This window comes from Monodelphis domestica, chromosome 1, assembly GCF_027887165.1.
Source record: "Monodelphis domestica isolate mMonDom1 chromosome 1, mMonDom1.pri, whole genome shotgun sequence".
Lineage (NCBI taxonomy): Eukaryota > Metazoa > Chordata > Mammalia > Didelphimorphia > Didelphidae > Monodelphis > Monodelphis domestica.
In genome coordinates this window covers 110410010-111429585 of record NC_077227.1, presented here as the reverse complement: position 1 = coordinate 111429585, position 1019576 = coordinate 110410010, and the positions used below count along the sequence as shown (strand labels likewise).

The 1019576-nt window shown below is 38.0% G+C and overlaps 1 protein-coding gene and 5 long non-coding RNA genes across 12 annotated transcripts; 3 read left to right on the top strand and 3 right to left on the bottom strand.

The window, feature by feature from the left end:
- Window positions 1–21462: 21462 nt before the first annotated feature.
- Window positions 21463–49446, top strand: LOC130455394 (uncharacterized). Of its 3 annotated transcripts, none has more exons than XR_008913333.1 (5): window positions 21463–23196; window positions 28391–32487; window positions 33859–33947; window positions 40085–40290; window positions 42476–49446. It is a non-coding gene; the product is annotated as an uncharacterized LOC130455394 (long non-coding RNA). The 3 variants fall into 3 exon arrangements; XR_008913332.1 differs by lacking the exon at window positions 42476–49446 and having other exon boundaries at window positions 28391–28460; window positions 29149–32487; window positions 40085–40401; XR_008913331.1 differs by lacking the exon at window positions 42476–49446 and having other exon boundaries at window positions 40085–40401.
- A 153440-nt stretch (window positions 49447–202886) lies between these two features.
- Window positions 202887–927095, top strand: SORCS3 (sortilin related VPS10 domain containing receptor 3). 2 transcript variants are annotated; one of them, XM_056804235.1, is made up of 28 exons: window positions 320572–320682; window positions 338281–338374; window positions 386814–386881; window positions 503735–503834; window positions 581760–581918; window positions 656238–656311; window positions 707118–707182; window positions 751766–751884; window positions 780877–780966; window positions 793863–794042; window positions 803235–803381; window positions 804578–804680; window positions 813334–813410; window positions 814628–814719; window positions 829250–829357; window positions 870595–870712; window positions 871982–872115; window positions 886502–886615; window positions 890405–890576; window positions 893749–893935; window positions 901430–901563; window positions 908753–908876; window positions 910964–911076; window positions 912085–912216; window positions 916952–917051; window positions 918277–918382; window positions 923332–923492; window positions 925155–927095. In XM_056804235.1, exons 2-28 carry the CDS (start codon window positions 338336–338338, stop codon window positions 925217–925219), a joined length of 3081 nt encoding a protein of 1026 aa, XP_056660213.1. In that variant the 5' UTR covers window positions 320572–320682; window positions 338281–338335; the 3' UTR covers window positions 925220–927095. The 2 variants fall into 2 exon arrangements, with proteins under 2 accessions (XP_007479259.2, XP_056660213.1); XM_007479197.2 differs by lacking the exons at window positions 320572–320682; window positions 338281–338374 and adding an exon at window positions 202887–203787.
- Window positions 222109–223119, bottom strand: LOC130455392 (uncharacterized). Its single transcript, XR_008913329.1, has 2 exons — window positions 223084–223119; window positions 222109–222401 (listed from the first exon to the last, which is right to left on the bottom strand). It is a non-coding gene; the product is annotated as an uncharacterized LOC130455392 (long non-coding RNA).
- Window positions 236461–274688, bottom strand: LOC103096734 (uncharacterized). Of its 2 annotated transcripts, none has more exons than XR_460389.3 (4): window positions 274384–274684; window positions 272750–272839; window positions 251427–251578; window positions 236461–236651 (listed from the first exon to the last, which is right to left on the bottom strand). It is a non-coding gene; the product is annotated as an uncharacterized LOC103096734 (long non-coding RNA). The 2 variants fall into 2 exon arrangements; XR_001626075.2 differs by having other exon boundaries at window positions 236462–236651; window positions 274540–274688.
- On the top strand, window positions 404845–408684 carry LOC130455391 (uncharacterized). Its single transcript, XR_008913328.1, has 3 exons — window positions 404845–406236; window positions 408132–408203; window positions 408292–408684. It is a non-coding gene; the product is annotated as an uncharacterized LOC130455391 (long non-coding RNA).
- LOC103096979 (uncharacterized) lies at window positions 420538–493801 on the bottom strand. Of its 3 annotated transcripts, none has more exons than XR_008913317.1 (5): window positions 493709–493801; window positions 468644–468764; window positions 435692–435808; window positions 427244–427347; window positions 420538–425841 (listed from the first exon to the last, which is right to left on the bottom strand). It is a non-coding gene; the product is annotated as an uncharacterized LOC103096979 (long non-coding RNA). The 3 variants fall into 3 exon arrangements; XR_008913325.1 differs by having other exon boundaries at window positions 427244–427380; window positions 435751–435808; XR_008913326.1 differs by having other exon boundaries at window positions 435751–435808.
- Window positions 927096–1019576: the final 92481 nt, after the last annotated feature.

Below are 1019576 nucleotides of genomic sequence, written 5' to 3'. Positions count from 1 at the left end.
GGATTTGATTTTGATTTTTCCAAATTCTTCAATCTAAATATATTATTCCTAATGGGGATGACAAATGTCAAATCTATGACTAGATCTATGACAAAATCTATGACTGAATCAGTTGGTTTGATAATTTTGTAATTGAATATCTCATAGAAATATAATATTGTGGGTCTGACTAACTTGTTTGTATAATTTTGGAATAATGGCAACCTTGGGTAATGATAACAGGTTAAGGTATCTATACCTCTCGTAGTCAGAGTTTGGAGTCTTTATTAGGTCACCAAGAGAAATGAACTTGGCAGTCTCTAATGGGAAAGGTATTTCTATTCATCTCTATAGAATGGAGCACAGCTCTCAGTCTCTGCTAATAATGGAGGTTCCATAAGTGAAGAGTGAAGGAGTCTTGGGAAGCTGACACAGTAGCTACTGCTGATTGAACACAACCCATTTTCCCCCATTCAGTGGCATTACATATGCTTTCAAATGGAAAGTCTAAATCTCATGGGAAAGGTTGGTTTAGCCTTGTAATTACCATCAGTAACATTGATTATCCAAGCATATCCCAGTGGCTTGATAGACTCTCTCTTTAGAATAATCCCACAATCCCAAACACCACTATAAACTATTCAAAACATTAGGCTTTGCAAATAAACAAAGATAACTGTCAATTCATAGTAGTATCTTTATGATGTTTGTAAATGTGATCTGCTTCAAGAAGATACCTTAGGAAATTATATAGGAACTTGATCTTCCAAGAGAAGTTGGGATGTACAGTTATTGGTTGAATCCCAATTGAACTAATGGTAAACTAGGGGACACTTTCACTCTTGTTGAAAGGAGCATGATAAGATAAAACCTTTAGATATTATTTGTCCATTCTAGCTTCTCAGAGACAGTTGTTCTAGTGAAGTTTTTATTTCTTTTAATTCTAGAGCATTATTCAGAGCAAATTTCTGTTGGAGTATGAACAATGATATCCAGCAGTAGACATGCCAAGGGGACATGTCAATAACTTTACTTGTCATAGGGTTATAATATAGCTGTAAAATGGTATTGAGGGTTCGTTGATTAATATCTTTCCATTTCTTGACTTTATGAAGTTTGACCTAAGGCAAAACTTTCATTCAAAAATATATTTAACATTGATATATATATTTACCACTGACGGCATCAAAGGTTTTGGGAACATTTGGTAGATGTCACCTCTCCCAGTGGCTTGATACAGATTGAGTTTATGTGGATAATCTTGGAATTAGGGAGGGAGGAACTTGGTTTCCTGCAAACATTTATGGATATTGTATAAATGAGGTTAAAAAAATCTTTATTTTGCTCCATTTATTTTCTAGTTGAAGGTGAATGAGCGTTTTCCATTCTAATGCCCTTCATTTCTCTGATTCAGATACACAATTCAGTTCTGTTTGAGAAAAGACACAATGGCACAGTGGGAAGAAGATTGGATTTAGAGTCAAATCCTGGGTTTAGATTCTGGGTCTTGTACTCATACTTACTACCTGTGCACTTTGAATATAACCTTTCTCTCCATGGATTTCAGTCTCCTTCTCTGCAAAATGAAGGAGTTGGAACTGATGATTTGTATGTTCGTTCTAGCTCTTAAATCCTATAAGTCTAACAGCACTTTCTCATTTCAACTATTTGGAAGTTCCATTATGCTTTTGAAGGTTTTCATGTTTTTATAGCAATATGAAATGTTATAAAATTATGTTTCTAATATCTTCTTCTTTATTTATATATGCTTTTAAAATAAGTGACTAAGATTTCAGAAAATTTCCAGTTGACAAGTGTGGAACTTGAAACCTAAAGTGAGGGCTTGATTGAGACAGATGGATTAAATAATTCCCCAAATTATTAGATTGTTTTGAGGTGATTGGGATGTGGGACAAAGACTTGCTACTTGGTGAGATCTTGGATATTCCCAACATTGATTATTCTATCTAAGTGAAATAGTGTGTAATGCTCCAGTCCAGTTACCCTTAATATTTATTAAGGGTATTATTAAGGGTAACTGGACTGGAGCGTCACCTATTGAGGAGAACTCACATATTTAATGGAAGAGGTGTTATGAGTGGGGGAGAGGATTTATGGGTTCAGGAATAACCTGTGGCATCTTGTTACAAGAAGGTAAGATATTCTTATCCCTCTTACAATTTTATGACCTATACTGCCTTTTCATGGTAAGAGAAATCATGGTATAGAAGATAGAAGGTCAACTTGGAGTCAGGTTTAGTTTCTACTTTAGACATTTACTAGATGTGTGATCATGAGCAATTTATTTGATCTCTCAAACTCTATTTATCTGGAAAATAGGAATAATAATATTGTACTACCTACTTCAGGGTGTTGTTTTGGAGAAAGCACTTTGTAACCTTTAGAGTTATGCAATTGTGTGTTGATAATATTGATAAGAAATATATTTTAGAGGGGGGAATGATATCTTCTTTGTTCATTCATCAATTCAACAAATATTTACTGAATGCCTGCTATATTCAAGCTACTATGTTAAGGATTAGGAAAATTTTGTCAAAGAAGTTTTTAAGTTAGAAAATGAAGCATGGTTTGGTTTCTTCATTAGCAAGTTCTTTGACTTCTCATCTTAATTTAGACCAATACCGTATTCTTTCTCCTTAATATGTACCTATAATATATTGTTCTTGGATTTTCAACATTAAACAGTACACCCTCCTGACTTCTATAATTGTCTAATCAAGTCTTTTGTAGCATATTATATACAAGGATCTTGAGAACTGAGTTCCCTTCTTTTTTTTGAAAATTTTATTTACTTAGATGATTTAGAATATTTTTCCATGGTTACAAGGCTCATGTTCCTTCCCTCCCCTCACTCCACCCCTTTCCATATCTGACGTGCAATTCCACTGGGTTTAACATGTGTCATTGATCAAGATCTATTTCCATATTATTTATATTTGCACTAGGATGATCTTTTAGAATCTACTTCCTCAGTCATATCCCTATTGACCCATGTGATCAAGAAATTGTTTTTCTTCTGTGTTTCTTTCCCACAGTTCTTCCTCTGGATGTGAATAGTGTTCTTTCTCACATGCCCCTCTGAATAGTTCTGGATCATTGCATTGCTGCTAGTAGAGAAGTCCATCACATTTGATTTTACCACAGTATATCAGTCTCTGTGTACATTGCTCTCTTGGTTCTGCTCCTTTCACTCTATCAGTTCCTGGAGGTCATTCCAGTTCACATCTAAAGATGATTTTATCTTCTTTTAGCATATAGGAAACACTTCCATTCTTGGGTTGTTTTGCATTTAAAATGCCAAAATTAAAATTACTTCCTAATATTTCATTCTTTTTAGAATATATTGTTCCAAATGGTCAGATTAATGGATAATATACATTCTGAACATTCAAAACTACTGTGTGAATTGACCTGATCAAGTATTCTTATTGTACTGTGAAGACCTATTTAGGCATCTTTAATAATGGATATCCTTTACTTGGTAGTTTTAACTGCTATTAAAGTATAATGTGTCAATTCTGGGTCTCTTGCTCCAGTGATTGTTTTTCTTTGTACTTAACTTAGGACAGAATGCCAAGAACTTTCATGTCCTAAAACCAATGAAAAGCTATTTTCTTTTAGTGGTTTAAAGGGAATCTTCTTTCTGCTTTTTCCTATGATAATGCAAGGGAATGAAATGGGAGTAATCATGTTTGCCAATTACATTAACATCTTGAAGCCTTCTAAGTTATAATCATGCAGATAGCCTTCCAGGAGTGGGGCTAGGATGGCTAAGAGCTTTTAACACTTCTGAATGAATGCAAAAGAAATCCTGCATATTCACACTCAACTTCTTGATGGGTGTATAAGAAGGGAAAGACAATTTAATTTTCAATTCATTTCAATAAGCATTTATTAGTATCTATTACTCTATTCTTGGCACAGTAGACAGAGGGCAAACCTAAGTAATTCTGGGTATTTCCACTTAGATAATAGACATCCCTGTCTTGGAGAAAATAACATAGGAATACATAGATTTTGGTCTTCCAGTATTTTAAGGGCTATCATGAGGGAAAGGGAAGTGATTTGTACTCTGTGATTCCAGAGAGTAGAAGTGGAACTAATGGGTAAAAGTAAGAAGGCGATAGATCTTAATAACACAGAAAAAACTTTAATAATTAGAATTCCCCAACAATGAAATAGGTTGCTTCACATCATAGTGAACTCACCATCACTAGAAGTATTCAACCTTAGAATAAATGGTCATCTGCCAGGATTGTGTAGAAGAGATTTTTGTGCTGGGAGGGAGAATGTGGTTAGACAGGTAAATGGTAATGCTGTCTACAAAGGGCAATAATACTTTTAATGGATGGCACTTTTCAGGAATTGGAAGAGTAATGAAATTTGAAAGTTCACTTGCATGCTGTAGAAGCACAGGCAACTACTGTATTATGATTAAAATACACAGTCTCAAAGCAAAAGTAAGGACTTCCCCAAAATACAATACACAGTCTTCCAGAAGGGGAACTATGAGCAGCAGATGAATAGGGTAGGAAACAGAAGCAGTTTATAGTCTGTTTGTAAGAAAGAGAATAATGGGAGATAACAGAATGCATATCTTGAAGGTATTATATACATTCCATATTAATGAATTGTATTTTCTGGGTCTGCACTTGACTCTTTTTTAAAAACCCTTACCTTCCGTCTTGGAATCAATGCCGTGTATTGGTTCCAAGGCAGAAAAGCAGTAAGGGCTAGGCAGTGGGTATTAAGTGACTTGCCCAGGGTCACACAGCTAGGGAGTTTCTGAGGCCAGATTTGAACCCAGAACCTCCCATCTCTAGGCCTGGCTCTCAATCCATTGAGCCACCCAGTTGCCCCTGCACTTGAGTCTTAAAAAGAAAAAAACAAAACAAAACAATTTACCTTCTATCTTAAAATCAGTACTGGGTATTGGTTCCAGGGCAGAAAAATGGTAAGAGGTAGGCAATGGGGGTTAAGTGATTTGTCTGGGATCACACAGTTGAGGAAGTGTCTGAGGTCATATTTGAACTCAGGATCTACCCCATCACTAGACCTGGCTTCTAATCCACTGAGCCACCTAACTATGCCCTCTGCAATTGACTCCTCTCTGTACACTCTTGGCAATCTCATCTGTTCCCATGGGTTCAACTATGATCTCCATGTAGATTACTGAATATATATCATCTGAAACATGTCCCAAACTGAAATAATTATCTTTTCCCCTAAATATATTCTACCTTCTTTCCTGTTTCTGTTAAGGATATCAGCATCATTCCCTTCATCCAGGTTTGCAACTTAAAGGTTGTTCTTGCCTCTTTATTCTTCCCTCCCCATATCCATTGTGTTACCAAATCTTTTCACTATTTCCTTGTCAACATCTCTCATATCTCCCCAACTTTCTTGACTCATAACACAACCATCTTAAGTGACACGAACTATTACAATAGCCTACTGGTTGGTCACTTTGCCCAAAAAGTCTTTTCTTTTCCAGTAATTCCTTTCCTAGATATCAAAATGATCATCCTAAAGCTCAGCCCCGACTATTCTCAATTTCCTGTACAAGATGCTTTGGGGCTCTCTCTTCAAGGAAAAAGTAAAGACTGCTTTGTTTGGTGTTTAAAACTCCTTAAAATCTAGCTCAAGCTTTTCTTTGTAGCCTGATTACATATTACTGTCCTTCACACATTCTATTTTACAACAGAATTGATCTTCTTGATCCCTGTTTGTGACATTCCACCTTTTACATCTTGTACTCCTATGCTTAGAATGTCCTCTCTCCTTACCTCTGCCTTTCTCTTCAAGGCATCTCAATCACATTTCCTACAAGATGCCTTTCCTGATGCCCCAGTTTGTTATTTTTCAAGCCCCCCCCCAATTAATTTGTACTGATTTTGTATTTCTCTCTCTATATGCTGTTTTCTTTCAATAGAATGTGAATTCCTTAAAGGTGGGGACAAGTTTAACTTTATCTGTATATCCAAAGTGTCTGGCATATTTGGGTGTGTGTGTCCATATTCAATATTTCATTAGCACAGGGAGAAACTTCCTATACAGAAACACACCGGTAGAAAATTTGGAATTGGTAGCCTTAAAGGGTTGCCTGGGTACACTGATAGGCTAAGAGCCATGTTCAGAGGCAAGACTTGATCTTAGATGATCTTGACTAGGATGTCCATCCTTTATCTCCACTTCTATACTCCTCAAAGGTGAATTGTCTTTATTGTAGTATAGAAAAAAGAAGACTATAGTAGAACCTGTCTGCATTATCTAAACTCAATAAGGTGTTAAAGACCTTAGATTTTTTTGATGGGGGGATTGCACTGAGACTGATGATTATGTGGCTTTTTAATTTGGAGATTCACATATTACAAAATGAGTGGTGTCGGCTATTGTTTTCTCTGCCCCATAGCCTGGGCTGGGAAAGTCAGTTTTTATTAGCTGTACTATGGCTAAAAATACTTATTTAGTGATATACTTTAATTCTTTGAAAGATCTGTGATTTTTAACTCATTTCCATGATCACCCCATCTCCTCTCATCAGTCAGCACAGATTTCCTTTCTCAGATTTCCCACTGCATTTTGTCTTGTTCCTCAAATGCACCTGAACTTTTGTATTGTGATTTTTATTTGTATATTTTTGTGTGTGTCTTATTCTATTATTAGACTGTAAGCTCCTTGAGGGCAGGGACCTATATCTTACCTAAACTTTGTATCTCCTCCAGAATTTAGCACAAGCTCTGCACAGAGATGCTTAATGTCAGCTCTTATTATTATTAATAAATGTTTGTTGAACAGAATGTTTGTTGAGTGAATCTGTGTGGGTATTCCCTCCACCCATGCAGATTGCAACACCCCCACCACTAAGTTTTCTTAGACGATCCTTATGAGCCCCTGAGGACAAAAACCATCCGTTATTGGCCAGCCTTCTCCAATTTAGCTGGCATAGTCCTCAGAATAAAGTGTGGACTTTCTAGTTTTATAGACTCTTCCAACACTCATATCCCAGTGTCATAACTTTCAAGAGCTCAGGGGAACACCTCCATATTGTGATCAGAAAAGGACTTTAGTCGACACTATAAAGTGACAAGAAGTCAAATAATTCTTTACATCTGTGTTTACAGGTGCACAGTTTTGTCTCATTCTAAAGGGTGGTTAGTGGAAAGAATACTGAGCTGGCAGTCATAGGACCTGAATGAAGACTTGCTTCTACCTCTTGTTACTAGTATGGCCTTGGGCAAGTCACTTAATGTCTTTGGGCTTCTGTTTCTTCAACTCAAAATGAGGAAGTAAACTAGATGACTTTCTAAGGATTCTTCCAGCTCTAGAGCTATCTGTAAGGGAGACTTGTTCTTAGCACTAAATATTACAAGAAATAGTTGAGAAACCAATTTGGAGTGTGATCACTGCATTAAGACATCCAGGGATATTAGAAGGCATCCTAGATTTGGAGATAGAAGACTTGGATTCAAATGGTTGTGCCATTTACTAGCTGTGTGACTGTGGGCAAGTCAGACCTCTGGGTCTCAGTCTTCTTATCTGTACCATGAAAGAACTGGAATAGAAGACCTCAGAGGTCCCTTCTGGCTCCAAATCTATGATCCCAACTGGAACACTCATCCAACAGGTGAACTTGAAGTAAATTCTTCAGTCTTTAGACATTAAGACCTTGAGCTAGCTAGGCATGCTGTGTGAGACTAGACTAAAGAGGTGTCACTTTAAAAACCACTAATTAGCAGTCACTGAGCATCAATCTGCATATTAAGTGGTGGCAGCAACATCTCACTTTTTGTTGCTGCTGCTGTTGAGGAAAAAAAGAGCAATGGGTTGTGTTGCTTTACTGTGACTAATCTGGGTGATGGGGTTTCCAGCAGATTTCAAGTCAAAATAAGGAAATGAAAGAATTTTTTTTCACTTGTGCTTGGTAGCTTAATAGAAAAAAATGAACAACTTTCATCATATTTCAGCTCAGATGCCTACTATCTGTGCTATGACTGGAAATGGCTTTCTTAATTCTCTGCATTGGAGCAAAGATTTATCAGTATCACAAAACACCCAAGACCATTTTGCTTAGCAAAATTCCTCAGAGGTGACACTGCTCAGAAGAACCATCAGATGCCTTCTTCATGCCTATAGATTTAAACAGGATTTATGTATTATAAGCCCAAGTGTGTATCCAAATCCTTTTGTTATTGTTGTAAAAAACATGTTCTTCGTAATCCAGTCTTTTATTTTTTATAAACCTCTAAAGGAAGAGTTGAACTTTCTCCAGACAGAGCATTAGAGGAAATAAATCCTGTTCAGCTATGTGACAAATTGTCCCCTTTCCCTCCAAAAAATCTCAAACCAAAATCAAAATAACAAACCCCACTTTATCGAAGAGCAGGGCCTATAACTTCCTGAGCACTAATATGAGGTCCTGAGCAAAATGTCCAAAGGAAATGTATCTTTGCCTCCTCGTCTATAAAACAGGCAACAACTTTTTTTGGTGAGTCTTTCCCAAGAGAGCATCAGTGGGCCTGTCTAGTTACCTAGTCTGAGACATTTTTACCATTTCCTTGTAGGATTTATTATCAGGAGATGTTCCCCCTTGGATATTTGCCATTATTTTTTTTAGAATTACTCTCACCTGACAGTTTAGGAAATTTCCCTGAGAGAGTATTTAAACCAGAAATGCCAAGCTCTTTGAGCACTCATGACTCCCTGCCCCTGCTGCTCTTGTACTGGAAGGACAAAAAACATCTTGAACGTCAGTGGGTTTGGCTTCCTTTCACTTCTCTGACCCTGGGTTTCCTCATGTGTAAAATGGGAAGAATAAGTTGTACACTGCTCAGCACATGAGGTTGTTGAGTGTGAAGTATTACAATAATGTGAGTTGTCTTTCCTTTTCTATCTTCTTCACCTTGGAGTTCTTTGACTTAATACCTTTATTCCCACTTGTATATTAATGTCATGTATTACTATGTACCACATTTTCTGTAGTATATCAGATTGAATACAGATTGTCTTCCTAAAATGAGATGTCTTTGAAAAGAGGAAATATATACATATATATTTATCTGTCTGTCCATCCATCCATCCATCCATCCATCCATCCATCCATCCATCCATCTATCCATCCATCCATCTATCTAGATGTATGTGTATATATACACACAATAGAGATGTGTACATAGAAATATGTACATTTATACATATATAGACACACATGTGTATATGCACCTACATTATTATTGTGATCTTTATAGATACACACACATAAAAATAAGATCATAATAAAACTCACAAATATATACATATGTATTTATGTGTGCATGCATACCTATTTTATTATGATCTTGTTTATATATTTATATATGTTGGATATATGTTTATATATAGATATTGATATAAATAAGATCACTAAATATATGTGCATGTATACATATACAGATGTTTATATATCTATATCTATATCTAAACATATGCAAACACTCCTGCCCCATATATAATTGGAAAACAAGATCAGAACAAAATTTTAAATAAGTCAACTTTGGAGGTAAAAGAATAGCTTACATTTGGACTAGTACTAGCTGTTAGTTGATGGATATGCATGATATTCGTTGCATTTTCATAGCCCTTTGCAATTATAAAATACTTTCCTACATATGACTTTATGTATACTTATGATATTCATATAAAATAGACAATGCAGGTGGTGTTATACCCATTTTACAGATGAAACTGAGACTTGGAGAGCTTTCGATTTGCTCAAGATCACTCAGTAAGATGGAGGTGACTAGTGTTGCTACTGATCTTTATCTTTCCAGAAAGAACCAAACACTAGATCATGTTGGAATTTTCTTAAGTGTACATTTAAAGAAAAATCAGCAAGGAGTGATGGAGTGATCAGTAGGTAGAGGTGTGTGTGTGTGTGTGTGTGTGTGTGTGTGTGTGTGTGTGTGTGTGGACTCATTCTAATCACTTAAGAATGGTTCAATAATCAAATTAGAAAATCAATTTATTAATTTACACTAAAAATGTGAATTCATCAGGGGATTTGTGTCTACTAAACAATACTTATGTTGATTGGCCAATGATTTTTCAATCCTGATGGAAAATTTACTTTGAGAACTAAATGAAAATCAGAAAGTTTCTTGAAGAGTATAGATTCAAAGTCAAAGAAATCAAGTAGCCTTAGCAATCCATTATCTATAGCTATTTCTGCTCTGAAGGGTATTGCCAAATGCAAGGTCTCTGGGGTCTCCTTACTAGCTTGTATGCTTCAAGAAGGGAGGGATCTCGCCTTCTTATCTCTGTCTCCTCCAACATCAAACAGTATGGTGTACAATGGAGGCACTTATTTTGTAAGCTCTTTGTTGAATTGTTGACTTCTGTACTGTAGTTAGATCTTAGACCTGTGATTCATCATGCTTTTAAAAATAAACTTTATGCCTTATTGCCCAGCAAAGTGTTTTCTCTTCCCAGATGAATTTGGGTATACAGGGTAAAATGCTCATTTGTCTAGCGTTATTTTCTTGTTACAATGAGTCAGGCAACAGGCATTAGCACTTTCTATGTACCATCTATTGCACTAAGCAAAGGGATACAAGAAAGACAGAAGACAGTCCTTCATCTCAAGGAGGTTACAATTTAAAAGAGGAAACAATATGCAAACAACTGTACAAATAGGCTCTATACCAAGTATGTTGGATATCATCTCAGAAGCGAGGCACTAAGATGAAAGAGGCTCAGGAAAGGACTCTAGCAGAAGGCAGGACTAGTTGAGATGTGGAGGAAATCAGAGAAGTTTGGAGGGAGAGATTGGGAGAGGGAGTTTCAAGCATCTGGGACTGGCACAGTTAGGAAATGGAGTGTCAGTTTTCTAAGAACAGCAAAGTTAGTGTCATTGGATTTCTGTGTGTGTGTGTGTGTGTGTGTGTGTGTGTGTGTGTGTGTGTGTGTGTGTGTGTGTATGTGTGTTGGGGGGGAGGTGCAAGAGTCTAAAAACCCTTAAAAGGAAAAGGAAAGGACCAGGTTATGAAGAGTTTTAAAAGCCAAACAAATAGGATTCTGCATTCTCTCCTGGAGGCAACTGGTAGTCACAGAGTTAATTAAATAGACAAAGTCGACAAAGTCAGATTTGTACTTTAAAGGGATCAGTTTGATAGCTGAGTGGAGAATGGACTGGATTAGAGAGAAGTTTGAGTGGGGGGGGAGTCAAGGAACAGGATATTTCTATAGTCTAGGTCTAAAATGTTGAGCGCTGGCATCAGAGGGGTAGCAGAGTCAGATGAGGAAAAGGTACATCATTTGAGAGATGCTACAAAAAGTAGAGATCTGTGAAAAACATATCAAAATTAAGGCATTGTAATTCTGTTTGAAATCATAGGAATGAAGTTTAATCCATTTAGAGGTTGGACAATTTCCACTTTGACTCCCAGTGAAGAACAATTCAAGCCCACACTAGCCCTAAAGAGACTTAATAAAGTCCTAAAGACCTCGGGTGCCTTTGGGACATTACTGACAATTTTTCGTTGGATCAGAAAATTCTTTTGTTGGTTAGGGAATGTAGCATCTTCTACCTTACTGCTTGCTGCTATTGTTTATGGACAGTCCCTCAGATTTCCTCTCTCACTAGTCAGCAGGAAAGGTAGGTTACCTAGGTAAGTGTTGCTGTGAGCATGGGTATTCTTTTTACTTCTTCTTGAACTTAAAGGTTATCATAATTAAGATTAGAAGGTAAGAGATTAGCTATTTTATTTCTTTCAGGCATTGCTTCATCATGGAGTCTGGATCTGGCCCTTAGCTTTGCACCTTTCAGGAAGCCCTTTTTATCAGTTCATCCAGGGGAGTGATCAGACTCTTAAGGGAGAGTCCTAACCAGATCCTTAAGAGACTGATGATTAAATTAGAAAACCAATTTATTAATTTACACTAAGAAGTATAAATTTGTGAGTGGCTGAGGATGTGTGTCAACTGGTCAGTGCTTTTTTCCAGCAGTAATACCTACTTACTGGATTGCTTGAGGAGTATGGTGTCAGAGCAAAGGAAATTAAATAGCTTTAACACATTATGTCATTAAGCCATGAGAGCACCCAACTCACCCTTTTTCTCAACCCCCCAGGGATATATACCTGCTAAGTGACTTGGATACTTATGCTGAATAGTCAAGACATCTTCTTCCTTAGATGAGACTTAAGCATGGCCATTCATTACTGGCCAACTCTCCTTTTTCCAGTAGCCCGTCTTAGTCATCAAAAGCCGCTTTCATTACACTACTTCTTGTTATCATGTCCAAGATTCATTTATCTTACATTAATTACATTTTTAGATTATGGGGGTTTTGGAAGGTCTCTATAATTTCAGTCATACATCTACCCTATATCTCTTAGGGTGAGTTACTTCTGGGCAAGGTTCCCAGAAGTAGCTAATCCTATCAATTTACGTGTATTCTTGCCCCAGTAAGAGCAATCTTCCTAACCTTGCTATTTCTCCACATTCTGGAGGTGTGCCCTCTTGGGGGCTTTCTCCATCTTGGTCTTGGTCCCTGCAGTTTTCCAGGAAGCAAAAGAAAAAGTATTTTCTTCCTTCCTTTCTTTCTCTTTTCTCTCTCTCTCTCTCTCTTCCTTCCTTCCTTCTTTCTCTCCCTCCCTCCTTCCTTCCTTCCTTCCTTCCTTCTTTCTCTTCCTCCTTCCTTCTTTTCTTCCCTTCCTCCTTCCTTCCTTCCTTGCTTCCTTCCTTGCTTGCTTGCTTGCTTGCTTGCTTGCTTGCTTGCTTCCTTCCTTCCTTCCTTCCTTCCTTCCTTCCTTCCTTCCTTCCTTCCTTCCTTCCTTCCTTCCTTCCTTCCTTTCCATCTTAGAAGCAATACTGTGATTTGGCTCCAAGGCAGAAGAGTGGTAAGGGTTAGGCAATCTGGGTTAAGTGACTTGCCCAGGGTCATATAGCCAGGAAGTGTCTGAGGCCAGGTTTGAATCCATGACTTACCATCTTTAGCCCTGGTTCTCAGTCCATTGAACCACCTAGGTGCTCATCTTCTATTCTTGAGTCTTAGGCTTCTTGACCTTTCTAACTTGTGCAATGTTATTCTCTAGTTGTTTGCACTTCCCTATTGCATCTTAACAGAGTCACAGCAACAGTTCTGCCAAGACTTGTGCACCTCTTTGGAAACACCAGTATTTTTTAGTATCTTACAAGGAAGGACCTCAAGCAAAGTCACCTTTCTTCTAGTTGTTGACTGGCCATTGTTTTAGAGTCAGCAGTCTAAAGTGGATCACCACCTGACTCCAATGAGAGTTTATCTTTTACTCATAGATTTGAGTCAAGACCATGGAATCTTTAGGATAACATGGTGGGTTGCTCTGGAAGGATTCTTTGGCTTGCTGAGAAAATGGGAGGGGAATCCTCACAACTGTTTTCATAAATTACTTCTCACTCTTTCATCTTTCCTCTAAACTTAGTGACTCAGTCTTTAGTTGGGAGAAGGGGAATCCAAACCAGACTCTTTTGGACCAACCCAAGGGTGGAAACACATTGCTCTCTCTGACAGCTGATGGGGTCAGATGGATAGGGCAGCCCTGGTTTTGATTCACGCACCTATAAAATGGAATGCTGGGACTGACCTCCACTCAACTCAAGCAACACAAAGATAATTGACCTTTGGAAACTGCCTTTGGCAGTCTTTTTATTATTTTTATAGGAAAGTCCTGCAAACCAATTACATCTCACAATGGACCTTTTATAGTGCTATTAGTTTAATGCAGCTTTCAGAGAAATTAGCCCTTAGGGAGTCTGAAATCCCAAGGAAAAAAAAGTCCTCCATGGGCTTTTTGACTTTTTGGGTTAGCAGCAAGAATGGATTAGTTGCATGACATCTTTCTGTAGTGGCTCTTAGTGTTGAGTCATTCATCCAATCCATGTTTTGTTCTTCCTATATTTGGCCCAGTTTTAAAAAATGAGCATGCTGTCTCTTTAAAGAATTCAGACTACAAATCAAATCAAAGTAGGCGTATCCTGCTTTGGTCTGGAGTTAAAGGAGAATGGAAGTGAGAAAATTGGAATAACACTTCTGTTTAAATGCCTGGGCACCTTGTGGATATGAAATTGCAGGTGTCAGTTTCCCATCTTCTCACTGGCTTCAGTGCCTCTCACCCCAGTCACAATTATCTGCAAAGTGATGGCTCTGAGGTTCATGGTGACAAAGTCTGTCTGCTGTGCAGATGTGGTTTGCTTTTTCTTCAGGTTGCAAAAAACAAGTTACAGAAGCATGTTTCTGCAAAACCCTTCAACCTCCTCCTGGTAATCAAGGTAGCAGGTACAGTGCTGCCAGAAAGTTGTGTAGGAGAGGTACAGGTATGGGGAAAATGGATAACATGACAAGGAACTAGACCAAAGATGTATGAAACTCACAGAATTTGACTGGGGCCTTTTTGATTGTCTATGCTAGGGCATGATACCTTGGGGATATTCAGAGTGGGAAAGGCAGAGTAGAGGATCTTTGTCCTCATTATTATTTTTTAAGGATCTCTCTTCTTGACCAGAAAAGAGTTTCATAGAGAAAAATCTGAGGGGATTAAGAGTGGGTACCTGGCTCACAGACAGGGCTCACTACTCAAACACTTGGATAAAGAAGATACCCTAGGGTCAATGTTGTTTGTCTCTTTAAAGGTTATGTGATATGGTAGAAAGAGAATCAGACTTAGCGTTAGGAGATCTGGGGTCATATCTTGACACCAACATTTGGTATGTGACTTTGGTTGAGCCTCTATGAGCCTTAGTTTTCTCATCTGTAAAAATGGGTATGATAATAAAATTATCTACCTCATAAGTCACTCACTTAGCTGCTTTTTCCCTCCCCAGAAAACTGGACAGGATCTAGGTCATAATTATAAAATCTGATATTTATAAAGAACTTTAAAGTTTACATTTAAACATTAAAAGATGACAGTTTTCCCTTTCTCCTTAGAGGCCTGTGTCCTCTGAAAATTTGGTCTCTCTTTAATTTATAGATCTGACAAATGCAGAGTTGGAATGTTATCTGTGAATTAGAATTCTTTTTTCTATTAGATAAAAATGTACAAGGGAACCTCTGGCCTATGTATTTGTGTGCATTTGTAATGGTTACTCCTGGAGGGAAAGAAGGAAAGGTTGATAATAGGGAGATTCTGGAGGGTTAGAAAGAAATGTGGTCCCAGAGATGTGTCAGTGGGCCAAAGAAGGGTTATATTATATTATCTGACTGCTTGCCTTGTTTCCTCTGTATTTGTCACTGGAGATAGCCAGCAAAATTTCTTGCTCAGAGAGTAGGAATCAATTTCCATCTCTTCCCATGATGAATAACTCATGCTAGAAGCAGGAATATCTTCTTTGTAAAACAGATGAAGGTAGCTGCTCTCAGTAGCCTTTGCTTTATTTTTCTCAGCACTATTAGCATCTACTTCATTAGAAATGCACTCTCTATTGTCCATAGGATAAATTCAAACTCTCTATCCTGGTATTCATGGTCCTCTATAATCTGATCTTAACCTACCTCAACTTTATTTCCCACCAATTTCTACAAATGAATTATCTGCTTTATCTAAACTGATCTACTCATTATCTTCCAAAGCTATCAGGCTCACCCTTCAACATATTTCCTCACCTGGAAGGTGTATTCTACTCTTCAAGGCTAAACTTAAGTCCTGCCTGCTTGTGAAACCATCCATGACCACCCCATCTCATAGTGGGTGTCTCATCTTCTTTTCCTCTAAACTCCTATGGTAGTTACTGCCTATACTACTCATTTGATCTTCAGGACAGAGTACTTAACTATTTTTTTAAAAATGTATATGTGTTTAATGTATATGGATTTTAAGTTGTTCAGGAAAATTTGCCTAAGAGATGTTATTTGAGCGATCTTTGATAAAGGAAGAAGATGGACCAATTGTGTAGCAAGAGTGAGGGATAACTAATGGATATCTTGTGTACTCTACTAATACCCTGACACAATCAGGAGGTCTAGTACAATTCTGGCATGTTGGACAGATGCCTTGTGGAGGATTTATAGGAGGTCATAACCAAGTACAGAACAGGAAGAGAAGTCACAGATGAGATGTGATCCATACCATTGTTGTTTAGAAAACACTTGTTGATTGATTGGAGTACCCACATCGATGAAATCATATTACAGATTCATATTGCAGTATTGAATGAAGTATCTTGTTTTAGATTGTAAACTCCCCGTAGGCAAGTCTTTGACTCATTGACTTTGTCCCTTCCATGGTCCCTTGTACATAGTAGATATTCAGTAAAAATGTATTTATTGATTAATTACCAGGTTGGAGGTATGTGCAAGGGAGTTTGATAGCTAAAACTATTAGAGATCCTTTCTTTTTTTATTTGGAAAATTTTATTTAATTAATTTAGAATATTTTTCCATGGTTACAAGATTTATGTTCTTTCCCTCCCCTCCCCCAAACCCCTCCCATAATGGACATGCAATTCCACTGGGTTTTACATGTGTCATTGATCAAGAACTATTTCCATATTATTGATATTTGCACTAGGGTGATCATTTAGAGTCTACATCCCCAATCATATTCCCATCAATCCATGTGATCAAGCAGATGGTTTTTATCTGTGTTTCTACTCCCACAGTTCTTTCTCTGGATGTGGATAGTGTTCTTTTTCATAAGTCCCTCAGAATTATCCTGGATCATTGCATTGCTGCTAGTAGAGAAGTTCAGTGTATCCATTTCTGTGTATAAGGTTCTCCTGGTTCTGCTCCTTTCACTCTGAATCAATTCTTGGAGGTCATTCAAGTTCCCATGGAATTCTTCCAGTTTATTATTCCTTTGAGTATACCATCACCAACATATACCACAATTTGTTCAGTCATTCCCCAATTGAAGGGCATCCCCTCATTTTCCAATTTTTTTTTTTGCCACCACCAAGAGTGTGGCTATAAATATTTTTTCATGTATTTTTCCTTATTATCTCTTTGAGGTACAAACCCAGCAGTGGTATGACTGGATCAAAGGGCAGACAGTCTTTTAGTGCCCTTTGGGCATAGCTCCAAATTGCCATCCAGAATGGTTGAGATCCTTGCTTTCTTAATGTCTTCCCTTTTATCTTTTCAAACCAAACACTTACTTTTGCTTTAGAGGTCAAGCTAAGAAGGTTTCCCTGTTTCTGGAAGTTGTTGATAGATCTCCCATTCCATGAGGTTCAACTGGTATCTCGTTAGTTGTCATGAATATCTGGTTTCAAATTTGCATAGTGTTCTGGGAGATAGGATTTTTTTTATTGGAATCTGGCTTTGAATAACCTTGAGCCCTATTATAATTAAAACCTCTTCCTGGCGGCTCCTCTTCATCATGCTTGAAATTTAAAGATGGCACAGAGGTAGCCCCCTGACTCTGGGAGGATCCAGTACCTGGGTGGGGTATTCCATGCTCTGGAGGTGCAAATGTGTTTAAGCTGAACAAGTCACTTAAATATCAGTCTTATCTGCTGCTTCCCCTTCAGTGTTCCAGACAGATAAAGATAAAATAGCCAAGGTAATTGTGGAGATGGAGTGTCGCTGGCAAAGGATTTGAGTACAAAGACCATTTCCAGAGACAGATGGAGTGGAGGCCCCTGTAATTTTTCTTGAATCATGTTTAAAGTGGCACCGTCAGAAAACCAATTCAGAGGCAGAATGGCTTGGAGGGACCAGAGCCATGGGAATTTTGGAAATGTTAAAGTCCAATATAGTTCATAGGTGATAAAGAAATGAATCCATTTCCCCAAATAGACTAGGCTGATGTCAGAGGCCCAACACACATCTACAGGTGAAAGCCCACTCCACCATGGCACTGTGTTGTGTTTGTTGCTGGTGAGTTTGATAAAGTTTCCATCTGTACTTGGCTGGTTTCCATAGCACTAGGAGGAGCTTTGAACGGTGTCAGGAGGGTTTGGCAGATTCCCAGAAGGACCCCCTCTTTTTCACTTTGAATTGTTCCTGATGATACAGCAGTGCCTAGGCACTTTATGGGCTGGAAATCTTTCTTGGCCCGGTGCAAGGTTTCTGGAGGCTCAGGGCAGAAGTTAGAAGATTCTGTCCTGCTCCATCTCTTGGCTAGGGAGTGGGGAAATGTACTGCAGAAAATGGGTGGCAGACAATATCTTAGAAAGGGAAAGGCTGGGCCACCTCTGATAGTGCTTTGGAGGAAAGACAGCTATGGCAAAGTCCCAGAGACTGAATCACCCAGTAATCGGGGGAAAGATTAGGGAGAAGACTGTTTCTTACAGCTGCCTTCCATTTGGCCTCCGATTAGTGTTTCCCTTCAATCAGTCAACAAAGTCTTGTTGGGAACCCGTTTCATGATTAATATTGTGCAATACAAAGCTTACAATCTAGTTAGGGAGGCAAACAACTTGAAAATAATAATAAGCCAGATATAATTGTATCCTGATCCCCAAAGCCCATGCATGCCTATATGAAGGCTAGAGACTTGGCAAGGGAAGAAAGAAGAGAGATTCAGTCTCTTCCATTTCTTTGATCTCTCTAGCCTCTTTGGGTTTTCCAGTCAAGAGAGAAGATGAACAATGTCAACCCCACTTTAGGTTGCTGAAAGGAGAATAAGTCAGCATGAAATGACCTGGCAGTCCCCATTATGTCCCTATTCACAGCTTTCTACAATAGACCAGAGATTTTGGAGATTTCTCCTTAGAATGAAATCTGGTAATCTCAATCTCACTCTCCAATTAGAGAATGCTTTCACTTTGCATTGTCTGATATATATTCTCCTATTTATACTTACTCAGATTTATTTTGCTGTCTACATGGAGAAGTGAGTTTCTTCGCTATTTGCTAAGTATTTTCATTATGGAACTGGTATTTGGTGAAAAGTAAGCCTGAATATAGAACTTGGGGTTTTCCTTTTCCATTAAGAAATTGAAATCAGGAATCAATATTTAATTTTAAAATTATATTACTTAAACTAATAATATTTAAGAGAGCAGACAGATATCATTCCAGCCTGGTTCAGTTCTCTCTGAGGAGAAAAGAGGGGCCAAACTCTGACCCCCAACTTTCTCCTTCCCCTTCTGACATGATTTAAAATCTTCCTTGGAGAAGGACGGGAGAGAAGACACTAGAAATATATCTATTCTCACCTCCCTGTGAGTTAAATTAAGACATTTTCCCTATAAAATCAAAATGCCTTATTCAATGGATCATTCCATGGACTACCATCCCGAGTTCAAAATCTTGGAATCATCCTTGTCCTTTTCCTCATTCTCCATATCCAGTCAGTGGCCAAGTCACATCAATTACATCTTTACCATATTTTTTGTGACTTTTTCTCCATTCCCATGGCTATCACCTTAATTTAGGCCCTCATCGCCTCTCTCCTGGACTATTTTGCAATATCTTCCTAATTGACTTCCCTTGTTTTCCTGTCTCCAACCTATCCTCCCCACAGCTGCCAGTTCGATATTCCTAAAGTTCAAATTTGATCGTGTCATTTTCCTGGTCAGAAACTTCCAGGATAAAATACATTTTGACATTTAAAACCCTTCACAGTCTACTGCCTACTTTTCTAGGCTTCTTATGTATTATTACCTTCCACATCCTTCGTTTCACTCAAACTGGAATACGGATATTCCTTATCAGCATCATTCTGCAATGTAATCTTTCCCTATTTGCAAATTTTAAAAATCTATCTTCAAGGTGCTGCTCAAGTGTTTCCTTCTATAACAGGGCCCTCTTGATCCCCTCAATTGTTAGAACCTTCCCTATCTCTAATACCCTGTCTATATGCTTAGTATTTACTTATACAAGTATACTTAATCCACCATCAATTGACCCAGAATTTGGAGAAAGAGGAAAAGAATTCATAGATGCAAAACTACTTACAGCTTTTTTCATTCTAATAGAAAAAGCCCAACAGCTGGAAAATAAGGGGGTAACCCACCTGTTGAGGGATGACTAAAGAAATCTCTCTCTCTCTCTCTTTCTCTCTCTCTCTCTCTCTCTCTCTATATATATATATATATATATATATATATGTAATTGAATATTATTACATTATGAGAAATTACAAACTCAATAACCTTAAAAGGAATTTGGGGGATCTTCATGAACTGTCACCAAGTGAAATGAACAGAACTAGAATGGTTTATACAATGAACTACGATTGCTTCAGGAAGTCTTCCTAGATACCTCTAGTTGTTAATGGTCCCCGCCTCCACCCTCAGCATATAATACTGTTATAACTACAAATCACTTGTCCAAAAATGTGTTTAGCTATATGTTGGGATCTTATCTTTGTCACTGGATTGCAAGTTCCTGAGGACAGAGTCTGTGCTTTATCTAAAGTTGATCTCTCCCTCAGTACCTCACATAAAAGTCTGCACATAGCACAACCATAAATACATGTTGTTTTTATATTTCCAAGGGAGGGTGAAGTATGAGCTGGAGTGATCATGAAAGGAAGGATTCATAGAAGAAATATTATTTGAGTTATTCCTGGCACATAGTAGGTGCCTTAAAAACGCTAATTGACCAACTGGTTCATTTTGGAATAGGAAATAGGGTTTATCCAACCAAGACCTTTACAGTCTCTCCTCCTTCATTCTCTGATCCAACTCCTCCATCCTTCTTTCTTTTACTCACAGATTACTCTTTCTGTAAAAATTTCACATATACTTAGTTATCTACATGTCATTCCCATTAGATTGTGAGTTCTGTGAGGGCAAAAACTGCTTTTGCCTTTCTTTTTTACCCTCTGTGCTTAACATGCTGCCTGGTATTTGGTAGGTCTTTAATAATAAATAAGACCATGGGGGCCTTAATGTTTTCCTCCAATCAATCGAGAAACCATTTCTTGCCTTTTCATACAAATGTGCCCTCATATTTCCCCTTTCCCCCCACTGCCCCTAACACCACATCTTGAACTTAGTAGGCATTTAAATATTTGTGAATGTTGTTAGATGTTGAATGAGTAGCATTTACTTATATGGAGGAAAAGAAGAAGGACATACCTGTCCAAAGGGTTCTTAGAGAAAATTCTACTTTGAAAGGTAAAATATAATCAAGGTGCTAGGGATGGAACAAGTCTCTCAGAGTCTTCCAAAGGAAGATATACGTGCAGTGAGAAGTGTAGTCTTCTTGGCATCTGTTGGGATGATAATTATAATTGATAATTATAAATTGCACTTTCATAGTACTTGAAGGTTTGCAAAACATTTTATAAGTTAACTCTTTGGATCTTCACGACAACCCTCTCAGGTAGATATATTATTATTTCCATTTTTGTCATTAAGTCATTTTTCAGTTGTGTCCCCATTTGCAGTTTTTTTTGGCAAAGACATTACTTTCTTCCCTCCCTCCCTCCCTCCCTTCCTCTTCTTTCTTTCTTTCTTTCTTTCTTTCTTTCTTTCTTTCTTTCTTTCTTTCTTTCTTTCTTTCTTTCTTTCTTTCTTTCATTCATTCATTCTTTCTCTCTTTCTCTCATTCTTTCTTCCTCTTTTTCATTCTTTCTTTCTCTCATTCTTTCTTCCTCTCATTCTTTCTTCCTCTCATTCTTCCTTCCTTCCTTCCTTCCTTCCTTCCTTCCTTCCTTCCTTCCTTCCTTCCTTCCTTCCTTCCTTCCTTCCTTCCTTCCTTCCTTCCTTCCTTCCTTCCTTCCTTCCTTCCTTCCTTCCTTCCTTCCTTCCTTCCTTCCTTTCTCTTCCTTTCAGTCTTAGCATAGATGCTAAGTATCAGTTCCAAGATAGAAGGATGGTAAGGGCTAGGCAATTGGGGCTCAGTGATTTGCCCAGGGTCACACAACTAGGAAATGTCTGAGGCCAGATTTGATCCCAGGACCTCCTGTCTCTAGGTTGACTATTCAATAAGACATTTAGCTGACCCTTTGCCATTTCCTTCCTCAGCTGATTTTATATATGAGGAAACTGAGGCAAATAGGATTTAGTGAATTTCCCAGGGTCCCATAGCCAGTAAGTATCTGAGGCAAGATAAGAACTCAAGTAGATGACTCTTTCTGACTCCAAGTCTGGCATCTTATCCACGGCATCACCTTATTTTGTAGATGAAGAATCATAATCTGATTGAGGTTAAGCAATTTGTCCAATACAGAGGCAGAATTTTTAACTCCATTTTTCCTGATTGCATGTCCTGTGCTCCATCCATTGTACCACCTAGCTTCTTGAATCACATTCCTGGACTGCTCTGGGGATGAAATGAAAAGTGTCTTGTCCTTGTCTCCCAGTTAACGAGGCCATATCTGAGACTACCTCCTGAAATCTCTCTGGGAGAACCTGATACAGATATCAGGAGCAACACTAAGTTGAGTACTACCACCCCCCGCCTCTCCCGCATCTTGGAGTCTGCCATGTTTGGAGCTTCCCCAAGCCACCATTCTGTCCTTTCTACCTCCTCACGGTATCTGGATTGCTGGCAGCCCTGGTGGGAATACACTGAAAGGGTAAGATCTTCATATTCTCTCTGGAAAAATGACTTTCCAGACCCAGGTGATCTCCCTAAATGCCACTGGTAGGTCAGATGCTCTGAATTATCTTTGTTCTTGCTCTCCTTTCATTCGGGCATTAGGGAGGAGGATCTAGCATCATCCCTCTGCTTTTTGCCACTGATTTTTCTGTTTGGGTTTTTGATTTTTCTGTTTGGTTTCTGACTGAATGTGTTGTATGAGAAATCACATTGAAAAGAGATGTGGCATGTTTGACTGTTCTTATGGCCAGGGTAAGAGGTCAAGGGCATTCTCAGAAAGGGGACCTCAGAAAGTGTTACCATTTCTTTTGTTTCTCTTTCATGATTTTACTTAACTTTCATTTCATTTTACTTTGATTTAATCTACCCCAAACCATGTTTATTAACTCTTCCTGCAAGCCTTTGTGAACTTTGTTTCAGAATATTTTCTGCATGGATTTTCTAAAGGAACTCAGCACAGTGGGAGGAAAATATTTCTTTTTGGAAGCAGGGGACCTGGGTTCAAATTCCCCTTTGGAATTGTTGTGACTTAAATTTTTTTTATTAATTAATTTTTAGATGTGTCACTTTGAGCAAGTAATCTAATCTCTCCAGATATAATCTTCATCCATACATGGGGAAACATTCATATTATAAAACTGCTTTCATTTTTCTATTCAATGTTGTCTAAAGAGAACATAGAGAATGGGAAGACAATTGAGGAAGATTTGAAAAGGACCAGAGCTTTGTGGAGAAAGTGGAAAGTAAGTACACACAATGTGGGGTAGGTGAGCTGGTTCTAAGGTTGTAAATTCCTTCAGTGCTTTGGATGGCATAGTAATAAATCACAGGAGAGACTGATGACATTTTCCCTGTTCTTCCTGCTCCCCACGTTTTAATTTTTTTTAATCTCTAGAATTATGCTGCTCTTTTACAAGTCTTGTTGCCATTGTTGGTTTTTCCTTCATCCCTCCTGTTTTAAGATTTTTCTTCTTTCCTTTGGTTTTTGAATTTACTGCTTCTCTGGCCCCAGTCAGAGACTCCACTCCCTTTGACAAGAGCTATCCATTTTCCAGTTTGAAATGAACATTCAGCACCATGAACAACACCACCAGTTCCATAGTAGTAGTTCCTTCTTTGGCCTTTCAAGAGTTTTTAAAATTTAAGTTGCCCCTTCTCATCTCCAAGATCCAATATGCACCTTCTCTTTGACATTCAAGGCTCTTCATAAGCTGGATTTCTCTCATCTTTTCATTCTTTGTATACCTTACCCCAACTCCACCCTTTACCCCCAAGCACTCTGTGATCCATTGGCTTTGATTTCCAGTCCATCTCCAGGTTCCAGGTTTTTTCTCTGCCTGAATTTATGTCTGTAAATGCTCTTTCCTTATCTCGACCTTGTTTCTCAGACTTCCTTCTAGTCTCAGCCAAAATCCTGTCTGCTATGACAAGCCTTTCCTGGCTCCCCTTAATGCAAATGCCTTTCCTCTGTTGAATTTGTTGTTGCTGTTCAATTGTTTGGTTGTGTCTAACTCTTCCTGACCCCATGGACCATACAGTTCATAAGATTTTCATATTGGACTGGTTTGCCATTTCCTTTCCCAGTGGATTAGGCAAAAAGAGGCTAAGTGACTTGAACAGGGTCACATAGCTAGTAAATGTCTGAGACTGAATTTGAATCCAATTCTTCCTGACTCCACTTCTAGTGCTTTATCCAGAGTCACCTAGCTGCTTCCTTGAATTGAATTATCTCTAATGTATGCCTCAGTCCTTTGTGCTGTGAACAAAGTAGAGATTTCTTCATGACACAATACTTGACTCTACTCCCTCATTAGCAGCAATTCTATAACATATTTTTGCGGAATGGTTTCCTTTAAAGAAAAGAAGCTTTTAGAGAGAGGAGGCATAGAAGGCTCTTCTCCAAAGATCAACTTGGCAATGATGTGGCACTTGGTTCAACAGTTTGTTGTTGTGGTTGAGTCATTTTTCAATTGTTACCTGACACTTCATGACTCCATTTGGAATTTTCTTGGCAAAGATACTGAATAGTTTGCTATTTTCTTTTCTTGCTCATTTAACAGATGAGGAATTTTTGAAGCACATAGGGTTAAGTGATTTACCCAGGGCCACATGGCTAAAAAGTGCCTGAAGATGGATTTGAATTCAGGTCCTCCTGACTTCAGGGCTGGTACTCTATCTACTGTACCACCTAGCTGCCAACAATTTGATTTTCTTTTAACTTTCCAATCTTTTTCATTTGTTCAATCAACCTTAAGTGCCTGCTATGTGCCAAACATTGTTTCTCTACATGTGATCACCCTCTCAAGGTCAGAATGCTTATATTTAAGCACAGAATAGTAATAGATCTGCCCATATTCTTGAATCTTTAGCCAAATCACCCCTATCTGATAACTTCCATTGAATGTAGGATAGTTGGTTGGTTGGTTGCCTGAATCTTATTTTCCATTCAAGACAATTGAGCAAATATCTATTAAGTACCTAGTATGTTCCAGATACTGGATCAGGGGTTAGAGATAACAAAACAAAGAATAATCCCTTGTAATAGAAATTTATATTTATTGAGTGAATTTATTTATTGGGGGAAAATGTACTTTCATAATCCGTAATGCCATTTCTCAGTCTCTGGGCTTATTTATACAGACTGCATCCAAAGTCAGGGGTGTACCCCCAAATCATCTCTCTTTGACTTCTTTTGCTCCTGCCCAGGATTTCCTTTTAAAAAATCAGACTATAACTCAGATATAGCTTATATCTAGATCAGGGTTGTTAAGTTTTTCCATGGTTGATTATCTTTATAATATTGCCATTATGGAATAAATTGTTCTGGTTTTGCTTACTTCACTTTGCAATAGTTGAAATAAGTTTTCTTGTGTTTTTTTTTGAAACAGTCCCCTTCATTATTTCTTATAGCACAATAATATTTCCTCACATTCATATAACATAACTTTTTCAGCCATTCCTCAATTGATGGACATCCCTTCAGTGTCCAATTCTTTGCCAACACAAAAAGAATTGGCTATAAATGTTTTTGTCCATATAGATCATTTCCCTCTTTGACCTCTTTGGGGTATAGCCTTAGTATTGGTATTATTGGGTCAAAGAGTATGCCTAAAAAGTTTAAAAGTTTTTTGGGAATGGTTCCAAATTGCTTTCCAAAATGGTTGTGCTAGTTCAGAGTTCCCACTAATAGTATATTAATGTATCTATTTTCCCATAGCCCCTTCAACATTTGTCATTTTCCTTTAGTTGATCTGATGAGTATAGGGTGGTTCCTGCGAGTATTCAAATGTGCATTTCTCTAATAGTATTTTCAGAGCATTTTTTCAAATGACTATTGATAGCTTGACTTTCTTCCCCTGGGGGAAAAAAACCTGCCTGTTCATATGACTTGACCATTTATCAGTTGGGGAATGGCTTAGGAAAATCACTTTGGCAGCTGGAAAATGAACTGCTATGGAAAGAGACTGGAGACAGAGATACCTACCAGTAGGTTATTTCAATAGTTCAGATGTAAGTCAATTATGGTCTGCACCATACTGTTGATGCTGTGATTGACAAGAAAGCATGTATAAGAGTTGTAAAGGAAGAAAGAGCAAGAGTCGACAGCAGAATGGATATGGAGAATGAGTGAAAATAAGGAGTTGAGGATAATATTGAGGTTATAAACCTGAGCAATAGGGAAGTTCATAAGACGGAAGGGTTTTTGGGGAAAGATAATGAGTTCTATTTGAGCATATTGAGTTTGAGATGCCTAAGAGATATTCAGTTCAAGATGTCCAGCAGGCAGGCAATTGATGAGGTGACCTTGGAGGTCAGGAGAAAATTAGAGTTGGATAAATAAATCTGAGAATCATTTGTATAGAGATGGTAACTGAACTGATGAAAGCTGATAAAATTACCAAGCAAGATAGTATAGAAAGAGAAGAGAAGAGGGATCCAGACAAATCACTATGGGACACCCACAGTTAGCAGTCCTGACCTGGATAAAGATCTAGCAAAAGAGGAAAGAGTAGTTAGATAGGTAGGAGGAAAATTAGGAGAGAATAGTGTGACAGGTGGATTATAGAATGGATTAGAGAGGATATTTGAAGAAGGGGGCCAAATAATAGATTATTATAGTATTACAAGTGATAAGAGCTTGAATGAGGTGGGTTTGATCACATAATTTGAAAGAAGGGGATGGATATGAGAGATGTTGGAGAGATAGAAGCAACTAGTTTGGTGATTGATTTGGTGTGTAGGATGAGGGAGAGTGAGGATTAGAAGATAACTTTGAAACTTCATAGCTGAGTGTCTGGAAAGATGGCTATGTCTTTGATAAAAAGAGCATCATTGGGAATAAGGTTAACTAGGTCTTAAATATGTTGAGTTTGAGATGTTTTGGGGACATCCCACTTAAAATGTCTAAGAGGCAGCTTATTATGTGAGACTGGAGGTCTAGCAGGAAACTAGGGCTGGGTATCATCTTCACAGAGATGATAATTGAGCCCAATTAGTAGATAAACTCACCAAGAGAGTATAGAGAGAAGAGGGGAAGATGAATAAGGGATCAGTATAAGGAAATGGGATTAAGAATAGGAATGGAAGGCTGTCCTTTTCAAGCATAGGTATCATCTCCTCATTAGAAACTGGAGTAAAGGAGAGAATGAGGAATGATATCAGGAGGTACATAGAGAATGTGTATAGGAAGAGCAAAGAGGGAACTCTTGGGGAATGGCTTCTATTTTTTCAGCAAAGTCTTCTGGTGAGAGGGTGGGGCGGGGAGGGCAAGTATATTTTAATGGAGTTGAGTGTAGTAACTAGAAACTTAGCCTCAAAGGTAGGAAAATCTCAGTTTCAGTTTAGTCTCTAATGCATTTTGGCTGTATCATCCTGTACAAGTCACCTCTCCAGGCCTCAAGCACCTTTCTTTCTGAGAAAAAAAGATGCAGAGAAAGCATTAGTACAAGGAGTTTCCTCACGATTAAGTATCTCCTTCCTCCCCACCTTGCATTAAACTCTAAATTGCATGAGGGAAAGGACCAGCATTTGTCTATACCTTCCTCCAGAGTCTAGCATTATACATACAAGGTGCTTAATAACTGGTTGCTGAATGGATGAATGGTCCTGATTAAACTACGTACTTCTCCGGCTTCTAATATAGAGTCCTGTGATTTCTCTGACTCATCATTCCTCTCTGGCTCCTTTCCCACTTACCTAATTGGACTGTCCTAATAGTATCCTTACCAAGAAAACCCCAAATAGGTCACAAAAAGTTGAACATGAGTGAAAAGTCTGAACAACAAATAAGCAACAAAACAGTTAGTGATCAGAAATAGCCTTTTGACTTGTGCTTTCTTATTGAAGAGAAGGAGCTAGACTAATGAGAGAGGGATAAATAATGTGGATGCTAAATAAAAGACACTGGTGAGAGATATTCAGTGCATTTGAATAATCATAATAAGTTCCAGGCTCTGGGCTTCAGAGGAGCCCACTCAGAGCCGGATATGGCCTTTTTGTGCAATTGCTGAAATAATAAGGAAGGTAACCACTTCATAGTCCTGGCCACTCTGAAGGCAGATTGACAGCCTAGAATTATCCTTTGCTGGGTTTTGCTCTGTAGATGTAGGAGGATAAGTGGGACAAATCCCCCAAAACAGAGCCAGAAAAATGCTATGGGTTTGGATTTAGAATATTTAAGTTTGAATTCTAGCATTGATACTTAATACCTGTCTGATCTTGGGCAAATCACTTAGCTCTTCTGGGGCTCATTTTCTTCATCTGTTAAATGAGGGATTTGGATTTGATGACTGCCCAGGTCCCTTGCAGCTCTAAATCCTAGAATCTTGTGATTTCTTGGGGCTCAGGTTGCTGCTGTTCCCCATTCTCCTGTAAAAATCCTGTAGGTTCTTCTTAGAATTCCCTAGCTAGGATGAATGGTTTTTTTTTTCTTTTCAGGGTAGGACTGAAGAAAGGGAAGAATTCTGTCCTAGATGGTCCTTTGCCTTGAAGCTATTGATCCCCTGAGGTGAGAGCTGAAATCATCATTGCTTGCTTCTCTTTTCTGTCTGATCACTGTTTCTGGGGGGGTCCCAGGAAGGGATGCAGTCAACTCTATGCTTGGTGGAGCTAAAGCCCTGTCTTCCTGCATTGATTCTTTGAGAAGAACTCAGGCCCACCAGTCCTGGACCCTTTCAGTGTTAAAGAGAAAACCCAGTGGGCCTCCTTCTGTGCAGTTTCATTGTCCTGTCCATAGTGTGATCAGAGGGGAGAGGGTAAGAAAAATGACTTGTTCATTTCCAGTTCACTGTCTTCCCCTGCCTTGGGGGCTGCTTGGCGCAGGGAAAACAACCCTAGACTTCATGTCACTTTGGAGACCTGGGCTGTAGCTCTTCTGCTTACAAGCTTCAACTTTAGTTATTTCATAGTAAGTTATTCCACCTCTGCCTAAGCCTCATTTCCTCCTCTCTAAAGTGAGGATAATAGTATTTGCCCTGCCTACCTCACCAGTTCTTGTGAGAATTCCATTTAGATAATAGATATTAAAAGACTTTGTAAATAGCAAAGTACAATCTAGACTATATGATTTCTTTCCCTTTCTCTCTCTTTTTCTCCCTTTCCTCTTCTCTTTCTCTCTCTCCCTCCTCTTTCCATCTCTGTCCCCTTCCTTCTAACCCCCTTTTATTTCATTTCCTTGACTCTATTTGTTTTGATAGGTATCTGCAAGTTTATCTTGGCAAAGATGGGGGAAAGTCCAAAGCCTACAAGGCAAGTGAACATTACCTGATTCAAGAGGTACATTGCTCATGAAGCCCTGTGCTTATTTTAGGGAAAGGGGATAAAAGGTGGGAACCTGGGAAGCATAGATCCCTTGACTTGAATTAAAGTGCCTGAAAGCAGCCTTGAGAAAAGGACTTCACCCATGGCCTACCACCAGTATCTCTGGTCACGTCTCTCAATAGTTCCTAATCAGAGTCAAAACTAGGGTGGTATAACGGGTACTTTTCCTCAAAGCACTGACATTGAGAGAGTACTAACTAGGAAGAATTTCCTCTCAGTGTAGAATTCAGTGACATTGATCTTGTTCTAGGGTAATATTCTTCCTCTCTCTGGAAACTACACTCAAGCCCTGGCCCTCAGTAGTGGCCAAATCTCCAGCAGCTATTTCTCCATGTGTACTTCCTTACCTCAGTGGTTCCACCTTTACTGAGCTTCCACTGACCCTTCACCCTTTGCTGTATCCTCCTCTTTACATTATCCCAGGTTTAAAAATTCCTAGTTACTGCTCTCCTTCTTAGAAATTTTCTGATTGGTCCTTATGTATAAGGGGAATCTCCCCAACTAGACTGGACAGTAGGGACCATGTCTCCTCTTTTTCTTAAACTTCTCACAATGTTTAGTGCTTGCTAAAAGTAGATACTTGCTAAAGGCACGTTTGGCTGATGGATGACCCCCTTCTTGCCTCCTGTCCCATACATTACTTATGCCTACCACGTATATGATATTGATACTTTATATGTGTTAGTATGCTGCTCAGGGATGGGCATTAGTCCTCTTCAGAGTATCATCCCTTCTCTGAGCTGCCGTAGCATTGGGCATTGATAAAACCCACTTGATCATCTCAGCCATGGCCTGGGATTTTTCTTTATTTTGCAAATGCTTATCTTATCTATCTAGGGTTTCCTATCTAGAGTCTAAGCTCCTTGAGTTCAGTGACTATCTCTCACACAATGATCCTTTGCACTTATCCAGGAATCAGACTTCTGGTAACCTCAACTATCTATGACATAGCCATGAACCTGAAATTTAGCCCAATTAAATTAAAATTAAATACCTACTGTGGATAAGACAAAAACACCTTGGAGTGTCAAATAGCTGTTAATATGTATATGCTGAGCAGGGGAGGCAGAACTGCCTCACTAGACAATTGTACATAAAATAAGGCAGCAATTTTGAGACGATTAACACAATGACAGCTGCTTTTGGCCTTGTAAGAAAATGTGTTGTGGCATAAAAAAAGAAATTTGAAAAAATGACAAGTAATAGCTGTGGGAGAAGATAGACAAATTAGAGAAACTCATTAGTCTGGGGATATTTAGTGTCAGGGCAAACAGGTTTTCGTCTCTCTGGAGTACCTGTGAGTATGACTCAACTGTCATTAATGTTCATAATAAAGAGCCTTAAATCATCAAGAAAAAATTAAATTGTATTCTGTGTCCTCTCTTTCAGAAAGAAGTGAAACATGTAATCCACTTGGAAATAGTTTTATTCTAAATGGTTAAAATGGGGGAAAATGTTTTGGGTAACCAAGACAGGGCCAATGGATCTTTGCCCCAGGGCACTGGCATTGGCTGGGTGAGAGGAGAGACACTTCCTGTTAACAAGGCATATTTCTATCCTTCTTTTTCTAAGTAGATGTACTTGGTATGGGACTGTCCTCTGGGCTGATGTACCCAAGTCCTAACCCTCTCCCTGACTTCTACCTCCCTGCCGGGTAGCTGTGGAACTCCATTCATGACCCCAGAATTTCTAGCACATCTGGATTTGCCCCAGGCACTGTTTCATCTCCTTCAAAGAGATTCATGTGTGTAAAGCACTTTGCAAACCTTGAAACACTGTATGTATGTTAGCTATTATTATTATTACTAAAGATACTATTTATAAGGGATGAGCTACAGTTATCTGAAAAATTTACTTTTGTGGAATAATTCATTTCCAGAGGATGCTGTAGAAATGAAATGATACTATATTGTTTTACATCCTTGTCAATATCTATATGACAGAGTTCCTTATTCAATGTAGGGACATGACTTTAGCGGGAAGGGATGCTGGAGATTATCTATTTCAACCCTCATTTTGCAGGTGAGGAAAATGACTTGCTGAAGGGCAAATAGCCAATAAGTGGCAGATCTAGGTTTAAAACCCTTGACTCTAAAAATGAGAGCTCTTGACTTTTGATGATTATATGTTTCCAAGGCTCAGGTGCTTTGTTTACAGAGAAAGTGGCAGGTCAAATGTGGGCTTTACCTCCGGAAGAAGGTTTATCTTTAGATTCTGCCCCTGCAATATTTTGGTGATCCTGAATCCTGGGAGAGTGGGTGGTCAAATGTATCTTTGGTGCTATGCCACTTTCGTTACTCCCAGAATTCATCCATTGGGGGCAAATGATGGGGGGAGAGTCTTCCAATTTAGATGCTGGTTGAGCAGAGGAATGCTCAATGGCCAGGAATCCCACCCAGGTGTGAGAAGCACAGTTGGCCCATTAAGTCAAAAGTAGCATTAAAGAGCCTAGGAAGAAAAAAAAAGGAAAAAAAAAGACATCTGTTGCCCCCACATGGCTCCTTAACATTGCTTTTTCGACAGAACACAAGCTGCAGATGTAAGCCAGGAGCCCTAGGCAGCTTGCATAGGACAGGCCTTTTTTCCCCTCCTTCCACTGTGGTAGTGCCCTCTGGGGCTGGGCAATTTTGTCTAATATCTAATTCATTTTGTAGAGTCAAACTCATTACTGTTTGGGAATAGCGTGCAGATTTTATTTTCTTTTAATCCAGCCGACACAAGCAATTTTCAAGTCCTTCTTTACCGTGGAGAGCGATCCTCCCCGATGGCAGGCAATGCTGAGGCTGCAGTTTGATTTATTTGGGAGGGTGGCAGCAAATAGCTTAGGAGATAATCAGGCTGGTGATGGACAGACAGGAAAGTGGATGCACTGCACATACTTAAGAGTCAGCAGTGGGGCATAGCTTGGCCCTCTGGAAAGAAGAGAGAGTCATCTTCCAGTGTGGCATCACAAGATCCTGGGATGTCAGAGATGGTAAGGACTCTATGGCTACCAGCTTCCCATCCTTCCGCCACCCCTTCTTCCTTGTCTTGTTTTATAGATGGGAAAACTGAGCTCCCAGAGAGAAATCCATGGAAAGGTCACCACATGGACAAAGGGGACAGCAGAAGAACTGAATACAGAAACAGGATTCCACAGCCTTCCCATAAGGAGAGCTGAGTCCAGTGACTGAGTGAGATGTTATTTAGGGAAAATCTGCTTTGGTTTGAAATAGGTAAGTCAGATCCATGTAATTGAAGGGAAGCCTCTGCTGCCACCTCTCACTTCTCTTCCTAATGAAAGGAAGAAGGTTGGCTAATGCAAAAGCAATGGGGAGGAAATGCACTGAAAACCATTTTGGTTTGCTTTGGAATTCCCTACCATTATCTTCTCACAAGACTCCATTCAGAAGTCTCTGTTCAAAACAGATATTCACACAGTGAACAATTAACTCATGGATAACAGAGAGCTGGCTATATCCGGATGATTTGGGGTTTAAAAAACAAAAAATTACCACCAACAACCCTATTCTGACTGAACTCTTGGTAATTTGGGGCCAATTTATTGAGAGGCAATCAAGCAGAACTTAGACAGAAAGAACTGGATTCAAATCCAAACTCTGATATTTACTAGCAGTGGGCAACTCGGTAAAATTCTCCAAGCCTTGGTTTCTTCATCAGTAAAAAGAGGGTGCTAATGCATGAAATACCTGCTTTGGTTTTCTGAAGCTCGGATCATTTATCCAAAGCAGGGGTGTTTCAGGGGAAGCTGTGATTTGATGAATTGAAGCTGGATGGGCTTTTTGTCCCCTTCTTGAGGGTCATGCTCCCTAGTGGAGTGACGTAGGGAAGTACTAGCTTGTTCCTAATAACCGCTGGCTTTCAGCCTGTTCCCTATGTTACCCCAGCAGGGTACATGGCTTTCTGAAAGGGACCAGAGCACATGCCCAACTGAGTGTATGATGTCTCATTCCAGCAAATCAGGGCTGCCCCTGAACAGCCCTGTAACATATACAAAGAACTTCATAAACATTAGAGGGTGCTATAAATTTCAGGTATTATCATAGTAGTCTGAATTCCATTTAGGTTCTAATAATGCCCACGTACTTCTCATTGGGATCTCCCAGGCCCAGCATCTCTCCAGTCTTGGTGCTGTACCCTCTCTATTGGCCCCACTGGGCTGCTTTGAGAATGACAAGCTGGAGGCTGTGCCCAACTATGAGTTGTAACTCAAGGGATGGCCCAAGTGGAGATGATTGTAACTGAAGAAGGACTTTGGAGGGGGGTGGGGATTCTTTCCCTTTGAAAGCTTAGCTATCATCCAGGAATCCCTAAGCAGATGTCAGAAGACCTTTAGATTTGTCTGAGCTGTCCTGCCCTGTGCCAAAGAGAGCCACCCTCACCCCTAAAGCAGCTGGAGGAGAAAGTCTGATTTGGAGAATGCCAGCCCCCCTTCCCCCTCTGGCCTTCTGACCTGCTACATCTCTGCCTTTATGAGTGCCTGCCTGCTTCCCAGGGGGCCCAGACACTGGCTGCCTATTAAATTTGTCAGCATTTCCCCCCATGGAGCTCAGACTGACTAATTAGCCTTTACTGCCTGATTGCAGGAAGCTGCAGGACCCTGCGATGCCAGCAGTTTTCTTCGGGGGCATCTGCTGGAAGAAAGCAAAACCAGATTTTTAATTCTATTCATCAGGTATGTGGAGTAGGTTTATGTATGTATATGCATGTGAATGAACATCTGTGTGTGTACATCCTGGTGTGTGTATTTGTATTGTATCTCCCCATAATTGTGGATTGTTTGTGAATATTTATGTTTGATGTGTCTGCATGTATGTTTGGTGTGTGTGTGTGGGGGAGGCATTGTATCATTACCTGCTAGGTAGTGGGCACTGACAGTGTTTCTTAGCATTTTAGAGACTCTATTTTTCTATCAGGCATGTAAGGCCAAGGCCAGAATGGGACCTTTGAAAGTATTCAGAGGTTTCAAGATGCATTGTGGGAAAATTGAAATCATCATCTTGATTTTTTACAGTCAATAGGAGTAGTAGGAGTAGAAGGAGTAGGAGTAGGTAAAAATCCAAAATAAATGAGTACCTTGATTCTCAATCGAAAATAAATCTATATTGGTTAACATAGGCTCTGAGCCTGAAAGAAGTTAGGCAGAAGCATAAAGAAGTTGGATTGAGGAGAACACCAAAAACTATCATAATAAAAGCTAACATTTATATAATTTACATAGGTATTGTGCTAGGCACTGTGCCAAGGACTACATAGATATGATCTCATTGGATCCTTATAGCAGTCCTGGGAGGTAGATACTATTATTATCTCCATTTTACAAATGAGGGAAACTGAGGCAAACAGAGGTTAAGTGACTTACTCAGGGCCACATGATATCTGAGGCCAGATTTGAGCTCAAATCTTCCCGACTCTTATCTATGGCCTCAGATTTGGAAAATATCACTTCCTGCTTCATTAACGCCACATACCAGTTTCTTCTGTGTATGGAGTAATGTCCTAGTTGCAATAGGAAAATGGACAGTAAAGTCAGAGTTCTCTAGGGACTTCCCACTCTGAAGAAGGAGATAGGGTCCCTGCCCTCTGCCTCATTCTACTGGGAGAAAGTTATTCCTTTCCCTCCCTTGAGTGCCCTCCCCCTGCCCCATATCCCTTGTCTGAATTCAAGAGACCTGCATCCTGCACCCTGAGTTTTTGGCCTGATGGTAGGAATAAAGTCCCTGAACAATCTGTTGGGCACAGAGTTTCCCAGGCAGCTTCCCACCCTAGTTATAGGTTGATTGCCCTTCTCTGCAGCCAGGAGAATCTGATAGCTCTGTTTTGGCTCCACCTTATCTAGTAGTAAGGACTTATTTAGATTCTCTGAATTCTGTTATGCGAAAGTTAATCTAATGATGCAGTCTGGACTCCTTGATGTGTTGATAACTCCAGAGCCACATGAAACTTCCTCCTGAACCTAGAGGAGAGAGAGCTTCCTTCAGCAGCCGGGGGTAGGGTTCATCCTACTAGTGCTATTATGTATGTAAAAGGCAAAGATCACTGAGGTCCTGGCCCCCTTTACAGGTGGTAAAAATGTCCCTGCATTCCTGCTGCTTTGGCAATGGCCCCTGTTCTTTTTATGCAGGAACAAAACTTCCTCCCTGACTCAAATCTGGTGTTCCCTCTGACCTGCCACTCAAGCTCAACATCAGTGCATGTGTCTGAAGAGCTCTGTGTGTTTGTGCATGTGATGGAGGAGAGAGGAAGGTTGGGTCCCCTCCTGATAAATACTCTGGAGCATCGTTATTTTATGCACCTACTATGTGTAATCTATTCTGCCCTAATTGACCTTAGTTTTTAGTACCAGGAGGTACATCTATACTGCTAAATATGATACAAATTAGAATATGTTAAATTTAGCATAAAGTTCCATGAAATTAGATGAGGGGAAAATTCTTATAATTGGGAATAAGGAGGATTCAGAGAAGGCTTCATGGAGTAGATGGCATCTGAGCTACGTCTTTAAGGGGGGAGTATAAAATCAACAAGTAGAGATTGGAGAGTAAGGATTAGTATTCCTGGAAAACATTGTAGGGAATAGTGAGAAAAGAGGTATGGAGATAGGAAAGTTATAGGTGTTAGGAGGTGGTGAGAAATTCAATTTAGCTAGAATATAGAATAAATAAAGTGAAACTGTGGGAAATAAGGCCAGGCTTAAGCAGGTTGAACTTTGGTTTGGTGGAGGAAAAGGGACCATTGAAGGTTTTTGAGTAGTGGGATGATATGATCTTACCAGTACACCAGGAAGACCAGTTTATCAGATAGCATTTTGCAGGATGGATTGGAAAGAGGGAAGAGAACTGGAAGTTAGAAGTCTGGACAATAGGTCAGGTGAATGGCAAAGAGATTCAGAATTAGGCTGGTGGCAGTAGGAATGGTGGAGCTCAGTGTTATTGGTGACTCTCCCTGTTTCCTGACATCCAGTTAGTTGCCGAGCATTTTTGATTCTGCCTCCCTAGTATCTCGTGAGTTTCTCTTCTTTTTATTCACTGATAGCATTTATTCATTATAAATACATCTGCTCTCAGTTCAAGCCTTCAGCACCTGTGGTCTGGATTATTGTGATTTTAATTTTGTTGTTAATCATTGTGTTCAACACTTTATGACCTTCTGGACCATACTGTCCATTGGGATTTCTTGGCAAAGATATTGGAGTGATTTGCTGTTTTTTTTCTTCTCTAGATGATTAAGACAAATAGAAGCTAAGTGACTTGCTTAAGGTCATATAGCTAGTAAATATTTGAAGTCAAATTTGAATTCAAGTTTTCCTAACTCCAGGTCCACCACTGTAGCCACTGAGCCACCCAGCTGCCTCCTATTATTGTCATAACTATTATGAGAAGGAAATGTAATTAAACCTTCCCTCATTTGTATTAGTTTCAGAATCCCTTTATTTCGATATCTTGAAATTGTGTGATTTTTGGCAAGATTATAATCTGAGGCAAAAGTCTGTGTATGTAACTAGATTGTGAATGTAGTCCCAGGCTAGTATCTGAGTAATAGCTTTAAGTGTGTGTTATAGAAGTGTGTTACCACATTAATCACAAGTTTGTAGATTATGCCATTTTTTATATCAAACTGTTTCAGGTAGGAAGGCAGCAAGCACTGAGGGGGGTTGAAGATTTCTCAGTAATGGGGGTTGGGTTTACTATGCCCCTGTCAAGGTGACCAAAGTAAGTCTCCCCTACCCCCTCTGTAACTTCCTCTTTTCGGACTTTAAAAATCTGTCAGAATTGATGATCAGGGTCTCAGGCTTCAAACTTTGGGCCTTTGATTTCTTTGCTCACCATAAAGCCCAGATCTTTGCCCAGAAGGGCCTTCCCAGGCTTTTTTCTTTCACTATTGTGGTCAGAATTCTTGCTGCTTCCAACCTCCTTCATCCTGTTCCTTACACTTTTGACTTCCTAAAATAAAATATGTTTCTCATCCTGGCATTCAAGCCTTTCCGGTCTCTGTCTCCAAGGAACTTTTCCAGCCAATTATCTCACTCTACTACCCTTTATAAAATCCAGAGTTTATCCAAATTAGATTCTGCCTTTCCCTTCATTCTTATTTTGCCCACATATTTTTGTGTCTTCATTCATGAATCCTTTATGTCTGGAGTGAACATACTCCCCTCCCATCCCACTAATTCAAATCTCTCTTCTTCTCTCTCTTCTCCTCACTTCTTTTCATTCTCTTTTTTTCCTCCGTCCTCCACTTTCTTTCCACTGTAAAGATTAAAATTTAGGATTTTGGGGAAACTGAGGCAGGTAGAAATTAGTTTCTCTCTGCAAGGAGTATTATATTTTATGAGGTTTACAACTACATTATGAAAAAAGCCACCTCTGTTCCAAAACAGAAGTCCAAAAGACCCAAAAGGGCCTTTCCAATCAGGTTAAATACCTTCTAGATCTTGGCCCAAGTGAGAATTCAGTAAGATTACAAAACATTTGGGGAAGTGGAGCAAAGGATTCTGGGGATTGGAGTCCAGAGTTCAAATCCATTTTTTACACCACATCTTCCCTTTCTCTTCCCCTGTCCCACTGTCTCTATCTGTCTCTGTCTCTGTCTCTGTCTCTCTTTCCTTCTCACTGTCTCTTTCTCTCCAAGAAAGGCCCTAAAATCTGAAGCTGGATCAGACCAGAACTAGGTTTGCATCTGAGGATGCAGTTTTTTAGATGCTCCCAGACCACATGCTGTTACAAAATATCATCCTTTAAAAACAAACATCCTTACCATGATGCTACATGACTGCAAATGATAGAGCAGTGCAATCTCAGGAGAATCAAAATTGCAGTTGACCTAAAGGAGAATGAAAAGTTACATGGTGAACAAGCAGGCTGTAGCACATTAACAATGATGATTTTCAAACTGGTGAGAAAGCTAGTGTAGTGCTGTAGACAGAGTGCTGGACTTATAGATAGGAAGACTTAAGTTCAAATCCTGCCTCTGACATTTATAAGCTGTGTCATCCTCAGCAAATTACTTGACCTCTCTGAGACTCAGTTAGATGTTCCTCATGTGTTAGCCCATAAAGTCCCTTCCAGCTCTAGAGGCAGCTAGGTGGCACAGTAGATAGATATCTGAGTTAAAATATGACCTCAAAACTCTTTCTAACTGGGCAACCCTGGGCAAGTCACTTAACCTCTGTTTTCTTCAATTTCCTCATATGTAAAATGGGGATAATAACAGTCAGGGTTGTTGAAAGGGTTAAATGAAACAATACCTGTAAAGTACTTAGTGCAGTACCTGGCACATAGTAGGTACTTAATACATTCTTTTTTCCTTCCCTCCTAAATCTATGATCCTTTGGGTATTAGAAACAGGATTAAGGACATCATATAGAAGTGGAAAAGAAAGGAAAGTGATAGTCCTTTACCAAGAGTGAGAGATGGTAGTTGGGATGCTGCACTGGCCAACATAAATTATAATAGAGTCAGAGGAAGGCCACAGATGGTCCTCTGGGCAGGACTTCTCTGGACACTTTCCAGAAAGGCATGGACAAAGATCATACAGAAGGAAAAGGTGAGGAGGGATTGTCACCAGTCTTGGGGGAGTGCCATGTATTGATACCTGGATTCAATACACAAAACTGAGGCACAGATCCTGGTGGTACAAGATACAACCAGATTGTCCATCTCTACCCCTACCTCCTACCCTTATTCCCTCATAGTATCCGGGATTTTCTTGACTACTTCAGCTCACTGAATTCTATCTATGCCATTCATTGGGAACTTGCATCTTGTGTTATTTAATTTTTCATATATGTGTATGCTATGAAATTACCCAGTCCAATTATTATTGGAGTGAGAATGTTGATATTATGATATCAAACCATCAAATGATGATATTATGATATCACATTCATTTAAAAAATTTAATTAGGGTAAAATACATATTATTTTTAAAAAAAGGTTTTTTAAGCCTTTTTGTTTTTGTATTGTTCATGCACTCTTCCTTCCCCATTGAACCTTCTCTTTAAAAAAAAGAAAAAGTTCAGAAAACCAAATAAAGCAACTCTATTTGATAGAATCTGGGAGGAGAAAGGTATTAAACAATATATTACTAAAGAAGCATCTAGTCTAAAGCAGGGATGTGGATCTCTTGGTGGGAACAAGAAAAGGTCTCCAGTATTTATTGACTTCATGTGGTGTTGGTTCATTCAGCTTGGTCAATTAGTGAGGGGCAAAGACAGGGTCACAAAGATATATGGGATTGGAAAGAGAATAGGTTAATTTGTAAGTAAATTAATCAGTGTCTTGTAGTGGGAAGTATGGAGTCCTAGTCTCAAAAAAGGCCATCGTAGTCTTAGAGAGAGAGAAGGCAGACAAACAACCTGAAAGATACAGGCAATGGAAAGAAACAGAGAGACAGACAGAGACAGGTAGACAGAGAGAGACAGAGACAGAGAAGCAGACAGAGAGAAACTTCCAAGAGCCAGAGAATGGTGGAAAGATCCAAGAAAGAAGTCTAAAAGAGGGAGAGATAGCATTGAGGACTGGGAAAGGGAAGACTTTCTCAATGAGAAGTGGGGTTGTTAGAAAAAGATTTTGTTAAGATATATCCAATGGATTTGGGTAAAGTCTGCTCAAAATTACAGTGCTTGAAGGAGAGTGAGATATTTGAAGGATGCCCACCTCCTACACCTTTAATTAATGACTAGAAAAGTAACTTTTGGAGGAGTGAGACCATATTCTGATGAGAGGGGACTTTAGGTCCTTCTGAGGCCATGTGGCCCCAAGAAAACAGGCATTGGTCTTTGGCCTTTACGTTTGTTCTTTTCCATTCTAGGTGAAGATCATCATGAGGGTGCTCTGGGATCCCAGAGCTTGGGTTTATGCCAAGTATCATAGCAAAGAGTGACCTTTTGGAACCAGGCCAGCAGAATCTGAGTCTAGAATTCATCTGGCAGTCATGCCACATTTGATGGGAACTTGATGGGATCAATGCTCCATAGGAACTGAACCAAGTTTCGAGCCACTCCCCCAGAGACCAAGGTGGTACAAGGGAGAGCACACCCCTCTCTAGGAGGTGTTGAGGAGGAGGAGGGGGAACATTTGTACATTTTTCCTTGCTAGGGCTTTAGAGTAAATATCTCTTTGTACACCTAATTGATGTTGTGTGGTTATGTGGAACTGGGATGCTAGTTTATTGGCCCTGTAACAATGGAGAGTATATAGCCAGTCAGGGCTTGAGCCAATCAGAGGAGAGATGCTCTAACCCATAGAACCACGCACAAAGGGGTAGATGGAGTGACCTAACTGTAGGAGAAAGGCCAGGACCCACTTGTTATAAAAACATTACCTAGGCCCTTATGCAGTGGGAGAACTAAGCCTTCATTTTGGTTGGACTGGTCAGGAAAGGCAAATCTGAGCATGTTATAAGGACTGGACCCTCACTGATCAGTCTCCCTATTATGCTTCAATTAAATTCAAGCAATTAATTAATTACATGCTTGCTCTGTGTAAAGCATTTGTCCTATGTGCAAGAAATACAAGACCAAAACTGTAACAATTCCTGCCTTCAAGGGGTTTTACATCCTATAGAGTAGTTGATATGGCATATATACAGACAGATATTGTACAAACCAGAGTGAAAGAGGGCTCATACAATGTTCTAAGGATTTTTGAGGAAGGAGGGGGATGCTAACAACAAGGATTGGGGAAGGATACACAGTTAAAGTGCAATGAGGCTGAACCCTGAAGGAAGGAAGATGATAAGGAATCAGAAAAAATGGAGATGAGGAAGGAGTGAATGCCAGACTTGGGGGATGAACATAAAACTGTAGAAGGGTGGGAGATACCATGCCAACTTCATTGTCACTGTTTTCCTACCCTTTCTTCTCCCATACTAGGTTTCCTCTATAGTGTTTGGTTGTAAGCTATCTAGAAGCAGGAGAAAAAAGGGGAAAAGGAAGAAAATCCTGTGTTTTTTCCCTATTCCAAATCCCTAGGAGGTAAAGAAAAACAATCCTAGTTGAGAGACTAAATCAGCTTTGTTACCAGTGTTACAGACAAAAGAGTGGTTACCATAAACTGTGACCACGAAAATATGGGTTTCAAGACTGTGAATTGCCCAAACTGTAAAGATAATTTTTAGCTTCTTGATTTTATATCAAAAATAAGTGGTCACCATGGGAAAAATTCCCAAATATGAAATACCCAAGTCAGCTGGGTTTTATGGAGATTTTAATTAATATAAATGAAGGAATTAAAGAAAGGGAGAGAGACAGAGTAAGAGGAAATAATAGGAAGGCTTTTAAGAGAGAAAACCAAGTCAGTCTTTAATCACTCACCACAAGATTGTCCCAAGCAAAACTCTAGTGTTCAGAGAGACCCTCCAGTTCAGCTCCTGAGCTCAACTAAGTTCGAACCCCCCTGAACTAGTTTAGACAGCTCCTTTTAAAGAGAATTTTCTCCTATGTCACCTCCCCTAAATTTTCACATCTACCAATCACAGTAGACTTTTCCAAAGGACTGACCATTCTTAATTCACATCTTGTTATCACCTTCTTAATTCACATTTTGTTATCACCTTCTGGGGTAGACTAAAACTTCTGAGTATTTCACATCTCTTTGCTAAGCTTGCCCTTTTAGTGATTAATTTAACCATTATAGGTACTTAGTACCCTTTTGTATTAGATCTAAAAATAGACCTAGCTTAAGGGCTTTTGCCTTACTATAAGTATGGGTTAAGTACCTTCATTGTTCACTAAGGAGTTTTACAACTTTATCTTCCCCTAAAGTATGCCTAAGTATGGGTGGAGTAATTTTAAAGTTCCCAATACATTCCTGATCAAGTACCTCCATTGTTTAAATGGGAATAGCCTTAACCAAATGTTTTAAGGTAGAGTTTGAGCAGTTTTAAGATTCACACCTGCTATCTGGCACAAAAAACAAGGGTTCATCATGTACCAGAGGTGCTAGTGGCACCATTCCTGGGCTCAAATTATGTGATACTAGGATAAGCCTTATCTCTCTAATGATATCATGAATTCCTTTAGGGCATAGAACTTGTCTTATTTGTATTTGCATATTTCCCAGTGTTAACCATTACAAAGTAGATAGGAAAGAAGGAAGGAAGGAAGAAGGGAAAAAAATAACCACTTATTAAACAAACACTATTAAATGCCAGATCCTGTGTCAAAGGCTTTACAAATATTCTCTTATTTGATCCTTACAGCAACCCTTGGAGCAGGCGCTTTTATCCCCATTCTACAGCTAAGGAACCTGAGGCAGAAATGAAGTGAAATGCTCTCAGGCTGGATTTGAGCTCATATTTTCTTGACTCCAGGCTCAGTGTTCTATCTACTGTCTCAAATAAATGAATAAAAATTAAAATCGAACTCCCATTTGTGGCAGAGTAGTGTACCATGTGTGACCTGAACCCCAAAGTCCATTTGCATGGATGACGTATTAAATAATCAATCTCTTTCACTAAGGAGAATCCCAGGCAAATAAATAGGCTTTGAGTGGTTAGAAAGGTATCTGAGTAGCAGTCACATTAGTGTTATGAGGCAGAACTCCAGCAAGACTAAGTAGCCTGAGGTCATTATCCCCTGCCTCCTCATCACTTTTGAGCTTTCCTTGACCATCTCTGGCTCTCTGTCTCTGTGTCTCTCTATTCATATTATACACATATACACATTTGCTTATACACACACCTACATGCTTACATACACACACACACACATATTTATATATAAGTTTGGGGGTTCCAGGAAAATTATCCATGGGACCAGAACAAATACCCACAGGATTTGGAGGCTAGATTAGGAATGTTTGCCTGGTTCAGGCATAGATTTAGGGGAAAAGGGAATCTGGAGTAGGAACCGGGTAGACCCTGATATTCAAGAACAATGGTAAGGGTCAGGTCCCAGGGTACCTTTTGATCAAAGCTTCTTTACCTTTTTTGAGTCACTGACTCCTTTGGCAGTCCAGTATGCATTCCCTCTTAGAATGTTTTTTAAATCTTTGGAGGAAATGCAAATTTCTGGTAGAAATTATTGAGGAGGCAGCTAGGTGACTCAATGGATGGAAAGCCAGGCTTAGAGATGATAGGTCCTAGGGTCAGATCTGGTCTCAGACACTTCCTAGCTGTGTGACCCTGGGCAAGTAACTTAACCCCCAATACTTAGCCCTTATGGCTCTTCTGCCTTGGAACCAAATATACAGTATTGATTCTAAAACAGATGGTAAGTAGTGAAATTGTCAGCTCTGGGAGGGGGGAAGGAAGAGGAGAGGGAGACAACAAGAATCATGTAACCATGGGAAAAATAAAAAAAAAACAGAAGGTAAGGATTTTTAAAAAGAAATTATTTAAAATAAATATGTAATTTTTTCCATACATGTTTATGCCCCCCCCCGAAATCTATTCATGGACTCCTTCTGGGTCAGTGGACCCCAGGTGAAGAAACCCTGCATTAGTGTCATAGACTGTTAGGATTGGACAAGATCTTTTAGTCTTTTTACAAATAAGAAAACAAGATGAGAAGAATTAGACATTCTTGTGTTTATATAGCTAGTTTTGGGAGGTGACAAGGACTAGGATTTGGTCTTTTGACTTGGGGTTTACTAGGGGAGATGCTGAGAATGTACTGGGAGAGGCTCCATTCCAAGGGAAGTGTCATTGAAACTTTTTCTGGGAGGCTGAGAATGTAGGAGTCCTTGGGGATGACAAAGCCGGGCACACTCAGGCAATCATAAAAATCACTCTTCACTGAGAAGCCGCCTTCCTTCCCATGCAATCTTCCTCGGCAGCTAAGCAGCTCCACCTTCTGCCCTCCTTTTATTTTCTTCTACTGTTAATGATTTTTGTAGTTAATGAGATTTCTCCCCCCAACCCCTTCTCTAATTACATGACTCCAGGGTCACATTTGATAACCAGCAAGCTGTCTACTTATACACCCCCCCCCTTTTGCAACTTTTCTGTTTTGACCCCTTTATTTTCTGCTGTTAAAAAGAAAAACAAAGTATGTCTCTCGGAAGACAGTTACTCTTCGTTCTGGAGTCCAAATACAGTAGTTCCCAGTGTTGGCAAGGCAAGGTGATTGATTTGTGGTGCAGGAAGACAGACTTGCTTCCCCAAACCCTAATAAAGGCACCTGCCTCATGCACCTGTTGAACCCTGTCTCCTAAGCTAAAGTGTAAGCAATTGGAGGGCAGTTCCCATCATTTCTCCTTGCCTAGTAAACCCTCAACCTCTATTTCCAAGGGTCAAGTGCACACAGATGGGCACACTAGATTCTCAATAAAGACATTCTTGATTATTTGATGTACATTATCATTAAGGAAATGTCATGTACCTTGTGAAGATGGCTGGAGTCAGTGGTCTCAAACCATCCCATTAAAAAAAAAAACACCTTACTTTTGACTTTAGTTAACAACTCTAAGTCAGAAGGGTAAGGGCTAGGCAAACAGTGTTAAATGACTTGCCCAGGGTCACACAGCTAGGAAGTATCTGAGGGCAGATTTGGCCCCAGGTCCTCCTAACTTCAGATCTGATGCTCTATCCACTGTACCCTTAGCTTTCCCAAACCATCCCTTATACTATAGAACTAATTGTATTTTTAGGAGAAGGGCAGGGGAACCTGGACCAGAGCCTGTTCCGGATTTGGGGATGCCAGGGCTGTGACTCTTCATTTCCTTGTTCTCTTTGTGGTACAGCTCTATTAAGCCTGGGTACCTGGTGACTTTTCTATTATATCTGTTTGGGTGCTATTGTGTTGTATGTGTTCTAGGCAAGGGGAAGGAGGGAATCTCGTGAATGAGTTACACCATAACTTCTGTAGGGCTTAAGGTACAACGTATAGCAAAGAACTGGGCAGGGACACGCCGTTGGACTTACTCAGGGCTGCCTGACAACTGAGGAGGAACACTAATGGTCAGTGTGGGAAAAATGAGTGTAGGGAATGTTGACCCCCAAGACTAGGTACTTCTCAGTTCAATGTTTCTTCATCCATCTCTCCCTCCCCTCCTCACATCACCTTAATCAACTAATCATTTTTGGAACTGAAACCAACCGCCTGGTCAAGTTATGGTAAAGATGCCAGTTTGGGGTATTTGGAGACCTATTACCAAGGGGCTGCTAGTAAATGTTTAACAGGCTCTGCTAAAAGTATGGCACACTTTAAAGTTTGAACTGTATTATTTACATTTTTTCCCACCACTTTAAGTAGAGAAAATCAACAAGACAATAAATCAAGCCCTGTTTTTTTTTTTTTCAGTATTTGCTGATTTCCTAGGTGTAAATGCTTACAATGAAAAGCCTAACAAATTGGTCCCCAAAACCCATTAAAGTTGGCTCCAGTTCACCTTGGCTTTTTACCCTGAATGCTGAGATACCCTTTATTTTATTTTATGCTGAAATATTTTATTTTTTCCAACTATAAGTACAAATAATTTTTACATGTGATTTGAAGAACCTAGTTCTAAATTCTCTCCCTCCATTCCTGCCTCCATGAGACAAGCAATTTTATATATTATTCATGTTCCATCTGATGCCTTTAAAATATCTCCTTTCAATTGCCTTTTTTTAAACCCTTACTTTCCATCTTGTAACAACTCTAAGGGCAAGGGCTAGGCAAATGGGGTTAAGTGACTTGCCCAGGGTCACACAGCTAGGAAATGACCCAGGTCCTCCCACCTCTGGCTCTGACTTTCAATCCACTGAGCCACCCAGCTGCCCCCAAGAATATCATTTTCTACCTTGATCCCTAAATGGAATATTTAGAGTATCCTAATTCTGTTCTTATGTGTTCTTTTAGCCTTTGGAGAAAAGAGGGCAGAGCGGCACTGAGGAGTGAGATGCAGTTCAATGTTAATGCTTTTTTTTGGAGTTATCTAATATCCAATGCTCTCCTAGCTGCCAAAATTGAACCTATTAATGCTATTGCCTATAATGAAGAGCTACATCAGATGATCTTTTGATATCTTTTCTAGCTCTAAGATGAGATTTTATGATTCTAATATTCCTGCTTTGACATTTCATTAATAATAATGTTTATGAAATAATTGATCATGCCTTTATTGAGAATCCAGTGTGCTATACCCTGTGCACTCTACCCCTGGGAGTCGGGGTTGGGGGTTTAGTGACCAAGGAGAAACTATGGCCTCTGACCTTAAATAGCTTAGAAGTCAGGGTTCATTCACTTCAGTGATCCTTGGCTTCCTTGGTACAGTTTGGGAAGCCTCCCTCAATGATACCTATCACAACTCCACTAAGCCTTGGGAAGTCTGCCAGTCTAGTGATTATCCTTTCCACGTCTAGTCAGATTGGTCCTTAGATATAAAGTCCTTGGACAGACAGGACTCTGGGCTGGTATTCGAAGCCTTTCCAGCTGGGTAAGACCTTGAAGAATTCATTCATTGTCAGTTTTGCCTTAGAGTATTCAGGGTCATCTACACACAGCAAGGAGGCATGGAAACTAGGGCTTTGGTGGAAAGTGGGATCTTTCCCAGGATCCCACAGAAGGCAAGATTCTAGCAGCCTCTGGAGTCATTTTTTTTAATGCTTTCAGATTTGCAAAGAAGCTTACATAGATTAACTCAATTAATTCTCACACCTTTGTGAGGTAGGTGATTTTGTCATCCCCACTTTACAAACGAGGAAATTGAAGCTAAGAAATTGAAGCAGCTAGGTGGTGCTCTGGGTCTGGAATCAGGAATACCTGAATTCAAATCCAGACATTTACTAGTTCTGTGATCCTGGGCAAATCAGTTCGTTTCTGACTGCCCCAGTTTTGTCAACTGTAAAAAAAAAATTGAGATAATGATAGCACCTTCCTCCTAGAGTTCATGTAAAGATCAAATGAGATAATATTTGTAAACCCTTAGCATGGTGCCTAGAGCATAGTAGGTGCTTAATAAATGCTTATTCTCCCTTCTCCCTACCTAAGGGTCATAGCACCTCAAGCAGGATTTAAATTTAGTACCTTCCAGGAGCAATGCTCTACCCACTGTCCTACCTAGCCACCACGAACCCCTTTTGTAGCCTCAGGTTCTGCATGGATTCAGCTGTGGTTCTTTCACTCTTCTGTTGTCCCAAATTCTGAATCAGTCTCAGACCTTATGTGATCTTCTTGTTCTTGTCTCTGCTCCCCAGATGACTGGGACTCCTCTATGTTTACCCAGCCGTTTCTGTCCTTACAGCTGCTTTGGACTTTTGTTTCTCTATTGTCTAGTCTTCCCATTTGAACTGTCCATCTTGGTCATGATAGCTTTTCCCAGAACCTCTTGCACAGGACCTTTTTCTGATCAGTGCAGCAGGGAAGGGGAAAGAACTGCATGATGACACTCAGAACTCCTTGGGCATCTCTTCTAGTATGACTCTTCAATGCAAGCCTGCTACAGAAGTTTGATACTTCATGTATTTAATTCACTGAATTTGCCCAGTGTATGAGGTGAAGACCTTTGGGGGTCTCAGAGTCCCCATCAGGAAATGGTAAGGTTGGGCCGGATGATTGCTTAGTTCTCTTTTATCCCTATGATACTATTCTGTGCACCATTTCTGTACGTCTTGATGTCTTTCTGGTCTTTGTTCATTCTCGTAGATAGCTGGAGTTTTATGAGCAGCGTCAGGGCTGTTTGATGTGACCTAATCAGGGAGTCTTCCTTGTAGGGACTAGGGAAGCAGGGACCCAAGAGAGACAGGAGCCAGAGACAGAAACCGTGTTTTTGGCAGTTAAATTATGAACCAACAACTTCCAAAGAGGAGCCTTTTCATCCATCTCCAGAGAAGATGGAAACAAGGAAAAGTTGGGGGCAGAAAGTACTTTGGAGAGTGGTTACTCAAACTGTGGCTCAGAAAAGGTATTTCTCTGCTATTTCCTTCCTTCCTAAATGGAACGAGGTCACCCTTGGAAGGGGGCTGCTGGGGTAGTTTGGAGAGAACAGCTCTATGTGCTCAACAAGGACTGGCAGTGGAAGCTGCATTGGGGAGCTTCATTAGGAGGGGTTGGGCTGAGTGCTTGGAGAGTCCTAGGTAAAGGGAAGCTGCAGGAGTGCCAGATGTTGCTTATTAAATGGTGTCCTAATAGGCACCAAGACCATTTGGTCTGGCCCGCTGCATCCCACGACCTCAGGGAACCACGACTGTTGATGCTTGTAGCCCAGCTGTTTAGAAGCAGTAGAACAAGCATAAATACCATAAGTTACTTTTTTTTTTAAGTTAGATTTCCTTTAGAAGCATAAAGTTTCCTAATGGGGCATTTTCAGGTCTGTGTTATCCTGATGGTGGCAGGAAATCTGAGTAGGACCAGGTTCTTTTCTTTCATTTTTTCTCCTCCAGACCCAATGAATTAGGGACAAAGCCCCATGGGATAAAATGTTGGATTTGGAGTTAGAATACCTATGTTTGAATCCTGTATAATTAGCTGTGTGATCATAGGTAAGTCCCTTAATCAACATCAACCTCAGTTTTCTAATCTGTAAAATGGACATAATTCTAATACCTCATATGGTGGTTGTAAGGGTCAAATGCGATAGTGAATGTAATGTGCAATTGAAACTGTAAGGTGCTCTGTAAATATTATCATCAAACTCTTGTCCACCTGAGCTGGAGAGGGATTAACTTTCCAGTTCTTCAATGGGCAACCAGAGAAGAATAGTCACATGAAAATCAGCTTTGGATGGCCAGTGACAAACTTTCCCATTACAAGACTTAGAGAATAACTGCACACATTCCTAATTTGTAGGCAGTTTGGTCCAAAAAAAAGGCAATAGTATTAGGGGACATTTTTCTATGTTGTGGAGTGGAGAGGATTGGACTTGGAGTAAATCAGTAGCCTGGGTGCTAGTCCTGTCTGTTACTTTGAGTGAGGATGACACAATTATCTGCTAATGGGGCACCAGAGCCAAAGTCAGGAAAATCTGGGTTCAAATTCTACTTCCTTTACTTACTATGTGACTGTAGACAGGCAATCTATATAGCTTAACCTCTCTGACTCAGTTTCCTTATTTATAAAATGTGAATAATAATAGTACCTATTTTACATTGGCTAAGATCATGTACATAAAATGCTTTATAAATTTTGGAGTTATGGAAATGTCAGGTATTATCATCAGAACCGGACACATACTAGGTTCTTAATAAACATTTGTTGAGTTAAATTAAATTATGTGACTGTGGACAAGCCACCTCTTTCTTGCCATCTCTGTTCTTTCCTTCAAAATGAGGGGTGTAGACTAAACAAAATGAGTTACCTGCTGCTGTTTTCAGCATCTATGGTTCCATAATTTGCAGTTATGCCACTCAGAACTAGTAGACTGCAATATGCTGGCCCCTCTCAGGTAATAAGGTAGAATATGTTTTTTAGGCTCTAATTGAAGTGTTTTTTTTTCCTTCTTGGTGACCTGAATTCTGTGGTAACAGCTGTCTTGAATTGCTTCTTAGTCTATGGATTAGGAAACAGGTGCTGATTTTTTTAAAAATTAAGGTTATTGTAAACAGTCTCCATACATTGAAGCAATACAGAAACTCAGAACTTTTAAATGCTTTTTTGGGAATCTGAGATATTGTCTAAAGGTAAAGACAAAAAAAATCCTCTTGCCTAGGGGAGCTGAGGGTCTTCCCCACACTCTGCTTATGGATGAAGGGAAGTTATGTCTGCTTGGTATTTTTGAGAAAGAGAAGCTGTGTAATCAAGAAAATAGACTGCTGGATTTGGTGTCAAGAGGAACCACTTTTGAATCCTGCCTCTGATGGTAGCCGTGTCAGTCAATCCCATAAACATTTATTATATACCTTCTAGAGAGAGTTAGATAGTACATTAGGTAGAGTGTCAGGCCTAAAGTCAAGAAGACTCCTCTTCCTAGGTTCAAATCTGGCCTCAGACACTTAATAACTGTGTGAGCCTGAGCAAGTCCCTTAACCCTTCCTGCCTCAGTTTCCTCATCTATAAAATGGGTTATTGAAGAAAATGGCAAGCCAATCTAGTATCTTTGCCACTAAAACCCTAAAAAGGGGGTTAGGAAGATTTATACATGAATAAAGGTCCCTGCTATGTGCCAGGCATTCTGCTAACTGTTGGGGGTACCCCTGTCCTTGAGGAGTTCACAATCTAATGGGAAGCTACATGCAAACAACCATATACAAATGAGTCATATGTAGGATAAATAAGAAATAACCAAGGAAAGACACTGAAATGTAGAAGAACTAGGAAAGGCTTTCTATAGAAGGTAGAATCGTATGTGACCATTCTTTAATATCTCTAAGTTTCAATTACCATATCTGTAAAAAAGAAGAAAATACCATTTGTATCTCCCTCACAAGGCTGCTGTGAGTTTCAAATAAAACGAGGTAGGGAAACTTTAAATTTTGGTATCAGTTATTATGATTATCAACAATAATGATAGTAATCTTTGGCCATCCCCATAGTGTAAGGCGAGTTCCCAGCATCTCCTTTTCCACCTCTGCCTGAACAGTGCACAGATCTCCTGGATGGGAGGGAAGTCTTGTTGGGTCCATTAAAATAACAGCTTCCTCCTTTCTCTTTTCCAGCTCATCTTGATCATTGTCCACCATAGTCTCTTCTGAGTGAGCATGAATTACAGCTTCCTGGGGTTTCACATCTCATAGTCTCTAGCAAAGGACTAGGGAGGGATTTGCATATTGCTAATTACAGATGATTTTAACTTTGGAGAAAATCATTGATCCGTTTATAACTTTCAGTAATTTGCAAAGCAATTACCTTCTGGCATCATCTTTCCCTGCTAAAAAACTTGTCATTATTTATGTTTCTATTTTTATTTGGGGGCAAAAATAACTGCAAGATATCCATCAAGGATTACCCTTCTCCTATTGGGAGATGGGAGGTGAAATGATGAGCCCCCTATGAGCTAGGATCGTGTCTTATTGATCCCGCTTCTCCTTCTGTTTCCCTGATCTCAGCCTGCAGTAGCCATCCCACATAGTACCCAGCACAGAGACCTACATATACTCAGACCTCCTTAAATGTTCATTGAATGAATAAACTGGAAAATTCCCTGTCTAAGACAGGAGGGTTGGAGTAGAGTTAGAGGCTGACACCATCTTTATAATATTTTTGCTGAACTGCTGCTGTCTTTTATGTTTCGTTTCCTGCAACAGATGATGGATTGAGACTCTGAGCCATTTGTTGTGATTTAAGAAGTCATTGTTTATCTCTGACCTCAAGGTATTTCAGCTGGAGACTTCCTGTGTCCAAAAGACTGAAGAGGATTATGGGAAACTCTGTTTTAAGAGAAGAGGCCAGGAATGAAATGGACAGCAGAGACTTACTGTATTCAAGTGGAATAACTAGAAAAAGCTGTTGAGTTCCTTCTGAGGCCCCATCACAGACCTGACCTTCTAGAACTTTGTGTATTAGTTTGAAGAGTTCTTTCTAGCTTGTCACTGGTACCAGATTCAGAGGAGAACAAGAGGAAAAGGCTGATCTTCCACACAGGACCAAGTGAACTGAATTTGTAATTCCCAGGACCTGACTTTGAATCATCTTACTACGTGTGATCTAGGGCAAGTCAAGACAAGTCCCTTAACATTCTGTTTCTTCATCCATTATAGGAAAGGATTGAATTAACTGACTTCTAAGACTACTTCAAGCTCCCAGTCCAAGAGCCTATGACATTCTACCTTTGGTCTCCATGCCTATCAGCACAGCTGTCTTCCATGCTTGAAATATACTCCCTTCTTAGAGTCTCTTCCATTCCTTTGAAGCTAAGCTCAAGTGCTTCCCTTCTACATGAGGTCTTTCCTGATCCTCCCAGAAGAAAGCACCTTCCCCCTCTCCCAACTACTTTGAATTTACTTCACATATATTTTGAACTTGTATAGATTTGATTTATTTTCCTGGATAGAATGTAAGCTTAAGAAGGATGGTTTCATCTTTGCTATTTTAAAATAGTCCATCTAGTATATTGTAGGTACTTAATAAGTATTATTGATTGATTGCTTCGTGAAAGGCTGTATTATGATTTGACCCTGTGCAACTTGATTTGAATCCTTCCCCCACTTAGGGGGAATTGAACTAGAAGTCAAATCAGCCTTATAAAGGCAAGGAGTATGTAAGGATAGCCCTATAGTGAGAGAGAGAGAGAGAGGTGGGGGGGGGAGATTGTGTGTGCCCATTTGTGTCTCTATTTAGTAAAATAATTATTTACCCGATCTCTTAGGTTTCTAGTTGTCTCCTGTAGCAGAGAAGGAATCTCTTCCTTACAGAAGTGATGGGAAAGACTTCTTTGCATTGAGGTATATATTCCATTAATGCCTGAAATTCCACAATTACTGATTCAATTTATGGTTTAAGCATTTCTGTCTCTAGATTGCTCTTTTAAAATGCTTTGAGATGGACAATAACACTAGCATAGTATCATAGAATATTAAAGCTAGAAGAAACTTTAGGGATAATAAAATACAAGTTATTTGTATTTATATGTGACATGCCTTCCACACCTGCTTTGCCAACTTCCATTCATACTGAGGGTCTGAGTACCCAGAAAACAATTACTACTACTCTAGATTTTTGTAGGAGTAACCTTGAACATTGCTGAGGTTTCTAATCAGCCTGTCCCCTACTACTATCAGCCAATAGCTTCAATAAGTTTGTAGGAAAGGGTTTGTGATGATATATAAAAAGAGCTGTTAGAAAGAAAAATTCTCCAGAAATCTAGTCACCCACAAATACACACAACATACTTGGGGAGGGCAGGCATAAATTTAAAGTGCAGTGATGGTAAAGCACTGATATAGCAAAGGGATAACTGACCTCAAGGTATTTCAGCTATGAACTTTGTGTCCAAAAGATTGTAGAGGATTATGGGAAACCTGTTTTAAGAGGAAGAGTCTAGGAATGAAATGCATAGCAGAGTCTTACTGTATATACAAGTAGAATAACTAGAGGAAGCTGTTGCATTCCTTCAGAGGCCCCTCAAAGGCCTGAGCTCTCAGGACTTTGTCCATTAGATTGAAGGGTTCCATATTTTTTTCACTTTATGGAGTCTTTATGAAGTTCCCTTTAAGTATAACTTTCTACTGGGTTCTAAAGGTTAGAATAGAATAAAATCCAGATGCTTTGATCAGTCATTGAGCCTTTAGGTACATTGTCATTAACTGTAGTTGCCAGTAGTTTTCTCTAATGGATCTCTAGTGTGGAGGCTGCCAGATCCTGTGTAGTCCTGACTGGGGCTCCATGATATCTGAATTGTTTCTTTCTGGCCACTTGCAATTTTCTCCTTGGCCTAGAAGCTCTTGAACTTGGCTATAATATTTCTGGTAGTTGTCAATTGGAGATTTAATGTAGGGGGTGATCTGTGGATTCTTGCACTGTCTATTTTGCTCTCTTATTCAAGAATATTAGAGCAGTTTTCATAGAACATTTTTTGTAATATGATGTCTAGACTTTTTTTTGGCCATGATTTTCAAGTAGTCCAATCATTCTCAAATTGTTTCTCCTGGGTCTGTTTTCCAGGTCAGTTTTTTTTTTTCAGTGAGATATTTCATGTTTCCTTCTAGTTTTTTTTCTTTTTGATTTTGTTTTATTTCTTGCTGTCTGATGAAATCATTAGCTTCTACTTGCCCAATTCTGTCTTTAAAGACTGATTTTCAACTACAATATTTTGATTTTATTTTTCAGTTTGGTCTCCCCTGCTTTTCATGGCTTCCAGCAGGTCAATTCTAGCCTCCAATTTGCTTATTACTTCATTTGATTCTGTGACTATTTTTCCATTTAGACAATTTTGTCTTTGAAACTGTTATTTTCTTTTCATATTACTTTCATTTCTTTTCCCTCTCCCCCCCCCATTTTCCTTCTATCTTTCTTATTTGATTCTTCAACTCCTTTTTTAGTTCCTCTAGAGCTTATGAACAGTTCCTATTGGGGGGGGGGGTTGCATATGTTTGCTTATTTCTCACTCTTTTCTGTTGCTTCTGTATTTTGCTCTTTTTTTCCATAGAAATTTTCCAGGGTCAAGAGCTTTTTTTGCTATTGTTTACTTCTTTTCCTGCTGGAAGATTGGGATTTCTGCATGTCTGTGGTCTTTGCTATCTTAGCTTCTGTTGGCCTTGGAACTATCTTCCTTTCCCTGTCAGAGGCCTGAGTGAGGGCAGGTAGATCTGTGGTGTTTTTTGCATAGAGTAGTTCAAAGCGTTTTGCCCTGAGGCTATCTTCCCAGCTGCTGTTGCCACCACAGTGGCCACACTGCTTCCCCTGCTGCTGAGACTGAGCTCTGTGCTATTAGGCTTCAACTCTCACTGCCACAACTGGGCTCAGCCCTCAGGGATAAGTGGTGCTTTCAGCCAGCCCCCAAGAATTTGGAGACTTCTCTGGCCCTGGCTCTGGCTCTGGCTCTGGCTGGTAGATGAGGGGGGAGGGATAATCAGCCTGTATTTTTCCTCTTGTAGTTTTGCCCCCGTATAGTGTGGGAATCCCCTCTCACTGCTTGCCTTTCATGCTGTATCCAGTGGGAGAGCCCCTTTACTCCTCTGGTTTTGACTTCTGTTCTTTTGAGATGCTTTGTATTAATTAGTTTGGAAGGAAATTCAGAGCAGCTCCATGATTTTCCTATAACTATGCTGCCATCTTGGCTCCACCCACCCCAATGGATCTCCCAAATTTTCAGTTGCCTGAGTGGTTTGGTAGGTTAGGGAAACAGATTTCTCCTGGTCTCCCTCCCCCCTCCCCACCTGAAGTAGCTTCTTTTCAAGGGTTTGATTGGTTGTTGGAATACCAGATGCCATATTGACTTGCTGTGCTACACATAGTTAAGAGGCATATCTCTTTCTTTCAGCCAGTTAAAAGGCATTTCCTGCTTGGCATCATCTATCTTCATCTAAAATCAAAGATCATTCCTCCTGAATTGATTAAGGAGCTTGTTCTCACCTAGTTTATACCCTTAATTGATTTATTCAATCAGCCAATTCATCTTTCTGTGAATAATCGAGATGGTGGGAGACCCCTACCTTTGCATATATATCATTTTAAGGTCGATGTAGTGCTTTGCATGCTTAATGTTATTTCAATTTTGTTCAATAAATGAACACTTGTTAAGCTCCTACTATGTATGAAACTCTATTGGGGCTGGGGATACAAAGATTAGAAAGGACATGATCTTTGCTGTGAAAGAACTGATGCTCTCTGGAGATGCTGGATGTGCATGTTTGTGAAGTGCATCATGTACACAGATAAGTATGATGTAAGGTTCAATATGATAAGGGCAACAGGAGGGTCTAGGTAAAGTACTCAAAGAAATATAAGAAAGCAGAAACCACTTTTAGCTGGATTCAGGGGAAGCCTTGTGGGAGATGGACTAACTGAACTAGGTATGTCCATCTGGAGAGAAGGAAGGCATGAATTCCAGTTTTGGGGACAGCCTCTGTGAATACCAGGCAAAGGAGTTTATGGTTCATTCAATTAAAAATATGAACCTGCTGAGAGCTTTTAAGGAGAGAAATGATGTAATCAGAGATATATATTAAAGAAAACTAATTTGGTAGGTGTGCTAAGGGTAGGTTAGAGAAGAAAGAGCCTAGAGTCAGAGAAACCATTGAGAAGACTATTGTAATGGGACAAATGAGATCTTGGTGATGAGGGCTTGGACAAGAGTGGTAGCAGAGTCAGTGGAAATAAGAAGGGAGATAAAAATATATATAATAGAGGCAGAAGTAATAGAATTTGGCAACTACCTAGATGTGGGTAATGAATGAAGGAGACAGAGGCATCAAAGACAACTTTGAAGTTCCAGGATGGACATCAGAATGAGACTAAGAAAGGGAGAGGAGGCTGGTATTGAAGGAAGGCATCAGGTCACACATGTTTAGAGCCAGAAAGAACCATGGAGGTTATTTAAATCAAATCCCTAACTTTATAGATTAGGAAATTGGGACTCAGATATGTTAACTGAAAGTCTCCTAGATAGTCAGTTGCAGGACAAGGAGTTAAAAAGAGGTTCTTTGACTCTAAATGAGTTCAGATGTAGAAATATTAAATTTGAGGTCCTGGCAGGGTATCCCGGTAGAAATATCTAAAAGGCAGCTAGAAAGGCAAAATTGGAGTTCAGGAGAGGAAAGGAATATAAGTTGACTGATTTGGGAATCATCTTTATTAAGGTGATCAGTGAAGCCCTGGCAGTGCATGAGATGAGACAGAAGAGAATGATCCTCATTTGATTATTACTACAACCTATGAGGTATCATGATTCCCATTTTTCAGATAAATAAATGGAGGCCCAGAGTGATGAGGTGATTTCTTCAGGGCTATGCATAGGCCAGAGGCCCAAGTCTCCTGGTTCACATTCCAGTGTTCTTAATAACACAGCACACTGACTTCCATTTTTATTAAATGCTTCTCCGTTATTCTCTTTTTTTATCCTCTTCTACCCTCACTCCTCTACTACCTTCTGTACCAAGAATCGACAAGAATAGTAGCTGACCTCCTATTTGTGTGTGTGTTTTTTAAACAATTTAAATAAAATAGTTTAGTGTGGAGTCAAAGGCCCTGGATTTGAATTCAGATTCTGTCACTCACCTCCTATGTGACCTTGTAGAAGTCACAACCTCTCAGAGCCTCACTTTTCTTATCTAAAATGAGCAAATTGGGCTAGATAAAATCTAAGGCCACTTCCATTTGTAAATTCTTTTTTATCCTATGATCCATTCCCTATATATTAATATTTACTATTCTGCTACTCCTGCTCAACTGAGGAGAATTAGGGAATTAATATCTCTGCCCTCTCCCCTATTCTAGATTCTTGGGGTATCACTCTAAGTGATTCAACATAAAATTATAATAATCATCCAATCACAGGCAAAAGGGACCCAGATGCCACTGAGTGACTGGCTAATTTCTTTTCTGTAGGGATCACTGCTGCCTCCAATGACATAGCTTAGTCAGATGGAGATTACTTCTGATTAGGAAGGAAGTCACCCTAGAGACTTCCCAGAAAACCCTGGTTAGGTGGGATGAGCTGGTTAACCCTCTTCCTTCAACCTTCTGGAAGTTTGGGATAAAATAGCCAAGTCTCACAGATTTTTACAGAGAAGTTATAAGAGGGTTCAAGTAGAGTGGAAGGACAGGAAACTCTAGACCTGTCATTTCATATTCTTGCTCTTGCTGCATAAGCCTAAACTCTTTCCTTAGCCTCCCTGAAGATTTGACTTCAGCATCTGGATAATGAGCACAACAGTGACTGGCAATGAGAAGGGATGGGTCAAAGTCATTTGCGTGTCCTTTAGATTGGTGCCCAGTGCTTAACCATGGTCAAGCAAGCTAATTTCTTAGTGCTTCAGGGTTGACAGGACACTTTTCTTACTTATGAGATAGATAGTGCAGTTATAATCCCCTTTAGAGAGAAGAAGTGAATTTTCAGAACAGTTGACTTACCCTTGTTTACACAGCTAATAAGTGTCGGAGTTAGAATATAAACTCAAGTATTCAGATTCCAAATCCAGTGCTTCATCTATTTTGCTGTCCTGCTTCTCAATGGTTGTGCTGCTGAAGTTTCCCAAACAAATCATCTGAAGAATTTAGAGGACACCCCCAAGGAAAAAGGAAATAATCCAAATGCTCCAAAACTTGACATCTGTATGTATGCATCAAATCTCACTTTTGGGCCAAGTTCTAGGCACCAGTGAAGGCCTTTCAAATGCAAGCATCAGGTAATTCAAATAAACAGAACAATCAATCCATTAGGAACTACATGCCCGACATTCAGGCTTTGAGATGACTTTGGACATTGGAAAAAGGAAGGCACTACTGGGATAGGGGATTGCTTATTCTTGCACTTAGCTCCATGCAGAGACAATGTGAAATTTATGATGTTATCCTTCTTTCAAAATATGTACAAAGTAATGCTGTATTTGGAGCTAAGTGATTCTCTGAACTTTTTTGGAAGCCTTTCCCATCATTAATGCTCAGGTATTCATCCTCCTCCAATTAGATTATCTTAGCCTCTAATACATACTATGCAACCATGGACAAATCACATAACCTCCTAAGTACAGGGGGAAATAAGTTGTTGATCTCTATTGAAGGTGACAGTGGGGTGGGTGAGTTCTACACCAAGGATTTCCAACATAGGTGAAATCACAGCTCCACACTAAGAAATTAAATGCTATGTAAATCTAACTCAGAGTAGTTAACTTTTAAGATCAAATAGTGGAATGAAATAAATATAAAAGCATCCATGAACACTGATAGCAAAATTAAATGACAATGAGATGAACTTAGAGAGTTCCTTGAGCTCTGGCAGGTGAATGAGAAGACAAGGGTTGCTTTTTATACAAAGCAGGAGGTATAAATCCCTTCTTCCCAGCATATGGCCACTCATGCCAAGAAGAGCTGGTGTTACCCACATTCCCATTTTCTGGATGAACCTGTGAGCATCTCTAGCAATTTGAATAATGTAGCCCAACTGTCCCAGAGGAGAATGAGAGACACTGGGACAGTTGGGAAGAGAATAGGGTATAGTTCAGAAATTTTATATTGGAGTAAATTTTAACACAAGTGGGAGATCTAGTACCAAAATTCTGGGCAAGAGAATATGTAAAAGATGACTTATGTGATGGGTCCTAACAGCCCCTTTGAATCCTCCCATGTGAGGATTGGGACTTTGAGAACTGCACAAAAATAAGGTTTAAAAAACAATGGAGTTGAGGTATTTTTTTGCTATCAAAACCTAGTTGGTAACTTGCCTCTACGTAGGTCAGGGTTAGAAAACTAATCCTCTGGGAAAAGGTAATAAGTTCCATCTTCTGGAGGAGAGAAATACTCCCTAATATCAGAGTTAAGTGAGCATGAGCTGAGGAGACCAAATGAGAGGTAGGAACTACTACTTGCAGTGACAAGAAGGAGTTACTAGTAGTACCTGTCAGATAGAAAATGAGAGCTAGTAGGGACCAGAAACAGTACAGATTGAAGGGGACAGAAAGAAACCTTCATGCTAAGGTTCGGACCTTGTCAGGATTAGATTGGATCGGTATTAAAAGTCATAGAGTCTGGACAGGTCTCTGAAAAGTTGAAAGGTGTCAATCCTTTCTATGAGCCTGGATGAAAAGACTATTTTCATTCATTTATGATTAAAACTATTCTATCATTTGAGCCTTATGAGCCTGAGTACTTGTAAGGGGGCACTGGTGGCTATCCTTGGGGACTACCAGATTGTGAAGTTCCTTTTATTGCCTGGGTAAGTGCAACAAGCTAGAGGAGCAAAAGGTTTCCAAAGAATATTTAGTTCTTTGTGTCAGGAAGGATCATAAATGTCCCAGTTTTTCATATTGGGCAAAATTACCCATGAGTTTATAGATAAACGGATGTCTCATTTACTTTGGCTCTTTCTTCATCTAGAAAGAAAGGATGCCCACTGGGGTTAGCAGTAATACTACACTAAGAATGTATCATGAAGCCATTTAAGACATTATTACTGGCCTTTGAGAGTTTATACTTCAAGTGAAAAACAAAATTCACATGACATTCACTGCTTTCTCCTCTGCCCCCTCAAATTTTATTTCTAGAGAATTAAATAGTATAGCTTGGGACATCATTATGTAGGATTGTATAATTCTGGCTTACTGGGAAGGATAAACTTTTTATTAACTTCTTGTTTTTCCTTAGAATCAGTTTACATCTTAATTTAAAATATACAGTACCTTTCAAAGTAATATCAGACTCCTACACAGCCCCTTCTCCTGAATTAATTAGACGTTTCAAACAACAACAACATCTCAACATATTTGCTAAGTAGTTACTGTATGCCTTGGGTTATGGAGGATTTGAAACATAAAAGATTTTGTCCATGTCCTTAATAGCTTATGCTCTAGGTAGGGAAGAAATATCCAACATATAAACCCCAAATAAGAAACAGTGTGTAATTATGTACTAAAATGAGTTTTATGGAAAGCAAGTGTTGTTGGAGTTCAGAGGATGCAGGGATCTCTCTGGTCCTGTGCTTATCAAAGGAATACTTCCTGGAGGGGGTGAGGGCTCCAGTTGTGCCGTGAAAAGAGTTTCAATTTGAATAGGTAAAGGATAAGAGAGAGCATTCCAGACAACAAGTTTCAGCATAAGTAGGACAAAGAGATGGGGAAAGCCATAAAGGTTTTGGCAAGGCTGGGGAGGAAGGAGTATATATATAGGCAGCTTGTTGATGGGTAGATATACTAAACCTGAAGCCAGGAAGACCTGATTTCAAATCCAGTCCTACTTACTTTTTTAGTTGTATGATCCTGGACAAGTCACTTATTTCTACCATTCTCAGTTTCTCCATCTGTGAAATGGGAACAATAGAAACATCTACCTCTCAGAGTTGCCCTGAGGAGAAAATGAAATATTTGTAAAGCACTTTGCAAGCCTAGATGTGTTTTGTAAATTCAATTATTATTATTATTAAAATAGAGAGGTTGAGGAGGAAAAAGTCAGAAATTTTTCTTGCCCACAGTTTCATCTAGAAAGAACTTGTTTCCCCCTCGGTGATTAACAAAATTAAGCCTCTAGGGGTGCACTGAGGTGGATCTGTCTCTTTCTAAATTCATTTGGAGCCTCCTGAGGGAGATGAGATTGCTGGCTGGAGAGGGGTTATGGTCTCTCTGGGCCCTGAGGGAGCTCTGGGAATGTCTACATAGGTCCTGTCAGGAGATGACATTAATGAGGCAGCGGATGGCGCCTGCAGAACTGTTGGGGACGAGCCATTGAGTGAGTTGTTTTTATAGCATTAACTTGCACATTATACACAAGTGAGAAAGTGAATCAGCCTCCTTCCCCATACCTGTGAATGGAGCCCATCCAGGCTGCCAGGCTTGGGATGTGGCAGAGAATGGTGGCTGCAGAGAGATTCAAGGCAGACGTGCAAGGAAGGTACATGGGGCTGGGTAGACTTTTGGGGGATGCAGTGGGTTATTGGAGAGTAACTTTCCCAGTGCATAGGAATCAATCCCTCCACTGCCCTTTTGCTTCCTGGTAGGTCCCCTGAGCAAAGTCTCCTGGATGCAAGTCCTTGGTGCCCACTTGGCCAATCAATCCTTTCATCAGTTAGGTCTTTAGAGAGAACTAATTCTATTCTTAATATTGGGGAATAGGAGAAGGTGACAGGAGAATAAGAAGACACATTCCCTACCATGAAAAAACTCACTATACTTGGGGAGAAAATGAATTCAGGTGGAACAGTACAAGACACCATATAATCAAGATCTAAATTGGGTCGTATGTTGTAGGAGTCCTGAGGAGAAGGAAAACAATTAGCTGTGGGACAGAAACATTGACTGACAGGGTAAGAATTACCCTCAGAACATAACTCTAGGTATGTTAATTGACCTGGAAACTGTAACCAAGATGGGGCAATTGTAGCTTTGTTCCAGGGCAAGGAGGGGCATGCTTCCTTCCTGAAGGAGTATTTTAACCCACTACCCTATGGTGTATAACACAATTTCCTTTGATTGACCTGAGGTTGGGATGGGGAGGGCTGCCACACCATTACTGTGATTCCCCTCTCCCTGGGGTTCACTTTCCCTTATGGTCATACTCCCTTTCCTGAGACTTCCTACCCCCAAAGGGTCTAGGACCTTCAATTACATACACTGTCCTCAGGATCAACCTACCTATCTCTTGGTAGGATATATCTGATGGAGAAAGCTAGCTTCCCCCTCCCCCATGCCCCCAAACATATTTAATACAATAGAATTTGTTTTGCCCAACCAGGACATACTTTCTCTTTTTAATTCTGAATCTAATCATAAGCAGATAGCCCTTGCTTTCTTGATTCCACCCATGTCTTACTTCTCTGTAGCTTGACTCCCTGGCTCTATCTGGTTCCTAATCTTGTTTCCTGGATCAGCCATCAGTTTCCTCATTCCTCCCTGAAACTGATGGTAGGTACCCCAGGAATTGCTTTGGAGTAGTCCATCTGGGGCTTTTGAAATCTGTAATGCAGGGAAAACTTTTGGGAGAAAGTGTTAAGTTGGGACTGGATAATATATTTGGAGGACAAGGGCATAACAGAAGTTGGGGAAGGGTTGGAAGGCCTTGGAAATACTTAAAATTTCAGCTCTAGATCCTAGGGTTGTAGTTACAAGCTTCATTTCCCTCTAAGAGAGCCTCTCCAAGTTGAAAAGACTACTGATATTCTCATCATTCCAGTATTTGTGCCTCGCTTGTGAGTAATCTCATTTGCTGCCTAACATACATATTTGGCATTTTTTTTATGAAGCAGTTAATAGAAGTTACTCCATTTTTTGTACATCAGGAAAAACAAACACTTCACCTTTTAATCAGACAGGTGTGCTCACTGACTCCTGAAAAGCTTCTGTTTTTTCACCTTTATTCATACCGTTTCCCCTGCCTAGAATAACTTCTCCACTATTTTCTACCTGTCCAAATCCTACCTACTGTAAAATAATTTTAGTGTTGTGACTTGAAATCCATTTAATTTGGTCACTAGAGAAAATTCCCAAATAATAAAATACCCAAGTCAGCTGGAAATTATGGTGATTTAATTAATATAGAGAGAAAGAATTACGGAAAAGAGAGAGAAAAAAAGAGTTAATTTAAACTGCTCCATCTCAGGCTGAGTCAGGCAGTAGTTAAAGGCCTTGGCCAAAGTGGCCTCCTTGAGCCCAAGGGAAAGGGAGTCAGTCTTATCACTCACCATGAGACCATCTCCAGGAAGCTGTCTGAGAAAGATCCTCCAGGCTGAGTCCTGAACTGAACTCAACTCGGAATCTAATTGCACTCTGAACTGAATTCAATTGCTGAACTGAATTCAATTGCCTTAACTGACTTTTTAGCCTCCTTTTAAAGAAATTTTCTCTTATGTCACCTCCCCTAAATTTTCATGTCTACCAATCACAGTAGATGCTTTTTCCAGGACTACCTATTCTTTAGTAAAACCTTCTTTGATTAGATTTTCTCCAGGACTGTCCACCCTTTAGTTCTCACCTTCTCTGGTTAGATTATATCTTCTGAGATACTTCACACTTCTTTGTTAAGCTTACCTTTCGTGAGTTACTTGACCTTTTTGTGATTAATTTAACCTTTATAGGTACTTAACATAGTTTTGTATTAGATCTAAAAATAGACAGTTTAAGTTTTAGCTTCTCTATAAGGTATGAGTTAAGTACTTTCATTGTTCAATCAGGAGTTTACAACTTTCTTCCCCTACAGTATGTCTAATTAGGGTGGAGTAATTTCCAAGTTCATTTTCTAAGTCCAACTCAAGTCTTTCCTTTTCTTCCATGAAGATGGCTCTAATCAATCCAGTTTTTGCTAACCTAACCAATCCCTCCTTGGAAATCTATTTTGTCTCACAAGGATTGTTTGCATCAACCAATTGGTCCTTAACACATACTGAGATCTTTTTCAGAGTTGGTTTACTTAAAAAATTATCAGTTATCTTTTCATGTATATGTCTTCCTTACCTGCTGTTAAGCTTCTTTAGGGCAGGGACTATTTTATTCATAGGTTTTATTCATCTTTAACTTTCTTATATCACTTAACTCCAGTTGTTTTGCCCTTGCTGTTCTTCTGTCTTAGGAATGATACCAAGTCAAAAGGCAAGGGTTTAAAAAAACAGTAGCTCTCTGCTATTTTACTCGATCCTCTCATCTTACCACCTTCTTTGTATTCACTTCCAATTCAGTTAATTCAAACAGCATGCCTTAGGTACCTACTATGTGCAGACCACTAGAGAGAACCGTGCTTAGTGTCAGGAAAGATATTATAGAAGACACAATCTTTTCTATTGTGAAGCCCACAATTTAGCTAATCCTATCAAACATACTACTCAATTTGATGGGTTTATTCATGAATAATTTCATAGAGTTGCATATATGTGTGTATATATGTTCTCTATCTACATATACTGTATATATGCATATGTATAAACATGTGCTTCTCTACTCTGTTATGTTCTATCTAGTAGGCAGGACCTGCTTAACTTGTTTACCCTGCATTGTATAGAGACAGTCTTAGATCAGGGACTTGGTAGGCTAAGTGTCTAGTGTCCAGGCCTGGGCATCTGGCCAAAGCTGCCCAGAGGAAGTAGCATTTCTGTCTTTTATTCCCTTATTGATTTAATATAACCTTAAATAATAATGGGGTGGGGGAAGGAGAATGGAACCAGAAACAACCGAGCCGAGAGTCTGTGCAACAATCTTATCAAACTTGGCGTTTCCCCCTTGCTATTTGAGAAGCAATTTTTCCTCTGTTGTAAACTTTTTTTTATTATTATTATTCCTGCCTGAGCTGTGTGAGCCGCTCTTGCTTTGTGCCTTCCTCAATTTCCCTCTGGTCCCCGAATGAAGGCAGAATCAGGCCTGTAACCATGGTAATTCTCTAATGTTCTCCTCTAAACCATAAACATAGAGGGAGTCTCCATTACATTTTCTTCAATGAGAAAATAAAGCTGCTTCTGGTTGGGGTCAGGTTGGGAGGGGGAAAAAGGAACTTTTTCCTCTAACAGTGGTCCAGGACAATCTCTGACCACAGCCATCTTTGAACCTTCAAGTGAAGATCATGGGATCTTTATGAAGCACCTACTCTGTGTCCAGCTTTGTCCTAAGGACTGTCTAAGAGATAAGAAGTAGTAAAGAGTGGTCCCTGCCCTCCCTGGGGCACTAAAGGAACCTGTCGGAATATTATCTCGCACAGTGCATTGTGTGGGATAGGCACTCAATGAATCTTCAATGAATGAGTAAATGAATCCTCCACTAAGGTCCTATTTAGATGTCCCTGTGGCACAGAGGTGATCTTAGATTCTTAGGAGCTATGCCAGTGGTCCTGCATTCTGACAAGTCTTATTGTTGTTCAGTCATTTTCAGTCTCGTCTGACTTTTTGTGACTCTGTTTGGGTCTTGGCAGAGAAAATGGAGAAATTTTCCTTTTCCTTCTCTAATTCACTTTTCAGATGAGGAAACTAAGGCAAATAGGGGTAAGAGACTTGTCCAAGGTCACACAATCAGTAAGTATTTGGGACCAGACCTGAACTCAGGAAAATGAGTCTATCTGACACTAGTCTCAAGGCTCTCTATCCACTGTACCACCTAGCTACGTCTCAGAAAAGTCTACTAAGATGAGAACTTTTGGATCCAGACATATAAATGTATTTTTTCAGTTAAGTAGCAAACATTTATTAAGCACCTACTAGATACAAGGCACTGTGCTAGGTTCTGGGAGCACAAATATACTGTATCAAACAGTCTTTATTATCAAGAAGCTTATATTCTAATAGTGTCAACAAGCACACATAAAAGGATATACAGAATTAACCCAAATAAGGGAAGGGGGCTGGAATTAGCATTTATTAAATACCTACTATGTGCCAGGCACTGTGCTAAGCAACTTATAAATATTTTATTTTATTCCCACAATAAGGTGCTGTAATTATCCCCATTTTACAGATGAGGAAACCGAGGCAGACAGGTTAAATGATTTGCCCAGGATCACATAGCTTTTAAGTGACTGAGGTCAGATTTTAATCTGGGTTTTCCTGACTCCATATGCAGTGTTCTATCCACTGTGCCACCAGCTCTCTCATAAACACAATAAAGAAATACAACATAGTTTCGTGCAAAGTCATTTTAAGGGAAAGAATGAGCAGTTTCAGGATCAAAAAATGCTTCACGCATAATACATGCATAACCCAGTGGAATTGCTTGCAAATTATGGGAGGAGGGAGGGAAGAGGAGAGGGAGAGAACATGAATCATGTAACCATGGAAAAATATTAAAAATAAATAAAGAAATAATTTTTGAAAAAAAGAAATGCTTTGCACAGAAGGTGATGCTTGCTTCTGGTCTTGAAAGAAGAGAGGGATTCTATAAGGGAGGGCGTCACTTATCTTTGAATGAGCCCCAGTTCACAGATGTCCTTGCCAGAAAGCTGGCCACCAGATGAATTTATTTCTGACCACAGCAATATATGAAGACCACATGGTGAAGACATGGCAGGATTTTGATATAGATAAGCTATTTTTTTCTGTGTGCCAGGAACTGTGCTATTGATATGCCCCAATAGATGATGTACCAAAGCTAATGAATTCACGGATCCTTGTTTTGGAGTAAGCAGGTGAATAAATGAATGAGTGAAATGAATTGAGTGGAGGGTGTGTGTTGGATGAACAATGGGAAATAAGGTAGATTGTGTAGGACCGTGTTTGGCAGCATCTTGAAGTCAGGATTCTTTTAGTAGACTTCCTTTAGTACCTCATTTTCCATCAGAGACAAGAATGGTGAAGAGATAGAATGGAAGGCGGTTATCTGTTATGGGGAATAGTGTTTATTTACAGTTTCATGGTACATGTTATTTGTAAAACTCTCCCACATGCATTACTTGTTTGATCTTAACCTGTGAGGTAATATATGTGCTATTGTAATAGACATTTTTCTCCAAAAGCAGACTTGCGCTGTCATTTAAATGTTTTCCCCCAGTTGTGCTCACTGGTCAAAACCAAAGAGCACTACGGGGTGGTGGTGAGGGACTGCCAGGCTCTCCGTGGCTCTCTGAAACCTGATTACCTCCCTTCCCTTTGCTCCACACCTTCTGTGAATGACAATTTTCATTTTATTGTAAGGGTATGCATGTATTTAGATGGTGCAATGTATAAAGTGTGGGGCTTAGAGTCTGGAAAACTCTGAGTTCAAATCTAGCTTCAGATACTTACTAGCTATGTGACCCTGTTTGCCTCAGTTTCCTTATCTATAAAATTAGCTGGAGAATGAAATGGCAAACCAACCCAGTATCTTTGCCAAGAAAACTCCAAATGGGGTCACAAAGAGTCAGACACAACTGAAAAATAACCAAGCAACAAATCAGAGCACAGCTTGTGGTGCCCTCTTCCCACCTACATAATGAAAGCAATTGATACCTGATGGATTGAAATAATTTATAAATGCATACCTTTGTTTTTTGTTCTGGATTTGTGGTTTTTGCACATGTAAGAAACTCCTAGTGTGGAAACTTTCTACTAATTCACACCTGAAATTCATTAGTAGCAGTTACACGTGGTTTTCTGGGATATTAAGAGGTTGTCACTTGTCTGTGGTAAGACAGCTAATATGTATCATGGGTAGCTCATGACTTGAGGTCCAAAATTCTAGTCATTTTACCACACTGTCTCAAAATGACATAGTGCTTTTAATCTTAATTTTTCAAGATATGGTGATACTGTCTTTATTTTTGACTGATTTTTGACTGATTTCCAATGGTTTGCCAAACTAAGAATCTTGAAAAAAAATCTTAGACCTGAAAAGCAGGGCTAACTAAATAAAAGGGATCTTGAACAATTGGGTGGTTCCAGCTCCCACACAGACATAATATTAGTAAGAATGCCAGGACCTTGAGTGGTCTTCCTCACTTAATTTCATCAGTAGAATATTTGCTCCTTGAGGTCAGGGATTGTCCTGTGCACTTTGCATAGTGTCTAGCATATAGTGATTGTTCAATAAATAATTGTGGAATTCAATTGAATTTCTTCCCTTCTAATTCAAAATAGTGTTTAGATGGTAGCTTGACACAAATATGATTTTACTGCAAGTCAGTCAGAGATAACAACACTAATAATTGCTAGATAGTACTTTAGAGTTTGCAGAGCACTTTACATAGATGACATTTGATCATTATTTCAACCATCTGACATTAGTCTTACAGGGATTATTATCCCTCTTTTATAGATGAGGAAAACAAGACTGAAAGACTAATGACTTGCTTAGATTAATACAATATGCAGTAGCTTTTGAACCCAGGTCTTCTTGACCCTAAGTTCAGGGCCGCATCATCTATGCTATGCTGCCTCGATCTTTATAGATAATTAGTTTCTATGAAAAAAAAATAATAGCCAAGCCAGTTAGATATCAGCCAACTGGCAACCTAAGCTTTATCTTTGAATGAGTCTATTCACAAAGATAGGTAGAAAGAATAGAAACATTTTTTTTTTGGTATAAAAGAGCTATTGTCTGTTAACTAATTTATTGAAGATTTCTGTCTAGATTTAAGACAGATTGTCTTAGTAAATATTTAGGATAGGGCATATGAGAAAACTGAGATTCAGAGACGCTAAATAACTTTCCAGGGTCATACAAGCAGTAAGTAGTAGAATTAGAACTGGAGGGGGCAGCTAGGTGGCTCAGTGGGAAAAAAAAAAGCCAGATTTGGAGATGGGAGGTCCTAGGTTCAGATTTGGCCTCAGATACTTCCTAAACTGTGTGGTCCTGGGCAAGTCACTTAACCTTCATTGTCTATCCCTTACTGCTTTTCTGCCTTGGAACCAATATACAGTATTGACTCTAAGATGGAAAGCAAAGGTTTAAAAAAACAAAAAAAGAATTAAGAGTGGAAACCAAGTCTCCTAATCCTCAGTCAATCAGATAAATTAATTTTAAGTGCTTCCTAAGCTCCAGGACTATGCTAGGCTCTGGAGATACAAAGACAAAAATGTTGTCATTATTCCACTGTCCTCAAAAAGCTCATGTTCTATAGGAGGTGACAATGTATACTTCTATAAGTATGTTTAAAATAAATATTCCATCACTTGATACGGAGGAGGAACTAAGGATCATGGGGAGAGGAGAAAACCCTTCAGAGAGGAGGTGGTCTGAGTTGAACTCTCAGGGAAAACAGGTTTCTAAAAGGCAGCCAGGTGGTGCAGTGGATAGGGTACCTGGCCTGGAGTCAGGAAAACTCGTCTTCCTGAGTTCAAATCTGGTCTCAGATATTTATTCCCTGTGTGGCCCTGGGTGAGTTACCTAACCTTTTTTACCTCAGTTTCCTTATCTGTAAAGTGAGTTGGAGAAGGAAATAGCAAACCCCTCCTGTGTCTTTGCCAAGAAAACCCCTAATGGGATCACGAAGAGCCAGAAATGATGGAAAAACAACTGAATAACAAAACAGGCTTCTAAGAAAGCTGAGTAGGGAATGGTAAACAGTAAAACTGAGTAGGGAATAGATTCTAGGCATGAAGATGGGAGATAAAGTACCTAAGACTTTTTTGACTACATAATGCTAATCAGAAGCCATTCTTTAAATGGGCATGTCTCTAGTTGGGGTATAAGTAATCACTGATGTAATCATTCTTCCAGTTAGAATCTGGGTAAAGCTGGGAAGGTCATAAATCACTAAGTGATTCTGTCTAGGCCAGTGGTTAGGGTTAACTTGTAAAGTGAAAGATAAAGGACTAAAACTGCCAATTCTTACTTTTAAGTTGCTAGGAAGAAATGAGATAGCAGCTGAGTCCTCTAAAAAATTCCTTTGCAAGGCTTTGGGCAGAGAGGGAGTTCAGACCCCCTTCTAGGACCAGAGAAAGGACAATATGTTCTGATCAGTGCTCATGCCAAAAAATAAAAATTCCCATTAATGTTTTTATTACACTCCTAGCTCAGAGTCTCAGAAACACAGAAAAACAGAACCATAGAGAAGCTCTTTTCAGAGGGACTTGGTTTCTTGGGACATATTTTGGTTGATTATGTGGCCCTCTTCAAAAAATTATACATCCCTGTAATGGTAGTGGTGAAGAGATGGAGGAATTCCTGTACCAAACTACTGGGTCTTGAAACTGGGAAGTACATGAGTCAAAAGTCTTAGAACTGAGAAGCAATGAGGAACAGATCCACAATGAGTTGGAACAAACCCAGATCTTGTCTTTCCCTTATGCTATGAGGCATATAGATTGTATGGGTCTGAAGGGAGAGAGTGACCTAAATTCTCTGTTCACTTTGGAAGACCTCAGTCCCTTGTGGTGGCAATATATTTCTGGAGGAACTGCTTGGTTCCCTGGAGATGATGGAGCTAACCATAGGAGGGGGTGGATTGCTTCATTCTCTAGCAACCCAGGGTTCATAAAATCATAGATTTAGAGCCAGGAGAGAACTTAGTGACCATCTGGTCTAATCCTTTCATTTTACAGATGAGGAAACTGGGACTCAGAGAATGTTAAATGGCTTGCCTGAGATCATATGGCTAATAAATGGCAAACTCGGGTCTTCTGATTCCAAATACAGGAAATACTTTCCATCTATTTTCTTTTTTAGGGGATCATCTCCTTCAGGATATTATTATAAGCTAGGAGGACTATCCATTATCCAGGTGTGGAAGAAGGGAAGGTTTTATTGAATCTTTAGTAACATTCCTCAGGGTAGTGAAGGTGTATATTAATTTGTAGTACTAAACTCAGTGTAGTAACTTCTGATTCTGAACTGAGGAAGGTGGGGACCTACTAGAGAAGGAAGGAGGATTGGTTTGTCAAATTGTCAGTGTAGGTGTGAATCTTTTGCATTTCCTGTCAAATGAAGTAAAATTTATCTCTTATCTGTTATTTTCTTAGCCTGGAGTACTTGATTAGAGCATAGGACTCCTTTCTTTTTGTTTGTCAATTCTAGACATTAGCCATATTCTGATGTTAGAGGAGGTTCATGAGCAAAAAAGACCTCTCTAAGAATGAACCTAGCCCATGGGAGCTCAGACCTGATTTAGGTCATGAATTGTTATTATGTATGTTCCATGGTCTACTTTGTATCATCTATCTATCTATCTATCTATCTATCTATCTATCTATCTATCTATCTATCTATCTATCTATATCTTATTTTTCCCACTTAACTATAGAATAGATTTAAGGTATTAACAATTGGGGTCTCTGTCTCTATCTTGGTCTCTGTCTCTGTCTGTCTGCCTCTATACATACATACATACACACACACACACACACACACACACACATATATATATATATATACACATATATTTCCATTGATGGGTTGTAGCTTTGTGTGGAAGGGAGTAACACTGGACACTATCACTTATCAGAACTGAGAAAGATCAGAATCTGGTAAGGTGAAAGAAAGGTTGTGAATTCCCATGAGGGAAGGAATATTGTTATTCTGGTGTGGAGATCGGCACGGTAGAATAGGACTGCGCTGATGCCAATTTTCTTTAAGAGTTTTGGATAGAAATCTTTGAAAGAAATGACCATTGAGGAGGGATTTGAAGTGGGTGGTTGGTTATATCAGATGCAGAAGACTATAGGGAGATTGAGTTGTTGTAAGTTATCTCAAAGATCTTCACTTAATCCTGTCTAACTCTGCTGAGCTGTTGGTTCATCCTAAACCTGAATGATCTCAGCTTTTACAAGAAAAGAGGATCAGATGGCCTTCCAAATTAGTGCATTTCACCCCAGGTACTGTCGACTGTCACCATCACCCCGTGAATAACACTGCAGCCTGCAGTTCTGTTTATGTGTGTGTGAATGCAGGGAGTTTGACTTAGATGCCATTTGGAAAATTGGAGTTTTCCATCATTCTGTCATGCAGTTCCTGGGCTTGCTATATCTATTGAATTACCAGAGGCAGGAGGACTGAGGCACAGGCAGGGTTTTCTTGCCTATCTATGACTTGGGAGCTCTCAAATCACACTGCTTTTCTCCATTGTCTGGAAAGGCTCAGATGACAAGGGGGCAAGAAAGGGAGGCTTCTTCCTTCTCTGCTTCTTTTCTAAATCTAAATCATTCTCTATATACCTTGTATATAGCCAAAGGAGATAGAACTCGGGGGTGGGGGGTGGGGAGATCCAGGATATAGCAGAAATCTCAAAGGGAACAGACTTCAATATTCTCTCATTTATGTACTGTATGAATTGGACTAGCTGATCTCTAAGGTTCTTCCAGTTAAAACATTTTAGGATTTGAGAAATTATGGGGATTCTCTGTTGGTACAAGAATGTTCATAGAATTACAGAATGTCCGCAATGGGGGAAATATTCATTTTAGATTCTGAAAATATCCAAATTGAAAGCCAGCTCTCCATGGAAAGTGAAAGGGACTCAAAGACTACTCATAATTATTAATCCCCACTGTAGTCATAAAAGTACCTTTTGCCTTTGACCATAATGATGATCCTAAACTTGATAGTTTGTTAGGTCATCAAGCAAAGTACCTGAACCTGCATTGTGGGAGAGGTATGGAACAAGTACTCCAGAGTCACTCACTTAAGCAAGATGATTTCCCCCTTATTATATACTTCAGTAGGTCATTATAGAACAGCCAACTGTTTTACAACATATGTGACCATTCTTTATTAAGTATGACTGTACTCGCTATAAGATAACAAATACAAAAGAACGCTAAAAAAAGAAAACTTACCAATAATGGAAAATTCAATTTATATAGTGCTTTAGGGTTTTCAAAAGGCTTTCCTTTTTTTATCTGGTACAAGCAAGGTTCTGTGTGATAGCCTGGGGTGGGGAAGTTCTTTACCCCATCAGCACAGTCTTTACCTATATAGTAAGGTCTATCTATAGCCCTGAACAGTGAGAATCAATGCTATCATATCTACCAGGCAGTCTAGGAAAAGAGGTCCAGACATTTTAGGCTGATTTCCCACTACTCCTGACTTCCAGATTTTCTTTGAACTGGGCAAAGTCACAAAAGAATGAAACAACAAGAACAGGAGGATACACTTCAGTATAAATGGAATATCATCATTGGGTCATAGATCTAGAGTTGAAGGTACCCAAAAGATCATCTAATATTTCTAAGAGAAAATTGAGGACTGGGGGATTGACTGGATTCTCTGATGACAAAGCTAGTGTTCATTCCCTTATACCATGAAACAGCCTTTTGTGGGAATGTTCCTATGCAAGCTCTGAGCATTGGTTGTAGTGGTTGTACATGGTTGTAGTGTGGGACTAGTAGTTAGGTGACTTTGCTCTCTTTCTGTCTGTCAGTGACTGTGAAACCTTGAGAAAATTGTTTGGCTTCTCTGATTGACAACTTTCTCATCTATAAAATGAGGGAGTTGGATATTATGATTGTTAAGGTAACTTTGAGCTTAAAAAGTGCTATGATTCTAGTATTTGTTAGGTACCTACTATGCACTAGGTACTGTTAAATGCTGGAGATACAAAAACAATGAATGAAACAACCCCTATTCTCAAGAAGCTTACTTTCTAATGGGGAAAGGAGCCAATGAGTACATATAAGTATATGTAAATATATATAATATATAAAAACAAATAAGTGCAAAGCAGTTAACTTGCAAGCTAATTCGAGAAGGTGGGCACTAGCAGTTGAGGAGATCAGGAAAGACTTCATGCAGAAGGTGATGTTTAAAGTACATTTTGAAAGAATAGGTATTTCAGGAGGTGATGAGGAAGAAGCACATTTATGAAATGGGGGGGGATTATCAGTGCAAAGGCAAGGAGACAAGTTGATGGAGTACTGTGTGAAATATAGAGAAGGTCATTTTGGGTAGATTGAATTGTGTGGCAGAGAGGGTACAATGATTCTGGAAAGATTTGTTGGGACCATGTTCTGAAGGACTTTAAATGATAAACAGAGGAGTTTATGTTTGATTTTAGAGGCAGTAAGGAGCCTCTTTTTGAGTGGAAAAGTGACATGATTCTTCCAATAATAATAGCTAACATTGGACTAAATGCCTTACAAGATATCTCATTTGATCCTCACAATAACCCTGGGAGATAGATACTATTATTTTCCTCATTTTACAGTGGGCGAAACAGAAAACAAAGCTTAAGTAACCTGCTATACCACTTTGCTCTCTATGTGGATAATTTATGAATTCTCACCCCTACTTGGTAATCCAGAGTGGTTGTGGTGGTAAGTCAGAAAGAGAAGAAGGGGGTAGGCAGAGAAATCCATCATAATTGAAGATTGTCATTTCCTTTGAATGAACTAGGATGAAAAAAAAACCAACCTCTAAGTAGAATCATCATCACATTGGGATCCTGGGGTAGGGATATTACTGTCTTCAGGCATGTTCTAGTCTGCTAGAATTTTCTCTACTTCCTATTTATCCCTTGTTCACGTGGTAGTACTATTCATTTGAGGATACCTGTGGAATTTTGTCTTAGGCACTGTTCCTTCATCTTTTGATCCCGAGTTCCTTGATATTCTGCTTCCAAATACTCTGGTCCAAGAATAGCTCTTGTTGGGGAGGAGAGGAGGAGGAGAACATGTTCAGAACTGTCAAGATGCTCACTCTTTGTCACCAGGTTGTTGAAGAGACACTGTGGCATAATGGGAAGTACAGTGGATTTGGGTTTGAATTCTAACTTCCTTACTATTTTTATGACTTTCTTTGAGGGAGACTGAGACCCTCTCAGGCTCAATTCTCTATTTTGTAAAATGAAGGGGCTGGACTAAATGACCTTTAAGGTCTTTGTGAGCTTCAAGTTATGCATAATTAATTCAATTGTAAAGAGCATGGGGCAAACTGGGTGTTAATCCAAGGTGACAGCATTCAGGGGTGGGGTGGCGGTGTTCTCCTCCCTGCAGTGACTGATGTCCCTGCATCTCTCTTCATGTTTTTTTTTTCTCTCCATGTTTTCCTTCTTTTCTTTTCTTTTCTTTTTTTTTTGTTGTTCATTTTAAAGTCTAAATTAAGAACAAAACTAAATTTAGTTTGGTAGTTTGGAGGGTGGTGGTGATGAATCAGAACGAAGAGGGGTCAGGCAAGGAAAGCCATCATGGTTGATAGGTTTACCTTTCAATGAACCAGAATGTAAAAGCATCTCTAAGTAAGATTATCATCACATGGGATCAGTTGTTGCTGGAGTACCAAACTACTCTAAACTAAGAAGATAATCAATATATCACTTATAAAATACAAAATTAAAAACATATTTCAAAATTAGTCATATTGCAAAAAAAGCAAAAGCAAAAAATGTAAAGTGGGAAAATTATACTTCATTTTTGCTCAGAGTTCATCAGTTCTCTCTCTGGAGGTGAATAGTATTTTTTCATAATGAGTGCTTTAGAATTGTCTTGGATTCATCAGAGTAGCCAAGTCTTTCACAACTGATTATCATTACAATATTGCGGTTACTGTGCACAATGATCTCCTAGTTCTTCTCACTTCACTTTATGTCAGTTCATATAAGTCTTGCCATATTTCCCTGAAGCCACCTCCCTTGTCATTTCTTATAACATAATAGTACCTTGTTACAAGCATGTGCCACAAGTTGTTCAGCCATTCTCCAACTGATGATGATCACCTTGATTTCAAATTCTTTGCTACAACAAAAATATCTGACATAAATATTCTAGTACATATTGATCCTTTTCTTTTTTCCTTTGATTTCTTGATACAGACCTAATATTGGTATTTCTGGGTATTTCTGGGTATTTCAAAGGGTATGCATGGTTTTATAGCCTTTTGGATATAGTTCCAAATTGTTCTCTGTAGCCTGCAGTAGTGAGGAATTGGCTCCAGTAAAATCACAGCCATAACTTAGATAAAGTCAATCACATAGCCCAGGCATCATATGAGGCCCCCAAACCCCTCCTTTCTAACCCCTCCCTGTAGTACCTGGCAACAACTGGCTGTCTTTGTACTATCAACCAAAGCAAAGATTTCCCTGAGAATCTGGGTTAGATTGTTACATATTTACCTGTGATTTATTATCCTATAGAAAACTCTGTCTAAGTTTCGGCGAGGTAAACTAAGTCATTGTACTAAGATTGTAAATCATTACTAACCATTGTCCCTGCAAAAGGCTTACCTAATCCCTTAGCCTACATCACTTTCTCTATAAAATACTGCCTGAACACATTAAATTTTGTCACTGATCTACATGAGGCCTTGTGCTGTCTGTAAGTCTATCTTTGACCCTCCTGATCCCATCCACATTTCTCTTATCCCGTTCCATGACCCACAAATAACTTGATAGTTCTCCAGAATGATTGGACTAGTTCATAACTCCATCAACAGTTTATTATTATTATACTTATTTTCCCTTAATCCTTCTATTAGTTGTCATTTATGATAGGTGTGAGGTAATGTCACATAGCTATTTTAATTTGCATTTCTTTAATCAATATAATTTAGGGCATTTTTTAATATGACAGTTATGATTTCTTCTGAAAAGTCCCTATTTATATCCTTTGATCATTTGTCAATTGGGGAATAAATAGCTATTACTTTTATAAATTTGACTCAATTCTCTATATATGTGAGAAATGAGGTCTTTATCAGATAATTTTGGTATAAAATTTTTTATATTACCATACTATAGTAATGCTCAGCAAAACAGAGTTTCCTTGATTATGCCTTAATTATGCCTCTCTCTTAATTAGGATGATCTTGCTTTTGTTTTGTCTGAGATCATAATTGCTATCCATGCCTTTTTTTGTTGTTTGTTTTAGCTAAAACATATTAGATTCTGTTTTAATCCTTTATTTTAACTCGGTGTGTGTCATTTTACTTCTAGTATGTCTCTTGTGATCAAGGTATTGTTGGACTTTGGTCTCTGATTGATTTTCCTGTCTGCTTCCTCTTTATGAATGAGCTTATCCCATTCCCATTCACAGTTATGATTACTAACTATATATTTCCTTCCATTCCATTTTTGTTCTGTCTATTCTTCTCTCTCCTTCCTTTAATCCAGTCCCTCTTAAAAATTCTGTTTTATGTCTAACCACTACCTTTCTTAATCTGCTCTGGTTAATTTTAATCTTTTCATTCAGCTCTGGTCTTTTCATCAGAAATGCTTGTAAGTCTTCTATTTTGTTAAATATTCATCTTTCCCCTGAAGAATTACATACATTTTTGTTGGGCAGATTGTTCTTAGTTGTGATCCTAGCTCCTTGGTCTTCTGGAATATTTATGTATTCTTTCAATATTTCTTCTACTCTCACCCTATAAGGTATTGGGGCAGTTTTCCTTGATGATTTCTTTAACTATAATAGCTAGGTTCTTTTTTTGTTCTGGCTTTCTGATAGTCTAATAATTCTCAAGTTATCTCTCCACAATGTATTTTGCAGGTCAGTTGTTTTTCTGATGACATATCTCACATTTCCTTCTTCCAAAAAATTTATTTGACTTTGTTATATTGTTTCTTAATGTTTCATAGACCTATTTACTTCCATTTGCCCAATTCTAATTTTTAAAGCATTATTTTCTTTTGTATCTCAAATTTTTCCATTTGACCTATTCTGCTTTTTTAGGTCTTTTCCTCAGTGAATTTTTGTACCTCTTTTACCATTAGGACAATTCTATTTTTAAGATGTTATTTTCTTTATTTTTTATGCCTCTTTTACCAAACTATTAATTCCCTATTTATAGTTTTTGTTTGTTTGTTTCATGTTTTAATTCCAACCCTGTGCAGTTTAATCTGATAGAATACATTAAGACTCCTTGTTAACTTGAACCAAACTCTCCTGTATTATGCCTTGTTAACATTTTCCCTATTCCAAATTATTATGGACATGCTTATCAGTCTCATGCACCACTCTCATTGCTTTTCCTAGTTTTTCCTCTTCTACTCTTATGTCTTTCTTTAATTCTTCCATGAATTATTTTTGGGTTTAGGCCCATTTAGTATTTTTCTTTGAAGCTTTTATAGTAGCTATTTTCATGTTAGTCTTCTTCTGAGTTTGTATCTTAGTCTTTGTCACTATAGTAGCTTTTTATGGCCAAGGGCTCTTATGTTATTTGCCCATTTTCCTAGCCTTTTTCTTGGATTTGAACTTTATGTTAAAATTGGACTCTGCTCACCTGAGGTAGGGAAGCACTGTCCCAAACATCAGGAATTATTGTGCAGCTGTTTTCAGAGCTATTTCTAGGGGTCTGCAAGTTTTTGGTGCTTCCAAAATGGTGTGACATTTTGTTGGCTCCGCCACTCCAGAATTTGATTTGAGGTGTTATTTTTAAGTTGTTTGAAAGGGGATGTTGAGAGAATTCAACTGGATTGCTGCCTCTAATCTGCCATCTTGGGCTTGCCCCTACCTCATGGTCTTCTGCCTACCCATCCCTGGCTCTGCTATGTTTTCTTCCCCAGTCTCTCTACCACGACTGCCCCCATGCTCACTCAGTCTGTCCTTTTTGACACTTGCCACCTCCCAATTATTTTTGTCTCAGGTTAAAAACCATAATGTTTTCCTTCTGATGGTCAGTATAAATTAGCTAATCAATTAACATATAACCATATGAATTATAAGCCATTCCATATCAGTATACATCCTTTCAACTTGCTCTATTGCTCTATCCCCTTTTCTGGGAATTAGACAGCCATGGTAATCCAGAGGAAGGGATGGGGAAGGATTTGGCCAGAAGATAAAGATGATCAGGTTTTTTTCCTGAATAATTAATAGAAAGAAACCATTGAGTAAATAGAGTTCATCCTTCATTATCATCATTTCCCCAGCTCAGAGTCAGAGAAGTATGCTCTATTCAGATTAGACTGCATTCCTTAAAACAAACAAACAAATTAAAACTTCTTAGGAATATTGGAAAATCAGTGCCTCATGTTGAAAGGTATGACCCAAGGAGGAATTGCTGCTTCCTCATTCAAATATCTCTCTAATTCTTAAATTGGAAATAGGAGAAAAAATGTTGGCATGTGGAAGGACACTGGAGGACAGATAAATAGTAGGGTAAGCAGGAGCTTGAGAAGAATATGGGTTCTATTTCTTCTCCTCAACTCCTACCCTTATATAGCTGAAATTCCATCATTAGATAAAATTATGTATGAGTTCCAATCATTTACTTTCTGGTGGGAAGCTCTCAAATCTACTCTTCACTATACCTCTAACTCAGTCTCTTTTTCTGGGTCTCGTTTTTCTCCTTTGAAAACTGAGGAGGCGTTGGACTAGATCTTGAAGGGTACTTTCATTTCCAACATTATGAGACAATGTTTGGTTCAGTGATGTGTACTCAGGAACCAAATGAGGAGGAAAGTCTATCTCCTTTGACCTTTCTGCAATCAGTACTTTTGGCTCTCTCCTTCTTAGATCCTCTATGCTTCCTTGGCTTTCCTGACTATTTCCTGCTGGCTCTTCTCTCTCACTTCTTGTCTTTACTGCTCCATCATGGTCTCCTTTACTAGTTCATGGTCTTCTGCCTACTTCTTCATGGTAGTAGCCATTATTAATGCTTCAGGGTTTGCAAAAATACTTTTTATACATTATATAATTGGATCATCCCAATAATTCTGTGAGAATTTTAGTAGAGAGATAATTATCCCTGTTTTACAGATGAGGATCCAGTGTTCAGAAAGCAACCTGTTCAGGACCACACAGCTCATGAGTCAGTATTCCTACTTGTGTCTGTCTTGATTCTAGGTCTGAGGTGGGAGAAAGAATGAACTACTTGGGAATCTACGTAACATCTCTCAAAGTGGGATTTGAGGGTCAGGGAGGAATTGAAGTTTTCTCCCCCTTCTTTTCTCTTAAACAAAATAGTTGTTCCCCTTGCAAACACAGCACAGGTCTCTGAGCCCTGGGGTTGGGGAGGATGACTTAATATTCCTCATAGTGGGATCCCATATAGAAGAATGCCTTTGTTCATTGCTCCTCCAAGCTGAATCCTGAGGGTTAAAAAGATGATGAATTGCATATGAAGAAAGAGAGCTGGGGTGAGGAGTAGGATCTCTAGGCTACATAGTCAGCTCTCCCCCTGCCCCTACCACTACCATATACACACTGAAAATTATCACTGCTATTAGAGTGGGCCTTTCAGGGAATGAAATGAACAATGGGTAAAGGACATGGTCAAATTACAAGGCAGAGAAAACCTTGAATAGTAGTGGGATGAGACTCCTTATTTGTAGTTCACAAAGAAATGAGAAGCAGGAATTGGGAGACCTCAGTCCATACTGTAGATTTGCCAGAAAGACCTTGTATGGTCTTGGTCAATTTTCCTGTGTGTGAAATGAAGTTCTGGCCTAGATGACTTCTAAAGGTCTTTCTGGTGCAAGCCGTCTATTCTTTTTTAATTGTCAAAATAGGAAGTTTAGTGGCATCCTGAAACCTGTCTGGCTTAAGACCTAAACTAAAATTTCCTCCCTACTCCTTCTCTGCCTCTCCCTACACTATTCCAAATTTAGTGTGGAATTATGATTTCATTATGAACTCTTCAAAAGCTTGGACTAAGTCTCATTTCCTCTGTTCCTCCCTTATCCTCACAAAATCAATGTCTAGTTCTAAGCTCTCTTTATGCAATAAATGAACACTGAATGAATGGCCAGACCTGCTCCTTTTCTGTTTTCTTACCTTCCTGGGATATGATTAACATAGTATTTGGCATATAGTAGAAGCTTAATAAATGCTTGTTGATTGATGAATAAAAACAGTGAAGTACACTGAGATCTTTGTAAGAATGGGTCTCTAGAAGCAACAAGTGATGGGTTTTAAATCTTTGATCACTGTTTCCCCTCATTTAAGTATCCTTCATAATATTCTCTGTCTATACAGATCCTGACTATCCATTAACTTATTTTAAGGTCCACTTCTTCCATGAAGATTTCCCACAGTTTATAGTGTTCTCAGTTTCCTCTTAAGTTCTTATTGTCTGTGTAACACTGCCTAGTGGTGAACTTTTTAGGGCATGCTTAGTTAGCATTACCATCAAACTCACGGGCTTGGCTACCCTAGAATATGTGCAAATATTCTCTGCCTGCCCCTTTTGGGACCTTGTCAAAATCTGACCTGCAGGGATATCTTCCTCCTGTTTCTATCTATGTATGACTCATTTCTAGTTTTCATGTATTCCCTTATTCCCATGGTTGCTGAGTTGGAAAATTTGATGACATAGGGGGTCACACTTGGTAATGGAAGAGGTGGTTTTCAGCTGGTGGGTTTTCTTGGAGGTGGGCTTTTAAGAAGACAAAATGTGACTATGTTTTGGGGAGTGGAAGAAGGAAGAGTTCTTTCTTACCCTAGAATAATGGAAAGCCCAGGACCATTTAGTTCCTCACTCCTTTGAGAAGGTAGAATCAACTAGCTAGCCTTATACCTGAGAACTTTCATGGTCTTGGCTCTTCTTTAGTGTTCTATTTTCCTCTAACACTGATTTTTTGGAAGTTCCAAAAGGTGCTGCTGACAAAGGCAGAATCTATTCAACTAGTTGTAGTAACAGCAACAGATCAGGTTGGGGATAAAGAAGGCATTAGCCTCAGTGGGGGACCTCCAGAAAAGAAAATGCTGATTGGATCCCACTTGGCCATTTGATGGGACAATGATGATTCAGAGGATGAAATGTAAAAGAGCTAATTAGCCACTTTGGGAACAGTATTCCAGCAAGGTTTCCATATTAGCTTCCCAAATGATTATACTAGTAGTAATAGGCTACTAGATTATATTCCAATTATGATATAATTCTTTATTGCTCATCATTCTCTTTTGTGTGTGGGAATAAATATTATATATTATATACTTCATTATTATATTTTTGATTCATCATATGATATATTTGATTCCTGTTTATATACTTAAATTTTTTAATTATCCTAGAAAACATCCCTTTATATTGGTCATTACTGTAAGAACACATTCATAGATAACCAATAGCCCCAAATAACATGTTTGTACACTTTTTAACTTTTTCTCTTAACAGAAGCATAAAACTCTTCTCATTTGTAGAAATTGTGCCATACTAAATGTTCCATGCCTACACAAAGGGAAGAATTGTTGAGTTCTATAGATAGGAGAGATCTTGATTTTTCTGCTTCTACCTTTGAGAAAATAGATATATAGTTCCAGATTTTCTTTAGAGAGAGGTTTCTGAAGGAAAAAAAAAACTGAGAAGAGGATAACATGTAGAGGAGCTGGTACCTGGACTATGTCCCTATTTCCAGCTTACTAGGCTATAGACTTTAGGGAATTCCTTCTTGGTTCATGGATGGTTCATGGATTCTTCTCTCTCTCTCGGTGGAAAGATCTTGCTCCCAGTGGGAAAGATCATTCACTCTCTATATTGTCCAATATAGTCTCATCTGTATAACATCTCTGATTTCCATTTGTTATTATCTTATATAAATAGTTTTTTTAATTCATTTTTTTTGCTATTTATTAGGCATGTTTTTTTGTGAAACTAGCATTTAGTAGGAAGGGAGTCAAGTCTTAGGTATATAGCTTTGTGTACTCATTTCTCATTATGAATAGTAATCAGGACTTCCGGTTAAGATGGCGGCTTAGAGAAAGCTGAAGTTCAGATCTCCGGAAAACCCTTCCCGACCGATCTCAAACTAGAAGCTCCTAAGGCGCCGAAATTCAAAACGATCAACAGCACAGACCCTGGGAACCCTCCTCCTGGACCTGGACCCGGTTCAAAAGGTACGGCTCCCCTTAAAAGCCAGAACCCGAGATCCCTCGGACCTCAGGGGTAGGAGCGCAGAGTCCAAGGCTCCCGGAAGCCGCAGCCGCGCCGGGCTCAGAGAGCAGGGTCTGAGGAACAACAACCCTCAGGGTCTTCTACCCAAGTCCCAGTCCGGGTGAAAGTTACTGCCTGGGGCTTCTGCTGCAAAGAGCCGGTTGGTCAAAGAGCCGGTGGGTCCGGGTGAAAGTTACTGCCTGGGGCCTCCGCTGCAGAGAGCTGGTCAAAACAACAGCAACCCTCAGGGCGGGCAAGACAGCCTCACGGGCTGGATCCTGCTATCCAAGTCTCAGTGAAAGTCTGTGCTCTCGGAGCTTGGGGAAGCTGCAGCCCATCCCCCCGCAGGCCAATGAAACAGCCTCACGGCCAGGGATTCTGAAGGCAACTTCCGGAAATCGAGCCAGGGGGAGAGTGTGGCCTCGTGGTCCGACCCTTCCATTCCAGTTCCAGTGAGGCATATTCAGTTTAACCCAGGGAAAGCTCATAGAACCATCTGCCCAGGACTGCCTCTGAACACCAGACAGAGGCAAGAAAAACTAATCCTCCACATTCAGAAATGGCAAACTCCACAGAACCACAGAAGCCCCAAAATACCAAGAAAAATAAGAAGAAAGGGGCGACTCTGGACACATTCTATGGAGCCAAAATACAAAATACAGAGCAGATAGAAGAAGATATACAAGAAAATTCTCCAAAATCTTCCAAAGGAAATAGAAACTCTCCACAAACCCATGAAGAATTTGAATCAGAAAGGACCAAAAAGATGGAAGCCCTCTGGGAGGAAAAGTGGGAAATGATGCAAAAGAAATTCACGCATCTACAAAACCAGTTTGACCAAACTGTAAAAGAAAACCAGGCTTTAAAGCAAGAACTAATAAAGCAAAGCCAAAACACCAAGAAATTAGAAGAGAACATAAAATATCTCACCGACAAGGTGATAGATCTGGAAAACAGGGGGAGAAGAGAAAATTTAAGAATAATTGGACTCCCAGAAAAGCCAGAAATAAACACCAAACTGGACATAGTGATACAAGATATAATCAAAGAAAATTGCCCAGAGATTCTAGAACAAGGGGGCAATACAGCCACTGACAGAGCTCACAGAACACCTTCTACACTAAACCCCCAAAAGACAACTCCCAGGAATGTAATTGCCAAATTCCAAAGCTATCAAACAAAAGAAAAAATCCTACAGGAAGCCAGAAAAAGACAATTTAGATATAAAGGAATGCCAATCAGGATCACACAAGACCTTGCAAGTTCTACGCTGAATGATCGTAAGGCATGGAACATGATCTTCAGAAAGGCAAGAGAGCTGGGTCTCCAACCAAGAATCAGCTACCCAGCAAAACTGACTATATACTTCCAAGGGAAAGTATGGGCATTCAACAAAATAGAAGACTTCCAACTTTTTGCAAAGAAAAGACCAGAGCTCTGTGGAAAGTTTGATACCGAAAATCAAAGAGCAAGGAATACCTGAAAAGGTAAATATTAAGGAAAGGGGAAAAATGTTATCTTCTTTTACTCAAACTCTCTTCTATAAGGACTACATTTATATCAACCTATGTATACTAATATGTGGGGAAAATGTAATGTATAAATAGGGGGTAAAGAAAGACCAAATAGAATAATGGTTCTCACACAAAGATTCACAGGGGAAGGGGAGGGGAAGAAAACTCCTATAAGAAGGAGAGGAAGAGAGGGGGGGGGGTTACTTAAACCTCAATCTCAGGGAAATCAACTCTGAGAGGGAAAAACATCCAGATCCATTGGGATCTTGAATTCTATCTTACCCAACAAGGGTAAGGAGAAGGGAAAACCAAGGGGGGAAGGGGGAGAGGGAGAACAAAAAGGGAGGGAAAGAGAGGGGGAAGGGGGAGGGAACAAAAAGGGAGGGACTAAAAAGGGAAACATCAAGGGAGGGGACAAGGGGGACTGATTCAAAGTAAATCACTGGACTAAAAGGTAGAGCCGAAGAAGAAAAGGTTAGAATTAGGGAAGGCAATCAAAATGCCAGGGAGTCCACAAATGACAATCATAACTTTGAACGTGAATGGGATGAACTCACCCATAAAACGTAGACGAATAGCTGAATGGATTAGAATCCAAAACCCTACCATATGTTGTCTTCAAGAAACACACATGAGGCGGGTTGACACCCACAAGGTCAGAATTAAAGGATGGAGTAAGACCTTCTGGGCCTCAACTGATAGAAAGAAGGCAGGAGTGGTAATCATGATATCTGATAAAGCCAATGCAAAAATAGACCTGATCAAAAGGGATAGGGAAGGTAATTATATTTTGTTAAAAGGGACTCTAGACAATGAGGAAATATCATTAATCAACATGTATGCACCAAATAATATAGCACCCAAATTTCTAATGGAGAAACTAGGAGAATTGAAGGAAGAAATAGACAATAAAACCATACTAGTGGGAGACTTAAACCAACCATTATCAAATTTAGATAAATCAAATCAAAAAATAAATAAGAAAGAGGTAAAAGAAGTGAATGAAATCTTAGAAAAATTAGAATTAATAGACATATGGAGAAAAATAAATAGGGATAAAAAGGAATACACCTTCTTCTCAGCACCACATGGCACATTCACAAAAATTGACCATACATTAGGTCACAGAAACATAGCACACAAATGCAAAAAAGCAGAAATAATGAATGCAGCCTTCTCAGATCACAAGGCAATAAAAATAATGATTAGTAATGGTACATGGAAAACCAAATCTAAAACCAATTGGAAATTAAACAATATGATACTCCAAAACCGTTTAGCTAAAGAAGAAATCATAGAAACAATTAATAATTTCATCAAGGAAAATGACAATGGCGAAACATCCTTTCAAACCTTTTGGGATGCAGCCAAAGCGGTAATCAGAGGCAAATTCATATCCCTGAAAGCTCATATTAACAAACAAGGGAGAGCAGAGATCAATCAATTGGAAATGCAATTGAAAAAACTCGAAAGCGATCAAATTAAAAACCCCCAGCAGAAAACCAAATTAGAAATCCTAAAAATTAAGGGAGAAATTAATAAAATCGAAAGTGATAGAACTATTGATTTAATAAATAAGACAAGAAGCTGGTACTTTGAAAAAACAAACAAAATAGACAAAGTACTGGTCAATCTAATTAAAAAAAGGAAGGAAGAAAAGCAAATTCACAGCATTAAAGATGAAAAGGGGGACAGCACCTCCAATGAGGAGGAAATTAAGGCAATCATTAGAAATTACTTTGCCCAATTATATGGCAATAAATACACCAATTTAGGAGAAATGGATGAATATATACAAAAATACAAACTGCCTAGACTAACAGAAGAGGAAATAGAATTCTTAAATAATCCCATATCAGAAATTGAAATCCATCAAGCCATCAAAGAACTTCCTAAGAAAAAATCCCCAGGGCCTGATGGATTCACCTGTGAATTCTATCAAACATTCAGAGAACAGTTAACCCCAATACTATACAAACTATTTGACATAATAAGCAAAGAGGGAGTTCTACCAAACTCCTTTTACGACACAAACATGGTACTGATTCCAAAACCAGGCAGGTCAAAAACAGAGAAAGAAAACTATAGACCAATCTCCCTAATGAATATAGATGCAAAAATTTTAAATAGGATACTAGCAAAAAGACTCCAGCAAGTGATCAGAAGGATCATTCACTATGATCAAGTAGGATTCATACCAGGGATGCAGGGCTGGTTCAACATTAGGAAAACCATCCACATAATTGACCACATCAACAAGCAAACTAGCAAGAACCACATGATTATTTCAATAGATGCAGAAAAAGCCTTTGATAAAATACAACACCCATTCCTATTAAAAACACTAGAAAGCATAGGAATAGAAGGGTCATTCCTAAAAATAATAAACAGTATATATCTAAAACCAACAGCTAATATCATCTGCAATGGGGATAAACTAGATGCATTCCCAATAAGATCAGGAGTGAAACAAGGATGCCCATTATCACCTCTACTATTTGACATTGTACTAGAAACACTAGCAGTAGCAATTAGAGAAGATAAAGAAATTGAAGGCATCAGAATAGGCAAGGAGGAGACCAAGTTATCACTCTTTGCGGATGACATGATGGTCTACTTAAAGAATCCTAGAGATTCAACCAAAAAGCTAATTGAAATAATCAACAACTTTAGCAAAGTTGCAGGATACAAAATAAACCCACATAAATCATCAGCTTTTCTATATATCTCCAACACAGCTCAGCAGCAAGAACTAGAAAGAGAAATCCCATTCAAAATCACCTTAGACAAAATAAAATACCTAGGAATCTATCTCCCAAGACAAACACAGGAACTATATGAACACAACTACAAAACACTCGCCACACAACTAAAACTAGACTTGAACAATTGGAAAAACATTAACTGCTCATGGATAGGACGAGCCAATATAATAAAAATGACCATCCTACCCAAACTTATTTATCTATTTAGTGCCATACCCATTGAACTACCAAAATACTTCTTCACTGATTTAGAAAAAACCATAACAAAGTTCATTTGGAAGAACAAAAGATCAAGGATATCCAGGGAAATAATGAAAAAAAACACATATGATGGGGGCCTTGCAGTCCCAGACCTCAAACTATATTACAAAGCAGCAGTCATCAAAACAATTTGGTACTGGCTAAGAAACAGAAAGGAAGATCAGTGGAATAGACTGGGGGAAAACGACCTCAGCAAGACAGTATACGATAAACCCAAAGATCCCAGCTTTTGGGACAAAAATCCACTATTCGATAAAAACTGCTGGGAAAATTGGAAGACAGTGTGGGAGAGACTAGGAATAGATCAACACCTCACACCCTACACCAAGATAAATTCAAAATGGGTGAGTGACTTAAACATAAAGAAGGAAACCATAAGTAAATTGGGTAAACACAGAATAGTATACATGTCAGACCTTTGGGAGGGGAAAGGCTTTAAAACCAAGCAAGATATAGAAAGAATCACAAAATGTAAAATAAATAATTTTGACTACATCAAACTAAAAAGCTTTTGTACAAACAAAACCAATATAACTAAAATCAGAAGGGAAACAACAAATTGGGAAAAAATCTTCATAGAAACCTCTGACAAAGGTTTAATTACTCATATTTATAATGAGCTAAATCAATTGTACAAAAAATCAAGCCATTCTCCAATTGATAAATGGGCAAGGGAAATGGATAGGCAGTTCTCAGATAAAGAAATCAAAACTATTAACAAGCACATGAAGAAGTGTTCTACATCTCTTATAATCAGAGAGATGCAAATCAAAACAACTCTGAGGTATCACCTCACACCTAGCAGATTGGCTAATATGACAGTTATGGAAAGTAATGAATGCTGGAGGGGATGTGGCAAAGTAGGGACATTAATTCATTGCTGGTGGAGTTGTGAACTGATCCAACCATTCTGGAGGGCAATTTGGAACTATGCCCAAAGGGCGACAAAAGAATATCTACCCTTTGACCCAGCCATAGCACTGCTGGGTCTGTACCCCAAAGAGATAATGGACACAAAGACTTGTACAAAAATATTCATAGCTGCGCTCTTTGTGGTGGCCCAAAACTGGAAAACGAGGGGATGCCCATCAATTGGGGAATGGCTGAACAAACTGTGGTATAAGTTGGTGATGGAATACTATTGTGCTAAAAGGAATAATAAAGTGGAGAAGTTCCATGGAGACTGGAACAACCTCCAGGAAGTGATGCAGAGCGAGAGGAGCAGAACCAGGAGAACATTGTACACAGAGACTAATACACTGTGGTATAATCGAACGTAATGGACTTCTACATTAGGGGCGGTGTAATGTCCCTGAACAACTTTCAGGGATCCAGGAGAAAAAAAACACCATTCATAAGCAAAGGATAAACTATGGGAGTGGAAACACCGAGAAAAAGCAACTGCCTGAATACAGAGGTTGAGGGGATATGACAGAGGATAGACTTTAAATGAACACTCTAATGCAAATACTATCAACAAAGCAATGGGTTCAAATCAAGAAAACATCTAATGCCCAGTGGACTTACGCGTTAGCTATGGGGGGTGGGGGGGGGAGGAAAAGAAAATGATCTATGTCTTTAACGAATAATGCTTGGAAATGATCAAATAAAATATATTTTAAAAAAAATGAATAGTAATCAGAAGTTCAGTTTGATTCTAAACATTATTTTCTCTAGATTAATAATATTTTGGGCTAGTTCAGTATCTGCCTTTTGTGGCTTCAATCTCTTGCTTCTTCTCCTGGCATGAATGGAGAAAGGTAAACAGAGAAGACTCTAGTCATACATACACACATATGTGTGTGTGTATATATATATATATATATATATATATATATATATACACACACACAAATAAATACACCTCCATGTGAACCCCATCTAGATAGACACATGTAGACATACACAACCTATGTGGGCAACTCATGTACCCTCTAAATGTGGGGACTAGTACAACTTTTCCCTTAGTAGCAGAAGTAGGGTGGTATGTAAATGAACACCAGAATTGGGGAACTTACAGGCAGTCCCAGTGCAATGATCTTGGCACATAACCACATGATTGGATAATGGATTGGTGGATGGGTATCCCGAGTCCTTCTGAGCCCCAGTAGTCATAGCCTCTAAGCTAGATATGTACCACTCATTTGATATTTACATGTTGCTTGATATTGGCAGCTATCACTTGTTGTGTATATTAACCTGTGTTAATATATCCAGAGTGAGGCTAAAGCTTAGCTTCTTGTGGGCAGGGAGAGGCAGGATCATAGGGAGGACTTTCATGTTAATAGGGTCCCAGAGACATTTATGATGTATAAGTAATTTCTAGCTAGAGGTTAAGTGTCCCTATGTGGAATGATGCTCCTAATGTCCCATTGTGGTCAGAGGCTATTCTCACTGCTTCTATGTTACCAGGAAAGGCATTGGGCACAAGATAGGGACAAAAACAATTAATAATGGATGGATTGACCTCACATCTTCCTCTGTCTCTGTGAATACTTTATTCCAGGAATCTTGGCAGAACGACCTTTCAGGGGATACCTTCTTCCTTTATTTATAGTGTTTGATTACTACTTTATTTTTCGCTCAAGGATCTATTTTCTTAATAGTAAAAAATTGAAGCCCTGGAACTTAAAGAGGACTTTCAGGTCTTTTCTTGACAGGTATTTCTTTCTTTTTAGAATGTTTTCTAAAACTTTTTATCTTTGTTCTTCCTTATATTTTCCTTTCTCCCCTTCCTATAAAGCAAGCTCTTGTTATAGAGAATAAAAAAGAGGGAAGAACAGTTTAGCAAAACTAACCCACATATGGAACAAGTCTGACAATACATGCAATTTCCATATCTATAGTCATCTACCTCTGCAAAGGCAAATGTTTTTGATATATTCTCAAAGGTAGATTCTCTATGCTAGTCTGTGTCCTACCCGAGGTATTTCCGGCCACTTTATGACGCCCTCAGTCTCACTAGGCTGAGAATGGCTATTTTTCTGAAAGTGCATCAACACAGATGTCTAATGAGGAGAATGGGCTTGGGAAGGTGAGGCTGAGGTTCATTAACTTTTATTCCCTGCCTTTGTTTATGGTTCTGCCTTAAGAAGAGTGGTTAGACAGGCATAAGCAGAACATAGATGAAGAAGACAAGGAAAAGAGGAAGCATCTAGAAGCTCAGTGTTCCTCTAATTTCTATTGCAAAGATACAGAGCTAACTCCTCTCCAGCCCAGATCCTAGCCTAGTGTAAAGGCCACAGGTTTCTATCTGCATTAGGAGGGAAGAGCAGAGCAAAGTCAGCTAGAAATACAATTACTGTTCATTAGACATTGGTCTTTTGGAATCTCTCTCCCCTATTTGTGATCTTCCCTGCAAACCTTCTCTCAGTATGCTTCTTCCCTAGTTGATCAGGGCTCAACTGTGGCACTGAAGAATGTGAAAAAGGAGACAAAAAAGACACTCAGTGGATTCAAAGAAGGGAGACATTCCCTGGGGAAACCAGGAAAAGCTTTGTGGAGGCATCTGAGTCAGGCTCAAAAGCAGTTTTCTGTATGAGTTCCATGATTACCCAAATGGAATCAGCTAACAATTGATATGGACAAAATAAATGGATTAAGACAATTCATGTTTTCTAGACTATGCTATGTAGTTAGATTGTCACACCATCGTGGTAGTATATCAGCACATATATTTAGGAGTGGCACTGCAACATCCCTCTGCTCTGCTAATGAGAGCAATAACTGGCAAAAAGGAAGTGACATACTTAGGACATGCTGACATTAGTGGTCATACCTGCATTTTCTAAATTCTTTCTCACCATCCCTCCAATAATATGTTCTCTATTTTCCCCAGGAATTGAAGTCAAGCTAAATTGCCTATTGTTTGCAGGCTCTACTCTCTTCCCTTTTTTGAAAATTGGGACATTTACCTATTTCCAATGCATGGGAAGGCATGTGACAAGGGCTCACCATGCCTGTTTACTGTGCTGTAATATGCTTCTGTAATACCAATGGCATCTAATAAAAAAATCATTACACATCTGTGTTGTGCCAACTATAGTGCACAATTCATGAGGAAAATATGAGATTTAACTTTAGTACTTGTCCTCATGAAGCTTCTAGTCTATTAAGGGATACAATAGCAACACAAGTAGTTATAATATTAAAATTGTGTATCAGTTAGAAATAAAATAAATTATTATGAGAGGCGTGATGAGTAGGATTATTGTTGACCCAGAGCATTAGAGAAGGTTTCCTAGAAGAAGCATTTGAATAGAGTTTCAAAAGATAGGAAGTGGGACATGTGGGTGGCTCAATGTTTAGAAATCCAGGCATGGATATGGGACCAAATAAGGGTTCAAATATAGATTCAGATGCTTCCTAGCTGTGTGATCCAGGATAAGTCACTTAACCCCAACTGTCTAGTCCTTACCTCTATGTCTTGGAACCAATACTCTTTATTGATTCTAAAATGGAAGATAAGGGTTAAAAAAAGTTAGTAAAGAGGATGAATAATAGGTGAAATTGGTGAAAAAGATGACCATGTAAGAATGTATTAGAATAATATTGTGTGTAAGAAATGAAAAAAAATGGTTTCAGAGAAGACTGGGAGGACTTGTATAAAATGATACAAAATGACACAAGCAGAACCAGAACAATTGATATAATAACAACTCTGTAAGGAAAATTACTTTGAAAGATTTAAAAATTCTGATCAATGCAGTGATGCTTGTTGTTGACTGACAGTGACAGTTATGACTACAGAGAACTGATGAGGAATATGTTAGAGGAATGAGGGACTCAAGAGACAGAATGAGGCATGCATTTTTGGACAAATTTGATTTGTTTGACTATGTATTTGTTGCAAGAGTTTGGCTTTTCTTCTTGTGTGTGTGTGTGTGTGTGTGTGTGTGAGAGAGAGAGAGAGAGAGAGAGAGAGAGAGAGAGAGAGAGAGAGAGAGAGAGAGTATGTGTATTGGGAGGGAGAAAAATGGAGGGATAGGAACAAGCATTTTTAAGAGCCTACTGTGTGCCAGGAGGGGCAGCTAAATGGTGCAGTGGGCAGAGCACAGGTCCTGAAATAAGAAATACTCATCTTCCTGAGTTAATTATCTGGCCTCAGACATGTAATAGCTATATAACCCTGGACAAGACACTTAAACCTGTTTGCCTCAGTTCCTCACTTGTAAAATGTGTTGGAGAAGGAAATAGCAAACCACTCCAGTATCTCTGCCAAGAAAACTCCAACTAAGGTGACAAAGAGTTAGACATGACTGAAATGACTAAACAACAAAAACATGCTTAGTGCTTTTTAGCAAATATTATATAATTTGGTTCTGACAACAACTTTGTGGCTATTATAATTCCCATTTTATAGTTGAGGAAACTAAGGCAGAAAGAGGTTAAGTGGCTCACTTAGGGTCAGACAATTCATAAGTATCTGAGGCCATATCTGAATTCAGATCTTTCTGATCCCAGCATCCTCTCCACTGCACCGATATATATGCCTCATAAATACTTCTTCATTAAAGCCAATTTTAAAATATAGGTAGGAAGTCAACAGATAAAAAAAAGGAGTGAGAGGACCTTCCAGGCACAGAGAAATGCAAACCAGAATCAATACTGTGTTTTGCTTCCAAGGGAGAAGGTAAGGGCTAGGCAATAGGAGTTAAGTGACTTGACCAGGGTCACACATCTGGGAAGTATCTGAAGTCAAATTTGAACCCGGGATTTCCCATCTGTGGGGCTGGCTCTCAATCCACTGAGCCACTCAGCTGCCCCAGGGAGCCTGCTTTGATGGGAATGTAGCATGAGGAATGGCAAGTCAAACCTTTCACCCAAAGTGCTTTCTGGATAAGAACTGCTTCTTCCACAGCTGAAGTCTCCTAGACAGATGGGCAGCTCTCTTAGTGAGGGTCTATAGTGGTCTAAAGCAAAGGGTCTCATTAAAGCAGTGTGGTACAATAGAAAGAGCACTAGATTTGGGGTCAAAAGCCCTGGATTTGAGCCCTAGCTAAGTCACTTATCAGCTTGTGTAACCGTAAGCAAAGTGACTGGACTCCTTTGAGACTTCCCAGCCGTACAACCTTCACTCAAGGTTGATGCAAAGAAACTGACTCAAAAGCATCGAGCCATACATGAATGTAAGATATTCTTGTATTAGGCAAGAGAAAGCCATCTGCCAAGGGAATGATGCCCCCTCAAGCCCTCAGTGCTCCTAGAGAAAAACACATTCTTTATTTTGCCTTTTGTTGTTTTAGCTTGATAAAGCCTAGAATGACACCTTTTCTTCGCTGCTTTGTGGACAGGTTTCAGACAGTCTAGTCTGTCCCTGAGAAGACCGTATGGGGACGGTGCTTCCAGGATGGCATAAACCTGGGTCTGTGTGTGGGTGAGCAAGGCCTTGGGAGGCTTGGCAGGAGGGGAGCTGTGGGTGCAGCCCACAAGACACATGGATGCTGACATGGGAAGTGAGGATTCAGCAGGGCCTTTGGCATGCAGAAATCCCATTGACAGTCTATGTATCTCAATAATCACTTTAAAGTTGAGTTTATCACAGATCTGGCAGTGTGAATTGGTTTCCAATGTGAGCAGTGCAGCTGTGACTGGTAATGGCAAAAGCTGGGGAAGACAATGAAGGCTCTACAAAACTGAATTGTTGTAGTGGCTGTAGATTCTCACAGCCTTGTCAACAAGGAGCTGGGGTGGTAGCAACAGGAGGCAGCTGTGGATTCTCTGAGACTACAAATTTGAGTTGATAGGTCTGGAGAAAAGGAAGCTATTATTTCCTTGACCTCAATTGCAGCCACATCTGGACCCATACCGAGCACATAAAGGATCAGGCTGGTACCCTCAGTATAGGTTAGAGCAGATAATCCTGAGATGCTTTGGTTCTGGGTTCAGATTGTTTACTTCTCCGAGTCATTGGTCACAGAGACAAAATAGCTCCCTACTTCCACTCACTTGAGAATGTCAAGAATGATTTAGTGTCAAGGGTTCAAATCCTGATTCTGCCACCTTCTAGTATAGTCCTTTCTTGGAATAGGAATTCTATGTTTCATTTTCCCTTATATCTCTATATAACACCTAGGTCAGGTCTTCATTGAAGTGTATAATCAAGCCTCATTGTTAGTCTAACAGCTGATAGTGGTCTTGCATTTATTTATTGAGCCAGTGAACATGGATTAAGCACCTACTACAGGCAAAGAATGTCCTAAGCCCCATGTTGAAGAAGATACAAAGATGGACAGTATTACACCTGGTGTCATAAGGCCATAAGGTTATTTCCTTGGCATGTCAGTCTAGAATATAGAATGGGTATTTGTAAGAACTTTTGTCTAATCCTCTGGGTTTCTGAGGGGAAAAAAGTCCTTGTTTGGATCATAATGATAGAATGGGGAGAATATTTTTTCCCTTGTTGAGGTGGTCATTTTTTTTCTCTTGGACTTCCCTTTGCCCTTGAGACCCCAGAGGTCTTTCATTTGGGGACCTGCAGGTACATTTCAGAGAATCATTTCGGGAATAAGTTTGATCTTGTTGTCTTCCGTTCCCAATTATCAGAGTGCAGCAGTTAAGCTAGAAATACAGCCAGTATGCGCTACTTTAAAATGAGACTTCATGCTTTTCACCCAGCATCTCTTGTCAAGCAGTGTGGCCTGATGATTGGCTTTAGTTGGCTTAAGACAGTGATGGTGAACTTTTTAGAGACTGAGTGCCCAACTGCAACTCTCATGCCACCTGTGAGCCACCCCCTTACCCCAGACAGGGGAGCGACGAAGTGCTCCCATTGGGCTGCTGGGCAGGGATGGGAGCTGGTCATGTGAGAATTGTCCTCAAGTGCTTGTAGAGAAGGGGAAAGGGAGCAGCCCCCTCCACCACGTGTGCCAGAGGTTTGCCAATACAGGTTAGGGGATTCCTTCCTTCACACAATTCATTCTTTCTAACATGTTTGTCAACAAGTGAGAGGGAGTTCCTTTAAAACTTTCCCCAATCTGACACACAATAGGGAGTGGTTAGAGAAGGAATAAAAATTGTTATTTGGATAAAAGGCATTTGGGATTGGTGGACTAGATTATCTGCCAGGAACAGCCACCACAGGTCCTGGCGAGTCTTCTGCATACTTCTGTCTAAGGCTTCTCATTTGGCAAGTCCTTTCCCCAGAAGGGGTTCTGTTCCACCAAGTCTTGGTGTTGCTGCTACTGTACCAGGAGGCTGGATTTGGGGTGGAATAGGTGCTTTTCAGCTCTCAGTGCAGCCCACACACTGACACACTTCTGTTCTTTGAGGGATGGAAAAACAAGATGGGGGTGGGGAGGGGAGAACAGACTTGAATAGTACCTGATCAGATTGGAAGCTGAGTAAGGACTGTGTCTGTTCATTGCATTTACCACTTTGCTAGCTTCCAGAGGGCCCTAATAAATATCCTTTAGTCTCACTAATTGGACCTAAGTGTAGGAGGCTATTACAAACCAGCCGAAAGCCTAAAGTTTCCAAATCTTTTTGAGAAACATTTTTTACACTTTCTTTTAAAAAATAAAATTCTATTGATATCCTTTGCTTTTATATTGTCTAAAATTCCCCATTATCTCTTTTCCTTCCCTTCCCAAAGAGTCATCTCCTATTTAAAAAAAAAGAATGTTCATTAAAAATTAAAAAGGATTTTAAACATTTAATAAACCAACATACATTGCTTAAACATTTGTCATATCTACAGCCCTGTATTGGGTCCTAGAGGGAGACTTTAGCCCTGTATTCAAGGGGCTTATGATCTACTTAAGGAAACAAGACAGTTGCAGATAATAATAGCTCACATTTATATAGTGCATTAAATTAAAAAAAAAACTTTTTTCACACATTGTCTCAGTTGATTCTTACAACTACCCTTTGTGGTAGTTGTGGTTCAATGATTCTTCAGTTATATCTGAGTTTTTGTATCCCCTTTTTGGGGGTTTTCTTAACAAAGATTCTAGAGTAGTTTGCAATGTCTTTCTGTAACTCATTTTACAGATGAGCAAACTAAGGCAAGAAGGGTTAAGTGACTCCCAAGATGATACTGCTAGTAAGTGTCTGAGGATAGATTTGAACCCAGATCTTTCTGACTTTAGGTCCAGTGTTCTATCTTCTGTGCCACCTAGGTGCCCAATGCTCTTAGATAGGTGCTATTATCTCCATTTTACAGATGAAGAAATTGAGACTCAGAGAGATGAATTAGTTTACTCCAGGCTCACAGAGGCAGTAAGAGCTGGAGGTGAGATTCGAATCTAGTTCTAAGCCTGGTACTCTGTCCACTGCACCATACTGATTTGCAAAAAAACATAAATACATAATAGAAGGCAGTCTAGCAAGAGGCCAATGAAGATCCCAATGAAGAGACTCTTAGGACTATGGGAATTCAGAAGGAAAAATCACTACGGCTGGGGAAGGTATTGTGGTGTGAGAAATAGAACCTGAACTAGGCTTTGAAGAATGGGAAGGATTTAGATAGAGGAGGGGTGGGTGGAGGCATTTCTCATGCATCCAATTACACAAACTAATGGCAAAGAAAGTGTTGCCAAGGAGAGGTCCTGTTGGACCTGCTTTCATGAATAGATAGGAATCATTAGTAACTGTCACAGCCTTGAGCAAATGATAGTGCCAGTAAAGTGGTTTTAAAGTACTTTAAAACAGCTGGTTTTCTGAAGTAGGCTCAACTTTCCCCCTATTGTCTAGTAAGTCACTGTAGCATAGACTGGCATAGACTGGCATAAATTGGTGGAATGTAGACTTCAGACTCCTGTGTGCCCAGATTCTGAACCAGGTCCACTCAGGGCAATGGGTCTTTACCTGATCAAGATGTTTTATGCCCCTGGGGCTCCTGGATCCCCCTGACACTCAGAGGTTTGCATCAAGTTATACTGATGGCTCAGTCTGGGCCACAATCAGCTCTTGTTTAGGAGAGAAATTATTCATAACCCTTCCCACTTTCCTAGGGCACAGTAGCATCTGTGAAAGTAAAATCTGATCTCATTCTTGGCTCCAAAATGGCTATTTTCTTGGTCCCCTGTAAAGGGTGAGGGTTGTAGGAAATTATGTGGGAGTCTAGAAGCATGACTTCTTGCAAAAGTAAAGAACTTAATAGCTTTGTCCCAGAAACACACATGCAACTGGGGATTCGACTGGGCATTGCAGAGCTGAATTGCCTGCTTCTGGCTGACTATGTGGACAAAATTCGGCACTTGAGCACTTTGGGATGTTAAACTCCCAGAATGATCTTGGACAGCCATGAGTGACTCAGCTTATGATGAAGCCATTCCCTTACTGGCCACTGGGTAGGAAGAACAGTTGACTCAGGACCCCAGGCTCTCTCCTCTTATCTCCTGAGCTACAGAGCATGTGATTACCTTTTAAGCTTCTCATTGGAGGGGTGGGAGTCTGGTGCCTCATAGCTACCTCAGTGTCTTACCATTTACTCCACACAGCAGAGGAAAAGGACTCACCTAGTTAAGCTTAGGTCTGGGCTCCTGACTACCTTTTACATTTTATCTTCCTTTTCCTGGGAAGGTGACTGTATGAATTTTCAAATGGGCATTTCTGAGCTCAGAGGTCCCCTTATAAATTCGAGGTCCTGAGATCTTTGGTTCATTAGGTGAGGTTTACTAACATTAGAGGAAGTTTTCAGGGAAAAATAACCATTGACAAGAAGGGAACCCAAGTTTAGATTTTGAGGGGATAGGGCAGGGCCAAGATGAAATGTAACAGTCCTCTTCTTCAGACAAAGCAGTCCTTCAAAATGTTTTATTTGCTGATGGGGTTTAAGCATCCATCTGATAGGAAAGTAACTTATGAGTTAAGTTCCTAGATCCTATTTTGTCTTTTTTTTTCAGTGTACACCTGTGAGTGCTTTGTGTTTAGCATTTCTTTTGGGTGTAGAAAATAAATACCTGTCCTGTGCCTGATATACATTGTCCACAGTGTTTCTCCTCCTCTATTTAGGGGAAGGAATCCTTTCCATGCATCAAAATCAGAGCTTTTAAGTAAATTGTCTCCAGGATGTCAGTATGGAGAGTATAATGAGCTGAAGTGGGTTCAAAGGGCACCTGACTTCCTCAATTAGAGGCACCCTAGGACTAAACCTAGTCAACAGATAGGTTGAGTGAGAGGACTCCCTTAATGAAAAGGAAGTGGGTGCAGAGGTGGTTATTAATGCTAGACATGTCAGACAACTTTGGCCTTGCCATCTCCCAAGACTTGGTAATAGCTGTTTTTTCTGCTTGTCTCTCTGAGATATATTTCAAGTTAAGAAACACTGATTGATATTGGTTGAGTTCTGCTGGGTGGGATGCAAGTTTGTATGCATTTACCATATTCTAATTTAAAATTATTTGTGTACCTTTCTCATTCCTTGCTACTAGGTTTGCACTTTCCAACATTCCTCCCCCTCTTATGCCTCACTTTTCTTTTGTATCATTAATTCTGGTCTTCCTTATGTATTATATAAATTTACTCTGGGAAGGAACAGTCTCCAATTTGCATTTTTTAAATATATAAGGGAAAAACTTTCCCTGGGTAATTGGTTTGCTTCTCCCATTCTTCTGCATTATAAGGACTCATTCCCAAGAACATTATTTTGCGAGTTTCAAAGGTTCAAATATAGGCTCACAGAAAGACAACCAACTAGTAAAGCAACCCCAGGAGATTAAGAGGCAACTTGGGGAAAATGATAGTATATTATAGCTTTCCCAATCTGACTTTTCATGGAAACTGATTTCTATTTTGGTCAGCTAGGCTATGTCATTGCCCTGAATATAAATTTTGTATTTTTGCTACACCATCATTGCCTTCTTATTTGTTTCCCTTGGAGAAGGAACCACTGCTCCTTCCTTTTTGTTGTCTTTTAATACCTAAAGGTCCAGCTTGGGCAGTGGCATAATGATCAATTCTGGTATCTGGGACAAATTGCAGGAAAGGACCCCTTGAATCAACTTTTTAAGAGCAATTCAAAAATTTGGAGGTAGGAACTTGAACCTGAGGGGAAAGGGCACTGTGTGGGGAGAGACTCTGGGATACCATGAACTGACTGCTTTGGAGAGAAGAGAGCAAGGCGGAAGGTGACTAGTCTACTGAGGAGAATATCTGGGGTATATGGCTGCCAGGGAGAGGAAGACTGCTATCTAATGGCCACTTTAACCAATTGCTTTTGCTAAAGAGCTACTGTTCTAAGTTAAATAGTTTTCTTTTGCCTGCTGAAGAAATGCTTGAGCTACCCTTTAAATTTAGAAGTTGCTCCTCTCACCTGAGTAATAGTGGTTTTTTTGGATAACCCAGTGTCTAGTACTACACCATTACTGAAGTGTTTTCCCTGGAGTAACTTTAGAAAGATGGTCTTCTCTTTTGCCTCTCTTGCCTAGGCTTTTTCCATTCTACAATATTGGTTGGTAGAGCATTTGTGTGCCTTAGACAAGGTTGGAAAATACTCTCAGAGTAGGAAGGGACCTCAGAAACCATCTGGTCTAAGACAATATAATCAATAATTGGTTATTCAGCTTCCACTTGAAGACTTTCACTGGAGAGGTAATTCATTACTTCCTTAGGCAACCCACTCTTTAGACAGCTTGGTTGGGAAGATTTTCTTTCCATCCAGACTAACTGCCTCTGCTTAACTTCCTCTTGCTGCTGAAGTTCTTCCCTCTAGGGACAATGAGAACCTGTTTTATTCTTCTTTTATATAATAGCCTTTCAAATATTTGAAGACACTATCCTACATCCCCTACATCTTCTCTTCTTTGAGCTAAACATGCCTAGTTTCTTTCATCAATCTTCAGAGGGCAGGATTCAAGATTCCTCTTCATTTTGGTTATCCTCCTTTAAATACTGTCCATCTTATTAATATCTTCCTGAAAATGAATACTCCAGATGTGTTTTGATGAAGGCAATTATACACCCACCCGTACCCTATGTTTTACTGTCCACTAGAGTATTGTAGCATTCACTGTAATATATGCAACTTGAATTATGACAAAATACAATATCAACATGCTTCGGATTAAATGGTCTCTGTAGTCCTTTCTAGCTCTTATGGTGTGTGTGTGTGTGTGTGTGTGTGTGTGTGTGTGTGTGTGTGAGTGTGTGTGTGTGTGTGTGAGAGAGAGAGAGAGAGAGAGAGAGAGAGAGAGAGAGAGAGAGAGAGAGAGAGAGAGAGAGAGAGAGAGAGAGAGAGAGAGATTTCCTGGGTTTAGACATTGATTTGAAGGAAACCTATCTTTTTTTTTGTTGGGACCCCACAAGTCTTGATGGTTCTGTGGATGGCAGGAGGGCATCATAAGTGTGATCCAAGATAGTGAAATTTCTGAAGGTGATTCACCATTAATGAGTACTGGTCCTATACCTACATGACCAGATATTTTTATGTAAGAATGTAACACTGAGGCTTCCCTGTCTCTAATGATAAATTAGGGACACCAGGGAAAACAAGGAGTATAAAGTCATGGGATAAGAGGATTAGTTGGAGATGATGGCCAGGTGCTCAAGGAATTGCATGGAGGGATAGTACTGATTAGTAGAGGGAGACAGAGGTGAGGAGTCAAGGACAAGGAAAAATTATCATCAGAAAAAGAAAAGCAGAGGATAACTGCTTTAAGGAAGGCAAAAAGATGGGCCAGGATCAATTACAGAACCTGAGATGGAGCCAGAAAAAGAGAACTGGCCAAAGGTATGAGAGAAATAACTCAGCAACAAAAGTAGGAATTGAGAAGAGGAGAAGTGATAAAATGATCCTGACCTGAAACTATGGAGTGGAAAGCAAAAATGAAATCAGAGGAATATTGTTAATGAGATTAAAGGAAGTCACTTAAAATATTGAAGGCTGAGATCCTGAAGGGCACTTTGGATGTCAGGTAAAGGGGAAAAAGGCCTATTCCAAATAGCACAGGCAGGATACTAGTGTTAGGCAAGGGGAACAATTGCTTAGAATGCATAGGATATGGGAAAGAAGGGAACCAAGGAGGCACACTCAAGGTCTCTTTTGGTAAAAATACATATTTTATAGATGAGAAAAATGTGTTTCAAAAGGTTAAATGGCTTCCCTAAGTCAACACAGATAACATGGCTGGATTTGATCCCATTCCCAAAGAAAGGGTTAAGCTGGCCATTACAGGATTGGTGCTCCTTTGGGGTACAAAGTCACATACACCCACGTCACCACTCTTCAACAATTCCCCAGCAAGGCTGAGAAAGGGTTTGAAAGATTCAATGGCAACAGATCACAGCTCATGCTGGTATATTTAGTATCAGCCTTATGGCTTCTGGAGGTGAAATCCATGAGTGTGGATACAGTTGACTTGAGTACCAGGTTGTTTACAGCCTCCAGTGTGGAGCTGTCACTAGCCCTCATCTGAGACTAGCTATCACCTAGCAAGGTCTGGAGCTGCTCACACCCCCTCCCATGTCTCTTGGCTGTAATACAACTCTCGTCTCTACCGCGGTCGGATTTGACCCAAAGTCTGCCACCCACCTAGCTGATAGTTACATTTAATAAACCATTTTGGTTCAAATAGCTCTAGGGATAGTTAAAACCATAGGGAAGGAATGAGAGAGAACTGTAACTTGATGATGGTCCCTTTAAGTGGAATCCCCCCCCCCCCTTCCCCCAACTTACGAGCCATGTAAGTGAAGGCAGAATTCGCGGCACCTTAAGGAAGTAGTGGCAGAAATTGCTTTTCCTCTCACGGTGTTGTCTGAGCTGCTGAAATCTCTCCCCTCGTTATTGGGAACCCATATAAAAGCTGGTAAACTTTTATTGCAGGCATATTATAGCTTTACTTTAAAACACTTTTCGCCCCCCTCGACACTTGGCAGCAGCGAGGGATGGATTTAATATGCAGTTTGCAGCTGCCATTCAGGCCGACGAGGGTGGCCCAGGGGGTAATAACTCTGGAAATCTTCGAATTGTCAGACACTTTCATCTGTATCAGAGCTTCCCCCCACCCTTGGAGCACTTTCCTTCTCCAGCTGCTTCCCGGTCTTTAGCTTTGCCAGAGCAGAGCTGGCCCAGGCAGTCACCTTCTGCCCTATGTGCTATATGGGACCCAGAGGTGACAGTCACATGCCCAGGATAGGAGGGAGCTTTCCAGAGATCCCAAGGTTCTTTTCCAATTAGAGGCAATGGATCTGCCTTCAGGAGACTTGAGTAAAACGGAAGGAATGGGCTAAATAAAGGCCAGATGGAATCACAGACAAGCAAGACAGCTTTGAAAGTTGCATGTCGAATGTATGATACACTTAAAAAGAAAAGCAAGCTCTCTCTGCATCAAAGAGATTCACAGTTCTCTGTGTAACAAGGCTTTTCCTGTGCTCTTGCTAAAGCCCCATTACATTTGTGCAGTCTTCTCCTGCTGTTCTCCAATACATATGGAAATGCTCATTTTATTTGGTGTTTGGTAAGTGCAGAATAAAAGTTTGAAAAAATAAATGAAATTGTGTCAAGGATCTCTTCCCTTGTCTTACTCTACTCTCTAATTCAGTCAAGTAATTTCTCTCTATTGTCTTAGAAATTTGCCTAGGGGCACTACAAGATTAAGTGATTTGCTGATGGTAGAATTAAAATCCAGATCTTCTCTTCATGGCTGGCTATCTCTTTACTGTATTGTGTTATCTCCTTATTCAGAATGGCTGACATTAAAGCAGCACCTTTCCATGGTTGTTTGCTTTCTACTTGACATCTCATTAGATTCTCATGACCAGTCTTCAAGGGATATAAAGCCAGTATCATTATTCCATTTCATGGGATCACAATATTTAGAACTAGAAGGGACTTTAAGGATCATCTAACCCAAACCCCTCATTTTATACATGAGGAAAATGAGAAGTGATTTGTCCAGTCACCCAGTTAGTTGAAGTAGAGCTGAGTCAGGCACCAAGCATTCTGATTTCAAAGCTGGTTTTTCCCCCCATAGGTCCTGATACATGCTAGACACTTAAATAATTGTTGATTGATGCCATGCTGTCCCTATTAGTAGTGATAGAAGGGAATATAGAATATAATTATCTTGAGAGTTTATTTAATTTTAATTATTATTAATTCATTTATTCTATAATATACTAATAATTATACTATATATGATAAAAATAAATATATTAAAAATATAAAACACAATAGAATACAAATTAATTTTAAAAATAAATTAATAAAATTAAGTTTAAGAATTAGTTAGGTTTTTTTAATATACCTAGCACATAGCTCAATACCTGGCACATAGTGGGTGTTTAATAAATGTTTGCATATTGATTGAATGAGAAGGTTGAAGAGTCTAAGGGAGGAGCATCCTATTCTTACAGGTCTGCATAGAAGAATATATACAATGGTTTCCATTCTTTAGAAATTGGGAAGAACTATTTCATGCCTAACTCAAGTTACTTTTGCTGCCATCTTGTCTAGGATTCTATAGAGACTGAGGGCAGTTGCCCCCTATTTATTGTGGTGATAATGCCTAAATCTATTTTTTAACTTACTATTCTTCTTGAATGATCCTTTGTCAGGGATGCCATGGAGGGGAATTCCTCCCCTATGCAGGAAGTTGGATTAAATGAATGACTCCTTCTAAATCTGGAGTTCTACTTTACAGTTCTCTTATCTTAGGGATGTGATTCCAATTCCTTTAAATTTTGTCATACTTTTAAAAATCCAAATTCTTCCAATTTGTTCTGCCTTTGACTGGTCCTCCCAAAATCCTTTGTAAGCACTTCACAAAATGCCTGAGCCATGGGGATGCTGTATGAAAACAGTCAAGGAAGATTGTGAATGTGGAGGAAGCCATCTTTCCTCAAAATTCTGTTTATTCACTCTCTTAAATGTCTCCTAAGCACTTACATTTTAATATGCTTATTTGTATATGTGCCTCACCTATCCTAATATAATGCAAGCTCTACAGAGGTAATTGGTTTTTGTCTTTGCATTCACAAGTGCTTAGCACAGTAACATATACATAGTAGGTATTAAGCAAACATTGATTCTAGAGCCAAGGTACCTGATTTCAAACCTCCCTCTGAAGTTTACTACCTGTGTGACCTTGGGCAAGTCATTTAACTTCCCTGAGCCTCAGTTATCTTGTCTAGGAAAGGAAGGGATGTTGGACTAGATGGCCTCTATTTCTAGCTCTAAATTCTTTATTCTATGAAATGTTTACTTAATTGACTGGAGTATCAGGGGTGGAATATGTCTCTAGTGTCCAGTCTGAACATTTATTCATAGAATCACACATTTGAGAAAAACCTCATAATTCATCTAGTTCAGTCAGTAAAAAAGCAAAAACCTCCTGTATGGTATACTTGACCAGCAATCTGCTTGCTCAAGACAAGTGTATCTGGCACAGAATACCACCATGTTGATGATTTCTAGTTAAGATGACCCACAAGGATCCTTTGACCATTTTTGGTTCACGGTCAGTTCCCAAGTCTTGCACTCTCATTTTAGATGACCCCTTGAAGATTCTCACTATTAAAAATTAATGTTTTTTGAGTTTATATCATCATTATTTAGAAATATATCCTTTCCCCAGAAAGCCATCCCTTGTAACAAAGAAGAAAAAAGAAGAAAAAAAGCATATCACAAAATTAATCAATACATCAACTGAATTTCACAGTATATATGATGTTTAGCAGCCAAAGATCCCTATATCTGTAAAGAATCTCCCCAGGATTGTTAAATTTTTGTCCTAAGGGACAGCTAGGTCACTCAATGAATAGTCAATCTGGCCTGAAGGTGGGAAGTATTGAGTTCAATCTGGCCTCAGACACTTCCCAGCTGTGTGACCCTAAGCAAATCACTTAACCTCAGTTGCTTGGTCCTTATTTTCTTCTGCCTTGGAACCAATATCTAGTATTGATTCTAAGACATAAGGAAAGGGTTACAAAAACAAAAACAACTCTCTTAAGAGACTGGCTCGAAGATGAAAAATCTGGGGTGCTTTAGCTTCTGGATTTCCTTCTAGAAGCTGCTTCCCCATCATTTGTCTTAATTAGCTATAATATTTCCTTTGTTCACCCTCCTGCAAATCAAAACCATATCTTCCCTCTTAACTCTCCAAGTTTAAATATGGATAACCTTCAGCAGAGTTGGCAGAGCATGTTCCAATGTGCATAATTATATAGAGAAGAGGGGGTGGGTATTGGTGTAAATTTGATAATTATTCTACACTCAATAAAAGCAACTCTGCTTTATAAAAGGCTATGTATTGGGGAACTAACTCATAAAGTTTCAATCAATATTTACTTAATATCAGAGATTCAGAGGGTGGGGAATGGAGAGGAATCAGGTAAATAGAAGACATTCAAAACCAGTAGCAATAATTCTCATTTGAATTATCACCTTGAAGCTAGAAGGACTTGTAGAAGTCATCTTGCCATTTTACAGATGAGTAAACTGAAGATTAGAAAGGCAATAAAGATAAAAGGCTACAAGCAAATTGGTGGCAGAGTTGGTTCTAGAACTCACATATCCTCAACTTTTAGGTAAAGGAGGTAGAACTGATGGTGAGCATGTGGAGGGCTAAAGTCCTTAAACGCTGGAATCTGGGAAACTGTGGCCATGGAGAAAGAAATTGTTTAAGGAACTCCAACTTTTCACCTCCCAATTTCTACCTCTATAAGAACAGAAATATATTGCTGGATAACTTCCCCTGAATATCATGTGGGCTCTCATTTGCTACTGGGATACAACCTTGGATAATAGGTATTCTGGGATGGTGTATCCTAGAATACTTAGATTTCAGAGACAACATAGCAGAATGGAAAGACCACTGGATCATGAGTCAGAAGACTTGGTTTGAGACTGGGCTCTGCCACATACTAATTGTATGTGTTCTTCAGTAAATTTGACTGTTTCTGACTCTTTGTGATTCCATTTGGGGTTTTCTTGGCAAAGATTCAGCAGTGATTTACTATTTCCTTCTCCAGCTCATTTTACAGATGAAGAAACTAAGGCAGAGTTAAGTGACTTGGTCAGAGCCACATAGCTAGTAAGTGTCTGAGACCAGATTTGAACTTGGGAAGATGGGTGTTCCTGATTCCAGGCTTAGCACTTTATTCATTGTGTCACCTTCCTGTAGAATCCTGAGAAAATCATTTAAGCTCCCTGAGCCTCTGTTTCTTCATCTGGAAAACAGAGATGGTAATAACATTGGGATTATAATTCCTTTGGGTTAAGGTTAAGCTTCCCTGAAAAGGGTAACAAAATCCAACATTTTTCAAAAGAATAAAGCCTGCAAACTATTGACCAGTGAGGTTAACTTCCACTCTTTGCAAATGTCTAGACTTCATTAATAAGTACTTAGAAAGGGAAATAGGAGTGAAAGAAAGCCAGCATGGCTTTATCAACTGGTCATATAAGACTAACTTCATTTTCTTTTTTTTTTTTAAACCCTTACCTTCTGTCTTGGAGTCAATACTGTGTATTGGCTCCAAGGCAGAAAGAGTGGTAAGGGCTAGGCAATGGGGGTCAAGTGACTTGCCCAGGGTCACACAGCTGGGTTCATTTTCTTTTTTGACAAGATATCTGGATTGGTCAAACAGGGTAAGGCAATAAACACAGAATAAATAGATTTCTTCAAAGTATCTTCAATGATATTTGACAATATCTCTTGGGCTATGCTTGTAAATAAGACGGAGAAATATGGGCCAGGGGACTTCACAATGAGGTGGACCTGGCATTAATTAAATGACTGGACCCAAAGTATAGTCATTAAAGAACTGGAATCAACATGGAAGGATCTCTCCTTGCCTTTGTACTAACTTAACCCCTTTATCAATAATTTGGATGAAGGCATATGCCATACTTGTCAAAGTCTCTGATATCATGAAGCTTGAAGAGATTTCTATTTAACATTTTAGATGACAAATTTCAGATTAGGAAAAAAAAAACCCTCAGAGGGCTACTATTATGAGCCAAACCAAATAAGATGAACTATAAAAAAAACAAACAAACAAAAATCCAAGAGAGAACTACATTTGGGTTTCAAATCTTTACAAGTTTAGCACGGTAGAGATACAACTAGATAACAGTTTACTGTGAAAAAGATTGGCATATTTTATAGGACTGCAAGCTCAAAATGAATTGTGACATGGTAGCCAAAAAGCTAATGTGACCCTAGACTACATTAAGAGAAGTAATGGTATCCAGAGTTAGGGAGGTGAAAATTCTGCTATTTTCTACCTTCGTCAGCCCATAGTTGAAGAATTATATTCATTTCTGGGTGACACATTTTGTGAAATGCAACCTTAAGCTATAGAGTATCCAGAGAAGGGTAAGAAATATTGACAGATTAATCATTCATTCGATGAACATATATTGAGCACTAATAATGTATAAGCCCCCAACTAGTTGTTGTTAGTTGTTCTTATTCAATCTTTCAGTTGTGTCTAACTCTTCAATACCCCTTTTCTGATATTTTTTTTTTTGGCAAAGATATTGTAGTAATTTGCCATTTCCTTTTCCAGATTGTTTTATAGATAAGGAAACTGAGGTAAAAAGGTTAAATGATGTGCCCAAAGTCATATAGCTAGCAAATCCCGCCTGAAGCGGGATTTGAACTCAGGAATTCCTGACTCTAAGTCCAGTGTTCTATCTATCTATTACACCAAGTGTTGTTAGTACCCCAGACAAACACTCTATTGAAAGGGAATCTCAGACAGGGGACAAAAGGGATGGAGATGACTAAAATTGATCAGATTTCAGATTAGTATAAAGAAGAATTCTAGAGCAATTAGAAGTTTTCCTAAAGAGAAAAAAAAAACTACCTCTCAACAAGGCAATAGCAGAGAAAGCTGAGATATACACATTTTGTAGCTGAGGAAACAGGTCAGGAGACAGAAAGATGTAAGTGTTCAAGGTCACACAGATATTAAAGTAGGAATTCGAATTTGGAGCTTGGACTGCAAATCCTCTCTATATAATCAGGTTCCTAGACTGGGATCCAGTAGACCAAGTGTATAGTTCAAATAGCCTGAAGAAGGAATCAAGATGGCCTTCAGGTGTCTGTTTGGCTTGCAGGTGAGTGCTGCAAGTAGAATATAAGCTCATTTGAGAACTGAGAGTGCCTTGCTTTTGTATCGCCAGAGCTCAGTACAATGCTTGGCACATAGCGATAGGGATTTCTTACTGATAGACTTCAGAGTAGTGAGTTCTCTGTCACTTGCAAGATTGAAGCAGAAGATCTGGAAAGAATATTGTAAGTGCTCAGGAGAGGGTAGGAGGAAATCCCTTCAGGGTTCCCTTCTAACTCTGAGATTCTATATGAAACCCATACATTAATGAATACTGGCCCCTGACATTGTAGACCTAGGCATAACTTTGGCATACCCTTTATAAAAATTTCTTTGTCCCTTCACTTATAAGGACTTCCCCATGGCTTCTAGAGTCCTCTTACTCTGGAGTTTCTGCCTGCCTGGTCTACCAGTGCCTTCTGAGGGTGGAGGATCATGTTGTCTCCAAGAGTCCTTCCAGTTCTTATATTCTGTGTTGATGTGATAAGGTCCAGTGATTAGACATATCTGAGCTTGCCCAGGAAGTAGCTCTTGGAGGAGGGGAAAGAGGGGATAATAGAGGAGAAGTCTAGCCCTTCTAAAATACCATTCAACAGATAGGAGAGAAGGAGGAAGAGAGGGAAGAGAAAGGGAGAAAGGGGAGAGGAGGAGTGAGAATGGGAAATGTAGAAGAAAATAGGAAGAGAAGAAGAAGAGAGAGGAAAGGGAGGAAGAGGTAGAAGGAAGAGGGAAGGATCAAGAAAAGGGGAGGAAAGAAGAGGGGAAAAGAGAGGGAGAGAAAGGCAAAAAAGGAGGAGGAAAAAAGAGAGAACTTTGACGTTTTCATTTCTCTGTACTAGCAAATATATTTCTCTGAGGTCTTGATGACCTCATGAGGTTGAGGCCCTTGTGAATGTGGTTAACATGAACTGTGATTAACTCCAGATTTTCATAGGCTGTAGGGACTTTCTGGTCTTCAGGTTGGAGCTTCTCTTCAAAGGCTGAACAGAAAGAGTTCCCAGCCATCAGGGCCTGAGAGGTTAGCTAGAAACCAGCTCAACCCTACTAGTTTTATCATACTCTTCAAAATAGAATCTTTCCTTGGCAAACCAGGTAAGAGGAGGAAGGAGGGAATGGGAGGGAGGAAAATAGTTCTCATTGACTATCAGGGAAAATGGTTTGAGTTTATCAGTTTTTTTGTCTGTTTTTGGCAAAACCCTTTAGACTGGGTTGTTATTTTCTTGGCAATTATTCAGCTACCCTTCCCTTTCCTTGTCTTGTAATACCCACATGAGAACCAAGGACCTTGGGCCCAGGAAGGAATAGACTTATGCTTACCAAACCCCAGAAACAGTCCTAGAGGTGGCACAGTATTGGTTTGCCTCTCAGATCTGTCTCCAGTTTTTGACTATTTAGTGTCCCATACTCTATCCCTCCTTTGGGTTCCTTTCCAGAACCAGTTCCTCCAGAACTCCTCTTTTCCAACCCTATTCTGCTAAATTTCCCAACTCTATTATGCTCCATGTTCAGCTGATTAAATCTAATTCATGCTAAAGTGTGAATGGATGATAGCCCATTTGACCTAACCTTCTTGGGATATTTGCCTTCTGCAAAGAGAGGCTTATAAATCAAATGAATCTTAAATTGGTGAGAAAGTAAAGGGAAGAATTTTAGGCAGGATGAATTAGCTATTTAGGTACCAGAGAGCCTTCTGTTTGCGCCTTTACATGCTCCCAGCATCTAAAAGAAGGAAAAAGAAGGAAAAGTCATTGTCCTGTGAGCCAGGGAGTTAGTAGCTAGAACCTCTGGTAGATATTGTGGTGGGGGAGTGTGACAAAATCAGTTCTTTTTGGGTGGCTTCAGCAAGTTTCTAATTATAGCCCCCATTTGTAACTGGAGTTTTTGGTCCTCCAAGAAGCCTCAATTATGGCATTCATAATTCATGGGCAGTCAGTCCGTGACCGATTCAGTGATTTCTCTGGCCAAGGAGAGAATCTTGATCTTTTAAAAACTGATTTTTCACATTAGAATAGCAAGAGCAATTAGTTTTATTTTTAGCTCTGTTAACCAAGAGCGTTAATGAAGCTGAAAGGACTCTTTTCTTTCCTTTTTTTATGGCTCCAAGGTGCTTCAAGAAAATTCTGCTCTGACACTATCAGTTCTCAAGACACCATTTTTTAGGGGCAGGTAGTGGTAGTAGATGATGGTACCCAGTAGCCAAAGTACCCTTTTTCTGATGGTTGTGGGTAAAGGTGGTTTACAGCATGTGCCCCCCAAATTCCTCTCTCCTCAGGCCTCCACTCAATTCTTTAATCTCTCCCTTAGGTATGGTTATGGCTCTTAGTGTTATTGGGGAGTAGTGTAGTTAGGAAGGGGAGGGCTTAGCTTGGAGGTATTAGAGGTAGTCACAAAACTGCATTTTCCTAGAGTCCTAGATATTTAAAGCTAGAAAGGACCTTACAGCTAGTCCAATCCTTTCATTATGCTCAGATAGAAAGTGACTTGTACAAAGTCACTACACAGCTACTGAGATTTGTCTGGTATTTATGGTAAATTTCCAATCCACATTTAGCTCCCAACTCTGATCCTTATAATCATGGAAAATCAGATCCTAAAGAAAGTCATTGACTTTAACACGCATTTAGACAGTAATTTCATCAACAGCATCCTTACTAAGTAGTTATCCATTCTCCATCTTAATAAATTCCATGATGAGGAAATCATAGTTCCTAAGGAAGCTAAGCCTATTCTACTTTTGAAGAGTTCAATTCAACTCACTAAACATTTGTTAAACTTCAGGCAGCTAGGTAATCCATTGTATAGAGCCTCAGATACGGAGTAGGGAGGAGCTGGGTTCAAATGTGGCCTCAGACACTTTCTAGCTATGTGACCCTGAGCAAGTCACTTGACCCAATTACCTATCCCTTGCTGATCTTCTGTCTTAGAATTAATTCTAAGAGAGAAGATAAAAGCTTTAAAGAGTATTGAGCTCCTACTGTGTTCTAGACACTATTTTAAGTGATGGGGGTACAAATAAAAAAGAGAAAGACAACCATGCCTTTGAAGAACTTACACTCTAATGGGGGAGGGGTGGAGAGGGGAGGACAACATGCAAAAGGAAGATTAAAAAGGTGGGCCAACTAGGGGGTATGATGTTTTATGGAGCTCACACCAAATAGAACTGCTGATGAAAACTGGAGAGTTACCTGGAAAGTTCTTATCTTACTTCTTTAAAAAGGAAGGCTATTTCTAGGACTTTCTGGGGTTCAGGAGGCATAAGACTGTTCATTCCTGGGCACAAGGTCCTCGGATCTCATGTGCAGATTCCAAAGCTAGGAAAGGGAGAGGCAGCTGAGTAAATGCTAAGAAAACTTAACCCAGTCTAAAATTTTGACAAAAACACCCCCCAACCCTCCAATCAGAGGGGAGAGGCAACTGAGGAAGCTGAGAAGATGTTGAGAATCAAAAACGGAGTCAATCAGCACAGTACTGAGATTTGGGTGATTCACTTGCTCTAAAGGAGGAACCATGATGCTACCTGGAATTGAAACGAGGCAAAGCTGCTGCTGGAAAATGGAGAATTGCCGGAAAAGTTCTCAAACAAATGGTTCTGTTGTTAGGAAATTTTCTTTTCCATGCAGCTGAAATGCATCACTGTAACTTTTATCTGTTGCTCCGCAGTTCTTTTCTCTAGGACCAAATGGAAGATATCCCTTATCTCTAGAGCATTCCTTCTAATAGTTAAAGATAGCTATGACATTCACCTCAAGTCTTCTCATTAAACATTCCCAGACTCCTTCAACTAATCTTCATATGCTATAATTTCTGATTCTTGGTCATAGTCACCTCTAGAAATGCTCTAGTTAGGTACTTGCTAACTTGACTCTCAGAATCGAAGACAATAAATCCATATGTTGCCTAATGAGGGGAGGGGAGCGGAGGGGTAAACTGAGGCAAACAGCGGCCAAGTGATTTGCCCAGGATCATTCAAACACTTAATGCATCTGAGGTGGGATTTGGTGCAGTCACAATACCTGAAATGAATTCAAGTCTTCTACTTCATATCTTTGGGAACTTTGGAATGTCTCAACCATTCTAGGTCAGTTTTTTAGCTCTAAAGTGAGGAGCATATATTGATTCTTTTGGTTCTAAGTCAGAAGAGCAATAAGGGCTAGGCAAAGGAGGTTAAGTGACTTGCCCAGGGTCACACAGCTAGGAAATGTCTACAGCCACATTTGAACTCAAGACCTCCCATCTCCAGGCCTGCCACTATCTATTCTCCTAACTGCCCCCAGTGCAAGTTTTTTTTATGAGTCACTTAAGTCATTGTTATACCTACATGCAAGGCACCATTCTGGGTTCTGGGGATGCAAAGTCAAAAAGCAAAACAATCCAAGGAATTTATTGTCTACTGACTTTCCTTCTCTGGGTCTCAGTGACCTCATCTGTCAAATGACAGAGTATGAGGAGACATAGAAACATAGATCTACCAGTGTAGACCATTAGGACTGGAAATGATCTAGTCAAACCTCACCTCGTTTTATGGAAGAGGATCCTGAGATCCGGCAAGGAGAAGCAACTTCCTTGAGGTCATTCAATCTAGTTGATGGAGGAGTCAAAATTAGAATGCAGGTCTCTTGACCCCTAGCTCAATGTTCTTTCTACTATTCCCAATACTATCTGTAAGATCCCTTCCAGCTCTAACATTCACTGATCTCTTGAAAGATGGTGATTAGTATGGGAAAGATGGTCAGAAGCATCTCATCCTCACTGGCCTCCCTGGGGCTGGTGCCTTGGCAATTCAGCAGCCACCATAACCTTGTGTATTTGTTCCTTGGTTTGAGGTCCATCGTATCATAGTCCCTGCTCCCTTAGGAACTTACCATTTTGCTTCTGGAAACATAAGAGAAGCAAATATGGACCCCAAAATAAAGAGAGTCAATATGTAATTTCTTTAAAAGCAAAACACAAAATTTTGCTATTTTTTTTTTTAGATTCATTTGGTCATAACCCATTGTATGACATGGACACCAACCAAATTAGATCCTAGAAAAGATCCTTTATAGATCATTCAGTCCAAGCCCTCCTCCCATATTTATGGAGGAAAAAAAATGAGGTCTAGAGAAGGAATTTGCTCGAAGGCACCCAGGTCATAAGAAGCAGAGATCCCATGAGATCATGGGGCCTTTGGCTCTACAGCTGCCCCATTTTTACCGATGACGACACAGACCCAGGGCTATCCATCTACTTCTTCAGTCACACAGTGAGTTTCAGGAGCAGTTTAGAAGCCAGATCCTCTGACTTGTCCTCTTTCTATTACCCTTTGTGAATGGTCATTCTACATTATAGAGGTCACATTTCCTGGTTCTAGGACAGAGGTTCCATTTTAATATTCTCTAAAGCATTCTTTGAACAAGTTGTTTGTGTTTTCTCTACCTGCTCAGCTGTCTAAGGCAGAACAGCCTCAGTCTGAGAATAGCACAGCCCTTGGGTTTCATGAAGAGAGCCTTCTTACCCACCCTGCTCCCTCCCCTCTTCTCCTAGTCCTGTTCCCACTCTAATCCCAGTTCAACCCTTGAAATGAGGGATCACATGCCAGGCTTCCAGGCAGTCCAGGGCCCAAATGATTTCCTGTCATTCCCTACGAGGGTGTTTTAAAAATGAGGCCCCCATGGAGAGTGGCTCTCAGATGTTAGATGGGCCTCAGACAAGGGATATGAATCTTGGCAGAGGGTCCTTCGTGAGGAATGAGGGGCTGGCATGGGTTCATCAAACACTCCTCTGCTCTCAGGTATCACATCAATCTCCTTCCTCTAGCCTCAGGGGAGATGCTAATGAGGCATGTCTCATATACCATCCAGGACTAGTCACAGAAAAGGGCTGGGGGGCAGAGAGAAGGTGGGTTATCTGGATTTGAGACATGTCTAAAAGGAAGAAAGGAGAGGAGTAGAGGGCCCGAGCCCATGGCCCAAGCCCAGTCAGTCATAGACTGCAGCCTGTGGTATGGTTTCAATTATCAATGGGATTCCCACTGTAGGAAATGCCCTGCTAAAGAGCTATCATTTATAAAGATGTCATCAGAGGCAGCTCAGAGATGAAGTGAATAGAGTGCTAGGTTTGGAGTCAGGAAGACCCAAGTTCAAATCTGCCCTTGGATACTTACTAGCTGTGTGACCCTGGGTCAATCACCTCATATCTACCTGCCTCAATTTTCTCTTCTGAAAATGAAAATAAGAATAGCACCAACCTCGCAGGGTCATTATGAGGCCCTACTTCTCTTCCTCTCTTCCTTCCTTCCTCTCTTCCTCCCTCTTTCCCTTCTTTCCTTCTTCCCTCCCTCCCTCCTTTCCTTCTCTTCTTTTCTCCCTTCCTCCCTCTCTTCCTCCCTCTTTCCCTTCCTTCCTTTCTCTACTTCCCTTCTTCCTTTCTCTCCTTCCTTCCCTCCCTCCCCTTCCTTCTCTTCTTTTCTCCCTTCCTCCCTCTCTTCCTCCCTCTTTCCCTTCCTTTCCTCTCTTCCTTCCTTCCTTCCTTCCTTCCTTCCTTCCTTCCTTCCTTTCTTCCTTCCTTCCTTCCTTCCTTCCTTCCTTCCTTCCTTCCTTCCTTCCTTCCTTCCTTCCTTCCTTCCTTCCTTTCTTCCTTCCTTCCTTCCTTCCTTCCTTCCTTCCTTCCTTCCTTCCTTCCTTCCTTCCTTCCTTCCTTCCTTCCTTCCTTCCTACTCAATTCCAATTCTGAACTATTTTCTTTTTCTAATGAGGAAGGGCTGTATAGACCTATTCCCACTGTGACATGATGATGATGATGATGCTAATGATGATAACTTCATATTTTAAAGTTTATAATGTCTGTTCCTCACCATAACCTCATTAGGAAAAGGGGTTGAATGTTAACACCCCTATCTTGGGGATGAGAAAACAGGCTCAGAACTATTGCTCAGAATGGGGCAGAGTTGGGCTCACACTCAGACCTAACTCTTAAGGCCAGTGCTTAACTTCCAATGGCTAAGGTTATGTGCTTACAAATCAGTTCAACTGAATTCAATCAAATTAGATGCAATTCAACAATTGTTAAGCACTTGCTGTGTTCTAGGTGTTGATACAACAAAAAGAACAAAACAATCCTAATAGTAAAGTTATTGCAATTTATCAGATTGTCTTGTCTAGGTTGGAGATATTATCTCTGGATGGGGAACATTTTTTCCTTTTACAAAATTAATTGTCTCAAAAAAGGGATCAAATTCCTGAATCTGACCTTATTAGCACCAATATTTAATTCATGATGAAGCAAGAGGATTTTGTGAGATGGTTTGATTTGCCTATGGCATGGTAGGCAGATGCTTTGTGACTTTGGATGTCTCCTGTCAAGAGGGGACCAGGTTAAGCTATGTTTCAAGTTTGTACTTTGCTCTAAGGGAAGGTAGCCATGGATGGCAGGATGAGACATCCTGAGATGAGATATTTGGGTAGATAAATATTGACACAATTATGAAATATCTTCCAGAGCAAGGTGTAGGTGATATGACTTCCTGGGTTTTTCTCAGAGCTTTTGTGTCAACTAACTACTTCATGGAATGATGTTATGTTGTGCAGTAGTGAAAGGCTTAGTACTTGGAGTCACAAAACCTGGGTTATAGTCCTGAATTAGATAATTACATTCTCTGGGCAAATCACTTAATCTAGAGGTTTCAAAAACTAGGCCCAAGTAACCCGCAAGACTTCAGAGTGTGGCTGAATCAGATTAAAATATAATTTGGAAGTATTTAATAAAAATACAATAAATCATAAATAACATTACATTTTAAACCTAAGTCAATATATGGCCTGCAGGGATGCTTAGATACAGTTTAATGGCTCTCCTTTTATCCCTGTCCATTTCTATTTGAGACTGACACCACTGACAAATTCTCTGAGACTCAGTTACCTCATCTATAAAATGAAGGAAAAGATAATTTTTAAGACTGTTTTCAGGTTCTATGAAAAATAAATTTCAGATGTCAAGAGGAAATATTGTTGGACAAAGGAGAGAAGTAGCTTTCTATGGCACCTCAGAACTCATTAGTTTACTAGCTAAGGACTGCTGGCCCTAACCACATATATGGCTGGCTCTTAAAATTTGCAGTATTTGATGGGGTGAGAGTGAAGAAGAATGGTCCAGGGAAATTTCAGCACTATTCCTTATGCCATCAGAAGATATTTGAAGAGTCATTTTCTAAGAAAACCATATGCCCATGTAAGTTATAGAGGCATAGAATATGAGAAATTTAAAGGACTTTAGTAGACACTTCATTGAACCTCTTCATATCATGGATGATGAAAGTGATGTCTATAATAGTTAAGTGAATTGTTTGAGGTCACATGGGAATTTAGGGCCAGAGCTGAAACTAGAACCCACAGTTCCCAACTCTCAGGACAGAGCTTACCCCATCATGGAACACCGTTTCATCCAACTACTCTGAGTCACTAGGAAAGAAGCAGGTGGCTGACATTTCCCCAGCTTCATCTGTGTCTCCTGCCTACACGCCAAGCCCTAAATGTCAAAGTGGGCAGTGATGTGTAAGCAGAGATAGAGTGGGTAGGGAGAGCCCACTTACTTTTATTAACTTGATTAAATAAATAATCTGAGCAGATGTGAGAAGATGGGACTTCACTGACATGTTGTGCAACAAAAAATTGACTTTATCTCCATGGAGTTGAGGACTTTGCTAATATTTCTTTCTCCATGCCCAGACCCAGGCGTTAATGTTGGTGGTTCTGCTCTCTCCTAAGACTTGGTCCTTGCTGATGGTGAAGGGACTCAGTGGACAGAGAAATGTGAGGAGGTCATCCCAGCAACAGAAAGGACCAGAACTACTTACGTTCCAAGCTCTGCCCTACATGTGGATACTGACATGACATTTTAACTCCCTTCATCCACTGCCCAATCTCCTCTAAGAAACCCGAGCCATAACTTTCACTAGGATTATACTACTATAGGAACCACAGTGATCCTGTGTGTGTGGTTATCGTTTCTGCTGACAGGTGAGAAAGTCAGGGTCCGACTTAGAAAGAATGTGGGCTACTTATTAATTCTGTCTTCCTGTATCAGATGCAAGGGCTATGGAAGAATCTAAACCCTTGGGCATCTTTTAAAGGGGTGGCAGGGAAATTTTCCTCTGACTTTCCCCATATTTTTTTTACTCTCCTTTCTCCCCATATTATTTAAAAAATGACCAAGGGTGATTATTTCCTTTGAAACTTCTCTTATAATTGTTTTAACTAGCCTAGAAAATAATTTGGGGTGGTAATAGAAAACTAACTAAATGATACACATCTTTTGACCTAATACCCTAAAGAAATCAAAGAAAAAACATGTACAAAAATATTTATTGCAGCAATTTGAGGGGGAGCAAAGAACTAGAAATTTAGTATATTCCCATCAACTATAGAGTTGCTGGACACATTGTGGCATGTTAATGTAATAGAATATCACTATGCCATGAGGTTTGAAGAATTCAGGGAAAACTGATGAAATGAACAGTAGACAGAACCAAGAGAATAATTTATGCTATGACTGCAACAATGTAAAAAAAAATAAAAATGGAAAGGTATCAGTTTATCAATTCAATAACCAGTTAACTTCAGAAAATAGTAACCCCTCCCCCCTTTTCTCAGCATGGATGTGGTCAACTATATGTGTGGCATGAGGCATATGTTGTCAGGCATGACTAACAGGTGGCTAACTTTTTGTTAGAAAGCAAGCTTGTGGGGGACAGGGAAAAACATCAATAATTTTTTTCATTAAAAAAGAGAAATGTCTCTTACATATACTCAAACAATTTTAGAACTAAAAGGGGTCTGAGGTATTATTCTTCCCAATCTCACATTTTTTCTTTTAATCTTATTTTTTACTGAGTTTAAAAAATCAACTTCAGGGGGCAGCTAGATAGTTCAGTGGATTCAGAGCCAGGCCTAGAGACGGGAGGTCCTAGGTTCAAAATCTGGCCTCAGATACTTCCCAGCTGTGTGACCCTGGGCAAGTCATTTGACCCCCATTGCCTAGCCCTTACCACTCTTCTGCCTTGGAGCCAATACACAGTGATAACTCCAAGACAGAAGGTAAGGATTTATTTAAAAAATCAACTTATTTCCAAATATACTTTCCATCTTATCTTACTCAGTGAACCCCTACTTGTCAAAAAGATTAAAAAAGAGAAAAAAAGTTGTTCAGTAAAATCAACCAACATTTCAACTGTTTCTGATAGGAAATCCAATAATGCAACCAATAATGCAATCCATATCTGTAAAATGGAGAGGGAGGTACATTTTCTCAATTGTTTTCTATTACCACTATTTAGTCCATCCTTTCACCATTTTGTTTATTTTATTTTTAAAAATTTAATTAAAATTTTTATTGTCATGCAAATCACATTTACATATTGGTCATTGTTGTAAGAGTACATTCATACATAATCAAAACTCCATAATAAAACTCAAAAATACATTGGTGTGAAATATGATGCCAACAATTCTTTCTCTAGAGGAGGATAGCATTTCCTATCATAAGTCTTTCAGGGTTGTCCCAGATCATTGCATTGCTGAGATTAGCCAAGTTTTCACAGATAATTATTGTCCAATATTGCTGTTGTGTACAATGTTCTCCCAGTTCTGCTTATTTTGCTCTGCATCTGTTTCCACAGATCTTTCCAGCTTTTTCTGAAATCATCTTGTTTATCATTTCTTATAGCACAATAGTTTTCTATTAACAACAAGTACCACAATTTGTCCAGTTTTTCTCCAATTAATGGGCATTTCCTCAACTTCCAATTCTTTGCCACCAAAAAAAAAAAGAGCAGCTATATTTTTGTACAAGTAGGCTCTTTCCCCTTTTTATTATCTCTTTGGGATAAAGACCCAGAAATGGCATTTCCAGATTAAAGGTTATATCCAGTTTTATAGCCCTTTAGATATAGTTCCAGATTGTCCTCCAGAATGGTTGGATCAGTTCACATCACCACCAATACATTAGTGTCCCAATTTTGTCACACCCCCTCCATCATTTACTATTTTCCTTTACTGTTATTTTGACAAATCTGATAGGTTTAAGGCCTTAGACCATTTTACAAATGGGGAAATGTAGGTCCAGATAGAGGGAAATAACTTTTCATAGTCACTCATAATGACTGAGCTGGAATTAGAACTCAAGGTTCTTGACCTTCAGTATAATGCCCTTTCTAACTTACTAGTATAAGGATGTTATTTCTAATATTATTATATACTTTTTTTGAGGAAATCAATTAGTCCACTTATCTAAAGTAATTGATAAAATGTTAACTAACCTTTAACCAGGTGGGAACATGCCTACATTGAATCAAATCAATTAAAGGCATTTCATCTTTGTGAAAGGGCCTAAATTAATTTATATGCCTCTGATGAGCCTCTAGAGCCATGTTGATGAGTCTATAGCATGTGTGCCAGAACATGCTGGAAGGGGCTGATCCTTTCCAACTCCCCCTCCATGCAGGCCTGAGGACATTTCTCATATTACCCACCCCTCTGTCCAGCCCAATGGGAGTGCTTTCTCCCTTCACTGTCTGAGGTAAGGCAAGAGACTCACAAGTAGTGTGAGGGCTGCAGTTTGGGCACTTAGTCTATAAAAGGTTTGTCATCACTGCACTGGAGGAAGCAGAAATGATATTACACAGGAAAAGTATTTATACTGGTTTGTGAAGATTGGATTTAGCTATCTCCTGATTGTATCAATGAAAATACTTAGCTCTTCCTTTATAGTGAAGCTAGAATTGTAAGCTACAATCTATTTTTAGATTTTAACTACAAAAAGGTATTAAGTAACTACAAAAAGTGAATTAACCACAAAAAGGTGTTAAGTAACTACAAAAGGTGAACTTACCAAAAGAGGTGTTAAGTAACCCAAAAAGATAAAATCTAACCAAAGAAGGTGAGAACTAAAGAATGGACAGTCCTGGAGAAAAGCATATGCTGTGATTGGTAAACATGAAAATTTAGAGGAGGTGACACAAGAGAAAAAGGTCTTTAAATAGAGGAAAGAAAGACTGAAGAGGACAGTCACCTGGGCTTGGAGTGAAGGATGGAGGAGTGACTGGAAGACCAACACCCAGACTTCTTTTTTAGACTGTCTCTATTGGTGAGTGAAAAGCTGACTTAGTGACCCAGCCTTTCTGGAGACATGAAGATTCCAGGTAAGGCCCATCTTCTTGAGTCTCTTTTCCACTGGCTGGGGCTTAGAGATTCTAACTGGTATCAGAAGAAGCCAGAGTTCTCTCTCTCTCTCATTCCTTAATATCTTCCTTCTATTGTAAATATTGTAAATAAACTACTACAAATTCCATTTACTTTAGAAATTCATTTTGGGATTTAGAAATTATATCCCTGGTGACCACATAGTTAATCTAATTGAGAGTCCAACCACAATTAATTTTAACAGAGGTTGAGAAGAAATCTTGGTAATGCCCTAGGAGTTGTGTATAAAATATCAAACCAATTTTGTTTGGGAGATTTTGGAGATTTAGTAAACAGGGAAGGAAGAGAGAGCATTCTGTTAACACCCCTGAGAAGGAGTTGCTTGGGGAAATAGCAGGAGATCCTGATAGCCTTGGCCTTAGTGATTTCCCCTCCTTTTCTTTCTCCCTTCCTCCCTTGCCCAGAGTAGTATCTTATGAACTTCAGCAGTGCAGAGTATTTCTCATTATTGTCTCTAGACCAATTATAGCCAATGGCTCTATTGGGACCCAAGAACAGATTAGATAAAGATTCACGACTCCTAAAAGTTCCCAGCAGAAAACTTCACCATACCTAAGAGGAATAGCTTGAGGACTCCAGTAAAAAGACTTCCAGGAGCTATGTTACACATTTACCATAGGGGTTTTCAAAGTCTGTGCAGATTTTCTCTTGGACTCTGTCTGTGAGTACTTGAGGGAAAGTATGCCACAAACTTTTTAATTTTTAATTTTATTTATTTAGAATATTTTTCCATAGTTACATGATTCATGATTTTTCCTACCCCTCTTCCTTCACTGCTTCTGGAGCTGACAATCAATTCCACTGGGTTAAACATGTATCATTGTTCAAAACCTATTTCCATTTATTCATGTTTGCAATAGAGTGGTCCTTTAATACTGCTCTTACAGTTCTTTCTCTGGATGTGAATAGTGTTCTTTCTCATAAATTACTCTGGATTGTCCTGGGGCACTGCATTGCTGCTAGTAGAGAAGTCCATTACGTTTGATTGTACCACAATGTATCAGTCTCTGTGTATAATGTTCTCTTGGTTCTGCTCCTTTCACTGCATCAATTCCTGGAGGTTGTTCCAGTCCACATGGAATTCCTTCAGTTCATTATTCCATTTAGCACAATAGTATTCCATCAACATCAGATACCACAATTTTTTCAGTCATTTCTCAATCGATGGACACCTCCTCATTTTCCATTTTTTTTTGCCACCACAAAGAGCGCAGTTATAAATATTTTTGTACAAGTATTTTCCCTTATTATCTTCTTGGGGTAGAAACCCAGCAGTGGTATGGCTAGATCAAAAGGTAGTGACATAAACTTTTGGGGCAATGTTTTGCACCAACTTTTCTTATTGTACCATCTAAGAAAATTTTTCATAAAACCTTTCATGAAAGCTACTTAAATCTGGTTGATTAAATGACACCAACTAATAATCGTGGTCACGAGCACACAAGTAGGATCTCATGCACTATATCAGTAAAAAAGTCACCCTCTAACTCCTCAAGGATAATCTTAGAATTTTGAGGGTATGTATTGGCTGAGCTCTGGAGACCCAATCTGCTCAGTGGGAATAGGAGTTGGAATAGTCATCTCAGTCATCACTACATTAAGCCCATCATCTTGACATAGTACAAAAAAATGCTGAGAAGTTAAATAGCAATATTTGGGTTTCAAGATTGTCAATCCAATGCTCTTTTTCTTGCTATCCCTCCACTATATTCTGGGTGTACGTGCCTAAGTTTCCTGTAACGCTATGAAGACCGGAGGTAGCTAGATGACCCAGTAGATAAGAGTGCTGGACCTGGAGTCAGGACAACTTGAATTCAGATCTGACCCAGACACTCATTAACTGTGTGACCCTGGGTAAGTCACTTAATCTCATTTATCTTGAACTATTAGAAAAAAAAATGGGTGACTGGATCAAAATCAAGTGCTTCAGTTGTGACTGGGGAGAAAACAGGATTTCAATAAAGGCCTTCCAAGTGATGGATCATTGAGCTTCAGAAAGACACAACCTCTCATAGACTTGTGGATCTCTGAACTATTTTTTGAAGGGCAAGGAGTGGAACTACTCATCTCAAGTCTTAATTAGATCATAGACAATGCTGGCTGTTTCTTTGGCTTCAATCAGGGTGAGAAGACAAGAATGTGAAGAGAGAAGGAAACTCTGGATTCATGTAGTAAAATGATCTTCCTTTCTTAGGGAAGGAACAGATGCCTGCGTGAAGCCAGTACTCAATGAATGGGAAATATACATTTAAAAAAAAAACTCTCACTTGCTGTCTTAGAATCATTACTGTGTATTGGTTCTAAGGCAGAAGAGCAGTAAGGGTTAGGCAATGGGGGTTAAGTGTGACTTTCCTAGGGTCACACAGCTAGCAAATGTCTGAGGTCAGATTTGAACCTAGGGCCTCCCATCTCTAGGTCTGCCTCTCAATCCACTGAGCCACCCAGCTGCCTCTAGAAATATACATTTTTATTTATTTTTTATTTTTATTTTTTTAAACCCTTACCTTCCATCTTGGAATCAATACAGTGTATTGGTTCCAAGGCAGAAGAGTGGTAAGAGCTAAGCAATGGGGGTTAAGTGACTTGTCCAGGGTCACATAGCTGGGAAGTTTCTGAGGCCAGATTTGAACCTAGGAACCTCCTGTCTCTAGGCCTGGCTCTCAATCCACTGAGCCACCCAGCTATCCCCTAGAAATGTATATTTTTAAGAGAGGTCTTAATTCTGGGGGGAGGTAGGGGAGATGATCAGTCAACTGATATACAAAGGCAAATTGTTGCATTATTAGTGACATTTATGAGTTGATAGAACTTGATTTCCAGAATCTTATAACTATTGTTTGCAATTATGATCTCTATGAAAGCACTGAAATGTTATTTCTCCGCCTTCTTCCCTCGGGGGAAAAAGGACTTTAAAATTCTCTATTGGAACAAGTTCACCCCAAAGCAGAAGCATTTGAGGGACTGGGATGTATATACAGATGTGAAATACTTATAATTCCATTACCCAGAGTGGTTACAATGATCTCCCAGCCATACTGTCATAGGAACTCTCACTGAGATGTAAACAAACAAACCCTTATACCACCCCCAAATCTTAAGGAATTTATACTCAGCCTCCTGAAATAATATGGGCATATATAGATATATACACACCGAATTCAAGGTAACTTCAAGGGGGTGTGCTAGCGGCTGAGGGTGGCAAGAAAGGTCTCCTGTTGGAGTTGGCTTTTGATTGGGTCTCAGGGAAAATTGGGGATTCTAAGAGGCAGAGGTGGGGTGGTAAGAAGAGCAGTTTGTACAGCTTGTGCAGATGTGATTTGAGATCCAGCATTCTGTGTGAAGTCACAGTAAGAAGGCCAGCCTGGGTAGGTCCCAAAAGGGGTGGGTGGGTGGGGGGAGTTGAGGATTGGACAACAGACTTGGATAGATCAACTAGAACCAGTTTATAAGAACTTTTAAGGCTAGAGAAGTTTGTATCCAATGGGAGAGGAAATAAGGAACCATTAGGCTTTTCTGAGAATGTGAACGATGCAGTCAAACTTATGCTTTGGGAATATAAAGGGCAGCTGTGGGAAGGATAGATTGCCTGGCATGTTGTAGATGCTTAAATGAATGCATTTTGATTGATTAGAGAGTGGAGAGACTCGAGGAAGAGAAACTAATTAGCCTTGATGGAGAGAGTATCTACCCAGATGAAATCATAGATCTTAGAAAGTGAATAATATTAATAGCTTATATATACATACTTTACAGTTTCCAATTTGCTTTACATATGTAATAGGAATAATCAGGGAAGCCCTTCTAGATCTCCTCTGGCTTGAGTACTTCCCATGGAGCTTAGTATATCTCCTTAACTCTTTCTAGGGCTCCCATGATTGAATCACTTTTGATGACACTTTTGCCCTAGCTTCTGGTTGAAGGACATATATAAACAGAGGTTCTTTTTTCCATTGGTCCCTATGCTGAGGGTAGGTGGGAGGATGCCCAAGAATAGTTAGGGAGTATGTAGATGGGAAATACATTTAATTTCATTACCCTCAGATTTGGGGCAATAACCTTCCAGCCAAACTGTCATAGTTTCTTTAATTTAAATGAAAACAAACAAAAAAACCCTCATAATAAAACAGCCTCCCAAATCTCAAGGGGATTGCTTTCAAAGTAGATTTTAAAAGGAAAGAGAACTTCTTCCATGACCTTCTTTCCCCATCTGTTGAATGTGTCAGAACTCTGGGTTTCTCCTGGATTTCCATTGGAGAAGGAGGTATACCTGTTCTCCCTCCTCTTCCCATTCCCTGAAATTGTGATGATTTCACACATAGAAACAAGACCATATATTTGGGTGAATTGAGACTAGATCTCAAAGCCCTAACTGCCTCCTTCATTTTGTGTTTCCTTAAGCACAAGTGACCAAATAATCACCCCAAGTTGCATATCTATAGTCTTGGCAGCTACCTCAGGAGATGGAAAGCTTGGGAGTTCTGGAATCAGATGCTGGTTGTCCACTAGGATTTGCTTCCTGTAGATGTGCCCTTTTCAGAGGAGGTGACCACTGCCAAGTTACTAAAGATGAAAGGACTAAGAAAGCCCAAGCCATACTTGGGCTTGCCAGGAGAAAAAAAACAACCTTAAGTGAATTGTTCATCCAGTGCGCCTTTGAACAGAAAGTAAAGCACTTATTCTGCAGATCTATGAAGTGTTTCATATCAATCTCCTGGGAAACTTTAATGCACAATAGGTATCACACATGTTTTAAGAGTCAGTTCACACTTAGGAGTATTTTGTGTTTTAACATTTCCTTGTTGTGGAGTAAATAAATAGATGTACTATACCTGAGATACTTTCCGTGTTGATTACTTTCTAGAAGGAACTCTTTTCATCGTTTTGGGAAAACCTCAAATATGAACTATTCTAAGATTTGTGTTAGAGACTTTTCCTGGAGCTCTACTCAGGATGGAGGTACCAGGAAACATAGAGTTAATAACAATCCTTCTTTGGGAATGAACCTGGTCTACTTGAGTGTATGGGGTGCAAAAGAGGACTTTCTTTGTGGCTTTTCATGTACATGATTACATTTGATCTTCATAGCACCCCTGTTGGATAGGGCAGAAAATATTATCCCCATTTTAAAGATGAGAAAATTGATCTCAAATAGATGATTTGAGTCTCTCATTAATTAAGCAAGGTCTGGAGCACTAATCCTCAGCCTCTTGATCCTCACCAATTGTGAAAACGTCCTCTCTTATTGCCCCTCACCCATTAAAATGACTGCTTTTGTTTGATACACTGTTTCCTTATGGGTGTACAGGTTGTATCATGCCCTACTCCCACCCCAGAAGAATGTAAGTTCCTTGATGGTAGAGTCTATTTTATTTTTTGCCTTTGTGTCCTGAGTGCTTTATTGAATACTTCAAGCACTTAATAAATTCCTGTGGAATTGAAATGAATTCTGCATCTAGTGCCCTTTTCATGGCACCCATTGTACTCTACTTCAGAATGACCACAATCTCACCACTGCATTAAATAACAGACATTTAGAATCAAAGCCTTAGTTGCATCATCCTTTACTGAAGTTAAATATGAGTTGGTTAATGGTGGATTTCAATCAAATAATGTGGTAGGTTGGATGGAATTCTCTGTCCAGGATGGGCAAGATCTTGGTGGTGGGGGTTTTCAAGCGGTATGGTTGGAATATCAAAATTGGTGGGTACTTGTGAATCTTTAGCAGAAAAGACATCCAGACATAATAATAACCAGGCATTTGCCAGTGTCTAAGAATGAAGCTTTTCTTTATAGCCAGTCATGAGCTTTTAATATATTACCTTTAAATCATTTAACGTTGGACTCAGCTGAGCAGTGGAGAATATGTTGAGACTGTTGGGAGCAATCACGCACTGGCCCAGGGGGGAGGGCTGAATGATCTCATAGGTCTTGTTTCATCTCCACAAGTCTATCATCTAGTTTCTTTCTTTCTTATTAAACCAAAGCTCCCCCCTCCAAGGAAATAAAACTGCTACCTGATATTTATATATCTTCAGAGAGTTGTGTGATTTAGAAATCAGGAAGAATGGTTTAAAGATATTTATTGAAAAAGAGACTATTTCTTGCATGAAATCATCTTATTGGAAAAGTTACCTTATTTTTTTTCAAATGCATTTGGCAGCCCCAGTTGTTGTCTAAAGCTAAGGATACAACAGATATAGATCATGGCCTGCTGGGGGTTTGGTACATCAGGCCACTATTTCTGTAAATGGGAGAATTTTTGTGAAAAAATCATAATGGCTTCCCTGGACTTTGTTTTCCTTTAAAAAATTGATGATTTATATCATTTTGACTATACCTTTCTCTATATTCTCTTATTCAATGAGTCACAATGACAAGATTTTTTTGAAAAGCAGTTCAGCAAAACAAGCAATATATCAACTATGCCTGAGAGTATATATAATATTCCATACTGATAGTCTTCCACTTCTGCAATGAAGAGATGAAGGAGCATTTTCTTAACTCTTCTCTAGAGCCCAGAATGAGCATTATAATCATATAGTGTTCAGAATCATTTTATTTATAAATTTATATTGTTGGAGTCGTTTTATACTTTGTTTTTCTGGTTCTACTTACTTTACTTTGTACTAAGTCTTCCAGTAAGATAGATTTAGAACTGGAAGGAACTTCAGAGGTCACCTAACCCCTTCCCCTTCACCATTTTGTAGCTGAAGAAACAGAGGCTTAAGTGAAGTGATTTGTTCAAAGCTAGTAAGTAATAGAGCTGGAATTTGAATCCAGGACCTCTGACCTACAAATTCAGCACTTTCCCCTGCATGATTGGTGCCATGTTACGATAGTGATCTCTAATGTAGGAGTCAGGATCTCTTGGGGTCTGTGATTTGCTCCCTGCTTGAGATTTCAGAGTCACTGCTGACACCAATGGATGGAATGCTATACCTGGAGTCAGAATAACCTGATTTTAAATCTGTTCTTGTGCGACACTGGGCAAGGCATTTGATCTCTGTTTACTTCAGTTTTCTCAACTATAAAATGGGAACAATAATAGTACCTTTCTCCCAGGATTGCTGTGAGAATCAAATGAGATAATAATTGTAAAAGGCTTACCATAGTGGTTGGCACAGCAATCCTGTGCCATATATAGACTCTATATAATTTTTTTCTTCTCTTTCCTTTCAAGTAGTGGAGGGTAGGAAAATTCTTCTGTCCTACCTTCTCTAAGAGATCCAATCATGAAGCTTGTTTCCAAAATGATCACATCTTCCCTTCTCCCATTACAGCTTGACATGTTCCCATTTCAATTCCTTCTACTGATGTACAAGCTACTAATATTCTTTCTTCTGAACCAAGGAAAGGTTTTTCAGTGTAATTGTACCCTAATTTTTTTAGGGACCTTCCCTCTTACTCCTCTACACACATCACAAAAAAGAAGGAAAAAACCACACTAATGCAGGACAGGCATGATTTAAAAAAAAAGTGTTTGGAGACTACTGTCTTAGAGTGGGTTCTTTCAACCGGAAAATAAAGTGGAATGTATTTGCACTGTAACCACTGGAAATAAGTGGTACTTTGGTGAGCAGATGAATTCTATTATGAGGAATTATGCTGCCATTTTGGTTTTTGGAGGCAGCACTGGGAAATCTAAGGAGAAGAGCAGTGACTATTGCCAGAAGAGGTAAGATTGTCTGCAGCGATTGGGTACAATTAGATTTATCTGTGGATTGAAGGACTTTCTTGAAGAAGCTTCTTGGATATACAGGAAGGTATAGTTTTGTCTTTCTTTGGAGACTTTTAGGCATTATTTTGGGATGCCCCATCCACTATAAAGAGAGCCAGAGGCATAGGAAGGGGTTATAAAGTGTTGGGGGGGGGTTGAGTGTAGGAATCGATTCACTTGAAGTCAATAAAGATATGGAAATCTAGATATAGATTTGTGTTCTGAAAAGATGATTAAATTGAGCTCTACTCCAATGTTTTTTTGTTTGTTTGTTTGTTTGTTTGTTTTTTGTCATGGATGCCTTTAGCCCTCTAGTGAAAACTATGGACCCCTTCTCAGAATACTGGTTTTAAATGCATAAAATAAGATACTTAAGAGATCAAATAAAAACAAAGGTTAGTAAAAGAGAGACATACTTTTTTTCCTATACAAGTTTACAGATCCCTTGAGTATGGACCCCAGCCCTACCTGTTCTCCTAAGGGTCTATGTGAGACTTCTAGAGGTTCTCTAAAAAGTGGAAGAATTAGTGAACAAATGAACTTTGGGGCCAAGTGAAGCTCTGTTGGAACAAAATGTTTAGCCCCCTAAGGTGACTACTATGAAGTATATAATAGTTATGGATGTGTAAAGTCTTTTCCATTTTTTTAAATTTTTATCAGTCTCAGTATGGTATAACCCTATTATATATGTTCAATTGAATATCTATTTGGAAGCAGACTTTGTGTCTCCCTTGCTCTCAGCCCCATATGTCACACTTTATATCCTGAGCTCTTCTGGTTTGGATACCTGTTAATGGTCCTATGTACTTCCAGACAGTACTGGAGGTACTTTTGAGTTGAGTTATGCTGTTAAAGCTGGGCATGATAATTTTAAAAAAGAAAGAAAATCAAGATCTCTTTCTCTCTCTCTCTCCATCCATCCATCCATCCATCCATTTGTCTATTCTATTTATTCATCTATCCATCTATCTATCTATCTATCTATCTATCTATCTATCTATCTATCTATCTATCTATCTATCTATCTATCTATCGATCTGTCTGTCTGTCTGTCTGTCTGTCTGTCTGTCTATCTATCTGTCTGTGTATCTATCTGACTGTCTATCTCTCTCCATCTGTCTGCTTGTCTATCTGCCTGTTTTTCTCTCTCTAGTTATCTATCAACTTTTCATTCACTTTTGGTAGAAGCAGGAAACCAGGAGTGTTCTTGATTAGTAGAAAGCCATCAGCAGCCTCTCTTTATCCTCATTAGTTTCTTGTCCAATGCCAAGTCTCTGCCAATGTCATCTCTCTCTAGGGCTATATTTTGAAATAAGGTGCCATTTGTTTGTTGGAGCCTGTGAAAAAAGACTGTTTGAAAGTCTGGTTCTGGCTCTGGGTTCAGGTCTAGTGTAATCTCAATTTTCTTACTCTGCCACTAACTCTCTAGGTAACTTGGAGCAAGCAACTTTACTGTTCTGGATCTTGGTTTCCCTCTATAAAATAGAGATAGATAATAAAACTTTCTTTGCCTGATGATTCATAAGAGGCTTTAGGAAAATCAAATGTGATTATGCCCATGAAAGTATTTTCAATATGTACAATGTTCAGAATGCTTATAAGACATTGTTGCCGTGATTTTACTGTTCTTATTCAACTATATGGAATGTTGTGAGAAACTGTACTTTGTGGGTATTTGACTTTATTTATTGGACAGCTAACACAAATGTCAGCTCTCTGAGACCTGGAGAAATCTCCTTGTCTTCCCAGACTCCATCATGTCTATTTACTATGGACATTCTTCCAGCTTCTGCCCTGGAATACTACCGCTCTTGGCTATTTGTATACTGACAAGAAGACATATGATTCTCTCCCTGTTTTAGCACTCTATGTCTCTGGGGTTATTTCAAGGATAAAATGAGATCATATGCTTTGCAAATCACAAAGCACAACATAGATGCTAGCTATTATTGTTACTATTGTTGAATCATCAATTTAGTTCTGACTACTTCCATTAGATTGTGAGCTCTTTGAGGATAGGGACTGCCTTTTGCTTTTCTTTGTATTCCCAGCACTTAGCACAGTGTTGTCCAGTCATTTTGTTATGTTGTCGAGCTGTTTCAATCATATCTGATTCTTTGTGACCCCATTTGGGATTTTCTTGGCAAAGATTCTTGAATGGTTTTGCCATTTTCTTCTGCACCTCATTTTACAGATGAGGAAACTGAGGCCAATGGGGTTGTGACTTGCTGAGGGTAACACAGATAATATGTTTGAGGCATCATTTGAACTCGAGCCTTCCTAACACTAGACTTGATGCTCTATCCGTTGCTCCACCTAGTTGTCCTCTAGCACATAGTAGATGCTTAATATTTATTGACTGATAAGTTTCAAGGGGTAAACTAGTTGACTCCTGAGTTTCAGTTCTAGATCAATGATCCTATTATTCCTTTCTCCAAGTAGATCTAGCCTATTAGCTGGGAACTATTTTAAATTGATTAGGTGAGCCCCAAATTCCTTGACTTCAATCAATCAATGAACTTTTAGGTGTCTACTATGTGCAAGATATTGTGATAAGTTCTGGATTATAAAAAAAGGCAAAAAGCAAAAAGGAGGAAGACTTCTCATGTAAGTTGATCTGGTTGGAGAGAAATAGGGAGAAAGCCTGGAAGCATTGATATGAACATAGTCAAAAGAAAGGGAACTCCTTCCCTATGGAGAGAGTGATTACCAATTAACCATTTACTAAATATTTAATGAACTGCTACCAAAGTGCAAACTCTGAGTCTAGGCCTTGAAGAGTTGATAGGAAGAGAAGAAAACTTGCTCTCTTCCCTGAAGAGGCTCACAAGGACTGATAAAGATGAGACCTACTAGAGCAAAGTAGTTAAAGAACAGTTGTTCAGTCATTTCAGACTCTTTGGGACCTCCATTTGGGGTTTTCTTGGCAAAGATACTGGACTGGTTCATTATTTCCTTCCCCAGTTCATTTTCCAGATGAGTCTGAACCAAATAGGTTTAGGTGACATCATTAACAAGTGTCTGAGGTCAAATTTGAACTCAGGTCTTCCTAATTCCAGGCCTGGCACTCTATACACTGCACAACTTATTTATTCTGTAATTTAGGTAAGATTATTTAATGTAGTAGAAAGAACAGAGAATTAAGAGTTGAAGGAACTGCATTGAGATCCTGACTCTTATATTTATTAGTTGTGTGAATTTTGCCAAAATTTTCCCATCTCTGTACCATGGTTTCTTTATCTGTAGAATGAAGAGCTGGACTAGATGACTTCAAAGGGTCCTTCCAATTCTACATCTTTTAACTCTATCCCTTACTTTTCTCTGATCATCACTTTCCTCCTCTGTAAGGGAATTTATAAAATGATTTCTTAATTCTCTTTGAGTTCTAATGTGATTTAATCCATGCCATCACAAGAGTCTCTTCAGGCTAAGTCCCCGAGTTTGTTTCCTAATTATCTGTTTAACTTGCTAGTTCTAAAACTAAGTGTTTCAATATGGGCTTCTGCTTTCATTGGTAATCGGCGGGCAATCAGTCCAAGAAAAATGAAACAGTTCTTGGTTTCAAGAAGTTTACATTCTCCTGTTGGAGAAAATAAAGACAAAAAAATATAAACCATGTACAAAATAAGCAGAAGGTAATTGGGATGGGGGAAACACATCTGGGGGATCATGGCAGGCCTCATGTAGAAAGTGCTACTTTAGCTGATGGAAGCTAGTGATTCTAAGAGGCAGAAATGAGGAGAAAGTATGTGTCCTGGGAAGTGGGCACACACAGAGGCAGAGCTGGAGAAATAGAATGTTGTGTGTGAGGAATAGCAAGAAGACCAGTTTTGCTGGACCATGAGGTGCATGCAAGATATGAAAGTCTGTATTTCTCAGAAAAAGAACTAGTTTCAAAGAACATGCTTAACTGAGCTGAGTCCTAATTAGAGCAGTAGTCCTTACTTCAGCTTGGGAAGTAAAAGCTCAGTGATGGCATATGCTAATTGGTCTCTCTTCATTTAGAAAAATTGAAATCTTTAACTCCATTCAACAAACATTAATTAAGTGCCTACTGTATGACAGACACTCTACTAGGTGATGAGAAAACAAAAACAGAAAAATGAAAACATAAAAGCAGTCCCTGCCTTTGAGAAGCTTCCATTGGGGGGGTGTTTTTGCCAATGACTGATATGGGTATATGGTTATAAAATCTGCCTTCCTTTGTTTGGAGAAGGCAAAGGGAATTGAATTTGATGATGTCAGCATAGTGTAGAAGGATGAGCCCTGTATTTGGAGTTCTGGTACTTATTAGCTGTGTGACTGTGGATGTCATTTATCTTCCAGGAACCTCAGTTTCCTTCTCTGTAAAATGAAAAATACCTTTATTGCCTCCAAGGGTTATTATATAGTTATAACTTATAAATCATTATGTAAGTGCCAGACATTATTGTTACGAGCATCTTCCATACTTCTACTAGATAGATCTGATAGAGACAGAATTAGACCTTTTATCTGGTTGTGTAATTTGACCAAATTACTTCTCTCTTCTGGTTTGCAGTGTGAATTTTAGTTTTACATAACCCAGCTTAGTCTTTAGAAATTCTAGCAGCCAGGAATGTATACACCCCTACTTAAGGATGAAGTGTTGAGGAGGATGGCCTATGACCACATGTGCTAGCAAGTGACAAATAAGAAACAACTGATAGACCCCCTGGGCTGTCCTAAGTCAAGTTTAAGCTACTGTTGTTCATGTGAGATGCAGGAAGTGATGTAAAGAATGGCCTATACATTTTGCGTCACTTCCTTTCTCCGGCTCTCTTGAGCTGTCTTTCGCTCTCTGGTGGAGATGTTGGTCCTTTTTCTGAGTTGGGAGCTCATGGCATCATGCTTGGCATCTTGGCAGTTTGGCATTTGTAGCTTGCCAGTGAGGTGACTGGGAGAAGAAGCTCTGTAGCGTGGGTTAGGTGAGGCGTCTTCCCTGAGCCACCTTGGTGAGGTGACTGATTCCTCCTTTCCTCCTTTCCTTGACCTCCAAACTCCTATCTGGCTTACCAGAGCAGTACAATTTCCCTTTCCTCTCTCTCTTTTTCTTAATTTCTTCCTTCTATTGTAATTAAAACCACCATAAAAACCCCAAATTGACTTGAGTAATTTATTGGGATTGAATTAATCCCTGGAGACCACTAGTATAATATATTCAGTCAATAACCCCTAATTTTTACCCCTTACAGCAGCATCCACATCTGTAAAATTAACTAACCAAAATATCTCTAAAGTTTTTCCATTTCTAGCAGCCTGTGATATAGTTACATGCCCCATTTATGGGAGGAAAAAAACATCTCCAACCTAGTCTTTATTACTCCTGGTCAGCTACTTTGCTATGCCCAGGTGGGACTGAAATTCCAAGCCAAACACAGACTCCTTTAGCCAACTATGTTATCCCCCTAAGGAGACACTGACTGGCATTTATGTAACTATCTGAGGGTTTTTTATGAATGTGGTTATTTCAGATAATGGTGATTTTCTGTCTGGAGTTCCACTCTATCCTTCCTTCTCCCCCTTCCTTCAAATGTTTTAGATTTGACGTTTAATTTATTCATTTCTAATCTCGTTTCACATAGAATCAGATCCTCAGACTTGGTAAGGACCTCAAAGATCATCTAGTCCAATCCTTTTATTTCATAGATGAAGAAACTGATATCTAGGCAGGCAAAATGACTTGTTTAAGGTAGCATGAGATGTGACAGAGATAGGATTTAAACACAGGGCTTCTCATTTCAAATCTAATGTTCTTTTTAATGCATCATCCTTTTCTCACAAAATTTTGAAATACATATGGAGATAATCCTCTGAACCTTTAATATAGACTCCTTCAAGTCCCTTGTTCCATACAAATAAGTCCATATATTTCTCTTAGCCTGTTTCCTTATCTGTAAGATGAAGGGGTTAGATTAGATTTTTTTCTAGGATACATTTGTTCTTCTATCATACTCACACACACACACACACACACATACACACACAAGGGCATAAATACAGGCTGGACCTGACATCAGAAAGAATTCTCTTCCTGAGTTCAAATCCAGCCTCAGACACTTTCTAGTGGTATGACTCTAGGCAAATCACTTGGGCCTTGTTTGCCTCAGTTTCCTCATCTGTAAAATAAACTGGAAAAGGAAAAAGCAAACCACTCCAGTTTCTTTGCCAAGAAAAGTCCAAACGGGGTCACGAAGATTTGAAAACGACCAAACAATAACGACAACAAATTTATATCTACCCTTAGGTATAGATATTCCATTAACTTGGATAATTATATATTGAGATTTTTGGGTGCATCTATCCTTTGACATGTTTTCTACTTCCTCTTTACCCTTTACTCTTCTTCTGGCTGTCACTGTTAAGTACCCACTCAGTCTCTTTCAACCTTGCCGGTTAGGTCACGTGAGGCTCTTTATTCCCTCTCCTGCTATTTGGCCGATTGAAAAAGGTGACAAATCCCTTTCCTCAGTGCCTCGCTCAGGACCAGCTGTCAGCATGCATTGATTTCAACATCTATCTGGCACTCAGACCACTCCATAAGCCTCCACGTTGTCCCCTTTGCCCCCCTTTAGATGGCACAGAAGGGACCTAAGCGCTGGGGGATCTCTTCTTTTACAACTGGAGCCCGAATGACACGGAGCTCCTGGATCTGCTTCTGAGCTTCATGTCAGGCTGCTGGTCAGCGGAATTAAAGCAGACATGAGTAACTATTGAGACCTTTGGGCCAAATGATCCTGAACCTTTCCTGAACAGGTAGGCGAATTAGGACAAGGATGGATACAGAAAGAACACTGGATGGGTCCCAGCTCAGCCTCTTGCTCACTGTGATTTTTGGATGGATGGGATACTTCCTCTCTCTGGCTCCTCATTCTCCATCCATTCAATGAGGAGTTGGAGAGATGATCTCTAAGGTCCCTTCCAGCTTTGACATTTTATTCCTCGAATCCTTTGGGAAGCAGACAGCGCCCCATTGCTGGAATGATTTTAAGAGCGAATGTCAAAAATAATCTGAAAGGCCCTGATAGGAGAGTCTGGACAAGGGGGGTGGGAGGTACTTGTACCTTGGGAGTATCTATCTAGATACACTCTGAGTCTTGGGGCCTTTTGATTGGGGTGAGGTAAGGGGAAGGATCAGGAGGACTTTTAAAAGCCAGATTTCTTTTTGGATTCAGTCCCAGAAGGACAGAAGTGAAGAAATCAATTATAGCGGTTGTAGATTATTTCTACCCCAGGCAAAGCTTCCTGTGTAGGCCACGGCGCCTGGCATTACGTGGTGGCAGCTCAGAGGACCAGCCTGGATTTATCGGATGCAATCACGATAAGGACTTGGAAAGGCTGATTCGCCTCAATAGCTCCTGGCCCTCTGAGATTGCATTGGCTCGCTCCCTCGTGTGGGCCCTTTAAATTCCTGGTGTATTCAGGCCAAAGTCCTTTTGCAGCTGGGAAGAAATTGGTCATGGTGGTGATGGGGATGGGAGTGTTGGTACTGGGAGGGAGAGAAAGGTAAGCACAAGGGTTAAGTCCAGCAGCAGAGGCCTCGGGGGAGGACCTTCTCTCCCTTTGCTGAAAACACTGTCTCTAGGAGATTCTGATAACCAGCCCCGCTCCCCCCTTCATCTCCATTTCACCATCATAAACCAGCTACTAGACATTAGTAGATTGTAATTATATTCTCATTAGTGTTCTCAGCTAAAACGTTTCTTTGTTTAACTGATGGCTACTGTTCTAATTAGGGGCTTTCAGGATGTTTAAACAGGTTTTGAAGCCTGTTGGGATGAAAAATTATTTGTTGTACAAAATGTATTTGCTCCTTTGTCTCAGGCAAGTTAGTGTTTCCCTCCAACTTCTACCAACATTTGGGTGCCCTTTGAGCAGCCATCAGTTAAATAAAGGAAACCATTTGATCAATTGTATCACAAATCTATTTGGATGACAATTTCCTCTGATTGGCAGGTTGAAGGATTTGAGTCCTGACATTGACGTATGTACTGATGGGCTCTCTCAGTCATCAGCACTCATTTATTAAATAACTAGTACTGTACTTTTAACCCCTGGGAATATAAAGACAAAAGCAAGCACAGTTCTTGTCCTCAAAGAGCTGAAATTTAAAAGGGAAAGAGAACATACAGGTTAGAAATATACCAATATATACCAAAATACTAGAGGACATACAAAACAAACAAGGGAACCATGGAAAGGAAGGCACTAGCAGGAGGGAGGACTAGGAATGCCTTTAAGAAGGGGGAGTTTGAGCTAATATAATACCTACTATAAACTTGATCTTTTCCTCTAAACACATGAGTGCATATGCTTATCAATTTTCTTGTCTAAGCTCCATCAGGACAAAGATTCTGGGTTTCTCCTTAGTAAACTCCAAATTCCCTACAAAATGGAGACTTCATAATGGGTTTTGTTTCTTTTCAGAGAGGGAATACATTATTGCTCTATGTTTTCATCCTCTCAAGAATCCTAAGACCCTCAAAGTACTTGAATTTTACCTCCCCTTTTCTCTCAACTCCATTTAAGGTTATATAGTCCACCCAAGTAAAACACACACAAACCCTGGCTTATTTTTTAGTTTTCACAGTTTAATACTCTCAATGTGTCATATAAAGCCACCATTTTGAGAAGCTTAAAGTGTGTTTGTTGTGTAGCCTTGGAATTAGTACCTGAGTTTTATTTCTGTCTCTGACATGTATGATGAGGCAACTCTGCTATTATTATTATTATTTTTATACTCATGATGATATCCCACAAATATCATTGTGAGGTTTAGAATGGATAGTGAACATTATGTCAGTTTTTTCAGATGAAAAAAATCAAGCACCAGAGAGGCTAAAAATTTTGCCCAGGGAAATAGCTAACTGGGAAAAAACTCTCTGCAGCATTTTTTTCTGATAAAAGTCTCATTTGTGAGTTCCATAAAGAATTGATTAAAATTTCTAAGAATAAGAGCCTTTCCCCCACTGATAAATGGTCAAAGGAGATGAGGAATTTCTCAAAAGAAGACATTCAAACTATCAACAGTCATATGAAAAATGCCCTGAATCACTAGTAATTAGAGAAATATAAATGAAAGCAAATCTTAAGTTCTACATTTGCTAATCATCAAATTAGAAGAATGACAAAAAGGGGAAATGTCAAATGTTGGAGGTACTACAGGAAAACAGGCATACTCTCACCCTTGTGCAGAATCTTATTACCTTATGCCTGGACTATTGCAATAGCTTTCTTGTTGCTCTTTCTGCCTCAAGCTTCTCCCCATTCCAGTCCATCCTCCAGTTACTGTCAAAGTGATTTTTTAAAGTGCTGTTTGATCAAGTCACCTCCCCTCCTCCTCAATCAATAAACTCCAATGGCTCCATCTTAGTAATTTATTCCCACCCCATATCCCTTACCTTTTCAGTCTTTGATGCTAGTCTCCTTGTGGTTCCATGAGCAAGATATCCTTTTTCTTGGCATGTTCTCTAGCTGTCCCCCATGGTTGACCCCAAAGTCACTAAACCGTTTATACCCTTTGACCTAGTGAAACATCTCCTATGTCTATGTCTTAAGGAGATCAAAGAAAGAGGAAAAGGACCTATATATGCAAAAATTGCATAGCAATTGTTTTTGTAGTAACAGAAACTCAAAACCAAAAGGGTGCTCATTGATTAAGCGAATGGCTGAAAAAATTATAGTATATGCATATAAAAGATAACTGTTTTATCACCCTGGCTAAGCCAGGTTTAGCATACTAATAGGTCTCAATCATTGAGTAAGAGATATCTCCCCCAGGCTTATGAAGACCTCCCTGGTGGAAGGGGCAGATTGAGAACAAGATTTCCATGATGGCAGTGGAAATAGGCAAGTGGAAATCTTAGAGCTTGACTAGAAGCCAAAGTCATCCACTGCATACCGAGCTATCACTAGTTGTCTTGACTTTTGTCTTCTACTAGTCTTTAATGACTAGAAGAGAAAGCAAGGCTGATTACTTTGTGCAACTCTGCCTCACTTAAAGTCCATTTTATGCTCAAGTCAAAAGGCATCACCTAATGATGACATTTTGTCTTCTTGGTGTATGAAGGACAACAACAGCAATGATTATGTTCCAACAAAAGGGATAAGCCCAGAACAATCTGGGAAAGACCTGTATGAATTGATGTACAATATGTAAACTGGGAAAATAATATATATATAACAAAATTTTAAAGACAAATAACTTTGAAAGACTTAATAAGTCTGATCAATACAATAATCCACTATGATTGCAAAGAACTGATAATGAACCTCCTACATATTTCTTGGCAGAGAAGTGATGAACTCAAGATACATAATGAGCAATTTTTTGGACAGGAACAATGTGGTAATTTGTTCTGTTTAACAGTGTATATTTGTTATAAAGGTCTTGTTTCCCCCTTTAAAATGGAGGGGGTGGGAGGGAGAGAAAATAAATTCTTATTAATTGAAAAATGAAATTAAGTGAAGAAAAAAGGAATTTGCTCACAGTTTTACACTGAGTCAGAAGACATAAAAAGACAACAGAACATAGAGAAAAGAACATTGATCTTTAAGTCAGAGAGATTTGTGTGTAGGTTCTAGTTCTGACTAGTACAAGTATCTGGCCAGCTTTAAATAAATTGACTTCATTGTGCCTTAGTTTTCTTATTTGCATAAGGACTATAATAATATTTGTCGTAGGTGTTTCCCAGGATAGTTGGCTTTCTGTTCCTACCTTCATCCTAGAACAGACCCAACACTGAATTTTTTTTAGGCTATAGCTATGGAGAGAGTGATTCAGGGTAAAATCTTTACAGTGTCAAAGACCTCTCACCTCTGTGTCCCACTTCTACTCTGTAGCCACATTTTTACAATAATTATTTGGTTTTTAGCCTAAGGACACTATAATGGCCCCTCCAGGTCCTCTCTTTTTCCACTATTTGGTATTTACATAAATTTGTTGTAGTTCAGTCAAATATTTCAGTGTCTTACTCTTTGTGACCCCATTTGGATTTTTCTTGGCAAAGTTATTGGAGTCATGTGCCTTTCCTTCTCTAGCTCATTTTATAGATGAGAAAAGTGAAGCAAATAGGGTTAAGTAACTTGCTGAGGTGTCACGCAGTTACTAAGTGTCTGAGGCCAGAACTGAACTCAGGTCTTCCTGACTCCAGGCCACTCTATCCACTGTGCCACGTAACTGCCCCTTATATAAGTTTACATAAGACAAAAGAATTAAATTGTCACAATATGTCAGAGCCCCCCAGTTAGGAGAATTCTAACATTCAAGCAGAGGTTTGGATCTCTGTTCTAATTAAAATGTTGATTATTTTTAGCTAACCTTTATCTTCTATATGCTTGAAGCAAAATCAAGATACCAGAAATGCTTTGGTCAGAGAAGTCAGTTAGATACATTTAGAGTCCTTCTTACTGAATAGGAATGAGGAAGAGAAGTTTGGGAAAGAGAAGACCTTTAGGAGTTCCCTGCAGTTGTTAAAGAGGTGAGTCCAACTGGTAAATCCAAGTCTGAGATGGCAACAGGGAACTGTTTTCTACCCTTTCTACCCAGGGACATATTGGAGCCAGCTAGATCCTGCTTTCAAGAGCTAATTGTTAAACTTTTAGTGTGATCATTTACATCTTAGACCCTGGAAAATATTACAAATCAAGGTTTGGTTTCTTGTTTTGTTGATTGTTTAGTTAAGACAGTGATGGAAAAAGTGCTAATCATGTAGATTAAACTTAAATGGTATATTGTGGGTATGTCTTTTTTTCCTTCTTCTGGAGATCTTTTTATCAAGCATCTACCAGCACACTCCTGTCTCCATCTCCCTCTTCCTCTTCTCTGTTAGAGTTCATTTTCCCTTTAGTTTTTCCTTGCTCCTGTGCTTTGTGTCTGTTCCAGCTCAGCTTGGTAAATCCTAGGCAGGGCTGGGGATGCTATTTCCCTTGCTGCTGCTATTGCTGCTCAGTTCATGTAGTCCCTATTTCTTTTCAGTCTCTTCTCCTACTAGACTGTCTAAAGCTCTTTAAAAGCTTCAGGACATAACTCACATCTGCTTTCTGGCTCAGAAACCACAACAATCCAAATCCCTTTCAGGGTTGAGAGGACCCTTTTCCCTCAGAACTGCAAATCCCAGAATGCCAGGCAGTTCTCAAAGCCCTGTCATACTTGTCCTAGCTATATAATGTCTTTGTGAAGGAAGCACAAGAAAATTGTAATGTAAAATGTCATCTACATAGTATAACATTTCACTTTCACAACTGTCTTTGAGGTTAGGTGTTATTATTCTCCCCATTTTATAGATGAGGATAGTGAGGTTGATATGTTAAATGAAACAATCTGAGGCAGGATTTCAAATCAGGGTCTTCTTGAATTCATCCTACATTCTATTCACAGGGCATTGGACTTGGAATAAAAAAGGCCCGGGTTCAAATTTCCTCTCATACATTACTACCTGTGTGGCCCTAAGGATTAAACTCTCTCAGCCTCAAATTCCTCCCTTGTTTGTGGATAATCAAAGCACTCACCTCACCAGATTTGTTGGAAGGATCAAATGAGATAAATACTTTGTAAACATTAAAGTCCTATATAAATATTAGCTATTATTATTAGCAGTTTTGCATATTGGCACTATGATTTTAATCATGAGTCACAATGCAATTTAGGTAGTTAGAGAAGAGGATAAAATCCTCTACTTAATTCAAGGAAGCTCTTAAATGAAATAATTTTCAGTGAAAATCAATTTAAGTGTCCATTTTCTCCAGATGTTTAGATAAGGCAACTGGTAGGTACTGCCCTCCTGAAGTTTCTAGTTTAGCAGGATTAATTACAAGGCACAAGAATGTTCAAGTACCATGGAGAGGTACTTTGAAAGGAAATGCTGCTGTTAAGTCTGGGGAGAAAAATTCCTTACTGATGGGAATCAAGGAAAGGAATGATTCATGCAGGTGCTCTCCTCTGAGTTAGATGTTAAAAGATGGGTTGGAATTCAAACAAAGATATGGACTTCTAGGCATAGAACCAACATAAACAAAGGTATGGAGGTGGGAAAGGGTTAGGGGCAAGTTGCAGAGTCTTTTCCAATTTAGATGAAATAGTTCTCATTCTTTTGGTCTTCTCTATAGCCTTTGTTCTGCAGTATTGGTTCCGCCTGCATTTTGTATTTATTTATCTGTATGTTTCCTCATTCAGTAGAATGTAAGCTTCCTGGTGGCAGACATTATTTAATTTTCTTGGTCTTTGGATTCCCAGTACCTAGCACAATTCTTGGCACATAGTCGATATTTAAAGGCTTAATAAATTCGGGGTATCTAGGTGTTTTAATGGATAGAGAGTCAGGCTTGGAGACAAGAAGTCCTGTGTTCAAATCAGGTCTCAGATATATCCTAGCTGTTTGACCTTGGTCAACTCACTTACCCTCAATTATCTAGCCCTTATCTCAAACTGCTACTTAGTGCCAATTCTAAGACAGAAGATAAGAGGTTTTTTTTTTTTTTTTTAACTTGCAAAATTCAACTGAACATAGAATGCGCATGGGGAATGACATGAGAAAAGGCTGGAAAAACAAAATGCTAATGGACAGTGGAGGTTTTGAATGCCTGACAAAAGAGTTTGGAAATTTGCTAAGTCGAAAATAGGGAATCAGTGTAGATTTTTGAGAAGAGCAGTAACATGACTAGATATTTATGTAAAAAAAAAAGATTAGTTTAACAGTTGTGTGACAGACATTGGGAGAGGAACAGAGAGGAACAGAAAAGAATAAGTAGACTATCACAATAATAATAGTAAGAATAACAAATTTACATAGCACTTTAGAGGATCAGCTAGGTGGCTTGGTGGATAGAGTGCTAGCTGTGTCATCCAAGGCAAGTCATTTAACCCTGCTTGCTTCAGTTTCTCTATCTGGAAAATGAGCTGAAGAAGGAAATGGCAAGGCACTCCAGTGTCTTTGCCAAGAAAACCCCAAATGGTGTCCCAAAGATTGAAATGGCGGAACAACAACACAGTACTTTAAGTCTCCCAAAGCCCTTGCAATGAATATCTGGATGAGAATGGTGGTACAAGGGATAGAAAGGAAGGATAGATAAGGGGGATTTTTGAGTAGAAGCAAGACATGTCCAGAACAATGCATAAGGTAAATGAGTCGAGCGGCAGCATAAGGAATTGATTAGAGAGTTCCCTTGGGAAGACTTGTTAGGAGGCTGTTCCAGTAGCCTGGGCTGATAATAATGAGGGCCTGTCCTAGGCTGATGGCATAAGAATGAAGAGTGCAGGATTGATTCAAGAAATGATAAAGAGGCACAATTGACAAGTCTTGCTAACAAAGTGGCGACATAAAGGCTTTGAATATTGAAGATTGAGAGTCATAGAAAGGAACAGCCATGTCAGAAGGAAAATACCATGAACTCAATCTGACACATAGGATCATAGATTTAAAACTGGAGGAGACCTCAGGGATCATTTAGCCCAACATCTTGAGTTTATAGATGGAATAAACTGAGGCTCAGGGAGGTTAGACAACTTGTCCCCATAGGTAGAAAGTGGCAGAGTCAGGATTTGAACTTGTGTCTTGCAAGTTCCATGCCCTTTCCACCATACCATACCCCATGTAGAATTTGATGTGCTTGTGGAACATCCAGCACGACAGCTTGTGAAGTAGGTAAAGATATGAGTCTGAGGCTCAGAGAAGAGGCTAAGATGTCAGAAACATATTTGGGATGTATCTGCCTAGAAGTAATAGTTGAAGTCCTCAATTAATTGTGATTGCTGAGAGAGGGAGATGGTACTGAGGTATGGAAAAGAACAGAGCCAAGGAAAGAGTCTTGGGGAACAATCAATGTGAGTGATCAGAGAGAGGAGGAGGATCCAGTCAAGGAGACCAATCAGCAGTAATTAGAGAAGGAGTAGGAGAAGGACTCAGACAAGGAGACAAGAAAGGAGTGAGAGAAGTAGGAGACCTTCTTAAAAAGGATGATGTCTGAAACTAAGAAGGGAAAGAATGAATATCCAACAGGAGGGAAAGACTGATGGTTAAATGTTGGGAGAATGAACTGCTGAATGAACAAATGAATGAATGAAAAAAATCATCAGAAAAAGTAAGTAGGAGGCACTGGATGACCTCTGAAAACTTAATTTCTGTAAAGTTGTAGCAGTAAAATCTATATGGAGATAATATATGTAAATCATCTTGTAAACTTTAAAACACCATGCAAATATTTTTATTGTTGTTGTTGGTGGTAGTAGTAGTAGTAGTAGTAGTAGTAGTAGTAGTAGTAGTAGTAGTAGTAGTAATAGGGGTTAAGGAGAGATAATGAGGAAGTGGAGGCACTAAATGTAAACAGAAAGCCATTTTGAAATGTTGAACTTGAAGGGGAGGACATAGATGAGATGGTGAGTCGGAACTAAGGTGAGGTGACTGGGGCTTTGCCACAGTTACTGTGGCAAATTTAAAGATCACTGAAAATACCTAGGGTTCTTTAACTGTAGAAGCAACAAAGTTAGCATTTAGTTAGCACAGATTTTTTGGAATAGGAAAGTATCACCTAAGGCGAGCTCCTCTACCCTACCTTCCTCCCAATTGTATAATTAGAACTTGCTCCCCAGAACTCTCTTACCCAGCATCCTATTTGAGTCTCACACTGAATTCGAACACATACATAGGGAAATTTTGATGTAACCCTGCCCCGCTCTCTCCTCTTCCCAGAAGTCAGCTGTGGAGGCGGGGGGGGGGGGGGGGGGGGGGGGAGATAGAGCTTGGCAGGAAAGTTTGCTCATGTGGTCATACTTAAGCTTTATACTTCTATTTTTTAATTTCTTCTACTTCAAGTGATTACTAATAAATCTTATAAATATATAATTCTTGGAGTTATTGATATTAATTTAAATCTTACACAATCCTATATGATAGATACCTCCAACCCTAACACTGAGACTGAGTTTCTCAACCTGTCCCCAGGGCAGAGTTATAGATGCATGCCTCAGATACAGCACTTCCTAGTTACAGGTTTGCTTAATAGATAGAAAACTTTTTAGGGGTTGGAAAGACTTTACTGTATCTGCGAGGCATTTGGAAGGAGTCAAGAAAGGAGAGATGGAAGAGACAAAAGAGAGGATTGCTAGAGTAAGAGCATGAAAGAGGTAAGAAGGAATAGGATAAAGGGCTCAGAATTAGTCTCCGTTCTGGGCAAAGCTACTTCTTTTGTGATCAGAGGGAAGGAGGACAGAATGGGTCATAATGTTGAGAGTTTTTGATGAATAAAAAGTAGAGCTGAGGAAATTCTATCCACCTGTCCACATTTTTTTAGTGATATCAGGGATTAGGTCATCTGCTTTGTATGTGGGGAAAAGTTTTCTAAGAACAGTGTCATTGTTATTCAATAAAGAAGAATCAAAATGTTGGTGAAAAGGAGCTAGGGATTCATTGTCTCAAGTATCCAGTCTATGATTTTTTTTTCATATAAATTATCCATTCTTGAATCTGGAAATGGGGGAGGGAAATGGGCCTTAAGGGAGAGAGAGGTGTGAGAGCAGGTCTGAGCTGGCCTGACCTCTGAGCTCCACACCCTGGAAAGGGGTCCTTCCCTGATCAATTTCAGTCTTACCCTGGAAGTAGTCCTGGAACAAGTGTCTGCCTATCTCCCCAGTCTTTCCTTTTCTGCTACATGGAATGATCTCATCTGTCAGGACTTTTCATTCTTGGCCAGCTCTACTTGACCACAAGGGAGCACCAAAGAGTTTTCAATTGCTGTGGTGTGCACTGAATGAACCTGTGGTCTGTGGCTCAAGGTGGGTATGTGATACGTACACTAGCTAGAGACTGCAACTATGTAGTAGGGACATAGAGTAGTAAAAGACACAGGGATTGCATGTCTGAAATTAGAACCTGGTCCCCGCCCAGAAAACTCCCATAACCTTGAAGAAACTCCATAGCCAAGCAGAAATGCCTCCTATATTTGACACATTCCAACATAGACAGATGGAAGAAATGCTTGGGAAGCCATCTGCATGAACAAAAGATCATAGACTTAGAAATGGAAAGGATCTCAAAGGCTATCTAGTTCACCTTCCAACCCTTTATTTTACAACTGAGGAAAATGAGTCCCAAGGAGGATAAGTGACTTGGACTAGGTGGGATTTGAACTCACTGATTCTATAGCATGCTATCAAAAGTCAGGTTTAGATTTCTTTTAGAGAATTAAAAGTACTTCATATTTATCTATCGCCATTCCTCCTGATCTTTTAAAGCATTTATTTTTGCCTCTCAGTCTTCTAGTTTTTATCTATATCACTCAGATTTGTTTACTAGAGAGGGCTCAGGAGTCCTCAGTTTTTAGTCCTCTAAATAGTCTCCTTTGCTTTTCTAAGCCTCAGTTTCTTTATTTATGAAAAGGCTCAAGGAAGGATAATAGGTTATCAAATAAGAAGAACTAGATTTAGAAATCATTTAGTCTAACCCACTCTTTTCAAAGAAGAGGAAACTGAGACTGAAAAGGATTAAGTGATTTGTTCAATGATACACAGGTAGTGAAAAGCAGAGATAAGATTTCCAACCCAGGTCTGGGTCTGCCTCTCCTTGGGCAGCCTGTTAACTTGGATAACCTCTATTGCCACTTAATACTCTAATTATCTATAAAATCTGTGATTCTAAGGTCCCTTCTATGAGTCTGTGGCTGAAACTTGCCTTGTAAGTTCATTACCATCTTCAAAAGCATCTATAAAACTCCTCCTTACTCTTTGCCACTGTGTGGGATGCTCTACCAAGAGAACTGAACAGACACAGTTCTTGCATGAATAACTCATCATTCAGCAAATATTTAACCACTGGTTGTATGAAAGACATTGTGCTAGGAGCAGTTGCTGGAAAGGGGAGTCCAGAGATTTGCAGGAAAGTCTTTGCCCTCTGATAGTTCACATTCTAATTTGGGAAACAAAATGAGACACACACAATAGTATACAATGACACTTAATGGGATGTCATAGGGGTCTAGACAATAAGAGATGCAGAGAAGGAAGAGGTTTCCATGGACTACAATGGTCAGGGACTGGTTTATGGAGAGAGATAATTAATATGGTGAGACAACAGAATCAGGACTCCAAAAGACCTCAGCAGGTAAAACTTTGATGCAGATGGAAGACTATAATTTAATAGGAAGAAATCAAGAATCCTATAATTAGAGCCCCCCCAATTGTATAGAATGAAAAAAATGTGGTCGTATAGGATCTTAAGATGTCTGAGAGGTTTGGCAGACTTAAAACTCAAAATGAATCAAAAGTGTTCTTTTACAGTAAAAAAATTAATGTGATCTTAGGCTGAATGAATGAATAGCAATATAGTTTCCTGTATGTGTGGTAATAGCCCCTATTGTACTCTGCCCTGGTCAGATTATAATTGCAGAATTATGTGCCCTTCCTGGCATTATCTTTTAAGAAGATTAGAAAGCTGAAGAATCTTTAGAAGAGGAAGAGGAGGAGGAAGATGAAGGGACTTGAAACCATGCTACAAAAGAAAGATGTAGTGCAGTAGAAAGATCCCTGCCTGGTCTCAGAATCAGTGGACCTGATTTCTATTCTTGGCTTGGCCATATACTAAACTTGGGCAAGTCACTTAATTGATTCTGAGTCACTAAACCTCTCTGAGCCTCAGTTTCCTCCATCTAATATAGGGATAATAATACTTTGACATACCTCTTAGTATTGGGAGGGAAGGATTTTATAAACTATGGAGCCCTGTATAAAAGTGAACTGCCATTATTATAAGGATTGGTTGAAGGAGATGGCACTGTTTAGCCTGGAGAAGAGAAGACTTGGGCAGGGATATTATAGCTGCCTTCAAATATTTGAAGGGTTGTCTTTTAGAAGATGGATCAGACTTATTCTACTTGACCCCAAGGGGAAGACAATAGTTGCTACAGAGAAGGAGATTTCAGTTCAATAGAAGGAGAATTTCCTAATAATTTGAGCTGTCAAATAGTGGAATGGGCAGCCTTAGGAGGTATTGTGTTCCCTAATGTTGGAGGTCTTCAAGTAGAGACTAGACAAAAATAACTCACATTTATATAGTGCTTTAAAGTTTATAAAGTGGATGGTCACTTATATAGAATGCTTTAGAGGACATTTATACTTCAGTGAAGGGTTAGGTGACCTCTAGATCCCTTCCCACTGTGGGTTGACATGATTCTGTGATTTTGGGTGTGCCTGATGCTGGGCTTTGAAGGATAAATCAGATTTAGTTGGTCAGCAAAGGTAGCAGTGGTCCCCATTGTTGATAGAGAAAAAGTGAAAGGCAGTCAATAAATGTTTATTGGTTGATTGATCACTAATGGGGGGGGAGGGGAAAACTGTACCTACTCCAGAAGAGAACAAGGCATCTAAACTACTGATCTAAGTCAGAATCATGCGATATCTAAATCCCCTTTGATCTGAGCTTCCAATTTTCCTCTTCAGTGAAAGTTCAAAAGTACTAATGGTTTGAACTGTCAGCTGTGGCCACCTGAGTGTCACAACTCAGGAGAAATGGCCCATCACTGCCGCCCTGGAGTTGAGCTTTTGATTTCTCTGAACAATGAGGATGTGACTAGACAGCATGACATGCGATGTGAGGGTTTTAGTTGCCTGACTACAAGCTTAATATGAAGCAATGACATAACCTGACTGCCAAAGAGTCAATGTCATCTGAAGGTACATTCATAGTAGCGGGGTGTTGGCAGTGGGGGTTGAGGGATTGGAGATAGCTCCATTTTACTGCCCTGGGAATTCAGAATTGAAAGCATTTATTAACACAGGCAGTGCATGTGTGTGTGGGGTGGCAAGTATAGTCTCCCTTAACTCATCAGAGAATTTGACCAAGTTCACACCTCTATGAAGCCCCTGGACTACTCTTCTCTATGTCTTCAGTAGCTTCCATGTTATTCCTTCTTTGCTTCTATAGGGGGCTGCTGTAGCTCTCCTCTACTGTAAAACTCTCTGGTGGCAGCTTAGAACTCTTTGAACTCTTCCCCAAACTCTCTCTTAAGGGCTAAGCATAGACTTGTGCAGAGTAAAGAAAGTGTATAATGGGGCGGGGAAACTTTGCATTGCTATTGATTCCCCTTTATTGGGACAAACACAAGATGAGGGCAGAGATGTTCTTGTTTCACTGGAAAAGGCCTTGGCAATCTGTGTTGTTTCATAGGATCTCCAATTTGGAGCTGGATGAGACCTTAGGAGCCATCCAGTACAACTTCTTCCTTTTACAGATGAAGAACTGAGATATGGAGAGGTTGTGACTTTGTAAAGCCATGGAGATAAGAAATAGCAGGATCAGGATTAAAGTCACTGCAGTCTGAAGAGATTCGGGCAAAGGTTTCAGAGTGGGGACTCATACTGTCATCAGGCTTGCTTTTGTCCTTATCTGTAAAGCTAAGGGAAAAAAGATGGAATATTTGCTTGTGCTGAAATTCTGAGATTCTATGATTCATTAAGGTACTAGTGGCAAAACTGGGGAGTATGTGAAATTTCTGAAATCTCTCTTCCAGCAATCTTGATCTTAGGGGCTAACAAATTCTTGCTAAATTGATTGATGATAATGGCTTAGGGAGATAGTCTGACCCAGAAGTATTCACATCCTTATAGGCAACCTTTGGTCTTTAACATCCAAAGAAATGCATTTCTAATGGTGGAATATCAGGCCCTGAGGTACTGAGGGAGGAAAGTAATACTCCAAATTATAAGATGTTGTGTTTTGTAGTGGATGAAGCAGAACTTTGAGAGTCAGATGAAATGTTAGCTCATCAACCAATGAAGTTTCTGCAGACGGACTATGAAATAGCAGTGAGACAGGACACACATTTGGATCTGAGGCTCAGCTCTGTCCTTCTTGTAGCATGGCTCCATTCTTAGTCTTCTTTTAAGGAACGGAGAGCTCTAAGAGCAGAAACTGGTTGCCTTTGGTGATAAGGTCATAGTAAAATTGGCTTTAAGAAACTGTACATATCGATCTTAGCTCAATTCATCCATTGCTTTCCCTAGATTCTATCCAAACTGTACCATTTCTCATCTCCCAAATATACTCGAGGCTTTTCTCCTTTGGTGTTTTTCCTTGTTTATTCTACTTAGAATTCTCTCCCCCAGTCTCTGTCTGTTAAAATCCTCTCCATCCTTCAAAGTCCAGTTCAAAAGCTCTCTTCTCCAAGAAACATCCCTTGATATCCTCAAACAGAAACAACCTCTCTCCGTCCCCTAAATGCTCAGAGGATTTTGTTATGCCTCTTGTCTCATGGTTTTTATCCTTCTTCTCCCCCTCGTCCCATAGGATAAGCTCTGTGAGGTCAGGGACTGTGACATTCATCTTTCTGTCCTTCATAGGACCTTGTCCACAGCATGAGCTCAAGAATTATTGAACTGAATTAAACAAAACAACTCTGAAGAACAGGACAGGGAGATGTCTGAGCTCTTCAAGCAGGCAGTGGGAGGCATTTTCTGACTAAGCCCCGGGGATGTGCAAATAACACCTGGGAAACTACTCTCTGGAGATATATAATTCCATTTGGGCCTCTTGAAAAAATAAATTACAAAAGAAAATGAGTATGTGGGTGGGGGTAAGGGCTATTTCACTTCTAACTTTGCTTCTCTAGTATATCGACTAATAGATTGATGGATTGGCGGTGAGCAGGTGGGAAGAGTCTGGTGCTGGTGGTGCTGGTGGTGTTGGTGTTAAGGAGAAGCCTATGTTTTCTTGTTTGGAGACAAACTTTCCAGAGGAGGAATTTAACTATATTCCTTTGGTTTTTTTTTTCCTCATGTCTGCTGTTATGTGTGCCTTGAGCTCTCTACCACCTCCCAGTCCTTCTGCTGAGACCTGTTGGTTCATAGGCTAAAGTTGCTTAATGTCTTTGGGATGAGACATAAAACCCAGGTCCCCACTATGGTCCATGCCAAGAATGGCCCCTGCAGCGCTTCCATGCTGTAATAATCAGAGTCAATGTTAGTGACTCTGGTTCTGGCCTGGGTCCAGGTTGGGTAATTGCAATCTGCCCATTCGAACTCTCCTCCTGGGGCCACAGTTGGCTGAAGTTGGTCTCAACCTTGTGCTAGGGCTCTCTTTCAGCCTTATGCTAAATTGGCTGCAGGGGCATTACTGTGGGGGAAAACAGCAGCTAGGTCCTAGGGTTGGGGGTCGGGAGAGGAGAACTGAGTCTATTCCAGAACGTCCAGGGAAGGTGGGCAGCTTCTCCAATACCCTGGGGGACACAAAGGATGATTTCACTGAACAGGTGTTTCTAAGCAGGATATAAAAGCATTAAGAACCTCCCAAGAGAATGGAAAGCCCAGCTTGTCCTCTGCAGAAACTCAGCCGCCTCTCTCCTTGTTGGTCACCTTGATACATGCCAGATAAAGTGTGTTAGCCTCCATTGGGCAGAGCCAGAGAATGCATGGAAAGCGGAGGCATTATGTATCGAAAAGACTGTAGACCAATCTTGAGAGATGATGCCCCAGGGACTGCAAATAGCCACCTTGTAGCCCCTTCCAGCTGTCTCCTGCTACCAGAATAATGCAGGGCCGGGCAGCCTGGCATACGGCATTTTCTAGAAGAATGTCATCACTGTGCCTGCTTGAGCAGGCCCATTGTGTCCTCAGAAAGGTAGTAGTAAGGTGGATAAATATTTGGGGAGACAGTGAGGAGGGGAGAGATGAGCGGTAGGGAAATGTGAGCATTCAGTAAAAAGAATGGCATTTTCCTGTGCACTCTCCTCTGGCTATGTAGCAAGATCATGACCAGGTCTACGTTTCCAGGTGTGTTTCCACCAAAGTGCCACTAACTTTGAGTTCCTTCTAATGATTCTCATTGGGGAATGGAGCAGGGCTTAAAGGAAGATGATCTATTCCCTTTGATAAAGATCAGAGTGGAGGAGGGAACATCTCGACAGCTAATGGTCCTTGTCTTTCTGTGTTTAAGGGTGATTCTTACTTGTCCATCCAGGAACAAGAATCAAAGGGTTGAGGAGGGGTGGGAGGTGAGCAAGCCACAGGATCAGACTCTTCTGTCTGCAGAAAGATCAGAGGTGAAAACTCTCCAAAGACATCTCTGCTTCTTTAACTTGTTTAAGCCATCAAGCAATTAAAATGACAAACCGGTCTTCCTCATTGAATCCAGGTCCTGCATTGCTTGCAACTCAGAAAATGAGTCTGGTGGAGTTTTTCTTGACTTCAAATTTAGGGCCTCACGTCCAGACTTCCAGATACTAATAGGTGTCTGTGTGCCATGTTTTGAGTATTTCCCTGTCTCCTTCTTCCCTCCCTACCCCTGAGTCCCACACAAAGGGGAACATTAAAATATGAAAATGTGCTGCCATTGGGAAGAGAGGCCATCATCCATGAAAATGATGATTCTGTTGATGGTAACATTGTAAAGTTGTTTTTAAAGTCAGTATCTGAATGGTGGCAGGGAAACCAATCTCTCTCTCTCTCTCTCTCTCTCTCTCTCTCTCTCTCTCTCTCTCTCTCTCTCTCTCTCTGTCTCTTTCTCTCTCTCTCTCTGTCTCTCTGTCTCTCTCTGTCTCTCTCTCTGTCTTCACTCTTCACTCTCCATCTCTCTCTCTCTCTCTCTCTCTCTCTCTCTCTCTCTCTCTGTCTGTCTGTCTCTCTCTCTCTCTGTCTCTGTCTCTGGCTCTGTCTCTCTGTCTCTCTCTCTCTCTGTCTCTCTGTCTCTGTCTGTCTCTGTCTCTTTCTCTGTCTCTCTCTCTCTCTCTCTGTCTTAAGGTATGCCAGAGGTTAGGACCAGAGTATTGCATACTATTTAACATGTGAAATATGATTTGTCTGTCTGGGTATGTATAAAAAAAAATCCCAATCTGGCTGTTGAGGAGTTTTGAAATGTAAATGTTTGCTAATGCTTTTCAGAAGACTGCTTCAGCTGGGCTCAGGGCTATGTGTAAAGAAATGTTGAAATGCATCATTTGTACAGGGCCAGAAGTCATCTGCTTGCTGATATTAATGCCCTTTAAAAATAATTTGACAGCGTGAAATCAGAGCATGCCTTGTACAGGGTAGTGATTCTCATCAGGCTCCTTAAGGCTCACCAGATTTTAATTGCTTTTAGATCTTACAAAAAATGAAAACAAAAGGCTAGAACTTCAGTTCACCCTCTACTTAGCTGCTGAACTGATCTTCTAAAACATTGACCAAGTCACCCCACAACCCCACCTCAATAAACTTAATGGCTCCCTATCACCCCTAGAATCAAATATAAAACTCTATATCTTTACAGTCTTCTTACACACACTTTCCCCATACTCGGTAATCCAGAAAACACTAGCCTCATTGCTCTTCCTTAAACAAGACAAACCATTTCCTGATTGTGTATTTTTCTTAAACCCTTACCTTTCTATTTTAGAATCAGAAGAGCAATAAGGGTTAGGCAACTGAGACCAAGTGACTTGCCTATGGTCACAGAGTTGGTAAGTATATGAGTTCAGATTTGAACCCAGGACCTCCAGTCTCTAGGTTTGGCTCTCTGTCCACTGAGACACCTAGATGCCCCTATTCAGTGTGTTTTTAATGGTTGTCACCCGTGTCTGGAATTCTGTCTCTCTTCTTTCCCAACTAAAATCTCACTTTCTGTAAGAAACCTTTCTTGATACTATACAGTTTAATGCTAATGTTTTCTCTCCATTGATTATTTCCAATTTGTCCAGTATATTTTTTGTTCATACATCAAATATATATGTATAGATTTCAACCTTTATGTATCCCTGGCAATACTACATATCACTAATTTGTAGTTTAAATAAATTGCTAATTTGATTTTGTAGAGGAAGTTTCCATATACTGATGAAATTATAGGTCCAGTCTATACCACCCAATTATAACATTATAGCACAATGCTATAATTATATACTAAATTTTAATATAATATATGAACTTATAATAACTTAGATACAAATTATACATTTATGTATAATTATATATGAATACTAAATCAAGAAAAGCTAATATATATATATATATATAATTATAACATGATATTATACTAAATAGTAATGTTTCAGTGGAACTTTTGAGAAATGAGCTGGTGATCATATCATAGATCTGGAGAGGGAAGATACCATAGATGTCATCAGGTTTAAACCCTTCCTTTTGCAGATGAAAACTGAAGCCCAGAGAGAATTATGAGTTGCCCAAATTCACACAAGTAGTCCTTGGCAGAATATATTTGGACTTGATTCCTATGACTTCAAATTCAGCATTCCAAGTTCACTCTCCATTGCTCCATGCAGGTGAAGGATTATGTATTTTTCCACAAATGATTCTTTTTATTTTCTTCCCACTTTTTCAAATTGGACAAAAAGAAATATTTTAAAAACTCAACACAACCACTTCTTTCATTAAAAAATATTTCCCTGAATTATATGTAAAAACAATTTTAACATTCAATTTTTTAAAAGTTTTGAGTTCATATTTGCTTTCTTAAAGAGATGATACCACATTATAGGACATTGTAGATGGGACCTTGGGCAGGCCATTTGTCCTTTGTTGGTCTGTTTCCTAATTTGTAAAATGGGAGGTTGGATTGGATGATTTTAAAGATCCTTTCAGTTTCTCTTCTGTTCTCTTCATATATTTTCTGGACAAATTGGGCAGAGACTACCCTGCAGCATAATAATAAAAATAAAAAATATAATGACAACAAATATATATTCTACCTAAATATTTTAAATTGAATTTAAGCAAGGTGGGCAGCTATGTTGTGGTTTTATTTTCCTATAAAGGAATTTGCTCTCTATGTCATCTCTCAAGATTGTGAAGGAATTAGAAAAATGTGTGAGTTGTAAGAGACTTTAGCAGCCATCTAGTCCAACTCGTATATAGAAAAATCTGCATAATAAAACCTTGAAAATTAATGATTCAGTTCCTGCTTGAGGTCCTCCTAGAAGGAAGAGTCACCATCACTTCAAACAGGCTATTCCGCCTTTGGACAGCTCTAATAGTTGGGCAGTTAGATGGCACAGAGGAGAAAACTAAGGCTAGAAAGTATAATGATAAGTCTATGGTCACACAATTAGTACACATTAGAAACAGGGTTTGAATCTGTTGGTCTCCTGACTATGGGTAGCTACATGGTATAATGGATAGAGTGTCACGCCTGGAGTCAAAAAGACCTGAGTTCAAAGTTGACTTCAGATATTTACTAGCTTTGTGATCCTAGACAAGTCACAACCATGTTTGCCTCAGTTCCTCATTTATAAAATGGACTGGAGAAGGAAATTGCAAACTACTCCAGTATCTTTGCCAAGAAAGCCCCTCAAAGGGGTCACAAAGAGTCGGTCATTACTGAAAACAACAATGGTTAGACATCAAGACTAAATTTGCCTCTTACCACTTCTATCCACTTGCTGCTTCCTTAACTCCAAAGTTAGTCTGGAGGGAAGATTTCTTTCTCATTTTGAAATGCAGATGCCACAAAGTTAAGCTGCCTATAATCTTGCTTGCCTTTCAATCAGGTGACAGTAAATATTACAAGTAAAATCTAAAGCACTTTTATGTCTATACCAAAAAGTAATCTTATTACAGCTATTAATGCATCTTCTCAATATATTTGGTAAACTATTGTAAAGGTTAAAATTATGGTTGAGACTGAATGTAATAATTATTTTGGTCACCAAGGATTTTATTTATAAAATCCTAATGAAATACCCAAGTCAGCTGGAAATTTTATGGTGATTTAATTGATAGTGGAGGAGATTAAGGAGAAGGAAGAAGGAAAGGAAAAAGTTTTCTACTACCATCATCCTCCCTCTCTCCCCCCCCCCCCCCCCCCGCCTGGCTAGTACCTAGAGGGGAGATTAGGAGATACGGTTTTGGAGTATGAAGGAGGAAGGAGTCAGCTTGAACTCCAAAAAGGAAAGGGCTTAGCCAAGATGCCCGAACCTGAAATCTGCTCCAGGGCAAACTCACTGCCAAATCCAGGCAAAATAACTGCCACCACACCAAGATTGTCAGAATGCTTAGCAAGCTGCCAGCCAGAGTCACCTCTCCAGGGAAAGAGAGAAGAGAGAGGAAGTGACGTGCCTTATATAGACGGTTTTATGTCACTTTCCTGTGTCTCATCTGTACCAAAGATAGCTAAGCTTGACTTTGGACAGCCCAGGGGGTCTGTCCACTTTTTCTGAACATGTCTGTTGAAGGCCATTTCCTCAGATAACTAAATCTTGAGTTTGGTGCAGATCTTCCTAATCTTGTTAAACCAAGGAGGGTGGAGAAATGCAGGGTTCCTAAGACCTGATTCTGTTAGTCCAAATAGCTCTATTGTAATTGATTAGGAAATAGCTAAATCAGATCTTCTAAAGGACAGTCTGATTAGGGGGGGGTAGTTTTAAGATTCACACTTTGGAAATAACACTATCTAACCTGATCACTGAATTTATCGATATCTACAACTATATCATCTATTTTAAAATACCACTAAAAGATTTATTTGGGATTTGGTGGTAACTATTAATAATTTTCTTACTATTGTAAAGCAACAAAGATGACTGGGTTCTTTGTGGGACCATTAGCCCTGTGCTATTTAATATAGGCTTTAATTATGTGATGTTATTAAAGATATATTTGGCAAAGTCATCAGTTTTTTACAACATTTTGGATGACCATGTGCCTGGAACATTGGTAACTCTTGACTTTTGACTATCCAAAAAGATCTCAATACGCTTGAATGTTGAGGTAAATATATTAAGATGAGTGTCAGTAGGAATAAGTGTAAAGTTTTAGACTTGAGCTCAAAAAACCAAATAAATACAAAATGGGAGAGGCATGGCTAGAGAGTAGTTTCCCCCCTGATCCCCACCCCTTTTAGCAAACATTCATAGTAAAAAGAGATTTCCACATGACTTATGATCAGAAATATGTCTCATTCTGCATATTAGATCCATCACCTCTGGGCCAGGAAGATGGATAACATTCTTCATTGTCAGTTCCTTGGAATCATGGTTGGTTACTTTCTTGACCAGAGTTGTTTATCTTTGCAATGTTGCTATTATTATTTATATTGTTTTTAAAAAGACCTGGGAATTTTCATGGAATGCAATGTCAAAATGATTCAATGGTGTGTTATGGTAGCCAAAAAAGGCTTATTTGATTAAGAAAAATCTATTATCTAGGATTAGAGAGATGATTGTTCTATTGTATTCCAACAATAGCAATGATGATAATGATTGTAAGCATTTATATAGCACTTTAAGGTTTGCAAAGTGCTTTATAGATATTATCTCATTTGATTATTACAACAATCCTGAGAGACAGATCCTATTATTATCTTTATTTTCCAGGTGAGGAAACTGAGACAAAGATTAAGTGACTTGCCCAGGACCAGATCACTTGAGGTGTCTCAGACTGGATTTCAATTCGGGTTTTCTTAACTCTAGTCCAGTGTAGCCTAACTACACCACTCCTACAAAATAGTTCATTTCTGCATGCCATGTGTTAGGAAGGAGTTTGAGAAGTTGGAGTGTGTGTTCTGAGAAGAGTGATAAGATGAGGAGAGTTGAGAAATCACTCCATTTAAAAGTCAGTTGAAGGGACTAGACCAAGTGTTAAGGAATATAAATTGAAAGAAAAGTCTGGATTTAGACTTGAAATAGGGAAAAACTTTCTAATAATTAGATCTACTCAAAAGTGGGGCATGTTAGCTAAAAAGGTAGTGTATTCAATCAAAGATTGGATGACTCTGTTTTGTTTATATGGTAGAGGCAATTCTTGATCTCTTTGGGATTGGATTAGATGGCCTCTGAGGTCCCTTTTATTTATACTTTTCTATGAAATATAGGAAACTGAAAATGAATGAGAGCTGAGATCAAATTCTAGGGAGTTTTGGAAGGAATAGGAGCAAGTCAGGATACTCAAGTCTGGAAAGATATGGATAATTCTAAGAGGCTGGGCCATGTGAGGTGATCCCCTAGAGAAACTGTGGATTTATCAAGGTCATGGAGTATGTTCTGATATAATCTTAAAAAGGAAAAATAGAAAAAATAAGAGATGTTCTTTCTCCTTTCTGACCCTTAAAACACACACACACACACACACACACACACACACACACACACACAAAATACATATAAGGTGAGCTCATGTGCCCACATCGTGTTGGCCAAATGGAGTTGCCACTGATGTCAGATACTTTAGGAAATACCTCTCTCCCTTTCCTTACCTAGATGAATACATGTCATCCGAGGTATATGGGTTGTGCAGAAAGGACTAGCACCTCTGGTATGAAGGTTTGCTGAACCCTTTTCAGGGTTGCTTTTCTCCCTTTGGTGTCTACCTGTCACCCACTCTCACCTGTGGCTCTAAGAAGCTGTAGCATTCAAAGCAGCCACACAACAGTAAAACCCATCTCAGCAGATGGTCTAAATCAGGTTGAGGATAACTGACTGACCTTAAACCCATTGGTGGGTTAGGGAGATGTCTATCAAAATGTGTAAAGACTTCCCTCAGTGAAATGAACAGAAGAGAACAATTTGTTCCAAAACCCATGAAGATGGCACAAGCAGGTGCTATGGAATTACAAGTGCTTAGTCAGACATTGAAGATGCCAGTGTAATCCAGTGCATCACAGACCATCTCCAGTCCTCCTGACTTTTGTCTAGCCTCTGGACTTGAGTGACCCTGAAGAAAGAGCGGAGTCTGATATCTTTGTGCAACTCTGCCTCACTTACATCACCCTACATCACTGGGCTATTGTGAGAATAATATAGTATAAAGTATATAAATTGCATTGTGCTTTTGAAGCTTTATTATATAAATGTGAGCAATCATTATTATTGTCTATTGATTAATAACTGGAGGCACAATCGATGTATAACCCTTGGGGAATATTATATTTTGGTTTCCTCCAGAAGAATATTTTTTACTCTCCAGAGGCTATAATTTTTAGGAGCAGGTGCTATAGGGATGGATAAATTCATGGGCACAGATTTAATTCTGGATCCCTGAGGAAATGTTGAAAAGTGCTCTCTTGACCTTCTGATAGTTGTAAAATAGATTCTAGAGAAGTTGAACTTTAATTAGAAACTGAGTAAAATTTAGACCTGTGGTAAAGAACAAACAATAACCATTTTCTATTCTTGAACATAATGCTTTCTCCATCATTTTCCACACATTTCCCATGCAGTAGAAAACTACTCCAGGATGTGCAGTTTGGCTCAGCATTAGGAGTTTCATGTTATGTCTGTAAATGTCCCTTGCTGAATAAACAGAACTTGTATGAGGTTTGACTTGTGACTTGGCTAATCTCCCAGGGACTGCCTTGTAGGATCTCCTTGGTTGGTACCAAATAGAACTTTCGTTTAAATGATAGGGATGAATCAGAAAGTCATGTAAGCATTCCCTAGGGCAAGATCCAAGATTTGGAGATGAGTAGATTTGGAAGGAAATAGGCAGCAATGCCACATAAACTAGAAGGAAAGAGTAAGAGAAAAGTAGAAGGTCATAGAATTTACTTCCTCGAATCAAGTAGATTCTTGGTGGTTGGTAGTCCTTCTCTGCAAAAGGTCCCAGGAGCTATATTACTACAGAAAATAGACTCCTTCCTCTCTCTCTCATCTCCAACATCCAACTCCTGTGGATTCTGCTTTGGTAACCTTTCTCTCCTCTGAATTGCTACCACCTTTGTATAGACTCATCACCCTATATCTGGACCATTTTAATAGCTTTATAATTGGTCTCCTTCCTTAATTCTCTCCCTGATCCATTTAGCAGTGTACCCTCCATTCACCTGTCAAAATGATCTTCCTAAAGTGTAGAAGACCACAACACCCTCCTATTCAATAAATTCTATTGACTCTTTTTCATCTTCAGGCTCAAATATAAAATCTTGTTTGAGTATCAAAGCCCTTCATAACCTGGTCCCTTCCTGTCTTTCTTTATCCCTTATTCTCCTCTATGCATCCTGCAATCCAGCAACACTGGCCTTCTTGTGTTCTTCACATATATAACAGACACTCTAATTCCCAACTCCAGATATTTTCACTGTCTGTCCCTCATGCTAGGAATTCTCTCTGTCCTTGTTTCCGTCTCCTTGCTTCTCTGATTTCCTAGAGTCTCAGCTGAAATCCCACTTTTGATATTTCCCACTGCCTTTCTCAATCTTTCTTAATGTGGTACCTTCCCTCTAAGATAATCTCCAGTTTATCTTGTATCTATTTTGTTTATATGTAGTTGTTATCCACATTAGACTGTGAACACTTTTTGAGAAGGGGTTATTTTTTTTGTCTTTCTTTGAATCATCAGCACAGTGCCTAGCATATAGATGTTTAATAAATGCTTGAAGGTGAATGGAACCAGAGTTTTTTCCTGGAAACAAGGTGCCTTCCCCTGGGCTGGAGAATGTGAGAAGGGTATGTAATTGATAGACCATAGACTTTCATTAAATCAAGGTGAACATCATGGTCACAGACTGATGAAAAAAAGACCCAAAATCTACCTTAGGATTAGAATATTTAATTTATAGTGGCTTTTTTATGGTAGCAAAGAAATGGAAATTGAGGGGATATTCAATAATGGGGGAATGGCTGAACAAGTTGTGGTATAAGATTGTTATGGAATATTATTGTGCTATAAGAAATGATGAGCAGGAATATTTCAGAAAAAAATTTGAAAAGACTTACATGAACTGATGCAAAGTGAAGTAAGCAGAACCAGAACACTGTATACAGTGACAGAAATATTATCTGAAGATCAACTGTGAATGACATAGCTATTTTCAGCAATAAAATGATCCTAGATAATACCAAAGGACTCATGATGAAAAATACCACCTACCTCCAGAGAAAGAACTGATGGAGTCTGATGCAGACAGAAACATAGTATTTTCCACTTTCTTTCTTTCTCTTTTTTTATTTGGGTCCTTTTCTACAAATGATCAATATGGAAAAAATGTTTTATGACTGCATATTAAAATCGATTTCAGTTTGCTTACCATCTTAAGGAGGGGGAGGGGAAGGAGAAGGGAAGAGAATTTGGGACTCAAACAATTTTTAAATTTATTTATTTTTTGGCTACAATACTCACTTTAATTCCCTTCCTCCCCTACGCCCACCCTTCATGCAGCCGACATGCAATTTCATTGGGTATTACTTGTGTCCTTGATCAGAACCTATTTCCATGCTGTTGTTTGCACTAGGATGTTCATTTAGAGTCTACATCCCCAACCATATCCCTTTGATCCATGTATTCAAGCAGTTGTTTTTCTTTGGTGTTTTAACTCCCACAGTGTTTCCTCTGAATGTGGATAGTGATTTTTCTTGTAGATTCCTCTAAGTTGTTCAGGATCACTGCATTGCCACTAATGGAGAAGTCCATTACATTTGATTGTACCACAGTGTATGAGTCTCTGTGTACAATGTTTTCCTGGTCCTGCTCCTCTCACTCTGAATCAATTCCTGGAGGTTGTTCCAGTCTCCATGGAATTCCTCCACTTTATTATTCCTTTGAGCACAATAGTATTCCATCACCAACATATACTGCAATCTATTCAGCCATTCCCCAATTTAAGGGCATCCCCTCATTTTCCAATTTTTTTTTCCACACGAAGAGCACAGCTATAAATATTTTTGTACATGTCTTTTTCCTTATTATCTCTTTGGGGTACAAGCCCAGCAGTGCTATGGCTGGATCAAAGGGCAGACAGTCTTTTAGTGCTCTTTGGGCATAGTTCCAAATTGCCCTCCAGAATGGTTGGATCAATTCACAACTCCACCAGCAATGCATTAATGTCCTGACTTTGCCACATCCCCTCCAGCATTCATTATGTTCCTTTGCTGTCATGTTAGCCAATCTGCTAGGTGTGAGGTGATACCTCAGAGTTATTTTGATTTGCATTTCTCTGATTATTAGAGATGTAGAGCACTTTTTCATGTGCTTATTAATAGTTTTGATTTCTTTAACTGAAATTGCCTATTCATGTCCTTTGCCCATTTATCAATTGGAGAATGGCTTGATTTTTTTGTACAATTGGTTTAGCTCTTTATAAATTTGAGTAATTAGACCTTTGCCAGAGGTTTCTGTAATGAAGATTGTTTCCCAGTTTGTTGCTTCTCTTCTAATTTTGGATGTATTAGTTTTGTTTTTACAAAACCTTTTTAATTTGATGTAATCAAAATTATTGATTTTACATTTTGAGATTTTTTCTAGCTCTTGTTAGGTTTTAAAGTCTTTCCTTTCCCAAAGATCTGACAAGTATACTATTCTATGTTTGCCTAATTTGCTTATAGTTTCCTTCTTTATATTCAAGTCATTCACCCATTCTCAGTTTATCTTGGTGTAGGGTATGAGATGTTGATCCAAACCTAATCTCTCCCATATTGTCTTCCAATTTTCCTATCAGTTTTTATCAAATAGTGGGTTTTGGACTCCCAAACTGGGATCTTTCAGCTTATCATAGACTGGCTTGCTGAGATCATTTACCCCTAGTCTATTCCACTGATCCTCCTTTCTGTCTCTTAGCCAGTACCAAATTGTTTTGATGACCACTGCTTTATAGTATAGTTTGAGATCTGGGACTGCAAATCCAGTCCTCCTTCCTTTGCATTTTTTTTTCATGATTTCCCTGGATATCCTTGATCTTTTGCTCTTCCAAATGAACTTAGTTATGGTTTTTTCTAATTCAGCAAAAAAGTTTTTTGGTAGTTCAATGGGCATGGCACAAAATAAGTAAATCAATTTGGGCAAGATTGTCATTTTTATGATGTTTGCTTGTCCCATCCATGAGCAATCAATGTTTTTCCAATTGTTTAGATCTAGTTTTAATTGTGTAGAGAGTGTTTTGTAGTTTAGTTCATATAGTTCCTATGTTTGTCTCGGCAGATAGATTCCTAAGTATTTCATATTTTCTAGGGTGATTTTCTCTTTCTAATTCTTGCTACTAAAATGGGTTGGAGATATATAGAAATGCTGATGACTTATTTTGGGTTTATTTTGTATCTTGCAACTTTGCTAAAGTTGTTGATTATTTTGACTAGCTTTTTGGTTGATTCTCTAGGATTCTTTAAGTAGACTATCCACAAAAAGTGATAGCTTGGTCTCCTCCATGCCAATTCTAATAACTTCAATTTCTTTTTCTTCTCCAGTTGCTACTGCTAGTATTTCTAGTATAATGTTAAATAATAGAGGTGATAATGGGCATCCTTGTTTCACTCCTGATCTTATAGGGAAAGCTTCTAGTTTATCCCCATTGCAGATTATGTTTGCTGATGGTTTTAGATATATACTGTTTATTATTTTTAGGAGAGGCCCTTCTATTCCTATACTTTCTAGTGTTTTCAATAGGAATGGGTGTTGTATTTTATCAAAGGCTTTTTCTGCATCTATTGAGATAATCATGTTATTTTTGTTGGTTTGCTTGTTAATATGGTCAATTATGTGGATGGTTTTCCTAATACTGAACTATCCTTGCATTCCTGGTATGAATCCTACCTGGTCATAGTGGATAACCTTTGTGGTAATTTGCTGGAGTCTTTTTGCTCATATGCTATTTAAGATTTTTGCATCTATATTCATTAGGGAGATTGGTCTATAGTTTTTTTTCTCTGTTTTTGACCTGCCTGGTTTTGGGATCTGGACCATATTTGTGTCATAAAATGAATTTGGTAGAACTCCTTTTTTGCTTACTCTGTCAAATAATTTGTATAATATTGGGATTAGTTGTTCTTTGAATGTTTGATAGAATTCATTTGTGAATCCATATGGTCCTGGGGATTTTTTCTTAGGGAGTTCTTTGATGGCTTGTTCAATTTCTTTTTCTGATATGGAGTTGTTTAGGTAATCTATTTCTTCCTCTGTTAGTCTAGACAATTTACATTTTTGTAAGTATTCATCTATATCACCTAGATTGCCAAATTTGTTGCCATATAATTGGGCATACGATTGTCTTAATTTCTTCTTCATTAGAGATGAGGTCTCCCTTTTCATCTTGGATACTATCAATTTGGTTTTCTTCTTTCCTTTTTTTTAATTAGACTGACCAGTACTTTGTCTATTTTATTTGTTTTTTCAAAGTACCAGCTTCTAGTCTTATTTATTAAATTAATAATTCTTTGACTTTCAATTTTATTAATTTCTCCTTTGATTTTTAGGATCTCTAATTTAGTCTTCATCTGAGGATTTTTAATTTATTCACTTTCTAGTTTTTTAATTTTCATGCTTAATTCATTGATGTCTGACCTCCCTAATTTGTTAATATATGAACTCAAGGATATAAATTTTCCCCTGATTACTGCGTTAGCTACATCCCATAGGTTTTGAAAGGATGTCTCATCATTGTCATTTTCTTCAATGAAATTATTGTTTCTATGATTTGTTCTTTGACTAATTGGTTCTGGAGAGTTGTATTGTTTAATTTCCAATTAATTTTTGATTTTCCTCTCCATGTACTATTACTAATTATTATTTTCATTGCATTGTGATCTGAGAAGTTTGCCTTTATTATTTCTCCTCTTTTGCACTTGTTTGCAATGTTTTTATGCCCTAATACATGGTCAATTTTTGTGAATGTACCATGTGCTGCTGAAAAGAAGGTGTATTCCTTTTTGTCCCTATTTATATTTCTCCACTTATCTATTAACTCTAATTTTTCTAAGATTTCATTCACTTCCCTTACCTTGTTCTCATTCATTTTTTGGTTTGATTTATCTAGTTAGGATAGAGGAAGCTTCAGGTCTCCCACTAGTATTGTTTTCTTATCTATTTCATCCTTGAGCTCTACTAGTTTCTCCTTTAGAAATTTGGATGCTATGCCATTTGGTGCATACTTGTTGAGTATGGATATTTCCTCATTGTCTATACTGCCTTTTATCAGGATGTAATTAACTTCCCTCTCTCTTTTAACTAGATTTATTTTTCCTTTGGCTTTGTCAGATATCATAATTGTGACTCCTGCCTTCTTTTTATCAGTTGATGCCCAATAGATTTGGCTCCACCCTCTTATTTTCACTCTATGCTTATCTACCTTCCTCATGTGTGTTTCTTGTAGAGAGCATATGGTAGGGTTTTGGATTCTAATCCACTCTGTTATTCACTTGAGTTTTATGGGTGAGTTCATTCCATTCACATTCAGAGTTATGATTACCAGCTGTGCATTTCCCAGCATTTTGATTTCTACTCCTAGTCCTGCCTTTTCTTCTTTCACTATTTCCTTCTACACCAATGTTTGTTTTTAATCAGTCCCCCTAGTTCCCATCCTTATTTTACTTCCCTTTCTACCCCACTCCATTCTTATTCCCCCCTTATTTTCTTTGCAGTCTTTTTAAAACTACCCCTACCCTCTTCCTCCCTTATACTGCTTCCCTTCCCACCAGTCTGTTTGTTACCCTTCTACTCCCCTAAAGGGTGAAAATCTATTCTCTGCCCCAATGGATTGGATTGTTCTTCCCTCTTTGGGTTAATTTCAATGCATGTAAGAGTTGAGTATTTCCTATCTCCAGCCTCTTTACCCTTCCAGTGTATTGATGTTCTCCCCCCTTCCACCATGAGCTTCTTTGTGACATATAAATTTATCCCATTTCTTTCTTTTCCCATTTCTTTTAGTAGTAACCTCTTTTAAAGCTCTAGTTGTATATATATACATATATACATGTATATATATTTATGCATATATATTTATATACCTATTTTTGTCTTGTTATTTCATCCTATACAGTTTGTCACTACTCCCTCTAAGTGTAATTCTTCTAGCTGCCCAGGTGATAACAACAGTTTTTAAGAGTTGCCAAAGACCTCTTTTCTTATGGGGATACATATTTTAACTTATTGAGTCTCTTTAAAAAAAAGCTGTTTTTTGTTGTTGTTTTGTTTTGTTTTTCTGTTTTCCCCTCTTTTTTAAATTACTTTTTGATGATTCTCTTGAGTTCTGTGCTTGGACATCAAATTTTCTGTTCTGGTCTGGTCTTTTCTTTACAAATTCTTGGAATTCTTCTATTTTGTTGAATGACCATACTTTCCCCTGTAAGAATATAGTCGGTTTTGCTGGGTAGTTGATTCTTGGTTGTAGACCTAATTCCCTTGCTTTCCAGAATATCATATTCCATGCCTTTTGGTGTTTCAGTGTAGATGCAGCCAGATCCTGTATTATCCTCACTGTGGTTCCATAGAATCTGAATGAATTTTTCTTGGCAGCTTGTAATATTTTTTCTTTGGTCTGATAGTTCTTGAATTTGGCGGTAACATTCCTGGGTGTTATCAGTTGGGGATTAAGTACAGGAGGTGAACTGTGGATTCTTTCAATCTCCACTTTTCCCTCTTGTTCTAGAATATTGGGGCCGTTTTCTTGAATAATTTCCTGTATTTTTCTTTTGCCATGGTCTTCTGGTAGACTAATTATTCTTAAATTATCTCTCCTTGAACAATTTTCTAAATCTTCTGTTTTGTGAATGAGATACTTCATATTTTCCTCAATTTTTTGTTCTTTTGGTTTTGTTTTATAGTGTCTTGCTGCCTTATCATGTCACTTAATTCTAGTTGTATTCTGGTTCTTAAAGACTGGATTTCATCCCTGGCTTTTTGGTCATCCTTCTCCTTCTGATCTGATTTTCTTTGGAGGTCATTGTTCATCCTCTTTGCCTCATCTCTCATCTCCTTTGCCTCTTCTTTCATCTTCTTTGCCTCATCTTTCATCTCCTTTGCCTCATTTTCAAGCTGGTTGATTTTGGCTTTCAAGACACTATTTTCTGTTTCCAGATGACTTATCTTAGTTTTTAAGATCTTTTCCCAATTGTCTTCAGCCTCTCTTAATTGTGTTTTGAACTGCATTTGAAGTTCTTTCAAAGCCTGTATCCAATTAGCTGGGATTTCTGATTTATCGTTTGCTGATCCTTCCTCCTCTATTCTGTTTGCTCTTTGTTAGTTGCCTGTATATAAGCTGTCTATTGTAATTTCTTTCTTCTTTTTCTGTTGTTTGCTCATATTTACCCCTTCTTTACTCCCCATATTTGTCTGTGCTCTTGCTCCTCTCATTTTTTTTTGGTTTTGGGGTTTTCTGTCAGTCTCCCCTCTTGGAGCTTTGACAGAAGATCTATCCATGCAGTCTGTGGGGGAGGGGTGTTGGAGTTTGAGCTTCCCTGTCCTCTGGAAGCTTTTGATTGAATTAAAGTCCAGCAGCCTGTGGGGGAGCGGTGTTGGAGCTTGGGTTTTCCTGACCTCTGAAGTTCAGCTTGGATGGGCTGGATATGCTCTGATGCCAAATCATCCTGGAAGGCTGGAGCAATATGGAGGATCTCTGCCACTCTGACCAGGCTGACTGCTCTGTGCTCCCTCTCCAGCTCCTTCCCCACCACTTGTGTTTGATGCTCTGAGCCTGGCACAGTCCTGCCTGCAAGGTACACCCTCCAGACAAGCACCTTTTCCTGCCCAGAGTTTCCCGCTGCTCCTGGAGGCTTAGCACTCAGGGGAGGGGGTAGGGAAGGGGCCCTAGGACCTTCCTTATGGCTTCTCCTTAAACCCAAGTGTTCTTGAATTCTGGCTTTTGGGGGGGTGTAACTTTTGGATTGAGTCCATCAGGAGGGTTCCTTGGCTCTGTCTTGTTGTTAGGTTTAATTTTCAGTCCTCTAGGAGCATTCAGTTTGTTATTGGTAAGGGTGGGTTTTCAGAGGTCTGAACTTTTGCTGCTTCTATGCTGCCATCTTGACTCTACCTCTTATATTTCAAAATTTTTAAAAATGTTAAAATTGTTTTTTCATGTAATTGGGGAAAATAGAATATTATTAAAAGAAAATAAAAAAGAAATAATATTAGACATTCCAAAAGAAACAATTAAAATATTTAGTGTCAACTGTTGTTTGATTTACTCTAACTTTTAAAGCAATAAGATATAGTGAGCAAAACTCTAGACTTGGAGTCTGGAAGACATGGCTTCAAATCCTGATCCTAAAACTTAATAGTTATGTAGTCATAAGCAAGGCATTGAGCTTTTTTTGAGCCTGTCTCCTCATTTAGAAAACAAGAATAATGATGATTGTAATACCTGTCTGAGAGAGTTGTTGGTGAGGCACATATGAGAGATAATATACAGAAAGTGCTCTGTAAATATATTATTGTTTAATTTGCTCTCTCCATATCTGGCCATTTACTCTTCCATTCAGGGATTGTGATACCACAGGGCTAGAAAGGGGAGAGATTTTTTTTATGTAATTATGAGGACTCCTGGCTTATCCCTCACTACTGTGAGAGTGGCTAAGAGGGATGCAGTTCAATTCAATAAACATTTATTAAGTACATGTTCCAGGGACTATATTGAGTGTTGGAGATATAAAAATAATCTTGTCTTCAGGGAGTTTACACTATTTTGGGAGAAAATGTAAACAGATAAGTAAATATAATATAATTTGAGGAGATACAGTTAACCTCTTGATGGAGAGAAGGGGTGGAATCAGGAAAGGATTCATGTAGGAGGTGCCACTTGAACTGAATTATGCAGGAAGTTAGGGATCCTTCTATAAAAATATACACACACGTGCATGAGTTTTTTCATTGATATCTTTTTAAATATTATCTTAATTTCTAAGTCTCTTCTTCTTCCTTACCTGAAAAGCCACCTCTTGTAATATGATAAAAAAACAAAACAAAACAAAGGTTTTATGAGGCAGAAATGAGGAGGGAGTCCATTCGGAGAATAGGGAGCAAGTCTCTACAAAGTCACACAAGACAGATAGAGGATGTCAAGTTTAAACAATAGTAGGCCAATTTCCCTAGAATGCTAAGATCATTAAAAGGATTATTACAAAGTAAATAAAGAAAGGGGGGTAGAAGCAAAATTATGTAATACTTTTAAATGCTGGACTGAGGGAATTTATATTTTATCCTAAATGAGATAGAGAACCACTGAAGTATCTTGAGCAAAAGAATGTCATAGATATATGTTTAGAAATATTAATTTGGGAAAGACAGATTAAAGAAAGGAGATACTGGATGCTTAAGAGACCAATTAGGAAACTATTGAATAGTCTACATTACCAGTGATAAATGCCTGAATTAAATCACTGGCCTTGTGAATAAAGAATGGAGGTAGATGTGAGAGATACTGGGGGGATAGAAGTGGCGAGATTGATAACTGTTTGGATAAGATATGGGGATGAGGTGTGAGAGAGTAAAGAATTAAGGATAATTCTGATGCCAAGAACCTGACTGGCTGAAAGTATGCTTTCAACAAAAACTGGGAAATTTGGAAAAGGGAACAGGCCCCTTACAGATCATGCTTAGCTTGTCAAAAGTCAAACCTTTTAGCAAGAAGGATCATGAGTTCCATTTCAGGCATGTTGAGTTTGAGATGCCTTTGGAACATCTAGTAGAGAAAGTGGAGCAGGGATCTGGCAATCCAGGACTGGGACTCAAGGGAGATCTTGGGGCTGGAGTTGTGTCTAAAAGGAAAGTGATGATTGGCATTGTCCAAAGCTGCAGAGTGACCAAGTTAAATGAGAACCAAGAGAAAGTTATTGGTTTTAGGAGTTAAGAGATTCTTGGCAACATTAAAAAAAGAGCATTTCACTTGAGTGGTTGGGGCAGGAGTCAGATTGCAAGGTAGTGAAAAGTGAGTGGGTGGTAAGGAAGTAGAAGCAGCAAATGTCACTGAATCTTTTCAGGAATTTGACTGTGAAAGTGAAAAGACATAGAGGACAGTATCTTGAAGAGATGACAGAATCAACTGAATTATTACATATATAGACAGATAGGTAAAGATATCTTTCCATTTATATCAAACCCCTTGATATAACATGGATCTAGCATTGAAGAAGGACTTCATGGGCCATTTAGTAGTCCAACCTCCTAATTTAAGAATGAGACTTTGAGAGGCTAACTGACTCCCCCAAAGTCACATAGGTGGGCTCAGAGGCAAGATAATTCAGGTTCAAGTTCCAAGATGATATAGGAAGAAATGTTATTAAGGGCACAAATAAAGGGTTTTACCTTTCTGAGGATCAAAGAAGGGAGAGAATGTGAGACAATGTAAGAGGAGTTTTGAAGTGAAGAATGGAAGGTCTGGGAAGATTGCTCAAAGTTGATTGCAATGCTATGAGAAATATTTAGGAATATAAAAAAAAACAGGTAATAGTAGAGGTTCTTCACCTAGTGTCTTGATTTTGTTTTTGTTTTTAATATTTTAATGACTATTCCAAAGTAATTAGATCCCTTTTCAATCCTTTGCATTTCATAACATCATTTAGAAAAGGGGTCAATAGGTTTCATAGCATTGCTTTGGTGGTACATGACACACAAAAAAGGTTAAGAACACTGCAGTACATCAAAAAGGTGTTAGAAATGAAACTGGTCTGGTACAGAGAGTGCTTGAGTCTTCTAGGAGAATCAGCATTTATAGTGAACTGTATAACTCAAAATTAATATATATCTTGTTCCATTTTCCAGTATGAGATCCTGGGTTATAAGACACTTGCACTGAATTCTCTGACCTTTGTATGATCATTAGGATGTATAGGAGTGTATTTGTTGTTTGTCTTGCTTGTTAGAGTTTGGTTGATGGTTCTCTTCTCATGACATATATGATTGTGTTCAAAGCAGAGGTGAGAACAATAAGACAAGCTATAATAGAAGATATAGAGAGAATGACTGACTTGTGATTTGACTTTGACTGGTATGATACAGTAGAATTAGATTTAGAACTAATTTTAGAGTTAGAGGATCTGGGTTCAATTCTCACCCTTGCTAATTACCATCCACGTGACCTTGGACAAGTTTTCAACCTCTTTGGGTCCCAATTGTTTATCTATAAGGAGGGAGTTAGGCTACATGAGCTCTAAAGACTCCCAACTGTATAGCTGTGATCCTAAGACCTTCTGAGCCTCAATTCTAAAGGATAGTTTTTGTAGGAAGGAAAAGGACTTTTGAGTCAGGTTGCAAAGTCATTTAAAACATTAAAAGAATGAAGTTAATAGGTGGCAACAGTAAGGATGTGAAAGGCAGGGACTTTACTTAACATGGTCATCTCTTTATGACCGTAATTCTTAGCATAGGGCATTGGAAACAACAGTTGAATAATGTGATCAATAAATCACTGTTGACACATGGTTTGATGGGGATATTGTTGGGGATGTTGACTTTAAATGATCATTCTATTGCAAATATTAATAACATGGAAATAAGTTTTGAACAATTACACACGTAAAATCCAGTGGAATTGCTCGTCAGTTCTGGGAGGGAGGAGAGATGAGGGGAGGGAAAGAACATGAATCATGTAACCATGGAAAAGTATTCTAGATTAATTAAATAAAAAATGGAAAATGGAAAAATAAATTATTGTTGAATTGAAATAACTTTTAAAAGTGAAGCTTTAATGATGGAATATCTAGCACTGGGCAATGGGACAAGCCAGCTAGGGAAATATTCTAGAAATGAGGTATTTGTATATTCTTCCTTTGTGCAAAGCTGGCCTGTTCATAGGAGCTTCTTTCCCTCTGTATTTACATATCTGTTGCTGTTTTGTGTTACCAAGGAGATTAGGACACCAGAGGTAAATGCCTACCTGTCTCAAGAGGCTCTTCTTTCCTCTATCCCCAATGGTCAGTCAACTCTAGATTCTAAGCTCCTTGGCAACACAAAGACCATATAACCCATATATTTTGTATCTGCTTATTTGTATGCTTGTTATTTCCCCACAGATTGTAAACTCTTTGAGGCCAACAATTGTTTCATTTTGTCTTTGTGTCCCCCAGTACCTGATACAATGTCTGGAACACAGCGGGCACTTAAAAATTGCTTTTTGACTTGACTGAAATTCAAGAGACCTCACCAAATGAATGAGAGTACTTTGGATTTCAATAGTCAGGGCTCTATGGAAAACAGACTCAAAGGCTGCTTGGGTCAATCTCTCTGCTCTAGAGAAGAAACTCTCTCCTGGCATAGCTTGTTTCCCCATTCTTGACCTAGGAGCCTGCTATAAAGGATCCATCTGTCTTTGGGATGATGGGAAGGCACAGACTGGACATCTCCAGGGAGTTCCTCTTTCCTTTCTTGGACCAGAGTAGTGAAGAAGATAAAGAGCCCCTTTAAATACCTGTCATGAATTGAATCATTCACACCAGCAGATGGTGGGGGAGAGAGGCTAATTGGAAACTCCTGTAGCATATAAAACAACAACAAAAAAGCAAACTAAATGATGTCATTATCAGGTGTGCAAAGGAAAGCACCGTCTGTCTCTGGGCAGACCTGGGAACTGTAATGGCTCAGAGAACAAGGCTTCTGCCTATGACTTAAATAGAGGATGAAATTCTTCCCATGAAACAGAAGGAGTCGTTCGTTAGCAATTGCTTCTTGCTTAGATCACCTGCAGAGAAGGGCAGTGTAGGAGGAGAGAAAAGAGCTGGATACTCATTCTAGATTTTAAATATTTAACAAATGTCTCAGGCAACCTTCTGTCTGCTCTGGAATCTTAGTAAAAGATTCTGTTGTGATCTGCCAAGTTTTCTGAGTTAGGAAGTTTTAAATAAACAACTTGACCACCCCCATGGGATATGGCCGTGGGTGATATTTTAGAAACTAATTCACGGACCCCAGAATAGCAACCCCTGAGTGTTGGATTTAGGGTCAGAAGGATTTCAGTCTGAATCCCAACTCAGTAGCTACATAAACTTACAATACAATTTGTGCTACAATTTCTGTAAAATGAAGGAGTTGGACTTCAGGGTCTCTAAAGATCCTTCCAGATCTAAATATAGAATCCCATGAAAGCAGGGGAAGGCCAAGAAGTGATAGAGAGGGTACAGGTGTGCAAAGAGCCATGCCCTGAAAACAGTGATGAATATATAGAATTAGAAAGAGCCTCAGAGGTGATCCAGTTCAATCCAACTCAAGCACAAATTCCCTGACAAATGGACATGTTGCCTTCCCTTGTAGACTTCTGGTAATGGGGATTCTATGATCTGAGAGAGTTCATTTCACTTAGGGGATAATTTTAATTGTTAGAAATCTTTCCTTTACATAGAACCAAAATGTGTCTGAAATTCTAAACCAGTGCTCCCAGATCTTCTGTCAGAGGTGAAGCAAAATGAGTCTTAATTCCTTTGCCACCATTAATGACACTTCACATATTTGAGGGCCATTATTATCTTCTCTGTTTTCAGACTCAACATACCTAGTTCCTCCAACTATTCCTTGTATAGAATGGCTTCCAGTTTGCCTACCATCCTGGTCATTTTCTCTTTTCTTGCTTCAGTTTTTCAGCATCCTCCCTGAGGCAGCACCTAGGTGGCTCAGTGAATTGAGAGTCAGGTCTGGAGAGGAGGTCCTGGGTTCAAATTTTACCACTGACACTTCTTAGCTGTAGACTCTGGGCAAGTCACTTAATTGTCATTGTCTAGCCCTTACCACCTTTCTGGCTTGGAACCAATGCACAGTATTGATTCTAAGATGGAAAGTAAGTGTGTGTGTGTGTACATACATACATATATATACATATGTACATATATATATATATATATATATATATATATATATACTTCCTGAAAGAGCATAGTTAGAACTCAACAGATTACTTCAATTGTTGTCTGCCCAAATCAGAGTACAATAAATCTATGTCCTACCTTATTCTGCAAACACAGTCTGAGGTTACATGAAGGAAAAGCATGTTCTAATGGATAAAGAGCTGTGTCGGGAAGAAGAGCATTCCTGTCCCACTACTGAAATATAGTGACACTTTAATTTTATCTTCTTACTTTAGATCTTTGTTTAGGGCTGCTCCTGCTCTTTCAGTGTACTTACTTGTCTTGAATTTCATTTTCCTAATAGCTCTTTTCTATTTCCTAATGTGAAGCTTCTTACCCTTGGTATAATTATGGTGCTCTGTTTCTGTTTTTGCATTTCCAGCAGTCTAGTTTAATGCCTGGTACACAATAGGTATTTAATAGATGTTTGTTGAATTGAATTGCTTTTCTTGCCCATTCCACAGATCCTCCAGCAAGAATCCACCAAACTGATTTCCCTTAGCTCTTTAAAACACTTTATGAGGCCTAGTAAAGCATAAAATTCCACCCTTCTCTCACAGCATATGCCTTTTCTACCTACATTTTCAATCATACATTTCCTCATTTATATCAGTTTTGCTTCTTCCTTAGGGTTTTCATCATTTAACATATGTTATAGTCTGGTTCCCCTCTCTCTCTGCCATGAATATTTCTATTGCTCTTTGGGTCACTGGCAATATTGATTCCTTAGATGTTGTGATGTTCTCTTATTTATCATGATTCAGTATTGAGAAAATAGGTGCCCTTAAAAGGTAGGTCTTTGTGTATAGGAACAACTTGAAATAGTTAAAAATATTACATCATTTCCCCAACTACAATTCATTCTTTTTCTAATTCAATCTTGATCACAATTTGTTGTTCATCTGTAGTATTTGCCCAAATGTTTGTGCATACAATGGACTCTCTAGTGATATTTCAATATAACATAAATTAGAAACTGTTGGAATCCTACAAACCGTTAATACTAGGGAGACCAGGATTGTAGGTTTAATCATAATAAAAATTAGGGGCAGCTAGGTGGCTCAGTGGACAGAGGGCCAAGCCTGGAGTTGGGAAGACTTGGATCCAGATTTGACCTTAGATCACTTCTTAGCTGTGTGACCCAGAGCAAGTCAGTTAATCCCAATTGCCTAGTCCTTCCTACTCTTCTGCCTTGGAACTAATACTTCTGAGACAACAGGTAAAGGATTAAAATAATCATAACTAATATAGCATTTATATATTGCTGTCTGGTTTGCAAAGTGTTTTACAAAGCATTTCATTTTATCTCCATATCAACTCTGGGAGTTTGATGCTTATGTTATCCCCAGTCTTACAGATGATGAAACCAAGGTAGGCAGTGGTTAAATGACTTGTCTAGGACCACATAGCTAAAAAGTACCTGAGGCTGAATTTGTACTCAAAACTTCTTCATTCCAAGTCCAGAACTTTAGAGGTTATCTAGTAAAACCCCCTTGTTTTTTCAGCTGAAAAAACTGAGACCCAAAGAGAAAAAGTGACTTGCACAACTACAGAGATTGGACCTTTCTTCTCAATCCATTCATAGAGAGTTTCTTAAAGTATATGAGACAATAATATGTATTTATTTGAAATGAAGTGACTATAGTTAACTCTACCTGTCTTTCTCTATGTAAAAGATCAAAAGCATGGTTTTAAAAAAGTTTGTCTTTGAGGCCTTTTGGTAACCTTCTTGCCAGTCTGGTTGCTTTTCCCTCTAAACCCCCACCTCCACCCCAAGTGCTTTTCTTGTTTTCTTTTCCCATAGGGCCTAGGAATCAAATTTTGAAAAATCTAATAACACTTTAAAACTAATTCTCTTCTTAGCTGTTAGCTGATAAAATGTTAAGAAGTTCTCTCTTCCCCAAAAGCCTTCAGACCCAACAGACCCATCTTTAAAAGTGGGATTCCTGATAGCAGGGAAAGTTTTTTGAGGGGAGGAAAGGGAAGAGGAGGTATGTTGTTGTTTTTTTAAAAACAATTTTAAAATCACAAAGCAGAAATTTGACTACTTGAGGGAGTGAAATGTTCCCCCCAGACTCTCCTATTCACCATTGATTACCTTAGAAAAGCATTCAGGAGGTTTGCAGCAAAAAAGCACTGTTGACTGACTCTTGTTTCCCATGTGCTGTAGTCCCTGCTTATGCAGAGACTGGGGAATATTGCTTCTCAGTGGCACATTTTAATTTTTTGCCGAAATCAAGGAATTCCTGTTGCATACAGATTACAGAAGTAGCTTAATGGTCCAAACAGCATTACCCACGTCCATAAAAATAACAAGTAAAGAGGATTTTGTTGTATTTTTCCTCCTGTCTTTTAGTAAGCAGCAAAGTACCCAGTAATTTAAAATGGAACAGTCACAGGCCTGGTGGTGATAGGCAGTACTAAAAAGGAGTCACTGTGGATATGAAGGGCTTTTAGGGAAATCAGAGAGAAGACTGACAGAGGTGAGAAATAGTCTTCAGAATAAAAATACCATGTATGAAGATGATCTGAGCATTTGTAAAAGAAGAGAGCATTGATTTTCTCCAGGATTAGCTTTCCTGAAATCTAAGAATTTTAGAACAGAATCCTCCTCATTCAATAGATAAGGTCATTATAACTCAGAGAAGGAAAACCACTTACCTAAGGTCATACAGTAAATTGTTGACTTTTTGGTGACTTAATGAGAAATCCAGGATAAGAGTTCAGGAAGGCACTAGGGTGGAGGGAGTGTTAAATTTGGAGTCAGAGAACTTTGTATTTACTTCCAGTGTGACCTTAAACAAATCCCTTAATTTCATCACATCTGTTTCTGCTTTGGTAAAATGAGTGGTAAAATTAAATTAAAGGTTCTTTTAAAAAACACATATTTAAAAATATCTTTTGTTAAATATTTCTCAAGTACATCAAAACACTTTTAACATTCATTTACACAATTTTTTACTCCCCAATTCTCTCCTTCTTTCTGCCTCTCCCCCATCCCCTGAGAAGGCAAACAATATGATATCAATTATACATATCAAGTTATGCAAAACATATTTCCACATTAGGCATGTTGCAAAACAAGACACACAAAAAGAAAGAAAATATAGACTCCTCCCATCCCAAACTCAAGAAAAATAAAGAGAAGGAAAAAAGTACTCTTCAATTTGGACAAAGAGTTCATGCTAGGAGTTAATTTGGGAGTTCTGACATATCAGAAGTCCTTAACCCTTTTTGGGGGTCAAAAGCCACTTTGGCAGACTGGTAAAACCTAAGGATCTCTACATGATGAAGTGGATTGAATATTGGTTACTACCTGGGTTCTAAATCTGCCTTTGATACTTGCTTGCTTTGTGACCCTGAACAAGTCACTCATCCTCTGAACAGAATTTTCCTCAACTGCAAAATAGGATGATAGTATATGCCTCACAAGACTTTTGTGAGGATCAAATGAGATAACATATAAAAGAGTTCTTTGCAAATTTTAAAGCACTTTATAATTTCTATTGCTATTTTTAAAAATTATCAATTGAGGGGCATCTAGGTCGCACAGTGGGTAGAGCACCAGGCTTGGAGTCAGGAGAATCTGGGTTCAAATCTGACCTCAGATACTTCCTAGCTATGTGACCCTAGATAAGCCCTTTAACCCTGATTGTTTAGCCCTTTCTACTCTTCTGTCTTAGAATTGATACTAAGACAGAAGGTAAAGGTTTTTAAAAATTAATAATCAAAAGAAATGTTCCATTTCAGTTAGTGTTCAGTGAAAATAAATAAAAAATTACCCCCTATCCAGATTTATGGATTTCCTGAAATCTGTCCATTCATTCCAAGCTGAGAACCCCTGAATGAGATAATCTCCAAGTCCCCTTACAGCTCTAAATCTCTGACCCTGAATGTCTTGATTCTTAGTTCTATACTTTACACTACACAAGCCTTACTCTCATTACACAGTAAGTGCTCTTTTATAGTATATATCTCTTAGTGATGATACATTAAGCCATGGCCTGGAAAGTTTGACCTTGAGTTTATTCCAGCTTTTTTTACAAGCATTATGCAATTCAGACTCTTTGCTTGTCTAGTGGTTTTCCCTTCCCCATCCCCATTACCCTGAATTGTAAGGTTTCTACTAGATGGTTGCCATGGACATTGGTACCATTCAGTCCACTAGGGTTGGGCTTCTCTTTACATTGTGAGGTTGGTGAGGTTGGTCCACAAGCAGTAGAATCAGTCTGTTACCAGGATGATATCTGAAGCTTTTGCAGCTTGGTGTAACCTATCAGACCTTCTATTCTCTGATTCTAGTCCCAAGGAACAGTCATTAGGAACATTGCTAGTCTGTGATGAGATATTAGAATAGGGCAAAAAATAGATTTAGGAGAAAAGCAAATGCTACTTTGACACTATGTTCCATTCAAAATGCAATATGGCAATCAACAACAAACTCACCCCAAACCCTAACACACAGAGTATAGGAGAAAATGGTGACTGTTCTAGAGGGAAATGTTTCTGCTCAAAACTGATGCTACTTCCTTATTCTCAACAACTGAAGTTTGGTAAGCTTGAGTACGTGAACCCACTTGAGTGAAGTGCAAACATGCAAAATTATCTGACATTGTTAGAGACTGACCTATTCTACATTAAGTGAAGGGGAAGTAAATGATCCAAGGCTGTGCAGAGAGTTAAAAGGCAAAACTAGAACTAGTAGTCAGGGCTCCTGAGGCTGTAGGCTGGGGGTTCTCTTCTCAACACAGCTGGAAGGGGAGAGAATGAGAGAGAGAGAGAGAGAGAGAGAGAGAGAGAGAGAGAGAGAGAGAGAGAGAGAGAGAGAGAGAGAGATTGAAAGAATGAGATAGAGATTGAGAGAGGATGAGAGAGAGATTGAGAGAGAGAATGAGAGAGAGAATGAGAGAGATTGATAGAGAAAGAGAGAGAGATTGAAAGAATAAGAGAGAGATTGAGAGAGGATGAGAGAGAGATTGAGAGAGAGAATGAGAGAGAGATTGAGAGAGAATGAGAGAGATTGAGAGAGAGAGAGATTGAAAGAATGAGAGAGATTGAGAGAGAGAGAGATTGAAAGAATGAGAGAGATTGAGAGAGGATGAGAGAAAGATTGAGAGAGAGAATGAGAGAGAGATTGAGAGAGAAAGAGAGAGAGATTGAAAGAATAAGAGAGAGATTGAGAGAGGATGAGAGAGAGATTGAGAGAGAGAATGAGAGAGAGATTGAGAGAGAATGAGAGAGATTGAGAGAGAGAGAGATTGAAAGAATGAGAGAGATTGAGAGAGGATGAGAGAAAGATTGAGAGAGAGAATGAGAGAGAGATTGAGAGAGAAAGAGAGAGAGATTGAAAGAATAAGAGAGAGATTGAGAGAGAATGAGAGACAGAGAGAATGAGAGAGAGAGAGAAATAGAGAGAGAGAGAGAGAGAGAGAGAGAGAGAGAGAGAGAGAGAGAGAGAGAGAGAGAGAGAGAGAGAGAACACTGCTTACCAGGCAGTTGGGTTAAGTTGTAAATGCATTTGATGTATCTTTCTACCTAAATCTATGCAGTAGGTTTTATGGGGCCTGTAAATATGAACTGATTTTCTTTTACATATGTGAGTCAGCCTCATTTTCGTCTAAAGTGGACTTTATGAACCTGCACGAATTAGAATAAACACTGAACCCAGCAATCAGTGCTATATTTAGGCAGTAAATAGCTAAGCTTTTTGGTATGTGTGCAGAATATTAAAAATATATATATTAAATTTCAGTCCTGCTGCTATTCCTGAAGCTGGTTGATCTAGAGATAAGACTCATGTCATATTCTTGAACCAGTGGGTATCCCAGGTATCATCTCTCTGAAGTAGGAATTGGTCTGACAGATAAAGAAGTTCTTTTCAAGGAATTATTTTAAACCCTGAAGACATTATTTTTTAAATCTTTTAAGGCCCTTCTCAAATTTTTCTTCCTCCATGAAGTCTTCTCTGCTAACTCATACATTAATTTCTCCCCTTCCACCTGCCTATAATGCTTATTTATAAGTCCACAGATCAGGTCACCTAATCACATATAGTTTAGCCCTTGGAAATATTCATACTTTCTTGTTTTGATCTGTTTTGTGTATGTGATTACTGTCTTCTTTTTTTTTCACTCTTACCTTCTGGCAGCATCAATTCTAAAACAAAAGGATGGTAAAAGCTAGGCATTCCCGGTTGAGTAACTTGCCCATGGTCATTCAGCTAAGAAGTGTCTGAGGCCACATTTGAACCCAGGTCCTCCTGACTTCAGGTCTGACTCTCCATCCACTATGCTACCTAGCTGCCCTGTTTCCTGTCTTTTTAACTAGACTATAAATTCCTAGTATAATTTCCATTGTATCTTAAGATTGTTGAGTTGGATGGGAACTTAGAAGTCATCTTGTCCAATTCCATATATTAGATTATGAATGAGGAAACTAAGACCTAGTTTTCTTCTATAACTGCAAGTAGAGTCATACATATTTCATAACATCCCTGGATTCATGCTACAGGAGGTGATGATCTGCCCAGTATCACATAACTAAGTTGTAACAGAATCAGAACTAGAATCTAAGTCTTCTGACTCTCACACCAATGCTATTGCAACCCCTCACATTGATTCTTTCACCTTATCCTCTTTTATTCCCCACAATGTCAATCAATAGTTGTTGAATTGAACTGGCATTTAATTAGCAATAGTAGTTTCTATTCTTGTTTATCATTTTCCTTTCCCCTCCTATTTTTGTGAAATCTTTCTTCCAATTTTTAATTTTGGTAATTTGATTTTCAACTTCTTTAGGAGGTGTTCCTATGTTCCTATTTAATCAGCGCAATGTCATCTACAGACTGGAGCACCTGGAGAAACTCATCCTCTAGAGAGAATTTCGTTTTGATTTGGACTTTGTATACTTTGGTGAGAATATTTCCCAATGAGATAACATGTGCAATGCTTGCAAAACTTAAAATGCTACATGCATTGTTGTTTAGTTGTCTCAGTTATGTTCCATTCTGGGAACCCATCTGAGGTTTTCTTGGCAAAGATATTGGAGTGGGTTGTCATTTTTTCTCATTGTACAGATGAGGAAACCGAGGCCAACAAGGTTAAGTGTCTTGCCCAGAATCACACAGCTAGTAAGTGTCTGAGATCAGATTTTAACTCTGGAAGATGAATCTTCCTGACTTCAGCCATTCTTTCTACTGCACTGCCTAGCTACCCATAAATACTATATGTTACATAAATACTAGTCATTATTATTGCCATTATGATGTGCTACTTGATACTAATAGTTAAAGGGTCATTGAACTAAGTTACTTCTGGTGTTCCATTTTTAAGGAATTTTGTGTAATTTTGAGATATGCTTGGAATACACTTTGTTCGTGAAGAGCCTTTAAGATGAGACACTTCCTTTGCGGATTATATTGCTTGACCAAATCAAATGTTCTTTTAGAATCAGCAAACAACAAACACAGTGGAATCTTGTGTTCTTTATTTCAAACTTAAAGTAGTTTGAAATATACTTATAAAATTATTCCTTAAAGTCATAATAAGCTCATGGGACCCAGAACCTGGCCATTTACCTAACTACATTTTCACAGAAATAATTAGTGATTTTGAATGAGGTATGTCTGGAATGGGCATTGCCAAAGGAAATATGTGCAAATATAAGGAACGCTGTTGATGATTGGGGGGTGGGGCAGAGCAAACAAACAAACTCATACTTTCTGAGTCATGGCTGGTGGTATATGTCATCTTGTCTGACCAGGCAATATTGCAGGTCTTAAAAAAAAAAAAACCAACAACCCTTATCTTCCACCTTTTGTCTTGGTTCTAAGACAGAAGAGTATAAGGGCTAGGCAATGGGCATTAAGGGACTTGCCCAAGGTCACACAGCTAGGAAGTGTCTGAAGCAAGAGTGGAACCTAGGACCTCCCATCTCTGGGTCTGACTCTCAATCCACCAAGCCACCCAGCTTTCTGTTTAATACTGCCTGAAATACTGCAGGGAGGGAGGGAGGAAGGAAAGAAGAATCAGAGGGAAGGTATTCATTTTTACACTACTGGAAATATTCTTTTTTGGTCTTGTTTTCAGGTCAGAGAACATTATGGGAAGCTTGTTATCCTCCAGGTCTTTGAAAGTACCAAGCTCTTTGCCAGGGGCAGCCTGGCAGCCCAGACCAGCCACTTATATACATATATGTCCCCAAACTTCTGTGTCTGATTTTCAAAACTGTAATGATGTTTTCTTTTCGTTGTCTTCGTGGGGGAGGTGGGGGGAGAGCAGGAACTCTCGTGTGGATTGGCCTTTTTTTTTTTTTTAAGGATAGTACAGTTATAATGGTGCTTTAATGAGAATAGAGAAACATCCAGAGAAAGACATAGGCCAGATCAAAGAATTTAAATGTGGAAGATATCTTAGAGATGATGCTATCCAATTCCTTTATTTTACAATAAAGCAACTGAGATTGAAAAGTGGAAAGAACTTGTTCAAGGTCTTGCAGGTTGCAAGTCACCAGGTCTCAAACTCAAGTCCTTTAATCTAAAATCATGTGTTCTTTTCACAATGACAGTGGCACACAAGAAGCTTTGTGACTTCATTGGTGCATTTGTGTATTTTTGATTCTAAACGTGAATCCTCCCTCTACTTATCTTGACTTAGTAGTCCAGTTCGAAGGAGTTGCTTAGACACATAAAAGTTAAATGAGTTGTCTAGGATCACACAGTTTGCAATATCTGTAAATGCACTATACATTTTAAGAATCACAGGAGAAGTAGGGAAGAAACTTGCCTTGATTTCAAGGGCATGTGGTGGCAGTGGTGATGGTGATGGTAGATAATTAGTCTGTGAGAGCAAGGGAGGCTTCAGGTAGAGGCTACTGAGACTGTTCTCATACCGTCAGTGAGGAGGAAGAACTTTAGAGATGAGGGAAGGCCAGGGAGAGGACTGAGAAAGGGACAAACTAAATGGAATTTTAATCAATAGGAGTGGAAGAAGAATATAATATGTGTGGGATACATTCTTGTGGCAGTGGAAGTCAGAGATGGTTCTTAGCTACAGTTTCTTAGTGATGGATTTGTGGAGCCTTTCCTTTCCAAAACTGGAGCCAAGGATTGAGATATGTTTCTGACCCTAAGAGTGGTGGCCTCACTGAAAACCATGGTTTCCCTTGGGTGGGTGGGTAGGTTGGTCTCTGTTTTGGCTTGTGGTTAATAGAATTATATATATATATATATATATATATGTATGTAATATATATTATACATAATATATATATAATAGAATTATAGAATAATCAACTAGGAGGGACTTAAAGCATTATCTAGTCAACCCTCTTATTTTAAAGATGAGGTCTCTGAAATCTTAGTAAGAAAGGGAAGGGTAGAGAAAAACTGCCTACTAAGCTGGATACCATAGAAAGAAGTGTTATGTAAGGAAAAGAATAGCAATAAATTCAAGAACACAACCTACCAGATATCACTGAGATTTCATATGATGAGACCTATGTTTGGAAAAATGGTTACAGAAGGGCATATTTTATCCAACAGAAAAAAGAAAAGATAAAAAGATGGTATATAAGAATGTACATTTATATTAGGAAATCCAAGCACCAGAGAGATAGCGGAAAGTACTTGGGTTAAGACCAATAAAGGAGAAAGAATTTATATTGCCATTGGATTATACTCTGGACCAGTAGTTCTCAACCTTTCTAATGCTGTGACCCCGCAATACAGTTCCTCATGTTGCAGTGACCGCAAACCAAAAAATTATTTTGGTCGTTACTTCAAAACTGTAATTTTGCTACAGTTATGATTCGGAATGTAAACACCTGATATGCATGATGTATTCTCATTGCTACAAATTGAGAGGTTGAGAACTGCTGTTCTAGACCATCTGGACAGATCAAAGAACTAAATGAATTCAGGAAAAATATCATAAATCTATTATTATGGGTGATCTCAGTTATTAAGATCTGCTGGAACTTTTCCTTACCCCAAAGCCAAGAACTTAATAGTTTTTCACCTATAAAAGCTAGAAGAAATTTCAAAAGGATCTATTCCATTGGACCTAATCCTCACAAGCAAGGAGGAATCAATTGCTGAAGTAGAAATAATAGGAGCCCTTCCTAGACATGACTGTTCCATCTTTGAATTTACCATAAAGAAAGAGATTACTACTAGGAAGAGACTTTTGGGTAGTAACATTTTTCAAGATAGGTAGTGTATTAAATTATATGAGAGAATTCAGTCTAAGAGTGATGTGGAATTTCTCCAGATTAAAATTCTAAAGATTCAAAAGGAAATAATTCTAACAAAGAGGAAAAAGTTTGTATTACCCCTTATGTGTCTAAGTATCTCCTTTGAACTGAATTACTAAGTCAAGACAAGTAGACGGGGGAAAATACATTTGGAATCTGGGATGAGCCAATGAAATCATAAAAAGTATTTTATTATTTTTGCAGAGATTGATATAGGTACCCAGAAAAGTCACCGACCAACTTAGATTATTAAAAGATAAAATTATAATAATAGCTAATATTTATATAGCTCTTTATAAGATTTGCAAAGCATTTGGTATATGTTAACTCATTTGATCCTCACAAAAAGTCTGGGAGGTAAATGTGATTATATTTTACAGATGAAGAAACTGAGACTGAGAGAAATTATGTGATTTGCCCAGGATCACACAATCAGTAAGTATCTAAGACAGGATTTGAACTCAGACTCCAAATCCCTCATTCTATTCACTGCACCATGTAAAGAATATGGAAATAAGATCAAATATTGGAAGATCAATAGAATAGCATGACAAAATCATGTAGGAATAATAGTTTCAGGCACGCTAAGGTTCAAAATGATTTGGCACTTGTTAGGAATGCCAAAAATAGCAAAAAAACAAACAAACAACTATTCTATATTGATTTGAGGGAAAAGAAGAAAGGGTAGGTAGATGGGACAATCTAGCTAATGACAAAGAGGACCCAGAGATGTTCAACTCTTATTTTGTTTCTGTCTTCTCTGTCAAGGAAAAGTCTACAGAATGGTAAGGAGAGAGAGAGAAAAAAATCTAATGGGGATTTGAAACCCAAGGTATATAAAGGGATGATATGAAAATAGCTAGTTAATTTTGATAAATTTGGCATTAAGACCAGATGAACTGGGTAATGAAAGAAGGAGTAAACATGATTACTAAACCACATTGAGAATAATAATTAAATGACCATGGTGTGTGGGTGAGAAAACACATTTGGAATATTGTGTTTTATTCTGGCACCTGTTAGGTAATGAGATTGGAAAATACTCTAATATGTACTTTGGATTTTAGGAGAACAAATTTCAAAGGGTTCAAAGAAAAGATAGTAAAGAGGAGATGGTAATGTTGTCTACATGTTCAAAAAAGGGAAGAGGGTGGTAGCTTTCAAACTATAGCCCAGGAAACTTGATTGCAAGTCTTGGCAAAGTTCAAGAATATATTATTAAAAAGAAAGTTAATGGATGTTTAGAATTGGAAACAGTGATCAGAAAAAGACAGCCTGGCTTCATTGAGAATGGGTTTTGAGAGAATAATTTAATTTCCTTTTATGACATCAGAGTAATGGTAAGATTGTAGTTTACCTAGATCTCAGCAACAGTTGATAAAGTTTCTCACACATGTGGGCTTAGATAATTAATATATACAGACAGGTAGATTTGGAATTGCTTGGATGATCCAGTCCAAAGGATAATCATTAATGCTTTGGGGTCATCTTGGAAAGTCATCTCTGGTTGAATGGTCCAAGGGACCGTATTTGACCCTGTGCTATTTAAAATAGAGTGATTCAGACAAAAAAAGAGATGACATGCTCATCAGATTTACAAACGAGACAAACTGGGAGTGACAAATAAGATGTAGCATGATGAAACAAGTCTCTGAAAAATCTGTATAGGTCAAAAAGTTAGACTGAATCTGATAATAGGAAATTTCATAAAATTAAGTGTAAATTCTTACAAATTAACAAATAACCAAAACTGAACTTCAGAAGTATACAGTAGGAAGGCTAGATAAGTAGTTCATCTGAAAAAGATAGTGGGGTTTAAGTGGGCTATGAATTCTGCATAAATCAAAAGTATTAAGTATAGCTCAAAAAATGAATGGGGTTTCAGAAAGCACTAGAGAGGTGTAGTTTCAAGAACAAAAGAGGTATTAGTACTGTTGTACTATTTTGAGTTATTCCTCATCTGAAGCGTTACATTCAATTCTGAGCACCACATTTTAGGTTGGACATTGACAAAACTGGAGGAAATCTGAAGATTCATAGCATCCATCAGATGAAGGAATGGGGAATATTTAGCCTAGGACAAAGAAGACTTGAGGAGACAAAGTTGTTGTTCAGTTGTTTTCTCTTATATCTGATTCTCCATGATAAGAATGAAGCATACTTCTTTAAACTTTAAAAATTTTTCTTGATTATGTGTTTTCTTTTGTAAAATGACTAATATGGAGGTATATTTTGCACAAGGAAAAACTGGAGGTTTTTTTTTTAATAATGGAGAGGTTTGCCATTTTCTTCTCTAACTAATTTTGTAGATGGTGAACTGAGGCAAATAGAGGTAAGTGAATTGCCCAGGGTCACACAGCCAGTAAGGGTCTGTGATTTTGAACTCATGAAGAGTCTTCCTGATTCTAAACCTGGTGCTCTATCCACAGTACCACCCAACTGCCCCAGGGGACATGGAAGCTGTCTTCAAATATTTGAAGGGCCACCATTTAGAAGAATGATTAACCTTGTTCTGTTTGGCCTCAGAGGGAAGGGTCAGAGATAAATGACAGATGTTAAAGAGAGTTTAATATAAGACACAACTTCCTCATAATTACCGCTATCTGATAGGCTGTCTGTGGAGATAATGAGTTACTCCTAATTAGAAAGTAAAGGCTAGATGACCACTCATCCTGAAGATAATTGAATGAATTCTTGTTCAGATTTGGATTCAACTAGGTGACCTCTGGGGCTCCTCCCAATTTGGAGATTCTGTGAAACAGACATTAGAGAAGAGAAGTTCCCCCACATGTTGTCAGCCTTCATTCAAGCAGAGAAAACCCTTTTAAGCCTCCCTTTCTTAAAAGTCTCAGCTGAGCAGTGACAGACTTACAGACATCGTCCATGCTATTTAATTTTCTTGCCCAGGAAAGGCCAGTGGGTTTACACAATCTTCACTGTTATCTGTGATGTTGTCAGCATGAGACACTCTCAATACAGGAAATTCCTCTCACCAACATCCCTAAGCAACCACAGACTTAGCAGAGAAGACCTAGAAAGATGCCTGAAGTATACAGAGCAAGGGACTTCCCCAGGGTCAACACAACCAGCAAGTTTCTAAGGCAGACTTTAAATCCCAGTTTTTCATGATTCTAAGCTCCGTGATCTCCCTACCAGACACCACTATCTCTCAGTCAGAGCAATCTGCATTGCTATCGGGAAATAAAGCTCATCACTGGTTCTATGGCAGGGATCCGAGCTTTAATGCGGCAGCAGGATTGTATTTAACATTGTTCCAGGCTGGTGTAAAGATGAGCATAATTCACTTGCTTTTACTTTGATGAGCCCTCCCCCAACTATTGGCAGCTGCCGAAGTCCCTGATGATTTCTGCGCGGGTGATAACGTCTGTCTCCTTCCACACGCTGACTTATTGTACATTCCTTTCATCTACTCGGAATCTGATTTAAATATGAATCAACGGAACACAAAGCCGCCAGACACTCTAAAGAATTGTAACTTTGTCATATTTTGTCCAATCACAACAGTTGTCATATCATTCTCCTCAGCCTAGAGAAGGCCTGTCAGATGAGACCCAGTGACAATGTTTGGGAATACGGCAACATTAATCACATGAAAGTGATTTATTTTTGATCTGGCGCATTGTGGCCATCCCCCGGATATTTGTGAATATGTATGGAGACCAAACCTTGAAATTCTGATAATTGGTTTCTTGAAAAATGACACGTTCCTTTTCCCTTTCCTTCCTCTTCCAGCCCTCGCCTGCTATTTGGATAAATATAGAAAGTTTCTTAACTCTCCTGGCTCATAAAATCCTGATAGTTTCAAGCAAATCAATCAAGCAATGCTGAAGGGGACCTTAGAGATTAGCCAGTCCACTACCTTCATTTTACAGGTGAGATTAATTGAGGCCCAGAAAAGAGACAAGACTTCCTGGTTAGTCAGTGGCAGGACTGCCCATAGAACTCAGGTGTCCTGTCCCAGATATAGTTTAGGATTCTTTCCATTCCTCCACACTGCCTCTCCATATAGAACAATCAAAACATTGATTTTGTTAGAGCTTTTATCACAGAGGTCCAATTACTTCTACAGAGAGTAAGGAAAGGCTTTTTTTTTTTTAATGGAATGACTGTATTAAAGTTTCCTTAGACTACCCTCAGAATTTCCATGTACTTCTCTTTATTTCCCTTCCTCTATATAAAGGGATTTTCCAGGCTTGTGCTCATGCCCCTTTTCCTTCCAACCAGGGAGATGATCCTATTTTTAGGCTAGCATTTTACTTTCTGTTTGCTGAGAGCATAAGTTCTCCTTTCCTTTATAGATTTTTTAAAAATTCCACCTGTTCCATGAAGTTTTACTTCATCTCAGAGATTTACCATAAGCACTTGCAACAGAGATATAAACATGTATTAAATATATTGGCTTTGTTTCCTTGAGGTCTGCTCTCATCTATATGCTATAGATGTGGATGGTCTTTTGTACGACTTTGCACATAGTAGGAATTCAATATATATTTGCTGAATCATTTGTTGCCTATGTGAGAACCAAAGGTATAATTTCTCTCTTTATGTGTGCATGCATAGCTGATATTGTTCAGTGATGTTTTTCTCATGAAGCCCCAGGCACATAACCCAGTTTGATTTTTGATTTTTATTTTTTTCAAGGTGCTCACATTCTTTTTTTTTCCTTGTGCACAACATACTTCCATATTTGTCATTTTACAAAAGAAAACACATAATCAAGAAATTTTTTAAAGTTTAAAGAAGTAGGCTTCATTCTTATCCATAGTTCATCAGTTTTCTCTCTGGAGATGGATAGAATTTTTCATCTCATGTCCTTTGGAATTGTCTTGCATCATCGTTCTGATGAGAGTAACTTTCACAGTTGATCATCTTTAAAACATTGCTGTTACTGTGTATAGTGTTCTCTTGGCGCTGCTCACTTCACTTTGCCTAAGTTCATGGGTCTTTCCAGCCAGTCTGGTTTTTTAAAAGACCAGCTGTTCTATGTATTCAGTGAGAACGAGAAAAAGGTTACCTGGCAGGCTCATGCTTCTGTGGATCAACCTCCACCAAGAAACTTTCAGTCAATCAAATCAACAATCATGTGTTAAGCACTCATTCCATTCCAATCACCATTAGGTGGTCAGACTTACATACAAAGATAAAAATGAAGTAGCCTTGACTTCTAGGAGCTTATCAGGAGAAATGACATACACAAAAATAATTAAAAGGTAAAATGGGAAGGGAAGTCCTAGTAGCTCTGGAGATGAGAAAACACTTCATTTAGAAAGTGTTTCTTGAGCAATTTTGAAAGAAAGAAGACACTATAAGATTCAGAGGGGAAGTTGAGGTACATTCCAGGCATGGGGACAGACAGTGCAGAGGGATTAGTGTCCCTGTGAGGGACATCAAGACCTCTTTAACTGGGCTATAGAATGCAGGAAGGACACGTGATGTATTTACATCACAGAACACAAGTGATAGTGAATATCCTGCTGCCCCTCCCCAAAATCAAAACTCCTGGACTGGAATTCAGAAGCCTTGATTTTGAGTTCTAGCTCTGGCAATATGAGGCTTTGGGCAAATCATTTCCCTTTTCTGTGTCAAGATATCTGTTTAAAATGAAAAATTTGCCCTCTTTTATTTGCAAGGTCCCTTTTGGATCTATATTTCAATGACTTTATGCATAATTGTGAAGCAATACCCCTCCTCTAGATCCTGAGAAATAAGGATCAGGTCTGAATGAATTCCTAAATGCTTGAATTCTAATCCTGGTTGTGCTACTAATTAGCTGTGATCATAGAGAAATCATTTTACTTATATGGACCTCGGTTTTTTCATCTGTAAAAACTTGTAGCCAATGGGTTGAACTTCCTTGTGCATTCTAATTGATCTATTTCCTAAGAATTTCTCTAGTTCTTATTGCTAGAGGATTTATATAACATGGCCCCTTCTCTTCAGAGAACTTGAAAGCTGTTTTTGGAAGGTTAAGAGAGAAGACATTCATGCACATTGAATCATTTAGAACACTGTGCAAGACTGAACACAATAAAGTGCTAGGTTATACTTAAATTTCTATGTAATCAGGTGGCAAAATATATAGTGGAAAACGTTCTTAGTGATTATGAAAGGAAAAAAATCAGTAGAGACTAAAATTGTCAGAGAAGATTTCTTGGGGGAGCTGGACATTAAAAGGGGCCTTGAAGGATGAGTAGGATTTGGAGAGGCTACAACAAGGGGAAGAGACAAGGAGGAGGGAGTGAGCAGCCCCATCAGAGGCTATTGTAAGTCTTTAGTTGTCACATGGCTATGAAATCAGGATAGAGACAAGGAGAGTAAAGAATGAATTCTGTAGCTGTCATTTAATTGCTATAGGACCTTTTGCTGAATAGGGCTCTTCATATATGCTGCTAGTTAAATATACTGGCTATTGACGGTATTGGATTAAAAAAAATCATCCAAGCTTATCACACATCACTAGAAATCTGACATCTGGAATTGGCTTTTCTGACCCCCTAAATTTTAATTAAAGTAATTATGTTACTAGAAGGAGCTACAATTTTTTGTATTCTCTGCATGCTCATAGAGAGGAAGATAGAGAGGAGTTCAGCTCTTGCCTGGCTTCCTGCATGTTTTGAGTGCCATTAGCATGGCTCTCTTTTTTTCCAGGTTGGGGACTGCAGATTACCTTTCTGTGTTCCACATTGATGCACTGATGAATACCCCTGTTCTTGCTGTTTTCTTTAGTGATGAGAATGGTGGTAAATACATAAATTATGGTAACAGGCTTAAAAGGGCTTTGGGTGTTGCCTCTTAGAAACATTGTAGTCTTCCTTAACTGATCAGATGAGGTTAATTTCAGATTGATGTCTTTTCAGAGCTAGACAGAGCCAAGTTTTTTCCTGTACTTGCAGAGTTTGTCTAGATTTTTCTAGTTAATTAGCTTCCTTGGCCTTAAACCTGGCTGCAGAGAATAATCAGTCTGGACTTCTGTGAATTAAATACCTAGTCCCCAAATCAGTGAAATTAAATATAAAACTTTAATTTGGAGACTATCAGAATTCAAATCCCCTCCCCTTTTGTCAGGTTATTCAAGAATTTTATTTCCATATGTGAGATTTACCCCAGTACATTAGCTGCTGTGAGAGTGCTATTTCTTCTTTGGTTGGTCTTTCTGTAGATTGATGCAAATAGACTCTCAGAACACAGTTATAGATCCCTGTCCATAGACTATATTGATTTTAGCTCTCATTAGTGATTGCCAATCCATGGCAAATTGGCTAGTTCAGAAAGATGATAAAAGATGAAAATGGTACATGCTGGAGAGGCTTGAGAAAATAGGCACACAAATGCATCATTGGTGGAGCTATTAATTTGTCCAACCATTCTGGAAAATCACTTGGAGTTATGCCAAAAATGTCACTAAACTATGTATACACACCATTTATTCCAGGGAAATTTGCTACTACTCATGCATCCCAGAGAGGCTAAAGACAAAGAAAAGCCCCATGTATACAAAATAATCATGGAGGTACCTTTTGTAGTTATGATGAATTGGAAAGTGGATATTCATTTGCTAAGGAATGGCTGATTATCTGTGGTAGAAGGATATAATAGAATACTATTGAGTCATGAGAAATGATGTATATGAAGAACTCAGAGAACCTTGGAAAGCTTGTAGGTGACACAATAAGGTGAGTGGAACTGAGGGAACAATTTACATGATGACCAAAACAAAGCAAAGGAAAATTAACATAAACAATAACATTGCAAGACTTTAGAATAGATGATCAAATAGATAACCAATCAAATCATGATATTAGAAAAGTAATAGTAAAACATATGTCTTAATTCTTGACAGAATGATGACAAAATAGAGGTGTAAAAATGAAAGAAAAAGCCAGTTATTTAGAAAAGATCAATATATTGATTTATTTTGCTTAAATAAGATAGTCCTTTGTAGTCTTTAAAAGTCAGTACAGGTGAGAAAAGGTTCGTACAGGCACCCAGATCCTGACAAGAGGTGGGATTGGAGTAGAGGAAGTCACAAAAAATCCAGTAGAGCTGGGGGGACCAAAGCTTATTGCAGAGAAAGCCTCTATAGAGAGAGGGAGCAAGACTGCTCAGGTCTATCAACATGAGGAAAGATGCTGTGGCTGAAATCCAAGCACCTCTTTCTTCCAATAATCCTTCCCTTCCATCATATATCCCAAAGTGATGATCCTTTCTCTTTTCTACCCTTGAGTTCCTTTAGCACTGTGGAATGAAAGTAAAAGAGAAATAGATCCCTCAGGGCTGCATATCGGCTCAGAAAACCACAAATGAACATTATCTGTGTTCTGTGATATTTTAATTTATTTTGTTGAACATTTTCCAATAATATTTTAATTTTGATCAGGTTTCACCAGGGAGTTTTGCAAGCTGGGTATACCCTCTAGGCAGTGAAATTTTGTTTACCTTTTTTTGGTTTTAAATGTTTATTATTATAAATAATGTTAGTCAATAGTCTTTGCTAGTCTCTACTAACTTATTAAGAATGCATCTTAAGGGAGTCAATTGAAAGCGAAGACATCCCCAGAGAAGAGAAGAGACAGACAGATCTAACATTGGTGTTCTGCCAGAAGCTATGCCCTAATGAGGTTAACTTCAATCCCTGTTAAGGTTCTGGAAGGTATTCTTAGAGAGATGGTTTGTGATTTTAAAAAGAAAGGAGTTATCACTTAAAGCTAGCATAGATTCACCAAAAACAGATGATAAACTGGGTATAGTGGCACATCCCTATAATCTCTCCTACTGTGGAGGCTGCTATATTTAAATTCAGAATTACAGTAGAGGCCAAACTGATCAGGTGCCCATATTAAGTCTGACACCAATATAGTGAGTCCCTGGTTTTAGATTGACAAAGGAGGGGTGAACTGGCCTACGTCAAAAATGGAAGAAGGCACTTGTACCTATGAATAGCGGAATCCGGCCAGTGTACTTCCAATCTGGGTGTTCTAGGAAGAGCCAGTCTGAAAACAAACACCCCCCCCCCAATAATGACAAAAACAGCAAGTAGGTAATAAAGAATACTTTATCAATATCTATTTCCTTTTTTTTTTTAAAGAGTATTCTAGGACTGGTTGATCAGAGGAATATTTTAGACATAGTTCACTTACATTTCAGTAAATCATTTAACTAAAACTCCCATTCTATGATTGTAGACGATTAGACCCTGGAGACATCTTATATGAAAGGCAGAAAAGCATACATGTGAGGTAAAGGGCTCAAAGCTGCCTATAATTTTTAATTACTTTGGTAAACATACTTCCCTTCTAATCCAATCCAACATCCATTTTAAGTGCCTACCCTTGAGGTACTTCCTTTGACAGTGGTGCTCATTGTTTGGCATGGTGACACTAGAACTAGCCAACTGATGTTTTTGGAGTTATATTTTATAAATGGAATCTGAGGGAAACGGAATGAAGTAGATAAAGAGTATTGTGATCCAAATATGGATAGTGTTACTTTTGTGAAAAATGTGATGGAAGTGATGCAGAGATAGTCTTGAAAATCATAAAGTGCCTGAGTGTAATTGAGTCAGTGCCAGTGTTTTGTGGGCAAGTGTAAATAGGGCACCCTGGAGGATTGGGTTTTCCCCTAAGGTGAGCCTTAATTGGTGGGACTGCAGAGAATAGGTGCTAAGATTAGGTAGATATTGGTTATTGTAAAATGGAAATTTGAACCCTGGACTTCAATCCCCAGAAGTCCTTGGTACTTCCCAGAATTCCCTATAATCTCACCTGAGTTCTCACCTGAGTGTGAGAACACAGTGGTAGTCTCTCAGTGGCCGAGAATGACAATTGTCTTTGTGCATTATCATCTATTGATGTGCCCTCATGTGGCTTTGAAGTCCAAAGGCGGCGGCGCAGAGTTTGTGGCACATGGGGCCTGGGACGCCAGTTGTTACGGGAGGTGCGGTTGTGGCCTGGTGTCGGGCGCAGTGGCAAGACCGACGTCGCTCATCTTCAAAGGTGGTGGCGGCTGGTTAATGTGGGTTCGCCAGCTGCTTCTGTCAGAGGCAGCGAGTTCTAGTTGCTTTGGTGTCATGCCAGCCCACTTCAAGTTTGACTTTAGCTGATCCTTGAATCTTTTCTTTGGTCGGCCTTGTTTCCTGAGTCCAGCTGACAGTTCACCATAGAATACCTGTCTTGGTATTCACTGTGGGTCCATGCGGATGACGTGTCCAGACCATCGTAGCTGGGTTTTAAGGACCATTACTTCGATGCTGGTGGAGTTGGCTCTGTCGAGGACTTCCTGGTTGGTGATTCGGTCCTGCCATCGGATCCTCATGACTGACAGGAGGGAGCGTTGGTGGAATTGCTCCAGCTGCTTCATGTGCTTCCGGTACAGTGTCCATGTCTCACAACCGTACAGGAGCGAGCTGAGGACCACTGCGTTGTACACTTTGAGCTTCGTCGCAGTGCTTACACTGCTGTGTTGGAGGACTTTTGGAGTGCAGCTGCCCGAGTGCCTGGCTGGCCTTGTGGATCCTGGCATTAATCTCGTGGTCTAGGGACCCATCGTTGGCAATGGTGCTGCCCAGGTACTAGAAAGTGTTGACGTTAGAAAGCTGCGTGCCATTGATTGTAATTCACAGCTGGTTCGTTGGCCTCCCTGGTGCGGGTTGGAACAGCACCTCTGTTTTGCTGAGACTGATAGTCAGGCCAAACAGTTTTGTTGCGGTGGAGAACCTGTCCACAATGGTTTGGAGATGATTTTCTTGGTGGGCCATGAGAGCACAGTCATCTGCAAAGAGAGCTTCCAGGATGAGTCTCTGTTGTCTTTGTTTTTGCAGTCAGGCAGCAAAGGTCAAATAGTGAGCCATCCAGTCGGTATTTGATGTAGACACCCAGGTCTAGATCCATCACAGCATGTCGTAATACTTGATTTCTAATAATATTTAATAAACCTCATAAAATATAATATTTTTATCAGTAGAGACTAATTTAATTTTTACATTATATTCTGCTAGTACCTTAGATTATGAGATTGTGGTAATAGGTCTTGCTGCTCTCCCAAACAACATTTGGGGAACAAGGATAAAAGACCCCTAATAAATTCTATATACAAATGGCATATTCTGAGTCCCCAAGTAGTTTTTTTAGATGAAAAGAAAGTGTGTAGAGGTGTGAGGAGGGATCATGGATCTGAAATTTGGATAGCAACTAAGAATAGTAAATTTGTGTGAGTGAATGTTTGTAACAGAGATAAGAAAGTAAGTTGTAGCCTGGATGGCATTAATGTTATATGCTTTGGAATTGATTTTATGATCAGACCCAAGAGACTGGAAGACAGTTTATTGGATGTACTCTGACCAGGAAAGGATACAATTCTTCTATTAGATTAGTTACAGATCTCTGTCATTGATTTCTGCATTATTTGTGTTCTGCAGAACCATAAGAATTCTCATCGAACTGTTCTAGGTTCTGGGGTATGACCAGACTTGGTTGTTCTGTTGGATCCATTGGACTCTCCCAATCAATGCTTCTCTAGCAAAAGAGGCAGCCTCAGGCTCCCTGCTTTAAGCATGCATTTCAGTAATCATTCATCCTGCCACTGCAGTTGTTTTGGGATATGGAGAAGACATGGCCTTAGGTGGTGAATTTTGAAAGCAGGAGAGAAATCTGAAAGTAACACTCCACAGCTCAGAGCTGTCTTCTGGCCAAGCCCATTACCCATGCCAAAGGTTCCTGTAGGATGCTTTCATTTCCACAGAAGAGAAAATATTTTTTACAAGAAATCAAAATCCATTTGAGAGGACCCCTGATTAGAAAAAAAGGAAAAGACAAAAATAGCTGTCCTTTACTCTAACCTCATCTCTCTTCATCCTTTTCCCCCTTCCCGCTAACTTTCTGTAAGCCTATATCTTCCTGACTCCAAGTCTAGCATTCCATCTTCCCTGTCATTCTAACTCTTAGATGCTCCACTGAATCAGTAGCTGAGAATTCTGGATAATGGGTAGGCAATGCTATCCATTTGTATTCATTCACTCAATAAACATTTATTGAGTGGCCAATGGAAGAATTCTTTGCTTATGATCTAGGGCTTTACAATTTATACTTTTACAGCCACTAGCTCATTTATTTCTGAAAATATCTTGTTGTGGGAGACTAGACAAGTATTACTATCCTCACTTTTCAGAGGGGAAAACAGAAGTGACATGAGTTGCCAAAAGTGACAGCTAGTTAGCTTCAGAACCAGGACTCTGAGTCAATTTTATGAATGTAAGGATGGTTTTCTTTTCACTGTAATATCCTATTTCAGAGCAAAGCACTGTTTTGGGCACCAGAAGATAAAAAATGAGTAAAACATAGTCTTTGCCCTCATGGAGTTTATAATATAGTAACAGAGATAAGACTTCTATAATATAAAATAAAATATAAGTACCAACAAAGTGCTCTGGGAATTCATAGAAATAATGATTATATTTGGTTAGAGATCACGAGAGGCTTCAAAGAAGTAGAATCATTTGATCTGAGCCTTGAAGGATATGTAGTTTGTGTATAGCTAGAGATGATAGATAGGGGAAAGCATTCTAGGCAGTTTGGTAAGAGTGAAGAGCAGCTAGGTGTACAGTGGATAGAATGCTGGACCTGGAGTCAGGAAGACAGCAGTTCAAGACCTTATTTACCAAGAAACTGTGTGACCCTGGGCAAGTCACTTGACCTCTGTTTGCCTTAGTTCCCTTATCTGTGATAGGGAGTAACAAGAACCTATGATATTTTGGATGTAAGATGTCATTGCAACATATAGTTTGGCTGAATATCAGAATATTTGAATGGGAAAGAATATGTGATAAAAGACTGAGAAGATAGGCTAAGTTTAAATTATGGAAGGACTTGAATGCCAGACCACATGAAAACTCCTAACATTGCTGTTCTTCTCAGAGTACTCTTGGCCCACCAACAGAACACCCATACATAATTTACTCAAGGTGGCTTTGGAACAGCCCCCTCATGATGTGCCTTGATAGGAACATGAGAGTTATTGAACATTGTTTTACCCTATAGTCTGCTGTGGCTGTTGTGTACACTGGGCATGGCAACAGGACAGGGAGAAATACTATTTCCCAAAGTAGTGTTTGAGGGATTCTGTAGAACTAAAAAGCACACACTATGGAAGTTATCATTTAGGCAAACTTTAGGGAAATCTCATGGTTAACAACAAGTCATATCCCTGTTTCGTTTCCCCTAGTGACAAAATAGTAATCATATTCATTTTAAAGCTGAGAGGGTATAGTCACACTCTTTAGAAGTGCAACATTGGTCTTGCCTGCATACCCAAATTCCCTAACCATTCTGATTCATTCTTCCCAGGTAAGTAGTGGGGGCTAAGGAAAAGGATGGACTCCAATCACCATCCTGCCCTTTTACTCATGAGGTTTAATTCTTAGGTCCCTTACAATTCTCAAGTTCTGTAGTTCTGTGATTCATGATAATAGGAACATTTGCAATGCTCTTCAGGTCTTGAAATAAGAAAGACAGATTCCATTTTTAAAGATGGAGAACCAAAGAATCATAGAGCTGAACAGTATCTCAGATGTCATCTAGTCCAACCTTTTCCCTGTGAAGGAATCCTTCTTTATGCGATCTCTAACAAATGGCCTTTCAGAAGTTATTTGAAAACCTTTAGAACTTTCAGGGTCACTTTATTCTACTTCAGATGCTAGTGGAATATATCTCTCTGCAATTTCTCTGGGGCTCAAGTAAAAGAAATCTAATATTCTTCTTGCTTCAAGAACTTTTCTAAGCAGAGCTACTATGTCTACCTACTCTAAGCTTTCTCTTCAGAAGGCTGAAAAAAAACCACAATTTCTTCTACTGATCTTTGCATACCATAGCTTCAAGTCCCTTCCTGATTGTTCTCTATGAAAACATAAAGTTTGGAGACCACAGGCATGAACCCAGTACTTCAGATGTGATCTGACTAGGAGAGAGTATAGTGACGCTTTAACATCTCTCATTGTGGAATCTATTTTATCAAAACATCCCAAGATTGCCACATTATGCTGAGGGCTGGCAATGAGTTTGTAGTATACTAATCCTCAGGTCCTTTTCATTTGAAGCTTTATCTAGCTAACCTACTGTAGGGTGTTGTGAGGGATGCATTTTGTAAACCTTAAATGGCTATACAAATGTGAGCTTTTGCTAGCTGTGCATCTTTCATCTTGATCTTGTGTGATTGACATTTGGAACCATCTTTATTAAACTTTATTTTGTTAGATTTGGTCCATCATTTTAACTTGTTGGGATCTTTAGAGGTCTTGATTCTATGATGTAAAATGTTGGCTATCCTTCTTAGCTTCTTCTCATCTACAAATTTGATAAGCAGTCAATATTTGCCTTCATCCAAGCCAATGAATTCAAATGTTGAACAGAACAGGGCCAACTAAGGCACTTTACTGGATACTTCCCCTCTTCCCCTCTAAGTTGATTATCAATCCATAAGTCATCAGTTGTTTAATCAATTTTGAATCTACTTAACTGCATTATAATCCAGTACACATCTATCCAATATACCCCAAAGATAACATTAGAGATAATTATATTATCTGCTAAAACTCAGGCATAATATACCTAAGGCATTCTCCTGAATTGGCAACCTAGTAAACTGGTTAAAAGAAACCAATAAGATTAGCCCAAAGTGCTCTATTTTTAAGGAAGTCAAGTATAGGCTCTTTTGGATAGAGCATGGCGCACCAGACTACCTCTCATATGTTGGTGTTCCGTGTCATCATTTTATGATGCAAGTTTCATGCTCATACTAAAACCTACACTTCTGTTCTATCTAATTTGTCCCACTGCTCCTCCTTCTCACTTCATCCCAGTTCACTCATGTCAAAACTCGAGGCTTTCCAACATTCTTTGGTCTCTTCACTCTGAATTTTTCAGTAAACTTTCTTTACTTCCTATTCAATATGAAACCCCCCCCCCAAATGTTAGCATTTACCATTTACATAATATAAAAATAAATCAAAATTAAATTATACATTAAGGAAAACTTTATTTGGTATATAACTTTTTAATTGGCCCTACTACTTTTGAAATATTTCAATAGGATGTGGTTACTTACCAAATAATCTCTGTACCACACCGACAAAGTTTATTTCATAAATATAAATGCATATATATATATATATATGTTATACACACATTCACATACACATATCACAGAAGTATATATACCCCAGTTTAAGAACTCTTCCTAGACTATACCATGATGCATTTTGGAATCTCTAACAAATTCCTCTACATTCATGATTTTTTTCATTAACTTTTTTTTCCTTTAAGTGAAATGTGATTATTCTCTGAGGATATCACATTCCTGGATACCCTCTCACTTAGAATATACTCTTACTACCTGATGACTCATATGACCTGGGATTGGGTTTGGCTACTACTTTCCAAATTATTTCTCTACCTGATACTACCCTCCTCTCATCCTTATTGCCATCATCTATAAAAGTTCAAATTCATTCTTCCAACTTGCCTAATTTAGCTTCTTACTTAAAGTTTTCATTTCCATTCTACTCCCTGCCACTCTCATCATCATAGACTAATATTCATTTTGACAGTTCCTTTAACACCCTAACCTCTCATTTTCTCATTGTATTCAATTCCTTTCCTAATCTACTTTACTGGTACAATCATACTTTAAACTAGCTATCTCTTAGTATTCTCTGAAATCCCGAAGTTTGAAATTCTTCGCAATGACCACAACCTCCTACCCTTCTATGCTATCCTAACTTTAGCTCACATTTAATATACTCCTTGTCTCTGATCCATTTCTATTCCTCTATTCAATCTCCTCCGAGCTGCTTTAGTTTGCATCTATTTAGAGCCTTAATTCCATTCTTTACCACTTCAATTTTTTCAGTAGTTAGTACTCCAGATTCACTTCCTTCTTGACTTTCTTTGGATCCTAAACTTATAATTCCACCCCAAGAATAATCCCATTTGTTTTCTCTGCTTCTGCTCTTGGGATGCTGAATATCATCAGAGAAAGTAAAAAAATGAAAAAAAAAAAGGTTTGAACCACTTCAACTTTGTGTATAACCTGATCTGGGTATGCTCTACAGTTTACTAGCCCTTATACTCTTCTCTACATATCACTCTTCAGCAACTGTTCTAGACATTTTCCTCTTCCTCCTAAATGCATGTCATCCCTAAATTTTATAGCTAATTGAACTAAACTGCTTTATTGGGAAGATTTAGGCCATTCACCAAAAATTTCCTCAGTTTCCTTCTTCTGCTACAGAAAGCTTCTCAATTCCATATCACTCATCTTTGATCACAGAAGAGGTACCCTCACACTCTCATTAAGCCTAATCCACCTCCTTGAATCCTTGATCCTCTTTCCTTCTGCCTCTTTCAGAACCTTGGTCCAATGGCCATCCTTTTCCTCTTATGCATCTTCAGTCATTCCCTTGACACTTGCTCCTGTTTCCCAACATGCTCTGGTCACCCCAGATTCTTTAAAAATGTTCTTTTGATTGTACTGAAACAAAAAAGTAGCCTATTTACTGATGCCTCAATTTTTGCCCATTTTTTTCCCCTCATTACCTTGTCATCTGACTTCAAATCCATGGGAAAATGCTCTATTGGATGACCAATAACCCCCAAATCACCAAATCCCTTGGTTTTTGGTCAGTTTTAATACTCATTGAATTTTCTTCTTCTTATAGTACTGCTGACCATCCCTTCCTACTGGATACTCTCTTTCCCTGTGACTTAAGATATCTCCCATTCTCCACCTTTTCATGCTAAAAAAAATTAGCTCTTTCTTCTCTATCAGTCTTGCTTCCTCTTCTAGACAAGTAAGGTGTACAATTCCCTAAGGTCCCTTAAATCCCTTGAGGTTGTTTCCCTTTTCTTCTTGCAGCTCTTGAGAGGCCTCAGCAGCAGAGAATAGACTCACCAGGACATAGGGGTCAAGTACTGAGCATCTGCTGACTGGTCTAGTCATCGAGACTGCCTCCCTCCCTTCCCTCCCAAACCAGTGAAAAAGTTGTCCTAGTACAGAGAAAGTCCCGGCAGTCCATGGTATTCCCAATTCTCATCTTAAGAGAGGACCCCTCTTTGCAGTCGTGTCCCTCTGACCTCCAGAGCCCCCAAAGCCTGGTCTCTAGGGGGCCAGGCCCATTGCTCTGCCTTCTGCTTGAGTTGCAAAGCTGACAGTACCCAGCAGGGGCGCTGGGGACTTGTGTATGGCAAGTCAGGGGCTCCTCTCATATACAGATTCTAGTCTAATTACCATCCACAAATCTTTTTATAAACTCCCCCCCTCCCCCTTGCTGGAGGGAACTCTCTTATTTAAACAAAACACATCAGATCCTCCCCTCTCTTCTAGAATCCACCATCTCTGTCTTGCGTTTTGCAGCTTTTCCTGTCTGCCTGCAAAACAATTTTCCTCCACTCCCCCCCTCCCCCCAAAGGCACTAAAGGCAACTTTTCTTTGCAAGTTCAGGGAAAGTCCAGGGCTGTAAGCTCCTGTGCGCCTTTCCTACCTGCCACATTTTAGCTGATGCAAAACTATGGTCTCCTCCCCCCTCTTCTTGCAGTTAAAGACAAATTCCTGGAAGGTTATAATGGTATAGTGACAAGATTTTGGGACCTCTTGGAGTTCTGAGCCAAGCAAGACTTCCAAATTCCACTTATGTCCATTTTCTCATTTAGAAAAATGGAAATCATGTCTGAAATATCTACTTTATGGATTTGTTGAAGCTTGAATAAGAAATGTGCACTCTGTGTGTGTGTGTTTAAAACAAATTTTCAACCCCTAGTAAGAGGCAGAATGGCTTAGTGAATAGACAACTAGCCTGGGAAGCTATGATTACTTGGGTTCAAGTTCAGCCTCTGACTTACACTGGCTGTATAACCTTGTGCAAGTTACTTAACTTCCCAGGTCTCTGGGCAACCATCTCAAACTATAAATTACAGAGGAGGTGCTGACCTGGATTGGTTGTAGAGGGAGGTGTCTCATTGGGAAGGTCCTATACCAATGAACTCATATATTTATGTATATGTCAGCTATTAATATTTTACAGAGTGGCAAACTGAGTTCCAGAAAAGAAGAGCCTGAGGTAATGTAGGGAGTGAGTGACTAGAACCCTAGACACTTGACTCAGCCCAGAATTTTTTTCCAACTATACTCAGCTCTTTCCACCTATTCTTTCCTTCTAGCTTTGAATTCTGAGGTATTAATTCAAAGTCTGAAATGAATTTAAAGATTGTTTGGGGGCAATTCTTATTTTATAGATAAGGAATCAGAACTATAGAAAAAAAAACACTATGCTAATCATGAAACTACACAAAGATAAAGAGAACACAGCTAATATTCTGAGTGAGACCTTGAGTCAATTGAGTTTCTTTAATAATTCCCTCACTTTCCAAGTCCCCTTCTCACTCAACCCTTCTTTAATCTTGAATATGATAATTCCCTACCTGAAAGCTTTTCTATCTCTGTAGAGGGTGAAATTAACCCAAATGCACTAGAAAAGGAGACACTTTCAGGAGAAGATGAGTTTGGATGACTTGAAGACCTGGCAGGGCATTGATGCTTTTTAGAAGTACCCTGTTATGAAGAATCTCTCGGACACCCTCTTCCATAACTCCACTATCCCTAACTCTGGTCAAAGTCCCTAGCTAGCACATTTCTAGTATATAAGAGCCCTGTGATGGACTATACTATAGCTATTTCCATCAAACTCTTTTCATACATTTTTAAAAGAACAACGTTAAAGGAAAGACATTCTTTTGGAAAGGCTGCAAAACCCAGAATTACAGACCAATGCTTTATATGTGCTGGCAAAGAAAACATGGGCCCGAAAAGGAGAGGGGTTGTGTGGATAGAATGGGCCATTCTTATAGATCTAAGGGAGAGGTCCTGGATTCCTTGCTTGACCTAGAGTTTGTGTGTGTGTGTGTGGGGAGGGGGAAGTAGGGGAGGGTACTTGGGAAAAATGGTAGAGAAGATACCTCTTCTCATCCCTGCCTATGTCTTTGTGTTGCTGTATCTCTGTGTCTCTAATATCTCTCCCTATTCCTTCCCACACATTTTCTTCCCCTCACCTTTCCTAGTGTTAAAACAACAACAACAACGTGCAAAAATCCTCTTAGTGGGGTCTGTGCCAGCGCTCTCTCATACAATTTGTCTGGTTGGGGGTGCTCTGGCCAGTATGGCCTTGTGGGGTGTGTGTGTGGGACCGAACAGAAATACCGAAAGGGGTTTTTAGTTTTGTGTGTGCTGGCTCTTAGGAGGCGGGGTTCCTTGGAGATTTAAACTCCCCATCTCTCCCCAAATGATTTGTTTTGTCTTATCTGGAACCAAGCTTGTATGGATTGTGGCATCTTGCACACATCCAGTCAGTTAGCCTTCTCCTCTTTCACCTGTTCCTCTCCCCCCGCTTCTTTTCACCCACGTGCACACTCGTGTAAACCCTCATACACGTTCTCAGAAATCCACACTACGTACTCACACTCGTATACACCGAGAGCCCATACATCTAAATTCATCCTCAGCCGCATTCTTGTGCTTGTACATACACCTGCACACACACACACACACACACACACACACACACACACACACACACACAATCTGGATCCTCACCTTCACTCCCAACTCTATCCCTTTACTAGTACAAGCCCAGGGGCCATCTGGGGTTTGGAGGCCGGGGACTGGTCTCAGGGCGCCCCTGGGTGAGTGGAATTTCCTGGGTCGATTTCGGCGTTCTGCTCGCAAGCAGCTCCACCCCCGCTTGGCTGCTTCAGTCACTTGTTCAGCTCCTCAAACGTGAATAGTTTCGCTCAAAAACACTTTCCTCCTCCCCTATCTCAGCACTCCCCCACCCCACTCACTTCCCACCGCCTGCACCATCCCTCCTTCCTCTCTTCTCTCCCTTCCCCCTTCCAGCGGCGAGGGGGGGAAATCCCACAGAATAGCAGAGGAAGCAACCTCGAACTGTGTCGGGGAGGGAGAGGAGTTGTGGAGTCAGGATTAGGGGTGGGGGAGAGATGCTGTAGGTGTTCCCCGCGCCCTCTCCTCCCTAGGCTCCGCTGGTTCCCCCTGCACCCCTAGCTGGCCCAGAAGATTTCTGTTCTTTTCCCCCCTTTTAAATACAAAGTAGCATTTATTTATTTCTCTCTTTTTTTGGGGTGGGGGGAGAGGGAGAGAGAGGGAGGGAGAGAGAGGGAGGGAGAGAGAGAGAGGGAGAGAGAGAGAGAGAGAGAGAGAGAGAGAGAGAGAGAGAGAGAGAGAGAGAGAGAGAGAGAGAGAGAGAGAGAGAGAGAGAGAGAGAGAGAGAGAGAGAGAGAGAGAGAGAGAGAGAGAGAGAGAGAGAGAGAGAGAGAGAGAGAGAGAGAGAGAGAGAGAGAGAGGAAGAGTAGAGGAGCGCTGAGGATCTCCAGGCGGCGGGAGACACCCTCCTTCCCCCGCCTGCCCCCTCCCCCTCCCCTTCCCACTCCCCACACGCGCGCGCACATTTCTCTCCCCCTACCCCCCCACGCCGGACCCCGCACCTCGGCGCCAACGGACCTGCCAGCCCAGCAGCGGGAGCCGCAGCGGGATGGAGGCGGCAGCCACGGAGCGCCCCGCAGGCTGGCCGGGGGCGCCCATCGCCAGGACTGGGCTCCTGCTCCTCTCTACTTGGGTCCTAGCCGGGGCCGAGATCACTTGGGGCGGCGGCGGCAGTGGCGGCGGCGCCCTTGCCTCGCCACCCCGGCTGCCGCTGCTCTCGCCGCGGGGAGTCGCGGGCCAGTGGCCGGAGCCAGCGGCGGGGAGAGACGGGGGTCTGGGGCGCTGGCCCCAGGAGGAGACGTCTTATCCCGGTGGTGGCGGCAGCAGCTTGGCGGAGGAAGAAGAAGAGGAAGAGGAGGAGGAGGTTGTGGGGCCGGAGGAGAGAGTGCCCTGGGGCCGTGGTTTTCTGGAGCTCAGGGGGTCTGCCCCAGCTGCGCTGGGAAAGCTTGGTGCTAGGAGGAGTCGCAGGGCGCAGCCCCCGGGCTCCCTAGCCCATTGGGGCAGCCGGGGCAATTCTTTGGCGGACGGATCGAGAGGGAGCCGGGCGCCGGCCAAGGGCTCTCTGGAAGAAGGGAGGGGGCCAAGAGCTCGGGGGGCGGCGGCAGAAGAGCTCAAACTGACCAGTACTTCGTTCGCCCTGACCGGGGACTCGGCGCACAATCAAGCCATGGTACATTGGTCCGGATACAACAGCAGCGTGAGTACCTGCCTGTCTGTTCGCCCGTGTGTGTCTACATGTAATCTGTCAGTTTGCCTGTGTGTGTGTCAGTGTGTCCGCTTGTGTGCATGCCTGTCTCTCCTCCTGTCCATTTTCCCACCTGTCTATCTGTCAGTCCTTCCACCTGCTCTGCTGACCGACTCCCCCAGTTACGCCGGGACGCTTGGAGAGGAAGAGCAGAGACTCACTCGCCCCACTTTGGGAGAAGCTTGATTGTCCGGCTCTTTGCTCAGTCTCTCCCTTCCCCCTCTCCTTACCCCTAACAGGTTAGCTGAGTTGGAAGGAGGAAGGCGTGTGCGTTTGTTTACCAACGACCCTCAGGGTTGGGGGATTGAAGCGAGTGTGGGTTGGGATCTGAGCTCTTGTTTTTAGACTGGTGGGGGACCGGGCAGGCGGGGCAATGACAACCAAGGGGTGTGTGTGAGAATGTGTGTGTGTATGTGTGTATGTGTGTGAGTGATGTAAGATCTGTGTGTGTCCTCGCGTGTACATAGTAGATCTAGAGTAGGTACTGCTGGACAGACTGACAACTGTGATATTTCCGAGGGGTAGGGGTGATGGACCTAGTCCTCGGCCTGCCTTTCTGGTGCTGGCTCCCCAAGCTCTCTCAGATCTAGGCGCCCGTGTCGATTTCCTCAGACCTAGTTTGCTGGAGACTAACCCTTCAAGGGCTAACCTCGCAGGAATCGAGGCAGAGAATAAAGTTTGGAGCACAAAGGGAAAAATGCCTCCACATTCCTTTAATCCACCTTTTTGGGGGGAGGGGGGGAAGAGCAACAAGGAAAACTTCGCTTTTGTTAGTTAGTTTTTTTTTTCTTTCTAGAATCAGCTCATGGTACTATCTCAGGCTAGTGAGGATGATGTCGGGGCTCCTGGCCGGCTGGCGGTCTTCCCTTTTCTCTTATAGATGCATTTTGCCGGACCTTGTAGCATCAGGAGGTGGCGCCATTGATGTCGCTCCTGAGCCCCCTAGGTCTGTCCCCCCCAAGCTCTGAGCGCTCACCCCACCTCCAGCCTATCTACAATTTCCCTCCCTCCGAGACAGCTGCAGCGGCCAGGCTATGCTAAGACGTCTCTGGTCCCTAGGGTTGGTCCTCCCAGCATTCCTGATTCTTAGAGCAAAGTCTTGGAGAAACTGGGGTTCTCAAATTCGACCAGTCCCTACCTTTCTTCTAAGATTGCTTGAAATACCATAGACTAACGTGCATCTCTTAACCCAACCTGACACATCTCTTTCCCCTTCTTTCTGGTTCTTGCTCCAGTTTAAAAAAAAAAAAAAAAGATTTTTGCGAATGATAAAGGGGTATGAACAGTTTCTGGTGCTAGCTGCTCATTTGCCAGTCCATATTTTAGGGAGTTGGGGTGCATGTGTGAGGGAAGATGTGTTTTCTCCTCCCTTTAAAATATTGACCATTCTCTTTGCCGTTTCTTTAGGATTTTTTTTAACCATTATTTATAATTGGGAGTGGGTGGGGTTGTATTGGTGACACGAAAGTGAGAGGTTCTGCAGAGCGTTGTTTACTGGAGGACTGATTTCCTTTTGAGCCGGGTGCTTTCTTAATGATAAATAAATGCCCTGGGTCTGGATTTGTGAAACAAGTGCAGACTTAGAAGGATGATTATGAGACAGAAGGTCATCTCAGTCTGGGTTTCCAGTGCAATAGTTTGGTGTTTCTTTTTCTCCAAGCATCCCAGTCTCCTTCTTGTGGGTATGTCGAGCTCTTGAAGTTCCTTTGGGGCTAAATATTTCTCCAGTGCTGAAGGGGGTTGCTAGCTACTTAATGTTTGCTTGCTCTAATGAGTTACATGGACAATCAAAACCAAGGATGGTTTAGCAGGAGAGATTTAGAATCCACCCCTCCCCCACGTTTATTATAAGACAATGAAGAGTGTGTGTGTGTGTGTGTGTGTGTATGTATGTGTAATGAGGTATAGCAGTCTTGTGGTATAACACACTTTGAGTGCCATGTCTTGGGCTGTGCTGGGAGTATCCTCTCCAGGGGTCTGTTTGCCTTAATCTCTTATTGGACAATCAAAGATACTATACTATTTTTCATTGCCACCCACCTACCCATTTTTAAAAGCATGTATTGTTGGTGAATTGACAAAACCTGGAGGATTGCCATTTGTAGGAAATATTTTCAGAGAAGACTGATTAAATGCCATACTGCATTCTCTCTCTGCAGACCTGTCTATCCAGCTGTGTAGCTGGTTAGAAACAAGGCAGTCAAGCAGCTAGCCTGCTTCACCCTGGGAAACCACCCTGGGAAATAGTACTTAGGTCCAGATGTGGACCATAGGGAGTATGAGACTAGCCTTATTAGTGAACAGTCTTGAAGAGCTTTATTGGTTATACTCTTCCGTAACATGTTGGGTCAGGAAAAAAGACAATAACATTTTTAGTATATATTGGGGTCCCAGGATTACCCACCTTTGGGGTTGAGAAGTACTGCTTGTGATGCTTTCAAGTAGGAATATGGTTCCTTTGGTCCTGATTTTCAGATACCACAAGTGCATACTTGTGGGAGTCTACTGAGACTAAGTGTATTTGAGAACAGGAAAACTATTCCCTTGCCTCTAGTAGTCTTCAGGGAAACAGAACTAGAAAGGATGATTTGGATTGTTTAACAGTTTCTCCTCTTCTCCCAGTCAGGGGGAAAATAGATACTGTAAATAAAAATCATTGTGAGGCTGATGGATTATTATGAGTCTACATGAAACTGCCTTCTTCATCAATATAAAGGAAGAAAGACATAACACAGTAGATGGAGATTTAGCCTGGGCTATTTTCAGAGATATGGAGAATTCCAGTTCCCATTTCAGTTTTTAAAGAGTTAAACTTTTCCTTCTCCAGGAAGGCCACTAGTCTCATTTGACAAATATAGACATCCTCTTGTTCTCTATGCAAGTACCTTTGGCTTCACTGACTTGACTCCCCATCTGTAAGGTGGGTATTTTAGGTTCCAGTTGTAGAAATATCAGTGACTCAACCCTGAGTGGGGTTGAAAGGAGAAAGAAAGGAAGTGCTAAAAGGCAAGAGTAGAATGGAGAATCACTGCTGAATCACAGCTAAGGATCACTGGAATTAGTTAGACTGGAGAGGGAACCTCAAAACCCCAGGAGAGGGAGCCTCTGCTTCTACATCTCAGGATTGGCACTCTTTTTATAGGGAGGAGCAGGAGAAAGAGGAGTCTTTAGCAGAGGAGGAGAGGGGAAGGGTGCCATTTAAAGGGAAGTGGGCTCTGGTCCTTGGTCTATTAAAAATTCATTATTAACCTGGTCTTGTTAGGGAGGTGGGAGATAGGGAAGGAGAGATGGAAAAGAGGAGAGATGGAGGGTGAAGAGGGACAAGGAGAGGGAGGGAAGGAAGCAAGGAAGGGGAAAGAGAGAGAGAGAGAGAGAGAGAGAGAGAGAGAGAGAGAGAAAATAAATATACATGTGTTAATGAGGACTGTTTGGAAGAAGGGACTTGAAGTTCTCTCCAGGGGCCTCTAGTCTCCTGGAGCTGTGACTCCTTTGATGAATTTGGGAGTGTTTAACATTTGCCCTGTGGAACATGGAACTTGTCTGTAGAGCTCATGTGAAAACAGAAAATCATACAGTTTTTCTCTTTTCTTCCAACTAGAATCTCGTTGCTCAATAGGTTGGCAAATGGACCTTGAGAATGAAAAGAAACAAAGGCAAGCTTGGCCTTCCCCTTTATTTCTTTTTTTACCCTAAAACACCCCTAGCAACTTGTCCTTTCTTCCCTTCCCCTTCCCTGACACCCCCCCCCCCCCCCAGAATTCTGGTGAAAATTTGATAGTTTCTTATAACCACTGATTCTCTGATGTTCATCTCAGTGATGGCGAATTTCACATTGCACAGTTCTATGCATGGATTTCAATTAAGACACCAACAAATTCACCCTGGTTGGGAAAATAAGGAAGTTATTGATAATTAGAAGTGACGGTCAGGCCTCACTTGGTTCCTCCTGGGAGCAGTCTCTTACTAGGTAGAGAAGATATAGTTTCTCTTAGACATTCTCACACACTCAACTAATTCAGCTGGACTGTGCTGTAAAATATTTATTCCTAATGTGCAAAATAGTGACAAGTTTGATCAGATTAATTGTATTCATTGGGTGGATATTCTAATTGCAACTCCCAAACAGATTTTTCAAATAGCTTTTGGCTGGATTATCCAGCCCTCCTCGCCCCTGTGAACAGTACTGATGTCACAATATCTTAATGCATTTTCCTTCTTGGAGACTTAATAATGAAGCCTGCCTGCCACAGAAGCCATTCTTCAGGAGTTTGCCAAAAAAAATCTGTTTTTAATTAATATTACAAGGGGAGCCATTTCAGCTAAGATGTCTCTGGGAAATAAAGTGGGATATTGCAACACTAATTGCTCTTGATAGTTGTCTTCCCTCTGGTCATGCTGGAAGTGAGGGGCACTCTTGGGGTGGGGGAGCCAGTTTGTCCCTAGGACTGTCAGTTTTATCCAATGCATTGGCTTAACTGGAAAACAAGAATAATATTTCCTCCTTGATTTTTACAGCAATTTAATGCAAATAGAAGTTGCAAACTACTTTAAGTAGGAGTCCTTGCTAATGATTGCATAAATGGAATAGCTGGAATCAGCTTTATAGCTGGCAAAGAAAGGCTATTGGAAAGTGAACATTGTTGGGTTAAGTGAAGGCTAGAAGTGGGGAGGGAGAAGAGAAGCTGGAGGGGCTCTTATCCTTGGACTTCAGACATTAATTAAAATGACCAGTTACTCTGAAGCTCATTAATTGGTGAGATCAGCTTTGTCCCTTAAAGAACAATAGAATTAACCAAAAAGCCTGAGATGGGAAAACCCATCTAAGGTAAGTAGTTTATCCAAGGAAAAACAAGGACCAGAAAAATAAGTTGAGAATTCAGTTTCTATCTTACTTGATGATTTTTCACTTATTTAAACTTCTTTTGAAGGATGGTAGGGCAAGGAAAATAAGGTGACACTCAAATGCTTTTGATCATCTCTGACCTTTGTCGGGCTGAAGGAACATTTGAATTATATGTTCCATGAGAGGTTTTTAGATGATTTCAATAAACATTTCTGCTTTCTTGTTTTCCTTTATATTATGAAAATTGAGAAATGGTAGCAAATGAGGCTATATCCTATGCTTACAGGTTTGAGGAAAGCCATGTATTTGCTGACCACTCAATCATAGTATCTAAGAATTGGAAGGGATCTTAGAGGTCATGGATGATGGATTGATATCTTCTACAACATTTCTGTGGTCGTTTAGTGTCTGACTGAAGACACAGGGGATCTACTACCACCTAAGGCTACTTATTCTATTGTTGGCCTTCCCTTCTTTGTTGGACAGGTCTACTTATTAAAAAGCTCTGCTTTATACTGAGCCAGAACCTGCTTCCCTGAAACTATTATGCAAAATTTACTATTTCTACCTTCTTAGGCCAAAAAGAATAAAACTAATCCATGTCCTATGTGATAACCCTTTGAATATATGAAGACTGTGATGATGATTATAATAATAGTAATAATAACTAAGATTTTCATAGTGCCTATTATGTGCCAGGTGCTTTACAAATATTATCTCATTTTATCCTCACAACAACCCTGAGAGGCAGGTACTATTATTGTCCCATTTTAAAGAAGAAACTGAAGGAAATGGAGGTCAAGTAATTCATCCAGGGTCACAAAGCTAAATGGGTGCTCTATCTGCTATGCGATCTAGATGACCCCAAGTAATGTTTCCCATAAATCTTCCCTTTTCCAAGTACACTGGCCCAGCTCTTTCAAATCGCAGAAATCAATCAATCAAAATACATTTATTTATTTATACCAGGCGTAGTGCTAAGCATTTCATATATCTTCTATTAATTCTAACTGTATCTATATATCTAGCCCTAGTTTCTGTGCCAAGCTAAAATTCCAGATCTCTAGCTACTTTTTGGACATTTCAAACTATATGTCCTATACACATTCCAAAAACTCATTTTTCTCCCCAAATACTCTACTCTTGCAAACATCCTCATTTTTCTTAAGGGCAGTATTATCTTCCCATTCATAACCTCAGAGTTATCCTGCATGCCTCCTCATTCTTAACTTTCCCTACACCAAAAGTATCAAACATGAGACCCACAGCACTCCCAAGTGAAGCCTGAACCAGATTAAAATATAATTGGGAAATACTTAACAAAATAAATTAAAATAGGTAATATTAATATGTAATTTTCTAAGTCAATATGCAGCCCACAGAGATACTCATGTATGGTTTAGTGGCCCCCATTTCTATTAGAGTTTGACACTACTGCCCTACATAATCAATCAGTTGCCAAATCTTGTACTTCTACCTTTACAAGATCTTTTAAACGCTGTCAGTTTATCTGTCTGTCTGTCTGTCTGTCTGTCTTTCTCCATATCTCCTCTCCACTCACATAGCTACCATCCTGGATTAGAGTCCTTTTACCTAGTTTACCACAATGGCCTTCTAATTGGTCTCTTTGCTTCAACTCTCTCCCCACTTCAATCCAGCCTGCAATTAGTTGCCAGAGTGATTTTTCTAACATGTAGGTCTGATTGCCCATTATAGTAGTGCTCATTTTGGTCATCCCTAGCATAATAAATGTCATTTTAAAAATCCCATTTTTATTACTGAGGCCTCAGAAATTGAGTTCTAGGTCTCCCCTACTTTGGGGATCAAATCAAATTGAAGACATTTCTTTTGCTCTAGGAAGTCTTTCTTTAGGCAAGATTTGCCCTTTCTTTGGATTAGGGTTTTGACTGGTTTCTTTTCCTTTACCAGAGACACCAAAATTTTCCTTTCCTATGATTAGCCTTAGTTGAAGTTATAAGAACTATGATCAATATGGTGACCATCTATGATTCCAGATGACTGATAATGAAACATACTATCTATCTCTTGATAGAGAGGTGATAGAGGTAGGTACAGACTGTGATATATGTTTTTGGATACAGCAAAAAAGGAATTTGTTTTGCTTGACTCTGTTACAAGAAATATGTTTGACTTTTCTATTTCTTTTCTAATAGGGTGGGGGATAGAAAGGAGAGAAAATAGATTTATTCTAATTTAAAAAATTTTTAAAAAGTGGAGGAGGTGCTATAAATGTGAGAGGTTGCATGCACATTCAGATTATATCACCATATCATTAGTTTTGCTTTATTATTATGTTTTCTTACAACAGACCATTTATAGAGCAATCAGGAAATCTTTGTAATGTAAAAGCAAAAACACAACATTGAAATTTTTAAAAAATAGGAGAAAAAACCCCAAGTAGTATATGGCCTGATTAGATTGATTATATTCTGTTTAAGGCTAGGCATCCATCAACAAGTAGTACAGTTTGAAGACCAGTCTTGGAGAAAGAGTGGGGAACCTATTTCTAGCACTAGTACAGTGGAGTATGAACATTATGTTCTTTATAGGATTTGATTACATATTATATACTGTCTAAAACTGTGAGCTCCTTGAGGGGTGGAACTATCTAGTATTGGATACCTCTTTTTTATTTCCCATATTGCCTCATATAAGCATGGCATGTACCAATCCCTTAATAATAACTTGTTGAATTAAATTGGTATTAGAGTTTTTAGCCATCATAGGTGATTATAGTGGAAAGAGAACAGAAGTCATGGCCCTCAAGGAGATCATATACCAACTTCTTCTTTCATTGATAGTTTGCATTTATAGCTTTATGTAGTTCCTTTCTAGCCTATAACCTTTTGAGGTAAGTAATAGAAATATGTTATACATGCCCCTATTTTATAGATGAGGAAACTAAAACCTAAGGTAGTTGAGAGATTTGTTCACTACCAGGTGTAAAAGCTAAAATTAAATCTCAATAATAAAATATTATATAGTTTAGGAGGTTTATTAAATGATCATTAGAAATCAAGGAATAAGGAGGATACAAAATAAAAACCATGTGCCCATGACTGGTTGGCCATTTTTAGCCATCCCCACTCACCACCATCACTGCTGATTCTATATCAGAGAGAAGAGAGGACATGAGAGGCATTACTGCCAGCTAAATACCAATAATGTAATCTTGCCAATGTGGAGATACAGGAGAGATTATGAGGAATTCTGGGAAATAATAAGGACTTCTGGAGAATGAAGTCTAACGTTCAAAATCTCCATTTATACAATGTTTACAAATGTCAAAGGTCAATAAATCAAGGCAAGATCTTGACCCCATAACATCTAACTCAACGTGCTAAGTCCTCTCTATTGTATACCTTATTCTCTTGAAGGGAAATTGAGACTATATTCCAGGTTTGTTAGTTTATTTTATTTGTTGTTTTTCACTGAAGTTGGGCAGTAGGTCCATATAGTTTTAAGACTATATGGGCAAACCCAATTTTAGGGTTCACATGGAGTCAGATTCACAATGCTAATTGCACCTGGTTTAGGTAAACCTTATTCTTCTGCTTCATAAGGGAAAACTTTAAGAGGGATGGAAGGATAAGTCATTGCCATAGCACTACTTTTCTCAGTACCAACAGAACAAACATTTACTGAGCTCTTTTTGTAGATACAGCCCTGTGCTAGGCACTTTGGGGGTATTTAGGAAAATTATAAACTTTGACTCCTACCCTTTAGGAGCTCACAATTTAGAAAACTGTTCAACAATACAAGGGATGCCATGAGGCAGTATGTGATTAATGATCATTTCATTGTATACACTGTGTAAAGCTCTCTGAGTTCAGTGGAAGGAGAAGTCACTATTTATTGGTATAGTCTGGGAAAACCTTATAGATGTGAGTCTGCAGCTGAACTTCGAAGGATATGTAGCCAGAGACATTTGCGAGCAGTTGAATAGACTGGTTTGGCTGGAGTAGAGCATTCTGTAACAGATGGATATTGGGAGCTGAATTTGGATAGTGGGGGCCCTGGTTTCTAAACTAAAGAGTCTAGTTTTTATCCTTAAGGCAGTGCAGTGAATACTTTTGGGCAGCAGAATGACATGATCAGAGATGTGGTAGAGGAAGATTAAGCATTGGTCTTGTGTAGAATGGCTCAGAACAGATAAAAGTCTAGAGGCAGAGAGATTTGTCATATATTCATGCAATGTCAGAGATGGAAGAAATCTTAGTTCTTAGTGATCATCCAGTTCAGCTCCATTTGGAATTGAGGCAGCTGAAGCCTGGAGAGGTTCTTATGGCCTGCAGGAATAGGATACATTCATACTTTGCTTATAGTACTCTTATCTTCTACACTTTTGTCCTCTACTTCTCTCCTTTTGACCTCAGTCAATCCCTACTCTTCCATATGCTCTGCATCTTCCTCAGAGGTCTCTCTTTTTCAAGGGGATTAACAGTGCTTTTAAAAAAATGAGGTTAATTGCTCTCCAGAGTTGGCAAAAATAGGCACAGAAAAGGTATATCCAAGGTCATCAAGGAAAGCTATATTAAGTCGCTAACTCAAATTCCAATATTCCATTCTTTGGACTGCCCTTCCTTTCCCCTTCTGGGATTAAATCTTCAGATTTCATAAATAAAAATCTTGTAAGCATTGGGTGCACAGAATATTGCTCACTGTTGTTAATGGGGACCTCCTGTGAGTCACTTCGCTTCTTGAAGTAGTGAGTGAATCAAGGCTGGTTGCATCATGAGAGAGTGTTTTGCTCATTTATTTTGATAAGCGTAGTTTGGGTTTAATTATTTATGGTAATGTTGTTCTTCATAGTACATAACTAAATGTGCAATAGTAAATTTGGAAAAAGTAATGAAGTCTGAGTAATAGTCATTTTCACTACAAGGCTTAGCTATGGAATCTTTCCTGAAGAATAGAATCATTCCCTTCTGGATGTAAAGGCAATTTTAGGGTTCACATGGAGTCAGATTCACAATGCTAATTGCACCTGGTTTAGGTAAACCTTGTTCTTTGACTTTATAAGGGCAAACTTAAAAAAAATAGCTCAGAGGAAGAACTGGAAAGAAAAGAGAAATGGGAAAATAGGAGACTAAGAACTCAGTGGTATTAGTTTCTATGGCTAAAGTCGACCTCATGGAATTAGAATTTGTAAGGTCAAAGGAAAATCTCCACATTCAAATCACTGTAAAGAACTGATCAAGAATAGAAACCGATTAAAAGAAAATTGGAGATTAAAGGGATCTTAGAAATAATCTAATAAGGGAAGAGGAACATGATGTTCAGAGAATGAAGGTGATATGCCTAGGCTCATATGGTTTGTCAAAGACACAGCTGGGTCTAGAACTTAGGTCTCCTGACTCCCTCCCACTCATATGATGATATTCTATATCCTGTCATCTAAGAGATTATATTCACTCAGGCACCTATTATGTGACCAGCATTCTTCTAAGCCCTATGGGAGATGCAGAAGAAGGATGCTTTTAGTCCTCATGGAACTAACAGTCTGTTTCTAAAGAAAACAGAAAACATATAATTTTACTTCCCTATTGAGTAGCCCTCCCTTTGCTTTTTTAAATTTTCTTGGAGGAGAGAATTGAAAGACCAGGGAAGAAAATCCAAGCTGTCCATCTTGCTTTGAGTATTTCTCATTGTAGCTTATCAGAGAAGGGTTCTTGAAGTAGATGACTGCTATTTTTTTAAAAGAAAACAACAACAAAAATGGGCTTTCAGGCTCCTTTGGCAAGAATAGTATACAGTTGCCAGTAGAAGGCTCTGTAGAGATAATGGGATGGGCCCTAAAGTTCCTATTTTTGCCTTTGCTCATTTTCTTTGAGTTCTCTCTTAATGCTTAAATGTGAAGTAGGGCTGGCATCCAGGACAATCTGCTGAATATATTTAGCCTCCTACTGAAAGGGAGGGTACCTGCCATCCTGGCTAATTAGCTTTGGAGTAAGACACAACCCCCCTTTCAGCCCAAAGCCCAGGTTTCTCTCCAGTAGGAGGAGAGTATACATGGAGTGTGAAGCCTTAGATCCTTGACACAAACACTAGAGGGAGTGTTGCCCTGGGAAAGGAAGAAAAATAAACAGAATAAAATAATAATGATAAAAGGAGGTTGACACCTGAGTTATTTTCAAAGAGCAGAAAGGGGGAATGGGGTTTTCTGAAACATTTTATGGAAAATGTGCATTTTTTATATGTATAAATCACTATTCATAATACCCTGAATAAGAGAGAATATATTTCCTCTGAACTCTGCTCTGGTCAGACAACAATTAGAGAATCAAGCTTTGTTTGGGGCATCATATTTTTAGGAAGTACAGTGACAGACTGGAATTTTCCCATAGGAGAATGACCAGACTTGCTTAAAGGAATATGAATATCAGTGTAAGGAATTGAGTTGGGGTTGGTGGTTTAGTCGTTAACATAGAGATGAGACACTTAGAAGGGACATGAAAACTGTCTTTAGCTGTTTGAATATTATGTACTATTGAGAAGAGACTTGCTCTTCGTGGCCCCAGAGGATAAAAACTGTGAGGCAGAGTAGAAATTGCAAAGAAGCAGGCTTAGGCTTCTTGTGATGGAAATTTTCTGACATTGCTATCTCAAAGTAAAATGGAATGTGCTTTGAAGTGATAGTGAGTCCCCTCCCTCACTAGAGTTCTCTAAACAAAGGACCTGTGTATGTTGTAAGGGAGATTTTTGTCAGCTCTAGGTCAGGCTAAATGACCTCTGTGCTCCTTTCCAACTCTAAGATTGTATGATTCTGACTTCATGCCCAGAGTGCTTTTCTCTTCACCACAATCCTCCCTGATAATATCTTTCCAGTGATGCTCAAGTAAGATAATGGAAACAAACATGCCTTATAAACAATAAAGTGAATGTGAGAGCATATATAAATATGTGTATATATAACTCATATAGATAAACATATGTGTACGTATATAATGTAAAATAACAAATATATGCATCTATAACAAAATAGTAATTATAGCTCTACATATGTTTGTATACAGGTATGTGTATAATTACTGGATTAAGATGAGTATTTTTTTCCATTGAAGCAGTTAAAAATAGATAGATGCTCCAGAACCTTGGACAGCTCCCAATCATTTTCCCCCTGATGGCTGGATTGCTCTTCTCTTTTTCTCCCAGGACTGGTCAGAGTTCTTTTGGCAGTAATACTGGATTGTTTGTCACAAAGACCTAAGTTTGAACCAATGGCTTGCATCATTCCATGCCAGATAATGCAGATTTCCATAATTTGGATGATTTCTTTTAGTTTTCCATTGCAGAATTGAATTTCAGTGTCCCTATCTTGTTATATTCAATTCAATTCAATTCAATTCAATGGATTTATTTATTAGGCACTTAAGGAGTGCCTAGACTTGTGGCTCTTGGGCTGGAAAGAGGTATGCAATATATGTTTCTCATTCTCAAGAAACTTATATTGTTTTGGAAAATATAGGAAAAGTATGAAACAATGAAATCAGCACACAATTATATTTATTTTTCCCCTTAATATATAAAGTGCTTACAAGGGAAAAGGTACTGAGCTAGACCCTGAAGGAAACTGGAAAATAAAATTGTAGAGTCTTTGCCCTTAAAAAACTTATGATCTGATAAAATGTTAATATACATAATAGCATTTATGTAGTGCTTTAAGGTTTGCAAAATGCTTAACACATATGATCTCATTTGATTTTTGCAATAGACATGACACAGGTGCTCTTATCATTATTTTACATATAAAGAAAACTAAGACTAAAAGACATCAAATATTTTCCTAGGGTGTCACCCACCTACTAAGAGTCTGAGGCAAGATTTGAATTTGTCTTTCTGACTCCTCATCTAAACCTCCATCCCTTATGCTGTCTAGCCACCAAGCAATATTAGTTTGTCACATATTGTAATAGAGTTTTAAGTTTAATGTTGTTAGGTGAAAAAAGTGATTATAATCAAATACAAAATATATGACATGGCCATTAAAATTTTAACAATAATTAGGAAAGGAAGCATTATGATAAGTGGAGTTATTAGTGAAGCTTTATTAGAAGAGATGATTCCTTTCAGGTTCTAGCCAGATAGCTGGAAAAGTATATTATATGGAGCTGGTAGGTAGCACAGTGGATAGAGTTCCAGGCCTGGAGTTGGGAGGACCTGGGTTTGAATTTTACCTCAGGCACATTCTAGCTGTGTGACCCTGGTCAAATCATTTAACCCTCATTTCCAAGTGTTTCTTAGAATTGATTCCAAGGCAAAGATAAGTTTTTTTTAAATGAATTCTATGTTTTCTCTCATTCCTTGTCTATATACATGCATGTATAAGTTTATACACAGAAGTCTTACACTACCCAAGTTATGACTGGGATGCTGGTACACCTGATTCCCTGAAGGAAGGGATTAGTTTCCTTGACAATACATTCAATAGGAGGGACTCTGGTAATATGCCAGTTCCATTATTTCTGCTCCAGCCTGAAATGTCTGTAGCATCCAGTAGCCTGAGACCTTGGACTTGAGAGTAGCTACAATAACTATGTGTAGAATAAACGCAAACATATGTGAAATGCTAGCTGAAGGTATATAGAGACAGCCTGCTGCAAGAGTGAGAACTATGGACCAGAATTCAGAAAACCTAAATCCATCTAATCTTTTAAATTGCTGGGCAATCCCGGTCAATTCACTTGGTTTCTTTGGACCTCTTTGTGACATGATACTTTGGACTAGGTAATCTCTGTGGTCTGATCTACCTCTAAGATACAGCGATTCTCGTTCTTTCTGAAGTTCCCTTGCAATCCACTTCTCTTAAAATCTATGGGGGTCTTTCTTGAAAGCTAGAAGAGCTAGCCAATCACCTGGGCCCAATATAACTGATCTTCCCTCCTTATTCCCTCCTACCTTCTCTGTATAGCAGCCTAATCAGGCACTGACTGTGCCCAACTGCTGAGTATATTCTAGGTCCATCCAAAGGGGAACTTTTGAGTCTTAATAGTCAGGATATAAATGTTACAGTTGAACTCAATTTCTGATTGAATGCTTACGATGTAATTTCATTTGAAGGGGGAGAAATGCAGGGCTGGGGATTTCAGTGGTCCTGGCTGATTATTTAAAATATATTAGTTCCGATGAAATATTTAGCTTTTAAACAACAAATTTAATATGGTGAATTGCATTTTACTTATTAATGGCAGTTGCAAGGAGATTTGTAGGAGTTGTGCTAAAGTGCACTGTTGTGATATTGCAAAGTATAGTAATTACTGTAATATTTTGTTGAATTATTAATATCTACTATGCCTGCAGGAATAGCAGCCTCTGCAGCAGAATACGTTTTAAAATTGCCTTTTTCCCTCCTGGCTTTGTTTTGTTTTTTAGGCACTTATGAATTTTTTACGGATGGGTGGGGGAAACTGGAGTCAATTACATCATGCAAACACCCCACATGCCCTGTCAAAAGACCTGGTACCCAAGCGGTTCACAGCTGGTCCACCCCCACCCTCAGTCAAGCCTGTTTGCAAAGCTGAGAAGATCATGTTTTGGGGAAAAGGCCAAAATTGATCTTTTTGCAGCAGCTGGGGCTGGTGGAAAAATATGTCAGTAAAGTGTGCATGTATGGGGCTTATAGCATTTGTATGCAGAGTTGGCTTAATACATATGCAGAGGAAGGGGCTACCTATATCCTAAGATTTTTGGAACATCAGAAATTGACCCCATACTGCCTCACCGACGTCTGGAAATCCCATGATAGTCCCTGAATCCTACTTTGGTATGCTTATTCATTATAGGACCCTGGGGAGGTCACAAAAGCACAGAATCAGAGTCAGAAGAGACCTTGGAGGCCATTTAATTTAGCCTACATTTGGACAGGAAACCCTTCTATTACCATCCTGAGGGCAGGGGATCACATTAATTAGTCTCATTCATTTCAATGAATTCAATCAACAACTATTTTATTGTGTGTACTGCATGTTTGGGTATGTGCAAGCTCTGTGGGAGATATAATGATAAATAAAATATAGTCCATATCAAAGGAACTTTTGGTTTAGAGTAGGCAAGAAAAGACATGTACATAAATGAGCATGATAAAAAGCAGTGTGCTATGAATGAAGGAGAAAAAAAAGAGATAAAGAGAGTTCTGGGGGAGGTATTGTTACCGTGAAGGCCAGGAGGATGGAGAACATTCAGTATGGACAAGGTGGGTATGATTTGGGCATGCATACATTGCCCTTTCCAAGCTCCTTTCAAAAAATTGACAATGAATAACTCTCCTTAGGAAGAATAAATTTGTTAGATCTGGGCCAGAAAAGGGCCAGTGGGAGGCAGAGAAGAGAAGTCTCTGAAAAGGGGGGCCAGCCCAAAATATTTGGCCACAGATTATGCATTAAATTGCAGATTGTTTTTTTTTCAGTGAAAAGGAAACACTGATACAGAGAAAGTGGAAGTGACTTGGCTAAGGTCACCCAGCAAATCATTCATAGGGCAAGACTAGAAGCCATATGTTAGTCCCATTCAGCTTGAGGCCCTTTTCCCAAGACTCGGCCTTTATAGTCTCTGGTTGTTAATGCCTGCTATCTGAGAGAATGGGGGCATAGGGGTGACATCATCAAACAGGCTTCTGGCAGCATTTCATAGTCAGCTTCCCCATCCCTGCAATTAGTGGAGTTTTTCTGTAATTAAAGGAACCTTCCAGAGGAGGCAAAGACAGAGGCAACAACATTTCCCAAGAAAGCTGAGCATCTGACTTCTTTTATGAACTTACCACCCAATGTCTTTGACCGATACAGGGACATTATTGTACTAATTGCCCTGACTGTCAATGGGCAAACCCATAGGACAGTGTGGAAAGTGAAAGGCTTCCGGACCATGGATTTAATCTTTGCCATAATAAAGACAACCTTCTCCACACCTGCTTAGCTTTGAAAACCTCCAAGCACTTAGAATTGTAGAATCCTAGAACTGGTAGGGAACAGAGTTCATGTAATCCTTTGTCAAGCAAAGGAGTCCCCTTTACAGCCTCCCTGACAGGGAATTACTGGTCACTTAAATACTCACATGATAGAAGAGGAAGAAAAGATGATCTAGTTTAAGATAAAGTGGTCACCTAACTGGGAAGTGTCCAATTAATTCATTAATCCAATTAGCCCCTTGCTCTCTGAAATGCTTTCTGTTGGTTGCCCAGCAACCAAGATAGACTTTCAATGCATGCTGCTGGTGAATGGAGCAGTAGCTTTTTCTTCCTACAGGCACTCCTACCCCTTCTCTCCTTTTTTGTTTATTTATTTTCAGATTCACAGTAATAAAGAACATCATCATTCCCCAGCTTCTCCTCTTACACGTTAAAAAATTTAATTTTCATATGCACAGTAATGAAGACCTCCTAATTCCCTTCCTTTCTTCAGGCAGGTTCTCTCTAGACCTCTCTATCTGATCATCTGGTATTTTGTATTGCTCTTCTGAATTTATTTTTATTAAAATTAGCATTCTTTGTGCACTAGACTGCAAGATACTCAAGGGCAGGGACCATGATTTATTTACCTTTGTATCCTTATCTATTCTTATATTTTTTGGACTCTGTGCCTAGCATAGTACATTATAGACAACAGGCTATTAAAAAAAAGGCTTGTTGAATATGTGCTGGAGGCCTTAGGACATTTGCAAAGGTTATTTCTATGCCAGGTATTTGTAAGGATGAGCAGAGTGCTTAAATATCCAGATACATAGAGATGTAGTTAAATGTGATAGTAAAATTAACCACTTTCTATTAGATGTGGGAAAGATAAGGAAAAATTTATGGTTTTATACCAGGACAAAAATCTAAGGTGTTCTGGTCCAATTGGGGGTGGTTATTTTGGGGTGGTGCAGATTTTAATAGTGGAGGTCAATACGGCAGAATCCAATATCTGTTTACAAAATGTCCTTTATACAAAATATTACTAAACTCCAGCATGAAGTGAATTTTGTACCTAAAGTGGGATTTGATGCTTTTAAAAAGCAATATAGGAAAACAATTTACCTATTTAGGGCAATACTATAATAGCATATACCTTCAGGATAGAGTGTGTTTCTCTTAAAGGGGAGTTAAAAAATACCTCAGATCATAAGAAAGACTCACTGAGTTAAAGAATGCCAGAGATGGAAAGGACCTTCTGAGATCATTTTGTTCATCAAGTGCTATGCATTAAATACAAAGTAAGGCAATAAAGAATAGTCTTTTCCCTCAAGGAGCCTATATGGGAAAGATGATTCTTGTACAAACAAGAATCATACATATATGTACATACCTATATATAAATAATAAATTGGATATAATCAACAGAGAAGAGACACTAGCTTTAAGAAAGATAGGGAAAGGCTTCATGTGGAAGATGGGCTTTTAACTGGTGCTTGATGGAAACCAGGGAAGCAGGAGATGGAGATGAGGAGTAAAAGAATCCCAAGTATGAGGGGCAGTTCGATTTCCTAACAAAATTAAGCCCTGAGAAAATTGACATGTCCAAGGTCACATAGTGAGTTAGTTTCAGGACTAGAAAACTAGGTTTGGTGATTTCCAAGTTACTAAGCTACTTCAGTGTTTTCAGATATTCAGTGAACAGTGTCAATAAATGTGGAGTTAGAAAAATATGTACTTCATGTCTAGGTGCTTCTCTGTAATGTACCATATAGCTGAGTGTTTTAGGGAGTTAGGACATTGGGGTTAATGATGACAAGGATCTTAGTTTAATTCCAGAATGTGCCTGATGTTAGCTCAGTTTTACTTTTGTGACTGACCACAGATTGGTCTCCGACCTGGTCTTGTATGAATCATCATTTTGGCTCACTGTTACAGACTAATCCAGACCCTAGGCTGATCTCTAAAGAGACTATCCTAACCCTGACCATTAATGAATATATACACATGGCCACAGCTCTAATCTTTTATAAATCTTTACTTTCTGCCCTAGTAACAACTCTAGACAGAAGGGCAAACAAGGTTAAGTGACTTGCCTAGGGTCACGCAACTAAGAAGCCAGATTTGAACATAGGTCCTCCCAACTCCAGTCCTGGTGCTCCATCCACTATGCAACCTACCCCTAATAGCCCTAACCTTAACTACACATTTCTTTCTAACTCTGGTCTTAGACTGCCACCTAAACCCCAAATAGAACTTTAACACTGGTCACTAGCTCCAGGAAAATAATACTGTCCTATTTGTCCTTCAGTCCACTGCAGGCTTCTTTCATCCCAGCTGGTATCTAAAAAAATAAAAAGTGAACACTTTGTCCCAAGAGGAATGTGTGGACCCTCTCTCCTGCCCCCGAATAGCTCAGCTCACCCCTTTTGTGTAGCTGATGGCAGCTTAGTGGAATCATCTTTGTATATCAAGGAACCATTTTTTTTATCCTTACCTGGACAAGAAAAAACACATTATCATATCTGCTCAGTTGAAACTTTTTTTCCAGTGAAGCTAATCCATACCTAGTAGAAATGATTCTGAGCTGTTACAAGGATAGCCACACTTGGCTGTATTTGGGGATGGTGGCTATAGTTTGTAGTGAATCTGCTTCAAGAAGACACAGGAGGAAGATGATGGGGACCATGAGTAGGATGGATCTTTCAGAGCCTCCTGTTGGACACTGGGAATCAATCAGCTCTCTTTGGCTAAAAAATGCCAGCTCCGTTGGCACATTTCTTTCCGGCTACAAATCATTCCACTGTCTCCAGCCACCTTCAGAAGAGAGAGCATCTCAATTGAGTTGCTGGTGACTGTGCCTCCCTCTTCAGGGAGGCTCTTTCTGATGGCAGTGCATCTGTTCCTGCATTTCCAAGGACTTCGGACCAAGGTAGTGTTTAATTCTCCAGCTACTGTGCCATCAGGCTATTCAATTGCCTCTCTGCCAGTCTCAAAGGCCTTTCTTTCCCTAAGGCTTGCTTGTTTAAGAGTAGGCCACCTCCCCAAAACCTAGCCCCGTGGAACATGAATCTTTCTGGAAGGGTTTGCAGATCAGTTTCTAAACCCTCTAAAAAAACTCAAGGGTGGGCTAGACATCCTTTTCCATGCAGGAGAGTTCTGGTGATAGAAACAGCTCTCTAATTTATGGTCTGTTTCTCTTTGGAGCTTTGGAATGTGTTAAAATCTTACAAGGACTCTGGCTAAGATCTTCAGACAATTCATGGCTTTTGGGGTCCATCCACTGTCTATTTGGATCTTACGAGACTCAAGGGTAGCATTACTATTACCCTTGCTCCCAGAACCTTTTTGGGACTAAGCTAACTATTATTGTTTGGACCTTTTTGATCCCCCTTCTTTGCAAATGTAATCAAATAACCATAAAACTGCACGGAATTCTTATTTTCACCCTTTCTACTCTCAACCCTTAGGATGCCAGTTTTAATTCCCTGGGACAGACCTACAGGAAAGCTCTCTCCTCACTTTAATCTCTGTTCAGGATGCATCTGGTGCCAGATTTCATTCAACCATATCACAATCCCTCCTTTATGACATCATTGCTCATCACCATGGAAACATTTCCAGAGTCACAGAGACTGGTTTGTGGCATCATTGAAAGCATCAGGCAGGAGGAGGAGAGAAGAGGAAATGCAGGGTGGGGGGAGATGTTAAGACCAACCCTAAAATAAACATGACATGGCAGGGAAAATATAGTTTTACTTCTTGACAAAATTAAATCTGTGGATTAAATTATCCTCTAAAATCTGTGGAATTAAATGTATCCTCTAGAATCTGTGGAAAGGAATGTCTTCAGAGTGAGAACTCTGGCCCTTGGTCAGTTTTTATTTTAAGAGTCTGAAATGGACTGGATCAATCCATTGCTAGCTGAACAAAACTCAAAGGAACATAGTTTTAGTTTTGAATCACAGAGTAATAAATGTTAGCTCAGAAAGATACCTTAAATTTTACAAATGAGGAAATGGAGGTTGAGGGAAGAAAACTTGCTTCTAAGGTTCTTGGATTTTCTAATTATAGCAAACATAAGTGCTAAGAAAACAGGGTTTCTATGATAGGCTCTCACCTCTGGCATATGAGAACATGAGAGACTGAAATGCTTAAGGAGACTAGAAGAAGGAAAAGAATTTTACAGAGAAGAGGTTGGACTTGGCAAATTCCACCTTCTGAGGCAAAGCAAAATAAGTGGTGGAAAATTTGGAGCTTCTTTTTTTTCTAGTATAACTTTTTAGGAATTGTTATGGGTCACACCCCACTAGGTACAGCGAAGTACTTGTGTTGATGAATAATTGGTGGTACTGCTTACCTTAAGGAAAGTGGAAAGTGATAGCACTGTGCTCATAATAGTATATTAAATTTTGAATATTCTAATTTTTATTGAAGTTGTCATTTGACATGTCTTACATGTGTTCTTCATGACCACTTTGGGGTTTTCTTGATAAAAGATACTGGCATCCTAAGGTGGTTTGTCATTTTCCTTTTCCAACTCATTTTACAGTTGAGAAACTAAGGTGAACAACCTTAAATGACTTGCCTGGGGTCACAAAGCTAATGTCTGAGGCCAGATTTGAACTCAGGCTTAACACTATCTCCTGTGCTACCTTCCTACCTCATCACTCTTATTAGGCTTTCTAAGCCCTCTGAAGGTGGGAACTATGCTGTCTTCATCTTATTTTTCACATATCAACTGTCATAGGACCTCACATGTAGTAAACTCTCAGTAAATGCTTGTTGAATGAATTAATTGAACTTATTCCTATTGAATAGGAGAAAGAGGCCACATGGTGTCTTGGAAAGATTGCTGAGCTCTTCTCATCACTTATAATCTTTGTGGCCATCAGCCAGTTTCTTAAACTTTCCGAATCTCCATCTTCATCTGTAAAATGATGATTATACCTGAAGTACCTACTCATGTTGTTGAAAGGGAAAAATTAGATAATTATATTAGTGGTCTGCAAACTGTAAAAGTTCCATAGAAACGTTAGCCATTTTTAACAGAAAGTTCAGGAGCACTGATTTCTGGGTGTTTGCCCTCTAGAGATGAAAGGAATTACCTCCAGATTCCCATGGAGCCCACCTCCCTGAAACCTCTCTCTTTACAAAACCTTTACAAACCCTTTTGGTTAATAGATCTTCACCGATCAGCTCTGAGAAGGAGCCTGGCTTATATGTTTTCTCTGCAGGGGTGGATATCAGCTATGCCCCTTTTGGTCTCACAGCTTATTCCTCAGTTTGGTGTTCTCTGCCATACTGCTAGCATTGGAGTTTTCAGCTCTAATTTTAAAGAGAAAAGGCAGAAAGCAGAATGTCTTGTCTGAGGAATAAGCAGTGAGGCTAATTTTCTCTCCCTCGCAATAGAACCTTGCAAGATCAGACTATTATTCCTGAGGGATGCTCATATGAGGACAGGGACAGAAGCTTGACAGCGTCTCTGGGGGATGTCCCCTCTTTCCCCGGTGCTAGGATTCCCATTTACAGCTCTGGAGAGAGGAAAGAAGGCTGAAATAGAAGAAAGTAAAGTTTTCTAAAAGAATTTTTTTTGAAATATGAATGGTAATGTGTCTTGCAGTATTTTAAAATATTCAGGATGCCTCAACAACATTAACCAGCCTGTCAGAGCTGCCTGTGGAGTTGGTGAGTATCATTGTTGCATAAGAATATGCTGTATGTGTGTGTGTGTGTATGCATGTGTGTATAAATGTGTAGGGGAGGGGTGGAAACAAGTTGGAGCTTAACCTGAATACTGTCAGCATTCAAGCATTTTTTAATTTTTTTTAATTTTTATTTATTTATTTTAAACCCTTACCTTCTGTCTTGGAGTCAATTGACTCTTCCCATCTCTAGGCCTGGCTCTCAATCCACTGAGCTATCCAGCTGCCCCCTCAAACATTAAAAAAAATTCTTCTCTATCCTAAAGGGCTAGGCAATTGGTATTAGGTGACATGGCCAGGGTCACACAGCTAGGAAATCTGTCTGAGGTCAGATTTGATCCTAGGTCCCCCTGACTCCATGTCTGGCTCATTTATGTACTACTTGTACTACCCCAGGATCTTTTGCCAAGGGTATTTTATTCAACTAGCCCACATAGAGGGAAACCAGGTCTATATTTGACTGGCTCAATGGTTGGTGTATGGTGTTAACTAAAGTTCTCAGTCTGATTTTTCCTCCTTCAGAATTCAGCATAGATGCCAGTTCTTCCTGGACAGGCTCAGATCTTTATGTATTGCTTCTCCATTAGAATGTAAGCTCCCTAGGGTCAAGGACTATTTTGATTTTGTAATTATACCCCCAGTACATGGTACATAGTAAGGCTTAAAAAATGATTTTCATTCAGTCGTGATCACTCCAGCTGGAAGGGACCTCGTCTTCCTCTGAACTCAAGAATATTCTCATAATTGATTGCATTCTAATTTTTATTAAAGGTGTCTGTAGGGGCAACCAGATGGCTCAGTGGATAGAGTACCAGGGCTGGAGATGGAGGCGGGGGGAGTCCTAGGTTTAAATGTGGCCTCAGACACTTCTAGCTGGTGTGACCTTGGGCAAGTTACTTAATCCCAATTGCCTAGATCCTTACCACTCTTTTGCCTTGATGCCGATATTTAGTATTGATTCTAAGGCAGAAGGTAAGAGTTTAAAAAAGGTATCTGTATATATTTCTTATCTACCTTATTAGATTATAAATTATTTGAAGGCAGGGGCTGTGTTGTGATCATCTTTATATACCATAGAGCCCTCAGCAAGCAAATGGCCTTGGACATAGAAAGTATTCAGAAAATGCTAATTAAATTGAACTGATCTTGTTGAATCCATTTATTGGGAGCCCTTGTGGTTTAGTGAAGTGAACATAAAGACTTGGAGGATTTGGGTTTAAATCCAAACTCTGCTTCTGTTATTATGGTCAAGTTAGTTAAACTTTATGACTCCTTGTTTCCTTATATGTAAAATGAGAATTGGACGAGATAATCCCTAGTTCATTTATCGCTTTATCCTATAATTACTTTAAAAGCCCCTTAAAATGGTGGGATGGTAGACCGGAAGACTTCAGAAGCCTCTTCCAGCTCAAGAATTCTGCCTATCCTTGATATGTGACAACAATCTTTGTATATGAAAGATGTCCCAGGGCTGGACACTTTCTAAAACAAGTCAAACAGATTTGACCCTTGCTCTTTAATAGTTTGCAATTGAACACTCACTATACTGATGCAGATGAATGATGGGATAAAAACAATAATCCCTCACATTGAAATAGCATGTCATAGTAACTATCCAGGTTTATCAAAATTGTAGGAGGCATCATTATCTCAAATGAGACCTACATAAATTGAGTGACTTCTCCAAGACCCCAAAGCAAGCCACTGGGAGAGGAGAGACTAGAACTCTAGTGTTCTGATACCTGGTGTCTAGTATTCATGGGAGAGGAAGCAGGAGAGACCCGTGTGATACATGCTTGGATCAGTGGTAGTCTGTGACAATTCATGTTTTCTTGGTGGCGCAGCCTGATTCCTTGTTGCTAAGCCAGTGTCGTCCTGCCCATCTCCCAGTACTCTTTTGTATCAAACTGTTTTTTTTTCCTCACTAAACTTTTTCTCTGGCCTAAATTGCATGCCTATAAAGGGACACTGCCAGAGTTCTCATCTTTAAACCGCCTTGCCCTTCATTTGGGGACACTGTCCTCACAACACCAGTTTGTGCCCAGTCAGCCAGGACCTGCTTCCCTCTTCTTACAAAATACTTTGCCAAAGAGGCTCTGAGGGAGTGGATCTCTGAGTGCTCAGCCTTCTCTTAAGTCACTGAAGCCAGAGGGCCTTCTGCTGACCTTCTTTTAATTGCTAATAATTATTCAGTTTTATGTAGCCTGGGGTGATAAATATTCATAAATGGTATAGTGCATTAGTATTAGGTCCTTTAGGCCATTGTGTTTTTAATTAAACTGAAATATGGAATTAAAAGCAATAAAAGGAAATGGTAAGATGAGACTATATATGTATTCTATAGATGTTAATTTCATCCTAGTCCTAATACTGCCCTTGAATAAGATCCACATCCCCAAAAGGAAATAATATGGTATATACTTGTTGTTCAGTTTCTGACTCTTTGTAACCCCATTTGGAGTTTTCTTGGCAAAGATACTGAAGCAGTTTGCCATTTCCTTCTCTAGCTCACTTTACAGTTGTGGAAACTAAGGCAAAAAGGGCCAAGGGACTTGCCCAGGATCATAGAACTAGATTTGGACTTAGATCTTCTTGACTCCAATGCTGGAGCTCTATCTAATGAGCTATCTAGCTTCCCAAATATACACTATGATCAAAATATATACAAAGTATATATTATAAACAAAATAACATTGATTACAGGGCTATGCTCAGACTTCACACAAGCCAGTTAAGGGGGAAAATATATATGGCCAGATTTGTTTCAATGTGGCATTCACACACAAATGTGTGTATACAAACACACACAGACACACACACACACACACTTCAGAGTCTCACTGTGACATGGAAGTAAACCTGGGTCCTGAAAAGCTATGCCAGCAAAATATATACCATAGCATCAAGTCTAGATATTAAGTTGCAGAACCTTCCTTCCAGTAGGAGCCTGAAGCCAGCCTCTCTGTGTTTTGTTGAAGTTCAATCTAATGAAGTTTGGAGAAGATCATCACTAGGTTGGCTTTGAGAAAATTAACTCTTAAGTCACAGAAACTCCATTGACTTTAAAGACCACTGACTTTAGCAGAAGTCCCTCAAATGCCCCAAATCACAGATTTTTGTGGCTTTCTATCTGGAGTTTCTAAAGAATAAGCCAAAAGAGTAGATTCAGTTCATTTATTGAGTTCTTACTGTTGAAGGTGCTGTACTAGATACATTTGGTTTAGGGGGTGGTGGTGGTGAGGTGGATGATATAATGATAAATAGGACAGCCCTTGTCTTCAGTGAGATCACAATCTAGGAGAGGAGATGACATATATGAAGTTCCCCTGGGCAGTCTGATGAAATCTTTGAACCCTTTCTCAGATCCATGTTTTAAATGCAGAAAGTGAAATACATAAGCAAACAATGATATTGAAATATAGTTATGAAAATATTAAAGCAAATGAACAAACTAGTTTATAAACCCTTGGTTAAAACTCTCTCAGTAGAGAATCAGGTAAGGCTTCACAAAACAGGGGGCATTTGCCTTGGAAGGGTGCTTAGAGATGAATGAGTACAACTCCCTCATTTTACATAATAAGAAATGGGCTCAAAATCTTGAAGCAACATGGCTAAGGGCACCTAGTAGTATAGCTAGGATTATAATGAAAGTCTGCTGACTGCAAGTTCAGTGCTCTTCCCACTACACTATGGGGCTTCTCAGTCTGGAAAAAATAGGTCAGATGATTGAATGCAAGGATAAAATAGAGTTTTTTAAAATGCCAAGAAAGAAAAAAAAGGAGAGTAGCAAGAACATAAGAACAGGTCAAGATGAGGCTGGGAAGATAGATAGGGAGATGGAGAGGATTATGGTGGGTTTTATATACCAGGCCAAGGAGTTTGGATTATTCTTTAGGAAACAAGGAACCACTGAAGGTGTTTTATTTTCTTCTCTCTTGCAGGATGTTGATATGATCATAGCTATGCTTTAGGAAGATTAATCTTTCAGGATAGACTGGAAGGGACTGAGATTAGATGCAGAGAGACAGAGAGAACAGTTTAGTTGAGAAGAAATCAAAGCTTCAACTAGAGTCAGGTGGTGGGAATGGAATTAGAAGGTAGATATTGTAGGTTGAGTCTACCTTCCTACCTTCATGGTCCCTTCCATGTCCAGTGATACCATTGTCATATGTGTAGTGGAGGGAGTGAAGCCTTTTGTCCTCCCCATCCAGGACCTCAGATCACCTAGCATTTTCTGGGGGTCTGTTATTGCTTTCTCTTTCTGACATTTCTGAAGGGCCCTTCTAAGCCACTGGTATGTAATGAGGATTGCAAGCTGCAGGTGAGCGACTGTCGAGATTTCTGAAATGCTCCTGAGAGCACTTTAGAAGTATCAGCAAGAAGGAGGGAGAGGTAGAGCCTTAAAAAATACTCAGCAGGGCACCAGGCCCCAGATTGAAAGGGCACAGCTTGGAACCTGTGGTTCATCTGGGAGAGGGAAGATGGGAGAGGGAAAGAAAGGAAAAAACCCAACAAAAACAGTTTTAAAGTCTCCCCAGTGCCTGTGCCTCTGGCTCTAAAGTCATGAGCTGTTCTTTCTCTGGGGAAACAGCAGTTCCCATGTGGGTGTCATACCTGCAGTGATTGGTGACTTGTGTTTCTGGTTTTAAAATGAGAGATGTAAGTAATTTATTTGTAGCTTACACACAGTGAAATACTCCTGGACTTGAGGGACTAAGAAGGGAATGACATTGTCTGTTTCCAAGTAAACAACCCAGTGTTCCTGAAATGCATGTTTCCTGGTTGGGAAAATACCCACCTGGAGTTGAGAACTAGAGTTCCCACCCACTTCCTCTGCCCTGCTGAAAACATGACATTCTCTTGCTTTTGGTCATGTCTCAGCATCTTCTTCACTCTGGCCTCCCCCCTCCTCTCCCATGTTGGTCAGAGAATTGCAGAATTGATCCTGAAGCAAATTGCAAAGTTGCCCCTTAACCCTCCGATTCTGAGCCTGCTGTAGGAATTGGCCTTTCTGGGACAAGTTCTACCTTGGCCCACATTCAGCAGTACCAAAGCAAAGACAGACTGGTAGGGTGTGGACCAAGGATTTCCTAGAAAATCTTGTTTCTAAGGTGGCTAGATGATGGCTAGTTAACTTGTGGAGGGGCAGAAGGAGGAGGATATAAACTGTAATGGAGAGAATGCTGATTTTTGAAGCCAGGGCACCTGGATTGAAAAACAGCTACATTGTTTGCAGCTTTTGTGACCTTTTCCATCTCTGGGCATTAGTCACATCACCTATAACATGAGGGAGTTGGATTTGATGCTCTAAATCCTCTGATACAATGACAGAGAACCTGTAGTGCAACAAGGCAGTTAGATGATTAAGTCTGACATTGAAGTCACTCAGAGGAGGGAGCCCGTATTATGCCAGTTAGCTGAATTAATTGACATTGTTTGGGAAGAGGCAGCTAGTCCAAGTCCAACCCTTTATTTTCTAGATGGACCTGCTAGGACCCAGAGCAGTGAAGTGACTGTAGATCAAACAATGTCCTAGGTAGGTAGGACATCCACTGGGGCTTACTGAATGACCTGCCACCTCAAGGTCCAGAGAAAACTCTGCCTCCTGGTAACATTCAGTCTATCTTGTGTGAAATTCTCTTGAGCTAGAAAGTAGGCAAACATGAGTCTTATATGTTCCTATTCAGAGAGGGGGTCAGAGTGTTAAATTGGTCATATAGAGCTGGAGTTGACTTGATTGGGTGTTATACAGGGTATTTAGTTGAGGGACCAGAAGACTATGACCACATCAGAAGCAAGAATAAATGTTAGGATTTAACAGTATGAATTGAAGACATAATTTAATACTAATTTCATGTGATACATCCAAATTCTAAATGGGGTTTGTACAATTTACAGTCCTCAGTTTCTTGTCCTTATTCACTCAATCCACAAGTGTTTGTCTACTTTGAGCTATATATGCTACCACATTCCCATAATACCTATCACTAGGGATGCTGCTCAGAAGTTCTAAGATGCAGTGGGTTAAAGTTGTTCAGGTATCCAAACTAGTCTAGCACTTATATGTTAGTCCTTGGGAGTACAAGGCTTCCAGGCTGCCTAATGAGAGCAAACAGACCAGGTTGGAAATTAATCTGTGGCAGGGTTCTATCCATGAATGGTTGATGCATTTCCAGACTGGGTGAGGGAGGAGGATCCAATCTCAGAAAAAAGGGACAATCTCTGCCTTCCCTGCCAAAAACCTACCTTGTCTCCTATGAGCCCAATACTGTGCTAGCTCCTGAGAATATAAATACCCATCCAAAATAATTTCTACTCTTTGGGAGCTTATATTCTATGAAGGGGGGGAGTGACATGTATACATTTAAATAAATATGTAATAAGTAAATACAAAATAATTTTATAGCAAGGAAGGCATGAGCAAATAGGAAAATCAGGAGTAGTATCATGGTAGGAGATGGTATTTAAGATGAGATTTGGTAGAAGCTATAGTTTCTAAGAGAGGTAGATAGAAGGAAACAGAAAGATGAGGAGAGGAAAAGAGAAAGGAAGGGGAATGGAAAATGATTGACTGTTGTTGAACAAGGCAGGAGGAGGATGATAAATATTGAATTGGGGTTAGCTTTCGCAAGGAGAATGAGCACCTCTTCTTCATCAAACACTGGAGAAAAAGAAGAGAATGGTTTATGGGGGACTTTTATATGTACAGTAGAAAAGAAAAGAAGAAACTCAAAAAGACCTCTATTTTTTCAATGAGGTATGATCTGAATTTTTCTTCTGAGAAAGAGTGGTATACTGGGCAGTGTGGAAGAGAGAGAAATTGGGAAAGCATGCAAAAAGACAGAAAAAGCTGAGACTGATGACCTGTCATTCAAAGGAGAGTATTCTTTTTAGAATGTGACCAGGAGAAGCAGTTGGAGGAGACCAACTGATGGCTGAATTCTTTCTGGTTTGAAAGAGGGAAGAAGGCTGTTTTTCTCTTGACATGGAGACTACAGTCTGAAAGTGGTCTTGGCTGTGAAGACAGAAGAAAGAAGGGCAAATTACAGCTCTCTCTCTCTCTCTCTCTCTCTCTCTCTCTCTCTCTCTCTCTCTCTCTCTCTCTCTCTCTCTCTCATTTGCTCTGTTGTGATAATGACTGGACTTCCAGACCTATCAGCCATTTCTCTCAATTGAAATATTTCATCATCCTCCAACCTGAGACTCATTGTAGTATTAGAGAAATCCCCAACCCTCTTAAGTCCATTTCTTATCCTTCTTTGTCTTCCCCAAATAAACCCCTTACTTAAGATAAAGAAGAGAAAGAATATTTCATTTGAGACATCATAAAATTCACCCTGAGTTGATTTCGAGAAACCAGAAGAAGAATCAACAAGAAGAAGAAGGAAGAGGGAAGGGGAGGCTGAAGAGAGGTTGAAAGAGGGAGGAGGGAAAGAGAAAGAAAGAAGATAATAGCTTGATCTGTTAGCTATCAATTACCAATCAAAATAGTCCCTTATTACAGCAGGAAAAAGATTAAATTTATAACAGCTACTGCACAGGGAATTCTAAAGATATTCAATATTCCAATAAAAAGAATACTTTTCACCCAGTTCAGATTAGGTAGCATAAATTTATATTGGATCCAGTCAACACAATTACCTGACTTTCTCCAGCCATCATTTAATAACACTTAATAATATAGAATTGCAGAGGAGAGGAAGATAGTGACTGGCAAAGCAGGACCAAAGTCTGGCAAGGTATGAATATCAATAGGACAAGGAGCTAGGGGAAAAGGAAAGAGATTTGAAGAGTAAAAGATATAGTAAAGTTGAAGTAGTTGATTATATGATGACAGGATTGTGAACCCCCAAAAAAATTAAACCAGTAGAGGAGTGATGGCCTGGAAGAACCCAGAAGAATAGAAGGATTGAAGATAGTGTATGAGGGCAATGAATGGATTTAAGAGGAGGGAGGCATAGGGAGACATAGTATTATAGGAGATTTTGGTTGGAGAGAGGAATTGCAGAATGGAAGTGGCAACCTATAGATGATGGTAAGATCAAGGGTGTGACTATCTCTATTGGATAGCTGAGGTGGAGTGAAATTGTCATGAGAATTGAGGAAATTGATGACCTGGAAGTCCTGAGTATTTGATGGAATGTCAACATTCATGTTGGAGTACAATCACTGGTGTGAGGGAGAGGTTGTGATGTAGAAGAATACTGTGAACCAATGATAGGACTCCCTTAGGAAGGAGGGAGAATGATCTGGGAGCTTAGTCTATAATGGCTGTAAGAATCTGGTTAAGGTGACATCTGTATAGTGTGAACTTCAAAAGAGGGGAGAGGTAATTGAGTGATGGTGGAAAAGAAAAGATCTGTCCTGGCAATGGGAAAAAGAGTAGGATGATTCTTCCTGAATGGTCCAAGATGAAGTGTTTTCTGGGGAAGTGGAAAAGTAGGGGTAGAGGTAGGTCTCTGTGAGTCCTAGAAGATGGAAAAAACATGAGAAGAAGATGAAAGGAAGTTTATTAAGCAAAATCTAGAGGGCACAATAGAATGGGCAGGCAGAGAAGGATAGGGACTTAGATATATAATATATCACCATGACTTAACACAGTGCCGGGCACATTTTGGCCACATGTAGATTGGTTGTTTTGTTGAACACTAGGGCTTCTGTGAATGGGAATGATAGAATTGAAAGTGACAACATGTGAGGGGTTACTTAAGCATTTTGCTTAATCAGTTAAGGCTTTTATGTCAATGGGATTGGAAGAATTAGTGGTAGGAGAATGTAAAACATTTTGATTGAGCTTCCACCCATAAAAGTTCTATGAATGTCATAGGTCAGTATCAGTCCTTTCAAGTGTTCAGGAAAAAGGAAGATTGGGTTTGGCTAGGTGCCTTTCCTGTAAATGAAGTCTTGCCCTCAAGATGTTTTTGGTTTTAGGTCATATCCTTGAGTTGAGGACATGGTATGATGGTATTTGTTATCTCTGGTTCTATAGGGCCTGGTGCTGGTGCCTGCTGTGCTATTCCTAGAGTGAGATCTGGTGAGAGATCTGGTATTGGAAGCAGGTCCTTGGGTTTGTTTTTATGCTTTTTGGTAAAGTTTGGTCCTTTCTCCCAGCTTTTCTGAAATGATGTGTAGCTGTGCCATTCCCTATTACCATTGCTAGCAACATTATATTCTAAGGAAATGGCTACTTTCAAATTGTAGGAGACATGTAACTACCATTTCTCAGTTCATATTTCACTGGATTCCACTGGCCTCTGCCTTGCCAATTCTAAGATTTAAAAAATCTCTCTCTCTCTCTCTCTCTCTCTCTCTCTCTCTCTCTCTCTCTCTCTCTCTCTCTCTCTCTCTCTCTCTCTCTCTCTCTCTCTCTCTCTCTCTCCCTCCTTTTCTTCCTCCCTCCCTCCCCTCCCTTTCATACTTTTTCTAGGAAAATTCACCTCATGGCTTTTCAACTAGGGCTTATTCACTTATTGAATAACTAAGGCATTAGTTATTATTAGTTATATATTAGATTAGGGATGAGTATCTGAACTTATTAGGGAAAGCTAATGAATTTTTAGCTAGAGAGGCAATATAATAGGTATAGTAGAAAGAGTCAAGTTAGGAGAACTGGGTTCTCATACCTTTTCTATTATTTTTACTCTCAGAATTAATAGGGGCATGTCAGGAAGTAATCTCTAAAGAGTAATCTCTAAAGTAATCTCTAAAGAGTTTCTGTTTTCAAAATTCTATACCTAAGTAAAGTTCCACTTATTCTTTACCTATCCTTAGTGGTTTGGGCCTCTCTGTAGTTAGTTAGATCATGCACTTTGCCAAGAGTCCAGGTAAGACCTATTTGAAAGACTGTTGTGGGACGGAGGGATTAGATTTGGTATATTTGGTCCCGGATGATGGAATCATGAAGACCAGTAGGAAGCTGCAAATAATTAAAGTTAGATTTGCTGTTAAGAAAGTTTCCTAACAATTAGAGCTTTTGCAAAATTGATTGGACTGCTTCAACAAGGGTTGGTTTTCTGCTTTTTGGAAGTATTCAAGGAGAGGTTAGCTGGATATTTATGATGTACATTTTGGGGGCAATTCCTTTTTGGTATGATTTGGATCAGATAGTCTCTAAGGTTTCTTCTAAATTTCTAATTCTTTGATTCCATGACTTAGTTAAAATATGCCTTTTTCTTTCCTTCCCACATTTTTATTTATTTCCCCCATCTACTACTTGTTCTTCTACCAACTCTATCCTCAGGGAACCAGTTCTCAAAATTGAATTGTTCTTCTCCTGTTCTTGGCTTTTGCCTATTCTTCATCATGCTTGGGCTCAGTGAGAAAAAATGGGGAAGAAGTAGAGAGAGAAGGAAAGGAAAACACAGACAAGGGAAGAAGAGTAAGAGGAGAGGGAAGGATAACTTGATAGAATGAAATGAGAGCAGCACAGTCCATGATACCAAAGAAAATCTTTTGAATGAAATCCAATCTATTATTTAACCCCAGGTCTTGGCTTCATAGCTGCCTCTATTGTGAAGGGAACACAAAGAGAGATAGCTCCGTCTCCCTCTGATGAGTCTCAGAGAGCAGTTTAAATTTCTCAGAAAAGGAATTTGTGGCTCTTAAGTTCAGGCTCTCTATGTGTCTCTGTGACCTCCTTTCTCAGGCCAGAAGGAGGACAGACAGGCTGATTTCTCCATAAGTGGTGATGACCCATGAAGAGCAAGAAGGGTAGGAAGCCATGGAGACAAGGAGCTAGCTACAACAGACTACAGAGGATCAAATGACCTTTAGCTGTCATCTCTCTTTCTTTTCCTCTCTTCTCTCTTTCTTGACTCTTTTTCCTTTCTTCTCTGTAAATAAAAGAACCAAATAGCCTGATTGTTGTAAGTTCTGAGAACATCAGAGTAGGTAAAATTGGAGAAATGAGAAGCAGAAGCCCCAACAAGTGCATCACTGCTTTAGTGAAATGTCTATCAGATAGTTGTGGGGGCACTCTACCAGGACCATTTATGGCTGTGGTGCTGACCATAATAAACTGCTTTTTTTCTTCTTATAAAGTCACCAAATTTGGGGCTTGAATGTCTTAACTACCATCTTGGCGATGGTGTTGGTGATCAACTGTTGGGGAGAAACTAATAATAGCACATATCAATAACACTAGAAATTATAAAAAAAACACTTTTCTCAAACCTGGAAGATAGTGTAGTATATCATTCCCATTTCACAAATGAGCAAAACATGACAGCAAGGGATTCTGGTCTGGGGCTTAGATCCAGGTCTTGTGAGTTCAAATCCAGAGTGCTTTCCAGTATTGTGCCAGAAGAATTCCCCTTTTTTCCAGACTCCTACTCCTTTCTCAGGGTTAACTTGGGCTTTTTGCCTGAGGAAGAAATAATTAACATGGAGATTTTTGTCATTTCTTCTTTTGAAGCTCTGGGGGAGGGACATATTTAAAGCACTTTGTTCTTCAGAGCAGCTGCCATGTAATCAGAGTTCTTTTAAATAAGGAACAAGGGGACTGGTAGGTGAGCTTCTGGACCTATGCAGAACTCTCCTTCCTCTGGTCCTTTATTTAGTTCCTCAGAGGGATATTTTTTTTCAGCCTCTGCTTTTGCTGCTGATTTGGCTTGAGTTGCTTGCTCCCACCATTTCACTCCCACCATTGGCATAGTTTTCTTCTGCAAGAGCTGGGGGTTGGCTTGGGAAAGCCACTGCAGGAGGAAAGGAAATCCCTATACACTATTATAAACTGAGTTTCCCAAGAAGAGAGCCAAAGAGAGAGGCTGTGTTGGTTTTGCAACCTTCCTTGCTCAGAAACAGTGGCAACAGAGCTAATGCAAAGAAAGAGATCTAGTTTCAGGAAGTGATCCCATGTAGTAGATAGCGGTAGTAGTGGAGGTATTGGTTTCACAAACGAATTCTTCTGTTTTGCCCACTTAGAGAAATGCTGCCCCATATACAAAGCCTATAATCTGTGGTATTTCCATCCTTGGAATTTCCATAGCACCCAGTGTCAATGCCACTCAAATGGGACTTAGCATAGTCTGTGATTGTTATTTCTAAAACACATTTTTTAATGTTATTTTTTCATTAATCAGTTAGGTGACTCAGTGAATAGAACACCGGATCTTGAAGCCAGGAAGACTTGAGTTTGAACCCTACCTCATATATTTCCTAGACATAGAACCTCTAGGTAATTCACTTATCCTCTGTTTGCTTCAGTTTTCTCCTCTGTAAAGTGGGGCTAAAAATAACACATACCTCCTAGAGTTATAGGATAAAATATGATAATATTTGTAAAGTTCTTTGTAAACCTTCAGGCTCTCTATAAATGCATCACCATCATCACTTAAAGATATTCTCCTCTATTGCTCTTGAAACTACCTACTCTGAGAAATAGGTAGTAGAGCTGTTACTGTTCCTATATTATAAACGAGGATTTAGAGGTTAGGAGAAATTGGCTTATCTCTTATGTTAGATGTGTTGAACTTGAGATGTGTATGGAACTTCCATTTTAAAATGGTGTGGCATTGGAGATCAGGAGAGACACAAAATCTTTATAAAGGGGAATGGTGGTCATTTGCCTAGAGATGACAATTTAACCTATGAATGATTATGTGGTCATCAAATGAGATCTTGTAGAGATAAAAGAGGGCTCAAGCCAGAGCCTTGGTGATAACACCAAGTTAAGAGGTCATGATCCATAGTTAAGGGCTATGATACAGGTGGTGAACACAGCAAAGGAGACTGAAATGAAGCAGCCACACTGAAAGGAGGAAACAAAGAGAGAACAACGGAATAAAAACACATAGAGAAGAAAGAATCCAAGAAGAGAGAATGGTTGATAGGGTCCTTAGAACAGATTTCATGAAGGGGAAAGAAGGCAGAAGAGGTCACTGGTTTCTTGAAGAAAAAGAGGAAAGGCATCACTGAGGGAACAATAGAACAATAGGTACCCAAAGGAGAGGCTATGGGCCCTGATCCTGGCCCTTTCCTCCATAAATTTCTTGGGGAAATATTTTCACTGAATAATGAGGCTTTGGAGGAAGTTCAAGCAATAGCATTGACTATCCTTGTAACCTTACCGTTGTGGGGAGGAAGATATTTGTTCTCAAGGGAAGGAAGTATTGGTTGAAAGATTTGAATGAATAGATTGAGAGGAGTGCATATTGCCAGAAGACATAGCACTTGAGTCCTAGGGTTAGATCCAACAATCTCCTTGTTTCTGTTCTTTCCTTTTCTGGATTAAGGACTATCAAAGGTCACTGAAGACTTTGGAAATGAGCTTTGTACTGAGGGTACTCAGAATTGTAGTTGGCCACATGTTGTGGGAAGCAGGTTAAGGGAAGCTGTTTCTAGGGAGAAGCTATCTTGGTGAACTTGGGAAGGAAGAAACACATTGTAATTGAACCATGGAATTTAAGAGATGGCTATGTCCTTAATGATTATCTAGTCCAACTTTTCATTTTATAGAAGTGAAAAATGAAGACTAGAGGGGGCAGATGACTTATCCATGGTCCCACCATTTGTAGAATAATGGGAATTAGAGTTAAGTTGTCTTATCAGTCTAGGTTTTTCATCTCCATCACAACTACAACTGGTGTGTGTGTGTGTGTGTGTGTGTGTGTGTGTGTGTGTGTGTGTGTGTGTAGGGCAATGCAAAGGCCTGATTTGGAGGGAGTGTGGTTTGGCAAATACAGAAAGTGGTTGGAATCAGTGTATTCTGTAGCTCTTGCCAGCTGGCCGTGGGTAGAGGGAGGGTAGCAGCATGTATGTGGATACATAGCCGGCTCCAATTTATAGTGGTAAGAAAAATACAGCAGGCAGAGCAGTGGTTTTCCCCCCTTTTATTCAAGTCATTTTCTAGTCTGGCTTCAACTATAGTTTACTCTTTTCCCCTCGTTCTCTTTTCTCTCTTGTGTACTAACCTTTTTTGGGAGAGCTGGAAGGGTTCTTGGGTGTGGGTGGGTTGCTGACGCATTGTTCATTGCATGCTGTATTCGCTGTGTGACTAACAGGCAGTGCCCACAGTGTTGCTGCCTCTGTCTTTTTCTACATTCTCATGCATGGGAGCCAAGGTGGGTGATGAGGATGATTGGGGAATGCCTTCAGGGAGGTAGATTCCCAAAGTGGTCAACCCATGTCCCATCATAAACTCTGAGGCTGGCATTACCCCATGGTACTGGAGAGCAGACACTGCCTCTCTTACTGGTTTTATGTGGCAAGACATTCCTGCTCCCTTCAGAAGAGGTGGTAGCAGTAGCAACAGTAATAATAATCCCTTGTTTCTGTATAGTTGGGAATGGATTTGGAGTAGAGATATATGCAGTAGAACTGTCAAATTTCCAGGAGCAGAAAAGCCTCCGTATGCATTTGGAAATCAGTGAGTTCAATGTATTTTCAAAGAAGAGTAGTGAATAATGGGAGAATGAGGATGGAAAAGTAGTTTGGCACTGCATATTAGAGAGCCTTGAATGTCAGATTAAGGATTTGTGTTCTGAATGGGGTTTGTATGTTTACTTGAATTCTTTAAGGATCCCTATTTTATTATGTATTCTCTCCATGGACACTGATCAGACACTTCCCCCTGCACCAACATATCTAACTAGATGGCCTTGATTATTTATTTCCAGGCATTCAACAAGCATTTATCAAGAACCTTCTAGATGTCAGGCAGTATGGTAGGAGTTGGTGATCCAAAACACAAATGAAAGAGTTTCTGCTGTCAAGGGGCTTACATTGTAATGGGTGAGACAACATGTAAACTTATGAGTAAGTACAAAAGGAATAGTTTGGGAAAGGTAGCAAGGGAAAGCACTAACTGTTGGGGAAGTAAGGAAAAGCCTCATGCAAGCTCAAAAGATCTTAGATGGAAGGGACCCCATAAGAGGTAATATTTAAGCCAAGTCAAGAAGGAAGTGTTATAGAGATGAGTAAAAGACTCCAGTCAAAACTCATAAAGGCATAACAACCCTCATTAGAAATGCATGTGTAGAGGGGATGAATAGCTTTCAAGTAAATATCTGCCTGCTTTGCTCAGAGATGAATTGTACCAATTTATAGCACCTGTGGTCAGTCTAGTTCAGTTGATTGAAGAAGCTAACAGGACTAACAAGACCAAGGTTGGGAGTTTGGCTCATTGTAGTGCAATCATCTTCTTTTTGTTTCATGACTATTGACAACATTTTTTTTACAAGGGGAACTAGGTCAGAAAAGTGTGGGTTGCTTAGTATAATAGCTCAGTGTATAGCTGGCAATAGAATTGAAAGGCTGTTGTTGGTCATCTCTTTATATACGATAGATGCTCATCTATCGTATATAAAATGAGGTGAGAGTTCCCACTCCCACCCCAAGAATGCAAGGGAGATTTCTGCCATTGGTTTACTTGTCTGCCTTTTGTTTTCCTAAGCCAGACTATCACCCAGGACTCTTGATCTCTGTAGTTTATTTTATAGATACTTATAAAAATGGAGATATATCAGTATATAGATATAACATAAAATATTTATATGTAATACATAAATCTATATTTATATATAATTATATATAAAAGATATAAAATATAAATATTTAATATTTTATTTAAATAAAAATATAAAAAGAGGATTTGTTTGTATGCTGTTCCAGGAACTGGCATGTTTCTGATTTTTATTTGTAGAGAGAGATTAAGTGACTGTCTTCTTTCTCTGGCTTGGTGACTAGGTAGAAGGGTTTGAAGGCTTGACATCCTGTGGGTAGCCACCTAACAATGCTTCTGTCATTCTGACATAGCAGAGCAAGGAGAGATTCCATGAGAACAAGACTGATAAGAATTATTACCAAGATGTTGTGGCATCCCAGCTAAGGAATCCCATCAGAATTGTGGCCCCTGTGGCCAATGAGATGAAAATGATTTTCTTTACTGGCACAAATCTGTCCAGTCAGGATGAGGTCCATTTCTTCAGCATTGTGAGACCCCTTATGAGGGCAAGGACCATGGATTATATTTGTCTGGATTCCCTAAAGCATATAACCCAACACAGGCCTGAGCACATATTAGGAATTCAATAAACTTACTGATCATTGTTCCTGATGACTCCTTGGTCACAGGATTTTGGTTCTATCTTCCTGAGTCACCTTGGGCCTCTGTGGGTCAGTATGTTAGAATCAGTGACATCTAAGGTTCCTTCTAGTCTTAAATTTATGATCCTATGATCCTACTGAAGGAGATACAACATGCACACATAGAACTGTGTGGACCTTAGCAGGAAACACACAACTCATGCAATATAACTAACCAATAAATCAGGAGGCATTTTTAACCTCCTAAAGTTTGCCAGAATTTGTGCTAGATATTGGGAACATAATGGCAAAAATGAAACAGTTCCTGCTCTCGAGGGTCTTACATTCTCTCAGGAGAGATTATATCTATAAACTGTTATATCTCCAGTTTTATAAGTATCTATAAAATAAACTACAGAGACCAAGAGTCCTGGGTTTTAGTCTGGCTTAAGCAAGACCTTTCAGTTCTTTGGGTTTCAGTGTTCCCTCTGTGGGATGAAGGGTATTGGTTGGAATGGATAATCTTTAATTAAGTTCCTTTCTCCCTTTAATAGTCTGTAGTTCTAAGATTCTATGATATTAGGTTTAAGGAAGAGAGCTTTGACTTGTGCCAGAATTAGAGAAATCCTTTTGAAAGGAAGTCTAGGACATTAGGACAGTAAAATGCTTTCTATTTGTGCATTGCTTTGGGTCTTGTAGGGTTCTTTCACATATATCATGTTATTGGATCCATGCAACAATACTGTGAGTTAGATAGGATGGGTCTCATTATTCCCATGTTGTAGAGGCAGAAACTGAGACACACAGTGTTTAAGTAACTTGTCCACAGGGAGTGTTACAGTGGGTCTCTGGCAGAGTTGGGACTTGGGTAGATGCAAAAAAGCAACATGTGCCATTTACTCTAGAAGAAATAGAGTGCAGTGCTTTGCACATTGTACATGCTCAATTGATTCTTGTTGAATGAGCATGAGTAGGAAGGCACAAACTCAAAGAAGGACAAAAAAAAATCCAGAGCCATTGAGTTTTAAGCTTTGAAGGGATCTACTGAGGCCATAAAATCTATCCTTTTGCCTTTAAGGCAGAACCACCATGCCAGATAGTGGAGAGTCTTAGATTCATAGAAATTTGACAAAGAAAGGACCTTAGAGATTATTTACGAATTCTCTGATTTTACAAATTTGTACACTTGGGCCCAGAAGAGTGAAATGATGTGCCCATACCCCCTACCAAACCTGTGACAGAAGGTTTCTAATTTATTGAGCCATCTCTTTTAAGTACATATTCTGTAATTAACTTCTTAGTAACTTGGAGTCTAATTGCTAGGAAAAGTCTAGAAAAGAATCCAAGCCCTCACTCAAACTTGAATCTTTCCTTTCTTTCCCCTGCCATGCACATAACCTTCAACTGGGAGACTTAAGGTAGAATTTTAGATCTAGAGAACCTGCTCTTTGCAGATAGAAAATGGCAACTCGGGACTTTTAAGCTTTAAAGTCATTGAGAATTGGCAACTTCCTCCTGTGTTTATAAAGATGTGGTACAGAAGTATGGTTGTCCTGACTCAAAGTGTGAGAGTTAGATTATAGGCAGAGGACATCAAGTGCAGTCATTCCACTGGGCTCCTTGGACTTCAAGATTTGTGCTTTTGGAGACAGAGGAAAAACCCTGCTATTGAGATATTGCTCTTGAAGTAGTATAGTGAAGATGGGAAAAGGAGGCTATTTAAAAGGTGGTACCTTCCCACCTACCCAGTACAAAGATAGAATAACCCATCCTCAAATCCCATCCTTCTGATTCTTTCCACTGTAGTTTTCTCTTGAAAGAAGAGAATTCTTTCCCTTCCCTCTCCCTCCCTCTTCTCCCCTTTCAATCCTCAGATATTCATTCCTCTCTAAACCAATTTATCCTACATGGTTTCTATCTTTGGTTGCTTATTATAGGACATGAAGAGAGCAAATGGACTAGAATAAATAATTGTTTTCAAAGCATGCATTTGAAACCAAACATTTATTCAGTGAGAAAGACATTCTGATCCGGAGAACAAACTCTGACAGGTGGCACCATTAGGTGGTATAGTGGATAAAACAGTGTTTTTTAATTCAGGAAGACCCAAGTTTGAATCCTTCCTCAGATACATGTGATTTTCATGACCTTGAAAAAAATCACCTAACCTCTCAGTGCCTCAGTTTCCTCATCTGTAAAATGGGAATAATTTTACCTCTTTCCCAATATAATTATGAAGACCAAATAAAATAATATATATAAAGTACTTTATAAACTTTGAAGTTATCTATAAGTTCTAGTTATTATAATTATTATTAATTAACTAAAGTTATAATAAGACCTCAGCTCTCTGATTATCCATGATGGTTATTAGAAATGCCTCTTTTAAAACAAATTGTGTTTTTTTTTTTTTGAGGTAGCTGTATTTTGACATCAGGCACAAGGCGACCTCCTTTCCTGCTTCCTGGATATTGGTTATGTGTAAATAAGTAGGGACTCTAGCCTCTACTCTACCAGGGGATCAGATGACTTTTTGGAGAGTAAGTTTGTCTTTATTTCAGTTGGAGTCTCCATATCAAGGGCAAATAACCCATTGTTTGCAATGCTACAGCTGGGCTTCAAAAACATTAATGAAAATGAGAACTCTCCAGGGTCCTGCAGGATGCTAGCCTGCCAATAGAACTAGAGCTACTTGAAACTAGAATGAGTTGACTCAGGAGGCAGTGGACTCCCTGCCACTTCAGCTCTTTCAGCCCATTAGATGGCCACTTGTTGGGTATTCTAGAGAAAAGATACATACTTCAGATGGGAGTTGGACCAGATGATCTGTAAGGGCCTTTCCACTTCTGAAGAGTTGACAATTCTGTGCTTCTAATAGAATAAAGGCCCATTTCTTTGGTCTATTCTCCAGGACCCTTTATCTATAATTGGATTTTGCCTGTATGCTGGTGATTGGATAGCCTGAATGTCTCCTACTTTTTAGTCTTAGGACATGGGCTTTGATCTGTAAATACTTACTGATGATCACAGTTCTATCATCTAGGACAGTGGAAATTTTCAATGGGTGTTTTAGCCTTTGCAACACAGGGAGTCTGTTCAGAATGGAACAGGTAGCATCTGTCATTTAGGGATTATATGTTCTGAGCCTCCAACATGTAAATAAGCCTTGAGAATGATTATCTATGAATAGTTAATATGCGAATGGAACTAGAGCACAATCTTAGACATAGCAGCTGATCTATAGCCTCATTAATGCATCTAAATGAGGGATCCTGTATAATGATGCCACCCTGCTTACTGTTTTGTGATTTAATGCCATTACAAAGGTATCTTAAAAACACAGCTCCTTCCATCTCACTTTTTTGTTCTCTGCAGCTGAGTACATGGCACTAGAATTATTCCATGGTGACTTGGTGAGTTTATTTGAGGGGGGGGGGGAGAAGGGCTATCCATATGTTGTAGCAAGAGCCTTGTTCTGAGAATTAAGACACATGAGTTCTAGGCTTGGTTCTGCCACTAATTATCTGTGTGACTTTGCATTAATCCTTTTACTTTTCTGACCCCCAATTTCTTCTGTGAAAAGAGCAGACTGGTCTAGGAGATCTATCATCAAGGGCCTTTCTGAATATAATACTCTGAAGCTCTGGGGTTCAATGATGGGACGTTTGAAGAAGAGTCTTTATTGTCTATCATCTTGGTGAATAGACAGATAAAGGGAAGGTGGGGAGGGCATTCCAAGTTGAATGAAGAGAGCGAATATATATGTGTATGGAATAGTGAAGAGATCAAAATGACTGAGGGTTCAGATTTAGGGAAGGGTAGGACATTGGTGCCAGATTGTGGAGGTCCCTGAATACCAGATTGAGGGGCTTGGACTTTAGGTCAAAGTCTGCACTTGCCTTAGTGAGAAACAGGTGGTCTTTTTGTACCATAAAGTAACAGGGAATTAATAAAAAATATCTTTCCCTTTCAAACCAACATGGTTTTAAAAGGGGGAGATATACTGAACAGCAAAATACCTGTCAGAGTGATTGCTGAGGGAATGCCATAAGAGTTCCATTCTAGATAACACATTCAGAGATACCTGCAAATTATCTTTTTTTTTCCTCCTAAAAATGTGAACAGCAGTTATCTCAGTGTCTAGTACAAACACCGCATGTCATTTATCTATATACTGCGTGGAATAGATGATTAGTAGTTGCACTGTCAGTTGAATTCTTTTCACATTTTAAGCACCTACTATGTGCTCAGTAAGAGACTGTTTGACTTGATGAATAAAGGGATGGCTTTGGAGTAAAGAACTTGGTTTCAAGTCAGCCTCTAGTGGTTATTAGTTGTGTTACCAGAGGCAACCAAGTCACCTAGCTTTCTAGATCACTCTCTAAGACAATAAAAGAAATTGCAAAACAGCTGCCAATCTTCATTCATGGTGGATAAGTTTCCACTTCAGTTTTACAGGTCTGGACCAAAAAAAAAATACTCATTACATTCAATGCAATGTTCTAGGAGCTAGGGCAAAGACTTAAAAATGCACATGTTTAATTTTGTAAGGAGGACAAGACAAACATATGTATTGCTACTCTACAAGTTATAATATGCTAAGCAACTAGAAAAGGTTTTTAGTTCCCTGAAAGCTTTGAGGAGGAAAAGATCACTGGAGCCTAGCAGCAGGGATCAGGACGAAGTTATATTCAAGTTGTATCTTGAAAGAAGAAAATTTTCAATAGGCTGAGATTCTGAGGAGTCTATTCTAGGAATATAGAGTAGCTTCTGCCAATGTTTGGAGAAAGAAGAATTCAGAATGAGATTGGGAAAAGGAGAGTAATATTCAGTTTGGCTAGTGTGTAGAGACCTCAAAGGGAGTATTATGACATAAGTTTGGAAAGGTAGCTTTCAGTCAATTTGTGGAGGGCCTTGAATGCAGGGCATTTAGGAACCACTGAACATTTTTGATGTGGTTAAAAAGCCTGTTACCTATGACTGTTAGCAGTGTGAAAGATGGATTGAAGAGAGAGGAGAATGGAGCCTGGGAGAGCAGTTAGAAGGTTATTTCAATAGTCCAGGCAGGAAGTAATGAATTCTTCAATTAGAGTGGTTGTAATAGGAATAGAAAGGAAAAGGACCAGAGATAGAGCAAAAGTTGAATTGATAGAATTTCATAAGTTACATACCTTTATTTAATTCTTCAAGCGCTATGAATCACTTTTTTTTATAACAAAAACCCTGGGCAATTTTTACTCTCCTTGATTTATACAGCTGTGAAAGTTAAGGCACAGCTAAGTTAAGGTCCAAGTTGCTAGTGAATAATAATGATGACTGACAAGAATTAAGTGATTTGACTAGGGTCAAATGGTTAGTAAGTGTCTGAGACTTTCCATGCATTGTACTACTTAGAGTTGGAATCAAAGTTTAGGGCATGATTGTATTTAGTATCCTTTATGTTATACAATATTGTCTCTCAAATATAGGAAGGGTGCAAAGGAGAGATAATAGCTAAAGAAGACTTAAATTTTAGAGCCTTATTGTTTGGAAGGATGCCACTAACAGAAATCCGGAAGATTTGAGGAGGGACAGCTTGTGTGTGTGTATGTGTGTGTGTGTGTGTGTGTGTGTGTGTGTGTGTGCGCGTAGAGTGTAGTGTGGTGATTCAATTTTGGACATGTGAAATTCATTTTATATAAAGATAGCTCTCCTAATTTATCAACATCAATAGATTCTGAATGCTATTTCTAGTAATGAGGACAGGTATGTCTGGAACTATCCACAGCCCTTGTCCTCTTCTCCTTGTGACTTGGGACAGATACATGCTCATATAAACATATGAATTGGCTCTCTCATATTAGAGAGGATCTATGACAAGGGGGCCAGTGCAGAACTTGTTGTTCTGCATGGAATTTAATACATTTTTCATTTTTCTGCATGGAAGTTTAATGGATATTATTTTTAAAAAAATCAGATTTACAGATAATACAAATTTGGGAAAGGTAGCCAACATTTTGCATGATATAATCAGAACAGGAAACAACTTATCAAGTAAGTATTATTGAGTTAAATCTCATGAAGTTTAATCGACTAGGGATAATTTATAAGTTGCAAAATTAATATATTTGTCTTGAAAATATTATATGCGTAAATAGAATATGGAAGAGGAGTGGCTAGACAACAGTTCTTCTGAAAAAGATCTGGAGAGGGGGTTGTAGTGGCATACAAGGTCAATATCTCATCAATATATGGTATTGATTTGATATTGATATGACCTTCTGCTATAGAGCCCTGGGTTACACAATGAGAAGTGAAAAAAATCTCACTGTACTCTGCCCTGATTGGATGATTTTTGATTATTAAATTTGGTTCTGGTTACCAAGGACATAGAAACTAGAGAGCATTTTTAGGAGGGTAACCAGAATCATGAAGAATCTTGAGATAATATCTTATTAGGACTGGTTAAAGCTATCAGAGTTTTTTATTCTGAAGAAGATAAAACTTAATGTTGTGGTAGCAGTTTTCAAGTATTTGAAAGGCTGTTTCATGAAGAAGGATTAAGTTTGTTTTGTAGTCTCAGAGGGCAGAACTAAGGATAATGGATAAAAGTTGCATGGAGGCAGATTTCTACTTAATATAAGGAAAAACATCTACATAATTAGAGCCATCCATAGAGCTGCCTTGATAGGCAATGGATTCCTTCTGATTAGAAGTCATTGGGCAAAGGCTAGATATTATCCTGTCCACTGTATCATAGAGGATATTCTTATTCAGGTAGATAGATGGTCTAATTCAGACTGAGTTATCTTTGAGTTCCCTTTTCACTCCAAGATACTGAAATTATGAGAGGAGGAATCCATTGTTCTTAATATTGGGCTTTATCTAGTTAATAATATATTTGAAATTATGTTTAGGTGTTTAGGTTTTATTTATTTATATAAGGCATAAAATGCCTTAGTCTTTATAATGCTTAATGTTGTAAAGTGCTGTATATATATTATTTCGTTTGATACAAGAGCCCTTTTAGATATGTAGGGTTAGTATATTGAGCTCATGTTTGACAAGAACGTAGAGAAACAGATGACTTGCTCTCAAGATCCCACAATTAGCAATTGGTAGAACTTGAACCTGTCTCCATTGTGATCATCACTTTTGCCATTGAATGACAATCAAAAGATCTGAGTTAATAACTAATATTATTACTACATGTGTGACTTTGGGCAAGTTCTTTTACTTCTATCAACCTCACTTTCATTATCTGTAAGAGGAAGGAATTGGATTAGATGCCCTCTATAATCCTTTGCAAATCTAAATCTATGATCTCATTCTGTGCTGCCTAGGTATGGTTTCTGTTGTTGGAAATCAGGACTCAATGAAGGCAGAATGTCCGTTATCACCATTTTTATTTAATGTTCTATTTGAAATGCTAGCCATAGCAATAATTCAAGAAAAAGAAAAAACAAATTGAAGGACTAAAAATATCCAACGAGGAAACAAAAGTATCACTCTTTGCAGATGATATGATGGTATACTTAGAGAGCTCTACAGAATTAACTAGAAAACTAGTTGAAACAATGACTAACTTTAGCAAGTTTTAGGGTATAAAGTAAACCCATATAAGTCATCAGCATTTCTATATTACTATATATATACTAATATACAATTCTATATATTATATCTATTTCTATATATAATATATTCTATATTACCAACAAAACCTAGTAGTAAGGGATAGAAAGAGAAATTCCCCATAAAATAATTGAAGACAATATAAAATGCTTGGAAGTTTACCTGCCAAGACACACTGAAGGACTATATATGTGTGTGTGTGTGTGTGTGTGTGTGTGTGTGTGTGTGTGTGTATATACACATACACATATATAACACAATTACAAAATACTTTTCACATAAATAAAGATGGATCTAAACAATTGAAGGAATATTAATTGCTCATGACTAGACCAGGCCAATACAATAAGACTGACAAGTCTACCTAAATTTACTCAAAGCACCAAAAAATTATTTTATAGGGCTAGGAAAAATAATAGCAAGATTTATCTGGGAGAACAAAATGTCAAGAATATCAAGGGAATCAATGAAAAGAAGGGAAGGAAGGCAGCTTAGCAGTACCAGATTTCAAACTGTATTACAAGTTATTAATCATCAAAATAATCTTATTTCTTGTTTGGTCACAAATTCTTAGATAATAGAAGTGATAGAAAGGATCATGGGAGATAAAGTGGATAATATTAATTATATGAAATTTAGAAAGTTTTTGCACAAACAAAAGCAATGTAGCTAAAATAAGAAGGAAAGTAGGAAACTTGTAAAAAACTTATTACAGCAAGTTTCTCTGGTGAAAGCCTTATTTTTCTAATATATAAGGAGCTGAGCCAAAGTATAAAAATAAGAGCCATTCCCTAGTTGGTAAATGGTCAAATAATATGAACAAGAAATTTTCAGAAAAATAAATAAAAGCTATAAATAATCATATGACAAAATGCTCTGAATCACCAAATAATTAGAGAAATGTAAAAATAACGTCCTTCCTTCCTTCCTTCCTTCCTTCCTTCCTTCCTTCCTTCCTTCCTTCCTTCCTTCCTTCCTTCCTTCCTTCCTTCCTTCCTTCCTTCCTTCCTTCCTTCCTTCCTTCCTTCCTTCCTTCCTTCCTTCCTTCCTTCCTTCCTTCCTTCCTTCCTTCCTTCTTTCCTTCCTTCCGCTAATATGTTTTGCATGATTTCACATGTATGTACTGGGCATCATATTGCTTGCTCTATTAATGTGTGGGAGAAGTGCAATAGGAAGGTAGAGAATTTTATTTTTAAAAGTGTTAAAAATTAATAAACATAATTTAAAAAAAAGGAAAATCAGGAACCAAACTCTTTAAGGGCAGGATAGATTACCGTTGTTTGGCCTCAATGAGATCCAGAAACTCAAACTCTCTTTTTCTCATTTTTTTCTGAAGAGATTAAGTAACTAACTTGCAGAGCTTTTATTATTGGGTACAGATGCTAGCTATCTTCAGAAAAAGGCTTTCTGTGATGATAAACTAGTGACAATGTCTGTTATTTCAGTTAAGTGCTGCAGTAAATATGAAGACCTGAATTCAGATTTGACCTCAAACACATTTGCTGTGTGAATTTGTACAAGTCACTTAATCTTTGCCACAGTTTTCTCAACTTCAAAATGGGGGTAACAATAGTATCCCCCTCTAGGATTAATCAGAGGATCAAATGAGATATTTGCAAAACACTTAGCACATGGTGCTGGCACAAAACAAATTACTATATAAAAGTTTATTCCCTTCTCTTTCACTTTCTACCCCTACTCTTAATCTCCATTATTTTTTTCCACCAAGCCACTGGGCCATTCATTTTCATCATATTCATATTTACTGTAAGTTTCATTTCCTTGGTGTGTAGCATGACCTTGGAGAAAAACAATTTTGTACACATGATAGCATTTAGAGTTTTCATGAATCCCTTACAAAAACTCTTGGTAAATGTTATTGCATGGTTGTTTGCAACACCACTGGGATAGGGGAAATGGGAAGAGGAAGGGTGCAGGCAGTTGAATTTTATTATCTCTATTTTGCAGCCAATACTAAGATTCAGATTTGGAAGAGGGCATGAGCAGAACTGGGGCAAAAGTTGAAAAATGATTTGGCACCCTGGAACCCTTAAATGATCCCCAAGTAATATTTTAACAGCTATTTGGGTCTTTTCAGATTCTCATGTACAATTGCCATTCACAACTAGCACCTTAAACATACTCATCTATTGAAGAGTCCATTCAGATCCTTTCGTGAGCCCTAAGGATAATAGCTCAAAAATCATTTAATGAGATCTTGGCCATTTGGCCAGACAGACTGGTTTTTCTATTTATTTGTCATTCTGCATTCAGCTTACACTTCTCTGGTTTTTCTTTAAAAAGCCAGAGAGAGAAAAGGAAGTTTGTTTGCTATAGATTTTCTACCAATTGCTAATCCTAAATGTAGTCATTAAGGTAGTGTCTGTCTGGTTTAAGGTTTGGACAAGAGTGGGTATTACTGACGAGAGGCCCCTATGCAGACATCAAGCATTGTAGTAATTAGTTTTGTGAGTTTGTTAGATTATAGAAAAAAAATACCCACTCCAGCTGTTTAAATATCCTCAGTTTGTTCCTGCTGCTTTTGTTCCTATTGTGGCTCCACTCAGTCTCTCTTGCTTGAGCACAGCTGAAGTCTAGAGGAGGTGGTGGTGCTTTGGGGTTTTCTCCTCCTTGCTCTTCCTTTCACATCATGGTCTGAGGGATTAGAATTTGCAGGGGGAAAGGCATTTTAGAATACGTTGAATAAGTATCAAATAGGATAAAGTGGTTCTTTGCACATCTTAAAGCACTATATTATTGTTGTTTATTGTTTCAGTTGTATTCAACTCTGGTAATTCCATTTAGGATTTTCTTAGCAAAAATACTAAAATGATTTGCCTTTTCCTTTTCATGCTCATTTTGCAAATGAGGAAACTGAGGCCAAGAGAGTTAAATGGCTTGCCTAGGATCACATAGCTAAAAAGTGGCTGAGGTGGGGTTTGAACTCAGTTTTTGAAAACTGTACCACTTAGCTACCTCTAAAAGCATTATATATTGACTGTTATCATTATCATTCTTATTATTTTCCTATGGATATGTAATTAATAGAGAAGATTACCCATATCTAAGATTCATATGAAAGGTATCCCCTTTTCCTTAGACTATCATGCAGAGATGTTTGTCTGGCTGTTAAGAGGTCCTGAGTATCAACAATGCACTGATCTGGGGTAATCCTGAAAGACATGATGGGGAAGGCTATCCACATCCAGAGGAAGAACTATTGGGGTCCTCTTTCACATCAGTGTATCTTTGCTTTTTATTTGGGAATTTTGGTTATATATGTTTGCTCTTACAACAATGACCAATTTGGAAGTGTATTTTACATGACAAAAATAAAAAAACAGTCTGAGTAGGGACAGCTAGGTGGCTCAGTGGATAGAGCACCAGGTCTGGATATGGGAGTTCTAGGTTCAAGTTTAGTCTCAGACATTTCCTAGCAGTGTGATCCCAGACAAATCACTTAACCCTAATTGCCTAGCCCTTACCACTCTTCTGCCTTGGAACCTATACTTAGAATTGATTCTAAGACAGAAGGTAAGGGTTTAAAGAAAAAGAAAAAAGAAGTCCTGAGTAAAGGGACATGGTAGTGACTATGTGAGAGCAGGGATATAATAATAATAGCTAGCATTTACATAATGCTTTAAGATTGGCAAAGTGCTTTTACAGATATAGCCTCATTCTAAGTATAGGTTCCAAGGCAAGACATGAACCTAGAACCAAGCCCTGCCCTCGAGAAGCTTCAGTACTATTAGGGGAGACAACAGATATATGTAAAATATAATAGAATATATACAAAGTTGTTTGGAGTGACAGAGGGAGTATTTTTTACAATTATTACCTCAAATGTCAATTATCTTATTTTTTTGAAAAATATTAATAAGGAGGAGGGGTGGCCACACATATTTCACGTAAAGAGTGGCGCTTGAACTGAGCCTCAAGAAAAATAAAGGCTTCCCTAAGGCAGCAGTAAGGAGGGAAATATATAACAAATGTATGTGTGTGATCCAGTTAGGCAATATAAATTCTGGAGTCAGAAGACCTTTGTTTAAATCCCATTTTTTCTATTTATCTATTGCTTGTGAGACATCATTACATTGTTCCTTTGGGCCTCAGTTCCCCATTCTATAAAGTGAGCAGGCTGGAGGACATAGTCTCTAGAGTTCCTTCCAAATCTGCAACCTATTGGCCAAATCCTCCACTTGGTCATTTTTCCTTTTGTGGTCTTCAGGATCCAGGATTGTGCCTGGATCTCCTGTTTCTTGGAAGGATGAAGAACAGTTGAACTCAGAGTTGGGACTGGTATGCACAAGATGCTCAGACTTTCCAGGTTCTCATTTCTTCTTTTTGTGCTGTTTGAAGGGACAGTTTCTCCAAAGGTAATGGAATAATCCAAGGGATGCAAATAACAATCTCAGCCCCACACTCATTCCTCCTTTCCTCTTTTGAAAACCCATATTGGCCACAGTTAGGAGCCTGGCCTTTATGTGGTTGAGGACAGGACTATGCAGAGTTAATGCATTTTAGAAAACCGATAATTAAATATTTATTGTGAGGAATCACTGGAAATCAGGGCTTGATTTATTGTTTATTGGCTGTCTAGGCTTAAGAAAATGTTATATAATACTGAATAAACTTAAAACTATGTACATATTCCACCTCCTCTGGGTCCCCCCTGGGCTAATTTACTCACAACATTCTTGTATTCTATAAATATTGCTTAGGCTTAGTAGGAGAGCAGAAGAAGGCTGAGGAAATAAAATCATCATCAAACTGGGGGGCTAATGACTGTGTTCATCATTTTTCAATCATGTCTGTTTCTTCATGACCCCATTTGTTTTTTTCTTGGCAGAAATACTGGAATGTCTTTGACATTTCCTTCTCCAGTTCATTTTTGCAGATGAGAAAACTGAGGCAAACAAGGTTAAGTGACTTACTGTGGTCACAGAGCTAATAAGTAACCATGTCCAGATAGATCAGTCTTCCTGCTCCAGTACTCCTTCCATTGCTTCTGATGGCTATAGGCTAATTAATAATAATAATACTTAGTAACACCAATTAATCTGATATCTTATATGGTGCTTTGAGGTCTGCGAAGTGTCTTATGTACATTTTCTCATTTGAGTCTCACAACAACCATTGTGGAGACCCAAATCCCTTCTCCATGATAGTGTTAAAAGTCAGAGGAGATGAAATATCCATGGCCAAGGTTTCCTGGATGCTTTCAAACAAGAGAAACTCCTGTGCTCTTTGCCCTCTCAAGCTCTGATGGGGAAGATTAATTGGTGTTTAGCCCATCCATTGGCCAAGCTCAACAATCACATGGAATTGATTTGATTAGTATTGGTGGGGAGGGATAGGAAATGCAAACTGATCGTTATAAAAGGGGAAGCTAGAGGCTTTCTCACATGATCCACTTGCGAAATGAGGGTGATTTTCAGCTAGCTCCTAGCTCCAGGTCTAGAGATTTAACAATAAGCCAGCTACTGGAGGATAAAAATAAGTGTGGGAGGACTCATTCGGAAATGTTGTCCACAGTCAGCTGGAGAAAAAAAAAAAAGGAACTCCATTGATTACCAGGAAATTCTTAGAGGGTGCAGTGGTGTATCAGGGAACCTAATCTATCACCTATCTCCCTGGGACTTGGGTGGTTTGACAAGCATATCACTTGATTTTTTTTTCTTTAGCGTACCACTTTAGGATAAAATAATACCAAAGACAAGCAGGAATTTCCATGCCACTTTAAAGCCTGATTGACTTGAAATTGTAGATGAGACTTTCTGTCATACTGAGTGAAAAACCAACCCCACTAATTTCATTCAAGCATTTAAAATAATACAATGACAGGCCATTGTTATATAGTGTGTCCTAAAAGTCTTAGTGCAGATGTAAGCTTTAATAACTTAAAAAGTATTAATAGCTTAAAATTCTACACTAAGACTTTTGAGGAACCCTGTATATCCCTTTAAGGTTTCTGGACTACATATACTATTTCATTTGGTCCTCACAACAACCTTATAACGGAGGGGGTGCTGTTATTCCCATTTTACAAATGAGAAAACTGAAGCTCTGAGAGATTACAGGACTTGTACATGGTTACTCAGCTAATAGTTATTAGTGGCAGAATTTGAACTTGAGTGTTTCTGACTACCAATTCAGCACCCTTGCCACTTTGCCATAATGCTTTTTAGATAGGTGTTAGATTAAATTCCCTGATACACCTCTGCACCCTCCAAAAATGTCCTCTTAATCAGTGGAGTTCCTATGTTTCTTTCCCTCCAGCTGGCTGCTGACATTTCAGAATGTTGTTCACACTGAGGGGCATATAAAAGAAGTATAAGGCACACAGAGACCAAGGCAAGGTATCTTGATCTGGAAGTCATTTATATAGAGATGATGGTTAAACACATGGAAGCCAATGAAGTCACTAAGAATGTAGAGAAAAAATAGAGTCTAAATCGAAATCCAGTACCCTTTGAAGTTTTCTGTTATGCTACTTCTCATTTATGGCAAGTGCCAAAAAAGAGTGCTATAGGCGGTGAGTGCTCTTAGAGCTCTAAGAAGGGAAAGGTTGCAAAGGGATATTAGGATGGTTAGAAGAGACCTCATTTGAAATATCAAATATATACTGGATTGGTGAAAGGAGAGGAGATGGAAGGAACAATGTGGGCAAAACTATGAAGGCATGGGTATATCTGAGGGGCATGGAAGAGATTTTTGTGAGTTTGGTGGCTTCTTGTTAGGAAGAAGTGGGAGGTGAAAGAGGCAAGCTGTATGGTGGAAAGAGTATTAGACTGGGATTCAGGAGACCAGAGTTCTGATCCTAGCCCAGACACTAACTAGCTATTTGAATTTGGGCAAGTGACTTTCTCTTTGGTAAAACCTTCTTTGGACTCCCCTTATCTGCAAAATGAGGGAAAAACGAATTCCTAGTATTTATATAGAATTTGAAGGTTTGCGAAGCACTTTACATATTTCATTTCATTTGGTTCTTATCATAACCTTGGGAGATGAATATTATTACATCCTTATTTGACAGATGAGGAAACTGAGGCTAAGATGTTAAATGATTTGTACAGGGTCACACAGCTAGTAAGTGTCTGAGGAGGATTCAAAACTCAGGTTTTCCTGACTTCATGTCCTATTGCTTTATCCACCATGCCACCTAGCTAAGAGGACTGTAGGGCCAGATTATGGAGGAATGCCTTGAATCCTTTCCCTCATTTAGCTATAGTGACGGGAGATAAATCTGATATCCTTACTTTGTTTTGAATTCACACCATTTATGTCCCTTTGCTTTTTTGATTCTGTACTATTCCTGTGCATCAGAATGGAGAAAAGGTTCAATGTTTGAATTGGTCTTGGCAGAACTTCTGAGATTCTGAGGCTACTAGAACCTCATTTGTACCACTCCATGTAGTTTACAACCCAGCCTTCTTATTTATAGGCTCATAGGTTCATTGGTTTACACCTGGAAACTCAGAAGTCATGTAGTACAACACTCAACCTTTTACAAAGAAACACAAACTGAGATCTCTAAGAGTTGATTACAAAGTAGCCATCTGACTGAATTGTTTTTCCCCCCACTAAATAGTGCTAGTTTTTTTTTTATTCTTTACATGGAGTAGTTTACAAGCCTTCTATTTACTGTTCTCTGAACATATTCTCCAACAATTTTTTCATCATCTTTCTCTTTCAAATGCTGATGAAATATACCCAGTGACAGAAGTATGATCTAAGCTCTTCATTCTTGCTCTTTCCCAGACTACAGCAGCCACTAATTGGAGTGGAACCCTGTGCATAGTCAGATTATGTCCCTGACCCATCATATCTCATCTATCTTCTAGGACTAGCAGCTTTGATTTGGCCAATGGATTGCATAATCTCTAAAGCAGCACAATGAACTGCTCAGTTTTTTCAATTGGCCTGGAATCTGGTCATATCAAATATTGATTGGGTTATTGGTAAAGATTTGGAAATGGAGTCACAGAATATAGACTTAGAAGAGGTCATATAATTTAGCTTTCTTCTCAGCTCAAGAATATGGTTCCCTGTATGTAGCCCTGAAACTTTTGATTAAATCCTATGTTCCAAGTATGGAGAGATATTTGTTGTGATCTGCTCTACTCACAAGCTGCAGGGCCAAATGATCTTCCCCTCATTCCTGGGATTAAAACCACTTTTAAGAAAGCAATTTTATAAGCTCATAATTATGTTAGTGATAACAGTTAAAATGTTATATCTTCCAAGACATTTGTATTTTAAAAGGGACCAAAGTCTTCAGTTATAGGATTGGAACTTTTTAACAGTAAAATTTCAGGTAATGGGGCAAGTGTCTTATGTGGGTTAAGAGAGGAGGAACCATACCACATAGACTGTCTACAAATAAAGCATGCTAGCCATCAAAGAAATGAAATCACACCCACCTTTGAGAGTCAGGAAAAGTAGACTATAGTGAATGTGGTCCACAATTTTGTGAAAGCCTGCCAGATGGCCACAGAAGCTGCAGGTCTACCTTTTAACCCAGATGCTGTTTAACTGATGAACAAAGATTTCTCCTTCCTCACTCCCCAGGCCTTAATCCTCATATTAATTACTGTTTTCTTCTGTTTTGACGTTGAACTCTGTAGAATTCTGAGACCCAGGGGCCTAGAGCTCATAGAGAGAGGCATTCTAAAAGAGACTTTATTTCCTTAAAATTCTGTGTGTAAAATCCCTTAATGAACCCGCTTTTGCAGAAGCATATGGATCTGCAGCTGGAATGGGATATTGCATTAAGCACCTTCTTCCTTATGTGTAACCCTATTTTTGCAGATGATAAAACCTTTTTGCAAAAGAAGCATAGGCAAATGAATGTGAGGCTGTGACTTAAATGTTTGGGTGGCCTTAGTGAGGTTACTAGGGGGTAGTAGTGCCACAGAGAGGGCTCTTACCCAAGACTTGGGGGAGAGATTGGGTAGAAAGATAATGAGAAGGTTTTGAAAGTAGGAGAATATTGAGGTGCATATGTGAATACATGGATGAGATTCTTATTTCATCATCTTGGGGAACTCTGAGTGAGAACATTTTTCATCAATATGGATTGTGGCAGATTCAAACTCATCTATGGCTATGAATGGAGAAAAACAAAAGTCTATCTGTTGCTTTTAGGCAGTAGAGAGGCTCCAAGAAAACTAGTCAAGTGTATGATTTCAGTTTTCTGTTCTTACTTTTCCCACTGTGCATCAGCTACTGCTTGAAGTGACTTCAGAATCAGAGGACCTGGGTTCAAATCTCACCTGTTGCATTTACTCCCTGTGGGATATATAGGGTGAGTTTTTTGGGTCTCATTTTCTCCATTTGTAAAATGAGGGGTGGAACTAGGTGACCTCTGAGAACCTGAACACTTCTAATCCATGATCCTATCAATTGAATTTAAGTCCCGACTTCACTGCTTACTATATACCTGATTTTTGGCCTTTCACACTTTCTGAACTCAGGCTTTGTCTCCTGCAGAATGAGAATAATTTGACTCAAACTCCCATCAATCAGTAAACATTTATTTGGGGTCTATAATATGCTAGTTTGTTATGTGCAGCTTAAACAAAATATATGAAATGTTTTCTGGCCATATAATCATGAGTTAGTGTTATTAAAAATTAAACCAAGTTGTATAGGATTCAATCTGGGGCTAGAGAACAGAGAAAAGGTGAAGAGAAGCACCTTTCAAGAATTTCCTGGAAAGAATTTCCCTCCTCATACAAGGAACATGCTGGCAGACAAACTCTATTAAATGATCAGACCCAATTCAGAAAACAGAGTAAAGCTGTTAATTACTTCTAATCCAGCTTCTGTCTCTATCTTGTTCCATCTCTACTGGTGACCGGAAGTCGCTGTGGGTAGCCTGGGTCTGGCTGCTTTTCATTTTCTCCTCGCTGCTCAGTGGCCCCTGAACACGTTGGAACTTGGTGCATGCAAATTGGGTTGCAGTGAATGAGTTTCTATTATATTTATAGAAGTGTGGTGCAACTGCTCCCAAGGTATAAATAGAACAATGGGGTGTTGACAAAGGGACTAGTTTTCTGTAACCGTGGAAACTCTGTAATTATTCCTGGAACTCTACTCATTGTTTATCTGCATGTGCATTTTAATAAACAGGGCTCTGGCTGCTTATTCATGAATTTTCAAATGGAAATATATTCCTATTATTATCATCCCCTACTCCTGAGTCAGAACCCATCTAGCAAGTTCAGAGCTGAGTAAATACATAGAACATTAGCGACAATTAGATAATTGGTGCCCTTGGATAACCACCCCTGCAGTATCTGAATGGATGAGGGCTGTTCTAGTGTCACCTGGAACCTTCTGAAGGAACCATGTGGTTCCAGGAAGCAATTACAGCTTTATGAAGAAACTCAGAAACACTTCACAGATCTTTAGTCAGTTTGCTCACTCTCCCCTCAAGGAAGATAATCAAACAGCAAGCAAGCTTCCTCTTCTCACAAGTTATGCCCTCTGCAATCAGAGGCTTTGGTTAAAAGAAGGATGAAAAGCTGACCTGATAAGTCAGAGAATCATAGAAGCATGGATATTAGGGAAAGAGAGAACTTTAGGGATCATCTAGTCCAATCACCTCATTTTTAAAAACCATTTGCTATTTTTAAAAAAATGGATTATTTCCTTATTTTTAATGTTCATTGTAAATTTGAGTTCCAAATTCTTTCCCACTGAGAAAGCAAAAACTAGATTATTACTTATATATGTGAAATAATATAAAAAGCTAGTTCTTTATTAGCCATGTTGCAAAAACAAAACAAAAAAAGAAACAAGAAAAATAAACTAAGTGAAAAAAGCAAGTTTCAGTCAGCAATTAGATTCCATCAGTTCATTCTCTGGAGGTGATAGCATTTTTTACCATAAGTCCTTTAGAATTATCTTGGATCATTTCATTGATCAGAATAGCCAGGTCATTTACAGTTGATTATTATAAAATATTGCTGTTAATGTGTACAATGTCTTCTGGTTCTGTTCATCCCACTCTGTATCAGATCATATAAGATTTCCCAGGGTTTTATGAAATAACCCGGTTCATCAGTTCTTACAGCACAACAGCATTCCATTATAATCGTATACCACAGCTTCATCAGTCACTTGTCAATTGATAGTCATTCCCCCAATTTCCAATTTTTCCACCACAAAAAAGTTGCTATGAATATTTTGCATATATATCATTTTCCTTTTTCTTTGATCTGTTTGGGATAAAGACTTAGTAGTAGTATTGCTGGGTCAAAGGGTATGCACAGTTTTATATCCTTTGGGTATAGTTCCAAATTGTTCTTAAAATGGTAGGACCTGACCCAAACTCCACCAGTAGTGCATTAATTTCCTGATTTTCTTGCATCTCTCCAACATTTGCCATTTTCCTTTTCTGTCAAGTTAATTTCATAGGTGTGAAGTTGTACCTCAGTTTTAACATTTTCCTTCCTATAGTCAGTAGTGATTGAGAACACTTTTTTTCATGACTCTAGAAGCTTTGATTTCTTCTTTTGAAAACTGCCTATTCATATCCTTTGACCATTTATTAATTGGGGAATGGCTCATTTTCATAAAATTCATAAAATTAACTTAATTCCTTATATATTTGAGAAATGAAACCTTTATCAGAGAAATTTGCTGTAAACTTTCACATTTAGTTTCTTGCACTCCTAATCTTGGCAGCATTGGTTTTGTTTTTGCAAAACCTTTTAAATTTAATGTAATCAAAATTATCAACTTTACTTCTGTGTTTTTGTTTCTACTTTAGTTGTAAATTCTTCTTTTATCTATACATCTGACAGATAAGTTTCCGTGCTCCCCTAATTTTCTTATGATTTCGCTCTTTATATCTAAATCACGTACCCCCATTTGAAACTTATCTTGGTATACAAAGTGTTTCATATTTAGTCTACTTTCTAGTTTTCCCAGTAATTTTTGTCACACAGTGAGTTCTTGTCCCCAAAGCTTGTATCTTTGGGTTATCAAACACTACATTACTATGCTCATTTACTAATGGGAATTTTGTACCTAATCTAGTCCACCGATATACCACTTTCATTTCTTAGGCAATACAAGATTATTTTAATGATTACTATTTTGTAATATAGTTTGAAATCTAGTACTGCTAGATTGCCTCCCTTCACATTTTTTCCCACTGATTCCCTTGATATTATTGACCTTTTATTGTTCCAGATGAATTTTGTTAGTATTTTTCTAACTCTATAAAATAAAATTTTGATAGTTTAATCAGTTTGGCACCAAATAAGTAAATTAATTTAGATAAAACTGTAATTTTTATTATATTGAATTACTCATAAGCAAATAATACCTTGCCACTTGTTTAACTCTGTCTTCATTCATATTAAAAATGTTTTGTAATTGTGTTCAGATAGTTCCTGGGTTTGTCTTGGCAGGTAGACTCACAAATATTTTATATTATCTATGTGGAATTTCTCTTGCTATGTCCTTCTTCCAGGCTCTTTTGGTCTTATGTGATGTTTATATGGGTTTATTTTATAGTCTAAAACTTTGCTAATGCTGTTTCAATTCGTTTTTTAGTTGATTTTCTAGGATTCTTCAAGAATTCTATCATATCATTTGTAAAGAAGGATATTTTTGTTTTCTCATTGCCTGTTTTTCCCCTTCAATTTCTTTTTGTCTTATTGTTACAGCTAGATTTCTTATAAATTTAGAATAATAATGAAGGGAAGGACATCTTTGCTACATCCTGATCTTATTAGGTTGTCTTCTAGCTTATCCTTATTACAGATTCATGATTGCTCTTGGTTTTAGACAGATACTACTTATCATTTAAAGGAAAACTCCATTTATTACCAGGCTTTCTACTGTTTTTAATAGGAATGATTGTAGTTGTCAAAAAGCTTTTTCTGCATCTATTGAGATAATATGATTTTTGTTGTTTTTTATTATCAATATAGTCAATTATGCTGATATTTTTCAATACATTGAACCAGATCTTCATTTCTGATGTAAATCTTGTCTGGTATATGAACTTTATAATATATTGCTATGATTTCCTTGCTTGTATTTTGTTTAAAATTTTTGCATAAATATTCATTAAGACAACTGGTCTGTAGTTTCCTTTCTCTGCTTTTGTTGGTCTTGGTGTAGGCAACCTGTATTTGTGTCATGAAAGGAATTTGGTAGGATTCCTTCTTTACCTGATTTTTCCACAGAGTTTATATAGGGTTGGAATTGTTCTTTAAGTGTTTGATAGAATTAATTTTTGAATCCTTTTGGTCCTGGGGAGTTTTTCAAAGGGAACTCATTGAAGGCTTGTTTATTTTTCCAAGACAGGTTCATTTAAATATTCTTTTCCCCTCATGTTAATCTGGGCAATTTATATTTTTCTAAATATTCTAATATTTCACTTAGATTGCCAGATTTATTGGATTATAATTGGGCAAAATAGCTCCCAGTAATTACTTTAATTTCATCTTCATTGGTGCTGTATTTACCCTTTTCACTTTTGATAGTGGTAATTTGGTCTTCTTTCATTTTAAATACAAATTAATTAATGGTTTTTCTATTTTATTATCCCTTCTCTAAAATCAGTTCCTAGTTTTGTTTATTTAGTTCAATGACCTTTTTGCTTTTAATTTTATTAATCCCTCCTTTGATTTTCAGAATTCCTATTTTGTTTTTGAGGATTTTAAATTTTTTTTCTAGTTTTTAAAATTTCAGATGCAATTAATTCATTGACCTGCTCACTTTTTATTTTATTGATGTAAACATTTAAAGTTATGTTTTCCCCTAAGTTCTGCCATATACCACAAATTTTAGCATGCTGTCTTATTGCCATTCTCTTTATGAGATTATTGACTATTTCCATGATTTGTTCTTTGACTGACTTATTCTTTAGGGTTAGATGATTTAGTTCCCAATTAATTCTTGTGCCTTAAATACATGGTCAGTTTTTGTGAAGGTGCCATGTACAGCTGAGGAAAAACTGCTATGGTCTTTTCTATTTCTATTCAATTTTCTCTAGAAGTCTATCATAGTTAACCTTTCTAAAATTATATTTGATGTCCCCTGCTTTTATGGTTTTGCTATTTCCTCCTATAATTCATTTAACTTTTCCTTTAAGAATTTGGATGCTATGCCATTTAGTATAAGCATGTTTAGTACTGATAGTTTTTCATTGTCTATATTCCTTTTAGCATAATATAGTTTCCCTGATTATCTCTTTTAATTAGATCAATTTTTATTTTGATTTGTCTGAGATCCTGATTGTTATTCCTCCTTTTTTTTAACCTCAGCTTTTGTAACAGTAACAGATTTTGCTCCAACCCCTTATATTAAACCAGTGTTTTTTTTTTTTGTTTTTGTTTTTGTAAACATATTGGATTCTGGTTTCTAATCCATTCTATTACCTGCTTCCATTTTGTGAGTGAGTTCATCCTATTCACATTTCATTTTCTCAAACTGTGCATTTCCTCTATCCTACTTTTTCCCTTATACCTTCTCTCTACATTTTAATGTTGCCTCCTTCACCCCAGTCCATTTTGTTTGACCATTGCCTCCCTTAATTTGCCCTCCTTTCTCTTACCTACCTCCCTTCTCTTATTCACTTTCCCTCATACTTTCCTATTGGCTAAGATACATTTCTATACCTTCCTGATTTTGTATGTTATTCCCTCCTTGCACTAATTCTAATGAGAACAAGGTTCAAGTGTTGCCAACCACTCCTCCACTTCCCCCACAACTGTAAAAGCTTTTCCTTTTTTGTCTCTTTTAGATGAGGTAATTTTATCAATTCTTTTTCTCCCTTTCCCCTTCTTTCAGTATATCCCTCTTTCTCATTCCTTAAATTTTTTTTGGAGCACATCCAATCATAGTTACCTCATACCCATGCCCTCTGTCAATGTATATTTCTTCTAACTGCCCTAAAATGGTAAAGCCCTTAGTAATTTCAAGTATCATCTTCTCACATAGAAATATAAACAACTTAACTATATTAAGTCCCTTGAGATTTCTCTTTCATTTTTACTTTGTTAGTCTTAAATTTTGTGTCTGCGTGTCAAATTTTCTTTTTAGCTCTGGTCTTTTCATCCTAAATATTTGAAAGTCCTCTATCTCATTAAATACTCATTTCCTCCTGAAGGATTATATTACATTTTTTTTCTGGATAGATTATTCTGAGTTGTAATCCCAGCTCATTTGCCTTCCAGATATTATATTCCAAGCCCTTCACTCCTTTGCAGAAGCTGCTAAATGTTGTGTGATCCTGATTGGGACTCCACAATATTTAAATTGTTGCTTCTTAACTACTTATAATCCTTGACTTGGGATCTCTGGAATTTGGTTATAATGTTTCTGGGAGTCTACATTTTGGAATCTCTTTTAGGAGATGAGGGGTAGAGTCTTTCATTTTTTTATTGGCTTGTTCTAGGATATTGTGTTACTTTTTCTTTTATTATTTCTTCAAATATGTGGTCTAGACTCTTTTTTGATCATGACTTTCAGGAGGTATGATAATTCTTAAATTATCTCTCCCTGTTCTATTTCCTGGGTTAAGGTTTTTTTTCCCCTGATGAAATATTTCACATTTTCATCTTTTTTTCCTCATTCTTTAGACTTTGTTTCTTCATCTGTCATGGAATTTTTAGTTTCCACTTGATTAATTCCAATTTTTAATGAAGTATTTCCTTCCCTGAACTTTGGTACCTCTTTTTCTATTCACCAATTCTGATTTTTTTTAAACTAAATAATACGTTCTGGAATGAATAGGACTAGGCAGATTGGGTTAAGTGACTTGTCCAGGATCAAACAGCTAGAAGTGTGCCACTGAGCCACCTAACTGCCCCTCCAATTCTTCTTTTTAAGAAGTTCTTTTCAGTGAATTTTTGAGTCTCTTTTTCCATTTGGTTAATTCCGTTTTTTAAGGTGTTAAATTTTCTTTAGTATGTTTTTTGTTCCTCTTTTAACAAACTGTGAACTCCCTCTTTATAATTTTCCCATATCATTCTTGTTTCTTTCCCCAGTTTTTCCCTGTATCTCCTTATTGGTTTTTTAAAAAGTTTCTTAAAGCTGTTCTAGGAATTCTTGTTGGTCTTGTGCCCAGTTCACATTTTTTTTTCCTTTGAGGCTTTGATTATACTTGTTTAGACATTGTTGTTTTCCCAAGCTTGTGTCTTGATCTTTCCTATCACCGTTCAGATTTCAAGTCAGGTTCTTTGTTGTTGCTATTTGTTCATTTTCCTAGCCACTTTCTTGACTTTTAATTTTATGTTCAAGTTGTGCGTTGCTTTTGGGGTTTCACGTTTTAATCTTAAGGTTTTTTATGATGCTATTTTCAGAGTTAGTCCTGAGTGTCTATAAATTTTTGGTGCTTCTAAGGTGATATGATTCAAGGAGAAATGTTTTTTTCCTCTTTTTTCCTAGAGAGGACTCCTGCTCCCCTCTGTCTCCCTAAGCATTAGGGTCTCTTTCTCCCTTAGAACTGTGATTAGAGTCCCTTACCCCCTGGGCCTCCAGTGCTAGCGTACCTCTTCACCCTGGAACTGAGAAAACAAGCCATGTATGGGCAATGGAACAGGGTCCTGCACTCACTGATAGGAGAGTCCTCTATAATCTCTGACCAGTTCTTCAACCTCCTTATTGTCTCTGGGCTGAGATCTTCTGAAAGCTACTGTTGCCACTGTCACAGCTACATCTAAGACCTCTTGATGGTTTTGCCACTATGTATGCTGTGCTCTGGGACACTATGTATGCTGTGACACCCCACAGACTTCTGCTGACTGCCCAAGTTGTCTTGGACTGGTAAAATGTTTTGCCCCCCAATGTTTGTTGATTCTGTTGCTTAAAATTTTTTATTTGAGGCATTATTTTAAAGTTTATTTTGGTTGGGAATGTTGAGAGAGTTCAGTTGAGTTGCTGGTTCTTCTCTGCCATCTTTGCTCTACTTCTCAGTCTCTTCAACTTTTAGACAAGGAAACTGAGGCCCAGGGCCTAGGGCACACAGTGAATTATTGACAAAACTATGGCTGTCCATATCTCTTTATAATCTTATCTTATCTAGGTTTCCATTTATTTATTTATATCTTACCACCAGTCTGCTAGCTTGTAGGAACTTGGAAAAATCATAATCTTTCTGGGTTTTTGTTACTTCATCTGTAAAATGGGAATAGATAGCATAAGAAATTCATGGTGTATTTGGTCTGATCTCTGGGGTCCATGGTTTCAAAGGAGAGTACTTGTACTATTCAATAAGGTGTCAGGCTTTCTGTCTTCTCACCATTTCCTATCAGTGGTACTCCCATACTTTGCTTATTCAGTGTTATTTTATGTTGCTTTGTAATTCTTCACATGCTCTTTCTCCTGTGAATTTGGTTCTTGCTTTCCTGGCTAAATTGTAACCCCTTTGAAGTCAGGGTTGTTTCTTTTCTTTCCTCTCTGTGGTAAAGATCAAAGCTCTGCATATATAGCAGATACTTACACCTTAGAGGCTGACTCTCTGAACTAGCTTGATCCTTCCACTGAAGAGAAGAATGGTTTTGCCCCAATTAAAGGGCTAAAGAGATACAGCCTAGTCTTCTCTCTGAGATGTTGATGGGGAAAATAATAATGGCACTGGAAGCTGTATGATGAACTCAGGGACTGGTTGAATTGGTGAAGGAAAGAGGGAATGGCTGGAAAGAAGAGGACTTGACATATCCTTGGGAATTATTGTGGCCATCTTTATTTCCTTGCAAATAGTTCAGAGTACTGAGAGCAGAGTCTAGAGGTAGAAGGGGCCTGAGAGGTCACAAATTACCTCATTCTATAGAGGAATAACTGGAACATCATTGACTTGCTAAACATCACAGAAACAAAAGGGGACAGAGCCAGGAATCAAATCTAGGTCTAATGATTCAAAATCCAGGATTCTACTGTTACAGATTTTTCAAGTGAATACTAAAACTCTGAGTCACTTGTTCCTTCTTTAGATGATGATCAGTCAACAGGTAGTAAGACCCTGCCACCCAAGCTAGACACAGTGGAAGAGCCAAAGATGATCAGCTCCATGTCATCAAGGAGCTTATTCTTTTATTGGAAATTACACAGATAAAATACTACAAGATATTAAATAACACCATCATTATTTATACTGAAAAGGGAGTCAGATCATCTGATCCTATCTATTACCATTTTATAGATGAAGTAATTGAAGGTTAGAAAGATTATGACTTTCTCATGCTTCTACTAGCTATTAGACTGGTGGTGGGAACTCTTAATGCACATTTCAACTACACCATGCTGCCTTTGTTACCAGGTAGTATCTGATGAATTTAGATGAGTGGCATACACAGCAAGTACTATAAATTCAGATAATGAAGACATCAAAGTAACCTGCAGTAATTATAGAAAAGGAAGTTGAATTGGACTTCGAAGCATGGGTAGGAGACGGATAGACAGAGGTGAGAAATTCCCAATAAAGGAGAAACTTTAGGTCACTTATAAACAGATGCACTTTGCTGTGGCATTGCTCTTCCAGAAAACTGAGTATGATCATCATTTCTATCGGTAATCCAGAAATGGAGCCAGGAAGTCCCAGAGTCAGAGACCTTTGGGAATTCTCTTTATGGGTCAGTGTGTACATATATAGATCTGAACAGGTTGATGGAGGGCTGCAGAATGTCTGACCATACCCACTTCTATTTTTTGTTGTTCTGAGGCTGAGTCTACCACAAAAGGAAGAGACATTCTCATAGATAGTAAAATCCTGGGAAATTGATACAAATCCATTCTCTGGCTTTTATCTACTCAGGTGAGTTTGAGATTTACCCAGCAAAAGCTGCATCCTTTTGGGATGCATTAGGGGCTGAGTTCTGTCTGCTGAGAGTGAGGCATCACCTGAATTGCCCTCATTTTGGAGACACGAAAATCTGGCTATTTAGGGCAATGCATTAGATAATGATGGAGGTAGAAGCAGCATCCACACCTTTTTCTCATTCTTCCTCATTTTTTTTTCTTTTGGCCAGAAACAGATTTTCCTAGTACCCCCTCTTGGTTCTTCTGCCAGCTTTAGATGTATCAAGCACCTGAAACTGGGCTGTGGGTTGAATATATTTGTAGACATCTTAATTTCCCTGGTGATAAGCAAATTAATTTTCTTGCAACTCTTTAACATTCTAATTGAAAGACAGAATGTCACTGAGCTTGTTTTACAGATAAAAGGAGGCAAAAGTCTCATCACTAGTCAGTTCGTAAGCTGGGAATGTGGTATAAGGAGAAAGAAAATTGAACTAGGGATCTAGATTCAAGGCCAAAGATTTTTAATCTTTTTCTTCTTTTGGTCAAGGGCCCCTTGGGAATGAGGGGAAGTCCATGGACTCATTCTCAGAATTATGTTTTTTAAGTGCACAAAATAAAAGTCAGAGGTTTACAAAGGAAGCCAATTACAATTTTCAAAATATTATGAAAAAAAGTTGAAGGACTCAAAATTATAAACTCTTGTTATCCTCCATTTTTTTACTCTAGTTTTGTGACCCTGGGTAAAGTAATTTTTCTCTATGGATAATCTGTAAAAGAAAGGAGTTGGACTCCGCTATCTCTGAGGTTTCATCCAGCTACAAACATTTGAGTCCTTGACCATCTTGTAGACCCGAAGAGGTTTCAATTCTGTAAATATCTGGTCATCTTTGCCTAGTACTTGGATGAGATGCAGCCTATCTTGATGAGTATTCCAGTTATAGAGCACTTTTGATTTAGGGGCTAATGTTGGGGCATGGGTTTTGGGCTGATTGTTCTTAAAGTACTCCTTGGACCTTGAGACCTCATTTCTGTTTTTCTCTCCTTTGATATTTGGCTATTCTTAGAAGTGATTGTCAATAAAATCCTTCGTTCCTTCGTTCCTTCGTTCCTTCGTTCCTTCGTTCCTTCGTTCCTTCCTTCCTTCCTTCCTTCCTTCCTTCCTTCCTTCCTTCCTTCCTTCCTTCCTTCCTTCCTTCCTTCCTTCCTATTTATTAAGTGCCTATTATGTACCAGGAACTGTACTAAGCATTGAAGATATAAAGAAAAGTAAAAGATAGTCCCTGTTCTCAAGAGACATAGTCAAATTTGGGCTACAGCATAAAAACAACTGCGTACAAAGAAGATATATATATGATCTATGTGGAAGACATATATATATATATGTTATATAACTTTTTTCTATCTTATCATAAATTCTTATATATGTGTATATACATATGTTTATATAAACATTCTTAATACTGAGTAGAGAATTAAAGATCATTTGTTCCTTACTATCTATCTCTGCCTATCTATCTATGAAAAAGACAATATAATCAACAAATGGAAAACACTGAAATTAAGGAGAATTGGGAAAGGCTTTTTTAGATGAAGGGATTATACCTGGTACTGGAAGGAATCCAGGAAGCCAGGAAATAGAGAGGGGAGAGAGAAAGCATTCTAGGCATGAGACAGTGCAAATGCCTAGAGGTAGGAGATAATGTCTTATTTAAGGAACAATAAAAAGACCAGGATTAAAAGATGTATGGGGAGGGGGGCAAGGTGTAAGAAGATTAGAAAGGTAGGAGAGAAACTAATGGAAGATTTTATATTTGATCCTAGAAGTGAATCACTGGAGTTTATTGAATGAGTGAGTGGATGAATGGATGAGAGGGGAGAGAGAGAGAGAGACAGAGAGAGACAGAGAGAGAGACAGACAGACAGACAGACAGAGAGAGAGAGAGAGAGAGAGAGAGAGAGAGAGAGAGAGAGAGAGAGAATGAGAATGATCTGTGCTTTAAGAAGATTAATTTGAAAATTTGGTGAGAATGTACTGGAGGGAGAAGAGACTTGGGTGCTCTGGATAGAAAGAGCTCTGGAGAGATGTGATAAAATGGAAAGAATGTTATACTTTGAATGCTATACTCCATGCTATATATGAGTGTTCTTTCCTGGAGCCTAGGCTCTAATTTTATCACTTTGTATGCATATCATCTGATGTCTCTGAACTTCAGTGTCTTTATATGTAAAATTGGAATATGGAAATTGGAACCTTACAGGGTTGTTGTGAAAATACAATGCAAAATAGCATTATACACATGTAAATTTCAAAGAACAAAAGAAATATAGATTTATATAATAGTATTATAATAGAGAGAAGAGACTATTAAATATAAAATACTGTTTCTCTCATATTGCAGGATTTAATGTATACATAAACTAGGCACTGTGTTAAATGCTGGATATAAAAATATAAGCAAAAGAAGAAAGTTTCTGTCCTCAAAGAGCATGCATTTTTATAGGAGAAAAACATAGTAGAGAGTTCAAAAGTTTGGGAGCAGTGGCAGAAGATCATGGTGGTAAAGTCCAGTCAAAAGTAAAATGAGAAGGACAGTGGACTGTATGATCAGGAAGTAGGTACTAAATGCCTGACCTTTTGAGATCTGTACCTTTGAGTAAAACCACCAATATCTTGCCCAAATATTTTGATGTCATTGTCAGAATTCCTGGCTGATATAGCCATGGGACTGATCTGAGTAGTGTAAAAATTAAATTATATCTCTAATAATAAAAATATTATATTTTATGTAGTTTATTAAGGATTATTAGAAATCAAGGATACAAAATAATAACCATGTGCCCATGGCTGATTAGCTAATTCAGAATCCCTGTGCTTAGCTCTCTTCCATTCCATTGCAATGATGTAGTAAATAAGCTAAATATGCGGATTCTGAATTGGCTAATCAGCCATGGGCACATGGTTATTATTTTGTATCCTTGATTTCTAATAATCCTTAATAACCCCCATAAAACAATCGGTAACATGAGTGGAAAGGACTGACTTCCCTTTCCCTTGGCTCTCAGGGGAAGGCCACCCTTGGCCAAGGCCTTGAACTCTTGCCTGGCTCAGCCTGAGCTGGAGTAGTTTGAGTTAACTCATTAACACACTCTCTCTCTCTCTCTCTCTGTCTCTCTCTCTCTCTGTCTCTCTCTCTCTCTCTCTCTCTCTTTCTCTCTCTCTCTTAATTTCTACCTCCTATTGTAATTAAATCACCATAAAATTCCATTCTGACTTGAGTGTTTCATTTACGATTTAAGAAATTAAATCCTTGGCGACCAATAATTATTACATTCAGTCTCAACCCAAAATTTAACCTTTATAGCTGGCTGAGTATGTGTGTTGGGAGAAGGGGATAGTGCTAATATTTTTCGGTTTTCTGAAAGGCAGAAAATTCAGAATCAGTCTGGATGTATGGTATGGTGGAATGAGGACTATATTTTTGAGTCTAAGGACATGGGTTTGAATCCCAACTCTGGGATTTTTGTTTGTTTTGTTTTTCACCACAGAATGGAGTTTCTACTTCTTTGCTTCTTTTCCTTTTCTTCTTACCTAGTCAATCATCTCCTCCTAGGGGATCCTTTAGAAGGACCAAAGCATCTCCTTCTATTTTCTCTGATTTTTTTGTGTTGGAGAATTCTACACTCTTCATTTATTATGTTTCCCTTTCCCTTTGCTTTCTTATTCCATTTTCCAAAGTGGTGATGAGCTTTAGATCTGAGTACTTCATGAAATGTAGAGTTTAATTCCTAGACATGATGGTATTCCCTGTTCTCTTCTCTTCAGATTCTTTGAATAGTCTTTAATTAGTCTATATGAGGAGTTGCTTTCAAGTTGGCCTTAGTTGCCTTCAAAAAAGCAAACCCTGAGTGAAATTGGATAATTTAGCTGCTAAATGAAAACATTCCCAATATGTTCCTTTTTATTCTACCCTACCTCCTTCTATCAACACACACACACACACACACACACACACACACACACACACACACACACACACAATCTGGTAGCTACTTTTTACTTGTGGAAGATTCAGGTGTTAGATTTTAACAGAATTCTTTATATTTAGGGTGAGGGCATTAAAACTAGAAGGACTTTTAATCATCATGTCATCTATTGCATCCCAGAGAAAGAAAATAACTTCCTAAGGTTAGAGGAAAAACCACAACTTTTCAGTTGAATGGGTTCATGCTATTGGGAAATAGGATGTGATTTCCCAGAGAAATGCATTCAGTTTTTAATGAGTTTTGCTATGTGCCTAGGTTCTTGAGAAATATGATAGGGTTCTTTCTACCAGTCTCTCACTCTTTAATGTTAGTGGCTCAGTGATGGAATTGAGATGAAAACCCAGATGTTTTGACTCCTGGTTTGTTGCTCAATTGCAAATTTTTCTGTGCTTCCTCTGACAAGTGGGTCTGATCTATCTGATGGGAATGCAGTCAATCCATAGCTTTGGAGATATGTTCATCATTAAAAACTAGTCACTACTAAGCACAGTATCTTGTATTTGGCATTCAAAGAATGAGTCTTTATTCAACCAGCAAAGAACCATAGATTATTCTAGCATATATCTGATGGTTTTTTAACTTTTCACTAAAGTCACAGGTTCTGAAAGTATCCTCAAGCAGTGATTTTCCAGAAATATAGAGCCTTTCTAGTAGAACAGTTCACTGGACTGGATTGAGGGTTTTTCTTTCTTTTTTTATTATAACCAATGTTTTTTCCATCCCTTTCAGTATTTTGGGTAGCAAGGTTTGTGAACAGCTAAAGATATAAGATAGTGTCTCCTGGTGGAAATGGAAGAGGAAAGCTAGACATTTTTCTGGTTATATAAACTTTCTTTTTTCTTGTTCCTTTTCCTGACCCCAAAACATTGTTTTTTTTCATATTCAGTTTTGTTCTAAAAGCTTTTTTCTCCTGCTCAGTGTTTATGAGCTCAGCTCTTTCCATGCCTGATGAACTCTAGTTGGTTTTTATTCTTTCCTTTGAGACCCTACATTTCTTTCATGTTCTGTTCTTACCTGTTTCAAAACTGAAGCAGCCCCATGGTCATGGGACCCTAAGCAGGCCCTTGAGAGGAGTCACATGAAACATTGTATTTTCTGGACTGTCTAGGAGATAAAAAGGAAGTAATTTGAACAGTGGAAAGGAGGTCAGGTCAGGTCAGAAAGTCTGAAGGACTCTAAATTGCACAGAAGCCACAGGGTATTAGAATTTGTTACTGAGGAAGAACTTTGGAGGTGACTCTAAAGAAAATTATGGAAGGATAATCATAGGCTGACAAATCTGATACCAGGAAAATGCTTCCATCTCGACAGGTGGAATAGATAGCACGATCAGGGAGTAAGAAACTTCAGAGTCATAAACTCCTGGAACAAGATATTGGGCATGGGGATGGCAGCAAAGGCTATAAATTAAATCTGAGATGCCAAGATTTATTACTGAAGGGGGAGGGTTAACTTGATGGGTATGATAGGCTAAAAGGGACTGGTGCAAGCCTAGGCAACTGACATAAATCAGTAGGCAGGTAGACAGTCAGGTTTTTTTTTCCTCTTGGCAAAATGTTATCTAGATTTTTGAGGACTCGGGGAATTTTGAATTCCATGTAAGGAAAAGGCATTTTGCCTGTGATGCCCTCCCTCCTTTCTTACCAATTCAAACTCCCAGTTTCCTTCTGAGCCTGAGATTTACTTGCTCAAAAAAGATTTTCCCAGGTAACCATCTCTGATAATCAATCCATCAGTAAACATTTATGCATCACCTATTACGTGTCAGGTACTGTGCTAAGTGTTAATACAAATCTTTCCCTTGCTTTATTTTCACCTGTCACCTATACAGATGACAATGTATGTCTTGTATCCAAAGCTATGACTCTATGAAGAAACTGGATTTGACTCTAGGGTGTCCGTATCCCAAAGGTGCTCTATGTGGACCCCAGAGTCAATCTCTGGTGGGAGGAGGACAGGAGGGAGATCGTTCCACCTTCTCAAGCCCTATTACTTCAGGAATTATTTGTTCTCACTTTATTTCCTTTCCTACTCTGACTCAGAGGTCAAGATCCTGATGGGGTCAGATTATCTGGGGGGAGGAGGGTTCAAGTTGCTGCTTTTCCAGATGCAACTCCATTTTACTAGGGAAGACTGTCTTCTTCATGGTCTTTCCTTACCTTTACAATCATAGAATACCTTAGAAGGACTCTAGAGATGGTCTAGTTCAAAGTTTCATTTTATAAATAAACTGAAGTCCAGGCAGTGAAGTGATTTGCCAAAAGACTCAGCTAGCCAATGGCAGAACCAGATTGAAATCCAGCATCTCCTGACTTCAGGTCTAATGATCTTTTCACCTTGGCACATGCCAACTTGAAAACAAGGTCCAAATTCTGGCTCTGGTAATTATTAACTGTGCCATCATAGGCAAGCCATGTGATGTCTCTAAGCCCCAATGTGCAATAATAGGGATGATAATCCCTGCAGGACTAACTTCACAGGGTTGGTGGGAAGATCAGATGAAAGAAATGTTTTATGAACAAGAAAGTATTATATAAGCATCAAATACCAATGACCTAATAAAATAAAACCTATACAGTGTTATACAAATGTCAATGTTTACTTTTATTAGTAGGCAAGTAACTTTGCTGAGCCCCCAGTTTTCTTACCTGGAAAATGGGTATAACCATACTTGAATTGTCTATTTCATTAAGGAGCTAGGAGAAAAGTACTGTCAATTTAAGTGCTTCATATAATGATGGATGCTTGTGATGATTTGCAAGGCAGGAGGCGGGGGCGGGTAGGAATGAACAGATCTCTATTACCTTCTGATCATGAGGTGCCCAGGAGGGGAAAAGTCAACTTCTGAAGAATGACTGATTTCTCTTTGTTTAGGAGCATGTTGGAAAGCTAATCAGCCAGATGAGAATTGTGCTTGAAGAGGTCATTAAAATAAACAAGTCTGGCAATTAATGCTGTCAGAAAGCAAATTTACTTTACCCTGTGTGTGATTAGTGGCACTGAATTCTAAGAACCAGCTTTATTATGTCATCAACCTGGGCTGAGACAGTCACCCCCTTTAGGAAAACAGTTGCCGCCTCTGCCAGTAAGGCCCCTTAAGATGTACTTCTGGCTGTTGATGCTTCGTGACTCCTAACGCCCTCCTCCCCCAGAAGAGTCTCTGCCTCAGCTGAGTGAACAAACTCCCAGGTCATAAGGGATAGAGTCAGTTGAAAAGTCTGCACTCAAGATGGCAGAGTAGAAAGCCATATTGGTCAGTTGGGCGAAGGTTATTAGGCTCTCATTATCACTTCACTCTTTTTAAAAAACTTACCTTCTTTCATGGAATCGATACTAAGTATTGGTTCCAAGGCAGAAGAACACCAAGGGCAAGGCAATGGGCATTAAGTGACTTGTCCAGGGACACACAGCTAGAAAGTATCAGAGGCAAGAATTGAACCCAGGACCTTCCATTTCTGAACATCAAAAAAAATGAAATAAAAGTGCTTATCCAGCCTTCGCTTGAAGTTCCTTGTGAGAAGGACCCATTATCTTCAAATAGAAACCTATTCCAAGTATGGATAGTTCTAATAATTTTTAAAAAATCCTTACCTTCTGTCTTAGTATCAATACTAAGTATTGATTCCAAAGGCAGAAAACTCTTATCTTCCATCTCAGAATCAATACTTTATATTGGTTACAAGCAGAAGAGAGGTAAGGACTAGGCAATGGGGGTTAAATGACTTGTCCAGGGACACATGACTAGGAAGTATCTGAGGTCAGATTTGAACCTAGGACCTCCCATCTCCTTGCCTGGCTCTCTCACTGAGCCACCCAGTTGCCATGTTACTTCACTTTTAGGACAGTCTTTGTGCTAGCACTGGACCTGGGAAGGACCTGAAGTTCTTCCCATGTACACCCATTGATTATATATCAATTTCTCTCTGTAAATGCACACAGATTGATATACGTGTGTGTATTTATATGTATATAATTTATGCATGTGCATGTTGTTTGTACTGGCAGACTGTGAGCCCCCTGAGGATAGGGATTGCCTCCTTTTCCCTCTGTGCACTCCCAGCACTTAGCACAGTGCTTGGCATACAGAAGGCACTGAAGAAAGTTTTGTTCTTTGATTGATTGAAAGCTAATCTGCCTCAGATGAGTTTCTTGGAGGTCCTGTCTCTGTGCTTGGAGTTGATGGGGGGTGGGGGGGGAGATGTACCATTTAGCCTCAGGGCTTTGATGTCTCATTAGTTTCTAAGCTCCCCTGATCACCCAACCCTAGCTAAGGTGTCTTACCAGCCTGAGCCTGAGACTGTTTAGCTCCATGGATTCAGAGATCCCCTACCTTAATACTCGGCTGCACTTGAGCCCTTTTACTGTTGCTGCTGTAAATAAGTGTCTGCACCTAGCATGTTCTCTTCTCTTACCCTTTTATACCTTTAAACATTTTTTTCTCTATGCATTCAATAAAAAAAAAAAGAATGCGTTTCCAGGACTTTAGTACAAAGTGGTTTTCCTAAAGCATGGGTCTATCGGTATTATTCCTTGCTCAGTAAACCCCAGGAGTTCCCTATTAATTCCAGGACCCACTCAGTCAGCCAGTCAATAAATATTTAAGTGCCTACTATGTGCCAGACCCTTTTGCTAAGGGTTGGATCAAATATAAAGTCTTCTTTTTTGGCCCTTTAAAGCCCATCACAATCTGGCTCCAGTCCATCTTTCTGAGCTTATTTTTGGTTGCTCTCCTTCACACAAAGGGCTTACCCAGGAGGTTGTTTCTGTGTTTATACATTTCATTTTTGTGACTTTGCACAGGCCATTTCCCATGTCTAGAACTACCCCTTCTTTACTTCTACCTCCTGGAATTCCCAATTTCCTTTCCAGCTCAGCTGTGAGTGCCTCTCTCTATGACATTGTATATGTCTTTTGTTCAGCATTTTCAGACATATCCATTGTCCTATGGTACCTCATAATGCTACTTAAATCACTTAGGGAGCCATAATTGGACTTATGAGCTTGCCCATGGGTGTGGGTCCATGCCTGTGCCCAGTATATGGGCATATGGGAAGCGTTGAGGGCTGAGAGCCAAGAGACCTCAGTTCTAATCCTTTCTCTGTTATAGGTGGCCCAGTAGACAGAATGCTGGGCCTTAAGTCAGAAAGACTTTCTGAGTTCAAATCCTGTCTCAGATACTTACTAGCTGTGGGACCCTGGGGAAATCACTTAACTTTGATTGCCTCAGTTTCCTCAGCTGTAAAAATGAGCCAGAGAAGGAAATGGCAAACTACTCCAGTATCTTTGCCAAGAAAACCTCACATAGGGTCACAAAGAATGGGACATGAATTAAATAACTGAACAGCAACAATAAGGCTATATTGGGAGAATTATTTCATCTTCCTGGCTTCAGTTTTGCCATGTGCAAAATGTGGGTATTTAGAGTAGATCTACATTTCCCCATAGCTAGTCTGATACTTTTTAAAATCCTCCTCAAATTTTGGGGGGAGTCCAGAAATCTTTTATTACTAAAATTCCCATTTCTTAAAACCTGGAATCTAAAGACAACAAACAACAAAAAACAAACAAACAAAAATCCAACAAATGGTTTCTCCCAGTCCAGGCTCCCTTCTCACAAACTCTAGAGCTGGGAGGGTCTTTCAAGATTATCTAGTCTCCATCATTTTTGTTTTTGTCACATGTTCTCAGTATATAACATTTTGCCTTGTGCACAGAAGGCACTTTTGTTTGTTGAACTGAATTAAAAAAAAAAAGAGAACTTGAGCCCACATATGACTTGACTAAAGGCACCTGGACTGTAAAGAACAGCTCCAAGCCCATATGCTCTGACTCCACATCCAGTGCTCTTGTCAGTGCACCACAGTTGCTTCTGCTTCTTGGAAGTTGTGTGACTTTAGACTATGAATAGCATCTTTGAGCCTCAGTTTCTCCATCAGTAAAATTTGATTAATAATACTTGCACTTACCCACACTTACCTAGGTCATGAAGGATGACTCTTGTAACCCTTGAGCTCAACATGAATACGAATTTTTTCTTTTTAAATTAAAGGCCAGTCAGCTAAGATTTAACTATATTTGCAGGGATATTCTTTGAGAAATGGCATTACATTTTCCATGGCCGTGTCTGCCTCTTGGCTGATTTTTCCCCTGTGACCACACTTAATAGATGGTTCTTGGGAACATCACGGCAACCTTTTTAAAGAGTTTTGTCGGACATGTGCCAGAGGCAATGACTAAAATTGATGAGTTCTCGGTCCTTTGGATCTTCATTTACTTCTCTGAGTCATGTTTTTTTATGGGGAGAGGTACAGAGCCCAAGGACTAAATCATCTTCAGACCCAGGAGTCACAGCAAAGCTAGAATTCTTAGTAAGGTGCTTCCCATCCCTTTTCCTCTTCTCCCTGCTCAAGGTTTCTTCTTTTGGCTGCTAGTCCTCTCTTTCTTCCTTCTCTTGCTGTGCCTATATTGTCTCTTGTGTTGTTACTGCACTCAGACCAGGCCAGGCTCTCTCCCTGAAATGCCCATAAAGCCCTGCTTAATGTGGTTGCTCCCTCCTGGAATGCCTTCCCTCCCTCTTTCATATCCATGATCTTCAAGACCCAGGAAAGGTTCTACTTCATCTAGAAAGTCTTCCTTGGCTACTTCAGCCCATTATGAATCACTCCATTCTCTGAACACCTCTTGTGCTTCCAGTCAGGACCAAATGATATTGCCTTTAATTATTTTCTAATTAGATTCAGAGCACATGATAAATGGGATATTATATGTTAAGCACTTTGCTATCATAAAACCCTCTCTTAATGTGACTCTTTATTGTTAAAGTAGGATCTTATAGAACATTTGGCCCTGGGTTCAGAAAGGAAAGTTCCTTTTTCAAGTGACTCTATGAGGTTTATCTTGCTTTCCCAAAGGGAAGTGCACCATACTTAGCATGGTGTTTGGCACAGCCCACAACAATCAGTGATTGTTGAATAAGGGAACTCTAAGCTTCTAAAGGACTGGCACCTCCTCTTATCTTTATGATGTAGGGATGGGCACTTAGAAGGTACTCAGGATGTGATTAAGATTACAGAATTTTTCTTCTTGAATGATCACAAAATATTTAGGGTTGGGAAGGACCCTAGAGCTCATCTAATCCAAAATCAGAACTTCATAGATAAGGCGACTAAGATCCAAAGAACCCAAGAGACTAGATAAAACCCAGGTCTCTGACCTACCCATCTGACGTGTTCCTCCTTGTTCACTAGTCTATTTGAACAGGGTCAAAGAAAATAAGAAAGGAAAAGGATTTGCTCTGGAGGACAAATTAGTCCAGGTCCATTTACGGTGACAGCAAGGTACGTTTGATCCTGACAGGATTGTTTGAGAATTCAAGACCCAGGCTGAATCCTAATTTGGAAATATTCTGGACCCACAAACACATGCACACCCCATGCACAGAGGCAGGAACATTGCATGGAGTAATGATATTAAGACTCTTTAATGGGCCTGGTTATGGTGTTTCCCAAAGCCATCAATTGAATTTATAGGCTAAGCAAGCCTAGTCCCCACTCAACTTGGGAGGTTATGATGAAAGGAGGGGGATGCTTGAACACTGCCAGTTCCTCCTGTTGGCAGTTTTGCATTGGCATGACCCAGGGTAATAGAGTTCTCTTAGAATGATGTCTTCTTGTATTCTCAGGTTCTTTATTTAATTTTTGTAAATCTCTGAGGCCATTGAGGTTGATTGGCCCGCATAGCCTTTTATCCTGCTTCTGAATGTGTATATTGTTGGGGAGAAAGCCCCTCCTCAGCCCTTGGAAAAACCCAACCCCTACCATCCAGCTGGGGTGGGAAGTGGTTGTCATAATAATGCTTTGGCATCTGGACAGGGCCTTTCAGCTGTGCCTCTCTGAATGTGGCACTCAGCCAAACTCTTCTTGTTTGGTCAGAATACGAGGAGCTGGACACAATAGCTGCCGTCCAGACTGCTTGGGGAAGTGGGAGGTTGTGTAAGGAGGGGCAGGGACAGGGGAGGAGTCCCCCCTACAGGCAAGATTCCTGTCTCCATCGTCTTCCCAAGCCCACTTATATGGAAGGAGAGAGCCCCAAGATTCCATCCACAGTCAACGGAGCCTTGCTGTAGCATGCCTACTGATGAGAGAATTCATCACTGATGAGTTTGTTCCCTTAAGCTGATAGGGGCTTGTTCTCACAAACCTCCAGCAAAAAAGAAAATTATTTATAAATACTATATATTTATAATCATAATATATATAACATAATACATATATTTTATATAATATTATAAATTATTCATTTATACATTCATACATTCAACTTATTTTTATAATTCTTTGCACATTGCTTTCTAGTACCAAATGCTTTCATGTTCCAAATATCATGTACCCAAATATTCCAAATATACCTGTGAAGTGGGAGACTATGTGCATTATCATTCTTATTGTTGCATATAAAGAAACTGAGGATCAAACAAGATAGTGCTCTCAAACTCAAAAAAAAATGGATGGAGAGATGCAGCATATTTTCTTGAAAAACATTTCTTAATTACATTTGCATCTGTTTTGGGCTGCCCTGGTGAAATTTGTGGGAGCTTAATGATCCTCAGGGTACAAGTTGAACACTTCTGTTTTAGGACACTTCTGTTGACAGAAGTGTCCTAAAACAGAAGTGTCCAAAGACCTAGAATGAATGCTTAATTGGGACGTCCCAATAGAGTATTCATTCTAGGTCTTTTGATTTCCAGACTAGGGCTCAAATGCATCCCAGGGAGTGGATTAGAAGAATATAAACACCTTGAGGACAGGAGCTATTTCATACTTAACTTTGTATCTTTAGTGCCAGGTACAAGTAAGTATTTAATGAATGTTTGTTGAATTGAATTGATCATGCTCATATAAAGATGAGCTATCTGGGAGCTGAGAAGGGACCTAGGCCAAGAGATGAGAACTTTATTACTAGTTTTGACTCTATTGTTGATGGTTTGGTACTTAAACAAAGTCCTCTGGACCTTATATTAAATGGATGCATGTAGTTTATAAATTGGCAATCTTCATAAAGGCCTTACATGTCTGAGCCCCTAGTTTTATTGCCTTTGGATAAATGGAAAGGGTTTTAGGGGAAAGAGGAGATATATTATATTATATTTTTCTAAAAATGAGCCTCTTGAGCTTATCCTGTTTGTGAAGCAATTAATCATTAACCAAAATACTGGCTGCCATTCTTCCTGTTGTTCTTTTGATTCTGTTTGTATCTTGCTTGGTTTTTTGACCTAGTTCTTCTTAATTTAAACCACAGTTTTCTTTTTTACTTTGTTCCTGAATCCTCACTGATTGGTGATTTTCTGATGTGGCTCTTTGAACTGATTTTTCTCACTATCTTGATTTTGTGAATCTGCAAGTGCACATTTCTATTTCTTCCGAACTTCAATGAGTCTCTCATAAATTGAGTTAAAACAGATGCCTGTTTTTTTAAAAACCTTACTTTCTGCCTTAGTAACAACTCTAAGATAGGACAAGAGCTAGGCAAACCTGCATAAGTGATTTTCTAATAGTCACAGAGATAGGAAGTATCTGGGGCCATATTTGAACGAAGGTCTTCCCAACTCCAGCCCTGGTGCTCTATCTACTGGAACACCACTGCCCCAGAAACAGATACCTATTGATCATTTTGGAATTGGTATAGACCAGTTCCTTCTCCATTCTTCTAGGGTCCAGGGTACTATACTGAACAGCTCTGTGGGTCAATGTAAATTGGTATAATTTTTTTTGTCTCCAGGACTCCTTTCTACATCTCATGCCTCAGTCTCCTCCACTTTCTGGGCTACATGCTGAGGGGGAAGTGTTAAAGAGTCTCAGAATCAAAGAACTTAATTGCTGAAGAACACTCCAGAGATCATCTAGCCCAGAGGTGTCAGACTCACAGTCATAGACCAGCAAGCTGCTCACAAAACTCCTGAGTGCTGGAACCAGATTAAAATGTAATTGGGAGATGTTTAACAAAATAAATAAAAATTCAACATAAGTAATCTTAATTTGTGGTTTTCTATATTGATATGGAGTCCATGAGGACCTGTTTCTATTTGAGTTTGATAGCACCAGACCAATTCTGAGATTTTTATAGTGAACAAGAAAGAATCAGAGTGGGGAAATAACTCCTCCAAGGTCATCAAATTATAGGATTTTAGAGTTTGAAAGGGACTACAGGATATCTAGTCCAACACCCTCATTTTTTCCCTGGAAGCAATAAAGGAGAACCAGCCTTGAAGTTGGGAGAGAATTGTGAGTCTGACCTGAGTTTTAATCATAATTGCTTTTAATCTCATTTTCTTCATCTGAAAAATGGGCATCATATTTATATTCTTTGTCTAATGGGATTATTTTGAGGAAAGCTATTTTGTAAGCCTTCGTGCACTATAATAAATGTAAGTTAGTGTTATTTTGTGGAGGAGGAAACTTAGCCCCCTGAGATGGAAGTGAATTGTTTAAAATCGCCCACGCAGTAAATGGCAGAGCTAAGATTCAAACCCAGTTCAGGGTTCTTTGTTCCTTGTGGGAAGGGACTATCTTTCCTTTTGTTTTGTGTTCTCAGTGCTTAACACAGTGCTTGGCACCTTGGAAGTGCTTAATAAATCTTTTGACTCCCAGCTCAGGGCACTTTGTTATCTCTCTGGCTTAGAGAATGCTAACATGCTTGTGGTCTGTATTATTTTTTCAATACCCTTTCACCCTAGGCTAGACTTGGGTCCAATTAAAGCAGTAATTTCAGCTTTGTCCCGCTTCCCCTTCATTTTTTTTCCCTTTAAAAAACAAAACCAATCAATTCTTTAAAGTCTTTCATTGAGACATTCTTTCTACTGTCAAGGAAAGATGAATTTGAAAGTTGCCAAAGAATGCCAGGAAAGTGAAGGGCTCTCAAAAGAGGGCTGCCCCCCACCGTTTGTAATTCATGTGAAGGTCCTGGCTGCTGAATGCTGCTGGCAGGGGGCTGGGTCTCTCTGGTGGAAGCAGTGCTGAAGCATTGTGGAACCTCCTTATGCCAGTCGCTCAGAATTTTTGGGAAATGGTTGGAAATTTATTTTTTCAGATCCAGGAAGCACCAGGTGGCCAGTGAGAGCTAACCCCCGGGGCAACTGGGGGCTCATCATCATTGGAACACTCTTAATTCTTTGATTCTGCATGTTTGTTTCAGGTCTAATCCAAGTTTGGGGAATCAGAGTCTGGGCTTTCCAGACCCATTGTTTCTTTGAGAGGAGCCATTCTTTGCCTGGCTCTGGTGAGAGGAATCCAACCCCTGTCATTGTAAATTGCCAGTGAAAAAAGGCAAAGCCCTCATCTCCCTTCCCAAGCAGAGCTTAAAGATTAGAGCATGGAGGACATGAATGAAACCTGCTGCTACTGTCATTGCTCCCATTGCCTGAATCTTGACCTTTATGTAACTGCTGGAGTAGGAAGCCAGCAACTGAAGAGCAGTGTGTTAGGATTGAGCCCTATCCCGATCAGTGGTATGACCTTGGGAAAATCGTTTGACACAATCAAAGCCTCAGTTTCTTTTTCTGTGTTTTGAGTGATTTGGACTAGAGAATGTTTAAGGTCCCTTCCAGCTCCCCAAGTTATGATCTGATGCAAGGAACTCTAAATCCCTTCTGACTTCAGATCCTATCCTATCCTATCCATATACTCTGATTTTAGTCTCTCTCTAAAAGTCTCTTTCAGAGGGACCTTAAAGATGGCTAGGTGACATAGGGAATATATCTGGGCTTGACTTGTAGTCAGGAAGACTGGAGTTCATGTCCAACTTTAGATACTTAAAAGCTGTTTGACCCTGGGCAAGTCACTTAATCTCCATTTACCTCATTTTCCTCATCTGTAAAATAGGGATAATATTAACATTTATTTCCCAGGATCATTGGGAGGATAAAATGAGATATTTGTAATAAGCTATTTAATATTATTCTTATTGTTTGATGATTTTTAGTCATGGCCAACTCTTCATGACCTCTTTTGGGGTTTTCTTGGCAAAGATACTAGAGTGGTTTGTCATTCCTTCTCCAGCTCATTTTACGATGAGAAAACCGAGGCAATTAGGGTTAAGTGACTTGTCTGGAGTCACATAGCTAGTAAGTATTTGAATATGGATTTGAACTCAGGTCTTCCTGACTCCAAGACCAGTGCTGTATCCACTATATCACTTAGCTGTCTTATGAGGCCATAAATTTGATTTTTTTTAATGTGGATTAGAGACAACAGGTCCACATGCAAATATTTGGATGACAGTTTTGGCTTAAGAAAACAGAAAGAAACCAATTTATCCAGGGAGTAGTATGAGGTTAAAGTCTGGGTAACTGAGCCTTAATGCCAGGGAGGACTCTTTTGTTCTGCATTAGTTGCAAAATTAACTGATTTCCATCAGGGAACAGCATCACCAGTACTATGTTTGGGAAGAACCTGTTGTATTAGTGTTGCTTAGGTTATATTTATGTTACTGTTTTTAACGACAGAATGGGGTCATGTGTTCTTCCCAAACCTTTGTGATGCTGAGGATGTAGGACTTGGCTGCTGTTGAACACACTGTTCCTGAATAAGGGGCAAAGATTGATCAATAAGGCTTTGGTTTTCCTGGTATCCATAATAAGCTTTTCCTCCCTCCAGGGGAGACTAGTTTCTTGGTAGTGTTTGAGTCTTACTTCAGGGGCTGTGTGTTAACATCAGAAACACGTTCCTTTCATGGGCATTAATCAATGGTAAATTAGAATGGAATTGATATATGCATAAGACATGCACATTAATTCCAAATGTGTTTATTGTAATTAGTGCTATTACAACGATTCCAAAGGAATCAGGAAATGATTAGCTACACTTAGTATTTGTTATGGTTTGTTTAAAAAAGTTAAACGTGAAATTAGATGATGGTTGAATGATGATATTCCAACTGGGTGGCAAACTTGCCTTCTCACACTCCCTAGACCTTTGCAAGTGAGTGGGTCTAATAACTCAATTCACTCTCTCCCTGTCAGTGTCAGTGTCTGTCTCTGTCTTTCTCCCTCTCTCGTTTCCCTTTCCTTTTCTCTCTCCTCTCATTTTCCTTTCCCTTTCCCTTTTCCCTTTCACTCTCCCTCTCCTTTTCTCTCTCTCTCTCTCTTAAAGGTGGTGAGATAAGAAACAACAACAACAAAAGAAAGTAGAAAGGAACCCAGACTCTTAGACCATAAAAAGGAATTTCTTTAGTGCTTTTAAACATCTATAGTAGCTCAGTGGATTGAGAGCTAGGTCCAGAAATGGGAAGTCCTGGGTTCAAAAGTAGCCTCAGATACCTCTAACCTGTATGACCCTGGGCAAGTCACTTAACCCCCATTGCCTAGCCTTTACCACTCTTCTGTCTTGGAACCAATACACAGTATTGATTCTAAAATGGAAGGTAAGGGCTTAAAAAAACCCTCATTTCATTATATTAGAACCTGGTGTGGGAAGAGGGGATATACAATAATAAATGTAATAATTCTAGTTATTAAAAATGTACATGTTTCTGTATAGGCACATATATAATATTTTTATAATCTCCAGACCTGTGATTTCACTCATAATGAAGAATTTCCCACATTTGAAGATTGTCAGCTCTACTGCAAATGACAGGATTAAAGAGTTGTATAATGATCTCTGTGAGTGCACAAGAGGAATTCAAAGTGATTACAAAGTGAGACTGAATGATCTCATCTGATCACTTTCCCCTATTGGAGAAGTATTTATGGAGGAGAAAGGATTGAAGTTGTGTCTTCAAGGTTGGGCTGGGTGAGTGCAGGCAGAGATGGGTTATAGATGATGATGAATGGGAAGGTTCTTTGTATACTGTAAAATGCTATAGGGATACACGGAATTATTATTCTCTGTTTCTTTGAATAAGGTTATTATGTCTAACCTTGGCTGCTCACGTTACAGATGCATGATGTCACTTACAATGGATTCTGGGCAATTGAATGTGCAAGTCTATCTCTTGTATTAGAGAAAACCTGGGCTTTCCTGATGGCAGCTCAGCGATCCACTACAACTGGGGTTATCATTTAGCTCTGCTTCTCCCACAAATTGCTTCCTATCCCCAAAGCAGGACATTTAAATAGGCGGCCTGCTCTGTCAACATTTATTTAACGAGTGCCTCTATAGGCAAGGGATTGGTTTAAGCTATGCAGGGAATATGTCCTGCATTTTGGAGAAATCATTTCCTAGAGGGCATGGTCTATATGTTGACTGAGTTTTTGGACAGCTCCAAGAATATGATCAGCCCATAGTAAACAGACAGCTAAAAGGAGCCTCTTAATTTACTAAAATGATCTCTCCCCTTCATTTTACGGATTAGGAAACTGAGGTTCAGAGGGGCAAATAATAATGATAATAAATAAAACTTGTATTTATATAGCACTTTAAGATTTGCAAAGGGATTTTTAAAATATTGCCTTGTTTTATCTTCTCAATAAACTTGGGAATTGGGTGCTGTCATTATTCCCTTTTGCAGATGTGGAAACTGAGGCTGACAATGGTAAAGTGATTTGTCCAGGGACAAAGAACTAGTCAATGTCTGAAGCTATATTTGAATTCAGGTTTTCTAGACTCCAAGTTTCAGAGCTCTATCTACTGTGCCGTTCAGCTTCCCTTTAGCTGTCCTTGATGTCTCAGGGCAAGGGAGTGGAAGAATCAGGAGTGGAACCATATCTCCTGATTTCTAATCCAGTATGTTTCTCCTTATTTTATTGCCTCTAATCTCCGCCCCCCTCCCCCCATCACCGCTTCAAAGAACCTCTGTACTCCCCTACTCTGGGTGTTGCTTCAGATAGATTGTCTTTGAAGACTATAGGAATATAGAAATGGCCTGACATGTAGTCCTCAGTTATCTTTTGTCCTAGAAAAAGCCACATTCTTTGAAAGATTTACTTCTTTCTGATTTTGTACACTGTGGCTCTGAATCTTAGATGAGAAAACTCAATGACAGGTGTCAATGATACGCTTCCCAAGGAGGTCCTGAGAGCTTCAAGTGCAGTAACACCTACTTGGTGATTATTTTCCTAGTCATCCAGATAGTAAACCTGCAGATCTGGGTGGCTGTTCATGGGAGCAGAAGACCTTATCACTAGGGTTCTAGGTCAAGCTAGCAATGGGAAACTTGGCTTTGATGTTTAAATAGACACTGTCACATACTTATTTAATTAGTTCAGCTTGATCTGTTGTTTGTAATAACTTCTTCAGCCCTCAGGGTCTCATTTACTAAGGTTTTGGCTGTGATTAATTCACACTCTCCCTTTTCTCCTTATTGACTTTTTGTGCACCCAGCTGAATCATCTCCTGTGTCTTCCAAGTCTGCAGGGACCAATTTTAATTCATCTCAATAGATATTTGAGTGCCTAGGCACTTTGGGGTGACAAAACAGCTTACAATTTATTTGGGCAGGCGAGATGCACATTAAGTTAACAAACAGACCAAAGCAGTATATATTAAGGGCTACAAAGGTTTTGATTTCTCTTGCCAGGTATCTGTTTGGAAAGCCTATGAATTCACATAGTTTTCAGGTTTATTAATCTCAATTCTATTAATTAACATTATTATTGTTGTTAAACCATTGGCCTTTTAAAACAATCTAAATATGTTTGGGAAGGATAACACATTAAATTATTATCAGTCACCAAACACATTGGTGTGAGTATGTTGATTGGGTTATTTTCCTTTCTTGCTGAGAACAGAAACCTGAAGGAATATACATTTTGGTGGAGGGAAAAAAGAAGAATAATTTTGGAGCCTGGGCCATTGCTTGGGGAGGTCAGCCTAGTGTGTGCTGAAGTTGGCTTGTTAGCTAATAATAGCCAATTGTTCAAATTTCAGTGTGAGCATTTACTTCAAGAAAATCAGCAAATGCTACAAATCAGGACTTGACTTATTATTTTGTTAACTGTCCACACTTAAGAAAGTGATCAAGACATTGTTAGTAATGAAGATTAAACTTAAAAGTGGGTCCTGTGTACATTCCTCAGCTCCCCACACCAGAGACTTGGTTATTAAACATTTATGGCATACCATGGGGTGAGAAACTGCAACCCATGCTGTAAGGGTATGCCTGAGGACAAACAAGAGACAATATTAGGGGAAATAGGCATTGGGAGGGAGTTGTGAGGCTTCCAAAGAATCTTCTTAGCTTAATTAGCACAATTTTACAGAAGATAAACTTGACTTTTTTTCCCCCTGTATGCTAGATTTTCTGGTAGGTTGGGCTATAGATTCACTTGATTTTCCCTTTTCAGAAAACTAGCACTTTGGGAAAAGGAATAGCATCACTATATTGTTCATCATGTATGTATTCAGTGATTAAAAAGATGACTTACATACAACAACCCTGGGTTCCTAAGAATGGACTTAATCCCAGTACAGTGTTTCTGTTTTAAAAATAAAGTATCATAGGAATGGTTCAAGCCACTCCACCAGGGCATTTTCATCACTGGGCCCTTAATGGTTACTACAAATTCAAGTTGGGAATTTAAATTAATCTTAAGTATATCCATAATGCCAATAGCCCAGTATCTGTCTCCAGGTATTTGAATAGCCTTGTAAATAGTTTGCCTAATGGAATGCTGAGTGTGTGAGAACAGACCATGCTCCTAATTAATGGAATCTAGGGTTTGGGCTTTTAAAACTTCATTAAACTCCTTCTAGCAATTAGCCACTCAAGTAGAAGTGTATCCACCATCTTATTGACTGGTCAGTCTCTAATTAGAGGTAGCACCTGGACAGAGTATGTTTGGCATGGATTTAGGACAGCCATGGAAATTGATTGAAATAAGATTTCATTGGCTTTTCCCTGCTACCATCTTTTAATTTTTAAAATTAAGAATGAGGAATCTATTTGATGGCTTCAGTCAATGCCCTTTTTGCAGACAGAGTAAGGTTAACTGGTGACTCTTAGCAAAGTTTTATGCTTGGATGCATGAAAGGGAAAGATATATATATATATATATATATATATATATATATATATATATAATTGCAGGAGGATTTGACTAGTTTGTGTCCAATTAAGAAAGACCTAACACCTTGGTTACTATAGCACAGAATACTTTTAGTTCAAGCTGAGTCTCTGATGAGGAATTTTAAGATGTTTGAAATTCACACACTCTTATGAGGTTCATATGCTTTTACACTTATTGATGACAGGAATGGCTACTCAACAAGTCATGATTATGCTTAATTAAGGAATGATTAGCATAAGTAAGATCAACATTCATTCTTGAATTTGCTAATTGTTCTTCTGTGGGCTCTACCTTTAGCTATGGCTTTAATAGTAATAATTTTTTACCCACATATACAGTGCTTTATGATAGTCTCTGGGCTTTTATTGCATATTATCTTTTTTTCTTATTGATTACAGAATTTAGAGTTGAAAGGAACTCAGTAGATTATCAAGTCTTCTTTTTAAAAGTGTGAAAATGGAAGTTCAGAGATCTCTCCATGAACAGCAGTAGAGCTGGGCTATCAGTCCCAGTTCCTGGATGCCAAATCTAATGTTCTTTCTATTATATTATGCTGCCATCACATTTGATTCCCCAGCCACCTCCTCTTTCACCCCTTAAAAGAAAAATAGTGGCATATGGGCAAAGAATTGGAAGTTCAGAGAATTTACAGAGGTCACATGGAGACTTACATCTTTTAAAAGTACAAGAGAGAGAACTCTACCCAGAGGCCTGACTTCTATGAATTTTTGACTTCTTGAACTCCTTCCTTAGTGATTAACAAAATCTCTCCTCCTCTTACCCTCCCCATTCCAGTGGTTTTGAATCCCTGGCTGTTATAATTCAAACTATTATTTTCCCCACACTGACCAGGCCTTTGATCCCATTCCTCTCAGTTGCCCAGCCCCTTAATATCTGACTCTGAAAGTGTCTACTCCCTCCACTGTGCTCTCTGGAATGTCTATTCATCTTAAATCACTTCCTCTCCCACTCTCTCCATCTACCTGTTCTCACTGAGATCTGGAAGTTTCCCTGATCTCCCTTTTAAGCCCTGGATGAAACTTCACTCATTCCCCTACTCATCACTGGTGGATTTGGTCCCTATTGCCACTTCAAGGTCCATCCTTTACTACTAGGATTTAGTATCTTTTCCTCTTAGAGGTTCACTCAGTGCATATCTACCACCCCAGACAAAATCATGGTAGCCATTGTCAACAGACCTCTGTGACATTTCCCTTCTTTCCTTATTGATTTCAGTGCCTAGCTCACAGTCTCTTCTCATATTAAGGTATTTCAGTATATAAAACTGATGCTCCCTCAAACTCTTTAATGTCTCAACTCTCCAATTTACTCATTTCACATGGTCTATCCTTTCAATGTACTTCAGGCACACACGATGGTCGTACACTTGATTTTGCCATCACTCACAAATGCATCACTTCTATATTCATGAACTTTGTAGTTTTGATTATAATTTTGTCATTCCATTTCTCTTTGTCTGTTTTGTGACCTCTAGTCGATTGACCCCTCAGTTCTCTCTCTAGCCATCTTCCTTGCACTGGTTATTCTCTCTTCTTTTCCAGTCCTGGCCCCTTGTTGAACCAGTTCAACCCTACACTCTGTTTTTATTAAGTCCTCATCTCCTTATTACTGAATTTACCCTCTAGACTTTGGCCTTGGATTGCTCTCACCATCCACTGTTTTTACTCCTACATACATGCATCTGAATGAAATGAGAAAATCATGAAACTGTGGTGATTGGGGGTCTTCAACTGGTTCCTCACTGCTCAAAGGCAATTCTTTTTTACCTCTCTAATTAGCTCATTATCTCATTTTTTGTATGGCTCTTCCACATCTTTTCATTCCTCCTTAAATGTCACCCGGATTCCTTTTTTTCTACCCTCTTTCTCTATCTTTTTCTCTACCCTCTCAGCTGAGAATCTTGCTTCATATTTTACTGAAAAGAATCCAGACTCCTTTGCTGAGAACTCTGTCTTCTTCCTTGCTTCTTTCATATTACCCAGATACCTTCTGCCACTGCCTCCTCCTTTACTCCTGACTTACATAATGATGTAGTTTTTTTTCTTGCCAAGGCAAATCCCTCCTCTACATGCACAAGTGATCCCGTTCCATTTAGTCTTTTTCAGCAGATTGCACCTTCTATCTCCCATTCTCTCACTTATCTTCAATCTCTCCCTGTACAGAGTTGTTTCCATGTTATTTCCTTCATTAGACTATGAACTTCTCCAGAGGAGAGAAAATGCCTTTTGTGTTTCTTTGTATCCTCAGTGCCTCAGACAATGCTGGTATGTGGCAGGTGCTTAATGCCTGTTTAGTGACTAATTGATTCAAAGTGTTTGGCCATCCATGGTTTTATTTTACAGTTACCCTGGGACTTCAGTCTCATGTTATTCTTAGCATCAAAACAGTGGATCATGTTATAGGTGACTGTACTGTAACAAGGTCCTTCCTTCTGATGCTTACAGTGGTAAAACTCCCCATGCAAGAGCTCAAACCTGCTCTGTTTGTTCCAGGATTTTCTTTAGCTGTATCATTTCTTTATATTTCTTCTTCCAAACTCTATGGCTTAGCTAGCATTTATATAGCAATTAAAAGTCTTCAAAGAACGTTATAAAATTATTTAATTTTATCCTCCTAATAACTTGGGTTTTAAGTGCTATTGTTATCCCAGTTTTCCAGATGAGGCGTTGACTCATCTAGTGTCTGAGATTGGATTTGAACTCACCTTCCTGGCCAGTTCTCTCTTTAGTGTACCAGCTAGTTGCTTACTCTGTATTTCTGTTCTTGCATCATCTCTAGCTAGAGTTTCTGTGATGAAATTCCCAGGTTAACTTCTGTTTGGCTTTCTTCTAAATTCCTTTGTCTCTAAAGCTCTACCTTTTGCACCAGTGTGTGACTCCATATTCCTCTCTACTGGGGTCTAAGTGCTTTAAAATAAAAAGGGAAGAGAAGAGGAAAAGGAAAGAAGGTGACTTTTGCACCAGTTTGTTTCTTCTTTGTTTACTAGCAATAAATTCTCCTTGAAATTCTGCTCCAAAGGCCTAATGCTTCCTGCAGGGACAACAGAAAGGAGATATGAGACTTTACTTTATTGACTGACTGACTGGCTGATTCCTGTTCTCCAGAGAGCTACAGACAAAAGAGAAACCTGGTGAGAAGCTATGGGTAGTGGCAGTGGAAAGGGATACAAGAAGATAGTCCTTGGGGCTTGTGGAAAGATAAACAAAGGAAGGGGCTGAGGATGTATATTCAGGGGTTTCTTCTTGCAGAAGGTCCCCCTCCCATCAGAATTTACTGATCCCCTCTTCCTGACTTGTCTTTTCACCTCAACTCCTTTCTCTCTTTTCACCCTAAAATTTTTGTCCCTGACACTCATTACTCAGGAGACTGTGCTATGTACATCTTACTCCATAGAGGTGCTGAAGTTGCACAGTGGGTAGAGCACTAGGTTTGGAGTTAGGAAGAGCTGAGCTCAAATCCAACCTCAGATCTTAATAGATATGTCATCCTCTGCAAGACCTTTAACTTCTGCCTGCCCCTGTTTCCTGAACTGTAAAATGGGTATCTCAGTAGTACCTACCTCACAGGGTTGTTGTGAGAATCAAGTCCTTAACAGAGTGTCTAGCACATGGTAGATACTTCATAAATACTTAGATCTTTCTTTCCATTCCATTCATTCTCCAAGCATTCAGCTCCTATGTTGCTCTGCAGTGCGCAATAGAAATTACTTAGGATCCTTTGCTCCAGGCCACAGGAATCAGCACCAGAGACTTCGAACTGGTGAGGGTACTTTTCAACTTTTTTATCTAACATTTGGATCTTCCTTTTTGAATGGGGAGCTGTGTTTTTGGTCTCTCAAATTGGAATTCTGCATGAATTTCCCATAAAAATACTGGGACCCAGGATGGCTTGAGTCTACCCTACTTTTATCCAATTTAATCTATATGGACATTGTGGATTTAAAAGGTTTTTAAGAGCTAGATTGGGAAGCTGGCCATCTTGTATAATAGATTTGCTGTTGGAGGAAAAAAAAAGTTTGTCCAGAGATTCAAATGGCTAACTTAGGAATGAACTTGGGTGATGAAGTCTGCTTGTACTTATACCTTTCTCTCTTTTCTTTTGAGATGTTGTTTCCTCACTGATGTGCAAGAGTGCCTCTTTGTTACCCTTAGAGACAGAGACCATATTATCTTCCCATTACAGGCTTCACTTTGAGGGGTTGTGAGGTATCTTGTTTTTCTCTGAAAGTAGAAAAATTGTGTGCCCACCACAATTTATAGCCTGTAGTGCCCCAGAGGGAATCTGTCTCACGAGAGAGATTTCACAGCTTCTGTCCGGAGGCTTCCTGGCAAAAAGTCATTTTGTGTTTCACGGCTTTACCACCCACCCCGTCTTTCTCCATGTCTCTTTATCTCTGCCTCTATCTCTTTTTCTCTTGTCTCCACATCAAAAATTTTCCTACTTGCTCTGAGCTCGGGATCTTCCCAGGAAAATGAAAGTTGATTGCAGAAATAATTCTACCATCGGGGTCTGCTGGGAGGGCAGGGACCTCAGACCTCAGTTCCCACGTCTTGGCATCTTGTTTATTATCTTTGATCAAAATTTATTTTCATCATTAGAGGGACCCCGGAATCAGACTGTTGTCTCTGCAGCTCATTGGCTCTTTTTCTTATTTTCTCCAAGTGCTAAAACCGTCCTGATGGAGGAGGGGAAAAGTGCTGAGGGAAAATCTTATTAGATTATATGATGTGCAGAAATGTCCAGACTGATCTCTGCTGACATTTTCAGTAAAGGCTTTCCTGGCTAGCCTTTCAATTAGCTGTGAAGAACAATGAAGTGTATTTGTATATGCACATATATGTGTGGTTGGAAGGAAGGACAGGGAGAGTGGAGACTCCCTTGGAATTGTTTATCAGTGAATAGAGACACTCTGGCTATTGTGTAATAATCACTAGGCTTTTTGTCTAGCTGTTTATTCATACCACAGATATTTCCCAGGTACCAACATCTCTAGGTAGATATCTATAGGAGACCTTTCCCCATCCCCTGGCTGCTAGTTCCTTTTCTGAAATTACCTCCCATATATTTTGTATGTATCTTGATTATGCCTCGTTATTTACATTTTGCTTTCCCCATTAGAATGTCAGCTCCTTGAGGGCAAGAACTGTTTTTTTTTTCTTTTTCTGTATCCACAGAGCTTAGCACAGTCATCTAAGAAGCAATTAAAAAATCTTTCCTTCCTTCTTAAAATCAATACTATGTTTTGGTTCTAAGGCAGAAGAGCAGTGAGGGCTAGGCAATGGGGGCTAAGTGACTTGCCCAGGGTCACATAGCTAGGAAGAGTCTGAGGTTACTTTGAACCCAGCACCTCTCATCTCTAAGCCTGACTCTTAATCCACTGAGCCACCCAGCTGCCCCCTAACTAGCAATTTTTAAACAATTAGTATGTGTCAGACATGGAGGATATAAAGAAAAGTCCCTGCCCTCAAGGAACTTACATTCTAATAGGTCTTGGCACAGAGAAAGCACTTGTTAAATGTTTGTTGACTTATTAAATTAGTAATGGTTGTTTCATTACTGTGCTAGGTGCTATGGAACAGTGAGGATAGAATGCATATGATGTATTCAAGGGACAGTGAGGCTGGACTGGCTTGAAATAGGGAATCTATATTGGGTTGGCTAGGGAGGAAATAGAGAAGTTCATCTTCCAACCACAGAGTTAGGTGCCAGCTCTGGCTTCCTCTTTTGACTCAATATGCGATTAGAGACCAAATGTGCTGATTTGTTCTTCTTCAGAGTGGGTAGAAATGATGGTCTCATGCGTCATCTTCAGTGTGTCACAGAGACCAGTTGGTGACTATGACTAGGCTAAGCTGCCCAAGAAAATAAATTCTTTTGATTTGCAAAGTAGTGTCTTTAGGTTGGGAGAATCAAAATATAAGGGAGAAAGGAGACAGTCTAATAGATCACTCCATTACAGCTCTCAAAGACCCTCTTGAGATCATGGGATCACATATCTAGACCTGTAAAGGAATTCTTTTAGAAAGGAGGATTCAATCCTGGGCTGGTTAGCCAGTTGGGTTTCTCTTTTGAGTTCTGAGTATCTTTCAGACATATTTAATTGAGTGTCCTGTAGGCATTGCAAACTGAAAATGCCCAAACAGAACTCATTGATGAATGGGTAGGATTTGTCTAGAGCAGACTCCCAGAGAGAAGGAACATCAATTTTCCACCCCAAACTTGACCCTCTTCTAAATTTCTCCATTACCTTAAAGGGTACCACCACCTTTCCATTCACTCAGTTTTGCAATCTCAGTGTCATCCTCAACTATTGATCACTGTACATACCCAGTCAGCTATTAAATCTCATTATTCTTTCTCTATAATATCTCTTGTATAAACCCTTTTATCTACTTATAATGTCCCTACTCTAGTTCAGTCACCTTTTGCCCAGACTATTGCAGTAATCGAATAATTTGTCACCTTGCTTCAAGACCTTTCCCACCCCAGTCCATCCTCTTCACAAGCACAATCATTTGCCCAAGTTTAGCTCTGAACACATCAACACTCTCCACTCCACATTGGCCCCCATATTGCCTCTAGGATCAAATACAATTCCTTGGTTTAACTTTTAAAGCTCTTAATAACTTGGATGCTTTTTTATATTTCCAGTCTCTTAACCCATTTCTCCCCTCCATGCATTCTTTGGTTCAGCTCTACTGGTCTTTTTGTCACATGATGCTTCATCTCCCAATTCCTTGCCTTAGCACTGGCTGGCTGTCCTCTGTATCTAGAATGCTCACCTTTATCATATGTGCTTTTTAGCTCCCAAATTTGGCTCTAGCTCTACCTCCAGCAGGAGACCTTTCATTCCTGGTCACTGGATTTGTTAAAGCCTTTCTAATTCTAAAGCTCCCTTTCCTACTTAGTGCCTCTCTTACATGTTGAATTCTTGTATGTAATTGTCTCCTCTATTAGAATGGAAAGCTCTTAAGCCAGGAACTGCTTTTTCTCTTTCTTTGTGCAGCCCACTGCTTAGCATGGTACCTACCACATAATTGCTTGAAAAATGTCTATTGATTGAGTGACATTAAACAATAAAAGAAGACAATGTGTGATTAAGAGTTAAATTGTATTCTAATCTGGAAGAGTTCAGAAGAGGGAGATTAATGAGGGCAGGAAGAATCACAAAAGGCTTCATAGTCAAGATCAGACTTGATAGGGAATTTTTAAGACTGAGAGGATGAGGGCCAACTAGGTGGTTGGGTGGGGGGAGAGAGCCAAGGTTGGAAATGGGAGGTCCTGGGTTCATATATGACTTAAGATGCTTCCTAGTTGTGTGTCTCTGGGCAAGTCATTTAACTCCAATTGCTTAGCCCTTACCATTTTTCTGCCTTGGAACTGACACTTAGTATTGATTCTAAGATAGAAGGTAAGGGTTTTACAAAAGATAGATAAGATGAGAATAAGCTGAAGGGAGCTAAAGGAGGAGTTTTCAGGAAAGGGGTCATCAGGAGGTGGGGAAATAGGAGTAGACACAAAACATCTGTGGAAAGAGGAGAGTAGCTTGTCTGGAATAGAGGGCACATATGGAGGACCAGTGGGAGATGAGATTGTACAAATAGGATGGAAGCCAATTATAAAAGATCTTGAAAGCTAAGTAGAAGAAGTTGTACTTGATGGGGTTGGCAACAGGTTGTTTGGGAAAGTATGCTGGTGCTATTTGAGAATATCAAGGAGAAAACTGGAGGAGAACAACTCGCCTAAACTTTTAGGTCTTTTTTTCAGGAGGAAGTTTATAACACTGGCAGTTTTACCAGACTTGGTGACTGCTTGTTCATTGTGACAGACATTGGCCCTGTTTGCTAGCACATGGAGTGGTATTCTGGTTGTAGAATTATCAGACACCTGGACAAAATCACTGGGGAGCTGACATTCTAACATCTCCACCTGCTTTTAGGATCTGTGGAGATGGTCACTGGCTCCTACAGAAGCCAAGAGCTCTCTATCCATGCATAGAATTGGCTGCTATCCTTGGGACCAGAACCCACTGCTGCCCTGAACATCTGTTGTGGTTAACATGAAGTTTAAAGCCCAAGCACAGCCCACAAAAGTTTGTGTCTGGTTTCTTCAGATGGGCCCAGAAGAGACCACATTTTGCCAAGGGATCTGCTGACCCAAATGGTCTTCCCTCCCCTCATAACTCTGTATTGTCCCCATTAGAAATGCCCGGGGCATCAACCCACTTAATTTTATGCAATTAATACCTGACCCTTGCTTTTCTTGGCAAAGAAAAGACATTGGCCTCTTGGCCCTGGCTGGACCTGGGCAGCAATTATCCAGTTATTATGAGTGAGTAATTAGCTCTCATTCCCTGCACACCTTGAATAGCCAAGGCAATCAGATTGTCATTTTGTTTGCAAGGCTCCCAACAGTAGTTAAAACTGATGCCCTTCATATTTCAGGTGGGTTCAAGGGTGGATCAGGTCCCTAGTGAGCCTCATATGACTCTCCCTGGTTGACATATAGGCACTAATTCTTGGGGGGGTATGTTGAGATATCTTCATGTTGAACCCTGGAATTTTATAGTTAGGGAGATAGGTTGCTTTCCTGCTTTTTCTCTCTGGATCTAATCCTTTTTGCTGTGGGTTGAAATACAATTTGGGGGGAATACTCTTTCTTTTTTTCTATTTTCATTCTTTCTCTTTTGAGTTCTCATTTCTGAAAAGGTTTCTCTTCCTCAACTCTGGCATTAAAGGGGCGTTTATTTTCATTTTCTCTTGGAGAAGTCTCCCCACACAGGTGAGTGTTTGATTCTTCCACTTAGAGTTTTCTCCCTGCCTTGATGCTGATAGTGGTTTGTGAAGTACAAAGGGAGAGTTAAGATGACAGGTTGTCCTTCTCTTTGCCTGTATTCTTGGCTGTGGTTTCTCAGCCCATTGCAAGAAAGATGGGGCTGGGAGGCGGGAGGATTCTCAGCCCCAGAAATAATTGCTTCTCTGAGCAGATTGTTTGGAAGCCTGAATGAGAAGGGATGGATTTGGAATAAATCCCCGGCAACTTGCAGACTTCAGTTTGGGGACAAAAGGTCTGAGATCTCTGTTCTGAGGCGAAAATGATTCTGCTGACCACTGTGTGCATATCTATTTGGAGATCTAATTAGGCTGTAAGTGTATTTGGACCACTCTGAGGCAGTGGTTATGATATCATTTGATTATAAACCCTTCTAGGAGGCAACAGTCTTTGCCCCAGGCTTGTCCTTGGTTTTCTCTGAACTTCAGTGACAGCCTCACCTGCCAGATTCTGAACACTGTGGTATTACATGACCTAGAATTGTAAGATTTTAGGAGTGTTAGAACAGGGAGGGATCTTAGAAATCATCTAGTCCAACTCTTCCATATGACAGATAAGGAAATTGAGGTGCAGAATAAGGAATTGACTAGTATAAAACCACATACATTTATCTGCCTCAAGGCTTGGGAAACAATGTGTAGTGAATAGAGGCACTAGATGTGTAGTTAGGAAGACCTGGTTTCAAATCTGGCCACTTTTCCCATCTTTGTGACCATGGACAAGTCACTTAATCACTGAGATTCAGTTCTTCCTTTTGTAAAATGGGACCAATAATACCCATGAAGCCTAATTCACAGGATCAGGGGTAGATATTGTGAGGCTCAAGTCAGATAGTGTGTGCAGAGTCCCTGGCAGATTCAATAAACACATGAGGCTGTTGAGGGGTGGGGTACTCTTCTCATTCACCCAGATGGAAATACCTCTAAGATTTGGGAGACAGTCTTTGAGAGTTGTTATCTGGGTTACCCTACAACCATCCCACCAATGAACCTCTTGCCAAAGGCTGTGCCCACATCTGAAGTCTTTCCAGGTTGAAAAAGTCTGCTAGTTTCTCATCTGCTGGTATAGATAGTATTGGAAAAACAAGATCTGCCTCTATGAGAGGGAGGCTTCATAGATAAGAGGGAATTCCAATAAACTGTACTATAAATTATTTGTAATGCATTACATGAGACTTAGTGCTTATTAACTGACAGTTGACCTTGTGTCAGTATTTTAACTCTTTTTTTACTGATCTCTTTTGTTTTTACATCACCTTCATTTTATTCTGTGTCACTTCTGCCTCCCAGAGAGCTATACCTTATAACAAAGAATATTTTTTTAAAGAGAGGAAGAGGAGAAAAAAGATCAGCTAAACCATCAAAAAATCCCAATCTCTTTCTGCTGGTCAGTTATCTCAATTAGATTGGGAAGCCCTTGAGGACAGGTCTGATACTATTGTCTCTCACAATGACTTTCACAATATTGTAAGTACCCAATAAAGAAGTGTTATCTGATTTAAGGTAAATCAGGGATAAATTCACAATACAAAAAGGTTTTTTGATTTATAAAAAGATTCACTGCCCTCAAACTGGGAGTTCCTAATGCCAGACTATTTTCAATGTATTGCTTAGTTTTTCTTAACTGTTTTTTTTCTTTCTCTTTTTTTATTATAAGGAATGGTTCTCTGGGAGAGGATGAAAGATTCACTGGAAAGCTAGGTGACATAAAAAGAGATGCCAACATTTTATTTTAAAAACTAAAAAATACAAAACAAAACAACAAACAAAAATAAATCTGTGGTTCCTCAGTGCAGTTAATATGTAGTTAAATTTACGATTTGATTCATCAACAACTATTCAGGAATGCTACAGTTGTGTAAAGTATAGCACACACCTGTAATGAATTACTCGCCTCTCTTCCCCTATTAGGGTAAGTGGAAAATATGGTGAATTAATCCAGTCTTTCTTTTTCCAAGCCTAGAAAAACCATTACCCTCTCCATGCATGGTTGATGACAACACATTGTGTGATCAGTGGGGCTGAGGTAGGATTGGCAGGCTCCTTCCATCATTTCCCAGCCCACTTAGAATGATGGCATCTGGCAGAGTTTAGCTTAGCTCAGGAAGCCACTGATGATGCCCTCCCTGTGCCATCTCTGCTTGTCCCCCCTCAGTGAATGAGCACTTGATTCACCCTTCAGAATTTGACCTCAGAAAGCCCATACATAACTCTCGCTGAGTTCATTATGGTTTTTGTTTGTGTTGGGTACTTTGTGCTCTGTTTCTTTGGGTTCACTATCAACACTTTGAATACAGGGACACCATCTTGTTCTTAGAATCAGGTAGGTCTCAGGGATCACCAAATCCAACTTCTCAATTTTGTAGATAAGGAAGCCAGAGCCCAGAGAAGGCTTATATATGGTCACACCACTTTTTAGGAGTAGAGGTAGAACTCGGGGTTCTCAACTTCCAAATCTTTTCACTGTACAAAATCAACTCTCTTCAGGCCACTGGACAATGGTTCTCTCTATCACCTCCATCTCTTTTCTTCTTCCACCTGCTTTTTGACTCCTGGTATAGTTTTCTCTACACAGTTGGTGGTCTGATCAATAGTGTTGACTGATTAACTAGAGGGTAGACACTGATTCTTTTCCCCTTGCTTGGCACAGAGCCGGTGTAATGATTGCATTTAGGCAACCTTAATAAATGCTTCTGAAAGGGGATGAGCAAGGGAGTTTGAAGTAGTGTGTGTGTGTGTGTGTGTGTGTGTGTGTGTGTGTGTGTGTGTGTGTAAAATAATATCCCCTTTGTGGCAGGGGGTGTTGGAGAGCTTTGTGGGTTATCAGGTCTGATTCCTTCTTCTCTTCTCTTGTGTGGAAGCAGCCATTTACCTTGGCATCAGTGTGTGCTCCCTTCACTCAGCAGCATCCTATAGAAGAAGTGCTAGCAGAAGGTCTGGGATAGGAGAGAGATGGGGACCTGAGCAAAGATGGTGGTTTTACTAAATATGGAACAAATCAAGTGAGGTTATTTAATCAAACCAGAGAGAGTCAGATTGAGGTCTGAGGGCTGCAATATTCACAAGTGGAGGCAGGGAGAGAGCTGGGCAGTCTGGAGAGGAGGCAGGCATTATTAATTCATCAGGCATATCTTCTAAACACTTAAGTCTTAGGCTGGGCTTCCTTCAAATTGAGTTGGATGCTAAACAGAAGGATGGGGAGAGGGGCAGGATACAAATAGTCCTGGACTTAGGTCCTGATAAGGATTATTTGGAAGAGAGTCCAGCACTGTCTGTAGGACTGTGCGGTCTCCCTAGGTTGCTCAGGAGTGCAGGCAGTCAGAGCAGATGCTTGACTCAGGGAGTTGTTGGGAGACGAGGAGACTGTGTTGCCAGCTGGTGTTAAATAAGGCCAGGTACACCTATTTAAAATCAATGTAACCACTTTGCTATCCTCAAGGAAACTGAGGCAGGATAAGGCTCTGCTAACTGGAACCGCTGCCCTTTTTTCTCCCCCACCTTCTACTTATGGACCTCCAACTGTACACTGGCTTTTGGTGACCTCCTTTTCTCCCAAAGGCTGCTATTTCTGTTAACTGGGTTTTACCTGCATAGAGATGATAAGGATGAGAGAATGATGGCATGGAGGAGGGGGAGAATGACAGCATGCTATACTGTGCCCTGAGTGCCAAGACTCTGAGAGGATCTCACTTCCAGGAGCTAGCTTCCAGGGAAGGGGGGGGGGGGCAGGATCTGCAATAGCCATATTCTCAGTATCTTCAGTATTTGTCGTTTCCTGCTTCTTAATTAATCTCTGTTCCTGTGATTATTGAGAAGCCGCATATATGCACAGTGCTTCTTGTTCTCTGTTCCATATGTGTGATTTCTTTCTCCTGAGAAAAAATGGGCTCTTTCTGAGGGCCCAGGATTCATAGCTTGGTGTTGGGTCAGTGCTAAACACTCCATAAATCCCTGTGGATCATTTCGTGGTATCTGATCCTGTGACTGTCTGTACTGAGGCAACTTTGAAGATGGCACTTCTTGGGGGAGTGTTCTTGGGGTCTGTTTTCCTAATAGTGTAAAGGGTGGGCCTGAACAAAGCACCTGGCAGACTTTAAAGTGCTATATAATTATGACTTCTTATTAGGACCAAAGTTCTTAGAAAGATTATAGAGGGGCGGGAGTGATAGAAATCCATTGGATGTAAATCATCACAACATACAAATGCCTTCTCTTCCCTACATTTGAATTTTTGTGAAGTGAATATGTTTTCTTATGTTCAAGTCCTTCATTACTTCTCTACTTTTGAAAACTCACTGGCTTGGCATCCCCCAACTATTATGACTTGCTTGTGTCTGCACATCTTTGTTAGTATTTGTAGTCCTTTCGGTCCTGGAAGACTGTGATTCTTATGACTTTATTTCACTCTTTGGCTTTTCAAAATTGACTTAGAAGAAAAGATGTAGGGCTGAAGGAAACCTCAGAGGCCACCCAAGTCACCATTGTTGTTTACAACGAGGAAACTGAGGCCAGGAGATGCTAAGCAACTTGCCGGCTCTCTCTAGGATTTGAACTTTCTGGTCTACATTCCAGACCTAATGGGTTTTGCATTGTACTCTGGCTGCCACTGCAGTGGTTCTGATCACAAACCGCTCTCCTTTGGCTTGGTATTTCCTTCAGTTTGTTCATCTCAGAGGGGGTCAGCTTTTAAAGCTCCTTCCTGATCTCTTGGAGATCTCCCTTTCTTAGTAGTTTCTTTTCAAGGTCTTGCCGAACTTGGCTGCAATATCATAATGTGCCAGCAGGTGCCACCATCTGACATAATCCAGACTACCCAGTCTCTTATAATGTCAACAGTGAAAGGGATCTTAGAAATCAAATTCAATACCCCCATTTTACAGAAAAGAAAATTGAGATAAAGGCAGAAATTTGTTTTCTTAGATCTACAGTAAGTTATAAGTTCTTCAGTACTGGGTTTTGTGGAATAGGAAGACAGCATAGAGACAACTAGTTGGCATAGTGGAGAGAGTCAAAAAAGACTTCTCTTCCCTCAGACACTAGCTGTGTGATCTTGGGTAAGTCACTTGACTCTGTTTGCCTCAGTTTCCTCATCTGTAAAATGAGCTGGAGGAGCAAGTGGCAAACTACTCCAGTATCTTTGCCAAGAAAACCTAAAGTCATGAAGAATCAGATGTGACTGAAAAACAACAGGACAAGGTTGGACCATCATCCTACTACAATTAGAAGTTGAACTAGAGATGGGCATAGCTGTTACCCTGATACTGAACACACACACACACATATACATACGTATATATGCATACATATGTTCTCTGCCCATGGCTAACAATGATCAGGGTACAGGCTGGAGTTTGAGTTTCTGATGAGACATTTGGATGAGGAAAATCAGGCAGTTTCTATAGTGGGAAGAGTTTGGAACCTGGAATCAGGAAGATCTGAGTTCTTGTCCTGCCTGGGTCATGTATTAGCTGTGAAACCTTGGACAAGTCACTTAACTCTGTCTATCTCAGTTTCTCAATCTATAAATGGGAACCATAATAATATCTACCTCCCAGGGTGGTTGTGATGATAAAATGAGCTAATATGTATAAAGTTCTTTGCAAAACATAGAGTGCCATATTAAATGCTAACTATTATTAAGTAGGAGATTTTAGGTTATAAAAATGCCTTCTATTTGAATTTTTATAAAGTGAATTAATTTTCTTATGTTCAAATCCTTCATTATTTCTCTACTTTTTAAAACTCCTTGGCCAGGTATTCCTCAATTATTATGACTCTTTCTATGCACCAGAGTGCTAGGTATTTGTCCCCATCCCCACACTTACCTGTGTCTATACAGCTTTCAGACTGGTCTTCTCTTTCTCTCCGTTCTTCTACTCTTTCTTTAAGGTCTAGCTTAAATGCTAGACCTCTTTTAGGAGGCTGTTGCTGATCCCCTGGATGCTAATGTTTTCCTTATCTTGATCTTCACATAACTCTTTGCTTGGACTTTTCTTAGGTACTTATTATGTACTATTTTCAGAAATAATTATTTCTCCCTGTGACATCAGGGATCATTCTTTTTATAACTTTGTCTCTTCTGTGACAGCGCTCCACACATGTTCCTTGGTTTCAGGTGGACATATGTGTATGTATGTGTCGACCTCTACAAAGAAGATGGGTAGTAACCGCAGATGAAAAGGTTAACAAGCAGATGTCTGACTCTTCTTAACCCTATTTGGGGTTTTCTTGGCAAATATCCTGGAGTGGTTTGCCATTTCCTACTCCAGTTCATTTTATAGATGAGGAAATTAAGGTCAATAGGGTTAGGTGACTTGCTCAGAGTCACACAACCAATAAGTGTCTGAGACTAAATTTAAATTCGGGAAGGTGAATTTTCCTCATTCCAGGTCCAGTACTCTCTCCTCGACCTCACTTAGCTACTCAATACACCTCACATAGTAATAAGGCCTCAGTAAGTTTGTCAGATTTAATGGAATCATCTCATATTATACCCCTTACCCCATGTTCTTGCCCAGCTAGACTATATGTCCCTTCCCCATTCATTTCCTTCCATCCTCTCTCCATCCTTTTTCATATCACCTTTGTCTAGATGACACTTCCTGACCCTGTATCGAATTCCTCTTCATTCTTTAAAGTCTGTCTCAAAGGTCACTCCTTCTATAAAGTTGTCCTTGATTTTTCACTTCATTTTTGATATTTCTTGTCCTTCGTAGACCATGTATAGTGCTTATTTTGTAGCTCTATAGTATACTTATCAAATATAATTTTGTATCATAGTTCCTCGGGTGTACGTTGTATCCCCCACCAGACTACAAATTTCTTGAGCACTTTAGTTCAAGTGCTACCTCTAAGACATGCTGTTTCTGTCTTTCTGGGCAGATCACTTAACTTTTCAGTGCTCTAGGCAACTCAGTAAGATGAAAAGGTCCCAACCTGTATTATTAGAGGGTATTCCTCATCAGGGAGTTCCTTACCCTAGTGAAATCACAAACCCTGTCCCAATCCTTATAGCTGATGTTTACACCAAGTAGGTGCTGAATATTTTCTGAGGTTGAAGGGGAAGTAGTTGGTCTATAAAAATTCATAAGAGGAAGTTATTCAGTAGGAAAAAAAATACACTTTCTGGTTTACTTAGTCTCCCCTTTTCCTCTGCTGCCTGGTCACCAGCTCCAAACCATACCATCCCCATTTGGGTCATCATTCTCTCATCTTCCCCAAAGGAACTTTGGACTTGTCTCCCATAACTACTCTGGGGTCTGATAGTTTGGAGCAGTGCAAACTAATCTCTGTCTGCCAGGTCTACAATTACTAATATTATGAGCCTTTGTTTTATCTTGTTTCAGAACCAAGCCTCTCCCTCACTAACTTCCCTTCATTTGTCTGTGTTGTCTTCTCCCATGAGAAAGTAAGTTCTAGGGGCAGCAAGGTGGCTCAGTGGATTGAGAGCCAGGTCTAACGATGAGAGGTCCTGGATTCAAATTTGACCTCAGATACATCCTAGTTCCATGAACATGGGCAAATCACTTACTTTACTGTTCTTCTTCCTTAGAACCAATACAGGATCAATTTTAAGACAGAAAGTAAAGGTTAAAAAAGAAAGTAAGTTCCTTGAAGGCAAGGATTGTCTTTCTTATTTACATTTCTATCTTTGTTGATTAGCACAGGGGCTGGCACATAGTAAGTATTTAATAAATGCTCTACCTCTGTCTCTCTATTATATTCATTTTGCTATCTCTGGCCAGCAAACAAGATTGCTTATAAGAAGTCATGAGGACTACTTTTTAGAATTCTGGATGAAGTGTTCTCTAGAGAAGCTGACTTCTTATCCTTGAATGCTTGTGATATATTTGGTGCCTGTTGCCACTGAGGAATCTGTTCTACTGGAGTCAGAAGAGTCAAGGAAAGGTGGTTTTTGTTCCTTCCAGTAATAATTTCCATGCCTGCCAAATTGTAAGTCCTCCATTCTCATTCATGGTCCTGGCTGACGTGATGTGGAGGCTGCTCTTTGATTCCATGCATGAAAGCTAGGGAGCAGGAGAAGGTAGAGAAAGGGGACAGATGGTGTGGGGGCTTCTTCCCAGAAACACACATGGAATCCTGAGTAACTTAATAAAGTAGCTCTATTTTTTGGGATTTTTATGGTAGGAGACTAGTGATAAGGTTAACTTTTGTCATTTTATGGCCTTTTGTTCCACCATCCTATGCCTCCCACAGTCTCTGCTTTCCTGTGTTATGTTGTTCTTCATCTGGGAGCGGATTGACCTAAGAATAGGGAGGGGGTGGAGTTCAGATTAGTAAAGTGACCAGCTATTCTTGGTGGGAAAATGTGCTGTGGGTTTGGATCTCTCAGCAGGCAGGCATCAGAGAGCAAAGAAGGATTAGTTACAAATCCCTTAGCACAGGGCCTGGCCCCTGGTAATGAATGTTTTTTCATTCATTCCATTCATTCATTGCATTAAAGTGATTGCTACTAACATGTTATGCAACTTTGAGGGCATCACTACACCTCTCTGGTGTATAGCTTCTTCATCTGTAAAATGAGGGGGTTGGATGAAGTCAGCAGGAGCATTTACCCCTTGGAAATCAGCAAATGCTATAAATCAGGGTTTGATTTATTGTTTTGTCGATTGTCTAGACTAAAAAGTGATTGAGAAAATGTTAATGACAAAGATTACATTTGAAAGTATGTTTTACATTCATTTTTTTTTCAGAGAGCAAATTAAAAAAATTTCCCATCCTTCCACTGGTACCTAGTCCATATAAGTAAGCCCAGAGCTTAGGGTGCCTTGTACTGCAAGCCTTCCAATTTGAAGAATTCTTGGAATGAAGAATTTGGAGATCTAAACTCTTTGGAAACCAGAGCCCCTCAGTTTCTTGACTGGTAAAATGACACAGTTAAAAGAAGTTAGATGGTCCTACTACCTTTTATTCTATCCATGATTCTAAACTAGAATTGTCATAGTTAAAAGTCTTGTTTTTTTTGTTGGCGTTACTGTTGTTAAATGGATATACTTCACAGAAAAACTCATAGTGTAACTCGTCCTCCTACAAGAACTCATTGTTGCATTGCCCTATTACCTTTTGGAATGTTTGATTAGAACCCAGAACTATGAACATTTATGTCCCTGCTAGCTTCCTATCCTCACTTACCCATCCCAGGGGACTATTTCATCCTAGAGTTACTCTGTCCTAAGCCGAAGTTTTCTGTTCTCTCCTTTTGCCTTAGATTTTTAGAACTTCAATTCATGGTTAGTCAACCAGATTTCCCTACAAATGTTATGTCCATAGTCACCACCAAAGTGGCCTTCTTGCCTCTAGCTGAATTTCAGGACTCTCTTACTCTTTCTGACTTGCTTCAGTGAGCTGGCTTCAAGACCCCATTTACATAGGCATGACCAGCTCAGCTCTTTCTGGACTGAGGAAGAGCTTAACTCTGTGTTAGGAAGAAGTTGCTAATGAGAAGAAACTGATTCAGCCTCAAAAGTGGATGTAAAATAATGATCACCGTGGATGGATTTATAAGGATGGGGTTCCTCATGTGTGTTATGTAGATGCCACCTCATTATTCTTTATAAGAAGATTTTCAAGGCAGATGCAGATGGAGAATTCAGGTTTCTTAAGCCCAATCTAGCTTGCTGATTAAAAAAATATTCTAAAATATATCATATATCATTAAAAATATCATATTTGTCTCTTATGTGTTTACTGTGTGTCCTGACTACTGTGGCGTGGTCTCAGCAACAGGAATATAGAGAAAAACAGACCTTGCCTTGGCTGTCAGCAACCTTATAGTTTAATTGCAGAGACAAGACACGCATGATGAAATAGGGAAATATTTCACTATCAAGGCACAATCACGTACATGAGGATATGTAAGAATTATGGTCCTGGTAAGTTCTAGTTATGATTGTGCTCTGAACTAGCTCAATGAAATTTCCTTCTGATGGGATGATTGGACTAGTATACAGAATCATAGCTTTGGAGTCGAAGGAATCTTGTATGTTATTTAGTCCATTTGAGAGAGGAGGCAAACTCTCCTGAGGTCACCCATGTAGTAAAGGGCCAGAGGCTGGATTTGAACTTCAGGATTCTCACTTTAAATCCACTGTTCTTTCAGACACCTCTAATGATTCCTTCTCGTTCTCAAATTCTGTGATTCTGTCTATGGAACTAGTTAATGCAAAGTGAAAGAATCATTAGAGTGGGACCAGGCAATTCTGTGAAGGTGATTTGAGAGGATGAGTCTTGAGCAGGGTCTTAAAGGAAATGCTAGATGTGGATGGGTGGAGAGAAGGGGGAGGTCATTTCTGGGGCCTTTCTAATTGTCATTGTGTGGCATGATGACTTAGGATGACTGACTCCCTCAGGGATAAACTTAGAGGCTCTCAAGAATGGACCTCATCGGGGTAGTGTTTTTGGCTGCTGGGAAGCACATTTGGGAAAGCTGTGTTGTAGATCTCTGAGGCAGGAAACTCATTCTCTGGTTAGAGGCCATCTGCTGAGCCAAGGTGGTTAGCACTCAAAAGATTCTCTGCTCAAAATGGTCATAGTCCAGGCTGAGATACCTATTCTCTGCCTCCAATCCTGGAAGATACACCACTATAATCTGTTTCTTGGGAATCTTTGGCAGGTGATTCTCCTCTCGTCCTACCCCGTCTCTCTATTCTTATGGTCCCATGCTTCTAAGACTTAACTTCATTTAAGATTGACCAGGCTCTTCTCTAGCCCCATTTCTCCCTATCGCAACCAATCCCCAAGCAGGATTACAATTTTCATAATCTTTCTTAATATGTCCATTATTCAGGGGCAGCTGGGTGGATCAGTAGATTGAGATTCAGGTCTAGAGACGGGAAGTTCTAGGTTTAAATCTGACCCCAGACACACTTCTTAGCTGTGTGAACCTGGGCAAGTCACTTAACTCTTAATTCCCATTGCTGAGCCTTTATCACCCTTCTGCCTTGGAACTAATACAGATAGAAGGTAAGAGTTTCTAAAACAAATAAACACCATCACCACCAAACAACAACAAAAAACATACCCATTATTCATCCCCATACTCCCTTCCCTGATTCTGCTTTATCTTAATCTAAATCCTACCTATTCTTTGAGGTCCAACCTGGACCCCATTCTTTCAGTAAGATCCCCTTCCTCTCTCCATGTTCAGTAAAATAATGATGGAGTTGGTGTTTCAGGTCTTGGGTTAGAATAGTTTTGTTATTTGACTATTTGTGAGAACTTGTTCAAATTGCTTAAACTCTTCAAACCTCATTTTCCCATTTTGAGGAATAAGATTGGACATTTTGTGGTTGTTCAGTCATGTCTGACTCTTTGTGATTCAGTTTGAGGTTTTCTTGGTAAAGATACTGGAGTAATTTGTTATTTCTCTCTCCAGCTCATTTTACAGGTGAGGAAACTGAGGGACCAGGGGCAAAGTGACTTGCCTAGAATTACACAACTAGTAAATGTGTAGTGTTTGAACTCATATCTTTCTGACTCCAAGTCTGGTGCTCCATCTGCAGTACTACCTAGTTGCCCAATAAAGTTGGACTTAGATGGCTTTTAAGGTCCAGTTCTAAAATAGATGATCCTATTCCATTCCCTATTTTGTTCAGATATTGATCCTACCCCATTTTATAGAAATATCTGTCCTTCATTTGATTTCCTAATGCAATTCAAGCACTAGCACTGAGATTAGCATTTAGTTGTTCTCTAATTGCTTCTTTTGTTTTGCTCTGTGTAAAATGCTTGTAGTTCTCTGTATCAAAGCACTGACTAACTTTCCTGGACACATAGTAAGCTCTTAGGAATACTTACTGATTCCAGTTCTCTCGTATCTCTTGGCACATAGTACAAAGTTTTATGTACTTACAGACAGACTCGGAACTACCTGATTAGATAGAAAGAATAGTGGATTGGGAATTAGGACACAAGTTTACATTCTAATGCTGACTTTAACTTGCCTTGTGACCATCAGCCAGTCTGTTTCCCACTTGACCTCAGTTTCCTCATCTATAAAATGAAGAAGATGGATCAGACAAATACAATATTTTAAAGCATTTTCTGTCAGACACTATACTAAGTCCTGGAGGTTCACGTTCAAGAAAACAAGGCAGTTGCCTGATATCAAGGAGTTTACATTCTAATGAGGGGAGACCACACATAAATGGATGCGAGAACACTGTATATTTATCTAAGTGGGGCCAGCCATGAAGTACAATGGAGACTCTGCCTCGGCAAGAGAAGTCAAAAAGCTCAATTGTCTAAGCTATGAGACATAGGAATGGAGTCCAAGGAGAAGGGAGCAAGATGATAACCAGAGTGCAGAAGGCATGATTTGGAGTTGTCAAGGAAGATGATCTCGAATGACACGTCCTGAGCAAAAGTTCTAGAATTTGAAGTATGTATATGTCCTATGAATGATGGCAGAGGGGCTAGTACTCTGAGTAATCTTCTTGCTATTTCTGTGACAACCCCTTAATATTTGGGTTTCTATTATATGCAAAGCATTGGAGATGCAAAGACAAAAAGAGAAACAATCCTTAAATCCATGAAAAGTACGTGATATGTGATTGTCCCTCCAGTGCTATGGAGAAAGTGTGGCATGATGGAACTGGGCAGCCTCTTTTTCCCTTTTGGTCTGGTTCTAGTGCTGGTATGGCCAAACCCTGGGGAAAAGGACTCCATCATCTCATTCAAGACACCTGCTGTATGTTGATTATTTAAGGCTGATTCTTCTGGTGGTGGAGCAAACGAGGCGGCAAATGGCTTTTGCGGGTGATTAAATGCTAAAATGAAGCAACAGCTCTAGTGCTGTGTCCATGATTCCCATTACCTGACATGAAAGAGAGATTTGACCAAACCTGGTAGAAAAGTGGATGAGTTTTGCAAGCCTTAAACCTGAGAGAGCAGAATTAATTGATATTCACATTTTACCAAATTTGGAACTAGACTAGACCCAGATTCTGGTCTGTTCTTGGTTTGATCAATCAATAAGAATTTTATTTTTAATATCTATGTGCTAAGAATAATTTAAAAATGTTTATTAAGTGCCTACTATATATGAGGCATTGGGAATACTATAACAAAAGGAAGGTAGTCTCTGCCCTAAAGGAGTTTACATTTTTAAGGGGTATACAGAATGTTCCTAAATGGGGGAAATGTGATTATGGGGAAAATTATTTCCCTTTAGGTCTCAGTTTCCTGTAAAGTTGAAGTTTTTAGAGATTATTTCTACAGTCCCTCCCAGCTCTAAGGTTTTCTTTCTTTTTTAAAATGTATCAATTTTAAGATAGAAAAGTGGCAAGAACTAGGCAATTGAGGTTAAGTGATTTGCCCAGGGTCTTATAACTAGGAAGTATCTAAGATCAAATTTGTACCACTCCCAACTCCAGGTCTAGTTCTCTATCCATTGTGCTACCTAACTGCCCCTCTTTGTCTCTGTCTCTGTCTCTGTCTCTCAATAACCCCTACCTTCCATCTCAGAATCGATACTAAGTATCTGTTCTAAGGCAGAAAGTGACAAAGGCTAGGCAAGTGAGGCTAAGTGACTTGCCCAGGATCAAACAACTATGCAGTTTCTGAGGCCAGTTTTGAATCCAAGACCTTCCAATTCTGGGACTGATGCTATATTCACTGTGCTACCTACTTGCCACTGAAGTTTTCTAAGAATGAAAGTTATTTTATATATCAACTCTCAAGGGCATATTAAATAGAGTTGATGGAGGATTGAACATAGAGTTAGGAAGAGCTGAGTTCAAATCCTGACTCAGCTGCATGAACCTGGGCAAATCACTCACCTTTTCTTTACTTCACTTTCTTCATTTGTAAAAGCAGCCTCAAAATTGAGGTGGTTGTGAGAATCAAATTAAATAGCATATGTAAATTGCACTGAAAACTATGACAAATGCTAGCTATTATTGTTACTGACTTTGCTGCAAAGTGTCCAGTTATTTCTTTTTTGAGTGGAAATGATTTTATCTAGAAATAGGGGTGAGGAACTTGAGATGTGTAGTAAAAATAAGGCTGCCTGGAGTCAGGACCTGAGTTTCAGTTTTAGCTCTGCCACTGATTGCTTTGGGCAAATAACCTTTTTGTTTCTTCCTGTAGAAAACGAAGGGACCACATTGGATGACCTCTAATATTCCTTCCAGCTCTAAATCTATGATCCTATCTTAGGTATGCTTGGGCTTAAGCTGTTTGGGAAGCATTCTCCAACAGTTATTTACTGGGCACCTACTATGAGCCCACTGTTAGGCTTCAGGATACCTGTTTAATAGATAGTATGACAAAATAATAATTTCTGACATTTATATGGTGTTTAAAAGTCTTAAAAGTTCCTTATGTGCCTTACCAAGAAAGTAATGTGTGTGAGAAGGACTGATTGTAGGGTCAGAGGATCTGTTTTCAAATCCTGCCTTTCATAAATATTTATCTGTGTAATATTTGGTATGTCAGCCTCCTTGGGTCTCAGTTTCCTTAGGTGAAAAAAGCCAAGTATTTCAGGTTAGATGACCACTGAGGTACTTCCCAACTCTTGATTTATATAGTCTTACAGCATCCCTTCAGGAAATTGAGTCTGAAAGAGGTTATGTGACTTCCCTATGGTCATAATTCCAGTAAGGATCAGATTTGGATTTTAATAATAATAGCTATACTTATGGTGTTTAATACATGCAAGGCACTGTGCCATGCATTTCAAAATTATTATCTCATTTGACCCACATGACAACCATTTTTTAGATAAAACTGAGGCAAACTGAGGTTAAAAGATTTTCCTTTCCCCATCCAGAGAAAGAACTGTGGAACCAGAAATGCATTAGAAAAATATATGACCTACCACATAGTGCAATAGGGATGCAATTAGGGTTTTGATGTTAAAGGATCACTCTAATACAAATACAAATAACATAGAAATATGTTTTGAACAATGATACATGCATAACCCAGTGGAACTTCTTGTCGGCTTTGAGAGTGAGGAGAGAGCGGAAGAGGGGATTATGAATCATGTAATTATGGAAAAATATTCTAAATAAAAAAAGACTTTCCTAGGGGTACACAGCTAGTCTGAGGCTGGACTTGAACTTGGGTCTTTCTGTCCTCTCCAATCTGGATTTTCTCCATAGTACCATCTAATTGCCCCATACCCCCTAACACCTCACCAAAAACTTTGATCTTCCTGACTCCAAGTCTAGGTCTATATCTACTATTTTATTTTGAGTAAAAATTGTGAGAGTAGCCATCAGGATGGTTCAATTTCAGCTTAGGAAATGATAAAAAATTTAATTTGGAATTCTAGATTTGGAATTAAAAAAGAACCATACTTGAATTTCAGATATTTTAGTTTCTTAACAGTATAACTGTGACTATGGGCAAGTCATTTTCTTTAGAAATGGAATTAGTACTTGGGCCACCTAACTCAGAGGTTTATTTTGAGAATTAAATGAGATGATATATGTAGAAAATTTTGCAAATTTTAGAATGCTAAACTTAACAAATTACATTAACTATTATTACATAGTGTGTATTATTATTTTAATGTTAAAATTCCAATAATAATGGTGACAATATATTTAGCTTGGTGATATTTGGAGACAATCGAGTCATAGATCCCATGAGGCCAGAAGGCACACCAAAAGGGCATTTGGATCATTTCTTGATCTCCAGACAGCACCGCATATAAAATATCTCAGACAACTAATTATCATCCTTCCTTATTTACTGTGCTAGGCACTTTGAAGGATATCTCTCCCCTCAGAAAAATAAGACCCATGGTTTGTACTTGAGGAATTTGCAGTCTAGTTAAGAAGGCAGAGTTTATCATGTATATTTTAGACTGAAAGACTATGTCACAGCAACATATAAGCAAGGAGGGCATGAGAACATGAATTGTGAAAGTGCTGACAGGGCATAAAATAGTTTTTTTTCCAGATGTGTGTGGGTGTTGGTAGTCAGGGAAAACTTCTAGAAGGATGTGCAATTTTTTTACTTCTGTTTATTAAAGCTTTCCAGAGGAAATGTCTGCAAGATATCTTCCATTTATTAATGTAGTTCCTTAATATACTTCAAGGTCAATAATTCTTATGTCACCCCAAGTGTCCTCGTTTGAGCAAAATCAGATTCTGATCAGTGTGAGCAGACATAAATATAGCTTTAATGGAAACCCTGGACTTTCCCCACCTCAGAAATAAGATAGTCAGCCCTTCACTGCTAAATAACTGAGCATTTCAGTGTTTCTTCCTCTAGGCTACACTTAACTGGTGGAGTGAGATTGGTTTCAGATGGAATTAAGAGCCTATTTTGTGTTTGAGCCATTGGCCAAATAATTACACCAAATATAGTTTCAAAAGAAGGTTTTTCCTCCTCCTCTCTTATTTGTTTGTTTGTTTTTCAGGACATAAGCCAGTGCAGTATAAACACTCTATAGCTGCCTTTAAGGACACCCACTGTCTGTACAGCTGGAAGCTGATTCACACATCAGCTAGTCCTCCACAGCAACAGTGAGTGGCTGGCACAATAATGATAACCCTGTGACTCAAGGCTCTGAGAAAATTTTCTGATGAGCCTTCACTAGAAGGTATTAGCTTCCTTCCTCTTTTTTTAAAAAAGTCTGGTTTATTCAGCAGTAGGAAAAAATAGTCCCCCACAAAGCCATCTACTGTGCTTTCATCTCAGATCACATGAAAGAGTTCTTCCTTGAACAGGCCCTGCTGATGGGACAGCTGAGATAAATCTACAATATTGCTAATTCCCTTGATTATGACAGTGTTTAGGGGACCTAAAGAAAAAAGTTTCTTCTAGACCCTGATCCACCTGGGTGGAAAAAGTGACCCGTATTTTTAAAATCCAGAAGGGACCTTAGAGGGCAAATAGTACTACTATTATACAAGTCCATGCAAATGCCAGGAATAGAATCCATAGTTCTTGGATAGGCAATATGATATTGATGGAGAGTTGGATTTGGGGGTAGAAGACATGGTTTGAATCTTGCCTTAAACATTTACTAGAGGTGTGATTAAGGGCAAGAAATTTAATCTCCCTGTTCTTCAGTTTCCCCATCTGTAAAATGAGGAGCCAGACTCAATGACTTCTAGCTCTAGGTCCCTTCTAGTGCTAAAAAGACGAACCTATGAGCTATCATTACTTTTTAATGAATTTCTGATTTAAAAAATTTCTCCCTACTGATCATTTTTGTGAGTAATTTTATAAACCAAAACCCCCAAACATAAACCCAAATAAACAATTTGAAAATCATATACTTTCATCTGCATTCTTATTTCAACAGTTCTTTCTCTGAAGGTGGAGAACATTCTTTGTCCTAAGCTGCCCAAAATTGTTCTGGATCTTTGTATTGCAGAGAGTAGCTAAGTCTATCACAGTTGATCATTCCATAGTATTGCTGTGACTTGTATGATGTTTTCCTGGTTCTTTTTATTTCACTTTGAATCAGTCCATGTAGGTTTTTCCAGCACTTTCTGAAATCATCTTGTTCATCATTCTTTATAGCACAATAGTATTCCATCACTATCACATACCACAATTTGTTTAGCCATTCCCCAGTTAATGAAAATCCCATTAATTTCTAGTTCTTTGCCCACCACAAAAATAGCAGCTATAAATATTTTTGTACAAATAGGTCTCCCTAACCTCCTTTTTTATTTCTTTGGGATATAGATCTAGTAATAGTATTACTAAATCAAAAGGTATGTGTTGTTTTATTATCATTATTATTATTATTAAGTGTATCTGGGTATCACAGTGGATATGGATAGTACTTGGGCCTAGAATCAGGAAGACTCCACTCCTCTTACCAAGTTAAAATCTCATCTCAAAGACTTAGTATTATCCCTGGGAAAGTTAGAGTATCCTGTTTGCCTCAGTTTCTTTATCTGTAAAATGAGCTTGGAAAGGAAATGGAAACTCTCTCCAGTAACTTTGCCAATAAAACCCCACATGGGAACATACACAATAGGAGATGAGTGAAATGACTGAATAACAGCAATATGAGATCTTAACTACCAATCCAGGACCCCTTTCCACTTTATCACAGTGACTTGGTTTAAAACAATTTCAAATTAGTGATAAAACAAAGAACAGGCACCTTGTCCATGCTTTGTCATTTTTCCCTTTGACACAAAGGACATTTTTCAGGTGTCCTTCGGTAATGACTATTTTCCTGAGCTTCTGTTTTTCATCTGAAAAAATGGCAATGACTTAATTTCGTTCTTTCCTTTCTAAATTAGAATAGTGTGATTGGGTGAGATTATGAGTCTATGCCTTTGGAGTAAGGAGAAAATGACTGTCTAGATGATTCAACAAGCAATTATTATTATTAATATTGTATTGCTTTGGGGTGGGCCAGCCTCCCACAGGGATGGGGTCTTGGAGGTGGGACAGTGTAGGCAGAATGATGAATTGGACACAGCTTTCTATTTAACCGACAGGTTTCACAAGATAAACAGCTCTGCCTTGGCTAAGACTTGGCTTCATTTTATATCCTCATGATCACATATCTATTTGGCACACAGTTTCATTCTCAACATACACGTTTTCATAGAACCTAACAGCAGACATGAAGCCTAAGGAGATAGTCAACAAAACACTGTTGCTAAGTGCATGGGTCAGAGGGTAGAATCAACATGACCCAAATATAGGTTGAGGAATTCAGAGTACAGATTTGTCAGGAGTTTTTATGCCTAGAAAAGAGGGTCCTATCTAAGTGGGTATATAAGAATCCTTAGGTTTAATTTTGTAAGTGAGATCTCCTGGTAATATTTGGGGGGGGCAGAGTGGGACATCTGTATTAACCCTGCAAGCATGTTGCTCTCTTCTGTTTTTCCCGGGGTTAAATAAGAATAATAATCATAGCATTTCCAATAATAAGGGGATATTAATAAGGCAAGGCACTTAGGGGGGTTTCAGTGGGTGTTTCCATCCTTGCTGGGGGCTTCTTTGCAGTCCCCAGTTTCCACATGTGACCGTGTCAAACAGCATGGTCTTTGATGTCTCCCAGCAATGTATGAGCAGCTTTTCAGTTGTGGAAAAGGAAACAGTATGTCAGTTAATAAGCATTTATTAATTGCCCACTATATGCCAGGCACTGTTTTAAGTACTGGAACAAATAAGAAATATTTCCCCAACCCTCTGAGGTGTCCTAGCTAATTGTATGGGGATTATGGTGAGAGAATATAAAGTTACTAAATTGGCACTGTGTAGATAATCAAAGGAAGTCTGGCCCCTGCCTTCAGAAAACTTCTAATCTCATAAGAACAACACATGAAATGCCTTAGCAAAATGCATGTAAAGAGGATATACAGCCAAGTTAATACATTTATAATAATTGATCTGTATGAGAACTTGTTTGTACTGATGAGCACTGAAGACTAGTAAATCTGCAAAGTCCTTATTGAAGAGGATTCTATCCTGCTAGGTCACTAAGGTAGCCTACCAGTGGCAGCTAAGTATTAGTAAGCCAAGAATCATCTTGTTTGCTGAGGTATTATTTTTTTCCAACTCAGGCTCAGAATTGTATTATAACTGGGAAGAATTGTAGTAATCATTTAATCTTGGGCTTTTCCACTTATTACTTGTGTGACCTAAGGCAAGTCACATATCTTTTTAGAGTCTCTTTTTTCTCATTTGTAAAATGATAAATAGATGATAGTTAACATTTTTAAAGTTTACAAGGTGGGGGCAGGTGGGTAGCTCAGTGGATTGAGAATCAGGCCTAGAGGTGGGAGGTCCTAGGTTCAAATCTGGCCTCAGACACTTCCCAGCGATGTGATCCTGGGCAAGTCACTTAATCCCCATTGCCTAGCCCTTACCACTCTTCTGCCTTGGAACCAGTACATAGTATTGATTCCAAGACAGAAGTTAGGGTTTTATTAAAAAATGTTTACAAGGCATTTTACATACATTTTTAGCTTAATTTATAGATGAACAAACTGAGGTTGAGAGAGGTTTAAGTAACTCATCTGGAGTTATTCAGAGAGTAAAGAGGAAAGCTAGAGATGTGGTCTCCTCTCTTGACTTTTTGACAGGGATTCTTATGAATACATTGGTCTGTCCTGAAACATTCAATCTGGCCTGAGGACTTAGTCTTTGTGTTGGATTTCTTGGTCTCTGTTCCCATCTTGCCCCTAGGATTATATCGTGGTGGTCTGTGCTACTCACTGCTGTGTTAGTTCTGGATCTGTCTCTAAAGATTAGAGTCAGAGATTCTTGACTATCCCCCTTGCCTCTGATTAGAGAGCATGGTGTTTAATGACCTGCTAGACCTGTCTCAGTGCTCAAAATCTGTCTCTCTCTGAATCCCCTCCCCTGTTTACCTTCACCCCAAAGACTGATGGGGAGAGCTGTAATTGCTGAGTCACGTTGTTATTAGGAAGTATGAATTATTTAAGGAGACATGTGCATCATTAAGGTGTCATTCATCAGAGAGAGGTTTGACAGGTATATTAACCTTATTCACATTGCTATTTTGCTTGTGGGAAGGAGGGAGGGGAAAGAGAGGGGGGAATTGGCTGGGTTGGTAGCGGAGTGGAAAGGCATCCTGAGAAAAGAGGCAGATAAAAAAAGCAGAGCGTAATTTGATAGCAGCATATTTTTAGGCTCGGAGATGCTGACTGTGAATTGGAAATGCAAGCAGAGGAGCACGTCAGAATTTCAGAGGCATCTGTGAGCATATGTACCAATATTTTCATTATAATAATAAATGTTCTCGAGTGGTGTGACTTCTGGCGGTCACCCTGAGATGAGAAAAGAAAGGAGAAAGAAAGGTAGAAAGGGAAGAGAATAATGAATCTTAAGCTTTTCCCCTTCCCCTTCCCTACCAACCCCAATCTCTCCTTCAGAGAGAAAGCTGACATGATTCTTAATGGAGTATTTATGAATATCGTCCATCTAGAATCTTTGCTGCTTTCCATTATTTCCCCCACCTCAACCTCCCCCAACTCTTTCTAATTTCTGAATGGATCAGTTGGTTGGCTTAGCAAGACTACAGCACACTATCTATGGCCCAAGAGTTGGAGGTGATTCTGATATCAAAGACAAACCATGTGCAATTCCTAGGATTTGGGACTGAGAAAATGGGGGTGGAATGGGGAGGAGGATTGTATTTGATTTTTTACTGGAATGTGAATAAAACCTAGTGCCTTCAAGGGAGATTGAGACTAATCATGGAGCACACCCCTAACAGGTCTCAATTAAGCATTGTCCAGCTCTGTACTAGGTATATATGGGGTAAGTATCCTCAGTGAACTCATTCTAGTTGGGGAAGAGAATTAGTCCATATGTAATACTGACAGATAAATACAATGGAAAAAAAGCACTGGAGTGTGAGTCAGGATACCTAGCTTCTAGTCCTGGCTCTTTCCCCTCCCCTACCTCAATTTTCTCTTCTCAAATTAGGGAGATAGGCTCTAAAATTCCATATTGTTCTGGCATCCTGTAATTCTATGAATATAACAAAGTATGGTACAGACAAAAAGTACTAAAGTGGGTCAGGGAGAGGAGAAGCTGTATTGCTCCAGAACAATATCAATTATAGCTCATATTTCTGGGTCTATTCATACTTTCTGAAGTACTTTCTCATCTGTTGTGACTTTGGCATTTTCCATCAATCTTATAAAGATGGTTATTTCAGGCATTATCCCTCACATATTACAGAAGAAGTTGAGGAACATGCTTCCTCAGGGATGGGACTTGGATTATCAATTGCTTCTGTGTTGTGCTCCTGGAAGAGGAAGAAATCAACAACACCAGAATCAAAACCAAAACCATGGCAACCAGCAATGGATGAGAGAGGTCCCATTTAGAAGTTTTTGAAGAGTGGCCACAAATGGCTTGTGATGTCCTGGAGAAAGGCCTTTAATAAAGTATCTACCTCAGGAATGATTTGTCCATGGTCCTGAACAGTTATACATATACACACATACATAGGCACATAAACATAGGGGATATCTCAAAAGTCTTAGTGCAGGTGTTTTTTTTTTAAATCCTTACCTTCTGTCTTAGGAAATACTGTGTATTGGTAATTATAATTGGTTAAAGTAAAGGCTAGGCATTGAGGGTTAAGTGATTTTTACCAGGGTCATGAAGCTAGGAAGTAGCTGAGGCTATATTTGAGTCTAGGACCTCTTGTCTCTGGACCTGGTTTTCAATCATTGAGCCCTCTCACTGCTCCCACAATTTAAGCTCTAATAACATTCATATTGTGTGTATGTGTTTGTGTGTTTGTGTGTGTGTGTGTGATCAGTAGTAACTTTGATGAAAGCATTTGAAGGCATGCTTTTCAATATTTAAGTGATACAACATTGATAGTGATATTGGATGATTTTCAAAAGGTAAGATGTTTCATCCAATGAGATGAAATTTAATAGGGGCAAAAAAGTCAAGTTCACAAGTATGAGATGGAGAAGATTCTCTGAAATATAACCTGGGAGTTCTAATGAACTGTGAGCACAATCTGGGTCAGTTGTTGAAGCATTTTAATCAAGACTGACTCTTTATGACCCCATTTAAAATTTCTTGGCAAAGATGCTTGAGGGGTTTTCCATTTCCTTTTCCAGCTCATTTTATAGATTAGGAAACTGAGGCAACCTGGGGTAAAGTGATTTGCCCATGGTCACATAGCAAGTATGTGTCTGAGTCCAGGTTTAAATTTATGAAGACAAGTCTTTTCTGATTTAAGGACCAGTACTCTATTCACTGCTCCACTTAATCTGGCTCAGTAGTATATAGTAATTCTTTAGTCAAAAAGTGAATGCTACTTTTGGCTGCATTGTATCCAGTGTGGCTGTAAAAGTGTCCAGAGTGAGAGAAGTCATAGTCTCTCTGGAGTCTCCTCTAGTCAGACTATGTCTGCAATGTTACCATCAGCCTGGGCACCACATTTTTGATGCCATTTTTTTTACAAACTGGGGAGAATTTAGGGGAGGGTGGCCCAAATGGATCATACCAATGAATGAATATGTTTGTTTCAGAAAAGAGAGGAGGAGAAGGGACATCTTTAAGAAGGACTGTTACACAAGAGAGGCATTAGACTTAAAAAAGATTAGAAAGAACTTGGAGTAATGGATGAAAATTGCAGAAAGGTAAGTTTAGATGTAATGAAGAAAAAATAACAAATGTTCTAAAGATTAGAGATAGATAAAAGTATAATGTCTCTGCCTCAGGAGGTAGTGAGTTCCCACTCTTGGGAGTTCCTTAAGGCAGAAATGTCAACTAAGCTCTATAATGTCCCCTAGTACAGTCTCAACCAGATTAAAATGCAATTGGGAAATAATAAAAAATAAAAATACACAATAGCATGGATAATACTAATATGTAGTCTTCAGACTCAATATATGGTCCATGGAGATCTTTATGTATGAATACTGACCCCATTTGTATTTTAGTTTGATATCACAGCCTTAAAAAACCCCCGAACAATAACATTTTGGACTTAGTTCCCTTCCAGCCCTGAAAGCCTGTGATTCTGAATCTACAGTGTCAAATTAAAGTAATCTAAGAATAGAGTATAGACTGGTGCCATTTGCCATTCTGCAACATGTTTGTTGTTTGTTTTTTAGCTATTTTCAATTACCTGACAGTTCATGATCCTATTTAGGGTTTTCATGCCAAAGATACTAGAGTGGTTTGCCATTTTCTTTTCCAGCTAATTTTACAGGTAAGGAAACTGAGACAAACAGGGTTATATGACTTGCCCATGGACACAGCTAGTAAGTGTCTGAGGCCAGATTTAAACTCAGGGAAATAGAAAGTTAGAAATGGGGAGAAAAGAGCTTTACAAAATATCTTATCTAACCCTTTCACTTGACAGGAAATGAAACTGAGACTCTGACATGGCAACTGACTTATCAAAGATCACATGACTAGTTGAATGTCTGAGCTGGGACTAGAAAACATAGCCCCTACCTTCAAGTCCATTGCTGTTTCCATAATAGCACTCTGTCTCTAGTCTTCAGTAAGGATGTCCTTAGTCCTGATGGACAACTCCTATTCTCTATCTGACTGAGGGTCCCTGTGATTGACTTTCTACCTTTTCATAGTACATTTACCACTTAGCTTTACTGCTTTTTCATATTCCCATCCAAAAAAGGGACCAAAGCCAAAGTAATAGGGAGATCTGCTGACCCCAGCTGCTGTATGTGTGTGTAAAAGTGTGCTGTGTCAAAGTGTAAGTGTAAAGCAGACAGAGATAGAAAAACAGAGAAATAGAGAGGGGGAACTTCCCTCTAGCTCTCTGTATTCTGCTACTGGATTTGCTCTCCCTTCTTGAATGGATCATTGTATTACTAGCACCAAGGCAGCTTTATTATTTTTAAACCTACCTTATGATATTTCCTCTGACTGACAGTCACTGTCATATTTCTTTTTGATACTCTACTGAGCTTGGAGATGTTGACTTGGCTTAGGGACATACTGCCTTGTTACCAACCAGAGCTCACTCACAATGTAGTAGTGCCTTTTCCATTGATCTGTCTCCATCCATAGGTCCCAAGGTGGATGGAAATTGGATGGGGAGAGACTGGTGCCCAGGGCTGTTGGAAGCTGATCTTCAACCTGAGGCCAGCTTCCTAGGTTAATAAAATTTTCTATTTTAACTTTCTCAGAAGAAATTGAGGCTCAGACAAGTAGAGGCAAAAGGTCACACAGGCAGTAAATGGCAAAGCAGGGATTTAAACCTAAATTCTCTGATCCAAAAGCTAGCGCTATTGTGTCAGGATTCTATCGTTAGAGGTGGGCATCTCAGTGAAGCCTGCTTATAAAGCTAGGAAATTGTGGTTGCTCATTTTATGAGGTGACTAATTCCTCTAATAAAAAGTAAAACATGGAATTATGGTGTTTGAAGATAGCTAAGAGATTGGGTGGTTTATTTCCTCATTCCACCAAAGAATCTCATCAACACTTCTGATGGGTGGCCAATCAGGTTCTACTTGAATACATTCAGTAATAGAGAGCTCATATTACTGTTCAAGGGAGTCTATTGTGGGTTTTTAAATTTATAATCAATAACTAAATGTTATATTTTATAAATTTTTATTAATAACCAGGGCAAAAAAACTGCCTGACTTCAGCCTAGTTGTAGGTCCAAGAGAGAGGGAGGAGTTACAGCCACTTAAATACAATCACACAAAATGTAGGTATGCAGGAAAATGGAGTTTTGGGAAATACTAAGGGTTTTCTGAGGGATGAAGTCCAAAGGCTCAAAATCTCCATTTTATACACCATCTTATTGTTGGGCTGCTCTTACTGTTGCAAAAATCTCTTTACTGTTCACTTCTATGGTGATGACTCCCAGACTCACATGTCTGACCCTAGGCTTTCCTGACCTCCAGTTTTGCATTAGATCATAAACTCCATGAGGGCAGACACTGTCTTTTACCTCTTTTTGTATCCCCAACACTTAGTGCCATTCCTGGCACATAGTAGGCACTTAATAATGCTTACTGACTGACTGCATTACACATTGCCTGTTGGACATTTACAGTTGGATGTTCCATAAGCACTGCAAGTTCAGTATGTCCTAAACAGAACTTTCTCCTAAACTTTCCCCCTCAACCTCCATATATCTTAACCCCTCCTCAACTTCCTGTTTCTGTCAAGAGCACCCATAACCTTCCAGGAACCCACATTTGCAGCCTCTTTGTTATCCTTGATTTCTTACTCTGTCAAATCTTGTTGTTTCTACTTCTATTCTTGACTTGATCCTTTCATTCCACTAACAGGGTTTCCACTTGCTAATTCAGGCTTTTATAACCTTTAATCTGCAATCTTGTAATAAACTCGCATTAGGTCTATCTGCTTGAAGTCTTTCCCTGCCCGAATTCATCCACCATGCAGCTGCCAAAGGGATTTTCCTAAAGCATAGATTTTTCTTCATCACTGTACTTTCACCCAATAAATTCCAGCAGCTCTTTATTGTTTGTAGGTTAAGCTCCCCAACCCTTCCTTGATATTTAAAGTCCATTCCGACGTGGTCCTACCCTCTCTTCTAGTCTTATTACATATTATTCCCCTTTACACATACTACTGTCCAGTCACATTGAATGTTCTTTCTTTTCTTTATACATAATATTCCATATTTTCCCCTTTCCTTTAACACTGGATGTGTTTCATTCCTGGAATGGCCTCTTTTCTTCTCCTAGTTCCCATCAAACTTCAAGTCAATTACTTTCTACATTAAACCTTCTAGCCTCTCAAAATTAGCTTGTATCTTCTTTTTGTCTATGTACATGCTGTCAACTCTAGCTAGACCCAAAATACTTTGAGGATTGGGACTGTTATGTTTTTGTCTTTTTATCTCCAGCATCTAGCACATAGTAGTCCCTTTATATATGCTTGTCATGTGGTTGATTATTGTAGGGAGTGAGAATCAAGAAATGTGAGTTTTAGTTTTAGTGGTACCAATGCAACTTACTAGGGAAATAATCTCACCTCTCTAGATCTTATTTCCTCCTCTGTAAAATAAAGGGTTTGGGACTAAAAAATTAATAAGGTCTCTTCCAGGCTTTCCAACCTGTGATTTTATAAAATATGCCCTTTTGTTGTATCTACTCATTAGTCCTAGTTCTATCTCCTAGAGCTACATAGAATGGTTTTACTCCAATGTCCAATTGATATGCCTTTAGAAATCCTGTATCAATTGGGGAAATTCAGACAACAGCCTGGAACACTTCCACGGGAGTGCTGTAGACATGAATATTATATCTGGGCCAGTTGGAGGCAAAGCAATCAAGTAGAGGAAGTTTATCTTGAGGACCTTCTTCTTTGTTCTGTGGTCTTTCTTTTAGCTTAGTATTTCCCTCAATGTGTGCATCCAAATCCAGATACCTCACCTACAGTTGTCTGGGCAGAGTAGCATCACGCAGAATCATATGTTATAGGTTATGTGCAGCTGAGGTCATTAAAGTAATATGGACTCTGGAGAAAGTATTTGGGAATAGTGAGTGATTGAATGAAATGAATTTGCCCCCAAGCACAAAGGCTGTTCTCCCCAAATTTCCTGAGAATCACTTATTTCAGGAGCAATGATAGAAGATCCTATTCTCCAATCCCCAATCAGAGTAACCAGTGAGTGGCCCTGTTTCCTCCTCTCCCCTTTGAGAACTTTACACTTTCTCACTGATATAGGCAGCTCATTTCCCGAGCTTGCAGATCAAACTTTATTTATTTTTCACCTAGGACTTATTTTGCACGCCTGCGTGCATATATGTGACTGACAGATCTTGTTATATTTTTGCTGGCTCTGCTGCTAGCCCCAGAGATATTGACTTGGGAGAAGAAATGTATTCACTGTCAAGTGTAAGAGTGCTCCCAGTACTGGGATTCTAAGTCCCCAAGATTTATCTGTTTCTATGAAATCAAGCAAAGAAGGCTACGCTCGTACCTGCAACTCTGCCTCCCCATTCTGTTTCATTTCAGTACTAACAGTCAGGGATTGGTCCAAATCAACACTGTGATTTTAGGGGGAAACTGAGGAACTGGGATTAGATTGCTTCAGTTTTGTTAAACCAATATTCTCTTCCATGGCTAGCCCTGTCCAAGATGCTGTGGGGAGACAAGAGAAGGAAACAAGGGTATCTTCCCTCAGAAGCTCATGCTCTAGTTGGGAAATTGAAGCTCACATGAAGTAGTTAGGATTACTTTATTACATTATATTGTGTACAGATTATAAAATGACAAGAATTAAGAGAAGTGAGAAATCATTGTGGCATAAAGGTCCACAGACCGATTGACCTGAAGTGATTTATGTCCTATAATGATGATGATGATGATGATAGCTGTAAGGTTTGTTAACTGCTTAACTTAAAACATTTGTTCCTTACCACAACTCTGAGAGATGGGTGCTATTCTTAGCCCTATTTTATAGATAATGAAACCGAGAATCAGATCAAATGATTTACTCAGGATGATATAGGCAGTAAATGAGACAGGATTTGAATCCAGACTTTCTGGACTCCAAGTCTATCCATTTCCCCAAAGTTAGTCCCAGAGTCAGGACTAGAGCCCAGATGTCCTGATTCCTAATCTAATGGTCTTCCCTTACTCTGCCATGGTTATAATAGCCTTCTGTGATAGAGGACAAAGAATTCCATGGCCAAAGCATTCAAAAGGAAAAAAAAAGTTGTTTTTTTCCCCCCATTGCTTGTGTTTTTTCAGTCCTATCCCACCTGTTTTAAAAAGTACTGGTACTGTTAGCTCAGCCCCAAATCCCACTAGAAACAGGAAGGAAAGAGAACATAAAAATTATAGTAGTAAGCAGGTAAAGAGACTTTCTGGGCTACTATGAGCCTTGTTATGATTGCATATTTATAGCGTTCTATTTTCTACTTGCATTACAACCTTGGCTAACATCTCTAGCAGAGTGTCTCATCCCTACAGCTTGGCCTCCCTCCTTTCTCTTCTTCTTATTCATTCTGCCCTCAGGGTTTTCCCTTCCTTTCTGCCCCCCTCCTTCAGAACAATGAGAGGGAAAGGGTTTTAAGTGCATGTATATATGTATGTGGGTGTCTTTTTTTATTCACACTGAATCTACCCTAGTTAGACCCTTATCCCTTCTTGTCTGGACTGTTACAATAGCCTCCTAACTTAGGCCAATGGCCAAATACTGCCTGCTGCCTCTTTTTGTAGGCCCCTCTTCTCTACTAGCTAAGAAGGATTTTTACATTTTTAAAATGAAGTTTTATTGTAAATGTAAGCATGATTTTTAACTCATGGACTATTGACCTTCAGCTCAAGTTTGCTGTCTCCTATATTATTCTCTTTTTTCAAACCCTTACCTTACAACTTAGAATTAATACTGTGTATGGGTTCCAAAGCAGAAGAATGGTAAGGCCTAGGAGGTTAAGTGACTTGCCCAGGGTCACACAGCCAGAGAAGTATCTGAAGCCATATTGGAACCCAGGACCTTTCGTCTCTGAGCCTGACTCTTAATCTATTGAGCCACCTAACTGTCCTCCCTCCCTGCTCCCAAGTTATTCTTCCTGTCCCAATTGTGATGATGCATACATTTAATCCAGGACCATTCTGACTTTGCCCCAGTCTTTGTTCCAAATCTAAGATGGAGAAGAAGTAGAAGGGAAATTCATCCAGGAGTCGGGGAATAGAGATGAAAAAGAAAAAGAATTTTTTTTTTTAAGAAAGAAACTATGTCTGGAAGGCTTTCATTTTTGGCAAGCTGAGCAAATTGTGGTTTGAATGTGACTAACCTTAGCTCTGTAGAAATGAAAAGTTATCTACAGGAACTGGTGCCCCCACTGTGGGATTTATCATTGCAAATGATAAGTAAGAACCAGAACCTGTCAGGTGAGGTATAGTTTTACCTTCATTTATGTGGATAAATTGTGAACATTATAGTGTACATAAATTGCATTTATTCCACAGCAATTTGTTATGTGCTCTCTCTTAAAGGCACTGACTTCCCCCATAATGACATCATTGTCTTCAACCAACCATGTCTCTATTCTTTTCTCCTGATTTTCTATAATTTTTTTTTTTTTTGCTAGGGCCTGCTGGCTTGGACATGTATGGGTAGGTGCAAAATCATTTTTCTGTTCTACAATGTCTCTGCTCCAAGTTTGGAGCATTGGTGCACTGGTAGAAATATTATTATTGTTGTTTTTTGTCCTTCCTTTTGGAAAAAGACCAATGACATCAGGGGGTGACGTCTTGACTTGCTTGTGAGTTGGATTTAAATGAGGCAGAGTTGCAAAAAGCCAACAACCTCACTCTTGCAGAGAAAAATCAATATGACTGGCAATGACCCAGTATGCAGTGGATGATCTAGTTGTCTTTGATGTCTGACCAGGCTTTGAGCACTCTACAGCCTAGTACGTGGAATGGAGGAAGTGATCATAATCTCCCTTCATTAGACCACAGGTTGGCTTCTCTGTTTAGTTTGAGGTACCATGTTTTAGAAAAGTCATTGACAAGTAATCAACATGATGACCATGTTGTTGAGGGAATATAAAAGCATATCAAAGACAAGAGGAACTGACTGGGAGGAACTGAGACTTGTTTAGTCTGATCAAGGGTAAACATTGAGCATGAAGAGAGATTAGACTTAATCTGCTTTATTTCAGAAGGCAGAACCAAGAGCAGTGGGTGGAAGTTACAGGGAGAAATATTCCAGCTAAATATAAGTTCCTAACAATTAAGCTATCTGAAAATGGAATGAGCTACCTCTGGAGGTAAGAAGATTATCATTACTAAGAGGTGAACAGGTTGGATGGCTACTTTACTGAGGTATAGAGATTATATATATTTCAGATAAGGGTTGGATTAGATGGCTTCTGACATCCTTTCCAAATCTGAGCTGCTATGATCTTATGAGATCTTTCATGGGGGTAGAACATGCTAGAAGTCTTTAAATATATGTATATTAGTCTTAGGGTTTGAGGAAGGAAGATGCTATGAATTATTATAACACCTTACAATTTTTAGGGTATCTAGGTGGCACAATGGATAGAGTGCAAAGCCTTAAGTCAGGAAGATTCCTTTCCTGAATTCAGATCTAGCCTTAGTAGCTGTGTGACTCTGGGCAAGCCACTTTATCCCATTTGCCTCATTTTCCTCATCTGTAAAGTGAGCTGGAGAAGTAAATGGCAAACCATTCCAGTATCTTTGCCAAGAAAACTCCAAATGGGGTCATTAAGAGACAGAAGTGATTGAAAAACAACTGAACAACAATATATTTAAATCCCTTCAAAACTTGGTCCCCTTCTTATCTTCCAGTCCTCTTAAACCTTACTATGCATTCTGTTATTCAGTGATTTTTGAACCTTCTTGATAATCCTTATAGAAGTTTCTCCATACCTTGTCTCTGTGCCTGGAATTCTTCCTCTTCTATGTCTTTTTTAAAAATTAAATTAATTAACTTAATTAATTAATTTAGGATATTTTCCCATGGTTAAATGATTCATGTTCTTTCCCTCCCCTCCCCCCAGCCTCTCCAGTAGCTAAAAAGCAATTCCACTGGGTTTTACATGTGTCATTGATCAAGACCTATTTCCACATTATTAATATTTGCACTAGGGACTCATTTAGAATATACATCCCTAATCGTATCTCCATCAAACCATGTGATCAAGCAAATGTTTTTCTGTGTTTCTGCTCCCACAAATCTTTCTCTGAATGTGGATAGTGTTCTTTCTCCTAAGTCCCTCAGAATTGTCCTGGATCATTGCATTGCTGCTAGTAGAGAAGTCCATTACATTTGATTGTACCACAGTGTATGCGTCTCTGTGTATAATGTTCTCAGGTTCTGCTCCTTTCACTCTGCATCACTCCCTGGAGGTCTTTCCAGTTCACATGGAATTTCCCCAGTTCATTATTCCTGTTAGCACAATAGTATCCAATCACCAACAGATACCACAATTTGTTTAGCCATTCCCCAATTGAAGGGCATCCCCTCATTTTCCAATTTTTTGCCACCATAAAGAGTGTGGCTATAAATATTTTTGTACAAATCTTTTTCCTTATCCCGTTGGGGTATAAACCCAGAAGTGGAATGACTGGATCAAAGGGAAGATAGTTTTTTAAAACCCTTTGGGCATAGTTCCAAATTGCCTTCCAGAATGGTTGGATCAATTCACAACTCCACCAGCAATGCATTAATGTCCCAACTTTGCCACATACCCTCCAGCATTCATTACTTTCCTTTGCTGTCATATTAACCGATCTGCTAGGTGTGAGGTGATACCCCAGAGTTGTTTTGATCTGCATTTCTCTAATTATAAGAGGATAAGAACACTTTTTCATGTGCTTATTGATAGTTTTGATTTCTTTATCTGAAAATTGCCTATTCATGTCTCTTGCCCATTTATCAATTGGAGAATGGCTTGATATTTTTTAAAATCGATTTACCTTCTTATAAATTTGAGTAATTAGACCTTTGTCAGAGATTTTTGTTATAAAGATTTTTTCCCCAATTTGTTGCTTCCCTTCTAATTTTGGTTGCATTGGTTTTGTTGTACAAAAACTTCTTAATTTAATGTAATCAAAATTATTTATTTATCATTTTGTAATATTCTCTATCTCTTGCTTGGTCTTAAAATCTTTCCTTTCCCAGAGATATGACAGGCATACTATTCTGTGTTCTCCTAATTTACTTATAGTTTTCTTCTTTATATTTATTTATTTATTCATTCATTCATTCATTTATCTATTTATTCATTGATTTATTTATTTTAAACCCTTACCTTCCATTTTGGAGTCAATACTGTGTATTGGCTCCAAGGCAGAAGAGTGGTAAGGGCTAGGCAATGGGGGTCAAGTGACGTGCCCAGGATCACACAGCTAGGAAGTATCTGAGAGCAGATCTCCCATCTCTAGGCCTGGCTCTCAAACCACTGAGCTACCCAGCTGCCTCCTCTTCTTTATATTTAAATCATTCACCCATTCTGAATTTATCTTGGGGTGTGGTATGAGATGTTGATCTAAACCTAATCTCTCCCATACTGTTTTCCAATTTTCCCAGCAGTTTTTGTCAAATAGTGGGTTTTTTGTTATAAAAACTGGGATCTTTGGGTTTATCATACACTATTTTGTTAAGATCATTTACCCCAAGTCAATTCCACTGATCCTCCTTTCTGTTTCTTAGCCTATTTGAATACCTTCAATTTTTTCTTCTTCTCTGATTGCTACTACTAGTGTTTGTAGGACAGTGTTAAATAATAAAGGTGATAGTGTGCATCCTTGTTTCACTCCTGATCTTATTGGGAAGGTTTCTAATTTATCCCCATTGTAGATGACACTTGCTGATGGTTTTTAATTTATACTATTTATTATTTTTAGGAAAGGCTCTTCTATTCCTATAATTTTTAGTGTTTTCAATAAGAATGAGTATTGTATTTTGTCAAAGGCTTTTTCTGCATCTATTGAGATAATCATGTGATTTCTGTTGGTTTGGTTGTTGATATGGTCAATTATGTGGATGGTTTTTCTGATATTAAACCATCCTTGCATTCCTGGTATAAACCCTACCTGATCATAATGAATAATCCTCGTAATGACTTGTTTAAGTCTTTTTGCTAGTATTCAATTTAAGATTTTTTTCTTCTATGTTCATTAAGGAGGTTGGTCTGTAGTTTTATTTCTGTTTTTGGTCTGCCTGGCTTTTGAATCAGTACCATGTTGGTGTCATAAAAGAAATTTGGTAGAATCTTCTACCTCTTGAATTCCTTCACTTTTAGTTTAAGGCTCATCTTGTTGTTGTTGTTGTTCTTCTTCTTCTTCTTCTTCTTCTTTTCAAGGCAGAAGAGCAGTAAGGGTTAGGTAATTGGGGTTAAGTGATTCGCCCAGAGTCACACAGCGATAAAAGTCTAAAGCCACCAGCTTCTTCTTCATGTTGCTACCTTCCCCCAGAAACTATCTTCATTTTTATCCTGTTTAAATCTCACCTCTACATAATTCTTTGCATGTTGTTAAATCTCATTAGATTGTAAGCCTCTTTTTTTAAAACCCTTACCTTCTGTCTTGGAGTCAATACTGTATATTGGCTCCAAGGCAGAAGAGTGGTAAGGGCTAAGCAATAGGGGTCAAGTGACTTGCCCAGGGTCACACAGCTAGGAAGTATCTGAGACCAGATTTGAATGCTCTCAATCCACTGAGCTACCCAGCTGCCCCCAGCTACAGCTGCCCCTGTAATCTTCTTGAGAGTAGAGGCTGGTTTTGTTTTACTTAGTAGCCCCAGCACTTAGCACAGTGCCTGGCACATAATTAAAACTTAATAAATGCTTGTTGATGGTCAGAGAGAGTGTACAGTGGATAGAGCTCCAGACCTAGAGTCAGAAGGACCTGGATACAAATATGGCCTCAGACACTTTGAATATTAAAATTCATATTAAGACCAAAGCTGAGTGTTGAAAAAAAATAAAATAATTGTTATTGATGTGTTCTGAGCTTTTCTTATTTTAAGATGTTTTAACATTCACAAGGTGTTTTCATGTGTACCATGTCCAATTCACTATTGTAGCATAGTGGAATGCATTGGTTTTGGTTTTAAACTACCTGTTTTTAACCTGTCTTGGTTCTGTCACTTCCCACCTGTGTGGACTTGATCAAGTTACTTAACATCTCTGGGCCTCAGTTTTGCCACATGTAAATTGAGGGAGTGGGACTAGATTTCTTCTGAGGTCCTTTCCAGCTCTAAATTTGTGAATCTATGAGAGAAAAAATGAAAGCCTCCACGTTTAAGAAGTTTACAGATTATGGGAAACAACATGCACACAAATGACATAAATACCAAATCTATTCAAAGTAAGTCTAAAGTAATTTTTATGGGTGGAGGAAGAGAGAGCACTGAATAACTCTGGGATTAGACATTGGATGGGATTAGAAAAGCCTTCATGTAGGAGGCACATCATCTGAGCTTTGAAGGCAGCAGGGGATTTCAGGAAGTAAAAGGAGGAGAGAGAATATTCCAAGCTTGGGGAACATCCTGTGTACCCAGACAGGAATCAGAAGATGGAATATCACGTAGGAGGACTAACAAATGAGTCATTTTAGTTTGAACACAATACTTAAGGGGGAGTAATGATAACTATCTTGGACAGATAGGTTGGGACCAGATTTTCATGGACTTTCAATATGAAACAGAAGAGTTGATAATTTCTCCTGAAGGCATTAGGGAGCCACTGAGACTTCTTGAGCAGAGGATTACATAGATAAGCCTGTGTTTTAGGAATATGAACTTGGTAGTCATGTAGCTAGGAAAGCCTAGAAGCAAGAATAGCAATGAGAAGAGTATTATTATAATAGTCTGGGCAAGAAGTGTGGTTTGCTATTTTCTCTCTGTGGTTCTACTTGGTTTTTGCTCTATGGAACATCATGCCTCCTTCAGGATAACTGGATCACCTGAAATTTTATCACTTTGCAGCCTGATTCAGTTATTGAAACTTGGCTCCTTCTGAACTCCCTCAGTTATGTTTCCTCTTTAACTGGAGGGTAGAGAAATGGACTCCTAATGCATTTCTTTCAGAACTCTACATTATTCTTTAGTAGCTCTGCTTAGTTTCCACTCCACAGAACATCATACCCTATCCTGGGTCGCCCATGGTCCCTAATTTCCCTGCCCTTACTTTTCTGCTCATGTGTCTTGTTCCCACACAAGCTCTTTGAGGGCAGAAACTACCTTTCTTATTTATGTCCCCAGGGCTCAGCATACTGTCCTGGCACCTAACTGGGCACTTTAGAAAGTCTGTTTCATTGCATGTGATTTTCTGAACTGGGTACATAGTTGTTTGAGTGGAGAGAAGGAAATAGATACAGGATAGCTTGTGGAAGTAGAATTGTATGGTATTGTATCAAATTGTATTGAAACAGTTATTTTAAAAAAGAGACTCGTGAACCCTTGATTAAGAAGTCCCAGGCTAGATGATGAATTACATGGACAGACAGATCAGACCCTTCTCTGGGATATCCTCAGCCAACTTTGTGCATTCCTGATATGTCTGAAAATGTGAAAATGCCACATGGATGGGGAATTCTCTTTCTCTCTTTTTCTGGCATTACTTGGGTACTTTGGAGGGAAGGAGATCCTTGAAAAATCCATGGACAGTCAAGCAGAAAGATAAGACTTGATAGGACTTGGCCACAGATGGGATACAGGGTAGAGAGGAAGAACAATGATTCTGAGTTTGTGAATCTGGATCACTGGGAGATCAGTCGTGGCCTCAATAGAAATAGAACAATTAGGAAGAGGACTAGGCTTTGGCTAGGGGATAATGAGTTCTATTTATAGCATGTTCAGTTTGAACTGCCCATGAGTCATCTGGATAAAGATGTCCAGCAGGAAGTTGGTGATATGGGATTGGAACCCAGTAGAGAGATCGAGACAGATATAGACATTTCTATCTATATCTATGACTTAGCTGCATAGAGATGAAACTTTGGGAACTGATAAGGTTGAAAAAGTTTGTGAGAGACAAATCATTGACCCATATCCATACATAGAGAATAGGTCACAGATAATGATTCAGCAAAGGAGACTAAGAAGACATGGTCAGAGAGAGTAAGAGACCTAGGAGTGAGGAATTGTGAGCTGTAGCAGCTGTATGGGAGAGGCAGAACTCAAGAGATAGTTAAGAAGTTTGCAAAATACCCTTTTAGTTTTGCTCTGTGATTGGTTTCTTGAAGGGGCCAAGATCAGGACAATGACCTTTTCCATGTCTCTGTTAATCCTACCAATAAAAGGGAAATGGCAATATCGGCATCCTTTGTTTTACAAGAAAATTTGTGGTTATGGAGTATTTTGCAAACTGATCTTGAAATATAGATATATTAGTATGTAGTGGGAGCATTTGACAAGTCTCTAAGCCTGTGTATCCACAGACCCTCTTCCTCCCACCTCATCCTTGACCTCATCCTCATTTCTCCCCTTCTCCCCACTTCCCTGTTTTTTTTCCTATAACTTTATTTCTCTCTCTCTCTCTCTTTTCCTTTCCAAACTAGTGGAGGCAGGAGATAAGCATATCAGTTCCTTAGATCACACAGGCTCTATCTTGTCTAGTATTTTCCTGTTAGTAGGGAGAATGCAACAATTCCTAGCTCTGCTGACTGTTTAAGGATTTTCTCCCTCCTCCTCACCCTCTCTGCTGTTTCTTCTAATTGTTTGGAAAGTCTTTGCTGATCTGATCATCCTTGGCTCCTCCATAATTCTCTTCTATGACTCAGCCTTATGGGGGTTTCTCCCTCTGAACAAGGAAGATAGATTCCATACAGGTGTAATATAACACACTTTCCTCTCTCATTCCCTCCCTCCCTACAAAGCATCAGCATCCAGACTATAGCTGAGCACTTCATAGCACTAAATAATCCAATGTGGCAACTGACAGTATTCCCTATAAATTACAGAAAACAGTGCTGAAGAGACAATGTAAGGAACATAAATTAGATCATTTAGCCACAATTCCATTACCTTAGACTGGAGAAGGAGGGAGAGAAAGAAGCAAAAGTGGAGAGGAGAGACTGAAAGAGGAAGAAAGAGGAAAAGAAGGGACAGATGGAAGAAAGGCAATATTAGAGGGAAGATGAATAAGGAAAGAAGGAAGGGATTAAAGAAAAAATGGAAGGGAAAGGAAGGAGGAGAAATGAATTTTCCAATGAAACTTAAAGGAATTAAAGCTAAGGAACTTTCTCTTTCTCTCTCCATCTCTGTCTCTCTGTCTCTGTCTCTCTCTCTCTCCTCCCTCTCATTCCCCCCCCCTCTCTGTTTCTGCCTCTGTCTGTCTTTTCTCTTTGTCTCTTTGTCTCTCTTTTTTCTCTTTTCTCAGAGAGGGAATAGTAGAAATGGAGAAACAAAGGACCATGAGAGAATAACTCCAGCCTAAACCTACAGAAGAGAAAATTCCCAACCTAAGCTATATCTCCATGTGAATGTAGTCTTAGAATTGAAAGAGACCATAACAATATTTCAATCTAATTCCCTCTTTAACATTTTCAAAGAGTATGTGTTCAATCCCTTCTTGAATACCTTCAGTGAAAGAAAACTCACTAGACAGTCCATTCCATTGTAAGACAATTCTAGTAGCAAATAGGTTCTTTTTTTTTTATTGAAATCTACTTCCCTATATCTTTCATCCATTTCTCCTAGTTGTGTCTTCTGAGTCCAAGCAGAACTAGCCTAATTTCTCTTCTGTCTGAAAACTGTCACATTTTTATAGGCAAAGATAAGCTCAGAGCTTCCTTTTACTTCTAAATCCTATGATTTTTATGATCCTGTGTCCTTATTAAGTCTTTTCTTAGTTAGCCCGAAAATCCCCAGATCCTTCAATGAATCTTCATATAGTTTTAAGTTACCTAACCTAATCAGAAAGACAGAAGTTTAGAGCTAGGAAGGAACTTTTGAGATTACCTGGACCACACTTCTTGTTTTTATAGGTAGGAAGAAAATGAGGTTTACAGAAGGAGGTGACTTGAACAGGGTCGAGTTAGTGGTTAAGCCTCGAAATCACATCTTATAACTTTTTCTTTTTTTCTCCCATGTTTCTAGACTAAACCCTCTACATTCTAATCATTGTCTGGCAAATGAATTATTTTGGATTCTAGGGGGATTAGGAAAGATAGGGAAAAGACAGATAATGTAGTCCAACTCCACAATTAGAGATAGAAACCAGAGTACGTATTTTACTCATGATAGATTTGGAGATTTTTGCAAAGGATGGAGATAGAGTTAGTTGAGAGAGTTAGTTGAAGGAGTATTTAGGGAATAGAGAGTTATGACCACAGAAGACATGAAAAGGGGAGGAAACCTGTGGCAAAGTAGAGTTGGGCTGGTCCTAAAGGTAAACTCCTAGGAACTGAGCTGTTAAGGCAAGGATTAAAATGAGGTGCTTCTCTACTGATCTCTTTTCTTTTTATCTCGTCATTGTTTTTGGGCTCTCAGATATACCTGCAGCTAGGCTGAAACCAGTGCCATAGAAATAAGAACCAAAGCCAAGTGTTTGAAAAGTCTGGAAAAAGTGAATTTTCTTTCCTGGTTTCTTTGTAGTTCTTGATATTAATAGTTACAAAACAATACCAGTTCTCTCACTGCCTCTACCTTCATTTAGACTCTCATCAATTATCAATTATAATTGCTGTTAGTTGTTTTTCAGTCCTCTTTGGCTCCTTGTGACCTCACTGGGGTTTTCTTGGCAAAGAGAAGTGGCTTGCTATTTCCTTCTCCAGCTCATTTTATATATGAGGAAACAGAGACAAATAGGTTAAGTGACTTGCTTAGGATCACATGGCTAGTATCTGAAGCCAGATTTGAACTCAGGAAGATGAGTCTTCCAGACTTTCAAAAGGTCCAGTGCTCTTTCTACTGCACCACCTAGCTGCCACTGTTACAATAGTCTTCTAATTAATTTTCCTTCTTCAATCCATCTTCCATAAAGCCTCCAAGATTTCTTCAAAACTTAAGTCTAACTATTTCAAACATTGTTTAGGTGGCTTCATTGTAGTCCTATTGAAGATCAAATATAAACTCCTCTGATATTTAAGACTCTTCACAATCTGACTCTAACCTATCTTCCCTGACCCATTACTTATTACTCTTACTATCTCATTCTAAAGTACAGCCAAACTGACCTATTTCTTGTTCCCCATTTGCAAATTTTGTTCTCCTGCCTGGGTTTTGCCTATATAGGCTGTGTGTATTCCTGGAATTCATTTCCTCATCTTTCACATCATTTCCTCATTTTTTCCATCTCCTAGAATTCCTCGCTTCCTGGAAAGCATAGTTTAGGTTATACTGCCTATAGGAAGCCTCTTGTTCATGCCCCTCCAGTTGTTGGTGCACTCCCAAATGAAATACCTGACTTGGCGCTGAATTTATATGATAGGCATTCAACAATATTAGTGGAATTAGCTAGATAGAATTCTTTTTTTAGAAAAATACTGGGGATCCAAAAGCAGCCCACCAAGGTCCCTGAATTGGAATCACAGAATCATTCACCTTTTGATCTAAAGGAGACCTTAGGGTCCATCAAGAGTGCCTTACTCTATTTTACCCCATTTTATGGATAAAGAAATTGTTTTACAGAAAATTTTACATAATTACAGAAAAATTACAGGTAAGTTTTAAATGACAGGAAATTAAGTAACAAAAAGAATTAAAATCTAGCTTTCTTGATGCCAAATCTAGTGTTCTTTGACAGCTAGATGGTTCAGTGGATGGAGTGCTGGGCCCAGAGTCAGGAAGACCCATCTTCCTGAGTTCAAATCAGATGCTTACTAGGTATATGACCTCTAGAAAATTACTCAACCTCTTTGTGCCTCAGTTTCCTCATCTTTAAAATATGCCAATAAAGGAAATGTTGAACCACTTCAGTGTCTTTAGCAAGAAAACCCCAGACTGAAAAATGATTCAGCAACAACAAGCCTTTATCATTTTATTCCTAGATCATTGTAATAATCTTCTGGTTGGTCTTTAATCTATGTATCTCTCCCCACTTGAATCTATTCTCCATTCAATTGTCAAAAATGATCTTCCTAACGACCTGACCATGTTAATTTCCTACTTATTAAATTTCACTGATTTCCTAATGACTTCCAGGATCAAATGTGAAATTTTCTATTTGACATTCAAAGTTGATTATTTTCAATTTATTCTGTATCTACCTTGTTGGTACATAATTGTTAATGTGCTCTCTCCCTATCAAACTGAGAGCTTCTTGAAGACCAGGACTGTCCTTAACTTGTTTTTATATCCTCAGTACTTAGCATGGTAGATCATATTAGATGTTTATTATCTGAATGTCCAGATGAAATAGGTACTCTGATTTTAGAACAACATTCAGATCAGATATTTAATTTAAATCAAATCCAGCTTTTGAGGTTGACCATAGTGCTTTGAGAATGTGAGGGAAGATATTTTTAGATTTTTGAATCCTGGTGGGCATGCTTGGCAACCCAAATGGGCTGGGAGGGAAGGGTCACATCTCTTTGGTGATATCCTTTCCCCCCATTGACTGGAGAGCAATGTTCACAGCCAGCAACCCGGTGCTGAGGTAAATCTTCATTTTGCCCTTCTTTCTCTTCTCATCCATGAACAGGCAAACACTTTTGTTGCCATATCCCTGTTTATCATCCTGAGCTCTCGGGATCTCGCCTCGGGAAAATTGAGGTTCATTCCAAATCAGGTACCAATAAGCTGCCGTGGCCAGAGCAGATAATCATATTTTTCACACCTCTTTCCATAACAGAGCCAGTGTTTGAAGTCTTTTGCTGAGACCACAGGGATTACATTTCTGCTTTGGAATGGAATCAAGCAGAAAACAGAGAGATGCACAAGAGATGGTGAGCCTGGAGGGAAGTATGAGCTACAGTGTTCCTAGTTGAGGGTGATACTCACAAGTGGAGCCGACTCAAATTTATTTTAGTAAAAGGCAAGTGTTGAATTCAAAGCACAGAGACACCAAGAAGCTGACTGTCCCTCAGAAGCATTGTAGGGTATGTAGAACCTGGATAAAGGGTGGGAAGTTGAATAAGTAAGTCTTGAGGAAATTTGGAAAAAAGAGATTTGAGTTGTGACCTTCCCACTAACTCTTCTTTTAAGAAATATTTAACCATCTCTTTGTATTATTAATTGCTACTAACCTAGGGGAAAAACAATTACTGAGTTATATTATCTTATTTTAATTTTATTTCAAAGAAGATTATTCAAAATTAATTTCAATCCCACCTCCTGAAAGCTCCTTCAGATCCCTACCTACATTAATCTGGAAAACATTCTTAAAAGGATGGTGTGTGGGGTCTTAGAAAAGGATATAATTATTACTAAAAGTAGATTTGGCTTTACCTATAATAAACAGTTCATGTTTGTTACTTCCTTTTCAGATAGGGTAACCAGGCTGATAGATAAGAAAAATCTGTAGATATGTACTTAGATTTCGGTAAAACTGAAATAGAAATGTAGACTGGATTAGATAGATGCCATAGCAATATAGACTAGGTTATAGAAAGGTTAGATATATCCAGTCAGTGGAACCATTAGTCCCAAACATCATTTCATTAATTTTGAGGGAAACCTGTAGTGGAGTGGCCCTCAGGACCATGTTTATCAGATACATATGAGATGAACCTGGGGAGAGATGGTTTAAATCTTTAGATGATAGATTTTGAATCAAAGAACATATTGAAAGTTTTTTATGATGAAATAAATAAAATGTGATGATATTTAATAGGGATGAGAGCTAACATTTCACACTGAGGGGCAAAAATCAACTTCAAAAGTAGAAGATGGAATTATTAACAGAACCTGTGACAATAATCTGGAGATTGTAGTGAACTTCTAGCTCAGTATGAGTCAGCAGTATGACATGTTATTCAAGACTCCATTATGAAAAGAATAGTATCTATAATGAAGAATTTAATCAATTTATTATCCTGTTCAGACTACATCTGGGCAACAAATTTTAGGAAGGATATTGCCCCACCAGAATGATATAGATTGTGCCATATTAGAATTGGCTGTAAAAACTGGAAATGTTTAATCTCTTCAGGAGACTACTAGGATATGATATTTGTCTTCAAGTGTTTGAATGCCTTTAAGGAAGTAGATTTGTGTTTGAATCCAGAGGATGCAGAAATGGATGGAACGAATGGAAGCAATGGATGGAAGTTGCAGAGAAGTGTATTTAGATTTTATGTAAAAAACCCATACCGTTTCCTAACAATTAGAGCTATCCAAGTAATCAGAATCAGAAAAAAATATATATTCAATTATGCCAACAGTGTAAATGGAAAGAACAACAATAATTTAAAACTGAATGCTGTTTAATTATAATGATCATCAAACTTGACCCTGAAGAAGAAATATGAGAATGCACCTTGCTCATTCTTTGCAGAGACGGGGAGAGGGAAGGGCTCTATGAAGAGGCATATATATAGCATATAGTGTCAATATTTATTGGTGATTTGGTGGTTAGTTTTGATGGTGGGTTTTTCACTATCTTTTCTATTTGTTGTTATTAGGAATTGAAGGTGGTGGCAGCAAGACATTTGTTGGGAGATGACAGAGATGTAGAAACAAACTATATTTGTGAAGATAATAAACTAACGCTAACCAAAATGTAGAACAGGGTAGCTCAGGAATTGATTTATTCATTTTAGATCATCAGGAAAATAACCTATTCACTAGAACAATCTATTATAGAGGGGACACTGAGTCACATATGGACAAGATTAGATGGATTCTGAAGATTTCTGAGATTTGGATGTTCTATGATTTTCTTCCCTTATCTCCCTTTGTACCTAATCAAATACTATTTAGTTTAGAATGAATGATTCTTAGTTCCTTTTTCCTATATCCCAGCTCCCCAACTAATTGTAGTCTCTTTGAGGAAGAAATTTTTAAAAATCATTCTCTTGTTTTTATTCATAGCCCTAAAATGGGTTCTGGACACACCATAGTTATCCAATAAATGCCGATTGGCCAAACGATTGCTCTTATTATTCTTTGGAATCATCCCCCCTTCTCTTAGAGAACATGAGGCTCATCAGTGGCCTGTAGGTCCTCGATAGTTTGCTACTTAAGGGTTCAAAAACAAAATAAAATCTGCAGCAATGGTAATGGCAATGCTCTTTCTTCCCTTATCACGTTTCTGGTCAGTTTTCCCTAGAGAAGAAAAGTGATTTGAAGCCCTAATGCTGCCCTCGGTGTGGTCAGAACACCCCACCCAGCATGCTGTATTATAGCTCTCTGAAGTGGAACATGAATCATTTCCCAGGAAACTTGTTGACCTTCCAGGGGTGATGGACTCAGACATTTTCTGTCACAAAACCAGAACGATCAGGACTGAAGCATCTGCCATTAGTATGAGAGGCCAAGTCTCAGTGAGAGCCAGCTTGAAGTGTGATTTCTGCTAGAATGGAGGAATCTTCCTGCAGGCATTTTTTATGGGGGAAGGCTAAAAAGCCCTAGGAGACTTTGTTATTTTAAAAACAGACCCAGTAATAATGGTTTAAGTGGAAAGGAATGGATGGTGATCAAAGAAATGTCTGTTTATGTACTTTGTAACTTGAAAAAGAGGATTGGAAAGGACTTTTTGCATTATAACAGACTCTTGGAGTAATAATACAAATCCAAGTTTGTTTGTTATCACTTCCTCTCAACTAAAATCATCTTCTTATCCTACATATTCCAGGTGTTCATACTGTCTGTGCTCCCAGAAAGGTCCAGATAGTTCTGATAAAGAGAAACTGACCCCACTATCAAATAATAGGTAATCCCAAGTTCAGAGTGGACCTCTTAAAACACTGGGATGAATATCTATGCCCTCTCAGAAGCTTAGTTTCAAATAAGAACACTACCTAGACTTCTTGGGTCATTAAAACTTCTTCCACAAGGCGATTGAACATCTAATCTATGATGAAGCAGGAAGAACATTGGATGTGGAATATGAAGACTTGGATTTTGATATTAGTTATGCTGTTTGCTACCCACATGTGTAATCTTGGTGTCCTCATGGAGAATGAAGAGGTTGTTAGACTAATGAACTCTCTTTCCTTTCAACTCTAGATCTGATTATCATATGAATGACTGTGCTTGTTAAGGTCTAGAGCTTCACTTCAGAAGTGGAGGCAGATGTGGTATAGTACAAAGGGAACTAGATATGGAGGACTAGTCTAGAGGACCTGGAATGAAATATTAGTTCTACTACTTACTGAATGACCTTGTGGATGTTCTTTTCATTTTATTAGCCCCAGTTTGCTTCTTTATAAAATGGTGATACTGGAGTCTAACTAGATAATTTCTGTGGTGCCTCCTAGATCTAGAGTTCTCTGACTATTTGAAGAGAAATTATCAGCTTCTATGTTAAATTTCAACAGTTGCCTTTTCTAAAGGATAAACTTATGTAGGAGCTATTCTTAGTGCTGCCTCAAACCTGGATTGAGACTATTTTGTATGACTGCTCTATTTTGCTTCCTGCACGTTCACCAAATCTGTAGCTCAATGCCCTCTCTTTTATTCCAGCATACTCTACTGTACTTCCAATTACTGGTCTCATTCTTCTGATGGATGATGAGTTTTCCAACAATTAATCAAGCTCACCATTTATTCCTTTGCTCAGGACAGTCCATGTGAATTGGAATCAGGCTATCTGTTTTTGAACCTCAGCCCTTCCACTTCCTTGGTAACCTTGTGTCAGTTTTATCCTATCCCTTAGTTTTAGGTTCTTCATTTGAGAGATGAGGATTTTGTACCATTTGGCTTCTGAAATTCTTTTTGATTTTAAAATCTTTGCCTTCCAATTGCCTTGCACTCTTTCCTTGAATCTTGGTTCTGTAATTAAATGTGATCTTTAGTAGATCACTGAACTTCTTTGGACCTTATTTCTTTAAACTATAAAATGAAAGTGCTTGAAGTAGATTATATTTTAGATCTCTTACAGTTATGACCTTATAGCTCTTTTCTTAAGAGAATACTTGGACATGTGAATGGTTTATTATTTCTTTATGGATCTGTGGGGTAAAATAAATAATGACTTCTGATATTTGTTTTCTGGAAAACTTATAAAAGATACAGAATACTGGTCACCTCTTGTTTGAGTTGGTCAGAAATTTAGTAGTAGCTCTTTATATTTCAATGTTAGGGTCCATATTTTTGAAAAGCCCACTAGCATGCCATTTTGTTTTACAGAGAAATCTCTGAACCAATGTGCATTAGCAAAAGAGGCTGATAATCTATGTATTTAAACCATTACAAAGACAGAGCAAGATTGAAAATTTTCAGCTTAAAGGTGAGAAGTGGTTTAGTTTTCTACCATTTCTCAGCATCAATAAATTCTTGTCTCCATGCTGATCCATTTCAGGCTGTTTACTATTTTTGTTGCCACCTTTGTCAATGGGAAGGGAGAGCAGTATGTTATTAATGCTTTGTGTAATCAGTGACTGATTGCCCTATGCTGTCAGAGGTTGACATTCTGAGTGTTGGATAATTTCATTATCAGCCCATTTCTCATGTCTTTGAAGCCTGGCACTTATGACAAGGTATATTCTATGTCTAATGACTCAGGATGATCTGGGATTCCTAGGAATCATCTTGTCACTGCAAAGGGCGAAGTGTTTCTGGGAGGAATCCTAAGCTGCTATTCTATGAAAATGTAACAGTTTCTTTCTTTTTTTCCTTCTTTCCTTCTTGTCCCTCTTCCCTATTTAATCTTTATTGTGGCACAAACAAAAAACAGCATAGTCAGGAGTAAAGGTATTGTTCAGTCATTTTCAGTTGTGTCTGACTCTGTGACCCAAGTTGGTGTTTTCTTGCAAAGATACTAGAATGGCTTGTCATTTCTTTCTCCAGTTCATTTTCCAAATGAGGAAACTGAGGCAAATAAGATTAAATGATTTGCCCAGGGTCAGGCAGCTACTAAGTATATGAGTCTGGGTTTGAACTCATAAAAATGATTTCCTGATTCTAGACCCAATGCTCTATCCATTATGCCTCTTAGCTGCCATCAAAGGTAACAGTTCTTTAAAATGGAAGTTGTGGACACCAGAGTTAATTTTTTGCTAAATAAGCATGGAGTTGAGAGTTTCCAAATTTTTTTTTTACAATATTTATGATGCCTCGATGTTCCTCAGATGCCAAAATTCAAGGAGATCATGTCTCAATCACAAACTTCATTGCTTAAAACAGTATCAGTCAGTTGAAAGAGCTCTGAGATTGATGTCACAGGACCTGCATTTGAAATCTGGTCTCTGCCACTTACTACTACTACTACTACTACTACTACTACTACTACTACTACTACTACTACTACTACTACTACTACTACTACTACTACTACTACTGTGTGATTACAGGCAAGCCATTTAATCTCTCTGGGCTTCAATTTCCTTACATGCAAAATAAGAGATCTATGATCCTAAGTTCTATGTCTCTAAGTTTTTTTTAACTCAATATTGGCCAGGTTGACTGTTTGGAGAAATTTGTAGGAAGGAGAAAAGGCTTGAGACTATGTGAAGATGGAATATTTGTTTAACTCTTTAAGAGGATATTTTAGTTGACCTCTAAAGTCCTTTCCATCCCTAGGATTATATAAATGTCTGGGGGAATAATATCCATATGTATGCTGGGTGGCTGGGGAAATTCTTTTATTTACTAGTCTATTTTATGCAGAGCCTTGAACCAAAGAGAGCATAAATGTGTCAAGGCTGAGGATTTGGGAAATGTACAAAACTCGAAGGATACACAATCCTTTAAGTTCTCAGAAGCAGCTAAGTGGAGCAGAGAACTGGAATTGGAAGTAGAACTAAGTGTAGGCATTTCTGTGAGCCTGGGTAAATTAACTTCTGTGTTCTTTGGTTTCCTCCCCTATAAAATGAAGATAATAATCACACCTAACACCTAAAGCTGTTGTGAGACTCAACTGAGATCATATTTGTAAAATGCTTTTCAAATGTTAAAACTTTAAGGTTTAAACTTTGACTTGCTTGAGGATAACCAGCAGTAAGTGGCTGATGACAGGTTCTAGATACAGATGAATTATTATTATCCATGCCATTAATTAAGGCAGAGCTTATAATTTACTAACTGAATTAGGTTTCAGCATTTTCCCTGGATAATTCATATATGGAAAATTGAGAATGGATGAATTTTACTTGTATGACTAACCTCCCCCTCTTTCAAAATATTCTTCTCTGTCAAAATACCGGCCATCCTTTAAGGTCAAACTGAAATGCCAGTTACTCCATGAAATGCCTTCCTTGATCACCATAGAATTACAATAGTAGATTTCTCACTGGGATTCCCATAACACCATACATCTTTCAGGGTGTTCTTCAATCACTGTTTAATGTTGTCACTATTTGTATATGGACATGCTTCCTGGAGGACAAGGAATATGGAATATCCACTTTTGCATTTCCCCTAATGCCTCACACAGCATCTTGTACATAGGAGAATGAATAAAAGAATCACGAGGTTCTGCCAAAATGAATTATTTTCTGCTAAAACTGTCCAATCAGTGATAATGGGTGTGAGACCATAATATGCTGTTAACACCACTGTCTGATAGCTGAGAAAAATTTCATCTACAATCTTGGGTTTCATAACTCAGGTTATAGAAAGAGCTGAGGAAAAAAAAGTATGGAGGAAGCGAGGGTGGGGAATTTGATTTAATATGAAGAAGGTAGCTTTAGATGGTATAATGATTTTTACTGCATGGCAGTGTAATGCAAGGGAAAGGTAGGGATTCTTTTTTATTTGGAAATTTAACCACTTTTAAATGAGCTAAATTTAAGTACTGATGAAAATAGAACTTACCTTGTGTTTTTGAAAGGTCTTTGTTTCTCAGATATTAAGAACTGTGTTTTCTGAGTTACTCCCCATTGTCAGTTCACAGGCTTATTCTTCATTTATTCTCTTTCCATTTTATTGTATTCTAAGGCATTTACAATATTTTGGTGACTCATTCTCCTTGGTAATTTGATGTAGTGATTAGAATAACTTTTATCTCTTTGTACTTTATACTTGCCTTTAAGCCCTGCTACACTGTCACTGAATGATGAGCAATTTTGTACTTAGCTATGGTGAATTGGACAAGTGGAGGAGCTGAATGGTCTTCCTGGTGCTGAATGAGGCAGGTGTTGCAGGAAGAGGTATTATTATTAGGTGATAGGCACAGAAAGTCCATAAATTCCCATGTTCATGGCATGTGGTATATTGGAAAGAGCACTGGCTTGGGAGTCAGCTAGTTCATCTGAAAAAAGAATTGGGAGTTTAGTGAACTTGGAGCTTAGTATGAATCAGTCTTATGGTATGAGATACAAGAAACCTTACAGGATTTTTGACTACATTGAAAGGTGTAAGTCTAGAAGAAGTGATAGTCTCACTGATCTTTCCCATACTCAGTTCACATCTGAAGTTCAGTGTTCCATTCCCCAAACCACATTTTATTTAGGATCATAGATATAAGCTGGAGAATGGGCAGAGGAAGAAGTCAATCAAGAAGGTTCTTGATCTCATCCCACATGAGAATCTGTTAAAGAACTTAGAGGCCTTGGAGAATGGGGAGATAGTTTTCCAATGTGATTATTGTCTCAAACATTCATAGTACATGAAAGAGGGATTAGATTTGTTCCTGGAAGGGAGAACTTAAAGTATATTGAAAAAGGCAAATTTTGGTTTAATGTAAAGAAAAGGTGCTGAGTTTTGAAGAATGGAGGGAAAAAATTAAGGGAATTCAACTCAGCATTTTCCCCTCTCTTTTTTTTACTGTCCTCTGATCACACAAGTGATTTCAGATTAGTCTTTGATAAGACTAATCTCTTTTCCCTATGTCATTCTCCTTTTTCTTGTAAGAACTCATGTCAGCAATAACCTCCCCAACTCCTATGCATATTTGATCTTTCCCTTCCCTCTGGTTCCTTCCCCATCTGCCTATGAACATTCTAAGGTCTCCTTGATGCTAACAAAAGTGTTTCCTTGATCCTTCTAGTTTAGTTTGGCTAACATCTAATCTTTTGCCTCCCATTCTTCTGCATTTGGCACACCTTGCACCATCATGCTCTCTATCATTCTTCTAATGGTTTTGCCAGGATGCCTGCGACACCGTGACTTTCATTTCCAGGTAGATCATTGAGGCAGTTGAAGTTCATAGGCTTTATGTGAAGGAAAATCTGGTGGATTATTAATGTTACAGAGGGGTAATTATTAGGCATGGTCCCAGAGGATTGGAAAACAAGCTTGAGGTACCAAAGTTTCTAGAAAAGACTAAGAATAGATTTGCGGATGGAGTTCTAAAGCAGAGGTAGCCTGCTGAAAGTGAATAGTCTTTTAGGATTATAGTTCATATTCCCATATGTGGATTCAAGACATACTTTATGTTCAATCATGACTTCCTAATAAAGTTTTTCTTTTACTAGACCAAACTAGAAAGTATATTGATTTAAAGAAAAAAGGCAATTAGTGAGAATAGAAGATTTCTCTGCCTCAGAGGTGTACACTTACTGATGCCATCTGCTGGCCTAGGGGGATATGAACTGTTTTCTCTATCCAGAAAATTGTAAAGGGCCAGTGACATTTGCTGTGCTGTCTTCTCCACTGCTTTGGCTCCTATTCCTCCTTCTGACATCATGATTTCTTTTTGTGGTACCATCATTCTTCACAGAATGAGAACTTGTATGTGGTCTTTTCTCAGTGTATTTTTGTGAGACAGTTCATAGACTTGGGTTATTTCTCCTCTTTTGGGAAAAAGACATATAGAGGCATCTATGCATCCATACTGGAATCTGTCATTTTAACTACTTTGTACCTCAGCAATTCATCTTCTGCACCTGCCTATTGTTTGTATTGTGGGGAGAAAATGCCTTTAAACTCACATCATATCCTTGGCATCAGGTAACACCAGGCTACCTTGTAGCTTCATTACACTTCCAAGGTAAGACCAGGAAACTGTCCTGCATTCCAATGGCTGTACCCAAGTCATTATATTGACTGTAGGATTACCATGTAGGAAATTAATATATAATGACAATGTTAGTTCCCACTTTAGATGAGTGTGAATTACTGAGAACAATAGGAATCACCACAGTGACCTCACAAAACAGAATTCAAGAACTGGGCATCAAGATCAATAGATTGGGTATGTGACTGACCTGCCTGTCTTTTGATCATGTTTTTCTCTGCTTATTCCTCATCACTAAGAAATAAGGTTCAGAGAGGAGATACTTGTCACTATAGCAGGTGTCCCCACAGCTAAGCTTGGCATAGGAAAAAGACCAAAGGGCAGCAAGTGCATCAGGTTCAGGCATTGGACCCCAGGACCCATTTTCTATATCTGAGTCTATGAAATCTCTGATATTCTAGGATCAAATCTAGGTCCTCCCCTTTTAGTCTTTTCCGTTTGCACAGAGCAGCAAAGGAGCCTTGGATGAGAACTCTAAAGCCTTCAGAGTAAATCTGATTGTCTTTGTAAAGCAGAATTGGGGCATTGTCACTCATCTTACTCAAGAACCCTCAGAGGTTGCTAATGATGTCTAGGATAGAATTTAAGCCTCATTTGGCAATTGATCCCTTCACAATCTGACTTTCCATATTTACCATAGGTCTTTCATTGTCTCCTTTGTTGCATTTTCTTCCACATCACACCTTCTAAGTGTAGTATCCATCACAGTTATCTTGGCCCCTTTTTCTTTATTCTCTATTCACTCTCTACTTCACTCGGTGATCTCATCAGTTTCCTTGGATTTAATTAACATCTCTATGTTTATGGTACTCAGCTATCCTGTTCCAGCCTCTCTGCTCATCTCTAATCTCACATCTCCAACTAACTTTCAGACATCTTGAACTGGATGTCTAATAGACATCTTAAATTTAGTATTTTCAAAAATGGAGCTCATTCTTTCTCTATCTTCCCCTCTTCCTCCTTTCCCTATTACTTTAGAGGGCAGCACCCACTCTCCTAGTCCCTCAAGTTTGCAACCTTGGTGTTGTTCTGAATTCCTCACCACTTCTCACCCCCATATCAAATCTGTAGCAAAAGCTTATGGGTTTTGCCTTTGCAACATCTACCAAATATGTTCCTTCTCCTTGGACACTGCCACTACTCTAGGCAGGTCTTCATCACTTCACACCAGGATTATTCTGATAGCCTGCGGCTGAGTTTGCTTGCCCCAAGCCTCTTCCCGCTCTAATCTATTCTTCATTCGGCTACTAACGTGATTTCCCTAAAGCACAGGACCAACCATGCCACTTCCTTTCTCTACTCAATAAGTTCTGATGACTCCTTGTTGGTTCCAGGATCAAATACAAAATGCTCTGTTTGGTATTTAAAGCCTTTTTTTTAAAGGTTATTTATTTATTTATTTTAGAATATTTTTCCATTATTACATGATTCATGTTCTTTGCCTCCCCTCCTCCCACCCTTCTCCCATAGCTGATGTACAATTCCACTGGGTTTTACATATGTCACTGATCAGACCTATTTCCATATTATTAATTTTAACATTAGGTTAAATTAAATTATAATTATATATATATATATATATAAATTAAAATTATAAATTTTAACATTTATAGTTTACATCCCCAATCTTATCCCCATCTAACCATGTGATCAAGAAAATGTTTTTCTTCTGTGTTTCTGCTCCCACAGTCCTTTCTCTGGATGTGAATAGTGTCCTTTCTCATAAGTCCCTCAGAATTGTCTTGGATCATTGCATTGCTGCTAGTAGAGAAGTCTGTTACATTCGATTGTACCACAGTGTATCAGTCTCTGTGTACAATGTTCTCCTGGTTCTGCTCCTCTCACTCTGCATCAATTCCTGGAGGTTGTTCCAGTCCCCATGGAATTCCTTCACTTTATTATTCCTTTGAGCACAATAGTATTCCATGACCAACATATACCACAATTTGTTCAGCCATTCCCCAATTGAAGGGCATCCCCTCATTTTCCAATTTTTTTCCACCACAAAGAGCTTGACTACGAATATTTTTGTACAAGTCTTTTCCCTAATGATCTCTTTGGGGTACAAACCCAGCAATGATATGGCATTCAAAGCCTATTATAACCTAAGGGCCTTCTCTTTTGCAGTCTTCTTACATTTTACTTCTTAACACATAGTCTTCAGTGTAGGAATGCTGGCCAATCGGCTGTTTCACAGACAAAACACTCCATCTCTCTGTCCCAGGTATTTTTTCTCCCCCTCCATGAAGTTTACCCTAATTCCTTTTCCCTGTCCCCAGTCACTAGCACTCTGCTCCCTGGAAATAAGTATTGGCTTATTTGTATTCATGTTATTTTCCCCAATAGAATGCCATTTCCTAGAAGGCAGGAATGATTTTGCTTTTTATCTTTGTATTCTCAGCACCTAGTATGATAACTAGTTGGTATCCAATGGATATTTAATAAGTGCTTATTGAATAAATAAATGAATACACATGGTAGATTGGGGAATCTAGGATCTAGTGTGATTGTGTTAGACCAGCAAAAGGGGAAAGATTTGGGAACATAAATACCTGCTCACTCTTTGTTTATAATTGTGTCTTTGACTGCCCTCAGCTTAAAGACTGTTTATATGTTGTTCTCCAGAGAGACTGCCTAAGATGACTTAAACAGCATCCACTGCCTTCCTCCATGGGTTTTTTCTTGACTTTCTATTTTCTGTTGTCTGTAGTGGGTTCTCAGTCCTTTTAGGGTCCCCAGGGAAGTTGTACCCTGGGCCTGGAGAAAATATTGTTATCTCTCCTTTAGGTACTAGGCAGGTATTGCATCTCTGCAGACATCCTCAGTATAATGCTTTGCATTCCATAAACATTTATTAAATAAATGCCTACCATGTTCAAGACATTGTTCTAGACACCATGAATAGAAAAAAAGCTTCTAGGATCTCATTAGGAAGAGATATGATAATACACTGATAAGCACAATAAAAGGTAGCAAATAATATGTGTACAAGAGATTCAGACACTGAATTCTAGGCAAGTCTGAGGATAGAGAACAGTTTTCCCTCCAAGGATTGGAGAGTGGGAGAATTCAAGAATGCTTACATGGAGGAACTGTGAAGGAGGACTTTTATTCAAAGAGGTGACAATGTATTTCTGGTATGGGAGATAACATGTTGAGTTGGGGTATACAAAGTGATCTAATTTAGTTGGAAGGTAGAATGTGTGAAGGTAAATATTGTAGGGAAGAAGGCAGGAGAAGGAGTTAAAAGTCAGCTTGTAGAAGGCCTTAAACATCATAATGAGGAATTTTTATTTTATCCCAGAGGCAATAGAGGATCTTTGAAGATTTGACCAGATCTTTCCTCCAGAGCTTCTCAGTGTCTGATAGTTGTGGGCAAACCCTGCCTTCATCTTCCTATCCTTTTTTTTTTTGCAACCTATTTACTCCATGTCTGGCATCACCTGTCTCTTCCTGGGACTTGATTTTTATTAAATTGTCTCTTACCCAAATGAAGATCCTGCAAAAAATGGGTCACTGAAAAAAAATATGTGTTTAATATGCTCTCTCCATCTCCTTTACTATCTGGCCTTATTTTGGTTTGACCTATCATGAAAGCTACTGAGCAACTGGAATGCCCTGTTGATTGACAGGGATGGTGGCATAGTGGACGGGGCATGAGATAGGAATTTAAGAAGACCTGAGTTCAGTTTTTTCCTTAGATATTTACAAACTGTGTGATTCTGGGGAAGTCACTCAACTTCACTTGGGCCTTAGTTTCCTCACATATAAAAAGAAGTTGGAATCAATGACCACTAAGGCCCCCTCCAGCTCTGAATTTGTGTTCCTATGGCCTCAGGCAGGATATTTAATCTCTCTGAAGTCCAGTTTCTTTAACTGTAAAATAAGGGGAAAAACAATCCAGACATCATAATGTTGTCTTGAAGCACAAATGAGTTAATGGTGTATGTAAAACACTGTACAAACTTTACAGCTCAATAAAAATGGAAGATATTGTTATTGATCCTAATGGTTATCAAGATTGGGAATTTACTCCATCTCCTCACTTGGGGTATTTTCATTATTTATTCCTCATTCCTGAAAAGCTCTCCTTCTTCTCTATCTCTTGGCTTTCTGCAAGTCTCAACTAAATTCCCAGCTTTTGTGAGAAGCCTTTTCTGGTTCTCCTTAATCTTGGCACCTTTCCCATGTGATTGTCTCCAATTTATTCTCTTGGTATCTTGTGTGTGCATCATGGTGCGCATGTTGTCTCCTTCATTACATCATGAGTTTCATGTGATCAGGGACTAGTTTATTTATTTATTTATATTATTTTTTTCCTTTCAGTGCTTAGCACAGTGCCTGGCACATTGTAGAAACTTTATAAATGCTTCTCGACTTAATTTTTTATTTCTGGTACCTGGATTATATTATTCATATTATATTCTTATATTCTGGATATACCTCTGTTATTTATTTGTAATTATCATCAAACTTCCTGGAATCATTGAATATAGGTGGCTAAAGAGACCTTAGAAATCACATTCCAACCTCCTCATGTTACAGATAAGGAATCTGGGACCAAAATGGGAAACTGATTTACCTTGGGAAGAATAGAGTCTAGAACCCAGTTCTCCTACCTTTTAGGCCAGTGCATGCTATTGCATTCTGTTTCATCTCAAAGAAACATGAATTGCAAACATTTCATTGTCTAGAACCCAGATCCTCATTGATTTGCTTCAGTCTTGATCAAGGATTTCTATTTTACTCTCTCTAGTTTAGAATGCACCCTGCAATATCTCCCCGTAAGCTCTCCTGGAATTTTTTTCTCTTTATCTATTCAATAGAAAGAAACCTGTACTGTTTCTGCTTTCAGCCTTGATTGAATCCAAGGAGTAGAATATAGTATAGATTAAAAGAAAAAAAAACAGAGAAAAGTCAGTCATGGCTTAAATTAGTCTCAGTTGGACTAGAATTTAAGGTGCCCTGAGGAATGGGTGCGGGGAACAATTCTTTGCCAAGTGGGCGATCTTCATCCCAATCTCTCCCTGATTTTATTGGACACCAGGTCAACTTTTATAGGTGTACTGTTTGCATTTGAGGGCCACCGCACAGAAGTTAAAATAATTCTATGACTTCCAATGCTTGCCACTTTTCTGGTTTGTAACAGACAGATTTATAGCCAACATTCCGTAGAATGTGAGGCATGATGGGGCTGGTCTGATGTGAATGGAGGTTCTATAATTCAACATTGAAAGCAGAGATGAGTGAGGACTATAAGCCTTGTCTTTCTAGCCATGGGGAATGGATTTCTGTGCTACATTCTGTGACCTTTACAGTGTATTTAAATATATGTTATGGTGTTCAAGGCAGCAGACTATACAGCTTCGATTTTCTATGAAGGAGGTATAAGGAAAATAAGTTCAATAAAGCTACAGGCTGCCTTTCTAGGCTCACCTTTGAACCTGAACTTGGAATCAGAGTGGAAGAACTTGAATAAATATTTTCCAAACAGTTGCCAACTGTTCTTACATTCTTGGAGCTAACTCTGGAAGTGGAAGAGTGGGGTTCTCTTGATTTAGGGCTGGGTCTAATTATGAGGCTCCATGGAGACCATGGATAGAGTTCTGGAAGAGAGGAGCAGAGTGGACTGGGAAGATATGAGCTTTTTTGGACTCTAAATGGGGTTTGCTATGAGCCTATGGGTGTGAGTACCTTTGCTTTCCCCTCCAAAAATAGGGAGAATGCTTACTTTCATGGCCTTACATCATGGGAAGAAGAAGCTAATCTTCAGAGAAAGAAATACTTAGTTCTATGAGAAATCAGTTCCCATCTTTTACAGATATAGAAGACCTTAGCTGAGCCCCAAATCTTCCCAGAAAATGTAGTGTCCTTGTCATTCAGAAAGGAGTAACTAGATGGTACAGTGGATAGAGCATCAAACTTGAAGTCAGAAAGATCTGAGTTCAAATTCAGCCTCAGCCACCTGCTAGCTATGTGATCCTGGTTAAGTTCCAACCCCTATATTCCTCAGTTCCTTGTGGGTAAAATGGAAATGCAGTGGAGAAGAAAATAGAAAATCATTCTGTATATTTGCCAAAGAATCTCCAATGACAAAAGTCCATTGGGTCATGTACAGGTCATGACTGAACCACAACTGCAATGTGATAAGCACTATGGTAAGCACTAGGAATGCAAAGAAAGTGTGCTGGGGTGGGACCAAAAACAAACAAAATCTTTCGTCTCAAGCACCTCACAGCCTAATGGGTAATGAGAGGGGACCACTTGTTGTGGGGGATCAGGTTCTGCCTCATTGGTTCCTCAGCCTTTTCATAGCAAACCAATCTTAGGGATGGAACTGTTGAGAAAAACCTAAATTGCCTGATCATGAGATCATGGTTTTAAAGCAAAATAGTTCAAATCTTCCTTTCATTGCTGAAAGAGGCCAAAAAGAGATTAAATGACTTGCCTGTGGTAGGATCTATAGCAGGTTCTCTTGCTCCAAATTCAACTCTTTCTGCTCTACAATGATATTTCTCTACAAAACTGTGGAAACAGGAAGGCCTCCTGTCTGAGCCATAAGAGGTCCTTGTCATTATCTCCCATATTGAGCCTCTGAACTCGCGACTCACCCTTGCCAAACTAGTAGCAACTAGCCAATTCCAAGGCTCCTAAAAAGCAGGAAGAACAGGAAGAAATCCAGGCTCTCTTTGTCATATGAAAAAGTGCTCCAAGTCACTAATTATTAGAGAAATGCAAATTAAGACAATTCTGAGGCTCCATCAAATACCCAATTTACTGGCAAAGATAACAACAAAAAGAAAATGACAAATATTGAAGGAGCTGTGATGCAATGATGGTAGACTTATGCATAGGTACAACAATTCTGGAAAGCTGAGCACAAAAATGTTACTAAATAATGCATATAACATCTTGTTGCCAGCTATAATGTTGCTAGACCTATACATCAAAGACAAAGAAATAGGAAAGAGTCCTAAATGTACAAAAATATTTATAGCAACTCTTTTCATAATGGCAAAAACCTGTCGATGAAGGAGATGCCCATTAGTTGGGGAATGGCTGCACAAACTAGCATATAAATATAATAGAATAGTTTATATTATAAGAAATGAGGGAAAAGAAATGATTTCAAAGAAAAGTGAAAAGATTGGTATGAATTGATGCAAAGTAAAGTGATCAGTTCCAAAAGTGCAATTTATATAAGAGCATCAAGCTTACAAATGAATGATTTTGAAAGACTTAAGAACTCTAATCACCTGATTCCAGAGGACTGACATAGAAGAATATTATCCATCTCATGATATAAATATGATAGACAAATGTGCAGAATAAAAATACATTTTGGTATGTTTTAATGTCAGAATATGTTTTGCTTGATTATGCTTATGTGACATTGGACACTTCTTTTTCTAAAGTTGGTGGAGGGAGGTAAGAGGAAGAAAAAGGTATGTTTAATTATAGAAAAATAACAAAAAAGAAACAAAAAAGGAAAAGTAACAGGATTTCAGGGACACAAGGGCCATTAAAGATCAGTTAGTTTGACTCCCTTATTTTATATACCTGGACCTGAGACCCTGAGAAGCAGCTAGAGTGATAAGCATGAACTGAAGAAGAACTAGATAAAAATCTACACTCAGACACTTAATGACTGGATGACCCTGGACAAGTTACCACCTTTGCCTTATTTTCCCCAACTGTAAAATTGGGATTAATAATAGCATCTACTTTGTAGAATGGTTGTGAGGATCAAATGAAATGATATTTGTAAAGTGCTCAGCACACTGGCTGTTTATAAATAGTAGATGCTATACAAATCTTTCTTTTCTGCCCTTTCCTTAAGGGGAGCATAATGTGTCCAACATCGCTTCGGGAGTTAGGGGCAGAGATGGGAACCCAGGTTTCCTGAATCTTCACTTAGGACTCTTTCCACTATTCCATAACGTTCTGACAACTATTAAAGCCACAGCCCCATACTTCCTGACTATTTACGAAATATGACAACATTTCCGGAATGATGGAAAGAAAATCTGATGCCTTTTTTTGTGTTGGGTTATTTCTGAACATACTAACGACAGAGAAACGAAGCTTCATTTAAGAGGAGCCATATGCCACATCTCTGATGTTAAAATTTAGCCACTACTGAATCATCTGGAGATGAAATAAAGGTTACAGGATTAAAAAAAGAGAGATAAAAGTCTTTCTTCTCTCATATCCTTAATTTGGAATCAGCTTTCTGGTTTCTGCTAAAAAAATTTATCAAGTTCAATCATTTATTTACTTATTCAATAAATATTTGATTGCAGACTATGTCTAGTACCCTTAGGTATGGTGGATGATTCAAAAAACAAGAATTGTCCCTAACCTCAAGGGGCTTAAAAATTGTTTCTATTCAATTGAAAAGATAATTTTTTGCTGTGTTTGGGTAGGACCGATTGATTTAGCTGTGTTTTTGCATAGCTTTATGAAGATCCCACTTTTCAGGGTGACTGTAGAGATGGCTCTGCCTTTCCTTTAGCCCAACAATTAGGCAATGACTCTCTAAAAATCCTTCCTGGATGGCTCTCTTCCTTTTAAAATTCAGATAAAGTGCTTTCAAGAAGAGTGCTGGGAGAATACTGAAAGTTTTTGTTTTATTCTTTGGGTGAAAAAAATAGCTCTCTAAAAACCCTTTTCACTGAAATATTCTACTCTCAACATAATTTTCTTCATTTCTTTCCCACTAATTCTAAAAGTAAATTAATGTTGTTTTCTAAGAGGAAGACTAAGAATAAGTTGACCATTTGATCTTTATGGTGCTTGGCTTTGTATGAGTCCTGTGTTTTGTATACATTGGTCTCCAAGCTCCTAATAGTCATTGTAGGGCATCAATGTACCATTTAACTCTGGACTACAGAAAGTACAGAAACTACAATGTGAATCCTTTTCTCATTGCATAACCTTCCCTGCAACATTTGTAATTCCAGAAAAAGGGCTAGGATCACTTCCTCTTCCCCTTTCCATTTATTTATAGCCTGATAAAATCTAGTTTCTCCAGAAAAGTCCTGAATCAGTGCCTCATTCTGCTATGGGGCTCATGCTGCGTTTTTGAAGTCTTTGAGTATGGACTTGGCAATTGACTAGGTCTGTCTTTTGAGGAAGGATCTAGCCAGCTAAGCTCAGGGAAGCTCCTCACTAGAAGGTAGACCACCAGGGATTGTTTTTTTTTTTTGAAGAGGGCTACAACAAAGCAGGAAGACCTTATGTCACTGTGGCTCTGCACAAATGAAATACTCCCCATTAATAAAATCAGAGATGTTTCAAAGTATGTATGGGACATTTGATCAACATTAATAGCTAGGGAAATCTTGGAGGAGGAGAAAAGTGGTCATCAAATGTCCAAGTGAAAGGGAGGTATTTGGAAGGAGAGATGTAGTCTTAAGCAATTTGCTTTGGTCCTGGTTGGAGATTTATGGCCAAGTATACGTATTTCTGACCCTTCTATATTTCTTAGTACCAGCTAAAAAGTTTTAACATCAATACTTGCACAGAGTTGAAATTTTCTAAAAATTTATAAGTGTGACTTTAGGTGAGTTATTTTTACCTCCCTTTTTCAATTGCACTTTCTACAAAGTAGGTATCCTAATACTTGTGCTGTCTCACAATGTTGCTGGGAGTTAAGAACTTTGCAAGAATTAAAGCAATAAGTAATGAGTTAATGTTTGTTGCTTTTATGTTCATATAATTTTCAGTGGGGTTCAGATAGAAATAGTCCTGGGACAAAACACTATTCTGCTATTAGTGTTCTATAAAATATTGATTAATATAAAATAATAATAATAAAAAGTAATTAAGATGACTGCATTTCGTAGTTAGATTAAAGTATCAGGATATAAGCACATCTTGAGCATCCTTGCTTCATGGCTAGTAGCAAATAGGACAATAGGATTGGTATGCTTCTAATCCCATTCTCACATTGTTTTATTTTATTCTGCTATTTATAAATATTTTGAAGGCTTTTTGTTCCAGGTCACATGGAAAGGATATCTACTAAAATATTCTTAGATTTCTTCAGACTGATCCATATTATATCTGGTAGTTGTAGGCAAATTTTGTGTTAATAATGATGGTCATGTTCTAATATAGTTTAATGGCTCAATTCTCTGGGATAGTTTGAGGTCCTATTTTCATAAATTTAGGGATTTGTTATCTGTCAGTATATGAAATATAGTAAGTCATATTTTGTGAGGCATTTGAAAGGTGCTAAACTTTTATAGCCGGTAGTGATGGGTTGTTTACACTGTGTAAACTGTCCACCACTTTCTTGCATATGTCACATGGATTACAACAAAGTCTGAATTATTTAAGAATTATCCTCCTTCAGTTCCTTGGCAATGACCTGGTCCTTAATTGCATTTATAGACCTCTCTTTTAAGAAACGAATCTGCAAGACAATCATTATTTTGATGTTTTTGTCAGCAAATTATTCTTACAGATACTGCTCATCAAGGGTATTTTGATACCATTCTTGGAACTACATCATTTCAAAGGCTCTATCTGAAGCCAGCATTTAGTTATATTTCAAAAATTCCATGTCACCTACTTATCATCATTTACAATTGTTTGGTTATGTTTGCTTATTTCCAAATTATTTATATAATTCTTTTACCTATTTATTGTGTGTTCCAAAAATGCCAGTCATCTTACTTTATAGCTTAGAAGTATTATTCTTTCTGTAGCTGCCTTAGGATGATAGATAACATATTTTGTTATTATTGTATTGGATTTTTGTACAAATCTCTTATGGTCTATTTTATGCCTCTAAAGGTATACATACATTAGCTAATGTATTAATATTCATAACTTTTAATATGCTCTTTCCATTTAGCTTTGATTTCAGGATGCAAGTCTTGGTCTAATCAGCCATAGACTTCTTGATTGCTTTATTTTCAATGTGTCTTGCCTAGTGTAAAACAAGGTATTTGTAGGTGTATCACTTTCATCTACTGTTTCTGTGTGACACTTGGATTCAAGCTTGAAGTCTTCAATCTTTATCTTGTTAATAAGATTAACAACACTACATAATAAGATTCATTATATTTTTCCTTGTTCTTAATAAAATTAAGAATTTTATTCTTATTGAATCCAAAAGATATTTTATATCATTAGATAAAGACTCCACAAAATGAAAGAGTTGTGTAGTGTGTATTTGGTTGAGTAATACAGAGTAATTAAATGTCATCTATATATGTTAAGTATATAATAAGATGTTGTAATTCAACTCCTTTAATTTGGAAACTATACTCATTTCTATTTAGGAGACATAATGGCTTGAAAACTAGGAATAACCTAAATAAGTTTTAATTGAATCCTTGAAGAGTTCCATATTTGATGTGAATTTTTATTGATAAGTTAATGATGTTTTAAATAAAGGAATAGTTTCTATGTGGACATGAAACATTACTATGTTCCTGATGTTTCTCTATTTTAAATATTTGCACTTTATGAAGAAGCTGTGAGTAGGAATCTAAGTCAAAAGCTTTGCAGTGATCAATAAAGACATTGTAGTTGTTATAGTACTTTGTGGCAACTTTAAAAAAAATGACCAAATCAATAAAAAATACTAAATTTACTATTTTAAATAATAAGATATTACCCTTTCTCTGCTATAACTTCTTGACACATCCCTTTTGCTTCTTAGTCATTGTTTTCTTGCAAATGTTCACAAGTGATTTTTTGTTTGTTTTTTAGTACTGCAAGCTGTGCATGCTTAGTATAACATGCAGGAGGACTCCCTTATCGATGCCATTTCAATTAGTGCTACAAAGAGCGGGACATTTTTCTGGAAGCACCAGAAGTCTTCCCCTGAAGCACTGCAAGTTTGTCTGGGGATGAAGTCTTCCCCAGAGTGGTTGCTTTTGCTTCCATTTTCACTTTTTTTTAAAGTTATATGTATATGTGTGCAGTGGGAAGCAGAAGTTCAACTTATGGGGCAGGAGTGGAGGGAGAGAGCACATATGTATGAGGTTGAGCAGGTGTTGGCTTATATCCATGGTTACAGCCTTCTGAGGCAAGTCTTGGAAGGTGAGATAAAAGGATCCTATCATAGATAGCTATGTAATTGGTTTACTTTTGATTGTATCACTTTTGTTCTCATCTTTTGGTAATAGTTATATGTTGCTTGTTAAGAAAGATGAGATTACATTTGTGTCTTGAAAGAAAGCTATTAAAGAGTTCTTCCTTGAGCAGTCCAGTCCTGGCACTGAACAGATTTTCAGAGAGGCTAAAGTCAACTCACTTGACACTCTGCTTCTGTTGTCCATGATATTAAAGTTGCACAAGCTTTCTGTTTCTTGTTTAATCCAAATTCCATTGCTGTCACATTGGACTTAACCTCATCAAGTAGAAAATTTCCATATCTTCTTTGAGCTTCTCTTTCCTTTGACTACTTTTTAAATCTCTATATAAAGATGGTGGGGATTTTATTATTGTTGTTGTTGTTATTATTTGACTTATCTGAGTTTCTTTTAAATTATTTTTTCCAAATTACATGTGGATACAATTTTTAGTAATTATTTTCTGACATTTTGCATTTATGCTCTCTCCCTTCCTCTCACTCTTCCCCCTTTCCAATATGGCAGGAAGGTAATATGATACAAATTTTATGTATATATGTATACATATACATATATATAATACCATATAATGCATATTTCCATGTTTATCATGTTGTGAAACAAGACACGTGTCACTTACACTAGAGAAAAATTCATGGAGGAAATAAAGGGAAGAATGATATACTTCAATCTGCATTCAGATGTTGTCAGCACCATCTATGGTCTAGATAGCCCTGTCCCTCATGAGTCTTGCATCATTTCATTATAGTAGCATCATCATCATCATCATCATCATCATCATCATCATCATCATTTTCCTTTTGACTGCCTCAGTGGATCACATTCCTAACAGTGGAATGAGGCAGCTCTCAAACCAGTGGATCTGAGGTAAACTTCTCTGATTTTTGACATCATAGAATGGTTTTGTCCATGAAAGATTAAAATTAAAAAGTTACTATAATGCTCCTATGGGCTGCTGGAATTCATTCTTTGCATGCAGGAACATACCAATGCAACTTGATCTTCTATCTTTGGGTCACATCCCTATGAAGGGAGGCTCGTCTTTTTTCAGTCTAGGCCCATATATACCTCTCATTGCTCTCACAGGGCTCTGATCTTCAGACTTTCTTCAGGAGCTCAGTTGAGCTCATGACCTAGAAGTAATATTCCCACTGAGAAGATTCTGATACTGACTAGAGTTTCAGTAGAAGGGAGAAAAATCTCTCTCTGCTCTCCAGTAAAAATAGTAACTGGGACAATCATGTTTTCATGGGTTCATTGAGAAAGAAAGGCTTTATTCTTCATCATTCTTGGGACTGATTCTCAAAATTTGAAAGCTGTTTCTTCAAGCAGAAACGTATCCCCTTATTGGAAAAGTCTATTTGGAGGATGGAAGAAAAAGAGCTTTTTTACTCTGTGTATAACTTTACAAAAATTTATAATTTCCCCATCATTCCCTACTACTCCATAGCAACTTTGCAAATTGTTAACAAGATATCATTTTACTTTCCCAGTGAAAATTGGTATATCCTCTATCTTCTCTTGATCACACATACTTTTTGCCAGAACATCTCCCATCTGAATAGTCTCCAATAAGCTGGGCACTGCTGTGGGAGGAACAATATTTTCAGTCTCAAGACATGTAAGGAAAATTAAATCTGCTTTCCTTTTTTGTTAGAGATCATGTTCTAAGAACTTGGCCTGTTCCCAGCAGCTTAACTCTTTATGAACTGCTATCTCAGGTTCACTTTCTCATCATCCAGCTCTCTGATGAGAATCCCTCCTAAACAGGCAGGAATGAAGTAGCTTATTGGTATATTAAATCCTGCAAATTTAGCTGATTCCCCTACTTACTAACCCATTAACCCAAATATTTCCTTATCCAAGACATTTGGAGCAGAAACTCAGAAGGCATTTGATTTTTGCTATTCATTGATTCTAAAAACATTAAGTAAGAGCCCACTGTGTATGTAGATCTTTGTGTTGCGTACTGTGGGAAATTCAGATTTTAAGATGTATTCCCTGCCTTCATGCAGTTTGCAATCCAGTTTGCTAGAGGAATTAGATATAATTAATTCTCATTTCTGGTACATCTGTGTGTGTGTGTGTGTGTGTGTGTGTGTGTGTGTGTGTGTGTGTGTGTGTGAAAAAGAGAGAGAGAGAGAGACAGAGAAATGGGAGTTAATAGCTTTATACATGTAGACAAATAAAGATTCCTCATAAAACTAATCACTTATTTTAAGTTAGATTGTTTCATCGTGATTAAGTAATCAATAGCTGGAAGTAAGTGAAATTGTGTTTTAATTGCCATAGGAAGATTGAAATATACACATATTACATTTAAGAACAAGACTCCAGGTTCCAGACTTCATCACATCATTGTTAATTCTGGAATCTGAAACTGAGAGTTAGCATCTTAAGTTGCCACACACACACACACACACACACACACACACACACACACACACACACACACACATGTTTTGAGCTTGTCTTTTCATTGGAGGAGGGAATTCCTGGTTAAGAAATCCCTTCTCCACAACAGACTCTTTCATTTATTGGCTTAGAGGGATGCTTGGGTGGGTCCAGGGAGAGGTGGGCAGTGGTGAAGGAGGTTAAGTGACTGGTACAGTCATTCTGCCAGTATGTCACAGATACAGGACTTAGATTCTGGGCTTCCTAACTCAGAGAATAGCTTTCTCTTCACTCTAGAAGGCTGCCTCGTTAAGTAATGATTACCCTTCATTATAGAAGGGTAAAATGCCAATTCATTAATTTGCTAATTTTTGTATCCACACTTGATCTTTAGCCCATTACCTACTTATTGATATAAATATCTAATACTATGTAATTCTTAAAAACAATATCTATAGATTATACCTGGGAATATTCATGAGTCCAGTAGTAATTAACAGCAGTTATGAGGATGGATTTTTTTGGGGGGCATCATATATCAGAACTCTTAATTAGCTTTGGGGAAATATAGTGATGTTTAGAGTCTATTTGGTTAGTATTTCCAATTGAGAATGTGTGAGTGGATGGTAGACACCCCTTAGATATTTCTTGATTTATCTTGATCTTTAATGAGTCAGCAAGTATTTATTAAAGAATTGAACTAAATTCCAAAGTCAAAAAGAAAAAGCAAGACCAGCTTCTTCCTCTTGGGAAACTTGCCTTTTAATGGGGCAAAGAAATGGGTATGTGAGATTAGTATAGGAAGTGCTGGGATTGGTAGGGTCCTGAAAAGACCAAAAAAACATTACTTAGAGCTGGGGAGAAGACCAAGGCAGAGCCCAAGGGCAAGAAGAGTTCCCAGACCTTTTGTAAGATCTTGTACAGGATGTAGCAACAAGTGCTAATTGGCAACTCCATGGTTCACTGCTTAGTTCTCAGTCACAGAATCTGTGGAGGGCATCTGCACCCAGCAGTAATTCCAGGATGGGCAGGGTACCTTTCATTTGACATCCTTTGCTCAGATAATCTTTAAGGACACTTGATACTGTCCCCAGGAAGATATTCTCTGACCCCTCTCTTCAATGCCTTTTACATCCACTGGGATGGTCCAACACTTACTTGTTTTTCCCTTCTTCCTTGCTAATTCCCCAAAGGGCAGGAAAATCAACAGGGAGCTGTCACTGTGACCCCTTGTAGTTCTTTACCCATGAGCATGGCATCCTGGCTTCTACCCATCCACCCCAATCCGAGGTCCATCCTTAAAGGAGACAAAGCCCACCTGGTCGCTACAATGCTTTCATGACATCAAACACCAAAGGAATGTAGAATTCAAAAGAAAAATGGTTTGCTTTATTCACATATACCAGCGCAGAGGAAAAAAAAAAGTTCATTTTAAACCTTTTCCTGCTTACATAAAATAAGACACTCAGTCTCCCAACCTAGGATTTGGCTGTCTTTGAGAGATGAAGAGGTGCCATGTTGGGAGCTGGGGCTCTTGCCTGCCGGTTGCCTCTCCACAGTTAGCCAACAGTGATGCGCTGCTGTCTCTACGCTGGTTTGACACAGGATGCCATCCACCAAATAATACACGGGGTATGGGGGATGTTGGGGAATGTGTGCACCTGCCGCCCTGCCTGCCACTCAGAACTGTGTTAATTAGGGACCCCACTGAAGGACTACATTGACTTTTGAGTGTAGAAAAGAATCTTCATTGATGCTGAACAATAACTCCAGCAGGAACAAAAGCCCCTACCTCGGAGCGGCAGGAGATATTCTCTCGCTTCCAGGTTGAGGATGCCGGCTTCCACCTTGGCTCTACATGCATGTTTCCACATCCACCTGTTGGGAGGGACCCTTGCCAGCCTAGACAGTGATTTCCCACCCCCAGAACCCCCTCCTCCATCCCACCCCCTCACTCTCCCATCGAAATTTTGTTTCTGGAGGTTTTGACATCCTTGAGTCATCAGAATGACTGAAATAAATCCAACTTTCTGAGGCAAAAGCGTCAGCGTGGTACAATCTGGACTCTTGCAAAGGCTGTCGGAGATGATTCAGGTTTGAGTAGGAACACGGCTCTTTTAGCTAAATGATAGTGTAAAGTGTAACTGGTGAGGGTGGTGGGCATATCTCCTCCGATCCATCATCGTGCAGTCAGCTTTGACAGATTCCGAGGTCCTTAGAGAGCTCTGAGATCATATGAACCCCACAACCCACCCCCACTTCACAGAGAAAAAAGCTAGGACCAAAAGAGAGGAAGCAGATTGCCCCAGGCTACACGGGTCATTAGTGGCATGGCTAGGATTAAGACCCAGTTCTCTTTCTACACTACCGTTCTACCTCTCCACATTAAGCCAAGTTGGAAGGACATGTTTGAGTTAACCTCAGCTTTGTGGTTGTTGTTTGAGTCATTTTCAGTCATGTTCAATTCTCTATGACTCCATTTGGAGTTTTCTTGGTAAAGATTTTGGAGTAGTTTGCCATTTCCTTCTCCAGCTATTTTTAGAAAGGAGGAAACTGAGAAAAACTGGGTTAAATGACTTGACCAGGGTCATACAGCTAATAATTGTCTGAGGCCATATTCTTTTGAACTTAGGAAAATGAGCCTTCATGACTTCAGTTGTTTGTAAAATTAAAGGGTTAAGCTGACTTCTAAAGTTCTTTCCAGTTATAAATCTATCTAAATCTACTGTGTCTCACCATAGATGTTAGTTGTATTATAGAGTGCCGAATTTAGATTCAGATTTGTAAAATTAAAGGGGTAAACGACTTCTAAAGTTCTTTCCAGTTCTAAATATGTCTAAATCTACTGTGTCTCATCATAGACATTAGTTCTATTGTAGAGCACCGGATTTAGAGTCAGGAGTACCTGAAGTTATGTGACCCTGGGTAAGTCATTTTTAACTTTTAATAGACTTAGTTTCCTCATCTGTAAAATGGGGAGAACAATAGCACATGCATCACAGCCTTGTTGTCAGGATCAAATGAGATAATAAATGTAAAGTACTTTGAAATCCTTAAAGTATTGTTATTAATTATTATTATTTTTATCATTACCATCATTAATATTTTTAGTTCTGTTCTTAGTAAGTCTTGGTTTCTAGGATCAGCAACACCTTAAAGTATTATACTTCTTTTTATGATTGTAATTTCTTCTTATCATTATTATTATTATTATTCCCTGTTCTGATATTGGAAAATCTTAGGGTTCTTTGTTCCTATTGCATTCTATGGCTGAATTTTCACACCAAATTCCTGCCCTGCAGCATAGTTTGACTAGATCTGCCAACTATCCAATATTTGCCAAATGCCTGTTAGGTGGGAAAAATCACTGGGTTCTAGATTTTAAGAGGTGATACTGACGAAACAGAATGGATAGGTCTTCTCAACTAACTAGTCTTTCCTTCCTCTTGTTTCAGCAGCCAGTGTGCTCTCTCCACCAGTAAAGAGCTGTGGGGGACAGCTTTCATTTGAGGGACTCTCCCAAGGTTATCTCACAATATCTATTGCATTTGTTGGGAAAGAGTGGTAGTGTTTAAAAAAAAAGATTCCTCCAGCATTCTCCACAATCTACAGACTGAAGTCTAAACTTTTGTCTGGCATTCAAGGTCAAAAATGGTTTGGACTGATCTTTTCTCTTTTCTCCTTTTCTCCTGTTGATCTTCTCTATAAATTTCTTTTCTTAAGTTTTTATTTTATTTTATTTTACTTTTTTGGTTACTCACTTAATTTCCCTCCCTCCCCTCCACTCACCCTTCCCATAGCCAATGCACAATTTCATTGGGTATTACTTGTGTCCTTGATCAGAACCTATTTCCATGCTGTTGTTTGCACTAGGATGTTCATTTAGAGTCTACATCCCCAACCATATCCCCTCGACCCATGTATTCAAGCAGTTGTTTTTCTTCCGTGTTTTTACTCCCACAGTGTTTCCTCTGAATGCAGATAGTGCTTTTTCTTGTAGATTCCTCCAAGTTGTTCAGGATTTCTGCATTGCCACTAATGGAGAAGTCCATTACATTTGATTGTACCACAGTGTATCAGTCTCTCTGTACAATGTTCTCCTGGTTCTGCTCCTTTCGCTCTGCATCAATTCCTGGAGGTTGTTCCAGTCCCCATGGAATTCCTCCACTTTATTATTCTTTTGAGCACAATAGTATTCCACCACCAGCATATACTACAATTTGTTCAGCCATTCCTCAACTGAAGGGCATCCCCACATTTTCCAATTTTTTGCCACCACAAAGAGCATCTATAAATTTCTTGAGTTTGAATTTGCACCATTGAGTAGGAGGAATGCTTAGCCTGAAGAAGAAAAGAATTAAAGGAATACAGTAACTAATTTCAAGTATTTGAAAAACTGTCACTTAGAAGAGAGATTATTTACCTTTTAGAAAAACTCAAGGGGCTGTGAAAGATGATTTCAAATATTTGAAGGCTTTGTATAGAAGGAAGATTAGATTTTTCTATTTTATTCTTGCTTAAAGAGTGGTGATGAAGGAACAAGATTCTAACAATCAAAGTTATCTAAAATTAGAATGTTTTGGGAAGTCATGATTGTCCTCTTACTGGAAATCTTTTAAGCTATAGTTAGATGACCAATTGGGCATGAAACAATAGCTGCTAGGTAATGTCTTGCATAGAGATCCTATACTAGTTGTGTAGTCCTGGACAAGTCACTTAATAATTACTCTCAATCTTAATATCCTCATCTGCAAAATGAGAATTACAGGTTTTACAAGCTTTAAAGCACTATAAATTCTAGTGATTAATACTGTTGTTATTGCTCTTATTATGATGATGATGATGATTATTGGAGATTCTTCAGGTATGAATTGGACTAGATTGCCTCTGAACCATCTTTTCCAACTCTCAATCAGCAAATATTTATCAAGTACCTACTGTGTTGAGTGAAAAATAAAATGACCAAGGAAATAAAAATTTAAGCTTAAGAGCATATCATTTCATTAAGTTACGCATACTGATTGCTTAACTAATAAGTACCATTCCTTTGATACTTGGACCCTGAATACAGCAGGAGACAAACTAATAATACATTAAAAATAATTAATCAAATAAAACCCATTAATTAAGAGAAAACAATTAACCAGAATACAAAATTAGGTAATCTGTCTTCTAAGAGGAGGAATGATTAAGGGACTTTTCAAGTTGGGAGGGGGAGCATAAACAGGAACAATTTCCTGAAATCAGAAAAAGAGGTGTCCCTGCTCCCTGAGAAAAACATGGAAACAATAACTAATTCAGCAGTACAAGTCCAGTTTACAGATAAGCCATATGGGTTACTTGAGATATACAATCATGAGAAAGCTCCTTACATGAATCTTTGGGTCTGAGTGGGTCAGCATAACCTAGGTAGTTAAGGGTCTTTAAGCAGTAGGTAGTGGTCCCCACAAGAGTAGATTCAAACATGAACACTCTAGTGCAAATACCAACAACATGGAAATGGGTTTGAGTCAAGAACACATGTGATACCCAGTGGAATCATGCGTCGTCTATGGGAGAGGTGGTGATGGTGGGGAGGAAAAGAAAATGATTTTTGTTTCCAATGAATAATGTTTGGAAATGACCAAATAAAATAATGTTTTAAAAAAAGAGTAGATTCAAACAATGCAATAAAGTTTCTCACAATTGAATAAATTTTCTCTCATGATACAGAAGCTGAAGTAGCCTCATAATTTAATAGAAAGAGAACTGAACTAGATCTGGAATTACATCACAAGATAGAGTCAGTGTGGTTCACCTAATTCCCACTACCACTTGCTGCTCCCTTCTCTTCTGTTCCCTCACTACTCTGTGCCAGGCCCCCCAAAGATGGTCCAAAGATGAAAAGATGGTCCCTGTTCTCAAGGAGCTTACAAGTGAATGCTGAGATTTGGTGTTGTGAGAAAGAGCTCGGCTAATAGATTTATAAATAAGAGGGTCTTTAGAAACGCTATGGTCTAGACTTCTCATTTTACAGATGAGGAAACTGAGGACAAGAGAGGTAAAGGGACTTAGTTACCCAAATGTACTCCATAAGCAGCAAAGCCAAGATTTAGACTAATTTAGATTAGTCTTCTGTCTCCGAAGTTCAGAATTCTTTCCATTGTGAGATTCTACCTTCTTACTTATAACCTCTTTTAAAAATAGCCCAAGCACACATTCTTGCTCCTATTTCTGCTCTCATTTTTAGCCTCATTCTTCTTCTACTTATTGGAATCCTACCCATTCTTCTGTCTTACTTCACGTGCATCCTTCTCTATGAGCCTTTCCCCCATTCCCCCTGCCTGAATCAATCTTTCCCTGAAACATTTACTGTTCTTACTATCTATCTATTACATCATATACTTCCTCTCATAGCTGTGTTTTATAGGTTTGTGTTTTGTGTTTCCACCTAGTTTATGGGTTTCCCAAGGGCAGAAGAGTATATATTTCCTTCTCTTATATCTCTCCTTTCCTTCACCCTATGGAATTAGCAGAGGGAATGTGTATACCCTTTTTTAGATGCTCAAAAGAGGTTAATGATGATATGCTTTTGTCACTAGCTTGGCACCTCTTCTGAGCAGAATTTTGCCCTATGATTCCAGACTGAGTGGGTCTCCCTGGAGCTTTAGGTGGTGGGAGGTAGTCGTGAATTCCCTCTTCACATATTACCTGCTGTTTTGAGTCACAACTTTTATTTTGGAATGAGAAACTGAGCCTGAGTCAGGCTGAATGCTCTGTGTGGTGGGTGGTTTGGAGGAGGAGGGTGTGAAGGTTGGAGTGACTCAATACCTGGAAAGAAAAACTTTGGGCTACGATTGGGCAAGGTGCAGAGAGATTTAGAGAGTCCATATCTCTCATCCCTATGCAGCTATTATTTATGTAAGCAGGCTGGCATAACTGCCTTGATATATATATATATGTGTGCGTATATGTATACATATATATATATATTTGTGTTATAAATAAAAATATATGTTATATATAAATTTATATATATATATATATATATATATATATATATATATATATATATATATAATAACCCATGGCATAGGACCCAGAAAACCTGGTTTCTGACTGATCTCTGCTTTACTTCTTTCTTACTATTTGATTTTGGTCAAGTAACTCATCCTTGCTCAGCCTATTTCCTCATCTGTAAAATGTAAGACCTTGAAGATTTCTTTCTTAGATATTTTATAAGACTACAGCAAGAGAATTAGACTGTTTTTTTGTGCCTTACTTATTCCATTTTCTGAGTTCAGAACTTGACCTTCCTAATCTAGGGTTGAATTTGAGACCCTGGAATTAGATCCTCTAAACTTTAATCGAATGGTAAGTGCAACTAAGTGGTACAGTAAATAGATTTCCTATTTGGCCTGGAATCAGGAAGTCTAGTTGAAATCCTGCCTCAGACGTTTACTAACTATGTAAACCTGAGCAATTCACTGAACTGCTGTTTGCCTCAGTTCCCTCAGTTGTAAGATGGTAAAAAAAAATAGCGCCTATCTCCTGGGGTTGCTGTCAGAATCAAATGAGATAATGCTTAGCGCAGTGCCTGGCTTGTAATAGGTATTATAAGAATGCTAGTTTTTGTTATTATTGGTATATGAGTTAAATTTATTTCTATCCTTTAAGTTAGGAAGTAGCTTAGGTGATGATAAAGCAAACAATTCCTTGAGGGCTTTGGCAATTTTGAGTCAAGAGGATGGTTTGAGAGTAGGTTATGGTTTGGGAGAGACATAAGTAGGGTGGAATGACTTAGGGCTCAGATAGTGTGGGGAATTTATACTCCTCCAAGGAAGAGAACCAGCACAAAGCCAAGGGGTGGTGACCTAATAGAACAAATTGTGGCTGATGGCAGGGTGGCCAGATGGTAGGATGATGAGAATGGGAGAGAAAGGGCCAGGAATTTGTGGGATAGTGAGATCTCAGCCAGCTACCCTTCCCCAGTCAGATGGTTTCCCCAATTTGAGAAGTGGTGGCTTTGCTACCACTTTGCTGTCAACCTCTGTGAGAAGACCATAGCCTCCTTATGGAGCTTTCCCATAAAGTTTTGCCATACCAAGCTACTCAATCTTCTCCAAGGATCAGAGCATTACTGGTGTAGGTAGGAGCTGAACTTGGGACCAGGATGCCTCCTTTCCCCTCCTGGTTTCTTGGTTATGAGACCAAAGACCACTTCTCTGAAAGGGCTAATGGCCCCATACCCCAGAGGGAGGAAGAGTATTGAATTGTGCCAGGAAACTTGGGTTCCTGTCTTTGTTTTTATGTGAACATAACTGACTCTGTTCCTACTCAGTTTAATGAGGTGGGTGGACATGGTAGTCTCTAAAGCCCCTCCTCGTTCCAATAGTCTTGAATCTGAGCACCGTTTGATTCCATCTCAGCACAGCCTCAATTTCAATAACAAGCGAATGAGCCTTCCTTTATGACCTTGAACCAGGTTATTTTCCCTCTCTGGGGTCTCCATTTTGTATGCATTTATTTTATTTGCATCACATTATATTATAGTATAAAATAAAGGAATTGGGAAGGATGATCTCTAAAGGTGTCTCTCAGATGCAACATGATGCTTGAGGATTTTTTAGAGGAGGTGGTTTCAGCTCCTCTTTTAGTTTCCCAAAAATTTCCTGCTGGATGATGATTAAAAAGTTAATGATGCCCCATTTCCTTATGGGAAGAAGAGTTGTCTGGTCTCATAGTGGCTTGGGGCTTTGGAATTGCTTATTGTCCCAACCCTGTATGAGACTCACCATAAGAGGCACTGCCTAGGAGATGGAATGGAAATACATTTATGAACTCCTTACCATGAACTAAATTCTGGGAATAAAAACTATAAAAGCTTGTCCTCAAGGAGCTTCCATTCAACTGGGGGAGACTGGAATAGGGGAAATGACCCAGCCAGTGAATCATTATTGGAGGATCTGACACATCCCATCTAGAAACGATGGCAATGTCAGATGTGCTTCATATAGATTTGTTAGGCTTGGCTTGAATCGAATTGGGTCTGTTAACAGGATTGGACCAGACAGTCTTTCCAGCTCCCACTCAAGGAAGGCTGCGACAATCTAGGTAGTGGGAAGAGTGAAGGTGGGTGGGGGGATGCCTGTTCGGGTGCGGGTTCCCTTAGAGCTCCCTCTCTGCATCCCCGCCATGCTGCCCACTTTCCTGGCAGAGGCTTGGCCCTCCTGCAGCCGAGCCCTCCCTGGGGCACCGAGGTAAACAATAAGTTCCAAGTAAAGTGATTCTTACCAGCTGTTCTTTCTGCTGCTAAATTCTAGGCCTTGGGCCTCACCGGCCTGGTCTGGCCAGACCAGACCATCTAATTAGAATAGAAAGTCTTTCCTCTGAACTTTTATGAACAGCTCACTCACTCTCTCTGCTGGAAGATTCCTGCACAGAATCCCAGCGAAGAAGAGACTGGACTGAAAATCATTAAAACTGTCAATCCGAAAAGCTCCCCTCTGAACTCAAGGAGAGGTTGCGCCGTGGCACCCCCCTTTCCTGCTCCCCCAATTCTATTCTATGTTCAAGACAGGCCCAGCCTCAGTTCCCTTTCATCCCTCCTCTTCTTCATTTTGTTTCCCCTCTAAGCAGGGTTCTGACCCGGCTGGGCTGGAGGCCCATTTCGCTATCTCAGAGCCTGTCTAGTTCATGTCATGGTGGGAAATACTTTAGTCCAGAGTGGAGGAGACAGAAAGCAGGGAGGGTTCCCTCTCCTCCTTTCCCCTGGCGAGCTTACCCCGGCTCACAGGGAGGCTCTGCTGCGGCCAAGAAATGTGCGGCACCTGTTTCGACGGAGATATTTTGCAAGAGATAAATTTCTGGGAAACTACAGCTGTAGAATCTTAACAAAAGAAAGGACGGGGGAGATATGATCAAGTATGGGCTGGTGAATCAATACAAATAAATTATGTCTTCTTTGTTATTACGTCCTGGGCTACATGATAGAAGGCACTTAAATCACATCACCGCCAGCCACTAGGGGTTATATTCATTTGCTATGAGTTATGTAGAGACAAAGTTCAGATGCGTTTTATCCTAGGCAAGCCCAGAGAGTTTTCTGGGGAGACTATTGGCTGGGCGGCCGGAGGAATGCTGGGTGCTCGAGAAAGGCCAGAAGAGAGTCATTCTTCTCACTGTCTGGAGTGGTCTTGATGGCACGCCGATGGTCACCGGCAATGTCAGGGATTGGTGTCATTTGTGGTTTTCTTTTTCTTCTTGCATATACGAGGAGGCAGCATAGGAGAAAGTAGCACCCCGGCTTGTCCCGAGTCAGGAGCTGTGCCATTACTTGCTGTGTGACTTTCTCTCTGGGTCTCGGTTCCATCGGCCATCCCTTGCAGCCTGAGGATGCTGTGATTCTTTGCTTCTGCATTCTGGCGCCATTCTCCCTGCACTCTGTGGATGACCAAGGGAAGCTCTATCAGAAGACGAGTTCTCTTCCCTGGATTTTGGCATCATTTGAGGAGCAAAACTTCTGCTGAGGATTGGTTATCATTCAAACAGTTGAAAAATCCCCACTGATTACCTAAGCTGTTTAGGAAGAAGAGGTAGAAGTTAGAGGTAGCCTTATTTTGGTTCAATACGAGGAAGAACTTTCTAATATACACAATTGTCTAGAAAATGGGTTGCCTCACAAGGTAGTGAGCTTCCTGTCACTGCAGGCTGAATGAATAAGCTTTGGATTTGAAGCAAGAGGATTTATAGTTCAAATCCTTGGCTCTGCCACTTAGCCATTCAATCCGTGAAATATTTAAAAGTGCCTGTTATGTACCAAGTCTTATGCTAGAGTCTAGGTATACAAAGGCAAAAAAAAGGAAGAATCCTGGTCTTCAAGTAGCTTACTCCATTGTGGGGAGAGGAGAATACAATTCAAATGCTGAGAATCGAATAAAAAATATATACAAATTAATTTCTAGGGAAGGGTTAGAAGAATAGAATAGAATAGAATATATCATATAATACCCTTGGTTGAGTATTTTTAAAAAAGGAGTTCTGGAGGGCACAATGGAAGTAGGGCAGATAGAGTAGAAGAGAGACATGGGACAGATGGGGCTGTCCTGGAAGGTTACAGAGTAGAGAGTGGTGGCCAGGGAAGGGAGCTTCAGGCTAGGTAGTCCAAGACTCAGAGTCAGAGAATTTTTTTAGTGGATCTGCAGGGCAGCAGATTGTCATATCCTTCACCATGCCAGTGATAGTGTTTATCTGATTATTGATCCCCAGCAAGAGATGGAAAGTGGGGCAGGGAGAGTGGTACATTTGTGGTAGCATGCTGCTGGCAAATAAGGACATTCATTGCTTAATGGTTAAGAGAGGGGTCATTGGAGTCCTGGGACTTGGCTGGTTATAAAAGGCAGGCACACACACACACACACACACACACACACACACACACACACACACACACATATTAAACCCTTACCTTTGTATTTTAGAATCAATTCTAAATATTGGTTCCACAGTCGAAAAGTGGTAATGGCCAGGCAATTGGGGTTAAGTGATTTGCCCAGTCAAACAGCTAGGAAGTACTTGAGGACTGATTTGAACCCAAGATCTCCTGACTTTAGGCTTGACTGTCTATCCACTGAGCCAGCTCCCTGCCCTAGGTTGAGACATATTTGAAGTATTTGCCCTCTAATATTCAGTCTTTTCTAGTCTCTTCCAAATCTTATTCCAGTATTGAATAAATTATCTCCCCTAAGGGTTTGTGGGTTTTTTTCCTTTGCTTGAGCACTTTAAGGTTTGCCAAATGCTTTATAAATATTTTTTATCCTCAAAGCAATCCTGTGAGACAGGTGCTGTTATTATTTCCATTTTACAGATGAGGAAACTGAAGGAGGCAGTTTTGAAGTGCCTTACCCAATGTCACACAGTCAGTAAGTGAGGCCAGATTTTAACTGAGGTCATCCAGACACTTAGGTCCAGTGCTCTGCACATTATGGTAGCCCCTGGCTTTACCTAGGTTTTGGTATTGTATTAGTAGTGGAAAGGAGGAGGTGGCAAGGGAGATGATGAGTTCATGGCCTTAATGGGCAAGGCAGGGGCTCAGGGAGTGCTGAAGACTCACTACTTCAGGATGGGGAACTTGGGCAAATTGCTTACCTGAATGTGTTGCCTTAAGTTTCCTCATCTGTAAAATAAGAACTTGGACTAAGACTAACTCTTAGGTCCCTTCTAGCTCTTGGTCTGTGATCTTTGACTTCCTAGAAGGGTTACTGCCAAAGGAATTTCTTCAGGATTACAGTAGATGAATTTTCAAGAATATAATTCCTTGTGAACAAATGGGATCATTTTCATTTTTATCTTTTTATTCCCTGCCATAGTGCTTGGCACATAATTTGTGCTTATTACCTGTCTATTGAATTGAACCAAATCCCTTCAATTCGAACCTCAGTTTCTTCATCTATAAAATTAAAAGTTTTGGGCTATGATTTGATAGAAATCACTGTATGAAGTACTTTGTGGAATGCAAATAGGATTTTGACTTGTTCCCAGATAACTGAAGAAGAATGACTCTGAGTCTGGGGACTCCACTGTGCCTAGAACTTAAAAGGATGAACAAAAGATCCCAAAATTCCAAGCTTGATTCTAAGTGGGGCAAAGGGAGCCCTTCCTCCTCCACAGCTTATTCCGTGGACTGCATGCTGGGGGTGAACAGGACTTTTACCTCATAGAAACCCTTGGAAAGACAGGTGAGACTCAGTCTGATAGTTTTAAAGATTTAGTCTGTTCTGGCCACATTCATAACTGATGAGGGGAAAAAACTGTTCCCAGCCATGCATAAGAGGGCCATTAATGGCTTTTCCCAGACACACGTCTCTGGTGTCTCTCACATTGGCATCTCCATCTTAGAAATGTATGTGTCAAATTCCCATTACACAAAGAATGAAAAGCAATGATAGAGCTTAAAATCTGTTTGAGGAGGCAACATAGATAGATGAAAAGATAAGGAAGAGTACATGAAAGGTATGGGATTTTACTAGTGGAGGAAAATGATCCATTCTGTTCTACTTTCTCCTCCCAATTTTAACCTGGCTGTGACTTAGCCTTTAAGTTCCTGGGAGTTATTGGAAGCAGGAAACTAACTGTCAAGTAATGTGCCGATCATACACCTAGTGTCAGACATGTTATTGGAAGGAAGTCAAGTCTTTCTGATGCCAAACCCAGCCCTCTTTCCATTGTGTCATCTCTACCACGAGTACCAAGTGCTTTGTATTAAGTGACAAATGAAGAGTACATAAGTACTCTGAGAACTGAGAAGACAAATCAATCAAGGCTAGAGAAGAAGGATCTGGGAGGAAGTTGGCCTTGAGCTGGGCCTTGAAGGATGAGCAGGACTCAGATAGGTAGAGAGGAGGGGGAAAAAGCCAAAGTCATCTAGTATTTCAGATAAATTGCTGCTAGTCTCTTATGGAGTGCCAGTCTGTGTTGAAGGAGAAATCGGTGATTTCCTGTGGAGATGTAGATTTCCATTTTATAAAAGGAACTCATCACCACCAACCTTGCCCCTGAGGACTTTGGCGAGCCCTAGTGCCTTTTGCTGAAAAGGAAAATGGTACCTGTGTTTGGGGCCAGGACAGTGGAGATAAGGCATTGCTTATTTTGGCATGACATTGAAAAGCAAATTCAAGCCCCTTTCCCTTCATATGGTATGGCTTTGAGAGCCCAGGATTTCTCTTTGGTTCTGGTGCTCAATTTGTCTCATCTGGGTAGAGATCACAGGTTGTCTCAAACATATTTTGCCTTGCAGTGTGATCTTCTCTGCTTGTCTCTTCCATTCCAGGGCAGTCACCCAATACCTGCTGCCTCTTGTGGCTCCTGTCAGGACCACTTTATTTTGCTGTTTAGGCCCTCAGTAGCTCAGCCAATGGATTAATATCATAGGGGTGTCTCTGGCTGCCGACCTAGACCTTGAAGTATGAGTAACACATAGAACATTAGAGCTGGAAGGAAGGTCAGATGGTACCCAGTCCTCTCATTTTACAGGTGAAGAAACTGAGGCCTCATTTAATGTCATGCAACAGTGGAGCCCAGATTCCATAACTCTTAAGTCCATTGATCTTTCTACCATGCTTGTCTTTTTGTCCTTCACCCTTCATCCTTCCCTCCCTCAGAAATTTCTTAAAGTCTATGAGCTGCAAAATTGTCACAAAATAAAAAGAGTTAGCATTTACATGGTGCTTTACAGTGTGCTTTACAGTTTGCACAAAGCTTTATAAACAATTATCCTCATAGCTACCCTAGACGATAGGTGCTATTACTGTCCCCACTTTATGGAGAAGGAAATGAGGCACAGGTAAAGAGTCTTGCTTGGTGTCACATAGCTAGTGAGTACCGGAGGCTGGCTAAACCCCAGGTTCAGTGCTCTACCAGTATATCACCTAGATAGATTTGGAAGGGATCTCAAAAACCACTCTATCTGACCCCTCCTTGAAACATGAATTCTATCTGCAAACATCTCAGACAAGCAGTCTTCTAATTTAAAGACTGCCAGTGCCAGGGAAATCACTAATGCTCAAGGCACCTCTATTATATGCCAGGACACCTCTTATTTCCAGGATTTTTTCTAACATTGGATTAAAATATACCCTCTTTTAACTTCTGTCTCCCTAATAGTGCCTTTATTATTATGATCGCCATACTCAAGAGGGCTATATGGGTCTTAAATATAGATTTATAAGAGTATGTATATTACACATTATAATATGTAATATTATAACAATATAATATATATACTATAATATATGTAATATAATATATAATGTGTGTGTACAAATTAGATTATGTGTATCTCATCTCTAGTTTATTGCTAATTTAATAAATCTAATGTGTATGTTTCATTAAAAAGCATTTCTAAGACGGAAAGACAAGGTCTAGGCAAATAAGGCAAAGTCACTTGCCCTCTGGTAGAAAGTGTCTGGTTTCAAATATGAACCCAGGTCTTCCAGACTCCAGGCCTGGCTCTCTATCCACTGTGCTATCTAGCTGCCCCTACTCCTAGTTACTTTGGGTAATTCTACCATGGCATGGCTTCAAGTCCTAAGTAGCATCTTGGTACCACTATTTTGTTCTTTGGATGTACTTCAGCTTGACAATATCTAGCCTAAAATGTATCATTCTTTGATCTTACTCAAGATGCTAAGATACCTCTAAAAAGTCCCTTTTGCCTTGATTGGCATTTATCACAAGACTTTAGACTTCCTGGCACATAGGATCATAGATGTTGAGCTGGAAGGTATCTATAGTCCATCAAGTCCAACCCCTTAAGTTCATAAAGGAAGAAATTGAGACACGGAGGTGATGTAACTTGTCTGCTGTCAAAAAGTGTCTGAGGTAGGATCTGAATCCAAGTCATCCTGCTAAATAAATCTAATACTTTATCCACTAATCCTACCATGAGCTTTGAGATTCATTCTTAGTTACTTGTCTTCACTTCCATTTCTTCTGTATGCCCATTTTAAATCTTATTCATTGATGAGCTAGCTCTTTGTGCAGTCACAGCAGTCTCTTCATATCCATTCCCCTTTGAAATCATTTGGGATAGCATCATTGGAATATCAGTCTTGCTAACCCTTAGCCCTCCTGAGTTGACTTCCCTTTGAAGGTATCTATCAGCTCATGGGATCCTCTCTGTGCTACCTGTCTTGTTCCTGTTCCAGAATTATGAAAATAAATACTATTGGCAGAATGCGCATTTGTGGGTAGTTGGCAGGGTGAGGAGATGAAGGTTTGGGTAGAAGGTAAATCTACTATTTTAAAACCTAAAATATATTCAGGCACACTTAATGAACTAGAGTGATTTTCCCTTATAGTAAAATTTTATGGGTACAAAAGGTCATGATGTTGCTAATGTGCTTGAAGACTCTTGTGTTCTCCTATAATTTACAAGTTTGAAGATTTTGTATCATCCTCTTGTAGGACAATAGTTCCCTTAGGCTTCCATGTCTTCCTCCTGGAGACAAGCAGAAGAGACAGATTTAGAAGCTGGGTCTGGCTTTGTATATCACTGGTCTCCATGGGGATTATTGTTTTGGAAGGATCCTTAGCAGCTCAGGTATCAGAGGCTTTTTTTTAAGGGGGGACAGGATAGAAATCTTTTGGCAAGGGGCCAGGTCTGATTAATCTTTTGGGGGAAGATGATCTTAGAAGGAATTCAAACCTTTTGCATTTGGTTGAATGATTCCCATTAAAAGGAGGTGAGAGAGATCTCTAAGCCTATATTTCTGGTGGCTAGGATGGTTTTAAACATAAACAGAATAGATAGAAGTTTCAGTCACATGCTTTAAAGTAGGGATTCCTGCTCCTTTGGATTTCAATAAACTTTCCTATAGATCCTATTCTATATGAAAGGAAATAAATTCTAGAGTTTACCATGCATATGCAAATAAAATAATTAATTTTACTATGGGCAATTTAGTGATTTACCAACTATTCCTTGTATCTCTTTGATAAATTTCTAACCCCTCCCCTCCCTTCAGGGAAAGCATATCCCAGGCTGAGAACCTTTGGTTTAAAGAGTTCAATAGAACCTCCCCTTCCAAAAATATATTGTTCTGGGTGTGAAGACTGGATTTAACTATCCTCTGATTGTAGCAATGAAGATACTTAGCTCTTCCTTTATTGTGAGGATTAAATTGTAATCCACAATCTATTTTTAGATATTAATCCCCAAAAGGTGATTAATCAGTATTTTAAGTAGATCTACCCATTTTAACTACAAAAAAGTGTTAAGTAACTACAAAAGGTGAACTAACCAAAAAAGGTGTTAAGATATAATCTAACCAAAGAAGGTATGAACTAAAGAGTGGGCAGTCCTGGAGAAAATTTGCATCTGCTGTGATTGGTAGACATGAAATTTAGAGGAGGTGACACAAGAGAAAAAGATATTTAAAAAGAAGACAAAAGGCCAGAAGAAGACATTCAGAGATCTTTGATATTTGATTTGAGGTGATCGAAGAGTTCTCTGACTCGAAGGAGAGACTGGAAGACAGACCCTTGAGAAGCGACTGGAAGACAGACACCCAGACTTCTTTCCATTTAGATGGTCACCTTTGGTGAGTGAAAGGCTGACTTAGTGACCCTGCCTTTTTTGGAGGTAACCTCCGAGAAAGGCCCATCGTCTTGAGACTCTTTTCCCTGATTAGGGCCTTAGTATTTCTACCTGGCTCAGAGGAAGCTGGAGTTTCCTCTCTCTCTCTCTGTCTCTCTTTCTCTGTCTCTTTGTCTCTGTCTCTGTCTCTGTCTCTGCCTCTGTCTCTGTCTCTGTCTCTGTCTCTGTCTCTGTCTCTCTCATTCCTTAATATCTTCCCTCTATTGTAAATAAACTACCATAAATTCCATTTACTTTAGTAATTCATTTTGGGATTTAGAAATTAAATCCCTGGCAACCACCTATATAAATATTCAGAGTCCAACCACAATTTTAATTTAACACCAGTCACCTGAAATTCTGTAATTTAAGTTAAGGCATTCCCTCAATTTGAAATAAAGATGTTACTGGGAAGGGTAAAACATTAAGTAAGTCATCTATGGTTAACATTTCTTTCACTCAACAAGCATTTATTATACATTCACTAATACAAGTCTCTATGCTAAGCCTTTTAGGTGATACCAGGTTGTGTAAAATATTCGTCTCCCTTCCAAGAAGTCTGTATTCTAGGAGAGGAACTAGGAGAAGCACACAAATAGAATACAAAGAAAACTGGAATGAGTGTCACAAAATGCAATGGGAATTCAGAGGAGGGGGAGTTCACTTCTGGATGGTGGTAGGATAGGGTGGTATCAGAGAAGAAATGGCATTTGATCTGTGCCTTGAAGGACTGATAAAATTTCAAAAGGAATAGAAGATTGAGATAGAGAGGGCAATAGAGAGATGGGGCCTGGAGAGCATTCTAGGAATAAGGAGCAGGTAAACCAAGGTAATCAGAGAGAGGGGGTGACAGTTAGGGGTGGGTAGTTAGGACTAATCTTATGACTGACCTCCTCTGATGTAAATGAGAGATGATTTAAGGGAGGAGGGCTTTCAGTTGTCATGACTAGGGTGCTTTCTCAGATTTGGAGCGATGTTATCACTCAGAATCTGAGGGTTCAAACCAGTAATCCTTTTGCTAAGAACTGGTCTGTGTGACAAGGAAATCACTTTAAAAGACTGATATATATTAATTTAAGGTTGCCAAGGAATTCAGCTATGTAATTCCTAAATGAAAACTCAAGTCAGCAGTCAACCTTTTATGGAGTTTAATTACAAACAGGAGGAAGAAAGGAATGAGAGAGAGAGAGAGAGAGAGAGAGAGAGAGAGAGAGAGAGAGAGAGAGAGAGCAAGGGGAGAGAAGGGAATAGGGCTTAAATACCCCCTCTGTTTAGGCTGGGCCAAAAGGCCCAAGCCCTTAGATAGCTGAGGCAAAGGAAAGAGATCAGTCCCTATCACTCACGTGACCAAAATGGAGAAACAGTCTCAGGGGCCTCCACCTCCAGCTTCCTTCAGAGCAAGCTTCTCAGAGCACAACCTCTTAGAGCAAAACCTCTCCCACCTCCCTAGTCCTCAGACCCCGCTATCTTTAAGGAAACCATCCAAGTTCCCTCCCCTCAGTTCTCACATCTACCAATCACTGTCCATGTCTTCCCTGTGCCAATGGTGGCTCTAGCTTAACCCAGGACCGCCCAGAGGTCTGCCCCTTTGCACATGTCTGTTGAAGGTCATATTCTCAAATAATTAAATCTTGATCCTTTGCTGCAGCCCTTCCTAAATCCTGTTACCCTGAGTAGGGTGGAGATTGGAAGTTCTAAGACCTGGTTCTGTCATTCCAAGTATCTCTATTGTATCAATTCTAAAATCAATCATGACTCAAAGAACTTCCTGTTCTATGCTTAAGCATAGGTCAAAGCCCTTTCCATTGTTCAGCAAAAGGTTTCTGTCCTAAAGTAATCTTAAGTAGGGAGAAGAAAGACCCTCCCATGCCAAGGGGGTTCACATTCCAATAGACTATCAGTAGGAAATTTTTCAAGTATGAAATTTCCCAATGGTGAAATTTCCAACATTTATAAGTCTAAGAAATTTTAAGGTTTACATCTGCTAGGTGGGAAAAAGAGAATCTTGGAAAGACAGCAGGGGAAGGGAAGGCACAGGGAGTCAAAGACAAACCTTTATGACTTCACTTTTCTTGGAGACAGAGGCTGGTCCTCCCTAGTTGTTTTGGCCATCCCCAGAAGCCCTCCTGGTCTAGAACATAGCTGCTTTTCCTTTTCTCTTCTCCCTAGTTAGAATCTTTGGGGGCCAGGATGGAAGTGTGGATGTGAAGTCAGAGAAGAAAGGGTAGCTGTGTTGTATTCCTAGATTCACGCTGAGCCCATACCCTTGGACACCTGTCAGGTGCATCCATAGGAGTTTTATGAGAGGTGTACACTGATTCTAGCTCTCTCATATGTTGTCAATAAAAGCATTGCATCTTGGGGACTCATCAGGCTGGTATCCTAATTTCAGGCTGGGTTGGCTTTTCTTTTTCCCTTCTTCCATCTGAAATCCCAGGTGGCTCAACCTGTCTGCTCAATGAGTGAAGCCCTTGCTGGCAAGGGCTGCCCCTCCTCTTCCTCTGTTTGTTTGCCACACACAACATGTCTTATGCCTAAAGGTTACATTATCATCTCTTCACAGCTAAATTAATTTCCTCATTCTCCTAGACTACAGGGGAAGAGAGGCTGCAAGATGAATGCTAAGCCCCCTGAGTTTGCTGGCCTTGGCCTTTTCTCCTGGGAACAAAGAGATTTTTTTCTATAGTTTTTCTTTTCCTTTCTTCTCCTTTCTCCACCCCAACCCTGTTTCTAAAGTGGGGGCACTTGAAAGTATGGCACACCTTTGAAGACTCAGAATGACATGCAGATGGAAAGCCTTGGTACTGATATAGGAATACAGAAACAGTTTTTAGTATTGAAGCAATGTGGTGTATGATAAAGAACTTTGAACTGGGAATCAGAAGATCCCTCTCCTTGTCTCAGCTTTGCTAATTTGTAATGTGACCCTGACTAAGTGACTTCTCTGGACCTCACTTTCCCCATCAGAAAAACAAGATGATTCAATTAGATCATCTACAAAATAAATTTTTCAGCAGATGTTCTGTGATTCTGTCTTTTATTGTCCTCTGTCTCTGAATGGCAATAGCTCTGGAAAATAAAAGCTAATGTTTATCCATAAATAATTTTATTTGATTCTCACAATAATCCTCTTGGCTGTGCTCCTTGCTTGGAATGCTCTCCCATATCCCTTTTGGCTACTGACCTCCCTTGCTTCCTTTAAGTCCCAACTAAAATCTTACCTTTTACAAGAAGTATTCCTCAATGCCTCTTAATTTCAGTGCTTTTAATTATTTTAATTATTTCTTTTTTATCTTGTATGTAGCTTGATTTGTTTGTATGTGTTTGCATATTGCCTCCCCTGTTAAGATTGTAAGTTCCTTAAGGACAGGCATTGTCTTCTGCCTCTTTCTATATCTCCAGCTCTTAGTACAGTGCCTGGCACATAGTAGGGGCTAGATAAGTATTTATTGAATTGATGTAGAGACTCTTGGTTTTATTACCACCACCCCACCTTATAGATGAAGACAGTAAAACTCAGAGAGATCATGCGACTTGCAGATGGTGAACTAGTACACGCTGGAGGTAGAATTAGGAAACCAAGTGTCCTGATAACAAGTCCAATGCTTTCCATTACACCAAAGCACCCATTTGCCCCAGGGCATTGGGATTGGTGTCACTGGGGTGTGTGGTGAAGATGTCCATAGATGTCAGGCTTGACTTCTATGCCACTGTGAGATAGAGTCTTTGCATCTTGGCATGGGACCTAGGTCACAACTCTCAATAGCAAGACCCAGATTAGTTCTCTACACTTAGGAGATACACCACATTTCCATGGACCAAGTCCCTTCAGGTAGCCAGAATGGGCTAGTAGAAAGAGGTTTGGAATCCCAGAGACCAAGTGGATCATACAGTACTTCTATTCCGGGCACATTCTGTCCTGGTTTCCTGCTCAAGGCAGAGTGAAAGGATTGTAATAGACAATTCTTAGGTGACAATGCAAAGGCTTGGCACATGCCAGTCTTTCTTTGACCTTGGATAACTTGGGACAACTTTCTGTAGTTTTTGCTTTATCTGTGTGTGGGAATGGTGCCTATGTAAACCGACCCCCTGTGGTACTGGACAGGGAAAGTGGTCCATAAATCTCTTCATGGAATGTTTTGTCACCATTTAAGTGCCATAAAAATGCTCAATAGAGTGTCTGATTATTTTTCTTTAATCTTAAATGGATACCTAGAATGGAAAGTCCCATCTCCAGAGCCAAATATTCATTATCTCAAAAAGAGTTTAATGGGTGAGGTTTAAATGAACTAGAGGAAGTTAAATTGTGGCAGAGGAAGGAGAAGAGAAAAGTGCAATGAGTTGTGCATTAAATTTAGATAAACACAATTATGTGTAACTGGATTATCACACGTGCAGACTGGCGAAGTATATTAGGCACCTGTGTTTTGATTAAAATCGATTCAGGTGCATGTGCTTGGAGGCTTGTGCATTCATATGCACCGAAGCTGCTGCCTACTCATATAGCAAGGACTCACTCCCAGCAAGCAGATGGGTTTGGGAGCTCATAAGGGTAAGTCAGAAAACTTCCACTGGAACTATTGTGCCAAACCTCTTCATGATGCTTTTTAGGATGGTTGGCATCCATGCTTTCAAGGTATATCTTGAGACAGAAATATGATGCTGAATGGTTGTAGGCAGGTAATTGATAAACATTTATTAAGCACCAAATATATACCAGACACAGTGCTAATTGCTGGGGCTGAAAAAAAGAGGCAAAACAAAGTCCTTGCTCTCAAAGAGCCTCACAATCTAATGGGAGAGACAATATGGAAATAGATATATACAAGTAAAGCAACATACGGGATAAATAGGATGTCATATAAGATATGTAGGATAAATGGGAAATAACAAACATTTAGGAAGGCATTAGAATTAAGAGGAGTTAGGAAATGCTGAGATATTTATTGGGACTTATAGGAAACCAGGAAAAGCCAGGTAGGCTTTCCATGCTTGGGGGACAGCCAGAAAAAAATGCCTTGAGCTGAGAGGTGAACTGTCTTGTTTGTGGAACAGCAAGGAGGTCAGTATCACTAGATTAAAGGGTATGTGCTATGGAGTTAAGTGTAAGAAGTCCAGAAAGGTAGGAAGGGTCTAGATTATGAAGGGCTTTGAATGTCAAACAGGATTTTGCATTTGATCCTAGAGGAAAATAGGGAAATGATATGATCAGACTTCTGCTTTAGGAAGATTACTTTATTGCCTGATTGGAGGATAGATTGGAGTGATTGAGGATTGGGGAGAGTCTTGAGGCAGACAGACCTACCAGAAGGCTATTGCAAGGGTACTGGTGTAAGATGATGAGAGTCTGCATCAAGATATTGGCAGTGTCAGGGAAGAGAAGAAGGTGTATTGGAGAGATGTTGCAGAGGTAAAGTCAAAAGGCCTTGGTAACAGTTTGGATATTGGAGGGGGAAGATGATAAGAAGTTGAAGATAACATCTAGATTTCAAGCCTGAAAGGCTGGAAGGATAGTGTTGCCCTCCTCAATAATAGGAAGATAGGAGTAGGGGAGGGTTTAGAGGGAATGATCATGAGTTCTGTTTTGGACATGCTTAGTTTAAGTTTCTATAGGACATCCAGTTTTAGATGTCTGAAAGGCAATTAGAGATAATATTGGAGGTCAGTAGAGTTTGGGACTGGACTAGTAGTTTGGGAATTGTCAGTAGAGAGATGATAATTAAATCCATGGGAGCCAATAAGCTTACCAAATGAAATAGAACATAGAGGGAAGAAAAGAGGGTCTAGAACAGAACCCCGAAAGACATCTATGGTGGAATGACAGGGTTGGAAGTTTCATTGTCAAGGGATTAGAAAAAAGAGTTGAGAGAGGAGAAAATGGAAGCACTAATGGTAGCCATTTCAAGGATTTTAGCTATGAAGAGCAGAAGATATATAGGATGAGAGTGAGGATGAAAGGATCAAGTAAGTGTCTTTTTCAGGATGAGGGAGACATAGGCATCTTTGTAGGCATTTGGAAATTAGTCCAAAGACAGAAAGAGATTGAAAATGATCTATAGAGTAGAGAGTGACAAGATGGCATCAAAGAAGATTTCTTGAGCCAGTAGGAGTATTATCCTTGATAAAGAGTAAGGCCATGTTATCATGAGAAAGAGTTCTTGAAGGAGAAATAGTGGTAGATGGCTGATGAGTGATAGGGAAAAGGGGAGGAGAAGAGAGAGCTCACAGAAAATGACCTCATTTTTTTTTCTGTAAAATATGAGGCAGAATTCTTAACTGAGATGGTGGAGGAAGGGGAAACCATGGGAGGTTTGAGGAAGAATGAAAGGTTTAAAAGAGGCACTGTGGAAAGTGGGTTGATAGGGCAGATATAGAAGGATTGCCTAGCAGCAGTGAGGACCAAGCTGAGGTTGTCCAAAACAGATTTGTAGTGGACCCAGGATGAATAGTTGTGTGATTTTTTTCTCACTTTTGTTCTGCAGCATGTGGGTAGGAACAAAGATGTCAAATGGTGGGGAATGATCCAAGTCTTAGCAGGGCACAATGGACAAACCCATGAGGAGGCTAGGAATTCAAAATAGGTGAAAATCCAATAGAATATGGTTGGATAAAGGGATTTTTAAATTTTTGAATATGGAAATGTTACTTTTGTATGTGATGGCAAGACTAATGATATTATCACCTTTGTGGCTGAGGTGTGGTAGAGGAGTAAGTTGAGGAACAGTTGTTGGTGTTTTTGAGGGGCAGTCAATATCTATGTTATTGAAAATATATATATGTACATGATGAAAACAGCCTGTCTGATGTGGGAATGGGAATGGACTTTTACACCAATGGAATTAGAGAATGATGGATGATTGTTTTAATAATCATTCTGGCAATCCACATCTAGAGGAAAAAGTGTAGGAGCAGAAACACCAAAGAAAAACAACTGCTTGATTACATGGATAGAGGGGGATATGGTTGGGGATGTAGACTAAATGATCATCCTAGTGCAAACATCAACAACATGGAAATAGGTTCTGATCAAGGACACATGTAAAATCCAGTGGAAATGGGTTGGCTGTGGGAAGGGGTGGGGAAAGGGGAGAGAGGGAAATAAATATGACTCTTGTAACCAAGGAATAATGTTCTAAATAAAATTTTCAAAAAAATAAAATAATAATCATTCTGGCATCTGATTAAGGTCGAGAAGGAATTATAGAGCTAAAGGAACATTTCCTTTGATACACTCAGCTCATCATCAACATCAAACCCTGTTACAGACAATGCAGGGGTTAGGAATATGGGTACTCATTCAACTTTTTTAGTTAGTTGGAGGCACTTCAGCTAGAAAGAAAACTGTATTCCATTATCTCCAGGTGTCCAGCTTAGAGAACGAAGCTAGCCCAGCTTTGTTTCTGACCTTGAAGAAGTACAGATGTGGAGAAACAGGCTGACAATGCCCAATTAATTCCTGTTGGCATGTTTGGTTTCAGATGCAAAGCATCACTGGGATTAAAATAAATGCAAGCAGTTACAGGGATGCATTAAATTAATGATTTCTTTTTTTTCCCCCCTGCTTGATCCTATAATACCCTCAACTTTAATGGATAAATGTTAAATCCTCCTCTAGGGGGATCAGAGATGCATTATATATTGTTACACAATCTAAAGGAAGCCTCTCTCCTGTATCTTTCCTTTTCCCTCTTCCCCTCCCCCTGCAGGTGATACTGATTCTGACCAAGCTCTATGACTTCAACCTGGGCAGCGTGACGGAGAGCTCACTTTGGAGGTAAGCCCTTAATGGTTATGAACTTCTCTGACTTAGCTCTTGTAAATCCCTCTGCTTAGCACCTGGGCAGCGATCCAGAGAACCCTGAACCGGGGAAGAGAGGAGGGCTGGTAGGACCTGCAAATCCAGCAACTAGTAGAATGTCAAGCAATAGAATCTGCTAGTTATTTGTTTTTTTTCTGGGCCATCTCATCTTAAGATGAGAGCTGATGGATTCAGGTCCCTTCTACAAGAGAATGAAGATGCTGGCAGTGGGGGTAGTCAGACGGTATCACTGAATGAGCCCATTATGGACAGAACTCTTGGAGGAGGAGGGTGCCATGCAGGGGAATTGGGAGTTAAGCAATCTGTTGTCCGAGATCTCTAGGTCTGATTGGATCCTATTCTCAGCATGATTGGAACAGGTCCTTGAGGAGGTCATGATTTGAGGGTGGACATTATCACCATCCTCAAGGTTACCCATATTCTGATGGGGTTACATAGTCCCACCTTTGGGGGGAAATAAAGGCAATACAGACTCTCCTGGAAAAAAAAAACATGCTTGATCCTATTAGGATAAATGGGAGACTAGCTTTGTGTGGGCTGACAACCTATAGTAGCTAAATTTAGCCTCTTATCCTGGGATTCTGAGAGGAGTGCTGGACTTCTTCACTTTGTGCTTTTATAGACTGAATATATTTCAGGTAAACAAGGCTGAATTGGCTTCTGTTTTAATGTGTTGCTAAGCCCTACTGTAAATAGATCGGCATTTCCTCAATTGTGATGTATGCCATTACGATTTTCATTTATTCATGCACGGGATCATTTAATTAACAGTTATTAATGCTTACCTTTGTGCTTAGACTTGTGGCTTATGTTCAGAAGGAGACAGGGGAAGGGGAAGATATGGTCCCTGTCCTCATAGAATCAGAGAGAATAAAAAGCCAGGAAATTGAATGAATGGACAAAAATTTGTGCAAAATTATTTGCAAAATCCTATGCTAAGTGCTTGGGATACAAATAAAAGAGTAAGACAGTTCCTGCTCAGAGTTCATATCCAAATGGGAGAGAGGACACACATGGAAAGTTTCATTGGCAAATCATATGGACTTGCATTGCCCTTAGTGTGTAGTGGCAAAGCAGATATTAATGTCTCTTCCTTAATGTCACTTCCATTGATAAAGTTTTACCTATTTTAATCCATTTAAATTGATAAAACAGTGCCATGGATTATGGTGGCAAGACTTTTCCTTTATGAGTTTTCCATAGCTGTGACTGTAGTACCTGCAGGAACAATAATCAGGTTATATCTCCATAGAGGCTGCTTCTCAGGATGATGGTCATTGGGTCATTGGCTCAGGTCGTTGGGTTAAAAATATTGTTATTCCCTGTATTCCTGGATTTAAGCCTTAAAACCATGACTCTATCCAAGGAATCTGTGTTGTGTCTAGATGCCCTCTTTCCTGCCTATTTGGTTACAGAAGAGTGGGTGGCCAGGATCTCCTTTCTTGGGGAGAAATAAGTACAAAGTACTATCCATTGTTTATGGCTTAATTGTTCAGAACCATGCTATTGTTCTTCTGTATCTCTGGAATGTCTCAAATCTCTTTGGTTGTGAGAGTCTCCAAAAACATCAGTAGCCTCATTGTTGGCTAACAGGTAAGAGCTTGTTTCTTGTTTACCATGTATTTTCCAGGATATTTAAGCTTCTAAAAATTTTCATTTTGGACCTAACAAGTATAAATGGTGCCAGGATAAGATTGTGATGTTTCCTCTGCATAAATAATGAAATAAACCCATAACTCTTGTCTCAATTCCAAAACTGCAATATCTCCTGGGACCCAAGGAAAAACTGTCCATAGTTCTCAGAGGAATCCACCAGGCAATTATAGGAACATGGAAGAGTGACCTTGAATTACGAAATCTGTTCCCAGGTTTGATGACAGATAGGACTAGAGATTACTAGAGGAGGTATTTTCATTATCAGAGAGAAACCTTATGAGCTTCTTGGAAACCTGGAGCTTACTAGGTCCTTTGAAAGATATAAAAGGAGCATGGTCATTAGTCTAAGAAATAATAGTGATGTAAATATTAATGACTGAGCTTCTGAAGTGAGGGAGGATTAATGGGCAAACATAGTGTAATTTGTGTTCATTTTATTTGGGAAAAATGTGATTCCACATCCTGGTCTATCTAGTCTTAGAGGAAGTAGGACCAGAACTAGGTTTCAAAATGATGTGAAGGTCTAAATAACCAAGAGGCATAGCAAATGGAGATTAGAAAATTGTTCTAAAGTATGGGAATCTGTCAGGACCAAGGTTTGGAGGTTTGAAAGTAGAAGAGGCCAGAGACTCACATGACAGCTAAGAGCAGTCCAGTTTGACCAATGTAAATAGTGCATGGGCAATGTGAACTTTAGATTATTCCACCCTACATAGTCTAACAAAAATCAGGAAATTGTGAACTTTAGATTGCTCCACCCTACTTAGTCTAACAAAATCAGGAATGTCTACACCCATACTTAAGGATTAAGTATTTAGGAGGATGGCCTATGACAGACATATGCTAGCAAATGACAAATTAGAAACAACTGACAGACTCCTAGGCTGTCCTAAGTCAAGCCTAAGATATCATTGGTACATGTGAGACACAGGAAAGTGATGTAAAACCGTCTATATATTTCACGTCACTTCCTCTCTCAGGCTTCTTTGACAGTGGAGAGGTGGTTGGCGGCAGCTGACTGAGCATGTTGGCATCTTGGTGTGGCGGCTGCTATTGTCCAGTTTTTAGCAGTGAGTTTTCCTTGATATCATACTGGAGGAAGCCTAGTAACCTAGTTTGGTGAGGTGTCTTCTCTGAGATCTCTCGGAGTTTAGGCTGATTCTTTCTCTTTTACCTTCCAATCACTATCCACTTAGAAGCCTCTAAGCTTCTTCAGAAACCTTGTGGCAGAGGATTTTGAACTCCCCCTGGCACAGGCCAGGCAGGAGAAATCCTATACCCTCTTTCTCTCTCTTCTCCTTGATTTCTTCCCTATATATTGATTAAACCACTATATATTTCCAAACTGACTTGGGTATTTTTATTTGGGATATCCCCTGGTGACCAAAAATTAAATTTAGATTAGGTCACGACCCTAAATTATCCTTACAGCAGAGGGCAGGCAAGGGAAAAGAGAATCTCTATCTCTATCTATCTATCTATCTATCTATCTATCTATCTATAGAGAAAGAGTTCTTCTGAAGAGAAATTCATGGAGGTATTTGAGGACTGCAAGCCTAGTATGATTCAATGATGCAATCTGGAAGCCCCCCCCCCAAACTTATGTAATCTTAGCCTGCATTAATAGAACTAGTATCTACAACTAGAGGTTCCACTGTCCTCTACTCTATGCAAATAACTCCCAGACTTCTATGTTAAGTTTTGGATAAAGTATTTTAGGAAGGGCATTTTAAAAGACTGAAAACATCCAGAGGAGGGAAATCAGGATGATGAAGAATCTTGACAATATACCATTAAAAAATCACTTGAAAGGATCTCAGGATATTTTCCCTGAAAAGAGACTTCAGAGACTACAATAACTGTCATCAAATATTTGAAAGCTATGATATAGAGAAAGAGTAGACTTGTTCTTAGCCCCAGAAGACAGAACCATGAACAACAGATAGCAATTGCATATGAAGAGAGTTAGGCTGACAATGAGATAAAGTTTTCTAATGGTTGAAGCTGTTCCAAAGTGGAATGCATTGTCTTGGGAGTAAGTGGGTTCCCCTCTTCTCTAGAAGATTTTTAACTGAAAGCTAATCGGCCACTTGTTGGGCTGTAGAATGGGTTCAAATTCAGGTACAGTTGACACTAGCCGGCCTCCTTTCTAACTCTTAAGGTCCTAGTTGATTAGTAAAGGTTTGAGTAGTCTGTAGACTTCAAGGAAGTGAGGCCTCAGCTAATTAGTTGCAGTTTCCTGCTGAGTGCTTGGTAGACTTTTACAGACCCAGGAACTTATAAGACAGAAATGTTATATATGTATAGAGCAAATAGACCACAAAATGGAAAGGTGAAACCAAGATGCAAATCCTTGGCAAATCCGGACTTTCACTAAGCATTTATTATGTGTAAATAACCTGTGCCAGGGCCAAGAGTGAGTTAATAATATAGGGGAAAGGCAAGTTTAAAGACAGGATTGTGGAATCATCAGGGGGAAAATGTCTTTGGAGTCCATGTCTAAACTTGGAGAAGGCAATTGAAATATATTTTATTTCCCCAATTACATGAAATAGCAATTTTCAACATGTTTTCTGAGATTTTAAGATCCAAATTTTCTCCCTTTTTCCCTTTTACCCTCCCCCTTCCTGTAGATGGTAAATAATTTGATCTGGGTTATAAGTATATTATCATGAAAAACAGACTTCCATACTGGTCACTATTATATGTGAATACTCATATAAAACCAAAACTCCAAAATAAAACACACACTAAAGGGAAAAATAGTATACTTTGATCAGCATTCTGATTCCAACAGTTCTTTCTCTGGAGGTTAATAACATTCTTTGTCATAAGTCCTTCAGAATTATTATGGATCATTGTTTTGCTGAGAATAGCTAAGTCATTGTTGATCATCATACAATATTGCTGTTATTGTGTGTACAATATTTTCCTGGTTCTGTTTATTTCACTCTGCATCAGTTCATGTAGGTCTTTCCAGCTTTTTCTGAAATCATCCTGCTCATAATTACTTATAGTACAGTAGTATTCCATCACCACCATACCACAATTTGCTTAACCATTCCCTAGTTGATAGACATTCCCTTAATTTTCAATTCTTTGCCACCCCAAAAAGAGTAAATATATATATATATATATATACATATATATATATCAACTCTTTATATATAAATATATATATATATATATATATATATCTGTACAAGTAGGGGAAGGAGCAATTTTGAGGGGTAATAAATTCAGCAGTTGTATTATGATCCCACAAAGGACAAGGTCAGAGCAAGACTGGGAAATTGGTGCTTTGATTAGCCAGGAGCCTATTAGTCAATAGACATTTCTTGGCTGTCTTCAGTGTGTGAGAATTTATGCTAATCCCTATTGAGAATAGGTGATTTGATCCCTTCCCCCAAGGAGTTTATAATCTAAATAGGGAGGGAGAACATCCCCACCTCATCCATGCCTGTACCTTGATAACTAATAGTATGAGGTTTAAGGCATAGGACCAGGAACTTGGGCATCAAGTGGAAAGGAGCTCAGAGACTGAAGATATCACTATGGACTGAGATGCTTGGGGGAAGCTACATTTGTTCTTATTAGATAGCATTGGACCAGGACTTTGATCCTGCCACAGTTTCTCCTTGTGTGGAATTTAGGTCTCCTTTACTATAAGATCGTTGTCTTCTTTTTGGTCTCTTAAATCAAGGGAATATATTGTAGTCTTCACACCATTCTTGGTTTCTCCCTAGAAAATTCCTAAATTCTCATAATCCCTCATAACAGATCTATGACTCCACTATGATCTTTATAAAAAAACCTTTATCTTCTGTCTTTGAGTCAATACTGTGTATTGGCTCCAAGGCAGAAGAGTGGTAAGAGCTAGGCAATGGGGTTTAAGTGACTTGCCCAGGGTCACACAGCTAGGAAGTGTTTGAAGCCAAACTGGAACTCAGGAGCTCCTGACTCTCAATTCACTGCCCTCCATTGTGATCTTATCTCTCTCCTGGGCCCTCTTGAAGCTAGGAGACATGTTATGGCCTTCAAAGCATATTTGGTTTCTCCCTTGAAGTTTCCTGTTTTCCTATCATGTCCTCAAAGTGGTTACATATCTCTAGTTATCCCTGCCCCACACCCTTCTTCCTTCCAGTTTTGGCAAGTATGATTTCCATTTACAATTCTTCCCTGAAACAGTTTTGTTGTTTTTTTAATAACCCAGCATATGGAGAAGAGTAGGTGAAATTTCACTCACCTTTCATGCTTAACCAAGGGGTCATTGAGCTTGGTTATTTTTCTTCAATTTATAGTATTATAGGAATGCCTGAGGCAGCAGCTGCCAAGACCAGGTGACATGTCTTAGCCCAGTTAGAATATGATATAATTATTTTCCTCACAGGATTAATAATTCAGAGAACTGTCACTTCCAAATAGACATTCTTCTCTAAAGACTGTTTTAAGGTATAAAATAACACAAGGATGTCCACGTTGCTAATATTGTTCTTTCTGACACCTCGCAGAGTAACTCTCATAGTAATGGGACAAAGGGATTTTCTTTTCCTTTACAGGAAGAGGGCTGACTCAATTATGTATTCATTTATTCATCCTAATCCCAAGCCAAGATGAAGTTTAAGGTCACTCTGTCACAGTAGAATTGGTGCACCAATTTTTGTTACAGAGTCTAACTCTGTCAGCAGCTCCAGAATCACAAAACCCCTCTTCTCAAGGTGCTGGAGACTTCCACTCTAAGGTTGCCTTCCATCTACTCTGAATGTATCTTGTATTTGCCTATTTACATACTTATTACCTTTCCTAATAGATTGCAAGCTTCTCTTTTCTGTTTATCCCTAGTGCCCAGTGAATGGTAAATGTTTAATAACTGCTTGTTGATTGATCAATGACTGCCAACCGCTGACCATTCACTTAGACCATCTGGGGTCAGAAATGATAAAACAGCCATCTCCTGAGACATGAATCCAGGAAAGGGCACATGGAGCTCACACAATGAAAAAAGGACACAGGAGTATCCTGGGCAGAGTCCTTCAGATCGTGTGGTTCTAATAGACAGCCATAGTGCAAAATCGGTTCAAGCTCAGTGCCAATACAGCATGTAATTCCAGTGAGCTGGGGTGATTGGCAATGCAAAGGTGATAGATAGCAAAGAAGAGGACCTAGTTTTTGGTTCTCATAGTGTTTGTCCTGAGGAAAATGAGTAGCTTCTGCTCCACTAAGCTTAAGCAAGAAGTAGAGTTTCTGGTCCCTTCTTTGTGATGCTTAGCTTCAACACCTAGTAGGAGTATTCTGCTGCTCCAGTGGTGACTAGAGAGAGTCAGTAGAACCCCAAGAGACCCAACAGTATACCTGAAGAGTTGGCATACATATCTGTGAAAGAATGACCATAGGTCTCACCTTGGAAACAGAACGGATAAATGGTTAAATAAGCTAGTCAGCCCTCTTCGTGTTCATGATTCTATGGCAATAGATCTAGGTTGCCACTGGGACACTTGTATAATCTTGAACCAAGTTACTTAGTCACTTTCATTTTCTATAGTAGTAAATTTTTGAGATGCATCTTGTAGATCTCAAAGTACTGGAAAGGAAGTTCCCATTCAAAGGTGACTAATCTTAAGATACTATAAATGATACTAATTTTTCATTTAATATATGTTGTATTATAACAAAAAAATCACTTTCCTCATAATTCTTTTTTTTAACCCTTAACTTGTCTTAGAATAAATACTGTATATTGGTTCCAAGGTAGAAGAATATGATATGAGGTAGGACATGGGGGTTAAGTGACTTAAACAGGTCTGATTTGAACCCAGAACTTCCTGTCTCCAAGCCTGACTCTCAATACACTGAGCCACCTAGCTGTCCCTTTCCCAACTCTTTTTAATCCCAGGTCCTTGCCTCTGTTAATTATTTCCTACTTGTCCTGTACATAGTTTACTGATACATATCTGCATGCTTACTTTCTTCCCTATTATATTAAGAGATGCCTGAGAGCAGGGGCTCTTTTCTTTGTATCCCCAACATTTAGCACAAGGCCTGGCACACAGTAGACACTTAATAGATACTTATTAACTGACTATTAGCAATTTTAAGCATCCTACCAGAAAGAGGAAGAGCTAGGCTCAGGAAGTGAGTATGAAGTCAGAGGTTTCAACAGACATAAAAGATATTCTTTTGTATTAGAGTTTGGCAAAATGGCATAGACTGGAGTTGATACCAGACTTTGGGAGGTGCTACAAAATTCAAGATAGGTTCTAATCACCCATTACGTCTGCTTTGTCATTTCTAGTTAAAACGTTTCAAGTCAGTTTTGGGGTTCGGTATTTCTACAGGAACACATCTCTTAATTTGTAAGGGAAGAATGTTTTAAATTGTATTTGCTTTGCATAAATTCATTGCCTGCTAAACTGGCCATAATGCATTTGTTCTGTAACAACTAATTGTTTATTAGCAAGTATTGATTCATTGCCAGTTGCTATAAGTCAAGCACTGGGGACACACAAATATGAAACAGTTTCTGCCCTCTAGGAACTTAGATTCTATCAAAAGAAAAATACATACATATAAGAACATACAAAATACATACAAGATAATGAGTGGGGAAGCATTAGCAGTTGGGAGTGACAGTGAAGATTTATCATGCTCTAGGAGGTGGCATCTGAGGAGAACTTTGGAGGAAATTAGGGATTCTAAAAGGCAGAGATGAGAAGGGGATGAGGGTATTCTAAGCATTGGAGTTAGCTTGGGCAAATTAATGGTGCCTGGAGATGGAATGTCATTTGAAACGAATGGCAAGAAGACCTGTTTGAATTGTTTTAAAAATGTTTAAGTAATGTGTTATAATCTTGGAAGAGAAGGTTGGAGCCAGATTGTTGAAGGATTTTCAGCAGCAAAATGAAAGCTAGATTTGATCTTCAAGGGAGCAAATGGAACTTTCTGAGCAGGGAAGTGAAATGATCCGACCTGTTCTCTAGGAAGGGAGTCCTCAACTGAATGCTTAGGATATATGTCATTTTCAATAATATATATATATATATACATATATATATATATATATATATATAGGGAAATTAAAACGGACCAGATGTCCCCTTCTTCAGTTCTTTTTCCTCTGTGCCTTCTCTCTCCACACTTCTTAGTTACACCTATTGTAGTTCAAGTATTATCTCATAAACAGGCACCAGCCCTCAGCCTCTTCCGACCCCACTCATCCTCAGATCTGAAGAGTACAGGGGATACTGAGGTACTCACCATTGTTACCAAGTTTACATTTTTTCCTCCACTTCCTACCCTCCTAGCAGTTAACTCCCTTTCTCTTGAGTGGTTAGCCTCCCTCCTCCCATCCCTCTACTATGTGATCATCTCTTGCTTCTGAAGCTGCTGCTGGGGGCCAGGATGGTTTGTTTGTCTCCCTTAATTGTTCTGTCAATGACCTTTCTGTGAGAGGCTGGATTTTAGAAAATGGAGACCTTTCTGATTTATTAATTTTTTGTTTGCCAACCAAACCCTGATAATAATTGCCAAGACTTCCCAGAAGATATTAGTTTACAGATTCTAATGACACTCATGATTTATGTATGTATTCCCTTCTACATCTGTCTGCCCCTATTCCTTAGTGGAATTCTGACTGAATCAAAGCAAATTCACACAAATAAAGCCGCAGATTAGAATGGTATTTTGGGAGTGGATGGGGAGGGGTAATGAGACTCCTAATTAAAAGCTTTTCATTCTATTCTTTAGTCTCTTCATATGTTGTTGGATCCTGAAGAGTGGTATGATACCGGTATACAGCAAATAAGGAAATACTGCCTTCAGGACTGTAAGAGTTTGCTGCTGGGTTTTAGCCTGAAGGAATGCTCACTTATAAATATGGCCTGAAGAATTCATTTCAACAAATGTTTATTGAATAGCTCCTATGTACTCAGCCTGAGGTAAAAGATACAGTAGCTGTCCTCATTTAGCTTATAGATTATCAGGGGACATCAAGCTTCTGTTTTCTGCTCTCCATCATTGTAGCAGAGAAGAAGATACAGTCTGTGTCCTTTAGAAGCTTACAGTCTAGCTGGAAAAGATAAGATTGGAACTCATGAGAAAAGTTTAGAAAGTTTTAAAAGTCTATAATTAAATGTTCAGAGGAAGGAGTCAAACTATGAGTTCAGATAAGAGTAAAATCAGTGGCAGACTTATACTATATGTTAACCACTTTTTTTGTAGATCTCATCTCAGTTCAGCCTATGAGTTCCTTTAGGGTGACATGGTGTCTTATATTTATCCAATCCAAAAAGCATTCATTAGGTGCCCACTAAATGTTATAAAGTACTACTTCAGGCACCAGGAGTACAAAGGAAAAAAGCACCCCCCCAATAGTTCTTGACCTAAAGAAGCATACCTTGAAGTGAGGTGGGGTATGATACCACTTATAAATAGAAAAGTTATACATGATAATTTGGGAAATGAGAATACTAAAAACTAGGAGAATCCAAAAAGACTTCCTCTAGGGGTTATCACCCAAGATGAGACTAGATATTTTAAGGAGAAGAAGGTGGTGAAACTAAATATTTTAAGAGGAATAGTTTGGGAGGGAATGCAATTTAGGAATAGGAGATGACAAAAAAAGACTTAGATCTAGGAAATGGAATACTGAAGTCTAGGAACAGCAAGGAAGCCAATGAAAAGAAAGTGAATCATGAGTCAATTTGTGAAGAGTTTTCAGTGCCATGCTAGAGAATATGTATTTATCTTAGAGACAGCTGGGAGCCACTAAAAGTTCCCCAACAGAGGAATGATGGTCAAATGTACTTTAAGAAGGCTATTTTGGCAATTACCCAATGAGTGACCAGAAAAGGTGAGAAACTGGAAATTTGGAGGCTATTGCAATAGTCAAGGTTAGTGACTGTGTCAGTGGAAAGAAGAAGACATGTAGAAGATAAGTCATGAGAGAAGAATTAGCAAGTGATTGGAGATCAGTAGAGGTAAGCAAGAGTAAAAAGGCTGAATATGACTTTAGGGTTAATTTAGTAGAGATTCAAGAAATCTTTGCTGATAGAGACCTCTAATTCCCCCTTTTTTCATCTGTCACAGTTGAAGAGACTTTGATTTCCAACAGACTTAGTGCTTGTGCTTTCATGAAGAAGTAACACAGGTCCTGTTTAGAATCTTGCAAATAGACAAATCAGGAATGGTAAATTATTGGATGACAGTGATTTCCCAATCCTTTACAGAAGTTGTACAACAAACTTAAGATGTTTGGAAGAGGGCATAGGAGACCTGGATATGTTTCTTGTTTGTAATTTTTTTTTAAATCACTTGATTCAGTAAAACAAAATATAACCTTAAAGGCTCTGCCTAGGCTTATGTCTTATCTGTGACATGTTTTGTAAGCTTGCCTTAAAACTAGATAAGACTATGAGAGATATGAAAGTGGAGAGAACTTGGCTGGACAACTGACAGGGCAAGGTGCTTTCAATCTTTAGGTCTCAATTTCCTTATCTATAAAATGAAAGGGTGGGATGAAATAACCTCTAAGGTTCCTTCTAGCTTTAAATCTCTGATAATGATCCTTTTGATATCAAATGACGATCTAAAGCAGGGAAATATTTGGCTCACCTAAGGTATTTACTGGTGTCATGGAAGACATCCAAACAAGAGAAGATGACATTGTACTAATTGGATCAAGCCCCAGAATGATACAAAGCCATCTCAGGGATATCCACAGCAATGCAAAAGTGATTAGTCTAACCGTCCACAGTGGAAAAATAAAGCTGGATGAAAAATTCATATTGCCAAAATGATGACATTCAGCAGAATGGACAGCCTGCTAGGTTACTCCATCAATATGTACATCTTAGAGAGAGGCTGCAGATGGACAGTCAAAACTCAGTCCAGGACTGGAGAAAGGATTTAGGCTGAATTACATTTAGAAAACTGTACTGAACTTTCAATGATTCCAAACTTCCCATTTCCATAATATCATGAGTCTCCTGGTTATGTTAAATGACTTTAAATCACTTGATACTGTGATCCTAGAACAATGTTAAATGACAAATAATCCAAAGCATAATGGAAACATGGGTAGTGGGCATAGGTGAGCCATAGTATGTCCACAGTGGTAACTTGCGTGCCATAAGTGTTGTAAAAGACATTAACAAGAACTGGCAAGACTCATCACTTAGTGATAATTAGAACAACAGCTGGACTCGTATCGTATGTTGCCCCTAGGAGAACAAGAGGAAAGCAAAGCTTGACCCTCTCCTCCATAACATCTGTCTACTTCTTTCCACTCGTATGTGCCCTGACCTAGTACATGCTCTCATCACCTCTTTTCTGGGCTGCTACAATAACTTTCTTTTTTAAATAACCCATACGTTTTATCTTAGAATCAATAATATGTATTGGTTCCAAGGCAGAAGAGCAGTGAGGGCTCGGTAGTAGGGATTAAGTGACTTGCCCAGGGTCATACCGCTAGAAATCTGAGACTAGATTTGACCTCCCATCTTCAGGTCAGGGTCTCAAACCACTGAGCCACTTAGCTGCTCCCCCCTACAGTAGCCTTCTAACTGGCGTTTCTGTCTCAAGCCTCTTTTATCCATCCTCTACACTTCTGCCAGAGTGATATTCCCAGCGCACATTTCTGACCCCGGGGTGTCATCTCCCCGCTCAAAAAGTTCTAGCAGTTCCTATTTCCTGCAGGCTCAAATACAAAATCTTTTTGGTTTTTTAAGCCCTTTGCAACCTAACTTTATAGACTTATTATATCTCATTCCTTTTCACTCATTTTATGGTTTAGCAAAAAATGGCCTCCTTACTGTTCCTCACACATGACAGATATGCCATTTTAATCTCTGTGTCTTGCACAAGCTGCTCTCCATACCTTTTCACTTGCATATTTTAAAATTCCTAATTTGTTCCTTTCAAAGCTCAGCTCAAGTGACCTGCAGTAGACAGATCCCTTGCTCCACATAAATTGGTTTGCAATTAATTATATGCTATATACCTATCAATCAGACAACAGGAACTTATTAAGTACTTACTACATGCTAAGACTTGAGGATACAAGAAAGGCAAAAGATAGTTTCTGCTCTTGAGGAACTTACATTGTAGCGGGAGAAGCAAATGTCACTCATTAGGTACATACAGGACAAGTGAATAATAAATAGAATGTAAGCCTGATGGGGGCAGGATCAGGTACTTGGGCATGTGTGAGGGGGATTGGGAAAGGAAGCTTCCTGCCTTTCTTGCAGAAGACAGCATTTGAGCTGAGATGTGAGTGAAGCCAGGGATTCTAAAATGTTAAATTCCTTGAGGGTACAGACTATTTCTTTTTTTTTGACCTTTTATCTTCTTACTTACTATAACTCCTGGAACCTACATATCAGGCACTTAATAAATGCTTGTGAAATATTATTAATCCAGCATATTAGGAGAATCTTCTATAGAAAAGTCATGGAAAGAGGCAGATGAGAGTTGTATAAGACAGCAGTTCTCAAAGTTTAGTCCCAGGAATCCTAAGACACAGAGAGTCCATGAGGTCAGAAAAACTTAATAACAATGCTATTTTTATTTGAAAACAGTAAATATTGATAAAACCACATAAACAAAAGCTCTTGGAGGGACATATCCTGAGGAATTTTCCTTAACCCTTACCTTCCATCTTAAAATCAAAACCATATCAATTCCAAAGCAGAAGAGTGGTAAGGGCTAGGCAATGGGGGTTAAGTGACTTGGCAAGGGTCACACAACTATAGAAATGGCTGAGGTCACTTTTGAACCCAGGACCTTCTATCTCCAGGCCTGGCTTTCAATCCACTGAGCCCCCTAACTGCCCCCAGTACCCAGAAATTTTTAAAAGCATAAACGGTGCAGATACTATAAAATTTGACAACTGCTGATGAAGAAAAACAAGATGTTTGTTGAGGTAGAAGAAATATTTAAATATTGATGAAATCATAGAGCCTAGCCACGTAGTTGAGTTAGGGGACTTCAATCTCCTGGAGGTTATCCTATATAGTATAGATGACCTACCTAGGTTGAAGGACTTCCTCCTTAATTAATTTCTTAATTAATTTCCCATTTTTGCAAACTAATTTGTTGTGAATGTAACATCAATATTAATAAAAGCAACATCAAAAGTCCAGCTTCTCTCAAAGAACTATTAATTTGACACTTCAATCGTCAATTATGTATTTAATTTAACTGCTCAGTGAAAGGGACTCAAGTGTATCAAAAGGACATTTCAAAAATACTGGATGGCAATCTTGTACAAAATCCCCAGAAAATAAGGCAAGAGGACTGACTTTCAGTCAAATGAGATAATAATTGTAGAGTGCCTAGAACAGTGTCTGGCACATAGAACACATTACATAAATTTTAGCTATTATTGTCATTATTAACTGATATTTCAAAGTTAGGCTATTGCCTAATCTAAGCTTTGAAAAAAGATGAGATTCTTTAAGGCAGATATGAGAAGTATATCCCAGGCATGAGGAATTGCTAGGCATGATGGCACAGGTGTAATTATGACCTACCAAGTTTTGGGAATTATTAGTAGTCCAGTTTGGCTGGAATGTCTAGTGTATGAACAGTTGTTATGGGGAAAAGGCTGTGAAGGCAATTTGGAGGCAGAGAGCCTTTAGTGCTAGACTGATGAATTAATATTTTATCCTAGGAAGGAGGCACTGAATGGTTTTATTTTTTTGTTTTTTTTTTTTTTAGCAGAGAAGTAATATGGTCAGACCTGTGTCTCTGGAGGATTAATTTTGAGGCTGTATTGGAAGAGATTGGGGAGCAGCTGGGTGGCTCATGGACTGAATCAGGCCTACAGATGGAAGGTCCTGGGGTCAAATCTGGCCTCAGATACTTTCTAGCTGTGTGACCCTGTGTAAGTCACTTAATCCCCATTGCCTATCCTTTACTTCTCTCTTCTGCCTTGCAACTAATACACAGTATTGATTCTAAGATAGAAGGTGAGGGTAATAGATATAAAAAGAAGAAACTGGAAGCAGGAAGACCAATGCATACATACATACATACATACATATGGTTCAGGGGAGATATAATAAGTTTATTAACTAGGGTGGTGGCCATGTGAGTAAAGGAAAAGATATAGAGATATTGTGGAAGCAGAATAAATAATATTTGACAACTGATTAGAGGTGAGGGAAAAGGGGATTAGTCAGGATATGACTTGCATTATTATTTTGCTTTTCTAGTATCAGTTTTCTCTTCTCTATTTGATTTTGTTTCATGAACTTTTATTCATATTGCTTACCTTTTACATAAAATATTACATTTTAGCTTCTTCTTTTACAATTATTTTTTCTCTTGAACCATTTGGTAACATTCTGCTGTGGTTTCATGTTCTCTTGAGAATCCGTAGGATCCCTCTGCATTTATCAAGCATTGGTTCAATATCTTTTATATTGTAATATTTATTCAAAGATATTTGTTCTTATTTGAATGTCTTGATGGCCATCTTCTTTAATAATATCTTTCCTGTTGATTTATATACTTTGTGCTGAATATTTTAACTGAATTTTCTTCCTCTTAAGATCTTTGGTAATTTTAGTCTTTTTCATATTGTTCCCTTGTCATTCACTTTCCAAATCCTTCCCCTTTGAAGCTGGGTCCCTTGAGAGCTTTCCTTAAAAATTGTCCCTGCCTCCTCTCACTTCAGGGAATTTGCTTTTCACCAGTCTCAGTCATCTGTCCAAGGTTACTTCTGGGGAGATAGAACTAGCTCCAGTTGGAAGTGAGTACCATTACTTCTTATCTGGTATAGCCCTACACACATGCTGGTATCCTACCTTAGTTCCCTCTATTGTTAGGTTTTTTTGTCCAAGCTATGTGCCAGTATATGCTTCTGTTTTCCTATACCTCTAACTTTTCCCCATATAAAGATGGACAGTTAGGTTGAGGTGTGCTGCTTGTTGGTAGAGCAAGGTTATGGGCAGGATATGATAGCGAGACTATAGCAGCAGAGGAAATTACCAAGTGGATCTGAGAATAAGCCTTTTTTGTGGGGGGAGCTCTGCTGCCTTTCCAGAGCATGGGGTTAAATGAGGGAATATGTAGTGAAAGCATATCCTTCTCTGCTGTTAATTCTTTAGGTTGTTAACTCATTAAATTTCTTGGTATTTTTTTCTGCAGAAATACATGAACTTTATTTCCTGAGCATAATCTTCATGTTGGGAAGTTTTGAGATTTCATGAGGTTTGGAGAAAATGCCTAGTCCTTCATACTGTTGTTCAAATCAGTTTCTTCCCTTTTAATTTTACTAGATAATTTAAAAAATCTCTTAATCCTATGAATACAGAAGACAAAGAGTCTATACATAATATGTCAGTTTGCAAGACAAAAAATATCATTTTAATGGATGTGTTGACACTTGGTTTAAGAAGCAAGTCATTAAATTGTGAAATATAATATCCATTCAGGAAGTCTTCAATTTGTAGATGCATATTAGTTCATGGATGTTAGCTATGCCATGTATCCACATATAGACTAACTGAAATAAAATAAAATCAATAGAATAAGAATGCCATTCTATTTATAGAGATCATGGCTAAAAAATAAAATGGGAGTGTGTGGGTAGAGGCTTAAATTCTATGCATAAAGCAATTTCTGTTACTGAAAAACTGAGCACTGATAACTTTGAGAAAGTGGATCTAGATTACAAACCCAGAGCTCCTGTGTTTATTGTTGAGAGAAGGATTCTCTTTATGACCTCATTTTTTCCTTACCATTAGGTAAGGCACCAAGGTGCATAAATCCTGGGTTTTGTCCAGTGGTTGATAGAATTTAACGCTTTAGCATGGATTGTGTCTGTTTATATTGGTGTTTTATGTTGTTTGTTCTTCCTTCCAAGTGCAGTGCCATTTTATAACGATCATAAATAACCCCAACATTTGGAGAAATGGTGTGAAAACCCTCCCTTTCTTTTCCACACTCTGAGCTTGCTCTCATTATCTCTGCAGTAGATTCATTAGCCCTCTAATGAAGTTAATAAGAGAACAGCATCAGACGGTCCCTTCTAAAATTAATATTTACAAATGACTGCATTTCTCCATAATCTAAGGGAGACCTCAAATTTACATCCTTGCCAGACGTCCCACATGTGTACAACTATGATAGGTAGTCCTTTGGAATATGGTGTGAAGCTAAACAAACAAACAAAAAAAAAGAAATGAGAAAAAAGTCAACGTGCCCCAGAGCCCATATATTTCCAAGTTTATAGAAGAAGGGATTTTTACAGACTCCATTCCTTCTTGTATATAACGACTATAAAAATTAGGTAGTCAAGCTTTCATAGTTACTTTCTCATCATTTGGTGGCCAATTACTTTATTGGACATCAACTGTAAATGTTGTTAGGAAGCTCTCTACTGTGGATTCTCAAGGTTCACTGCCCTAGAAATTATTGTGGGAGCCATAAACTGGTATCTGAGTCATTCCTTCAGGATTCTGAGAGGATGCTTTCTAGGAAGCAATGCTGATCTTACAGAGGCAGTGGATACTTTCCAGTTGCCTTTGGTTATAACCTCTAGCCTGTGCCCACAACTCAAGTGAAACCGCGGATAAAGGGGTCTACTACAATAGAACCCCTTTATCCACAGTTTCACTTTTTGAGATTTCAATTCTCCTTGTCAACCACGAACCCAAAGGTCCATCTTGGAGTTAAGTCGAAGTGCTGGATGTCCACTCACAGCAGCCCTCTGCCCCTCTCCCTGCCTTTTTTCTTCCACTTTCAGTATTTTGAGAGAGAGAGAGAGAGAGAGAGAGAGAGAGAGAGAGAGAGAGAGAGAGAGAGAGAGAGAGAGAGTGTGTGTGTGTGAGTGTGAGTGTAAGGATGCGTGTGTAGAGCTGAGAGATAGGAGCCATGAGAGAGGCTGTTTCATATGGGGGAGGTCAGTAAGTGTTCACTTATATCAGTGGTTTCAGCCATTCAGTAGATCTTGCAACCTAGCAGTGTATTTAATTATTACCCTTAATGATATATCAATTTATGTAGCATTCTAAAGTTTGCAAAGCACTTTACATACATTATCTCATTTGACCTGCACAATAGCTCAGCAAAAGAGGCACAACTATTGATTACCCTATTTACAGATGAGGAACCTGGGGATGATGTTAATCAGACTTGCCCAGAAGTGAATATCAGGTAAATATTAGAGGTTGGATTTTAACCCAGGGCTTCCTGACCCCAGGTTTAGCACTCTTTTTTACTAGTGCTAGAGTTGAAGAAGTCCTGATTTTGTAGTTTCCCCTTTCTATTATTTACAATGATCCCTTATATTTATAAAAGGATTATTATACTTTATAAGGTTTCTTCACATTCATTTTCTTCTTTTACTCTTCACAACTCTGGGAGGTCGGTATAAGATGATGTGATCATAGATTGAGAGTTAGCTGGGACCATAGAGATTCAGCTCCCCTCATTCTGTAGGTGAGGTAAGAGGGTCATACAACTAGTAAGTGTTTGAAGCAAGTTTTGAAGCCAGGTCTTGCTGGTTCCAAGTCTCATCCTTAGTCTACAAAGGCATCTTCTAGAACCAGATTAAAATGTAATTGCAAAATACTTAACAAAACAAATAAAAAGTATAGTAGAATGTAAATAATATTGCTATGTGATTTAATAAGTCGATATACTTATTGTTTAAGCAGGGCTTAGTGACTCCTGAATTTGAAACTACAATACTATGCCACATAGGGTGTATGGGATGTTTAAGGAGACTTCCACTTCTGGCTTGAGTGCTCACTGAGCCCTTTTGAAGGATGTGCAACTTTTGTTGTATCAACCTTTCACTCAGCTCTCCCCTGTGACTCCAAGAAGCTATAATGTAGACAGCAGCCACACTATGGTAAAACCATCTCAGCAACGAGATAAACCAGGCTGAAGGTAACCAGTGGCCCTTAACCCTGTCAGAGAGTTGGACAGATGTCTGCTCCAAGCATGTGAAGACTTTTCTTGGTGGAATGGGGGATGAGAACAATTTGTTCCAACATCCCTTAGAGCTTGGTCAAACATTGAGAACACTAAGGTCATCCAGTACATCCAGGACGATCACTAATCCTGCTTTTTGTCTTGCCCCTGGACTTCAATGAATCTAGAAGAGAAAGTAAGGCCAGTGACTATGGGAAACTCTTCCTTGCTAAACCAAATTCACATAAAAGTCAAGACATCACCCCATGATGGCATTGATTCTCATTGAAAAGGAAGGATGAACAATAACTATGTCACCCTATCTCTCAATGACCCCATCCTTTAGAGGTCTTTGTTTTATAGAGGAATTTTCCTTCACTAACACATGCCACAATCAATAAAAGACTTAGCAGATGGTATTTAAGAGATTCCGTGACAAAAACATTCATCAATCTATAGTCAAGTTAGGAATGAACTATATTAAATTAGCTAGGTTGGTTCTTGGATACCAGAAATTAGTTTTTTTAACTTTAACTTTTCTGTACTTTAGAACAAATTCTATCGTCTTAACTTTCTTTGTATTTCTCCTACACTCAGCATTGAGCTTATGCACTTAAATTTTAAATTATTTTTTTTTTATATTTAAGGCCAGACATGGAATGACCACTGCCAATGCAGATCAGCATCATTTTGCAACTTTTACTCTTAGAGAGTTTCTTGAGGAGCATCAAGAGGTAAAATTTCTTACACAGGCTCAAACTCAAGTCCTCCTGACTCCTAGATCAAATTTATTCAAAGAAGTGTTGAGCACATGGCATATAACACGCCCAAGCATGGCCAAACCTGATTAAATGCAATTGAGAAATATTTAACAAAATAAATATAAATATAAATATAGGAGAACACAGATAGAATTATAGACTTACATTTAAAAAACTATATCATATGCTGCATTTAGGGATACTTCTGGTAGGCTTTTTTTAAACCTTTACCCTCAATCTTAGAATCAATACTGTGTATTGGATCTTAGGCAGAAGAGTGGTAAAGGCTAGGTAAGGGGGGGGGTGAGTTAAGTGATTTGCCCAGGGTCACACACTTAGGAAGTGTCTGAGACCAGATTTGAACCTAGGACCTCCAGTCTCTATGCCTGGCTCTCAATCCACTGAGCCACTTCTATAGATTTTAGTGGTCCATTTGAGATTGACACCACTGCTCTACATCCTATTGCCACTTATAATAGTAAGTGCTTAATAAAAAGTTCTTAAATGAATGGATGAATGAATCTCAGTTTTCCATAAAGGGATACATAAATAGGTCTGCAGAGATTGTTATTTCAGACTGTTTTGGGATTTAGGTAGAAGCAGATCCAGGACTCACAGCCTGGGTTCTTTTTACTGTTTAAACAGTTTTCTTGATTGTCCTGAATATCAATAGCAATGAGTATCATCTATTTCCTTTGAATGAATGAATTAAAAAAAAAACACTTATTAAAGCACTTGGCATGTACAAAACACTGTTTTAAGTTCTAGGCATACAAAATAGAAAAGAGGATAGTTTCACTCTCCAGGAACTGATCCTCTAATGAAGGACACAACACATAGAGGTGGTTTCTGCTGCCAATCAGATGGAAAGATGAGATGGTTCTTAGGGACCAACAGCAAAGCAGATGATTGTAGCTTCTGCAGTGTCATATCCATTGGTAAAAACTATCCATTTCTGATGCTGAACTACTTTTTAGTGTCAGGAGCTTTGGTCGTCCAAAAAAAAATTATTGAGAGAGTCTTTAGTAGCTCTGGCTGGTGATGAGATGAGGTTTGAAGCCTTTTAAAGGGGTATTTGATAGGTTGTATCCCCACAGGGTTGATTCCCTTTATGGTTTCTGCAGAGGTTGGGCTGGAACCAGGGTCACTGTTCTGGGCTTGTTGCTATTTCTGCAGGGATGGGATCCCATCAGTCTGCAGGGATGGGATCCCATCAGAGCATCCTTTCACAACTGATATAAATAAACAATCCAAAGATTCGTTCTGAGGGAATTCTCCCAAGTCTCTGAGTAGAGACATGTAGGAAACTTGAATGTTGGCAAGTCCACCTCCATATCTTTCCCTATACTGTTTTCAAACCATCTGGCCATGGAACTGTCCCTTCTGGGCTGCCAGTCCTGAGTAAACGGCAGAAGCTATTACTCATGCAGTAATCCATAGCCTCATCCTTATCTTTGTAAATGACATTCATAAAGGTTAATAATTGGAATGAGCCCTGGCACTTCCTAATTAGCAAGATTATACAATCAGCTCACATCCCAGCAGCACCAGGCTTTCTTAATCAGTCAATTGTCATTGATCTTATAGAGTGCTCTGGCTGGAGAGTCAGATTAAGGTGCTAACATGCCTAGGATTAATCTAGAAGGTGTAAGATGGAGCCCAGGACTTAGTATTGGCAGCCTTGGTTTCCTAGGACCTTGGACTAGTGTTCTAGTACCAAGGGATTTTTTTTTTTACTCAGCTGTTTACCTGGCAAACATTAAAGGGATTCTAAGGGGATCTGTTGTAGCCTATTGATAACCCTGATAATATTAATTATTGTTATTATTAATGTTGTCTTTCACTTGTATCAAAACTTTTTTTTGTAGTACTTTCACACATATCCTTCTACAGCTTTGCAAATGGAATGTTGTCCCTATGGAATCTTTGCATATAATAAGGTGAACAGATCACATTTGTTTAGCATTTTAAGATTTACAACTATCTTGTCAGGTAGATAATGAAGACATTATTATTTGTTCTTTTCAGGTGAGGAAGCTGAGATTTAGAGGTTGAATGAGTCACTTAGCTAGTAAGTATTATGAGCGAATTTTAAACCCAGCTCTCCAGACTACAAGTCTATCATCACTTTCCATTGTACCATCTTGCTTTTCCTTCAGTTATGGATGAGTTTATACATATGCACATGTAGCAATATGCATAAAATACTTATCACATATATATGCAAGTCTATAGAAATGTATATGATGGATAGAGCACTGACCTGGAAGATGGGAGAATCTACTTCAAGTATCATCTCTGATACAGTCTCTAAGTGTTTTAGGCAGTTCTCCAAGGCTATCAATTATACAGATATTGCTGATCTTCTTTGATAGAAAGAGTTGCCTTATTTAGGAATTCTCTATTAATGACATTACAGGTTTAATTCACTGCATATATATATATATATAATTTATATTAAGATATAATATAAATTATATATAAAATGTATATTTTAAATAAATTAAAACAATTAAAATAATTTATATATTTTATATATTTATATGTATTATATATTTTATATATCCCCTCACTTTCTAATTATATAATTATATAAATTAAATATTATATATGTATATATATACACACACACACACACACACACACACACACACACACACATAAACACACACCTTCATTCTCTGACAAATTAAACCTAGTATAGCAATCTGGGTAGGACAGTATGAGGCAAAAGATATGAGCTTGCCTGAGGCTGAGTATGGGATACATCTTGATGGTATCATTTTGAAAGTTTGGGATCAGTGTCATAAGACTCAAACAGTTATCACTGATACCCAGAATATGTAGTTTCAGAATCTTCTTAACTCATTTAATGAGCAAAGTTCTGGGTATGTAATAAGCAGTAAATACTGATTGATTTCAACTTGTGTCAAAATTAGGTATGCTGAGGATCTATATATTAACTCTTTTATAAATACTCAGGGCAGCTCGGGGGCACAGTGGAGAGAGTATTAGGCATGGAGTCATGAACACTCATTTTCCTGCATTCAAATTTGGCCTAAGCCACTAATTGTGTGGCTTTGAATAAATTGTTTAACCCCATTTCCCTTAGTTTCCTCATCTGTAAAATGAGCTGGAAAAGGAGAAGGCAATCCACTCCAGTATTTTTGCCAAGGAAACCCCCAATGGTATGACAGAGGGTCAGACATAATTGAAAATGACTGTACAACAAAATAATACTGTCTTTTTTCAGAAACTTACTTATTTTAAGTGTCTGGAAGAAAAAAAAAGCTTCAGAGTAGCCCATATACCTAATAGATGGGTATTTATTCAAAACTCCTATATTTATGATATTCATGTCAACTCACTTAAAAAAATTATATCTCTTGTTATTTTATTTTTCCATATTCATTTTGTAACAGAGTATTCTTTTAAAATCAAAACCCCAAATCATTTACCAATATAAATAGTGATAAATCATTTTTTTCTGGATTTCTACTCCCACACTTCTTTTTCTAGATGTGGATAGTATTCTTTCTCATAAGTCCCTCAGAATTGTCCTGGATCATTGCATTGGTTTTAGTTATAAAGTCTATTACATTTGATTGTCCCAAAATGTTTCAGTTACTGTGTATAATATTCTCTTGGTTCTGCTCATTTCACTCTGTACCAGTTCATGTAGATTTCTAATTTCTAATTCTTGTAGAAATCCATTGATTCAACATTCCTTATAGCACACTAGTATTCCATCACCGTCATATACCATAATTTGTTCAGCCATTCCCCAATTGTAAGGCATCCCCTCATTTTCTAATTTTTTGCCACCACAAATAGCACAGCTATAAATATTTTTTACAAATAGATCCTTTCCTATTTTTATCTCTTTGGGATACAAACCTAGTAGTGGTGTTGTTGGATCAAAGGAAATGCATTCTTTTTTTTTTTTTTTTAAATATATATACTTCTTTAATATTCCACTTAGGAATTGTTTGCATTTTTCAAATGACTTTTCTAAAGTTCTTCTTAAATCCTAAATTTCTTTTCTGTTTATTTTTTTTTTTAATATATTTTATTTGATCATTTCCAAGCATTATTCGTTAAAGACATAGATCATTTTCTTTTCCTCCCCCCACCCCCCATAGCCGACGCATAAGTCCACTGGGCATTAGATGTTTTCTTGATTTGAACCCATTGCTTTGTTGTTAGTATTTGCATTAGAGTGTTCATTTAAAGTCTATCCTCTGTCATGTCCCCTCGACCTCTGTATTCAGGCAGTTGCTTTTTCTCGGTGTTTCCACTCCCATAGTTTATCCTTTGCTTATGAATGGTGTTTTTTTTCTCCTGGATCCCTGAAAGTTGTTCAGGGACATTACACCGCCCCTAATGTAGAAGTCCATTACGTTCGATTATACCACAGTGTATTAGTCTCTGTGTACAATGTTCTCCTGGTTCTGCTCCTCTCGCTCTGCATCACTTCCTGGAGGTTGTTCCAGTCTCCATGGAACTTCTCCACTTTATTATTCCTTTGAGCACAATAGTATTCCATCACCAACATATACCACAGTTTGTTCAGCCATTCCCCAATTGATGGGCATCCCCTCGTTTTCCAGTTTTGGGCCACCACAAAGAGCGCAGCTATGAATATTTTTGTACAAGTCTTTGTGTCCATTATCTCTTTGGGGTACAGACCCAGCAGTGCTATGGCTGGGTCAAAGGGTAGATATTCTTTTGTCGCCCTTTGGGCATAGTTCCAAATTGCCCTCCAGAATGGTTGGATCAGTTCACAGCTCCACCAGCAATGAATTAATGTCCCTACTTTGCCACATCCCCTCCAGCATTCATTACTTTCCTTTGCTGTTATGTTAGCCAATCTGCTAGGTGTGAGGTGATACCTCAGAGTTGTTTTGATTTGCATCTCTCTGATTATAAGAGATGTAGAACACTTCTTCATGTGCTTGTTAATAGTTTTGATTTCTTTATCTGAGAACTGCCTATCCATTTCCCTTGCCCATTTATCAATTGGAGAATGGCTTGATTTTTTGTACAATTGATTTAGCTCATTATAAATATGAGTAATTAAACCTTTGTCAGAGGTTTCTATGAAGATTTTTTCCCAATTTGTTGTTTTCCTTCTGATTTTAGTTATATTGGTTTTGTTTGTACAAAAGCTTTTTAGTTTGATGTAGTCAAAATTATTTATTTTACATTTTGTGATTCTTTCTATATCTTGCTTGGTTTTAAAGCCTTTCCCCTCCCAAAGGTCTGACATGTATACTATTCTGTGTTTACCCAATTTACTTATGGTTTCCTTCTTTATGTTTAAGTCACTCACCCATTTTGAATTTATCTTGGTGTAGGGTGTGAGGTGTTGATCTATTCCTAGTCTCTCCCACACTGTCTTCCAATTTTCCCAGCAGTTTTTATCGAATAGTGGATTTTTGTCCCAAAAGCTGGGATCTTTGGGTTTATCGTATACTGTCTTGCTGAGGTCGTTTTCCCCCAGTCTATTCCACTGATCTTCCTTTCTGTTTCTTAGCCAGTACCAAATTGTTTTGATGACTGCTGCTTTGTAATATAGTTTGAGGTATGGGACTGCAAGGCCCCCATCATATGTGTTTTTTTTCATTATTTCCCTGGATATCCTTGATCTTTTGTTCTTCCAAATGAACTTTGTTATGTTTTTTTCTAAATCAGTGAAGAAGTATTTTGGTAGTTCAATGGGTATGGCACTAAATAGATAAATAAGTTTGGGTAGGATGGTCATTTTTATTATATTGGCTCGTCCTATCCATGAGCAGTTAATGTTTTTCCAATTGTTCAAGTCTAGTTTTAGTTGTGTGGCGAGTGTTTTGTAGTTGTGTTCATATAGTTCCTGTGTTTGTCTTGGGAGATAGATTCCTAGGTATTTTATTTTGTCTAAGGTGATTTTGAATGGGATTTCTCTTTCTAGTTCTTGCAGCTGAGCTGTGTTGGAGATATATAGAAAAGCTGATGATTTATGTGGGTTTATTTTGTATCCTGCAACTTTGCTAAAGTTGTTGATTATTTCAATTAGCTTTTTGGTTGAATCTCTAGGATTCTTTAAGTAGACCATCATGTCATCCGCAAAGAGTGATAACTTGGTCTCCTCCTTGCCTATTCTGATGCCTTCAATTTCTTTATCTTCTCTAATTGCTACTGCTAGTGTTTCTAGTACAATGTCAAATAGTAGAGGTGATAATGGGCATCCTTGTTTCACTCCTGATCTTATTGGGAATGCATCTAGTTTATCCCCATTGCAGATGATATTAGCTGTTGGTTTTAGATATATACTGTTTATTATTTTTAGGAATGACCCTTCTATTCCTATGCTTTCTAGTGTTTTTAATAGGAATGGGTGTTGTATTTTATCAAAGGCTTTTTCTGCATCTATTGAGATAATCATGTGGTTCTTGCTAGTTTGCTTGTTGATGTGGTCAATTATGTGGATGGTTTTCCTAATGTTGAACCAGCCCTGCATCCCTGGTATGAATCCTACTTGATCATGGTGAATGATCCTTCTGATCACTTGCTGGAGTCTTTTTGCTAGTATCCTATTTAAAATTTTTGCATCTATATTCATTAGGGAGATTGGTCTATAGTTTTCTTTCTCTGTTTTTGACCTGCCTGGTTTTGGAATCAGTACCATGTTTGTGTCGTAAAAGGAGTTTGGTAGAACTCCCTCTTTGCTTATTATGTCAAATAGTTTGTATAGTATTGGGGTTAACTGTTCTCTGAATGTTTGATAGAATTCACAGGTGAATCCATCAGGCCCTGGGGATTTTTTCTTAGGAAGTTCTTTGATGGCTTGATGGATTTCAATTTCTGATATGGGATTATTTAAGAATTCTATTTCCTCTTCTGTTAGTCTAGGCAGTTTGTATTTTTGTATATATTCATCCATTTCTCCTAAATTGGTGTATTTATTGCCATATAATTGGGCAAAGTAATTTCTAATGATTGCCTTAATTTCCTCCTCATTGGAGGTGCTGTCCCCCTTTTCATCTTTAATGCTGTGAATTTGCTTTTCTTCCTTCCTTTTTTTAATTAGATTGACCAGTACTTTGTCTATTTTGTTTGTTTTTTCAAAGTACCAGCTTCTTGTCTTATTTATTAAATCAATAGTTCTATCACTTTCGATTTTATTAATTTCTCCCTTAATTTTTAGGATTTCTAATTTGGTTTTCTGCTGGGGGTTTTTAATTTGATCGCTTTCGAGTTTTTTCAATTGCATTTCCAATTGATTGATCTCTGCTCTCCCTTGTTTGTTAATATGAGCTTTCAGGGATATGAATTTGCCTCTGATTACCGCTTTGGCTGCATCCCAAAAGGTTTGAAAGGATGTTTCGCCATTGTCATTTTCCTTGATGAAATTATTAATTGTTTCTATGATTTCTTCTTTAGCTAAACGGTTTTGGAGTATCATATTGTTTAATTTCCAATTGGTTTTAGATTTGGTTTTCCATGTACCATTACTAATCATTATTTTTATTGCCTTGTGATCTGAGAAGGCTGCATTCATTATTTCTGCTTTTTTGCATTTGTGTGCTATGTTTCTGTGACCTAATGTATGGTCAATTTTTGTGAATGTGCCATGTGGTGCTGAGAAGAAGGTGTATTCCTTTTTATCCCTATTTATTTTTCTCCATATGTCTATTAATTCTAATTTTTCTAAGATTTCATTCACTTCTTTTACCTCTTTCTTATTTATTTTTTGATTTGATTTATCTAAATTTGATAATGGTTGGTTTAAGTCTCCCACTAGTATGGTTTTATTGTCTATTTCTTCCTTCAATTCTCCTAGTTTCTCCATTAGAAATTTGGGTGCTATATTATTTGGTGCATACATGTTGATTAATGATATTTCCTCATTGTCTAGTGTCCCTTTTAACAAAATATAATTACCTTCCCTATCCCTTTTGATCAGGTCTATTTTTGCATTGGCTTTATCAGATATCATGATTACCACTCCTGCCTTCTTTCTATCAGTTGAGGCCCAGAAGGTCTTACTCCATCCTTTAATTCTGACCTTGTGGGTGTCAACCCGCCTCATGTGTGTTTCTTGAAGACAACATATGGTAGGGTTTTGGATTCTAATCCATTCAGCTATCCATCTACGTTTTATGGGTGAGTTCATCCCATTCACGTTCAAAGTTATGATTGTCATTTGTGGACTCCCTGGCATTTTGATTGCCTTCCCTAATTCTAACCTTTTCTTCTTCGGCTCTACCTTTTAGTCCAGTGATTTACTTTGAATCAGTCCCCCTTGTCCCCTCCCTTGATGTTTCCCTTTTTAGTCCCTCCCTTTTTGTTCCCTCCCCCTCCCCCCTCTCTTTCCCTCCCTTTTTGTTCTCCCTCTCCCCCTCCCCCCCTTGGTTTTCCCTTCTCCTTACCCTTGTTGGGTAAGATAGAATTCAAGATCCCAATGGATCTGGATGTTTTTCCCTCTCAGAGTTGATTTCCCTGAGATTGAGGTTTAAGTAAACCCCCCCCCCTCTTCCTCTCCTTCTTATAGGAGTTTTCTTCCCCTCCCCTTCCCCTGTGAATCTTTGTGTGAGAACCATTATTCTATTTGGTCTTTCTTTACCCCCTATTTATACATTACATTTTCCCCACATATTAGTATACATAGGTTGATATAAATGTAGTCCTTATAGAAGAGAGTTTGAGTAAAAGAAGATAACATTTTTCCCCTTTCCTTAATATTTACCTTTTCAGGTATTCCTTGCTCTTTGATTTTCGGTATCAAACTTTCCACAGAGCTCTGGTCTTTTCTTTGCAAAAAGTTGGAAGTCTTCTATTTTGTTGAATGCCCATACTTTCCCTTGGAAGTATATAGTCAGTTTTGCTGGGTAGCTGATTCTTGGTTGGAGACCCAGCTCTCTTGCCTTTCTGAAGATCATGTTCCATGCCTTACGATCATTCAGCGTAGAACTTGCAAGGTCTTGTGTGACCCTGATTGGCATTCCTTTATATCTAAATTGTCTTTTTCTGGCTTCCTGTAGGATTTTTTCTTTTGTTTGATAGCTTTGGAATTTGGCAATTACATTCCTGGGAGTTGTCTTTTGGGGGTTTAGTGTAGAAGGTGTTCTGTGAGCTCTGTCAGTGGCTGTATTGCCCCCTTGTTCTAGAATCTCTGGGCAATTTTCTTTAATTATATCTTGTATCACCATGTCCAGTTTGGTGTTTATTTCTGGCTTTTCTGGGAGTCCAATTATTCTTAAATTTTCTCTTCTCCCCCTGTTTTCCAGATCTATCACCTTGTCGGTGAGATATTTTATGTTCTCTTCTAATTTCTTGGTGTTTTGGCTTTGCTTTATTAGTTCTTGCTTTAAAGCCTGGTTTTCTTTTACAGTTTGGTCAAACTGGTTTTGTAGATGCGTGAATTTCTTTTGCATCATTTCCCACTTTTCCTCCCAGAGGGCTTCCATCTTTTTGGTCCTTTCTGATTCAAATTCTTCATGGGTTTGTGGAGAGTTTCTATTTCCTTTGGAAGATTTTGGAGAATTTTCTTGTATATCTTCTTCTATCTGCTCTGTATTTTGTATTTTGGCTCCATAGAATGTGTCCAGAGTCGCCCCTTTCTTCTTATTTTTCTTGGTATTTTGGGGCTTCTGTGCTTCTGTGGAGTTTGTCATCTCTGAACGTGGAGGATTGGCTTTTCTTGTCTTTGTCTGGTGATCAGAGGCTGGGCAGATGTTGGTTCTATGAGCGTCCCCTGGGTTAAACTGAATATGCCTCACTGGAACTGGAATGGAAGGGTCGGACCACGAGGCCACACTCTTCCCCCTGGCTCGATTTCCGGAACTTGCCTTCAGAATCGCTGGCCGTGAGGCTGTTTCGTCGGCCTGCGGGGGGATGGGCTGCCGCTTCCCCAAGCTCTGAGAGCACAGACTTTCACTGAGACTTGGATAGCAGGATCCAGCCCGTGAGGCTGTCTTGCCGGCCCTGAGGGTTGCTGTTGTTTTGACCAGCTCTCTGCAGCGGAGGCCCCAGGCAGTAACTTTCACCAGGACCGACCAGCTCTTTGCAGCGGAGGCCCCAGGCAGTAACTTTCACCCGGACCGAAGGCTCTTTGCAGCAGAGGCCCCAGGCAGTAACTTTCACCCGGACCGACCAGCTCTTTGACAGACCAGCTCTTTGACAGACCGGCTCTTTGCAGCGGAAGCCCCAGGCAGTAACTTTCACCCGGACTGGGACTTGGGTAGAAGACCCTGAGGGTTGTTGTTCCTCAGACCCTGCTCTTTGAGCCCGGCGCGGCTGCCGCTTCCGGGAGCCTTGGACTCTGCGCTCCTACCCCTGAGGTCCGAGGGATCTCGGGTTCTGGCTTTTAAGGGGAGCCGTACCTTTTGAACCGGGTCCAGGTCCAGGAGGAGGGTTCCCAGGGTCTGTGCTGTTGATCGTTTTGAATTTCGGCGCCTTAGGAGCTTCTAGTTTGAGATCGGTCAGGAAGGGTTTTCCGGAGATCTGAGCTTCAGCTTTCTCTAAGCCGCCATCTTAACCGGAAGTCCAGAAATGCATTCTTTTAAAGCCCTTTGGACATAATTCCAAATTGACTTCCAGAATAGTTGGATCAATTCACAACTCCACCAGCAATGTGTTAGTGTTCCAATTTTGCTGCATCCCTTCCAACATTTATTATTTTCCTTTACTGTCATGTTGGCCACTCTGCTAGGTATAAAATTGTACCTCAGAGTTGTTTTGATTTGCATTTCTCATTTAGAAAAAAAATTTTATATGATTCTTGATAGTTTTGATTTCTTCATCTGTAAACTGCCTATTCATATCCTTTGACCATTTGTCAATTGGAGAGTCAATTTGTCAATTGAAGAATGATATGATTTCTTATAGATTTGACTTAGTTCTTTGTATATTTGAGAAATTAGACCTTTGTCAGAGATTTTTGTTATAAAATACAAAAACTTTTTAATATAATCAATATTATTCATTTTATATGTCATAATGTTCTCTGTCCCTTGGTTGGTCCTAAATTCTTCCCTTTCCCATAGATCTGAAAGTCATCCTATTCCATGTTCACCTAATTTACTTATAATATCACCATTTCTGTTTAAATTATGTTCCCATTTTCAACTTAAGTTGTCAACTTCATTTAAAAAATTAGCATTATTTCTTTAAAGCCTCAATTTTTAAGATTGTGAATAGTCAGCTTCATTTTCTTCTGGTATGGGAGTGCATCTCTTTTCTAGGGGGTTATCAAAGGCTTGTGGTGATAGAATCTCCCTGATAGTAGGGAATATATCCTGCCACTGGCTTTGTGCAACATTTTTATGTTATGTCCCACAGAAAATCATATGGAAGAAGTCCAGGATTTGATATCAAGAGATCAGATAGATTTTCCTGGTCTCTTCATCCAACACTTTTCTTCTCCAGGGTTAATGGACCTCAGTTCCTTCATCCAAGTTCCACATTGTCAGTTACTTGTTATATGACTACAGGTCCCATCATCACAGAATGCATTATCTAGACAAAATGGACTGCCTCTTTAACTTGAAATTCATGAGCTTAAAAATATTTTGATAACTGTATTTGAATGTTCCCTTTTTAATCCTATGTATCTTATTTTATGCATTAAGCATTATTCTGCTAAGGGAACTATCCATTTCATAAACTTCACCAGGATGTCAAAGGGATCCATGACACAAAAAATACATTTAGATTTCCTGATCTATACTTATCCATGCTTAAAGGAGAGTCTTCTGTGTATCATGCCTGGTGTGTGGTCAGTATAGTGTGCTTTAAGACTGAGTGAGAAGAACTTGTATTGTTCCAAATTATCTTTCAACTTGTATAGAGCTCTTCTTGTCAGGAAGCTTTCCTCTACATTAAGCTTAAATATGGACTAAGGTAGTATAATGGAAAGAATACTGAATTTGGAGGCAGAATATTTATGATCTCAGGTAAGTCAGTTCATTTCTCTGGGCCTTGTGTTCTTACATGTAAATAACATTATTAGAATCTGTGATCTTTAGAGTGCCTTCCAACTCCAAATTTATGATTCTCTGTCTTTTCTGTAGCTTCTACTTTTTGATCATGATTCTACATTTTGGAAGCAAACAAATTAAATATAATTCCTTTTTCATAAGATATACCTTAAACTCTCAAAGAACATTCACTTCAACCCTCCAGGGCTTTTCTTCCCATCAGTGTTTCTATTCTTTTTACCATAGCAACTAGTTTTTCCTTGTGGGTGAGAATTAGGTCCAGAATAAGTAATTCCACTCATTCATTCCTTTGTTTTTTGAAGTAGAAAATCATCCTGAAGGGAAGTCAAGAGCACATTAGGTACTCTGTTTTGCAGATATGGGGGGAGGGAAGAGAGAGAGAGAGGAAGAAGAAAAAAAAGAGGGTGAGGTGGAAGAGGAAGAGAGGAAGAATGAGTCAGGGGATATCTGAAAAATTGAACTTTCTTTATCCCTATTATGTCATATCTCTATGCCTTGCTTGTGATCTGTTGCCCAAATTTCTCAGTTTATATTGCTTTTGTTGCTGTCTCTGCTTATCTTCACTGAAATGCTTTCCACTATATTTCTCTTTTTATTCTTAGATTTTTAAAACCTATTTTCAATCAATTCACTTTAATTTGATAAATAATTTTAAAGCATTTGCTGCCCCTTTGAATAACTGGAATATTCTGGCTGCTTTGGGGTATTTTGAGGGTAAGATATTCAGCTTGATGAAATTACAGTTAAGTGAAAGTTTTTAAGATGTCTTGGTAGAAGCTGCCTGGCATAGTGAAGAGATCATTGGATTTGAAGTCAGGAGACCCAAGTTCTTGGGTGACTTTGGGAAAATCATTTAATTTCCCGAGAACTTAGTTTCCTCATCTTCAAAATAAGGTCGTTGAGATCTTCGGATTCAACATACATTTATTCAGTATTGACTCTTTGCTTGCAAGGTACTGGACTGAGAGCTGAGGAGACAAAATTTAATAAGGCTTTTTCTTTTTTTGCCCCAAGTGCTTACAATCTAGTAGAGAAATTATGAAAAGGACATAAATAACTACAATAAAAAGTAGAGCATGAAAAGGCAAAGAAGAGCTTGTATAAAGAAGAGATCTGAGGAGAGAGAAATTAGGGAAGCCTTTAAAAGAGTAATTGGCATCTAGCATAAGGCTCAAAAGATATTCATTTCAGATGATGTGACCAATGACCCATAGGTAGAGAAAAAAGAAATCTAGACCCAATGCTCATCTTTCTCTGTTGTTGCTGTCAAAATCAGAGCATTTAAGAAAACATTTTTAATACTCAGTAGTATACTGTTATAAGACTGGTGTCAGGGTTCAAGAATATCATCTTTATTCTAGCTTTTCTTGTATCATACTGGGAAATGCATTATGCATTATTCTTTATGAGCTTAAAACTCACTCCGCCTCAAAGTACTCTTCCCATTCTAGTTGAAATCTCAGTGAACTCCTTCTTCCGAGTTCCTATGGCATCTATAGTCTCTGCCAAGAAAAATTAAACCCGATGATCTAAATTAAGTTGTTTCATATATACATATATATGTATGTATGTATCTTTTTGTCATCAATCAACTCATATTCTCCTTGAAGGCAAAGCCTGTGTCTATCTTACATTTTGGATTCCTCCAGTGCAGTTGATGCAACTAGGGTTGGGCACACAGAAATTGCCCTATAAATACTTGAGATTGACTTTTACATGGAGGACAGGATTTGACCTACAGCATAAGTAAATTCATAATAGCATAGGGCAGTTTGTAATGGGGTCCTGCTCTATTACAGATGCTCAGATATGTTCAGTCTGCTGTATCTCATCCTCCATTAAATGCCTTGTGTGTAGCATGCGATTAATGAAAGTTATGTCAGTTCTCAGGTCTTAGGGTTTCAGTCTGAATCTCTGGGCAGTGATAGATGATGGAATATTTATAGCCCTGCTCAGAAGAAGAGTATTTGAACAATATGTTGATTTTCTCTGCATATCTTGCAAAGATTAATCAGTTTACAGGCTTGAGATTCTAGTATAGGAGTATCAGGACATTTAAAAAGCTTGTTGAAATCCCCTAGATTCTTTTATTCTTGGAAGCTACTCTTGGCAAATCATTAAAACATGGACAGAGCTACCAGTAATGGCTTCTTAGAGTAGTCCTAAGCGGGGGATGGTAATGATGGTGGTAATGTGGTAACCACAAGAAATATCTATTGAGCATTCAGGCAGTGTTAGGAACTATATAAATATGTGCCATGTAGGCATTTAAAATAATCTATATGCATGCATATTAATATCACTATCTACCTGGAAACTAGAAATTATCTAGTATTGACCTTTGGGGCTTTTCATTCAAATTTGGCTTAATGGTTGGGAAAGAAGTTAGAGAAAGAGAGAAATCTTCAGATTTAAAGTCCAATTAATGCTGAGTGCTCTCCATAGAGGAAATCCTTATGTGTAAAAAGACACTTCAAAGAGAGGCCATTCAGGAACATGACTGTTACTCCTTTTTTTTTCCAACTGATTCACACTGGATCCTGATAGTTTAGGTTCAATAGTTGAACAAAATGAGATACTCAAGTCATTCAGCAATGAATAAAATGGGATTTATTTGGCAATAGCAGAATGAAATTCAATAAGGATAGGAAATGAGGACATCTCAAGTTGACTCAGTTAAGCAAAACTCACTTTCCTACATTATCTATCATGATCATAATGGTCAAATCTCTGCAACCTCTTCCCCTCTCATGATACTCCTTTGTGCTTAAGTGATGAGAAAATGATATTAATGATCAGAGCCCTTTGTTCCTTGAATCAACCAATTCTTGAGGAATCTCAGTACCATTTAGGGAAAAATCTAGACTGACCTGTATTGAGGAAGGAGTTAAGATTTTGTTTTTATTGCAGAGACCAATAAGTTGAGTATAATTCAGTTTAATATGGTGGACAGCCTGGTTCTGGGAAATGTCCACTGACTGACTCTGAAATGAGAGGATCTGAGTTCAAATCCAATCTCTACTTGGGTCAAGGCACTTAACCTCCCAGGGCCTCAGGTTTCCTTTTATGTAAAATTAAGAGATTAGACTACATGACTTCTGAAGCCACTTTTAAATTTATGCCTATAAGGGTCAAAAAGGTACTGACTTATTCCTCAAAGTTTCCTATATCTCTGTGTGTGGGGGCTATGGGATGCCAGGATGGACATCATTGAAGCAGAACTGTTGGGGTGGGGTGAAGTTAGCTCCTCTGCCTCCATTATGATTCATATCTCTGTTCATAATTTTCTATGGATTAATAAGAGAGTAGCAAACACCAGTTCTTTGTTGGCACATTGGGTCTCAGGTAGGCATTTAAAGAAGGACAAGGAGAAAGTGGAGCTCAGAGATCAGAACAAAAATGATCAAACAGATGGAAATTAGAACTGACTGAGAGACTGACAGAATTAAAAGTTGGCCAAATGGGGAAGAGAAAGCCTAGTGGATAATAATATCCTCCTTAGTTGACTTTGCACTTTGACACATATTGTCTGGTTTGATCCTCAAAGAAACCCTCTAATGAGGTTATTTTTAGTCCAATTTTATAATACTACTACAATAACTACCATTAGATAGCACTTTGTAGTTTGAAAATTACTTTAGAAAAGTTCTCTAATTTGAATTTCCCAACAATTCTGCGAGCTAGGCATTAACATTATCATTATCTTCCTTTTTTAGAGGAAGAGACTGAGGCCCAGGGGAGTGAATTGGCTCACCCAAGGTCCCACAGTGAGCACATATCAGAGGAATTCAAATCTAGTTTTTTTCAAGCTAAAAGTCTCAATATTCTAATCCAGTGCACTGAGGTAATGTGAGTTATCCAAAGTCTTTGGGGGAACTTAGTAGTAAAACCTGAACTCAGATTTAGGTCATCTGGCTCTGACTGGTGTCCTTTCCATGGCACTGGACTAACCTATACTCTGTCTTAATTGCTGATATGAAGGGTCTTAAAGAGGATTTTCCTTGGTAGGTTTTAGAATAATTTTTTTGAAGAACAAAGGGAAACAGGCAATTTAAAGCTAGAGAGATTTTTTGGTTAGGCATAAGAGCCTTGTGACTAAGAAGGACATATGGGAATGGGTGACATCATCTCTAAATTAAAGTGTATCAAAGTGACACCACCTCTTTGAGATGAGGACAGTTTGGAATTTTATTTAAGAATTCTGTACATTTACTAGGGGAGGACATAGGAAGCCAGAACCCAAAACTGATGCATTGACTCCACTTATATTTTAACAAGAGAGAAACCTAACCGCAGAAAGAGGCTGAATCCATTCTTTGTTAGCTCTGATGTTTCCATGTGTTTTTTTGCAAAGTTTAGTAGGAGCCTTTCAATATGGATATGGAAAGGCAAAGGGATTCTTGAGTTTCTCTTGTATTGTAAAGAGGAGAAATTAACATCCTCCCTGTATGGAACTCATCCTAACCTTATTATTGCCTTCTGAATGAAGACTGCATTTGCTGATTCAAAGGTCCATTTCAGCATGGTGCAATGAGTTACATGAGTAAATCCTGTAATTGCCAAAATTGACCCATCAACGTTAAAGACCTTTTTAAAGTGGCTCATTTTCTCCCTCTTACTCTGCCATCAAATGCAGCACTAATGAGAGGTGGTATTCATTTCTTTTTTACAATCCTTAGCTTATATCCACTCATTAACACATAGGCGCTTAACTCCATATGTTTCTTAAAAACATATGCCCTCGAACTTTTCCTTACATTTTTTTTTATGTAGAATTATTTTTTTTTAATTTAGAAAGAAGTTGATGGCACTATCCCAAACCACTTCTAGTTCTTTTTCCCCCCATGAGTTCTCTTTAGATTTCTAGTCTCTATCAAAAAAGAAGGATACAATTGGGGACCCTAGTCTGGAAATTGGATCCCATTTGTTGAGCAAATGGACCCAGATGGTAGAGTTATCCTCTATATCATTTAAGTGAGAAAAATGAAACACTCAATTATAGTCATGCTACCTTTATAGCTTAGAAGGTGGGACTTTGTATGTCTCTACTTTCTATTAGCATACTCTTAGTGGGAGAGAGGCTAGTGTGTTTATTAGAGGTGTGTATTGGCAGTGGCTGGAGACTTCTTGATCTATAGATCAATTTGCCTAACTTCTAGAATATGATAAGAATGCTAAGATTCTCTGTTGTTATAAGTACATTACCATTCTTGGAAATTAATTGAGGGTAAAGGCATATAGACATCCCTCCTTATATGAAATAAGTATATTTTTTTGAAAAGTATCACATAAATAAGATTTTTTATAAATAAAATTATACTTTAAGGACAGTAGGTATATTTGAATTGTAAAGGAAGTTTTACTTTTTTATAGGCTAGAGCCTTAAGAAGTTTAGCTTTCATAAAAGTTTTGCAGAATTTATTTTGGGCAAGTTCTGTCTGTCTGAAAGAAAACTATCTTAGTGGTATGCTAATTGCCCTGCATGGATAAGTAGGGACCCTCTGGATATCAATAAAGAAGGCTATTTGCATGAATAATCATCCTTTTCCTTGCAGGAAAGAATTTTCCTTGTAAAACTCAAGGAGACCTATTTATTGATGTAACATGAAAAAAAGTAGAAAAATCCAGTGATTTATGAGATAAAACAACTGGATAGTGGGCTAGAAGCTAGACTCATGACCTGTGTACCAATTTTCTGAGTATAGGTTATAGAAAAATCAATCTAAATATCTTAACATAGAAAGTTGAAAATGACCTCATAGGTATCACAAAAACTTGGTGAAATATGACTCATGACCAGAATATTGTAGTGGAGGGATATTTTGTATTTAAAGCACACACAGAGATGTACAGAAGAATAACACGATATATAAAATGACTTACATTTAAATGGAAATTGATGAATATTAGGAAGCATGGTGGACATCATTTAAAATAAAATAGTCTCAGTGAGGTTTTAAGCCATTAAGGCTTAAGGCTTTTGGGATACTATGCCATAGGAAGGTAAAAAAGATATAATACTGCATTTAGGGGGCAGCTGGGTATCTCAGTGGATTGAGAACCAGGCCTAGAGACGGGAGGTCCTGGGTTCAAATCTGGCCTCAGACACTTCCCAGCTGTGTGACCCTGGGCAAGTCACTTAACCCCCATTGCTTAGCCCTTACCACTCTTCTGCCTTGGAGCCAATACACAGTATTGACTCAAAGATGGAAGGTAAGGGTTTAAAAAAAATATTGCATTTAGAGCAATGTGCTGTAACCAGTCTGATCAAATAAAGGGAATAGATAACAAATTTACTATAACATGGATCACAGAAGTGGCATAGAGATATAAGATGCATTATAGTTATGATAGGAGGATTAAAACTGGCCAGATCACTTTTGATGATCAGTCCACTAAATGTATTTATATAGTGCTTAGAATTTTTTGTGACGTGACTTGTGAACATTATCTCATTTGATCTTCACCACAAACCTCTGAGGGAGATTTTTATTTTCCACATTTTGAAACTGAGGCTCAGGAGAAGTCAAGTGACTTCATTGGGGAAAAAACAAGTTCCTGAAGGAAGGAATTATCATGGCATGCTCATGGGATATCTGGAGGGGTGTGTGTGTGAGTATGAAAGGGGGTGGATCAAGAGGTGCCTGAAGGAAAGTAGAAGGAGCAAATTGATTCTTAAAGGTTGCTGCTTATCAAGTGGTATTGTCTCCTCACAATTATAGGATAATTTTCTACTTTTGAAACTTTGTTCTCTCAACACCAAATCCCCTTGGGAGTTTGGAGCCAGGTTCTGTGTCTTTCTAGGCAAGACAGGTGGACCCTTGAAAGCAGGCCGCTGGAAAGATAAATGAGGATGGGATGCTACATTTAATTATGCAGGCTTCTGTAATGTGTCTAGAACAGACATTCTTCTTGTGGAGAGTAATTATTCTTAGCGTGCCCATCTGAGGAAGATTATGCTTTGGTAATTGGTTTTGAATCCTCTATCCATTTTTATTTTAGCCACCTTGCTCTAATCCTTTCTATCAATGTTTGTGAATTGAATCAAAGGTGCCCACATTCCTGAGGCACAGCTTAAAGTCACTCTCATTTCTATCTTGTCACCGACCCTGTTGAGCTGGGGCCTGGGCTTCCCCAGAGATTGCATCTCATTCTCTAGCTTCTCTTTTCCATCTCTGGGTTTAATAATTTGCATTGAGATCAGAGAGGTAGCTTGTTGGTTTAATGGTTAGATCATGGAGTTTAGGAAGCCAAGATAGCATATTCAACCCCAATTGAGTCCTGATAGTTTCATTTTATTCCATAGCCACAGTGGCATCATAATCCTGAAATTCACCTTTACCTTCACTTAACAATGATTAAGTGTGTATACACACACACACACACACACACACACACACACACATGCACACACATGTCTTTGGGCTAGTTCCTGTGCAGAATTTTTAAAAAATGGTTCCATCTGTGTCCTCAAGGAGCTTATAATGCATGCCATCAGCCTTGAGGGATGCCAAGTGAAAGTGTTGCTAGTAAAGTTCTCATCCTGTTGTTGGTGAACTGTTGGGGAAGCAGCATTGTCTTCTGTGGGTTTTACCTGCTTAATAAGGGAAACCATCTATGAAATAGTAATAATCTTAGAATTTAACTTTTTAAGGAGCATAAATATACACAAAGCAGAGATATTTTACTTCTATAAAATGTAACATAATCTAATGTGTTATATTCCATATAATACACACATCATATACATCTAACATATCTAGTTGATTCTAGGGAGATTTTATGAACATTTTCCTCTCTACTAGTTTAAATTTATTCATGAATTTGATTCAAGTTAACACAATGCAAAATACTGAATACTTTTCTAAGAGTCCTTGTTATAAGAAACATCTCTGACCTAAGAATTGGAGGGAGGGTCTGCAGTCTTCTTTGATAAGCACAACAATCTGGACCCTTGACTTTATCTGTGTGGAAAGCTTTCTAAGTGTAGAAACTGCAGTCATGTGGTCTGTCAATTGTCTGTAGCAATGATAGTAAACTCAAGTAGAAATGGAGGCTATTAAAATGTGCATAGGGATCTCTCTGGACTGAATATTGACATAGAATACCACACCTTAATATTATCTGTTTTTTTGTGTGTGTGGTAATTTTGCTTGTTTTGTTAGCTATTTCCCAAGACTAGTGAGGAAAATAGGTGAGGAGAAAAGATGTCTAGCCACCAAATCTACTTGATTCAAGGAACTGTCCATAGTACCAACCAGATGCTTTAAAAAATGTAATTGATATACATAGACACCTCATTTATTTTGTCCAAGAGGTCAGCTCATATTTACTTGCAGTTCTATATGGTTCATAAATTGCAAGTTTCTCATCATCTTTACTGGGGTGAATATCTGAACTGCAATCCTGGTTCTTTCTTTATCCTTGAGACCAGATGTCTTTGGAGTTTCTCCTTTCCCTCTCTACTCTCTATACATGTATTTCTGAGAGCTTTGGAAGGTAGTTTTTACTAGTCCAATTCAGCAAAGAGAGGAAAATGGGATAAAGACTCATCAGAATAGCAGAAATATAGAAATTGCTAAACATGAAAAAAAAAGAATTGAGAAAAAAAAACTGACCAGGAGGATTATATATATCATGGAAAAAGGATAAAAAAGAGGAAAGATCACGAACACGTGAGCTTTGTGTGTATCTAAGAAATTGCTACACACTTAATTTAGTATTCATCAAAATGTGGCCATATTGTAAATATTGTGAATACATGATATATAGGTTTATGATAAAGGTCTGAGATGTGAAGGTAAATGAGGCATGAGTACTTTACAAAGTAGAAACATGGTACTTCTGAAGTACATCTTGTCTCATATTAGTCAGTACCTATTATAGTTCCTTTTCCAGAAGGTCAGCACAGTTTTTCATTGTAGTAACTATGATTCAAAAGCAATACAGTTATCTAATCCAGGAAGATTTCAATGATGTCCCCATTGTTTTTCACTTACTGTTTCTTCTTATATGAGGGGGTCATTATCAAGTTCTTTCTAAAGCATCCTCTGGACCTTTCCTTCTTTTCTGAATATTGCCAGCTCACATCCTCTAATCCATTCTGTTAAAGAAGAAACATCATGGAGAAGGAGCCCTGAAATGAGGATTATTAGACTGTAGTATCAACTAACTGTGACTTTAATCAAGTCATTTCTCCTCTCTAAGACTCAGTTTCCCAGTCTATAAAATAAGGATTTTGGTCCAGATGACCTTTAAGGCATTGTCCAGTTGTAAAAATGCTATGATTTGGGGGCAGTTGGGTAGGTCAGTGGATTGAGACCCAGGCCTAGAGACCTAGGTTCAAATCTGGCCTTGGATACTTCCTAGCTGTGTGACCCTGGGCAAGTCACTTAACCCCCATTGCCTAGCCATTACCATTCTTCTGCCCTAGAGTCAATATACAGTATTAATTCCAAGATGGAAGGTAAGGGTTAAAATTTTTTTTTTAAATGCTATGATTCTATTTCCATACTAGCATCTTTTATTGTTGGAACATATTGGTGAGGGAGATAGGGGCTGGGCATCAGATTTTACTGGAATGGAGAATTCCCTGGTCAAGAAACTCCCGTTACCCATCTGGATCGATGCTTTCTCTGTAACTTATAGTTTTAAGTTGCCTAGAGCAGGGCTGTCAAATTAGAAGCTAGACTGTAAGTTGCCTGCTAAGCTCTAGGAGTGCAGAAAAACCAGATTAAAATGTAATTGGGCAATGTTTCTATTTAAATCAATAAAAATACACTACAACACAGATAATATTAATTTGTGATTTTCTAAGTCAAAATGCCGTCCCCATAGGTTCATTTCTGTTTGAGTTTGACGCTGTTGGTCTCGAGCACTGAGAGATTAGATGACTTATCCAGGGCCACACAGTTTTCAAACATTAGAGGCAGGATTCTGTGTTCACTACTTTGTTGTTGAGTTGTTTCTGCCTCTCCAGAACCCCATTTGAGGTTTTCTTGGTTAAAAAAAAAAAACAAAAAACAAAAAACAAAAAAAACACACTAGAGTAGTTTGCCATTCCTTCTCCAGTTCATTTTAGAGAGGAGGAAAGTGAGGCAAACAGGGTCAAGTGACATGGTCCCACAGGGTCCCACAGGGTCCCACAGCCCATAATTTTCTGAGGTCAAATTTGAACTCAGGAAGATGAGTTTTCCTGACTCCAGCCCTGGCGCTCTATCCACTGTGCCACCTAGCTGCCTCCTACAGCACATCACATCCTGGACTGTCAATGAAACAGGGTGAGTGAGCAGCCTGAGGTAGAAGAGTGCCAACTTTTAAAAAAATCTGTGGTTGTTTTGAACTTCCTTTCACAACTCTCCCCCACCTTATCTCTGAGTAACACATGCGTGTGAGCAAATGCTCTCACTCACACCCACTCCCACACACCATTTGAAGCAATATGGGTAGAAAAGTTTGTTTTCGGTAAGGCTGGATAGGCCTGACTTCTGGCAGAAAGAAAATTGTATTATATGAAGAAAGCATCGTTATTTGCCATGTGTGAAAGGTTATGGCTGAAAGGGCTGATAGTCTATTTGCAAAATATGATTTATAATCACATACGCTTGTGTCTACACACACACACTTGCATGCACATACACACACATACCCTACTACCACCAACAAATATGTTAAGAAAGGAGCAAAGAGTGGCATTAAAAATTCATGCCCTCTGTGCTGGAGAGAAAGGAAGGCAAACGTGCCAGTCATTTCACTCTGAGGCCTCTTGTTTTCATGCTTGCAAGCCTCCAGAAGGATAGTAGAATGGCAAAAGCCTCAGATGCTTCAGATGGAAGCACAAGGGAACAGCAGGAACACCTCATCTCTCTGCCTCTCTCAGCCTCAGACAGTGAGAAAAAAAAGCGAAATAAAACCCAAGCCCCAGATCTCTGTTTTTTTTGGCCCTCCCTTTTTTGTGACAGGTCCTGGGTCCTTCTTTCCTTCTTATTAATGATCTGCCGTAGGTCATTTTTTCACTACAACAATTAAAAACCAAACCCACCCATTGGCTCTTTCTTCTTCCAAGAGGCTGCCCCACTTTGAAGTTGAGTTGTGCCAAAACAGCTGGGATGTGTTCAGAGGGCATCCGCCACCCCATCTACCATTTTAGTTGAGTGGCTTGCAGAGCAAACCGTCTCCCACCTGTTCTGAGGGAGAGCGTGAAAGGTAATTTCCTTCTCCTAGCTCTGGGCAGAAGCTGTTGTGTTCCTGGATGGGGCCCCAGCCATTCTATTTTGGAGGCAGTTGTCATGCAATCAGCATTTGAAGAAGACCAATCTTTCATTTTTATTATAATTGTGGCATATCTTTAATTTGCTTGGCATAATACACTTAATCCATAATTATAAAATACACAAGTAGCCCTTGGCTTCATTATGGTCTCTCGGTGCAGAGGCAGCTCGGTGTTTTTTTATTAATTTAACTTTATACAAGCTAACAGATTGCCATAAAGGAAAACAGAATTTCTCAACCAGTTCGGCTAATAGCCGTGTTTCGGCAAAGGGCCCTGTGGTACGCGCTGAACAATAACTACCTCTCCAGCGCCACTTGCAGTTTTTAATTGAATTTCTATCCCATGGATATCATGTTGGAACTATTCATCTGCTCCACTAAGTCTTCTGATATTAAACAAGTTCTTCCAAGTTATTATTGTAATACAAATACTGCTCGACAGTTGATTTGCATTAAAAATTCAGAGCTCTGGTAAGGATAACACAGTACAGGGAGCTACCTCAGAACATGTGCAAGCAAAACCGTGGCATTAATATGGATGGAATTCTGGTGGGCTTCTCTGCTTTCTCCTTTTCCATTTGTCCTGTTTGAATGGTGGTAATTTGTCCATTTGCGATAATAATTGGCATTACGTAGCACTTTAAAGTTTGCAGAGGGCTTTAAATATATGATCTTATTTGATACTCACAACAACCTTATGAGGTACATGTCTCATTTTTACAAAAATGGAATTTGAAAGCACTTAAGTGACTTGTCCAGGGTCACACAGTAAGTGTCTGGAGGTGGGAATATGAAATTAGGTCTTATTATCTCCAAGTCCAGCACTCTAGCCATTGTTCTCATGACCAAATGTTGAGATTTTTAGGAAGCCTTTGGTTCTGTTTGACTAGCTGATTTTGCATATCATCCATACCCCTAGGTGAGATGCTGGCTCTCTGAAGTATTCAGGTTTCTCTTTTATATTCTCATCAATTTTCTTCATTTTTTTCAACTTTCTTGTTAAGAAATATTTGACTTTAAGAAGTACCTGCATAGGGGCAGGAGGTCCGGGGTTCAGATTTGTTCTCAGATACTTCCTAACTGTATGACCCTGGGCAAGTCACTTAACCCCCATTGCCTAACCTCTACTACTCTTCTGACTTGGAACAGATACTTGGTACCTATTCTAGGACAGAAGCAAGGATTAAAAAAAGAAGCATTTGCAATTCAAGAACTATTCCTGAAAGAGCAATATTGTTTTTATGGACTCTATTGCCCCCATAGATCTCACATACTTTTATACAATATCAAAAAATTATATAGAGTCAATTTGGGTTTATTTATCATCCTAAAACATCAGAACATTGAAAATGATAACAGTTAAGACAAATAGACAAATAGATGTCCTTTACATAGTGTGAGGAGGAAATGAGGGATATTTCTTGAGCATTTGTAATCTGTGAGGACAGTATCATGGCAGAGAGTTTCCAAGCTAATTTCAGTAGCTAAATCAAACTGTTGAGCTGGACAATATGTCCTACTCTCTGGGCTAATTCTGTCATGGGACACTCAAAGAGAGAGGACTCTTGAGAGAAGCATTTATCCTAATCTTTTTCACAAGATGCACTATGTACAAGTCAAGCCAATCAGGGAAAGTTAGAAACATTCTCTAAAAAGTGACTGATCCAGGCACATTAATTTGATTTTGCCTCTAATTTCATAATATTGAGTTACTGGCAACTTGTTGAGTATGAGAGATTGTAAGAATTTAAATTAGGTTTTATGCTAAATATGAGAATTCTAAAGTAATATTGTCATCACCAATTTAAAAAATATTACAGTTTAAGTCAAAATGACTTTTAGCAGCTTTAAAAGAGTAGGAAAGAATGAAAGTGGGAGAATGTAAAGAGAAAGTACTGCCTAGCTACAAATACCCTAAGTTTAATCCTATTATCTCCAGACTGGAAATGTGAATCCAAATGTGAATCTTACCAGAATCCAAAGTCCTAATTAGGAAGCGTAAATCTGAAGAACTAGGAGATGCTGAAGAATACACTGTGCACATGTGGCTAAAACTACCAAGAATCTCACCACAACTTATACTGAAGGGAGTGTCCCACTGAAGTGCCAACAAACAGAGAGGATCTCCTCACCAAAGAACCAAGGAAGGAATCACACCACTCACCACCCCAAGCCAAGGCAGGATCCAGGGAAAGAGTCTCTTCTTCTAGTCTGGCTCACCAACATGGAAAGAGAGACTGAATCCTCAAGCTGGCCTTTTTAAAGCAGCTTTCTCAACATCACTTACTGTTGCTCCCCCACTTTACAGGAACCAATCTCAGTCTTTCAATTTGCCTAGCACTGCCCAAGGTGGGGGGAACTGACCTTTGGTGGTGTGAGCTTGCTCTAGCTGAACTTTCTTACTTAGTGTCAAGTAGGGCTACTTTAAGTTCTTGATTTGTTTAGCTAAAAATAGACAAGGGGAGAGTTAATCCTAACTTCACAGGACCAATGTCTTGTCAGTGTCAGAGTCAGGGTTTGTTTAAGGTCCCCCTGAAAATATTTAGATTTCAGATTTGAAACCTCCATGATTAATCTTTCAAATGTGGATGAATATCACTAGCTCTGGTGAAATTTTTGGAAGGCATTTTAGTTGTTCCCCATCTATTTCTATGAAAAAATTGCAAAGCTATTTTATATAGCTCAAAGTGCTTTTTCAGAATGTTTTAGATTGTAAAACTTGCATGCCTGTCGGAGTGACTAAGTGCCATGGTGATGGTCAACACAGAGCTTTAAAACTAATATTATTATTTGTGTTCTTGAAACTCTGAAAACTGCAGAACTGACATAGTAGGGTACTTGACTTCCTTGAATAGAGACACAGAAAAGCAAAGTAATTATTGTTATTCAATTCAGCACTTATGCCCACCAACATAAACATGTGGCCATTTAAGGATGCTTTGGGAATTTAAGAATTCTTTCTATCTCTAGTTAGTCTTTTTCCATAGGAAGTAAGTAGGGTGCCGTATCACACAAACAGGATTTTCTTGCTTTGACATAGATATTGTTGCCTCAGGGGATTGTAGGTTTTAGTTCACTCTGAATCATTAGGAGTTGCTCAAATTCTTGAAAGGGATTATATATTGTGGGTTAAAAATAATATTCCTTGTTATCCAATCGAATTTGTTGGACCTTTAAAAAATCCATTTAATGGGGTTCTCCTATAATGGTGCAGTGGATAGAGTGCTGAGTTTAGAGTGAGAAATGCCTGAGTTCAGACCCTGCCTCAGAGACTCACTAGCTCTCTGACCTTAGAATAAGTGATTTGCCTCAGTATTCTCATTCTTAAAGCAAAGGGGTTGGACTTGATAATCTCTAAGGTCCCTTCTAGTTCTAAATCTTTGCTACACTGACCTTATCTTCTTCAAGTGATTGTGATGATGATTAAGATTAACATCAAGGTCTAGTTTATATATAAGTAGTCAAGTGGATGAAATGGAAAGGTCAGAAGTAGGTGGGCAGAATAAGAAAACCTGGGGGTTAGAGAAAAGTTTATAATTCTGGGAAGACTGTTGGGCATGACAAAGATTGTTGTAGGGAGTGTCAGTGCAATGCCAGTTTGTCCATTTTGACCTGCCTCATCAGAGCTTCAGCCCTTCATGGAAGCAGCATCTTTATCTTGCCTTTGCCTTTACTCACCTGCTCTCTTCCACTGTCTCCAATCCTGAATCTGCACCCAAGGGGCCCCAATAAGAAGCATTATTTTTCAGAATCCAGAGAGCTGTCTTATAGTTCTGGTATTTGAAGGATATTGTTGAGAGTACTTTTGTTGATTCCTTATGTTTCTGTCTGGATGCTTGGGATTGAAATTCAGTGGATCTGCAAACTTCATGTCACTTTGTGGACCCGTCCTGCAGTCTTTTTATACTTCCTTAATAGATTTATTCCTCTCATTAAGATAGCTATTTCAAATGTTTTCATCTCCCCTTTATCCTCCCATGGCATCTCCTTCCTCCACCCTCTCAGTTGAGGACCTCACTTCATACTTCACTAAAAAACTGAGGACATTTACCAATATCTTTTCTCCTCTCTCTTACATCATTTAGATATTTTCCCTCATTATGTCCTTCTTTGTCCCTGTTTTAAGAGAAGTAACTCTTCTTCCTGCTAAAAAAATCCCTCTGTGCACACTGTCTTCCATCCTGTCTTCTTTAGCAGGTTTCCTGATCTATTATTCCCACTGTCTTACTATCCTTCAGTCCCTATCTATCTGCTAATGCTTCTCTTCTTCCTAAGAACATGCTCGTGCCCATTCTTAAGGAAAAAACATAACAAAACTTCATTTGATCCTACCTTCCTGGCTAATTATCTTATCTCTTTTATAATCATCATTCTTGACCTTCTCTAACCTTTGACACTATCTTTTCCTGGTATTCTCTCCTCTCTAAGCTTTCATGATTCTACTTTCTCCTGATCTCTTCCTATTTGTCTGACTGCTCATTTTTATATTTCTTTGGTACATCTTCTACGACATGTTCATTAACTCTGGGTTTCCCCTAGAAGTCTGTCTTGGGTCCTCTTCTCTATCCTATGTCAAGTCTTACAGATTCAACTATAATCTTTATGTAGATAATTCTCAGATCTTTATATCCAGCCTTAATGTGTCTCCATCTTCCTCCCCACCAATCCCTTAACTCTTCTAAACTTCCATGTTAATATTGATGGCACCATCTTCTTTTCTATCACTAGGCTCACAAACTCACTGTCATCTTTTATTCCTCACTTGTACTCACTTGATGCAATTTCTCAAATCTTGCCACTTTTGCCTTTACTACATCTTTTATATAGGCCTCTCTTCTCTACACTCACCCAATTACTATCATGGAACAGGTTTGTATTGCCTTACATGTGGACTATTGCAGTGGCCTTTTGGTTGATCTTCCTGATTTGGTCTTTCTCCATTCCAGTCTGTCTTTCACTCAGCTACTAAAGTGCAGTTCTCACTCCATCTCCCCTCCTGTTCAATAAACTCCAGTAGTTCTCTGATTGTCTCTACAATCAAATATAAAATCTTTTATTTAGCTTTTAAAGCCCTTACAACCTAGCCCCTCCTTCTTTTGATTTTCTTACTCTCTAGTCCCTTCCATGAACTCTCCAATCTTATTCTACTAGCTTTGTACTTTGTACTTAATACCTTGTATACTATACTCCATCTCCCAGCTCTGTGACTTTTCATTAGCTTTCCCCCATATCTGAAATGTTCTTCCTCCTTACCTCCTCTTTCTGGCTTCCCTGCATTCTTTTAATTCCTACCTCCTTCAGAAAGACCTTCCTCATTTCCCCCCTCCCTCCCCTCTCCTACTGCTAGTACCTTCCACTTATCTGTATATATCCTATATGATTGCAATTGTGTCCATTTAGTTTTCCTTGAGAGAATTTGAACTCTTTGAGAGTAGGGACTATTTTTGCCTATCTTTATATCCCTAGCACATGAAAGTGTCTGGATCATAATAATGATTCAATAAATGCTTGCTAACTGACTGGATTGAATCTAGATTGTCTTCATATTCCCAGCATAATTCCTAGAACACAAACCATTAGGAATGTTTCTAGAAGCATAATGCCAGATGTGAGCTTAGATAAGACAACAAGTAATAAATTTCTGGGACCCAATGAAAAAAGAAGTGGCTCTAGGGAAGAGAATTTAGCTTCAAATACTGTTTCTGAAACTACCTTTGTGATCTTGGGTAAGCCACTAATCTCTTTGGGCTTCATTTTACTTATCAAATAAATGAGATTGCTGGAATAGATAGCCCTTAGACTAGAGGTCCCTTCCATCTCTGGATCTATAATCTTTTCTTGTCCTTCTGTGGAACAATAACATACCAACATGATCTAAAGGAAACAGATCAGTCTTCTAATCCTTAGACTTCTATGAACTCAGTGCGATTTTGCTCAAATTGATTTGCCTCTATCAGTTTGTTTCCTCACTTGTAAAATTGGAAATAATACCCATTCAATCTATGTGTTTCTCCTTTCCAGCAAAGTTGTGAAGGTGAAAAATTTTCTATTTTTAAGGCCCTCTATAACCTTTTTTGTCATTTGCCCCAACCAGCCTTTTCAGTTTCATCTCATTATTTTGAGACAAGAACCTTCTATTTTAGCCAGGATACTTTAATCACTCTTTCCCGACTTACTGTGCACATTGCTTCTTCGAAAGCTTTGCTCCTGCCATTTCCTCTACAGCCTGACATACCTTCTCCTACTGTCTCTGATTTTCTAAATCCTCCAGATTTCTCCAGGTCAGCATTTTGCTGGAAACAAGAAGATGGTGAAGTAATATATTAGAGAAGCCTAGAGTGATACTTTGTAATTGGAATATTAGCATTTTAATTATGATGACAGCACTTTAAATGGAAATATTTAATTGAAAAAAGCTACCAACAAAAAACACACGTGGAATTTGTGTGGTTTTATTAATGAAAGATAATGTTTGTAATAGACTAAACAACTTCACAATCAGAATTGAGAGCTTAAGTAAGTACTTATTCATCTGTAAAATTTTACCTATGACTCTAGCCGCAAAGGATTATCTTATTTTTTTAAATTGTGATAGTATCGATTTTATATTTTGAGGAGAGAAGTTTTCTGTTCTTTTCTCATGGCCATCTCCTTTTTCAGAAAACTTCTATGCTGCAAAGCAGTATTCAAAATCTTCTGTTTTTCCATATTCCCAATAGAATATAAGCTCTTAAAGTAGACTGTTTTGCATTTATTTCCTTATTTGTTTTCTTCATATGGGATGAACTTAACAAATGTGTGATATATTTTATTCAAGTGGTTCTGATATCTACTTCATAGTCCCAAGCTCATGTTTTTTAAGTTAAGCCACACACCAAATATATGTCTATTTCTTTGTATTTGATGGATGGTCTAATTCTTCTGTGAAGTCCTCTTTATGTCCTAAGTAGTCCTGAATAAAACTTTTAGCATTTAATTTTTTTAACCACTTGGTTAAATATTATCACTTTAGTAACTGTTTAATTAATACCTACTTTGTGTTTATCTGTGTGTTATGTATGATTTGCTGTCTAGTAGGGAGCATGCAATGTATGTGCAAATAACTTCAATTCAATTGCTGGGGCAATCTCTAAATTCTCAGGGGCAGGCTGGAAGCACCACAGTCTTACCCCTGAGGGCAGTGCAGGGCCTTGGCAGCCAGACTTGAGACCCAAGGTGGAAGACTGCAGAGCCTGGGCAGCAAAGTGTGGAGCTTGGGTAGAGAAAGGGCTGGATATAGCTGAGGAAGCAGGGGCTGGAAAGATAGCCTCAGGAGAAACTGTTTTAAAGCATGCTACACCAAGAACATCACATTACCTGTCCTTACTCAGGCTTCTGACTGGAAAGAGAAGACACTACCAAGGCAAAGGGAGCTAAGAAAGCAATGAACATGTAGGAATCCAAATCCATTAGTGGCAAAAGGAACAAGCAGCAGCAAAACAATAACAGTAACAACAACAAAAAACCCAACCTCTTGATCCTGGATAATTTCTATGGAGAAAAAAGAGCAAAATATAGAAGCAACACCAGAGATTGACATACAAGGAAGCACATGCAAACTCTCCCCCTTAAAATGGAAATTGGTCACAAGCTCTTGAGGAACTCAAAAAGGAGTTCAAGAACCAAGTAAGAAAGATAGAATAAAAATGGGAAAAAGAATCAAAGGGAAATACAAAAAGAAAATAACAGCTTAAAAGACAAAATTGCCAAAATGGAAAAAGAGGCACAGAAATGAAATGAAGTAATAAACAAATTTGAGACCAGAATTGACCTGCTGGAACCCATGAAAAGCAGGACAGACCAAATCAAAAAGGAAAATAAAAAGATCAGAGCTGAAAATCAATCTTTAAAGACGAGAATTGGGCAAGTAGAAGCTAATGATCTCACAAGACAGCAAGAATTAATAAAGCAAAATCAAAAGAGTGTAAGAAGAGAAGGAAACATGAAATACTGAAAAGATGAGTGACCTGGAAAACAGATCCAGGAGAAACAATTTGGGAATTATTTGTCTACCAGAAAACCCGGAACAAAATAAATGCCTTGAAATCATATTACAAGAATTTATCCAAGAAAACTGCCCTGATATTCTTGAACAAGTGGGTAAAATAGGCATTGAAAGAATCCACAGATCACTTCCTATATTAAATCCCCAAAAGTCTTATCTCTCACTAAGAAAAGATTTTGTTCTATTAGATAAATTCTAGGCATAATAAAGCAGGTGGGAGAGAATTTGGTTACTAGGGGCCTTTCTAGGGTCCCATGAAATTGCACTATGCATGGAAGTACCACTTGCTTCTTGTTGTTTATAAAGTCAGTCTTGCTCTTAGGAAAAGAGACTTCAATCATAACTGGAGCACATGGCCTGCTTATCCCTGAGTTAGAAGTCATCTCATCCACTAGGCTACCTTCTCTGTTTTCAGCTGTAAGGTTAGGTGCAGATAAGCATTAGAGGCAACAGTAATTGATGAGAATGTTACTGGCTGGAGGTTAAAGGGTACTTTCTCATTTCAACAGGTGATCCATCTTGGAGTGGAGATGACAAGGGACAAACCACAATTGGTTTTGAAGGAGCATGTTTTCCATTTCACATTCAGGAGAGAAAGAGATTAATATTTCAGAAATTCTTGCAAGTCTTCTGTGTATCTGTCTTGTTAAAATGGGTAATCTCCCTTGTATACGAGATAATGCCTTGGAGTGGAAACCATTATTATTTATTTTCTCTGCCTTCAGCATCATTTATATGGCAAAGTATGAAAAAGGAGAAACGCTTTTTGATAACATCTCCAAACACATATTTAATGCAGATTTAAAAGGACAGCTGTTATTTTACCAGCCTCCCTTGATCATTGCAAATACATGGAGATTCAGCAACTGTGTAATAGCTATGCACACAGCACAAGAGGAAATACAAATGTGGGTGGGTGCATATAGATTGTAGTTTAATCTTTAGAAATATTTCTACTGATCAATTACTGCAGCACTGGGGCTTGCAATTGTCCCTTTTAAATCAAAACGACCTGCCTATTTGTGAACTCCAGTTCAGTGCTTTGCTGGGGAAGAGAGGTGGTAAAGGAATATATTAGGAATGCAAAAAGTAATACTGTGTAATAAGAATATTAACATTTTGATTGAGTTGATGGAGCATTTAAATGGAAATATTCAATTGCAAAGATGGAGCATCAGAGGGAAGCTACAATACAAGCATGGAATCTGTGTGATTTTCCTTAATGAAAGATAATACTTGTAATAGACTAAACAACTTCATGGTAAGCATTGAAGGACTGGTCATGCTCATCTTTCAGATGAAAGCTATAAAGAATAGGAAAGAGAGACTTGATAAATGCAAATGGAACACTGTCCTATTAAAAACTATGAAGACAGTAGACACATTTAGATGGTCATTTGAAGGAGGGCAAACAGATTTGGGGTCAAGTATTAGAATTTTATCTGACAACATATGGTGGTAAAAAGATAATGGACTAGAGATCAGGAAAGCTGCATCCTAGTTCTGATGATAAAATAACCCTTCTTGTGGTGGACACAAATTGTCAGTATAACCATGTTTAAATATTACTTATATTATAAAATGGTAAAAATATGATTATGAAATAATCTGGTGTTTGTCTTAATTTTTAAAGTACTTCACACATCTGAAAGAGTTCAAGTTCTGGGTCTGCTAGTAACTAGTTAACTAAGAAGCATTTTTAAGTACTTAACTGTTTGCCAGGTACTGTGCTAAACCTTTGGACTAAAAAGAAAAAAAAATACATTGTCTTTCTGTAAGGAAATCATGCTATAATGGAGCAGGCAACATATACCCAATAGTTATGTCGTTATTGGGAAGTTACCTAATCTCTGTGGGGTTCAGCTTCTTTGTTGCAGCTGATCTTCAAAGTCACTTCTGTAGTCATTTGGAAAATTAATCCCAACCTGATGGGAATTGGAAAGAATTCAGTTGAGTCGGTAACACAGTGAGGAAGGGAGCAGGTGGGGCCCTTGTACAATAGGGCATTTCCACCTAAGTAGAACTTCATTGATTCAGAATATATCAGGAGAAAAAATAATTTAAGCATTGTGGAATATTAGTAGTCGTCATCCTGGATGATCATGTGAGAAATAAGAAAGGCAATGAAGTATTATAGGACTTTGGCTGTGGTAGCACAGTATGTCAGCAATGGTCTCATGTGTTCATATATGTCAGTGAATTATACTGATGTGCTGACTCTTATGGGATGTACCCAAGAAGAACAGGTAGACTGTGTGTTTCTCTTCAGGAGAGTATAATTTTGGCTCTTTGATAGACCATTCTACTGCCCAATAACACATGGCACCATTTGGGAATAGTTTATGATGACTTCGTGACTTTAGGTTCAGGAGAAATTGTGTACCTGTTTGGACCTCTGTAGATTTCTCTTCCCAGGAGGGAATTTCTAATAGAGGCTCAGATTATAGAATTAGGAATTTGACTTGAATAATAGAATGTTGACCTATAAATTGAGTGGATCTGGTGACTTGGCCTGACAAAACTATGAATATCCTTTTTTTTCCCACGAATGGGGAGTTTGTACCATCTCTGAAAAGAGAAACAGAATAATAAAGCACCACCCCCTCAAATGGCACACAGTTTGATACAGAAAGAGAAATACAGTCTATGCTTGAGTTTGATGAGTAGTAGTAGTTATCCTTACGGCATGATTTAGGGGATCATTGTAGTGTCCAAAAGTGGACACTAGGATTTAGGCAAAACTTAATTGCTAGTCAGAATAAGAGGCAAAGAAACTGGAACTCACCTAAATGATCAACAAGCATATACTATGTGCTGATATTAGACTAGGTATTGGGGACAAAAATTTAAAAATTGAATGAAATAATCTGTACTTTTTAGAAGTTTAAGTTTACTGGAGGCACAAAAAGTCCATATATAAGCATGCTAGGAATACATACAAATAAATATGTAGTTAAATCCAAGGCAATTTGGGAGGGAGGATATCAGCAGATGAAGATGATTACGAAAAGCTTTTTGGAGAAGGTGGTGTTTGAGTTGCATATTGAAGGAAAGGAGTGATTGTCTGATACATAAAGAAAGAACACCGAATGGGCACTAAGACAGATGAAGTATTATTTGTGAAGAAAAGAGAGAAGACCATTTTGGTTGAACTATATCATGTGAGAGATACAACAATGTGCAGGATTCTGGGAAGGCATGTCAGAGCAAGCTATAAAATGCTTTACTACTTAAAAAGAAGTTTACATTTTATCAGAGGAAATAGGGAACTATTGAATGGTTTATTGAATGGGTGAGTGATAAGAACAGACCTGTGCTTAAGGGAATTTATTTTGGCAGCAGGGTTTAAGGTAGCCTGAAGTGAGGAGAAACTTGAAGTAAGAAGAACAATTAGGGAGATCATAGAATAATCAGGATGTGAATTATGAAGAAGTCCTGAATTAAGGGGATGGCTATGTGAATAGATAGAAGGGATCAAATGTGGAAGATAACATAGAAATGGAAATGACAACATTTGGCAACTGATTTGAAGATTCACAGAGAGAAAGACAAAGAGAAGAACAAGAAAAGATGGCTCAAGACAGAACCCTGGAAAACACCCAAAGTTTTGGGGAAGGATGCTAGTATTATATATATATATATATATATATATATATATATATATATATATATATATATGGTATAATCAGCCTTAATTGGCTAGTGGTTTTATCATATGACTGACTCAGAGATCACAGGTCACAGCACACTTTCCATGCCAAAAGCTATAGAAATTCCCAGGGGGAAATCAACCCAAAACTGAAAGGATTGCCTGAGTGAGTCTAGGGGAAGAATATTTAGAGCTAGATGTAGAGGGGCCATCCTTAGCCATGAGTGAATCAGGGAACTGAAAGGGAGAAACCAGTTATACCAAACTGTTCAAAGTGAAATTAGAATGCATACACTCTAGAAATTTATCAGCTATACATTTTCATTGTATTTTAAAATGTTTCCTGCCTAGTAAAGCCTCTCTTGAAAAATTCAAATTTGTTTCAATTAAACCAAGAGAAAGAAAAGTTTATTTGAGCCTATGTGAGGATCAAAGTATCCTGTAATGGTTGTAGGATCTGTGACCCACAGTCCCAGATCAATTTTGATTGAATTGAGATAGATGCATTCTAAGATCCTTTCTAATTCTAAATCCATTATCTATTATTAACATGATCTGTCATGCTGAGTATCTATTAATGGAGGGTGTTAGTATATTTAACTGTAAGTGCTATTCCTTTCCTGCCTTGAATATTTTGTTATAGTCTCAGATTTTTCATTAACCAGTTTTGCAACCTTGGGAGTCACTTAACCATTCTTGGCTTTAGGTTCATTATGTGCAAAACAGATACAGTAATACCTTTTCTGCCTACCTTTCTGGATTATTGTGAGGGTGGAATGAGATAATGTGTGAGTACTTTAAACTACTATGGAAAAATATTTAATCATATTACTGAAGAATATTAATATACAAATGAAATCAGCTATATGTGCTCAATGACTGCCATTTTTATTCTGAAGATGACACCCATAAGAGATCTTCATTTCTATCTTGTGTAAAAAGGCAGAAGCAGAATTTTAGAATAAATGGACAAAGACCTTAAGATTATCATATACAAAATCCTCACTTTATTGGATCATTTTGACATGGAGCATCTGATTGTTTCTAAAATATTTAGATTCACAATGAAATGTTCAGGTTCCTAATGCCTTGGATCTTGGTTATTTACATAATCCTGGATTGTTTGTCCCTGGTAAGAGTCATTCATTTAGGAGAGGTATCAGGGTCACTTCCTGACACTGGGAATACTCATAGACACAATTGTGGCTCTGATGTTGCATGTGGTTTTGCTTTAATGTATGAGTTCCATCCACTATACACCAATTGATATGTCCTCTCACTTACTGAATGGGTCCTTGGATAAAACACTAAACTTAGGATCATGGAGATCTGAATTCAAATCCTACATCAAAGACTTAATACCTCTAAAACTTGGGCAAGTCATTTAACCTTTCTTAGCTTCAGTGTTCTCTTTAGTAAAATTGAGATGAAAATGACACTGAACTCATGGGATTATTGTGGCTATCTAGTAAAATAACATGTAAAGTGTTGGAGTGCCATATAAATGGTAGCCATCATCATTGTCATTATTGTTGTTATTGTTGTCGCTTCTGCACTTACTTGGTGGTGAAGTGTTCCTCCAAGGCCAAAGTTAAGACTCTTGGGCTAATAGTAGAACTCTTTTCTCAATACACAGGAAAGGAATTCGAGTATTTTTTAGGCAGAGGAGGTTAGAAAGGCATCCTTAACACCTACTTCTAACTGATAGGGCATGATCTAGTGAACAAGTAAAGCTTTAGAAGATGGAATGAACCCAGCAAAGCAGCAAAAGAGAAAAGTCAGTTTGATCTTGAATAAGTTGCTACTTCTTTCTAATTAATCACTCTCTAACATCGTGTTGGCAGTTGAGAGACTCCTAGATCTTAATGCCTCCCCTTAGTAATGTTAAAAACTGGCATTGTGTGACTTCATTTTCTTAGAGACACTTGATTGATCTTTCTACTGGTGAGTGTAGACACTGTGACTTCTTACCATATAATGTCATTAGATGAAACGATTAAGAACCTTCTTGGTATGGCAGATTGTGAAAAGACTGAAAGTGATTCATTCAGAATGTAGGAAATATTTAAAAAATGTGGATTAAAAATAATACTAAAGAGTTTATTTCATTTATTAGCATCATAAAAGACATAAAAGGTATTCTTGGGTAAGAAAAAAGTCTTCTTGTTTTAGGAATATTTATCCCCTATGCCAAATAATATAGTAATGTACACTAAACAGCCAACTGGGGCTTATGACTGTGGAATTGTCCTATTTCTTAATTGAGGCTCCATGGAATATCTATTAAGATTCCCAAGGAATCCATGAGTCTCTGTCCCAATATTCTTTGAAATGCTTCAGGAGATCTGCATGTTTTGTGCCACTTAACTTATTTCCCTTGATCTGGAGTAATGAGAGTTTATGTGTTTTAGCAGAAGTCTGTTCCCTTATTTGCATCCTCTATTCATGAATAAGCATATAAACACAGAATCTTATAACTCAGTATATTAAAGAAAGATTTACTTGAGACTCAGTTCTTGCTATAGACCACTGATTTTCTGGTGATTGAATTGGCCCAGGACAAACATATACCAAGCAGTAGAAACTCAAAAATATGCTGTTAAGTAGGACTATGGAGGAAGAATACACTTATCTTGAGATATCTTTAGAAGCCATTGCCAGGAGTTGCATATACAACTCCCAACATTGAGGATATAAAAGTTTCCACCACATACCATACTGATTCAGTAGTCCAACCCTGGAACACTATACCTATATGCAAGTCTCCCAAAACTAGCACTCTAAAGAAATGTCTTAGTAAATTGTAGATAGAAGTACAGATTTAGTGAAGGTAATTTTCAAGGAATCTTATATGTTGTATCTGTATTTCTATGGAGATAAGTGGAGACATTGCCATAGAGTAGCTGATTGCAAGTGCATGCCTCTGTTCTGTGTATATGTGTGTAGTGCTAAGGTTTTGAAGCCTATATGGCTAAACTTATAAGTACAGTGATCCCTCACCTATCACGGGGTTACATTCCAGAGACCCTCACGATAGGCAAAAATCAGGAAGTGGTGGCATTATATTTATTTTATTATTTATATATATATTTAAGGCTTTATTAAACCCTTCCTACTATAAACCTTTTCCACGTTCTTGTTAAACTGCAGTCACTGAGCCAATCAGGGCCCAGGATACAGAACATAGCATTGTGATTGATTGCCTTTCATTCCATCAACTAACAATGTGCTGCAACATTTGTAACTCCGTGATACAGAATTATATATATATATATATATATATATATATATATATGTATATATAAAACCCATGATACACATCCATAACAATTCTGAGGGACTTGTGAGAAAGAACACTATTCACATCCAGAGAAAGAACTGTGGAAGTAGAAACACAGAAGAAAAACAACTGTCTGATTACATGGGTTGATGGGGATATTATTGGGGATATAGACTCTAAGGGGTCAATCTAGTACAAATATTAATATAATGGAAATAGGTCTTGACCAATGACACATGTAAAACCCAATGGAGTTGCTTGTTGGCTACAGGAGGAGGATGGGAAGAGGGGAGGGAAAGAACATGAATCATGTACCCATGGAAAAAATATTCTAAATTAATTAAATGAAAGTTTTCCAAAAAAAATCCATGATACAGTGAAGCCCCATAAGTGAACTGTGATGTAGTGAGAAACGACTATAATCTGTATTCTAGTTTACCCACAGTAAGCCACTAATTCTAGTTCAGAACCATGGCCAGCAACCTGGCTTTGATTGCTCAGACAGGTACTTGGTGTGAGCTCTTGAAGCTCCAAGTTTCTTAGACTAAACAGAAGACTGCTATTTTCCCTCAATCACCCATTCTGCAAGTACTTATTAAATGCCCATTATGTGAAAGTTCATATTCTAGACATTGCAGTGGGGATATAAAGATAAAAAGAGCCTGTTTGTCAATAGAATAAATCTTGGTTCCACTATTTATTACTGAAGTTACTTGAGAAAAGTTGCATAAATTCTTTGGACCTTAGTTTTCTCATCTGAAAAAAAAAATCAGATGTTTAACTAGATTTCTAAGATTCAATTAAGGGCTAAGTTCTTTGATTCATGAGATGAGTGTAAGACATAGCTCTCCAGCTGCAGATATTACTTGCTGTATAATTGGTGAGATAATATTAACACAGAAAACAATTAGAGGAAGAGAAAAAAAACAGTATATAAATGTGTAAAATTGCGTGATTCAGAGAAGAACAGATTAGAAAGGGAGTGTTGTGCAAGACTGGAAACTTCCTTGATTCCCCTTAGCTTACTGCTCTATTAATTCACTAGAGTATAGACCTACATATCATATCAGTATTGAGTTTCCTGTATTATCTGTTTATTATCCATATCAGTCTTATTCAAACTCAAATTCAGAAAACATTTATTAAGCACTTAAAGAATCAAGGAACTACATGCCATTGATACAAAGATAAATTGAGAAACAAGGAACATACTACATTCTCCTGGGGGATATAACATATCCATAAATTAAAATAATGTAATATGAAGAGGGAAAGATCACAAATAATTAGGTGGAGTGTTTTTTTTTTTGTTAAGAATGACTTCTTGTGGGAAGTAGTACATGGACTGAAAACTAGAGCTTATAAGAAGTATAGGAAGTAAAGAGGGAATGCATTATAGGCAGTGCAGAGACTTGTGCAAATAAAACAGTGAGAGATGGCATGCCTTAATTAGGTACTTGATAGTAGGTTTATTTGATTATAATACAGTGCGAATGAAGGTTAATGGTAGGCATTGAGTGTAGAAAGGTAGGTTAGATCCATATTTTGAGAGAATTTAAATGCCAAACTGAAGTTTATATTATGTTTAAGTTTTTTTTATTATTTAAATATAAAGCAGTGGGGAGCCACCGAATATTTTTAAGCAGAGAAGTGAAATTTTCATACCTATATATCAGGAACATTAAATAGGCATCAACAAGAGGATATATTATTGGGGGGGGTGTTAAGATCATTTAAGTAGTTATAAAGAGTCCAGGGGAGAAATAATGAGGTTTGAAAATAAGGGCAATGGATTACTGAGAAGAGAAAGGAGGATTAGGTATAAGACAATAGGAACTCACATAGCCAGGTCTTGGTAACTGATAAAGTATGGGCATTGAGAAAGTGGAGATTGTAAATATGGGTGACTATAAAGATGGTAAAGACCTCAATAATACAAGGGGCTTCTGGGGGAGGGATGATCTGGAGAGGAAACTTGGGAAATTCTGTTTTGTACATGTTCATTTTGAAATTCCAATGAGATGGATCATTACAGACATCTAGAAGGCAGTTGGAATTCAGAAGAAAGTTAATATTTAGATTTTGGTGTCATTTTTATAACGATGATCATTGAACTCATGGTAATGTATAAGACTGCTGAAAGAAAATGTATGGAGAAAAGAGGTCTCAGGGCATAGGTTTGGAGTTGTAGTGGGAGACAATACTTTATTCCTAACTGACAGAAAATGCAAAATGATTCAGTGGAGACTAAGAAAGAGTGATTGAGGTAGGTAGAGATACAACTCAGCTGTGTCACAGTAGCCAAGGGAGAAGATACTATTCAGGGATATGTTTGCTCTCTATGTTTATCCTAGAATGATGACCTAAAAGCTTTCCAATCATGTATCCCTGTCAGTTAAGTGGCATAATGACAACAATATACTTTTGATCAGGCAATGCCGATATGTTTTTTTATAAATTTGTACATGTGTATTACTGTACTAATAATTTTATGTGGTAAAATACAAAATAGAATGTTATAGGATGAGACAAAAATGAAGTATTTGTGGACCCCTGGAGTTTGTTAAATAAAGGAGTCCCTGGTAAGGGAAATCACTTTGGCAGCTGAGGAGAGAATAGATTGAGGTGAGGAGTTTTGTGGTACAGCCAGGTTGGAGACTATTACAATAGATCAGGAAAGGTGGCTATGTAAGTAAAGACAGGGCAACAGATTAAGGAGATTTTGTGGAACAAGATAAATTTAGAATAAATGCTAGTTTTAGGGAAATGATCATTTAAATCAGAAATGTCAAACTCGCAGACTTGGGGCGCCAAGCAGAATGCTGCCTGAACCAAATTAAAATGTAATTGGGAAATGTTTAATAAAATAAATAAAATATTACATCACATATATAATGTTAATTATTTTTTCAGTCAATCAGATGAGTTCATCTATGCCTGCTTCTCCTGTATGATTTATTCTGTTCCATGCCAAATGAAAAACTGGGGCAGGAACCTCTTTAGCATTGCCAAAATGTGATAGAGAGAGGGGATACACATGGTGGGAGAGGTTATTGCCAATGGTGCTTGCATAGCTGCTACAATGAGTCCCTAGCTAGTAGTTAGGTTATAACTATCCTTAGGGGCTAATTTCTTTCTCAGAAGGGGGAAGGTTGGGAACTTGCATAGCTGAAGTGGGGGAATAAGGAGGGGAGACAGAGTAGAGGATTGTTAGAAGGTAAGGAAGGTAGTTATATTGGAGACAAGCCCCATTGTTGTCTGTGGCAGATGGGTTGTGACTGGTCTTTTATGTAACAAGGATGGCAGTATAATTTAGATATGTGGTACAGAAAAAATGGGGTTTTGCATATATCTGACATAAGATTATAGAGTAATAGAACTAAGAGTTGGAATGAACTGCATAAACTGTCCAATCCAACTTTTCATTTTATATGTGCAGAAATTCGGGTCTGTAGATGTTGGGTGACTTGTTCTAGATCACACAGATAGTAAGCATCAAATGTTTGAGATCTGAGCTGAGTCCTCTGACTCCAGAGTGAGTATTTTTCCACTATACTATACTGATGTGTGTATTTGTATATTTCAGATATGTTGGAGGAGGAGAAATATTTTAGATTTGTAAAATATTCATTTTCCCTGCAGAAGACCCCAGACTGTGCTTGTGTGGGTGAATGTTGTAGTCTTAAGTACTCACCAGGACTTTTAAAGTATATCCTTTCTAAGTGTTTTGGATTGGAAAAATTGTTAATGCAATCTTAATAATTCTTTACCTGTTCTCTGTGGCTCTCCCCTTTTCCCTCCTATATGGTTCATATAAGCATTCTCTCTCATATTCCTGGGGAAGGGAGGACTATTTTGGATTCTAGAAACTCTGTGAATCTACACCCCCTCAAAAATTATAGCGTACAAGCCCTTCCTGGGGTGTTTGCATTTACTGGTCACACAAAGGGTATCATTAGTTCAAAGAAATGCATTTAAAGAAATAGTATAACAAGGAAAATAGCAATAGGATATTTTGCCCATTAGAGGTTTGCTCTCACCTTTACATATATCATCAGTGAGAAAAGGTATATATGTTTAAGATCACATGTGGAGCTCACATGTAGAGAATATATATTGATGGCAGTTCTAAAAAGAAGCAGAAAATTGTAGTGGACTACAAGTGCAATATGAAATAGTATTGTAAAGTGGCCCAAAGTCCCAAATAAAGCCTATGTAATCTTGGGTCACATTAAGGGGGTATAACTTCCAGGAATAGGGAAGCAATAGTACAACTATCTTCTGCCTTTATCAGACATCACCTCAACAATTATGTCCAGTTGGATGCTGTAGTTATAAGAATGATATTAATAAGAAATGAACAGCATATAGAGGAAGGCAGTCAGGATGGCGAATGGTGCTGAGTCAATGCCATAAGATTTATTTCAAAGAAGGAGGCAGGTTTGGCCAGGAAGGGAGAAGACTTAAGTCTCTGAAGGGCTGTCATGTGGAAGAAGGATTAGAATTGTTCCTTTGGCCACAAAGAATAGAAGTAGTAGTAATAGGTAGAAATTGAAAAGAGGCTAATATAATTTGACTTGATATAAATAAAAATGACATAATAATTAGGAAAGAAGGAAAAATATTTATTAAGTACCTTCTGTGTGTCAGGCACTGTGCTAAACATTTTGCAAATACTATCTCACTTGATCTTTACAACAAATCTGGGAGGTAGGTGCTATTATTTATCCCCATTTTATGGTTGAGGAAACCAAGGCAGGCTGACGTTAAGTGACTTGACTAGGGTCACATGTCTGGTAAGTATCAAGGGGCTGTATTTCAACTTATATCTTCTTGACTTCAGACCCAGCATTTCAATACACTGTATTGTATTAAATACACTGTAGCTATACCCAATTAAACTTGTTCAGAATTGTGAAAAAAAAGATTTCAAGGAGAATTTTATGGGAGTTATATTGACTGCTGAGATCCCTTCATTCTCTGGAATTCTGTGCATCTATGATTCTTTGTACTTATAAAAATATTTTTTCAGGTAGCAATTTCTCAATATGAAAATAGGATAATTTAAATTTATTTTGTCCCAAAATTATTTCCACGTTCTCCACTTTATTCTAGAGGTGTTCCATTTACTTAGGATCCATATAACATTTATCAGTTCTGCCAATCTTCTAAGCCCCCAAAGTATTCTGTAGCCAAATTAGTTTGAGAAATGCTGGCCGATAGTATTAAGTTTTCATTTTCATTCAAAGCTCATGGAAAGAGGATCAGAGGTATGGTTGTCTAATGGGAAAAGTTAGTAATGGAAAAAAGAGTGAAGTATTTATTTATCTCTGTTCAGCTAAGGATAGAGATAAAAATTAGGTTCTTCAATATGAGATCAGCCTGATAGTTTTAAAATCAAGTGATCTTTCTTTTTCATGTTTCTGAGGATTATCTGAGTAGTATTGTTTTGTGGGAAAAGAACCTATTTAGGTCACTTTATCTCCAAGGACAGGCTGTAAAAGTTCTTTATCATTATTATTTCCCCAAAGGATATGCTGGACCATGGGCCCCAGGACTGGGACTATATTGTATGTCTTATGATCATAGATTTGAAGCCAGAAAGAGGACCTCAGAAGATCTCTAATCCATCTAGTCCCATCCTTTTTCTGTTGGGAAAACTTAAGTCTGGGGAAGTTAAAAGTGACTTGCCTTAGGTCTTGTAGTTAGTAAAGCATTAGTTTCAGGATTGGAGTGGATGAAAATGTGAAACAGGAACTTATAAGGGGAAGCGATTTGGTCATCAGCAACAAATATCTGAACAATATGGAAAAAAGACATTCATAGGAGAAAAAAGTATGCCAACTCCTGTTCTTGGCCCTGAGCATCAAGGGCTATAAGAGAAGTACTAGTCAACCTAAGAGAGGATTCCAAGAGATATAACTTCTTCAGGAGAAAGATAAATTTTAAGGATCACCAGAAACTTAAAAGAATGTGAAGGAAAGAAATCTAAGAGTTGGAAATTACCTCTGAGGTCACCTGATCCAATGAATTGACTTTAGAGATGATAAAATTGAGGCTTGGAGATATGAAGTAATTAATTTAAGGTCACATAACTAGCAAGCATCTTGAAATCAGATTCTCTGAACTCAAAATCCATTAATATTCCCACTATTGTGTAGGGGAGAAACCCAGATCTCAGAAGAAACACAGAGAGCAGAAAAGGAAAGGACAGGACTAATTTTACTTTGGGAGAAGGAGGGGAAATGAAAGCCATTTGCTTTTGACCTTGGTCACTATGCTATCTAAGGAGAGTTTTCCTAGTTGGTCTTTTTCATCCTGGATAGCTCATGTGGTGTGTGCTTGTAGACTCAGCAGCAAAGTCTGTGTCTAGGGAGGATGGGCATCGTCTACTTCTTTATGATTAGTTTACTAATGAGAGGGATTTGGAGGCTATAAGCCTTTCTAATATGTATCCTAATACAGAGTACCTCTTGGGTATCACATTTACCAATTATAATATTTTGCTACCTGGTGAATGTGCACTATTCATCCCATCCTTTATTATCTATGGTATAATTAATAGCTTAGGATAGAGGGGAAAATGGTGGACTTGGAATCAAAGAATCTGAGTTTAAAATCTTGATTTTACTACTTACTAGCTATGTGATTTGGTCAAGTCACTTTCCATTTTTGATCCATAATTTCTTCCTCTATAAAGAAAGGAGGTTGGAGTAGATGTTTTTTTTTAATCTTTTTTTTTTGTATCCTCAGAGCTTAACATAATATCTAGGACATAGTGTTTAACAAGTGTTTATTGACTCATTGTCTAGAATACATCTAAAGACTCTTATGGTTGTAAATGCTATGATTCTATCACAAACCATATTTCTTCTTCCATCCTTTGTCTTTTCAGACCAAGGCATTTTATGTAAAGGCGAAGTAATTGTGGTTTTGATTCTTGGTCAAGGGACCTTTTAGAGGTGACCATGAGCAGAAGAGCAGTATAGAATAAATGTCCTTCCAACAACCACACTTCTATGAGTGTCTGGTAAGTGTTGGTTTTCATATGGGCAGCCAGCTGGGATATCGCCCCAGTTCCCTGGGCCCATTTCCCCAGGTGTGCAGCATTGAGACATCATAGATTTCTTTTACTGAGCATTGTAAAAGCTGCCCTGCTCTTGCCCACTTTTAAGAGGCTCGCAAGATTGTAACAGTTAACCTCTTCTAAATGTTTTTACTCTGCCTTTTATTCCCCTGACACTGAGAATAAAAAACGAAAATTGCAAGTGGAAATCAAATCCATAAATCCCTAGCTACCACCTAGAACCAAATGGCTTGGCTAAGATTGGAACAAGAGACTCAGGTAGCCTAGTCCCCAGAATTGGGCCTATTTGCTATACCTGCTGAGTCTTAGACCTATAGATATTTACAATAGGAAATACAAATTGGACAATATTTCTTCCCATGCACTTCTAATGGATAAGTTGAATATACCCCAAGTGCTAACTGAGGAAGCCATGGTCCTTTTTTCTTTCTAAAATGTTTTTCTTTAATCAGACAAAAGTACCCAGGAATAGATAAACTGAATGTGTCCTGTTAGAGCCTCCCTATTTTGGATAAGTTTTGGTTCAGTGTCAGTCAGGGAATGCTACAACTTGAAGAAGTTATCTAAGGCTTGAAGAAATCTTAGAGATCGTTTTAGTTCAACTGCTGAGTGACCTCCTCAAGACCACTCAAATTTGAAAGAAATAATTTGACATAGCAATAAGAAGATTCACAACTAGTTCTTCTGATCCCAAGCCTTACATCCTTCCCCAATTGGCCAAGCAAACCTCTTGGTGAAGCGGCTCTTTGGCAGTCCATTTTTTGATGACTTTCTTAAAGTTGCTGTGATATTGCTTGGCCATATGGTTTGTGAAGGATCCCAGAATGGGCCATAACTTGTCACAATTTAACATTAGTCATGTTGATGCTGCAGGACTTCAGAGATGAGAATAGTGGCATCTGAAGGCTATTCCTGGTACTTGTGTCTGATTTGAAGCTGAGATGTTTTAGGAAAAAAAATCAACCTGTCTTGAATTATTGCTTATTCCTGGTCTGAGCAGCATGCCCAGTCCTCTGACAAGTATCTTTGAGTCGATTCTTCCAATGAATACACACACAAGCACACCATGTGTACACACACACACACACACACACACACACACACACACATTTATGTAGAATTATGGCTTCAATCCTTTGCAATACAGGAGATGTCTCATATTAGCATGTGAATTGAACAGCATATGAATCAAGGACAAGAGATTAAATTCTAGAAGACATAGACCTTTTAATTTATTCTTTGCTCAGACAGACCTCAAGTGTATTTCATTGTTTGGTCAATCTTTCATTCTTCTAAGATCTTCCTTCATCATTGTGATAATAGTCTTAGATTTTCTCCTGGGGAGAATGCATGCTTCTTCCCTGTACTTGTTTCTGTTTCTATTGTGGAAATGCATCATGATGATGGAATATTTCATTGTTTAGTAATTTTTGCTTTTCTCTTGATAAATCACCATTTTTTCATTATCTCATGTCTCCTGATATTTCTCATGGACTCCCAATTCTCACCCCACCCCCCATTATGCCTGTGTGTGTAATCTCCCTTCTGTTGAAAACCATTGGTCTTCTGTTATTTCACATGCAGTCAGTGGGCAGAATAGTTCAGTATTATAGACTCCATATTCCTAAGGAAGCAGAAGAAAAAGGCATATAGCCATGCTTTTCTCATCAGCCCTCATTTATTCATTTTTAAGCCTCAAATATTTAGTGTTTGCCTCCTATGTGCTAGAGTTAATTGGGGCTCCAAAGTTGAATAAAAATCTCATGGTTTAAATAGGGAGATATGAGAGATGCACAGAAAAAGTTAGTGGATAATCTGTGCATGTATGTAATAGACAACACAAGGCATGTGTCAATGAAGGTGATGTAGAGAAGGTTTGTATGGGGTGAGTGCACAGGAATAGATATTTTCAGCAGGCAAATGCCCTTCTGTGTCCCACCTCCTCATCCCTTTCCACCCCAGGGCTGTCCAGACTCTATGGGATAGACAGGAAGAGCTATAATCATTGAAGATACTTTTCCCTAATCTCCAGGTCACCCAAACTTCATGGTTTAAATTGTACCCATGGGGACAGTGAGAGAAGAGCTTCTACTAGGATCTTCTTTCTATCGTCTTTTTTCTTTCTCTGTTCCCTCATCATGGGTGTCTATGCACCATAGGGCAACCAGGTTCAAATATCAACCTGGTTACTCAAATCACTTGGGTTAGCAGAGTTAGCAACTACAGCCCTTCAAGTAAGATGGAAGACCACTAGGATTTGCCACTGCCTCCATTCTTGAACCATACAATGATGATGAAATAATTGCTTTGCTTTTGATAAATCACCTTCATTTATTATCTCATGTCCATTTGGTCAGAAAGTGCTTAAAATAAATGATTGTCATCTGATGGACTGACTACCACTGCATCCCAAGGTCCTCCATTGCCGTTTTTTTTTTCTGTAATTATAGTTTGCTTATTCCTAAATACTAGTATTTGTTTGGCCAATGCATCCTAAGGACCCCTGGATCTTATTATCCATCTCTATACTGAACTTTAAAGACTTCAAGGACTTTTCATTCACCTTTCAGTAGAATTCTTTTATCTGTGTTGTCTCTCTCAGCTAGAATATGACTTCTTTGAGAAAGGTGACTCATTTATTCTCTTTCTATCCCCTGTATTTAGCTCAGGGCTTGTCATAAAGCTTTTAATAAACAATTTTCACTTGCTCATTCAAAGTGCTTTAGGAATCCATACTTGGGAGAGATCTTTGGAAACTGACATGGTCAGGTCTCATGAAGAAGCTAAGATTGAACTTCATTTCCTTTGTCCTCAATGTTTTTCCTCTTTCCTAACAGCTGACTTCTTCCTTTTCAGTTATTCTCTTCTTTCTGTTCTGATTTGATCATCCCTGATCCAGATTTTGAGAAATCTGTGTCAAAAATAGTTTCCTTCCCTTTTGTAGAAAATGATGAAAGATTAGACTAAGACTTTTATGACTTAGGAGAGAGAAGGGGAAAGGATTCTAGATTTAGAGTTGGGAGGGGTTTTATTTTACAGATGAATAAACTGAGGTCCAAATATATTAATGACTTGCCCAGGGACATCCAGGTAGTACTTTATCAGCAGTAGGATTTGAACTTAGTTCTTCACCTGACTCTGGAATCACTTCTCTTTTTCACTTTTCTCATTACCTCAAGAGCAAGGTTATATTCACATTCATATATACCCAGATTCATTGTGACTTCAGTGAACTTAGATCTTATTTGTTGGAAGTTCGAGGTGGAATTCTTACTGGATGGATGAATGAATAATATATTTCTTGAATGAGTAAGTGATTAAATGAATGAAAGGACTGATAAAGTCAAATGAATACTAGACTGGGAATCACACAACCTGGGTTTGAATCTGGGCAGGGCTGCTTGGTAAGCATATGATTGTAGGTAAATCAAATCACTTAATCTCCCCAAGAAGACTCAGTTTTTACAGTTGTGCAAAGGGAAAAGAAATACTTCTACCACATACTTCATAAGATGGTGATAAGGAAATCACTTTGTAGAGTGCCATATAAACAGTAGTTATAATTATGTTTTTATATTCTTCATTGAAGATTTTAATATCTCTTTTAAGGGGGCAGCTAGGTGGTACAGGGGAAAGAGTGTTTAGCCTGGTGTCAGGAAGACCTGAATTCAAATCTTGCCTTAGACATTTTACTAACTGTGTGACTCTGGGCAAGTAATTTAATCTTGTTTGCCTCAGTTTCCCCATAGTAAAATGAGCTAGAGATAGAAATGGCAAACCAATCTAGTATCTTTATAAAAAACATGGAATCACAAAGAGTTTGAAAACCACTGAAATACCTGAACAAAAATAAGAGGGAAAGCAGGCCTTAAATTTGAAACATGCTTAATATACTACCAGAAATCAACAGAAAGAAGTTAAGAAAACTGGTGAAGACAAGGAGACTATGGAGACCATATCTCTGGGCAACCCATGTAATAGAGCAGTTTAGTTCCAGTGTTCTTCTCCTACTCCTTCCCTAGTTTCCTTCTGCTCCCAAGTAATATTATATGACTTAGAAGAAGAATATGGGAAGGCCTTTTGCTTTGCCATTTGTGAGGGCAACTGAATTAAGCAGGCGATTTTATCTCCCTTTGTCTTTCTGTAAACTTTCTAACCATATGGTGCAAGGAAAGTTCCTGGATTATAAATAAGCAACAGCGCTCATAAATCCTTTGTGTGTATGTTCACCCCCTGGGAATAAATAGGATTCAGTTCTATAACTCCTAAGAAAATTGTTTGAGGAAGAAGAGTATATATGTACATGCATGTATTTATGTAGATGCTTTAGATAGTGTGTCTATATTTGTGGGTGTATATGAATACTTTTCCCTTCTCTTTAAGCAGAGACCATCTACTACCTTAGCTTAATGAGATTTTTTGTGTCTGTTATTACTGCTTGGAATGAGCCTGATTCTTTTACAGGGGTAATTTTCTGTTTATGCATTAGTGGCTTTAGGCAAAGCATGTGTGTGACATATCTGAGGCTAGATGACATGTACCAGATGGATTTGGGGGCATCTTCTGGGAATAGCAATTTCCCTCCCTGCTGCAATGTACTTCCCACCTAAACAATGGAAGAGAATAATGGAATTGATGGGGAGACCAACCAACTTTCCATTTACCTCTGGTAGAAAGAACAATTAGGACTGTTGAGTAATCTAGCATTGGTATGGCTGTGGTTAGGTCCTCTAAAAACAAACTAAAACCCCAAACCCTTAGGAATTGATATACCTGAAGATCTCTAAGCAGTCTCCAAATAGTGTTTATTTAAGGAGAAAACTACTTTTGAGAAATTGATGACTTTTTTAAATGAATATGAATATTCTATTTCATATAGTGATGGTTCTCAGCAAAAGTAGGGCAGTGAAATTTATCTGTGGTGCCCCCTCACTATCCTCTTTTCTTCTTTAGTTTCCCCTTTCCTGTTAGGGTTAGAACCAAGGTCTTCTGGCTCTCAGTGAATAATATACTTTCCATGCTAGAAGCTCTTAGATGTGTTGTGTATTCATTATATGAAGAGAGCCAGGATGAAACCTTTCAACATTCTCTCATTTTTGACAGATAGCAGATTTTCCTGCAGTTTATAGATTCATAGGATTCAGAGTGGAAGGGCACCTTATCAGTCATTTTTACCAACACTTTCATTTCACAGATGAGGAAACTGAGACTTAGAGTTCAAGTAACTTGCCAAAATCTTAGTCTGTGGAGTCACTAGATCAACCATGGAATGAATTCATTCAGAAATGTACTTGTTCCTACTCTGCCACCAATGAGATGTATTCTGCTCTTGACTAGTTATTGATTCCATTCTGGCTAATTTATCCCTCTTTTGGCTCTCTCCAGTGCTTAATAATGATTCTTACACAGACTGGCATTGCTAGAAGGGGAGCTGAGGGATGCTTGGCAGTATGTTTCCTTGTACATTTCTTACTCAAGACTGCTGTAATGGTGTGAAGCAACAACCTCTTTGTTAAGGGAAGGCAAGGCTCTATCTTTGCTAGTTTCTTATTCTGTAGTGAAAAGGGTAGGGAATGAAAGGATATGTTTTCCTCAGTGTCTCAATTTAATTTACTTCTTAAATAGAGGTGAGAAGTCAAGGTCAGACTGGTCAGACAAAGTCTGAATTCCTTAGCCTGATATTCATAGACCTCTATCATCATCATCTTATTCTAACCTTGTTTTCTTAGTACTTTCAAAAACACTTCACTTCATACCAAGTTTAATCTATTTATTGCCTCACAAACATATCATGATCATTCCCAAACCTTGGTTCAAGATCTTCGTCCAAATGTTATCAATTCTTCCTGACCCAGCCCAAGAACCAATACCTTCACAAAGTCTTTTCTAAATACACCAACCCACAACTCTGTTCTTTGACTCCTTGCAATAGTCAAAAAACCATACCACATAATTTGGCACTTAATTATATCTTGTTTCTTATTACTCTAATTGTTTCACCTATATATGTAACTTCCCAAGTAGGCTAAGAGCTCCTTGAAGAAATTTTCTTAAGAACGTAGCACTATACCTTCTAAAAAGATTTTCAATAAATAATCACTAAATGAATCACTTTTATTTCTCTTCTCCTCCTTCCACTTAATTCCTGACTACTAGAGTTTCTGAGCCCTCCTAGGAAGGACTTGTCACTAGTTGTATATCAGTGCATCAAGAAACCATGGTTTTCTGGTGTTAACACTTGGTGTTAACTAGGTTCATGATACAATGGATTGACCACCAAGTTTGGAGTCAGAAACCTTTTGTCACCTACTACCTGTGAGATCTTAGGTAAAGCACTTAACCACTCTTAAGTCTCAGTTTCTTCACCTGTAAAGGGATTGGACTAGATAGACTCTGAGATAGCATTAAATTCCAAGTTCATAATCTCTCTCCATTGACAGAGATCAACAGAAATTTGAGAGTAAACCTTTGAGAGTTTTCTGAGGTATCAAGACTCCCAGTGAAGGTTATATAGTGAACATTAAGAGTGGGATTTGAGCCCACCTACCTCACTATCTATCATGCTTCTTTACCTCTTCACTATTAACAAAGTACTTTTATCATAGCATCCCTGTGAGGTAAATAGTACAAGTAGTGTAATTTCCATTTTAAAAATTAAAAAAAAAACTGAGCCTCAGTGAATTGTAATTCTTAAACATAGTCCATATGTTAGAATTTGTAATTCTTTATCAGTAGAATGTATATTTCATGGAAATTATTTTATATTTGTCCTTATATCTTAAGTGCAAGGTGGAGGGGAGAGAGAATTTTGAAAGGAAAACAAAAATTTCAAATTATTTCAAAAGAGCCTTTCTTGGGCCTCATCAAAGCTAATGCCTTTCCTCTGAGATTCCTGCCAAATTACCCCAGATATTTCTTGTTTAAAATAATTTATCACAACATAATGAACATGGAAGTATATATTGTATGATAACATATGTACAACCTATATCATATTGCCTGCTATCTTGGGGAGTGGGGAGGATGGAAGGGAAGGAGAGAAAATGATTGAAAATGTCAGAAAACAATGATTAAAAATTGTAGCAACATGTCATCTGGGAAAAAAGAAAATAATTGTATGTTCTCTCTCTAATTAGATTGTGAGCTCCTTGAAGGCAGTGATTGGTTAGTTTGTTTCTTTTTTGCCTTTCTTTGGCTCCTTAATTCTTAGCATAATGCCTAGCAGATGATGGTCATTTAATAAATACAAACTTGTTATCATCATCATCATCATCATCATCATCATCATCATCATCATCATCATAGCATTTAATAGCTGAATTTGATCTGAGAGACCTTTTAGTGACCTTTCATGTAGTATGGAAATTCCCCATACAACACTGGTGATAAATAGCTGTCTTTTATTTAAAATACCTCTCTTGTTGAGGATTACACTTACTTTTAAGACTAACTATTCTGTTGTTGAAAATTTGGAATTTCCAGGATGCTTTTCTTTATGTTTAGCTAATATCTAGTTCTTTGTGTAAATTCTAACCACTGGGACCAAACAGAATTAAGTCTCTAACCCCTCTTCTGAATGACTGATTTTCTAACAAACCTAAACTTAAATATACAAATAAGCAATTTCCTTTTCACCAGTCATTACATATTTCAACCAGGCTTTGATTGCTTGTATATACTTTGGGAGGACTCTTTTTGGTGTTGATCTTTAAAGTCTGAAATACATTCTTCTAAATCTCCTAGGTGCTAGCAAAACCTGATACTTTAAGAGAGACAAAGTTGGGGAAAAGGGGCAGGTAGTTGGCAAAATGAAGTGTTGAAGTTAGGAAGACCCTGAGCAAGTCACCTAATCCTGTTTGCCTCAATGTTCTCCTTTGTCAAACGAGCTGGAGAAGAAAATGACAGCCCATTCCAGTACTCTTTTCAAGGAAACCTCAACTAGAGTAACAAAGAGTTGGACATGATTGAAATATTTGAATAACAACAAGAAGATAGGAAAATAACCAGAAGGATAGTCAGAGCTGGCCAGTCAAACTAAAGGATCCGCCTTTTTTTTTTTTAAGGAGCTGCTATTGTAACTTAATGAGACTAATTTTCTGGGGTGTTTCTCCTCTTGGCTCTAAAGCCATTCCCTTCAGTTTACAGTCCATATCATTACCTCTTAGCCGCCCCACATTGTTTATGTTGATAGCCCCACTGGCTAGGGATCCCCTCAAGAAGATGAAAACCTTCTCTTATAAGCCTAACCTAGCCATTTAAGCAATTCTGTATGTGGGTGAGAAATCATCCAACCTATTTGGAGGCGCTAATCAGCTTGGTGCCCTGAAGCTTGTTGATTTGACTTAAAAGTCTGAGATTTGATTATTTCCATTATTCTGGTTATAAGAAACTTTAGCAGGATTGGATGGATGAGACAAGGGGAGCAGGCTTCTGAGGTCAACTCACCTAGGACAGACTACGTGTGTCTGTAGCACCTCATAGCACACATTTGGGGAAGAACCTCAGTAAAGGCTGCCTGATAAGCAAACCATCTGAAAACAGCAGCATTCCCAGCAGGGTACCTGGGCTCAGCTCTCTGCCTGCTGTTCTGGTATTCCAAAGCTTGTTAGAACTCTAGTTCAGAGTGAAACACATTCTTCTCTCTCCTTACCCCCCACATATCTGTCAGTTGACATCCTCCCTGTCTTTCATGGTCCAGTTCAAATGCCACTGCCTCCAGGATCCTTTAACTCTTATTTCCTCTTCCCTCAACTGAAAGTGATCCTTCTCACTTTCTGTATCATGATAGCATTTGCCTCTGCCTATCTCTTTTAAAAATATGTTTATTTTTAACATTAATTTTTTAATGGAAATTCCAAATTCTTTTCCTTCTTTCCACCCCTCCCTCACCCATTGAAAAAGCAAGTAATATATCAATTATGTATGCAAACTAAAGCAAAACATTTCCATATTTGTCATGTTAAAAAAACAGAAGTAAGAAACAAAAAGAAAAAATATTCTTCAGTCTTGATATTCAAAGTTCATTAACCCTCTCTCTAGAGGTCGATGATCCTTTGGGATTTTCTTGGATCATTGCACTGATAGTAGTCAAGTCTTTCACAGCTGATTATCCTTATAATATTGCTCTTACTGAATACAGTGTTCTCCTGTGCATCAGTTCACATAATTCTTCCTAGGTTTTTGTGAAAGTATTCTGTTTGTCAATTCTTATAGCATAATAATATTCCATCATAATAATACAATGCAGATTGCTTAGCTATTTCCTTTATAATGGTCATCTCGGTTTCCAATTCTTTGCTACCAAAAAAGAGCTGCTACAAAAAAAATTTTTTTAATGAATAGGTCTTTTTCCTTTTTCATTATTCTCTTTGGGATAGAAACAGTCTTGTTTAGTCAAAGGATATATACAAAATTGTGGTACATGTTGTTGATGGAATACTATTGTGCTTTAGGAAATGATAAAATTATTTCAGAAAAAAGCTGGAAAGATCTGCAGGAACTGATATAGAATGAAATAAGCAGAACTGAGAGAATATTATACTCAATAACAGCAATATTGGATGATGATTATCTGTGAAAACTTAGTTACTTTCAGCAATGCAATGATCTGGGACAATCCTGAGGGACTTATGATAGGGAATAATATCTACTTCAAGGGAAAGAACTGTTGGAGTCATCTTTCACATCAGTCTGTTTATGATTTTATTTTGGGTTTTGGTTATATATGACTTTGCTCTAACAACAAGGACTAATATGGAAGTATGTTTTGCATGACAAAAAGCATAAAATAAAATTTAAAAAGATATGTATAGTTTTATAACCCTGTGCCCAAAATTGCAAATCATTCTCCAGAATCATCCAACCAGTTCACAGCTTCAACAGCAGTGCACTAATGTACCAATTTTTCTTCATCCCCTCCGGTATTTATCATTTTCCTTTTATGTAATGTTAGTGAATCTGATGTTAGATGGTACCTCAAAGTTGTTTTAATTTACATTTTCTAATCAGTAGTAATTTACAGTTTTTATTTGACTATTGACAGCTTTAATTTCATCTTCTGAAAATCACCTGTTCATATCCTTTTACCTTTTATGAATTTGAGAATTTTATGAATTTAGATCAGCTCCATATATATTTGAGAAATGAAACCTTTAGCACAGAAACATCTTATAAACTTTCTTTCCAGTTTTGACTGCATTGGTTTTGTTTGTCCAAATCCTTTTTTTAATTTATGTAATCAAAATCATCCATTTTACTTCCCATCATCTTCTATATATCTTTTTTGCTCACAAATTACTCCCTTATACATAGATCTAACAGCTAAAAATTTTTGTGCTCCCCTAATTTGCTTTTGATATCATCCTTCATGTCTAAACCATACATCTGTTTTGACTCTATCTTGGTATATGATATGAAATGTTGACCTATACCCTTTTTTTCATATTTCACATAAGTTGTATGACATTTAAAAGCCTATGAATTGATGGACATTTGTCACAATTTTTACAAACACAGCAATCTTTCAACCTTGGTATTTAAACATATTTTTTTAAAACAAAGTAAAACTCATCTTGGGTTAAAAACATAATCAAGAGATCTATATAGCATTCTGGTGCAAGTAAAGTAGTGAGCTGAAGAGTATAAATAAAGGGGTGCTCCTTTTTCAGAGGCTTATAGGGATACAAATGCCCTGAGATTAACTGCCAACTTCCATTCACATATTTAGAAATGTGGGAAGATTGGGGTTTATAAAATGTATTTCACTTCAGCTACAATTGGCAAAAATAACCAGATTGTAAAAAAAAAAATTCCAAAAATCATATTTAAAAAACCCTTAAAATCAAATCATTTGAGGTATTTAGCACATTAAAATTTCCAAAGTTGTTAATACAATTATAACCAGTTCTGAAGTCCATCTATCCTCAGCAAAATAGAAAAAGGCTATTTTTTCATATATGGGCTTATTCACAATAATATTTGTTCAACACAGTTATAGGGGAAAAACAACAGAATTTCAAAACTAAGTACATTCAAAATAAATTCAATCAACCTTCAGTTCAAGCAGAATAATATTGAATCCAGTAATATCTGAACTTAAAATCACAAAGTTAAACCTTAACAAAAAATGCAATAGAAATACAGAGATTTTTATAAACCATTGGAGTCTGAAATGCCTCAAAATATAGCCTTTAGTCTTTAAAGTTCCTTGGGTAGGTTTTTGTTTGTTTGTTTGTTTTTAATTATCCATTTAAATGTCTATTGTCCGAAGGTAGAGTAGTAAGAGCTAGGCAATGGGGTTCAAGGGACCCGTCTAGGGCCCCATAGCTGGGAAGCATCTGAGGCCAGATTTTAACTAGAGACCTTCCGTCTCTGGGCCTGGTTCCCAGTTCGATGGGCCACCCATTTTCCCCTTCAAAGTTAGTTGAATCTTCTCCCTGACACAAAGGTGAAGTTAATGCTATTACCAGAACAGTCAAAAGGTATCCTTTTAAACAGCCCATTGCTTTTTAGGTTTCTGTTTGAAAAGATCTGTTTCTTCTCTCTAGTCTCTCTTTTCTCTCTTTCCCCTGCTCTGATACCCCTGTGGCCAATACCCCCATCCATGTAGAGGCTTAGCCTAAGGGAAAATTGCCCATTCTCCTTTCCCTCTCATCTCTCCCCTCTGCCCACATGGCCAATACTGTTACCAGCTGGTCGCAATGAGTCCTGAGTGATGAGTGAATCTGCTCCAAGGATCTGGGTGATGAGCGGGCTGGTGTCGAGCTCGTGGGTCTGGGGCGCAGAAACAGGCAGGCAGCAGGCTGGTGAGAGGCCAGGAGCAGGAGTGGCTGCGGGGGTGGGCAAGGCCGGGACCAGGTACCAGGTGAGGACAATCAGGGCTGCAGGCTGCAGGCAAAATCGGCTGAGCTTTTCAGGTATTCCTTGCTCTTTGATTTTCGGTATCAAACTTTCCACAGAGCTCTGGTCTTTTCTTTGCAAAAAGTTGGAAGTCCTCTATTTTGTTGAATGCCCATACTTTCCCTTGGAAGTATATAGTCAGTTTTGCTGGGTAGCTGATTCTTGGTTGGAGACCCAGCTCTCTTGCCTTTCTGAAGATCATGTTCCATGCCTTACGATCATTCAGAGTGGAACTTGCAAGGTCTTGTGTGACCCTGATTGGCATTCCTTTATATCTAAATTGTCTTTTTCTGGCTTCCTGTAGGATTTTTTCTTTTGTTTGATAGCTTTGGAATTTGGCAATTACATTCCTGGGAGTTGTCTTTTGGGGGTTTAGTGTAGAAGGTGTTCTGTGAGCTCTGTCAGTGGCTGTATTGCCCCCTTGTTCTAGAATCTCTGGGCAATTTTCTTTGATTATATCTTGTATCACCATGTCCAGTTTGGTGTTTATTTCTGGCTTTTCTGGGAGTCCAATTATTCTTAAATTATCCCTTCTCCCTCTATTTTCCAGATCTATCACCTTGTCGGTGAGATATTTTATGTTCTCTTCTAATTTCTTGGTATTTTGGCTTTGCTTTATTAATTCTTGCTCTTTTACACGATCGTTGTCTTCCAGCTGCCTGATTCTGGCCTTTAAAGCCTGGTTTTCCTTTTCAGTTTCATCATACCGGTTTTGTAGATGCATGAATTTCTTTTGCATTATTTCCAACTTTTCCTCCCAGAAGGCTTACATCTTTTTGGTCATTTCTGATTCAAATTCTTCATAGGTTTGTGGAGAGTTTCCATTTCCTTTGGAAGGTTTGGGAGCATTTTCTTGTATATTATCTTCTATCTGCTCTGTATTTTGTATTTTGGCTCCATAGAATGTGTCCAAAGTCGCCCCTTTCTTCTTATTTTTCTTGGTATTTTGGGGCTTCTGTGCTTCTGTGGAATTTGCCATCTCTGAATGTGGAGGATTAGCTTTTCTTATCTCTGTCTGGTGTTCAGAGGCTTTAGTCCTGAGCAGATGGTTCTATGAGCTTTCCCTGGGTTAAACTGAATATGCCTCACTGGAACTGGAATGGAAGGGTCGGACCACGTTGCTTTCCGGAAGTTGCCTCCCTATACCTTTTTTTCAAAGTTCTTTCTAGATTTCTCAACCAATTTTTGTCAAGTGGTGAGCTCTTGTTTCAAGAGCTTCATCTTTGGGTTTATTATATTATTTAGGTTACTCTTGACACTCATAACATTTTTCTTTGTATTGCAATTATTTGTGTAATTTTATTTCCTCTTCTAGACTATATGCTCCATGAAAGCAGGTCTGATCTCTTAGTTCTCATTGTATATCCTTTCAGGGTGTAGGTCAGAGCCTTAATAATAGTAGACATTCATTCTTCAGTTGATTTGCATTTGTCTGAGTTAAGATGCCTAGATTCAGGACTAATCATTTTACTCATGAATTTAATCCATCTGTTGTTTTCTCTTGTACCTCATTTAGCTCCTAGATAGCAGGGACTACATACATGGTGCCTTACTACAGACTAGATATTTAATAAATACTTATTTTGTGAAACCATGGAAAATGGAATATGGAAGATATGAAGAGAGGAAAAGTAGTTGTACTGAGAAATCTTTTAAAAGAAGGGGTTCCCCCTTGAGAGAATACTTCAGAGAAGCGGGATCAAACTCAAATAGAAATATATCCCTGTGGGCTCAATGATTTAGAAAACCACAGATTAACAGTATCTATTATATATTTATTTATTTTATTAAATGTTTTCCAATTATATGTCTACCTGGTTTCCACTTGGAAGTTTCTTGGTTAGATCTTATGTTGTTCAGAGTACTGGACTTGGAGTCAGGAGAGAGGAATTCTGATCTAGCCTCTGAAACTAAACCTATGACCATAAATAAATTTCTTAGTCTCTCTGAGCTCTGAAAATTTTTCTAAGACTATATGCTTTAGACAAAGGGTTTGATGTGATTGTTGGGTATCTTTTTCATGTATGCTATTCTTATGTACTGAGCTAAAGCACAGGGTGGGGATAAAGGCAGAGTCATTCTAATTCTCTGTGTAATCTGTTATTTGTAGCAACACAATCAGATACTACTTAAATGGGTTTAAATCTAGAATGGGTGTTTTCATTTAAATCACTTAAACTATCATTAAGTATTTTAAGTTAAATTTCATTTTTTTCAATTAAATGTAAGAAACATTCTTGACAATTGTTTTTTTTTGACATTCTGTGATTCAAATTTGCTCCTTCCCTTTCCACCTCTCTGAGACAATAAATAATCTGATATTATATCAGTTACTTTCATGAAATACATATTTCCATATTCCCCATGTTGTGACTTATGACACATATCAAATATACAATAAAAAAACTCATGAAGGAAGTAAAGTGAAGGATGACATGTTTCAATCTGCAATCAGAATCCAACAGTTCCTTCTTTTACTATGGTTAATAGTTTTTATTTTCTTTTAATTTTCATCTTGAGTTCCTTGGGGTTAACTTAGAACTATTTTTTTGCTGATAATAATTTAGCCCTTCCCAATTGACCATCAAACACTATTTCTGTTACTGCATTTACTGTTCTGCTTACTTTACTTTGCATCAGATCATAAAAGTCCAGGTTCTTCTGAACTTATCCTGTCTGTGGCACAATAGGTTTCTGTTACAAAAATATACTACAATTTTTCTACCATTCCCCAATTACTAGACACCCCTCAGTTTCCAATTTTCTGCCACTACAAAAAGAGCTGCTAAGAATATTTTTGTAAAAGTAAGTCCTTTCCCCTTATCTCTTATCTCTTTGGAATTCAGAACCAGTAGTGTTATTGCTGGGACAAAGGATTACTCTTTGGGCATGTTCATAGTTCCACCTACAGTGCATTAGTGTCTCAATTTTCCCACATTATCTCCAATGGTTATCATTTTCCTTATGTATTGGCCAATCTGTGAGGTATAAAGGTGGTGTCTCAGAGTTTTAAAAATTTGTATTCTTTAGCCAATAGTGATCTAGAGCATTTCCTCAAATGAATATATATATATATATATATATATGTAATTTTAATTTCTTCATTGGAGAACTGCCTGTTCATTTCCTTTGATTATTTATCAATTGGAGAATGCTTTGTCTTATAAATCTGTCTCAGTTCTCTATATATTTGAGAAATATCTCTTTGTCAGAGATACTTGCTATTAATTTTCTCCCCAATTTATTGTTTCCCTTCTAATCTTGGTGCATTTGCTTTATTTGTACAGAGACCTTTTAATTTAATGTAAATAAAATTATTCATTCCATTTTTGTAATGTTCTCTATGTCTTGTTTGGTCATAAATTCCTGTCCTATCCATAAGTATTTCTGAAAGGTAAGCTTTTCCATATTCCCCTAATTTGTTTGTGGCATCCTCCTTTATTTCTAAGTTTATCTTGGTGTATGTTGTAAAATATTGGTCTTGTGGCTAGTTTCTGCCTTATTGTTTTCAAGGTTTCCCATCATTTTTTGTCAAGTAGTGAGTTCTTTCCCCCCAAAGCTTAGGACTTTGGGTCTACTGAACACAAACTTACTATGATCATTAACTTCTATGTCATTTTCCTAACCTTCTTCATTGGTCCACTACCCTATTTCTTAGCCAGAACCAGATTATATGATGATGACTACTTTATAATATGGTGTGAGATCTGGTATAGCTAAAGTCTTCTTCCTTTATATATTTGCCATTAATTCTCTTAATATTTTTGACCTTTTGTTCTTACAGGTGAATTTGTTTTTATTTTTTCTAGTTTTAGAAGATAATTTTTGGGTAGTTTGGTATAGCACTGAATAGGTATTTTAATTTGGGTAGGACTGTCATTTTTATTATATTGGCTCAGCCTGTTCATGAGCAATTATACTATTAAGTATTAATTGAATACCACTATATCACCCAATCCTCTGGTCAGAGAGGCCCAGGGGGAAAAAAGTCAAAGGACATGGTCATTGGTGTCAGTGAACTCAGTCTAGTTAGTAAGATGTAAAACTAGCATGTGTCAGTCAGAGAACAACTGTAGATTATAACTCTGTGGCATGGTGTTTCTGCATCACAGGTATCCAGAGTAGACTGAGATCACCATAAAATAAGCCCAGACAGAGAAGAGAGAAGACAAGTGAAGACCTTGAGCCAAGTCTTGAATGATGACCATTTGTATAGGGAGGTTGATTAGTGAATTTCAGACAGAGAAAGTCGCATATATGTACTTTTGTAATCCTGGAACCTCCATGGGAAACCAAAGAGCTGAAATAACATCATAACACAGGGACCTCAGAAATAAGATAGGAAAAATATCAATATAGGGTACAATCCTCTGGGAATCATCAATTGAAGAATCATTTCAAAACTTCCCAGAATTTTTGCAATCATGGAAATTAGTCATTAACTTCTCTTGGAGAAATTTCATTTTGCATTGGAAATAGTTACAAGAGGCAGTGTGGTGTGGTAAATTGTAGAATCACACAATGGACAAAGTGTCAGGATATCTGAATTCTTGCCCGGACTCTGCCACTAACCAGCTGTTGTTTTTTCTGGTGAAGTCATTTTGCTTTGTGGGTCTCTTTTGGTTCATCTATAGAAAGATGATGCCAGTCTTTACTCTTTCTACCTTGGATTATTTGGGGAAATAAGCCAGGCCACATCAATGAAAATTGTCTGTAAGAAGTGTTCTATTAAAGAGTGTTGTACAAGTGTAAATCAAAGGCTGATCATTGTTATCAATATAAAAGATCTGTGCTCAAAGCTCTGCAGTTGAGAATCTGATTGTAGGTGGAGGAGGTGGAGGAGGTGGAGAATGTCCTCTTTTTTTTGAAACATCAGAGGAAAAGATCTTTGTAAAGTACCTGGAAACTCCTTTTGTTACAATGGAAATAATAACAAAAGACTGCTTTTCTGTAATGCTATAAGATGCTCTAAGCCCAATAAAATAACTTTTATTCATTCATTCATTTGCACATCCAGCCATCCATCTATTTATTTATGTAATAGATCTAGGCTTGTGATTTTGATGTGGAGATTGCTCGTAAAAGTGTAGATCTTATAGATAATCGGATCTTTTTCATCTTATAATAAAAAGTTCTTTTCTGTCACTATAATTTTAGAGATTTAACTCACATTACTTGTCCATGCTTATACATTAGCAATGGTGTGTCAGGAATAGGGCTTGAATCCAGGTATTGTTGACTCCAAGTGCAGCCTTTTTTATCTGCTGATTTTCATTGCCTTGAATCTTCATCTATAGATAGAGAGGCAGAAAAGACTTCTACATGAAGATGTGGCCAATTGGGGATAGAATTGTGATTCAAATTTAGGTCTCTCTTGAGTCTTACACTGTTCTCCCATGCCATACCACCTCTCACTTGCTAAAATCTTGTGTTGGTGGTGTGTGAAAGAGAGAATTTACCTGCTAATTAATTGGATTCACCTTGCTTATTCTTATGAAGGAAATAGAATTTTTAAAAATGTCCCTGGGGCACCTGCTACTGTAATGAAAATCATCTCTAGAATTCCAAATGTAAAAGGTTGTTCAAGGGATATGGAAATTGCTCATCCACCTGTGAAGTACCACATTTCTAGAAAAAGGAGGGGAAGATAGATGGTTGGAATATATTAATTCCCTTACTCAAGAAGATTCAGTGGCTCCCTATTTACTCTAGGATAAAATATGTGACCTCTTTTTTACTATTTAAAGCCCATTAAAATTTAAAAAAAATTATCTATTATGGTTACATATCACTTCCCATTGATCACTCTGTGTTCTAAATAAACTGGCATTTGCCATTCTGCCTCTCTCTTTTTTCTGGAATACTCTTTTCCCTCAATCTGGGGTCTTGGAATCCCCATCTTCCTTAGTGGCTCAGGTTAAGTGTCTTTATCTTCAAGAATCCTTTCCTGAATCTCATAAGCCAATTATATCTCATCTTTCTACCTATCCCTCTTTCCACAAAATCACCCTGAATTTATATTTTATATATTTTGTACTTGCTTTATTTACAAAAAGTATTTACTTATTTACATACATGTAGTATGAATGGCTTTCTTGTATAATATAAATTCCTTCTGGGCAAGAATTGTCTTGTTTTTATCTTGTTACCCCAGATAAGCCTATCCCAGTAACCAGAATGTAGTAAATCCAGGAAATGCTTATTTAATTGAATTTAGTTGTCTGAAATGAATTAACTTTATTTGGGTCTCTTTATATATTAATTTAAAAAGATACATTTTTTTTCTACTTGAAGTCCAGAGATTGCCAAGGGGTCCATTGATAGATTTTTAGGGGATCCATGAATTTGGGTGGGGAAAATTATATCTTTATTTTCACTAATCTCTGACAATTAACATTTTCTTCACTTTTAAAAATAAGACATAAAACTTTATTTTGAGAAGGGGTTTCTGGATCTCACTAAAGTACTAGAGGAGTTGACAACACAGAAAAGGATAAAAACCCAAACAAACAGGATGTCCCAAAATTCTTGGTGCATTTGTAAGCCTTTATAGAGTTTATAGCTTATAAGAGACCAAACCTTAAAGTTGTGGTGCTGAAAGGGAGCTTGAAGATCATCTGGTCCAAATGCCTAATTAGAAATAAGGAAATTGAGTCTCTTAGAGGGTAAGTGGCTAACTCAAAGTCATACTAGGTTCATCTCCCAGTTCTGCCACTTAGCCTTGAGCCTTTTTTTCAAGTTGTTACTTTTTATCTTAGTATTAATTCTAAGACAGAAGGGCAAGGGCTAAGCAATTGGGATAAAATGAATTGCCCAAATTCACACATATAGGAAGTGTCTGAGGTCAGATTTGACTGGATACTCTATCCACTGTGATACCAAGTTGTCCCACTTGCCCTTAAATCTTAATTTACCCTCCCAGTCTCAGGCTCAATCCATGAAATATCCATACAATTTTCCATCAAGATCATTAATATTGTCACCAACATAAAATCATAAAGCCTTGTTGTAACACCTTTAAGAAGTCTGCCCATTTTCAAAAGGTATAACATTGTTCCAACTGTTGTTCCAGGTAGGCTGTTTCAGGAAGGCACTTTCCAAACTGGAATATACAGAGGAGAAACTGGATGGTAAGAGAATCAGAGGGCAGTACTTCAAGCAATAGGTAAATGATGCAGAGGTAGATTTAGACTTAGAAGCGGAGTCCAAGGGAAACTTTAGGCAAGAGCTAGATGACCACTTGTTGAGTGTGTTATAAAATACATTTTTCATGGTATGGTCCCTCTTTCACTTTGAACTCAAATTCTATGATTCTAAAAGAGAATTACCTTCTCTAATTCGATTTAACTGAATATTATTATTTTGAGGACATAATTAGCAATGTTAAGTAGGCTATGCCTATACTCCTTGCTGTTTCAGGTCTATAATGGGAAAACCATTGGGTTTAATTTTAGGTTGTTCATTGCCCTGGGAGTGCCTAGTAGTATTGAGAACATGAGGTCAAGTGATATTGAAGACATGGCACTGCAAAGAATTTTTGGACTAAATGTGTTGTGAGTGTATGTTTGTGTACATAATTTGCACAGAGAATGGTTAACATTCATCAAAAGAAATTAAAATTATGAAGGATAGAAGGCCTGCTTTGGGAACTAGAATATATTCACAGCAAATATAGAATCCATTTGTAAATGACTGTGAGTCTCCTGGAAAGCATTAATTGATTTAGAAAATATTTGAATAGGGGGGACAGTAAGGTGGTTGAGTGGATTGATAGTCAGGCCTACAGATGGGAAGTCATGGGTTCAAATATGGATGCAAACACTTCCTAGCTGTGTGTCCCTGGGCAAGTCACTGAACCCCCATTGCTTAACTCTTACTGCTCTTCTGCGTTGGGACCAAAATGTAGTATTGATTCTAAGATGGAAGGTAAAGGTTTAAAAACAAGAAAATATTTGAATACCTACTGTAGCAAGGGAAGATAAAAGTTGCAAGAATGACTGACAAGGATTGAGACTTGGAATCTTGTGTATAAACCATTCCCCTTTCCTAAACTCACAATAACGCTACTCTGTACGAAACACTATGTACACTAGATACTATGGGGAACAGAAAAAAGGCTGAGGCTTTCACCTCACAGAAACTATAACTCAGAGAAACAGACCAATGTAAGAATTATAAATTTGGGGTTTTGACTAAATATGAGAATTCTAAAGTAATATTGTAGTTGCTGATTTAAAGATATTATAAATTAAGTCAAAAATGACTTTAGTAGCTTTATTTACAAAGAGGTAGAAAGGGTGAAAATGGAAAAAGGTAACTAAAGAGACAGTTTTTAACAAGCCTGCTAGCCCTTCTCTGGTGAAGTGAGGCTCACTATCATAGGGGCTTCCCCAAGTCTGGTGGAGTTTTCAGCTAGAGTTCCACCAAATAGCCTCCTCCAAAACCAAGGCAGGAATCTCTGGAACCAATCTCTCCAGAAGCCAGGAAAGGAAGGTCAGCTAGTCACCTACCCAAGACAAACACCAGAGGAGAAGACTGAAGGCCAAGTCCCAAGGGGAAGTCCTCCAAAACCAAAGTCCAAAGGAGAAGATCCAGGAGCAGTCCTCCAAGAAGCAGTCCAGGAGCCAAGATCCCAAGTAGAGGTGAAGGTCTCCGGACAGGAAGTTCAGGACCTTTTATAGTCCTTTTTCCATGTCACTTCCTGTCTCTTCCTCCACTTTACTGGAACCAATTGCAGTCTTTGAATTTGACTAGCACTGTCCAGGGGCAGGGCAGTGGCCTCTAGAGTTGTCACCCACTGTAGCAAGTGACTTTCGAACTCCCTTACTTAGTTTTAAATAGGGGTATTTTAGTTTTTGATTGATTAATTTAAACATTGCTGTTTGATAGACAAAGAAAGTTGGATTCACTCTTCACACCAACATGAATAAAACATGAAATAATAATGCAGAAAATAACATAAGACAGCAATATGGGAAATGACACAGGTCTGTGCACAAACATTTCCAAATCAGTTCACAAATAAGTAAATTCAGAGGATAGAGAGATCACAGTGGGGTATAATAGTCAGGGAAGGCTTCATGGAGGTGACTGGAAGCTGGAAGGGCTGAAATTGAATCCCTGGTTACCTTTACTTTGTCCTGGAGCTGACTCACCTGGAAGGACCTGGTCCTCCCTGGCATGTTATGGTCCAGCCTGGCTACACACAAAATGACCTGCATTTCTTTGGCATCACATGCTGACTTATACCACTCATCAGGGAAACCTAACAGACAGTATGAATCTTTAAAACTATGCTGTAAACTTTAACTCCTGTGATAGAGCTGACTGCTAAAACTGTCTAAAACCGCCTAGTTTGGGCCTCATTATTTTTTCCCCAGGAAAACTTAGTGAAAAGAGAAATTGAACCCGTTTTCCCTAGACTTTAATTTGCAAGTGCTTCCCCCCTGCTGGAGGCAGTCTTTGATTATATTCTGCTGCCCCTCTTCTTCCCACCAGAACCTGACGGGTGATAGTGATAGGATGGAATTAGTCTGTGTGCTTGGTGGTTACACAATCTGAATTTGGTCTATTCGGTACCAGTAAAATATTGAGAAGATTTTTCATCTGAACTTTAATCCCACTTATTAGCTATCCTCCTTTTGGAGCACTTATCACCCAGGGCTTTGTACAGCTGGCTATGTACTACATGGGTCTAGGTTTTGTCTTCCTGATTAAGCAGGTCTATGAGGGTAGGAGCCTGGTACTTGTCTTCTTGGACTCTCTACAATGTTCAGCATAGGACAGTATGCAATACGTTACATACAACTACTTTCCTGGTAGTTTTTGTTTCTGTCTCTGTGCCCAATCTTGTTAGGAATCTCCCTGTGACTGATTTTGGGTAGTTTTATTTTCTTTAGTAATGTGTTATTATTTATATTGTATATCATTATGTATTATTAATATCTGATTTTTTTAAAAAGGTAGATGGTGAATCAGGAAATGTGGTTTCTAGTTCCACCTCTGAAAATTTCTCTATAAGTATGGCCAAATTACCTAGCATCTCTGCTTTTCCTTTTCCTCCTTTATAAAGTAAAGAAGCTGGCCTTGACCTAGATGATATCTATGGCCTCTTCTAGTTATCACATTATGTAATACTTTTCCCTATTTCCCAGTACCCTCCTATCCCTTATTTGTTCAACAAATACTCTAGCAAAATTGGCTTTCCTAAGCTATTTTGGAGCAAGACCCCTGTGGCCAATTGAGATTAAATTTGAGAACACATTGAAGTTGTTGTCCTTTTAATTCCTTGTGCAGAGACCTTGCTACCAGGTGGGAGTTTAACTTCTCAGCCCCATGTGCTAAGAGAGTAGATTAGAATGTGTCCAATTGTCTTAGATTCTGCATCTTTTACTAGAAGCTTGTAGCTCCAGAGCTAGCCAGCCATAACCATATACTCCCCAATACTTTATATATTTGAAACTTCAATGATGGCTTTCATTATAGAAACAGGAGCCTGAGGACATTGGAGAAAAATTAATTATCCCATTTCCCTGTACCTGTTCTTCTTGATGGGCAAGTAATGTGACTGATAAATCAGATAATGAGAAAAGGTCATTAACAACATTGTACTTCTCTACCTTTGGCATCATGATGCATATTGGGAAATCTGCAGGTATACTTTTTTTCTTTGGTCCCCAGGGAGGAAGACGAAAGGTAGATAAAAATCTACCCTGACCTATAGAGATTTTGCCTTTTGTTTGAGATCTGAAATTGAATACTTGAATGTTCATGAGTGATTTGTGCCATTGAAAGATAGCAGATTAATTTTTTCTTGCATTTATTTTTGCACCTCAAGGTCAAGTAGGGACAAAATCAAAGATCATCAAACCTTTTAGGTGCTCTTGCAGTTTCAATGACCAGGAACCTATTTATGCTTCTGTTGCACATTCTAGATCCTGTAACTGTCTGTTTATTGCAGTTTTCTGTCACATGCTAGGTACCATATTGTCTTTGTTTTATTTTGTTTTAAGTGTTGCTCTGGTCAGTGGTATCTTCCCTTACTCCCTATGCAATTGGATTGAAGTCTGCCTTTCATTTAAAAAAACACATATTTCCCATCTTAGAATCAATCCACTGAGGAACCTAGCTACACCCTACTCTGCCTTCCATTAGAAATAATTTGATGGACTGAGCATGGCTCCAGGAGTTAGAAGACTAGGGTTCTAACTCTAACCCATAGACTGGCAACCTATGGGAATTTGGACTTTTCAGCTGCCTAATCTAAGTCTCAAATTCTCCATCCAGAAAGGAATAGCAGTATCATGTATCCCATCCCACCTACATTACAAGGTTGTCATGAGCATCAAAGAAGATGTTATGAGGAACTCAATGGGAAAACGATCTGGAAATTTTGCAGATGAAAAGATTAGTTGTTGAAATATTTTAGTGGAAAAAAGACAAAATTCCAGAAGTGCTTCATACTCTGGTAGGATTTATAGACTAAAGTGTATCAAGTATTTACTGAGAGTGCCAAGTTACTGATAAGACTTGTAAGACTTTGTCCCTGCTTTCAAGGGACTGACAATCTATCTGTGGGGATAAAACCCAATATAACTAATGTAAGAGAGAAGCTGTAAGTGAAATAGGAGGAATAAATAGGTAAGATCACTGTATCCTGATGTAGGAAAAGGCTTCCTGGGGGAGGCAGGGAATGAGGTGGGGACATAATGGAGGAATAAAACTTGTAAATAGGGAATAGGAGATGAGATATAGCATGGGTAGTGACATAGAAGAGAGAATGAACAGAAAACACACGGGAGACAAAGAAATCTGTCTTACTGGATTGGAAGATTCACTTTAGAGAGAAGGTAGAAACCAAATTGGAGAAGTAAAGAGCAACTAGGTTTTTATGAAAGTCCTTGGAACCCAGGAAGAATTAGGAATTATTATTCCATTTTATTTAATCTAGGTCACACTCAAACTGGACCATCCTTCATTCTTGTCATAAAACTTTATCTCTCTCATTTCTGTGTTCTTGCTCATGCAGTCTCTCATTCTGGAATTGGACTTAACTCCCTCTACTTCCTCCATCTACACCTCTCTCTCCTGCCCTCAAGCTCTGTCTACTTAAATCTTCTTTCTTTTAAGGTCCAACTCAGGTGAAATGAAATGTAACACACTAGAAGAAGCCAGCCTTTTAGAAAAAAAGACATGGTGAAAATCCCACCCTTGACACCCATGATCAGTATGATCAAAGAGAAATCACAACTTCACTGAACCTAAGTTTCTTCACATAAAAAGTTGAGATGACAGTAGTAGCGCAAGCTTCACAGAATTATTATGAAAATTATATATCCTTCCACAAGTTTCTTTTTCTAATAATTCTTTTCAATCATCAAAGCCTACTTTTTTTCTTTCATCCAAACTCCTACCCCAAAATTTGGAACAAAAAATCTTTTTTTTACAAACTTGTGAAAATAAATTTCCACATTGGACATGTCCAAAAAATTATGTGTTTCAAAATGTACTTTTGAGTCTTTGACCTTTCTATCAGGAGGTGGGTACCATGAACACTTTTGGATTTTGTCCTTTGGAATTGTGGTTGGTGGCTACACTGATCAGTTTTTAATTTTTTCAGAATTCTTTGTCTTTACAGTATTATGATTTTTGTACAAAATTTCAGTACTTGTCCTGTTTACTTCATTCTGCATTCGTTAAAACAGAGAGGTTTTTCTGGGATCTTGGGGCACTGTATTTTCTTTGTAATATTCTGTTTCTAGGCTTCTCTAAAACTATCCCTTTAACACTTCTTATAGCACAATAGTATTCATCCAGAGTTATACATCTTTTTCAGATATTCCCCAATTAATTGATAGTCCTTCTGATTCCCATTCTTTGCTACCCCCCAAAAAAGATGTAAATATTTTTGTACACCCTTACTTAGAGGTTTCTTTTTTAGGTTTAGGAGTAATTCCTTTCTAATCTACCCTCTCTCTAGTTTCCCTTCTTACCTTTCCATCCCATGTCTTTGTTAATGAAATGTATTTCTGTACCCAACTCTTTTTGAGTGTGTATTCATTGTTTCAGATGTGAGTTTTAGCTTCCAGCATCTTCCCCATCCCATTTCTCTTTGTTTTTATAACTATTTTGCCCCCCCCCGTATGTGAGATAATTTTCTTAATCTTCCTTTCTATTATCTCCCTAGCGAATTCCTCTTCTCCTTTCTTTCCGTTTTTCTCTAAAGATAGTCAACACATAATAGAACCACTTTTAAGTATTGTCTACTTTGACTCCCCTCTATAACCTCTTATGATAAGGTTCAGAGGGGACACATGGTTCATTAAACTATATTTCAATGTTAAAACCCTTATGATTGTTTATTTGTGTTTGCCTTTTTATGTTTCTGTTTTTAACACGTTTATAGTTCTTTTATGTCTCATGGTACACTTTAAATTTCAAAGAGTTTCTTCCTTGGACAAGGTTTTGAAACTCTTATGCCAAGTCATTCATTCCATTTTCAATTCTTCTATCTATAACTCCCATTTTTTCCTCTATTGCTCTCATTTCATTTATGAAATTAAAAAAGTTTCCTTTAAAATTATTGCTTCATATGTTCTGGGAATTCTAGTTGAACTTGTTCCCAAATTGTGTTTATATTTGTAGTATCACTTGCAGATGCTTTGGAATCTTTCTTTTGTTTTTTTTCCCCCACAAACATCCCTGTTACCATAAGAGCTTTTTAATATGATTCTTTTTTGTTCACCTATTCTTCAAGTCTATTTCTTGATTTTAAGTTTGATGTTAGAGCTTGCCGCTGAATACTTCAGGAGAGAAAAAACACTCATATCAAGGTGAAAATACTTCAAATAGTCAGATAGAATCAATTCAAATATGGTGGAGCCACAGTTGGGATCATACAAGATTTAGCAGCTTCCACATTGAAGGAAGGGAGAGTTTGGTATATGATACTATGGAAGGTGAAAAGGCTAGGATTATAACTAAGAATACCCTACCCAGAAAAAATGGGTATAATCCTTAAGGGAAAAGTGGAGATTTAATGGAAGAGAAGACTTTCAAATATTCCTGAAGAAAAGACCAGAGTTGAATAGAAAATTTCTTTATAAAGTTTAATTATTTATATTCCTATATGCCAAGATGATGCACGTAACTGAGAAAATTTTAAGTCAGTTAAAAGGAGTTTACATAGACATAAGACAAAGACACTGATGTGAGTTGATTATGTTTATTATGATTATGATTATGATATATCAAAACAATGAAGGAGATCACCCGAGACTTCCTATCAAGATGGCAGCTTAGAGAAAGCTAAAGTTCAGAGCTCCATAAACCCTTCCTTACCGATCTCAAACTGAATGCTCCTAGGGCACCGGAATTCAAAGCAAACAACAGAATAGACCCTGGGAACACTCCTCTTGGACCTGGATCAAAAGGTATGGCCCCCCAAAAGTCAGAACCCGAGATCACTCAGATCTAAGGGGTAGGCAAAAAGAAGGTCCCAGGACCCATCCCCCCCAACCCAGAGCTCTGAATCTGAGGCAGCAGCAGGACCCTCAGGGCAGGCAAAAGGGCCTCGGGAGCCGGCTATTCTGAAGGCCACACCCTGAAAACAACCTGAGCCAGTCGAGGGGGCACCCAGACAGCAGGGAAACAGAAAGAGACAGGGGGAGCCTGTAGCCCCCTGACCAGATCCTTCCATCTGAGTCTCACCAAAGGTCCCTGCCTCAGGGTATACTCAGTCTGAGGTTAATCCTATCACCAGCCCTTGGAGCTCTGGGAAACCATGGCCCCTCCCCCTCAGAGTGCAGGCTCCTTTGGCCAGCAAAGGCATTGGAATACATCTGAGAGTGTCAAGCCAGGTGCAAAGCATAGAAGTAAGGCAACAGAGAAGCATCGGGAGGGAACTGAGGAGGGTAGTAACACCGAAACACCAGCAATTCCTGGCTTCCTGGGGAAGACAGACAATTTTCCTGGGGCTAAAGCCACTGAACACCAGACAGATAACAGAAGAGACAGCCCCCCTCACTCAGATAGAGATGGCAAACAGCACAGAAGCAAAAAAGCCTCAAAACAACAGGAAAAACAAGAAGGAGGCCACTTTGGACACATTTTATGGAGCACTAATACAAAATACAGAGGAGATAGAAGAGGAAACACAAGCAAATGCACCAAAAACTTCCAAAGGAAATGGAAACTCTCCACAAACTTTTGAAGAATTTGAATCGAAAATGATCAAAAAGATGGAAGCCTTCTGGTAGGAAAAGTGGGAATTAATGCAAAAGAAATTCACGCATCTACAAAACCAGTTTGACCAAACTGAAAAGGAAAACCAAGCTTTAAAGGTCAGAATTAGGCAACTAGAAGACAACGTGCAGGTAAAAGAGCAAGAATCAATACAGCAAAGCCAAAAGATCAAGAAATTAGAAGAGAACATAAAATATCTCACTGACAAGGTGACAGACTTGGAAAATAGAGGGAGAAGAGACAATTTAAGAATAATTGGAATACCAGAAAATCCAGAAATAAACAGCAAACTCGACATTGTAATACAAGATATAATCAAAGAAAATTGCCCAGAGATTCTAGAACAAGGGGGCAATACAGCCACTGAAAGAGCTCACAGAACACTCTCTACACTAAATCCCCAAAAGACAACTCCCAGGAATGTAATTGCCAAATTCCAAAGCTTTCAAGCAAAAGAAAAAATCCTACAAGAAGTCAGAAAAAGACAATTTATATATAAAGGAATGCCAATCAGGGTCACACAAGACCTTGCAAGTTCCACTCTGAATGTTCGTAAGGCATGGAACATGATTTTCAGAAAGGCAAGAGAGCTGGGTCTTCAACCAAGAATCAGCTATCCATCAAAACTGACTATATACTTCCAAGGGAAAGTATGGGCATTCAACAAAATAGAAGATTTCCAAGTTTTTGCAAAGAAAAGACCAGAGCTCTGTGGAAAGTTTGATACCGAAAAACAAAGAGCAAGGAATACCTGAAAAAGTAAATATTAAGGAAAGGGGAAAGGAGAAAAATGTTATCTTTTTTCTTTTATTCAAACTCTCTTCTATAAGGACTACATTTATATCAATCTATATATATTAATATATGGAAAATGTAATGTGTAAATAAGGGGAAAAGAAAAATCAAATAGAATAATCTTTCTCACACAAAGATTTATACGGGAAGGGGAGGGGAAGAAAACTCCTATAAGAAGGAGAGGAAGAGAGTTTTTACTTAAACCTTACTATCAGGGAAATCAACTCTGAGAGGGAAAAACATACAGATCCATTGGGATCTTGAATTCTATCTTACCCAACAAGGGTAGGGAGAAGGGAAAACCAAGGGGGGAGGGGAGGAGGGAAAACAAAAGGGGAGGGAAGGAGAAGGGGGAGGGGGAGGAAACATAAAGGGAGAGGCTAGAAAGGGAAACATATCAAGGGAGGGGAAAAGGGGGACTGATTTAAAGTAAATCACTGGATTAAAAGGTTAGAGCTAAAGAAGAAAGGTTAGAATTAGGGAAGGATATCAAAATGCCAGAGAATTCACAAGTCACAATCATAACTTTGAATGTGAATGGGATGAACTCACCCATAAAATGTAGACGAATAGCAGAATGGATTAGAATCCAAAATCCTACCATATGTTTGTTGTCTTCAAGAAACACACATGAGGTGGATAGACACCCACAAGGTGATAATTAAAGGATGGAGTAAGACCTTCTGGGCCTCAACTGACAGAAAGAAGGCAGGAGTGGCAATCATGATATCTGATAAAGGAAAAGGAAAAATAGACCTGATTAAAAGGGATAGGGAAGGTAATTATATTTTGTTAAAAGGGACTTTAGATAATGAGGAAATATCACTAACCAACATGAATGCACCAAATAATATAGCACCCAAATTTCTAATGGAGAAATTAGGAGAATTGAAGGAAGAAATAGATAGTAAAACAATATTAGTGGTAGATTTGAACCAACCATTATCAAATTTAGATAAATCAAATCAAAAAATAAATAAGAAAGAGGTACAAGAAGTGAATGAAATCTTAGAAAAATTAGAGTTAATAGACATATGGAGAAAAATAAATAGGAACAAAAAGGAATACACCTTCTTCTCAGGACCACATGGCACATTCACAAAGATTGACCATACACTAGGTCACAGAAACATGGCATTCAAATGCAGAAAAGCAGAAATAATAAATGCAGCCTTTTCAGATCTCAAGGCAATAAAAATAATGATCAGTAATGGTACATGGAAAACAAAAAAAAATTAATTGGAAGTTAAACAATATGATACTCCAAAATGGTTTAGAGAAGAAATCACAGAAACAGTTAATAATTTCATCAAGGAAAATGACAATGGCGAGACATCCTTTCAAACCTTTTGGGATCCAGCCAAAGCAGTAATCAGAGGAAAATTCATATCCCTGAGTACATATATTAACAAACTAGGGAGAGCAGAAATCAATCAATTGGAAATGCAAATAAAAAAACTTGAAAGCTAACAAATTAAACCCCCCCAGAAGAAAACCAAACTAGAGAGAAGAAATTAATAATAAGGGAGAAACTAATAAAATCAAAAGTGATAGAACAATTGATTTAATAAATAAGACTAGAAGCTGGTACTTTGAAAAAACAAACAAAATAGACAAAGTACTGGTCAATCTAATTTAAAAAAGGAAAGAAGAAAAGCAAATTAACAGCATCAAAGATGAAAAGGGGGACATCACCTATAATGAAGAGGAAATCAAGGCAATCATTAAAAATTACTTTGCCCAATTATATGGCAATAAATACAGCAATCTAGGTGATATGGATGAATATATACAAAAATACAAACTGCCTAGACTAACAGAAGAAGAAATAGAATTCTTAAATAATCCCATATCAGAAAATGAAATCCAACAGGCCATCAAAGAACTCCCTAAGAAAAAATCCCCAGGGCCCGACGGATTCACCAGTGACTTCTATCAAACATTCAGAGAACAGTTAATCCCAATACTATACAAACTATTTCACATAATAAGCAAAGAGAGAATTCTACCAAAATCCTTTTATGACGCAAACATGGCACTGATTCCAAAACCAGGCAAATCAAAAACAGAGAAAGAAAATTATAGAACAATCTTCCTAATGAATATAGATGCAAAAATCTTAAATAGGAAACTAGCAAAAAGATTCCAGCAAGTGATCAGATGGGTCATCCACCATGATCAAGTAGGATTTATACCAGGGATGCAGGACTGGTTCAATAATAGGAAAACTATCCACATAATTGACCACATTAACAAGCAAAACGACAAAAATCACATGATTATTTCAATAGATGCAGAAAAAGCCTTTGATAAAATACAACATCCATTCCTATTGAAAACACTAGAAAGCATAGGAATAGGAGGGTCGTTCCTAAAAATAATAAACAGGATATATCTAAAACCATCAGCCAATATCATCTGTAATGGGGATAAACTAAATGCATTCCCAATAAGATCAGGAGTGAAACAAGGATGCCCATTATCACCTTTACTATTTGACATTGTACTAGAAACACTAGCAGTAGCAATTAGAGAAGAAAAAGAAATTGAAGGCATCAAAATAGGCAAGGAGGAGACTAAGCTATTGATCTTTCCAGATGACATGATGGTCTACTTAAAGAATCCTAGAGATTCAACCAAAAAGCTAATTGAAATAATGAACAACTTTAGTAAAGTTGCAGGATACAAAATAAACCCACAGAAGTCATCAGCATTTCTATATATCTCCAACACAGCTCAGGGTATGACAAGCCAATATAGTAAAAATGACCATCCTACACAAACTCATCTATCTATTTAGTGCCATAACCATAGAACTTCCAAAAAAAATCTTTACTGATTTAGAAAAAACTATAACAAAGTTCATTTGGAATAACAAAGGATCAAGGATATCCGGGTAAATAATGAAAAAAAATATAAAGGAACGGGGCCTTGCAGTCCCAGATCTCAAATTATATTACAAAGCAGCAGTCATCAAAACAATTTGGTACTGGCTAAGAGACAGAAAGGAGGATCAGTGGAATAGACTTGGGGCAAGTGACCTCAGCAAGACAATATATGATAAACGCAAAGATCCCAGCTTTTGGGTCAAAAATCCACTATTCGATAAAAACTGCTGGGAAAACTGGAAGACAGTGTGGGAGAGATTAGGATTAGATCAGCACCTCACACCCTACACCAAGATAAATTCAAAATGGGTGACTGACATGAACATAAAGAAGGAAACTATAAGTAAATTAGGTAAACACAGAATAGTATACATGTCAGACCTTTGGGAAGGGAAAGACTTTAAAACCAAGCAAGACTTGGAAAGAGTTACAAAATGTAAAATAAATAATTTCGACTACATCAAATTAAAAAGCTTTTGTACAAACAAAACCAATGTAACTAAAATCAGAAGGAAAACAACAAATTGGGAAGCAATCTTCATAAAAAAACTCTGACAAAGGTTTAATTACTCAAATTTACAAAGAGCTAAATCAATTGTACAAAAAATCAAGCCATTCTCCAATTGATAAATGGGCAAGGGACATGAACAGGCAGTTCTCAGCCAAAGAAATCAAAACTATTAATAAGCACATGAAAAAGTGCTCTACATCTCTTATAATCAGAGAGATGCAAATCTAAACAACTCTGAGGTATCACCTCACACCTAGCAGATTGGCTAACATGACAGCTATGGAAAGTAATGAATGCTGGAGGGGATGTGGCAAAGTAGGGACATTAATCCATTGATGGTGGAGTTGTGAACTGATCCAACCATTCTGCAGGGCAATTTGGAACTATGCACAAAGGGCGATAAAAGACTGTCTGCCCTTTGATCCAGCCATAGCACTGCTGGGTTTGTACCCTAAAGAGATAATAAGGAAAAAGACTTGTATAAGAATATTCATAGCTGCGCTCTTTATGGTGGCCAAAAATTGGAAAACGAGGGGATGCCCTTCAATTGTGGAATGGCTGAACAAATTGTGGTATATGTTGTTGATGGAATACTATTGTGCTAAAAGGAATAATAAAAGTGGAGGAATTCCTTGGAGACTGGAACAACCTCCAGGAAATAATGCAGAGCGAAAGGAGCAGAACCAGGAAAACATTGTACACCTAAACTGATACACTGTGGTACAATCGAAGGTAATGGACTCCTCCACTAGGGACAATGCAATGTCTCTGAACAATCTGCAGGGATCTAAAAAACACTATCCACAAGCAGAGGATAAACTGTAGGAGTAAAAACACAGATGAAAAGCAACTGCTTGACTACAGGGGCTGAGAGGAAATGACTGAGGAGAGACTCTAAATGAACACTCTAGTGCAAATACCAACAACATGGAAATGGGTTCAAACCAAGAACACATGTGAAACCCAGTGGAATTGTGCGCTGGCTATGGAAGAAGTGGTGGGAGTGGGTGGGGGAGAGGAAAAGATAATGATCATTGTTTCCAATGAATAATGTTTGTAAATAACCAAATAAAATGATGTTTAAAAAGTTAAAAAAAACAATGAAGGAATGAGAAAGAGGCATGTATTTGGAGAAGGGGAAGGGAGAGTTAGAATGGGAAGAATTTTATCATATATAAGAGATATACAAGGAAGAGCTTATACATTGAAGAGGAAAATGGGGAAGGGCAGTCAATGCTTGAACCTCACTCTCATTAGAATTGGTTCAAAGTAGGAAAAATACATATAAATACTTAATTGTGTATAGAATGTAAATTACCCAACAGGAGGGAAGGGGATAAAAGAAAGTGGGGAATGTAATAATAAAGGAGACATTAAAGAAGGCAGCAGTGGTTAGAAGTAAAATAGACTTTTGAGGAGGGCCAGAATAAAAAAAGAGAGGAAAAACAGTAGAAAACAGGATGGAGGGAAATGCAGAGTTGGTAATCATAATTGTGAATGTGAATAGGGTAAGCTCACTCATAAAACAGAAGTAGATAGCAGAATAGAATAGAAGAAAGAATCCAACAACATGTTTATAAGAGACACATTTGAAGCAGAACTAAAATAAAGGTGTTGAACCAAATCGTATATGCTTCAGATGAAATAAAAAGAAAAAGCAGGAGTAGCAATCATGATCTTAGACAAAGCAAAAGAAAAAATATTGTTATTCAGTTTTTTTCAGTCATGTCTGATTCTTTGTGACCCCATTTGGGATTTTCATGATAGATACTTGAGTGATTTGCCATTTCCAACTCCCAGCTCATTTTGAAGATGAATAAACTGAGGCAAATAAGATTAAGTGACTTGCTGGTAGGGTCACACAGCTAGTGTCTAAGGCCACATTTGAACTCGAGAGTTCAAGAACCTGGTGCTCTATCCACTGTGTCACCTAACTGCCCCAAAGCAAAAATAGACCTAATATTTTAAATAAGATCATCAGGGAACTCCATTATGCTAAAAGATAAAAATAGACAGTGAATTAATATAAAAATTTCTTCAGCAAGTTTCTCTGATAAAGGCCTCATTTTTCAAATCTATAGTGTATAGAACTGAATCAGATTTACAAAAATAAGAGCCATTCCCCAAATGATAAATGTTTAAAAGATATGAATAGGCAGTTTTCAGAAGAAATCAAAGCTAGCTATAGTCATATAAAGTGCTCTAAATCAATCACTATTGATTAGAGAAATGCAAATTAAAATAACTATGAAGTATATTAGAAATGATAAATACTGGAGGAGATGATAAAAATAGGTTCACTAGTAAACTATTGATGGAGTAGTGTACAGTTTTAAACCATTCTGGAGAACAATTTAGCACTAACTTAAAGAGCTATAAAAATGGGCATGCCCTTTCATCAAGCAATATGACTACTATGTCTTTGGTCCCAGAGGAATCAAAGAAAAAGAAGGACCTATATACAGAAAAATATTCACTGCAGCTATTTTTGTGATGATAAAGAATCTGAAATTGAGGTGATGCTCATCAAGTGGGGAATAGCTACACACCTAATGGCATGTGATTGCAATGGAATACTGCTGTACTGTGGGATATAGCAAGGGGAATGGCTTCAGGAAAACATGGGAAAACCTATATGAATTGATGCAAATTGAAGTGAGAAGAACTGAAAGATTATTGAGCATAATAATAGCAATATTATAATGATGATCCACTATGGCAGACTTGGCTACTGTGATCAATACAATGCTCTGAGACAATTCCAAAGGATTCATGATGAAAAATTCTACTTCATGGGAGAGAACTGATGAACTCTTAAGTAAAAATTGAAGTATAAGTTTCTCACTTTATTTTTCTTGCTTTTTTAAAAAATAGGTCTAATATGAAAATAAGTTTTACATGATTTCACATATTACATGTATTTGTATAATTTTGCATGACCTCAGTGGGTGGGGGAAAATTTGAAACTCAAAATTTAAAAGAAAAGAATGTTAAAAATAAATAGTAAGGGGGGCAGAGTCAAGATGGTGGCATAAAGGCAGCGAAAGTTCAGACCTCTGAAAACCCTTCCTTACCATTTAAAACTAAATGTTCCTAGGGGACTGAAAATCAAACCTAACAACAAGACAGAGCCAAGGAACCCTACAGCTGGATTCAACTTAAAAGGTACGCCCCCCCCCCCCCTCCGAAATCCTGAATTTGAGAACTCTCAGGTTTGAGAACATCTTGGGAAGGAAGAAGGAAATTCCCAGGACCCCTCCCCCATCTAGAGCTCTGAGCCTTCAGCAGTATCTGGAACCTCTGGGCCAGGAAGGTTGCTGGTCTGGAGGGAGTACCTTGAGAGCAAAGCTGTTCCAGGCTCAGAATGTTGAAAACAGGTGGTGGGAAATCAGTTGGAGAAGAAGCGCAGAGTGGATAGCCTAGTTGCAGCAGTGGAGACACTCCATATTGCAAACCCCCTTCCTTAGATTTTGGACTCAGGGCATATCAAGCACTGCACTCAGCTGACCTTAATCTCATCAAAGCCTTCAGAGGGCAGGGAAGCTCAAGATCCAACACCCCTCCCCCACAGACTACATGGAGAGATTTGCTGACTAAGCTCCAAGAGGGAAGGCTGACAGAAAAGCCCTAAATCAGAGATCCAACACAAAATGAGAGGAGCAAAAGTGCAGGCAACTACAGGAAGTAAAGAAGGGGTAACATATGAGCAAACAACAGAAAAAGAAAAAAGAAATTACATTTGACAGCTTCTATCTAGGCAATGAACAAAGAGCAAAAGGAACAGAGAAGGATGAAGGAACAGCAAGCAAAAACAAACAAACAAACAAAAAACCAGAAACTCCAGCGAGTTGGATACAGGCTTTGGAAGAACTCAAAATATAATTCAAAACACAATTTAAGAGAGGCTGAAGACAACTGGGAAAAGAACTTAAAAAGCAAGGTAAGTCATCTGGATACAGAGGCACTTGAATTAAAACAAGAAAAGAGTGTCTTGAAAGCCAAAATTAATCAGTTTGAAAATGAGGCAAAAGAGATGAAAGATCAAAATGAGAAGGATGACCCAAAAGGCAGGGATGAAATCCAGTCTTTAAAAACCAGAATTCATCAACTAGAAGCAAGCAACGTCACAAGGCAGCAGGATACCATAAAACAAAATCAAAAGAATGAAAAAATTGAGGAAAATATGAAGCACCACATCCACAAAACAGAAGATTTAGAAAATTGTTCCAGGAGAGACAACTTAAAAATCATTGGTATACCAGAAGACCATGATAAAAGATAAAGCCTGGACATTTTACTACAGAAAATTATCCAAGAAAACTGCCCCAATATTCTAGAACAAAAGGGAAAAGTGGAGATTGAAAGAATCCACAGATCACCTCCTGTACTTAATCCCCAACTGACAATACCCAGGAATATAGCCAAATACAAGAACTATCAGACCAAGGAAAAAATATTACTAGCTGCTAAGAAGAAGTCATTCAGATACCATAACTACAGTGAGGATAACACAGGATCTGGCTGCTTCTACACTGAAGGACCAATAGGCATGGAATATGATATTCCAGAAAGCAAGGGAACCAGGTCCATAATCAAGAATCAATTACTCAGTAAAACTGACTATATTCTTAAGGGGGAAAGTATGGTTATTTAACAGAATAGAAGAATTCCAAGTATTTATAAAGAAAAGACCAGACCTGAACAGAAAATTTGATGCCCAAACACAGAACTAAAGAGAATCATCAAAAGGTAATTAAGAAAGAGGGGAAAAAGAAAAACAAAACAAACAAACAAAAAACCTTTTTTTTAAGAGACCCAATAAGATAAAATGACATGTATCCCTGTAAGAAAAGAGATCATTGGTAATTCTTAAAAATTGTTATTATCACCTGGGTAGCTAGAAGAATTATACTTAGAGGGAACAGTGACAAACTGTATAGGATGAAATGCCAACATATAAATATGCATATAGTTATCTGTATGCATAAATACACATAAATGTATATATGTGTGTGTGTATATACATATATATATATATACAACTAGGGCTAAAAAAGAGGTTAATACTAAAACAAATGGGATAAGAAACAAAATGGGATAAATTTATGTCACAAAGAAGCACATGGAGGGAGGGGAAGAGAACATCAATACACTGGAAGGGTAAAGAGGTTGAAGATAGGAAATACTCAATTATTAAGTGCATTGAAATTGACTCAAAGAAGGACGAACACTCATACAGTGGGGTAGAGAATTGATTTGAGCCCTATATTGAAGTAGAAGGGTAACTAACGAATTGATGGGGAGGGAAGCAGTACAAGGGAGGGCGAGGGTGTGGAGGTAGTTTAAAAAGACTGTAAAAAATAAGAGGGAAATAAGAAGGGAGGGAATAGAAAGAGAAGTAAAATGAGGGTGGGAATTAGGTGGATTGATTGAAAACAAAACATTGGTGTAGAAGAAAATAGTGAAAGAAGAAAAGGCAGGACTATGAGTGGAAATCAAAATGCTGGGAAATACACAGCTGGGAATCATTACTCTGAATGTGAAGGGAATGAACTCACCGGTGGAAAAAAACAAAACAAAAATAACCCAAGAGAATAGCAGAGTGGATTAGAAACCAAAACCCTATCATATGCTGTCTACAAGAAACACACATGAGGAAGGTAGACATGAATAGGGTAAAAGTAAGAGGATGGAGCCAAATCTATTGGACATTAACTGATAAAAAGAAGGCAAGAGTCGCAATCATGATATCTGACAGAGCCAAAGTAAAAATAGATCTAGTTAAAAGAGATAGGGAGGGTAATTACATCCTGATAAAAGGCAGTATAGACAATGAGGAAATATCCGTACTCAACATGTATGCACCAAATGGCATAGCATCCAAATTTCTAAAGGAGAAACTAGTGGAGATCAAGGATGAAATGGATAGAAAAACAATACTAGTGGGAGACCAGAAACTTCCTCTATCAGAACTAGATAAATCAAAGCAAAACATAAATAAAAAAGAGGTAAGAGAAATGAATGAAATCATAGAAAAAATTAGGGTTAGTAGATATTTGGAGAAAAATAAATAGGGACAAAAAGGAATACACCTTCTTTTCAGCAGTAAATGCTACATTCACAAAGATTGATCATGTATTTGGGCATAAAAACATTGTAAACAAGTGCAAAAGAGCAGAAATGAAAAATGCAAACCTATCAGATCACAATGCAATGAAAAATAATAATTGGTATGGATATATGTAGAGGCAAATCAAAAATTAATTGGAAATTAATACAATTCTCCAAAATCAGTTAGTTAAAGAACAAATCATAGAAACAATAATTTCATTGAAGAAAATGACAATGATGAGACATCCTTTCAAACTCTATAGGATGCAGCCAAAGCAGTACTCAGGGGGCAATTTATATCCTTGAGTTCGTATATTAACAAATTAGGGAAGTTAGAAATCAATGAATTGGGCATGCAAATTAAAAAAACTAGAAAGTAAACAAATTAAAAATCCTAAGATGAAGACTAAATTGGAGATCCTAAAAATCTAAGGAGAAATTAATAAAATTGAAAGTCAAAGAACTATTGATTTAATAAAGAAGACTAGAAGCTGGTTCTTTGAAAATCAAATAAAATAGACAATGTACTGGTCAACCTAATTTAAAAAGGAAAGAAGGAACCCAAATTGACCATATACAAAATGAAAAGGGAGACCTCACCTCAAATGAAGAGGAAATAAAGGCAATCATTAAAAACTACTATGCCCAATGCCCATTTATATGGCAACAAATATGGCAATCTAGGTGATATGGATGAATATTTACAAAAATATAAATTACCTAGACTAACAGAGGAAGAAATAGACTACCTAAACAATCCCATGTCAGAAAGAAATTGAACAAGTCATCAAAGAACTCCCTAAGAAAAAATCCCCATGTCCAGATGGATTCACAAATGAATGCTATCAAACATTCAAAGAACAACTAATCACAATATTATATAAGTTATTCGACAGAATAAGCAAAGAAGGAGTTCCACCAAATTCATTTTACAACACAAATATGGTACTGACCCCAAAGCCAGGCAGGTCAAAAACAGAGAAAAAACTACAGACCAATCTTCTTAATGAATATAGATGCAAAAATATTAAATAGCAAAAAGACCTAAAAAGTGATCATGAGTATTATTCATTATTACCAGATAGGATTCATACCAGGAATTCAAGGATGGTTCAATATTAGGAAAACCATCCACATAATTGACCATATTAACAAGCAAACTGACAAAAATCACATGATTATCTCAATAGATGCAAGAAAAAGCCTTTGACCAAATACAATACTCATTCCTACTGAAAACACTATAAAGCATAGGAATAGAAGGGCCTTTCCTAAAAATAATAAACAGTATATGTCTACAGCCATCAGCAAACATCATCTGCAATATGGATAAACTAGAAGCCTTCCCAATAAGATCAGGAGTGAAATGAGGATGTCCATTATCACCTCTATTATTTAACATTGTACTAGAAACACTAGCAGTAGTAATTGGAGAAGAAAAAGAAATTGAAGGTATTAAGATAGACAATGAGGAGACCAAGCTATCACTCTTTGCAGATGATATGATGGTCTACTTAAGGACTCCTAGAGAATCCACTAAAAAGCTAGTTGAAATAATCAACAACTTTAGCAAAGTTGCAGGATACAAAATAAACCCCCATAAGTCATCAGAATTTCTATATATTTCCAATGCATCCCAGCAGCAAGAATTAGAAAGAGAAATTCCATTTAAAATCACCCTAGACAATATAAAATACTTAGGAATCTATCTCCTGAGACAAACACAGGAACTATATGAACACAACTACAAAACACTCTCCCCACAATTAAAACTAGATCTAAACCATTGGAAAAACATTGACTGCTCATGGATGGGATGAGCTAACATAATAAAAATGATAATCCTACCCAAATTAATTTACTTATTTAGTGCCATACCCATCAAACTAACAAAAAACTTTTTTACTGATTAAGAAAAAAATATATAACAAAGTTCATTTGGAAGAACAAAAGATCAAGTATATATAGGGAAATCATGAAAAAATGCAAAGGAAGGAGGCCTTGCAGTCCCAGATCTCAAACTATACTATAAAGCAGTGGTTATCAAAACAATTTGGTACTGGCTAAGAGACAGAAAGGAGGATCAGTGGAATAGACTTGGCGTAAATGATCTTAGCAAGACAGTTTATGACAAACCCAAAGACCCCAGCTTTTGGGACAAAAATCCATTATTTGATAAAAACTGCTGGGAAAATTGGAAGACAGTGTGGGAGAGATTAGTTTAGTTCAACATCTCACACCCTACACCAAGATAAACTCAGAATGGGTGAATGACTTGAATATAAAGAAGGAAACTATAAGTAAATTAGGTCAATACAGAATAGTATACATGTCAGACCTTTGGGAAAGGAAAGGTTTTAAGGAAGAGCTAGAAAAAATATCACAAAATGCAAAATCAAAAAGAGATAAAGCAATTGTACAAAAAAATCATAAATGGACAAGGGAAATGAATAGGCAATTTTCAGTCAAAGAAATCAAAACTATTAATAAGCACATAAAAAGTGTTCTAAATCTCTTATAATCACAGAGAGGTAAATCAAAACAACTCTAAGGTATTACCTCCCACCTAACAGATTAGCTAACATGACAGCAATGGTAAGTAATGAGTGACAGAGGGGATGTGTAAAGTAGGGACATTAATGCATTGCTGGTGGAGTTGTGAATTAATCCAATCATTTTGGAGGGCAATTTGGAGCTATGCCCAAAGGGTGGTAAAAGACTGTCTGCCCTTTGATCCAGCCATAGCACTGCTGGGTTTGTACCCCAAAGAGATAATAAGGAAAAAGCCTTACAAGAATATTCTTAGCTGAGCTCTTTTTGGTGGCAAAAAATTGGAAAATGAGGGGATGCCCTTCAATTGGGGAATGGCTAAACAAAGTGTGGTATATGTTGATTCTGGAATACTATTTTGCTCAAAGGAATAATAAAATGGAGGAATTCCATGGAGACTGAAATAACCTCCAGGAAGTGATGCAGAGTGAGAGGAACAGAACCAGGAGAAAAATGTACACAGAGACTGATACACTGGTACAATTGAATGTAATGGACTTCTCCATTAGTGGCAATGCAGTGATCCTGAACAACCGGGAGGGATCTACAAGAAGGAACACTATCCACATTCAGAAGAAACACTGTGGGAGTAGAAACACCAAAGTAAAACAACTGCTTGATTACATGGGTTGAGGGGATATGGTTGGGAATGTAGACTCTAAATGAACATCCTAGTGCAAACATCAACAACATGGAAATAGGTTCTGATCAAGGACACATGTAATACCCAATGAAATTGCACATCAGCTGTGGGAAGGGTGGGTGGAGGAGAGGGAGGGAAAGAATATGATTCTTGTGACCAAGGAATAATGTTCTAAATTGACTAAATAATTAACTTACAATGAAAAATAAATAAATAAATAATGAATTAAAATAAGTATTAATGAAATAAAGCTATCCTAGCAAATGACAGCAATCCTAATCAGATCGGAGTAAGCAATATGATTTTGAGATTGCACAATTGGTATTGAATAAATGTTTGATTACTGACTTAAAAATTGTCAAATTTGTTTTTGTATTCTCACTATTGAGGACAGAACATTAATGTATAGTAGATATTTACGAAAGCCATTTTGAATTAAGAAAGTTGCTGAGTATTTTATGGTGCACTAGATATTTTAAGAGAGACTTGGGCATTAATTAGAAAACAAAAACAGGTGCATGATAATGTCATACAAAGTGTACATGAAAGATGAAGGGGAAGTTGTGAGATTTCAAGCTTTCTAAGGCTTCCTAATGGGGTGGTTAGAGAGGAACCTGAAGCATCACTGGTGGGAGTGCACATAAAGGGAGAGGAAAGCAGAGAACACATGACTGGAAAAATCAAAGAACATCATGACAGTGGCTTTATGCTAAGCATGGAGAAAGCCTTATACAGAATAGATATCACTTGTGAGCATAAGGGAGAAGAATAAAGGCATAAGGAGAGAGTAGGCAGTCAGCAGGTTGTCCGAAGTTTTAAACTGTTTTGGTCTCTGGGATAAATTCCAACTTCATCCAACTCTGAAGACTGGTCATGATGGATGAAACAAAGCTACATCAACTGTATTAAAAGGCAGAAAGGATTGAGATATCATTGGATTTTTTTACAGCTTTAAACTTCTTGAGAACACAACCTGGGAGGAGGGTAATCTACAGGAGAAAGGAAGATAAAAGTTAGATCAGAATTGACTGAGTGAGCAAAGTAATGGATCTGCCCAATTCCAACTTGGAGGACTGCCTCCAGAACATCTGGTGGACAGTGGGAAAACCAGCAAGATACCCTTCAAAATTCTCTCACCCCTGGCAGGAAAGTCAAATTGGGAACAGGGTAGTGGGGGTGGCTGGCAGTAACTCTTCTCTGTGGATATGCTGCTTTGGTTCAGTGGATTTGAAGTTTGCCTTTTCCTTTGAAAACTACTGTTCCATATGCTTCTTGCCTCTCCCCCAGGAACAAACTGTAATCACTGAGAATAACCGGGCTGGCTTAACACAAAAAAAAAGAAAAGAAAGAAAGAAAGAAAGAAAGAAAGAAAGAAAGAAAGAAAGAAAGAAAGAAAGAAAGAAAGAAAGAAAGAAAGAAAGAAAGAAAGAAAGAAAGAAAGAAAGAAAGAAAAGAAAAAAAGAAAAGAAAAGAAACTCACAAATTGTCCCCTACCTCCTGACATAAGAAGAATCACTGGCTTTGGGGAGCTTTCAGGCAGTATCAATTTTGTGGAAATAGTCTAGGCTTCTAATGGCAAAGATGGTCATTCTAGATCTTCCAGAGTTCTACCTACTTCCATTGTCCTTTAGACTTCTACTCACAATGTCTACAGTGACCATTTAAACTTTTAGAGTAACTTGATTTATGGGACCACCATTGCTGCTGCTGATGTGTGTGATCTTGGACAAGTTATTCTTCCTTTTTATTCTTTGGTTTCCTTTTCTGTAAAATGAAAGAATTGGATCACATGATTTTTCATAGTTTCCTTCAGATCTAAAGTTCTAGCTCCTGCACTTATAATATACTTATTAGTTTTTTTAGTGATCTTTTATATTTATTTGCCTTATCTACCCTACTAGTTTATTTCCTTTTTTTAGGTCAGTAGTAGTATCTTCCACTTGTTTGTTGTTAGCTCTCTCTCAGTGCCCAGCACAGAGTCATACCTTTCCCAACAAAGTAACTATAGCTCTGACATTGGGCAAGTGACTTTACCACTCTGAGCCTCAGTTTTCTCATCTGTAAAACTGGGGAGTTGAATTAGTGTCTCCAGAATAAAATAAAAAATGTTCTGTTCAGCATTCAAAGTCCTTCACAACTATTCTTTCTCATATATTTTACTCTGTGCTTTATATTCTCTTTAGTCCAATGACATTGACAGACTTCTTGGCTTGGAGCATTTTTTTCTAGTTGTCACCAGTCCTGGAATACTTCCTCTCCTCATTTTTACCCACTGGCTTACCTGGCTCCCATCAAATCCTGACTAAAATCCCAGCTTCTTCAGGAAGCCTTTCTACCCCACCCTTTAATTCTAGTTTCTTCTCTCTTTTAAAGATTTCCAATTTTTCCAATATATAGCTTGTTTTTACTTATTTGTTTGTTTCCCCCATTAGACTGTGAGATCCTTGAGGGTAAGATTTTGTTCCTTCCTTCCTTCCTTCCTTCCTTCCTTCCTTCCTTCCTTCCTTCCTTCCTTCCTTCCTTCCTTCCTTCCTTCCTTCCTTCCTTCCTTCCTTCCTTCCTTCCTTCCTTCCTTCCTTCCTTCCTTCCTTCCTTCCTTCCTTCCTTCCTTCCTTCCTTCCTCTCTTTCTTTCTTTTTTCTCCTCCTTCCCCTCCTTCTCTTTCTCTTCCTCCTCCTCTTCCTCCTCTTTCTTTGTCCCCTCCTCTTCCCCCATTCCCCCCATTTCTCCTTCTCTTCCTCCTCTTCCTTCTTGTCCTTTTTCTTTCTTTCCCTTCCTGCTCCTCTTTCTTTCTCCCCTCCTCCTTTCCCCCATTTCTCCTCCTCCTCCTCCTCCTCCTCTTTTTTCTCCTCCTCCTCTTCCTCCTTCTTTTTAACTCTTCTTCCATTTCTGCCTCCCCCAGCACATAGTAGGTGCTTAATAAATATTGAATGACTGATTTTCTAGTTCAGATTCCTCATCTGTAAAATGGGGATTATAATAACTACACAGTATCTGCCCCATTGGGTTGTTGGGTGGGTCAAATGAGATAATGTTTGTAAAGCCTGACACAGATGTCAGGTCTTATTATTATACATGGAAAATTAATTCATAATGCAAGAAAGCACAGTATTAATTATGTGCTGAGCTAATGGCCATCATTGCTTCGATAACTGCACAATCATGCACCCAAGCATGGAGCAGCAAGTGCTGTTTAACAGTGGTAGCTCAATGTCTTCATGTTTCTGAGGCCACTTCTGTGATAGTTACAGTTTCCTGAATGCTCATGGCTTATATCAGAATTACAGCTTGGAAAAGTTACTCTTGGAAAATCAAGCATGAAATTCACAGCCCTTGATTTTATCACTTGACATTGGGGTCACAAATGGGAGAGTTTCATGCCACTGTTCTGGCCCTGAGGATCCCCTGCATTCTCTCTGACTACCATCCCTCATCCTACACTAGTCTTTGGCCAAGGAGATCCGACTGAGGAAAAATTATAGAAACCACCCTTGCCTTCACAGGAGACTCCCATGGCCCCAAATAAGAGGGATTTGCTTCTGTCCAGAGGGACAAGGATTCTGCCATCCAGAAAGTAGCTGATCCTCAGCAGACACTTCCACCATAGGTCTAGGCTGTCGCTGTGACCTCGTTAGTCTCCAAAGGACAATCTAATGTGTACTACAAAGATGTCCACATTTAATGAAGCTTGTTTGGAAATCTGATAGGGGTCACTTCCAAGAAGGGGCAGATGGTGAGTGTTGGAGAACAATTGAATCGAGTAAAACCTTTTATCTGTGGAGTTTAATATGCAGTAGAAGTTTGCTGGTACCACTTGTACATGAACAAGGCTTCCCTTTACATTTACAGTCCATTAGTTGTCCTCTGCCTTTGTACTGAAGAGGTAGCTTGATGATATAGTGGATAGAGATCTGGAGTCTGGAAGACCCGGGTTTGAATTGTACCTCAGACACTTACTAGCTGTTACTTGACTTTTTTCTGCCTGGTTTCCTCATCTCTAAAATCAGATCCTAACAGTGCTTACTACTCAGGGTTGTTTGGAGGATAAAACGAGATTTGTAAAGCACTTTGCAAACTGCAAAGTTATACATGCTAACTGTGATGATGATGGTGATGATAACTGCCTGTAACAGGGAACCCACTGTCTCCTTGGACATTCCACATCTACTTTTGGACAGTCTGCTCATTAGGATCATTTTGGTTGACATTAAGCCTACGGTCTTCCTTCCTCTCTGCAACTTCCATTCATTATTACTGGTTTTACCCTCTGGGATCAAGCAAGACAAATCAAATCTCTCTTCTACATGGCAGCCTTTAAATATGTTAAGACCAGCATCATATATGGCCTTAATGACCATCCATGTGGTTGTCTGAGGAGCAGCTTGGGTAAGTGGGGAGAAGTTCATCATCAGAAGGTTAGCTGCTAGGTATAAAATCTAAAAGATACCTTGGCAATCATTAGACCTAAACTCTGCATTTTACAGAAGAATATAAAGCTCAGAGAGGGCAAGTTACTTATCCATGGTCGCACAGCTAGTTCTTGACAGAATTAGGATTAGAATGTATGTCCTCATTCTGAAACAATTACCAGATGAAAGTTCCCTCTAGTGTGGGGCCAGGAAGAACACTAGATTTAGTGCTGCCAGCACCTTCTCCCCCAATCTGACCCATTCTCTTCATTTTGTGTAGCATTTTCTTTTTAACTCAGTATGCATTGACTGATTATCATTGTTCACTCAATACCGTGATATTGGAGAACACAGATCCCAACCACTGTTGCAAGATCTCCAGAAATAGGGGTGAGGTGTGTGGGGATGGGGATAATGAGGATTCTGCTGTTCCGTGACTGAAAAAGAGTGCTCTTTTGTAACATGTATTATTGAGAGCAGGGACCATCTTTTGCTTCCTTTTGTAGTCTCAGTGCTTAGCACAGTCCCTGAAACATAGGATATACTTGGAAAAGTTTGCTGCTGTGTCTGTTACATACATATTGACAGACATGAATATAATGCTTAGATGCACGTGTGTGATAATGCTTTTGTCTCACTATTGGTATATATGCATTCTGAGCTGCTTCTCCAGAAATAACCATGAGCCTGCTCTTCTCACTTATTTAATTTCCCATTTTCAGGGCCTCCTTTGACTACAGAGAAAAGCTAGCTGAAACAAGGAGTTATAGTGTTTAATCGGTGACCATGACCTCATGCTCTAACCATTTAGATAATCGGCGATAGGCAATTGTGGGTAGGGACCAGTGATCTCTCTCACCCTGACCGCCTCTAGTGGAGACAAATCTAAGGCATGGCCAAGGGAGGAGGTGAGAGAGAAGGGAACGAGACCTAGAAGAAGAGCAGCTTGGCAAGAGGCAATTACACTGAACTTGAAATCAAGGGACCTGAATTCTTTACCCTGGTTTTCCATTGATTTGCTTTTGTGCTTTGGGGTAGGTAATTTTTTGTATCTGGTCCTCAGGCTGTTTTATTAATTAGATGGTTGCATTAGATGACTTCTACAGTATGATCCAGGTCTGAGATGTTTTGTGTCGATGAAAAGGGGGGGGGTGAAGAAGAAGATGAGGGAGCAAGAGAGAGAAGAAGAAAAGAATATGATTGTGTGGGGTGGAAGGAAGTCTATCCTTTTGTCATGGATTGCCAACCCCTTTTTTGTAGGGACATAGAAATGCACTGAATAAAGAGGTCATAACTGATGTGTAGTGTGAGAGAAGGAAAGGGAAGTTGAAAAGTTGCAGAGCTGCATCACAGAAGACAAGCTGCTCCTACTGCTAGAACATTAAAGTTTCCTACTATTCTCCCCTGAAAATGGGTAGGGCTATGACTATAAAGTGCCATGGAACAGCTAGTATAGGACATTTCGTCTCATTTGAGTCAAATACTGCAGCTGACTCGCTGTCCTTTCAGGCTTGTGTTGATTGCTGCTGGAACTTTACCCCCAGATTCTGTACCACACGTACCAAACTAACAACACGAAAGGGCATTTCTGGTATTACAAGTTGTAATACCATCATGGACCAGTGGTTAGAGAGCTGGCCTTGGTAACAGGAAGACCTAGATTCAAGTCCTAGTTCAGACACATCTCATTGTTCCAGGTACCATATTGGGGGCATCCTGAGCAAATCACTTAAACTCTCACTGGCTAGAGGACCTTATAAGCTGTAGACAAGGTACCTGTATGAATTTGTAGAGCAAATTTTATCACTGAGAGTCCCCTACACTAGTGAAATTATAGCCCAGGTCTAAATATCACTGTTACCTTTGCCCCTTCCACAAGAGGGAGAACTGTCAGGTTACTTGGTAATTTGGATATGTCATGGTGATATCCTTCTGCATGCATATGAGATTATGAGTTTCAGATAAATTGCACCGGACTCATTCAGATATTACATTGTCATCAGTGGGTCCACAAGAGAAAAGATCCATATAGTCATCATCACTATAAACAGCTCACATATCAAAATCATTATGCAGAGGAGGAGCTTCAAATTCACTTCCACTTCTTCCATGTATAATTGATAGCCTCATGATGGGTACCATGTTACATATGTACTTTTCACTCAGAAAAATCAGTGAAAAGCATTTATTAAGCATTTCCTATCTGTCAAGTACTGTTTCAAGCATCAGGAATATAAATATAAATTGAAAAATATTCCCTGCTTTCAAGTAGTTCATATTCTGATGGAGGCAAAATAACATAAAAGGGAGAAATGATCAGTAGGAGAATTTTGGTTTGAAAGATGCTAGGATGGACATACTCCAACCAGGAAGAGAGTCACTATTGAAGCTGACCATGGCTGTAGTTCCAGAATTAGAGTGAGGAGATGGTGGTAAGGAAAAGGTACCACTATGACAACATGTGTTTGTGGAAGAGGTAACTAGAGAGGGGAAATTAAGTGAAGAATGGTTAGAGTTTACCTGAAATAGTATTTCATAAAAGTAACTGAAGAATCTAGAGAATGAAACCCAAGGGTGGAAGTTCTATCAAGACACAGTCTCTGGTGTGGGTGGCAAAGTAATTGTGGAGAGAGAGAACTGAAAGTTGGGGCTTTCCAGAAAATTTTCCATTAGAGTTTATTTTTTGGCTAGTCTTTGTCTCTACTATTTGAAATTTTCCTATATTATAAATACCTAAAAGAGCTTATATTTATCTTGTATATATTTTATAATGTCCCCTAGCCAATGGGACTCTCATACTCCTCAGAGTATGTTCAGTGTCCTCTGCCTGTTGCCAACCTACATGAGATAGACTGGGGGAGCCTGCTTCCAGAAAGACAGAACTAGGATTGGCAGAAAATTCTGAACTTCATGGCTTGAAGCCATGTACCAGCATATACTTGCTAAACTGGTTCCACAGAGTCTGCAGAAGAGACAAGAAAAACACATAATTCTTGAGCATGACCCTAATTTACATCTTGCTTCTTTAGAGACTGTTTGAATGGACCTGCTTGGGTGAAACCAAATCCTTTCTCTTAGTTTGAACCGAGAGGTCATCTTACTTCTGGCTGAAGAGCTCATTCACCTGTGAATATTTTTTTGTTATATTTGAACTTGTAAACTTCTCCATTTTCTGTTTGTTGCTTTGTTGGAATAAGTAGGTTTATTACTTTTCACCATTTGTGATGGCTTTTTATGTAACAAGAAGATGGGAAGGACCAAAGCTAGGTAGATCTATCAAAGCTGGACTGGTTTCTCTTTTCTTGGAGTTATACTGGGACTTGGCTAGAAATGAACTATGGTCTGGACTTTTGTTTCTGAATTGTGGTAGCTCACTTTTCCAACCTTTCAGAGTTCACAAAATCATAGCTCATCTCTATATTCTTATACTTAAGAGTAGAAAAGTATACAAAACAGAAGTGAAAGTGACAGCATGGCCATATACTTATGAGCCAAATAGTGGTGGCCCCAATTAGGAGACAAAGGCTAGAGATTTCTTTCCCTACTCAAGGCTTTCTAGTAAGATTCTAGTAAGAGCCTGGATATAAAGAGAGAATGTCTTGGCCAGTCAATGTCTTTTGGACATATTCTCAGTTTGAGTATAGCAGTCAGTTGAAATATTCCATGTTCTTCAAGTAGCAAAAGGTCTAGAAACAACCAGAATAGCTATACATGCTTTGATTTAACTTAAAATTTTTAACCAATTATGTGTAATAACAAATTTCCACATAAGTTTTCCAAAATTATATGATTCAAATTGTCTCCTTCCTTCCTTCCTTCCTTCCTTGCTTCCTTCCTTCCTTCCTTCCTTCCTTCCTTCCTTCCTTCCTTCCTTCCTTCCTTCCTTGCTTCCTTCCTTCCTTCCTTCCTTCCTTCCTTCCTTCCTTCCTTCCTTCCTTCCTTCCTTCCTTCCTTCCTTCCTTCCTTCCTTCCTTCCTTCCTTCCTTCCTTCCTTCCTTCCTTCCTTCCTTCCTTCCTTCCTTCCTTCCTTCCTTCCTTCCTTCCTTTCCTCCCTCCCTCCCTCCCTCACTGCCTCCCTCCCTCTTTCCCTCTCATCCCCTCCCTGCCTTCCTCCCTCCCAGTCTTGGAACTAGTAAGCAATTGAATCTGTGTTACATGTATAGGTACATGCTTTGAAATGGAGATGAGGCTCCTTTCTCACATGTCATATGCTTTTTAAGAAACAAGCTCCCACACCTCTTCTATGTGGGCTGGCAGCAGGCATAGCTCACTGCACATGCTGTGAGGATGAGGCTGTCATTGGACAGGTCCCCATTACATTTATGTATGTACATGCTGTTTCCTCTATTAGGAAGTAATGTGTTTGAGGGTGAGGACTCTCAATTTTGTCTTTCTGTTCTTCACACTCAGCAAGGTGCCCCGACATACTAGTTACATTAAAAATGCTTGTCAATTGAGGTATAAAAAGTGTTTTCCATTCATTATCTCAGAACTATCTGGTTTTTGTTATTATATTTCAAGAAACGAACATAGAGCCTGGAATATAATAGGTATTTAATGAATGCTTTTAAAATGACTTCATTTGATATTTATAACATTTTGATTTCAGTAATATCGTTATACCCATTTTATTCATGGGAAAACTGTTCCTCAGTTATGTGTGACTTTACTAAATACCTGGTCAATTGCTCTGGGAAGTAGTGAATCCCCATTTCCCCTGTCTCCAAGTCCCTGCTGTTTCCCTTTATACTCATTATATCATTCTCCCCTACCATTCTCAGCAGCCCACTGTATTTTCCCTACATCCTGTTAAAGGTAGCATCTGCATGCCCCTTTATCTCCCAGGTCAAAGCATCTTAATATCATGACATGATCGTAGGGGCTTTGGGGAACATTGTGGCTCTCTCAGGCCAGGGAAAAAGAAGACAAAATGGGTGAATGCAGAAGGAGGAACAATGTTTGTGGAAACGTGCAGGCAGAGACATATCACACACAGACCCTCATACTCACATGTGCACACACATACATTCACGTTCTGCCATTGTCTATCTATAACCCAGTGCTCAAGTTTTACTGTTATTTTTTTCTATTTTTGTAGAGATGGAATTCTCTAACTCTAGTGTCCTCTGAGAAACCAGTTTGCTCAGTAAATGGCTCAATGAGCAGGTTTGTGGGCATTGGGGATGGTGGCAGCCTGTCAGCGCCACCCTGTCTATTCTTGGAATGATCCTAAGACAGACATTGGCAGACATTTTTCTCTGGAAGATCTGGTCATTAGGGGCTTTGGACTCAGGCTCAAGGGTGAGCTGGAATCAGCTTAAACCAGAGAACTGGTTATTACATTTTCAATGGGAACATTCACACCTTACGATTTAGCCAATGTTACCAATCAGAGTTTGATTTATTGTTTTGTTGACTGACTAGACTTAAAAAAGTGATGAAGAAAATGTTAATAATAAAGATTAAACTTAAAAGTGTGTCTATATGTGTAATTTTTTTTCTGGAGAACTGACTGGTAAACGTTTATCAGTGCACCCCTGGGGGTTCCTGATTTGCCAAAGTTCCTTTTTGTTTTTTGGTAATTTTTTTGGGAGTAGGGACAATCTTTTGCTTCCCTTTCTCATCTCAGGGTTTAGCATAGTACCTGAAACATTGTATGTGATTATTAAATGCTTTTTGGATGACTGGGAAAGTTTGCAGGGATAGCATTAATTGTAGGAAGAATAAGGGTAAGGGCATGATTTCTGGGAGCTTGTGGAAGGCACTAACACCCTGGAACATGTTTCATGCTTAGTAGTGATAACATTTCAGGCAATCTATCTCTTTAATAAAAGATGTTGAACCTTATTTAAATATAAATCTCCCTAATAAAGATAAGAATGTAAGAGTTTAAGATACAATCAGTCAAATATTTCATTCATTAACACATTTCTTAAATACCTGTTTATGTATCAGAACTTTTGATTTTCAATAGGGCTACAAAAGTAATTCATAAAAAGAAAGAAATCAGGGACAGCTAAGTGGCTCAGTGGATTGAGAACCAGACCTGAAGATAGGAGGACCTGGATTCAGACATGACCCTGGCACTTCCTAACCCTGTGACCCTGGGCAAGTCATTTAACCCTTGAGTTGCCTAACTCTTACCACTCTTCTGCCTTGGAACCAATACTTCTAAGACAGAAGGTAAGGGTTAAAAAACAATGAAAGGAAATAATTTATTCCTTCTTTCAAGTTTGATGCATAGAGATACATAGAGGATACATAGAGGATGATGCATAGAGATACATAAATACAAAATATATAAAGAAATATCAAGGAGGAGAGGTCACTAGCAAATGAAAGAATCCAGAATGGCTTCTTGTAGTAAGTGACACTTTAACTGAGCACTGAAGGAAGTAAGGGATTAGGAGATAGTTGTGAGGAGCTAGTGGGTTCTGGGGACAGGGGACACAGAGAGGAATGATGGAATTTAATGTATGGGGGAATGACAAGGAAGCCAGTTTGGTTACAACAGAGTGCAAACAGTAGTGTCATATTAAAGCCAGAAATGTAAGCCAATTAGAATGAGCTTCAGGTGATTTTTTTGAGAAAGGGAGTAAATGGAAGGTTCCTGGATTCCTATGAAGAAGGAAATGATGCTGCTTGGGATCTCTGACCCATACTCAAGGGTCTCTTTATGGGCAACATCATTGGAAGAACCAGAAACACCTTCTGCATCTCAAGGTGATGTTTTCCATCACAGAACTGAAGACCTGCTGGGGAATTTATATCTCTCCTATTGGACTATAGAAGCAAAGAACTTTAAATGTGTAGGTGGTAAAGTCTCTGACTGTTCCTTTTACCAACACAGACTCAGAAAGGGCAGAAAAGTAGGTCTCAGAGAAGAGGTAGAGAGCAAAGGGTGGTGAGCTCAGGTAGTGAGCAGATGCATTAGTATAATTGCACTTCTAAAATTAATGGGCCTTTTAATCTCTGAAGAACACTTTTAAGCACTCATGTGATTTGGAAACAAAAGTGGAGGTACAGGAACCTGGCTCCCACTTACGTACAAACCCCATTTTGTAAAACAATCTTCCTTTATCTCTATTTTTCTCTTTCTCCTCTTTTCACAGGTCAACAGACTATGGCACCACCTATGAGAAACTGAATGACAAAGTGGGGCTCAAGACTGTCCTGAGTTACCTTTATGTCAATCCTACCAACAAAAGGAAGGTAAGCCAAGGTAGCCCTAGAGCCAGAGAAATCACTATCTGGCATCATCTTTCCTAGCTCAGGTTTCATTCCATCTCTTTTCAGCTCGTCAGTTTGGGTTAGTAGACTGTAACTATATTTGCCAACCGGGAGAAAATAAATGTAACTCCCTGTTTTCCTGTGTTGTGATTTTTCTTCTGAAGCATAGATAGGTAAACAGAAGCATAGCTTTCCCCTCTATTTCTTTTTCTTTTCTCCGGATGCAGCAATCAAGAAATTGAATACAGTAGCATGTAGTCAAGTCTCACTAATTTGGGCCAACTGGGAGGAGGCCAGCTTGGACTAGTAACAAAACTAAACTATAATTTTTTGGTTAAGAATGCAGTTTAATTATTTCTAAATATACACAGTCAAGTTAATTTCTTAAGCACTTATTGTATGCCAAGTAATATTTTCCGGCTCTGGGATTACCAAAATCAGCAAGAAGATAGTTCTTGTACCCAAGAAATTCACAACCTAGAATTAAGGGCTCATAAAAATGTCACAAAGTAGGAGAGGTTTTGGATACATAGAAAAAATATTGATTTACATTGTGTTAGCGATTGTTTCCAAACTTTTTCCTACATGGAAATATGTTGACTATGTCCCTTATAATGTAGTTTTTCACAAGGATTAGCACATCTTTCTTCAGAGATGCAAAAGCATAAAAGATAGGCTCTATATGAATTGAGATTAATTCTGAATCAGAACAATAACTAGGAAATACAGAACTGGGACTTGCCCTCAAGCCTTCTAATAATAAATATAATACTTTTTCTACTATACAGTGAGTGAATATTAATCATAATAGAACATGGACCATACCATGGAGCATGATTTGAGTTGCCTCTGTGCTGAACTGGGTACATGGGAGGTGATAAACTCTCACCATGTAGTGGGTCAGCAGGCAACTTTGCAATTTCAAAGCTCTTTTATTTTCCAATGTGGAGCCTCCACATGGTCAGAAACAGCCAGAGTGTGATCTCCCAAAGGCAGGAGTGCTACTAAGCCAGCAGACAGGGTTGGTTGAAATCAGGAAGGCAACTCACATGAGAACGGTTTATGTTTTGGCTCAGTTGCTCAAGTATAAACCTGCATTTTTATTAGCCACTTATGGCAAATAGTATAGCAGATCTGATAAGGCAGCTTAAAACTGTATAGTAACTCAAGCTCACCTTCAGTTTTCCTCTTGTCTTTGGCTTTCTAGATGGATTTCCACGTGCTGAGCTAGCCTAATTTGGGGATCTAGGTATGATGCTTTTTTCTGAGCTGATGAGGTCTAGTTATCTTCAGGTGCATTAATAGGGGTCAACATAATTATATCTTTTGTATCAGCTTAATTCTGGTATTTCTGTGGCCAGGATCAGAGTTCAGAACAATAGAAAACCAAGCCAAATGAAGTTGAAAACTTTCTCTTTTTCTAAAGTGGCTTAATTTTTATTTTTTGCTTGAGAGGATCATTATAGGATGATTTCTCACAGTTGTGATAGAGCAAAACAATGATGTCGTAAGGAATGGAGAGACCAGGGTGTACTTGTTGGCAGAAAGGAGAGAACCAGTAGACTAAGTTGACATTGAAGATGAGAGAGAGAGAAGGAACGATTTAAGGCACAAGGTCCCCATGGCAATAATGCAGAATGCTTTCCTCAGGATACTTCTCTGGGGCTGGTCATGCAAATATTAGATTTAGAGACATTGAGTGACTCATCTAATGTCATATGATTCAATTCAACAAATAATTTTTATGACTACTGACTGAAGAGCATTGTTAGACGGTGGAAAAAATACAAATTTTAAACCATGATCACATACCCTTGTGGGAATTACTAGGGAAATCTGTGCATTGCATATGGGGAAAATTAGATATGATGAATAAATTAGTATGGTCCCAGGGATAGACTGTGTAGCTGCTATCCTTAGATCAGTTGGCTAGTATAGAAAACTCCTTCACCAATTTGGCGGTAGAATAAGGAATTTTTCAATCACATCTTTTAAAAGATCAGGTATAAATTATAGACAGGCTATGATCTATGTCTATGTAAGAAGTGCCCACATTGACAGAAGCACAGGTCCCTGAAGCATTGAAGTAGCTACACTAAAGAAATGTAAAAAAAAAAATCCTGATTTCCAGGGAAGATGAGTGGAAAGAGAAGAGAATGTAGTCTGCTCTGATTTCTTTCTTCTTGGTCATGTGTGTTCTTAAATCCCTTAATCAGGTCTGTCAAGTCATTAGGTAATTCTGGTACATCTGGAGGTGATTTGCATGTTTGTGGGGTATTTTTTTTGCATGCATGCACGTGTGCTTTCATGAACCTAACACTGGGGCAATTTTCAATTTTATGCTACTATTCTTTAGGCTATAAATTTCTGATCTTTCTTTGTTTCTTTGCAGTGTCTTACTCTAGTTATTCTCTTTATGATATTAAGTGCTTTTAATTCAGAATCTTTCAGGGAGAAATGAGGCACAGCAAAGATCAGGAAAAGGGAGAGATTGATGAATAAAAGGGTACCTTCTAGACATTAATGTTGTATATCTTGAAGGAGACTCATCTAGCCTGTTGGTATATTAGCACCTCCTTTTCCCACTCATCAAAAGATCAGCCTATGGTTTTGCTGTTCTCATTTTTTATTTGTAGGCACCCTGAGCCAACAAGCAAAGACTAGGCCTTATCTTCATCATTCTTGAAGACAGTTATCCAAGAAGCAAGCTCTCATTGATGTAGACATATGGGCAGTAAGAATCTCACATGCACAGAACTGTGGCAAGCTGAGCAGTGGATATTGATGTTCATAATGGACCTGTAAGAACCTAAGGTGCCTTTTGAATCATCAAAACAATACAGAAATATGTTCTGTGGGTTTTAGTGCTAAAGAGTGTTTTATCATATCATAATACTTTGAAAATTGGTGATCCAAATATGCTATAGGTGGCAACTTGCACTTTATCAAGATATTCACACAACCATCAATTTCAGAGATGGAAGACAACTTCTTTGAATCCATCTTCCCACCTAGGGCACAAATTTCCTCTTTAGCATCTCTGACTGCTGGTCATTCAGCCACCACTTGAATGCCCTTCCTGACAGGGAACTTTTTACCCTGAGAAATCTCTCATTCAATTCTTACTATTGACTTTTAGAACTCTAATTGTTCTGTTTGACAAAACAACCCTTTCCTCACCTATTCTGGATAAATGAGATTTTACCATACATGGAATTTCATCTACCTCCTATTCTCTTGAACTAAAAACTTTGTGGGTGTCATGAAGACAATGGGAAAAGTTTTTCCTTGAATATATTATGGTTTCAATTATTCTCAGAGCAATGATTGAAGGAAGTTTTTCATTCTCTTTATCTCCGGAGTATCTGTAGCCTTCTATTTCTGTTATTCAACTGATATCATTTAATGGACAGAAAAGTATTAGATTTGCAGTTGTGTTGACATTTATTTGCAGTTTAATGATTGTGTTTTTAACAGAGGGTTCTGTTTTCATAAGGCCTGTAAAGGTAGAAAATGTGATTTTTTTTTAGTCTGGCAAAACATAAATTAGGCACTCAGACATATATGAATATATACACATATATAAATATACAAAAAATACACTCCTTTATATATCCTTATACAAATATATATATATATATATGTATGTATATATATATATAAACATAAAGTATACACATTTTGTTTCAGAGTGAAAATTGTTGTTGGGTTGGTGCCTTTTCAATGTTCCAAGAACTCCTAATGTGGATTTTTTAGTAAACATTCATTTTGAGAAGAGAAATGTCAATATATGTGCAGTTTGACTAATGAAATTTGTCTAATAGAGTTTTTAACCTTGCAGGCTGAGTTTTTACCCTCACTGCCCTGTCCAAATGAAGATAATTCCTGGGAAAATACTTTTATCTCCTTCAAAGAAAGTTCAGATTAGGAGGTAGCTGGGTCCCTGCTTTAATGACTCCATTTTGCTCTTGCTGTGTTTGAATGAATTTTGAATTCTTACATTTTTCCTTTTATGAAGCATCTTCTACTTATCTCTTTTGTCTAGATGTTAGCTAAGTCTGAGGCTTTGAAGATGAAAAGCAAGATGATATGCAACTTCCAGATGAACTGCTGGTTTAACTTTGTGGTGGTAGCACACCTCCTCCCCCTTGAAGAGCTAAATGTTCCTATGGATCCAGGAGCTTATTACCATTGATTGATCCCTCTGCTCAGACTGGCACATAATGGCCCAGCCTTAGCTCTTGTCAGTTATTTACCATCTCCCTACTAGTCTGCATTCATGCCTTTGTTAGAAGACAAATTAGACAAAGACTCTGATGGGTTTGTGAATTAGCATGGAGAGTTTTTGGCCCAGCTGAGGGGGTTTGTTAGCCCTCCTTTGAAGCTTCAGGACAATTCAGAAATGTTCTGACCTAATTGCCTGGGCTCACAAATGACAGCCACCTGCAGTTTTGGAGGCAGCCTCATGAATAGTGTCTGTGAGTGTAGGAATGACAGCCAAAGTCTTCTTGGGTATTATGAGATGTGGTGTGTGTGTGTGTGTGTGTGTGTGTGTGTGTGCACGCATGCATGCATGTGAATGTACACACTTTGAGAGGAATGGAAAGATTAGAAACCATAACTCATAAATAGAGTCTTCTCCACAAAGACTGGTGTATGGACCAGGAGAGACTTTGACATGATTATATTAGCCATAACACTTACCTAAGGCTTCCTGCTCATTAGTATTTAAAGGATTAGCTGTTTCTTGGAGGAAGAGAAATGAGTTAGATCTATCCATTCCTAATTGATTTACTAGTGAGAAGGATAATTACTTCTAGGCTACCCTGCAGAAGTACAATAGGAATTATCTGTCAGAGTTCTTTGAAGCACACAAGGGTTTTGTTTGGCTATTAAATACATATTATATATTTATTTGAATGCTATTTATATCAACAATATTTTCCTGATTCAATAATCTAATCATTGGGCATAGTTTAGGTTTGTAACAACAGCAATCCCCCCAAACTTCACTTAAAAATAATCCTTTAAAAATGTTTTTATGCTATTGGATAGCATTAGGATAGGAAGGAGAGGAGGGTGCTCTCTGGTGGTAAAATGGTAAGTTATATATAAGAAAGATCCAATATTTTGTCATTAGGAATGAAAATGAACGTGGAAAGACTATTTCAGTTACATAGAACTAAAAGGGATCTTGAAGGTAATCTAGCCAGAGATGTCAAACACATGGATTACACTGGTATTGCAATACTTTCAAGGGCAGTTGAACCAGGTTAAAATATCATTCAGAAATATTTAACAAAATAAACAACTATAAAATAGAATTGTTAATGTATGTTTTTCTAAGTGAGAAATGTGATTAGAAGGATCCTTACATAGAGTGCCGCTACTCCTATTTCTATTTGAGTTTTCCACCATTGATCTGGTCCAACTGTCTTGTTTTAAATAGAAGTAAGAATGTCTCTTGCCATAATAATAAGTGGCAGACCTGAGATTTGAACCCACATTTTTTATTGAAAATTCTGTCTTCTTTCTCTTAGATATCACATTGTCTTATTTCTTTAGGTTAAAAGTACAAAATTATGCAAAATTGTGAAGATTTTATTCTTTTTTAAAAAATTAATCCATAAGTAGATATAAGGGAATTAGCTAAACAACAGTGAAAATAATCTGGTGCTATCATAAGGCTTGTCCATTGAATGAAGATAAATATTCGAGGATCAGCTACATTTATGGTGGGCTTTATTGAAGAGTTTGGCATAGCTTTGAGTAAGTGGAGAAGGTATCTATTCAGGAAGAAACCAGTTTTTAAGGACTCCCTTTTACAAGTAGGAGGAGGAGGCATATAAAATTTGAAATTGAGCATTGATAATTGGGAGCAAAGACCCTGAAGAAGAAATGAGAGTGTTAGAATAGATGATCTGCATATTCTTTTCCAGCTCTAAATCTATGATCCTTTTATCTCTAGGTTCCTTTTAAGCCTAACATTCTGTGGTTTAAAAATTGGGCATATAGACTTGAGGAGGGTTTAGAAAAGTATGGATTTGTATGTTTTTGTTTGAACTAAGAATGGTTTTTCCATTTGTAAGTAAAATTTATTGTATGTTAAAGGGTAAAACTATAGTAAGCTCATAGACAGTATGAAAGCCACAGTTTGCTGAAAGTATATCCATCCCCAATCTAGAGAAGTATGAGAGTTAAATCAGGGAGCACCTCTATCAAACTGAGAAACTTACAGCAGGGTGAAGCTTTATCTGAGACTTTTGAAGGAACCTTCCCATAAAGAATATGGATGTGCTTGTTCACCCCTTTCAAGGACAAACAATATAAAATAAAATAAAACAAAAAAACAACTAATGTTGGCTTAGTGCTTAGTGTGACCATAAACCAACAAACCAACTCATCTTAGAACAGCCCTCATTTTGCCTTTCTTACAAAACATAATAGGTGAAGATGAGGATAACTCCCGCCATCTTATAGTTCCCATTAATAGGTGCCTCATTGCAGAGGATGACACATGCTCATCCATGAAGATGGATAAAAAATGTTCATGACTGCCATTCATTTTCTCTTTTGCTTATCTCAGCCCAGATCATAGACCAGAGATCTCAAAGGCTTTCCTGGCCAAATGATTTATCTTGAGGACAGCCATGCTCTAGGAAGAAACCAAGAGATAGTTTCAAATCAGTTAATTCACCCTAGGAGAGAGGGCACATAAATAACTGCATTTTCTTTTTTACCGCCCTAAGCTTCAATTTATATATCTGGAAAGGAGGGTAAAGATATACTTCCTGTCTCAGAATTGTTTGGAAAGCTAATCTTGAGGCATTTGATAAAGGTGTAATTTAAAGATATTATTAACATTTTAGGAGAATCCCAAAATAAAGTATGGATCCTATCTTCAAAGAGCTTATAACATATTGGGGAAGACATATATATATATATATATATATATTTAAATATATGTATACAAATAGTAATAAAAATATCATGCGTCCAATGAGTGGGTGCTTGAGCACCAAGTAAAGAATGTATGAGGAAGAGAGAGGATTTCTGATTATAGTATCTAGGCTAGCATGAAGTAAAACTCTTGGGAGTATTACCAGATCTCTAACGAGTCTGAGGGAGAAAGCAATTTGAACCTGTTTGGTTCATATTTTACTCTAAGATTTAAATAGGACAGCATTTCCATCAGATGGTCCTGATTTCTTGGCATTGTGCCAGTTTGTTCTTTAAAGTTAAGCAGGATTCTGAGATTAGGAGGAGATCTCTGACATATGGTTGGTTAGCTCTTGCCAAAAGATTTTCAAGGAGGGAGAAGTAGGTTCATTGCACCAAGCCTATAATTTGATGACTTCTTTTTGACTCATATTTCCTGGGGTTTTCTCCTACCTTCTCATTTTTGCAAGTTTTGAACATTCCTAGATTATTTCTATTTAGAGTGAGTGCTCTCAGGTGAGTTTGCCTCTGGGAATATTGCTTATATGTATGTGGCTTTTCTATATTGTTTCTGACTGTCTTAACACAAGTTTTGAAACAAGACTTATGTATATTGAAACAATACAGAAACAATTTATTATTCAACAAATATTTATTGACACATATTTCATGTGAGACTGTAGTATTCTAGGGGCTAAGGTGGAATATAGGAATGAATAAAACATGTCAAAGAGCAGTGGGAAATAAGTCTGAATAGGGAGAATGCTGCCAATTTATGTAGAGCTTTGAAAGTCAGTCAGAGGAGTTTAAATTCCATACTGTAGGCAATTGGTGACTATTGAGTGGACAACAGGTTCTTGAAAAGGGATGTGAATTGATGAAAATGGTATTTGATGGTAAGTAAATTCATAAATGTGGAGAGCAGAAATGATGGGCAGTAGTGAGTGGTTATAGGACATCTACTGAATGTTAAATGGATATGGGCATACCTCTCATTTGGGATTTAGAAGAGATTAGGTGGTACCTTTGCCTTTTCAATTCAATTCAACAGACATTTATTACACACCAATTAAGTGCAAAGTAAGAAGCAGTCATATATGCTGGATAGAAAGCAGGCTTGGAGTTGGGAATACTTGCTATCTTTGGAAAATACTAACTGTATAATCTTGGATCAGTCTTTTAATAAGAGGGACGAAGAAAACTTTTTAAAATTATAAACTATAGACCTATTGCCCCACATTAAGATTTCACTACAGTGATAAAATCATAGGTCCAGAATGCCTTGCTCCTAATCCCTCTTTCTTCCTGCAGTGTGCAAGGCTCCATGTTAGACATTCAGAAACCAAATATAAAAGTGAAAAAGTTTAAAAAGAGAAAGGGAAGAATAAACAGGGGGAATAAGATGGACAGAAACAGACAATTTGTAGTCATAACTATGCATATGAATAGGATAAGTTTTCTGAGAAAACAGAAAAGGATAGCACAGTTTAAAACTAGATTCAAAATTAGAACCCCACAATATGCTGTCTACAAAAACACATTTAAAAATGGGAAATACATAAAGATTAAATATGATGCTGCAGCAGAGTCTACAATGCCTTAGCAAAAGGAAAAAAAAAAGCAGAGATAGCAATTATGATTTCAGTCAAAGCACAAGGAAAAATCATCTAATCAAAAGAGGTAAGGAAGGAAATTACACTCATAATAAAATTCACTATAGACAGTGAAACAATGTCAATATTAAATATATATGTACCAAATGGAATACCAATCAGATTGATAAAAGAAATATTAAATGAGTTAAAAGGGGAAATAAATAGTAAGACATTACTTGTGGGGGATCTCAACCTTCACTTTCCAAAATTAGATAAACCAAAAAATGAACAAGAAAGGAGTTAAGGAGATAAATAGAACTTTAGAAAAGCTGTATATGATAGATCTCTGGAGAAAACTGAATGGAATTAGAAAGGAATATACCTTTTTTTTTCCAGCAGTACATGGCACCTTCACAAAAATTGACCACATCATAGGGTGTGCAAAACTCACATCCAAACACTGAAAAACATAAATATGCATACTTTTCCTATCATAATACAATAAAAATTATTCTCACCAAAGGGCAGCAGAAAGAAAGATTTAAAATTAATTGGAAATTAAACAATCTTGTGCTAAAGAACAAATGGGCCAAAGAACAGATCACAGAAACAATCAACAATTTCATTAAAGAAAAATACACCAAGGAGACAACATATCAAAGATGGAAATTTGTATCCTTAATGCTTACATCAGCAAATTAGAGAAATAGAAGATAAATTAATTGGGCATGCAACTAAAAAAACTAGAGAAAACAAATAAAAAATCCCCAATTAAACACCAGCTTAAAAATCCTTAAAATCAAAGGAGAGGTTAATAAAATTGAAAGTAAGAAAACCATTGAACTAATAAATAGGTCAAAAAGTTTATTCTATGAAAAAATAAATAAAATAGATAAACCATAGTTAACTTGATTAAAAAGAAGAAAACCAAATTTCCAGCATAAAAAATGAAAAAAGTAAAATCACAATCTAAATGAAATCAATGACTATTCACAAAAACATAGACACAGAATACTTCTACAACCCCATCACTAAAATGAAATTGAACAAACAAAGAACTCCCTAAGAACAAGGCTTCAGGGCCATATGGATTCACATGTAAATTTTACTAAACTTTCAAAGAACAACTAACACCAATACTACATGAAGTATCTTTAAAAGTAGGAGAGGAGGGAATTCTTCCAAATTCTTTTTTTATGAAACAAATATAGTATTGTTACCAAAACTAGAAAGTGATAAAACAGAGAAAGGAAACTATAGATCAAGATTCCTAATGAACATTAATGCAAAAATTTTAAATAATATAATTGAAGGGAGATTACAACATTTTAACACAAAAATAATACACCAAAAATCAGGTAGCTTTTATACCAGGATTGCACATTTGGTTCAATATTAGGAAAACCATTACCATAATTGATCATATCAATAACAAAACCAAGATAAATTACATAATTACTTCAATTAATGCAGGAAAAGCATTTGGAAAAAATACAACTTCCTTTTCTTATAAAAACAATAAAATAAGGGCAACTTTCTATAAAGTAATAAATGGCCTCTATCTAAAACCATCAGTAAGCATTATCTATAATGAGGATGAGCTAAGATCCTTCCCAATAAGATCAGGGGTAAAGCAAGAATGCCTACTATAATCAGTATTATTTAATATGGTACTAGAAATGCTCATTATAATAGCAGAAATATAAATGGAAATAATTAGAATAGGCAATGAAGAATAGGAAAAGAAGAAAAAAAGTTACCACTTTTTATGCATGATATATAATACTATAACTAGAGAATTATAGAGAATCAACCAACCAAAAGAACAAATAGAAATAATTAACAACTTCAGCAGAATTGCAGGATATAAAATAAACCCACATAAATCATCAGCATTTCAATTTACAGACAAAATCCAATAGCAAGAGATAGAAAAGCAAATTCTGACTTCCGGGAAAACATGGCTGCAATCTAGATGCCACACGCTTCCTCTCCCCAGCACCGAATGAAATAGACTACATCAAAGGAGCATAAAAATCACCTTTGGAGGAACAGAAGGACTCCCCAGTACCCCAAAGAGGTGAAGGTACATGGGGTTTGAATATTTCTACACTATAATAAGGAGGAAAAGCTTGCACAGAAACGTGAACTGAGCGACCCTTCCCCCCCCACACCTCCCCCACCAAACTAGAGTGATCTACCGGAACGCTCACTGGGACAGTGAGTGAGTGGGGAACGTCTCTGTCTGGGGTGGCACTCCAGGGTCCTTGGGATCTGGGGGCTGCCAGGAAACAACATCTAAGGGCAGTTTCACGGGAGAATCCTGTGCTGAGCACAGGGGCCACTGAGCTGTACTTGAGGTGGTTGCGCTGAGTATCTGGGCGGAGCTAAACAACAGGGGTGGACCATGCGCTGATTATCTGGGTGGAGCTGAACACCTGGGCAGTTTGGCTGTGATCAGGCCCCCAGGGCTCTAAGAAACCTCCAAGGATAGGAAGAACTAGTCTGAGGCAACCTAAATTCACAGAAAACCCGCCCACATCACCCAGACCCCAGACCAAAAAAAAAAAAAGTGGAATAAAACCACCAAAGGGATGGCTCACATGGCCCAAAATCAAGCCTCCAGGAATAAAGGGAAAAAGGTGACTATTGAAAACTTTTATGGTGGGAGTACCCAAGGAAAAGAAGAGAATGAGGATGAAATCCAAAAAAAATCAGAACATGCCTCCCAAAAAGGAAACTATCAACAAGCTCTGGAAGATCTCAAACTAGAGCTTACCCAAAAGATGGAAACCTTCTGGAAAGAAAAATGGGAGAAAGAGATCAGCAGTCTGATAGATAAGACTGCATAATTGGAGAAAGAGCGGGAAGCATCCAATAGAAGGGCAGACAAAGTTGAAAAGCAAAACCAGTCCCTAATGACGAGAATTAAACAACTCGAAGAAAGTGAGATCATAAAACATCAAGAATCAATAAAGCAAAGCCAAAAAATTAATGAATTAGAAGAAAACATAAAAGATCTCACTGAAAAGGTCACAGACTTGGAAAACAGAGGAAGAATAGACAACCTCCGAATTATTGGTCTCCCAGAAAAACCAGAGATAAACAATAACCTCAATATTATTCTACAGGAGATTATTGAAGAAAATTGCCCACATGTTCTGGAGCAAGGGGGCAAAATAGAAATAGAAAGGGTTCATAGAACACCCTCTATACTAAATCCCCCAAAGGCAACCCCCAGGAATATCATTGCCAAATTCAAGAGCTTCCAAGAAAAGGAGAAAATCCTACAAGAAGCCAAGAAGAGGAGCTTCAGATATAGGGGGGCTCCCATAAATATCACACATGACTTAGCAGCTAACACACTAAGAGACCACAAAGCATGGAACACAATATTTAGAAAGGCAAGAGAGCTGGGTCTCCAACCAAGAATCAACTACCCAGCAAAACTGACTATATACTTCCAGGGGAAAGTATGGGCATTCAACAACATAGAAGACTTCCAAGCATTTACTAAGAAAAGACCAGAACTTAGTGGGAAATTTGATATCCAAGCACAGAAAGCAAGAGAAGCATGAAAAGGTAAATATGAAAGAAAGGGTAAAGGAGATAAATCTTATCTTTTTCTTTAAGTCAAACTCTCTTCTATAAGGGCTACATTTACATCAAATTATATATATTAATATGTGGGGAAAATGTTTTGTGTAACTCTCAAAAATTGTATGCATCATAAGATTAGTTAGAAGAAACATGCATAGGGAAAGATTGGGGCATTAAGAAGATTTGGTGAAAGTGGGGGCAAAGAAAGGAAAAGGGAGGGGGGAAACCGTTGATAATACTAAGATTTACTTCAAGAAATAGGGGGGGACTTAATAGAATAATCTTTGCCATATAAAGATACACATGGGAAGAGGAGGGGAAGAACTCTCATATGAGAAGGAGAGGAAGAGAGTGTGAAGTAGAATTACTTAAACCTTAATCTCAGTGAAATCAAAACTGAGAGGGAAGAACATCTAGATCCAGTGGTATCCTGAATTCTATCTTATCCAACAGGGCAAGAAAGAAAGGAAAATTAAGGAGGGGATGGGGGGAAGGAGTATAAAAATGGAGGGAAGGAGAGGGGGAGGGGAGCATAAAAAGGGAGGGGCTAGAAAGGGAACATATCAAGGGAGGGGACTAGGGGGACTGACCCAAAGTAAATTACTGGTTTAAAAGGATATAGCAAAAGAAGAAAGGTCAGAACTAGGGGAAGATATCAAAATGCCAGCTAATCCACAAGTGACTATCATAACTTTGAACGTGAATGGGATGAACTCACCCATAAAACATAGACAAATAGCAGATTGGATTAGAACCCAAAACCCTACCATCTGTTGTCTTCAAGAAACACATATGAGGTGGGTCGATACTCACAAGGTTAGAATTTAAAGGTTGGAGTAAGACCTTTTGGGCCTCAACTGATAGAAAGAAGGCAGGAGTTAAAATCATGATATCTGACAAAGCCAAAGCAAAAATAGACCTGATCAAAAGGGATAGGGAAGGTAAATATATTCTGTTAAAAGGGAATATAGACAATGAGGAAATATCACTAATCAACATGTATGCACCAAATGGTATAGCATCCAAATTTTAATGGAGAAACAAGGAATATTGAAGGAAGAAATAGACAGTAAAACCATATTAGTGGGAGATTTGAACCAACCACTATCAAATTTAGATAAATCAAACCAAAAAATAAACAAGAAAGAGGTAAAAGAGGTGAATGGAATCATAGAAAAATTAGAATTAATAGACATATGGAGAAAAATAAATAGGGACAAAAAGGAATACACCTTCTTTTCAGCACCACATGGCACGTTCACAAAAATAGATCATACACTAGGTCACAGAAACATGGCACCCAAATGCAGAAAAGCAGAAATAATAAATGTAGCCTTTTCATTTTACAAGGCAATAAAAATATTGATTGGTAAGGGTACATGGAGAGCCAAATAAAAAATTAATTGGAAATTAAATAATATGATACTCCAAAATCGGTTAGTTAGAGAAGAAATCATAGAAACAATAATTTTGTTGAGGAAAATTACAACAACGAAACATCCTTTCAAACCTTATGGGATGCAGCCAAGGCAGTACTTAGAGGAAAATTCATATCCCTGAGTGCATATATTAACAAATTAGGGAGGACAGAGATCAAGGAATTGGAAATGCAAATCAAAAAACTTGAGAACGAACAAATTAAACCCCCCCAGAAGAAAACCAAACTAAAGATCCTAAAAATTAAGGGAGAAATAAATAAAATCGAAAGTGATAGAACTATTGAGCTAATAAACAAGACTAGAAGCTGGTACTTTGAAAAAACAGACAAAATAGACAAAGTACTGGTCAATCTAATTAAAAAAAGGAAAGAAGAAAGGCAAATTAACAGCATCAAGGATGAAAAGGGGGACATCACCTCCAATGAAGAAGGAATTAAGGCAATCATTAAAAAGTACTTTCTCAATTATATGGCAATAAATATACCAACCTAGGCGATATGAATGAATATTTATAAAAATATAAACTGCCTAGACTAACAGAAGAATGAATATAATTCTTAAATAATCCCATATCAGAAAAAGCAATCCAACAGGCCATCAAAGAACTTCCTAAGAAAAAATCCCCAGGGAGGGCCTGATGTATTCACCAGTGAATTCTCTCAAACATTCAAAGAACAGCTAACTTCAATACTATACAAACTATTTGACATAATAAGCAAAGAGGGAGTTCTACCAAATTCCCTTCATGACACAAACATGGTTCTGATTCCAAAGCCAGGCAGGCCAAAAACAGAGAAAGAAAATTATAGACCAATCTCCCTAATGAATATAGATGCAAAAATTTTAAATAGGATACTAGCAAAAAGACTCCAGCAAGTGATCAGAAGGGTCATTCACCATGATCAAGTAGGATTCATACCAGGGATGCAGGGCTGGTTCAATATAGGAAAACCATCCACATAATCGACCACATCAACAAGCAAACCAACAAAAATCACATGATTATTTCAATAGATGCAGAAAAAATACAACACCCATTCCTATCAAAAACACTGGAAAGCATAGGAATAGAAGGGTAGAATAATAAACAGTATATATCTAAAACCATCTACTAATATCATCTGCAATGGGGATAAACTAAATCCATTCCCATTAAGATCAGGAGTGAAACAACAATGCCCGTTATCACCTTTATTATTTGACATTGTATTAGAAACATTAGCATTAGCAATTAGAGAAGAAAAAGAAATTGAAGGCATTAAAATAGGCAAGGAGGAGACCAAATTATCTCTCTTTGTAGATGACATGATGGTCTACCTAAAGAATCCTAGAGATTCAACCAAAAAGCTAATCGAAATAATCAACAACTTTAGCAAAGTTGCAGGATACCAAATAAACCCACAAAAGTCATCAGCATTTCTATATAATTCCAACACAGCTCAGCAGCAAGAACTAGAAAGAGAAATCCCATTCAAAATTACCTTAGACAAAATAAAATACTTACGAACCTATCTCCTGAAACAAACACAGGAACTATATGAACACAACTACAAAACACTCTCCATGCAACTAAAACTAGACTTGAACAATTAGAAAGACATCAACTGCTCATGGGTAGGATGAGCCAATATAATAAAAATGACCATCCTACCCAAACTCATCTATTTAGTGCCATACCCATGGAACTTTCAAAATTTTTTTACTGATTTAGAAAAAACCATAACAAAGTTCATTTGGAAGAACAAAAGATCAAGAATATCCAGGGAAATAATGAAAAAAAATACAAAAGAAGGGGGCCTTGCAGTCCCATATCTCAGACTACTTTATAAAGCAGCGGTCACCAAAAGAATCTGGTACTGGCTAAGAGACAGAAAGGAGGATCAGTAGAATAGACTCGGGATAAGTGACCTCAGTAAGACAGTATATGACAAACCCAGAGAAGCTAGCTTTTGGGATAAAAATCCACTATTTCATAAAAACTGCTGGGAAAATTGGAGGACAGTGTGGGAAAGATTAGGCTTAGATCAACACCTCACACCCTACACCAAGATAAATTCAAAATGGATGAATGACTTGAACATAAAGAAGGAAACTATAAGAAAATTAGGCGAACAGAGAATAGTATACATGTCAGACCTTTGGAAAGGGAAATACTTCAAAACCAAGCAAGAATTAGAAAGAGTTACAAAATGCAAAATAAATAATCTGGATTACATCAAATTAAAAAGTTTTTGTACAAACAAAACCAATGTAACCAAAATCAGAAGGGAAGCAACAAATTGGGAAACAATCTTCATAAAAACCTCTGACAAAGGTTTAATTACTCAAATATACAAAGAACTAAATCAACTGTACAAAAAATCAAACCATTCTCCAATTGATAAAGGGGCAAGGGACATGAACAGGCAGTTCTCAGCCAAAGAAATCAAAAGTATTAATAAGCACATGAAAAAGTGCACTACATCTCTTATAATCAGAGAGATGCAAATCAAAACAACTCTGAGATATCACCTCACACCTAGCAGATTGGCTAACATGACAACAAAGGAAAGTAATGAATGCTGGAGGGGATGTGGCAAAGTAGGGACACTAATGTATTGCTGGTGGAGTTGTGAATTGATCCAACCATTCTGGAGGGCAATTTGGAACTATGCCCAAAGGGCAATAAAAACTGTCTGCCCTTTGATTCAGCTATAGCACTGCTGGGTTTGTACCCCAAAGAGATAATAAGGAAAGAGATTTGTACAAGAATATTCATAGCTGCACTCTTTGTGGTGGTCAAAAATTGGAAAATGAGGGGATGCCCTTCAATTGGGGAATGGCTGAACAAATTGTGGTATATGTTGGTGATGGAATGCTATTGTGCTAAAAGGAATAATAAAGTAGAGGAATTCCATGGAGACTGGAACAACCTCCAAGAAGTGATGCAGAGCGAAAGGAGCAGAACCAGGAAATCATTATACACAGAGACTGATACACTGTGGTACAATCGAAGGTGATGGACTTCTCCATTGGTGTCAATGCAAAGTCCCTGAGCAATCTGCAGGGATCTAAAAAATACTATCCACAAGCAGAGGATAAACTGTGGGAGTAAAAAACAACAAGGAAAAGCAACTGCCTGACAGGGGTGGAGGTGATAGGACTGAGGAGAGACTCTAAAGGAACACTCTAATACAAATACCAACAACATGGAAATGGGTTAGAAACAGGAACACATGTGATAACCAGTGGAATTGTGCTTCGGCTATGGGAGAGGGAAGGGTGGTGGGGGGTGGAGGGGGGAAGAAAAGAAAATGATCTTTGTTTCCAGTGAATAATGTTTGGAAATGACCAAATAAAATAATGTTAAAATAAATAAATTAATTAATTAAAAAAAAGCAAATTCCATTCAAAATTACTCTAAACAATATAAAATACCTTGGGGTATATCTACCAAAACAAATCTAGCAACTATATTAAACTAATTACAAATCACTTCACATAAATAAAGTCAGACCTAAATAATTGGAAAAATATTAATTGTTCATTGATAGGTTGATCTAATATGGTGAAAATTACAATTCTAACTAAATTAACCTATTCAGTACCATACCAATCAAACTACCCAAAATTATTTTACAGAACTAGAAAAAAACCAACAAAATTCATCTGAAAGAAAAAAGGCCAAGAGTATCAAGGAAATTAATGAAAAAAATATGAAGGAAGAAGGCCTGACTGTACCAGATATCTAACTGTATTACATATTGTAAAGGTAATCATCAAAGCAATCTGGTACTGAGAAAGAAATAAAGTGGTGTAGTAGTAGAATAGATTAGGTAATTAACCCATGGCAGTTAATATCTATAGCAACTTAGTGTTAAATAAACCTAACCATTCAAGCTTTGGGGGATAGATATCACTATTTGACAAAAACTCCTAGGAAAAGTGGAAAGCAGTATGGCAGAGATTAGGCATGGACCATCATACACCAAGATCAATTCAAAATGTTAATTGATCTAGAAATAGTGATACCATGAACAAATTAGAGGAACATGAAAAGTTTTTCTCTCAGACTTATGGAAAAGAGAATTTATGATCAAACAAGACATAAGGAACATTGCAAAAAATTAGACATAATTTTGATTAAAATAAAAAAATTGCACAAATAAAACCAATGCAACCCAGATTGGAAGGAAAACAACAAATTTTTGGGAAAAAATCATATCAAATATCTCTGGTAAAATCTTCATTTCTCAAATATATAGAGAACAGAGTCAAATTTATAAGAATATGAAACATTCTCCAATTAAGAAATGATCAAAAGATATGAACAGGAAGTTCACAGAGGAAGAGATTAAAACTATCCATGATCATATGAAAAAATGCTTCAAATCACTGTTGATTAGAAAAATGCAAATTAAAACAACTTTGAGATACTACCTTATATCTCCCAGATTGACTTACATGACCAAAAAGAAAATGACAAATGTTGGAAGGGTGTGGGAAAATTGGGACTCTAACAAACTGTTAGTGAAACTGTGAACTGGTAAAACCATTTTGTAGAGCAATATGGAACCAGGCTCAAAGGGCTACAAAGCCATATGTAGCATTTGACTCAGCAATACCAGTACTGGGTCTGTATGGAAAAAGGACCTACTGGTACCAATATATTTTCCTTTTTTTTTAATTTTAAATTTTTAAAAATTTTAAAACTTTTCATTTATATTTTTTCCATAGTTAAGTGATTAATGATCCCTCCAACTTTCTCCTCCCCAAACCCAAAGCCAATAAACAGTTCCATTGGGTTATACATGGTGTTCAAAAACTATGTCCATTTTATTCGTATTTGCAGTAGAGTGATTCTTTAACATCAAATCCTTAATCACATTCTTATCACACTCTGTGATTATATATTTTTTCCAATGCATTTCTGGTTCCACACAGTTCTTTTCTTTCTCTATGTGCAAATAGCATTCTTTCTAAGTTCCTCTGGATAGTCCTATGTCATTGCATAGATACTGGTAAAAAAGTCCATTACATTTGATTGATCTTTGTCTCCAATGAATAATGTTCAGAAATGATCAAATAAAAGAATGTTTTTTTAAAAAAAAACTTTGGGGCAAGTTGTCTAGAAGGTGTCTTCTGTCCTCAAGTTATTTCTTAATCCAACCTTTTCCTTTTATAAATAGGTTAAATCAAGCCTGTAGAGGCTAAATGATATACTTGAGGAATGTGTATATCTATCAGTCATTCTATCTATCTATCTATCTATCTATCTATCTATCTATCTATCTATCAATCTATCTGCATATATATATATACACATATATCTGCACTTGCTTGTGTGTGTGTGTGTGTGTGTGTGTGTGTGTGTGTGTGTGTGTGTTTGTAGTATGACAGAGTCAGGATTTGAACCTAGACTGTCAGACAGTCACTTCAGGGAGCCACCTCTTTGTTTTATCATTCTTGATATAAGGTTGGTATCAACACTCTTCCTTCTCTCTAATTTCTGTTTTCTTTTCCTATTTGATTAGCAATGAAATTCCTTGGCAAATCTCTGAGTTGTCAGGCAGAATCCAAAAGTGACTTAGCAAATGAGTTTTCTTCTGTCAGTTCCAGAGTACCCTCAAGATGGGGCCACCATCCTCGACCTGAGCCTTTATTTGTCCCTGATCCTAGCAACTTGCCTTTGGCTACCAGGTCAGCATTTAGGCAAGACAGATGCCTCTGAATCAGCCCTGTAACCATTTGGCAGTCTTGAGGATTCTAGGGAGCTCTCTCCTCATTATATAGATGGTCTCAGCATCAGTGTCTGCTGTGAGCTGACTACTGCCACTCTGACCTTGGACTAGTAATGATAGGATGGGGTGAGGGAGACAAGCTTCTGCAAGTAGCAGTCTCTCTGCTTGGCTAATCTCACTGAGGAAGTGGAAATGCAGCCTGTTCTTTTATTGGGGTTTTTGGGTTGTTGTTGTTTCAGAAATCTCTTCCTCCAGCACAATGAAATCCATGTACTTTGTAACTGTGCTTGGAGCCAAGAGTGAGAACACATTGCCTTAGTGTACCTTTATCTTTTTGTCAGAATGGGCTTGCCTGTGGTGTTCTGAAAGCGACCCTATTACATTCTGGCTTGAGAGAGTGAGAGTGGGGATTCCCCTTGGTGAGGCAAGAGGCTAAATAGCCTCATTATAATAAGAGGTTTAATATCAACCCTTCTTACCTCCGTAAAAACATATTTCCCTTACATGCCATTTTTTGCATCCTATTAACTTTTCCTCCACAAATACTTTCAATGACTCCTTATGTCCCATCCATTGGACCTCACCTTTTCCTGATGGTTTTCAATGCCCTAAATGATCTGACCCTACTGAATCTATCCAATCATAGCTCTCAGGTCTCTTTCACACATGCCCTAGCTTGTAATCATCTTTCTGGATCACCTTGTAATCCCCAGGTCCAATATTACCTCTTTATCTAGATGGTTATTGTTCATTTTTCATTTTTGAAGAGAAACATTGACATCATGGGGATAGCTTGACTTGTGCATGAATTGGATTTAAGAGAGGCTAAGTTGCAGTCTCAAGCCTCATTCTCCCTTACATAGTCATTCCAGTGGCAAGACAGAAGTCAAGATGACTTGTGAAGGCTTGGAATGCAGTGGATGATTTTGGCATCTTTGATGTCTGACCAAGCTCTAAGTCCTCCATAGTACCTTCTTCCACATCCTTCTTATCTATTCTTCACATGCCTGGGGTAGACATTCCCCTAACTTACTAATGGGTTTGAGATCTGTTGGTTATCTTCAGTCTCTTTTCACCCTTCTGCCAAGATGTTTTACTGGAGTATGGCCACTATTTATGCAAAAGCTTATTTGAACCAGAGTTACAAGTACACAGGAAAGTCCTTAATTTTGATCTAATATATCTGATGAGGGCTGCTTTCTTCCTTTGGTATTTACCTACTGCCCAGCTCTCACTTGTGGCTTCAATATCTAAAATAATAATATTAATAATAACTATCTTTTGTTTAGTGACTTGAAGTTTACCAATTGTTTTTATAAATATCTGATTTCATCCTAAATTACAGCTTTGGCAAGTAGCTGCTATTATTATTCCTATTTTATGGGTGAGGAAACTGAAGCAAATAGAGATAAACTCAGAGGTATAGAACATAGTTTGCCTGAGTGTTACATTAAAATATAATTGGGAAATATTTAACAAAATCAAAATGTATGTATAATAAAACAGATAATTTTCACATGTGTTTTTAAAAGTCAATATGTTCAGGGATATGTATGTATACTTTAGTATACTTTAACCCTCTTTTCTATTTGAGTTTGACATCACCAGGCTAAGTGACTTGCCCAGAATCACACAGTTGGTAAGTGTGTATCAGGTCATATTTAAACTCAACTCTTCTTGGCTCTATGTCCAGCACTTTATCCAATAGGCCACCTAGTTGTTTTTGGTCATTTCTCCTTCAATTTGACTTAATTGAATCGTATTTCAAATAGTGACCATACATAAAACACTCTGATAAAGCTATAAGAACATGCTGTTAAAGGAGAATGGGGTCCCTGCTTTCCAGATCCTTACAATCAGGAGTGTGCTGGCATCCAGGAATAGATAGTTCAATTTTCAGTGAGAACACTTACATCTCAGAATTCAGCAAATGATACAAGTCGAGACTTGATTTATTATGTCGATGATTGTCCAGACTTAAAAAGTGTTGGAGAAAATGTTAATAACATAGATTAAACTTAGAAGTGTGTTATGGCTATATTCCTCCCTCACCCCCAGAGAGCTAGTTGTTAAATATTTACCATCACCTCCATTGCTCACAGCCCTAAAGGGATATGTGACAGAGACACAAATGAGAACCTCTAGATTATATCCAACCTTCATTTTCTAGCTTACGTCCCATCACTTCAAGTCAGTTTAAGTCAGCAAACACTAGCAAAATTTCTTTTCTTTACAACGTCCATGTGTTGGTCCATGGGATTATAAAGTAAAAAAAATGAAGTGATTCTTGCCTGCATGGGACTTATATCCTACTGGAGAGATGCAAGAGTAAATAAATACAAAACTTATACAAATATGAAGTGTTTTCAATAGGCAGAGAGTGCTCATAGCTGTGTGTGCCATCTGTAAAATGAAGAAAATGCCTCAAGATTATCATGAAGCATAAGGTATTACATAAATGTCATCTATTATATTCTCATCTGTCCAACTGGATTGTAAATTCCTAGGTATTTCTCTTTTCCTCTTTAACTCTTCACTCATCGAACCCACTGTTGGTGCTTAATAAGTATTTGCTGTTTTTTTTTAAATGAGAACACTTGATATCTTTTTATACTAGACTTACTGGCAGAAATGGAAGGTTACAGGAAGCCTTCTCTCCCTGTAAGTAGGCTTGATACCTGGAATCATTTTCTTCTTCTTTCTCATACTTAGGTAGAATGGAAAAAAATACATTTCTTTATTGTATATGACACTGTTCCTCAAATGACTAATGCCAAGAAGGAAGGAAGTACAATATTGATAGAATCATCAGAACTCAGGAAGGGTTCCTGAGGGGTCATGTAGCCCATCCTTCTGCCCTCAAAACACCCCATAAGAAAAACAACCCATTTTTCTTTTTCTTTTAAAGATCTTTAGAGAAAGAATTTCTTCCACGTCATCCAGGCTATGTCTAACATGCCTTACAGTTCAAGGAGCTTTTCCTTTATCTAACCATAATCCTTGGTGCTGCAGTTTTAAGTCCTTTCATTCTTGTTCAATCTTTAGTTCTAGCCTTCTAGCCTTCTATTTAGCACCCAGGGCAGTACTCTTGGCTGAGCTCTAATGGCAATGTCCTCTCAGTTTTTTTCCAAACCAAAGCAAGTAACTCAGAATGGAATAGCAATTAAAGGAATGACAGAATCTCTCTTGATCATCCAGGAAAATGTATTTTAAAATATCTATGGCCTAATCTCAACCAGATACTTTGTGTCAAAGAGGAATACATTTTTCTTTTTAGGATATAAATCTGTGATTTTTTTTGGGGGGGGTAATGTTCTGTGTTAGGTTTCTTTGCAAAAGCACCACACTAAAAATCCAATTTAAGGACTAGGCTCCGCATACTTTAATAGTCCTTAAGAAGTGCTCCAAATGGCTAATTTTTTAATTGTTCCTTTAAAATGCCTGGATAGTCTTATTGAAAATCATACATTTATTTAAAAAATAAATCCTTAATACAAACTACAAAGGGTTCTGTGGAGATAGTCCAAGTAACAGGTTTATATGCTCTGAATTTTCAAATAAAATCTAAAAAATCCCCTGATAATCATTTTAATGAGCCCCTAAATAAATCCCTGGCTTTGGTCTGTAGTAATTTATATGGACAGAATTACACACACACACAAAACATACACACACATTCCCTCTGAGAAAAGGACTTTACTAGTAAAGGGTGAATTTCCATTAAACATGCAGGATTGAACATGGTCTCAGACCTGGGCCTTTTTGAAACACACACAGAAAAACAAAGTGAATCAGCTTCCCCTCTTCCTTCTCTTCCATTTCCCCTTGAGCCATTTTGGCTCCTGATGAGGTCAGTTTCTCCTTGATCCTCAAATATTAGTTCTCTGGCTTTGTCCCTAAGAATCTAAAAGAAAATTGGACTTAGAGAGTTACAAGAAGAAAGGAGTTCAGGCTCAGATTTTTTTTTCCATTTCCTTCTCACCATTTGTTTTCTTTCTTTCATTCCTCAACTCTAAACAGAGAGGCTGCAGCACTGTTGTGGTCCTCCTATAAAGATGTTAATTTATGAGGAATGAAAAATGAGGCAGTTGGGAAATAACAAGGGGGGAATCATTTCTTTCCATCCGCACAATAATCAATCAATAACAAGAAGTTAGCAGCTTTAGTTTTAAGCAGTGTAGAGAGGAAGATTAAAAACAAAATGAAGAGAGATGAGGATGCTCCTGGTTAAGTAGAAACAGAAAAGTCTAGTATCACAGAGGTCTCCACTCCCTAGAAAAAGAGTAGACTGAGTCTCACCAGGAATGGAAGGACAGATACCACAGGTCACTGCTCCTTGTTGAGGCTGGCTTTGGAAGATAACACCAGACTTGTAACTCTTGTAACTAGGGGAACTAGTTCACTGTCAGTAAATATTCTAGGTAGTAATGATCCAAGATTAATCAGCATAATAATATTGAGTGAACAAGTTAAAAATTATTTTAGGTTTACTCTGTGAAGTAATGATTATGACTGTGTTAAGAACTAAGGGTCCAAACACAAAAAGCCAGAGGCACACATTGCTCTCATTAAAGGGACACAACATGTCAAGGAGGTTTGAGTGGTGAGTAAGTACCATGTGGACTTTCACCCATCTGATAGTGGGTCTTTTTATGTTGTTTCTATGGGTAAAGCTCTATCTATTTTGATTGAACATGGTCTTAGACCTGGACCTTTTTGAAACACACAGAAAAACAAATTAAATCAGCTTCCTTCTCTTCCATTTCCCCTTGGGCCATTTTGGCTCCTGATGAAGTCAGTTTCTCTTTGATCCTCAAATATTAGTTCTCTGACTTTTAATGGTGTCAAGGACATTGGTGGCAAGGACCTCTTTTCTAGTTTGGTAGCTGTGGCTACTGAGGAGTCAAAAGCTATAGCACCACAGAGGCAGGGAAAAGCTTGCAGCTCAACAAAGATTATTCTCCAAAATGATGGCTAAGGGAACTGGGCTGGTAGCAGGTTGGTGGTCTTGGTAACATGGTTGTTCCAGGGACTTTGGGGCTTATCTGCCAATTGGTGGCAGCTGGTGGGAAGCTGGTATTGGTGGATTTGGGAATGGTGACTTCCTAGATAGTGTTTGTTGGTATTGGTCTGAAAGCAAGATTAGTGATCCAGAGCATTTAAATTCTTAAACTTTAGGTACTATGGCTGTGCTCTCTCTACCAGAAGAAAGATGACAATTGAAATTTTTGTATTAGTTATACTTGCCTGGCACATGCTGCCTTCTGTCTGTCTTAGGTTGCCTTTCTACTTCATCTATTTTCTCTCTCAATGGCAGTTGGCTCACAATTGGTGGTGGTGATTATAGGGATGGTGAGCCCCTTCTCCATAGGATTTACTTCCCTGGACAATCACTATGAAGACTAGTCTATAGAATATGTGTACTTAAATAAATATAATACAAAATAAGAAGGCAGCATGAGGTTAGATGATAAATGTCTAATAGTTGGAGTGATGAGAAAAATGTTTTATGAAGGAGATGGAATAATGTTTGAGTTTGTACTTTCTGATTAACAAACAAGCTAACTCTTCAGACTCTATATCTCCCAGAGAATGTTAGAACTGGAAGTTATCTAGTTTTACCCCCTTCAGTTGAGAAACTGAAAGCTGAGTAGGGGAAATGACTTGCCTGAAATCTTGTAGCATGCTGCTGTCACATGACTGTGATTTGAGATTTATCTCTGAAATTGATGCAAAATAGAATGTTCTCTCTTTGTATCTATAATACAGTCAGCCCTGGGTAATTAAGTAAGAAGGGATGGACCAGTACTTGCAAAATTGCCTCAAACAACATCATGTCAATAAACTTTCAAGTGTTAACTATATTTAAGGTCATGGTGGATATGGAAGATAGAGATAAAACATGAAATATACCACAGAAGACAAGATGCAGTTCTCCAGTTGGTTCTTTGGCTGAGATTCTCCACTATGAATTTTTAGTGATCCTGTAGTTAAAATATTAAGTAATTACTAACTGTCAGGCACTATACTAAGTGCTGGGAATATAAATAACAAGAGAAAAAAATCCCAATCATTCTGTGCCCTTAAGGAACTCATAGGGAAGATAACACTTAAAAGGGAGCCATAGGAGTGGGGGTGAAGGGGAAGATGGTACCCATGTGGAGACAGTGTAGAAAAGTAGTCGAGAGAGCCAGGGATGGATCCCTGTTAGAAATGAGCATGGCTGGCATGAATGCTTCCTAATATGAATATTATGAAGAGCAACTTACCTATTGGAAGAATTAGCAGGAGCCTAAGTATATCCTCTACAGGAAGGCCACTGGGTCAAACTTAGAAGAGTAGTTGGGAGCTGAGTTTGATTGGAGAAGATGATATTTTTTCTGCTCCTCTACCCCACTCCTTTTTCTGGAAAAATCCTTGTCTTTGCTCCAGGCCTTGCTGAGAGAAGTTGTTAGTGTCAAAGAGGAGATTCTGACATGAATTCAGAGGATGGAGTAGAAGGAACTCCTCAGAAAACTTGTGCTTAGAATAATGAACTGCCAACTTCCTGGTCTTAGCTGCCCCTTCTTGATCTCAGATCATATAGCATTAGCATTTGATGGCTTAAAGGAGACTAGGCTCACAGACACAAAGGTTGTAAAAAGTTATTTCACTGAGAAGATTCTCTCTGCATTAATGACTTCAAATCTTTTCTGTCTGGAGAACCTGTCTGCTGGACTGAAAGTCTGTTGTAAATGGTCAGTAGTGCTACATGGCACTGTCTTCACTTTAGTAATGAACAAGATCTTTTTTAATTTAAAAATTTTTTTTTCTTGGTAGCGTCAAGGTTTTCTGCATGTTCTCATTAGAGCCCAGTCCCATAAAGTATGCCCTCCAGACCTTTGGGTTCCTATCTCCCAGGACAGCAGGATAGCTAAACAGTGCCTGGATAATCAAAATGATGAAAGCTTAGATGAGAGTTCTTGAAAAACAAGGGTGTAATTGGCTTAAAATCAGTTTTTTTCAAAAACTCTGCTTTCATCATATAATTCTTCCTTCCCACATTCTTCTGTTCAGCTTAATGACCCTTACTTCCCCATTCATTATGGAATAAAGACAGACTTCTCAGCCTGACCTTAGGAAGCATCGAATATAGGAGGGGGCATAGAGTAGAAGTTGAGTAAATTCTGCTTGTAATGATGTATATATTGTGGTTCCTTTTGGGTTGGAAGTTGGAAGGAATAGGGTCATATTCTGAGTAAAGATAGTGAAGTGTGTATGAATATAACCATTCACACCACTTGTGGAATCATAAATTTAGCACTGAAAGAGTCTTTAGAGGTCATTGGGTTCAACTTTTCATTTTATTGATAAAAACAAACAACTGGGGCATAGAGGGCTTAAATGACTTGCCTAGGGTCACTCAGCTATCCAGTGTCTGAGGTAGTTTGGACTCAGGACTATCTGAACTGAACAGAAGGATGCTTCAGCCAATGACTCTATGGCCTTCTAGCCCAATTAGTGTCCCTTCACCCTCAATGGCTCAGTAATTACTGAGGAGCCACAAGAGGATGTATTACTTCCTGTGATATCTTCTATAGGATCTAAGGAAACAGACAGATTAAAACAAACCCAATATATCTTGGTCCTTAAGGAGTTCTCAACCAGATGCAGCTGACGTAGTTAAGCAGGAATTCTCTCATTAGTTTCCCTCCAAAAACTTCAGGACTTGGGGATAGTAATAATGTTACTGGGGATCAGTGCTTGGGGCATACTTGTGTATTCTTATTCATATACATATACACTCTCCAATCTCAACACTAGAAACTCATCCAGTATTTGTACTTGTCACTGTCAGCCTCAATAGATTTCTTGGAACAGTTTGGCCACTAGAAGGCTTTGATATTGAATTACAAGTTATAGTTTCCTGTATTACTTTTTGTGCCCTCAATAAGGATTTGTGATATTGAGAATATATGCCCAATTAAGATGTATCTTTAATGATCAGTTGTTGTCATCATCACTGCTTCTTTTTTGGTTTGAATATGTTAATTTTGTCTGCATAGGAAACTCCATGTTTTTCCCCATCCCCAACTTCTGCTGATTGGCTGCTCATCATTAGTTTATAGTCCAAGCCTGAATCGCCAAGCTGTGACTTAACCATAAATATAAAGTCAGAAGCAGGTCGTGAACCCAGATGTTCCCCATTTCCAAGTCAGTTTTTTAACAATACTCCATGCTGTCTCCATACATCACCAGCATCACAGTATATAACATTACAATAATAGCAACATCTTATATTTCTACATTAGTTTACAATTATGTTTATACATTCATTTTCCATTTACAAAGTATCTTCATATACATTATCTCATTCAATTATCACATTAGTTCTTTGAGGCAGTCAGGGTGGATATTATTTTATCCCCATTTTATAGGTTAGATAACAGAGAGTCCCAAAGAGATTAAAATAATGTTTTCAAAGTCACACAGCTAATGGGAAATAAAATCAAACCCAGGAGGTTTTCTGATTCTGATTGCATACCACAGTTCTCACTAAAGAACAGTGACTCACTTCTCACTACTGAAGACAGATATGTGATTTAGACACTGATCCAATATCCTTAAGTTTGAAACCTTGCAGTGTTAGAACAGGAGTATACTTCTTTCTATAGCTATTGGGTTTCAAGCTATTTTTGTAGGAGAAATGAAGGGGAACTTGAAGAAGGAAGGAGAATTTGTGACTTTTGAGGATGTCTTTATAGGAGGTAACTTTATCTGTGCCTACATATGCTAATTTGCCAGGCTCTCTGACCCCATCTGTGATCCTCTAGCTATTCATATTTATCTCTTATCATTGCCTCCTCTTCCCCCCCCCACCCCCCCATCAGCTCTAGTGTTAGAGTTCTGCTCCAAGTCCCAGAAAGATGGCCTTGGTGTTTACTGCCAGTGTTGCTGAGTTTACATTGCATCCAAGTTATTTTCATGTTATCAGCAGGAGCCCAAAAGTGGTTAGATAAGCTCTTTGTCACATTTGAGCCATCCCTGGGAGCTTTGACATGGAAAGTGAGCTCTTAAAAGGATCACTGAACTCCAGGACAGATCTCACTTTGTGATAGGAAACTGCCCAGGGGCTGGTAGCATGGCTGATTCTGTAGATTAACTTGGAAATAGATGGCTGCTGTCCACTGGCCATGGTGCTGACTCATTATAGGAAGAGTGTTACTTCTTACCACCCTCCTTCAGATTCCTTTCCTTTGGAAACAAAAATAAGAACAAACATTCTACTTTGCCATTTCCCAATATAAGGCCAAAACAGATGTGACCAAAACCATGCACATTTCTTCTTTATATTTTCTTTATTATTTTCCATTATACTAAAGTTATTTGTAATTTTGTCCACTTTCCAATGATATGTAGAGATCAACTCACTTATACATTAAAATATTATCTTCTGTCTGTCATTCTATTCCTTAGAGACTGGATCTTCCTATCTAGCCCAGACTGAAAGGGTGGTGGCCACTTAAATTGCCATTTCAACTACTGATTAGTGCAGAAACTTTATCTGTTTATGACCTGGGCCAGATCATTCCTCCTTAGGCAGCTTGGTGATCCCCTTACTCCCGTGGGTTCACCATAATGGTATCTTAACCCAGTTAACTTTGGTTCAGAACCCCTGAACTCAATTGAAGCCTCAGCTTCTTCCATTGCAGGGATTACAGGTATGAATCATGATGTCTACCTATATATACCTTATTTTACAGACAAGGAAACCAAAGCTTTGTGAGGTTAATAAATTTTCCCAAGCTCAAATAGGTTTTCAACAGACCTGGGATTTGAATTCCAAATAAAGTCTCTTTTTCTTTACTACACTGTTTCACAGAAGAAATGCTGAGAAATAAAATAAAGACAAAAAATTAGTAATTATCTACTCTTAAGTTAGCTAAGCTAGTTCTTAGATGAACTATATATATATATATATATAATATATATATATAGAATAAAGAGTAGTCACACTCAGTTTATTCACAAAGCCTTTCCAACTTGATGGGTAGCTTAAAATTGACATAGAATCCATCTCTCTACCATGGCCAGAAAACCATATTGGACTTTAGCAGAACATTCTTCTCTTTGTCTTGGGCTAGTATAATTTTAAATATCCTCTAGGAAAATAATATGTCATGTGGCAGAAGGACTTGTTCCAGTCTCTTTAAGAAAGTATCTTTCTGCCATTGCTCAAGGTAGATGGCCCATATAAGTGACCTTATGAAAGGAATCCCACTTCAACTCTAAAAATAAGACAATTGTGGTCTAATTCATCTGTGTATAAGTCAAACTTTATATTATGGTATATGTGCTAAAGGTAGCATGAACAATAATTTTAGGCTGACATAGTGGCTGTCTTGAACTAAAGGAGTGGAAAACTTCTCACTCTTCCCTTTATCTCAGCTGTCTCTTCTCTCCTTGAAACCCCTAGATGTTTGAATTGTTACCAGCACATCCTTCCTTCCCCCATCCCAAATCTGATTGAAGGAATGTGATGCTTCTACAAAGTTGTCAAATGACAGAGATGTCCCTTTCTCACCCAAATAGTTATAGAAGCACTTTTTGTGGCAGCAAAGAATGGGAAATAAAGTAGATGGCTTATGACTGGGTAATGACTATATTAAATGGATACAATGGACTATTATTGCCTTGTAAGATGCAACAAATATGAAGAATTCAGAGAAACATAGTTAGGATTACATGATGTAATGCAGCATAAATTAAGCACAACTAGGAAAAATATATGAAATTCTATACCACTATACTAATATAAATATAAAAAAACCTATAAAATGAAACCAAAATATAATAATCCTGCTTGGTCCTGGAAAACAATTGAAAAATGAACTGCCCTTCCTTCATAGTAGAGGTAGAAGACTGTGGTTATGGCATACTGCAAATACTGTCGTGTGCTAATCTGTTAGTTAGTTTTACTGACTGACTTCTTTTTTCTGAGAAATCCCCTCTTTAAATTAATTAATTAATTTTTAAACCCTTACCTTCAGTCTTACTATCAATTCAATTTTTTAACCCTTATCTTCTGTCTTAGAATTAATACTCCTATCAATTCCAAGGTAGACTAGCAATAAGGACTGGGCTATTGAGGTTAAGTAACTTGCCTGAGGTCACATATCTAGGAAGAATCTGAGGTCATATTTGAATCCAGGTCCTCTTGACTCCAGGACTGGAACTCTATCCACTGTGCTATATGAGATTAGTGACATTCTCTTAAAATCTTTGTTATAGGGGATAACTTTTTTGGTGAGAGGACATTCAGAAATGAATATTACTTTTTTAAGTTATCAACAAAATTAGGTAAAATGAAATAAATTGAATTTCAAAAAAATGCTTAACTTTACTTCATGTTGTCTGTATCCAGAAGGTGCCATTTTCCCTTCTTCTTTTCCAGGTCCATAGAAAGAGATAGTCAACTTTTTAGACTTTGCACCTTTTCTGGGAAATGTTTCTATGAAACTCAGCCTGATCTTGGCCCTAATGGTAGAAAATTAATAATCACAGTAAGGATGATGTTTAAATAACATTTTAAGGTTGACAAATCCATCTATTAACAAGTATTTATCAAGTGCCCACTATATTTTTCAGGCACTGAAATCAGTTCCAGGGATATAAATTCAAAGAATGTGACACTCCTTGACTATAAAGGACTTACATTTGAATGAGTAAGATGACAAGTGTGGATGTGATTGTATGTATGTTTATGTGTACATGTACTTGTGTATGTATATGTGGGGGCAGTGTATGGGATATTCAGGGAGGACTGGCACCTCTGGTATGAGGGCTTTTGGAGCCCTTTTTAGGGCTGCTCATCCACCTTTGGTGGTGTCCATCTCTCACTCAACTCTCACCTTTGGCTCCCTAAGACTATTGCACAAGCAGCATTCACATCCAGGTAAAACAATCTGGGCAGACAGACTAAACCAGGTTGAGGGTATCCAACAAGCCTCAAAGCTGTCTGTAAATGAGGAGGATGTTTACCATAGGCATGTGAAGATTTCCCCTGGTGGAATGGATAGATGAGAACAATTTGTTGTTCTCATCTATCATCTCATCTATCAACAACAGCCACAAAGGTGGCTAAAGCAGATACTGCAGAGCATGTTCAGCTTGGACAGCTGTCAAAGATACCAGGATCATTTACTGCATCATCATGTGAATAGCTCATCTTCTTCTCCTAATATACATTTTCCTGATGACATCTTGTACTCATGATGTTTTTTTTTAAAAAATCCTCATTTTTTTATGTTTGTTTATACCTAACTATGTTTCTCTCTACTGACCTCTGCATTATATTCCTCTTTAATTTTTCAAAGACAGCTTTATTCTCTGCCTACTAGGACACAGGGCATAGAGTGATGGGTTTATAGTCAGGAAGACCTGAATTCGTTTCTCACCTTAGCCACTTATTAGCTGTATGGCTCTGGGCAAATCACAATCACTGTCTGTATCAATTTCTTCTACCTCCTAGGGTTGTTTTGAAGATCAAATGAGATTTTTAAAGCCCTTGGTACAGTTCTTGGTACATAGTAGGTACTTGTTATTGTTCAGTCATGTGTGACTCTTCATCACCCTGTGGATTTGTTTGTGAGATTTTCTTGACAAAGATATCAGAGTTATTTGCCATATTCTTCTCCAATGTGTCCCTATTTTATAGATGAGGATCTGAGGCAAATAAGAGTTAAGCAACTTGCTCAGGGTCACAAAACTAGTAAGCCTCCTGAAGTCAGGATTGAACTAAGATTTTCTTTACTATAGGCTCAATGCTCTATTCACTACTCCACCTAGCTGCCCCTTTAGTAGGTACTTAATAAAAGCTTATTCCCTTTCTTTCCATTTTCACTGCCATACAAAACAGAGAACTTGGGTATAAAAAAGAATGGTCTTTATTTCTTTAGATATCATCATATTTAGATACTAATAAAATGCTCCTATAACTTTGTTTCTTCTTGCTCAGTATGAGAAGATTGGGGTCATTAAGGATGTATTGCAATTTCCCAAAAGACAATCTAATTCATTCTCCTCCTGTTCAACTTTGCATCACCTCATTCTCCATCTATAGTCTCTATCCTGGGCATACAGAAATAAGGCTCTTCCATTATTGCTTCTCAGATGCTAATATTTCTTTTTGTGGGAGGGCACTGAGACTCAGAAGGCACCACAACCTCTTAAAACCTCAGGAATTGGAGCACTAATGGAAAAGAGAAGCTTCTGACTGGCCCTAATACTCACTTTTCTTACACTCACAAATCAAGGTTTCTCTTAATGACAATACCAACTCCCTGTATTCAGAATGACCCATAGACTTCTTGGAATCCACACCTAGAACTTACTCAGACCATTTATGCTGAATTTAGATCATGCCAAGGTCTCTCTTACCCTCTGACTCATGCCACTAATCTCTATATTTGCTCAGTCTCTCTGACTACTACATTAACTCTGCTACACTTAGATGACAACACTAAGTTTCTTTCTATACTGTTCTCAGTAAACTTTTTTATTAATAACTTTCCTTTCAATCTCTTTCATTTTTGCATTACCTACATTTCTGTCTGTATTTCCGTAACCTAGCTTTAAAAATACAAAGAAAAATAATATCAATTAAGGAAATCTACAAAAGCAATCTACAAATCAATCAACAGTTCAAAAATATCTGGTGTTATATGTAGTGCTCCCTTTTCATGGACCCTTACCTCTTCAAAGGGGAAGACGAGGGCTTCTTCTTTTTATCTTTCCTTTGGGGTCAAACTTGGTCATTATCATTTTTTAAACATTCAGTTCCTAAGGTGTTATGGTGATTGTTCTTTCTATTTTTGGTGTTCAGTCATTTCACTCAGATCTAATTCTTCATGACTCCATTTGGGGTTTTCTTGGCAAAGACACTGGAATAGTTTGCCATTTCCTTCTCTTGCTCATTTTACAGAGGAGGAAACAGACAAACAAGACTAATTGACTTGCCCACAATCACATCACAGCTAGTGAGTATCTGAGGCTAGATTGGAATTCGTCTTCCTGACTCCATGACTGATTCTCTACCCCCTGGACCACCTAGAAGCCCGCTTTCTCCCCATTTATATTGCTATAATACCATTGAGACAGCTAGGTGTCATAAAGAATAAAGCTCTGTGGTTTCATGAAAAATTACTAAACTTTTCTACCTCAGTTTCCTTAGTACTAAATGGGGATAATGATAACTCCTACCTCCCCAAGTTGTAAGGACAAATTAAGATATTTAGAAAGCCCTACATAAATGCTAGCTATTATTATTGTTAGTAATTTTGTATATTTTTATCTGTGCTTACTTCCATATACATTGATTTATAGAAGCCATCCCATGCTTCCTTATTTATGTTCTTTGTTTCTTAAAACTCTAATATTTCATTACATTCATGCACTATCATTTGGTTAGCTCTTCACTTAAGCAATATATATATATATATATATATATATATATATATATATTTCTTCCATTTCTTTGGAACCATGAAGGTCTTACTATTACTTTCAAAATGTATATGGATACTTTCTTTTTTTAGCAATCTTTATCAATGTACCTTTTCAGTAGAGTATATGTCTATCAGTGTATGGCCCCAAATCCTAGAAGCTGAAAGTCATGCTGCCAATTCATACTTCATTCTGACTTGGTTTGTAGCCCTGTACAGAAAAAAAATCATTTCACTAACTTATAAAAGGAATTATAAGAGGGTAGATTTTATTGTTATGACATCTTAAACCTCTCTAGAGCCCAGATTTGCATTTGCCATATTCTATTTTTTGTCATTGTTATTTGTGAATGTGTTGGGTAGCCACCAGCCCTAGAATGTAAACTACATGTGGTCAGATAACATGTTTCATTTATTCTTTTTTCTCATCAAAAGCCCAGCATAAATTACCCCTAATACAAATTAGGTATTTAAGAAATGTTTGCTAAATTGAATTACCTAAATGTCACTTATTGCCTTTCCATGCCAAATTAGGGCAATTCTTTGATTATCCACTGCTTCAGATTATTCTCAGTTCTCTTCCACTGGCATTGATAACTAAAAGTAGACAAAGCAAGATTTGTTTTTCTTCCATGTTTAAAAATCAATAGGTCTCTTCAGTGTACCCACTCCCCAAAAGACACAGAAAATTGAGAGTTGGCTGTGTTTAAAATTGCTATGTTTGCCTTTGATTTTAAATTGCTATGTTTTCTTCAGATCCTGATATGTGTGTTTGTGGGTCTGCAGGGAGGCATGGGGAGTGGTGGGGGCTTTTGCTTATATACCATAGGGAAGGAGAAATAGTTTTGGAAGTAGTTTGAGCAGGGAAGTCAGCCCTTTAGTTTGAATTGGCATTTCAGGGGAATGATAGATGAACTGAATTATTTTTCTCAGTGAGAGAGTGAAACACTTTTACCAAAAAGAAGGGATTCTCTCAGGGCTTGAAAGTATGTTGCATTAAGAAAAGCAGTTAAATGTGACTACCATCTTATACTTATTGGAAAGTTTTAGGCTTTTTCTTGGAATGCCTTGAAGCATTTCATTCTATTTTTCTCTACTCATGCCACTTAATAAATAGAATCTTAAGATAGCAGTCCAACTTAGGCAAGAGATCAAGGCTCTTTGTGACTTGTTATTTGCAGAATGGATTCTTGCCCCAAGTATGTCTGTTGGGATGAGAAAACTCAATGCAAAAAAAATCCCATATACTTGCTGAATATAAACTAAGGATTATGAGACTGATTCATTAATTCACTTAGAAAATATTTATTAAGAGAATATTATGTGCGTGGAGAAAAGAAAAATTATAAGGTATATAGCAAAACAAGAAGCTGGAGGTTGATCAGCTGTCACTCACAGGAAGATTCCATTTGGAATATTACTGGGAAACAGTTGAAGGCAAGAGCCAACTGCTGACTGATTTTCTGGGCTTCTTGGCTGATGGTGGTGACTTTGAAGGAAGAAGCTGGGTTTATCTCTGGGATTTGGGATAATCAAGTTGGAGGTGGCCTGACTGATTTGAAGGCAGAAGAAGAAGGACAATAGTCCATATATCTCTCTCAAACTTGCTCAGTTTCATGGTAGTGACTAAATTGCCATTTCTCTCAATATCCTCCAACCTAAGACTCACTGGAGATAAGAGGGAAACCTCTAACCAACTTACCTCCATCCTCTATATTTCCTGGTTTTCCCCAATAAACCCTTATTTGAGATAAAAGAAGATAAAGAGTAATTCCTCTGAAACATCATAAACTCATCCTGAGTAATTTAGTAAGCAGCAGAGGAAGACAAAGGGGAGGGAAGCTGAACAGGCTGAAGAGGGAGGTTGGGAGAGAGAAGAAGGAAATGGGAGGAAGGGAGATATAGAGGGAGGATGGTAGGCAAAGAAAGATAACTACCTGATCCATTAGTTATCATTTATCCATCAAATATACCCCCTCCGATATTATCTATTACATGTGCAATGCCTGTGATTTGTTTGTATTGCCATAGAATTAGCCTAAGCTTTTTTTTTTTATTTGTTCTTAGTATATGTAAGTGTTGGCGTTTGCAAATAATTTACTATAAAAAGTAGATGAGATAAAGTGGAAACAGGACTAGTCAAAACAAAAATTGGAGGGGGTAGCTGGGTAGCTCAGTGGATTGAGAGCCAGGCCTAGAGACAGGAGGTCCTAGGTTAAAATCTGGCTTCAGACACTTCCCAGTTGTGTGACCCTGGGCAAGTCACTTGACCCCCATTGCCTAGCCCTTACCTCTCTTCTGCCTTGGAGCCAATATACAGTATTGACTCCAAGATGGAAGGAAAGGGTTTAAAAAAAATTGGAAATTTGAAGATGCAAAGAGAAGCAACACTTCTCTGAAAATCAAATGCAAGTCAATTGATGAATAGGATATAATTTGTGGAAATTCAACTTTTCAGGAACATACATACTTATTGTATGATGAAGTGTCAATATATTGGAGTTTCAGGATAACTATGGGTTACTATGAATTGAAGATACAGGTCAGGAAACCAGAACTATGTGAAGTAAGATGTATATTTATAATGTAGCATTGGGTCAAAGTGAGCCGACTGATGATGGATGGTTTGACTAGCTGGTATTCAAAATTGAGTAAACAGCCAAAACCCAGAAAGTACATAGGAGCTTATAGTCAAGGACAGAAAGAAGTTTACTAGAATCTTGAAAGTAAGAATAAACATCAAATGCTCCAAGGTCCAGAAGGTCTTGAACAAGAAATAATGATTATGTTTCCTGGGTGAGACAAAGCTAGGGCATGATCACTTTGAGGCTGCAGTGTGTCTTGCACCTGACTGATCCCAACAGTAGATAACACCCAAACTGGATAATGTTGGAAAGTGTCCCTAAATCTTTCACCAAATCTGGGTGTATTTGGTTCTATCTGGTTTACATAACCATCTTCTTTGGCTTTATCAAACCCCCTTTTAGCACAAAAGACAATATAGCTATTGTTTTAAAAGTTTTCCTCTTTGCAAGAGCTGATGGATTGATCCGTTTTAGATTAGATGCTAGTTTTCCATTCTGTTTATAAGACTAATATATTCACACACTAACATCAGATCTTTAAATTGTCTCCAGAAATTTTTACCTCAATGTAGAGAGCATCAGCAAGTTGTACCTGGAGTAAAGCAACCAGATTGCAACAAGTATAGGAATCACAAACTCTATTGATGAGTAAAAGAACTAGTACTTTTGGCTCGTTTTCATTTTGGAAACAAAGGATGCTACTGCAGAAGCCACTAATTGTGCTATAGTTTATGTTAATTGTTGTAAAGCAATACTGTGAGTAAATAGGCAATATACAGAAGCTTTATAAGCTAGAAGGTTTGGGGGAAAAGTATCTGTATTTTGTGGCAGAATCTTGCATAGAGAATAAAGTTAATGTAGGAACTAAGGAACTACCTGCTTCTGTAAAGGTATGAGGGAATCATGTATCGTAGTGGGACAGTTAACTGACTGGTGCCCTGGTTCCAGGTAGGTGATTTGGTCCCAAGGGCTAAACCTTTAACTCTTTAAGTATTCAGCTTTTTCTTGGTTTTATCTCTATTAAACACACCACTTCCCTCAATGTGAGCCTTTGATTTTCTTTCTGGTCACATTCCCCAATGAGGGATAAACAGTCCTGCTGGGTTACCATTGTGCTGCCAAGAATCAAAGCAGAAATTTTTGTTAGTAGGAATTTAAATATAATTAGAACATTCACATTTTCTTAGTGATGTCATTCATTTTTGTTAGAATTTGGGGAAACCATCAAACTCAGCCTCAATCTCCCTTTCCGTGTAAGGGACTAGATGATCTCTAAGTTTTTCTTCTTTGTGGTTATGAGACAATTCCTATGACACACCACTGCTCCTGAGAATTCCAAAATGGATCTAGTCCCCAGCCTGTGCAATACTAGCTGCTGTGGAGAGATTTAGAAAAAAATCTGGTGTGATTCAGGAGAGATACACACCTTCATGCCCAGCTGGTTGGTTTCAGAGTAATATTGGATTCAACTTCTGCCTAGCTTTTTAGGTTTTTTTCCATGTGATGCTTCTTCACACACTCTACCAAACTGGCCCATTTGATATTCCCCAAACCCTAAATTCCTTCCATACACTTGAGGTCTATCCCTCATGCATAGAATGCACTTCATCCTCAATTCCAACTTTTATAATTTCTTTAGTGGATAACTGAAGTGGGTTATGTACCACCTCTTATGAGAAGTTTTTCTTGGACTCCCCAGTTTTGGGCTTTCTGTCCCTCTTCAAATTATGGATATACTTCTCTATTTACATTTTATATCCCTAACTCCCTATCTCTAAGAAGAACAAGTTTCTTGGGTATTGAGGCTATTTTCTCATTGTCTCGGTATTCCTATGACCTGACACAGAGCGTGGCACATAGTAGCAACTTCTGCATGACTATTGGATTAGATTGAGGCAAAATCAACATCTGGTAGTGAAAACATTCTTGAAGTCCTCTACACTCAAGGAAGGTTTAAATTAAGGGTCCCAAGACATCTATACTGTCCCTGGAGATCTGGGAACAGTCGGTTATTAGAAGCTGAGGAAATGCTTTCAGTCTGCTTCATTGCTCAGGGTTTCTAAGCATTTCTGTCTCATTTTTCATTATCCAATAATAAATATCTGAGTGAAAGTCACCTTTAACACTTAAAGATTGTGGGGATTTTATGGGATTATATGGAACTGACTGCCAAGGTATAAAAGCCTTATGGCTGAGGTATTTTTATAATGCACGCTTCATAAACCCTGATAAAGTGAGCACCGTGCAGTCACCATCCTTTACTACAATTGTGTTTAAGTGCTGACTGACAGTGTGCAGGAACCTGCTCATTAACAAAATCTGTGGGCAAGGCTAAATTTCAAGAAGTAGGAAATGTGTATATCAATGGATGTAGAAGTGGTCTTTGGGAAACAGAGCATTTGCTCACATTGAAAACACTGAAAAAACATAGTGATAGGGGAATTTTCCTTAATATGATAGCAAGTATCTCTTTGAAAATAAAAGCTAACAGTATATGAAATATGGCTATATTAGAGGCATTTCCACTAAAACAGGTATAAAGTAGGGGGCTATCTATTGTTTCTCTTTTTTAACCTTTATTTTCTGCCTTAGAATCAATACTTGTATAGATTCCATGGCAGAAGAGTAGTAAGAGCTAGGCAGTTGGGTTGAAGGGATTTGCCTCGTCACACAGCCAAGTAGTGTCTAAGGCCATATTGGAACCCAGGACCTCTTATCTCCAGGCCTGGCTCTCTTTCTACTGAGCCACTTAGCTACCCCTGGGGCTGCCCATTTTTACCAATCCTTTCAGAAACAGCAATTACTAACTGGAGCAATAAGACAGAAAAGAAGTTAAAAAGCTAACCTATATGACTGAAAGGGTTTGACTATATCACATGATTGTATATCTAGGTAGTTCCAAAGAGTCAGAAAATAAATTGATCCTTGAATCATAGGTGTAGGGCTGGAAGAGAGCTCAGTGGCCGTCTATTCTAACTCCATCAGGGTCCTAACATGGCTTGTTTATGTATTCATTGGGAGAAGGTAGCAGAGCCAGGATTCAAATGCAGGTTCTCCTGCTGCAGATGTGGCAGAATAAAAGGGCAAACAAAAATAAAGATTCCCTTTTCTAGATCATTAATAAAATTAAGAAAAGGAGACAAGAGATGTGTTATTTTTATAACAACAAAAATATTGGATATTTAAATATTATTTTTAACAAGGAACACAAGAGGACTGTATGAAGATTATCTTACAAATTATTTTTATAAAAATCATTAGTTCATATTTATATAGTTCTTGATTATTTATACACTTTCCCTCAACAGATGTGAAAAGTAAGTAGTGTAAACCTGCTTACTTCCTATTTACAAATGTGAAAAAGATGACCCAGAGAAATTAATTAAGAAATTGCCCCCATCTTCACTTCCAAAGTGAATGTGGGAGCCAGAACACAAACCTGTGATATTTGATGTAGGTTGTCATCTGGGTCAGATCTATGAGTCAGGTCAGGACCACGGCCAGATGCTATACCCAACACAAGTATAACTTTTTCCATAGTGTTGTAGCTTCTTAAGGAAAAACCCAAACAAACTGCCCTTTGCCTTTCTCTGTATCCTAAGCACTTAGCACAGTGTCTGGGCATATAGAAGGACTTAAGAAATACTTATTGACTAACTGACTATTCCAGGAAAAGGGAATGAATAAAATTAGGGAAATTCTAACATAGATGAATAATGGCTTCAGGTAGGTATCAAGGGATCAAGTGGACAAGGTGATTAGCTGTCTAGGGCCAAGAGGCTGTGTTTGTGTTTGAAACCCATTTGAAACCAGAGATTTACAACAGGCTGATGAGGTGTAAGGCATGGCATTTCAGGTGTTAAGGATTTAGTGCCAGGAGGTAGTTTATGGGTCAGTTTGTTAAGGTGCATTTATGTAATTTGTCATTTTTAAAGATTGCTCAGGCACAGACCAGCACATTTTTAACTTGGCTGTGTGCTGGTTGGCTTTGCTTTCCTAATTTGTCCCAAAGCCTGTATGCCGAAAATTCCTCTACTATCACTGCCATTAGCCACTGTGGAATCTATGGCCTCTCCAGCTCTTTCACAAACCTTTCCAACTGGAAATCTCTCCTTAATCCAACATATTAGGATTACAGAATTTACAGTTGGAAGTGGTTGGGGAGATCATCTAGTCTAACTCTCTTATTTCAAAACTGAGGCAATCCCAAAGAGATAATAAGGAAAAAGACTTGTACAAGAATATTCATAGCTGTGCTCTTTGTGGTGGCCAAAAATTGGAAAATGAGGGGATGCCCTTCAATTGGGGAATGGCTGAACAAATTGTGGTATATGTTGGTGATGGAATACTATTGTGCTAAAAGGAATAATAAAGTGGAGGAATTCTATGGAGTCTGGAACAACCTCCAGGAAGTGATGCAGAGTGAGAGGAGCAGAACCAGGAGAACATTGTACACAGAGACTGACACATTGTGGTACAAGAGAACGTAATGGACTTCTCCAGTAATGGCTTTACAATGTCCCTGAACAACCTACGGTTGTCTATGAGAAAAAAAAAAAACCAAAAACAAAAACTATCCTCAAGCAGAGGACAAACTGAGGGAGTAAAAACACCAAAGAAAAGCAACTGCTTGACTACAGAGGTTGAGGGGACATGATAGAGGAAAGATGCTAAATGAGCACCCTAATGCAAATACCAACAACAAGGAAATGAGTTCAGAGCAAAGATGCATGTAATACCCAGATGAATTGCTCCTTGGCTAGGGAAGGGGTGGGGGGGGGAAGAAAAGAAAATGATCTGTTTCCAATGAACAATGTATGAAAATGACCAAATAAAATAACGTTTTAAAAACTAAAAAAACAAAACAAAACAAAACAAAAAACTGAGGCATAGAGAGATCAAACTATTTTCCCAGTCATACAGGAGAAGGAAAGAATTATCCTAAATCAAGTGCTTTTTCTATTATTCCTATAATTCCTAATCTTTTTGAATATTCAGCTCATTTTACAACATAAAATTATGGGATAGCCATTTAGAATAAGGATTTAAGGAGAGGCAGTAGATTGGGGAGTAATGAAGAAGCTTTCCTCCAAGGGAAGAAGACATAGGTTCAAGTATGATCCCTTAGATATACTGAGTCTGTGACCTTGGCAAGTCACTTAACCTTTTAATATTCTAAGCAATTTTCTAAGATTGTAAATTGCTGAGTAGGTGCATTTGTTGAAAGTTTCCTTCCCTTGATTAGTTCCCTGTGCCAATGAGTCGAAGATCTAGTCCCTATTCTTATCCCTAGCAGAGTAAAATTGTACTATTATCTTCTGAGTGAGAAAATACAGAATTAAAAAAAAACTATACTAATTCTATAGTATTTCTATTGATGACACCAGGACTTATTCCCATTTAAAATGTAGTAACACATATAAGTGCAAGATATTATTCACTCTATCGAATGGTAATGCTTGCCTATATGTGGGTGCTCAGAAACTATGCAGTAACTTCAGCCTCTCAGGAACCTGCAGTCCATAGATGGGACACCATTGCACTGTATTATGTGCCTTGGAATTTAGGAGATGGCAGACAAACCCTAGCTTTTCACACTTTCATTGGAGTGTTATTTCCATGGCACCTTCCTAACATAGAAAGAATCCAACAAATAGAGAGATAGCCCAGGCACATGGCTTGGTTGAAGCAATATAACAGAATTATTGATATTTACCAAATAAATGGCTATAAATTTAATGTGATAATAAGCAAAGTATCAATGGACTATAGTGTAAAATTAAATATACAATAATAAAGTTTATACAAAAAGCAAAAAAAGTCACTACTCTCCAGAGAAACTATATGAAAAACTTTAAAAGGGGCACTTGCTTTGCCAGATTTTAACATATGGTATTAGAATTTTTTAAAATAAAAAAAATGGGTCAGTGGAAAAGAATAGAGAATAGAACAAAAAATGTAGTCAAGAGATTAATATAATAAAGCCATGGGGGAAAGATTCCTCATTTAATTTTTTAAATTCTCAGTAATTTAATTAGAAATATGGGGAAAATGTGTTTAGACTTATGTTATATACTAAATAAGTAAATAAATTCCAATTAAAACAATAAATAAATTTTTAAAATCACTTTACCTGTGGAAGATAAAGGAATGTTATATTTTACTAATTATTATTGTAGAATAAAATCTTTCCCTAATGCACCTAGTTTTTTGACAAGAGTATATCAAAATAGTTAAACTTTTATTGAATAGGTAAAATAAATTATTTTATTCTGTTTCCTTCTGGGCCAGCTTGATATTTATTCTATTTTCTTTGGGCCTGTTTATCTTCTTTCTTTTTGTTTTTTTCCCAATTGTAGTTAGTATACATACAGTATGTACATAGTATATGCAGTCAATCCTATTTCTTTTGATTTCACTCAAAATCACTCATATAGGTTCCTCTAAATATCCTTATGCACGTAATATTTGTAGTTTTCTGGCACTAGAATAAGGAATAATATATTTACCTTTTATTTAGATATTTGAAAACTTTATCCACCTCTTAACAGATATAGTTATATACACTTCAATAATTTTCTTGGTGGTCTTTTTGCAAATATTTATCATGAATACTACAATATATGATGACCAAATACTCCTTGAAGCATTGTTTTTTTTTTGCCCTTAGATGCTTGATAAAACCAAACATTACATCACTGTTATTTGTTTCTTCAGGTAGAAGATGCCATAATTTTGTTTAACTGAAAGTCTCTCCTTATTTCACTTACAGTGAGGATATCAATATTTACCTGTTTCATGTCTTACTATGTATATTAAGTCTTTGTACAGGCATCTCAAATTAGAATACTCTTAGCAAAGTTCATTTATATAGACAATCTAGAATCTGTCATTGTTTTCATTATTTGCCCCTTTTCCTATCCCTCTGACACCATCATGGCAGAAACAAAAGGGATCTGGGAAAGACTAATAAAAAACTTCATTTTTTTCTCCTTAGTGAACTGAGCAAGACTAATATTTATTTAAAAAATTTTTCCTTGTATCATGAGTAACCAAAAAAGATTCATCAAGTGACAAAGTTACTGGTGATGAGCCCCTTCATACTGGGCATGATACGACCTGAATAATATAAGAAAAATGAAATTGATTATATTTTTAAAGCCAGAAAATGACCTGTCATTCCTGTGGAAATAATTTATAAATTAGTTACATGTTTACAATCAGATCACTGATGATCAAATTTAGCACAAAATTAGATTTTAGCAGCAAAATTAACACAAAGCTAGAAAAATAAAAATGAGAAAAAATACAGTGTGTAGTCAAAACAAATCTGTTTTGACCCACTTAAACCAGTTATGATAATAAAAATGGGATATTGACAGAGGAATGAATGTAGATGCAGAATATAATAATTTAATGTAGAAATTTAACTGGTATAAATCAATTGTAAATTGATTTCCATAAAAAGGAATTAAATTCCATAAAAAGGAATTTAAAAACCTTGACTTCCCTTATAAAGAAGAGAGATATGGCAGCCAAGGTCAATAATAGTTTGGAATACAAACTTATTCATAAAATATTTCAGAGAAAGGAGATGTAATATTATGATCAATATCAGTTCATTGCAAAGCAATGGAAGGTCAAAACAGTATAAAGAAAGTTTAGTGAGAAGACCAAGTAATTAAGGTCATACCAAGGTCATTTCAGCATGAAAAATGAGAGAGCAAAAAATAAAATAAAAATGGAAGAGTTCTTCCAAGAATTTTATAGTAAACATTTTTCACCAGTAGAGGTACTTGTATTCTAAAATGAGGAAATAGAAATGTCACTCAATCAATAAGCATTTATCAACATTCTCTAAAGAGAACAAAACTGGGAAAAGCATAATGATTAGACCAAATGTCCATAGAAGAGATTCATGTTAGAAGTGACATAATTGTGAGGCTAATTGAGACCAATTTACACAACCTCTGAATTATTGGCAGGAGGGGGTTGATATACTAAAGGTATGGAAATATCTCTGTCCTTGTTAATACTATAAAATGTAACATCTGCTACTACCCACCATATATTTACTTTCCTATTTATATATAATTTTGTGAGAATTATCTGTATAGCCATTGAAGATATCCTTATGTAAGTATTAAGCAACATTAAGGCTTTTTCAAGTGACATTCCATAGTAGACCTCATCTTTATCTGATACAATTGACCAAAAAAATGTAGAAAATATAAGCCTCCTACAATGTTTATTGTTTGTTAACTGAACAAAAATTTGATTCATTTGAGGAAAATGTTATCTTAAAGATTATCTCTCAATAAGCTGTCTCAAATTGAAACTACCTAATTTTTCTTTAAAACATACAGAAATGGGGGATGTGTTCTTGCCAAATATGTTAATAACTGCTATCCAGGATATATGGAGTAGAGTTCAAGGTAAAGAAGTATAGAGAGGACCTCCAGATTCTCTTTTTGTAGATGACAATATGTTGACTCCAGAACCTTCTGGATCATACATTTGTATGATCATTCCAAGAAAGAGTAAAAAACCAAGTAGATGAAGAATATCTAAATTATGACCTATAACTCAATAGACAACCTATTCAATTTTTTATCAGTGTTTAAATATTTGGGCAGAAAGTACAAATGGACATTAAGTTGAACCAAAAGTTAATTAGGAAGTGTGTGAACAAGAATGTCAGCAGGAAATTGCAAAGGTCCTAGACTTTTCCAGAAGCAAAGGTGTACCTCTTTAATGCCTATATTTTGTTGATTTTTAGTATGACTATAAGTCATGGAACACTACAATCTCTGCAAAATTAAAAATAAGTATCATTCATAGGACAATAGAGATGCATATAGTGGGTTGTGAACAGACTACTATATCATATAATAAATGAGGAACTTCACAGAAGAATTAAAGGATATCATTAAAAAATAGTCTAGACTGATCATAAACCTTCACAATGTCAAGAGACAGAATACCCCTTTTAACAAATTTAAGAATCACTTGGATAAGAGTCCTCTAGAATAGTCAGGCATGGATAGGTTGCAATCTGCATTATTTGAGAGCATATCTACAGTAGTGTGATCACAAAGCCACTTAAGTATATAGAAGAGAAATATTTTTATCTTTCCAGTAATGAAGTAAATCAGAGTATTCATAACAGATTAATTTGATCATATAAAATGTTAAAATATACTTCTCAAGGCAAAATTGCCAAAGAAAAAAAGAAAAAATGGGATAAATACAGTTTATAAAAATTTCACTGATGATATATAAGGAGTGGATACTGTAATAGAATTAGTAACTGAAGGGAAACTCCTACTGATTGAAATAGAGAGGATAAACTGTTCTCTGGCTTTTGACTCTAGTTACTTTTTCAGTCAAGGGGTTTATTGGGATAACAGGATGGGAAAGTGAGGTAAGAGGGATGAGCATTTCCCTAGTCTAAATGAGATAAAATTGAGGGTTTGGGGAGTCACAAGTGTGACTCTTAGACAGTTAGGAAGATAGAGGACAGCTGTTTGAATCTTCTTGATTCTTGAAGATTCTTCTTGAAGAAGAAAATCTCTTCTTCAATAACAACTTCAACTGCTCAGAATCAGAGAAACCCCCAAATCAAAATCAGCTTCACAAAAGTCTTTTAGTCAGCTTCAAACCTCCAGGGAGCAAGAGTGTGACTTCCAGTTAGAGACACAGAGACCAAAAGCCTCCTGGTCAGCTTCAACTGCCCAGAGCCAGAGAGACAGAGACCAAGCTCAAAAGCCCCATTTCTCTTCTCATTGTGGCCAGCAAAAGCCCAACTGCCCAGGTTCAAGCCTCCAGGGAAAGAGAATGTAACTTCCAGTCAGATACTCAGTCCAAAGGCCCAGCCAGCCCAGTTTCTCCTCTCAGTGTGGCTAGCAAAAGTCCCCAACTCCCCTCCTTGGAACATTCCATTGGAATACTCTTTTGACTGACATCTAGAGCTAGATCTCCAGCCCTGCCTCTTGGTCCACAAGTCCTGCAAAAACTCTTACTCTTCATGTCTCTATTACAATACAAATTTGTTTTTTAAATTAACGTTTTTTTAATCAACAAAATCCAACTTCTCTCTCTATCATTACCCCTTTCTCAATTAAGAAAGAAATAAAAGCAAAGCCCCTGTTACAAATACATCATCTAATAAAACAAATTGCCCCAATTTCCATGTCCCCAAAATTTGTCTCACTCTGCTCTCTGTATAAAGGTGTTTCATCATGAGTCCTATGAAATTGTTATTGGTCCCTTCATTGATCAGAGTTCTCAAATCTTTCAAAGTTGTTTGCCTTTAAAATATTTTTCCACTCTATAAATTGTTCTGGTTCTGCTTCACCCATTCTGCATCAGATCATATAAATTTTCCCAAGATTTTCTGAAACTACCCCTTCACTTTTTACAGCAAAATAGCATTCCATTTCTTTTACATTACAACTTATTCAGACATTCTCCTTTTGCTGGATACCTCTCAGTTTCCAATTCTTTGCCAAAAAGGATAGGTATTTGTTCTTCTTTAGTTTGTTTTGATTGGTACTAATTCTTTCTTTAATCTATCCTTCCTTTCATGTTTCCCTTTTCCTTTCTGCATTTTTTACTTCTGTTTTCTTGTCAAAGGAAATGTATTTCTGTACCCAATCATGTGTTTTTAGTATTTCTATACACAACTGTGTGGTTCCTATATTTCTGTACCCAACTGCCTATGTAGGTTCATCTTTTTTTACCAGTTGAAATAGAAGATGTAAACTGATGGAAACTGATGGAGAGGTAAATTGAGGGGAAACTAGGAATGAGAAATGCTGAGGGATGCCACACAGGGATACTGCCACACAGAGATGCTGGTACACAGATGCTGCCACACAAGGGAACTTCTCTGGGGAATGCTCTGGGGTTTGCCTACTAATCCCTATTGATGGCTGATGGATGAGTATGTCTTTCTAGTCATCTCCCTTTCACTCCCTCCCTTCTCCAACCCTCTTCTTCCTGCCACCCTCTCCTCCCAATTCTTCCCTTCCCTCTGAGTGAACTATGAAGATACCTTTTTCTTTTCCTCCTTCAAGTCAAGGGGCTTATTGGGATAACAGGATGGGAAACTGAGGTGAGAGGGATGAGGATATCCCTAATCTAAAATGAGGGTTTGATAAAATAGTCCAGTCACAAGCTATGACTCTAAGACATTTAGGGATATGGAAGACAACAGCTATTTAAAATCTTTTTTTTTCTTCTTCACAAAATCAGCAAGATCTCTCAGCTTAATTTCTGAAGCTCCCCCCACCAAGGGTCCTTCAGTCTGAAACAACTCCCTCAAGAGAGAAAACAAAGTTCAAAGTCTCTCAGTTTCTCCTGGCCAGCTCAACTCTCAAACAGACCACCAACTCAAAGGCCAAGTTTCTCCTTCTTGTCAACTTCAACTTTCCCAAGCCAAAGAACCCCCAAACCAAGTCATCCCCACCAGGGTCTTTCAGCCAGGTTCAACCTCCAGGGAGAGTGACTTCAAGTCAAGTCCTCTCCCCCTGGTCAGCTCAACTGCCAACAACTCCTGGGAACATTCCATTTGGAACCTTTCTTCTTGATTGACAGGGAGGTTAGGTCCCCAGTTTCTTGCATCTTGGTTTACAAGTCCTCTCTCTCCCCATGCCTCTACCACAATCCCCCCTTTTATTAGCAAAAAATGCAACTTGCATTTTTCAATGATACTTACCTTAATAATTTCATCTCTCTTAACTATTGCTATCTAAAATATACTCTTACTCCCCACCCAAAATAACAAAATCCTAAACTCATCTCTCTCCCCATGCCTCTACCACATAATTCAGTTTAAGAGAAAGGTTCAGACATCAAAATTTCCCCCATCTCTTCCTCCTTATTTGTATAGACTTCTGTCTACTTGTGCACCCAAATTACATGAGATTATTTCCCTCATCTTTCCTTTCTCCCTCAGTATATTCCTTTATTCTTTTCTTCTAACTTTACATCTAGTTTAAAAGTAACAAAACATATCAGAACAACTTTTATGCCTTCTTCCTAGACTCCCTTTATATGACCCTTGATGATAAGCAGTTAAGGGTACACATATATCATCCTCCCATATTGGAATGCTAAATTTATTCCCTATGATTACTTACCTTTTATGTTTTTCTTTATTTCAGTTTTTGCATTTAAGAGTTTCTATGCAGCTGTAGGCTTTTCATTAGGAATTCTTGGAAGTTTCTTTTTTTCTTTAAAGGTCCATTTCTCCCTGATCCTCCAAGATTATACTTATGTTTTGCTTGGTAAATTATTCCTTATTATAAGCCTATATTTTATCTTCTGAAATATCATCTTTCAAGCTTTATAATATTTTAGACTTGTGGCTGCTAAATATTGTTATCCTGATTGTGGCATCTTGATATTTGAATTCTTTGTGATCTGGGAACTCTGGATTTTGGCCATTGTGCTCTTCAGAATGTTCATTTTGGGCCTTTTTTCAAAAAGTTAACTGGCAGATTCTTTTATCTTAATCTTTCCCTCAGTTGAAAGAGATGTGAGCAGTTTTATTTTATGGTTTCTTGAAATATTTTGTCTAGGATTTTTTTGTCATGGCTTTTAGGTTGACCAGTGACTCTTAAATTACTTCTCTTTGATCTGTTTTTTAGGTTTGCTGTTTCTGCTATGAGATGCCTTTTTCTCCTATGTTTCAGTTTTTTTTTTTTACTTTGTTTTACTACCTCACATTGTCTTATAGAGTTATTGCTTTCTATTTCTTTCATTCCAATTATCAGGAAGATTTTTGGCTTTTAAAGCTTTTGTGTTTCTTGTGCCAGGTTGCTAAGTATCTTTCTAGTTCTTTCATCTGTACCACTAATTTATTTGGAAACATTTTTTCTTCCACAGCGGTCTTTTAAAGTATAAAACACTTCAACTTAAAAACTTCAATTCATATCTTTCAAGAATTCTAGTTGAACCTATGCCCTAAAGCCATTTGTTCAAGCTTTGGTTGTAGATATTTTTAATCATTCACTTCTGCATTGGCTATCTCTATCACCATAATAATTTTTTATATAATGGGGTTTCTTTTTGTTTGTTTGTTTTTCTAGCTTGCTTCATGACTTTGGTCTTCATGTTAGTGGTGCTCTGTGCATTTCTGGAAGGAATATCATGACTAATCTTACTGTAGCTTTTTTGAGGAATATTGAGTATTATCATACTACAATATTAGAGATAACAGCCTGGGTACCTGCAAGCTTCCAGTGTTCTCAGAGCCATGTAATCCAGGAAAACATTTGGTTTCTGCCTCCTTCTGAGTTCTACAAGTTTCTGACCTGGATTTTGGTCTAAGCAATATATTAAAGACTTGCTTCTGGTTGCAATTCCAGTAGACTGCTACTGGAGTCACTCATAATTGGCTATCTGGAAAGATCTATTTCAGAGTGATAGAAATCAATGTTGCCCTTTGGTTAAATATTCTTGCCCTAGTTGTTTCTCTACATTTCATGACTAAACTAGAGCCTCCAGGTGAGATTCTGCCACTCTTATTTGTCAGAAGCATGTAACTCCTGCTTGCTTTTGAACATACTCTTTGTTAGACCACCACATATCTCCTCATCCTGGAATGCTACACCTAGATGCACATCTCCTCCTCAATTAATCCTGGATATATGATTCATAATTGGATAGTAAACAGGGTATCTTCAAGTTCTATCTTTTCCCAATGGGACATTACTTAAGAGAATAAAACACAGATTATAAATAATCACTTGAAAATATTCAAAATTTCTAATATTCAGAAAAATACAAGTCAAAATAATTTTAGCTAAAACATTATACACATAAAATTGACAAAAATTTAAGAATGGTAAAAATTCAATAATGGCAGGGTTATGACAAGAAGGGATGATATCTTGTTGGTACAACTGTAAATTGGTATAATTTTTTAGAGCACTTTGACAATGTACAATGAGAACTAGGAAACTGATCATACCTTTTGACATAATTAGCACACTACTAGGATTACATTCTAAGGATGTTATTAAAAGGAAATCAAAACCATAACATTTATAGCTGCCTTAATCATACTACAGGGGAAAAATTCAGAAAGAGCTTTTATATCCAAAAACTACGCAATAACTGAGCAAAAACTGATATATGAATATAATGGATTATTGTCACTAACATGATAAATATGAAATATGCAAGGAAATAGGGGAAGACAAATGAAATTAAGTAGAACAAAAGAAGCAGATTTAAAAGAACATGCTCACTAATCCTAATTATGGAAAAAAACTAGCAGAAAAAATCTTCACAAGTTAAATTGATGGCAAATTGATCATAAAGGACCAACTAAAATAAATGATTATTAAATATTTTAATCAAAATATTAATAGTTTGACTTTTTTGAGTTTTTGGTCTCCTTTTTCATTTGTTCCTTCTACTAAAATCTTCTTCCAATGTCTCATTATGGCCTGAAGGTAACCTTGAGTTTTCAAAGTCAATATCAGCACAGTAAAATTGTGGGCAATTCCAAAGAAGTCAAAAAGCCATCAGCTCCAATAAAGAATTGTATATATTGCAAACTGTAGAGAGCTTAATCTTTAAGATGGTCACTGGCTTATGCATTTTGAAGTCATACCTATGCTCAAAGATTGTCTCTCAAGTCCTAGGGGATGTACTTTTCTTAAACACAAACACATAAACATAAAATTCTATACCTTTAAAGCATTAAATAACATATATTTGATTGAATTTATTTAAATATTGTCTCCCCCATTAGATTATAAGATACATAGTATCAGAGACTGTCGTTTCCTCATTTTGTATATCTAGCACTTTGTATAGTGCCTTAATACACATTTATTTATTGATTATTGCTAAGTTTTTAATGGGTTTTACAATTTCCTATAGGCAAGCTAGGCTACTCTCCTCATGATAATTCTTTAATAATCCCAGACTTCTCCCAAAACCAAGGCTCATCTCTTTAATACTAATATTAAAATTTAATACTAATTTGGCTGTGAGTCATGGAACACTACAATGTTTGAGGAATTTAAAATGAATATCACTCAAAGGTCAATGGAGAGGTGAAAGGTGGGTAAGAGCAGTTTGTAACATACACTAAAAGGCTAAAAGGAAGTGGATTTGTCTTTAATCAAATAAAGGAATTTTCCTACCATCCAACAACCATATGTAAAGAAGTTACTTAATATTACTGAGTCAGAGTGCATTGGATGAAGACCACCAGGAAAAATGAGGGAATCCTAGGGACTGGATTGCCTGACCCTCAGTTAGCTTTATAGAAGCAAAGTTCAAAAGGTGAGCCAACCATGGAAGAACTGAGTTCTTGACTCATTTGAACCCTTTGGAGAAGGCAACGTGTAAGGAGTATTTCTCACTTCTCATCTGTGAAAAATTATTGGATCATAAGTACATGACAACATCTAATGGAGTAAAGTGAATCCAGTTGTAGAGTTGCAGTTGGTTGTTGGAGATAGCTGTAAGTACCTGAGGATGATATCTTTCTACTTAGAAGGTGTCAAGCTTCAGTCAGGCCCCAGAAAAGATCTGGGTAGGCTCCTGCTGGTTCCAGGCAAGGATTTTGACTTTTTCTGGTAAAAGATATAACAGTGGTCTATGTGAAGTTTTCAGAGGAGTCAGTAGCTTTAAGGGATTAGTATTTAGAATCCAGCAGTTAAATGGCATCTAACCAAAGCTGTGAAGCCAAGGACAATGGAAACAGGAAAAGGATATTACTGGTCTGATGGCAGCAACATGAGAGCAATGAGTTGCTCTTCTTCTCAAATGGATTGACCACGTAGGTTCCCTAATTATACCTCTCTGTGAACTTCCTAAATATTCACTCTTCTCATTCACGTGCTTTATGTTAGTGGTAGATTTTGTTGCATATACATTGGAGAGATGTTTGTTACTGCTCTTCTAACTGCCATTTCAATAAATGGCTTTGCTTTGAATAGACTGTATCCTCTGTCTCCCTAGAGATAAAATGACCATCTCTGTGAAAACTTGTAAACTCTAGTTTGGGGACTGTAGATTATATATGCCTTGAACATAGATTAGTTTTATGCAGCTTTGAAGTATGATTGAAGTAAAGTATGCCATCAAGGAAATGTTTGATCATGGCAAAAGAAGATTGAGTTAGGTATTATCAATAGATAGCCTGCATCTACCATGGATAGACTTTCTATATTGAAACAAATCCAAAGAAAGCATGCAGCATGTTGGGTTGAATTTGTTGGAGTATATGGTCAAGAGTCATGTGCCAGACCTGAAGTATCCAAATCTGGCCTCAGAATCCTAGATGTATGACCCTAGGTAAGCCACTTTAACCTGAATTATCTAGCCCTAACTACTCATCTGCTGATCAGTACCTGTTATTGATTCTAAGACAGAAGCAAAAGGCTTTCTTACAAAAAGAATGGGGAAAAAGGAGTCATTCTGATGGAGCAGGGATGGATGTATTCACATCTGTGTTTCCAGGAGGAAAATGCTCATCAACAAAATAACAAATATAACCAGTTTTTTTTTCAGTTTACTTTATCAATTATTTTTTAAAAGAAGAGAAAGCTAATGGAGGTAGAAAATTCAAGACAGGCTTTGTAGGGTTAGGTTCTACATTTTTAGAAGATTCAGGCACCATGGATTTTGTTATCTCAGCCTTGATGCCTTTATCTGCTATTCTTAGAGGCAAAAAACTGTCACTTCAGGTAAAGTACCACTAAAATACAGCGAATCACTACAAATGAATGGATAGTCATGAAGTCATATATCCCCAGGGCATACTGCTTCCTAGTTATGGAAGTCCCTACTAGCAGTAGAAACTTCTAATAAAAGCCAGAAGGAACTTATTAGGAGTGGCAATTGTGTCTTCCTCATAAGACTGGAAAATCCCTGAGGGAAGGGGATAGTGGAAGTGTCTGTCCTGTGACTGAAGACTTCTTGAGCTGGAGGACAGTATTTCTTCCTTGTTAGGCTGGAGGTTCCTAGAGGACAAGAACTACATCTGTTTTCTATCTCACCAGAGGACTCAGTACATGTCACTTCTCTGAACATATAGTATCCATCACCTGATTAATAGAATGTCTTGTCACTTACACATCTATTCAGCCAAATAAACCAAAGCCTCATCGAAATTGGATATAGGGTTAATTAGCCATATTACAAAGGAATAATGAGAACACATGATAGACACATATTAATGGCAGGACCTTACACAAATACAAACAGATAAAAGATCATTTTCAAGCACCTTCTGTGTAAAGTGAGGTCTATTTCATGGGAAATAAGTTTTGGATATAATCTAGTTAGTGCCCTTTTGGAACTTACAGGTCAATTAGGTAGTATGATATGTGTGTGTATATGTATGTATATACATATGTATATATATTTAAATTATAATAATGAAGTAATACATTAGAGAAAATTTCAAACAAATTTCTATATAGACCTGGATGGATTGGGGTGATGGGAAGAGTTTGTTATAAACTAGTGAGAAAGCTTCACCAGGAATACAAGATTTGAATTGAACCTTAAAACACGCATAGGATTTTGACAGAAAGATTGGGAGGCAATACAGAATTCTAGAACAGGATGATGAAAGGCATAGAGATTAGAAAGAATGGAACAGGGACAGCTGGGTGGCTCAGTGGATTGAGAGCCAGGCCCAGAGATGGGAGATCCTGGGTTCAAATCTGCCCTCAGACACTTCCCAGCTGTGTGACCCTGGGCAAGTCACTTGACCCCCATTGCCTAGTCCTTAACACTCTTCTGCTTTGGAACCAATACACAGTATTGATTCCAAGACAAAAGGTAAGGTTTTTTTAAAAAAATTGAGTTGGATATGGAAGGGAACCATTGAGAGATTTTGAGGTAGAGAATGAAATTATATAATCTACATAAAGACTATGAGTTTATTAGTAATAGGAGGGATAAATTAGAGGAAGAATAACAATAGAGATGGGAATACTAGTTAGGAATTTTCTAGGTAGGTAGCAATAAGAATTTATACCAAGGAGTAGGAATGAATATATTGGGAGTATTGGATCAATAAATAAATAGATTTAAACAATGAGAAAAGAAGGAAAAATAATAGAGGGATAAAATAAGTTCAGATTTGCACAGGTTGCATTTGAAATATTTTTAGGACATTTAGCTAGAAATAGCCTGTAGATGGTTGAATACATGAAGTTGCAACATTGAAAAGAGGTAGGAGATTATCAGTCATTGGAGATAGAGATATAGCATTCATTCAGTCCTCTGTGAAAATGTGTCTAAGTAAGTAAGAGGTAATAATTGAATCTAAAGTAACAGACAAGATTTTTCAAGGAAGATAATATAAAGAGATGAGAGAGGATAGAGGATATAACTGAAAAAACCGCCATGATGAGGAAGCAAAGAAGGAAAGGAATTAGAATACGAAAAAAATTGAAGTAGTGGCTAAAAGAAGAATCAGGAGAACTTGATATCTCAAAAGGCAATATTTTAAAAGAGTATTTAGAAAAAGAAAGTGGTCAGTAGCATTAAGTGGTAGAAGGCAGTAACATGGTGCCATGAATAGAGTTCCAGACTTGGAGTCAGGAAAACCTTAGTTAAAATCCAACCTGAGACATTTGCCATTTGTGTGACTTTGGAAAAGTCACTTAATTCTACTCAACTTTGGTTTCTTCATTTGTAAAATGGTGTTTGTACCTACTTCAGAGCGTTGTTGTGAGAATCTAATAAGTTAACATATGTAAAGTGTTTTGTAAATCTTAAAGTGCTATATAAATGCTAGCTGTGATTTCATAAATATTTAGTGAATTTATTTAGAACATCTGAATGCCTACTTTAAGATAATCTGTATAGATTATGGTTATCTATGTTTCAATATTATCACTCTAGAAGTGATCAATTTCATGGGACCATGCCTTTTCCTTGTACCTCCTGCAACTCTTGTCAAAATACTTTAAAATATTAGGAATTTGGAAAAAATGCTGAATTTGATTGATGGCAGATGCAGCTTTCAATGATCATAGGATGGCAGGGTGGAAATCAACACTCTGTGGATCTATGATCTAAATGATAGGAGTACTGCTTCCCAAAGTGCAATTTATAGCCCACCCATGCTGTCTGATCCTATTCCACTAATTCATTTCCCTTCATCAGTCTGCCTCAGAAGGAATACTCTGTGCTAGGGGCATTCCTCCCAATTGCTCAATATTACAAAGATGCCTTTAGAACACCCCAGTTACTCAGTGGTCATTCAATTAATAAATAAACATTTATTAAGTATCTACTAGCACAGGAACTGTGTTCTATTATTGATACAAAAAGGAACGAAAGACAATGCCTTCTCTCAAGAAGCTTAAAATCTAAGCAAATGTATACAAAGTTAGCTAAATACAGGATAAATAGGAAATTGTAGAAGAAAGGCACTAGAATTAAGAAAGGCTGGGGAAAGCTTGATTTAGAATATAGGATTTTATCAGAGAAGTCAGTAGGCTGAGTGAAGGAAGGAGAGTATTCCATATATAGGGAAGAGAGAGAAAATGCCTGTAGCTGAGAGATGAAGTTATCTTGTTTTGTGGAAAAGCCAGGGTATTGGAATCACTATTGAAGAGTTCATCTAAGGGGGAATGTATAAGAAAACTAGAAAAATAGGAGAGGGTTAAGTTATGAAGGGCTTTGAATATCAAACAGTGTATTTTGAATTTCATCCTAGAGGCCAAAGGGAGCCATTGGAGATTATTGAGTACTAGGATGACATGATCAGAATTGTTCTTTAATTTTTGTATCATTTTATCATATTCAATCACATCCTCATCCTTTGTCTATTTCTACTCCTTCTAACTGCCCTAATAATGACAAAGTTCTTTGGTGTTACAAGAATCATCTCCACATGTAGGGATTTATATAATTTTATTAAATATCTTTTGATTCTCTTTCTTTCTTACCTTTTTATGATTCTCTTGAGTCTTGTATTTGAGAATCAAATTTTCTATTCAGTTATGGTCTTTGCATTATGTATGTTTGAAAGTCCTCTATTTTATTGAATACCCATTCCCCCACCCCCTTAAAGTTTGTTCAATTTTCTGGGTAAGTGATTCTTGGTTGAAGTCTTAGGTCTTTTGCTCTGGAATATCATATTCCAGGCTCAGATATTTCAATGTAGAAGCTGCTAAGTCATTCTGGCTGTGGCTCCATGATATTTGAATGTATGATTTTTTGAATGTTTGCAATATTTTCTCCTTTATTTGGCAGTTTTGGAAATTTGGCCCCTGTTTTCCTATTCCTAATAATGTCTTCTGGGATCTCTTTCAGGAGGTGATAGTTGGATTCTTTTATTTTACCTTATTCTTCTAGAATATCAGGGCAGTTTTCCTTGATAATTTCTTGAAAGATGATTTCTAAGTTCTTTTTTTATAATAGCTCTCAAGGAGTCTAATGATTCTTAAATTATCTCTCCTGAATTTATTTTCCAGGTCAGTTATTTGTCATATGAGATGCTCCACATATTATTCTATTTTTTTCATTCTTTTGATTTTGTTTAGAGTCATTAGTTTCTACTTGTCTAATTCTCATTTTCAAGGCATGATTTTCTTGAGTGAGATTTTGTTCCTCCTTTCCTATTTGGCTAATTCTACTTTATAAAGCCTTCTTTTCAAGAGTTAGTTTTTAGTCACTCTTTTTTTTCTAAAGGGCCAATTCCTACTTTCAAGAATTTTTTCTCTTCAGTTCACTTTTGTTTATCTTTTTCCATTTGGCCACTTTTACATTTTACAAAGTTATTCTCTTCTTTGGATTTTTTGTACCTCTTTTACCAATTGTCCTATTCTATTTTTAAAGTGTTCATTTCTTTAGTATTTTTCATGTGCCTTCTTTACCAAGCTGGTTTCCCCCCATTCTTTTCTTGTATCATTCTCATTTCTTTCCCAATTTTCCCTTCTACCTCTCTTAATCCATTTTCAACCCTTTTTGAGGTTCTACATTAATTTATTTTGGCCTTGAGAGTGATTTATATTTTTCTTTCTATTTTTAAACCCTTACCTTCTGTCTTAGAATCAATAATGTATATGGGTTCTAAGACAGAAAAATGGCAAGGGCTAGGCAATGGGGGTTAAGTGACTTGCCTAGGGTCACATAGCCAGGAAGTGTCTGAAGTCAGATTTGAACTCTCAATCCACTGAGCCACCCATCTGTCCCCGATTTGTATTTTTCTTTAAGGATTTGGATGCAATAGTATTGACCTTGTTATCTTCTGATTTTTAGCCTACCATCACCAAAATAGCTTTTTATGCTATTTTTGTTGTTCTTTGCTCACTTTCCTGTTTTTTTTTCCTATTACTTAAAAAAACAGTTAAAGTTGGTCCCTGTAACTGTTATACTCTTTAGGTTCTTTGTGCAGCTGCAGCCCTACTTTCATTTCTTCCAAGGTGGTATAATATGAGGAGAGGGGTGTTTAATTCTCTTCCAACCTGTGCTCTGGTATTTGAGTAACCTCAAAAACTCTTTTACCTCTTGGAACTATAACTAGGGTCCCCTATTCCTTTGTGGTTGCCAATGCTGGTGCTTGCTGGTGCTCCTCCTCACCTTGTGACTGTGTCCCAGGACTGTGATTTGGTTCTGCATTATGACAATTTAACAAGAGTCTTGCACCCAGAGCCAGCAAAGGAATCCCTGCAATCTCCTTCTGAAGAGTTGTGCCATCTCCTTAACCATCTGTGGCTGAGAGTTCAAGAAGCCCTGCCTGCTGCTTCAGTGTTGTCCAAGATCTGTTGCTTTGGTGAGACCTGCCTCTACCTCCACCCTGGTGTACTACATCCCTCATGTCAGGGTTCTAAGTAGTTTGGGGCTGAAAAAATTACTTTACCGTATATTTTTGTGGACTACACTGCTTCAGAATTTGTTGCATCATTGTTAGAAATCAGGTAGGTCCCTGTACCTGCCATCTTGGCTCTGCCCCTCGAGACTTGTGCTTTGGGGAAATCACTTTAGTGGCTGAATGGTGGATGAATTGGAGGGAAGCCAATAGACCCATCAACAGGCTATTGCAATAATTCATGCCGAGGAATTGACAACACGCACTAGTATGGAGGTGTTTTCAGAGGAGAGAAGGGGACATATCCAAGAGATGTCACAAAAGTGAAATCAACAGGCTTTGGCAATAGATTGGACATGAAAGGGTGAGAGAGAGTACATATTTCAGGATGACTCCTAGGTTGTGAGTTTTATTGGATGGGGAAGATGATGTTTTCTTATACAGAAATAAGAAAAGCAAAGTAGGGTTTGCTTGGGAATAAATAGAATGAGTTATGTTTTGGACATAATGAATTTAAAATGTCTGCTGGACATCCAGTTTGAGATGGTCTGAATGGCAGTTGGAGATGTGATATTGGAGGATAGCAGAGAGTTTCACACAGGTAGATCTGAAAATTATCAGTTCAGAGATGATGATTAAATCAATGGGAACTAATGAAATCATCAGGGGTTTAGAGGGAGAAGAGAAGGGGGCCTTGGATAGAATTTGAAGGACCCCTAGGCTTAGAAGGTATAATTGGAACAGGATCTAGCAAAGTAAGGTCAGATACATGATAAATAGGGGAATCAGGAGAGATTGGTCCTTCTAGAGAGAAGAGAGTATCAAGAAAGAGAGTGACTGCTGGGTTTATACCCCAAAGAGATCATAAGGGAAAAGACCTGTACAAAAATTCTTATAGCCATGCTATTTGTGGTGGCAAAAAGTTGGAAAATATGGTAATGCCCTTCGATTGGGGAATGGCTGACCAAATTGTGGTATATGCTGGTGATGGAATACTATTGTGCTAAAAAGAATAATGAACTGGAGGAATCCCATGTGAACTGGAAAGACCTTCAGGAACTGATGCAGAGTGAGTGGAGCAGAACCAGGAGAACATTATACACAGAGACTGATACACTGTGGTACAATCGAATGTAATGGACTTCTCTACTAGCAGCAATACAATGATCCAGGATAATTCTGAGAGAATTATGAGAAAGAACAATATCCTCATACAGAGGAAGATCTGTGGGAATAGAAACACAGAAGAAAAACAACTGCTTGATTACATATGACTGGAGATGTAGACTCTAAATGATGATTCTAGTGTGAATATCAATAATATGGAAATAGGTCTTGATCAATGACACATGTAAAACCCAGTGGAATTGCTAGTAGTCTATGAAAGGGGAGTGGAAAGAGGGGAGGGAAAGAACATGAATCATGTAACTATGGAAAATATTCTAAATTAATTAAATAAAATCTTTCAAATAAAAAATAGAAAATGACTAAGGGTCAAAAGCTACAAAGAGGTGAAAGAGAAAGAGCATTGAGAAAAGGACATTAAATTTGGCAACTAAGAGATCATTACTAACTTTTGAAAGAGCAGTTCTGATGGAATGATAATGTCAAAAATTTGTTAGGGTTTAAGAAGAAAATTTAAGGAGAGAAAGTGGACTCACCTTTTAAAGATAGTCTTTTTGAGAAGTTTATTTAGAAAGGGCAGCATATATACTGTTTAATAGCAGGAATGGAAGGATCAAATGAGGGCATTTTTAGGAGGGAGGGAGATATGGACATATTTGTGGGAATGATGAAATGATCCAGTAAATAATATCTCTTGCTACATGTCTAGCCCACTATCTTTTCAGGTTACACATGTATTCAATGATGTCTTATTTTGCCACAAAATTCTTCATTGGTAATATGCTATGACCTTTCCGTGTCTATCATACATCTCTCCAGTGAGTGACTTTCAACTTAAATTCTTTGAAGAAAGTACTAGTATTCTACTTGCAGCCATATTGAATTACTAAAACAAAACTGATGTAAAAATGGTGGGCCTTTGTTTAAGAGAGAAATTAAAATATTTTAAAAGCCCTTTTTGCAGTTTGCCAAATGTCATCCAGTCCATTCTCCTCCTCTTTTTCAATTGTTGGCCTAGTTCATTGCCTATATGTAAAAAAATATCATCTAAATTATCTGAAATATATTTACTAATGAGCCATCTTGAAAGGTCATCCACCCAATGTTATATCCTCCCTGGACAAGAGCCATTCTTCATCCATTTGGTTTCCATATGTGAATAGTTGGGGTAGCTACCTGGAACAGTAGATAGAGTACTAAGCTTGGAATTAGAAAGACTCATCTTCATCAGTTTAACTCTTGCCTCAAATACTTACTAGGTATGTGGCCCTAGAAAAGTAATTTAACCATTTTTGCCTTAGTTCCTCATCTGTAAATTGAACTGGAGAAGGAAATGGCAAACCCCTTCAGTATCTGTGCCAAGAAAACCCTAAAATGAGATCATGAAAAGTGAAATACAACTGAAATGACTCAGCAACAATATCAAATATGGATAGTTAGAATTTTTTGAGTGATGATGAATCTCGTTTAGGAGACTCCGCAATATTCTAGAACTTAATAAAATCAATACTATGTCATCCCAAAACAAGAATTTATGGAAGGCTTCACTGTAGCAATTCCTTTTCCCATTTAGTCTCTTTTCTGAATATTCTGTATGAGAGTGGTAAATGCATTTGGCATGCACTCAGTTCTATGTTTTATTCCTCCCTTACATTAATAGAGTGTCATTGACAGAAGTTAATATCATCATTATATCTTTAAAGGAATACTGGGTTTTTTTGTAATTTTCAAATATGTTTAGAAAACACTTATATTGTGAGAGAGGAAATTATTTTTATGAACATCTAGACAGGTGATAGATATACTGTAGATAAGTAGTATAAGCCATACCTACTTCAAGATGCTCCTACCTTCCACATAGCAAGTATTTAATAAATACTGATTAAGAGATCAATGGAAGAGCACATAAAACACTTGATTGTCAAAGAAAAAAATCCCAGATTCTAGGAATATAAGGGGAGAGCCATAGTAAATCTAGAAGGAGAAATAGTAAGATTCTTTCTAAGAAATATGAAGTGGAGAGAATGGTGCAAATAATAGGCACATTTCAGAAGAGTGGCAACAATGTGATGCAACAATGCTAATGAGGCATACTCTCTCAAGCTTTTGTGTTTCTTTAGTAAAGGCAGCGAATCCATTTATATAAACCATTGACCCCAATCTAGTAGAGCTGGTGATCTGATCTAAGTCTTTGGTTGGCCGCTTCTTTGAATATCACTGTCAGTAAAATGTAGTCATAGAGCTGGAAAGGAGATTAACTAGCCCTAACTCATCCTTAGAAAAGCTTTTGTGACTTGCAGAGGTAACAGAGGTAGTAAGTTAGAAGTTGATATTCAAATCTAGGACCTTTGACTTTGGATCTATTCCCTCTTCCCTTATGGTCCATTTTTTTCCCATGCTAGGATGAATAATTGTAATAGAGGAGTTGTGTGAATTTGGTAGCCTTTCTGGGCTATTCTTCATCCCAGATGACTAGAATTTAGCTTATTATTTCTCATTTAATTTTGGAATACATCTATCCTTCCAAACCAATTGCCTACCAGAGGAAAAGTGAGTGCTCTGTAAATATCTGTTTATTGAGTTAATGAATGAGGCCCCTCTCTGACCTTACACATTTCCCCCCTCCTAGTCCTTGGCAGTAGTTCTGTGGTCAATGTTTGCTGATTAAGCTGCTTTCTACCACATGAGTCCCATGCTGTTGACATGGGGTTATTCCCATTCATCTCCTGCCCAACTACTCTGTATGGTCTGTGGGCTACAAGCTGGGTTGTACTGTAGTCTTTTTGGTAAATTGTCTCAAGTACATTTTCAAGGGCTTTCTCTGGTCATTTAATGGAGAATTAAAAGGAAAGCTTTCTTTAAACTCTGGCTGAAAAGAAAAAAAAATCATGAAAGCAAGGTGAAATGTAATTTCCTCTTTATTAAAGGCTGTCATTTAATCTAATATTATAGAAAATGATTAGATCTTAAAAACCTATAAATTATATTTGACAACTCTCTGGTGCGCCTTTGCTGGTCCTTATGGCAATTATAAATGGCAACAGTGGGCCAGGGCACAGAAGCGCCTCCTAACTGGAGTTTGTTTATTGGCTCTTAATGAAAAGTGATTAATCTAAATCACTATAGGGGTGGATCCATTGCTAGAGTCTTATAATCAGAAGTGGCAGTTTTACCCTTTGACAAATGTGCTGCTATTTCCCTAACATTTGGGGATGGGAGGAAGTCTTCCTCCTTCCCTCTCCCCCTCTCCCCAGTCCCCCTTCACTCTTCTCTTTCTCCCTCTCTCTCTCCCTCTCTTCCTCTCTTTCTCTTTCCCTCCCTCCCTCCCTCCCCCTATTTTACGTCCTCTTTCCTTCTCCCTCCTCTCTCTCTCTCTCTCTCTCTCTCTCTCTCTCTCTCTCTCTCTCTCTCTCTCTCTCTCTCTCTCTCACCCCCAACCTTCCCCCTTTACCTTCTCTCTCTCCCCCCTCTCCCCTCTCCCCTCTCCCCTCTCCCCTCCCCCTCCCTCCCTCCCTCCTTTTTCCTGCACTGGAGAAAGAGAAAAGCAAACCCTGGGAAAATAATACAATTTCAAAGGCATACTGATCACTGTCCCTTGTGCTCCTCCTTTCCTCTCCTGTATTTTCCCACCACCTCATGGGGGTCCCAAGGTCCTTGTTACATTGTTATCCAAGAGGTTCCCTTCTCTTTATTATTGTTATTGGAACTTCCTGTAAGCTGATCTTCTGGCCTCACCCTGGCACAGAATGATGGATCATTACTCAGAGAACCCCACCTGGCAAAATTGCTACTTCTCTGTACCCTCCCCTACTGCCTTACAATGAGGAGAGGTATGGAGAAAATAATTTTTTTTTTCTGCCAAATCTGTAATGGGAGAGAAGAAAAGGAGGGGGCAGGGACAAGAATCCCACTGGCAAGGAGCATTTTACAAAAGAAGCTGTCAGCATTTTTCCCCTCTCGGTTTCCATTCGCTTTTTTTCCTCCTTCACCACTTAAAGCTTTTTTTTTTTTTTATTCTGGTTGTTTGTGGTCCTTTAACTTCTTTCTGCTTACTTACAGTCTTATTATCTTGATTCCCTACTTCATGAAGGTAAACATCAAGCCCTATTCCTTGCTAGGGACTTCAAGATTCACAGAATTTGTTTCAGCTGTTAAATAGAAGCAATCTCTTTCATTTTTAGTCTAATTAACACATATTTGTTAATACGATAACAATAGCTAGCATTTATGTAATACTTACGTAGTTTTCAAAGGGATATATGCGTGATATCTTATTTGATCTTCATAAAAATCCCTGGTGGGTGCTATTATTATTACCCCCAGTTTGCATATGAAGAAACTAAGACTGACAGACTTCCCTAGAGTCACATAACCCCCAGTAAGTGTCTGAGGAAGAATTTGACCTGTTTCTTTCTGACTCCAAAGCCAGCACTTTTAACTCACTGTGCTATCTAAAGACCTGAGAAAGAATGCAAAATGCTGGGATGCAAAGAAAGGCAACAATCTCTCTGCTTTCAAAGGGGTCCTATTCTAATGGGCAATAGAACAGGCAAACAACTATGGATACACAAGATCTTCAAAGACCTGCTGAGTTCACTGTGACCCTGGTCCAGTTATAGTAGTTAAAGCACCATCCCTGCAGTCACCAGAGAGAATGAGATTTTTTCCCTTTCCAATGCAAAGGCAAAGGAAGAAACTTTTTGTGTCCTCATCTCCCCTAGGTTTCTACTTCACTCGGGATAGACATGTCAAAAGTAAGCTGCCTTAGCTCTGTAATTACCTTCAGGGAAGCATTGAATAATCATATTTAAAACCAGAAGGGACCTACCTCAGAAATCATCTAGCTCTATTCCCCTTTTTAGGAAAGGGACCTTGAAGCATAGAGAGAAGAAATAACTTAACCAAATTTCCAGAGCAATAAGTGGAAGTTTGAGGGCTAGAACTTAAGTCACCTGTTCCTCAGTGAAATTATCTACTACATCATAAATATAATTTATTTGCACAAGAATCACCAGAAATAGAACAGCTAATTGTGGATAAATAGATGGGGGCTAAATAGTACCTAGATAATACCCAAACCTTATATAAGAGGTCAAAATTCACACAGAACAAGTGACTACCCATTAGTTGTGTTAATGGAGTAAGGCAGGTAGAGGATTCAGAGTTAATATCTCTTTGGATTTGGAGAATATCGTTTAGAGTTCATAGAGTGTCAGAATTATAAGGGCCCTTAGAGATCACATAGTCTGATCTCTATCTGAACATCTGAGTGTGCTTGAAAATCTCTAGTCAATTTATATTGACTTTTTTTTCTTTGGTTGATATTTTTAAAGAAATTATATTCATTTGGCAAATGCTTATGGAATCTCTGCTCTGGATACTATTATTTGCTCTCTGCTGTAGAAAATAAGAACTTGGATTGGGCCATTTCTCTCTAGGAGCTTATGATCTAATTGGGTAAACAGGACACTCCCAAAATTAAATAACTATACAAAATAACAATATAGGATATTTCATAAGGCTTACATTTATTTGAAAGCCAAATGGATGACACAAAAAGTACCTTAGTAATTCTAAGGGAAGGTAACATACTTTGAAGTAATTCAAAGGAAAGCTTCCAGGAAGAAAAAGAAGTTGAACTAGACCTTAAAGAACAGAAAAGAGTACCATTCAGATGATAGAATAATCACAAGTTCAGAAACTAAAAAACTATAAGGCATGTTCAGAGGATGGTAAATGTACAGGCTGGCTCCTAAATAGTATAAGCTAAGCCTGGTGCGGTAGTTAGGAATTATCATAAGGATTTTATTTAGTTTACCCTGTAGGAGAGTTCCTGGAAGGGAATTCTGAGGACCCTGAGAGGCTATTGGTTTCCAACAACCAGACGCTCTTGGAGTGAAGTTTTACTTTGAGAGGCTGGTTGAATCTTGCTCTCTGGAAAACTATGGAAAACTGAGTGTCAGTTGAAAGAGGAGAACCGGTTGGAGTTTTGGGAATAAGTTCATGAAAGAGACCAATTGAGAAGAGAAAGAAAGACTGTTTTTCCTCTGTGTGGCTAAAGAGTGGAGCAGGCCAACTGAGGCCTACCAAGGCTAACTGAAGCCTAACTAGGCCCTGAAAGAGCTGACAGTTGGAAGAGTTAATTGGAAATAATATGAGGAGACAGTAACTATAAACTATATATGGAGATTATTGATTGGTTTAGGTTATTTAGAATAGATATTGGAGTTTTATGGAGGCTCAAGTTTCTTGAGCAGGAAGACAGTTCTTGCAAACCAATGGAGTGGGAAAAGTTTAGTTTCCCTTTAGAATTAGACAGTATATCCTCAGTCCTATATTTGCCTCTCCTTCCCTTCCTTAAAAATCTTTCAAGAAGTATTAAATAAGTTGTGTATAAGCTGTCTCCAAGTAAGTTTCACTCAGACATATCTGTGTAGGCCCAAACAGTTACCACAGAGCCTCAACTTAAACCAGCTGGTAGCCAGTTGGCTTTCAGGCAACAATAATTAAAGTCAAGGAAAGATACTGTATTCCAATTTCTATCCAACAATATGATCAGAATAATTTAGGAACATCACTCCAACAAGTGTTATGTGGATGATTTGGAGTAGGGAGAGACTAGAGCTAGAGAGAATTGTTGTATCCTGCTGTAATCCTGGAGATTTTTTTTTTTAATTTCCCCTCACTGTGGTATGCTCTGTAGATGCAGAGACTTTCTTATTCCCTTTCTTCTCCTCCTTTTTCTCCTTATATAGTCATCTACCTTATGATTGGTTAAATGCTGATCATGCATCTTTGGGACACTATTTTTAGTGGTAGAACTTAGAAATCCTATCACAACCTCTTGGATCTGGATCTGATCAGGAATGCTCTGACAAATGTTTAACAACTGGTTTCCAGGAAGAAAAAAATCATGTTTTTCTTCATGATTTTCTCAAGTCTGGAAATTTAACAAAACAATCAATCGAACCTTAATTTTTAGGATTTGTGAATTTCTGATGTGTATATATTCACACTTAAAATTTAACAACTGGCTCTTGAGAACTAATTATAGCTGGTTCCAGCACATCCCTCGATGGGGCATTTGGATGATAACTTAAAAGAATAGAATCTGCAGGACTTGGAGATCATGCATAGTACATCCCCTTCACTTTCTAAATGAGGACATGGTTAGCAAAGATTGAAAATCTAGGATAAGTGATGTATGAGAAGGTAAGATTGTTTCTCTGACTTAAAATTAGATAGTTCAAGTCACCAGACATGAATGTCTTCAGCAGGTACTGAAAGAATAGACCTAATTGCAAGGTCTGAACAAAAGAGGACTGGTAAAAAAGGAACTGGAGGTGTTTAACTTGGAGAAGAGAAGACTTAGGGAGAGAATACAACTGCCTTCAACTATTTGAAAAGACCATTTTTGTAAAAGACATAATTAGACTTGTTTTGGTCCCAGAGGATAGTACTTGGAGTCATTATGTAGAGAGGTTACAGAGAGCTATATTTAGGCTTGATATAAAGAAAAGAAAAATTATAGTTAGTTACCTTCAATTCATTTCAATTAATAAATGTTTATTAAACATCTACTTTGGATAACTCCAAATGGAGAGTAAGTTGAAAGTTGATTTTCTGCTCTTTCTGAAGGAGCTTTGGGAGGAGTTTAGTGCTTTATGTTTTTTCTAGCTCTTCAGTTAGAGAGAAGCATGTGAGGAAGGTAGGAATATGCCTGAATATCCAAGGCTTGAGTTAGTGCATGATGATGAGATTAGAAGTGAACTCTTTTCCTGGGAGGGATATCTTGTTACAAGGAATTAAAACCAAGAAGTGCTATAGATGGAGAGTGGAGTGAAGTGGGTGGCATTGTGGTAGTAGTGAGTCTTCTCACATCGTTGGATGACTACTTGTCCTGTATGTTGTAATAGAGATTTTTTTTGGTCAAATATCAATTAGACTAAAAGGGTTCTTTTGAACTCTTAAATTCTGTGATCCTATGGAAGTGAGGCCCTGACACTTTAAGAAAGTGATTTTCCTAATCCCAGATTTCTTAACTCCAAGTCCACCAGTTCTTTGAAAGCATCATTCGTCATCAACATGGGTTTTCCTTAAAAATTAGAGAAATTTCCTTGCTTGACTTTGTCCCTTATTCTCTTTTAAATTAATTGCAGATTTTTAAATAAGAGCAGATAATTATCAGGGAATTGGTGATTCTGAGAGACTATGAAATTTTCTATAGTGGGGAAAAGTTGAAGAGATTAAGATTTGAGGGTCTCAGGAATACCCTGCCTCCCTTTCCTTCAGCTTTAAATTCCTCTTCTACTTAGTGACAGAGACTTGAGTAGCTGGATTTTTTTGTTTTGTTTTTATTTCTCTCTTCTCTCCTTTTTAAAACTGCAAATTCTCCTAGTGTTCATTAAAATGATTCACTCTAAGGTGTAAGTGACATGATATAATCTTTCTTCTATCTTAGATATCTTCCCTTGGTAACAAAAACAAACAAACCAACAAAAAACCCCAGAGTAAGCAAGAAGACATTTAAATTTTAGTATTCTGGTGAGGTTCAGAAAATGAACATTTCTTAATAGATCCTGTGAGTGTTCTTTATCTATGCCATTCAAATATATTGAGCCAGTTTGATTGGAGTTTCTGTGGAAAATTATACAAAATAAGTCTGTTTTGAAGGGCTTCATTCTCCATCATTAAACCCATCTTTCCATTATAATTGTCTGTTGCTCCCAGGCACTACCTCATGTGCCAGCCATGTTGAATGGCTGTTGTTTGAACATGCCCTGTGCTTTTTGGTCCTTGTGACCTAATTTGTCCAATCTTACCCATTCTTCAAGGTCCAGGTCAGATATTACTGGCTCCTTGAAGCCTTATTTATTACTAAGCTGAATCTCATTAGCTAAAGAGATCTATCCTTTATTGGACCTCATATAGCTTTTTGTATGAGATTCTTTCTTGTATGTCTGTTATATTTCTTTTCTCATTTCCTATATTCTGGAAGCTAGGGAATCAATGTGCGATAGTAGATAGAGTACTAGGCTTGAAGTCAGAAAGATCTGGCTTCAAATCCTGGCACTAATTTTTATATGCAAGTAATTTCGGGCAAATTAGTCAGACTTTCTGAGACTCAATAAATTCATCTATAAAATGGGAATAATAACACTCATAATATCTAATTTATGTGCTTTTATTCAGGCTCAAAGTATGCCTATAGCAATACCAGTTATTATTTGTCTTTGAGGCTTGTACCCAGAATATTTTGAATAGTGAATATTTGTTGAATGTTACTTATAATAATGTGTTTTATCTCCCTTTAAAGACAATAAGCTCCCTGAGGGGAAGGAGCATGTTTCACTTATTCCCACATCACTCAAAGTACCTTGCTTGCAGTTTTGCACATGGTAGGTATTCAGCAAATATTTACTTAACTGGACTTTATTGAAGACTGTCACTCTGGACAGGAAGTGAACAATTGTTTCCCAATGAAAAGTTGAGAGTTTCTATTTGAAATAGTTATCAAGTGACTGATCCACTATATTTAGTAAATCTTAGCTTTTTCTTCTGTTGTCTGGTGTCTATTTTTTGACTCAAACATTTACATATTTACTTATGTCTATTTTTTTCTCAAAATATTACTAAACAAGAAAATTTTATTAAGGCTTTCTCTGACAATCAGTATAGTTAGTTCCCCATTTTGGGGGGCAGTGGGCTTATATTTAGCTGAGTGGATGGACATAAGAGGGCATGGGTATTTAATTATATTAGGATAGAAAGCTGTTAATGAGTTAGAGTGCTGACTTTGGGGGTTTAAGTTTAGATCCCCAATTCCCTTCCTTCCCTTCCCTTAGCTTAGTAAGTAGTTAATTAGTTATAATTACTTGTTCTACCTAGAATTTAAATTATAGTTATCTCAGTATTTAAGCTAAGTGATGATGTCCTGCTTCAAAGATAATGCATTAGGAGAAGCTGGAGAAAAGAACCTCATGGAACTGACAAAATAATTTTTGGAAGGCAAAGATCTGACAGAAGGCTCCTCATTTGAAATGAATCAGGGAATATAACCTGGGCTCAGAACTAGGAAAACTTGAGCTCAAATTTGACCTAAGATAGTTTGTTGCTGCCTGACCCTGAGCAAATTATTTAACCTCTAATCTGCCTTAATTCCCTTAACTGCGAAATGAGAGCAACAATAGCATCCAGTTCCCAGGGTTATTGTAAGAATTAAAGAAGAAATTTTTTTAAAGTACTTAGTATACAATCCAGCACAAAGTAGATGTTTTATAAATTATTATTTCCTTTTGTCCTTTCTATTAATAATCCCTATGTACTTTTGATGCTAGTGGCTTGAATAACATCATTTGTCAGATTGAGACACTGGTCAGAGCTCATTTATAAAGATCTGGACTCCCTTTATGTGTTTGGTTCTGGCTCCCGCTTTCCCAAGGGACATGGGTATAATCTTGTGCAGCAGTTGTCAAAATTGCCTTTCCTCCTCTACAACAGAATAGATACTTGGATTAATCCATCTTTGATTGTGTCTTTCTCTCTCACCCATCAGTTCTAATCTCTTACCAAATCCTGCCATTGTATCTTGATGGCATTTCTCACATCCATCCCTTTTCCTCTACTTTGCCACCACCCTTGTCCCAGCTCTTGCCCTCAGTTGCCTTTATTATTGAAAGAAACTTCAGTTTGGCCTCAGTGAGAGTACTCTTATCTCTATTGAATCATTCATGTAACTGACAAAGTAATCTTCCTAAGGTGTAAGTCTGACAAAAGGATCCTCATATGAAAATCATAGATTTCTGGTGATTTGGTGAGGCTATGAGTCATTGGATGAATTTAGTTTCTCAAGAATTTAAGTGGTGGGTCACTCCAAGATAACAAAGATGTGCCAGGTAGGTATGAGTCTCTGCAACGTCTAATTGGATAAGGAGATGAATTGAGAATTGTATACCTGATGGACAACCAGCATGAGTTATTTGTACCCACATAAAATCACCCCTTCTTCCCACTCCCTTCATTTTTCTTTTTATTAATATAATTTACTTACATGTGTCAGTCACTCCTCCCTGCATCATTTATATATAACTGACATATTCCACAACAAATTCAAAATAGTTACATGTCCTGAATATTAGAGATCATAATATAAAAATGTTACAAGAAAAGAAAAGAAGATCATATGTTATACAGAGCTCAAGGATGAAATCTTTTCTTAATCAAAAAGAGATAGAAGCAATGATAAATGATAGGATGGATAATTTTGATGACATGAGCCTGGAAAAATTATGCACCAACAAAATTAATTTATTTCAGATAAAAATGGAAGCAGTTAAATGAAAAAAATTATTGTGACAAATTTTACAAATAAAGGTTTGGCACTCAAGACTAGCTCATATAAATGTGTGTTTGCATGTTTGTATATATGCATATGTGTGCCATTCTCTAGTATGTAAGTAAATTAAGGGATCCCAATAAACACTTCTCAAAAACAGAATTGCTTGCTATTATCAGTCATATGAAATGATTATATAAATTACAAGTTATAAAAATTCAAGACAAAATAACCAAAAGATTTACTCCACACTCACAAAACTGGCAGAGATGTAAATAAAAGACAGGACTAATGCATTGTTGATAGAGCTGTGAATTAGTACAATCATTCTGGAATTATACAAAGAAAGTAACTAACATATACCTTTTTATTCAGAAATTCTCCTTCTAGACATATTTCCCAAGGAAGTCATTAATAAGAAGAATGGGTCCAAATATCCCAAAATGCTTGTAGCAACACTTTTTGTAGCAGCAAAGAACTGGAAACTAGATGTCCATTAGCTCGGGTTTGACTAAACAGATTGTACTATATGAATATAATGGAATAGTATTGTCCCATAAGAAAAGATGAATATGACAAATGTAGAGAACTACAGAATGAATTATGTGACATGATATAAAATGAACTGAGAGCCAAGAAAACAATATGTACAGTAACTACAAAATAACCACAACACATTAATGCTGCAAGATTACCAAGAGAAAGCATAGCACCAAAGAAAAGATATGATAACACACCACCTCCTACTCCCTTGGAAAGTTAGGAATCCAAGGTCTGGAATTCTGCATATGTAGTTATGTTTTTAAATGTACTTGTTCAGTTTTGCTGGTTTTTTTCTGTATTCTTTTCTTTTTTCTTACAAAAATTTCTTTGCTATATTGGATGGTTCTCTGATAGGGGGATAAACATAGGAAAGATTTATGCAATGTAAAAATAAAAGATAGTAATTAAATTTCTTTTTAAATGATCAAAACAAAGGATTTTATATTTGCTCCTAGAGGTTGTACACTTGGCATTTATTGACCTGATCAGTCTTGTGCTTTATCAAAATCCATTTAGCAACTGGGTGGAAAATAGATTTGTGTGTGGAGAGACTTGAGGCAAAGAAATTAAGTAGAAGTTATTGTGGTAGTTCTGTCATGATATTATTAGGGTCTGAATCTGGTGACAGGTAGAAGTGGAAATAAGGAAATGGATTTGGAAGATGAAATGGTAGAAATGCAAAACTTGACAAAAGATCATATATTGTGCTAAGCATGGAACTAAAGATGACTCTATGGTTGAAAGTCTGAGTGATTAAGAGAATGGTGATACCCTTGAGAGTAATAATTAAGTTCAGAAGAGAGGAGGGCTTTCTTTAGGGGAATGATATTGAATTGTTTTGGACATTTCAAGTTTTGCATGCAGGATATACAGCTTGAGATTGCTAAGAATCGGTTGGAGACATGAAGTTGGAATGAAATAGACTAGGAACTTTCTTTCTCTTCCTCCCTCCCTCCCTCCCTCCCTTCCTCCCTCCCTCCCTTCCTTCCTTCCTTCCTTCCTTCCTTCCTTCCTTCCTTCCTTCCTTCCTTCCTTCCTTCCTTCCTTCCTTCCTTCCTTCCTTCCTTCCTTCCTTCCTTCCTTCCTTCCTTCCTTCCTTCCTTCCTTCCTTCCTTCCTTCCTTCCTTCCTTCCTTCCTTCCTTCCTTCCTTCCTTCCTCCCTCCTTCCCTCCCTCCCTCCCTCCCTCTCTCCCTCCCTTCCTTCCTCCCTTCCTTCCTTTCTTTCTTCCTCCCTCTTTCCCTTCCTCCCTCCCCTCTCTTCATTCCTTCCATGCCTCTAACCCTTCATTTAAGTGTATATACACATGTGTATACCTGGAATTAATCTGCATAGATGGCATACTTGAACTATTAAACTTATGGAAATTAATGATATCACCAAATGAGAGAACATAGAAGAAGAAAAGAGGACTCAAAATAGACCCTTGGAGCACAAGATGTGAAAGTGAAAATAGTTTATATTCTAGAATAATGATGATGATAATGATAGCAATATTGCTAGCATTTATATGGCACTTTACGAGTTTACAAAATGCTTTAAAATACTTACTCATTTAATATACACAAAAACCTTGGGCAAGAGGTGCTATTTTTATACCCATTTTATAGAGGAACAAATTGAGACAAATACAAGTTAAGTGTTTTGCTAATAGTTACATAGCTGATAAATGTCTAAGACTGGATTAGAACTTGTTTTCCTACCTCTTTGCCATACTCTATGCAGTGTGCCATCTTGTGGGCTGCTTTGATGAGATCACAGACCCATGAAAAACATAAGGAAAAGCATGGGCCCAAAAATTCCCTGCAGAGCTAAAAGAAATATTCAGTTACTTCCTGTAACCTCTAAGATAAAATGCAGTCTTTATCCTGCCATTTAAGGTCCAACACAAACTGGCTCCCATTTACCTTACCAGCCTTATGTATTTCGTGTTACAGCCAAAATGGACTCCTAACTCTTCTTCGTTATAATAAAAAATATCCCACCTTTTCCAATATTATGCATTTAGAGAATTCAGTTCTTATGCCTGGAATGCATGCCCTCCTCTCACCTTAACCTTTCTGCTTCCTTATCACCTGTCAAGATTGCACTGGTCCCCATAGCTGATAACATTCTCTTTTTTAAATATCCCTGAAACACCTTTACCTATTCTCTCCTTTGCCCTCATCATTTCATGTCTTATTCTTGCTCTTAATATATGTATCTCTGTACACAATCTCCATCTTTACCTTCCATTCACAATGATGATAGCTTCTTAAGGGTAAGATTTATTTGTTTTTTTTTTGGGGGGGAGGGTATGTGTCTGGCACCCTCAAATCTATCAGTTAACCAGCATTCATTAAGCAAGTGCTCCTGTGTATTGGATACAGTGTTAGGTGCTGGTAATAAAAGACAAAAACAAATCCATCCCTGTTCTCAAGAAGCTTATACTCTTTTTAGAAAAGAAAGATAACAAGTACAGCAAATGCATCTATAGAATGAATACAACATGTTTGATCAGAGAGGGCATTACTAGCGTGGAGATGGGTGAGGTGGAGAGAGACTTCATGTAGAATGTATACCTTTGGGCTAAAGCTTCAAAGAAGAGATTGTGCAAAGCAGAGTTATCAAGGGAAGAAAATTCCAGTTGTGGTAGACTGTAGGAAGGAACAGAGATGAGAGATGGAGTTCTGTATGTGAGGAACAATAAGGCCAGCGTGGCTAGGCTGTAGAGTATGGGAAGGAAGTAATGAATATTGAGGCTGGAAAGGCAGGTGGTGACCAGGTGGTGAAAGACTTTACAAGTCAAAAAGAAGAGTTTATGTTTAATCCTAAACAATCAGAGGGAGCCATTAGAGTTCATTGAGTGGGGAGGGGGTATATGGTCAGATTTGAGCTTAAGGGCACCCCCTTTGACAGCTGTATGGGTATGTATGACAAATGGTATAGAGGCTTGAGAGAAGGATCCCATTTAAGAGGAGATTAAAATAGTCCTTCTGAGAAATGGTCTAAAGTAAGGTGGTGGCTGTGTGAAGAACAAGGAGGGGATCAATTTGAGAGATGTTGTACATGTGGAAAAAACTAACTAAACCAATGTTTAGCAATTGATTATCTAATCAGTTGGGTTAATAGAGACTGAAGAGTCAAGAATACCTGAGAGTGAACCTAGGAGTCTTGAAGAATGTGGGACTTTCCATTGAAATAGGGAAACTTCAAAGAGGGATGGTGGTGGTATTTTGAGGAGAACAATAATGAGTTATATTTTAAACATTTTGGACATGGATATTCATTTTGAGGTAGTTGCTGATATGGGACTGGCACTCAGGAAGGAGATTAGAGAGTCATTGAACTAGCAGTCATCGTCCTAGAAATGACAAACACATGGGAGCTGATGACCTCACCAAGTGAGAGAGTATAGAACAAGGATTATTAGATTTTTTGCGTGTTATGAACACCTGAAACCTATGGACTACATAGAATCATCATTTTTAAGTAATTGAATGAAATGCTAATTTCATTTAGAAATTAGTGAAAATAAAAATGTATCTTTTCTCATTTAAGTCCATGTACCTACTCTTATCTTCCCATGGATCCCTTTGACACCATTTACCTCTGGTTAAAAAACAAAAAAAAAACATATATAGATAGAGGACCCAGGATAAATAAGCCTGAAAAATATATTCATGGTTAGGAGACATGTTAAAATTAAAAACCATCAAAGGAGATTGAGAAGGATTGGTCAGGAAGGTAGGAGAACCAGGAGACAGTAGTACCATGTAAGTCTAGAGAAAAAAATATATAGGAGACTATGGTTGTCAGGAGTCAACTGCTTCAGAAAGGTCAAGAAGACAACTCTCTCTCTCTCTCTCTCTCTCTCTCTCTCTCTCTCTCTCTCTCTCTCTCTCTTCATGTACACACACACACATATAAATTAAATCATTAGTAACTTTGGATAAAGCAGTTTATGTTGACTGATAAGGTTAAAAATCAGATACTAGAGGAAATAGAAAATAGACACCTTTTCCTAAGATTTTCTCTGTGAAAGATGGAGAGGAAATACTGCATAACAACTTAAGAAGATGGTAGGGTCTTCTAAAAAAAGCTTTTTTAGGATGGGGAAAATTTAGCCATGTACCAAAGTAACAGGGAAAAAATGGTAGTGAGAGAGTCAAGATTAGAGAAAGAGAAAAGGTCATTGAGGAGACATTCTGCTGGAAGGAAGGGAAGAGATTGGATTCAAGGGAACATGTATAGAGGGGATGATTTTGGTGAAAAAAGGGCTACTTCATTATCAGAGACTAGAGTAAAGGAGAAAGTAGAGAATGTAGTCAAGAGATTTTGAAATGGGAAGAAGAGAGCTCACATTGAATGTTCTCAAATTTCTCATTAAAGAGGAAAGATTTTTGCTATAAAGATGAATGTGTGTGTATGTATGTATGTTGGGGATGGGGATGTTTGAGTAGAGCAGAGATTATTTAGAAGAGCCTCTGTGGGGAGTGGGATAGAGAATTACTTGTCTTTGAGTCCTTCAGTCATGTCTAATTCATGGACTTCATCCATGAGGTTTTCTTGGAAAAGATACTCGAGTGGTTTGACATTTTCTTCTCCAACGTGGAAGCGTTTTATAGATGAGAAACTGAGGCAAAAAGGAGTTAAGTGACTTGTCCTGAGTCACATAGCTAGTAAATGTCTAATGTCACATTTGAACTCAGATCTTTCTAATTTCAGACCCAGTGCTCTATTCACTGTGCCATCAATTAGCAAAAAGACTTCAACAGAAGAGGATTTCAGATGTAATAAGTACATAATAACTTTGTCTAGTTTAATTGTGTTTGAATTCTGCTGGCAATGTCAAGAAGAACTTGAAAAAAATGTTCTCTAATAAACCATATAAGAGATTGACTTTACATCTTTCCTTTATATTTTATGTGTATTTATATTTAGTGAGTGGAGAGGTGTTAGTTTATTAAATGCATTGTAAGCATTATATATAAAACCAGTTTATGATGTTGGTCTTATCTTCTAATTAAAACCAGAAGCATGAAGCTATCTTTATACCTGTATACAATAAGCAGTTTAATTTCAATGCACTAGGGAAAAAGATGGTTTAAATGCCCACAACCGTAACCCATAAGGAAGTACAAAGTTCATGCATCTTAAAATCTAGTTCCTTCCAGCCCAAGTACCCTGTTCTACTGTTGATTGGATCCTACTTTAATATATCTATTCATTCTCCTCCCTCTACCCTGACCAAACAACAGTATATAAATATTATGAAAGGCTGGAAAAAAAGCATTTACTCTACCCATTCTATAAGGAAGAAAGCATGGATTGCCCCACTTCTCCATAATTCTACCAGGAGTTTCCCAATTTGAAATTCAGAATTAGAGAATCAGAAATCAAAAATATAAAAAAAATCAGACTTCGTTAATCTATAGATTTCAGGGATTCATATATAACTCTGGGGCTTTTGAATCCAAAGAAGGAAGAAGGGAAAAAATATCAGAGATTTTCTTGAAACCATAAAGAAATTAAAAAGGGTGTAGGAGTATAACTCATAAGTGTTAAATGATTTATCACATTGGTACCAAAATGTGCTTAGGTGTTCATTTCTTTAAATAGCTTGCTCTTGAATGATTATTTTCTTTTTCTCATTTTATTTTGGACTTTAGACATATTGGAATCATTTCTTATGACTGAAGTTCTACTGCTATTGGTGATTATGTCCTCTTTATGGGGGATGAGACAATTATCAAGAAGAGAATATATTCATATATGGAAATAGCCATATGTGTGTCTGAATTATCTACCAGAAAAATCACAGAACTACCAAGTAGTTACAATAACGATTTTTAATCAAGGTAGACAGATTAATATGGGTAGATACACAGAACCTCAGTCTTGGGACTCTTAAGGTGCATTTATAGATATTTTTGGAGAGGGGGAAAAGGCATAGGCTTTGTCAAACACTTGAGAAGTAGCCATAGTCTGGGGTAGCTAGGAGAAGCCTAGATGCAATAACCAAAGGCTAGGGTGATTGGACAAATAATTAAGATTTTGATTGTTTTTAAGTGAGTTCTGGATTTAATGATGGGAAGGTACTTAAGAATTTATTGATTTGTCTGGGACAAGGTCAATCTTTGGTTTTATTGAAGACAGGTTGTCAAGGACAAGGATCATCTGGGGGGGTTTCAGAAGACAAGCTGTAGTATATATGTGTGTGTGTGTGTGTGTGTGTGTGTGTGTGTGTGTGTGTGTGTGTAGTCAGAAGCTGACCTACAAAGTTATAAAATTATTGCACACATCACACTTCTACATAACGAGCAACTTTTTTAGCAGATACATTTCCTTTCAAGGATAAATATTAAGAAAGATTAATAGGGGAATTCTTCAAGTGATAGAAAAGAAGAATTTTTTTAAATGGGGGGTTAGAGTATGTGATTGCTACAAGATAGATATCAGAGAGCAAAAGAAGATTTTCAGTAGATTCTTACCAAATGAGGTTGAAGACCTAGTCTCCTTTGTATTCAGAGCCATTCCTGAACACTAATTCAGTTCTTTGCACCAATAAAAGAAGAGATCAGAAAAAAAGATAATACCAATTTTTCATTTAGAAGCTCCACCAACTTCACCCTGTTCTAGGATGTTCAAGTACAAATAACAAAATTTATGGTTTAATTTCTTACATTTATTCCACCCCTTCCCTCCACCCTACCAGTACAGTAACTCCTTCTCTATTTTCCTCCCTTTCTATTTCTCAGATAATGCTTCTCAGTGATCCGGAGATTGAGAGCAGCATTTTGATCAGCTCAGATGAAGGTGCAACCTACCAAAAGTACAGGCTGAACTTTTATATCCAAAGCCTACTCTTCCATCCTCAGCAGGAAGACTGGATCCTAGCCTATAGCCTGGACCAAAAGGTGAGTGAACAGGCTTCAAGTGTGAACATTTCATTATGATGAATAGACAGGGAATTTAAAAAGCAAACAAACATTAATTGGATTAATAACCCATCAAAGAATCCTAGCTTTAGAACTGGAAAAAAAAACAGAGACCATCAAGCCCAAACCCTTCACATGTAAAAGCTGAAGTAAGTCATAAAACCACTAAATGTCTGGGAGGATATTTGAACCCACATCTTTCTGACTCCTCATAAAACAAAGGAAAATAAAATGTAACTAAACTCAATTTTTAAAAATTAAATGAATTTTCCTGAAAAATATAAATGTAAAAGAGAACATTTAAAACATAATTTTGTTTACTTGAGTAAACATAGCATGACATACATGAACTCCTGTTTTCTTAGTATTTCTGATAAAATGTAATAGTGAGAGAAACATCTGAAGCAAAATTTGCAGTTTGTCATTTCAACTTGAATATTTAGTTTTCCATGCTGAGAATCTGCTCTCTGCACTCAGACCCAGCTCAAGCCTTCCACCTTTGGAGGAATATTCTTTTTCCTTAGTGATCTAATACAGAATGGATCAGAGTTCTCAGTGTTCTACATAGCCAAAAGGGTACCTCAGATGAATCCATTTTATCCTTTTTCCTTTTGATATTTTGATGACCTGCTTTATTATTGTTATTGCTGAATCTGCATCCAGCTTCTCCAGGTCTCATAAACAGTGGATATTTCTAATGCTCTGTCTTACATAGACCTGTCCTTGGAATTACCTTGATTTCAAACAAATAAACAAACAACAAAACACCTTCTCTCTTACTGTGGTCAGTAAAATGGAAGCTTTTGGTGGGAGTAGAGGGAAGAGACACATTTCAATTTGTGATTAAGAGTGTGATGTCATCACCTTAAACAATACCTTCAGCATAACCTTTCTTCCTTTTGACAAGGGAGCTGGATAACAATACCAAGTGCTTATTCCTGCCCCCTCCCCAGGAGTCCTCAAATGACATTTGTGGAAGCAGAGCTATTGTAAATACACTCCTTTCATAGTGTCAAATGGATGTTTTATATATATATATATATATATATATATATATAAGACTTTGTCAAATGTCAGATAGTTTATAGGCTTAGGTTTTTGGCGAAACTGCAACTTTTGAAGTAGTTGAAAAAATAATATATTATTTTTATGACATTAAATGTTTCCATGCCATTTTTTAAAAGTAAAGCTGGCAATGTTGAATGAACTACACTCGGGTTAGTATGGAAGCAAGCCTAGGTAGGGAAAAGCAGCTGGTGGCATTATATGCCCCAGAGGTGATAAACTGAGCTGAATATGCATAGCATATATCTGGGGGTAGAGAAGGATGCTTTCCCCCTGCTCTTGGTCCCTTGGTGGCACCCACATCTGTACCATTGCTGACATAATACATGTGGAGACACGATGCATTAAAAATGCTTCCAGACTTCTTGGCTGCTTTTTGCTCTGTCGAAATATGGGAAAGATGTGTCATAAACATTGATGGATTTTCTTAATCATTCGACAGATCTTTAGAGAAGCTGCTTTTCCTTCTGTGCTCCTTCTTGTTGACAACTTTGCATAAAGTGACTGAGTGACTGAGTGTGCCTTGTGCCCATAAAACTCCCACCTGATGCCCTGCTATTCCTTTTGGAAATAAATAGCCAAGAAGTCACAAAATGCCCCAGGCCACACTTAGAGAGCTGCCATAAAGCATCTCTTTCCAATCCTTCCTCCCCTTCCTTCCAAAAAGCAAACCTCTCCAACCTTCCCACTAAAGAATGAATCTCTTTTCTTTCCCTGTTTCATGGTTTAAGGATTGAGACAGCTGAATAAAATGCAGGTGACTTGCACAAATTGAGACACAATCTTGCTGTTTTAAGCTTGAGATGATAATGTGCACCAGTGAGACTGAGGTGGCTTCTTTCTTGGGAAGAAAATGAGAAGGCTTCTGTTAAGATACTGTGGTATCTGTCTCTGGGAGATGTCATTTGTGTGCAGGAAACTATAGATCTTGCCATTAGCATCCCTTTGGTTAGATGCACTGTGAGGATGTTACAAATCCTGGAGCCTGCCCATCTGGTTAATTTTTGTGTATCACAAAGAGTCCTGATTGAACAGTATTTTGAAGAGAGAGTGTGTGCATTTCACCCCTCAACATGACATCCTAAACCTTTGTGAATTTGCTAGCAATTCTGAAATGCTTAAATGCATTGCTAAAGAAACAGGAAACCAAGATTACAAGAAAGTAATACCTACTGTTTAAAATAAAATGTAATTAGAAAACTAGCAGCCTGAGGGGTTGTATTTCTTTAGTGGCAGGGGTACTGAAAAGGCTGGACATAAAAGCAGGAGAAAATATTCCCTCAATTAAGGCTCTTTAGGAAAGAATGTAATCTGAACCATAGAATAGGAGTCAGATGACTTAGACCTACATTCTGTGGAAGGATGGAAGGATGGGAGGGAGGCAAGGATGGAAGGAAAAAAGGAAAAAAGGAAGGAAGGAAGGAAGCAAGGAAGCAAGGAAGGAAGGAAGGAAAGCGGGGGAGGGAGGAAAAAAGAAGGAAGGATTTGTTGCCTACTGAGAGAGAGGTGCTTTTACTATCCTTATGTTACAGTTGAAGCATATGAGGAAAATATGGGTTATGACTTGCCCAGGATCACAGAACTAAGTATTACAAGCTGTATTTAACTCAGTTCTTCCTAATTTCAGGCTTACTGCATGATCCACTGTACCACACTGGATTTGGGGATTTCATATCCTGCAAATATTTTGTTTAATACATGTATCATCTTTGACAAATCAATTAATTTCTCTGAGTTTCATTTCCTGTCTATGTAAAATACTTCCTAATTTTTCCTCTTCCTTGGTGACCTCTGTATACAATTGTTATTATAGTATTGGATTTCTAATCCCTATAGGTTGTTTCCCATTATGGCCAACCACATTCTCCCTTGCTCTTTGTTGGGAGGCAGGGGAAATATTTGACTAAACCAAAGACCCAGTTTTCTCATTAGGAAGGTTTTCTACAAGATTTCAGGATTGGTTTTGAATTCTGAAGACCTTTGGATAGATAACTGTTGCCCTCATCTCATGCTTGTTCAATATTAGAAGTTGTCAAAGAGGATTTTTTGAGAACTTTTTAGCAAGAAGCTTGTTGGAACCAGTGGGAGGAGGGAGAAAGATAGATAGATAGATAGATAGATAGATAGATAGATAGATAGATAGATAGATAGATAGAGAAAGAGAGAGAGAGAGAGAGAGAGAGAGAGAGAGAGAGAGAGAGAGAGAGAGAGAGAGAGAGAGAGAGAGAATGAAGTATACATCTGGTATATATCCTCCCCCTCTTCTTCCTTCCAACTTCCCTTAGTCTTCCTTCACCTTACCAGGTGCACTTCAACTAAGAGGAAAAACTGAAAATAGCAATTTGTGCATGAATGACCAGATTTGGAGATCTTCCCATTATCATCCATCTTCTTGACAAAATTAAACTATAACAAGTATAGTTGGAGCTAGAGTGGTGGTAAGAAATCTTAGAATTATAGGCTATGTATCTACATCAGCTCTTAGTGTCAGAAACATACATAAATACACATGTATGTACATGTGTCCAGAAAGAAATAATACAGGACAGGGGAGGCTTGGCTGGATAGGTGTGAATGTGAGTATTTTGGGGATTGGTAGCTGAACCCAAGCTTGATGCCCATGACAAGGGCATGTGGTAGTCTCTTTCTCTCCCCCCTCAAAAAACCTCCAACCATATCTCAAATGTGATCATAGGTTGCATTATTAGAAGTAAAATATATTTAAGTAATATTCCATTTATGCTAAGAGCTGGTCAGACCACATATGAATTACTGTGTTCAATTATTGGTATTATATCAAGAAAGTAGAATACAACTGCTAAAGGTCACTAGGATGATGAGGAGGCTTCAAGCTCCTGGGGGCTTTGGACTGTTCAGCCTAGATAAGCACAGACTTAGAGAATGATCACTGTGTATAACTACCCAAAGAACTTTTGCAGGGAAGAGATTGGATCTATTTTATGTTGCCACAGATGTGTAAACTAACACCAACAGTTCTAAGTTTCAAAGACACAGATTTAGCCCAATTATTGTAAGAATTTTCTAACAATGAAATGGGTTGTTTCATAAGGTAGTAAGCTCCACATCACATGAGGTGTTCAAGCAGAATGCAGATGATCACCTGTTGGGAAGCTATTAAAAAAAGTTGACTCTGGGATGGAGGTTGGAATTGATGATATTTAAGGAATCTTCAAAATCTACAAGATTATCATTGTGTGATCTAGTTATGGCCCCAGTCACTAAAGGCAAAATAGAATATAAACATGTCCTTTTGCCTAGTTAAATGCAGATGAAGCCTTGACTTCCATTTGAGTTGTCTTTTTAAGTCCTGAGATTAGAAGGTGTAATTGTACTCTCAGACTCCAGGATTAGCAGGTGATGATATCTTTTACTGGAAGCCTTTGGCAATTCTAGGATTAGTCTCTTGCTACACTGTGGGGATAAAGCCATTATAGATTAACTAGGTATGATTTGCAGCACTGAATTTCATTTGAGGAAAGTGAAAAAATAGGTCAAAATCCTTCCTCTTTTGTATCCATAAACGTTTGCCCCCAACATTTTTACTAGCATCTTTGTACCCCTCCCCTAGCCATCTGGTATTCGGAGAGAACAGCCACCATCACATATAGCCTTTTTCACCTAAGAAGTCATGTAGTCAAAGGATCTTTCTCCTGGAAGTCGTGGAAGGGATCAACCTTTCTACCCTTACCATCATGTTAGGGGAAAAGACACTGGGGCAAGAGTGGTGATAGGATGCACACAAGGTCAAATCCAGGCACCTAGGAAAAATAAAACAGGTAATGATATGACAGGCTATAGACCAGTGTAGTTGGAAAATATCCCCTTTGAACCAGAATAAGGGGAATTTGAAAAATGTTAACTAGTATGCTGGAAATATATAACTATTGTCTGGAGCAAACTTTGGGAATCTTGCACCTTTGATCACAGCATTCTTGCAAAGCTAAGCCCCATAAGTGGGGTTCTTAGATGGCTCCTTAAGTCATACAATCAATATGTGTCAGAGAGTAGCTCTAAATGCAGAGCTTCTTGACATTGAGGTTATCACTCTAGCTACTCTATCACATGAGCCTCTCAGTTCCCTGTGAGATGAAAATAAAATGATTAGCACTTATTCTAAATAAGGCACACAATCATTCCTATAAAGAGATCATCTTAATTTAACACTTCTCTTTAATAAGAGTTCATGTGCACTTCCCAACTTTTGTGGGAGACAGAGAGAGAAAGACAGACAGAGAAATGTATGACTGGCATTTGATTTCTCAACAAAAGAATAGCATTTTGTCTACCTCTTCTAGCAGAGAAGCCTAGTTTCCCCTCATATTCTATCCTTTGTCCATGAAGGAAGCCAGGACAAGGGGGTCACTTTGCACAGCTGCTGCCACATAACTGCCTGGAAAACAATTGCCAGAAAAGTAAGATTGAAACCTCTCAAAGCCCTGCCTACTTCTTCTGGCCAATTCAGAATATTTGTCTTTAGTCACATGCCTTCCTACTAGGATCCAACATTATATTTCCACTCTACATCTAAAGGTAGCTTATTGGAAATTCTGTCAGTGCAAAAGTGTCATGGGAATGAGGGGATTCTAACACCCTGAAGGAACAGAGGTCATTTCTCATAATCCAGTTCACAACACCCTTTTGGGATGTCATTTCTGAATTCAAGGGTTTTCTTACCAAACCTAAAATAGCAAAATCACACCTTTAGTCCTAGGACTAGAGCTACTGGGGGTTGGGAGGGAGAGAGGGAGAAAATGCTTTCATACGCCTCCTGATGAGCTGATGGCTGTCATATGGGAACTATGTGAGCGGTAACAGAAGAATCTGAAATCCTTATGCTTGGAATTGCATCCTGATTCTATTAAACTAAGTTGAATTTGCAGATGTTTAATTAGCACAAAGGTTCTCAGACTCATTTAATATCTAAATGATAAAACTTGCTCTTAAATGAATAGCAATGATGACATATGTATATGCATAAAATACTTTAAGGTTTATGAAATATTACCTTTACAAATATGATTTTATCCTTAGAACAATTCTGGGAGGTAGGTGTGATTATTATCTGTGGATTACAAATGAGAAGACTAAGGCAAACAGAAATTAAATTAAATGACTTGCCCCAGAATCACACTAGTCAGTGAAACAGTTTGTAAAAGAGGGTGTTCTTGATTCCAGGTCCAGTAGTCTATTCAGTACCCCTTCTAGGTGCATATTCATTTATATTTAACAAACCTGGGATAGTAGAGGACAAGAGCCAAATATTTATCAAAGGCTATTGACTTTTAACAAGAATTATGGACAAATGGAATCATGGAAAGTAGAAAGGGAACATTTTAGATTATCTGGTACCCAAAATATAGACTCTGGTCCAGGAAGTAGTTACTTAATGTCCTTCCTTTCTCCCTCTCCCTGTTTTATTCTTGCCAAACCAGGTCTCTCTTGTCTGAGAAGAAAGTATCAGATGAGCTAATTTACACTGCTGTACTAATGAATGAACATATTATCCCTTCCAAGAGTATTTACATTTTAAAAGAAAATTTTGTAGATGACAGCTGTAATAAAAAAGAAAGAGCTTTGAGAGTTAAGAGCAATTTGTTAAAATCACAACTCTATTCCAGAGCTCTACTGTGAGACCTTGGGCAAGTCAATCCCTTCTCTGCACCAGGCTTCAATTTCCTCATTTGTAAATAGAAAGAGTCATACTACATAATGCCTATAATTCTGTAACCCAGACCTATTAATCTCTAATTGGGGAAATTGTAGGCACAGTGGTCCTGGGGTGTAGAGAAAGAATTCAGGGCAGAGGTCTTGACTTCTAGTCTGGAACTCTTTAAATTATGATCTCCTAATAGGAAACTACATTCGGAGAGTCCCTTTTGGGAGTCTTTGCCTGCATTTATCATTAATTAATATCTTCTTCCTGCCCTATGGCCCCATTTGTCAAACAAGCTCATCCAGCATGGCTCCTACTTTTCACTTTGAAGTAGCTGGCAGGAAATACTGGACAATGAGTGGACAGGGCAGCTCCTTGGAAAAGAGGAGAGATCATGATCAGATTTTTGCCCCAATTAAGAAAGTGACAGAGGCATGACTATGACCAGTATGGGCCACATAGGATGATTTGGATCCGACATGAATGGAAAGAAGTAGTAGCAGACTGACAGTGGGAAGGCATCAGTTTACTTTAAATTTGCAGATACCCCTTTGGGAGTAAACAGAAATTCAAGGCAGAAACATCCAAGTCTCCTAAGGAAATCCAGTTACTACTAGGCTTCAGAATGTTTTTCAGTGTTTACTAAACATTCAATGGCTTGAGCTCCCATTAATGTAGCTAACTGCTTTTTTCCCCTCAGTTACTTTCATAATGAGTCATGGCAGCTGGGAGCAGAGGTATCTTATTTTATGGGACTTTTTCAGAACATCTCAAAGCAGGAGATAAAGTGGAATTGGAAAGAATATTTGCAGCCAGCCAGGCTCCATTAATATTCTAGTAATATTATAGTAACATGAAAAATAGTATTAATAGCAATCATATTTATATAGTACTTGTAATTTACAGAATATTTTGCAAACACCTTTTCACTTGTGACACATACATCATCTTATTGGGTCTCCTCCTACTCCTCTCTCTCCTTTGCTATTTCTTATTCTTTGTGACCCCTTAAAGTATCTCCCAAGGTTCCATACTTGTTTCTCTTTTTTGTATTTGGACAGCTCCCAAACCTAAACCTACAGTTCTGACCCACCCTCTCATATTCTAGACCTCTATCTCTTTCTAAGTATCTACTGGTCATCATTCTTCAGAGGTTCCATAGGCAAAGTAAAATCCTAATGTAAACTCCAAACTTCTTCCTACTTTCCTGTTTTTGTCAACGATCCACCATTTTATTTTCTCTTTCACTTAGGTTTGAGAATCTGATGTTAGCCTTTTTTTCCTTCCCACTTATTCACCTTTGACAGTCATAGGTAGTACCCAAATGTACTTGAGCTTCTCTACGAATTTTCATTTTATTTTATACTTCAGAAATTCTTAACTTGGTATCCATATGCTTTAAATAAATAAATTAGCAAGCAAATAAATACACATATGCAGAACTGAATGTCGATATGACTGGTTTCCTTTGCAGTCCTCTATATTTTACTCTAAGCATTTAAAAATATTTTCAGGTGTCCTATGGTTTCATTGAGTTCCCTCTGGGTCTATGACAAAAATGGTTATGAAAATCTATCATAGAGGGTTATAGATGGAACATCTTAATACCTTTGGTATGTAGTGAAGTCCACACTAGAAAAAATTTTTTGAGGTAACCTGAATATTAGTAAAGAAGTACAAATGACCAAATGCCACTCTTGCAGACATACCAGGGGAATTTCCCTATTCGGACTTTGAAGAGAGATAGTCTTTAAACTGGTACAATACCAATGAGAAGGGGTTGGGGAAGGAAAGGATTCAGCTCTGGGCAAAGAGGGAAGAGTTAAGAGAAATAGCAAAGCCAGATGTTTCTGAGGTTCCAATTTTGTCTCCAGGCTTCTTCTACCTCTCCCTTACATTGGTTCTGCTTGGAGGGGCCAGGCAACTGGGGAAAGCAAGTGTTTGTCATCATAATAGCTAAGAGTGCTTTGGGAGGCTTAGGGAGACCAACATCTTGCATATGGTAATGAAGGGAAGTTTAACTTCATTTACAAATCGTGAATATGTATTCCTGCTTCACTTGAAAAGGAAGACTAAAACAGATCTAGTGTTTGCTCAATTTGTTAAAGAGAAGACAATTTGTCAAGATTTTTTCCCCAAAACTCTAGCACTATGCAAATGCAGGCAAATCAGACCCCCATGTTAATTCCCCAGCATGATGAATATTTTTATAATCCTAATTAGTACCAGTCATTTAGTCTAGCAATTTCCCCCAATCTAGCCAATTTGAAATTAAAATAGATGCCTTGATTACAAAACTCATTAGCAAAGAAGCACCCTTCTCACTAACCAGTTCATTCCAAATGCACAAACTGAATGGAGTGTGGAGCACTCCTGTCTTCAATAGGCATAAGTGAAGTGAGTCTTAATTGGCAGCATTGTGAAGTATTTGTCCTGCTGGATGCTTCATTGCAGTGTAATATATCACTCATTAAATGTAACAAAAGCAACTTTTTAAATGGTTTAATTAAGCAGGAGTCTGTGCACTTGGTAATTTTTATAAAGTCAAATGTCACAATTGTTTGCATTTGAAGTACTGATGGGTATTAATGTCAGAAAGACTATCTGACTCTGCATTTATCACTCTGATTATGTGAAGGCTGGCAGGTTTAATATGAGAGGGGAAAATTAAATTATGGAATACTGTCTCCTAATTTAAAAGAGCCCGGACATGTATTGTTCTAGGGAGACCAGGAATGAACACTAGAGTGGATTCCTCTGCCCAGCCAAGTGATAGGTGGGGAAGAAAGTGGAGATGGGACAGGAATAACTGCTTGTACCAATTTGTTTTTGTTTTTTGTTGTCATTGTGGTTTATTTGTTTCTTTGATCTAATGTAGAGGAAAGAGAGTGCCACTCAATTGTTTGTCTTCTTTTCCAAAAGGGCAGAATAAAGATATATTCCCATAAACTAGTTGGTCTTCCTTGGAAGAGCATGATGGTAGAAGCAATGGTGGAAGGGAACAAGGAAGAATAGTTGGATCAGATCCAGGAGAATAGTTTCCCATCTGTGAAGTTGAAAGAGGAGATTAAGGTCCTTTCCTGTGGATCAGAGGGAATTTTATTTTTGTCCTGGTGTATGTGCAGAGCTTGGAGCTTCAGACTGATGTTGTGGTCAGTGAATCTCTAATCTGTTTCAGAGGTGGGAACTACATGTACATTAGGAATAAAATAAGGGTGGCAGCTAGCTGAGTTCTCCTTCATTAACTGGCTATCCCCAAGGCTTAATAAATGTTTGGCAAATAGTACATGCTTAATAAATGCTTGCTGGGGACTGCTAGGTGGCTTAGTGGAGAGAAAGCCAGGTTTGAGATAGGATGTCCTGAATGAAATAAGGCAGGAACAGGAGGGGAAGAAGCCAGAATAAGTGAGAATGAAAATCGTGGTTGATTCCATATCACCTAACCTGGATGATTTGGAGAATTTGAGGTGATGTCCTCAATAAAAGTAAAGAAGTTTGGAGGGGACCTGAGTTAGGGATAGGAAGGATAATGAATCACAATTTGGCCATATTGAGTTTGTGATGTGTCAAGAGACATTGAGATAATCAACATGCAGTTTAAAATGTGAGATTGATGTTCAGGAGAGAGATTAGAGCTGGATTTGGGGATTTTCTGTGGAGGGATGATACTCTAACCCATGAGAACAGATGAAATCAAAGGAGGAGGCCCAGGTCAAGAGAGACTGATAAACTAAGAGAGCAGAAAGCAATTATCCAGCCAAGGAGAGAAAGAAGGAGTGATCAGACAGGAAGAAATGACCTAGAAAGCAGAGAGAGAGGAAACCAAAGAAAGCCTGGGAGGAGAGTGTTCCTAGGAGGAATGGTTGAGCATTAAGGAGGAGGAATGTTTACAAAAGGCTGTAACTTCTAACAGATTTCAGGTAACCTCAGTGAAAATAATTATATTTACATGGAAAGAAAACAGATTGTAAGGGATTAAGAAATGAATGGGCAGAAAGGAAATAGAAGAAAAATATAGACAATTCTAGAAGTTTGGCTGGGAAAGGGAAGAGAGGCAGAGGACAATAATAGCTTTCAGGGGATGGAAAATGCAAATGAATCTTTCTTTTCTCTTTTAAAAGGCTGAGAACTGACCATGTTTGTAGAGGGTCTAAAATCAGTAGAGATAGAGGGAGATCAATGGCAAGAGATATGGAATAATTAATTTTGGGGAAAGCTCCTAATTGAATCAGGAAGGGATGAAATTGAGGGAGCAAATAGAATGCCAGGTAAATTGACCAGAAGAAGAGAGCTTCTTCCTCAGAGACAGGAGGAATAAAAGAGAGAAGCACTGATAAAGATGTAGAAGGGTTTTACTGTGTGAAATAGGACAGATAAGGAACTTTACAATGGATGTCCTTGATTTTCTTTATAAAATAAGGGGCAATAAAATAGAAGTACATTTATTGAGTCTAGTGTTGTGGAAGAATTGGGAAATTAAAGAAAGAGGTTCAGAACAGCTGTTTGAAGGCACTAATTGTAGGATACCTGGCAATCACTTAATATCTTTGAGCCTTGGCTTCCTTATCTGTAAAATAGGACCATAGTATATATACTAATAATTTCACATGGTTGGTGTAAGAAATGTCAAGGATTAATTAAAGAAGAATAAAAGTTTTGTTATTTAAAGTACTGTGGTTTTGCAATAATAATGGATGAAGCAAGATTAGGTAACAATAATCCTAATAGTGTGACTTCCTCCTATATCATGTAGCATCTCAGGAGTACAAGTGAAGAAGGTAAATGATGCTGGAGATGATATAGGATTAAGGACCGGCAGGATGAATAACTCTTAGGACAAGAACAGAAAAGATTCAAGGAAGTAGGATAATGTGTAGTTGAATTTGTTCATTATGGAATCAAGACTTAAGTAAGGAAAATACGACTGGAAGAGGGCCAGTTGAACGTGTAGATGAGGGAGTGATGTATAGTTATGTTGAAGACAAAGGATATTTTTATGAGGAAAAGCAGAGGGGAAAAGTGCAAGGATAGGAAATAATGATCGGAGACGGGAATTTTGAAGTTAAAAATCTTGGTTGTGCCACAGATCTGAGGGATGGTGCCATGCAAGGTATGCTATTCCTTTGGTTGACTTAATTATAGTAATCTTCTCATTGTCTAATGTGTGTCAGAGGAGGATCTCTGAGCACTAGAGAGAAGATTAAGTAGGAATTCAGTATTTTTAAGGGGAGCTGTACAGTTATCCCTTCCATATTGCAACTTTTCACTTCATGGTTTTGATATATCACATGTTGGCATAAGAATTAAATGGGAATTTGAAGGGAGTTTAGTGGAAGCCACAGATAACAAAGAAGGAGTCTAGAAACTCAGAAATGCATACTTAACCAGAATTTACAATAAGTTACTACATATACCCCATAAAAGAAAAAAGAAAAAGTTCAGAATTCTTCTCTGGTATGAAGAGAAGTCCAAAATACATAGATTTTTTTTCATATCACAGGGACACCTTGCCCCTAACTTAGCCCTGCAATATGGAAGGGATAACTGTATTTCCATCCATATGAGAGCATGGAAAGAATATTTTTGAAAAAAAAACAGCTTGAAATACAGATAATATGACTTTTGAAAACATGTGGAAATTTGTTAGTAAAAAAAAATTAAAAACAGCTTGAGGATGAAGGGAAGTTTATTAACAATTGAACAGAGGTTTCATAAAGCACAATAGAAAAAAACCAGGAAAAGGTCAGGGGGGTTCATTTTAATTTAATTATGCATCTATGCATAAATTTCAGGGGGTCTTTGAACTAGACTGGAGGAAAAATTACATCTTCTCATTCACCTTTCATTTATCCTTATAATCCTATGTATTTGGGGCAGCGAGGTGGCTTAATGGATAGATAACCAGGCATAGAGATAGAAAGTCCAGTGTTCAGATCTAACTTCTGATGCTTCCTAGCTATGTGAACCTGGGCAAGTTACTTAATCTCAAATATTGCTCTTCTGCCTTGAAACTGATACCAAGAAGAATCAAGTGGTAAAGAGCTTTACATTCCAGAGAAGGATTTATTTTTGATCCTAGAGGTAATAAGGAGCCACTAGAGGTTCTTGAGCAGTATAGTTACATGGTCAGACCTTCATGTTGGAAGAATAACTTGGGTAACTGAATATAGAATGGAGGAGAGAGAAGATCTCAGAAAGTAGGGCTGGGGCCTCAGCAATCTGACTTGCACATGGAACCAGTTTGGTAGTTATAATGTAAGGTGCCTAAGGATGAGATATACCCAGAAGATATTCCAGGACTGACCAGTGAATTCAATTGTATTAATCTTGATGTCAGGGCCACTGTCCCTTACAGTGTTCAGTCTGAAATGATGAATAATTGAGTTTCATTTTGTAGTATGTATTTCTATTTAATTTTGCCTTTTATCTATAAAAATAATTTTTTTAATATATTTTATTTGATCATTTCCAAGCATTATTCGTTAAAGATCATTTTCTTTTCCTCCCCCCCCAACCCCCATAGCCGACATGTAAGTCCACTGGGCATTAGATGTTTTCTTGATTTGAATCCATTGCTTTGTTGATAGTATTTGCACTAGAGTGTTCATTTAGAGTCTGTCCTCTGTCATGTCCCCTCAACCTCTGTATTCAGGCAGTTGCTTTTCCTCGGTGTTTCCACTCCCATAGTTTATCCTTTGCTTATGAATAGTGTTTTTTTCTCCTGGATCCCTGCAAGTTGTTCAGGGACATTACACCGCCACTAATGGAGAAGTCCATTACGTTCGATTATACCACAGTGTATTAGTCTCTGTGTACAATGTTCTCCTGGCTCTGCTCCTCTCGCTCTGCATCACTTCCTGGAGGTTGTTCCAGTCTCCATGGAACTTCTCCACTTTATTATTCCTTTTAGCACAATAGTATTCCATCACCAACATATACCACAGTTTGTTCAGCCATTCCCCAATTGATGGGCATCCCCTCGTTTTCCAGCTTTGGGCCACCACAAAGAGCGCAGCTATGAATATTTTTGTACAAGTCTTTTTGTCCATTATCTCTTTGGGGTACAGACCCAGCAGTGCTATGGCTGGGTCAAAGGGTAGATATTCTTTTGCCGCCCTTTGGGCATAGTTCCAAATTGCCCTCCAGAATGGTTGGATCAATTCACAACTCCACCAGCAATGAATTAATGTCCCTGCTTTGCCACATCCCCTCCAGCATTCATTACTTTCCTTTGCTGTTATGTTAGCCAATCTGCTAGGTGTGAGGTGATACCTCAGAGTTGTTTTGATTTGCATCTCTCTGATTATAAGAGATTTAGAACACTTCTTCATGTGCTTGTTAATAGTTTTGATTTCTTTATCTGAGAACTGCCTATCCATGTCCCTTGCCCATTTATCAATTGGAGAATGGCTTGATTTTTTGTACAATTGATTTAGCTCATTATAAATATGAGTAATTAAACCTTTGTCAGAGGTTTCTATGAAGATTTTTTCCCAATTTGTTGTTTCCCTTCTGATTTTAGTTATATTGGTTTTGTTTGTACAAAAGCTTTTTAGTTTGATGTAGTCAAAATTATTTATTTTACATTTTGTGATTCTTTCTATATCTTGCTTGGTTTTAAAGCCTTTCCCCTCCCAAAGGTCTGACATGTATACTATTCTGTGTTTACCCAATTTACTTATGGTTTCCTTCTTTATGTTTAAGTCACTCACCCATTTTGAATTTATCTTGGTGTAGGGTGTGAGGTGTTGATCTATTCCTAATCTCTCCCACACTGTCTTCCAATTTTCCCAGCAGTTTTTATCGAATAGTGGATTTTTGTCCCAAAAGCTGGGATCTTTGGGTTTATCATATACTGTCTTGCTGAGGTCGCTTTCCCCCAGTCTATTCCACTGATCTTCCTTTCTGTTTCTTAGCCAGTACCAAATTGTTTTGATGACTGCTGCTTTGTAATATAGTTTTAGGTCAGGGACTGCAAGTCCCCCATCATATGTGTTTTTTTTTCATTATTTCCCTGGATATCCTTGATCTTTTGTTCTTCCAAATGAACTTTGTTATGGTTTTTTCTAAATCAGTGAAGAAGTATTTTGGTAGTTCCATGGGTATGGCACTAAATAGATAAATAAGTTTGGGTAGGATGGTCATTTTTATTATATTGGCTCGTCCTATCCATGAGCAGTTAATGTTTTTCCATTTGTTCAGGTCTAGTTTTAGTTGTGTGGCGAGTGTTTTGTAGTTGTGTTCATATAGTTCCTGTGTTTGTCTTGGGAGATAGATTCCTAGGTATTTTATTTTGTCTAAGGTGATTTTGAATGGGATTTCTCTTTCTAGTTCTTGCTGCTGAGCTGTGTTGGAGATATATAGAAAAGCTGATGATTTATGTGGGTTTATTTTGTATCCTGCAACTTTGCTAAAGTTGTTGATTATTTCAATTAGCTTTTTGGTTGAATCTCTAGGATTCTTTAAGTAGACCATCATGTCATCCACAAAGAGTGATAACTTGGTCTCCTCCTTGTCTATTTTGATGCCTTCAATTTCTTTATCTTCTCTAATTGCTACTGCTAGTGTTTCTAGTACAATGTCAAATAGTAGGGGTGATAATGGGCATCCTTGTTTCACTCCTGATCTTATTGGGAATGCATCTAGTTTATCCCCATTGCAGATGATATTAGCTGTTGGTTTTAGATATATACTGTTTATTATTTTTAGGAATGACCCTTCTATTCCTATGCTTTCTAGTGTTTTTAATAGGAATGGGTGTTGTATTTTATCAAAGGCTTTTTCTGCATCTATTGAGATAATCATGTGGTTCTTGCTAGTTTGCTTGTTGATGTGGTCAATTATGTGGATGGTTTTCCTAATGTTAAACCAGCCCTGCATCCCTGGTATGAATCCTACTTGATCATGGTGAATGATCCTTCTGATCACTTGCTGGAGTCTTTTTGCTAGTATCCTATTTAAGATTTTTGCATCTATATTCATTAGGGAGATTGGCCTATAGTTTTCTTTCTCTGTTTTTGACCTGCCTGGTTTTGGAATCAGTACCATGTTTGTGTCGTAAAAGGAGTTTGGTAGAACTCCCTCTTTGCTTATTATGTCAAATAGTTTGTATAGTATTGGGATTAACTGTTCTCTGAATGTTTGATAGAATTCACAGGTGAATCCATCAGGCCCTGGGGATTTTTTCTTAGGAAGTTCTTTGATGGCTTGATGGATTTCAATTTCTGATATGGGATTATTTAAGAATTCTATTTCCTCTTCTGTTAGTCTAGGCAGTTTGTATTTTTGTATATATTCATCCATTTCTCCTAAATTGGTGTATTTGTTGCCATATAATTGGGCAAAGTAATTTCTAATGATTGCCTTAATTTCCTCCTCATTGGAGGTGCTGTCCCCCTTTTCATCTTTAATGCTGTGAATTTGCTTTTCTTCCTTCCTTTTTTAAATTAGATTGACCAGTACTTTGTCTATTTTGTTTGTTTTTTCAAAGTACCAGCTTCTTGTCTTATTTATTAAATCAATAGTTCTATCACTTTTGATTTTATTAATTTCTCCCTTAATTTTTAGGATTTCTAATTTGGTTTTCTGCTGGGGGTTTTTAATTTGATCGCTTTCGAGTTTTTTCAATTGCATTTCCAATTGATTGATCTCTGCTCTCCCTTGTTTGTTAATATAAGCTTTCAGGGATATGAATTTGCCTCTGATTACCGCTTTGGCTGCATCCCAAAAGGTTTGAAAGGATGTTTCGCCATTGTCATTTTCCTTGATGAAATTATTAATTGTTTCTATGATTTCTTCTTTAACTAAACGGTTTTGGAGTATCATATTGTTTAATTTCCAATTGGTTTTAGATTTGGTTTTCCATGTACCATTACTAATCATTATTTTTATTGCCTTGTGATCTGAGAAGGCTGCATTCATTATTTCTGCTTTTTTGCATTTGTGTGCTATGTTTCTGTGACCTAATGTATGGTCAATTTTTGTGAATGTGCCATGTGGTGCTGAGAAGAAGGTGTATTCCTTTTTATCCCTATTTATTTTTCTCCATATGTCTATTAATTCTAATTTTTCTAAGATTTCATTCACTTCTTTTACCTCTTTCTTGTTTATTTTTTGATTTGATTTATCTAAATTTGATAATGGTTGGTTTAAGTCTCCCACTAGTATGGTTTTATTGTCTATTTCTTCCTTCAATTCACCTAGTTTCTCCATTAGAAATTTGGGTGCTATATTATTTGGTGCATACATGTTGATTAATGATATTTCCTCGTTGTCTAGAGTCCCTTTTAACAAAATATAATTACCTTCCCTATCCCTTTTGATCAGGTCTATTTTTGCATTGGCTTTATCAGATATCATGATTACCACTCCTGCCTTCTTTCTATCAGTTGAGGCCCAGAAGGTCTTACTCCATCCTTTAATTCTGACCTTGTGGGTGTCAACCCGCCTCATGTGTGTTTCTTGAAGACAACATATGGTAGGGTTTTGGATTCTAATCCATTCTGCTATTCATCTACGTTTTATGGGTGAGTTCATCCCATTCACATTCAAAGTTATGATTGTCATTTGTGGACTCCCTGGCATTTTGATTGCCTTCCCTAATTCTAACCTTTTCTTCTTCGGCTCTACCTTTTAGTCCAGTGATTTACTTTGAATCAGTGCCCCTTGTCCCCTCCCTTGATGTTTCCCTTTTTAGTCCCTTCCTTTTTCTTCCCTCCCCCTCCCCCCTCTCTTTCCCTCCCTTTTTGTTCTCCCTCTCCCCTTCCCCCCCTTGGTTTTCCCTTCTCCTTACCCTTGTTGGGTAAGATAGAATTCAAGATCCCAATGGATCTGGATGTTTTTCCCTCTCAGAGTTGATTTCCCTGAGATTGAGGTTTAAGTAAACCCCCCCCCCTCTCTTCCTCTCCTTCTTATAGGAGTTTTCTTCCCCTCCCCTTCCCATGTGAATCTTTGTGTGAGAACCATTATTCTATTTGGTCTTTCTTTACCCCCTATTTATACATTACATTTTCCCCATATGTTAGTATACATAGATTGATATAAATGTAGTCCTTATAGAAGAGAGTGAGTAAAAGAAGAAGATAACATTTTTCCCCTTTCCTTAATATTTACCTTTTCAGGTATTCTTTGCTCTTTGATTTTCGGTATCAAACTTTCCACAGAGCTCTGGTCTTTTATTTGCAAAAAGTTGGAAGTCTTCTATTTTGTTGAATGCCCATACTTTCCCTTGGAAGTATATAGTCAGTTTTGCTGGGTAACTGATTCTTGGTTGGAGACCCAGCTCTCTTGCCTTTCTGAAGATCATGTTCCATGCCTTACGATCATTCAGAGTAGAACTTGCAAGGTCTTGTGTGACCCTGATTGGCATTCCTTTATATCTAAATTGTCTTTTTCTGGCTTCCTGTAGGATTTTTTCTTTTGTTTGATAGCTTTGGAATTTGGCAATTACATTCCTGGGAGTTGTCTTTTGGGGGTTTAGTGTAGAAGGTGTTCTGTGAGCTCTGTCAGTGGCTGTATTGCCCCCTTGTTCTAGAATCTCTGGGCAATTTTCTTTGATTATATCTTGTATCACCATGTCCAGTTTGGTGTTTATTTCTGGCTTTTCTGGGAGTCCAATTATTCTTAAATTTTCTCTTCTCCCTCTATTTTCCAGATCTATCACCTTGTCGGTGAGATATTTTATGTTCTCTTCTAATTTCTTGGTGTTTTGGCTTTGCTTTATTAGTTCTTGCTTTAAAGCCTGGTTTTCTTTTACAGTTTGGTCAAACTGGTTTTGTAGATGCATGAATTTCTTTTGCATTATTTCCCACTCTTCCTCCCAGAGGGCTTCCATCTTTTTGGTCATTTCTGATTCAAATTCTTCATGGGTTTGTGGAGAGTTTCTATTTCCTTTGGAAGATTTTGGAGAATTTTCTTGTATATCTTCTTCTATCTGCTCTGTATTTTGTATTTTGGCTCCATAGAATGTGTCCAAAGTCGCCCCTTTCTTCTTATTTTTCTTGGTATTTTGAGGCTTCTGTGCTTCTGTGGAGTTTGTCATCTCTGAATGTGGAGGATTAGCTTTTCTTATCTCTGTCTGGTGATCAGAGGCTTTAGTCCTGGGCAGATGGTTCTATGAACTTTCCCTGGGTTAAACTGAATATGCCTCACTGGAACTGGAATGGAAGGGTCGGACCACGAGGCCACACTCCCCCCTCCCCCCCCTCGCTTTCCGGAAGTTGCCTTCAGAATCGCTGGCCGTGAGGCTGTTTCGTCGGCCTGCGGGGGGGATGGGCTGCAGCTTTCCCAAGCTCTGAGGGCATGGACTTTCACTGAGACTTGGATAGCAGGATCCAGCCCGTGAGGCTGTCTTGCCCGCCCTGAGGGTTGCTGTTGTTTCGACCAGCTCTCTGCAGCGGAAGCCCCAGGCAGTAACTTTCACTGGGACTAGGGTAGAAGGCCCTGAGGGTTCTGCTCTCTGAGCCCGGCCGGGCTGTGGCTTCCAGGAGCCTTGGACTCTGCGCTCCTACCCCTGAGGTCCGAGTGATCTCGGGTTCTGGCTTTTGAGGGGAGCCGTACCTTTTGAACCGGGTCCAGGTCCAGGAGGAGGGTTCCCAGGGTCTGTGCTGTTGATCGTTTTGAATTTCGGCGCCTTAGGAGCTTATAGTTTGAGATCAGTCGGGAAGGGTTTTCCGGAGATCTGAGCGTTAGCTTTCTCTAAGCCGCCATCTTAACCGGAAGTCCTATAAAATAATTTTTAACAAAGCAAAGTCTTACTATTAGCTATTCTCAAATGATCATGAGGGATATTTGAAAGAGCCCTGGCCTAGGGATAAGTAGATCTGGGTTCTAATCCACACTATCACTCATAGTATACCTTTGGATAAATAGTGACTTGCACAAAATAGGTCCCTAATAAGTACTTGTTGACAAATTGTCTTATGAGCCTCAGTTTCCCTTTAGGTAAAATCTTAAACTCTCTATTATTTCATGAAGTTCCTTCCAGTTCTAACATATTGAGATTTTTATGGTTTGATGCAGGTTGATATGCCATTGGGGAATAATTTTTCAAATTCTGGTGTCTTCTTTCCCCTCAGCTAATATACTGACCCTTTTGCTCCCTTTCATAAGCTGGCAGCAGCTGTGTCAATAAGTTATTGAAACAAAGCTTTCTAGGATGGAGTATTTTTAATTTAAGTGGTTTGGTGGAGTTATGCTGGGGGCTCATAATCTAAGGGTTTCTTAACAGGCAGCTGGGGAATGAGCACAGGGTAAAAAAGAAAGGGCATATTAACTTTTCTTTCTTCAAATAGTGCTGAACTAATATTGGGCTTGAACATTTTCATAATTAGGGAGCTGACAGCAGGCTAAGGAATTTCTTCTGTCTCTATCCAAGGCATAAAGAGTCTTTTGGACTTTTTTAAGCCCCAGAAAGTCTCCTAAAGGACGATAGAGAGCAGAGGAAAAGGAAAAAATTTGCAAAGCTGATCCAGCACAACTCTAGGATTCTGAGATCAATGGTATCTCAGAGTGGGGAGGGACCCTCTGACAAGAGCAACCACAATTTTTACTTTCCACTCTTATCAAGCATCTCAGAATTATAAACCCCCTCAACCCCATCTCAGAGGAAATAGTATCCATAATCCTTGCAAAGACTAAACTCTTTCTTTCATCCTTGATCTCGTTTTCCTCCCTGACACCCCAAGATCTTGCTCCAATAAGCATCCTCTCTTACACACTTATTTTTAAACCCCTTATTTTCTGTCTTAGTGACGAGTCTAAGACAGAAAAGCAAAGTCTAGGAAAATGGGGTTTATTGACTTGTCCAGGATCAAACAGCTAAGACATGTCTGAGACCAGATTTGAACATAGGTCCTCCCATCTCCAGGGCTGTCTCTCCACTAACTGGGCCTTTTATCTGCCCCTTCTCACACATTTTCAATCAATCCACTTCTACTGACTCTTCCTATGTGCCTACAAACATGCTTATCTCTCTTCCAACCAACAAAGTTTTCTCATCCTTTCTATTCCATAGTGATGCTGTCCCATTTCCCTTTATTGTAATCTTCCTGAAAAAAGTTTTTTCATAACAATGGTTCTACTTCCTTACTAGATATTATGCCCTAAATCTCTTAAAAATCTGGTTTCAGTTTCTTATTACTGAGTGTTGACTATACCATTAGGGAAAATCACAGAATCTTTGAGTTGGAAGAAGACTATGTAGCCCAGACTATACTTGAAATTCTTTATACTCTATAATATGCCCATTATCTGGTTATACAGTTTTTGCTTTAAAACTCCAAATGAAGGGAGTCCCACTACTTTCTTCAACATCTTCTTTTGGTGGAATGCTCTAATTGTTAAGTTTTTTCCTTCCAGATTCAGTCTTCCTCTGCAAATTCTACTCACTGCTACTAATTCTGTTCTCTAGAGGGAAACGAGTTCAATTTCTCTTCCATATGAGTACTCTTATTGCTATCATGTCTCCCCTAAATACTATTTTATTCCAAAGTAAAGAGTTAAGAACATCAAATATGTCAAGAAGGAGAGAAGCAGGGAGTGATAGAATATATATTTATATAGTGTCAACTACACACCAGGCACTTTGCTAAGAGCTTTAAAAAATATCTCTTTTGCTTCTTGCAACAACTCTGAGCAGGTAGATACTATTATTATTTCTATTTTATAGTTGAAAGAACTAAGGCAACCAGAGGTTAAATGAGTTGCCCAAGGTCATATAGCTAGTAAGTGTCTGAGCCCTGATTTGAACTCAGGCTACCATGTAGCTACCAAGATCTTAAGGTTCTTCATCACACTAGCTTCCCTCCTTTGAACACCCTCCAACCTATTGGTTTTTCCTAAAATGTCATTTCCACAGCTGAACACAATTCTCCAAATGTAGTTTGATTGGTGAAGAGTACTAGGAGACTATCACCTCCATAATCCTGGTCACCATGCTTCTCAAAGTGGTCCTTAGAAATCTTTTATACTGTCTTTAAATGAGGCTGTATAGCAGATTTCCGGGGGGGGGGGGGGAATCTGCAAGCACAATAGATATTCTCTAAATGTCCTTTTCAACCTAATGTTCTGTAATAATTAGAAACTAGGTCATATCACAGAAGTCATATCCTGGTCACCAAATCTGATTGACTTTATAGTCCTCATTTCTTTGACCTCTTTGCAGCTTTTGACAGACACTACTGAACACTTCCTTCTGGCTTTTCCCCCTTGGCTTCCAAGATAATGTACTTTCCTAGTCAGAAAAATGTGTATTTCTGCCATTGCTGGGTTACATTATTTTTCCTCCAAATGGAGGTAGATCACCCTCTTAGATCCATAGGTAAAGGGAATGGAGAAATGTCTGTGTGCACTCCAGGTTGTTAAGAGGAATGAAGCATTTCTTAACAAAGCAGAAATGAAGCTTCACTAGAGGGAAAAAGCTTCTAAGGAGAAAGAGGAGAGATTGGCCCTTGTCAGAAGATTGGAGAGTAAAAAAGGATTACCCAGAGAACATTAGATATTAAATACAGATTTGAGGCTCTTCCTGAAGGGAGTAGGGAGCTCAGAATTGCATGGAGGCAACATTTTGGTGTCCTCCAAAGACTGATATATTTTGGCATTGTTTTGATAAAGTTGGATATATCTTGATATTGATCAAGAAGGTATCAGGTGAAAAATCATCCACTAAGAATCAGAAGAAAAAAATAAACTGGATAATGAGGATGAGGAGTTTGGTGCAAACCCTTCTGATTCTGATAACAGAAGAGAGGGTCTGTTGTGTTTTGGGGCATATATCTATGACATAACAAAAACTTTCCAAATGTCATAAAAATGCATGACAGGTATTTATTTCCATGATTCATGTGAGCACAAATGACATTGCCACAGGGAATTATACAGTTTTGGATAAGAATCTGAAGACTATAAGGATGTGTGTTGTTTTCCTCACCATTGCCTACCTAAGACAAGGCATACAGGAGAGAAAAATTAATTCAGGAAGTAAAATTTGGACTTTTGGACTAGTGATGTGGGAAAGGTAGATGGCATACTTTTCAAAAATTCAGATGAGACCAAATTGGGAGGGAGATCTAATACTGTATGACAAAGATGGATTCCCCAAAAGATCTTAACAGGACAAAATATTGGGCTGATATTAACAAGATATGATCCAGTAGGGATAAATGTAGTCTTACACTTGGGTACAAAAGCATCTTTCAAATGGGGGAGGGGGCAGGAAACATGGCTACATAGCAGTTTGAAGAAAATCCAAAGGTTTGAGAGGACTGCAAGCAAGTTCAGTAAGAACCTATAGTATAATTTAAAAGCAAAAAAAAAAATCTAATGCAATCTTAGGTTCCATTAAGAGAAGCATGGCTTCCAGGATCAATGGGATGATAGTCATACTATGTATTTTGCCTTTGTCAGACATCATCAGGAGTATTGTGCTTGGTTTGCTCACCACAGTGTAAGTAGACTGATGAACTAGAGAAAAATTTTCAAGAAAACAACCTTGGATGGTGATTGACCTTTAGTCCATGGCATAGAAAAATCAGTTAAATGAACTGGGGATGTTTAGCCTTAAAAAGAGAAGGCAAAAGGGGGACATGATAGAGTTTTCAGTTATTTAAAAGTATGTCATGTGGAGGGAGTATTAGAATTGTTTCATTTGGGCCCAGGTTTCAGAGCCAGCAGCAATGGGTGGAACCAGTTTAAAATGGTTAAATGGGTGGAACCCATTTAAGCTTAATATCAGAAAGAAACTTCCTAAAAGTTAAAAGTGCAAAAGGACTGCCTTGAGAAGTGATTTGTCTCTCCTCTCCTTAGAAATCTTTCAGCAGAGCTTGGATAATCACTTTTTAAGTTATTATAGTAGAGATTCCTTTAGGGTATATATTGGACTAGTTAAATGAAGTCCCTTTTATCTCTCAAATTCTGAGCCTATGATACTGTGCTCATTCTCTGACCTTTCTAATAACTCCTTTTCTTTTTGCCCTCTTCTACTCCTTTAAGTTGAGTGTACCCTCAGGCTCTATACTGTACCCCCTTCTCTTTTCCCTCTTATTTTCTCTCCCCTAGACTTTCTCATTGAATACCATGGTTTTTTAACATTCTACTTCTACCCAAATATTTGGCATATTTCTCTTTCCATGCCTTTTCCCCCCAAACACAGACAAACATCTTCACCTCTCTCCTGGGTTATGGACAGAAGAAAAGGCCCTGTAGACTCAGAGAGAACCTCCCTCCATCCCCCAGAGTATTGTGATCCTTAATTATTTCATCCAGTGGAAGATTTATGGTATTCAAAGAGTTTTCGAGTTGGGGAAGACCTTAGAGATCATTGATCCAGGGCTTCCTAAGTTTTGTAGTATCTCCGATTCTTTTGGCAGTCTGGTGCCGCCTATGGACTGAATCATGTTTTTATATGCATAAAACAAAATCCATAGTGGTAAAAGGAAGCCAGTTATATGGAAACAGAATTTTCAAAATATTTTTCAGGGGTCCCAGGTTGATAATCCTTTGTCTTCTCAAACACCTTCATTTTGTACTTCAGTAAAGCGTTTTAGGGAAGAAAGGTTGTCCTGTGAGATAAAGGCAGACCTAGAATTTGAACTCACATTTTCTGGCTTTTAGTCAGTGTTATTCTTACCAATTTGGACTCTTTTATTGCTGCTTTCCTGGGTGACCTAAGGCAAATGATTGAACTGTTATAGGACTCACTTTCCCCATCTGTAAATGAGGTTAGTCAGCTTTCTCTTAAGCTAAAAATGACATAATCGCTAGGAAAGGACTTAAAAGCCACTAAGGATACCATAAAAAGTAGAAAGTACACGGTGCCCCTACCTTGCAAACATCTTATATATAAAGGGCCACCGGGGAGAAAAATCTGGGTTAAGAGAGATTTAGAGGGCAGCAATGGGTGAAAATGTAGCCCAAAGTGTACTTATCAGAGGTAAAATAATTTCCTTTCATGCTATTGTCCTTCTGCTTAGCCATATTCCAAGGAATGACTGAGGGACTGTAGTGTATTTTCTTGGTATTTGTAGGCTCTGAACATTTTAAACAGGCAAAGAATGGGGGTAGGCAGAATGCTGCGAGGAGTCTAGCAGGGTCTGAGGAAGAGTCTCTGTCTGCTTTTTATCCAGGTGTGAGATTTTCTACTTATAGTAACATGACTGATGACCACTTTGTATACTAACTCTCTGCCAGCTCATCTATATAGAACATTGCCACCTTGCTACTCCTTCTAACTAACATTCTCAGGAGCTGAGCCCATGGCATATTTTCATGTCTCCCATTCCCTGAAATGGTCTCATTGCCCCGAGTTCCTTCGTTATTCCAGAAACTGTTAATTTTCTGCTGTTTTCTTCGTAAAATATTAATCCCTTTGAGAACTCCAAGGGAATTTCCCCCTAAATGAAGGCTCCTTCCCAAATCTTCTTGGCTTTTCTCGCCCAATCAACACCTGGTTAATCAGCCTTAAGATCCAAAAGGGCAGAGGCCTGGGAGAAAGCAGGCAGTCTCAGTAATAGCCATGTTAATAAGACCATGTATCATGGAAGAGAGGTTCCTAACGGGGAATCATCAACCCTCCATTAATAAAGAATTTAAAAGTCTGTTGCTGGACTATCTTTGCTCATTAAGTCACATGCCAAACTGCTTCTGCATTTGCAATTCATCAGGGTTCCACCTTCTCTAATTACAAAGTGGAAACCTGCAATCTCCAGATTCTCTCAACTATTTCTGTCTGTTTATCATTAAAACAGGCTCAAAGGGGGAAGTTAAAGCCCTACATGAACTATGACATTTTTAGTATTTTAATTTGCCAGTTATACCTACCTCTGTCTTTCTGGATTGAATTTTTTTAGGCTAACTCTGATTAGGGAATAGCAGGAGAAGAAATTAGAGAAAGAGAATCCACATTATGCTTTATTTCATTAAGTCTCTTTTTTAATGTAATAAACCTTGTTCTGGGACTCTTCTTGCATATGTCCAGGGGTGATGCTTTTGTCAGTTCTGTCTGGAGCCATGTAGTTTAGAATATTTTTAAAAATACTTTAGTTCTCTAATTCTTTGAAGACAAGCTTAATTCAGGTAATAACCCGATTATTTTCTTCTTTTTGGTTTTGAGCTCTTGGAGGCAGGATTGCTGGCATGCATTCAATAAATATTTACCATGTACCTACTGTGTATAAAATCTCATGCCTGGTGTTGTGGGGGTACAAGAATCAAGGCTCAGTCCTCTCCCTCAAGCAGTTTACAGTCAGAGGGAAACTCTAACACTTAAGTCTAGCTCTCTTGTTCAAGTCCTGTAAGGTCTTTTTCGGGCTATAGTTATTTGTGAATGTGTTGCAAATATAGAGTGTCAGGTTCAGGAAGGCAGAAATCTTGCTGTGTTTGCCTTATCTTAACTCCTATCTGCCTTAGCAGAGGCCATTCAGTGATCCAGGTGCTTGATAAATGTTTGTGGATTGAAACGGTCTGGAATGAACTGACTATAGTCTGCTGTAGTAAGTGATAAGTGATGAGTCTCAAGAGAGGTACAGGATGAACAATTCCTCTTCTCCACCCCAAAACCCCCACCCATGTTAATGCAGAGGAAGCAGAGACCACCCTAGGTCTGGGGGAGCAGATGGAGCTTTGTAGACTGGGTGGCATTTAAATTACACCTTGAAAGAAGAGAACTTCATCAGGTGAGGGATGGACCAGGAGAGTGTTCTCCATTTGAGATCCAGGCAAGGGACAACCAACGGGACAAAGCAGCCAGACTTGCATTCCGAAGGAATCCCCCTTCTACATGCATGGCAAGTGGCAGGGGGAGAAACATGGACTGTATTTGAGAACTGGCAAGTAGTTTCATTTGCCAGAAGAGCAGAAAGAAGATTAGAGAATAATGGGAAAGTAGACTAGAAAGTGCTTTTCAGAATATATCTTTTAGAATCTGAGGAAAGGACCTGAGACACTGTTGAGTTCAATTCAAAACTCAATAAGAATTCATTAAAAAAAACAAACAAAACCTTACTTTCTGTCTTAGAATCAATATTAAGTATTGGTTCCAAGGCAGCCAGTTGGGATTAAATGACTTGCCCAGGATCATACAACTAGGAAGTAAGTGTCTGAAGCCAGATTTAAACCCATGTCTCTAGGCATGGCTCTTTATCCACTGAGCCATCCAACTGCCTCAAGAATCAACTTTTCAACTTGACCAACAAGTGGCCATCTGGCCTTTGCTTGAAAACATGTTGAGAGGCAGCTAAGTGTTACAATGAATAGTGATCTGGATTGTGAATCATTAAGATGATTTCAAATTCTGCCTCAAACTCTTATAGGCTGTGTGACCTTGGGCAAATCATTTAATTACTCTCAGACTCAGTTTCCTCATCTATAAAATGGAGGTGATAATCACATCTATCTCCTAGAGTTGTTTTGAGGATAAAAATGAAGGGAAATGTGGAAAGTGCTTTGCAAATCTTAGGGGCAGCTAGGTGGTATAGTGGATAGAGGACCAGGTCTGTAGTCATGAAGACCTGAGTTCAAATTTGGCCTCAGATACTTCCTGGTTGGGTAACTTAACCCTATTTGCTTCAGTTTCCTTATCTATAAAATGAGCTAGAGAAGGAAATGGCAAACCACTCCAGTATCTTTGCCAAGAAAACCCCCAAATGAGTTCATGGAAGTTGGACATAACAGAAATCACTGAACAACATTGCAAGTGCAAGGTGCTATTATTACTATCATCATCATCATCATCATCATCATCACCGTCATTACCTTCCAAAGCAGCATATTCCACTAATAAAAGGCTTTAATTTTCAGGATTTTTTCCCCTTTCTCTGTCCTTCTTTCACTCTGCCATTCATTGATCCTAGTTCTGCCACATAACACCATTGAAACACATCGAACTTGATCATTTTTTCAGATAATTGCTTATATAACCACACCTTCCCTGTCTTGTAATGTGAAATTGATTGTTGCAACCAAGGCAAAGATTTTTCACTAATAGCAATGCCTTAAAGATCTGTGATTTCATTAGTGTGGGAATTCCCTGTAATGATAATGATGATGACAACTGATTATTGCTACAGTGCATTAAAGTTTGCAAAGTGTTTACCATGAATAATTTCATTTGAACCCTATGAAGTAAATATTACAGGCATTGTGTCCTTCCTTTTATAGATGGAAGCTCAGAGAATTTAGTTGACTTGTCCAGGGTCACAGAATTACTAAGTGTCAGAAATAGATTTTGGACTTTAGTCTCCCTGCCTTCAAATTCAGCATCCTATTCTTAATGGCAGAGGCAGCTGTGGCTCGGTGATTAAGATCACTGGACCTATAGTCAGGAAGACCAGAGTTCAAAACTAACCTCAGACATTTCCTAGCTATGTTACCCTAAACAATCCACTTAACCTTTGATTGCCTGAGAAAAGGATCCAGTGGAGAAGGAAATGCCCAACCACTCCAGTATCCTTGCCAAGAAAACTTCATGAATAACTATGGTCCATGGGGTACACAAAGACTTGGACTCAGCTAAGTAACTGAAATGCAACTCAAAATTCTCATTGCTGCCTATCTGATACAGATGTGTCCATAGTGACACAATTAGTCTACCCAAGTCTTCTAAGCCTTCCTCACACCTTTCTTATAGAAGTATACCATGCTTCTATATTTGTCCTCTATTACCTGCTTTTACTCTTACCCTCTGCATGTCTTTTTAAAGCCCTGGTCTAGGTGGATGAACATCCCCATTAGTTTCTCTAGATAATTCCTCCCACACCTTCTTATTCTTCTAAACTCTTTTCTTTGTTTCTTCAGAATGTCATTCTTTAGAATTTCCCCACTCTCCAGGGCTGATTTCTCCTATAACTATCTAATGGATAGGGCCCTACTTACCTATCTCTTCTTCAAACCCTTGGAAAGGTACCTGCTCCCCACCAAAAAAAAATAGTGTGTGCCAGACAATGCCTGAATCTTCTCTCTCTTCTACAAATTCCCAAGAGTGCCACTGCCCCACAAGGTTCCCCTCTCTTCTACTTGAATTCCTCTATGTGAGTCTGAATCAGCTCCTGAATGGCTTTTCCCCTTATTGCTTCCTCTACCTTTTGGAAGGTGACTTTGTTATTAAGACAAGTCAAGAAATAATTAGCTGCTCTTCCTTGTGACAGAGAATGAGTGAGAACTCCAGTAGATGTTTGAACTGAAGCCTCCTTTCACCACTGTGCAGTGCTTCCATTCCAGGCTTCTAGTGTGTTGTCCAAATTTCTCTCATCTTCTTTCCTTCCATTTGGCTACAGTGTACTCTCATGATACTTACCATTACGAGTTCTATATCTATCTCTCGTCCTTTGGCCGGATGTATTTTCCACTATTCCCCTCTTTTGGTTGCTGGATTTCTTCAAACAAATATTCCAACCATATAAATGCTCTTCTGTTGTTCAGTTGTTTTTCAGTCATGTCTGACTCTTCATGACCCCATTTGGGGTTTTCTTGGCAGAGATTTTAAAGTGGTTTGCCATTTCCTTCTCTAGCTCATTTTACAAATAAAGAACTCTGGAAATGGGTAAGTGACTTTCTTGGGATCACCCAGCTAGTGTCTGAGCCCAGATTTGAACTCAGGTACTCTTGACTCAAGGGGCAGCACTATATCCACTAGCTGCTTAGACTCTCTTTTGTTTTGTCCCTAATTGTTCTACATATCCTCTCCCTTTTGAATAAGGAATACCTTCCAAAAGGGAAGGGGAAGAAAATAAACATCTATATAGCATCTCTCTTGAGGTCAGGAATCCTCATTTTCCCAAGTTGAAATCTGACCTCAGACACTAATTTATGACTCTTATATGCTAGTCATTGGACTAATAAACACTTTTTAAAAAATGGTATCTTATTTGATCCTCAAAACAACACTACAAAGTTCCTGCTATCATTATTATCCTGATTTTATAGTTGAAGATACTGTGGCCAACAGAAGTTAAATGATACCAAGTTTTAGATTTATGAAACATAGCTCAAAATATATAAGCTAGAGTTACAGTCTAATCATAGTTTCCCTCTCATCAAGTTCCATCCCATATTGATGATGTCAAATTTCCTTCTCTGTGTTAGGCGCTAGGTCACCTTTCTCTTTTCCTATTCTTTGTGATTTTCTTTAAAGACCTTGGAGAGCATGGCTTTTATTACTGACTCCATTTGGGGAAATATTGTTATCTCCTGTAAATTTCTGACTATCTATATTATTATTCTTTCTCCCTTGTATTTATTCTTTGTAGTGTCTTACTTGATAAGTAAGTCACCTAGATAAATGGAGAGAAAGAAAAAAGGAAGGGAGGGGAGAAACAAAGAATTACTATGCATCTACTGTGTTAAATACTTAACAAATTTTTCATTTTATTCTCAAAAGTAGAGGATTGTAATCCCCACTGTATATTTGAGAAAACTGGAAGATTCAGAAGTTCAGAGACTTGTCCAGGGTCACACAACTAGTTATTGTTTGAGGCTAGCTTTAAATTGAAGTCTTCCCAGTTCCAGGTTCAACACTCTATTCACCATCTCACCTACCATGCTCTTAACTAATAACTGTCATTTATTAAGTACTTACTTTGTTCCAGGCACTGTGCTAAGCAAAAGGCATTCAAAGAAAGGCAAAAGACAGTATCTGCCCTCAAGGGGCTTACAGGGTAATTGAGTTTACATTACACAATAGAGCTGGGATTATTATTCCCATTTTAGTGGAAGAAACTGAGGCAGAGCAGTTAAGTGATTTTCCCAGAGTTGCATTGCTACTAAGTCTCTGGGTCACATTTGAACTCATTTCTTCCTGACTCCGGGTCCAGCACTGTTCCACATAGCTGCCTATCTAGATATTTAAGCAATTTCTCTCTCCCTGTCCTTTTCACCCTTAAAATCCCTTTGGTTATATTTATAAATAGAATTATTCCATCTCTTGTCAAGTACACTATATCCTTTTACTATTTGTTATTATTTCTATTTTTTTAAGCTATGGTCCATGAATCTAAAACTTGTTCTAGGCTATCACTTTCTCAAAAATAATTCACTTCCTAAAACTGCTTTTCTCTTCTAAAGCCACTGCTTCTGATTCGCAGTGGTTATGAAAATATCTCCTTCATTTCCAAGACCTTAAGTTTATTTCACAGGATTTTACAATCCTTATTAATACTCTCAAGTCTCAGTCAATCAACAGTCATTTTATTTATATATATATATATATATACATATATATTTATTTTTACATTTATTTTATTATTTTTATCTATTATCATTTATTTATTATTATTACACTTATTTGATTTCTTATACTATTTTAAACTATTACATTACATATATATATATATATATATATACACATACATACATGTATTATAAGAGAGAGGAATTTGCAAAAGAAAGAAATTGCAAAAGAAAGGAATCAGACCCAGTGAAGCAAGAATCAGCCCACCTGGGGGAGGGGCAGAAAGGAAGAGACCCAAGATTCCAGGAAAAGAACAGAGCCTGAGGGGAACTCAGAAACTCCTACTTCAATTCCCTCTCCTTCAACTGAGAGCCTGACACCAGGATCTCTGAGGCTGGAGGTCCCCTGGACAACTGCTTCCTAGTGAACCCCTGAAGTCTTGTTCAGCTCAAACAGTGTAGACTGGACTTTGAAAGAAGCCATCTACTGAGAAAGTTCTCTCCAAGGATTTTCTCCAACTCTTTATCTCTAATTTGTCCTGAACTCCAGCAATTTAAGCAGATTAGGTTGCCCCTTAGTAGGGACAACCAGCAGCTGACCAGAAGAGGGGTCAAGGCTCAGAGCCTGGACCCCCGAATTTGGGGGGAGGGTCAGTCTGCCAGTCTTTAAGGACTCCTACTGTCTACTTTCCTAGAATTCATACTAAGTATTGGTTCCAAAGCAGAAGAGTGGTAAGAAAGGACCTCCTGTCTCCAGTCCTGGCTCTCTATACACTGGGTCACTTAGCTGTCCCCAACTATATGCTAGGAATGGTGGTAAGTGTTGAAGATACAAAGAAAAAGATTAAGCAGTTCCTGCCCTTTAGAACCATATATTCTAAAAGGGAAGACAAATACACATAAATAAGTATAAACCAAGTATATACAGAGTAGATGAAAAAAGCAGGCAGTTGTAGAGACCAAGAATAGCCTGTAGAAATTGGCTCTTTTTCTGAGTTTTGAAAGAAGCCATGGATTCTAAGAGGAAGGGGAAAGGGAAGAGAGCCAGCAATATGGGGCAATCAGTGGAAAGGCCAAAATGTTTAATGGTAGCTAGCGAGCTAGCTAGCTAGATAGACAGACAGACAGACAGAATTCTAGGGCATTTATTTATCATTTACTATATGCCAAGCACTGTGCATTTGATGTGCCAAAGGTGGTTGGTAATAAAGGGCTAGAGCTCAGGAGAGATAGATGGTTTGGATATATATGTTGCTTCTCGTGATATTTTTTTTACTCCCTTGTGAATGTCCAGAAGTAATTAGTAGTTATCAGGTTTTATATCTTGGGAGGCTACTGTGGTATTGTGCCATGAGAATTAGAGTTGGAGAGAGAAGATCAGAATTCGAAATTTGCCTCCGATATTTACTAAGTTGGTAACTTTAGAGAAAGTCCTGTTACCTTCATGAACCTAATTTTCTTCTATAAAATGAAGATGTTTGTCTAGATTTTATATATGGTCTCTTCTAGATTCCTAGCAACTCAGTTTCATTTTCTATAAAATGAAGATGGTTGGGCTAGATTTTCTATAAGATCTCTTCTAGATTTAAGTCCCCTCTGATATCTGCTATACCTGACCTAAAAGCCTAGGACCTCACTATCACCAATGCTGGGGAAGATAATGGTATAACTATAATGATGGATCCAAGTGGAGATGTCCAAATGCCCAATAAGTGCCTTACAAATGCTGGACTATTGTAGCTTAAGAAGGTAGGGCCATACACAATTGAATGTAATGGATTTCTCTACTAGCAGCAATTTAATAATCCAGGACAATTCTGAGGAACTTATGAGAAAGAATGTTATCCACATTGAGAGGAAAAACTGTGGGAATAGAAACACAGAAGAAAAACAACTGCTTGATCACATGGTTTGTTGGGGATATAGACTCTAAATGATCACCCTAATGCAAATATTAATACTATGGAAATAGGTCTTGATCAATGACACATGTAAAACCTGGTGGAATTGTGTGTTGGCTACCAGATAGGTGGGAAGAAGTGAGGGAAAGAACATGAATCTTGTAACCATGGAAAAAATATTCTAAATTAATTAATTAAATAAACTTAAAAAAAGGTAGGGCCATGGAACTAAATTCAGACATAAACATTGCACAGTGCCTGGAAAATATATTCATGTGTGTGTATATGCATATATATGGTATACATATGTATATATGTACCTATAATAGTTGAACCCATAGGAAGAGTTGAGGTTATGGAGGCAACAGAATTGAAAAGAACAATGAAAAAGTCTTGGTGACTGATTATAACAGGTAAGCATAGTGAGATATACCAAGAGAAATGGAATATGAATTAGAATGTAAGAACATAAGAGCAGTGAATATGGCTATGACTCCAGATGAAGGAAAGATCACTCTAATTGCATGAATATCAGTCTATTACAAATTCTGGGCTTAAAGGGAGGCTTCACAAAAAGATCAGAACTGAAAATGAATGCATAAGCAGGAGGCCTTTATTATGGTGCATTTTAACTTGAATACTTGAATATATATATAGGTTAGGGTTAGCAGTAAAGAAGGATAGGAGTAGGGCAAAGACACTGCTGGAATACTGGAATTTAAAATTCTCTTGCCATGCCAAAAAGAAAGGGTGAGTCATGGCTCAGTGGAAAGGTTGTCACCAAATAGCACTTCCTCAGTTCAGGCATTCATTTTAGTTAATCAGCGGAGGACCCAAATCCTTTATCATTTCTCTATTAGGACAGCTCAGAGAAGTCATAGAGGGTGATATCCTTTGTAGGAAGGGGAAGGTTCTTAGCCAGATGAGTGTGGTTCTTTCTCCATCAATGATGGTCAGGGAGACACTGGGAATTAGCCACTGATGCCTGGGCTGTATAGGAGTGAGATATGAGTGCATGGGAATTTACAGCTATAGGAGATTCCAGGAAAGAGAAGGACCAGGAGCAAAGATATCTAATTGAAAAGGAGGCTATTCCCCTGTCTCCCTTCCCCCTGAAAATGGGAGATATTTGTGTCCTCCCACAGATAATCAAAGAAATATTTATGAAGATGGCAGCCGAGGGTGGGAGAGTGGGGCTTGAGATTTTGCAATGAGTGGAGAATGGGGTCTGGGGAATAAATAGCATGAGCAGAGTCACACAAAAGTAGCAAAGTTCAGAGTGCATATTTTAGGGCCAATGCATGGTGTAGTCCTACTAAAGTATAGCATATGTGAGGGAGCTGAGAAGTGGGAGGAATAGCTGGAAAAATTAGAGTGGAAGCTCATTGCTGAGGACTTTGAGTGTTGGTTTAGGGCATGTTCAGTAGCCAGTTGGGGAGTCATTGAAGTTTTTTGATGGGTACAGTGATAGGATCAGATCTGACATTACACAGATTAATTGGGTGGTAGCCTGGAGGGTAATCGAGACCATCCCTATTTTCCCCATCATCACTAGGAAATCTTCCCACAGCTGGCAAGACAGAAAGGCACTGCAGAACTTCCGTTTTAAATGAAGTTTTTGGAGCAGAGAAGGAGAGAAGAGCTTTCTTTCATTTTGGCCATGGAATAGCAGGAGCCAGAAAGCTTTCTAAATGACATTTCTTTCCTCCTGAGTTTAAGCCAAGAGTAGAAAGGACTCAGTTCTCCGAAATAGGCCATTCTTTAGCAAACTAGGTCAGGTGGTCACCCTGCCTTTTACCTGATCTGATGATAAATGAAGCTTAATTTATATGGCACATTTACAAGTCATGTATAAATATTAGTTTATGCAATTGGCTAATCACTTAACGCCAGATAAATGTGCAGAGGCAAGATGTTTAATATGTTTACATAAACTCTGCAAACCACTGGGTCATTAATTGTACTCACCAGGCTCAGTAAACAGTGCAAGGGTGTGGAAACTGGCAGCCAGGTATGGAAACAGGTTCCCCACATTTTCATCCTGATGGAGCTGTGATTTATGTGGTGGGCTCCCTCCCATGCACCGTGGAACTCAGAGTTTGAAAATGTTTATGCATGTGGTGCCTTCCCAGGGATGGGAGACTCAGGAGGCATTATCTCTCTCCTCCGAGGTACCGAGTATCACAGTGACACTCCATTTTTCATCGAGTCAGAGCAGAAGACAGGAACCTTGGGTAGTTTACACCTGGATGTCAAATCTTCTTTTTTCATTTGCTTAAGTTTTACCTCAGGAAGTCTAGCACAACTTTGTGGTAGTTATGAGAAATTACTCAGGTGTGAAAAAAATTCTCTGGGTTTTTGTTCAGTTGGTTTTTATGGGACTGTGGACAGCTATAAAATAAAAGCATGGCCCAGTATGGCAGTCTTTTCAGTGATCCAAGTCTGGCAGAAGCAGCCAGGAAAGCAGAAACTGTCAGAGTAGATGAGCAGACAAGGGAAAATAGGTGTGCAAGGTGGGCAGCTTATTTAAACCTACATATTTTGTGGGTATGGAAGAGACAGAGAGACAGACAGAGAAAGATAGAAACAGAGAGACAGAAAGGAGAGGAGGAGCTAGAAAGTCAGATATGGAGAGAGGGAGAAAGATTAATACAGAGAATGATAGAAACAGAAAAAAAAGATATTTACCTGTAAAAGTGAATGGAGAAAATGGGAAGAGACATAGAAAAGTGAGATTTGACTTAAAAAATCTTTTTTCTCCTTCCTTATCATTCTGTTCCTCATGTCAAATATAAGATATCCCCAAAGTCTTGGTGTACTTTTAAGCCTTTGGAATAATTCGGAATACATAGTAATGAATGGATATGTCTGGGGTTAATGTTATTTTTGTTTCAGACTTTTCTGGTCTTATTAGGGCTTTTCATGGAAAGATATTGGATCGGTTTGCCCTTTCCTTCTCTAGCCATTTTACAAATAAGGAACTGAGACAGCAGTTGACTTTTCTAGGCTCACACAGATAGTCTCAGAGGCCAGATTTGAACTTAGTAAAATGAATCTCCGTGATTCTAAAACCAGGTCTTGATTCATTGTGCTGCCTAGTTCCCCTAGAGCTTATATTCTAAAGAAAAGAGAGACTGAAAGGTGGCTCTATAGGTTTGACGGGAATCCATTCTCAGAGGAAGAAGTGAGTTGGAGAGACCTGAGTCTATTTATAGTTATATGGGAGGAACCAGTAGAGAGACTGAAAATATATAAGAAAGAAGAGGGATTATTGGTTGATGGAACTTCAAGGTACTATATAGGATGCAAGAACAGATAGGATTGAGGGCAACAGATAGAGGAGTTAGCCTAAGCAATGAGGAATATTGCTTCTGAGATGGGGGAGAAAGGAGAAGAAACTATTTTTTTATTGTAATCCTTACCTTCTGTCTCAGGAATCAATACTATGCCTTTGGTTCAAAAGCAGAATTGTGGTAAAAGACTAGGCAATGGCAGGGGGCAGGGATTACGTGACATACCTAGGGTCATACAACTAGGAAATATCTGAGGTCAGATTTGAATCCAGGACCCCCTGTCTTGAAGCCTCATTCTCTAACCACTGAGCAACATAGCTGTCCCTGAAACCAATAAGTTTTGAGAATGGATTAGGAGTTTGAATGCTTGTGAAGAAGAAGGCAAAGGCATCTACTGGGAGTGTGAAAAGTGAGCCAGGGGAAGATAGAGGAGTATTGTGGGACTTAAGGATGAAGGAATGGGATTAGAACATTCCATAAAGACAATGAGATGAGCATCTAGTGCAAAGATGTTGAAGAGATATGAGGGGGAAAGTCTGAAGAAAGAGAATATGTTTATCATCTAATATCTTAATCATCTAATAGAGTTCCCAAAAAGCAGAGGAGAAGTGGAAAGAAGAGTTATAGACAGGGTTGAGACCATAGAGATGAAAAAGAAATACTTGTCTCTTTGTCCTGGAGTTCTTCAGAGAATATCTTTTGGCATATTCACCCTCTTTACCTACTAGAGGAGCAAGATGAGGTGGAAGGAGCTCTACTAGTTACAGATGTGACATGGAGTCGGTCACAGGCACTTCTTAGGTGTTGACTAGATAGCAAACACTCTGAGAAGTGCTGACATCATCAACAGTGGCAAAACATCAGTCTTGCCCCTAGAGAGTGCCTGTCTTAATTAGGGACAAACATGGATGAAAAAAAAAACAACCCTAAGTAGAAACATGATATGTAAGGAAAATATGGATGATCATCTCAGAGGAGAAGGCTCGTGGCCACTGGGACCAAGAAGAGTCTCCCACAGAAGGTGGCATCAGGTGGCATATGAACAACTCATTTAGCTGTCTGAGCTGCTTTCCTCATCCATAAAATGAAGGAAAGGAGTAACCATTTGTTTAGCACCTATTGGGTGCCAAGCACTATACTAAGTGCTTTTTGCAAATATGATCTCATTTACCTCTCACAATGTCCAAACAAGATTCAGTATACTTTTCTGAGACCTTATCCTTGATGGCATTTGCTTTAATTGTGAGGACAAGAGGGCAAAGCATCACCTGGGAATAGAAAGGATTAGGTTTTACAATAAGAAGAGTGCTCAAAAATAAGCCTCTGTAATTTTTCAAATTGGGGAACTGAGACCCAGAAAGGCTAGAATAATTTGTTTGAAGTCTGACAGGATTAAAAAGTAGAGCCACTAACTCACTAATGTCTTCTGCTGCTTACTCTGGGACTTCCACCTAATCTTCAGTGTGATACCTTTCCTCTTCTCCTCCAGTCAATCCATGAGTATTTACTGGGCATCTATTATAGGCCCAGTCCAATGATGGGATTTAGAAATGATGAAGAGAAGTATATAGCATAGTTCTTGCCTTCACAAAGTTTATGGTCTAATTATGGAGTCTATAGTCAAGCTGAGACTTGATCCATACAAAGATTATGAACAGCAATTACATATATGGTCTCAAAAATACTTTAAATGTTATCTCCATTCTACAGATGAGGAAACTAAATCTAGACACTGTATGGATAAGTCCATCATTACAGAGTCGGAATCTCTGTCACTTCTGACTATGGGCAGCTATAGTAGGTGCAGAAGAAAGAATTAGAAAGAACTGAGCTGAAATATGGCTTCAGACATTTATTAGCTGTGTATCCCTGGACAAGTCAATTAACTCTTTTTTGCTCTAGTTTCCTTTTCTGTAAAATAATCTGGAGAAGAAAATGGCAAACCTCTCCAATATTTTTAGCCATGAAAACCACGAATGGATTCATGAAGAATTGGATACAACTGAGAAAGACCTGGTCAAAAACAGAACTATTTTGACTTTTTCAAAATGCTGTCTTTCTATAGGAGATCATCCTTGATTGTGTGCCAAATGGAAAGTCCAGGTTTTCAATATTAAAGGAACTCAGAGAAAGAGAAGATCACTTGTTACCAGATGGTCTGCTTGGTCTCGACTTCTCCATTATCATCCCCCTTCTCTCCAAATCAGGATAAGCAAATCACTAGAAGGTTAGCACCACCAAGACTGCACTTTGATAGTCACACTCCATCAGAACCCTCAGTTGTTTCTGTCCCTCTGATTAGAGAGCAATACAAAAATCCTCCTCCCATAACCTCTTCTTTTAGAGGGCTCAAAATCCCAGCCATCTCATCATTTGCCACCAGTAGCTCTACTTGGTTTTGACTTCACCATTGTTAGTGTGCCTAAGCTGAGTACACTTTTATGTATGCCCTTCTCTCCTTTCCACTTTCTTCTGAGTATTGTCTTCCTCCATTAGATTGTAATCTCTTCCAGAGCAAGAACTGTCTTTCTTATTTGTATCCTCACCACAGCAAGTGCCTGGCACATAGAGGATACTTAATAAATATTTATTTGTATTTTATAAATGTATATTTCCAATTTATTGTATCATTACTGTGAGCTGGCAGGTTAAAGAATAACATCTTACCAATAATGTGGGACTTGAGTATGGCTCCCAGAATGGGTAGGTTTTAGATGGATGGAAGGTAAGAAGGGGGAATATGAGATGGTGGCAATGGTGTAAGCAATATCATAATTTCAAATTGGTTACTTTGATGGGTAGGCATTTCCCAAGGGAACCTCTTTCCTCCTCCTTTTCCCTAGATCACAGAATACACTCTTTGAGTCTTGACTTTGAAGGCTCTAAACCCCACTTCCCAGGGCTCTTCGATGATATTTGTCTGTCTGCTTTGGTGGCTGGGATTGCTATTTTCAGCTGTGATGTCTTGTGGAAAGAAGCTTGGTGTGAGTCATTTACGATGACAGGGCTTTCTGAAAAAGATGGTATCGTTTGTAGTGAGTGTAACCAAGGGGCTTAACTAAAGGCAGTTTGCAGAAGACAGTGGTGAATTGTGATACAGCTCCACTTGGATCCTTTTATCAAATTTTGATTGAAAATGAAAATTGGGAACACAGGAGTGGATAGATGAAAGGAAAGCAGTTTTGTTTGGCAAGTATTAAATTGGTAGGAGAGTGAAATTGTCATTAAAAGATTGGGAAAAAGGAAAGATATAAATGGATCAATTATTAAGCAAATACTCACTGAGCACCTCTTGTATGTCCCCAGTCTTCCACAGCATGCGATGAGAAGTACAAAGAAATAAAAACATGGAATCAGGTAGGCAGATTTCTAGCCAACATGGTAGTAGGGAAATATCTACTACTTCCTTTCTGACAAAAGATTTAGTGAGAGGATGATTCACTTTGGCTTCAGCTGAAAAGAAAACTTAACTGGCTGATTCTCAACTCAGAGTATGTTGGGGCCTCAGGGAGTCATCTAGCATTGGAATCAGAAGACTTGGGTAAAAATCCCACCTTCATATTGTCTGTGTTATCTTGAACTAGTCACTTGGCATTTTAAGGTCTCAGTTTCCTTATCTGTAAAATGAGAGTGTTGAATTAGAATGACGTCTAATAAAATCCTTCCTAATGCTAAATCTGTGATCTTGGCAAAACCATCTTTCAGACTCTATTCAAACATTGTGAGAAAGCCCCCTTATGAAAAAAGGAAACTTCTCTGGTTTCCAGGCGTTCTTCTAGGCAATTGCACTTCTTAGATGATTATGGAGAATATAGTTCAGCAAAAGAGGGGAAGGGGATGTGCCTTGGTTTTGAAAAAGAAATACCTCTGCAGACAGTAATTATGCACATTCAGGAAGAACTGGTCCCTCCATATGGAAACCACAATCTATCCTGAAGAAGTCCCTACTTAAGAAACCCTCAAAGATTGGGGAACTGTAGCTTTAAGTTTCTTTCTGGCTAATATGCAAGTTCCCAGTGCATTGCTCCAGCCACTCTTGCGTTCAATAAACATGAGGAATTGCACCATAATAGCAACCAATGCACACAGACACACACTTTAATTAAAGGAATACATCACACAATAAAGTACATTTAAATGAAAAATCTTTCCATTAGAAATATGGTTTCTATTTTTTTCCCTCCCATCGCTGAACTTTTCTGATGTTTAAACACTTCTGAGGGAGCAGGAGAGGGCAGTCCAGGGTCAGGACAAGAGTGTGCTGGGGAGATATGGAACTGTAGGCTTGGCTTTGGACCAGGGTCAATGTTAGCAGAGCTTTGCCTGCTGACAGGCAGAGATCTTTGACCCTCTGTGCTCACAGAGTCAATGGAATTGATGAATAAAATTGATGTGTGAGAAGATTTCTTTATTTCTTTTTGCATAGCACTTTATGTTTTTCAAATTTTCAATTAGTGAGCAGTTACTTTCTCTCCTTTCCCTCACAATTTAAAAGAGAAAAGGAAAAACAAACTCATTTTTAAGAAATACATAGTTAAGCAAAAAGAATTCTTACAATGCTCATATCCGAAATAACTTGGAAGCCCTTCATTATTTTTACATTTACATTTTATTGATTTTCTTTTTATATAACCTACATTTCCCACTCTATCCCTCCTCTACCATCTCCTACATTCCCCACCCTAACCCTCTTCTGGAGAGCCATCTCTAATAATAAACAATGAAAAAGGTGGAAGAAAAGGATGATTTCTTAAAGCTTCAAAGAGAGGAGGGATGGGATGCCATGGCAAAGTGAAAAGAATTCAGATTCTGGATTGTTTACATAGACCATTCTTGATTCCTTCCCACCTACCCTCCCTCAACAATAGTCAGAAAGCCTAGCTTTTCCTTTATTTGAGGAGGAAGACTCCATGCTTCTTTTTGTCCTTTCCTCTTGTGGTGTGTGGTTTTGTGATGACAGAAATCTCCACTTATCATAAGAAACAGTGAAAGATTCAATGTCTGAAGTTTAAAAATCTCTGAGGTTTCTACTTCCCTAAAGATTCCAACTCTTGAAAATGATAGGACCTGTGACCATAGCTTATTCGAAGGTTTATTTGGCCCTCAATTTTGAAAAGAACTTCCAGAAAATGACCTGGAGGAAGTCCAGAGCATATATGCATAAGCCACTGAAGAGAAGAGCAGTAGGTTAATGGAGCTTTAACCCCAATGATGGCTGTTGAAGAAGTCTGAAGAGAAATCTAAAGAGCTGACAGTGACTATATTTGAATTTTATGAAGGTGATTCTGAGAACTTGTTTTCTATTTCCTCAGAAGAGAATGTTTTTAAATGGACCTCTAAGGTCCCTTCCAATTTTCTTTTAAGATCTCTTCCCATGGCTTTTTTTAAACCCTTACCTTATGTCTTAGAATAAATACTAAATATCAGTTCCAAAGCAGAAGAGCAGTAACAGATAGGCTACTGGGGTCAAGTAACTTGCCTGGGGTCACATAGCTGGGTAGCATTTGAGGCCAGATTTGAACCCAGGCTCTTTCCATCTCTAGACCTGGTTCTCTATCCACTGAGTCACCTAACTGACCACTTCCAGTGATTTCTAAGGTAATGTCTTGCTCTAAATCTGTGACCCTATAATCCTCAATAGCAAGCAAGACACAAAGAAGAACTTTCTGAGCATTAATTGATTGGATGGACTAAGGAAGGTTATTAAACTTCTGTCCCTAGAAATATTTGAGAAGTCATTGAAAGACCAGTCAAGAAAGGTTGCATGGTCTAGACCATCAATCCTTGACTTTTCAGAAATGCTAGGGCTACTCTGTTAATTCACCTGAAGCCTCATGGTCAGTCATGGAAGTGGGATGCTAAAAAGGAAAGTTGTGTACTATAAGATGTGATATGAATAGAAGAAGTAGGAAGGAGGGGAGAGATTTTCTAGTGGTTCTTGATTTTCAACCATGACTGAAAGGAGGAGCAATCCCCCCTCCTCTCTCTTCCATCCAGTCTTTTCTGCTTCCTTCCCCTCTTCCCCTCTCCTTTCCTTTCTCCTGTCTTCCCCTCCCCTCCCTCAGCTAGAAATGCCTTTGCAAGCTTGAATGATGGGAGCCCTGTGCCACAAAGTATTTCCAATACCTGTGGGGCTCCTTGATCAAGCAGCTGGTCACAACTGACCTGCCAGAAACCTCTCTTAGTCATTCATTCACCTAGAGGAGAGAGAGAGAGTGGGGGAAAGTGCTCAGTTGGACTTGCAGCCCTGATTCTTTTGAGCAGTCAGTCCCAAAGCACCCTGACTGATGTTCTGCACGCATTGGACACAATCCCTGTATATTTAAATATGGAGGCTGTGGTGTTCCCTTTCTTACTCATTAAGGAGATGGGCAACAATGCCATGAAGTCTCTCTTCTTTAGTCTAAAAAGTAGATCCTGGGAGAAGATATACTGGAGCATCATAGCTTTGCTTCTTACTCTGCCTCCCTCCTTTTGTTCTGCCAAAGGTTGGCTCATCTCTGTTTGCTGCCTCTGTGTGGGATGGATGGCCTGCCCAAAGCTCACAAAATAAATTTTGTGCCTAACTGCAGTGGGAAAATAACATGTTTTCTAAATGACTGGTACAATATTATGAATCTTAAGAAAATATCCTCTAGGGAATAAATGTATTTAAACTGATTGGACTTTATGAAATCAGGAGGACACAAAGCTCATTTGGGTGGCAGCATGTTAAAAAGTGACTTCGATGCACTGGGAGAAGCTCCAATCCATCTCACTTAAAGATTGAATCCCACTTGTTCTTCCATCATTGCTAATATTTTCTTCTGCCACTTGGGGTAATTAGCAGGGTTATTTGTTCTTCTGAAGAAGGGGTTTCTCTCAAGGGAGCCATCTGCTCCTCTTGCTTGGTGCTGCAGTGAAGAGGTTTTCAGTGACTAGGTTTGTGCAGGAGCAAAGATAGTTTGCTCCCTTGTTATGGGAGAGAATTCTAGGCTTCAGAGAGGACCCTGCCTATAACAGGAAGTGAGTTTTTCCTGAGTCTCAGGACAGTAGGTAAACTCTCCAAGAAGGCAAGAAACATTCAAAAAGGCAGTTTCCAATTTGAAATAATACTCACTGGCTAACTCTGGGGACATTCAGGGATAACAACACCCTCAGTGGAGCTATCAGTTATACAACCATTCTGGAAAACAATGTGTAATTATGCAGATAGAGTGGATACAATTTCCATTGCCTATGATCCAGAGCTTCCATTGCTAGATATATACACCAAGGAGGCTGTGAACAACAAGGAATATTAGCTCCTTATGCTGAAACTGTTTGGATGATTAAGAATTTAGAAATTTAGAACTGGAAGAAGGCTTAGAACTCATTTAGTCTAAATACATATTGATTGATAGTTTACATTGTATGTCCATGGAACAGAAGCTTCTTAGGTTCCTCTTATTATGGGGATGAGATGTCTTAACATGGAGTTTGTGGACTTTATTTTCCATTTGGAAACTACAATACAAATATTTTCCTTTGTAGAGCTATATACTCTATTTTGAGGTTCATAGTTTTTATCACACTGCCAACAAGATCTGTGATATAAAACAGTTTAGGAACTCAACATCTAGGGGATTAACCTTATGTTTTCTGTCACATTGAACATTTTTTCTTTATTGATAGCTTTTGTTTGTATATCATTAAAATTTTCCCTTTTGTTCATCTCTCCTCACGTAGAGAGTCATCTCTTATGGAAAAAAATGGCTTCAAAAGAAAGGAGAAAAAGAAGTGGGAAAAACAGCAAAGCTGATTAATAACATCAAAAAATCTGACATTCTATATAATATTACATGTCAAGGGATTTCATTCAACCCCAATAATACACACATGTACACAAAACCAAACACAAACATACACCCATCCTCTAGAAAGGAGTTGAGAGAAGCTTCTCCTCAGGTCTCCTTTAAGGAAAAACTTATTCTTGGTGATTTCACAGCATTCATTTTTCTGTTATTTTATGGTTATTGTTGGTTCTCCCCCCCTCATTTATACTCTCATAGGCATTGTATGTATTGTCTTCTTGTTTGTATTTTATTTCAATTTGAATCCATCCAAGTAAGTCTTTCCATACTTCTCTGGATTAATCAGATTCTTCTTTTGTTATAGCACAATAATATTCCATTACATTCATGTACCACAATTTGTTGATCTGTTCCCTGATTGATGGAAAACTGCTTTGTTTCCATTTTTTTTGCTACCATAAAAAGTGCTGCTGTAAAACATTTTAATGTAAATAGAGTATTTCTTTTTATTCATGATGCATGTATTTATGTATGTATTTATTCTTGATGTATATGTCTAGCAATGGAATCTCTGGATCAAAGGGTGTGGAAATTTTATCTACGTTATTTGTGTTATCACAAATTGTTTTCCAGAATTGTTGCACTAATTGACAACTACACTAACAGAGCACCTGCCATTCCACAACACCTCCAACATTGACTATTTCCATTTTTCCTGTCTTCCATCTCTAAAATTTTTTTATACATCTAGTTCAGTGCTGCAGCTTCTTGTTTAAAACCTTTCATATTATTTCAGACTATGCTGGTATTTTATTTTCCTGAACTCTTCCAACCCCTTAAGATGATACCAATCACAATTTATAATTATACACTGTCCAATGCTGCTTTCTAATTATTTGACTTAAGTCATCAATGTAATTTAATCCAAGGAATATTTATTATATGCAAAGTACTTTTCCAAGTAGTAGGGAAACATTGAGGAAAATGGAAACCAGTTCCCCTCAAGGAACTTACTTTCTGCTTTGAGATAAATAAAAGAAGATAAGTTGAGCATAGTACATATGATGAATGAAGATTGTGTCTACATCCTTTCAATTCCATGGACTTGAGGAACTAGTTCTGGCCAATACGCGGACCCAGAAGAATGCCTCTGTCCTCTTTGGTCACTGCTAATGCCCACCATACTTCCTCATGCACCTATCCTATATCGCATGCTGGATTTTGTTTTATATGTAATAGATGTCCTGGTTACCATAGAAACTCTTGCTCTTCGCCTGCATTGTACCTTGGCATCAGTTCATACTGGCGTGAAATTTTCTTGTTTACTTTCTGTGAATGCAGATTTCAAGGTATTCTTATTGTAAGACCTCAAGGCTTCTTAGACTTTAGAGAAATGAGAAGAGGAGAGGGGAGGAGAGAGAGGGGAAGAGAGAGAAACAGAGGGAGAGGGAGAGAGAGAAGGAGAAAGAGGAGAAAGAGGAGAGAGGGAAAGGGAGAAGAGTGTGATGATGGTGGCAGTGGGGGAGTCAAGGTAAGCTTCTTGTAGGAGGTGACACATGAGTTGAGCTTTAAAATATAAGGAACAAATTGACTAGGTGAAGAGAGGTTGAAAGTGGGAGGTGTGGGGGCTTTGAAAGCATAAGGAACACAGTGTGAGCAAAAGTATGGAGGAATGAGACCAGAATAGAGAACTAATTCATTAAGATGAGAGATCTAGTACATTAACAGAGCAAAATACCTTAAGAACTTTTAAGCTCCATATAATTGAGTTATAATAATAAATATTATTATCAGTATTATGCATGGCAGCTGCATAACATGCTCTCTTCTCTAATGGAATTCATAATTTCTAGTAGTTCATTATTCTCTATGTGATGTAGCCCAAGCTCGTTTTCTGGACATTCAAGGCTTTACATGATTAGGGCATGACCTACTTGGACAATTGTATTTCCCACTAAATCCATAGTTTAATAGGATTTTTAACTGAAAATGACCTTAGTTGCATTTCCCAATTAAATAGTTTGAGCCAAGGCTGTCCGATTCCAAATTCAGTATAGCTGGCTTTTCAAGTATCTTTCATTCTCTCCCCCCCCCACCCCCCTTTAAACCTCATCTTCTGACTTAGAATCAATTTTGTGTATTGATTCCAAGGCAGAAGAGTGGAAAAGGGTAGAATGGAAGTAAAATAACTTGCTCGGGGTCACATAGCTGGAAAGTGTCTGAGGTCAGATTTGAACCCAGGATCTCCCATCTCTAAGCCTGGCTCTCTATCCACTGAGCACCTAGTTTGCCCCCTCAGTCATGTCTCTTGGAATCTCTTTCATACCCTTCTAATATCTGGCATAAAAGGAACCAATAGTGTCTGATTGAAGATTGAAGCATATCTTGCATTTCTGATAATAATTAAGTCATGCACAGTTCATCATCATACATTATTGTAGTTCCTGGGTAAGATGTTCTCCTGGCTCTGCTCACTTCATTTAAATCTTTCCAAGTTTATTTTTTTATTTTTTGTGATTGTCCTGTTTGTCATTTCTAATGGCACAATAATATTCCATTACAATCTCCAGGTCTTTGCCACCCCCCAAAAGAGCTGCTATATATGTTGTTGTATGTTCTATCTTGTATCTCTTTGGGATACACACCTAGTAGTGGTATTGCTGGGTCAAAGGGTATATATGCTCTTTGGCCATGCTTCCAAATTGCTCTCCAGAATGATTGGATCAATTCACAGCTCCATCAACAGTGTCTTGGTGTCCCAATTTTACCACATCCCCTCCAAAATTTATCATTTTCTTTTTTTCTCATATTAGATAGATAGTGTGATAGTGTAAGGTGATACAACAGAGTTGTTTAATTTGTATTTTTCTAAATAATAGTGATTTGGAGCAGTTTTCATATGATTAAAGATGTTTTTAATTTTTTTATCTGAAAACTACCTCTTTACCTCCTTTGGCCACTTTATAATTAGGGAATGCTTTGTATTTTTATAAATTCGATTCAGTTCTCTATCTATATAAGAAATGAGGCCTTTGTCAGAGACAATTGCTACAATATTTCTCCCCCTCCCCCCACTCAAGTTTGTTGTTTCCCTTCTCTTCTTGGTTGCATTGGGGATTTTTTTTTTTTTGGTGCAAAGCCTTTTTAATTTAAAGTAGTCAAAGTTTCTGTTTTCATCTCATTCTCTATGTCCCTTTTAAACATAAATTCTTCCTTTATCCATAGATTTGACAGGTAAACTATTCCCTGTTCCCTTAATTTAAATATGGTATCACCCTTTACTTATAAATCATGTCTCTATTTTGCTGTTATCTTGATGTTGTTCTGTGCCTAGTTTCTGCCATCATACTGTTTTCCAGTTTTCCCAGAAGTTATTTTTTTAATCAAATAGTGATTTCTTCTTCTAAAAGTTTGGATCTTTGATTTTGCCAAACTCTAAGTTACTATGGTCATTTACTACTGCATGTTAAGTATGTTTTTGTCTGTCTCTTTCTTGGTCTCTCAGTCTTTCTGTTTGTATTTCTCTCCTCCTCCTTCCCTCTCTCCCTTGTTCCTGTGAACTGCCATACCATTTATCCCTCATGACTGTATGTTTTAATTAATTGTGCACCTGTCTAACTGCCTATTATTCACATCCTCTTATAGTCTGTTTAGAATTCTCTGCTTTTTCCTTTAAAATTTAGCTACAACATTGCCTTCATCAATAAACTTTTTTTGATTGCCCCACCTTCAGTTTTCCACTCCAATGACATCATATTTATTTTTTTAATATTTCGCATTTACTCATACAGGAAATGAATATGCTCTCTCTCCCAAGTGAATGTAAGCTCCTTGGGGTCAAGATCTGCTTCATTCATATATTTGTTTTCCCAGCATCTAGCATATTGCTTGACACACTGCAGGTACTTAGTGAATGATGATTGGTTAATCATGTGATTATTCTCCTGAAGTGTAGAAACTGTGACTAATTTGTCTGTACATCTCCCTGGCCTTGACATTGCCCTGCATCTAATAGATATTTATTAAATACTCATCATCCCAAGTATCTGCCCATTGGAGGTATTCTAAATAAACACACTCAAATCCTAAGGGAAAACTCTTGAGACAGGCATGCGCTTCCCAGCATGCAACTCAACCAGTGAAAGTATCTGGAAGCAGCCAGGACACATGGTTTCTCCTGATCCTCATATTGGGTGAAGAGCTATTTTGGAATCCCTGCCTGACTCCAACAAACAGAGCAAAAAGTGAAATTAAAGAAGGGAGATAAACGGGGCGATATGTTTTCATTTCCATTCCTAGTTTCTACCCCTTTGCACCCCCACTTTTTATAACTGTGTGTAAATACAGGCTGAAAATAGAAGCACATATGTAGATGTTTTATCCCCAAATTTCTGACTCCTGCTGGCTGCTGTTATAGAAATTGTTTGGCTCTGAACAGTGGATTCCTCCACACAGCCTGCCAGAAGGAAGAGGACTGATGTTTCCTACTGTTTTTTTTTTTTTCCAAGGGAGAGGGCCTCTGTTGTAGGGACCACCTTTCCAAGTCAGGAAAGCAGAGGATAGCACCCACACTTCCTACTCTGATTCTGATGGATGCCTTGTTTCTGGCAGTGTCAGCTAGTGCCTCGGGCTTGATGCAGAGAGCTGCTTAACTTGGAGGCTTTGTATCATGCCATCTTGGCAATTGGGAGTTTGCAATATTTTAGTTGTTGCCATTAGCAAGTGAGATTGTAGTGGAAACTGAAGCTCCATAAATCATGTCACAGGGGAAGAAGGTGCTGAGCTGTGAGTTTAGTTGGGATTTTTGGTCATGGACCTAGAGGTGGGACGTATCAGAAATCAGAGCAAGGCTCCCTTTTTCAGAACTATGTAGCAATGAAGAAAGGTAAAACCAGAATAAGTAAGAGGATCCTAGTCTTTGAGGGGAGATGAAAAGGGACCATTGCATTTTCCTCCTCTGGAAACATCCTAGTCAACCAGAGAGAGAAGGGTCAACTCTCCCCAAGGCAGAGTATCTTAAAGCAGAAAACTCTAATGGAGAGGTCTCTGGCAGGTGTCCTCTGTATTCAGGGTTCAGTCTTTCTGCACTGTCAAAATAAGAAAATGATGCAGTCTCCTTTTTTTTTCCATTCCCACAGCCCCTACTCTTGTCCAATGTCGTATTACCTCTTCCTTGTATTCTTTGAGAGTCTCATTGGTTTCCCTACTGCACCTTCCAGTCCATCCTAACATACAGGTCTTACAATGACCCTCCCCTGCTCAAAAAACCTTGTGACTTCCTATTGCTTATAAGAAATCAGATCTAATCTTGGCATTTAAAGCTTTCTTAAGTAACCATTACAGCCTTATTTCATTTGATTCTTCTATACACACTTCACATTAGCCAAATTCTACAACCCCAACTCTGTCTTCTTGTCTCTCTTCGGTATGTCTTTATAATCACCCATTGAGTACATTACTTCCTCATCACTCCCTTTCCAAATTCTTGCCTTCTTTCAAGGCTCAACTCTGATACCATCTCTTCTGTGAAGCCTTCCCCTCTTCATTTGCCAGTATTCAACCTCTCCTCAGTTTTCCTTGTTCCAAATTTATTTCTTCATTTGCCAGTATTCAACCTCTCCTCAGTTTTCCTTGTTCCAAATTTATTTTTTTCTCTTTGTGACCCCTCAGTGTAATCCACTTTCCTGTTAGACTGTCAACTTTTAGAGAGAAAAGATTAAATTTTGTTTGTTTTCCCTTTTTTGTATATCCTCTTCTTTTTAGTACCATCCTTAACACTTATCAGGTACCTAATAAATGCTAGCTGACCATCAAGTGGCAGCGCTCTTCTGCCAATTATAGGATGGCAAGCCATCCAGAGAGACAGTCTTAACTTCAAGAGAATTCCTGAGATATTGAAGAAAGAGGGGTAGTCTACAGCAGAATAGTTTTAAATAGGTTTTATTGGGTGGGTAAGGAGTTTACTTATTAGTCCTTGGAGGCAAGAGGATAGTGGTAGATCTCTGTGCCATCCCCAGGTTGGACCAGATAGTACATAGAAACAGAACAAAGAAGATATAGTGCCAGGGATGGCTCAGAATCACCTGCTAGTTTTCCTGGGACACAGAGCTGCTTTTGCTGTTTATATTAACCATGATACTTGAGGTCATATTCCACACTCTTGCTCCCATCCTATACTTATTGACATCCTCAGATCAAAGAACCTAGATTGGTGTCCCCTTTCGACTACTAGTGTGACTTTGGTTAATTAAGTCTTTTCCCATGGAGTTTTGGATTTCTTCATCTGTTAAAGAATTATTGTTCAGTCACTTCAGTCATATCTGCCTCTTTGTGACTGCTTTCTTGGCAAAAATTCAGGAGCAATTTGCCTTTTCCTTCTCTAGTTCATTTTTCAGATAAGGAAATTGAGAAATAATTAAAAAATGTGAAAGAATGTAGCCTAGAAGTACCAGATCTCAAACTATACTATAAAGCAGTGGTCATTAAAACAATATGGTACTGGCTAAGAGACAGAAAGGAGGATCAGTGGAATAGATTAGAGGTAAGTGACCTCAGCAAGATAGTCTATGATAAGCCCAAAGATCCCAGCTTTGGGGAGAAAAATCTACTATTTGATAAAAGCTTCTGGGAAAATTAGAAGACAGTATGGGAGAGATTGGATTTGGATCAACATCTCAGACCCTACACCAAAATAAACTCAGAATGGGTGAATGACTTGAATATAAAGAATGAAACTATAGGTAAATTAGGTGAACACTGACTAGTATACTTGTCAGATATTTGGTAAAGGAATGATTTTAAGATCAAGAAAGAGTTAGAAAAAAGTACAAAATGTAAAATCAATAACTTTGATTACTTTAAATTTAAAAAGTTTCTGTACAAACAAAACTAATGCAACCAAAATTAGAAGGGAGGCAACAATTTGGGAAACAATCTTCATAATAAAAACCTCTGACAAAGGTCTAATTACTCAAATTTATTGAGTTAAACCAGTTGTACAAAAAATCAAGCTATTCTCCAATTGAAAAATCGGCAAGGGACATGAATAGGCAAATTTCAGTTAAAAAATCAAAACTATTAATAAGCATATGAAAAAATGTTCTAAATCTCTTATAATCAGAGAGATGCAAATCAAAACAACTCTGAGGTACCACCTCACACCTAGCAGATTAGCTAACATGACAGCAAAGGAAAGTAATGAATGTTGAAGGGGATGTGGCAAAGTTGGGACATTAATGCATTGCTGTGGAGTTGTGAATTGATCCAACCATTCTGGAAGGCAATTTGGAACTATGCCCAAAGGGCACTACAAGACTATCTGCCCTTTGATCCAGCCATAGCACTGTTGGGTTTGTACCCCAAAGAGGTAATAAGGAAAAAGACTTATACGAAAATATTCATAGCTGCGCTCTTTGTGGTGGCAAGAACTTGGAAAATGAGGGGATGCCATTCAATTGGGGAATGGCTGAACAAATTGTGGTATCTGTTGGTGATGGATATTATTGTGCTCAAAGGAATAATGAACTGAAGGAATTCCATGTGAACTGGAACAACCTCCAGGAATTGATGTAGAGTGAGAGGAGCAGAACCAGGAGAACATTGTACACAGAGATTGATACACTGTGGTACAATCGAATGTAATGGACTTCTCTATTAGCAACAATGCAATGATACAGGACTATCCTGAAGGACTTATGAGAAAGAATACTTTTAGAGGAAGAAACTGTGGGAGCACAGAAGCACAGAAGAAAAGCAACTGCTTGAACACATGGGTCAAGGGGGATATGATTGGGGATGTAGACTGAAAATGATCACCATAGTGCACACCAACAATATGTAAATAGGTTTTGATCAAGGACACATGTAAAACCCAGTGGAATTACGTGTCAGCTACAGGAGGGGGCAGAGAGAGTGGAGGGAAAGAACATGATTCATGTAACCAAGGAAAAATATTATAAATTGACTAATTAAATAAAAATTTCCCCTCAAAAATAAATGCCATTTGTTTATTTTAAAAAATAAGGAAATTGAGGCAAACATGATTAAATGACTTGTCCAGGGTCACATAGTTATCTGAGGCCACATTTCAACTCGGGTTTTTCTAACTCCAGAGCCTGGTGCTATGCCATCTAGATTAGATAATTTCCTGGGTACCTTCCATCTCAGACTTCACACCATTCTAAAAGCATTCATCTACTGCTAATAATAATAGTTTACCAGAACAAATCAGACGTAGACAATCTCAAGAAGAAATCAGATCTTTATTTTCCGCCATTTACTAGCCAAACAAGAAAATAACTTTATATCTTTCATTCACACAGTGTCTAAATCAGATTGTGATATCATGATAAGTTTGTGCTCAAATTTCTTTTCTGCACAAAAGAACTGTGTGTTTGTGTGTGTGTTGTTGTTGTTGTTGTTGTTAGGAGAAAATGGAAGGGATAAAAAACTTCTCTTCCATCTGTTGAAGGACACAAAGCAGCCCAAAGCTCTGTGAATAGATGCATTCAGAGTTGCACCATTTATTGAGTGACTTCATGTAAAAAAAAGGCATTAAACTTGTCCTCTTTTTCACAGAGGGCCAAATATGTAGAGGCACCAGAGAGACAGTTAATGTAAAACCTATTGAATAATTAGAATTGTACAAAGATCGAAGGAGATCCCTTGATTAGTCAGGAATTCCCCTTTGTTAGAGTTATTTCTGTGAAAATGCAATGAATGACTACTTGTCAGGATTGCTATTTGGGAGACTCATGTTTCAGGTATGGAATGGACTAAGGGGTCCCTTTTACACAGCATAGCTTAAAAGAGAGACCTAATAGACACACCAAGAGCATCCTGGTCTTGGAGTCAGGAAGACATTGGTTCAAATTCTGACTCAGCTATGTATTGGCTATGGGACAACAGGAAAGTTAACCTTGAAAATAATTAAATTCAAGATCATTTGTTAAGCTCTTTAATGTGCCAGGCATTGTGTGAGATTTTGAGGATACAAGAACAAAAACAGAACAGCCCCTGCCTTTAAGGAGTTTATATTATCTGGGGTGGAGAGGGTAGAAGTGGGACATATATACAGCTAAATGCAAAGTATTTATAAAATAAATACACAATAATTTATGGGAGTTGGTATTAACAATTGGGATAATCAGGAAATGTCTGTTAAGAGAAATAGTATTTGATCCCTGAAAGGAACTAGAATTTTTTTTTCCAAATTACATGTTGCTACAATTTTTAATAATTGTTTTCTGACATTTTGCAATCTAAGTTCTCTCCCTCCTTCCCACCCACCTATCCTTTTCTGAGACATCAGATAATATGGTATAGGTTGTACGTGTGTTATTATACAATACATATTTCCACAGTCATCCTGTTACAAAAGAAAACACATCACTTCCACTAGAGAAATATTCATGGAGGAAATAAAGAGAAGAATGTGGCTGCAGTCAGACTGTCAGCTCCTTCTGCAGCAGTGGATAGCCTTCTTTGACCTGGTCCCTTGGAGTTTCAAAGATTTGGAAATTAGGAGAGAGAGTATTCCAGGCCCTGGGTAAAAACCTTAGGGAGGCAGGGAGATGGAAAATGGAATAACACGTCCAAGGGAAGTAGGTCAATTTGTCTGGAAGGTAGAGTGCTTGGGGGGATGATACATTGTCAGCCTAGAAAGATTTTGTTAGAACCAGACTGTGGAGGGCTTTAAATGCCACAGGGAGGAGTTTGTTTTTGATCCTAACGGCAATAAGGAACTACTGATGCTTATTGAGCAGGGGTGTGAAATGATCCTTGACAGTAGGTTTCCCAGGGTCGAGAATCCTCTACCCTGTGGCTCTGCCCATTGGTTGTACATCTTTGCTACTTGCCAGGTAGCGGCTTTACCCCTCCCTGCTCACCCTTCTCCATGTTTCCCTCTTCTAGCTTCCCTTTCTGCATTGTCTTCATTCCTCAGAATATAAACACCCCAAGGATAGGGATCATCTTCTTGCTTGAATTTGTATCATGAGTACTTAGTACAGTGTCTGTCACATAGTAAGTGCTTAATATTTGGTCTGTCTGTCAGATCACACTGGCTGAAGCTTATTTTCATTGTCTTTAAATTAGAGGCAATAATAAACAAATCATAGATTACCTATTTAACATTTGGAAGAAAATGGATTTGTAAATTTTAATGTGACCTATAAATAATAAAAGAAAGTAACCCCAACGTGGTGAGTAGAAAACAGATAAGTCAGGAAGAGTGAGGCAAGTTCCTTCTCTGAGTCAGACCGATCATACAACCCTGAGGAAGGCACCGAGCCTCTGAGGGTCCCAGATGATTCTCTAAGGCTCTAATGGCCTGTCATCATTGGTAGAGGGAGTTTCCCCATCAGAAATATCCTAAACTATAGAAGCAACAGGTCCTGCTCTGCAAAAGAACAAATATTAATATTGATCTTACAAAAATGAGTCTTTATGGTAGTGAACAATTTTCCAAATTTTGATCCATCCTGACTTTTTCCTGTTTAATTAAATAAATATATCAACCAAGAAACTTTTATTAAATGTCTTTTGTGTACCAAGTATTGTGTTAGGCACTATATACAAAGCATCCTGATCCTCTAGCAACCATGTGTGTGTGTGTGTGTGTGTGTGTGTGTGTGTGTGTGTGTGTGTGTAGGTAGGTTTGAACACCCATACACAGATTTAAAAAAATACAAAAGTTAATTTGAAGAAGGAAAGCATTAACTTTGGGGATGAGGAGGATGGGGATTAGGATAGATTTCTTGTAGGAGTGATATCTGAGCTGAACCTTGAAAATAAATAAAGATTATGAGATGTAAAGAAGGAGGAGAGAGTGTATTCTAGAGACCAACAATTGCTTGGCCCCCGTGGGATGAGGATGGGAGATGCTATGAAAGATATAGGAATCAAATATGGCCTCAGACACTTCTTAGCTGGGTGACCTGGGCAAGTCACTTAACCCCAATTGCCTTGCTCTTACCACTCTTCTTTCTTAGAATCAATACCTACTATTGATTCCAAGACAGAAGGTAAAGGGTTTTGTTTGTTTGTTTGCTTTTATTTTTTAAAGAAAAATATAGGGAGCAGATAGTAATGGGTTTTGACTATTATAGTCTGGGTGTAAGGCATTATCTCTAGGCAGTGTTTGAGCTAATTAAATGAATGACCAATGTAACTGTATTTAGTCATGTCAGTATTAGGCACATTCTTCATCCACTTAATAATTATGCCTATTATATAAAATATATAATGCCATTAAAAGTGCTTTCATTTTCATGGTTTTATTTGGTATGTGTAAAACCCTTTGGAGGTGGGTAGGGTTGCTGAACCCTCTTTTCTAGGTAAGACAAGTGATGTTTCTTTCACAAGATGGTGACAAAGTTGGAACTGAAATATATGTCTCATCTCCCAGGCCACTGTTCTCTCGCCATGTCTTCAGATGGCTAGCCTACTGGATTTTGAGTCAGAAACACTTGAGTTTCCATCCTGCCTCAGACACCTATTTGTGTAGACCTGGGCAAACCACTCAGTTTTTTCATCTGAAAAACAGGGATAAGAGCAATACCTACCTTTTAGAGTCATTATGAGGATAATTATATGTCAATGCATTTTACCAGGAAATCTGATGCCACATATGTATATTCCACACAGACATATATATGTGTATTTATCTTTAAAAACCTTTCATATTCTTTAAATGTATATACACATACATAGATACATGCATAAATTTATAAGTATTTATTATTTTTATATATTTATTAAATACCTAATATATATTTGCATATTTATATATCTTTATAAACCTTTTGTGCTATTTATATATTCTGTTGTGGACTATCCTCATTTGAGTGAATGACAAACACTTTTCTTTCCTTTAATGTCATTAAGAAATACTTTGAAGGTGAATGAGGTGATGTGACTTTGATGCTTTGGATAAATGGCACCATTCATTGGCCAAGGGTTCTTCAATTTTTGGTGCATTATGGCCCTTTTGTAGTTTGGTGAATCCTTTCGACCACTTCTCAAAATGAAGCTTTCAGATAATTGAAAGCAATATTCAAGGACAATGAAAGGTTAGTGACAAAAGAAGTGTCATATTTCCCCCCACCCAAATTTATAGAACTCCTTAAATCTAGCAGTAGTTCCCTTAGGAATCTGTGGGCCTCATGCAAAGAATCTCTATTACTGAAAGAAAAAGGTGGCATTGTGGCATTGCCCCATTGCAAGAGATGATTGAATAAAACCTAAATTCCTTGAGGCCAGAGACTCTCTTATTTTTGTCTTTGCATCACCATCATCTATCATAATGCCTATCAAGGGGTACTCAATAAACACATGCTTGTTGATAAATTGATACATTGAATGAGTATTTTGGCTTATCCAGGCCTCAGTTTCCTCATCTGGAAAATGAGAGGATTGGCCTCCACAACCCTTGAGGTTCCTTCTAGCTCTAAATCAATGATCCCAGGATGACCTTTTGTGCTCAGGAATCTTTGGGTTGCACTGAGATGCTATACTTTATAAACTCATATAAACTATAAACTTTATAAATGTCTTTTGACACTGGAGCTAGGAAGACTCTTTGTGATCATCTCATCCAACCCTTTCATTTTATTGCTGAAGAGGCTGATGCTTAGAGAGGAAAAGCAACTTGCCCAAGGTCAGTCAGCTAAGAACTGGCATCGCTGGTGTTCAAATGAATATCATTTGATTCCAAGTCCAGAGCTCCACCACCCACCGATCACCCTACAACCCAACCCCGAATATTCCTTTTAAGAATCAAAAGGGAATAGTGCTGAAGGCTCTCAGTGTGGATTGCCTGGACAGTCTGTGGTAAGCTCCTCTTTAGTTAATACACAGAGTGGATTATTTTTGTATCTAGAAAAGGAAGTCTAATTATGTGAGTAATAAATGAATTGTCCTTCTTTGAGTACCATCCAGCTGTTCCTGCACATTTTTTTTTGCTGAGTTTGTACTTCCTGATATCTAATTGTACTTCAGGGTTGGCAGCTGGACAAGGGAAGTTCTGAGTGGGATCAGCCTACTTCTCTGGACTGTCAAGAACAAGGCTCCTTTGGCTGGCAGAGAAGTAGGTTTGCCAGTGCTTACATAAATGATTAAAAAAAGTTTTCTCACGGGGAAGAAGTTATTCTTCTTTTATGGGCTCCTGTAAAACCTCTTCCACCACTTAGTTTTATGGCCCATCAAGACATCCTCCTTTTGGTTTGGGTCTTGTTGGAATTGTGGAGATATTGTTGGAATTGTGTAGATAAGACTAGATGAAGTAGATACTCTGAATGTTAGAACTCCATCTATTAGCTTGGGCTATTTTCTCAGGCTGTCCCCAATTTTTGGAATGTTCTTCCTCCTCTTCTTTACTTACTGATCTCCTTGACTTCCTTTGAGTGTCAACTTTTATTTTTTCTTTTATTGGAAGCCTTCTGTAACCCCTCTTAACTTCTATTGCCTTCCCTCTGTTAATTATTTCCTACTTGTCCTGTATATAGCTTATTTTGTCTATGTTTGTTTGCATCTTATGTTGCCCATTAAAATGTAAGTTCCTTGAGGACAGGCATTACCTTTTGCCTCATTTTGTATCACTAGCACTTAACACAGTATCTGACATATCATGGCACTTTAAAAATATTCATTCATTCATTAAATGATTGGTAAAGTTATGAGTCAGAATTGATTTAGTCCAGTGTTTCAAATGTTGTTTTTCATGAAACCTTCATGTTCACATGGTATCTATGATAAAACTTTAATGCTTTCAATATTTTTCTTTTAAAATACCAAATAATAATTCAATATTCCTCTAAAACATTGAATATTGGGGTGAAACAGAGTGGTATGACAGGGTGATTACTGGATTTGAACCCAAAGACCTTCCATGTGAATCCTAGTTTTGCCACTTATGAGCTATATGACTTTGAGCAGTCATTTTCCTTCACAGTATCCTTCATCTTTAAAAACTAGGATATGAATGTTAGGAAATACTGTTATGCCCTAAGAAATTATGAATGGGCAAAAGTTAGAGAAACTCTGAAAGAGTTACATAGATTGATGCAGAGGATATGGAGCAAATCTGAGAGACTTTGCACAGTGGTGCAAAACAAAGGGCCAGCCAGTCTTAATACAACCCATAAAATTCCTGTGCATACCCAGAATTAGATTAAAATGGAATTGGAAAATATTTAACAAAGCAAAAAATAATAAAACATAATAAATAATAATTATTAGAGATTTTCTAAATTAATATATGGCAAAAGCGATCTTTTTCTATTTGAGTTTGACTACAATGAGTAAAAGGTAAAAGGTACCAAAAGCATCAGAATTAATATAGATATTAGCTAGCTATGCTTCCAGAGGACTGATTATAAAAAATTATTTTTCTCTTCATCAGAGAAAGATGGTGGGCTATGGGTACAGAATACTGTAGAGTTTGTATATCATATTGTTTTGCTGCTTTTTTAAAATGAGGAATCGTTCTAAGAGGGTATATTATTAGGAATTGACAATAATGCAAAAAAATTCCTCAAAGCATTAGATATTAAAAAAATGAAATTAGTAGATCCAATGAGGTAGTCTCTAAGGACTCTTCCATATATAGTCATTTTCTGGTTAAAATAGATTTAATTCTTCCATTTTGTTCTCAGTTTTCCTTTTCTCTATCCCTATTTTAACAAAGGGATAGTCTGACTCCTGTACCTCAAGACTGACATTTATTGATTAGAGATAGGCCTTTTAAGCCCCCAAATAATCCCTAGCTAACATCATTTGGTAAATGCTGAACTATCCCAAACCATTCATTTTAAAGATGAAAAAAAAATGCTGATATAATACAATAAAGTGGCTGTTCCAAGGTCACATAGTAAAGCTGGTTCAAGGTCAGTGGTAAAGCTGAAAACCAAACTCTCTGATTTTTAGAATTAACATCTCGGTGGTGAAGTGAATTGAATACTGAGCCTGGAAGACTCAGGAAGATTTGAGTTCAAATCCAACCTTAGACATTAGCTTATGACCTGGGCAGGTCCTCTTTGCCTCAAATTCCTCATCTGTAAAATGATCTGGAGAAGGAAATGGCAAACTACTCCAGCAGCTCTGCCAAGAAAACTCTATAAAAGAGGTCACAGAGAGTTTGAAATGACTAACGAACAACAACTCTTTTAGCACTAATTGGGTACCAAATCTGACTTTGGCTAAAGTTGAAGACACATTCAACTCTACAGCACTGCCTCCTTTGTTAAATTATCTCCTAGGGGTGTACAGTGTTCTAATTCAAGGTAATGTTCATATCCCCATGTTAGTACATTCATGCAGTGGATCGTAGGACTAAGGCTGTTCAAGGACACTTACCTCAATTCACTCTCAAATTTTCTAAAAGAGATGTAATCACTCCCATGATTAAATATAGATTAGGGTATACCTATTCAAGTGAATTCCTTAGGAGGAGAGGGGGAGTGTGAGAAGCTCCATTTTCCTCTGAGGCAGTAGCACTATTTTTTTTTTTGTTTTGATAATTTACATTTAATAAAAGACCTAGAAGAAAAAAAATTGAGATTCTCTCAATCTCATTTGAATTTGACATAAGATACCCTTGGAGTGAAAAAAAGAATCTGTACTCAGCGGCTGCCTGGAATAAAGTCAGAGAGGGGAATGGGACAAAAGGAGGGGAGAATAAAACCAGTAAAATTCTAGTATGAGAAATTAATAGAAGACAGGACTCAAGAGAAAAGGGAAGGAAGTAAATGTAACCAGCAAGACCCCTTTCAGCTATATGAGTCTAATAAGTACTAAGGATGTAAGGCAGAAGGTTGGTTGAGAAATACTCATATTTGTGTTTTCTGTCCTACTTGATGTAAAATGCTCCTAAAAATAATGTGAAAAATAAATAGATTGAAAAGGAAAATGGGTAAGAGACTGAATATGGAGGCAGAAGAGTGGACTTGAGTAATTCATACAATTCAAATTGCATTTTGAGAATTCTTCATTTCTCTATCATCTCAGAGAAGTTCTCTTCAATAAAAAAAACAAAATAGCCAACAATCCTCATAAGGGTAAAATAAGTTGTGAAAATGATTTGGAAATAAAAATGCCAGCAGAATTTGAGATCCTGAATTGTTCTGACACTACATATGAATGAGCTATTCTCTCTATAGATTTTTATTTTATAGGTTTTTTTCTCCTCTTTTTTTAATAGTTGGCCTAAAGATCCTTTTAGTGTGTGTCTCTCATGTACCCAACACTGTCCTGTGGGGGAAGCAGAAATATTGTAGAAGTGATCAACCTCCGAGTTAAAGGGATTACAATGAATCTGGGCAAATATAACATAATTAGTGGGGAGATATATTATTTCTCTTGCCCATTTTCCTTTTCAATCTGTATCTTTTTCACATTATTTTTAGAAGCATCATATATTAACATCTCATACTAAACATATAGACATTGTTTAAAATAGGAGATTTAAAAAAGGCAGTTATTACTACTATTGAGAATGAATATAAAAAGTTTCATGGAGGATATGGAATTTAACCTACTTCTTAATGAACATATGATTGAATATGTGATGAGGAAGAGGAAGGACACTCCAGACAGCAGAGTTCCAGAGCAAAGACACAAAAGTTGAATAAAGCCAATTGCATAGATAATACAAATGAAGCATTTTGTTTCTAGAAATCATTAAATAGATGGTAACTGCTATTATCCTAATTATTATTTTTTGTCATAGTTGCTTTGTGCTATCAAACTTTTTGAACTATGGAGTAGATATGGGCCATACCCTTGAGAAAGTTATATACTCACCAATCACTCCCTATGTACTCTTTGATACAGTGATTCTGGTCATTTTGCTTTTCCTCCCACAAGAAACTATGTTTTAGCTCTGGAAATTTTTGCTGTCCTGAAATTCTTTCTTAATCTCAGTGTCTTGGTTTGGGGGCTTCCTTCTTGTAGTAAGTAAAACCCACACCCCTTCTACAAAAAGCCTGTTCTGATCCCCTTTAATTGTACTGCCTAAACTTGGTTTTCTCCTACTTATCCTATATATAGATGGTTTCTACGTTGTTGCATTTTGTCTTCCTTAAACTGTGATCTTCTCAAGGTCAGGGATTCCTTTTTGTTTCTCTTTGTATTTAGCATTTAGCAAAGTACCTGACACATAATAGTCACTTATTAAGTGTTTTACAATCAATCAATAATAAATACTTACTGAATGCCTCCTACATACCAGGCACTGTGCTAAGGAGCTGAGGATATAAAAAGAGCCAAAGAACAATCCTTGTCCTTGAGGAGGACAACAGGTAACCAGTCAAACCAGTCATACAAAAAATTATATACAGGATAAATAGGAAAATATTAATAGAGGAAAGGCACTAGAATGAAGAAGGATTAGGGAAGACTTCCTAGAGAAGATAAGCTTTTAATTCACACTTAAAGGAAGCCAGGCAGGTCAGTAGTTGGAATGAAGGAGAACATCCCCACCATGAAGGACAGTCAGAGAAAATGTCTGGAACTGAAAGATGGAATGAGACTCTTGTGGAAATGCCAGGAAGCCAGTGTCACTATATTGAAGAGTATATGTGAAGGAGTAATGTGTAAGAGAAATGGAAAGTAGGAGGGGGCTACATTATGAAGGACCATTTTGTATTTGATCCTGGAAGCAAAAGGGAGCCCTTGGAGTTTGTTGAGTAAAGGATGGGAATGCGTGACAGAATCAGACCTGTACTTTAAGAAAAGTATTTTAGTGGCTGAACAGAGGATGGATTGGAGTGAGGAGATACCTGAGACAGGCACAATCACAAGCAGACTATTGCAATAATCCTAGCCCTAAGGGATAAAGCCTTGCTCTAGAAAGGCTAGAAAGATCAGAGGATAGAAAGGGCAGATCTGAGAAGTGGTGCTAAGGGGAGTTGATAGGCTTTAGCAGATTGGATAGGAGGAGGTGAGAGATACTGAAGAACCCAAAATGTCTCTTAGATTGCAAGTCTGAGAAACTAGGAAGGTTATGTTGCCATCTACAGTAACCGTGAAGTTGGGAGGTGGGGAGGATTGGAGAGAAAATGTAAAGAGTTGGATTTTGGACATATTATGTTTGAGACAGCTATTGAATATCCAATTCAATATGTTTTAAATGTAGTTGGAGGTGCAAGATTGGAGTTCAGCAGGAAGTTTGGAGCTGGATAGGTAGAATATTGGCATAGTGATGGTATTTAAATCCATCCATGGGTGCTGAGATCACCAATGAAGAGACAGGTAGGAAGAGATTTAAAGGAGCCATGAGGAAGAATTGTCAATAAGTGCATGATCCCTTTCTCCTGAAGACTTGTCTAGGCAACGCTGTCTCTTTTCTCTCTCTTCCCTTCCTTCTAAAATAGAATTAAAAAATTAAAAAAATATTAATAATATGTAAGTAGTTCTTGATCAATGACACATGTAAAACGCAATGGAATTGCTTGTTGGCTATGGGGGGTGAAGGAAACAACATTAATTAAAATAAATTAATTAAATAATAACTTTCAAATAAAAAATAAAATAATAAAATAAAATAGAATGCAAAGTTGGATCTCTTAGAATCTAATGTCAATACATCCCTTCTCCATGAATGTCTCCATGAATGTTCAGATAGATTGACGACTTCCAAAAAATTAGCCTTTAAGTTCCAAAGGGTAGTTTTACCCTCATGATCCTCCTTATACATATACATTTCTGGCAGCAACCCCTGTATCGTGGCTAGTATGTCTTCACCGCAGACATGGAAAGGAGAATAGGCATGAATGTGACACAACTGCTATCTAATCATAAACAATGCAGAGAAATACAGACACATTGCAATACAGGCAGGAATGAGGGCACAGGGCAATAGACCCCCCTGCCCACTCTGCAATCACTGGAGACAATGGCAGAACAATGAGGGTTAGGGATGATGGAGGCATAGCCTGGTTGTAGGTGCAGCTATAATTGCTTTTCATACCACCTCTCTCTGGGAGACCAATTATAAGATAGCCTCTAAAGGAACCAGCCTAGCAGAGATTGGGGCTGGAGAGCTTGCATATGAGACAGGCCCTACCCACTGGCATGCCTAGGGTGTTATTTTGCAGTATTATTTTGCAGCTATATGTTCAAATGACTTTGAGGTCCTTGTGTATGAATTTCTTCTACTTCCCTGGATTCTGTGCCTATATCTTGTGGTACTCCACAATTCCTGCCATTTTTGGCAGTCCCGTGAGATATGTAGTACAAACACTGTCCCCATTTGAAACAAATTGGGAAACTAAAACCCTGAGAGATTTGTCCATTCCATGAGCACCTAACTAAGGAGAACAAACACATGGCACATTCCTGAGCAAAGTGTGACTGTGACTCTGTGTGTGTGTGTGCATAGAAATATAGACTAAAGATAGATTGATCTCATTTTCATATATATTTTGAGAATATATCATATACATATATTTTAAAATATTAATTTTATATATACATACATGTATACATCTATGTATACATCCCCAATATACACACACTCTCCCTCTCCCTTCCCCCTTTCTCTCCCTTTCTCTTCCTTCCTCTCTTTCTCTCTATCTCTCTCTTTCTCTCTCTGTCTCTCTTTTTCTCTTTCTCTCTTTCTCTTTTTCTCTCTCTCTTTCTCTCCATCTCTCTTTTTCTTTCTCTTTCTTTCTCTCTCTGTCTCTCTCTTTTTTGTTCCTTTTCTCTCTCATTTTCTTTTTTTTAATTTGTTTAAATTAATTTATTTTTTTAATCCCTCTCTCATTTTCTGATAAACTGATGATTCCTCCTTCACCCACCCCATCTCCTATCTCTGTCCCTTGGCCATGCCTGGAATGCACCCCTGCTTCTGAAAATCTCTCAAAACTGCTCAGGTGACACCTTAAATTTAAGGCCTTTGCTAATTCTCCTGGGAGATAGTGCTTGCCTCACAATGAATTTACCTTGTTAGTTTTGTTTCTGTTTTGCATATGATTATTTATGTGTGTGCTGCCATGTTATCTCCCTCAGTAAAATGTAAGTGGCTTAAAGGTAGAGACAATTACATTTTTTGTTGTCTTTGTAATGCCAGTGTTCAGTGCACATAGCAGATACTTCATAAATACTGACTTTGTAGACATGCACGTCCATGTGTCCTGGGAAAAAAAAGCCTGCTTGGTGACTGTCTGTAGGCAAAGGGAAGGACATTGGGGACCAATTTCAATTCTAACAGGCATTTATAGCCTCTCCTACCCAAAGAGGATGGGTTGTGAGCTGGGAGAGACACAAAGATTTACTTGAACTTGGTCCTTAACTCTCACAACTCTCATAAACTCACAGGAGGCAACAGTCCATGCACAAGAATAAACTCCTACAAAATAATGTTTCCTAAGGACATCAGAGGTACAAACCAAATGCTATAGGAGATTCAAGGAGCAGAATTATTCTAGATGGAATAGATCAGGGGAAGCTTCCTGTAGGAGGTAACTTTTGAACTGGGGCTTAAGGATTACTAGACTTTCAGTAGGTATGGATTTCAGGGCAGGGGGTCAATCATCTTGAAATGACCATAAGCTTCTCAAATGGGGTCAGGTATGAAAATGATTACTTACTTCAAGTTAACAATAACCTACATTTACGTGGCATATTATGATTTGTAAAACACTTTCTCCGTGGCAGCCAATGAGGTAGGTAGTCCCAGTGTTATTCCCTTTTTAGCAATGGGGAAACTAAGGCTTTGAAGGGTTAAACAATGTGTACATCCATGATCACATCGCTAATGAGTAATTGCAGCAAGATAGGAACTAAAGTCTCCTGAATCCAGGTCCAGTAACTACATGGTCTCTCGGTTACTAGATTTTCTTATTTCTGAGACTTCCCCTCTTAAATGGAAGGGGTTTACAAGTTGACTGTCACTAGTGGAATCTGTAAATTAATCAGTGACTGTGGGTCATCCTAGAACAAGGGATTTAATCTATAGAACCCAGAGGCATGGTCAGAAAGCCCAGGACTGAAACTAGCCCTTGGGAATGCACCTGCCTAGTAAGTTCATCTACCATGAGGGGGGATTTGAGCTACTTACCACTCCAGCTGTTCCTTATATAAATGGAACCCAGAAGGTCCATCTGCTGCTCAGTATTCTTTCAGATGCATCCTGGATCAAATGATCCAGTTGAACAAATTCTATCCTTAGTTCGTGAGATGCTGGTGGTTTTGCTCTTCTAGGACGTTGTGTTTAGGAAACTAACTAAATCAACAAGGGAAAATACATGTACTCCCTCATTTTCCAACCGTTATGATGATTCATTTAGAGGCGTGTGTGCATCTTGCTGCTGAGCGAGTGCCTGTTAGGAGATATGAGATTCAGGTGTGCAATAGAAGTTTTTCAAGAGATGAGAGGACTGAGACTGTACTTTGTTCTTCTGTCCAGGAGAGGTGTACCTTCTGCGCATCATCCAGAGAGATAATTAAACATATGGACTCCCTGTCTCTCCACAGCTGGGGAAATGAGTTGTGTTCTCAGTTCCCAGCCTGAGGCACAAATCTAACTAAGTGTGATTTCTTTGACTGATGCTTTGTAATGTCTGGGTCAGAGTTTATGAATAATTGATATGAAAGCCACATGAGCTAAAGGATTGGCTGTCCAGGGTATGATATTCACAAGATCTGTCATGTGTCATGTGACGAATTAGGGTCTTATGATCCCCATGTTGCCCTATTCAGTTTCAGCTTCCCTTGTCATGAAATGGAATGTTCCTTCTTTGACCATTAACTCATTTAACAAGTATTTAAGATTTGGATCCATTAAGTATAGATATCAAGATATATAAGCCAAGGTCCCTGCCCTCAAAGATCTTAGAGCCTGTTGGGGAGACTAGAGAAAAATTAAATAACAATATCATGTACAATCCTTTTTTAATGACCTCCAAGCTTCTTCCTGAATCTACAGTCTGAAGCAACCATTGCTCTTGCAGTGATTCTATATGACTATGAATCATAAATTATCATATTAAAGTTACTGGTCACCCAAAAGGACAAAGAACGAGGCACATGAGAAAATGGGCTACCAACTACCTGTTGACAAGAGAGAATTATAGACTGGCATAAGTAAAAGATGAATCATTAGATTACAACAGCTGGAAATAGAGGTGATCATGTCCTTTTTGGAAGGCAAGGGATGAGCAAAGGATCACCCACATGTTTCATTTATACTCACAGTTAGGTTAAAATGACTAGTGGAGGGCTGCCAGCCTCCAGGATGGGCTTTTTGTGCAGGATATGGACATCATTTATACAGAGTAAGAATGAGAGTAATCACTTGTACTCTTTAGCTCTTTAAGTTTTCTTTGGATACCTCAAAACCACCACAAAAAAAACCTGAAGGGTAGTTGCTCTTATTCTCTCTTATAGCTGAGGAAACTGAGGCTGAGAAAGGCAAAGTGAATTAGCTCATTGGAGGGAAGGTCTACACTGATAAAATACACTATGGTATCATTGGGAGCTTATCAAGTGCAAGATAAGTATGATTGCAATAAATCCAAATCTGATATAGTCAGTGAACCCAGCTAGACTTGGGGTCACCCCCACTCAAGCAACAACTGTGTGGAGTAGCAAGAACTAAGACAAAGAACTTCCCAAACAAGAACAAAAAGCCAAAGGAAACCACAATGTTCTCCCTTTTTCCTTTATTTATGATATATATTATATCTGTATATATATGTATACATATATGTTATATATAAAAATATAGATATATATGGAGAGTGAGATCATTTCATCTATTATCTCTGTTCCATGTTTTGTCCTTCCAGCTCATCCCTCAAAACTCCCAGCTTAAATATCCCTAGCCCAGTGTAAAAACTCCTCCCAACCCAATAATCATTAAGGATCAGCTCTACCCCCGCTACATTCTTTTCCCCCTTTTTAAAGTTACATTTTTTAAATTAACAAACATTTATTTGACCCTCCAACTGAGACAACAACAGCATCACCAACACCAATACCATTTTGGCAGATAATGTATAGGCAAGTACAGCAAATTCCCACTTTGGCCAAGTCCAAAACCTTGTCTCATTTGCCTTATTTATAGCCCATTCCTTCTTTGTCAGTTAGTGAGCATTTTTCTTTACTGTGGGTCTGCTGGGATCATGGTTGGTCATTGTATTGATCAGAATTCTCCAGTCTTTCAAAGTTCTTTGTTTTTACATTGTTATGTATAAATTGTTCTCCTGGTTCTGCTCACTTCATCACTGCTCACACCATTATTTCATACCTGTCTCTCCAGGTTTCTCCACAGATTGATTCCTGGTTATCTAGGATTAGGGAGGACTGGCTTGATAAAAGGAGAAAGCAGCTTTGGAAAGGGGATTTTAATTAAAAAGAATGATGGCTACTGCTAAGAAATAAAAGGAGGTTAGAAGAAAGTGAATAATTTCTCCTTTCTTTATCAAGTCAGTCTTCCCTAATTCTAGGTAAGCAGAAATCAATCTCTGCAATATTGTCACATTTTCTATCAAGGAAGGTAACAAAAACAGGCTTCACAACTTCTCTTAAGTTGCCAGGTATGGGATTGAACTTTCTATTCTGGAATCTGAACTGATTCTTGTCCAAGAGTATCTGGCTCATCACCCCAGTCCTTGAGCCAATTTAACTCCTTCAATTCCATCATACTGAACCATACACGCATGAAGTATTACTGGCTTACAGTGGACACAGGGCTCCCTTTGGCCAAGCAGTTAATGAAGGCGTCCTGAAAGATGTAGGAATTGAGTTGGCCTTCAAGGATGGGTGGAGTAGAGAGATGTCAAAAGGACATTCTTCTGATAGGGGTAAGTGGGTGTGAAAGGCAATAGTGTGAAATGCTAACAGAGTATAAGAGACACCATGAATGTTGAGCCAATAATGGAAAACTTTAAGTGGTAGTTTAAGAAGTTTGGTCCTAGAAGCATTGATGGGGAGGGGGCATGAGGCTTGCAAGGAGGGCAGGGTTAGTTACAGAAATGTTTCAAGACTTTATTAATACATATTGATGTTTAGAAAATGAATACCAGCCTATGATTTAGGATTTCTATTCAGATGTTTTGAGATGAATAGGCAAATGTATGCTAAAGGTACGTGTCTGTAGATATGGTTATATAAGACAATGCAAAGAGCTTTCTTGTTTTAGGCTCCATTTATAGAAGGAGAGCCTGTCTTTTTTTAACTTCTTGTGACTGCCTATTACAGTTCTCCTGGGATCTTGAATAGTCCTACTAGTTTGAAAGCATCGGGAGAATCAGCTCTGTCCTGGCTTTTTTCACTTATTTACATGAGAGGTGTGATGTAAAAGACCTGAATTCAAATCATAAGACCATAGAAAATTCACTTAATCTTTCATCCTCAATTTCTTGGTCTATAAAGCATGAGGGAATGAATGAATGACTTCATTTATTAAATGCTTACAATGTAAACACTGTGCTAAGTACTAGAGATAGCAAACAGAAAAGTCAGACAGCCCCTGCACTCAAGGAATTCACATTTTAATGGGGGATATAATATATTTGGAAGGTTTCATTTGGAATTAACATGGAAAGGTCCCAACATAATAGAGTGCAGCAGCAAAGCAGGTAGGAAGCCATTTCTTCTTCTTTAATATCCTTTCCATAAAATCTTATCTGTCTATAATATTGACCCATTTCATAATGCTAAGGACTTTCCTGGCAAGAACCTTCTTTTCTTTTGGGTCTTCAGTGTCTGTGGCTGTATCACCTGGAGAAGCAGGGGCCAAACTGCTGGTTGCTACCAGAATGATGGTTGAGAGCATTGAGCTGGAAGCAGTAGCTCTTGGGTTCAGGGTCCTCGAGCTATCTCCATCAGAGTCTGAAGAGAAATGATAGTCCAGGGAATGGCAGCGTTTTGATTTGCATGGCACATACTATCTCCCATCCAGGATAATTTGTTCCTTTAGTTCAACTGGCTTCCCTTTGGTGGATAAGGATGACTGGCCACCTCTCCATGGAATTGCTTCCCTGGATGATGACTGTGGGGATAGGCTGACTGGTAGGGTTGAGAGGGGTGGGGGATAGTGTTATTTGCTTATCTGTCTCTTAGTCACAGTTGGTCAGCAATTGTTTTTGGTGGATGAGGAAGGCAGGGCTTCTCTCCTGTGTTTTCTCTCCTCACTTATATCTATAGGATCTAGGCTGAAAATAGGTCTAATGGGTATTATTCCTTTTAGTACTTAATTCACAAGGTCATTATGAGAGGAAAAGAAATGTCAAAAAAAGAACTTTGCAGACCTTAAAATACTATATATATATATATATATATATATATATATATAAAATACTATATATAATACTATATATATAACTATAACAATATTGTTGTTATAGTTAATATTGTTATAGTTATTATGTGATCTGGGATAAGTCATGCCAGTTTTTAGACCTCAGTTTCTCCATATCTGTCATGACAGGGTTGTACTAGAGGATATCTAGGATTCTCTTATATGCCTTTTCTCCTAAATCTAATATCTTTTACTCATTCTTCAATAATCTTAGCCTCTCTGCAGACTTTGACTTTGTCGATCACTATCTCCTCTTTGATCATCTCTTTCTTCTAGGTTGGGGGGGGAGCCATTCTCTCCTGGTTCTCCTCCTACCTCTCTAACTGCTCCTTGTCACTCCTTAACTGGATCTTCATCCAGATCATGTCCTCTAAATAGAGGGTCCTGCAGGATTCTGTATTGGATTATTTTCTCTTGCTATATTACTTCACTTAGTGATCTCATCAGCTTACATGGAGTAATTACCATTGCCATGCTGGTCATTCTCAGATCTACCTTTCTTGACCCAAACTCTCTGCCTACCTCTGATCTGCTTTTCAGACATATCCGCTTGGATATTCAGTAGTTATCTTAAACTCAACATATCACAAACTGAACTCATTATCTTTCCCCTGAGACCCTACCCCCTCCTTCCTTATTACTATCAAGGGTAATGCCATGTTCTCAGTCTCTCAGCCTTACAACCTTAACATCATCCTTTACTCTACCATCTCTCCCTCCCCCTATCCAATTTGTTGCCAAGGTTTATAGATTTCTCCATTGCAACAACATCTCTTAAATGTGTCCCCTTCTCTCTATTGACACTGCCATCACTCTGGAGAAAGCCCTCATCACCTCATGCCTGGATTACTGCAATAAGAGACTAGATCTTACCTGCCTCAGGTATCTCCTCACTTCAATCCATCTTCTGATTCAGGAACTAAAGCAATTTTCCTAAAGAACAAGTTAAATTATATCATTCCTTTACTCATAAACTCCAGTGGTTCCGTATCTCCTCCATTATTAAATGTAAAATTCTCTGCTTGTCATTCAAAGCCCTTCATAAGCTTAACCCCATTCCATCTTTCCAGCCTTCTTAAAACCTTACTCCCTGCCACTTATTCTTCAGTCCTTTAACTTTGACTTCCTTGCTGTTAAAGATTAAAATTCTCTGGAGTCTCTATACTAATTTACAATTGTTTGTTAAATAATGAAAAGTCAATCAGAGAAAGAAAAGGAACATGGTCACATGGCCAATTCTCCCTTCAAACACCTACCTTAGCTAACCTGAGTTTGCTGCTCACTTTTCTTACAAAATCTAGGATTCTCTTATATGGCCTTTTTCTCCAAATTCGATGTCCTTTAATCAGTCTTCAGTATCTTCTACCTCTCTGTAGTCTTTGACTGTGTTGGTCATTATTTCCTCCTTTCCAGGCTTTTTGGGGAGCCACCCCCTCCAGGTTCTTCTATCACTCTTTATTCACTGTTGCTGCTTGACCAAAAAAAAATTGAGAGCTTATTACTTATTATACCACCCCTTCTCAACATCACTTTTTCTGGGTCTCTCTGACTTGATCAGTTGGGTCAGAGACCAGGATTCCAAATACCAGGAGTCCTGTGGGACAAGAGAAAAGCTTTTTCCTCTGGCCTTCTCCCATGTATCCCCTTATCCAGATAAGCCTTAGGTCTTGTTTTTAATTCAATCAAAGTGGTGAAACCAAAATGGATTTTTCATATTCAAAGGTAAGAAGGGTACAGATTGATGTTAAATTCTCATACTGCTGTTCTACAAACAAGACACACTGTTTCTTGGCTCTGGGCATTTTCTTCCCCACCCCCACCCCCAACCTCTCCCTTCTCATCTCTGCCTCAGCTTCTGTTAAGTCCTAACTAAAATCCCATATTCTGCAGGAATCCTTTTCCAACTCCTATTAATTCTAGTCCTTTTCTTCTCTTAATTATTTCCTCCTTATATTATATATAGCTTATTTGTACATATTTATTTGCTTATCATCTCTTCCATTAGATTGTGAACTTTTGGGGAAGAAGATTATTTTTCGACTCTTTGAATCTTCACTTTGTATAATGGCTGATGCATTAGAGGTGCTTAATTAACATTTTTTGACTAACTGGCTGATTATATGGGCAGATTTTTTGTCATATGTGGAGGTCAGCAATCTCCATGACCTTTGCCCTTGACCGTGAATAAGAACTGAAGTATTTGCTTCTGAAAAATCTTTTCAATTGAAAGGTAACTGAGATGCTACCCAGTCTAAGCAAATAGTCACAGACTCCACTAGTTTGCTTTGACTATGTAACAATCCCCCAAGCCTTCCCAATAAATTTTCTCTTTCTTTTTTATCCAAGTCAGGCTCTAGGCAAGGAATTCAATTTAATATCTCTGCCAGCAGTCAAACTAGGATCTGATATAGAAAGGCAAATGGAAGGAGTAGAAACCAAAAAGCAGATAGGCTCTAGGTTTTTTTCTTGATAGGCAGATTCTCTCTGAGAGTGATGAGAGTACAGAGAAAGGAATGAAGGGGGAAATCCATCTTTTCAGGGAATCAAGTATAGCAACATCTTCTGTGGACATCGACAAGTCACAGATACCTTCTTTGAAGGAAAGGCAGAAATAGTAGCAGAGGCTAGCTCCTTGGGGGTTGTGATTGTCATTGCCCATCTCTCTTTCTTTGCTCTGCTTTCCTTGACAAATGAAGAGATGATTAGATCAAGGATTCATTTGTATAGTGACATTGATGCTCTGACTAGTGTCCTTAGAATCTGATCAGATAGAATGATCTCAACCAGTAAGTTATAGAGGAATCAGTTGTACCTTCCTCAATGAGAGTGATTGGGAAACTGATATGAACTCATTGTGGTCATTCAACTTGAATACTTAGACAAGTCTAAAAAAACAGGGAATGTGAACTACCCATTTGAACTATGGTATTGTATGTTCTAATGTTAGAAGAAAATAACTGCAAACAATTGTTTGCTAGCCTTTGCAAAGGGAAGTGATGATGACTAAGAGACAGTGAATCTCATGCCTGGAAGAGATCTCGAAGAATATCAATTCCAAACTTATGGAATGCCAGTCTCTTTTAAAGTATACCTAAGAAGGGTCATTTAGCCTTGGTTTAAAGACTTAAATTAAAAATAAATAAATAAATCAGCTCATAGCAATAAGATGAGGAAAATGTGACTAGATAATGGTTCTTAGGGGAAAAAATTGAAACTTTCAATGGAATGGAAATACATTCCTTCCAGCAAAAACTATCCGACTTTTGTATATCTCTAAATATTAGGAAGATTTTTTGTTTGGTTGTTCCTTACATTGACACTAAATCTCCTTGCAACTTTCACCTGTGACTTCTACTTTTGCTCCCTGGAGCCAACCAGGGTATATCTAACCCTTGTCCACCTGACAGCCTTTAAAAACTTGAAGGCATCTATTATATCTTTAGTAACGTCAAAACGTGCCTGATTCCTCTAATCCTCATAGTTCTTGATATTAGGCCTTTTGCTGTTCTCATTGCTCTCCTTTGAATACTTTCCTCCTGATCAATATCATTCCTAAAAAGTGGTAACCAGAACAAAATGCATTGCTTTCAGAATGTTTCCTGGAGCAAAATTGAGTACAGATGGATTATTAATTATCTCCATAGCCCTAAAACTGGTCCCCTCTTCCTCCCTTTAGGATGCTTAAATTTATTTTTAACATTCATTTAAAAGATTGGCTTGCAAATTCCCTCTGTCTAACCTTTCCTTCCCCAACCCACTGAGAAGTCAAGCAATATACTATCAATTATACATGTGAAATAATATAAAGCATGTTTCCATGTTAGCTATATTAGAAAAAACTCAAATAAGAAATACAAAGAGTGAAAAAAGTGTGTTTCACTTGGCATTCAGAGTTCATCAGTTCTCTCTCTGGAAATGGATAGCATTTTTCATCATGGGTGCTTTAGAATTGTCTTGGATCACTGTCCTATTCAGAATAACTAAGCCTATCATAGTTGATCATCCTTATACTATAGCTGTTACAAAATTCTCCTAGTTCTGCTCAGTTCACTTTTTCTCAGTTCATATATGTCTTCCTCAGTAAAAACTGTCTTCCTCAGTAAAAACAACCTTTCTTAATGGGTCCTAAGATGACAGTTTTTATTTATTACATCACTCATTTGATTTGACTTATATATTGAATTTGCATTCCTTCTAAATTTCCATTTCTTTCCCCCAGGAACCATTATCTAGCCACACCTTCTTCATCTTATTGCTATGAACGGATTTATTTTTAATTCAAGTATATGATTGCACATTGATATTTATTAAATTTCATCCTATTAGATTCAGCACAACATTCTTGCCTGTTGTGATTTTTTTTTTATCTTGGCTATGGAATGAAACATGCTGTCCTGCCTAGCTATTGACATTTAGAGGGAGAAGAGTCAGTTAAATGGTGTAGCATAGCCAGGGAAGGCTTCCTAGAGCTGATGGAACTTAAACTAGTCCTTCAAGAATAGAAGGATTTTGAATCTCTTGACTATTACTAGTTGAGACTAGATGGCATCAATATGTCAGGATGTAAAGAAACAATCTGATGGAGTGACTCCTGTTGTAGGAAACACATTTGACCATGACTAGATAATGATTATTTACTCTCTTGGCTCAAAGATTGATGCAGTTCTCTGAGAATAGCACCATTCCTGGAGATAGAAAACCTGTACGCATGTCCTAATTTTGAGATTTATTGGCTGTGTGACCATAATTAATCTCATGATCTTAGAATAATAGAATCATTTGGTTTCTCAAATGTTCAGTTTCCTCCTTGGTAAAATGGAAATAATGATACTTGCCTTAGCTATCTCATAAGATTGTTGTTGGTAAAATTGTTTGTAAACTTTGATAGATCATTGTGAAATACTCTTGTGTTAATAGATGCTTTTCAAATGTTTACTATGTACAATGTCTGATGGTAGGCATCTGATATTAAAATTGGCTTCTCTGGATCAGTTGGGAGTTATGGTTATTCTATATGAAATCTATTTTTAAACAGTATCTTAATGTTCTGGAAGGAACATTTCCAAAGCAGTTAAATCAATTTTTGGTATTCATTGCCTCCCTTTTCCCCACCCCACTTTATGTTTTGCAGCTTTATAGCTCCATGGATTTTGGGAGAAGATGGCAACTGATGCATGAGCATATTACCCCCAACCGGTTTTATTGGTAAGTTTTTAGTCTCTTTGATATTCATTCATTGACTTTAATGTTTATTGACCCTTTATTCTATGCAAAAGACTATTCTTGTGCTGGAGGGTAATATGAAGATAAAGAAGCTATGTTTTCTGGGCAGATAAGTGGCTCAGTGGATTGAGAGCCAGGGCTGGAGATGGGAGGTCCTGGGTTCAAATCCGCCATCAGGCACTTCCTAGTTTTGTCTCCCTGGACAAGTCACTTAACCCTCATTGCCTAACCCTTGCCACTCTTTTACCTTAGAACCAATAAACAGTATTGATTCTGAAACGGAAAGTAAGCCTTTATTTATTAAAAAAAAGAATAATTTACCTTTTACAACTTATATGAAGTGTTCACATGTATACATAGATATGTTCAGTATTATTAGTTTTATATTGCCACAACTTTAGCATGTACTTTGAATTACTAATAATTATAGCTTTTTAAAAAAGCTATCTCAGTGAGTATAATTCTTTCATTTCCCTAAGATCAGATAGGGACAGTGAATTGCCTAAAATCATAAATGTTTTAAGTAGCAGAAATATGATTTCTGATCTAGGTTTTTGATCTCCAAACCCAATATTCTTTCCACTACACTTTTGACTCATTCCAACTGTTAGCTAAATTAATGGGTGATAAGAAGCAACAACTGTAGAGAGCATTAGAGTTTAGTGGGAATGGGAAGGTATGGATGAGGTTAAGAGCTTATGCTAAAGGTGGTTAGGTGGCTGAATGGATAGAGTGTCATGCCTAGAGAAAAGAGGTCCTGGGTTCAAATTTGGTTTCAGATATTTCTTAGCTGTGTGATCCTGGGGAAGTCACTTAACCCCAATTGCTTAGCCCTTACTGCTCTTCTGCGTTAGAATCCATACTTAGTTAATGATTCTATGACAGAAGGTAAGGTTTGGGAGAGAAAAAAGAGTTTATGCTATACTTACCCTTTTTGTTAGATGTTCTAGTAGTATTAAGGTACAGTGGAAAGAACATTAACTTGGATTTTAATTCAAAAGACTTGGATTCTAGTCCCAGCTCTGCTATTAGTGAGTAAGAAACCTGAGTAAATTATTTACCTTTCTGGACCTCAGTTTTCTCTTTCATAAAATGAGGAAGCTTCACAAGATAATCCCATTTGTGTCTTCTAATACTTCATCATTTGTTGTATGCAGTGTAATGCTGTGAATTCCAGAATGGATGATTAAAAGAATTCATCAATACCCTGTGGTATAGATCCTTAAAGAGGTGAGCCAGAGATATTTGTCACTGTTTCCTACATAGTACAGCAATTTCACAGCCTTCCTTCCTTCCTTACAAATTATTATTTGTGTTAATCTGTAATAGATTGGCTCAGCCCCCTGTGACTATTTGAAATGAGGAATTATTAATAATGAGGGTTTCCTATAACTTTAATGCTTAGTTTGGAAGCAGAGAGAATAATGGATATAAAGTCCCAACCCCTTCCTTTCCCCAAAGATGGAGTATTCCTGGGCTTTGTGAGCCAAATCCACTACTTCTCCCTTTTAGGAAAAGTAGTCTTTAACAAACTGTGAGGAAATGGAAGTATTCTATGTATGATTCTGCAGAGCTCTGGCTATGTGACTTTGGTCAGCTATTTATCTGAAACAGGCCAATTTCTGTAAGGTCTGATGCTCAGGACTTCTGAATGAAAAACTATGATGAAAACCTATCTTTCAAACTATTAAGAAATTGAGGTGGCCAGCCATCCGGGGGAGCTAAATAGATGGAGAAAAGTAGCACAGTAGACTGGACAAGCTTTGTCATCAATTCTGAAAGAAATTAAATTAAATGGACTAAGAAGTACATTTCCCCTTTTTTGGATAAAAAGAGAGAGGAAAAAAAATTTTTCTGACCCAGAGGTTTTATCCCCTTCCTTTGTGAGAAAAAAAAGAATAAAGTCCTAAATCCTGCTCATCCTTGTTAAATTTATTCCAGATTCTCTTACTTTCCACTTTCTTTTTACCTGCCCCCATGGGGGAAAATAAAAGTTAGTGCCCATGATCACTCTCCAAGTAATAGCTAAAAGCCCCAGTTTGCAATTATCGCTCATCCTTTTCTGATGTAGAATTGCCTCAATTATTCTGTGTGTGTGTATGTATGTGTTTATTGTAAGAAGCATGAAGCAGTAACTCATTTCATAAGACACATTTTTTATCACTAAAATCAAGCGTACCCCAGTCCATCACCTATTTCCAATATGATAGAATGTCCAAGTCAGATATAGAGAGCAGGATGCAGAATGCTCTCAATTTTCAGGGAGCACAGTAATGGGAAAGAAGAGGGGATATATTTGTCATCTATATATGAAGAACAGCTCTGGAAGACATGTGCTTTCTTCCCCTGGGAAGACAATGGGTGGAGACTATGGCTGAAGGTTAGGAAAGTGTCCAACAATAGTAATAACACTAATGACAATGATGATAATAATACCTTACATTTGTACAGCCCTTTCTACTTTCCATAGCCCTCTAGCATCCATTATCTCATTTCATCCTCCTAGCTGTCCCATGAATAAGGTAGGGCAGGTATTATTATCCCCCATTATCCCTGTAAGTATGAAAACTCAGCTGAACCTGACATTTCTGCACACCCCTCCCCCAAATTCCAGATTCCACCGACAAGGCTAAACTAGTAGGAAATTTTCTCTGTGGACTATCTTAGCCACCAAACTCCATCCTATAAGAAGGAGCCATTGGCCAGATGTCCATCTCATACACCCTCTTCATGGGAAGCCCACTTCTTTCCTCTCCTTGTATATAGTCCAATTCTTATCTGTTATTATCAGGCTAGTGACAATAACTACCTCTTTGTCATTCTCCTTCCCCTCTGCTTTCACTTGCTATAAATTGTAGAGAATAGACAAAAATGGAATTGGTTTCCAAACCCTTTCCTCTTATCTTTCCTCTTCCCTCTGTGGGAAGTTCTGTTGTACAAAATTATGTTCTCTGGTATCCAGTCTAGCAAATGGTACACGATTTTCAAACCTTCCTTTGAGATAAGTTTCACAGTCCAGTGGGCTTTAGAGTAGTGAAATTTTTTTCATCTCCTCTGTAGGAATCCTTATTTTTGTTCACAGATTCTCCTCAATAGCTTCTCTCCACCTATGGTGTTACCTTCTTTGGAGGGCTTGAGGAATATTATCAAATCCCTAATTTAAATGATTTCCTATCTCATACCCCCCCCCCCGCAGCAAATATTTTCCCTCCTCACATCTTTTCAAATCTTTGCTCCTTGACAAATGTTGGCATTCCTACTTTTCCAATATCTGTCACAGTTGACCCCTGCTCTTCACTCACACATGTAACATCTTAATTCAAGCTCACATGACATCCAACCCCCCCCCCCAACTCTCCTTCTTACTTTAGTGAAAAAAAAGCCATTTGACATGAGCTACCTCTCACATTCTCACATGTATAAGGTGTTCACGGGGGATTATCACTTCTGATATGAGGGTTTGTCTAGGCTTTTTCAGGGATATTCATCCATCTTTGGGAATCTTCACCAAATTCTCATCTCTGACTCCAAACCTTGGTAAAAAATATATCCTCAGACAAGCTAAATCAGGAGTTTAGCGAAAGGTCTCAATCCCATCAGTGAGTTAGTGGCAGTTAAAAATCTGATATAGATTTTTCAGCATTAAGTCATTTTGTAGAAGGCATCTCAAATAGAGAAAGAAGAAAGAAAATGAAATATGACATGTTTTAGTCTTCATTCAGACTATATCAGTTCTTCCTCAGAATGCAGGTGGCATTTTCATCATGAGTCCTTTGTGATTGTTGTGAATCACTGTATTACTGAGAATAACTAGGTCATTCACATTTGTTCATCAAGAAATATCACTGTCAATGGGTACAGTGTTTTTCTGGTTTTGCTCACTTCATTTTGCATCTGTTCATATAAGTCCAGATTTTTCTGAAATCATTCTGATTTTTATTTCTTTTAGCATAATAGTATTCCATAACTATCATTTACCACAACTTGTTCAATCAGAGATAATATATTTTAAAATACTTTGCAAACTTCAAAGTATTATATTATTATAGTCTTTACTTTTACTGTTTTTATAGTGAAGGGGCTAGGCCAAATGGTCTCTAAAATCCATTCTTGCTCTGGCATTCTAGAATTCTAACAAAAAGTGTGTTCCTCCTTTCCCTTTCTCCTGCAAAGAGTCATTATCATCATTCACTTCTAGTGTTTAGGTATTTGAGAGCCTGCACATGTGGAGATCAGCCAAAACCAATGAGGTATTTCCTTAGGAGCTCTCTTTTCCACTCTCTCCTCTTGATATGTCTTGTAGTATTTTGAATGCATTGGCTTTCCAAACATGTTTTTTTAAATGTGCAGTATGGCATATGTAGGGGTGAGGGGGCTAAGTCTGCTTATGGAAGACTCCATGTCAGAATCCCTTTAGTAATTCTTGCCTCCAACTATTCTTATACCTTCCTTGTAATGGAGTGATGGTCATTCTTTGGGAAAAAAACATATTATATATATAAAATATATGAAATATATATTATATATATGGAGAAAGGGAAAGAAAGAACTAGAGAGAGAGAGAGAGAGAGAGAGAGAGAGAGAGAGAGAGAGAGAGAGAGAGAGAGAGAGAGAAGTGAGCTACTAAGAGGCAGACTGGCTTGAGATTGCTTCCTGGAAAATTAAGATCTTTTCAAACACAGTTAATGTTACTGGCTGAATTTTCTAAAGCTGCCTCCAAATTTGCATTTACAATTTTGCAAACACAGTCATTTGCAATCTCAAGTAATGGAATTTAGGCATCGACCTGATATGTGGGACCAGCTTGAGAGGCCCTCTGAAAAGCAGGGTGTACCACAAATAATATTTAATTTAGCTTTCCTTTACATTTTTAAAGTGGTGCAGCAATTTAAAAATACATTACATTCAAAGTAATACATGCGAGGTCAAGAGGGGAGGTTTGGAAGTACAGCCTAGAAGTAGAAATGGACTCTCCATCTCTGATGGCATGGATTTCTGTTGTAGCAAGCCAGTTGACATCTTTGCTTTGGAAGAACGTCTTAATGCTGTGTGCAAAGTATCCTCTACAGAGGCTAAATTGGGAAATCAGCAGGGAAAGAAGTATCTGGTTTGGAGAACAGAAAGAGCTGGGCACAAACAGAAATTACAGTTGGACAATGTGAAATTGGAGAGGACAGGATAATAATGTGACATAACTTAGGAATAGCTCTAGGCAGGAAAGCATAGGGAAACATTTGACTGAGGATAACAGAATTAGAATTGAAAGAGAGAGGCAACTAGGTGGTGCAGTGGATAGAGAGCCAGGCTTGGAGATGGGAAATCCTGGATTCAAATGTGACCTCAGATATTTCCTAGCTTGTGTGACCCTGAGCAAATCAGTTATTCCCATTTTTCTAGTCCTTGCTGCTCTTCTGCCTTAGAACTAACATCAATTCTAAGTTAGAAAATAAGTGTTAAAGGGAGCTTAAAAATCATGAACTATACCCTCTCCAAAGGTGGACACAGATTCTGGGAAAAATTGTATGAATTGTACAGGGTTTCATACTCAGGTATCCCTGACTTCAAGTCCATTACATTCTCCACTGTGCCTTACAGGGTTGGATTCCCAAGGAATGTAATTAAGTTTTAGCGATGAAACAGGAGAATTAAAAAGAGAAGCTCAGATATGCCTGGATATTTCCAGTTTGGGTTTTGGGTGGTAGAGTCCAGGAAGCATTTGTCTCCCAAGGTACAAGCTGAAATTCCCTTTCTATTTGCTCACTGGACTATTAGATCAACTATGGCATTTGAAGCTTTATTCCATGGATGATTATGAAGGGGAAATGAGAAATCTTTATTCTGCTCAGAGGCAGTAGGATCCCAATGATAATAAACTCTTCAAGACAGCAAATTAGATTGTTCTCACAGAGGGTGAGATTTGAACTACTTTATTGTAGTGGGAGGTCTGAGGTTAGAAAGCCCCCAGAATATAATATAACTTGTTTGGCTTCTGGAGTATTTCTGGAAGGGGACTGCTTATTCAGCACTTGCATATTAGATGGAAAGAAGGTGGTGAGGTGGGGGCAGGAGGGAGAATAAATTGAAGCTTATTGGTATTGGTCTCATTTTTCTTTTTATACTTCTTTAGAAACCAGGAGTAGGGACTATGAGAGTGGGTGGCCGAGTTAGGGAGATGGAAAGAGAGTTTTGTTTTCTAAATGAAGTCCATTTGAAGTGTCCTTTAGGGAGGCATTGGCACCAATGGAAAGAACACTGAATTTAGGGTCAGAAGACCTATATTAGAATTCTAGCTCTGACCCCCACCCTCTTGACTTCAAACTAGGCATAGATTCATTTTTCTCAACTTCAGTTTCTTCATCTATAAAATGAAGGTTTGGACAAAATGGCTTCTGACTTCATTTAGACCGGGATGACCAAGTCTAGATCTATGACCTTATGAGGTAAAAATGATTCTCAAGGACTGTAAGTTTTTCCATATTTGAAAAATGTTGGATTCTTTCCAATGAACACACAAATCCTCCTAGGACATACAGATGTTTTGGCTCCCATTCTTCAGTGAAAAAACATCCCAAAACAGGAACATGTCAAACCATAGGATTGTATCTCTAGAAATGGAAGGAACCACAGAGGTCACTTTAATACAACTCCATCATTTTACAGATAAGGAAACTGAGAATCAAAGAGAGTAAGAGTTAGTTCAACATCACACAGGTAATATCAGAAGTGAGATTTGCAAATCATGGTTCTCCATCTTCAAAGACAGTGATCTCTCCCTTTTATTGTACTACCTCTCCTAATGTTCACATTCACAGAAAGAAATACAACCACTAAAGTTTTCTCCAATGTGCCTGAATTACTTAGGGACAACTAGGAAGGAGAGGTAATAAAGTACCAGGCCTGGAATTCAGAATAGCTGAGTTAAAATTCAGCCCTAGACAGTTACTACCTTTGTGCCCTGGGCAAATCATTTAAACCTGTTTGCCTCTGTTTCCTCATTTGTAAAATACACCAAAGAAGAGAATAGCTAACCACTCAGTATCTTTGCCAAGTAAACCCCAAACAGGGGTCATGAAAAGTTGGGCATGCTGAAATGACTGAACAACTGAATTACTTGGTTAATAAGGATGTCTATTTGTTGGAAAATTGTCTCATTTTCAATGGAAATAAAAGTAAACCTGACTATTCTCAGATACTTAAAGTGAGCTCCTCAATAGATACATCATGAGGAGTGAGCTTTGGCAAGGCAGAATGAACTGGAAGAAGCAGATACTCTTCTTGACATTGTTGCAAAAACTCACTCTGGAACCCTTTGAAGGAAAACTATCTAATAGTTTTGAGGTAGAAGTGTTTCAGCTCTGTGTTTGCTAGTCCGTGATTTGTTCTAAACCTTCCCCATTCTGGTTCAGCATTCTTTACACAACAATGGGTTTGTTATTTTTTTTTTTCAAAATAGAGAATTCCCTTAGACAGTTTCCCTTTCTTTTCTATTCTGGACATAGTACTTTTGAGAGATCCTTGTGTGCTTTGAGTGAGAATGTGTGTATGTCTGTCAGAGACAACTAGCCAGAGACACAGAAGGAAAACTATCAGAGAGAGAAATCAACAGAGAACAGAGTGAATGCATGCATGAATCCTTGTCTAGTAAAGGATGTTGACTTTCTTCTGATACTGACTGCTTATAATCAGATAGTCAAATGTCAATTCCAGGGGTCATAGGTACTTCCCCCCCAGCCATGTCTTCAGGAACACATTTGCAGCACCAGACCTTCTTGCCCATGCCTGTTGATGTGTTCTCCCCAACTTTCAGAGTTGTCATATTCAGTCTCTTGCCATCCTTCACTCCATTCAGCTCTGAAATCAAGACATCAAATAACAGGAGTGGCACTGGGAGCAGAGACCTGAAGAGCTCACACTCCAGCTTTGCCCACTTAGCATTTCTGATAGATCTGGAGAGATGAAGCATTAAGCAAGTCAAACCCTGGAATGGCCCTGTCTATAAAACATTGGAGTATACCATAATTACAGAGTTGGCAGAACTGAACCCACTCATGGATTTTCAGTGGCACTCCATCTTTATTGGGAGGAAAACTAATCAGAGACATTTGGCTCTATATGAATATTTCCTTTTTTTCCCTTCATTTAAAAAAAACAAACATCAACAAAAGATTTACTACTAGAGATTAGAATCAATGATGTGTCTATTCTTATAGCTGTTTCAGCTTCTTCAAGAGATGGATTAGGAAAAGAAATTGTATATTATGGGACAGTTGATTTTTTTTTCTTTTTTATAAAGAGGCATCTGTGAAATAGTAGCCCAGTGACCAGAGAAACTTAGAGAAAATCACAACTTGGGGGCATGACCTTTAACTTCGGGTCAGAGTAAAAGAAGAAAATAATTAAAATATATATATATATATATATATATATATATATATATATAATAGCTACCATTTTACGTGGCACTGGCTAAAACTTTTGTACAAAAATTATTTCATGTGATTTTCACACCATCCCTAGGAAAGCATGTGCTATTATTGTCCTCATTTTACTGATGAGGAAATTGAAGTAAATGGAGATTAAGAGATTTGACCAGTATCACACAACTAGTACATACCAAGAAAATATAGTTTGATGTGTTCTTTTAATTTCTTTTAAAATTTTCTTTATTATGAACTTTATCATCAACAAACACCAACCTTCCAAAAAAAAAGAAGAAAGGTGAGAATTGTATGTGAAACATATGCTAAGTGCATTTAGTTTTTCACAGTGTATATTAAATTTCACAGAGTAGTCACACAATTGTCCTATTGGTCTGTGTTCCCCTTCTGAACTCTTTTAAAAAATATTCTTCTCTGTTTTTTTATATGGTATCATTGATGTTCTTTGCTTTCTTTTTATCTTTTAGAAATCTCCCTTGCTTCCCATGTACTCTACCCTCACCCTTGAAGTCCTCCCTTGTAACCAATACATATGACCAAACAAAATGAAACAAAAATCAACACATTGGCCAAATGTGAATATGTATGTATCATTTTGAGATTTACCACCTCTTTGCCCAGAGACGGGAAGCATGCTTCATCATTAGTTTTTGAAAGTCAAGCTGCATTGATCAGAATTCTGAAGCCTTTCAAAGTAATTTTCCTCTAAATTATCATGGTATTTGTGTAAATGTTTTGCCTGATTCTGTTCATTTTACTCTATAGCAAGTCATATAATTCTTCCCAAGTTTCTGTGAATTCTTCATATTTTTCATTCTTTACAGTTCATTAATATTAATCCATCATACTTTTTATGAGTTTGTTCAATAATTCCCCAATTCAAAGATACTCTCTGTTTCTAGTTCTTTGTTGCAGCAAAAAGTAGTTATAATAATTGTTATACCTTTCTGTCTATCTTTGAACCCTTTCTGTCTATCTTTGAACTATTTGGGATATGTCAAATAATGGTATTATTGGGTCAAAGAGTATGTTCAGTTAATTGACTTTTTGAGCATAGTTCCAGATTTCCCCCCAAAATATATGGAACAAATCATAGTTCTACAAACAATATATGAGTATGCTTGACTTCTGACAACCTATAACACTTTCCATCTTCATCTTTTTCTGCTCTTTTTCAATTTGATAGGTGTGAGATAAAACTTAAGTTTTAAAATTTACATTTCTTCTATTATTAATTATTTGAGCATTCTTTCATGTAATTGACCATAACTTCTATTTCTTCTTCTGAATGATGGTACCTTTTAATATCCTTTGCCAGTATGTCTATTTAGGAATGGCTCTTAATTTTACATATTTGTAAGTAAATTCAAATTTGTATATATCTTGGTTATTGGGTTTTAATCAGAGAATTTTGTTGTTCAGATTTTTTCCATTTAATGATATCCTTTCTAATTCTAGCTAAATTAATTTTGATTGTACGAAAGCTTTTCCATTTTATGAATCAAAATTTTCCATTTTTTCTTTTATGATAACTTCTGTACCTTATTTAGTTAAGAATTACTTCCCTAATTATAGTTGTGAAAACTATCTCTTTCCATTCTCCTGTCTTTATGGCACAATATTTAGCTTTTCATACTTTAGTTTCCTCATCTATAAAATGAGGTTTTGGGGTCCTGTGACCCCTGAGACACCATCTTGAAACCGTATTTAGCTTATGGACTTATTTGGAATTCATTAGGGGATAGGGTATAAAATATTGCTTTAAGTATCATTTCTTCCAGACTATATTCCAGTTTTCCCTATTTTACTTTTGAAAGGTTCCTGGTATTCATAAAGAACAACTTTCTCACATTTAGAGCTATTCAAAAATCTTTGTTATTAGCTGATCTTTTGTCATTGGAAAGGTTCAAATAAAGCCTAAATGACTACTTGGGGTTCCTTGGGGAGGATGGATGCCGAGGATGACCTCTGTGATTCCTTAGAATGTCAAGATTCTGTGATTCATTTTAATGAGGACTACAAGTAAGATTGGCTTTGAATGAAAGCAGGAGAGTCTCCTATATGTTATGATTTGAAGGGTAATGGAAAGGCTCACTCCTACCTTTGGTGAAAGGGATGGAAATTACCCTAGTAGTCTAAAATAATGTTGGAAATCTCAATACTAGAGACTAATTTGACTAATTGCTTTGGGAGAGAAAATTGTTGCCTCTAGCTCAATGCCCCTAAGAGGCATATTATACTAATCCAGGGTTTTTTCCTAGTTTAGTGTAGGTAAGTTCATACAATCACTTTCAAAGCAGATATTATATCTAATAGAACAAAATGAGAATTTTGGTGGCAAAGAGGAAGGAGGTTTAAGTTTTTGATCTTTTGACCCTGCTGGAGGAGGGTAGACTATTATCTGCAAACATGTTAGGGTTAGTAACCAGAGGATTAAGAGGTATTTGGGATGTGGAAATGAGAGGATGATAAAGACTGATTTGAAATTGTACCTGGGCCCTGATCTGGCTTCATATCTCAGTTCTGCTAGCTCCTGATGTGATGTAGATCCAGTGAGACCTATTCTGGATGCTGTGTTCTCTCTTGGAGTCCAGGAACTACATTGCCTGATTATTTCCCTATAGTGACTTACCCAGCTGGAGATGCAGTTCAGCACTTTCAGGTAATAGTGATAATGGCCTCTTAATCTAATTTAGATTCTCATCACTTCTCAGTTGGACTATTATAATAGCCTTCTAATTAAGTGGCCTGACTGCTTTCATTCTCTACCCTAACTTATCCCTCTTTCCTGAGGCACCAGCCTCGCATCCTGTGCCTCTCCTACTGAAACATTTTTAGTGACTTCCTATTGTCTCTATGATGAAATACAGACATTTTAACTCAATACAATCTGACTAGAGCCTATATTTCCAGTCTTATTTCAAATGATTTCCCTTCAAATACTTCCTCTACCAACCAATGTGTTTCCTGAATTTGACTGTGATATTTCCCCATCACTGCTTAGGTCTATTTTTCTGATAGATGGTGTAGGCACTAGTGTCAAAATAAAATAGAAGTGGACTCTGGGCAAGTAAATATTGACTTAGAAAAATCACAAATTAATATTGTCTAAGTCATATTATATTTTTTACTTATTTTGTTAAACATTTCCCAATTACATCTTAATCTGGTTCTTGACCTACTTGGGAGTTTTGCACTTACTTGTGAAGTAGGCTATGAGTTTGACATCTCAGTAATGGTTGTAATGCTAGACTTGGTGTCAGGAGGACCTGAGTTTGAATCCTAACTCGGGGACTTATCCCACATGATCCAGGGCAAATCACTTAATCTCTCTCAGTGGGAAAACTGAGGCTCACAGAGGGGCATAGCTATATTTTCTCAAGGTCATACAGAGAGTTAGTGGTACAGGAGTAATACAGTAGTATCAAATTCAAATAGAAATCCATATGTAATAATCCCTTTAGGCTTCATATTGATTTAGTTTTAAATTTTATTATTATTTATGTTTTATTGTATTTTTATTTTCTTAAATATAAACCAATCCTAGTTTAATCTGGTTGGGGGAAGGGCTGGGGAATGGGATCACATATTTGATACCTCTGCTATAATAGATGAGTGTTGGACTTGAAACAAGAAAGACCGAGGTTCGAATCCTGCTTCAGAACTTAGCCATCTGACCCTGTACAAGTTACTTAACCTTTATCAGCCTTAGTTTCTTCCTCTATAAAGTGGGGATAAAAATAGTGCTTACCTTATAGAGTGGTTGTGAGGATTAAAGGAATTATATATAGAGGATGTAAGCCTTTAAACTATATGTAAATATTCACTATTATTATTGTTATTATAATTGTTGAATTTTTTTTTCCCCTTTTGAGAATTAGCTCATTTGCCATTTCCTCCTCCACCTTAGTTTTAAAAGAGAAAACTACCTCCAAAAGGAGATAGTTTAGTGGAAAGGACCTAGAGGGATAGGAAATGGGGAAAAAAGCCAACTAGGAACCATCCAGGGCCAGTGAAGCACAACCCTTGCAATTATTAAAAAACAAAAACAAAAACAACCCAAGTTTATTGAGGGTAGGGAAATGATAAAGTCCTAAATCTACCCAATTATAACTCCTCCCACCAATCTACATTCTCCCTCATGGGGTTAGCTCTTCTGGTATTTTCAAGCCCTTCTTATTCACTCCCTGATCTTATCTAGACCCCAAAAAGCTATCCAACTATCTATATACTACAGATTGTCTTTAAATGGCTGAGTATGGAGGACTCACAGATGTACTGAGTTCTTACCCAAAGCCTGGAGTTGACTTCCTAGGTAAACCCAAAGTCCCAGGTGACAAAACCCTTGGGTTTACCTTAACCAGGTTGTTTCTGACAGGTTGATCTCTGTGCTTCATGGAAAGGCAGGTCTTCTCCAAGGCAGCTCTCCAACCCAGGAATTTCCTAATCTTTCCAAAAGATTAGTCTTTTCCCAGGGGATGCCAAAGCAAAGATCCTCCTTACCATCTCAGAGGAAAGTCAGATCATGAGAGATCATTAAATCCAATAAACTCCCAAGATCCTCCTCTCCTTCCAGAATCTTCTCCCAGGGTTTGTGTCTAAATTCTCCTCCTTTTTTCTTAAAAACAATTAGTGCATTTTCTCTATACCTTATCGCTTATCCTTACAGTTTTCTTGATCCCTCTACCTCACTTCCTCCATTTCATCTATTTTACTTACCAATATAAATTAATCAATCACTAGGTATTTATTAAAGGTTTATTATGTTCTAGGCATCATGCTAAGCATTAGAGATACAAAGAGACCAAAAAACAGGATCCCTACCTATAGGGAACTTACATTCTAATAGGAGACACAACAAGCAAAGAATGTGTATATACATGATACACACCCAATAGATTTTAAGCTTCTTTAAGGAAAACTTTTAATCCCCAGTGTCTAAAGTGTTGTTAGTTCTAAATTATTATTGAATGGAATAGAAATAGTCTCAGAAAATATACCCTGGTAAATGGAGATGGAGGCTGATTCCATTCAGGCCAGTTGTTGATTTGGGAATTGAGGGTAGAGGGAAAAAGAATAAAGAGAAACAGGGAAGCAATTGGGGGAACTCACTGTTGTAGGCTATTAATCACTAATTGCAGAATGACTTTATTATACAGCAGTCATAAAATATCACTTGAGGTTTTACAGCCAATTCTTGCTTTAAGAAAACAATTCCTTGTGTCAAAATGACTATTAAATTAAGTAATTCCACATTAAACATTCTGTGGAGTTAGGGTAATTTATGGGGCTCTGTAATGAGGAAGAATCATTTCCTTCTGGATGCTTACCAGAATACACCTATGGACTCAAAATCAGCCAATGTGACCTTGGGATGGGGGGAAATGGGAGGAGAAGAACAATGAGTTTCTCTGGGTACCTGTGTGATCATAATAATTATTCTCCACTCAGACTGTCCTGTTACTTTTCAACTCTCTCTATCTCTCTTTTTTCTTTCTTTCTCTCTTACCCACCCTTCCTTCCTTCCTTCCTTCCTTCCTTCCTTCCTTCCTTCCTTCCTTCCTTCCTTCCTTCCTTCCTTCCTTCCTTCCTTCCTTCCTTCCTTCCTTCCTTCCTCTCCAAGTTAAAAGACTGTAAATCCAATCTCTCCCCATTTGCTAGATCTGTTCATTACCACAGGAAAGTTGAGAGGAGCAGGGATGAGAAATTAGGCAAATCCTGCAACCTCCTAATGCAAAAAGAGAGGGTGATTTTTTTATTCACTTATGGCAGTGAGCAAATGAACTTCCATAAGAAAGTAGGTCATCATTCATACTGGACATGATCACAGTTCCTTTCTCTGTGAATAGATATCAGCTGAAGTGTAGGGCTTTTCCACTTGAAAAGCTACAGGAATGCTTGCCCCCTGAGTAGCATTTGTTATAATTCCTCATATTAACCAGACAGGAACTAACAGCTTTGTCTGCCATCCTTCAGAATGAATGGGATTGATTACGGTCTACAGAGTTTTGGGCTGAGGGAATGGGATGGTACATGGAGAAGAGGATTTGCTAGTTCATTTCTCCCTGTTGCTTCCATCCCTGTTTCCTATAATACATCCACAGTTAAACCACTCAGGTTTGTGGTGGCACTAAAGTCAACCTGATAGTGTCCCACTCTAGGCAGTACCTTTGGAAAAATTATATCAACAATGGAAAGAAACTTTTCAGATAAGAGAAAATGTACAGATTCATTTTCAAATTAGCACCATTATTAAAGGAAAGTATAAAGTCTTGGGTACAACTTTTCTGATTCTAGATCCAATTTAATTTCTACTCTGTCATATTACCACGAATTTTTCTCAGAGAGACTTTATATAAATAGTAGGAGTTGAGTTGGGCTTGGGAAGATGGCTGGATTTTAGACAAGTGGAAGGGAAGAAGGAAGTTATTCAGGGGAAAATGAATAGGATGAGTATAGATCCAGGATGGAATGAGTATGGCATGAAAGATGGATAGTGGGAATTCCATCATGTGCACACTAGAAAGCAGTGGGACATAAAGTTGAATGAGCAGTGAAGAATGATTACTTGGAACTTTGAAAATAAGGAAGAGAAGCTTATTCTGTATAATAGGAGATTTCCTTTGAACCGTCCAATGCAAGGCTAGTGGCATATGGCTAGTACTCCATAATTATTTTTGCAAAACCACCCTTCACTATTTTCTCTAAAACCCAAAGCTCAGACTGAATAATACTTATTACTTTGCCAATTGATGATAATTTTTAAAATTTTAAGATTTGCAAAGTACTTTTCAAATATCTCATTTGATCCTCATAACAACCTTGGGAGGTAGGTGATATTATCTCTATTTTACAGCTGAGGAAACTGAGGCAGCCAGAGAGGTAATTTTCCCAGGGTCATATAACTACTAAGTATCTGACAGGGATTTGAATTTATAACTTCCTGATTCCAGGTCTAACATTCTATCCATTGAACTACCTAGATGCCTACTAAAAGTACATTAGCTTAGGGAGTGATAATAATGACAAAAATAATATTTTAACTAACATTTTGTAGCACATTAAGGTTTTTCATTACTTCATATTTGCTATTTCCTTTGATCCTCACAACAGTGTTCTGAGGTAGGTGCTATTATTATTCCCATTGTGCAGATAAGGAAACTGGATTTGAGACTTGTTAAATAACTTGCATAGAGTCACACAAGTAAGTAAGTGTCCAAGGCAGGATTTGAATCTAAGATTTCTTGCATGCCAATTTCAATGCTCTTAGCCACATTTTATCACTTATCTGCCTGTAAGGAGACTCAGATTCAGGGTCATTTTGTGCCACTAACTCTCTATGTGACCTTGAAAAGGAGGTCTCAATTTTGTAAAGGATAAAATGAAAGGCTCGAACTAGATGGTTTCTCAAGTCTTTTCTAGCTCTAGTAGTTTTAATATGTAACAATTAAAAATAAATAATAAGCAAATAGAGTAAAAAAACTCAATAAAACTTTAGAACCAAACTGCATTTTAATCAGAAAATAATCTAGATCATTTTAACAATATAAATAAGTTGTTCTGTGTTCTTTTTGTGACTGTGCACTTTCACTCCCCTCTTTTCTACCCAGTGTCCCTCTTTGAGGAATCCTATCATGAGAAGTTTTTGCTTCCCTCCTTGTTTGAATCAGTAAAGAGAGATTCTATTTACTTGTCACATAAGACTATGATTATGGCCTCTCAGAATCTTAGGTTCCTCAACAGTAAAATGGCCATGATGTTCCTACAGTGCTTGGCATACAGCAGATACCTAATAATTGCTTATTGATTGACGTCAAGGTAGTTGTGAATAGAGTACTTTATAAACCTTAAACCTTATAAGATATGTTATCACTTTGCTATGAACTATAGGGACCGCACATTAGAAAAGATCTTGATAACAGTGTGTTGAGAGGATAGTGAAGGGTTTCCAGATGGTATCTTTTAAGGATAAACTGAACACATTTATCCTGGGAAAGGGACTTGGGGAAGGAAGAGGGATATACTAATTGTCTTCAAGAATTTGAAAAGCAGTCTATATGAAAAAGGAAATATATTTATTTTGCTTGGTCCTGGGGGAAAAGAAGACCTTGGGTGGATTGATGGAAACTGTGAAGTGGCAGATTTAAGGCTTGATATAAGAAAAATTTTCTAATAATTAGTACTATATAAAAATGAAAGGGAAGATATTGAGTCCTCCCTCACTGACAAAAGCTAAATGAGAACTTGTGAGGTTTGTTGGAGAGCAGATTGTCATCTATCCATCTATATGGATAGTGTCCTAGATGACCTCAGGAGTCCCTTCTATCTTCAAGTTTCTGTGATTCTGTACCATGATAATTTCTTGCTTTGCATAAACTACTCAAACTTGAGCAACCATGTCCTTTTTTACTTACCAGTATCCTATTCATCCTCCAGAGTTTAGCTTAAGGCTCCTTCCTTCATAGCATCTTCCCTGATGATTCCATTCCTCATTTATCTTTCCTTTTTCTCAACTTTGACAAAAACTGGTGTTTCATATCATTCCTTCATCTCAACAAATTCTTCTGTAAATTGTTTTATGCTTTTCCTGTCTCACAAGATAGATTATAAATACCTTGGGGGGAGCAGTGATGTTCTATTTTTCTCTATCCCAGCATCCAAAATAAGACTGGACAAACAAACATTTGGTGAATTATATTGAATTTATTATGGGTATGGTACAGATAAGACATCAACTAGAATCAACATAGAAGAGATCATTGGATTGAAGAATCTCGGGATCTAAAGGGCCCTCCTCAAATGTGGTTAATACATGTGAAGAGTTTTACAAACTCTAAAGTACAAAATAGATATTGGTAATTATTATTGCTATCCTTATCCCTTCTATTGCAGTCATGGCAGTTTGTTTCCTAGTTCTCAATTTAAAACTTCCAATGAGAAAGAACCTTTTTCCCTCCAAAGTTCTCTGGAGACAATATCTTGATTTTATAGTTATTATTTATTAAATAGCAAAAAGCAAGCCAGAGAGAGGGGGGGAAAAAACAGAACTGCATGGCTGGCTAGCCATTTCAGCTGCCTCTTCAGAGAGCCCACTGAGCAGCCTAGAACCAGACCACATCCACTTCTGAGTCCAGGTTCCTGGAAAAAAGACCTACTTCCCCTCCCCTCTGTTAGTTTATATTCTTTATGATCTCCCTTTCCAGAACCTCTCTGATTGGAGAACTCAGACTTCAATCAGGACAAAAGAGTCAGGTCTTCTAGATGCCAGGAGTGTCTCTTCCTCCCTTGCTACATAATCCAACATGGCACTAGCTGACTGACTTCATTGCCTAAAAAAATCTTTGTCTACAGATAACACAAATAATCTTCACCCTGCCAGTCCTTACTAAAGGCAAAAGGTCTAGACATGGGAGGCCTCCATCCATGTGGTCAGGAGTTATAATTCAAGCATCATCCCTAAAATTAATTTTGAGCTTTAAAATCAAAAGTTTGTTTTGGGGGCCAAAAAGGAGTACAAATTAATGTTAACATTCCCTTGTTGTGGCAGCTTTCTTAGGAAGTGTAATATTTATAAGGATAGATGGGGTGAGATATGAAGAACAGGGGATACAGAAGATTTGTAGCAGGAAATGAAGGAGTTGACGGGTGAGAGGGAATATGGCTGCCGGTGAGGCAAAGGAGAGAGATGCCCCCTACCAAGAGGCTATATTTTGAACAAAATGGGGTGTCCAAGAAATGAGCCACTTATGATAGCCTGTGGGGATGTCTTCTCTCTGGATTGCTGCCAAAGTTGCCCCATAGCAGGTAAACACGGACCCTCCTGAAGGACAAGCCTTTGCCCAGAATTGGGTTGCTCAGCAGGGGTCCAATGTTTGTAATTGGATGACTGAACTGAGGTTCAGCTCCCTCTATGCCCCAGAAAACATATTCCCCTTTTCTGACTTTTTAATTTATTTTAATTTATTTTATTCATTTATATTACAGTTTTAGATGAATTTTAATAATCAGTTTGGATTGGAGAGGTATTAGGGAAAAGGGAAGAAGGATGTCCCTAAATAAGATTGGAGTCTTTCTCAGCTTTGGAGCTGAGGCCAGGCCTCACAGGCTGGTGGAGGGTTTCTCTTATTCCTGTCTACACTATATCTGTGCTAGTTTCCTTAATTTCAAAATCATAGCAGTAGACAGCAAGCAACAAGAAAAGTTCTGACTTTTAGATCTGGTTGGACCTGTCTCTTGGGGCTGAAGAAAATAGAGGCCTTCTATTCAGACTGGGAAGGACAAGCTCCTCCCACTACCAACACCAGGAAGGAAGTGCTCTAGTCACAAGACCCACTGCCACTCCCAGTTGCCCCTTCCTCCACCAACTGTCAGTCTTGACAATTTCTTCTTTCTCTAATATTCCCACTGTTGCTTGTTCCAACACAGTGGCAGAAAGTCCAGAACTTGCGTTTGTTTTCTTTCCACAGAAGATATTCCCACCCCACTCCATCTCCTCTCTTATATGGAATTGAAACCTGCTTCTTTGTTTCCTTCCCATTGCTCCAAGTTTACATTTTCAATGAAAGATGTCAGGATTCTTCTCAGTCTTCTCTTCTTTAGGCTAGACCTCCCCAGGATCTCCAACTATTCCTAGCAGGGCACCAGCACCAATAGCCTCATAGTTCCTTTTCTAGACCTGCTCTAACTTGTCAATATCCTTCTAAAAATATGGAGTCCTGAACTGGACATCATACTCTAAGTGCAGTCTGACGAAGTCAAAGTTCAATTGCACTATTGTATACATCTTTTTGATTGCTGCATCTTCTTTAAGGTATCCTAAGGTTGTGTGAACTTTGGAGATCACATTAAACTACAAAAATGCTAGTTATATGGTTATTATTGTTGTTGTCATCATTATCATCACTCATTGTTATGGTTGGCATTATTATATGATGACGATGGCATGATGTCACACTATTGATTTATATTGAATTTTCAGTCTATTCAATTTTGTTTGCACAAATTGTTATCTAGCCATATATTCCCCATTTTGTACTGAGAAACTGATTTTTAACCCAAATATAGGACTTTAAATTTTAAAATTTCATCCTACTAAGTTCAGACCAGCCCTTTAGCCTTCTGAAGTCTTTTTGGATCTTGACTCTTTCATACATGATGTCAATTATTCCTCCAAGTCTTGTGTAAGCCTTTATTCAAACCATATTTGGCCTCTTCACTGGAGAGCTATAACTAAGTTAATACTGATGTGAGTCTTAGGGCTTTTTTGTAGATCCAGACATCTCTAGACTAAAATCTTGCCTTTGAACTCCATAGTCTGGCTCTCCTGGTTCCTTTGGAGGATTTGTCAGTTATGAGGCAGCCAATTCCTTCTTGGGAATGGTAGCAATCCCAAACACTTCTTGTCATTTAAAGTTCTTCTTTGTGAGTGCCCTGGCTTCTGTCAAAGACATAATTAAATAGCCACAGGATAGTTCTTTTGAGACTTAGAAAGGAGGACTTATTCTTTCAAGTTGGTAACCATCCAATTGATCATGCCTCCATGTTTACTTACAGGTGTTACTGAGTGATCATCTAGCCTGAACTTCTCATTTTACGAATGAGGAAACTGAAGTTCCAAGAAACTGAGTTTGACTTGATTACCATGTAGTAAGCATAAGAGAGAGGATTTGAACTTAGTCCACTGACTGACTAGAGGAGTGATAAATGTAGAATTAGTAAGTCTTGCATTCAAATCCTGCCTTACACACTTACTGTGTGACCCTAGACAAATCATGTCTTTCGTTGCAACTTCAGTTTCATCTGCAAATGATAGTTATGTGAGAATTAAAATTAATATACAATAGCTCAAGTATTACAAGATTTATTAATAACAACTTCAAATTAAAAGCTGGAGTAAAACCTGCCTCATTTGACCACAATCTTGAGAGAGAAGAGGAAAAGAGGGTGGAGACACCAAACTATATACAAATGTGACCAAACAATGTGGTGGAGAAAGAGAAATTCTGAGAATTACTGAAGGACTTCTGGGGGATGAAGTCCACAGGTTCACAGTTCTATTTAATACAATTTTAAAGTTCCTTTAAGCTCTAAATATAAGATCCTATAACTGGAGACAGTACACTTTCCTATGTATTGTGATTCAATTACAAAGCATTATTCTTGGATCTCAGAAGTACAGATCAAGGGTGCTGCTGAAGAAGAAAATGCCATCATGGCTCAGTAACACCGATAATAAACATGGAGGCATGGTCAATTGGATGGTTATCAACTTGAAAGAATAAGTCCTCCTTTCTTAGTCTCAAAAGAATTAACCTGTGGCAATTTAATTATATCTTTGAATTCAGAAGCCAGGGCACTCACAAAGAAGTTTGTGTCAATTGAGCATCTCTTCATTCCTGTATTCCAGACACACTTTGTGCTCTTCCTAGCAGCAAGGGTCTCTACTCAGAGGAAGATGCCTTGCAGGGGGTAGAGGGGAGGAAGATTATATTTGCTCCATTTTTAATCCACTCTCTCTCCCTCTCATCCAACCACTCCAGAACGACTCTGATTTATAAAAGGAATATGAGAAGTTCACAGTCTGAAATGCAAACAGCTTAAAGTTTGAAGTCACTGCTGCTAAAGCTGAATCAGGGTACTTACTTAAAGGCTTTCAATTTCCTGAGATCAGAGAAGCTAGATGGATCCCAGGACTTCCATCTAATCTGTGGGAAAAGGCCTTTGGGGGAAATGTTGCACATTTGAAAACATTGAGTGCTCAGGGAAAACTGGGCCTTTGTATTTATTAGTATCAATTTTCATTCAGAGGATCAGCCAGTAGAGGAGTCTGTAGCTTAAATGGTATGACTAGCACTCACCTAAGGGGTGTATATGGAGATAAAGACACCTTCCCCAGTCACCCAAGTCCCCACCAAGCCTACTTTGCTAGTATTACACTCTCAGTCATCCCATTCTCTGCTACCTGTTAGGAGGAAGTTATGATAGTGTAACTTCCCTGGAAGATGTCAAGGAGAGCATTTGAGAAAGAGGGAGAGAACCTAGGCAGGGAATGGTGTTTATTGCAGTGGCCGATCTGGAGGCAGAGTTCTGAGATCAAATCTAGTACTTCTATTTACTACTCATTATATATGCCTTTAGGTCCATCTTTGAACACCTGCGAATCTCAATGTCCTCATATCTACAAAAAGAAGTGATTAACCAGGATGACTTCCAAGGTTCTTTCCAGGTCTACAGAGGTCTACAGGTCTACAGATTCTGGGAGAATCAAGAAAGTCTTTTTCAAAGAGGTTGAGTGATGTCATAGAACTAGCACTGGATTTCAAGTTAGAGGATTGGAATTTGAATCCCACATTTGACATTTTTTTGTCTGTGTGACCAAGAGCAAGTTGATTGTCCTATACATAAATGTGTATATGATGTGTGGTGTTAAAGGAATTTTCTTTTTATTTCTTTTTTAATTAAATTAAAAATTTTAATTAAATTAAATTAAGAACATTTTCCATGATTACATGATTTATGCTCTTTCTCTCCCCTTCTCCCACCCTTCTCCCATAGCCAATACACAATTCATTTCTATTTACATGGGTCATTGATCAAAACCTATTTCCATGTTATTGATATTTGCACTAGGGTGATCATTTAGAGTCTACATCCCCAATCATATCCTCATCAAACCATGTGATCAGGCAGTTGTTTTTCTTCTGTTTCTACTCCTACAGTTCCTTCTCTGTATTAAAGGGATTTTCTTAATCTAACATATGTCCCCTGAGACGGGTGTTGCCCAACACTTATAACACTTTGTAACACTTTATCATTTATTTATCATTCAATTATTTTAACTTTTTCTATAATCCCACAAAATATATTAATAATAATAATTTCTAAACATAAATTCCATAATATAATATAAATTATACACTTAATTATTGGCTATTACTCATTCTATTTCAAAATCAAACCTTTTATTGAAAAATAAATATAAGTTCAGAAGTTAATGTCATTGAAAATGGTGTCCAGTTGTCTTTGTAGTCTTATCCTTGATGCATGCAGTCAATCATTTCCAATGGAAGGTACTCTTTTCATAGGAGAGCAATGATGGATCCACAATGTCTTTTCTCCAATTTTTATCATTATTGAGGTTGTTAACAGTGTCTAAGTAGTGCAATGGATAAGAGTGTGAGTCTTAGAGTCAGAAAGATTCATCTTCCTGCATTCAAATCTAGTCTCAGATACTTCTTGGTTGTATGACCCTGGAAAAGTCACTTAACTCTGCTTGTCTCAATTTCCTTGTCCATAAAATGATCCAGAAAAGGAAATAGCAAACTTCGCCAGTCTTTTGCCAAGAAAACCCCAAAAGGGGTCATAGACACAACTTAAATGACTGGACAACAGCATACATGTGTATATGCATGTGTATGCCTGTGTGTGCATATACCTACCTGTGTGCATATCTGTGCATATTATCAGAAGTCCATGCAATAGTCCAGTAACTTGTCAGCGAGGAGGGGCTATTGTCAAAGGAATCTGGCCAAACTGGTCATGTGATTGCTGATCAGAACATATGAACCTGGGGGAATCTACTGAAGGAAAGGGACAGATCCTGTGATTTCATTTATACAGAAGTCACTGAGATGAGGAAACTCAACCAGTGTCAGTTGGCAACTTTTCTGCAATTTATGGTCCTAGAGTTTATGGGGATATGATTGGGAATGTAGGCTCTAAATAATCACCATGTTGCAATTATCAATAATAGGGAAATAGGTCTTGATCAATGACACATGTAAAACCCAGTGGAATTGCGCAGCGGCTATGGGGGTGGGGAGGAGGGGAGGGAAAGAACATGAATCATACCACTATGGAAAAAATATTCTAAATTAACTAATTAAATACATTTTTTTCAATTAAAAAATAAAAAGATATGGTCCTAGAGATTAGAGAAATTAAGTGACATGTCCAAGATAGCTAGATGGTACAGTGGATGGATAGAGACTGGAACCTGAAGTCAGGAAGACCTGAATTTAAATCCAGAATCAGATATTAACTAGCTGTGTAACCCTAGGAAAATAATTTAACTTCTTTCTGCCTCAGTTTACTCAGTGGTAGAATTAGGGGTAATCACAGCACTTACTTTATAGGGTTATTATGAGGTTTAAATGAGATAATATTTGTTAAGAATGTAGCACAATGCCTGGTATAATAGTAGCTATTAACAAATGCTTATTCATTCCGTAATATGTTTTAGAGACAGGAATTTGAATCCAGATCTAAGCAACAGGTTAGCTTTCAATTCAGTATATTTTACTGCCTCCTAAGGATCTATATGCAATCTCTTCAATTGATTTTCATATTTAAACAACATTGTTGGGGGGTTTATTGTTGTTCTTTTCATTTACACTTTATGGTCATTGTGTATATTTTTTTCCTGGTTCTTAATGACTGTCACAGGCATCATAAGTTAACATAAATCTACCTATGTTTCTCTGAATTATTCTTCCCTTTGTTGAGATGTAGCAATATTCCATTGTTTTATCTATTCCCCAATCAAAGATCGCATCTGCTTCATTTCTAGGTATTTGCTGCCACAAAAGGTACACTTTTGAATCTTTTAATGTAATTCTCTCCTTGACCCTCTTGAAATACATTCCTTTCATTGGGGATAGTTTAGTAGGTCTGTGGACATTTTAGTTCTTTTTTAGCTTAATTTCAAATTGCTTTCTAGAATAATCAGGCCTATTCATAGTTCTGCCACTAGTGGGTTAATGTGCTTGTGTTTCCATAGCCCCTTCAATGTTTATTATTCTTATCTTTTCCTATCTTTACCAATTTGATGTGTGCACAGAGAAACTTTCAAGTTGTTTTGACTTGCATTTTAAAATTGTTAATGATTTGGGACGCTCTTGATGATTGTTAACAGATTTTAATTCTCCCACATATATTTAATTACTTCACAAAATATTTTCCCAATTACATGTAAAAACATTTTAACTTTTATATTTTAAACTTCTGAGTTCCAAATTCTCTCCCTTCTCCTCCTTCCCTACCTCCTGAGAAGACAAATACAATAACAATTATTCATGTGAAATCATGAAAAACAAATTTCCATATTAATCATGTTGCAAAAGAAAAAACATACAAAACCAAGGATAATAAATACATAAATAAATAAGTATGTTTCAGTGTACTCAGAGCACATAATCTTTCTTGAAAGGTAGATAGAATTTTTCATCATGCAGCCTTTAAAATTGGGCATGACATATTCTTTCTTTTTATTTAATATTTTATTTTGCCCAATTTTATGTAATAACATTTTGAAACATTTGTTTTCCAAAATTATGAGATCAAATTGCCTTCCTTCCCTGAGATGTTAAGAAATTTGATCTGGATTTTATACATGAATGATCATATTTCCATATTGGTCTGGACATGAAAAAATACTCATATAAAACCAAAACCCTCAAGTAAAAACATACATGGACAAAATAAAGTGAAAAATAGTATTCTTCAATCTGTACTCATACTTCATCAGTTCTTTCTTTGGAAGTGGATAGATTTTTTTGTTATAAGTCCTCCAGAATTATTTTGGATCACTGTATTGCTGAGAATAGCTAAGTCTTCCATGGTTGATGATTGTACATTATTGCTATTACTGTTCTTCTGGTTTTGTTCACTTTATTCTGCATCAGTTAATAATAAGTTAATAATAACATACATCACTCTAGGTTTTTCTGAAATCATTCTGCTCATCATTTCTTATATCTCAATAGAACTCCCTCATAATCATATACTTCAGATTGTTAATCCATTCCCCAATTGGTGGATAGCCCCTCAATTTTCCAATTCTTTGCCATCACAAAGAGATGTTAGAAATATTTTCCACAAATAGTTCTTTTCCCCTTCCTGTTTAAAATATCTCTTTGTGATGTAGACATAGTAGTGCCATTACTGGATCAAAGGGTATGCACAGTTTTATAGTGTTTGGGCATAGTTCCAAATTGCCCTTTAGAATGGCTGGATCAGTTCACAATTACCCCAACAATGCATTAGTGTCCCCATTTTGCCTCTAGCATTTATCATTTTCATTTGTCATATTAGCCAGTCTGATAGGTGTGAGCAGAGTGGTTTAAACTTGCATTTCTCTAATCAATAGTGATTCATATGACTATAGATAGCTTTGATTTCTTCATCTGAAAATTATTCATATACTTTGACCATTTTTCAGTTGGGAAATGATTTTTATTCTTATAAATTATATGTTATAGAAATTAGGTCTTTATCAGGTGATCTATTCCTTGAGCAGATGCCCAATTACTTCTTTGACTATGTTCTATTTTTCAATATAACTAAAGAGTTGGTTTGTCTCCTTTTCTAGATGTTGATTAATTATTGCTTTAATATGTTCTAGAATCAGATCAAACACACTGGTTTCTAGTTTGCATTCTCTATTCTTGCCCTTTTCTTGGATTTTGCCTTCAGAAATCCTGTACTGTAGAGCCTTTCTCATTTTCAATGATCTTTGAAAGATCTTTGATAGTTTCTTAACAATCACTTCTGCTAATTCCTTAAGTTTCCTGGGATTATAGGTCATCTGGCTCTGTTGTCTTGAACTCATTAAGAGCACATACACATTCTTTTACTAACTCCCTACATATCTTTGATATTAACCTGCTATTAGCTATTTTTGGTCTATTCTTTCCATTCCTACACCATTTCTCTTTGGCAGAGAGAACAGGAAAAAAGAGGGTTTAATAGCTTTGCTTTCTCTCTGTCATTGGTTATCATAATCCTATTCTCCTGAGCAGTTGTCCTATTACTTCTTTGACTATGTTCTATTTCTCAATATAGCTAAAAATAACACCCTTTTGTGTTGTCTTTAACCTTCCCTTCCAGCAGCAGCTTATTCTGGGCATTAGCACTCCTGGCACATTCTTATAGATCCATGCCATGCTTTTGTATTTATCCTCCTTTACACGCCCTTATTACCATTTTCTGTGCATATATTTTTTAATCTCTGTAAGTATCCTCAGCCATAATGGTCTTATTCTGAACAGAGTATAATTCTTGAGACCTCCTGGACTGACTTACCTGCAAATTTTATACCATGAGATCTTACCTGCCCTTTCTTTAAACCCTTGGAAATCTACTCTTCCCAAATCTTGGTATATGTCAGACTTTGCTCTCCTTTCTTCTACTTCTCTATCATAAATACCAATATAGATCAGATAGCTTAATTCTCTCAATAGGTTGATGAATTTAAATAACAAGCTCAGATGAACTATATCCTCAGAAACTGAGAGATCTGATATTTTTTATTCTAGAGCCACTATTTCATTCCTATATTTCCTTTCATGAACATATTGGGAAATTATGCATATAATTTCCCAATATGTTCATTCCCAATGTACAATGCTTCTCCACTCTTCTCTCCCTCCTTACCTCTTTGCTTATTCTACATATTTTAAAAAACATGTACTTTCTCTGAGCCATATTATAGTCATGGATGCCATCTTTCCAAACTTCATTAATAGCAGTAAGATTAAATGTATCCTCTTGTGTTAGTGTCTCTAGTTCACCTTGCTTGTTCTGAACACATAGTGTATAGACATGCCACACATTTTATTGCTGACTTTTTGCTAAGATTTTGATTCCTGTGAATTTAGTGGATTGCTTGCTTTTTTGGACTTCTTGGTGTGTGTGTGTGTGTGTGTGTGTGTGTGTGTGTGTGTGTGTGTGATCCTGTCGCAATGAGCTTGTCCTTTACTTTTTGTGCAGGATACTAGTATTTGTTGACTTACTCCAGTGCATTAAAAAAAAATAAACCTCTCAGAAATATGTAGAGCAATTTGACAGATCTTCGCCCAAACCTTAATGCTAAAACTAGCCTGGCCTTAGATACTGTGAGAGGTTTCTAAAAAGAGATACAACTTGTAGATTTCCTTCTTCCTTTGTCTTCCATCTTCTTTTCACTGATCAGACTTCAGATAACATTTATATACATCTTGTCTTTTTGATTTATTATCTTTTGTGCAAAACTTGGCTTGTCAATTTCACTTCCAAAATTTGGCCGGAAGAATTAGACCTGGTATGTTAGGTTATATCTGGCCAAGAAAGACTTTAATGGCACTATCATTTGACTTGTTCTGGGTCCATTCTTCTGTTAATGCTAATATTTTTAACTGTAGTCCATTCATTAGCTCTGTTTGTTTGTTTAGTCATTTCAACTGGAGACTCTTCCTGACCAAATTTAGGGTTTTCTTGGCAAAGACAACTGGAGTGGTTTGCCATTTCCTTCTCCAGCTCATTTAACAGATGAGGAAACTGAGGTCAACAGGGTTAAGTGACTTGCCCAAGGTGGCACATCTAATAAGTGTTTGAATATGGAGTTCAACTCAGCTCTTCCTGACTCCAGGCCCAGCATTTTATATACTGCATCACCGAGCTACCCCTAAAATCCTCCGATATTCAGATGACATCAGAGCCTGTCCTTTCCTACCTCTCCAGTCTTTCTATACATGGCTTTGTTCCATACACTCTACAATATCACTCTTCATGATCTACTTGTTTTCACACATACATACCTCTCCATCACCTGTATGGATGCTTTTGTACTAATTGCTACCCATTCCTCTTCCCTCTATATTTACACTTAGAATCCTCTCCTCCTTACTTCTGTCTTAATTTCCTTCAAAATTCAGCTCAATGCCTCTTTCTGTATGAAGATTTTCTAGATCCTCCAACTTCTTTGCATTTAATCCCCAAGCTATCTCATATTCATATATCTATATGAAAAAATATACATTCTGCATATATTTACATATGTAAATCTTTTCCCCTTTTCCTACTTTCTTAGAATAGTGTCTTCTGCCTGTTTCAATTTTGTCTTTGCATCCCTGATGCTTACTTACCAAAGTATCTGACATGGAGTTGATCCTTAATAAATATTTGTGGATTGATTGATAAATACAAATTAGATTATATTTCAGAAATGTTTCCCACATCTGTTATTTGGGTAGTTCCTAAACTCAAATGTAGAAACAACAGCATTAATAAAACATTTTATAAGTTAAAACTCCTTAGGTACAAGGTTTAATATTTATGTCTTGTAAATTTCATCTTTTAAACTTTATTCCAACATTCTAGATCTTTTCATATCCCAATTTTATTACCAAATAAATTAACTATCCCCAGCATTTTGTTTGCCAAAATTTTGCTGAATACCATCTGTGCCTTCATCCAAGTTATTGGCAAGAATTTTGAAGAGTGAGTTAAGAATAGAGCTCTGTGATACTCCACTAGAGACTTCTTCCTAGTTATCATCAATTCCTTATTCAATTCCATCATGTATTTCAAGAAATATTTCATAAGCATTGCTATATGCAGCACATCGTACTAGATACACAAATATTTAAAACCAGGATTTTCAATTCTGCTGGAAGAGAGGGTAAATCAATATTCTTTGAGTAGATCAATAGGGCAATTCCTAATCTTGATATAGCCAGAATCAGTTGTAAATGCCATAAAGTTGGAGGCTGTTATTATAGTTCTTTGTGTCCCACACCATGACTTAAAGAGGTTTGGGTCCCTAATATCTTTTTGTGAAATTCTTGCTAAGTGTGAGATTCTTATTCCCTGGCCTAGTGATTTTCCCAAGTTTACATGGCTAGTATGCATCAGTCCAATCTAGAGAGAAGAGGGAAATTGTGTTACTTTCAAGAGTTTTTTTTTTTTTCCTCACAGGGCCTTCCTGAATATATTGTTCTAATGAATGTCTCCTGCTCACACAACAGTGGCTACACTGAGCTCAGCCAAGGTCCCATTTGGTGTCTTTTTCTAAAGTATATGAACTTGGGGGCAACTGGGAAGCTCAGTGGATTGAGTGCCAGGCCTAGAGATGGGAGGTCCCAGGTTCAAATCTGACCTCAGACACTTCCCAGCTATGTGACCCTGGGCAAGTCACTTGACCCCCATTGCCTAGCCCTTACCACTCTTCTGCCTTGGAAACAATACACAGTATTGATTATTGATTCCAAGACAGAAGGTAAGAGTTTTTAAAAAAAATAAAGTATATAAACTTAACAGCAAATTAATCTTTAGTGACTTAGTAACCCAAGGTAATTCTCTGTTATTAATTTGGGGCAAGGGGGGAGCTTTGAAAAACCAGCCCTCTTTTAATGAATAAATATTATTGTGTTGCACCAACTGACAGAATGACCATCATTATTAATTTGGGCCTGACAGTGGGCAGTTTCCATCTTCTGCAGCCTGCCCTTGCGCATCCTCTCTCAGCAAGTTCCCCTCCCATTAACTTCCTCCCCAGAGCCCCGTTTTTCAGAGGGATTTTATAATTATGATATCAAGCCAGAGCTTTGAAGACATTCTGGTTTCTGCTTAGCATTTACTTAAGACCCGGGTCACTGAGCCACCACATATCAGACATTCCACATCCCTCTTTTCCTAAATGACAGGAGACAGGAGACTTGAACTATTCTCCCTGTGCTGATGAACAAAGGCAGCCTCCTAACATTTCCTGCTTAGGGTAGGTATGGTTGAAGAGGTGATGTCTCCTTCAGTTATGGGTTTCTGACTTGAGCAGATGCAAAGCCAAAGCCTTAGAGAGGACCTCTGAGCTTCTCTAAAAGGGACTCTCTTTTTATCCCCAAATCAAACAGACTCACAGACTTTTAAAACAGGAAGGGGGCCTCAAGATCATTTCTCTCATTTTATAGCCTCAAAAAAGGAAGTGACATAGCCACTGTCATGCACCACTGACTTAGTGGTCAAGAAAGGATGAGAACCCATGTCCTTTTTATTCCAAATAGGGTTTCTTTTTAACTATCCTAATATAATGTGATTTTATACAGACACAAACAATTTCTCTAACCCTTTTGAGAGTCAAGGGGGAAGGATGGGGTGCTGGTACCCATAGCTAATGACAGGACCCACCCTGAGTGATTAAACAGGATACGATCTTTGGCAAAAACCGACAAGATGTTTTCATGTTTGTTAAACAAGAACCATTTGTTTAGCTCAGGAGCATCTGTTGAATAAAAGAGATATCTGATGTGCAGTTTGCTCATTGGAAATTAACAAACCCTGTAAAAATGGTAATTTGTCAGGAGTTATATGAGGCAGAATTCATTCTCTGTGAGAGAACAAATTGAAACTTCCTTCCCTGGTCTTCCGGAATACCCCAGAGCCAACTGTGCAGAATGAGTTTAGTATAATTCCTTGGTCATTAAAGCGAGCACGCATGAGATGACTGGAGGAAGCAAGAAAGGAAGTGACCTGTTAGGCAAATTGCAGATTCTTGGAAGAAGTAGCCTGGGTCCAATATACATGCATAACTTCTCTCATCAGGGAGCACTTCCTTTGAACAATAAGAAGGAGGTCATTTGACAGGTAGATTGATTGATGAGCTGTTTTCATGCATAATCATAAAATCCAAATTAGTCTTCTTGAGTCATTTCTTGGTTCAATGGAATGAGTGGAACACTAGCTGAGGAGTCACAGAAACCAGGTTCATCTCTCACCTTTGATACTACCTTGGGCAAATCATCTAATTTCCTGGATTTCAGTGACCCCATTTGTAAAGAAAAAAAAAGTGAGGGGGTTAGGCTACCGTTCTCGGAGTTCCTTTTTCCAGCTCTAAACCTTGATCCTCTAATCCCATGTCTTACCTCCCTCTCCCTTGCCCATTTTTTTTAAAGGAAGTGAGGAGTAAGTAACATTAAGTATAGCAACTATCTTCCTGTTTCAGCTGATTCTATCAGACTTAGTCAGAACTAGCCAAAAGAAAATTGGGAGATTCTTTTCTTGACCTATTTCTGTACAAATCTTTTCCTTGGAATATGACAGTGACATTTTCTAATACTATTCTGTTTGTGCCTTTTATTGATCTTCGAATATCCAGTCCTGGGATGGATCTTTAGAATAATATCATAAATTGGAAGGACAGGTGATATATTTCTTAAAACCCTTACCTTCCATCTTGGAGTCAATACTGTGTATTGGCTCCAAAGCAGAAGAGTGGTAAGGGGTAGGCAATGGGGGTCAAGTGACTTGCCCAGGTTCACACAGCTGGGAAGTGTCTGAGGCCAGATTTGAGGACAGGTGATATTTTAAGGGGCAAGGTCTATGAGTGTTCAAGACTTTCCAGCTCCTTAAAAATTCCAGAATTCTGGAGAGTTGGTAGTTATGGGAATCAGGAGTGTATACATCAGCAGATTCATATTTAACCAATTTGTTGAGAAGAGTGTTGATTGGCTGAAATTTGATGCCTTTTTAGTGGTTTTAAGACTATTTAAAAATTTTATTTAATTGATTAGTTTAGAGTATTCTTCTAGGATTAAAAAAAAGAGTGTCTCTCCCCCCCCCCCAATAGACAACGCACAATTCCACTGGGTTTTACATGTGTCATTGGTCAAGACCTTTTTCCATATTATTGATATTTAAAATAGGGTGATCGTTTAGAGTCTATATTCCCAATCATATCCCCATCAACCCATGTGATCAAGCATTTTTTTCAGTGTTTCTACTCCCACAGATCTTCCTCTGAATGTGGATAGCATTCTTTCTCCAAAGTCCTTCAGAATTGTCCTGGATCATTGCACAGCTGCTAGTAGAGAAGTCCATTATGTTCAATTGTACCACAGTGTATCAGTCTGTGTAAAAAATTCTCCTGGTTCTGCTCCTTTTGCTCTGCATCAATTCCTGAAGGTCATTCCAGTTCCCATGGAATTTCTCCAGTTTATTATTCCTTTGAGCACAATAGTATTCCATCACCAACAGATACCTCAAGTTATTCAGCAATTCCCCAATTGAAGCACATCCCCATATTTTCCAATTTTTTGCCACCACAAAGAGCGCAGCTACAAATATTCTTGTACGAGTCTTTTTCCTTATTATCTCTTTGGGGTACAAACCCAGCAGTGCTATGGCTGGATCAAAGGGTAGACAGTCTTTTGTTATCCTTTGGGCATAGTTCCAAATGGCCTTCCAGAATGGTTGGATCAATTCACAACTCCATGAACAATGCATTAGTGTCCCAATTTTACCACATCCCCTCCAACGTTTATTACTTTCCTTTGTTGTCATATTAGCCAATCTGCTAGGTGTGAGGTGGTACTTCAAATTGTTTTGATTTTCATTTCTCTGATTATAATAGATTTAGAACATTTTTAACGTGTTTATTGATAGTTTTGATTTCTTTATCTGAAAATTGCCTATTCATGTCCCTTGCCCATTTATCAATTGGGAAATGGCTTGATTTTTTTCCAGTTGATTTAGCTCTTTATGAATTTGAGTCATTAGACCTTTGTTAGTTTTTTGTTATGAAGATTTTTTTCCCCAATTTGTCGCTTCCCTTCTAATTTTGGTTGCATTGGTTCTGTTTTTATAAAACCTTTTTAATTTAATATAATCAAAATTATTTATTTCATATTTTGTAATTTATTCTAACTCTTGCTTTGTCTTAAAAATCTTTCCTTTCCTAAAGATCTGACATGTATACTATTCTGTGTTCCCCTAATATACTCATAGTTTCTTTCTTTATATTCAATTCATGCAAGGTTTTTGGCTGATTCGCTAGGATTCTTTAAGTAGACCATCATGTCATCTGCAAAGAGTGATAGCTTGGTCTCCATATTACCTATTTTATTACTTTCAATTTCTTTTTCTTCTCTAATTGCTACAGCTAATGTTTCTAGTACAAATAATAGAGGTTTCACTCATGATCTTATTGGAAATGCTTCTAATTTATCCCCACTGCAGATGATACTTGCTGATGGTTTTAGATATATACTGTTTATTATTCTTAGGAAAGGCCTTTCTATTCCTATACTTTCTAGTGTTTTCAATAGGAATGAGTGTTGTATTTTATCAAAGGTTTTTCTGTATCTATTGAGATAATCATTGATTTTTTTGTTGTTTTGCTTGTTGATATGATCAATTATGTGGATGGTTTTCCTAATATTAAACCATCCTTGCATTCCTGGTATAAATCCCACCTGATCATAATGAATGACTCCCGTGATCACTTCCTGGAATCTTATTGCTAGTATTCTATTTAAAATTTTTACATCAATATTCATTAAGGACATTGGTCTATAGTTTTCTTTCTCTGTTTTTAAACTGCCTAGCTTTGGAATCAGTACCATATTTGTGTCGTGAAAGGAATTTGGTAGAACTCCTTCTTTGCAAATTATGTCAAAAATTTCGTATAATATTGGGATTAGTTGTTCTTTGAATGTTTGATAGAATTCACTTGTGAATCCATCAGATCCTGGGAGTTTTTTCTTATGAAGTTCTTTGATGGCTTGTTCAATTTCTTTTTCTGATATGGAATTATTTAAGAATTCTATTTCTTCTTCTGTTAATCTAGGCAATTTATATTTTTGTAAATATTCATCCATTTCACCTACATTGCCATATTTATTGCCATATAATTGAGCAAAATAGTTTTTAATTATTGGCTTAATATCTTCTTCATTAGAGGTGAGGTCTCCCTTTTTTATCTTTGATACTATTAATTTGGTTTTCTTCTTCCCTTTTTTTATTTAATTGACCAGTACTTTGTCTATTTTATTTTTTCCCACATACCAGCTTCTGGTCTTATTTATTAATTTCTCCTTCAATTATTAGGACCTCTAATTTATTTTTCATCTGAAGAATTTTAATTTGTTCCCTTTCAAGGTTTTTGATTTGCATGTTGAATTCTTTGACTTCTGCCCTCCCTAATTCATTACTATATAAACATAAGGATATAAATTCCCCCCCCCCCCAATTATTGCTTTGGTTGCATCACGTAGATTTTGAAAGGATGTCTCATCATTTTCATTTTCTTCAATGACAATATCAATTGTTTCTATGATTTGTTCTTTAACTAACCAGTTTTGGAGAATCATATTTAATTTCCAACTAATTTTTGATTTGGCTCTCAATGTACCCTTACTATTTATTATTTTTATTACATTATGATATAAAAAGCTTGTATTTATTATTTCTCTTTTTGTGCACTTGTTTGCCATGTTTTTATGCCTTAGTACATGGTCAGTCTTTGTGAATGTACCATGTACTGCTGGAAAGAAGGTGTATTCCTTTTTGTCCCTATTTATTTTTCTCCACATATCAATTAACTTTATTTTTTTCTAAGATTTAATTTACATCTCTTACCTCTTTGTTATTTATTTTTTGGTTTGATTTATCTAGGTCTGATAGAGGAAGGTTCAGGTCTCCTACTAGTATGGTTTTACTATCTGTTTCCTCCTTTAACTCCACTAGATTCTCCTTTAGAAATTTGGATGCTATACTATTTGGTGCATGTAAATTGATTACTGATCTTTCTTCACTGTCTATACTGCCTTTTATCAGGATGTACCTTCCCTATCCCTTTTAATTAGATCTATTTTTACTTTGGATTTCTCAGATATCATGATTGACATTCCTGCCTTCTTTTTCTCAGTTGAGGCCCAATAGATTTTGCTTCAGCCTACCTTTTTCATGTGTGTTTCTTGTATGCAACATATGGTAGGATTTTGGTTTCTATTTTACTCTATTTGCTATTGTTTTATACATGAGTTCATTCCATTCACATTCAGAGTTATGATAATCACCTCTATATTCTCCAACATTTTGATATTGTATCTTAGTTCTGCCCTTTCTTCTTTTGCTATATCTTTTTAAACCAATGGTTTGCTTTTAATCAGTTCCCCTAATCCCATCCTTTTTGTTCCATTCTTCTTATTTTTTTAATGTTTATTAAGTTCCTTCCCCCCTTTTCCTCCTTTTTTGTACTCCCCATCCCACTCCCCCCTTAGTTGTTCCCTTCTCACTTTCCTGTAGGCTCAGATAGAATTTTATACCCCAATGGATCTAGATGCTCTTCCCTTTCAGAACTGATTTCACTGAGAGTAAGGTTTAAGTATTTCCTATTAGCACTCTCTTCAACTCCTTCTTATAATAGTATTCTTTTTCTCCCCTTCCCATGTGCCTCTTTGGATGCATTTATTTGTTTGTCCTCTTCTGTTATTTCCTCTGTAGTCTGGATTTTTCCTCCATACAAATTATTCAGGATCAAAGCCTTCTTCTTGTTCTTCTTGGTGTTGGGAAGTTGTTTTTCCTGGGCATTGTTTGCCATCACTATGCTGGATTTTCCTTCCCTTTCCAGTCAGAAGTCTGATAGAGGAGGGAGGGCTCTCTGTGTATGTAGTTAAGGAGCTCGGTTTTTGCCTGAGGCCACCTCTGGAATCCCTGGAGCTTTGACTGTTTGTAGCCCTTTTCTTCATTATCTCCATACCCAAGTTCTGCACCCTTTCAACTGTTAAGGTATCAAGTCTAGGAGCTCATATGAATTTGTTTTTTTTTTGGCCTTTTGAGCTAGTCTATATAGGTAAGCAATGAGGAGAAGTAGATTCCTGTGTCTAAACTTCAGCCATGTTTACCATAGAAGTCTTAAAGTTGATGCTTTGTTTCTGCTAAGTTGCAATTTGTATTTTTTGATTTAGGATTATTTTTGGAGAGGTGGAGGAGATGTTCTTTGAGGAGTATGGGAGTTCAAAAGGAAAATTCCCAATCTCTAAACAAATAGATCTCTTTTGGCTCTTGTTAGAAGGGAATAGAATTAGCTGGCTGTGGACATTTAGTAACCTGCTGTCTCATCTCTGCCCATTAGAATAGCTCTGAATTGCTCTTGCATCCTTTCTGAATCAAATAAATTAAAAAGGGAAAATGTCTATTAAATGATCCAGACCCATCCCTGGCTGATGCACAACAGCTCCCTAGAGAGGACTCCCGAGTCTCTGGTCCAGTTTAATTTGAATAGTCCCAGAGTTCCACTATTTCCTTTGAGAGTCCCTGCTACAGTCTCATAAATGTCCATTTGAATGATTTCTTGATATTCTGGTCAGTATTGGGGAGTGCCTTAGGGTGCTTCTCAGGGACAAGTTCTCAGGGAAATTCTCAGATACCAAATAAACCAGCTGGGCTAGATCTATCGGGAGATTGATGTGATTGGTCAGTGACTATATCGCAGTACAAGTCTGTGTGTCGTGTCTATTTCTATGGAAATCATCAATCTATACAGTACATTATAGCATAAAATGGTGAAAAGTCAATTGTTGGGAAAATTAAGTCAGAAGACCTGGTTTTGATCTCTGTATGTATATTAGGCCCAGGTACCCATGGCCTAAATCTTTTATCTCTGTGGAGATCATCATAGTTAAAATGAATGGTTTATATATTCTGATCTAAGATTCTTTCTACTAGATTTCTGGCATTATGTTGTTCTGTGAAAGCAATGGGAATGGATACCAGGAATGGATGGAAAGAAGGGATCAAGATATTGATATGGAACTTCAATTTTTTTTCCAAAACCAAATAGTAATAATATTGGTAATGATAATAATGATGACATCTATAAAGAACTTACTAGATTCCAAATACTTTAGTTATATTTTCTCAATTGATTTTCATAAAACTACTGGAAGGTAGGGGCTACTGTTATCCCTATTTTGTAGATAAGGAAACAGGCTAATAGCAGTTAAGTAACTTGTGCAAGTGTCTCACAGTTAATGTGTCTGACATATCCTTTGAATTCAGATCTCCCAGATTCTAGATGCAGGGCATTATCCACTGTGCTCCCTAGAGAAGGAGATGGTATGGAAGGATAGATCATTATTTTGTGGTCTAACTCAATTCCCTTCATCATTTGGAGTGGGTGGTTATGTTTTTGGGACACGTTGATCTTCATGGTATATAAAACTCCTAATTCATATAAAAACAAACATACTACTGTTCTTAATATATAGTGGCTGCATGGGCAGCATAGGGCTCCTGTTGTTTGCCACAAGTTCAAATATTCCCCATATTTTCAAATGGCAGGAGCATTTTGCCAAGTTATTCTCTCTAGGATAGACCGGTATGTGATGGAATCTTGAAGTCAGGTTTAGTAGCCTGGAGAAAACTCACAGGTTCTGAGTCTGTGGCCTGTATAGCTGTATGGTAAAACCATGAAATGGAAAATAAGAAATGGAAGTAGGGATAGTTTTTTAAATGATTTCCTGAATATGTGTTGGGAATAAAACATTCTTGCCTTTTGAGTTTGTTAAGTTTTGATCATGTATTATCTTGTGAGCACAAATCGAATTAAATATTTATTTTCCCACTTAAAAAAAAGGAGCATTTTATGTACTTTAGAGTGGGGAAACAATTAATGATGTCACTCTACTAATTGGCAACATCCTTCACTTGATTAGAATGACCCAAGGCAGCATAATGTTTCACCTTCTGCAAATTTTTAACCTATAAATGGACTTTGCTCCTTTCCTCTTTTTCCCCCTCCAGAACTTTTCTAAACTATCCCCTTCAGCTTCCTCTTTCTGTGACCTTTCTGTTCTCAAAAGGAATCTTTGGCATTTGGGCAGCCCTTAGTCTGTAATACAAAATCTAACACTTTACTGCATCCTCATTTTAAGTGATGAAATTCTAGGATCACACAAGCTTAGAATTTTAAGGCCAGAAGGAACTTCAGAGACCTTCTAAAGAACTTGGGAAAGGAAGCAGGCTCAGAGGGAGAAAACCTCATTCTTTCCTGCAGGGATCCTTGAATCTGAGTTCCAGGGGACTTCAGAGATCCTCTTGTTCAACCTCCTTCATTTTATATAAGAGGAGAATGCAAACCAGGAAGGCTAAATGATACTTAACAAAGGTCATACAGGTAGTATGCATCAGAGACAGCATTTGAATCAGAATTCTCTGACTTCAGAGGCACTACTCTTTCCAAAGCACCAGGACTGAGAAGTCAATGGTACACTTCATTCAAATTCTAAAAATTGATGCTCTCTCCTTGTTTCCCTCTTTCAAGCTCCCTTCACCCTCTTCTACTCTATCTCTGTCATGTTAGAAGATTTGTATCCATTATGTAGAAGCTTTCATTCTGATGAATGTGGCATGATGTGTGTGCATGGAGGAGGTGTTTGGGTCTGGATTGGATTTTCTTGGTATGGAGAATGCCTCTCTGGAAAATAGTTCCACCTATTTAGTCTGGCAGTTTGACCCTAACTTATCTTAGACACTTGCCTGGGCCAAGAGAAGTTAAGTGACATCTCCATGGTCATGTAGGCATTATAAATCATGTGCAAAATTCGAATCTAAATTTTCCTCACTCCGAGACTGACCATCTCATCATAATTTCATACTGATCCTTTTCTTCCCTCGTAACTGACTGCTTACAAAATAGTTTCTCTGTTGGACATAGGAAGCAGACATTTAAATTTTTTTAAAACAAAATTCACTTTTACAAAAGGGTACAAAAATACCCCGCATTGTGTTCCCTCTGTGATGCACCCCAGGAAGCTACCTACCTTTTCCCTTTGATCCAAACTCTGCTCTTATTTTGTGCTCTGGGCTTATTTTGTTTCCAGAGTAGGTACTTTGATGGCAAAGCTCATGACTTATTTTTCTTTATGTCCTCCACCTTGAGTAACACAGTAGGTGTTCAATCAAGATTTGTTAATTGACTTGATTTGGGGTGCCCTTATTTTTTTGTCGCTAACAACACTTGTGATCGAACCATAGCCACACTTAGATTCCATATATATTTGAAATCCAAGCATCCCTGGAAGCATAGATGATTATGGAATGTTCTTTGGGTAGTGAGAGTAGAAATCTGTCTCAGAGTGTCCAAAATTGGTTTATCTCTTGCTTTTCATTTTCCTAGTTTCTGTGGATAATGGTAATACATTATGAAGCTTTTCCTGGGGCCTGTCCAGGTTTTAAGGTATTTAGGAGGCTTTCAAAGGGGAAGGGTAATCTTTGACTTGGGGTTTAGTTTCCCTCTGTTGGTTAAGATCCATGTTGAATGGAAAATAAGTATTTGTACAGATGTGGGTATAGGAGGTATTTGGGAATTGAGGAAGTGATATATATATATATATATATATATATATATATATATATATATATATATATATATAATTTCAATAAGCTCTTGTCAATCTTAGATAAATTATGTCAAGGTATACTATTTTGAGTACACTCTTTAAACTGGAAAACATAAAATTAATCAAAATAATGAATATGGTAGATTCTCTAAATATACAGTTTTCGTTTGAATGAAAATTTGGATGAACATATTTCTGAAGGAATTGAATAAATAAATCATTAGAGACAGTAGAATGGGACTAATGTTGGTTTAAACCAGTTGGGCAGAGGATAGATAGATGACTGATAGATAGATAGACAGACAGACAGATAGATAGACAGACAAGATTTGTTATTGAGTTGTTTCAGTTGAATCTGACTCTTCATGATCTCATTTGGGGATTTCTTACTTTATCCAAAGATAGTTGCCATTTCTTTCTCCAGCACCCTTTACAGATGGGGAACTGAGGCAAACAGGATTAAGTGACTTTGCCCAGGGTCACAGAACTAGTAAGGGTCTGAAGTCAGATTTGAACTTGGGAAGATGAGGCTTCCTGACTCCAGGCCAAATGATGAATATCAAAGGAGATAACAGGTCTACATTAAGAACTTTGTAAACCTTAAAGTGATATATAGAGTATTAAAAAGTCTTAATGCAGTTTTAAGTTTAAAACTTCTCTCTGGGGGAAAAGTTAGGTGACTCAGTGGATTGAGAGCAAAGTCCAGAGACAGGAGGTCCTGGGTTCAATTCTGGCTTCAGATCCTTCCCTGAGGTGTGACCCTGGGCAAGTCACTTAGCCTCCATCCTAGTCCTTATCATTTTTCTGCCTTGGAACCAATAAACAGTATTGGTTTTAAGACAGAATTTAAAGGTTTAAAACAATTCTCTCCAAGTTCTTACAAGAACAACAACAAAAATGGGACAAATACAATAATAATAAAAGCTGCAAATTATATTGTGTCCCAAAAGGATTTGTGTATTTTTAATTTAAAGCTATTATCCTTGACTAGAATTACCAGAAATTTAGTTTAAAAGTTAGCTGTAGTCAAAAACTGTACTAAAATTTTGGGGGTATTGTGTATAAATGGCAGATTTTATTATCATTATTTGTCTCATCTTTGTTGTTGTTGGGATTCAAAGAAAGATATGCCTGGGGCCCATTGATACTCTGCTATTATTCTTTTATATTCTACAGGCTATTATCTCATCATATGGATATAAAAACCTTTTTGTACTAGAATACAAGGTAAACTTGTCTTTTCTAGGCTCCCAGAAAACATCCTCAGTAAACCTCCAGTGACAGACAGCATGAAAGGGATGATAAGGTACCTCATCCTGTGCTCTGCATCATTTTGATCTCCTTGGCCAGGTTTCTATAATAGGAAAAAATCATCCTCATCACCTCCTCTTCTCCTCCTCTTCCTTCTTCTCCCCACCTTTGTCACATCTTTCCCATAACTTTCCTTCTCTCTCCTGACACTGCTACCACCATAATATAGGCTCTCATCACCCCACTTGTAGACTATTGTGACAGCCTGCTTGTTGGCTTTCCTGCTTCAAATCTCTCCTTCCTCCAGTCCATCCTCCACTCAGCTGTCAAAGTAATCTTCCTAAAGTGTAGGTCTGACCATATGACTTCCCCACCCCCATTCAACAAATTCCAGTAGCTCTCCATTACCCAAGGGACCAATCATAAAATGCTCTTTTTGATTTTTTTAAGCCCTTTATAAACTTCCGATCTTGCCAGTCTTCTTTTACCTTACTCCCCATTTATATACTCCATTATGCAGTGATGGTCGACTTCTTGCTTTTCTTCAAACATGGAACACCCATCTCCCATCCCTGAGCATTTTTTGTTGTCCGCCATGCCTGGAATGTTCTTCTCCTGGCTTCCCTCACCTCCTTCAAATCTCAGCTAAAATCACAGGTTCAGCAAGATACCTTTGCCAGTGCCTTGAGACTATTTTCAATTTTCTTATCTTTTTATGTTTTATATGTAGTTTTTTATGGTGTGTCCCACATTAGACTGGGAACTCATTGAGTGTGAGGTCAGCCCCCCCTCCAATTTCTTCATATTCCCATTGCTTAACTCAGTGCCGGGCACATAATAACTGCTTAATAAATGCTAGTTGACTGACTGAAAGACTTCAGTGAAGCAGTGGGAACTGTGCAATATGTCATTAAAGCTATTAAAATTGAGCATGTACTAGATACTTAAGAAGATAGTCAGTTGGATAAAATTGCATACCAGAAGCTTTCTAGGCTTTATGAAGTGACACATAGCAAATCTCCCTACTATGACTACAGACCCAAAGTATCTTAAGGAAATTGACAAATAAACTATATTAGAACTGTTAATATTTGTAAAAAGCACTTATTGTAGTGCCTGGAATTTAGGTACTATATAAATGCTTATTCCTTTCCTCTCCCTCTAGTATCATCAATGGGTATAAGTGTTGCCCACAACCGTCAAGACATAATATTGATCTATTAAAAATTTAAAAATATTTTAGTAGATGTTGCCATATTGAATATTCATAACTGCCAACTACTTGGAATGAAAGGCTTTCAACATATATTCTTCTTAGGAGAAAAAAACATAAAATCATGAGAGAATGTGTCTTCTCTAGAGTTGGAATTGTTCCAAAGATTAATAATAATAATTATAATAATATAATTCTTCCATTTAATTCCTTCTGCAATGTCCCATCCTGGCTTTGAGGCAACCTTAGCTTCATAAAGACTGGGCTACCATAGACTTTGAGTTGGGGGCCAGTGGATTAGCCTGGTTCAGTTTGGATAGGGTTATCTTCAGCTTGACCACAGACAGGGGGATGATTTTATTTTTGTCCAGAATCACTCTCAGAGATTGTCTACTTAGAGAAGAGTGGACCTTTGTATTGTGGGGGGGAGTATCTATTTTCAGAAGTTACACATTACTTGACTTATTTTTACCCTCATTTTCTAATCTGATGTCACTGACAGGGAGAGAGGCTGAGGTTGGTCTGGGAGATTTTGGGGTGGAGGATGCCATATGTAGGAAGGAATGGATGCCAGGTAGAATGAATTGCCTTACCTAGAGCAGAGGCAGTCTGACCCACAGAAACGTTGTCTCTGGAGCCAGAAGATGTAAATTCAAATGTTACCACTGACACTTGCTTCCATTATGATTTTGGTCCAGTCATCTAATTCCTTTAAGCCTTAATTTTCTAATTTGTAAAAGGAGAAAATTGGACAAGATAACCACTGAGGTTCTTTCCAGCTCCAAAATTACCATCATCTGATTTTGAAGAAGTCAAAACACTGGAGTCTCTCTGGCTGTTCTGTATCCTCTTGGCTATAGACAAGAAAGTATTTCTCCCAGGGAGGGGAAGCATGAGCACATTTAACAAAATTCAGTGGTCCTGTTCTTGGATGCTTATTGATGAACAACTGTCAGTAAAGTCTGGCCACCGAGAAACTCAGAGAAAGCAGTAGTACCAGTGGCTCCATTCTCATCAACCATTTAACCTCATTCCCAACAAAGCAGTTAGCCCAATTCTTTAATTCATAATGTCAGGGGGTTTCTCTGGTGCTCCTAATCCTTTCTCTCATTTTCTGAAGAAGATTTTTTACAGAAGGGAGACTGAATGATTCAGCATCTAAGATTTCTGAGTATTCCCTGATATCTTGACTGTTTTTTCCCTTATGATGTCTATAGTTCATTCTTTAAATGGTTCTACGGCTTTCAGGTTTGAGATTTTAGGTGTCACCCACTGAAATAGAATTTCAGTCATTGATATAAAAGGAAATTTATGTGTTTTTTTTTGAAGATATAGATCCATAGGTAGGAGCAAAAGATAATTTCTATTTGTGGGTCACCATGACAAGGAGACAAGAGACTGGTCTGAGATGATCAGATTATGAACAACTATTACTTTTAATAAAAAATATCTTGACCCCAAATTAGATTCCTTTAAAATATATTATAAGGGGGCAGCTAAGTGGCTCAGTGGATAGTCAGTCTACAAATAGGAGACCCACAGTTTGAATATGTCCTCAGACATTTCCCAATTGTGCGATCCCAGGAAATTCATTTAAACTCTGACCCCCATCCATTCCTTATGTCTCTTCTGCCTTAGAAACAATAAAATTAGACTAAGATTGAAGGTAAGAGTATGTGTTTATTTATGTATATATATATGTATATATATATAATCCTTTTTGTTTTATGATGCTTATATTTTGCCCTATGTCCCCCTTTCTCCTAGAGAGCCATTCCTTATAAAAATATTAAAAAATATATAACAGGAAGAGAAGAGAACCCATCAAAATCAATCAAGATAATGAAAATATTTGATGTTAGATGTAACATTCCATATCTGTGTCAGACTCCTCTGCCATCTCTGAAAAGGAGTTTAAGGGAGAGGAAAAGCCACTTTTAATAGCTCTTCTTTTGGGGCCACACTTGCTATTTATACTTTCCCACCATTCATATTTAATTATTTTGTAGTTATTCTCTCTCTGCTCCTGACATCCTCCACCCCTATAATTTATATCAATGTAGTCATTGTTCATGTTGTTTTCCTGGCTTTGCCTCCTTCATTTTGTATTAGTTCACATAAATCTTTCCATGCTTCTCGACATTCATCTTGTGAATCATTCTTATAATAGAGTAATATTCAATTTCATTAGCCATTCCTCCAATCAGTAGGTATCTATTTTGTTTCTAGTTCTTTCCTACCACAAAAAATAAAATGTTACTATAAATCTTATGCTGTCAATGAGGCCTTTCTTTTTGTCGGTAATTTCCTTGGGATCCATGCCTTTCAAATGGAGTCTTTGGGTCAAACATTATGGACATTTTTTGCCACTTTCCTTTCATAATTCTCATTTTTTTCTGAAAGTTGTACTGGTTCACAACTGTACCAGTAATATATTGGTGTGACTGTCTTCCTACAACTCCTCTAGCATTAATTATTCCTTCTCTTTTGTTATCTTTGCCAGTTTTCTGACTGTGAGATCAAACTTCAGGGTTGTTTTAATTGATATTTCTTTCATGTGGTAGTTAATAGTTTATAGTTCTTCATTTGGGAACTATTTTTCACATTGCTGAATTAGTTACTTTATCTCTTTTCTGAGATTACAGCTCTGAGGTTACAGATCTGTCACCATCAGGAAAGTGCCTGCAAAGAAGATGATAGCACCCTTCCATTCCTGCTGGGAAAATCCCGAATGAAAGGGTGCTGTCATCTTCCTTGCAATGTACTTTTCTGATGGAACAAGCTTCACAAAGGACTTAGTTCACTGGAGCTGGTCCCCAGATGGCAGAGAAGAGAAGAAGCATTTATATAGTACCTACTATGTGCCAGGCACTGTGCTAAGCACTTTATTTTTTAATAACCCTCATCTTTTATCTCAGAATCAGTACTGTTCCAAGGCAATAGAGGAATAAGGTCTAGGCAATTGGGTTTAAATCACTTACTTGGGGTCACATAGTGCGGATAAGAGAGATGCAGTCTGCACTGCAAGGACTTGGTTTGCAAGAAAACATCATGCAAGAAGAAAATGCAATTTTGCTGGTAATGGGGGATGGGACTAGAACTTCTAGCCAAGAAAAGCAGATGAGCAGTTGGAGAGGGGTTCTTCTCTCTTTTGAACCTGAAGGGAGAGGAGCATCTTGCTGAGCTCATCCTGCTGTGATCCCTCATCTATCAGCCCCTGAGGATATTATGGAGTCAGGCTGTTGTATTTTCCTGATATAGAAAAATGTACAGTTATTGAAGAGATCAATGGAAAATCTTCTTGGGTGGATAGTCTCTTATCTTTCCCAAAGGGAAACAGTCTCTATCCACCACTACTGAGGAAGGATGGCTAATCTGATTTCTTCTGATAGATGAGGGATCACAGCAGGCTCCTCTCCCTTTAGGTTCAAAAGAGACAAGAACCCCTCTCCAACTGCTCATCTGCTTTTCTTGGCTAGAAGTTCTAGTCCCATCCCCTATTGCCAGCAAAATTCCATTTTCTCCTTGCATAATGTTTTCCTGAAAACCAAGTCCTTGCAGTGCAGACTGTACCTCTCTCATCCACAATAGCCAGAAAGTTTTTTTTGAACCCAGGATCTCCCCTCTCCAGGTCTCAGTCTTTATCCAATGACCCATCTAGCTGTCTCTGCTATAACTTAAGATTCAACCACCCTGTGAGGTAGGTGCTATTATTATCTCTATTTTACTGTTGAGTAAACAGAGACAAATAGAAATTAAGTGATTTGCTCAGGGTTATTTTGTCTGAGGCTGGATTTGAACTCATGTCTTCCTGACTTCAGACCCAGCTTTCAATCCACTGAGCCACTTAGCTTCCAGGAAGAGAAGCTTTTTCCACCCCACATATCTCCTGAAATGTAGATTCAGCAAATATTTATCATTATGGGTATAGGATCACTGAGACATCATACAAATTGCATTGTGAGGAGCCTCACAATTTATTAAAAAACACCTAGCCCAAGGCTTATAGACTCCTCATGACTTTGGGTACAAAAGAACATGGTTTTCCTCTCTGGTAATAACCAGATCAGTTTCTGACTGCTGGACAGCTGATAGGGCTCCCTCTGGGATTGGGGGAATGGGTCTAGCCATGGACTGCATTTTCATAGCTAATACTCCTCTGCCAGGATAGAGCTAGTATACTCACCAGGAAAGAATGGCTCCTCACAGCCTCCTTTTCACCACATTATGGAGAGAAGAAATAGCATTTATTGTTATCACCTGTGCACTCCTTATCCCAAGCGACAGAGAGTGGGGCTAATGGCAAATTGGATTTGTTGGACAGGTCCTAATTGCCCCACATCCTCTTGGAACTAGAAGCCCTTTCTTTTCAAAGAGGTGGAAACAAGGATCTGACGCCTTTGGGATACCGATGACTAGCAGTCGGCAGTCAGCCAATAAATATTTATTAAGTACCAGACATTATTCTGAGCACTGGGTATATAAAAAGAGGCAAAAGACAGCCCCTGCCCTCAAGATGTTCAAAATATAATGATGAGAACTCATTCATCTAAAAGCCAAAAAAGATTTTTCTTTGCCTCTGGCCATAAGGAAGCTACTGGGCTCCTCACCCTATACCCCTGATAGGGGCAAAATGAAGACAGCTGCAAGTATAGGGAAATCATTATCAATCCAATGAAATAAAATTCCTATGTGGAGTTCTCAGTCCTTCCGTTAGTTGGTCACGTCTTTGTTGGCTATTCGTCTGTCTGACACTGGAGGGAACAGAACTTGTAACTAGAAGGGCTACACAGTGTGAAATCACAAAGGGCATATTTTTTTCATACATAAAGATAAGGATAAATGAAATTAAGATGAAGTTATTTTAATTTCAAAGTAAAATCACAATGAAATTATATTAATTGCTACATACAGTCCTTCAAGTACTGAAATTGTATATCACTATAAGGTTTCCTGCAAGAAAGAAAATATGTTCTTTACTCTCAATACAATTGGGGTGATAAAATTTAATGGGGAAATAGTTGAAGGACTTGCTAAGGCCGAATAGTGGGGCAGTGAAGGAGTGCAGTAGATAAAGTGCCTGACCTGGAGTGAGGAAGACTCATCTTTCTGAGTTTGAATCCAGTCTCAGTTACTTACTTGCTGCATGACCCTGGGCAAGTCAATTTACCCTGATTGCCTCAGTTTCCTCATCTGAGCTGGAGAGGGAAATGGCAAACCACTCCAGAATCTTTGCCAAGAAAATCCCAAAATTGGGGCACAAAGAGTCACACAACTGAGAAGAATAACAGAAATAATCCAGAATATAATGATGTACTGAATTGTAGGGGACGTAAATAGTCCCTAAGGATTTCACAGGATTGAAGGAGATTATGGTCATTTGCAGAAAGTGAGGGGGATTTCTTGTTAGAAACGTGCCTTACAAGAGGGTCTCAAAGAATGAATAGGATTTGAATAAGCAGAGAGGAGAGAATGGCGCTCATGGTGATATCTACACTGGACTCCTCAAAATTGTCTTCTGTGAAATTATTAGCTCTCAGTTGGCAGGGATTTTGTCTTCCTTTCTTGATAATTTACAATGTTCCATGTAAATGTGACTGGTTAATAAAGTTGATTCTGATACAGAATACATTCTCTAGGCCTTGAGAGACTGTAGAAAATGGAATTTCAGGTGAACTGAATATTAGGATAATCTCCTATGCTGCCAAGCAGTCTTTACTTCTGAAACACGTATGCCCTCAGGTTATTTCCAATCAGACCACTTCCCAGAAAACTACCCAAGCCCAGGCTTGGTTCCTCCCAATCTCTAACTCACTCACTCTGCCTCAAAATTTATTCTATTACTGTAGCTTAAATATTTCTGAAACCCTATCTTGTATGGTTTCCTAAGGGTTTCTTTTGGGTAGTCTGGTCACCGGAACTAGATTTTAAACTCTTGGATATTGATGATTTGAGAAAGTAGACAGCTTATCTTTTGTCTCTTCCGACTCAGTGCTTCCATCCTTTATCATTGCTGTCCAAGACCAAATTCTACTTCCCTCATTTTCTTTAGATGAATACATTGTTCACAGCCCACCAGTATAGGCTAAACTAATCAACCTGATTATGTCTAATTTCAGGGAAGAAGTGATATTGAGGATTGGGTCACTTTCCATATTTAACTCCCACAGTTGTGTTCCGGGGTTGCCAATCTGACCCCAGCTCTCCTATTAAATCACTAAGTGTCTTTGGTTAACTACTTAACCTCTCTGATTCCAAGTTTCCATTGTATGATGGAAATAATGATACCAGTACAGGATATATGTAATTGAGGAACACATGAGCATTTGGAAGGATGTTTCAAGAGGGATTTTTGCTTCAAATAAGAATTGAAATATGCCTCTAAGGTCCTTTCCTACTCTGAGATTTTATGATTTTATGAGTCTGATACCTGCCCTACTTTCTTCTGTCTTTTGTTGAGAGGAGCAAATGAGATAATAGATAAAAAAGTGCTTTGTAAAGTAAAAAGTGCCATGCAAGTGATATAATGATCATCATTATTATACATCTTCAGGTAAGAAGTTCTTTCAAATGTGTGGATTTTGTAGATAATACAGGTTTATCTGAAAAAGTGTTAAGTATCCAAATGAATATTTTTTTACAGAAATCTCTGCTTTCTGAAACAGAGTACTGATTATAACTATTTATTGATGACTCAGGATCATCCATTAATGTGCTTGTCTTGTGCTATCTGAAATGATGCCCTCAGGGCTTTTTATAGTCCACAGAATTGTTTGGCCTGTGAACAAATAATAACATTTTTTTTGGTCTTATCAGTCATTTTTCAATCATACCTGACTCTTTGCGATTCCATTTGGGATTTTCTTGGGAAAGATATTAGAGTGGCTTCCCATTTTCTTTTCTAGTTCATTTTATACATGAGGAACTGAGGCAAAAAAAGGTTGTGACTTACCCACAATCACACAGTAAGTAAGTGTATGAGGTCCAATTTGAACTCAAAACAGTGAGTCTTCCTGACTCCCAGCCCATCACTTTATCTACTGTTACATCTAGTTACCCTTAGCAGCAATAATACTCAGCCTTTATATAGCACTTGAAAGTTTGTTATTTTATTATCTATTACCTCATTTTATTCTCAACTGTAACCATGAAAGGTAGATGCAATTATTATCCCCATTTTTAATTGAAATAGAGGTTAATTAATTGCCTAGAGTCACATAGTTATCAGATGTCTGAGTCAGGTTTTGAACTCAAATCTTTCAGACTACATTTGCAAGGCACTAGCCACCATAACACCTAAATTGTCCCAAATTGCTATAGTTTTTGAATTCTTCTGTTTGTATTGTAAAAATCATTTTTCTGCCTCTTTCCATCTAATGTCAGCTTGTCAACTGAGTATCTTTTGCTCACTATCAGTATGCTTGCTTTTATCAATTCCCCTTGAAATTTGCTTCTTCAAATAGAAGTTGTACTAGGAAAATGGATAATGAAGCATATTAGAATTATATCAGAAACAAAAATAAACACAATTTAAAAGAGGCACTCGGGGGCTCCCCTGTGAATAATATGCATAGGTTTTTGGTGCTTGGACTTGGCAAACATCCCTGTTTGCAAACTGACATATTGTCAGTGGCTTTTCTATTTTCTTCCTGTTTCCAAAGGCATGTTCCAGCTAGTGAAGGCTGCTAGGTAAGTGACTCCTAGATAAGTATGATATAGTAACAAGATGATGATGATGATGATGATGATGATGATGATGATGATGATGATGCGACATTTATATAATGATTTTACAGGTTACTGCTTACTTAGCAATCATTTTCTCATGAAATCCTTACACCATCCCTAGAGAAAGTGAAGTATGTATCACAATTTCCAGAATCTCATAACCGTTGACATTTGGGGTCCTCAGACCTCTGACACTTGACATGCCCTCAGGAAGAGGGGAAGCCTCAGAAAAAGTCATCCAGGAAACGGCCAATCCTGACCTTGTTCCTGAAATACATTCCAGTCAGATCCCTGTAGTGGTCTGTAGGCATCGGACTTTGACAAATCTGGTACACAAGACCCTCCCACACCGTATGGGGGAACATGCAGTCAGACATAACAGTTAAAGTATCCAACTGGACAGCCCTTCGAACTCTGCCCTTGTAAATCCCTACATTTCTCTCAGGAGTTCCTGTTAAATCTCTCCATATTCATTGGCCCATTGGCCACCTCGGCACAGGAAGAGTCTGATGGACCCCTTCCCTGACCCTTCATTCCCCATAGCTTAGCCCCTCTGCCTTCTTTGTGGCACTAACATGCATCCCCCATTTTACAGATAAGAAAAATGATGTCAGAGAGGTGAGGCGCCCACATTGCATAGCGGGTACTGGTTGGTTCTTGGAATGGAGCCCACGTCTTTTGACTCTGACCCTTGGGCCCTTCTTACTCCATCACAGTAGTATAAAAATTAAATTATATCTCTAATAATAAAAATTATATTTATGAGGTTTATTAAGGATTATTAGAAATCAAGGAATAAAGAAGATACAAAAATAAAAAACAAAAAAACACATGCCCATGGCTGATTAGCCCATTTAAAATCCCTATGCTTAGCTTACCACTATACTTGCTACATCATTGCAAAGGAAGAGCAGTGTGGGAGGCATTACTGCCAGTTAAATACCAATTGTGATCTCACTAATGTGGAGACTCAGGAGAGATTATAGGGAATTCTGGGAAATACCAAGGACTTCTGGGGATTGAAGTGTAGGTTTCAAAATCTCCATTTATACAGTAGCACTACCAAGAAGCTCCAAGGGACCATAGCCCATCGTTCTCCTCCATTACAGACCAGCCAGTTTTCTAGGACCTCAGAACTCAGCCCTCTCCCTGAACGTGGAGGACTGTATGCTTGAGCCTGGGTCTGCCCTTGGCACGTTCTCACCGATGCTCTCTTTCTTCTCTAGGTCAGTCACAGGCTTGGATAAGGAGCCTGACCTTGTACACATGGAGGCGAGGACGACTGACGGATGTGAGTGCTGCGGAAGCAAGGTTGATACACAGCGGGGCTGAGCTAGGGCCAGGGGGAGCCAGCCATTCCTCTCTCATTTACATTTTAATGGACTGGGAAGATGCAGGGTGCAGAGCTCCAGGACTGACATCTCGGCTGATCTCTGACCTCTTGGGCAGCAGGAAGACAGGGGGAGGGGACAAGGCTTCTTTGGTCCTTTGAGAAGCCCCATGGAAATAGGCCAACGTGGGCCCATCTCCAAAACGCTTCTTTGGTCTTTAGAGTAAGAATTTGGATGTGATGCTATTCACGGTTTTCTCCACCATAATTTCATGCTGCCCTTGGTACAATTCGAAAAGAAATATATACCAGCACACAGTGTTTATTTTTAAGTGGTTTGCATTTTTTTGAAGGTGGGCTCTCTTTAAGAAAATGTGTTAGGCAAAACTCAGATTTGCTATATTCCAATAGATAATTGGGTAATTATTTGAATCATCACATAGTAGGCACTTTAAAAAATGCTTGTTGACTGATAAGACTCACCTTCAAGGACCCCTTAAATGGTGTTTTCCTTGAAGAGAGGCAACCAACATTTATTAAACACTATGTGCTGGAAAGCTCAGGGCAAATTGAGAGAGGGAAAGGGCACAATAGACATCACTGTTCTCTCCTGCCTCGGGTTATCTTTTATCTACTTGCCTGTGTACATGGTAGATTCCTCAGAAGGAAAGAGGAGACTTGAGTATGTTGTGGTACCTTAAATAGAAATAAGAGAAGGGGGGAATTAAGGGAAAAGGTGAACTCTTTTTTAATATACTGATAAGATGTTGGCCCATTGGATAGGTAGAGGTGAGGTGAAACTAGAGTTAAGGAGAGATACTTAAGCTATGTATGTATATAAATATAAATCTAGATATGGAGATACCTCTGGGTTTATTTATCTTTAAAACTATACCTGTATATGGTTGTATAAATATAGATATATCTATGAATAGGTTGAAGGAGAGAGAGAGAGCTTAAAGTCACATGCAGAGACATGACTGTTGAAAGTCAAAGAATTTGAACTCACCAAGGAAGAGAATACACAGAACCAATAAAGGTCCAAGACTAAAGATTTGGAGAACACAAGGGCTTAGGGTAGTGTAGAAGAAATAGTAGGTCAGTTATACAGAAATAAGATTAGGATAATGTCATGGAAGCCAGAAAAAGAGAGTAGACTGCTTAATTTCTGGAATTGTGTAGTCAGTGATATCAAAACATTAGATCAAGGAGGATGAGGAATGAAAACAGGCCATCTTGGTGGCTCTACCTAGAGCTCCTTGGCTTCAATCTGGCTGCAAACACTTCTTTGCTGTGTGATCCCAGTTAAGTCACTTAATCTCCATTGCCCGGCTCTTAACATTTTTTCTGCCTTGGAACCAACACACAAAGGTAAGGTTTTAAAACAATAATGGGAAAAAAAGGATCTCCGATTAATTTAGCAGTTTCACAATCACCATTGTTCTTTGATAGAATAGCTTCCTAAGGGTGATAGGGTTGAATTCAGTTTTCAGAGTTCAAGAAGCCAATGAATCACAAGGAATTAGCTGCAACAAACATAAACTATATTTTATAATTAGGTAGTAAAATGCAAGAGGAAGCAAGATTGAGTGCCATTTTTAAAGGGTAGATGAATCCTGAGCACATTTATTGGTATTTAGGAAGGAATAAAGGAAGAAAAAAGGAAGGGAGGATTTACCTATAATGTGTGTTAAGTATATTAAGTGTTTCCTTATGTGATCTTTACAACAAACCTACAAGGCAGGTATAACATCTCTATAAAAATTGAGGAAATTGAAGTAAGCAGAATTAAATGACATGTTCAGGGTCACACAGCTAGTATGTGTCAGAGGCTGGATTCGAAATCATCTTCCTTATTTCAGGCCCAATTCTGTTCATTACACTATCATTCATATAATCAGTTAGATACTTCCCCCTGCAAAGGATTATTATGTAGTAGTGATATTAGATAAAAAGGTCTTGTAATGGACCTAGTCAACATGGTTGCATATATAGCATTCCAATCTGGGGTTCAGTCCTCCTTCCTATATTCCCAGTCTGGGATCCTCCAAGGGCAACGTGAGTGCCACAACTCAGGGTTCTAGGATTTAGGTTTCTAATACTGTTACTTACAAACCGCAACATGGTATCCTTTCTGTTAATAGTCAACAGCCTCAATTAGCCTTTACCAAAGGTATTTATTTACCAAATGACATGGTAAAAAAAAAAGTTGACACAGACATTACTTCCCAAACTACAGTCTTTCAAAAATACAAACAGATTCATAGGAAGAATGGCTGAAGCTTAGGGTACAATGGCAGCAAGATATGTGTATAGGATACACTTAAAGTAAATAGAAATTCACAACTCCTGGAGCTTTATGGCCTAAGAATCCTTTCTTAAGCCCAAGAAGGTAGGAAAGAATGAAGGAAGGAAGGAAGGAAGGAAGGAAGGAAGGAAGGAAGGAAGGAAGGAAGGAAGGAAGGAAGGAAGGAAGGAAGGAAGGAAGGAACAAAAGATGGAAAGAAAGAGAAAGAAAAGAAGGGAGGGAGGAAGGAAAGAAGAAAAAAGAGAAAGGAAGAGAGAAAGAAAGAAAGAAAAAGAAAGAGGGAAAGTAGTGAAAGGAAAAAAAGAAAAAAGAGAGGAAGGGGAGGATTCTTCTGGTTGCTTTTTAATATGTTGGCTATTCACTTTTCTATATCTGTCTTTCTTTCCATATATGTTTTCTTTCTGCTCTGGATTATATTATATACCATTGTTCCAGGCTCTCTGATTCCAATTAGATATGCCATCTGCTACTAGTCCAGATTTTTTGATGATATGGTCAGAGGAAAGAGGGAATGGCTAAGGAACAGAGAGGAAAACTCTTTCCTTTCCTCCACCAAAAATGATTTCATATCTTGACTACAATGGTCTTGGCTACAATCCTAGATCTGGAATCCTCTGAACTGAGATCATCTAATTACGGACTGCTCTACCACTTCACTGATGAATGCACACCTGACTAGATATTTTTATATCTAGGCCAAAGGGTGTAAATTGATCTCAGCTGATTATAAGATAGATCCTTTATGGTATCATTAGGATTCATCCAATAACTAGAACCTCTTAAGATTCATTAATATTAATTAAGAACTCCTTCATACCTTATAACAAGATTATAGTACAGTGTCTTAGTATTTAGTTTAAACTATTGATTAATTCAATTGCGGTGTCTAGACCCTTTGTGTTTGTATTAATTGAGGTGGGCCCAACCCTTTACATGACTTCTCCAATAGCATTCTTCAATTCAGGAATAGGAGTGAAAAAGCAGATAATTATGGGGGAAAGGGTGAGAACATGGCCCTGAGCTATTGCTTGGCATATTATAAATTTCAGAATGTCAAGAGAGTAAGATTTCAGTGGTGAAAGCCAGCATGTAGTTGAGAATCAAAACTTAAGTGTGGAAAGTGAACTAGAGCAAAGATGATGGGTGAGGAGAATAGGGAGAGATGGAGTAGATAGAGGCCATAATGGAGAGACAGACAGACAGACAGATAGGCAAACAGAGACAAAGAAAACATAATATAATAAGAGAACAAGAGATCATGGGAATTTCAGAGTTCAAGATAATGGAGATAGAATAATCTAGGGTGACAGCAGTGAGGTCTAAGTTGTGATCACTTTTCTTTGGTGGTTGAGGAAGCTAATGAAATGGGAGGCCTGGGTGTTAAGCTTTACATCATTGTAAATACCAGAATCATCAAAGCTGAAGGCAGGAGTTACTCTATGAAGAAGGCTTAGAAATTCATGAGAAAAATTCTGAAAAGAAAAAAAAAACAGCGGTAAAATTCATGACCTCAGAAAAAGTTTGGGTAAAATGCAAGTTGAGGTAAGTAAGCTAATAGGAGGCATATTTGGCCTCAAAGAGATCACCAGTGGTATAATGATTGGAATATGGTTTTTGAAGGGTATACCTCCTACAAAAACAGTTTCATTGGTAGAACAGTAGGTATAATAGCATTGTAATAACTATACAATCACATAAGAAACAAGGAGGATTAAATGTGTGAGCAAAACTGGATGGATATTACCCTTAAAATATACTATAGAAAATCTGGAGAGAAAGAAGAAATAGGAATTTTAAAAATATCACGAGCCTGGAACAGGCTCTGGTCATCTGTTGGAGCTTTTTTCTCTAACGGAAGCAATGTCCAAACACCCTCCCACTACCCTCAAGAAATTTGCAATCTGATATTATTTTTCCATAGATAGCATGAAGAATCTTTTTTTTTTGTCAGAGTGATCTTAGTTTGTATATCTAACTCAGGAAACATTTTTAATATTAAATAAAGCAGAGTACTAGTAGTTTCCTCCTCCAAAGTAAATACAGGGAACAAATCAAAGATATAGGCCAGGAGGTAGAATTATCCAGATCCTGTGACTGTTATACTGAAACAGATAGACATTTATGCCAACTATATACACATGATCTTTTCCCTTTAGAAATTGACAATTTAAACACCTTACTTTAGATTATCCTGATGTGGAGGTGCATATGCAAGTTGAAAAAGCCCCCATCATCAGGAGCAGCCCCTGCCCTGGTCTTGACACTTTCTCTTTTTCCCCTCTCTCTAACTTCTCTGTTATTTTTGGAAGAACCCTCATCTTCCTATTACTCTAGCTCATAAACTAGACATAATCTTTTACTCCTCACTTTCTTATCTCTTCTCCAAGTAGTTGTCAAGTCTTGTTGATTCTACCTTTCTAACATCTTTCATATGTGCTCTTATCTCTCTACCAGGGCTGCCATTACCTTGATTTAAATTATACTAGGAATATTATGCTAGCTTATTAATTTGTGTATTCACCTCAAATCATTCGCCATTCTAGCCTATCATTCACTTATTGGTAAAATTGATCTTCCCAAAGAATAGAACTGATCATGTCACTCACCTCTTCAGTGAAATCCAGTAGACCCTGGTAACCTCCAGAATCAAATATAAAATCATCTGTTTTTCAATAAAAACCTTTCATTACATGAACCACTCCTGCCTTCCATTTCTTCTTATATCTTATCCCCTCCCTACATTTCCTGCAATCCCTGATACTGGTCTTCATGCTATTCCTTAAACATAATACCTTCTCCCCCATCCATGTGCATTTTCCTAAATCTGTACAGAATCCCTGAAATTCTCACCAACTTCATCTCCATCTCCTGGCTTTCCTGGCTTCCTTCAAAGTGAAGATAAAAATCTGACCTCTGTGAAGTCTTTCCCAACCCCCCCCCCCCATTAGTGCTATACCTTTTTTTATGGGATATTATCTAGAATTTGTCTGTAAATCCTGTTCCTATATAGTTGTCTGCATGCTGCCCCCCCCCCCCATTAGACTATGAACTCCTTTAGAACAGGGACTGATTTTTGCCTTTTGCTTTCAAGCTCTAGCTCTGGCACATAGTAGTCACTTGGTCAACTTTTTTTTGTTGTTTTTCCCTTTGAATTCAACTGTGTGACATGAATTGGTGGTGATAATATGTTCATAGAATTATTGAATTGTGGAATCTCCACATCATAAGATTAGAAAGTGAGACTAACTAATCTGCTCCATGCAAGAATCCCCTAACAGGCTGTGTTGTCCATTTGCTCCTGAACTCTCTGAGTGACAGAGCTCACTACTCCGCCGCTACATTATTGTTAGAAAGTCCATCCTTATACGATGGTACTTTGATACATGAGCACCTTACATTATAGGCAAAAGATAAAAGCAGCCACAAACAAGATTTTTTTGCTTTAAGTCACAAGCAGATATCTGAATCATGAGTGAGATTAAGGAAATGTTGAGGATTTAGGAAAAAATTAAACAATTTATTGAAAAGACACACCCAGAAAACATTGTAACAGATCACCCATTAGATCTGTGTGACACTTGTTTCACACATTATTGAAACATTCTAAAAGGGAGGAAGAAACAAACTTCCATGGGAAGGTTTTTGTTGAAATGGCCTCTAAGTGAAATTGAGGAAAGTGTGTTGAAATAGCCAAAATTCAATGAAGAAAATGATGATGATTAAGTAAACTAAAAAAATAACAAGTTTAACAATAAAGTTACACATCATAAGTAATGTGTAAGGTCAATTTTGCATTTAAATGAAGCGTTACCATGGGTAGAGTTATGTTAAGCAGTAGTGCACAAAATGAAAACCTTCTCTGCCAACATCTTTGCCTGACATTGAAGTTAATGAACATTTCATAAGCAAGTTTATTTCTTTACATTCTTTCTTATCTATAAATACATTCATTTGTTATTTATAAAGCACATTCTTGTATTTAAAAGCATATAAAAACAAAAAAAAATGTGTGTTTTTTGGGGGCCAGAATGGATTAATTGCATTTTTGTTCATTTAAAAAGGGAAATTTAATTTGACATTTGAGTAGATTGAGTTATGAGTTTGGCCATTGAGCAAATTAAACTCGTGTGTCAAAGCACCACAGAATTGAAATCTGCCATCTTCTGGCTTCCAATAATCTGTTCTCTAGAGTTATGTGGCATGTCTGTTCTTTACCTACATGAAAGCCCCATATATAAAGAGATGATGAGCACCACTCCTTCCCAAATCCCCATTCTCTTCTCTAGACTAAATGTCCCTACATCCTTAATTTTTGTGAATGACAAGAAGTCATTCAATAATAGTTATTTATTGAATGATAAAACATTTGTTAAATGAGTTACTGTGGCATGGTTTGTTTTGAGACTATCAAAATCCCTTTTCCCCCTCTCCTGTATATTTACTTTTTTAAATTCCCTTTGAAAATATATGACTCAGAGTTGAAATTCTATCTTAATATATAATCTGACTGGTACAGAGTTCAGTTACTCTCTTGCCTCCCTCAATTTGGACACATTAGGGATAAGTCAAAGAACTATGCTTTCATTGATATACACAATCTCAGAATAAAGAACTCTGCAAATTAATACAGTGCCAAATCACATTTTTCTATTAACAACTGCATCACTTTGTTGGCCCCAATAGAGCTTAAAACCCCTAGACATTAAGAAATTCATTTTAAGGCAAATAACTTCCTTTCCTTCAGATCCCCTTCCCATTACATCATCTTACACTTGTTTTTTTTTTTTTAAAAAACTATTTTATTTACTTTATTAAATGTTTCCCAGTTGTAATAATGAAAGGGATGCTTGGATGCTTGAAGAGGGGACAGGGGATAAAAAAGGTTTGTAACAGGGAATGGAGGGGTTGAAGAAGAGAGAGGGAATATGGCTGCCAGTGAGGTAAAAGGAGGGAGATACCCCCTGCTGAGAGGCTAGCTTTGAAAATTGGGGTTCCTGAGAAATAGGCCACCTATGATAGCCCAAGGGATGTCTTCTCTATTGATTGATGTTGAAGATACCCCAGAGCAGGTAAGCAACAGAAACTCCTGAAGGACAAGCTACACCCCCTTTCCCCACCAAGGTTGCCCAGTAGGCGTCTGTCTGATAAGGGCATTTTATGGTTGAATGACTGTCCTTAGATTCAGCTCCCTCTATGTCCCCCTGAAATATTAGTCCTCTTATCTGACTGGTTTTATCAAATAAAGATGAATTTAATAATAAGTTTGGATTTGGAAGTATCAGGGAAGAGAGAATTGGGATTTTCCTAGATTGGGTTTGAGTCTCTCTCAACTTTTGAGTTGAGGCCAGGACTCACTGGCTGATGAAGGGATTTTTTTTTATTCTTGTCTGCTAATCTGTGCTAATTTTATTAAGTTCAAAGTCTCTAGCATTAGATAGCAAAAGGAAGAAAAGAGAGAAGGTGGGGCCAGACTCTTCAGGCTGATGCCCCTATATACCAGCCTTACAGTTCAAACTGCTCCCCTCAAATACTTTTGTTCAATGACACAATCACAGGAATCCAGGTAGAGCACACAGTTGGGAAAAGTCCAGGAATAGAGGAACTTCAATCCCAAGACAGAGAGAGAGGCTCCTTCTAATCTGAGGACAAGGAGAGAGAGTCCCAGGAGACCCACTGTCACTCCAAGTCCCCCTTTCCCCACCAACTGTCATTCTTGTCAGTATCTTCTCTATATTTCAATTGCTGTTTGTTCCACCTGAGGGGCAAAGTCCAAAATGTGCTTCAGTTTTCCTTTCCACACAATTACATGTAAATTTTTATCAACCATTTAAAAACATTTTTTAATTCCAAATTCCCAGAGTTTGTAATGATCTCTTTATGCAAAAGCTGGTGGAACATTATTCATATTTCTATACTTTGCCTGGCCCAGTAATTCTCAACATATGAACAAGATCTCCAGAAAAATTAGAAATAATATCAAGAATTCTGAGGTCCCAACAAATTCCCACATTAGCCATGATTCAAAAGAAAACAAAAATAAATGAAACAAAAATAAAAACAAGTATTTTAGGAAATATCCTTAATCTGCACGATGAGTTCAACTGTTCTCTCTCTGGACATAGAAAGCATATTTTTCCTTTTTTAAAACTTTATTTATTTAATTAATTTTGAATATTTTTCCATAATTATATGATTCATGTTCTTTCCATCCTCTCTTACCTCTCCCTTCTCATAACCTACAAACAATTCCACTGGGTTTTACATGTATCATTGATCATTTAGGTTTTATAACCCCAATCATATCCTCGTTGACCCATGGGATCAGGCAATTGTTTTTCTTTTGTGTTTCCACTCCCACAATTCTTCCTCTGAATGTGGAAATGTTCTTTCTCATATGTCTCTCAGAATTTTCCTGGATCATTGCATTACTGCTAGTAGAGATGTCCTTTACATTGGATTGTACCACAATGTATCTGTCTCTGTGTACAATGTTCTCCTTATTATTTTCCTTTCACTCTGCATCAATTCCTAAAGGTCATTCTAGTTCAAATGGAATTCCTTAAGTTCATTATTCTTTTAGCACAATAGTATTCCATCATCAATAGACACCACAATTTGTTCAGTAATTCCCCAATTGACCACATCCCCTCATTTTCCTTTTTTTTTTTTGCCACCACAAAGAGCATAGCTATGAATATTTTTGTACAAGTCTTTTTCCTTATATTATCTCTTTGGGGTACATACCCAGCAATGCTATGGCTGGATCAAAGAGTAGGCAGTCTTTTAGTGCCCTTTGGGCATAGTTCCAAATTGCCTTCCAGAATGGTTGGATCAATTAACAACTCCACCACCAATGCATTAATGTCCCAATTTTGCCACATCTCCTTCAGCATTTATTACTTTCCTTTGCTGTCATGTTAGCCAATTTGCTAGGTGGTACCTCAGTTGTTTTGATTTGCATTTCTCCAAACTATGAGATAGTGCACTTTTTGATGTGCTTATTAATAGTTTTGATTTCTTTATCTGAAAATTGCCTATTCATGTTCATTGTCCATTTATCAATTGGCGAATAGCTTGAATTTTTGTCCCAATTTTTGTCCCAAAAGTTGGGATCTTTGGGTTTATCATACACTATCTTGCTTGAGGTCATTTACCCTAAATCTATTCCATTGATCATCTGTTCTGTCTCTTAGCCAGTACCATATTGTTTTGATGACCACTGCTTAATACTTAATACTGATAAACCACAATCCTTTGCATTTTTTTCATTATTTCCCTTGATATTCTTGATCATTTGTTCTTCCAAATGGACTTTGATATATTTTTTCTAATTAAATAAAAATGTTTCTTGGTAGTTTGATAAGTTTGGCACCAAATATGTAAATTAATTTGGTTAGGATTGTAATTTTTATTATATTAGCTCATTCTACCAATGAGCAATTAATGTTTTTCCAATTATTTTAGAACTAGTTTTAATTGTGTGGAAAGTGTTTTGTAGTTGTGCTTATATAATTCCTGTGTTTGTCTTGGTAGATAGATTCCTAAATATTTTATGTTATCTAGGGTGATTTTAAATGTAATTTCTCTTTCTAAGTCTTGCTGTCAGGATGAATTGGAAGTATATAAGCAATGCTGATGATTTATGTGGGTTTATTTTGTATCCTGCAAATTTTCTAAAGTTGTTGATTATTTCCACTAGATTTTTAGTGCATTCTCTAGAATGCTTTAAGTAGACCATCATATCATCTGCAAAGAGTGATAGCTTGGTCTTCATATTAACTATCTTAATATCTTCAATTTATTTTTCTTCTCTGATTGCCATGACTAATTTTTCTAGTACAATGTTAAATAATAGAGGTGATAATGGACATCCTTGTTTCACTCTGGATCTTATTGGGAATACTTCTAATTTATACCCATTTCAGATGATGTTTGTGCTGTTTATTAATTTTAGAAAAGAACCATTTATTCCTATACTTTCTAGGGTTTTCAATATGAATGAGTAATGTATTTTGTCAAAGGCTTTTTCTATGTCTATTGAAGTATTCATGTAATTTTTGTTGATTTGGTTGTTGATATGGTCAATTATGTGGATGGTTTTCCAAATATTAAGCCATCCTTGCATTCCCAGTATAAATCCTAACTGATCTTAGTGAATAATTCTAGTGATCACTTGCTGTGGTCTTTTTGCTAGTATTCTATTTAAGATTTGTGTGTCTATGTTCATTAAGACAATTGGTCTATGTTTTCCTTTCTCTGTTTTTGACCTGCCTGGCTTTGGAATCAGTACTATATTTGTGTCATAAAAGAAATTCATTAGAAAATCTTCCATGCTTATTTTGTCAAATAGTTTGTATAGTATTGGGATTAGGAGTTCTTTAAATGTTTGATAGAATTCACTTGTGAATCCATCAGGTCCTGAGGATTTTTTCTTAGGGAGTTCTTTGATGGCTTGATCCAATTTCTATTTATGATATGGGATTATTTAAGTATTCTCTTTCCTCTTTTGTTAATCCAGGCAATTTATATTTTTGTAAATATTCAACCATGTAACCTAGTTCACCATTTTTTGCCTTGTAATTGGGCAAAATAGTTCTTAATATTTATCTTAATTTCCTCTTCATTAGAGGTGAGATTGCCCTTTTCATCTTTGATACTGTTAATTTTTTTCTTCTTTCTTATTTTATTAGATTGACCAGTACCTTATGTATTTTATTTGTTTTTTTTCAAAGTACCAGCTCCTATTCTTATTAGTTTAATAGTTCTTTTACTTTCAATTTATTAATTTCTCTGTGTTGCCTTTGTTTCTCAGCCAGAAGTCTGAGTGAGGTGGGCAGGCAGTTCTTGGTGTAGTGGGTTTTAAAGAATCTTGCCCTGAGGCTGTTTTTTCTGTCTCCTTTGTGTCTACCTGCTACATTGGTGTTTTGTTTTTAATCATTCCCCTTTACCAACCCTTATTTTATTTCCCTTCCCACCCTCTCCCTTCTTATTTCCCCTCTTTATTTTTCTTTAATGTCTATTGAATTCCCTTCCATTTCTCTTTCTCTCTCTTTTGGTAATCTCCCCCAAACCCATTCCCCCTTTTATTCCCTTCTCACTTTCTCTGTAGGGTAAGGTAGAATTCTATACCCCATTGGATCTAGATACTCTTCCCTCTCAGAATTTATTACACTGAGAGTAAGGTTTAATTATTACCTATTAGCACTCTCTTCCCCTCCCCCTCCTATGCCCCTCTTCAAGCAGTAGAATTTATCCTATTTTTCTTTTCCTTTATTTTTCTCTTGATGCCATCTTCTATTCCTCTTCATCCTTTTCTTACATATCATCTTAAACCATTTAGTACACCAACCTCTATAATTATTGTATCTACTATGATAGTGAAAACACTTTTTCAGAGTTACAAATAGTATTTTCCCATATAGGGATGTACTTAATTTAACCTTATCAATGTCCTTAAATCCCCTTTCCCCCCTTTCTTGTTTACCTTTTCATGTTCTTTTGAATATTGTATTTGGACATCAAATTTTCCATTTTGTTCTGGACTTTTCTTTAGGAATACTTGTAAATCTTCTATTTTGTTATATGCCCATATTTTCCCCTGTAAGTATATAGTCAATTTTAATGGGTAGGTGATTCTTGATTGTAAATCTAATTTTCTTGCCTTTCTGAATATCATATTCCAAGCCTTGCAGGCTTAGTGTTGAGGCTGCTAGATCCTGTGTAATCCTGACTGAGGTTCCTTGATATCTGAATTGTCTCTTTCTGACTTCTTGCAATATTTTCTCCTTGATTTGAAAGCTCTTTAATTTGGCAATTACATTCCTGATGGTTGACTTTTGAGGTTTTAATATTAATTTAATATGGGTGAGCTATGGACTCTTTCAATGTCTATTTTGCCCTCTTTTTCAAGAATATCAGGGCAGTTTTCTTATCTAATATCTTGTAATATGATTTCAAGTCTTCTGTTCCCCCCACCCCCCATGTTTTCAGGTATACCAATGATCTCAAATTGTCTCTCCTGGACTTATTTTCCAGGTCACTGTTTTTTTCAGTTTATGTTTCCTTCTACTTTTCATCTTTTGATTTTGCTTCATTAATTCATGTGGTCTTTTGAGATCATTAGCTTCTACTTGCCCAATTCTAGTTTTAAAGGCTAATTTTCAGCTATGATCTTTTGATTTCCCTTTTTAATTTGGTCTATCCTACTTTTCATGGCTTCCAGCAGGTCAATTCTGGTCTCCAATTTGCTTATTACTTCATGTGATTTCTGTGTTTCTTTTTCCAAGTAGAAGATTCTGTGTTTTAAACTGTTACTTTTTTTAAATTACTTGCATATCTATTTCCCACTTTTCTGCCCATTTTTATTATATCTTTCTTACTTGGACTTCAAACTCAATTTTGAGTTCCTTGAGAACTTGTGACCAATTTTCCTTTTTTTTTTTGGAAACTTTGATTGTGTTTTCTTGTTTGCCTCTCTCTGCTGCCACCTCTAAACTCTGCTCCTTTTCTCCATAGAAGTTATCCGGGGTCAGAGGCTTTCTCTGTTGTATATTTCTTTTGGTACTTGTGGATTGTGGTTCTTCTCATTGGTAGCCATTATTGTGTTTGTTTTTTCTCTGTATTACCTTTCTTTCTCAGTAAGAACTCTGAGTGAGGTGGACAGGCAGTTCTTGGTATAGTGGGTTTTAAAGAATTTTGCCCTGAGGCTATTTTTTTCAGTCTCCTGTGTGTCTACCATGGTCAACCTAGATCTGCCCTGCCTTCCACCCTCTGAGCTCTGTGCTCTGTTCTCCATGCTACCCAGCCTCAGGTCTCACTGCCAATGTTCTGTGTTTCCCTCAGAGATAAGACTGTGGTGCTCTCAGCCAGCTCCTGAGAATTTAGAGATTGCCCTGGCTCTTACTCTGACTCTTGTGTGGTAGATAGTATGGGGTAGGGGTGATCAGCTCACACCCTGGTAGGACTAGTTTTACACCCTTATAATGTGGAAATGCCCCCAAACTGCCTACTTCAAGGCTGTGTTCCTTCACTCATCTGATTTTGATTGTTGTTTATTTATGAGACTTTGTATCTGTCAGTTATAAGGAGAGTCTGGTCCTTCTTTCTACTCTACCATCATCTTATCCTGGAAGTAGAGAGCACTTTTCATTGGGGATTCTTTGGAATTGAATTGGATCGTTGTCTTGATCAGAGAAACTTAAGTCATTCACAGTTTTCAGACAAGAAAGGAAGGCTTTCTTCTTTGTTATCTCTAGAAAGAGAGGAAGGTGGGACTAATCTACTGTCAACATTCTCCATTTTTTACATCTTAATTAAGAGAGATGGAGAAATTTTGTTCCTATGCTGTGGTTCCCCTATAGCTTCCCAATAGCTCATTAACTTTTTTATGAAGCATATTCTGAATTCCTCGGATATCAGCTTTGCAGATTTCTGTCCTTATATCTGGGTAACTATGACAGGAATGACACATGGCATTGAACTGAGAAATGAAAAAGTGATAATGTCTGTGATAAGATGGTGTGTCTTCTTCAATATTTGTAAATTTGACAAAATAATTAGTTCCTTAAACTTGAAAATTTGGTTCTCCTGATTCCAGCAGCTTTGCTACCATATGCAGAAAGCTTTCTACAACTTGGCTTGATGTTCTGAAGATGGCAAGCCATTAGCAACTGGTCCAAAGCCTCCATAGCAATTAAAACATACCCAGGCTGATGTCTGACAACATCCCTGCTCAGTCTGTCATATGAGGAAGAAATAATTTTATCTAGCTTCTCTGGGGCAGAAAGAGTCATAAAAAGTCAGTTTCTCCATAGCAGTATTAAACATGGCTATATTTTGGATGTTCAGGGAACATGTCATTCATCAGATCTTTTTAACAAGGATGGAAAGCAGAACAACAGTAGCATACTTAGGCAGACATGTGAGCCCAGGACATGCTGGCTTCCTAAGGGCTCAATAAGGATAGGTGGTTTGAAGCTGGAGGACACCATGATGACAGAAGGGCCATGGAGAGAGCAGTGAGGAGATCTTGGGGAAACTGAGGTCTGGGTCCAGGGGGTGCAGACAGACTCTGCTCCTCATCATCTTTTAGTTGTGCCATTGATTCTTTGAACCTGGATTCAGACTTTTGCTTTCTGTCCCATTTAAATTTTATTTCTTACTCTGTATAAACTAAAAATAGATTCTACCAGCCCAGAGTATCAGATGTACAGATAATACATACATTAACAAGATCCTGAAGGAATAGAATCGGCCTCATAATCATAGAGGCATCATAACCCTTTCATACATCAAAATCTTATTAACTAGAGATTGGTTTATTCAGAATTCCCTGCTATGTAACTTGATGATGTTACTGTTTTTCCCCAGCTGATACCTATTGTGGTTTAATAATGGTAGCAGGCAATGTGAACCTATTTGTTTGGGGGTTTTATTGTTCAAAAATATAGGATATACTTTATTAAAACAGACTTCCATTATATTGCACTAAGTCCTGGGCTCTCAACCCACTGTGCTCTGGTAACTAGCTCAACCTCAGTCCCTTTGAGCAAGGGAAGCCTTTGCTTAATTTTTTTTTTTTAATATCCAATCCTGAACAAATTGGTTCATTGCTAAAGAATGAGTCCGAATGGTAGAAAAATTTACCTTGCTTCCTTCCATTGCCTCCTATGATATATGCTTATGACCTAAGGCCAAGTAGGGTAGAGAAGAGAAAGGAAGTGATGTACAGGTATTTTCTCCCATTAATAATGATCATAATAATAGTAATAAAAATGATAACAAGAATAATAATTCTTGAGGAGTATCTACTATATTTTAGGCACCATGCTAGACAATTTGCAAATAATAGCTCATCTTTCTGTTCAGTGGTTCACATTCTGGCCCAGGACATCATGCTCTTATTTTATACCTGATCTCTCTACACTTGTAATATAGGAGCTAGCTATCCTGGCAGCGAAATTATCTGGAAAGACTGAGCTAGGGAGATATAAAGGAGGAGAGGGGAGGTCGGTCATCTCCCACTATGGCTGCAGGTGATCCTTAGAGACAAGGGACTACCAATTCCTCAGGGATGAGAACTGAGCTGAGAATCAAAGTAGGGGCATCACCATTTTAGTTACAGGGGTGACGCTTTAACTGTTCTTGATCACAGCATTGAATTGACACAGGCATATTCCTATGAAGTGTCTTTTGAAGCTGTTATTAATATTTTTGGATGGGTAGGGGTTTGAGTTTTGGGAACTCCTGTGAAAGCAAATGACACTAAGATAATAATCACAAAATCTGCATTCTAGTTCTTACTCTGTTATGGGGCCTTGGCTAAGTCACTAACCTGCTCTACGTCTATTTCTCAATCTGTAAAAAGAAAGTTTGAACTTAACTTTTTGACTTTTCACTGAGAAGGCTTTCCTTTACTTCATGCTACTTTCCAGATCTCAGGGTAAAAGCTACTTTGCTTTTATAGCTGCCTGTTATCAGTCCAAATATAGTTACTGAGCTCTCTCCTGCTTCCTTCCCCAGTCCTCATGTTCTTTGTCCTCTTTTCCTTTCTGAACATCAGAGTATATCCTGTTTCCAGGACCTCTGGTGAGAAAATTTATATTCATACCCAAGGGACTAGCTGAGTCTAGATTTCACTCTTGGCACAATTTCCATGAGATGAATGCAGGGAAGAGATGAATATATTGGGGAGGAATGGGGAGTGGGATAGGGGGAACAATGTGAATTTCCTCCTACTAGTCCATACAATGAGGAAAGCATATAAACTAGGCCAAGGAGATGCTCTAGGACTCTTTTTTTTCTTTTACAATAAATGACTTGAAAATTCATGCAAGCATTCATTTATTCCCAAAGCATGTATTTAATACTTTAGTATTTAGAAAGTATTATAGTAGGTTGGAAGGCACTAGTTTATTTTTTACCAAGTACCTACCCTCCGAGAATTTGTAATCTAACAGAGACAATAAAACATGTATATATACAAATATGTTACATAGTAAGTATATAACTAGAGTACAGACTGCTACACGGTGATTCAGGAAGATAGTGCTTTCAACTGCTGCGATCCTAGAGGAAGAATCACAACTAGTATTGGAGCTTTGAGCTTTGCCCCATAGCACTGATGTTCTAGCAGGACAGACTTCTTTCCCATGGCAATTGATACCCTTCTGCATTGCCTTTTGGTCCTCTCCAGACCTGGGTCACCAGACCCAGGATTTAATCACTATTCTTTCCCTCTCCCAGAGCCACTTCTCTGCTCCCACCCATCACAATCTCTGTAGATATGGGGGTTCAGTTCGTTAGGAAGTGGGATGTCTCCTCTCCAAACATGACTGATTTCATGGTTATAGACAATGTCTTCTGCGCCTCTGTTGTCATTCCCTATCCTCCACTCAATCCAACTTCACTCTGGTGCACAAATTCCTAATTATGTTTCTGCATATCGGAGTCAGACAGTGGCCTTGCCCTCAAGGAGTTTACCATTTAGTTGGGAAGGCAGGACTTACAGCAAGTAAATTGAAAATAAATAATTGATAAAGTATATCATAGCCAGAATAAAGTAGGGATTTTGAAATTGAATTATTAAAAAATGTCTTGGGTTCTGTTCATTTCTGCTTCTTTCTCATTTTAGTCTCTACTTATGGAGGGGTGTCCATTGAAAACTGATTTCTTTTATTTTTGTATTCCTGATGAAATCAGGTGTTTGTTCCACTTCTATTTTAATCTATCTCTTCAATAGTCATATCATCTAATTAAAATAAATAATTGATTGGCCTGCCCTTTTGGCAGGGCTCATGAGATAGAAAATAGACTATATGAAAGGGAATAATTTGAAACAATTAGTGGTGCTGTGGATAGAATGCTAGGACAGACAAGAATTAGAAAACATCCTCAGACACATACTAACTATCTGATCTTGAGTAAATCATTTAACCACTGTTTCCCTCAGTTTCCTTAACTATAAAATGGGGATAATAATAACACCTGCATCTCAGGGTGTTTTAAGGATAAAGGGGATATTTGTAAATCATTTAAGACAGTATTCTGATAAATAGTCAATTCTGTATGAAACATTATTGCAGTATTGCTGTTGTAGGTGCATACACACACATAGTGAATCCAGAAGAATTTGAGGAAGGAATGGCCAAGTAGTTTCCTATAGCATGTAGCACTTGAGCTGAGTCTTGAAGGAAAATAGGACTTCTAGGAAGCAGATACATGAAGAGAGGGAATCCTTTCGAGGAATGAAGATGGGGGTTGAAGAACAAGTAGGCCAGTATGTATAGTGTGACAAGGAAATCACTTTAAAAGACTGATATATATTAATTTAAGGTCGCCAAGGAATTCAGCTATGTAATTCCTAAATGAAAACTCAAGTCAGCAGTCAACCTTTTATGGAGTTTAATTACAAACAGGAGGAAGAAAGGTATTAGAGATAGAGAGAGAGAAGGAGAGAGAAAGGGGAAAGAAGGGAATAGGGCTTAAATACCCCTTCTGTTTAGGCTGGGACAAAAGGCCCAAGCCCTTAGATAGCTGAGACAAAGAAAAGAGATCAGTCCCTATCACTCATGTGACCAAAATGGAGAAACAGTCTCAGGGGCCTCCACCTCCAGCTTCCTTCAGAGCAAGCTTCTCAGAGCACAACCTCTCAGAGCAAAAACTCTCCAACCAACAACCCCTAGTCCTCAGACCCTGCTATCTTTAAGGATACCATCCAAGTTCCCTCCCCTCAGTTCTCACATCTACCAATCACTGCCCATGTCTTCCCTGTGCCAATGGTGGCTCTACCTTAACCCACGACCACCCAGAGGTCTGTGGCTTTGCACATGTCTGTTGAAGGTCATATTCTCAAATAATTAAATCTTGATCCTTTGCTGCAGCCCTTCCTAAATCCTGTTACCCTGAGTAGGGTGGAGATTGTAATAATTAAATTTTGATCTATGCTGCAGCCCTTCCTAAATCCTGTTAGGACTGAGTAGGGTGGAGATTGTAATTTCCAAGACCTGGTTCTGTCATTCCAAGTATCTCTATTGTATCAATTCTAAAATCAATCATGACTCAAAGAACTTCCTGTTCTATGCTTAAGCATAGGTCAAAGCCCTTTCCATTGTTCAGCAAAAGGTTTCTGTCCTAAAGTAATCTTAAGAAGGGAGGAGGAGGAACCTCCCATGCCAATGGGGTTCACATTCCAATAGACTATCAGTAAGAAATTTTCCAAGTATGAAATTTCCCAATGGTGAAATTTCCAACATTTATAAGTCTAAGAAATTTTAAGGTTTACAATAGACCATAAAAATGTGGAAAAGAGTGTAATGTTTAAGAAGATTGAAAATAAAGGAAGGGGACAGATCATAAAGAGCTTTAAATCCCAAAGAAAGGCTTATATTTAATTCTATAGCAAACAATGATTTCATTTAGTAGGAGATAGCACTCTAAGACCTGAGCTTTGGGAAGTCTGGCAGCAAAATTGTTTGAAGTGGCACGAGACTTAAGATAGGGGCTTCAACTATATGGCAATTGCAATAGCCCAGGCAAGAGCTGAGAGGCAGAAGAAAATCTATTAGGTGGATGATATGGAACCAGAAACAACAAGGAGAATAAGGATGATATTAAAACTAAAAATCTGTATCATTGGAAGCATGATGGTGCCTTCAACAATAATAAGAAGATTGGAAGATAGATATTTTAAGAATAAATATGTCTTCTGTTTAAATATGTCTATGGGTCCAGTAGTTATAAATGTAGTTTGAGATGTATGATCAAAACCCAGGAGAGACATCATTGGTAATTTTAGAAAGAGGGTTGTCAATTGAGTGATGAAGTTAAAAATATTTCACAGAGTTTGGAAGAAGAAAGAGCTAGTATCAGCATGTAGAGTAGATGATTTTCTCAAGGAATTTGACCTAGAATGGTAGAAAGTTCTAAGATGGTAGCAGGTACTGGGATCTGGTTTGATTTTTTTTTAGAATGAAGGAGATTTAAGCATCTTTGAAGGAAGGAGGGAAAGAACAAGGAGAGATTGAGGATTAGTGAAGGGTAAGGTAGATAATAATAATAATGATGGTGATGATGATGATGATGATGATGATGATGATGATGATGATGATGTAATTTGAACATGACAGGGTAGCATAAGATTCATGGTACATTTAGAAGGGATAACCTTTTCATAGAGAATGATCTCTTCATCTGAGTCTGAAGCAAAAACAGAAATCCTAGGGGATGATGTCAGGGAGTTATAAGATGAGAAGGGAATAAAGAGAAATTCATAGAGAATGGCCTTGATTTTCTCAGTAAAGTTTGAAAAGAGGATCTCAGCTGAGATGGTAGGGTGTGGGATGCTGTGAGGAGCACAGTGAGAAATGAGATGGAAAGTGAAATGAGAATCCAATAAAACTTTCAGTGTAAGGACTTCCGGTTAAGATGGCGGCTTAGAGAAAGCTGAAGTTCAGATCTCCGGAAAACCCTTCCCGACCGATCTCAAACTAGAAGCTCCTAAGGCGCCGAAATTCAAAACGATCAACAGCACAGACCCTGGGAACCCTCCTCCTGGACCTGGACCCGGTTCAAAAGGTACGGCTCCCCTTAAAAGCCAGAACCCGAGATCACTCGGACCTCAGGGGTAGGAGCGCAGAGTCCAAGGCTCCCGGAAGCGGCAGCCGCGCCGGGCTCAGAGAGCAGGGTCTGAGGAACAACAACCCTCAGGGTCTTCTACCCAAGTCCCAGTCCGGGTGAAAGTTACTGCCTGGGGCCTCCGCTGCAGAGAGCTGGTCAAAACAACAGCAACCCTCAGGGCGGGCAAGACAGCCTCACGGGCTGGATCCTGCTATCCAAGTCTCAGTGAAAGTCTGTGCTCTCGGAGCTTGGGGAAGCGGCAGCCCATCCCCCCGCAGGCCGACGAAACAGCCTCACGGCCAGCGATTCTGAAGGCAACTTCCGGAAATCGAGCCAGGGGGAGAGTGTGGCCTCGTGGTCCGACCCTTCCATTCCAGTTCCAGTGAGGCATATTCAGTTTAACCCAGGGAAAGCTCATAGAACTATCTGCCCAGGACTAAAGCCCCTGAACACCAGAAAGAGACAAGAAAAACTAATCCTCCACATTCAGAAATGGCAAACTCCACAGAACCACAGAAGCCCCAAAATACCAAGAAAAATAAGAAGAAAGGGGCGACTTTGGACACATTCTATGGAGCCAAAATACAAAATACAGAGCAGACAGAAGATAATATAAAAGAAAATGCTCCAAAACCTTCCAAAGGAAATGGAAACTCTCCACAAACCTATGAAGAATTTGAATCAGAAATGACCAAAAAGATGGAAGCCTTCTGGGAGGAAAAGTTGGAAATAATGCAAAAGAAATTCACGCATCTACAAAACCAGTTTGACCAAACTGTAAAAGAAAACCAGGCTTTAAAGGCCAGAATCAGGCAGCTGGAAGACAATGATCGTGTAAAAGAGCAAGAATCAATAAAGCAAAGCCAAAATACCAAGAAATTAGAAGAGAACATAAAATATCTCACCGACAAGGTGATAGATCTGGAAAATAGGGGGAGAAGGGATAATTTAAGAATAATTGGACTCCCAGATAAGCCAGAAATAAACACCAAACTGGACATGGTGATACAAGATATAATCAAAGAAAATTGCCCAGAGATTCTAGAACAAGGGGGCAATACATCCACTGACAGAGCTCACAGAACACCTTCTACACTAAACCCCCAAAAGACAACTCCCAGGAATGTAATTGCCAAATTCCAAAGCTATCAAACAAAAGAAAAAATCCTACAGGAAGCCAGAAAAAGACAATTTAGATATAAAGGAATGCCAATCAGGGTCACCCAAGACCTTGCAAGTTCTACTCTGAATGATCGTAAGGCATGGAACATGATCTTCAGAAAGGCCAGAGAGCTGGGTCTCCAACCAAGAATCAGCTACCCAGCAAAACTGACTATATACTTCCAAGGGAAAGTATGGGCATTCAACAAAATAGAAGACTTCCAACTTTTTGCAAAGAAAAGACCAGAGCTCTGTGGAAAGTTTGATACGGAAAATCAAAGAGCAAGGAATACCTGAAAAGGTAAATATTAAGGAAAGGGGAAAAATGTTATCTTCTTTTACTCAAATTCTCTTCTATAAGGACTACATTTATATCAACCTATGTATACTAATATGTGGGGAAAATGTAATGTATAAATAGGGGGTAAAGAAAGACCAAATAGAATAATGGTTCTCACACAAAGATTCACAGGGGAAGGGGAGGGGAAGAAAACTCCTATAAGAAGGAGAGGAAGAGAGGGGGGGGGGTTTACTTAAACCTCAATCTCAGGGAAATCAACTCTGAGAGGGAAAAACATCCAGATCCATTGGGATCTTGAATTCTATCTTACCCAACAAGGGTAAGGAGAAGGGAAAACCAAGGGGGGGAGGGGGAGAGGGAGAACAAAAAGGGAGGGAAAGAGAGGGGGGAGGGGGAGGGAACAAAAAGGGAGGGACTAAAAAGGGAAACATCAAGGGAGGGGACAAGGGGGACTGATTCAAAGTAAATCACTGGACTAAAAGGTAGAGCCGAAGAAGAAAAGGTTAGAATTAGGGAAGGCAATCAAAATGCCAGGGAGTCCACAAATGACAATCATAACTTTGAACGTGAATGGGATGAACTCACCCATAAAACGTAGACGAATAGCTGAATGGATTAGAATCCAAAACCCTACCATATGTTGTCTTCAAGAAACACACATGAGGCGGGTTGACACCCACAAGGTCAGAATTAAAGGATGGAGTAAGACCTTCTGGGCCTCAACTGATAGAAAGAAGGCAGGAGTGGTAATCATGATATCTGATAAAGCCAATGCAAAAATAGACCTGATCAAAAGGGATAGGGAAGGTAATTATATTTTGTTAAAAGGGACTCTAGACAATGAGGAAATATCATTAATCAACATGTATGCACCAAATAATATAGCACCCAAATTTCTAATGGAGAAACTAGGAGAATTGAAGGAAGAAATAGACAATAAAACCATACTAGTGGGAGACTTAAACCAACCATTATCAAATTTAGATAAATCAAATCAAAAAATAAATAAGAAAGAGGTAAAAGAAGTGAATGAAATCTTAGAAAAATTAGAATTAATAGACATATGGAGAAAAATAAATAGGGATAAAAAGGAATACACCTTCTTCTCAGCACCACATGGCACATTCACAAAAATTGACCATACATTAGGTCACAGAAACATAGCACACAAATGCAAAAAAGCAGAAATAATGAATGCAGCCTTCTCAGATCACAAGGCAATAAAAATAATGATTAGTAATGGTACATGGAAAACCAAATCTAAAACCAATTGGAAATTAAACAATATGATACTCCAAAACCGTTTAGCTAAAGAAGAAATCATAGAAACAATTAATAATTTCATCAAGGAAAATGACAATGGCGAAACATCCTTTCAAACCTTTTGGGATGCAGCCAAAGCGGTAATCAGAGGCAAATTCATATCCCTGAAAGCTCATATTAACAAACAAGGGAGAGCAGAGATCAATCAATTGGAAATGCAATTGAAAAAACTCGAAAGCGATCAAATTAAAAACCCCCAGCAGAAAACCAAATTAGAAATCCTAAAAATTAAGGGAGAAATTAATAAAATCGAAAGTGATAGAACTATTGATTTAATAAATAAGACAAGAAGCTGGTACTTTGAAAAAACAAACAAAATAGACAAAGTACTGGTCAATCTAATTAAAAAAAGGAAGGAAGAAAAGCAAATTCACAGCATTAAAGATGAAAAGGGGGACAGCACCTCCAATGAGGAGGAAATTAAGGCAATCATTAGAAATTACTTTGCCCAATTATATGGCAATAAATACACCAATTTAGGAGAAATGGATGAATATATACAAAAATACAAACTGCCTAGACTAACAGAAGAGGAAATAGAATTCTTAAATAATCCCATATCAGAAATTGAAATCCATCAAGCCATCAAAGAACTTCCTAAGAAAAAATCCCCAGGGCCTGATGGATTCACCTGTGAATTCTATCAAACATTCAGAGAACAGTTGACCCCAATACTATACAAACTATTTGACATAATAAGCAAAGAGGGAGTTCTACCAAACTCCTTTTACGACACAAACATGGTACTGATTCCAAAACCAGGCAGGTCAAAAACAGAGAAAGAAAACTATAGACCAATCTCCCTAATGAATATAGATGCAAAAATTTTAAATAGGATACTAGCAAAAAGACTCCAGCAAGTGATCAGAAGGATCATTCACCATGATCAAGTAGGATTCATACCAGGGATGCAGGGCTGGTTCAACATTAGGAAAACCATCCACATAATTGACCACATCAACAAGCAAACTAGCAAGAACCACATGATTATCTCAATAGATGCAGAAAAAGCCTTTGATAAAATACAACACCCTTTCCTATTAAAAACACTAGAAAGCATAGGAATAGAAGGGTCATTCCTAAAAATAATAAACAGTATATATCTAAAACCAACAGCTAATATCATCTGCAATGGGGATAAACTAGATGCATTCCCAATAAGATCAGGAGTGAAACAAGGATGCCCATTATCACCTCTACTATTTGACATTGTACTAGAAACACTAGCAGTAGCAATTAGAGAAGATAAAGAAATTGAAGGTATCAGAATAGGCAAGGAGGAGACCAAGTTATCACTCTTTGCGGATGACATGATGGTCTACTTAAAGAATCCTAGAGATTCAACCAAAAAGCTAATTGAAATAATCAACAACTTTAGCAAAGTTGCAGGATACAAAATAAACCCACATAAATCATCAGCTTTTCTATATATCTCCAACACAGCTCAGCAGCAAGAACTAGAAAGAGAAATCCCATTCAAAATCACCTTAGACAAAATAAAATACCTAGGAATCTATCTCCCAAGACAAACACAGGAACTATATGAACACAACTACAAAACACTCGCCACACAACTAAAACTAGACTTGAACAATTGGAAAAACATTAACTGCTCATGGATAGGACGAGCCAATATAATAAAAATGACCATCCTACCCAAACTTATTTATCTATTTAGTGCCATACCCATTGAACTACCAAAATACTTCTTCACTGATTTAGAAAAAACCATAACAAAGTTCATTTGGAAGAACAAAAGATCAAGGATATCCAGGGAATTAATGAAAAAAAACACATATGATGGGGGCCTTGCAGTCCCTGACCTAAAACTATATTACAAAGCAGCAGTCATCAAAACAATTTGGTACTGGCTAAGAAACAGAAAGGAAGATCAGTGGAATAGACTGGGGGAAAACGACCTCAGCAAGACAGTATACGATAAACCCAAAGATCCCAGCTTTTGGGACAAAAATCCACTATTCGATAAAAACTGCTGGGAAAATTGGAAGACAGTGTGGGAGAGACTAGGAATAGATCAACACCTCACACCCTACACCAAGATAAATTCAAAATGGGTGAGTGACTTAAACATAAAGAAGGAAACCATAAGTAAATTGGGTAAACACAGAATAGTATACATGTCAGACCTTTGGGAGGGGAAAGGCTTTAAAACCAAGCAAGATATAGAAAGAATCACAAAATGTAAAATAAATAATTTTGACTACATCAAACTAAAAAGCTTTTGTACAAACAAAACCAATATAACTAAAATCAGAAGGGAAACAACAAATTGGGAAAAAATCTTCATAGAAACCTCTGACAAAGGTTTAATTACTCATATTTATAATGAGCTAAATCAATTGTACAAAAAATCAAGCCATTCTCCAATTGATAAATGGGCAAGGGAAATGGATAGGCAGTTCTCAGATAAAGAAATCAAAACTATTAACAAGCACATGAAGAAGTGTTCTACATCTCTTATAATCAGAGAGATGCAAATCAAAACAACTCTGAGGTATCACCTCACACCTAGCAGATTGGCTAACATAACAGCAAAGGAAAGTAATGAATGCTGGAGGGGATGTGGCAAAGTAGGGACATTAATTCATTGCTGGTGGAGTTGTGAACTGATCCAACCATTTTGGAGGGCAATTTGGAACTATGCCCAAAGGGCGACAAAAGAATATCTACCCTTTGACCCAGCCATAGCACTGCTGGGTCTGTACCCCAAAGAGATAATGGACACAAAGACTTGTACAAAAATATTCATAGCTGCGCTCTTTGTGGTGGCCCAAAACTGGAAAACGAGGGGATGCCCATCAATTGGGGAATGGCTGAACAAACTGTGGTATATGTTGGTGATGGAATACTATTGTGCTAAAAGGAATAATAAAGTGGAGAAGTTCCATGGAGACTGGAACAACCTCCAGGAAGTGATGCAGAGCGAGAGGAGCAGAACCAGGAGAACATTGTACACAGAGACTAATACACTGTGGTATAATCGAACGTAATGGACTTCTCCATTAGTGGCGGTGTAATGTCCCTGAACAACTTTCAGGGATCCAGGAGAAAAAAAAAACACCATTCATAAGCAAAGGATAAACTATGGGAGTGGAAACACCGAGAAAAAGCAACTGCCTGAATACAGAGGTTGAGGGGACATGACAGAGGATAGACTTTAAATGAACACTCTAATGCAAATACTATCAACAAAGCAATGGGTTCAAATCAAGAAAACATCTAATGCCCAGTGGACTTACGCGTCGGCTATGGGGTGTGGGGGGGAGGAAAAGAAAATGATCTATGTCTTTAACGAATAATGCTTGGAAATGATCAAATAAAATATATTTAAAAAAAAAAAAAAAAAAAACTTTCAGTGTAATTGAAACACTCAAGGGTGATGACAACATCAAAAGTATTACCCCGGTGTCTAGCTGTGGTAGATTAGGTCAGTGTAGTTGAGTGAATTAGATTATCCATATACTATTTGGGAGAAGGGAAAATTCAAGAATTTGGGAAGGTTTTTTTTTCTGGAAATAAGTATAAAAATAAAGATATTGGAGGGTGGGTTTTCTATTCTCAAAAAAAAAAAACAACACCCAAACAATTTTGAATTCCATAAGCATTTATTCAATAACTGCTATGTGGTTCACAAGACCAAAAAGGATTTAATACTTGAATCTAAGGAACAAATCAAGATGGGCTTTAATTTTTTTTTCCTTCAAAGATATTTTTATTTCCCAATTATATGTAAAACAATTTTCAAAAATTATTTTCCAAAATTATAAGATCCAGATTGTTTTCTTTCCTCTTTCTCTCTGAGATGGTAAGCAATTTCATCTGGGTTATACATGTATTATCATGCAAAACATACTTCCATATTGGTCATTGTTGTAAGAGAATAGCTATATAAAGTCAAACCCCCAAAATAAAATCATAAATAAACTACTGTGGACAATAGTATGCTTTTTTCCTTATCTGACTCCAACTGTTCTTTTTCTGGAGATGGATTGCATTCATTGTCAAAAGTCCTTTAGAATTTTCTTGGACTTGTATTGCTGAGAGTACCTAAATCTTTCACGATCATCATACAGTATTGCTGTTACCATGTATAGTATTCTCTTATTTCTGCTTATTTCATTCTATCAGTTCATGAAGAGCTTTTCCAGCTTTTTTCTAAAATCATTCTCCTCATCATTTCTTGTGTCACAATAATATTCTATCACTAACATATGTCACAATTTGTTCAGCTATTCCCTAATTGATAGACATCTCCTCTTATAGAGCTGCTAAAAATATTTTTGTGCAAGTACGTCCTCTCACCCTTTAAAAAAATTCTTTGGGATTCTTACCTAGTAGTATTACTGGATCAAAAGGGTATGCACAGTTTTATAGCCTTTGGACAAAGTTTCAAATTCCCCCCCAAAATGGTTGGATCAATTCACATCTCCACCAACAATGCATGAGTGTCCCAATTTTGCCATATCCTCTCCAACACTTATGACTTTCCTTTATTGTCATATCTGATAGGTATGAGGTAGTATAGCAGATTTTTTCATTTTCATTTCTCTCTCTGAGTTTTAAATTTAAGAAAAAATTGGTAGATGAAATGGGTTTGAGGACATCTGGAACTCAATTTACCCCCATTTTATAGATGAGGTAATGGAAGAAACAAAAGGCTGTATGATTTGTCTAGTTACCTGACTAGAAAATATTAAAACTGTATTTAATCTTGAATCTTCTTGACTCCAGAGGTCTATCTGATGTGCCACTTATTATTTCTAGATGACTGATAGAACCAAATCTCACCTTAGAGACCATCTTGTCTAACCTCTTCCAGAATAAGAACTCTTCTTATAATATACCCAACAAGTGGTCCTTCAGAGGTCTTTGCTTGAAAACTTCCAATGAAGCCCAACCCACTGAAATTCCAGAACCATCTCCTTTCATTTTGGGACAGTTCTAATGTTTGTTAGGAAAAGACAGCTAATTAGGACAGTGTTTAGAGTACTGTGCCCAGGATCAGGAAGACAAGTCCAAATATGCCCTCAGACACTTACTAGCTGTGTGACTCTGGGCAAAGTCACTTAACCCTATTTGCTTTCTTTTCCTCTTCTATAAAGTGAACTGGAGAAGGAAATGGCAAATTACTTCAATATCTTTGCCAAGAAAACCCCAAATGGGGTCATGAAGAGTTGAAAATGACTAACATGACTGAATAGCAACAACAACAAATATTAGTAAGCTTTTCCTCACATCAAGCCTGAGTTTTATTTTTGGCAACTTCCATACACTGCTCCAATGCAGTTCTTTCTAGTCATCCAATTAAATCATTACATTGCTCAAAGGATCCAAATCAGAGGTTTAGACAAAAGGATTAATGTAAATCAACCAACAGATCATGATTCAGTGACTATTTATAGGGTATAAAAGTTGTGTATAAAGGCATCCTTGTGCCTCTTAGGATGCATTTACCACCCTGCTTCCTAACTGAAACTGATCTGCCCATTCAAGGTCTACCTTAAGAACTCCCTTTTCCATTAAGCCTCCTCTAGCCACCAAGTGATCTTGGAATTCTTCTTGCACTCAATCCACTTCAATCCAAAACATTTGATAAGTATCTTTCTGTTTTTTTTTTTTTAAGCACCGCTCTAAATGTTAAACCCAGTGGAATTGCATGCCAGCTATGCGAGGGGATTGTGGGGAGGGAAGGGAAAGAATATAAATTTTGTAACCATGGAAAAATATTCTAAATCAACTAATTAAATATTATTTTTAAAAGAAATAAATAAAAGCACGTCTCAGTTTTAGGAGACATGCACATTTTAGAAATAGATCTTACAATATCAGGGGGCATTAAAATTGTGAAAATAAAAGTAATATAAAATAATACATAAGGTATGAGAGGCAGTTTTTCATAGTAGAGAGAAAATTTTTCTCATAATGAGAGTAACCTGTATTCAAGTCCTGCCTTTGATAGATCCTGGCCCTGAGATCCAGGTCTCTAGCTCTTAATCCTCTTGGCAACTCATTAAGACTATAATAACAGAGAAAATACAGTCTCTATCTTTAATAAAAGATCTTTAAGGAAAGATCAAATAGGATATGATGGGATATGGAGACCCTCTTTTTGTTTTGTATTCTTTAAGGGTTTCATATTTATGATTTGACCTTGTTTTTATGGGATTGTTTAAGGGGAAAAGACAAGAGGGAAAATCTAAATATTTTAAGTTTATTGATGGGCATGGGAGGGGAAGAAGGGTAACAAAGGAGGAGGAAAAGTTGTTAATCTTATCCCCAAACCTAAATTCCCTTAATACTATCCTAATGGATAACTTATCTAGGCTAAATAAATTAAGTTTTCCCCCAAACAGAATCTCACAACACAGAGTCCAGTAAATGAGCCAAGATCCCAGAGGTAAAGTCCAAAGTAGGTCCAGTAGAGAAGTTCTTCTTTGGTCTTCCTTCTAGCTGCCAGCAGCCAGTTCAGCTTTTCTCTTCTCAAGCTGGTATCTCAAAAAGGGCCAGAAATCTTGTATGAAGCTGGATATCTCAGCTAACTCCCAAAACTTCCCCTAGAAGTCTTTTTTTTTTTCAGTTAGGACCCTAGAATCTTGACCCAGGCTCTCATGTGATTCTCTGTCACATGGCACTGTCAGTCAAATGCAGTTCATTTTGCAGAATTATTTTGCAACAAGAAGTCTTTTGCTTACTACAAACTAGACCATAAACTTCTGGAAGTCACAGGATATGTTTCATGCATCTTTTGACCACATACTACTTCTTATAGAGTATGTCAAATATCTAGGGGAACTTCTTTTTAAATAAATGAACAAATAGACTGGCTGAATTATGGGAAAAGTGAAATTTGTTTATAATCCTTTTTATTTAGTAAATAACTACTATCTGCAAGCAATCCATCTTGGTTCCAGGCCTTGCCAGTGATTTTCCCATAGTCTGACTGATCCATAGTCTAGTATTCTCACTAAACAGTAGGTGCCAAAGAATTCCTTATCTCTTCTGTGTGTTTTTTTTTTTCAAAATACAAGGTTCAAGACTTCCAAAATGTTAGCCCAGAGAAAAGCAGCAATTCTCTTCATTTGTAAATGGTATTTCTTCTAGTCCTTTTAATTCTGTGCTTCTTTTAAATCAGGACTTTCATTTCATAGCGGGCAGTGGGGAGTAGCTCAGGAGCCAAGAAGTGGGGCTGGAGTGAAAAAATCTTCTATCTCAGCTGGCCAGGGGTTAGGTAAATTTGGCTTTGTTTGGGAGCTCCAAGTGTACTTAATTGTGTAATGTAAATGCTCAAATAATAGACCAAATAGTAAATAGGCAGGGAAAACAATAAACCTTTCTTCTAGGGATAAGCAGGTGTCCTTGGATGCAAAGGTTTGATTACTAGTATAAAGCCTTGTGGTGACATACTTCCCAGTAGGGAAAAAGCCAGTTGTCATGTCAACATGAAGTTTATTTGTATGCATTCTCTATAGCTTTTCATTTTTTCCACTTTCTTTCCTAAAGAACAAATTATAGGCTATGTGGGTCTGAGAATATTCCCAGGGGATAGACAGCACTTAACCCAGATGTAACTAAGCATCTGAGACTCTTCCATTGCTCTTCCTTGAGAGCATGAGGTCGTGATGCACACCCGGGCAAACCTGAGATTTTTTGCATAAGCCTTTTTCAGGTCTAGGCAAAAAAAAAGTGTTTATTGAGATCTGTTATGCCAGGAGTCATGGCTCCTGGCTTGGTCTTTTGGAATTCAGGTTTGATTTTTTTTTGTCCCCTTGTATTACTTACTCTAAGTCCCTGTGATTTGCAGCTATCCAAATTCACATCTATATATAATTCCTTACCATATTTTAATTTGTGTTATGTTCATCTGTGGAAATATTTTGTCCTCTCTACTAGACTATAAACTCACTGAAGGGAAGGAGTTGTACATTTTTAATATTTTAAACCTTCTCTCTACCATTTTTTCTAGCATGATCCTTTCACAAATGTTATATAATTGATATGTTATTATTTGGAATATTGCTTTGGGATGAACTGATCAGCCATATCTATTCCATGGCTGCAGATTGTGACTGATGAATCAATCTGAACAATTTGAAATTATTTTTCTTTGGCTCTGTATATTTGAGGATATTTTCTGGGTCTGAGGGATATTTGTCAGTACCTACTACATTCGAAGCAATGAGCTAAGCTCTTTAAAGATGCAAAATATAGGAAAAAATACATCTTTGCCCTTATGGGATGTATAGTCTGATAATTGAATATACAAGCCACATAGATAGCAACACATCACAAGATATGTTCAGAATAAAGTTCTTTGTTCAGTTCAATTGTGAAGGTCATTGTTTTCATTTTCAGTTAGAGATGACTTCATGGAAGAGGTGATATTTTAATTGGACTTTAAGTGGTTGGTATGACACAGATAAAAAAGTAGTATAGTTTATGTAACAGAGGCAGGTATGTGAGAGAGCAGTATTTGGAAAAAATGAGGATAGTTTGGTTTGACTGCAGGGAGGGGCAAAACAGGAAAGGTTCCCCAAAGATAAAAAAGGGAAGATCATGAGTGCTAGGCAAATGAGGTTGAACATTATTCAGGGTATTAATCAGGGCTTATATTAGAGTGGGAACAGTGAGAACAGAAAGCACAGTGTATATTGGAAAGATTTGGAGGTTTGATAAATTATCGCATGCAAGAGATGAGAAAGCGTCATAGGTCAAAAAAAAAACATGCTGAAATTTATGGAACTGAAACTGAATAAAGGGTACCAGTGATACCAAAGGTGAAAGAAGATGTAGTTTTAAAAGACCACAAACAAGGAAACTAAGTCCAGATGAGTTGATATTGAGATACCAGGCAGACATTTGGTTAGAAATGTCCAATAGGCAGCTAGAAATATAAACCTAATAACACCAAAAAGAGAAATCAGACTGAAGACAGAAATTTGGGAGGTGATTGAGAATGATTAAGAATGAGACAGAAAAGTGAAGAGAGCTACGTACTAAAGCTTGGAAAAGCAGAATTTTAAAGGTCAGGAAGATGATGAGGAATCACTGAAGGAGATAGATGAATGTTTCAGAAGTCAGAAACCACAAGGGGATGACATCTCTCAAACCAAGGGGAGGAAGTAGTCAATAGTATTATAAGATACAGATAGTTCATGTAAAAGTTGCACTGAAAAAAAAAACATTGAATTTGGTAATTTGGTAATTAAGAGACAACTGTTGAAGATATGTTGAGATGATGGATTAAGAAAATATTATCAGTAGTTTGAGTGATAACTAAAAGGTTGGAGATATCTTGGATTATTATTCCTAAAATGGTGCTCCTGGACTTGGGCAAGTATGTGGATATTGTGTAGCTTGGCAAATATTAAGAGGATGACCTGAAGATGAGAGCCAAACTAAATATAGGAATGCTATTGCTTAGAGATGCTATACCAATGTCATCAATATGATCATAGTAGCAGCTTTAATTGGTGAGCAGATTTTATATATACAATGTTGTCTCCAACTCTATACGTCAAAACAATGAATCAAATCCAAACCATTGAACAGACTTAGGAAATCCCTCACAAAGGAACATTTTGTGACTTAATGTGGTTGTATCCTGAAGGTGGAAAGACTTTGGCAATCATTTAATGGGGAGCAAGATGAATTTTGGGGATGAAGGTCACAAAGGAGTTTGTTCATAACAGTGACTTAAAACTTCTCTTTGGAGTACATCAACTGGTGCATGAAGGTTATCATTTTATACACAATGAAAAATGGTAACAGTGTGTTTGGCTCCTAGTTATTGCTATCATTGTGGAAATACCATTTCAATTGTGGTATTCAAAGATGTAAATACAGGAGAACCAAAGTTGTTTTGGACAGTTCCAGATTTGGAATGTGTAGTTCCTTCCAGAAGAACATTGTCAGATTTTCTTTGAGGCCCTCACCCATGCTACCAATTCCCCTTTCTTATTCTTCTCCCAAATTGCTTATATTTACTCCTCTACAAATATACTTTTATTGAGCACTTTGCTGCTGAAATGCTGCTTCTTACTCCCCTTTCCTTCCTTTCATTTTAAATTATCTAAATTTATTGTATATTATGGTGTCTATAGCAATGTTTCTCTATTGATTTCCTCACTCTCCCATTCCCATCTTATACTCATTTGCAAAGACATTGAGAAATGTCTTAACATCCACACTGCTGTGTATAGTTCTTGCTTATTACTATTTGGGGAGGAAACAGATTATTTTTCCTTTTTTAAAAAAAAAAGCAAATTGAAAAGAACAGACCACAGTAAAATAGTTCTCTCCTCCTGTTTGACTTTAAAAAAAAGCTTGGTAAGTTTAAGAAACTTTAGCAGCAAAATTATTATTCGGTGACTGTGATAGATTGTAAATGTCTTTTTGTTGTGTACAACTGTCCAAACTATAAATATTGCCCTTTGTTGGATAATATTTTAAGTGGCTGTAAAATAAGTTGGTCAAAAGAGGGGGAAAAGAATCTAATTGGCCAAAGAAATGAGTACTATCTTTGCAGGGATGCACCAATCCATCAGTCTATATGTTTTTATTGAGTGCCTTCTGAATGCCCAGCCTTGTGTTATGTCTTATGGAGGAGACAAAAGGAAGGATCTTTACCCTTTGTTAGCTGATTGGATATAGGATGCACATACAGAACAAAGAATGAGATAATACTAATATGATAATGATGAATTTCTGAAATGTCATATTCTTGAAAAGACAGAATCATAGAATACTAGATTTGGGATAGACCTTACAGCTTATTCTTTCCTATTCTCCTATTCAAGGAGAAAATTGAGGCCAAGAAGAGTTAAGTAAGATTGACAGTAAAAATTAAGTTCTTACACTTGTTACTAACTCCAAATGTTGGGGATGAGAAGGGATTGCTGGAGATGAAGAGAAAGAAGAGGTGGATATTCAAGCCCTGATTTCTTGAAAAACTTCCCTTCTCTGGTATAAATGTTGAACCCATCAGCTATGAGTCAAGGAATAAACTGCCTCCCAGTTACTACCTGAATTTGGTCACTTACTACATAGGACAGACAGTTTGCTTCTTTCAACTGGACCATTTGAGATACATAGGTGTTGGATTTATGAGAATACATGCAGTTGAGCTATCAAAACAACTGGGAGCAGACTGATATAGTAAAAAAGATCATGACATCTAGGAGGCAAGAGCCTAAGTAAGAAGAATGGTTTAATACCATAATAGAGCATTAGATTTAGAGTCAGGAAGATCTGAATTTAAATCCTCCTTCAATAACTTACTAGAGATGTTACCCTGGGCAAGTCATGTATCTTCTGTGAACTTGTTTCCTCATCTAGAAAATAAGTTGGACTTGATGTGCCTTCAGGTCCCTTGAAAATCTAAACATATAATCTGACAACCTATGTGACCTTCAGTAAATCACACATCTTGACATTAATCTCTTCACTGTGACTAGACAATCTCTTAGGCCACTCATTTCCAGTTTATTATATAGAACTTTCAATTTTTAGGACTCTTCTCCATTGCATTAAGACTCCCAGCATACTAAACAGGAAATAGCTCATCATATTTTCCTCCTAATTTTCCCATTTTTATTTATGAGATTTCCCCATCCTTCCATTTACTCAGGTTCATAATCTTGGAGTAATTTAAAATTTAAATTTTTTCTCCATTACATGTTGATACAATTTTTATTATTTATTTTCTGACATTTTGCAATCCATGTTCTCTACCTCCTTCCCATCATGTCCACCTTCCCAAGATGCCAGTTAATATGATATAGGTCATACATGTGTTATTATGCAATACATATTTCCATGTTCTTCATGTTGTGAAAGAAGACATAATTTATACTATAGAAAAATTCATGGAGGAAATAAAGTAAAAAAAAAGGTATACAACAAATTTACATTTAGACTTTGTCAGTTCCTTCTGTGGTGGTTGATAGCCTTTTTTGTCTTGAGTCCTTTGGAGATGTCCTGATCATTGCATTGCTGATAATAGTTTTCATTCACAATTGATCATCATACTTTATTACTGTTTCTTTGTACAATGTTCTCCTGGTTTTTCTCACTTCATTTTGCATTATTTCACATATGTCTTTCCAAGTTTTTGGTGATTATCTTGTCTGTCATTTCTTGTGACACAATAGTATTCCATTAAAATCATATAATACAACTTGTTCAGCCATTCTCCAATTGATAGACATCTCTTTACTTTCCAGTTCTTTGCCACCACCAAAATAACTGCTATAAATATTCTTTGTACAATTGGGTTGTTTTACACTATCTTTGATCTCTTGGGATATAGACCTGGTATTTGGACAAAAGATATGCAAAATTTTATGACCCTCTGGGCATGGTTCCAATTGCTCTCTAGATGGTTCCTAACTCCACAAACAGTGTTTGAGCATCCCATTTTTTCACTTGCCCTCCAACATTTACCATTTTCCTTTTTGTCTTATTACCCAGTCTGATAGATATGAGGTGATACCTCACAGTTGCTTTAATTTGCATTTTTTAAACTAATGGTAATTTGGAGTATTTTTTCATATGACTAAAGGTAGTTTTAATTTCTTCATCAGAAAACTGGATGTTCATATCCTTTGACCATTTATCAATTGGGGAATGCTTTGAATTCTTATAAATTTGACCCAGTTCTCTATTTATTTGAGAAATGAGGCCTTTTTCAGAGATATTCGCCATAATTTTTTCCACAGTTTCTTGTTACCCTTCCAATGTCAGTTGCCTTGGTTTTGGGAGTCTTTCTTAACTTTTTTAGTTCCATTATCTGCCATACTCAAGTTTGATCTAGAATGCCCCCATAATATAATGTCCACAGTTTATTTCATAGTTATTCTCTTTACTGAAATGTTCTCTATCATTCTCAGGTTCTTATCAACTTTCATCTTTATCACTTTATCAACTTTTGCTGTAATTTCCCAAGTGATTTTTTCTACATTTATTTCTTTTACTCTTTAACCCATTCTCCACATAGTTACCAACTTTTTTATTCCTTAAATACATGCATATAACCAATGCATGCATGTATGCAGGCATACACAAATATATCCAAATATCTTTCTCCAATTCCCACAGAAAATATTCAATGATTCTCTTGCTCCTAGAATAAATAAAAAATCCTCAGCCTGACATTAAAGCTCCCCAAAGGCTGATTCCCATCTACTTTTACAGGCTTAAATTACCTTCTTTGTATTTTAATAAAGAATTCTTCATGCATGAAATGTTTTCCCTCCTCACATCTACCTCATGAAATTCCTCTCTTCCTCCAAATTGCAACTCAGTAGCCACTTTTTCCAATAGAGATCCTTTCTTTGATCCTGCTAGTTATTAGCACTTGCTTCCTCTTGAAATTATGTTGTAAATACTTTGTATTAATTTACTTATATAGGTGGGTTGTATATATAGCTCTTTCACTTCATTGTATTCTCCTAGAGGACAAGGACTGACTTTTGTGTTTGTGTTTGTGTGTGTGTATTTATATATGTAGTATCAAGCACCAAGTCTTGAATATTGTATATATTTAAGAAATATTTGTCTGTGTGACCCTGGGAAAGTCACTTGACCCCCACTGCCTAGCCCTTACCACTCTTCTGCCTTGGAGCCAATACACAGTATTGACTCCAAGACAGAAGGTAAGGGTTTATTTAAAAAAAAAAAAGAAAGAAAGAAATATTTGTTGCAGAATTGAACTGAATCTAATAAGATAAAATTGAACATGGATGAATTTAAATTCTTACACTTAGTTCTTAAAAATCAACTTTAAAAATACAGAATAGTAAAGGCTTCATAAGTAGAAGGCAATAGAGGCTATGTTTAAGTAGTGTCTAGCAGTGACTAGTCAATTGACAGTTTCTAGATCATCTGATAGAATGTAGCAGAACACCACTGGGGGCACCAAGGGAGTGCTGGCCCGGAGTCAGGAAGAGTAATCTTCTTGAGTTAAAAATCTGGCCTCAGACAATTACTGACTGTGAGACCATAGGCAAGTCACTTAACTATTTGAATCATCTGTAAAATAATCTAGAAAAGGAAATAGCAAACCATTCCAGTATCTTTGCCAAGGAAATCCAAACATGCAGGACCCAAAGAGTAGGACATAACTAAAAAACAACGGACAGCATCCAAGGGAACAATGCCTGGGAGAAATTATGAGGCACAGGTCAATAGGAACATCATAAAGATTTTCATGGCCCTGCATCCCTGCTGATTGAATAGGTGAGTTTCTTCTCTTCACACCTGCCTCAATCATACATGTTCAGTGTGTACCTCAATGAATATTCCCTTCTCCCTGCTAATAATAGGTATATATCTGGGTGAATGCATCCTACATTTATAGCGAAGATGGTTTGTTGAGATTTCTTTTACAATGCCATTTCAGTAAATGTCTTTTGTTTTTAAAATATGAATATTTATAAATATTTAAATATTTTTCATATATTTCCCAATTACATGTAAATAATTTTAACAATAACTTTAAAATTTTTGAGTTCCAAATTCTCTCCCTCCCTCCTGACTCTAACCTCTCTTAGAAAAGGCAAGCACTTTGATTTCAATTATACACATGAGGTCATACCAAACATATTTCCATATTAGTCATGTTTCAAAACAGAACATAACTTAAATAAAACAATAAAAATAAAGTAAAAAATATACTTCAATATAAATTCAGTTCTCTCTTCTGATGTAGAAATACTTATCATGGTTCCTTTGGAATTGCCATAGATGTCTCTCGTAAACTTCACTTGTAAATTCGTCTAGTCCTAGATTTTTTTTTCTAATGGAGCTCATTGATAGCTTATTCAATGTTTTGTTCTAAATTAGAGTTATGTAAGTATTCTATTTCCTCTTCTGTTAATCTGGCCTATTTGTATTTTGAAAACATTCATCCATTTCACTTAGATTGTCAGTTTTACTGACATATAATTGAACAAAATTATTTGTGATAATTACTTTAATTTTATCTTCATTGGTGGTGCATTTACCCATTTCATTTTTGATACTAGCAATTTGATTTTCTTCTTTCTTTTTTAATCAAATTAACCAATGATTTATTTATTTTGTTAGTTTTTCATAAAACCAACTCCTATTTTTACTTATTAGATTTTTTTACTTTTAAATTTATTAATCTCTCTTGAAATTTTCAGGATTTCCCTTGTGGTGTTTAATTAATAATTTTTTCATTTGTTCTTTTTTCTAAGTTTTTATTTTTTAGTTAAATGCTCAATTCATTGATATGTTCTCTCTTTTTAAAATGTATACATTTAGATATACAAATTGTCCCCTTAGTATTGCTTTGGCTGTTTCTACAAGTAGTCATTGATAATCACTTTAATGAAATTATTGATTATTTTTTTTGTTCTTGTCTAATTTTTTAGAATTAGATTATTTCTTTACCAACTGTTAATCTATGCTCCTATAACCCTTTATTAAATGTATTTTTATTTCTTTATGATGTGAAAAGAATGTATTGAATATTTCTTCTTTTCTGAATTTGGTTCAGAGGTCTTTATGCCCTAACATATAGTCAGTTTTTTTTTAAGATTGCATATAAGCTGAGAAAAAGGTATACTTCTTTCTATTCCCATTAAGTTTTCTCCAGAGGTCTCTCACATATAATTTTTCTAAGATTATATTCTTCTCCTTGACTTCTTTCTTACTTATTTTGTGGACAGATTTATCTAGCTCCAAGAGTATTATTAGTAGAATTTTACTATTTCCTTATTAGTAGAGTTTTACTATTTCCTCCCCTACTGTTTCCTTCATTTAACTTTCTTTTAAGAATTTGGATTCTATGTCATTTAGTGCATACATATTTAGTATCGATATTATTTCATTGTCAGTTTCTTTTTAGCAAGATATGATTTCTCTGCTTATGCTCTTTAATAAGATCTCTCTTTTTGCTTTTACTTTGCCTGAGATCATGATTCCCACCTTTGCTTTTTTTTCTGCTGAAGCATAATATATTCTTCATCCCCTTATTTTCGCTCTGTTTTTCTGTTTCAAGTGGGAAAAAAACAAATTGTTGCATTCTTATTTCTAATCATTCTTTCTGTTTTTATTTCATGAGTGAGTTCATCTTATTCACATTCCATTATGAATACTACTCGTGCATTTCCCTTCATCTTATTTCTGTCTATTTATCATTCTCCTTTTATCCTGTCTCTCCTTTAAAGTCATTTATCTCCCTTTTTACCCTTTCCTTTCACTTTTCTCCTTCTCTTCTTCCCCATTGATAAACTATGTTTCTATTTCTAATGAATGTGTATGTATATGCATGCACATATATTCTGTTTTAAAACCAACTTTGATGTGTGAGGTTGAAGCTTTGCCACCTCTCAGCATTCCCCTTTCCACCATAAAAGTTTTTCTTACATGCTTCTTTGATTTTTCTAAGATGATTTCCCCTATTTTTCCTCTCCCTTCCTCCTTCTTTCTCTTTCTATGTATAGTCATCCTAACTGCCCTAATAATTATAGTTTGAAAAGATGAATGCATCTTCTTTCCATATACTGTATAATCTTATTAAACCCCTTATAATTTCTCTTTCATGTTTACTTTTTTATGCTTCTCTTGAGTCTTCTATTTTAAAGTCCAATTTTCTATTCAACTCTGATCTTTTCAGCAGGAATGCTTGAAACTCTTCTATTTCATATAACAAGTTTCTTTACCTGATGTATTTTCTTTTTCATCTGGTAGCCCTGGAATTGGGCTATAGTATTCTTGAGAGTTTTCATTTTGGATTACTTTCAGGAGGTGGTTGATGGGATCTTTTAATTTCTAATTTATACTCTAGGTTCTAGGATATTTGGGCAATTTGCCTTGATAATTTCTTGAAATCTGATGTCTGGGTTTTGATCATGAATTTCAAAAAGAAGAATAATTCTTAAATTGTCTCTCCTAGATCTATTTTTCAGGTCAATTGTTTTACTATTTTTAAATATTTTCTTCTATTTTCATTATTTTGATTACATTTTGTTGTTTCTTGTTGCCTTATCATTAGCTTCCACTTGCTCTGTTCTCATTTTTAAGGAATTATTTTCTTCACTAAATTTTGTACATATTTTTCATTTGGTTTATTCTTTTTTAACATGTTATTTTCTTTGCTATTTTTGTGCTTCTTTACTAGACTGTTAATTGTCTTTTCATAATTGTCTTTCTTTACTTTCATTTTAACCTAATTTTTCCTTTACCACTCTGATTTTTAAAAAAATTTTTTAGCTCTTCTAGGAATTATTCTTAGACTTATATCCAATTCACCTTTATCCCCCTTTTATGCTTTATTTATACCTGTTTTTAATTCTTTGTCTTCTTCTAAATTTATGTCTTGATCTTTCCTAATATGATAGTAGAATTTTAGAAATTTATATCAAATTTTGGCTGTCTTCCCAGGATGGGATAGGGAATTCTATGTCTTAAACTTCAAGCTTTTCTATCTTGCTATTTTCAGTGCTGGTTCTAGAGTTTGGGAAGTTTTTGGTGCTTCCAAGTTGTTATGATATGGAGAGAGACATGGTTGTGTGGTCAGTGCTTGCTTAATCTGTACTCTGGTCCTTACCAAGGAAGGGCCTCTGATTACTTGGGAAATATGATTGATACTGCTTCTCAGGGTCCCTCCTCTCTTGGGACCAGAAATAATACTGTTTCTCAGGGTCCTTGATCCTTTGGGGCCAGAAGTGCTATTTAAAGCTTTGGTTCCATATTTATTGAAAATGCTCCTCTTCACCCATTAACTGTGACTCACAAGTGGATATAGGCAATGGAATTGCTAACTATTGACCCTCAGGGTTTCCATTCCTTCTTAACTGAAAGTACTCCTTTCTTCTCTTGAATGATGACCCAGAAGTAGTTACAGATTGCCCAACAGTGTCTGGTTTTGTATCCAGTGCTTGCATAAGAATACTCTGTAATCCCTTTCTGACCAGTTTCCAGATCTGCTTACTAATAATACTGGCTTGAAAATCTCCCAAAATGCTTTGCTGCTATTACCATCATCTCACCCCACCATTGGTGTTCCATTTGCAAGGTACCTGGACCAGCCTTCTTTCCAGTGCCACAGATCTCTCTTTCTGATCTCATATGTTGCCTTTGCCTGGAAGAATGTCTCACTTTGACCTTTTGTTTTCTCTGTCACTGCAGTATTTTATTTGAGTCATTGTTTTAAAGTTGTTTGGAGAGGAATGTTAATAGAGCTTGGCTAAGATGCTTCTCTATTTCACCATCTTGGCTCGATCCCTGGAAAATGAATCTAAATATCTTTTATTTAAACTAATTAGCTGTTCAGACTAATTATGGAAAGTCAGTGTTACCAACATAGTCTAGTAGAGGTTCTGCCTCTAAATTGGGGGGGGTGTTTCAGGGTGATATAGTCTAAAACTCTCTGTGCTTTGATATTCTCAATCCTTTTATTAAGTATTTTAGCTTTCCCCCTATGATACTTATGAGTACCAGTCACCACCTATATTCAGAATTTTTCCCTTAAAATATCCAGTCTGATATAAACCTGTCAAATTCTACTGTTAATCTTATTCTAACTTGCTCTGAGGATTTCAATTGACACATAATATGAAAAAAAAATCTACACCATACCTCTTCTTCCCTCCGATCCCATGCTTGAGAAGGCACTGTGAGGAATGGGGAGCAGGGAGCAAGCATATCTTTCTACAGTTAAACCAGATAAAAATATTATCTAAGTGAGCTTCACAAAACATCAATTTCTATTGTGTCATTGTTTTTAATTAAGCAAATTCTATTATTTATTAAAAATCTTGATCAACAATTTTTAAAATTTTATTTTTAAATATTTTTCCATGTTTAATTTTCTTTCTCTCCCTTCTTCCCTCCTCCATTCCAGAGCCGACAAGCAGTTCTACTGGGTTGTACAAATTTGATCACTTGATACCTATTTCCATATTACTCATTTTTACTATAGAGTGTTTTTTTAAAAGCTTAACCCCAAATCATATACCCATATATACATGTGATAAGTGATGTCATATGTTTTGCTTTTGCACTTCTTCTCCCATAGCTCTTTCTCTCAATGTGGATAGCATTTCTTTCTCATAAGACCTTCAGGAGTGTCCTGGCTTGTTGCATTGCTACTGGTAGCAAAGCCCATTACACTGGATTGTTCCACAATGTTTAATTTCTGTGTACAATGTTCTCCTGGTTCTGCTCATTTCACACTGCATCAGTTTATTGAGGTTCTCCCTGTTCATATAGAAATCCTCCAGATCATCAATCTTTACAGCACAATAGTATTCCATTTCCATCATATACCACAATTTGTTCAGTCATTCCTCGATCAAGAGACAACCCTTCACTTTCCAGTTTTTTGCCACCACAAAGAGTGTGACTATGAATATTTTTGTACAGGTCTTTTTCCTTATTATTTCTTTGAGGTACAAACCTAGTGGTGGTATTTTTGGATCAAAAGGTACACATTCTTTTAAAGCCCTTTATGCATAATTTCATGTTGCCTTCCAGAACAGCTGGATTAATTCACAACTCCACCAGCAATGCATTAGTGTACTGATTTTGCCACAACCCCTTCAACACTTATTATTTTCCTTTACTGTCATATTGGCCAATCTTCTAGGTGTGAGGTGGTACCTCAGTGTTGTTTTGATCATAAGAGATTTAGAACACTTTTTCATGTGCTTATTGATCATTTTGATTTCTTTATCTGAAAACTGCCTATTCATGTCCTTTGACTGTTTGTCAATTGGGAAATAGCTTGATTTTTTATACAATTGAATTAGCTCCTTATAAATTTGACAAATGAGACCTTTGTCAGAGGTTTTTATTATTAAAATTTTATGAACATTTTAAATTAATACCAATTTTCAGTCTTCCCTGGGGAAATTATCTTGGTTCTTTTGGACTGTGTTATTTTGGGAATAAAACTTTTAAAATAATTCAAAATCTTTCATACATGTGAATGTTAGCTAAAAATGGTATCACCTAGGTTTTTTCAAGCATAGTGATACAGTCTAGTGGTTTTCATGGATTATTTAATCAATGGGAACCATCACTATAACAAGGTAGCCAAAAATAATATTGAATGAATGAAAAGAACAGTTATGAAACACTTATCACATGCTAGGCACTGTGCTAAGTTTTGCGATTTCAAATAGAAAAGTGCAAGAGTCCATGTAATAAAGAAGTTTAAATTGTAATATGGAGAAAGATCATATAGAGAGTTGTGGTGGTCAGGGAAAGGAGTTTCATCTGGGGAGCCACAAGGATAGTGAGTTAATCCATAATAAAACTGTTTGACCTACTCTTTCCAAAAAAGCAATGCTATTATAGATTTGATTACTGTGTCTAAAGCAAGAGGTAAAAAGTATGTATGTAGAGATTGGGGACAGATTTTAATCCATGGAACCAGGATTACTAGGGAATATAGCTATATGGAAATTTCAAATATAGTCTGATATCACTGGCTAGGTGAGTTTGTATGAATTAACTCATGAATCAAGACAGTTTGTATTTAAGTTTAAATTAGATCACCTTTGAGATACTTTCTAGCTCTCAGAGTCTACAATATGATAAAAATCATTGGAGTTGATTATTTTCTCCAAGGTGCTATTTCCAATTTGGCTATTTTCTACTGTTTGAACATTGATGCTTGATTATTATAACATGGTGAAATGAATAGGATTTTTTTTCAGATGAGAAAATGAGAGAAGCAGGCATACAACTCAAATTGTTCATGCATTTATTATTTTTTCATTACTATAGTACAAACTACATTCCATTCTCTAATTTCTAAATATAAACAGCAAAGGGATATTCTAAATAAATATAAACCCCTAGGTAAAAGTTAAGTATCTTTGTCACTAAATCCTAATGGTAAAAGTCACTTACCATTTTACCTAGTCTCTTCTGACTACTTACCAGAGTGTAGTCAATTGTCATCTTAACATCATACTCTGATACTTTTAGCTATCTCCATGTCAAGAATAAACTCTTCTAATTTCTCTAAGCAAAGATTATATTTGGATTATTTTAGGCTTTTTCCCCCTTTAGGTCTCTGACTCATTACTAGTCGAAAATGATTTCTCAGAATGGAACAACAAATTTCTAATTCATTTATATAGTATTTCTGCCCTCCCTGTCTTTGCTGGATGAGTAGCATTAACCTTGAGTGGATATGTTTGCTAACCTCTGTGGCTTTAGAATTTTATTGTCTTCTACATAAGAACTACTTCTAATCATATGGGAGCCATAACTTGAGATGCTCCCTTGCCCTATTGAGCACTTAAAAGTCAGTGAATGCAACCAAAAAGGAGTGTGTGATTTTGTTCTTCCTTTTTGACCCCAATCTGTCCTTCAATTGGAGTAAAGGTTATGTGAGAAACTGCTGAACAAGGCCATTTTCCCTTCCACTTTGCCTATTGCATATATATGTATACATATATATATATATGTATACATATTCACCTATGTTCCTATAGATAGAACCAAATAAATATTATCTAAACAAGGATCATATAATACCAAGAAATGGCATGAGTTTACTGTTTTGTCATTGTTTTTTATTAGACATGTTCTATTATTTATTAAAAATCTCAATTATTAACAACTCTGAATCAATACTAATTTTCAATATGTTCCCTAAGAAAATATGGAGTTTCTCTTATCTGGGTTTCTTTAGACCATGTCATTTTGGGAAAATAACATTGAAAATAATTCAAAATCTTTCATATATGTGAGTATCAGTTTATACATATATATCTATACATATCATAATATATATTATATAACTACCCCTTTCTCCATCTTCCCATTTCAGATGCACACTATCTCACCTGCCGTATCCAGGAGTGCTCAGAAACAACCAAGAGTGGACCCTTTGCCCGCTCCATTGACATCAGCTCATTAGTAGTCCAGGATGAATATGTTTTCATTCAGGTAAGTCCATCACATTTGATTGTTCATATCTGGAGAGTGAGGTGCTTATCAACTGGAGCTCCCTGGTGAGGGTTCTCTCAAAATTATGAAAAGATGGGCTTTGGTTGTGGGAATGAATGCATACCAGCTTCTTTCTCTAGTGGTCAGGAAAAGACTGATCACCCCTAGAATAAGCACTAATTACCCTTGATAGTGGTGGAGACACAAAGAGGGCTTATCTTCTTTTGAGGGACTATTCTTGTTATTGGGGTTGGAATGTCATTTTATTTTGTCAAAAGTAACTTTAACAAAGTTGATGATGAACTGGAGTTTGGGAATTTAAGAACTGTAAGAGGCTTCTGAAGAGAGGTCAAACCATTAGAGAATATGGCTAGAAGTTATTTATCTGACTGTGAGAAAGGTCTTTTGTTAGGTACTAATGATCTATGCAGAAAAATATGAAATGCAGTTCCTTAATTTAAAGAATTTAGTCTAGCTCAGCAAATATAACAAATGTAAAAAGGTGACAATATGAAATGGTGGTCTGACAGTTCAGTTAAGGGCTTTGAGTCTATACAGTTTCTTTCTGGAAATGTACTAAAATATATAGGCTTTCCTTCTATCATTGTTTTCATAGTATATTATGAATATCTTTGTCCGAACATCTACTTCTAAGGAGAAAAAAGTAAACTTATTTTTTTCTCATATTAACCTGGCAGACTAGTGTTTTGAAGAATAAAGAAGAACCAATCCTTTTGCTTCTTATTTAATTGGGAATGTTGGGAATGCAATAGTTATAGCATTATGTATATTCATTTTGGAGAGACTTCAGAAACTGTTAATTTTACCATTGAAGAAACTGAGATCCAAGGAACTCAAATATCTTTCCTCAGGCCATGCAGGTACTAAGTAGCAGCATGGTCTACCTAGGAAACATTATGTATCACATATTGTACTGTTTGATAGAATCCTAACTCCTTAGTCTGTGATTTAGTACTTTTAACAGTCTGCCCTGACTTCCCTTTCCAATTCTATTAGTCATATTAGTCCCCTAAATAAGACCCAAGAGAAGCTGATCTCACTTCATGAAGGTGATTCATTCCTGTTTCCATGTCTTCCATTATGCCATTTCCCTCTCTCTCTGAAGAATGGCCACCATTCCTTTTCCTTCCTCCCAACTACATAAGTCCTAGCTGTCCTTCAAAGCCCAGCTCAAGCTATACTTTGTATTGGAAACATTTCTTTGATCAATTTGGGCTCAATTGAGCTCACTTTTACTTTGAATTCCAATAACATTGATTGTCTGTACTACCTAAGAGAGTCTATAATATAAACTCTCTTTAAGTTATAAGTATAAGAGTCCAGAAAGATCTGAGTTTAAATTCTTGCTCCAATATTTACTGGTTGTATGCCCTGGCCAAATCCTTGAGTTCATCTGAGCCAAGCCTCCATCTTCCTTCCAGCAAAATGGAGATGATTATACTCATACTACCCCCTTCACATGGTTATGGTAAGAAAAACACTAAAAAATGTAAGAAACTGAGTTAATCATTAGGGCGACTTTTTCCTCCTGCTACTGGCTCAGTCACAACTAGCTATGTCCTCCTCTCATTGTTAGGGGGACAGTGACTAATGATGGACCCAATTCCTTCTAACCACTTATTATTGATTAATTTTATGAAGGAATATTTACTTTAAAATTATAGCAATAGCAAACATACAAATTTTTTTCCAATACCTTGTAGGCATATATCATCTTGGTCATTGGCGAGATTTGCTAAGTTCCTACACAGCATTGGTTTCTCTAAGTGCATATTGAAGAAATAAGGTTGATAAATTGGAGTTGTGAGGAGGATAATGTGATAAGATACTTGGTTTGGTGTCCACAAAAGTCTCTTTTAACTTTCCTCTCTGAAGGAAAGCCTGGGATGGCTTCCCTTCCATTGGTCAATATCAAAGGTTATATATATATATATATATATATATATATATATATATATATATATATATATATATATATATATACATATGTGTGTGTGTGTTTAATAATATGAAAATCAGGATTAATAATAAGGAAATCTTAACACTAACTGGGAATTGTCTCTATCCATCTGCTACATCCACCCCATGGTGGAGTCTTCTGTTCTTCCAGCTACACTAAAACTACACTGACACTAAAAAAACCCAAAACACTATCTGACTATAAATCTACCTAAAATCCTTATTCAATAAACTTAATTTGATAAAGAGATTCTCCAGGTACATATAAATTCAGTCATCCAAGATGGCAGCTGCTGACAACCTGGTACCCCTGGTATTGCCCAGAGACTAGACAAACAGGTTCAATCTTTCTCCTCCAAAATTGTTATCCAGCAAAGCAGATCTACCAGCTTCTTCTTCATTGTGACTTCTCTTGATCAGGAAAGTAGAAACCCTCTTCAGATGGAATCCAGAGTTCTCTCTTCCCTTTCACCAGCCAAGAGTAAAGTCTCAAAAATCTGTCTCCAACAGCAGCCAGAGAGAGAGCAAGCTCACCAACTGAAGCCCAGTGAGTGAGTTCCTCAGTCAGTGAGAGAGACCCAGTCCATCAGTTACTCAGTGAGAGGACCTCACCAACTAATAGAACTTTTTCTTTCTGTGTTCTTCCTTCCAAGTTCTGATCTCACACACTGCTCTTTACCTTGTGTGACTGAGAGAAATGGACAAAGACAGAAGAAAAGAGATGAGATGTAAAGAAGATGAACTCGGGAAGAACAGATGGAATTCTCTAGACCCAGAGAGGGAAGGGAGAATTCCATAGCTGGTTCAAGAGGAGAGACAGTTAGCCAGAACTGTGTTCTGGTCTGGTCACTTCACTTGACTTCACTTTCTTCCTGGCCAACCCCTCTGAAGGAGGAAGAGTGAAGGAGTGCTTGGCTTTTGCCCTCCTTTACCTGGCTGAACTAAAAAGAGTCTTGCCCAGTAAAGATCCCAGCTGATATATAACTGGTTTTCCCTCAGGGAAAGTCAATCTTATTTTCTTTGAAGAGATTTTGAATTGAAGCCTTCAACAAGAGATAGGGATTATAGCTAGGAAAATTCCTCTCCCTCTCTCCTTTTATTGCCTTATTCCCTTTCCCAAGAGAAAATAAATTAGACCTTCAACTATAAGAAACTGTCTTTAAACTTTGTAGTAGGATGGAGAATCTAAAATATTCAAAGGAGAAGGTTTGGGGAGGGGTGACTCACCATCTGTTAGGTCAGACTCCATTAAGGCTGTCCAGCAGAAAGAAACAAGAAGGAAATTGTGACCTTGAACTCAGTCCTTTACCTCAACTGCTTCCTGTGTCATTCTCCTTCTAGTCCCCCTCTCTTAGTATTCCTCTCTACTACACTTGCTTGTACACTCAGAGATCTCTTTATCAAATATCTTATTTTAATCAATATTTAAATCAATATTCTAATTCCCTTACTACAGTATCCAGATTTGGCATGATTGCCAGGTGAGCCCTCAATTCCATTTCCACTGGCCTGTTCTTCTTTGTTCCTCACACTGAGTCCGAAATGGCTATAAAACTCAGCCAAGGACACTAGGACACCAAAGTTCCCTCTGAACTCTGGAATGCCAGAAGATCTCCTAGATCTTTGAAAATTCATCACAGCATAGAAGGTCTACTGCATTCACCTAGCAAGGAAAAGAAAAAACTCTGAGGGCCATTTCTTGGGGTCACATGGCCTTGGGCCCCCAGGCCTCTTCCCTTATACAACTGTCTCTCACCACATACTATGAATAGAGTTCAACAAAAAGGCTGCTGATAGAGAAACATGGTGGAAGCTGTCCATGGCCTTTTGAATATCCTCATGGCCAGTCAAGGAATTCACCACATGGTCAGCAGGCAAGCATTAAGTGTCTACTATGTGTGTCATGCTAAGTGCTGGAGATACCAATATAAGCAAGAAGAAAAATGGTCCTTGACAATGACTATACCTGATCCACAGTTTCAGACATTTTCCTCATACGTCATTATAACTCTCCAGGAAATCAGGATCCTAACCTTTTCCTGTGGAGAGAAATCATACAAATTACTCTGCTTATGTGCTAGGTCCACATTTGTATTGCTATCTTTTCACATTTGTAATTCTTGCTTGCTGAGATGAACTAAATTCTTTACATTCTGAAACTGTATATGACCCTTTTCCGTATCTACTCAGTGTCTAGCAGAGAGCCTTTCACAAAATGTATTTGATTGATTTTTAAGGTTACTATTCAATTGAACTTGGGAAAAGGCAATTTGGTAGAGTAAGATCATGTGTAAATAAAATGAACAAACAAAACGAAAGTTAAATTTGTCCAGGAATGGAATAATCTGTCCTGTGTTAATTAAAAAATTTTGTTAATCCCCAATTCACAGGAAGTTTTTCCTAGGTCTTGTTTAATGATAGCCATCTATCCATCCATTCATTCAGCAAGTATTTATTAAGGACCTACTGTGTGCAAGACCCCGTATGGGACATTTCACCTTAAAAAAAAAAAGGCATAGTCCCTTCTTACTGGAATCTTAAGTTCCCTTCAAAGGGCTTTAAAGGAACATTCTGCTCCCTAACCAGAAGGAAGACCTCAGGGTAAGGGAATAAAAAGGCATTTGCACCAAGATACCAAATAATACCCTGAAAACAAGAGGATATTGGGCATATGAGTTTGTGTGAATGTAGAGTTTGGAGCAGAAAGGAGCTATATCACTGAGGAGAGAGTTTAGAGGTCCTCAAGCCGACATTGCCAACTTTGCCATTTTCCTTAGGATTCATTTAGGGTTTGGAAGACTCACACTGATTTAAGGACTATCTAGGCTTTGTGGTATCCAGATCCACCACAGGGCTGTCTGCCCAGTGTTTAAAGCTCAGTTGGATTCAGGAAATCCAGCCAGCCTAACAAATCAGTTGTTTGACCTTGTGTAGGCTCTTACAATGCAATTGTTGTGAGGAAAGTGCCATATAAATGTGAGTTATTATTATTACTGTTAATATTTTTGCCCTCATTTTAAACCTGTAGTAATAACATGTAAACGTAGCCAGTAGACTCTGTAGAAAGAAGAACTGCATCAGTGAGACCCAAGAGTGTAGAAATGAATTGAACAGACTAGGTGTACCTAAATATTTTATCAAAGGCCCAATGTGGCTTGATTTAAAAGTGACCCTTGAGTTTCTACAAGGACACACAGAAACACATCATATACAACTTCATATTTGGAAGGAACCGCGACACACATCTGGTGTAATCTATTCATTTCAAAAAAGAGCAGACCTGATAAGTGGTATTAGTGAACACCTCCCATAAAGGCATGACCTCCTGAGGTATCCCACTTGATTTGTGGATAGTTCTAGTCATTAGACAGTTTTTATTTTTCTTACCAGAATTAAATAAACCTCACCCGAGGCTACCAATCTTTTTACCTAAAGCAAGCTGTAGGTGAAAAGGAATTTGGTGTGTGTGGGGAGTGAGAAGGCTGTTGAGAAGGAAGGGAAGTATACCTTGGGTCTCTTTGAGGTTTCTATACTAGTCTTTTAGTGGGGAAAAGTGTTTCTAGACCTGGGATTTAATTATTATGGGGAACTCCTACTGTGAAAGTTTCCTCTAGCCAGCATAGACCAACAACTACCATCTAAAATTCATAGTGTTAGACGGTTGCCTGGAGTACTGACAGTGGAGAACAAAAGAAAAGGAGAGGAAAAGAAAGAAAAGGGAAATGAATAACCATGTATATAACACTTAATATGTTCAAGGCACTATTCTAAAAACTTTTCTGCAAATAGTATCTCATTTAATACTCATTAGAACTCTTTGAGATAGGTAGTATTATTATCCCCACATCACAATTGAAGAAACTGAGGCAAACAGGGTTAAGTGACTTACCTAGGGTCACATAACTACTTAATGTCTAAGACCAGATTAGAACTCAGATCATTCTGACTTTAAGAAAAGCACCTAAGGTGCCACCAAGCCTCTAAATGACAGGCTAGAGGACTTGCCCATGAACACCTAATTAGTGTGTATTAATGATCAAGATTTGCACAGATATCCTGATGCCAAAGTGGGTCCTCTATTATGTAACATGTTGCCTCTGATGTTAGTTTAGAAAGATTCAATTAGATCATTAGTTCAGTGAGGGCACAGAGTAAGCATGTAACAAATAGTTCTTCATTTTTTTTTCATTTCATTCATACATTTATCCCAAGAGTTTTAGCACTATCTAAATGGGATAGGATCCCCTGGGATAGCAGTATTTGACAGTTGAACCTCTACTCTCAAATGAGATAACATCTATAAAGAGATCTGTAAACTTAAAGTACTATATAAATGCTAATGGTGGTAACAATAACAATATAGAAAATCAGGGATTAGAGTTGGTGAATTGATTCAAAGTATTAAGGATTTTAATTGCCAAAAAAATAATAATTTCAATTTTTTTCATTAAGGCAATGGGAAGCCACTGAAGCATCTTGAACAGGTTGTTATCTTTATCTTTGGACCACTAGAGCTGTGATTTCAGTGTTGTATGGAGGTCCCAAAGAGGCAACTTCTTCAAGTACAGATCAGTACCTGCTCTACAACTTATTGTCTCACACCGTTGCCTGAGACACTGAGAGGTTAAATAACTTACTCAGGGTCAAAAATGTCAGACCCAGAACTCGACTCCATGTTTTCCTGACTGTGAGTTTAACTTTCATTCCACTAAGCCATGTTGGAGAAGGTGGAATTTCGTGGAGGATCATCTGGAGAGGGGAAAGACAAGATAATGAGATCCTTTGGGATGTCATCCATGAGCTTATAAAAATGAGCACAGGATTTACGTGTCGGCTATGGGGGGTGGAGGAGAGGAAAAGAAAATGATCTATGTCTTTAATGAATAATGTTTGGAAATGATCAATTAAAATATTTTTAAAAATGAGCACATATTTAGGCTTCTAGATAGTCTTCCCAGCAATGCTAGGGTAGCACCTCTATTTAATTTTATGATATTCTTCCATGTGAATAGAATGCTTTGCATACTACATCCTAAAATTAGTTCTATTTACCATGATGAGCAAAGCATCATTATAGTCTCCTGCAGTTCTGGGAACCACCTGGTTTGATCTGGTGTCTTAATACATTCCTGAGCTTGATAGTAGCCAGCGAACATATAACTATTATCTTTGCAATGCAGACTCTTATGTTGTTAATTGTGTCAAAGCATGGCTTCATGACCTATCAGAATGAGGGTCAGCACTTGCAGAGAGGCCCTAGATAGGGCCAGGCCATTGTAGAAGAGGAGAATACATTCTACAACAACAACAAAAACAATTATGAGTTCTGCCCTCTTGGGCCTTCCAGAGATTCTGCTTTTTGGCTCCAAGAAACTCCCAGGTATAATGAGAGCACTCAGCTCCGTGCAGTAGGTCAGTGTGGTCAGCTTCACGCTTAGAATGGTGAATACTAAGGAAGTGGTCACTTAAGTAGACAGGTGGCTTCTCATCCCTGGATCTGCCTTTGACCCTCCTAGTTGCAGCTACAACCTGGCTTCTTGATCCTCCCATTCCCAAGTTTCCTTGCTTCCTTTTTGTTCATAGGAATCAACCAGTTCATAATATCACACCCGTGCCTCAGCCTCAAGAATCAGTGACACCACAGAAATAGCACACAAGAGTACCATTGGACAGGGGAGGGAGCCATGACCAGCTGCTGACTCAAAATTGGAAAGACTACCCATGAAGGGCAGCAGGTGATAAAGGTCTCACCAGCTGGTGGAATAAAGAGGCTTAGTATAGCTTTAAGAGACTGAGATGGGCAAGGGGTGGAAAGTGCTAAAGAATGCTGATGGAATAGGCCAGTAATAGTGGAAGAAGGAAAGCACTCCTAGGAAAGTATTATCATCAACCATCTACCTTGCTACTCTGTTGAAAGTTCCCCAAAAGTTCCCCAATTCCAGCCTTTATTCTAATGATTATTTTTCTGGACCATTTTCAACTTACCCATTGTCCTATTAGAGCTGAACATAATTTTCCAGATGTGAAAAAATGGCATAGAAATAGTTCTCAAACACATGCAAATATCAGTAATCTATGGGGCAGGCTGTATTCAAAAACTACAAACACCAAAGCCAGTCTCACTACTTTATTGTCACACTTTGTCTACCATTACATACTTTTAAATATTTGTATAAACCTATCCAATAAAATATGAAGAATACTTTATTCAATTTTGTTCATTATAAATATAGCTACTCTCTATATAAATGTATTTAATGTTATTTCCCAAAATAAATATATATCGATTGTCCAAACATATAATGTTATTGGGGTGTATTTCTCCACTAAATAATGATAACTAGTTTCTAATTTAGAGTTTTTAGAGAGTTGTTCAAGCATTGAGAAATTAAACAACTTGCCCAGGGACTTCTATCTGCATTTTTAGGAGTGCTCAGAAATCACCAACAGTGGGTCCTTTGCCTTTCCATACACTTCAGTTGACTTACCGTCTAGGATAAATACATCTTCATTCAGCTAAGTACATGGCATTTAATTGGTCATGAAGAGAGGATGCAGATCAGGAATTAGTATGTATTAGAGGAAGGAGTGGAATCTAGGTGTTTATGACTCCAAGGCTCCATAAAATCACAATCCCCATCCCACCTTTTTTTTTTAAATAACTCCACTTTAATAATGATACTTTTTGAGAGAGTGACAAAAAGCCATGTATATATTATTATTGCTTAATAAATACTGAATTGAATTACATTGAATTAAATTCCATGTGAGGTTCTGGGCATTTGGGAGGTTAATTGTCTTTTAAGCCTCTTCTGAATATTCCTTTTCTTCTAGTACCAAAATGTTTGGAGACTAAATTTGAGATCTTATGTTGGGAACTGATGGACGAGGGATGTGGAGAAGCCCCAGTGGCGTGACTGCTAGCTCCCTTTAAATTGTTATCTACTGGAAATAAAACGCCCAGAGACACAAATTAATAGAGTCTAATTATTCAAAGTAAAATTGTTTGGCAATATTTTAACTGAGGTTAATTTAGTCTTGATGGGAGAAATTTTGAATGTTAAATAAATACCAATTTTATCATTAGCAGCACATTTACAGTGCAAGGGTTTAGCAGGAATGGAAGTTACAGTGACAGTTTTTCAAAGCTCAGTGAAGACATTCAAGCAGATATTCCTGAAGTGCTTTCAGAGCATTAAGTGAAAGCACTCTGAACTGCCAGCAATAATTGAGATCATCTTTAAAATAGTGTTAAATACAACTTTATTTAACAAGATGGGTATCTTGAAGGTGTAGTGATTTTTGGGCAAATGGAAAATCATGGAACCATTTATTTTTCTTGAAAGCCAGTTATCAAACACTTTGTAGGACACCCTTGTCCAGGTTTCTAGAGGACACTTTAATTCAGTTGAGTCTTCCACTTGCCCAAGAGAGGGACTAGATAGTTACTTAGCTTCCCTGTTAAGTCACTGATGTTCTCTTACTTTCCTATAATGCATGTCTATCCTAATTTTTAAAACATTCCTCTTATAATATCTGGGGGACTTTTCTTTATGTTAGAGAAATCATAACATATTTTTCTTATTTAAATACTTTTAAAATGATATAACACTAGTTTACATTCATATGCTTTAGATCTGTACATGTACATAGTACCACATTTTATTGTCAAATAATCTTGGGAGGCAGGAGCTACTATTATCCCCATTTTACAGATGTAGAAACTGAGACTGAGAGATTATGTAACTTTTCCAGGACCACACAACTATAAGCAAATAGGCAAGGTAGAATATGAATTCAGGTCTTCTTGTCTCCAAGTCCAAGACAACATCAAAGATTATTTCCATATACACAGCAGAACAGGCAAAAAAAGGATTATTATGGGAAACCATAAATTTCTATTTCATACCCCTACATTAAAAAGTATATTATAAATATCACATTTTACTTTCAAAACCATCCAGTTTGTTCTTGCTTCCTATTAAATTTCCTTCTCTTCTATATATTTAAAAATATTTTACTGTTCCTCCTTTTATTTTTAAATCTATACCTTCTATCTTAGTATCATTTCTAAGATAAGAGCATGGGCCACACATTTGAGATTAAGTGACTTTCCTAGAGCCACACACCTTGAAGTGTCTGAGGCCAAATTTGAATCCAGTCCTCCTAACTCCATGTCTAACACTTTATCCAATGTGCTTCTAAGCTGCCTTCTTTTTTTTGGCATCATTTACTAATTCCCTTTCCTCCAAAGCCTTTCCACTCCATTAAAAACAAGAAAAAATAAAAGACCCTTATATTTAATGAGCACAGTATAGCAAAATGTATATACACTTTTGCCATTTCCAAAAAAATGTGTGTTCCTTTCTGTACTTTGATTCTATCACTTCTGTGTTAGGAAGAGGGTAACATGCTTCATAGGTTCTCTGAAGGCATGATTAATCTTTTCATTGATCCAACTTGATCTAAACTCTATCCATCACTTTCCATAGTTCTAATGTTTTCAAAGTTGTTTTATTTATGATGATGTTATCTTTGTATAATTTGTTCTCTGGGTCTTGCACACTGAACTCTCCTTGAGTTTCATACTACCCCAAATTTTCTAAAATAATCACTCTCTTCATTTCTTACAGTGCTTTAATATTAATATATTACATGCATATGTCACAGTTTGTTCTGCCTTTCTTGGCTTTCCTGACTTTCTTCAAGCCCCAACTAAAGCTTTACCTTCTGCAATTTGCATTTTGGAATCCCCCTTAATTCTAATGTGGTACCTTTGTTGATTATCTCTGGTTCATCCTATATATAGCATGTTTGAACGTAGGTATTTACTTGTGTTTTTCTTCCGTTCATCTGTGAGGGTCCCAAAGGCAGTGACTATCTTTGCCTTTCTTTGTATCTTCAGTGCTTAGAACAATGCCTGGCAGATAAATAGGCACTTAATGTTTATAAGCTAAGTATTCCCTCAATTTACATCCTGAGGTTTTAGCTTTTTTTTTCCTTTTTCCCTCAGGAAGAAGAATTTGTTTCAGTTACAAGTTCTTCTTGTAACTGAGAGAGAGAGAGAGAGAGAGAGAGAGAGAGAGAGAGAGAGAGAGAGAGAGAGAGAGAGAGAGAGAATAACTTTTAAATCCATTTGAGATAATAGTGAAGTCCATCTGATGCCCATTCCTTATACTTTTTCTTCCATATTTGCATTCTCTTCTTCTCTTGCACCTCAGTTATGAGACTGAAAATTCTACCTTTCTCCATTGTTACACTAGCCCATTCTCTTTCTCCTTTTAAAAACCTCAGGATAATAGTCTTAGATAATAATAATAATAATAATCTTAGATCATCAACATGTTCTTTGTCTTATTCTTGTCTTCTTTCTCTTTCTCCTCCTTTTCTTTCTCCTTGTTACTTTGGAAGATATTGCACACATTAGGTTTGTTTTGTGGAAAATGGAAAGGGAAATTATCCTACTGCCTATTTATCCCTACTACCACTATCACTATTATGATGATGTTAATTTTCTTGTGCCATGTCACTAAGTTAAAAAGTTGCCCAACAGTGTTGTGAAAATGGAAGAGTCCATCAGAGATGATTCAAGGTCCATAAGACAGGAAGAGTGGAAGAAGGCAAACATTGACTCCATTATTTCTTCCTTCACCTCCATGTTATGGAAAGGGAAAAAGGGAATTAGAGAATACAAATTTATTAAGTACCAGACACTGTGCAAAGTGATTTACAAATAACATTTCATTTGATAAAAAGCAATTAAAGATTTATTTGATACAAGATGGATTTATCTCATACAACTTCAATTGTTTTCTAACTTACTCAAGCTTATTTTCCTATCCTTTTTTTGATCTTTCAAACTCAAAAAGAAAACTATCTGTACTCATCATTCCTTCTTCTTTTTCTTCTCACTCTTTTCATGATGTTCCCAAGAATCTCTTAATTGCCAAAACTAGTAATATTTTCTATAATTTCACCCTTCTTGACTTCTTGGCAGCATTTGACACTGATACACTCATCTCTGCCTCCTGGTTTTCATTATATTTATCTGACTACTCTTTCTCAGTCATTTCCTCTAACTGTGGTTATACTCCAAAGTTCAGTGATCTTCTCTATACTCCCTTTTGGTAACTTCATCAACTCTATGGGTTTAATTATTATCACTATGTTGATGACAATCAGATCCATATAACTAGCCCCAGTCTATCTCTTGAGCTCCAATCCCTAATTACCTCCTGCTGACTAGACATTTCAAATTGGATATCTCATATTTCTCAAAGACATCACATATTTGACATATTTGAAACAGAACTCATGCTGAGGCTGTGAATCTGAGGAACTTGAAGGGTAACAGTTCCTTCAAAACTTCTTAATTATTATCAAAGGAACTGTTTCCCTTTAAATTTTTCAAATGTACAACGTAAGCATCATCTTTGACTTCTCACTCTCCCATATCCCACATAATACCTAATTAGTTGCCCATCCCTCCATGATATCTCTATATCTCTCTACTTCTCACTAGTCACAAAGCCATAGCTTTAGTTGTCCCTTCCCACCCACTTATATTATAGAAATGAGCTATTAATTGGTCTTTCTACCTCAGGACTATCCCCTTTCTAATCCTTCTTCCATATAATTGTTAAAGTAAATTTTCTTAAGGTGTGTATCTGACCATTTCATTTTCCCATTTCACAAAGTTTATGAAGTTAGAAGTTTATGACATAAACTCTATTTGTGTTTTCAGTACACTGGGATCCAATGTAAGATCTTCTGCTTGTTTTTAGAACCCTTTATTACCTGGCCTCAGTATGCCTTGATATCTTCCTCATGCATTCTTGTCATCCAACAAGCCTGACATTCTTACTACTTCTTATATAAGATATTCCATCTTCCATTTCTGGGCTTTTGCACTTGCCTTCCTTAGACTTGGGATGCTTCCTCCCCTTCTTAGAATCCTTCCTTCAAGTCCATAATCATTGACTTCTATAGGAAGCTTTTCCTTACTCTACCCCTTGTTCATCTACCCTTCCTCTGTCCCCAAACAACTTTTTGATTAATTGTATATGTATATATACATTTTTTTCTCCTTTAACAGAACAGAAGCTCCTTGAGGGCAGAGGTTTTTTTCATTTTTTTTATTTTTATCACCAGTACTTAGCACAATGCTTATCACACAGTATGTGGTTAATAAATGTTTATTGATAGATTGAATGAGATGGGCCTCAAGGAATGGTTAGATATTTTATGGATGAAGAAGATAGTTAGGATATGAGTACCAGGAGTATAAGTTGTTGGTATTGAAATAAAGGAGGAAAGGAAAACTTCTCAGTAATTACCTTGGAAAAGGCAAAGTGGCATCATGGATAGAGAGTTGACCTTAATCTGAGTTGTACTAGTAATGTATCCATCCATTAACAAGTCACTTAAGCTCTCACTGACAGGAAAATCTATAAATGATAGACCAGTTGATAATCTGCTTGAGTGAGAGGAGTTTCCTACACAATGAAATCACAGGTTTTGAGCAACAATAAAAAAAAGAATCTCAAAGTGTAAGAAAGTAATTTTGGAGCAAGGTGATACTATGATTCTTAATCATCACTAAGACCAAACCTAGAGAAATAGACTTATATTAGAGCTGGAAAAATCCAAAGTAGGTAAGAGAAAGTACTTCCAATTCTAAGTTACCTATGAACTGAGAAGAGTTGCTTTCTTTGTGACTCCATCAAGTTACCACTGTTCTTGGCTAATTACAGCCTTTCCTAGGGATAGTTAAATTGGGTTTTTAGAGTTTCTTCCTAGTCTTCAAAAATAAAATCTTTCTCTACAGACTTCTGACTAGTTTCCACAAGTTTTTCTCTCCACTTCCTCAACCCTTTATTATTTTTGTTCATCCTTCCTTTTTCAAGAGGGCCAATGACATCACAGGGTGATGATGTCTTGACTTATACATAATTTGGATTTAAGTGAGATAGAAATGTACCATCAAACCCAGTGGAACTGTGCATTGGCTATGAGAGGGGGATGGGAAGAGGGGAGGGAAAGAACATGAATCATGTAACCAAGGAAAATTTTTTCTTAATAAAATTAAATTTAAAAAAATAATTTCAGAATCATCAGTTACACTCTCTTCCAGAGTCATTGAAGCCCAGGGGCAAGACAAAAGTCAGGTGATTGGTCATGCCTCAAGATATAGTAGATGATGTGGTCTTGTTTGTCTAACTAAGCTCCAACTACAACACAACACCTGCTTTGTCTGCCTTCTTGCCCTTTGGAACAAATTATTCTCATCTGCCCATTCAATGTAAGGGAAGTTGGCTTGGAGTGGATATTCCCCTAATTCATCAATAAGTTTGAGGCCTATCAGTTACCCTCAATCTGCCAAGATGAACTTCCCAGTGTTTGGCCACTGCCCATGCTACCACTTCCTGTAGCTACAAAGGTAGATTCCCTGAAGAGAACTCAGCAAACCCTCATACTAGAGGTGCTAGTCTTCTCTGAACACCTCACAGAGCCCTTCCTCTTTCATACAAAAAGTATAAAGTCTAAAGCAGATTGGAATGGGACTGTCTTCAAAGATTCACCGAGGAGAACAATTACCTCTTTCTCAGACTAGCCAGGCAAAGCTGATGTTTCCAAGCAGCTGCAGAGGTGGACAGATGTTTTGCCAGTGGGTTAGTTAAAATGACTGCAGAAAGCCTTAATTGCTACTTCTTTTCACCATCTAGTGTGCTGTTTCATATCTGTTCCAAATCCACTTTAGATCAGGAATTTTCTGCATCACTAACCAGAGGAGGACATAAATGACCATTGTTCCACTATCATAAAAATGGAGGCCAGAGCTCCTGTTCCTTGGATTCATTTAGAGGCACCTCTCAGGTAACTGCCTCCTGAGATCCAAATGACTGGTAGCACATAGTGATGTTCTCTGGATAGACATTATTACCATCCAGGACTCTGCTCTTCTCAAGACCTCTAGACCTTCCCCACTCCCACTGTTTCTGTTGTCCTCTGTCATCCAGTTTCTTTAACTTATTCCAGAGAAGGCTGTACTCTCTTTTAGACTCATTTTCTGAATTAAGGGATGCTATAAGTCGTGGGTAGGCTGCCCATCACCATTCATCTGCCACATCCCAGCAAGTCCTTGAAACTCCCTGGAAGAAGACAGTGTCCCCAGTGATTTGCTGTTCTTATTAGAGATAATCATGCTGTTGGAAAAGGAGAGCTTCTGATAAGAGAGAATGTCCCAGTTTTCTGCTGATAACTAGAAAATTAAGTCTCTTTGTTACTATATTGATTTGAATATAACTTCTATTTTTAGTGTTTTATGGCATCTGAAAATGCCCCCTGCCTTAAATCCAGGGACTTAGCGGATGGGAGAAACAGACATTTTCTCATTTGCCGAAAGGGCTTTATGGGGAGCCAGAATGGATGCTTTCCTAATCCTATCAAAGACAGTGTGATCAGTTACTCAGAAAGTATTTATTTAGTTACTGCTTACTCTATGTGTGTTCTGAAGATGGGCAGAGGTAGGGAACTGTAAGACAGGACTCCTACCTTGCAGGAGTTCACAATGTAGTTGGATAGTCAGGATTAAAGATCAAAGCATGACATAGTATTTAATGCTGGCTGTGAGTGCTACAGGTATTTGGAGAAGAGGGAGATTAAGTGTAGGCTTCGTGGAGAAGATAAGGCTTAAACTCACCTTAAAGAAATTATATCATGGAAAATATGAGAATGAGAATGAAAGAGAAGGACAGAATTCTTTTGAGAGGTTGAGCCCCAGGACCAGTAGGAGAAAGTAGATGGGTTTTTGAAATTAGGAACCCATAAAATTAGAGGATTGAGAGCTTAGAATACTTTTATTCTAACCAATTTGCTTTACTTATGGGGAACCCCTGAGAAGACAGAATTTGGCCAAGGTTGCACAGATAGTAAGTAGCATTGCTCTGATTTGAACCCACTTCTACTGGCTGTAAATGCAACACGCACTCTTACCAGTGTACTTTACTACAGACTCTTTGACTAAAGAGAGGACCTCAAATTGTAGGAGATATCGAAGTATGAGCATGGTGATAAACTAAAAAAATTCATGTCCCTCCAGAGATCTTTAATACCTGTGTGTTCTTAGTCAAATTACAAAATCCTGAGAACTCATTTCCTGATCTTTAAAATGAAGGGGTTGAACTAGAATAGTTCCTTCATTCCTTCCAGGTCTAGAGCTATAACCATTTAAGGATAGGTTTATTCTTTTAGAGCAGTGTCGGGTAAAATGCTCCAGAATCATCAAAAAGGGATATAAAATGTACTCAGATTTTACTTCCGGGCCAAGTGACACTATGCAATTTTATGACTGCCAAAGATACCATGTTAACTTTTTTTTCTTTTTTCTTTCCAAACTGGGAGTCAAAAGGTCTTAATAGAAATCAATCCATGCAATTTATTTTTAACTTCTTCCTCCTTAACTGGAATTGATTTTTACCTTTGTGATCAATGGCACTAAGAACAGCACCATGGGACCATACAGCTGTTCAAGCACTTGGTTTGCTCTGCCAAATGACAATAAAACATTAGAAATGATTGTGAAATTAATAAAATGAGGATATTTGAAATGATGAGTCTGATTATACCCATTTTCATGGTGAAGAAGCTTAGAGTATTAGAATATCAGATCTGCTTGGAAAAGAAAGAGCTATCAAGGAATAAATTATTCTAGAAATGCTGCCAATCTCTAAGAGGTAAAATCAAAAGTCCTCATGAAAGCTGATTTTGAAAGAGACGATCTATTTTATGGACAGGAATTTCCAATCCAACCTTCTTCCCTCCCTCTTTTACTCTTTCCTTTCCTCCCACTCTACTTTTCTCCTGATACAATTTTATCTTTACTACCCCAACTGTTATTCTACTTAGAACTGGAAGCTAAACATCTGCTGCTAAAAAATTGATAGACTTTTTCCCTCTTCCCTCTCCTCTGTGCTTCTTGTGCTTTTAAATTTAATCTCTATTTTATCCTGAGAACTCTGTTTTCATCTAATCTTGTATGTCTGTGGTAGAGGTGAAAATATAGCCAATGGTGATCTTCTTCACTTGTCTCATCACCCTTGAGAGAGGGTAAGATCTCCATCTTCCCTCAAGATTTTTTTCAAGAAAGCCACAACTTGTAATAACATTCAGTGATAATTTCACAGAAGACAGTTCAAATGGTGTACAATACCCAAGGCTATCTGTTCAATTCTCTGGAATCAACTTCTATATTTTTACTACCTATCTTTAAATCCTCAGATACCCTGAGAGGTTATTTCTTCCAGATTGGAATAAAAGAAAGTCAGATTCAATGAAGGCTATTCTGTTTATTATTTAATTGTAATATATAATCACTCCCCATGTGTTTGGGGTGGAGGGAGTTGTGAAGATGGAAGATAAGTCTGCTAGATAACAGAAAACATAACTATATAGTTTTTGGTAGAAGAAAGTTTGTTATTTCATGTTCAAACTCTTAGATTTCTAAGTTTTCTTTAACAAGATTCCATCTACCTAATTTTGCCTATCAAATTAAAAGCTTCTATTATTGTTATTTTAATTATTTTTGGATTTCAATAGTATTTTAGTCCAATTACTTGTAAAACAATTTTTACATTCATTTTATAAAGTTTTGAGTTCCTAATTTCCTTCTTTCTCTCTCTCTCTCCTTCCCCCTCCCTAATTCTCTTCTCTCTCTCCTTCCCCTTCTCTGAAAGATTTAGAAGTTTGATATAAGCTATACTTGCATGGGCATGCAAAACATATTAATCATATTGTGGAAGAAGATACATAACAACAACAAAAATCTTTGAAGAAAATTAAATGATAAATTGTATACTTTGTTCTGCATTCAGACTCCATTAGTTCTTTCTCTGGAGAAGGATTTTTCATCTTGAGTCCTTTGGAGTTGTTTTGGATCATGGCTTTGCTAAGAATAGCTAAGTCATTCAGAGCTGATCATTGTACAGTGTTTCTGTTACTGCTTACAGTGTTCTCCTGGTTCTGTTCATTTCACTTTGCCTTAGTTCATTTAAGTCTTTTCAGGTTTTTTCTGAAGTCAAATCCTACTTGGTTTCTTAGAGACCAGTGGCTATTATTACTGATTAAAATTGTTGTGTGCCTACCTTAAAGGCACCAGTGTATTATTTATAACTGCAAAATCTACAAAGCAATTAGCTAGGAGTGGGCTGGCTGATAACCCCTTTTTTAAAAGCTAAGTAAAGTGAGCCACAGAAACTCCAAATCCTTAATGATAGATATAGGAGAATTAGAACACAGTCCTGGATTTCCTGTCCTTTAAATACTTAATGCCTTATTACAAAAGGAGCCTTCTTTCATTAAGCATTTATATCAACCAGGGGAACTGTTCTTTTTAAATAGAAACTTAAAAATTAAGATTCAGAAAATGTGACAGTCAAAAATCAACTATAGTATTGGAACTAATAAGAAAGAAATTTTAGAAACACTGATCTGTGAAGTTTTACAACATTTATATATATATAACTTTAGTGGAGTTTGGTACTTAATTATTTGTCTTTTATTGTTTTCTATGGTTTCTTATATTTATCTTGATTAGCCAACCAGATTATGGGTACTTGGTAGCAGGAACTCAGTCTTTCAGTATTTTTGTGTTCCCCATATTACCCAACACAACCCTGTGAGCTAAGTAGAACCACTAGTAACATTCTTACTGTAGAGAGAAAGAAACTGAGGCTCAAACTTTGTCAACAACTTGTCCCAAGTCCCATAGAGCCAGGAAAACCCAACCAGGTTTTAAAATACTAAACCTAGTGATTTTTCCACTACGTTTATTGCCCTATAGTAGGTACTCACTAAATTTTTTTATTAATTAATAGATGCAACCATGGCAAGAAGAGAAAAAGCATTAATAATATTGCAGCCTTGGGACAGAAATTTAGGATCAAATTCTATTATACAGCCCACGTTTCTGTTTTCAATTCAGAAGCTGTTTTGATTTCTTACATAGTTTAGGATTATTCACTTGAAGTGTTTTTTGTTTGTTTATTTTGATCTTTACTTTTTCTGTGAAATAACAGGTACACTTATTAGAAAGAAATGCAGTATTGAATATCTTCTTTTCTGAATGTATGGTCTGGCTGGCAACATCTCTTGGTATATAGGGAGAAGAAAATGAGTAGGATCAGAAATCTCAGGGTTCTTTGTTGGTAAAATAACAAAAGTTTTAGATGAATATTTGAAAAAAACCTATGTCCTTGATAATTTGCTCATGCTGTTTCCTCCCCCCCAACAATGTCACCCTCTAGCATTCTGCTTCTCCTTGTCAGAATGCAACTAACCCTTCCATATCTACCCCAAATGCCATCTATTCTCAGATCTCAAAAATTAGATATGATTTTTATTTGCTCTGAAAACACAGGTCAGGCAAGTAATTTATTAAGAAATTACAATGCACCAGGCATGTTGTGCTGCTGATATAAAGAAATGCAAACAAACAAACAAAACCCCCTAACATTCCCCAGCTCTCAAGCAATTCACAGTCTCATGGGGAAGACAGTTACATTCAAACATCTACATGTAACAAGATACCTGCAGGAAAAATTGTAAATAATCTCAGAGAGAAGGTACTAAGATTAAGGACTGGGAAAGCTTCTTTCAGAAGGTGGAATTTTAGCTGAAATTTGAAAGAAGCTGGGGAAGCCAGGAAGAGGAAGAGACAAAGAAAGGGGGCATGGAGAACACCCCATAAAACTTTCTGAAGACAGAGTATTATGTTTGAAGAGTGGTAATGAAGCTAGAGTCACTAGATCAGCACTTCTATTAGAGGTGTTTTAAGGTTAGAAGATTAGAAAGGTTAAGAGAAGCAGTTAGGTTATGAAGGGCTTTGAATGCCAAACAGAGGATTTTTTATTTGATCCTGGAGGTGATAAGAAGCCACTGGAGTTTATTGAGCAAAGCACTGACATTGTCAGGCCTATGCTTTCAGGAAGGTCATTTTTATAGGACATTGAAGGATGGTCTGGAGTGGGGAGAGATTGATGTGAGGGAAGCCAACCAGCAGTAATCTATTGCAATAATCTGGGTATGATACCAAGATGGTGGCAATGTTAGAGGAGTCAAAGATGTTAAGGAGGTTGGATTTGGCAGTTGATTGGATATGGGGGAAGTGAGAGGTAGTAAAGATTTGGGGATAACACTGAGGTTGTGAATGTGTTTATTCCAATCCCCACATTATACAGATAAGGAAACTGATCCCTAAAGAAGTTAAGTGACTTCCTCTGAGTTACAAAGCTAGTGAAGTGAGTCTCTGTGACAGTCACTATTCAAACCCAGGTCTTCCTAACTCAATGTCCAGCATCATATTGACTACACCATACTGATTTTTTTTTTGTTATCTGCAATTTACAAATAAGGAAATATGCCTAAGGAGGTGAAATGACCTGTCCAGGGTCACATAATTACATTTTAGCAGAACTAGGACTGTAAAGGTCTTTTGATTTTTGAAATCAGGCTCTTTCAACTAAACTGTGCTTCATCATGGGATCAAAGGGGAAAATGCTGATTTTTAGGTCACAGGATTTGAGTTTAATTTCCATTTCTATAACTTACTACTTGTGTGACCCTGGGTAAGTCATCTAACTTTTTGAAGACTCAGTTTGTTTTCTCATTTGAAAAAGAGGGGATGGGGACTTCTTGGTCCTCTTCTAGTTCTAAATCTATAATCCTGTGATCCATTATCTGACCATTGTATCCACCAGGCAGTTGCTAAATACTACAGATATCCTCAGAATAGACATGAGTGTGAAAAGAGATTTTATGGACAGATAAAATTGTACATTATATCAATGCCCCATATCCTACATGGCATCAAATGAGCAGGTATCCATTTGACAAACACATTTTAAAATCATTCATAAGGCCAGATGGAAATATTACTCTTTGAGAAGATGTGATACAATGGGATTTTTTTGGGATACACAATATTGTACCTTAGCCAATCAAAGAAGACAATGACTAAAGTTGTCACTGGCTATTCCAAGGACTACCTTGGTGACATCTTTACTCTGGTGTTAATTCACTATTGTATTTGGGACCTATTTGCAATTCATGAACCACTGTGACCTAGTTTTGGTATCTGGGGAGCTAGCTCCTTGTTCTTTATAGAGAAATGAGATACTGGAAGAAACCGCATAGGTGTGGGGAAAATAGAGGGAAGGAGAAACCTAATGCCTTTAGAATTCATTCTAAATAATATGAATAGAATTAATGAACAAAGAAATTGGAAAAATTAATTGTGCAACATAATAGCATTGCTGTTCCCTTCCATTTCAATGGAAGGTAAAAAAAATACAGAGAGATTGTGTGAGAAGTCATTCCTGCATACCAGCAAAAAAGATCATTTCACTCTGCTTGGAGAAATTATTCACAATCCACTGGACATGGACATCTACTTGGAACAGGTTCTATAAGGCTTTAGACTCTTTTTCTCATGAGCCATCATGTGTGAAACAAGTCTGTCCTCATTGCAGTTCTTCATGGACAAGTATCCACTTTACCAGTTGCCCAATATTATCTTCTAAGGGAGGCAGCGTAATCTTGACTATCTGGTCCTGAAGGCAGAAACATAGCTACCTTTGGATGACCTATCTTTGATGGTGGGGTGGGAGCCATAGATTGTCTTACATTAGAATCATGAAATTAGTAGTAATGAGCTCTATTTTCAACAGTGGAAAAGCAATAAATATTGAGATTATGCTGTTGGAAAGGTATTACTTTTGAATTTCAAGATTTACTTTGAAACTGATCTTGACTCAGATGCCCTGAAAATCTAGTTAACTCTTTTGTTTTGAAACCTTCTCTTTTTACCCTAGTTGTTTATGTTCTCTATTCCTCCTCAAATATTCCAATCACTTTGTTTTTGCCTGCTTCATTTGTATGTTAGTTAAGTATGTACACATTTTGGCTCCTCGCCAGAATATAAGCTACTTGTGATTAAAGACTTTTTAAAAAAATTTCTGTCTTTGTGTCCCACATTCATAATTCTGATCTTTATATCTTTGGTAAATGCTTAATTGGTTCTTGCTACAATAGATGTGATTTATTGTTTTCTTTAAGGGTGATTCAGGTGGTTCAGTTTCTGAGCCAAAAGTTTGGGTGTTTGCACCAGGTCCTTAAATTCCACTTTGGGAAAATGATTTTCCTAATCTGTATGAACAACTCTAGGATAGAATGAGAAGCAGAGGGAGTAAAGAATGTGTCAGGTTATATTTGGACATTGCAAGAATGGGAACTAGTCATAAAAGACAGATGTGTTTAATGGCGAATACATTTGTCCAAAGGAATCATTTTCACTGGCCAGGAGCCCAATTAAACCTGTAAAATGGAAGTCCAGAAAATCAGATTAACGAGCCAGTCATTAGCAAAGGGAAAGACCCAGCTAATTCTGTGTTGAGCATGACGGATGAGCCTAGAGCAAATAATTGGATGACATTCATCAAACATGAAATAAAAGGTGTCACTGGAAGGAAAAGTGGTAATAATCTTTGGAATTTACAGTGACAGTGAGTTTGCTTCTAGGAGAAGGAAAAGTTCATCAAAATAGATTAACAGTCTCTAAACTTTATTCCTTCCTAATGAAGTTGCCAGAGATGCACAATAATACCAAAAGATGCAGTAAATGCCTTGGCATTGTTTTATTTTGATGACTAACTTCAGGTGAAAAATGCAGTGACTACCATTTGAGAACCAATGGCATACTAGCCACAATAGAAGACCCTTGAAATCCCTGTACTGTAGTTTTCCAGTCTTTTATCTTCACATTCACTGAACTGAGCAGCCATTCTCTTGTGTTCCAGAGTGTATTATTGACATTGTTTTCCCTAGACTCCTGTGGAGACTTAGTGAATTCGAATGTAATGGTGATGGAATCTGATAAGGATTATGTATGTAGTGCTTCCTGGGACTCACCCAACTCATTCATAGATGGGGTCCCCAGAAGGAAGATGACTACTACTTCCCTCCTTGTTTAAGAGGTAAACCCAAAGGTATAGTTTTCTAATACTTGTTTCTCATGGTAGGAAGTACTGAGCCATTTTTGATAGAGATATTTAACTTCCTTCCATGGAGATATTAAACTTTCCATCCTCTTGGCAGTCGCAATGGACAGAAGCCAGTTTCAGGCATAGTTTGGAAAACTGGCCTCTTTCCAGGAATAAGAGGGAGCCTTGATGGGGACCAGAGCTAGTGTTTAAATGCAATCAGCCTTTTGGCTATTGTTGTCCTGCTATTTTCCATGAATGTGACATGTTATCTTCTCCTGTGAATATTAATTTCCCTCTGAGTCAGAATAATAGACTACAGAGTAGCCATCTGCAGGACTGGATCACATTCCTAGGGCTCTGCAGAGAAAGAGAGAGAGAGAGAGAGAGAGAGAGAGAGAGAGAGAGAGAGAGAGAGAGAGAGAGAGACTTGTTCTTAGAGTAGGCATCCTTTCACTCTTTCCTAAGAATTCATCTTTTCATAAGGAAGTATGACAATTGTCTTGGAAATCTTATGAGGACTTTGCCCTAATTCTTCCACAGCATTGGATAATTCTATTTTTATAATCTTATTTCACTTTTTATTGTTGGTAAAGAACATATTTCTGCCTTTGTTAGCCTATATTTAAACTTTGCTGATAGTTCTACCATGGTATATAAACCGTGTTTTCCTTGGATCAAGGAATGTAGGTAGGAAATTTAACAATTGTGTCAAAGGTATCAAACTAAACTTCTAGGAAGGTGCTTGGACTGCTTTTATGTGGTTACCTGTGAAAGAAAGGGATTTAGTTAGTGTAGATTTAATAGTTTGGGCATGAAAGACATTCTGGGGACATTTTAATTCTTTGCCCTCAGAGAGCTGATTCAGGAGTTTCATGGAGAAACACACCCCCAATTCCTTCCGTATTATTTTTTCCTTTGGGATGACCCCTAGAGAATGAGCTTTGATTTCAGTAGAGAGAAATAATGGCTTGGGAAATCAGTGTATTCTATAGGTAGAAAAATTATCAGTCAACATTTAAATGAAAACCAAGTTGACCTTGGTCATAACCCTTTGGGATAATGAAGTTTAAAAATCATAAACAGTCCCCAAGACTTTTCAGAGTTATATGAGGTCACACTATCAATCAACCAATATTTATTGAGTCATTTATTTTCCTTCTTGCCTTGGGATGGGTTCACTCGGGAACAGAGAGACAGATGCATGAAATATGATCCTTGACCTCCCAGAGCTGCTTGTTGAAATGGGAAAATAGGAGTCACGTATGAAAATATAATGAATATTTCAAGGCCATTTTTGTTAAGCACCAATTGAAGGGTATCCACATAAGTGCCAGAGGAACCCAAAGGAGCAAAAGAAGCAAAGCTGATGTTGGAGTGTCTCAACATCTATCCTTCTCTTCCTCTGAACTCCAAAAGGACATACTCTTGGTGCCACTTACTGGGCACTTTTTGGGTAAGATAGGGATTTTACCCAGTGTGTTAAAATCCAGAGTCTATCTTCCTGGAGGAGGCATGTTTCTTTTTGAGGAGAGGGGAGTCTAGAGAACCCTGTCCCCACACTTCTTTCATAGGCTTTTCAGTTGGCTTCCTCACACCCTTGCCTAGCTTCTGATTATTATTCCCATGATCCTATCAAAAAAGCCTCCCTATAGAAACACTGAAGAAAAACAACTGCTTGATTATATGGGTCGAGGGGATATGATTGAGGATATAGACCCTAAATGAACACCCTAGTGCAGACATCAACAACATGGAAATAGGTTTCTGATCAAGAACTCATGTAATAACCAGTGGAATTGTACATTGGCTATGGGAAGGGTGGGGGCAGGGGAGGGAGGAATAGAATATGATTTTTGTAACCAATGAATAATGTTTTAAATTGACCAAATAAAAAATATTTAAGCCTTCCTTTCCTCAGAGGAAACCCTTTCTTTTGAGATGAGGACAGATATTCTGGGGGACATATCCCTTCTTTTCTGAGTGAGACATAAAACTCAGTTGTTCTATTTCCCATCAATACATTTCCAAATTATTTTTACAAGGGGAAAATAATGTTTAACAACTCCTTTGGCCTTTCTCCTCCAAACTACACTGACACTGGCAGGATAGGTCTTAGAAGGGTGGTTACTACCATTCTGAATGTTATAGGGGTATCCTTATTTGTGGTTAGCCTCCTAATACAATAGCATAAGAGCTGCCACAGCTCTTCCCCATAACAATCAACTAATTGGTTCAATTAGCTTTTTAGAAAAGGCATTTATTAAAATGGCATAAGAAGAACAATAATGACAGAATATTTCCCTACAAATCTGTCACAGGACTTCAATATTATTTCTTACTCTAGAGGATTCTTATGAAGTTCCCTGCAGAATATGATGGCATCAGTGATGGAGAAGTCTTTCCACTATTTCTCAGCTTAACTGGATCTTTGTAGGGCATGTCTCAGCTCAAATTCTCTACTAGGCTAGTAGCAGGATTTTTGGCTTTAAAACTTGCTCTTCTCTGGAGTTGTCTGCTGTCTGACAAACAACAGGTTGCTTGACAATGACTACAGTTGGATTGCTGAGCCATCGGGCTCTTCATAGGCCATACTGTGGCAGCTGGATGGGTCACCTGGCAGCTGCAGTCTTACCACCTTTTAGCTTTTGAATCGGTTGTGTGTTACTGCTCGCTTCTGCTTAGAGTGTTAGAGCCCTCCTTTCAGCAGGAGACTTAATGGACTTGGATTCTTTCGGAGTGGACAGTGACTTGGTCTAAGATTGGCAGAGAATTCTCCAATTTCCTCAGAGGCTGGATTCTGAAGTTTGTCATCTCTAGGCAGTGGATGGGAGAAGTCAGCCTCTTCTATCTGACAGTTCTTGGTTCCAAGCAAGTTGATCTAGGAAAGGACTCAGCCTTTATTTATGATGATCAACTAAACCTTTCAAACATTGCTGTTGGCCCTTTATGCAGATGAGTGGTAGAAAATTAAAACTCAACAAACATTTATTAAATATCTGCCATACTCAGTACTGTTGATGATACAAGATAAATAATACATATTCTCTCCTTTGAGGCACTCAGAGCTTTTTAAGAGAGATAATCAACATTCACAAATAAGGGCAGTACAAACTATGGCATAATAAAAGAGGATGTCTCATAAATGTTTGTATCTCCCACCATGAGGGGTACATAGTAGATGTTCAGTAAAGATGTGCTTGATCAATTGGTCTACATCATAGATAGAATAATGATTCTTCTTTAACACTGTTGGATATCATCCCATAATTGAGTAGACAATGTGATCATAAAACTGCCTTTTTATTTTTTGTAAATAATTGCTCATGCTTTCATCTGAAAATAGAAAATAGACTCATTTTGCACAAATCAGAGTAATTTTAAGTTCAGAGTAATTAGTACCCTCAAAGAGTCTGCTTGGAATTGCCAGAATATATAAATAATATCATTTGCAAGGATTTGCTTCTTCTAACAACAGTATAACTCCTCAATCAAAAGGGTAACATACATTTCAAAGACCAAAGGATAATGGTGGGTGTGTGTAGACTGTATCCAGATGTCCTCCCTCTGAATGTCTTGAATATTTTAATGCAAAGAGCCAACAAAACTTTTCTTAAAACCTAAAATGAAGTCACAATCCCACACCTGACTAAATGTGAGAAGTTAGAATACTTCATAACTATTGAGAGGTTTCAAAAATTCAGTAGAGAGAAGTAAAAAGATTATCTTTATCACTCAATTGCTGTCATTTATCCTCTGGGCTCCAGTTTGCATGGTGGTATTAAAAGGAAGGGATAAGACTAGTTAATTCTTAAGTTCCCTTATAGCTCTTATAGCCACCGAATTGATCATCGATAACTGTGCCTTGACACAGGCTATCTCCCATGCCTTATAGAATTCCTAGTATCTTCAAACATTTCCCAAGTGTTACCTCCTACATGAGGATTTTTGAATCTCCCTGGCTATTAATGTTCCTCCTCAAAATTTCTTTATGTTCCAATATTTAATTTACTTTGTGTGCATTGTGTACAGAAAACATAAGAAGATGGGGAGAGGGCTAGGTAACAGACAGTGGCTATAAAAAATAGTGTAAAATTAATGTCCAAGTGCTAAAGCTAAGCATGAGTTGAGGCAGGTGAGGGGTACCAAGAAGAACAACAAAAATTTAAAGTAATATTGTGAAAAAATAAAACAGGAGATTCAGTGGAGGAACAGGACTTTGGCTTGTGTGGATGAGACAGTGATAACTTAGGAGAGAGAAGGCAGAGCTGCTCAATTCTGCTTCTTTTCACTGAAAGGACAGAACAAAAATTAGAGGGAGATGATACTCAAGATAAGAAATAAAACAATCAATGGGTACCTAGTTGTCCTGCCCCATATGAATATACTTTGTTACTAAGAGAATTGACAAATGTGATTACAGAGCATTTGTCAATAGTATTTGAAAGACTTTGTAAAGTGGAACAGAGATTACAAGATTGTAGAAGCTCAAGTGTACCTGTTTTTAAAAAAAGGCAATTGAATAGTTTGCAAACTACAGCTGAGTGGGCTTAACTTCCATTCATGGAGCAGGGGAAATATTTAATAGATCATTAAAGAGGTGGTAGGTTAGAAAAAGAAGATGGTTATAGGAAAAGAAGCAGTAAATACAAAGAACCAACAATGCTTCATCAAGAATTGGTCACACCAGATTAATCTCATGGCCTTTTTTGACTGGACAGCTAAACTAGTAGACAAAGGAAATGCTATGGATAAGGTTTACTTGGATATCCATGAAGCATGTGATAATGGATCTCATATTTTTCTTGTAGGAAATATAGATAGCTATGGACCCAGGAGAGACAGTAAATAGATTGAGGATTGTTGCATGGTAACTCAAAGAGTTATCGGATTTGCTTGGAACTGTGCTGTTTCACATATTTATCAATGATTCGGATAAGGTATACACAGTACACTTGTCAGATATGTAGCTGACTCAAAGCTAGATGGGATAGCTAACATACTAGAGGATAGAATCCTGATAGCCTTAGAGCACTGAACTGAATCTAACAAGGTGAAATTTAAAATAGAGATACATGCAAAATCTTGGTCCAAAAAAAAAGAAAAACAAACCAGCACTTCATAAGTATAATATTGGGAAGGTATGGTTCAATTGCAGTTTGTCTTGAAAGAGATCTAGGGATTTAGTAGACTGTAAATGCAATACACATCAGCAGTATGATGTAACAGGAAGGTCAAAGTTCCACCCTGTTATACTCAAGTCACTTATTATCTAGAATATTGGCTTAGGTTCTAGGTACTCCAAGTTTGGAAAAACATTGATAAGATAGAGGATGGCCAAAGGGGTCAGCTCAGATGGCTCAGGGTAAGGGGCCTTCAGTGTCTGTCACATATAGACCAGTGGAAGGAATTGGGACATGATTAGTCCCAAAAAGACAGGACTAGTATGGAAGGGGAAGGCAGAAGATAGCTGTCTGCAGGTATTTCAAGAGACGTAATTTTTAGAAAGGACTAGATCTTTTCTTGTTACAGAGCAAACATTCCAACCTGAAAACAATGGATAGAAGTTCCAAGGGAGGAAATTTAATCTTGATCTCATGAAAATCTTCCTAAGGAAAAAAAAAAAAACTATCCAAAAGTGGGATGAATTCTTCTTCTTGAAAGTCTCCAGGTAGAGACTGGATGATCCACTTAGTGTTAAAGATATTATACTGACGAGTACTTGAGTTCATGATTTGGACCAGAAGGCTGCTGAGATCGCTTACCATTCTCACATTCTATGATTCTGAATATATTTTATCCATACTGACACAGAGATGTGTTGTTTCTTCCTGTAGAGTATAAGCTCTTTAGGGGCAGGGATGATTTCATTTTTATTTTTGTATTCCTTGATATCTAGCATAGTACTCAGAAAGCAGCAAGGACTTAATAAATATTGAATATTTGATTGAATGTCTTATCATGCTTTTTCCTCTAGGTGACCTCTAGTGGAAGAGCCAGCTACTATGTGTCCTATAGAAGAGAACCCTTTGCCCAGATCAAGCTGCCCAAGTATTCCCTGCCAAAAGTGAGTTAAACCCCTTTCTCTCCAAAACCGAAACAAAATAGCTTCCAGGATGCTGCCCTCTTTAGCTATTGGGAATTTTGTCCCCATGGAATTTGTTTTGGCTGCTTGAATTTCTCTTTTCAGGGACTTTATTTTTACCTTTCAGTATCCACAAGCACTCAAAGGCCTTTAATTTTCCTTGAGGGCCCCTTGATGGCATAAATACTAATTACTGGCCAGATTTGCTTGCAGTTGTAGCTTGTCTTTGTGTGAAGTATATTGTCTTTGAAGTCATCATTCAAGGCACCTACTTCAACAATGAATATGAAAATTATGGAATTTATTTAACCTATCTAGACCTTAATTTTCCAACATGTAGATGGGATATTCTGGGGATGGAGGCATTAGATTGTCTATATGAAATTGCTTGGAGCTCTTAGAGGAAAAGTCATTGGATTTAAATTAAAAATTTTTTAACAATCAGTTCTCATTCATCCAGTCTGTGGCTAATCTACAGCCTCTTCCCCAATCCAAATTTGGGTCCCAGACAGGTAGCATTGATAATGTCACATAATCAGGCAAAACAAAAAACAAACTAGGAGTACTTATGTTTAGGTTTGTGGAGATGGGCTTCAGTTTCTCTGGCAACATTTCATAGCTAGTATAAATGTATTTTGGATTATCCTTCCCTTGTGAGTGTGGGCAATTGAAATTTGACTACATTGCCAATACTGGAATACTAATGTCCTAGCATGTTTTTGCCCTTTTTTGTATAATTATAGATTTCTCCTTTTACTTCATTCAGAATCACAGAATTGTAGAGTTGGAAGGAATCTCAGTGGACACCTAGTCCAAAACATACCCCCAAAAGAATCCCTACTTGGCACAATATATTCAATAAATAATTGCCCTGTCTCTGCTCAAAGACTTCCAATATGGTGAACCCATTACACTTTGGGACAGATTTAATTTAAAGGAAGTTTTGCTTATCACAAGGCTAACTATGCCTCTTTGAAACTACCATTCCTTTCTCCCAGTTCTGCTCTCTGAGAAGAAACAGAACAAGTCTAATACTTTTTTTTCCCATATGAAAGCCTTTTTAGTATTTGCAGACAACAGTCACATCTGCTCTGAGTTTTTTCTACTTAAGGTTAATTAAATCTAGTTCCTTTAATCTCATATGACTTGGACTAAAAGTTCTTCTGGTTGCCTTCATCTATATACCCTTTAGTTTATCCATATCCCATGGCACCCAACACTTAGTAATGTATTCTAGGAGTGGTCTGAAAAGCTTAGATTAGAGAAAGAGAGAGAGAGAGAGAGAGAGAGAGAGAGAGAGAGAGAGAGAGAGAGAGAGAGAGAGACAGAGAGAGAGAGAGACAGAGACAGAGAAAAAGAGAGAGAGATTTGATTCAACCCATTATTCTTCTATCAAAATCTCAAAATCTATTTAGAACCTGCCATCCATTTTATTAAATGTCCCTCCCAGCTTTGTGTTATCTTTAGTTTGATACACATACTTCTGAGTCATTGATAAAATGTAAATAATTACTAGGACAAGCAGAGATCCCTGGGGAAACCACTGGAATACTCTTGCCAAGTTGATACCAGACACTCTTTGAGTCTAACCATGTTACTAATTTTGAATCTTTTTAATTCTACTATTATCTAGTCCACATCTTTCCCTATTTTCTACAAAAGGAGCCCAACGTTATTTATCCCATGTTTTGCAAAAATCTATGCCAACTATATAAGTTTGGTAACCCTGTCAAATATGGAAATCATACAGTCTGTCATGATCTGTTTTTGATGGAGACTTGATGATTCTTTCAGATCACTGCTTCCTTTTCCATTTAACATTTTCAAACTAATATTTTCCCAATAAACATTAGCAGCTAGGGAGAGACACAAATTAGAATAAAATATAATGTTATAGTGTCTAGAATCTTAGTTTCTAATGCCACCTTATGTGTGACCTTGGGGTGACTAATTTAACCTCTTTTCAGTTTTCTCTTCCAAAATTAGACACTAGATTATATGAACACTACTGTGCCTCCCATTTCCTAATTGTCTAGGACTCTACCATTCTTTAGCATAATATAATTAGCGCAAACTACATTTAATTGTGTCACCTATGGAATATTTACATGAGAGGTACTCTAAAGCCAATCTAGGGGTTGGGGGTGGGAGTCATGAATTGGAGGATGAACATAAGGTAGTTAGTTAATGAATATCCTTACTAGAATTGGACATCCTGGGTCTGCCAGTGGCTTTTAGGACCTTAGGCAATTTATTCCTCCTGCCTGAACTTCAATTTCTTCATTTGTAGAATGAGGGAGAGAAATAAATGATTTTCAAGATACTTTGAAACTCTAAAATTTCCCAATTTTATTACCTGAGGGGGAAAATCAGTAGGAATGTAGATTTGCAGTTGAAAGGAACTTCATAGACTATTAAATCTAACCCCTTTATTCTACAAATGAGGAAAATGGGAATACAGAGAAATTAAGTGGACTGCCCAGGATCTTAAAATTGGCAAGTATCTGAGGAAGGATTTGAACTCATTCCTTTATGACTCCAAGTTTACTATGCTCTCTACTTAATACCATGATTCCTTACAGAATCCAATAAAAAAATGTCCTTTAATGGAGAAATGAGATTCTTTAACAGAACATAAGGGTCTTCATATATTTTCTTGGGGGAAATAAACCCAATGTGTTTCTCTAAAATAAATTGTAGTTCTAGTATGGAATCTGTTGAAGGGGTGGTTGAAGTTTGATTTTAATCTTATTTGTTTACTTTTAAAGGAGAACAAATGCATCCCTTACCTAGTTCTGATCTCCAAATTGGGGTAAGAGAAGGGCTTATGGAAAGGAAAGATACAAATGGTATTCCAGAATTGATCATAACATTGGGGTGATCCATTAAGGACCAGCAGCCCTGTGACAATTTATTCTCCAGCAGCACTGTCTGCTCAGGCCCCTTTTCAGAGTTACATCAAAAGCTGCCTCTCATTAACATGACAGCTGCTGGGAAAATCACTGTCTGCTTATTGATCCCCTTTATTAGCCCGTGTTATCACAGGCAGTCATCACCAGGACTGGGAGCTGTCCTGCTAGCTTCTTCTGTTGCATAGAAAGGGATATGGCTTTGCATCAAGTAGTCATTGTAAGAGCTGAGTGTGTTTTTGCTTTTTTATTTTTTAATAGAAAGACAACATAAAAGCATTATTGTTTGACGATGCTTTCACTGCCTAAGGCAAGGAAAATTTAATTATTGTGACAGAGAAAGGACAGTGGACCAAGGATCCAAAGACCTGGGTTCTAGCCCTGGTCCTGCCATAAATTCACTTGTATGGCCTTGGGCAGGTCACCTCACATCCCTCGGCCTCATCATCCTTCTGAGTGAATTGAGAACATTGAACCAATTGAAGCCTAAGATCCCTTCTAGCTTTAATTTGCTTTGATTTCATGATTCTGTGATCTCCTCTCTGCTGAATTTGCCTTGTGGGGGTGGGGGTGGCTCTTGGGCTTTGGGGTGTCTTTGTACTGACTTGAAATGAACATCACAACACTAAGTAGAAACCACTGGTGCCCTGGAGGAAAGCACCAGTAATGGGCTGAACTTAATGCAGAATGCTGGCAGACACCAGCCAAGGGCACTGTTTGCTCATTCTACCCCCCAAAGGCCAAACAAACCATATGCCTGGGGGAAGAATAGGAAACTATCCAAGGAGAGGCCATACCCACAAAAGCAACAACAATAACTTGAATCAATACATCACCTTTCTTTCATGTGGTTCAAATAAAACTCACATCTCAGCTTGGCCTTGAGCATGGCCTAGGTCTCAGCATGACCCAAGGCCTTCATCAGATTTTCTTGTATCCTCCTGTGTCTTCCAAGCAATTGGTTTATTGAATAAAAGGGGGAAAAATTCTTCTCTGGCAGTTTTTCTTTTCTTTTTCCATTTAATTTTGAGGTTTTTTTTCTAAATAGAACAGAATATTTTTACGCAATATATACTTAGAATAACATGAAATTAAAAAGTCCCAATATTTTGGGTTATAGATAATAAAGGAATATCTTATATTTTCAGAATACTGTAGCAACCAAGATGACAAGCCTTTTGAGGACATAGAAATGTGTTTAGGTGGAGGAACACAAAAGACTTACCCCTTTCCTTAAAAATCACTGAACAGAACAGACATAATATTCATCTTAATGCATTGATTTTATACACAATTAATATAATACCTTTTTTTTAGATTACTCCAACAACAAAAGTTAAGACTCTCTTCCTCTTTTTTGGTAAAAATTTGCACAGTACACCTAGATGCCTTTTTTTTCTTGCTGGACTTTAACTAGAAGTGTCCTTTTTTATTTAAAAGAGTTTTAGGACTTTTAGACTGATGGCACCAATGTTATTATTTCTTGAATCCCAAGAATATTTGGATTGTTTACAATGAATACTGCATAGACTGGAGCTCCTGCCTCAGATTTCTCCAGTTTGTTCTGCAATTTCATTCATTTTGGTCTTGTCAACATAGAATCTATAAAACCCAAACTTGTAGCCTAATAAGATCTGATGAACCCCAAGTTTTAGGACAAGCTTATAAAGTGGACACCCCAAAGCTTGTACTTGCTTCCTGTTCCCTTCAATTTGAAACTGCTAGCCTGAGATTCCCATCAAGGTGGATTTTCATGGGAACAGGGAACAAGTACAAGCTTTGGGGTCTCCAATTTACAAACTAGTCCTAAAACTTGGGGTTCATCAGATCTTATTAGGCTATAAGTTTGGGGCTTCTAGATTATATGTTGACAATCTTTGAAACCATTCTCTCCATCACCATTTATGCCAGAATATCATGAGCTTTGTCTAGATGGAAAATTAAATCTAGTTTGCAGACATTTTCAAAAAACACACTTGTCTAATGTTTCCATGAATATTTGTATTAGGTCTAAAATGCCAAGTTCACTTTCTGAAGAATGCACACAAAAGACAAGATACAGTTTAGCATAATGTCTTTAAATCAGTTTCTCAGAGGTACCTATTAGCAGGCCTCCTCCTAGGAAATTACAAATATTTTCATCTCATTTAGACACCAAATGGAAAGTTTCCCTGATGACTTGTATATTTTTACTATTGGACTGTCAAAATTTGGAGGGTTAAAATTTCCCTTTGCTGTTGAATATGAGGTTTCCTTTGATTGTGATGGATTCCTGGGCAGAGAAAAGGTCTTGGACAAGGATGGGGTGGCCAGGTGAGCACTGGGTCAAGGGAGGCAAAAACAGAGCCAACCCAACCTGCCTCTTCTGCTTTCTTGTGCTCCAAGAGACGAAGGGAAGGGCTCTGGGAGTTTTTAAATTGTATCCACAAAAAATAGAAATCCAGTCTATTGTATGTTGGTTCTTATTTTTTTTTTAAGAAATGTGGCTTTATTTCAAACTTAGTCCTTCTCCTAAGCTATAGTCATGCATCATCAAAGCCATCTCAGACATCTCAAACTGAATCTCTTATATGCATCTCAAACTCAGCATGACGAGAATAGAACTGAATGAGACATACTCTTTTGAACATACCCAATGTAAGAATTTGTTTTACTCGACTATAGACTATAGATATTTGTTATAATAGTGATCTTTTTTTTCCTTCTTTTTAAGTAAGGAAAGATGAGAGGGAAAGAAATAGATGCTTGTTAATTTAAAAAAATAATAAAAAGAAAAAAGATATCAATATAATTTTGTCAATATACAACAACTTTCTTATATGAAGCCACAAGATAAGGAAACTTGATGGTTGGAAGGGAAGTGCCATGGATAGGGAAGTTCAGAAGAGGAGAAAAGGGTTGTTTTGGTGATAAGATATATAATCATAATCCATCAATAGTTGTTTATGCTTAGTTATTCATTCTTTCCCATTAGGAAAAAAAATGAGGAGTTGGACCTTACCCACTGATGTTTGTCTTGAGATATGGATTGTGCTGTAATGGTGATGGTGATCCAAGTGCTGAGATACCATAAGGGAAAAAGGTGCAGCTAGGTGGCTCAATGGATAGAAAGCCAGGCCTAGAAAGGGGAGGTCCTGGTTTCAGATCTGGCCTCAGACACTTCCAAGCTGTGTGACCCTTTGAAAGTCACTTAACCCTAGTTGCTTTTTTGCTTTTTTGCCATCTGATTGCCTTAGAATAGCAAGTATTGACTCTAAGAGAGAAAGTAAAGGTTTTTTTTGTTTGTTTTTAATAAATAAAAGAAGAGAAAAGAAAGGAAAGAAAAGGAAAGAGAGAAGAGAAGAAAAGAGGAGAGAAGAAGCAAAGAGAGAAGAAGAAGAGAAGAGAAGAGAAGAAAAGAAAAGAAAAGAAAAGAAAAGAAAAGAGAAGAGAAGAGAAGAGAAGAAAAGAGAAGAGAAGAAAAGAGAAGAGAAGAGAAGAGAAGAGAAGAGAAGAGAAGAAGATGGTGGAAATTTTCCTGTATAGCCTCTATGAGTGCCTGGGTCAGGTTAGGTTATAATTGCTTTGAGGAGAACAGCTTTTGAAGACCTGTTGTGGGGAAAAGAAGATGATACATGTGTGCTCGAGATAAGGCCAGCATTGGCTAGGAGGGTGAAAATGGAATGTGTTGTCTCTCTGATTAACTGACCACTTCTTGCTTGCCAACAAGTCTCTGCCTCTTTGGGATGACTTCACAGTCTCCACTTTCGAGACCAATGGGAAAATATTGGATTAATTGTTGTTTTATAGAAAAATATAAGGTCTTATACTTGGTTTCAAAAATTTAATTTCACAAATGTAAGATGGGAAGACATGTTTAAGCACGAGGTCTTAGTGGATTTTAAGGCCAATATAAACCAGGAATGTGATGTTGAAGCCAAAAATGCTCTTGTGAATTCAGGCTGCATTAAGAAAGGGATCACTTCCAAGAATAAGTCTCACTGAACTCTATCCTTATCAGATCTTGTCTGGAGAATGTATTCAGTTCTGAGTGCCATAGTTCAGGCAAGAAAGTGATGAAATGATGGGATTTCAGAGGAGAGTAAATAGGCATCTATATGGGAGTGGATAGAGTGTTAAACTGGAATCAGGAAGGTCTGAGTTTGAATTCTGCCTCCGACACTTAGTAGCTGTATAACTCTGGCCAAGTCACTTAACCACACAGTTATCTTGTGTGGAAAATAGAGGTAATAATAGTACTTATTCCAAAAAGTTGTGTGAGGTACAGATGCAAAAATTCATGTAAAGCACTTCATTAACTATAAAGCATTACATTAATGTTAATAATTAGTATAATAATTATTTTTATTGAGAATAGGAATAGTTGGCCTCTAGAAGCAATGACTTTGGGGAGACATGATAGGTGCCTTCAAGTATCTGAAGAATTGTAACATGGAAATTGATTAAATTCTATTCTGTTTGATACTGGAAGGCAGAAGAATTGAGAGTCCTAAATAGAAGTGTCAAGGATACACCTTTGGTTAAATATCAAGAAAAACTTCCTATCAAAGTTCTTTCTAGAAGAATGACAGATTCCTTCCAAATATAATGGTTCCTCCCTTATTAGAAGTCTTCAAGCCAAAATTGAATAACCATATATGTAGGATTCTTGATTATGGGTGGGTAGAACTAATTGTTGAGATTCATTCCAGATAAGAAATTTGTGATTCTGTTATCCCATGAGTAACATGCTAGGTTGGACATAAAGATTATTTTATAATCTAAATTATAGGTGAGCAAGGAGGTACAGCAAAATAAGTTGATGAAAACAAAAAAGCCAGGTGCCTTTTTTTTTTATAAAATATTTTTTATACCGTAATTCAGCAGAATATTTCCCTTTGCAATCTGTTAAGGGGAGGAAAGGTGGTTTTATAAAAGGTTGGACTGGGTTATTTAAGAATAGGGTCACCAGGAATTTTATGAAATTTCAAAAAGATTTTAAGAGATTTTATTTTACAATTTATTTACAAAATATAGAAAGAGTAAAGTAAGAAAATCAGAGAGAAGATAGGGTAAGATATCTAGTCTAAGCACAAAGTATTTTGCTCAGACCCCTGACTCAAAAACAGGCAGGGCTAGTTAGTCCTTAGCAGGAGGGGTCTTAGCCCTTGTAGCCAAGGACCTGGGAATACAGGGTGCCTCTCTCAAGATTATAGGCCACTTCTAAGGCTAGTTTCTTTAGAAATCCAGGAAAGGAGTTAGTTCTTTTGCTCACCGCATGTCAGTTCAAAGGGAGAGATTTAAGAATAGTCTCACCAAGTACAGGGTCTCAGGCCCAGTCAAAATATTCTTCACCAGCCTCAAACTGGAACTCAGAACTCCAAAGAATAAGGGAACTCTTCCTCACAGGAAGTAACAGCTCCTTTTAAAGACATCACTTCCTATATCTTCCTCCACTTTATATGGACAAATCATAGTCTAAATCTTTGCCTAGAACTGCCCAGGGGGCAGTCAGTAGATTCTGATTCATCACCTGCTATGGCACATGTGGGTCACAGACCTCCCCCACTCAATTGTGAGTGGGGTGTTTATACTTTTGGTGATTAAATCTAAAAATGGGCAGGGGAGTTAGTTTAATCTTCACAAATCACATCTATTTTATTTTGTTCTTTTAAAAAATAATTCTGAGAACAGCCCCATAGACTTCACCAGACTGCCAAAAGGGTCCATGGCAAAAAAAAAGTTTAAAAACCCTTGGAGAGGTTGTGATAATACTGTATCTCAACCATGAATGCTGTTTAACAGAAAATAATTCATTACGAGAGCAGAAGTTGAAAGTATAGTGAAAGACTCCTACATCTACTGAGTCTTTGGTTTTAAAACAGTAGCAGCAACTATAACAGCAACAATAACCAGGGTCATGTAGGGTGTTCATTACTTGTTGGTGAGACCTTGAAATCGCAAAGTAAGACATCATTTTCAGCTTTTAATAGAATCATATTATGCCATGTTTAATATTAAAAATGTTGAGCTGATGGGTCCAAACTTTTATTTTAAAACAGTATTTTCCACTCAGTATGTCTGTTTGTCTGCCCCTCTCCCCAATGAATTTCTCTCTGGACATTCTCCAAACCAGTAGATAATTTCTCAGTGATGAGAAGTCAGTAATCTAAGTTGGACACAGATTGATCCAGTTCATGAAATCTGCCCCTTTTACTAATCCTACTAGACAATCCTCAGTTAAAGCCACCTTCTTCTACTGTGAAGGTATTATTCAAAGTGGCAAGTTCTGTCAAATAGTTGTAGACTGATTTCCTGTTCTAGCCTGCTCACTTATTCGGTGAACTCATCAAATCTTTGGTCATTGGATACTTTGGTCTAATTGACATATTCTCTTTGGAACCTTAATGGCATTAGAGAAGATTAGAAAAGACATTGGTAAAGAGCAGCAAGGACTTTCTTAAATACTCTCAGCCTATGAAACTAGTCAAAATTCATGTAAAACTACTAATTCAGTTCATATCTATTGCCTGCAGAAAACCATTCCCAAGCTTGGTTCATGTTTTTTTTTCCTTTTCTCTTTTTTATTAGTTCAGTCTAAAATAACAGCTAATTCATTATTATGGCTACGCCATATGGGAAAACCCAGGCATTTATAGTTCATCTTAAACAGAGTAAGGGAATTTAATTCCTGTTTCCCTTCTTCTACTGGGTGCTGGGGTATTCATTGCACAGCAATACAGCAATTTCATCCTATGTTCTTTTGGGATAGCATCATTGCAATTGCCATATGCTTTTTAAAAAACCTAGACTCCTGAAAAATGTCTTAGGTGGGAGAGAGAATGAGGGGTCCATCAAGGTGACTAGAAAACTTTGTCGACCGACTGAGAGTTTGCCAGAGATCTCTTCAAAATATTTTTGCATGGATTGAGTTGAATTTAATTGATTAATATTGCACATTAAGCATAAGAAACACCTGTTGTTCACTAACCTGTCCTATCTCAAATACCTATCCTGAATGATTCTTTTCACTCTTTATCCCCTTCCACAGACCTTATCTTTTTAACTTCCTTCTTCATGCTGAGGGCACTATGAGCCTTCCAGGCACCCAGGTTCATGACCTCAGAGTCATTCTCATCTCCCTCCCCTCTCATCCTTCACATCCATTCAGTTGCTAAGTTTTGTTGATTTTACTTCCAAGAGATCTCTCACATACATGCATTGCCATCTCTCCACTCACATAACTGCTCTCTGTGTTGACGGTCTCAGCACTTCTTGGGCTTCACTATTGCTACCATCTCCTAATTGGTCCTCCTGTCTCTTCTTTACAATCCATTCTCCAAACCAAAATGATATTCTGAAAGAACAGGAATGAATGAATCGTTGGATGAATATCCAGTGGTTGGGAGGATAGATGGATGGATGGAAAAAGGACAAGACTGTTCCTGCTCTCAAGGAGCTCATATTCTAATGAGGTACACAATACACATAGCAGGTTTGGGTGGCAAATCAGACTGAAAGGTCCTGTGGTCCTTAGAGTACAGCAGCAAAGCAGATGACAATTCCTATCCATTAATGTCATTTCCACTAACAAAATAATGTTGGGTTATGATTGCAAGAACTTTCTTTTCTGAGACATCAATAGCAATGACTACTGCACCTTGAGAAGCAGTTATCAATTTGTATCTCTCCAAGCTGATGTCCTTTTGGAGACTTTGGGGCTTATCTTCCAGCTACTAGCAGTTAATCAGTAGTTAAGTGTTGATTGTGGTGAGGAAGGCAGACTCTTCTTCAATGTGATTGCTCCTTTCAGTGAAGGCTACAAGACCCAGGCTGGAAGCAGGTCAGTGGTCTAGGGGGACACTGCTATTTGCAAATTCAGGGTCCATGACTATCTGGCTAAATAACAGAGTGAAGTCATAGGTGATAAGGAATGCAGTCAAGAAGTAAAGCCACATACCTAACTCAATAGAGCGCACACCCAGGCAACCTAGTAGAGTAATACCGTTTGTAAAGATCCTTTGCCCAGGAAACATGGAAAAACATTTTTTTTAAAAATAACATAATTAAAAATTTTAAAAAAGATCCTATGCCCAGTTGAATAGAAGCTGGGAGATCTCACAAGAAGACATTAGATGAAGCACCAGTTATAAGTTTCTACTGTACTGGTATTCCTCAGGTTGGTTCTTCCTGCACTATCTTTATATTGTTCACTTTTTGATAAAAACTGTATATGTTTACGGGAGAATGCATCCTAGGTTTTTACAGAAATACTCTAATGTAAAATTTCTTGCTATGCTACTTCATTAAATGCCTTTGCCTTACACTAATTGTCTCTTCTGACCAATTACTTGAATGCAATCACATGGGGGGGGGGGCTAATAAGCCACAATATGATGGATAATAATCTGCCAAATAATTTAAATTTAAAGTAATTCTGCTTTAGGGAATCTGATCTGTGAGTGTAATTTGAGGGACTAGCCAAGAGAGGTGCTGCATATTGAAATTAATACAAAGTTATCATAGAGTAGAAGCAAGAACCAATAACTGAACAAATTTAGCCTGGCCTAGAAAGTGGCAACATGAACCAGCAAAGGCAGCTAAGGCTTCCAATAGGTGGAAATTCAGTACCTTTCCCTGATGGTGATAATGATTTAAGTTAGTCACAGAATCTGTGATCTTCCGGATTCATAGAGCAAGCCTTTGAGAACTAAAGAGTAGTAGATATTTTATTACTTATCTGCTTTCATTTTGCTTTGTTTTATATCTCTCATAATTTCTCTACTATTGCCCATCCTTTGAATACCAATACTCTCCACCCTGGACAAACAGAATAATGCCATGGAAATAACATCAAGCCTGATACAAAAGATATGGTCTTGGTGTATAGTTCTTCAAGTACTAGCTGTTTGATTTGAGGCACATTAATTATTTTTTCTGAGCCTCAGCCTTCTCCTCTGTAAAATGGGACAAATACAACTTTGGTGTCCACCTCACAGTGGTGAATTGTGAAGAAAGAATTATGATAATAACTGCAAAAAGCATTTTGGAAGCAGTAAAGTCCAATTTAGATGTCAGCTATTAATGTTATTTTCCTCTCTTGTCCTCATCCTAAGATGTGTTTGCTTCTGACACGAATTTGAGGCTAATGCCTGAAAAATCTGAGATGTAGGATATTTTCAAGAAATATAGCTTTATTTTTAGATTTGCATTTTTAAGCCAGTTCATTTTTATGTTATGTCTGCCCTTTCCTCATTTATTTCCATATAACTTGCTGGCATTGTAAGCTTCCCTGAAGCAGGATATAAGATATATCTTAATCTAGGGTCCATGAATTTCTTTCAAAAATACATTTCGATAATTGTGTTTAATATAATTAGATTCCTTTGTAATATTATATATTTTATGTTAAGCATTTCTAAACCTTCTTCTGAGAAGCAGTTCGTTGACTTCACCACACTACCAGAGGGATCCATGGCACATGAAAAATGTTAAGAACCCTTTTCCCAAGAGATTTGACTTCAGTTGTACCTAATACAAGATGGTCATCACTATGTTTAATAAACATTTTTGTGTGTATGTCTATGTGAATGTATTGATGGTGATCATTGGAGATATATGAGTGGGATGGGCGAAGGAATGAGTACCATCTTCCTGACACATGGTTTCCCCTATCTTTGTGTTAATGGTAATGCCAACATTCAGATATTTAGATATTTTAAAAATGGATATGTATGCTGTCTTCAAAACCCTAGAAAATGACCCCACCAAAGCCCCTCTCACCCATCCTAGAGTCATTAAGAAAAGGAGAAGGATCGCGGCATTCACAATTTATAGTCTTACTCTAACATGAAATTGCGTAACATCCCCAATAACTCACACTCCTTATGAACCCTTTCCTCAGGCAGGGTAATTACTTGGAGTCCCAGGGGGCAGGGGAATGGATGCAGAGGACCGCAGGGTAACAGATCTTCCATCTTCTTTCAACAGGACATGCACATCATCAGCACAGATGAGAACCAGGTGTTTGCCGCAGTTCAAGAGTGGAACCAAAATGACACATATAACCTCTACATCTCGGACACACGTGGTGTCTACTTCACCTTGGCCCTGGAGAATGTCAAGAGCAGTCGAGGCCTGGAGGGCAATATCATCATCGACCTATATGAGGTATGTGGCCGAGGTTATCCTCTAGAATCTTCTGTCTTCCCCAGGAGATACCATTAAAGAATACTACAGGCATTGCCCATTGGAGGTCCTTAATGTCACTGCATACTCCTGTCTGCCTAAAGCAGGAGGTGGGAACGGGTCCCAATTATCTCTCAAGATCTAGAGCCAGAAGGAACTGCAAAGACCATTTCATCAATTTCTTCCTTTGATAAGAAACTGAGGCCAAAAGAAATGGAAAAGAATTGCTTATGGTCTCACAGGTAGTAACTGGTAGAGCGGGGATTGGAACTCAGACTCTCTGAATGCAAATCTAATCCCCAAGCCCATACACTCTGCTTGATGAAAGTCTTTTAGAATTTTTACCTTTGGACGTAGGCTTGAGTGGTAGTCCTGTGCGCGTGACTGACTTCCTCGAGGTAGCCTTGCTCCAGAGACATGACGAGGGCCATGTTGGCTGCTCCAAACCTTTAATTGAGAGGATTGTGGCTTACTTTGGTACAATCTTATCCTGGGGCAAGATGGATGGGATACAAAGAATGGAAAGTGAAGAAAAGAATGAAAGAAAAATCCAATGATTCCATTCTTCCTCTCTAGCAGGATGTCAGATATGGCTGTAACATATAACTCAAAGAGAATGGCCCAGTTGAGAAAAGCCAAGCTCTTGGGATGGGAGGATTGCTCTGTGGTGTCACAAGTGCTTATGAAGAAGTTTGCTGGGGTTTTCAGAGATACATTCTAGCTACCACTCCCACAGCTCTTTAAGTTGTCCAAACAGGAGACACAAATGTCAGAGCTATTGTGTTTCTTAATTATTGACCTTGGGTTGTTATAACATTGATTCTTGGGTCCTGGAACCTATCATGTTCTCATCTTTTGTTTTAACCTGGCTCTTTTAAAGGGGGTATGAATGAGAAGTTTATCTTTGGCACATACATACATACATATATATATATATATATATATGTATATATATAATATATATAGCCTTTGGAATTTTAGAGAGAAAAAAAAGAGTAGAAAATGTATTCAAGTAATTTGTAAGCCCAGTATTTTGGCAATTTTTTCTCATTTGAAACTCACAAAAATTCTGTAAGACTTGTATGATTGGAACTTTTTATTCCTATTTAATAAATGAAGTAAGATGCATAGGGGTTGTGACTTGCCCTTAGTCATTTACTAAGTGTTAGAGGCAGGATATAAACTCAATTCTCTTCTGACATTAAATCCATTTTTTTTTCTCTTTACACTGCTTCAGAGAAGGGAATAAACATCATTTGTGTAGTCAGAGGTTGGAAGGAGGGAAGGAGGTCAAGGAAGGCCTCATGGAGGAAGAGGCATTTGAAAAATGCATTTGAACTTTCCAACCACCTAAGTAGATTTCCCCTGCTGAAACAGTCATCATTCAGTGAAGAGAAGTGAGAGGGTTGCCTGGTCATTTAGAACAATTAGATGCATTGATCTGAAGTAGGGGATTCATCAAAATGAAATATGAATCAAGAAGTATGTATTTTTTTTCCTTTCTTACTATTATATATTTTCTGTCTTTGGAGAAAAGTATGAAGTGTCTGTATAGCTACAGTGTGTGGGCAAACACTGAGCTTTCCCAAGATTCTGGAAGTTTGTTTAAAATAGGACCAGCTTGATGCAATGTTGCAGTAGGGAAGTCTCATTTTCAATTCAGTATAATGTCTGTCTCTTAAGAATCTGCTCTGTGTCCAGCAATTTGGAAGAGGCTAAAGAATATACAGCTTAATTGGAGAGATAATAATAACAACAGTAAAAATAATTCACATTTATATAGTACTTTCAGATTTGCAAAGTTTATGAAACTAATGAAAACTTGCACATACTAGTTTCTTTTTAGAATGACCCTATAAAATAGGTGCTGTTATTTCCCAAGAGTCATGGAGGCTTAGCATCATGAGCTAAAATCAGGTCTCAGACACTGTAGCTCTGGGACCCAGTAAGTCACTTAACCTTGTTTGCCTCTGTTTCTTCCTCTTTCAAATGAGCTATAGAAGGAACTAGTAGATCTTTCCATTATCTCTGGCAGAGTCACAAGGAGTCATACCTGACTGAAGTGACTGGATAACAACAATAAAATTATTTCCCCGATTTACAAGGCAGGAAACTGAGAATGATGTGCTCAGGGTCACACAGCTCTAAATTTCTAGAGGCAGCATCTAAACCCACAGCTTCCTGAGCCCAAGTTCTAGGGACTCAAAACTGATGAGAGGTGCAAGTTATATACAGCGATTTGGGTCCATAGATGAATGTGAACTGGGACAATAACAGGAGATTTAAATGAAGAGATGGGGCTTGAGTTTGGTCTTGAATAATGAGTAAGATTTAGATCTGCAGAAATTAGATGAGAAATATTCTAGGGTGAGGATGAGTGAGATATAAAGAGTTTAAAGACTGGAGCAAAAGGACAGATTTAGAAGTGAAAAGGATATTATTAGAGGACAGTGAGGATGCTAATCTGATATAGGAAGACCAAGATATCAGGCTGAAACCTTGGTTTGGGTCAGACAGAAAACTATCTGAAGGCAAAAGCATTTGGACCTTTTCCTGAGAACCAGGAGAAAGCATTGGATGTTTTTGAGCACACGACAGTTGTTTGTATTGCTCTAGAAATTTCTGTGACTTGAGGGTGAGTGGACATTTACTTTTAAAAGGATCCAAACTAGACCTTCTTTTTAGAATCTTCCAGGACCTGGGTTAGCCAGACTTCTTGTAACTTTCTCTAGATGTTAATGTCCAGTGAAGCAATGTCAGTCATACAGAGACTCAGCCTGACAGGTCTAATAATGTGATAAAGCTCCATCTTTCCTATGGATCCCTGGAGCCTCACCCTAAAAGCAGACACTGTCAGTATTCTCCGTAAGTGTCACAAGGTAAATGGAGAAGGGGGTTAGGGACGGTCTATTAAATAATTCACCAGTCTAGATTTTGGCACTGGATGAGACCATCTGCTAGAATGGTTAGCCTCGTCCAACACTATAACCAGCAAGATGGCTCAGTGGATAGAGAGCTCTGGACCTGGAGGCAGGAAGACCTGAGTTTAAATGAGTTTTAGGCACTTTTCCAGCTGTGTGACCATGGGCAAAATCATTTAATCTGCTTGCCTCCATTTCCTCTACTGTAAAATGAGGATAATAACAGCAGCCCACCTCTCAGGCTTGTTGTGATGATCAAATGAAATAATAATCATAAAGCTTTTTGCACAGTGCTGGACACATATAGGTTGCCACAAAAAATCCTTATACCTTTCCTTTCTCCCTTCCCATAGGTGTTCAGGAGGGGAAGTAAGCCTGATTTTGTCATGTTGTCTGCCTGACATTCTAGTTCTTTCTTGATGAGGGAGAAATTCTCCCTCTAGTCTCTGCATGGAAGCAAGTTATTTTTTCTGCCTGTAATTAAATAATCAGAAGAGATAAGAAGACTTCAAGGCCATATAATTCATCTTGTCTTTGAGGTGTCAGAAGTCCATTTGATGCTGGAGGGGCCCGATTTAAGCAGCTAAAGTTGTCAATTACAGATTCGTGTCATCTTGAAGGCAGGAGAAGAGCTCTCCCAGTCCATCAATGTCCATCTTTCCCCAGCCCAGTGCAGTCCTTGAGATCCGGTCCTCCCCCAGCTCAGCATGAGCAGGTGGAGTGGAGGAGCAGCACTTTCTCTGTGTCTCTTCCTAAATTCCTTGTGATTTTGAAGAGAGAATGCTGACAGCCAGTGTTTCTCCCGTGTAAGACGTATTGCCGCCACTGTCATCCCACTCCAGTGGTGCATTGTGATGTGGAGGTGACCCTGGGACCTCAAAGTTAAGCTAGTAGAGTGTAAGCCCTGTCCAGATGTACTGAGCTGAAAAATCAAGCTCAGTTCCAATGACAGTATCCCCCTGTCTGAGGACCAACGTCACTAAGTTGGGAGAGACTCATTGCTAGGCTCATGATATGTTTTGGAACCAAAACAACCCTGACCATTTCACTCCTCTACTCAATAAACTCAGGGGCTCCCTATTCTCTCTAGAAACAAATATAAATTTCTTATGCTTATCTTTTAAACTGCCTCACAACTTAGCCCTATTATCTTTTGTGCCTAAATATCCAATATCTTTTGTTTCCCTTACTACATTCTTTAATCCAACCTGTGACCTCATCTGTGTTCTTTAGCTATGACTCTTCATCTCTCATCTCTCAGCATTTGCCCTGATTGCCCCAACGATGCCTGGAAATTTCTTCCTTCCTCACTTCTCCCTTGGAGAATCCCTCTCTTCCTCCATTATACAGCTCTCAGCAACACCATCCATGAAACCTTTCTTGATCTTCCTCACATGCTTCCTTGTATTTCATTACTTTGGGTTTATTTGCTTTATATATTCTGTATATACGTTTGTACATCTTTGTTGTCTCCTCCATTAGAGTGTACATTTCTTATGAGTAGGGAGAATTTCATTTATTATATTTGTGGCCCCTAGGGAGCTAAATGGTGCCCTGGATAGAATGCCAAGCAGGAGTCAGAAGGATCTGTGTTTAAATCCAACACCAGACATTTACTAGCTGGGCAAATCACTCAACCGTGTTTGCCTCAGTTTCATTATCTGTAAAATGAACCAGAGAAGGAAATAAATAGCAAATCACTTCAGTTTCTTTGCCAAGAAAACCTTAAATGGAATCATGAAGAGTCAGACATGACTGAAAACAACTAAAACCAGTAACAACAAAAAATATATCCCCAGTACTTAGCATCGTAGTTGGAAAGTAGTGCACCCATAGGTGTTGATTGGTTGATTGAAAAGAGATATTACCTGTACTGGTTGAGGGAACCCTTCCATCCACAAAGTCTCAGATCCATAAAGGATAGGGGTAGAACATTAAATTTTACAAGGAGTTAAGCTCAGAATGGCTGGATGAAGTGGAATTATTATTATTTTACAGCAAGACTTAGAGGGGGTAAGTAACTTGTCAATTGTCAGCCATCTAATAAATAGTGTCAGAGTTAGGTCTAAAACCCTGCAGTGAGATACTAACATATGTCCTAGATATTATTCTAGATACATCTCGACATGGGGTCTTCTCTTTCCTTAGACATTACTCATTTGAAGATATAATTTTCGAAACCACAGGCCATCTATGCTATTTGTGGGTGTGCTTTGGAGAGCAGGTCTAACTCATTTGCTTCAAGAGTAACTTGGCTACACCATATGAGTCATGGTGTCCAAAATCTACTGCATGGCATAAAGAAAAGAGCATTGGATTTGGAGTTAGAGGGACTTGAGTTTGATTTCCTAATTTAACATTCTATTATATAATACTCCAATGATTTGCAGGAAATTATTTAAGCCTCTGGATCTCAGAGGACCCTAGATTTAGATCTTGAAAAGGTCTCTGAGTTCTTGGACTAGATTAGTCCAATGTTTTCATTTTACAGATGAGGAAACTGAATCCCAGAAGGGTAAAATAATTAGTCCAAGGTTATATGGGTCATCTGGTATTTAATCCATGATTTGAACCCAGGTTTGATTAACTCTCTATCTAGCATTCACTGTGCCATGCTGACTTGGTGTCCACATTGAGGGAAGTTAGACTAGATGAAATCTTTTTGATTTAGATAAGCAATGGTAATACTCTTAAACTGTTCTCTTTTTCTCTCGTGTTACTCCTCTATAATCTCTTTTGTTCTTACCCTTGAGTCTCCCTGACTAAATACCTGTCCTCCTTTCTTCCTGAATTCTCATGGCTTCTCTCTTCTTTATCTCTGGTTAAAAGCCAGATGGGCAGCTGCTCACAAGCTTCAGCCAGGACCCACTATGTTAAAATGACCATTCCATCCCTTTCACCCATTCCTCATCAGAGGCTGTGCTAGAGAAAGTATCCCCAGGGTACACAATTGTAATTGAATTTCTCTGCTGGACCCAGGCCTCCTTGTCCTGGGAGGTGAGGGACAGATGCCTGAGCCACCTGGAAAATGGTGGCCTCAAGCAAGTGGCCAATTGTCAGATTCAATGCCCAAGAGGATAGAGTTTCCAAGAGGAGTAAATAATCATATCGCAGTGCCATGTTCTCATTGCCAGCATCCTTGATCTGATGCCCTCTCCATGGGGGTGTTGACTTTCAGCAACACACATATTTGTTCATTATAATGTAGCAGAAAGGGAATTAGTTTCTGAGATAGGGGACCAGAGGAAAGAACCACTTTATCCATTTGACACTGGGTTAGTCATTAACCTTCCTATGCCTTGGTTTCCTCATTTGCAAAACTTTGGCATTGGATTATATGAGCTCTAAGGTTCTTTCTGCCATCTGATCTGTGATCTTAGTTTCCCGTAGCTGTTTACTAAGGAGACGAAGCCATGTTTAATTCACGTTTATCTACATGATGCTTCTTTCCATTATGTAGGTGTCCATCTCCATGGAAAAAGCCAATGGGATTGTTGATCTTTATCTTTTCTGCTGCTCAGAGAATAATTGTCTGGTTTAGAAATTCCTCCTACCAGTCAATTATCCCACTTTAATACAGAAAGTCTTAGGTTTCTAGAAAACTCTTAAGTAATTTCCTCAGATTACAAAGTTTATATTAAAGTTGGAAATCAAGAAGAGATTGATTAACAGAAAACAAAAACCAAAGATATACCGGTGGTGATAAGCCATGGTAATATGTAACTTTAAGGATGATGGGATAAGACACAGCTCTTGTAAATCTGTTGTCATCATTTTTCATTGGTTTTCAGTCATGTCCAACTCTTCATAACTCCATTTGGGGTTATCTTGGTGGAGACACTGAATTGATTTGCAGTTTCCTTCTCCTGTTCATTTTATGGATTAGAAACTGAGGTTAAGTGAGGTTAAGTGACTGGCCCATGGTCTCACAGCTAGTAAGTGAGGCCAGATTTTAATTCAGGAAAGTGAGTCTTCCTGACTCCAGGTCTAATGTTCTACCCACTATGACACCTAGCTGCTCTAATTGTAAATTAAAGAGATTTAAAAAATCATTCTGAAAAATAAAGCATAATTTTATATAGTCATATGAAATGATTATTAGTATTTATGGAATTAGAAAGGAATAATAGTGACTTAAGCTCTTGGATATTTTTGCAAAGTGACCTGACATCTTAAAATGAGACCAGCTTATTTGAGGGAAAGAAATTATTGTGGACTGAATGTTAGAATTAATTCATTTACAGGGTGCCAATTCTTAGTTTCAGAGAACATATGAATATCTTGACTACCACACAACTCAGATCCAACACATTGTCAGAGAATTATGGGTTAGGGTATTCTCCTTTGGTTGGCAGAGGGAGGAAAGAAAACTGGCATCCTTTTCGGTTACAGTTAAAAACATGAAGAGCTACAGGAGCCCATGTTCTCCTATAAACTATGCCAACTAATAGGCATATCCCTTTTCCTGCAGATACTGTAAACTGAGTTTAATCACCAGAATGGGTGACTTGTAGAAGACTTTTCCTGACCATGCTCCCTTCCTCTTGTTTTTTTTTTTCTCCAGGAACCCCCCCCCCCCCTCTCTCTCACTCTCTCTCTCTCTCTTCTCAATCTTACCTTTTTTTTCCTACTAAGACATTTAATTAATTAAACTGCTGGCCATTTTTCAAGCTTTCCAAATTGGGTCTCTTCCAGATAAACTATCTTCTCCTTGATGTTTTTCCTTAATCTTTTATCTGGATTGGCATCCTCTTCTCTGGGCCAGTGAGATTTCTGTAAAAAACAAAGACTTCTTTTTTTTCATTAACTAAATGAATCCGATGTGAATTCTAACTCTGAAGAGCATTTTCTTCTACCCAAGCAACTCTTTTCTCAGCTGCCATGGAACCTGGGCTTTAAGCAGGATTGAGACTTGAGGGGCTGGCTTGATTCCAGTTTCCCTTCTTGCTTATGCCTTCCGTCTGAGATTAGCTTCCAACTACACTGTCCATACTTGCATTTACATGGTTATTTACATGTTCACTTCACCATTAGAGAGTTCCCCAAGAACCCTGATTTTGTTTATTTTTGTATCCACAGTACATAGCACTCTGTTGTCAAACAGATCTTCCTAAAACACATCTTTGCCCCACTCCCCACCCAATTCATTAAACTTTATTGGCAAATAGACTTTATTTTTCCTATCCCTTATATGAAACTGAGGATGAAAGAGGTAAAATCACTAACGTTAATGGAGACAGGCTAGTTTTTGTAGGGCAGACATGAGGTTAGAACTCAATTTCCCTATCATATTTTCTTTCTTTGAAAAATAAGTACTAGCTTTGCGAATAACCACAGCGAATAAACAGATAGAGTCTGATATGTGGATGTTGGTTCTGAAATACTTCCTCCATTGCCATTGTGGCACCTGTCATTCTTCCATTAAGAATTCTTTTGTTTTGTGAAGTTTTTCTCCCTGTAATAGCCTCTTTATCAGTTCCCAGGCACTTCAGAGAAGAGGTGACCCCTTAAATCTTTATCAGTTAACACCTTAGCTGAAATTAGTTGACCTTCATTTGAGCAAGTCCTAAAAACAAGGAACTAGGGTAGACAGAGGATAAAAGAGAGACTGAAAGGAATGGATGTCAAAGACAAAACTCCACTTTCCTTCGAGCTCTTGCTGAGGGCCACTTTTATATAAAATATGTCTCTTGATGTGTCCTTTTTATCTTCCTCCAGTACCTTTAGGTGACTGGGCAGTATGGCATTCTTTTTTTGAATTGAAAATATTTATTTAATTAATTAATTTAGAATATTTTTTCCATGATTCCATGACTCATGTTCTTTCCCTCCCTTCCTCTCACCCCCTCCCATAGCCAATGCTCAATTCCACTGGGTTTTATATGTATCATTGTTCATGACCTATTTCCCTATTATTGATAACTGCAGCAGGGTGATTGTTTAGAGTCTACATCTCCAATCATATCCCCATCGACCCATGTGACCCTAAGGAAATATGAACTAGGAGTCAGAGTATCTGGATTCTTGACATCATTGTCACTATTTTAGTGTCTTGGACAACTCGCTGCTCCCTGGGCCTCAGTTTGTTCATCTGTAAAATGAGGAGGTTGAACTAGATGTTGTCTAATGTCCCTTTCCATGCTAAAATGAATGAAATTCATGTCATATGTTTATGCAATTGTTCCATAAAGCTTAGGCTTCCAGCTCCCTTCTCCAATTGCATTTTTCTTTTCTTTCTCTCTACTTATCCTAGGTAGCAGGCATCAAAGGGATATTCCTGGCCAACAAAAAGGTGGACGACCAAGTGAAGACATATATCACTTACAACAAAGGCAGGGATTGGCGTCTGCTACAAGCTCCAGACACTGATCTGAGAGGAAACCCCGTCAACTGCTTGTTGGTCAGTCCTACAGTAGTTAGAGGGCCCCGTTCTGAAGTCCACTAGTTAGTGGCAAGGGCTACCCCTTATAGAGGTCTCTAGGGGCAAGGATTGCCCTTAAACTCAGTCAGATTTGTTCAGGGCTCTCCTATAGCTTCTTTGAGGAAATTCTGGGAACCCCAGCTTTCACCCTCATGTGGCTCAAAAGTCAAGCCAGGAGCCCCTGATTTCTTCATTGATTTGGATGAATCTGTCAGTCAACAAAGAATCTCTCCGTTCATACTGAGAAACTGAAGGTCTGCTGGCTCTGTGCTGCTCTCCATGATTGGTGCTAAGTAGCATTAATAATGCATAAAATGTATCTTCTTCCTTAAGGATCTTATAGTGGAGTAGGGAAGGTGATACAGATAACTATAACCTAAATCAGATTGTGATCAGTGCCACAAGAACTTCATAGTCCTGTGGGAAGGGATCAGTTGCAATAAGAGGGATGGTAGAGTCATGAAGACCTTACAAAGGAGGCAACCCCTAAAGTGGACTGTGAAGGAGGAGAATAAATTAGCTAGGAATTAGGGGAATAAATTAGCTTTGAATTAGGGGAATAAGTTAGGAAGAAGGGGGACAAGTTAGCTAGAAATTAGGGGAATAAATTAGCTAGGAAGGAGGGGAATAAGTTAGCTGCAATTAGGGGAATAAATTAACTAAGAAGGAGGGGAATAAGTTAGCTAGAAATTAGGGGAATACATTAGCTAGGAAGGAGGGGAATAAATTAGCTGGAATTAGGGGAATAAATTAACTAAGAAGGAGGGGAATAAGTTAGCTAGAAATTAGGGGAATACATTAGCTAGGAAGGAGGGGAATAAGTTAGTTGGATATAGTGGAATAAGTTAGCTAGGAAGTAGAAAATCACAGTTTGTGGAAATAGCATGAGCAAGGATATGAAAGTAACAATCTATGTGATGCATTTATGGAATTTGAGGTGGGTTGAGCTGTCTTGACTAGCTATGGCAAAAATGGCTGTTACCAGTCTATAGGAAAATTCCTAAAAGATGACAGAACACCATCTCTGTAAGACACCTAAAGCTAGGCAGAAAATGCATGCACTTGCCTTCTTTCAATCTATGCCCCTCTTAGGAGCTATGATTCCCCTACCTGTAATCCCTTCAAAGTAGTGATTTCTCTACATAATGCTGTTCTCCTCTTCCTTTCTTCTGTAGCCCTTTTGTTCCTTGCATCTCCACCTGCAGATCTCAGAAAACCCTTACTCATCAGGACGCATCTCCAGCAAGGACACAGCCCCTGGGCTAGTGGTGGCTACAGGTGAGGATGATGCTATTTCATGGGTCATTCCTTTGAGACAATAATGGTGATAATTGTTATGATAATAACTCACTTGTTTTAAGGGAGTTTCATGTTATTATAATATTTTTATATTTGTTAATTCATGGAATCCTTAGAAACATTGTAGAGTAAGTAGGTAGTACTGTAAAATAGTCATTCAGCAGAAGAAGAAATAAATGATGAGAGCGGTAGAGTGACTTTCCCAAAGTCATATAGCCAGTTAGTGAGCAAGGAAGATTCAAACCCAGATCTACTTATTCCTAGCTCAGTGTTTTCTCTGCTTTTCCACATTTCCTCTCAGCACAGGTAACTGAGGATCCCAGAAAACTGAAATGTCTCAGCACTTGTAATAACCAATTCCATTGTCATATGATAATGGGATCATAATTTAGAGTCGGGATGGACCTCAAGACTAACAAGGCTAATATCTTCAAATTACAGTTTAAGAAACTGAGGCCCAGAGAGCTTAAGTGATTTGTCTGACCTCACACAAGTTGCAACAAGCAATGAGGTAATATAGATAGGCAGTTAGTTAATATAGTGCCTAGAGCTCTGGGCCTGGAGTCTTAAAGGCCTAGGTTCAAATCCTGCCTCAGACACTTATTACCTGTATGATCCAGGGCAAGTCACTTAACCCTGGTAGCCTAAGTTTCCTCCTCTTTGAAATGAGCTGAAAAAGAAAATGGCAGACTACTTCAGTCCCATTACCAAGAAAGCTCTAGATGGGGTCACATGGTTCAGACATAACTGGAAAATGACTGAACAACACCAATACCACCACCACCACCACCAAAGCAGTTGCAAGAGGCAGAGCTGGGATTTGAACCCAGGACTTCTAACTCCAAATTTAGCACTATTTTCACAGCACCACACTGTATATAATCTTGGTCATCAGAGGTTTAGCAAGAACATATCTACTGTCAAAGACAAAGCTGTAGGTGTTCCTATAGGAAAAGGAAAAGGTCAACTTGTAAAGTATTAAATTGAAGATGATTATTCCTCTTTAAAAGAGAATTCTTTTTAGAATTATTTTAAATAACAAACTCCATTCAAATCTTAATTTGTAAATGATTAAGCAATTTGATGGACAATCTAGGAAGAAAAAAATAAATGTAAGGCTAAACTGAAAATCATTATAGTGCTTGATAATTGCAAATAATTTTATAAACATTATCATTTGAACCTCACAATGAGAGCATTTTACGTACTTAAAAAAACCCTTAGTCTCAGGGTGGCAAAGGGGCTGACAGATCAGAAACGTGAACCTTGTTGTTCTGACTGTGAGGCAAGTGCTTTTGGCCAAATGCTACCAGTCGCCAGAATTTCTCCTGGGGATCCCTGGGAGGATCTTTGGGCTAGAATGAAGTAATTTGATCCAACCTAGGGCAACATATCTAAATGTTAGAAACTCAATTTTCTTGAGGAAAAAAGTTTTCCTTTGGATGAAAGCCTCTAAATTTTGTCCAGCTGTTTTTGGAGTTTTTACATTTTACATTTTACTCTTTTCTTTGGAAAGACAGTCTGTACCTCTGGCTGACATGTTTATGTTCAGATATGTTTAGGGTTCAGAGTTATGATTTCACTGGCAGGAGAATGAATGAGGAAACTCCCTCTACTAATGAAGATCAGCACATTCTCTGCAAATTATAGTCAGAGAAATGTGTTGAAAAGCACTGAGTGGTTAAATGACTTTTCCAGACTCATATAGAATTTTTTGTCTGTAAACTGAGGGAATTGGGTTGGAAAATCTTTGAGATTTTTTGCAGATTTAATACTCTTAGTCATCCCTACCACCTGCCACCAATGGGGCAAATAGACCAGCATTGTAGGAGTATTAGAACACTGTGGGTAGGTAAGGGGAGTAGATAGAGGAGTCACCATTACTCCTTTGAACAATGTTTCCCCTTGGACCATAGAAGGAAAAACCCAGGACCTTGTGTCTAGGAGCCAGAAGGGTTTCACTAGCTCTACTCTCAGTCTCAGCCCCTCAGTTGACATTGAGGGGATCCAGCACTACTAAGAGGGCTCTCCTTCCTTGCGCCAACATACCAACTGCCAGTGTCTAGCAGGAACAAACAATAGTCCCAGGAGGAGCAGAACTCACAAGACCACAGATCATTCCTACAGCTATTATCCCAGGAATCAAATTCCATTGGAGATGTGGCTTGGCAGCTATCTCTGGGTGCTACAGGCATGGCTGTTGAAAACAGAAATGAAGTTTCCAGATAAGGCATTGACTACGTCGATGAAAAAGTCATGTAAAAAAGAGGTATTATCATCTGTTTTGCTGTTGTACCCCTCTGACCATGAATATGACTTGTCCCTGAAATCCTCTATATGTATGATGTCTTCAATTAGAATGCGCTCTTCTTGAGAGTAGGAGTGGTATTACTTTTATATTTGTATCCTAGTGCATAGTATAGTGCTTGGTACTTAATGAATACTTTTTCCTTCCTCTCTTCTTCTTTCTCTCCTGCCTCCCTTCCCTCCCTCCCTCCCTCTGTTTCCCTCCCTCCCTCTGTTTCCCTCCTTCCCACTTTCCCTTCTTCCTTCCTTCCTTCCTTCCTTCCTTCCTTCCTTCCTTCCTTCCTTCCTTCCTTCCTTCCTTCCTTCCTTCCTTCCTCCCTTCCTCCCTCCCTTCCTTCCTTCCTTCCTCCCTCCCTCCCTTCCTTCCATCCTTCCTTCCTCCCTTCCTTCCTTCCTTCCTTCCTTCCTTCCTTCCTTCCTTCCTTCCTTCCTTCCTTCCTTCCTTCCTTCCTTCCTTCCTTCCTTCCTTCCTTCCTTCCTTCCTTCCTTCCTTCCCACCTTCCTTCCTTTTCAGAATAATGAAATCCAGGGGCAGCTAGGTGGCTCATTAGATAGAGAGCCAGGTCAATAGATGAGAGGTCCTGGGTTCAAATTTGCTCTCATATAATTCCTGCCTGTGTGACCTGGGGAAAGTCACGTAACTCTGATTGCCTGGCCCTTAACTGTTCTTCTGCCTTGGAATTGATACACAATGTTAATTCTAAGACAGAAGACGAGAGTTTAAAAAGAAGAATGTATTGATAATCAAAATGCTAGAATTCATTTCTAGCTTGGATACCAATGAATTCTGTACTCCTAGGTGGCTGACCTAACCTTTAAGTACTTTCTATCAGTGTGACATCAAGCAAATTGCATACATAATCTCTGCACCTCAGTTTCTTCATCTGTAAAAGGAGGGAGATGGACAATATGAACTCTAAGATTCCATCCAACTCTGTCTGTAGGACTATCGTTGCTCTTATTTTTCCCAGACAAACTCTTTTAAGTTTCAGAGAAGCTGTTGATCTACCTGGTAGAAAAGTCCCACCTAAGGTACACTGGTAAAATCACAAATCTTGCAAAAAAAAAAAACAAAAACAAAAACATAATAACAACCCAAAGCTCTATTTTCACTAAGGAGATGGCCAAATTTGCCATGTACCAAGATGGTTATCTGTTTGTAACCCTGAGCCTAGAGACCTTAAGAAAGTTAAGCAGTGAAAACCTAAAATGACTCCCTTCTTCCACTCTGCCTCACATAACTCTCCCCTCAGGCTCCTGAAGTTACTTTGAAACTGTATATAAAATATGGACTCAGTGATCCACCTATGAATTCTAAACTAACATAAAATTCATTCTTTGCTTAAAGAAAACCAACCACATTCTTTCATGAATATGCACTGTACATAGCCCAGAATATCAACACCTCAAAGTTATTTTTTCTTCCTTGTATTTTGGGTTTAGGATTAATGGATTTGATGATATGCCACAGGGAGTCTGGGAGGAATACATTGTTTGCATTCAAAAAATGGTTTGCAAATGCTGGATTAAAAGCCTGAGTTGGAATCATTGGAGTTTGCCTCCATACCTGCTCCCAAGCTCTTTCCTAGCAGATATTGCCAGGGTTTACTTGTGGCAGGGTTGCAGTGTTAGCAAGGTTCCTGGACCTCTCTGTTTGCATGTTTTACCTCTTCAACAAGACTTCTTCCCCAGCTCACCCCCAACTCACAAACACAAGCAGACACATACACTTTGGGGTTCTTGATCATTTTGCCATTTCCTTAATAGCCACATTTATACCCAAACAAGGCTCTTCCACGTCAGTCCACTTGAATATGAATTTCAGGTACTCCCTATGTGCCATTATCCGTCTTCACTCTTAAAGATGAGAGGGACAGGTTGTGTCTTCTTAGAAAAGGAAGGTCAGGCAGCAGCAGGGGAGCCGATGGTATCACACTCCCTATGTAACTAGCAACTCTTTCTTCTCTTATGTTTGCTCCTGCCTCTTCATTATGTGAAACTAAGCATCCTCATTCCTGTAAGAATCATCCATACCTCAGTTCTGGAAGAAAAAAATGAAGGCAGTCAACTAAGCTCCCCCCAAGACAATGTGATTTAGAGCAGGAATGTTAAAAGTGTCACTTTGGGGGAAGAAGCTTCATTAGTGTTTCACTTAACCTTTAAAAGGTAGTCACTCTCTTCTTTCTTCTCTCTTTCTCCACATTGCATACCTGTAGGGAAATAGATGCATCTGCTTCTCTTTGCTAATGTCCCTGGGTATTGTGGCCAATCTTTATCCCCTCTACCACCTTGCCTGTTTAGAACACAGGTCCAAAATAGTTTTGTCTGAGCCAAACAAGATATTTCTAGCAAAGATGGGCCAAAAGGCAGGGCAAGGTGCCAGGGCATAGAGAAATTGACGGAGCCATCTTCATCTCTTCTGGTATGGTGGAATGAGTCCTGGATTGAGAAGAGGATATAGATAGAATACTGGCTTTGTCTGTGTGTCCTTGGGAAAGTTTTTGAAACTTTCTGAGTCTCGGTTTCCTCATTTGTAAAATAAGGAGGTTGTTTCTCCTAGTTCTAAAACCCCAAGCCCGAATACTCATGTCTTATCACTGGGAAGACTAAGATAAACTGACCGCTGTCTTCTCAAAGACCCTTTAATTGAAAGCAAAGCTTTTCAGATGTGCTGATTTCTGTGATGGTGAATATCAGGCCCAGTAGAGAGACATAAGAGATTAGGTTTGAACCATCTCCCCAATGCCCACCCAAGCATCCATGGAGATTAGCTCATCTTTTTTATAACACGATTTCCTGACAAGTAATACAAGTTTCATCTGCATTTTCAAATGAAGAAATTGAGGACCAGAGACAGATAACTTACTTATCATAGTTAGCAGGTATCTGAGGCCAAGATGGCAGCTGGGTCTTCTGAGTTCTAATCCAATGTGCTTATCATTACACCATGCCACACTGAACTGGGGGCCAAGATACATTATTAGAGGCCAGATTGGTGGAGTAGAAAGAAAATGGTTTTGGAATCAGGATGTGAATTAGAATTCTTGCTCTTTTTTTTTTTTTGCATCTTTAGGCAAATCATTTAATTCCTTTGAGTCTTAGTTTTCTCACCTATAAATGAGGGGCTTGAACTACTGGCTTTTGAGGTCCTCTTTCCCTAGGAAACATCATATACTATTCCAGAAACTGCCTTTGGGAAGGAGGCAGTATGAGATATGAAAAGAATTCTGGCATTAGAGTGAGAGGGCTTAAATTCATATCTCATTTCCAATACCTCCTACCTGTAGGACTTAGGGCAAGTTGTTGAACCTCCTTGGGCTTCAATTTCCTCACCTATAAAATGAGAGTTATAGCCAATGACTTTGATGGTTTCTTCTGACTTGAAATCTATGATCTTATAATTAGATATTCTCTAAGGCCCCATCAACTGGAGTTCTATTGTTAGATCTGCTATTAATTCTGTATGCAAGTTAATTCTGCCTCAGACACTTACTAGCTGAGTGACCAGAGCATGCTTATAGAAAGAAAGGGGGTAGAGCATATAGCGAGCTATACTTGGAATCAGGAAGACCTGGGTTTGAATCCTACCTCAGATACTTAGCTGTATGATCCTGTGCAAGTTGTTAAGCCTCGGTTTCTCCTTATATGAAATAGAGATAATAATAGCACTTAACTTTGAAGGGTTGTTATGAAGATAAAAAAATGCCTACAAAGCACTTTGTAAACCTTAAAGAATGACATAAATATTATTATTACATTCATCTTTAAGCCTCAATTTCCTCACTTGTAGAAGGGAGATGGTAACATTTTCAATTCTTGTCAGTAAAGCAAAATGTAAACAATGTGAGCTGTTCTTCATGGATGGTTGGGCTTATGAGCATATATGCACAATGATGGCTTAGACTAAGTGATCTCTAAGGGCCCCTTTCCGCTCTGTAATTCCATGAGATGACAGCTTTCCCAAAAAGATCGCTAGCTTCTAGTCTCTTCAGTGATGTCTTCTCCATTCCCCAGTGAGGGGAATGGGATCATTTACTCCAGACACCCACTCTTTGGAACCATTCACCAAACCTCTATCCAATCACTTCCTGGCTCCACAGCTTGTAGAACCCGAGGGTTATTTTTGGAAACTTGAGTGTCAAAACAAGTTGGCTAGTTGTGTGCTCTCTAATGCTGATGGGAGTTTGACAGGCAGTAGCAGGGCTTTAATTTCTCATTTTGGAGCATTAAATGTCAGGAGCTCAATTAACATTTTCATTATTGCCTTTTTATTGTACTCTTATTTAGACTACAGATGCATAGGAGTGAATATTCTTTCCCTACTATTTTAAAGAAAAACTATCAGACATTGCAATGTATTTTTAAGTGCATGTGTGTGTGTATATTTTTTCCCTGGACACAGAACTTCTCCCCCCATACACACACACACACACACACACACACACACACACACACACACACATACACATCCACCTATTGACATCAGATTGACGGTGAATTTGAGAGATTTCATTTAGCACTATGCTAGATGCTAGAAATGGTTAAAGATGACCCTAAATACATGATATTATTTTATTCTCATAACAATGATGTGAGTTAGAAAATATGAGGATTATCTGTTTTATAGAGGTAGAAGCTAAATCACTTGCCCAGGATAGTCCTAGAATTCAAATTCAGGTTTGGTAGCTTCACATCTGGGGCTTTTTATGCTGCCTATCAAAACTGAACTACATTAGGTAATTGGTTCCTTTCTCCACTGGGGAAATAGGTTGATAGTAGAGAACACAAGCCTCTTGGAGGCAAAAATGGTGGAAGGCAATGGGGTATTTGAAAGGTCGTGAGGAATGAGCAGCAAGAAGCATGTTTTCAGTTGTCTTTCAGACCAATGAGTCAAGCAGCTTTTGAATGGGCGATCAAAAACCATCCTAGGAATGGCTGCTCTTCGTCCTATGTGCTATGTAAGAACCAAAAATAAAGCAGAGTTTTCATGGAGCTCTCAAGAGTTGGATACACATACTTTGAGAGTTAAGAAAAAATGAAAGTCATTGATATCAGGCTACTTGAAAAGCTAGTGTAACTTAAGACACTAAGAGAATGAAATAGAATTTCCCACTTTATTCTACCCCAGTTGGGACACATCTGGATTATTATATTAAGTTCCGGATGCCACATTTTAGAAGGAAATTAACAGTTAGAGTATCATCCAGGAAATGAAAAATAGGACACTGATGGAACTCAAAACTGTGCCACTCAAGGAGCAACTGAAGCAAATGTTTTTTGAAATAAAGGGACTACAGATGTTCAAGAGGCAGTATGATGCACATGAGAAAGGAAGTAGAGTCAGGAAGACATAGGCTGAAGTCCTGCCTCTCACATATACCTACTGGTTCTATAACCCAGGGCAAGTCAGTTTCCCTCTTAATGTCCCAGGTAACTCTCTAAGACCATCAGTGGTAGATCAGATGGTGATAAGAAATGGTAGAGGGAACTGATCACTGAGGGCTACTTACACTGATAAAAGTACAAGTCTGTCTAAAAAAATATTTTTATAAAAATATCTTTGGCTTAAAGAAGAGAATGAAAAGTTCAGTGGGAAAGAGTTTATCTTCAATAAAAGGAAGGAATCTCAACCAGAGGAGCGAGTAAATTGATCCTCTGTGGTTCTGCAATGTAGAATTTGGGCAATGGATTGGAGTAGGAAGCCATAAGGTTCTAGTATAATAAAAGGAGTTCATAATTTTTATGGGGTTTGCAATAGTACATGCATGCTTAGTGGCCAAGGAAAATTAGTCTTTGGTGAGATAGAGCTCTTAAAAAGTGTGAATGTATCTTAGAGCCCTCAAAAAGAAGTAGAACCTGCCATTTCAATCTTCTTTTGTTGGTAACCCCCAAATTGGACTGCAGTTTCTTCCCTGGCTATCTCACAATGAAAGAATTGCTTCATTAAGTCATGGAAGATATTCATTAACTCTTAGAAGACATATGTCAGTAGTGGATAAAAGGGATTAGGGAGAAGATTCCTACACAGAGCCTGATATTGACTAGCCTAACCAACTCAAAAATTCTGTAATTCTTTGATTCAAAGGAGCTAAAAATGTGCAAGGTCTCCATTTACAACATAGAACCTCCAAGTCTGGGAGTAATATGACATTTTCCTGACTTTTTTTACTGGAGCCTTTTTTCCTTTCTAAGTTTCCTTTTCTGCCATGTACTATAGTTCTGGGATATAAAAATCAAAACCAAACAAAAGCCATTCAGCAAATCATTCTCTACAAACCAATTTACTCTCAGTGTTGCCTCATGCTTCTCAAATGATTTATTCTAGGCAATGTCGGCACAGAACTCTCATACACAGAAGTTGGCATGTTTGTCTCCTCTGATGGGGGAAATACCTGGAGACAGGTAACTTGGGGAAGGGCAGAGGGGAGGCATGTCTATTTCTGTCTGTAATTATAACCCATGGTGATAGGTTTTCAGATTGCTTAGGAATCTTGGGTGATGGCCACACAATACCCAAATATTGACTCCTTTGGGTCAAGTAGGCATAAAAACTAAGCAAACTGATTGTAAGGGCTAGTGTCCCTGGAAGTATATCAGAAGACATAGGTTCTAGACATGGATCTGCTCCATCCACTTCTGAAACCTTAAAGATGTCACTTTATCTAACTTCAATTTCTTCCTCTGTAAAATGAAACATTTAGACTAAGTGAACTCATAAGATCACTTTTAGATCTAATTCTCTATGATTCTAGGGTTATCCTGGTGTGTATAAACAGAGCCTTAGAGTGACTTTAGAGCATCTGAATAATCTGTCCAAAGATCCATATATAGATGTGAGTTTTCCATTAATTAGAGGCATTAGACAATTAGCAATGCGAAATCCTTCTTAAAAGATAGCTAGATGGTATTGTGGACAGAGTGCCATGCTGGAGTCAGGAAGACTCATTTTGCTGAATTCAAATCCTGCCCCAGATACTAGCTATGTGCTCCTGGGCAAGTCACTAAATCCTAAAATGAGCTGGAGAAGGAAGTGGCAAACTACTCCAGTATCCTTTGTCAAGAAAACTACAATGGAGTCACAAAGAGTTGGACCCCATGGAAACAACTGAACAACCACATCTTTCTTAGATCATTTTATTTTGGGGGATGGGGAATAAAGCATTATCAACAAATTTTTGATGTGCATTTGCTATATGTAAGGCCTTATTCTAAGTTCTGTGAGGAGTAGAGAGATGTGATCTTTGTTCTTAAGAAATAAATAATGTTACAGTAAGAATAGGGAGATAGGACACAAGTATCAGAAAATAGATGACAATATGAGGCAGAGAACTGCTAATTCTACATAAAAGAAATTCTCCAACCTGTTTTTGCTTGAGCATATCTACATAATCAGTGTAGATTAGATCTAAGAAAGGGATGCTGCCTAGAGGAAGAAAACTTAGAGAAATATCTAACTTATGCTGTAGAGAAAGCCTAGGTTGAATCTTTTTGTGTCTGAAAAGCCTCGCCAAAGTCAGATACTTCTGAGTGAATTTGTTGAGTGCTCACATTGGCTGACCCTTTCTAACTCTCTTCATCCTTCTTTTCCCTTCTCCTGTTTACCTGATTTTTGTTTTCAGATCTTTGATGAAGAGTATAACATTTGGTTCTTGGACTGGGGAGGAGCTCTTGTGGCCATGAAACACACATCTATGCCCATCAGGCATTTGTGGTAAGGAGAGATCAATTCCCCAGTGGAGATGGTTTTCTAGGAGAGTTGGATTGGGCTATTCATTCAATATCATTTCATACATATAGTTAGAAGTGGGTTTTGGGGTGCTACTTCACATGTGTGTCTACTCCCTAAAAATCAGATTGTGTCTCTGGTTGTAGGATGAAGGGAGAGATACAATGAAGGAAAAACCCTATAACCACTTGTGGGGAGTTTTTATTCAGTTGGGGATATTACACTAGATTACATGTAGTGAATAGAAAATAAAAGTTATTATTTCAAATGTCATCATTCTGTGTTCTTATATGATAGTAAGAGACAGCAAGAGAGCACTTATCGTCCTTGGATGAGTTTATATCACCTGATTAACACTATTCTTGGGTACTATATTAGCCCAGCCATTGCCAGGGATTTTTGAAACATAATGGAGAATAGGAGGGGCACTGAAAAATTAGAAAACATAAGTTTGGTCCTGATTCCTTACCCCCATGTACTCCTCACCCAAAAGGAAGAAGATGAAATTTATAAATTATAGACAAAGGAACTTGATATTCCTTCCTGGTGCAATTCTAAAATGTATTATTCAAAAAATTGTTAGTAAAGATAGCAGTTAGTAAAAGTGGATATAATTCGACTTGGATTTTTCACAAAAAAAAAAAAAACTTTTTCTTTTGTGTGTGAGAGAGACAGAGAGAGAGAGAGAGAGAAATGGGTTCAATGATAGTACAATTAAATGGAAACAGAATTAGATGAATTGTTGGACCCCAGAGAGTAACTACCAATGATTCAGTGTCAGGTTGCAAACCATAATAGGTGTCTTAGCAATTTTGTGCATAGCCCTATTGGAGAGTAGGGTGGAGAGAGAAGAAAGGAAATAAGCATTTTAAAGGACCTACTATGTGCCAGGCACCTGATCCTCACAATAACCTTGTAAGGCATATGCTATTTTACACTGGAGGAATCTGAGGCAAACAGAGGTTAATTGCACTTTACCTAGAGTTATATGTGTAGTTAAGTGTCAGAGGCTACATTTAAACTCAGCAAATGACTTTAGAACCTGCCCTCTATTCATTGTACTAAAAGCTCCCTCAATGTAATAATCATTTAATATTTTTGTTTGTGACTTGGGTAAGAGCATACATAGGAATTTTGACAAATATTCAGATGAACAAAGAGAAGGAGGATAGCTAATTCACTGGATGATAGAGCCAGCATTTTAAGAGATTGTGATAGAGTTGACCATTTGGTTTTATCTAATACGATGAAATAGATAATAAATCCACTTACTCTTAGGTTGGAACAATTGACTTCAAAAGAACAGTATGGACTGGTACAGATAGATAACAGTTTGTCTGAAAAAAGTTTTATGGCTTTTAATGGACTACAAGCTCAATATGAGTTAAGAGTAAAAAAAAAAAAGGATTCAAGGAAGCTGTCTTGATTTTATATTGAAATAAGAGGGGCATAGCCAAAACTATAACTAGAAAAATTTTGTAGCCATGGAAAATCACCAGGGCAAGTGATATGAAGATACCTCAACTGAATTGGGACGGAAGAAGAGAACAGGATTGGGGTAGGAGGAGAGAAACTCATCCAACTGGCATGTTAGCTTCCTCTTTTAGTTAATTTGTTAATTATCATTTTTATTTTTTTCCACATTACCTGTCAATATGATTTTTAATACTAATTTTCTGGCATTTTTCTATTCATGTTCTCTCTCTTTCCCTCACCTATCCCCTCTCCCCAAGAAAGCAGGTAATATGATATAGGTCATACATGTTATCTTATAGAACATATTTCCATGTTCATCATGTTGTGAAACAAGACACATATTGCTTATACTAGAGAAAAATTCATGGAGGAAAGGAAGTGAAGAATGGTATGCTTCAGTATGCATTTGGACTCCGTCTGTTCATTCTATTGCAGTGGAGTTAGCGTTCTATTTTAAATGATTATTCTTTTTTTTTTCTGTGTAAACCGTTACCTTCTGTCTTAGAATTGATACGAAGTGTTGGTTCCAAGATAGAAGAGTTGTATGAGAGAGGAAATTGGGGTTAAGTGACTTGCCCAGGATCACAAAGCTAGGAAGTGTCTGAGGTCATATCTAAATGCAAGGCTTCCCATCTCCAGGACTGCCTCTCTATCCACTCAACCACCAGATGCCCCTTGATTATCCTTAATAAGTGATGAGTCCTGTTGTTTCAGTGTTGACAAAGGACTATGCCATGAATGCCTTCTAAATTTATATCTTGACTCTGGGGTATAACCTCCAGAAATAAGAAAGCAATCATTTTGTATGCTGCTATTTTCAAACCACATCTGGTTCTATTCAGTTCAGGGTGTTGCATTTTAGGAACAACATCGATAAAGCAGAGAGTGCTTAGAGGAGGACATCCAGCTAGGGGAAGGGCATTAAACCATGCCTTTTGAGCATCCATTGAAGGAACAGATGTTTAGCCTCTGGAAGAGAAGACATTAGGCTATGTAGTAAGTGTTTTTGAATATGTGGAGGAAGGATTAGGTTTGTTCTGCTCGACTTCAGAGTCCAGAATCAGGAACAATGGTACCGGCTGTAAAGAGGAAAATTCAAGCTTAATGTAAAAAAAAAAATTACAATTAGAACTGTGCAAAAATAGAAGTGGTTGATCACAGTAGAGGACCTCTATTGTCAGCCATAAGACTATTAACCAGGCCTTTGGAAAAGGCTATTATTTTCCAGATGTGGGTTAGAGTAGATGGCCACCGAGTCTTCCTCCTATGCTTTAGAAACAGTTAGGTGCATAGTAGGCAAAGGGTAGGGTCAGTTAAAGAAGCCTTCTTGAGCAGATGTCCCTTGAGGCATGTTTTGAAGGACTGTATTGTAAAGGGTAAATTTAGGGGTTTTGACTAATATATTATCCTTATAGTTGCCAGGGATTAATTCAAATCCCAATAAAAATACTCGTCAGTTTTGGAAATTTTATGGTGGCTTAAGTAATATAGAGGGAAGGAATTAAGAAGAAGAGAGGGAAAAGGGTATAAGATTTCTGCAGCCTAGCCTGAGCCAAGGGGAGTTCAGAGACCTTCCAGCCATGAGGCCTCCTCCAAGATGAGGGGCTTCCTAGGAGGATGATGTTTTTAGGAAAGGTAAAGGAAAAAAAAAGGAATCAGCCTAAACACTGAGAGAGCTCAAGGAAGATGCCTCACCTGACCCATGATATTAAGCTTCTCCCAGTTACTATATCAAGGACGTTCCATGCAATAGCTGAAGCCACACCAAGATGCCAAGATGCCCAGCACACTGCCACCAGCCACCTCTCCGCCAAAAGAGCCAGAGTCACCTCTCCATGAAAAGAGGCCAAGAGAGGAAGTGACATGAAATATATAAACTGTTTTTACATTACTACCTGCATCTCACATGTACCAATGGTAGCTTAAGCTTGATTTAGGACAGCCTAGGGGGTCTGTCAGTTGTTTCTGATTTGTCATTTGCTTGCACATATCTGTCATAGGCCATTCTTCTCAACACTTAATTCTTAAGTAGGGGTGTAGACATTCCTGTTTTGTTAGACTAATCAGAGTGGAGTAAATCTAAAATTCACAGTATTAAATAACAACAACAATTATAGTAAGATCCCAGGATGCTTTTTGTATAGAGATATCTCAAGGAAACACTATGTATTCGGATAGCAGGGAAGAAGGAAGGAAGACAAGCAGCCAAACAATATCCCAACACCTCAGTTCTTCAACCTAATCATTCAGTCCCCTTGGAAATCATTTCCTCACCCAGCTTTGCCATGCCCAATGGAACAACCATTAGTGCTAGTAGCCAACTTCATAGAGAGGATGTGAGGGAAAATGAATGAGAGATGCTTTCAGTGCTCTTGGTCATTAGCAATAAAAATGCTAGGTCAACTAAGGATGAAGTGTTATTTATGGCTAGCCTTATCTGACTATTAAAAAACCTCTGACCTTTAGGGAATACAAATTCCCTGTGAGGTGAGATAAGTTGAATATGGAGATAGTAGAACAGGAAGCCCCTCTAAAGAATCAACTTCACTCTCTCTGTATTAGATGTTATAGGGAAGCATAAGACTGTGGTTCCCCCTCCCCCCCAGGCACTTTCACTTTCATTGAAGAAATGATTCAGCAAGAACAAGACAGTAGGTGAGTGCCTCATGAGTACTTACTTGAGTTCCTGGCATTTCTGGCTTCGATGATTAGGGAAGGCTACAAAATTTAGGTGACCCTGGAAAGATGGGAAGGTTTCCAGAGGTAGAGAGTGGTGGAATGGGATTTCCTGGGCAAAAAAAAAAAAATAGCAGTAGTGAAGGAGCAGAGTCTCTTTGTCCCTTCTCTAATCTATCTTCCACAAGGTTGCCAAGATAGATCAACATGGGTCATGTTCTTCCCCTTATCAAAACTTTAGTTACTCCCTATCACCTCTAGGATATAATTATGAGGAAAAGAAATAATATTATAAGTTTGTTAGTTATAGCACTTTAGGGTTTACAAAGTGCTTTGAATATACCATCTCACAACATATATTATCTTCACAACAACCCTGTGAAATAGGTATTATTCTTTTTTTTAAATTAATTTATTTGCTCAATTTAGAACATTATTCCTTGGTTACAATAATCACATTATTTCCCTCCCTCCCTTCCACCCACATTTCCCACAGCTTATGCACAATTTCACTGGGTATCACTTGTGTCCTTGATCAGAACCTGAAATAGGTATTATTCTTATTTTTAAAGGTGAGGGAACTAAGGCTAAGAAGTGATTTACTGATAGTTACACACCTAGTAAATGTTAGAGTTTGAACTCAAATTTTCCCAATTCCAAGGCTAGCACCCTATCCACCACATCACCTAGGTGACATAAAAACGTCTCAGCTTGACTTTTAGAGCCATTTACAGTGGGACTCCAGCCTGTTGTTCCAGGCTTACTGCAAATGACTCCCCCTTTTTCCATTCAAAATGGCCTATTTTCTGATTCCCTTACATCAGGGCTCCATCTTCTTCCTTCACATCTTTGCAAAAGCTATCAGCAATGGTTGGAATATATTCCCACCTTTCCCTCTTCAGATCTTTAGTTTTCTTCAAGACTCGCCATCTCCCATGAGAAATCTTTCTGGATCCTCTTAGTTATGAGGCCCATTTCTCTCCTCCTCATACATATATTTATTTGATTACATGTTGTATCCCCACCATACTTTGTAAGCTTCTTGAGGTGAAAGACTATGTTCAGTTGTATTGTATTCCCCATGCATAATATAATGCAATAAGAAGGCATGTCATACATTATTTTTTTTTAATTTTTAAACATTATTTTATTTGGTCATTTCCAAACATTATTCATTGGAAACAAAAATCATTTTCTTTTCCTCCCCCCTCCGCCCCCACCTCTCCCATAGCTGGCGCATGATTCCACTGGGTATCACATGTGTTCTTGACTCAAACCCATTTCCATGTTGTTGGTATTTGCACTAGAATGTTCATTTAGAGTCTCTCCTCAGTCATATCCCCTCCACCCCTGTAGTCAAGCAGTTGCTTTTCTTTGGTGTTTTTATTTTCACAGTTTATCCTCTGGATAGTGTTTTTTAGATCCCTTCAGATTGTTCAGGGACATTGCATTGTCCCTAATGGAGAAGTCCATCACCTTCGATTGTACCACAGTGTATCAGTCTCTGTGTATAATGTTTTCCTGGTTCTGCTCCTTTTGCTCTGCATCACTTTCTGGAGGTTGTTCCAGTCTCCATGGAATTCCTCCACTTTATTATTCCTTTTAGCACAATAGTATTCCATCACCAACATATATCACAATTTGTTCAGCCATTCCCCAATTGAAGGGCATCCCCTCATTTTCCAATTTTTGGCCACCACAAAGAGTGCAGCTAAGAATATTCTTGTTCAAGTTTTTTTTTTCCTTATTATCTCTTTGGGGTATAAACCCAGCAGTGCTGTGGCTGGATCAAAGGGCAGACAGTCTTTCATGTCATACATTCTAACTGATTTGGATTCAATTGGATAGTGCATATTTGTGTTCAGAGGATGATGAGTTTAGCATGTCAGGGAATGGCAGGAATTAAGGGTAGACATTCAGGCTTTTTTTTTTTTTCCCAAATGGCTAATTTGCAGAGGTCCTGGTAGAGCACAACTGCTAAGGAATGCGAACATTAGCCTCTAAGATACAGGAAAACAGAGATTTTTTGAGCAGAGAAAGTAAAGGCATTGAAAAGAGCACCAACTTAGGATTCAGAGGAATTGAGTTCAAAACCTAGCTCTAATGCTTACTATCATTGTGATAACTAGACAAGTCACAAATCTCCCTCGTCCTCTCCATCTCTACAATGAGTGTAATAGACTAGATGACTTCTGAAATCCCTTCTAACTGAAAATTTGTGATCTCATGATATGATCAAAATGTTTTACAGAATTGCCTTACAAACCCTTCACATTTTCAAATAAATAGATGAACAATTTAATTTAATTTTTAAAATTTATTAAAACAAAAAATAAATTAAATACTGCTTTGGATATTATTATCACTGGGTATATTTTATTATTAAATTATTAATTATATAAATATAAGTAAATCTAAAAATGTAAATAAATACTTTATTATTAAAACTATCATTAAGTCATTTATGATAAAGTTCCTTCTGCGTGTGTGTGTGTGTGTGTGTGTGTTGAAATAGGGAGGATACATTTACTACTTACACTGAGGAAGAGAGGGTGTTGGTATGCTGAACATGTTATATAGGAGACCCCTCAGTTTTTATAATTTCTAAAGAAAACAATCAGCTAATGGACTGGACTGAATGGAGCCTGGAATTGTTAAGCACTACAGCTTCCAAGAAACTAAAATTTGTTTTACTGTGCTGTGTAGAAAAGATAGAATTGTCTTTCCACCCTTCTGCTGCTTCTGCTGCTGCTAAAGACCTGTGCCTTCTACAGAGCCTCTTTGGGTCCTGAATATTTTTATTCTTTGAAAAGGCAGTAAGTAGTAGCTGAAAAACAAGGTGGTATCAGAGCCTCCATGGTTTGAAATCCCTAATGTCTAAGGACTTGTGCTTATGTAGGGTAGCAATGGAAACAGAGCAGAAATAAACAGGCATTTAGGTTTGGGATGGAAATAGCTCCCCCTTGGAGGCCTTAGGGCCAAAATAGTTGGGGAGATAGAGAAGACATTTACCATAAACTTAACTTTACCTTCACACACACTTGTTTTCTCTCTGCTGGGAGACAGAGCACAAGTCTGCTTGGCTGATTTTGTGTCTAGTATAGAAAGGTCAATGGGTTGAAGAAGAATGAAGGTGTTGCTTCTCAGGGGAAAGAGTACATTAATTGGGGGCTTTGAGAGTAGTGTTAACTATTGGGAATGCACATGGTAGAATGGAAAGGAGCCATGGGATACAAATTTATATCATAGCTCTCCCGCATACAACCTGTTCAGTTGTTTCAGTTGTGTATGACTCTTTGTGACCCCATTTGGGATTTGGCAAAGATGAGGTGCTTTGTCTTTTCCTTTTCCAGCTCATTTTACAGATAAGGAAACTGAGGCAAATAGTAATTAAGTGACTTGCCCAGGGTTACACAACAAGTAAGTATTGTAGAGAAGAGAGAAATTATAAGAAAATGCATATGAAGGACAGAAGCTGGATATGGGTCATCTGTCAGTCAAATGAGGATTCCATTTGGAATGTGACCAGGAAAAGCAATTTGGAGCCAAGCCAAAGGTGATTGTTTGGAAGGTCTTTGGCTGATGGTGGTGACTGAAACTGAAAGCTTTTGCTTGCTGGTTGACCTGAAAGAAGAAGTTTGTTGTGTATCTCTGGGACTTGAGCTAATCAAATTGGAGGTGACCTGGCTGATTTAAAGGAAAAAGAAGTAGGACAATAGTCTTTATATCTCTCTCTGACTGGTTCTCTCCTATACTAGTAACTGAATTACCATTTCTCTCAATATCCTCTAATCCAACACTCACTGTAGAGAATAGGGATATCCTGCCCCTCTTACCTTATCCTCCACCCTTGTCCTGCCTTCCCCAAATAAACCCCTTGTTTGACAAAGAAGATTAAGAACTATTTCATTAAAACTTCACAGCTCACACTGAGTGAGTGAGGGAGATTGAAGAAGGGGGGAGGGAAGGCTGAAAGGTTTCTCAAGAGGGAGTTAAAAAGGGAGGAGGGTAGCCAAAAGAAAGATGACTATCTGATCCATTAGTTATCTAGTATCCATCAAATACACCCTCAAATTATCATCTATTACAGATTGGCACCCCTAAAAAGACTCAACTTTATAATCCCTAAGAAACAGCTGACAAAATGTTTAAGCAAATTCTCTGTGGAGCTGTTGTGATGGCAGACATTACAGGATTTGGGGTATATAACATTCTCTATAGCAAAGTGACCTACATGGTTTTTGATTCTCTGGATTACATTGGCAACACCACAATGTTTATACTCCAATTGCCATTTCAGACTGAAACTATACTATGGCAGATTTTTACTCAAGTTTACATAATTTCTATGGCAGCTTTACAGACTTTGACCTATTTGAAGAATATATAGAGATTTGTAATCCCCAAAAAGGCAGCACAGATAATGGTGGTAGATACTAACTTGGAAAATGTTATTAAGAACTTATTTGGGGAATTTATGAAGGCAAAAGGGTTAGATCAGATTAAGGACAAGAACAATGGCCAGGCAGATAGTGCACCCAAAGAAAAAGAAATTATTATTATTATTACAGTATCTAAGGCCAGATTTGAACTCAAGAAGATGAGTCTGCCTGACTCTAGTCCCTGTGCTCTATCCACTGGGCTACTTCTTGGACGTTATAGCACATGTTGTTTTATATCTCACTAATGTGCTTATATAATAAGACTATATCACATAAATGAACTGAGCCTGCCTCAGTTTCCTTATCTGTAAAGTGAGAGGATTAGCTGAGATGACCTCTACAGGTCCCTTCTAGTTCTGGATCTAATTTCTCCTATAGGTTGCTTTTTAGGGGGAAAGGAAAATGTCCTTGTGTTGAATGCTAGAGAATTCATGTTTATATGCTTAACCCTGACAATTTGCAAAATAAGTCCCCTACCTGTGAAGAGCTCTATGGAACTTTAATCAGTTTGGGTCCTTTCAAAGCTATAAGGATCATTAGCTTTATTTGAACTTCCCAAATAGAAACTAGTTCTTCCAGTTTTCAAAATCATAAAAGCAGTATTTTCAGAACCTCTAATTAAGGATTTCTTAACTTTTGAGCTTCTTCACAGTCCTTTGAACTCTTTAAAAATATTTTGATGACTGTATTTCAATATAACTGGTTTCCTTTGTAATCCTGTATATTTTGTGTTGTGCATTCTAAAATATTATTCTAAGAAAAAATGGATCCATAAGCTTATCTATGACCAAAAAAGTGGTCCTGCTTATAACATAGGTTTCATGATTTCTTTTTTGTTCTCAACTCAAGTCAGAGAGAAATTGGCATTTGAATTGTTATCCTATTTTCTTCCTTTTTCATATATATATATATATATATATATATATATATATATATATATATAAATATATATCCTTACCTGTATTGTTTCTAAGGCAGAAGAGTGGTAAGGGCTAGGCAATGAGGGTTAAGTGACTTGCCCAGGGTCACACAGCTAGGAAGTGTCTGAGATCAGATTTGAACCCAGGACCTCCTGTCTCTGGACCTGACTCTCAATCCACTAAACCCTCCATTCTCTTTCAAAACATGTTGATATGGTAGTTGGTTTTGGGTTGCCCTGAATGCTCTAAATGTGGATAGAGACCCCAAAATTATTATTCATATGTAGGTATGTCTTCTTAGAATGGACAGATTGTTATCTATAGTAATTACAAATTAATGGTTGAATGGCAAATACCATGTGCAGCAGAATCAAATTTCAGAGCATTTAAGTCTTGCCAAAAGTTATAGTGACAAATCTTTCCATTAAAGTTTTGACTAATTTTGTCTAAGTGGTGTAAAATACCTTTCCTAGACTTTTATAATGCAAACACAGTATCTTCTAATAGAGTCAAACCCCTCTAGGTAATGCGATTATTTGTCATGTAAAGAGAGATTAATTAACTTGCTAATTGTTCCTCTTAGCTTTGGCTAGTAGACTTGACATGGGGGTTTGGGGAAGTGATACATGTAGGTGGGAGTGTAGGGAAAAAAAAGTGCCACTCTTCTCTGTCTCTGTGACTATGCACATACATTTGAATTGCAGCAGTTCTCAGATTTAGATAATAACCAAGTTGTCTTCAGAAGAAAATAGCAGTTTATAATTGAAAAGCTGAGGGAGCTAAAGCTAGCCTATTAAGGGGTGTTCTTCCCCACAAATCGAAAGCATAGGTAGATAGCCAAAATGGTGGACCCTCAATTGAGTCCATTTGTAAATACCTGCATTTAGATAAATAGATATTGGAACCTAAGAGCTGTTTCAGGCAGGTGAGCCTCCATCCGGTTTTACCTTTGTATTTTAAAAGCATTACTGTGAAAAACACAATATAGCCCCATGGAGCGCTGTGCTCTGATGAAGAATGACTGCAGACAGTGTGCCTAATCGACAGGAGGATCAGGGGCTGTTTGTTTAGCCATGATGAGCTGTCAGTGTCTTCTTTCAACTGAATGCTTCTGGAGGTGGAGATGAAAATATCTCCTGACCCTTCATGTGTCTGTGTTGATCCAAAAATGGCCATAAACACTAGGGCTCTGATGGAGGTGGCATTAGCATAGAAATAATGGTGCCCAGAAATGCATAGCTATTGCTGAGATCTGGACTTACATGGGTAAAGTCTAAATATATTGCCACACTCTCCACACTATGTTTAAAGAGGCAACCTGGATGATAGATTTCACCCATCGTCCCAAACTAGGATAATTTCATGAATGAGGCTCTTTCTCTAGTGGCGATGCAAGGTATGATTTTCTTCAGTGTTCTGAAGAGTTGTGAAGTGTTATGATTTTCATTCTGTTTGTTTTGCTTCAGTAGAAAGTGTAATAATATAAAACTGTAGAATCTTACAGCAAGACGGGACCTTAGAAATTATTTTTGTCCAACCCCCTGCTCAGTTCAGGACTCCTCTCTATAACATCACTGGCAAATCATCAGCAAATTTTAATTTAAATATTTCTAATCATAGAGTCATCACTACCAGCTCAAACTGACTGGTTCAATTATAAGAACAATCTTCATCGTACTGAAATTTGCATGCTTATAAATTCCGCCCATTTGCCCTAGTTCTGCATTCAGCTAGTAAAAGACAAAAATCATCTTCCATCCTCCAGGCTAAAGATTACCAGCTCATTCAACCTTTCCTCATATTCTGTGGTTTCTGTTTCCCTTTGCTGCTTGCCCCTTCCAAATGATTCTATTTTCTCAATTATTCTTCCAAAGGCTCTGTCCACAAAGCCTTTAATTTTGAACACTAAATTATAGAATCTTGGAGTTAGAAGGGACTTCAAGAGATAAAATTATGTAGCTCCATGTCCTCAAGTTGATGACCACCTAAACTATTCAAGACATGTAATCATATATTTAAAGATTTTAAAAGGTGAAAACATTACAGCCTCTCTCAATCACTTATTCTAAGTTCTGTTCATCTGTACCTTTCACACACCCTTCTGTATGTTCAACTACAGCCTCTTTTGCTTTAATTAAAATCCATTTCCTCTCTATTGATCTTCCATAGGCAGTGAGAAAAAATACTTAACATCTTCATCTTATACTTAAAGACCTTAATTAATTCTCTCTGTAACTCACTCTTTTTCAGGACAAATAACCTAAATTCAAATAATTCTTTATAGTAGGATCTGTTTTCCTCTCTTTCATTATCATTATCAGTTTTCTATATCTCTTAAAAGTAGACCCATTTCTCTTATTCAGACTGTAACTTGTTCAACTTTGCATACAACACTCTAAGCCTTCCCCAATTCCACAGTGGCTTGCTTCCCTTTCCCCCCCAGCCCCCAGCAGCATTTCTGGCTCATTATTAACTTGTAGTTGAGCATAACCCTAATCCTTCTTTAGTTTTGGCTAATCCATTTTCCTTTATCCTGTATTCTTTAGCTTAGTATTTTTTTTATTTGTTGTTGTTTTGTTTTAATCAGTATGTGATCTACCTTATTGGATGCCATCCTGATCTCATTGACTATCTTGCAGATCCGGGGAGGTCATTTTGAATTTTATTTCTGTTGCTAGAATATTGGCAAATCCCTCTCATCTAGTTCAGCTTGTAGATTTGATGAATGTATTCTCAATTCCTTCATTTAGGTTATCTTTATATTGTATAGAGCAAATCCTAAAGTGGATCTTTGTGTGACATCATTCAATAAGTCTCATTGACTTGAAAATGAAAAATTGATAATAATTGCTCATCAGAATTTAATATAACAAGTTTTATAGAACATTTACTCACCAGTAGCAAATCAAATTGAGGGGCTTAGCTTAATTTTCAAGTGAGTTCCTTTTTCAGATATTTTTTTCACGGATGCCTTTATTTTAGAAATTTCTTCCATCTGAGGTCAAGTGCTGCTTCTAGACCAAGTTTTGGAGATCTGATGGGTTTGTAAATGTGCTCTCTTAACAGGAAACATTCACCCGAGGAATAGGTCATAAGAAAGGACTGAGATCAAAGCTTGGAAGAGAGGGACCTATGCACACAAGTAGTTTTTGTCTAAGAGAGTGAATTTTGGTAAAATCACTTTGCCCTCATAAACTCATCACTCTTGATTTGGAAGGTGAAGAGGCTAATGCTACCTGGTCCTATGATTCTTGTGGATGGAAATAAATAGCTGCTGGCTATTGTATACATTGAAATAAGAAAATCTCTTCTTCCCATACCTTTTTTTTTTAAATCCTTTACCTTCTTTCTTAGAATTGACACTAAATATTGGTTCTGAGGCAGAAGAGTGGTAAGGGCTAGGCAATTGGGGTTAGGTGACTTGTTCAAGGTCACACAGCTAGGAAGTGTCTGTGGTCACATTTGAACCTAGGACCTCCTGATTCCAGGCGTGACTCTCTTTATCAACTGAGTCCCCCAAGTTGCCCCTTTGCCATCATTTTTTAATGATCATTCTAAGAGGTGCAATCAGTGCTGCATATGGAAGAGTAACTAGGTTTCACAGTGGGTAGAGCACTTACTAGCTGGGTGATCTTGGCCAAGTTACTTCATCCTGTTTGCCTCAGTTTCTTTATCTATAAAATGAGCTGGAGATGGAAATGGCAAACTACTACAATATCTTTGCCAAGAAAATCCCACATGGGATCGTGAAGAATTGTACTCAACTGAAAAACCACCAAACTACTGAAAAATGGAAGGAAAAGGTATCCTCCTCCAAGACCAGGGCCTTTCTGTTCATTTCTGAAATGAGAAACACATTTGCCCAGAAAAGGAATAGAATTTCCCCTGTCTCTTTCAGTTGACTGGGATTACTTTTCAGCCCTTACAGTACAGGCACCTATTAAGGAAAGGGCTGAAATGACCAATTCCTTAGAAATCAAGACAGAAACAGATAATTTAGGAACCAATAAACTTTTATGGAAGGCTGTTTGCTCTCCATTTGCAGACACAGTTCTCAGGACACTCAAAGCACAGGAATGCTCTCTGTAGTACACTGGCTACCAGAGGAGAATGAATAGCTCAATGTTATTTTTTATGTGATTTCAGAAAAAAGAATAAGGGGTAAGGTGGATCTTGATGGGGAAAAAAAAAGACAAAGGGAGGTGAACAGATTGAACACATAGAATAAAACTGGGGTGAGAGACTCCCAGGGGTAGGACACCAATGATAGGAAAGATCAAGTTTGGGGAAATAAATGCATTTATAGCTTGAGAAAGGTCCCTTGGAAGGGTCTATTAATTACCCTGGTTAAATGGGGCTGAAGCTGGGTACAGTTGAATAAGAAAAGGAAGCTAGAAAGAGGGGCTGTTTAAACTTATAATTGACTAGTCTCTCCTCTTTATATTATATTTATATTATTTATATTATCATTGATTATTTTCCAAAGTACAATAAAGTTCTGATGCTGGGCCAAGAGTATATGCCCCCATTTGTGTGGGAGGCAACTTGAAAACCTATTCAGAACAAATAGGAAATTGTTTTTTTTTAAGATTTCCTCTGAAAGGCATATACCCCTTCCCATAGGGTATATTCTGCACCACTCAATTTATCTGTGTCAGAAACATGGAGGGTTGGATTGATTCTAGTGCAAATTGAAGCTCTGGTTTCAGTCTGGATGCATGGGACATGATGCTTTGTCCACCAGCCACTTTCTCTGTTTCAGCATTTGAATTCTAATGTTTCAATGCTTTCCCCATTCAGACAGTCTTTGCCTGAGCCAGGAAGTACATTTTTTATCAAATCTCACAGTAATATGGGAAGATAGAAAAGATTAATGCCTGCTGATAATCTACAGTGCCAGAGCACAGGATGTAGAAGGGAATTTAATAATCTGTGAAATGATGACAGAACCACATGGCTTGATTTTCAGTTGTCTCCCTCATGTGTTTGTTTCTAAACCAGGGTGAGTTTCGATGAGGGGAGCTCCTGGGACAAGTATGGTTTTACTTCGGCTCCACTCTTCGTGGATGGGTCTCTGGTGGATCCAGGTGTGGAATCACAGATAATGACGTGAGTACTGCTGATGGTTTGCAGCAGAAACCTAAACAACCTGTGTTTGAACCCCTGTCAGGTCACTGACTTGCTCTGTAACCTCAGTTCTCAACACTTTTTCAGACCAAAATCCCCCATTCTTAAAATGGAATAATAACAGCTGCTATGTTTGCCCCATGGGGCTATGATTGAGGACCAAAGGAAAGCATTTTGAGAACATTAAAGAAAGAATTAAATGTCAGTCATTGCAATAAGCTCCCATTTTATCTAGCTCATTTCAGTTCAACAAAGGCCCATAAAGCTTAGATAACTGGATTCCTTTTTCCCCCTTGAATTAATTGTAATGAGAAATACATGACAGAAACAAGCTGAAATCAAGGATTTTTAAATTTCCACACTATATCACAAGATCTATTGAATCAGTCCAATCTCCTATACTTCTGTCAGATAAAAAGCATACAGTCATAAATTTACAGCTGAAAACAAATATCAGAGACCATTGAGTATGACTTCCTCATTTTCCAGATGAAGAACCTGAGATTTAGCAAAAAATATGACTTGCTCAGAGTCACATAATGTCCAAGGCAGGTCTTGAACTGAGTTCTTCTTGAGAGCAAGCCAAGTAATATGGCCTGCAAAATACTGAGGTACCATCTGGTTTTTCAGATATTATGTTATTTTTAATGAAATTCCATGTAACTTGGGGTGGCATGATAGATTCAGAGTCAGAGAATCTATTTTAGAATCCTTGTTTTGTGACTTGCTGCCTGTGTAACCTTGGGGAAATCATTTAAACTCTCTGGAACTCAGTTTCCTCATCTGTAAAATCTGGGGTTTGGGGAAGAGAGTTGGACTAGTTGATTCCTGGAGTTCCTTCCAGCTTTACAGTTGTGACTTGGCATTAAATATTTTGCTATGTATTCATATTCTTTAGAAGTCTTCTACCAGTGTTGGAGAGAAAAGCCTATGCTAGAGTTGATAACTTTCAGCTAACCAGACTATATTATTAATCATGTAGGATGAGAGTGGCATCACGAAGAAGCAAGATCTTATACAATGTCCCAAAAGACTGTAATTTTGAACTGTTAGAGTATAGTAGTTAAGGTTTTCCATTGAGCTACAGCTTCAAATGTAATAAAACTTTTGGGACATCCCATATCACTTTCTATGACAAATGAACATTGAGGAGAGACAAAAGGAAAGGCAAGAAATGACTAAAAGTTGAATTTCTTTAGGAGACCTTCATTCAGATAGCTATTAAGGGCAATCACATTAGAGTATTAGCTAGATTTAGGTAATTGAAGAAAAAACTTGGACAATTAAGGTCTGATATATGAGGAAATCAACACTTAAAGAATGAGATGGGTTGCTATAAAAGGCCCTTCTTAGGAGCCCCCATGAAGAGAATAGGCATGGCAGATATATGGTTTATCATGGAATTTAGCAGAAAGAATTAGCAAAGATAACTAAAGGACTTTACTTTTAGCAAGTGAAAAGGGCAAAGGGAAATGTTCTATTGACCCTCAGAGAGTGTACTATGGTTATGTTCCTTCCAGTGTCAAGCAAAAATTACTTGTATAAAAAGTACAGAGTTTGTGGAGTTTGTTTGTTTGTTTGTTTTTTTCTATAAGGACAGGTGGAAGTTTTGGAAGATACTTTGCCGTTCTCCAGATTAACTGATAAAGTATTATTGAAAAGAATGGAAGCTCTATATTGAGATAAATAGGGGAAAATGTCCAAAAATAATCCTTATCTATTTTGGGATGTTGGCAAGTGAAAGAACTTGACAGAAAGAGAGAATGTGGGAAAAAGACCATGAAAGCCCTGAGACTGGGAGATAACTTTAAGATGGTTTCAGTAGAAGTTAAATCTAGACTCTCTAAAGAGCTTATACCTTCTCATATTCCAGAGTACTAATGAAGTTCCTTCCAGGCAAGAGGACTTCTAACAAGTGTTCTTCACAGAAAGAAGAGATGGGTCATTAAGATTTGTCAGCTCCCTGCTGAGGGCTGGCCCTATGTAAAATTGAAATATAGTGGAAAGCCTCACAAGACTTACAACATTACTTACAACTTGCGTGGATGTCAGAAGGCTGCCTATTTATGTATTTTGATTTCTTAGCTAAAAAACTGAAAACCTTAGCAGGCACGGGCAAGCTTTTCACAACCACTTCTACTTGAAGGTAGGCTTAGGAGAAAAAAATTAGCTAAGGAAAGAAAACAGCTGATTGCGACAATAGCAGATTGGGGTTGGAATTTCCAGATAAGGCTTAAGATGTTAGAAAGCAGACTTTGGGCCAGGGATGGAATACATCTGAGTAAGATGTTATCAAGTTCCAAGAAGAGACATTTAATGTAGTATAGATGAACTCTCTTTGGTATTAGAGGACTTGGGCTCGAATCTCTGTTCTATTTATTACTTGTGTGTCCTTGGGAAGTTCACTTTAAATCTTTGGGACTCAGTCTTCTCAAAAATAAAGACATTTAATAAAGGTCCTTCTAACTACAAATATAGTGAATGTTTTTACTGTAGATTGAAGATATCTTGAAGAAGTTTTTATACTGACAATTGACGGGAAGGGAGAAAACCTGCCTATATACACTTTTTGGTAAACCCAGTAGCATTGGATTATGCGTGATGTATGATGAATATGGATTATATATAATGGGAAAGTAAAGGAGTGGAAATGCCCAGTAATTTACAAGCAATGTTATCTACAAAGAGAAAACATAGTAATACTCATTGACTCAGATAAATGCACAGAAAATGAATAATAAAGAGCACTAAATATCTTAAAGAAAGGAAATAAAATTGACCTCCAGACTTGACTCTAAGTGATTCATAAGTAGAACATAGCAATATAATGTTATACCTTATTCACAAAGGAACAGATTAGATAAAAGTGAACAGTGGATTCTCATTATGCTACATATACTTGTCTGAGGATAACCTCGGATGACATGGAGGAAAAACATCATGAGGGACATTTGACTTAGGATCAAGAGAAGAAGAAACATGGTAAAATAGTGGTTTCTGTGCACTAAAAGCAGCCCAGCCAGAAGCAGGGAATGCATGATGAGCTTCAAAAATGGTTCACAAATCTCTCATGGAGACTTGATAAGGAAGAGGATTTTGACTATACACACATCTGTTTGAATTTGATCTCTGCTAAAAATGGGTCATTTAAAAATTTCTTGACTTGTCTAGATAATAATCTTATTTTTCATAACATAGAGGAGGCAGTGAAAGGAACTGCTCTTATGGAACAAAAAGAAGGGAGTCATTCCTAAAACAGGCAAGAATGAAACTTTATAGAAAGGTGTAGGGTTTACATTATGTGATTATTTAAAAATAACAAAAGGAGAAAAACCAAGCAGAGTGTGATTTATACACTAGATTTCAGGAGAGTAGAATTAAGTGTTCAGAGGAAAAAGAGGTAAGTTCATATGGTCAAGGATTCTACAAAGGATTCAAGCTAAGAAGAATAGGATGCCCTCAAGAATATTCTAGCAGTACAAATCGAAATCATCCCTATGAGGAATAAAATGGGTGTCGATCTAAAGAGACCAATGTAGTCTCTTCACCTGGACAGTCATTAAATTCTCACTCTTCTAGGTTCCGGAAGTAAAAGGAAAAAGTGACATTGTCCTCATCATCAAGAATCAAACCTTAACATTAATGAGTGCTGTGGACTGTACACAAGTAAAGGTGATGTTGCTTGTGTTACAAAGCAAAATCACAAAGGAAACTCCACTGAAGTGCTGTGACAAGTTTAGACAGTTGGCTCATGGACATTAAATGGGCAGGCTTCTTAGAAGACCTAACATCTAAGTTGGGTTTTGATGGAAGTAAAGGATGGAAACAAATGGAGGGGTCTGTCCCAAGGATGGAGCTCAGCATGAGTGAAGATATGGGGACAAGAGAAGGAAAAATAACAACAGAGGAAAGAGATTAGTACAGTTTGCCTGGGTACACTCAATGCACAGAGGGGAATAGCATGGGCATAAGACTGGAGAATTAATTAAGTTACAGCCAAACTATGGAAGAAAGGGAATGTTAGGATTGGTCATTTCAGTTGTATATGGCAATGGGGAGTCATTGAAGCTTTATGAGTAGAGGAGTGACATTATTATTATAGCAGTATATTAGGAAGATTACTCAGGCAGTGATGTGTAGATCAGATTGGAGTCAAGAATTGAGAGTGAATCAGAAGATTCCAGATCCTAAGAAGTGGCAGGGATTGTTTTAATTCCTTTTAGAAGGATGTCTCCAAAGAAAGAAGGCATGACCGACATTATCAGAGAAAACGACTCTCTCTTTTTTTTTTAATTTTATACATTATTTTATTTGTTTTTTTTTTTAAACCCTTACCTTCCATCTTAAAATTGATACTGTGTTTTGACAGAAGAGTGGGGAATAAGGGACTTACCCAGGGTCACATAGCTAGTAAGTATCTAAGGTCAAATTTTAACTCAGGAAAATGAATCTCATTGAGTAAGAGAAGTTTTATAGTGAAATAACCTTGCTTTATATAAACCTGAAAAGAGCTGACCTTTTGGCCTGCTGATTTCTTCCCTGTTCTACACTTAGCACGTAATACAGAGAATATAGACCATGAAGTCAAGGAAACATGGGTTCAATCCTTCCTCCAACACTAACTGTGTGACCATAAACAATTCATTTTCCTAGATTCAATTTCTGTGTCAATAAAATAGATATTAAAATGCCCATTTCCTTATGCCATGACCTTATTGTAAAGCTGGAATGATATAATCTATACAAAGTCCTTTGCAAACTTTGAAGCATCCTAAAAACATAACTTATTGTTCTTATCATTATGGTCACATTGATCCAGTTTTTAAATCTGCATTTATTATCAATTCTAATAAAGAAGAGTGGCAAGGGGTAGGCAATCAGGGTTAAGTAACATGCCTGGGGTCACACAGCTAGGAAGTGTCTGAGACCAGATTTGAACTTGGGTCTTCCTGACTCAAGGCCTGATGCTCTATTTACTTTACTACCTAGTTGCTCCCTTCCTATAATTTTTATTAAAAACCCTTCCTTTTGTCTTAGAATTAATACTGTATATTGGTTACAAGGAAGAAGAGCACTAAAGACTAGGCAATGAAAGTTAAGTCACTTTTCCAGGGTCACACAGCTAGGAAGTATCTGAGGCCAGATTTAAACCCAGGACCTCCCATCTCTAGGTCTGACTCTCAATTCCCTGAGCCACCTAGTTGCCCTCCTCCCATAATTTTGAAAAAGGGTTCATATCTCTTCACAACAACTTTTAAATTCCATGCTCTTTTACTAATCTGCAGCTGGAATGACTATTTCTAAGACTGTTTCCCAACATACATTAAGGAATCTAGTTACAGGAAGAAATCCCACATCATTAGAGCAAAACAACTTTATAATAACTCCCTGACTCCATAATTTCTCTTCCCAAAAGGCATTTCTTTTATAAGAGCCTAATATAGTATACAGCTGTACAAAGATGAGTAGAATGAATAAATTAAAAAAATAAATTTTTACTTGTTCTAAGTCCTGTGTTCAGCATGGGGGATAAATAGAATGAGCTCTCCATGAGCTCGCCTTCTAAAGGGGGGAGCACATCAGTAGATGGAAGGACCATGTTGGTCCTAAGAATGAAGCTGTCTGGATTGTTGGCAAGGTTAGGGCTTCTAAGGGTGCATCGGTGGGTCAGATGTCCCTGCCTGGAAGTCAGGAGGACAGAGTATCAGGGCAAATGGTAAGGTCCTTTCTCCCTCCTTCTCCATCCCCCCCTCCCACAATGACCCCGATTCAGTGCCCCATTCTAGAGTCTCTGCCTTGTCCAAGGACTGACATTCTACTCTTTGCAGTTCCCTTTGCCTCATCCCAATTTGGACTACTTTTAATATTCAGGCTGGAGTGAAGTTGTTTGAGGTCAACATTACCCAGGTTTTGTGCCACTTCCTGGCAGATCAGGATTATGCTGATCTGAGCCTTCCTCCCATCTCACAGACCCAATTTGGCATGCATCGCTATGTATTCAGCTTTATCTGAGCTGATTTTATGTTTCTCCTGGGCATCCCTTTGAACAATACCATAGATACACTAATCCTTGCATGACCTGGAATTCCCTGGCAAGTTTCAGGCAATAGTTTAAGTTCTCTGTTAGCCTAATCTCAAACGTTAATCATTTCTTTTCAGCTTCAGATAGGATGCAGTAGGCAGGGTGGCAATGAGAGGTCACATTGTGGTTCAAACCATTTACCCAAGGGATGAGTTAACATGCCTGTTTACCTTTTCTCCCACTGAGATTTGTAATAAGCTTGGCGCACTGCTCCCCGGTCTCTTCCACCTTAGTCTGAAGCCTATTTTAATGTCATTAAATGGAACAGGACTCATGATATCATTATGAGGGAGCCTGGGAAGGCAGAGGCAGTTTGAGTTCTCTATGTTCTTAGCCTTTGATGTCTTTTATTCTTGACATTCTTTTAGAAAACTTAAATGTGTTTTGTTTTCATTTAGATGGACAGAAGCTCTGTCCTTGCCACCCTAGAGGTTCTTCCTAGAATAAGGATACAGAAGCACCATTAGTGAATGTTGTACATCACTGCCAAGAGATCTGTTGGGCTAGCCCAATCCCTCACAGCTGCAGCGAGGTCTGGATCCAGCATCCAGAGACCCTGGCCATGCTTTCTGTCCCAACTCCAGAGCTAAAACTGGATTGGAAATTATATTAACCCAGAGGCCTGAGCAGTGATTCCCAAAATCAACAGGACAGAGAGGTTGGAGGCTAAAAGACCAGTGAACACATTAGACTCTACTCAAGATAGGAGAGCAGTTTGTATTCTAGAGGGGCAACCTTTTTTTTTCTTCCATTTAAGGGGTAGTGATGGGAATGGGCACTGTTGATCCTTAGTAATCTTGTGGAAGAATAGAATATACATTTTTTTCTGTATTAATTTACTTCTTTCTCCCTCCATGTAGAAAGCTTGGAAGGGAACTAAATGATCTGGTTAACCTATTCCTACTAAAGTGCTGTTGACTTGTTGTATGAGCTTTTGGGGAAGAGACTCTCTTTTTTTTAAACCCTTACCTTCCATCTTACAATCGATACTGTGTTTTGGCAGAAGAGTGGGGAATAAGAGACTTGCCCAGGGTCACCTAGCTAGTAAGTATCTAAGGTTAAATTTTAACTCAGAAAAATGAATCTCATTGACTCCAGAACTTATATTCTATCCAATGTCACCTCCTGGTGGATGTAAGGAAATGTTTATAATTAATTAGAGCTAATTCAAAAAGAATATATTGCTTTTAAAAAATACACACACACACATATACAAAACATGAAGTGGGGGATTAACCAACAAGAATAGTCTTATATTAAAAAAATTAACTCACGGGACAGGAAGTCAGGAAGATAACTGTTTGACCCTAAGCAACTCATTTTCATCATCTATAAAATAGGAATAATGAGATAAGCATATGTATAGCACTTTGTGAAACTTGAAGCACCATATATATATATATATATATATATATATACACACATATATATATATAATAACAAGCAATAAACTTCTATGCTGTAAAACTTGTTTTTTCCAGTTTATATTAAATTTATCTCATTAGTAATAGTACTTCTCTGCTCATCTGTGCCTACTTTTGAACTTTCTATTTTCATGTCTTAGAAAAATAACCTGAGTCTGTCAAGCAAAGCCTAGATGACTTGTCCAGTATGCTGTGTAGGGCTTCTCCATCAGGTTGGTGTGGGACTAGAGGTCTCTGAGGTCTCTTTCAGTCCATAGCCTGTGATTTGGATAGCTGCTGTCACCGTGACTCACAGTAAAAGCCCAGAACTTAGAGATATGGGGAACCGGAGGTGCGTTATGGGTAGGGGTTTGTTTTTTTTTTCCCCTGAGAGACATATTGAAGAAAATGGAATTGTAATTGGAAATTCTTCCTGCATGACATTGACTGGCTTCCTTTATCTTAAGTAAAAATTCACCAAGTTCCCGCTATTGCAGAGGCCAAACGTCTCTATGGCATCTAGCTTCATCTTCTGAAACTCCAGCTGGGAGAGGGAGGCAGCATTTGAGGGAAGGGGAAACGGTCCCTGCCTCAGAGACATGAGATTTGCTTACTCATCTTGCTATTTCTGCTGCCTTCCCTTCAAATGTTATTATCTCAACGTTTCAGTGAACTTGGCATGGAATATCCAGTGTTCCCCAATTTCCCCTTGCCTATTACTAATTCATGAGGAGATGCATAGATTCAGATTGCTTTCAGTGCTGAGGTAAGGACTTGCAGATAACAGCCTGGAGGGTCATTTATTCAGTAGTTTGGTTGAATGGACAGATATTATTGGCTCACTTCATTATGTCCCTGAGGGCTTTTTGTCTCTTCCATGGCCATTTTAAAGATATCCATGATTCATTCAACTCCTAACCTCAGCCCAGAGGTGGCCCTGGTTTGGGGAATCAGACAGGAGGGCAACACAGATGCAGCCTACATGATATTAGTAGTTTAATAAAAGGAGAGGAGTATAGGCTGCATTGATTATAGTGGTCAAGAAATATAGGTAGGTAGGTAGATAGATAGATAGATAGATAGATAGATGGATGGAGGGATGGAGGGATAGAGATAGATAGATAGATAGATAGATAGATAGATAGATAAATGGATAGAGATAGATAAATAGATGGATGAGTGGCTAGAGATAGATATTACAGCATATGAATTGCTTTTAAATTGCTTTTAATCTTCATAGCAAACCCTTTGAGGTACGATTATATTTATTTTACAGGATAGAAAATTGTGGCTGAGAATTTAAATGATTTACCCATGCCATATTACCTAATGAATGTCTGAAGCAGGATTTGAGCTCAGATCTTTCTGACTCCAAGTCCAATACCATATCCATTGTTCCAAATATCTGCCAGATTAGGGAATCAATCAGTCAATCAATTTAAGGATTTATTAAGTTCCTCCTCTGTATCATACCAGGGCAGTTAGTTGGCACCTTAGCCTAGAGTCAGAAAAATTTAAATTCAAAACTGACCTTATAAATTACTATCTTTGTTAACTTGGGCAAGCCACTTAACCCTGTTGCCTCAGTTTCCTCATCTATAAAATGAACTGCAGAAGGAAATGGCAACACATTCCAGGATCTTTGCCAAAAAAATCTCACACAGCATCAGACATAACTGTAAGGACTGAACAATAAAGTACCAAATTTACACTAGAGATACAAAAATGGAATAGTCTCCATCCTCAAAGAGTTGTCATTGCTTTGGATGAGATAATGGTTACGCCTATAGGTAGAGAACACATATAATGGTGATGGTCTGACAAGATCTGACAATGAATTAGATACATGAAATGAATCAGAGTCAAAGAAGATACAGAGATCATGAACTTAAGTGATTGGAAGCAAGGTAATGATTTCAACGGTAAAAGGAAGATTAAAAAGATGGATGGTTGTTTGGGGAAAGATTGAGTTCTCTTTTAGACATATTGAATTGCCTATGGAAGATCAAATTCCAAATGCTTTATAAGTAATTTGTGATGTCTGTGGTTCAAGAGAAATTGGAAGAGAAGCCAGAACTTGATATGTAGATTTGGGAATCATCTGTACAAAGCCAATGATTGAGCCCATGAGAACAAATGAAGTCACTTAGTGAGATGATACAGAGAGGAAAGAGAGTCCGGGCAGAGTTTTGGGCTATATCCTCAGTGGGGCTGATGAAGCCAAGCAGAGTAGACTAAGGGATGGTCAGACAGTTAGGAGAAGAAAAGAGGAGAGAGAAAGAGAGAGGAGGAGAGAGAAAGAGAGAGAGAGAGAGAGAGAGAGAGAGAGAGAGAGAGAGAGAGACAGAGAGACAGAGAGACAGAGAGAGACAGAGAGAGACAGAGACAGAGAGAGAGAGAGTGAGAGAGAGCGAGAGACAGAGAGAGCGAGAGAGAGAGAGAGAGAGAGAGAGAGAGAGAGAGAGAGAGAGAGAGAGAGAGAAAGCAATGTCTCAGTGATGATGAAGAATAGATTTATGAAGAGAGTAAGAAAGATTAAATGATAGATTACTATCAGAAAAAGGAAATTCAGGGTTCTTTATCATGAAAGTAGAGACAAACTTGTATTATTGTTTTTCATTTAGGACTCCCTGCCTCTGGTCTTTCTGCCTTTTTATTGGCTTTCCTCCATTGTCTCAAAGACAGTCTCTTCTCACTTATTCCTATTAGGATCCCTAATTTCATTCAAGGTCAGCTGAAATGTTCTCTCCTGCCTTTCCTCATCTCCACAGTTTGATGCTTTCTTTGTCAAATTATTTTTTATCTTTTTTTCATATGTAAGAAGTACTTATACAGGACTTGGCACAGTGCCTGGTATATAGTAGGTATTTAACAAATGTATGTAGCTGACAAGGAAATATTATTTCAAGTGTGGAGAAAAGATTAAGCGAGAGAACAGAGGCATAGAGTACATATTTTAGGTTGTTGAGGACTAGAGAAGGAAGCCATAGTATAAAAGAGAGAAAAAGTGAATGATGGGAAATATTCTAGTTAATTGGTTAGAGCCAAATGAATGCTGATTTAGTCTCTAGATACAGGTCTAATTTATCTAATCCCCTGCTCATCCGTTGTGGAATCCCAACCTCCTTAAGCAGAGCAAATAACCAAGGGATATAGGCGAGAGTTGTTATGGCAATTTTTGTACTTAAGTAACAAAGAATGCAAGCCAGAGATGACATGGTTAGGGGATCAGTGACCAGACCAGACAGAAAGTGACCTGGAATTCATTCAGAGAGAGAATGTAGTGAAAAGAGGTTTCACTAATCCTCCTTGCTCACTAGGCACTAACTAAATTCAGTTGGTTCTAGCTGCTTAAGGACTACCAATGCCATGTAAATTTTGTCAACATGAGGCAAAGTCCCATTCACCTTATCCTAGTTATAGTTCCTAGAGGAAGTAAGATCTGGTAGAAAGATGTTTTACCTAAATGAGGAGTAAAAGTTTTCTTCTTCATGAGACAAAAGGTGTTACACAGAGCTAAAATATATTGTTTAGCCTCTAGTATCTATATCCTGTAAAGTAGTTCAAAATGAACCAAGGAGAACTCTATTGATCTGTTTTTGAATACCCTGTTGTTTGCTAAAAGAAACTGATTTTCCTTTGCTCAAAGTAAGTCATTCAAATAATCAGCAATGATACATTTCCCCACACATTTGTTGGTCAACTTGACTATGGTTAGCAGATGCTAGTGGCTAGCCATGTAATGAGCCCATCAGGATACCACATACATTCTGAGTCTCCTCATCAGTAAAAAATAAGCTAATTGTTTCTGTAGTAGCTACCCTATGCTGCAGATGTAAGGTTCAGATCAGTCTTATGAGTATGACTCCTAGACCTTAAGTGGCTGTGTAGACATTGGATGTCATTTTTTGGCAGTAATGTTGGCAACTGTGAGGCTGACAGTTCTGGAGAAGGAAAATATGTGTAGATCCCAGACCCAGTCCTTGTGCTAAGACCAGGGACATTCTAAGGGCCACTGTAGACAAGTTGGTTTTGGCCAAACAGCAGTAGACATTTGCTTTGTTTCTTTTGTTGCTTTTCTCCAGATGTTAGGATCTTAGAATCAGATATTTAGAATTGGGACCTTAGAAGTCAAGTAGTCCAATACCCTCCCTTTAAAATTGATAAATATTGAGGCACAAAGATATTAAGTGATAGTACTCAGCATAGTCCCTGGAACATGGAAAGTGCATCATAAAGGCTTGCTCAATTGTGTGATTGTCTAAGGGCATATGTAAAATCAGGATTCAAACCCAGATCCTATTACTATTTGAATGACCAAACCTATATCCCTAATCCTCCCATGCTCATTACTTTCCCTTTCTCTTACTAAAGATTCATTCCATTTTAACATTATTCACTGTGCGATGCATCTTACTCACTACAGTAGGGAAATAGAAAAATTCAAAAGAGATTGTCCCTCTTTCCTTATTGAACTTAAAGCCCAAATATAAATAACTACAATACAAAATAAAACATCATTATTATGTGAGCTTCACCCATAGTTGACTGCAGGCTTGTAGAAACATGAATATAAGAAAATGCCTCGGACAACTCACTTTCCTTAAGGTCTCTCCAGCCTTGTTTTTCAGTTGTTTATAGTCATGTCTGACTCTGAATCCCATTGAGATTTTCTTGGCAAAGATACTCAGGGTGGTTTACTGCTTTTACAGATGCAGAACCTAGACAAAAGGGATTAAAAGACTTGTTCAGGGTCACATAGCTCATAAGTGTTTGAGGCCAGATTTGAACACATGAAGATGAATCTTCCAGATTCCAAGCCTAGTGTTCTATCCACTGTGCTACCTACCTGCCTTCCCATCCCTCTAGATTTCCCATCTTTCAAAAGACTACTTAAACTCCAGCTCTTCTGCCAACCTCTACCTCACTAATCATAGATTTCCTCTTCTTCTGAGCTCCTAAAGCACTTACATGATAGCCCACAATTTAATACTTAATTATATACTCTCCTATATTATTCTTACACTGTTTCATTTGTCCAAAACTAAGCTTATTATCTTTCCCCTTCAGCCGGATCCTTCTGACTTCACTATTTTTGTCTATGGCAAGTCTCCCAGGTTTAGAACATTAACGCTATCTGGGATTCTTCCCTCTCCTGTGACCTTCATATCTAAGCTTTTTGTAATTCCTGTTGATTGCATGCCTGTGACATCCTTCACATCTTCCCCTCTTCTCTGCATCCATTTCCACCATTCTGATGCAAGTCCTCATTACACCCCTGCTTAGAGTATTGCCATGAGCTCCTTCCAAGTCTCATCTTCTCCATTCTCTCCCCCTTGACTCTATCCTACTGCTAGAGTAAATAATCTACAGTGTAGATTTGGTCACACCATTTCTCTGCTCAAAATTCTTCAACTGTTCCTTATTACCAACAGTTCTTTTGTCTGCCATTCAAGGCACTCCATAGTATGTCACTCTCCTATTTTTTAAGTCTTCTTCTATGCATGCTAACTAAACTGAGATAATTCTTGCTTCTCCCACTGTACCCATCCTTCCTCTACTCCTAAATCATCCTGGGTCTCTGAATTGGCTCTACACTGTCTGTCCTCTCTGCTTTTATTTTTAGTATTCTTTGTGTCTGGAATGTCCTTTATAACCACCTCCATTTATTGAATACTTTTCCACCCTTTAAACCCCAGCTCAAAGGCCACCTCTTCCATGAAGTCTTTTCTAATTCCACCCTTCTGTACTTGAAAATGGACTTTCCTCTTTAGCCTCAAAACTCTTCACTTAGACTATAAACCAGCCTCAAAGTGATTGTCCTATTCTGTTTCCACACTGTAAATTGAGTGACAGTGAGGGATATGTGCTACTAAGATTTTGAGTCTTCATAATATAGCTTGTTGTTGAATGTATTATATAATTAAATAACATGGCCTCTTTTTAAATGTTTGATGAATGAATGAGAGGGTACTTGGACTTCCTAACTAGACTAGTTGCTCCTAGATGAAAAGGAAACAGGCTTCATTTTTTTCATTCTGTATACTCCCACAGCCATATTAAAAGCTCATTAAATCCTAGTTGGATAATTAGTCAGAAACTGAGAAATATCATACAAGGGAAGAAAAGGGTAAAAGAGACATGCTGGGAGCCATCAGGCCAAGATGTCTTGACACAATCACACGTGGAAGCCAGGAGGTTATAAAGTGGCTCCTTGGCAGGATGGAATCATCCACTCAGCCTCCTCTGTGTGACTTCTCTCATCAACATCCCTTACTAATGGAATTGACATGATTATTATCCTCTCCCTAGTCTCAGAAAAAGTAATATGAGAGAAAAATGCTTGCATACTATTTCTCCAAATGACTATCATGGGTTAACTTTTGCTTAGGTATATAATTCCTAATCAAAGTTGTGCCCACAAAAGTCGTACTCAGAAACCCCCTACTCACATGCACAAAAACTAATCCTGAGCTAGTAATGGCTTTTAATGATCTCTCTGGGTTTTTGTTTCAAATACTCTCTTCATATCTTTCTAATCTTCGCTGCTTCAACATCCACATTATGCTCCCTAATTAAGGTTTCTCCAATAAGTTTTTTTTTCTAGAACCCTACTCTTCTCTCTTCTGTGGTGACCACATCAACTTCCATTGGTTTAATGTGTTGCAATGGAGAGTGCACTGGGCCTGGAGTCAAAAAGACCTGAGTTCAAATCTAATCTCAGACACTTGTTTAACTCTGTGACCCTGGATGAGTCATTGAACTTCAGCCTCTTCGGTTTCTTCATCTGTTAAAAAATATTATAATAATTGTATCAATCTCCCTGGATTGATATGAAATTAAAAATTAGGTAATATTTAAACCATTTTAAACCTTAAAGTGCTATGTAAATTTGAGCTATTATTTATTATATTATATTATATTATATTATATTATATTATATTATATTATATTATATTATATTATATTATATTATATTATATTATATTATATTATATTATATTATATTATATTATATTATATTATATTATATTAATCACACTCTGATTTTGCCAAATTGACTTTTTCTCTGTTCCTTCCTGAGGCAGCAAACTAGTGGAGCAGTGGATAAAGCACTGGACTGGAAGTCAAGAAGTTCAATCTGGCCTCAGACACTTACTAGCCTGGATAACTTCTACTTGTCTCAGTTTCCTCAACTGCAAAATGAGGATCATAATAGCACCATCTTCATAGAACTGATCAAATGAGATATTTGTAACATGCTTATCATGGTACCTGGTGCATAGTAGACATTGTATAAATGCTTATTCCCTTTCTCCTTCCTAATGTATGACCCTACATCTTCCATCTCTCTGCCAGTGGCTAGAATTTCTTTCACGTTTGCCTGACAGAACTGCCTTTTTTCTTCCCTCCAGCATCATCTTTTAAATGAAGCTTTTCCTGATCCTTCCCATAGTAGTACCCTTCTTAGACTAGCCTTATTTTACTATTTTGTATTTATTTCTATTCTCTTTAAATTTATTCTGTACATAATTATATATGTCCTTGTCTCCTCCATTAGAATATAAGCTCTTTGAGAGTAGGAATTATTTTGTTAATTATATTATATTTGTGGGCCCAGTGCCTGGCCCATAGTAGGCACTTAGCAAATACTTCCTGATTGATTAGTTGATTGTTTTACCCTTGTCCTGTAGCCAAGTATCTTCTTAAAGCCCCTTTGTTCTCCTTTTTCAGCCTCCTCCATGTCCCCATTTCTCTCTTGCTACTGATTGTTCTGAGTCAGCCTTTCCTTGAACTGTAGGACACTTTCTCTTATCCCATTAGAAGATATGAATTAAAAAAAAACCAACAACTCCAAACCTATTTAAATATTTTATTTGCTTTGGAGGGAATGAGAAAGAGAGAGAATCCAGGGTATTTGTATAGACAGATCTATTTCCTTTAAACTTAATACAAATATCATTTTCTTCTTTCTTCCTTTTGCCATTTTCTCCTCTCTGGTTCTTTTTTCTTCCTTTCCTTTACCCATTCTTTTTCTCTTTTTCTTCTTTACTCGTCTCCTCTTTCAATCTCTGTTATTATCTACTATCTCACTATCTGGTATAAGTAATGCTGACCCTTTTTTCAGGATTCCTTGCTTCTGATCCCCTGCCTGTTTCGATTAAGGTCTGGTTCAGTGTCTCACTCTCTCTCAATCCAATTCCCTCTGTAGCCACTGACCTCCTTTAACACTAATCCCATCTACACCCTAATGGGAAAACAATCAGGCTGAGCTTGCTGCCTGCTCTGTTGTCTTCAGTGCCAGCACATGGCCTTAATTCTGAAAGACTGCTCCAACTTTCATTTGCCAGAATTCCAATTGCTCTTTGACATCCTGTCAGTCCTCAGTGGCTTCTCCTAGGACATGATCATCTATTTCTCTGTCTATAGTTTTCTAGAGGATTCCATCTCTTGGAAGTTACAAAGGAAACACTGTCACACCTCAACCTCTGGAGTACAAGTTTATTCCATATCAAAGTCCTAGAGTGGGTTGACAAGTAACCTTGTCACAAATACACATAGGAACTCATTATGCAAATCTGCTGTGAGCCTCTGTATAGGTAATAAGAGCTTTTCTCCTACACCAACCAAGGAGGATGATCATATTGAATTGTGTCTCCCAGAATACTGACTGAATTCAACTAGCTTGAGAAATAAGCTAGAGACTCCCAGATTGCAATGAAAGGAGCTTATATTTGTATCTGAGTGACAAGTATAGGTCACTCTTCAAATGGACTTGAACTCTATTATTCTATCACCAAGAATTTATTGGCCTTTTACTATGTACTAGCCACTGTGCTAAATTATGGGATAAAGTGGCAAATATGAAATAGTCTCTGTCCTCAAGTTGCTTATATTCTATGGGAAGACAACATGCAAATATATAAATATATACAAAATATATGCAAAGTCACCAAAGATGGTTTTTGTGGGGGTGTGGGTGGGTGGGGAGAATATTCAGCAAATAATTTTTTTTAAACTTAGCATATGGAATGCAATGTGCTAGGTGCTGTGTAGGGTATGTGGTGAATAAAATGTGGTTACTGTCCTCACATAGTTTATAGTCTACTAGGACATGTTCACTGACAAATGTAAATATAATTGCTTGGAAAAGAAATAAAGTTATCAGGGAAAGATTTGTGGAATAGGCTGGACTTGATTTTCTTTGAGGTTCTTCTTAGCTCTAATATTTTGTGACATAGTATCTCTGCTGGGTCATGAAAACTGGGTAGAATTTCATTTGGTGATGGCAGGGAGAAGGAACTTGAGATTTAGAAAAGGAAAAGCTTAGCTACCCTATCATCATAGATGGTGGTGCTATCTAACCCCCTTATTCAGGGAATACTAAATCCTAGTCAATAAATAGAATTCTAGAGCCTAATCCACGGGAAGGGAAGGAAAAAAATCTTTACAAGTAAAGTTTAAATTGAGAGAATTACTAGAGAGCAGGATATGATGAAATGATGTTCTAAATAATTCTTTACAAGGTCATCTGGTCAATTTATGCTGCATTGGTAAGTTATTGTGTATTTTAAAAATTAATGAAAGATTTAATTATAGCAGGGTTGCTGGTGACCTTTTCTGAAATGACTTCATCATAAATCTGCAGGCATTTCAGAACTGTTTTCCAGGTTTCTAATAATTTGCTCTCAAATTAATGACATCCAGCCAGCAAAAGAAGTTGAGGTTGGGTAAAAAGATTGGACTGGGATTCATTGTTTCCTAGCAATGGCTAATTCTGAGTTCTGGATGGAGGTGGCGAAGAAGATGCCGTGTGAGTCACCGGAATAATCAGCAGGTTTAACTATTTACTTAGAAGAATGAAAACTAAAGCTGGTGTGTCAATAGGGAAAAAATTAGCCTGTGGTGACCCAGTGTGAGGATGCTTCTTCTAGCTTGCTTATCTAGATGCACCTGTGAAGTAAAAAGAATGCTCTTCATGCTAATTCTTCTTCTTCTTCCATGGCCCCTGCAGTGAATCTTTTCCATGAACAAATAGAGGCTGTGATGTTCATAGCTTGCAGCCTAGTGTTAAACGGTGCATTACTGGGTATCTCTGATTTCCATCTGCCTTGGGGATTCTATAAGAGCAGCTCTCATTTTGGTAGAAGAGGTAGCTGGAGTAAAGCTGGTTCTGTCACTCCAGTGCAAAAGAATTTAAAGTGTCTCTCCAGATCAGCTTGGTATAATGGAAGGAGCACTGCCCCAGGTGTCAGGAGAGCTAGGTTTAAGTCCTTCTAATAGTACCTGCTAAGTCACATAACCTAAAACAAATCACTTAGCTTTCTAAGAACTCAGTGGCAACATCAGTAATATATGTATCTGAGGATCAAGGATTTAGAGATAGATGGAACCTCAAAGCTTAATTAGCCCCTTCTCCTTCCCATTTTACATATTAGGCAACTGAGGTCCAGAGACCTCATACCACTTGCATTAACTACCTTCCTCACACACTTAAAGGGGGTAAAGTTCTTCATAAAATACGAAGGGCTTTAGAAATGTAACCTCCTGATGTGTGTTGTTGGTTAAGAGATGGGGAAGAAAAAAGATATGGTAGCTGTAAGTAAGGGGATAAATCCCAGGATACCACACAGATTGAGGGTCATGGAGTTACAGATAACTACAGCTTTAAGACACTTTAATGATTGTCTGGTCCAATTCTCTCATTTTATAGATAAAGAACCTGAGGTCACACTGTTAGTTAATGACAGAAGTGAGACTAGAAACCAGGTGTTGTCCCTCCTGGGGCTTGTTCTATTACACCAGTCTGTCTTCCATTCAGAAATCAGTCAACCACCAAATGCCAGGAATGGTGCTAAGCACCGAGGATGCAAAAACATGGCCTCTGCCCTAAGGAGTTCATGTTCTAATGGGAGAAACAACATGCAAATAACAGTACACACACACACACACACACACACACACACACACACACACACTAGCTGGAAAACCATTTTAGAGGGAAGGTATGCCAATAGGAAAAGATGGAAAATGGGGGGATGGTGCCTAGGAATTGCAGAAAGTGGGAATTTGAGAATGCCAGTACAGATCCCAGTATTTAGGAAATCAGGGAATAACTAACCATAACCAGTATTCTTCTTTCTCTATCATGACTTGGAATATTCTGTTTTGTGGTCTTATAACCCGGCTGTAAGATTAAAAATTTAATATCCAAATATCCCAAGTATTATATTTAATAAGATTTATTAATAATAATAACTTGAAGTAAAGGAAAAACAAAAGCTAGAGCAAAGGGGGAATTAACATAGCCTTGGTTATGGGTATATTTAAAAAACGGATAAGTTGTAACTGAGGATGTCAGACTTTTGGTATTGAGAGGGGGAGAAGAGAAGAGAACCTCTCTCCTCAAAGCAGGGTTCAGGGATGACAGGTGATGTTTAGGGTTAGCTCAGAGAAAGGATAGGGTGTCTGAAGATTTTCCCCCTTTTGCCTTCCCTACTTAGCTAAAACTGCTCTCCCCAATTCACTCTTGTCCCTCTTGTCCCCCCTCCACTACTCAAGACCAAAGGGTCTTCCCTTGATCTGTTCACTCACACTCAGCTTGGGGAAAAGATAACTATTTTAATGTCAACTCAATCAAATAATACAAAAAGAATAATGGGCAGGGAAGAATGGGAAAAGGAAAGTGGGGAAGATGGGTCCCTGTCTCTTATTTAAACCCCTTTCCTTCCCTCTTCCAGTCTGGGGGGAACTCAGGCCTTGGCAGCCTGAGCCCCCTGAGAAAAAGTCAGGTTGACCCACCCTTGGGCAACAGGGACTGAGTTAAAGTCTGCTCAGGTTTCTCTTCAGAAAGTCAGTTGGGAAGTGTTGGGGGAAAGATTTCCAGTCACCAGCAGGAAAAGTGGGCAACTCTCAGGAGAAAGTCCTTTTTCCACTGTCTTTGGCTTCTGGAGAAAAAGACGAGAGTCACTCCTCTCCCAGCCAGTCTTCTCCCCCTCAAGATTCCAAACTTCTGGGGCCCTGCCCCCATCAAGGTGATCAATTTCACATACTCTTCAGCCTGGCAATTTTTCTCTAGTGCCAGCCTTTGTCACAAATCCTCCATTTCCTGTTGTTCGCATGGTGCCACCCTGGCCCATGCCAGTTACTTAACTTCTATGTCTATTCTAATCTGTTACTTATTGTTCCCATCTATCTCTCCCCTCCAAAAATAATAAAATCTTATCCTAATCTGTCTATTTGCTAATCTAAGTTTCTATCTTATACTAAGACTGAGTTGTGGGAAGAGAGTTAGGATTATATGCCAACAAAATTTTTACAATATAATAATTTCTTAATACAAAAGTCATTCCTATCTCAATCAATATAAAATTTAATCTTAAGTAAAATTAAACTATCCTATGCCTTTTGTAATACTAATTCCAATATAACAATTCATAACAATTATATGTAGGTATATATATATATATATATATATTTATTAACTTGTATCTAAATGAAATCTGATTTTTTCTGTCCCTATATTACCTCTCTAGTTATAACATTCCATTTTCTACCCTAAAGTACTCTGTCCCTTTCTATTAATAGTTAGTATTTTAACTCTCTCCTTTCTATCTATATTAGTCTATTAGATCATTATTATGTTCTCTCTCTCCATATATATATATTACATATATATACATATGTCTGTTATTTGTACACATTTACATATGTCACCTGTTATTTAAATACATATATACATATATATCCTCTGGTACTAGAGATTTATTTTCAGATATACAATTTGTGGGTTGTCCTTATTTACGGCACAGCCTCTAATGTCAGTGTGGAATGTGTTTGTGTTCTAAAGATGTTGTGGAGGATGCATATTTATTCTAATGTATATGTGGATGTACTTCCCTATATGTGAAGTTAATGTGATCAGCGATTAATCTTACATGATCCATTTTCCTGAAGTTCATTCCCCATATTCTCTTTGATTCAATGTTCTTTCCAGTTGTCCATGTATCTTTCATCCTTTGGTATTGCTTGAAGTTTATCACCGGTCCAGGGTGCCTTCTCCTTTACAGGATACATACTTGCCTGTCCTCTCACCTTGAAAGACAATCTCAGGTATCCAAACCTACAGGATCATGCATGTGTGTAAGATTAACATGTGTGTGCATGTAAGAGTGAATATGCTGATGCATGTGAGTGAAACTTTATACAGGTTGTTTCTGCCATCCTCATGTGTGCAAGTGAGATTGTTTTTTTTAATTAATGCAGGTATCTTTCTTAATGTATGATTGTAAGGCCATTATTCTATTTCTATGTGGTTGATTGTAGAAGTTAATGATATTTTAGTCTAGGCTTGAGATTGAAATTTGTATATAGGTTTAATAATTCTAAGGGATTCTAACTCCACCCAAATAAACTCCCAGGTTCCACAAGGAATCACATCTCCTGTGTTTCACAGACTATGCTAATCCTTCCTGATCTAATTAACCCAAATTTATACTATCTGTATTGGCACTATTCTATTTCAGTTTCATTCACTATCTCTGTATAGTATCTCTATTTCTTCTTGTGCAATTTTGTTGGATTCATGGCCTCTATGTTTATTTATCAAGGGTTGTTTTGGGGGCATCTGTGTTTGAATGAATTCTTAGGCTTCCATTAAGTTGTCTTTTGGCATGTTATCATGGGCATAGTGATGTTCAAAATGAGATGCATGAAACTGTTAGTTAACATCTCCATGGGATGCCCTCCCTCTCTTCCTCCCCCTGGAAAGTTTTTTTAAAGGTGGAGGATGAGGAATATTGGTAATCTGTTTTGGTGCTTATGGTTTCAGATTCTTGGTTTCATGCAATAATTTTTTGGGGGTAAGATGCTCCAATAGCATCTTGGATGTTTTTCATCTACATTTACTGGGGTTCATGGACTTGTCTCAGTTTTCTTTTTCAGCCAGAGATTGTCATTATGAGCTTAGGGGTTTTCCTGATTTGATTAAAGTTTCTTCATGCATCATATGTCTTATGCCTAGTACCAGGCTTGATGTTGTTTGCTACCCTATATAACTCAAACCAGTTCTGGTACCAAGTTCTCTATCATATTAATTCCAATTCAGTATCACTGTCCCCTAAGTCATATTTCTTCCAAAATTCTTTGTAACTATTAACTCCTGCAATATACAATATTTCCTATGTTTTCAATTGCTTCATCAGAATCAGATTCAGAAAAGATTATTCTGAATTCAGGTGTTCACTATGCCAATGTGTGTCCTACTCATCTAAATCTTTGTGAACTTTACTATAAAGCTTGATGTACACATCGGGTTCTTATTCTTCATCACTGTTTTGGTCAACTATTATTGTACCATTTGGTACTGTATAATCTGGGTCTGAGTCTGACTATTGGTCACTGATTTCTGTGCTCTCCAGGTCTTTCATTCAGTGACCTGTTGTAATTCTGTTTCAGGTGTTGTTAACCCAGGTTTTGTGTCTTGGTCTGACCCTATGTCAGTGATTTCTATATTTCCTAATTCTTTTTCTAGCTGTTGACCAGTAATATGCTCTAATTCTGTGTTCTATGGTGACAAATTTGATTCTTGTGGGTTTGCTGCTTCCTGCAGATCTTCTATTGTGTTAATGTAGTGCACAGGTTCTACCATATCTTTTGGATCAGGTTCTTGTTTTTCTACTCCCTCTTGTAAATCTGTTGACATAGAAACCATTCTCTCTATGGTGGTATCTCCTGGAATCACTTCAATACAGATCCACTTTCCCCTGTCTCACTGAGATCATTGTAATTTTGGTCTCCCACTTCTGTCCCAAGATATGGTTCTGGAGTCTCTTATAAATTAGTTATTATGGTGTTTACATACACAGATTTCCTATTATCATCTTTACTTTCTTACCCCAGGGTTTGTAATGTACTTGTATAACTAGTAGATGTTTCAGGTTTTGTAGATGTTATAGTGTAATCTACCATCCCCTCTTTAGTTGTTCCATCCCCATTCAATGCGCTATTAATTAGCTCTGTATCACTTTGGACCACTGCTGTCTATGAGCTAATAGCTTGCTCAGAGGAAAGGTTTGTGTTTTTGTTAATTTCAGTTTGAGAACTGCTTGGGTGAGGTTTCACTATCAAAGACTCTTCTGTTCCCACTCCCTTAAATTGTTTTGCAATCTCTGGTTCAGGGAATAGACAGTCACTGGGATTTTGGTATTGATCTGTGCTAAACCCATCCCCAGAACTGGAGTTTTTGAGTGTTATAGGATTTTGCAAGTAAAAGTCTTTGGCTTTTGGATTTAAAGTTAGATCTCCCCTCATTTGTCTTTCTTCCCCCTCTTAGATGTATAAATGTATCGGCTCCAATGTCTCTTGCAACAGTGTCTCATTTGACTATCTTGTCAGAATGGTGTGGATATTTAAGTTGCTGTTTTAAGGATTTGCTAGCCCTGATTAATATCCCACTGCCTAGACCCATTCTGCAAGCTAAGAAATTTTGCAAGAAGGTTTTAATCTGTTCCTTGCTTTTCTCCCTGCAGTTTTGTGTGCCCATGCATCGTGAACCATAAATGTCATGTTTCATGTCTGCTATTATCTGTGCAATTTCATTCTCCATCTCAATTATAGATTTCTGTTTTGAACTTAAGTTGCTTCCCTTGGCATCTTGCCCAACTATCTGTTTCTCCACCACTTAAATTTTAAAGTTTTCTTTTTCCTTTCTACAATCTCCCTTTGTGCTCTTCATGTTTATGACCTCATCTTTCCTCCCTGGGGTACCTCCCCCATTGGTCTCTTTTTTACTAGATAATGCCAGAGCCTGGCATCATGCAGTATAATTATTACTCCTTGTTACCACTTCTGAATAATAGGGTTTTGCTCCAGAAGCTATTGTTGCTTTTATGGATTTCAGGTCTAGTATCTCCTGTTCTCTAAGTCTGCAGTGAGAGCAACATTGCTTGCTCCCATAGTTTTTGTTATTATATACTTTTCCCTGATAATATGCATTTTGACCTTTCCCATCTCTCTTACTTTGGCCCTGTTCATAGCAATATTTCATCGGGCAGTTTCTTACTATGTGTCCTTGATGAGAACACAAAAAGCAAGTCCTGGTATCTCTTTGCACCCTTAGTTGACTTTGGGGTGTCCATCGATACTATGTGGTTTGTCTGTTAAATGTCTTCATTGTAGCCAGGTTCTTAACTTCTGATTCTTTCTGCTTTAATATTTCAGAGGACTCTTGGAGCTTTTTCTTTAGATCATTCTTTTCTTTGTTTTGATCTACTTGGTTATCATGAAGATAGGTGGCAGTGTCTCCAAGTTCACTAAGTGAGATGGTATCAAACTTAGGGCAATAGTTCCTGAAGAAATCCTTCAAGTGCTTATTCACAGCTCTTGATAAATTGTCTCCTCATGTAGGCCTCTGAATCTTTTGAATCAGGGTTAAAGCCTAACAGTCCCCCAGTTTTTTTCAATAAGGCGATCAATAAATGTGCTTGGGTATTCATTTTTTCCTTGGGATAATTCTGTCAAATTTTCCCCATGCATTGGGTCTTTCTGACAATTGCTTCATTCCCTGCAATAGATCCCCACAGCATTTTCTTAGATAAGTCATTGATTTTGGATTAGAAAAATCCAGATCTTCAAAAACTTCTGGCCAGCTCATGAGTGAGGAATATTTTTTTTTAATTTTGCTCAATAAAGTTTTTATATTCCTGGGGTGTAAAAAGTTCAGATAAAAGAATTTATACATCCTCAAAATCTGGGTCATAGAGGAGAAATACTCTCTTCAGTTCTTTAATTGTGAGATGAGTTTCTAATAAAAAATTAGGCATGCATTTACATAAAGACTCTAAGTCATGCGTGGTGAATGACTTATGAACCTTTGCATGTAAGATGCCAGAGTTATCAGTGACCTGAGCTATATCATAATCTTTTGAGCCTTTGATGCATTTGCAAGATTGTTTGGTGCCTTGTTGTTTTGTACCTGTATGTTATTGGCAAGGTAAATTCCCCCTACTACCCTTAATGGTATCCTAGTATTAGTATTAGTAACTATATCGTCCTTATTAGTCTGTTTTGTCATGTCCCCAGTCTCCTTGTTAGATCCCTTCCTAATGCCTTGTTTTCTCTGCTTTTAATCCTGGAACATCTCAGTTATAATAGGGATATGACTAAGCAATGCCTCTAATCTATTATCTATGACTAGAGCATGTATAGTTTTCTTTTGGAAGATCAAGTTGGCGCCAACTTTGATAATCCTTAAAATGTTAGTCACTGCCACACAAACAACATAGATTTGGGGTATGGTTTGCCAGAGGTAATTTACATCTAGAAAATTCATTGGTAACTGTGTCCATCCCATAGTCATATTGGTTAATATCCCCAGAATATTGTCTATCATCCCTGCCACTGTATTATAAATGATACAGTAGCCCCAACAAATTACAATTATTCCTAGCACAGCAGACCACAGTATTAATTGTAATGTTTGCCATTAGATCTTTTCTAGGCTCTAACTGCCAAGAGTAAACAGTTAGAAAATGGTTGTGCCATTTGTATATAAGAATTAAGACTTTCAGGGACTTCCGGTCAAGATGGCGGCTTAGAGAAAGCTAAAGTTCAGATCTCCAGAAAACCCTTCCCGACCGATCTCAAACTATAAGCTCCTAAGGCACCAAAATTCAAAACGATCAACAGCATAGACCCTGGGAATCCTCCTCCTGGACCTGGACCTGGATCAAAAGGTATGGCCCCCCTCAAAAGCCAGAACCCGAGATCACTTGGACCTAAGGGGTAGGAGCTCAGAGTCCAAGGCTCCGGGGAAGCTGCAGCCCCACCCCCCTCAGAGAGCAGAGTCTTCTGAAACAACAGCAACCCTCAGGGCAGGCAAGACAGCCTCACAGCCAGCTATTCTGAAGGCAACTTCAGGAAAGCAACCCGACCCAGTCTAGTCAAGGGGGCACCTTAGCAGCAGGGAAACAGAGAGAGCCGGGGGAGAGTGTGGCCCCCTGGTCCGACCCTTCCATTCCAGTTCCAGTGAAAGTCATTGCCTTAAGGCATACTCAGTTTAACCCAGGGAAAGCTCATAGAACAAGGACAATCTGCCCAGGACTAAAGCCTCTGAACACCAGACAGAGATAAGAAAAGCTAATCCTCCCCATTCAGAGATGGCAAACTCCACAGAAGCACAGAAGCCCCCAAATCCCAAGAAAAATAAGAAGAAAGGGGCGACTTTGGACACATTCTAAGGAGCCAAAATACAAAATACAGAGGAGATAGAAGACGATACACAAGAAAATGCTCCAAAACCCTCCAAAGGAAATGGAAACTCTCCACAAACCCATGAAGAATTTGAATCAGAAATGACCAAAAAGATGGAAGCCTTCTGGGAGGAAAAGTGGGAAATAATGCAAAAGAAATTCACGCATCTACAAAACTGGTGTGACCAAACTGAAAAGGAAAACCAGGCTTTAAAGGCCAGAATCAGGCAACTGGAAGACAACAATCGTGTAAAAGAGCAAGAATTAATAAAGCAAAGCCAAAATACCAAGAAATTAGAAGAGAACATAAAATATCTCACCGACAAGGTGATAGATCTGGAAAATAGAGGGAGAAGAGAAAATTTAAGAATAATTGGACTTCCAGAAAAGCCAGAAATAAACACCAAACTCGACATCATAATACAAGATATAATCAAAGAAAATTGCCCAGAGATCCTAGAACAAGGGGGTAATACAGCCACTGACAGAGCTCACAGAACACCTTCTACAATAAACCCCCAAAAGACAACTCCCAGGAATTTAATTGCCAAATTCCAAAGCTCTCAAACAAAAGAAAAAATCCTACAGGAAGCCAGAAAAAGACAATTTAGATATAAAGGAATGCCAATCAGGGTCACACAAGACCTTGCAAGTTCTACTCTGAATGATCTTAAGGTATGGAACATGATCTTCAGAAAGGCAAGAGAGCTGGGTCTTCAACCAAGAATCAGCTACCCAGCAAAACTGACTATATACTTCCAAGGGAAAGTATGGGCATTCAACAAAATAGAAGACTTCCAACTTTTTGCAAAGAAAAGACCAGAGCTCTGTGGAAAGTTTGATACCGAAAAACAAAGAGCAAGGAATACCTGAAAAGGTAAATATTAAGGAAAGGGGAAAGGAGAAAAATGTTATCTTCTTCTTTTACTCAAACTCTCTTCTATAAGGACTACATTTCTATCAATCTATGTATGTACTAACATGTGGGGAAAATGTAATGTATAAATAGGCGGTAAAGAAAGACCAAATAGAATAATCTTTCTCACACAAAGATTCACATGGGAAGGGGAGGGGAAGAAAACTCCTATAAGAAGGAGAGGAAGAGAGGGTTTTTTACTTAAACCTTAATCTCAGGGAAATCAACTCTGAGAGGGAAAAACATCGAGATCCATTGGGATCTTGAATTCTATCTTACCCAACAAGGGTAGGGAGAAGGGAAAACCAAGGGGGGGAGGGAGGGAGGGAAAACAAAAAGGGAGGGAAAGAGAGGGGGGAGGGGGAGGGAACAAAAAAGAAGAGACTAAAAAGGGAAACATCAAGGGAGGGGACAAGGGGGACTGATTCAAAGTAAATCACTGGACTAAAAGGTAGAGCCGAAGAAGAAAAGGTTAGAATTAGGGAAGGATATCAAAATGCCAGGGAGTCCACAAATGACAATCATAACTTTGAACGTGAATGGGATGAACTCACCCATAAAACATAGACGAATAGCAGAATGGATTAGAATCCAAAACCCTACCATATGTTGTCTTGAAGAAACACACATGAGACGGGTTGACACCCACAAGGTCAAAATTAAAAGATGGAGTAAGACCTTCTGAGCCTCAACTGACAGAAAGAAGGCAGGAGTGGTAATCATGATATCTGATAAAGCCAAAGCAAAAATAGACCTGATCAAAAGGGACAGGGAAGGTAATTATATTTTGTTAAAAGGGACTTTAGACAATGAGGAAATATCATTAATCAACATGTATGCACCAAATAATATAGCACTCAATGGCTGAGCAAATTGTGGTATATGTTGGTGATGGAATACTATTGTGCTAAAAGGAATAATAAAGTGGAGGAATTCCATGGAGACTGGAACAACCTCCAGGAAGTGATGCAGAGCGAGAGGAGCAGAATCAGGAGAACATTGTACACAGAGACTAATACACTGTGGTATAATCAAACGTAATGGACTTCTCCATTAGTGGCGGTGTCATGTCCCTGAACAATTTGCAGGGATCTAGGAGAAAAAAACACTATTCATAAGCAAAGGATAAACTATGGGAGTAGAAACACTGAGGAAAAGCCACTGCCTGAATACAGCGGTTGAGGGGACATGACAGAGGAGAGACTCTAAATGAACACCCTAATGCAAATATTATCAACATAGCAATGAGTTCAAATCAAGAAAACATGTAATGCCCAGTGGATTTACGCGTCGGCTATGGGGGTGGGGGGAGGAAAAGAAAATGATCTATGTCTTTAATGAATAATGCTTGGAAATAATCAAATAAAATATAAAAAAAAGAAAAAAAATTAAGACTTTCAGTATGGAGAGGGGATAAGAGAGGACAACCTCCCTCCTTAAAGTGGGGTTCAGGGATGACAACTGATGTTTAGGGTTAGCTCAGAGAGAGGAGAGAGTTTTGAAGATTTTCCCCCTTGTGCCTTCCCTCCTTAGCTAAAGCTACTCTCCCCAATTCTCTCTTGTCCCTCTTGTCCCCCTTCAACTACTCAAGACCATAGGGTCTCCCCTTGATCTGTTCACTCACACTCAGCTTGGGGAAAAGATAACTATTTTAATGTCAACTCAATCAGGTAATACAACAGGAATAATGGGCAGGGAAGAATAGGAAAAGTAAAGTGGGGAAAAGGGATCCCTGTCTCTATCTAAACCCTTTCCCCTCCCTCCTCGAGTCTGGGAGGAACTCTGGCCTTGGCAGCCTGAGCCCCCTGAGAGAAAGTCAGGTTGACTCACCTCTGCGCAACAGGAGCTGAGTTAAAGTCTGCTCAGGTTTCTCTTCAGAAAGTCCCTTCAATTGGGAAATGTTGGGGGGAAAGATTTCCAGTCACCAGCAGGAAAAGTGGGCAACCCTCAGGAAAAGTCTTTTCCCCACTGTCTTCGGCTTCTGGAGAAAAAGACGAGAGCCACTCCTCTCCCAGCCAGTCTTCTCCCCCTCAAGATTCCAAACTCCTGGGGCCCCCTCCCCCATCAAGGTGATCGATCAATTTCAGACACTCTTCAGCTGGCAGTTATTCTCTAGTGCCAGCCTCTGTCACACAGCAAAAGAGAAAGAAAAAGGGCAGAGTCAAAGAACTTATAAACAATATACAAGAATACTATGTAGAAGAAGGGAAAAGGATTCTGGGAGTTGAAGTCCAAGGATTCAAGATTTTCTAATTACACATTGCCTCAGTTTCCTAATCTGTAAAATAGAGCTAATAGATTCCTAACTGTTTTCCCTGGCAATTTCCACTCTTTATCTTCCTTCCAAAATTTTTGTTTATAATTTTTTTCTTGAAATTTGTAGCTTTTTCTTAAAACAAGACTAAGGTTCTGAGTCCCCAGTAGAGTGGTGCCTTTAATAGAATTAAATCATGAGAGGAGGTTGGTTCAGGAAGACAGATGATGAGTTCACTTTGAGACTTGAATTTGAGGTGTCAGTAGGGCATCCAAGGGGATGTATCCATGTAGATAAAGCTTTAGGGATTATCCAAAGGATTTGGCCTAGGACTGTAGAATGTTGCTAGTGAGAAATATTATTTAAAATACTAGAATGAATTACTGATTTAGGTTGTAGAATTTTCTTGCTTTTTATGTGATTTTTAAAGGATGATCTTCGTATAGTATCACCGAAAGATAGGGGAATGGAGAGGATGACCTTTGGAGGTCCCTCCTATCAATGTGACTCTATAATCTTTGGCCATTTAACTGATCCAATTAGAGTATAATATTTGTGAGGTGAAGGTTATTCTTCTAATTGCTACATATATGTTAACTTTACTATTTCTCCTGCCTCAACACTTATCCATGGTCAGCCATCTATCAGATAATCATGAGTAAATCTGACAGGAGAGAGAGTATGTGAATGACTTCATGTAGTCCATCCTTACTTCAGGAAGCATAATTCAATTTACACTTGCTAGGAAAATCATTACTGCATATGTTTGGTGTATTAGAAAATACAGTCATCGTTTTCAATACTATTGAAATGATATTGTTGGAGAACATAGAAAGTTCCAATCCTATTGACTTTTTTCTAACATTTATCAGTATTCCCTTAACCAAATCCTTCAAACTCCTTGGGTCTTAGTTTCTTCATCTGTAAAGTAAATGGACTGGACTAAATGGCCTCAGAAAGTCCCCTTTACTTCTATATCTATGATCCTATGACTATAGAAATCCATAAAGGATGGCATATGAAGGTACAACTTGGAGATTGCACCCAGCTCCCATTAGAACTTAAAGCGGGAAGAGGACTTCCACGATTCTATGACCAACTCTCTGCGCCACAGAGAGATTTCAATTATTACTGTTGTTTCCAGAGGAAGAGATGCAATCATCCAAAAGAAACCTGTATTTAAAATGCTTAAAAGGCAAAACAAAGTACACCATTCTCTTCTCTAGCCACCCCCCTCCCATTTTTCCACAATGCAAACCCACATTTTGCTACTTCTTGGGAGAGTCAGGTGACCCAAAACCCATTCTCTTTTGAAGAAGAAAACATTTTTACAGATCCTACTGCTCTAATTACATTTAGTGTAGTATTGTTTCCATCTAAATTATAGCAATTATATACCAAAATCTCCTTTGAAATCATTTAATTAAGGAGTAGCTAACATTGTGCATTTGGAATGCTAATGGAGCCCTTTCTTTCTCTGAAAGTTGGATTTTATTTTCCCCCCAAGTTAACACCCCTCCACTTTCCCTATTATGGCCCTCTCTGCTTTGGGATATGACCCAAGGAGGGTGTCATATTTGATGTCTCACAAAATCTAGGGCAACTGCCCTATTGAATTTCCCAGGGGGACACATGAATCAATTCCTTTGAACTGGCTACAAATGGAATTGGACAAGATGATACTTCCACCCCATCACAGTACTAAACAAATATTGGATCAGTCAATCAGGCCATAAGTATTTCCTGAGTACCTTTTATCCATATGGTCATGGGTTAAGTTATAGGGGGGATAAAAAGAAATATGACAGTGTCTCTCACTTAAGGAACTTGTAGAGAGATAAGAGAGATGAGAGAGATGAAGTATAAATATATTTAAAGTTAAACATGAGATTTAGACCACTATCAATGTAGCTATATCTCAGTTTACTAAGATGAAATTTAATAGAATTAAATTCAAAACTAAAATTGACTTCTCTGGAAGAAGCCTGGTTAGGTAGCTATTGGTTTAAAAAAGATCTGGGGTTTCTAGTGGACTGCAAGCTTAATATGTCAGTGATGGGAAAAAAACAGCCAAAAAAAATTAATGACATCAGATTACATTAAGAGAGGCATTAATTCCAAGAATAAAGAAGAGATCATTCTTTTGTTCTCTGCCTTTCCCAGTCATATTTGAAATATTGTCTTTAGTTCTCACAGCTTCATTTTAGAAAAGGCAAATAATCCCATCTGCAGAACAGTGTTAATATTTGTCATCACAAAGTTAAGTTAGTACTTTCTATGTGCCAGGCATAGATAGCTAAGCTCCAGGAATATAAATACAAAAAGAAAAGAATAAAAGTCTCTCCTTTCAAAGGGCTTCCAGTCTAATGAGGAATGACAACATCACCAGAAAAGAAACAAAAAAGTTTGGGGGCTGGGAATGGTAGAAAAAGTCCAGAGAGTCAGTAGATAAGTCTGCAGAGGAGTCTATGTAGTGAAAAATTAAGCAGATGAAAAAAAATTCTCTTCCTGCCCTAGTTATTGAATATATGGGAGTATTCCACTGTGGGCAAAATCATTCTTCAAAGTGCTATGGAAGGAGACCATAGGAATAGAAAATACAATGCTTTTTCTTGCATAGTTTACAATTTATTGGCCGTTTTAAAAAAAAGACATAGAGTTCAGATGGATTAATCTGCTTAATTCTTAAGATGAAATGGACCCTGGAAATGAGTTAGGTAGTGCCTCTATATTGAGGGAGTGTGTTTCCCAGATTAGAGAGGCTATTGTTGGCATAGGAGATAGAGTGAATAATAATGGAAATAATTATTAAGTTAATAATAATGGCTAGAATTTACGTAGCATCTTAAATTTTGAAAAATGCCTTGTTTTTTTAATTTTGAAAATTTTATTTAATTAATTATTTTAGAATATTTTCCAATGGTTACAAGATTCATGTTCTTTCCCTCTCCACCCCATAGTCAATGTACAATTCCACTGGGTTTTACATGTGTCATTGATCAAATCTTACTTCCATATTATTATTTGCACTAGGTTGATTGCTTAGAGTCAATATCCCCAATCATATCACTATTGACCAATGTGATCAAGAAGTTGTTTTTCTTCTGTTCCACTCCCACAGTTCTTTCTTTGGATGTGGATAGCGTTCTTTCTCATAAATCCTTCAAAATTGTCCTTTATCCTTCCATTGCTGCTAGTAGAGATGTCCATTAAATTTGATTGTGCCATAGTGTATCCATCTCTGTGTACAATGTTCTGGCTCTGCTCCTATAATGTTATTAAGAAACAGCTAGGTGATACAGTGTAGAGGAGATACACTATAGAAGATGTATTTGGATTCATGAAAACCTGAATTCAAGTCCTGTTTTAGACCCTGGATGACCCTGAGCAAATCAGGTTACCTCTCTCCATCTCAGTTTCCTCATCTATAAAATGAAGATAGTAACAGCACCTGCCTCATAGGAGTGTTCCGAGCATCAAATAAGGTAACATGTAAGATGCTCTGTAAACCTTAGAGTACTCAATAAATACTATGATTATTAATATTCTTATTGTCATTTCATTTAAATCAAGGAAACAAAAAGGAAGCAATGAAAAGCAAAATGAGCTTAGGAATGTAGGTGACAATAATACATACACCATTATTTATAACAGGCTCTACATGGGAACTTTGTCCTTGCAAATCTCTTCTGACTTTTCCCTTTGTTTATTAATGCATTTATTGTTACTCACTGTATGCATGGCCCTGGTTTGGACCCTGTGAGGGAAAATAAAGAAATGTAAGACAGCATTCATTTTGAACCTCCAAGGGATTATTGTTTTAATTAGGAGATAAAATATACCTGCATGAAAAGTGAGCTTCTGTGTGATACCTGCCAAAGGAATGGTAAAATCAGGCAAGTGTATGTGTTAGACTCAGATGATGAGGAATCCACTTGGGCTGAGTTGGACACAGAGTAAAAGTCATAGATTTAGAACTGAAGGCGAAGGTCTCCTAAAGTCCGAGTTCAATTCCTCCATCATACAGATGAGGAAATAGAAAATGAGGGAGTCTGAGTAATTTGACAAAGGTCACATAGGTCATAAATGTTTGAGGTGGGATTCAAACTGTCTTCCATACTCCAAGTCTTGCACCATGCTGCCTCATGCCATAATGGAAGGCTCCATTGTAGGGGATGGGATTGTATTGGGATTTCAAGGATAGGTAGAACTTTGGAGTGGGATTGCCTTTATGAAAAATGAACACTTCCTAAATTTTAAATGTAATTGGGCATCCAAGGAACACAATGAATGGTGCTGGGTCTGAATCGAACATTAGGAAGACTAGAGTTCAAATTTGGCCTCAGATACTAATGTGTGACCTGGATTAATCACTTAATTTTTAATTAATTAATTAAATTTTAATTAATCAATATTTGTCTCAGTTTCCTCATCTCTAAAATGAGCCAGAAAAAGAAAGGGCAACCCACTCCAGTTATCTTTTCCAAGAAAACCCCAAAAGGTGTCGTAAAAAGTCTAATGTGACTGAAAATTAATCAGCAATACCAAATTTTGTATGTGAATCACATTTTAGTTGAAGGAATGCCACCTGTACAACCTCAGAAAGGCTCAGGCTTTTCTGGATTTCAACTTTTTCATCCATAAAAGGGGATGAATAGCCAAGAAGATCTCTAAATTCTCTTCCAGTGCCTAAGCCTATAATCCTCTTCTCTCCTTGTCTGACATTACCTTTTTAGAGATACCTTCTTTTATTTTATAATGATTCTTCATTGGCAGTGACTTCTAACACTTTGCTTTTCTGCTTCCTTTCCCCAGCCCCTCTGTTAGATAATTCTAAAAAAATACATAAACAATACTTAATTCTATTATGTAAGCTACCTTTTATAAGAACTCAATCTTTACTAAATACTTTCCTAAAGCAAATGGTGTCATACTCCTTCCTAACTTATTTTGAATTCTTTTGGAATTGGGGTCAGAGTAGAGGAGAATACTACTTTTTAAACAAATATAAAATGGAGTTCACCTTTAACTAATATAAGAATAGAAATCATAATAACAGCTTATATTTATATAACACTTAATATGTGTCAGACACTGTGCTAAGTGCTTTGTAATTATTATCTCATTTGATCCTCACAACAACCCTGAGAAGCAGGTGCAAATGTTATGCTTATTTTACAGATTAGGAAAATGAGGCAAGCAGCAGTTAAGTGACTTGCCCAAAGCCACAAAGCTAGTGTATGAGGCTGACACTCCTTCCACTGACCTTTCTAGCTTTTCTGTGTGTGTTTAATTGTGCATGCACATGTGTATGCCTTAGATAAATACTAACTATGTGACACTGATAGATAAATACATTAAATAAATATGAACATGATATATATATATATATATCACATTCAAAGCTCACATACACACATACATCTATCTATATCAGGATCACATAGTTTATATATATATATATATATATATATATATATATACATATACAGCAGGATCAAGGCGTTAACATAGGTACACACTATATCTATATATATACTTAGAATATTTATTTTTAATACCATATAATTGAATTTCTAATATTGTTCTATAACATTGCATTTTATGTCCAAGTCTTTTCCTCATTCCTTTATCCTGACAGACCCAGGCATATTCTTACATTCCTTACCCCAGAATATCTTCTAAGACTGGATAATTAGAATTAAGAATATAAGTTTCATATTTTCTAAAAAGTAAAACTAATTTTAGCTGTACACATCCAGGGGTGTCATGACTGTGTCCTGTTTTTTTTTTCCATTATGCAAGTCAAACTTAACCAGACCTAACTTGATTCCTCTACCTAGATGAGCAAGGATATTGAAATCCTGTGCTTAGGCATGTGACTACTGCCCCAAATATTTGTTTGCTTTGCCTATGTATAGATACTAATTTCTAGAAGCATAAAATGAGGGGATCAGGGAGGGAATGGAAAATATCAATCCACCTTCTCAATAAGGTATCCACCAATTAAAGATGTCTTGGGCTGCCATGGAGAGGGCTGAATAATGAGCTTTTAGAGTTATATTTAAATGATTCATGACTCTGGACGAATTGCCTCTGATCACCTAGAGAGAGAATGATAATGGACCATTAATTTATTGGTTATTGCTAGTCTAATCAGTAAATTGATTTTTCTTGTCGAGAACCCAGTCTCTCTGAATTTTCACTCTTCACATTAGATACTTACTAGTTCTCTGGTGATGTGTTATATAGCTTTCAATCTATGTCAGTTAATCTGTCTATCTAATCTATGCTGAAATGTTTACTACCTCTGTGACCCTAATACACACACACACACACACACACACACACACACACACAAATACATATATTATTGTTGAGTCATTTTTCATTTTCATATTGTTGAGTCATTTTCAGTCAAGTACAATTCTTCTTGGCAAAGATGTTAGAGTAATTTGCTATTTCCTTCTCTAGATCATTTAACAGATGAGGAAACTGAGACAAAATGGGTTAAATGACGTGACTTGCCCAGGGTCATATAGCTAGTGTTAGAGGTTAGATTGACTTCCTGACTCCAGAATTGGTACTTTATCAACTGTGCCACCTACTTATAGATAGATAAATGGATAGATGATAGATAGATATAGATACATACACAGACAGAGACATATATACACATTTAATTTATTTGTTTTGCCTATGTGTGAATATTAATTTCTAGAAGCATCAAATGTAAGAGCTAGAAAAACTTCAGATATCCTCTAGTCCTAGTCTCTTATTTGACAAACTAGGAAACTGAGGTATAGAGGGGAGGAATTAACTGTTCCTAACCTAGAGGCAAAGAAACAGCTGGTCTGTTCTCTCAAACAACATTCACTTTACTCCCTTATATCAGGAAGGAAGATAATGGCATATTGCTAAATCTTTTAAATCTTTGTGCAATTCTGGAGAATTGAGGCCCAATGGCTGAAGAATCTTTTTTTTACTGGAAAATAACTGCTAGATTGAAATCAGCTCCACTTTTAATATTACAAACAGACTTCCCTGCTGTGAAGCATCTTACAGCAGATTTGTACTCTGGGTACCTGGTACTATTTATGAATTAATGAGTACATGGATTTTCTCTTCCTATAATTTAGAGCCAAGTTATTTCCTCAGGATTGTTGATCCTGGCAGCATTCACTGGATCTGTCCCCAGTCTTCCTAAGCAGCCTCTGTTGGTCATCTGCTTTCAAGGTCATCTAGTCCAACCTCCTTGTTTTACAGGTGAAGAAACTGAGGCTCAGGAAAGTAAAGGCATTTGTACACGGTCACAGAGGTCACCCAGAGCCAAGTCTTGAATCCAGATCCTCTAAATTGATAACTCCCTACACTGGATTCACTAGTTTCATTCTGTTCCTTCTTATCTGTCTGCTGCTCATTTGTTCTGCTCATTTTGAAAACCTTTCTGGAAAAGGAAGGATACTCCCCCACTTTAATTCTCTTTCCTCTCCTACTTTCTGCTCTCTTACTCCTCTTTTTCTTCTCTTTCCTCTTCCTTCTCCCCAGTTTCCTTTTTTCTCTGTTCTCCCCCTATTCTTCCTTCCTATCTGTCCTTCTTTCCCTTCCCTTCCCCTTCCCCCCTTCTCTGCTCTCTTCTCCCATATAATGCCCTCCAGTTTTAGCTCCCTTAATCAAGAGAGCAAATAACCCCATTTAAATTAACAAAATCCCAGAACTATAAAGCTGGCAGCCAGTTTGAGAGGCTGAATTTAGATCCATATGAAAGGAGAGGTTATGAGTTCCTTATTCCAGCTGGAGTACACAGCTGAGCCTGGGCCTTCAGAGATATGGGGCTGGTGAACACCTTTGGCCATCTTTAGATTACAGAGTAGGGGTAGGCTGGAGTTTCAGTCCTTCTGATTGGAGCAGTTCACTCACTGAAGCCCAGGCTGGATGATCACATGTTGTTTAAGGCTTTAGAAAGGAAATCCTGAGACGGGAGTTTGAACATGACCTTGCAGTAAAATATATAAGCGATATTGTTAGCAATTGCAACTATGAGATAAGGAATATTTTGTTTATGCTGCTGCAACTGGGAAATCCTCTAGGAGTAGATTTTATAAGTAATCTAATCTAGAAGCCATAGAAATGTGAGTTAAAGGAACAATAGGACCACACTTCTATGTTTAAAAAGAGTCTAAATCAATGCTTAATTAATTAATCAAGTTTTTATTATAGAATAAGTTTATATGATGGAACAAAGTGGCTCAGTGAATAGATCATTGGGTCTGGAAGACCTAAATTCAAAATTTTCATTGGATACTTACTAGCTGGGTAACCCACAGGCAAATCACTTTAACCTCTATTTGCCTTAATCCATAGGAAAAGAAAATGGCAACCCACTTCAGTAGCTTTGCCAAGAAAACTCTATGGATAATATTAGCATGCTGTGGTCCACAAGATCACAGAGTTGGACACAACTGAATGACTAAACAGCAGCAATTCATTTGTGTGTGTGTATGTATACACACACCCCACATATTTATATATCTATATGTGTGTATTATATATGTATATATAATATAGACATTCAAACACACACACATAGAGAAAGAAGGCTATACGTATATAACTTATTCATGGAATTCTCATCAAATTTGCAGATGATACAAGACTTGGAAGGATAGATGCTACACTGAATGACAGGATTCAGATACAATAAGGGCTGAACCAAACTGCATAAGATGAAATTCAGTAGAGATAAATATAAGGCTTCAAATAATTCTGTTTCTCAAATTTAAGGTATAGGAGGGAGATGGTCCGAGAGCAATTTGTCAACAAAAATGCTGGAGGCTCTAGAGGACAGGAAGCTTAATATAAATCAACAGTAAGACATGACAACCAAAAAATCTAATACGATATATGCCTGCATTTAGAGGTACAGAAATAATGCAGGTGCTAAACTTTCTGTACGGAGCTCAGACCAAATCTCATTATAATATTATCCTCCATTCTTGATATTACCATTTAATAACTCTATTAATAAGTTGAAGACTGTTCAGAGGAAAACAACCAAGATGGTGGTCATGGTGTGCTGATAAATGTTTAACAAACATCTTTTTGAAAAAAATGTGTATGGCATACTTTTATATTTAATCTACATTAATAACATTATATCCTTCATTTTCTTATGTCTAGACAATCAGCAAAAAAAGCACTATCAGTGCCTAGAAAATGTTATTTGTTCTTTTTATTATAGGAGAAGAGTCAGTGAGGACTTTCTGGAGATGGTAGGATTTAAAGTCAGAATTAATGGCTTCTGTCCCTCCAAATTCTTTCAGTGACTGATTGGTCAGTTTAGCTGAGCATCCTTCAAAGGTAGCATTAGGGATGGAGGTAGAAGGAGAAAGGTAATGGTGGCAAGATGACCTGTAGCAAAAATAAGAATCTCAAGTTATTTTCCATCTCCATCCTACAGCCTTTTGTGAATCTTTGCCTACAATTGATTTATACCTTCTTATTTAGTGGGTCATAGGATGGCAAATGATCAAGTGATATATTTTGGTATGTTTTAGATTGGATTAAAATAAATATGAATATTTAGTTTAATATATTTAATATTACATTTAATGTTTATTATTGTAAATTATATAATATCTAAATATGTCTACATATTTACATATTATATATATATATTCACTTATCCCAATAGAGCACCCATTTATATAGAAATGCCAAAAAGTCACTGTAATGAAGCTCATGCAGTTTACTCAAAAGACAGCCTTCCTCCCTCCAAGCCTAACCTCTGAGCATATGCATTCTTACATTGAATATAATTTTATCATCTTAGTCATCAGAGAAGAACAAAAGTATCAGTTAGGAGAGAAGCAGCTCTAGAGGTAAACCCATGATAAGAAGCAAAAGTGGTACATGCCAATGAAAGAAGAGAGAAAATTAAGAGAAATTGACAAACCAACTAAAAATGGAGCAATTTGGAACCATTTAGAATGTGAGCAAACAGTCCTGTGCTATACTATATTCCCTGAAGCCATTACTATATTATCATAAAGCACAATGATGGGAAGTTCATAATGATGATAGAATTATCAGAAGTTTAAATAATGCTTGTTCATTGTTCTCTATTGAATAATGTTTCAATGAAGGGTTCAAAACTATTTTAGAAATATTATCTTCAGAAATGACTTAGAGAATGATTTTGGTGTTTAAAGAGAGTAAGCTTCAGATATCTAGGTAACTCACTCTGTGGAACATTGCTTTCCTAATGTTAGATGTTAGATGGATGGATGCATAGACAGACGAATGGATGAATGAATGATAAATATAATAGATATAGCAATAATAGAGACAGATATGATAGATAGGCAAATATGATTGATAGCTCCAGGAGAAAGATAGACAGATTAATACACAGAGAGATATAGCAGACAGATATAAGAAAATGAAAAATGGAGGAGAAGGCAGGTCAGGTTATGAATGGTTTTGAACACCAAACAGAGAATTTTATATTTGATTCTAGAGATGAAAGGAAGCCACTGGTGTTTACAGGGGGTAATATGATCAGATCTCTGCTTTAGGAAGATCACTCTGATGACTTGTGAAGAGGATGAAGGAGAGTTGGAAGAGAATTGAAGTGGGCAGATCAACCAGTAGGCTATTGTAATAATCAAGGCATAAGGTAATGAATACCAGAGTCATGGCTGTAACAGAGAAGAGAAGGTTGATTATGAGTCAATATCAAAGTGAAATCAATAGGCCTTGGAGACCAATTGGACATAGTGGTGGGAGAAGTCATGAGTTGAGTAGGGAATTAGGAATCAAAGTTAATACCTAGGAAATGAGTGTAGGTACCCAGGAGGATAGTGCTACCTTCAACAATAATAGAAATGTTAGGAACAAGGTAGAGTTTGAGGGGAAAGATAATGAGTTCAGTTTTGTAAGTATTTAGTTTAAGAGGTCTCTGAGACATTCAATTGGAGATGTCCAACTGGCAGTTTGAGATAAGATAATGGAGAAAGATTAAGGCTAGATAAATAGACTTGACAACTATTACCATAGACATACAGCTGATAAGATCCTCAAGTAAAATAGTATGGAGGGAAAAGAGAAAAAGGGGTAGCGCATTTTGGAAATCCATACTTAGAAGTCATGATCTGGATAAAGATCTAGCAAAGGAAAATGAGGAGTGGTCACAAAAGTAGGAGATTCAGGAGGGAATTGTTCTGAAAACCTAGTGAAGAGGGTATTAAGAAGAAGGTCATCAGTCCTGGTCAAAGGTTGCAAAGAAACAGAGAAATTGATAGAAGACCTTTACATGTTACAAATTCTCTAAACAAATGAAATTGAAGATCCAAAACTCAGTGTCTCCTATCCCTATGTAGTTTGGATTATCAAAACATAAATATTTCTTGGAGAGCAGAAAAAAAATCTCTTAAACTGTTGCTTTAGGTATCACCAAGAGAATGTCATAATCCAGGTAGAAAAGATGCACATGTGGTGATGTGAGGAGGAGATTAATATCATACCAGTCACAGAAAGGTGGGTCTCCAATTGGATTGAGCTCCAGGAATGTAATGATTATTCACCATCTTAAATCACTCTGATAGATCTGCTGTATTGTGATTCTATAATGTACAACCAGGGCAGAGTTTAGAAAATCTGGGGTTTTTTTCTGCTTTTCTAGAAAGGATCGATCATTCATATTTATGGGCCCCTTCAAATGCTAGCCTTTAGAAAGGTCAGTATTGATCACTGTAGCCACTCAGGTTGTATGACTCTTTACTGTACATACATATGAGCCCCCTTCCTGAGACTAATGTTGTTTTTGGTGGGATAAGGGATGATACAGAAGGAATCCTGTTTATGAGCTTCTAAACCAAACAACCTTGTGGTATACAACCAAAATAATGCTAATAGAGGCATTCTTTATTCAAAGAACTCCACAAATGCTATGGTACCTTTCCAACCCTTCTTAATTCTAGTGCCTTCCCTTTGTTAATTATTTTCTATTTATCCTGTATTTCCTTGTGTGTATGTGTGTGTGAGGGGGTGTTGGGGGATGTGTATGCGTATATGTATATTTGTTCACATGTTGTCTCCCCCATTAGATTGTGAACTGCTTAAGGGCAGGGACTGACTTTTGCCCTCCTTTGTATCCCCAGCACTTAAAAAATGAATATTGGCTGACTGAAAGAAAAGAGCTTTCAGGGGAATGGCCATGGCTTACAACTATTTTCAATAATACTTTTTTGCCTAGTCTTGCCACTGTCTTGGTGACTCTTGACCTATCTCTCTTTCTCCTTCAAACCCTTAGAGTTTTTGGCCACTTCAGCCTCCGCTCTGAGTGGCAGCTGGTGAAGGTGGATTACAAATCCATCTTCAGTCGAAGGTGCAACAAGGATGACTTCCAGACCTGGCACCTCCTTAATCAGGTAGGCCCAGCTGCCTCTGATTTCTAAGTTGAGAGATTTTTATCACATGCCTAGCATTGTTTGTGCAGAAACTTTTACAGTGGATCCCTCAGCCCAGGATAAAGAGAAGAAGAATTATTTAGCTTCCCTAGAAGGAATATTTATCTGGATGGATCATTCTCAGATAATAAAGTTTTAATTCTTTTTGAGGGGGAGCCATGGAGAATCTCCTGTTTCCTTTGGCATTTCAGTGATTTTGAAGGAACTTTGGTGGGACACTGGGGATTGAATCACAGGCTAAAGAAAAGATGGTGGCGGCCATAGCTTTAGAACTGTGACGGACAGCAGAAATCATATGGTCCAATCCCTCTCATTTTTACAAAAGAGGAAACTGTGGCCCAGGGAAGGGAAGTGATTTATCCAAAGTTGCATGGGTTCGATGTAATGAGGACCAGGTGGTCACTGTAACAGAGAAGAGAGATATTATATGAGACATTAGCAAAATAAAATCAATAGACTTTGGCAATCAATTGGATATCATGGTGGGAGAAGGGGTTGAGTAGAGAATGAGGAATTAAAATTAATAACTAAGTTGTGAATGTAGGTACCCAGAAGGATGGTGTTAACCTGAACAGTAATAGACAAATTAGGAAGAAGGTAGGGTTTGAGGGGAAAGATAATGAGTTTATTTTGGTAACTAGAAAAAGTGGAATTTGAACCCAGGATAGATGCTCTGGCTCTAAAACCTCATCTTTCTAGAAAGTTGTGATGTTCTGAGCTACATAAAGTGATTTGATTTGGCTTAAAACTGGTATTATTGCCCTTTAGTAAAATGATCACACAGTAATTAGAGAAATAACTGAGTTATGAAAATGGAGGTCCTTTCTGCTCCATAATAGCACTTCCCTAGAGGTCAGTAAAGTTGTTGGAGTCCTGTGGATTGTAGGTGGGAAATGACCTGCATTACTTTTGCCCTTTGTAGAATACAGAAAAGTCAATTGCAATAGTCTGGCCTTTTGGCAGTCAGCCTGGGTAGCTAGTCTTTCCCTGTTATTCCTTCTTCTCAGTAGGAGGAGATTCATTAACTTTATCCTCATCCCAAATGTAATTTGAGAATGGGGGGCCTGAGGTTTTGGCAGCATGAGCCCAATATGGGGCATCTGGTAAATGAATAGAATAGAAATGATGTTAGCTGAGAAACTATTCCTCCCCTCTCTCTGTCTGTCTCTGTCTGTCTGTCTGTCTGTCTGTCTGTCTCTCTCTCTCTCTCCCCTCTCCCTCCTATTGCAGGGGGAACCTTGTGTCATGGGGGAAAGGAAAATATTCAAGAAACGCAAGCCTGGAGCCCAGTGTGCATTGGGACGGGATTACTCTGGAACTGTGGTCTCTGAACCTTGCATCTGTGCAGACTGGGACTTTGAATGGTGAGTCTTTTGGGTTTCTTTTTCATTTAATTACAGATATAGACTTCTGCCTCTGTGGGGTGGGGGTGTGGGCAGGACAAAGGCAAGAAGCATGCCATATGTCAGTCACACTGTCAGCTTTGGTCCTAAGCTGCTCAACACAGGGGCACTGCTGTATCTTGGGACAGAAGGCAGAGGAACAAAACATTTTTGGGACAGATAATTTCTCTTGCACTTACTTCAGATAAAATGTTACCAGAAATTGAGGCTAGAACATGAAAGTTCTTCATTGCCTCTTAACCATGGAGGGTAAATATACCTGGCAACTGGCAACTGGCAACACACCAAATGAACAATTGACTGCAGACTTCTGCATTCAGTGACTGACTTGGTCTTTTCTATGAATGAATGAATAAATAAATGAAAAGAATTTATTAAGTTTTTACTATGTACTGAGCACTGGGGAAATTGTCTATGATATTTTAATTGGAAACAATAAGAATTGACAAATGATGGCTATGGAGGTGTATTTTAAATTGGAGAGGCACATGAATAGAGAATAGGGCTATAAGGGCTCAGTTTAATACACTCTTTCCAGTGGCATTTGTAATGTTGTTTTGAATTCTAATGAATGACTAAAAAGTATTTGTTAAATACTTACCATGTGCAAATCCAGAATTTGAAGGGAATTGTGATGTAGGGAAGGTAACTAATGAGAAGGTGGCCAGCGCATAATGTAAGGCATGGCTGAGGTTGCTTAGAGTTATTGGGCCATTTGATTCATTAGTGATTCAGTACAATAGGACTCCATCCTACTATTCTTGAACTAAGTCCCTTCTATATCTAGATAACTCAGAATTATTTGTGAGAGAAATATAAGAGTTCCCACAGTCCTATAAACTGGAGCAAATTTTGTAGATCTCAGCTGGGAGGTTTCTTTATTATCTTCCCCAACACCATTCAGAATTTGTACCAGAATTTTATTTGGCAGATTTATATCACATATCCCAATTAGTTTAGAACAGAAGTGTCAAATTCACAACAAGTGGCCATCAGGACTCCCAAGTACAGCCCAAATAAGGTTACAATATGATTGGGAAATGTTTAACAAGATATGATGCAATAGAATATATATATAATGTTAGTTTGTAGTTTTCTAACTCAGTATGCAACCAGGAAGGATCCATTTCTATTTGAATTTAGAATATGAAACAAGGGCATCAGTCACTAACTTATAAGTAGGATTAAGTTGGAAATTATGAGACTTGATTCAACCTGAAATTATTTACCCTGCCCGGTGTTAGAGAATGAAAAAAAAAAAACAACCATTCCCAACCAACTTCATTTAAAGGGATTAGCTCCACCCTTCTTGCAGGTCACAACCTACAATTGGGGGCCCAGACTTTGAAGACACTTCTTATCAAGTGTTTCATTTGGTAAATGATTACTTCCTTGGTCACTATGTTCATGTGTTCTCCTGCTATCTGTACCCTCCACTCTGGATGCCCATCTCTTAGATAGCTTGTCTTCAGTCAAACTCATTACATTTTTAAGATGGAATGGAATTTAAATTATGATAGCAAGATGCTTTTTCATGGTTATTCAGACAGGCACTTTCAGAGCCAAAGGATGGTTTTACATTTGGGATCAGTAATTTTCAATTATTTAACAAAAGTATGGCAATATATTTCTAGGAATGTGGGTTCCATGCAGATGATAAAAGTATTAGTCATATGGAATTCACATGACTGTGAATTATAGATTTCTGATTTTTCAGATTCAATTCGTTTTTTTTTTTAATTAAATATTTAATTTGATCCATCTCACTAGATGCCTACTTTGTGCAAGGCACAGTCTAGGCACTAGGGACAGCAACAAAAATGATAAATTGCTCCCTTGTGGAGAGATGAAACAGAGACATAAATAAATAAAAGTCAGAAGTTCAGGAAGGAGAGAGAACACCATCTGAAAAGATATGATGTGGGAAGGAGGAGACTTCTGAATCAATAGCTGATGGAAACTAAGAATTCTAAGCATTGGAGGTTAGGAGGGAGTACTTTCCAAGCAAGAGGGACAGCATGTACAAAAGTCCAGAGATTATAGATAGTATGGTGAATTCAAGGAACATTGTGTAGGACAGAAGAAAAAAATAGTACTCAAAGATTAATAATGGGAAATAAGTAAATCTAGAAAATTAGATAGGAACTAACTGATAGAGTACTTTATATTCTTGAAACAGTATGGAGGCACTGAATATTCTTGAGTAACCTTGCATTTTATGAAGATTAATGTGTCATCTCTGTAGAGAATTATCAAAGAAGACAGGAGAGATTGAAAATAAAGAGCCCAATTAGGAATATAATGTAATCCAACTAAGAGATATTGTAACGTTGAGAGACAAGAGGAGGGAACAGATATATGATATGTGGAAGTAGCAGCAGAAAGGCTTGGCAAATGACTGGATGGAAGCATTGAGGAGAATGATTAGACAAGAATAATTACAAAGTTGGAAATCCAAGCAATCAAGAAGATGGTGGTGCTCTCCACAGGAAAAAAAAAAAGAATTTTGGAAGAGGGATGGGCTTCAGGAAAAATGTAATCAATTCTAGCTAGAAATGTTGATTTTGAGATGCTAGAATCTAGCTAGTTTGAGATTCTAGATGGAGATATCCAATAGGTAATTGTTAAGGGGGGGGGGGGCTGGTATTAACGAGATCCAGAAGAGACTCATGAGCATAGATATGATAATCAAACCTGTGGTGGGAGTAAAATCACCAGGATATAGAGTCTATAGAAAGAGAAGTAAAATAAGGCTAAGGAGAGTACCTTGGGGGAACTCTCCTGCTTAAAGCATAAGATATCAATGATGATCCAAAATAGAAGTTTGAGTAGTAATGGCCACATGCTTCTGGGAATGTAGTTACTAGGAGGGCATTGACTATAGCTGTCATTGGACAAGGGAATAGATCAGTGATTAATAATTTATTAAGTATTACTTATGTTGTAGGCATTAGGCACAGGAGATTCAAATACAAAAAGAATCAGTCAATAAAAATGAGATAGTTCCTGCCCTTAAGAAATTTACAATTTGCTGGATATGTCAAAATGTACAGAATGAGGAGTAAGAAAAGACTGTTGGTATTTAGCATTTAGGGGATCAATGCAAACTTGGAGAAAGAAGTTTTATTTTGGTCATTGGGTCAGAACTCAAGTTATAAGTGATTGAGAGGTGAAGAGGAGGGGAAGAAATTCACAGAACAAGAATAGATGAATATATAGGAAAATAACAAGCAGAGAGCAGTCAAATAAAGACCTTTTAATTTTTTTTTAGTAACACATTTCCACATAAATTTTCTGAAGTTATATGATCTGAATTGTCTCCCTCTCCTTTCCAGAGTGGCAAGTAATTCAGTCTGATACATCATGTGTTTTCATCTGCATTCCTACTCCAACAGTTCTTTCTCTGGGAGTGGATGACATAAGTCTCTCAGAATTGTCCAGGATAATTGTATTGTTGTTAGTAGCAAAGCTTATCCCATTTGATCAACCCACAATATTGCTGTTACTGTGTACATTGTTTTCCTTGTTCTGCTTTTTTCATTCTGCATCAGTTCATGTAGTTCTTTCTAGCTCTTTCTGATATCACCCTGCTCATGATTTCCTATGACAGAAGAGTATTCCATCACTGTCATATAACCACAGCTTGTTCAACCATTTCCAAATTAAGGAACATCCCTTTAGTTTCCAATTCTTTGCCACCACAAAAAGCACAGCTAAAAATATTTTTGTAAAAATAGGTCATTCCTCATTTTAAAAAATCTCTTTGGGATACAGACCTAGTAATAGTATTGCTGGACAAATAAAGACCTTTTAAAGGATTGGGGAGACATAGGTAATTGTATAGACCTCAATGGAGGATTGATGGATAATTAGAGATGGAAAAAGAAGAGGAATGGAAGGGGGAGAATGATTAAGGGAGCTGACACATGCATATTCCCTCTGCATTTTCCAATGCATCATGACTTGGAGGTTCTGTTCAAGATTTCTGTGTGTAATATAGCATTTGTTTTCTTTATGTCTCTGCAAGGTGTATTAAGATTCTATTCAACAAAACTGAGAAACTTCACATCTTTATGGGACTAAAGGTCCTGTTTTAGATTTGCTCTCTACCCCAAGAGTTTAAGATAAGAAAGGTGCCCTCCTCTTCTTCTTCTGCACTAATATCTTCACTCTGTAGTGTGACCATAAAGTAATGGGATTGGCTTTTTAAGAAACTAGAATTTATAGATCTGGATGGTGCAGTTCATGAAAGTTGTAACCTGGGGCAGCTGTTTACTTAGGCGGTCATTGCTAGAAACATTTCCAAATTATTCTTTGGCAATTGGCATTTTATTTGGCAGGTTTATGTAGCACATCCCAATTAACTGGATGCTTTCCTCAGGAAGGAAGTATGAGCTTATGACATGGAAAGGTTTCTGGAGCTTTCTGCACGGGCAGTATCATAGCCAGTGAGTTTTATCTGAGTCACGTTTTTTGCTAATTGGAAAAAGCACTGGATATAGCATCCAAATAAGGGCAGAGCCGGAGTCCCAGATCTACCTTCTATTTACAGTGGGACAATGGGCAGGTTACCTTCCATCTTTAGATCTCAGTTTCCTCATAAGTAAACTGAGGGGGAGATGGATTAGACCACCTCTAAGGTCCTTTCCAGTTTAACTATTCTGTGGCCAGTAAATCATATAAGAAAATGAGTATTATTATTTTCTAGGCATACCTTATTTTGATCCCACATGATATCAGACAGCTTGATCTTTCACCTTGTTCACCAGAAGTGACTGTAAATGACTTTTAGCTATTTCAAAAAATCAAACACATTGTCAAAGGACACCACCACTGAACAAATTCAAAAGAGCATGCCATGAGTTCAGAAGACCTCTGCTAAGGAGAGGTGACTAGAAATATTTTATTCAATGACAGCCTCATTAGAATAAGTGTTTACTATCCCACCATTCCCCAGGGGGACTAATTTAGAAGGCTAGTACTCATTTTTTATAGAGAAATTGTATCTGTTTGTTTAAACAAAAGGGCACACATACACATACACATACACATACGCACATTAAAAAGTCATTTCATTTCTCTGGGTTTCAGTTTAGCCTTCTGTAAAATCTAAGGACCCTACTAGGAGATTCCTAGGGTACCTTTTAATTTGAAATCATTTTAATGCTAAATGTAAAAGAGTAGTCAGATGCAATGGGGAGAACTCCATGGGGAGAATCTTATATTAGAAGGGGTAACACCATTCAGAAATAATATATAATAAAAAATGATCAGAGGATAAGTATGAGTATTGCTTAACAAAAAAGTTTTTGTTTTGCCATCAAGAATTTTCAGACATGGAAAACCAAATTGTAATAGTTCAACATAGACCCTTTCTCCTCTAGTCTTAAGATGTATCAATTGAAGGAACTGGGAATGTTTAGTCTTTAGAAGAGATGATGATACAAGAACATGATCATAATGCTAAAATATCTCAAGAGCTGTCACATGGAAGATAGAGTTAACATATCCTGTTTGTCTCTAAGGTACAAACCTAGAACTAGTGGAGAAAATTTATTTTGGCTCAATACAAGATGGCTTTCCAGAAGTGGAATAAGTTGCCTCTGAGGTAATGAGTTCTGCATCAGTAGCAGTGTTAGCAGAAGCTGGATAGCAAGTTGTCAGGTTCTTGCACAGAGTATTTGTGTTTCAGGTAGTTTGAACTGAGTGATCTCTGGGACTCTTTTAAGCTTGGCAATTCCTTGAGACATCTAATACTAGTCCCTACCACAAGGAATCATTAACTACTACCTCTGAGACATCTCACTGAGAGCAATAGTGTTAAATTAGATGTTCTAGTAAGAGAAAAGCAGCATAGTTTAGTTTAGGAGTTCTTAAATGCTTTTTGCACCATAAGCAATGTGGTGAAATCTATGGACTTTTTCTCTGAATAATGTTTTTAAATGCAGAAAATAAAATACTTGAGGAAAGTACAAAGGAAATCAACTATTCTGAAATAAAATTACATGTGTATATGTACATAGGCACACAAATATACTATAATATACATGTGTGTACATATAAACATATGAATAAATAGGCAGTAAATCTGTGTGTATATGTCTATTCAAGTGTATACAATATGCTTATTATATATACAAATATATTCATATATACACACATATATATGCACTATGTAAACAAATACTTACAGTTTTATATAAATTACATTCACACACAAGTTCCTAGACATAAGATTAAAAATTCCTGGTCTAGTGGAAAAGAATATTGTTTTACCCAGTTAGTAACCCATCTAACACCACTGCTGAAAAAATTTGATTAGGAAATAGTAGAATAATCAGTTGCATTGGACTAGATTATAGAACTACTTTCTTGAAAGAAAGTAAAAGAGACTGCGCTTTCCACCCTAGGAAGACATAGTCTTCCAGGACATACTATGTATGATGTAAGGCTGGCTCTGATTCTTGCTATGTACATGTCCTTTCCTCATCTGTAAAAAGAAGAGATTAGATCAAGGGTCCCTCCAGTTCTTCCATCCTAAGTTTCTCTGCCTCTATGTAAATTTGGTTATTTTTCTGATACAAAGGAGAATCACTTCTAACTGAATGGCACAGTCAGTGGTAAGTCCTGAAGACAGAAGCCAGGGGAGAAGCAGTATCCTTGTTTAAGAGGTTTAGTAGTTTAGAAAAGGATTTAAGTACTTATAATTTTGTGTGGTACTTCGAAAGGTTCAATCTGAATTCAGAAGAGTGATTTTTTTTTATCCTTCCTCCCTTCTTTAAAAAGGTAGGTTTTTATAGATGCTCAGAAATGCTTGTTAGGGGAATGCTATGGTCTCTCATTTCTTTCCTAGTGTCTTCTAGATTGGGTGTCAGAAATCAGTCACATTTTTGCATAAATATTGAAGTTTTCACTTAATAACTTCATAAATCCCCCTACTTCAAGGTCATCATGAAGACCTTCTTTTTAGCAAGCCTCCAACACATCACTGACCTAGGGAAGTGCAGTCTGAGGTGGTGGAGAGCGAGACCTCTTCCAGAGACATCTGGACTGCAGTTGGCCAAGGAAGAGACTACCTCTGACTTGCTCTGAATCAAATGAGGGCTCATCCACAAAGAAAGCCACATGGAATACCTTTTCACAGACTCATCATGACTTCTGCCTAGTTTGGCACCAGGTCCATACTGGCACCTCATAATGCCTAAGAAATAGCACAAAGAAACATCTGGGACAATATCTAGAGTCAGAAAGTCTTTAATTTGAATTTCACCTGAAAAATTTCTTAGATGTGTCTCTGAGCAAATCACTTAAACTTACTTGAACTCAGTTTCCTCACTTGTTCATAAAGATAATAATCATATCTTCACAGGGTTTTTGTGAGACTCAAATGGATTAAAATATATAAAGAGCTATGTAAAGTGCTCAAACTATTATATATATATATATTAGCTATAATTATTATTATCATTAGTGTCTTGCTCAAGAGGTCACATTTTTATCCATTTGTTCCCAGGTACCAACAGTGGGAGAGCTCTGAAATCCAATGAACCATCAGTATTCATGTCATTTAGTAAAAAGCCCTTGGATAGAGATTTACATAATCAAATGATCAAGAAATAAATATTTACGAATCCCCTCCATGTGTCCATTCCTGTGCTTAGTACCTGATCCCTACCCTCAAGGAACTGGCAATCTAACTGAGGAGATGGGGGACACATACACAGATGAGAAAACAATGAATAGTGTAAATAAGTAGGAGAAAAGCATAAGTAAGCATTTATTTGATTTATAATATATAATAATAAGCAGTATTTATTCCATAAATATCCCATAAAATAACAACAAGAATTTATTTATTCTATAAATATTTAGGAGTTTAGAGGATAAAGGGAATCAGTAAAGGCTAGGGAACCAGAGAAAGCTTCATGGAAGAGGTAGAGCTTTAGCTGGACCTTGAAGGATAGATAGAATTTGATAAGGGAGAAGGCAGGGTGTTCCAGGTATGAGGGTCTCTATGAATGAAGACCCAAAGGCAGGAATGAAGCTTGTGTATCTCTGGACCAGCAAAGGAACAAATTGGCCTAAGAGGAAGGAGTATAAAGAAATAAAATTAGATATATAGTGTGGGGGTAAAATATAGAGGATCTTGAAAGAAAAGTAGATAGAGCTACCATCTGCCCTTTGGAAGCTGACACTTTAAAAGGAATACTTATAATGCATACAAAGAGTTTTTGGGGGAAAAAGGATTTATTGGGGAGAGAGAAGGAGAAAGGAAAGAAATTTTGCTTTTGATTTTTCCTCCCAAATCACTTTTGCCATCATCACTGTCTCGTCTGACTGGAGACTTGGAAAAAAAAAATTCCTTCTTTTCAACATGTTTATGACCTTAACACAGGACTTTTTCTTGGATTGGACAAATAAATTTACAAAATTGCACTGTAATTTTTTCAAATGTATGTACAAGTTCTTGTAAAGGTAAAGATCAAGGTTAGTTGCCTTGGAACACAAAGATAGGCAAAAGGCATCACTGCTTTTAAGAAGCTTGCAATCTCATGGGGGCGCGACTCTATATAAGCAAGTCTTTATGTATGAACAAGCAGCAAACAGGAAAAAATCAAAAATAATCAATAGAGGGAAGGCCCTAGGATGAAGAGCATCAGGAGAGGCTTTCTCTGGGTGATATTTTAGCTGGGTCTTAAAGGAAACCAGGAGATAATGATGAGGAGGGAGGAAAATTCAGACATGGAGGACAACCAGTGAAAAAGACTAGCATTGCTGGTTTTGCAGACTCTCCATCTATTTTCTAGTAATGTGTAGACCAAAGGCCAGACACCAGGCTTAGCTTCCACAGGCTTGTCTTGGTCCAGGGATTCAAGATTGGACTTGGGGTCAGACAGACTAAGTTTTCTGAGTTTTCAAGTCTTTCCTCAGACACTTGCTAGCTGAGTGATCCTAGGCAAGTCACTTAGATGTTTTTTGGCCTCAGTTTCTTTTCTGTTAAAATGAAGATGATAATAACATCCACCTCACAGGGTGAGACAAGTGAGATAATATATTGTAAAGTACTTTTTAAAACTTAAAGCACCATATAAATGCCAACTTAAATCCAGAGCATTGTCCCAAGATAGGAATAGAGAGATAGAGAGAGCCTCTACTACCCCCTCTGCCCAAGCCATCCATGTGGATTAGAACATAGTCATGGCTTAGCAGGCCCCTGGAATCCAGAGCCCCAAAGTCACCTTCCATAATTAGCTTCATGCTTGAGGCTTTCCACTTAGATGAGGTGCTTCTGGTACTTGGGTACATGATGGTAAGTTTTATTCACCAAGAATCATCATCTTCTAATGTTTAGGGGTCTCTGACAGCTGAAAGAACTGTTGCCAAACTGTTTCCCAGATGGATATTTTGGTATGTCTTTGGAGTCAGTGGGACACCCAGCTTGAGAGTTCTAAACAGCATCTATCTCTCTGGGTTTTTTCTCTCTGATCCTCATGATTAACTTTGCCTGAAAAGCACCTTTCCCCTGGAAGCCACTGGCCCTGGTTTTCCACCTAAATCATGCAAACCCCAGGGCTGTGGAGGGAAGTTGGACAGCTCATGAGATTTTAATATACATTTAGCTCCAGTTAATGAAGAAGCCCACAGCTTGGGGGCCCCCAGTGATGTTTTCCTTAATGTTATTAAATATTAATGAGACTTTTTTCCCCTCTTTGGGGCAAAGCACCGTTCCTCTGCACATTTTTAATTACTGAGTTACTAACAGGTATATTTTACTGCACAGAGCGGCAGTGCTAAAGATGAACATTTCACAGTAAGATGGAGAACATTAAGAAATCTCCCTCCTTCCTAAGGCAGCTTGCAATGGTAGCCACCCTCTAAAGAATACTAATCACACTCAAGGTCAGCTAACTAAGCCAGCGACTTCAGTAAACCAACCTGTGGAACTTTCTGGGTGCCAGCCATACTAAGCCCCTGATGTTCCCATAGATAAATCCAAAGGCAAATATTCCAAGCATGGACAAGTTCATGACTCATGAAGCTCTAGTGTATTTGCTGCAGGAACTAAGTAGAGTGACAATCCTACACCAGAAGGTGAGGACGGTTTCTTCAGTTGTCCCCAAATAGGACGCTAGCCCCCACCTGCTACATGAACTCAACTCCTACATTGCTTTCAAGACCCAGATAAACCCATTATCTCTCCATGTTGCCATCTGTGGCTGTCCCATGTCATATTGATCTCCTTTGTCTCTCTAGCATGACAGTATGTGTTTTCAGAATCGTTTATTCTCCATGATGATTATATCCTATCTTATGTTTCTCCCAAAAGAATATAATATTTCCAGGGCTGAGATTTTGCCTTCTACTTTCTCGTATGCACAACAGTAACTGGGACACTGCTGGGCAGATAGTGGATATTAGACAAATGCTTTTTTTTTTTTTACTTCCCCTTCCCGGACAGCCATCCACCTCCAATCCTTCCTTTTTTTTTTTAATATAAAGAAATGGGCAATTACATTTTTGTTCACTGAAATTTTTTTAACCCTTACCTTCTGTCTTAGAATCATTAGCATTTCCAAGGTAGAAGAAAAGAAAGGATTAGGTAGTTGGAGTTAAGTGACTTGCCCAGGGTCAGGCAGCTAGGAAGTGTCTGAGACCAGATATAAACCCAAGACCGCCTGTCTCTAGATCTAGTTCTTTATCTATTGAGCTGTCCCTATTCATTGAAATATAAAGGATAAAGTTAAGTGTTAGTTGAGAATTTAGTTCACAAAATCTCAATAGATTTTGTAGATAGATACTCAATACAAGATCCCTGTGAAAAGACATGAAGGAATTGAAAATCAGAAGAGTCAGGATAATGGACTTACAAAAGTAATGAAAAAGCACCACTGAGGGCTTTGTTAAGGGGCCCTTTATTTTGCAACTGCCCAAGCCAAAAAGATTGAGAGTAAAAACTTCCTGCAAGAACCTTTCCTGGGGGACAGCTAGACAACATAGTGGATAGAACTAGAGTCAGGAGGACCTTGGTTCAAATCTGGCCTCTTTCTTGTTGTGTGACCCTAAGTAAGTCATGTCACCCTGATTGTCTAACTCTTGCTAATCTTCTGTCTTAGAATTGATACTAAGACAGAAGATAAGCATATAGTGGGGGGTGGGGGGAGATTCCTGAAACTGCTGGCCATTTCTATTTTACATTCAAAATCAGAGCTTGACGTACATATATCCCAGGTTTATCAGGTGTAGGGAGCCATCAGACTAGATGGAACCCATGTGGACTTCTTTCTTCTTTAAAATTCCTCCCTGATTCCTAAAGATAGCCCCTTCCTCAAAGTCTATTCCCTGAAAACAGTTAAGCAAAGCTATGTAATTGTGCCATTGTGATTGATAGTATATCACATTCCCCTTTTATCATTTAACATTCATTAGCAAAAAGAAATAAAACAAAGAAACATAAGTTAAGCAAGTCAGCTAATGGATAGACAGATAAATGGAGAGATAAAGGAATAAAGGAAAATATCACAAAGTCATAGCAGACAGCCTTGTCTCAGAGTGGAAAAGAGCCATGACCCCTGTTAAGAAAACAACCACTATTACTTGGTTTGCCATTCATCATCCATTGAACCCTCCAACCCCCTTTCCTCAACCCCCATGAGCACTTAGTTTGTACCTCTTTGAGGCACTTATCCAATTTTGCTTTTTATTACAGTTATATGTGTACAAATCTTATCTCTCATACTTGAAGGATGATGTCTCATTCATCTTTCCAATCCTCACAGCACTTGGCATAGGGTCTTGGTTGTTTACTAAATGAATGAGTGAGTGGATGAATAAATGAGTAGTTGAATGAGTGGAAGAGTGAATGAATCTTGGCAGGAGAGTAAGAGGGCATCCTGGACAAGAATAGGAGGGTACTCTCTGAGGAGAGGAGTATTTCTTCATCGACACTCTGGGATTCTCTTTCACTGCCAAGAACTGAGATGATGAAGTAACAGTTAAGTGCCTAGGTCCATAACACATAGCCTCTGGGTATTCAATACAGTATTCTGAGTTTTGCTTGCAAGTATTGTCTATACTAGCCAAAGAATAAATAAGCAATGGGGACGGTTCAAGAAACATGAGCTCTCCCATGTTCCTCCTAATGATTTTTCAATTTTCTTCACCTGGATTATTAAGATTCCTGCCAAAATGTGAGGAACTATAGTCATATCATTTGGACACTTTTGGTTCTCAGGCATGAACTCATCCAACTTTAGGCTGTTGGTAGCCATCCCTAACTTTTACCTTGGATTGGAGAAGAGAGCACAAGAGATGCTCACTCGGTAGTACTCATTCTCTTGACATAGCTTCTCCATCTTGATATTTGATATCTGAAAACTTTGTTTGGGGCTCAAAAGGAAGCAGGGCCCCATTTTGAACCCATATGTACATGATATGTGACTATAAAATAATGGCACATTAAAAAAAAAAGACTAGAGCTTAGGCACTTAACTCATTTTTGGGAGACTGAACATATTCCAATGATGGGAACTGTCTTTTAGAAATATCCTTCAGAGATGTATGAGGCATAGAAGAAAATCTGTCTCATTACCCAAAGGGTATGCCATGTTCTGTATAAAAATTCCAACCCATATACATGCTTTATTCCTGATACCTGGCATTGAAAGAACTTTAGCTATTCCAGTGATAAAGATTTGTTACTCATGGTATTCCAAAGAATGTATTATTAACCCTGTGTCTTTATGCATGTATGTAACCTCCTGCAGTTACATATTAATATTTTCGTGGGTGGACACCTGAGAAGGAGATTTGAAACTGAGGGAAAATGGATGGGGGAGAGAAAGAGAGATTGAAAGAGACAGAGAGAAAGGAATAAAGACTCAGAGACAAGGGGTTAAAAAATATAGGCTAAATTGTGTTTTCCCCTCTTACGGAATTGAGAGAGCACTCTACATGTGTCTTCAAACTTTTATTGGAGAAGTTAGGAATGTGGAGTGGGTGGTAGCGAATAAACATGTGACATGGCAGAGTTTTTAACATTGGCTCAATTGACAATCATGTAATCAAAGAAGAGGAGGTTAATCAAACATATAACTTGGTAAAGGATGTGGTCTAACAAGGTGGGAGCTAGGACCCTGTAGTAAATATTGTTCTGCTCAGGAATTCTTTTGTCCTTTGGACTGAAGATTTGGAAATACAATAATCAATAAGTAACATGATCATGAGTCTGATATATGAACACATAAGATACAATATCAATACAGCAATAATACTTTCAAGAGTCTAATATACCTGGTATGCTACAATGTATGTGGTATATATTTTAAATGATATTTCTAAACCTACATATGTGTGTATTTCCACTTCTGTCTATATATTGATGTGCATGTATGTGTATATATATATATATATGTATGTAAATATACATATATATGTCCCATATATATAAAAATAATGAACACATTAGAGATGGGAGGTACCTTAGAGGTTATCTAGTCTAACCCCCCTCTTGGAAACTAAAGTCCCTCCTGAGTGGTTAAATTACTTGTCCAAGGTTTTACAGGTAAGTGAAAAAGGTGGGTTTTAACTCTAGGTCCTCTCACTATAAAGTCAGTGTTACTTTCACTTACCATTGTATATGTGTATACAAACTCTACCAGAAACATAAACCTGCACTTGAGTTTGTGTGTTCATGTTTCAGGTAGGGTTTATAGGAAATTGCTTTGAATTTCCCATCTAACTCTAGAAGGATATGATTGACTATAAAAAGGTATATATGGACAATATATTCACATATATGTGCTTATGTGCAGTTCAACACAGGGATGATGTGTTTTAGTCATAAGTATATTATGCCGTTGCACCTACATAGGACCTTCTGTTAGTAAAACTTTATTAAATGTTCAAATAATATATATGCATATGTATATATATATGCATATATATTAATAATGATGATGATGATGACAATAGCATTTATATGGCCCTTACTATGGTCCAGGAACTGTAATGTAATGTATTAATTTACAATTGTTATTTCATTGGATCCTCACAACAACCCTGGGAGTTTGATGCCATTATTATCCCCTTTTTACAAAGGACAAAACTGAGGCAAGCACAGAGGTTAAGTGATTTGCCTTGGATCACATAACTAGTAAGTCTTTGAGTTCCTATTTGAACCTGGGTTTTCCCTGACTTCAGACCTGCCCCACGATCCACTGCCCCACCTATGTACTTGTGCAGGAGTTTATACACAGGTCTAAAAATGGATATGTGTAAGTATATGAAGGTATATATAGACCATTACATCCACAACCCATTATGAAAAATTTTCCTCCTCCTCCTGCAGTGATTATGGCTATGACAGACATGGAGATAATCAGTGCATCCCTGCTTTCTGGTACAACCCGTCTTCTCCATCAAAGGATTGCAGCCTTGGCCAGAGCTACCTCAACAGTACTGGGTAAGTACCAGGGTTGTTCATTTCTGACTTTTTTTCTGGGCTTTTGCCTAAGTTGGAATAAGACAAAGCAAGCTGCAATTGTAACAAGAGGGGTGTATGTTTAGAGTTTGTTAGGATATGACTCATGAGCAAAGTTGCAGAAATCATCTTCTAGAAATAATTTAAGGTTAGGAGAGAGATCCTGCCAGCCAGGAGATTTATGATAACATTGTTCTAGCAACAAGGGTTGGAGGAGGTAAGTTTGGGGCGAATCTTTTCATGCAAAAGATCAAACTGCCAGCATACTGGTTTCAGTGACTTTGTGGCATTTGTCCTTACGAGGTCAGAAGGATGTCATTTAGCCAGGCTGTTTCAGCTCTTCTGAGAACAATGGCTTATTTCTGGAACCATGGGCAAAGTAAATGGCCATAAGTAACACACAGGCATTACTGAGTTCCAGAGTGACCAATTAGCCAAAACATCTTAGGAATCTGACTCATCTGTCTTGGAAGTATCATATGGAGAGCTTTTTGTTGACCTCCAATTTGAGAGAGAGAGAGAGAGAGAGAGAGAGAGAGAGAGAGAGAGAGAGAGAGAGAGAGAGAGAGAGAGAGAGAGAGAGAGAGTGTAGAGCACACTTATTTCCATCTGTCTTTCTGTATTCCCTTCATGATTCTATGAGGAGCTTAAACAGTCCCCTTATTCTCTCTCCCCCAACTTTCCTCCTTGATGACCATCGCACACCTGCTGAATAGTCAAGATAACAGAATATATAGTCAACACTAATGTGGGAGTCATGAATCTAGCCTTCCAATTCCAACTTCCTTCTTTAATGACCTCTCTGTTACTTCCAACAAGTCACTTGCCTTTCTGTACCTCTCAGTTATTTAGCTTTATAGTAGCATAACTAACATGCACTGCAACCTGGGAACAGGGAAATAGGACTTAAGGAGGGGAGTTGAGGTTGAGTTGTTCTATAAAATAACAAGCCTGAGCCAGATCTTGACATGAACAGGTCCTGGCAGGGCTACTCCTGGGGGCTGATCTCTGGTTTAAGGACACTTGGCATTGAGATTTAGGGGATTCAAACTGTATACATCAGGCAGCTTTGCCTTATGGGCTTGTGTTTTCACTGACAGAGAAATCCTGAGAGTGGATAAGTTGCTTTTAGACTCTGATACAGTCTATGGGGTTAGGAAGAGGTGGTCCAGGGCGCTAACCTCAGAGGCAGTGGTTTTCAATGGGTACTTTCTCACAAAAACGTTTTACTTACTATGCCATGATCTTTGTAAAAGAAGCATCCAGTTATAAATTCTAGCCACATTTGGAGGTTGACCTGCAACCTGAATGTTCTTAGAAACCTTAAAGTCCACAGTCCTCATCCCATTTTTCTGGATAAGGAACTGAGGTCTAGAGTAGGGAAATGTCTTTTTAAAGATGATATCATTTGACACGAATAATAGAATTTCACAATGTTTTATAATAATCAAATCTCTCCATGTCACAAAATCTCACTCTGGTGCCAAATAGCTGATCAAGGCATTGAAACTGAGATTATTTTACTGTTTTTATATATCACTACTACCATAAAAATATATCATCACAGTTGTCTATAAACAATATTTTTAAAGCTTTTATGATCTAAATTTTGGCCACATGGAAATTTGTCTATTTATGATGCTGTTCCAAAGAACCTCAGTGCCCTTTGTAACATTTTATGACTCTGTGTATGTACACGTGAACCTGGCCTATTCCTCAATGTTCTAAAGATCTGCATTTTCTCATTAAATACTTCAGAGAGGATTTCTTCTCTTTACAGAAGGATTTATCACAGAGTGACTATAAAGAACAAGCACCATCCTCCCCCCAACTTGCACTCAAACACTGGTTTCTAATTATTATTACTTCCATAATAGAATTTGGATTTGGAGGAGGGTAGTCCAGCTGAGGCAGAAAAGTTGAAAGCTTAAGCATTAAAAGGCAGTGACCATTTGATGATTCTTCAATAAATGAAGACATGCCATTTGTAAAGAGTCATTCAAATCAGGAGAATGGTCTTTTATCTTTAAAGCCTAACTTTTAAAAAGGGCAAGAAGAGGGAGACGAGGTATATAAATGCTTTGTAATGTGAAGTATGCCTGCTCATGGAAAAGGCTGGGTTCCTTTTTGTTTCTTCTACCCCAGTCATCTCAGATACTACAAAATCCCAGTCGATGCCTTGCGATAAAAGTGTTGGTGAGCTGGTGAGATAGGAAGTCTCAGGGTGCATTTCACCCAGTGCCTTCCTTGATCCACTGGATGCCCTTTGAATGAGGACCATATGAATGGTTATGATAGATTAATTAGCCCTAGCATGTCAGGGAAGAACAGAGGTCTCTTTTAAGTGACTGTTAAGTCCTAGATTGAGACTACTATTGTCCTACCTTGCAGACAGCCACATCCTAGGGGTCAGTGTCAATAATTCTTGTCAGGCAATTAAGAAAAAAATTGAATAGAATATGTTTACTTGTACAATAAAGATTGTTTTTGGACTGAAGCATCGCATTCTAATGCTCTCGGAATTAACAGAAAGAACTTTGTTATAGGCTATAATATGAAAATAAATATGTGTATTATCAATCAGTAAGTCTATTTACCAAGTGCTAATTATGTTCCAGGCACTGTGCTAAGGCCTGGGGATTTAGAGAAAAGCAAAAGAGGGTCCCTGCTCTCAAGGAACTTATATTCTAATGAGGGAAATGACATATATAAAAATGATTATCTACTGGATACTCCAGAGTACAAGGAAGGGGATATTAAAAGGAAGGCACTAAAAACTGATGGATGGGGAGCCAGGTTGGCTTAGAATGACCAACCATACAATATTCTGTTTGAGAGGGAGGCAGAATAGTGTGATGGAGTGAGCATCAGCAGCTCTGTCCTCTAGTCCCAGCTCTGCCATTAATGTCCTAGATGATCTCAGGCAAGGTATTTCTCTACAGGTCTCAGTTCTGAAATAAGGAGACTAGATTAGGGGTTCTCCAAGGTCCCATCAGGTACCATTGTTTTGTTTCTGCAGCAGTAGTCAAGGAATAGGATCTGACTTGTTCTGGGGAAGTCTTTTACAATAGGGGTTGGACTAGATGACCTCTCAAGGTTTCTTCTAACTATTTTCTTCTCCGTTTATCTTGGACTTTGTTCTGCTGCAGTGGCATTGGATTGGAGGCCTCCTATTCAAACTTCTGTATAGTCTGTCAATCCCACTATGAGGAAGATGAAATATTGAGGGTGGTGGCAGAGAGGATGCCATAAAATGCTATAAAACAATCTGATGACTCTGGAGTGAGAACTGTTAGATGATAGAAGGGCTCCCCAGAGGCAAAAGAATGTTTTCTGCAATCAGAGTCAGAATTAGGCACAGTAACTGGACCAAGGTCCATTTCTGCTTGGGAAGTAGCAGGAGAAGGACCCAGGAGAATGAAGGCACCTTCCTCACCCCAAGGACCCCAAGCAAGATCCAGGCAATGGTCTCTTCCCATGTTCCATAGGAGTCACACATTGATTTTCTTTTCTCGGTTCAGCAACATGAGCCATAGATTGCCAGGAAGAACCAGTCAATAACAGTGTGTACAGAGCTGCTTTTCCCTATGATGAAGGATAGAGACTCCCTGTTGTTTGTTTAACTTTATAAGGAAAGCTTGACCTCAGCTGCTATGAGAAGTCTCTTGTCTTTAAATACACACACACACACACACACACACACACACACACACACACGCACCAAAAAAAACCCAACAACAAAAAAAAACACCATAATGTCAATACCTCCAGGTATCGGAGAATTGTGTCTAACAACTGCACAGATGGGCTAAGGGAGAAGTACACTGCTAAATCCCAGCAGTGCCCAGGCAAGGCTCCAAGGGGACTCCACGTGGTGACTGTGGACGGGCGGCTGGTGGCTGAGCAAGGGCACAATGCCACCTTCATCATCCTCATGGAGGAGGTAGGTTCTAAACTTTGATGTAGAAGCTGAGACATATGAAAGTGACATTTCTTTCAGCTTGATTGAGAAAGACACCAATCTTACTAGATTGTAGGTACCTGTAGGAAAGCCATATCAAGGTGACTTAGCTGGAACTTTTGAAAGAAGAAAGTGAAAAGAATGACCTAGTATGAGGGTATTGGCAGTGGAAATATAAACTTATTTGATATCAGTTCAGTGGCCTCAGATGGTTTCATGAGGCATATAGGAATCTGAATTTCCCTCCTCAAAATCTGACTACTCTTTATATAATTTTTTTCTTGCTATTAGGCTATTTATGCTACATTTCAAACCTGAACCCCTATTAACTAATTTCTGAATAAATTGTCACATTCTGAAATATTCTTACCTTGTGCCCTCTGAGTGTATAGAAATAGAGTTGGAAAGGTTGTATCATTAAAATTCCCTTTTAAAAATAGTGTAAAGTTGTTGTTTTGATTTTCCCTCTAGCAGTTGTACCATTTATTTACATGTTCCCAAACTGGTCAGTGAAACTAAAATGTCCATGATCCCATTGGACTTAGAGGTAGCCTCATTGACTGTTGACTATTAACCAACAATATGATGAAAATAACAATAAAACAATTTACATTCAATAGCACTTTATAAGTCATAGGAAGTGTAAATTTTGATATACCCCTTTCCTGATGAGAAAACTAAGAATCAGGAAGTTAGCTGCAGAGCTTAGACATAAACCCAAGTATTTAGTTCCCACATCCTGTGCATTTTCCAGTCTATACCTTGTTGTCTTTCCCGCTGCCACCTTGATTATTCCATGGTCATGGAAAATATAAGTGCCATTTGCTCTTGTGGGGCTGCACATGAGATTTTTGATTTACAAAGTCCTAAAAATTTACATGCAAATTGCTCTGTGCTTTGGGATTCTTGGGAAATGACCAAACTGAATTTCCTTTCTCCAACGACAGAGCATTTTGGGAACCTTTAAAAACATACTCAATGTGGACTGGGCTTTTGAGATGTATTATGTGAAACTGGCCAACTTGGCATCTATCTCCTAGTCCAGAACCTTGATTGAAAGAGTTATGGGCTTTGGAAGGGGTCAGCATCACATTTCCACTGGGGAGTTTTAAGGGCCAGAGCTGCAAAAGGTGATTCTTGAATGACTTGGTAGAGCCCTGATCTTATCCATTTGAAAGGCTGCCAGTTCCTTTCTACCATAATTTATTTTCATAGACATATAGATAGTTGACATTGTGTGGGGGCTGGAAAGCATCTATCAATATTTCATATATAACCAAGGTGCTGCTGAGAGGGAGGCAGGAGACAGTCTGGGATGCAGGCATTCTCTGGGAAAAGTGACTGGTGGCAATGGTACATTGTTGAGAAAAGAAATATAAATGGATTATGCAGCATTTTTGACAAGGCAAGAGAGAGACTTTCTGACTTTATGCTCTCTCCCTCGGTTCATTTGATTATTAGTGTCTCTCCTGCTTAAAACACTCTGATATGCATAGATTCACAAAGGAGAAGTGGCAAAATTTGGTGACTTTAGGCTTATCATGAGGCATGTTGTATGGAATGTGCTGCACTTGGCTCTAGGAGAGACCCTGGTTCAAAGCCTCATTCTGAAGCTTATAAACTTGTGAGAGCCTCAGCAAGTCACCTAACCACTGATTTCCAGTATCCCCTCCTGTTAAGTAGGAATGTGACACCCATCCCACAGTTGTATTATGAAATTTAAATGAGATAATTTCTATAGAGTGCTTGGTAAAACATTTTAAACATCAGTTATTGCCTACCTGCCTAACTGAGAAAGGAATGAAGGTTTTGGAGCAGGGATCAATATCATATTTGGAACCAGTTATTGTCCATAACTCCTGGAAAAGAGTTTTCTGGGTTCAGATCCTGCCTCTGCAAGTCATCAAGACTTTCTTAGCTTCAGTTTCCTCATCTTCAACATGAGGTTAATAAACTAGGTGAACTCTAAGTTTCCTCCATCTTTAAAAAATATGATCCTGCAGGAGAACCTTGATAAATCTATGGTTTGCTCCACCATTTCCTTTATACACCCATAAATATAGTAGGTTGAGTAGTTGGTAGCAGGGACCCTATAGAAACTATGCCATATGGAAGATGAGGTAAAAAGTCAAAATGTTTATATGGAGTCTCCCAGAATTCAAGAAAACTGTACTGTAAGCAGATTTGAACTCCTTCGTCCTTCACCATCACTCTTATCAATATCCCCAGGCCCTTTCTGCTCATCTCTGCTTTTCCACTGTTTGCACATAAGCATGAATCTGACATGGCTGTGTGATCCTGGGCAAGTCACTTATCCTCTTTCAGACTCAGTTTCTCTAGTTTTAAAATGAGAGTAATAATAGCCACACCACCTACCTTATCAGAGAAGTTTGTGAATCAAATGAAATAATGCCTATAAAGTGCTTTGAAAGACTGAAGTGCTCTATAAATGTCATTCATTCATTCATGTACTCAACCAGATTATAATAGGGGAATTATGCTATGAGTGGGAAAGAATCCTGGCCATGTTGTTTTAAACCCTGCCTCTGACCCTTATATGTGACTATTGACAAGTCATTTAACTCCTCAAAACCTTGGTTCCCTCATCTGTAAAAAATGGGGATAATACCTGTACCACCTAGTGATATTAGCAAAGGAAAATGTGTCTGAGTCCTAAGTACAGCATCTTAGCTAGAACAGAGCATTCTCTCTAAGATGCTGAAGAGCTTTAGCCTTGAAATGCTCATTGATATCCTTAGTTCCTTCCCATTTAGGGAGTATTCTCTTACTGCCTCAGAGCCCAGATAGCGTTTATTCTCATTTACTTGGTGCTCTGCATGCCTTTATGTACCTTAGGGTATTTGGGAAGCAAGGCTTCCAACCATGGTGCAACAGAGCCTCAACCTCCTTTGCACTGGCTGATGCAGGAGGATTCTAATAGACTTCCAAAGGATCCTTTAGAGTTCTCATCCAGAGATCCCTTTAGAGTTGCCTAAGTGTCCCAAGAGCAGTCCAAGGTAACCTTAGGGGAATGGTAGAGTGAGGGGTTGTTTCCTGCATGCCAACCTTGCCCAATTTAAGCTAGAGGAAGAAGCTAGGGTACAAAGAAAGCCTCAATCACTTCATCAGCCCAGGACAATGTTCCCTCCTGCAGGGCGATCTCCAGAGGACAAACATCCAACTAGACTTTGGAGATGGGATTGCTGTATCCTACGCTAACTTCAGCCCCGTTGAGGATGGCATCAGGCATGTATACAAGAGTGCAGGAATCTTCCAGGTGACAGCCTATGCGGAGAACCACTTGGGCTCAGATACTGCCGTTCTCTTCCTACATGTGGTTTGTAAGTAGGTGAACAAATTTGACCCCTTTGGAGCTTTCTCACCTCCCCTGACATATATATATATATATATATACACCCCTTGCCTAGAGTTCAAAGCTGGTGGGAGAGGGTGGACAGGCAGGGTTGAGCTTGGCAGCCACAGGTAAGGTGTGGACTTGGCTGAATACTAGTCCTTCGATGGAGACTAAATCATATCTGAGTTTCACAAATATCCGGCTTCTGAACTGCTCATTACTTTCCCATTTCCTTCACATTGTGTTAGGATGAGAAAGTAATAGAGTAACTCTGTGACTCTCCAAAACCCTTTGGAGAAGGTCATTCTAGGAAGCCAGCTTTTTCTGATTTCTGAGGGTTTATACACATGAAACTGTTTTTGGAAATTAACCATTGATTCGAAAACATTTCTTACCCTTCCCTGAACTGTTATATGGAGAACAGTGGATTGGATTTAACCTTTTCTTGGTGACTCCAGGGGCATCATTAAACTGTTGGTTTCTGCTTTTTTCAATGATGTCCTCAGAGCCTGATGATGGGCATGAGAAGACTGTTTACCCCTGAAATAAATGGCTCCAGATTTCTGAATCTCTTTTTTCTTTTCTCTTTTTATTTTTTACTGTTTCTGTTTGTGACACACACACACTATATTAGATACAGACATAGTACATATAAAATTATATACATATGTGTATGTAAATATATGTATAAATGCATATATAATATAGTGTATATATGTCCATATACAAATACATATATATATGTGTATGTTGCAGATACACACATATATGAAAACAGCATGCAATAAGCTAAGCAGAAAACACTACCAACCATGGAGTTTTGAAGGTCCTAGGTTGGCATCCTGACTCTGACCTTTAATAGCTATGTGAGTAGTCATTTGATCTCCAAGAGCCTCAGTTTCCTCATCTGAAAAAATGGAGATGATAATACTTGTACTAGATTATGTAGTATATATATATACATATGTATACACATGTGTGTTTATATGTAGGTAGACATCTACCTACATATATACATATATATGCAAAGAGAGGTGCATGTATATAGATATGTGTCTTATAGAGGCATATTTTATAGATATATGCATTTATGTAGGTCTATACATATACATCCATGCATACATATATATGGTGTCCTAAAAGCCTCTATATTTTTATGCTTTAATAATTTCAGAAGTACATATGCTACAAAGTTACTAAAAATCATTTGACAATTTAATTACCAGGGACATCTAGTTATCTCAGTAGATTGAGAACCAGGCCTAGAGACATGAGGTCTTAGTTTGAAATGTGATCAGAGATACATCCTAGTTGTAAGACTCTGGGCAGGTCACCTAACACCCATTGCCTAGCACCTAGGGGTCTTCTGCCTTGGAACCAACACACAGATATGATTCTAAGATGGAAGGGAAGAGTTTTAGAGGATAAAATCTTTAATTACTTAAATTCCTTTTACATAAATATAGTTTTGTGAATGTTGAATAATAACTTTTCATTTAACAAGATGAAACTTTATGCATTGTGTATATGACAGTTCCTGGATGACATTTTCTCGAGAAGTCCTCTTGCCTGGGCATCTTGGTCATTTTCTCTGTTTTTAGATTTTTTTTCTCCAGGGGTCCCATTAAAACTGTTGCATGTATATCAGAACCTTGTTTTTTGGATGATCTGAAGGATAAGATTGCAAATATATAGTCCATTCATCTGAGCAGCAGCTGGTGAAATTTTTTACAGTTGGCTAGCATAGTATATGGAATAGGTGGTGGTTACATTGACTTTTAATAAGAAATATATTCATACTTTAAAATTTTAATAACTAACCTCCCAAATATTTTTGTGAGTTTGCAGCATTTACACTTCTGATATTAGTTTAAAACGGGACTTAAACTTTTGGGAAATCTTGTGTGTGTGTGTGTGTGTGTGTGTGTGTGTGTGTGTGTGTGTTTGTGTGTGTGTGTGTGTGTGTGAAAATAAGTGAATAAACAAATAAACATTTCCTCCAATTTCATTCACATCTTTAACAATGTGCCTTCCAGTGTGTCCAGAGACACACGTTCATCTTTTCCTTTCTCCCTATTCATTTTCTTCTTGCTTCTAATCCACATTGGGTAAGGCAATGCAAAATGGACTTCTTAGAACTAGAGGCAAAATAAGCATCAATAATCCAATAATCTCTGAATAAGGGCTACCAGGAAAATCTGGTGATGGAATATTCCTTTTACTAAGTAGGGTGTTAGAGATCTATTTTCACTGTTCACCAACCTTTCTCCTCGGCTTTACGTTGAACCTCAGAGAAAGGAGACCTCAAGAGAGTAGAATTTCAGAGAGATAGACTGATAACTGAATTTAATTGGTTTGCTTTTGAGTAACCCTTCCTCTTCTTATCTATTTTGGCTCTAAAGCTAAATTCTACCCCAAAATTCAGGAGTACCTTCCTGATCAGAATGGATGGTAGGGTCATATGAGATCACAAATTAACACAGGTTTTGAGAAATTAGTCAAAGTTTAATGATGCTTCATATGGAAGCATATGGGGAAATAATAAAACATTACTGTAAAAGGAAAGAAAAAAGGAAAGACATGTTGCTCAGTATTCATCTTCTCTGACAAATATACACATACACACATGGACACACATACACACAGACATGCACATTGTTACAGATAAAAGAGTGGTTGCCTTAAACTGTGACCGCGAAAATATGGTTTCAAGACAGTGTCTTGAGTTAAATCAAAAATAAAGTTGTCGCCATGGGAAAAATTCCCAAATATGAAATACTCAAGTCAGCTGGGTTTTATGGAGATTTTAATTAATACAAATAAAGGAATTAAGGAAAGGGAGAGAGAGAGTAAGAGGAAATAATGAGAAAAAGGCTAGGCCAGCCTATACCAGTCTAGGCTTAAGCCTTAAGAGAGACCAGTCAGTCTTTAATCACTCACCACAAGATTCTTCCAAGCAAAACTCTAGTGTTCAGAGAGACCCTCCAGTTTAACTCAGCAAGCTCCACTTCAGCTTCTAAGGCTGCATCCTCCCCCTTCAGAGGCCTTCTGGCCTCCTTTTAAAGAGAATTATCTCCTATGTCACCTCCCCTACTTTTTCACATCTGCCAATCACAGTAGATGTTTTCACAGGACTGACCATTCTTAATTCACACCTGAGTAGACTAAAACTTCACACCTCTTTTGTTAAGCTTGCCCCTTGCAAGTTTGCAAGTTGCCTGACCTTCATAGATACTTAGCATCTTTTTTGTATTAGATCTAAAAATAGACCCAGCTTAAGGTTTTTTAGCTTTACTTTAAGTATGGGTTAAATACTTTTCATTGTTCAGTAAGGAGTTTACAACTTTATCTTCCCCTAAATTATGCTTAAGTATGGGTGGAGTAATGTTAGAGTTCTCATATTCCTGATCAAGTACCTTCATTGTTTAAAATGGGGAATGGTCTTAACCAAGTGTTCTAAGGTAGTGTCTGAGAATTTTTAACATTCACAAGTCTGAGAAATTTTAAGATTCACACATACACACATATACTCCCACTAAATTCACATACCCATATGCATATGTGCACTCAGGTCCCCATATGTACTACACCCAGGCAACTGTTCTAAATACTATTTTAAAAAGCCAAGCCCATTTTCCAACCATGATGTCTGAAGACAATATAAAGCAAAACAAATCATTATTTTGTGAGAGTAGGAGAAAGGCTTTTTAGTAGGCATCCTTAGTTTTTAAAAGGATATAACTTAAAATTAAAAGCTTGATTCTTATAGACAAATTTGTTTCAAGGTAAAATTCTGTTGCAACAAATGCAGGGGAAATTTGTAAATTCCTTTTTAGATAAAGGGGTATTTTCTTTCTACTAAAGGCAGCAAGACATTTGACATGAAGATAAGGAAAACCTAGGTTCACATCTTATCTTGCCAGCTTACTAGCAAGTCACCTAATTTCTCTGAGCTCTAGTTTCCCCATCTGTAAAATGGTAGCAGTAATAATAATAATAATAGTTTTTCTACCTATTTTATAAGGTCATTGTGAAAACCAAATGAGAAAATGTTTCCAAATTATTACAAATTTTAACGTACTATATAAAATTTCAGGTATTATTATTATTGTTATCATTTAAAATTGAATGTCATTTGGCATAAGGAACTAAGTTAAGAAATCTTTTTTTTGTTCATTAAAAAATTACATTATGTGTGTGCATTTGGTATTGTTTAGTCGTTTTCACCCATGTCAAATTCTTTATGACTCCATTTGAGGTTTCCTTGGTAATGATAATGTAGTGGTTTGCCATTTCCTTCTCCAGCTCATTGAAACTGACAGGGTTAAGTGACTTGCCCAGGATCACACAGCTAGTAAATATCTGAGACTGGATTTAAATTCAAGAATAATAGTCTCCTGCCTGCAAGCCCAGTGCTCTATCCTTTGTGCCACCTAGTTGCCCCCCATGTATTTGTATATTGTATATATATGTAAACACATAAACATTGGATAGGATCATAACATACTAAAGCTAGAAGTGGCTTCAGAGATCATATAGTGACATTCTCTAATAATATAAAGAAACAAAGACCAAAAGATTTGCTTTAATTCTCACAGTAGATAGCAAGCAGACTCTAGATTCAAATCCAAGTCCTGCACTTCCAAAGACAGTGTCTGAGAAGAGGTTAAACGAGTTGACTAGGTCACACAGCTAGTTAGTATATGAGTTAAGATTTGAATTCTGGTCTTCCTGACTCTATTAAACTCAAATTATAACTCACTAGAACCAGCCAGCTGCTCACTGTGTCTCATTAAATACATACACTACATATCTAGATATATCCGTGTATATATACACATATAATACATACATATATATATATACACACAGATATATAGAGATACACATGTATACATTTGTGAGTCTTTGTGTATATATTTTGGAAAACTCATTTTCTTGAGTTAAAATCTGGCCCAAGATACTTACTGGGCATATGATCCATTTAACCCTGTTTGCCTCAGTTTCCTCATCTGTCAAATGAGCTAGAAAAGGAAATAATAAAGTTTTCTAGTGTCCATACCAAGAAAACCCCCAAAAGGGGTTGGTTACAAAGAGTTGAACACAACTGAAAAAAGGATTGAATAATAGTGTGTTTTATATCATATGTATGTATGTGTGTATATGAATGTATGTGGTGGTATATATGTTTATAACACATACACATATGCATATTTTATAAATAATTAAAAATGTATACTTTTTTCAACCCAAAAAACACTGCCACTGGCATGCAGAGTTCTTTTGGGTGTGGTTCTGGCTTGTGAGGAGACTGGTCAGAAGTTTCTTAGTGGCAATAGCCAGTCAGAAGCAGAGCTGGTTTATGCTGCAGGCTATGTGCAAGAAGGAGGAAATGTTCCTTGAAAATTTTATCATGCTCATAATTCCCTCAAAATCAATCATGGCTGCTTTTAATAGCCAGTTATTAGAGTGATAACTGCTCTTGGCCTCACCTTGGGCCATTAGCTAACAAAAGTAGTTGTTAGCTTCCCATAATAACCAATTTCTCATGGATTATTGGATTTTATCAGAGGGATCACTATTTGATGGTGAGAGTTTTCAGGATATTGCCATTTTCATTTTCACCTGCCCCCTTTCTTTTAATACTTCATAGCTTATCTCCAGCTTTGAGGCAAGCTTGCATTCTTTCCTATGATGAAAGGGACCTTGCTCATTCCCATTACTTGAGATTTTTCACCTACATGAGTCATACCTTCATTCCAGAAGATTGAGTTATGCTGATCAATACTGGTCAGTCCCCAGGAAAACCAACGGCTTTTGTCCTAGATATGAGTTTAATGAAGTTAGTCCTGTTAATCCTCTTGAACTAATCTACCCAGAGAACCTTCTTAAAACAAGGTTGGGCAAACCTAAGGAAGATTGAGGGGATTGCCCAGAATGGAAGTTTCTAGGGTCTCAGGCCATGAGTATTTATCTCTTCTCAGATAAAAAGTCAAAAAAGGATTCAAATGATCTTTTGAGCTTTCAAAAATAATTCCCCCTTGCCTTTTTGGGGAGTTCTTCCCCACCTTGATCAGCAATAATGATAGTAATGTTAATATCACTATGAGGAAAGAAAGGCAAGTTGTTATTATGCCTTATTTTAAACATGGGAAAACTCAGGTCTAGAGAGATTAAACAGTTTGCCCAAAGTGTTGCAATTAAGTCTGGGCCATATCTGGGACAAGAACTGGGTCTCATGGTTTATAATCCAGTTCATTCTCTAAACTAAATGCTTGAAATGTGACTATGAATAAAAACAATAAAGATGATATGGTTTGAAAACCTCGGGATGCCCCTAACACGTGCTCCATAATCCAAGATGTGAGAATATGGTCCTTACTTTAGAGATGAAAGAGAATGTCCCTCTTTGAAACAGATTAGCTGCCACATAAGCAGATGTGTTAACCAACTCTGGGATGTGTACGCCAGGATGCTATCCATCATGGGAACTCTTCCTCACGCCCTCCTCCACCCATTTCAGTAAAATCAATCTCTGCAATTGCAAAGCCTTGGAGAATCTACCTAATACCTCCTGAACAGAAACATTAAGCATTTTAATTTAATTCAGCACAAAAATAAAACGAGATTGGGGAACATCCACCCAACTAAATGTAAAGCTGAAACATTTGCATTTTCCCACCTGCATCTTCCTGTCCTCATTTTATTTCTCAAATGCTCTAAATTAAAATTCTCCATTGGTATGCACTAAATGTGTTCCTGGCATTCTGATTACTTGCTGCCTTAAATGTGCTGCTGCTCACACCTGCTTTATGAGTGCAGTACGGGATAGCTGGTTACCCTACTGCTGGATGGTTTAATCCAAACTTGGGAACTCTGCTTGTGTTTTGGTTCCTGATTGAAAGTTTTCTGCCTAACAAAGCCCCACCAGCCAATGTGGGCACTGCAGAGGGCAGTGGACAAGAGGCCACTGAAGGGAGGATGATAATGACTTGGAGGAGGATGATAATGAGAGAGCCCTCTCTCCTGTACAATGCACTGACCCAAATCGCAATGCCCACAAATCAGTAGAGACAGAAGTGATGGCTTTTTCTCCCTTTGTTTATTGGTTCAAATGTCTAGCAAGCTCATTTTGTCCTTGAGCTAAAAGTTTCAATAAAGGATAAGGTAGAACATGCAAGTGATCACTCAGGATGGTTTTATTTAAAGTCCACAACCCCTCATAGATTATTTCAAGCCAAAATGATATAAATAGGTACATGAATAAAATTGTCAACTCATTCTCTACTGAATTGAGTTCTCTTCATCCATATTTCTTCTGCTTGATGGGAATTCACTCTCTATTTGAGCATGTCTGGAATGATGGCTATGCTATGTTTCTAAACCTTGAGGGTAGAGGAGCAAAGAGAGAAAATAGGTGCTATTAGAAAGACCATTGAAGGAGAGAAGCTCTTAAATTGTTTTCCCCCCATTCTTCTAGGTCCTGTGGAACATGTCCATCTCAGCGTTCCTTTTGTAGCCATCAGGAATAAAGAGGTCAACGTCACTGCAGTTGTATGGCCCAGCCAGTTGGGGACTCTCACCTATTTCTGGTGGTTCGGCAACAGTACTAAGGTTTGAGCATGTTCTAAGGGTCTCTGATATCACCTAATGTTGAGGAGTGGGTTTAGAATCATCTTGTTACCAACATGGGGGGGGTGTAGAGACAACAGTGTGACTATGACTTAGCAGATTTGAGGGTTTGATTCTCTTCTCTCATCATGACATTGTCATTATGTTTTCCTAGGTTATTATTAGTGCAATGGGACTCTGGCTCTTGTGATGATTAGTCTAAAATGTGCATCCTAAAAAATACATGTATAAATAAGTACTGTACACTAAAAAATGGTGGGATATACAGTGAAAGATAGTATGATGTAATAAAAAGAATTCAGGATTAGGAGGCTGTGGGGTGATCTGATTTCTCTTCCTTGACTCTGCCATGCATTGTAGAGTGGAAATAGCAATACATTAGAGTCAGAAGAAGTGGGTTTTGATCTTAAATTTGCCACTTGCAACCCAGGTGACCTTGGAAAAAAGTCAGTTCTCTTCTCTGGATCCAAATTTCCTCAACTGTAAAATGAAGTCGTTGGGCTCAATGATCATTAAGGTCCCTCCAGACTCTAAATCTTGTGTTCCAATGAGGTTAATAGTTCTATATGACCTTGGGTGAGTATACTTCCTCCCTGGGCCACAGTTCCACAGCTGTAAAATGAGGAAATTGGACTACATGATGTGTTTGGTACCCTCCAGATATGAAGGTTAATGATTCTTAGTGTTGACAAGGTATAATTTACCCATGGAAGTGGTATTTTTTTTTATTCCCCCAAGGTTAGCCATTAGAGCTATGCTTTATTTCCTTTCTAGAATAGGGAGAAGAAAAATTAGAAGGTTTATGTCTCCTCTCCTCTCTATTCTCCTTTTCTCTCAGCCTCAGTTTGCTCAACTATTAAAAGTTGCTAACAATAGCATCTATCTCACAAGGATTTGAGAGGGTCAAATAAGATTACACACATAGACATATTTGTCTGTACAAAACCTAGATGGTTTTAAATAACAACAATTAGACACCAATACTGACAACAACCCTGTCTATGAGGAAGCAACCAAAGTCTTGAGAAGGGAAATGACTTGTTAAATCTAGTGAGCTAATGTCAGACACAGCCTCATGCTCTTATTGATTGCATTGAGTGACTTGTAGAATTTGGGGATGTTAAACAATTGTTCCTTGGGGCATGAGATATTATCAAATATGAAGGAGAGAAAGAATGTCTTCCTGGGAGAGACAAAAGTGGCCAAAAAGAACTTGTCACATAGAAAGAGTTTGGTCATTTTTATTGCCCAATTGACTTTATTCCTATTTTTATCTTGTCTAAGACCTGCTAAGTGTATATAGTAGAGGCTCGCTGTCCCTGGAATTCCTTCCAATAATGCTGATTATTTAATTTAATACTTATTTATTGATTATACATCACATGGAAGATAATGTTCAGAGTCTATGGCTGCTGGTTGTTAGAAACTCTTTGCTTCATTGTGCCATCTCCTGGGAGCCATATCCCCAGTGGTTCACTAAAGGTAAACAACATCTTTGGAACTTGGGTCCCAGGAATTTCAAGCCAGCATTGCAAAATGCAAAGATTTCTGGGGCTGGGTTGAAAGGATCTGAACATTAGTCCTAGCTCCACCAGTGACTGTAGACAGATCAGTTAATTTTTTCAGCCTCAATTTTTCATCTCTAAAGAAATCATTATCAGAATTAAATGACAAAGTCTTTAACTCTATTGGTGGGGCAGGTGGTGACATAGCAAGACAGTACCTTATGTGCAAAGGACCTTGGAGTTTTTATTGATCTGTCAAGGAGTCAGTCAGCATGTAATGAGGTAGATGAGAAAAGGAATGAGTTTTTTTCTCTTAATCAGACCTGTGATTTCATTGACTTAGGAACCTCCCAATGAAGGGATTTCTTCTACCAAAGCAGATTTATACCTGTTTTTCAATTAATAGGCCAGGAGAATTGCTGAAGATATTGAGAAGCTAATTGTCTTACCCAAGATTACCCAATAGGGCTTTCTGACTCTGAGGCCAGCTCTCTAACCACTACGCCATTTTCCTTGTCACGAGATCATAGACTTTCCTCAATAGAAGTTGAATGTCCAGAGAATGTAGGTGTTTGTCTCACTGGGGGGCTGTTCTAGTCAGACTACAACTGGAGTGTGTCCTCAGTTTTCAGCTTTATAATTTAAGAGTGATGCTGACAAACTGGAGTGAGGAAAGTAACTGGGATGAGTTGGTGACAAGACTTTGTATAAGAGGGCTTTTCTATTTAGTCTCAAGATGAGAATATTCAAGGGTGGGGTGCAGGTAAGATGAAAAGTATTTGATAGATCATAATAGGGAAAAGGAGTTAAAACCCACAGGGCAGAATTTGAACAACTGTTTAGACTTTCAAGGTAAGTAGATCTGATTTAAGAGGGGACAGTATTTCCCAATGTTTAGTTGTATAAAAGTGGCCTAATCTTTCTAGGGAAGTTGCAGGGTTTCTTCTTCCTTAGATCTTTCAAAAGAGAACACATGAGCTATTGTTAGGACTAATATAGGAGAGATTTATGTTTTAAGTGGCATATACAGGGAAACTAGATGGCCTACTTTGAACTCTTAAGAATTTATGATTCTAGATTTAGCCAGAACACTTGACCTTAGTCTGAGTTCCTCCAACTATGAACATAGGAATAAATTTATCATGCCCCCCAAATTCCAGGTTCCCTTATATTTTAGGGAAAAAAAATCAGAAAAGGGTGGTACTCTATGTTCACTGGGCAATATCAGTAAGGAAGATCTTAGGTGACTACCCTTTTATTTCCTAGAGTTTTTCCCCTTGGCATAGATTGTTAAAAAACAAACAAACAAACAAGCTAGGAATGCTTTTGAAAATGTCTAATCCAATTTTCCCATTTTATTTATTTTTCCTTTCTCTAACTCTTCCCCAGAGTCAGGGTGGTATAATGGAAGCAGTATTGTCTCTGGAGTCAGAGGACATGAGTTCAAATCCCATCTCTCACAGTACCCTGGGTGACTTTGAGAAAGTTACTTAACTTGTCCTATTCTGGAAAACAAGGGAGTTGTACTAGATACCCTCTTTTCCAGCTCTAGTTCTGTGTGCCTGGGAGGTTATACTTCACAATTAGCATTTTATACCATATTGTCCTTATAATTCTCTGGTTTTCATTGCTGGAAATTTCTGTTCTGTTCACTGTATTTTCTCTGGGTGCCACAACCTGGACAAGACTTGGAACTTTATTGTTTAAGTAATGGGGAGCCATTGAAAGGTTTTGAAGTGAGAAAGTGACACAGTAGTATGGCTTGATCATTCAGGAGCATCTGTTTACAATAAGATATTATTTTTAAAGCCTAGGTAATACACAATAGCCACATATTTTGTACTTTAAAATGAACACAAAGCATATTGTTTGTTATAATGGGGCAACTTGGTGTAGTTAACTGAAAAAAAAAATCCCTCCCAGCTCACTATTTCCATTAGTCAAGTGTAAATCTCATAAGTAAATTGTCACTCAGCTCAGTCAATGACTTGTTGCTACCTGTCTCCCACAAGGAGTTCTCAGTAGGGGATAGATGGGGCACACACATGGCTGGACTGCAAACCAGGAATTATTTTAAAGGGTATGGTTTCAGCTCCACCCTCCTGTCTGTCTACAAGCCAGATTCAAAGAACTCAATTGCTCGTCCATTGGATTTGGAATGTTCTGAAAGGCCAATTTGCTGGGATTAAAAGAGGTCCAGCTTAGTAAATGTGTCTGCTTGTCTAATAGATTTGAGCAAATGAACCTTAAAAGACTTGATTTAATTTAACATGTGGTTCCAGACATCAGTGGCTGGTTAAAAACTCAAGGAGCCAGTTGAGAGTTCCAGCTTCCTGATGACAGTGAAACCAGCCGTGATGCCATAACAGCTAATGAAAAACAAAAGCAGTTTGGAAAAATGAAATTAGCTACCTCTATTTCCTAAGCCTGGGAAGCCTATGGTCCAAGACCATTGTAAGCACCTTGCCCAGGCTTGTTTGATGTGGCCTGGTGCTGAGCTTGGGCTGGCTGACCTTCAGAGAGAGTCCCATGTAATTTCTTATAGCCCATTCTCAGGGCTGTGAATTTCTCAGGATAGTAGAGGGTCATGGGAAACCACAATTCTGTATGGGCAGAACTTGCCCACACCTAAAGGAAATGAACTCTGAATTTTAGCTCTGACCTCTGCACTGATATAGCTTCTGGAGTGGCAGGAGCCCTGGCTGTTAAAAAGTCTAAGAGTAGAAAAGATCAATGATGAAGTGGAAAGAATGCTAGGTAGGCAGTCCAAAGTCTGGGTTTTGAATTTCAGTCTCTGTTACTTGTAACTTCTGTGACCTTGATCAAATTTAATTCAGAGAATCACAGAATTACAGAATTCCACAGACTGAAGGGATCCTCTATAAATGTTAATTCACTGATTCTCTTTGTTTAAAGATTCCAGTGTGGGAGAGCATCTACTAGCACATAAGTCAATCTATTCCACATTTCCTTTAGCTCAAATTTTAGGAATATTTTGCAGAGGCAACATGGGGAAATAGAGAATGTGGGTTTTGCATGGCAGAAAACCTGGGTTCAAATTCTGCCTCAGACACTTAATACCTCTATGCATGTGCCTTGGCCAGAGTTCCTCCTTTATAAAATGATGAGATTAGACAAGGTGGTCTCTAAGGGGACTTCTAACTCTCAATCTATTATGCTATATTCCTTAATTCAATCTTAAATTTGATCCTGTGCAACTTCCACCTACTTTTTCTCTCTGGCACAAAGCAGAGCAAATCTAGTCCATCTTCTATAAGATAGTCCTTTATGTTTGAACCTAGTTATCATATCTCCTCCTCCACCCCTTAACTACCTCTTAAGTCTTTTTATTGATAGATAAAAACATAAAACTATCTTGGATGCCCTCCAGTTCATCCATATAATTCCTGAAGCTTATAGGACAACAAAAAACTCATCTAAAAATGGTCTGATCAGAGCTGAGTAAGGAAGGACTCTCACCTTAATACATTTTCTATTTTTTAAAATGTATATATACATACACACTTACGTGTTTATGTGTATATGTATATATAAATAATTGTATCTGTATATAAAATGTGTAAAGGTGAGCACCCTATATATACATACATGTATAAATATATTATATATAAATATTTGTTTTCATGTTAGTTTTCATGACTGCCACCTTAGACCCTTATACTGTGTGTAGTCTAATAACATCCCAAGATAGGTCAATAGCTTTTTGAATTCAGACTCTTCCAATCTGTGTATTAACGGTTCTTCTCTGGTTTGTATCAACTCTAAGTTTGATAAACATTCCATCTGTGCTTTTAGCTAAGTAAAAAGAATGTTTAAGTAGCATAGGGTCAAGAATGGATCATTGTAGGCACTTCAGTGGAGACTTTCTGTCAGGTTGATGTTACATCAACTCCACTTTGGCCATTCAACCAATTCCAAAACATTTAACTGCCCTGTGGAGAGTCCATATTCCTCCATCTGTTTCCCAAGAATAATATAAGTTGTATTAAGTGCTTGATGTAAGTGCATATATGTATGTGTTACACATATACATATATGAACACACACACAGTATTCCCCTGATCTTCCAGTCTACTAAACTCATCAAAAAAGCAAATGAGTTTAATCGGGCATGAACTATGCTTCTCGTAGGTTTACTCTTCCTTTGCCATCAACTTCTTCCTTTTCTTGATTTTCATTTTTTAATAACATAGCTCTGATGGTAAATTCTAGAATTTTCTTGGCCATAAGAATCAAGCCACTTAATTAATAGTTTGCAAGCTCCCTGTCCTTTCCTGTTTCTAGAGTTTCTATACATAATCTCACTGGATTTCCCCGAGAGGCAAGTTTTACAGCAGAGCATCCTAAAAGCCATGCTGAACTTTGGGTAGAAAACTGACCTTATACAGCTTGGATATAAATCACTTCAGCTCTCAACATCTCAGTTACCTCATATTTAAAGTGGGTATAAAAACACTGTAGTCCTGACTTGTGGTGTTGCTTTGAGATTCAAATGAGATAACAATGTGTGTAAAATTTACAAATTTAGAGTTCTATAGAAGTGCTAGCTATTTTTTGTATTATGGCCTCCGAGGTCCCTTTTCACTCTGAAATTTTCTGCTTCTGTGATGAGAGCCAGGGAGTCAGTAAGTGGAAAAATTGAGAAGGAATTATTTTTCTTCTGAGGCAGCTAGAAGACCAAACTGGAGGGATTCTGCCTAAAAGAGCTGAAGTAAAAGATGGTCCTCAGTCTCTCATTCTACATTTCTGTGATCTAGTAGAAAGACCTTGATCTCTATGAAGAACATCCTATTCCATTGTTCTATCTGTATTGTAAAATGAGGGATAGGGGACAGTGTAGAAAAGCCTCCCCAGTCTTTGCCACAGGTAGATGTCACATGAAAGGCCAGGGATCCTTCCTTCTTTTTGGATAATTAAAATTCCAGAAGAAATAGAAATCAATCATTTGGTTATGACTTATAGTACTATTTCAAACATTATGTAATGGCTGCAAAATTATTTTTCATCTATTAACTCATTTCCTTCTAACACCACCTTAAGGTAAGGCAAATATTATCTCTATTTTAAAAGTAAGGAAATTAAGGCTCAAGGGAATTAAATGACTCTGAATTCCATAGAACTCATAGTGATTAAGTGGTGGAGGGAGAATGATCTTAGGTCAGTTGTTTTAGGTAGCTTGCTCTCTTAGTTTCCAGAAGACCTTAGTTCAAATCTCACAGCACACTTACCAGCTCTGTAACCCTGGGCAAGTCACTTAACCTCTGTCTGCTTCAATTTCCCAATTTGAAAAATGAGGATAATAGCAGCACCTACTCACAAGGTGGTTGTGAAATTAAAATGAGTTAATTATCTTTAAAAGTACTTCACAAACATTCAAGTGCTATTTAAATGCTATTATTATTACTATTATTATTACTTCTAAGTTATACTACCTCAGTCACAGCTGCTAGTAGGTTATACCAATTAAATTTATTTCATCTCACTAATTAGGAATTAGGGCTCCACAGGGGCATGGGAGAGGCAGGTGAATAAGATGCTGATTAAAGTATTCTTGAATTAATCAGGGGAAGAATCTGATGACTTCCAGGAACTGAGAATGAGTGTTTTTTTTTGTTTTGTTTTGTTGTTACTTTGATGTCTTTCAGCCCCTGATCACCTTGAACAGCAGCATTTCCTTCATGTTCACTTCTGAGGGACTGAACACCATAACAGTCCAGGTGGCTGCAGGCAACGCCCTCATCCAGGACTCTAAAGATATTGCCGTGCATGGTAAAATCAAAGTGCTACCACTGAAGCTCCTGTTAGTCCCTAGCCATTTAGGAGAAGACACATGCCCCATCCCAAACCCCCAACAGGCAGTAGAATCCTTTGAGGAATGAGTAAAAGGCCAAGTCCAGCTCTTGTCCTCTTGTCAATGAACTAGGACAAAGTGACAGAGGGAGCAGGGCCATAAGAGAAGACCACTCTTGCTGCTCTTGTTTGGACCATATGTTGTCAGTAAATAAAAATTTCCCCATGACTGTATGGTCCAGTGAATGGGCAGGTGGATAGTCACTGCACACTGCGAGCCATCTGAGTAAAGGAAAGGCCTGGCCGAGAATATTGGGATGGTGAATTTCAGTGGTCTGTTACACCTACTGTTTGTATGAAGCACCCTGTGAGGAAGAGGGAGAAAGACACAGGAAATCATGTCCTGTCCTCAATGAGCTTAAAGCGTCATTGGAAGCATGAAACTCTTACTAAATAAGGCATTGTGGTAGACTGGAAAGAATAATGAATATTTGGCATCAGAAGACCTAGGTTCAGATTCTGGCTCTGCCCTGTATTTTGGGTATGATGTTGGGCATCTCTCCTTGTCTCTGAGTCTCAACTGTGTCTTCTCTGTAAAAAAAAAAAAAAAGGAAGATTAGACAAGATGACCTCAAAGGTCCCCACCATCTCCAAATATGTGATTTGATGTTTATAGGTTTCAAAACAGTGAGTCTGGAAATGCAAAACAGATTCTGTACCTGTGTGCATCTTGGGGCCACAGAAGAGCAGAAGGAGTAAACCATATTTTGGTTACAAGTCTCAAGAACCAAGGACAAATTCTAGCATTCCTTTTAATAAATGTGATTGCCCTTCCCCAATACTCCTGATACCATCATTGCTTGAAGAAAAAAATACAAAACCTGCTGGATGTGTGACCATAAACCACTGAGCCTCAGTTTCCTTATTTGCAACCTGTTGTGAGGAAAGTACTTTATAAATCTGCAGTTGCTGAATAAATGTGGGCTACAGTTGCTATTGAGGGGAAGTGTGAAATTGTATCTAGAGAGATATGTATACCTTCATAGCCTGGATGACCTTGAAGTCCTGTATCTGATACAAACTGTTGTGTGAACAGTTAGTTACCTGGTGCCTCCCAGGAATTCACTAAGGCTGGGTTGCAATGCAGTTGTTGGTGTGCACTGATGGAGAGAAATCTCTGTCTGAGTCAATCTTCCAAAGGAAAAAGAAACCAGCTTTCCTAATTAGCGAGTTAAGAATTCCTTGACCTATTGCTTTGCATGTTTTACCACGTTTGCTAGTCACTGGCTGTCCAATCTGGTTGGTCCAGCCACATCCAGTGATGCTTATTAATCTGGTTTTTAAGTCTCCATGACATTTAGTTGGAGGACAGACAAGAATAAGGAGAAGGGGGACAGTGTGATAAAGTGATAAAATTGTCCCTGCCTGGCCCCATTATTAAAACTTCTTGTAAGTTTTGTTATGGCATCAGCCTTTGCAGCAAGAATACTGCTGTTCTGGGATTTCACATAAAATGTTTATATTCAGAATTTGGGTATTCCAGAAAATGGATCTTTTATGGTGAATACATGTTTATTTCTTGTTTTTGAATCATTTCAGTTATGTCTTCATGACTCCATTTGGGATTTTCTTTTGACAAAGATATTGGAGTTGTTTGCAGTTTTCTTCTCCAGCTCATTTTACAAAGAGGAAACTCTTAAGTGAAATGCCTGGGGTCATATAGTTAATAAGTTTCAGAGGTCAAATTTGAACTCAGGCCTTCCTGAATCCAGGCCTGGCACTCTATCCGTTGCGTCAACTAGCTGTTTATAGACCAGAATTAACAGGGCTGTTATATGAAGGTGTATAGCCATGTTTCCAATAACCAGATTTCCATTACTTCCTGGTACACAAATTTCAATATAGCACTGTCACTGAACACACACACTCTCTCTCTCTCTCTCTCTCTCTCTCTCTCTCTCTCTCTCTCTCTCTCTCTCTCTCTCTCTCTCTCTCTCTCTCTCTCTCTCTTCCTCCTTTTCCCTTACCCTCTTCCCCCCACCCCATATGTCTGCCTCTCTCTGAAGAGTATTTCCAGTCACAGTTACTGTCATTCTCACCTAATCTGGATTACCATAATCCTGACATCCCTGAATGGAGACAAGATATTGGCAAAGTCATCAAGCGAGCTCTGGTCAAAGTAAGTTGACTCTTCTATTTAAGCAATCAAGGATGGGATGGGGGAGACATAAAAGAAAAGATATGAAGTTAGAAGGCTTTTCCAGGCAGGATCACCAAGGTGGGGGGAGTTAATAAAAGTAGTCAAAGTGGGGTTTCATGTTTCTCCTTTCTTGCCATTTGAGGTTTGTCTGAAGGCAACACTGGAAGTATTTAATCGGGTAGGAGAGGCTAATAAAGGCTTATGGAATTCTGGTTGAGGATGTCTTCTAATATTTAAAGGACCATTATATGAAAGAGGGGCTAGACTTGTTCTTCTTGTCCAAGACCAAACCTAAACAAAAACAGAAATAGGGTTAGAGGAAAACAGTTTTTGCCTCACCACAAAGGAAAAAAAGTCAAGTAATTATAACTGTATAGAAATAGAATAGGCTGCTTCAGAGGTATTGAGTTTTCTGCCACTAGATGATCACTAGCTGGGTATGTTATGAGTGAAGGCAAGTGTTGGACTAGATGACCTTTAGATTCTCTTTCAGCTCTAGAATTCTATGATTTTTATCAATTTGGTCAGTTTTCTCTAGTGAAAAAAGGTTATTCTTTAGCAGAATAACATAAATTAGAGTCTCCTAACTGAGAGGAAGAATTCACAAATGGTGAAAGTTTTGAGTGTTTAATCTATTCTGGCTTCATCTAAAATGGCACTTTTAAGATGCTATGGACCCTCTAGGGTAAATTCTATTTCATTTCTTTATTAGAAAGATTGGCTGTCCTATGTTGGAGGTCAGTGAGTATATCTTTTATGATGCAGAAGCTAAAGCGGGTTAACCATGACCAATTCAACTCAGTTCATCAATCATTTACTAAATATCTACTATGTGCAGAACATTGTAATCAGTGCTGGGAGAAAAATTGGGAGCAAAGTTGATGAGAAAACTGAATGGACCCTGCCATCCCTGAGTCTACAGTTTTTCCTAAAGGGTATGGCCCATACACAGCTACTTATTACCACTGTTTTCTCACAATTCTGCAGGTCACCAGTGTCCCAGAAGACCAGATTCTGGTGGCAGTGTTCCCTGGCCTCCCTACCTCAGCTGAGCTCTTCATCCTACCCCACAAAAACATGACAGAGAGAAGGAAAGGCAATGAAGCAGACCTGGAGCAAGTGAGTGAAAGAAAGCACGAAGCCTAAATGATGGAGGCGATCAGGCTATCCTTAATCTCATTCATCTCTCCTTTACATAGATGATATTTGCCCATATTCCACACCTGCATTTCATTATCAGAAAATAGATGCATTTCTATACCCTATACCTGTGGGAAATAAGCTGTCATCTAGAAAGTTCTTTCTTCTCTAACACCGATTTATCAATGCTTCAAGCTCCAACCACCACCAATGTCTTATTCACATACCTCATCTTGATTTCAAAGTATCCTTGGATTCTTGAAGGCTACTTCAGCAGAAAACCATCCCTGATAGGTCCTATTAAGACAGAAAGTTTCAAGCACAAGATCTATGACTATCTCTATCATCTTGGGACTGGCATTTATGACAAAACTCACCATCATGTAATCAAAAGAATTATCAATTTTTTAGCTACAGCAACTGACAAAATCCATCTGTTATGTCATATGAGGGCTATGTCCTGCAGTGATGAAAGAAGAGCCATGCCAATGATATTACAGGTCCTTAGGATTGCCAGAAAAGTTTCAAAGCAGGCATTCCTAACCATTTTTATATGTCACAGATACATTGGCAGTCTGAGGAAACCAATTAATCTCTTCTCAGAATTATGTTTTTAAATTCATAAAATACATAGATTAGTTTTTAAAAATCAATTACATCAAAGCACAGTTATAAAATATTTTTAAAATAAGTTTATATTTTTATAACTAAGCATAAATTTATAATTTTTGCTCTCAGGAAGGCTGAGTAGATCATTTGAGTTTAGAAGTCCTGAGGTACAGTAAGACTTACACTGATCAAGTGTTTGCTGTTTTCACTGAATAACATTATGATGGTGACCCAGTAGAGGGAGGGACTACCTGGTTATTTAGGAGGACTGAATCAGGCCAGGTCAGAATCAGAGCAGGTGAAAGGTTCCATGCCCATAAATAGTGAGATTGGGCCTGTGAGTGACTGTTTCAATTCTAGCCTGAACAAGACAAGGGAGTCTTTCTCCAATTAACAAACTAATAAAATAAATATTAAATAAAAAGTTAAAGAAATAATTAAATAAATAAATGACTTAATCTAGACATTATTAAAAGAAGAAAAAACACATTTATAGACCCAAGTCTCTTACTCTAAATGTTCTGTACCTCAATTGGTTCTTGGTAACTCAGTAAAGTACATCTCTCAGATCACAAACTACCTGCCTATATGAGTATCTGGCATCTCTGCAGACCCCTAACTAGAAATATTTTCCCTTGGAATGAAAACAATTGGCAGGGGTGGGCAGATGGTGCTGATAGAAAGGACAATCTGACTGCCAGTGATAGTTCTGGCACACAGACTGGCAGAGGAAAAGCTATCTATATAGAGAGAAAATCCCCCCTCCAGATGTTGGCACTGTAGAGCAAAACCCCATTTTACTTGTTCTAGTTTTGGCATGATGAGTTTGTGCCCTACTGTCTACTGCCCCTCAAGCCCTCTCTAAAAAGAAAGAAAAGAGAACATTTGAGTTTCTCTATCTGCACTGGGGAAGTTTGTTTCTTGTCTTCTGTCTTAGATCCAAACGATTTAAGCTCTTCTACTGAGAGAAAATGGACTGCTTTTAGGCACAGCTCCCTGGGGAGAGATGGATTGTTTAAGGAAGCAGCTTTCCCCCAAGATTCTCCAAAGGGATTGAGATTTACTGGCATCTTCAAGTGGGTAGAGAAGCACTGATGGGTGCCAGGCACTAGAAGCTACAGGGAACATCTTAAGCTCATCCTTTCTTCTCCTTTTTCCTCCTGAGCATCAATTTTCTGTGTGTAGGGGAGACCTGGCAAATGAATGTCTGCAAGATTACCTTCAAAATAGAAAAGGCAATAAAAGCAGGCAGAAGCAGGATGGGGGCAGCAGAAATGTGGCTGGAACAAAGGAAAAGTCTGTCTTAGCTTCCTTTAATCTGGAATAAGGGCTTGGGATTTGGACTGCCCTTTGAACTACTACCACCTTCTCACTGCTTCCAAACTTCCTTAAAGTAACAACTCCATGGCACCTTAAGAATTTCATGGGAGGGATCTGGAAGACCTAAATGCAAATCTTACCCTAGATACCTACTGTGTGACCCTGGGCAAGTCACTTAGCCACTCTAAGCTTCAGCCTCCAAATCTGTAACATAGAGATAATAGCACCTACTTCATAGGGTTGTTGTGAGAATGAAATGAGATAATATATGTAAAAAAATTTGTAAACCTTAAAACCCTACTTCAATGAGGGATTTGTGCTCTACTGTTTTCTGGCCCTCAAAATCTCTCCAAAAAATTAGAGAAAAGCAAACATTTGAGTTTCCCCATCTATGCTGGGAAAGTTTGTTTCTCATGATCTAACTCTAAGATCCTGAAGGATTTAAGCTCTTCCGAGGAGAAAATGAACTGCTTCTAGACATAGCTCCCTGGGGAGAGATGGATTGTCTAAAGAACCAGCTGGGATCCATGACTTATTTTTTTTAAAAAGTATATTTTGATGACTATCTTTCAGTATGATTGGTTTCCTTTGTAAGTCTATTTATTTAATTTTGTACTTCTAAAAACATTATTCTGAGAGGGGTGTGTGGGTTTCATCAGACTATTAAATAGAGCGTATCACACAAAAAATCATATGAACCCATGATTACTACATTAACTATATTATGGTAGTTAGGGTTATTATTATTGTTGTTGTGGGCAGCAGACTGGAGTCAGAAAGACCCAAGGGCAAATCCAGCCTCAGACACTCACTAACTGTGTTACTCAGAGAAAGTCACTTAATCCCATTTGCCTCAGTTTCTCCATCTGTAAAATTCACTGGAGAAGGAAATGGCAAACTACTCTAGTATCTTTGCCAAGAAAACTCCAGATGGGATCCTAGAGAGTCAGATATGACTAAAACTACTAAGCAACAAAAAACATTATTATTATTATTATAGAAAATTATATCCCCATTATTGTTATAGAAAGAATTTGGAACCAGAGAATTTGGGCTCCCAACCTGGCTCTGCTGCATGCTACCTGTGGTGACCTTGAGTAAATCACTTAACCTCCAGACCTTGATTTTCTCAGGCATAAAATGAAGAGGTTTATACTAGATGGTCACTAGGACTAACTTCTTCTCTGAGCCCATCTACGTATTCCTCTCGCAGCTCCAGTCGTACAATGGTGAGAGCTCCGAGCATTCTTCCTTCGGCAGAATTGTGCATTGGAGTTGGTCAGAAATAAATCAGGCCTCTCAATGAGTACATCACTTTTACCAGACCTCTTTATTCTGAAATAGCAAGTGACATGTGTGAACTATATTTGGAAGCTACAATATCCATCCATTTAGATAAATAGGTAATTATGGTGATGAATAGCAGCTGTGATATTAAGGCGAGTAAGGCAAGATAAGAGTTGGGAACAACAGCCTGAGTCTGCTAAAGCTTTCATGCTGGAATTATGGAGTGATTAAATCAACTTTCCACATGCTTAGGCCTGCTGGAGAAAATGAAGTAGGAAAAATGATTCCCAAGTTTTTGGTGGCAGGCCCTTGCTTTTTCTGCTCTACTCTCCATTGTTCAGCTGCGATGCATCAGTCAGTGACTGGATATGGAGCAGGCTGGGGAAGGGAGAGGGGGACACCCAGGAGGTAATTTCTGCAGAATTCTCCCAGGAGTCTCCTTTCCTGTATTTTACCTACTTTGTATAGTTGGAGGATCTGGTAATAGTTTGACAAACACTGGTAGCTAGGTGGAGCAAGGAGAGCAAAGATTAGTGGAGAAAGTCCAAGACCTGGAATCATGGAGACCTGAATTCAAATTCTATCTCAGATACTCTGGGTGACCCTGCCCAAATCCCTTAATCTCTTTTAGCTTCATTTCCTTATCTATAAAATGAGGGGAATGACCTTGATAATCTCAAAGGTCTCCTCCAACTCTAAACCTATAGTGTTTCAGTGAAACACTACTGGTGGGCTCAATAAATGTATTTGTTGTTGTGGTTGGTTCATATCCAATTCTTCATGATTCAATTTGAGTTTTATTTGGCAAAAAGTTCCTGGAATGGTTTGCCATTTCCTTCTCCAGTTCATTTTATAGATGAGGAAACTGAGGCAAATAGGATTTAAGTGATTTGCCCAGGGTTACACAGCTAGTGTCTGAAACCTGATTTAAATTCATCAAAAAGAGTCTTCCTGACTCTAAGCCTAGCACTCTCTCCACTGTACAAACTTGCTGCCCTATAAATGCATTTCACACTATTCCTTAAGGTCACACCAACAGTGATATCAACATAGACCCAAGTTCCAAATTTAATGGTTATAAAATCCTGATAGCAAAAAGACCATCAACAATGTGGGCCAGAAGTTAAGAAACCCAAATTCAAATCCTAATCCCAACTCACTGGATAACATGTGACAAATTACTTCATGGTTTCCATGTCTTGATCTATAAAATAGGGGTACTACTAATTACCTACCTAAGGTAGATCAAATAAAAGCTCTTATATCAAGATATAAGAGAATAAGTATAAACATCTCTATGAGATAGAGAGAATAAGTATTAAAATCTAATATTCTTTGGATTATTTCAGCACCAAGACTCACAAACTTTCCTTGAACTATTTTGTTTTTAACCAGGAAAGGTTTTCCCTAATCTTTGACATTCTCTCTCTTCCTTGGATCTAGTGACAGAGAACAGCTATTGTTTCCCCATCTAACATTCTGTGCTTTTATCTTACAGATTGCAGAGCTCCTGTTTAATGCTTTAAATCAGAATTTGGTCCAGTTTGAGCTAAAGCCAGGGGTTCAAGTCATTGTCTATGTCACTCAGTTGACATTAGGTGAGTACCCAGAGTGGAGGGGAAGTAGTGCTGGGGGCTGTGATTTTTGATCTGTAGAAGCAAGAGGAATGGAAAGCACTTCTCCTTGGGTGCTATAAAAGATGCCTTTTAGAAACTCCTTTGTCTTTATTGACCTGATAAAACTTCTAACTACATGTGAATGAGATTATTATAGAGATAAAATACTAGAAGGTGAGTTAAGTAGATAGCAATTTTGAGTAAAAAAGATTGCCTTTCTGGGCTTCCATTTCCTTCCCTGTAAATGGAAACCATTGGATGAGTTGATGCTTAAGGTTTTTTCCAGATCAATATTTTCATAAATATTGGGTAAGAGTTCAAACTAAAAGTCAGTCATTTCAAGAAGGAATGGAGAATGTAAATATCCAACCTGTTAGTGTGCTAAAAGGGTCCATTCCTGCTATAAGCCTGTCTCTTTTCTAAATGGTTTTCTGGAAAGGGTATGTTTAAATCATTCCAGTGAATGGAGTGCCCCCTATAGCCCAAATGTGGAAGCTTTCAGAGCATCAGACAGCTGTGCTTACAAGGATTTGATAGAGGAAAAGAAGGAAATGTTTCATTAGTATTTTACCTTGGGTGCCCTAAGTTAGGTAGTGCCTTGGGTAGAGTAGCAAGCATACATTCAGGAAGATCTGAGTTCAAATCCACCCTTGGATACTTACTAGTTGTGTGACCCAGGACAAGTCACTCAAGCCCTATTTGCCTCAGTTACTTATCCATAAAAGGGAGAAGAAAAAAAGCAAACCACTACAGTATCTTTGCCAAGCAGTCCTATAGACAATATCCCCAGGAGTCACATAGAGTAAGACAAGACTGAAAGACAGCAACAGTCTTAGGATACTGCACAGAATAGTCATCCCAAAGCGCTCTGAGCAGAGGGCATTTCAGTTTTTCTCCCAGTTCCCTCAGCTAAGCACAGACTAACTAAAAGAACAAAGCAGAGTCTGTTGTAGTCCTTTTTCTGGGAAAAAATAGGGGAACCACCAGGTTATCCCTGGTGGAAGCTACGAGCTCAAAACAAAATGCAGCTGTGTGCATGAGTTCCCTTTGCAGAAACAGCAGATGCCACCCAGTTAAGGAAAACGACTGACTGATGGGCCTCCTTTCTCAGGGCAGGGTTGGCCCTGCTGCTCTCACTTTCCTCTTTCCCACCTCTCCAAATATGAACGTCTTTGGAGACCTTCCTAGTATTTCTGATTCCTTTCAGCTCCGCTTGTGGACTCCAGCACAGGACATAGCAGTTCAGCAATGTTGATGCTTTTGTCTGTGGTGTTTGTGGGTTTGGCTGTCTTCTTGATCTATAAGTTTAAAAGGTAAGTGCCAACCACTTCCCATTTTTATCTTGGTAGCAGGGTATGGGGGGACAGATGAAGACTCATCTGATACCTATACAATTCCCCTCCAACTTGATTTGGTAATTGGGCACAAAGACGTAGAGTAGAAGGCAGTCAAGAGCTGGCCTTTCCTATCATCTGTTTTTCTTGTGTTCTTCAATTAAATACATCAATCTCTTGAGGGTCTTAACTAACAAGTTCAAAACAAAATGCAGCTTGTATGAGTGAGCTGCCTTTGCTCAAACAGCAGGTGAGACAATAAGAGCCAACAGATGCCATGTAGCTCTTTAATTATAAACTTCTTAAGGTTAGGGTTCACTGTCTTATTTATCTTTGCACATAGTGGATACTTAATGGTTACTTGTTGAAAAAATGAATGAAAGTATAGCTGAATGGAAAGATAAATAAGTGGATGGGTAGATGGATGGATAAACAAGCAGATGGGTGCATGAATGAATAAACTGGGTAAATGATTGGTGGGCTTAGTAGTCTCTTTGTTCCACGTGAAAGGTAAAGAAGCTAAAGGAAAAATCTAAGGGGGGAAGGTCTCATTTCTTCTTATTTGACTTTAATTTTCAAGTTCATTCTCTCCAGCCACATATCTTTCCAGCTGGAAGTTCTCACTTCTCAGGAAAGCCCCACTCCCCAGCCCTCTGATACCTGCCTGACCCAGGAGGATATAGCAGGAAATAGCTTTTCACGCCTTAAATGATTTTTTTTAAAGAAAAAAAAACCTCGCTTCTCAAATTTAACTGAGCAATAACTCTGCCAACATTTACATGCTAAAAATACCCACCTTCCATCTCTCAGTTTTTCCTAATCAATTTCCTTTTAAAAACTTAGGGGGAAAAAAAAGAACCCCGCATGTGTTCAGGAACAATTTCTGAAAGCAATGGGAGTGGTGTCATAAAAGGATACTTCAGGACATGAAATTATAATCAATATTTCTATTCCATTAGTCCCCAACTGTAGTCCCTCTCTTAGTAAAAAGGATATGTTCAATGACTAGCCCCTTTGGCAGAAACTTCATAACCATAGGCAGAAATAAAATACACAGCATACGGATGGAATATAAGGTGTGGGGATGGGGATGGGGTGGGGGAAGACTACAAATGAAAAAAAACCATTAAATAATAATGTCTCATGTGCTACAAGGCAACTTAGAATGTTCTTGAGGGATTTCAAGGGGATAGAACAAGCTCCAACTAGGTTGAATCCGGGGAACTAAGGGGCATGCAGGTGCCAGCCTTTACCCTACATCCTCCCTGCTCCCCTTCTGTGATGAAAAATCCTAAAATACTAAATCAGGTTTGCCACCAGAGCTTTATCCACTTCTCCTCCCCTCAGAACTTACAACCTGCATGCTGAGTTCTAAAATACTTTTAATAAAGAACTGAAACATTCTTTCCACAACCAACAAGAAAAGCCTTCAAATTCCTGGTTGAATTTGTTTCTTAGTAAAATCAGTCAACACATATTAAAAAATATTAGATATTTCTTTGATTTGATGGGGTGGGCAAGGGAAAGGATTGGGAAAGGGGAGATACAGAAAGTAGAAACAGAATGTAGAGCCCAGAGATAAAAGGAAAAATTGAAGGCTTTGTTTAGGGCTGGGACAAAAGGTATCAGTGCCTAGTGATACCTTTGTTACATCAGACAGTATTGCTGATTCCTGTGATTTATGGAGGGTTCCTTTTTTCCCCCTTTTCTTTTTCTTCCTGGTTTTACTTTGAACACCACTGATTTCCTTAAAATGAGCTCCGTTAACTGAGGTAGCACTATACAGTAAATTCTCCTTTTCTCAATACCACTTCAGGAGCAATTCTGTCCCCTTGGAAGTGCCAAACAATCCACTTTGCACTATGGGGCTGGCTATGTGAGAATGCCAGTGTCAATACAATAAACTCAGACTTTTTCAAAAGTAACCAGCAATCCACACACTTTTTCTCGAATATCAAAGATTTCCAGAGTTATTCTCCACATTAGCCAAAGCTTCTGGCCTACTTCCCACCGGTGCTTCCTTTCTTGTCTCTCTCCCTGCCCAGTCAGCTGCATCTGTGAATCTTTCAGTTTAATTAGGCACAAAGAATTGCAGTGGCTGTAGGTGCCCGATTGGTGGACACAGTCTTTGCTTCTGTATCTTCTGGGGAAATTGAGCTTTCCAGCTCATTGGCTTGGCTATGCTTTCAAAAATCAAACCTTTCTCTTTTCAGCTCTCTGATTATTGCCCCTAGTGGTTGATCAGCAGGAAGAGAACGTTTGATCTCATTGCCAACCCTAACTACACTTTAAGTAAATGTAATAACTGCTGGTGTGTGTGGATGTTATCCACATCAAATAACATGGCTGTTATTTTCTGCTGTCTCAAAAATGATAATAAAGAACAAAGACTCAAGAATCATCTCACCTTTCCCAAAGCTCTGCCTAACAAGGTGGTCACTTTCTCAGAGAATTGTACTTGTCCTAAGACATACAATTTCTTGAGAATATGCTTAAAGCAGTTAAAATACTTTGAGGCTTTACCAGCATGTCCTTGCCATTGTAATCTTATTGCCATTAACTAGTTCTGTGTCTAATACCACCTCTGAAACATCTCTAGAAACAGGGATGAAACATACAAACAAGAAATAATGTTTTGTTAGCTGGAAATTAATGGGAAGAGCATCTGATCATGATTCAGGAGACCCAAATTCCTCTTCTCTCTCTGCCTTTCAGTAGTTAGCTGACCTTAGGCAAATCTAATCTTTCTGCAAATTGGAGCTAATATTTTCCCTCCCATTGTCCTAAGAACATTTAATGAATTAAAAACACCATTGAAGCTCTTCATCTAAGCTAATGGTGCTATAAAGTTGTAAACATAGAATTTTCTGTCTTCAATATGTCATTGGGCAAACTGGGAAATAGCCAAGAGAAATCTGGCTAAAACATCTCCCTACCTTTGAGCTGATTTCATATTATCAGATTTGGGTTTCAGCAGTCCCAGAGTATGATAAATGGGAGGGAGAAGACACAATTTTAAGTACTGTAGTCATCCTGGAGTATTTTCACAACATATACTTTGATGATTAAACAGAATATCCATCCTAAGATGCTGATTTTTTATAGTTTGTTTATATAAGGAGAAAGAAGCCTGGGCTGACATGAATTTTTAATTCTGTGAATTTAGAGAATTTGCCACTTGCAGCCTCTCACATCATCTCTTCATTAGGGTCCTTGAAACTTGAGTCTTTTGGTGAGCTTAATTTTATTTTATTCTATTCAATTCCAAATATTTTAATTTTTTTCCAATCATATGTAAAAAATTAACATTAATTTTTTTAAAATTTTGAATTCCAAATTCTCTCCCTCTTCCTCCACCCACACTGAGAAGGCAAGCATTTTGATATTGGTTATACATGAGTAGTCATGCAAAACATATTTCTAACTTAGTCATGAGAGAAAATACAGATTAAAAAAAAGAAAAATAAGGAAAGTTAAAGGAAAGGGGTATGCTTCAATATGCATTCTGACTCCATCAGTTCTTTCTCTACAGGTAGTTAGCATTTTTCACCAAAAGTCCTTTGGAATTGTCCTAGATCATGGTATTACTGAGAACAGCTAAACCATTCATAGTTGATTATCATACAATATACAATGTTTTCCTCGTTCCACTCACTTCACTTTGTCTTAGTCCATTCAGGTCTTTCCAGGTTTTTCTGTAAGCATCTTGCTCATTATTTCTTATAGCACAATAGTATTCTATCATAATCATATGCCCACATCTTGTTCAGCCTTCCCCAATTAGTGGGCATCCCCCTTAATTCCCTTAATTTTTTGCCATAACAAAAAGAACGGCTACAAATGTTTCTGTACATATAAGTCCTTTTCATTTATCCTTTATTTCTTTGGGATAGAGATCTAGCAATGGTATATCTAAGTCAAATGGTTTATATAGTTTTATAGCCTTTGGGCTAGTAATAAATGACTCTTCATAACAGATCAGTTTACAACTACACCAACAATGCATTAGTGTCCCAATTTCCCCACATTCCCTCCAACATTTCCCGTTTTCCTTTGTTATATTAACCAGTCAACTCTTGGTCCATTTTAAAAGAGCAGAGAGAGGTCAGTCCATAAACAAGCACAGAAGTATAAATTAATATTGATAAAACCACCCTCAATCTAAAGGAGAGACTGAAAAAGTATATTTGGTTTATTTCATTATCTTTGTCCAGTGATTTCCTAAGACAACTTCAGTACAAAAGTTCAGTGTAAAACTATGGAATCATCAGTGAGGAAGAAGAGCACAAGTTTCATAGCAACTAGTACATTTCTCTGCATAATTGAGCTCCACTTATTTTGGAGGAATTATTTTTGCCTTGGAAGTCAAAGGACCCTCAGGGTCTAGGATAGTCTCTGTCACTACTAACAAGCCATGTGTTGTTGGACAAAATTCTTACCTTCTTTTGGGCCACAATTTGCTCATCTGTAAAATGCAGCGGTTAGGCTAGGTCTAGGTTAGATCTCTGAGCCCACTTCCTGCTCTGATCAAGCTGTCTTTGGCTTCCTAAAAAGTCAGTGTGATTCCATTGCCTCAAACATTTTGGGCAATAGATTCTTTTCTAGTGTAACACATAATAATCACAAACCATGAGGGCAAGATACTGGGGCTCTGATGTGGAGTGGAGGAGATTGTCTTTATGGCTAGTGATGCATTTGGGGTGCTCCTGATGTCATACTAGAAAGAATGGTGAGCTTGGAATTAGAAAATCTGGGTATAAATTCACCACTAATAATAAGATCATCTTTTCTAGTTTTAATTTTTTCCTGCTCTAAAATGCTCTTCACTGTCTACCTCAGCTTTCTCTCCAATGGAAGGGAATTTTGTTTTTTGGTTTGTCTCATATGTCCCTGACTAAGAAGTGTGGCTACCTTTTATATTACCACAGGAAAATTCCCTGGATTAACATCTATGCCCAAGTACAACATGACAAGGAACAAGAGATGATTGGGTCAGTGAGCCAAAGTGAAAATGCTCCCAAAATCACCCTCAGTGACTTTACAGAGCCCGAGGAGCTGCTGGACAAAGAACTGGACACACGGGTCATAGGTAAATGATCCTGCTCTTCCTGGACCCTTACAACTTAAGCCAACTCATCTCAAATGGCAGAGAGACTGCTGACCACCTGTGGTCCACAGCACTCTTTTCTGTGGCCAGAACCTGTTTTAAAATGTAATTGGGAAATAGCAAAAAAATAAATACAGCAAAATATAAATAATATAATATTTGAAAGCTAAGGAAATGTGAGACCCACAGAGATTGTTATGGCTAGAAACATGGAGGAGCCAGTTATTGAGAAGAAGCCTCATTCTCCCTATATAAAGACTAGAAGGCAATAGCTCAGAAAAGGGTAGTAAACCTTGGCTGAGTCCTCACAACAACACAAACAATTTTTCTTGCTACTATAATAAACTCTAGGGTTACAACAACATGGCCCCTGTACTTTTTAATTTACATTGTTTTTTATCATTGTTTTGCTTCCCATTTTCTTTCCTTCTTTCCTTCTTTTCTCCATAAACCCTTACCTTCCATCTTGGAGTGCACATTGTATATTGGTTCCAAGGCAGAAGAGAGAGGTAAGGGGTAGGCATTGTGCTTAAGTAACTTGCCCAGGGTCCCACAGCTAGGAAGTGAGCCCAGATTAAAACACAGGACTTCCCTTATATAGGGATGGCTCTCTATCCACTGAGTCACCCAGCTGCTGTCCTTACTTGGTTTCTTTAAATAAAGTGATATAAGTTGGGTAGACTGGGCTAATATTTATTTCTTAATGAAAGCTGTTCCTCAGTCCCATCTAAAGACTTTAAAAAAATATATGCATTTACTAATAATTAAGAGCACTGACTGTGGATTAAGAAGGAAGATTCAAATCCTGTTTTCTTCAATTATTGACTTTGGGCAAATGCCTGGAGTCTCATCTTCCTGAGTTGACCCTGGACAAGTCATTTAACCTTGGTTGCCTCAGTTTCTTTTTAAAACAAGCTGGAGAAAGAAATGGCAATCCACTCCAGTATCTCTGCCAAGAAAACCCCAAATAAGGTCACAAAGAATTTGATACAACTGAAAAATGATCGCCCAACAAAAAATCACTTACCTTCTCTTGCCTCAAATTTCCTCAACTGTAAAATAAGGAGGTTCAATTAGACAGCTTTTGAAGTCCCTTCCAGCTCTCGGTTTTTAATCCTGAGCCTATAATCAATCACATAAATTGAGCATATAAAGGTAGGACAAAATGGAGTTTACCAATTCTATTATATTTGCCTCTTCCAAGTATAGGGAGGCTAGATTTCCCCTCTCCTAATTTGACAACAAGCAATCTTCCACAAAAATGAATTGTAAATACCTTGTAGGAAAGTGAGAACCCCTTCTTGTTTCTTAGGAAAGGAATAAAGACTAAATTTCTGAGTCATTCTCAGATGGGGATCCACTTTTCTCATGTTAGTTTCCAAAAGAATATTTGGTGAATGACTTCTTAGACAGAACTTGAGAGGAAAGCTAGTGGAATTACCTCAGCAATGGGAAATGCTGCAATAGCATGAAGGGATTGTGGGGGTGAGACAAGGAAACAGAGCTGACCCTCCCCAGGGTCTTATTGATCACATGTATTGCTAAAGCCTTTCCATGTAAGGCAGAGAAAAGAAGGGTTGTTGTTGTTGACCCTTGTTGACTACCTCTCTGAGACTCTCTTTTTTTGTCTTGTCTTCCCTACAGGTGGTGTTGCCACCATTGCCAACAGTGGAAGCACAAAGGAAATCCCCAACTGCACTAGTGTTTAATGTGGAGAAGCCCTTGTTCTACAACCTTTCTGATTTTTTTTTTATTTTTGATTATTACTGTTCTTACTATTATGGGGGGAAACAAAAAAGAAAACTATCCTTTTTTAATCCTCTGCCACCCCAGAGTCCCCCTTACAAACAGAGGACATTGGAGAAAGGCTTTCTTAACCAATTAAAATGACCTGAGAATCAATAACCATGCTCCTGTCATGGTGGAAGGCTCTCCTTTCCCAGCTGCTTCTGTGCCATCTTCTGCCAGTGGCAGCTCCAAAGCAGGACTTTCTATGTCCTCCTGGACTCTACCTTGTTTGGGTTGTTGTTGTTGGGTTTTTCATTTTTTATTTTTTTTTAATACACACAAACTCGCCAAACCACACAGACACAAACCCATGACCTAGTCTGCTTCTGCTGGGCCCTGGTGGGAGTGGAAGCAACTCCCAGAAGCGGGCAGCATCCTTTTATGAGAGGCCCTGCCTAGTGCATGTCAACATTGAAGAGACCAACGATGATGAGAACACCATATTGTAGATAATGACAATGTAAATAGCTTTTTATTTCCTGGGAAATAATTTAATGTTTAGTAAAAAAAGAAAAAGAAAAAAGGAAGAAACTCCTTGTGCGTACACACATACACACACACGCACACACACAAAATGGACACGTCCACCAGGAGCTGGTTCGGCAAGTATGAATTCTGGACCAAGTCCAGTTGTCTGTCACATTTAACTCTTTCATCTCTGTGTCCACAACATAGCTGTTTCCTATTCTGTATATAAAAAAAAAAAGGGAGGGGAGGAGAGAGTTCTTTTGGACAATTGAAAAAGATTAAAATGACGCGACATTACACTACGTGGAGTTCTTGATATTCCCCAGATGGCACAGCATGACTTTCAAGATACACTTAAGAAGTGTCTGTTGTTAGCTGACCCAAAGGTCTCCCTCTCTCCCCGCAGCACTGCTTTGTCAGGCTAGAGAAGCCAGTATTACCTAATAGGAAATCAGTCTGATGATGCATTAGAGTAGAAAGGATGATTCTAATTCCTCCTGCCTGTGAGGACGCGCAGCCTGTGTTCTCTGAGCCCAAGAGGAGATTCTGGGCACCTGGGTCCCTGGCGACTCCTTGCTGAACTCCGCTGAATGGTAGGCGATGGGAATGGTTAGTAAACTGGTAGCATGGGTCTGGCCCATGTACATTTTGTAGGCCAAATAGCAATCTAGTGGTCTGATGATCTTAGTTGACTCTTCAACGCTGTGATATTTCATTGTCAGGAGTATGCACCATCCTTAAAGTCAAGTGTCTGCCTTTACTTCCCTTTAGGTAATTCAAGTCTTTGGGGGGGCGTGAGCTTAGCAGTCTTTCTCATTTTCCCTTTGCACATATGCCTACCCTTAGTCCCATTACCATCAGATTGTTTTAGCCCAAGCTTTGAACACTGTTATTTTTTTTTTCTGGGGACAAGATGGAAACGTTTATTTTAAAAAATGATATATTCATAGGATAGTCCTCATAGGAGGTAAAAAGGGAAATTACTTTGAAGGCATATTGTTCACATTTTACCCTCTATGAACAATAGAAGGCATCTGCAAAGATGCCATTGGCTGATTACGGCAGCATAGAGCATCCATCCCCACATTTCTTTGAAAAGATTAGGAGTGTTTATAAGCACCCTGCTTTTTGGTTTCAAGGGTTAATTGGGGCAGACAATTGCAATACTTGTATTAAACACTGGAATACAAATGCATGAGTCATATCTATATATACAGTATATGTATATATACTGTTCTTGGTTTTATTGTTCCATTTGAATATTTCTACTGTAAAAAAAAGGCAGTGGTTTTGAAATTGTTGAAAATAAATGTATTTTTGTACATCAAAGCTATATCTTGGACTGAGCGTTTTTTAAAGTTTTATTACTGTCGTATGTTTTTACATTATGGACCCTTTTCTTTCACAATTAGCAATTCCTTGTAACAAAGAAAACCAATTAAGCGAAACCAATGGATATGGCAAGTAGGTCTGACAGAGTATGCAGCATTCCACTGCTATCTTCCCCCACTGCTTCAGCAAAAAGATGGCAGGACAAAATAAACACTATCTTTTCTCCCAGAGCCAGCATTGCTTATGAACATTAAACAGCATATCACTATCTTTTCCTATTCCTTACATGTTCTCCTATTTCTGAAGCCTTCTTCAGTTTCTCTGGATTCCTCATATTTGTTATTTCTTAAAACAATAACATTCAGTGACCTTCATAATACCACAGTTTAGTCATACATCACCCAGTCAATGTGTGCCCACTTTGTTTTAGATATTTACTAAATAGAAAGTCTCAGCATTTCTTTTGTGACATTTGAGTGATCACTTGCCAGTACGCTTATACACAGAGCCATTTTCTCTCATGTGAATGGCATATTCAACTAATTTTCCCATCCCAAGCCATTGTCCCTCCCTTTGCTATTGCTGGTTATATATAGTTCAATGGCAGACTTACTTATATACTGGCAATTCTCTTCAGTATGATCAGACTTACTTTTCCAAGAATAATTCTGTGCATGTCTTGATTTTAGTGCATAGGGGTAAGAGGGCAAGGAGAAATGCCTTTAAGTCCTAAAAAAGACATAAGGGATTATAATTAGCATTGGATCCTTAAGTTTTACTAAGTGCCTTTCCATATAGTAATTCACTTGGTTTTTACCAGCACTATTATTATCTCCATTTTACAGATGAGAAAGAGAGGCTAAGGGAAATGAAGTGATTTGCCCAGAGCCACACAGCTAGAGAGTATCTGGGAGCAAGTTCAACTCTGTTATTCCTAACTCCAAGTCTAGCAATCATCTCTCCACATAGTTGTGGATTAGACTAATTTTTCTTGGCTGCAAAAGGCAGATGGAAGAGCAATATGTGCAAGTTTGCAAGAGGCAGATTTAGTCCCAATATAATGGAAAATAATTAGAATTGTCCAGAAGTTGCAAGAGCTGCTTCAGGAGGTAGTTTATATTTCAATATGAATGAAGTATATATAGTATAAAACAAACAGAAATAAAGGGCACCAGGAGGCAGATCAAGAAAGCTTTCATTCAAAAGATATTACTTCTGCTGTGTCTTGAAGGCAGAGATAAGAAAGGGGAACATTTTAGATCTAGAGGATGACCAGAGTAAAGGCACACAATTTCTCTTAGAAGCATTCACAGGAAGTCTGGAGTGCCACTTTGGGGATATGTTGTAGGGGGAATTTTTGGTCACATGTGGTTTGAACTAGATGACCTCTGACATCCCTTCTAACTTTTTAAGATTTTGTGAATCTCGAGAATGATCTACTCATGGACTGTTTTAAATATGAAGAATTGACAAGAAGTATGTGCCATAGTGGGATAATCTTGAGAAGATCTGGCTTCAGATCTAACCTTATAAAAACTAAAAAAAGAGTGCAAGGTAACACAACACCCCTTTCGAGGTATAGCTTGTTTTTATTTCTTGTGATTTCTGCTACCAAGTGAAAATTCTTTTTTTCTGAGTACCCAATCCCTGAGTCCTGGGATGAGATACATTTAACACAACGAGGGAAGAGGAAGTAGAGTGGACTTTACAGAACAAATGCCAATGATGTGATGAGTAGTTCCTGTTAACAAACCTACAACAGCAACCTTGAAAGATAGGGTCCAAGACCAATGGCCAAAAAGAGTTGTGCTTGAGTCCAGAACTTTGCTGAGGTGGAGTGGGATTTCTGTACCTACCTCAAACAAAACTTAAGGGGTCTTCCTACAACCATGTAGATATTACATGAAGTACAAGGTAAATCTTGTAACAATTTTCTATGAAGGGATTGTAAATTTCCTACATCATTCTAAAAAAAAAATAGAAACCAGACCAAAAATGTAGAGTTGAAGGCTTAAAAAATTAAACTTTAAAAATGTATGCTTTTTTTACATTTTTGATGTGAAAATGCCAGAAAGTAATTTTTAAAAACAAATTTTATGGATATTTTAAGACTACACAAATAATATCCCTTCCCCTCTGAGAGCCAGCCATCATCATAAAAAAATATTAGTGAATCAAAAAAAATAGCAAAATACCTCCTATATCTAAGACTTCTGATATCATATGTAGTAATCCACATCTATAATCCCCTCACCCATCTCCACTTCTCTAAAGAAATAGAATGAGATGCTTTTTCATATCTGTTCTTTGCGGCCAATCTTGACAAGTATGATTTCATAGCATATAGACTTGATTGCTTTGTTATTGTTTTCATATCATGATTGTAGTCATCCTGTATATTGTTCTCCCAAATCTCTTTACTTAATTTTGTATCAGTTTGCATCAGTTAATATTCATTACATTCATAATTTCTTAAAGCACAGAAATATTCCTTTACATCCATGTGTAATTCCAGGAGGCATCATTGTGGAATTGACTTGCTGGTACTTGATCTTTTCTTCTCTCTTCACTTAGTGACAACTGAGTCCTTCCTTAGCCTTTCTTATCTCCTTCTTAGTGGATAGAGTATGACCTTTTGTTTAGTCATATCCTCTCCTCCTTGATCTTCTCTCTGGAGAGATCCATACTCAATTTAATTAGTCTCATTTTTTAGCCTATTTGGTAATAAAATGGTTCTCAAGTCCACATGGCCCTTTCTCTATTTCATGGAGTTTATATCAGACAAAAAGTTTTTACTACACAATTACAACAGCTTACAGCCCCAGTTGGGAAAATTGGCTTTCTGCCTTAATTTGAATCCTAATCTTTGACCTCTTTATGTATGAGACAAAAAATCACGATATAGAAAATGATTATTTTTTAAATAGAGACTACTTCAGTGTTTATTGTTGAACAGATATAAAGAAGTGAAGTTGAAGTTTTTCTTGAAACTTTCTCAATCTTTCAGGAGATGAGTCAAACTGGTACCTTCAGCCCTGGTCTTCTACTATGAGATACATATATACACAAGACAGTAAACAAATTGTAGAATCGGTGTATAGAACTCTGGACCTAGATTCAGAAAGACATATCTCATTTCATATGCTAGCTGTGTGTAACCCTGGGCAAATCACTTAAATTCTGTCTTCCTCAGTTTCCTTATCTATAAAATTGGAATGATAATAGCACCTTTTTTCCAAGGTTTTGAGTATAAAATGAAATATTTGTAAAGGAATTTATAATACTTAAATGATTATATAAATCCAATTTTATAATATTATTCCAATTATTATTATTTTAAGAAACACCTTGACTTAAAAGAGTAAAGATAACTTCCAACCCAAATACCTTGTTTATTTCTTCAGAATGAGAGAATTTGGTCCATTAAGTCCCTTGGTACCTGAACCAAAAATATGTAAGAGTAGACTATGAATCTGTAAACTTGTGATCCAATCTTGTTTTTGACTCTAACTTGTTCTGTGTATATGACTTCACCTCTTGGGTTCTTAGCTTTCCCATCTGTAAAGTTAGAATAATAGTTGGGTCAGACGTGGTCGTACATCCCTTTAGTTAATGCTATCACACAGACTGACACTGGCAGAGAGCTTGAGCTCAGGAGTAATGAGTTGTAGTGGGATAAGTTAAACAGTTGCTAAAACTAAGTCCAGTACCAATACAATAAACCCCAAGTTGGGGAGATGAGACTCCCTAAGAATGACTAAACCAGTCTAGGAAATGGAGCCAAACTTCTAAGTCACAGGGTAGTGAAATCTGGCCCATGAGTGTCTGCTGTACTTGAATGAGTGAGATAAGAAGACCCAATCTCAAAACAAAACAAAAGCATTTGCCCTATTTCCTTCTAATGGGGTTGTGAGGCTCAGATAGAAATAAAAACATTTTGAAAATTCTAAAAAAAATCTAAAAAATTCTAGAATGTTAGATCTGGAAGATATCTTTAGATTCAACCTCCTCATTTTACAATTGTGGGAAATGAGGATTTTCCAGGGACATGTATACAGCTAGAACATGCATGATGTAGGGTTTAGCATGTGAGGTAGGACTTGTGGAAATTTAACACTAGCCTGTATCTTTTTTTGACACTCCAAGACAACCTTTGGGTTTTAAAACAAAAGATCTTGCCTCTGAACGGTATCTCCCCGAGACGATGGGTGGCATCTTCCCTACCATGCTAGGGTAACCATTCTAAGGACCACGTGGAGTCTCTTATCTGGACTGAGATCATAGCCATCCCAATTAGAGGATCTCAGAAATAGGGTTGCACAAGGAGCGTAAATGGAAGTAGAGAAAGGAAGTCGTTCTCTTTGCTTTGATCATGGACAGAGGAGGTGGCTAGGAGAGCACTAGCATGTGTATGGTTTGCATGCATAGTTGGCTAGGAGACTGCCAGTACTGGTGGTCTGGCTTAGGGCTGGCTAAGGGAGCACCACATATGACTGATGTCTTTTCTTTCTCTGACCCACTTTTTATTATTTAATAAATAATTATAAATTAAGATAGTCTCCAGAGAATTTTAATCATAACAGATTTAAACCCAGGTCTTCTTGATTCCCAGTCTGGCGCCCTAACCACTAACTATAGTTTCCATTAAATAATGAGGCAAAATGAGGCAAAATAATATGGCAAAAAAAAATGAGGCAAAAAAGGTGATTTTTCCCAAAGTCACCCAATTAAATGTTTGAAGAAACATTTGAACTCAGATCTCCCTAATGCCCAGAGTTCTATTCACTTCAATCACTTAGATAATCTAGTTCTACTCTTTCATTTCAAAGATCAGGAAATTCAAGCCAGAGAAGGTTACCGTGGAAAGATTGACTGAATTCATTATTGCAAGTGGCCTGGGCTGTCTTAAGAAGTGATCAGTTCTCCCCTCATAAGTCTTTAAACAAAGGTTTGATGAATACCTGTCTGTGTTGTAATGGGCTATGGCTGGAACTAGATGTTCACTGAAGTCTCCATCTGATTTTGGAATTCTCTGTTTCTGTTTTCCGCAAGAGAAGATCACTTCACATGGAATCAGAAAGCTGTTGTTTAGTAGTTTTTCAGTCATGTTTAACTCTTTGTGATCCCATTTGGGGCTGTCTTGGCAAAGATAATGAGGTACTTTGCCATTTCCTTCTATAGCTATTTTACAGATGAGGAAATAGAAGGAAACAGGGTTAGGTGACTTTTCTAGGGTCACACAGCTAGTAAGTGTCTGGGGCCAGATTTGAATTCAAGAAGATCAATCTTTCTGACTCCAGGTCTGTTACTCTAAGCATGGTGCCACCAAGGTGTCCTGGAGTCAGAAAGACCTGGATTCAAATCCAAACCTTTAGTAGCTTTGTCACCTTGGACAAATAATTTAACTTCTGTGGGCCTCCTTTTTTCCTGAGAGGCTTACATTCTGCAATCTCTGAAGCTCATTTTACCTTTGAATCTATGATACCATTTTTAGGTTTTTAAAGGTAAACACATATCCTGAAACTGTTTGTCAGCTATAGATATAAAGACTTTCCTTAACTTCCTTTGTCCACCTCTCAAGGGATGGCAAAATATAGAGAGATTCTTAGGTATTGTACAAGAGCCATAGCCCAGATAAACCATTGGTGTAATAACTCTTAACTGAATGCCCCTCCTTCACCCATCAAAGTGGATTTATTCTCTCTTTTTTAATTGAAAAAATTTATTTAATTAATTTAGAATATTTTTCCATGGTTACATGATTCATGTTCTTTTGGGTTTAGTCTTAATTGAGTGGCATCTGCCCATCCTTGGCCCTATCATATAGAGTGGCATGTCTCCCAGCTTTGGGAAAGGAAGCCAGAGAGAAACAGATGAATCAAAAGACAAAAATCCTTAATCCAGACATATCCAATCAGAATTAGGAAACAGAGTCATAGAGAAATGTAGGGGCTTATCATAGATTACCTAGGTAGTAATTGGTAATTCAAAACAAAGTCAAATCTAGCATTGCCTAGAGTACAGCCAACATTGATTCCCAGCCACCATGGAGACATGGATACAAATTACATTGGCCTATATAAATGGCCCTTTTATAAATGAAATCATAGGCCAGGACCCTCATTTTCCCATATCCCCTTCTCCAATCACTACAACCAAATGTTCCTGTGAACCAAAGCCCTTGCAATATCCTGTGAAATCTTAGAGAGAATCAGAGTCCCACAACTGTGTGGCAGACCTGAGACAAGCATTCTGGTCTTAGCCCCTCCACTGCCTTTCCTAGGAGCAGCATGAGTTCACTTTTCAAAGAATTAAGAACTGATAAGAGATAAGAAAACTCCTTAGGATGTGTCCTAGCCCTTAGGAAAGGACATTAATCTGAAAGGTAGGACTTGGATTTTAATCGTGTTTTGATCATTTCCCATCTTCAATTTTCTCAATTGTCTAAGGTGATCTCTAGGATCATTTCCAGCTCTAGAGTTCCCTATGATTGTGTACTGATACTTCTCATTGAATCTACACTCTTCTGAAACTATTTCTTTTCTTTTTATTGCTTTTTTAATATCAGTCTGATTTAATTTTGCATGGACTAGGTGAAAATGATGAACAGTGACCATTTTTTATCAGGGTCTGAGGGAAGGCTCAATACCTTGTAAAAAGTAAGGCTGATCACAGAGTGAACCAGTTTCTATAACAAATTTATCCAATATATGGGCTTCCCTTACGGCAAACCATGCTGAAACTTTGAGAAAAATCATATTCTGCCTGAATTCCTGGCCCTTCAGATTTCTTGCACTTTGAGATAAATGTACACAAACATGAGCATTTTTTCCTTTCAAAATAGTCTCTATGGTGACCTTTGCACCTCTACAGAGTCCTCTGGGTTCTGTCTCAAAACCAATGATTGAAAATATATATTAGCAGGTGAATACTGGGGTATTAAGATTTCAAAATTTTCTGAGTCTGTCAAGGCAGTGACTGGACCTGTGGTTTCATTAGTAAAGGAAATCCTAGATAAGTAAACTTCCTCTCCCAAAGTTGACATCTTCTCGTCAATTTAAAATCATAAAGTTGTCTAGAATACTTAGAAGTTAAGTGACTGGCCCAAAATCTAAGTTATTAAGTAGAATTTGAATTTAGGTCTTCCAGGCTCATTCTGGACATAACCTTTCTCTAGAACTCTTGGTCACAGGATAAGAATGATGCCAAGGGAATGTTATTTTAGGCCATTTCTGCAAAACATAGATCTGTGAAGATGCTAGCTAAGATAGAAGAAAATATATTGTGATAGACACACATGCCTTCCATCATTTGGTCCTAGCTTCCAGAGAATATTGATACTTTAAGCTCATTGTAATCAATTCCACATGATAGTGGAAAAGGATTGGACAAGTCAGAAGACTAGGATTTCAGTTGTGTTTCTCCCACTGAACAGAATGAATCAGTGACTCTCTACAGATCTCTTTAAATTCTATAAGTCTTATTTTCCTCATCTGTATGTTATTGTACTAATATTGTACTATCTTCCTCACTAGGTTTTTGTCAGGATCAAATGAGATATGAAAAATAACACACATTCTAATTCTAAAGGAAACTCTAGATCTCTTTTCCTATAATCTGTGAGTTCATGTCCTGCCTCACATACTCTATGGCCATAAGTCAAATACATATTTGGTGTCCTGGGTAACCTTTTAAGACTCTTAAGTTATAGATAAGTTGCTGATATATTGTGGTGGAAGGAATTTATACCCTGGAGGTTTCTTATATCAATGAAATTCAAAGGTAATATGGTGTAGCAATTAGAGGACTACTCTGGAGTCAGGGATATGGTACAGTGGAAAGAATTCTGTATTTGGGGTCAAAGAACTTGACATCAAAGTCCAGTTGTGCCCCTTGGTAGGAGTTGGACCTATCTGATTCAGCAGAAGGAGGAAGATATGAGTTTAAGTCCTGCCTCAGACATGATGCTGAGCAAGTTACTTACCTACTCTCTGCCTCAGATTCCCCATTTGTAAAATGAGAATGTTATACTAACTGACCTTGAAGGTTCCTTCTTGCTCCCTATGACCAATCAGTTCATGCCTTGCCATTGACTGTGACTATGGACAATTAATCATATTCCTGATGGTTACTCCAGGTACTTTTCAATAAGATGAGTTGTTCATCTGTGTTAATGAAGGGAGTTTCCACATTGGGGTTTTCTTACATAAAATCAAAGGTCCATACTCTCCTTACCACTAAAAAGAAATGTTATTACTATGAACCAAGGCCCTTGAGGTCTAAATCTTGGTTATCCTTCCTGGCAAAAGTGAAGCATTTGAGTGTCAATAAAACGTATTTCTTTGACCCCCTAGTAAACTGCCTCCTTTGGCTAGATGGGCAACTGTCTACTCTCCAGGGTTTGATAAATTCCACCCTGTGGGACCTAATGGGTTATAGGTGTCATTTCTGCCCATTTTTGTTCTGGACTGGAATTGACCTTCCTGGCTGATCCAACTTTTCCCTGGAACCACTTGGATGGAGCCCTGTCCTCCCAACAACCTCTTTCCACCATACACAACTTCACTCCCATGCTGTTAGCTTCCTAATAATTAGTTCTTATTTTTGCTCCATCCATGTTGTGAGGACACCTACTCCAATGGGGTGGAGACGGAAGGAGGAGGGATGACTGTAATAACAACAGGAGCTGAACAGACTATTTTTTTTGTCACTAATCTTTCAGGCTTTCTACATACAGTCACCTGGGAAGCACATAATTGTCTCTATAAACAGTACACCTGGTCCTTGCAGTTCTCCAGTGATATGCTCATGCTGTCCTTCTCAAATCTTAAGGATCAGTTAGGGAACTGCTGGGCTTTACCCACTGGCAGCTGGAACATTTTGATATTGGGGAGGTGGGATGGCTAGAAAGGGAGGAAGATAGAGATGAGGTTATAGAAATATAGTTAATCTTTGTCAATTACACAGCTCCACCTGACACATCCCTATTTCAACCTGTCAACTTCAGACTCTTCTCAGTGCGGGGGAAATTGTAGACGCTCCCCAACATCTAATCTATTTATAATGGTAACAAGGCAACTCCAGGCGGTGTGCGCTCATCATGAGCTAATCATCTTCGCTATGCCTCGTGCCTCCTAATTAGCTGCATGTTGGTTGCCTACAGATCAAACTCTCCCCTCATTCAGACAACAGGAGTAAGAGCAGAGGCAGGTGGGAGGCGAAGGGGCTCTGAGGATGCTTACTGCTCAGATTGTCAGTTCTATTCTCCTCCAAGAGGTTGGGCTCCCTTTTATTCTATACCCCTTAAATAAGGCATAGAAATAAAGAATTTCAAAGAGAGGGGGTTATTATGAACACCTAATTCTACTCTGTAATTGGAAAATCTTGGACCTTTGGACTCCATCTCCCAGAATTCTTTTCTTGTCCCAAGAATCCTTTTCCCCTTCATTCAGGTTTGCATTTGTTACATTTGTATATAAGTTTTGGGTAACGCCTCACTCTTTCTCTTTTTCACATGCTAGGCTGGGTGAGTGCTCCCTGTTTCTCTAGCTTTTTTTTAGTTTCCTTTTGCTTCAAGTTAAATATCAATAAATATTATTAAATATAATACTTGGAGTATTGAATATTAAATTTTAAAATTTACACTACATTCTATTTGGCACGTTGGGAAACTGAGTCACAAAGATAGTAAGTTATGTGTTCAAGATCACGTAGCAAATTAGTGACAATTCCTCCCTTTTAGAGAGTGTAGACTCATTCACCTTGTGGGTAACTAAAACCAGGCAAGAATCAGGTTTCTAGATGCATTTTCAACACTGTCTTACCTTGGGAAACCATACTTATTCTCTGAGACTCGATTTTTTCTTCTTTAAAATAAAGGACCTGTATTTGGAACCATACCCCAAAAGTAATTAAAATCAGCATACCTTTTGACTCAGTACTACCACAGCTGAACGTATAACCCGAACAGAAAAAAGAAGACATGACCTTTATATACAACAATATTCATTAAAGTATTTTTTCTTTGTAATAAAGCACTGAAACCAAGAAGTTGCTCATTAATTGGGGAAATGACTAACCAAAATTGTGCAATGATTTATTATTGCCCTGTAAGAAATTATCATGGTTCAGAAACCTGGGAAGATCATTACGAACTAAGTACAAAGTGGGGTGAGGAGTAGGAGGAGAGCAATTTATTCAATGACTAAAACATTTAAAAGACAAAGAGTGACACCAGAAGACTCATCTTGAAGCATGCTTCCCACCTTATAGAAAAGTAATAGACTCAGAAGGCAAACAGGGTTTTCAGAGAAGGCAAGTACCTCTGGTGTGAGGGCTTGCTGACCCCTTTTCATTCTTTGGTGTCTACCTACCACCCAACTCTCACCTGTGGTTCCAAGAAGCTGTAGCATGCATAGTGGTCACACCCTGGCAAACCATCTCAGCAAGCTAACTAAATTAAGTTGAAGGTGTAATACATGGGTTAAATAAGGGTTCAAAACTATAAATATTTATAACAAAATAACATATTTATTAACAACAGATCTCAAATTCATTAGTGAGTTAGGGGTCTCTACCCAGGCATGTAAAAATTCCCCCTAGTGTAAGAGATTAATGAAAATAATTTATTCCAATGGCTATGGAAGCTGATGCTATGGAGCACTTAGAGTTTGGTTAGACATCAAAGAAGCCAAGATCATCCACTGCTTCCCAGGCTTTCACCAATCATCTTGATTTTTATGTTGCCCCTTGACTATGATGACTCTGGAAAAGAGAAAGGTCTATGATGATGTGCCACACTGTCTCATTTGAATCTCATTTATGCATGAATCAAAAGAAATCACCAGTGATGTCATTTTGGTCCTCCATCCATGTTTTTAAAAATTCTACTTTTTGTAAACACCTTTAACTTGACAGAAGGAAAACACTAACCTGAGGGGGGAAAAAAAAACCTTATCTTTTCCTATGTTACAAGTAAAACTATTACTTGGGGCCACTTGGGATCAGGTTATTATCAAATTTTAAATATCATAGTGTTTGTACAGTCATACTATTTTCTTATCTCTCTTTTAAGGGAATATTTTTTGTTTTTAATTTTTTTCAGTTTATCATATAGAAACACTTTTTTGACATTTTAAAATTCAGATTTCCTTCCTCCCTACCTCTCCTCCTCCCTGAGGCGATGAATAGTCTGATATAGATTATATCGGTACTTTCATGTAATACATTTTTTCCCTTTTGTTAATGTCATAATAGAAGACACACTACACATATAATATAAATCTCATGAAGGAAATATAGTGGAGGATGGCATGCTTTGATCTGCACTCAAATTCTAACAGTTCCTTTTTTGACTACACCACCACATTTTTAGATATGGCCAATGTCTGAATGTTCTTGGATTAACTATTTTACATAAGGGAGAATGGGGTGGTGTTGGGGCGAGAATTAGGAAGAACTGAGGAGGTAATGAAAGTGATATCCTCAAAAAAAAGGGAAAAAAGAATGTTAGTGAATTATTGAAAAGAATACATAAATCAGAAGGAGGTTCAGAGAGAGTCAAGGCAACCAGGGTATTTAAAAACTAAAATGTTGATTGTAGTATATAATTTAAAGAATAATACAAGGTGAATGTAGTGGGAATTAGGCTTCCAATACAAACCTCTTTTTCTGTTCTTTGTAAATGGAAATCTTCATATTTGTTGATGTTTGTCAAATTCCAAATAACAAAAAATAAAAAATAACAATATAAATTTAAATTAAATGAAGGGCTTAGATGGGATGATGTTTCCTATTTCCAACAATCTAAAATTCTATCACTCCACATGTGTATCTCTTAGACATATATCTTCACCTCCCACTGGAGAGCTGGGAAGCTAAACAAAGAATGAGGGATGCAAGCACAGAAACCCAAAGTCAGCAGACACCTGGGACTATAAACAAACGGACCTATAAATAACTTTTTCTTGGATGCAGCTCAAATAGTGTTCTTTACCACTAGGTCATTCCTTTACATTCCATTTCAAACATCCATTCTCTCTATTCATTTCTACACTTTGAAATGTATTACCTCCTTCTTCCAACTCTTGGAATCTCTATCTTCCTTAATTTATGATACGTTTCTTGAACAACCTCATAAATGAGTCTCTTCTGATTCTGCCCTCCTCCCCCTCCAACCCTAGTTGTTAAAGCTTTTTCCCTCTTGATATAACTTTGTTTTATTGTGGATAAGTTTTGCATACACTTATCTGTGTATACCTTGTACCCATTAAAATGGAAGCTCTTTGAGGGTAAGCACAGTTTAATTTTGTTTTCTTTTTCCCTTGGCACTATTCCTTCTTTTCTTTTTTTAAGCAGATATGAGTACGTCAGTATAGGGATCTCTCATGGAAGAAGTTCCCTCTGCCAAAACAGGTACATTTTCATGAGAGATTTGGAATACTGCCCATGGCTGTCAGAAGTTAAGCAAGCTGCTCAAGTTGACACCACCAGTATGTGCCAGAGGAAGTTCTTAAACTCAGGTCATCTTAACTACAAGATTAAATCTCCATCCATTTTGCCATACTACTTTCACATCACATGTATATATAGTAGGAATATTTTTTAGAATGTCCCAAAGGAACCAAAGGAATCTAAGTTACTCCCTGTCTTGATTTCTACCTACTGTCTTCCCTGGCTTCTTTGATAACTTTTTTTAATTTAAAAAATTTATTTTTATAATAAATTTATTTTTTTCCAGATTACATATCAATATAACTTTTAATATTTGTTTTATGACATTTTGCAATCCATGTTTCCTCTCTCCTATCCACCCCTCCCTCATATTCACAAGCAAGTAATATGATATATATTGTACACATATCACCACCATATGATACATATTTCTGTGTTCATCAAATTATGAAACAAGACACATATTGCTTATGCTAGAGAAAAGTTCATGGAGGAAATAAAGTAAGAAATATTATGTTTCAATCTGAACTCATACTCCATCTGTTCCTCTTACAACAGTGGATATCCTTTTTGGTCATAATTCCGTTGAGTTGTCCTGAATCCTTGCCTTGTTGATAATAGCTGTCATTCACAGCAACTAGTACTGTTAACATGTGCAACATTCTTCTGGTTCTGCTCACTTACTTTGCATCACTTTAGATAAGTCTTTCCAGGTTTTATTATGATGATCTTGTTTGTCATTTCTTGTAGTGGAATAGTATTCCATTACAAGGATATACCACAACTTGATTATAGTAGGAATTTAGGAAATGTTTAATTAAATTGAGTTCTACTGAGCATAACGCATCTCCTTTTTGAGGCAAATATTCAAAAACTTCATGATTGTCTTCCCTCCCTACATCTGAAAACCAAAGGTATCAGCATTTCTGAAGCCTGAGGAGTCATACTCATTAATGCTGGCAGTTTATGAATTCAAACAAAACTACTCTTGTAACCCTTTGTTTTCCTATCAGAGACAGTGGGAGACTGATTTGATTTGATTCTTCAAGGAAGTTATAGAATTTCTATGGAAACAAAGCAAAATAGAAGAGAGAGGAAATTACCTATAAAGGACCAAAGGACAGCTCACTTTGAAAAGAGAAAAAAGTGTGGGGAATATAACATTCCCTTCAGATATGTGAAGGGCAGACAAGGCAGGCATGTTCCACTTGCCTGCAAAGAACAGATAGTTGTTTAGTCATAACTGACTCTTTGTGACTCTATTTGAGGTTTTCTTGGCAAAGATACTACAGTGGTTGGCCTTTTTCTCCTCTAGTTCATTTTAAAGATGAAGAACTAAAGTAAACAGGATTGAGTGACTTGCCCAGAGTCACATAGCTAGTAGGTGTCTGAGGCCAGATTTGAACACAGAAAGATGTTTTCCTGACACCAGTCCTGGTGCTCTATCCATTGTACTACCTAGCTACCCTCTAAGGAGCTGAACCAAGAACCTATTAGGATCATAGATCTAAAGTTAAAAGGGTAGATTTTCTAGACCTCAGATTCCCTTAATTTTATGTATATGCATATATATAAAACTGACTAAAACCCAGGTAGTTCATGTGATTTACCCAAAATCATGATGGTAATAAAATCAATAAAAATATTTTCTTTGGGACACTGTTCTTGACATCTCTTGGACTTTAAAATCTGATCCCTCTATTACCATTTCATCCTAGAAGTTTCCTTAAGGGGATACCCTCCAACTTGGGAATGGCTGAACAAATTGTGATATCTGTTGGTGATGGAATACTATTGTGCTGAAAGGTATAATGAACTGGAGGAATCCCATGTGAACTGGAATGACCTCCAGGAACTGATGCAGAGTGAGAGAAGCAGAACCAGGAGAACATTATACACAGAGACTGATACACTGTGGTACAATCGAATGTAATGGACTTCACTAGTGGCAATGCAGTGATCCTGAACAACTCAGAGGGATTTATGAGAAAGAACACGATGCACATTTAGAAGAAAAACTGTGGGAGTAGAAACACAGAAGAAAAACAACTGCTTGATTGCATGGATCGAGGGGAATGGTTGGGGTTGTAGATTCTAAATGAACATCCCAGTGCAAACATCAACAACATGGAAATAGGTTCTGATCAAGGACACATGTAAAACCCAGTGGAATTGCATGTCAGTTGTGGGAGGGGGTTGAGGGAGGAGAGGGAAGAATATGATTCTTGTATCCAAGGAATAATGTTCTAAATTGTAAATATAATTTTCAAAAAATGAAAATAAAAAAATAAAAATAAAAAATTCTAAACAAAACAGACAAACAAAAAAAGACATTTCCTCAGTGTTTATGACCTCCTCACTCTGGAAGAGCCTACCACTCTTAGCAATATCCCTCTGTTAAGATCCACCCTTCCTCACCAGCCATTGCCCTAGAGTTGCTCCAGTAGCTTCCATTTTGTAGAAGGACCCAAGTTGGCTTGCCTTCATTATCTTCCCAGCCCCAATCCTGACTTCCTCTGAACCTTCATGACCTAATTCCCCAATTTTCAGCACCCTTTTTTGCATTGTTTTTCCCAATAAAAGTATAAATAGAATGCTATTTGAGGGCAGGGTTTATCATTCTTCATGCTTGCACAGTAATTGTACCCCCAGAATTTAGCACATAGAAAGCATCTTAGAAATGCTTGTGCCCTTCCTTCCTTCTTCCAGGAGGCAGATTATATGGAAGATTTTTCTAACCATAGAATGGGAAACCTAATGACATAATAAGCTTCCTGTTATTTTATTTATTTATATTTATTATATGTATTTATTTATTATAGTTTTATTATATACTATTTATTATATATATATATATCTTGTTATATTATTTATTTTTTGAAAAACTACTAATTGGAGATGTATTTCATGTAAAATTTGGATTAAGTGACAATTGTAGACTTTGTCACAAATATGAATTTGTCACAAAAGTGACAAAAGTGACAACTTTACTGAACTAAGGAAAAACTAGGTGGCAAATGAGTGTCAAATCAAGTCAGGAAGATTCATCTTTCTGATGTGAAAGAGAATTCTTTGCTCTATTGTCTATCCTGAGTTAACACTAACTTAAATACCCCTACTTAGTATCTCACTAGACTGAAGACAGGATTAACTCTCCTTTGTCTACTTTTAAATTTAATGAACAAAAGATTAAACACCCTACTTAGTACTAGGTGAGAAGCTAGCAAGGTACTAAGAGAATTCACACCCTTAGAAATGCAATCAATCAGGACACTGTGAACCTTTTTGATGATAACTTAACCTTTAGAAGGTGTGTTGATCCCACAGACACTGCCCTCTGGGCAGTGCTAGACAATTTGGAAACTGTGATTGGCTTCTGTGAAGAGAGGAAGAAACAAGAAGTCACTATAAAAGCAAAATAAAACATTTAGGTTGATAGGATAGATAACCTCTCTAACATCTTCACATTTCTCTACTTTATTGTTTCCCCTCCATTTTGTAAATATTTGTAAATAAGTTTCAGACTCGAGATATAATAAATATTGGCAATCGCATAATTTCCATATAATTAATTTTAACCATTAATTTTAACCCTTAAACTGAGTTCAAATCTGGCCTCAGATTCTTCCTACCTATGTGACACTGGGCAAGTCATTTAACCCTGTTTGCCTTGGGTTCCTCATCTATAAAAGAAGCTAGAGAAGGAAATGGCAAATCACTTCAATATCTTAGCCAAGAAAACCTCAAATAAGGTCATGAAGAGTTGGATATGAATGAAATGACTGAACCAGAACATAACATCAAGATTCTCATGGATAGAGGAAGGGGTCATAAAGGAAAAGGAGTAACCAAAAAGGAGACATATTATAGTGAGTTTGGGAGAGATATGCTGGCCTTGTCCAATATTATTCACATGATAGTTGTTGCCCTTTGATCACAAGAGGGAAAAGAAAAAAGAAAGGATGAAATGAGACTCAGAGTCCTTGCCTCCCTCTCTTTCTGAAGCCTCAAAAAGAACAAGCATCCACTGCCCTACTCCAGAATAAAAAGAACCAAAAAAAACCCCTAAAAATAAGTTTCAGAAATGAAATCCCACCCATGATGTTTACACCTGTTCTTTTGTTGAGTCTCTATGAAGACCAGCAATATCAGTCCTTTGACAGGATGGAATTAGGGCCAGAATAGTGCTAGAAAATAAAGCTAAGGCCTGTAACATGGCTCCCTGTTCTATTCCCTGATTAATGCCTCTCTGTTAACTGCAACCATCTCTGCCAGCTGAATCCCTCATTTCTTTATAACAAATCAGAGACCAACCAAGGTCTTCTCTGAGAGCCTGTCATTAACATGGCAATTATGGTTATTATCAACCATGTGCCAATTTCTCAACATCTTTTAGAATCTTTAAATTATGAAGAGCTGGGCATAGTTTGTCTCCCTCTGTCTGTCTCCTTCTTCCTTGTCTGAAAAGGGCAACTTGCAGTTTGCTTCCTTTCCCCCAAATTGTTTTCTTTAGAAAAGAAGACTTTGATGGGAATGAAAATGAGAAGGGTTTAAAATCTTCGTGTGTGTATATGTGTGTGTGTGTGTGTGTGTGTGTGTTGTTTTTTGACAGAGGGGAAAGACATATTTGTACATTATTCCTCATTCTCCAGGTTATTCATCAAAAGTTTCATTTTTTACGAAAGTCTTTTCCTTATCTTAAAACCACTGACATGAAAATACATCATGGAGTTAAAAAGATTGAATTACATTTTGCTGGCTACCACAAAGATTCATGGAGACTCAAAGGCTTGGCTAGTCCCTCGGTGTATGGAGTCGCAGCATTTTACGATTTCTTTCTTTCCCAGAGAACAAACGCTAACAGGGTTTGTCTCTTCATTGTGATACGGAGATGATTGAAAATATGCTCTGTATTGCTTGATAAAAGACCTTTGCTGAGGAGGAGAGCAGCTTTGTCATTGAGGACATTACCCACGGGGGCTCCAGAGACCAATGCCTGTGCTGTGGAGCTCCTGCTGGCCTGTTTTTTAATGGGATGTTTTCGAGCAATCAGACTGCCCGCTGGGCATCAGGACCAAATTGCCAATGTGGTATCGCTGGCCCCATGAGTCCAATAATGGTGCAGAGTCTCAAGGTCAATTAGAATGAGAACCAGAGTAAAATGGAAAGAATGCTGGCCCATCAGGGACTGGCCAGTGGCAGTGCTGTTTAGTGCACAGGTCACTGGACTTCAAGATAGGAAGATCTTTGGTCATATCCACTATTAGACACTTAGTAGCTGTGTGACCGTAGGCAAGTCAGTTAGCTTCTCTGGGTTTTCTCATCTATAAAATGAGAGGTTGGGTTTCCAAGGATTTCAAAAGATCAAAATCAGTGATGCTAAAATCATTTGAGGAGCTGAGAGTTCAACAGTCCCAGTCCTAGCACTAGCTTGCTATGTAATTTTGATTTGTGGACACTTTCTTTTTCAGGGATTCCATCTGTAAAATGAGGATATTAGTCTACATTAGAGTTATCAAACTCTTCTGGATATCCAACCAGATTAGAAACGTAATTGAGAAATGTTTAACATATTAATCAAAATATAATACAATATAATGTTAATTTGTGGTTTTCTAAATGAATATATAGCTTCAGGGATCTATTTCTACATCTATACCTGGGTTCAGATCCTACCTGTGTTACATAATCTGCTTAGCCTTGGGCAAATCAATTAACCTATGGGCTTCAGTTTTATTATCGGTAAGATGAGAGGATCAGACTAGACAGCCTTTGAGGGCTCTCAAAACTCTAACTCTATGACCCTTTGATGTTAGAAGGACAAGAAGGACAATGTTAGCCAGCCTCCGAGAACAAGTTCACAACTGAGTGGAGCAAAGAGGAGACAAATCACTATGCCAAACAAAAGACTGTGGTCATGTGTACACTGGATTCCAAAAATGTTTTGGGGGTGTTGTTTAGTAGTTACAGGTTAGCTGGGAAGGGGAGATGTGCTCATTTGTATAATATTTACATACATTTGCATAGAAGTTCAAGAGCACTGAACTCCAGGGATTTGATGTAAAATAAAGTGAATCCTAAGACTCACGGTAGCTGCAATCAAACTTAATTATTTAGGTTTGGTATATATTGAAATATAACTAAAGGAGAAGATGCTAAGTATGAAAAGGCAATGGAAAGAAGATTGGTTTAGAATCCTGACTCAGGCACTTTTTACCTGGGCTAATTCAAATCACAACTTCTATGGGCTTCAGTTTTATCACCTATAACATTAGGGTGTTAGACTGGGAAACCATGTCTTCTAGCTCTAAAAGGATGAAATGCTAATGGAGGGCAGGAAATCAAGGGGAAAAATCTAGAGAGAAGCCTTTATTCTTTAATATCTTCCACTATTTTCCAGCCTTTTCTTTCTCTGTTCCCCTGAATGTACCTTTTGATCAGTTTGTCTTCTCTCCTGGGACAGGTTCAGGCTTGAAATCATGGTCTTCCCCCTACCTAGAAATATATCCATATGTCCAAACTTTGAATTCCTGTCACTTTTATGTCCCTTTCAGTGTCTCCCTAAGGTCTTCCCTGATTCACTAGTCTTCAGGCTGAAAGCACATGTAATCTGTACTATCCAATAAGGCACTAATCATGCACCCCCTCCACCACCACCACCCACACACATAAATTAGTAAAATTGTTGTGTGTTTATGACAGAGGCAGTATATTTTAGTAGATAGAGGGATGGATTTGAAGTCAGAAAGAATGAGGTTAAATCCTTTTTCTGCCCTATATTAACTTTGTGATGCAGGATAAATCACTTAACTTCTTAGTTACTTCACACTTTTCATCTTTAAAATGAAAGGATTAAGCTCAGTGACCTTCGAATCCCATTTCATGTCCAAATCTAGGATCCTCCATGCCATGGTTCCCCAACTAACTATATATTCTCTGAGTCAAAGATGGCATCTAGCATGTCTTTGGATCACCCTAAGGTATAAAAAAGTTCAAGGTTTATTTACATACCTACACGGAGAAAGGAAAGCTATGAGCATTAATTCCTAATATATGCCAAACTTTTATAAATATGATCTCGTTTGATCCTTACTACAACACTGAGAGAGAAATGTTATTTTATCCTTACTTTACAGTTGAAGAACCTAAGACAGAGGATAAATGTCTTAGTAAGGAGCACACATCTAGTAAGTGTCTGAGGTCAGATTTGAACTCAGTTTTTCCTGACTGTAGGTCCAGTGTTCAATCCACCAAGATATCTATCTACCTGTACTTTGATACAACTTTGCTGAGCATTACCCCTTTTCCCACACTCAATGCAGTTCAGCCCAACTGGCCTTCTTGCTCTTTCTGATCTACAGCCAATTTCTGGACAACCCTGACTGCACTGACTATTCCCCATCCTCCTCACTTCCCTCCCTTATACTGCTTAGTTTCTTCAAGGCTCAGCTCTAGCTTTTGGTGGTTTCCCCTCAAAATCATGTTGTATCCATCTCTACAAACCTCTATACATGTTGTCTCTACCCATTAGACTGTAAGATGCTTTTTTCGCTTTCAGATTCTGGTATAGTGCCTGGCACATGAGAGGCACTTAGTGAAGACTTATTGATTGATTGGTTACACGCTCAACAAGGAAGGAATTAACTTTCCAGCATGGAATTCAATGATTTTCTTTCCCTTGTAATTCTGGTCCTCTATTTGCCCCAATGGGTCCCAAAGGACAGCCACTGTCTGAGACTGCTTTTTAGACAAGAAAAATAGACAATAGTAATCAAAGATTGTCTACATGCATAATATTCTCTTGAACAAAACAAGAAGAGTTTTCCTCAACTGCTTGCCCTGAAAAATCTCTTGCTCAGACACTAATGATCCCCAACGGAGATAAAGTTAGAGTACAGGCACATGCCTCCAAGTTAAGTCCCAGCCAAGAAGTATGGGCTTTGCAGAGAAACCTAAACCACACATAACAGAACAGAGCAGCTGATGCCTTCTTCAACAGCTGGTGCTGCCACTTTAATTCTTCTTCTACTCCCACCCCTTCTTTTCTCCGGCCCCAATCTTAGGACTATTCTCATCCTAGCAAGTTATTGTTTATCTAGAACATCTGGTGTGTGAATGGAAGGCCTGCTTGTTTCTTCTCTTGCTACTCAGTGAAATGCACACCATAGAAGGCTGCCCTCTTTCCCTCCCAAGGAATATCATGCTGGTTCATTATTTAACTGTATTTTTCCATCACAGCACAAATTGGAAGTGGTGTGTATGTTTGCTTGATTTGGGGGAGGGGAAGAAGGAAGATATAACCCACAGGAGCAACTTGTGAGACTTTAATGCTAATTAAAAGTTTTCAGCATCTCTGTTTATTCAGGAAAATGCTGCCATCTTTCCTTGTTCAATTACTGCTAATTAAGCAGGACCTGTGAGCAATCCCCAGTAACAATTACTGTAAGTGCTGTGGCTTTGGGGGGCTTAATAAGTCTGAAAAATTCATATTTTCCTTTTCGTGTATTCTAGGCCTTTATGGGCAGTATTATGAACCCAAGGACATTAAGCAAAAAACAAATTCAGAAATGCATTTCCAGTTAAATCCAGACTCTTTTAGGACCATATTGTCCTTTTCTACTTTCCTTTTTAAATGTCATAGCTAATAACTGGCTAACATTCACAGTAGGAAAGAACAATTAGTGAATTCATAAGTTGTTCTTGTACTTATATTTCCATTCCCAAAGGTAACTGATGTGTGTGTGCATGTATGTTTTAATAGTTCCCTATTTCAATACAAGGGCCTTCAGTAAATGAAACTGAGCTTTTATTTCTTACAAAGAAAAAACAAATCAAGCTATCGTAACACTTAATTCTGGATAGAACAGGTACAATTTTGGGCCCTGAAACATACTGAAATAATCTATAGAATAATCCAAGGAAGCAACAACCCTCAACTCATTAGCAGAAGGTTATAATCCACCTAAAGTCTCACTCCAAATTCATGATTGATCCAGGTGAATTTCTTTTGTGTTCCAAGTTCCTCAGAAGTTTTTGGCATTGACCCTTTCTTTGAATTCCCATTGGAATCACCTTTGCCAACTGGATAGCCTCAGCAGCTTGGTGGGGACACTCCCTACTTCTCTTCATTGTTATGATTAGAAAATTATAGACTTAGAACTGGAAGGATTCTTATTGTTTATCCAATCCAACTTTTTCAATTTTCATTGACAAAAACTAAGGTTCCAGGACTTAAATGACTTTCCTAATCACATACATGCATACATAAAGGTAGTATAAAGGAGATCTGAGACTTGAACAAGATTCTTTGATTTCTGAATAGGTGTCTTTCCATTTCTAAAAGCCATATGTGCCTTCCTTCTCTGTTAGATTAATTTTTCTATCATAGATTAGATTCATAAAATAGTAGTTGGTGTGTGTGTGTGTGTGTGTGTGTGTGTGTGTGTGTGTGTGTTTTGTTTTCTGGAAGATCCGAAGATCTGTCTTTCGGATATCAGTTGGAATTGAACTGATACTTTGATGATAGTCACACTTTTTTCCATTCTTCTAAAAATCTTCAATAGTAAATACAGATATTTAGTTGTGTCCCAATTCCTTCCCCCTATGACTAGTTTCAAGGAAAGCACATTCACTTCTGAGACTACACATTTGTCAGTAAAATGGGAATAATAAAGCTTGCTCAATATTTCTCAGTAGATTATTTCCTGATTTTGTACCAGACCTAAGATTTCCTCAATGTAGGAAACTCCCAGTGAGGAATCTTTCTTTTCTATACAGGCACCTGTTCTCCATTTTAGAATTTTAGAGGGTTTCTGACGGCTTGAGATGTTGCCTACATTCACACAGCCAGTATTTGTCAAAATGGGACTTGAACCTGAATCTTTCTAACTCCAAGTCCTACTCTATAGTCAGTATTCCATAGTACTTTTCAACATAGGAATCCTGGGAAGATAAAATGAGATCACAAATATAAAAATGTGATTGATAATATCATCTAGCATTAGCACAGTGCTTGGGATATAGCAGGCACTTAATAAATGCTCCTTGAATAAATGAATGAATACAGATACAGAGCATTATTAGTACAACATGAGATTTTGTTTGATTAGCTTGGTATTCTTTTGGAACAAGTGCCCAACTGGTGACCAAGAGAACTGAGTATTTCATCTTGAGCCTGCTTATAAACTTTCTTTGTGCCTTTTTCAAATCCATCATTCTGTGCCTTGGTTGTCCCATTTGGGAAAATTGATGAGATGATCTTCCTTCCTTTGGGGGATGGGACAAGTGAAGGAAAGGTCATGAGGACAAAATGAGGCCATGGATGCTATTAGCTAAACATGCTCCCCATAGGTCAGAAACTCTCTTTTCTTCTTTCTCTGATAGGAGGCTAAGGAAGCCATCTCCCCTCCCCAAGTTGGCACCATCTGTACCTTCAGGATGATGAAGTGCCATGGACACTGCATTTGAGTCTTCGGTCCCAAGGACTGGCCATGGTCCAGGTCAGGGCCAAGGCCTTCTGGCTGGATGGCTCAAAAAGAAGCCAGGCTGCCCTGCCATAGGGGGCAGTGCCCATGTCTCAGAGGATTGGAATCTCTCCAGCACTGGCAGGTCCCTATTTTTTGCCAACTACCAGATGCTCTATTGACAGCCCTTGAGAAGAGCTGCCAGCATTGCTAGGGAAACACACTGGAGAGGAAGGCAGGGAGCTCTGAATAGGCTCTCTGGCTCTGACACAAGAAAGCTGTGGGAGCAATGCTCCCTCTACCCTAAACATGATTAAGTTGTCTCACTACCCTGATCCCACTGACAATCACTGACTCCTGTTTTGAAAATTCCTTGGGGTTTCCATTCCACATTTCAGGTCTAGGAACCATTGGGAGTAAATCTTATTACCCTCCCCAACTCCCCCTCACAGAACTCAAACCTGATTGTCTGGGACAATGGGGGCACAGTTTTGTTTAAAGGACCCCAGCTTTCTAAAGGGCTCATTGCAGGACTTGGGAAATGTGCCTGGCTATCTGAGTCTATATGACAGGCAAGTAATTATAGATCAATGACTTATGACAGCTTGGGAGAAAGGCAGCTTGTCATAGCAAAACAATTAAAGCCCTTGGGAAATCACTGCCCTCAACTGGGGTTTAGAGACAGGGGAGGACTGTCATAGATCTGATGTCATGTCGAGAAGGCACCCCTGCCCTTTTTCCCTCCCACCCACACTAAACATTAAGAAATAGAATCCAAATGATAACAGAATATTCAATCAGAATTCTCATAGTCCGCAGTTTTCAAAAGCAAGGAGCATGAAAAGGATTTGGATTCTGTAGAGGGAATTTGGTTCCCCAAAGAGGTAAAATCTCCCAAACCAACCACGTAAGGCTACAAACTCATTCCAACTCTCTCAGTAATAGTGTAGCCAATATTTTAGCCAAATGGGCTTAGCCAATCCATGGCTCTAAGAAACTCAGATATAGCCCTTTAATCAATTGTGAAGAAAAAGACATTTAAAATTATTGTGATGCTGTGATTAAAGGTAACATTATGTCCCTTGAAAGCCCTAAAATGAAATTACAAGCTAGAATTTGTCTGTAAATGGCAAAACTATTCCCTTAGTTATCTATCTTCCAAACCTTAGTTATCTTTAACTTTTCTTTTTCTCGCCCACTAGACCTAATTCCATTGATTCTCCTTTAGTAATATCTCATATATTTCCCCTTCCACCATCCTATCATAGAAGAGTCCTTCATTACCACCCACTTGGATTAATGATTATATGGATTATAGCTGCCTTATAATCCTTCCTTCTTTCTAAAGTTATGGCTCTATAATTTTTTCTACTCTACATTTCTAGTGTTATTTTGCATTATTCCCTTTTCTGAACTTGATTATCTATATCAAATCATCTCCAATTTTCTGTGAATAACCTTTAGTTTCCCACTTTTAAGCCTAAACTCATGGGGAATAGTGTGTGTCTATTTCTAGTGTTTGTCTGATTCTATATGCGGAATGACTTATCTTCTCTTCAATGCCCACCAATTATGTCCATTGTGTTCCTAGTCTCACGATCCTGTTGCCACTAACTCAGTGACTGATATTGTCAGTGAAAACTTCTGTTTCTTACTTTATAACTTATAAGTTAGCAATAACCTCTACTTTTTTTACTTCACATAATTACCTCTATTTTTCAAGGTTCAGCTAAAATGTTTCTTTTTTATGAAGCCTTCTTTAATATTCCAACCCCCAAATAATCATACCCTCCTAGGACCAATTGTAAGCCATTTGCATGTACTTCTTTCATGCATATATCATGTCTTAGTTTCCATAGTAATTTTTTTATGCTTTGCCATTTTACTGGAATTCTAGACCATTCATATAGCTTGTGAAGAGGCTTACCAAAAAATAAACAACAAGTAATGGTCATCAATACCAAAAAATCTTTAATTAGGAAGAAGATAGCTGTCAACTACCGGGCTGTATTTTCCCAGGTTGAGTATATATTCCAGGGTGTTTCAAAAGCATCTGCAACTTTGCAATGCAGTTTTTGATATCTCCAACATATGCTAGAGATATCAGTACCTTCAACTATTTGCATACCCAGATGACTTCATTGTTTTTGGACATTAGACTACAATTATCTGCACATAGTAAGAATTTCATTAGTATAGTGAATATAATTGAAAAAAAGGGTGTTCTAAATCACAAACTAGAGAAAATGTCATTCTTATAAGAACATATTAAATTAGAAAGAGTGGAGCAGGATGAACTGTGAGAGTTTTACTTGGTATTACCAAACTGTGAGTTCTAATTCAACCCCTGGAACATGCTACCTATGTGATCGTGGATTTAGTATCTCTGGTGCTCAGTGTCCTTCCCCTTTAGATGAAGGGGTTCAATAAGATGAACTGTAAGTCTCATTTTTCACTGGGTTGCTTGCCTTCACACACTGGACATATTCTTCTTCCCTTAGCCTCTTCATTTCTATCTATATTGGACTCCTGATTCTTTTGGACTTTATCTCTGATACCCAAGGAATTTCATACTTTATTCTCTCCCTCTCATTTTTCTAATCCCTTTTTTATGTTATCTTCCCCTATTAGGCTCTACATTTATTAAAGGCAGGAATTATTTTTCTTCCTGAATATTTCACAAGTGCATTGACTTGACTCAGCTCTAGAATAGTTCGATGATCTTTTGTAGATGGCATTTTGGCACTCCTGTCTTGGTTCTCCTCTACCTGTAAAATAGAAATTTTACAGTGAGCTACAATACCAGAAAGCTTGAATTTCGAGAGTCTTTTCACACCCTCTACTTTTCCTCACTTCCCTAACAAATGTGTTATTTGTAAGCCTACAACTCAGAAACGATAACCAAACATTTTGTAAATACAGAAGAAGGTGTGTATAAAAGTGGTCTCATTTAAAGCCTTAGAAACAGAAATGTCCATGCTGAGTAATACTAGGAATAGTAATGATGATGTGTACTAAGGCAAGCTCTTGACGACATAGTAAAAAAAAGCAATGCCAAGAATTTGGGGACCCAAACCTCTAACAGCTCCCTATCAGAGTCTGGTTCCTGCTGATCTTTTCTAAAGGGCCCTAGAACAGTCCATTCTCCTTCCAAGATCTGCTTCTGCCTAATGCCTTCCTAGAATGAACCGCAGCCTCTGACGATGCCAAACAAATATGATGGATCACTTGAACGGCTTCCACCTACTCTGTATCTGCAAAGAGAAAACAGAACCCTGAGTAGAAGCCAAATTTACATCGTGCTTCTTAATTACCCCATTAAAGCTTGTATGGGATCATGGAGAACTCATTCTGTTGATGGCAGCCCTCGTCCCTTGAGTAAGGGAAACTGGGGCAGCATTTGAGGAATCTAATCTGAGAAAGAAAGGAGGTGGTTGTTTCCCAGCCCCACTCTCTATCTCCTGATTACAAGCTTTTGCTATTAAATCTCGGGTTTGAGCTTGACAGTGTTTCTCAAAAATGTAATACGGCTAATGGAAATGCAGGAAGGCTTTGAATGGGACTGTAATAAGGGCTTGGGGAATTTTCTGCAAACTGTTGGAAAACAGAAAGCTTTTCTATTGTTGACTACCAAGGAATAAGACCACGATGCCCTCTACTTTGACTCTTCAAGACTGCAGTAGGGGAATAATTAATCGTACGTTTCTTGTTATATTTGGGGGTAGCTAAGCAAAGAAATGGTACTCCAGTGAAATCAGATAGGAATGGATTATTTAAAGACAAGCCTTAGCCTTGACTAATCCATCAATGAGTCATGTAATTCCTAAACTCCAGTGCATTGGTGTGCTTCTCACTGGGATTGGAATTATGTCCCCTATGCGTTATTGTTCCCTGGAAACATTGGGTCTTCACTATAACACATGTTACTAGATTTATTGAAGAATAAATATTTGTGTGCCACAAAGACCAGAGATCTAAGGTTTTCTGCCATTAGCTTTATATTTATCTTGTATATACTGTTTTTTTTTAATTTTTTTTATGTTTAAATATGTTGTCCTCCATTAAAATGTGAGCTCCTGGAGATCAGAGACTATGTCTGTTTGTTTTGTGTCCCTGGCACATAGAAGGTAAACTTAACAAATTTTTATTAATTAAATTTGTCAGTAATTACTGGGTACTAGTGATGCTAATACAAAAATCAAAGGTTCCCCCTCCCCATGACCTTTCATTTTACTAGGATTGAGAGGGTCAAGAATGATGCAGCATATACATTTGGAGTCAGTGGATTTAGATTCAAATCCTGGTTCTATGTATCATAACACCTCTCTGGGATTATTTTCTTTGTAAAGGAGAACACATCAGTTGGACTCAGTGATTTCCTTCCTCACAAAAATTCCCTGAAGCAGTCAAATCAGGAACATTATTGCTACTTTAGAATAAGCCCAAATAAGACAACTGAGTCTCAGAGATGATAAGAGACTTGCCTATGGTCACATAGCTGGTAAATATCAGAATGGGAAATTCAACTCATCTTTTAAATCCAAGTCTATCACTTTCCACTAGGCTAGGCATTCTCTCATAAAATGGGAATTATTTCAGAATTTAGATAGAATGATAAAGGTCACTCGGGCTGTGATCTCTGGATTTAATAACATAGAACTTTATCATGAGGAGGCCAGCTCATGAATATACCTATCTCCAAGATGTGGCAACTGGTTTATTAGTAGTGAATATCTTTAAAAGTGAGAACAAGAGGTAGTATTGTATCTAATTGTTAATTCCTGTAATGATGGGCTTTTTAATGAGCAGTCAATGCCTTCCTTATTAAATCTAAAGTATATCTCATACCACAATGAGCATATTAATTCTACATTCTGCTTGATTGTGAGGGCAGGTAAAGAACTTTTAAAATAATAATTAATAACAAAAATCCTTCACTGTTATAGCAGCATTTACCAAAGGACTTTAGAAGGTGTTTGCACTTCAATTAATTAAGGTTCCCAGCACCCCTTTGAGGGAGAAAAGGGATAACAAGGAATCATTTTACCCAGGACTGAAATGGAGTCGCCTCTTAGGTTGAACATAACAGCTGTTTAGCAGCTGTAAGGGGATCACTGAGCTATCATTTAGGGCAGGGTGGTAAGGAAGAGTGCATATCTGTCTGAAATTGAAAAGGAAATATAAGCAGACAGAGTGCAATTACTTCAACTGGAACCCAGCCAGTCAGTCAGGGTTAGCCCTGGCAGACTCTTTGGGTGGGAGAGCGTCCCTTCTGAATATTTCACAGGTTAACAGGTACAATCACTGTAAAGTGTATATAATAACTAGAGGTGGAGGATTCTGGGCATACTCCTTTGCAGCCTTTCATGTTCCCTAACCAAAATTTCATTCAGTGAGATGTGATGTCTGCTAAGACTACAGGGGGATCAGAATACATGTTAACCTGCACATATGACTATAGACCCCACTAGTCAAGAATAGAGAATTAGAGACCTTCAAAAGCATTCATCCTAATTTAGGCAAAACATGAGTTTGTTCACTGGTCTGCCGACAGAGAGGTCATCTGACATAGTGTACAGGGAACTGACTTGGACATCAAAATGATGTGAGTTCAAATCAAAGGTGTAGAAAGTAGAGGGCATACTCTCTTAGATTGGCAAAATATTGGAGGCAATAATTTACTCGCATCTGATCCCATTTAGTGTTCTGTGTTCAGTTCTGGGAATTAAAGTTTAAAGACTTTGGCATGCTAGAGAGCATCCAAAAGAATTTATCCAAGGTAATAAGCTGCCAGCCATCTATGTCACATGGGAATCAAATGAAGGAATTTGGAATCTTTAGATTGGTAAAGAGAATACTCAGTAAAGAACGATGTGGTAGTTATGATTGGATATTTGAGAGGCTGTCATAGAATGGAAGGTATAGAAGCCTTCATTATGACTGCAAAGAATAGAATTTTAAAAGTCTTAATATGAAGTGATGCAAAACGAAGTGAGAAGAACCAGGACAGCATTGTACATAGTAACAACAATAATATATAATGATCAATTGTGCATGACTAAACTATTATTAACAAGGGAAGGATCCAGGACAACTCCAAGGGACTTATGACAAAAAAGACTATCCACTACCATAGAAGAAAAAGAGTCTGAATGCAATTTGAAACATGCCATTCTTCATTTTATTTTCTCCATGAATTTTTCTCTAGTATAAACAATCAGTGTCTTGTTTCACAACATGATGAATAGAGAAATATGTATTACGTTATGATAAATGTACAACCTATGTCATATTACCTACCTTGTTGGGCAAGGAGAGAGGAAGAATGGAGGGAGAAAAGATGTAATCTGGAAAAAAAGAAAATTAAAAATTAGAAAAAAGAAAAGTTGATAGAAGATGCATAGAGAAAAATGTGAATTTGGTGTCAGGATAAGCCTTATAGCTGGCCCAGCGTAGAACAGGCTGCTTCAGCAGGGGATGACTTTTATCTCCTTGGAAGTCTTCTCTTCACTCAGAGGATACATGACCATTTGGGATGTATGGGGTATTCAAGGAGGTCTGGCACCTTTGGTGTGAGGGTTTGCCAATCTCTTTTAAGGGATCCTCATACACTTTTGGTATTTACTTCTCAACAATAGCTCCAAGAAGCTGTGGCATGTGCAGGAGTTAGACCTCTACAAATGGCAGATGGATTAAATCAGGTTGAGGGTAATCTAGAGACCTCAAACTCATCTGTGAGTTAAGGAGACATCATCTGAGGCATATAGAGATTTCTCCCCGGTGCAATTAGCAGATGAGAACAATTTGTTCCAAGGACCATGAAGGTACTATAAAATGCTTAGAATCTGGTGAGAGATTGAGGTCCAAGACTTTGCGCAACTCTGTCTCACTTAACTCTAATTCACATAAGAGTCAAGACATCACTTTGTGATGTTGTTGATCTTCTTAAAAAAGGGAGGACAGACAACAACATGGCTACTTATCAGGAAACTGATAGTCAGGATTCTATTCAGGTAAGGATGAAACAAGACAACTGTTAAGTTCTCTCCTACCTCTGATATACTTTGATTCTTAGATAAACCAAATAAATACATGGGTCTGTAGCTAAAAATCCTTAAAATGGCTTCCTAACAGCCAATCTTCTGGCAAAATTTTAATGCTTACCCTTCTCTTGGACTCAATCTCCTCTTCTATAGAACTGGATTCTCTCTAACATCCCAATGAGTCCAATTACATAAGCCTTAACAGTAAAATCATATTCACTTGAGTCTACTTATTTAAAATATACAATAATCCAACCACAAGGTCCATGTGAAATCAAAACTAGAAAGACTGTCTTCCTCTTATGTATATTTCCTCAAGGTCTTATTCTTAACATAGAATCCAGGCTAAAATCAATAGTTTTTTTAAGACACTAAGGATTCTTCCACAAGGCTTTCAATTGTGTCCAGCAATTAATTCTTTTATGCTAAAGGACATTCATGTTTGTGATGCATCATCAGGTAATGTGGGCCTATTGTGAGCTATAATTTTTTTCCCACAGACTTATTTCATTTAGCTCAATAGTTCCCATTTATGGCTCTGTTTATAGTACACACTCTACTTGAGAGTAATAAAATTGTATTTTGTTTTATAAGTTTCTATAATTCTTGTCTAGACTAGGATATGCTGTTGGATAGACAATCTATAAATGTAAGACTGCCAGTTGATATAGTGGATAGAGTGCTGAACTTGGAGTCAAGAAGCTTCAATTCATGTTCTGCTTTGGACATTTACTACCTTTTGATGAAAGACAATCACTTAACATCAATGTGCCTCAATTTCCCCAACTGTAAAATGTGGTTAAACTTGATGGTTAAACTCTAAGATCAAACCTCTAAAGTTAAACCCTAAAATCCCTTCCAGCTCAAAATCTATAATCTGATAGATTTGTCCTTTTATCCATTGATATTGGATAGACATCTCAAATGGAAAATAAATTAGATGCATAATTAAAGAGTAGAAGAATGCTAGGATTGCCTTTGTGAAACTGCAGTTCTTTTTAAGACTACAAACTTCTTTCTGAAATAATATCCCATCTTTTTACATTTAACATTTTTCTAGTAATGTATGGTTCTAAGCCATGGATTTCTAGTCTCCAAAGACTCAGTTAAATATCATGAAAAGGGAAATGGAAAGAAGAAACAAAACAAAACATGGCAGATATGAGAATGCTACAATAAAGAACAATATCTCATTGTGTAGGAACATCTTAACAAATGTCAGTGGAGAAATGTATAACTGGGAAAACAAAACAAAACAAAAGATGGTTTGCCACGGAGTAATAGCAACAGTTAACTGATGGGTAGCTTGAGTACATTAATAATCATGGAATGCCAAAAAAACCTAGAGGAAGGCCATTAGCCCTTATGGTAGGCACCATCCTTCCCCACAACTTATTGATGTGAAGACAGACATGATCAAAGGAAGTTTGTATAGTCACAACATAATGTAGTGGTGGCAAACTCAAATAGAAAGGAAAGGGAAACTCCATTATACATAGGGTTCCTTGCAGGCTACATATTGACTTAAAAAACACGTATTAACATTATCTATGTTTTATTATATTTATTTTGTTAAATATTTCCCAATTTTATTTAATCTGTTTTTGAAACTTAGCAATGTTGTGATCCACATATTCTACATTACCTTTGACTGAGTATCATCCAGACTTAATTTCAAAACTGATAGAAAGCCCTTCTTTTTGAGGCAGCTTATTGCATTTTTGTGTAATTCTAATTAATGGTAAACTCTTATGATAAGTTTGAAGTATGCCTCTCTGCAATATCGGATGCATGTTTGATCTTTCTGATATAATGGCTGGAGAGTTGGACTTAGAGTCAGGAACACTTGCATTAAGTCCTGCTTCTGAGACTAGCTGTGGGAGTCTAGCTACATCATGTAGATATATCCAATGCTCTAGCCTAGAGGTGTCAAACTCTAACACTGAAATCATCATCCCATTCCTCTTTGTCATTGACGAGGATCACACAGCATGGGCAGGCATGAAAGGGTTGTAACCTGTACCGTTAAAATAAGAGTTGTTACTGATTCATACTGACATTGATTATCCCAAATCAGTAAAGTTTTACTGCCTGTGTCATTGCTAAGATAACATTAAACAAGGAAGAAAGATAATCCTTTGGGGGAGGTGAGTAGGGGGACCTATGATTTCATTGGTTTGGGGAACTTCAGGGATGAGACTGCTTCTGCCAATGTAGATCAGGAGAAAAGAAAGAAGGAAATAAGTACTTGTTAATCAATTCTTCAATTTATAGTTTAAGTGATTTGCTTAGTTACACAGCCAATATAGATCTAGCATAGAACTTGAACCCATTTCTTCCCAACTATAAGAGTGTCTCTCTATTAATTTTAAATAGATAGATAGATAGATAGAGATAGAGATATATGATATATATTTGATATATACATATAAGTATATATGTATGTGTATACACACACACACACACACACACACACACACACTTGATAGAGCATCTCAGATTTGGAAGGTACCTTAGAAGCTCTCTAATTCAACCTTTCTCCACAAATAAAAATCCCTCTGCTTGTGGTCTGCATGTTGTTCACAATACTACCTGTGGCTTAAATCCGATTAAAACATATTTGAGAGTGCTGCTAGATGGCATAGTGGATAAAGCACTAGGTCTGGAGTCAGGACTGGAGTTCAAATCTGGCTTCAGATACTTCCTAACTGTGTGACCCTGGGTAAGTCACTTAAATCTGTTTGCTTAGCCCTTGCCTTTCTATCTATCTTAGAGTTAGTACTAAAACAGAAAGTAAGTGTTAAAAAATGCGAGTGGAAATATTTTAAAAAATAAATAAGAATCAATAAAATACAGATAGCATTAATGTGTGTTTTTAAGTTAATATGCAGCCTTATATATGTTATATATATATGTTATATATGTTAGTTGTCCCATTCCTATTTGAATTTAATACTACTGTTCTATAGCTCTTCTGATTGAGTGGCATCCTGTCTTGAGAACTAATGTAAAACACTTCTTTTGGAGGCAGCCCATTGCATTTTTGTGTCATTCTAATTATTGGCAAATTCTTCCTTATGTAAAGTTTGAAGTATGCTGTTCTGTAACTTCTGTTAACTGGATCTATCTCTACCCTCAGGAACAATATAAAATGGGTTTCATCCATTTTCCATGCGAAAGCTTTTCAAATATTTTGAATATTAACATTATAGATTATATTCCCCCAAGTCTTCTCTTTTCTTATTTAAGTTAAACACTTCTAGCTCACTAAGCTACCTTTCACCTTGCTTTTTGTTCTTCCCTGGATACCTTCTAGTTTCTCCATGTTTCCCTCAAAGTGCAGTATACCCCAAAAAAGAATGCTATGAGACTTTATGACCAAATATAGAATGGAGTTGGGAAGGATTATCTAATCTAGCCTCATGTCTAAGGTAGGAATTCCTTCTACAATAGTCAATTATCTAATATCGAGGACATCCAATCATAGGAAACTTTATAACTCAGGAAATAGCCTATCCTGTAGTTAGGAAACCCTGTTAGAAAGTCCTTGCCTATCACTCCAGACTTTCAAATAACTTGCCTACATTGACTGGAAATAGATCTCTGTAACTTTTTTTTTTCTTTTGGTCTTAGTTCTGGCTGTAAAGTTAGAAAGATCTGGACTCAAAAGCTTGCCTTTCACACATACTGGTTGGTTGACTCTGGATAAGTAACAGGCTCTTAATTCTTCCAGACTACAAATTTCAGAGAAGATATAGATGGCACTGGAAGAGAAAGGTCTTTACTGAGAGCTCTGTAAGCTGCTGAGATCACAGACCTCAGCTTTCGGGGGGGCGGGGAGGGGGGGAATCAAACCAAAACAAAAACCACAAAAGGTGGAGGATCTTGTGTGTTTTTTTTTTTGTTCATCCATATCTAAGAGAATCAATGAATCATGGGGTGATGTCTTGACTTTCCTGTGACTTGGATTTAAGTGAGGCAGAGTTGCACAAAATCAGCCTCACTCTTTCTTCCAGACTCATTGACGTCTAATGACAATCCAAAAGTCAGCATAACTGTCACTGGGCTGGAATACAGTGGATGACCGTGCCATCTTCAATGCTTGACCAAGTTCTAAGCACTTCACAGTTCCTGCTTCAGAGGCCTTCAAGACAATTGGAACAAATTATTCTCATCTGCCTCTCCATTTGGAGAAATCTTCACATGCTTGGGGTAGACATTCCTTGAATTCACCAATGGTTTTGAGACCTTTTCGTTACCCTCAACTTGCCCATCCACCTAGATGATTTTCCTGCTGCATATGGACAACTTTTTGGGGTGACAAGTGAGAATTGGGAGAGAAATAGACTCCAAAGATGGATGAGCATCTCCCCAAAGGGGCTTGGTAAGCCCTCACACACTTTGTCTTCCTTATTTATCCTATACACCCCCCCTTGCAGATCATATGAGGGAAGATTTCAAAAACCTTTTCTAAGAAAAATAGTAAGGCAGTTTTTGAGTTATTTGTACATACAACAGATTTCAATTTAAGGATGCTTACTCTATAGTCTTTAGCCTGTGCATTAATGTATGCAGTAGGATGTATCCAGGAATCCTTTTACTCATGTCCTTCTTTCAGGACAAGGTTACACTGTGGGAACAGTGTTTGCACTTCTCTTTTCCTAGACAGGCTATATCCCCTTTGGTTTATAATGAAAAGAAAATCATTAAGGATTAATGGGAAGCATACAGGGTGCCTTGAATAGCAGGGTTACCATACCAATAGTATAATCTGCATTGATACAGTGCCTTTTTGTCTCTATTTTTTCTCTTGTAGGTTTCAAAAGTTTCTTCCCCATCCTTTCCACTAAGGGCTTAGTGAAGGAGTCATGGAAGCCTGGAGCTGGAAAAGACATTGGCTGTTATCTGGTACAACTCTCTCTTTTCATAAGATTTGGAAAATGAGGCTCAGTCATTCATTTTTACATTCACCATATAGTTCCTGAATACTTACTTTATTCAAGATCTGGTTCTAGGCTTTGTGGGAGATATAAAAATGAATAAGACACAGAAATATCCTTCAAGGAACCTAATCAGAAGAGGATATAAGGCATGGATACAAATAAACATAATACAAAGATCATTTAGAAAACCAAAATGACCTCCCTAAAACTACTAAGCAAATTAATGGCAGAAGCTATGTTGGAACCTCGGCTTCTAAATTAGTGCTCTTTGGATACATCAAGTTAACCATTCGGCTGACCTCATTTCAATCCTGTGTATTCATGCAGGGAAACAGGAAGTCAGAATATGGCTAAGCTCCCATTGTCAGTAGTAAGGGGAGACTTACTGTTGCCAATCTCAGATTGACAATAATAATGATGATGATAACTATAGCATTTATATAGAGTTTTTACAAAGTGCCTTAATATGTAATTTACTTTTTCATTGTACCTTCTTCTTTCCCTCAAGAGCTCAGCTCCTGGAGGGAAATGGGTTAATGGAATCCCATGACATCCCTAGGAAGTGAAGGTTGACAGTCTGTCCTTCTCTAGCTCAGGAATAACTGCCACATGCATTCTTTCTGGCTCAGTCCCATGCAGTGTGTGGCATTATTAAGAAAAATTTACTCTTCAATTTCCTGTAGCGATTTCAAATTCCCAAGGTTACTGCAGCTCCTTACTTTATAGCAACAATTACATACTGTTCCCTAAGGTTGTAAAGGATTTGGAAATATCCTCTGATAAACCTTTGGGTGTCAGATGCCCCCAAATTACATCAACAAAAACCCCATCGTCCTAAACTCCAGATACTTGAGAGGTGCAATCAGAGGGGGGAGATAGAGAAGCAGGGGAAGACAGATGTGGAAACAAATGTTTTTGTCAAAACCCTCCCTAGTGATCAACACATGGAGAGTGCTTAGAAAGGATGACTCACAGAATCTATAACAACTGTAGGTTTTATTTTGCAGAATTTTGATGTTGACAAGGGGTAAATTTCCCCCTTCTACCAGGTTTCAATCATAGACTCCTCATTCTGTCATCCCAGCAGATATCCCAGAGTATGGTGCCAAGAGATCTGAATTTAGAACCAGAGGACCTTCATCTGGACCCCTTTCCTGCTGCTTTTTGTGTGACCATCTACAAGTCATTTAACTTTAAAAATACTCAATTTTCTCATCTATAAAATGAGAGAGTTAGGTTAGATGGTATCTAAAATCTCTTCTGGCTTTAAATTCTAAAATCATCTTTCCTGAATGAGTGAAAGAATTAACAACAAATGATTGATTAAATGAATTTGTATATATGTGTGTGTGTGTGTGTGTGTGTGTATGATCTATATAGAAATATAATTTATACATACTTATTTCTATATTTATATGTGATATATACATTCATTATATATTAATATGAGATAAACACATTCATTATATATGAATTTATATACATGACATATCCATTCATTTTATATGAATTTATATATATGTATATAATATATACATCTATGTATCTGTATATACCAGTAGTTACAAGACAAGCCCAGTGCTGAGTACTGACCTAGAAATCCAAAAGGAAAATAGCCCTTGAAGGAGAGTAAGGAGAAAACACATATAGAATAGCCAGAGAGATATTTTGGTTTGGAAAGTTACTAGCATTAGTGTATACAGCCCTAGGGAGGTAGATAGGCATGCCTTTTTTTTTTTAACAGTGAGACATATTTGAGCTGATTATGGCTATAAAGGGAAGGAGTAAAGGGAGATGGGACACATGTGGTAGGGTAATTGGTGAGTCTGAAAAGCACAGCCTGTACTCATACTGGTTTGGATGGAGTCTGCCCTTCACAGTGAGGCCACATCAAAAGGTGAGGAACATGGATCTCAGACACTTACTTTAAACGTAATAAGGCAGGAAGCAAGAGAAGAGGTTTCCCTTTTATAGCTCATTGGTATGAAAATGCAATAAAAGCTTTAAAATATTCAGGGGTAGCATCCTCAAAGGCTACAATTTGAAGATCACCCCATAGAAATTTATCTTCATATCTTTTTGTGTTTATTTTTTGTGTATTTGTTCCTGTCCTCCTATCAGCATTGCACCCTCTATTTCCCTCTGTCCAGGACCTCCTACTTTTATTTTATAAATTCCACTCCAATTTGGCTAAATATAGAACTATATGTATTATGATATATTGTATATTATAATAATTATTACATATACTTGTATAATATTACAATTTATTGATACAATCATCACAATATTCTCCATAACTATGGCAGATAGCTTTGACAATAATTTTTGTTTTCATATTTTTACCAACATTCATTGTCATTAAGCCCCAGAGCATAATGAGATCTCTTCAAAGATATTTATTAAAAATGTATGAGAAGTTAAAACAACAATCCATACAGAAAAAAACTAAATGGATGAAAAATGTCTGGACTGTGATATATAGCTAAATAGTTAGTCTAATGAGTTATTATATTCATACATATATTTGGGAGTGGCTTAGCAGATTGACAGTTCTTAGTTGGCTAGAATAGAGAGAATAAGAGAGTTTGTATTTCATATATACCAGTGGTACACACAGGATGTCCATCAACAACCCTTATGCTTCTCATAAAACTGGGCTGTCTCCTTTTTCTATTGTATTAGAAAACATTTGAAGAAAAGGATAAAAGAATGGCCCTGTGATTTACTAGAATGTGAATTACTAGAATTTCTCCCAGGTGAGAAAAATTCCTCTACTAAAGCAGGTCAACATTTTTAATCTTAGTTGCCTCAAGTGCTGAAGAGATTAAGTAAATTTGTCTGTGGTCAGTCACAGGTGTCTAAGGCAAGACTTGCACTCATGTTTTCCTAGCTCCAATACTAGCTTTCCATATACTACACCATATTGACTCTCAGTTGTTAATTGCTTTTCAAAACTGAAAGTGCTACATTAATATAAACTATCATGCATTTCTTTGATGATATATTTATATCATATTCATATTTTCACAAAGGATGCCTTGAGTATCCATTGTCATTAAACCCCAGAGCATTATGAGATCTCTTCCATGAGATTCGTTAAAAAATAAAATTAAAAAATATGTACATTCCTTTTGTCTCTCCTTGAGCATAGTTCCTCATTGCAAAAGGTACATCTCCAAAGAAATATAGATTAGGGAAAGGGGATGGACAGTATTTCAGACAGATGTAAAATCTGAATGGGTCACCCAGGAGGCACCAAATATAACAGAATTTGAGAAAGGCCTCCTATACATTGGGTGGATCCTCAATGGAGGACACCTGGTGTGGTAACAAATGCCTGTAATCCATGCTTTTGGGGAGGTGGAGGCAAGTGGATTATTTGAGTTTAGAATTCTGAGCTTCAGGAAGGGCTAACAGTTTTTTGGATGTCCTCACTAATTACAGAGCAGATACAGTAAGCCACTGAGAATGAGTGGCCACTGGGATGCTAAGGAAGATCAAACTAGTCCAGGCCAGAGACCAGGCTGGGCAAACCTTCTGGGTCTATTACCAGTGGGGTCATCTTCATGAGTGGCTGCCACGAGGTATAATATCAACTCTCGTCATTCCATTCCATTCTTTTACATTTATTGATTTAAATACCTTTTGAGCTCCTCTCTCTTACACAGAGATGATCAATTTTGTAACCATGGAACCACTTTTCAGGGAACTCAGAGTCTTATAGGGCAGAAGCAAAGGCCAAACTCTAAGGGAAAAATTTGTAGTCTAATTGGGGGAGAGAAATTGTATTTAATAATTTCAATTAAATTGAGAACTTATGCATATTCAACAACTGTTTCTATTTTATAAATGAGGAACCTGAGGCAAAGGATGTTAAATGATTTGTCCAGAGACCTAGAGCTAGTAAATATTTGAGGCTGGATTTGAACTCAGATCTTTTTGACTCCAGGTCAAACACTCCTTCTGCCAGGCTACCTTGTTGCCTCAACCTACTGCATGCAAAACACTGCAGGGGAAAAGATCAAAATGAGAGTCCTTTTCCCTAAAGAGCTTATATTCAACTGAGAGTCTCATAGTCATATAAACAATTAAATGGAAAATACATACATAGTCATAGAATCAAATTTCAAGAGAAGGGGCATTAATTTATTGTAAATTATGTGGGAGAAGGAAAGATTCACGAAAACCCTCAAATAGGAAATTCCTCAACTAGGAAATCTGCTTTGAAGGAAACTAGGAATTGCCATGAAACAATTGGGCATCTATTTAAAGTGACAAATGTGCACATATATGACGATACAGACAGCACAGTGTAGTAGGCAGGAGCATGAAGAAAGAAGAACTGAATGTGAATTCTATATCAATAGCTTACTAGCTGCATGGCTTTGTATAATTCATCTAACCTGTCTGAGTCTCATTATTGTCAGCTGTAAAATGAGAATAAAAATCACTGACCTACCAAACTCTCATGATTTTCATGAGGCTCAAATGAGATATGCATATGAATATGTGCTTGGTAAGCTGTAAAATAATATACTTATTTCTGTAAAAGCCCTTCTGGGGCTACTTACCCAACTCTAATTCATAATGGAGGCTTGGATTTCCAGAAGGTGTTTATTACTCTAAATCAGATTTCTCGGGGTAACCTTGAAGAGTTGGGGTTTCTAGTATTGTAGCTCCTGAGCCCCTATCAGTGTGTTCCTCATTAACAATTAAGCAGTAGATTTAATTCACTTTTATAAAGGGGATTGATTTTTGAATATATCTCAATAACAGTAGTTACTAAATAATTCCCTTCAAATCAGGAACACACATTGTCCTTGTAAATACTTGGAAGAGAAGGATCAAGTCTTTAGAACAAATGTAGTTAGAAATGCATATGGAGGCCATGTGGTAAGGAGAGTGTCTCCTGACTCCAGTGGCTAGAAGTCCTTTTCTTTGCCTTAATGGTATCCTCATGGTGTTCACTGAGGGAGGTAGCACCATCTATGGTCAAGTTATTTTGCTTCCAAGCTTGATGATCTAAAAATGGAACTTGGAATTTCCATTGAATGGGCAACTCAATTGGATTCTCTCATAAAAGGACATGTTGTCTGACTGGACCTCTACTGGGCTAGGTGGATCTGGTCACTTGGTTGTTTCCCTGACTTCTCTCCAATATCAGGTGACACTCTGCAATATCTCCAGACCTCCACACCATGTAGTGCTTGCATGGTCACTATCTGGACCTGTTCACCTCAATATTTCTGCCTGATCACCTCCCAATCTCTGTGGATATAGCTCTAGAGCCAGTGGACTTTCCTTCTTAGTCCAATCACTAGTGGTATCCTTGATGGACTTTCTAGATCTCTCAAACACTAGGTTCTTATCTAGGCATGCCAACCTCAAAGTATTCCTTTCCTTAACACAAGGAAAGAATAAACACAAAGAGATAGAAGCTATTATGTGATCCTAGTAGCTGTCTATGTCCTCTCTAGAACTCAAAACAATCGCCTTCCTTGAAGCCTCAAAGAAAAAAGAAACTGAGAGCTGGGTAGTTCACCTCTTTCATATGCACTCTCAGTTCTGGTTTAGCAACTCCTGAGTCCTCAGTTATTCTGGCTCCATAACCCATTGGAAGAATTTTGGTTATAATAAAATATGAAAGCCTGAGTTACCATGGCTGGGAACATCTTCTCCCCAAATTTCCACAGGACCACTTGAATCAATACCAGACTGGGAATATTTGCCTATGTTTCAAGAACTGATCTTTTATAATACTGAAATGCATTACCCATCAGCAAAGATAACCTTAACATAGTGAGTCTATCTGTTCCCTGAGCTAGACTTACCCAAGTTTTCCATCTTCCCATAAGCCATAAAGATCAATTCCTGGAGAAAAACATAATTCAAGGAGAAGGCTTAATAAGGACAGTCTCAAACCTGGCATGCAGAACAAAAGGCTTCATTTGAGTTTAGTACCTAAGAAGTCATAATTGCAAATATATAAAAAGTCAGGTAGAACTCTACCTTACGATTTCTGGACCTGGGTTGATGTTGGGGGTAGGCTTACATAGAGCAAGGCTTGTGGGTAAGTTCAAATGGGACTTCCTGCCCTGAGATTCCACCTTATTGTGGTTGGGGGTCTAGGCACAAATGAGGAAGCTTCCTGGGTTACTGATGCTTTTTCTGTCACCACTGCTAGTGCCACTCCAGATCCTTCTGCTGTGATTGTCATCAGAGTAGGAAAGTTAGGAGAGAAAAGTTGAGGCTTCCATGGTGGTATCATGGCCTTTGGGGGAAAGGGAGGAAGTACTTCTAGAACAGGAGTATCCTAGATTTTCAGTTAAGGTTCAGAAACCCTGCTGTAAGATGATGCTATTTGTGCCATTTTTTTTTCTGGAGAAAAGCCCTAGTTTCAGATGGCTTTGAATCCAGGGACAATCACGGCATTATTAAAGATTTATTAAGTGCCAGGAGCTATGCTAAGTGAGGGCATACAAAAAAGGCCAAAAAGATGCTCCCTGACCTCAAAGAGGATACAGTCTAATGGAGGGAGGAAAATGATCAGCATTTGCCCACAGAACCCTCCTTAGTGACCCAGAGTTCCTGAAAATAAGGGTTTGGCAATTTGTACTTCCTTCCAGGTAAGCTCTGTGGCATCCTTTGAGTATTCAGATTATAGGTGCTGGGAATCCTTAAGAATATAGGCCTCAGTGGATTGAGAGATTGGCCCAGAGAGGGGAGGTCTCAGGTTCAAATCTGGCCTCAGACACTTCCTAGCTGTGTGACCCTGGGTAAGTCACTAAACCCCCATTGCCTAGCTCTTACCACTCTTCTTCCTTGAAATCAATTCACAGTATTGATTCTAAGGTGGAAGATAAGGGTTTTTAATTATATATATTGAGATTGGAAGTAATACCCTGACCTTCTTCCATGCTAACTCAATCTGCCTCCAAGATAGAACTAGAAAAGGACAAAATTCCTAGATATTTTTAAAAAGTGTCTCCACTTATTAGAAACCTGTTGGGAATGAATACTTAAAATGGGGTGGGGAGAACCCTCACTGTGTTGAGCTTCCTCTATGTCAACGCCACCCACGTATGCTTTCTTGAGTTAAAAAAGACATGAAGCATGTGTTCAGGCTCTTTCCTGATGGTTAATTGGCTTCTTTTTAGATTAGAAAATGTTATATTTTTTAAGCAATAATCTGCTTATGCCTTGGGGAATTCTGATAAACACATTTTAATAAATCAAAAAAGAGCCACAAAGATATATATATATATATATGTGTGTGTGTGTGTGTGTGTGTGTATGTATAAATTGAGGAGGCAGTTTAGTAGATTCAGTGCTGGCAGGAGTAGTGATTATATTTCTTATTCTATCAGCACAGAATCCTACACAGGAGTGATCAGTGCTTAGAATGTTAGACTTCCAGAGCCCTGAATGAAAGGTGTAGGCAACTCTGGACTTACTGCTAGATGGGAGAAGACAATCCAGTGAGAACTGGTAAGGGTAGAGTATAAGCCATATTATAATATATATATATATATTAAAAAAATATATATATATATATAAAATATATGATCATAGCAACCAACACTTAAAATGTACTCAGAGGATCATAGATTTTGAGCCTGAAGAGAATGTTGTCTTACTACAGTTCTTATTGTTCTGCCTCCATTTAAATAGTCTTGCATTTATTTCTTCATTTACATGTTGTATCCCTTGATAGAATGTAAATTATTTTCAAGGTGCTGAGAAAGTGTTATCCTCTGTCAGTGTCAAGTAGGTTCCTTAAACTAGAGATCTGTTAAGATCTCCAGGTCTAAAACAAAAATGAAAGAATTCAGCTTTGTCCAGTTACCTCTCAGCAAAACCAGAATTCTTCTCATAGCAAAGTTGTTCAAAGACATTTTTCTCTCTTAAACCACAGGTACAATACAGAACAATGCAGGGAATCCCTCTTCCCTCCCTGCCTGACCCAATTTCTCTTTCCTCATGCTGTATATGTATATAGTGCTAGGGAGCCTAAAGCCCGGACAATTCTCACAGCATCCAGAGAGAACTGTCTTCCAAAGAGATTCCAGCAGCCACAGAGCCCCATTAGGCTTCAGATAGCTCTCAGTAGACTGTCCACCCCTGTCACCTTGCAGCATTCTGTCTTCTGTAAAAAGCTTTTTCTATTGTCTCCCTTGCCCTCTGTCTTCCGCTTCCCCTTGTGTTAACTTTTTTCCTCTTCTAGTTTTCTTTTTTTCATAGTTTCTATGTTTTTCATGTCTCAGATCAGTGCCTCCTTATAATCAGTGACCCATCTTTAATTTATTTTGTGAAATTCAATAATCTGAACTTTCTACCAGGTTTAATGGTCCCAACAGTCCTTCTATAATTTTCCTATCATCCCCAAATAGTTTTTTGATTTGCTGTTTCTCATTTATAACTTTTAAATCTCTAAAAACATTCCATTCGAATGCATGTAAGCTGATGAACCACAATGCCTTGCAATCAGTTACTTCAATCATTGTTCTTCTTTCAAAATGGTCCTCTCATAATATTCATCTGGAGGGCAGTTCTCTATCTTGTTCTCAGAACAGTCTGTGTCTCTTCTTAACATTTTAGATGAGGGACAGTTTCCTTTAAAATTGATGTCATTAGGTTTCCTTCCCAAAATATTCTTTTCTTCCCTCTTTCAGCAACCACAGTTTCTATAAACAAAAGGGAAGAATATGACCCTGTGTCTAGTCTAATATTTCATAGAATAAAGATCTCAATGCACATTGCATCAGTCAAGGTGCATAATGAGTATGTTAGAAGGTTATAAATGATGACTTCCTTTTGACAAAAGGCATACAATTTTACCAAGTGGAATAAAGTAGAAATTGCTCTAAGTTTCTCAACAGAGGACTTGGATCTTGGGTTGTTTTCTGATTATCTGTGAGGCATTGGGCAAACTGAATTACCTCTCTAGGCTTCAAGATTTTTTCACTCATAAAATAAGGGAGTTGAATGATATGAATCTCTTCTCCCCCATTCCCCACCCCAAAGCTTATAGTTCAAAATTGTGGATAATGTAAAGAGGATTTGGTGCATGGACAGTTCACCTAAGATGGAGATACCCCCAGTGAAGATAGCAGGTTCTAAAGTGATCTGGAAATGTGTCAAGCTCCTATTACAAATGTATGATAGCATCAAAGGCACACATGCCTTAAAAAGGAATAGGTAATTCAATCATGTTTTAAAATAAGGAAACAAAATAAAATGAATAAAATAAGAAAACAAAAGGGCTTTGTACCAATGATCACAATGTATTGAATGAACTAGAGTAAGGCCAGTTGTGCAATGAATAGATTATCGGTGGAGAATTTTTAGAATGAGATGATGAGGTGGATGGATAGAAGACTTAAACTTATAAATGGCCTCTTATTGTCACTATTAGAATGAGTACCCACATTGAGGAGATCATGGATGAAGTATTGGACTCTCCTCATCCAAGAGAAAACACAAGTGAATGGACATCTTATAATATCCTAAGTATTTTCTCAAATTGCCAAACTGTTTTGCCCCCTAACTTGTGGACTTCCCCTTTTATTTTGATGTACTTCTCCATAAATAACAATCTCTAAAAAAATCCTAAATATCTCTCTTCAAAAATTCCCAAGTCCACTTCTTTGAAATTTAGGTTGTTTGTTTGTTTGTTTGTTTGTTTTTATGTGAAAAAGATAGATATTTAATTTGGGCTTTGGGTCCTCAGCTATTTGACACTATCCAGGAGTCATAACAACATTCTGCATCTATTACAGAGATTCCTTCCTATTGTTTCACTGTTTCTCTCCCAAAGCCCATTTACGCATTTCATTTATCTTCCACAATTTGCTCAATATCTAATTGCTCAATATTAGCCTAAACTCTTCTTTATCTCTTGTTTTATCTCTTTACCCTTGGCTCAGAATATCTTCCCTCTATTTCCCCCTATCATCTACAGATCCTTCAAGGTTCATCTCTAGGTAACCTCCTTCATGAAACCTTCTTTAATATTCTCAGCCTATAGTTACTCCTCAAGCTCAATTGCTTGACAGTTATGTACTCCGTTTATGCAATTTATGAACTAGTCCTGTGACTTCATTGGCTCAGGGGACTCCCAGGTAAGGAAATTCTCTCTACCAGTGGAAATTGCCTCTAGCCCTGGGACACTGTGACTTGATCAAGGTTCCTCTTGCCAATAAGGATCATGAGGTATTGAGCTAAAATTTTTCTGGCTCTGAGGACAGCTCTTTATCTAGGAAGCCAGTCTGTCTCTTATTGAGTTTGTTATATTCTGAATCTGAATCATAGTTATTTTTATCCATGTCTTATCTCTCCCACTAGCTTGAAAGCTCCCTTAGGGCAGTGACCCAACCTCTTCCCAGGGTAAAGAATTGGGATTGACAGACAATAGAGGCCTGATAAGTACTTGTTTGTTTGTTCACTCTTTTGGTCTCCATACCTACCCTTAAACAACTTCCCCAGACTGGCCAAGCTGAAAGCTGGTTCTCCAAACCCTCCCCTGTTCATTAAAAACCTGGGCCAAGTCTCTTCATCTGCTTGTGGAACCAACAACACCATGAAACATTAATGATCCAAATGTATCAGCCAATCTGACACTAAGTACAATAACACTGTGTCTGGGGACCCCAGCCTGTCCTGTTTGTCAACAAAGAAAATATTCACTTCAAATTTTGTTGACAGCAGAAACAAAACACTCAGGAACAGCTCTTAAGAGAAAATGGTCTTCAAAACAATGACAGAATAGCCACCTTGCATACTTAGCTACAAAAGGAAGAGTAATATGCTTTAGAGGGACATAAAGCTGCAATGGAAACAGCCCTGAATTTCAAGTCAGATGACCAGGATTCAAATATAGACTCTGCCACTTAAGACCTTTTGCAAGTCATTTAATTTCTCTGGGTCTAGGTTTTTTTCATTTATAAAATGACAGGTTGTTTTAGATGACCTCTACAATCCCTATAACATTATATGGAAATGAAAAGTGGAGAAGCATGGAATAATTTAGCACTAAAATACATGAGGAATTAAAAGTATTGGGATTTTTCAGTCAGATAACACACATTTATTTATTAAGTACTTTCTGTGAGTCAGATAATGTGTTAAGTAAGGTGGATAACAATGAAAGGTAACAACAAGATGTCTCACTTCGAGGATCTCACATTATATTTGGGAGAAGAGAGGCAAACAACTGTGTACATACAAAATTAAAATAGAGTAGATGAAAAGTCATCCTAGAAGTTGGGAAGGTAAGAAAAGTTCCTACAGAGAACATGGATTGAGTTGAAGGAAGTTAAGAGGAAGTGGTGAGGAGGGAAAACATTCCTGGCATGGATATAAGGTAGTGAAAAGGCAGAGTTGGGAAATGGAGTGCTATGGGAGCAATTCCACTCTGAGTTCATGTGGTAAGAAATTGCTATAAGAACATGCTTAATCATAATGAAAAAATTAGAGGGGTAAAAAAACCTAGGTTTAATTATTTTGCTCAAACTTAGGATCAGGCTTCAGAGAAAACCTAAACTTCTTTAAGAGTCTAACAAGCCTTTTATAGACAAAATTACATCAGAATGATAGAGAAATAATTATTTTACACATTGTAATTGTCCTGAGTAAAATTCAACAAAGGTTGACAGAGTAGTTGGCAGGGCATGGACATAGTAATAATGGAGGCCACACTCAATTCATAGAATATTCCTGTTAAAAGAAGATCAAAGCCATTTCTCCTAGTTGAGACATAGTCGAAAGGCAGAGTTAAGATGGCAGCTTAGAAGCAGCAAAAGTCCAGTCCTCTGTGAAAACCCTTCCACAACAATCAAAAACAAAGTGCTTCAAGGGGGACAAAAAACCCAAATATGACAACAGGACAGAACTGGGGGACCCTCCTGCTGGATTCAATTTAAAAGGTATGCAGAGAAGGTTTAATTCTCAGGTTTAAGGAAAAGAAAGAAGGAAGGTCCCAGGACCCCTCCCTCACCTACTGTGTTGAGACTCTAGTGGTTGCTTATGTCAACATGGGAATCTAGAAATCCCCAGTTTATTTAGTTGGGAGGTAGAAACCCCAGGTTTTGACCTTGTCACAGGAGAGTTTTCCCCCTGAGGGAAGGTCCCACTTCACCAGACAATAGACATCCACTTCAGCTTTGGCACAGTAGGTAGCAGGAAATAGAGGGAAGATATTCTGAAGCAAGGGTAAAGAGATGAAGAAGAGTTTAGGCTGATATTGAGCTAGTAGAACAAATAGTGGAAGATAAATGAAATGGGTAAATGGGCTTTGGGAGAGAAACAGTGAAACAATAGGAAGGAATCTCTGTAATAGATGCAGAATACTGTTATGACTCCTGGATAGTGTCAAATAGCTGAGGACCCAAAGCCCAAATTAAATATTTATCTTTTTCACATAAAAACAAACAAACAACCTAAATTTCAAAGAAGTGGACTTGGGAAGTCATTTGCTTCTAACTGTTGGATTATAATTTTTAAAGACTGAATTTCATTGCTGGCTTTTTGGTCATCCTTCTTTTGGTCTGTTTTTCTTTGTAGGTCATATTCACTTTTTTGCCTTGTTTTCAAGCTGGTCAATTCTGACCTTTAAAACACACAAGGCAGTAAGAGTCTATAAAATAAAATCAAAAGAATGAAAAATCTGAGGAAAATATGAAACACCTAATTGATAAAACAATAGACTTGGAAAAATAGATCCAGAAGAGACAATTTAAGAATTAGGGGACTACTGAAAAATCACAACAAAAGAAAAAGCCTGGACATCATTCTACAGGAAATTATCCAAGAAATCTACCCTGATATTCTTGAACAAGTGGGTAAAGTAGAAATTAAAAGAATCCACAGTGTAAAAATTAAAATTAATGTCAATAATAAAAAAATATTTTGGGATATTTATTAATGATCATTAGAAATAAAGGAATAAAAAAGGTAACAAAATTAAAAGACCATGTTCCCATGGATGATCAGTCCATTTAAAATACTCGAATTTAGCTCACCAACACCACCATGCTTGCTGCAAGCCAAAGAGGGCAGGACCCTTCACATCCCTGTCTAATATCCCCTGTCTATAGGAAGTACATAATGACAGGAAGTCAGTGGGATCTCAGGAAATGAAATTCTTTTTTAAATAACAGATTTTCAATTATACAATTATACAATCGCCCCCCTTCCCCCCGAGATAAGTGGAAGACTAGTCTCTCCAATGGATCTTATAAATATAACCAACTTTTAAATTACATTAATTTCAGGAGGAGGGGGTCGAAAAAGAACAAACCCATGATTGCTAGGTGCATTGATAAAAAGTCAGTTGGGGAAAGTCCCCTTCAGCATAAGAGTATACATACAAAACACATTCATTCAACCCCACACAGTTCAAATCACCACATCCCAAAGCTCACTCTGGATCTTCTGGTGCAGTGTGTGGTCTGTGGAGGTATCTTTATGGTATCTTCTTCAAACAGTTCACTTTCTGGATTCCGAGTGGTATCATGTTTCTTTACCTAAAATTACTCTTAAAAGAATTTAAACTTTGCATTTTAGAATAATTATATAAATACCCTGAAGAGGGTATTGAAAAACACAGGGATTACTTAGGGATTCTTGGTTGAGTTATGAGGTATATGAATAAATTGGTAAGAGAAATCAAAAAATCAAAAAAATCCAAATAAAAGAGAAAAGATAATTTCTGGATGAATTATAGACTATCAAAGTCTTATGTGAAAAAATTATAAGCAAAGGAAAAATAAACCTATAACAGCTACTTGAATCAGGGCCCAAATAAAATAATTTCTATCCCACAGGTTTGTAGGACAAATGCAGTAATATTTCACTTACCCATTTGCAGCCAAGACTACAGGAAGTTGCCATACTATAAGAGAGAAAAAAGGACTAGATTTTTGTGTGATAGGGAAGTGTCATTCCCTTGTCTGATTTCACCTTTGCTCTCTGGGATAGGGGCAGCTGGAATGATAGCCAAACTTCGGTACTTATCTATGAATATTTCACAAAGAGTGTGGATACAAGGTGTCCTGTGTCTTAAGATATGTCAAGGGCTGCAACCTTGAGTCTCACACTAGGTACAGGTCCTTTTGTATTGGCTTAGAAGTTCATCAATCATACCTGGATTTTTTTTATCCATTTTAACCTTGTTCTCCTTTACCTGTGCAAATTTTCATCAATCCCATTTGGATTGGTTAGTCTCCTTGACCTTGTGCTTCTTGGCACTGTATAATGGCTCTTTTGTTTCCTTCTCCTGGAAGCAGACACAATCATTTATCATACTCCCATAACATTTATCAATAAATGATGAGTTTCCATAGTCTAAAGCTTTTTAATATGTATTAATTTTATAGCAAATACATATTTTAACTTATATTATTGCAAAATCAAAAAAAAGTTAAAGAAAATCTCATTACTGGTGACATGTGCTTCAAATACAAAAAGGGGAGGAAAAACTAAAACTGAAATAGTATATTGCACATTCAAGCAAAAATAATAATAAAAAAGTTTTAAAAATCAAAAATATATAGCTTACAATCATTGACACACTGTGTCAAGAATGGAAAGGTAGAATACAAAGGTTTCTCACACCAAAAAATAAGATCCATGTCCTCCTTCAAACATATCCATGATCCACTGTGAGGGTAAATGATTTTTCACAAAGTAACAGTTTTTTATAAAGAACAATAGTACAACAGGTAATGCATATTCAAGAAATATCAGAATCCCCAAAGCTATAATAGCCCATTTAATGACAATAGCAAACAAACCCACTATCATTCAGGTTCACATGAGTCTGCTGTGTGACCTTTTAAAACTAATCGATACCTGTCACAAGTTTTTCAGGTGTAGCAATCTTACGACCTTGCCTGAGATATTTTTTTAAAAATGTATTACTGCCATCATTACAAAAATGTGACAGAGGAGTCTAGAAAAAACCAAATTTTGTACTATTGATGTTGGGTCTAAAAAATGTCACCAAGAATCTAGATTATTCTGGTGGAAGAGTCGAATAAGCAGAAGAGTTAGGAATGAGAGATGCTCCCTCCTGGGAGCCATCCAGGGAACCATGCCCTGGGATGCACTTCTCAGCTCCTTTGGTATGAGACTGTTCTGTCCCATCCATTCACATTTTTACAAATGTGGAGGTGGGAATTATAATAGTGCTTCACTTCAGCTATTAAAATGGACTCTTTACCTCTTGTTACAAATAACTCAGAGGCAGGCAAAATGATCAGTTAGAATTGGTGAAAAAAAATCTAAAAATGATGTCTGACAACCCCTTTAAAATTAATTTGAGATATTTATCTCACTAAATTCTTCAAAGGTTGTTAAACAGGTTGAGTCCATCCATCATCTATGTGACAATTAACAAATGCAAAATGGAAGAAAAAGCTGTTTTTTTATGGGCTTATTCAATAATATTTGTTCAGTATAGTTATAGGGGAAAGGTAACAGAATATATCTAACAGTTAAAACACAGTAGATTAAACTGATTCAGTATAATAGACATATTACATTAATATATGAACTTAAAATAACAAAATTAAATCTTACAACAATCAGCAAAGTGCAATAAAATATAGAGACTTTTGTAAAACAATGGAATATGAAAAGTTTTTAAATCTTCACCTTTAGTCTCTTTAAAGTTTCTTTCTCTATCCATTCAGATACTTTTTGTCAGAGCTCTGGGATCTCTCATAGGGAGGGAAAATATGGGTTTGAGGAATCCCAAACTGGATGAATCTTAGAGACTGGGCAGGCCCAAATGGCAAAGGGTTGTAGGGAGATGAATTTCTGCCCTGAATTTCAGGCAAGATAATTGAAAGGTCCAGTGGTAGAAAGAAAAAAGATCTTAAAACTGGAAGCTATTTGATATAGGCAAGGTACTGCTCTTTCATAGAATGTGCCATGCTTGCAATTTTTTATTTCCTGTTTGGAAGAGTAACTTCCTTCCCCTTCCCTCCTGACATAAAAATGCTAGGGAGCACTTTGTTTCGCTTGACATGTGGAGAGGGAGTTAGGAGGCCTAAGGAAAATTGTTACCTAAGGAAAATACACCCTGGTTTTTATCAACTGCTCAGAGAGAAGTTCCAAGGACTCCTAGCTTCTCAGTGAAGCAATCAGCAGCCCAGCAGGATCAGTAACAGGGTCAGAAGGCAGGAAAGGTAGGGGATGGGGAGTAGGGGATTGGGGGCTGGATCAGGAGGATGAGTGACCAGAATCAAGAAGATCAGGAGCAGATGGCTGGAACAATCCAGGAGGATAGTTTGCCAGCAATAGCAGGATCATGAGCAAGAAGCAGGCCAGGGCTCAAGCAGATGGGCAAGAAAAGAGGCTTATCTCTTCTCAGCCAAGAGTCCCCCACCTAAAAATAGCCTGGCCAGTAGGGAGGGCAACCAGGAAAAAGGTGGGGATGGCAGAAGTAAATCAACTGTTCCAAAGAGAGTTTGGAGTTATCTTGGAGTTTCTGAGGGTGGGTGGGAGGGTGGGGAAGGCAAAAAGTCTTGGCAGGAGAAATGTGGCTTAAAAAATTTATCAAGGCTATCTTAAAAAAATTGAGAGGTTCTTCTCTGACTAGTTGTTGCCATCAATGTAAAAATTAAAATTAGGTCTCAATAATAAAAATATTATATTTTAGGAGATTTATTAATTATCAATTAGAAATAAAGGAATAAAAAGGATACAACATAAAGACCACATGCCCATTGAGGATTAGTCTTTTCAAAATTCCCACTCTTCAAAAACAGGGCCAAAAAGAGGCCCCATCCCCACCTAATATCCCCTGTCTACAGGAAGTACATAATAACAGGAAGTCAGTGGTCTTCTGGGAAATTTAGTTCTTTTTTAGGGCAACAGATCACCTTCTGTATTAAATCCTCAATTGACAACACGCAGGGAGATTATAGCCAAGTCCAAAAACTTCCAGATCAAGGAAAAGCTATTGTAAGCTGCTAAAAAGAAACCATTCAGATATCATGGAGCCACAGTTAGGATAACACAGGACCTGGCTGCATTCACACTGAAGGACTAGAAGGCTTGGAACATGATATCCTGGAATTCAAGGGAAATAGATATACAACCAAGAATCAACTACCCAGAAAAATCAACTATATTTTTGCAGGGAAAAGTATGGTCATGTAATAAAATGGAAAACTACCAAGCATTCCTAAAGAAAAGACCTGACTTAAACAGAAAGTTTGATGCCCAAACACAGAACCCAAGAGAATCACTGAAAGGTAATTAAGAAAGGGAAAAAAAATTAAGGGACTCACTAAGTTCAAATGATTTGTATTCCTATAGGAAAAAATGATATTGGTAACTCTTAAATGTTGTTATCATCAGGGTAGCTAGAAGTATACTTAGAGGGTATAGTGACAAACAATATAGGTAAAAAATTAAAGGGTAAAAAAGAGGACAATAATAAGAGAAATTGGAAAAGAGATAAAATGGAGTAAATTTATATTTCATAAAAAAGCACATAGTGGAGGGGAGGGGGAAGAAGACCAATACAAGGGGATGGTGAAAGAGGTTGGAAACAGGTAATACTTAAATCTTTTTTTTTAATACTGAAATCTTAAGCACATTGAAACTCAGAGGGAGAAGAACAATCATATCCACTATGGCAGAGAATTGTGGCCCAAAAGAGAAGCAGAAGGATAATAAATGGGCTGATGGGAAGGAAAGCAATACAAAGGAGGGAGAGGTTGGGGGGGGGTTATTTAAAAGATACCTAGTTGAGTGGATCAAAATCTGTCCCATGAGATAGGAAAATTTATTTAAAGCCTTAACCTTAAATAAGAAACCAGAAGGAAAATCTCAACTATCCTTAATTCCTTGGAGACTCTTAAATCCTTCGCTTCAATTAGCCTATTTGTGAAGCCTATAAATGTAGTTTATCTGTTACCTGACTTATTTTACCTATAGATATTATTTGACAAGGCTTGTTTCCTTAGGGAATATGCAAATTTATTACTCTGTTTAACTGTTTATTCAACTTTACTGACATTAAGGAATCTTTAGAATTATGGAATTATCTTTTCTTTAAAATGCATGAGGCACTTTAGACCTGAATGGTATTCATCACTGGAGATAATAATAAAACAAGATGAAAATAACTCAAGATTAGGAGTCAGTAGTTCTGAGTTCTAGGCCTTGTTGTGGTCATTTCTTTTTTTTTTCTGGGCTTCAAACTTTATCAATAAAATGAGGGTCCTGAACTATAAAATCTTTATAGATCTTTCCAGGTTTGTGTTGAAAGACAGAGATGGTTGGATTAATAAGGAAGTTAATTCACTGGATTCAACCCCCTCCATAATGTGGCATATTGCCATTTCCCATATTGAAAGAGTATTTACTTTAATTTTCCAATATCCAGCCAGTCACCCTGCCCATTGGCTCTATCTTCCAGACTATCAAGGTATATTTATCCAGTTAGCCTCCATAAAATTAAGAAATATCTTTTTTTTTAAAACCCTTACCTTCTGTCTTGGAATCAATACTGTGAATTGGTTCCAAGGCAGAAGAGTGGTAAGGGCTAGGCAATGGGGGTTAAGTGACTTACCCAGGGTCACAAGTATGGGAAGTGTCTGAGGCCAGATTTGAACCCAGGACCTCCCATCTCTGAGCCTGACTCTCATTCCACTGAGTTGACCAGCTGCCCCCAAATTAAGAAATATCTTATAAAAATTTCAGGTGACAAACAGAATTTCCAGAAATGAAAGCTCACAGCACAAGAAATAGGTTTGAACCCATCCAGATCTTGTCTAAGCTTTTTTTCATAAACTTTCAAATTTGTTATGATATTTCATTCTCCCTTTCTTTGCTTTCAGAGACAATCTATTCTGCTATAGAGTAAAGCTTTTATTCAGTTTTTAAACATTAATGTTGGTTAAAAAATAATACTGCAATTCTATGACATGAATTATGATGGTAAATGTTTTAAGTCTCATAAATCCACCATGCAGGGGATTCCAGGATCAATGAAGATAGATAGCAATGTTGAGATGTAGACATTTTCCCTCCTAATAAGAGACAATCATCTTTCCAAATTCATTTCTCTTGTTTTAGACTATGCTACCCCATTTTCTTTGCTTAAACTATGCTTCTGTTTTCTCTCCTTTGAATCCACCTTTGTGAGATTACTCTTCCTAAAATAATAGCCTGACATGTTGCATCTTGATGAAAAATCTCACACTTTTTCTGATCGCTTACAAAATAATGGCCAAATACTTCACCTGGTATTCAGGACAGTCCAAAATCTGACTTCAACTTATCTTCATTGACTTATTTCCTATGATTTCCCCATTTTACATCCCATACTCTAGCTGAACTGGATGCATTATTCTCTGTATGTGCCCTCATCTTTCCTGCCATAATATCTTTCTTTACCTTATTTCCACTGTCTCAGATCTTCTTCCTTCCTCTCCCCAATTCTGGTTGCTTTTCCTCTACCATAGGCATACAACCAGAAATGATCATAATATCCATTGGACAGAAAATTATCCATTCTTTTCTTGTTCCTTTTATAGGCTGATCATATTCTGCTATGCATTAAAATTAAGAATATATAATCTCTCCAATGAGACTATAAATTCCATTCAATTTAATTTTTATCAAGTACTTATTAAGTGTTCATTATGTGCCAGGTACTGTCCTAGGTCCTGGGAATACAATCACAGAAACAAAACAATTCTGACCCTTGAGGAGCTTACATTTTCTTGGGAGCAAAGGACATTGATACAGATGAGAAAAAAATTTAAAAACCCACCAAACACAATAAATTTGGTATGGGGGTTTGGGTACTAACATCTATCTGGAGGAAGTAGGAAAGTTCTTATTTTTGGTTGTTGCTCTTGAATTGTGTAGGGATATAGGGTTTCCAAAAGGCAAATGGGGACCTGGGAGTGAATTCTAGATAAGAAGATGCCTAGTTTAAAGGTCTTATGATGGGATATAGAATAGCATATGTGGAAAATAGGAACATAGAAATGGATGGAACACAGAATGAGCAAAAGGGAAATAATGTATAACCAGCCTATAAAGATAGGTTAGAATCAGATTATGAAAGATTTTCAATGACAAACTGAGTTTACATTTTATCCTAAAAGCAATAAGCTGACATTGAAGTTTTTTGAGAAGAGGAGTGGCATGGTCAAACCTCTAATTTAATACTTTCATTTTAGTAGCTATGTTTTTTTTTTTCCCAATGAGGACAAAAAGTACATAGCACAGGGTTGTGAATTTAATAAATAATACCTTCGCATTGAATGTACCTATATATTAGCTTATCTAGAGTGCTTGCTTAATTACTTCTGGCCCCATACAAAGCTCATACTTTCAGCGTGGAGAGAAAACTAACACAATGGAACAAAAGACAGAAACTATCAGAATGAATTAATATGTGAATGAAGGTTTCAAAACGAGACACTGCATCTTATTCCCCAAAATGCTGACTATAAGATTGATGACTTAATGTGTTTTAATCATGGCCCAGAATGGGCAGTTTTCCTCATCATTAATTATCACTTGCACCATTCCTTGTTCATTTTAGATGGGAGAACACATGCATATATATGTTCTTCTTAAGCCCCTCCCCTACCACTATTACTAATCCTTGAGCTCTAAACCATTACCATCCATTTATCTTATTTTTTTAAATTTTTATACTTCTCTATCCTGTACATATGCCTATTCCAATATGTTAGTCTGTCTATAAGAATCCTTCAAAAAGTTATTTTTCTTGAGTACCTGCAATGGACCCCTACCCGTCCTGGCCACAGCAGTGTATATCCAAGTAGAATGCATAATAGTTTTTAAAAATTAATGTTAGCCTACATACAATGCTTGCCTAATTATTTCTGGTCATGCTCAAAGCTTACAATCTCAATGGGAGAGAAGACTAACATGTTAGAACACAAATAGAAACTATCTAAGACAGGAAATAATTCAGTACTAAGCAGTTGTGTACAGATTGTAGTGGCTATAGGAGATGAATGAGGTGTAAGCTAGGTTGGGTTAGGAAAGTCTCCTGGAAGAGGCAAGCCTGGATGACTGCATGTAAATTGGTTTGTGGAACAGGAAACAGATGGTTTTGCAAAAGAGAGAAAAGGCACAAGAAAACTGAATATGACATCATAGGAAAAGAAATCAATAACTGTCCTATTGCAACTAAATGACCCATTGTCAACCAAATTGATTACTTCATTGAGGTACTCTCTTGTCCTAGACAGATAGCATTATTCCATAATGAAAAGAGCTCGGGCTCTGGAATCAGAAGATCTAAGTTCAAATCCCACCTCTTACATTTAACAGCTATATAACCTTGAACAGATCACTAAATCTTCTTGGACTTTAATTTCCTCATCTATCAAATGAGGGCTTTAGACTAAAAGACCTTCAAGTTCCTTCAAGGTCTGAGTCTGTGAAAAATCATATAATAGCTCTTTTAGTGGGACTCATCTCTATTAGTGGATCTAGCTGTCATGCTAGAGACCTTTTTGTCCAACTATATCATGAAAGCATCAGTGCCATATGCATGATGGCTTTAGGGGTAGAGGTTTAAATAGAAGTCCCCGATGGACAAATTGGTGAAATACTCTTTCCCTTGTTCATGCCAACTAGTCAATCAAGGAATGAATGAATACCTAATATGTACCTCTCTTGGTATCAGATGTTTAGGGAATATAGAAAAGTAAGCTATGTTACCCTGCCTTCAAAGAACATAAATTCTAACTGAGGATATAGATATTGGCATAAAGAAAACTTGGAAATGGTCTTTAAACAGAGACAACTAAGCAGTGCAATGGATAGAACATTGAACCTATTATCAGAAAGAGCTGAGTTCAAATTTGACCTCAAACACTTAATGCTGGTGTGACTCTTGGCAAGTTCCTTTAAAAATAAATAAACCCCTATTTGCCTTATTTTCTACAACTGTGAAATAGAGAAAACAATAGCACCTACCTCCTAGGGTTTTTGTGAGGATGAAATGAGATGATATTTGTAAAAAATTCCTAACAGAGCTCCGTGAAATAAATATATAATAAACCTATGCAATCCTACATAATACTATAAAAATGCTTATCTTCCTCCCATTTGTTTTCTTCTTATATTAAAATATTGAATTAAAATAACAATAGTTCCTCAAGGTAGTTCAAAATAGATCTGTGAGTTGTTGCTCAACATCCTTAAGTGCTCAGTTCTGTCCAATAGTTTTGTAATTCCAGATATTTTTTTTGAAAATTTTATTTAATTAGTCAATTTAGAACATTTTTCCTTGGTTACAAGAATCATATTCTTTTCCTTCCCTCCCCCCACCCCTTCCTGTAGCCAATGTGCAATTCCCCTGGGTTTCACATGTGTCCTTGATCAAAACCTATTTCCATGTTGTTGATATTTGCAGAGGGTGATCATTTACCATCTACTTCTTCAATCATATTCCCATTGACCCATGTAATAAAGCAGTTGTTTTTCTTCTGTAATTCCAGATTTTGAAGGATCAGCAGTTGAATTGGGGAGATAACACCCATGGGGGAAACTATTGTTGTTCACTCATTTCAGTTTTGTTTGATTTTCATGATCCTATTTGGGGTTTTCTTGGAAAAGATATTAGAGTGCTTTGCCATTTATTTCTCCAGCTCATTTTATAAAAGAGGAAACTGGGACAAACAGGGTTAAATGACTTGCCCAGGGTCTCCCAGCTAATAATTGTATAAGACTAGATTTGAACTCTCATCTTCTTGATTCCAAGTCTGGCCCTCTATTCATTGTACCATCTAGATGTGAACCCTACTTTCAAGGAAAATGAATAGAGAACAATAAAAGGCAGCACCATAGTAAGAGATACATTGTTGTTATAGATTATAAATTCAGGAGGAGGTATGAAAAATTGGAGCAATCAGGTTAGATTTCATAAAGAAGGCAGGACATGAGTGAGGCCTTGAAGGATGGGCAGGATAGATGAATGGATGGGTTGGAAGAAGAATGATTTTCTGAGGAAACTGCATCAGCAAAAGTGCCTTGTGTTAACTTTGAGTGAGAATCCATTTTTCTCCACATTTTTTTTAGGCCTAATCTGGTACTAAAGATAACAGAATCACTTCATTGGAATGTGATTTTTGTATTTTTCCTTTTGTATTGATATATGCTATTGACTTTGTTATAAGTAATATACTTTATTCATAGCACACCAAAATTAATGAAGGGAGGAAGACTAGGAATCACCTGACACAGAGTAAGGAAGTAGAAATTTGGAGTCAAATGTTCTGGGAGATTTGAATAATTGTCTTGGCCAGGTCAAAACCTTTCCAAATCTCTGTTTCTTCATCTGTAAAGTGAAAGAGTTGAACTAGATCACAGAACCATAGATTTTGAGCTGGAAGAGATCTCTCTTAGGTCATCTAATCCAACTCATTTTTGACAAAAACAAAAACAAAAACAAAAAAACCTCATGCCAAAAAAGAATAAATAATTTCCCTAAGGTTACACAGGTAATTAGCAAGAAAGGCAGAATTTGATCCCAGATTCTCTGATTCTAAATTTAACACATATTTTCCCCTGCCAGCTCTGAATCTAACATTGTATGATCCTATGAGGATGAATGAGCTCTGTTCTTATGGGAACAGAGAGGAGACTGACCCAGAAGGAACAGTAGGAAGAATCAGGGCAGGTCCTTCAGCCCTGAAACAGGCCTTCCATCCAAATTTAATAACATAGTACCATTCTAAAGCAAACATATTGCTCTCTGCTAGAGTCAGAGCTACCTTCAAATATGTAAAAGTATCACGCGGGGCAGACTGCCCTTCTGGAAGGGGATGATTAAGTGCATAATTAAAAATTGATGCAATTTTCTCTGATGCAACAGTATTTTGCTATTACTCCTCCAGTGGCATATAAATGTGTGCAGACGTGGGGAAAGGCTCAGGCTTCTGGTTTCTGTGCCCTCTCTTCGCCTTCACCTTCATCATGAAGAAAAATAATAATAGCAATATACCTTTGTACTGTGGTAAGCCATGGCCCAGGGCTCCCCTAAGACTCTTGGGCTCCCATGGACTGGTGGAATCCAGGGCACCTGACTACATAAGGGTCATTATCTCTCTTTGGCTTTCTTCCCTTCCCCTGAAATGTTGCAGGAAGACTGGAAATAGATTCATGGTATAGGTCATGCCTAGCTCCAAATGAGAGAAACTGGGTCTCCAACTCCCACACAGGCACTTGATAATACTAAACACATATCAAGTAGTGGACAGCCTTTATTTCACCCCCAAAGAAAATTCAGAGAACTCACAGGGACTCATGAACAGGTTCAGAGCCTATAAAGCACTCAAATAATACATCAGAATATCCCTTGTGGCAAAAGTACTTTTCAGAATGTTGAACCATTATTACCCTTCAATTCAGACTTGTACTTTCTGAGCAAATGTACCCTTCTACCACTACCCCAAAATTAGTAAAATACATTTGCTGCAGATCAGTCTTTTGTTGGTTGTCTTCTTTCTCTAAGAAGAATATTATTTAAGAAATCCTCCTTTAAGAGTTTAGTACCTGGACTCTAGAACTTAAAAACTATTAAAAGAAATTCAAAATCCTTTACCTTCCTTAACTAGTTAACTTCCTTAACTAACTTAACTTCCTTAAGCTAGTTCTCCAATTGTGGGTTATTTAGATTGTGGATTATTTAGATTATTTAGGATGTCCTTGAACCATGACATGAGCTTCAGCTGCAAGTCCTATCTGCTCTTAGAAGGACTTCCCTATATCCACTCAGTAAGGTGCTTGTAGGTATGTTTATCTTCATTAGAGGTACCCTTTAGACAAAGCTCTATATACTGTATTTTCCTCAACTCTCCTTGTATTTTACTTTACACTTTGTGCTTTAGTATCTATAAAGTGCTTTCCTCAGTGAGGTACATATAATAAATGGAAGTGTCTCAACTTCTGGAGGCAATTTGAAGTGATGGGAAATCTGTTTGTAGAGTTTACTGCAGAATTTTTTCTTTCTCCTCTTGTAGCTAATGTTCCTTCCAATAATTATATGGTTGGAGGTCATAGCTCAATTTGCCATGGGATGACTCCTCCTAGATGAATAATATGTGCTCTGTGTGTGTGTGTGTGTGTGTGTGTGTGTGTGTGTGTGTCTCAAAACATAGAGAACAGGCCATGACACTAGAAGAGGACCAACCCCAAAACACTAGTTGGGGTATGTGGTTGATTGAGGGTCCTAGAGAGGTTTAAGGGGGTATAATTTAGGGGTTATTGATTGAATATATTATACTAGTGGTCACCAGGGATTAATACAATCCCAATAAATTACTCAAGTCAGTTTGGGATTTTTATGGTGGATTTAATTACAATAGAAGGAAGAAATTAAGAAGAAGAGTGAGAGGAAAGGGAAATTGTACTGCGCTGGCAAGCCAGATAGGAGTTGGAGGTCAAGGAAAGGAGGAAAGGAGGAATCAGTCACCTCACCAAGGATGCTCAGGGAAGACACCTCACCTAACCCACACTACAAAGCTTCTTCCAGTCAGTCACTTCACCAGCAAGGCACAAACGCCAAACCACCAAGATGCCAAGCACCCTGCCATGAGCTCCCAATGTGCAAAAGCCCAACTATTCTGTCGCTTTTCCCCTGTAACTACTGAACAAATATTATTGAATTAGCCCATATAAAAATAGCCTTTTTTCTATTTTGGCTTTATAAATTGTCACATAGAAGATGGATGAACTTCATCAAAACTGTATACAATTGTATAACAACCTTTGGAAAATTTAATGAGCTAAATATCTCAAATTGATTTTAAGGGGTCTTTAGACATGCTTTTTAGGTTTCTTTTCTCTGCCCTTTGATCCATAGCACTACTGGGCTTATACCCCAAAGAGATAATAAGGAAAAAGACTTGTACAAGAATATTCATAGCAGCACTCTTTGTGGTGGCCCAAAACTGGAAAACGAGGGGATACCCTTCAATTGGGGAATGGCTGAACAAATTGTGGTATATGTTGGTGATGGAATACTATTGTGCTCAAAGGAATAATAAAGTGGAGGAATTCCATGGAGATTGGAACAACCTCCAGGAAGTGATGCAGAGCGAAAGGAGCAGAACCAGGAGAACATTGTACACAGAGACTGATACATTGTGGTACAATTGAAGGTAATGGACTTCTCCATTATTGGCAATGCAGTGTTCCTGAACAATCTGCAGGGATCTAAAAAACACTATCCACAAACAGAAGATAAACTGTGGGAGTAAAAATACGGATGAAAAGCAACTGTTTGACTACAGGGGTGGAGGGAATATGACTGAGGAGAGACTCTAAATGAACACTCTAATGCAAAAACCAACAACATGGAAATGGGTTTGAATCAAGAACACATGTGATACCCAGTGGAATTGTGTGTCAGCTGTGGGAGAGGTGGTGGGAAGGGGTGAGGGAAGAAAAGAAAATGATCTTTGTTTCCAATGAATAATGTTTGGAAATGACCAAATAAAAATTAAAAAAAAATATGGGACTTTGTTTAATGATTCTATCTGATTCCAGGAGAAGGAAATACAAAAGAAAGCTATTGCATACTGCCAAAGAAGCACAAAGCTACTTGCATAGTACCAATCAAGCCCAAGGTCAAAGTGACCAACCAATCCCAATAGGATTGATGAAAATTTTGAGCTTTGGTAAGAGGACTTGAACTTGATTGGGGCTCGAGGTTGTGGCTATTTAACATGTGTTAAAGGCAGGTCTTCCTTGTCCCACATTCTACCAAGTATCCCAAATTTGGCTCCTACTTGGCTCCTAAAAATCTAGTCCCCATTCTATCTTTCATAATGTGGCAACTTTATGTAGTCCTGGCTAGTAGTAGTAGTCTCTCAGTAACCGAGGATGACGATTGTCTTTGTGCGTTTTCATCTATGATAGATGAGTGTGCACAAAGACACTTGTGCGTGAAGGAGATTTCAGTGGAAGAGTCAATGCACAGAGACAGTCCCACTCTCTCGGTGTTGGAAGCCTGGGTCCAGTGGCACGAAAAATCGTTACACCTGGAGACTTCCTCAGATGGCCGTGTTGTCTTTTGTGTTCCAACACACACTAAGCACTCCACAGTGCTTTGCTGCATCGCCATCTCAGCCGTTGAACCTTCTTATTAGCTTCTTCAGTCTGTTAGGCAGAAGCAGTCTTCACATGCTGGGTGAGCAAAGCCCTGGTTCACCAGGGGTCAACAACCCGATGGCTACCCTCACAAGGTTTGGCTGGCCTGTTGAAGCCGTTGCCCGGGGGTGTGGCCACTGCCTCATGCTAGCAGTTGGGAGCCGCAAGTGAGAGCTGGGTGTCAGGTGAGGGTCAGAGGCTAGAGAGCTGCCCTAAGAGGGCATGACAAGCCCTCCATACCAGAGATATTACCACTCCCTGAGCACCCCATACACCTCTGGCTACTGATTGGGTAAATGCTTAATTGCTTAAACCATTTTAATTGGACCCTGATTCAAGGACCTGTTACATATTTATTTTTCCTTTACTTAGAATTTTTACACATAGGACTTTGATAGTCTATATTTCATCCAGAAATTATTTTTTCTATTTGGATTTTTTAAAATATATTTTTATTTCTCTTGCCACTTGATTCATGCACCTCATAACTCAGCCATGCATCCCTAAGTGATCCCTGTGTTTTTCAATCACCTTCCTCAGGGGGGTATGTATAAATTATTATTATTTTAAATTGCAAAGTATAAATTCCTTTTGAGAGTAATTTTAGGTTAAGAAACATGCTACCTCTCTGAATCTAAAAAGTGAACTCTTTGGAGAAGACAGCATTAAGATGCCTCCACAGACAACACCCTGCACCAAAAGATCCAGAGTGAACTTTTGGATGTGGTGATTTGAACTGTGTGGGGTTGAATAAATGTATTTTGTATGTATACTCATGCCAAAGGGGACTGTCCCCTAACTGTCTTTTTTTCAATGGGCCTAGGAACTATTGGTTTTGTTCTCTTTCCCTCTTATCCTTAAATTATTGTAATTTCATATCTGGTATGTTTATAAGACCCACTGGAGAGACTAGTCTTCCGCAGGTCTCAGGGAGAGGGGGAATGTATAAATGGAGATTTTGAACGCTAGACTTCATTCTCCAGAAGTCCTTGGTATTTCCCAGAATTCCCTATAATTTCTCCTGTGTCTCCACATTGGCGAGACCACGATTGGTATTTAACTGGCAGTAACGCCTCCCATGCTCTCTCTTCTTGCATGATGTAGCATGAGCAGTGATGGTGGTAATGTGGGAAAAATTTAAAAACAGCTAACAAGCCATGGGCACGTGGTTTTTATTTTGTATCCTCTTTATTCCTTGCTTTCTAATGATCCTTAATAAACCTAATAAAATATGAAAATTTTATTATTAGAGATATAAATTTAATTTTTAAAGAGGATAGACACCATGTTCTGGTGGAAAAGGGTAGAGAGATGGATATAGAGAAGTCTTACATATCAAAAACTTAGATTACCAAATAACTAATGACTATTTTCATTCTAGTTTTTACCCCATGGGAGACCACAGGCTATTTTGCCTTCTACCTTCTTCTAACTTCATTTTCTACATAGCTTCCAATAATCTCCAGAAGATGCTTCCGCTTAAAATTCTTTAGTAACTCCCCATTTCCTTTAGGACAGAAGACAAACTTCTTAGCCTTATCATAAGAGCCTTCCACATTCTGACTTCAACTTAGTTTTCTAGATTTATTTTACAAGAAATAAAATTCCATAATAACATTCATTTTTACATTATATATCTTAAAAACTGGATTACTACCTCCTCATCATACTCATCATTCTGTCTTTTGCCTCTATGCATTCACATGGGTTGTTCCTTATGCCTGAAATATGTATTTCCTTCTTATCTCTGACTTTCAGATTCCTCATATTCCTTCAAGACTGGGCTCAGGTTCAACTTCCTCTCTGAAGCCTTCCCTAGTTTCTCCAAACCGTTTAGTGTTTCCTCTCTCCTCAAATAAACTTTCCTTAAATTATCTAGGATTATTTAGGATGTACTTATCTCTCTGAATACCATATTAAGAGAATACAGCTCCTTGAGACATGGACTTTTCATCCCCCCGCCTACCCCTGTACCCTTGGCCTCTAACACAGTGGTTGGCACATATTAGATCCTAAATTCAGGTTGTTGATTGCATTGCATAGAGAAGTTGTAACTTTATTCTTCCAGAATGAATATATCCATGTAAAAAGAATGCCTGATAGCTGAAGTACCTGGCAGAAGTGGGTAGTTATGATCCATGGGTTTGACAAGATTAAGTAAATGAACAACAAACAGATACTAAAGATACTTGCAGGTGAATAAACCGGGTCCTAGAGAAAGAAAGCGATTTGTCTAATTTCACATACTTTTGTAAAAGGGAAATTGGAGAGAGAAGCATAAGATGGAAAGTTGGCTTCTAGAATACTGACTCCAAAATTCTCTGGCATGTGCCAATGCCAGTTTCTTAAAACCAAATTTCCATCTTATGCGTCTCTCTCTAATTTCCCTGTTATACTTAGTAGATGGCAGAGGTGAGATCTGAACCTAGGTCCACTGGGGCCTCAGGAGGACCTCAAAACCAATAAAGTCTGGTAGGTTTTCATAGAACTCTTTTTTTGGGCCTAGAAGGACTAGACAACAGGAGAAAGGAGTAAGGAACCAGGACCTGGGAACTGACGCTGATTCATGCTAGTGAGGGAGAGCGCAAATGCTCCTGGAGAAATGGAGGCTCACTGATGATTCAAACTCTCCTGGTGGGAAAATGGGGCTTTTGGTCCTTACTGCTGGTCTTATTCTCATAGGATCACTCCCTATCAAGGTTTTTTGAACTCTTCTGGATTTTCTTTGTTTTCTGTGGTATTCTTTACAAACTTCTGACTTCTGATTTGGAAGACACCAGGTATTGAGGCCCTTTGCTTCTTGAGAAGGTCTAGGAAGTGATTTGTTACCTGGCAAGTTAAGGGTTTTGACCTATGGATCATTGGGTCTTTGTGAATTTCAAGAGCATCTTTTGTGGTGATGGGAAACCTACTACCTCAACACCTCTCAACATTTAACAAACAGACCCTGATCATTTTTATATGGGATTTTTCTCAACTTGTTATTTCCATCTTACAGAAAAGTAAAGTTACTTTGCCCACTGACACAAATGCTAGTAAATGTAGGAATCAGGATTTGAACCCAAGTCGCCTGATTCTAAATTCCATGTCATTTTATTAAACTATCAAAATAGATTTTTAGTACCAAAAAAGCAGAATCAATGACATCCTTATCCTCCTTTGAGAATGAACCAATCATATACTACTGCTTTCATAATGGTTGCTAACATGCAACTCTGGTTCCAAATAGGGGACCTATTCCTTCAAGGTTTGATGGAGCTGTAGGTATATCATGTCATAGAAACAATGATCTTTAGAACCTTTGAAGTGCTCTCTGACAGAGCCTTGAATAAAGACAACTAAGTGGAATAGTGGATACAGTGTAGGGCTTGGAGGTCAAAAAGAACTGAATTCAAATCCTGCCTTAGAAAATCATTTGCTATGTAACTGGGCAAGATACCCTCTCTCTAAGGCTCAGTGTCCTCAGAATGTTTGTAGGCAGAATGATTTTCTATGCAGGTAGGCTTGGATTTATGCAGTACACTTGTTCAGAAGACCTTGAAATTTGCAAATCAAATGTTGGTACCTCCAGTCCTATTTTAGATGCCATAGGGGAACTATATAAAATGAACTATGCCTTTATAAAGCAAGACTCTTCTCCCATTAATGTGTCTATTTCTTTTAATTCCAGATTTTCACGTCTCAGGTTTTCATAAAAGAAGATATACTTTGATCTTCTTCTGGGTAAGCCAATAGTCTGACTAAGAGAGAGGGACCATGGGAGTAGGTTTTTAAACACCTAGTATTTATTCACTTGTTATATTCATAAATGAACACTGACTTGATGGTGGCTTGGGGTGGGAGGTGGGATTGGGGGAATGGGATGAGCAAAGTCTCAAAAAAAAAAAGAATGATAAAGGTGGTCAGATGGAGTTTGAGACCTTGCTGACTTGAAAATACCCTAGGCTAAAAGGGAATATAAAAATGACATGGGAATCATTAGCTCAATGGATGGATGGAGAGGAGGTCAAAGGAGCATGGGTGATTACTGGCAGAACAGCGATAATCAGCAGAATTTATCGTTTTATGTATAAGCTAGTGTAAGTGCTTATTAGTAATTCGTAAAAGCTCCTGGTCTTTAGAATATAGTCAATTAGGAGTTAAAAGCAGAGCATGGATAAATAGGTCATATGTTTTAACTTCAGCACATGTTAGAATGAATATGTTTATTGTGACCCATTAAGTGGCAGAGAGCCACACGAGCTCTTTGGCCCCAGAACAAAGAGGCAATGACCATTGGATCCAAATATAATCAATATTTGCATAGAAGTTTTAAAGCTTGCAAAATACCCGACATACATTATCTCAGTGGATCCTTGGGACAGCATTGCGAGGTAGGTGCCACAGGCATTATTATCTCTGTTTTATAGATGAAGGCACTAAGGCTCAGAGTGGTTAAGTGACTTGCCCAGGATCACCCAGCTAGGAGATAACAGAGACAAGAACTACTGACTTTGGGTCCAGTGCTCTCTCAGTTGCAGTTGTGTGTCTCCTAAAGCTCCAAGCACTTGAGAGATTGAGTTGTGTAGTGGATTAGAGTACTTCCAGCATCAGCACGACCTGGAGTTCAAGTCCTTTCCTGACACATACAAGATTTTTGATTCTGCACAAGTCACTTTTAATCTTCTGGTTCTCTAAGACGTAATGCTACAGAGATGCTGGGAATCTACACTGGAGGAGGGAATTTCCTCAGCCAGGAAATACCTGTACAGATTAAATAATAGCTCTGAAATGAAAGAAAAAGTCCCCAATGCTCTTGTGACAGAAGAGACTAGTAGATGAACTATCCTCCAAGATTCATGATGCTGGGGTTGTGTGCCAGCACCTAGAGAATTACAGCAAAGTATTCCCAGTGTCACCTGCTCTAATTCCTACCAGAAGAATAAATGACTTACCTAGGGGCTGAGCCCTGAGGAAAACTCTTGCTTATTAACCAGGGCCTCCGGGGGAATCTTTACCCTCAGAGAAAAGAGTGATTGCTGCCCACAAGGTTACCTAGTAGGTTTAGCTCTGAAGGAGCCACTCTGCTTGAAGGTTTAAAACACTTGTCTCCTTTGAGTCATGCAGCAACCCTTTGAGATAAGGGTCCCAGGTCGTATCACCTCCATTTTACAGATGAGGAAACTGGGGTTCAGGAGGTTAAGTGATTTATTCATGGGAAAACCTTGTTCCCAGCATTTATCCTCTAAGTTCTTAAGGGAAGGGATGGAACAGATGCCTTTGTTTCCCTCCCCATCTTCCAAAGTCCATCCCTGGTGATGAATGAGCAATATAGGAATATATACAAATGATATGACCCCCTTCCATATGCAGTGGATTGTAATGAACATTATTATATCATTTAAACCATATATTTCTTCCCTATACCACCACGGAGGAGCAGGTAGAGAGAAAAGGACAGAGTTTAATGAAAAACCAAGTCAAGGCCATATTTTATTTCTATTTTCCCTTCTAATTTCTGTGTCCAGCACCAGCTGAAGTGACAGACGACCAGGCAGCCCTTTTATTAGTTCTTCATTTGGGGGAGAAAGAATAAATGCAATTAAATTGTCAATATCCTCTCTGAGAAAGTTTGGCCTTTCTACTCCTTCTCTCTCTGTGCTACCTCCCTCTACCAGCATTGATTGGGAATTGTTAACCTTTATCTCTCTCTTGTTTACGCTGCCCTATTAGGGCCAAACATCAATATGGAGCTTTTAGGAAGGACAGAGGCAACCAATAAAGAGACAGTGAGAAAAGGTCAGGGATTTTCAAGAGGAGATTTGCTTTTCTCCAACAGGTTTGGGAGTAAACAGCATGGCTAAAGGTAGCATGTTAGGCCTTGGTTCAAGGAGGAAGGTGGCCTGTTCACAGGAGATGTCAGATGTGGCTGGTCCAAGAAGCAGCAACCTATAGAAAATGTCTTTTCTAAACACTGAGGCAAGAACTAGCCAACTGGATTGAAAACGGTAACATATTGTAATCCTTTGGCAGTGGTTTGTAACTTGAGATCCAAGAACTTATTTCTGTTTTTTATTTTGATAACTATATTTCAGTATAATTTTTTTGTAATCCTATAAATTTTATTATATTTATTTATATTTGTTTCTAAGCAGGAGTCTAGAGGCTTTACCAGATGCCAAAGGGACCCGTGACAAAAAAAAAAAAGGTGAAGAACCTAAAGTATTTAGGTTGTGCCTGAAACATAGTAGGTGTTTAATAATTGCATATTTCCTCTATCTTAGCCTCTAACCACATGCAGTGAATTCTAAGGGGAAGGACACTGAACCATGTCTTCTTCCCTTGGCCAGACTGTTTTCCATTCCTGAGAATTACTCCTCCTCACTCTTTCCCTTCGAGTCTCTAATATTCTTCAAATCCTCAATTGAAATGAGACCTTTCCTTATCTCAGGTCTCAGTGTCTAGGGCCTGCTTTCCACAATCACCTTATATTTTTTGTTCAGTCATTTCAGTTGTATTCAACTCTTCATGGCCCCATTTGGGGTTTTCTTGGCAAAGATGTTGGAGTGGTTTGCCATTTCCTTCTCCAGTTCATTTTGCAGAAAGGAAAGTGAGGCAAACAGGCTTAAGTGACTTGCTCGGGGTCATACAACTAAGTGTGTGAGGTCAGATTTGAATTCAGGAAGATGAATCTAACTCCCTGCTGGGCACTCTCTCCACTGGGCCACCTTGCTGCCTTCATCTTGTATTTAATTTGTATATATTTATATGTATTTGTGTTGTTTGCAGCCATAGAATGTAAGCTCCTTGAGGGCTTTCCTTTTGATTTTTTTTTTTTATTTTCAGCATCTGGTACTTTTATTGATTAATTGGTTATTGAACTGGTAGTTTGGAGACCCAGATTCTAGTCTCATTAGATTGTAAACTTCTCAAGGGAAAAGATTATCTTTTCCTTCTTTTTGTATCCTCATGTGCTTAGCACAGTGCCTGGCACACTGTTGTTGTTCAGTCACATCTGTCCTGAACAACTCTTTATCCTCCAAATTGTGATTTTCTTGGAAAAGGTATTGATGTGTTTGCCATTTCCTTCTTCAGCTCATTTAACAGATAAGGAACTAAGACCCATAGGATTAGGTGACTTGTCCAGGGTCACATAGCTTGTAATTGTCTGAGGCTGGATTTGAACATAGGTCTTCCTGACTTCAGGACTGGAGCTTGATATGCTGTGTCATACAGCAGCCTTGCCTGGCACATAGCAGGTGCCTTATGAATGTTTATTGATTGATTTCTACTAAGTGTGATCATAAGAAGATCCTAATCAGTCTTTTTTCCTCATTTATAAAATGGGATGATTTTGCCCATACTTGACTAATCATAACGGCTCTATGAAAAGCCAATGAGATAATGAACAGGAGTGTGACTTGTTAACTGGAAAAATTATTATAGGGGATGATGACAATGATGAGAGCCAGATTTTCTTTGTTCCTCCTGAGAACTGACAAAAAGAAATCAACTCCAATAGAAAAAAAGGTATTAATAATAATGATGATGATGATAACAATAATAGTAATAATAATAATAGCTGGCATTTATATAGTGTTTAAAGATTTTAAAGGACAATGCATATGTTATATGATGTTTGCTACCACTCTGTAAGGTAGGTACTATTGTGATTATTCCCATTTTTCAGATGAATAAACTGAGACTGAGAACTATTAAATGACTTTGCCATGGTCACACAGATAGTAAAAAGGCAGAAGCTGAAGCAAGAGGGATTGTAGATATTCCCAGTTGAAGGAAAAATGCTTATTTCATAGCATTGGGAATTAGAAGAGACTTTATAGACCATTTAGTGCAGGGATTCTTAAGTTTCTTTGTGCTGTAGACACCTTTAACAGTCTGGTAAAACCTGTGAGTTTCTTTAAATCCTATGTAATTGAAAAGAGGAAGTGTTATGAGCTGAGGGTAGAGGACTGAGCAAGAAGGACCTCATGAAATAGATAATAGTTGAATTGTGAATATGAAAAATATTAGTGATTTTAAGAGGGGGGAATGAGAAGTGCTTCCCATGAATGGAGACTAGTCTGACCAAAGGTAAAATAATATGTTTAAATACATAATACATAGAATAATTTGTTTAAATACATAATATAAAACACAGAGGATCAGAAATTATATTGAAATAGTTACCAGAATGTTAAAAAATACATTCACAGACCGTACCTAAGAACCTTTAATCAGCACCCTCAGTCTGCAGGACAATTGAAAAGTCAAAAGAAATAGTTGCTTGCCCAAGTCACATGAGCAATAGGTGGCAGAATTAGAAATTCTTTTTTTGGGGGAAGCTGGGTAGCTCAGTGGATTGAGAGCCAGGCCCAGAGATGGGAGGTCCTGGGTTCAAATCTGGCCTCAGACACTTCCCAGCTGTGTGACCCTGGGCAAGTCACTTGACCCCCATTGCCTAGCCCTTACCGCTCTTCTGCCTTGGAGCCAATACACAGTAATTCTTTTTTTTTTTAACCCTTACTTTCTGTCTAAGAATCACTACTATGTATTGATTCTAAGGCAGAAGGGTAGTAAGGGCTAAGCAATTTGGGTCAAATGACTTGTCCAGGGTCATGCAGTTAGCAAGTGTCTGATTTGAACCCATGGTCTCCTGTCTTTGGGCCTGGCCCTCTATCCCTCCATCCACTGAACCATCTAGCTGCTCCTGTAGGGATAGCCTTTCAATGGACCTTCTCAAACTTCAAAAGTTATGCTTGTCACTATACATCCTGTTCTTTTCACTGAGTATGGGCTCTGATGCTGATTGATAAATGCATGTGATCCTTTAGAGCATCAGAGAGATATTAAGATCTGAAAAGAAGCTCAGAGATTCTTGGTCTATACATTGCATTTTACAAAGAGGCCCCAAAGGGGAAAATGACTTGCCTAAGGTAACACATGAATTAAGTGGCAGGTATAGGGTCAAAAGCTAGATAGTTTACTCCCATTTCAATAATCTTTTCATGGCACCACATTTCCTTGCTTGGAACTTTCAAGAAATTAATAAACATATTATTTTGAGGGATAATGCAATATAGAATGTAAACTCCTTGAGGACAGACACTTTCTGATTTTTCTATTTCTGTCCCCAGGGCTCAGTACAGTGCCTATACTTAAATGCTTCTTGATTCATTGATCAATATTCAATGGGAGGAAGAAAAATGTAGTGAAAAGGGCTATGAACTTGCAGTCAAGAAATCTGTGTTCTAGTATTTCCACTGTGAACAAGTAACTTATTGATCTGTGAAAAGGGTATGATGACCCAACCTTACTCAACTACCAAAGTAAAGCATTTGCATGGTAGAGTGGACAGACCACTTCACCAGGGAAACTTGGGTCCAAAAGATCACAGGATCAGATTTGTAGCTAGAAGAGACCTTCTAGTTAAGTTAAGAGAGTCATTTTATAAAAGGTTCTAATTTTGGTCCTGCTTCTGGCCTTTAAGACTTTGAAAAATGGTGAGACTTCTATATCTCAGTCTTCCCCTGTAAAAAAAGAGTTAGCTGTGATGACTTCTCAAGGCTTTTCGAAAAAATAAACTTATTTTTCTTTAAATTTCTGGTTTTAATGCAATATACTTTGTTACAGAGGGATTGGAAAAGATGCTCTCTGGGTATTCCTTCCAGGTCTCTGACATGTCATTTTTAATTTTCAGTGAAGATTTCCTTGGAAAACCCATGAAAGAAAGCTGGAATGGAATCATTTGAGATATATTTGACTTGAGGTCATGGGTAGCAAAGTCACATAGCCACTTAATGTGAGAGAGAGTGGTGGGGGGAGGAGAGAAAAACAGAGAGAAAGGGACAGAGAGAGAGAGAGAGAGAGAGAGAGAGAGAGAGAGAGAGAGAGAGAGAGAGAGAGAGAGAGAGAAGAGGGAGAGAAATGATGATGATAAAGTAATGTTTTCTGTCAGAGTAACAATTGTAGCCTTCTTGTCTTGAATCAAAGAAACTGTGACAAAAAGTAACCCTTCTTACTCTGTCAGGACACAAACTCCTTACGTGCTAGATGCCAGAAGGCTTTCTGGGGAAACCTCCAATAAACACATGCAGTTTCCATTCAAGCCTCAGCGCCACGAAAAGCCTAGTGTTGAATCTGGAGAGCCAGACATCCTATTGGACAGAACTCAGCAGAAGCTGGGTTCCTTTCCCAGAATCTTTTGGCATTGTTCAGAAGATGAGGAGAGGTGTCTCTAGGGGTAGGGGAATGGAATCAAATGAAACCCAGACCTCTAAAACCAAACTATAAAACCAGGCCAACTCAGTTTGCATCACACCTTCTACAGAGACTTGAATCCAACCAGATGGCAGTCCTGGTGGCCTGTCAATTGTTTCTCCCTCTGCGAAAAGTCACTAGACCTAGGTTTATTCATTAAATGGCCTTGGCTTGGCTCATGTTAAGTCTGGGAAGGGGTGTATGGATTGTTTTTTGTGTTAACATTTGATGCACAACAGGTCCATAGGAATATTGCACACTTAATTTGGACACATCTAAAATGCTACTGATGGGTGATTCTGGTGCATGTGTCTATCTCAGGTATATGGGGTGTTCAAGGAGCCTTAGCCCACAAGACCTGGTTGTAGGTGGGGCCAGTTCAGTGTGAGAGATGCCTCTTTCAGAGGCAAAAAATAAAGGACCATTAGCCACTGCAGAACAGTAGATTTAGAGTACCAGTACTTTCCTGATCATCTTATTCCACCTCCTGATTTTAAAGATAAGGATATTGAGATCTAGATTGGAGAATTGACTTGATCAAAGTTACACAGAAAGAAAATAGTAGTCAGGGTTTGAATTCAGATCTTTGGACTCCAAATACCAGGTCCTTTTCACTCTAGTGAAATGGTGGTTACATGTTGCTTCTATTCCAAGGGCGAGAATAAGTAAAATATATTGGAAAAGGACAGCCATTCTCCAGTGCCCTTTAGACAAGACACACCATTACTGCATTTTAAAGGAATGTCAGAGTGACAGGGACCTCTGATCTTCCAACAATCCTCTCTCTGGAAAGAATACTTATTTTCATTTCAACCCAAAGCTGTTTGCCTGACAGTCAGTCCCCAGTCAGATTATTTCCAACAACTAAAAAGATTAAAGAAATGACCATCTTAATGCCCTTGGAGAAAACAAAAAGTAGGAGTACCTATGACTAACATCACTTCCTCATTGTTTTCTTTTGGAGGGAAATTAGTGAATGAAATTTTGAGCACTTACTATTTGTATAAACTTGTCTTAGGGGTTGTATGAAATTTATAAAAGGAGAAAAAGATTCAGTTTTAGCTTTGATTGCTAGGAGGTGGTAGCAGAGAGAATACTAGATTCTGGAGCAGGAACAGAAATTCAAATTCGGCGTCAGACACTATGTGATTCTAGGCAAGTCATGTGTTGCTTTTGGCCCGAGTTTCCTCATCTATAAAATGGGTATAATAATAACATCTCTCATCGGACTATTGTGGGAAGAAAAAAGAGATTTTATATAATTCTATGTATCCAAACTTAAAGCACAACATATATTTTGTATTTTATTTTATATTTAATAAATTTTATATTTTATTCATAATTTTTATTTATTTATACAGTTATATTTCTATTTCTATTCATAATTTATAATTTTATCTATAATTTATAAATTTTTATTTGTTATTTATAAAATAATTTCATTTTGTTTTTTCAGATTACCTATTAAGACAATAAAAAATTTTTGTTTTCTGATATTTTACAACTCATGTTCTGTCCTTCCCTCCCATACCTCTCCCCTCCCCATGAAAGAAAGTGATATGATACAGGTTGTATATATGTAATCTTAAAAGTATATTTCTATGCCTACTATGTTGTGAAACAAGACACATTATTTACACTAGAGAAAAATTCATGGTGAAAAGAAAATGTAGTGAGATACTTCAATCTGCATTAGGATTCCATCTGTTCCTTCTATGGTGGTGGAGAACCATTTTCATTTTCATCACGATTCCCTTCCAGCTGTTCTGGATACCCCCTTTATTCCCCCATATTTAATCTCTTAGGGATACAGACCTAGTAGTGGTATTACTAGATGATTAAAGGGTAGGTATAGCTTTATAGCCCTTTGGGTATGGGCTCCAAGTTGCTCTTCAGAGTTCACACTTCCACCAACAAACAGTGTATTAGTGGAACGATTTTTCCACATCACCTCCAACATTGATCATTTTTCTTTTTTGTTATTTTAGCCAGTCTGATAAGGCATGAGGTGGTACCTTAGGATTGTTTTAATTTTTATTTATCTTATTAAAGTGATTGGGAGTATTTTTATATCACTAAAAATAGTTTTCATTCCTTTACCTGAGAATTTCCTATTGATATCCTTTGACCATTTGTCAAAGTAGAAATGCTTTATATTCTTATAAATTTGACTCAGTTCTCTGTGTATTTAAAAAGTAAGACTTTTGTCAGAAACACATGCTATGAAATTTTTTCCTGTTTGTTGTTTGCCTTTTAATCTTAGTTACTTTAATTTTTAAATTTAATTTAGACAAAATTATCTCTTTTACTTCTTGTAATGTTCTCTATATCTTCTTTGTACATAAATCTTTCTCTTATCCATAGGTTTGACAGGTAAATTACTTGTTTACCTAATTTGTTTATGTTTATGGTGTTACTCTTTATTTCTAAATTTTCATTTCGACTTTACTTTGGTAATGGTTGAGGGGTTTGGTCTATGTTTTAGTTTTTGTCATATTGTTCTCCAATTTTCCTAGCACTTTTGGTCAAGTAGTGAGTTCTCCTTCCAGATGTTAAGATATTTAGATTTGCCAACCCTGGGTTACCAGGGCCATTTGCCACTGTATGTTGAGGGCTTAATTTATTCCATTGGTCCAACATTATATTTCTTAGGAGTACCAGATTGTTTTAGTGTTTGTCACTTTATGATGTAATTTGAGAACCTGTATAGCTATGCCACCAACTTCTTTCATATTTTCCACCATTATTTCCCTCAACATTTTCTGGCTTTTTGTTCTTTTGAATAAATTTTATTATTATTTTTTCTATTCTCTGTGAAATAATTTTTGGGTAGTTTGATTGGCATGGCTCTGAATAAGTATAAATTTAGATAGAATTGTCATTTTGTTATATTGACTTGGCCTATTCAAGAATAATTAATGTTTTTTTTCATATGTTTAGGTCTGACTTTGTGTGATAAATATTTATTGTTATTACTAGTTGCATGATTTTGATCAGGTTGTTTAATTTTTGAGCTTTAGTTTTCTTCCATGTAAAACAGCCTAAAACGTTCACTATTCAGCTCACAGAAATGATGTGATTAACATGCAGAACAACAATAATGCACCTTATAAATTATAATGTTGATTTGTACAGGTAACTAGGTTGTACGGAGGATACAACATGAAACTTGGATTCAGGGAAGACCTGAGTTCAAATCCCATCTCAGATATTTACTACATTTTGACCCCAGGCAAGACATTAACATCTGAGTCTCAGATTCCTTCTCTGTAAAAAAGGGATCATCTTTATATAAAATGAAGATCTTCCTTCTAGCAAATTTTAAATATTCACTTTCAATCCTTTCCATACTAACCCAAACCAATAGCTCAATGTCTAAATGAGTTTTGGTTTTGAATCATAGGAGTTCCAATTAAAGAGCTTGTATTGTTTTTATGAAGCAGGCCAAACTTTTTTGGAGGGATGGGGTGGGAAAATTTCTCATTTTCTCTTGACAAGACTTAAGTCTCAGGAGCATAAAGAATCTGAAATTGCTCTAAGAGGATTTGTGAGTTTAAGGAAAAAATTCTTGACCTCTGTCCTTTCTGAGAACTAAGCTAGACCCATCCTTTCAAATTGCCCTGCCTTGCTCAGTAGGAGAGCAGTAGGATTGTTAAAGAAGGTCCCAGTTATCTTGGCTGCTGACTTTTTCTGTGGAGTGATGTGGCTCCCTGGATGTTTTTTAGCAATGTGTCTGGTACCTAAAGTCAGCACTTTGTGAAGGGTGCAATTTTAAAAATAAAAACTAAACAAACAGAAATGTTTCATCCAAGTGGCTAAGAGAAGGTAGTTCATGTTTACCATAGGTCAAGAGAAATAACAAAATGGTTCAGACTGCTGGCTTCCTGATAGCTACTAGATTATCCCATACCGTTACAGATATAAATATTTTTTAAAATATTATGTTGGGAGCATAAAATAATCTCAGTTACAGTTCCAACCTTAAACCTTAGTGGTTCTTTTATTGTTCATACTCATAATATCTCAAACACAGAAGGAGGAAGGAAGGAAGAAATGAAAGTAGGAAGGAAGAGAAAGAAAGAAAGAAAGAAAGAAAGAAAGAAAGAAGAAAGAAAGAAAAAAGAAAGAAAGAAAGAAAGAAAGAAAGAAAGAAAGAAAGAAAGAAAGAAAGAAAGAAAGAAAGAAAGAAAGAAAGAAAGAAAGAAAGAAAGAAAGAAAGAAAGAAAGAAAGAAAGAAAGAAGAAAGAAGAAAAGAAGGAAGGAAAGGAAGGAAGGAAGGAAGGAAGGAAGGAAGGAAGGAAGGAAGGAAGGAAGGAAGGAAGGAAAGAAGGAAGGAAGGAAGGAAGGAAGGAAAGAAGGAAGGAAGGAAGGAAGGAAGGAAGGAAGGAAGGAAGGAAGAAAGGAAGGAAGGAAGGAAGGAAGGAAGGAAGGAAGGAAGGAAGGAAGGAAGGAAGGAAATGCTCTTGGTGCTGAGCCAATTTGCAAAAATCATAAATGCAAGTTTTAGGTCAAAATCTTCCTCCAGTGTCTCATCACAGTAAGGAAATGACTTAGGATCTCAATGGAATACAAGACAAGGAGCTCCATTCCATTCAAAAGTAAGGCTCCTGAAAGCAGATATTTTTGCTTTCTCTTAGCTTCCTCAGTGCCTGGTATATAATATTTGATTAATGAATGCTGGTTGATTTTTGATTGATTAAACTAGGTGGAAAAGTTTTTTATTAAATCAGTGTTCTCTCTCCTTTTAAGTTAGTTATTACTTACCTATAAAAATGAAACATTTCCAATTTGTAAGTTGTTTGGAAAGAGAGACTTTTTGGGGAGGATGAGCTATACAATAAATGCTCATTGAATTGGATTTAGGGGCCTAGTCATGTCATCTAAGAACCAGCCTAAGTGAGGAACTCATTTCCATAGGGTGACCTTGAAACAGAATCAGGCCTTGAAGAAAGCTTAGAGATAATCTACATTTGAATTCTGGATGCCATCTATTACAACTTTTGGAGGAACCTGTAGGAACTGCCTTATAAAATGTGGAGGGTTGTAATATGTATCCATAGAGGGAAGTCCTCATCCTGCTGGAATTATAGATTCTGAGAGTTACTTGGCTCTTCCTTCATTCATTCGTTTGTTCGTTTGTTCATTCGTTCATTCGTTCGTTCATTTGTTCCTTCCTTCCTTCCTTCCCTCCTTCCCTCCTCCTTTTCTACTTTTTTCTTTTCTTCTTTAACAGCCAAACTAGAAAATATAAAGTATGGAAAAGAACGCTGACCTGAGAATGAGGCGATTAGAATATTAGTCTTGGATTGTCAGTGTACTCATGTGCTGATAATTTGCTGTGTGACTTTGTAGAAGTCATTTCTTCTCCCTGGACATAAATTTCCCCATTATATAAAATGAAAAGATTGGACTAGACAATCTTTAAGGGATCTTCCAGATCTAATGTTCTTTGATGCTATGTTTACTCAAACCCTTTGCAGCAGGCAGCCTGTACACCCTCAGTATTATCAATATGGACTTTGAAATCACCCAAGGCTAATAGCCCAAATTAACAGCCTCGGGGTGACTCTGGAGCGATTAAGAAGGAAAATCTATAACTTCACTAAAGACACCCGTGACTGCTCAGGGAGGGAGGTCTGTATTAATTAACAGCTGTGAAGGCTGTAAAAACTGGTACATTAAGGAGAAAGAGACATTTAAAATTAGCCAAATGAGAGCCCTGTGAGACTTTCTCCATTAGGAAACATAAGAAGCCACCAGAGGAGAAGAGAAGACTGCCACTGAGGATCTGCAGTTATTGTACCTTGGATGGACTCCAGGTCCACCTAGGAATCACTATCCTGGGTTAGACTCACAATTCTGAGGCATCAATATTCTATTGCATACTGTGGACTCAAGGGCCAAGTTATATGTCTTCCTTTGATCTAAAATATTAGATTCATCTTGACCTTAGGTTGAGGTGTCCACAGAATTCCAAAATGAGTCCCATTCCTTTTGCATTAACCCTTTTTATGTCATTGTGGATGGCTGCCTGTAATAATCACTTAAGATTATTTTTATTTAACATGACAGTGTGTTGTGGTTGGACAAGAACTTTTATGACTCCTGGAAAAAAAGATAGGCTGAGAATGATTAATGAGTAAAGTGGTTCCAGAAGTGTTCAAACATAATAATCTTTGCCTTTTTGGTCTGTATTCTACCAGTCTTATTTCTCTTCTAACTCCCCTTATCTTTAATTTCTGATTTTTCCTTCTTTTTCTTCTTCCTTTTCTTCTGCCTCATCATGTCCCTGTGCCTTTCTTCTTTCTCCAACTTCCTCTTCTTTTTTTTATTTATTCTCTTTATCTCTCTTCTCTCTCCTCCTTCTCTTCATCCTCTTCTCTTCTTCCTCCTTGTCATGAGTCAATATCTGGATTTTGTACCTGGATTCTGATTTAGTCTAAACTTTACTTTTATGAAGAGGGGATTAGGTGATGGGACTACACTAGACTTATGGAAAAAGAGCTTCTCTCTTGCTCCTCACAGCATTGGCTGCAAAACCATTTATTTGTACATTTGAAGAACAGAAATGATGTGCTCTGTGAACATACAATGATTTATGGACATTACAATGAAGAATAAATGGTCTATACATATGGTAGCCAGTGATTCTATCATTTTGGGTCCCAACCATCTTCATTCCAAGACATGTCAAAGACTAGGTAAGGTTCACCTAAGGGCTGATCGGCTCTGCAAAGATAACATTCTAGACCTATCTTTATTGCTTGCTTTATTTTACTTCATCCAGAGGGGTTTTATTCCTCATACTGCATGAATGTACCAATCCAGGTTAAGAAAATCCCTTATATTTAAAACTATACAAAATGAACCAGTTAAAATACATATTTCTGGTACTACAATTCATTTGGTGCTTTGTGGTTTCACCTGTGGATCTATAAATCTTGGTTTTCTTTTAGTAGGCATGTTTTTTTCCCCTTTCTCTAGGGGAATAAATAAAGTCTGACCAGCCTGGATTCATTTATTTATTAGCTTTTTTGACTGATGGTTCAACTTACTAATAAGCTTTTTGGTCTCTACACCTCTGATTCTGATTACAGACCAGTAACCCCTCTTACATTTCTGAGTTTAAATATTCAGGAGTAGTCTCAGGCCAAAAATTCTGGTCTTCCAGTTTCTTCTACCAGAGTCCAGGTTGGCTGTAGCAGGACATTGGTTCTCCCTGAGCATTCTTGCTGAGGCTGGAGGCTACAGTCTACTTATCATGCTACAAAGCTCTAGATGTGTGGGAAGGATCTCTCAAGTACACAATAGCCCATGTAATCCATGCAGTCTAGGGTCTGCCCTTAGGACAATTTCCCATGGTTATTTGAACTTTCTAACATAATATTTCCAATTTACTTTTCAATTTATAGTCAAATAAAATCAGTGAAGGGATCTCCATGATAGATACAGGGAGGACTGAGCACTTGAGCTTTGGATCTCATGAGGAGTAATCACAGAAGGCAAGGAAGGCATGGGAAGTTAAAACTACCATGCTCTGGATCATCCAATTAATCTAAGTGATTCATAAGAAATGAAAATCTGATTCTATCTTCTGTTTGCTGTCTTGTATCATCACTCTGAGGCTGGGATTGAAGGCATCTGACCACAGAATGAGCAGTTCCACAGCATTTCATCCCTTCTCTCCTGGACTCTATCAATAGCTTCCTAATTGATTTCCATGTGTCATATTATGTAGGTGAGAAAGTGGGCTTCTCATGTGTGACCCATGAGAGCTGGAGATGCCAAGTGGAAGCAGGGTTGGAAGATCTCATGAATAGGTATAACTTGAAATTCCAAGACCTATGTATTAAGGTTGGAGAGGTAAGAAGCTTATCTCTTTGAACCTGGTATGGTTGACCTAACGATTAATGTCACAAGCCCATGGTGATAGTTGTAAAGACAAATTTGAACAATTAAAAAAAGCTGGTCAACACAGTGAGCAACCCTGATTCCAAAAGAAATATTATTTACTTCCTTTCAGAGAAGTGACAGATTATGGTAATCGGTAGAATGAGATACATTTCTGGACAAGACCAATATGGAGGTACATTTTTTTATAATTATTTCCCCCACCTCTCCAGGAGAAAGTAGAAAAATAGTATTTTAAAATTATTTAAATATTAACTTAAAGAAGAGAATGTTACAAAGTTTATTTCCTTCTCAGCAATATTTGACACCATTGAAAGACATCCCCCTATCTTCTACCTATTTGAAATTCATAGAGGGAGAGGTGAGTTTTTCTTTTCTTTCCTAGTTTCTATCAGAAGAATAGGTTCAATGGAATGATGATGCCCATTGTTTCAGTTCAATCAGATTCAAGGAACAACATTCATTTATGAAAAGAGAAGGGCCTCTTTGATTCAAAACTATTTCTCAATGAGTTATATCAGTGGGTCGAAGAGATAGCTTCCTGACCAGGAACAGGGCAACACACACTTAACTCAAAACCTTCTCTTTCTTCAAATAAATGGATGTCATTGAGCTTTAAATGAAATAGTGCTTGAATGAAATGTAGAAGATATACAATGCTGCCTCCACCCCTCAAAAAGAGCAGAACTGAGTGGGTTTAAATCTTGGTACCTAGGAAGATGACCAGGAGGATATGCAAAAATCAGTCAGTGAGTAAATAAAAATTTGTTTAGCACTTATGTGTAAGGCACTTTGTTAAGTGCTAGGGATGCAGAAAGAGGAAAAAAAGAAAATCTTTGACTTCTAGAAACTCAACAAATAGGTAGCAACAAGTTCAATAGAAAAAAAATTAAAAGAGGACAGGTATCAGAATTAAGAGGAGTTAGAAAAGACTTCCTGTAGAAAACAAGGTTTTAGTTATGATTTAATGAAAGCCAGAGAGCTCAGTATGGAGTAAACACAGTATTCTAGCCCTGGAGAATAGTAATAGAAAATGTCCAGAGACAAGAGATGGAGTGTTGTTCATGGAAGAGCAAGGAGGCTAATGTCACTAGATCAGTGTGTGGAAGAGAATAAGATGTTAAGAAGACTGGAAAGGTAAGAGCGGGATAGGCTATGAAGGGCTTTGAATGTCAAAACTTAAATAATGGTATTAGCCTGGGCTTTCAGACTTAGATCTTTGAAGAACATCCCTTCTTGACTTTCTCTCTTTCCTGTTGAACTGAAGGTCTAACACTGGGCACTCTACCCTCTCTTCTTTTCTAAATGGCCAAAAAACAATAAGATTCTTTTGGTCTTCCGTTCTGTTTCTCTTGTAGGGCAATTAGAAACACTTGGGCCTCTCACCTTCTTTGTGAGCAGCTATATAGCAGACTTCTCAGCCTATACAGTGGTAGTCATCAGTCTTCTAATCTTTTTTGTCTCCTTTTCTCTCTCTGCTAGGAGTTTGAATACTCCTGACATAGCCTCTGCCTAGGTAGCCCTAGCTGGCCCCAGAAGGATATCCATTGCATCACCCTTTCAGGAATAATTGTGTTCCTTATATTGTTAGGATCATTGTTGAGATTTCTAGTCTCATTATATAAGAGTCATTTTGATATGGATGCTTGTACTAACCAAGTAATTTCCCTAGATAGTCCATGTGCTTGAGGGCCCCCATTAAATGCCTCTCTTTCTCTCTCCCAAGTAAAATTGTATTGTTTACTTGGAGGGGGCAGGAATTTTGCCCCCAGGTACTCTATTGGCCACTGCCAACAAGGATCTCTAGGTAAAATGAATACTGGCTCTTAACAGATGTAGGATGCAGGAACTCTGCTAAGAGTGACTATTAGGGCCTAGGGAAGATTGATTTGCTTGTGAAACAGGGAAATCGGCATTTTTGTGCAATAGATTTGGCATCTATTTGGGGAACCTCTTTGTGAGCAACAATTCAAATTTGTGCCCAGTTCTTAATTAACATGAATGCTGGGCTTACTGTTTAATTACTTGAGGTTAGCATTGGACAAAAGTTGTCCTCCAATGTGTCACTTAGTTTTCCCTATCCATGAACTTTCAAATTTCTCCTTGTTCTTGCTAACCTCATTTCTTTCCTTGGAAATTCAAGATTCTTCTTCTTCTTTTCTTCTATCATCTGCAATCAACTCTCTTTTCTTTCCCATCAAATTCCATGTCTGCTGTCCCTCTACTGAAAACACATATCTTCCCCTTGCCTCCATCTCCAGACTGTTTTTCCCTCTAAGTTTTGCTCAGCCTTGTGTCTTTTTATTTATTCAGTCTGCAGTTACTTACATCACTATTTTCTGTAATTTTCCCCATCAACAAACTCACATTATTTAAAAGTATAAAAGACTTGATGATGTAGCTTGATGGAGGATCTGTACATGAGAAAAAGGCCTTTGAAATCCAGAATGAGATGGTGACCTGTTTAACTAACCTTGTCACAAAAGCACAATTGTGTTTATTGTGAGTGTCTGCTGTTTGTCCTAATATATTTGGATGATCTCCTATTCTGTGGACCCAGAAGGAGTTCAGTGCAATGCATTCAAAAGGCAAGTTTGGGAAGCATTTTGAGATGGTGCCTAATTTATTTGTCTTTGTCTTCTCCCTAACATGATTATACTTCCTTTTCACCTCTTACTTTATCATTGCCTATAATAAAGTGACTCATTAATTTCATCCATAAATACAGATATGATGGTTTTATCCTGTGGCTATGAATGGTACTTTAAAATAAAGAATCAAAATGATAAACCCTTATAGTAATTTACTATAATTACAGCAATGAAATATCACTAGGAATTAGTCTTGGCAGTAACAAATGGATCCTTCATTTCCATTGGAGTCAGTTAGGTGGAGGATACAAAGGAAGATGGGAAATGAGATAGTGTAATAGAGACTAGCTTGAGCCAGTGGACAGTGCTGGAGCCAGACTCTGGGCAAATGTGCCTAGCGAAAGGGGGTCCCTGGTTCTTTCCCAGAAGTCTGCCAAACATGGGAGATTTGCCACAGCTTAATTAAAGTCCATGATTGAGATGAGGGCAAAGAAGGAAGAAGAAATGAGAACAGAAAAACAGTAATGAAAGTCTGAATCTCATTTGAAACTTTGATTTTATTATAAAAGAAATATGACATGTCAGATATTCCCCACTCATAATGACAAAACTTTTGGGCAGGGAACATTCTAGGCTTAGAGAACAACAAGCTATTTTGAAGCCTCTATAATATTGACTTTCACTAACTGGTTAAAAACAAAATAAAGCCAATAAGACGAAAAATACACAAACACAAGCAGCTAAAGTTTAATTAAAATTCAAGTCCATAAAGAACATTGAACTAACAATCTCTTATATTTGTATAAGGTGTTATGCTTTCTCAAACCTTTTGCATGCATTATCTCATCTGGCCTTACAACAGTCCTGTTGGGTAGAATTATAGAAAGTCAGGGCTGAAAGAGACCATAGAGAACATTTAATCTAATGAGTGTGTCTTATAGTGACAGAGACCCAATGATTGACATGAGAACAAAGAGGAAATTGGTATGTTTTTTTTGCTAAAATGCTAAATGATAAGGATTTTTTGCTAAGACTAGACTCCAGGTCCAGCCCCTAGAATTCATGGATCATGTTAACTAACCTAAATAAACAACTCCAAGTAAATAATATTGAATCTCATCATCACCAACAATCTCCCACTTGGCACCATTTGGGCTTTAGATTTCATTCATCATTCATGGAGGCAGCTATGACTCACTGGTTAAGAACGCTTGACCTATAGTTAGGAAGACCTAAGTTCAAATCCATCCCCAGACATATCTTCAGTGTTTTACCCTGAACAAGTCACTTAACTTTTGGTTGCCTGGCAAAAGGACCCCCTGGAGAAGGAAATGGCAAATCTCTCCAGTATCCTTACCAAGAAAACTTCATGGATAGTTATGGTTCATAGGATTACAAAGAGTCAGACGTGATTGAACCACAACAACATATTTTATAGATAGTGAAAGATATGCATCACTGACAAAGCCTTTCTGCCCTAGAAAGGTTCCAGTACCAATAACATAAAATATTCCAAGAGGTAGCATGATTCTCAATGGCGAGACAAGAATCCAGATAGCATAATGTAGAAATGGATCAAGGATTTATACAAACTGGTACCAGATAGGCTCAAAACACACAACACACACACACACACACACACACACACACACACACACACACACACACAATTAAGAAGTAACCTAGAGTAGTGATAGAGCAACTATTTTAGAGTCAGGAAGACCTAATTTCAAGTCCAGACTCTGGCACATATTAGTTCTGTGGCCATGTGTAAGTCACTTAACCCAAGTGACCCCAGAAATTGTGTAAGATTAAGATATAGATGAGTTTTTATAAGAAACAAGGAGGGATGTGGAAAAATGGGGACACATGCATTGCTGGTGGAGCTATGAACTGATATAATCATTCTTGGGAGCAACCTGGAACCATGCCCAAAGGGCCATAAAACTGCTTACTCATTGACCCAGCAATACCACTACTAGCTCTATATCCCAAAGACATCTAAGATGGGGAAAAAGAATCTACCTGAACAAAAATATTTATAGCAACTGAAGGGATGAACATCAAATAGGCAAATTATGGCATACAAATGTAATGGAATACTATTGTGCTGTAATTTATAACAAACAATATGATCATAAAAAAGCCTGGAAAGACTTATATGAAATGATACAAAGTGGAGTGAACAGAACCAGGAGAATTTTGTCAGAGTATAAACAACAATGTATGATGATCAACTGTGAATGATTTAACTATAATAATAAAATAAGGACCTAGGGCAACGTCATGAGACCAGTGATGAAAAAAGAAATATCTACAACCACAGAAGGAACAGATGAAATCTGAATATAGATTGAAATATACCTTTCTTTATTTCATACATGAATTTTTCTCTAGTGTAAGCAATATATGTCTTGATTCACAACATGATAAACAAGGAAATGTGTGTTTTATAATAATATATGTACCACCTATATCATATTACCTACCTTTTTTGGGAGGATAGGGAGAGAAGTAGAGAACATGGATTATAAAATGTCATAAAATAAATATTAATTGTATCAACATGTAATCTTGAGGGGGGGAAGAAATGAGGGAATTTTCAGATTGAGAGTTCTGCATATGCATGAAATAACACATTTTCCCCTCTCCCCAACCAAAGAAGAAAAGAAACAGATCCAGGTTAATGCTTTTAAAAATGGACTGTTTCTCTTTTTCTTTCCCTTTCTTACCCCCACCAAATTTACTTCCCCAAATATCTACAAATTCCCATAAAAGGGAAACTAGAGGAGAGATGACTTTATCTAACTCTTCCCACTCCATCTCCCTCACTTTCCTGGAAACTGATGAACATATTCCTGTAATTTAAGCCTGATGACAATTTGAGTGCAAAGTCATTACCTGCCTTTATCAAGTGCTCTGCTTTATAGGATGATTTATCCTGCAGTATGGATTCTCTATCGCTCCCTCCCAATTTCCCCTCTGTAGCTTGTGTTCTTTCTTTAACCTCAATTTCCCTTTGAGGAATGCAGCATTAAGGCTTTGGTTTCTAAAAGCTTGATTAATAGGTAACTACCTATTTTTGTGCCTCTGATTTTCTCCTAGTCATAAAGATTTTAGAGGCAAAGGGTATCTTAAAGATGTGCTGGTCCAACCCCCTCATTTTACAGCAGAGAAAACAGATCCCAAGAGATGAAGTGATTTGCCCAAGTTTACCCAAGTGACAAAGCAAGATTGGAAATCCAAGTAGCAAGATCATGATTTAATCTTTGGGCTTTCATTCTTCCTCCATCCCCAATCAAATGGCCTTTTTGTTCCATTAGGATGAAACTCAGCCTCAAAAGCTGAGAATCATCTCTAATTTTTCTCTCTTCTTCCATTCAACATCCAATTTTACTGTCTTTTGATCCTTTCATCATAATGTCTCTTGTATCTATTTATTTCTCTCTGTTTTCACTGCTACAACATTATCCAGGAACTCTCTACCTCTGAGTGGCACCCTTCAATTTATTCTGTGTAGGTTATCAAATTAAATGTATTTTATGTGGAACCAAGGTGTAGTTGTTGCTATAGGATATACCTGAGCATGAAATCATCCCCACACCCTTTCTGTACCAGCCCACAGCAGCCAATCTGTTCATATACCAGCCGACTGAGGGTTATCAGAATAGGGCGTCCTATGTGGCTACACATTGCTACAACTCATTCTCAGTATTCTAGTGGTAATCCCATGTGAGGGATATGAAATTAGCTAGCGAGCCCATGCCAGTGCAATTTCCATTTATAAAAAATCAGTCACAAGGGTACCATTGATTCTTAAATGTCTATTGTTTACTAAATAAAAAGGCAAATGAAGAATAATTATAACATATTCTCATTAGAAGATAAAAGTGAAATTAATAGTAAGATTCCACCCTTATACCTGGGTCATACCCTCCAATCAATGTATATTGCATCTGTTGGGGGGAAAATGTGGGAAAATGGGCACATAGTTACTGAAACCTAGTAGTGAGGCTAGGCCTTTTCTACACTTCCCCAAAGACATTTCTATTGAGTCAAGAAACCTATACACTTGGGTAACTCATAACTCTAGACTTCAGGATGGGATGCGGTTGATCTCTTTCAGAAGAGTATCTGAGCATCTTTATTCTGTTGTTGGACAAGGCTGTTTATTTGTTATTCTTGTGCTATTAAAGTAGTGTTTAAGTCTTTTACCAAAGGAATACCATTTCATACATTTGGTGAAATGGCCATCCTGAGATTGAGGTTTGTGGTTTGTTGGCCGAATGCTGTAAAAATAAAGACAAATGTTGATTTATAAACATAAAATATTTATTAATATATGTATAAGGATAAAAAAGGATTTCTATTTCTAAGGGATTCTAAAGCCATCCAAATAAATTCCCTGGTTCCTCAAGGAACTGCTTCTCCTGTGTTTCATAGTCTACACTAATCCTCCCTGATCTGACTAACCCAAATTTATACTATCTAAATAAAACTACCATTATTATCCTTATAATTCTTAATTTTTCCTTCAAATTATAAAATAGCAAAGACTAGCAGGTTGAGTCTCAACAAGAATCCAGTTAGGACTCTGAGCCTTAACAGACTCAGAGTCCAAAAAAAAGACCAAATTTTTCTTTGGGCTTTTCAGTATTAAAACAATCTATAAAAACCACTATAGTGTTTCCCAAGATGGGAAAGCAAAACACTGAGCTCCTTCAGGTCTTTCTTTCTTTCTTTTTTTTTTAAATTTTTTAAATTTTTATTTGGTCATTTCCAAACACTATTCATTGGAAACAAAGATCCTTTTCTTTTCTTCCCTCCCCCCTCCCACCACCTCTCCCATGGCCTACGTGCGATTCGATTCCATTGGGTATCACATGTGTTCTTGATTCAAACCCATTTCCATGTTGTTGGTTTTTGCATTAGAGTACTCATTTAGAGTCTCTCCTCAGTCATATTCCCTCCACCCCTGTAGTCAAACAGTTGCTTTTCATCGATATTTTTACTCTTCTGCTTGTGGATAGTGTTTTTTAGATCCCTGCAGATTGTTCAGGGACATTGCATCGCCACTAATGGAGAAGTCCATTACCTTCAATTGTACCACAATGTATCAGTCTCTGTGTACAATGTTTTCCTGGTTCTGCTCCTTTTGCTCTGCATCACTTCCTGGAGGTTGTTCCACTCTCCATGGAATTCCTCCACTTTATTATTACTTTTAGAACAATAGTATTCCATGACCAACATATACCACAATTTGTTCAGCCATTCCCCAATTGAAGGGCATCCCCTCATTTTCCAATTTTTGGCCACCACAAAAAGAGTGCAGCTATGAATATTCTTGTACAAGTCTTTTTCCTTATTATCTCTTTGGGGCACAAGCCCAGTAGTGCTATGGCTGGATCAAAGGGCAGACAGTCTTTTATCGCCCTTTGGGCATAGTTCCAAATTGCCCTCCAGAATGGTTGGATCAATTCACAACTCCACCAGCAATGAATTAGTGTCCCTACTTTGCCACATCCCCTCCAGCATTCATTACTTTCCATAGTTGTTATGTTAGCCAATCTGCTAGGTGTGAGGTGATACCTCAGAGTTGTTTTGATTTGCATCTCTCTGATTATAAGAGATGTAGAACACTTTTTCATGTGCTTATTAATAGTTTTGATTTCTTTGGCTGAGAACTGCCTCTTCATGTCCCTTGCCCATTTATCAATTGGGGAATGGCTTGACTTTTTGTACAATTGATTTAGCTCTTTGTAAATTTGAGTAATTAAACTTTTGTCAGAGGTTTTTATGAAGATTGTTTCCCAATTTGTTGCTACCCTTCTGATTTTAGTTACATTGGTTTTGTTTGTACAAAAACTTTTTAATTTGATGTAGTCAAAATTATTTATTTTACATTTTGTGACTCTTTCTAAGTCTTGCTTGGTTTTAAAATCTTTCCCTTCCCAAAGGACTAACATGTATACTATTCTGTGCTCATCTAATTTCCTTATGGTTTCCTTCTTTATATTCAAGTCATTCACCCATTCTGAATTTATCTTGGTGTAGGGTGTGAGGTGTTGATCCAAACCTAATCTCTCCCACACTGTCTTCCAATTTTCCCAGCAGTTTTTATCAAATAATGGATTTTTGTCCCAAAAGCTGGGGTCTTTGGGTTTGTCATAAACTGTCTTGCTGAGATCATTTACGCCAAGTCTATTCCACTGATCCTCCTTTCTGTCTCTTAGCCAGTACCAAATTATTTTGATAACCACTGATTTATAGTAGAGTTTGAGATCTGGGACTGCAAGTCCTCCTTCCTTTGCATTTTTTTCATGATTTCCCTGGATATCCTTGATCTTTTGTTCTTCCAAATGAACTTAGTTATGGTTTTTTTCTAATTCAGTAAAGAAGTTGTTTGGTAGTTCAATGGGTATGGCATTAAATAAGTAAATTAATTTGGTTAGGATTGTAATTTTTATTATGTTAGCTCATCCTACCCATGAGTAATCAATGTTTTTCCAATTGTTTAGAGCTAATTTTAGCTGTGTGGAAAGTGTTTTGTAGTTGTGTTCATATAGTTCCTGTGTTTGTCTCAGCAGATAGATTCCTAAGTATTTTATATTGTCTAGGGTGATTTTAAATGGAATTTCTCTCTCTATTTCTTGCTGCTGAGAAGTGTTGGAAATATAGAGAAATGCTGATGACTTATGCGGGCTTATTTTGTATCCTGCAACTTTGCTAAATTTGTTGCTTATTTCGAGTAACTTTTTGTTTGATTCTCTAGGATTCCTTAAGTAAACCATCATATCATCTGCAAAGAGTGATACCTTGGTCTACTCACTGCCAATTTTAATACCTTCAATTTGTTTTTCTTCTCTAATTGCTACTGCTAGTGTTTCTAGTACAATATTAAATAATAGAGGTGATAATGGGCATCCTTGTTTCACTCCTGATCTTATTGGGAATGCGTCTAATTTATCCCCATTTCAGATAATGTTTGCTGATGGTTTTAGATATATACTGTTTATTATTTTTAGGAAAGGCCCTTCTATTCCTATACTTTCTAGTGTTTTCAATAGGAATGGGTGTTGTATTTTATCAAAGGCTTTTTCCGAACCTATTGAGATAATCATGTGATTTTTGTCAGTTTGCTTGTTAATATGGTCAATTATGTGGATGGTTTTCCTAATATTGAACCATCCTTGCATTCCTGGTATGAATCCTGCCTGGTCATAGTGGATGACTCTTGTGAGGACTTGGTGGAGTCTTTTTGCTAGTATCCTATTTAGGATTTTTGCATCTATATTCATTAGGGACATTGGTCTATAGTTTTCTTTCTCTGTTTTTGACCTGCCTGGCTTTGGGATCAGTACCATGTTTGTGTCGTAGAATGAATTTGGTAGAACTCCTTCTTGGCCTATTCTGTCAAATAGTTTGTTTAGTATTGGGATTAGTTGTTCTTTGAATGTTTGATAGAATTCATTTGTGAATCCATCTGGACCTGAGGATTTTTTCTTAGGGAGTTCTTTGATTACTTTTTAATTTCTTTTTCTGAAATGGGGTTGTTAAGTTAATTTATTTCTTCCTCTTTTTGTAAGTATTCATCCATATCACCTAGATTGCCATATTTGTTGCCATATAATTGGGCATAGTAGTTTTTAATGATTGCCTTAATTTCCTCTTCATTAGAGGGGAGGTCTCCTTTTTCATCTTGGATACTGTCAATTTGGTTTATTTCTTTCCTTTTTTTAATTAGACTGACTAGTACTTTGTCTATTTTATTTGTTTTTTCAAAGTACCAGCTTCTAGTCTTATTTATTAAATCAATAATTCTTTGACTTTCAATTTTATTAATTTCTCCTTTGAGTTTTAGGATCTCTAATTTAGTCTTCATCTGAGGATTTTTATTTTGTTTGCTTTCTAATTTTTTAATTTGCATGCCCAATTCATTTATCTTTGCCTTCTTTTTTTTTTAAATTATATTTTATTTGATCATTTCCAAGCATTATTCGTTAAAGACATAGATCATTTTCTTTCCCCCCCCCACCCCCCATAGCCGACGCGTAAGTCCACTGGGCATTAGATGTTTTCTTGATTTGAACCCATTGCTTTGTTGATAGTATTTGCATTAGAGTGTTCATTTAGAGTCTATCCTCTGTCATGTCCCCTCAACCTCTGTATTCAGGCAGTTGCTTTTTCTCGGTGTTTCCACTCCCATAGTTTATCCTTTGCTTATGAATGGTGTTTTTTTCTCCTGTATCCCTGCAAGTTGTTCAGGGACATTACACCGCCACTAATGCAGAAGTCCATTACGTTCGATTATACCACAGTGTATTAGTCTCTGTGTACAATGTTCTCCTGGTTCTGCTCCTCTCGCTCTGCATCACTTCCTGGAGGTTGTTCCAGTCTCCATGGAACTTCTCCACTTTATTATTCCTTTGAGCACAATAGTATTCCATCACCAACATATACCACAGTTTGTTCAGCCATTCCCCAATTGATGGGCATCCCCTCGTTTTCCAGTTTTGGGCCACCACAAAGAGCGCAGCTATGAATATTTTTGTACAAGTCTTTGTGTCCATTATCTCTTTGGGGTACAGACCCAGCAGTGCTATGGCTGGGTCAAAGGGTAGATATTCTTTTGTCGCCCTTTGGGCATAGTTCCAAATTGCCCTCCAGAATGGTTGGATCAGTTCACAACTCCACCAGCAATGAATTAATGTCCCTACTTTGCCACATCCCCTCCAGCATTCATTACTTTCCTTTGCTGTTATGTTAGCCAATCTGCTAGGTGTGAGGTGATACCTCAGAGTTGTTTTGATTTGCATCTCTCTGATTATAAGAGATGTGGAACACTTCTTCATGTGCTTGTTAATAGTTTTGATTTCTTTATCTGAGAACTGCCTATCCATTTCCCTTGCCCATTTATCAATTGGAGAATGGCTTGATTTTTTGTACAATTGATTTAGCTCATTATAAATATGAGTAATTAAACCTTTGTCAGAGGTTTCTATGAAGATTTTTTCCCAATTTGTTGTTTCCCTTCTGATTTTAGTTATATTGGTTTTGTTTGTACAAAAGCTTTTTAGTTTGATGTAGTCAAAATTATTTATTTTACATTTTGTGATTCTTTCTATATCTTGCTTGGTTTTAAAGCCTTTCCCCTCCCAAAGGTCTGACATGTATACTATTCTGTGTTTACCCAATTTACTTATGGTTTCCTTCTTTATGTTTAAGTCACTCACCCATTTTGAATTTATCTTGGTGTAGGGTGTGAGGTGTTGATCTATTCCTAGTCTCTCCCACACTGTCTTCCAATTTTCCCAGCAGTTTTTATCGAATAGTGGATTTTTGTCCCAAAAGCTGGGATCTTTGGGTTTATCGTATACTGTCTTGCTGAGGTCGCTTTCCCCCAGTCTATTCCACTGATCTTCCTTTCTGTTTCTTAGCCAGTACCAAATTGTTTTGATGACTGCTGCTTTGTAATATAGTTTTAGGTCAGGGACTGCATGGCCCCCATCATATGTGTTTTTTTTTCATTATTTCCCTGGATATCCTTGATCTTTTGTTCTTCCAAATGAACTTTGTTATGGTTTTTTCTAAATCAGTGAAGAAGTATTTTGGTAGTTCAATGGGTATGGCACTAAATAGATAAATAAGTTTGGGTAGGATGGTCATT

Excerpts from the sequence above, each read along its gene's own strand:
- SORCS3 (XM_007479197.2), top strand. The coding sequence starts at position 203,140 with ATGGAGGCGGCAGCCACGGAGCGCCCCGCAGGCTGGCCGGGGGCGCCC. Across the intron at positions 813,411-814,627 it reads GGGGAAATACCTGGAGACAG|ATCTTTGATGAAGAGTATAA; the intron begins GTAACTTGGGGA and ends TTTTGTTTTCAG. Across the intron at positions 872,116-886,501 it reads GCAGACTGGGACTTTGAATG|TGATTATGGCTATGACAGAC; the intron begins GTGAGTCTTTTG and ends CTCCTCCTGCAG.